This window comes from Peromyscus eremicus, chromosome 17 (assembly GCF_949786415.1).
Source record: "Peromyscus eremicus chromosome 17, PerEre_H2_v1, whole genome shotgun sequence".
NCBI classification, from domain to species: domain Eukaryota; kingdom Metazoa; phylum Chordata; class Mammalia; order Rodentia; family Cricetidae; genus Peromyscus; species Peromyscus eremicus.
The window spans coordinates 1626851-2780283 of NC_081433.1; the positions used below are offsets into that span (position 1 = coordinate 1626851).

Here is a 1153433-nt window from a genome sequence, read left to right on the forward strand (position 1 = left end):
TGGTTTGTCCACACTGGTAGAATATAATAAGCTCCCAGAGAAAAAAAATTAGGTGAAATCTAGTCCAATCACATGGAGGCTCCACAGCTATTGGTCCACCCTTTATGAGTTCCCACTAGTTTGGTTTGGTCATCTCTGTAGGTTTCCCCATCCAGATCTTGATGCCCCTTGCTCATAGAGTCTCTCTTCTCTCTGTTAGACTGGACTCCTGGAGCTTGACCTGGTGCTTGGCTGTGGATCTCTGCATCTGCTTCCATCAGTTACTGGATGAAGGCTATATGATGACAGGGTATTCACCAATCTGATTACTGGAGTAAGCCACTTCAGGCACCCTCTCCACTATTGCTAGTAGTCTAGGCCCTCTTCATAGGTGAGACAGTAGTGTAGCTTGACCTGCTTAAGGGGCCCCTGGCAGTAGGATCAGGATCCACCCCTGGTGCATAAGCAGGTTTTTTTTGGAGCCCAGTGCCTATGGTGGGACACTTACACAACCGTGGTACAGGGGGAGGGCCTTGGACTTGCCTCAACCAAATGTACCAGGCTTTTCTGACTCCCCACCAGAGGCTTTGCTTTGAGGAGATGGGAATGGGTGATTGGTTGAGGGGGAAGGCTGGGGACCAGGAGGAGGGAGGAGAGGGGGATCTGTGGGCTGTGGTGATATTGTGTTCCCCAATATATTGTGCATCCTAATTAACTTATCTGGGTTCAGAGGACAGAACAGCCACTATACAGATGTACAGGCCAGAAAATGGTGGCACACACACCTTTAATCCTAGCACTCCAGAGGCAGAGGTCCATCTGGATCTCTGTGAGTTCAAAGCCACACTGGAAACAGCCAGGCATGGAGACACATGCCTTTAATCCCAGGAAGTGATGGCAGGAAGTAGAAAGATATATAAGGCCTTCAAACCAGGAACTAGAGTCTGTTAAGCATTTAGCAGCAGTTCAGCTGAAATCTATTCTGATGAGGACACAGAGGAATCCAGTTTGAGGAAATGAGATCAGCTGAGAAGTTATCAAGGCGAGGTTAGCTGTGGCTGGTTCTGTTTCTCTGATCTTTCAGCATTCACCCCAATACCTGGCTCCAGGTTTGTTTTTATTAATAAGACCTTTTAAGATTCGTGCTACAGTGAGTAGTATGTAAAATGAATAGAAAATGTCTTAATAATAAAAAATAGGTTAAATCTAATGTTGAAAATAGTCAAAACTATTTATCATCATAAGTTTCCTATAGGAGTTAAAAGAGAAGAATTATGTATCTCCTGGAAACTTTATCATTCATCTACTACAAAAACAGCTTTATCAGAGACTTTTGTGGGGTATAATCAAGTCAAATAAAAGAGCAGAAGCCAGAACACGGCTATCTTTATCAGGGCTTCTATTGCTGTGATACATCACCAAGGACAAAGACAACATGGGGAAGAGTTTATTCCAGTTTTGTTTTCACAGGTCACACTCCGACACAGACCAACCCACAGTGGCTTGGGCCTTTCCACACCTACTAATAATAAAGAAAATGTCCCAGAGGTTTGGCCAAAGACCAAACTGGTACGGACATTTTCCCAGTTGAGGATACTCCTTCTCAAATGACTTTAGTTTGTTTCAAGGTATAAAACTGATCTTTAAAAAATGGTTTAGTCATTAGAGCTTGCTAAGTAAACACAAGGAACTAAGTTTGGATCTCCAACACCCATTAAAAGCAAGACATGGTGGCATTCATTGTAATTTCAGTTAGGGAATGAATGTCCCCAGGTAGAAGAAGATACCTGGGGCTTGTTTGTTGGCCAAGTAGGCCAGCTGAAATGGTGAGTTTTAGATTTAATTACCAACTCTGTGTCAAACAGTAAGGTCGAACATTGATTGAGGAAGATATCACATGTTATTGTCTGGCTTCTAAAGATGCACAAACAGGTGGTGAATGCATCTGCACACACACACACACACACACACACACACACACACATCATTGAAAATAAAAGAAAACAATTGAAAATATTCTTTGAGAATTTTAAAGAATATTAACTTTGCACTATCATTTATATGTATTATGTTTTGCTCATTTATCTTAAGAATATGAGTTATATAATCCATACTAAGACAAAGTTCTTACTTGACCTCCGTGGACCCCTGTAGCTTTTAACATGTACCTTAATGGAGGTAGAGGACCTCACATTTGCTGTTTGCAGTTAAAAAGAATGAAGATAATACACCCTGGTAACTTATGACTACCTGGGTTCCTCTATGTGCCTCTATGCCACAAATAGCTCACTGATTTCAAAATTACTACTCTGGTCATATGCCAGTACCACCTTACCACAATGATATAATGTTTATGTGGTGTTATTCTCCAAACTGCTATTCTAATAGCCCTTAAACCTTGACCAACATAATGAGCTGTAGATAGAGTTTTCCTGCCTGGCCCACAGTCAGGACAAATCTCTCTCACCTGCCAGTCCCACAGCTGCTCAGACCCGACCAAGTAAACACAGAGACATATTGCTTACAAACTGTATGGCCATGGCAGGCTTCTTTCTAACTTTTCTTACAGCTTAAATTAATCCATTTCCATTAATCTATACCTTGCCACATGGCTCGTGGCTTACCAGCATCTTCATATGCTGTTTCTCATCATGGCGGCTGGCAGTGTCTCTCTGACTCAGCCTTCCACTTCCCAGCTTTATTCTCCTCCTTGTCCCGCCTACACTTCCTGCCTAGCCAATGGCCAATCAGTGTTTTATTTATTGACCAATCAGCAACACATTTGCCATACAGAACATCCCACAGCAATGAGCCCTGTTTGCTGGAGGAACATTTACTTTTTGCCACTCCTATCAGCTACAAGTCCAAATCCTAGGAAGCTTGTCTGTTCTTCACAATCCTTACTTTTTGCTTTGAATTCCAGCTGTGAGTGAAGTTAACTTTTCCCATAAAGAAAGCTGCCTTTGCAGCTGGAGAAGAGAATTTGTGGCCCACTTGAATAAGACACTTTTGGTATAAGAAAAATTATGAATACCCTTCTAGTATTTTGAGTCTCTGTGGGAGTATTTCGTAGAGACAATCTGAGTCTTGTTCTGTACTCCTATCTTCTGGTGGGATGGGTGAGTGTCAGTGCATTATAAGAACCTGTTCTTAGGAAAACACTGGGCCTGGTCACCAGTTTTCTGTTTGAGATGGGAGGAATCTTTCATGAAAGAGCAGGGAAATAGTGAGAATACAATTACACATCCAAGCCATCAGCACAGGATCAAAGTTAGAAAAACATAGCAGACCATGGTGGATTTTCTGGTAATCAGTTCAGTAAGCTCCCTTTTTGGGATAAGATTGCTTTTAAAATCATTTTATAGTACTTGGGTTTGGAGTACCACAGTTCATTAATTCAAATGAAAACAAATGTCTGTATTAAGGAATACAGAGATAACAAAATACATCTTAGATTTAAACATTAAACATAGATAGGGTAGCTCACACTGGTAATCCAAGCATGCAGTATACAGAAGTAGGAGGAGCCATAGCATATAGCTAGCCTAGGTAATAGTGAATGAAAGATGCAGGGCAGTCTGGGCTCAAGAGTAAGATCTCTCAAAAGCATACACATAATTGTATTGGATTTTGATGGGGATTATGTTGAATCTGTAGATTCCTTTTGGCCATTTTTACTATGTTAATTCTACTGATCCATGAGTGTGGAATGTAACATGAATTGCTGCTGCGGGCCGAAGGAATATATCATAAGAACTCAGCTGGTTATGGCAAAGTCACTACCTGGAGGAATCAGGGAATTCCTCCAGAGGAAGCCAAATCCCAAGGAGTTTTTGGTGTTACTTGGCTTGTTATATATCAGCTGTCTTCTGTTATGAAAATCATGTGTGCCTTCACAGTTTTCCCAATTGACTTTTCCCTAAGAAGGGCTAACAATGTGGACTGATCACTCTCTAGACATACACATTCCAGGCATTTGGAGAACAGCCTCAGGAAAGGCTTTCTCTGGAATCAGATATCTCCCCTAGCCACTTTCAAGGACTAAAGGAGACACCACCCAGGTGGTCGCCCAATTTCCGAGGACTAACAGTGATAATAACCCACAGGCGAGTCTCCAGACTTAAGGTAAATTCCACAAAGAGACACCGCCTAGGTGAGGTGGACATTAAGTAAATAGCTTTACACAATTTAGCTCGGACCCTCCCTTTATATACCAGGACTTCCAGGGCACAAGGCGGAGAAGAGAAAAGAGAATGGAAGAACTAGATGGGTAAGAACTTGAGCGGAACATACTGAGATCGGGAAGAACTAGATTGAAGGGCTAAAAGAGAGGACTAGAGGAACGAGATGGAAGATGAGGAAGAGACAGATGGGAAAGAACAAGATGAGGAAGAGCCAGATGAGAGAGAAGGAAACGGGAGAGGAGCTGATAGGGGAAAGAACTAGATAGATGAGAACCTAGAAGGGACAGAACTAGGTGAAGGAATTAAGATAGACCCTAGAGGGGACAGTAGATAAATATAGAGAAATCAGGCAAGAAAGGAGCTAGACATGAGAGCAGAATAGAAGCTGTGTAGAGAGAGAACTATGACAGAATAATAAAGTGTATGAACTAAGGAGTTTCCTGTGCATAGATTCATTTCGTTTTATCAAAGATTAATTATCAGCTGGTTGTAGATTCTTCCCAGACCCTGGGAGGGGACTATCGAGGGGCTGGACCCCAATAGTCCCTGATAAATTGCTAATTGGTCTTATTAATAAAAATCCCAGAGCCAGATATTGGAGTGAAAAGTGAAAAATCACAGAAATAGAAGAAGTCAATTCACAAGTTCTTATCACTAGGAAATCCTCAGCCCAAGAGAGAGCTACTTCCTGTATACGCATGCCTATATACCTTTCTGTGCCCTGCCATCTTAATTCCTATCTCCACCCAGCTCTATCACTCCCTCCTTCTGCCCAGCTCTATCACTTCCTGTCTGTCTGTACAGCCCTCTAGACATCTATGATTAATTAGTGCTGGATTAAATGCATGTGTCACCACACCTGGCTCTGTTCCCAGTATGGCCTTGAACTCACAGAGATCCAGATGAATCTCCACCTCCTGAATGCTAGGATTAAAGGCGTGTGCTACCACTGCCTGACATTTATATTTAATATAGTGTCTGGCTTTCTCCTCTGATCCCCAGATAAGCTTTATTGGGGGTACAAAAATAAAATATCACCCCAGTGGAAGATCTTTCCATTTTCAGATATCTTCTCCAATTTCTTTCTCCAAACACTTGAAGTTCTTGTTATATAGGTCTTTCACTTGTTTGATTAGAGTTACCCCAAGATATTTTATATTATTTGTGGCTATCGTGAAGGGTATTATTTCCTTGATTTCTTTGTCAGTCTATTTACTGTTTGTATATAGGACAGCTACTGATTTTGGGGAGTTATATCCAGCCACTTTGCTGAAGGTGTTTATCCAACTGTAGAAGTTCCTTGGTAGAATTTTTGGGGTCACTTATGTATACGATCATATCATCTGTGAATAATGATACTTCAATATCTTCCTTTCCCATTTGTATCCCCTTGATCTTCTTTTGTTATCCTGTCACTCTAGCTAGAACTTCTGGTACTATATTTAAGGAGAGAGTGGCCAGCCTTGCCTTGTTCCTGATTTTAATGGAATTGCTTTGAATTTCTCTACATTTAATTTAACGTTGGCTGTTGGCTTTCTGTATATTGCTTTTATTATGTTTATGTATGTTCCTTGTATCCCTAATCTCTCAAAGACTTTTATCTTGAAGGAGTATTGAATTTTGCCAAAGACCTTTGCTGTGCCTATTGAGTTGATTATGTGTTTTTTTTTTTCCTTTCAAATTGTTTGTATGGTGGATTACATTGATCGATTTTCATATGTCGACCCATCCTGCATCTCTGGGATAAAGCCCACTTGATAATGGTAGATGATCTTTTTGATATGTTCTTGCATTTGGTTTATGAGCATTTAATTGATTATTTTTGCATCAATATTCATGAGGAAAATTGGTCTGTAATTCTCTTTCTTCATTGAGTCTTTGTGGCTTGGGTATCAGGGTGACTGAGGCCTCATAAAAAGAATTTGGCAACATTTATTTCTTTTTTCTATTGTGTGGAATAAAAAGCAGCTGTGGTATTGGCATTAAAAACAGACAGATGGATCGATGGAATTGTATTGAAGACCCCAACATAAATCCATCCACCTATATACACCAGATTTTTGGCAAAGAAGCCAAAATAATACAATGAAAAAGGAAAGCATCTTCAATAAATGGTGCTGGCATAACTGGCTGTCAGCATGTAGAAGAATGCAAATGAATCCATATCTATTGCCATGCACCAAACTCAACTTCAAATGGATCAAAGACCTCAACATAAATCCAGTTACACTGAAGCTGATAAAAGAGAAAGTGAAAAAAGAGCCTTCAACACATTGGTACAGGATACAAATTCCTGAATAGAACACTCCCTGAATTCAGCACAAACACTGAGATCAACAATTAATAAATCGGACCTCATGAAACTGAAAAGTTTCTGTAAGACAAAGGATGCTTTCAGTAAGACAAAATGACAGCCTAAAGAATGAGAAAATATATTCACCAGCCCCACATCTGATAGAAAACTGATCTCCAAAATATATAAAGAACCCAAGAAACTAAACATCAAAAGACCAAGTAATGCAATTTTTAAAATGGGGTACAGGACTAAGCAAGGAATTCTCAACAGAAGATCTTAAATGGCTGAGAGACCCTGAAAGAACTGTTCAACATCCTTGGTCATCAGGAAAATGCAAATCAAAACTACTCAGACTCTATCTTACACCAGTCAGAATGGCTAAGGTCAAAAACACTAATGATAGCTTATGCTGTAGAGGATGTGAAGCAAGGGCAACATTCCTCCATTGTTCATGGGAGTTAAAACTTGTACAAACACTTTGGAAATCAATATGGAGGTATCTCAGAAAATTGGAAATCAATCTACTTCAAGACCCAGCTATACTACTCTTGGGCATATATCCAAAGGATGCTCAATCATTCCACAAGGACATTTGCTTAGCTATATTCATAGCAGTGTTATTTTTAGTAGCCAGAACCTGGAAACAACCTAGATGTCCCTCAACTGAAGAACAGATAAAGAAAGTGTGGTATATTTACACAATGTAGTGTTATTCAGCTGTTAAAAACAATGACATCAGGAAATTTGAAGGCAAATGGATGGAACTAGAAAAAATAATCCTCAGAAATATAACAAAGACTCAGAAAGACAAATATGGTATGTTATGTCCTCATTCATAAGCAGATGATAGCTGTAAAGTAAATTATAACCATGCTGCAGGTCACAGTCCCATGGAGGCTAGGAAACAAGGAGGGCCAAAAGGGGGATGGGACCGTGGATTTCCCTGGAGAGGGGAAATAGAGATCTCCTGGGTAGACTGTGGGCCAGTGGTGATGGGCCCATGAGGGATTGGGTTGGCAGGTGGATGCAGCAGTAAAGCAATGAAAGAGATGTCTTCATGGGGGCATTTTGGGGTCACATAGAAACCCAGTACAAAGTAATCTCCCACAAATCTACAAGGATAACCCCAGCTAAGGCTCCTAACAAGAGTGGATAGGTAGCCTGAACTGGTCATCTGCTGTAATCAGATTGGTAACTACCCCAATTATCATCAGAGAGCCTTCATCTAGTAACTGATGGAAACAGATACAGAGATTCACAACCAAGCACTGGGATGAGCTTGGATGATCCTGATGAAGAGAAGGAGGAAGGATTGTGTAAGCCACTGCCACACCTTACCTCTAGGACTCCTCATCCTGAAAAGCCTTGCAGTTCCTATCTCCTCATGCCTTATATACCTTTCTCTGCCCAGCCATCATTTCCTGTGATTAAAGGCATGTGTGCTTCCCAAGCAAAGGACTAGATCTAAAGTGCTGGGGTTAAAGGTGTGTGCCACCACTGCCTGGCTTTGTTTCTCTTCTAGACTGAGTCAATCTCATTTCAGGGTGGCTGTGAACTCACAGAGATCCAGATGTATCTCTGCCTCCCAAGTGCTAGGATTAAAGGTGTGTGCCACCACTGCCTGGCATCCATGTTTAATCTAGTGACTTGTTCTGTTCTCTGATCTTCTGGCAAATTTTATTAGGGTACATAATATTATCACCACATTTCCCAGTTTTGTCTAAAATAACAAAAGAGGGTTATAACTAATATAAGAAAAACTATGTATAATAAGTGTAATAAGTATATACAATATATACTGGACATTAGCAAGGTCCAGTCCATTAACATTTGACACATTCAGAGAAAATACTCCATTATCTATCTTATTTTGGTGAATCCAAAGTGTTGTACCTAATTCATTTTCTATCCTAACTTGTATTACCAACTAAAACTCTCTTTTGAAGTCCTTCAAAATTATACATTTTATACCTTTTTCTTTTTGGTTTTTTCGAGACAGGGTTTCTCTGTAGTTTTGCACCTTTCCAGGAACTCACTTTGTAGACCACGCTGGCCTCGAACTCACAGAGATCCGCCTGCCTCTGCCTCCCGAGTGCTGGGATTAAAGATGTGCGCCACCACCGCCCAGCCATTTTATACCTTTTTAATAAGATTCTTTTCTGATTTTGTTAACAAGAAAAACTATAACTATAACTATCTAGTCTTCAACTCCATCAAGAACTGAAAAGGAAATAATATTATCTAAGTAAACAGGAAGTACAGACAAGTGACTTCCAAAAAATGTGAGAAATGACAGAAAAAGCTGGCTGCCTGGACAGTCACCCAAGGTTCCACTGCAATGTTGGGGCATCCATCTTGGGCCTAAAGGCTTAGCATAGCTGACAGACTTTTCTGTGAAGCAGTATTTACTGAAGGGCCATCCTACTTTGTCTAGGCAAAGTTCGGCAGTCCTTTCTTTTGTGTCCTGCTTGTCCATTTGTACAACATACTATTAAAAGTCAAGGCAAGGGCACTTTCTTGCCCAGTATCTAACTTGCCACAAAGAAATAAACTCCATATGGAGTTTCTTCAATGTCCATCATCTTCTTTGAAGTAGAGTGGTACTGCCAGGAACAGACATGTCTCATAGTCTTAAAAAAATAACCTATGTTATTAAAACATCTTAAATGCCATATTCTATAGATCTCTGAACTGTTTCAAGATGATGTGTCTATACAAAATATATCTCTGTTTGACCTTGAAAACATACCTAACTAAACTACAAGTTTGATTGTAATGACTAACTGCTAACTTGCATTTCTTTATATCCTAATTAGTTGGTAATAGCTTTCAAATACTAGTAATTTGCATTACATTGTTAAATGAACTGTATAGGTACAATACCTTGAACAAGATTAGAAAAACATGTACAGTATATCCCAACAAAAATAATCTCAACATTGTATTAATATACAAAAATTGTATACAATGTACAAAAATCTTATCCAATGTAAAATATTTAAAACTAATGGTTGCTTTTTAGAAGTAGATTCAATAATCTACCTTTTTTTTTATCATATCTATATCTTCCTTTTTTAAAGCAAGAACCCCAAATCTAATCCCCTTAGTTTAGCTTTTTTCCTAACTATTACCAATAAAAACTTTTAATCAACCTCCAAAACAAGGACAATTATCCATAACTCATTGAATGACAAAAGACTACCCACCCCACCTCTTGGGAATGTGGGCATCATGTTCTTAAAATCACTTCCTGCTGTTTGGGAGTGAAGGCATCTTTAGGAGATTCTGAAAAGTAAAGTTTTAGGTTAATTAATTGTCAAGTCCTAGAAGAGGTAGCTGTATCATTGGTTGTCCAGTCTCTATATAATGGGAAAGTGCAGAGCTTGTCTTAATTCCTGGCTATAGTAGTCTGTGAGGCTGAATCATCTCAGATAGCCAGCTTCAAATTGTCCTGAGCAGTTTGAAGTCCAAAGCCGATCTTTGGGTAGTGTTTTTCAGCCTAATGGCATTATCATAGTTCTAATGGAATCATCATTGTTTGGCCTATCATCCTTTGGAGACTTCAAAGATTGCTGTTACACATGGTCATAGTACACTGCAGAAAATCTCTTCTGTGGGACATTTTTTTTTGGATTATTTGTCCTTTTTCTTTAGGTGTTTCATTTGTCCAGTGTTTTTCTGATTCCTTAGCTGGATGCCTTTATTCTCCTGAAAGACAAAAACAAAACCCTTCCCCAACCCAAACTTTGGGGAGGTTCCCTTTTGACAAGTTATATCTGATCAAATGAAAAGCATTTGTTAGTGGTATAAGTTAGTTTAAATTGAATGGTCATGGTGGATGATGAACTATCACCTCTTCTAATTAAGAAGTCTCTCTGTTCAAATTGAAATTTTATCAACAAAAGCAAAACCTTGTCCCCAATGTAACACATATCCTGGTTTCCATTCTGAGGTCAGCACATCTTTAAAGCATACAGGCTGATTTAATTTTATATTTTTTTTTCTGTTATCCAGTGTCTCTCTGCAGCTGCTGTTCATTTCTCATTAGCACTGGAAAAATTCAAAGTTAATCAGGTATTATATAATCTATTTCTGGGGGGTCTTTGTTACCCCTTTCTGTTTATTTAGCATATTCTCTAGAGTTAAATTTGATATTTCTATGACTGGTTAGCTTATAGGATTGTGTGGTATACCTGCAGTATGCTTTATATTATAATAAGCAGAAAACTGTTTCATTTTGCCAGAGACATATGCTGAAGCATTATCAGTCTTAATTTGTACAGGTATACCCATAATGGCCGTAACTTCTAGCAAATGTGTGATTATAGAATTATACCCATAATGGCTATAACTTCTAGCAAATGTGTGATTACAGAATCAGCCTTCTCAGAACTCAGAACAGTTGCCCTTTGAAATCCTGAATAGGTATCCATGGTGGGTGTACATATTTTAATTTCCCAAATTCTACAAAATGAAACAAAATCCATCTGCCAGATTTCATTTCTTTGATTCTAAAGTATCTGCATTTGAATCAGCTAGTAAAATGTCATCCATGTAATGGTAAACTATAGATTGAGGAAATATATATTACTTCAAATGGCTGTTGTATAAAATTTTGGTACTGGGTTGGGCTTCTTAACATTCTTTGTGGGAGAACCTTCCACTGATACTCCTTAACAGGCTGAGAATTATAAGTAAGCACTATGAAGGCAATTTTTTTCTGTCTTCTTGTAAGGGTGTTGAGAAGAAACAGTCTATTAAATTGATAACTATAAGAGGCCACCTTTTAAGTAACAGTGAAGGCAATGGAATTCCAGATTGTAAAGAGCCCATTGGCTACATTTCCTTGTTAATATCTCTTAGATTTGTTACCATTCTCTACTTTCCAGATTTCTTTTTAATAACAAATATAGGAAAATTCCATGGACTGGTTAATTTTTTAATATGCTGAGCATTTAACTGTTCTTGTACCAGCTCTTCTAAGGCCTGTAGTCTCTCTGTTTCAGCCATTGCTGAACCCATACAGGCTTGTCTATTAACTATTTTAAAGGTAGAACTGCTGGTGTCTTTGAAAGATCAGCAGCTGTTGTGCCCTGTTTTTATACATGGTTGGTGATTGTTTTTTTATGACACCTTCTAATACTTTTTCCAGAAACATACATTAGTTTACAGTTTGTTTTTGAGATTGGAGGAACCTTAATATGGCTTTTCCATTGTTGTTACAAATCATGCCCCCAAATTCATGGCTTTATTAGCCACATTTGGCTTTAATTTTCTTCTCTGTCCTTCTGGCCCTGTATATTCAACCAATCTCATGTTCTGTTTTACTTGAGATAATGTTCTAATCCCTAAAAGCTGAATATTTACCTCCTGAAGAGGCCAATTTGGATGCCAAGTTTCTGGTGCAATTATTATTACATCCATATGTATGTCTAGAAGACCTTAAATGACAACATCATTTGTTCATATTTTCAATTTTTGTTTTTGTTAATTTATAGAAATTTGCCAAAAAAAATGCTTTATGGTTTCTCCTGAATTTTTTCTTCTCTCTTCTATAGCTATTATATCATCCAGAGCAATATAGTTTTTTACAATAGGCATTAGTTTCTTTAATTGTTCTGGGTAGGAATTTCTTCCATGATAACAGGAAAGGACCAAACTGAGTTTGACATGGAGGTCTGCAAGAGGCCCCTCAGGGAGGTTCCAGGCAAAAATCTGTCCCTTGCTGATCTACATTCATTAGTCCAATGTCTGCCTTTGCCACAACTTCTGCATAATCCAGACGGGAGAGGCATTCTGTTGGAATTATTTCTTGAAAAAACATTGTTTCTAGGAATGCCCTGTTTACAGTCCTGTAGCTAGAGTTTTCTTTCTTGGTCCACAGTCAGGACAAATCTCTCTCACCTGCCAGTCCCACGGCCGCTCAGACCCAACCAAGTAAACACAGAGACTTATATTGGTTACAAACTGTATGGCTGTGGCAGGCTTCTTGCTAACTGTTCTTATATCTTAAATTAACCCATTTCTATAAATCTATACCTTGCCACGTGGCTCGTGGCTTACCGGCATCTTCACATGCTGTTTGTCATCGTGGCGGCTGGCAGTGTCTCTCTGACTCAGCCTTCCACATCCCAGCTTTATTCTCCTCCTTGTCCCACCTATACTTCCTGCCTAGCCACTGGCCAATCAGTGTTTTATTTATTGACCAATCAGCAACACATTTGCCATACAGAACTTCTCATTGCACAGTCCCTTTTAGGTGACTTTGTCTTTTAAACTACAATTAAAACATTTGACATTACTATTTTTCTTTTAAACCCTGGAAATCACCTCTCCTATCCAAGTATCTTCATGGTCATAAGATTCAATATTGATTGTATCTAGGATCCTTTCCTCCAAGGGTGAATTTCTCTATGATCTGTTTTAACAAGATTTTCTAAAACTTTTATGTTGGTACTCATATTAACCAAATTTTTAATGATAAAACAAAAATGATCAAACAAATAATATTTCTAATTGGCATTATGTACATCCCATTAACATTAATTATCCTCTCATTTAATTATTCCATTTCAGACTGCCTAATATGTTATCAAACAGAGAACAGATTCCTTCCATTGTCAATATGTTTCCCTCTTTCTAATGTTGGAAAAATTCTCTTTTAACTTATTCTTCCCTTTAAGATATCTTAATTGACTCACCGAATTTGCTGACAATAACTATTCAGATGTGAGGCTGTGGTGGTATTGTGTTCCCCAAAATATTGTGCACCTTAATAAACTTATCTGGGGTCAGAGACAGAACAGCTACTAGATACAAAGGCTATAAAATAGTGGCACACACACCTTTAATCCTAGCATTCCAGAGGTAGAAATCTCTCTGGATCTCTGTGAGTTCAAGGCCACATTGGAAACAGCTAGGCATGGTGACACACACCTTTAATCCCAGAAAGGAGCCTTTAATCCCAGGGAGTGGTGGTAGAAAGCAGAAAGGTATATAAGGCGTGAGGACCAGAAACTAGAAGCATTGGCCTGGTTAAGCATTTGGCTGGTTAAGCTTTCAGGCTTTCGAGCAGCACAGTTCAGCTGAGATCCATTGGGATGAGGACACAGAAGCTTCCATTCTGAGGAAACAAGACCAGCTGAGAAGTTGGCCAGGTGAAGTTAGCTGTGGCTTGTTCTGGTTCTCTGATCTTCCAGTGTTCACCCCAATACCTGGCTCAGGTTTGATCTTATTAAGAAGACTCATTAAGATTCCTGCTACATGAGGCTGACTGGTTCTGCATAGAGCAGTAAAAGCCTGAGTGAGTTTCAAGGCGGCTACCTAGTGTGGTAGCAGTCTGAGATAGGGATCCCACCAGGAGAGAAGAAGCCAAAGAGAGTCCAGGGCTTGTAGGGTTGAGACTTCAACCCATGTGAGGTGGAGACTCTGGCTGCTTGTAGCTCAGGCCTGAGCCAGGGGCCTGCAAGGCCATGGGCAAGTGGGTTTTCATGAACAAATGCCACAAACATTGGGTTGCCAGATGTAACATGAATTGCTAAATGGTCTTATTAATAAAAAACCTAGAGCCAGATATTGAGGTAAAAGCTGAAAGATCAGAGAGGCAGAGCAGCCAGCCACTAGTTCTTACCACTAAGAAATCCTCTGCCAAAAGATAATGAGTGAGCTCCTCTCTCCACCCAACATTATCACTATCTCCACCCAGCTCTATCACTTCCTATCTGTCGGTACAGACCTCCAGACCTCTATGGTTAACTAGTAGCTAGCATCCCTTTATGATTTTCAGGCAAGCTTTATTTATTAAAGCACAAATAAAATATCACCATGTGTGTGGTGCAGTTGGTATTGGGAGAAAGGGAGAGAGTACAAAACAAGTTTGTAGGGAGAAATATGTTGGGGGTAATCTAGAGGGACCGGGGATGGAAAAGATTAAGATATATTGCATATATCTATGAAATTTTCAAATAATAAAAAATATTACATAGGCCCATTTCTTTTTGTAGAGAATTCATGCTGCTATCTTTATGAATATTCATTAATCAAATTATGCAATATATACTGTAGATTACATATTCTTTTGAGAACTGGCCATTCAGAAGGAACAAGACATACAGTGCCCTGTTCCAACAGATATTTAATTTGCATAGGACGTTATAGGCAAAAAATAGAAAACTAACATCAAGGGTACTGTAGATGTATTTATAAACATTATAAAGACCAAAAGCGGTGATAGCATTAAGCAGTGGTGATAGTGATTGGTCATAACTTAAGAGGTTTCTCCATAAAGACATACCTTATTCTGCCACAGAAGTATGAACAAATGGCTTTCCAGGCTGACAGAGCAGCTAGTATCATGCCTGAAGTTGTATGTGTTTCGATGTGCTGCTAGATATAAATCAATTGTAAGAAAGGAAGGTAGAAAATATTCATCGACCCAGACCAATAGACACTTAGAAAGTGGGTGTGAGATTTGTGAGGACTTACTCATAGTAGATACTACACAAGGGCCATCTGTTTCATGCTGCATGTTCTTAACCATGTGTTGAGCTCATTATGATATCTTAACACTGTGTTCACTTATTTTCATTATTATTGAGAATATTACCCAATGATTCTTCCTACATTCATGTAGTTTTTAACTTTATTCTGTCATATTTATATCAGTAAATTAAAGGAGTAATCAATTTATTTTCCTTATGCAGGCAAAGAAGAACTTAAGGTTAACAGATAATGAAACATATTTCAAATTTCATTTATTTATTCCTTTAATTATTTGCTTATGAACATGTCATGAATATATTGTTAACTATATGGCAGAGAAACAGAAATATGTTTATGTACATCCATTTTTATCTGAGGTCTTTCCATTATATACACTACTTTCTACATATACAGATAACAGATTTCTGGACCTTACTTTGTTAACTAGGGCTTGAATTCATCCATGCCATCTGCATGATACATGATGCATCAGTGTCCTAAATATTATTTGTGGTCTTTTAATGAAATCATGGATGCAATCTCATCACTGCAGGTAAAAACACTTTTCTGTTTGTTATAGAATCTTGCTGTGACTTCTAAGATATTGTCATAGTCACACACTGTCTACTTTCACTTAGAGAGCAGAACATTGGATTACTATAAAATACTTCCTAAAAAGGTAGAGAGCTATTAATCAGCCACTTGCAGTTGCTAATGGATGAATAAATCCATGATTAAGAGCTAGGGACTATGAAAGCAGTCATAAAATCTGCTATTTTCATAGAACTTGATAAATTTAGCCCAATTTGTATTAATGTGACTCTTACAAAGAAGCAAGTATTGCTAAAATATTTAGACTAAACAATAATGCACTGCCTTTCCTTCCTCTTTAAAAAATGGACAAGGATTAAATATCTTAATCTTATTTTAGAGATAAGAATTGCAAGTACTGCTTATAGAATTAGTTGTGATAAAATCTCAGAAAAACCATTAAGTAAAAAGCATTCAAGGGGCAGATAAATTAAGTCTAATGAGATGAATACACATTGGTATTAAGTCAGTATCACCTGTCCAATAAAGGTTCTAACTATTGAATTTTCACATTCAACAGTTGCAATATTGTATAGTTACATTTGTTGATAACTGGCATTGACATACCAGAGCAGGAGAAAAACAGGTAAGTAAACATATATATTTACACAAATTGAAGCACACACACACACACACACACACACACACACACACACACACACGCAGGAGAAAAACAGGTAAGTAAACATATACATTTACACAAATTGAAGCACACACACACACACACACACACACACACACACACGAGGTGGATTATGTGGCTTAACGTCACTTCTTGAATGAGCATTTCTTTATAAATTTTGGCAGGGGGAGACACTGAGATAGAGTCTTATGTAGCTTAGACTGTTCTTCATTTTGCAAAGGTGTAGATAATGACTTTGACTCTTGATCTTCCTGTCTCCACCGTGCAAATGCTGAGATGAAAAGCTTGTGTGAATATGCTGAATCTTTATACATTTTTTCACATATTTGCTGATGTCTACAATAACGTGGAAAGTTGTTTATTCCATGGAAATTATTCCTTCCCAAATATTTTCCATGTAACTTTTCTGGCAAAATATTAAGCTTCCAATGTTCCTATCCCATTTTCAGAATAATTACATCATAGCTATATCATTTAAGCTCTGGGTCATTATAACCTCCCATTACTGCTTTATAATTCATTATTTTTGGAAAGATATAAATAAAAATCATAACTTTACATGTAAAGCAATATGAATGACACTTAATTGGTTATTTAATTAGAACTTTGTTGTTTTATTTTGTTCTTAAATACAACAAAAATACAAGAAAGCCAATTTAAAAAGATGTAAACTTACAGTACCAGAAAACTAGAGAAATAGAAGTGATGGGAAAAGAATGTCAAAAATAACTGCAGAGAACACTTTCCAATCAGAAAAATAAAATCATTAGTATACTCTCCATAACTCAGTCTTGTTGACTTCCCAAGTCACAGAAATGCTTTCCAAGTCTACACTTGAGATATTCCTCTTCTTGATGAGAATCCATTGAGCTTCCAAGGAAACTCAGTTAGTTGGTTCTGACTGGTTTGTAAAATCCAGTGGTATTTATAACTTCTTGTTATTTCCTTTCTAATACAGCTGGTTATTTGAACTTGGTAATGCCAAGAGAAGTCAAATGCTGTCATATATTGCTTCATGAATGGCTATAATTAAGTGAATATTCAGGGAAGAGTCTCCTGTGTGCATGGAAATTCCTCCACAAAGCTGCTAACAAAGGTGTGAAGAGTTGTGATATAAGGATTTAACCTATTGTGTAAAGTTGTATAGTTCATCAATATGACCAAGACAGAAGCTTTACAGAGAGACTTTTAACTTGGTGAAAGGAAAGGATTTCTATTATGGACAGTTCTTCAAAAATGGATTAGTTGTATGGCCAAAGTGAAGTTGGTGGAATTTAACTATAGGCAGAATGCCTGTCTATATCACCAAGTTCATTTCATTATATACACATTATACATATATGTGTACGTACATAATATATACATGTATATTTATTACATATGCAATAAGAATTAAAGAAGAGGTATACTGGTTGATTGTTTGAGCCATGCCCTGAAACACCACCTCTAGTAAGGTAGCAGGTAGCTGTTACACCTGCCTATGACTTGAGGTACATGCCCCTGGGGCATGGCCACCAGGGTCCCTTAAGACCTAGACTGCATGTATGTGGCTTTCTCTTCACTTCACTACCTTGTGCTGCTGGTGCCAACCAGGGCAGAACTCACTATTACCAATTTACTTCAAAGAGGAAGATGGGCATTGAAGACACTCTATACCGAATTTATCTTCTTCTTGGCACAAAATGGCCTTCTGGGCAAAGAACTTCTCTTGCCTGCACTGCTTGAAGGTATGTTATATAAAATGGACATGCAGGACCCATAGAAAAATGATCACTAAATTTTGCCCAAACAAGGCAAGATGGTCCTTCACATTATTGCTTCACAAAGAAGACTGCCAGATATTCTACAGGACACAGGGAGAAGTGAACTAAAATCTCTTAGCCTATAAGCTAAAGATGGATGTCCCAACATTGCAGAGGAACTTTGGACGACTGTCCAGGCAGCCAGCTGTCTCAGTCATTCTAGATTTTTGGAAGTTGCTTGCAATGCACTTCCTGTTTACTTAGGTAATATTATATCCTTCTGGGGTCTTTGATGTAGTTGAAGACTAAATAGTTATAATTATAATTTTCCTTGGTTATGATAAAAGATAAATTAGCTATGAAACCTTAGACTTGCAAATATAGGATAGAAAAAATATTTTGTTTAATTGTGCCAAATACAAACAGACTAGGTATTATAACTGTAATTCCTGCTTGATAACTGTTCTACTATATGTAATTTTACTATGTTAAAGTTAAAACCTTCCTTTTTGATTAGACAGAAAAGAGGAAGTGCTGTAGGATGTCTTTCTGCATGCTGTGAATATGTGTTGCTGATAAATTGGTTGATAAACAAAGCTACATTAGCCCATTGCAAGGTAGCTTAGAGGCAGATGAGAAATCCAAGCAGATATACTGAGAGAAGAAAGGAGAAAAGAGGGAGAGAGTGACACCAAAGGAACAGCAAGATTCCAGCAGACTGGTAATGCCACTGCCACATGGCAACTTATACATTAATAGAAATGGATTAATTTATAAAGTTAGCTAGCAAGAAGCCTTCCATAGGCCTTACAATTGGTAATAAATATAAGCTTCTGAATTATTATTTTATAAAGGGCTGCAGGACCATGGGGATGGGTAGAACCAGATAAACACGGACTGCAGGGCAGGGTGGGACTTGAGAAAATTCCAGCTACCAAGAGGTCATGACTTTGAGAGTAACTGGGACACAGGAGTTATTTGTAGGAAGTGTGGGTGGAAATGATGTAAATACAGTGTTCATATATGACCCTCCTCTTTCTCTCTCTATGTACATGTATATATATTTTTTCTTAATAATATATTTAAAATAATAAATATATATTAAAATTATATATATATATATATATACACATCAAAGAAAGAAACATCTTTACATAGGCGAAAACTTAATCACAACAAATACGCTGAAGACTTACAGAAATTATTTGAACAAAATATAGACTCCTAAATTAAGTAAAAATTTCTAAGAAAGCTCTTGACATGGGTCTTGTTAGATTTAATTAAAAGCAAAATCAATAACATCTAAAATAAACAAATGAGACAACAAAGAAGTGAACATGTCTGTATGACAGAGGCAAACATCAACAGAATGAAAGGCAAATGATAGGATTGGCGAAAACAAAACCACATCATCTACTGACTAAAGGGTTAACATCAAATGGGCAGAAGCATTTCCCACAACTCAATGGCAAAAAAAAAAAATGTGATTTAAAAATAGAAAAAAAATTGATTAGGTGTTTCTACAAAGAAGATGCACAGCTATACCCAATATGTTTATGACAGAGTATGAGCATCTCCAGCCTCAGAGAGATGCAGAGCAAAATCAATTTGATGCATGTTATAAAAAAGACAGTGCTTGTACTGCTTACAAGGACATGAAGAAAGGGACACTGATATGAATGTGGAGCAAGGAAAAAGTACAATGATGCTTTAAAGATTTAGAGAACGACATACCAAATAATGCATTTCCTCCACTGCTGAACATCTATGCAAAATATCTGAAACAAGGATCATGAATAGATACCTGCCTTTTCATGTTTATTATGTATAGACAGGGTATGGGAGGATCTGAAATATTCAATGCTGATGCCTACATAAATGGAATGTGGAGTCTACAGAGGGACATATAATCTTACTTAACCTTAACACAGAAGAAAAAACACATTATCACATGGATGGATTTAGAGGACATCACTATGAATAAGTTAGGCCAACCAAAGTGGAACAAAACAACGCACGATTCCTACTGGAGACTCTCTCTACAATAGTGAGGAATATAGGGACAGAATAGGATAGTAACTACTCCAGGCTGGAAGCAGGAGCAAATGAGAACCAATTGTTCAAGGAGGTGAAATTTTCCATTATACAAACTGAATGTATTCCAGAGATCTCCTGTAGAACTTAGTTTGTGTAGTTAAGGCTGTGGTATTGTGTACTATAAAATACATCAGGGAAGTAAAGTTCATCTGAAGTGTTCCTACAACAAAACAGAGGGGGAAAAAACCACAGAGAAGTTTTAGAGACAATGGATACTTCATTGTTATTGTGGTAATGATTTGATGGCTATACGTACCTGTCCAAACTAAGCACAGCATAGGTACTTCATATAAAGGAGTAGTTATTACCTTGATTGATGCCAATGCTATGTGGAACTCCATAGACACACACATATACAGGCAAAGACAATCCTAAGTTAAACTGCTGCATTGGTCAACATCAGCATTCTGTTTGTGATGTCATATTACACTTTTGTGAATCTGATCATTATGGAAATCTGGGCAGAATGGACATTTGAAACAGAAATTCAAGGAAGATTAACCTCAAAGCAGCCTAGGCGTAATCCTATAAGACAAGGAATAAAGTATTATTACATATGCTTTTCTTCTTATTATTCAATTTCAATACATTTCAACTAGACAATTTTGTAACTATTTTAAGAAATAAATACCTTGTTATCCCCTTGGAAAGTTCGAAGTCCTTTTGATATATTTTACACTGTCTAAAAATTAAGTCAGTTATCATTGTTATGTATAAAGATGCATGAACCATCTTAATTGTAAAAAGGAATTTTATTTCTGGCTATATGTAGAATCATTAACTAATTAATTAATTTCTAAAAATTAATATAATCATTAAAATATTTGGTATCAAGTAGATAAAGAGTAAACCAGCGGACATGTGTGCAAACATCTGCCTTTCACTGTGGTGGTATTGTGTTCCCCAAAACATTGTGTACCCTAATAAACTTATCTGGGGTCAGAGAACAGAAAAGCCACTAGATACTTAAGTTAGGCAGTGGTAGCACATGCCTTTAATCCTAGCATTCCAGAGGCAGAAATCCATCTGTTCAAGGATACAGTCAAGCATGGTGACTCATGCCTTTAATCCCAGAAAGCGAGCCTTTAACCCTAGGGAGTGATGGTAGAAAGCAGAAAGGTATATAAGGCATGAGGACCAGAAACTAGGAGCATTTGGCTGGTAAAGCTTTTAGCTGGTTAAGCTTCAGGCTTTCGAGCAGCAATTCAGCTGAGACCCATTCTGGATGAAGACTCAGAGGCCTCCAGTCTGAGGAAACAAGACCAGCTGAGGATCCGGCAAGGTGAGGTAGCTGTGGCTTGTTCTGGTTCTCTTATCTTCCAGTGTTCACCCCAATACCTGGCTCAGGTTTGAATTTTATTAGTAAGAACTTTTAAGACTCCTGCTACATCTCATGTATTATGTGAACGTTGTGAGCATCTGTCCTTCTATTAACTGACATTCTTGAGTAAAAGCCAAATTATTATAGAAAGATATCTTTAGTTTTGTATCTTCAAGATCATAGTGAATGTGCCAGCAGATATTTGAGCAATGTACATTCTTGCAAAAACAGGCTTAAGGGGCTGGAGAAATGGCTGAGCAGTTGAGAGTACTGACTGATCTTTCAGAGGTTCTGGGTTCAATTCACAGCACCCACATGGAAGCTCACAACTGTCTGCAATTCCATGATCTGACACCCTCAACACAGACATATATGCAGGAAAAAACACCAATGCAATTTAAAAAAACAAAAAACGAAAACAAAAAACAGGCCCTAAAAGCAAAAACTATTTCATTCTACCAATGAAAATCAAGAATGGAAGTATGGAACATTGAGATTGGACTTGCCTATAATCTGACATCACTCAGTATGCTGAGGCAGGATAATATCCATAAGTTCAAATTTATCCTAAGTTGCATAGTAAAACTTTATCTCAAGCAATAAAGAAAGGAATATAAATCATTTGGGGGATGTTGAGGATGTTGGGACAGGACATGCTCCTGGGATCTGAGTGACACAGAATTTTAGACATGTGCTTGGTGAAGAGATTCTCAGTGAACAGTTCTTCTCACAAAGCTTTCTCTATGTGCATGCCAAATCAATTTTACAGCAGGCTTTTCATCTCTCACTCTGCCAAGGGAGAGCATGTAGTTTAAAACTAAACTCTCTGTTCAGAAAATGAAAATTAAAAAAAAAATCACCCAAAGGGGTTTTATGGTCTTAGGAAATTAGTGCCTAAAATTTTGCAGATGTCCCATTTGATTTAAAGAAATCATTTTCCATAAATATAAACTGAGAGATAAACATTACCCAGTAAACATGCCAACTCAGGGTCATTTGGAATTTCAACTTGCAATCAAATGTCATTTTTCAGAATTTAGTACAGGATGTTGAATTTACCTTGTAGAAATAGACTTTATTTCCTCTTCTGATTAAGAGAATAAAAGGAAAATTTTTAATCTTCAAAGAATACACAATTAAGCAATTTTCTTCTCTTCCAGTGAGTGGGCAAACATTTGTTCTTGCAGAGAAAACACACAGAAGTTGGTGATAATTCAGTGACCTCTGGAATTCACTCTTATGACATCATTTATCTTATTATTTCTATTACTTAACCTCAACTTCTGACATATCTCAAAGAGCCAAAGGTTCTGCCCCTTCTGTGTTGATGTTCTTAACTGTTGGCAGAGTTTGACTGATAAACTAGGAACTGGAAACCACATCACTTGCCACAGCAGAGTCCATGGATGTTCACAGTCCAGTCTCTGTTTCTTGTCCATTCTCTCTTTTTTGCTGAGTTTCATGTGAAGATAGGCAGGTGAGTAAGTCTTTGTTTGGCCATCTTTTATACTGGAGAATGTTTTTTAAATGTTGACAATATAATGCATTAATTTGTTAGGGATACTGAAAGAAAGGCTACTGAATCAACCTGTAATTATAGTAACCACATTTTACTTTTATCTCAGTTCAGAATACTAGAACCCTGATTTTTTCCTGAGAACCACAGGAGAGGGAACCGTCCAGATTACTTCTCAACTCATTAGTAGCATCATTTTCCCTTCTCATTTTTTTCCCTCTGAGTGTATCTGTGTCTACATTTCCTGTTCACATAAGCACACCAGAAATATTAAATTATATCCATCCTAACAAACTTATTTTAATTTAATTTTTCTTTGAATACTCCATCATCAAATTCAATCTTTTTTAAAGTACTGTAGCTATCTCAATATTAAAGGTATGAGTCCTCAGGGATGGATCAGAGAGTAAAATTCATTCATAACTCAGGCAGGAAGCTCCTGTTTTGGTCAAGGACTTAAACTCATTGTAACATTTGGTGAGAATTTTTCTATCTGTTGTAGTTAGAAAAATAATTAAAAAAAAAAACCAGGAAACAATAATATGTTAGAATATATGTGAACCAAAACCTCACCTAAATTCATACCTGTTGTGGAAGCTAGCTCATGGGCTTTCTCTTCTATAGTGCTTATTCATTAACATCTGTTAATCTTTGTACTCTTTTCTTTTCTACTATCTGACCTGAATAGCTGTGATGAACAGACTCTACCTTCTCATTGCTATTCATGACTGTGAAGGCTAAATTCAATGTTCACATAAACTTAAGGTAATGAAAAGCACCTCTCTTAAGTACAGTGCCCATTTGTGTTAGTGTATACCAGTACTTCAGTGTAGAAACAAGGCTTTTAGTGTAGGGAGTTACTATATTTCCAGTTAAGTCTATTTTGTTTCATGATGGTCATTAATTTTGTTTATGTATGCCATCTCCAAAATAGGTTAATATGTGCTAAAGGGCAATTCCTGTTCCTTTAATTTATGCTGAGACTACAGCAGCATCTGGGCTGTGCACTGAATGTAAAAGGCCTGTGGTAATTTTTTCTTCACCTCCTTCTCATTGCTACACAATAATTATTCTACTGTGCTCCATGGTTGATGGAACCTGAATTCCTTCCTTTATAGTAATGTGTGTGGAACCTTGTTTTACCATATCTAAATTGATCCAGGAAGCATATTTTCCACCATGCTTGCCTCAAGCTAGCTGCTATTATTGGAAGTAAAATTGTTGGTCAGAGATGTGCTGGGAGGGAGCATATCTTTCAGAAACACTCTCATGTCTTCGATGGATAAGACCACATTTTCTCTTGTGCACCATGGTAACAAATCATGTTTCTGCATACATTTTGCTTGGGTTATCTTTTAAGAAACAACAACAACAACAAAATACATCAACGATTTCAATGTCTTGTATGCATAATCTCTAGGTGTTGACACTAATTTTGTTTACAAAAATAAATGAAACGAATGTATTCCTAAAATCTAAAATGATTAAATTTTAAGGGCCAAACACTCATCATTACTATATAAGTCTAATGCTGGCATAGGGTGGTCACTTTTGAAAGAGTCCTAATGCATGTAGAATATGTAGACTCTCAGAGTCAGAATTTTTGATTTTCAAATTGCTGATATTTTGACAGACTCACTTTTCACAAAGTATTGGAAAAGTAAGCTATGTGCTGACTTGGTCTACCTTGAAATAGACTTAATATTAGAAAAAAAAAATGAACATTGAGTACTGTTGTGTCACTACCTGGGAAGACATAAATAAACTAAACTAAGCCCAGATAGAGAACCAAGGGTGGATACAAAAACAATTCTGCTCAAGTCTAGGAAACACTGCATTTGTTTAGGTAACCTACAAGAGGGTGGATGGCCCAAAGGTAGCTGTATCAATAAAAAAGCTCTCCTCAGCATGTATGATGACTCAGGAAAGCTGCATCCCTAAGAAACACTGAATGATTTGCAGGTAGCTCTACAAGTTACAGCATCTACTCTCCCTAGCAATGTTTTATACTGTTTGTATGTAACCTTGGGGAGGAAGCTTGTGAATCCTGTAAGTTTTAGCATACTGTGAGACTTGTGAGATGTGTTTCCAGCCTGAACTTCTTATGCCTCTCTTCCTACTCCAGGAGGGAAAATTTCAGTTCAGAGGAAATTGTTACATGATAAATATGAATGGATTCCAAGTTATTTTAGGTGTCTAGACAAAATTACATGTTTTAGGACAAATACAAACTTGAAAATAGTTTTTTTACTTTTTGAACTTTCCACATTTCTGAACTATTTTTAAACATACACTAGGCATTTTAAAACATGTTATTATAAAATATATACAAAAAAACAGCAAAGATATAAGAGTTTAAAAGAAGGCTGGGCGGTGGTGGCACACGCCTTTAATCCCAGCACTTGGGAGGCAGAGCCAGGCGGATCTCTGTGAGTTCGAGGCCAGCCTGGGCTACCAAGTGAGTCCCAGGAAAGGCGCAAAGCTACACAGAGAAACCTTGTCTCGAAAAACCAAAAAAAAAAAAAAGAGTTTAAAAGAAGCCTGTTACTAGAATTAAAAATTACAAATACTTTAAATAAATTGTGTATTTAAAACCAATAACATCATTTAGATTGGGAAGTCAATGGACATATACTTTGCCAGTTTGATTACTCAGATATATGAGTTTCTTTAAATATTTATTACATTGATTTTAAAACATTACTAATATTGCCAAATATAATAAAGAAATATGGATATTTTATCTTGTTGTGGTTTTAGAATAAAATAAATGTTTTATAGCATGATTTGTTTATGTCAATATTGAGATGAGAATATAGAGATGTCTTGTGTATTCCCTACCCTCACACATCTGTAACTCTCCCCACTATCCATAAGACATATCAAAGCTTGTTACAGGTAATGAAAAATACATGTCACATAATCTGCCTGTCTGACATTATTCAAGGATTCACATATTTTGCAGTATGATCTATATTTCAGACTAATATACAATGACATTCATCCATCACTGTGATATACCAAACATTATCCCCAAGTAAACCTACTCTATGCCTGTAGCCTATTAAATAGTGTCACCTTTGAGGAAATGGGCCTTCAAACCTTGATTAACCTAATCAAGAAAATTCCCCATGGTCCTGCTTTTACAAAGGGTGAATTATTATTGTCTAAATCCTATTAAGGCCACACACTATAAACCATCAACTCATTCACTGATTTCATAAGGAATGTTCAAACTGTAATTTCTATCAGCTTATAAAATCCAGGAAAAAATTTATTACATTAGATCAATTATAAGGTCATCCAAAATCCTACTAGTGTTCCTTGATCTATAGAATATCTGAGAAGCCGAAGTTTGCTTTAAGTTATTAGAGCACAGTATGAGGCAGTCTTTTCTCTGCATGCCTGTGTAGCCTTACAAGTTATTGTGTTTTTTTCATAAGGTCAGCCACAGATGTTTCTGGGTGTCACACTCTTGTGGAATGACAATGTGACTCAAAAAGCCGTAGCACTGGGAAGCAGACAATAAGAGATCTCAGTACAACAGAGAATGTTATGCGGAAATGCTTGGAGTCTCCCATGCTACTCTGCTATCATGGAAGCCATCTTGCAGCAAGCAGTAAGCACTGAATCAGAGCATGCAACATCTGAAGCAAGAAGGAAAGCCTGGTCATGGAGAAAAAGGACAGTGGATCAGGAACAAGGAAATGGAAAATTTCAGAAGGCGGGTGGAGGTATTCTTAAGTTCTTATTACATAAGCTATTGGAATTGGGCGCCATTTTGTTGATGGTGTGGAAACCCAGTTGTGGTGATATATTGTGTACGCTAATAATCTTGCATGAGGATCACAGGACAGAGCAAACCACAGTCACCACCAACTCCACAAATCCTCTGACTGAAATCTTCCAAATCTTCACCCAAAAGGTTCTAAGCTGAAATACTTTAGCTCCTGTTTCCTTTATATACATTTCTCTACCCTGAGTCACTTCCTGGGATTAAATGCATGTGTGCTTCCCAGTACTGGGATTAAAGGTGTGTGCCACCACTGCCTGGCTCTGTTTCCAGCGTGGCCTTGAACTTACAAAGATCCCGATGGATCTCTGCCTCCTGAGTCACAGGATTAAGGTTGTGTGCCACCAATGTCTGACCTCAATATCTAATCTAGTTGCTGACTCTGTCCTCAGATCTTCATGCAAGTTTATTAGGGTACACAATATATCACCACACCCAGTGCAGCAGAAACTTCCTGAAATCTATGAGGGTGACTCCAGTGAGGACTCCTAGTAATGTAGGATACAGAGACCGAAGTGGTCATCATTTGTAGCCATGCAAAGCTTACAGTGGTAGAACTGGGTTGCATTCAGTTGAGTTGTTGGCTGAGGGAGTCAGTCCCATGGAGATCTCTAAACAACTCAAGTTGGTGCTAGAATAGAGAGACAATCTCCAAAAATTGATAGAGAGACCTAATTTTTTAGAACAACATCCACACGCATCACTGAACATAGAGAGGTTGAGCTGGTGCCTGCATGGAGCCTTTACCCCTACATTTTAGTCTCTTTTTCACTGGAAGGTACTCTGCTGAGAGAGAAACCTAGACATCAAGCCAGCCACAAAACCCTTGACCTTCAATCTATCCTGCCTGAAGATGTGCTGGAGCAATGGGGGCACAGAATTTGTGGGAGTCACTAACCAATGTCTGCTTCAAATTGAAGCCTATACGTGAAAGGAAGCTCATGCCCTATACTGCCAGGACAACCAGGCCTGGAGATTGATTAGTCCAAAGACTTAAGGTATAACCAAACAAGACTGGAAAAAATCAATGAGATGTTTCCCAATGATATTTTGCTATACTTATAGTTCAGTGCCTTGCCCAGTTATCTTTAGAGAGGCTTCCCCTGGCAGCAGATGGGAGCTGGTTCAGAGACCCACAGCCAGACAGTATGCAGAGAGAGTCTCAATTGGAAGTCTCCATTTGGTCCCTCCCTTTGAAGCTTGGGGAGCACCAAGAAAGAGGAGGAGGAAAGATTGTAGGAGTTAGAGCAGACAGTAGACATCAGTAGAAAATGGCCACTGAATCAAGTACACAGGGCTCAATTGGGCTCACAGAGACTGAAGTAGCAAACATGGGGCCTGTAAGAGTCTGCACCAGGCCCTCTGCATGTATGTTATGGCTGTTAGCTTGGTGTTTTTGTGGGACTCCTAACAGTGAGAGCAGGTGTGTCTCTCACTCTTTGCCTGCTTTTGGGACTCCTTTCCTCCTACTAGGTTGTCTTTTCCAGCCTGACAGGAGGGCTTTTGCCCTTGTCTTCTTGTGTTTTGTTTTGTTATGTTTGGTTGTTGTCCTTTGGAGGCCTGTTCTTTTCTGAAGGGAAACAGGAGGTGGGGTAGATCTGAGGGAGAAAGGAGGTAGGGGTGAGCTGGGAGGAGTGGAGGGAGGGAAAACTGTGTTTGGGATGTATTATATGAGAAAAGAATCTCTTTAAAAAATACTAATAAAGATAAGAAAATACGCATTTTTAGTACAATGCTAGGCTACATTAGAATTTTAAAAGTCAGTAGTAAGTCATAAGCTTACTGATATTATTTGTGCTTTCAGGGAGGAAAATGAACTAAGACAGAGCACTTATAGGCATGGAATTCAGTTAGGATACCTTGAATATACATACATACATACATATATATGTATGTATGTTAGGATGGTCAGCCATATCCAAGTTATATCTACTAGAGACAAGAGGACAAGTGTATGCAGACTCCAGATTCCATATCTCTTTTACTTACTTCACAAACTGGATTGAACCCAAGAAAGCTAACTGACTGACCAAAACCAAATTACCAATTTGGAATTTTTTCTTCATCTTATCTTTAGTTTTCACCACTTGGGTCTCTCCACTATGCTCTGCTTCTTTCTAAGAAGCTCTTTGGAGCAACAACAGCAAGCTATACTTCTAGCTTAAGAGACATACTTTTATAGGACATAATTATATCAATGCCTCTCTCAGGTTATGCTCACTGAATATTTCACATATTGCTTCCAATACTCTGACCAAAACCATCTCCCTACTTTCTGCCATCTATTTTAAGAGTCTTTATCACTTATTGGACAGTGAGAAAGCACAGGCATGAGAGGCAGGGTAGGAGTTGGGAAGTGAGGTGTCCGAGTACTTGCTTGTTAATGTGTCCTATATAGCTAACAATTGGCAACTTCAACTGTCCTGACTTACTGGTGATCTCTTTAGTCTCCAAATTATGATTTCCTTAAAATATTTCCCAAACAACTTAATAAACATAAAAACACATTAAGCAGTTCACTGAGCTGTTCTCAGTGGACATTTTGTAGTAAAAGATGTCAGAATAAATGGTAGCATTGAAAAACCATAGCTCATATTTCCCTCTCTAAATTCTTCTCATTAGGTTAATACAGTCACTTTGGTTCACTTAGAGAAGCTATAGAGAAATGGTAGAAAATCTGTGCAGAGGCAGCCCATTCCAATACCTAATTGATCAAGTCAGGAAAAAGATGAACCAAGAAATTGGCTCCATGTGAGCAGATACCATCAAAAGATACCATTGCTTCCTATAAGGTTGATTTTTAGATTTTAAATAAGACCCAGAGCTTAGGGAAGAACATGAAATCCTATGCATTAGTTCTGTTTTATCTTAAGTATTTATTTAAAGGAACAGTTCAGGTTTCTTTTCAAGTTATTTCTCTTTTCATCCCCTCTTTGAAAGAGTTCTTTTCATGTAGAAATATAGGCATATGATTTCCTGAATTTGAATTAAAGGTGGGAGGTCTTCAAAGTATATAATATTTACATTCTCAACCAACTCTAAATATTTCTGGAAGGCACAAATTTGTTGGTTAAATGTGTAAAAGTTTGAGGAATTCTGGTATTTTGAGATATTTTTGAGGTTATGAGAGCTTCCTAAAGGAAATATATAGAAGATATGGAATTATCTGGTGATGCCAAGCTCACAACAGGTTTCTGTTGTTATTAATCTCTGTAAATGAAATGGAAAGAGCTCACTAGGAACCCCAGATTGTTTAGTTCAGATCAGAGCAGTCAGAAATTACCATCTCATAAGCTAAAATCAACCTCTGCCTTGCTGCCAGCATTTCAAGACAACACAGGCCTCCCAGTAACATCAATGGTTGCTTAGAGCTGGCTGCCTGGGAATTTTATGCAACATCCATCCTTTAGTGTGGACTGTGGCATTTCAACAGTCACTTTAAAATAAATGTCTTCTGAAGATGTTTAATGAAGATATACACAGATCAATGATGACCTCAACTGTATTTATGCATAGTTTGAAAATATATGCCCTTCCTCATTAGTAAGTACGCTGGTATATCTATCTTGATCCTATCATGTATGTTTTTAGTCTTACTTCATTTTTTTTCTTCCAAGAGTCCTTTATATTTGTCTACTTCCCACTTCTTGTGAGGTACTCTTCCCCAAGTACAACAACTATTACCATTCCAAATCTGAGCACCTATAGTATCCAGAAGATACCATCACAAATAGGTCAGTTGACTGTCACACAGCTAAAAAGAGTAGAGTAAGTATAGGCAGAGTTGCTCAGTGGGTAAGGACATATACCACTAAAGCGGAAGAACTGAGTATTATCCCCAGGACTCACATCATGAAAGAAGAAGGTAAAATCCAACAAGTAATCCCCTGAATCCTCTTATCTCAACATGTGTGTGCGTGTGCACCTGCATGTGTGCAAACACACACACACATGCACGCACGCGCGCGCACACACACACACACATACACACACACACACACACACACACTGAACAAACGAAATGCATTTTTTTAAAAAAGAAAGGAAAAAGAAGGTCAATAAACTCTGAGGTTCCAGACACAGCCTTCCGTGTGTCTTCCTCCTTCCATGTGTATGCAATTCTGCCCTAGCTCCATGAGGTCTCAAGAGCTCTAGCTCCTAGAATACACAGTGTAGTCAGAAGGTTTTCTCTGGTCCCATGAAGCCCTGCTGTCCAAATCTGCTTGTAAAATAATTACCCAGAAACTTATATTAATTATAATTCCTCAACCATTAGCTCAGGCTTATTACTGACTAGCTCTTACACTTAAATTAACCCGTAATTCTTATCTATGTTTAGCCATGTGGCTTGGTACTTTTTCTCAGTTGTGCCTTGTCATCTTGCTTCCTCTGTGTCTGGCTGGCGACTCCTGACTCTGCTTTTCCTCTTCCCAGAATTCTCCTTGTCTGCTTATCCTGCCTATACTTCCTGTCTGGCTACTGGCCAATCAGCATTTTATTTATCAACCAATCAGAGCAACACATATTCACAGTGTCCAGAAAGATATCTCACAGCAACACAGAATGTGGAAGGTTAGGGTAAGTGAGGAGAGGGCTGTCCAGGGTTCCATCTATTCAGCTATTTAAAAGTTGTCAACTATCCTAAGGTGTCAGTTTTAGTAATACGACTATTGTGGGATCAGCTTTAAATAATCCCCATAAATTCAATGGCTAACCAAACTAGACATAGTGTCAATCATTACACTGATCTACAGTTGATTTCCTATCTGGGGTGTGTAAGTATTTGTTCATGTCAGGAAAAACCTCACACATCAGGAGACACTAAAATCATTAATGATGGGGGGCTCTTTTATTCCTAAAGTTAGTACTATGGCTACCTATAAGAGTTAACAGCAGCAGTAGAGTAATCAATGATTTATGGATTATGAAGTCAATAACTTACATCCCCAAAATTTATGCTAAGGTTACAATTTTGCAGTGCATTGTGACAAAATAGAAATCAAGTTATTATTACAACACCCCAATAATTCTGCTGAGTGCTGAACAGCCCTGGCCTAAATTTGCAGTGGTATCAGCTGAACCTGATACTGTACAAACTTGTAATTTGGCCTCAACACATGCTCATGCTGTTTGGAAAGACATCCGTAAACAGGTCTAGACACTATAAAGGACTGATTCTGTGTACTCTATCCAGATAAGGTACAAGGGAATACAGCTTTTTGTACACTGTTCATGTGGCTCACCTTTTGTTTAGAAAATAGAAAGGATGGAGCCATTCTGCTGAGAAAGATGCCTTCCTTCAGTCCCAGACACCTTGAACAGGTTATATGGTGCCTTCAAATTCCTCTCAATTGTGTTTCTAAAATTATATCTGGGGTGAATACCTTCATGTTCACTCACACTAATTTCCTTTAAGAGCTGCTATAATTCAGCACAAACATGAACATTAAAAATGTTCAGCTATAAACTTTTTATGTAGTATGGTCAGCATATCTCACTTGGAGGATAACCTGTTTCCTGTGCATTTGTAGCATTTGAGGCTTCCTACATTCCTTGGCCCATTGCTCCTTCTGTTCCTTTTGATCTCATCCTTCTGTCTTCACATGAAATTCCTCTTCTGATATTTTGCATGTCTCTTACCAGGACCCCATGAGCTGCATTTGGAGAAGAATCAGGATTCTCTGGTCATTGCAAGATCTTTAAACACATTTTTTATAGTAACTTTGGCTATATAACATAATATTCAAAGGTGCCAGGGATCAGAGGGTAGCTATATTTGAAAGGATATTGTTCAGATTATAATATCATTGCTTCATCGAATACTATCATCAACAAAGAGGGAAACTGTCAGCTTCTCTAGGGTGGTGCTATAAAACTATTTCCCACCTAAGAAATGGAACTGGCCCTTAATTATGTGTACTTACTCATTAAATGAGCATTAAGGGTTAAGAGATAGTTCAGGGTATCATGACAGTATCATGGACACAGTACATAACTGCAGCCAAACATTCAATCTGGAAATTCATGAACAGAGACAATACTACTTCCTGTCTCAGATGATCCATCTTCTGTTGGGGCTTGTTCCATCTCATTGTGGCTCTTTCCTGATCACCTCCCCCCCACACACACATGCTTTCCACATCCACCCACACTCTCAGCAGGCACTGTTTTCTTGTAGCCCCAACACTATGTTTAAGAAAGATTCTTTCTCCTCTAGGCTCAGGAATCTATCATATGCATATGATTATAAACAGTGTTATAGTTTTCTCAATTAAAAAATCCCATGAAGCAATGAATACTAATTACATGCATCTAAGTGTGGAGAACAATGAAATTGACAGAAATCTGTCTAGCACTAGCGGTGCTGTTTTGCTGAGGTCTCTTTATCCCAAGCTACCTGGACTCACTGTCTTGACTTTCTCTCTCCTGATGAAATTCTTTCCTGATGCTCATCCCCCTGCTATTGCAAAATTTTCCCTGACCACCTTGAAGACAAAAGTCTTCATCTCTTACAAATTTGTACTTGGAAATATTTCCTGTTCAGAGCAAAGACTTTCATGTATTCCACATACATGAAAAGCATTTTGCTGACAGCAGATTTATCCAACCAACCATCAATTCATTCAGTAATAACAGATATCGCTCATGGAGGGTTTTCCCTGTGACGTGCAGTGAGCCAGCATCACATTCCCATTATCTGATTTAACAGGTGTCAATCAAGAAAGAATTCTATGGCAGTCTGATGATAGGCCTTGTCATGGATGCAGGGATGATAGCAGCTTGTGTTCTAGTTTAAGAACTGTGTTATTAGACACATTCAAATAAAACTCCAGCAGAGGTTTGTGGATGCACAAAAGGAGATGCCAGATTTTATCTGAGTAGTTGTTTCAAGTGATGTGTATGAAGGTGGTGGTAATTGAGAGGCAAGTTAAAATCACTGGAGACTCTAGGACACTCGATACAGCATGGACATGTATGTGCAGGTATGTGGGAAAGTGAACATTACCTAACGCGTTTGCCTTATGTGCCTGGATTGTGTTGTCACCTTGCTGGAAGCCAGAAAATATAGCAAACATATACAAATGCACAAATGATACACTTAGGAAGAATATTTCTTAAACAACTTCTGTGTATCTTCACATGCTCATTGGGTTAGAAATTCTCTGACACCATATAGCAAGTATTGTATGAGACAACCAAAGTGAGTGACCCAGCTCATTAAACCAACTGGATACTTATGGATTCTTATTTATATTTTAAGACATTTTTCCTTTTAAACCCCTTCTTAATTATGTTTTTCCATTCAAATTTTACTTGCCGGGAATACCAATTACAATTTGTGAGCCCTACACTTTCACCTTTTGTTTAGTTAGAACTTCTGTAAATGAATTATTCTTATCTGACATGCAAAAGTTTTCAGTTTCTGCGGAGTACCACCTGGGTCAGCCTTATCCTTTTCACTTTAAACAGTCTGTACAAGTCCCCTTCTAATATTCAAAAGCAATTACACTAGGAGTATTGTCAGAATCAGAGAATCAAGTAGTAGTCAAAACTAATTTTACGGCAACTTGGCTTTAGAAGAAGAAACAGGTCCATAGCCTGTCCAAACACACTTCAATTTATTACTTCTGTTCGCTTTGAAGGTGCAGCCCACACATTCCATGTATATTTTTATGTAGAGGAAGGTTTTAGAGTCTGTCTCCTTTGTATGTTCAAGAGGTCACAGAATAATGGGCATGGTGTCTATGGAGGGATAACAAAAGCAGGTTCCATCCTAAGGGCTTTCCATAGCTGTACGTAGCTCTCCTTGGATCCTCACTGCTGAAAACTGAGACTTGAGGAACAATGATGCTCTACTCTTCTAAATAAAAGTCTGATAGTGAACGTAATAGACTAGGTCTTCCTACATTATTTACCAATCATGGCAGTCCCCCACCAACGTACCCAGGCCAACCTAGGTAATTACTTATGAACACTCTGTTCTTGGATGATTCTAGATTATATCAAGCTTGCAGCAACTAAAAAGTACAAATCAAATTCATCCAATAAATACACAGACATCCACATACAAAACAATATACACAGGACTACACACACACACAATCATACACACACTACCACGCCTACACACAAACTTTACACACAACTCCCAAAGCCCAGAAATGAAGGCTGTTTCTTCCTCTCTTTAGAGTAAAACTATGAGGTATATAGGAAGTGAATCCCATCATGTACATCTTTGAACAGTATGCTCCAGATCTGCTCTACTTCCAGCAATTCTGTAAGCACATTGAATGTGTCCTATGTGTTCTGATGTAGGTGTAGGTTGTAGAAGAAACCATTTGTGATGCACTCACAGAGTTTGTTATAATGACATTCTCTCCGTCCTCTCATTCTGTCAGTATATTCTTTGTTCCCGACACTGCACTTACCACACAAGGTTTGATGGACTCAACACATCTTGTCCCTTCCAACTACAATTTAAAAATTACTGTCAGATTTGTGCATTACATGCTGAGTGCTATACTGTTAAATAATGTATTTTTTCTACTTCCATGCATTTAATATCTCCCATTTTATAATGAGGATTATTCACTACTTAGTATAATCCATAGTTCCAAATACATAACATAATTCTGATTTGAGAAGCTGGCTCATGATGTTAGAACCCTTGTCAACCTGGGATGGCTGCATGTTCCTGTAGCCCCATCACTGGGGATGTGTTGTGGGAATTCATTCTGTTTAGCCAATGGTATTGGGGTGACTAGCCCTATGGGGCATGTTCTTCTCTGAGTACATGACTGGATAAAAACTGAAGAAGAAGGTCTCACACTGTCTGTGGGATGTGGAGGTTTTCCTGAGACCATGTTTCGGTGAGCTGGGATGGAATTTTCCCCACCCTTCCTGTTGGACAAGGAGGCAACAGTGCCACTTTACTATGTATTTGTGATTGTGAAATTCCCATTTCTTCCCTTAATAAACTATTGACAAGACTTCTGTGGATTATCACTTTAAGGAACATAGCACTCCTATGTATGAATGACATACTCATAACACACACACACACACACACACACACACACACACACACACACAAGTGCACATGCAGGCACACACACAATGATAATAATGATTAATAATAACATTTGGGGGTTTACTCTAAGATGTTTGAAGACTTCTTCCTTCTTAAGTTTTCCACTGAAGAGTGCTTAAGGTCTCCTACACCTGTGTCCTACCACTCAAGTCTCATGCAATCCAAATATCATGAACCTCATGAACCATCTTCCCAGCTTAACATCACCTAATTTTCTTCTTTCATTAAACAAGTTTCATATTCAATGCTTAAAATTATGTTGCCTTGTGAGTCTTTTGTGAGTAATAAAAACATGGATATCATAGAGGAATGGCTGGTCAATTGAAAACCCATCATCAAATATTCATTATTATTCATTTAATTTTTTTAGGAATACAAATTTAAACTCTTCATCAGTATTGGAAATTGTGTGTAGCTCAGAGGTAATTTTTCTCTTTTGAAACTACGTGGTATTTAAATTTCTAAAATGTTCACAAGACATATTATCCCAGATCATACACATTCTTTTTATTCTTTGAGTTAGAGATATCAAGGCTTTTATTAAGTTTTATAAAGAAGTTGGTATAAAACATTCCTCTTTGCAGCTTATGAAATCATACCATTCTTTCTCCATTAAAAAGACACAGTGTTTGATTTAGAATCTACCTAATGACGTCTATCTCCTCTCTTATTAACTAAAGCACCCACTGGGAACCAGGTATGTTGATTCTCAGCTTCACATGAAGGCAATGTGGGAAGGCCCATTAGATCTTACAGTTTCACACCTTGCTAAAAATTCAGCTGGGCCACAGCAGGAACCCAATGTAGAAACTAAAATTAGTGAAAATGCACATATCCCAAACCTTGTTTTTCTCTTTATGGGATATAAAAGCATGGGAAAAAATGGCTAAAATATGCCCTCTTTGAGAATTCAAGTTGTATCTCTTTCCTTAAGGAAATTGTCTGGCTTTAAATGTTTAATCATATGATGTATTCATTTTCCACATGTATGTGTATATGTCCACATACTTGTTCTTGTCCCATAGTGTGAAGATGGATGTCAGAGGACACTTTGTGAAAGTCAGTTCCCTCCTACCTTGTAAGTTCTAGGGATTGATTTCAGGTTGGAAGCCTTGATGGTAAGAACCTTTACCCACAAAGGCCTCTTAACAAACTTAACTCATTTTATATTCAGGTAAAATGAGAGTAATTTACATAATATCATTTCTATAAGTAACACACATGATGATCTTTACACCCAATGAGGTCAGTCATTTGGGGACCCCATGGAAGGCTACTGGAAATTTATGGCAATGGAGGAGCCTCTGAAAATAATAATTGGTTTCTCTCCAATGCTGGGATTCTGGAACAGCAACATTGAAAATTTATGGTTGAAAAAGCCTAAATATCAGGGAATCACATAGCTCATATTAGTCTCTGAACCCATTGCCATGAATGTCAGATCTTCTATTTGACCCAGTTCTCTCTGAGTTACCTAATCTATACATGCAGATACCAATCATAAGCAGCCATGGTGTTATTCCTGCTGAGTGACCACTTGGAGAACTGTGCTAAGTATCAACCCCTGTTCTTTGCTTTGCTCCCCAATCAGCTTTGTCCTCGTGTAACTTCAGGAAGCAGCTAGCCAATCAAGTTCACTTCCACAATGTGGCAGGTATTCAGACTGTGGTGAATGCAGACTTTCATTTTTCAGGCATTGAAAACCTTGAGATGGTTAAATTTTGCTAGTTCTAAAGTTCAAATAGCTTATGCCTGTGCCATGGACACAGCCCAGTAGGAGGTAAGTAGACTGTTTCTGGCAGACAGAATCAGAGACCACTGGGAACTTGACTTCATTATAGCACTGATTTAATCTCATGACACAATCACTTAAAAATCACACATTCAGAGTTGGAAGATTAATCAATGGGTAAAGTGCTTGTTACATGAGAATAAGGACCTGTGTGTGGATCCCCAGAAGCCACTTAAGGTTGAATGCATAGTAATCCTGTTTGGAATAGCAACTATCCTGTGATGGGCTAGGAGAGCAAAAGAGACTCTCTGGAAGATCATAGGCCAGCTAGCATGGCCACAGCAACTATCAATACAACATCCTGTGTCAAACAAGTTGGAAGGCAACGACTGATTTATGATGTTACTTTCTGACTTCTGCAAGTCACCATAACATATGGACACCTTCACACACACACACACACACACACACACACACACACACACACACACACAAGAATCATCAACACATGGTTGCCAAATCCATGATCAGGTTTGACATTAAAAAATGAAAGGGCTCTAATAAAACCTATGCCCTACTTTATAAATGACTGCCTTTAATTCTTTTTCTTATTGCTGACAAGTGTTTGGATTGAATGTCTTCATGCAGGACAGACATCTCATGAATGCCATCAGTTGACATCATATTCTCTAACCACCCTTTCACTACCTTTCCCAGTGTTAGGAAGATTTTGTTCACTTGTTTGTGTGGGCTAACTCTGAAGACACTTGGAGCTATGAGTCTCTTCACATTTAACCTGCTTGTCTTAGGTTGCCAAACTCGATTTCCGAACTCTTGAATTGAGGTCTCTTCTCTTTTTATTTTTTTGTGTTTTAAAAATAATTCCATCAGCTGATGCATACTCCAGGACTTATCTTTACAGAAGATGTTGGAACAAAGCAAAGGGAATAATTTTTCCAATGTTTACTTTTTTCTGAATGTGTGGGGAAAAAAAACCTTGTCTTTATGAAATAGTTCTTTGAAAGATGGGGAAAAAAAACTATATCAGTTGGGAGGAAACATACCAACAATTCTTTCTTGAAAATATTTTAGTATAAAAATAAAAATACAAGTTCTGTCTAATTTTCAGAAAGCAGTGTACACTACCTGAGAGGTAGACACCTTGGGTATTCAGTACTAAATTCCCCTGAAGGCAAAGGAGGCAATTCCATTTCCTCCTTCTTCATTATATCTTCTGAGTTTGCCTCCAAGTATTAAAATTGTAATCACAATCTACACAAAGAATGTCAGTTGTGGGGCATTCAAGGCAGTAGAGAGTGAGTCCTGGAACTCTTACTTGGGAAATATACATTCAGAGAGTGAAAATAAAAGCCGCCCTGGCGAGTGATTGCATTTAGTTGGAGGGAAGAAACAAGGCATGCACAATTTCTCAAGTCTTGTGTCAGGAAAGAACAGAGCCCCGACAGTCGGGGTGGAAGAGACAAGCAGTTAGAGAAAGGACTCTGAGTGCATGAGGTCAGGTCGGAGATGCCTGAGAACTGTCCATCTGTGAAGGGGAAGGACTTGACAAGGGTGTAAGCACCAATCCTACACTGAGCAAAGCTGACTGAGGTGCACACCTGACAAACATACAGGAGAACAGAGACTGAGGACACACAGAACGGCAGCGGCAAACTCAGGCCAGACTGGTAAGACAGGAGAACAGACATTTAAAAACAAAAAAAGAGCCGGGCGGTGGTGGCGCACGCCTTTAATCCCAGCACTGGGGAGGCAGAGGCAGGCGGATCTCTGTGAGTTCTAGGCCAGCCTGGTCTCCAAAGTGAGTTCCAGGAAAGGCGCAAAGCTACACAGAGAAACCCTGTCTCAAAAAACAACAACAACAACAACAACAACAAAAAAGATTAAACCAGTCTCTGAAACTGAAAGGGATTTATGCATCATGATGAGAAGGTGAAAATTTTGGTAACTTAACCAATAATGTAGAAATAATGGGATATGTTTAGTAAAGAATCTTTGTGATCTGTCCCTACTGTGTCCCAAAGGTTGAACTTTTTTACTACAGCGAATAATACAAATCCCTGATGCCTAAACAGCAAATAGCTAAGGATGAAAAAAAAATCAAAGACAGAATGCCTATGAGATATTTACAGCTTGAAACCTAGAGTAGGATATTTATTTAATTTTATTTTTCATTAATTTTTTTCTGTAACATTTTCCTACATATCAAATGCTTTGTGATTGTCCTGTCTCTCACCCCTCTCCACTCCTCTCCACTTGACAAATCCTTTTCCATATTTATGAGCTTCAGTCTTGTTTTGAGACCCAATGTGTGTATGTCCATCAGTTGATAAATAAAAACACAGAACAAATCAACAATCTAAGTTTTAATGAAAAAGGACTTGGCTTGGGCTATACTGGTGAGAAGGCAAGGGGAGTGTTACTGCTTGTCATGTTTTGTCATTTTGTGTTTGGGGATTATTTTATTTTTGGAAAATAAATTGAGATGTATTTGAACATAAGTAGTTGGAATGAAAGAAAGAAATAAAAGTCAATGTTTTGAACACCAATTCTCAAGAAAGTTTTGGCAGCATAAGCAAAGTCAGGTCCAATGAGAATAGGACTTGCTAATACAATGGATAAACAATAACCATGACTCACTTTGTTAACTACAAAAGTTGTAGAATATTCTTTCACAGAGCTTTTATTTATATTTTTCTTTTAGGCCTCTAAATTTGTTTCTATCACAATTCTCTGATGCATGGTATTTTGATAACTTTTGCAATTTTTTTTCAATTACTTCAGTGAGGTCATTGTATGAAGACAGGGAGGCAGACTCTACAGAGGTGTCTGTGTGGGAAGGTGAGCACTTCTGAGACTATATTTCCACATTATTGCAAGAAACAGAACCCACTTTCAAGTTAAACATTGATGTGAAACTCATTGAATTGTATTTGCAATTTAAAATAAGTTGACATTGGATAACTCCATTACACTCCATAAAAAAAAAAAATGAAATGTATCCTGGTTACAAATCACAATCAGTTCCTATCATCCCTGTGTCTCACTATACCAGCCTGTTCATCTCCAATACCTGCACAAACCTGTGTACAGACTTTTCTGAGACTCTTGCTTTTTTATTTTTGCAATGAGGAGGCTCAGCTATGCTACTTCTTAAACATCTGTCTATTTTTTCACAATGGCAGAGATCAGTCCGATTGCCTTGCACATGCTAGGCAAGGACTCTACAATTCAGCTGTGTCCCCAGCTGTAACTTCCTATTTTTATTGATGTTTCGATTGTGGATAAAAAGGATTTGCAAGGGAATAATCGGTTTTCTCTCCTCTATAAAACTGAAGTGTTGCACAGAATGTCTTCCATCTCAGTGACTTCTTTGGAAAAATAAATTACTTTATGGCACAGGAATATCTTGAAGGTCAGCTTCCTCTGCTAGTCTCTCAGAACAGTGTTCCAGGTTCTGCCACATATGGGGCTGTAGTTCCACAAGAGAGTGGAAGGCTCGTATTAAGAGGCTCTGCCCCTAGGGAGGTAAAGGAGAGGGAAAGAAAAATCAATCTCCATCAGTGTAATGCAAAAGTGTGTGCACCTGCTTGGGGGAGATAAGCATGGCCTTGTTTGATTAACAAAAGGATAAATTGACACTTGGGAGACCATGAGAGTGTATATTCTGTAAGTTTGAGGCTGGCTTGGGCTATATTAGCAAAATCTAGGTCACTCTGGACTACCCTGTGAGCCTCTCTCTCTCTCTCTCTCTCTCTCTCTCTCTCTCTCTCTCTCTCTCTCTCTCTCTCTCTCTCTCCCTGTGTGTGTGTGTGTGTGTGTGTCATTAATGAATGGCTACTACTTTAAAATACTGATTAGAAAAGAATCATGATTCATCAAGATATCTACAATGGTTTCTTACTCCTTTGGGTCTGAAATGAATGTAAATCAAACCAATCATTAACCCCAATTCCTAGAAAATCTCTATTCTACAGTTCCCAAAGCATGTGACTCCTTGAAAACTGATGACTTCAGGTTTAAATCTCTTACTCTAATCATCTCTTGCATCTCTTCTAGTTTAGAAATGGAAGCTAGACTGTTTTCCAACATTACTAAGAGACAGAAAAAAAACCAAATCTTTTAATTTAGTTTGAAACTCAATACTCTGTTAATTGCAAACTTGTCTACATGCAATATCTGTATGGGTCATGAGTAGATGTGTTAGAATTGCCTGTCATTAAATGCTCATTGCAACTGCGAGGCCTCCTTGGGTATTTTCATTTTTACACGGTAGGTTACAGTCCCTATCCATTTTCCTAATTCTCTTCTTGACAACACTTTAATTTGTTTAAAATAGTCATTTTATGAAGTCATCCTTAAGTCCTTAATTTCATAATCATGCTTTCCAAATCTAAGTTGGTAGCGATTCCTTTCTCTGAGCAAAGGAAGCCTCTGTCCTGCAACAACTAGAATGGAGAGAGTTAATATACAGGACTGGGTGGGAGCTCAAAGGAGAAGAGCTATTCTGGCATGTGTGAGTCCCTGTTCACACCCAACATCTCTCTCTCTCTCTCTCTCTCTCTCTCTCTCTCTCTCTCTCTCTCTCTCTTTGTGTGTGTGTGTGTGTGTGTGTGTGTGTGTGGGTGTGTGTGTGTGTATGTGTGACCCCAATTCATACTGCATCACATTTCAGTGACATTTAATTGGTCATTCTATAAACAAAACACCCATAACTATTACTAGATGTCATGATTGCTGGCAGTTTTTATTTTAAATTAATGTTCCTGTCAATTTGAGTTGCAAATAGCATACCAAGCTAGCATCCTAGAGAAATCAGTAGCACTGTGACCATGTCCTCAAATTTCAGACCTCAGCCCACAGTGCTTCAGAAGATGTTTTGCAAGAAAAACAATATAAATATTTTCTTTTCCAAACAAATCCTCCTAACAGATCTCTCCCAACCATGACCTTCATTCTCTTTTCTATCTACCTGATTTCTGTTTTTGAATCTAAATCAATTATGGAGCTGTAATAATAGAAGGAGCAGGGTATGGAATGTTAAATGTCTGTGGATCATAAAGGAGGTAGAATGGCTGTTCTTAAACCCACACTTTAAATGACACTATGCAGATACCCATTTTGGTGTTGTATATTATAATTTTCAGATTCTAGAACAGCACTGCAAAGAAATAGCTTGTGTATTTAATAGATCCTATTCCAGGGGACATCCCAACCTGAACTGTAATCAGAAGAGTGGGATTCCCACTGTTCAGTTGTTTTGTAAGTTCCAGAATGTTTGCATTAATGACTGAGTCACTGAAGAACCTTGGTCTAAACCCCAAAGTCCTGCGCTCTGTGTGCAAACATCAGCTGGTATCTATTGAAATTCACCTCAATGTCCTTGCTCTCGACTCTCTCTCCTCAACAGTGTCTGTTTGGACAGCAGTAGAGAGTAACACTCACACTTGAGGCACAAATGTGAGAAGGGCCTGCCTTTCACTCCCCTGTAAAACCAGCCATGCTTCCCTTTTACTTCACTTGGACATTGAGAAAGCAAGTGGACACATTCTTTGCAATTGTGACAGAGACAGTCAGCTACAGCATGGCTGTTGAAGCATTATTTACTTCTTCTGTGGCAAGTGTTTAAGTTTAGGACACATTCTGTTCCTCCAAGTGGTTAAACCCAGATTTTCAATTCAGTGTTTGAGGACTGGGTAGAAGATTCAGTCCATAAAAGTGCTCTGGACCTGAGTTCGATTCCCAAAACGTATGAGAAAACCTGGAGATATGTGGTAGCTGGTATTAACGACACCGGTGCTGGGAGACAGGTGGATTCCTCAGACTCTCTAGGCAGTCTACTCTTTAGTGGGCTCCAGGCCAGTGAATGACCCTGGCTTTCAAAACAAGATAAATGGCCCTTGAGAAACAACACCTCAGGCTAACCTGTGGCCTCCACACGTACATCCACACGAAGGAACATGCACCCCTGACACATTCATACATACAATACAGTATTTGAAAACCACCTTTGGCGCATCATGCAGGAATCCCTGTTCTTTCTCGCAATTGTATTAGAGAAGCTCACACTGGAGAAAGCTACACTTGGCACTGGTTGAATGAAAGACTATCAGAAAGACCAATAACCTTCGTTATAGCTGAATTAGCTATAGGTCTGCAGCCTGTGCTTTGAAGTCTCTAGAAGATCCACATGGAGACGACTTCAGAAAGCATTTCTGAAGGGCATCCAGACCTGGGACTGTTGACACCCTCCTGGCGACACACCACACGTATCCTGCTTGTTTGCTTATTATCCTCTGTGAGTCACTCTGAGAAGAACAATGGCTTTTTTTTGTTTGTTTGTTTCATCACATGGCAAAAGAGCAACATTGGCACCTTTTTTTTTATCTGGGACTCAGTGCCAGAGCCCTGAGGTAAAGCTAGGCTAAGTGAAGGTGAAATTCCCTCTGCCACCAGGGGGCGCTCTCACCCAATTGTTTTTCAGAGCAGCTCATCAATTTGAAGCCATCCTGGGACTCATGCCTTCTGTATGTAGAACTCAAGTTGATTTGCCTGTGTGTGTGTGTGTGTGTGTGTGTGTGTGTGTGTGTGTGTGTGTGTGTGTGTGTGTGTGTGTGTGTGTGTGTGTGTGTGTGTGTGTGTGTGTGTGTGTCTGTGGTCTGTGTCTGTGTGGCTATATCTGTGTGGCTGTATCTGTGTGGCTGTGTTCTGGGTGTGTGTGGCTGGGTGTGTGTGGCTGGGAGTGTCGTGAGCCTATGCTATTTTTAAAGTGCTGAGGGACTAAGGAGAAAATAGCAAAATTTGAGTAGGAATGATATTGTCAACAAAAGAAAGGGTAATATCTTGATAGTCTTCTGGGAGTTATTGGTTTACAAACCTTTCTGAACTGTCAAAATTGAGTACAAGGCAGACAAAGGGACCGAGGTGTATAAGTCCTGGAGCCTTTCCATAGCTGAGACTCTCTAGACAGCTCATGCCTCTCCCACAGCTTTATTTTCAATCCATTTCATCTCTGGTAGCCTAACATTTTTCCAACTCAAGACTTGCACAAATGCCAGAATCCAGTTTTTACAGTTTTGAATTTTGTTTTATTTATGTTTGTTAATATAAACTAAAACAGAAATGAAAAGTGCTTTCAAAACAGCAAATGCATATTTTGATTTTCTTCACTCTTACAGTTCAGATTATAACCTGATCCACAGTGGTCTGAATTGGTCTGGAGTCAATATGTGAAGTCTTCCGTGGGTTTTCCTTTCCTGAAGTCACCCCAGGAGGGGGCATGAAGAGCCTGTGAGAGTGTGTTGGTTTCAGTGGGGGTGTAGGTGAGGCAGTTTATGACCGATCTTATTTGCCTCACCCATGAATACAAAAGTTCCTCCATGAAGAGCCATGATTAATAAACAGCTGATAAAGAGTGGGTGAGGCTGGAGCCAAAAGAAAAAAAAAATCAGACCTACCTTCCAGACAAAATGCACTCTAATATATGGAATAATTTAAGTGTTGTCCTTTGATGGACCTGGATGCTTCCTCATATTCTAACTCAATTTTAGCAAATAGAAATAGCCAGGGGCTGTACAGGAATAGAATGGAGGGGAAGATGACAGGTCAGGCTTAATGTGTCCCATCATCATGCTCGTTCCGAGAGTGGTCATGGTGGCCTCTTCAAATTACCTCTCTCAGGACCCTTGGAGAGCATAAAGGAAATATTAGCAAAGCAGTGGAGGAAGGGGAGAAAATGAGATATTTTGGTGCACCCTTTTGGCTCGTCTGGATTATAGCGAGTAAGTAGCTGATTAAGTAGCAGCCACTGTTGGGGTAATGTCACAAAAAAACGCACAAGTACAAAAGCAGAGGAGGGAGAATGGTATCTAAACCCAAGTTACTTTAGACTACCAGGACTTCAAGAGGCCCTGTGAATGGAGAGAATGGAAATTTGGAGAATAAGCAAAGAGGAATTAAACAGGATCAAGAAAGGCAAGAATCCAAATGTATTTCCATGCAGTATTGTTTGTACACTAAAAGCACCAAGGACAACCTGTTAGAGATTTATTTAGTTATTCACGTGCCAGCACTGTTATTTTACCTTAAAGTAGTAGCAAAACAAGACCAAAATTGTGTGTGTGTGTGTGTGTGTGTGTGTGTGTGTGTGTGTGTGTCCATGCGTCTGTGTGTCTGTGTGTGTGTGTGCATAGAGAAAATGTGGTTTTATTTAAACAGGAGGCCAAAGCAACATTGTAGGCAGAGGAAATCACAAGACAATGTAAGGGGTAAGGTTAGTGTTGCCTGGAAGACGTTCTAATTCTCTGTTGTATATAAAACTCTATCCCTAAGCATCTGGGTAATAAAATCTGATGCTAACTTAGGTGCTGCTCTGAAGGGGCTTTGCAGAGGCACCTCTAAGACAGAGAGTCCTTGAGTAAGCAAAGCCAGATCAGAGGTGCTACTGAAAAGCAGTGTTTTCTCAAGCTGATTGTACAGGCCCCAAAGCAGATTTAGCAAGAAGGACCTGCTTCCTGTCTTAGTCCCTAGATGTATTAACAGGGAAACAGGGTCTCAGCTCTAGACTCCAGAAAAGGAGCTTCCAATAGGAAGACTAAACTTAGAAGGAGACACAGAGCTCTGGTGACCACTCTCTAGCCTCCCGAAACCTGATCTGGGAGCTCAACTAAACAATCACAGACCTCTGATCATGATATTGCAGTCTATGGCATACAGGTCGCTTTAGCACATTGGTGGGAACTTTGTTTTCATAATAGAAAGAAAATCTAGTGTTATTACAGAAGCTAAAGAACAAGGCAGAAGGAAGAGAATGGGTCCAGACAAGTGAGACAGCAGCTGATTCCTCCACAAAGGAGCTCACAGAAAGGAGTTCACAGTTTCTCTTTCAATTTCTTTTATGCCCTCAGTTCAAGTACACAAGTCCTCTGAACATCTGAATTATCACTATGAGCTTTTGACAAAGCATTGTGTTAGCATGAGCTACAGCCCCACAACGGAAGGGGAGTGGTTACCCGTAAGTTTACATTTTGATGAAGTTTTCCTTTATTAAATTCTCTCTTGGTTATAAATTCCAATTTAGAAGGGAAACCTGAGTTCTTGTGAAATTTCACCACTGCAGTTTCCTAAAATTATATACTCTGGCTTCCAAATGTTTGAGCTATGGAGGACAAACTGCTGGCAGATTGGAAATTCCCTTTAGTATGTATGTGTTTGTGTTTCTCAAATGGCTCTCCTTTTAATTTGCTGGCATTTCTGCTTTGCATGAAGTCATAGGAAGAGCTGCAAGCATATCAGATGTCTGTGGATTAACGACTCATTTTCTCCTGCTTCTTGTTTGTCTTTGGGAAACAGTGAAGAGACTTTTAGAGCAATAACCACACCGTACCTTCCAAAGAAAACCCAACCGTCCATACCCTACCTCTATGAAGTAAATAAATATTTCCATTATTAGATAATGGAAACAAAGTAAGGTATTTCTCAGGGAAAAATAAAATCAAACTTATCGCACATCTTCCTACTGCGCTGTATTGTTTTCATAGTCTGCCAAATGTTGCTTGGACACTTCTGACACTCTCCAGACTGACAACTAAACAAACTTAGGAAGCCACACACAGTGGCCCCGCCTCATTCCCTTTGTCCCCTGGACACTGTTTCTTACCCTATTTGATGTTTCCCAATTTCTAACTGGAGCAATTTAAAAAGAGACCTCCCTGTTTTTTCCTGTCAATACTCCATGCATGCTGGCAGCGAAACTGAAGCCCGAGCACTTCTGTGGCCAGCAGGTTCCTAACTTAAAAATTACTCAAAGAAGGGGAAGAAGTACGATGCCCCTGTGAGCTCCCTGCCTGCTGAGTACATTAGATTTCTATTTATTTTATGATCTAGAAATACCCTGAACAGATCAAATAACACTGAAAATAAATACGTAAGAATGGGGAATGCAACCAAGAAAATGTGTATTTCAAAAAGAAGAGGGAAATTAAGGAACACATTAGTCTTAAACCATAGTTGAATGATTTTCTCAGTTAATATTAATGTGATATACACTGATATAAAAAATCCGGATGTACAAATCAGTTGTATTAATAACTCTTGTAGACAAATAAGGCATATCATGATTTTGTCCCATTATTTTATTTTTTTACATATATATGTCTCTATATATGTGTGTATATATATTATATAATTTTAATACTTCCATTCATAATGATTTTCTAAGTTACTCTGAATATATTTAAGTCTGCAATGAGGGGTATACTCACTATTTCTCTATTTTTAGCTTAAACACATTGACCTCCAAGTCTTATGAGTATTTAATTCCCCATACTCAGAAAATTAGTAGGGAGTCACTACAAAAGAGACAGAATACAAAGATAAATAAACACAAAACTCTCAGGGGTTTTATACATGGAACAGTCATGTTTCTAGGGGTGTTACTTGTACAAGAGGTGACTGGGGTCTGTGGAAGTATTATCAGGTTTGGTAAAAATAAGCTTGTTTTGTTGGATTGTTTAGCTGATGTTCTATAAAGAGAGGTAATGACTCACTGAAAGTATGACCTTTCTAATTATTCAGAGCTCCTCCATTCTAAGGATCATATTAACAAGATCCTTGGGATCATATGGAAAATTCCACCAAAATTTTACCTATTGGGTGTATATTTTAAAATGAAATTAGTACATTTTATTATTAAAACTTTAGGTAGGCGGTAGGTATAATTTCCCCAAAAGCCTAACTGACTCCCACTGAGCAGCTTCTGGCATGTAAGGAGAATAAGCGTGACTCAACCTGTGGATGAACTGTTCTTTTCCATTTTATCATCAAGTTTGGATATGGTTGACATCGATTAGGGAGAAGTTCAGTAAACAAGTGGCAGAAGGTTTGTTTTCTTCAGACAAGTCTTTATAACATGTCCTAACCCACGAATTAGATAGAGTTTCCATTTCAGTCTGATTCTGAAAGCATTATGATTATACTTGCTTGGTATTATTGTCAAATAACCTGGTGTGATTAGAGAGTGGGGTAAAGAGAACCCACTCTTTCTGTAGCTCTCTCTAGGTCAACAAGGATGAATGTGTAATAGATTTTTCAATAATGTTTCTCATCTTTGTTCTCACAGGGACAACCTGCTGATACATTTAGAACTTCATAATGAAGAATCAGCATAGAACTGGCAAATAGTCTTTCTAAAAAATGCCAGTTTGTTCCTATTGGAAAAAATATGCAACAATCACCTGCTTTTATGTGTAACAGGGGCCACTACTCTTCTGAGTATTCCCATGCTCTAGGGTTTAGCCCTTTAAAACTAATGTCCAGTCAACAAAACATCATCTCTTTCTTGTCTTTGGTAGCTACCTGTCTTCTGCTGTTTTATTCTCCTCCTTATTTTCAAATTATAAGGATGCATATTCATTTTTTTCCAAAATCTACCATTCTTTAATATTGACAGGTAGCATGGGTTCCTTCAGTTTCTCTGTGTAAAGATTAGATGCATGTCTGAATGTGATCTTATCCCCGGTAATGCATATCTCTGTAATTCTAGATCTCAGTTTTAGAGTTATTGAGCCAGTAAAATGGCCCTAATGTAATTTAGAATTTCACTTAGTTATGGCTTTTGAAAACACTATAATAATTTAATCTTTTTGCTAGAGTGATACAAATTTACTGAAAATGCATATGAGAACTATATAGTTTTATGGGTTTTTAAATGTAAAAAATTAGGATATTATTATTGTAGAGAACATTTGGTTGATAGTTATTTCTTTTACAAAGACTTCTGGCTTACTTTGAAAAGTGTTTCAAATTCTGACTCAGTCTTGCCAAAGTTTGCTAACTATAGATAAAGGTGCCATTGACGGGAAGCCCAACATTATGTCAGCTCTTCCCTCCAGCAATCTACAAAAGCCCACGTTTAGCAAGTTTAGGACTTGGTTCAAGATTTCTGTTCCATAGACATTGGCTTCATTTAATAACCTTGTATTTACATGTCAGTGTGCTCAAGCCTGTGGTTTTACTGTCTTAACAAGTGAAAAAAAAACACTCTACTTAGTATTTATACATTGAAAGAAAGGCATGCAGGTGACCAGGCAAAAGGTATACCAGGAAGTGTTAACTGGGAATTGTGACAGGCTGTGGGAAGAATTTTTATTACTGAGTAAACTATAGACTGTCCACTATTACCTCAAAAGGATATAGAAACAGAAAAGTGTGATAATAAGATTATTGCAATTATTTGGTGTACCAAGAAAAGAAGAAAGAAAAGAACAAACAAATGAATGAATAAAATAAGGAGGAGTAGAGTAAGAGGAGACAGTATGTGCCCACTTGGAAAACTTACTTTAAATAGTCTTATCCAATCAGGAATCTACCATTGCTTTAGGAGGCTATTTTCCCAGTTCATCATATTTGAAATAATACTCTTCCTTCCTCAATACAGACTTCTCAGGAATGCCAGACCTCCCTCCATGTAAGTAATTCGTTTTCAGTACCTGTCCCACAGGTTAATTCTTGGCTAAATGTATTCTTTTCCATTTTGTGTGCAAAAGATATAGGATACCAGGTTGGAGACACTAGACTTAGACTCTGTCCCAAGAAGGGCACTTCTAGCTAAACTCCTCCCTAGCCTTCTACCACTGTCACTATGGGACAGTACAAAACATGAAGCCTTGAAGTCACTTGCTATGTCTCTAGGCTCTGTCATATAGAGTTAATGAATGCCCTCCTAGGTTCCAGATCACCTACTTCTCTATAATTTCATTCTCAAGTCATTCCTAAAGTGGAGTTGAAAGTTGAAACAGTAAGCCATAACTTGAGGTTTTTTTTGTTTGTTTTTTTAAGTAAAATCCAGTGCCTCATATAGATCACATAGTAGAAATCAATGGCAAGCAGCCCTTTCAACCCTAGACTTAAGAAAAATAGAAATGTATTGCTCATTCTTATATTGTATACTATGTAGTAGGTAGTAACCACCACCACCCCCCCCCCCCCCCCCCGCATCAAAAGGGCAGGCAGTGTCTCTGCGGAGGACAACACTGCAGTTTGCAATAGAAAGCTTCCATATTTACCACACAGTTTGAGATCAGCCTGCTCCATAAGACAGAAACAAGAGTAGGGTATAAGGGCAACACTATTGGCCTGGCTTTGATGGGAATAGCCTGGGACACAAGGAAGATTAGAAAATATAACCTATTTCCATACCTAGAAGGGCAGCTACATAAGTTTAATAAAAACTGACCAATCTGCAACACAAATATTAGCTGTCATTTTCAACATTGTTTATTGCTTTTGCAGTGAGATCTGCTGTCTATTTGAGATTCTTGCTCCCATGCACAAATGAAAACTGAACCAATATGAGTAGTCATTCTCAACAATTCTTCCTTCCTTTCCTCCCAAGAACAATATGTAGAAAGCTCCTTTACAGTCTGAAAAGAATAAAGGGGACCAGTAGTGGACACAGGAAGAAACAGAAGATGAAAACTTGCTGCTACAGTAAAATGTCAATGGGGTATTAATGTGTGTACAATATAATGCTTAGCGTTTTGTTGGATTTAACTGAAATTAAATATATTGTAAAATTTCTGTTCATACTGTTTGCTAGAGGCCACAAAAAAGATCTCTATTTGCTACAATGCCTGGAGTCTCCAGGAAATTGGCACAATTTTCACTCCCATTTCTGAGTCCAAAGATCAACTAGTTAGTTGCTGAGAGCCAAGGAAGTGTGGCAGAGCCTCTCATGTGAATGCTTCTTCTCATATAGAATCAGTGAGTTGATACATCTATTGAGCAAAAATATTTTTGCATTCTCTACTAAAGCTAGCATTTGAAAGAGATTGGGAGTGAAAATTTTCCTTTTTTTTTTTTTTGGTCTAAAATGTGGTATTTTTTCTCATAAATTAATCACGTGTTTGTCTTAGAGTGCTTACATTTTACTTAATTGTATAAATTAATGTGTTAAGTGTCATTAAATGTGGCATTTACCCATAGGATTCATTCTACAAGTGTGCTATAGAACAAAATGTATAAAATATATGAAGTAATATTAATAAAAATAGAATACAGCACAAAATTTATCTCTCCAGTTGCACTGCTAATCCCATTCATAGACAAAAATTCTGATGGCAAGAAAACTGTGAATCAGAAGGAGACTGGAGTATGAGCAGAAGGGATAGTAAAATGAGGTCTTTGAAGAACACCATGGGAGGAAGCTCAGAAGTGACAAAATGGGAAACCAGAAGTGGATGACTGTGCATCACACAGAGCACTGGAGGTCACTTTGACCTGAGAGAAAAGGGTTCATCCTGTACTCTCTGGAACCAAGGTCAGAAGGGAAACAGAGAGAGGGGGGAGAGAGAGAGAGAGAGAGAGAGAGAGAGAGAGAGAGAGAGAGAGAGAGAGGGAGAGAAGAATGGGGGTTGTGCAAGAATGGAGGTTGTAACACATTGTATTTCATCACCTAAAGGCGTCACTTTTTTTTCTGCTACAAATCTTCCATTGTTGATCACTGATTTACAGATAAAACAGATAATTTGACCATTGACTTGCAAATCAGATCTATTGTCTCAGAGTATCATTGTGAAAAGGATATGACTGATCCATATGGAAAAGGGTTTCTTCAAGACACTGGTATACTCACCATACCACCTTCCTCTCCTTTGACTTAGAGAAGAACTCAGTCTGTTCACCACTCCAAGCATTCTAAGACAAACACGTGGTTAATTGCATGCATTGGTCTGTGAAGTCTCTACCCAAAGTCTCAACCATTTACAAAGGTAATTAGAAATCTAAGTATGAAATAACTGGTGCTGGAGCAAAGGAGAGCATAGATTTGAGAGATAATCTGACAAGAAGCTCCATTCTTTTACTCTTTGTCAAAGCAGGACTGACCTCTTTCAAAACCCAACTTTCCAGCACCCTCTGAGGTCAGGCTTTGTCTCTGTCTCCTAAATTCCCACAGGCCTTCTCTTCAGGATTGAGACACATACATCTACCCCCTCCTTGTCTGTAGTCTAATACTGAAAGATAGTGGTTGTAATTAAAGTTCCTTCAATTCAGTCCCTAAGATTTAGATCCTATGTCAAGAGTTTCATGTGTTTCTTTGTTTTCTTCCACAGGTACAAAATTTCCAGAAAGTCAGAGATGTGCCACTGGTATCCTCTGTATATATTTCCATGGTGCGTGGGTGAGTCTGGCAGACAGTAATCACAGAAAAACAAGGGGGGCAGGATATAGCAATGGGTAATGATTATTACGTGTATGTCCTGTTCCCATGCCCTGGAACAGCTATACCAAGTACTAAAAAATTATTACCTCTACCTCTAAGTAAGACAAGTATGAACATCTGTCCAAACAGTAGAATGGATTCAAGTCTCTGGTTCATCAAAAGACAGAAAAAATGTTTGTTCACTAGTCAGCCAGTGATAGACATCGAACTTGGAAGTCCAGGGAACTAACGACTTCCATAAGATAGATGCACGTCTCCCATAGGGGGGGAAAAACTTGAGATAATGGGACAACCACTGTTAAGCAACAGAAAGAGAGATGAAGTCCAAGAACAAAGGAAAAATACAGAAAGCTGGTACCTACAGTGATTGGTGTGGTAGCCTCCCACTACTCACATGTTACAATTAGCAGCCCAAGTGTATGTCATGTTCTGTGATCTATAACGCCAATCCCTACTTTTTAAAAAAATTTTACTTACATTACTTTAAATGGATGTCTTCCTCTCACTCCCTCCTTTGTGGAGACACCCTGGGCCAGTCATATGTGGAGCACTATGACATAATCCACAGGTCTATTCACATCTGAAAAAAGAGAAGTCTATTGACATGTCTACCACCCCTGCACTGACACTTAATCCAAAGTGAGGGACACTGAAAGATTCTCAGATAGAGGTCCTTGCCCAATATCCATAACAGTGAGAATCTGGGACTCCTGCTGTTCCCTCTTGCCTGTAGTCTCTTTGTGGTATGTTATGGGGGGAAACACCCAAGGTGAGCTCTGTTTTCTTTTTCCTTCTGTTCTAAGCCATATATTAAAAGAAATGAAAAGATGGATAACTCTGTGAGCTGCTGAGCCTCAGTGCTATCCATATGAAATTAATCAGTATAATTACTGGCCCACTGAATAGTGAGCATGCTGCTCCATATGCCCTGATAGTTCAAACGCCATCAACATGGCTCTGTACTCCTGGAGCTCTGGAGCTGGTGTTACTATGGGGAAAGGAAGAAAGCTTTTTTTTTTAAAAAAAAATCTTGTGACATTTTTACAAGTATTGGTGATATTGAGAGTTGTTATACCTCTTTTATTTTTTTAAACATGTATTTACTTAATGTGTGAATGTGTGTGTGTGTGTGTGTGTGTGTGTGTATGTGTGTATGTGTGTATGTGTGTATGTGGGGACAGGCATGCACCACGGCATACATATGGAAATCACAGAGTGACTTACATGAGTTACTTTTCCCCTTCCACCATATGAGTCCTAGGGATCAAACTCAGCTCATCTGGTATGGCAGCAAGCAACCTTACACACTGACCCACAACACAAGTCCTAGTGATGATATCTTCAGTAAAGGAGGAGAGGCAGATAAAAAGGGTCTAGCTATTCAAAAGATTAAAGTTAAGGAGGAGGCCATCCACTAAGGTAAAACTGTGAAGGTGACCTTTGATCGGACATGATGAAGGCAACACAGAGGCAGATGTCATAGCACAGTAGAACATGGTAATTGCAGCAGTCTTAAGACTGGGGGATATGAATCCCATGTTCAATGAACTGACAGTGGCAGGGGCTATAGGGGTCAGTGTGGCAAGAGCAGTGTAAGAGATATGGGGAGATGAGTAAGGATTCCCAAGGAAAATGTAAGGCCTTTAAGATGATCTGAAGATCTGAACCAGATCCTCCCAGGTGTGGTAAACTGTCAAATGGGTTAGGAGCAGTGGGGCTGTGAGATCTTATCTATGAAGAGTCACATGGACACATCAGTATGTTGTCATTGTTGTATCCAGGTAAAAGATATCCTTCTTACTGAGAGTTCTCATCTTATAGATGAGTGACTTAATCTGGGCTTTGGAAAGATCTCCAATCATTGTGTGAGCATGTGCTCACACAATGAGGAAGCCTTCATTTTAGAAAGATGGCACCAATCCTAAGCTATTGTAATACTTTCACCAGATAAAGGGAATAAATGCATAAAATTAAGGAAGATGAAGGAAAAGTCTTTGAGGGGAAGAAAAAACAAGTCACCTGTGATCAAATAGGGGATGGGTCAGTTGAGGAGATGCTGGGGTCAGCTGAGGGGGATGCTGGGGGCAGTGGGAAGAGGATGACAGAGGGATCTGTGGTGGGTATGTAAAATGAATAAGAAAAATTTCTTAAATAGAAAAAAAAAGAAAAAAAATAGTGACAATAAGGAAGAACACAGCCAGAGGAGTCAAGGAAACATTGAGTTAGAAGAGTCTTCCTGAGGCTTAAAGAAAAAATAAATACAAATAATAAGAGTGAGGTAAAATAAAATGGTCTAGAGCAGTGATTCTCATCCTTCTAATGCTGAGACCCTTTAATACAATCCCAACCACAAATTTATTTTGTTTCTAAGTCATAACTGTAATTTTGCTACTGTTATGAGTTGTAATATAAGTATCTGATATTTGAACCCCAAAGGGGGTAGTGACCCAAAGGTTGAAAACTACTTGTCTGGAGGAAGGTCATGTTATCAAGTATACTAAACCAGCAGCAACAATGTTGCCAGCATTTGGTGAGGACAAGGGAGTAACTGGGAGAAAATGCTATTGATGTGAGCAGGAATCAAATTACTTGGATCATGAAAGGATCTTACATTCTCATCCAAATTTCAATGAAAAGCCGATGGAAGGTGTCCTGGGAAGACTCAAGCAATTTGGTATTTTAAAACCCATGGTGAAGTGGAGAAATTAAAGGGACTGGAAGGTTAGGAATGATGGAAGAAAAGAGATGAGTGAGGAAGAGATCCATCTTTCCAAACAGTGGAAGGAAAGGAGATGAATAGATACAGAATGCTGAAGGAGGAGGACACAGCTGGTGGAGTACCAAAGTGGCATCAGTGCCAAAGCTGCTTGTGGTTTTTGGTTTGAGTAGCATGTGGAAGATGAAGCCCTTTTATGGAGAGCAGTTGGAGACATTCAGCAGCTTGGTGAAATCCTTTGATGGAACAATTAACATGGCAAATAGCAAATCAGGCAAAATTTGAAGCTAGCTTTGGAAGTTTTTTAGGATGCAGGTACTTTATCATCTTACATACTATGGAGTGTATATATAAAGCTTGAAAGGCCATAGTTTTAGAAACAAATAATGAATATGCTAATTTATACTGAGGGTGCTTTTTCAATTATCCCAATGAATAGAAAGCAGATTGCTTAAAACATACACACAATAGTATGTGTACAAGCTTTTCTGTTTGTTTTATCTGGGGATAGCAAGATTTCTACCACTGAAGGATATCATTGGCCTCCCCAGAACTAGCAAACTTGCTAATAATCCAGTTATTATGTTGTTGTGCAGATGTGGGAACCTCTACATGTTCACATGTTTGCATATTAATTCATGGGAACCCATTTCCATGAAAATTTTGTTTGAACTCTGTTTTTACTCTTTACACACCCCTTGCTGAGTTTGGGCTTTTAAAAATATACTAGCTTTGTATGATTCCTCCACCTCTCACAGCAAAGTGAAATTCCAGAAACCAGAACCCAGAAGTTCACTAGAGGAAAATAAATGGTATAAAAATAGATTATAGAAAAATTGATTATTGTACATGAAAGACTGAAGTATCAAAGCAAAATTTTGGCGACATTGTACAACTAGGAAATGTCCCAAAGTTCATGCTTAATGAAAAATTAATCTATGTGTGGTAAAGTAAAATGCTATTGGTCCAATATTACAGTTTAGATGATTTATAGGTCTAGTTCTTATTAAGCATTTCCCATAGGCCACCCAGAGTTATTGGTATGTGTGAGATCATCTATCTAATTAACATGAGCAGTTAGACTAATTGGATAATAGATTTCCCTGGTTAGAAATTCCCTTGGAAGTCAGGTTCTAGGCTCTCAGTGAGCACCCAGTCTTGATATCTTAGGGTTTTAGATTTGGATGTTTATTTAAAGTGCTTTATCTATAAAGAATATAGCAGTAAATATCCAGTGACTATGTAGGAACCAAAATGATCAAGTTAAAGCTCAACTTCAAAAATATACTATTGCATGAAAAACAGAACACAGCCTAATTTTTATCACATGAGATATTTAGAACTTATTGTTAATATATCTGTATACATATGTGCACAAATGTAAACATTCACACATACATACATATGGAAAAACATAAAAATCTTTAAACACTCAGGTCATCCCCAGAGCCAACCCCTTTGAAACAGTGCTCACGTCTATCTAGAGGTAGAACAGGAACAACAGTGGAAAGGAATGTTGAATTTCAGCTGCTTCTTGCAATGTTTCACTTCAAGCAGGAAAAATAAATAAAGGGGAAATTCAGTTAGTGACGTTATAGCATTCTGACAATAATGCAGGATATATGACAATAGAATTAAACCAATATATAAAGCACACACATGTGCTACTTTTACTCACTACCTAGGCGGTAGTCAAGAATTATGCATTCACAGATGAAAATAAACTCACTATTTCCTTTAAACGTCTCACGTCTTGTAACCAAGTGTCTGTCTCTGTGTAATAAGCATATGTGTCACCTTTAGCACATATTTTATAATCTGAGCAATTAAGGAAAATACTGATGAAAATGCATCAAAACAATTTAAAATAGAAAAATATGAGCTTTGAGGGAAGTTGCCTCCTGAAGGGCTCAACTCATCTCAACTCATCCATCCTTGGTGATGAATGAAATTCTGTTATTTTCCAAATCAAAATGTGAATATTGGAAAATGCACTCTTTATTGCTTGATGCTAATTTTGTTGTTAAACCCAAAGAAATGTGGGAGTTCCAAGTGGGAAGACTTAGCACACTGAAGCTAGTCCAGGAAGTGGGAGGGAAAGGAGAGAGAATTCACACACTGCTGTCTCCATTAAGCAGGCCCCATCATGCATGCTTGTGATTTGTCCCCTACTTACTTTCTGGAATACTTGCTATGTGTAGACTGGAGACTTGTATGGTTCTCAAGGAAAGCTTGAGACTGTGGCTTTTGCCCTTGCCTGGCAGTCTGCCACAGCCAAAGTTTGGAGACCTGTGTGAGAGATGTGTCATTCCCTGCCACTTCTTCAACAAAGTCTAAGTCCAGAATGCTTTCTCTGTAATCACCAGAGGCAGTTATCAAGAGGGATAGCTTTGTCTGTTGTCTGAGTGAAAAGTAGCAGATTAATGTGTTGTTTTAAAGTATGTAATGTGCCCATAGGCTGAAGCAATTAGAAAATAAATCATTTTGTGGGGGTAGGACCAGAAAGAGATTCAGGAATGTTCATGTGAGGAAAACAAAGCATTCAGGGGTCTGATTAGTAACTGAAGTGTTATAACCACCCTTATAAATCCCAGGTCTTAGGCAGGAGCTTTCAGTGGGAAGTGGGTTGATTCATGAGTTCCCCCAAGCTCATGCCTATGATCTAAATTGAATTGTTTATGATACACTACAACTTCCTTCAAGTGTGAGTTTAGCCATTGCCTTCAACAGACCTACTAAATGAACCGATGTCTTTGAGTCTGAATTGAGGATACAATGCAAGTCCATGTTTGAAATTGGAATAAATTTTGAAAATAGATTTCTAAAAGAAAGTACAGACATATTTTAATCAAATTAGGTAAGAAAAGCCTAAAATATTTTAAACTATCAGATGATTCTTAAAGTACAGACTTACAAAATTTATATGGTTGTGATAAAAAAATATAAGCTGAAACATCATCGTCAAGGGCAACACAATTATAATGTAAACTACAATGAACTTTGTTTTTTCTTTTCTTTTGCAGTAAAGACACATTATTTTAGCAACATATTCTTGACATAACAGAGGCTTCTGAAAAAAAAAACAAAAACCAAAAACAAACAAACAAAAAAAACAACTGACATTTTCCTGAAGAAGAAAAAAGTCACTGGACTCTTTCAAGCCAAAAAACTTACATGAGTGAAATATAGGCGTGAAACTGGAAACAAACTTGTTTGTAAAACATAAGCAAAGCCATAAAAATCCTTTCCCATGGCACAAGGTTCTATGCTATGCAGTAAAACTGAGTGGAATAGTTCAAGTTATGTGTCCCTTCAGGAGTGTGGAGATCTGAGGATTTCACTAACGTGAGGAGGTGCTTGGGTACCTATCCATTAACTCTGGTTTGGAGTCTCAGTGTAACTATTGGCATCCTGTGGTACTTGCAGCATTTCGCTAATGGTGACATTTAGAGATGGTGCCAATCTTCTCCACAACTGGGTTCAAACACATCATTGTGTAATGATTTTTTGAAGAATTGCTTTATTGAGGTTCCCAGGAAGAGCAATAGGGTGAATATCTTTGGTTATTGCTTCTTTCTTTCTTTCTTTCTTTCTTTCTTTCTTTCTTTCTTTCTTTCTTTCTTTCTTTCTCTCTCTCTCTCTCTCTCTCTCTCTCTCTCTCTCTCTCTCTCTTTCTTTCTTTCTTTCTTTCTTTCTTTCTAACATTAAGAAAACCAGTTCGGACATGATGTAGACATTTCTCCTCATGAGGAAAACCCCAACTAAAATTATGACAGTTGTGAAACTAGTTAAATCCTGTAAGAAAACTGAGATGTTTACAGGAGATTGTGAAGCAAGATGAGATGATAGTGAGAGAATAATTGTCTCTGAAGGGTCAGGTCAGGTCTGCAGCAGTTACAGAATGACCGGCTTCTCCTGGCTGTCAGAGACTTTACCGTCTCTAAGAAGATAGATGTAGAGGAAAGTACCTGCCTCTGTGTGTGTGTGTGTGTGTGTGTGTGTGTGTGTGTGTGTGTGTGAGAGAGAGAGAGAGAGAGAGAGAGAGAGAGAGAGAGAGAGAGAGAGAGAGAGAGAGAGGGAGATGTGTGCTTGTGTGTGTTGTGGTGAATTAGTACAGGTGTGGAAGAACACACCCATAGGGCAAAGGATGTGGTCAGGTGTCTTGCACTACTTATTTCCTTGAAACAATATCTTTCACTCCATTTGGATATGGCTGGTGCCCACCAAGCTCCAGTAGTCCTCCTCTCTCTGCCTGCCACAGCATTGGCATCACCAGAGACCATGACTACACTTCACTTTTTACGTGGGAGCTGGGAATTTGAACTCAGGGCTTCGTGTTTGTTCTCTTACCATTTGAGTCAGCTCACAAGTCCACAGAAGCCTGTTCTCTATACTGTGTGTGCACACTAGGAGTGACTTTACTAACTGGTGTTACTAACACTTTCCACTGTGTGGATGTGTGAGGTCCCTCATGGGTGGAGATTAGTGTGACACTCCGATCCAATTTCTTTCTCTAACTTAAAACTACTCATTGAACAGGATAGCACTTTCCTACTATCCATTCACTGTTCATATGGCTGAATTTTCTTCTTCTTCTTCTTCTTCTTCTTCTTCTTCTTCTTCTTCTTCTTCTTCTTCTTCTTCTTCTTCTTCTTCTTCATTGTTGTCTTTGTTTCCTTCTTCATCATCATCTTCCTCCTCCTTTCTGTTTCTCCTTCTGATTCTGATTCTCCTCCTTCTTTTGTATTATAAAAAGGACAGGACATAGAACACAAAGCATCTAATGGACTCCATATTATTATCCTCATCTGGCTGATTTTTGTCTCCTAAGGTAGAATTTTACTTTTCCTTTTAGACTTCACATTTAAGCTACCCTATACTGAAATATATTTCTTTCTGAGATGTCTGGGGGAACTTGGGCAATGAGAATTGACATGTGAACACACAAAACTAAAGCAGGAGGTATTAACTCCAGTAAGTTTAATGATAGTTCTGGCTTGTAAAATCTCATGAATATTTTAGTAAAATAATGTCTTTGCAGGAAGAACAAGAGTAGGTTAGAACTGCCTTTCAGAGCCTATCTGATGTCCTCAAAGTACAAGCTGTTTTTTATCTTCATATGTTTATGAAAGTGACAATCACCAATTCTAATGGTATTTTTAAAAGCCATCATAATTTGGTGAGTAACACAAGACATTGATAAGGTGTGTACTTAGTAAAAATGTTAATAAATCTTGACTTTAGCATCTGGTATGGTCAGAACATGGACTAAATGACAAGATAGCATATTTTTTTTTATTATATTTTAGTCATTCAGAGAGAATTTAGCAGCACATCTCCCCTCCCTTTGAATTTTGCACTACCTTTCCAAGTATTGATCCCAGATTGAAAATATTACAGTGCAAATGTTGATTTAGAAGGCCACGATCTGAGGATGTCTGAATGTTACAGGACACCTCACAGTGAGGGGTAACACAGTGAATCAGATGATGTGGATACAACAGCTAGTAGAACATCAGTTGTCTTAGACATTGCTGGCACTGAATTGCACAGTCTTGTTCTTACTTTCTCTAGAGATACTTTATGTTTCTGTCAAATATTAGTTTATAAGTCCACTATTATTTTTCAATTATCAGTTGTCTGTAAGTTATTTCATCAATTTACTGATGACCAAATTTTGATGGTTTATTTGTATTGTTTTATTTTATCTTTAATTATGCATATATATGTCTATCAATGGACTAATGGATACAAAATTGTGGCACATTTATACAATGGATTATTACTTGTCTGTTAAAAAATTAAATCGTAAAATTCACAGATAAGTGGATGGAGCTAGAAAAAAAGTCATCTTGAATGAGGTAATCCAGACCCCAAAATACAAATATGATATGTATTCATTTATATGTAGATATTAGCTGTTAATTCTCTGATAAGCAGGCTATAAAACAATAACCAGAGAGGTTAGGTATAGAGTAAGGGACTGGAGGGGAGGATTGGGTCACCCATGGAAGGAAAAGTAGAATAGATAGCTAAATGGAAGGGGGAACTTGAACAGGGGGATCAAACAGCGATGGGGAGGGAAGTTAGGGGTAAGGGAAGGAGTTAGCAAAATTAAGTGCCATTTGAGGGGTTGTATGGAAACCTAATACAAGAGAAGCTTCCTAAAATACATTCATATATGAAGGCGATCTAATGGATTCGCCAAATAACGGAGAGACAGAGCCCCAAGTGGACATCTTTCATTACCAAACACTACTATCCTGCCAAGGAAATATAGCCATAAAATACTGCTAATGACATTTTGCTGTACTCAGATCAGTGTCTTACTCAGCCATCATGATGGAAGCTTCCTCATATAGTAAATGGGAAGAATACAGGGACCCACAGTTGGACAATGTGCAGAGGGTGAGAAACCTTAGAACACTTAGTCGAAATGGAATATCCTCACCTGTTTTCTCCATTCAGGGCTCAAAGAACTCTTCAGCAGGGGAGAATGAAAGATTGTAAGAGTCAGAGGGGATAGAAAACACTAAGATAACCAGGCTTTCTAAACACAGCAAGATGGATGCACATGTAAACTCACAGAGAATGTGGTAGCATGCACATGGGCCTGATGGGGTCCCCGTGCTGAAAGGGGAAGTGGAAATAGCCCACATGCTTAACCCAGAAACTATCTCCAATTGATAATTGATTGTAAATGATAAATTAGATTTTTACAAAACAGTTTCACTGGTATACAAACCACTTTTAAGGCCAGGCTCCATGCCCAGCAGTAGATGGCCAATACAAAACAAATTCAATGGCATTTTTACAGGCTCATTGTCTTATAATGCTTTTTTCAAGAATTTTTGTTTCATTTCTAACTTACAGGACCTTTGCATATGTATTATGGTTTTCCATTTTTTATTTTTATGGGATTTCTTTGTGATCACATATGTCGGTCTCTGCATCTATATATGTTTCTTTAGCTTTTTCTTTGGCTCTTTTTCCTCTGTATGATTGTTTTGTCCTATTCTGATTTGTTGGAATTTTTAAAATTTTATCTAATTTATTTTATTATTATTACCATTTTATTTAGAAGCCTGTTTGTATCCTAATGAGAGAGAGAGAGAATAAAAGCATATGGATTTGGGTGGGTTGGAAGTGGGAAGGAATTTGGGGGGAGTTGGAAAAGGGGAAACCATGATCAGAACATATTCTATGGAAAATCTATTTTCTATAAATAAAAATTAAAAGAAAAACTTGTTTCCATGACTACTTCATGAATACTCTCTTCAAACTCTATCTGCATTTCTATGGTGATATTACTACAGAAAAGATTCTCATATTGCCTTACTTTTCCTCTTTTTCTTACTTGTTTTTTCTTTATTCTTCACTGTTGTTGAAAAAATGTATTTTGTTTGTCAATATACTTAAAATAATTGAATCTTAAATTGAACTGCATTCTGTGTTGATTTGCCATATGAACTGAGGTTTTAATTTGAGTATTTTCCAATTGATTTGAAAAAGAAGTTGACTAATATTTCATTGATTACTTTCTGTTAGACTTCCATGATTATAGCTGCTTTTATACAGGGTCAAGTTTTGACTTGCCTTCTATTATAATGATACCTTTTTCCGGAGTCAGTTTTAAGTTTATACTTTATGTAATGAAGAAATAACTTATGAAGTGTTTTCTAGAAGAATTATCTCTTTTATTGCCTATCTACTTTCAAATTTCTACTTATCACAAAGCCTTTTGGATAATTTTGAGTGTTTATCAATTTCAGCTTCATATCATATTGGACTTTTTCAGTTAAACTTGAGGAATAAATTAAGTGAAAATGAAAAATGTTGTTGGTGTTGAATATTATTTTTGTCCTTGCATAGAAACTGAATTATAAATAGTTAGTCTATTGAAAAGGAAGAAGATGAGCAGTTAAGTAAGGAGTCAGAACAAAAGTACATTAGATATGTGTCACATACCTAATTCACAAGTATATCACAATCAAATATGCAGCATGTTCTCATTTATCCAATTCTAGAGCAGGAATGAATCTGACCCTTGTAGATTTTCTTTTTTTAGGCATCTCTTTGACGTTCTAAGAAAGCAATTGTTTTGTTTTCCTTACAGATCTATGACTTCATGTTCAAAGATTCTCCTGTTTTTCAAGAGAGAGCAAGTGCATTTACCATAAAAGTAACTAAATTCAAAACTCAACGCTCATTTATTTTCCAAAATTCTGTTCTGAGGGTCTAGGATAGCTCTTACCAATCATAGACTTTTAGGATTCTAGAGGAATAGGTTGGCAATTCTTTTGCTAACAAATTCTCCTCATATAGTTTAAGTAAACTTGAATTTTAATTTTTCTGCAGCCACTATTCTATTGAGATCTTACGTTATGAGGTTATGAGCTTTTTGCTTTGCCAATCATTTTAGACTCACAAAAATGTCAACCGTATCATTTCTGAGCAAGACAGGCGTTAGGATTCAGTGTGTGTTTGCTACTTAGATGAGCTCTCAGGTGAATCCCAGGGCACCATCACCACCCCTTCTATATAGATGAGGATCACTTTTGAATGCTGAAATCTCAGCTAACTTGCTCTAATTTTCAAAGCATTTCAGGGTTTGAGTGTTGTCCTTTTTTTTTAAATGGTTGCTGCCTTTTAAGCCACAGCTGTCTGAATCAGCAACTGCAATTCCGCTGCTACCAGCAGCAGTTAGGCCACAAGGGCCATAGCCAGAAGGAAATCTGTACCCTCTAGTTCCAACTCTCTCAAAGCTAGGAAGGAACTTAACTAAACCTCTGTCCCTCTAAAAAAACTCAAGATTCAAAGGTGGAATTCTGCTCTTCAGAGGCTGAAGAGCAAAAAGCTCACCTCCTCTCCTTGCTCAAGTCCTCCAAAAAGCCCTCTTGTTTCCCCTCGCCCCTCTTTCTAAACCCCTTTCCACCTGGCTCCTCCCTACCACTTCCTGTCAGCTAGTTGCTGACTCAGCCTACTGACGGAAGGTGAATTTTATGTCATCCAACACATCTTTGCATCATTAAACAAACGTTCCAGAGCATAAACAAAAGTAACACACCTTGAAATAATATTCTACAACATTTGAATGGTAGAAAAGAACATGGATCTTTCCTCTGAGCTTATAGTCCTGGGAATTAATGTATTCTGCTTTCTGTTCAACAATAAACAAAAGTAAGATTTTTTAAAAGTAGGGATAAAGTATATAAATATGCACATATTAAGATAGAATTAACATAGAGAGAACAACAGATAAATGGTAGAGAGATAGATGATAGATAGATAGATAGACAGATAGATATAGATATTCATATATTCCAGTCACTAAAAACTGCATAGTGCTGGAATGAAGAAAACATGGTTATGAAGATACATTTCCAGACTCAAAGTCTATACATCTCAATGAACTTCTATAAAGTTTTAGTAACTATATCCACATGTGATATTTTATTCATACATTTTCTACAATAAAATTTATTAAAAAAATAAAATTATTGAAAAACACATTTCAAGGAAACATTCAAGGAAAATTTCTGAAGATGATTTTATGTAGACTGAGAAGTGAAAGTGAAGGCCATTTATTTAGATCTGTAGATTTCATGAGTACCACGATAAAGGTTTCCTTGTCCACATTGAAGAAGCTGCACTCCAGAACTTGGCTTGTTCATATGTGAAGCTGTGTTTACAGTGGAAATTCGAAGTCAGAAATTTCTCTGGGTAAGAACTAAGCTGAGGAAGGAGTTGTACTGAGGAAAGCCTTAGAAGCATTAGCTTCAAGGTGAGCAGTCACCATGAAAGCAAGGTCAGTTAAGAGAAGACAGTGGAAAGCAGAGAACTAAACATGGCTAATACACTTGCACTGAGATCAATAAGTGAACTATCCCACATGCCATGATAGTGTTCTCTACATACCCTGAACTTGGTTAGGACGCAGATTCCAGTTGAGAGCTGACCAACCTGCTCTTGTTCCTTGCACACAAGGTTGCTATTTAATCAAACCTTCCTGGAATTCTTGTATTCTAGAAACTCAGTTTCTTATTTTCTTGTAGGTGGGATCTTTGTAGCTCAATTTACAAGCCTGTGCAGTGCCATTTATGTTACTATGCCTGGGCTTAGATACAAGCCTGATTCCCTGTTGAAGGCCTTTCCCTCAATGTGTCTGTATTTTGTTGAGTATATAACTTCTTAGGAATGCTCAAATTTATTTAAAAAGGGAGGATGTCCTGAGGATTTAGTGTTGAAGTACACATCCAAAGTAAGCTATTTATACTTTGGTTATGTCACTGTCAACACTTTAGATATTTTTTGTATGCTAATTTTAAACTTATTTTAATGTTAACAACTATTTTGAGTTCTCTGTTCTCTGGGGAGAAGACGTACAAACATGGAATTTGAAGGACAGTCTTTAGCAAGGTTGCGATTATCCTCCAAGTTCCTGATGAGTTGGGTATTTTTAAGTAAACTATTTTCTTCATCTGTGTAAAGTGGTGAGGGAGAACACAGCACCAGTTCCCACTACCATGTGAACCCCTCCTCACTGCCTTTTCTGGAGGAGATATGCAAAACTTATTTTTAAGCTTGAGCTGCGCCCTGTTCTGAGATTCTCTGAAGCATAGCATAGATCTTCTAGGCTATGTCCTGCCCTCAGTGGTTCTATTCTTACTGCAATGGTGTATTCATTTTGAGTGTGAATGCTGAAGCAGAATGACTCTGAATCCTATTTATACAAGTAAACAGCTACCATATATCCATCTGTTTACCACAAACTGTGAGACAGGCTGATAAATTATACATAAAAAATTACGATCTTTAAACTTAATCAAGTTAGATAAATATCACATGGATGCATGGGTACATCAAATCCATATCATAGAAAAGCCTCTGAACTTAAGCACATTGTATCCACAAACAACACTACCCTCTTACCTGAATCATATAAAAGAGGGCAACTAACATGGGCACAGCCACACCCACTGGCCATTTAGTGACTAGATCATGGTTTTGACAGTCTAACTGCACCTAAATGGATCTCCAGGACTTTAGCTCAGCTCTGTATTCCTACTATACATTGTCTCATAACTCAGATCTGCCAGAACCCTGGGTCTTGTATCAATCAGCTCTGAGAATCAGCAGTTAGATGCTTGGATTAGATTGGCCTCTTAACTGTTCAAGTGAAGTGACTCTTTACATTTGTAAGAACTATTGCTCCAAACTGTTTCTCTTGGTATCCAGGAAGGTTCCTTTAAACCCTCTGACTGCTTCAGTCCTTCCTTAGCTACTCCGTAGCTTTTATTCTATTGTGAGGATTGTAATATCTCATCTGGACATCCTAAATATGAATAATTATGACAGCGTAGAGCAAGACGTAGTGCAGAAGGTCTGTAGTCCCTGCTACTCAGAAGGTGGAATTAGTAGGATTGTATGTTTCTAATGTGTATTTACTAAAGTGAGCTCAAGAATAGTATAGGCTTATCAAGACTTATCTCAAAGGAAATATAAACCAAGGGTCAAGGATATAGCAAAGTTGTAGAACACTTGTCTAGCATGTACAAGACCTTGGACTGAATTTTTGAATTTTCAGGGAGAGAGAGAAGGAGGAGGAGGAGAAGGAGGAGGAGGAGAAGGAGGTGGAGAAGGAGGAAGAGGAGGAAGAGAAGAAGGAGGAGGAGGAGGAGGAGGAGGAGGAGGAGGAGGAGGAGGGGAAGAAGAAGAAGAAGAAGAAGAAGAAGAAGAAGAAGAAGAAGAAGAAGAAGAAGAAGAAGAAGAAGAGGAAAGGAATGAGAGAGACCAATGGAGGGAAAGAGGAAGTCAAAAAAGGAATGGAGGGAGACAAAAAAGCATGTCACCTGGCTAAGGTGACAGTCACCTAGTATAATCAAATGTATCCAATAATTATAGCCAAGACACTGTTGTATCTTTTGAATTTGTTATTTGATGAACTGTGACACTATGTGTAGCTGGAATTTTCTCTAGTCCTGTCTTGTCCAGCAGTCCAGACTAAACTCTCCCACCCATGATCTCACAGCCGCTTATAAAAATAATTACTCAGAGGCTTGTATTAATTACAAACTGTATGGCCTATGGCTTTGGCTTCTTTCTAGCTAACTCTTTTGTCTTAAATTAACCCATTTCTATAAATCTATATGTTGCCACGTGGCTGTAGTATTACCAGTCTGCTGGTGTCTTGTTGCTCCTTGGGCAGCAGCTGGCGGCACTCCCAACTCTGCCCTTGTCTCTGTGTCTCTGCTCTGATTTCCCACCTGGCTGTAAGCTTTCTTGCCATAGACATAAACAGCTTTATTTATTATCCAATGGGAGCTGCACATATTCACAGCATACAAAAAGACATCCCACAGCACGCTATGGAAAGCCAAAGACCCTTCTGCCTATGTAGACTTCAGGGCTCACTCACACTTCTGCTCTCAGGGAACGACTCACCATAGCAAAATACAAAAACACATAAGAGGAAAATAGATGCATTGCAAATTGCACAACTTTGAATCTACCACACTAAAAAAGTATAAAATAAAATGAAAGAATGGAATAAAGAGAATAAAATGTATAAATAAAATGTGTTCCTGTAAGGAAGTACTTTGTTGAAATTAGAGTGTATAGATCAAATTTGTATATAACTATGGAAATTGATCTCAAAATAAATATGTTAGGAAAAGAAACATGTTAGATCTGATTTGATAATTCTGGAAATAGTCAAAAATTGTCATAAAAAAGCATTGGAGAAATACTTCAAAAATTATACAAACTTTTAAACAAACAAATTAAATCTGGACTGGCACTGTACATTTTAAGAAAAATCAAATGAATGAAAGATAATTCACATCTGGACTGATGTTTCTGTAACTCACAACTCAGCATGTAGCCAGCCACAACGCAGACCTGGCAGTACTTAAAGAAAATTACCTTATAACTAGTTACATGAAAACTTCTTCATTTTATATGGCTCTGTAGTTGAAAATCATTTTTATTTTCACAACTTTCATGGTATGTAAATTAGTCTGAGGAAATTCATTAAGATATATAGACTTATTTAAAAATAATAGGAACTAAGGACCAGTGAGATGCCTCAGGGTGTAAAAGAACTTTTAGTCAAATTTTAAATTTGGATCCTGATCACCACATGGTATATGGAAAGAACTAGCTTACAGAATTGTCTTCTGACTTCCACATGAACACTATGGCATATGTTGTACACACATGCACACACTCACATACACAATAATAAACACATGTTAAAAATAACGAGGATTAAATAGTGTGGTTCTCTTTATATGACATCATTAGGCTGGTAAGATGCTTCTTTTTAAATCAGTTTCTAATGATCCGACTTCCCTGTGGTTCAGAGGCTTTAAGGGCCATCAATAGTGGTATGGTGGGGCATGGTGCTTCCTTTGTTACCTGTTGGTCTTCAAATTGTATTCAAATGTGAATACAATTTCTACAGATTCTATTCAAATCTAACAATGCTCATTCTGTTAAAAATAATAAACAAAGAAAATGACAGCATCTTACCTGCTCTGTTTACATGTGAATCTGAAGGATGGCTTCACCACCATGTTTGCCTGCGTGAGTGATCCTCAGAACCCTTCACTTCTTTTTTTGGTATGAGTGAAAGCCTGGTTTTGCTTGAAAACACAAGGAACATAATCAGTAATATATATTTAGAATAAAGGACATTTTCTTATCTGCTTCCTGGTTTATCCCGTTATAAGAACTTCTGGAGTTTCCTTAGAGATACCTAGTTTTGAACCTGTTGCTAGTCCTTCTAAAATGAAACAGTTAATTACTAAGGAAGATGGCCTATTTCTATAACCATGAGTAAAAAACGAATTTCAGAAAGCAGTGGGATGCTTTCCCTTTTCTGTCTCACCTGTAGGTCTGTGCTACAGAAGCAGCAATGTCACCACGTCAGATGCAACACGTGTCCAAAAGAGTTTCAAATGTTGAGGCCCTGCATTGTGGCTTCAGATGTGTAGTTAGGATGTGAAACTCTGTTCCACAGCCTCATTCCTGGCCCTCACTCCCTTACTACCACAGTTGTCCCCTCTTCTCTTTCCTACATTGCTTTCCAAGGGTCTTCCATTTGCTCCATGCTTATGTTGTAGAATGATATCCTACTGAAAAAGTAATTAAGGCCTAGGTACTCTCCAGAATATTTTAAACTTTTCGGTTTCTGTGTGTCCAAGAAATACACAGAAACATTCTATACCAAGGTCAGCACTTGAAAGTCTCCAGAAATACCTAAGTAGACCTGCCATGGTTACTTGACTGCTTTGCACCCGACTCTGATCTGTCTCTGGCATTCGATTTTCCCTTATTTAGACACCTCACACTTCTGTGCATGAACATTTTGCATGTCCCACTGCTCTCTTCATGGCCTGGGAGGACATCACCAATTCTTCCACTATTGGTTGCTGGTAAAAGGATGCTAAACCCAATCTCCTTTCCTCCATCTTCTGTTCCTCTCTTGGTTTCCGTAGAAACTATCATTTTATGATGTGCATTAGAGCACACACATCTGATTTACAGAGACATTTATTTTCAGTTTTTTTTCCTTCATAATTTGTACTACCTGCCAAATTTAGGCCCTCCAAAATGTGTTTGTGATACCAGATAACCAAAGCATGGGACTTGGGCACCCAATGAGTTTCTGTCACTTTTAATCTGTGTCATTTAAAATGAAGCTATATATGTTCACTCAACTAAATTGATTTTCATGCATGCTTACTATGAGGAATTCACCATAATTTTCTTTCTGTATTAAATATAAATATCAAAATTTTTAAACAAAGATCAATGTATGGATCTTTAAAATCCATCTGCCAAGTGATTAATACAAGTGTCTAATTGGCTTTTGGGTAACTGAAAACAGAAGCCAGAAATCTGAGGATGCAGACCTGGAGTTAACATCCTCTGCTTGGCCTGGGGTTTTCTCCACATGAACTGACATCACCAGCTTGCCTACTCCAAGTGCAAATTAATTTAGATTACAATTGACATTTAGGTTTGGAGAGGGAAAGGAGAAATCAATGGTATGTGAACACTGAAACCATAAACAGTAACAAGTGGAAATCCCAAACCTCAAATGCTTTTGAAGCATGTTGTAAAATTCTGCAGAAACATATGCAAGTATAACAGGCAAAATAATCATGTGGAGTTAGTATGTGGGCCTGAAGCCACAGGGACCACTACAATTTTGTTTTGTTATTTTTATTTTAATTTTTGAATGTAATTTCTGGCATGGAAAAGTATGCGTTTGTTAAGACAAGTGAGGAAAACATGCTTCTTTTATTAGGCTTAATAGCGAGGGAAAGAGCAAAGCCCTTGGACCCCTCCCCCAGTTTTTTCAAATGAATTCATCTCATTCACTAAAATCAAGAGCCCAGAAATCACTTCTAGCTCAAAATTGCATTTTTCCCTTAAGATCAGGACACCGATTTGATGAATGTTCTCAAGTTAATCACCCATACAGGACTTCTTGAACACCACTCTGACATTGAATTCTGTCTCTGTAACTTAATGTTATAAAACCTGGAAGGCATGTTTATAGCCCGGTCCAGATGGACCAAAACAAAGTACAATTATTCCTTCAAAAGCCGACCTTTGCATACAGATTAAAATGGACTGCTTCCAAGACTCAAATGGAGAAACGAACTCAGTCCTTCAATTGTGGTGCATTCATTACAGCCCTGTTGGACTCGGTGTGGACAGTGCTAATTAGTGGCATGTCTATGTTAAAAGTTGGACTCAGAGCCTTCTCTGCCAAGTGGCAGCGGGAAGAACTGTTATGAAGCTAATTACAGCTATCAGAGATGGTGCTATTTTAAACAGGCTGTGAATTAAGTGCCTTCATAGACACGAAGGAGAATCATCTCTTGACTGAACATTCCAGTGCAGAGACAGGAATACGAGTATGGCCATTTCTAGACAGACATCATTCTGTTTCATTTCTTTAAAGAAATTAAGAGAGATGTTTCTATTTTGATTTTCAGTTGGCGAGTGTCATAGAGTAAAACTGTTATGATTTATTTCCTTCTTTTCACAATTCCAAAATCAGCAATGGTGTACACACACAATAGGACATATTAACTCTACGAAACACATTTGTCCTTAGTTTTACAAATTTAAAGATTATATATTGTTCTATTCTTTCACTATTTCAATTCTCATATTTACCTATTTAAAAATTGTATTTTTAAATTATATTAAATAAAATTTTTAAATTAAATTAAAATTATAGTGCTTTCTTTTCAATGCCTTGACTGTTTCAATCAGCTATGAACCATTTATAATTGGCAAAGACATTAACTCAGCCCCCTCATCAGAAAGACAATATCCCAATATTTGTGAAGAAGGAACCAAGGCTCATACAGATGAAAATATCATCTCACCTGAGAGATATGAAAAACTGTTTGATTCCCAAAAGTTATGTAAAAATAACTGACTTTATACACAGACATGTGATTGTAATCTCAGCTTTGAGGAAGCAGAGACAAGAGGAACCCTGGAGTTTGATGACTAGGCAGTCCAACCTAATGCAAACTCAAGCTGCTCCTGAGAGATTTCTCCTCAAAACCAAAAATGAACAACTCCTGAGGAATGACACTAGAGTTGACCTTTGACCTCCACATAGACATGTACACATATGCACATGTACACACATGAATATATACCCAAATATACATACAGGCACATGCATATGCAAATGAATATACATAAGTAAATAAATAAATAAAACATTGTCACTATTTTGTATTCCTTCACGGCATCCCAAAGATGTAAATTCATATATTTTTTATTTCAGAATATTTACTGAGTGAAATATTTTCACCTAAAGTATCAAAGGAGTAGACAGCACAGTCACTTTAGGTGCCCACTAAATATCTATCAAGCAAGCCATAAGATCTGGTTTGAAGTTGCTAGACACTGTGAATCTCAGCTTGTGAGGGTGCAGATGTGAAAAATCTGTGTTTTCTTGTGACAATTTTTCTACTCCTCATGCTACAGCGTTAAGTTAGCTGAAAAGACGAAGAATGTATTTGGAGAGAAATTAAAAGAGCTGTTATGTAGCGTGAAGGATTATTTAATAAAGGAGGTAGACAAATTGAACAGTGTCTTCTTGCTGTACTGTCCAAGCCCACTTGATGTCTTTTAATGGATGGCTTTGTTTTCTCTAGTTAAAAATATTTCATTATGGTATAGTGTAGTGGTTTCTCCATAGGGTATGCTACCTCCTGGCAAGTTATTAGCAACAGGTATCAGCAAAAGGCAGGTAAAAGCAGTGGAGGAGGAACTGGAGTGGTGTCTTCTGTGGGTCCTGTCTATGTGCTTGCTAAGCCCAGGGAGGATTCTAACATATTCCACAAATATTTTTTTTTTCTTTTTAGTATCTGCTATGTAGAAGGTTCTCAAGAAATCATTTCTACCCATTTTACTTAATCCTGTTTACTTTTGATTTTATTTACTTATTTATGTACTTAGTGTGTGTGTGTGTGTGTGTGTGTGTGTGTGTGTGTGTGTGTGTGTGTAAGGGAATAACTTGCAGAAGTTGGTTATCACCTTATATTATGTACATTCTGAAAAACTGAGATTCAGACTAGTGTAGCTAGAGTTTTCCTGCCTGGCCCACAGTCAGGACAAATCTCTGTCACCCGCCAGTCCCACAGCCTCAGACCCGACCAAGTAAACACAGAGACTTATGTTGCTTTCAAACTGTATGGCCGTGGCAGGCTTCTTGCTAACTGTTCTTACAGCTTAAATTAATCCATTTCTATTAATCTATACCTTGCCACATGGCTCGTGGCTTACCGGCATCTTCACATGCTGTTTCTCATCATGGTGGCTGGCAGTGTCTCTCTGACTCAGCCTTCTACTTCCCAGCTTTATTCTCCTCCTTGTCCCGCCTATACTTCCTGCCTAGCCAATGGCCAATCAGTGTTTTATTTATTGACCAATCAGAGCAACATATTTGCCATACAGAACATCCCACAGCAGACTAGATAGTAGCAAGAACTCTCATCCACTGTACATCTAGTTGTTCTTTTCAAGAAAATTCTTGCCATCCAAAGAAATGAACAACATGGCCATGTTTGAGCTGAATTCAAAATCAGAAAATTTTATTCATTTAAAATATCTGATAAGGTCTTAACCATGCACACTGAGCACTGCAAACATGGCTCATGTATGTGACACTCACAATGGCAACTCTCAAAGTCAGTACACATTTCAGTTACCAGATGTTATACTAAGATGTAGACTTTGAGTTGATACACCAGCATGAAGGCCTTGGGCTCTGTAATAATCTTTTCCTGGTTCCCTTAAAGAACAGTGAGTAGCAAGGGCTTAGAGAAGCCTCTGCATTACAGTTCTTAAATATAATGAAGGTATCAGAGTTTCAGTCCAGAGTTCATGTAATTTTTATGACATCTATCACCTATCAAAAAGGAAAAAGATTCTAACGCTGTGTTTTTCACAAACCAATCATTGCTTATTAAAACATTGAACCTAAAGCAGAGAAAGTGAAAGTGGCTCACATACTGTCAGTGAGTAAGCAGAGTTTATTCTTAAAACCTGCTTGGAGTGGCCTTGCTACTCAGCCTTCTGTTGTGGCTTTCTCATTTTTAGAGGCTGCTCTCTGAATCACAAGGAGGGGAGCTAACTACCTACGTCCCCATTGCAGTGATGGATGGCCCACAGGGTCAACTGCCCATCCATCTGCTGCTGTTATCTGAGATTATCCCCTTCTCTAAAGTAACTTGCTGTGGATGCTTGTGGATCATTGTCTTAGCTTTTGCCCTCATTTGGTGAGAGGGAAACTTCCAGGAGTTGTCTTACCCTCTTCCATTTTAGCTTTCAATTTTTCTTAATCCTTCTCAGGGCCTCCCTCCTTCTGCGATCTGAAAGAGCTTGGCCACAGTGAGTGTAGCCATTCTGATGAATTCACACTCGCCTTGTTAGCATATGCATGAGGCTCAGGAAGTGTGAAGATTCTGTCCACGCGGCAGGGAGCATTGCATCAGCTGCAGATCCCTTCCCCTGCTGTTCAGAGAGTAGAAAGTCCAAGTTCGTGGGTGTGTTTAGCCATTAGTGGATTTTACAATATGGAACAAAAAGGATGAAAACTCAATTGCCAGAATAATTTAAGAGCTCTTCGCACCACTTGAGCTAAATACCCCCATCTTGCAAGGGTAAGCTCTAAGGCAGTTAATTAAAACCTTCACCTTTCACTCCGAGATGGCATTGAATCCTAGAATATTTCTTTCCCAAAGGAATTAATTCTAAGTGCTAGGGAGTAGGTAGTAGAAATCATATTATTCCCAGGTTTTCCTTTTCTTCTGTTTTTTTTCCCTCTAGTTAAATAGATTTTTATGCTGAAAGAACTTGTCAGAATAGTGATTTAAAAAAAAAAAGTTTAGAGTGTACTTGTTAAGTTAGGAGAAACCTGGGGTAATCTGAATTATGAGGCTTCAGCCCTTCATTCTCAATTTACTTCTAAAGTATGCAGTCACCAACAAACTTACCCAGTAAGAGTTTACTGTTAGAAGACTTTTTTTGTGTGTGTGTTTGTGAGTTTTAAATATATTTTATAAGTTCAGTAATCCTAACTCAGAGTTTTCTGATTTTCACTTTATGCAAACTATGTGGAATTTGAACTAACAATAAACAAAATTCAATCCCATCTTATAGATGAGTAGACCCTTCCATATTTCAACTTCAATCCAATCAGTTTCCTTTCTCAACATTTTGCCTCTGTCAGTGTTGATACACTTAGTCTTCAACTATAACCTGCTGTTCACTTCTAGAAATTACCCTCCATACCTTCTTAGCTGTTTCCCACATCTAAGACTTTTACCAAATGCATACTTTTATTAATAAGAAAAGATAAAACAGACCTCCAAATTGTAGTGTCAGAAAATGTTCTTTTCAAAATGTAGGGAACTTTTACTTAGTTTTATTGATTTACTTATTTTAAAAAGATGCATGTATCACAAAGTTTTTTTTTATTTTTCATGCAACATATTTTGATGTTTACCCTCCCTTAACTAGTCCTAGATCTTTCTCCACCTACATACCCAACCACTATTAAAAAAAGAAAAAGAAAACATGAATGTTGAAGCAAACAAATGACCAACAAGACAAAAAACAAAATGCCAAAATAACCAACCAACCAACCAACCAACCAACCAAACAAACACTCAAAAAGCACACACAAAGAAACATAGAGTTTGCTTTGCGTTGGCCAACTAGTTCTAAGCACATCTGTCCTGCAGTGTGTGATATACTCACTGACACACAACTGGAGAAACATGATTTCCTCTTTTTCTTTGGGTATCTATTGCAGAAAGTTTCTGAGTTAGGAGTGGGTTCCTGGCTGCATTGTATGAGTGTTTGTCTGAATGTATGTGTGTGTACCACTTACACATCTGTTCATGCCATGGGCAGAGCAGCGTCAGATCTCCTGGAGCTGGAGTTCTAGAATATTTTGAGATGTTATGTAGGCTCTCACGACCAAGCCTAAGTCCTCTGTAAGAGTGCTAAGTGCTTCTTACTGCAGAACCATGACTCCAATTCCCTGTCTTACTTCTTTCTTGTGTCACTTTGGCAATCACATCAATATTCACATTAGCAGATTATATTAAAACTTGCACCAAGGTATATTAAGAAGATGTGAAAGTTATGTATGTCTAGATGCAGAGTGGGGTTATACCCATGGAACATGTATACTTAATCTGTCACACAAAATACAGATTTCCCACTAAAACCTCACATTAAAAACCCCACTATCATATGAGAACTGCTAGTTAAAAAGAAGAACAATAGGTTTATTGTTTAAACCATGTTGCTTAGACTCTAGCATGCATCAGCAGGTTGAGGAGGCAGTTTGGAAAGTTTTGGCTAAGCAGTTGAGTAGTTGGAAATGAACTTATCAGTGCTTGCTGTGTGGGGTGTCTCATTTCCAAAAAGCCCCAGAAGGCACCTACCTACGCGATTCCCATTGTCATCTTTAAAACAATGCCACTGAGCCACTTTAGATCAACTCAACACCCATGTGTGGCTTTGGACCTACATTGTGAAACAGAAGGCTTCTCAGCCTTAATTAATAGAATTAATATGATTTTCAAGACTTCAGGGGAAAGTCTTTACTCATCCTATAATAAATAGGAAACGTTTTATACCATTCACCTGTCAGAATACCCTTTGATGATAAAGTGATAAAAGACACAAAAGAATTTCTGTGTTTCTTTTCTTATACTTAATGGAGTAACACTGCTGGTAGATACTTAGCATTATTATTGTTTTTATTATTATTATTATTATTATTATTACTATTACTATTTGTGTTCTGGCTAAATTGTTAAGTACATGAAATCTTCTGGTAGCTTTTTCTCAAAGACTACATTGCAAGATTCTGTTACTTTAATTATTATTATTTTATTTTTTGATAATTTCATTCAATATAACTATATTTACATCATTTCTCTCACTCCTTTTTCTCACTCCCACTCCTCCCATGCTCCCCACTTCCTGTTGATGTCATGATCTTTTCTTCCTCCTTTGGATGAAACTATTGAATTTCATCAGTAAAATATTTCAAAGCCTATTTGTAAGCTCATGAAGATGGGGAACAAAAATAAATTAGGTCATTTTTTCTGATCTCTATGTTGAAGGTGATTTACTAACAAACCCCAGGGCTCATATATCTATAAGATATTTAAAATGAAAAGACTTGAGGGGAAAGTCTTCACTTGCCTTGTAACAAATGAGAAACATATCATTCACCTGTCAGTATTTACTATTATGATAAAAACTTTTGTGTTTCTTTTCTTATACTCTTATAGTTAATGAAGTCACATTGTAACACTGGTGATAGACATAGATTTTTTTTTAAATTCTGACTGAATTGAAACAACTCTCTTTGCTTAATTTTTCATGAATTACATTGATACTTATTCTAATATTTTGATAGTTACTTATCTTCTGAGTTCCAAGTTCCCTCCCTATTGAACAGGCAGAGTGAGACAAATTTGAAAAAAAAAACAACCAAAACTCTTACAACAACAATAAAAAACTTATTTCATGGTCCCATAATAACACGGGGACATTATGAGAATTCAGAACATATCATTTTCAGGTCAATGAGTCTTAGCCGAATGAATTTTAGCTGAATCTTGAGACATGCCTAAGATCATGGCAGGCAGATAGGAGGCAAAAACAGATAAAGCTTTGCTGTTGCTGTGGATTAAAGACATTTGAATATGAGAAAGTGGGTTATGTAAAAGATTGGAGAAAACTGCAGTAGTATTTGGCAAGATACAATGATAAGCAAATTATGATATTTTTACTTTTCCTTTCCTGGTAACTTTCAAAATCTCATATCTCTCCTCATTTCTTCATAAATAGAAATTTCAAAGCAGCAGCTTTTTGAGTAAATGTAAATGGCAAAATGGCTGCTCTGGATGAGTTGAGTGAAGCCTGCTTGTCTGAGCATTAAAGGTCCCCAGTCCTTTGTCTTCAAAGACATCTATTAGTGAGAGGTGTTGAGCACTATCCAGGGAAACAGCTGCAGTCTCTTTTCTATGAGAATTTCCATTGTCTGACGGCTTTATGCATCTTCTCTGTAATAGAGTTCACTAATTATACAGCAACACACTCATTCATTTTATTCTGAGTAAGGCATACAGGCAATTTTTCTGAAAATTCCACCTCATCCAAGCAATATAGTTTACTGATGCATGTATAGTTGTCATGGAAAGTTCATAGGACTTTCATGGGTAAAAACAGAATATTTGGTTTTATATCTGGCACCTTCTTTCCATCTATCCTTCATTTTCACTGACTTTCAATTTGTTAAAACCCTATAGCTATAGAATGTCAATAACAAGGCAATCAATACTGTCCATGAATGAAATTCTATCTGGTGGAAATTTAATTGTTGATTGTCTTTGGATAGTAACTTATAAATTCACTTCATCATTCCTAATTCTCTCTAAATCAACTCTTGTTCATACTCTCCTTCAAGCCTGCTAAACAGTTATTGCTTCTCTCATTTAATAAGTAGTCAAATAAATATTGATATGTCTTCAATTTATACTTGTGAACAACCATGAATTTAGGGTTAAAGTGTTGACTCATGAAGAAAAGAGATACTGCTGTGGCCGTACAGCCTGATGTCATAATTCATCAGCATAGAAACTTTAGGTTTCCATTCATGTGCCCTGCCGCTATGCTATTATGGGATAAAGGTAACATAAAGATTAAGTAGTGATGATATTGGTGTCAAAAATAGCATGTACACATGCACAGATAAAGCTCAGCAGCAAATGCTAGCTTTTTAAAGTTATAGGACACAGAACTCTAGCATTTACTCAGTGATGCTGTCGAAATACTTTTTTTTCTGTGTCAAAACAAGCCAGAATTTCCTTTCTAACAGTCCCCTTTCTTTGAAGAAGACAAAGCTCAATAAGCTGAAATTAAATTTTAAATTAACAATTACTACCTGAAAATTAAAAAATAAATACTCAAATGCAAAAAGGAGAGACAGAGACAGAGAGAACTCCTCGGGGAAGTTGTGGAGAAGACAAGCTGCCACACTAGGATGTATACTGAATGCTTATTAAGAAAACAGACATTTTATTCCTCTAGACTTTGCATAACCAGCACCCTGAGCATGACTGGCCTTATCTATTCTTAAAAAAATAAAGTAATTACCATCACTGTCTTCTTTCCACACCATGCCACCACCACCAGGCTGGACCACACCCAGGTTTCCATCCAAGTCTTTTCTGAGATGAGGGAACAAGACTTAATTACTGAGCCATGGCCACTCCTAATGCATCATTGACTTCAGGTGCTGCCATATTTGTGATGGAGATCAAAGTAATTAAATCCAACTGTCTGGCACTCAATTTTGAATCTGTAAAATATGCCTGTTCTAACCAATAGGAACTTTCATGATCTAGTATGTTAGAAGACATTCCTTGACTCAGATTTATAGATAGATTCCTATTCTTCCTTATGCTACCTAAAACTTATACAAACAATTCCATGTTCAGGGGGCTTACAGCTTATATGTAATTATATATTTTCCCTTGTGAATATATTCTTTAAATTATGGCCCAATTGTTAGCTAATGAAACAGTCCCAGTTATGAACATTCACTTGCAGAAAACGAAGATTAGACCAACAATGCAGAAGACATGGGACTCAGTTTCAGTATCAGATTGAGAAGCTTTATTTTTCATGTTTGAATTTACAGTTTAGAAGAAGTGAAAATCCAATTACAGAATTTTGTTTATATAAGAAGTAACTAAAATTAAAGCTAGGATTTGAAAAATATACTCACCGCACATTAATTATTGTTACTGTTGAGAATTTTTATAAACTAAAGAAAATCTAATAGTAACTCTAAAACATTACCGCACAAAATGATATTTATATACTATTATTTTCACATGTTTTTCTCATTACAAAATATTATTAAGAAAAATTTAAATTTCACTTCTTTTTTTTAACATATTTTTTATTTATTGTTTGGGAATTTCACATCAAACACACCAATCCCGCTTATTTCCCAGGCTCTACATATCCACCTCTCACCACTTCCCTCCAAAAGAAAATTTAAAAACTGTTAGTTAACAACTAACAAACAAACAAATAACAAACTCACTTTGATCCTCCATCTTTACTGCCTCTCCAACACCTCTTCATTTGTCTTTGTGGCAGTGGGATCTGTGGTGTATCACTTAGTAGACCTTTGCGTCCATGTCACTTTACTTTCGATTGTTCATTGTGATGAGTTGCTGGTCTGGTTCAAGACCTCTGACTTCTGGTACACTATCAACACTGGACTCTCATTGAAACTCCTCCAGCATATCTTGCCATTGCCTGAGTCATGGAGATCCTGCAGCCATGACTCCATAACTGGAAATATGTTTTCTTAAATTTTGAGATTATATATAGTTATATCAATTCTCTCTTCCCTTCCATCTTTACAAAGCCCTCCCATATTTCTTCCCATATGCAGTCTTTCATATTCATGATTTCATTGTTTCATTAATTGTTGTTAAATATTTTTATGTGTATAGTAATATGTATGTACATTATTCCCAAATATAACCTGCTTAGTCTGTACAAAGTGAAAAGAAACATAAATCTATACCTGTGGCACAAACCTAGTCCCTTAGCACTTGAGAAGGCAGAAGGGTGGAAATTGCAAGTTCAAATGCAGCTCAGGCTATTGCATAAGTTCTAGGTCATCTTTGTATGTAGACCCTGTCTCAAAATAAAAAGTAAACAAATAAAACAAGTGAAATTTATTGTAATAACTGCCTTAAATATTAAGAGTGACATGAGAAAATACTAAAAAAAAAGCATTTTAGCATACAAAGAATATATTGTAATCACAACAGTTCCGTTCTTAGAGAAGTCATTGCTAACTTTGTGAATTATGTACTACCATGAAGATCTTTGTATGTGTATACAAAGCCGGGCTTTTGTTTTTATTTTGGTAAAATTTTTATTGAAAATAGATTTAGCCGGGCGGTGGTGGCACACACCTTTAATCCCAGCACTCAGGAGGCAGAGCCAGGCGGATCTCTGTGAGTTCGAGGCCAGCCTGGACTACCAAGTGAGTCCCAGGAAAGGCGCAAAGCTACACAGAGAAACCCTGTCTCGAAAAACCAAAAAAGAAAATAGATTTAGTTTTTGTACAATATATTCTAGTTATAGTTTCCCCTCCCTCAACTCTTCCCATATCCTCCCCATTTCTCCACTCATCCAAATACATGCCTTTTCTTCATTTCTCTCATTAGAATACAAACATCTAAAAGAACAATTATAACAAAATAAAATTACATAAAATCAAAATAAACAAGCCAGAGTGGGACAAAATAAGCAAAGAAACAAAAGAAGAAGAGCCAACGAGAACTCTCAAGACACACACCCAGATGCAGAGACATGCACATTCTCACACACATAAGTCTCACAAAGCCAGAAACCATACTGTAGATGCAAAGGGACTATATGGCAGAAAAAAGGAAAGAAAAAGAAAAAACAAGTGAAAAGGCCCCGAGAAAGCATTATAACACAAGGTATCTGATGAAGAATCTTCAGAAATTGTATTGAGTTTGTTCTGTACTGGCCATATAATATTTGGCATAGGGCCTGGCCTTAAGAGTATATGGCATACCCAGTGATATTATACTGAAGAAAATTAATTTTTGATTTGCAAGTGGTTATAAATTGGAGAGAGAGTCTGGGTTAGGGATGGGGACTTGAATCCACTCCCCTTCTCAGTGCCGGGAGTCCATCTGGCCAACACCTGTGAGGCTCCTTTACAACAGGGATCATTTCATCAACACATAGTCTACCTTAAAAACTTTAGTTAATTGTGAAAACTCTCAAGATTTTGAGCCAAAGGCCAATTAACTTCTATCTTAAGAATGTTTAGTTCATGCCTACAAATTTCCCTCTGAGATTTTAACAAAAGTTTATCCCTTCAGAGACAGAATAGCAGAACAAATGGCTGTTAGAATTTCTCTATAATACAAGCACAATCAAATTCTGTAATCCCAGCACTCTGAAAGCTGGAGTGTAGTGATCTTGACTTTGAAGCCAGCCGAGGATACACAGCCAGACCCTGTTTCAGTAAGCCAAAATATCAACCAACTAAACTATAACAAAAATATCCAAACTTGCTTGACTGGTGAATATTTATTTAGAATCTCATAGAGAGTTACTAGTTGCATTTTAAGCAATTAAAAAAATACTTTTGTAAAAAGTATTCACAAATATATAGAAAAATTAGCTACCATTCAAACTGAATAATGCTAAGCATAGCTAAAATATTTGGCCTTTCAGAAATGCTAAATAGATCTACTTTGTTTGCTTTGCTTTTGTTTCTCTCTCTTTTTTAAAAAAAAACTTTGAATTCATTTTCATCCAATGTTGCATTCAAAGTAGAAGCACTGGAAGATTCTCTATTTATCAAGAATTGAAAAATAATGGTGGGTAGAGAAGGAAGGGAAAGAGGAAGGAAAAAAGAGCAAGAATAGGTAGATTAGAAAGGAAGCAGGAGAGCCGGGCGGTGGTGGCACACGCCTTTAATCCCAGCACTCGGGAGGCAGAGCCAGGCGGATCTCTGTGAGTTTGAGGCCAGCCTGGGCTACCAAGTGAGTTCCAGGAAAGGCACAAAGCTACACAGAGAAACCTTGTCTCAAAAAAAAAAAAAAAAAAAAGAAAAGAAAGGAAGCAGGAGGAAGTGAAGCTTGAAGTAGAAACAACGGGCAGGTAAAAGGGAAAAAAGAAAGAAAGAGGAAGGAAGGAAGAAAAAAGGAAAGGAAGGAAGGAGGGAGGGAGGGAGGAAGGAAGGAAGGAAGGAAAGAAGGAAGGGAAGAAGGAAGGAAGGGAGACCAAAAAGAGAAAATAAAACCAACACAAGAAAATCATTTACCATTTTCACTACCCTGCCCCTCTCTTTTCATATGAACTAGAAAATATCTCGTTTCAGGAAAGCCAAAGTTCAGTGTTTGGTGAATGAAGCAGATAAAATGGAAGCTTAAGGACCATCAGATGTCTTCTCCACACCCCTCTTCCTAACAACGCCAAGATATTTTTTGTGCAGCCCTCATGGGGCTGATGCCAACACAGTAAAAACTTAGTTTGTCAGTACTTAGTCTGGGAGCAAGCTTTTCATTGTTGGAGCTGTATGTTCTCCAGAAATGTTTGGCAATACTTCCCTTTAGTCAGTAGTTTCTGAGGTACTTCCTCTGCAGTGAGATATCGTCCTTTAATGATGTAGGCACTATAGTTTGCAAAGTACATCAGAAATTCTGAGGACATCTTCAGTTATGGAATCTATGGAGCATGACATGCATTACTGACTACATTTTATTCTTGTAATATACTTATTGTCAAAGTAGAAAATAGCTGTAGATGAACAGATACAGAGGACAATATATTCACTTGGTTGTCTGTACTTTGCAGTTGTCTGATGTAAATGGCAAGACCTTTCTGCCTGCTTGTGGGATGTGGTTGGAGATGTGACAGGGCTGGGTTCAGTTTTATATTTTGTTTTGTTTTTTTGAGAGTCACTCTATGTTGCCTCGAATTAACAATCATCCTACCTCCACCTTCTGAATGCTTGGATGCAGGTATACAGAAGACCTGGCTATCTTCTACTGATAGCTAAGGGTATCAATACTGATACTTAGACTCCTACACTGTATTTGCCCCTGTGCCGTTTTGGCCTGAAGTATAAAGATTCTTTTCCAGAGATTCTAAATATGGCTCTCCCTAAAAATAAACAGAAGACTAATCACGACGAAAAGTAATTAAAATAGAGACAAAAAAAAAAAACAAAAAAAACAAAAAAAAAACCTCAGTTAGTAGAGCATGAGACTCTTAATCTCAGGGTTGTTAGTTCATGCCCCACATTGGACACCAGATGTAGTGTGATTTCTAATTGGTCTTAATAATAAAAACCCGGAGTCAGATATAGGGGTGAATGCTGAAATATCAGAGAAGTGAAGAAGCTAGCCAAAGTCACCTTTTACTGCTACAACTTCTCAGACAGAAAAGAGGGGCTGAGCTCCTGTCTCCTCCTGCCTTTATTCCTCTCTCCACTCAGCCATATCCCTTCCTGTCCACCTCCCTAGTGCTGGGATTAAAGGCATGAGAGCCCAAGTGCTGGGATTAAAGGTGTGTGTCACCACTGCCTGGTCTGATCTCCAGGCAAGCTGTATTTGTTAGAGCACAAACAATATATCACCATAAAAAATAGCCAGAGTTGAACTTAAAATATGTTTCTGCTAACAAATAACAAGCAAAGACAGAAAATCCAATGACCCTGTACAACTACCAAATGTAAAAAACCAAAAACAAACAAAACCAATTAACCAATCAACCAACCAAAAAACCTCCACTAGTTTCTCTAATTCACAGAATATAGATAGTAAAGAAGATAAATGATGAATGAATAGCATCAGGTATCCTTCAATATTCTCTGGAATACCTTGGGGATTCCATTTGTATTTCAATATACACAGCAGCAGGGATGAGCTTGGCTAAGCACTTACCAAATTTGTAGTTAGTACGTTTCCTGAGTAGTCTCAATCTATATAACCTGCCTTCTGGGGTTATAACTTACTAACTGTATGCATATTCTATAAGGATCTAATACAGGAACTGAAGAGCTTTAAATGAAACAAAAACGATGAGGTAATTTATTTCAATATTTTCTCCATAGCTTTGTTCTGAATAGCTTTAATGTGTGTTGCAAATTTTCAGTGGACTGACAAGAAACACTCTAGGTGCCTCAGCTTTCCAAAATTGCTGTCACAAGATACCAGAATGGTAATGATGAATTGTAAAATAAACACAATAGATAGAGTGAAAAATGACGGGGAGTCAAATCTCCTGTGATAATTCACTCCAGGGACTTGCTGATGTCATAAATAGGAAAGTGAAGCTTGAGTTATTTATATTTAGCAAAATTTTAAGAGTCGACTATCACAATTGATCCAACACGTGAATATCAAATGTCTTTTCTCTGTCCATCATCTTGAAAATTGATAATAGTAACCAAGGAGAGATTGCCAGTCAACAGAATAAAACAGAACAAAAACAAAAACTAGATAATTTTTGGAAGCTTCATTTGCATGAATAATAAGCAATGTTGTTTTATTTTAATTCAAGGGTGTGTGTATGTGTGTGTGTGTGTGTTAAAATATTCGCAGAACATAGTTAAGCAAAGAAATTAATGTATTGTTTTTTATGAACAATTCTTATATCTTCTCTTTTTTATTTGATAATCTTGGTATTGTGTATTATGTTACATTATGTTAGCCCTTAATGGCATTTCTTTATTGTGAAGAAAATTCTGCAAAGTGCTGTTGATTGATGAGTTACTCTGTGCTCATGTTTTACCCTGGGGTATAGATTCTTTCTTGAAAGAGGCCCCTGAATGAAAATAAGATCTACACAACGTCTTTGGACCTTTCTGAAGCCTCCCTCCTCAGCAGTTCCTACCTGCTACCAGACATCATGTTGACTCCAAAATCACTTGTATTGGTTTTCACGGCTAATGTCTTCCCACTCTGTTACTTGAAGTTGTATTTGCTCTCTGTGTCTCTATCAGAGCACTTACCCTCTCTTCCCCTTCCCTATGCCTCAAACAGTGTTAATAGTTGTAAAATAACTTTCTTCTAGGACAAGGAAGGATTCAATGAATTTTCTCTGGTAGGAGCAGGTATTACCTCTGTCCTATTTTTGCTGTTATTGAGAGTAGCATTGTAGTCACAGAAAAACTAGTAGCTACAGAGCATACAATTAGAACTCTCTGTCTTATCTTGTTTCTTATCCCACATGCCATCAAACACACGACCTCCCAAATTAATAAACTCCCTAAAATTTCTAGATGACAAAAAATATAAAACTCTTCCTAGGTCCCTGTGTCTTCTCTTTCTCTATACACATGCTATGTACATGCATGTGTTTATTCATGGATATAAATACTAATTTGCTAGAGTAATCATGCTTCCCCATTGCATTATTTTTCTTTTACTCTATTTCTACTTAATTATGCTAGAAAGAAAGAGTTTCTCCCTGGGGCCTATGCAGGATCACTTGGCTCGGCCTGGGAGGAGGGGACTGGACCTACCTGGATTGAGTCTACCAGGTTGATCTCAGTCCGCGGGGAAGGCTTTGCCCTGGAGGAGGTGGGAATGGGGGGTGGGCTGGGGGGAAGGTGAGGGGGCGGGAGGGGGGAGAACAAGGGAATCCGTGGCTGATATGTAGAACTGAATTGTATTGCAAAATAAAAATAAAAACAATTAAATAAAAAAAAAAAGAAAAAGTTTCTCCTAGCCTAAGGAAGTAAGTCCTGACATTATAGCTATGCTGAGCTTTTAAAATTAAAATGTAAGTTTTATTACATAATTTTAAAAGCATGAAATTTTAATATCATGGAAAAACTTGTTTTCTGTACATATATTAAGTACAAATCAGTTTCATTAGCATTAGTTCTTAAAAGGAACATCATAAATACTCAATTGAAGATGCTAATTTGGAGTGGTGACTTTGAGACTCATAGATATCATCAGGTGTGTTCTCACTTGATTTTTGCATTGTATCATTATTTAAAAATTATCTTGAGCTAATCTTGTATAAATGTACAAAATTCTCAAATACTATACAAAAATTTCTTTAAAAAAGCATACATTTTTGTTTATAAATTACTCCTTGCATGTAGTTTGGTGTTTTTGAATGTAGAAAAGAATCTGTGTAGTATCTTATGAAACATGTAACATGAATTAAAACTTGTACTTTTTTATTAGAAAACGTTGATATGATGTTTTGTATTACCTCTCAAAGTCAATTCTCCAAAGTGAAAAACACATGTGTTACAGCAATTGTATCATGGGTTGACAGCATCACCTCACAGCATGTCACTATAATGATCAATCCACATGAGTCTATTTAATGGGTAATAGGGATTTAAAAGTTATAAACTGAGGAAATACACTCACAAAAACAGAACGGAGTAAACAGCTGAAGTCGTCCTCTGATCTGACGGGGAGCGAATCCACCTCACAGGCAGGAGCAGGGAGAAGGGGCATGTGATCCTTCTCCCTCTCCTTTTAAGAGGTCAGAATAGCAGGAAGCACTGCCTCCTTTGGGAACTGTAGCGCAAGGTCATGGGCAGAGCAAATTTCTCTACATGTCACTGTGAGGTTTCTGTCTATACTTCACTACCTCAGTCATATGTGTAATGCAATGTTCATTCATATTACTGAATAGTAAATAAGGAGGAATAAAATTCAAGTGCTATACTGTACACTAATACATTAATAATAAATAAATTAGCAGTGATATATTATTTTGTAAGTTCTCTAGCATTATGATTGTGTTAAAGTGACCACATCATTTGATAATAAAACACTCATCAAAGTCCTATATTCAAAGCTACTCTTTCAAATATGTTTAATTTGTAGCCTAATTCATTTTATTTTCTGATGAAAATTATGCATACATAAAAGCTATGACTTAATCATCCTGTAATACAAATGTTAAAAAAAATGTATGTTTGTTAAGGTTAAAAATCTTAAAATTTACACTACCTACACAATCAAGTACTAATAATGAGTTAGAATCTGAGAAGCTCCAGCCCTTAGTTAATGAGCTTTGTTTGTATCTGGGATTATTTCTTCACCAACTAAGGCGAGAGTATGCTAACTGAACTACTAGTGGACACATTTTGGGTGGAGAGATGCTAGGCTCTGGATCTCTGATTTTCTTTTTCATGACTATTTATTTTGATAAAATGCTAGATGAAACTTCAGGGCAATTTCCAAAAGCTTGTATATATACAACCAACAGTGAAAATTCAGAGTTCTGTTTACTCACAGTGAACTGAGACAAGTGACACCTGACATCAGTTCAGGATCAGCTACAAGGGAGTGTGACTTGAGAAATCTGAAAGCCTTTCTCCTTTCAATGGGATCCCATGCTTGTTTTAAAGTTTTTGCTTGTATCATCTTAAATCCTTAGTTTTTGAGTAAAACTCTTTGGTTCACTTTGTGTCTATGTCTGCAAATTATGCAGTCATCTCTGGAAAGGTTTGTCATGAAGATTGAGCAAAATAATATAATAGAGGGCCTATCAAAGCTTCAGAATAATATTTCTTATAGTGTCCTCAGAAAACCACTTAATGAAATGCACAAACAGAAGAAACAGGCAAATGATTCATCAGTGAGGCCCCTGGAAGATCCTACTGAAGAAAATAGCTTCCATTTTAAAGTTGTTCTTGTGCCTTCAATTGAAGGATGTTAGCAAGAAGCACTTTCAATAGCTAAATAGCAGACTCACAATAAGAAGCTGACAGAAAAGGTTTTATTCTTCCTCAACTCATTTTTCCATGCGTCATTTCAACCCTAACCCTGTGAGGTGCCTATTGCCAGTGATGAGTGAGCATCTCTCCTACATACATACAATGCCACTCCTAAGTATAATAGAGATCTTCCTTCTGGATAATAGAGAAAATAATCACTCCAATCATTCTCTTATTCTGTTCTAAGTTCAGGAATGCAGGACAAGTGGTGTTGAAAGCCTCTGGAGCCAGGAGAAATACCCCAAGCCTTGGGGGGCATGCTTTACTCTAATCCTTTGGCAGGATGGAGAGCAGTGTTCACTGTATCTACAAGTTGCCAGAATCTCACAGTGTTAGCTACTTCCCAATTCTTCCTCCACAGCTCTTCTTGCTGGTGCTGTCTGTGTCATGTGCACATGGCCATGTTTTAGAGGATTCTAGATAATCAAGAGTATGGCTATTGATTTGGGAGAACAGAGAATACCACTTCAAAGAAGCTGAGCTGCCACAATCAAGAGCAAATACACAATAGACAAGAATTCACCTTTTATTTCTATGCTTCTTTAGTAACAGAGATGAAAATGACAATGTCCTTTAGGCAAACATATTGTCACCTGTATCACCCACAGGCAGGAGTGGAGGGTAAAAGTGGCCTCATGTACTAGAGGGCAACAATGTGACTTTACATCTTAAAGCATATAGGAGTATCTCCAACCCACAACGATGATGGATTTGTTATCAAATGTCAATAATACCATTGTGGAGATTCTGCCTGTCTCTTAAATTGGTACTATGGGTCACATATACAATGATTGAGAGTGAATACCAAGAAACAGGACTATGAAGTGTGCTGTGGGATGTTCTGTATGGCTAAATGTGTTGCTAATTAGTCAATAAATAAAACACTGATTGGCCATTGGCTAGGCAGGAAGTATAGGTGGGACAAGGAGGAGAATAAAGCTGGGAAGTGGAAGGCTGAGTCAGAGAGACACTGCCAGCCGCCATGATGAGAAACAGCATGTGAAGATGCTGGTAAGCCACGAGCCATGTGGCAAGGTATAGATTAATGGAAATGGATTAATTTAAGCTGTAAGAACAGTTAGCAAGAAGCCTGCCATGGCCATACAGTTTGAAAGCAATATAAGTCTCTGTGTTTACTTGGTCGGGTCTGAGTGGCTGTGGGACTAGCAGGTGAGAGAGATTTGCCCTGACTGTGGGCCAGGCAGGAAAACTCAACCTACAGAAGTGCTGTGGCATGAGGATGTTGTGTTATGAGTTTTATATACCCACCTAAACTTAAATGAAATATACTTGTCCTACTTAAGTGTCACATGTATAAATTGGCTCCTTTAAGGATGAAGGCGTTATTTTAAACTAGAGCTTGTAGAATACAAGAACATCTTCTATCTCCTAGCCTTTTGTGTTGATTCTTAAAAAGAAAATCATAAATAGTAAACATGAAGATGAGTCTTGCCTTTAAGTTGTGTAGAATCTTGTTGGGAATATAGAAAAGGAAATGAATCCTTTTCCATATATGGTGGAATGAGGTAACCATGAGGCATAAAGAGTCTTGATAAAACCTGAAGGTAGGGTATTAGGGAAAGATAGGGTCTTAGGGGAAAATTAGTTAGAGATAGAATAGGAATTTACCCCAAGATTTTGGGGGAAGCATAAATGTGGTTACTGAAGGACCCAAAGTGATTATACCTAAGAGAGTGTACTTGTACCTTTAAATAATTCTTATTTTTAATGAGTATGAGAATTACTAGATGCCATAGCATTTTAAGCAAAGCATCCTCTTGTGACTAGCCTGGTCCTGATTCTCCAACCCTTGTTTCCATGTTCCTCTTCCTTTTTTTTAAGTCTCAAGTACCTTTTTGCTAACCCTTATCCTTCCTCATTATCTACTTTTACCTTTTTTTTGATCTGGAGAGTTTATAATATTGAGCAAGGGGAAGAAATCTTTCCTCTGTCAAAAACATGTATGTGGAAAAGGCACCAAGGAGTTTTTTGTTTGTTTGTTTTTGTTTTTTGTTTTACAACTGGCAATGTCTCCAGGGCATTTTATTAAAGAAAATTACCAGGATGAATATTGAACCCTGTGAGGAAAATTACATTTTTCACAGATAAGTACTTGATAATTAGACAAGAATGTCTTATTTGGTTTTTTGTTCGTTTGTTTGTTTTTCTGAGACAGGGTTTATCTGTTTAGCTTTGCGCCTTTCTGTAGCCCAGGCTGGCCTGGAACTCACAGAGATCCGCCTGGCTCTGCCTCCCGAGTGCTAGGATTAAAGGCGTGTGCCACCACTGCCTGGCAACAAGCACATTTCAAACTTTGGCTTATCCATGCCTCTCTGGCCTCTCTAGTTTCTCTTTCTGGAAACCAAAATGGCAAGAGCTTGATTGAAAGCTGATTCTTCTCTCTGGAGCTTGATTGAAGGCCATTCTCACTCTAGAAGACGTCTCTTGCGGGAGTCTCCCGGGGCTCGCAGAGCACACTCGTATTTCTCGTTCTATACCGATGTCACACTTTGGTGTAGAGGCTTCGGTCTCACACTGAATCACCTTACAGTCTCTGCTTCTTTGATAAAATGTTTGGTCTGTCTGTTTATTCCACGTGTCCTGTTTATGAGTTCATCTTGCCCTTACTCTTGACGGCTTGAAAATCATTACCGTTTAGAACTACTCACTTGGGGAGAAGTTCACTATGGCAATCCTCCTGCCTCAGCTTCCTAAATTCTGAGATTACAGCATAAGTCACCATGCCAGTCACTTTCTCATTAGAAACACATAGTGTATTTTTTAAAATGCCAGAAAAACCACCTGTCTGATTGAGACTACTGACAACAGTCATTAAAATTCACTAAGTAGCTGAACTGGGTGACAGAGGACAAGGAAATAGAAATGTCATTCCCTAGGGTGATGTTCAGACTATAAGCTAGCTGATCAGCCAGATGGATGGGGCAAAAATTACTGCCAGCAAAAATTGTCTGAACAGAACTATTGTGTGAACTTGAAGCATGCCACACAAGCTCATGTTCTCAGGGCTCAGCTGTCAGTTGATAGGCTGTCTTAGGGTTTTTCTTGCTGTGAAGAGACACCATAACCACAGCAACTCTTATAAAAGAAAACATTTAATTGGGGTGTCCTGCAGTTTCAGAGGTTTAGTTCATTATGATGATGAATGGCAGCATGCAGGCAGACATAGTGCTGGAGAAGGAGCTGAGAGTTCTACCTCTTGATCCACAGGCAACAGGAGGTGAACTGTATTCCACACTGGACAGAGCTTGAGCATAGGAGACCTCAAAGCCCACCTATACAATGATACACTTCCTCCATCAAGGTGACATCTCCAAAAAAAGCCATACCTCCTAATAGTGCCACTCCCTTTGGGGGCCATTTTTTTCAAACCACAAGAGGAGCTTATGGAAATATCACTAGATCCAACTATTACTATTACTCTGGTGTAGTTGGATGTTTCTTTGGTCTTGCCAAGCCTCCACAGTCCCATGGCCTCCTTATAGAATAATCACTCAGAAGCTTATATTAATTATAACTGCTCGGCCATTAGCTTAGGCTTTTACTGACTAGCTCTTACTTAAATTAACCCATAATTCTTATCTATGTTTAGCCATATGGCTTGGTACCTTTTCTCAGTTCTGCCTTGTCATCTTACTTGCTCTGTGTGGCTGGCAACACCTGACTCAACCCTTCCTCTTCCCAGAATTCTCCTTATCTGTTTGCTCCACCTATACTTTCTGGCTGGCTACTGGACAATCGGCATTTTATTTATTAACCATTCAGAGAAATACGTATCCACAGCATATAACATGACATCCCACAGCACTCTGGCCTAATGATGGATGAATCTCTGTAGGGTTACAGTAAAGTTAGCTCTAGGGAAGTGCGTGAAACTTGGACGTTGAATCTGGCCAGAGGAATCGGGTTATTGGGAAAAGACTCTGGAAAGATCTCTCTTGTCCAGCCCCTTATCTACTTCTACTTCCTGGACAACATTGAGTAAGCAGCCTCCTCATTGTAGATTCCTGCTGCCTCAGGCTCAAAGCAAAGGATCCCAGTGACAGTAAATGGAAATTTCTGAAAGCACAAGTTAAAATAATTCCTCTCTTTAAACTGACATCTCACCACTTGGGGTATCTCCTTAAATTATGTCACTTCTACAGGTAGTATTTCCAATTTTTATTTTAAATATATTTGTGTGTCAGTTGTTTTTTCTTTTGCTTCATCATATTATTGAGGTAGATTCTACCTTTGCAGCCCAACTTGGGATTGGCCTTGTGAACTTCCTGCCCCAGCTTACCAAGGGCTGAGTCTTTTATACTGAGACATATCTTCATTTCACCTTTCCATCTCAAGATAACTTTGGGCAGAGAGAAGGTGATAGAAAATCCCTTTCTCTCTGTATTTGAGACTCTTCATCCCGCTTATATTACTGTGAACAGGGCAGTGCAAATTTTACTCCTTGTACTTCGGCAAGCTGCTTTACTTTCTGACAGATTATTTCCCTGTTTCTGATAATTTAAAATTCACTCAGCTGTGGTGAAATGTGTTTTCATTTTGCCTTCCACACGCAATGCTATGGGATCATTTGCTGTGAGTTTACAACTGTCTACTCGCTTCCTAGAGAACCTTCAGTAATTTGTGTTTCAAAAAGAGTTAGTTCTTCTACACACTGTAGTCTGAGCTCATGGGGCTTCTAAGTTATTAATGCCAAACACCCCTTCTCCATACCCCCTCCTTTGGGTGTAACAACATTACTTATGTGTTTTCTGGGAACCATTCTCCTCTCATGCTTCAGTGCCTTACTTATTTGATAATTTGATCCATTTCCTTATCCAACCTATCCAATGGGCCTTTTACTTCAAATAACACATTTGTCATACATAGACTCTTCCATGGATTCTTCAAGATTGCTTCTTGTTTCATATTTTCAGTACCAATTGTTATTAATTTACAATATTTATAATCATCTTCTCCTTTTAAATTTGCAATCTATCTGGTCTGCTAATTCTATTTTCTCTGCCAAAGCTTGCCCATCTGTGACTTCCTTCCATGTTACATATACCCCAGTGACTTAGCACTAATTTTTATTGTAGGATTACCTTCTTGTTTTATGTTTCAGAGACATGTTGCTCAAGCTGGCTCTATACTGACTTTGTTACTGAGACTGGAATTGAACATGGCCCATCTGCCATCACCTTCCATTGGCTGGGATTGTAAGTGTGTGCCACCATGCCCGGAGGAGCTTATATTCCTTTGAATAGCCTGCTACCATTTATACTCTGAGTATCTGGGGATGTGATAAAAATACATGAAGGCCCTAGCAAGACGGGAAGTTGGGGAATGCTCCTCCTGTGAAACACACACCTACGTGGATATTTCCGGAGGGACATAGAATACTACAGGTCATGTCGTCACGTCTTGTTTTTTTTACTTTATTTATTTTTTAGGAGATTTCTGCTCTTGATTATAAAATGATGACTACTGTAGTTTGGAAAAAAAAAACCCAGCATATATATATTTTTGTTGTTGCTTTTTTTTTTTTTTTTTGTATTTTTTTGTTTGTTTGTTTTTTGTTTTTTTCCTCTCCATTCCCCATTCAATGTGGCTTTCAAACTGATTTATCTACTGGATCCTTCTGATACTGTGTCTTTGCTATTATATCCCTGCTTCACTGAGGAGATTTCCTCTTAGTTAAATGTAAAAGGAACATAGGATAGCCTAGGCTAATAATACTCCATGTGCTCTTTGCCCATACCATGCCTCACTATCTTTTAGCACATCATCATCCATATCTTCACACACATTCAAAAGTATGCTCTAGACCTCTTTCATATACAGTTTCTTATTTTATTTTCAAAGACCACTATGAGATTCTGAGACTTACCTGACACTCTTCTTTTCTTTTTTTTTTCAAATTTTTATTTTGCAATATAATTCAATTCTACATATCAGCCATGGATTCCCTTGTTCTCCCCCCTCCCGCCCCCTCACCTTCCCCCCCCAGCCTGCCCCCCATTCCCATCTCCTCCAGGGCAAAGCCTTCCCTGCAGACTGAGATCAACCTGGTAGACTCAGTCCATTTAGGTCCAGTCCCCTCCTCCCAGGCTGAGCCAAGCGACCCTGCATAGGCCCCAGGTTTCAAACAGCCGACTCATGCAATGAGCACAGGACCCAGTCCCACTGCCTGCTTGCCTCCCAAACAGATCAGGCCAATCAACTGTCTCACCTACTCAGAGGGCCTGATCCAATGACTCTTCTGGAGCCAATTCAATTTCATTGATTCTGTTGTTTTCTTTACTCTTGGTCTATCAGCTTTTTAGAAGTAAATATATTTAAGAAAGCTTTTTAGAAGTAAGTATATTTAAGTGTTTTTCTTTATAAATGCTATCCTACTTGGAAAATGTGATGATTATGAGTGATAATTGCACTTGAATTTCTTTGAAATAATTATATTGAGTCACTCTGTGATTTGAAAAACTGAAAAATATTTCTAAATTGTTTTGAAAATACTATTTATGAATTATGTTGTGATTAAAATGGACATTTTAGAGAATCAGGATTGTTTGTTTTTCAAATATGATGGTTTTATTTTCAAATAATATGTTACACCAAAACACTGGAAAAGAGAGTACCATAGTGCTCAGAACAAGAAAACTGAGTGTAAATCCTAGCTGAAGAGCTAACACAGAACATGGATCTTAACATTCATGTAATTGTTCTAAGGTAAATTGGTAAGCCTGCCTATTTTAAAATATGAGAAACTATAATATATTAATATCTATGGTATAGTTAGAAATTACATGCCATGCTATAATGAAATCTATTTGGCTGACATTTTATGTAATGCTAAGTATAAATTTTTAACACATCCAATTCTTCACAAACTTAATAAAGCTCTGCACTTACTTACATAGATTTAGGGTCTCTTAGGCAATCCTGAATACTGCTGCTAGATTCTCCATTTTTAAAGTTATTTGATTACTTCAGGTTGCATTTGAAGCTTTAAAGGTGTCATTCCTTGTTACACTTAATACATTATCTGCTTGACTTTTATGACTACCCATGACCTGGCTTCTCCTTGCATATTGGTGCCAGTCAGGACTTTTCATTATAAAAAACAAATAAAAGATCACTCAGGAAAACCCAAGTATAGTATAAGCACAACTGTTTTTATACTGCAATGTCACCCGAGATAGGAAAGATCTAAAGCAGCCTACTTAATAGGAATGATGCTCAGCTGCAACTGGAATTCAGGCTGTTTGTGTTTGAGCCTTCTTGTTCTCTCTATTTGGATTCCTCCTGATGCTTGGCAAGGACAGTGTATGAGCTGCACCCTCAATTAATCTTGATTCAGCAATGTCAACAATCTAGAGTAATGAGCCACACTGTTTGTGTCTCTTCACAAAGGTCTAGTGCAATTGAGCTTGACATCAATCTCAGGTAGAATTCCCTGGAGAAGTGCAGAGTTGGAGAGGTAGCAGGTAGGTAATGGTAGCTTTCCATGGAGCCTTTGTTCATAATTTCTATAAAACTTGGTAGGCAATTCAGCAGAAGTTGGTTATCAAACACAATATTCCAGGACACACCCTTCTCTCTTCAGTAGTGTTCGCCTCATAATAAAGGGGAAAAAGGGTGTGAATCTTCATGTCTTGTGTTCGCCACTGATTTTAAAGTCTTAAGAGGCATGCCACCTCTTCTTCTCTATTGTTTCTTTCGTGTGTGTGTGTGTGTGTGTGTGTGTGTGTGTGTGTGTGTGTGTGTGCTCACCTGGAAGGGTCTTCCTAGCCATGGCAGATTTGCTATATATGTATTGTATTAACTGACAAATAAGTGAACAAACAGTACATCTAGGATCATATCACTTTCTGCTTTCTCACAAACATTTCTGCATAGTGTTTAAAACTTGCCAAAGTTCTGATCCTGGAAAATGAGTGTCTTTATTATCTTATACATAGGACAAACAGAGATCTTATAGCTATGACAAAATACTTAACAGAACTGGTTGTAAAAGGATGTATTTTATTAGTGACGTTTACAGAGGTTTCAGTCCACGGTTGGCTGGCTTTGTTTATTTTATGTCTTGGTATAAGGTACAACACAATAGAGGAAAGGGATAGTAGGATAAAGTTGCTTACCACACGGGACCATGGGAGGCGAAAGAAGATTGGAGAGGAAGAAAGGGACAGGGAGAAAAGGGAAGGGGGAGAAAGGGGGGGTTGGGAAGATAGAGTGGGACTGGGGAGAGGGAAACTGGGGGAGGGAGAGACAGAGACAGAGACAGAGACAGAGAGACAGAGAGAGAAAGAGAGAGACACACAGAGACACACAGAGAGACACAGAGAGAGAGACAGACAGACACAGACAGACAGAGAGAGGGAAAGGCTGAGAGAGAGAGAGGGAGAGACAGAGAGACAGAGAGAGGCAGAGACAGAGACAGAGACAGAGAGACAGAGAGGGAAAGAGAGAGAGAGAGACAGAGAGAGAGACAGAGAGAGGGAAAGGTTGAGAGACAGAGAGAGAGAGGGAGAGGCAGAGAGACAGACAGACAGAGACAGATGGAGAGACAGAGTGACAGAGACAAACATAGACAGAGACAGAGAGGACCAGTAGGTACCTAGGACCAGGTATAACTTGAAGAATATGTCCCTCCACTCATTCACTTCTTCCCATTAAGAGCATTTATCAACATTTCTATAACTTTCCCAAAAGCCATTTGGTTATGAATCTATCAGCGTATCAATCCATTAGGTCAGAGCCCTCAGGAGCCCATCACTTCTCAGTGACTAGATCCACAGTAGGAAAAGAAGTCTTCTGCATTCAAATATGTGGGAAGAGCATTGACTATTTTTCTTACATGTGGTAATTTGATCTTTTACATTGCTGCTTATATACTTTCAGGCCAAAGTAATAGCAGCCCATCACTTCTCAGTGACTAGATCCACAGTAGGAAAAGAAGTCTTCTGCATTCAAATATGTGGGAAGAACATTGACTATTTTTCTTACATGTGGTAATTTGATCTTTTACATTGCTGGTTATATACTTTCAGGCCAAAGTAATAGCAGCTTCTATTGTATGTCCTTCAAGGTTATTGTAACACTCAAATCCTGGTTTGTCTACAAAAACTGCTTGAAGTCGACCAAAATTTGCCATATGCAGATCACAATAAGTCAAAAGAAGCTGAGTTGGTGTTTACATTTTATGTATATATATTAATAAAAATCACATCTAAAATTATGTTTTGTTTTCTTAAGTTATTTATGGCAAAGATTATTCACTAGCAACTAACTGTAATTTCTTACTTTTTAAATTATGTTTTTAGTGATTTTACATGTTTTTGATACAATGAACTAGAAGAATAGTATTATTCTTAAGTAAAATAATGACACAGATAAAATTTTCGTTTTTGTCAACAAGAGCTCTTGAAAGTAGGAATAAACTGGCTCAAACTGCTCTTGATGTCAACACCTTTGACTACAGGTCTTGTAGCTTTCAGCTGTATTTTTGTCAGATGTTTGTGAAAATGAAGTTTTCTAGCTACTTTGTGTTAAAAGCATTGGTCAAGTTCAAAGCAACTGAAGACAATGCTGTGTCTATGTGTATATCTGTATCTCTTTGTCTATTTACATGTATAGAGACTAGAGGTCAATATTATGTGCTTTCACACTAATTTTGTTTTACACTAAACAAAAACACTTTCTGTTTCTGCAGCAGAATCTTTCACTGTACCTGAAACTTCCTGATTTGACCAGATTAACTGATCCTCATGTCTACACCATCAACCCCAACACTGGGATTATAGGTGTAGGGATGCTATGCCAGGCCTTTTATGGTGGGTCCTGGAAGATCAAACTCAGGTTCATGCTTATATGGCAAGCACTTTCCACAGTCAGCCATAAACCCTTTCCAAACATCATGTGTTTATTACAAGCATTCATCAATCAGCCCATAGCAATGACAATAGCAGCTCTTTGTGGAATATTTATATTTACTAGAAGTAATATTAATTACTTTCCATAGAAAATCACCAATTTTATATAACACAATTAAGTAATAGTTTACTAGTGTTTTACACTATGATAGTGAGACTGAAATTCCTTAGATAATTTGTTCAAGGAAACAGCTAAGCTGAGTGTGGGTCTTCTATTCCAAGGCATTCTAATCTGTGTTGGTTTCAAAGAAAGCCTTCAACTGAGCACTAACTGATGGTATCAAAGTAGTGTTGGGTAGCATGGAAGCACACTTGATTTTGAACACAGCCACCTTTCTAGAAGATGAAAATAAAATTACCATGTGGAACCTATTTCTTATTTTAAATATAGATTATTGTGAAAATATTATAGCAAAATCATATCTTTGACAAATTCAGATATAGACAGAACTATTTTAAATAATGTCAGCTCTCTCTCTCTTTCTCTCTCTGTCTCTCTCTCTCTCTTATTGTTCAACTGAGCTTAATGGTTTTTAGGACCAAAGATTGAGTCTTTTATGTTCTTATCACATAACATGAGTTTTAATATATTTGAGAAATTTCTTAGCTCAAGAAATGTCATTGAAATCTGAATAATGCAGTGTGGGCCATCACAGAAGAGGTACAGCTGTAGGGATGTCTGTTAAGTGCAGTCTCCTTTGGAACAGTAAGGAACATATGTTATACTACTCTCAATTCTTGCCCCTTTATAATGAGTAATGAAATTTAAAATACTATTTTGACAGACTAAAAATACATCAACATTAATCTCATCTGCTGGCTAATGTGGCATTTCTAGTCCATCTTATTGCTAATAAAATTTTTATCTTATCCCCTTATGATGTTAGAAGCAAGAAGAGATACCATTAGATGAGTGTGCTGATCCAAAGCAGAAGACATAGACAAAAAGAGAAACAAAGGCACAGCCATCTATCTGTCAAGTGCCTTCAGATGGAAATGGTTAAATATTAAAAATGAATTTAAGAAGCTTTGATAGAGATTTCTTTTCCAAATTATCAGCTAAGGGAGAATGTATTCAATGTCACATATGTAGAAGAGAATGTGTAAACACAATGATTTTCCTGGTGGGTTCTCAGATACTGAGAATCATGCAAGGCTTTTCATCTAAAAAAAAAAAAATATAAAACAGTAAGTCAGCACGGAGCACTGACATTCTACACTTGAACACTTCCAGGAGATGCAGAGGATCTGAGGTACATTCTTGGAGCAGAAAGCACTTAGAAGTGGCTGATCTTGCTCACGTTTTGATAGATGTGATCCAGCTTGGAGGGCTGGAAGAGGTCTGCATTTGAACAAAGTGACTGTCTCTTTTCTCTGTTCTGCAACAACTATTTTGCACTGACCTCTAGAACAAAGATGGCAAGAAGAGAGGTCTCTTACTGACATCTGAAAATTATTGATGTTTTCACAAGAGCTGCTAAATATAGAAATTCGGAGACCTGATCATACTTTGTTTAATCACTGTAATGTAGAAACCACAGTTCTAAAAACAGGTGATTCTACGTAACAATCAGGTATTTAAATTAGTTACCATCTAATAAAAATATTAAGCCATAAATTTTTTGTTGTTTTATACTTCACCCAAGATGGAATTTGAGAACATCCAAAGTCTCAGGCACTGTGTAATCTTTTCCTTTGAGAGTCAGTAGTTCTAAATTGCTTTCAGCAACAGCTTATGACAAATATGGGACAGGATGTGGCAATCCTTACTGTATTTTCATATATAGAAAAGATGAAGAAGTCTTGTAACTATATCGAAAATCTCAGAGGAGGTGACTTTTGTCAAGCTAGAGAGAAATTATACTGGATGAGTATGACTTAGCCAGGCAAATTCTTGAAAATGAAATCATGAAGTCAGACCGAAGTAATGAGAGAGGCTTACCTGAGATACGTGAAGAGGTGTACCAGCAATGCAGACAGTACACAGCATCAGGACACTGTGGATAGCTCCAGAAATGTAAGAACTTCAATCCCATAACTTGGAACAAGTACAGGGAGCTACAGATGAGATTATCACTGTAGCTTAGATGACCCTGAGCATAAAACCAGGTTGAACAGCACTCAGACCTTAACCTATAGAAATTTTAAGAAGCTCAGCTTGATTTTATTCCTCATACAACAATGAAAAACTAACACTGATACTATGTGTGCTTTCTTAAGTTTCTAAATATATAAATACAACCTGCTCAGTCTGTATATTTGGCTTTGTATAACCAACTCTGTGCTCTTCTGTTGGTTAGGTCATTTCTCCTGCTCTCAGCTTTCCTTACTTGCATGAAGTTAGTTGCCAAAGGTTGAGGCCTCCTCGTGAACTGTCCTGGTCCACATTAACATTTTTATTGGTGTAGTATTTGTTCAGGTCTTCCTTAGGTGGCCATGTTGATGAGACTCCATCCATACAGATTCTCTAACATTTCAAGGAGACACAATTTCACAGCAAACTCCCTGTTCGTTGACTCTTACAACCTTCCTGTCCCCTCTTCTGCAATGATCCCTGAATCTTACGTGCAGAAGTTGTGTTGTAGAAGTATCAGGTGAGGATGGGATATTCATCTATTTAAAGTGGTTATGGTTTTCAGTAACGGTCTCCATTTGTTGCAAATAGAAGTTTCCTTCCTGAAGGGTTAGGATATTAAGTTCAATTAGAAAGCTGTTGATTACTACCAAGGTATGCTTGCCACTACTATACCCTTAGGATTATCTTGCAATATTGGTCATTGTTGTGGTTCACAGGCATCATAGCTGGATAAGACTATTGGTTGCTTTCCTCCTTTGGAAACTTAAATGAGCATTCCTGGTACTGTGAAAGCTAGTCCTCAGGAAGGTGGTTTTCATGTCAGATTCAACTTGGGAGCTTCTGGTCCTATGACTAAAATGTATAATAAGGACTTGCCTTCAACCTATAAAAAGTATCTAGAGTTTTTCATTCGATGGCCTATAACTCTTTGAGGGAGCATTGGCAGCTAAAATGGGCATATAGTGTGTGTGTGTGTGTGTGTGTGTGTGTGTGTGTGTGTGTGTGTGTACTATAGGCATTTTTAGACAGATCATTAACAATACAATTCCTTATGACATTGTTAGACATCCGTACTGTTGCTTTTCCCTCCTCCTTCCCTAAGTAGAGCCCCCAGTTTTCCCCACTTCCATCTTCAAATTATATGTCTCCTAGTATTTTCTCTGAATTGCCCCCTCCATCCACACAGTGGTCCTTTATTACTTTCCTGGTATCTGTACTTACTTCAGGTTCTATACTTACATGTAAAGATTCAGAGCCGGGATCCACAAATAAGAGAGCACATGCATCATTTTCTCTCTGGGTCTAGGTTATCTCATTTAGTATAGTATTTTATCCTTCCATCCACTTACTTGCATATTTCTTTATTTCATTTGTCTTTACAGCTGAATAATATTCCATTGTGTATGTGTACCACATTTTTAATGCCCATTCATCAGTTAAAAGACATTTAAATGAGGATTATGAGAAGGATCTTAAAGCATTTTTATGACAAGTGCTGAAAGACCTCAAGCTTTACCTGCTGAGGAGGAGACAGTCCTTTGATGTCACTTCTAACACTATCTGTGGCGGAAGAGAAGGCAGGATCCAGGACCCAGAGTGGTTCTAGGTTGGCCTCTAATATTCCTTCCTCTTTTACGGACATTCTCAGTTGCTGCACCAGCCTCTCCTGCAGTCTACCACTAGAGTGGGCCAGCCTACTACCACCCACAGAGTTATACCCCATCCTCTATTTCTCTGCTGTAAATATGTAATTGAACGTGGGATCAGAGAGAAAATATTTTCTAAATGGTTTATTCTCTTATCTTACTTTACCCTTTCTTTTATCTGTTCTCAAGCCAGCATTATTGGTGTATAATCCACTATCAACTATTTTACACTGTCCACCTTTCATCTTCCATTTGCTGGCCATTCATCCTCCATGAAAGAATCTTTCACTCTATCTATCATCTATTTTAAATCATCTATTTATCATCTGTCTATCTTTCTATCAATCGTCAATGTATCATCTGTTTATCTATCAGCTATCTTTCTATCATCTATAAGTTCTAGTAGTATTGTTAACTTTCATCATTTAATCAATAGGTTTTCTTTTCTCATTTCATCATCCATAAACAGTTTTGAGAGTTAAATCAAGCAATCTATATGACAGTAACTCATGTAGATAAAAGTATCAAAAACTTGTTTTCTTCTTAAACATCGAAATGGCATGTGTTTAAAAAATCTTGGTGACATATGCATGTAAATCTAGCTTATAAAATTATGAATTCTAAGCTAGCCTAGGCTACATAGTGAAACTGTGTCATGCATATTTATGGTACCCAGTGGAATCAATTTATGAAAATAGAATTAATGTGGTTTTGGTATAGAGAACTCTTATCATGGGGTGTACCCTTGAGATTAAAACTCATTTATATGACAGAAAATTGATCTCACAGTTATTTACACATATATTTTTCCAAACTATATTCACATAGGTAGAAAACCTAAAAGCTTAATGAAATTTAGTAATGATTTTCTACTACACAAATAGTTTTGTATTATAAGAACTATTCTTTTTAATATTTAATTTGATCCTTATAAACCTTGAATGACAGAGCCTTAAGTCTTACACTGTCAACTCTCTGGAGTTATAAAAATAATTATCCAAATGTTCCAAATACTCTCAAGAACACATCAGGTTTTTTTTGCCCCATATTCTGAATACATTAACTGTTACCATTTCTTCTTTTCTTTTTCACTTTCCTAAACTTTAGATATTCAATTGCCTGGGGAAATGTTGAGTGCTAGCCCGTTCTAGACATACTTCAAGGCATCAGAGATGTAACTTGTCATAAAGATGTGCTGGGTGTGTATCAATCTCTGCTTGTCAGTTACAGAAACTAACTTAGACAACAAGAAAACATATAGAGAAGACTAAGAAGTTTGACAAAAAACCTTGAAGATTTTTGCAAATTAAGAATCCTCACATTGCTTTGTACAAAGCCTGACATGCTAAAGTCAAGCAGACCTGTATTTTATTTGTGCACTATCAAAGCAAAAATTCTGCACTCAAAAATTTGTGGAGCTTACAGACATGAGCAGAGTCCCGAGTCACATCAGCATTAGAAAATGCCTGTTTAAATCCTTAAGCGATTCTAGGTAAGCGTTTCTTATTTTTTTTCCGAATAAATTATTTCAAAATGATAGCTTCTGATTCTCTGTGTGTTTTAATGGATTTATTCCAAAAAAAGCTGTCAGACTAAAGCAATCACCAGAAAGGTCTTTTCGTTCTCAAGGGAGATCAAACGGGACTTCCTTAATGCATAAATCGTGTCTGTTTATAATACATTATAACCATTCAAGTGGATGTGACCAGAGCACATTTGTCTCTGTAATGTTTCCACACGAGACTTTGAGTTAAGTCACTTCGTTTTGTTTTCACTTCTGATGTGAAACTTTCTAAGGTGATATTTATTGACCCAGCATGGTTTTTAATCTAACTGGATCACTTCCTTCATTTTCTCTTAATACTGCCTTTATACCATGTTTTGACCTGAAGGGAAATCTCAGTAGACCAGAAAGCACTGAAAATATTGAGAGATCCTCAATCCGTTAACAGCACAGTCAGCTTCAGGGTGATTTTCAATTCTTATGCTGAATCTCAGAGCAAACTTATATGCACACATTAAAAACTACAATATGCTTATAAAAATAAGATGCATGAATACAGTTAAAGCAAATGACTTTTGCTTTTGGTCTTTTGGTCAAGAAATTAATTTTTGTTTTGTTCCATCAAAATCACACACACAGTCTTGATAGGGATTTCTAGAGAATTACTAATAGGGGCTTAATCTTGATCAGGCTTTATTTGTTCAAGTCAGGCCTGGAACTGATGGCTCAAAAAGCCAATTATCAGAAAACATGCCCTGTGTCCACTGTCAGCAAGAGACAGACACTCCTGGCAGTTTCAATGGGACTCAGAGCCTCTCTCAATCCCAGCTGCTGCTAGCCAGTCCAAGTGCCACTAACAAAGGCAGGGTGGTGTATTGACCTCGTGGTAATTGAGGTTATGAAAAGGCTCCTGTTCTTAGAGGCGGTGAATGTAGGCCTCTCCCTGAGGAACCCTGGAGCAGGGTAGAACCCCTAAACTGCTGAACTGTCCAGCACCTCCACTCAGGGACTGCCCCGGGTCAGGTCAAGAAGAGGACATTGTTAAGGACCCTACAGAGGAATGGCAGGAGGGCCAGGCTGGCCTGAAGGTCAGGAGTTTCCACAGCAGTGGCTGGGTGTGATTTCTCATCTCTGTGCAGAGAAGTCAAGCTGTGGAGTTGAACTAAGTTAGCACTTTCCCCTTGTGCCATGTGGAAACATTTTCTTCCTGAATGTTGGGCATCTTATTCAAAGCCAGTGTGTGGTTACTGTGCATTTTTACTGGCGCAGCTGGCTGAACCATCACCTGAAAACGGCCAGAGTTTTGCTAGTGAATCCTGCTCAGAGTGACCACCGCTAAATTGTCCCTCTGTCACCCCACTGTTACCCATCCTCAGAGTGAGAAGACAAGTCAGACTAAAGTGGTCAGTCAGGGAAAACTGCAAGGTTGAGTCTAGTTCAAAGGATTACACAACAGTATTGTCAGAACAGTGCCCTCCCTCCCGTTACCACTTACGTTACAGCCCAGACACGAGGCGACACATTATTTTTTACAATTACTAAAAATTAACAGAGATGAAAGTTATTAGTAGGTCATTGTGTGTTAAAAGGTCAGATCCAATAAATATGTAGGCTTGGCCTTAAGGATACCATGAAATGCCCATAGAAACAGGACAGGCACCACTATTCTAAATATATATATATATATATATATATATATATATATTATTTTCTAAAGGAATATAAAACATTTTTTTTAGCAATTATCAAGGCAGACAACAGTCTCAAGTAACCCAGGCAGGCTGTGTTCAAACATGACAGATACCTGAGTGTGAGCTTGGACTTCTGATCTTTCTGACTCCACTTTCCAAGTACTAGAAATTGTGCTCCACCATACCCAATGTGTGCAGTCCTGAGGATCAAACTCTGTCTTCTGTACACTAGGAAAGTACTTTATTGACTGAGCTACATCCCCATCCATATTGTGGGTGTTTTTTTAAAAACAAAATGTTTGTTGTTTGTTTATTGTTGTTCATTCACCTAATGGTTGTAGTGCTTTAACACAGTGTAGATGAACAATATTAGGTGGCACCAGAAATAGTCAAAGGCATGCTGGACTATCAGGCTGAGCTTACTTTCTGATAGAAAAAATATAATTAGTTATTAATGAAAAATAGCTTGTAGTGGTTAAGGATCTGAGTAATGAGTGTCTAAAACAAATAAATTTAGGATGAGGGGAGTAGAGAATCCCTTTATGACTTCCTTTGAATATAGGTTTTGTACAATATTATCCCAATATCAGAAATTATATGCCTGCTTGGAATATTTGAGCAAACAGAAGCTATAGTTGAGGCCATCTTTTTCCAGCTTATTTCTCTGGAAGCCATGCTGCCTGTGAGGTCAAGATTCACTAACTGAATCACCATAATGGGGTTTTAATGGGCTTCCAAGAGAAACTTGATCAAATCCAGGAAATACTTTCACAATCCTTGTTAAAAATTTGTCAGATTTCAGCTGGGCGATGGTGGTGCACGCCTTTAATCCCATCACTCAGGAGGCAGAGGCAGGTGGATCTTTATGAATTTGAGGCAAGCCTGGGCTACAGAGTGAGTTCCAGGAAAGGCACCAGAGAAGGTACACAGAGAAACCCTGTCTCAAAAAATAAAAATAAAAATAAAAACTAAAACGAGAAAAAAAAAATTGTCAGATTTCACATGAGTCTAAGTTAAAGCTGAGCTAAAGATAGTACAGAATATTTGAATGTTTTCTGTTAAAATAGTTGGTGCTTTTAACCTTTAAGCAGTGATTAGTTTGAAGCCATGTTAGTCTGGGAACCAGCTTAACCAACAACTGTAAACTCTCTTATGCGGGTCATCTTTTTATGCTGTTCATCATCCTTATTGATAAAAACTTCATTCCAGTGCCAAATTAGCAAAATGAACATTCTCAGAGAGTTCTAATATATTCTGTAGGTGTGTATCATGTTGTGTGTCCATGTATATGTACATATTATACATATATATTACAATGTTCAGGTTCATTAGGTTGGCTGACAGGCACATGGTGATGTGGAATTACTAACACTGTCTAGAACTATGGATGATAATGTGTCTATTTATATTACATCATGATTTAAAAAAATTCATTTACAGGAAACTTCTATAATCCTTTACATAAATTTATTTTTCTCTTATAACTTAATTTGAATTACATACTTTATAATGCACCAATACAGTATTATATAGAAACTTCAATAAGATTACAAATGTTTAAACTATAAAATAACATTATTTCTTTTACATTGTATCTCTAATCTTGTTTTAAAGGACATAGTACAGTTCACAGATGAATAATTTGTTATCTATTTATTTTAAGATAACTTTCCCATATTGTTATTTAATCAGGATTAATAATTGCTTTATTTTGATTTGTTTTGTTCTTAGACAGGTTTTTCGTTACATAGTTCAGGCTAGGCTGGAAGTAAACATTCTCCTGCTTCAGTTTCCCTGGACTAGGATAACAGATACATGATCATGACTGGGAACATAAAACCAATTGTCAGCTTAATATGAAAGACCCTGGAGTTCTAATTAGAAGAAAATTTAGAACCCTATTTGATATTGTTATTTTCTGTTTTTGAATACAAACATCATCTTACCAATACTTAAAATTTGTTCTGTACCAGTGAAATTTAACTGCTTTCTGAGGGCTCACTTTTGTTCAATCCGAGTTATTTTCTTCAAGTATTTTGCAGACCTTCATGATACACTGATAATGACTTTCTTAGACTAGGGTTTTGAATATTGATTATCCTGATTATTTTTGCTCTTGTTTCTCAGGGAAAGAAACCACAGACATGGTCCATCTAGTTTGACTCTCTTCTCATCAAATTTTTCCATAACCTTTTTGAATTGCCTTTCTTTATTAGATTCATATCGTTTAGGTTATTTCTGTTTTTCTTAGTTCTCGCTTTAAAATTGTTTGTATTAGCAGTTAAAACCAATGACTGCTTTAACAGAGCGCCCAGATTGCTATCAGCTGTTTAACAACGCACGGCCTTCTATAACTCTGGTTCTACAATTTCAGATGCCATCTCTTGCTCTTCAAAGTCGCTACACATACATTGTGCACTTACATACATGCAAGCAAAGCACTCACACACATAAAAATAAATGAAAAACTTTATATTAGTGGTGATAGTGCATGCCTTTAATCCCAGGTTGGTCTACAAAGTGAGTCCCAGGACAGCCAGAGCTTTTACACGGATATACCCTATCTCTAAACCCATCAAATAAATAAAAATCAGTAAATCTAAAACAATAATAAAAGTAAGTAAATAAAAACTTATAAAATTACCTTTATTTTGAGTCATGATTACCTAAATTATCTTGATTTGCACTCTCTTTAGAGTTTTTGGTACTTAGTCATTTCCTCATTTTTATTTCATTTATTTCCTACATTCATTAACATCTTTCAATTCCCCACAGTTTTAGACCCATTTTTATTTTGTTTACAATTTACCAGTGTTCACATTTTAGCCTATTATATTGTACTTATATACTAGATTCTCTAAAAACACAATTTGTGAGGTGAAATATTTGGAAAATATTTTGTTCTCTGAATTTTTATAATATCCCAAAGCAACTATATTTAAAAAGTAATGGTTATAGTTAATTTTTTCCTTAATCAAAATTAGAAGTAAAACTAATGAAATAAAAAATATATGACACTATAATCCCTCAATCATTATACCGTATCTCTTTATTTCCTCCATTTAGTCTGTTTAAAATGCTTCGTAATGGTGTTGTCTGAAAGGTGGAAGAAGAACACACAAGTGATAGCTTAATATCATAAATTATGTGAAATCAGATTAAAAATGGAAGTCATAAATCCTCAGTACATGTTCTAAAAGCAACTTCCATTGGGCCACTGGAAACGAACCTGATTATTATTTTTAAATAAAATTTAAACTGCAAATAACCTGTTATAGGCTCAAATGCTTTTCCTGGAAAACATCCTTTTTGCTCTATTACAGAACACATAGACATGTACACACACATGCTGGAGATATAGTGTTTACACTTACATGGATATAGCGAGCATTTGAGCAAGAAGAGATAGTTACTGCTATGACCAATGCTTTAGATCTTCCTCAGACATAGTTTGAGTAGATGATCATCATCACTCTTGAATATAGAATAGAAGACCCCCTGTCTTACTCTGTTTACTCCTTTTTGGTAATAATTTACACATTAAAAGCATTCTAGGAAATTATGAATAAAGGATAAAATAGTGGCTTTCAGGCAGGCATGTGGCCCACATTTTTGTCACCAATAACTCTCCCATAAACATGGGGCTCTCTTCTCATTTCACAGACTGCCATGCTTCATTGAACCACATAATTTACCTAATTAAAATAAGCATTATGCAGTTTCCTCTCCCACTTTTTTTTTCTTTAGCTGGACAAATGCCAGTAATTATATTTAGAGTATCCTAAGTGGACAGTACATTAAATATTCATTTTGGTACTCCTCTGTGCAACCAGATGCAGCTCCTGCTGCTATTTTAAGAATTAATAGTAATTTTATTTATAAGACCCTCCCAAATCAAAGTATACTTCTTAAAAACATAATTAGTCAGGTTCATTAAAATGTTTATTATGCCAGAGATGTAGTTATGTTAGTTAATGCCTATCAAGCTTGTGTGACTCTTCCCAAACCTCTCACAGACAGTTTGTAAACTGCTTCATTGTGTACAGTAATGTAACTTTTAACTCAGTAGCCAGTTTTGTTTGTAAATATTTCTTTCTTATTTTTTTCCACATAAGCAACTGTGAAAGGCGTGAGTCCTCAACCTTCTCAGTTTTTGTGTTGGAATGACATAGTAGGAAACCAATAATTTGCTTTAAAGACATTCTTAGATTATTCATTAGCAGTGCCATCCATATACAACTGGGGCTGGCAGCAATGGCAGCCGATCTCAGCTACAAGTCGACAAATGGAATCATAACATTTTGTGATTTAAATCTTTTTCAATTTCTTGGAGAGAAGAACAACTCAACAGAGTGTTCTGTGAGTTGCAGAATGCAAATATGCACAGCCCAGCATATGATCACAAGCCCATCATTTGATCTTGACCTCAGATGTACTCAGACAGCAAGCCTAGACCTTTCCTGATTCACAGGTAGACTAGCAACAGCAACACTAATTTTAAAAGAATTCTAGCCTTTGGAACTGGAATTATGTCTCAGCAGTCAAGAGTACTTGCTGCTCATGTAGAACACCTGGGTTCTGTTTCCAGCATCCATGTTGTGTGGCTCTCGGCCACCTACATCTCCAGGTCTATGGATTTTCTCTTGGCTTTTGTGGGCACCCACATGCAAGTGGTGCACATAAACCCATGTAGGAACATGCCTACATATAAGTTAATATTAAAATCTAAAGAGTAAGAATTACAGCATGAATAGGTTAATTTCATACAGAAAGAAGCCTTTTAATTGAAGGGGGCTTACTGTTTCACATTTCAACACCCTTTCCTTCCATTTGTTCGCTCCTATTAACAGTTCCTACCTTGTGACTGAATTGCACTTCCAGACAGATTTAAAGTCACGCTGCATACAATTTGCACAGATGGCTAGTCAGACAGCAAACGGGCATGCATGGGGCCAGAAGCCGAACTGAGAGTCAGCCTTTACCAACAACGCAAGAGGGAGGCTGCCATAGTGGTCCACAGACACTCTCCCTCTCATCCCCACATTTGTCTCCCAAGGGGGCATTGTGTTAGGCAATACTACACTCATGTTACCATTTCATAGAAGCTCAACGATGATTGACAGGAAGTATTACCTGGGAGATACCATATTTTGGGGGACCTTTTCATACCACTAAACCATTCAGTAGTAGCATACTATAATTCCCTCTCCCATAGTTACTCTTACATGTCAATTATTTCCAACCTAGTAATGCTTGGAAAACAGACTACCTGTAAAAAGCCAGCATATTCGTACTGAGATTTTACCCTTTATGCTTGCATACATTTGTCTTAGCTGCAACAAAATAGTAGGAATCCACGGCAAACTTAGAAGCAATTTCCAAATGCCATGGTGAATGAACCTACTGCATATAGGTGTCACATTTTAAAAATGGGATAAATGTTTCCTTCCTTTGGCACATGAGAGACCAGGTCCACCTTTTATCACACTCTGATGTAAAGCAGACTTTAACAGAAGTTTTGAATCTTTCCCAGAATATTCACTATTCCATTCTGACAACGCTTTCTGTTGTGTCTACTTTGGGAACTGTGGTATTGTGTTCCCCAAAATATTGTGCATGCTAATAAAGTTATCTGGGGTAAGAGACAGAACAACCACAATATTAAACATAGAAGTTAGGCAGTGGTAGCACACGCCTTTAATCCTAGCATTCAAGAGGCAGAAATCCATCTGTTCAAGGATACAGCCAAGCATGGTGACTCACGCCTTTGATCCCAGAAAGCCAGCCTTTAATCCCAGGGTATGATGGCAAAAACAGAAAGATATATAAGGCATGGAGACTGGAAACTAGAAGCATTTGGCTGATTAAGCATTGGGCCGGTTAAGCATTCAGGCTTTTGAGCAGCAATTCAGCTGAGACCCATTCTAGATGAAGACTCAGAGGCCTCCAGTCTGAGGAGACAAGACCAGCTGAGGATCAGGCGAGGTGAGGTAGCTGTGGCTTGTTCTGTCTCTCTGATCTACCAGCATTCACCCCAATAACTGGCCTTGGGTTTGATTTTATTAATAAGAACTGTTAAGATTCACGCTAAGATTCACGCTATAGAGTACTGCCAATGGTATGAAGCAGGGATTATTTACTTTCTGCTTCATCTGTTGAATAAAACAGCAAAAAATTGTTTTCTAAGGGACAAATATTACTTACATTTATGACAATTTGCTTACAGCATAACTTTCACTTTTTAACAATGATAAAAATTAATTTCTAGTTGCTAAAGAAAGAGAGAAAGAAAGAAAGAAAGAAAGAAAGAAAGAAAGAAAGAAAGAAAAAAGAAACTAGAAAAGTGAGAAAACTAGCTAGCTTCTGGAAGAGTACACTTACATACACAGAGTGTTTAGAATACCACAGGACCTGGAGCTTACACACAAAATAGATTTGATATTTTAAGAATATTCAATTTAAAAGCCGGGCGGTGGTGGCGCACACCTTTAATCCCAGCACTCGGGAGGCAGAGCCAGGCGGATCTCTGTGAGTTTGAGGCCAGCCTGGGCTACCAAGTGAGTTCCAGGAAAGGCGCAAAGCTACACAGAGAAACCCTGTCTCGAAAAAAAAAAAAAAGAATATTTAATTTATTTTATTTATGTGTGTGTATGTATGGAGTATGATCATGTGAGTGGAGTCTCTGAAGAGGGTAGAGGTATACGATATCCCTGATCTAGAGATACAGATGATTGATGGTAAGTGACTAAATGTGGTGTCTGGGAATTGAACCCAGGTGCTCTGCATGAGTGATATATATTCTTAAACACTGATCCATCTCCCCAGCTTCTTAATTAAAATTTTAATAAGGAAAACAAGTTTTTAGTATCAATTCTGATATTAGCTACAATGCACTTCAAAAGCAAAAACTAGGAGGCGCAGGAAAGTACACCTAGAGTTACATAAAGACAAAGTTGTTTGCTGTTGTTTAGTTTTAACTTTTGAAAGAACTATCTTTTGAAGATGGAAGCAGAAGCAGAACTGATGGGGAGCCTTTTATCCACACCAGAAGTGAAGACAGCAATGGTTTTGTGTACAGAGAGTAGAGAAATTAATTTGCAGGCAGAGCATGGTGAGGGGAGGGTCGTTCCGGAACTTCACAGATTGTTCAGCACTGCCTTCTCTCTGCTGTTAAAGCAGAGATGACTTTTTCTAATCATTCTTTATATAAACATAATAGATTTGACTGTCTGATGCTCAGTGCTGTGTTGTAGCACTGAGATCAACTATAGACAACACACTATTTTCATTTCAGGAGAAAGACATGAACTCAGGGTTCGAGGCCTATAAGTAGTGAGGCTGTGGTAAAACGGTAAAGAGACAGAGAAGAGACACATGGGCCAGTTTCCCCTTGCTGCTCTACCGCAGGCATGTCTTTAGCTTTGGCTTGTGGAGACACCAGTTCTGAAAAATAGGAACAATTGGAATTGATAAGGTAGACCCTCTTCTGGAAGGACTACAGTAGGATTATGGATGGGTCTCTTCCAAATTTCAGGAGCCATTGTGGTGTGGTACGTCCTGGCCCCTTGACTCCATCTTTGAAGTCAGAAAGACACAGCCATGATTTCTTCAAACCACCTTCTTTGGTCCTCTCCTCTCCACTTTCCTCTTCCACTTACTACATCCTGGGGCTACATGGGCACATCTGCATAGTCAAAACAATCTTCCCATTATAAAACTGTTAATAATTTGCTAACTCTATCTGTGCCTTTAAATCTCTCTGGACAGCAAATATAACCTATCCATGGATTCAGGGGTTAGGTATTGCTACCATAGTCCAACCTTAGTACTTTAGGGGATTACATGGAGCATTACCCTAACCTCACCTTCTAGGCCACAGTGACTTTCCTAGGACATATTCTGAGATTTTTAGTTTTGAGATGCATTTTTCTGCCTGTTTTGCACATGAGAGGGAGGAAACTCCAGAGAAGGCTGAAAGAAGCACAATTTCTAGATGGTGAGGTTGAATGCCAATGCAGTAGGATCGACTTATTTGAGAGGATAGGAACTTTGGAAGTAGAATACCCTACAGAGCTATTGTAGTGGAGGCAAGCAGGGTCTGTACCAAGCATATCATCCCAGTCCTTGCTGAACTGGCCAGTCGTAAAAGGCAGGGTATTCCAGAGGCAGGCATGCAGAATGACAATATCTACATGCAGAAGGTTTCTCTTAAGAGAATCCCAGTGCTTATCCTGTGAGATATCTACACAGTTTCCTGACTTCTTATGGAGTTTATGGGGCATAGTTTACCCTTAAATCCCAGTGCTTATCCTGTGAGATATCTACACAGTTTCCTAACTTCTTATGAAGTTTATGGGGCATAGTTTACCCTTTCTCTTCTTTTAGGTCTCATGGAATACTATAATTAAACATGCTAATGTTTGATTCACTAATAAAGCCTTGTGAATGAATATTTTCCTCTCTTTTATCTTTACTGAGCTAAGAAATATTAACCTCATCCATATCCATTGTAAAAATATTAAGCTTCAGAAGCTAGGGTGTGGTGATATTGTGTTCCCCAAAATATTGTGAACCCTAATAAACTTATCTGGGGTCAGAGAACAGAACAGCCACTAGATATAGAGGCCAGAAAATGGTAGCACACACGCCTTTAATCCTAGCATTCCAGAGGCAGAGATCCGTCTGGATCTCTGTGAGTTGAAAGCCACACTGGAGAGAGCCAGGCATGGTAACAAGAGCCAACCATAGAGACCTGGACGTCTGTATAGACAGGCAGTGATGAAGAAGTCATGTGGCTGGGCTTAGAGCCAATGGGAAGGCAGGAAGCAGCAAGGTATATAAGGCATGAGGACCAGGAACTAGAGGTAGGTAAGCTTTTAGGCATTTAGCAGCAGTTCAGTTGAGATTCATTCTGGATGAGGACTCAGAAGCTTCCAGTCTGAGGAAACAGGATCAGCCGAGGAATTGGCAAGGTGAGGTAGCTGTGGCATGTTCTGCTTCTCTGATCTTCCAGCATTCACCCCAATAACTGGCTTCAGGTTTGTTTTTATTAATAAGACCTTTTAAGATTCGTATAAAACTAGGGCTGTGAGGTTGAGGCAGATGAAAAAGAAGAAAATGCAATGTTGTGCTGAGGAAAGAATGGATTTCTTCCCACTTCAGTTGTATTACTTAAAGGGAATTAAACGATCTCTGCTGTGTTACTATCTCCTTTATCGGGTGTCAGCTGGACCTCAAGTGATCCATGTATTAGTCTTCAGTAGCTGTGTAGCAAAAGGAAAGCAGCCTTCACATAACCCAATGCCTATACTCAGAGGCATAAATCCAAGAGATAAATATATCACAAAGAAACATGGATAAGGATGCTAATCAGTGCTGTGTACTGAAGCCAATGGACATAAACAACTCAGATATCTTTAACAATGAATGGATAAACAAAGTGATGTATCTGTGAGGGAATATTATTTTAACATAAGAAGGAATGGAGTTCTGCTAGATGCTGTGGTGTGGGCGAACATTGAAGCCTGATGAAGAAAAAGATTCTGTCACCAAACACGTGTTCTGATCCAATTACTATGATGATTGAAGGGGACAAAGTGGTTGTTTAGGTGTGGAGGAGGGAAAGGAAGTAATAAAAAATATTCTAAAACCTACTGTGGTGATGGAGGTTGATATCTGCTACCTTACTAAAACCCGTGGAGTTAATCTACTTAAATGATATGGAGTTGATATCATAATGAAACAATTGCAATTAAAAAAACCCAACACCTATATGCATGCACAGAAAAATACTTGGCAGGCATGAAATGAAAACATTAATGTAGAATTGGCTGAGGAGCACAACAGCTGTTTCTTTCTATCCCATGTGATGCTTTCAGGGTGGGCTTCCAGACTTTACAGTATGCATATGGTACTTCCTTCATCAGAACAAATAAGTCTGTGTGTGTGCATGTGTGGCACATGTGCTTGTGTGTGCAGATAAATGTGTAGATGCAGATACTTGTGAACACAGATGGGGAGGCCAGAAGAGAATATCAGATGTCTTTCTCTAGTATTGTACACTTTGAGAGAGTCTCTCAATGAACCTGAAGATTCCCAGTTCAGCCAGGCTTCCTGGCTGTGAGGTTTGGGATCTGCCTGTCTCTGTGCTCCCCACCCCTGCCCAGCCTGGGTTTGCAGCAGATGTGAATATACCTGAATTTTTACATGGATTCTGGGATTTGAACTCAGGTCTTTTTGTTTTCACAGCAAATGATCTTATCCAGTGAGTCATTTCCTAATCTTTTAATACAAGTCATTGTTTAAAAAATCATATATTTTCGCCGGGCGGTGGTGGCGCACGCCTTTAGTCCCAGCACTTGGGAGGCAGAGGCAGGCGGATCTCTGTGAGTTCGAGGCCAGCCTGGTCTCCAAAGCGAGTTCCAGGAAAAGCGCAAAACTACACAGAGAAACCCTGTCTCGGAAAACCAAAAAAAAAAAAAAAAAAAAAAAATCATATATTTTCATATTCTATTTTATTCCATTCATCTGTCTTATATACACTTTTTTTTCTAAGTGGATATTAGCTGCAAAGTGAAGGATAATTGGGCTTCAATCCACAACCCCAGAGAAGCTAGGTAAAGAGAAAAACCCTAAGAGGGACATGCATGGATTGCCCCAGGAAGGAGAAAGGGTTAAGATCAATGTGGTGATATATTGTGTACCCTAATAAATTTGCTTGAAGATCAGATGACAGAATAAGCCACTAGATTAAACACAGAGGTCAAGCAGTGTAGGCACACACCGTTAATCTTAGCATTTTGGAGGCAGAGATCCCTCTGGATCTTTGTGAGTTCAAGGCCACCCTGGACTACATGAGATTGATTCAGTCTAGGAGAGAAACAGAGCCAAGCAGTGGTGGCATACACCTTTAATCCCAATACTTGGGAGTCACAAGCCTTTAATCACAGTACTAGGAAAGTTGAGACAGGAAATGATATGGATGGGTGGAGAAAGGTATATAAGGTGTGAGGAGACAGGAACTATTGTCTTTCAGCTGAGGAAAGCTTTTCAGGCTGAGGAGTCCTAGAGGTAAGAGGTGGCTTGTTCTTTTATCTCTCTGATCTTTCAGCATTTACCCCAATATCTGTCTACAGGTTTTCTTTTTTTTTTCTTTTTTCTTTTTTATTAATAAGACTGTTTGGCATTCGAACAACAATCTCAAATCCATTCTTTTTTTTGGGGGGGGGATGTTTCGAGACAGGGTTTCTCTGCATAGTTTTGGTGCCTGTTCTGGAGCTTGCTCTGTAGATCAGGCTGGCCTTGAACTCACAGAGATCCACCTGGTTTTGCGTCCCGAGTGCTAGGATTAAAGGCGTGCGCCACCACTGCCTTGCTCATATCCTTTCTTAAAATTTGAAAAGAAATAAAACTATGTTTTTTTGGAACAAAAAAGGGAAACAAGTCTTTTGTGACTCATGGCAGTGAAAAATAAGGTTATGTTACTATAGCTGTATGCTGCAGACACTCCATTTGGGATGAGTATCCGAAGAAACAGCACATTATCTAACTGTACTACCTTTGGCAATTTGTGTTACTTTCCTTATCACTACACAAAGCCTAGATCAAGATCTTTTACTCTAGTGCTTGTCAAATACTACATCCTGAAATTCCTCACTGTGTGAAAGTTCAGAAAATGTGTTACAAATAAGTACCCTGATATGTTTGTTTTTCTTTATCTTTACCTTTCTTCGGCAGGGAATGAGGCTTGGTGAGACTGTATTCCTCTACCTGAGTTCTACCACTGCACCATCTAATGTTGCTAGAAAGAGCTGGAGGATGGAATACACTGAAGGTTATGTTGCACTCATCCTGACTTTTGACAGTAGACCTGAAAAAAAAATAGGCCAAAATATTGGATTGAAGGGCTAGGATATAGCTCAATTGGCTGAGCACCACCTAACATTCAAAAGACCCTGGGTCCCAAACCTAGTGCTGTGTAACACTGAAGTTGGAGTTGCATATATAACCAGAGCACTTGGGAATTAGTGGAGTTCAGAGTCAATCTCATCCCTTTTTGAGCTTGAAACCATCCTAATCGGCATGGGATGCTCTCTCCAAAAACAAAATAGTTGATTTTCTTGATTTTGCATTTTCATGTTATAAACATGGAAGTAACGACAATTTCATATTATTCAACTTATAGTAAACATGATTAATATGTTATTTCTCTAAGCCAAATATTTTTAATTAAATTAATTTATTTATTTTGCATCCCACTAACAGTTTTCCTTTCCTCTACTCCTTCCAGTCCCTCCCTAAACTTATCTCTGCCCCCGCCCCCACATCCACTTCTCCTTTATTTCTCTTCAGAAAGGGGCAGGCCTCCCATGGGTATCAACAAATCATGGCATATCAAGTTGCAATAAGACCAAGCACCTCCCCTTGTATTAAGGCTGAATGAGGAAACCCAGTATGACAGGAAGCATCCCAAAATCCAGTAAAAGAGACAGAGACAACCCTTGTTTCCACTGATAGGTGTCATACAAGTAGACCAAGGTACACAACTGTCACATATATGTATTGGGTCAAAGTTGGTGCCATGCAGGCTCCCTGGGTGTTATTTCATAACCTGTGAGCTCCTATGATCCAGGTTAGTTGTTAAGGTTGGTTTTCTTGTAATGTCCTTGACCCTTCCATCTCATACAATCCTTCCTCTCTCTCTTCAGCAGTTCTCCACATTTGTTTTTGTTTTTAAGTTAATGGATGAAGTTTCTCTGATGACAGTTGGGGTAGTCACTAATCTGTAAGCATAACAGAATACAGGTAAGCATAATTACATTGGCATTGTTTTTAATCCAGTCATGTTTGGTTCTATCCTAGGTCTCTGGACCATCCAGATTCTGGGTCCTACACTCTAGGCAGTGTCAGGCAGGTAGGCTCAATCTTGTGGCATGAGTCTCAGGCAAGAACCAGACATTGTCTGGCCACTCCCACAACCTCTACACCATCCTTACCCCAGCATAACCCATAGGAAGGACAGAATGTAAGCCAAAGTTTGTGTAGCTGGTTGGTGTACCAGTTCCTCCACTGGAAGTCTTACCTGGTCACAGGAGACAGCCAGTTCAGGCTAGGTGTCCACTATAGCTAAAAATCTTAACCAGAGTCATTCTTGTAGATTCCTGGAAGTTTGTCTTCTACCAGATTTTTATCTAACCCCCAAATGTACCCCTTTCCGCTAGTCTTTCAGTACCCCCTCCCTCTATCCATCCCCCAACCTGATGTCTCATGTTCCTATCCCCATCCACCACAGTCCACCCATGATATATCTTCTATTTTCCCTTCCCAGGGAGATTCATGAGTCCTCCCTTGGGTCCTCAAGGGAAATATTTTACATCAGATGCTCACATTGTATTACTATTATTATAAGGAATAGTGGTATTTTAATTATTCATTCATTTTTATAGACACTTTGCTTCATTACCCTTATTTTATAGACATTATATATAAAAATTTTATAATTATCTTGATATAATCTTAGTGTTTTTTCAATTAATTCCTATGAAGGTTAATTAGGTTTTAAATATAGAAACATCTAAAATTAATCTCTGCCACTATGGCTATATTTTTTACCTCAATAACAATGAAGAAAAGTGAAAAAGATGGAATTGTCTTTAATGCTGTGGACTATTTCAAATTTCCCCATTTAAATCAGCGAGTATTTTCTGATGGTCCACAGCATATGGGCACCATGGAGGGTACAGATGGATTTATGGGTGCTCAGACAATTTGTGTTGGGGCAGACCTTCAAAATATACAAAAAGTTCATGTATATAATTCATGCAGGAAGTACAGAAGAAACCCTTAGGTAATAAACATTTTAATTGAAGCACATTAATTTGTTCCTACCTTATGGATGAAGACAATCTAAGTTCAACTTTAGAGACTAGGGCTGCAACACATGTCCAAGAAAATGATGAGGGCATGCCCCTTCAGAAGCAGAGCTTGCACGTTACTCTTTCTAAACTGCCTCCTTAACATCTTCACATTTTGACTGTGCTGACAAGGACATTGCACTACGAAGTTCATACAGTTACTGATCACATGGGCATCTAACAGATAGTACAGAGAGTACATAATACAGAATAACTTGTGATTTTGCAATTATATCTTTTTAAAAAGCACATGCAATTTCTACAACCATTATTCTAAATATCCATTTTCATGCATTTTAAACTCATTTTCTCCATCTTTTTATTGATCTAGGATTCAGACAACTCTAGGAATTTTAATGAACTTATTTTCCTGATGTCGTGAGCCATAAAAGGAGGACCTTGCTTACTGGTAACAGGCAAAATTAAGACCCCTTTCTGCAGAAAAAGGAAGTTGGGAATTGGCATCTGGAAAAAGGATAAATGCATGATTTTAGGTGAGAGAAAGAGTTTGCTTATGGGATGCCACCATGTTTTCTGAAGTAGTAACTAAAGAACAAGGGTCTGCTGTGGAGATGTGATGGGAGTCAGGAGTTGAGCACTAAACAGCATGTAACCTTTAGCCATCATCCCTTTGAGTCAGGGAGATCATTATACAGATAAGCAGCCTAATAGAATCTGTATTTTATTAAGAAAGTTCTGGCAGTTGCATGTAGGGTATAAAAAGCAATAGATTTTATCTGGGGAAAACCCTTGGCAAGTAATTGAAACAGTTCATGTGAGAGATGATAATCACCTGGCCCTGGGTGATGGCTCCAGGGATTAAATTGGGGTAGGAATTGAGATCCAGTGTAAGGCTGCAATCACTGGAATGTGTTAGCGGAACCTGGTGGACCAAGGCAGTGTGAGAGCTAAGAAGACTTATATAAAAACAGTTTGTACAAGTAACATAGAATAAAATTTGAGACATAGAATAACATAACAAATACCATAGATGGGGCAAGGAAAACGTGGATGTGCAAAATATATTGACTTGGGTCTATGAAGGGAATAGATTGGAGACTTAGCTATAATGCAAAGAAGCTATAATGAAAAGAAGAAGGTTTGTGGACACAAACATAAATCCCTCTAGAGCTATGGACTGAAAAGTTCACCAGGAACTTTTAAAATAACAAGAAAGAACTGAAATTTATGTTGAGTTCTTCCATCTAGCTCATTTTTTAAAGTTTTTTTTTTAATATTTATGGAAGAAACATAAAGAAAATAGTATAGCTCTTTAATTTAGTACCATTATCTGTTAATTTATAATATTAACAGAAAAACTTTGTCTTCATATTGGAAACCAACTGGATACAAGATGTATTAAAGTCAACACATATGTTGATTTCCCTATATAGTACAATAACCATCACTAAATATTGCTCAAATATTTCTATTTTGTAATTGAAGGGTCCTGAGATCAAGTTCTTAGTCTCAGGCAACACAAGGTCTACCAAAGAGTATGGATTGAAGCCCAGTGTTTGGGCTTCAGAATCAATTATTTCCATAATGGCAGCCACATGACTCTCAAGATGCAAATTCAGGAATTTATGTGACTGATAAAATGGATCCAAATAATCTATATGTTTTAGAAGACAAAGCCTGGGCTTCAGGGGACCCAACATGTAAAGTAAGCCATTTAGTCCAAATATAGTGATTAAATAAATAAGTGTTAATTCACTACAGACATCTTTGGGGTACTGCCATGAGTTTAGGATTAAATGGAGGATGAGAGGTATGCACAGCTAAGCAATACTGGTCATGGTGTTTTCCAAACCATCATTGAGCCATTATTACCTCTACTTCAACCTCTTCTGTAAGGCAGTCTGATAAAAATACCAAAACTATATGAAATTTCTTCTTATAAGTGAAACTATGGAATTGATGAGGAAAGATTAATTCCTTGGGGTCCATTGTTTTAATAGTCTGATATTTGAAGAGATCGAGGTATATGATTAATTAGAACGTCTCTTTTGCTTGGGCAGTGACACCCACTAAAGGTTAGTACAATAACAAGGAAGTCTGATACTATCCCCATGGAGTTTACACATGGTTTTTGCATGAACTTTCTCTTTTGGGAGGGTATTGACTCATCCTAATTATTCATTAACAACATTTTCCATCCACTTTGCAGCTGGAAGACCAATAGGCAGGATCTGTTCTAGCATGCTTCTTGTTCCTCACTTCTATAACTCTTGCTGTTTTCTACCTCAATCTTCAAATAATTTTGCCTTACCACTTAGCTGCTCCTAGTCAGATCCACCAGGAAGCATGGCTAACGACATCCAGCTTTACATTTACTTAAGTATGGTCCTTTACTCCTCTTCAGAAACTGAGCAAAGCTCATCTGAGAGCCAGTGCTTTCCCCACTACTATTGGCTCTAAAGTACCCAACAGGCTGCGTTCTTGACACAAGGGACCAGCCTTTCAGTGATGCTGTCCTCTTTGCTATAATGCTAGACAAATGGCAGAGATTGAGAAGCAAGAAGTCATATAGTTAAAAAAAAATGACAATAAAGAGCAAAATCCTACTGAAATAGAAATTAACAATGCCACCAATGATAATCAGATCAAGACTACTGAATGAGCAAAGGAGATTCCTTTGGAGACCGTCCTGTGTCTGTATTTGAGCACGTATGTGTTACCTACTGTAGTTTAAGGGTTGTTAAACTTTGTAAGTGCTTACTCAAACTTCATAAAACCCTCAGAGATCAAGTTCTATAGTATTCTCATTTGTGAGAATGAGATCAAGTTCTATAGTATTCTCATGTATGTGAGATCATACAGTCTGTCAGTGTTACTATAGACACTAAGGGCAGGTAGGATTTCCCACCTTACTGGACATTCCTGTGGATATAACAGATATCTTTGACAATTGTTTTCAGCCATAATAAAGTGTTCATAAGTTTACTTAGTGTGTCAATTGCCTCGCGCACCAATACCTTTGAAATGGCTTCTCTACTTTTACCATCTAGTCACACAATGTATCATTAATAAGATCTGCACTCTGTGACTTATCTTTAATAGGTTGACTTTTGAGCCCTTTTCTTTTTTTATTGACAGTCACATCCCAATGATCAGGATATTAACTGATACAATGTGTTTCTTTAGTTTTATAGAAACCAGAATATCTGGTCACCTTTTGATAGTTTTGAAAGTCTGAAACCCCCCTTTTTTTCTCTCATCAATTAACACAAAGCATACTCTAAGTCTTAACAACAGAAAGTGATGTTTAACAAGTCACAGGAGGTCAAGATGGATGGCAATATCTCAGCAGTGGGGTCCAAAGAAGAAAAACTCACCCTGAAGAGACAGAGTAGCACAGAGTATTCTACCTACTCTTTGCTCATTGAACCAATTTCATCATTATTAACGCCCCTTCCTTTGTAACCTCTCTAGGTTCTTAACAAGAAGTAATTTCTCTGATTCATGACCTACAAGACTTGAATAAAGCCTGATTTTTTTTCCCAGAGCTGAGGACCGAACCCAAGGCCTTGCGCTTGCTAGGCAAGCGCTCTACCATTGAGCTAAATTCCCAATCCCAAATAAAGCCTGTTTTTAAGGGGAAGGATTTTTCACCCACTAAACTTGAGAACTTATGAGAAAAATTAAAAAAATTACAGGTAAAAGCCATGGGTGTGTGGTTAATACTGGCTCACTTGTTCCTTCCATAATATTCCTAAGTGCAAATTCTGCAGCATCTTACAACTATCCTGCCAAATACTTTCCTTATAAGAATATATACTTAAGCAATATAATTGAATTCTGAAATATTTTTCTGTACATTTTTTGACTGTTTCACTTCAGATCCAGTAATTCATGTTAGTGAAGATGGGAGGAACCCCCATTGATCACTTAATTAATTGCTCCATAAAGACTAATGCTTTTGTATGGATTTATATTAACCATAATTATTATTTTTTAAAGTTCTAGAGCAGAGACAGCCTAGAAACCAACTTCTGGTTGATATGAGCAAGGAAATGTGAAGACTATGACACCGTCAAAAGGCAAAGTAAATAAAACAATGAACACACTAAAAAATCCCTTGTAAACTCAGAATTCTGACAGATTCTGAAATATAGAATATAATCATTGCTTTAGTTACTTAACTAACAATAAATAAAATACTCTCAATATTCACAGTTGCCTGATTTGGTTATAGAATTGGTTTAGCATTCATTCTGTTATTTCTAGTGGAGATATTCTTCAAACACAGAACTATTTCATTTGGCACATCAGCATCTTCTTTGATTTCCCAATTATAATTCAGGAATTGTAGATGATAGGTTTTTTGAAGATGATTTCAGATTATAAGTGATGTCAGCTCTCAGTTAGACCATGCTACTTGGAAAAGTCCTGCAAAGTTCTCATCACTATAGAATTATACGTACACGTGTGTTCAATCTCCCTTATAGTAACTGTAAAGATTTTAAGACTCTAGGTTTACACTAAGATACTTATCAAATAACTCTGGTTATTATAACTTCTTTTGATAAAATCATACATACTGAATAACATAAATAAACATTAAAGTGGTTCCCTCTACCACAATTATGATTAACATCAGAACATTTACAATGTACAATGTTCTATGCAAATTAATTCATTTTCTTTTCTTGATATTTGGAACTCAACCCAGAGCCTTGTGCTTGTTAGGCAAGTGCCCTATGACTGAGCTAAATTCCCATGTTCCTATGCTAATTAACTCTTGAATTTTTGTTCTTGACTTCTTTTTCTAATTATATACAATCCTATTAACTATACCAGCAGTACAATGTAGTAATTGTTGATAAGTATATTTATCAAAATTATAATTTACCTCATAAATTATGTGAGAAAACCAAGCTTTATGAAATAACCCATATAGCCATGACATTTTAAACATAATATTTCTTCTAAAAATCTTTATGCCTTAATTTAAGACATGACATTTTGACTACTAGATGGAAATAGTTGGTAAACCCTTCATGATAGAAAAATAGACAATGATTTCTTGAATAGGACAGTAGCTCAGTACATAATAAGAACTGATAATGGTATTGCATCAAATTAAAGACTCTGAACAGCAGTTACTAGGAAGGATATAGTTTATAGAATGAAAGGAAACATTTGCTATCTATTTCACAGAGAATAAATATCCAGAATATATGAAGAGTTCAAAAATATTTAATAACAAAATAATCAAGTAAAAAATCATTGTGGGCAAATTGAACAAACACATCTCTGAAGCATAAATGGCCCATGATATTTATTTCAGGAAAATAAAAATCAAAACCACATTTAGACTATATCTAATCCTATTAAGAATGGCTCAGGGCTTATAATCTATACTGAATTTGTAGAGGACCAGAATTCAGTTCCCAAATTTACTTCATCCAAATCACAACTGTCTATACCCCAGCTCTAGATATTCTGATGTCTTTTAAACTCACCATACACATAGGCACGCATGCAATAAAAAAAACTAACAATTCTTAAAGGGGTAATGGTTAGAATCTAGAAAAAAAAGTGTTGACAAGGGTGTATAGAAAAGAAATCCATATACACTGAATGTAAGCCAGTACAGCTACAAGGGAAATCATGTTAGAAGTTTTTTCACAAATTAAAATGAGAACTATGATATGAGTTAGTCATAATCTTCTTCAATATATTACTAAGTGGGTGAAAGTCGGTGAACCATAAAGATGCCTGCATACAAGTGCTTATTGTGCTCAAAACAGATGAGTAATGTGGTCAGCCCAGGTGCCTGCTAGTGGCTGAACAAAGACACTGTTATACTGAGTATTATATAGCTGTAGAGAAAACAGAACCATGACAGCTGCAAGACAATGAGTGGATACACAGCTCATGATGTTAAGTGAAATAAACCAAAGCAAAATGGAGACTATTAGAGAGAAGGAAGGAGACTAGGGTGTGGGTGAAGTGGGGAAAAGGAGAGGTCATGAAGGGTATGATGATGAAGCACATGGCATGGATGAGGGAAACTGTCATATTGAAGTCTGTTACTCTGCATGCTTAAAATGTGCTAATAAAAATCTTTCATCCTGATTATGTATTTTATGAGGGAGAATTCGAAAACGTAGCCATAAATTTTGTCAACAATTGAAATCAGTGAGCTCTATCCAAGGTGTAGTTTCTGTTTGTTGTTGCTGTTTCAATGTTATTTTGTGATATAACCATGCTCCAGCCCTGCTACAGGATTCATTTGTGTTTTTCTTTTTTTTTTTTATTTATTTTTCAGAAAGATATTTTTTTTTGTTGGTCAGGTAGGTCTGGTATTTTCCATATACCCCAGGCTGCTCTTAATCTTGAAGTCTCTTGCTTCAGCCTCCAGAGTGCCAGAATATCAATCACTGGCGTCCATGCATTGCTCAAGAATGAGTTTTCTTCATTCTGATTCTGGCATTGAATTTGGAGATCTATATGGCTCCCAGAATGCCTAAAAAACTATTTTAAGCTTATTAAAATATATTAGTTGCTCTTCTGATTTATGGACGCAAAAATTATGGATTCTAAAATGATTAATTGCACAAAAACACAGAATTAAAAAAAACTACTTGAATCTATTTGTGAACCAATATGCCTCACATCCATTGATGTGCTTCCAAGAAAATGCTCAGTCTGGGTTCTGCAGTTGATGCACTTTTTATCACTAATGATTTATTTGGTAAAAGAAATAAAAATGAAATTATTAAAACAGACAATTTAAATTAAATATTCAATTTTTACCACTTTAGCAATTTTGATTCAGGAAGTCTCTATCTCATTGCTTCATAATATCTATTATACTTGTTAACCATATCTCAGAAAAGGTATAATAATTAATCCATCAATTGGACATAGACTACTGATGTCTCATTCCTTTCAGTAAGCTTTATTATTATAAATATAATGACTGTCCCAACAAATGTATGGCTTACTTTAGTATAGCTGAAATTATACCATAAAACACACTAGATTCAAAAGTATCATTTAAAAAACATATTTTCTTATTGCCCCACCCCAAAATTCATACCAAGCTGGACAAGTTTCTTTTGCTACCTTATTGATAGGTTTAATGGTTAATAGAAAAAGAAACTACTTCAACAATTTACTACATAAGGAAAAATGTCTGTGTACGTGTGTCATCCACAAACGGGAACATAAAATTTCTCTAGAATGGAGCACTTTATTAACAACTAGGTACTTCAACTTCCAGGTTACACAAACTTCAGCTCCAATCATCTTACCCTGCCCTGAAATTCCCACATCTAATCATCTGTGCCAGAAACCTGAGTGCTGGAGATTCAGTGTGACTTAATGAGATAGTTTACATAAAGTGTCCTTTGCACAGGGGAAAGTGTTATGCATGGAAGAACTCCCACTTAATCTGTATGTTTCTTCTTTCTCTTAAACTTTTGTTTCTTTCCATGCTATGCTGTTAAATTGGCAGCATAGGTCCATATTTTAATCCCAAACTCTTTTCGCCACCCAAATTCCCACACTCTATTTTTGTTTTCTTTTAGACAACTACTCACCATTTTCTTGTTCAAATGTGTGTTTACTTACTTCTGATTAAAAAGAAATTTAGCATTGCGTATTATAAAAGTCTCTGGTTCTTCAAATGAGTGACCTTATACATGAACTTCCCTAACCATTAATTTCCTTTTGCAAGAAAATGGAAATAAAAATGCTCATAAGGCAAGGCTATAGAAAAAATTACACACAAACTACATTCTGATGCCCAGGGCACCATGAATTTCAAACCCACTTTTTAGCACAGGTAAATCAAGAACAAGGGGCATTAGATGCTGCCCACTTCTGCACAGTGGCTCCGATTGATGTATGCTAGGACTACTTTTATAAGAAATGATAAATTGAGGCCAAACATCTTGTAGATGTCACAAACCCTGTAACATTATCTAACTGTAGAGATATGGGTTCCATGTCCTCTGGCTTGCCTCAAACTTTTTAGGATGAACTTGCTGTAGTATTTCATTGATTTTTGTTTGTTTGTTTGTTTTGAGGAAAATGTGTATACACATATCCCCATCGTCTCTGAGATAGCAAATGAAAATACCATAAGACATTTTGGGGCATGGAGTTCAATTTAATCATGAATAGAAAATATCTAGATGATGTTCTGGGTCCATATAAGTCATCATGATGGACCCTATTGATCTTTGCCATCCAGCCATTAGAGAACTGGGCACAGTTTTCCAATATCCTCCTTAATATCTCTATCTTGTCCCTGCTCGATAGCAGAACATGTGCACCTCAGGTGATGGAGAATGAGGTAATGGAACACTAAACAGAAAGCATCCAGGGGAAGTTACACTAAGAGCAACAGGTAAAACCTGGAAAGCCTGGAATCCGGGTGGGATTTTGTCCCCTTCCATCACCCACTGCACAGGAAATCAGGAGTAGGTAACAACAAAGAAGATGGAAGATCTATTGACCTGTTAGAGAATAAAGGGTATTATTCCAAATAACTTTTACAGAGCTTAATCTTCCCTGGAGAGTTTCTGCTAAAATGAAAACTGAAATAATACTTGTAATTTGTTAATAGTGTCTACTTGAGACTTTTGTAGTTGAAGTGGAAAAGAGAAGCCTTCATCAATGCTCTTTGGAGATAGATAAAAGCACAGAAATCACAGAAGTAAAGCAGAAGACTGTATTGTCCTTTCAGGAAGTCTACCACCATGTCTGCTTCTACAGCAGCTTCTCTTGCATTTACTAGTTTTTAGTGTTTAAAAATCAGAAGCAGTCTCAGAATAGTGATGTCTAATACTTTTTTGAATGTTATATGAAGAAAAATTTGTTTTATAAACAACTGATTCTACCAAGTACAAACATGCATACACATGCATATAAACACATACATACATACATGCACACCTATGTGCACATATACACTTACATACATATGTATATTAGCATACATATATACACACAGACATGCACACTTTATCCTTCTGGCTCTCTCTCACACACATACATATACACACTTGTATATGTATGTGTGTGTATATATACATATATATATACACACACGTATATATTAAAGATTAATAATGACCACAGTGTGTATAGACACACATGTGTGTGTACGGATACATTTTTATTATAATTATTGTACATGTAAGTTTCTAGATATGTAAATCTTTAAATAGTGAGTGTAAGAAAAACCTTTCTAGAGACACAAGTAAAAAGAGCCATCCTTAAGTGGAATATTCCCTTTGGAGTTACCTAAGCAGGGTGTTGGACATCCAAGTGAGGTGTTGCAGCACACATTAAAGGCATTGCAATGGTGCCAGGCTGGGGACAGGCTGTTCTTCCACCCACAGCTGCTGTCTTGTGGCACAGTCAGGCCTCATTGCTCAGTAAATGTTCCAATAACAATAAATGGATGGAGAGCTTACAGAAGGTGGGTGTATGTTTTGCCTTCCATAATAACTGTGTTCTCAACCTGGAGCTTGCTCAAGGATGAGGCTCTGGTAAGGAAAGAAGCCACTGTGAATTTGCATCCTTTCCCCCACTTAACACAGTTCAAAACAGCTGGGGCATCAGAGTGAAGTTGACATACCATGAAGATTTCATCCCTGTTCCTGGAAGGTCTCCACATTACTCAAGTTATCACTCCAGATTGAGGACTGCTCCGCCTTCCCATGTGAACTACATCCTGGTAGTACAATGTTTGGAATGCTTTGAAGCCCCAGTTGTCTCATGGCACCTTGCCATTTAGCAATTTTTTCATCATAAAACAGTGTAGGAGGTTTCTGGGACCAAGGTGATCGAAAGATCTCTTAGTAAAGGTTTTCCTGCTTTGTGGTGGTTTATGAAAAGCATCTACAGGTTGATCTATATTTAAGATGAGGCACTCTAAAGAACATCTGTGGTGACTTACTTTTACCATAATAAATACACTTAAGAAGAACCATAGGGTGTGCATTCCAGAAGCCCATGTAGACTGATGTGTTTCTGCTCATAAATACATGTGCATTTCTGTGTACATATGTTTCTCTTCTTATTAAATGACAATTAAAACTTCAAACATATATTAAAGAGCAAAATTAAAATAGGAAAGCTGTCTTGCCAACTAATTCAAACACTTCCAGAAGAATTTACCTTTCAGCATGTCATATTTTCACCTAAACAGGAACTTATAAAGTATAGTTTCTATACTACATTCAATGCTATTACCTGAGCTGGCAAACTAAAATTGATTTTCTTGTATTAATTATCTAATCTGTAACAGTTGACTTACTGGAAAATACAAAGCATTCAAATCTAGAAAATAATTCATAACAATAGAAAGGTTCATTAGCAGTTGATTGGGTATCCTGGGTGACTGATGTTCATATAAGATGCATATGTTGTTTTAATTTCTTTAATTATTAGGCAGTAATCCATACTGACCTTCCTAGCTAATTCAAACATCAAGCGATGGTATACATTCCACTAACTCAGGCAGCATTTAGCTTTACAAAGAACTGCGATAGCAAGGCAAGGAAAAAAACAAGCCTATAAAATTTTATAACTGTATGGTTCCCTGTGTACAGTATGTACTAACTTTTAATATGTATAGGAGGCTTCCTACTCTAACACCCCAAAAAGAGTTGAAAGAGGGTGTCACTATGAATGTTTCATTTCCAGTGCATGGCCCTGGATTTTCCCTTTCATTAATAATAATTGATCAGTTACATGTGAAATGATATGAAAGTCACTTTAAGAAATATCTGTTTCTGCAAGTCCCTTCCAAATGCCAATGAAGCCACAGTATTTCATACAGTGTTTTGAAATGTCTTTACTTAGCTCTCTACTTGAAAGGTGGCATATCACCTGTGGCCCCATTACAACATCTGGTGGATGCTAGGCTAGGCCTTTTGTAAAGGCTTGTGGCCACATGGAGAGAGTCTTGATTCCTAATAACAACACAGTGTGATCCCTGCTGGCCCTCCTCACCTGCTCCTCTTATCTTATTTGCCATCAGCAAGAACTTTATGCTGAAGTAACTGCCTGCAGTGAGGTTTGCCCTCCAGTGGGAGGGGCCAGAGAGCTGGTAGGGACTGTCACAATGGGATTGTTCTTTTTGAGTAAACAATAATTCCAATCACCTGAAATAATGGAAAATCACATTGCAAATTTAAAAAGGGACAAAATGTATAAAAGTGCAGAAACTGAGGATGACTGGAAGTTTCCTGTTGCTGGTGCTTGAAAGTGGTGCTTCTGAATGGCCCCATTTACTTTTATTACCAGAAGTGTCATAATTCCAGACAACATTCTTTTCCTACTCTTCCCCACCTCACTCTGTGGAACTAACCAGCTGAATTTACCAGGTAAGTTAAGAAAGGCCTGAGGCTGGGTCTTCATGTAGATTCTACCACCATGTTTCATGTAATGCTCCTACCAAACACAGGGTCATTGTGAACATAAATCAACTTGTCCAAAAACCCATGTTACATATTCACTTGAGTAGCTTCATTGGCACACATTTGCCAAACTATCATACAATATTATTTGTACTGCATTAATCACCTTTGCTACATTCTTGCAGTCATAAAGAGGAAAGGGAGAAAATAAAAACGTTTGTTTCTTTAAATAGTTGAGTTATACTGCTCATACATAGTCGGGAGCATTTGACAATAATATTTAAGATATGATGTCATGAAAATTCAGTAATATTTTAAATATCTAATATGGGTCAGTGTCCACAAGTCTGTGTCCGAGGGCAACACAGAACTGAGACAGGCAAGGAATGTGTTAGAAATCTAGGAGGAGAGAACAATACTGCCAATCTCAATGAGAAACTCTCAGTAGGTCCTCACATTAAAATTTGATACTGACCTCCCTTATTCCCTTTGAATCTTAATGAGTCTATATGTGTATATGTATAATTTTATTTTATGTGTATGGGTGTTTTATCTGCACATGTGTCTATGTACCAAGTGCCTAACAGTGTTAAGAGAGACCAGAAGAGAGTAAAAGACATCCTAGAACTGGATTACAGAGTTGGGAGCCACCAAGTGGGGACTGGGAATTGACAGAGGGTTCTCTGGAAAAGTAGTCAGGATTCTTAACCTTTGAGACCTCTCTTCAGCCTGTAACATTTTTTTTGACGATAATTTGATAGAGCAGAGGGCTCAATTAGCTTCTTAATGTTTCACACTGGAATTTCATCCTCTTACCCTACCTGGTAAATGATGGTGATGCTGTCTTAGCTAGAGGACTTTAATAAATTAAATGCCTAAACATCATCCCTAACAAGAAAGCCCCAAGCCTTTGGTGTAGGAGTTCTGCTAGGCAACTGAGCTTGCAGAAGAAGGGTGGTAATGGTGTTAGAGTCTCTCTGTGCAGCCACCCACTCAGCAATGAAGGAAAGAGGTACAACTGGTTAATGTTGGTTTTCTGACATTGGATCCTGAAGAACAGATTTATAAACATATTTTTCTGTAAGAGGAATTAACTGACCACTCCAAACTTGAGATTTTTCACATTGCTATAAATTTTTCACATGAACCATGTAAGAAATTGGAAATACTGTTAATATTGAACACAGACTTCTTAATTTAATTTCACAATTGAAGATAGTACTTTAAAAACAAAAGACGCCTACACTGAATCAGCTCTTTCATTGTTCCAAAAAAGTCACAGCTCTATTAGGTCGAAAAGAAGTGCACACTATTTCTGAGCAACTGAAAACTCCAAGGAAGAAAAAAGGTCATTATCTCATTGCCTAATTAATTTTCAAAAAAAAAATGTAATTATGCAGAAGGATGCTCCAATGTAATTCTGCAACATGTCTCAATTTGGGACATCATGGCAACTGGAAAATTGGCAATTGTAATGAGTGGAGGAAAATATCAAAGTTAAAATGTACACCTCGATAGAAGCATTTTCAGTGCGATCTGGATCAGTTGACATCTGAAGGCGAAGATGATAATACTCCTTAGCACTTTCAAAACACAGTACTGAGAAAAGAATATTTTTAGTAACTGATTTATCAATCGCAAGCTTATTATCTTTCTTGGAATCCTATCTTCCTTAATTGAGACATTTGCATTTGGAAGTCCCTTTGAATCATCTTATGTTCAGCGATCATTTGTGAATACGATAACAAACAGAGCTATTTGGAACATGTTCACTCATCCTAATTAGCAGAAGCCAAGACCCTCTCACAGACAATTATGAAGACAGGTGTTCTCTGTGAGCTTTTCTTTCTCCAGTTTGTGGGAAACACACTTGGTAATGTGATCAGACTTCTTTTTAAATAGCAATGAAAAGTTAAAATAATTTTTCCCCTGGGTATCACCCTCATGGATTAAAATCTACATTGCCATTCTGATCTGATGGTGAGAGGGACGATGGCTTTGCCTGCCCAGTAGATGGGGAACTGAGTTACATGAAGCAGCCCCAAATGCATAAAGATAAGAAATACAATAAGACGTGGGTCCATCAGGATGTACTCCTTTCATTTTAGAAATTAAAATTTAATCCAATATAAGTACTGAATGTCCCATTAATTTGTTAATATTTTACTCCTATTTTGATGTTATGGATATGAGTTTCAAATCATTACATGATAATCCTTTAGAGATGCGTAAACTTCAGCCCTCATTCATTACCTTAGTCTTCACTTTATTAACTATATGCCTTTAAAACATGTTGTTTATGAGCTCCTATTTAGACATACTTGTAATTAATAATAGATCATAATGTGAGCAGTATTTATCACTTTGGACCTCCCTTTTCCATTTTCTTTCTATCATACATACAATCTATTTTGATCATATTCTTTGCCCTCTCCAAACTCCTCCCAGAGCCCCTTCCAACTCCTCATCAATCCAACTTCATGTTCTCCCTCTCTCTCTCTCAAACAAAACAAAACCCCCCAAAGACAAAATATACCAAATCAAAACAAAAAGTACACACACACACACACACACACACACACACACACACACACCCTAAAATCAAATTGTGTTGGCCAACTATTCCTAAGCATAGGGCCTCCTTGGAGTGTGATTGATAAACCCAGTGACATTCCCTTGGAGAAAACTGATTTTCCTGTTTCCAGCAGATATCAATCTCAAAAGCTTCTTGGTAGGGGTGACGCTTTGTGTCCTCTTCCTTTTCTCATGTCTGGGATTTTTCCTGGTTTGAACCTATGCATGTCTTGACTGTGGTCTATCATTCTCTGTGAGTTCATATTTGCATCAGTCCTGTTGTGACTGGGTGATGGTGTTTCCTTGGAGACTTCTGGATCTTATAGTTTCTCTGCATTGGTTTGATGAAGACACACCATTTTCCTTTTTTGTTGGTTTCAGATTTTCCTCTGTCTCTCCTTTTCTCCTATCCCCATTCTTTCCTCTTTTCTTCCATTGCTCCCACCTCTCCTTCCCTACCCTCCATTATTCCTCTCTCCCTACCTTCATCATTCTCCACTCCTTTCCTCCTTCCTTCTTTTTCTTTTCCTTCCCTTCACCCTCTTTCTTTCTTCTCTCTCTCCTTCTCCAGTTCTTTCTTTACTTTCTCTCTCCTTCTGTTACTTCTGTTCTTCTTTCCTTACTCCTTTCCTTCCTTTCTTCCTTCTTCCCTTCCCCAAACTTCTTTCCTATTTACCTAATTTAATTTTGATAGAATATAGTTAGAATCTCATTCCACTAAAATTTCAACTCCTACTTTCTTGAAGTTCACAGAGTACATCTTCAGAAATCTATGAACAGAACCTATCACAGAATAATGTTTAAATTTTGTTTGAAAAAATATTAAAGTAACAATTTATGAATAATGTGTCTAGGTATAGTAAATTTATAGATTTAAAGATTTGTGCTAGATACAAAAATATACATACACAGCATATAATTTTCACTTTAATTTGTCTTGTAGATAGTTTGTATAAGTAATTAAAATATCATTACAACTTTATACAAATTTATAACATGTACAATACTATTCTCCAAATATTGTTTATAATACTGGCTATATAAATAATTTACAAATACAAAAGAGAAACTGAATACACTGTATCAACACTCAGCAAAGAACATCCCTGAAGTCATTAATGTTATATATTCAGTGTAATTAGAATAACTAGAATGAGACTTAGAGTAACTGTCAGGAAACTGGATCTTATTTCATGAAAGTCAAGCTAAAATTTATAGAGAAGGGCTACAAAATATTAAAGGTAGATGGAGAGGGTTTATATTATTTCTGTGCTTAACAAACTATGGACTTTTTATTGTTTCTATAATTTATACCTGAGCATGTGTTTAAATTCCAAGTCTTGTAATGAAAAGAACAAATCCATTTAAAAATGAAAAGTATAAGTCAGGTATAATGCTAAATGAAAGATGAAGGTGAGTTACTGGTTTGCATGGAAGAGTGGTTAAATCCAAAGAGGGGCTGTGTTTTCCAAATGTTGAGGGAGAAGTAAGTTTAAGTTACTGTATATGTGAAGAAATGGCTTCATTGCTGTTACTGGGTTGAGAAATGAAAGGAAAATCATAACCGTAACACTAAAAATTCTTAGAACTCCCAGCCTAGTTCTAGAAATGCTTACCTACTCAGTACTTAATTTACTAAAATGTGTACATGAGCATTACAGGAGAGATTCAGTCTTTCCAGAAAGTTTAGAGATGGTGTGGAAGCACATTTGAACCATTTCCAAAGGTCACACAGAGAGTAATATAAAGCCAGTAATTAACTTCAGCCACTTACTAAGTAGCCCAAATTCTAAGTGCTTGACTATTTCTCTGAATATCCTACTCTTAAAGTTACTGATAAAACTCAACACTCACACAAAAATAAAGAGAAAAATGAGCCCACTGTGGGATGTCCTGTATGTTAAATATGTTGCTCCGATTGGTTAATAAATAAAACACTGATTGGCCAGTAGCCAGACAGGAAGTATGGGCGGGACAAGGAGAGAGGAGAATTCTGGCAACAGGAAGGCTGAGTCAGGAGACACTGCCAGCCTCCAGCACGAGTAACAACATGTAAGATACTGGTAAGCCACGGGCCATATGACAACTTATAGATTAATAGAAATGAGTTAATTTAAGATATAAGAACAGCTAGCTAGAAGCCTGAGCCATTAGGCCAAACAGTTTAAATAATAGAAGAGTCTGTGCGTTTATTTTATAAGTGGGCTGCAGGACTGCCGGGGCTTGACAGGAGCTGTAGAGAAACTCTCCAGCTACATGAGCCATGTGTGGAGAAGGCAGAGAAGTGATATTTCTCCCCATACAGTGTTCTTGGAACTCTAAGAAAAGTGTCATTCTATAAAACAAGATTGAAGACTAATCTTTCATGGCTTACCCAAAGTTGCATCAAGCTATCTATGCCCTACTGGAAAACACAGTGTCCACTGAACATGCACTTTTGATTATCATCCTGTCAATACATCTGTCTTTTAATATTTTTAGTTTACATCCACAAAAACACGATGGTATGTTCTGGTTTTGGTTGTGATGTTATTGAACTCTAGTTTAGATGGTATGTATGAGCAAATCAGCAAATGACCAGAGAAAATGTTAAGACGTAAACAACACATGCAGTAGTTTGGATGTCATTTCAAAATAGTCAATGTATCCATTAAGAAATTGAGAGAAATGTGTGACTCACAGTCAGTGGGAGATGACAGAGAAACAATGTTCAATTTGTAAGAGAGAGAAGTTTTGTAACAATGAGAAAGAAGAGCAGGAGAGTGTAGTGGGTGGCACCACTAGAATAAATATGAACCCTTAAAGTAGTGTTTATTACCTCTGTGTGAAATAGTTCTTCTTCCAAAGCAATAAATGTGGGCTAGATGTCTTACACATTCAGGAGTTGTTTGCCATGGCCCCCATCCTATGAATTTCATTTGTGCTTTCCTTTCTTTTCACTGTACTGGTGTTTTCTGAATGCATCCATATGCTTCCATTGGAATTGTTCTGTATGTGTGTATACTGTAAAAAAAAGTGATAGGGGAATAGCAATCTAAATGAGAATGATTTGTTTTTTTTTTTTTTTCAGAATGTTTCTCCTTTAAGGAAAGGAAGCAAATGGCTTGTAATATGCAAGATCACTTATAGTAGGAAGCTCAAAATATGTAAGATGCCTATTGTATATTAAGTACTGACAGAGTACCAAATATTAAATGCATGCATACATCAACATTGTGTGCATGTGTGTGTGTGTGTGTGTGTGTGTGTGTGTGTGTGTGTTTAGTTATCTCTGTAGATCTACAAGTTCAGCAAAGACTAAATTATAATAGTATACTTTTCAATTGCATGAAGATTTTTGTTTGCTTGTGAACTTAAAGGATTGTTGCTATCGATTGGAGTCTGAGAACCCACTGCTCTTACATAGAAAATCCGTGCTTTTCACTATTTTATTTCCCCAGTCTTCCAAACCATCCACAACTAGTCACTGTTTTACTTTTATATAAAGTCTACATGCCTAATATTTGAAGGGCTCAGTTGTAACATTCTGCATGACACATTTCTGGAACCACATGTTCTAACACATCTCCCTTAGAATATTTCAAGAGATATTTTGAACAAGGTAAAAAAAACAAAAAAATAAATAAAAATAAAATAAAACAAAGGAAATTGAATCTGTCTTTCATTGTTCTTTTGAAATTCATCATGTGGAAAGTACGTACTATGCCTATGGCTGAGAATTTGTTAAAATGTCTTAATGTACTTTAATCACTTTAACAAAAATTTTAAATTGTTCTTCCATTGTCCATTCTCTTGCAATAGTGGTGATGGTTTTTATCTCCAAAGCTGAGGCTGCTCTATACCTCTACAGGATGTACCATATTCAGAAGGCAGGGAAGATCTTCTTTTCTCACACTCACTATCTTCCTCACTCACTAAGCTTTGTATTTATCTAATTTAATATTTTTTAGACTTATTTATTTTATTTTATATGTATGTAAGAGTATTTTGCCTACATTTATATTTGTTCACCATATGTGTGCCTGGTACCAGTAGAAGTTAGAAGATGGTTTCAGATCCATTGCAACTGGAGTAACAGATGGCTATGAGTTACCACGTGTGTACTGGGAAATGAACCTGAGCCCTCTACAAGATCAACTAGTGCTTTTAACCACTGAGCAATTTCTCAATACCTCTTGGACTTTATTTTTATTACCTACAATTGAAGAAGTATTAAGAAACAACATATATGAGAAGGCAAGTATTACCTTATGAATAAAGCTATTGAATATGGATATTTAATTCTTTGTTAGCAGACAATGGGTATAAATCCCTCTTGTGACACAATACTTGGGAGTTTTCTAGCAACCTCACCTCCGTCTCCAAGACTGCATTGAGGTAGTCTTACATATTAGTTTATGAAGCTTGGGTTCATCATTTTTATCATTTTCAATCTTCAGAGCTACTGTGATTCCATCAGTTACTCTGATGTGAAGCTTGACCTCTGGACTGACAGTCTTCTTCAATAGATTTTAAAGTAAACAAATTCTGGACTCCTGTCCTGTAGATCAGAACAACTCATCTATGTTCTAGTAAATTGTGGTGGGATGGAGTAATGTGAGCTAAATAACACCTGCTCCAACTGTTCTTTGTGATGTTTGGAGTCTCACTACTGAAATTTGTATGACCTACATTTAGGTGGCCACTTTGATGGTGAGTTTTAGGCTCCATATTTCCTAGGCTATAGTGACTGGCTATTCAGTCAAACTAATGTGAGTGATGGTGAAGACATTTTGTACATGTGATTAATATCTGAAAGGAAAAGGCTTAATCATGGAGGAGAAGAGGAGATAGTGAAGGTAAGAGAGGTGGGTGAGAAAGCAAATAGAAACTAAGAGTATGAAAAAGTCACATAGATACTTACTGTCTGTCACCCAATTATAAATAGAATTATAAAGTAGAGTAGGATGTGAGATACTGTGCATGGCCAGAAAATACTTCTTCTAAAAGTCATGTAATACTAAACAATAAACTCATCGCCAGGTGCAGATACCTCCATATGAGTTGTTGGTTGTTGTTTTTTGCCTTTTACTTTTTTAATCATTGGGGTCTCTCTACCTAGCTCACAAATAAATACACAAGGAGACTTATTATTAATTATAAATGCCTGACCTTCACTCAGCTTGTTTCTAGCCATTTTTTCTTAAATTATTCCATCTACCTTTTGCATCTGGGCTTTATCCTTTTCTTACTTCTGTATATCTTATTTTTACTCTCACTCTGTGGCTGGCTGTATGGCTGGCTGACTGGCCCTTAGCATCCTACTCTCCATGTTCCCTGTTCTTCCTTCTTTTTCTGCCAGATTTCTCCTTCTACTTATTCTCTCTGCTGCCAGCCCTGCCTATCCTTTCTGTTGCCTTGCTATTGTCTCTTCAGATCTTTATTACACCATCAGTAACACAGCTTCACAGAGTTAAACAAATGCAACATAAAAGAATGCAACACATCTTTGCATCATTAAAGCAAATGTTCCAGAGCACAAACAAATGCAACACATCTTAAAATAATATTCTACAATATGTAACTTCTGTAGACATAGAGAGATAACATTCTTAAGCTTGTGGTAAATTGAGGAACATGATTATGTATCTAAGTTACAAACAGCAGTAGAGGTAAACATATAGATAAGATAAAAATGAGGATAGTGGCAAAGAGTAAGGAAAACAAAGAGACAGAATTACAGCCTGCATCATGGGTACCACTGGAAGACAATATCACCACAGGTTTCATTGCCCTGTGGTATTGTTGAAATTATGATGTAGCCCACCCAGGGAACATGTCAGAGCTGGAGTAAGAGGGATGTGGATTTTCAGGCCCAGACATTTTTCATGTGTTTAGTGAAATTAGGATGTTTTGAAATATCCTAAGCCCAACTCTACTTCCAACATATAATGTGTTCTCCAAAGTGTCAATAGAAAGTGATGTGATTCTGCATAGGTTTCAAAACTTATAATGCTAATGGCCAATAATATCGTAAGTTATTATAATTAGAAATACATCTTTTACTTATTTATCCTTAATTTCTGGCACCCCCTTAGCACCTTTGTGTTGTTCAAGTGCCTATGAAGAAATTAAAGTTGTGTATTGCCAACATTCAGCAAGAACGTAAACCATACTTCTTGAATATAACTCTGCATGCTAGGCTTACTTTTTTATTTTTATATTTTCTCTGCAGGTTTGTTCCATCTTTACAAAATTTTGGCAGCTGAAACATCAAATTCTGGGAAGGAAGGATGAGTGGGTACTTTGCTTTGAAAAGTGCTTTTGAAATGGTTATTTAAGGTTTTTGGAGAAGTTATTTACAGGAGTAGATTGGATAAAATAGCAACATACACCATGGAAGTGGTGGCTACAGCAGCTTCTTTTCTCACTCACAGTGGTGGGAAGCACTTATGATAATCGCTAGGAAAGTGGTAAACTCACTCAGCTGGAGGCATAAGACTCATTCAACTTTACCTGAAGTAAATGTCTTACTTCTTTACAATTGGATCATGCCTTTAATTTGTCTTTTAGATACTACACAAATTAGAACAAGGGTGATTTTTGTATGTAAATATCATAATGAAAGTCTTATGTTTGTTCAATTAGTATTCTCAAAAAGAGATTCATCAAAATAAAAAAAAATGCAATATATATATTTTTTACTTTACAAAATTATTTATTTACTCTTTGGAAATTTTACATCATATACCCCAATTCCACTCATCTCCAAGTCCTACCATATCCACCCCAAACCCCTGCAGGATGCCCCCCCAAAATAATTAAAAACAAAACAAAGAGAAACGAAAAACCTGCCTTGCTCCTCCATCTTTATAATACCTCTTCATTCATCTTAGTGGCATCAGGAGCTGCAGTGTGTCACTCAGTATACCCTATTATCCATTGTTTATTGCAATGAGTCACTGGTATGGTTCAAGGCCTCTGGCCCACCATCATTACCAGGCCCTCACTGAAACCCCTCTTGGATAGCCTGCTGTTGCCCCATGTCATAGGGATTCTAGTTATTGTTACATAGGACCAGTTCCTCTGTGCACTCCAGCAGGTCATAGATGGGGCAGATGTTAAGAGTGTGCCAACCCAAGGCCCAAGATGTGGGTCTTGATGGTAACTGAGCTGGTCAGTCAAGGCCACTGGGACTGCCCCTTTAGGCAAGGGACAGAGACATCTCTCCTAGACCCATGCCCTCAGGTCCAGCACTCTCACACCTTTGGTTAGAGGTGAGGCCATCTCTTTTGAATGTAGGAGTCAGGTCTTCCACAGGTGGTGGTGCAGCTCACCTATGGAGGTGGGGAAAGCTATCCCAGGAGCCAGTGAAGGGCAGGGCTGCTCAGCACGACCCTCAGGTTTCAATACATAAGGTTCCTTTGTAACCCTGTGGTAACAGGAGCCATATGCATCGGTCCAGACCCTTGATGCTGTTGGGCCATGGACCTAGATATGGCCCACGGAAGTAGCGCAGGCCCAGATGACACCGTGACCCCATGTGCCTGCTCAGACCACCTACATTGTCATGACCTAGGTGGTAGCACAGTCTTCAGACACCAACATGACCACAAGTTGCAGCCCAGACTCCAGGTATCCTTGTGGCCTTTGGTGGTACCACAGAGCACAGACATCACCAAACCCTGGCTATGGTAGGGTCATGGACTCACAGGCTGTCCTAGGTTGCAGCCTGAGCTTGGATGTCATTATGGCCCCAGGTGGCAGTGCAGGCCACTCAGATTGCCATGACCCTATGGCATCAAGGCTCTCAGACACTAACATGGTTCCAGAACCCCAGCATCAGCATTGCCTTCAATGGTATCAGGAACTACAGATGTCAACACAGACCCTTGCTATGGTAGGGCCATGGAACCAGACATGTCCCTCAGCAGTTAGCCCTGGCCCAGGCAATACCATAGGCAATACATATCTTGATAAAATATGAAGTTAGCAAACTTTATCTCTTATCAAGTCTACTTGATGATTTCAAAGGTATTATGTACAAATTTCTGCTTACTATACATTTATCTACTAAATAAATGAAAGTTTAAGTACATGTGCTCAGAATTAGAGACAGACACCCATTGTGATGTAAATAAACACTATGCCTATACTTGGAAGAGAAAATATCACGTTAGTTTTTTTCTTAGTAGAAAATATGTGCATTCTCTTATTCCAACTTCTTTTATTTAAGCTTGATGCCATCTTTCTAGCATTCAATAGCTGTGTAAGAATTGAGGAGACTCTGTATTTGTGAACTGACATTGTAAATGATGAGGCAACAACAGAAGCTTGGGAGTTAAGATGAGATTTTTGTCCATAGTGTTTTAGGTCAATGCTTAGGTCTGGTTTCAAAGCTGTGAGAATTGCAAGTCATGGGACTCTGCCATCAAGAATGAAACACAATTAGAATAGTTTGACAATTGTGCTTGTTTCAAAATGCTTAGAAGAACAAGCAATGCACACAGTTTCAATACTCACCCGGGCCCAGAGACTCAGCATATACAGCTCCTTTGACAGAAATGTTCTCCAGCATACCTATTCCCTTTTCCAAACATCTGTCTCCTGTGATGGGGAATACTTAAGATCTCAGAAGAGCAGAAATTTAGTACAATTTCCAGTCAATTCTCAAGGACTCTCCATAGGAGATGGTTGTTTATCAAATATTTGATAAGGATAACTGTTAAAAGACCAATTTTGTCTTTGAGGGATAATGTAAAATGACTTACAAAAAACTAAATTATACATATATCATTGATCTGATGAGGAATAAAGCCACTGGGGTATAACAAGGTTTTCAGACATGCAGACAACAATTTGCAAGGTTCTACTCCCTGGAATAAGCAGCTAGAGAGCAGGTGGAAGGTTGAAACAAAATTCAGAAATATAAATAGAACTGTTAATATTTGAAGATGGCCTAGAGATGCAAGAGTTTTTTATGAATACATAAAATCATTGAGAAATTCATAGGCTACCATGTCTATGAATAAAGAAATGAACAAGCATGAACACAGGATTCAGTAATTTTCTTCTTAAAGTATTTTAAGCACATCTTAAAGATCTGATAAAGAAGAAATTATGCCATTAAGTACAAATTAAAATGAGTCTACTTCTTCATTAGATAGGTTACTGGTATACATGAATTAACCCAGGGGTTCTATGCCTATTCATGTGCCTAAAAGAAAGGCATGTTTATGGAGAGTACACAAAAATGTATACATTTATATTTATTTATAATGTATTATCATTAATATTTGCTAAAATTTTAGAGCAAAGCAAATATATATAATGAAAAATATTAACAATTTTAGCATGTAATATGAAAATTTGAATATACTCATACAGAGATACAAATAGAATGTATTCACCTCTATAGAAATGAACTCTGGGCCAGAATCTCAAATGACTAAAACATCAAGTGGGAAAAACCAAGAAAAAATGTAATCTGTCTAAATAGAAGCAGAGAGGTGAAATCTCAGAATTTCTGGTGCTTAAGAAGGAGAATTTCTATGAGTTCACTACATGGTGAGTTCTTGTCCAGACTGAGTTGTAGGAAGATATCCCATATTAAAAGTAACAAATTCAATAGGATCACTCACTTGTAATGTTAGATGTATGTTTATTGGCTATTGGGGGAGCTGGGTTGTAATGGGGGTGGTGTGATAACAACACTGGAATGATAATCTTGTCTTCGCTGCTTCAGATGATAATACTGTGAATAGAAACTTCATTGACTTCATTTGACTTTGTTTCTCCATTGTGATTTGTAGACTTGGTCAAGTAATTGGGGGAAAATTTTTAGTTACATTAGGATATTTTTCTTTTGAGCAATAGAAATTAGACAGGACACTGGAATTCTACTACATGTACCTTCCCTAATTCTCAATGCTCAGATTTCAACATAAATAGCTGTTTTAAGGTTAGCGAAGTATATGAGATATTAGATAAACATATTAGTTAGCAACCCAAGTTAGGGAGCACTCAACACAGCTTAACTCTGAGGAAAGAGCTAACATGAAGAATCACATGTCTTAAAGTCTAATGTTGTTAGAATTCCAAAAGAAGCAAGAAATTTGGAGAGTGTAATGTATAGATAAAATATGCTAGGTATACGGCTGGAAAGTTGAGTGGGGAGAGTTACAAATGAAAAAATTTTAAGATCTGGGAATCCAACCTCACAGACCAATATACTTTCCCTCATACCACTCTGAATACATCATAAAGACATTGTAAAACAAGCTATGAGATCAGAAAGCAAAGATACAACTCAAATAGCTTTTGTTTAAAATCTGTTTGAGAAGAACACCTAATTGTGTAGTTATCCACAATGTAAAATGGGAGACATGTAACATAGGCATGGCAAATGAGGAAGGAGTCATGGGGAGTCTGATCAATTAGAAAACTATTCATGGGAAATTAGTTCTATTCATGGGAAATTAGTTTTATATATCCGCTTGAAAGATACTTGTTATTTGAATAAAAAGGATAGGGGTAGTTCTTCAACACATTTTAATGTATGCAGGGAGGCATCCATCAGTTCAAAAAGCAAAGCCTGACACAGAATTCTTAATTGCCAACTGGGAAAAAATGTATCTATAATACACCTGTGGAAAGAAGTCAGGAAAAGTTCAACAAATCTGTGAATGAGCATTTATAAAGGGCTTGCTATTTTACCTTGGAAAAGCACTTTGAAGTTTAGCTTTGAAAATGAGTTCTCCAACTGTACTTATGAAGTAAAAAAGGGTTGTTATAAAATCTTTGCTGTACTCTCACAAAATGTTTCAAATCTCCAAAATGCTTATGGGTACAGTGGAAATGGAGCAATAGATGTGAAAAACATTACGATGGCAGAATCAACTGCAGCATTTCTCCACTACATGTGCTTGGTTAATGTGAGATATTTAGAGATGAAAACATAACTGCTGAACAGAGATGACCAAATTCACCAATGTGCCATCACTTAGAGGCCAAGACTTTTGATAAAAAGAATCTGACTAAGGAATGATTACAATGGATTTTGTTTGAGACATCACTTGCATATATCTATACAGGACCAGATTCTGAACAAATTGTACTACTACTATATCTAGCACACAGAAGAATGGGTAATGAATGGATATGGAAATATACATGGCCTGTAGGAGAAAAGCACCCTAAAAGGTGTTTTTATGCCTAGGATCCAACAGATGTTTAAGAACAAGCTTAGGCTTCTTATGAGGTCAAAGGAAAGCCATAGGAACATCAAGCTCAAGTGGCCCCATAGTTGAAGTTCAGTGCCAAAGATAAGCAAGAGTCAAATAAGAGACAGATTATAATGGCTATGGCTTTATTTATTTCCTTATAAATATATGAAGAGAATGAATGAGAAGTTGTGCAAAGAATGGGTTATTTCCTACATTTATGGCACTTTTTTTTTTCTCTTGCGATTTGACTGTAAAGTGAAAAGGCAGAAAATTGTTGTTTTCCTGAATTAGCAGAAATTTTACTGTGAGGACTCTGAAAAGCTATTTGATATGTAATAGTTGCTTTTCCTAAAGAAAGGAGCTGATTTGCTTTTAAGCAGAGTGCATTGTTTTACACAGTAAGGGACATAAATACAATGAGATTACAATTATAAAGCGCTCGCCTTATATTTAAGGCAACTTTTAAAGCGCGGTTCGCCCATCAGTTTGCGTCGAGAGATTACAATTATTATGCATTTTACAAGTACTTCATGTAGTAGTACAATGTGGGCTGAATTTATTTAAAAGGCAGTGAATCCATTGTGCATTTCTGTACTATAAATTTTACTATGAGTATAGTTAAATTACTCTTTATTTCAGGCATGTCAGTGACTACCACCGCAGGTATGTTTGGGCCACAAAGTTTGGAAGAGCAAAGATTATGAATTACAGGTAATTGGAAAGAATAACCAGGATAGGATAAGTGTGCATGCATGGTCATGGAATGTAAAACTTCAACTAAAGAAATAGTGAATTACATCTCAAAACAATGATGAGCCTCGTGTGCAAACACACGGGATGGTCAAGCTTCTTTGTCAAAGTGAGTAGATTGAGAAACACACAGGAACTCAACACAGCTCACTTTAGATTGTGTTAGGGAGTGTCTTTTCTGAAACATGAGATGAAGTCCTGATGTAAATGTGGGTCACACAGCATATTCCAGTTACTTTGGGCCCTAGATAAAGAAAGAAGGTTAGTCTGGTCCCATGCACATTCCACAGTTGTCAGTCTAAAGTTCGGAAGTTCCAATGAGTTTGGTTTAGTTGTCTTTGTGGATTTCCCTATCATGATCTTGATCCCTCCCCGTTCCTCTCATATAATTCCTCTTCCCTCTCTTTGACTGGACTCCTGGAGCCTGGCCTTGTGATTGATTGTGGATTTCTGTACCTGCTTCCATCAGTTACTAGATGAAGGCTGTATGATGACAGTTAGGGTATTCATCAATCTCATTACTGAATAGGGCAGTTCTGGCATCCTCTCCACTATTGATAGTAGTCAAATCTGGGACTGTCCTTGTGGATTCCTGGGAATTTGCCTAGCACCTCTTACCTCATGATGTCTTCCTCTATCAAGATATCTCTTTCATTGTTCTCCCACTTCATCCCTCCCCCAGCTCAACTATCCTGTTCCCTCATGTTCTCATTCTCCATCCCTTCTCCTCTATTGCCCCCCATCCCCAGTTTACTCATAGAAATCTCATCTGTTTCCCCTTCCAAAGGTGACACAGGTGTCCCTCTTGTGTTGCTTGGTCTGTTTGAGGGGCCCCTGGCAGTGGGATCAGTGTCTATCCCTGGTGCATGAGCCAGCTTTCTGAAGCCCATTACCTAAGGTGGGATGCCTTGCTAAGCCTTGATGCAGATGGGAGAGGTTTGGTCCTACTTAAACTGAATGTATCAGGCATTTCTTACTCCCGAAGGGAGGCCTTACCATTTTAGAGGAGGGAATGAAGGGTGAATAGTGGGAGAGGTTGAGGGGGGAGCAGGAGGAGGGATGAGAGAGAAATCTATCATCGGTATGTAAAATGAATCATTTTTTTTTAAATAAAAAAGGATAGAAGAGGAAGCCATCGTTATGAGCAAGGTCAGTTATTTTGTACTTTTTCTGTTTCAGATATCACTGAGTTACTCAGAACTTCCTTACTGTGACAAGAGATCTGATGTCTTAGTATAATCAACTCAAAAAAATGAAATATTCATTTTAGGTTAGTGTTGGTCTATGGTCATTTAGTTCTGAGTATGTGGTTTGCATAAGACCACACTTGACCAAGCAAAATTGATCAAATTACAGCAGCCAATGTAGGATGAAGCAGGTGGCGAGCATCAAGAGTGAGAGTTTCAGTGGGAGTTAGAGAGGTCACAAGAGCAGCTGGAAACAAAACATATCCTTCAAGGATATGATGCCAATGACACACATTCTCCAATTAGTCACCTACTATTGAAAGTTCTTTCACTTATATCCTATTATGGTGTGAAAACACTCGGGGGGCAGAGCCCTCATAAGCCAATCTCTTCATGAAGACTTCTAGCCCCTCTTAATACCAACTGGACCTAAAGAGTTGGACACAGAAGTTCAAATTATCACATCCCCTCTTTGTGAAGTATTATTAAATGATAAATATTTAACAGCACAAGGATCATATGGGTGAATTTTTGTCAGTGGAATTGAGAATACTGAATAGCCTTATGGAAAAGTAAGAATTACTACTTAGATTTTTTTAAATTAATGTAGATATTACTAGAACAAAATGATGTATACATTCAAAAATATACATAATATTCTTTTTTTACATATCTGTGGTTTCATTTTTAATTTTTGTGATAAAATATGTAACTTTACTACAAATAACATGCTTCAGAAATTAAAGCAAAACAGAAGTTACATAAAATAAAATACACCTATGGCATGGTACAGTGTATAGTGCTGTAGAAACTTACTATTGCAGGCAGAGAATTTACAGGAGAAATAACAAATCGCATGTGTAGTACTGTGGGAGGCCAGCTTCTACTTTTTCCCAGAGTACTCTTGAGGAGAGAGGGATAAGAAATACTAAGATCAAAAGATAGTGTGGAGAAGACAGACAAAAACCTAAGATAGTTTTGGAAGGACCTGGATCAATATCCACCACTCCCTTCTGTCTCTTCAAATGGGGCTTTTTATAGGAATGCCAAGGGGCAAGGCAAAAGACCTCCATAGCACAGCCAAGTGCAGACTCTTCCAAACACCTGGTAACCATGCATGTGTTCAAGCCATCCTCTAATGCAGTCCCACTGTGTAAAGCAATCTCAGATCTCACTAGGAAACATCTGTGGACCCCCACAGCTCCCTCCTCTTTATATAATATAGGACTCCCACCCCAAGCCCTTCAGATAGACTGTTCCTGTCTTAGGTAGTTCTTCTTTACTAATATTCCCCACTGGTCTTGGAGACACACTTTCCTTCAAACATACTATGGCTTAGGTTGGAAGCTAGCAAGAAGAAAGTTGCCTGTCTTTGACTACCATCTTCTGACAAGAGAGGTCATAGAGCTTAACTCAGTTCAGACTCAGGTCCCTACTAAGAGCTTGCAAGTAGTTGGAACACCCATAGCGATCCCTGGGCTGCCACACACCCGACTAAAGAAGTAGAGGATAATAAAAGATGGAGTGTTCCTTTTGAATGGGTCTAAAATTTCTATAACAGCCTTAGCTATGCCAAGCCCTTTTCTAAATCAACTCTTGATGCAAATGCATTATATAAACTGCATAAAACTTAAAAATTCCCTTAGCTTCACCAAACCATGGTTCATTAATAAATTAACATAATTCTAATATGTAGATGAACTTCTAAACAGTCTTATTAAATAAGAAACACAGAGCCAAATACAGGGGTGCAGGGCGTAGAGATCAGAGCAATAGCCATCAACTAACCTTAACTCACCACACCACTGCCATGGCTTCCCAAGAGAACCTCTTCCTGTCTAACCTGCACCTTGATTGCCTTGCTGTTCTGCCTTCTCATTGGCTCTTAACCCAGCCACCTCACTTCCTTGTCACTACCTGTCTATACAGACCTCCAGGTCTATACGGTTGGTACTGGGATTTAAAGGCATGTCACCACGCTTGGCTGTGTCCTTGAACACACAAAGACTCTGCCTGGCATATGATTGGATTAAGGGCATGTGCTACCACTGCCTGACTTCTGTTTATGGCTGACTATGACCTCTGATCTCCAGGCAAACTTTATTTATTAACATACAAATAAAGTATCACATTTCAGCACAAATAACATATCACCACACTAGTATGAACATTTACTATACATATTTACAACTAGCATAAATATCACTATCCATGTTTACACTTTTTACAAACTTCCATTCAAAAGCAAACTCTATAGCACTACTTTACAAACTTTAGCAAACATCTAGAAAAGATCTATTAATGGAACTATTTACATTTTTTTCAAACAAGACAGAGAGTATGCAAATCATGAGTTACCACAGTTAAAATTATAGATGAACTCAAAACTGCTTCACTTCTGCAGTTTGGAGTTCACAGCTTTGATATCATCCTCAATATTTTCCTGACAGTTTGAAGTCAGAGCCTAATTCATGAGTGGCTCTAGAATACTTGTATTCTAGACTCCAGAATTCAGTGAGTGCTGTTGCAAAGGGCCTCTAACACTTGCTGCTAGGGGGCTATAACAAGGAATGACAAAACTCCCCCAAAGCCACTTTTCCTACCAGGCCCTCTCAGCCACACCATAACTGGCAGGAGTGCTTCCATCAGTGGATGATTGCCAGCCAGTGGGCTGTCCTTTTACTTATTGCAGCTCCCCCGAGTGCCACAATTCAAACAAATGTTGCTGAAACTTCACTCAGTTACAGCAGCACTGTGGTTAGCTTTCCCAAGAAGCCTTGCCTCAGGGGGAGAATGGAATTAGCATACTGAGATGCTCTGAAGCTCTTCAAAAAACTTTTTGTGCAGCTATTAGGAACCATTTCTTAAAGAAGCTAAATTTGCTGCTAACAAACAGAAGCAGTGTGACTCTGGGTTCCATTTCATCCTAGCTTTTCTGGAAGAACATCAGCAGCTATGGTATCAGAGCTGACATTCCTCTGCTCTACACATCATACCAAACACTCAGGCAGCCATTAAACTTCATTTGATGACTGAGGGTACAAATTAACCCTTATTAATTTTTTGAAGGTTCATCTTAAGATTGCTGTGAGCTCTTTCAGCAATGTCTTTTCTTTGACAGATTCCTATTAGTCCAATATTTCCTTCTCAAATTTCAAGCACAACCCAGGTTCCTTATTGATCTTTAAGGTTTTTCTGCACCCAAAGCAACTTTCCTGTATTCGAACCATTTTCCCTTGCTTTCTAAAGGGTCAAAAAATGGCTTGACAAATGGCATTAGTATTTTAATAGGCAAGTTTTGTTCACCTGTTTTCCATTCCTGGGAGGTAAGCTAAGCTTTCTAAAAATGATTGGGAAAAAGCAATATTTGGGGGGTTTTGGCTATATTGACAGTAAGTCATTTTTAATTCCTTAAGCTGTTAAAAAGGAAGTGGAACATGCATTTACATGATATTTCCTTAGGCAGATAGATACCCAGAAAGTCCTGCCCCTAAGACCCATCCCTGGGACACAATCAGTCCCTGGGAACCCCCACCAAACTCTGTCCCAGTTGCCAGCCAGCAGGCAAAACTCCTGCAGGAAGGCCCCCCTCACCAAAACCCCTCACTGAACCCTGCAATATACATGTCCTGCCCCCATACTCATCTGCCTGAGACCCCAGCAACTTCCTGAGGCACGTAAACCACACCACCAGCTCTCATTGGACTAAGAGTTGCCAGCCAACAGGGAAAACTCTTGCAGAAGCCCCGTACCACCAAAACCCCCATTGGACCCTACAATCTACATGCCCTGCCCCAATACCCATCTGCCTGAGACCCCAGCAACTTCCTGAGCCAAGGACAAAGAGCTCTCATTGGACCAAGAATAACCTCTTGAGACAGGGAATCTGCCACCTCTCATTGGACCAAGAGAGGTTTCCTGAAACACAAAATCTCTCATCTCTGACTGGACCAAGAACCCTGATAAGACCAAGAATGGCTCTGTGAGTCACAGAATCATCTATCTTAGATTGACCCAAGAGCAGCTCCCTGAGACACAGAATCTTCCTGCTCCAATTAGACCAAGAGCAAAGATTAGACCCTGAGACAAAAATAACAAGGACAGAGTGGACCAATAACAAGTCTCTCAGACACAGGCACCTTTTACACCTATTAGAGGAGGAGATGGGCAGATGTCAAGGCAAAAATACATACAACAACATAAAGAGCAATGTGGCATTACTAGAACCTACCTCTTCTCCAACAGCAAGACCTGAACATCACAAGGTAAAAGAAGCACAAAAAAACGACTTTAAGAATAGCATCATGAAGATGCTAGAGGCCTTTCAAGAAAAAAAAATGAAATTGAGGAAAAGACAAACAAAAACCTGGAAGAAATCAATAAATGACAGGATCCATAAGCCTAAGCGACCCTTGACACACATGCTGCCATATTAGGGCTTTTCTCCTCTTTTCTTAGATCTAGGCCTTGCTTAAGTCTCCATAGCACCAGAAGCTCTTCTTACAGATACCAGAACCTCTTCTCAGATATCAGGTAAATGAGCTGCAGTTAAGCAATTAGGCAGTTAGGCAAGAGTAGATAGATAACCACCAGAGTAACATTCCCCACTGGCTAAACAGCCCATAATTAAGGTCCTTCCTGCTTGCAACCCTTTGCCTACCTACATATGCCTTAAGAGAAAAATAAAATTTTGGAGCTTGAGCAGACATCCTGTCTTGCTCTCATTCTTGATGTCTCATATCCTTCTCATTCACTGGCTCTTCCTTTAGGTCCCCATTGAGGAAATATGGGGCAAATAAAGAAATTAAGAAAAAGACAAACAAAAAATAGGAAGAAATCAGTAAAGAAATAGAGGAAAAGAAAAATAAAAATTGGAATAAATAAATAAATCCCTTTAAAAAAAGCCAAGAAAACCATGAAAAAGCAATTAAACATGTTAGAGAAACAGTTCAAGACCTGAAAAGGGAAATAGAAACAATGAAGAAGACACAAGCAGAGGAAATTCTGGAAATAGAAAATCTGAGTAAATGAACAGGAAATACAGATGCAAGCATAAGCAACAGAATACAAGAGATGGAAGAGAGAATCTCTGGTGTAGATGATACAATAGAGGAAAGAGATTCATTAGTCAAATAAAATATCAAAGCCAAAAAGTCATAATGCAAAACATCCAGGAAATCTGGGACACCATGAAAAGGCCAAACCTGGGAATGATAGGGATAGAAGGAGAAGAATACCAACTCAAAGACACAGAAAATATATTCAACAAGATCATAGAAAACCTTCCCAATTTAAAGAAGGAAATACGTATGAAGATACAAGAAGCCTATAGAACACCAAACAGACTAGACCCCCCCCCAAAGTCTCCTCACCACATAATAATTAAACAACCAAACCTACAGAATAAAGAAAGAATATTAAGAGCAGCAAAGGAAAATGGCCACGTGACTTCTAAAGGCAAACCCATCAGGATGTTTCCTGGGCATCTTGCTGCTTAATCATGGGGAACATTTGAAAGCTTTTGTCCCAGGCTGTATGTGCCTTCCTCTGAGCCCGCCTGCCTATGCCATCCCTCCTTTATGAGCTTCCCAAGAAGCACTTCAGGAGCCAGAAGAAAACCCAGCTGTGGCCAATTGTGGATACTGAACTCTCTGCTCCATTCACAGGGTCTGTATTAGTACTGAAGATCAAGATTAAGCTTTTGCTGTTTTGCCACGGGAGGTTTTTTGTCTTCCCTGGTCTTTCATTAGGACACCTGCATTACTGTTTGACAGGTGTCCCTTCTTAATCAAACTCTCCACCTGGCACTGGCCCCGGAGTGGGTCGTGCCCTTCTACCCATGCGCACGGACTGGTGCTTGGTGCCAGAAACGACAACCTTTCAGGTCTTCGCTCCCTGCCTCATTGGAACAGTGAGAAAACAGTGAGAGTATATGAAACAGGAGCCTCTTCAGAGAGATTTCCTCTCAATATATCCCTTTTGTCTTTGCTTGTCTCCTCTTCCCAGATGCAGAGCTCCTGATACCTCGGCCATGCATCAGCCCTCCGCTAACTGCTTTCTCTTCTGGTGGTAGGGGCTTATGTCCTTGTTTCTGCCTCATATGTTTGGCCAAATGCAGCTTCTGCTTTTCCCATGCTGCCCTTGCAGCTACTGCTAGAAACTTAGATCCTGCTCTTGTCCCCTGCTAGCCTCTTCTCGAACGCTGGCTTGAAGAGGAGATGCAATGCCCTGGGGGATTTTTGTGCTAAGGCAATTAAAGATGACTCTCCCATTCTGATAGATGTTCTCTCCAGTCAAGTCTAATTATGACCTTATAGAAAGAAAAAGAGACCTGAAGAGCTTCCAGTTTTTGAGTGAGAGACCACACTTGAGTGACTCCATTATATTTCTGTTCCCACTGCTTGTGGATCAAGACAGAAGCTCTCAAGGAGAAGTGGGTGTGGCCAGAGGAAAGTAAATGGGGGATATGTTGTAATTATATTAATCTCAAAAAAGGGTTAATTTTTAAAAAGGATGTGAGCTCCCAGGTCTTCTTGACACTATGCCTTTCCTGTTCCATCATGGATGCTAACCCTTGGAAACCTGAAACTCAATTGAACACTTTCTATTATAACTTGCCTTGGTCATGGTGTTTCATCACAGCAATAGACAAGTAACTGAGACACACACTAAAGTTTGCAAAGTAAGAATTAAAGTAAGGGAAGACTTGTAAATGCAAGTCAGAAGATTACTTTCTCCATGAGACAATATGTCAGACACATTTTTACATCACATACACACTAAAACAAAAATTGTTTTACTGAAGTTATAACCTGAAATGAAAGCAACATTTCCAGATTAGCAATAAATTTAAAAAGAAGAAAATAGATATTCTACTTAAAAACTCTGCCCAGAAATAAGCATGTACTCAAAATGAATTGTGGTGATATTGTGTTCCCCCAAATATCGTGCACCCTAATAAACTTATCTGGGCTCAGAGGACAGAATAGCCACTAGATACAGAGGCCAGAAAATGATGGTACACATGCCTTTAATCCTAGCATTAAGGAAAGCATAGATCCATTCGGATCTCTGTGAGTTCAGAGCCACACTGGAAATAGCTAGGCATGGTGACTCATGCCTTTCCTCCCAGGAGGTGATGTCAGAAAGCAGAAAGATATACAAGGCATGAAAACCGGGAACTCCAGTAAGTTAAGCTTTTAGGCTTCTAGCAGCAGTTCAGCTGAGATCCATTTGGATAAGCACACAGAGGCTTCCAGTCTGAGGAAACAGGATCAGCTGAGGAACTGGTGAGGTGAGTTGGCTGTGGCTTGTTCTGTTTCTCTGATCACCCAGCATTCACCCCAATAACTGGCACCGGGTTTGTTTTTATTAATAAGTCTTTTTAAGATTTGTGCTACAATGAATCTAATATTTGCAATGAGTAGCAGACAATTGTACTAGCCTTCTTTTGAAATTACATGAAATAATATTTACACACATAAATGTATATTTTAAAAAAACCACTTAAGTCCAAGGATATGGCTCAGTTTGTAAAATAATTTTGAATATGATTGAAAACTTGAATTAAGATTCCTAGAACCCATGTAAAAGTCAGACACAGGGGTGCGTGTCTTCAAACCCAGCACTTCTACAGTGAGTGGAGCTCTTGGGTCAGCTTGATTGATGTATACAGCATTGAGAATAGCATGAAGAGATCATGCCTCACAGAAGATGGAAGGTGAGAAGCAAGATGTGAGATTGTCCTCTGACCTCCACACATTCACAGTACTCCATCATGCCCTCACATACAAACACAGGCACATGCATACATCCATGAAAATAAATACTACATTTTCTTACAGGTTTTCATTTTCCTGATGGAAAATATGCTTATAAATTCCATAGCTAATGTGGTTTATTGATTCCTCATGAGTATCTAAACCTGATATATCAAATACAGAAAACTGTGAAATATTACAGTTACAAAACATGAACTGTCCAACCACACATCAATGCTGGAAACACTGAAGTTGGGTGTTTGTATTTTAGAAACTGGAAGGTTTTACATTAAACACATACTTATTCTTTCACTAAACACATTTAGCAAACAAATTCTCATGTAAACCTGTTTTCTAGCAGATGAACAACAACCAGTCACCAAATGTCCTCACTGCTCAGGGTTTTTATATAGAAACTGCCTAGAACCGAAACAGAATTCTTAATTGATAAGGCATTGACTAGGCATGAACTCTGTGAGAAATGGGGAGCTTACAGTCAGTGCCTGTGTTTAACGTGTATAAAGTAAAAGCTTCCATCCCCATATATGGGAAGTTTTCTTATAAAACGTAGCATATGACTTTACGTATATTAAAGCCTTTATTTCTACACTCATTTCCCTTTATTTTCATTCTTTATAGCACTACCATGAAATAGAAACTTTCGAGTATTCAATGATAAAATTTGCTTCTTATTGCTATCATTTGCACTGTTGCAGAATATACAACATATTCTGTTAGTTGCCACCCTTTAAATAAACTATTTTATTTCAGTGCATTATTTATTTACAAATAAAAAGCATATACATTGTTGAAATAGAATTATTTTCTTTATTATTTTATCATTTTCAAATATATGTTTCCTTTCAGAAATAGAAGTAACTTTCCAATTCTTAAATAAACATGCCCTCCAAGTTCTCTTTTGACTTACTGATGTAAAAATTCAAGTTTATAGCCAATATTTTTCAAAGTACTTGTTAATTACTTAGAAGAAATATTGTGTGGCAGTAGGTTTACTTTTTTATTAAGTTGTATCCACAATCATTGTGTTAATATAGTGTCTAGGATTTTACATTAATTTTAAGTAGACTAATCTAAAGTTTTCTAATTTATATCTCTTCTTAGATTAATATTTATTCTTAGATTTCCTGTTATTCATCATAGTTGAACTTTTCGTGGATACCACTTTTATCCAGATAACAGAAATGTTCTCCTGCTTTCTTTTGAGATATAGGCAGAAGACTAAAAACAAAATTATCACAACTTTTCCCTCTTTTCTTATTTTTGTTTTTTGCCATCCTTATTTCATAAATATATACTATTAGAGACACATTGGAGAAAGTAGATGATGCAAGGATTAGGGGAAAACACTATGTACCCGAAAGAAAATCAATCAGACAATCAGGTACAAATTATTCTTATGGCCTAGTTGGAGGACAGTGGAGATTCTCTTCTTAGAAGTGACAATTGTTACTTACTTATAATTGAATATCAGCTGTGAAGTAAAGGATAACCAAGCTACAATCCACAGACTCAGAGAAGCTAAGTAACAAGGATAGCTCAAGGCAGTCACATGAATCTCCCTGGGAAGGGGAAATAGAATAGATATCACTAGTGGACAGGTTGGATGGGGTGGGGTGGGGTGGACACAGGAGGGATTAGATCATGAGGAGGATCGAGGGAGAGAGTATTTGGAGAGACAACTGGAATTGGGAGCCATCTTGAGGATGAGCTGGAAAGCTAGTGCAATGGAAACTCCCAGAAATTTGTGCAGGTAACCCTAGCTAAGTCTGCTGGTAATGGGTATACAGAGCTTGAACAGGCCTTTTTTTTTTTTTTTTTGTAACAAGGCAAGACTTCTAATGGAGGGATTGTGACACCAACCTGTCACAAAACCTTTGACCTACAACGTGTCCTGCCTACAAGATGTGCTGGGGTAAAGGTGGCATAAAGATTGTGAGAGAAGCCATGTGATAACTGGTCTAGCTTGAGACCCATAACACACATACATCAATAAAATGATTCCGAATGATATTCTACTATACATATAGACTGGTGCCTAGCCCAAATTTCATAAGAGAGGCTTCATGCAGCAACTGAATGAAACAGAGGCAGAGACCAAAACAAAACATTAGATGCAGTTAGGGGTATCCATGGAAGGGGGAGGATGGAGGCAGAGGGGTTAAGGACACCACAAGGAAATCCACATAATCAACTAACCTGAATGTATATAGGCTCCCAGAGACTGAACTGGGAACTTGCATGGGCCAGACCTAGGCCTTCTACATATATATGACAGTTGTGTAGCTTGGTCTACTTGTGGGACTCCTCTAACAGTGGGAGGAGGAACTGGCTCTGACTCTGTTGCCTGCTTTTGGGACCCTCTCCTCCTACTGGATTGCCTTATCCAGCCTTAATAGGAGAGGAGGTTCCTAGTCTTGCTGCAACTTGGTACGTCTTGACTGGCTGATATCCATGGGAGACCTGCCCTTCTCTGGAGAGAAATCTAGGAGGAACAAATGCTGGGGGGAATGTATGGAGAGGTACAGGGTGGGAGGTGAGGAGGGTATAAAAAATAAAATTCCTCTTTTTAAGCCAAAAAGAAAAAGCAGTAGCAATCTTAAAATTCTAAACAGACTGGAGCGAACCAAATGAAATGAAAGGGAAAGGGCCTAAGTGGAGGCTCAGCTGATAAAGTCTTGCTGCACAAGCATGGAGGTGAGTTTGATTTCAGCTCTCACATAAAAAAGTGGAATGTAGTTTTGTGTACCTGCAATCCCAGCCATGAAGAGACAGAGAAAGAAGGATCCTTGGACCCAATAGCTCACCAAATTTGCCAAATTTATGAGTTCCAGGTCCAAAATGAGACCTTTGCTCAAAAAAGACAGGGATGGGCTAGGTAGATGGTTCAATGGCCAAAGAGCTCTTTAAGTAAAGCAAGAGGTCGTGAATAGGAACCCCAGATCACATGAGGGAATGTAAAAGCTGGAAGCATAGCAGAAGCATCTGTCCTCCCAGTGTTCTGGTGGGAAGACAGGAGGTAGAGGGATAAGAATCTCTGGAAGTCTATGGGTTAGCAAGCCTGGCATACACAGTTATCTAAATACATAGATAAATTATCTAAATATATAGATAAACAAATAAATGAATGAAAGAATAAACCAGTCTCTCTATCAAAAACCAGAGTGAATGTGTGCAATGACACACTAGGTTTTCCTCTAACTTCTACAGACACACTGTGACACACTAGCTGCATTTGCACACATAAATCTACACACATATGCAAACATACAGACAAATGAATAAGGTTGATAATCACTGAAAAAAATACCACACTTGACCTCTGGCCTTCATACAAATGTACATATGTATACACAGGCACACATTCATATCTAAATTTGTACACTAACAAAAATGGAAGTGCACACACGGAAGAAATTAAAATTATGTTCCCTGAATTGAAAAAAACATACTTTAATCCCTGAAAGAAAAAAATTCAAGAACAAAGAATAAATTGAATGAGAGTTGTGTAGCTGGAACAGGCTGAGGGGTTAAACTGCTCTTGGCAGGGTTTAGGCTAAGAGAATGCCATCAGTAATGTTAATAAATGGGCCTCTATTTAAGGGTGATAGGACGCCTCTGTGGGAAAGAAAACATTGGGTGACACTATGCAATTTGCCTTTTAAGAAAACAACTGGCAGCAAAGTGGCAAATGGGCTGGAAAAGGCTTAAGGGTAAGGTTAGCTGCTGGGACAAACTAGAATGGTTCTTCAATAATTCATACAATGATTTGTTACTTTGAAGTCCAGTGTTGGAATGAGAGAAATGGGCAGTTGTAGCTTCACAGAAGAGGAGAAGTAGGCAAGATTAACATTTATCTAGCTTGATTCATTGCAGGCCTACAGAGATGCTTACTGATGAGGGCACCACTGAAAATGGAACTCTTCAAGAGACAACCATCATGAACTGAGTTTTAGATATGATAGTAGAGACTTCTGGTGGATTACTGGGTTTCCGTTATTTTACTGATTTTGTCTTGGTTTTTTTAAGGTTACTACAAATGGGTAATTTTTTATGCACATAGATGTAGATACATTTATATAATTTATTCATAGCCAATGAGAAGGAAATCAAAGCTTGCTTGCTGTAGCTTCATAGAAATCTAATATTATCAATGAGCATACAAACAAAAATGATTAAAAGCAACAGACATAAGGAAGAAATTGAAAGCCTTTTATGTTTCCACATAACCCTCATTGTTTGAATGAGGAAGCCTACTCTAAAGGAGAAGCAGCCCTCTTACAAGCATGGAGAGGGACACTATGCAGGAAAAATATCACAGGATGCCTAGAGAAGGAGACTGGTATTGTATTCACTGTTATCTATAAAAGAATCACTTGTTTTTGTAACCTACACTTTGTTAGCATCTATTACATTAGATTCGTTGTCATTCTAACTTTCAGTGACTGGCCTGTGAACTTTAACAGACCTGGAAGAAGAGAGACGTATAGATTAAGTTTTTTCATTTGTTTTGTTTTGAGAGTCTCAATCTAAAGCCTAGGGTAGCTAGTATATAACCTAATCTACATCAAAATTTGTGGCAGTCCTCCTCTTCTCCTGTGCTGGGATTAAAGTGCTCAACCATCATGTCCAGCTGCAATGATACACAGAGGTCGGTAGAGTTGTCTAATTTAAATGCCACATAAAAATAATGAGAAGTCCATGAATAGGTGGTCAGTAAATCACTGGATACTAATGAAAATGTAGAAGGGAAAGTTGGAGTGAGAAAGAGCAAGGGATGAGTTATTGTTTTATGAAGTTTATTGGATAGCCAGGGGATAGAAAACTTTCAAGAAAGAGAATATTTTCCAACCAATTAGAAAGGAAATCAAGAAATCCCATTCTGCATGCCCTTCCATGATTGCACTGTCAAAGGTTGTTCCCACCAGTAAATTCATCTCCTTATATATCTCTGATCCCCCATGATTTCATACAGTATCACAATTGACTGAAGCCATATGATTAAAAGCCCTTCAAGATCTGATGACAGTGAAGAGTTTTCACTTTTCTTTCTTCCTGATTTTACTCTTTCCCCCTGCCTGAAACACGTATTTTTTTTTTACTTTGTGTGTATTTTGTATTGCCTTCTTTTCACCAAGTACAGTATTCATTTTATGTTCTCAGAAATTACCCAGAACTTGCCTCAAATCCCAACTCCTTCATAAAGCTCTCTTCAACTGTTCTGACTCAGATTTCTCTCTTCCTCTAAGGCCCACAACACTTAAGATTTTTATCATGAAACCAGGAGAGTCAATGGTATGTGTTGTTTCCACACAGTTCATGAATACTTATCAGCTCTCTCAAGCACATTTTAAGCACTCCGTCTCTTATTTTTTCTTTTATATTGCTAAGAGTATTTAACAAAACATTACCCTAAGGAAGCTTGGTCTACTAAGCTATAAAAATATTGACGTAGATATTTCTTTGCATCTAACTTTACAGGATCCTCTCATTCTGTGATATTACACTTCCAAGAATCTTTCTCTGTATCATATGTCAAATGCTCTATTAAGAATTATGGGCTAACTTGTGAGGCAGTGGTGGTACACGCCTTTATTCCCAGCACTTGGGAGGCAGAGGCAGGGGATCTCATTGAGTTCGAGGTCATCCTGGTCTACAAAATGAGTTCCAAGACAGTCAGGACGGTTACACAGAGAAACCCTGTCTTGAGAAACAAAAACAAAAACAAAACAAAACAAAAGAAAGAAAAAAGAATTATGGGCTAACTTACAGGACTTCTAAGAATCATAAGAAGATAAAGAAAATATCATACTTCTAATTCTATTACTTACTTCTTTAATTGAGATAATATCAGAGTGATATAAGGAAGGGGAACTTTATTTGGTTCACAGTATAAGGGTTCTGTATATCATTGTGGGGAAACCATAGAAGCAAGATCTTAAGGTAGCTATTTTATCAGTCATAATCTAGATAATCCCTCACAGGTATGAGCAAGAAATAAATCATCTGGTTAATACACCACTGGTATTCTCAGAGGCCTCTGTCTGATGATTTTAGATCACATCATGTTGACAAGAGCCAAACAATAGCAAGAAAGAGGGGGGAAAGGTTGCATTTTGTATGCTGCTCACTGATTGGACAGTCAAACATTGTATTAGTACATAGCTTTGCATAGGTACAGAACATAGCAGGAGTGCGTGATAGATTTAATGCTAATAATAAAAATGATTTTTAAAGTTTTGTAGAAGCCAAGTGCCAAAACTTCGGTTGGACCATCATCTGGCAGAGCAGGTGAAACTGGATGCGTCCTTGATTTACTACAGCCTTTTATCATCTGTACAATCCATTGAATTTGTAGATAAAAGACAGATGAGGTAAACAAAAGCAGAGTGGGGACCAGAATTTCTGCGGCTGAATTGTTGACTGCTGTGCTCTATGGAGATTAACAACAGATGAAGTCATCTTTCTGCTATGTGATCTTGGCTGTGAGCAGATGACTTTGAGTATTAACATTTACTATGACTTTCACACTGGGTCATTCTACAGTTTACACACCAAATGAGGTATGTTGGCCTTTAAACTGCACTTTTCTAGTCATTTTCAAAGAGTATCTATTCATCACTATTATTATTACATATGCAGAGGTCAAGACCATGATCACAAGGCTCTATGGTCCATTTAATTAGCTTTAAATAAACCTTGATTAGAGATCAGTGTTGTCATGGCATGTTCAGTGTGCTTGATAGGAAATATGGCTTTCTGATAAAGTGATTAAATCATGTGTTCTTCAGGCTTGGAGACATTACAAAAACTATTCTCTTCTGTGAATACTGTGACTTTTGCTCAGTAATCTGCTAAAATTCGATTCTTCTGCAATTCCTACTTTAGTTTAGGCTATCATCATTCTAAAGTTCAAGACAAAAATAATAAGAACAGTCCATTATGATTTGGCCCAGATGGCCTTGCTTGGATATCTAAGCTTCAGTCAATAAAATGCCATCACATGTTTTTCTGTCAACATGGTTGTCCCATGCAAGGTGAATATTCTCTCCTCATGTTCTGATACTCTCAGATTCATTCCAAATGTCCCTCAGTCCCTGATAAACAGATCAGATATGCTGTGGGATGGTCTGTATGTCAAGTGTGTTGCTGATTGGTCAGTGAATAAATCACTGATTGGCCATTGGCTAGGCAGGAAGTATAGGCGGGACAAGGAAAAGAATTCTGGGAAGTGGAAGGCTGAGAGAGAGACACTGCCAGCCGCCACGATGAGAAACAGCATATGAAGATGCCGGTAAGCCACGAGCCATGTGGCAAGGTATAGATGAATGGAAATGGATTAATTTAAGCTGTAAGAACAGTTAGCAAGAAGCCTGCCACGGCCATACAGTTTGTAAGCAATATAAGTCTCTGTGTTTACTTGGTCGGGTCTGAGCAGCTGCGGGACTGGTGGGTGAGAGAGATTTGTCCTGACTGTGGGCCAGGCAGGAAAACTCTAGCTACATATGGCGCCCAACGTGTTGGCAAGAGTTTTCACCTAAAACCTGAGTAAAAAGATTCTAAAACGGAGCTAAAAACAGCTCCTAGTTGTCTCTTTTAAGCTAGCGGCAGCCTGCATGTTTGAGCTACTATGGCGGGTTCCTAGCGTGCGTGACCTGCAGTTTGGCGGGAATGAGGCCTCTGCAAGTGGCACATTAAGCTGTGTGGTGGATTTAGCCTTTGCTAGTACAAAACAAAACAAAACAAAAAAAAAAGGTTTCTGGGCTACACGCTGCTTTGATAGAAGCATAGACCCACTATTTCTGAGAGTTGATGGCTCCCAGAGCTGGCAGAAAACGTACTGCCGCCATGTTGGGAAGCTGAAGTGGGCGGAGCCAACAGCCATAGCGCCAGCGCTGGTTCAGGCTTAGAAGGCTGCAGTTTAAAGCAATAGGCTCAACCAATATAAAAAAATAAGCCACGTAAAGATGGCTACCACACAGAGAATCTGGATTATGTTCTCTTTGATATTCGTAACTGAAGAAAAACATTTGATTACAAAAGCTGTTGAGTTATGCCAAAATGTATATTTTAAAGGTACCTTGACTTCAAAATTTGGATGTAAGGATATGTTGCTTTGGAAAGGAGGCTCTGATTTTGTTTCCACAGAAAGCCAGAGGCTATGGATTTGTTCCAGATTAAGATACATCAGGTTTGACCAGCCAAGACCACCTGAAAGGTCTCCAATGACACCATGGCCCTGATGATCCAACATCCAGAATGGTTTCAAGGCAACTGGCTCAGACGACATACCCTCATGGACTATTCCATAATTCTAAAATTTTCTTTGTATCCCCATAAGATACAGCGCCCCCCTCCAGCAGGAAGTAGTAAGAGAAACTACGCCCAAATTCCCAAATATACCAAGCTGACTTTGGAGATATGTAAAGGTTAAAACCTTCCTTTTTAAGAAAAGAAAAGGGGAAGTGCTGTGGGATGGTCTGTATGTCAAGTGTGTTGCTGATTGGTCAGTGAATAAATCACTGATTGGCCATTGGCTAGGCAGGAAGTATAGGCGGGACAAGGAAAAGAATTCTGGGAAGTGGAAGGCTGAGAGAGAGACACTGCCAGCCGCCACGATGAGAAACAGCATATGAAGATGCCGGTAAGCCACGAGCCATGTGGCAAGGTATAGATGAATGGAAATGGATTAATTTAAGCTGTAAGAACAGTTAGCAAGAAGCCTGCCACGGCCATACAGTTTGTAAGCAATATAAGTCTCTGTGTTTACTTGGTCGGGTCTGAGCAGCTGCGGGACTGGTGGGTGAGAGAGATTTGTCCTGACTGTGGGCCAGGCAGGAAAACTCTAGCTACACAGATATGTATCACAAGTTATGGTTTTTCCTGTAGGAATAGAATTGAATTTCTTTGTATAGGCTAAAATCTAATCCTAGCAATCTGGAAAAGTGTTTTTCCAATTTATAGTGGCAAGAACTTATTAAAAATTCAAGTTAGTGGTACATGGTATAAGTTAATTTTCTCAGAACTGTGAAGACTACTTGACAAAGGAAGGAAGTGAATATGTTGACTGGCACATTGTTGGCACATTCCATTGTAGGAAAGACAGTGTCAAGAGTACCAGTAGCTTTTCACTTTGCATCTACAGTTAGAAAGATAGATGTGAGTATGCAATTTTCTTTTTCTTTTTTTCTTTTGTCTAATACCCAAACCCACAGAATGGTGCTACAGTTTAATAAGAAATAATGCAATTGAAATATAACAGATTTGGGGTATGCTGGTGAGGACCTGTTGTCGCATTTAATGGAAATAGGTAGATGAGGCCATATGATAGAATGCTTAAAGAGAGACTAGAGAGAGAGAGAGAGAGACATAGAGAGAGAGAGAGAGAGAGAGAGAGAGAGAGAGAGAGAGAGAGAGAGAGACAGAGAGAGAGAGAGAGAGAGAGAGAGAGAGAGAGAGAGAGAGAGGCCTTATTTCAAAATTAAAGAAAAATTAAAAGTGCTAAAGATGTAGCTCAATGGTAGAGCAGAATGTTAGAGACCTGATGTCAATCTCCAGCACAATGAAGGAAAAACCAGAAAAGAAATAGTGACAGAGGAGAAAAGGCACAGGGGATGGGTGGAGACAAAGAACACATAAACTTGTAATGTAAATATTACAATGTGTATATGGAAATGTGTAAGAAGATAATACAAGCCAGGTGGTGGTGGCACATGCCTTTAATCCCAGCACTTGGGAGGCAGAGCCAGGTGGATCTCTGTGAGTTCAAGGCCAGCCTGACCTACAAAGTGAGTTCCAGGAAAGGCGCAAAGCTACACAGAGAAACCCTGTCTCGAAAAACCAAAAAAAAAAAAAAAAAAAAAAAAGAAGGTAATACAAGATACAATATCTATTCCTGTCTGATTTTCTTGTGATGCCTTTTCTCTCAAACTGTGTAGCTAAGATAGCTCTCAGCAAGGTCCTCTCTCTCCCTTTCACATCATTAAGGCTAACAGGCACACTTAGAATCTTATATGAATGCAGGAGATTCAAACTGAGGTCACACAGTTGTACAAACAACATTTTTACCCATGGAACCGACTTCCAGACCAGAGGGCCCTTTTGTTTTCTGTTTTGTTTTGTTGTTGTTGTTGTTGTTTGTTTGTTTTTGAAGACAAAACACTTTATTTTTTTAGCTAAGTTATTTTTTATGTCTGAAAATGATGACTTTAAAAATATCTATTTCTTTGTAATGCATAAACTGGTTATTATTCACTCGCCATTGTGTTTGCAAATCAGAGACAGTGGGTTTTACTGTTATCATTCTGATAAGGTGAACTTGTTTCATAATTGCATATGAGAATGACCATGTGAGTTATTAGTGCATGAAAACACACCCTTAGACTGGCAGAGTTTGGTCCTTTTGTAGTTACTTTTAATCCTATGACATCTAATTTATATAATGTCTTTATATTCTAAATTATACATTAACCTATATCCTAAATATTTCAAAAACAGTACAATTGAGAGTAGAATTAAATATATTTCATTTTCAACTATCAACAAGATTCAAAATTAAGTTCCACATTACAAATCAATTGTTAGAAATTTCAAGACTAATATACAAAATATAGATATTTAATTTTAAGTGTACACATGTATTGCAATGCTAAACATACATATATAATATAAACATTTTCTTATTTTAGTCTTTTACAACTTAACTGTGCAGTGTGAATCTGTGTTTATTGGGTTAAAAGATGCTGAAGGGTGTAATGAAAGAAGGCTTATGAAGCCTGAATTATTGAACATGCAGCTGTTGTGTGTGGTTTTGATATGGGTGAAGAATAGAAGGTTGTACTTCATTTCTAAAAAGACTGTATCCAGAAGGTGGGGAAGCAATCTTCACCATGTGGGCATTTCTAGGACATCTGGTTTGGCATAAGAGTCTAGATAGAAGCCAGAAGATGTGAGAGGATTCAGTCCACAGACTTCTGATCAAGTAGAATCTTCTCATCAGTTAGTGGGCAGGAACTGAGTGTATGAGCTTCTCATGAGCACCAAGGTCATTACTGATACATGGAAATTCATGAGCTTATTATGGATCTATGATAATGAACAAAACAGTACCTTGTTCATATAAAATACTCTATAACTTCATGTAAATGGTTAAATATGAAAATATGTAAACCACTATCTATCAAAATTTAATTCCAATCTGTTTTCAGATGTTGTGATGATAAAAACACTGCTCCAACGTTGTCTATCTGCTAGGAAAAATGGAGGCAGAAACTGGAAGATATTTGAGTGCCTGAGGAGAAGGGAATCATTATAGGGCATAAAACAAAAAAACTACAGAAATAATGATGTAAAATAATTTCTTTGCCATTTATATTACCCAAGATAGTAATTTATATTATCCTGATAAAGAATATGTTGTTCCCCAAAGTAACTTTTAAGATAAAAGAGGCCATACTGATTCCTAATTTCAGTGTTGCTCCTTTACTTGTCCAGGGTCAAGAGCAATTCTCATAGGTGTGAGTCAGTAGCAAACACTAGTCTAAGGACAAAGAGAAGGGAGCCCAGCCAGGCGGTTGTGGTGTACGCCTTTAATCCTAGCACTGGGGAGGCAGAGCCAGGCAGATCTCTGTGAGTTCAAGGTCAGCCTAGTCTACAGAACAAGATCCAGGACAGAAACCAATATACACAGAGAAACCCTGTCTCAAAAAACAAACAAAAAAAAAAAAACAAGAGAGAAAGAGGAGAGAGAAAGAGGAGAGAGAGAAAGAGAGAGAAAGAGTGAGAGAGAGAGAGAGAGAGAGAGAGAGAGAGAGAGAGAGAGAGAGAGCCCATATCCTCTAAACTATATGACTATATGACGTTAGGCTTCCAGAATATTACCTACATTCAATTAACCCTTCAACCTGGGGATTTTTTTTCATCTTGACTTCCAATTTCTTGGATTTGTTTATTTACTGTTCTTATAAGATGTATCTCATAGGGAAACATGAGACCATATTTAAAAAAATTAGAGTGCAAAACACTAAACAAACTTAACACAGAATCTCTTTGGTATCATGACTTGCAGATGAGTAGCATAAGTTTTGGAGAAGCTTAAGGTCTAGTCACTGGACTTTCCAATGCTGGAAAAAACAAACAAACAAACAAACATTTATGCTGCTACTCTGTCAAAAAACACATGCTCATTCTTTAAGAATATAATTCATATATACAGAAAATATTAACCTGAATGTCAAAATATATGCCAAGTCAACTCCTTCCCAATCACTTCCACAACTGCCAGTGCTGTTCTCACCATCTTATTCTCTTACCTCCCAGGGCATGCATCTGCTGCTGATGCTTCAAGACAACAGGGATCTTCAAAAATAATCCTGGTCATGATATTTTCCCAGTTTTAAACCCAATTGTCTCAAATGACCCAACATAAATTGAGTCATCTTCTCTCCTACAAGAACACAAAGGAATGGCTCCTGACGAGCATTCCTATCCCTCTCCCCAGTACCCTCCCTTTTGCTGTGGTGTATTTCTCATACTCTGTGAGTGTCAAGACCATTGAAATTGAATCAAGCTGTTGGACATTTCTGCTGTTTTGAGTCATTTTTTTCAAATGAATCCTTGGCTTCATTTAAGGTTGTTAAAAAAGAGGTGAACCCCAGGATTTTCTCATCTCTACTCTTACTCTTTTCTCTTACACACACACACACACACACACACACACACACACACACACACACACACTCACATGAAGAATAGATGTTACAACCTACAATATTTTAATTCATCCTTTTCACATTACTTTCAACAGTATAAAGAGAGGGATCGGTTTGTTTTAGTCATGATTTGCATTCTAGCACCTTGGAGAGTACCAGTCTTTGTTGATTCTCAGTAACATTTATTGAATGAAAAAAGTCAGGTGAGTTGGCTGGCTGTGCACAACCATGGCCTTCTCCTTACAGTGCTATTGTTCATATCATTTTCATACTCAGCTTTTAAGAGGAATGTAAAACTAAATAAAATAAATTAACAAAATGCATCCTTAGAGCATGTGCCATCTGCTGTGATAGGGCTGTCTCCATACTGCATTTTCCATTTATATACTCATCCAATTAATTGCATGACAAGGTGGGTAAATGGAAATAGCCAGCTGTCTCATAACTTTGCAGTCTCTTGGCATTGACATTCAAAAATAAGACACAGTCATTCTGCTTTTATCCACGAACAGCTTTTTTAAAAGTAATTTTTAATCAGTTTGTTAATTGTAGATCTTTAATTTTATTCAGTTTTCTAAAGCAAATATGGAATTTTTTCCCATACCATGAACATCAACTACTATTAGTTAATTAGGAGTTAAGCTCATTATACATCATTGATACAGTCAAATTATTAGGAGTGCTTACAACTTTGCCAAAAACATTTATGCAGGATTGGGCTTAGTGTACCCAAAATGCCTTAATGTATTTTCTCTTGTAGGAATTATTTTGTATTTTCTTTAGGAATCAGAATGCTTCCTTTTTGCTGATATATATGCATATATGTGTTTGGGTAAAATATTAATAATAGGTTCAACAGGTGAAACAACATTGTTTATCAAAAACACACATATAGAGTTAGTTATTTAAAAAGATATTCAATAACATATCAAATCAATATAGTTTGTGAGATCTTATTTATAAAAATTTCTGGTTCTAATTAAAATATATACTTTGCCATTATTAATATGAAGGCTCATCATTTAATTCAGCACCTAGATTTATAACTGGTCAAACAGTACGTGTGTAATATCCATTCCTTTTCATGATACAGGTTGTCTGGCAAGACATGGTTATTACCCCCAAAGGATAAATTCAGAAAACTGAACATGAGAGTGAGTATACAGATGACAGACAGCTCATTACATGGCTTTCTCTTCCATTTAGAAGCCACTTGGATTTCCAAGGTCATATATATATATATATATATATATATATATATATATATGTTTAAGTGCACCCTAAATCCCCTACAGCTACAGGCAGTTTAGGAAGAAGATATTACACAAACACAGCTAGACTTAGTAGTATACAATTTTGACTCCAGCATACAATATGCAGACATAGGATTGAGAAGTAAGGGCTCTATTTGGCTATGTACTGAATTCAAAGTCAGATGGGTTTGTGTGAAATCTTATAAAAAATAATTCAATGTTAACTAACAGAAAGAAACCAAAAGAAACAAGCATGTCATCCAACCCTTAAAACATGTAAAATAAGCCAGGCGGTGGTGGCGCATTCCTTTAATCCTAGCACTTGGGAGGCAAAGGCAGGTGGATCTCTGTGAGTTTGAGGCCAGCCTGGTCTACAGAGCGAGATCCAGGACAGGCACCAAAACTACACAGAGAAACCCTGTCTCAAACAAACAAACAAACAAAAACAACAACAACAGCAACAACAACAACAACAACAACACCAAAACAAAACAAAACAAAACAAAAAAAACCCATGTAAAATATACATACTTCCTTATTTCCATTAGGCATCTTACTACATACATAATTCTGACTAGTTTGAGTGATCATTATGATCTACTGCGGGAGTTTTAACACATGGACATGTAAGTTTTCACCCTACTCTCAACCAGTCTCTAGATTAACAAGGGGAACAAGAATCCAGTGCTGGTACTATCTTTTAGGATAAACTCAGAAGTGCTTCCAATATTCCCTTTCCTTTTGGAGACTGTTAATAAACACAACCTGGTTATAATTGACACCATCTTACCCTTTGCTTTCCAGGTTTCTATATTTGTAGTTATTTATTCTATGGACACAGCAATTGTTAATGTCCATTTGTTTACTGTTATTAACACACCTTCTGTTCATTTTTAGAATGTTTCACTCAGTTTATGGACTGATGTCTATAAAACTCAGCATGGCCGGGCGGTGGTGGCACAAGCCTTTAATCCCAGCACTCAGGAGGCAGAGGCAGGCGGATCTCTGTGAGTTTGAGGCCAGCCTGGTCTCCAAAGTGAGTTCCAGGAAAGGCGCAAAGCTACACAGAGAAACCCTGTCTCAAAAACCAAAAAACAAAAACAAAAAAAAAAAAACAAAAAAAACAAAAACTCAGCATGTATACACATTCAGGTGTCGAGCAAATGTGATGTCTTTAAATATAAACATTAATCTTCAAATTATAATTTTCATGGAAAGATTTTTAAAAACATATGTGTGCAGGGTTATATGAGAAATGTAGATGTTTGCTTTCACAGTATCCCTAAACTAACTTATATATGTTCATCTGATATTTTGCTCATCAACCAGCTATCTCCTGGGTCTATCTCAGCTAGTTTTTAAACATTATCTAATGTATTTTGTTACATAATTTCCAGGATACATAGAAGGAAAAAAATGAAAATTTGCACAAAGCATTTTCCCTTCCTTGTTCTTCTAATAAATTTAGGTTAAAGTGAAAGAAAATTTTAAAAAGAAAGGAAAACTTCAAATATTTGGGGAAATGAAACTCCTCAAATTAGAAGAAAGGCTATTTTACTCATAGATTTCTGTATATTAAGCCTTGTTTTAGTATTCCTAGACTCATTTAGATGCAAATTTTACTGATGTCTTTGAAATTATGTTAAAACTACTAATGGAATAATGCATTTTCCCTGTGTGAGTAATAATGCTGTGTAGAAAATTTGATACATTCCCCACAAGAGTACCATTTGTTCAGTGTTAGCTGTTTAAGCCTCATACCATTTAGGAAAATAAATCACTGCCTTTTAGAATAAAATTATCTCTTGAATACGTTTGCTGATACAGTACTTGCAACAGAATTTTACTGTATAAGAATAGATTATGAATGAATTGTGCATCAGCTTTGATGCTGGGGGAACAATTATAAATGGATCTCATCATAATATGAATATAGCCTGGTCTTGATTTTGTCACTCCCAGAATATAAGAAAGCAGAACACCAACACAGCATGTATTCCAGATAGAAAATGCAGTAGCTGAGTGCTGATTCAACTGCCCCCTGGAGACTTCCCATGATTACCCTGTTTCTAATGCTTTAATGTAGAAAACAAAGAATTCATCTATCTTTTGTTTCTGTAACTTATGTTTTGCATGTTGCCATTGCATCTCCCAGTGGCTGTTTTGACTGGAAAGGCTGTCTATTGCAATGTTCATAAGGATGTGTACATGAAACTCCCACTCTCAAAACCTCTTGCTAAAAGGAATGATTTTCTTTCACAATATGTTCAGCCTTTTGCCTTTTACAATATGTTCAGTCTCCCTCACAGATCACTGTTTCTTTCACAATTGCCTTTTATGTTCATTCAAACACAGCTTGTATGTAGTATTGATGTATCAAATCAACGTCTCTGATAGCAGCTATGAAAGATACAGGCCATGTCAGGCATAGCACTGCCTGTGAGCATTGCTGTTCAGGACACCTGAAGTGTTTGTGAGTTGCAGTCAGTGTTTGATTGAATGCTATTTTTACATGCACATTTTAGTTTATGTACTAGGGACAAATAACTGGCTCCCAATGTCAGGCTTCTCTTTCTTTCCCCTGATGGGTCTGTATATGACCCAAACATAAGCTATGGTGATATTTTATTTGTGCTGAAATGTGATTTTACTTGTATGTTAATAAATAAAAGTGCCTGGGGGTCAGAGCTAATAACAAGTCATTTAGCAGAAGTCTGGCAGTGGTAGCACATGCCCTTAATCCCGATCACATGACAGGCAGATCTTTGTGTGTTCAAAGATACAGCCAGCATGGAGACACATGCCTTTAATCTCAATACCAACCATAGAGACCTGGAGGTCTGTATAGACAGACAGTCATGAGGAGTTCATGTGGTTGAGTTTACAGCCAATGAGAAGGCAGAACAGAAAGTCAATAAAAAGACAGACACACAGGAAGTAGGTAGGTCTCTTTCTCAGGGGAAGGACGGCAGCGGCAGCGGGTGATAAGAAGGTGGTCTTGGTCTCAGCTCTCTGGAGTTACATTTATGTTTCTTATAATTTGACAGATCTTATGAGGGTTCTGCCTGAAGACATGAAAGTTAAAGCTGTGTAGACAATTTCTAAGGTACATGTCAAGGAGTTGTGGGGCAGGCAGCATGCTGCACCACTTTATTTCAAATTTTTACCTGCCTTCTGAAGATAGCTTCAAAATTAATAGAATTTATTTTGTATTTTGTTACCAAATATAACATTAGATTTACTGGATTAATCATTTCATTTTTAAATTGGATTTTTATGGACAATTTCTAGTGAAGTTTTAACAACCACAGGGTTATTTTCTACAGTAATATCTTCACATCACTCAAATGAAACCCACCTGTCTGTTTACAAAGAAACCAAGGATCTTCATATTACAGCATTTCCTCTCTTTCATTTGGCTTTCTAATAGTCATGGGTGAATACAAAAACATAAAGTAAATGAATAGAAAAGGTGACATGAAAGGTTCTTCACCCACAAAGTCCTTAGCCATTCTGAGTCCACATGCTGTGCTCTGATTCCTCACCAGTCTTGGTTTGCTCTGGTTTCTTGAGTTCAAGTCTTTTGGAAAAGCCTCCCCTGAAGATTTAGTTCCCTATTTTTGATCTACTATTGCCTTGGGCCCACTTCCTTCTCTCTGTCCAAGGTAAGATCTTTGAGTTTGATGGAATTCCAACTCATTCCAAGATTTCTTTCTTAACAACTTTGAAGAACATTCCTTGCCTCTCCTTACCTACCTATGGCAGCTACCTAAACAAAGTCCGAGACCTGAGTATCCATTGACACTAGAATCATAGCAGCTGGGAGTCACTATTCTGAGGAAATGCTCCTGTAGTGACTTCATTAGGTGCCATCAAGGTGATCAAATATGTGGGTGTGGGAGGAGGCAGGAACTTTTGATTGCCTCTCAGGGTTTCTGTGTTGACTATAAGAATCAAAGTTTATCCTGGAAAAAAAAAAAAGATGCAATAGGGTGATCATACAGATAGCAAAAGAACAGTTCCAAATGACACATGTCCACTTTCCAAGACATCAGCTTTACCTGCTACAAGGAAGAGTTATTTTCTTAAGTTCATATTTCTCTATGTAGGATAACCCAGCCATGATACCACATTTTTTTCCTTACTGTAACTTTCTTTCCAAAAATGTCAGTTCATAGTCCTCTTATTTATCTTTGAAAGAGACCTTTTATAGAATATAGCACTTTAAATATACATAAATTTCTAGATCTAGGAGTTTTATACAAGGGAAAAAACAAAATAGCACCTTTAAAAATTCTGCCTTATACTTTGTATATCAGCTTGGAAGTTTCTCAAAAACTAGAAATAGAAATGCCATGTGACCATTCCATGGCATATACCCAATAAGTTTATACCCTACTAGAGAGACATCTGCACATCCATGGACATTGTTATTCTATTCCAAACATCTAGAATATTGAATCAACCTCGATATTCATCAACAGATAAATTAAAACAAAGTTGCAATAATATATACAATGGAATATTATTAAGCTGTAAAGAATGAAAATTTCAGGCAACTGGGTGGATCTGGAAAGAATATATTTAGTGTGTAACCGATGAAGAAACACAAAGGTTAATTGTTCTTTACTATATACAGTTTCTAGATTATTTTTATTCTTTTTCTTTCTTTTAATTTTGGGTTTGTTTTGTCTTTTTAACTCAAAACAAAAGTAGAACCCACAAAACTAGGAAGGGACCTTGTTTGGGGCACATAATAATAAAGGAGGGAAAACTAGAAAGGGCTCCTTCTTGGGGGGCATAATAATGAAGGAGGGGTATGATATATGTAAAATGAAAATAGAGATGTAACATCTGGGATATGAAAAGTTGAAGCTCTCCTGGGCCAAGGAGTATGGGAAAAATCTATAGATAATGGGAAGAGCTAACCCAAAGGAAGTGGATATGAAAACCCATTTGGAAGCCTATTAGCTCATATCTCAACTTTTAAAAGTTGTGGAAGGACAGTAGAACACACGGAGAATGAAAGAACAGATTAATACTAAAGGTTGAAGAATTTATCAGGGATGAAATTTGGTGGCTGGAGTAATGGAAGAGATAGTGAGAGGGTCAACCAAAATGGACAATAAATGAGAAAGTGTCATCAAAACCCACTTGTTGGTAAATTTCTTTCAAATAAAATTTGAAAGGAGTTCCACCAGGATTTGCTGGTATGGTAGAGTATTGCCCCTGACTATGGAAGTCAATAAATGAAAACTAAAGTGTAAGGTATGGGGCATCAGGAATAGCTCAGATGCCTCCAAAGTCATGCAGGTTCTTGCCATTGCCATTGGTGTCCACTATAATTAAATGATAAGACTCTTATTCCTAAAGGCACCACACCCTTTGACTGCTTGACATAGAGAACATAGTTTCAATCAGACACAATAGGACAAGAAAACCTCTTTCCTGAAGACTAGCTTCCTTAGTGCTGGAAGGTGTTCTGCCAGACTGCTAGGGGAAACAACACATTGATGGTGACATCCATAGCATGCTACAATATCTACCTGCTAGGTAAGTTGTTCTTGCTGGTACAATAGTGCCAGGGCTGTTACATGCTCCACAGGAGGGAACTTCATCTCTGGGATGATAGTCATGGTCAAAAACCCAGGGTTGAGCAAGTCATAGGTTGTAGGTCATAGGTCATATGGTAGAGCCTGCTGTCGTGGCTCTGCTAAACAGTGCCTTCTAAATATTTATGCTTATGCCTAGATATCTGAGCTGATCTCCATCTTGGTCAGAGTAACTGCTTTATTCCATGGGAAAAAAGTCAACAAAGAGATGTATATTTTACCAAAATACTGAGAATGATGATACAAGTGCTTATTACTAAACAGATCATCTATATGAACCTCCCCTCCCCAAGCTCAGGAAGCAGCCCTTAAGAAGAGACAGAAAAAATATGTAATAGCAGAATTGGTGCTATCAAATACTCTCTTTTGGACATGACATGGCTATCATCCTCATAAATTTACAGCAGCCATGATTACCTGCATAAGACTACACAGTATCAGGGCACATAAAATTCTGGTATAAGTGATCTCCACACCCTTTCCTGAGGATTTATTGCCAGATTCACAGATAGATGCTGGGGAAAGGAGACTAAGTCTTTTTTGAGGATGTAGCAAAGGTTAAGGTCCAGTGCTCCAGTAATCGGCCCCATTACCATGCATACACAGGCATCACTCACTGTACTTCCTGGTTTATAAAGAAAAGTCTTGAATTTGGGAGAGGGACATGTTGAAGGGATGTGGAGGGGATTAGAATCATATTTAATAATATATGTATATGAAATTCTCAGCAATTTTGAAAAATTGACTTATTGGCTTTTCTTCATTCATTTTCAGGTATAGGAAATAGGACATCGTACTCATTACAGCCAACTTGATGTAGCGTTTCACCCTGATAGCTGCATCTGCATATTTCAGAATAGTGATAAATGATTAAATTTATTTGAATTTTATAATGTATATTTCTCTCTGTGTGTGCAAGTATGTATGTTTGCACATGAACATATCTGAGTGGTTATACATGCACATGTGGAGACCAGGAGTCAGTATCAGGTGTCTTTTTCTATTATTTTCCAATGTATTTTTTGAAAAAGGCCCTAATCTCCATGGGTATTTGTGTGTACATATTCTGTGTGAAACCAAGGTTACAGGTGTTTGTGGGTCACCTGATATGTATTCTGGACACTGAACTCTGATCCTCTGTAAGAGCATCGTGTGCTCTTAACCACTGATCTATCTCTCCAGTCCCAGGTGCTCATTTTTAATCAATAGAAATTTCATAACTATAACTCATATTTTGCAAAGACTAACAGTTTTCAAGTTGATGTAGGCTGATGGTAACTACAATCTTAAAATTCTTTTGATGTTAATATTCAAATATTAATATATTTAATAATTAATGCTATATTTTGGGTGGACAAGAAATAAAATAATTTATTTCCATATATTTTCAGTCATTTTCAGATAATGTGGCACCATGTAATTATTATATTACCCAAGTTTATTATAAATACAATATTTTGAAGCCTTTCCAACTCAGAAGATAAAGATTCTTTGATAACTTAGAGTTGTGACTTCATTATATCTCTGCATTATTGTGTATTGTTATTAAATATTAAATTATCAATTAAAGAAAAGTGCTAAATACAAGATAAATCAAGATATAAACCAGGAAAATTTTCAGAAGAATTCATTTGCCAATTAATAATGTACACATGCATCTAAAATGAATAGAAATTAGCTCATTAGCTGTTCCCCAAACACTTGCAGTAGCATAAGCTAAGCAATTCCCCAGCTTCTCAGTTTCAGGTCTTTGATTTTCCAGAGACATTTATTAAATCTGAAACTAAATGAGGCTTCTAAAGTAACACCAGAGAGGCAAATGGTTTAAGTGGCCTACCATGTTAAAATATTTGATAGGATGAGCTTGGTTGCCCCATGCACTTCCATTACAAAGCTGCATATAGTTATCAAGAAGGATGAGCTTGTCAAGTCAGGTGTCATGCTTCTGCCCTGTGTGCTGCTCAGATGTTATTTAGGAAAAGCACTTCCATTATTTTTCTTTTCCTCTTTTTGTAATGTGGATGGATGGGAATGTATCACAAACATAAACAATGTTTAAAAGTATGTAAAGACAGGAAATGTAGTCTTCAAGTATTTCTTTTTCTGACTGACCATATTTCATGTTTTTTTTTTTTTTCATGAAAACCAATGATAGGAATCACTTGTTCCTTTTAAGTTGAACTATGTAGATTTAAACATGGCCTCCAACACAAACTGGTGACTTTTTGCCGTGGACTTTTGTAGCCACGCTTATCCTGCTGCCTCATATGCTAATGTTATAAATGAAAATCAGATGATTTGTTCTAGACGGTTTATTTATAAATGTTCATTCAAAATAATAAACAGAAATACATACAAGTGGTACCCGTGGGGTACTTGCCATCAGTGGCACAATAATATAAACATTCAGCTGATTTCTTTTTTTTTTATTTTCTGCATCTTACTCTTGTGTCCTGGAATGACAGAGCAATACAGGAGCTAGGATATGAAGAACCTAACTTTATGTTTTTCTTTGCTGAGAATTGACATTTTATTTATTCACTGGAAGGGACTTTTATGTTAAATTGCTAAAATGAGGTTCCTATATTAAGCTAAAGGCCTTACATATAGTTATATAGGTCTAGATATTGCATTAAGTGAATTTATTGGGATGCAGGCTGGTCTGATTAGGTGTCTAACTTTGGAATGGCATGATAAGGGATGGACTTAATTCAAATAAGCAGTTCATCAGAGTATCTCTAATAAGATGATTGAGGAGAGGATTCCAAAGTTATACTGGTGCATTCTTGTGTTCATAGATCAGAGCCACTAGACCCAGGATGCCTTATGTTTGTTTGTTACATTTGTTTCGTTTGGTCTAATTCTACATGCTATTTTTTAAACTTTCTTTACTTCTACTTTCTAAATGTTTTCCTCCTCTTTTATTCCCATATTGTGTGTAATCATATAAATTATCACGTGTCCTAGATTTATTCCTCCTTTCTGTGTCTTGCTATGATATAATTCAGACACAATGCCTATTCCAGTTCTTACCTTCTGACCCTGTTCTGTTTGATCTACTGTAATAGATTCCAAATGTGTCAACCTGTTCCAAGTACTTCCAACTCCAATTGTTGCCAGGATGCACATTTGCCTTTATTTTGCTCACATATTATTATCTCATTTCCTAGAATGAAACGCTGCTATCCTATCTCAAAAGCCCATTCTCCATCTGTCAACAATGTATTGTCAATGGATGTAGATATTATGCATCCTGTCTCAGTTTATCAGACTTCAGGCATTTCTACAACCTGCCACAATACCTGCTATGTCCCATGCTTCCATCATATGGCTTCTCCTATTGGCTGATGGTATTTTTCATCTCCAATCTTGCAAAATCCTTCTGCAAAGGGAAACTCAGAAGCCCTTTCTCAATAAGAAATCTCCTAATCCTTTCTCATTATGTGCCACATAGTATAATAGCTCTATAATGCTGCCCAAATGCTTATCTCTAAACATTAGAATGTATCAGCTTACACAAAAAAGAAGAATATGGATTAGATGGAATTGTAGAGGCTGGTTAGATGGATTTGATATGTCAAAGCTCTGATTCATTACCCAGTGAGGAAATTTCAATGACATAGTCTTAAAGATCAGAACAGAAAACAGGACACTCATAGAGATGACAGTGTGAGGAGACTGGGGCAGTTATTAAAGGCTTGGAAACTATGGGGAATGAAGACTTAGGTAAGCAGCAGTAAACACTTGACATCTGAAAGGACAAATAGGTCATCTCCCCAGAGCCCACACCAGCTCAGGCCTTGAATCACTGTGGTGGGACTCACTTCAGACTTCTGCTTCAGAGAATTATAAGGCAATAAAGTGTGTGCGTGCGTGTGTGTGTGTGTGTGTGTGTGTGTGTGTGTGTGTGTGTGTGTGTGTGAACATCTATGTGTGGTGGTATTGTGTTCTCCAAAATATTGTGCACCCTAATAAACTTATCTGGGGTCAGAGAACAGAACAGCCACAATATTAAACATAGATGTTAGGCAGTGGTAGCACACGCCTTTAATCCTAGCATTCCAGAGGCAGAGATCCACTTGAATCTCTACGAGTTTGAAGCCATACTGGAAACAGCCAGGCATAGTGACTCACACCTTTAATCCCAAGAAGTGAGCCTTTAATTCCAGGAAGTGAGGGCAGAAAGAAGAAAGGTATTTAAGGCATGAAGACCAGAAACTACAAACTTTTAGCTGGTTAAGCTTTTAGGCTTTTGAGCAACAGTTCAGCTGAGATTCATTCTGGATGAGGACTCAGAAGCTTCCAGTCTGAGGAAACAGGTTCACCCGAGGAATTGGTAAGGTGTGGTAGCTGTGGCTTTTTCTGTTTCTCTGATCTTTCAGCGTTCACCCCAATACCTGGCTCCAGAGTTTTTTTTTTGTTTTTTTGTTTTTTTTTATTAATAAGACCTGTTAAGATTCATGCTACATCTACATTTTTGGTAATTGCTCATAGAAGAAAAGGGAGACAGTTTCATGAAAAAATAGCATATTTCTTTTTAAAGTGATGAAAGCATATGCATAAATGACACATTGTGCCACTCACCTTTATATGTGCTTTTAATTGTCTCCTGTTTTCTTTGCCAGTCCAATTAAGAAGACATCGTTGTGTTCACTTTACAGATAAAACACATGTGGCTTAGAAAACTTTCATTGTTTTTCAACTACAGAATCATGTGGTAAAGCTAATAATGGGGCTGTGTAGGAGACACAAAACAGAAGTTTCCTTAAGCTGTTCTGATTCCAAATGTAAGACTCTTCCATGCAAACCATGCTGCTTCCTAGAATTATTCCAGATTTTCTGCCTAGGGTTCTTGCTTAGTCTTCAGAAACACTGAGCTGAGCTGAATCCAATGATCTGCTCATGATCACGCAGCTGGTTGATCTGAATCCAAAGGCCAAGCTCTTTCCACTGTTCTCAGCTTCCAACGTGCAGGACCAATATCTAAAATCCTGACTTGATATCTACAGCACAGCTGCCCGATTTTGGCAGAACTACACAGAGAATTAGAAAGTGGTGGGTCTGCTTCATGTCATCTTGATTGAAAAGGGTTGAAAGAAATATTGTTGGCCCAAATTCCTCATTTCTCCATTATGAAGCAAAAGCTGGTCTTTAAATTATTGTGAAGGCAGGCAAACTAATTTAATGGTTGCTGGATTTTCCTTTTTATACTAGCTGTGAAACATTCAGTTCAACTGCTAAAATATTTAAGGAGTGTGCAATCCCCTGCCCTTTCTTTGGATATGTTTCAGATTCATCAGAGGGTCTTGTCTGTCTTTTCTTTGGCCATTGTTTTCTCCTCAATACTACCTGGTTTCTGAAGGAAAGGAAGTACCCAACAATTAATTTTGAAATTTAATAATATAATAAAGATTTTAAAGGCAGAATAATTATCTACTATCCCATTTCTGCTTGTCAGTCTCTAACTTAATTCCATTTACCTTTTTCAAAATACAAGTCAGTTCATCATACACATTAAAATCTATTTAAACTGAAAACATTTCATAAGCTCCAACTAGCAAAGAAAGTCAACAGTAATAATAAGACAAGGTCTAACACTGGGAACATCTTAACTTTGAAAATCCCTATATTACCCATAATGAGCATGAAAGGATTATAAAGATGAAATCTCACAGCTGTAAATAAGATAGAAGTATTTTTTAATGTGTCACCACTAAATATTGGAATTGTAAATGTCAACAGCTATTTGCTTGCTCTATTCCCTCCTACCATGACTTTAAATTAACTTGAATTATTTTTACCTTGACATAGTCCCTAGATTTCTAAAGAATATACAGAAATATGTAATCAAATTGGATAAACAATGGCTTCATGAGACATCCCAACAAATGAGTCAATGAACAACATTCAATTTTTAATTTTTCTATTATTAATTTGTGTGTGTGTGTGTTTGTGTGTGTGAGAGAGAGAGAGAGAGAGAGAGAGAGAGAAAGAGAGAGAGAGAGAGACAGAGGGGCAGAGGGAGGGAGAGAGAGAGTGGGTTAGAGGGACTCAGTTCTCATATGGTGTCATATGGTATTGAACTCAAATTGGCGTAATTGGTGGCTGTCACCTTTAACTGTTGAAGTATCATACCAGCACAGCCTTAAAATTCCTTGAGAAATTCTGAGACACGTAATGCTTTTGTGACATATCGGGTTGTGTAGGAAGTCACAGTGCCTTGGCTAAGATCATTCTCCCCACTTTCACACAAAGCAAAGCACTGGCTTGTGCTTAGATGGTTCTAAATGTTCTGTAAAACATTAGTTTTAGGTAGTGCCCTCTGTTGACTCTTACATGCTGGTAGGAGACTACAGGAGCATGCTCCTGGACAGACTGCTTTGTAATGAGTAGCAGGACAGAAAGAGCCAGATCAGAAGAGTTGAGACATAAACATTTAGGATCAAACACAAAAAGTCCTTGCATTTATCTGGAACATATTTTCTACTATAGAATTAAAAAAATGTAGAATTCAGCTCCTGATCCACCTACTTTTTGGATTGCTACCCAAACACTGCAAAATAAAATACATTAGTCATTCACAATTTCTGATCTTTCCTAAAAACAAAGTTTCAGAAGTTTCAGTATCAAATACCAAGGAGTAAGTGAAGGAAAAAGAGAACCTCATATTAGTATTGTTTGTAACATATTTGTAATCTTATTCATAAAACACAAGGGCAAATCCCTAAGTACTGATATTCTGTGGGAAGTTTACAACTTGTGGAATCTATGCTGCCTTGTAGTGAGGCTGAGCTGTGTGAAGTTCTGTAGGGGCAGAATGTGTTGGCCTTTTCCAGTCTCCTTAGGGAAGCAGGGATCACTTACCTTACTTTCTTTTTCTTTTTTTCTTCTCTTAAATGAAGAAAACAAGATAATAAATAAAACGCTCATACATATCTCAACATTTAGTGAGCTATTAAACTGAAATTTTAACCAGACTAGCCAGACTGGATCTTCAAGTTATTATTTTACCTTATTCTATTGTTTCTGAAGGGTTATAGCTGACATTAAAAAATAATAAAATGAAATAAAATCCACAAGGTAGAGATTAGTTGTCATGCTCTGGTGTTTATGAATCTTCACATAAACACCATGATAGAAATTTGCATTAATGTCTAATATCTTTAAACTTACATCTGTGTATATTATAGATGGTGAGGGAGACAATAGAGCTTCAAATTCTGTGTAATATTCAGCCAGTTTCAATAATTTTTGGCTCATGGTTGCTTTTGTTTCAGCTATAACCACTTCCCACCTCTGTGTTTGCTGAAGCAATTCCCAGACATCTAATTACGCTTGGGGATATAGCTCTCTGGCAGTTTCTTCTGAGATCTATGTGTGAGGTTTCTGGAAATGAGAATAAAGTTTGGTTGAATCTGGAGGCAAGACAAGACATCTGAAGGACTGGGAAGGTTTGGTGATCAGAAGGTGCTTGGCAAAGTTGAAAATAGCTGTGGGTGAATGAATTTGATGGAGACTCTGTGGGAAGGGGCTATTTGAACTTTTGCATAAAGTCAGATGTTGTGATAAACACATTGTTACTGTGCTAATTAGAGGGTACCTCATTTGTAAGGCACTTAGCTTCAGAAGAGTGTTAAATTCAACCTCTCAGAAACCCTTGCTGTCTGATGATGACGTTCCCACAGCAGATCATTTTTAGTGTGTGTTGGGGAGTTTGGTTGTATATGAATGTATGTGTGTATATGTGCGACATCACCAAGCAATAGCTTATAGTGTCCATCAGAAACAGACTGGGGAAGCCATGCTGAAGCAGTCATCAAGAATTCCTGGTGGAGTTTCCTTCCACTGTTAAATCCCCAACTTCTTATTCCCACAGCAGGCATTTTTATACCATAAGATAAACAATAATAATATCTCCTGGAAATGGTTTCCAGGTATTATCAGAGACAATGATTGTAACACCCATTGCTGATTGATGCTTTTAGTACGCGAATTATAGGGCATTTACCAGGACAGAGGGTCATGGAGGACACTTGGGGACAAACATACTTGGGTCTGAAATGAAGTGGGGATCCCCAAGCCTCCTTACCAGAGAGCATCACGAGAAGATTAGGCAGAACTGAAGTTTTCAAGTCTCAAATGCTAAGTGTCAGAACACACTGAGTTGAGTATTGTGTTTTTGGTTAGTGCTGTTTGCCCTGGCAGAAACAAAGATGGGAATCCCAGTCCTTAAAACTCTGTTTGACACTCAGAACAAATGAACTTTAACATAAGGACAGTTTCACCTTTTACTATTTCTGATTCAGGTGCGAATGTCACGTAGCAGAAAAAAAATTGACCAAGGAAAGTGAACTGTTACTGAATATGTGTATATGCCTGGATATGGTAGTCTCCTTGGATCTAGGCATCCCAAAATATTTGCTCAAGCCTCTTTATGAAAATGGAGAACTGAATATTAAGATGGGCACAAACATTTTCACAGCAGGTTATATACACAAAATTCTGGGAATAAATATTATTTTAAACTAAGACTCAGACATTTAGACATTCATGTATCGATCCCCTTAACAACAACAAAAAAAAATGGACAAAAAAAGAAATCTGATTTCCATTTAGTTTCATGTGAGAAGTGCTGCTGGCCATCTTTCATGTGAAAGAGTCAGACAATGAAAACAACACAGGAGCTAATTAGGAAACACAATTTAAATCACAGACCTCGAAGAGAAGTATGATGGAAGGACTGAGGCCATCCAACCCTGCCAATAAAGCTCAGTTCCTTTAAGAGTGACGTAATTCATATCTCTAGAGCACTTTCACAGATTTATGTCAAATCTACTCCAAGCTATACTCACTATGTTAAAGTTAATGCTGATTTTCAAAGGCCCAATCATAAAACTAAGGGAAAATAGTGAACAAAAAGAATGGCATTTCAGCTGAAGAAATTATTATTGGGAAAAAGTTTATCAAAGCACTGTGAATTAAATCTAAACTAAAAACTCCATTTTTATAAATATATGTATATATATGTGTGTGTAGATACATTTATATATACATAATTGTATATATAAAACAATTAATGAACAAAGAGGCCTTGAATTTGAAAAAGGTCAAGGAGGATTTTATGGGAGCATTTCAAGGGCAGAAAAGGAAGTAGAAAATTATGTAATTATATTATAATTTCAAAAAATAAAAGAAATATTTTTAAAAAACTGTTAAGATCAATCCACGTGAGTCTATTTAATGAGGTTTTGGGATTTATTAAGATATAAATTGGGGAAATACACTCATGAATATAGAATTGAGTAAACAGCTGAAGGCATTCTCTGTTCTGTCTGGGAGTGATCACACCAAGAAGAACCCCTTTCCCTTCCCTTTCGTATTAAAAGGTCACATATGAAGGAAAGAAGCACAGCCTCTTATAGGCCATATAGCCCAAAGTCATGGGCAGAGCGAATACCACTACATTCTCCCTTTTTGTCTAAATAAGAAGGTTCTAAATCTAATACAAACTAAGAATAATCATCAAGTATTGTCCATGGGAAATAAAGGGTGATAACATAAATAAAAATGGAAATATAACCAACAAGAACAATGTGAAGTAAGAAACATGCCAAATGCTCAGGCCACAGGTAAATGACAAATTACAGAGATTACGCCAAAAGCTGTCCTATCCCCAAGAATCTGAATTTAGTACCTAATTTACTCTTAGCTAAGATATGAGAGAGATAGTAACTGCTACAATTGGCACCCAGATGTGGTGGCAAGAGTTCCCACCTGAAACCTGACAGAACTTAAGAAGAAATTCTAGAACAGAGCCAAGAGAAGCCTCCTTATTCACGTCACTCACTGCCGACATGGTACCGAGATGTGTGCCCCGCAACCTCCACCCCGTGGGCTTTAGTGGTAACATGGCAGACTCCCTTAGTCTCTCACAGGCTATGATACAGAGAGGATTCTCCCAGCTGCTGCCAGCAGGCTTGGGAGCACAGCTGTGGGCTTGAAAACACAAATCCACGCTACTTAATACTGCCTCCCCGAATTGGGGAAGTAAGCATGACTCATTGGTACCTGTGCCATGTTGGAAAGCCAAACGGGGCAGAGCCAGTAGCCAAGGCTGCACTTTCATTCTCGCCATGCACTTTAACAGTTTAAAAACTCTCCTGGTCAGAAAATGATTACAGACACACAATAAGACAGATTCAGATGAGAAAAACAAAACAAAACAAAAAACCTCTAATCGAGTTTCAGTGTGTTTAAAAAGAAGATATTTAGGCTTGAGAGAGAAGAAAGAGGATATATATAGTAATAAAAATAAAATTAAGTCTTAAAATAATATATAAAAGGAATAAGCCATGTAAAGATGGAAAATAAACAGAGAGTCTGGATTATGTATATTAGTGTGTTTTCAAAGAAGTTTTAGACTGTTAATTTGCTAACTACAGAGAGATTGTGGGAATTACTAAGTTAAACATATACATGTAAATTTGGGTCTAAGAACATGTTGCTTTGGAAAAGAGGTTCTGCTTTTGTTTCCACAGAAGATGAAAAGCTATGGGTTCCTTCCAGGTTAATATGGTTCCATCAAGGAAGATCTCCTGAGAGGTCTCCAAAGGGAACCATAGCCCAGATAATCCAACATCTAAAACATCTTCAAGGCAATTTGCTGAGAAGATACAGCTTCACAGACTACTACAGCCAAGATTTAACAATAATTCTAAAATTTCTCAGGATACCCATAAGATTGCCAGCACCCCCAATCAGCAGGAAGCAGAATGAAAAGGTATACCCAAATTCCCAAAATATTATTTATAAATGCTTGTTTTTATTTAAAGAGGGTTGATTATAAATGGTTAATGGTCATAGTCAATCTCTTTCTAAAGAAAAAATGGGGATATGATATAGAAGTGATGAAAAAAAGGTAGATTATTGAATCTACTTTAATCGAAAAAATAACTGTTAATCTCAAAATCCTTTACATTGGTACAGATTTGGTTTATTCATTCAAATTTAAAGTAAATTTTGTTATACTGTATGTATATTTCTACTCTTGTTTAAGGAATTATGTTTATACAACTCATTTAAAATTGTAATGTATAATTAAGAAATACACATTAATAATTAGTTATCTATGATAGTCAAACTTATAGTCATATTAGTTACATTTCCTAGGTATACATAGACATATTTCAATTAGGTAGATAATCTTCAAACACTTCAAAGACCTATAGAATATGAAATTTAAAATGTTTTAAAAAACTGGACAATGAGACATGTCTGCTCCTAGCAGCACCAATTTACTTCAAAGGGAAAATGGGCATCAAAGACAGTCCATATGGAATCTATCTTCTTGACAAATCTAGCCATTTTGGTAAGAAACTGCTCTTGCTTGGACTGCTTGAAAATATGTTGTACAAACTAGACATGCAGGTCCCATAGGAATGTGGTCTGACCACTGAAATTTGCTGAAAACAAGGTGGGATGGTCCTTCAGATTCCTGCTTTGCAAAAGAAGCTGCCAGACACTCTGCAGGACATAGAGAAAAGTGACTGATGAACTTTGCCAATAGGCAAATCAGTCATTCAAACTTCTTCACTGAAAACTATGCCAGAGACTCTAGACCTTTAGGCTGAAGATGGATGCCCCAACATTGCAGAGGAACTTTAGGTGACTGTCCAGGCAGCTAGATGTCTCTGTCATTTCTAGAATTTTGAAAGTTGCTTACAATGTACTTCCTGTTTACTTAGGTAATAGTATATCCTTCTGGGGTCTTTGATGAAGTTGAAGACTAGATAGTTATAATTATAATTTTCCTTAGTCATGATAAAAGATAAATTAGATATAAAATTTAGACTCATAAAAATAGAATAGATGATAGAATATTTCTTTTAATTTTGCCAAATACAAACAGACTGAATATTGTAACTGTAATTCTTGCTCGATACCTGTTTTGTTGTATGTAATTTTACTATGTTAAAATTAAAACCTTCCTATTTTATTAGACAGAAAAGGGGAAGTACTGTGAGATATCTTTCTGTATGCTGTGGGTTGTGTTTCTGTATGCTGTGAATATGAGTTGCTTTCATTGGTTAATAAATGAAGTTGAATTGACCTATGGCAGGGCAGAATGGAGCCCAGTGGGAAATCCAAGAGAGACAGAGAAAAAGGGAGAGTCAGAGGAGACAATCCAAGGTATCGCTGAGAGAAGCAAAATGTGAGAGAACAGGTAATACCACAAAACCACGTGACAAAACATAGATTAACAGGAATGGATTGAGTTAAGTTGTAAGAGCTAGCTAGCAAGAAGCCTGAGCCATAGACCAAATAGTCTATAATTAATATTAAGCCTCTGAGTGATTATTGTATAAGCTGCTGTGGGCAAGGCAGGATACAGGAAAACTTCCATTTACAAAAAAACTAACAAGATACATAACTTAAAACTTTCCATCCTAGGGGAGTTAGGTCGAGAGTAATGTCATTCTTTATGACTCATGGCTGAAGATACAAACAGATTTCTAATACCAGTGCTGATGATAGCAGTGGTTCAAGAAGGTACAAAATTGAGAGGGTGTGTACAACTTAGCATTACTGAAGATACATAGGCTTTTTACCCTTCCTGGAGAAACACAGGCTTGATCTAATTTTAAAGTTATGACTCATTTATTTATTAATCATTATATTTAATTTGCTTAAATGATTCATCAATATTAATAATTGTATTTATTTTTTATTATAAATTAGGATAATACCATAGCCAGTGTTTAGCTCCTATCATATACTGGGGAAACCTCTCATTTCTTAACTGAGCTCTATGAAAGCATGGCATAGTGAGGACTGATCTTATACTCTTAGATGAAGAATGTTCAATTTCGAGAATGTACCCATGGAATGCTTTGCAAACCAAACCCCATGTCGGTTTGGTTTTAACTATTATCTCAAGGGGTTTATTGCATGACCTTGGGGCATTTCCCTGAGACAAATGCTGTGTTTGTTGGGCTCCAGAGAACAGATTTTCACAGAAATGCCTGGAGAGATTCAAAGCTTAACTGAGCCAGTAGCACATGTCATCAGTTATAGCATCTTCAGTCAACTTACAGCAGTAACTGATGGAAGACCCAATAGTGCGTTTTACTTAATGAGTATAGGTCCAAATATGTGTGTGTGTGTGTGTGTGTGTGTGTGTGTGTGTGTGTGTGTGTGTTATGTATGTATGTATGTATGTATGTATATTATTTTATTTTCTGAAATTGGGTAATTAAGTGTTTCTGTATCATGATCCAAATTCATCTTATTTTTGTCAAATATATACACTGTTCAAAGTACAGCCAAACATACAAAGAAAGGGCATTTTTTGCTCACTAGTAACATCATCACTCTATTTTGCATGCATTGCAAGAGTCTATGTGGAAATGATTTGATATTTGCTCCATACTGTAGCACGAATCTTAAAAGTTCTTAACAAAATCAAACCTGGAACCAGGTACTGGAGTGAATACTGGAAGATCAGAGAAGCAGAACAAGCCACAGCCACCTCACCTTGCCAGTTCCTCAGCTGATCCTGTTTCCTCAGACTGGAAGCCTTTGAGTCCTTTTCCAGACTGGGTCTCAGCTAAACTGCTGCTCAAAAGCCTAAAAGCTTAACCAGCTCTAATTCCTGGTCCTCATAACTTATATACCTTTCTGCTTTCTGGGATTAAAGGCGTGAGTCACCATGCCTGGCTGTTTCCAGTGTGGCTTTAAACTCACAGAGATCTGGATGGATCTCTGCCTCCCAAGTGATAGGATTAAAAGCGTGTGTGCCACCATTTCCTGCCCTCTATATCTAGTGGCTGTTCTGTCCTCTGACCCCAGATAAGTTTATTAGGATGCACAATATATTGGAGGAAACAATATATCACCACACTATACAGGTTGGAAACACAAGGTAGCATGGTTTCTTGCTCTGTATTTTTTTTTCATCAAATCTTCTGTTTCTTCCTCATATTACAAATCAGTATCAAGTAGCCCAAGATGAAGCTCCCAGAAGTACATGGGAAGGGGTTTGCAAGGTAGTCACCTCTAAATTTGTTCTTAATTTTGATTTTAAATGGCATGTGTCTATGAACTTATCAAGAGTAAGAATCAGGAACAAATTTAATTCAATCTAAAATCCCACTTTCTATTCACATAGAAGTATTAATTGGGAAAATATAAAGGCATTGAATAGTGGAATCTGTCTTCCTACTGGGAAGCTGTTTTGCTTTAAAAAAATGGCCTTGTTTTGAGACTTTCTCACTTATTCCTAATTCTAAAATTGTCTTCCTTCATTTTTTCTTATTTCTGTTAAACACATACATCTAAAAAAGGAGGAAGAGTAGGTAATAATCCTAAAACAGATGAATAAAGGCATAAAAGCAAGATGAAACAGAAGAAGCAATAAAATGTCCTGTCTTTGAACAGAGGAAAACTTCCCAGATGCTAAATTGGGTATAATAAACCCTAATTTTAAGGGACAACTTCTCCCTTAAAGTCAATTTGGTGAATTGCATTAATGAAATGACCAGGCAGCCATGGTTACAGTACTGCCCTATGGCCTGCACCCCAAGACTAATCCCCCAGTGAAAACACCATTGGAGTCAGATATAAAATACAGTTGCTCAAGAACAATTTCATTAATATGGCACAGAAAAGTTCTAAAGCTGTTTTAAAGCTTTATGTCAGCTATAAAAATGATCTTTTTTGCAAGAATAAGAATTTCTAAAGTGAATTCTGAATTAAACCAAATTATAAATAAATCTGTACATGTCATATTTATTTCATATATCAAATATAAATGATGATGTGACTCAAGTATAATGTTTTATTATTTAAACAAGTACGTTTCTTCCTCTTTGATCCCAACATGCCAAGGTTAATTTGTTGCATAAAAGGCTGATGAATAACACTATGGGAAAGGTTGTCCCTGGCTTCCTGAGCAGGCACACAAACTCAGCTGTATAAAGTAGAGACACAGAGTTCTTGAACAGCTGGAGCCCAGAGATAAAATCATGTTTTAAATATTTTGTAACCTCAGACAGCAATTAGTATTATCTAGGACAAAAAAAAAATAACAAAGTAAAAGATGTTTTCTCAAAACTGGAGATTATAGTAGTGTTACAAGCAATGTTCATACCTATGTACATGTGACATACAGTGTGTGTGTGTGTGTGTGTGTGTGTGTGTGTGTGTGTGTGGTGTTCATACACAACATTTTCTTATTATCTTATATGCAGTTTGCCAGAATATGACATCTAAAACAATGAATTTGGATTATCCCAGACTCCTTTACTTAACAGTTTGGTTTTGTGTGTGTGTGTGTGTGTGTGTGTGTGTGTGTATGTGCCATTCCCTGCCCCGTGTGGATTGCATACAATTTCAAATCTGTAAACCAGATCGAGTGGTTAAGCATATTCATAAACTCAGACACAGTGACCATTTTACACATCACAGTCCAGATTAGAGATTCGAAATCTGTACTTCACTAATGCATCCCTCTTGTTGTGCTGACTGTCTCAGATTAGAATTACCATGGCATGTCGTGTGTGGAATCTGCTCCAAAGCTATTGAAGGGTCAGTGACTCATCCTTCTGCCCTTGACTCCATCTGTCTTCAGAGTCCTGAAACACCTGGGATAGAGAGCACAGGGCACTATGAGTGAAAAGGAGCCCAGGGCATTACATCATCTTCTTTCCTTGCTGTTAGATGAAGCAAGACTCAACAACAATCTTCAACTCCATGTCTAAAGACCCAGTGCTTTCAGAGAGGTCTCAGGGAATTCATTAACAAAGGAGTGTTTCTTCTTATTTACTTTCGGCAAGAACAGGATAAAGTTACTCTCTAGATATTGGATTCATGTTGCTTTTGCATAATTTCATATATGGATACCCAAACTATATACTGGATTCACAGAGACACTAAAACTTGAAAATAATGAACACAGGGCTCTCATGGAAAACATATTCATATTATTTTTTAATATTTCTTGCACAATGAATTCAACACTGAGGCCCCTTCCCTTGTAGGATTCTTTGAGGCACTTTTCCTGTAGAAGAATTACATAAACACATACTGACTAAGTGTTTATGATTTACCCAAGAAATGTGCCCAAAATTAATTATGATAATCTCCCAGAAAGAAGTAAATATCTCCTATAGACATCTTCACTCTATGACCTTTCCAAATAATTTTGTCCATTTTATCTTCTTCTTTCGAGTTTGGCAGGCCATTATTATTATTGTTGTTGTTGTTATCATTATTATTATTCAAATCACCTGTTTCATTGGTGTCCATTTATGGCATGAACATGAACTCTTAATAGCTGTCTTTAAATATAACATTTCATTTGGTCCTGTCAGCTGTTAGCCTATGGCAGTCAGGATGTATCTGGGTTTGACTAGCACTCCACCGTCCTGCCTCCCACCTTAGGGAGATCCAGAGCAGCATGTGAACCTGGGGGAATGTTTTACCAAATCATCCAAATGTCTAAATCTTACATTTCCATATTTTTCCATGTTCTCATCTTTGCACTTAAATTTACAGTATAGCATGCTCAGTTTCTCTAAGACAAGGAGTCAATTTTATTGTTTGTATAGCATAATGCAATTTGTATATTCAAACACGAATCATGATAGAGGCTTACTGATTATTCTGTAAGTACTGGGTGAATAATCTTGGATTATTTCTAAGTTGCTAGGGTTAGTTCAGTATCTGTGATAGTTTTCATACATCATCAATTTATAATAAAATCCCATAAATCAGACACAAACTGTCTGCCGGGTAGGAAGCAGAGGCAGCATCAGTTTCCATGTCTGTAACTAGTGAAGTTAATTTGGAGATGTGGCTTGACTGAGACAAATACCTTTTGTTAAATTTTGCTTTGCACAAATATCAACATTCTAATTATAAAATTAAAGTCTGTGCTTTTAGAAGGTTTGGCTAATTAATAACCAATGATAACAATACTATACTTTAAAAAACAATTTGTGACTGGTGCTAGAAATGTTGTAGATGAGAAATGCACAGTTGTAAAAGAAATATATTTCTGTCTTCAAACAATTTAAATTATGTGTGATACAAATAAAAAAACAGGCATGCAAAATTATGAGGGCTGAAGATGTGGCTTTGTGGTGGTAGTACATTTGTCTAACCTGTATGATGTTTAGGATTTGATCCATACCACTGTACTTGTGTGTGTGTGTGTGTGTGTGTGTGTGTGTGTGTGTGTGTGTGTGTGTATGTGTGTATGTGTATCTGCCTGTGTGTGTGTGTGCATTTGTGTGCTTGTGTGTGTATGAATGTGTGTGATTGTATAAGTATGATAGAAAAAAATAAAGTTGGTAAATGGGTCCTAGGGAATGGAGTATATGATAAAATTTATCAGACAAACTATTCAGATAATTAGGGCATCACTGAGTAAAGAATGATGACCAGTGAGGTAATGGGTTATCTTTGGGAAGACATTTTTGAAAACAAGTATGTCACTTTAAGGCATTGAGTGAGTGCTAGCTGTGGGTCTGTAGAATATCACAAACAGGAAGTAGATCAGGAGGACAGTGAGAAGAGATTGACTTCAAGGATGTAGAAAGTCATTGAATTGGCTTTTTTTTTGTATGCCAAGAAAGCCATTAAGCCACTCAAAGACTCATCAGAGGGAAACATATTTTGTCAATTTTAAAAGAAATTGCTAAGAATTCACTACAGGAAACTTAATTAAATAAGGGAAGAGAATCAGGATAGTATGTGGAAGACATTCAAAAGGAAAAGGCATGGATGCATGAGTGAGGGAATGAATGACCCAAACAGCGAAGACATTAAACAACCAAGGTGATGGACACCAGAAAGGTAGTAATTGCTGGCACAGCCAAGAGAAGCTTAGACAGTAGCTTCAGAGTGCGCACTTCTGAGAGACGCTCCTCAGAAGCTCCTGCAGCTAGTTGTCCTCTTCTTGTCTCATTTTCTCCATGCTCACACATGCTCCACATTCTGAAGTTCTTGCATTTCTGGTACCCTTTGACCAGAATCTTTCTGTCCAGATCATCAATTTATAATGGATTTCTCTTTCCCCCTAGTGTACCTTGTATTCACCTTTGCAGGGAGAGGGGCCAGATTAGTAGTAGTGAGCCAGTTATGAAGCATCAGACTACAACATTGAAATACCAGTGAAATAGTAAAGGCTCTTTGCTTTTCTTACAATTTGCTTTAGATACCTGGTTTTGAGGCAAGGTGATACAATGGTCTAAAACAGTGTGTTACATAAAACAGTGTCTTTTCACACTATGCCTTGCCCTGGCAGAGCCATTTTACGAACACAATCCCCCTCTTTTTAAATGTGAATGCAAGGGAAGAATTGATCTGAACCTTGGTGTGCATGTGAAGACTGCAAAAAAATTGACTCCCAGATGTTAAAGGTAACACTTTATATGTGGCATATAGGTTGTGAACACATTGAGTACACATGCGCATTAAAACTGTTAGAAAAAAAAAAAAACAGGACTAAGAACTTACTTAGTACAACAGACTGAGGAAGGATGAAGCATCCTCACCTGAACCCCTCGCTGGAATGTCCTTATCTGCACCTTTTATCTGCACTCCCTTATCGGAATCCCTTCATCTGAACTGGCAGACAGAAAGCTCCTGACTGTCCCAGTGGTTTCAGCTCAGCCTGGTCTCCACTCATGATGTGGCTTCATCCACTTGTAATTCATCATCTGCTTGTTTGTTTTTCCAAGACTCACTCTTGCACCTTGCCTTTGCAGCTCAACTAAAATGTAAGGCTCAGTTTAATCCTGCAACCCAGCAGTCAGCTCCTGCAGCTCAGCTCTGTGCCTCCAGCAGTTCTTCAACTGGGTTATCTAAGAGCTAAAGTGGCTTTTTAATGCATCTCTATCATCTCTTTGCCTCTGTCTTCCAAAAAGCCTCTTAGCACTCGTGAAACTCCACAGTGAACTTTAAAGCCAGTTTGTCATTCAGTAAATGGCTTTGAGACTGATAGATACACTAGATAAAATGAATCACTATGTGATATGTAATGCGTGAGTTAAGAATTAATATTACTAATTAATATAAAAATAAAAGAGCCTTCATTTGCCAATGGTCAGTTACTAAGGTTAATCAGGATAAATTGGAAAACTGCACCCAACAAAATCGATATAGCTTGTGATTTATTATTAACAAATTATTATTTTGTAGAGCACACAGCCATGATCTTCTCTGTTCCTAATAGCATATTTGTGACTCTTGAGATCCCAAGTTACTGCAACATATATAACCTCTTCCTGGCTTTCTTTAAAAGACTCAATATCAGTGTAAGTTTCTGACTTCTAGATGAATACAGTTTGAAAGTTGCTTCAAAATATTTACTGCTCTTGACTGATCCATCACTGGGGAGGACGACTGAATAGTAAAACCCAGTGAAACCTCACCAGTCATCACAGAAGCATACCCATCGTAAGAATGAAGCACTTGGAGAAGTTATGTCAGAACAGACAAAAACTGCAGTCTGCTTAAGAAGACCACATGTCTTCAGTGCAATTGCTCATTTGTAAAAAGCTATGTAGTAAGTTGAGTTTGGAGGTGAAATACATGAACTGAACCTTCTCAAAGTAGTCAGTGAATTTTAAAGTGTATAAACAGTGCAAAATAGCACAAAGATTTGGAGAATCACAAAGCTGGGGTTAGTAAATATAATTTTGGAAACACACTTGAACCTGAACAATTAACTTTGTGCCTTTTGGAATCGAGATGTATCGGTGGCCGGTATTTTCCCTGCTATCCTATGCTTCATGCACTTAAGTGCACTGACTTTTACATAGGAAGATTGAAGTTTCAAAACAGCTTTACTGCTTTGAAATGTAAAAATGCAAAACCTTATACACAATAAAGTATACATTTATGTTTTATCTTGTTTAAGTTTCTTTTCCTTTGCTGTGGTAAAATATAATGATAAAGTAACTTAGGAAATAGAATATTCTAACTCACAGTTCAAGAATATAGTCTATCACTTCAGGGAAACCAAGGCAGCAGGAGCTGAAGGCAGCTCGATACATCACATCCATAGTTGGAAAGCAGAGAGTAATAAATTCATGCCAGTGCTGAGCTCTCTCTCTTCACTTTATAAAGTTCAGGGTCCTCTGCCCAGGGAATGGCCCTTCACACAGTTAAGACAGGTTTTCCTACATTAGTTGATGTAATCAAGATAGTCCCACAACAGGCATGCGCAGAGGTCCATTTCCCTGGTGATTTTTGATTCTGCTAAAGGGACAATTATGATACAGTAACCAGTAATTCACTTATTTGATCTTATAATGATGAAAATTCAGAATAAAAATTTTAGCACAGGTGAGCATACATACACACTTACGTTCACACACATGCCTGCACAAGTTAATCCTTGGTTCTTATTTCAGATTAATACGGAAAAAAGTTTTGTCCAACTCATCATATCTTATTATGTATTTATTGATGATTTAGAAGTTGGGATATTTATTTTTAATGAAAATTTGCTTCTCTGCATTCACTCCACAATTATTTCTAGTAGAAGCAGTTTTAAGGTTTTATGGCTCAACTGAATGGTGCCTTTAATGAGCATAGCGAAACACTGACCCCTTTGATTAGGCTAAGGCCACCACAACTGTAAAATTAAACACCGACACCCATGAGCTTCCTTTATGTGAAACAAACTGGGAGCTACTTTAGTACAGTCACATTAAAGTAACCTGAACCCCAAATATCAATCGAGAAGTGAAGATGTAAAGGAGAATCCGCTTCACCAGATGTAGACTATAAAACTTGTTTATTTCTATGGTACATCCTATAAGTCCTGTTTAGTGATTCCTGAAATGTTATAGTACTTGAGTTGAGAAACTTCAGCCATCTTTCTACACCTACCATCAACATGTTGAATGGTGGTACATCGATTAATCCTCTTAGGTCTTCCCTTATTTTCTTCATACAATGAGGTCTTTAGGTAATTTCTGAGCATTCACTGTTCATATAGTTCATGTATGTCCTCTGATCCGAGGGGTGAGTAGCTTCACTTAGAAATCTGTGGCAGTTTTCCTTCACTATCCCTGTTCTTGCTCCCAAATAGTCTCAATAAATGCCCTCTTAGCAGTCCTACCATGAAATAGTCCCAGAAAACATTGTGACAAACACAGTCCAGAAAGATGATCTCTTTGTTAGCATGCTTAATAATGAGGCCTCAATGCAAACTGAGACATTATGCCTTATACAAATTGATGCATTACAGCTCAACACCAAAGATAAAGAATTGAAACAACAGTCTGAAAACACTGTGATTACCATCTATTATTTTTTCTGCTTTTTATATCACTTCCACAATGGGCTAACTTCATTTGAATTACATTTGAACTCCCACTTATAATTATAATCTCAGTCCATGTGAAAATTACTGCAATATGTAGAATATATATGGATGATAAGACTATAAACCTCATAAAACAAGTAAGATGCATATTTATTTTACAAGTGAAGAAAATTTTCCAGAGTTTTTCACTTTAATTGGATATTCAATAATTACTTATTATAATAAATTATCTTCAGAACTCTCGAAGGGTTTAAAACAAGTCTCTGTGGATGCATTTCAATATACAAACCGATAGAGAACTACGTGTCTGTATTTTATGGTAGACTGTGGTTCCCTAGAGTTTCTAAGGATCATGTTGCTTTTTTATTTATTCCAGAGAGACTTTTTCTGCATTGAATGAACAAGTTACTATTATTGTGTATCCAAACTAAATAGGCAATATTCTGCTCTTATGATCCTAATATAGAAAGATGTTCATCACTTGGAGTGAATTAAAGATTAATTAACTTTGCATCCCCTGAAGGCCACCGATTTGGAAATTCTCTGTAATTGGAAGCTATAAGTTCTGTTTCTGTAAGCCGGAAATCATACTCATAGATAATAAGTGAATATGTCAGACACCCACTCATCTACAACACTGATGCATATTTATGTTTATAAAAGAGCAAATTTTATGCTCAGAAATAAATTGAATCAAACAAATTGCGTTTAAAATACTGTACAAGTAATATTATTTGGTCATAATGGGAAATTAGATCCTCAAAACTGTGTTTCATCCTATCATAAATTTGCTTAGTGCCATGGCCCTGTCACCTCTCACCTTGCTGTGTGCCCTCTCATTATCACAATAGAACGTAAAGTCACTGTGCTGCCCCAAGCCCTTGGTAGAACATCCTGACATGAGTGTGCTTTTTAGGTCTGTCTTTTATGACATTCACAGTGCAAAGGTGTCACAAGATCGCTGAAATAGTTCATCCTTGTATCTCTGCATTTGATTTTAGATTATGCTTTCGATAATTTGATTTGATATCATTAATTTATGGGTTTCAAAGCTATGTTACCTGGCCTTTAGCCAATGTTCTCTGTAAATTCAGATAATAATATGCACCTCCAGAAAGGACCAGTTCAGCTTTAGAAATACTGATCTTAATTACAGTGTGTGTGCTACATGAAGCAAAAAGCTTGATTGTCCATGACCACTAGATTTAGGAGCGTCACACTCCCAGTTACAAAGGTAAAAATTATAAGAAGTATCTAGATAGATATATGTTCTCTGGGGACACTGGAAAACTTGTAACAAGAATGCTAGTGATCCACAGGCTAGAGAATGACTAAACTCTTTCTCTGTCATGGACAAAGGAATTGAATGTCTAGGAAGAACAGAATACCAAGCCACTGAGAAAGAAGTAACAGTTTTATCCTTTTGGCCATGGAGTGGCCCTAAAGTTGGGATTCTGCTAAATGGACTCAGGGTTGAATGTCTTTTTTTTTTTTTTTTTTTTGGTTTTTCGAGACAGGGTTTCTCTGTGTAGCTTTGTGCCTTTCCTGGGACTCACTTGGTAGCCCAGGCTGGCCTCGAACTCACAGAGATCCGCCTGGCTCTGCCTCCCGAGTGCTGAGATTAAAGGCGTGCGCGACCACTGCCCGGCAAAGGGTTGAATGTCTTATAGGGCCTTTACCACCCCCTACCTCATATAGACCTTGTTTATACACTATGCTTTCTTATTTTTAATGATACTATAAATAAGATTCTTCCAAATAGTTCTACAAAGGCAAATCACTTTTACTGAAAGAATAAATAAATGCATAACAATCTCAAGAGATGTATAAAAAGAACATGACAGAAAATTCAGTAATCATTCATGATAAAAATAACCCAGTATTTACACATTCAAGAAAAGAGTACCAATACAGTAAAAGAAACATGTGGTGGGACCATAGCTAAGACAATATTCAACAGTGGAAATCTGAAAATCTTTCTTTAAGGTCAGGCATAGAAACAGGCTGCCAGCTCACATTTTTATTTTACATAGTTTTGGAAGTCAGGATCTAATCAGTTAGACAAAAATAAACCAAACAAACAAATCAAAGCCATCCAAATAAGGAAAGAGTATGCAAAATAAGTTATAATTAAATCAGATCCAGTGAAGCTGGTGTTATAGAACTCAGCCAGGACCACTGGAAGTGTAGGAAATTCTGTGAAGAGCTAGGCAATCTCTCCAGGCCCTGTGTTTTCATATATGAGCAATGATCAGTTAAGTATTTGGGGGTTAATATGCCTATCTTTTTATGTTTGAGATTATAAAATAATTATATTCTTTCTTCCTTCCCCTTTCTCCCTCAAAAGCCTTCCATAAACCCTTCTTTGTTCTTTATTGACTCATTGTCCTTTTTTTCATTAATTGTTGTTACCTGAATGTATGTTTATATATACATATATTGATAAATACAATCTTCTAAGTTTGAATAATGTTATTTTTATATATGTTCTCAGTGTTGACCTTTTGGTACTGAATAACACTTTAAGAGACAACTAAAATTACTACAAAGCAGAGGAATGTATTGCAAAGTGTTGTCTTGTATGGCTCTGCCACGTTTCAGAATTAGGAAAAGTTAAGAGCTGTGAGATTGAAATAACACAGAATGTTAAGTCAAAAATGGTTTCCAGCCTAGTAGCCAAAGAAGGTTTTGTTATTAGTTGGTTGGAGCAAAAAGCATGCTTTCATGGACAAAAAAAAAAAACAAAACGACTTTCTTCACGTAGAGAAATTTCTAGAGAAGAGAAATATAAAACAAATAGACACTTTGAAGGTCAGAGGACCAGACCAAAAAACGATATTCTCAGTATATTTTCTGTGATTATATTGAGAAAAGCAGTTAGTTTTTTGTTTCTTTGTTTCTTTGTTTCTTTGTTTGCTTGTTTTATTTTGTTTTAAATTGTAAGGAAGGGTTTGTAGAGATGAGTCAGCAGTTAAGAGTACCTGTGATTCCAGAGGATCAGAGTTCAGTTCCCCACACCCACAGACACCTGATCATAAACACATACCTCTTGTTGCAGGGGATCCTACAACCTTTTTTGGCCTCATCAGGTATCAATAACCATGTGCCCATACAAATACACACGGCATGCCCATAAATATTAAAAAGAAAATTCTGATTAAAGGGAAAAGAATATCAAAAAAAGGGCATAGGGGAAGAAGAAAGGGGCCTCACTATGAGGAGTCAAAACCACCGTGTCATGAAATTTGAAGTCATGTTTCAGACCCAGGTTCTTTGTTTACTTTATTTAAATCAGTTATGATGGAAACACTGTTAATGGGAGAAATCACTGAAAACCTCCCATCAAATTCATTTGGAAGATTAGAATGAAGGACATATGTTGATCTCCTCTAATAAAGTGTCATGATTTGATTTTTGCACATTGCTATGATTGAAATTCAGCCAGTTTGCTGCTATGACCACTCAGGACAAATCATTTGAGTAGGAATGGGACACACAGCTGATATCCTTTACCATCAGTCTCTTCCTAGCTCTAACCAAAGCTCACCAATAACTGTTAACAAAATAGAATGGACTTTCCTACTTAGTGTGTTTTTAGTGACATAAAGAAAAATCTGCCCAAACATTCTTCAGATGTGATGCACATAAGCCAAGTGGATGTGTGGCACGTTGTTTTCTATCACTTTCTGACAGAAGCACTTGTCCCCACATGTCTAGTAACTGCTATGTGCTGGCAATACAGACTTGATATGCCATGTATACTAATTTCAGTTAAAAGAAGCATCTATGTGTATTTCTGATATATTTCAGAAGACAAGGTTTGTGTTAAAGAAGTAACTGAGGTGACCTTACAAGCTTCTAGAAACTTTGGTGACTTATAATGTTCATTTGAGTGATGATTAAATTATTCTGGTGTCTCTTCCATACACTTAGTGTATATGTATGGAGGTGTGTGTGTGTGTGTGTGTACCCAAAAAGTCTTATTTGGTAAGTTATGTACTGAACTTAATATGGAATCATATTAACAAACAAGTCTAATAGAAATAATACCATTTGATCAACTGATCAACATGTCTATGACAGGAGCCTACAATTTAGAGAGGTGTAATGAAAGACAGTATATTGAGAACTGTGTGTAAATGTATCAGAAATTCAACAATGTTTTTCTATTCTTCATTCTTTTGTCTATAATCCTTTGTTTTGCTTCTAATGAAGGATCAGGTGACATAGATACTCCCATTTCACCATGTCCTGACACACAATCTTTTACCTTTGAGTTTACGATATTGAGATGTTTATATTACACCTTTTATTTTTCCTGTTACATAGGCATTATCATTTCTGATCCACTCACCTAATGATTATATTGCAGAAATATAATAAAAAATAGTGCTATGAAAATAGCTATATACAATATTACAGTTAAGGGCATGGCTTAATGGGAGAGAGCTTCCTTGGTGTATGTGAGGCCCAAGGACCAAATAAATAAAAAAACCAAATACAATAAATCAGACAAATCACATGAAAGTGTATCTCCTAAGAATAATCACATTATCATTCCTGCAAGACACAGCATAAAACACAGGAATGCTGAAATACTCATAGGATCTTCCTTAAGACAATGATCACTATGAGTATGTGTATAGCCTTGTTTTAGGTTCTAAGTTTCATTTCTGATGCTGTGATGAAAAAAAATAAACTTTAAAAGGGGACTTAAGGAGGAAGGATTTACTTTATCTTGTATTTCCAAGTTATAGTCCATCATTGTGGGGGAGTCAAAATGCTATGACATTAAGCAACCAGTTAGATCCTCAGTCAAAAGTCAAGAGCAAATCAATGCATACATGGTGGCATTTATCTCACATTCTCTACTCAAAACCATTTAGAAGTTTAAGATTTCTTGGCTAGGGAATAATGCTATCTACAGTGGTTGGAACTTCTCACCTTAATTCACATAATCAAGATACCTCTCCACAGACAGGTCTACTTCCAACCTGATCTAGAAAAGTTTTCACTGAGACTCCTTTCTCAAGAGATTCTAGATTACGGTAAATCAACTCTTAAAATTAACTATGACATGAACTTTTGGTGTCAAAACAACAGCATTGCTCTCATGTAGTGGGAAGCATTTTCACAGGAGTAAAGGGAATTGAGGAGTGGAAAAAATCACCCCTGCAGTCTGCTTTGTGAAGCTTCTGAACAATGAGAAGTGGCTTTTGTCTGAATGTGCGTTTGTTTTTGTCAGGAAGGATTAAAATCATAGGAGTTGGACATGATGGCAAGTTGTTTGGAAGACTCTGTACTCCTGCCTCTTCATCAGCTGCCTTTGCTGCTTTGTAACTACAAATGAAGCCTTTCCTGCAGATCAGTTCAGGAATGTGCCAACTCTCAGTGTAGTGGCTTGAACTTCTGAACTTCCTGCCTTCACTTCCAAGTGCTGGGAATCCAAACTTGCATCACTATGTCCAGTTTAAATGGTCTGGAGATTGAAAGTGCTTTGGGCATCTTAGATAAGCATTCTACCAAGAGAGAAACGTTATTAGTCCTAGTACTTTACGTGTGCAATTCTGTGACTTTGTGAGTTTACTTTCTTTGGCTATTAAAACATGAAGCAGGTAATGCTGTGTGAATTTTGATGCTGGACTTCAGGATGAATTGTCTCTATATTTGGTTTGTGAGAACAGTACAGTCAAGTGAGGAAAAACATGTAACAGGTGAAGGAAGAACACATTTGGATGGTACAGATGCTGCTGATGAAGTTTCCAAAGGTATCCTGCCTCTCACTGAACCACAAGATTCCTTCCACCACCATGAGTAACATCAAGAAAGACACAAAGAACTATGTTCAGCCTATGCTGGACATAGTTCTTGGGGTCTTCGTTGGTCTAAAATACCCCACATTGTGTAAAACTGTGGGTTTTCTTCAGATTGTGTACTTGCCCTGAGACATTCTATTTACAGGGCCCATTTTGGGATGGAATGATGACTGTGCACCTAGGAGGAAATGGAACAGTGTCTTTCTAGCAGCACCTATGTAGCACAGAGAAGTAAATTCCTGGGGAGTAGGAAGGATACCACTCTATAAATTTACTCTGATGAATTGAAAATATTGACACACTGACAGAACCTATCAAATGCAATAGACTAAGGAAAGAATGTACACAACTTACTTGGATCCTGAAAAGAGGTGGAGGACATCCAGCATTTAGGAGGTGGCAATGATACCTATTAACTGTTATCTGGAAAATGGTGTGTGTGTGTGTGTGTGTGTGTGTGTGTGTGTGTGTGTGTGTGTGTGTGAAGGACCAACAGTCAAAGACTCTTGAATGCACTTGGGCAAGTTGGTTCAGTCTTCAGTGTTTAAGTGACATACTCAACTGCTATGTATCCATTTTTCTGTTCGTTCTCTGAGGAACATACACACATCCACCCAGTTCCTTCTTTTGGACTCAATCTTGTGTTTTGAGCTCAGCAGCCAGGCTCTGTTTCACGGTTCCTCTCTCAAACTCCTGATGCTCAGTGGCCTAAGTCACAGTAGCAGCTTCGTCCCTGTAGCTGTTTGGGTTCCATAACTTACCAATAGAAACTCTATTTACAACTTCATCTGTCTACTTCTGAAAGCCATTTTCACTCTCTTGCAGCCTCTTTAACTTCATACCTATCCAGTAATCCATATATATAAATGACCATGTTGTGCACATTGTGTGCTATGAGTGAATTTTAATAATTAAGACAGGAATAAAATAATGTGTATGTACCTTTGCTGAGTTACTAAGGATAGCACAATTTTCTGGCAAGATCTTACGAAGTGAAATGGCTGTACTTTACGAATTTATTGTTATTCAATTCTGACATTGTGGAAAGACACAAACATGTTTGTCTATTTTTGTGACATAAAATTCTCATGACAGGAAAATAATATTATAAGCCTTAGTGTCTAGAGCCCTTTAAGCTTCATATAATATATGCAAGAGTTTGAGACTATTTGAGACCGGAATAAACTACGTGGATGAATTACCTAAAATGACCAATATCAACCCAGCCTCAGACCACCTAGGCACATGAATGAAATTAACACAAGTCCTACCTGAGCTCCATCCAGACTTATTATGCCTTAGATTAGAGAACCATATGCAGTTCTCACAGCTTTGTACCAAATCTCATGTAAGCAAATGCAATGGTTCTATATATAAAATATTGATTGACATCATTGGACAAATTTTAAGGGGTAATTTTATGGTAGCTGTCCTGGGAGTCATCTGCAGGCAACAGAGGGTGGTAAGGCTATCCCCCACTCTTCTTCCATGCCTAAGTCTCTTTTTCCTTCTGTTCAGTCAAGCCCTTCATTATAAATTATGTGTTGACATAGGCATCTGAATGTCTTAAGGCCTCTGGTTAATATTCTGGAAATACTTTGTTATTTGTTAGTTGCTGTGTGATGTTCTGTATGTCAAATGTGTTGCTCTGATTGGTCAATAAATAAAACACTGATTGGCCATTGGCTAGGCAGGAAGTGTAGGTGGGACAAGGAGGAGAATAAAGCTGAGAAGTGGAAGGCTGAGTCAGAGAGACACTGCCAGCCGCCAAGATGACAAACAGCATGTGAAGATGCCAGTAAGCCATGAGCCACATGGCAAGGTATAGATTAATGGAAATGGATTAATTTAAGCTGTAAGAACAGTTAGCAAGAAGCCTGCCATGGCCATACAGTTTGTAACCAATATAAGTCTCTGTGTTTACTTGGTCGGGTCTGAGTGGCTGTGGGACTGGCAGGTGAGAGAGATTTGTCCTGACTGTGGGCCAGGCAGGAAAACTCTAGCTACAGTTAGTTGCCATTTATTAAGAGAATTAAAAGTCAGGCAAAATTAATAAAGTTACATGGATTGTTTATCATATTGGTACATGTCTGCAATTTCAATACTAGGTAAATAGAGAAAGGATACTCACATTCTAGGCTATCTTTGACTTAGTAAAGACCAGGAACTCTGGGCTACATACTGATACATCACAGAGAAAAAAAGAAATCTAGTTAAACGATTTATCAATCATATTCTGAGCAATATTGAAGGGAGGAGTCTGATGAAATGAGTGGGTAAAGCCGGTAAGTTGTGTGTTTTATAATACAATGATGATACAATGAGCATGTTGTATTAGAAACAGACCAGCATGTTTGTGTAGCAGTAAATGTATGAGATGTAGACTTTCAATGGTAGTAATTTATCATTTATCCTCAATTCCCTTTATAACTAGATGAAGAAAACAGAATATATTATTCCATTAATTATCATTGTTATTAATTCCTATATTACACATTATATGTTACCCAGTAAATTTATCTATCTATCTATCTATCTATCTATCTATCTATCTATCTATCTATCATCTATTTATCTATGTGTCCTACAGAATGGCTGCAAAGTATTATTAGAGGCTGCATCAGAAGACAGTGATTTCTAAGGAGGCCTGCCTGAGAGACAAAAATGGGAAGCCAATGGGATGAAAACAAGTATCATTATTTTATTTCCACAACCCTGATGATGATCTACTGGAGGTACATGTTCCTGAGTCAACCTGCAGGGTCATATATTTGAAGTCAGTATCAGGGTTGAGTTGAACAGAGAGGGAAAAATACAAGACTTTAAAGTCAATAGAGGAGAAGTCTAGCACATGATCCAGATGGATAAATAGTCAGATGAATGAATGATAGAACTCGATAAATTAACTGATAATGATCTGACTGCAATTTATGTCGGGCATGCCAACAGTAGGGAGCCAAACTTAGCAAAAGTCCCTGGGACAACTATGAAATCTCTACCTGTCAGTCTCTATGATACATACACCAGGTGATCAGATGATAGGTTCCTTGTCATCACAGTTTTTAAGACAGCTGCCTTCCAGGTAAATATGTTACAGACTTTCCTCAGTCTGGTAAGTTTGATGAATATTTGGGCCTAACTTTCCTGGTATGATTTTAATATTTCTATATATTTACCTGGTTCTGACCAAACTATAATAAATTTATAGGGTAGCACTCTTTTTACTTTTGTGAATAAGTAATGTTTACGTTTGTGACTCATGGTATTGTTGAATAGATGGTGGTGTTCAGTGATCACCACAGTACAGAGTCATCTTTTCTCTATGATTGCCCTAAAAAAGGAGCAAAATCATGCTTTCTAAATCGACAGTCTACAGGGCAAATAGACTATAAAAAGCATCTTATAAAAGCACTGCTTCATAAGATAGATTAATTTAAATTAAGGAACAGTATGATCTCAACAAAATAGAATAAAAATGATGCTGGAAAACAATGATGCTTATTTAAAAGAATACTGAAGGAGTAGCACAAAAATGCCCATAATTTATGATTTCAAGGATATACGTTCAAATATTTGTGTTATCCAGTAGATTTCTTAGTTATTGCCAAGCGTTATCCATAGTCTATCCTGTACAGGGAAGCAGGCACATTACCTTGTTTAATGCCTAACATTTTTGTGCAGTATGCTGAGCATATGCCTCTGGTGACTTTAAAGCAAGTCTTAGATGAGATGACATATGAGAAGAGCCACAGATTTCCTTCTTCATATTTCTTCCTTCCAGGACATGAGAGCATCTAATTTCCCTTCCCTCTGAAAGTCTTGATAGTAAACCACAATTCCCTTCAGCATCCTCTAGAGTTGCTTATTATTTACAGCAGGTAACGAAATAGGTAGGAACACTATTGATGACAAATGATAACAATTATGTCCACTCTTCAGCATGGAGATTTACAATATGTATTCAGAGTTGACTGTCTGCTCTTGTTGAGTGTGTGTAAAACTGCTTACGTCTACATTTCCCTACAATTGTGATTGTCATTGTGTGGTCACTCTTAAGTTGACTGTGTGAATGCTGAATACTCTTTTATCTACAGGAAAATGATTTCCTGTGCATCATGTTGATTACCATGGAACCAAGAGGTGATCTTGTTGATCTCATTGCAAACTCAAAAAATCTTTATCCTGTGGTACTTTTCAGAGCATATATCTGGAAAGTGAAGTGTTTCATGACTTCCAGAAATAGAAAGAAAATAACACCACTTGATCCTGAGGCTAATCATAGTTAAAATGGCAGAAGCAAAGTAGCACTGATGGATGTGTAAAAATACTCAACATGGGCCCCTGCATTCTATTTTATCAAGATTCATTTTAGTCATGCAATAGCAGGATTGTCATGTATAAGGAAATGTGACTAATAAAATATATTATATATTAGAAGCCCCTTATTGGAAAACAGTATAATTAGTATAATACTTATTCTACTCCTTATATAAATATACAAGATAGTTATTACAGTGTACTGACAAGAAAGCTAAATCTTCTAGACTTTTCCAACCTCCTTACACTAGACTCAAACTGCTTTCTTCGCCTCTTAGAACCCAGTCATACTCTTTATAGTGAGAAATTCATGGAGTCTGCTTAAAGGGTAAAAGAATTTATTAGGGGAGAAAAACTTACTGTACAGAACAGAATTGTTGCAGGGTCTGGAATGCTGGGGCAAATTTGCATGCTGCTCTGGCTGTCTGAGTCAGTTCCCCATCCAAGTCCCACAAAGGAGCAAAGAGAGACTGCCTATGTGCATCTCAGGTCTTAATGGTAGCTCCAGCAGCTTGTTCTTCAAGGTCACAGGCAGGTAGAGCACTTACCTGCTGCATCTCTAGGGGCAGTGCTTCAAGGTCATAGACAAAACAGCTATCCACTACAACTCTTTCCTCTGTTCCTCAGCTTGGGTGATGACTAGTGTGTTCAATTATTGAGACATAAGTTACTCTCATTTTCATATGTCTGCAGAATTTTCCCTTCCAACAAGAATTACTCAGGGTGGAGGAAGTGTTCCTCCATGTTCCACTCCCACTGTGCCTGTGTCTGGCCATTAGAGTGAGTCATCCTGAGACAATAAGAAATGATTACCTTTAGTTATATATCAATAATGCTCCATTGTAGCCCACTGCAGAACAGCTGCTTGGCCAGCACTATTCAAGTGCATTGTCTTATGTAAAAAGATCACATGACCAGGCCTCAGGCCCTGAGTCCGGGGCCTTCATCAGCCCTCAGTGACAAAAAAACTCAGAAGACAGGAAGGTTCTACACTTTTCACTAATAACTTATCTTCCAGCAGCAGCTGGTCCAGGCCTTGGGCCTACATCAGATATTACTGTGACTCTGAACCTCTCCATTGAGTTCGGTTTGTTAAACAGTGAGCAGGGAATATGGCTTCATCCCCACCCATACTCCCTGTTTATCAAGTATGAGACAATACATTCATTTTGAGCTAATTTGTGATATTGTTTAGTAATAAACACTATATCAATTTGTTATCTCCCCCTTCACTTTCAGTATTTTTTTCCCTCTTTCTCCCCACCTCTTGCAAATACATATATGGTGGATGGACAGCAACTTCTCAGACATTCAACCACTTTGTAGGAAGCAAGTACACTTGTCTCACTTAAAAGTCACCCCTCTGTGCAAATCAAAGAACGTTTTGACTGTCCTATGGAGATACTAACACGTTATTAGACAGCGTATTACCATCTTTCAGAAATCACGTTTGCCTTGTGCTATTTATTACTCAGCATTCAAATAGACAAGAAGACACTCCAGATACATGAGCACTGTGCTGACAGTCATCTACCTTGTAAAGGCCTTACCACTGCTGTGTGGTGGCTACACAAAGAGCAAGAGGTGTCTGAAAGTGCTGGGATAAAGAAAAACAAGGGAGAAAAGACTGGTGGGCCCACAAACAGAAACAGTTGTGACTTAAAAGTTTTCTGTTCCCAGGTTGAGTTGTTTTTCTTTCTACTACCTGGAAGAAGAGGAAGATGTTTTTGAGTATGTCATTCCTTCATCAGAAACCTCAGAGCAACATCTGTATCACAGTGATAAAATTATGCAGAAGAAATATGCATCTTGGGAATGCTGAAGTATTTCATTTAGGGCTGGCTGAGCTTGAAATGGATTTCAGAAAATGTGGCACCATTCCTTCCTCTGTAATTAGAAATAATTTATACATAGCTATTAAAAATACACAACAAAATCACATCTTTTAATTGCTAACTATTTTATCCAATATACATAAAACATTCAAACCAAGTTCAATTCTGCCTTACCCTTAGCCATCCTTCCAATATGTTCCATGAGTAAAATGAGATAATTACTAAAATGTACCCTCGAGAATATTTTCTGCAACAATTTCATGTCTTGGGCTCTTTGTGTTTTGCTATTGAGGCTCACACCTGCAGACGAAAACATAAGGAAATTACTGTCTTGATATTGCCTCTGAATGTTGTGAGCAGTTTAGATCAAAGTTTGACATTCTGAGCTGTTTAATTTTCTCGAGGGAAAGAATTTCCCAAGTGGTAGAGCTTCAAAGTTATATCTCCAGATCTCAAGTCTTTCTGAAACAAATCTAGACTTGATAAGATTATTTTCAGATACCTCACCACTTGTAGGCAGATAATGAATAAATTGTTTCAATAAGGGCCTTAGGCAAGGATCACAGCCCTAACTCTCTTATGTTCTCTGTGTAGAAATGTTGAAAAAGCAATACTTGTGTGTACTTTATTCACACACACACACACACACACACACACACACACACACATGCACGCACGCACACACACGTTTCTGTTACATGTAAAAGATTTTTTGTACAAATTATACAGTTTCTGATTTGTATTCTAGAGTTTGTTTTTAATTAATATTTTTATATCTATATTGAATTATTTGGCAATATTTTTCAAAATGATCATTGTTTCTCAGAATTATTGCTATAAAAACAATATTCTAATAATAGAATATTGTTAGCCATTGGTCACCTATGTTTCTATTTTAACTCAGATTTAAATATCACCAAGTTGTTTAAAATGAAATGGTTTTAGAACTAAGTAGAAAGTGGTCTTCAGCAAACTTAACAGTAAAGTGAAAATTCATGTAATTTACATAATGTATTAAATTATCAACTAATGAAATAATGTAGTAGAAAATTGTTTTTTCAATTTATTTTGTTTCTAGCTAATAATTTCATAAGCTAACTTCCTAGTTAAGACATACCAGCATTAAATAACTAATATTTTGAAAGGAATGTTCAGAAATATGTATAGCTTATTTAATATTTGATTAGATGAAGTAAATGCTAAAATGGATTACTTAAATAATAAATATGATACAGATCTTTCATTTTAACATCATGGGACATTGGGACCACAGATTAGGGATGAAGAGGATTAATGAACCTGCCATGTGTGAACTGAAGCATGGAAGTTAAGCAAACCTCACTAGTATGTGGTCCAAAGGTCATTGTAAAATTTTAGTATGTACATTTAGAAGGACTAACTGTTATTTTAATGATAGAATCCAAGGACATAATTTTTGCTGTAGTTCGAAGATTTCCTGTGTCCCAGCCTGCTGGCGGTCAGGGCAAATCTCTTCCACTTGCATCCCCCAAGTAAACACCCAGAGACATATTAATTATAACTGCATGGCCATGGCTCAAGATTTTTGCTAGCTAGCTCTTATATCTTAAATTAGCTCATAACTATTAATCTGTGTACCACATGTTCCGTGGCTTTATCTGCATCCCATTACATGTTGCTCCTTGAGCAGCTGGCTGGCATCTCTTCTCTCCTTCTTCCTGTTTCTCTCTTTGAATTTCCCACCTTCCTCTAAGCTACCTTGCCATAGGCCAAATGGCTTTATTTATCAACCAATCAGAGCAACACATATTTGCAGCATACAGAAAGACATTCCCTTATCACTTCCCCTTTTCTGTTTAAACAAAAGGAAGGTTTTAACTTTAACCTATTAAAATAACATATACCAAAACAGTTATCAAGCAAGAATTACAGTTACAATATCTAGTCTATTTGTATCTTGTAAAATTAAAGAAAATATTCTATCTTTCCTACATTTATGAGTGTAAGGTTTCATATCTAATTTATCTTTTATCATAATCAAGGAAAACTATAATTATAACTATCTTCTCTTCAGCTACCTCAAAGACCCCAGAAGGATATATTACGTAAGTAAACAGGAAATGCATTGTAAGCAACTTCCAAAAATCTAGAATGACAGAGACAACTGGCTACCTGGACAGTCAGCTAAAGTTCTCTGCAATGTTGGGGTATCCATCTTCAGCCTATAGGCCTAGAGTTTTTCAGTCACTTCTCCTGTGTCCTGAAGAATGTCTGGCAGTCTCCTCTGTGAAACAGTAACCTGAAGGACCATCTCGTGTTGTTTTGGCGAATTCAGTGATCATTTTCCTCTGGGTCCTGTATGTCCAGTTTATACAGCATATTATCAGCAGTCAGTGCAAGGGCACTTTATTGCCCAGTGGCTAACTTTTGCCACAATGAAAGTTAACTCCATATACATTTTCTTCAATGCCCATATCTTCTCTGAAGTAGATTGGTGCTGCCAGGAGAAGACATGTCTCATAGTCATAAAAAAAGAAAAAAAATCTATGTTACTAAAACATTTTAAATGACATATTTTGTAGTTCTTATAAGTAGGGAAGATGAGGCTAGAACACTATTTAAAACATTTTTATCAACAGAATAAAATACTTGAAAACATACTTGTTTGACTGATGTCTTTATAAGTGGGTTTTATTTATACTCACCAAAAAGAGCTAATTCACAATGTTCTAGAGAATTTTTGTGACGGTAACCTTTTTTTAATTTAAAGAAGTTAAATATGCTTAAATGTTATCCGGTTAGAATTGTGCTTTTGCTTCCCGAAGAGTTCACTTGTTTCATTATTCAGCATTTATTTACTGACAAAATAAAGGCCCACAAAAAAACTAACATTATAAAGACTTTTTAATTTTTTAAAAAAAAAAATTGTTTGTATTTATGTATGTGTGATTTTTTTTTTTTTTTTGTGTGTGTGTGTAGTGGTAGGTGGATGTCCATGAAGCCAGAATAGGATGTCTGATCCTCTGGAGCTGGAATTGCAAATAGTTGTGAGCCACTTGACATGGGTGCTTGGAGCCAAGTACAAGTCTGCTACAAGAGCAGCAGTCCTTCAACACTATACCATCTTCCTCCCGCGTATAAAGAATTTTATTGAAACTTACCCCCTTTTTACTATACAAAGAAATTTACAATCTGAATAAATTTTTCCCAAATATTTAACAATTGAAAATTATGATGTAATTTTAAGATGATTTAGGATGTAAATTTATATTAAATCATTTAAGAGTGTTTTTATAGGGATACACAGACCTTTTGATACTTTTCCCTAAAAAATGCAATGTATCCATTTAAAAACCAGAAATTCAAACTCATTCAAAACATTAGAAAATGTTAAAATGAGCCGGGCAGTGCTGGTGCACACCTTTAGTCCCAGCATTCAAGAGGCAGAGCCAGGTGGATCTTTGTGAGTTCCAGGCCAGCCTGGTCTACAGAGTGAGTTCCAGGACAGGCACCAAAATTACACAGAGAAACTCTGTCTCAAAAAACTGAAAAAAAAAAGAAAAAGAAAATGTTAAAATGTTAGATTTGACCTTAATGGAGAGACAATTTTGTATATAAATGAAATGGTGATATAAGAAAGTACAGAATTATCATATACTTAAAAATAGCATGTTTAGTAAAATTCCAAAGTTCTATCAAAATTTCTGTCATTATGAGATCAATGTAACCACAAAAGACAATTTTAAGCCAAAATTTTTATGGTTCTGTCCATATATTTAAATAGACATACTGATACATGTGTAGATGTCATATTACTTAAATAGTAAATGTAACACATTACTCAAATACAATATTGTCTTTTGTTGAGTTACATCTGATAAAATGAAACTTAAAAATATTTACCTGAACTAAAGGGATATTTGGAGCCCATAAACTGATTATGGGATTGTATTTAACAACTTTCTGTAAAACCAACTTTCCTTTTAGTTCATTAACCTTGATCACCATTCCAAACAGACATGATTTGTAGGAATCCACCTCTTTAAAAACTGGATCCCCCATCTTGTAGTTTACAGCAATCTCTAGAAAATTCATGCTGCTTATCAGGCCCCTCAACTGCCTCAAGAGTTCCTCTCCAACTTATCTCCATTGCAACATGATAAAATATATACAACATCTAAATACAAATATAGAAACCTCAAGCCTTTCCTTTGTTGTCTAATATATAAGTACAAACTAGTTTTTTTTTAAGTAGAATTTTGTCACAAAGTCAAAAGTTATCTGTAAAAACAGAAAGTTTTATTTATAGTACAGAAGAGGTGTGATGACTATTCTTGGCTGTCAACTTGGCTACATCAAAAATTAACTAAAATCCAAGTGCCTGGTACACCTATGATGAATTTTTGGATTTTTTTTATTAATTAAATCATTTGAGATGAGAAAATCCACTTTAATCTGCATCTTTTGAGGTGGGAAGATACACATTTAATCAGGGCCACACCTTCTGTGGGAAGTCTAAATGAACCATGCAGAAGAAGGAAACAGTTGCTCCTTGCCTGCTTGCCCTCACTCTCTCTAGCAAGTCCATTCCTTAATGGGCATTAGAACCTAGTTCTTCAAGATTCTTGCACACACTGAAAACCAGCCCAGACATCCAATCTGCAGATGGAACAACTACTAGATTCTGGAACTTCTATTGGCAGACAACCATTGTGGTACTAACTAGACCTCAGCCTGTAAGCCATTATAGCAATAATAATAATTAATAACGATAAATATAGATAATATAACACATCCTATACATATATAATATATGATAGATAGATATAGATAGATAGATAGATAGATAGATAGATAGATAGATAGATAGATAGATAGATAGATAGATTTAGAATGGCTTATGGAGTGAGGTCCATCAAGTGTGTGTGTGTGTGTGTGTGTGTGTATACACATATACACACATATTCTGTAAGTTCTGTTCCTCTAGATAATCCGGACTATTACAGGAAGGATCCCCTTGATCAGAGTCGTCCCTGGAGCACTTAGCACCTTCCACCTGACCAATCTGGACACAGCTGACCTGACATCCATATCTTGACCTGCTAGTTTCCTTTTCTTTCTAGTCATAGGTCCTTATGTGTTGTCTGTTCTTTACTTTTCGCTCTAAAGCATTTTAAAGCGTTCTGATTCTGCAAGTTCAGCCTCTCCACTGCTACTAATTTAAAGTTGACTTCCTAGTACATAGATTACAGAAAGCCACAGCAAAAGCTAAACACGAAAACAGTAAAAGAGAATATTTCATGGATTAATATATCACATAAGAAATAGTTAGAATTATAATACAAAAATACTCAGGACTTGCACTTTTGAAAAAGTATTTTAAAAGTTTTTGTGATTATAATGTAATTTATCATTTCCCCCTAAATTAAATTTGTCAATTTTATATATGTATCTAAGGCATTCGGATTTTTCTCACTACTACACTACTACTCCTTTATTTTCTTTACACCTGTGCCAGCCCCTTTCCTCCATGCTAGTCCTCTTTCCCACATTCATGTATTTATATTATGATTTGTCTTTCCTTTAATGAAGGAACTTCCTCTGTGCCAACTTCTTCCTTCCCAAATCCACATGGTGTGTTAGCCCTGCTGTAACTCCCTTCCCACACAGCAGGAGGTTGATTTGACACTGAGGCCCTTATTGCCATTACTCTGCTAAGAAGGAAGCTGCTCAAAGCTGTGACATTCACAGATCCACTGATGGACATCCAAGCTGCAGCCTGATGACTCAAACTGTAAATATCATTCTTACAAGGATGTAACCCAGGTTTCTTCCATGTGTATGTGGGGGTGTCAAAGCTCTTCAACCAGTTCTTGGAAATATATGTTTAATAGCAAAAGAAAAGCCACCATGCTGACCTCGGGCTCCCATTTAACTTCCTAGCTGCCATTTCACTGGTCTCAATGGGACCTGTCAGACAGCTCAAAGGAAAGCCATTCTGCCTGTCAGTTTATAACAGTTTGAAGAAAATCAACTTCTCAGAAACTGAGCCCGACTAGTGATCACTTCTGATTTACTCTTTGCTGTGGCAGGCCTTGGCCATGGACTCTTACTTTCTTCAATTGTACCATTCCATCAAGATGCTTAGTCAAAAGAAAGAAGTGGTGAAATCGTTCATCAGAACTCTGACCAGTCAAATGTCTTCACACTGTCTTACAAATACACATTCTTCTCTTGAAATGTTGACCTGGATGTTGCAGAGCTGACTCAATAATCATCCAAATTAGCCACATCATTGATCTACTGGAAAACCCTGACCAGGACAAAGTTGTTCAGAAACTATATCTCATTCATTAATACATGGAATGGAATGAAATTTAGGCTGAAAACAAAAACAATCAAGTTCACATGACTGGAAATTGGCATAATAATTTTGTGATTATCCTTTTGTTTTTGTGGGGCTCCTTTCTTTGATATTGGCACTAAATTGACTACATTCATCTCATTTGCTTATTTATAATAATAGTTGAGCAACATTAGTAAACATTTCAAGGAAAATTTCTGTTATGAAGAACATAGAAAAAGAATTTTAGTATATGTGCTGCCGAAGTGAGCACTAGAAAAAGAATTTTAATTAACATAAATAATATACTTTTATTTATCTAGATATGTCCAGAGATATAAGATGAGAAATCCAACTCTCCACATGATGCGTCATGGAATTTTAGCTATGTGTTATGTAATAGAATTTATTTGGCTACACATACCACAAAAATATGTTGACAGCATCATCACGTACACAAGTATATAAGAAGTCAAGTGTAAGTTTTTACAGATGTCATGTAGTTTTGTGGATACATGTGAGGCTTGTGATGTCAGAGATTTCAGATGAGGGCAAGGTGTTGTCACCATAGACTTGATCCAATAACAGCGTATTTACATCCACAGTGGCATGTAATTCAAGCAAAGTTTACAGATGTGCACAAAAGGTGATGTTCACCATTGTCTAAGGTTTTGAAACTTCAATGCTTCCATGCATCTTTTGCCCAACTTTTCTTCTGCTTGTTAACATTAATTCTCATGTTTCAGATTGGTTCTGATAGATATTTCAGCTTGAAAGAGTGTACAAGCATGGTATAGGTAGCACATGTCTTTAATTTCATTACTGGGGAAACAGAGGCAGTCAGATCATTGTGAGTTCAAGTCCAGCCTGGTCTACAAAGTAGGTTCCAGGACATCCAAAGCTGTTATATACAGAATCCCTGCCTCAAAATACTAAAGGAGAAAAAAACTAAAGGAAAAAAAAAGCTATCAGGTGGGTTTGTCAGAACATAGTAACAATGACTCCTTAGAGCCTTCATCCTTCAGGATGCTGTGTCTATGAAAGACATCATTGGAGTATTTTCACTTATCATTAGAGATGCCTTGTTATAGACTTTGTTGGGTGGTACAACATGCTTAATAATAAAACATAATGTACTACAACTATACTAATTATATTAGCAGCCTGAACATTATGACAACACCTTGTTTGAAGACAATGCTAGAAGCAAGGAAACGTGAGTGTTCTTGAGGATGCTCATCCAAGGGATCATCTACATGGCAGCTTGGGGACACAGCTTTCAGAATAATCACTACAGAAGGCACTTTGTCTTTTGCACAGACGTCCCTTGTCAGACCCCCTTACCCAGTAGTAGAGAGTGAGTCTGACTGAAGGAGTTTACTGATCTTCCTTACAAGCCCTTCTAAGGTATGCTGAGCTTGCTGGAACTCTGCCTTGGATAAAAACGTCACTGAACCGAACAGGGAAGGCTAATGAGGTGAAAAAGACAGAGGATATGCTCAGAGGGTATGCTCAAGTGTCTAGAGAAAACTTTCAGTGATACATGCAGTTTTAACAAATACATTTTGTTGAAACATGAGTGAACCTCAAGAAACATATCAGTAGTAGTCATGGAAATAATATATAATACTTATAATGCAAATTGTAGTGTATGTGTATCCATAGAGCATAGCTGGCCTGTGTAGCATTGTTTCCTCCATGTCTTAACACGTTTTGTAAGAAATATGATGTTACACTTACTTACAAATAAATCATTTGCTACTATTTTCTTTTCCAACATGTATTATTGATCACCTTGTTATTGCTACAAATAAACCTCATTACAGATAGAACAGAAAGGAGTCTCCTTGTACAGAAACCTGAACCAGTGAAGAAGAAGGAGGCAAACTTTAACAAAAGCCATTGTAGACAATATTGAACACAAAAACAAATCAGTGGGGCAGATATTCCACATGGTTTCACAATAACACCAGAATTATTGCATCCAGGAAGCATACTAACATGGTTTAAATGAACTCTCTACTATAAACATAGACTTAAAGAAGTTATAGGAGTTGTTGAAAAAAAGGTGAGAATATTTTGAAAATGAAAATATACATAGATTTAGTGTTATTAAAAGTATTTCTATGGTTTCTCTTTTTATTCTTATATTGCATGGAGATATATAATTCATTTTGGAATAAAGAAGGTTACTGTTGCCGGGCGGTGGTGGCGCACGCCTTTAATCCCAGCACTCGGGAGGCAGAGCCAGGCGGATCTCTGTGAGTTCAAGGCCAGCCTGGTCTCCAAAGGGAGTTCCAGGAAAGGCGCAAAGCTACACAGAGAAACCCTGTCTCGAAAAACCACAAAAAAAAAAAAAAAAGAAGGTTACTGTTATCATATATAGCCTTTTTCTGGGCACTTCATAGTTGTCACAGATGTTAATGTTGAAGAAAATGAAAGGCATGATTTCATTGGCTACAAACAAGTGACAGCCCATGGATTGGAAAGGAAGTCGTGAATATTTGGCTACACACAGAAAGTAACTGAGAGGCCCCAGTAACAAACACAGCTTCAGCCACTCATCACCTACAGGATTTGGGCTCCTTTTACTCCCTCTCTTTTTTTTTTTTTCATTTTTCTTTATTAAGAAATTTTCTACTCACTCCACATGCTATCCACAGACCCCTCCACCTCCCTCCTCCCACCCACCAGCCCTCCTTCCCAAGCCACCCGCATCCTCACATCCCTCAAATCGAGGTCTCCCATGGGAAGTCAGCAGAGCCTAGCACACTGAGCCTAGGCAGGTCCAAGCCCCTTCCCACTGCACCAAGGCTGTGCAAGGTGTCACACCACAGGCACCGGATTCCAGAAGCCTACCCATAGACCAGGGACAGATCCCGATCCCCTTGCCTGGGTGCCGCCCAAACAGTTCGAGCCAAACAACCATCTTCCGTATCCAGAGGGCCCAATCCAGTCCCATGGGAGCTCCACAGCCACCAGTCCATAGTTCATGGGCTTCCACGAGTGTGGCTGGTCATCTCTGCACGTCCTCCCATCATGATCTCAATGTCCCTCACCTGTAGTATATCTCCTCTCTCTCATCAATTGGATTCCCGGAGCTCAGCCTGGTGCCTGGCCATGGATCTCTGCATCTGCCTCCATCTGTCACTGGACAAAGGCTCTATGATGACAGGTTATTTGCTAGGCTGGTCACCAGAGTAGACCAGTCCAGGCACCTTCTTGACCACTACCAGCAGACCAAGGTGGGGTCAACCGAAATTTGCAGGCAAATGGATGGATCTAGAAAATGTCATCTTGAGTGAGGTAACCCAGACTCAGATGGACAAACATAGTGTGTCCTCACTCATAAGTGGATACTAAATGGGAGGGAAGGAATGGCCAGACTGCAACCCACAACTCTAGAGAGGCTAGCTAACAGGAAAAGACCCTAGGAAGGACACATGGATGATCCTGTGAAGGAGAAGTGGATGAGATCTACATGAGTGGACTGGGGGGGAGGGGATGGCAGAGGGCGAGGAGTGGGGGATGAGAACATAGGGAAATGGGAGGGTCACGCTGGAACAGGGACAGAGTGGGAGGTCAGGGAGGAAGATACCATGATAGATGAGGACATTATGGGTATAGGAAAAGGCAGGGTGCTTTTTCTCTTTTTTCAAGAGTTTCAACCTGGACTTTCTTTCAGGTCAGAATTTTCCAATGAATACTTCACTTTTAAATACAAAGTTAACTTCCCACATTAGCAGAAGGTTTTATTGATATGCCAATAGAAAAAATTATCAAAGACAAAACTCTACAGTATATGATAGTCAACAAACCTACCACTATAAACCTTGAAGCTGAGAGCTGGTAGGTAACAACAGCCAAAGATCTGCTTCTGTTTCTGTGATGTCCCGATGGATCCAGCATCATGGCACCGTGTAGACAGATGGTTCCTTCCCTGACTGCCTGGTCCCAAATAAACACATAGAAACTTATATGAATTATAAATGTTTGGCCAATAGTTCAGGCTTATTATTAAGTAGCTCTTACATTTTAAGTTAACCCATATCCTTATTTATGCTCTGCCACATGGCCGCCGTACCTTTACTAGCATGGCATGTTCATCTCCCGCTCCCTCTGTCTGCTGGCAACTCCTGACTCCCCCATCATTAGTCTGGTCGCCTTGCCTATACTTCCTGACTATCTACTGGCCAATCAGTGTTTATTAAACCAATTCGAGTGACAAATTTTTACAGTGTCCAAGAGGATTATTCCCCAGAAGCACAGTCTAGTAACACAGTCACATGTGAAACCTTGAATAAAGAGAGTATAACTTACTTCACCATTTGAAAACACACTATAATATTTGACATTAGTATTTACAAAGCTATTATAGCTAATATTTTAAAATACCAATATTTTTCAGAGTGAAAAATCTATTTGTGTTTGTATTTTGTTATCTTTTATAAAAAAGAAATAGAAAAAAACACATGCATCATTTTATGGTACAGTCTTCTGGGTTCTTATTATAAACTTTAAATATTTCACACAAATGATAACATATACACATTTGTATTTATACCCTAATTTTTCAAGTTCTTTGGGGTTAATTTTTAAGTTAAATGATTAATATATTTATCTAGTTGTTCTTTGCATGAGTGTGTATACTTGTTGGCACATGCGTGAGTGTAGCAGCCAGAGGACATCCTTCAGTAGTGGGTTTTCTCCTTCTACCATGTGTCAAACTCTAGTTCTCAGGATTGGTAACAAGTATTCTTACCTGTTGAGATACCTCATCGGTATCTATTTATTATTTATTTATTTATTTATTTATTTATTTATTTACTTACTTACTTACTTACTTAGTTGCTTATTGCTATTGAAAAAGGTCTGTGGTTGCGATCCTTCTGCCTAAGATCTGGGTTTAATTTAAAGTCTTCTTTGTGCTCTTAATAATGATGGTAATAATTCATTTAAATGTCCTTACTCCAACTTTTCTGGATAACCTTAATGATTATGTTAAATGCAGGAAAACATTTCATAAAAACAGTGTCATACATAAAATGTATTTTCTCCAATTAGAAAAAAATTCATCATGGTATTACTGATATAAATATAATTATCTTACATAAAACATATTTAGTTGTTATAAGCTCAGTCATAGCCATTCATCATACTGCCAAACTTATATGTTGCAAAAATCTAGATAACGTTTCTATTCATTGTGGAAAATAAAAAATTAATAAGTCAATAAATATAAACAAAATAAAAGGAAAACTACAAGTGTGGTACATCCTTCATATCTGATTAAACAGAGAAAATAATAATTAAAAATCTATGTGTCTTTAGCACATATCAGATAATATGCAGGTTCATTATACTCACTATACCATCACTCCATGACCACATACAGTGGAGTCAATATCAAGGGAGCTGTCTCCTCTTTCATATCATGATAGTCACTAGAGTATTCTAAAGTGACATTAGCTTGTGGTAAATTCAGGTTAAGATGCATACAAATTATAATTCAATGTTGTAAGGAGATGTCAGTAAAATGATATATTATTTGTCATTATAACACAGCATATTATTTAAATTGTATGGAGCTTACTGAAGCTCCACACTGGATCTTTTAATCAGCTACGGACTTCTTATCCTAAAATACACTTTAACATGTGCTGCAGAAATTCCAAGTGTTGTTAAACATACCAGAATAAGTGTGCAACATCAGGCACATAATTTGAAGACTTAATCACATGGTTCACCTTTATATTTTCCTTATGTAATAGTTTTCCTTAATCATCAATATATATATTTAGCTATCCCATTGTTACTTTTGTTAAGAAAACTCTTTGCTTTCAGATAAAATATCAGTCACTTACCAAATGCCAGATCACATTTGCACAGGTGAAGTTTTAACATCTATGTTTGAATATCTATGTAATATACCAGAAGGTGTTTGGAAACTACTCACATTTAAAGGTTGTATAAGTATCTTATTTAATTAAATCATCATTTCTACATTTGCTCTTTGAGTTACTTAAACAAACAGCTGAGATAGTCAGTTTTAAAAGATGAGGAACTGGACTACTGAGATGGCGATTCACTAAGTTAAATCTGTTTCTATGTAAGCACATGGACCTGAGTTTGAATCCACAGCATCAATAAAAATTTTAAAAGCAGTCAAGGTCCCTGTTATCTCAGAGCTCTCTAGGGTAGAGACAGAAGGTTCACAAGGGCTTGCTGGCTTTCAGTTTAGCTTCAGGTTCTGGGAGAGACTCTGTCTCAAGGGAATAAGACAGTGAATGATAGATAAATCAGGACATCAGGTTTCCTTGTCTGCTTTCACAATGTGGGAGTATGCCCCCCCACACAAACATATGCATATAAAACACACACACACACACACACACACACACACACACACACACACACACACACACGAAGACATACTTGAGAAGTTTATTTTTCTTCAGTTTTGGAGTTTTCAATTCAGTGCATAATCAGGTGGCACTCTTGCTCTGGGAAAGCCATTCATCATGGTCAGCATATGCAGCTGAAGAAAGTGCCCCACTCATGGAAGCAGAAAGTCAAAAAGAGAGAAAAAGGAAAGGAAGGCACCAATATCCCTTCCAGGACAGACAATTAAGAATCATCTATAAAGGGTTTCAGTTTATTTGTTTGATCTGTGGGCAGGCCTGTGAGAGATTGACTTTATTGATTGTTGTTAAAAAGGGTCCAGCTCACTGTGGGCAACACCATCCCCTGGTAAAGCAGCCTTGGGCTATATAAGAAAGTCAGCTAAGCATGATAATGAGAGTGAGCCAACAACCAAGCTCCCTCTAAGGTTTCTACTTCAAGTTCCTGATCTGACTTCCTTCAATGATGGTCTGCGATACTGAAGTGTAGACAAATTTTTAAATGGTCTTATTAAATAAAAGACAAGGAACCAAATACAGGGGTGAAAGCCTTAGAGAGATCAGGGAAATAGGGAAAGCCACCAGCCAACCTTACCTCACCAACTCTGCAGCTTCCAAATGCCACTACTTCCTGTCTACCCATGACTATATGCCTTGCTGTTCTGCCATCTGATCTGCTCTCTCTGTTCAGCTACATCACTTCCTCTTCCTACTCAGCTCTGTCACTTCTTGTCTGTCTGTACAGACCTCCAGGCCTCCATGGTTAACTAGTTTTGGATTTTAAGGCATGTGCCACAACACCTGGCTCTGCTTCCAGTGTGGCCTTGAACATACAGAGATCCTGCCTGCCAAGTGATAGGATTAAAGGCGTATGCTACCCTTGCCCAACTTCTTTGTTTACTTAAAATAACTTGCTATTTCCTCTGATCTCCAAGTAAGCTTTATTGATTAAAGCACAAATAAAACATCACCACATTTCAGCACAAATAAAATATCACCACACTGAAGGATACACCAAAGAATTCCTCTCTTCTCCTAAGTTTGGGTCAATGCTGAAACACAGCAACAGAATGACTCAAGGTCACTATGCCTCTCATCTTAGTTTTCACTGGCTCCCAATTACACCATGACAACCCAGAGCAAGCAAGTGGACATTCACATTACCCCATTTTCTTTCTCCCACGTACGTGTCACCAGGAGTTGCTGCTTTAGAGAGGAGTCACACAGTGGCTGAGTCATCGTTTATTCAGTTAGCTGACACACTGAGTTGCTGTCTCTGGCAGAGGTACTTCTTCTCGGATGGGTGTTTTCCAAGTGTCTTTTGGCTTCATTGCGTGAACACATCTGATGTTTGCATCTTTCTACCAAGATTCTCTTGGAAGCTGTCTGCCTGAATTATCAATTCAGATGTGAGTGTCTGCTTATACAGTCCTTCTAAAATTGAAACTGTGACCATCGGGACATTTGAATCATCGTCACATTATGGAAAAAATAAAACTAAAAGCAGTTTTTAAAATATTAGAAAATCGAAGTCTCTTCAACACTTTTATTTTAAACAGGATGTTGACATTCCACATTCCACTGTTTGCCAGTCACGTGTGCTCTTGTTATTCACCAGTCAAACTCCGCAGAGTGTCCGTGTTCACTGCAAACTGAGTCATGATTCAAGTTTGCCAAAACGTTCTAATTTGTTTCTCCCAACCTATGTTGAATGTTAAGGAACCATGAAAAGATTTAAGATCTAAATTGAAGTTGTGTCTAAATTTGTTGTTTAAGATAAAAGCCTCCATTAAGCCTACTGCATGTAAATTGTTCACAACCAGAGCGACCAAATGGTGACATTTCCCTGAAAACAGGAGAAAAACTTTTTCCAACTTTTGCTCAGCATACATACAGAAAAAATTAAAACTGAAAGAAAATTATGCAGGAAAATGTTAGAATAGAAAATAAGAATTCCACAGAGCAAGGCAAATAGCTGCTCATAAACTGCATGCTAATATTTTTAACTACTCACAGATTCTCAGAAGGACTAATTTTCATTACTTTCAGGTTGTACTTTCTTTTAGAAAAAACAATTGCAAAAGGCTCTCTAAGAAAGTTGTTGTGATGTAAGGAATGTATCTTGTTGCTTACATGTACATGACTTTAATATTTACGTAGTTGGGTTTTTTCACTACATCTTCCATAAAAATATTGAAGAAAAATCATACACACAATAATTGTCACAAAAAATGTTAAAAAGAATAAATCAAGCTAGCATAGGAAAAATTACTTATTACTCTTCTAAAAGTAAATAAGTACAAAAAGTTATCATGATTAGCTAGTAACAATGATAACAATAAAATAACTATACATTATAAGTGTATTTCAGTTATGTAACTTGGAAATAAAAATTACGAGTTAATCATATTTAGTTTAAAATACCTAAATAAGACTTTGGTACATATAAAAGACAATGTAAAAGTCCACAGTTAGTACTCAGAAGAGTCTTTTCTTTTTTTATTCATTTTTAATGTTCTGAAAATAGATTTTTTTCTCAATGTCTTGACTCTAATTTCTCCTCCCTCTACTCATCCCAGTCCCCCCCATCTTCCCTCCTCTCCATACCCTCTCCTTCTCTGTCTCTCATTAGAAAAGAAGAGATTTTAGTACATAATGACCACAACAAAATATAATACAAGAAAAGAAAAACCATCACCTTGGGGCTAGACAAGGCCACCTAACTGAAGGGAAAGAGCTTTGGAAGCAGGCCCAAGAATCAGGGAGCCACTTGTTTACATACTTAGGAGCTCCATGAAAATACAAGCTGAAAGCTATAATATATACACAGAGGACCTCATGCAATCCCAGGCAGGCTCCATTTGCTGTTTCAGTCTCTATATGAGTTCATATGAGCCATGTTTAGTTGATTCACATGGCCTTGTTGTCCTCCATCCCCTCTGGCTATTACACTCTATCTGCTTCCTATTCCCATCTGGAGCTGTGTGCTCCAATGCTTCTCTCTCTGCATAATGTCTGACTGTGGGTAGAAATATTCTATTAACTGAACAATTGATAGTATCAGAAAGATTAATTCAAATGCAATTGTGATGGCCATTGGTGATTCAAATGTAACCTTTGATTGACTTTAATAGAACATTCCAAGCCAGGGATAGTTGTCAGAGTAATGTTCATTAGATGGTTTTCAATGTCTGTTAATTTTGTAAATGTATGGGTGTATATGTGTATGTTAACCATACAGGTTACTAGTAAATATGATCAGAAATCATAGATTATGAGATTCTAAGCCCACTCAAAAGCACTTGAACTGGTGGAGTGGCATACATGTACTAACATCCACAATTTGCTCACATCTTTCATTTCTTCATTTTATCTTCATATCACCATATCAAATAATGAAGTGTCTAATTACTTGTGTGGAGCCTAATGAGTAGATACCATTTTCTTGTAATTCCTTTCATTATAAAAAAGAATCAGTCTTACTAAATTTGAGACTCCTACCCTAAACAAGTCAGTAAATTGAAGCCTGTGAAGAGAGCCAAGGTTAACATTTTAGTGTGGTTGTACATCAGAATGAACAGAGAATGAGAAGTGTTTTTTTTCCTCTTTTATGTTTCCTTTACAGTATAGAGCATCCACCTGAGAATAGTTCTATAAAACAAACGGTATTACACATAAAAGTATTTGTTTTACCTACTCCTTTAAAAATGATTGTTTGAATAATGTAGTTGTATGTGTACAGGTGTCTGAATAAGTGTCTCATCCATGCATGTGGGCAGAGAGGCTAAAGTCAATGTTGGATATCTATTCTAGTCTTCACCAAGTTATTCTTATATTTTTGGTTGTAAACCTAGCTTTTAACAGTCAAGCATCTTTTCAGCCCTCACCAACTTATTCTTTACAGAGACTGTCACTGAATCTATAGTTTGTAGTATCTGCTTTGCTTATTGGCTATCAAGGCCCTGAGATCTGTCTGTCTTTGTTTCACAGTACTGGGGGTACTGATGCCTCTGTGATGTCTGCTGTTAAGTGAGTTTGGGGATTAAAACTCAAGTCTTCATGCTTGCATTGTATCACTTTGTCAAATAAGCCAGTTCACTATACCCTCATGTTGCACCATTCTTAGAAAAAAGTTAAAATTTTATGTCATTAATTACTGATAAGTTAATATTTTAGATCATTAAGGTCAACATTCAGATTCTATATTACAAAGCCTTTATTTCTCAAAACTCAAAGGAAAAGATAACTAAATGCATAGCTAGTAACCATTGGTTCCATTAAAATCTTTTCTTATATATTTTAATAAATAGTCAGAGTTGTATTAATTCCAAGTTCAATATATTCATATAATGATAGGTTGTTTCTTTTTACAGAAGTATAGAATTTCATATTATCAAAAGAAACCATGTATGTTATCAAAATAAAGTCTGAAATAACCTATAACTGTTGCGTTAATGGCTCATGGGCTCAGACATCTTTAAAACAGAAGATTGTGACAATAACCCTTGCCACAAATGCTTCTGTATTAGATCTGATTATTGTTTCAAGATCTCCATTAAGAATGGGAAAGCACATGATCTGAATCATAGATGAGTGCTGGCCTCAAGCTTCAAGAGACACTGTAGATGGCTGAGGTGAGAATTAATGCTGATGTGTTCTAAACTTAGATGTCTTTAATTCCTCTTTCAAAGATTCCAAAAATGACAAATTCTTTCTAATCATTAGCTATAATTAATTGCTCTAACAATAGTGATTTCAAAAGCCAATAGACCCTTCACTCTATGATACTGAAATCTAACTTGCTTGCATAATGTATTAAAATATATCTATAAAGATATAGACATACATTAGCTTTTATTCTACAGCAAATGTAAAGTAAAATGACATAATTAACACTTTCCTTGCAGGTGATGAAAGTATTCTTAATAACAGTCCAATTTTAATTGAAGCATTTGTAGTAATTTCTACTTTGACAAAAGTACACTAGGAAAAATTGGATATTGTCCTGAACTAAGGGCTCTGCTCAGTGTTGATTGTTCTCAGTGAAATCACCATGTTAATTGCTTGAATATCTTTGTCACAGCCTCCTGATTCCTAGATTGTCTCCCCAAGATATTACTACTTAGCCAGTGACATCAAACATAAAATAGAAATCATCTAAGTAGATGAATACTATTTTCCCTAGAAGTATATGTCCCAATAAACTTGGAAATAATGATCTAAATAATGTGAATGTTGGCTTGGGTTCTATCAAAGTGTATGAATGGCTTTGTTTAGTATTTAAAGGTATCTCACTTTACCTAATATGCTTTTTTTCACCAATAATTGTTTTTATCTGTTTCAAGAGAAAAATTTGCTTTAATCTTAAAGTCTTATTTTCTCACAGAGAAAATTATTTGAAGGTTATTGTTTTTCTCTTCAAGCAGACATACTTTGAAGGGTAAAATTATGAAAATGGAGAGGTTGGGTGAAGCAATGTAACAATATCATCTATATATTCCACTGAACTTCTGGAAAACTGTCGTTTTTCGATTGTTATTACTAACATTCTTAAACATTTATTTCAGGTCATCTACGTGTTTCATTTAGAGTGACTCAGTTTTCTTAGTTTTTATACCACAACATCCATTCTAAAGTTTTCCTATTTTAATCTGTTCTTGTTCAGTAATTTTAAGTTTACTTCTTGTCTTGAATTAAAAGACGGAGGAGATGGATGGTGGCAATATTTAGTCTCATTCCCTTCTTTTATCTCTCCCTTTTAAAGAAGTATCCCCTTAATTACCATCAATCTCTACCACCTTATTCACTTTGAACATGGAGGAGGAAAGAATGTTATTCATTATGGTAGAAAATTCAATTGTGAAGCATTGAGAGTTTCTAAAGTAAATAAGCCTTTTGCACTACACAAATGTGAAATATTAAAGTATATCAGTAAATATATGATATGGTATGCTGAGAGAATGTCTTTCCTTATTAATGCTATCAATCACAAGGGTTCATTGACTTGATTTCTCGTCACTTAATATCAAACTTTCAATTTCCACCTCACTGAGTGAAATGACTCAAAGCCAGAATGACAAATGTTGCATGCTCTTTCACATACAGATCCTAGTTTCCAATATTTAGATTTGCATGCTTAACTTGGACTACCTATAGAAGAAAGGAAACCAGCGAGAGACATTAGGTGGATAGGGAAATTTTTAAAGAACTGGTATTTTAGAACACACATAGTAGGAAAGGGGAATGGAGAATAATTGAATTAAGGAGATTAAATTGAGCTTTTACAACATTGACTATCTTTCCTTCCTTCTCTCATTGTTTTCTTACTGCTTTTGAGATAAGTTCTATGTGGCTCAGCATGACCTAGAACTCAGCATTAGGCCAGGAGGAAAAGCAGAAGAAGAGAAGGAGGAAGAAAAGTAGGAAGAGGATAAGAGGAGAACAAAGAAGAAAAATCCTTAAGTCAGGTGGGTAGTGAAGTGAGCATAGGTCTGGGAGGAATCAATGAGGTGGCATGGATATGACCAAAATTCATTACATGGAATTCTCAAATTTAAATAGTAAAATAAAGCCTCACTTAGGATGTGAAACTACTCTATACTGAGATAAAGAGGTAAACAGAAAAGAAGAAGGTGAGAGTGTGAAAACACAGGGAAACAGGGTGCCTCATGTGCAGAGAGCCTGGGTGTACAGGAGGGAGGGGGAACACACTAGTGTGAGATGGAGAATCGTAAACACACTTAAAAGGGAGATGTTTCACAAAGTTACAGAAAGAAAACAGAAACTTTTTAAGTACTACAGTCTATTCAGGAAATAAATACATCACTACTAAATGTATAAAATTATTTTCTTTGCTGTTACATTTCATTTCTCTGTCATCAGTTTCATAGATTAAAACATCAGTGCTTCAAAATTTCCATGTAAATAAGCATGATTTTGCCTCCAGTGTCCTGTGCACTGCATATTGAATCATGATGCCATTTACTCTTTGAGCTGCAAGGACTGTAGAATAAAGTAACCCAGTTAGCTCATGTTAGGGAGTTACAGATTGAGCTCACATGAAAAGGGCAGGAGCTGAGCTAGAAGGGTAATCTGATTGGATTCAATCAAAAGCCATTTCAAAACTGATTCCAGATATTTTGTCTTTTATATAATCCTGCATAGGTCTTCTGGGAATGATCTCTCTCTTTTTTTTTACACATTTATTTTCTGGTTAACAACTGAGGATTGCTGCTCATGCACTGTACCCATCTTATTCTATTTTCTACAAAAAGGATACAGATAATTTCATACAATGAGGCTTTTCAAAAAGAGGTTATTATGTACACAGAGAAGATAATAGAATCTTCTAGGTCAGAGAAGGGAATTGTCTGTTAGGTTACTTGTTCTTTCTTTCCCACGATTTCTATTTTCTCTTACTTGGATTATCTTGCTGATTATTTGGCTGCTGTGATTAGGCAGCAATTTCAGTAGTGACAATGTTCATATTCCCACACAGTGTTTTCTGGAATGCTAACCTGTCAACTACTAAATACTTTCCGAGAGGACATTACACTTTAATTTTATTTTGGACTACACTTGACTACTTACTCCATTATTAGCTCAATTCAATTGTTTTAATGATGGAACTTTCTGCTCATGTTTACTTCTTACTGTAATCTTTGACTCCTTAAGCACCTTGCATCTTTGGTTGCTGTCAGATGCAAATGAAACTCCATTTCCCCAAATTCTGTCAGTTAGACAAAAGCCAGGATTCCTCAGAATTTCCCTATTCCAAAAGAAGCCATTTCCTTTATCACTCATGAAAAGGACTTGTGGTGCCTGTTAGCACAACCACATGCATGCTGGCCCCCAGGCTCATTCAGTATCACTTGCACCAGTTCCACATGTCAGAGTCCTTGGTGGCATCCTGACTTTTCTCAGCTCTTCCCCCGACCCCCACCCTAAACTTCCTCTAGCTCAGGAGCTTCCCTCTCCCCAGCTGATTATCCTTATAGCCCTGCTATTACAACTGTACTTTCTCCCTTGGTCATTCTCTTTGTCTCCATCTCTGGCTCTCCCCGCTCCTCCATTTCTCTGCTCTGCTCATGCTTCTGTCACAGTCACGTCCAGTCCGCTGGCCACATTCAGTCTCTTTCTGTTTTAAACTCTTCCAAATGCTTCTGGCTGTTATCCCTCTCATATCTACAATAAAAACCTTCGGTTAAACCATACCATGAAACTGTCATGTCATTAGTTTATACAGTTGCTACTTATACTTCTAAGGCAATTAAGCCTTCAAGCTACCTGAAAAAAAGAAAATAAGGTCCTTTGAGCTTATTTGATGAGAAAAGAAATATTGGAATCTGGTTGCTAATTACTTATGTGAGGACTAGGAGAAAAATGGAGAGGGAGACTCTTTATTTTTCCCTCTGTGAATATTTCTTAGGGGAACAGAGTTATACTTACAAGAATTTACCAAAATAGAAACATTATTTTTGCCTATCCTCCAAGAGGGATACAAAAGAGTAAGTAGCTTTTGTGCCTTTATGTCACAGCCATAGGATCTCATCCAAAAGACTGTGTGTTTGTGGCATCAGAGCTATTTACCAAAGCTGATGCAATCTCAGCAATTCCTGCTTGTTTGTAAATCTACTTAATGCCTGTTACTCCAGCTCCAGGGTATCCAGTTCACTTCTTTATTCTCTATGGGAACCTGGACTCATGTGAACATATCGATTCCCCCAGACACATAATCATTTAATTTAAAGTGAAATAATATAAAAACTTTAAAAGTAACCATGGCAAAGGCATACATTGTGTATAACATACATATCTGAAACAGAAAGGTACATAAATATTAGCAATTAAATGATGGAAAAGAGGTATTATAAGATCATTAGTAAGGAAAGTCTGACTAGGGAGATTGGTACAGTCTGGTAATCCTAGCGACTGAGAAGCTCAGGCAGGTGGATTGCATCTCAAGGCCTGCCTGGGCTGCAAAGTTCAAGGTCGGTCTTAGGAACATAATTAAATCTAAAAAGAGGACTGGGAGTATAGCTTGGTAATAGAATATTTTTCTAGCATGTGTGAGACCCTAGGTTCAACCTCCAGAATTGCAAAGAAAAAAAAAAAACAAGAAAAATTTTGGAATTAATACAGAAATAAAATGTATAAATAAATATTGTAATACAGAACATTTGGTAATTAACAAAATAGCATACTAATAAATATTGTTCTTATCAATTCAAAAGGACCTACCATGGTACTATATCTTGTTTGTGTCTTGACTTTATCTTAACTATTAGGTTTTGATAAAGAGCATGGTTTAAAACTGCTTTGCATTCTGTGAGGAACAGTGCCTCAAGCTTGTATTATATTCTCTTCTGAGTCTTAACTACAGGTCCTCTTTCCTTAGTGCCATCCAGAACTGCAAATAAATAGAGGGCAGGGCACTGTCCCTATCCAGACGTGTGACCACTCAGCAGACATTTTGGAGCTTGGCTGGGTCTGGGATCACCTAATTATATTCAGTAGTTCCCAGCAACAGTCAAGAAACACTTCCTGAAAATTCACATAGATATTCTTCTTGATAGCACAACTGAGCACTTTCAAAAATGAAATGCCTTTGAACAATTTCTTCCCTTCCTGTTCATATCAGCTCCATTGAAAACATAAAACAGCAAACTTACACACCAAGCAAACTTGATTCTCAGTTTATCCAAGACAGTAATTTCTTCAGTAAGAGAAGTTTAAAATACTATATACACAGCCCTTAACAGCTGGATGAGAGGCGAAAAGTTGGTCCTCTTTTCCTCCTCCTAGTTTTTCTGTAAGATTTCAACACGCTTATAAATACTCCTTTATCAGAGCAGATTTTTTTTCCAACAAACTCTATCTCTATCACTGCTTCTTCTTGAAATGGTAAAAAGCAAGACACACATCTATGGCTTTCCAAACTTCAAAATGTCCTAATAAAAGTCAGACATGGAGCCATTGAAATACCCCCTGCTCATATGTGCAGCCTGCCTGTTTCTAGCTATGTGCACATTCATGTGGTTTTGTAGGACTTGTGATTAAGAAGAAACAGAGCAAATTCGAACAAGAGAGAAATAACATTAAGAAACTATGTTAGAGCCAGGTGATGACTGCACATGTGGTGCTAGGTGTGGGCTTGTCTAGTGTGGGCTGAAAGCTTGGATCTGTGTTTTTAGGACATCAAAGCCAAGGAAACAAAAATATATGATTCATACTGTCCAATACAGGAGAGACAAACAGGGAACTCTGTTGAAGTAAAGCTATTGTTGATAATAATTTTCTTTTCTATAAAAGAAAAATTACCCCTGGTTTTTCTTATGGAGCAAAATATGAATATAAATGCAGATGTGAATATGTATGTGTGTGGTAACAAATGTTCAAAAATGTTTGTCATAAAAATGAATTAGAATATAAAATGGAGGAGCTACTGTGGATGACAGTTCTTTTTAAAAAAAAATCAGCATATGATTACCATATAAGCCAGATACTCTACTTCTGGAATAGTATTATTCCCAAAAAAGTAAAAGCATACTCACAGAGATTTACATAGTGTTCCCTATGAAAAAAGGATGAAGGGCATAAGTTACACCATGCACATCTATGGGTGAAAAGCACAATTTGTCACTTAATAAGAAATATCACTTAGGCATCAAAAGTGAAGACAATTCTGACACATGCTAATTGTCAGTTATATTGGTTGGACTATGCCAGTCACAAACAATCAGTTATTGTGTAGATAGCTAGAGCACCCTGATTCAGAGAAAGACTGGAATGATTGTTTAAAGGGCTGAAATGAGAGGTAGAGAAAGTTTCTTCCTAAGTATCCCATTTTTTTGGAAGAATGAAAATCTCTTGCAGGTAGATGGTGGTGGTGGTGGTGGTTACACAATGGTGTGAAGATTCATTGCCACAGAGCTGTATGCTCTGAGTGATTCACATGATAGATTTTATGTTATCTATACTGAGACACTTTGAAAGTGGGTGTTGTAACACTCCTCATTATAACATCTCTGGGTTTAAGCTCACAAGCAGTGTTCTGAGTGTTGTTCCCTGGGAGCATTTTATACAGGCCATGACAACATAAGCTGATTATACAGCTGTCAGATGACTGACTTAGAAAATGAGGCAATATAGAGTTGTGGCAGTCATGGTTTTCAAGACTGTGCATGAAGGTGTGTGTGTGTGTGTGTGTGTGTGTGTGTGTGTGTGTGTGTATGTGTGTTGTCACTGTGTGTTGAAACAACACCAGAGAGCTTGAATTTGAACTCTTTACCAGGGATCTTTAACTTATGAAAGTCCTCGAGGTCCTGTAATCATAGATAAAAAAATTTTTTCCTTTATAAGACTGAATGTTAATTTTGTCCTCTAGTTATCATATTACGGTGTCTTAAGATCTTTGGCATCCAAATGATCAATATAAGACATGAGTGAAGTCTACGTAGTCCTTTTTTTTTTTGAGACAGTGTTTCTCTGTGTAGCTTTGTGCCTTTCCTGGGACTCACTTGGTAGCCCAGGCTGGCCTCGAACTCACAGAGATCCGCCTGTCTCTGCCTCCCAAGTGCTGGGATTGAAGGCGTGCGCCACCACCGCCCGGCACGTAGTCCTTAGTGAGTTAGAATAAAGACCACATGGAGACCCTCACTCATGTAACACCATTTTTGAGTAATTATGTCTTTCCTTCCTAACTGAATTGCTGAATCCTAATCCCCTTACCTTACATGAGGGCATCGCACAGAGCATAGTTTGTCTAGAAGGAACTGCTTACCAGAATTCTTCATGTTTGCCTTAGCCAAGTGCATATTATTCCTTAGCTTTGATAAGACCTACCACTACGCAACAATGTGCTTAAAATGGTGAAAACACTTTTTAAGTAAGACTCCTTATACAAAGCCATTTTGTCCCAAACAAGTTGTTGTTCTTCTATGTAAGCTCTCATATTCCACAAATATAGATAAATTATGGACACAGTCAAAGAACTAACATTACAATAACCTTTCTATATGTATGTGTTTGACAATCTCTGTGTGTTCCAAGGTTTTCTAACATAGAATTTAAAGCACCACATGATAATACATGTCTGTTACCCTTAAAAACCTGAGATTCTTACGTACAGGTGTGTTCCTTGTGTCCCTGGATAACCATACTACAATACACAGCCCCAGAGAGGCTGTGTAACAAGGATGGACCAAAGAGGGATGCATGTATTTTCCTGGGAATAGGAAATAGAAGAGATCTCCTGGGTAAACTGGGGGTAGGTGCGGATGGGAACATAAGGGATTGTGTTGGGGTTGGGATAGAAGGGGAGAGTAATAAAAGAGATGTCTTGTTGGGGGGATATTTTTGGGGTCAAGTAGAAACCTAGTGTAAGGGAAACTCCCTTGAATCTACAAGGATGACCCCAGCTAATACTAGCAGTAGTGGATAGGTAGCCATTTCCTATAATCAGATTGGTGACTACCCTAATTGTCATCAGGGAGCCTTCATTCAGTAACTGACGGAAGCAAATATAGAAATCCACAGCTAAGTACTGGGCCAAGCTTGGGGAATCCTATTGAAGAAAGGGAAGAAGGGTTGTGCAAGTCAGGAAGTCAAGGTCATCACAAGGAAACCCACAGAAACAACTAAGCTGGCCTCATAGGAGATCACAGACTCTGGACCAAGAGCAAAGGAGCCCGCATGGGACTGACCTAGGCCCTCTGCATAAGTTTGATAATTGTATAGCTTGGTCTACTTGTGTAACTCTTAGAAGTAAGGTCAGGGGGCTGTCCATAATGCTTTGACATTAAATGTCTTCTTGTTACAAGCTACTCCTAGGAATAGCTTGTGAGTTTCCCTTCAGGTCTTTGAATATGACCTGTATAATGATCACTTGGAAGTTCAAATGGATTCTAATTTCCTTTCCACACTGGAGCACAATTTAAGTTTCAGCTACAGGAGGTAAATAGTCTAACAAGGAGACACTGGTGGCTATTATTTTGGTTCCAAACCTAGGGAAGTAGATAAGATGTAATGAGGGGGTTCTGGGTGAGTAAGAACCAACATCCAGACTCTATCAACAGGAGAGTAGATGCTTTCTGAGAAATTGTGGTCAGATGGTGAGCTATACAGACCACTATAGTACTTTGTTATCCACAAATATGCACCATTCATGAGTTCTCTGCTTTAGTGTGAAGCCTTTCCATTAACAAATGCCTTGTCTTTGAGATTTAGAAGAGGACGATGTACTCCTTTATTTGTTTAATACTGAGTAATGGAATGAGAAGCATTCCCCAATGTAATGCAACAATATCATTTCACACAAACAAGAATGATTAGTCATAGTGGACAATTAAGCAATGTCAATATTTGTATTGGTGTCAATGACTTCCCTCTGTGGGTACATCAAATTACTGGGAGTGCCACATCCTAACACTTGATCTTTGCTTGTAATTATTGATTTGTTTGTAACAAGTATGGCTAGACACTTTATTAAAACTGAGTAATATAATAGCCTTCTGTTCTTCCCAGTTGTTGCTACACTCCCCTGCTTTCCATTGGTAAAGTGCCCATGTTCCTGAAGATAATAGTACAGTAAAAATTGTCCTAAGTTTCTGTACATAAGTTGTCAGGTAAATTTGTTCTTCATCTTTTTTGCCCACTTGAAATGCTTGAAAATGGCTAGTGAGGTCTCATAACCTGAGATTTCCCACCGACAGAGTTCTTCCTTCTCACTAGTGTGAATATGAACATTGCTAAGGGACAGCTCCATCCAGTGTTAGACCTTTCATGGACCAGTCATTATCCAGTCAATTCTACCATTGTTCTTGAATGTGTAATGTCCTCCTCTCTCTATGCCTTTTTATTTCATAAGAGTAAATTCCATAGAGATAGAAAAAAATGTTTGTGATGTTTTTCCACTGGCACAAGAATCAATGAATTGAGAGGGAAGCTCAGTAGGCAGTTTGCCTGACCAAGTACGATTTCATCTTGTTCTTTCAGATTTAGCAAGAGCTGAACCATAGGTCAGACTGAGTTGTGTGTCCTACTACTTATGTATCTTAATGTGCAAAGGTGATTGCATGCTTCTCTTGACCTATTGTCATACCTATTCTGTCTGCCACCTATAATATGTGCTTAGTTGGAAGATTAGATTTCTCTTCACACTTTTTGCTGCACCATGTATATTGGGGCCATGAATCAAGCTAGGTTTTTCATCTGTGGACATGGCAGTAAATGTGCTTTTGTTAAATGACTTGTGAACTTCAGCTAAATTTCTAATATCCCCCCTTATGGGGTGTAATTACCATGCTCCAGTATTTCCACTATTTTGAATTTACACACTATCCTCAAGATGTTCAGATGTTTTAGCAGAAAATATATTTATTTATAATTCTCTGGGTCTTCTGGGGTAAGCTTGAAATGTAGTAGTAACTGTCAGAATGGGAAACCAGTTTCATACTTTCTGGAAGAAATTAAAAATGGAGATCTACCCAATATTTCATTGTATCAGCAGCTTAAGGACAATTAAGGACTGCTCCTATATCAGAATGTCTTTTCTGCTGGTCCCAGCTTTTGAACCCTGTCCTAGATTTGAAAGTGGATTACCTGTTCACAACCCCCAGAAGGACCCATCCTTTAAAAGGAACCCATGCCATTTGAGTATCCTTGTTCCTGTTTTTTGAGAGTGAGGCAGGTGGAAATGTTCCTTAATAAGACCATATTTTGCCCAATTTTTAAACGTTGTGAATAAAGAAATTCAAAATCAGATCTTGTGGGACAGCTCAGAAGATAAAGAAATTAGCTTCATAAACCTAGAGAGTGGGTTCTATCCCTGGAACCCATGGAAAGTTGAAAGGAGGGAACTTCCCCCCATGAGGTTGTTTTCTGACCACATTTGACTACAAATGCACCATGACACACAAGCCCACCCACACCATATTTAGCCTAATAATAATAACCATATAAAACAAAATTGAAATTCATTATCAATTACCCTCTTCATTTATGCTGAAGAATCTACTTATAAAGTTGCCAATGAATCACGGATTTTATGACAGCTATACTCTTGCTGCCCTTGAAGTAGCTCCTTGAAGGCATCATTTTGATTAGTTCAGAGAACCCCAGCTTTTGAGGTATACTCTTGATGACACATTTTGTTCCATTTGAGGTGTGTCCAGGCACAGACCTGAAAATTGCTCTGTGGCCTCAGGCAAGTTCTCTGAGAAATTGCACTCATTCTTTTGCATCTCCATAGGTAGAGTACATCCAGCTTCATCATGCATGTAAAAGCACATCGTTAATGTCCTAGCCCAAGTCTTCTAAATGTCAAGAATGTTAGTCATTGCTCCCACTATCACCAAGGTATTGACATAAGAAAGATTTGTTTACCTCATGCTGCAGATGTCACCCAACAACAGAGCTATTGGTCCTACCCACTGAACTATCTCTGCCAGTAGAACATGGCTGCTGCCTGTCTTAACAGGTCATGCAGATCATAGACCACATTTTTGGTGGATACCGCTTCTGATTTCCTTCTTAATGTTGGGCTTGATGTTGAGTTCCAGGAGGTAGGGCAGACACCTAAATAATTTTGTTTGTAGTTTTCGAACCCAAGTGCACCAGGGCTGGCTGTGGCTCAGGAAGCTGTCTTTCTTTAAGATGGAGATATCATGAGGATGAAGGCAGAAATTAGAGTACTGCTTCTGTAAGGGGAGGCACATCTTTGCTAATTAATATCCAGAAATAGAGACATTAACAAGGTTTCTGCAGTGGACCTTGGAAGGAGTCAACTCTACTGAAGACTTGACCTTCACTTCTAGTCTCCAGTACTCTTGACAATAAATTAGTTGTTTAATCACCCACAGTGAGCTACTTTGTTTGGACAGTCTGGCCAACTAGTGTCATCCCCATATGGTATGAGCTTGGCCATACAGTTTTTACACAGGAAGGTTATCTGAGAGCTATCACGCTCTCACAAACAGATCACAGGTTGAACTGAACTCTAATTCATGTATATACAGTCTGCCTTTTATTAGTATTTCCCAATAAATATATCCTATGATTCTTGTAGAAAAATGCATGTTTCCTAGTAAATTAAGGAAACAATATTTAGGCTTCACTGATAACTGTTTACCCAGTAAAACCAAACAATAAAAGCATAGTTATTACATCTTCTCAGAGAAGATTTATGGAATCCTACAAAATTTGTTTATTGCTGAAGCAATATGAAACTCGTATATGTTCAGCAATTAGATTTCTCCATGCTTCTTACCATGATGGATTTACATTTTTATGCTGTTGACATGATATAAATTTCTTTATGAAGAATAATATATAAACTTTAGGTTGTTTAAAATAAGTATGCTCCTTAAATCTCTGAGTCTCCATGCCCCTAGTTGGCAATCTTCTACATTTTGCAAAATATTTAGTATTGTGAGGTCTTGTAATTTTCCTGTATTCAAAACGTACTCAATCACTGCAGAACCACAATATGTCTATTAATTCATATCCATGAGTGACATATGTATCTAAGTATGAGGATGTATTTGAAGGAATTAACAATTGCAGTATGAAATCAGTAATTACTGGGAAAAGTATAAATAATTATTACTTTGAATAACCAATTAAAATGTATATTTATTTAGATATATATGTGTACATACTATAAATACAATGGTTTATAGTAAATTATTTCAAATGACCCTATAGCTACATCCTTTATTTATGCTTTTAGGTTCTATCTGTTTTGTTTATTGTGTATGTTAATGTAATGAAGGAACATCCACAGAAGTTTTTAAAGAGAGTCCTCTCTTAAGGTGCAGTCAGTGAGGTCTAGACAAACATTCTGCCCTCCTATAAACAACCAAGACTACTTAATCTCTTCTCGAGATCGTGTGCTCTTTCTGTGTACAGACATGTCCCTGCTGTCACAGGGAACATGGTGGGACACAGAAGGATCCTATGGGCATATCTAAGGTCAAAGGGCACATTTAGAACATGAAAAACTTGACTATGTTGGAAAAGAATGTTACAGATGGCTGTAAACCACTATATGGGTGCAGAGAATTAAATTTGTGTCCTGTGGAAGAACAAATGTTGCTCTTAAACTTTTAGCTATCTCCAGCCATGACTAAGACTTTTATCTTTTGATGAATGGCTTCTCTCTTACATGTGATTGAAATGCAGCTATGCTATATTCTATAGATATTTTAATGATTTGTATAATCCAATATTCAACAATACATTTATTTCTAGAAATACAGTGTGTTTAATTCATTTATTTAAAAAGTTTAACTAGGTCTGGCCCATAAGGAACTTCTTTTGAGTTTTGTTTGCATATCCTAATAAAATAATGTTCTTTTCTAAATCTCTACATAAACACAGAAATTAAGTCATGGGAATATTACGAAAAAGTAAAAGAAGAAACAGATCTCATAATGTCAAGTGTATATCATCCTGGAAGTATTCATATAAACATATACCAATGAATGTACACAGACAGTAGTACAAATGATGGATGAAAGTATATCATAATAAATATCATTCAATTTATGTTATGGACAAATGTTTTAAATTACAAAGCATTATGTTAATTTGTCCTAAAAACTGAAAGAATCAAGGAAGAATTATCAAGTTATATTTCTTAAACATGGTGGTATTTTCTATGTTAAAGAAATGATTTCTTGTAGACTTTAAACATGTCACTATATGCTCTTTTTATTTAAAAATGTTTTGTGAGGCAGGGACATGAGATAAAAATGGGTTCCTCTGTAGTCCAAGCTGGACTCAAACTCATGGTAATCCTTCTGTTTTAGCCTCCAGAATGCTTGGATATTAAGTATAGTCCATCAAACCAGCTATTATGTTCTTACTTTTGATTATTTTTAACATTAGATACTTTCCTATAGAAATGGATAGTAATTTATACCTTCACAACTCTGAACATCCTATTTTTGTTCAATTACATGAGATTTTGTCTTTTCAAGTTCTGCGACAATGTTATGCATTTAGACACAGTAGTCCTGAAGTTTATTTTGTACTGCTTTTGTTTATAAATAGATTCAGTATTTAAGAGGATTAATGTTAGCAGGATTCCTCAGCTACTGAAATTTTACTTATTAGTTTTTGACCGCTTTTAATCGACAAGCAAATCTTTTAGTTGTTGCCAACTTTATTCATACTGACAAGATGTAGCTGTGCCTCTGTGAAAAACAATCTTGGGAGAACAAAAACTTCTTGCTGAAAGTCTGGATAAACAAAACCCCATTGAACTAACATCCATGGCTGTCTGATTCTGAGTTTTCTCTTCTCTATGACTTAGCATCACTGACTCCTGTGCCTGAGTAGTGAGGAGAAAACACATAAAGAGATCCCACTCTAGTTTTAAAAACAAGTCTAAGTGGTATAAGTAATTATATGTGTGGTGTGGTTTGAATGCCCAGTCTAAACAGGGTTTACAAACATCAGACAGGAAAGCTGGCATTAAGTTAGGCAGAGGGGGAAGAGACGACACATGAATGATGAGACTGTAATCGTAAGCAAATGTTTCTAGAAGCAAAAGGAGGCAGACTTAGACTTGTGCAGTTAAGATATGACTAGCTTATGGCAGACCATAAAAGCCATACAGAAGCTCCGAAACCATGGCCAAATGGCTCAAGCAACTGTCATAGACATACTGAAAAAGTCCAGAAAATGGATTTGTGACATCTATGTAGACCTGTGAGATGAGAATGACTACCTAAGGTCAAAATATACCTGGGCAGGGTGAGATGATCTTTTTCACAGGGCTTTTCTAAAGGGTAGAAACTGAAACACGACATTTTTGATGTCATTTTATTAGGGTTAATGAATTTTAATTAAGGTTAAAGTTAAACCTTGGAGGTTATATACAAATGTGATAATCAAATAAAACAAAGGAGGACACAAAAAGCATATAAAACTTGTTAAATTTCAGAGTAGACTAATATTTTCTATTAGAATATTATTTTTCCTTTCATGAGGTCTTTATATAGCCTCCCAGGCTGATTTTATGGTTATTCTTATCTGTGGCTGAGTTGTTTACATTGCTTTTCCTTTTTTCAGCAGCACTTCCTGTCAAATTCCCGGTCCCTATATAAATAGATTCAAAATGAGCTCCTGACACCAGCGTCATTAAATCACTTGGGAACTTGTTCAAACTACAGATAATTTGTCAGTTTGCCTAAGACCTCGCAAGTTTGATGTTCTGGTAACAGGAGCAATCTGGTGGTGTTTTAAAACTTTTTTTTTTTTTTTACTGAATTTCATTTTGCTCTTTTAATGTCTACTGGTAATAGTAAAATCATTTTACCCAACTATTAACCAATAGCTTATTTTTGCTCTACTAGTTGACATTTTTTTTTAAGTTTTCAGGTTGGCTTAATAAGATAATAGATTGCATTATGTCATTAAGAACAGAACTGAAGGTCCATACTCTAAGAACAGACTTCAGAACTAGGAAGACAACTATAGCATTCTCTTTGATATTCTACCCGATGGTTATGAAAAATGCAGTGGTCTGCCCAATTCAGAAGCAAGGTGTCTCTATAGGCTAGAGGTGTACTTCAGCGTCAGTTACCTTCACAGTGCATGATTCCACATGCTTCTTAAATCGCTGAATTTAATTTTTCTCCAATTCTAATGTATTTCACTTGAAGTGGTTGTTTCGTTATATTGTACTATGTATAGTTGTTTTGACTAGTTTCAATTTATCCATATTCAAATGTCAGTAAATACAACTTGCTACTTGCTTTAAGATTAAACAGGATTCACCTTTATATGTCTTTTAACATATCTCAGAAAGGGGTTACTTTCTCTAATCAGCATTATGAAAACAACGCCTTTTATATCCCTGCAGTTTGTCTTTGTGGGACTGCCAGCTCCCCAGTAATGACACTGAGACTTATTAATTACGAAAGTTGGCCTTTAGCTTAGCCTTATTTCCAACTACCTCTTATGCATTAAATTAACTAGTTTCTATTAATCTACATTCTACCATGCAGATTTTTACCTCATTTCCATTCTGTACATCCTACTTCCTCAGTGTCTTGCTGATATCTCCTGTGTGTCTAGATTCTAATCCTCTGAGTTTCTCTTTCCGACATGAAGTCCTGCCTAGATTGTCCTGCCTAGCTATTGGCCATTCAGTTTTTTATTAAACCAATTACAATGGTACATCTTCACACTGTGCAAACAAATATCCCACAACATGTCTCATTTTCACAAACTGAGAAGCAGGGGACCTGAGAAGCAGGTTTCTCTCTCATGATGTTTTGTTAAGCCTCTTGTACTAGCATTGTAGCTAGAGTTTTCCTGCCTGGCCTACAGTCAAGACAAATCTCTCTCACCTGCCAGTACCACAGCCTCTCAGAACCCGACCAAGTAAACACAGAGACTTATGTTGCTTTCAAACTGTATGGCCATGGTGGGCTTCTTGCTAACTGTTCTTACAGCTTAAATTAATCCATTTCCATTAATCTATGCCTTGCCACATGGCTCGTGGCTTACCGGCATCTTCACATGCTGTTTCTCATCGTGGTGGCTGGCAGTGTCTCTCTGACTCAGCCTTCTACTTCCCAGCTTTATTCTCCTCCTTGCCCCGCCTATACTTCCTGCCTAGCCAACGGCCAATCAGTGTTTTATTTATTGGCTAATTAGCAACACACTTGACAAACAGACCATCCCACAGCACTTCCCCCCCCCTTTTTTTTTTTTTAAAAAAAAAGGAAGGTTTTAACCTTAACAAAGTAAAATTACATATCATTTGGGAATTTGGGCGTAGCTTCTCTTACTACTTCCTGCTGGAAGGGGGCGCTGTATCTTATGGGGAAACAAAGAAAATTTTAGAATTATGGAATAGTCCATGAGGCTGTATCATCTGAGCCAGATGCCTTCAAACCATTCTGGATATTGGATCATCTGGGCCATGGTGTCATTGGAGACCTTCAGGGGGTCTTGGCTGGTCAAACCTGATGTATCTTAATCTGGAACAATTCCATAGCCTTTGGCTTTCTGTGGGAACAAAAGCAGAGACTTCTTTCCAAAGTAACATATCCTTATATCCAAATTTTAAAGTCAAGGTACCTTTAAAATATACATTTTGGCATAACTCAACAGCTTTTACAATCAAATGTTTTTCTGCAGTTAAAAATCCCAAAGACAACACAATCCAGATTCTCTGTGTAATATCCATTTTTACGTGGCTTATTTTTTATACTACCTTTACTGTCTCTTTAATGACTTTATTTTTTAAAACTATGTATTTGTTTCTATAACTCTATATATCACCTTTTTTTGTCTCTTTCAAGCCTACGTATCTTTTACACACATTGTAAACTATTACATCTGAATCTGTCTTATTGTGAATCTATCACTTTAAACTGCAGCAGCTGTGGCTGCTGGCTCCGCCCACCTCAGCTTCCCTTTATGGCTATGTTTACCACCAGCTCTGGGAGCTATCGGGGGTCTATGCTTTTAGCCAAGCAGCGTGTAGTCCAGAAACCTCTTTTTTTGTTTTGTACTAGTAAAGGCTAAATCCACCATGCAGCTTAATGTGCCACTTGCAGAGGCTTCATTCCCGCCATACGGGGCAGCAGGTGGAGCACACATGCTAGGAACCCACCAGTAGCTCAAACTGGCAGCTGCTGCTCATTTGAGAGAGACAATTAGGAACTGTTTTTAGCTCCATTTTAGAATCTTTTTTTTTCAGTTTTTAGGTGGAAACTCTTGCCCCACGTTGGACGCCATTTGTAGCTTGAGTTTTCCTGCCTGGCCCACAGTCAGGACAAATCTCTCTCACCTGCCAGTCCCACAGCCTCTCAGACCCGACCAAGTAAACACAGAGACTTATGTTGCTTTCAGACTGTATGGCCGTGGCAGGCTTCTTGCTAACTGTTCTTACAGCTCAAATTAATCCATTTCCATTAATCTATACCTTGCCACATGGCTCGTGGCTTACCGGCATCTTCACATGCTGTTTGTCATCATGGTGGCTGGCAGTGTCTCTCTGACTCAGCCTTCCACTTCCCAGCTTTATTCTCCTCCTTGTCCCGCCTATACTTCCTGCCTAGCCAACGGCCAATCAGTGTTTTATTTATTGGCTAATTAGCAACACACTTGACAAACAGACCATCCCACAGCACTAGCATCTATAAAAATTATATATTTCCAGAACACTGGGAAGGATAACACTTTTTTATGAGCACAAGATTCACGTTTTACCCAGAAGTTCCCATTTTTGAAGCTTCTGTAAACTCATTATTTTAGGGTTTGCTATTTCATCTCTTCACCAGGAGCTACATCTTCTATTCTCAAAATAGAAGTAGAAACCAATGGACATTTCAGTTTCAGGCTCAAATATACTTAATGTACTTTAATATTATGTATTGTAGTGTAAGTTAAAATGATGTCTTGAAACATCGTGCCTCTCATGTGTGCACTTTTTCTTGCTGTCAACTCATCAATGAAAAGCTTCCCAAACAACTGGAAGTGTCTCTGGTACTTCTGTACACATCCCCATGTGTGGGAACGCAATCTGAACTCTAGAGAACACAATTGTGCTTCTTCATGGGGTTCCCTTTGGTCTAGAAGCAGCATTTTGAGCAAGTAACCTTTAGCGAGGTTGAGTGTTGTGCTGCTGTGTTTGAGCAGGCACTTTTTAGGAGGAACAAGGCCGCATGGGGGTTTGATAGCTGCTGAAGTTCTTGATGTTCTGGTTGGTGATGTTCTCTCTGTGAATCACTGTATCTACACTGGAAGGTATAAAGTGAAGAATCTCAAATTCACTCTGACCCTCAATAATTTCTCACAGACAATCACTATGTTTATATCATGAGAATGCTAACATGACTTTTACCAAGTTGCTCTGATCAGTTTTCAAGGAAGCCAAAAGTTCCCAGATGTAACACAGTTCTTAAAAGGTCTTATTAATAAAAAAACAAAAAACAAAAAAACTGGAACTAGGTATTGGGGTGAAAGATGAAAGATCAGAGAAACAGAACAAGCCACAGCCAACTTCACCTCACCAACTCCTCAGCTGATCCTGTTTCCTCAGACTGAAAGTCTCTAAGTCCTCACCTGAACAGATCTCAGCTGAATTGCAGCTAAAAGCCTCCAGTTCCTGGTCCTCATGCCTTATATACCTTTCTGTGCCCTGCCATATTACTTTCTCTCTCTGCCCAGTTACATCACTTTCCTTTTTTTCTGCCCAGCTCCATCACTTCCTGTCTGTCTGTACAGATCTCCAGACCTCTGTTAACTACTGCTAGGAATAAAGGCATATTTCACCATGCCTGGCTCTGTTCCTAGTGTGGCCTTGAACTCACAGAAATCCAGATGAATCTCTGCCTACCAAATGCTAGGATTAAGGCATGTACTATCACTGCGTGACCCCTGTGTTTAATATAGTGGCTGACTTTTCCCTCTGATCCTCAGACAAACTTTATTGGGGTGCACAATAAAATATCACCACTCTCAGATACTCCAATAATCCATAGTAAAGTCACTTTTGCATTGACACAGTGTCTTCTGCTGTGGGATGGTCTGTATGTCAAATGTGTTGCTCTGATTCATCAATAAATAAAACACTGTTTGCTCAGTAGCCAGGCAGGAAGTATAGGCAGGACTAACAGAGATGAGAATTGAGAGAACAGGAAGGCAGAGAGAGGGTGTATGTTTACATATGCTTGTTTACATTTGTATGGAGACCAGATAATTAAGTTGGATGCCTTCTGTCGCTTCCTTTTGATCTGTTTTTGGGACAGAATCTCTCAGGGAAGCTGTAGCTCACCATCTCATCTAGACTGACTATCTAGCAAGCCCAAGGAGCCTCCTGTCTCTGCTTCCTAGGGCTGTATTATAGGCACTCACTTTCACACAAATTTTTTTTTCATAGCTGCCAGAGATCTGAACTCAAGTCCTTGTACTTTTCCAGACACTACTACCTTGATAAAGCTCATTTTCCACCCTCTCCATGTCTTATTTTAATTATCAGAAAGCATCTCCTACTTGTCATATACACATCGGCACTGATTTTTTTTGTGTGTAGATATACAAGTTGCATTTCCATAACATATGCACAACTTTGTCTTTGAGGGTGTTGATAAGCATAAAGTGAACTAAAACAGTTTGCCTAAGTAATGTGAGTGCTAAGTAATATGAGAGCTCTCATGTGTCTAGTTATATTTTATTCTGAATATATAAGCCTATTACAATTAAGATATGAACCTGTCTCTAACCGGTTAGATGATGTTTTGTATATATACACTATATATAACCCCAAGAGCACCATATAAGCTATTCTTTTTTGTATCTCCAGTGGTTTCTTTGTGACATGTGATTTACATTGTTTCCTCATATCTGAAACAGCACATATTTACATGTGTACTGACAGACAGTAAACCAAATGTATTCATTGATCTTACAGTAAGAACAACAGCAGGCTTTGTTTTCACACAGGTGAATTCAGAAGATAAATACTATTCAGGGTGAAGGCACTGTTCTTTTACTCATAATGACACGAAACCAATAAAAACTATAACTCAATGCACTTTTCATTTCAGAACATAAATGACCAGTACAAGGTCTTCATTAATTAGTTGCCAGGTTTTTTTTATATTTTACTGCATGAAAACTTGGTTATATTCTACAATCAAAACAAAATATAAAAATGGGGGGATGGTTAGGTTAATAAGGATTAACTCCTTTGACATATTTTAGGAGAAACACTTGAATTCACAAACCTCAGTGGATACACTCATTACCCTCCTCCCTAGGACCATGCTATATTCCTAAATAAGTCATTTACAAATTAGTGATATAGATATAGATATCACTATATGTCACAAGTTAATGATATATATGTAATACATATATACATATTTGTACTTTAAATAAAAAAACTTACACAAAATGTTTTAAGTAGAAACTATATTTCTATGTTCTCTCATTGTCATTAAAACATGGTCTGAAACTCTGTTCATCCAATCAAAATAATTAAAATATACTCACTGTACTTAAACATTAAATATTTCCTACAACTATTCCTCACAAAAATGGAATCTTGATATTTGATTAACATTCTTCATTTGTGGAGAACTTCCTGCATTTTAATTAAAGACTCAAACAAGCAGTGTTTAAATATGGTGCCCTTATTGTAATGTGCTCTATCATTGTTCAATACACTTGATCTTTAACAGGTCAGCCAGTATCTGTTAGTATCACAGGAAAGGACCTCTGCTCTTCAAGAGTAGGTGTGTTTCCTATGACGAGAAAACCCATAGGGCCTTTAGAGTACCAGACAAGGGATGGAAAACATCCACATGCAAATCTAAGCAAATCCACTCATTAACCAGAATTTCAAAATGTAAATGTAAATCTTAAATGGCATGATTTTAAAATATAAAAGAAATTAATCAAGTCGTGTTTATACCAACTTATAAATTACATGCTTTAATGATAATATTTTTTATTTAAATTTGGATTGGTCCATATAATCCAAGAAGCATTTGGGGATATCCATTTTTCTTAATTAATTAATTAATTTATTTATTTTACATTCAGGCCCAAGTTTCCCATTCCTCCTCTTCCTACAGTCGCTCCCTCCATTCCCCCTCTGTTCCCACCCCCAAGCCACTTCTCCTCTGTTTCTGTTTAGTCAAGGACAAGTCTCCCATGAGTGTCAACAAAACATGGCATATCAAGTTGCAGTAAGACTAAGCACCTCCTCATGTATTAAAGCTGGGCAAGGTGACCCAGTGTGAGGAGTAGGGTTCCAAAAGCCAGTAAAGAATCAGAGACAGCTCCTGTTCTCATGTTAGGAGGCCCACAAGAAGACCAAGCTATACTACTGTCACATACATACGGACTGCCCAGTCAGTTCCATGCAGGGTTTCTGATTGTTGGTTCAGTCTGAGTCCCTATTAGCTCAGGTTAGTTGATTCCGTGGGTTTTCTTGTATGACCCCTCTGGCTCCTACCATCCTTTCTCCACTTGTGGATAATTAGGGAATAATTTGAAGGCACAGACTCCAGATACATACTGTTTCTGATCATTCTGTACTTTTGGAATACAACATTGAGAGAAGGGGTCTAACATTCTTTGCATGCAGTAACAATTACATGTCATTTTTCTTCTTGAAAGCTTTATACAATTCAACTTCCTTCTGTATATTTACTTATTAGTCATGTGTGAGTTAAGAAAGATATTAAAATAATCCCTTAGTCCATGTCCTAACTATGAGCAATGTCTTGTCTCTGAGCTTCTCATAAACTCTTTCTACTTAAGATGCACCTGAGTGTTTAACTTTACATCTCTCATTCACATGTTGCCTTAAATTTAGCTTGATAATTTAAAGACTCACAAGGCCCATCCTCAAAGTTATACACAATGAAACAATTGTTGAGGGAAGGAGATTTACAGCAGGCAGCTTTTGCAAGGAGCTTGAAGAAAGTAGCTTTTGTGAGTCCTCATGAGGTGTGGTGGGCTTTTTTTTCTTTTTTATGATGATACAGCTGCTATTGAGTCATCCATTCTCCTATGATTAATTCCAGTAAAGTCTTTTGTTCATTAGACTAGATAGGAGTGAAGTTATTTAGTTCATCTTTTGTTGAGAGTCTACCTAGAGTAAACAGATATTTGCTTACATCTCAGGAAATGCCATGTAGCATGTGCGCTCTCTCATGAAGAATTGATACTGGTCATCTGCTCTACTTCATGCAGCAGCATGTCACTTACTATCCTTATGATGCAGAATATTCTGTCACCCTTCACATTTCAAATACCTGCTTCTCTAACTTCTGATGTGTGGGTTGCAGGGTCATGCACATTTTTCTGTTGCCAACTTATCTGATGTTAGAGTTTTTGAAGGAAGACACTGGACAGGGTCCCCAGTGCCTTATAAAGAGAAACCAGCTCCCTGGGTGGATTTTACGATACTAGCTGCCATGCAGAAGACCTGAGGTAAATGATAAGAATCCCATAAATTCTCATCATATCCACACTCCTGTCCCACGCAGGCCAGCATTCTGAACTATTGTTTCCACACCAGCTGGTTGTGTGTTGCTGTGAGAACCAGTCTCCTGTTACACGTTTTGAATCTCCACCTTGAGACGTTCAGCCTAATTGGGTTTTTCAATGTTCTAAGTTTCTTTTTTACCACAGGGTAGGTTTTTGTACCCTCTAGAGCTCTATACTATTCCTCCCGTATGCTATAACATTATTATTTAACTGTTTTCTATTAAAATTTTCTTATTCAAAGGTACATGAGTGGTATTACTATTTCCTGCCTAGATGTGATAGAGGATGAAAAAAATCAGACACAAAAATATGAGTCACTGTTTGCAATATGCTCAATCTGAGGGAATGAAGGATTGAATTCCAAGACATAGGAAATGTAATCAGATGTTCTTAATTTACCTACCTGCTTTCTCAACAAGATTGTCTGCTGGTTGACAAGAAGAGGAAATATGAATGTTATCTAGAGGAAAATTTTGAAATTAAGAGTTTGGAACTCAGAGTTTATGCAGCCCCACTGGGCAGCTTATAGGACTATGCTAGATAGTGAAGGAGAAACTTAGAGATCTGAATAAAGTCTATCTGGAATGTCCATCAAAATGCTCATCACCATACCCATACATGGAAAGTGCCATATACTGAACAAGCATCCATTAAGAAGAATGGAACAAAATTCTGTGCAAGTTCACACTAAAGCAGACAAAATGACGCATAAAGAACCATACTATATTCCAGGAAAGGCGCAAAGCTACACAGAGAAACCCTGTCTCGAAAAACCAAAAAAAAAAAAAAAAGAAAAAGAAAAAGAACCACACTATAAAATCTCCTTCTAATTCTCAGTAATGTATTCCCATTTTATTGCACTAAACCATTGCTTACAGAATGACTCAAGAAATCATAAACCAAGGCTCTAAAGGGTCAGCTTGTTTCCATGTAACTTAACTGCATTCTAGGCACAAGTATAAAGACTACTAGGTGCTGTGGGATGTTCTCTATGTTAAATGTGTTGCTCTGATTGCTTAATAAATAAAACACTGATTGGCCAGTAGCCAGGCAGGAAGTATAGGTGGGACAAGGAGAGAGGAGAATTCTGGGAAGTAGAAGGCTGAGGCAGAGAGATGCTGCCAGTCACCATGATGAGAAGCAGACGTTAAGATACAGGTAAGCCACGAGCCACGTGACAACTTATAGATTAAGGTTGATTTAAGATATAAGAACAGTTAGCAAGAAGCCTGCCATGGCCATACAGTTTATAAATAATGTAAGTATCTGTGTTTTTACTTGGTTGGGTCTGAGCAGCTGCGGGACTGGCGGGTGAGAGAGATTTGTCCTGACCGTGGGCCAGGCAGGACCAGGAAAACTCTAGTTACAACTAGGGCCTGTTTGGATTCTAGAAAACAAAGATATTTAATATGTAGCATAAACAAAGCTCAAGATGTCAGGCTTCCAGTCAAATAAGATAAGATACACAAAGAAACAAAAAGACGGTAGATGAATTTCTATACAGTCTTATTAAATAAGAAACACAGAGGCCGGGCAGTGGTGGCGCACGCCTTTAATCCCAGCACTCGGGAGGCAGAGCCAGGCGGATCTCTGTGAGTTCGAGGCCAGCCTGGGCTACCAAGTGAGTTCCAGGAAAGGCACAAAGCTACACAGAGAAACCCTGTCTCGAAAAACCAAAAAAAAAAAAAAAAAAAAAAAAACCACAGAGCCAAATACAGTGGTGAAAGCCAGAAAGCCATAGAGATCAGAGAAATAGGAATAGCCACCAGCTAACCTTATCTCACCAGGCCACCTTAGCTTCCCCAGGGAACCATCTTCTTCCTGTCTAACCTGTGCCTTTATTGCCTTGCTGTTCTGCATCCTCATTGGCTCTTAGCCCAGACACCTCACTTCCTTGTCACTGCCTGTTTGTACAGACCTCCAGGTCTCTATGATTGGTACTGGGATTAAAGGTGTGTGTCACCACACTTGGCTGTGTCCTGAAATGCCCAGAGACTCTGCTTGCCATGTGATAGGATTAAGGGTGTGTGCTACCACCACCTGAATTTTGTTTATGGCGGGCTATCTATGTCCTCTGATCTCTAGGCAAACTCTATTTATTAACATACAAATAAAATATCACCACAAGAGACAAAATAGAATAAGAAACCACTAACTGACAATATTGAAAATTGAATATAGTGATTGATTTAGCAGACTCGAGGCTAATTGCTAATTGATTATTCCATAAAGAAAGATCTGTGAATTTGAATAGATTAATGATGAAAACTGTATAAAAATAACATCCTAGGAACACAATTTCAAAATTTACTTGAAGGGCTGAAGAGAAGCCTCAGTGTTTAAGACCTGGCACTGCCCTTGCAGAGGACCCTGGTTCAGTTCCTAGCACCCACATCAGGTGGATCACAGTATCATGTACCTCTAGCTCCAGGTCAATCTGTTACTTTCTTCTGGCCTCTGTGGACACCTGCAAACATGTAGTGCCCATAATTCATTGAGGCACACAAACACACACCCTGACACACACAAATAAAAGCAAATAAATGTTTAAACATTGTTTTATTCTGTGGAGTGAAATTAATGTCACAAAGATGCAGTATTTATCATGAGATTGTAGTTGCTATATGGAGAATGAAATAAATTCTACTACAAACTCATAGCATTTTTCTGCATTGGAAAATAAGCTTACACATTTAATTGAGACCATTTTCCAGGAGTTTATGTATGTGTGAGCAGCATGACTGGTCTAATGATGGATGTAAAACAAGACTTGTGTTTTTACAGGAGCAGCTGTGTACTTCTCACTGACTTCTGTTGGCTGTCAGATAGGCCAGACTCAGGCTCCATGTAACAACTTGATGTAATGTTTGAAGGACCTTGTGCATCACACTTAAATGATTAGAGATGCCACAGTTACTACTATCGCACAGTGCTTCAGCTCTTCTGGTTTGGAGCATCAGCAATCCATTATATTATAGAGAGGGAAACATCTATCATATTTACACATATGGTCTTTCATGTTGCTTACAACCATGTTTAATCCTAAAACATTTATTATTTAATATAGATAATATATGATGACTTATTTTAATTATAATATAATTTAGATGTTATATTTATGAGCACTAACCATTACACAAAAGAGAAAATAGTCACAATTTGTAATCATGGTTTTATTGATACTATATTTTAATTACTAGATGTTTATAACTATATTTCCAGGATCTATAGGTAATGAAGATTGTAAAAATGTTACCATTGCTATAGTTATTAATCTATTCTTTTTGCTTACTCTCCTTGGTGCTGATATTTTAAAAGAAGGGAGAGACAATGCTGTTTTTACTGATACATTCGGAAGTACGTCTGACAGCTCATTCTTGAAAACATGAGGAGAGAATCTGCAATGATTCCTAGCTAGAGTGATGGTGTAGGCACTCTCCTAACGACATTGAACATAATGCCACTGATACCTAGCTCAATAGAAGCAACCATCCAAACAATTTTCTTATTGTAATCTATTGTTTCATTATGCTCCTGGAATTAAGAATCAAGTCCAGAGCCTCACTAATGTAAGATTACCTCTGTGTGAACCACTATCTTAAAAAAATTATAATGTTTGTAATTAATTTTTATAAAATTATAAATTATAATTTTAAACAATTTATCCCAGGCTGCCTTTAAACTTCTGATTATTTGTCTTTATCAGCCTCCTGAATACTCAAATTACAGACTTAAATGAAGTTAGCTGTTTTTTTTCCTTCTATTTAAACCAATCAAGTTCTCACTAAGCATTACCTATTATGTAAAATCCTTATTATCTACAATCACATATGTGAATGAGAAATAAATACATATATAGTGTTTGGTTTAAAGAAATTATATAAATCCAGGTAAAAACCTTGAGTAATGTTGAGATCCATACTTCTTAGATGACTCATATTTCAGTACAACAAGCATCTGCTTAAATTATCAGGAGAAAATTTATAAAAGTGAGTATGTGTGCATCTATAGGACACTAGACAGGCCAGCTGTTTTATATTCTCAGAGTCATTTTGGTAATATCTGGCTCCCCAACAACTTTGAGGTTAAGAGGTTTGTGGAGTGGATAGGGAATGACAGACTGGGTAACAGGCTAGGAGGTCTATCTGGAAGAATTGCTCAGCACTCTTTTATTTCCTGAGACAAACTGGCTGCTGCCCCAGCAGGTGGGCATGCCTTGAACCCACATCCATATCTAGGAAGACAAAACATTATACAGATTCTGTTCCAACAACCGTTGAGAATGGCAGTTCATTGAAATATGGTTCTTAGCAGAAAAACATTCCTCCTGTACACACCACTATGCAATATATTACCTGGAATATGCACGGAGTCCTGTAGACCTGCATGAGAAAACTTTCACTTTTCTTTCATACCTGCTAAGAATAATTAGATGAACTATTAAAATCATATCCCTATCAGCCATACTTGCTAAAGCATCTTCCAAAATAGTCCCACGCTCCAAACATACAAGACTCAAACTGAACTGCTCCTATTTTAGACAAGAATTGATATCATATCCTTAATCATGATTTAAATCCAACAGGGAGTTCTTGTATTGAAGTGAGTCCTCTGTAACTGACTTGGTTCAGGTGAGTTGAAGTATGCCAATATCCCTGTCTCTGCTCTGTGTGCTAATGAATGCCCTGAGCATCATCCATACACATACACTTCCAGTTATGACCATCAGGTTTTCATTCTCTGATATAAAAATTTAAAGTGGAAAGACACAGCCTGGTACCACTTACTACAGGGTTTAATGAAATACAGAATTTTCAAAGCAAAATGCACGGATTACTATCGCGACAGTTCTTCCATTGCTTTTTCCCTTTACTATGTTTTTATTACAATTCCGTGAGTGAATACAGTTCCTCTCTTATAAAAATATTAGGTGTTGCATATAATCCATAAAATATTACTAAAATATAAATCGATATAGAGGTCGCTGCCATTATTCTGAGCCACTTGGATTTAAGTTGTTTCAAATATTAATGTTTTTAGAAATTTTATTATATGTCAAATCTATACTACTCCAAGATATTTTCTAGATAAACTTTTTGTCTGAATTCTACTTCTTTTTAGACTCTAAATAATCCCTTTATAAATATAATGTATGGAAAAGAATTAAGAATCTCCAAGATATAGGTCATAAGAAATTGGTGACTGAAGAGGGAGATGACTTGGCTTTGGAGGAGTCATTTAATCCCAGAAACCCCAGAAAGGTTTTAAAATATTCAGAGTTGATGTTTGACACGGTCAGATTTTTATTTCCCAGTGAGAAGTATTTGGGAGGACCTGGGAAAGATGCAGGATAGAAATTCGTGCTATATTCCAAATGAGGTTAAATGGTCACCGTGGTGGTATGGATGAAATGCCTTCCATAAGTCTCTGTATTTAAATACTTGGTCCCCAGTTGATGGCCATTTGGGGAAGATTAGGTGTATGCCCTTGCTGAAAGCAGTGTATCACTCGAAGCAGACTTAGAGGTTCAAAAGACTTTTGCCTTTTCTTGTGTGCTCCATCGGATTCCTGCTTGTGGTTCAAAATGTGAGTCCTTTGCTGCTGCTCTAGCTGTGTGCCATCTGCTACCTCTGCTCTGCCATCACGGTCTCTAACCTTCTGGAATCTAAGCCCAAAATTAACTCTTTCTTCTACAAGTTGCCATGGCCATGGTGTTTTATCCCACTAAAAGTAAAATAAAGAAGACAGTTGCTTAACTTGTGCAAGAGGCATAACAGGGGTCTGGGGACGTTATGGGTTTGAGAACAGTGTTCAGGTTCAATTTAGAGGTGATAGTTATGTAGAAGTGACAGAGTTATGGTAAGTTCATGAACATAGAGTAGCTGCACTAGCTTCTGGATTACTGATGTGTAAATGATCTACATTAGGAATGAGGCAGAGCAAAGGATGAATGCTTAGATGGCAGATTTCATTTGAGACACGTTCAGCTGCTTGTTCCTTAAAGATTAATAGTTGAAGTTGTTATTAGCAGTGCTGTTAAATTAATTAGAGAGACAGAGGTGAGACTTTCTGGATGTTTGGCAGTTCTGTGACCCCATACATTTCCTGTTCTTCATCACAGTTTCCAACCTAGTACCATTTCAAGGAACATTGCCATAGCACCCAGGTTCACACCTGGAGTATCTAGCTCTGGGGCTGGGACTGAACTTTGTACAGGTGTCTCTTCACTGCCTAAGCCTGGAATTCTCTGAAGTAATAGCCTTTTTCCCAGGTCACTATGGCCTTTGATCCTTTCATGATCCAAGGAAATCTAATGCTAGACTAATACCAAGGCAGCCAGGGTTATGTAGCAAGGCGCTGTTTCCAAAATAAATGGAGGTGGGGAGGGCATCACACTTATTTAAAAAAAAAAAAAGATTTTTTTTTAATGAACTTGTCCAGAGCACAAAGGAAGAGAGAAAGATAAAAGATACTCTGGTGAAGTGGCCAGAAGAGGTGATGTCATAAACAGTTACAAATACCAGACTTTTGGTAGAGGAGCCTGGAGAGACGGAGGTGCTAGCACAAACTACTAAAAATAATAGCTGGTTTCACAACGGTTTCCTAATACACAGTCAAAACCCTGCATTACCTCCTCTGATACAATATTCATAACACAGGGGATTAATAGGGAATGCGATAGAGGACGGAGTAAAGGAAATTTTCATTATGTTTTACATTATTATTTCAACTTAGAACCCAAATAACCAGTGCTAAATTCATATATCTCATGTGAGGAGCAGTCAGAACTAGCAACCTGGAGGAAGACATGAGCTGAGGGAAAACATTTTGTTTCTACACCGCCTTGCCTCCTTTGCATTATGGGATTAGATCAATCAGGCAGACATCCAGACTCCAGGTCTGGTGGGAATTGTGGTCCACACTCACAATGAGCTCTGCTGTTAGATATTAAGACTACAGGCAAGTCCATGCTCTTTCCTATTCCACTATTACCAAATTGCTGAGTGAACTGTAACAGGAGGATGTGGAATTCCAATTCCCACACTAACCACCCCCCAAAATAAAATCTGTTTTTTATTAGTAATTTACAGCTAATGTACTTTGCAGAAAGTCCCCCTGTTCTGAGGTTATTCACACCTGGAATGAAATTCTGAACTCTCCAAAGGGAGGAATAACTTTACCTAGTCATAAAACTCTCAGACTTCAAGACCTCCAAATTTAACTCCTAATAATGTTTTAAAAGTCTCTCTCTTTTCTTCCATTTCTACATCTTGCTCTTTCTTCATCCATCATTCCCTCTCTCCTACTTTCTCCCTTTCCTTTTCTCTTCCTTCCAGTCTTCTTTTCTCCTCCCCTCCCTTTTTCCCTCCCTTTCATCCTTCTTTCCTTCCTAATGCCCTTCCTTTCCCCCTTATTGTAACAGCAAAGGCTTTGAATGGGGTTTATAGTTCACTAATCGTGTGGTACATATTCTGAATATGACTTCTCCATGAATAAATGACTAAATGGACTCAGCTAGTTAGTCCATATACACAAGCTTATGTGATGAATTTAAACTTAGAAATTCCTTCATAAAAAATAAACTGCAAAACAAAATTTCCTGGAGGTGTTTTAGTTCTAGTGGAGATTTTAGTAGGATACAATGTGCTTTAACATTGAAACTGAAATACATTTCTTATTTATATTTAAGATATGTTTAAGATAAAGAAAATTGGTATAGTCTTACTTTTATATTTGATGGTCACAGTTAAGTACTAATACTTTGGAAAAAGCAATTTTCAAGTTTTGGGAGTATATTAAATAATACAGTGGTATTTTTCTCTGTCTGTCTGTCTGTCTGTCTCTCTCTCTCTCTGTGTAAATTCATGTTCAAAAATTGTTCTCAAATTGGTGTAAAATATGAACATAAGCCTGCTTAATGAAAAATTGCCAAATATTGGAAATTTGTGAATTGTGTAATCTATTTATATTATTAACCTGACACATATTTGAGGTAAACTTTTTCCTCCACTTGGGTGGAAGTATTATTTAAAATAGCATCCATTTGTGAAATTAGATGTAACAAAAGTTAGGCCTGGAGATAACTGTCTGCATCTATGTCCAGCTTTGCCAAATTAACAGCAGTGTGATCTCAGACAAATAAACAACAATTCTTCATTTTGGGTTGGAATCTTGTGTCAGAATAGGCTTATTGAATGCAGTATCATTTTATTTTATGCATTGAGATTTTCTTGTGTCCCTAGAAATAACACATACACAAACAATCAAGAAAAAGTTCTGACAGATTTCTTAAAAAAAAAAAAGAAAGAAAGAAAGAAAGAAAGAAAGAAAGAAAGAAAGAAAGAAAGAAAGGAATATTTTAACTTGAATGGTAATGAATTATGTAGATTTCGGTACACATAATGTGTCCATATATCTTTTTTTGGGAGTAGGAGTGTTATCTAAACAGATTTTAGAATGTTTAAATCGAACTGATTTACAGTTTTGTGTATCTACACTTTAGGGAGTAGAGTTATCAGGTATACTTTTTACACAGAGATAACTGTGCTAAGTGAGGTACAACCTCCTTCGTTTGGTAATATATCTGACAGTGAAGCAGTGACCACTATTTGTCTAGTTGTAGGGAAAGTAAGTCTTTACTGGACGCTTCACACCGATGTTGCACATATCTCCCTTCCTTGGCCTCCAAACAACCAAATGACATCATCGGATTGTGTGCTTTTCTTTGAAGGGACAGTTGATTACTGAATTCATCTCATGACTCATAGTTGATCTTTTCAGAGTGTCTACTTCTCCATGCTCATTGTGGTAGGTTGAATGCTTTCTTATACCTCTAGTTTGTTAATGATTAGCTTTTCACTGTATTATTCTGAATACAGGGTAATTCTGAGATATCAGTTGTTATGTTTCCTCTTGCTAGGCTATTAAAACTTTCAGCAGTTTTTCCTCTATAAAGATCAATCCATTTTTTGTTGATGACTAATTTTTTCTAGCCACCGATTTTGAATCTGTATTCTTATCTTTGGAATTTTCTTGCTTCTATTGGGTTTGAGCTTACATTATTCTTATTTATAGTACCTTAAATCCAATGTTAAGATAAAGAACTGCTACCAACACTTGTAAAACTTGAAAGAAGTTAAGAAGGGACATTTCCAGACCCATCCTATGAGACCAGCTTCATGTTGATGTGATCTATTGGTGATATTACTTTTCACTAACCTAGACAAAATCATGTTTACTGAGAAGAATTAGCTTTTGAAAAAGTGATGTCCTGTATTAGAGTAAATAAAAAACATTTACATGCTGGTGAAAAAACAAACACATCTTAGTATCCTCTGCTGAAGTAAAAAGATAATGTTAGACATTATCTAACAATGATGAAAAATAAGTGACTTTTTAAAGTAATAAAAGGTTTGGGCCGTAGGTAAATCAAAATTATAAAAATAATAACTTCTTATAATGATCAGGTGTTAATCAATAGATATTTTCTACAAGGCTGTCATTTCTATGAGCTATATACTCCCACTTGGTATTAAAAATAATAATAATTGGAAATTACCTCTCCTGCAATATTTGTCCAATGGAAACAAGCCTAGTGTGAAAATCATTTCAAGTTACCATACTGTTCTGAAACGTTATTTCTCATTTCTTCTTACTTTTTCACAATGGATGCTCTTATAAAATCCTAGTTTTAGAACAGTTTTTCAGTTTAGTACAAAGGTTATTTGTTCACTTTGCCACACATTTTGCTCTGGATGCACAGGCTTGATCTTGCCTTTTATTTTTAGCCCATACCTCACCCACTGTGCCATCTGGAAATATTATTAGAAGAGTAACAATTATGTTTCTGAAAGACTAAGGATTATCTGGAATATAATCAGATGATAGATCATCCTACAGGATGTAATACTAAAACTGTCGCATGCAGTATCACACTAGCATTGACTATCCCATAACACCTGCAGAGGCCCCTCCATCAAGTTCTGATTACTGTCAACAAGAGGTTAGCAATTGAGAAGGAGAGGACAATTTGCAGAATAATGGCCTCTGACGTGTCTCTGCAGCTGGCAAAGAAATGCAATAGATGAAAAGCTAGCACATAATATAACTTTCATTTCTCAGCAAAGACACTCTCTACTGTGGAACATTTCAACAACTGCTTATGAATTCTGGTCGACTTTACTTTTTCTCTAAAAATGCAATTAAACACAGGAAGGCTGTACTGTGTTTCATAGAAATATTTGTGACATTTCAATCAAAAATTCCTACCTATTCACATTGGACTGAATATCACGTTCCTTGTTCTTTCTGGGGCAAATGCCCTTAGTCGTACGTACCTGGCCTGGTGCTCCATATTTGTGGATGAAACTGCTCTGAAACATTTCAGTTCATTTGTGTCCTATGCTCTATGTATTCTTTTCATCCATTTACACAGAGAAATTGACTTAAGTGGGAGCAGGGAGGTGGGTGGAGGGAGAGGGAGAGAGAAATACAACAAACTTATTTTTCAGAAAAACCATCAGAAACTTTCTGCTAGCTGCATGCCTAGCATGCATACTGGTTTACAACTACGCTCTCGTGGAGCTTCAGCTTGCGTTTCATTTTGGATTTAATTCTTTCTTGGAGAGGCAACTGTGAGGTACAATGGAAGAGTATATCCCTCCTTATTATTATAATTTCCTTTGCCGTTTGTTTCATATTACATAGAGGAGATGACTCAAAAAAATTAATCTAAAATACAAGACTCACTTATAACCACACTTCTTAACAATGCATACCAGCTATGTACAGTTATCATCATGTGTATAGAGGCTGTGAACTTCTATTGTGAGTTTATCATTTGGCTGCCATTGTTTGGAGAAATATTATCAATAAACTTACTAGCATTGCAACTACCTCAAATGCACGGGGTTTCTGTAAACAGATTCTCCATGTTAAGAAGAATACATTAGAGAAAAAAGTTAAAAGAAGCCACTGAAATATCAAAACTTGAACATAGCAGAGTTGTAAATGGAATTTTTACTCTTACATTGAACATGTGGTCATGGGGCTTTCAGCCAAGTGTGACCTAGAACTTTATTCCTGCCAGCATGCAGCTGTCAAACAGAATGAGTAGATGTTCAGAATAAGCTCTCAGCTCTGTTAAATATAATGCATTTTGAAAGGCTGATAAAGATACTTATTAATCACATCATACAACATGAGAGAAAAATGAATATTTTGCCACAGCATTGTGCGGAGTTGCAAAGTTAATGTTTTGCAGGCTCGGTACCTGTTACAGTGCTGTTCACTGAGTAAGTGTGCAATAAGTGTTGGCAAGCTGTGCTCATAAACTAAGACAACTACTTCAACATTTTAGACATGGTATATATCAAAGCCCTGAATGTAACATTTATTCTTAAGAAGCACTGGTTAAAATTTTAAATATGCTACTAATATAGGTCATTGTTTTGCATGTGATTTTTATGCTTTTACTAAAAAGAAAAGCCAGACCTCTACCTCAAATAAGATCTTCAAACAATATCAGGAGGGTTTATGACAAAGTCTTTGATCTCCCTATACATACAGTAAATACAAAACATTACTGTCTTTTAAGGATGTGTGGACCTGCTCATACTATGCCTTTAACAAATGTTTAAAGCTGTGTTCTGGAGGTTATTGGCTTGGTAAAGCTCCAAACACATCCCCCCTTTAGTTTCTAGTGCTAATCTTTTGTGCTTCAGCGTTGATGCTTTTGCACAGAGTGAGCAACTATGCATTTAACATTCAACACTGTTGCACAAATGCACTGTGTTGGGTTTCAACAGACAAAAGTAAAATGCAAATAAACATAAAAATGAATGAATGTTTCCAGCAGATATGGTGAAAAAACCGTAGCAGACTTAGGTCTACATGTGAGGCCCAGTAATAGAACACAATGCAGAATGCACTATAAAATGTGCAATATTTTAGTTATTAATGGGGGGATGTCTTTCTGTATGCTGTCAAAATATGTTGCTCTGATTGTTTGATAAATAAAGCCATTTTACCTATGGTAAGGCTGCTCAGAGGCAGGTGGAAAATCCACACAGATAGACAGGAAGAGAAAGGAGAGGCAAGGCAGACGCCAACCGCCACTGAAGGAACAACATGCCAACAGACCGGTAAGCCATGGCCACGTGGGGTATAAAAATATATCATGGCATATAAAATTATTGAGATTTAACCTATTTAATGCATTTATTATTGAGACAATAAAACAATTACCTAGATTTTTGATATGCTATTTTATATAATGATTAAATAAGTAATTAGGCAGGCCTTTTCTTTTGTAAATGCTTAGAGAATAACTGTAAATTGGAAAACTCAGTTAAATAATTTGCTACTATAAAGGGTTCTAAGAACCACGAGGCAAGATCTACATAAATCTACTGAGGATTAAAAACAATATAAGAGGCTATAATATGAGCATGTGATAATCAATTCAAGTTGTTAACTACAATGATGGATTCCTAGAGAATTGGAAAAGTAGACTTCTAGGTCTTTCTAGGAGAGTGTTTCCAGAGAGAATGTGGTGAAGAGTCAGTGCATACAGAGTAGGGCACCTGCCCCATATGTGGGTGGTACTGTTTGGTGTACTGGGGGCCCAGAGGGAATAAAAAAAAAAAATCAGCAAGTTCTGGACTGCATGCACCCTTCCAGAGCAAGAATGCCTGTGTAGTGCCGATATCCTGGGGTCTGGGGTCTGGCTCTTTCAGGATTTCATCTTGGATTTGCACCAGTGGCTCTGCAGAGAGCCTCCAAGCCTTCATCGCAGGCCTACGGCTGCCACTGGTCTCTGTTCTCAGGATTCTAGCCTCCTCGAGCTACCATTTTCTATGTCTCTCCAGCCTGAAGGTAGCCTCTGTGGGAATATTTGGTGAACCAGGTTAATAAATCTCTTCTAATAAATAGTATTGGTTCTGTTTCTCTAGGGAACCCAAATACAGCTGCAGACTCTGAGCTTCGGCTTTCTAAGTTTCTAAGTTGTAAAATAGAGAAATGAAAATCTACTTGAGTTTATTCAAGCCTGATGTCTCAAATGTAATCGAGAGATTTAAGTATAGTCTATGAGATCCAGGTGGGCTGAGCACACCAAAGAAGAGAAAAAAAAATGAACTTTGGAAGAGTCAAAGCACAGAAAACCCTGATACGTGTTGGCATATCTACCAAACCGTGTTTGTCCCATGAAAGCCGCCCCTTTTCAAAGACTTACACAACCATACTGAATTCTTTGTGGAATTGTACGTAAAATCCGTTCATTAATCTTTCTTCTCTCCTTTTTGGTGGTACTTTCCAAAACTCAGATTTAAAAAGTGATTGTTCCTTAAAGTTTGGATGCTTCAGGCTGAGGGTAAAGCTCAGTGGTAGAGCATTTGTCTAGCACACATAAGAATTTGGGTTTCAAAGGTGGCACTAGAAAATCAAACCCAAATGTTTCACTAGAGATTTGTATTGACAAGTGAGAATAGTAAATGCAACTAAATTTTTATGCTCGCCACTTCAAAAATTTATAATAAATATTACAAAAATAGAATGAACAAGAAAAGGAAAAAATTGTAATCAAAGATATTTATAAATCCTCACCATGTTAACTAAATTTAAAGGCATATGGATTATTTCTGCATATCTATCCATATTGCTGTTTGTGTGGATGGCATGAATAGACTTGATAGTCTACTGACAATAAATTAAAAGCCTTAATGCTAGAAAAACTATATGGAACATTTTCTAAAGATACATAAAGAGGATAGAAAACAGACTTAAATACTTTTGGTAAGTTCATATATTGTTTCACATAATTTCAGATTTTTTTTTATTTATTTCACTGGGAATTTACATGACAAATAATGTTGAGAAATATTTTAGTCAAGTATTGAATTTATTGAATTTATATGACAAATAATATTGAGAAATGTTTTAATCAAGTATTGGATTTATTGAAGCACTATGTTTACAAAGGCAGCATTTTTTTTTTTTTTTTTTGGTTTTTCAAGACAGGGTTTCTCTGTGTAGCTTTGCGCCTTTCCTTGAACTCACTTGGTAGTACAGGCTGGCCTCGAACTCACAGAGATCCGCCTGGCTCTGCCTCCCGAGTGCTGGGATTAAAGGCGTGCGCCACCACCGCCCAGCCCAAAGGCAGCATTTTTTTAATTTCTTTTGTCAAAAGTTACTATTAAGAAGTTATTTTAGGGCAGCCATGCAATAGAGAAAATGCCACAATTGCTTTCTGTTGAATGTGGTGAGAGAGTGCTTAACATCAACAGACTTAGACTGGCCTTCCATGAGGACAATTCCTCATGAGTGAAGGAGATCACTGAAGCCAATGTTTTGGGGAAAGTTTTACTCAACATAAAAACTTTTCTCATTGAGCAGTAGATGTGTGTACACAAAGATCAGCACTGGCACCGTGATTATCAATAGCTCTCATCTGAAACCAAAGGAGAAATAGGTTGCTGCATGTTTAGTTCCATCATGAGTATGTCGTGGAACCACTGTGTTTAGGTTGGATGTAAGACCTTGCTTGTTTGACATGGCTTTCCTCTGTACATGAATTCAAGCTATTTTGAGAAAGGAATTTAATATTTGAGATAATGTTCTTGGCACTAATGGATACTTAGTAAAACAACTTCGTTATGAGATAGTCCATAATTTAGGTGTGAACTATTTTAGGTTTGGGCACTGAGAAGTGAGTTACTACAGTGACAAGTAAAAGTGAGCAGGAGGCTTTGGAGCCGGTTAATGGATAGATACTGAACAATTTTGAGGTGCATGTTAGAAGAAAGCAGTGATTAGTGTAAAGTGACAGACATTTTGGTATAATTAAGGATGTGGGAGCCTGTTTTGATGACGTTTCAGAAATAGGAGTGGGTTATCTGAAACTGGAGGAAAGATTGTCCTTAATATAGAGTGGAAGATTCTGGGGGAGCTGTGTTCTAGTGTTTTGTGGGAGTGAGAATTAGCATGTGAGGAAATCAAATATTATCAGAGGAGATTTCTGAAGAATGTCAGAGGCTTGGTTTGGCCCTCCTTCTTGCCTCAAGCTAAAAGCAAAGGAGAGTAGTGATTTAAAGAACTTGCTAAGCAAAGAGGAATGCCACTTGCAAATCTAGAAAACACTCAAGAAACCATATTGTGCAAAATGAGAATGTGTGGTCTGAGGAAGGCAATGGAAGTGTGGCTGAAGAGTTATTTGGGAGAGGTCTCAGATGAGACTCTCTGGCATTTAATATAACATACTATGTTACATGACGTGCCTACAAATCTAGGCTCTTGTTTCACAAGCACACAGTGATTGCTTATTTTCCATAATCCTCCCCATTTACCTTCCTATAGTAATTAACATTTTATTTACATAATAAAGCTTCTATATATACATATATATGCTAATTAAACAAAAATAAACTATCATTGAACATGTATGTTGTCAGCCACTGAGAAGTACTTTATTTTCAGTCATCACTAAAACAAATGGAGATATTTTATAATGGTGAGAAAATACCCCTCATTTTTGCTCATTACAGAGTATTATAATCTTAAAAGGTGAAGCTGTGTTCATGGTAATGACAAAATATATTATTTATGTTTTAGTTTTTATTCTTTTTTATTTTTATTTTTGTTTTATTATTTCCCCCTTTTCCTCTTTGTATGCTGATAAAGGAGGAAGAACGCTAAGGCTGATTTTTCTGTTTTAACCAGTACTTCTGACAGCCCTGTCTGAAAGCTAAGGATTTTATTAAAACAAAGCCAGCCCCAAGTGGAATGTCAAAGTTTCTGCATAATGACATGCACTTCCTTGAGAGGACGTATAGAGAAATGACTTAGAGAAATGAAAAACTGGGAGATTTCTATTTTTGATGTGGAGTAGACCTGGGCAGTGAGGAGTTAAATACTAATATCCAAATAAGTAAGATATGGGACCTGAAAAGAAATACAGTCAATCAAGAGTCCCTATGGGCAGTAAATGCAGAACTCTGAGATCAAGGAAGAGAAATGCTTTAACCTTGGAGTCATTGATGTTGCTGTCATGTTTAACCCCTGAATCACCTTAAACACTGCAGGAGAGTAAGGATTGTTTATCTTTATGGGTCGCCTCAAGAGAGGAAGTAGGATAAAGGTCATCTGTCTTGTAGTTCTTCTGGGATATTTACATGGGGATTTAGGTTATAGATTATGGTGGACTCAGTAATGGGAGCCAAAAGTGACCATTATGTCTGGAATGTCAAATCTCTCTGGTCTATTTTGCATGAGAAATAAATAAATGAAGACTAAATTATTCTTTTTTTCAGAAATTCATAAATGAACAAATTAACACTTAAATAGTCTCAATCGTATCAATGTAACTTAACTTATTTATGAATGTACGCAGTTGAGTAATTTATCTGGTGAGTGTCACTCTATAATACAGAACTTTCCAAAATATTATTTCAGAAACTGTGGCACATCACAAGGTGGTTTGGGAGTTATTTAATTATCACAAACACTTATTAAGAGTTTAATGTATTCAAAATATTAAGCTTAGTGTTGGAAGATTTAACTTTCCAAGGAGAAAATGTTGTAGGTCTGTTTAGGGCTTTGCTTTCTCAGGGATCCATGTCTTCTCTTTTGTAATGTCATCAAGCAACAATGATGCATAGCTAAATATTGATTGAAAATCAAAATTACCAGTGACCACATTTAAGAGTCATTACAGAGAATATTTACTTTCTATACACTTTTAGTATCATTCTATCTCCATTCACTACATATGTTTTAATGCAACTAGACTAATAGAAACCAAGTGAAATGTTTGCTGCTTACCAGCTTAAAATTTAATATATAGCAGCATTATTTGTAATAGCCACAACCTGGAAACAGCCTAGATGCCCTTCAACTGAAGAATGGATAAAGAGAATGTGGTACATTTACACAATGGAGTACTACTCAGCAGAGAAAAACAATGACATCATGAGGTTTACAGGCAAATGGACAGAACTAGAAAAAATCATCCTGAGTAAGGTAACCCAGACTCAGAAAGACAAACATGGTATGTATTCACTCATAAATGGATACTAGATGTAAAGCAAAGGATAACCAGACTGCAACTCGCAACTCCAGGGAGGCTACCTAGTAAAGAGGACCCTAAGAAAGACACAGTGATCGCCCAATGACAGAGAAACAGATGAGATCTACATGAGCAAACTGTGGGTGAGGGGGGTAATGGAGGGCAAGAGTTGGGGGAAAGAGAGCTTAGGGGAGTGGGAGGTCCCAGCTGGATCAGGAACAGAGTGAGAGAACAAGGAAAGACATACCATGATAAATGAAGACCCTATGGGAATAGGAAGAAACAGTGTGCTAGAGAGGTCCTCAAAATCCACAAAGATACCTCCACTATAGACTACTGGCAATGGTCGAAAGAGTACCTGAGCTGACCTGCTCTGGTGATCGGATGGCCTAACACCCTAACTGTCATGATAGAACTCTCATCCAGTGACTGATGGAAGCAGATGCAGAAATCCAGGCCAAGCCCCAGGTGGAGCTCCAGGAGTCCAATTGGCAAGAGAGAGGCGGGATTATATGAGCAAGAGATATTGAGACCATGATTGGAAAAAGCTCAGGGACAAATAGCCAAACTAGCAGAAACACATGAACTGTGAACCAATAGCTGAGGAGCCCCCCATGGAACTGGACCAGGCCTTCTGGATAAGTGAGACAGTTGATTAGCTTGAACTGTTTAGGAGACCCCCAGGCAGTGGGACCAGGACCTGTCCTTTGTGCATGAGCTGGCTTTTTGGAACCTAGGGCCTATGCTGAGACACTTTGCTCAGCCTTGGTATAGGGAGGAGGGGACTGGACCTGCCTCAACTGAATCTGCCAGGCTGGGCTGACTCCCCAGGGGAGACCTTGCCTTGGAGGAGGTGGGAATGGCAGAGTGGATTGGGGGGAAACCTGGGGGGTGGGAGGAGGGAGGACAGGAGAATCCGTGGCCGATATGTAAAATTAAATTAATTATAAAATAAAAAATTGTATTTAGTATATGAAACATTAACATAAATGGAGGGACTTATTTTTGCTAATTATTACTGTATTGTTATTTCAAATATTTAAAAGCAAAGAACACAAATATTCCAAGTACTTTAATGAAAACTTCTTCTATAACTTTTATTTTAGAGTCATAAAGTGTTAATAGAAATTTGATACAGCAAACTGTTTACTGTTTAGGTTTCTCCTATAAGTAAGCTAAGCTCAGCATTTCACTAGTGAATGTATAATTCTGTAAATCAGGAGGCTGTTAATTTTTTTAATCACCATTCTCATCAGGGTATCTATGTTTGTGTTTAGAATAGAAGCTGAGATACTAAAATACAAAGCAGGAGGAGTGAGAGGAATCATACAGCCAAGTAGGGAAAGACACAGAGATCATTGAACAACACAAATGAGGAGACTTCATCAAGAAAAGATTAGAATTCTTCATGATCTAAAAGACTTGGCCGTGTCATGCCATGGTGGTAAAATCCAGGGCTTTCATTTATTCCTAGCTTGGTGTAGCTCAAACTGTCACATTTTGAACTTGCTAACATTGTCTAATGCTTCTAAACATATTTTTCAGATGAAGACACAAGTGTTTTCTGTGTAGTACCAGTTCATGAGAGTCTTTCTTATAAAAAGAAAATATATTGATAGAAACTTTGGAGTAGTCCAATTTTGTAAAAGTTAAGTTGGGGAACGGATAGATGACTCTGGTTTAAGAGCACTGGATTCTCTTCCGGATTAAATTTCCAATGCTTGTGCATGCACGTGTGCGCGTACACACACACACACAAAGACTCACACAGACATGTATGCTGTGGGATGGTCTGTATGTCAAATTGCTCTGATTGGTTAATAAATAAAACACTGATTGGCCAGTGGCCAGGCAGGAAGTATAGGCAGGACTAACAGAGAGGAGAATTCAGGGAACAGGAAGGCAGAAGGAGACACTGCCAGCTGACACAATGACAAACAGCATGTGAAGATGCTGGTAAGCCACAAGCCATGTGGCAAGGTATAGATTAATGGAAATGGATTAATTTAGGCTGTAAGAACAGTTAACAAGAAGCCTGCCATGGCTTGTAACCAATATAAGTCTCTGTGTTTACTTGGTTGGGTCTGAGCGGCTGTGGGACTGGCGGGTGAGAGAGATTTGTCCTGACTGTGGGCCAGGCAGGAAAACTCCAGTTACACATGTACACACACATGTACACACACACACTCACAGACACACACACAACACTTGACACACTAACTTGACATACTTATGGCCAACAAGGGCAACACTGGCTTTTATGCCAGCAATCTAAACATATATCATGTACACAAACATGTAAAATACATATGCTAAACAGTATAGTTTGGTTGGTATTGAACTGATGAAGGTCTATCCAGGATTTTCATCAACTTGATCCGTTAGTTCAGTGCTTGTTTTTGGAAAGCAGTTTATATACCGAGTCAATTAGATCTCTTCCCCAAAGTGCCTTTATTGAAGAATCGCCTCTTCTCTTCAGTTCTTGTCTCAGGCCTGTAAGAAGCTAGCTGTGAACTGTCAAACGTATTAGGGAATGAATATACTATCATTCAGTTGTCTACAGGCCTCATGGGAAAAAGTGATTGAGAAAAGAGTAATGCATCTAATAATTAGCACAGGATGTACAAAATGCTCCACAGCAAAAAGCTTTTAAAACATCTAATGAGGCGTCTGGAGCTAAGCCCGTTCTTCACATCAGCACTCTATCTGATATGCCATTCAGCCCTAACCATACTTTCAAAACCTTGCTTTCCTGAATGAACAGGAATTCATGGTTGACATAGGTAGATCTGTTTAGAATTTCATACACCTCAGAAGGCTTCACAAAATTGTCTGTTCAGATGTATAGAGATAAATGAAAAAGAGACAGAAAAGCATGCATAAGCTTGTGCAATGCCTGCTCTGCTTGAGTGTGAGACCCCAATCTCCTACTTTATTGCAAATAAAAACTTGTAGACAAATTTAAAGGTCACTCCAGAATTCACAAGCATGTGCATGTACCCACTCATGCATACACTGTTGTCTGAAACGGTTTCCAACAGTTCTATCAAGGAAAGATGTTTTGGCATCAGGCCCTTTAACACACATCCGAACAAAGCGCATAAGCAATAGGATGTGGGTCATATTCCTGGGGGAGACGTAAAGAGAACAGTGAAATGACAGCACTCTTGCACTTAGCAGATTGGGTAAAACATTCATGAATTTATAGCAAAACTATTTTCAGTTTGCACTGTAATATTTTCTCAGATTATTTACTTTTATTGCACTGTTTATTAGCCTTACAATAGGGTTCTGTGACCAAGACAAGGTAATGGACAATGTCTGAGGAAGCGAATAATGAGGATGAAGGTAGCACACAGGTGCAGTCATGCAACTGAACCATTTATTACATTTATTAGCTATTTTTATTGCACATGCCCATACAAAAGCTTCATTGAAATGAGGGGAAAGTTCTAGTGCAGGCCAAAAGCAAGCGAATTTAATGTTAAGGATGCACTTTTACTTTTGAATTGCCCCGCTGGAGAGTATAAAGACATAAAATACAGAGTTTTATTCCTCCAAAATGAAAGACAGTACCTAGAAATTGGATGGAATTACGGTTATAAAAGATATAGTATAGCATGAAATGATATTCAGTGAAGGTAGGGCAAATTTTATTTTGATGTAAATAATGCTACATATTTACATTTGATATTTGGGATAACTGACAAGAAGATATATTTTATTTATTTTATCAATTTGAAATGAACTGTCAAGAATCATATTCTAAATTGCCTGCCAGTCTAAATCAGGGTTCTATAGTGTACTACAATTCCACAATGACAGAAAAGGTGATTGCATGTGACAGGGCTAGGGTGGCCTTCAGCTAAATATTTAACAATAGTTGCTGACTCTGTGCCCACTGTACAGCAATTTTTACAGCCTTTCTCCCTTCAACCAACCATCCACTCCACTCCTTCTCTCCCCCCCTCTGCTTTCTCCTCCTTCTGATCCCACAATCCTTCTTTCCCCCTTCTCCCTCCCCGTTCTTCCTCCCATTCTGAATAGAACACAGAGTCAGGTCCAGGGTAAGTGGGTGTTCTAATACTGAGCTGCATGCTGAATTCAGAGTTATTTGTTGCACGAATCCTAATTGGTCTTTTAATAAAAACCTGCAGCCAGATATCGGGGTAAATGCTGAAAGATCAGAGAGACAAAGAACAAGCCACAGCCACTTCTCACTTCGCCAACTCCACAAATACTCTGACTGGATGCCTCTGAGTCCTCAGCCAAAAGGTCCTCATTTCTGTCTCCTCATGCCTTATATGCTCAGCCAATTCACTTCCCATCTTAACTTTCCTAGTCTTGGGATTAATGGCATGTGCTTCCCAATTACTGGGATTAAAGGTGTGTGCCAGCACTGCCTGGCTCTGTAGCTAGAGTTTTCCTGCCTGGCCCACAGTCAGGGCAAATCTCTCTCACCTGCCAGTTCCACAGCCACTCAGACCCGACCAAGTAAACACAGAGACTTATATTGGTTACAAACTGTATGGCCGTGGCAGGCTTCTTGCTAACTGTTCTTACAGCTTAAATTAATCCATTTTTATAAATCTATACCTTGCCACATGGCTCGTGGCTTACCGGCATCTTCACAAGCTGTTTGTCATCGTGGCGGCTGGCAGTGTCTCTCTGCCTCAGCCTTCCACTTCCCAGCTTTATTCTCCTCCTTGCCCCGCCTATACTTCCTGCCTAGCCACTGGCCAATCAGTGATTTATTTATTGACCAATCAGCAACACACTTGACATACAGAACATCCCACAGCATGGCTCTGTTTCTCTCCTGGACTGAATCAATTTCATCTAGCCTGGTGTGGCCTTGAACTCACAGAGGTCCAGATGGGTCTCTGCCTCCTGAGTGCTAGAATTAAAGATGTGTGTGTGTGTGTCACAACTATCTGACCTCTATGTTTAACTCTGTGGCTGGCTCTGTGCCCTGATCTTCAGGCAAGCTTTATTTCTTAGATTACAAATGTCACCACAGTTATGCACTTTTCTTACCAGTACATTATAAATACCTCAGCTCCGTATGGCACTCTAGACACCATCCCAATGAAGATCAGCCTAACTTCAGAGTGACTCAGGCCCCAGAGGAGCTTTTCTATGCAGTTTCCCTTTTTCCTTTTCTGAGGCTTTCTGTAAGAGAGTTTTCATTGAGCTCATCAAACAAACTACCTCAATAGTGTCAGGGAGTCATACATTATAACACTTTATCCCCATCTACTTTGGGTCCCAGGTACATCTTATTCAAGTGCTATTTCTCAGTCTGTTCCCTGTCTCCTATATCTCAACAATGCTGTGCTATATATCAACATTGTTCATTCATATATAAGATGTACATTTTCATGTTGATATGGCAAATTGTGTTTATGTCAAGGACTGTGGTGTTATTATGTTCCCCAAAATATTGTGCACCCTAATAAACTTATCTGGGTTTAGAGACAGAACAGCCACAATATTAAACATGAGGATAGGCAGTGGTAGCGCATGCCTTTAATCCTAGAATTTCAGAGGCAGAAATCCATGTGCTCAAGGACACAGCCAGGCATGGTGACTCACGCCTTTAATCCCAAGAAGTGTGCCTTTAATCCTAAGGAGTGATGGCAGATAGCAGAAAGGTGTATAAGGTATGAAGACCAGGAACTAGAAGCATTTGGCTGGTTAAGCTTTCAGGCTTTGGAGCAACACAGTTCAGCTGAGATTCATTCTGGATGAAGACTCAGAGGCTTCCAGTCTGAGGAAACAGGACCAGCTGAGGAATTGGCAAGGTGAGATAGCTGTGGCTTGTTCTGCATCTGATCTACCAGCATTAACCTCAATAACTGGCCTCAGGTTTGATTTTATTAATAAGAACTGTTAAGATTCCTGTTACAAAGGACATTTTGATATTGTCAATTATTGTCATCGATTCCTAATATCCAGAATGGCCCTCTCATACATCTATATCTCTGTCACTAAGCATCTTCCCACTCCTCCCACATGGATAGTGAATACATTTTCTTCAGTGGTGTTATTTTTGATCTTTTACCTTTTATTTTTCTCTCTCCAGAATATATGTCATATATTCTTTGATTTCTATATTCTGAATAGACAGAAAGTGAAAAAAATTATCAAATATGTCATTATAGACCTCTGAGAATAGCTGCATGAGCTAGGGGTCCTGGTTTTAGGTATGAGGAGTAGTGTCCACAGGCCCACTTCTGGTTATGCTGTCATATACTTGGCAATGTATCAGTCAACAGAAAGTCAAACATTGACAGAGAGACTGAGACAATAGCATTTGTATGAGAAGTTGACAGTTTCCTAGGTGAAATTTAAAACCAGCTCCTTTGAAGGTAGGGATACTTATGCAGTTCTGTATAGGTCTATTAAAACAGATGTCATGATTCTCTAATCAGGACAGAGTTACAAGATAGATTCAGTAAGGATCTGGACTCATGGGTCACTCGAGGTCTTTATCAATTTAGTTAGTTGGGTCATGGTTTTGAAATAAGATACTGATCTCTACTCAACAATATTGCCTTATGCCAAGAGTAAGGTGTTTGATGTTAAATTTTATAAGTGAATGGAACTAAACAAAACCAAATACCAATTTCTGAAATCTAGCATACATTATACTATTTAAATAATTGTCCTCTTCTTATATGTGTAAAGACCCCATGAAGCATCAGTTTAGTTTGTTGTTCTACCTGCAGAGGTAGTTGCTGTCAGGACAACATGCATCTTCTAGTTTATATACATGGAGGCATGCCAGGCTATTTTTAATTTATATGAGAAACGTTTAATTATATATATTCACTTGTTTATATACTTTAGGCATTTCAACATATGACCAAGTATTCATAAGGTATTAGGTAGCTATATGTATACTTTACTTTGCTGTTGCTATGACAAAATACCACAGCAAAAAGCAACGTTAAAAAATGGGTTTACTTGCCGGGCGGTGGTGGCGCACGCCTTTAATCCCAGCACTCGGGAGGCAGAGCCAGGCAGATCTCTGTGAATTCGAGGCCAGCCTGGGCTACCAAGTGAGTTCCAAGAAAGGCGCAAAGCTACACAGAGAAACCCTGTCTCGAAAAGAAAAAAAAATGGGTTTACTTTAGCTTATGGCTCCAGAGAGACAGAGTCCAGAATGGCACAGAAAACATGGCAGCAGTAGTGTAAAGCAGAAATCATAGTTCATCTACACACAGAAAGCAGCGTGGGAGAACAAGAAACAGAGTGAAGGTATGAAGCCCTCAGAGCCCACCATTCCCGATGTACTTCCTCAAGCAAGTCACCACTTTCTAAAGGTTATGTATCTTTCTGAAACAATGCCATCAAGGAGACCAAGTGCTCAAGTGTATGAGTCTATGGGAAACATTTCCGGTCCAAACCACCCCACTGTGCAATATTTCAAGTCCTGATTCAGAAACTGTATCTAGTGAGCCAAAGAGTACGTTATCTGTTTTCAATGACTGGGAGACAGAGAATGAGATTTGCAGTACGTCTGAGATGAGTAAACTCTAAATAGGAACTGAAACTAAATAAAATGTTATTTACCAAAAATTCTTTATTCTATCCATTCATAGATCATGGTAGTCAGAATTCCAACCTACTCTTAGTACCACACATATTAAATTCACATTTCCTGGTACTCAATCAAACACTCACCTAGGCACTGTTCAGTGTGTGTGTCTTTGCAGATGGACATAAAGATGTCAATCATTTGAGATTAAGGCAGGGAAAATCTTCTGGTCTGTCTACATTTAAGCTAGTATCATCACAAGAAACCTTAAAAGCAGAAGTAGTTAGACTAGACAGATGAGAAAGGAGGCAAGAAAGATGAGACTGAGGAAATGGCAGATGGAATTTTGAGAATGATAGCACCACAAATCATCATTCTTTGATTTAAGGACTAAGGAGGACACCCCAAGTCAAAGAATGCTTCTTGTCTGGAAGTTACAAATTACTGCTAACTTGACTATGAATGATCAGAAAATGGAAACTAAATCTGTCAGGAGCTAGAATGACCTGGAACCAAATGGTCTACTGGAGGATACAGAAACATCAGAACCTTATTGTAGACACTTTTATGCTTGCCTTGCAAAACTAAGAACAGATTAATAGCTGAGGGCACCATGTCCAAATGTCTGATCTACTTGAAGCTAGGCTACTTTGTGATGTTCATATAAGGTAACTTATCATAGAAGCAAACTAATATGAAAACTTTATTTAGAAATAACACAAAATCATTAAGCTGTTTTGTCAAGTAAAAGTATTATGACATTAATTTGAAAATTTCTCAATAAGCTCCTGTTTGGAATGCTTAGTCCCCACCTTGTGCTGCTCAGTGGGAGGCTGTGGAAACTTTCAGAAGTGAGGTTTCACGGGAGTAAGAATGACAGTTGAAACTGAATCTTGGAGCTATCTTACCCAGCTGCTTCCTGGCTGCCTCTTCCTTAGCTTTGGTATGAGCTGAGATGCTTCTCCATACCTTTCTCAAATGGCAGGTTAAACACCTATGGAACCACACCCAAACCAACTTACTATCCCTTCCACCAGAGGTCATCCCACCAGGTCATATGGTCATAACAACATTAAAACAACTCATGCACTATTTTTGGAAAACTGCTTTTTTTTCGGGGGTGGGGAGGCATTTTTTAAGTTTCTGTAGAAGAAGTTGTGCTTTACTTTTGACTTGCAAAGCCCATGTATTCATTGGTCACTTCATTATACGAAGAGTTTGCCAGTTCTTGCTACAGATATATTTTTCAGCAATAAGTTTCATGTAAACACTTTTTAATATTCATGTCCAAGTCAGGTTTTCTAGCCTTGGGTCATTTCTACAGCATGGATTTGGAAAATATCATGTAGATAACCTCTGGTGATGTGGAAGAAACAAGGAAATTCATGAGCATCATCTACTGACTGGTGACTTTGCTGTGTGTGTGTGTGTGTGTGTGTGTGTGTGTGTGTGTGTGTATGTGTGTGAAGGATTCAGACTTAATATGATGACTATGTGAAGATGTTTTAGGATGACTAGTGCTAACTTCTTAGTCAGGCTAACTAGTTGTGTGAGTATCAATGACAGCTTTCAGGGTTAATAATTTCCCTAAATTAACTACTCACCATAAGATACTTTGGACAATTTATGGTGACTATGTGTTATCACACTACTTTTAGAAAATTGTGTATATGTATATAAAGGTTTATATGCATATGAATGTATTGGTGAAATATATATATTTAATGCATGTGTATTATATGTATTACCTTATGAAGATGATAGATGCTCTTAAAGAGGAAATGAAAAGTTCCCTTAAAGTAGTTGAAGAAAAGACAAACAAAAAAATGAAAAAAAATCAATAAATTCCTTAAAGAAAATAAAGAAAGCCAAGAAAAAAAAAACAATCAAACACATGAAGAAAATGGTCCAAAACTTGAAAACAGAAATAGAAACAATAAAGAAAACACAGAGGGAATTCTGAAAATGGAAAATCTGGGGAAGCAAATAGGAACTACAGATGCAAGCATCACCAACAAATACAAGAGATGGAAGAGACAATCTCAAGCATTAAAGATACAATAGAGGAAATAGATTCATCAGTCCAAGAAAATGTTAGATCGAATAAATTCCTAACACAACACATCCAGGAAATCTGGGACACCATGAAAAGGCCAAACTAAGAATAATAAAGATAGAAGGAAAAGAATCCCAGCTGAAAGCACAGAAAATATATTCAACAAAATCATAGAAGAAAACATTCCCAACATAAAGAAGGACATTCCCATAAAGACGGTACAAGAAGCTTACAGAACACCAAACAGGTTGTGCCAAAATTCTCTTCACTACATAATAATCAAAACACTAAACATACAGAATAAAGAAATAATTTTAAGTCCTGCAAAGGAATAAGGCCAAGAAATGTATTAAGGCAGAACCATGAGAATAACACCTGATTTTTCAATAGAGACTCCAAAAGCCAGAAGGTCCTGAACAGATGTAATGCTAACACTAAGAGACCATGGATGCCAGCCTAGACTAATATACCCAATAAAATTTTCAATCATCATAGACGGAGTGAACAAGGAAAAACCAGGTTTAAACCATATCTATCCACAAATTCAGACATACAGAAAGTACTAGAAAGAAAACTCCAACTCAAGAAAATCAGTTACACCCATGAAAATATAGGCAATCGATAATCTCACAATGGCAAACAAAACCCAAAGAAAGAAAATACACACACTACCATCACTAGAACCAAACCCAAAAATCAACAGGAATTAACAATCTCTGGTCAATAACATCTCTTAATATCAATGAACTCAATTCACCAATAAAATACACAGGCTAACAGAGTGGATATGAAAACAGGATCCACCCTTCTGCTGCACATAAGAAACACACCTCAACTTCAAAGACAGGCATTACCTCAGAGTAAAGCGTTGGGAAAAGATTTTCCAATCAAATGGACCTAAGAAGCAAGCCAGTGCAGCTATCCTTATATTTAACAAAATAGGCTTCAAACTAAAATCAATCAAGAGAAAGAAATGAATATTTCATATTCATCAAAGGAAAAATCCGTCAAGATTAAGTCTCAATTCTTAACATCTATGCCCCAAATACAAGTGCACCCATATTTGTAAAAGAAACGTTACTAAATCTTAAATCACACATCAAACCCCACATATTAATAGTGGGAGACTTCAACACCCCACTCTCACCAATGGACAGGTCTGCCAGACAGAAACTTATCAGAGAAACAAGGATACGAACAGATGTTATGACTCAAATGGATTTAATTGGCATCCACAGAACGTTTCACCCAAACACAAAAGAATATACCTTCTTCTCAGTACTTCATGGAACCTTCTCTAAAATTGACCACATACTCAGTCATAAAGCAAATGTCAATAAATACAAAAAATGGAATAACTCCTTGTATCTTACTGGATCACCATGGGCTAAAGTTAGAATGCAACAACAGCACAAATTACAGAAAGCCTATAAGCTCATGGAAACTGAACAGCTCTCATATGAACCACCTCTGTGTCAAGGAAGAAATAAAGAAATTAAAGACTTCCTATAATTCGATGAAAATGAATCCACAACATACCAAAACTTATGGGACACAATGAAAGCAGTGTTAAAAGGAATGTTCACAGTACTAAGTGCTTACAAAATAATTTGGAGAAATCTCACACAAGTGATTTAACAGCACACCTGAAAGCTCTAGGACAAAAAAAAAAAAGCAAACTCACCCAGGAGGAGCAGAGGGCAGGAAATAATCAAACTCAGGGCTGAAATCAATGAAATTGAAACAAAGAGAACAATACAAAGAATCAATGAAACAAAGAGTTGGTTCTTTGAGAAAATCAACAAGATAGACAAACCCTTATCCAAACTAACCAAAAGGAAGAGAGAGAATATCAAAATTAAAAAAAAAAAAACTAGAAATGAAAAGGGGCACATAACAACAGACTTTGAGGAAATATAGAGAATCATTAGGTCATACTTCAAAAATCTGTATTCAACAAAATTGGAAAATCTAAAGGAAATGGACAACTTTCTTGACAGGAACCGTATACCAAAATTAAATCAAGAGGTATCCCTATCCTTGATTTCAAGCTCTACTAATAAAAAAGTTTGGTATTGGCATAAAAACAGACATGTGAATCAATGGAATTGAATCAAAGACCCTAATATTAACCCACACATCTATGCACACCTGATTTTTGACAAAGAAATGAAAATATACAATGGAAAAAAGAAAACATCTTCAACAAATGGTGTTGGCATAACTGGATGGAGGCATATAGAAGAATGTTAATAGATCCATATCTCTCACCCTGTACAAAACTAAAGTCCAAGTGGATCAAGGACCTCAACATAAATCCTGTTACACTGAAGCTGACAGAAGTGAAAGTGGAAAGTAGCCTTGAACACATAGGCATAGGTGACTACTTCCTGAATATAACACCAGTAGCACAGACACTGAGATTGACAATTAATATATGGGGCCTCCTGAAACTGAAAAACTTCTGTAAGGCAAAGGGCATTGCCAGTAAGACAAAATGGCAGTCCACAGAAAGAGAAAAGCCCCCACATCTGACAGAGGACTGATATCCAAAATGTATAAAGAATTCAAGAAGCTAGACATCAAAATACCAAATAGTCCAATTAAAAAATTGGGTACAGATTGAAACAGATAATTCTCAACACAAGAATCTCAAATAGCCAAGATACACTTCAAGAAGTGTTCAACATCCTTAGCTATCAGGGACATGCAAATAAAAATGACTCTGAGATCTTTTATCTGACAGAATGGTTAAGATTAAAAATGCTAATGACAGCCGATGTTGGAAAGAATGCAAAGTAAAGGGAACAGTCCTTCCCTGATGGTGGGAGTGCAAACTTGTACATCCACTTGGGAAATCAATATGGTGATTTCTCAGAAAATTAGAGATCTACCTTAAGACCCAATGATACCACTCTGGGGCATATACCCAAAGGTATGCTCAATCATACCACAAGGACACATGCTCGCCTATGTTCATAACAGCATTATTTGTGATAGCCCGAACTTGGAAACGACCTAGATGCCCCTCAACCAAAGCATGGATAAAGAAAATGTGTAAATCTACACAATGGAGTATTACTCAGCAAGAAAAAAAATGACATCATGAAATTTGCAGGCAAATGGATAGAACTAGAAAAAATCATCCTGAGTGAGGTAACCCTGACCCAGAAAGACAAACCCAGTATATACTCACTCATAAGTGGATCTTAGATGTAAAGCAAAGGATAACCAAACTATAATCCTCAGCCCCACAGAAGCTAGGTAACAACGAGGATCCTAAGAAGGATGCATGGATCTCCCTGGGAAGAGGAAATAGAAAAGATGTCCTGGGTAAACTGGGGGAATGGTGGAATAGAGCAGAGGGGATAAGGGGATGGGAACATGAGGGATCAGGATTGTCAATCTGTGAACAGGAAAGAAAGGGAGAGTAATAAAAGAGACATCTTGATAGAGGTGGCCATTAAGGGGCTAGGGAGAAAACTGGTGCTAGTGAAACACCCAGGAAACCACAAGAATGACCCCACTAAAACTCTTAGAAATAATATGCACACTGGCCTTTGCCTGTAATCAGATTGGAGACTACCTTAATCGTCATCATAAATCATCATAAATAATTGCCATCCAGTACCTGATGGAAGCAGATGCAGAGATCCACAGCCAAGCACTGGGCCGAGCTCTGGGAATCCAGTTGAAAAGAGGGTGGAGGGATGATATGAGCAAGGGGCATCAATATCACAATAGGAAAACCCAGAAACACAGCTGACCTGAGCTAGTGGGAGCTCAGGGAGGGTCAGCTAGGGAGCCAGCATGGAACCGACCTAGGCTCTCTGCATCTGGGTGATAGTTGTGTAGCTTGATCTTTTGTAGGGCCCCTAGCAGTGGGACCAGGACCTGTCCATGATGCATGAACTGGCTCTTTGGAACCTGTTCCCTATAGTGGGGCACCTTATTCAGCCTTGATGCAGTGGGGAGGAGCTTGGTCCTGTAGCAACTTGATACGCCATTCTTTGTTGATTCCCAAGGGAGACCTTGCCCAATTTGAATGGAGAAAGAATAGATGGGGGGGGCAGAAAGGAAGGAAGAGGAGGAAACAGGAGGAGAGGAGGGAGGGGAAACTATGGTTGAAATGCAAAATAAAATAAAGAAAAAAATTTCACTCATTAAATTTCTTGAAATTTCTGAAAAGTCAGAATTTTTTTTTAAAATTAGAATGTTCTTTATAATAATGTAATTATGCTAGCTTTTGGTTGTGGTCTATCCTAGAGAAAAGATAAGGTTGAAGAATCTTCACTGTTGCATTCATTAGTACATACACAGCCAACACATAGGTACGAATCCCACTGAATATCCCGGTTCAATATGATTTATTATGGATTTCTTCATTCAATTTAATAATTTTTCCACTACAGAATATATATATATATATATATATATATATATATATATATATATATATATATAAAATGTGAAGCATGATCCTAATAAGTCTTAAGAATAAAAACCCAGAGTTAGATATCAAGGGGGAAATCTGAAAAATGAAAGAGAGCAGCAGCCACTAGAAACTTCTTACCTTTCCAAACACTCAGACTGCATGAGGGCTGAGATCCTGTCTCCACCTGCCTTATATTCCTGTCTCCATCTCCCTTGTGCTGGGATTAAAGGTAAGGTCCACCACTGCCCAGCTCTGTTTCTCTTTTAGATTGGTTCAATCTCGTATAGCCCAGGGTGGCCTTGACTTATGATCTTTCTGCTTCCTTCTCCCAAGCACTGGGATTAAAGGTGTGTGCCAGCACAGCCTGGTCTCTATGGTTAACTAGTGGCTAGCTCTGCCCTCTGATCTCCAGGCAAGCTTTATTAATCAGAACTCAAACAAAATAACATACAACACGATGTATTTTGTTTACTAACACATGATGTGGAAAACTACTCAAAGGATAAAGTTTGAGAAAAGTCAATGAAGATTTTAGGGTGCTTCTAGGTTAATATTAAAACCATAACTCAATAAGCAATTTCACAATGTCAACCATCAGAGTATAGGCTAATCTTTATTCTACTACTCTGCATCATAACTTAAATTTTATAGACATCTCTTGCTTCAAAAATTCCTGAACTTTAGCTAACACAATTTTACAACTTTTATATTATCTACTAATCCTTTCTCCCACTCATTTAATCAGATGAAAACCTTAAAAGTTGTTTTCATGTATAAAATTAACAGCTTTCACAATGAGCACTAATTGCTGCAACATTACAAAATTTGAAAACTAATTATACATTTAAACTGCCACTGATGGAAAGGCTTCAATGTAGAAAGCCCATTAGCAGGTGTTCTCTGCAAGTTTCTGGGAACTTTGTATTGTGAGAATATTCAGCCCTTAATGCTAAATGCAAATGGCTGTGCTGAGTCTCACCATAGACATTGACTAAAGACACTTGGCTTTTATTTCCTCAGGCAGTAGGTGGAGATGAGGCCGTGAGATGGGAGCTTGGATTTCCTAATGCTTCCAGGGAACCAAAAGTCACACCTCCATATTTCATCTAATATGAAGGTAAGCACAGGACCCTTGAGAAGAGACCTGGCTTATCTCAGAAAATGTTGAGGATACAAGTTCACTCCAATGGCTAGACAGTAATTAGCAGAACACCTGGCTGTAGCAGGCACTGTGCTCCTCTAAGCAGTATTAGAGATGCCCTGAGTAACAAATATCTCATAGTTTATAACTGACATGGCATAACTAATTTAAGATCCAATGTCTATGTGGATTAGATATTTGGAATCATGAATCTGGCCCTTTAACCTTTTAATGTATTTGTTGATTTGAGAGAGCAGGTTAGGATCTCACTCTGAAATCCAGATTGGCTTTAACTCATAGCAATCTTCTTGCCTCAGCTTCAGGAGAGCTAGAATTACAGACATGATGCAAAAGCTGTGAAGGATTCTTGGGGAGAAAAGATAGCGTTGGTCTTACCCAGAACTGAACTCTGCATGCTACAATACCAGTCTTCCAGGCTAGATGTACCTACTAGTACAATAGGGTCATGACTATATAATGGTTGGACATAACCAACCATTCTGTTGATTGGGTTTGACGCCTACTCCAAAAGAGGGAGTTCATTCTTGGCACTGTAAACATGATCAATATCAAGGGATAGATAAGTCATAGACCCAAGTCATGCTGTCACACTGCCTCCTAAAAATGTATGTTTCTAACCATAGATTGATGCTGTTCTCAGTCTTGGTCAGAGAAGCTTCTTATTAAAGTGAGTAGTGGTTGATGCAAGAACACATTATTGTTCAAATGTTAATTTAAAAATTATCCTATTCTAATCTGCATAGATATCCCAGTTGAACATAGAAATAGGGACAGGTATAAAACCCATGATAACACTTTAATGGATGGCGATAGTTAACCATAATAATTAAGAGCAAGTCTTAGGTTCATGTTCCATTTTCATTCAGAGCTGAGCAGAAGAAAAGTCTGGTGTTAGATTACTTACTCTGAGTGGTGTCTTAGCAGTTTGAGGCACTAGCTTTGGACTATTGACAAGATGGAGACGTACTTTTTAGCTCGAAGGCTTCTCCAGTCCCACCTGTCCCTAAGGTCCCACAGCCATTTATAAAATAATTATTCAGAGGCTTAATATTATTTACAAACTGTATGGATTCTGGCAGACCTCTTGCTGGCTAGCTCTTATAGTTTGACTCAACCCATAACTATTAATCTATGTATCACCACGTGTTCTGTGGCTTTACTTGCATCCCATAACATGTCACTCCTAGGATGGCAGTCTGGCATCTTTCCTCTCTCTGCCTTTCTCTTTCCTGTCCCTCTCCTTGAATTTCCCACCTGCCTCTAAGCTGCCTTGCCACAGGCCAAAGCAGCTTATTTATTAATCAATGGGAACAACATATATTCACAGCGTACAGAAAGACATACCCCAGCACTTCCCCTGTTTTACCTAATCAAAAAGGAAGGTTTTAGCTTCAATACAGTAAAATTATATATAACAAACAGTTATCAAACAAGAATTACAGTTATAATGTCTAGTCTATTCATATTTGGAAAAATTAAAGAAAGTATTTTATCATCTATCTTCTATTTGTGAGCCTAAAGTTTCATATCTAATTTATCTTTTATCATATCTAAGGAAATTATAATTATTTAGTCTTCAACTACATCAAAGACCATAGAAGGATATAATATTACCTAAGTAAAAAGGAAGTGTACTGTAAGTAACTTCCAAAAATCTAGAATGACAGAGACAGCTAGCTGGCTGCCTGGACAGTCACCCAAATTTCCTCTCTAATATGGGGACATCCATTTTCAGCCTATAGGTCTAGAGTTTTTAGTGGCTTCTCCCTGTGTCCTGTAGAATATCTGGCAGTCTCCTCTGCAAAACAGGAACCTGAAGGACCATCTTGTCTTGTTTTGGCAAAATTTAGTGGTCATTTTTCCATGGGTCCTGCATGTCCAGTTGATACAGCATTTTGTCAAGCAGTCCATGAAAAAACAATTTCTTGCCCAAATGACTAACTTTTGCCATAAGGAAAACAAACTCCATACAGAGTTTCTTTGATGCCCATCATCTTCTTTGAAGAAAATTGGTGCTGCCAGGAACAGATGTGTCTCACTGTCCAAAAAGTCTAAGTTTTAAAACATTTTAAATGCCATATTTCGTAAGTCTTTGAAGTGTTTGAACCTCCCCAACTGGAATATATATTTATATATCTAAAAAACTTAACTAACACAAATATAAGTTTGATTATCCTAGATGACTAATTACTAATCTGTATACACATTCTACAGGATACAGGGAGAAGCATCTAAAAACCTCTAGATCTCTAGGCTGAAGATGGATGTCCCAACATTGGAGAGGAACTTTGGGTGACTCTGTCATTCTAGATTTTTGGAAGTTGCTTACAATGCACTTCCTGTTTACTTAGGTCATATATCTTTCTGGAGTCTTTGATGTAGTTGAAGACCAAATAATTATACTTTTCCTTGGTTATGATAAAAATAAATGAGATATGAAACTTAAGACTCACAAATAAAGGATAGAATATTTTCTTTAATTTTGCCAAATACAAATAGACTAGATATTATAATTGTAATTCCTTCTTGATAACTGTTCTATTATATATACTTTTACTATCTTAAAGTTAAAAACCTTCCTTTTTGATTATATAGAAAAGAGGAAGTGCTGTGGGATATATCTTTGTATACTGTGAACATGTGTTGCTCTAATTGGTTGATAAATAAAGCTGCATGGGCCTATGGCAAGGAAGCTTAGAGGCAGGCAGGAAATCCAAGCAGGCATATGGAAAGAAGAGAAAGGCAGAGAGAGGAGAGATGCCAGCTGCCACCTAAGGAGGAACAAGATGCCAGCAGACTGGTAATGCTATTGCTATATGGCAACTCATAGATTAATAGAAATGGGTTAAGTTATAAAAGCTATCTAGCAAGAAGCCTGCCATAGGCCATACAATTGGTAATTAACATTGTCTCTAAATGATTATTTTATAAGTGGCTGGGGGACCACAGGGCAGGACAGGACCTGAGAAAATTTATGTCTACAGTACTGTCTTAATTTTCTATTTAAGGATTCTGAAGGTGTTATCCCCAGTACATTATGGAAGACCAATACTGAGACAGCAGAGTTCACTTGTTCAGTCTCTTATGTTCAGAGACAACTGTGTTTGTTTAATGCCTCTGTCACAATCAGTTCTCCAAGTTGTTTATGATGGATTTTTCTAGTTCAAATCTAAGTCTCAGGTAGGTTTTCAAATCCACCTCTGCCACTAAACAACTGTTGAAGTATTTTATTTTCTTCATTTAACCTATAAGATTGTGAGTCTTGTATTTTAAGCCATTTGTAAGACCAAAAGGAGTGATATAAAATACTCCAAACAGCAAATAAATACAATGTAAGATCATAGTATGGGTATGGATCCATTGCTGAGCACCTTCTTAGGGTGCAGTGAACTCTAGATTCAACCCCCAAAATAAGAAAAAAAATAGTAAATACAAGTTTCTGTTCTCTTCAGGACATTCTTTGTAAATAACTAGTTTCAGATTGACATTGCTGTGTGTTCTTGTCTCCATAGACCATATCAACACTTTGTTCTCATGTTCTTTCCCTTGGAATAGCTGTTAATCTACAAGTTTCTAAATAACATGATACAATGAAAAATATTCCTCTCTCCCTCTGCCTAATACAAAGAAAAATAACAGTGCCTGGAGGTACTCTTAAGATCTTAAAAACAAGCAACAAACTGTGAGCATAAAGTTCTTGAGAAAGTTTCAGATTGTCAAAGTGATAGGGACATTTTCACACCTCTATGAGATTTTGTAAGTTATACATGAGGAAGAGAATTGACTTCTAACTTTTAGAGACTTTTGACAGCTAAGCAACAAATATTTTATAATCCATTTTCTTTCTGTTGTCTGGATCAATTTCTGTCCTATCATCCATAATAATTTCTTATCCAGCCTGGGTTTTCCAGGTATAAACCCCTCCTCCAAGAAGACTGTATACAACCCCTGGGAGTGGTGTAGACCCCTGAGCTTACTGACAACAAGTAGGGCGGCCTGTCTGTAGCCTGAATGATGACCATCAGACTTCTGGATTAACCAACCCAGGGCAGAGCCAATGTTGCAAATCTATGAAGATGGAGATTTTTCACACTTTCTGTTTACCCTGACACCTTCATCCAACTAAATAAATCATTTAAATGTCTCCATAATATTGCTAAGGTTTTCTGCATGTCCTTTTATTAGCTGTTATAATTATGAATTAAGCAAAATAGAGAGAGAGCTCTGGTTCACTTTTATGTTTATAAAGCTTCACGAGCCCTTGGAATTAATTTCTAAATGCAGAACTAAGACAGAGATATTAAAAGATTGTATTACTTACTTTTTGTTACTGTGATAAAATGCAACCATAACCAACCTATAGAAGAACGAGATTATTTCAACCATGGTTTCCAGGGGGGAGTCCAAGATGATGGAGGAAGAAGCCAAAAAAGAAAGCTGAGAAATCTCATTTCCAACTGCGAACATGAAGCAGAGAAATGCAGTGAAGCTACAAAGTCTCAAAGCCACCCCTATTGACCTTCCAGCCTGGCTATCACTACTGAAGATTTCATGGCTTCTCAAACTGTTCCACCAACTGGGCACGAAGTGTTCAAATGCCTGGGCCTATTCAGGTTATTTCTCATTCAAACAACCACAGAAATTCTATAGGTATAGCTAAATGTTAGAGTGCTTGGCTAACATGAGTAAGGCCTTGGGTTCAAATCTCCAGCACCTAAAAGGGGGGAAAAAGCGTATAGTTAGAGAAAACATAAGAAGATTAAAAGCAAGCATGGCTTGCCATATGCATTTAAAGTTCAATTTATCTAAGTCAGCAGCTGTGATTTGCTGAAAAAAAAATTATTATTACCTTTCATATCCTTTAGTATTGACTGTAAAAATTAGAAATAGCTAGTATTGAAACATTTGACCATGCATGAATATAAGACAATTAAAATATTGTGGGGACAGGTAATCAAATTAATTCACTGAGGCCTTAAGAGAAAAATATTTCTGACCCAACTTTCAAGCCTTCAGAGTTCCTCTCCCAACATTGAAATACTATCTCAGATTTCATAACTTTTTGGTTATTATCTAGTCTATTAAATGTTGGCAGATATTTGATCACACTATGTCTATGTATCTGCCTAATGCACCTTCTGATTGGTTTAGTGAAGAGCTGAACAGCCAACAGCTTGGCAGGAAAGGAAAGGCAGAGATAGGAACTCCGGAGAAGTCTGAGGGGGATGGATTCACCACTGAGACATGGGGGAAGTCGGGCATACAATATGGAAAAGAGGTAATGAGCCATGTGGCAGAATGTAGATTAAGCTATAATAGATAGTTGGGAACAAGTCTAAATCAAGGACAAGATTTCATACTTAATAATAAGTCTCTGTATCATTATTCAGGAGCAGGCAGTCCAAAGAAAGACAGGCTACATTTGGCATCCAATGTGGAAACACATATCCAAGAACAGAACCTATGAGCAGCTGGCACCTACTCAACAGGAGACTAGGTAGAAGCATCTGCTGCAGCTCAGTCAGGTAATTTCCCAGAGCTGGGGTGGGCTAACACAGCTCCTAGCTGGTACCCATGGATGCCTCACATGGACCCAAGGAGGGCAGAGCCAGCAGCCAGCACCATGTGCAAACCAGAGCAGTAGAAGGAGCCTATGCATGCATAGAAGAGATTTGCAACATTTTTGCAAATTTTTTCCAGATACCTGAAGAACAGAAAGCCTGCTCCAGATTGAGAAAATGTCTGAACAGGAAGAGTATGCTTGAAAATGTATTTACATGCTGAAAGAAAATTGGAAAATTAAAAAAAAATAGTTTGAAAATAATAAAGTGAAGTCTTTAAAAAGAGAATAAAGTAATATAAAAAGAATAAGCCATGTAAGGATGGGAAATATTATAACATAGGATATTTGGACCCTATTATGTTGCACAAATCTTAAAGAGTCTTATTAATAAGATGGAACATGAGGCCAGTTATTGGGGTGAATGCTGGAAGATCAGAGAAGCAGAACAAGCCACAGCTACCTCACCTCGCCAGTTCCTCAGCTGATGCTGTTTCCTCAGACTGGAAGCTTTTCAGTCCTCATCCAGAATGAATCTCAGCTGAACTGCTGCTAAATGCCTAAAAGCTTAACCAGTCAAATGCTTAACCCGCCAAATGCTCCTAGTTTCTGGTTCTCATGCCTTATATGCCTTTCTGCTTTCTACCATCACTCCCTGGGATTAAAAGTGTGAGTCACTATGCCTGGCTATTTCCAATGTGGCCTTGAATTTACTGAGATCCAGAGGGATTTCTGCCTCTGGAATGCTAGGATTAAAGGCGTGTGCTATAATTGCCTGTATAGTGCTTTATTTACCTTAATTTTTTTTAAATGCTAATGAACAAAAAAATGACAGCCACTGAGAGACATTGGATTGTGGAAAAAACTGCTGAATTAAACCAGCCTATATGTTTTAAGAATGTCTTAACTTCAGAATGGAAGTCACGAAATGTGTTACATTGGAGGAGAGGTCATGTCTTTTTTTTCTACAGGAAATTAAAAGCTATAGATTTCTTCAAAACAAATCAAGATTAAATTTGAGCAGGGGAGACTTCCTGAAAGTCTTGACTGCAGAAGAAAGAAACCAAGAAATGTCACAATATAGGTATCATGTATGCTGATCCCTCTTCATGGGAAAAGCTCTGGGACTGGATGAAATATGATAAATCTTGTTGGCTACAGAGTCTTCATGACTTATGAATACATGTCATCCTTTCATATGACATGAATAGAAATTTACATTACAGTTTGGTTTACAGTCCAAATGAACTTATAAAATTAACAGCTGACTTTCACCTGCTCAAACATAGAGCAGAGAATCATCTTTAGCTGATTTGTACACACCACATATCCCATGCTTGTGTTAGTGCAGATATGTATGTTATGTTTAAAAGTTTGTGTGTTTTCAGAAAAAAAAAGGACCAGACATAAATGAAGACAAACCAAATAGCCCTGGTGTTACAGCCTCACAGAATGCCAGGTCAGATAGATACAAGTGCCTGTAATTCCACTCCCAGGGAATCTGATGCCCTCTTCTGTCCTCTGTACACACCTACACACATGTATGCATATATACACAGATACACACACACACACACACACACACACACTAATAACAAATAACAGAATAAACCTTTTCAAAAAGAGATAAAGAAAGAGGAATAAATAATTTCAAATGCATCGGGAGTCTGAGACAGATTTAGAGAGGCTTTAGGGAAAGGTGGACCAAGAAGAAGGGATGATAAGGTCAAAAGTCTGTGTATGAATGTAGGGAATAATAAAATCAGTATTTTTAAGTATAGAAAGTATTACATTCAGCTTGTATATTTATATAAAATCCCAAAACAATGCTTAAAAGTAAAAATACAGAATATGTAACTGAGTTGAAAAAAGTGAGATGCATTGTGTTATGTGGAACATATATAGTACAATAAATAATTACACAAATAAATTAAAACAAGTATAAGATATATAGGCTAAGTAAAAACTACTAGAATTCTACATATAAAATCAACAAAAATTTGGCTGGATGCTTAAAATAATTCCTCAATGTAATTTAAGGTATTTTATCCAGATTATGAACTCTCAGGAAAATATTGTTCATCTAATAATTAATATACCGGGTAGTAAACCTTAAAGATGTAAAAAGAAAAATTATATAAAAATATAAAACTCTAAAAATAATTTTACAAATGTTTAATATGAAAATAGAATGACACTCTTTGCACATACCAAACATATCAAATGCATGAAGATATGAACATAATTAATGATATAGATCAGTGCTGCATATAAATATACACATACAGCTGCAATGTTAAGCACACATGTGCATAACTGTTTCACATACAAAACTGAAATATGCTGTTTTATTTACAAGGGAGGCATGAAACGCTCAAAGGGGTCAGCTTTTTTTTTATTTCGCCATGTTAGGGACTGAACCTAGGATCTCTGAATTCTACCCTGAAATTGTGTCCCCAGACCATGACCTGATCATTTTTAAGAAATTGGTGGTTTTCAGAGTATAGGAATTGAGTTAAATTCAACAGAAGCAACTTACAAAAATACTTTCAGTAATTAAAAATAAAGACACCTTCAAGGAAGATGACACGTTGAATAACCCACAATTACATTCAGAAAGTTGTTATGTGTAACTGAGACTTAAAAACACACCACATAATGATTATCTATTATATGCTTCTATTTGAATAAATTTCCAAAAATAGTTTAATTAAAACTACTGTATGAATGTAAAAATTGAGCTTTATTTTCAACTCTATTAGGCGTGGCTAGTCACTGAATACAATATATTTCTCACATTGTGCAGCTTAGAATAAAGAAAAGATTTTTTTTAAATTGATTTGAGAGGAGAGATTTCATAACTAAAAAGTTTTCTTCTTATTTTTCCTTCTATTTAAAAGTGAACCAAATCATTGTATTATAAAGTTATTTAACATGTAAACAATATTGATATACATGAAAAAAGTACATTTTTAAATATTTTCATTTATTCTTGAGAGCTTCGTGGAATATATTTTTGTTATATTTTTTCATCTCCCCCATCTTCCTCCAGGTTCATTGTCATCTCTCTACTTACCCCATAACATGCTCTCTCTCTCTCTCTCTCTCTCTCTCTCTCTCTCTCTCTCTCTCTCTCTCTCTCTCAAAATGTAATTAATTATTTAATTAATTAAATTCAATTGGAGTCCGGTGTGCATAGGTCAACTATTCTTGACCATGGGCCAATACTGCCATGTGGTTAATCCAGCCCATGCGATTCCATTGAACAAGACCGATTAACCTTCTCCCAGCAGCTAATAGTTTTTTAGATAGGGGTGAAACATTGTGTGCCCACTTCAACTATTCCATGCTGGAATTTTGTCTGCTTAAGCTGATGTAAATTCTGTTCATGCTGTCAGAATCTCTGTGAGTTTATATGTGCATCAACCCTCTTGTTTCTAGAAAATTCTGTCTCCTTGGAATCATCCACTGCCTCTGTGTCTTACAATCTTCCCGTACTCAATTTCAGAATCATCCCTGAGTCTTGAAAAGAAGGCAAGAAAAACATTCCATTTAGGCATGAGTACTCCAAGGACTCCCAATCTTTGCACCTTGTCCAATGTAGGTCTTTTTGTTAATTACCACCTACAATAAGAACAAAGTTTAATCCCAGCATTCAGGAGGCAGAGACAGATGGATCTCTGTGTTCTACTAGTAAGTTCTAACCCACCAATAAAGTCTCTATCTTAAAATAAACAAACAAAATTAAAAAAATAAATACAACATTACAATAGTAGTTATACTACATATAAGCAAGGAAATGTGATACAAAACTTAGAAGCAGAAAATGATGACTAGAAAGTTGGATACAGGTGCCTCAAAACAATTATGAAAATTGTGTAGTGTTCCATTCTTTAGATAAAGGATTGCTACCAAGTTTTTCTTTAATTAATTTAAAATCCTTTAATTTTATAGGTCAAATACAATGGGCTCTTAACAGTTACACATAATATAGCTTAAGCTGTTGCATGAAAATCAATAATTATTTCATGAGAATAAAACATTTTGTATTGGCAAAATATGATGGTTATAATTTCTGCAACAACATGATGATCTCAAGTACAATGAGCTGGATACAACAGCAAATCGATTTTAGCTTCTATTACATTTTAAATGCATTTGATTGGCTCTGTGGATTTCTTTTTGCTTGAAATATATACTCAGGAAACAGATTTTATACAAGTGGAAAATATCAGCGGTATAAGTGTGCATATTTCTCTGCCTAGGTCACTTTCTGTCACCTGACAATCATAACTTTTTGCCATTATTTTATGATTGCAACACCAGTCCTTTTTGATTGAATCTCAGACAGGTCCAGACACATTCAAATTTTATGTCTGTCTTGCCAGGGCTTTGGTTCACATTCTATGTTTAAATTTAAATAATAAGATCAAATTTATCTTCTAAAGTGTAAAACTACAGTGGGGTCTTAAAGTTTCTAAATTGTATCAAAATCAATTTAAAGCATTGCTGGGCATATAAACCTTCTAATTTAGAAAAACCATGATTATGCAACTAAGCCAGAGTCATTTATTTAAATTAATTGAATATGTCCCTAACTTCAAATATTTGCAACGTGATATTGTCTGTGTACGAATGTAGAGATATTTAGAGGGAATTCATGTGTTTTAGTCTCATAAATTTGCTCATTTTGTCTTTTCTTTCCTTTTGTTACCAACAGGGCTCTTCAGTTTCACATAAACAGACAATGCAATTTTTTTTTTATTGTTCCCATATATTGTTTGACTCTTACTTAAGCAAGAGTCTTATTTCTACTTCTAGTGAATCGCATGACTAACAGACATGGTTTTGGTTCTGTGCCATTATTTAACCTTTCTCTTTGAACTGACACCTGTTCCGGCCTTCTCCACATCTCCCTTCTTTGTCATCCTTTCTTTTCAGCCGATCCCTCCACTGATTTGGTAACTCAGGGAGGGCAAATGAAATTGCCATCCTCCTTAAGAATCCTCAACACCCTTCATTGATGGATTTTTACCTCTCTTTCCTAGTGTTGTAAGACCGGGTCAAACCCACACAACTCAAAAGAACTGACAAAGTATAAGTGTATCGTAATGTTTATAGTTTGTGCCACAGCCTTGGATGAACAGGCTGTGAAATAACTGAGGGAACATGTATGAGCAAAATAGAGAGGGAGAAGGAGAGGGAGAGGGAGAGGGAGAGGGAGAGGAGGGAGAGGGAGGGAGGGAGGGAGAGAGAGAGAGAGAGAGAGAGAGAGAGAGAGAGAGAGAGAGAGAGAGAGAGACAGAGAGACAGAGACAGAGAGACAGAGAGACCCCCTGAAACCAGGACACTAGTTCAGAATGTTTCCTTGTTGCTGATGAGCTGAACTGTGATGGTTACTATGGTTACTGTTACTCTGTTTATTCCTGCTATCAGTCACATGCATGGTCATAAAGCTGTCTTTGGGAAGATAGCTCATAATTTAACTTCATGGATTTCCCAAATACAACCGTGAACAATGTAATACTGGGTTTCAGGATATACCCATACAATGCTGGCACCAAAGCAGTTCCGTCACATACCCATTACAAGCCACCCTGATGTCACTGAACAATACATTGCCTACCTGTTCCTGAAGATGCTGATACAAAGGAACCTGCTGAACTCCATGTTTTGTAATTAGATGATGTGAAAACTGTGTGTTGCTAGGTAGCTTCATTCAACCACAGTTGTGGCTCATAGAGTTAACATACTTTAGGTTTTAGTGTTATTTTATGGACATTTCCTCATACTTAGAAATTTACTGTAAACATGTTCATGTGCTAAGCCAGCAGCCTCATCCATCTTAAATTTGCCACTTCTCTTCTGTGCATCACTTGCTCCTTTGATTCATTTCATCGTAATGTTCACTCTGGCCCTAGGAGCTACAGGATCCTATTTTACTCTAACTTTATAATGATGTAAGAATTATTCATATATGCATATATTATCTATCTATCTATATATCTATATATATATATCTATATATATATATATCACATAAGTGTATCATTATACACACACAGACAGACATATACGCACAGACTAGCCCTAGAGGACATATGCAAAAAGGCTCAAGAGTCCAGGATTCCTATGCACCATAGGCCACAGGTTGTTCACACAGGGTGTTCCCTAATGATGAACTTCACTATCATATTCTGACAGTTAATCAATGTACAACTATAATCATGTTCCTCATTACATACAACATAGCTAACCAACACTGAGAAGACTCCCACATGCACACACCCTAAAGTCTTTTCAGCCTAGGAACACACGCTTATTATTGCAAGTTCTGTTTGAAATTAACACGTCTGTCAAAGGGAAATCAAACTGAATTTATATTGCCAATGAAACAACAAAAAAGAAACAGTGACTTCTAAATAAGTTTCAGTGAAGTCTACATATGTCCCTTTGCACAATATGACATAAGTCTCCAAAAATCTAGACACTGCATTACAGTTAGTCTTGGCATCAACATATACATTTGGTAACCCTCCCTTAAGCCTTGGGCACTTTGTATCCCTAATTGAGGAAAATAACTCAGGCATATTTTTAAACTTAGTTCCATTGACTATGTTTGCTTCTACTCAGACATCAGACTACTAAGTATTCAGTTTCAGACGAGAGTTTTATTAATGTGTGCTTATTAACACCTTTGACAACTTCATAAATAACAATTATAAGGTGAAAAACTGCAGTCTTCATCCATGAGAAATGACTAGCTGTTTGGGATGGAAAACAAATTTCATGACTGTAAAGAAGAGGGTTTTTTTTGGAGTGGTGTATAGAAGCAGTAAGCCTCAAATCCTAGAAAAATTTTCAAATGAACACTTATTTATTTTTAACTGAGCAGTATTTTCTTTACATGTCACTCTTCATTAGCTCAGACAGAAATAACTCATTCTCTGAAATGTTTATTTGCAGCCCAGTGTTCTCATGTTTGTGTCTGCAGAATTAACTCCATTTTGATTTGAAACAAAGCTTAGTGGCTTGAATGTAAGCTCTGCAACTACCAAGCATCTTTGCCAAAGAAGTTGGATGTGTTAAAGTAAGTTTCTGACATGCAGCAAAAATACCATTGTAATGTTTATTAATGATTTATATCCTTTTCTAATCCTTTTCTATTCTACACGTTGTAATAACTGCTTTTTAATATATTTAATGTTTATTATTGATTTATAACCTTTTCTAAGACTTTGAATTCTAATAATTACATTTTAATCATGCCCCTGCCCCTGAAACTTTAAAAAGGAATATGATAAGGAACATGCCCCATAATAGCCAAGTGCCTCTGTTTTCTCACAGTGAAGGTCTGGGTAGAAAACAGAAGCTACAAGACTGGGGACCAATGAACAATGCCAGAAAAACTCATAGCCCAGTATTTCCTGATTTCTGTGACCACAAATATTTAGGAAGAATGGTAGGCTCTCACTTCTCAGAAGGTGCCGGATAGTCATCCCTTCATTTGTGTATGTTTTCATTCATTCTACCTCATCACAAAATTGACAGAAGGCCCACATTCCTTGAAGCTCTTTCCATGGACTATTCCTCTCTCTTCACAGGTCCTGTTTGCCAAGAGAACAGGAATTTCTACACATAAAAAATGATTTATGCAACTTATATAGCTTTAATGTGGGAGGATTACCTTATCACATATATTCCTAAATAAATGATTTATCTTATAAATACAGGGAGGGAAAATAACCTTTGCCACTTTGTAGATAAAGCAATAAATGTAATGACATGCTGATCTAGACAATGATGGAAGTGACAGTTGCCTTCCTCAAGAATACAAAAGAGATGACCTAGAGAGATGGCTCAGTGGTTAATGGTACTTGCTGCTCTTACTGAAGACCAGAGTCAGTTCCCAGCCACTTATATATAGCAGCTTAGAACCATCTGTAACTCCAGTTCCAGTGAATCTGACACCTTCTTCAGACCTCAGTGGGCATCAGAAGCACACACAGTGTACATAAAAACATGCATACAAAACAGCAATGGACAGAAAATAAAAATAAATGAATTTTACAAAGAAAAGATGGGTGATAACACTATGGCTAGGTGGTGAAACTCATGGTCCAACATCACTAGGTCCCCACTTGCTTATAATGTCTATCTAAGGTTTCATGTTGTTGGATTTATCAATGCACTACCTTCTTTCAAGTAATTCCTGTTTGCTATTGATGAGACTCTCCACAGTGGCTCTAGTAATACACTAGAACCCGAGTGAGAAATTCTGTGTCTGCCTAGCAAGTCTTGATATCAAGAACAGATTGAGAGCTTGAAAGGTATGCTTCATCCACTATTCATAATTTGAAGGTAGTGGCCTAGGTTTTTCACTAGTTTAATGCATTTATATTTTTATGTATTCTATGCATGGATTTTTAAAGAATTGTAGGAGATAAATAATGTCAAAAAGACAGCATGCAGTGATATGCAATGTAATTGATGGAAGGAATGAGATATGGCATATTCTTTCTTTTTCCTTTTTTTAAGGAAATGTATTGTTTGAAAATATTATGTAATATGTTTTGATCAGATCCATTCTCTCTCTCTCTCTCTCTCTCTCTCTCTCTCTCTCTCTCTCTCTCTCTCTCTCTCTCTCTTGGTTTTTCGAGACAGAGTTTCTCCATGTAGTTTTGGTGCCTGTCCTGGATCTCACTCTGTAGACCAGGCTAGCCTCGAACTCACAGAAATCCACCAGCTCTGCCTCCCAAGTGCTGGGATTAAAGGGATGTGCCACTGTCATCCAACCAGATCTATTTTCTTTAATAATCAATCAAACTCTTTCTGTACTCTACCAACATCTTCCCCCAACTTCTTGTCCCCTAGTTTGTTCCACTGAGTCAACTTAGTGCTTTTAGAATGTGTGTGGATGTAGGGCCATTCACTGGAGTACTGGCATTCTATCAGAGGACACAACCTTGGAGATAACTATCTTTCCCCAGCAGTCATCAAATACAAATATCTCCTAACCTAGGGATGGGAGTCTGTGAGCTCTGTCAGTTAAAGTGAACAATTGTTTTTACATTGACATAGTAAGGTTTAAGACACAAAATGGGAGACAAGAATTCTCCATAAGAAGATTTATGTCAGAAATGGGGGAATAGAATGACTATACTTCTTTTTTTTTTTTCGGTTTTTCGAGACAGGGTTTCTCTGTGTAGCCTTGCGCCTTTCCTGGAACTCACTTGGTAGCCCAGGCTGGCCTCAAACTCACAGAGATCCACCTGGCTCTGCCTCCCGAGTGCTGGGATTAAAGGTGTGCGCCACCACCGCCCAGCGACTATACTTCTTAAGTATGCACTTTCTCTAAGAAGGATGTTAAGCACAAATGCTGCCTCGAGGATTGGAAAGAGAAACCCCACACCACCCCATCTTCTCTCCCAACATTTTTACTTCCTCTAGGTTTCATGAGCTTCCTTTTCTTTCCAGGGAGTCCTTTTCAGTCATTTGGTGTAGTCTCCCTTGGTGACTGCCATAATATGGAGTATCTTCTCTAGAGACTGGCTCTGCTGCCTTAATGGAAGGCACGGGATGTTGTGGATTTGTTAACGTCAAATATTACTGAGCTCAGGTGGTTAATAACTCACACAAGTGTACAAATATGAAATATCCTCTGCCACAGGCTGCTGCTTCTGCTCACTTAAATTTTCATAGGATTCACTATGCACAGCATTCAAATGGCTTTACAGTGACCTCAACAATTGAACTGGTGTAATTGGCACCCACAAAAATAGCATAAATTCCTTATCTTGGCATTCAGACCCCACCAAAGAATGCTTCCTTTACTTCAGTCTGTCAGCTGCAGCTCCTCCATCAAACTAATGGAGGAATCTATTAAGAAAATAGAAAAGTGTGTTTGTTACTTTCTCACTGTTGTAACAAAACATGGCCCCAAAAATCAACTTAAAGGAGGATTTATTCTTTACTCACACTTCAAGGGTACTGTTCTTCAAGATGGAGAGGTCATAGCGGGAGAAGCTTGAAGCTACTGGTCCCCCTGGGTCCAGGAAACAAAGATAAATGCTCAGCTTGCCTTCACCCTTTCATTCTGTTGAGGACTCCAGCCCATAGGCTGGTGCCATTCATACTAAGGATGAGTCTTAGCACCTCAGTTAAGTCAATGTATAAACTCCTTTACAGAGATTCCCAGAGGTTTGTTTCTTACATGATTCTATATTCTATCAAATTGGCAATATTACTCATCATGAGAAGACTTAATAGGACAAAGAAGGTAAGCATCTGGAAGGTCCAGGGACAATGAAGAGGTGCATAAAATAATAGAACAAAATGTAATGACACATACATGTGTGCACAGTGATAAAAACCCACTGCAACATCTACTATATTCAAAAATAATTTTTTGAAAGGAAAAGTATTGTTCTGATAGTTTCTGCAAATATTTGACTCTTAGAAGTTATAGTCTGTGCCATATCACCCCATCTAACGTGGGTAATAGAGACCATCTTGCCTTAAACATTATGTCATTGTAAGAAGGGACATGCATGTGTTAAGCCTGTGGAAGCTAAGGCAACGTTCTCTTTCTGTAAAATATCTTTGAGCCTGGGCTAACATGAATCACTTTTTGGGGCCTCAATTTCTTCCTCTATAAAGTGGACATGATAATACAGGCAATAATGTCCCTACTAAATAAGATGTGCTGACATACGGTGGATATTCTGAAAAGGAATAGGATCTTTGTGCTGACACAATTAGATCATCTATCACAGGGTTAAGAAGGTGAAACTATCAATCAAGGAAGGAAATCTGCAGCAAGCTTACTTTTAATAGTATATAAATTGATTCTAAAGACAGAAGTAAAAGAAAATCAGGACCTTTTGGGGGGGTAGATATAAGATGTAATGTAAAGAGAAGAAAAATAATAATTAGTGTGATGCAGTAAGTTCCAGAACGTAAATGAACCTTTCAGCATCCTCAGGACTGATTTTCATGCCATTCCAGTTTCTGTGAAGTTCATTTGAATAATTTACTTGCAGAGTCCTGTAATCTTATGAAATATTTCTTATTTTTGGAGAAAACATTTATATTATATTTGTATTTTATTTTTCAATGTGTTCCTTGCTAACAAAAAGTGCTTGGATAAAAATGCTAGTCTTTTAGGCCAACTTAACACTGTGAAGAGCTAAGTGATGGGAGCCTCTACAGATGAGGTGGCTTTATATCTATGTCAGCATTGGAATATGTATCTGCTATTTGGGATAAATGATAGACCCAAATATAGAGATTCACATGTCAAATAAAGAAAAACAATATATTATAGTTGTTCCTGCAGTTATAAGATAGTTTTCCCACAGTGCTCTATCTTGTAAAATATAACAACTGATAGCTTAGTAACTGTTTATATGAACAAAAACATTAGTGGATATTTCTCTTTTTAATATTAGTACTAGCAAACTGCTTGACAAGTCTAAGTGAGGGAAGATAAAAGGGTGCTCCGTTTTTATGTAAAAAGAATTATGCTTTTACTTGTTCATGTAATGCAGATGAAAAATGAAGCTATAGTGAAAGTTTTAAATTAACACACTTTTTTTTTTGGCTTCGGATATATCACACTGGCAGATTCTCACCTAGCAGGTGCTGAGTTAGATTCCCAGAATCACTAAAGAAAACAAAAACAAATCTGTGTCAAAATGTATGTTGTACTTTGTTCTCTGAGGACTTAGCCTCAAGGAAATAACAAGCATTTCCATTTCCAATATAAAGAATGAAGTCCTCTCTTGCATGAAAATGGATGCAACTGGAGCTAATCACATTAAATGAAATAAACCAGTAAACCAGCTTTAGAAAAACACAAACTATGTTGTCTATCACTTGTGAGTTCTAAATGACTTAGATACATGCTATCACATACATACCGACCATGCGGAAATAGAAATGAAGAAAAAGAACAAAGGAGAAAAATGCTACCAGGGTAAAAGCAGAGAAGAGTGTAGTATATGGGTGAATCCACTTAATCTGCATTATAAACTTACATGACAGTGGCTTTGTGTGTGTATGTACAAAAGAAACGATTTTCCAGACAAGCAGTGGACAGCTCACTGCAACAGAACGTTACCTACTTGGCAAATTTTACTCTAGTGCATTAAAGACATACCCCATTCCCTCTAGATCTTAATTTTTGTTGAAGAGATGAATAGTTTCAGAGCTGGAGAGATGGTTCAGTGGGTAGAGTACTTTCCATACATACATGCTAACCTGAGTTTAGATTATTAGCACCCACTTATGAAGCCAGGTGAGGCTACAAAATGCTATACTTTGGACTCAATACTTCACTGCACTGGATGTGTACAAAACTGGTTCTATGAGAGGTTAGTCAAGGTAGAGGGACTCAAATGTTCATTCCTTTATCTATAAACTATTGGCTATTAATATATATTTTTGGAGATGGAGAAACACTCTCTTTAGAAGTGTATCTATTGTTGAGCTCTCCAGGCTCCAAATGATAGGTTCAAACCAGTGTACACAGATAGCCCTATATAATCTTGGTGGTTCACAAAACAAGTAGATACGAACATGAGAGAGTTGTGAAGAGGAAAGAAAATAAACAGGGTGGTACAGTATGGGGGTGAGATTGATCAGTATTCTTGGTGTACAAGAGCCAAACTGTATGCGTGTGTAAAGAAACATATGAATAAATAAATAAGAATGTTGATGTGTCTAAGACATTCTTGTCTATGCATTGTTCCTTGTAAACATGAATTAAAATGAAATGTGAGCCAGTTTCAGTCAGTGATCTAAAGGCATAATGGGGCCTCCTGATAAAGAATACATCGTCCTTATTGGCAGGGGATAGGAGAATGCACCCATCTCCTCCTGAAACCTGGACCGTAGAATGACTTCTACACTCAGGAAGTGAGCAAGCACAGTTAATATTTCTGTTGTAGTAAGGCTCCTGCAGAGTACAGAGCTGCGTTGCTGGAGATACTCTAGAAATAGGATCAGCAAGCCCACAGTCACCTCTGTCTAGACAATTTTGCTGTAGAAGATAAAGAAACTCACACAAAAAATATATAATCTCTTCACTCAGGTTTTCTTTCCATTATCTGAAGGCCTGTTCAAGGCTACAGGCTGACTTAGGTTGTTACTAGGGAGCCAAAAGCCTTCACTCTGAGGCTCAGAAGTACTGGCAAAACATGTAAGAAAAGAAAACTAATTGTGTGGAGCTGAGAAGAAGAGGCACAAGTAACAAAGAATTAGCAAGGAAGTAAATAACCTTGATTTCTTGCATTGCTATATCAGCATTTGGGCACTTAGGAGATAGTTTATGGAAATGCTTATTGAGCACAGATGTTATCTTTCTGCTTTCTTCACAACCTGAGTGCACACTATGTAAAATCTTCAAATTGTGATTGCAGAAGCAGTTTTAACAGATGTATGTATATCCATGTGGATAAATCATTGCAAAAATATTAGATCCTTTATGATAATTCTTCTTTATTTATGTACCTTTTTGGTTTATTGATTGATTCTGAAAAAAAAATAATTTCCAAGAAAATTATTCTGAAATAATTCAAGCTAGTATCATCTCTAGTTTTGAATTGTAGTGTACACAATTGAAAGTAGAAAAGTTTATGATTAAATCAAATACCTTTTATTTTTGCTAAAACAAAAACTTAAACTTATAACAAAGTCAGTAAGAAGGCAGAATTTCTAGATTAGAGATGAGATGAAAAAATAGTTTTACCATGCCGCCACGATACACTACTTGCTTGTTTGCAAATATCCAGCCTAAGCCATAGAGCTTCCCAGGATTCCCGGGTTCACTTCCTTCTCAGGCTTCCTAAGTCCTATGTATCTCATCCCTCTCCACTCTCCAGCTGCCTTCTACATCTGCAAGGTTTCTGACTATGTCTACCCTGAATGTATGCCATATTTTAAATGGTCTTAAGGATCTCTGCTGCTGTGATGGAATGGGGACATAGAAGTGTCTCTAGAGTGAGCATGCTGAAGCACAGACATAGATGGGTGGCCTAGATCAGGGAGGGACAGAGGTGCCCTACCTGTACCTCTAGAGTCCCTTCATCCATCCTTGGATGTCAGAATCCCTACCCCATATTCTCATTGATGACAAAAGGTTTCTAATCAGTCCCACTGACTCAAATACTTGTCTTCTCAAGGCACCCTGTCAGAAATACTCATTAATAATGTTTTTACCACCTATCTGTTTATCCTTTAGCCAAACTGAAAATCTGTGTTTTCAGAGAATTCCTAAAAAAGAAAAAAAAAGGTTGGTCACTTAAATACCACAAAACATCATACCATGAAAAACTAATTTTTATTCTTCTGAAAACATAATATTCATTTTGTATTTCCTACTTAGATTAATTATGTATGACATATGCTGAAAACAAAAAATATGATTTTTTATGTCAATCTCCTTTCAAATCAGTATCCAATATAGCAGTGACTTTCTCCTCTATACCTACCTTCCACTGAACTTCCTTTCCTTTAATAAGTGTAAAATCTGACAACTAGTATCCCACCTCCATTTAATTCACCAAGCTTCTGTCCAACTAGTTTCATATCTATGTGAAATATTCATACAATTTTGATTAAAATATGAATTGCTTCTCGTTACAATCTACCACAGGATCCTACTTCTTCACATAAAGTATTTACTTTGTATGGACCAACTTTCTCATGTAATCTTGTATTTTGCAATTCTACCAAATTTGAAGAAGCACACATAAAGTTAATGGTAACTTTTCTTATAAATAGCAATGCTTGCTTACCCTGAAGTATCTTAAATATATTTCTGTATGGCCACCTATATACACTGACCTATTATCCTTATCTCAGCGAATCTTACAAGCCATATGTCTCAACAAGAATTGAAAGAAGACTCATAATCTCTGAAAAAAAAATCAGTCTCTGATCCTGCTTTCCCCAGCAGTCAAGAGAATGCAACCTGTGCATGTCAGGCTATGATTTTGTTCCTGGACTTTATAAAAACTTATTTGAATTTTTGAAAATTGTTTTTTCTTTGTTCCTTAATAATCAAATGTTTGATTATGCTAGTCAACTCAGTTTTTAATAAATTTGTCTCATGATATGTATATGACTGATAGAAATCATTCACTGAGAATATATTTTGAATACTTAGTACATTTGTACACGTTGGAAGTTAGTCATAAGTCTGTAATTTCTTAACTTCTTTCAACATTTACTACATCAATGCAAGTTAAGTAGAGCAAGTCTTTTTTGTCATTTCCTGCTTAATGAACTAAGAAATGGTGATTTAGAGAAATCAAGCCTTGTGCTAGACACACGCTAATACGTAGGAACTATGGGCATCCACGCCATATGCTGTCAGTTCTGTCACACTTTCATCCAGGATAAACTCCATTCACCATATCTAATCCACTCTGTAGTCTTCACACACCTCCAAAATTGCACTTAAAAGGGTTAAGGTTGACTGAACTGGTAAGATCTGGAATAAGGTAGGGCGTGACTGTGAGGGGATTTCTAGAAAAGGTTAAGTGAGGTAGGGTAGTACCACTGTTAAGTGTTTGCTCCCTAGACAATAACAAAACAGACAGTGAACCGAGCATTGGCATTTCCACCTCTCTCTGCTTCCTGACTGTGGTTACAATGTGATGAGCTACTTCATGTCCCTGCCACCTTGTCTAACTGGCTGTGCCCCCTTAACTTATGAGCCACATTAAATCTTTCCTTCTTTATTGTCCTTTTTAATCTCACACCAATAAGAAAAGCGGCCAGTATAGCACTATCCTTTCTATTCCCAGAAAGGAGAAATCATTAGACCTTTCACAGGTAAGTGTTTGAGAATAAGTACTCCTGTAAATACTCCACGTGGCATCAGGAGAGTAGGTTCTTTGACTTCCTTTCAGGTTTGAGCTTTAGAGTGGGCTCTACGGGGACTGATTCCTTGTGGCGAGGCAGTAAGAAGGGACATTAAACAACCATGTGCAGAACTGTATGTCTATTATTAGTCCTCACAGTCTGGGCTCAGTTTTGCTTAGTTCTTCCTACCCCTAAGTCACCTTTCCACCTTTGCAGTATGATTCCCATGAAACTGTAGTCTTTAATTTGGTGCTTGAAAGTTGATTTTTCCTGCCTACAAGGCTGCTCATCAGCAAGATACTAGCCTTTCTGGCAGAATCATGTTCGCTTAATGTTAATGGATCTCTTTCAGGAACCATCAGGTCAATTAATCTCATGGACAGATCCTCTTTTCTGAACCTAAATATCAGTAAAAGCTCATGGGACAGCAGATGGCTGTCTTAGAGAACTGTTAAATGTAGACACTTGTCACAAGTCAAAACAACAAAACATGGCTCTTGTCTCCTTGCCTACTTACAGGTGTTAATTATGATTCTAAAATCAGAGAAAACAGACTAAAGAAAAACTATAGTCAGCCAACAGGTATTAAAATTTCACATTGTTAATTTCTTTTATTTAATGATGAAGCCCACTAACAGAAGTAATCAGGAAATCACATGTGGCAGCATATAAAACTGAAATATTTGAATGATATTTTTCATTATATTTTATTGAAAATGGGGATATGCACATAATAAGTTGTTATTTATTCAATAGAATTATTTTGTGCTTAAATTTTAGCAATATGACTAATTTTTCATCAAGTTGGTATTTTAATTTGATAAACCTATCAGAAATATTACAAAATAAATGCTATTGTATTTATAGTATACAGAATGTTAATCTATTTTAATGAAAGTCATAAGCAAAAATATATAGTCTACTAAAGAGGCAAATGACATGATTTTCAAATGTTTCTTGATAAAGGAGTCAAAATTATAGGAAGTACAAATAAGTTTAGTCAACAAGCATGTAGTTATACCTAATTAATGTCATTCATTTTGGATAATTGGTTATCTTTTGGTAAATTATTTGAAAATATAATCCTATTTTTCATATTTTAAAAAATACTTTCAAATTTATTTTAGTTTATTTATTTATTTTTTATTTGTGAGTGTTTGTATGTGCACCATGCATATGCCTGGTGCCTGTGGATGTCAGATCCATTGGAACAGAACTTAAGGATGGTTGCTAGTCACTTTGTGGGTGCTGTGAAAGGAACCTAGGTTCTCTGAGGGAATAAAAATTCCCCTTAAGCACTGAGCATCATCTTCAGCTCTAAAACATAAACTTCTTTTTCTTTTTTTATTATTAAGAAATTTTCTATTCATTTTACCAACCCACCACAGATCCCCCTCCCCTCCTCCTGCCACCCCCCAGCTCTCCCCCACAACCCACCCCCCATTCCCACCTCCTCCAAGGCAAGGTCTTCCATGGGAAGTCAACAGAGCCTGATACACTCAGGTAAGGCAGGTACAAGCCCCTCCCCCTGCACCAAGGCTGTGTAAGGTGTCCCACCATAGGCACTCATGCACCAGGGATGGATCCTGATCCCACTGTCAGGGGACCCCTTAAGCAGATCACACTACACAACTCTCTTGCCAATGCACAGGGCCTAGTCCTAACAAAATAAGTTGATTGGTTGTCAGCATTGTCAAGGCAATTAATTGGTAGAACTTTAATATTCATATTAGCAAATATGATTTTTCTAATGCCACAGAAATTTAGTCCAACTGCAGGTCTTATGGACGAAGAGCTGAAGAACTAATCTGTATCTTCCAGTGGATGCATGGGTTGGAAAGCAGGTGCTTGGTGTTGGTAGGAACAGGCTGTACATGTATTAAGTTATGCTACCCAGGAGGAAGGCTTTCACAGGTTCCATTTTCCTTGACCTTACATGATCACAGGCATCAGCCATGTGCAGGTAGTAATTATCAAAGCCTATTATTATTACCGTGAGGCCATGGAGAGGAGCCATGGTTTCAGTCCAGCTTGTTTCTGGGTACCAAATAGGCTTGTAGGCAGTACCTGAGCTATATTCTGGTGAAGGATTTTGATGCAGTGTGTTTCCAGGTCTTGATAATATGCATGACTCTGCTACAATCCTTTTCCTCACTTACAGAGGTAAAACTTTACGGGGATCTGATGAAATGTAGATTTCCACTTCCTTGAATATGAGCACTGGAGGAGATCAGGTATCTTACTACTGCCAATGAAGTCTTCGTTGTTGGTCCCAGCACTTCACAGTGAAGACCAGAGAGAAGAGCAGCAGATTTTCCAATCTAAACTGTGCCTGAGGGGTTTTTAGTTATTTCTACTTCAACAAAGTTAGTATTCAAAAGTTCACCCACATCATATTCTAAGGATAAACAAGTAAACAAACATTTATATACTCTTTCTAAATGGGGATTGGTGTTAAATATTGATCAGATAAAGTAGATACAGTGCTATGCTCTTATGTCCCCAAGTTTTCCTTAGATGTTATGTTGTAGAGTAAGAAGTTTTGCCCAAATCATCAGCCAGGAGAACCCAGAATGCCCAGCTCTAGAGCATTACTTTAACACCAGATGCTTCCCTGTGGAGTTCCCTCTGAATGTAAGCAAAAGTAATCAGGCAGATTTTGACACAGCAAGACATTGTACATTTTAATCATTACATTTTAGTCCAAAATTTTATAATATTATATACATACATATAATGAATATGTATATGTAATACAGCTAGCATATAATATGCACATACAACTAGCAACATTTTAACTACCAATTTTGTAAATCAAGTTCCACTGAAGTCCACAACCCACTCTCCTAACTTGTAAATTAAATTATATTGAAACCCAGCAATTCTCATGTATGTATTTTTATCAATGGCTGTTTTACTATCTCAATGGCAGAAATCAGCTGATCTCAAAGATACTATGAGTACCCCAACCAAAAAATTCTTATCATCTCCTTTCAAAGCACAGGCAACTCTAAATAATTCCTTGCTCTAATACATTGTTGTCTGATCAACTAAATTTCCTTTGAAATTATAGACACACATGTAAATATATATCCCACAGAGGTAAGAAATAATATATTATTTTATGGAATAATAATATACTAGCCAACTTGAACCAAAAAAAGATTACATTCATAGTGCGTAGTGTGAGAATTCTTTGAGAGACATGACTCACACATCTCATAGGAAACTTAGGACAGATCAAAATAATGATTCTACCAAAGCACAATTTGATGAACAAAGTTTTTATTGAGATGAGCTTTTCAGTGATGCAGCTGCTTTTTGAGTCTCGCTGCCCACATACTCCTTTAAGGAATCCCAATAAAAATACATTTTAAGTGATCTTTGGGATTCAAAGCAGGATATCATATTGGGTGGCTATGAAGAGCCTGTGGCAAGAGATCTTCAAGATTTCTTTTACCCATTCTGTTAATATCGAGACAGTCATAAAATCAATCCATCATCTGAGGGTCTGTACAGCAAAAGGACCCTTGGGTGTCGCCCTTCAAAAAATTTGGACAAAGTGTGGGGAGTGCTGGAGCCCATGATGTGGGTTGATGCTCAAGTGTAGCTGGAGTCTGGAGTAGGGTGCTTTCTCTGCTCGAAGGAATGCGAGAGTGATTGCACCTCTTTTCCTGTCATTTGAGTGTCCCTAACTGTGTGAACTAAATTACCTTGACTGTAAAATAAAGTAAAGAAAGTCACATTGTAAAGTTTGTGCAGGATTGTCTTGTCTGCAGTCCTACTTTTCATTTAGTCTCCCATATACCCACTGTCCTGAAAAGTGATAGCAAACAGCCTTGCGGTTGGTGGAGTCTGTTATGTGCATGTGGCATTGGCCTGTCTGCAGCTGAATGCTATTAAACAAAACAAAACATAACAAACCATTTAATGTCAAACTATGCAGTCTGCATTGTGTCTGCTTTGACTGATTTAGCCCAACTTTTATAATAATTCACTTATAATCTGATGTAAAACTATTAAAAATAGGCTATTAAGTAACTACAGAGAGATGTGGTCTCTCATTCAAGTGTGTACTGTATACTCAACAGCTAGTACCACAGATTACATCTCTGTCCTAAACATTTTCAGTTTATTCATAAAATTCTATACATGGGACAAGTGTCATAAATATCAACTGTTATTTGCTTCCTGTTATATATTTTATGTTTATCCCATATATACTAAGTGGACATTCAGTTAAACAAATACACACCTGTGGAATATTCCCTGACACTGTGGGAATATATGTCACAGTGATTGGTTAAATAAAGTAGCTGGCTGGCCTAGAGCTAGACAGGATAAGGTTAGAAGGGAGAACCAGACTAAGAGAGTTCTGGGAAAAAGAAGGAGGACACAGTCTTGAGAGTCACAAGAGATGTAGAGAGAAGCAAGATGAACTGAATGTGCCATGTTGAAAGAAGGTACAGACATGTGGTAGAGAGTAAATAAGAAATATGAGTTAATTTAAAATGTAATAGTTAGTAACCAGCCTGAGCACTCAGGTGAGCATTTATAGTCAATAAGAAGTCTCTGAATGGTTATTTGGGAGTGGCTGCCAAGACAGAGAGAAACTGTTTACACACACCTGATTCAGAATGTGCTATGTTGGAAGATCCTGATGTTTTTAGCTCTTTTTGGTAATGATAGACAAGGAAAATGAATAAACGCATATTAAAATACCCACTGAGCCACCTTTCAGACCTGAGAATATTTTTAAGTTGTATGTATATAGGAAACATTTAATTAAATAATTTAATTTTAATTAATATGTAACAATTGAGTGACAACTGATCTATGCATCTGTGGTTTGCAAAGGCTAATTGACCATTGTTAGAATTGTAAAACAAGAGCCATTCAGATAAAAATGCAATTCAATGGTAAATTATTTTCCCACATAAAAAGTAATGGATACACTCATTGAGAAGGTGATTACATTCATTTCAGCATATCTAGGCATGGCAGAATTCAATGAAAGTCCACTACACTGGATGTCAAAGTATTAAAGATGCTTTTGTAGAAATAATGAAAGAACATGATTAAAACTTCATGATATTTAAAGGTAATCAATGGTTCAAGAAATGTCTTTGTTCTCTCAAAAATTTAATGACAGAAACACATTTCAGAGGCCTAATATTTTATTTACTTTCACATATACAACTACCTTGTATATATCCTCTTTTTTGAAACCAAAATAGCATTTCTAATTTGAAACAGCAACAATAAAATGTAATCATTCAATACTTCCTTCATCTTCTAAACTGTCTCCAATACCCTGTAACTTTTGTTCTAGCTTCAAATGTACCTCTTTTTTACATTGTTCTCCATCTCTCTTAATAATAGAGAGATGAAAGCTATCATCACTTATAATCTACACTATTCAAAATGATAATCTTTCTATTCCTCCATGTTTTCTAATTCAATTGACACTGTCCAACAGCCAGTGAGAATATAAATGAGATTTATTTCTTCATTGCTACAGCCCTTCAGTGGCTTCCAAACAAAATTTAAGTCACCTTCTGACTCTTATACAGTTCTATATGTGATAAAAGCAGGTAGTAATAATATATATGTTGCTTGTAAATAAGAGAAATTCTATTAAATGGGTTCTTCTGAATACAACCTTATGATTCTATTCTTAGGCTGCACAACAGAGAAAGTCTTTGTTTTTCCAGATTATATAAACCTGTAATAAAGGAATATAACTAGGACCAGGGAGCCAGATATGATCATGACTATCTTAGATTTTACTGATAGTAGGCATTTTCACCACTTTTAAAAGGTATATGTTTTGTTTTCTTGTTTTAAAAAATACGTTTGAAGTAATACAGGGAACAGCAGAATACCTGATACCCACAGTTTGGAGTCAAATACTGACAAATTCATTGGCTATTCTCAAATCCATGCCCTTGCGCACAGACAGGGAGACTCTAGCTTTAGTGTTCTTTTTCATTAGGTACCCTTGTTATTTACAAATATAACACTGTTTAATTTTTGAGATTATACTTACTTTCACTTTCCTCCCTCTAAACCTTCCCATATATCCCTCCTTGTTCTTTTCTTCAAAGTCATGGCCCCCTTTTCCTTGTTATTACATTCATATTTGTATGTGTATACATACATATATTCCTAAATATAACCTCCTCAGTTTACATAACATTACTTGTATGTCTATTCTCAGAATAGATCATTTAATACTGGATAACCAATTGGTGTCCTCTTCCCTGAGGAAGACTATTTCACTTGCCCCCAGAATTCTTTAGTCACTTGTAGTTGTTCTATTTGTAGGGAGAGTCCTCATGAATTTTACCCTATCTACTTTGGAATGTCCATTGGTGAACTCCTTGTTCAGCTCATGCTTGGGTAGTAATGTTGGTCAGTAAGACTTTATCCTTTGTCATTATTTGTAATTTTCATCCTAGATAATATTGAACAAATGAAAATTTTGTTAGTCAATAAATAGTAATATGAAGAAACTGTTGTGTTGATGAACTCAATTTTTCCCACTGGTCTATGCTGTGCCTGAGAGTGACTGCAAAAGCATTGTTATGCTCTGGTTGCAAATTTTAACACATGGTGAATCTGCCAATGTGGAACTGTGAAGGGTGAGGTTGAATTGCATCTCTTACCATGTGCTTTCACAACCTGTAGTAGCTTATAGTAGAAGATGTCTACTGAATATCAACTCAACAAGTCTTTACTCTGCATGCTGCCCATTTGACACACTCTTCTCCACATAGTGAACATCAGCAGTAACAAAATGGAAGAGGTTAGGATTAGGACAAGATGGACCATGAATGAAACTGAATTTTCAGGGTATAGACTATATCTTGGGTGGATGTATGGCATGTGAAATGTTGTTATGTTGCTCAGGTTAGATGAGAGTTCAGAAAAAAAAAAGAAAAAGAAAAAGAAAAAGCAGTGCAGTGGTCATCCATCAGCACCACATTTTTTTTCATGAGATCTCACCTGCTTAACATTCAAAATCTCATGTATCACTTTCTCAAGTTATCGTCTTATTCCCTAAAATAGAATAGCCATCAACTTTACCAGCGCTTCTCTCACCCACCCCTGCCGAGAGCCAGGCAACACATTTTATTACGGAAAAACCTTTGGTTGAATTCTTCTTCCCTCAGAGCCATTACATCACCCGTCTTCCCACAGCTACGTTTTGTCTCCAGAACTCCTACTCTGTGAACAGTGACCAGTGTCCAGATTTACTTATTTTAGTTTGTGTCAAGACAAGCTTAGAATGTTCCTTCTTTTTAAGTCAATGTCTCTTACGCACTAAATTCCAGTTAGTAAGTTATTTTAAATTATTATAACCATAATCCTAACCCTGAGTGCCTATAGAGACTATTCTAATTCTTTCTTAGTTTAGTGCTATTGTCCTCAAATAATATTAGCACAGAGACTAGTGTAACTATTTGAAACTCAGCATGACCTCTATTTTTTCATGTAGAGTATCTACCTCTTTGTTCACTCTGCTATGAATAAATGAAGATGTCTTCTGAATATCAACTCAACAATTACAGAGGCTGCAGGCAAAACTCCACATGATATGCTATTACAGTTGTATCTGAGAATAAATAATAAGGCAAGTCAGGTACCACCTGAACTACAGGGTTAGTCTCAGACTTTCATTCAACAGCTACACTGGGTTCAGCTTAAAATAAGATTGATCTGTTATTAAAACATACACAATAAATATTATATTTCAATTGTTATATGTTGTATGTGTAATATATTATCTATGATGTGTAGCTAGAGTTTTCCTGCCTGGCCCACAGTCAGGACAAATCTCTCTCACCTGCCAGTCCCACAGCCACTCAGACCCAACCAAGTAAACACAGAGACTTATATTGGTTACAAACTGTATGGCCATGGCAGGCTTCTTGCTAACTGTTCTTATAGCTTAAATTAATCCATTTCCATAAATCTATACCTTGCCGTGTGGCTCGTGGCTTACTGGCATCTTCACATGCTGCTTGTTATGGTGGCGGCTGGCAGTGATTCTTTCTGCCTTCCTTTTCTTTCTTTTCTCCTCTCTGTTAGTCCCGCCTATACTTCCTGCCTAGCCACTGGCCAATCAGTGTTTTATTTATTGACCAATCAGAGCAATTTGACATACAGACCATCCCACAGCAATGATGCAATTCTTTGTTATTATATTTACCTTTTGAGTTTTAATATAATTTTATTCTATGCCCTAATAATATTTTTATGAAAATTTTAGATATTGACTTAGATTTTATCCTAGCTATATTAAATAAAGTGTCAAATTTTATTGACTGCCAAATTGGCCTGTGTAGGCATGGGAGCTGCATGACAAATCTCCCTGATTTCTGACCAAATTTTCTATGAATATAAAACTTGTATAAAACCTAATGTCTGTCTAAAATGTGTGATGCTGTCCTCTTTAAGAAGTAGAGCTGTTAATATCTGGATATTAAATGACACATTATTGTTACCTAATCCCCAAATCCCACTCACATTCAGTGTGTTAAATAGACCTTGATCTTCATTATTCAGCATCAAATTCTCATTCACAAGCTGTCTTTTTTTTTTAAAAAAATTCTTTCATGCAAGCTTTGTCTTTTCATGCAGTGTATGAAGTTGAAAGCTAGTTAGCTTTTTGATACACTGCCCAATATCTCATTTAGTAGAGACTTTGACCATGAAGAAGGAAAAGATGAGCCATATAGATGGAGAGCAGTGGAGACTAAATATTTATCTCTCTTGTGATGATAGGAAATTAAGTTTTAGAAACATTAACTAGAAGTGGACATCAGCTAGTACATCTTTAACTCAAGTATCTTAGGATATTACAGGACAGTGTTTGATAAAAAGAAAAGCTATTACTTATTTTTTTGTGGGCAGGGGCAATGTAAAAATTGCTTTTCTTTTCTTCTTGTCCTCCTCATCCTCCTCATCCTCCTCGTCCTCGTCCTTGTCCTCCTCCTCCTCTTCCTCCTCCTCCTCCTCCTTCAACAAGGGGTTATACCCAGAGCCTGGCATGTGTTCAGGCATTGCTTTGTCACTGATATACACATGATATTTGGCCAAGGCTGGCATGGGGTTGACTCTGTAACTCAGAAGGTATACCTTGAATTACCATCCTCCTGCCATACCCTGCTAGGTAGGTAGGATTGTGGTCCTATTTCAGCTGGTCTGACTAAAGATTAAGTTTTTACATGATAAAAGCAAATAAATGTTCTGAGAGAAAAATAAAACATGAACCCCAAATGTACTGATGTATATGCCACATGTATTCATTATCAATGCACAATATAGTATATGCATGTTACTAATAAAATATGTTAAAAACTATACACATGCATGTGCTATTAATGTCCATAAGGCAATGCTAAATGCAGAAGATGCAGATGGAGAATGAGAGAAATAATAAATAAATGCTTAATTTTCATTAATCATGAGATTATTCTAATACTTTTATGCTCTTGCTATAATCTTATTATCTATCTTTTCTTTCTTTATTCTTTAAGGAAAATATATTCTTGAAGTATTGTCAAGGACAGAGAATCACACAAGCATAAACAATACATTGATTAATTGTCAGGAATTCTCATTTCCAAAGTGAATATAGGAATGTATAAGTATTGTTAGTCATAATCATTTCTTCCATTGTCTTGGTTGATGAAGTTTGCTACTATAGTCACCTCAGATATGGTTGTAGAAAACACTTTTGTATGATAAATAGTTTTCTCAAATACAATAATAAGAACACAGGACATAGGAGGAAGCAAAATCGTTCCTGTGAAGAAGCCTTGAGGCTTCTTGTAGTTTACAGGAGGTGGAAGACTTGAGAGGACAAGGGCACTACACAGCTCACTTAGGGGGAAAGATATTCAAAGAGTCTCCAGGTCCAACATGCTGAGGTCTTTTGGCTCCCTGTTGCTCAGTCCTTCACGCCATTAGTACAACCAAAACATGGAAAAGCTACATCTCCATTCTTATTTAAATATATGTTGCTTTCCAAAGAAAGATTTGTTTGACCTTCATGAGCATTTCGTATAATTTACTTTGTAATGTATATGAGGAGGTTTATAAAATGTATGGATACTAATGATGTATGGAAATTAAAATGAATTTTATTGAATGTTAGTAATCAAGACATACATAGGCACATTGTAAAGAGAATTTCTATATAATTGCAATATTTTACAAGGTTTATCTTTATGAATCATCTGGAAGCATTTTCAAATGCAGATCTGTCTTTACTTAATTCTGAATAGAGAAAGAGCTTCTCTATTTACAATAAACGTATGCTGTGTGCTGCACTGTGCGCCAGGTGTTTTGGAAGCTCTCAGTCCTTTCACCAAACTTTGAGTAGCAAGCAAGGAGAGAACACACAGGGGTAAAACACTTTTCCTATTTTTGTTCTCTTAACAAACCAACTCTACCATGGCTAATTCCCACTCACATCATAAATACATCTTCAAATTTGAGTACGTGTTATCCTCTAGACTTTAATTTTATTATTGGAATATCTGAAAGTTATTTATTTTTTCAAAAATGTATAGATATGTATAGATTTTTAATTTTTTTTTTAGTTCAAATAGTGCCTTTTAAGTAGGAAATGAGACCATTGCATTTTTGGCTGGAGATGTAGCTCAACATAAAAATTTTTGGCTAGAATGTGAAAAATCAGTAGGTTGAAACCTCTACATCACACCAACAACACTTGCTGTCCCATTTTATTAGAATCTCTCTCAAATGTGTCCTCTAACTTCCAATCTGTTGCATAAGGAGTTTGGGAGAAACAAATGGGTGAACAACAACCAAACAAACCAATGACAACTTTCTTCTAAGATATGTAAGAGAAACGGAGCCATAGAGGGAGTCTCTAACAGGTAAATTCACAACTCACCAAAGCAGATGCTACAGAACACTACCCTCCTGAGGCTCAGTGGTTGGAGAAAAATCTGAATAGTGAATGGTGAGGTATTAGATATACAGTGAGAAAAAATAAGGGGTGAAGACTCCAGGGCAGCCCAGCCTTGAGGGCAAAGGCAGGAGGCACAGAAGGTAGTCTCTCTCAGTAAGGTCTCCTGAGTTATCATACAAGTTTCAGAGGAAAAAAATCCCCTTGTGCTCAGGCAGTGAAATGATTAGAAGAAAAAAAATTGATAACAAACCACATATTCTAGTTTGCTTTCTGTTGCTAGGATGAACACCATGACCTAAAGCAAACTTGGGAAAGAAGAAGTTGATTTGGCATATACTTCCAGGTCACAATCAATTTCTGAGGGAAGTCAGAAGAGGAGCTCAAGCAGTGACTAACATAGAAAACATGGATGGATGCTGCTTGATGACTTATGCACCCTCCCTGATGCTCAGTCACCACTGTTTTGCAAGCCAGGACCACCTGCTCCTGGGTGGCATCAAACCATACTGGACTGGAAGCTCATTAATATTAATATTCAATAAAGTCACCCCGTAAATGACCACAAGCTAGTTTGACCTGGGAAATCTCTTTGAGATTTCTGCTTCCCAGGTGAGTCTCAATTGTGCCAAGTTTATAAAAAAGAATTACCAGTATAGCAGAGCATTCTGATTTTCCTCTCAAGGAGCTTTAATCTCGTTCAGGAGCCTAACTTCATGGATTGCTTGAGAGAAACATAAGGTCAGATGCCAGCCAGTTACAGCATACTGTTCCACCTATGAGCAAATATCCCGAGCATATCAAAATCCCTGTAACCAAGTGTCCTCAAAACACAATGATGTAATCTCAGTATTGTATGTTCATCCACCCTTCTACAATTTACCAATAGCTCAACTGAGGCCTCTGCATAACCATGCTTCTCACTTGTTATATCATTCCTAAGTATCAAGAAAAAGTTGTAAGTTATCTTAAACAAAAAAAAAATAAGAAACACAATTTGAAATGACAGCAAGCAGAAGACACAAACTCATGTGTGATGTTGAAATTATTATATTTAAAGCAACCCTGGTTAAATAACAAACACCAAGAGTGTTAAAGGATAAAGATGACATTGTGATATAAAGTGAGAGATGTCAGTTATATGAACGAACTGAAAGTCAATGCTAGATTGAAAACGTAAGGCCTCAGAGAAGAATGATTGTGCTCAGCTGCTCAATAGAAACTCACCAACTTGCAACAATCACAGATGCTTGAAAGCAATGCCTATTCAGCAGATTGCTTTTTCTGTAGTAAATACAATGTTGCAATGGTTTACACTATTTACTTTAGACTACAAATACTCACAGGACTTACATGATTGTGGCAACTTCAAAAAGAAGGGAGTAAATATGTAAGTACCATATTAGTACAATAATGCTTCTGCTATAGCTATATGCTAGAAGAGTAATAAGAAAATTGTCTTTAATTATTGACTTGGAGTGGTGAATATGCTTTGGAGCATAAGAGAGACTCAAGCACATGCTTGAGAATCACTGGTGTATTCAAATAAACAAAGGGATCTGATATAAATTTGTGATCATTCTGGTGTTAAACATAATATCCATTCCATATTGAATTAAAACTGTATTTTGTTCAATTCTAATTGCTAAGAACAATACTGATATCAACTGTTCTTGAGGTATGTTGTGGAATTATTAGATTATTAGAAGGAAGGACAATTTGGTTTAAGAGACCTGTAAGGGAGACTATATCCGTGAGCTTGTATTTACACTGTGTCATTTCATGAAGAGAAAATACTGCATCTCAATCCCAAGCACAGTTTTTATGTGTTCTCTGTTCTTTGCCTGTGGTTACAGCCAATCAATGTCAGTGTTTGAAAGGTAACTTCTTCATGTGCCTCGGTTCAACCAAATTATAGAGACATTTCCAGGCTTCGAGGGGGAAAGAAGAAGAAACACTTCTTCACAGACTAGAACCGTGAGTTAGTGGGAAAAGATTTTTTCAAGAGAAATTACAAAGAGAGATTAATTAAATGAAATTTCAAGAAAGGTGGGATGACAAGCAATGGAGATGTCTCTGTTTCTAGTCGAGACTTGGAAGTTAAGATTTTAAGAAGGGAAGAAGGAGAAATGGCAGTAGTGGTCACGTGATGCTCATAATCTTCAGACCCATGATCTGTCAAATTATTTAATACAAAGAAATAATTCTGGAAAAGTCTATGTATTCACATTCATTTGTATTTTAAATGAAATTTATCCACATTGGATGACAATATTCCTCCTAGGATTCACAGAATATCTAACAAGAATCCCGATATCAAGCATGAGAACTCACCTTTAGAATTATTGGTCGACATTGTCCAAGAAACTCTCACAACCTCATAGACCATTGCTGTTGCACTTGGCTGTTTCCCAGAGGTGGAAGGTTAGTCCCTATTGCTGAAGACACCCTTGACTTCAGATACAGGACCTGGGAGAACTGAGATGGATCTATCCTGGAAGCCTCCTTTCTGATGACTGCCTTTCATGGGGCCAGAAGCTTACATGCAAGAGCCCCAAGAGATGGAGGAAACCAATTATCTTGTCCTGCTTCAATGCCTCTGAAGTACAGCAATCATCAGCATGACAAAATAACCACAAGAGTACAATAGTGGCATTCATAGCTTGACAGTAACCAACATCTCTCTAATTAAATTTAAGAGTTTGTAATGAATACCTAACAACCCTCCCAAGTTTAGTAAAGTCATGAAAGTTGGGAGAGAACCTGCAACCTCCACTTACTAAAATAGCATAATTCCTAGCTACATTCTAAATATTTATCTTTGTATCTACAAATAAGTGTAGTTCTACCCCAAGGAAAGTAACTGCTCTTCATTTCAGAAAATGGTCACAGAACAAAATGCAGATAACAAAGTGACTATGTGGTGTCCATCTCATTATATACATCAACATCACTACTCATGAATCCCAGGCCCAGGGACATGTGGAAGAGAGGGCAAAGAAGAACAGGAAGTTTGTTGTGAGGTTGCATTTTCTAGAAGTGTCAACACAGCTACACCCATGAAGTCCCATCCACATGGTTGCCTGAAGAAGACCGGAGGAAGGATGACACCAGTGTATAGGCCAACATGAATGGAAGAAAGCTCACAGGGAGACTGAGAGCAGGAAAAATAGTCTTCCCCAGGGGAGAACACACCAGTTGGTTATCCAATACTAAGAGGTCAGCTTTGAAAACACATAAATCAAGTAACATTGTACAGAATGAGCAAGTTGCATTTATATTCTTAAGAATGTGTATCTATCTAGATATTTAACACAATTAAAGAAAAAGAGGCCACAAATATAAAAGGAAACAAGGAAAGAAACAAGGGAAGTATTTGAGGGAGAAAAGGGAAGGGAGGAAATGATGTAATTATAGTTTATTTCTAAAATAATAAAACATAAAAAGAAAAAAGTTAAATACAGCATTTCCTTAGTGTATAAAGATTATATAAAAAGAATTTCTCCTATGAAAAGTTGATTTTCCTCTATTTCCACACCTGTATCAAGAAATTTAAATAAAGCATTGGGTTAAAATTACAACTGTAAAACTATAACTTAAAATTAACAAGCAAATCTTAAGAAAGTTACTCTAATTGAAAATACATGAAAGCCTAACAGGATGTAAAATTGAACTAACAAAGCACAATAGCAAAATTAATCTAAAAATCTTACATGCTGAAGTCATTGGATGTTCTAATCAAAAAAATAATAAAAAACAAACAAACAAAAAATCCAATTCCCATGGTAATCTCCACACCACTGAAGCTGTTGCCAAGGCAATAGGTTTCTCTCCACAAACTTGCAGCAAGGTCCTATTGCTGAAGACAACATCCACACAACTCATTGAACATGGAGAGGTCGAGCTGGTGCCTGCACAGAACCTTCACTCCTGCTGTCCGGCCTACTTGCTACAGGAAGGAACTCTGAAAACTAACAAAAGAGAAAGGAACACACCAAACCAGCCACAAAACCTTTGATCTAAAATGCTGTCCTGCCTGAAAGATACGTTGGTGCATTGGTGGCACATGGCCTGGGGGAGTAGCCAACCAACCCATGTTTAATTTGACTTAAGGCCCATTCCATGAGATGGAACCCATACCTGATACTGTTTGGGTGACCCAGAACCAGAGACTGTATAACCAAGAGACCTAGGGCAAAATCAGATATTACTGGTCTTCAAAAAAAGTAGTTATGAAATGGCTCCTAGATATATTCTGCTATACTAATAGATCAGTGTCTTGTACAACCATCATGAGAAAACATCCCTCATGCAGCAGAAGGGAACAAATACTGAGACCCACAGCCAGACATTATACACAGAGAGAAACCTTGCAGCACACTGTTCTAATTGGGATGTCTCCATCAAATCCCCCCTCCACTGTCAGAGTCTGAGGATCATGAGCAGAAGAGGGGTAGAAGGAGTGTGGTAGCCAGAGGGGATGGGGGACACCAGGAGAACAAGGCTTTCTAAATCAACCGAGTAAAGCTCACTAATTCTCAGAGACTGAAGCAGTGCGAAGGGGCCTGAGCCGCTGTGTGTAGATGTAACTAACCATCTTATTAAATAAGAAACACAGAGCCGATTCAGAGAAGAAAGCCAAGAGGTCAGAGCTAAGAGCCTCACCCTTCCTGCTTCAGCAATCCTCTTCAGCCAAGAGAGCTCTCCACAAAGGAGCTACTTCCTGTGTGTTTGTCTTTATAGCCTTTCTGTTCTGCCTTCTCATTGGTTGTAAACCCAAAAACACATGACTGCCTCTGTAGAGACTTCCAGGTCTTCTATGGTTGGGATTGAGATTAAAGGCGTGTGTCTCCAATGCTGGCTGTATCTTTTTACACACCGAGATCTACCTAGCTTTGTCTACCAAGTGCTGGGATTAAAGGCGTGTGCCACCACCGCCACGCTCTTGCTATGGCTCTAATAGCTCTGACCCCCGGGCAACTTTATTTATTAACATACAATTAAAATCACATTTCAGTACAAGTAAAATACCACCACAGCTGTGCACCTGGTCCTCTGCGTATATATGAAAGCTTTCACTTTAGTATTTTTCTGTGAGACTTCCGAGTGTGTGACTGAGTGCCTCTCTGATTCTGGTGCCTTCTCTTGGGCCTCTTTTCCTTTTGTTGGTTTCACTTGTCCAACTTGGATGGGATGGTTTTTATTTCATCTTATCATATTTTATTGAGTTACATTTTGTTATCTTTTAGAAGCCTGTTCTTGAAAGGGGGTGCATCTGAATGGGAAGAAAGGTGTAGGAAGGAACTGGGAGGAGTAGAGGGAGGAGAATGTGTAATAAGAATATATTGTATGAGAAAATAATCTTTTCAATGAAAGGGGAAAAGGAAAACAAGTCAGGATACTCTAAGTCATTTCTGTAAGTGAATGTTTTGTAGTGTATAGCTAATACAATTTTTTAAAAAAAATGGAATTTAATTGCAGAAATGAATAATCTGTTTAGTTAAAGTTTATAAGATGGATTCTATTGAGAGACAAAATGAATCTTGTATCAAATTTATACCTTTTCCCCAGTAACTTTGCTTTTTTATAAATTCAGCTAAAGAACGAATACTGTTGTGGGAATTCCAGGATACAATCTTAAGTAAGAATAGCAGATTGAGGACTAAATTTTGTAAGACAATCTTGCCTCATTAGCAATAAAAGGAAAATTCACAGCAAGTACAATCCATGCTGCACACATGTTTATAAAAGCACATACTTCCATAAAATAACAAAGCACAAAGGAGAGCCGAACTGAACCAACTTTAGCAGCTTTATAGATAGCACTGTCAGGAAAATGCTCATTGTATAAACATGACGACTAAGACTTAGCCCCAGGAATTCCAGAAAACATGTGAAAATTTCTGGTGTCTTTTTACCACTCCAGCACTAGGAAGTCAGCGACTAAGAGAGCCCTTGCTTGCCAGCCATTGAAGCTGACACCCGACTTACACCTCTGACCTCTACAAATATGTGTATGCATGTGTGTATGTAAACCACACAAAACCATGCGGTCACACACATATAGAATAACATAGGTATGCAAACAAATCACCAAAATGAAATGCTGGACAAGGTGAAGAGAAATCACTGAGTATTTAGTATTATTTAAACTCATTGGTGTTCATATGTATATTAATATGATTCATCATAATGGAGTTAAGTATAAGTATTAATACATTAGCTATAGTTTTTCAAGTTTTTACTACATATATTTATCTACTTATTATCTGTTGAGTGTGTATATGTATGCAGGGCATTCATTAATGCCATGGTGCAGATGTGCAGGTCAGAGGACAAGTTGGGGATTTTCTCACCACCCACGATGAAGAGCCAGAGATCAAACTCAGAACACCAGGCTTGGAAGTATGGTGGTATTATGTTCCCCAAAATATTGTGTACCCTAATAAACTTATCTGGGTTCAGGGAACAGAAAAGCCACTAGATACTTAGGATAGGCAGTGGTAGCACATGCCTTTTATCCTAGCATTCCAGAGGCAGAAATCCATGTGTTCAAGGATACAGCCAAGCATGGTGACTCACGCCTTTAATCCCAGAAAGTGAGCCTTTAATCCCAGGGAGTGGTGGTAGAAAGCAGAAAGGTATATAAGGCGTGAGGACCAGAAACTAGAAGCTTTTAGCTGGTTAAGCTTCAGGCTTTCGAGCAGCTGAGAGCCATTCAGGTATGAGGACACAGAGAAGCATCCAGTCTGAGGAAACAGGATCACCTGAGGAACTGGCCAGGTGAGAAAGCTGTGGCTTGTTCTGTCTGATCTTCCAGCATTTCACCCCAATAACTGGCCTCAGGTTTGATTTTATTAATAAGAACTATTAAGATTCCTGCTACATGGAAGTGTGTACCACTAACCTGTTGGAGCTATCTCACCAGCTTATATGAACACCATTTCTAATACTAAATGTAATTATCAAATATTTTCTTATGATTATGGAGAAAAAGTCTACAAATTTAAACGATGATGCATATTTCTCAAAATAAAGTGAACATTTTGGGGGAGTCAGAATTCATTATATTGTATCAGATATTACATCGTTAAAATTGAATTTATATAATCTCTTTAATGCTATTAGAAATTAATAACAGACTGTAATTTTGACCGTTGGCATTAATGGGAAAATTTAATGGAGTATAGAATCCAGACAGTCATCAAAGTTCTCATTTCATCTTCTGCCTGAAGCTGGCTATAGCAAAGCTTCCCCATTTTTTTTAAACTTATCTTTTTATGTCTAAGTAACTGAATCTAGAAATCAAAGTTTACTTGAAGAAACAGTCCTTCTCTCAAACTCACAGCTACTGTGTTTTACTAAGGTGCAATATACAAGGTATTATGACATTTCCAATGTCTTTTAGACATCAATCCACTCCGAGGATGAAATAAAAATCAAGCAAATATCATGGAAGATTACAGTTTGCACAGGGATGCTGCAAACCTGGGTATAACAGGAAGACAGGTGGACAGCTTGGGAAAAAGATGATGGATTTACAGTTGAATGTATCCTACTCACACTTCTTCTTCTGCGAACTCTAAAGAGATAAATGTTAATATCAAAAATCAATATCTTAAAAACTGAATTCAGTAATTGTTTTTATAAACAACAGAATATAATTGCAAAATAATCCCTGCAATAAAAATGGGCTTGGAAACTCAACCCAATTTCAAGCATTCCTTCTCAATTCATTGCTAAGTCGCACAGAAATTGTATCAAAGGTTTTCTCCATTCTCCATACACTATTTATTTAAAAGCAGGTGAAATGTACTTAAAAGATGAACAGAGACATCAGTGGCTTGTAGGAAAATGACAGTAGAATGCTGTTGAAGTAACTAGATGTTAGGCAATGAAGCAGAATGGAGCAGAAGTAGGTTTTCCCCCCTCATGGAAATAATTGCCTCAGGTTACAAAACTGCAAATTACTTTGAACTTCCTTTTATACTCAGCAGGGATAATCAAAATAATATAGCATGAACTGTGTTATCACCCACAAAAACTCACATTAATAATAATACTTTTGTATTTTGATGGAATTTTAACCACAAAGTATTTATAATCATTAAAAACTCATCTACGAGAGAATCCATAAGACATGCCAGAGGCAGATATGATTTTAGCTTAAAATTACAGGAAGGCAAAAATAAGCCATTTTAGTGTTAATTTGATATCACAAGAAGTCTTTATTCTCTGTTTTAGATTCATTTTAATTATTGATATTATCTTATTATTATTATTACCGTGTGTGTGTGTGTGTGTATGTGTGTGTGTGTGTGTATGTGTACCTTGTGTGGCAAAGCCCGTGGAGGCCAAATGAGGGTGCTGAAACACTTGAGCCAGAGTTACAGAAAGCTGTGAGCTGCCAGATGTGGGTGCTGAGAACCAACTCAAATCTTGTGAAGGAGCTGTTTCTTCAGATCCAGAAATATTTTTCTTATGCGACATGTCTGGTTTCTGTGAGGGCCTGTCTTTCGGCATTTGAAGTGTCAGATCATATTCCATAGGAGAAGTGGGACGGCAGATGATTCCATTACCAGCAGAAGGAGACTGCAGGGCTTGTTAGCATGAGAACAGCTTAAGTGAAGAAACAGAGCACTCACCACTTAGTAGAAGAATCGGATAAGGGACTCAGATGCACAGAAAATGACTTGAGACTAGCCCCTCCATTGTTCAGTCTGAAAGCCTCTTATCGCTCTTTTTTAACTAGACTGGCTCAACAAGGGCAGTGGAGAATCTATCTCAAAGAGTTACTTTCTCTCATCACTCAGATTCTCTGTAATTTGGCAGTTTTGTACCAATTAATGAACAACTACAACAAAAACATGAAAAAAACCCCACAAGACTCAACAAAAGAAAACAGAAACAGATAAGTGATTTCCTCGATTTAAGATGAATTTATCTTAGTCCCACAACCACTCTTGAGAAATAGTGGTCCATTTCCAAGTCTCTCACACATGTAAGTCCCCTAGGAAATAATGTTTATACTTTTTGGTTCCTTATTACCAAAGTGAAGTTTTGACAGCCTTGGATCTGAGTTTTTCCAGGCTGTATTTAGAAGACTTTTTCATAATCATAGAAAAAGACTAAACATGTTTCCAAATTTTCACAAGGTACAGTATTTTCTAATATCAACTTTCTGCATACTTTCATTTTACAATAGTCCCAAATAAGTGGATGTATATATTGTGCCTATTGACTGGAAGACCTAGTACTATAATGATACATTATCTTCACATGGACCTCAAGATTCTATGTAGTCTTTAGGAAAATGTCAACAAATGATAATTTTGATTTCAGTGCAGCTCCAAAATACTTATCAAAAGTTCAGGTAGAATCCCCAGTAGGGGATATGAGAGGTCTTAATAGGTACAAAGACTTGCCTGAATTCCATCCCAGGGACGCTTATAGTGAAAAGAGAGAACAGAATCTGGCAGGTTGTCTTCTCATCATCTAAGTTTACTGTACTCTGTACATGCTCCCTTCCTCCCAAATCTCTAGACAGATAGATGATAGATAACAGGTAGATAGATAGATAGATAGATAGATAGATAGATAGATAAATAGATAGTAGATAGATAGATAGATAGATAGATAGATAGATAGATAGATAGATAACAGATAGGTAGATAGGTAGATGATAGATAGATGATTGATAGATGATGGATGATAGGTAGATAGATAGATAGATAGACAGATAGGCAGATAGACATGCAGGTAGATAGAGGTAAATAGATGATAGGTAGATAGATGTAGACAGATAGATATAGATAGATCATTGATAGGTATATAGAGATAGATAATAGAAGATATAGATGGGTGGATAGATAATGTAGATAGGTAGATAGATAGATAGATAGATAGATAGATAGATAGATAGATAGATATGTAGGTAGGTAGAGGTAGAGAGATGATAGATATAGGGTGAATTTTAATTGGTCTTAATAATAAAAACCCAGAGTCAAATATCTCGGTAAATCCTGAAAGATCAGAGAAGTAGAGCAGCTAGTCAGTGTGAAACTTCTTACCTCTAGAAGTCCTCAGACTGAAAGGACCAAGCTCCTGTCTCTATTCAGACTTGCCACTTCTTCTCTCTGCCCAGCCATATCACTTCCTATTTCTTCCACCCAAGTGCTAGGATTAAAAATATGAAATCCTAAGTGCAGGGATTAAAGGTGTGTGCCACCACTACCTGGCCTCTATGGTTAACTAGTCGCTGGCTCTGCCCTCTGATTTCCAGGTAAGCTTTATTTGTTAGATCATAAACAAAATACCACCACAGATAGGTGGATAGATGTAGATAGATGATAGATAGGTAGATAAGTGGATAGATGGATTATAGATAGGTAAATATACTATAGATGAATAGATTACAGATAGATAGATAGAGAGATAGATATAGATAGATAATAGATAGATAGATAGATAGATAGATAGATAGATAGATAGATAGATAGATGACAGAGATTTTTGAGAAATAGACTTCAGGGTAATATTAAGGGGGAAAAAAGAGAAAACTATATGAGCTTTCTCTCCTAGATGAATTAATCACTGAACAGTGATAGTGATGGGAGAAGTCTGATGCTGGGGATGTCTTTCTGTATGCTGTGAATGTGTTGCTCTGATTGATGGATAAATAAAATGCTGATTGGCCAGAGGCCAGGCAGGAAGTATAGTATAGGCAGGATAAGCAGAGAGGAGAATTCTGGGAAGAGGAAGGTAGAGTCAGGAGACGCCAGCCTGCCATCCAGGGAGCAGCATGTCACAGGCACACAGGAAAAGACACAGAACACATGGCAACATATAGATTAACAGAAATGGGCTGGGGTTAAGTGTAAGAGCTAGTTAGTGGTAGGCCTGAGCTAAAGGCCAAGCAGTTTTAAATAATATTAGCCTGTGTACGTTTATTTGGATCTGAGCAGCTGCAGGACCAGAGGGTGAGAGAGATTTGTCTTGACCATGGGCCAGGAAGGACTGGAGAAAACTCCAGCTACATTCTAATCTTGATGCAAACTTTTGTGGTTAAATAACAGAATTAAACTGAGTGTCCCAAGCATGTATACCCATAAACACTTGGCTCACATTGAAAGCAAGTTTGGAAGGAGAGAATTTTCAATAATGTAATATGGACCCACTTAATATGTTTATGCATTCTTTAAAAATAAAATTTTCTTTGCCTCTCTACATATTAAAAATAAATTATGGAGACATATGTGTAAAAGACAAGTTTTATGTTGATATGTACAACAAACGCATTATGTCCAGAAGTCAGTCTATTACAGCTCTTCTCCTTATTGGTCAGCACCTACATTCTTGTCTCTGTTTTGCAGAGGGAAGTCTCCATGTGAAAGTATAAATAGCTAATATTTAGAGTTAATTATTTTATTTTTCATGAGACTTCAGTATTCTAGGTTAGAATTTTTTTCCTTAAAATATCTTTATGTTGGTTCTTCTTTCTTTTTTTCCATCTTAGACAAAGGTTGGTCAAATGCAGATCCTTCTGGTTTTATCTTCTATAAGATCGTAAGTGAGTTTTCAGGTTCCCACTTCCCATTTTGTTGTCTGTGCTGCATTTGAAAAAGTACTTTCAAGTCAATGTTTTATTTTAGTATATCTATAAATGCAGCTTTACTATTGGAATAAAAGTAGATAGCATAAAATTTGTTGAAACAGACCACATTTTATTTTTCAAATGACTTCTAATTTTTATTAACAGTTTGAATACTAATTTCAAATTTCTACAAGTTAAATAATATTTATTTATAAGTTAACAATTAATCTTGTACTAATGTTAAGAAAATAAGAAATTCATTGCAATGATCAGTTCGATAACCACTTGGAAATCTGAAAATCAAATGGAGAATATACTAGTTTGCAATTTCTAACACTTTATGTCATTTTAAGAGAAATAATAAGAGAGTTTTGAATTTTATATTTAGACCTATGGTTTTTTTATTTCATCCTCTTTCTCCTTTTTATTTTTATTTTTTCCTTTATTTTTGTTTTTTCAAGAGAGGGTTTCTCTGTGTAGTTTTGGCCATTCTAGAAATCACTCTCTACTCTTGTCTGCCTTGAACTCATAGACATCTGCCTGCCTCTGTCTCTGAGTACCAGGATTAAAGGCATACACCACCACCTTCTATGAGATCCTGTATGCTGTGAATATGTGTTGCTCTCATTTATTGATAATAAAGGTTGATTTGGCCTAGAGCCAGGAAGAATCAGACTGGGTGAAAAAGCCAAAGGCAGATACAGGGAGAAGAAGGGTCGAGTCAGAGAGCTGCCACCCAACCACTGAGGAAGCAAGACATGTAAAAAATGAGAAAAAGAGCCAATAATAAGCCATGAACCATTTGGCAAAGCATAGATAAGAAATAGGGGTTAATTTAAATGTAAGAGCTAGTTGATAATAAGCCTGAGCTATTGGTCAAACATTTATAATTTATATAAGCCTTTGAGTGATTATTTGGAAATGGCTGCTGGATGAGATGGGAGAGTAAAAAGCCTCTGTTTATATTTGGTGCTTCAATGTGCTGCCTGTACATCCACATAAAACCTGAGAAAAATTTTAAAAGTTTCTTAACACACAGAAACAGAGCCACACTGGCTTCATAGTCTCTCATGCCAGCTGGTGTGCCCACAAAATGGAGCTGGCTGGCAACTTCCATGATCCAAGTTATGTGACGGGTTTCCTCAGTCTCTCACAGGGGTGATAGTACAGAGGCTTCTCTCATTAACTGCCTGCTGGCTTAAGCTGTCAGTGCAAGTTCCGGCAGTGCTGCAGACGTTAAGGTTTTTGCGGATACAAAGGGTTAAAGACACAGAATAGAAACAGATTCAGCCAGAAAGGCCTTTAAATGAGTCACCTTATGTTTGAACAATGTGCATAAGTTTAAGAAAAGAAAAAGGATATAGTTAGAAAAAAAAAGAATAGTTTAAAAATAACATCTTAAAAGAGAGAAGTAAAGTAATATTAAAAAAGAATAAGTCATATGGAGATGGGAAAAACAAAAGGAGCCTGCATCCTGTATAGTATCATGTTGATTTTGAATATTTTTAATGCTAACCAGCAAGCAACAGCTGCTGAGAGGCATGGGATTGAAAGAGATACTGGTGAAATACACCATCCTAGATATTTTAAGAATGCCATAATGTTAAAAGAGAAGTTAAAAAATATGTGTGTAAAATAGAACTAAAGATTCATTGCTTTGGAGAAGCAGTTTTTCTTTTGTTTCTACAAGGAACAAGAGACTGTGGCTTTGTTTCAGATTAAGATGGATCAAGTTTGATCTAAGGACACCTCCTAAACTTTGACAGGTGATATCTATCAACAAAAGTTACAGCTGGTTTTCCTAGGACTTTGCCATTATCTCAAATTTTCTCAAGGTTCCCATAAGATTCCCTGAGCCCCCAGTCAGCAGAAAGTAGTCTAGAGAAATACACTCAAATTCCCAAAATATTGTTTGTGAATGTTTGTTTTCATTTAAGGGGGATTTATTATAAATTGTTAATGATCATAGTCAATCTATTTCTAAAAAAGAAAAGGGAATATGCTATAGAAATGATGGGGAAAAGGGTAGAATATTATGAAAAAAGGATAGATTATTGAGTCTACTTTAATCCAAAGAAACAACTGTTAATCTCAAAATATTTTACATTGGTATGTATTTTAGTTTATTGATACAAATTTAAAGTCAATTTTGTTATACTGTATATATATATATATATATATATATATATATATATATATATATTTATATGCTTGTTTAAGGTATTATGTTATGCAGCTCATTTAACAGTGTAATGTATGAGTAAAGAATAAAGATGAATAGTTAGTCATCTATAATAGTCAAACTTATAGCCATATTAGTTTTTGTAGGTATTCAAAGATATATTTCAATTAGGTAGGTAATCTTCAAACACGTCAAAGACCTACAGAATATGTCAATTAAAATAATTTAAGAACTTAGACTTTTCTCAAAAGTAAGACACATCTGCTCCTGGCAGGAACAATTACTTTAAAGAGGATGATGCTTATTGAAGAAACTTGGAGTTTACTTTCAATGTGGCAAGGCTAGCCATTTGGGCAATCAACTACTCTTGCCTGGACTGTTTAAGAGTATGTTGTATTAACTGGACACACAGGAATGTGACTGTTAAGCTTTGCCAAACAAGATGGGATGGTCCTTCAGGGTTCCTGCTTCACAGAAGAAACTGTCAGACATTCTGAAGGACATAGAGGAAAGTGACTGATGAACTTTTGCCAATACAGATGGGACAGTCCTTCAAATTCCCTGCTTCACTAAACAGGCTGTCAGATACTCTAGGCCTATAGGCTGAAGATGGATACCTCAATGTTACAGAAGAATTTTGGGTGACAGTTTAGGCAACCAGATTTCTGTGTCATTTCTAGAGTTAGGAAGTTGCTTGCAATGCACTTTCGGTTTACCCAGGTAATATTAGATCTTTCTGAGGTCTTTGATAGAGTTGAAGACTAGATTTTTGTAATTATAGTTTTCCCTAGTTATGATAAAAGATAAATTACTTATGAAACTTTAGACTCACAAAGATAGGATAGATGATAGAGTATTTTCTTTAATTTTGTCAAATACAAATAGACTGGGTATTGTAATTGATTCTTACTTGATAACTGTTTTTTTTTGTATATAATTTTACTATGTTAAAGTTAAAACTTTCCTTTTTGGTTAGACAGAAAAGGGGAAATGCTGTGGTATCCTGTATGCTGTTAATATGTGTTGTTCTTATTGGTTTATAATAAAGGCTGATTTCGCTTACTGTAGTGGATATCTGTTCTATGACCCTGAACAGGTAACTGTTCTACCTGCCTATGACCTTGAAGTACATGCCCCTGGAGCATGGCCTCTCGGCTATCCTTAAGACCTGAGATGCACACATGCAGGCTCTTTTCTCTCCCTCGTGGGTTTGGATGCTGAATCAGACCAGGTGGAAGAACAACGTGAGACCATAACTTGACTTTCCAGCACCCTATGATAAATCTCCCATGCTGTGGTGAGTTTTTCTCCCTAATAAATTCCATCACCCTTTAAACAGACTCCATAGATTTCTCACATTGTCTGGCACCCAAAGTGGGGCATGAACCCAAGACCCTGAGATTAAGTCTCATGTTCTTGATGGGGAGACCTGCAGAGATAACCAGACCAAACCAGTGGGAACTCATGGAATTTACATCGCTATGGAGCCTGCATAGAACTGTACTGGGCCCTCTGCCTAGCAAGACAGTTGTGCAGCTTGATCTGCTTGGGGGAAACCCTGGCAGTGGGATCAGCGTCAATCCCTGGTGCATGAGCAGGCTTTTTGGAGCCCATTACATATGATGGGAAGTCTTGTGCAGCCTTGAGGAAGGGAGAGGGGCTTGGACCTGCCTCTACTAAATGTACCTCCCAATGGGAGGCCATACCTTCTTGTGGGAGGGAATGGAAGGTGGTTTGGGAGGGGGAGACTGGAGGGGTGGGAGAAGGGAGATCTTTTGATTGGCATGCAAAATGAATGGAAATTTTTTATTAATAAAAAATAAATTTAAAAAATTTAAATAAAAAAGAGTCTCATGCTCTACCAACTGAGGTAGCATACAGAGTATAGCTGGGCAGGAAAACCAAATGGAGATACAGGGAGAAGAAGAGTGGAGTCAGGGCAGATGCCAGCCAGCCACTGAGGAAGCAAGACAAGTAATAAATGAAGTAACAGTTCACAAGCTATTTAGCAAAGCATAGATAAGAATTGAGGGTTAATTTAAATGTAAGAGCTAGCTAATAATAAGCCTGATCCATAGGCAAAACGTTTATAATTAATGTAAGCCTCTGAGTGATTATTTGGAAATGGCTGCAGGACTGGGTGGGACAGGGAAAAGACTCCATCTACAATCACCACTTGGCTCTGCCTTTTATTTATTTTTTATTACCAGAGACTTGCTGCATATTGTAGGCTGACTTTGAGCTCATTCTTCTAACACCACACCCAAGATGCTGGGATCAAAGGAGTGGGCAACAAAATTCTAACTTAAACACTTACATTTTAACTTCAAGTCTATATATAGATGGAAGCAAAGAAATTAGAAAAAATGTGTGATGTCACATGTATGTAAAATTTCATTATGAAAATCACAACTTTATTATGTGATCATATATCAGTATGCTTTTAAAAGTAAGCAAAAACTGTCTCTATCAGGATACAAATAAGCAAACTTCTGAGTCTTATACATATGTACAAAGATGGGAAACAGGATGGCAATACAAATCCCTTCAAGAAAACCACATAGGATGAGACTGCCTTTTAAGAAATGTAGAGTTGAAGTTTATACTTTATCTATTCAAGTATATTCTTCATTATTTATAAAATACACAAAAAGTTTAAGTAGCTATATTTTTGGAAAATTCTGTGTATACTATAATCCCAGAAGATTGTTATACAGTACAAATATGCTTTGTTATTGCCTTGAACAAAAAGAACAGAACAGTTGAAAGATACCTTACATTTCTAAATAAAAATTGACAAAGAGATTTGAAGACAGTCATTACTTTGAGGAAAAAAATATATTTGTATTTTTTATATAGAGAGATTCTGTGCTAGGGGCGAATTACTGTATTCATTAAAGATTAGTGGTACTCAACTGGGAGATTTTAACATTTTAGAGGAACAGAGAAGATAAAGTTACAACACAATTAAATAAGATGTTTAACTATTACAACTAACAGGAGAGATTAATAGAGAAAAAGGGTGAGTCATGGCTCAGGGGAGTTGTGAGGATATTCCTTAGGGGTATTGAGTCAAGCCCTAGAGTGATGTGGGATGTCTTGACTAACAAGAATGCAAGATTCTCCATAAAAGTTGTACATTTCATGCAAATATGAAAGAAACAAAGATGATTCAAGACACACAATGCAACCAGTGCTGACTACAGAATGAGTGTGTGGAATGAGGCTAAAGTTGGAGGACGGGCAATCGGGACACATGAGTTCATACCTACCAGCATGAAACTCTAAACTGTCACTCAGAATGTGGAATCTAATATTTAGTATTTTGTTTTGAAGGAAGATTATCCAGTAAAAACTGAATATTCTTTACTAACAACTGAGTTAAAAAGTAATCAGTTTATCTCATGTGTATTCTACCAATAATCAGAGTATAATAAGAAGTATAGGTGATCCATGACTGGTGAAGGAGAAAGAATGCCTGTTCTCCAGGGCTCAGACTCCTGTTTCATTATCCAGTCCTAAGAGTCAGCTCTGAGCACATGTACAAATTCCCAACACCAGATAGATTCAGTAAGTTGTATATGAATATATATTCATATGTATGTTTTATATATATTCATATATATGAATATTTATTCATATATATTCATATATAATATACATATATTCACATATAAGTATATATGTATATATGTATATATACATATATATGTGTGTGTGTGTATAAAGAAGAGAGGAATTGAGTGAGGGAGAGGGGGAGGTAAAAATGATATAGACAAGATGTACTCATATAAAATCTCTTAAGAAATTTTTAGTTATTAAAGAGTGAAATGAAACTTACCATCCTAACTCCACCAAGTATTACCACCCAGATCACAGTCCTCCTGAATTTTTGAGAGATTGTTTCTGTATTCTACAGAAGCAGCTGCTTCAAGATAACATGAAACCTTAGACAAGTCAGTTTCATCTCAAAAAGCCCAGTACCATGCTTCATTAGCAGTCAAATGAACTGTCTGGTGAGAAGGAATGCCATGCTTTCAAACATGGGAATTAACAATGCAGTCATAAACTGCATATGGGGATTTTGAAGAATGCATTACGAAAGAGGAGGGAGAATCTGTATCCAGCATAAGCATCTATTACAGTAAGAAAGTTTGGGAACTTCTATTTTAAAAGCTGTACTTTGTAACTCACTAGATCAGTAAGTCATTCTGTATTCTTTCTCAGGGGATGCTACCATGTCACACAAGTTACTCCAAAATTTTTGTCCTCTATTTTCTAATAGTGTTCCTTCCGTGCAAACTATTAGCTCCTACTTACAGACTGATGTGTCTTTGTAACATTACAGACATTCTGCTTTATGAGCTCCCATGAGTGGAATGAGCATACTATTATTGGCCTCTTTTGGGCAACACCTGTTTACCACAAGACAGGGATTGTTCCTTCACATTCTCTCTTTGAACCTACACAACAAAGAGAATGTCCATCCATTGAGTGTATACACACCTTGTGGGATTTCTCAACTCATATTCCTCACACAGGAATAGGACTTTTTTAAGCTCACATTTAATTTTCTGGATATACTAGGATAATATCATTGTATTTGACTCTTCAGTGATGTCATTAGGAAATTTGGAGGTGATAACATAGTAACAGAGCAACATGCCTTGCATATGTGAGGTCCTGGGTTCAACCTCTAATACTATGAAAAATAAATAAAAATGTTTTCAGACTTATTATCAGGAGCCTCCACAGCAAATATTTCCACCTGCTCCCCTAAGTGTGGATTTTTCTACTACTTCATTAAGTTCAAATCATTTAAGGAATCCATCAAATTTTGAGTTGAAATTTAGGTAACCAAGTGATATATTCACTCATGACCAAGATGTTATAGACTTCACTCTTTGACTTATAATAACTTCTTTTCATGGTCACCATCTAATCCAAGTGGAAGAATGGCTTCAATTTTCTTTGTAATATGTAGGTCAAGTTATTAACCTGTCCATTGTTTCTAGGTGTGGAAGTCAGTCAATATCTGTCTTGTCTATTCACCCAGATATAAAAGCAAGGAGAATATAAAAATATGTTTGTAATGTTTCAGATGACAAACCATAGAAAAATTGCCCTGTTACAGTTTATAATTTTATTTTATCACTTATATTTCTCATTCAATATTATTTTAATGTTATTTACTCAACTTATTACCTGTGATTATTAGTAGAGTATGTGTTATACTAGAGACTGAGGAGAAATATATTAGTATAGATATTGATGGATAGGTAAGACAGAAGGATAGATATGTAGAGATAAGTATTACAGCATTTGGTTATATTAACTTAGTGAAATATCTACTTAGTGTTAACTATACATTTTCCAAAGGCTAGAGAAGATCCATTGCTAGTAATTAATCATTAATGATCATTAAAATTAAAAATTTGAAAAATCTATTGTATAATTTGGTTTCTTTGTCAAAAATCAAGTGGTTGTAGGTGTGTGAGTTAATGTCAGGGTCTTCAATTTGATTCCATTGATCAATGTGTCTATTTTTATGCCAATACCAAGCTATTTTTATTATTATAGCTCTATAATAGAGAATTAAGTCAGGGATGGTGATGCCTCTGGAAGTTCCTTTATTGTATAAGATTGTTTTGGCTATCCTGGGTTTTTTGTTCTTCCAAATCAGTTGAGTATTGTTCTTTCAAGGTCTGTGAAGAATTGCACTGGGATTTTGATGGGGATTGCATTGAATGTGTAGATTGCTTTTGGTAAGATTGCCATTTTTACTATGTTGATACTATCTATGGAAGATCTTTCCATTTTCTGATATCTTCTTCAATTTCTGTCTTTAAATACTTAAAGTTCTTGTAATACAGGTCTTTCACTTGTTTGGTTAGAGTTACCCCAAGATATTTTATGTTATTTGTGGCTATTGTAAAGAGTGATGTTTCTCTAATTTCTTTCTCAGCTCATTTATTATTTATAAATGATAAATGAGGGCTACTGATTTTTTGAGTTAACTTTGTATCCTGCAACATTGCTGAAGGTGTTTATCAGCTGTAGGATTTCCCTGGTAGAACTTTTGGGGTCACTTATGTAGACTATCATATCATCTGCAAATAGCAAAAGTTTGACTTCTTCCTTTCCAATTTGTATCCCCTTGATCTACTTTTTTTGTTTTCTAGATGCCCTTTAATAGAAGAATGGATAAAGAAAATGTGGTACATTTACACAATGGAGTATTATGCAGCAGTAAAAAACAATGTCATCATGAAATTTGTAGGCAAATGGATAGAACTAGAACAAAATCATCCTGAGTAAAGTAACCCATATCCAGAAAGATAAACACCATATGTACTCACTCATAAGTGAATGTTAGAAGCAAAGCAAAGGATAACCAGGCTACAATCCACAACCCCAGAGAAGCTAGGTAAAGAGGAGGACACTAAGAGGGACACACAATCATCACCCCTTGTTAAGATCTTCTGGGCAAACTGAGAGGGGGGAGTAGAGAGGAGGGGATAGGAGGGGATGGGAGTTGAGAACATGGGGAAGAGATAGGGAGGGAGAGCAATGAAAGAGATATCTTGACAGAGTGTACCGTTAAGGGGATGGGGAGAAATCTGCAGCTAGGGAAAACCCCAGGAACTTACAAGATTGTCTCCAGATAAGTCTCATAGCAATGGTGGAGAGGTTTCTTGAACTAGCCTTCCCCTACACTCAGATTGGTATCTACCCTAATTGTCATCATAGAACCTACATCCAGTGACAGATGGAAGCAGATGCAGAGACCCACTGATAAGCACTGGTCAAGGTCTTGGAGTTCAGTTGAAGAGAGGGAAGAAGGATTATAAGAGTGGAGGTGGGGGTGGGATCAGACACAAGATGGGAAAAACCACAGAAATAGCTGACCCAAGGTAATGAGAGCTCATAGACTCTGGACTGACAGCTGAAGACCCTGCACACGACCGAACTAGGCCCTCTGAATGTGAGTGCAAGTTACATGGCTTGATGTGTTAGTGGGTCCCCTGGCAATGGAACCAGGACTTACCCCGATACACAAACTGGTTTTTTAGACCCCATTCCCTATGATTCAATACCTTACTCAGACTTGATGAAGGAGGGAAGGGCTAAGTCTAGCCACAACATGGTATAACAGCCTGTGTTAACTACCCAAGGGAGGCCTTACTCTCTATGAGGAAGAAATAATGGTGGGTTGGGAGGTAGGTGTGGGGAGTGGAAGAAGAGGAAGGAGGGAGAATAGGTTTGTATGTAAAAGGAAAGAAAATCTTTTTTAAACTAAAAAAATTATTAAAAATATTTGAAAAGTCCATTCATGCCTTGCAAATTTGCCTTCATATAGATATACAAACTAATGTCTCTAGCATATTGTACATATTTAAAGTGAATATACAGCCAAAACCATGCAAATGGAACTGTCATGCTTATACAGTTTATATATATATATATGTGCATGTAGTTTAAAGTTAATATTTTTTGTTATGAATTTCTATTTAAGGACAAAATAATTTATGACATATATTTTTACTATATAAAATGGCTTAAATTTATTAATTTATGAAAATTATTGAAAAAACTGCAAATTAATTTTGGTAAACAATTTTTAGTTCCTTTTTTATAAATTGTAGAGAGCCAAATCTCATTTAATCATTTTATTAACATTAAGTAATTGTGTAATACTGAGTCCTGTTTTAATCTCCAATTTATAATCATCTTAAATGAAATTGAAAAACAAGTTTATTATATCCTGCTACATTTGCTTCCTTCGTAGGTGAAGATGTGAATTCTGAAATAGTAAAGGATGGGTTATTGAGAAAAATCTCTTGAAATTGAGAATTTTTATTTAGAGTTCGATTTAAAATGTAGAATTTTCTCAATGCTTCAAATTAGGTCCATGGAAGTGTTTATAAATGTTTTACTAAGACCAGACCTAGGTTCTGAAGAGTTTGTACTAAAGAGAGTTTTGGCATCAAATAAAATTAATTTATTTTCATTATCTTTTGAAGTTTATCTCTTGTTGCATCTGCCAATGGAATTCACCCTGATCTGTATCATTTTTTCCTAAAATCAGTGAAAATATATTTTAGACAAATGTTATATTTATGTGAATACATTCAAGGTACAATTACAAATTCCAAAATCAAATAAATTGGAGAGTTTATGGATTTTTGTGATATTAGCTTGACAACCTGGGCCTTTATCTTCTATCTTATTCTGGTAATTACTCTGTCAACTCACACTATACCTAAAGATGATAAGTAAAATACAGAAAACACCCCAAAATAATACAAACAACAAATGATGCTATACAAAATACTTTGCCTATAAGACACACCCTTCCTGTCCCTTATCTGAACTTAAAGTTTAACTCAATGTTTTTATTTTAATTGACTAGATGTGCCACTTGTGATGAATTATTTCCATTATTTATTTTTACTGATTTGCAAATTTTTGTTGAAAATATATTTATTTTATAGATAAATAATCTTCTCTAAGAGTCCTTACAATGTACACACCCAGATTTCCAAAATAGATTACTAACTCCCCTAGAGAGGGCCGTAGAAAAGGAAATGGAACAAGAGTATTTATCAAATGTTGCATGCAAATTATGTTAGAAGAGTCATCCTTATGCAACAGGGATGCTGTGTAGGTGCACCTTTCCAGATGTTTCATATGGAAGCATTCATACTTCAAATGATTTTCAGTTTAGCCAAATTCTCAAGTATGCAGTACAAGATATTAAAAGAGCAAAGCTAAGTTTTCTACTTCACATTGAATTGGTCTTATTTGTTGTCTGATTTGATTAACTTCACAGAGTAGGTTATTAGCAATTAAAATTTTAGTGACATTGAATACATTCAATAAATTCTCACCAGAAGTGAAGAATTAGGGGTCATTCTTTGAATTAGTAATAATTTTCATTTCTATGTAACATCTGGTTAGTACATTATAGCAGTAAAATAAGTCATTTTTTCTTACTATCCTACCCAAGTAATTTTTAATCATTTAAGGTATTATGTGATTTTCTCCCAGGATCATTGTGTAAAGTAATGACATTTTACTTCCCTGACTTTGATGGGTTTGCTCTGTACTTATTACTTAAAATCCTGCACAAAGATAGGAAAGGTACCTTTGTAGTGTAATTACCTGGGGTGTCTTATTTAAATACTCTTAAAATAGGTACAGAGAATGACAATCTCCCAAGTAGTTCTTTTTCAGCTTTCTATAGAACATGCAATACGGAACTTTCCTTTATGTAGTTAATTATGCTTTCATGACAAAAACCAAACGGGTTCGCTAAAAAGCTAAAAACAAGCAGAATTCCTAATGATTTCACTGAACTGCACAGGATTAGGATTTCCATGTCAAAATGAATCTTGTTTTAGTAACTCCATTTGTAGGAAATGAGGCTTCTTTTAGTATTTCTTTTTTCTGCAAAAGGATTGGTGGATGAGGAATTTTTTTCCTAATAATCAAACCTCATTTACTTTAATAATAAGGAGAGCTTTAGCCAAAGCAACAGTGGATCAGGAGCAGTGTGGGAGAACAAGGAAAGACATACCATGATAAGTGAAGACCCTATGGGAATAGGAAGAAAAAGAGTACTAGAGAGGTCCCCAGAAATCCACAAAGATACCTCCACTATAGACTACCGGCAATGGTCGAGAGAGTGCCTGAGCTGACTTACTCTGTTGATCAGATGGCTGAACATTCTAACTGTCATGATAGAACTCTCATCCAGTGAGTGATGGAAGTAAATGCAGAGATCCATGGCCAAGCTCCAGGTAGAGCTCTAGGAGTCCAATCGGCGAGAGAGAGGCGGGATTACATGAGCAAGAGATATTAAGACCATGATTGGAAAAAGCACAGGGACAAATAGCCAAACTAGCAGAAACACATGAACTGTGAACCAATAGCTGAGGAGCCCCCATGGAACAGAACCAGGCCCTCTGGATAAGTGAGACAGTTGATTAGCTTGAACTGTTTACGAGGCCCCCAGGCAGTGGGACCGTAACCTATCCTTGGTACATGAGCTGGCTTTTTGGAATCTAGGGCCTATGCTGAGACACTTTGCTCAGCCTTGGTGTAGGGAGGAGGGGACTGGACCTATCTCAATGGAATCTACTAGGCTGGACTGAGTCCCCAGGGGAGACCTTGTCCTAAAGGAGGTGGGAATGTAGGGCGGATTGGGGGGGAAAACCGGGGGTGGGAGGAGGGAGGACAGGGGAATCTGTGGCTGATATGTAAAATTAAATTAATGATAAAAATATAAAAGTTATCTTAATCTGTGTCTATTTACATTTCCTGGTGTTTTTAGTTCACTGATTATAAATTTTAATAAATGATTTATATATGCAGAAAGTCAAATATTTGAGCTCACTTACTCAGTTCGTACTGAATCTCTTCTATCCCCATATATGATATGGTTTGTAATTTACTGCATATTTTGATGTTTGGGGCTTTTACATTTAACCTTGACTTTTTAAATATCATATACATTCTGACATTTCTGGGATCACATTGTCCTTCTTAAGATTTATTATTGCTGAAGTTTTGAGGGCTTTTTGTGAGGAAATTCTAAAGATGCTGTAATGCACATCTCGGAAGTCCTTGATCATTAACTTTGTTGTATAGGTACCTATTATAAACGGCAGAGTAGGCCCTAGACTTAAAATATTGTTCAGTCTTCGTGTGTGTGTGTGTGTGTGTGTGTGTGTGTTTGTGTGTGCGCACACACTCACACGTGTGCTTGTTTGTGTGTGTGTGTGTGTGTGTTTTAAACCATGATTTCAACTTCAGTCATGTATTCCACAACTCTGTGTTATACTTCTCTTCCTGTTCAAGAATTGTATGTCCAAGCACTGTAGCTAGTATTCACTCTCTTTTTCCTCAGCAACCTTTTCAAATAATCTTCACAACCATGGCTTACATGAGAGAAAGAGGCAGACTTTCAACTACCAAAAAAAAAAATCAAATATTTTATAGTTAGGACTCATGAATACACATGTGTATAGTTAAAATAGAGCTCAAATGCATCTGAATGGTAGGTGAACCAACTGTGTGTATTTTTCCAGACTCTCAGTATGCAAAAGCAGTCCACCTCTATTTTCCAAACACCAGATCACCTTCAGCAAATGTGTGACTTACTTCTGCACTTCTCCAAGGATAGGCTCTCTCTCGCTCTCTCTCTCTCTCTCTCTCTCTCTCTCTCTCTCTCTCTCTCTCTCTCTAAAAAGGACAGTTTGTATAGAAGTGGAGGCTCAATGCTCTAATTTCAAATAGTCATAGAAACTTATTTTTAATGACCATGTGGTGAAGAAAACATGAATTACAAATATATATGAAAACTTATTCTTCATAGGTATTGGGAGTTTATCCAGGCAAAGATCTGAGGTTATTCAATTTTTAAAAAGTTAAAGAAAAATCACTTAGAACTATATTTTAAAAATTTCTGCAGAGATAAACTGAGTTCAGCATTCAAAAATAAATGTTGGTGTTGCTCTCAAGGTTTATAGCTCCACAATATTTATAATTATGTCTAACACTGTGAAAACTACCTGGTAGAGATGAAGCTTCCACCGTTCATTCTCCATGTTCTTTGACTCAAATATGTGGTATCTTTACCAATACAGTCTTACAATCTAGGGATGAAAGACTTGTAAATGTTACAGATATTCACATTGATCTTGGTTTTCCTCAATCTATTTCTTAACTTTCAAGCACCTAACCTGCCCCATTTTAGAGTACTTGGCAGTAGAACATAATCATGGTATCTGAGAAAACTAACTAAAGAAGTGGGACTAAAAGGGAAAACATGGTGTCAAAATTGTTGTTGAATATTAGCTCAAGAGGTGTCACATTTGTTTATGCTGTGAAACATTTGTTTAATGATGTAAAGATGTGTTGCATTCTTTTCTGTTACATTTGTTTAATTCTGTGAAGCTGTGTTACTTTGCCTGTCTGAAAATTATAGTCACTACCTTAACAAGCACACTCACACAGACATATATAAATATTCTCAATATATAAAAACAAACAAAAAAAATAAATGTGTACCTGTTTCATTCTGCACAATTTCCCATGCTGAAACGGCATTACCAAGTTTGTCCTCCTTTTCTCCACCTAGCACATTCGTTGCATTATTTCAATAGTGCTCAAGAAAACTTGGGTGGCTAGGTGGTGGTGGCACATGCCTTTAATCCCAGCACTCAGGAGGCAGAGGCAGAGGCAGAGGCAGGCTTATCTTTGTGAGTTCCAGGCCAGCCTGATCCACAGAATAAGTTCCAGAACAGGCAGGTTTACTCAGAAAAATCTTGTCTCGAAAAACCAAAAAAAAAAAAAAAAAAAAAAAAAAAAAAAAAAAAAAAAAAAAGAAAGAAAGAAAGAAAGAAAGAAAGAAAAAGAAAACACAAGTTGGGGGCAATACACCAGAAGATTTCAGTGATAAAGAAGAAATTGTATTTATCTAGGATGAAAAAATTCTAGGCCCAGTCTTTATGTGTACTCTTTATGGTCTCGATTATATTATTCATTCATCCTAAACTGTTTCTTCCCTGCCTATTAGATGCCAACAACTGTGTTCACTGAGATGAAAAACATCATGAGGTGTTCCCATGTGGCACAGGTTTCCCTGGCTGTTGGGATTTTGCAAGAATACAAGAAGCATTTTTCAAAAGAGAGAATGAGGCTGGAAATGAAATCACTGGAATGAATCTTAAGCTTCTCTACAAAGATCAGTTGTGGGAGGTTGTAGTTCATGCAAACTAGCTTCAGTTTGCTGCTTGTAACATCAAGAGAAAGACTCAGAAGTCTGTGATGTACTAGTGATTACTGAGTAAATCTACATGCAACATTAAGCAATTGTTGATGCTTCCTTCTTTTAGACTGTCAGATTTCTGGTTAAGGTGAAAGACTGACTTAGAAGATTGTTTTCCTAGTATAACAAACTAAAGCTCAGTTTTACTTATTATTGTAACTATCATGAGCAAAATCAGCCTGGTAGTTATATCCTGGAGGTGGTGAAGTTGTGGTTCTTGAAACGTTCATGGAATTCAGAGTCATTTCCAGATACAAAACTCACTCATGTTTTTATTCTTCTATGTAAGTTTTATATTATGCCCCAGAGACTTCATGTCCATTGTCTTTGACTTACTTCCTTATTGATTAGTGATGCTATTTTTCCTATGAGGCACAAAAGGAATTAATGGACCTTAGTATTAATATTGCATCAATGCTTAATATTGCTGATTTCAATGTGTAATTTAAAAGATAAAATGCTTCATCTTAATGAGAAACTAACAAGACAAATAACAATACAATTTACTGGACTTAATTTAGTAACTAGTTTTCTTTACAAATACTGATTTCTACTGAGTCTGTCTTGTTCTGGAGTTTATAGGATATGGGTTCTGAATTCTTAGTTTTGTAGTTTTTCTGTTTTAGATGATTTTTAACCTTTAGAATTTCAAGGTCCTACTATTTCAAAGTGTATGTATACTTTCATGCTCATAAATGTGTGTAATAGACTTAAATATTTACATGCATACCACTTGTTATTTGTATATGTAAAACATGTATGCAGTGAACAATTGCTCTTAAAATATTTACATTGTTTTCTATCCCATGTAATCTGATTGACAGTCACCTCAACTGAAGACACATGACTGATAATAGGTCAATCAAAATATAGCATGTCTGACTTCTGGTTCAGAGATAACACATACTAAATTATTACAGTTAAAAGAAGTTTTGGGGGGATAAAGAGATGGCCCACATGTTAAGAAAACTTGCTGCTCTTCCAGAAGACCTATGTCTATATCTCAGATCCATCTAAGGTGAATCACAACTGCTTATAAATTTAAAAGGCCATTTGAAATTTTCTTCTGGCCTCTGAGGTACAGGTTTGCACACACAGACACACATACACACACACACACACACACACACAGAGAGAGAGAGAGAGAGAGAGAGAGAGAGAGAGAGAGAGAGAGAGAGAGAGGGAGGGAGAGATGAAAATGAAACTCATGTGGCTCTTTGCTGAATTCTTCCTCATGTAAACAGATATTTATATTTATTCTTTCTTTTCTGGTGTAGAGGATTGACCCCTATGTGTTGTACATGATTAGCAAACACTGTTGTTCTGAGCTACACTCTCAGGAGCAGGCAGCCATATTAATTTTGCTCTTAGGTTTGGATTACAAGTGTATTTGACAAGGAAGAAAGTAATAAACACAACAGGAGCTAGGTTATGATGATCTCCATTGTGCCAGAGACCAGATATTTCTCTGATAACCTGTGTCAATAAAGAGAATGATTTAAATTGTATTTTCTAACATTTTCATCCAAATATGCCTAAATTATGAAAAGGAAGCACATTTTTTGACAGCATCTGAAAGAAGAGGTTAATGATGCATTTGTTAACTTCATCAAATGTACTTCACATAATCCTATGGATTCAATTGCATTTCTCAGGAAAACCCTATCTGCTATCAAAGCCACTAAAATGACTTAGGATTTTATTTTCTTTAGTTTTGCAGAATAGCTTCATTTTAGCAAGTTATTCAAAGAATTGATTACACAATGATTCATACCATTGAAGTTTCAAAAGATTTAAAGTATTATTGATTGTATGAACATGACTATTTTGTATAGCCTGAAAGAGAAAACAAATGCGTGCTATTTACAGGATGAAAACCAATGATTTTCACATGCATTTTACTCTCAAAAAATGTTAAAAGTTACAAGCAGTGAATGATGGCTTCTCCCTGGAAATTCATCAATAACACAGTTTCTTCTTTCTAACAAGGCATATACATACTTATAAGGAGGCTCGGGAACATAAACTGAGGCTGTTCATTAGGAACAACATGGCAGAATTTACAATTATGATAATAATTTTTCAACTACCTCAAAAGGAGATTTTATGATTTCAAGGAGATCAAGAATATATTCAGTCTTAGATAGCCAACAAGTTCTCTTTCTCACAATTCTAAGTAACATGTGAGCAAAGGTAATGGTTAAGAAAGGCTATGTGTTGATTCAGTACCAGGTTACAAGCTTTTTATTCTAATCTAACCCAATAGTGTGAGAGCATAGTTGGGAATAAGCCCCGAGTTTCTCATGTGACATAAAGACACCTATCTGAAATGATCCACATATTAACACATATTTTCACTGCAAACAGAAAATAGAGTAAAAAATATTTCTGGCTTTCGGGTCAGCTTGCACCATATTAGATAACCAGTTCTTTACATATTTCTAAATGGAAAGATGAAAGGAGCAGGCTTTGGGAAAATCAAAAAGATGAATTCTCACTGCTTGATAGGGTGGTCCCAGACACCTTGTTCCACATATCTTAAAGAAAAATAAATATTTCATTGAAATCTCTTCCCACATTAGATCCACAGGCAACTATTCATGGATTGGTTACAACTCTATAGCTGGGCAGAGCCCGATCACAACCACAGCCATCACGTTGAGCACTTTACCTAACCTGTGAGGCCTGGGAGGAAGACAGGCTCTGAGGACACCGAGCATCAGACAAACACTATAGCTCCTGAAGCAGGAGTTTACTTTCATGTGAGTGTATCAGGAATCTTAGAAGGTCTTACTAACAGAAACAAACCTGGAGCCTGGTATTGGGGTGAATGCTAGAAGATCCGAGGTGCAGAACAAGCCACAGCTTCCTTACCTCGATAGTTCCTCAGATGATCCTGTTTCCTCAGACAGGAAGCTTCTGTGTCCTCATCCAAATGGCTCTCAGCTGAACTGCTGCTCAAAAGCCTGAAGCTTAACCAGCTGAAAGCTTCTAGTTCCTGTTTTTCACGCCTTATATATCTTTCTGCTTTCTGCCATCATTCTCTGGGATTAAAAGCATGAGTCACCAGTCACCATGCCTGGCTGTTTCCAACGTGGCCTTGAACTCCAGAGATCCAGAGGGATTTCTGCCTCTGGAATGCTAGGATTAAAGGTGTGAGTGCCACCATTTTCTAGCCTCTGTATCTAGTGTCTGTTCCATTCTCTGACCCCAGATAAGTTTATTAGGGTGCACAATATTTTGGGAAACACAATACCACCACAATGGCAGCCATGCTACACCTCGCATATCTTCATTTGCTTGTGTTGATTACATATGGTAGATCCTAGGCAAGAGGCCTTCTCAGTTTAAGTAGGAGCTATGGCTGCAGATATGTTTGAATCCCTCACTTTCCTCTTCAAAACTATATTGGGGTTCAAAGTAGCTTTCAATAAGAGGGGATTCCTTCTTCATGTACATGGTTTTCTTTCCTCTAAGATAAAAACCTTCCATACTGGAGGAAATGTATTAAGGCACAGGATATTTACAGGGAGAAAAAAAATGATACATATTCTAAGAGGAAGGATAACACTCCAGCTCTCCTAGGCTTCCAACCATGTAGGATATGGCTGATATAACTGGTTTGAAATCATTTTCATTCATGTTAATAACTGTTGTTCGAATTCTTAAATGGTCTTATTAACAGAAAACCCAGAGCCTGATATTGGGGTGAATGCTGAAAGATCAGAGAGACAAAGGAACAAGCCACATCCTACCTCTAGGACTCCTCAGCCTGAAAAGCTTTCCTCAACCAAAAGGCTTTACTTCCTGTCTCCTCGCAATTTATATACCTTTCTCTGCCCACCTATATAATTTCCTGTCTCAACTTTCCTAGTGCTAGGACTAAAGGTATGTGACTCCCAAGTATTGGGATTAAAGGTGTGTACCACCAGTGCCTGGTTCTGCTTCTCTCCTAGACTGAGTCAACTTCATGTAGTCCAGGGTGGCTTTGAACTCACAGAAATCCAGATGGATCTCTGCATCCCAAGTGCTAGGATTAAAGGTGTGTGCCACCACTGCCTGGTTTCTATGTTTAACCTAATGGCTTGTTCTGTTCTCTGATCTTCAGGCAAATTTATTATGGTACACAATATATCACCACAAATAATTCCTCGGCCATATTTCTGTAAGCAACCCAATAAAACTCAGTGGCTCATTAAGTGAACTTTTGTGATATTTGTACTTTGGTTCATCCCTGGGTGAGGAGATGTCTCCCACAGACAGTGTCACAAATCAGCTTTCAAGAGAAATCTCTCATACATAATCCCCATTTTAACGTATCATGTTTGGGTACTTAAAAATTTTCCGAGGCCCTCAAACTTTTGATGAATTTTTTTCAGGTTCTCATGGAGTCTGTTTCTTTTTATGCATTAAATAGAACTTAGAAAATAATTTAAATGATATGAACAATTTCACAGAGATGAAAAAATATTGTATAAGTGACTTGGAGTAACTCCAGGACATAACTTACACTAAACTTGTAAAAATAAATATATTTGAATACCAAATATTAAAATATTCATATACTTATAAACAGATTTAGGAATATATTTGTAATTCTTAATATTACCAAATATTTAAGCCTATTTTTTTAATAAAAGTTATATAAAATATTTCCTTTTATTAGCTTCAAGATTTCATTATGACATGTTTTCAAATTCAAGATTGTTTTCTTCTTATTTTTATGTATGTAGATATCCATATGTCTACATATCTGTGTGTATCTCTGTGTGCATATGTGTTCATATTCATGTGTAGACCAGAGACCAATGTCATGTGTCCTTTCAATGTCTTCCACCTTAGTTTTTAAGACAGGTTCTATATTTACAAGTGGATATCACCAATCTTACTAGGCTATTTAAGTACCAAACCCCAGGATCCTTTTATATCTACTCCATCACACTGGAGTTAGAAGCAATGATGCCTGTCCCAGCATCGATGTTTTTGTGTGAGAATTTCATGCATTCCTATAATGTGTTTTTATTAAGGCCACCTTTAATTTCTTCTCCTCTAATTCCTCTCCATTCCACTTCCAATATCCTCTTCAATGTCACACATTCACATTGTTTGTTTGTTTGTTTTGTTTTGTTTTAACTTCCTCAGACTTAAGTCCTTAGGTTTGTAAGAGGTTAGTTTCAAATTGGACCAAAAAGGAAAAAAAAATTAAGCATCATATTCTATTTTAACAGTAGGCCACTGATTCTGTTTACCTGTTACTTACACAAAACTGACCCATGGTTACTATGGGGGCCCCAAAAGGCTCCCTAGTAAGGTCTTACTTGAGGTCAGAAAGTCTGAGCTTACTTTACCCAGCAGGGCTGCATAATAGAGTGGTTAGGCCAAAGGCATGGTTAGCAGGTGTTTTGAAGGTCTACACTTGGTTGTACTTTGTGTTTTGATCTTGAAAACGGGAAGTCTTCTGTCTCTCCCCTTGCTGTTGTATAAAAAGCCCATTAGAAATAACCTTGAGGCTATGGGGTATTGACCCAGGGCCCTCCCAAAGCTATCCTGTTCCTCCAGTCTTTCTGGTTGTTTCTGTCTATATTTCTATCTAATACTTCCCCATTCCTCACTCCTCTCCACAAAAACTCTTTGACAGGTTGGAGCTAGCCTCCAACAGGTTGCTAGACATACATTTGCAAAAGATTAAACCTCTTTCTCTGGCTCTTTGTCATGAAAAGATTATTTATTTACTTGTCAGTTTAAAATGTTATAAGAGAGATTTACTATCAGTTCCACAAACATCTGAACTTGTGTTAACAATGTTATGCTTGGCTAATGGATCAAAAAGGCTATGTTAAAGTCATTTTTAGCAGTTAGTTGGTAACAGAAGGGAGAATAAGGGTAACAAATGTGTGTCTATTGTGTATGATGTGAGTGTGCTTTATAAAAGTTAGTGCTATTTATTTACAATTGGTTTTACTCCCCCTGCCACCACTGGGTCTTGGAAAGCTTGTATTCTTCAAATACTCTCTTGGAAACATGGAGCTAAATGGCCATGTTTGTAGAAAAGCAGGAAGACAGCCTCTCCATAACTAGGCTATTCCTCTACACTGCACTCACCTATGTGCTTGATGCATCAAGGATTCCAGTCAGGAATTCCTCAGTGTAGATGGCAGAGACACCACAAAATTGAATAAATTTTAATACTCTCTAAATCTCAACCCCATTATCGTACTGGATCTTATCATAAGCAAAAAGCAAGTTCTGAATAAACTATTATTTTAGCCACTGAGACAGCAGGAGTGATATCTTAGTAATTAGCATTTTCTGTCTCATGTGATATAGAAAATTAGAGAAAAAACGTGAATCATTGACACATTTTTTTTTGTCACTTCTGAGATAGCAGATAGATTTAAACAAAAGATGAAGAAATGCTCAAGCATGCCAAGAAAACCAGAATGGGCTCTCTGGATCACAACACAGGATTTGACCCACTGAACTATTTTTGAAAGGAAGACTGAATTCTGAAGTGACTACTGGGCACCTAGGTTGGTAACACTGATGCTCCAAAGTGATATTTCTTATGAATAGACTTCTGAGAATGGCTTTGTACTGACTGGAGCCTGTATGCAATCCCCAGTACACAGAATACCATCTGTCTATTGCTTTCTATCATAGATCAGTGTTACTGAGCTGTCAATGTTTTCTGTCATCATTATAAATCATGTTCCTGAAAATCCCTGAATTCAGTTTTATAAGATTTAAGTAAAAGTTTCCCTATGTTTCACATCCAAGTCACCTATATCATATATGTCACATACTTATATTGACAGATGCCTGTATCAGTGTGTCTATATTTCCATCCACCAATTCACTTATATAGATAGAGACAGATGTGCACTCAGTGTATCTATCTGTATTCCAGCCATTGTCCAACATCTTTGTATTTGTAAAATTGGTAGACTGCTTCCAAAATAAATACCTTGTCACTTGTGACTGATTTCTGTGTTATAGGGTACAAACAAGATCATCAATCTGAATCAGGTTAGCTGGGCCATGAAATGAGGCTGGCATGTCGTTTGCAAGAGGACGTTCACTGCCCATCCAGAGACAGCAGTCCATCCCTGATGATGAAATCAAAACCATACCAGGCTTTCCAAAGGCAATACTTAAAATTCTGTGGCTGACTAGTTCAGTATTAGTTGGTTAATGCTTCTTCCATTCTCTGCACTACCATGTTCTTTTCATAGGATGACACAATTCTTTGTTAGCCCTCGACTCTACAGAATGAGACTACGAAACCAGCACGCTCTTTTCATTGTTCAGCTGGAGTGTATACTTTTCCTTTGTCCGTACCTCTGCAGACTTCTCACATGCTTTCCTGACATTCCAAATCAGATTCATCAATGTAAGATGGCACTTCTGTAAAATTCTAAGGTGTGTCATTACTTGAATTAGCATATTAAAATGCTAATTCAGCACATCCATAGCATTCACCACAAATGCAGCCAATAAATGATTGATTCTTATTACTTAAGAGGGTATTATAATTTATTGCCTTTACATATTTATTTACAGATTTAGTGTAGACATCTTTGGGAAGTTTAAGGTCATGGCAAGTATCATATGATATACCAGCAGTGCTGAAGTGATTTAGATCAGTAGTTGGTGTACCACATCCACATGATTTAAAATGGACTACCATTTGTTCCTGAGAGATATGACTGCTCATGTTTCTTGAATTCTCCAAAATAACAGCACAAATAATGGGGGATTTGTTCAGGTGAAACAAAGTTGTACAAAATCAGCAAAATTTTGAATAAATGTTAAAAAACATTAATGTAAAGGTACCTTGAAGTATTTAAAATGGAAGAGATGATCACATCATTTACCACAAAACACACAGAAACACAGAGATGCTAATTAAAGATGCCTTTCTTAAGACTAGAAAATCATGAAGTTCAGAGGTTTCTGCATCCATATCAGCATGCATAGGGGGAGGGTGTCACCAGCTTCTACCCTCATGCCTTGAGTAGCTTCCTTTTGCATCTGAAGCTGGAAGGAGGTACACAGGACACTGGGAAAGAAGCAAGAAAGGGGGCATGGAAGAAGAAGAAGATGAAGAAGCAAGAGAAGGAGAAGGAGAAGGAGAAGGAGAAGGAGAAGAAGAAGGAGGAGGAGGAGGAGGAGGAGGAGGAGGAAGAAGAAGAAGAAGAAGAAGAAGAAGAAGAAGAAGAAGAAGAAGAAGAAGAAGAAGAAGAAGAAAGAAGAAGCCAGCAGTTGAAATGAGGTGAGTGACTTCCTTTATGTGGCAATCAGATGATAAAATCTGTCACACCAAAGTAGTTTAAGCTGTGGGAAACTAATGACATAGGGTGGCAAGAAATTTCTCAGCTGGTATAATGATATTTTCTCTGAAAAAAATCAATGGAAAGTAGATACAAACAACTGGTTTCATTATTAAAAGCCTGTCTTTGGGCCTGATACAATCATTTTCTCTAAGAGCAGGGAAGATTGTCATTTCCTGTAAAGCAGCCTTGTAGATGGTTCAAAAAAAATCTATCAGCCTGAAAAAAAATTCCCATGTCCTTCCCACATTTATCAATGTCAGTCTGGTAGCTTTCTCAGACTTTTCCCACACGCATCAATGCCGTAATGGCACTGTAATGAGCCAGAGGAGGCTCAAGATACGAGACCAATCCAGATACTCTTAGTCACATTGATTTTTAATGATTTCTATTAGACTCATTTCCAAGTCTTTTATTCTAAATATGTATTAATAGAGTTCATTTATTTGTTTCATTAATTTCTGTAGAATTAATCAAATTATTATCCTCAAGAAAAATTTGTTTATCAGAGAATTTAAGGCATGAAGTAGTTAGATGAGAGAATTCATATTCAGCTATAAAATTTCAGGATATGTGACACAATTAAAAGCAAAATGATTGAGTACATACAATGTTTGACTCTGAGTCTGGGTTAACTCACTTAGGATGATATTTTCTAGTTCCATCCATTCACCTGCAAATTGTATGATGCCATTGTTTTTTACAGTTGAGTAATATTCCGTTGTGTATATGTACCACATTTTTTTATCTATTCTTCACTTGAGGGGCATCTAGATTGTTTCCAGGTTCTGGCTATTATGAATAATGCTGCTATGAACATAGTTGAGTAAGTGTCCTTGTGGTATGCTTGAGCATCCCTTGGGTATATGTCCAAGAGAGGTATCATTGGGTCTTGAGGTAGATTGATTCCCAATTTTCTGAAAAACCACCATACTGATTTCCAAAGTGGCTGTACAAATTTGCACTCCCAATAACAGTGGAAGAGTGTTCCCCTTATTCCACATCCTCTCCAATATAAGCTGTCATCAGTGTTTTTGATCTTAGCCATTCTGACAGGTATAAGGTGATATCTCAGAGTCATTTTGATTTGCATTTCCCTGATGACTAAGAAAGTTATATGTACTCATTCATAAGTGGATACTAGATATAAAGCAAAGGATAATCTGACTACAACCCACAACTCCAGAGAAGCTAGGAAGCAATAGGACACTAAGAAGAATATATGGATCACCTTAGGAAAGGGAAACAGAAGATCCTGATGAGTAAACTGGGGATGAGGTTGGGGCAATAGCAGGGAGGGGATGGGTGATGAGAACATGAGGGAACAGGATGGTCAAACTGGGGGAGGGATGGAGTAGGAGAGCAACTAAGGAGATATCTTGATACAGAGAGACATTATGGGGCAAGGGAGAAACCTGGTGCTAGGGAAATTCTCAGGAATCTGTAAGAAGGACTGACCCAAGATTAAACTACTAGCAACAGTGGTGAGGTACCTGAACTGGCCTACCCTGGTAATCAGATTGGTGAATACCCAAACTGTCATCACATAGCCTTCATCCATTAACTGATGGAAGCAGATGCAGAGATCTACCACTGTGCACCAGACTGAGTTTTGGGAATCCAGTCAAAGAAAGGAATTATATGAGCAAAGAGGGCCAAGATCATGATGGGGAAATCTACAGAGACAACTGAACCAAACTAAAAGGAATTCACCAACTTTCGGTCAACAACTATGGAACCAGACTAGACTCTCTGCATATGGGAGACAGTTGTGTAGCTGGGTCTGTTTGAAGGGGCCCTGGCAGTGTGATCAAGATCTATTCATGGTGCATGAGATGGCTTTCTGGATCCCATTATCTACAGTTGGACACCTTGTTCACCCCTGATAAAGCAGAGAGGGCCTTGGTCCTTCCTCAACTGAAAATACCAGGCTTAGCTGCTCCCCCATGGGAGAACTCATGTTGTGGGAGGAGGGGATGAGGCATAGGGGGATCTAGGTTGAGGGGGGCAGGGGGAGGGGGGAGGAGGATGAGGGATGAGAGGGAAATCTGTGGTTCATATGTAAAGTGAATAAAAAAATTAAAAAAGAGTTCTTTCATAGTGAAAAAACAAGAGAAATGATCTTTTAGCACTAATGTCCAATTTCCTCATTAAATAATCAACCATTCATATCCATATATATTCTGATTGAATTGACATTTGAGTAAAAAAGGAGATTATGTTAAATCAATTAAAATCAAATTGTAATAAGAAATTAAATTTTACACTAGTTTTAAGACTCAGTTACTTTAAGGAAGCTTTAATTTTTTTGTATCTTCATGTGATTTAAGTAGAATATAAAATAATAAAATTCCATTGGATATTTATTTCCTTTAAAATTAATTAATATAATTATAAAAATATATCTTAAGACAACTATTACAGGAGAGGACCTTACATTTGCCTAAGCATTACAAAGATCTCTGATTCTCTAAAAGTACTTATTGTCCTTGGATAGTTTCCTCAGTGATGATAGCTGGATTTTCTGTGATATTTTTCCTAAGTCTTAATAATTCATGCTTTCCAATCTTTTCTTTCCTGTTTGTGAGCCAATTCCATACTACACTGAGATGAAGACGATTTTTTTTTTGGCACTCTATTTCCTGTGGTCATAGAACAATCATTGTTTTGACCTTCACTGCTAGCCTTTTAGCAATCTTGGAAAATTGCTTAAGGCTTTAGGGGTAAAAGAGATTTCCATACAAGTTTGAGGATATGAGTTCTATCCCTGGAACCATGTTAAAATAGTAATCATAGATAAATAAGCTGCATGCAGTAGTATGCACCTGCAATCCAGTCTCTCCAATACTGAAATGGGAGGTGGCTACAAGAGAATTAGAATAGGAGAATGTTGTATGATATTTTGTTTTTGTTCTGACAAATAAAGTTTGGCTGGAGATCAGAGGGTAGAGCTAGCCACTAGTTTACCATAAAGGCTAGGCATTGGTGGCATACATTTTTAATCCTAGGATTTGGGGGGAGGAATCAGGAAGAGCAGGAGTTCAAGGCCACCCTAGGCTACATACAGGAGATTAAACCAGTCTAAAGAGAAATAGAGCCAGGCAGTGAAGTCTCAGGCCTTTAATCCCAGCACTAGGGAGGATCATGCCTTTGATCCTAGCACACAGGAAGCTCACACCTAATTCCAGCACTAATTACATTCCTGGAGACAGAAATGTAAGGAGGATAGAGGCAGAAGTGTGCCCATTAAGTCTGAGGATTCGTAGAGACAGGATTCCCTTTTGGTCTGTGGATTCAGAGAAGTAAGAACTGACTGTGACTGCTCCTTTGTTTATCTGATTTTTTTGCTTTCACCCTAATATCTGACTCTGGGTTTTTATTGTTCAGGCAAATAGAAGAACTCACAGGTCATGTATCTTGGAGTATGCAGCAATGGAGAAAGAACCAGATACTGTATCAACAAGCTGGAAGATGAGAAATTACTTCTAAAGTTGTCACCTGACCTCCACATGCACAGTGGCACATAGATAGAGAATAAGAAAAATGTATTAAAAACTGTTAAAACCTCAAGCTAGTCCTTCTCCAGTCAATACCCTATTATAATGATTACATTACACAAACTTATGCAAAATTTGAGAAAGAGGAAAGTTAAATATTGTTATTAATACATGGATCTGATTTGAAGTTATAAAATTTATTCTGGGGGCACATGACTGTACTTGCAGTAGGTAGGAAGTCAAGGCAGAAGAACATTGAATCACAGCCAGATCGTGCCATATAGAGAATTCCAGGCAGGCCTGGGTTATATAGTAAGGCCTGGTATTAAGAAACACCTTGTAAGATAATAACATGTCTTTGTAAAACGAAAGTACTGTATAAATGAAAGGTGTTATCATGCCAGTTAGTACTCAGGTTAGGATCCATACAGTGTTGCTGTAGAAGACAGTGATAGAAATTGGAGGAAAGAAGCAGTGGAAAATAGTGATCAGGACTGTGGAGTTGGCTTGACACACAGCTAAAAAAATAACACCTTCCTACTGAGCAGAAAAGTAAAACAAAGAGTGGAGAAAGTGTGGTGGGACACACAGCCTCTTACCACATCTTAGCAAAGGTTGATCACAGTACCAGTTACCTCTGTGAGGAGCCTTCTCATCACTGTGTGGGAAGAGACCATGTGTGTATACTCCGACTCTTGTGTCAACTATTTCTTAAGCATCTGTGGCCATCTGTGCCAGTATCATGGGAGAAGAAATGAGCAATCTTGAACTTAGATGTTGACTCAACACTAACACTAATAGAAAAGAGGAAAATCTTCATCCACAGAGGCACAGGGAGATCTCTGGAGAATGTGTGAAGACCAGGAAAGAAAAGCTTGGCTTAGGTCTATTCTGTGATTCCTTTTTAGTCTGAAATATATTGTGGGAGCTGAGCTCCCACATTTATTTACCCAGGGGACTCCTGAGGAGGAAGGGATAAGAGATTTAGATAGAAATATAGAGGAGAGAGACAGATGGAAACACAAGACAGCCTCGGGGGGGGGGGGGAGCTAGGTCAAAATCCAACGGCCCCTTCTGTCTCTATTAAAGGACTTTTAAAGGAATGCCAAGGGGTGGGGCAAAAACCCTCCCCCTAGCACAGCCAAGTGCAGAACATACCAAATGCCTGGTAACCATGTAAGTGGTCAAGTCATCCCTGAATGCAGCCCTGCTGTGTAAAGCAAGCTCAGATCTCACTAGGAAACCTTTGTGGGCTCCCACAATATATAAGGAGAAAAACTTGTCTGATTTTAGATTGAATATCAATAAGATTTCTTGATCACAGATAGCAATCTGTAATGGTGGGGGCAGGGGAGGGTCACATCAGCTCTCCTTTAATAGTTAACCAAAGGAGATATGTACCCTGGGGAGACTGCTGATGCACATTACACAAGTTAAGGTCTTTAAAATGAGCTACCAAGGACCTTACTTCCCTCTCCTGTTTGGTCATGTAAAAGACAGATCAATCTTTCACAATTGGGTTGGATTTTTTTTAAAAACCCAATTAACTGATGAGCATTCTCAGTAGTTACCTTGGTATGGAATCTAGACACTGCTTGCTAAGCCTTAGTATTTATCTCTTGACCTGACAAACTTGTTTTCATCAACATTCACACAGATGCTTAGAAGCAACCAGTCTTCACGTCACAGTGCAACAATACACCTTTGACGTTTATCAGAGTGCAGGTTGAACTCTTGGCTCTTCTCCATAAGACATGGCTTGGAATCTTTGTTTTGCTCCACATTTTAACAAACACTAGACATTCTATGGTGATATTATATGTAGTAGACACAGCGAGTTAGATAAAGACAACATCGATGCTTTGGTATGTTTGGTTGATGGCATATGTGGGTGAGAGTAGTTTGTAACTGGAAAAGTCAGTGTGAGCACACGAGGCACAAGTACACTAAACAGACCCCTGGTGTTCCCAGAAGCAGTGCATTAACTTAATGCTCAGACCTGGGATTCTAAAAACCAACTGCTGCTAAACGAATCATAGACTTTTATGTGACAAAATATTTTATTCTATGCTTGACTTTGTAGTTTGACATATGGAAAAGCAAGGCCCATTTACTTGATCGAGTAAGTAAATCACAAGGTAGTGTATTAACCAGTTTAGCATGAAAAATCCTGTGCAGTAAAGTCAGATAGTTACAAGTATTAGAAAAACATGGTAAAATAATATAAGAGAATGCCCACATAATGGGAAAACAGTACATAACCCTAAGGGTTTTATTCAATTTTATAGGTAACTTTCAAAGTAAAGTAGCTTTATGTAAGACTTCTCACTTGGTGACTACGTGGCTAGGAAAGTGTTACACTACATGAACTCCTTCCATAGATACCTAAGCATCCCTTCCAAAGAGAAGTATGCTACTTTACTGTTGAACTATGTCAGGGTCACCATCTTCACACAAGTTCTCACCACCCAGAATGAAAGTTAAAGTGTGTGCAATGCGGGATTTATAGCATCCCTTCAGCATTATTGAAATGTCCACAGTGTAAACACTTGAGAATACACATACCAAAGTTTGATTGGACAGTATGCTACAAGAACACTAGAAGAGTCTTCAAAACTTCCCAGGGACACAGAACAATTCTGTAGATGACCACTGAGATACAACAACAAAGTAAGGACAAGCAACTCAAAACCACATATGAAAATAAGCCTTCAAGGCTCAGGGGAGGCAGGGTAAATAAGAAAACACAGTCAACAACAACAACTAAATAAACACTGGCCATACAAGCCTTGAAACTATTTCCGTATAATTTACCCATCTGTCTTAGGTTGCTGTGGAAGTCACTGCAGGAAATTAGAACTGAAACTTGGAGGCAGGAACTGAAGCAGAAACCATGAAGGACTGTTGGTTCCTGGCTTAATCCCTATGCTTGCTTAGCCTGCATTCCTATGGCACCCAAGACCACCGGTGCAGAGCTGTCACTGCCCAAGGTGAGCTGGTACTTTCCTCACCAATCATTAATGAAGAAGATGATATCCCATATCTTCCCTACAGTTCAATCTTGTGGAGGCGTTTTCTCAGTTAAGATAACTTTTTTTCAGATATGTCAACGTTAGTGTCAAGTTGACAGAAACCAACCAGTAAAGCTTTTCTCACATTTTTATGTACTTCAGGATATACTGATGTTCAAACATCATGACTTCAACTTAATATCACACCACTGATTACTAAGAACTGTGGAAAGTATCATGAGTCTTAAACCAAAATTAAAAGAACTACACTGTTAGGTCAAAACCAGAAATACTAGTATAAACTCAAGCACATCTGTTATTTGAAGTAAAGGTTTGAAAAATAGCATGTTTACACAGATGGATGAGAGGGATCCTTATCTGGGATATCAGAGATAACATGAGAGTTTCAGATTTTCCTAAAAAGTGGATGTTTGGGATTAAATTCATAAACCAAACTGTCTGTTGCTTTGGTTTTTGAGACTATTTCTCTCTCTTGTTAAGCTCTCATAAAGCTTTTTATCACTGGTTCCTTCTGTGCATTCTATTTTTTTCATTTAAAATGTATCAGTATGGTGGGCATCAGCCCAATTTAACAGATTTTTGCATATTGATCAGAATGCAGACATGTGGATAGGATTTTGTCACACCCTTAAGTACATTCATTCACTAAACAGGCAGTTGACAACTTAAGAATCTGAATTTCTACTTAAAATTGAAGACCTTCATTTTCTTTTGTTCTTCGTATTAATTACAACAGCCTGAGCATGGTGAAGGGAAGATGATGATGATTAAATATGTGTGTGTGCAGGGTAGCATTGTGCAGTGTTCATATAGTGGTAACTATTTATGTATCTAGGCTAGTCCTGTGCTCTCAAGATTCTAAAGGGATCTAAGAACAAATGTAAAGTGTGGGCCTCTGTTTAGGAAGTAGTTTTGGTTGTCATTTGTGACCAGTTTATAACAATGGACCAGTAATAACATCCCTGTAATTGCAGTTTCTACATTGTTGCTTCCTCAGTTTCAATTACAATCTTAAGTGACAATATGGATAATATCTAACTTGTTACAAACCTATATTTGTTGACAAATCCATTAGTTATTATTGTATCTTCAGCTGAAATTCTAAACAAAAATATTACTTTTAGTCAGAAGAGAAGTTTTTAGCTTTCTTTAGTACAGTTTATGTATCACAAGTATCACTAAGGTTCTATAAGTGATAGATTTAGAGATGTAGGGATTTTATTTTTGAAAATTACAGCTATGGGTCTTGTTTTGTGATTACCTAAATATTCATTTATTTATTCATTTGTTTATTTTTCTATTTATATATTTTAAACTATTCATTGATATTCAGAGATTACCTCATGTACTCCAGGCTAACTTTTAACTAATTAGCTGGCTATCTTTTCTCCTCTTTCCCCAAGTGGTGGATTCACAGGTATGTCCCACACCACCTGACCTCACTCAAGCTTGGCAGGTTCTTCCAGCAAACAGACCAGGTGAATCTTAAGTCTTAGACTGATGCCTATGTATATATGTATCTGATTGGTTGATTTGATTACATGTTTTTTATTACTCATTTATTGTTCTAAATAATTAATTTAATAAAAAAACTAATACATTGTACTCCAGTTATATTTAAGTATAACTATTCATTACTTAAAATTAAAAGAGATCAATAATTTTATGTGATACAATGTAAAAAGAGTATGCTACCTTTAATACTTAAATGAATTTTATGTAATATTCATTTTGTTTGTGAAGATAAGTTATGACTAATATTATAAAATCAGGGAAACAGAAAGAAAATAATACATGTGTCTAATATTATTGAAGATAATATTTAGTCTCACAGATATAATTTTGGTCTTTTTGTTTCATCCAGAATGAAACATCAAGTCAGTATTTAATTACGTACCCCCACATCTTTGGTTTCTGTCATTTTCATTCCTTTAAACAAACCCCTTGTTATGTTGATTTCAGTAATTTGTCAAAGAGTATATCATTATTTATATATCAAGTTTTCAAATTAAATTGTACTTCCCACATCTTATTTCAGGATATTTCATTTAGAAATAAAATGTTTGATAATAAACATGACATTTATCCCAAAACTTGTGTTTTCATTTCTTTTTTGATATTATAGTAATGAGAATAAGGTTACCATTTCCAGATGTATATTAAACAAATATCTCATCCACAATAACTTTGTAATAGTTATTACAAATATAGTAAGTTTTCAAAGTGTGTATGGTACTAAACCTTTAACAACTTTGATACAATCAAGCTAGCTTATCCTTTAAGGTTGACTTGTTTCAATTACAAAGTATTTCTCACTTGGTCAATAGGATTATCTTTCTTTTGTGAGTACTGGTTTAAACTCTGCATACTTTTATGAGTATTTTTCATGGGTGGAGACATTCTCTTGCTTATACTTCTATGTGTCCTATATTTTACTGTGTTTAAAAATTATCTTGTCACCATTAGGTGGGCTTCTAACTCCCCAATGTTTGGCTGGCTCATTTCAAGTTGTCCGTTAATAAATACTTCTTCTCCATTTGTGACATCCTTATAATCTACAATTCTTCACAAGTAGGATTTATGGGCCATCCTTAGTCTTTCCCTTTCTTCCTTCTTTCCATTCCTTTCCTTCCTTTATTGCCCCTTTCCTCAATCTCCCTCTTCTGTCCCCCCACTTCTCCCCTCTGTTTCTCGTCCTTCTTCATGTCATTTGCTATTCTCTCTCTTTGCTATTTTAAATAAATTTAATATTTGATTAAGTAGATGAATGATGATCACTATCTAAATTATTTTTCTTATAACAAAACTCTCTGTAAGTTGTACATAATATCCACATTTAAACAAATATTATTGACATAATCACATTGTTATGGAAGAAACTTTAATTTAGGAAACATTTTAACTTTGGTGTTATAACACTCAATTTCATATTATGACATGTTTTATCTTCCTTTCATAAATAATGCATGTATCTCTCAATCATGTATGCAGTTTCGCTGCTGTAGAATTTCACTTCTTAGTCACTACTTCTCATAAAATATATTTTTGGTGAATTGACCAAACTTCAAGCATTTTTAAAAGGGGTGATTACTTTACCATAGTTTGAAACAATTAATCTTACTTTCTATTCCTGAATCTTGATAGTTTATTTTTTTTTTTTTTTTTTTTTTTTGGTTTTTCGAGACAGGGTTTCTCTGTGTAGCTTTGCGCCTTTCCTGGAACTCACTTGGTAGTCCAGGCTGGCCTCGAACTCACAGAGATTCACCTGGCTCTGCCTCCCGAGTGCTGGGATTAAAGGCGTGCGCCACCACCGCCCGGCTTGATAGTTTATTTTATTTTATAATATTATGGTTTAATTTTAAAATCTTAATTTATTGAATGCAAAATTGAATTTACTGCATTACACACCAATCACCGAGTATTTGGAAGACACAGGGGCTTGGCTTTCATTGTTTTAAAGGATAAATTCCCCGTTTGATTTATTATTTAATGCTTTATACTACCGTTTATCACTATTACTTTCACCAAGAATTATATTTAACAATAATGGTAATTAGATGTGTTTGCTGAAAATATTCCTAGTATTTCACTAAGTACATAAAAATGCCTTGCATTAAGTCAAATATCAGACTTGACCTTTATCATATGTCGTGCAATATTAGCTAACAAATTATGTAAATTATCTTATGAAAACTGGTGCACTATTAGATTTTCTAATATTTTATATACTAATAAGATAATTACTTTCTTGTAGTAGTGTCATCTTACTTGAGTACAGATTGTGACAATTTGTTTTATGCTAATTTTAAATTGTTTCCCTAGAGAAGTGATTGGTATAGGTTTGGTATACAAAAGAATTGTGGAAATAGTGCTTTACTGGAAAAATGAATGAAATTCCACTGAAAATGTTATATTCGGATCATCTCATGAGGAGCTCTACCTACAGTTTGAATCAAGCCAGATATTGTTCTGTGCAGTGTTGTGAAACTATGGGATACAAGCATTTCCAGAAAGGACTGTTGCATGAATCCTAAATGGTCTTATAATAAAAACCAGGAGCCAGATATCAGTGTGAAAGCTGAAAGATCAGAAAAGCAGAGCAAATCACAGATACTACCTCTTACCTCACCAACTTCTCAGCCCGAAAACTGGGAATTCTTGTCACCTCTGGCCTTATATTCCTTTCTCTGCCCAGCCATATCACTTCCTGTTTCAATCTTCCTAGTGCTAGAATTAAAAGTGTGTGATCCCAAGTACTGGAATTAAAGGTGTGTGCCACCACTTCCTGGCTCTGTTTCTCTTTTAGACTGGACTAAGCTCATGTAGCGCAGTGTGGCCTTGAACTCACAGAAATCCAGATGGATCTCTGTCTCTGCCTCCCGAGTGCTAAGATTAATGATGTGTGCCACCACTGCTTGGCCTCTGTCTAACTGTGTGGCTAACTCTGTCCTCTAATCTTCAGGCAAGCTTTATTTCTTATATTACAAACAATATATCACCACAAAGGACAGCTTCTATCAGACATGGGCAAAACTCCTTAGGAGTAGACAGTTACAGATTATCATCATGCAGTGTTCTGGTTAGCTGGGGGACAGGGTTGAAATGTCTAGTCAAGGATATCTAGTTTGAGAACCAGCAGGTGAACTGCCCTGACAAAATACAAATCTCTGGGAAAGATTCTGGATTCTGGACCAGTAACATCTATTAGTCTCTCTAACTCAGAGCTGCTTGTTTTTCACATTAAGTTCACTCTGTGTGGTCACAATTTCTTCAACATTCTGGCTAATGGCTGTTTCTGGGAAAACTTTCTGAAGGTCAGTAGCAAAGCACTCACCAGCTCCCGCTGGTGAAGTGCATCTGGGAGCCATAGTCAAAATGGCTTTTCCTCCATGCTCATCCCCTCTCTAGTCTCTGAACACCCACTGACCTAGATTCTCAGCCCAGAAGACTCAGGTATCCTTATTAGGAGATTGTCCACTTGCTGGTACAGTGAAGATAAGCCTGATAATACTGAGAGAAAGTCGTTGGTACCAAGATTCATCTTCACTGTGCAGACACATGCAGAACCCTTGAGATGAGGGTCAGTTAAGTATGTCACAATAGTCTTCCTGGCTTTGTCAACTGTCCTTTTCCCATGTGGATCCCAAGGCATTGTAACAGCAACCATGACTTAATGTGAAGTAGATGGAATACTTCTTAGGACCACTGAACATGAAGATAGAGCTTGAAGATTGTTCATTTTTTTTGTTATAATGATAAAAGGTAACTTAATGAGGAGTTTATTTTGAAAAGTTCCAGGCCTCTATATATCCATAGTTGGACTGAAAACACAGTAGTAGGCAGCTAGAGCAGGAATCCAAGAGATCACACCCCAGATATGAAATGGAAGCAGAGAAAAGTAGAAGTGGAAATAAGTGGAAACAGACTATAAACTCTCAAGAAACAGCCCCAGTGACATACTTTCTCCAGCAAGGCTACTAGTCCCAAAGTTTCCATTAATCCCAAACAGTACCATGAATTTGGGAACAAGTATTCAAACACATGAGCATGTGAATGACAGTTTTTATTCAAAGTACAGTGAAGAGGCTTTGGCAGACATTTTCCTGAGCAGACCCACTACTGCAGGGAAATAAGGGTGGCTACTTTCACTGTGTTAAGACCTTGAATTTACAGCTTACATCAAATTTAGCCATATAATACATTTTCGTTTAAACTATGTCTGGATTTTTATTTTATAAGATATTTTTATTCAATAGTCATAGTTTCATTATTTCAAAGTATCTTTTACAGTTTTCACAAATTTTGTGAAATTTTTTAAAAGCACACAATCACCTAATCAATTTATCTTTTTGTTGTTTGTATTGAGAGTGTGTACTAGACCGTATAGTTTCTTTTGAGCAATTTAGGATGACAAATTATGGCAGAAGAGAAAAGCACTTCAGTGACTATTACAAGGATGATGTGGTCGCTGTATTTTTTTAAGGTCTATTGAGTTTTATTTTGTGTAGGTATGTTTGCTTGCATGTAAGTATAAGCATCATGTATGTGCTGGGTGCTTGCAGAGATGAAAGAAGGGAATTAGGTTTTGAATTGGAGTCACAGATGGTTTTGAGGTGCCATGTGGGTGCTGAGAACCAAATTTGTGTCATCTGGAAGAGCAGCCATGCTGTTAAGGGTTGTGCCGCCTCGCTAGCTCCCCGTCCTGGTCCTGTGTTCGTGATCTTAAGGCTTAAATTCTTATGCTAATGGTTTCTATATCTCAAATTATTTCATTCAAATTATCTCATACCTTCTTTATGTGATTCATCAGAGAAAGAAAAGTATGTGAAAGCCAGTCGTTCCGTGTATTTCTATAAGTCTTTCCTTGTAGAACACATAATTTTAGTATATCTCTTAGTGCTCCGTTCTCCATATTTAATGTTCACATATTGTATGCCTTATCATTTTTTCTGTCTTATTTCCTGCTTTCCATCTTGTGCTCATGTTTTATAATATAGACACAACTAATCTCATTCTTTTATCTGCCATATATCTCTAAATCTAAATCTTGATATAAGAAATATCATTGCTTTTGATATGTCTATAACATATTACCTACAATTGCCCTGAAAATACGCTTCTAAAAAGTAAATATACATAAAAATAGATAAAGGACCCAACCCATAAGTGTGAAACTCAAGAGAAAATTTCCAGTTAAAAATCAGCCATTATAAGAAATAGACCTTTTTTTTTTTTTTTTCATAGAAGCAATTAAGGCACCTCATGAAATTCATTCCTTCTTTCTGGCATTAATTTAACTCATATATGTTTTAATGGTAACACAGGTTCTAAACTGGCTTTTAAAATAATGTTAAATGATTTTTCACTTTTGTCGTTTTTTCATTTACACTATGTATTTTTTTAACCTTTATTTTCATAAGTCAAGAGGACACATCCTATTTTTATTACATTTTTAAAAATCACCTTTATATTTCTCAAAATACTACATAAGTTTCCATTTCCAAGTGGAGTCAAGTTTAGGTTATATATAATAAGTTTTGAGTCTTTTCTAAATAAGGTAAGGATGTGAGCATGCATTCCCATCTCTCATTCTCCTACTTTCTGACATTAAGAATATAAAATCCATTCCCTCGGGAGCCATCATATGAGGACACTCTGCAATATTGTGTAGCATGTCCTCAAGGAGGCATCGCTATGGTAGAAACTGATCTGAGCATAAGGAGGCTGTTTCTTCTATTATCCTTGAAAATCAGTCAAGCTTAAAGGGAAATTCAAAACACCATAACTCAAACAGATATGAAGGCTCTAGGTAGTCATTACAACTGATCCACAGCTGTGAATATTTGGGTGCAATCTTCCTGGATCTCATCATAATGGGGAGCTTGAAGATTCTTTAAAAAATACCCTTTTATGCTTCATCAAGTAAAATCAATAAATATATAAATATACATAGACAAAAATGGTAATGTAATATTCATGAAATGGTGTATGTAACATTTAGCATAGTAGCAATGCAGAGACCAAGAAAAGAGCATGAGAAGAAAATAGTATGAAGGTTAACACCCCAACTCACTTAATAGAGTAGGACTTCTAGCCATGGAGGGAAACCTGTAAAAGACTTATTTCACTGATGATGCTAATTTCTTTGAATCTCAATGTACTGCAAATTTTCAGTGCATGGATTTTCATGAATTGTTAAGTTTTGAATAAAATCATTCTTTATTTAAAGATGCACTGTGAAGAGCAATGGGAACCCAGAATTTCATGGACACATTTGTAAATGCAAAGCTATTTCCCCTGTAGACTAAGTTTCCTTACGGACTAAGGAAATTACTGCAATTTGTTTTGATTAATCTCTACATTTTCCTACTTATATTTTGCTATGGATACATTCAGTTTTTTCTTCTGTTAATTGAGTGTCAAATAATTGCTTAAGAAAACATTTGATGTTTAGAGAGACAGTGGAGATGATAAAGGAGTGTCCATGTACCTTGCATTCCATTTTATTTATTTTTAACCTTTAATAGTTGAACACTTTATCTGTTTTAATTAAATAAGAACTATTTGTTACTATAAACTAATGGCCACATATTATCATATTGTCTCAGCTTTTTTTTTTCAAACTATAGAAGACCATTCAGGATTCAATTATTTTAAATATTTTCTCGGTCATCGCTCCCTTTTGCCAGGTTTTTAAGCTTTCTTTGCTATAAATAAATAAATAAATAAATAAATAAATAAATAAATAAATAAATAAATAGAAATATGTATTTATTTATGTGTTTGTGTCTGTAATTTTATATTCATATGTCCACTTTTATGCGGGTGCAGCAGAGGTCAAATGTGGACACTGAATTGAGGGCATCGGATTCCCTGGAGCTAGAATGCAGGTAACTGAGAGTTTCCCAACACCATGTGGATCCTGGAAAAAAACTCAGTGGGTTTCCTGTCTGTTTGTTTTGTTGCTGTGGGATGTCCTTCTGGTATACTGTGAATATGTGTTTCTCTCCTTGATTGACAATAAAGTTGTTTTGGCCTATAACCAGGCAGAATAAGGCTGGGCTGGAAAGCCAGAGATACAGGGAGATGAAAGATTAAAAAAAGGGCAGAGTCGAAGAGACCCCAGCCAGCTGCCCAGGAAGCAAAACATGTAAAAAAATGAGGTAACAAGACACAAACCATGTGGCAAAGCATAGATAAGAAATATGGGTGAATTTAAATGTAAGAGCTAGCTCGTAATAAGCCTGAGCCACAGGCCAAGCATTTATAATTAATATAAGCCTTTGAGTGATTATTTGGAAGCAGCAGCTGCAGAACAGGGCAGGACAGAGAAACTCTTTACATTTTGTTTTGTTGTTACTTGTTTATTTGTTTAAAGTTCAGCAAGAGCTCTTACTGCTGAACCATCTCTCCTGTCCTGACTTAACTTGCTGTGTTTTGAGGGATCTTCAACACTGAAGAATGCTTGGTCTTTTTGGTCTCTTTACAGAATGAATCCATTTTGGAATCTGTCTGGTATTTTCTAATTGACTAGATCCTGCTTATTTATTTGGAGGAAGAAGAACACATACACTGTATCAAAGATATTTATTGCCTCAGCTATTTGCTTCAGGCATTGATCATTTGTGTGGGGGTGCTGGCCAGAAATTTCCACTTAAAAGCTCCTGGACATCCTACCCTGTACTCTCTGAAAGGAAGTTGCTATGCACAGGCCTCATTTAAGAAATATATATTACCTATTAATGAGTAGAACACATCTATGAAATATTTAAAAGTCTTCCACATGGAATATATCTTTTTGTACATTTATTCAGCTATTTATGATTTATTCCAGAGAGGTTGTTTTCACCTGTATTTACTTCATAATGTTTCCAATAACCCAGTCCTTTTTCATTTGTTTTGATGAACATATTCTTACAGCGTGTGTCCCTGTGTGCTTCTCCATTAGGGTTCTGTGTTTGATTGTTCAATTCCCATCATGATAGTGAGCTTTTGTTGTTATTTATACTTCTTTAGTTAATGATATTCGATAATTCTCAAGGTTCATATTTTTTGTATTTTTTTCACTTTTTCAAGAACACTTAAATTTTCTAGTGGTCCCTGCTTGCTCTCATCTGAGAACAAAATTAGAAAATAAGAATTTTAAGCTAAGTGTCCATATTTCTGTAGTAGTGAAATTGCACCTAGATCCTCCTTTAGCACATAAAGAAAAGCATGTGTGTACAGTAACTATGCATATACACATATATGTCAATATTTCTATAAGTAACCATCTGCATCTATACTAAACTAAGTAGGAGTTCATGGTGATGTTTCTTTCGCCCATGCCTACCACATGGATCATTCTATCCTTGTTATGCTGTCTGTAAATAACCTCTCCAACAGTGAGCAACTAGACTGCTACCATCTGCCATTCACTCACTTGTTAAATTCTGTTGTTCACTTAGTGTGTATACTTTTTATGAATGTATAAATTTCCTGAAATAAGTTGTTTAATTTTTGTTTAATTAAAGTTTCTGGCTTTAATCTTGACACATTAAGAATTTAGAAGAAAAGTAAAATCCACCACCTACTATGGGCCATATCAAAGAAGTGCTTCTCAAATAAATGAGAGAAGGTCAGACCAATCTCCATTTAAGGTTCCAGAGAACATTTATAAATCATCTGTGAATGCAGAGAGTAGACCACATAGAAGTATTCTAAGGAAGAAGAAGATCGATTATGTGGCTACAGACAGTAAAAGGAGGTAATCAGAATCATGATATATTTAAAAGTAGATACATTTTTTGCTTGTTAGTACATAGAAGAGGAGAAATGTGCAAAGGAAGCCAGGACAATTTGATCTCCCTAAGCAACATTCTAGAAAATTTCCAATTGTATCATTTTACATTTAACTTTTTTTATATATTTCTGTAAGAAGATCCATAATCATATGTTTTTCTCAAAATAATATTTAAAGCTTCATTTCTTCCAGTAAAATAAATTAGAAATTGTACTGGTTTTTAGAAATAGAGTGATGGTACACCAGAAAAACTCAGTGACTTTTCTTGAACTCATCAGAATATTGTTATCTACTACAAAGTGCCACGATATCTGGGAAGGAAATCAAGGAGGCATAGATGAGATCTGCCTATTGGAGACAGATCTAAAGCTGGTTCTGAAGCTTCTCCATTTGATGGTAATCTTGAAGAACTATTGTATAAATATAAATTAAGAGAAGACTGGAAAGCTTCAGCACTTGAAATATTATAGACAGATATGGAATACATTCGTGAAGAACTTTGTCATCCAGAACTTTACCAGGTTCTCAGGATTAAAGATTCTAGGATGTTTCCTTTAGAACTCTGAGAAGGGAAAGAAACAGGAAGCCAAAGATGTCTTCAGGACCTTGTCTCCAGTGGCAAGATTTTGTCTGAGCTTGCTCTTGACTTTGGAAATTGAATTTAGCAAGAGAAGATAGGTTTGTATTTGAAACAATATCAACATCTTGGATCAGAAAACCTTTCCCATAAAATTACTAGAAATCAATATATGTTGTCTGTCTCCAGAATGGACACAATGATTGATGGAACAATAAAGAGAATCTCAAACTGGATCCTGAGTTATATAAGAGTATAATATATGATGATGTTGATATTTCAATCTAGAACAGGAAAATATCAAAAATTAATGAATGGAGATAGTGTAATTTTATGTTTTTGTTTAGGAGAAGTAATAATAACAAAAACATATCAGCAACAACCAAAGATAAGATTTCAAATACATTCAGTATTGTCAAAGCTACAAATTAATGTCATGATTATCCTGCACAGGATTCTTAAAAACCTGAACTATAGGAACACAAGAAATTGTCTTAACTGTGTCTCAAAGTTAGTACTATAAAAAAAGACATGGTGTGCTTCCTCAAATAAAAATAAAAGTTTTCATGGGGAAATATCCTAGTGACAAACTCAAAAGGTACTCAATATGTTTGGGAAAAAAAGATAAAATTAATATTATAAATTAACTAGAAGGTAAAATTTCATAGTAAATAGAGGTTTTCAGAACAGTGACCAAAACATGAGAACATGTTATTCAATGATGAAATTGATGATGACCGTGAAAATAAAGCACTTCAGTGTTGCACCAAGCATACCATAGCATGCTGTAACTCTCTATGTCAATATAAATGTATAATAGTGATAACATTACAGCCATAATCTCTCTCAAAGGGATGTTACAGAAAAGGAAATAGATAAATGTCAAAGTTGGATAGGAAAGGATCGTGTGAAGTGCATGTTAACTAAAAAATTCTACAGCTATGATGGATATAGAGAAGTATTTCATCATAAACCAGGAAGGAGGTTGTACAATTTATAAGTCAGCCAGAAAAAAATGATGTTGAGCACTTTCAAGATTATGTAAATCTTTCTTTTGGTTTCATTAACTAAAAGCAGGACAGGGGCAAGAAAATAAGCTACACCTATTTTGAATGTGATGGTATAATCAGCAGCTGTTGTATCATCTGTGTCAAGAAGGCCTCTCTGCAAACACATCTATTCCTAGAGAACATAAGATTGGAAATACATCCGAGTCTTCCATATGCAATGGTAGCTTCCTAAATGGGAAACAGAGGATCACTGATGGAAACAGTGAAAAGAGGACATGGTAAACATTTTTTCCTACAACTTTGAGTGACATAATACATGAGTCTCATTTACCAACACTCTTCAAATAATGTGTTTCTGTGGCTGGTTGTGGTGGATTTTCTTCTGCACTAGTGTTTGGGAAATCTTAGAAAGGCAAACAGCAGTGATGTTGTTCTCCCCCACCCACACCAAGACATGTCTGGCCAGCATCTACTAAGCAAAATGGATGAAAAAGTAAATGTATTAGGACATAATTCATTATGTATGAGTGCCCATTCAAATCAGCGTATTTGCTTGGCTACTAAAGCTGGTGTGTGTGTGTGTGTGTGTGTGTGTGTGTGTGTGTGTGTGTGTGTATGTGTATACTCATTTTTGGTTTTCTGTTTGTCTGTTTTGGCTTAATTATAACTAATTTGTGATATGAATATGAATTTTTTGGCTGATTATTCCTAAAAGCAACATGCTATTTTATGGGGCTTTATTTGTGTGTAGAATCAAATGTGGGGATACCACTTTTTATCCCTATGCTAGAATAGCTAGGAAATAATTTTATTTCAACAGTTGCTGAGCATCATGTGATTGAAGATAGTCTGTACTCATAGGAAAATAAATGACTGTCCAGCACAAAAACCTATCCTGAAAGCATGCCATTTTAAGACAAGAAAATAACAAAGCAAGTATTACTAATGGATGAACTTGGAATTATGGTGGAAGAAATTGTCACCCTTAGGTGTCTCTGGTAGTAGGAAAGGACTCATGAAGAAAAAGAGGTTCACACTGGATATTAAGGACAGGAGGTTACGAGCTAAGTCTGTGCTGAGTTTGCTGGATCTGCCAAGATGAGACTATTCTCTCCCTACTGACTCTGAGTTGCCTGATGGAGGAGTTACATAGACAAATAAGTAGAATTTTACTTTCAGCCAAAGGCAGTATTTCAAATAGCAGTGAAAATAAGTAAATGACTTAAGAGAAAAAAACAAATAAAAAAAACAAAACAAAACAGCAACAAAAACAATAACTCTTTTTTTTTTTTAACCTGTCTTCAAATTTTACTTCCTTTTCTGACTTGCAGTTGTTAACTGGTGCTTACTGAGGATTTTCACTTGGTAAAATTACAGATGTATCCTGGGACTATTTTACAGTATCAAGTTTTTCTCTGTCACTTGTATTTGGTAAGTAGTTTTGATCATACTGCTGTTTTTAATGTGCCATATTATAGGTCTCAGAGTAGAGATCTAATCAATTAGTTGATTCCTGAAAGATTAAAATCCAATGTAGGATGTAAGACACTAACAAAGAGACAGATAATTGGGGAGGCACAAATGTTTACATGTCACTTGAGTGGAACAGTGAATAAAATACTATCCACTTTCAGAAAGAAAAAGCTACTGAGAAGTTCACAAAAGAGAGTGAAAGCTTTTAAGCAGATTGGGAAGGGAACTTAGAGGCAAAAAGGAACATTTTCTTATCATCAGGTAAAGTTAATAACCACTGCTTTTCTTTTTTTTTTTTTTTTTTTTTTGGTTTTTCGAGACAGGGTTTCTCTGTGTAGCTTTGCGCCTTTCCTGGGACTCACTTGGTAGCCCAGGCTGGCCTCGAACTCACAGAGATCCGCCTGGCTCTGCCTCCCGAGTGCTGGGATTAAAGGCGTGCGCCACCACCGCCCGGCACCACTGCTTTTCAATGAGACAATGGATCTAATTATTTGACTAGTTATTTGTGACACCCATTTCATGCATGAGGATTCAGGGAATCCACAAAGTCTGTTCCAGAATATTATTCAAAAACACCAAATTACCAGAAATGTAGTTTCACAAGTGGCGTGTGTGTGTGTGTGTGTGTGTGTGTGTGTGTGTGTGTTTGTGGGGGTGTTGCACATGATGTTGAGGGGAGAAATATGAATGCAGTAGTAGTGTACATGTGAATGTAGGTGTTAAACTTTGTGGAGTTCATTAATTCTTTCCCTCTTTATCCAGGTGTTAAGGAGCTAACAGATAACTAGGCCTGCGTGTCCATCACCTGCACCTTCTGAGACATACCATGGAATTTAAAGGTGATTAAAATTAATTACATATAAAATCTGCAGTGTGGTTATTTACTGACATTATTATTTTCTTTTAAAATATCAGTTTGATATTTGAAAACACTAAACAGATGGACTCATAAGTTGCACATATAGAAATAGTAAATTCAAGTTCTTTCTGTGGGTCTTTGCTATACTGAGTTTCTCTTTATACTATATGAGCACAAGACCTCATATGATAATAAATGATTAGTGAACAACACAATACATATCTTACTGGACAAAAATCACCAGGATCTGCATCTCACTTTATAAACTAGCACACCATGGAGAGGTCCAGAAGTGTTCTAATCCACCAGGATTCTTCTATGCAATGTGGTTGTATAATTAGATAAATCATGCAAGATTTCAAAAATAAGGAACATGATCTCAAATATAAGTGTAATTATCTGACATTGACTTCATAATGGTACCTCTATCGTGCTTTTCATTGTGATTTCATTTGAAATAGCATTTATATGTAAGGAAAAGGACCAAAGTTATTATCAGGTGCCTGGGGTGAACTGCATTACCATTTAAAACTACGCCCATTTATCCCAGATTATTTTTAAGACATATCTTTTAAAATAAAATTTTAATGGAATCATGGTATTTTTGTCTGCTTGTCATCTATTCAGATTATAAGAATGAAATATTATTAGCATAAATCTAAAGCTGAATAGCCATAATATTTTTCACAAATCCTTCACTGTCTTTGTTTGTTTCTGTGTATTTCTGGCATGTTCAGTACACAAGTATTTGGAGATTTTCATTGATTCTCTTGGGGTGCTCACTTAAATTTATATTTGAATATAACCACATGTAGCATGGATTCATTTACTTCTAAATAAGAATTCTGGAGTTTTTTTTTTTTAAAAACAAAAATATTCGTGTAAGGGGAAATGTCTTGATGTCCTATCCCAACTCTGGGGTCATTACCCGACCTTTTGTGCCTGCACTGTGCTGTCTTTCAAGCAGGGACATTGAGTCTGAAAACAAGAGTGTTTTCATTCATGTTGGTGTTCACACATGCATTCAGGATTCTATTTTTAACTGTGTAAGCCATTTTGTAGTTCAAAAATAACACGGCTCTGAGCAATTTTTCTTGTTTGTCTTTAGTGTTCCTGAGACTGAGGGCCATGATCCCTGGCCACGAGGTCACTGAGAATCACTAAATTGTTCAAAGAGACTGTTGATGGAGAAATAAGCAGAGATAATTATCACTGCCCGATCCTACCAAAGAACCATATGTCCAAACACATTGTCCTTCTTCAGCTCCACTCCCCTCTTACCCCAGAATGACTTCTGATAATGAACAACATCCTGATGTTGTCTTGGGAAAGACGCTAATAGAAACCCAGGTTTTCTATGGAAGACAAATTCACTTTTATGGGAAATGTTTCATAACTACTTAAATATTCACATTCTTTTAGTCTGCACTTGGGGAGTCATGGAAATAGAGTTTGTGGATCAACATTTTAAATAGTTTCCTTCGATACGATGCTCAAAATTCCTGAATGTCATAGTAAGGTTACTTATTGGATTTCAAAGAGACAAGGTCCTTGCTTACTGATTATGCTCTAATAACCTCTAATTTTTTAGATGAAATGAGCATACCTCAACAAAGAAGTGGTTATGGAAATCAGTTTCTTACTACTTAAATTTTTTAATACTGTGAAAATAAATCTTCTTAAAACAAATTACAATCTTCAAAACCTAGAAAATTCTACTTCTATTTACAAAATTAACTAAGACAATTGAGGAGAGTATTTTAAAATAAAAATCGAAGCAAATTTCCATGACAGAAAGTGTCATGGGTAATGGAATCAGCAAGATGACAAGATACAGATATTTTTAACAATAAAGGTATAGAATAAAAATTATCTGAGGTATCATCAAAGGCAGTCATTGTAGCTCAAAAATGAAGATCACAAAATCAAGGTAACTATAATATGACAGAAATTTACAGCACATGTTTCTTTGACAGAAAATTTAACATTTGATTTATAGATTATTTGAAAAATTAACTTTAAATACAGTTGAAATTTCATATAAAAAATTAATAAAAATAACACAAATAAATAAAATTTATGTCCAGATAAGTAAGGGTATACTCAAGAATAATTGGTAATATTGCTCTCAACCTCCAATTAATCATATTTGATGATCTTAGTATCCAAATTATTTTCCATGGGAGAAAAAAAGTCTAAAACCAGTACTACAAAGCAATTTACATTTACAGGCATTTTATTAACTCTCTAATTATTATACATTCTAAGCAATACATTAACTTTGTGTCTGCTATGTTAAGTATTGATTTTTAAAAACAATGAGTCTTGAGCTTGTGGGATGTGTCAGTGGTCAGGGTCAAGCATGAGAAGGAATCACTGGGACTAACAATAGAAGACAACTGAATCCAGCAGGTTGTCCTCTGACTGCTACATGTTCATCATTGTGTTTATGTGTGTGTGTGTGTGTGTGTGTGTGTGTGTGTGTGCACAAGATGAATAAAATGTATAATAAAGTATGACTCTTAAATTTATAACAGTTGATCTTTTCAGTGAATGCTATTAACAAATAATAACAAAATTTATATGTTAAAAAAGGCAAGCACAGAAATATGATTTGCATTGAAAATTGTTGCTATATATTTGGAAAAAGAAGAAAAGGATAAATAAATAGAATGCTTTGGCAACAGTAGATGAATGCAGCTAATTTACAGAATTAATGGGAAGAACATCTATTACATATGGACATTTACAGACCACAGAGGTAGATGAAAGGCCTTGGGACTGGAACAGTTGCAGATGAAAGGACAGCTGACCACATGCCTGGAAAGGACAATGGCATCCCTTTCAACAGAGAATGAAAAAAAAATAGTTTGGAAATTACCTTTTAAAATACTTTGGAGTTTTTGTGTCAAATTTCTATAGCTTTGATGAGGTCATGTGAAAATGTCTTTGGAAAATTATGGGGGAAGGAGAGTTGAGAAGTCAATTACCATTCTCTTCCAGGCCCACAATAAAACAATGCTGGGAAGATTACTGTGCTTCTGATTTAGAGTCCAACATTCATTTATTCTCACATACCAACTAAAGTCCCTTCTGCACCTCAACACTTCTTTGTAATCAACTAATCTTAATTCCTATAATTCCCCATTCATTTCAAATAAACTTTCATATCCTCTTCTTTCTATAAGCTTTCTAATGTTTTCTCTCACGTGTACAAATGCATATGCAAAATAAAGTCAATTTTTATCAAAATAGATTTGATTGTAGTGCTACTTTGCTTAGGCTTGCTTAGAAAAGTCCATTAACTGATGTTTTTACTGATACTCTCTATTAAGTTCAAGTTCTTTGTCATAAATACTATAATGTTTATCTTTTGTAATAGAAGATCCATGTAGTGCTGGTTGTTTTATTATTAAAGACAATAATAAATACAGTGTAATTAAGGTAGTGACATTTATTTCAGGTGTAGAACATTTAAATCTTACTAATTATTTTCAGTTTCAATTTTAATTTAATTGGGGCATGAGTTTTTGTCTACATCTTATTTTTCTATTATCTGTTTAACACTGTCTGTTTGCCTCTTATTCCTTTATCTCATCTAAATTTATTTTTGGAAACTTGGGAAGGAAATACTTTATTCACCTTACAGTTTGTTATATCTTTTTCTGATTTTATTAAGCTGTATTGGTTGGAGACAAACTTTAGGAGGTTTGATATTCTTAGGAAACTACTTTACTTCTGAATAGTAAATGCTTTACTTCATGACTATTATTTTCTCTCTAAAAGAGCTGCTATATAGCTTACAATGTTTACCCATTCACAAGGTCACCTGGTAGAGAGGAAACAGGTACTCTGTTCTTCGCTGTACTTCTCACAACTCATGTACACACACACACACACACACACACACACACACACACACACAGATACACACACAGATATACACACACACATACACCCACACACACACATACACCACACACACACACATACACAGATACACACACACACACACATACACCCCCTCCACACACACACATACACCACACACAGACACACACACACACACACTCAAACACACATTTGCATTATTTTCCTCCTTCATTTTCTCCCTCAAACATCTCACATTTAACTCCCTGTTCACTCTAAGTTCATAGAATCCTTTTTCTTAATTATTGATCTAGATGAAGATAGATAGAAAGCTAAATAGATACCTTTAACTGCATAAATTGAATTGAATCTTTTATATAGATCTCCAAAATTTCTGAATAATGAAATCGTACTTCTGGTGTACATCTCTTAATTCTGAGAACAAGTTATATCCTAAAATGTTGACTTAGGTTTTTACTATGCCTACACTCAATCCCACAGTTGCATGTGAACACACCTGTAACTTAGATCAGTTAATTATACAGTATACAACTGAATGATTTCTGGTTATCAGAATCATACTATACAACAAACTTTGATGTATTGTTTCTACTTATTTATTTCCAATGAATAACTGTTTTTCAGCTAGTTCCTCTTTAATGTTACTAATTCAATCCAGGTCTTTATTCTCATTCACATTTGGTCACCTTATTCATGGAGGAATGTTTCCTGAAGTCCTATAACCTCTTCGCCCACTGGCTGACTATTGTCTTGTATGGGAACAGGCCTTCTCCAGACACAAGCAAATGCACTGTCTGCCTCCTGATGTTGCCATCTTCTGCCATCTCATAGTACTTCTTCACAGGGAAGCTCATCTATAGTGCATCTGTAGAAAATGAGAGTACAAGTAAAATGCTGTGGTGTTTGTTTGCTTGTTTTCCATATCTGGAAACATCTTTATTCTATGAACATATAAAATTGAGTGTTTGGCTAGAAATTATTTCCCTTCATCAGTTTCAGACCTGGTTTTATTGTCTTCTGTCTTCTACAGTTGCTGTTGAAAACCTGGGACCAGTTTGTTGTGTGAATCTCTTGTATAAACTATCTTTTATCTATGGAAGTTGTCTCTGAGGAGGTACATCTGCAGCAGGGCTGAGCAATGTATAACTGGTTCTGAGTGTGTGTGAGAAGCAGGTCTGTAGGTGTCACAGACTTGGTAGCTTAAAATAATGTGTATTAGTTTTCCATTCATATCTGGAAAACAGAAGTCTGAAATGTACCCCACATTGCTGAAAGCCAGGATTCGACAGGGCTGGATCTTTTTGGAATGTCCAGAGTGGAATCCCTTCCCCAATGTCTGTGTCTATGAACATTGCTTGACTTTTGATTTATAAAAAAAAAAAAAAATTCAGTCCAGTTTCTGCACTTATTATGCACTTAACCCCTTCCAGAATCTCTCTGTCTTCATCTGTTTCTGTCAGTCAGTCAGTCAATTTGTCTGTCTGTCTGTCTGTCTCTGTGTGTGTGTGTCTGTCTGTCTCTCTGTCTCTGTCTCTCTGTCTCTGTCTCTCTGTCTCTCTGTCTCTCTCTCTCTCTCTCTCTCTCTCACTCTTGATGGAGTACTCTTGGTCTACCTGTATAATCCAGGATAGCCATGATAGTTTGAAGCTCATAATTGCATTATACTTTCTGAGTATCTTTTACTGTGTAGGATATTATATTCATATTACTCATGTTTGCATTCATCTTCAGATTCAAATGTTGACATAATCTTTTGAGAGGGTGGGGAGTTTTCAACCCTACAGCAGTGACCTAATAGTAAGACTTTTCTTGAAGTTTGTAATCATTTAATAGCTAAATCCAGGAAAGACATGAATTTAGATTACAAGTTACAAGTTGATTCCTGGCCTCGTGTTCAAATTCTCTCTATTTGTTAAATTTGGTTACAGTTTTCCATTCAACCAATGAAAATTCTCTGAGAATGCATAGACTGGTTATCTTAGTTTCCATGTATTGCTCTTAACAGTGGTTATAAGAACTGAAGATTTAAAAAAAAAATAAATTCCGGTGTTATCGATTACGGGAGTCATGAATGCTAGCATGTACTGCTTACTGATTCCAAGTTAGTATTTCACATGGAACTGTTCATTAGATTCTAACAGCAATCTCATTAGAATTGTTCCCATTTTCCAGATGATGGATAACTTGAATACCTCACAGTCCATCATAGTCTGATGTTAGGGATAGGATTCAAACTCAAGGTCTTTGGAAAAGTCCACACATAGCAGAGGGGAACATGAGGGCATATTTCCCCTTGGAGCAATTTTCACTGCCATAGCAGTGTCCAAGTAGGAAGATGAATAGGTCTGAATAAGAGTTCAATGTAGTAAGAGTAAGAAATATTTTTTGTGAAAGACTGAGACAACTTAAAAATGAGTAACTAGTATTTAAAAATACAGTAGTCTAACATTTTTAAATAGATAGGAACCAATTGTTATCACTGAGAGTGACTCAATTCTGAAATATTGAGAATTATTTTTGATTGGCTCTGATCATATTTTCTGAAACATTGAAATGGTGTATTTAAACTCCAGAGTCTAGAATAACTTCTGTGCTTTACAGTCCTGAAAATCTCTGCCAGGATATGCACTGGCTGTGGAGTGTAGTTTTGTTTTATTTCCCTGGGTGCAAGTAAGGAAAATAGTAAGCAATCCCCTTTGCTCCATTATTATATTTCCCAAAAGGAAAGACATTAGGGTTTAATTATTGCTCTTCAGCTACTCAAAGCAAATTAATTAATTTATGGGATTTGGCATGGTATAAAGTTGGGCACAGTAGAAGGACCTGTAGCTTTGGTCAAGCTAAGAACATGGATGTGGTCCTTATTCACTCCATTTATTTCAGTTTTAAAATAACTGATCCTAATTTAGGGAACAGGGGAGTCTTTGCAGGGCTGCTTCAATGAATTCATCTGCTTTTGGTTTGTGGCCCCTTTCCTCTTGGCATTTCCAATTTTCCTTGCTATGCAATTCTTTAGCCAGTGGCTAGATCCAATCACTCCATGTTAATAGCACAGCATTTCACTGTTTTCTTTCCATGCTCCCAAGCAGTAGCACTTTTCCCTCCCTTGACTCTTCCGTAGTTTGATATTTCTCACACTTGTGATTTCATTTGTTCAAATTTCTATACCATTCTAAATTCTATACCATTCTTGGAGTCTTTATGTTTGGACATTAACTATCATGTGTGTGTTGACCTATTTTGAATGCATGCCTTCTGAAACTCACAACAACAGACCTAATTTCATTTAAAGTACTGTCATTAAGTGATATCTCAAAGATTTTAAGCTCAATGTGTTCACAGCACAGATAAAAAGTCTGCTCTGCCCCATCACTCAAATTAATTAACTCTAACACACAGCCTTTTGTAGAAATAACATCTGAAATGACCAGGAGCTTTCAAGATTTGCCAAGCTATTCATTCACAAGTTGCACTGCAATTTAGAATCACTTGCAGCAGGGAGAATGGTGTGTGTTAAAAAGATATGATGCCTGATTTCCATACCACAGTTTATTTGGTGTAGCAAAGTGTAAGTAGGCATCCGTGTTTCTTAAACATTAAGCCATGAGATAGGATAGCATGTAAATGTAATCCCAGAATTCCTGGGGGCTAGGCTATGCTGGGCAAAATGATACCAAGTCTGATTCCACCAGGGGCCATGTAACATGACATTGCCTTAAAAGAAGGAAGGAATAAACAAGGAAGGAAGGAAAAGAATGGTTGGGTGGGGAAAGAAAGGAAGAAGAAAATACAGAAAGAAGAATGAACAGAAGGAGAGATCTAAGTGAACAAGTAACTAATTGCAGTCAGAGAAAAGAACAGTGCTCCCCACCAATCAACAGTCTAGAGGTTACTGACTCCACAAATCACTGTTGCACATTGTAATTTTGATGAACACTGTAATTTTCTTGGTAACCAGGATGTACATTTATGTTTGAACCTTACCGGTTTAGCTAAAGGCTGTGTTGCTAGCACACTGTGCTATAGATACTAACCCATCTATATCACCCTGAAATCCTCTACTAGCCAGCAGTTTTGATGATACTTGTAAAACCTTACATTTCTCATTTGCTGGGAATTGACATCCCTGTGACTGAACTTTATTACTCATACCAAATTTATTTTCTGAAAACAAAATTCCCAATCTGATACAACTGTCCCTAGAAGCTTCCAGAGAATCTCTTAACTGGTATACTACATCATCTTGATAATATATTTCTGGTCAAACATTTTTAGAAGTTTGAAAAAAAATAAACAAAGGTGGTGAAGATGGCATTGAGGAGCATAAATGACTCTGAATTCCTGTTTTTTTGTTTGTTTGTTTGTTTTGTTTCTCTCTCCCATATTTGTTACTGTTAATAAAAGGGACTACAAAACGACAGGTCTCTTATGTCAAGAGCATTTTCAATTAAGTTATGATAAAAATAAAACAAATGAATCATGATTACAACAAATCACTCTTAGTTTGGGGTGTTCAGTTGTTATTGTTTAAGCAAGAGTTGATTATATATTTCTGTATAACAAAGGAAATACTACAAATGGCTATTAAGGATGAACAATTAACAAATGGCTTATAACACCTGAGCAACCAAGAATAATCATCAGTCTCAGTGTTTCATCTAGACTGGTTTCTCAAAATTACCCCTAGTTATGTTGAGTGGAAACTGTTCAGAATACATCTAGTCAATAAGATTAAGTGGTTCACACTCTAACTGAACAAAAAATAAACAAACAAGTTGAACATCTGTGTTTCCAGATGATGGGAATTTAGAACTCCTCTGTTCACTGGGTTATGCAGTATTTTGAATCTGAACCGATTTCAGTTTTATTCCAAAGATGGATGGCATTGTGTAGCATCCCAAACCAATAGGGACACTTCTGAATGCAGAACACTCTCTCAAGAAGCAAAAGGGCTTAAAACCTTGTGGTGTTTTCGATAATTAGAAAAAGTATAATCTCCATTTTCTCATTATCTCTCCTTTGAGAAATCACTCAATCTGTATCCTTCTGTCTAGCATAAACATTAAAATTTAAAGGTCTTACTTTTGAATATGTTCATCCATTTTATACAGAGAAATTAGAAGAAATATAGCTGTGGTTGCATGTAACGCAGATAATGAGTACGGTCACTACTTGGTGTCCTTTCTTTGTGTGATCCTTTTAACTCTGTGCATTCAAAATCCAAAAGATGAACTCTTCTGGCCCTTAGGAGGTGGACCCAGGGCCTCACATATTCTAGGCAAGTACTCTACAACTGAGTTATTTCCCCAAACCCTTAACTTTGAAGTCACAACAATCCTATCTTTACTTCTTATTCAGGCCCAACTTCTCTTCTTGTGCCAATAATTATCTTTGTTACCTTAACTTGACCTCAGGCCTACAGTAGTGTGAATTTTGGGAAAGATTGTTCTCTGAGATTTTTAGGTGGATTTAAGAAAAGGAAAAGTTGTTTCTCAAAGGACAAATCTTAAGAGTCTTGGGAGCTATCCGCAGCAAGGTTTTGACATCAACTGCGGGAAACTTCTCTACAATGAGAAAGGATAATCCGGACCATATGAGAGAAAACCATTGGTTTTCTGATTTCTAACTTTGTTTGGCCTGACAAATTAATGGATGCCTTTTCGTCTTAGAATTAAATTGTGCTACATTGATTGAGCCAGCTTTTCCTAAAGCTATGTTAGTTGGACTTATACCTATGAGAGACATTTATTCAGGCACCCTGCTTTTTTACCTAAAATGTTCTATATGGTTAATCTCTATGGCCTAAATTCATATGCATGCATACATGTGTGTACATGCATATGTGTGTGAATAAAATCAAGTGTTTTCTTATACAAACACTGCTTTAATAGTGATATTTAAAAGCCAGCCAAAGCCTGTACAAATGCAATGCCGAGTGTAACCAATGGCCTCACTAGCATGGGATAATAGAATACTAGTTTTAATTTGATCATTTGTCCCATGCTTAGTAAAATCATAAGACCTCAAGGGCCATTCAGGAAAAAGGGTGGGCTTGTTGGCATGGTAAAATATTTGTAGAGATTAACTCAGAGAAACTGACAGAATCAGATTCAACAGTTAATATGACAGGAGTGGTGAGAAAAAATTTAAAATATTATTACCTTCCATCATGCTTCTCTTCTCCTTCCTGTCTTATCAACGCAGCTAAGCAGACACCGTCTCCTCTGATGTTTCTCGGTGTCCTTTGAGTCTCCTTACACTCCTATTTGTCATCCTGTCCATGATGCTTTCTTGCTCACACACTTTTTCCACAGAGCCCCCGCAAACATGTATCTTCCCCACAAAGGATCAGTTCTCTGATGAGTCTCTCTGTTTCTACTAGGATCTCCCCCAAAAAAGCTAATTACACACTTTGTTAAATAGTGTCGCCAACACCACATACACACTGACAAATAATGCAAGCAATGCTATCCTATGCCATTCATATGAAAGGAGCATCAATAGTGTCAGAAAGACCTGCTCTCATAGGCAGCCTGCCTTCGGTTCTCTTCTTACAAAACTGAAATAATGTGAGATCTGAACAGTCTGGGGAGACAGAGATGCATCTGCAGTTTCTGCTCACACAGCAACTCATCCAACCTGACAAGTACTAGCATGTGAAACTGAGTGATGGGGAGAGGAGGACACAAAGAGAGCTGGCAAAGATGTCTTTTCAGCCATTCACAGTTGCACAGGACCAGGAGGAAACAAATCTGCCACACAGGCCTTCTGAGCAGAGAGTATGCACATCTCCATGAAATCCTAAATGTAGTCATTTATCATCTGTGATGAACATTAAACTCTTAATGTTCTTGCATCTCTTAGGAAAAACAGCTTTATTTTGGGAAACACTTAAGTGATTTTCATAGACAATATTTCAGAACAGCCTTAGGTTGACAGCAACACTCTACAGAAGTTAAATAGCAAATGCGTGATCCTTCCACCTCCACATATGAATGGCTTTCCCCACTATGAGTAGAAGTACAAGCGTATGCAGATAATTGTGAATGAACATGATCCCTCATGTAAGGGTGGCTTCTTCCTACAGGAAAGCATATTGAATAGTCTTCCAACATGGCTGTACTTCTCTGCCTGAGAGCATCATGGAGAATCCCACAGCTTCTCAAACTCAAAAGCATATTTTACTATCAATGATTTAGATTTTTATCAGTTAGTAGCTTTGAAGAGGTCTCCAGTGATATCTTGAAGTATAATGATACCCATTGAATTGAACAATTATTTTCCAAATGCCTCCTGCAAGTGAGTTGCTGGGACTGTGTGAGATTTACAGACAATTTCTTTCTATGACTAAAATAGGGACTATGTGAATATAAAACACCCTTTTGCTAATTTGCGACATTTTGTAAAATCAAATGCCTTTTCAAAATTCAGCTGCCAACCTAAACCACATATAGTTAACAATTAAGATTAATTTTGTTTTGAAACATGTAGAAGATAAATGTAACCAAATATCATTAAAAGTGAAGAAAGTCCTTTCCTGGCATGGAGTCCTGGCTTTGCAAGTGGCCCTTCTCCATGTGGTTGCTTCACCATGAGGAGTACAAGGCTTACAGACACATACCAGGTATGGAGGTGCAGTCAAAAGAGGAGTGAGAGGGTGTCAAAGCAAAGAGTAGACCATGAGGAAGAACAAAGGGGCATCTTTGGGCAGTCTGTGTCTTTCCCCCCTCATATGTAAAGTTAGTTCCTAGAAGAGTTTAAGAATTAGAGTTTGAAGTTGTCAGCCACTTCTATGGCTTCTTTGATGCTAGATCTTACATCTTACTGTGTAACACTCACGTTTGGAAGAAGCAAGAACAGCTAGAAACTCTAGAGTTTCCCTTCCTGCAGGAGGCCCCAGATCTCTGAGGAATCACAAGGCAGGTAACACTCATAGACTGCCTTACCAGTCAGACAAAGGGCATTGCACTGCTCTGAAATGCATGCTGTATGCTTGACTAAGAATTTAATCAGAAAGTTGAATATTATTTTGTTAATTAAATTAAACTAAAATTATAAATTATCATACAAAAACACAGCTTTCCTTCTGAGCATTCTGCCCATGCTTTGGGTTGATACACTCCTCCCCCGATACTTCCCACCATCTCCTTGCCCTCCTCCGTCCACTCTTCCTTGTGCCCTTTTACCCCAGAATTCCTTGTTTCACAAAAAATGATATACTTTAAACCTTCAGTCACTTTATGCTCTTTAATTATGATTAGAAAACTACCAATAAAATGCATAATATTTCAATATGAGAACCAGAAAATTGATATTTGCTACCATACAGGTAGTGTGAGATGACTTATGTGGCTATAACAATAGACAACTCAGGAATGTATATTTTCCTGATGCAGCTGTTATCAATGGGCAGGGTCCAACATTCGAGGCTGTCAGTACCTGGACACACACTACTTTTTTTTTTAAATAAATATAGGCTGTATCAGGCACCTTCTAGGAAGGAGTGCATTAAGGAACTTAGAATTCTGGGGATTTCCTTGACTGTAAGACATTAGTCACCCCAAAGTGCAGGCAGCACCTCAGTGATGCTGAGCCACCCTGATGTCAGGAAAACAAGTCAAATTCTCTTGTAGTGGTTTAATTTCCTTCAATTGAGTTCCCAATCTGTATATTCTCAGAGGCTGAAGAAAGCAGTACATCACTTCCATGAAAACTCACCTGCTAACCCACCCCAGCTCCCTTCCTTTTCTATTTCTTCTTCCCATCATCCTTTCCTTTTGTTCTGATTGGAAAATTAGGGGTAGCATGCAGGATTCTACTACAGCATGTGAGTTATACATTGAATTGAAGCAAATAAATCAATAAAATAAGCAATTATTTTGATTCAATTTATTAGGTCCAATTCAGTCTTATAATATTTTAAACTCATTCAGATGAGAACATATCAATGCCTTAGAGAACAATTCCCTGTGATCATTATTGAAAGGCACATAAAAGTCTGCATTTGTACTTTGAATATATTTGCTCATATTTCCAAATAATTTAATGTTGTGCTTGCTAACTTTAGTCTATAAGAACTTTTTAGCTGAGTAACATATAGGGAAAAACATGCCAAAGAAATGTGTTATATATTACAGAAAAGTTATAACTCTCCAAGCACACAGCAAAAAAAAAAAAAAAAGTAGTTCATGAACCAGAGTTCCAAGTAATTATAGTGAGTTCATTAATTTCAAAGAGAGTAATTGTCATCTATAGAACAGAAAAATGGCAAATGTCAGTTACTCTTGTACCCAGTGTTAACAAGGTAACAGGTTGTTTTGCCATCATGATGCTCTGATAAAATGTGGTGAGGACAGTTTACTTCTGTGTTATTCTTTTCAACAAAAGATAATAAGAGTCTACCATAATAATTAAAATCTCCTGCCATTTCAGAGAAAAGCATAAAGGAGAAGGAATTGAAAACCCATTCTACAAACCTGTGCTGTTCTTCAAAGCCTTGAAGCTTATGAAAAGCAAGGGAGACAAAGACAACACTTGGCCAACCACTCTACGACTTCAGTGTGAACTCAGAGTGGCACCTTCACAGAACACTGTGAGCAAACTGCTGGAATCTATGCCAGATTAAATTGTTTGTCTGTAATTGAATCAATGACAATTCCTTATGTGTTGTCCAATGTACACTGAAAATAGGCCAAGGAGGTGTATCTTGGAATTCTTTGAGTCTTCTTTTACTTTAAATCTAATATCAGTCCATAAGAACTTAGATAAAATGCAACACCAGATATTCCATAAAATGACATTACTATTTGTGCCAGTTGTTCTTAAAAAGGAATATCTGGAGAGGGACACATGTGATTGATGGGGGATAATGATGGAAGAGGGCTATTACTCAGTTTAAAATAAATTGTGAATAAATTAAGCAGCAGCTGTATCCTCCCTAAGTGCTGGGAGATCCAGCCACACTTTCCTCATTTGAAAGGAATTGAAAGAGAAATCCACAGACTCTGAAGATTCAGTTGTATTCACTTCTGGAAGATATTACATCCGCCTTTACACCATAAGAAAGGTTGGAAATTAAATCTAGAGATAGAATTTGCATTGACTTTAAGGTACATAAATATTTTAGTATAAATGTGTTCCAAATATTGCATTTGTTGTTTATCTGAGATTTAAATGTAACTGTATATCCTTTATTTTATCTGGCAAACCTACATAGAGGGGGCCCTCGGGGCCTGTGGCAGACTAGCACTCCAAAACAGCCATAACTAAAAATAGTTTACATTCTGCTGGGGACATAGCAATGTACTTAGTAACTTAAAAGCATGGTACAACGTGGAAGATTCTAAAATGGAAATAAAAAGTACCCTGAATCCTTTCAGAGAGAACATTTAATTTTAACTAAGTGAATTAGAGGGCCTAATGGAAGGGATGTTCTTTGCCATTATTATTATTATTATTGTTGTTGTTGTTGTTGTTGTTATTATTATAAAATACAGAAGGTCTAAAAAATGGAAGACATGTTTTTCACAATAATTAACCATGTAATAAAATGATACAAATTCACTCAGGAAGTATTTATGGATTATGTGATAGGAACAATTCCATATTCTTGGAACTGGGGAATACATTTTAGAAAAACAAAAATTATCCCGGTTTCCAAGAACTCAAATTTAAGGGGTGGGGGGAAGGGAACAAAAATATTAGGAGGTCTATTAAGTGCAAAGTGATGTACAACCTCTGAAGAACATTGATGAAGACTGAAAGCCCAGGAAAATGTCATTGTACATAAACTTGTTAAAGAAATAATGGAAAGAATCCATGCAAGTCTTTAGGAAAATAAATTCCCGGACAGAGGAATAAGCCAGTGCAAGTGCTTGAGAGTTAGAATTGACTGTGGAGGAGAAAGGAACTACAGCATGGGCAATGCAGGGGAGGAGGTGGCTGAACATAGATGAATAAAGGAGTCAAATTGTGGGGAGTGTCCAGACCACCACTAGGTTTACAGTATTAGATCCTCTGGAATTGAATCTTCTTATGGTTGTAAGCTGCCATGAGCAATAAGTTCCAGGAAGCAAACCCAGGTGTTCCGCAAGTTCACTCAAGTGCTCTGAACAGCTGAGCCATTTCTCCAACCTTTGTTGGAGAACCCCACACATCATTTATAGATATGCATAACTCTGTGCCTAAATGCCAAGCAATCATATAATTATAACCTAAAACAACAGCTGTCAACAGAAGGTCCTCATTAGGACCTAAAACAACAGCCTTTCTTAGAATGATATCTGGAAAGAGTGATAACAGAACAAACCTGGCACTCAGTCACCTGGAAGACTTATAAAGATGTCAACTATGTATCACAGAAGACATTGCTTTTTATTATCTGTAGCAATAAAAGTATGTCCTCTCCTTGTTAGCTGGTTTTTTTTTTTTTTCTGACACTTCAGGTCATTGCTATGAAAAAACCCTGGAAAAGATTATCTGAACGCAAACAGTCATTGCCTGTACTCATAAGATATGGAGAAATGTGTGATGCCAAAGGCAGTCACCTTTAAGTGAAACCTCTATGTGCAGTTCTTATATTTTTACTTATCAGTCAACATACTTAGTTTCCAAACAAATTTTGAATCATTGCTATTGGCAATGAGTTTATACATTAATTTGGAAGCAGTAGAATTTCAAACATATACCCTTCCATCAATGATAATAAAACCCTCTGATCTGTGCTAAGAGTTCTTTGTACATCTATTAAATGATAGTTTTTAAAACACACTGTGATAAATAGTAGCATATATTGACTTTCTGTATTATTCATATGATAACACTGTAAATGGTAGATTTTTTGGTCACTTGACTGACAGAGTTTCCATTTACTTGTCTTGGGCATTCTGGCTGGTTCTTATCTCCGAAAATGAAAGGAAAGAAATGCCTGAAATGTAAATGAAGAAATGTAAAATTCCTGAAACCTAAGAGAACCCTAGAATTGAATATCAATGTTAAAAAGATTTGAATAGATGAGATAGATGTTTATGGAAAGAGAGAAATACATTGCTGGAAAAGATCACATTTTCTCAAAAGTAAAAATAGTATATAAATATATACCTTTTCATGGACATTTCTTCTTTATAATATTTTAATTATTTGATGAAAGTTATCTCAGTTGGAAATAATTACATAATATAATTGGTTTGTTAATTTAATACTAAAACAACAGTAAAAGTAAATGACCTGATAATGTGAAATTTAAGAAATATCTAAGGGATGTTATGTACAGCCATAGGAAAATCAACAAATTTCCATGCTTAAAGCATTGGATATGATTTTTTAAGTAAAAATTATTTTATTCCATTTATCAGAAGAAAGAAAACACATGGCTGATACATTTTTAAGAAATCTCTATGATCTGAATGGTTGATTTTAAGCATTCTGAAGGACAATGGTTCTTAGAACCAGAAATAGCACAGGCCCAGCAAATGGATCACCACAGTTGAAGCAAAACAAGGCTTTTGCCAAAGGCAAAATGAAGCATTTTTCTAACAACAGTTACAGATCCACCAGGGCCCATTCTGCAGAAACTCCCTCTTAGTGCATGTGTTGTTTTAATATAACAACAAATATTACAAATGTTTACCATTAATAAAAAATGAATTTAGCCTGAAGACAGAATATAAAGTATTTGATACTTTTTACTTGTCATGATTAAATAAATACATAGACCAAACATGAGGTGGTTCGCAGTTACTTCCTGTTTGTGCTTTTTCAGGTACACGATAAATACTGTGGGGTTTTCATAAGCTATAATAGTCATTCAATTTCCAAAATTATTTTTTAAAAGAAGTTTATAATTACATAATAATAAAGGTGATTAACAATGTCTCTTAATTATATTTTAATAAAATATTTTCTAATTTTCTACTCCTGAACATTCAATTTAACTTTATGAGAAATGAAAGGGGATGAAAGTGGAGAAAAGTTTGGCTTTTAATATGCTCAGATATTGATGGTTAATTTGCTTGTCTTGGTTTTCTTTCTTTTTCATTTTTTACCGTCATTTTGGAATGTCATATTAGAGAAGTATGAAACCCGTCATTCTAATATTCAAAATATATAGATTGAAATTTTGTTCCTTTAAATACACCAAAGCAATTTGAACAATGAATCAAGAGGAAGCATGTCTAGTTTTATAAATGACTTAATGCAAAACATATACAGTCTTTAGAGAGGAGAAACAATATGGGAAATTCTATCAGCCTTTTTTTCTAAATGCACATAACTGCTAAGATATTACTCTGGCATTTCAGTAGTGAGTGGGCCAAGGTGACCTTTGTTCTGAGATAGGCTTAATTTTTTCTCATTTTTATTAGTTTATTCAAAATTTCATGGAATGCATTTTGATCATAATTACCCATTACCAACCCTCCCAGAGTCATACAAACTTGTGTTGTCTTTTGTCTTAAACTCATAAAGTACAATTTGTGCCTCTAATATATTATTGTGCCTACTACAGGAGAGTAGTCAGACCACCAGCTCTCACACCCATAATGAAACTGACTCTTTCTCCTAGTACGTATCAACGGTCAATTGCTCCTGTGCTAGTGGTCTGTCCTCATGCTGACCTCCCTGCTCCATGCTGGGGTTTTGTTTGGTCTTAGCCTCTGGATTTCTGTGTACCATCTCACCTGCTGTGAGTTATCATAGGCGACTGCTCTGCTGTGTACAGGAAACACTGTCTCTACAACTGTATATTTTGATGTTGTGGTTTTCTCTAGTGGCCCCTGTGGGTTATGAGGAAAGATTTGGAAGGGAAAAGAGGAAGAAAGAAAGGTAATTATATTATAATCTCAAAAATTGAAAAAAATGTAGCAGATAAACTGCTCTGGACTGATGGCATATGATGAAATACTGTTATGAAACTTATAAATCATGTTGGTATGCTGAAGAAATCATTGCTTATGCATCTAATGTTTTCTGGACCCAACACCAACAGAAAATCTTATATAAAGGAAAGTGTGTGGGGACATAGCATTCTTTATACAAATGCAGGAATGTTGAAGCAAGGATGTGGGGAATGAACCTTGACATTAGAATGCAGGTGAGTGTTGTATGAAATGGCATGGTAAGAATACCTGGAGACCTCTAGATTCATGCCAGACTGTTTTCTACATTGTTAAAGGAAGTATAGCAGCTTGATAGTGAGCATAATTTGATTTAAAGGTTCATATATATATATATATATATATATATATATATATATATATATGTAATCAATATTGTCAAAATTCATTGTATTTTATTGCTATGACAAGTACATTTATGACTTTATACTATGTGAGAATGTATCAAATAACAATAAGTTCACATGTTGTGGCAATTTTACTGGCAACAGTTTTACCAGCTTCTACCTTTCTTTGGTAACCCAGTTTTTTTTATTCTAATGCTAAATATTAATAGTGACTATCTATGAGGAGAACCTAGTAGAGCTGAAGACCCTGAGACAGTGGAGAATTCTCTCCCTGTGTGTTCCTTGATGCACACACTGAGTGGTCAATGACAGGTCATTTGGGCCAACACCATTACAGTCCACTTTTTGAAGTTCAGATGAAGGAATTACACCCTTTCCTTGGTCTCTCTAACATTGAAGTTCTCTGGCCTGGTTTTCCTGATATGATTTTAATCCTTCATGTGTCCTATAGCATGAGTTCACACTGATAAATGTATAGGCAACTTACTGTCAGGCCAGGAATACTTCCATTATTACTCTGTGGTTTACAACAGACTGTGCTGGCCACATGGACAGGTGCAGTCACTCTCCATCCTTAAGAGTAAGTTAAATCAGCTTCTAAACTGGAGTATCATAGCACAAGGTATCATCTGATAATAAATGCAAAATACAGAATAGCTTATGGGAGAGCACAGCCCTATCTCAACATTTATGGACTACTTGGACAACTGGATAAAATAAATGAGGTGTTATGCAATTTAAATTTTAGCCATGTTTTATTATGGAATCAAACTTTGGCTTAAATACTTGAAATTCTCATTAAACTTTTAGAAAGATCTAGATAAATGAAAATTTCTTTGTATAAACTCAGGTACCCCACACCATCAGGAGTCTTTCACTGAGAATAACATCATTATTATATTACAACCTCAAACTATCTAGCACTAAACAATACAAACCTTAACAGAATTTCATATTGTGTATTACATTTTTAAGGAGATAGTATAATAATCACTCATTAAGTAATTTATTGTTTAGTATAATTTTTCTGCATTCTCAAGTGTCTACTACTATATTTATGGAGATTATGAGAGATTCTGTTAATCACAGAGCAGCAAATGGTAAACAGAAAACAGATTAGAATTACAATTTGGTGTTTTTATAACTATACAGCACTCATTGTGACACTTCAGTCTGTCCTGTGTTTTGTTGCTAATCACTCAATTCACCATTTCTAAGACTGTACCAGCTTTCCAGAATTATATGTAAAATGTTGTTCCTTCATGTTTTTATTTTATGAATGAAGAAGATAAGCCACAACATGTATAATTGGCCAGGTAGCAAAGTTCCTGGGTGACCAGAAGTGTGACTATAGGGAAGCCCCTTCCAGTAGTGAGATAATGTGTTTTGTTCAGGTAATGTATGAATTGCATACTCCTCTGCATTTCAATGCTTTATGAGAGCTGTCCATGTTCACTTCAGTGCAGAGCAAGCACATTCATATTAATCTCCCATTTATTAAGGTGGTTGTTGACATACTCAGACTCTTCCTGACAACCTTCTCCAAGGGAACTGTAAAAAGTTCCTGTTTAGTTTCAAGTGTTATTTTGAATATCTAAAAATCTACTCTGCTCTGACAGGCAGAGAGAGAGCGACAGGAACCACAGACCTTCAATAAATCATCTTAATACACTAATTTTTAATTTCTATAGATACAAAACCCAATTCACTGAAAGAAGAGATAGAAAAAAATTAACTGGTATGTCAAAATCTGTTTTGGGTGTAGATGACTTGTGTCAAGAACTCAGTATTTTCAGCAGGGGCCTATAGCTAGTCATTCTAATAATTGAGACCCTAATTTGTCTATACGAGACATTCTCCAAGTTGTGTTGGTTACCATCAGGCACATAGGTTTAATGTATGAATGAAAACCAGTGTCTGTTAAATATCTTTAGTAAAGAATATTTAATATTCCACAAATTATATATGCAATATTCAAAATATTTATTATATGTGTATTTGATACCACATATTACACAAGATGGTAGGTATGTTTATGGCTTTTAATAAGGTAGTGATAATAAGGTACTGCAGAAGAAGTAAGCTCAAGAATGTCCAGGCTTTGTCATGCAGAATATCTAATGAAATCCAAAACAAATCAGAGTCCCAAGACAAATGCTAATACTTTTGTCATTTTTTTTGTTTTTATCTACTTCTGCAATCTTCACACCCAAGCTCCAAATTCTGATCCAATTTTCCTTCCTGGTTCTGTAGCCTCTTGGTCAGAAGTCATACACTGGGGGGGATATTTATTTTTCAGATGTGGCTTCATCATATTGAAATGACAGAGACTATCTCATCATATCAGAACAAATCAGCAATGCAGAAAGCTTTAGGAGTGGATGTAAAATATGGAAAAGACCTGACCATGTTCCTTCCCGATTGTATACCTCACTTCATCGTTCTCTGTGCACGGCGAGGTGTTCTGCTTAATGTTAGGGTAAAATAGATATATTTTAGGTAGATGGCATAGATATTCAATGGTATAGAATGAAAGAGTAGGTGACTATATGAATAAATCCATCATTATGTGTGAATCCAACCTTAGAAATAAATGTTTCACTGCATATGTAATTACTAAGGATGTGGCAACCAAAAACACCCTGTATTGGATGCCTTCATAGGCAAGAACAGTGGATTAGAACAGCTTCCCTGTCTGCCATTCAGCTTTTGCCTTTCAACTCCATGGAGGTCTTATATACATAGTATCAAATTATAAATTTTACTGCTCTTGTATCCACACAAGATAATTAATGCATAGATTTTGGATTACAATCCAGCAAATATTCCTATTAATGGCATCTTAGAAACTGTTGATAGTTTATCAGATAAGCAATATTTCTATATATGAAAAAGTTAAACATACAGGAGTGATGTCTGAAATGACCTTTAGAAATTGAAAACAGGTTCCAGAAGATCTAAAAAAAAACATTAAAACTATTAAAATATGCTATATTTTAAATTGACCAAAGATCCCCAGTAATAGCCTAAAAGTGGAAATGATTGGATAGAAATATAATTTCCTATGCAATTAATATTATATGAGCAATCGAATATTACAGCAATGAAAAAAAGATCCAGCAATTTATGGGGATGTATTTTTGGGTTATCTTTGTGGCAGAGAGAGGTGTGTTATTAAAATGCAAAGAAGGGGAGATAGATTATATGACAATATGGGACAGCATTTTTCTCTGAGCATACAATGCTCTGTCCTTGCTACACTGTCGTCACTGTTTATAGAGGATGGGAGGACTTTGCAGCCAGACCAGTGACATGAATCCCAAAGCCTGTCATAATGCTCACAGACTTACCTAAATGGCCTAATACTGGCCTTGTCTATGTAGTACAGCATATTTTAGTGCCTATTATTTATATTGATAATGAAATTAAAATGCCAAATAAGGTAAGTAAACATATATTAAATATCTATATTTCTGTTGCTTTAAAATCATAGGGAGACTCTGTTCTTTTCTAGTGTACTATCACATGTAAATAAACTTGCAGTATTTCTTCTGTCTGAAAATCAAAGCAAAACAAAAAACCAAAAAACAACAACAAAGAATCATAGGAAGAATTGGAAAGTGAGTATGATTGGGGAGTATTATGTCAAATATTCAATAAGAATTAGGTTAAAAAAAAGAAAAAGAAGAAAACTATTGGTTATGGAAATAAAATGTTTTGTGTAAAATTAAAGGGCAAATTCTACTTAAATTTTATTTATAAGATTTATAAATATTTCATTTTGAAATCAATAAAATAAGGCAAGTACTCTTTCAAAAGTATTACATGAAAGTTTTCTTAATGTTTTTAAATTTATGTGTGTGTATGTGTGTGTTTGTGTGTTTATCTGTTTAAGTGCATGCCACATGTGCAAACCTGTGAATGCCAGATGAGGTATCAGATTTCCTGGAGCTGGACTTAAATGAGACTGTGAGCCTCTGGACATGAAGCCTGAGAAATGAACTCAGGCAGTCTAGAAAAGCACTACGTGCTTTTAACCTATGAAACTTCTCTCTAGCCCACAATTTTTTTAATGCATGTAGGAGAATAAATTTTTTTAAAAAAAGGTGCCTAAATAGTAATCAAGGCAGATTTATGTGGAACATACAAGGATATTATGATTGAAAGGCTGGAAAACACAATATTAAATTCATACTGTCTTAGAACATCAATAATTATAGAAATTATAATTTCATAATTCTAAAGCCAACATAGCAGTAATTGTAATAATAATAATAATTATATAGTATAATTATTATTAAACAATTTCTGTATTATAGGGACTCCTCAATACCTTTATAATACTTTTTTAAAAGACCAATTTTAGTTCACATAGACTTTCTCTTGAGTTCATAATGCAGTTCACACATTATAATTCCGAGTGTTCCAAAGGCTTCACACAGTTCCAAGTGAAAAGGAACATGATTAAATATGGCTAATGGAAAATACACAACTGTTATTTCAGATACATGTACATATAAAGAGAAAACAGAAAAATGTAGGACTCAGTGAAATTCGAGTGTGGAGTTGGCAACTATGCTGAGGAATAAAAAACCTTGGGGGCTTCAAATGATTCCTGCATGGCTGGTTCTCAGGCATGCTATACAGCTTCTTTCAAAGAAGAAGCCACTCTACATGAATCAGGAGAGTTCAGAGCTAAAGTAGCAGTTACCGCATTGCTAAATTCCAGAGTGGATACCCTTAACTTTCATATCCCATTACACAAGATTGCCAGAACATTTAAACAAACATACTTTTGCAATGTCTTTTGTAAACAGTTGGTTTTGAGACTGTGTGTGGCAATGAGAGGAGGGGAGAGAGGAAGAGACAGCAACTAAGAATACACAAAAAGTAGGATTGTCCCTGAACCACCATTTATCTCACAACTCTCGTGCTTGTCACTTTGAGTTCAAGTTTTATCTCTCAAAATGAAATTTAATGTTATAAGATTCCTGAAACTAAGAAAGTCATCATGACTGAAAATGCAATGTTTATTTAATCCTCATTGGCATACGAGGGTTTTGTTGTTGTTGTATTTTACAATTATTAATGAAAATGACAAATAGAAAATGAGTTGTATTGTTTCCTTAAAGACAATAGGGCTTTTATCCTATGGTGACATGTGGAGTCAAAATAAAGTAAAAACAAACTTGGGAAGGTAAACAGACAAGCTAGGAGCAGTTACGGATAACTTGGAGTGATATCTTTTATTTCTTTAGACAACATACCATCCAAATGCTTTCTAAAGATTTGTGCTTCAAGCCTTTTATATATACTGGATTATTACCAAATGAAAAAAGCTAGAGAACATGAAGCAAGAAAGAAGAGAAAGAGAGAGAGTAACAGAAACAAGAGAGCAGTAACCTGTTGAATCAAGACTTTGTCTGGCAATTTTCATGGGCAAATCATAGAATTGTTTTTCAGTCATATGAAATAATTTTGGAAACACCCTGTGAACTGATTTCAGTGTCTTGTCTCCTACCCACAGGGTGATGCACAGGCTCAGATGGTGGTCTAGGGAAAGTTCTTATCACTCACATTGCATTATGATTATCAGTGGGATATTAAGATGTGATTAGGATTACTATGAGGGCTCTGTTTCTTTGATTCATCGCATTCTTACTGCTAGTTTCAATTCCTCATTGAAGGAATACATGAATATATTTTGTTATTGATAGTTTCGCCTCACAGGCCTATTTGTGACCTGCTGGACTCTAGGATTTTGCTCTGCTTTCAGCTTTGGAAAAGAAGGCTCCTGAAATAGTGGCATTAATTAATTAATTTTCCTGTTACCATTGACTTCTTACTGGAAAAGTTAGCACCTTAGAAAAGTACTTACTTCATGGTGGTGGTATTGTGTTCCCCAAAATATTGTACACCCTAATAAACTTATCTGGGGTCAGAGACAGAACAGCTACTAGATACAAAGGCTAGAAAATGGTGGCACTCATACCTTTAATCCTAGCACTCCAGAGGTAGAAATCCCTCTGGATCTCTGTGAGTTCAAGGCCTCATGGGAAACGCCAGGCATGGTGACACACCTTTAATCCCAGAAAGTGAGCCTTTAATCCCAGGGAGTGGTGGTAGAAAGCAGAAAGGTATATAAGGCGTGAGGACCAGAAACTAGAAGCATTTGGCTGGTTAAGCTTTCAGGCTTCTAGCAGCACAGTTCAGCTGAGAGCCATTCAGATATGAGGACACAGAAGCATCCAGTCTGAGGAAACAAGACCAGCTGAGAAGTTGGCCAGGTGAGATTAGCTGTGGCTTGTTCTGTCTCTCTGACCATCCAGGATTTCACCCCAATAACTGGCCCTGGGTTTGATTTTTATTAATAAGAACTTTTAAGACTCCTGCTACATCCAACAGTTCCCTTTTCTACTCTTCAATGATTTCACTATTTACCAAGAACTGAACTCTAGCCTCCATTTCCCATTATTATTACAAGTTCAGCGGTACAATGACAATGATCTCGATCATCGACTGCCAAATCAATGACAGTGAAATCAAAGTATTCCACACACAAATCAATGCATGAAGGTCTTGTACAATCACCATCTCTACCCAAATTTTAACCGTGGTAAACAGCCTCTTGGAACTTTCAAATAAAATTGTATCTGCTTTTTTCTACCATGTCCTAATCTTGGTTCATTAGTTGTTTACATAGGACGCTAGATTAAGTTTCCTTTGAATAGATATTCTATTCACGATGGCATGACTTCTCCACCTCCCCAAACAACACCATCAGCTATAGACCACATGTTCAATCATCCCAGCCTATGGAGTAAGTTCTCACTCAAACAAATAGACCAATGTTAGAAAGAATTATTCTCAGTAGAGTTAAGAGCCTGAATACAAGATTGTTTCTCTTGATGTGGCACTCATCTTTCTGTAAGAAGAAGAAAAGGGGACCTAGAGTGAAAAATTATGATATACTCACACCTGCTGCAATGAGAAAATAAGCTGTGGTTAAAGAAAGATTAAGAGCTCAAACAGCAGAGTCTAAATTACTGAGGGAGATGAAGAGAAGGCTTGCATTTAGATTTGAAATAATCAAGCTAACTAGATAAGGGGAAGGACAAGTCACTTAGTTAATGATGACAGGCCAGTTAGCCTTCCTTTTAAATATTTATGTTTATATTCATAGATTTGCATTATTCTAACTATTGACCTAAGATGCATCTTTATGCAAATGATGGTGGCTGATAGAGTTATAACCATTGAAATGTTGTATATTCTTGCTTCTAATGCAATGTGCTATTACAGACTCAGTTATAAGTAAAAATGGTTTTAACCAGAGGCTTCCATCTAGTAAATATCCCAGACGAGCTCATTTAAAAGAGGTCCACATGGGGTAACCAAAAAAGACTACAGTTATACCTTGTAGTGACAGAGATAGCTCTCTGCTGAAGTAAAGCTACAAGTTCATAGAAAATAATGTAAGAACAGAGAAAGATTAATATAATTAATAGCACTCAAGATACCAGCAAGATCAGAGGTAACAACAAAAGCAAATAGCAAATAGCTAGGAGGCAGTCAAGATTAATTTCCAGAGTCTGAGATGGACATGACACAGAGGTGGGCTATAAATGGACGTTTCCTATCCCAACTACCCAGTCCCAAATAACCAACTCAGAGGCTGAATATAAATTATAAATGTTTGGCCAATAGCTCAGGCTTGTTACTAGCTAATTTTTACACTTAAATGAACCTGTATTTCTATTTATGCTTTGCCATGTGGCTCATGGCTTGTTTCCTCAATTTTTGCATGCCCTGCTGGCTCAGTGGCTGACTGGCATCTCTAGACTCCCCCTCCTTCTTCCCATCATTATCAGTTTGGCTTTCCCACCTAACTTCCTGCCCAGCTACTGGCCTGTTAGCTTTTTATTAACCAATGAGAGTAATACATATTCAGAGTGTAGAAAAGGAGTGTTTCACAGCAGTAGGTACAGTGGCTTTGGACATTTATCTGTGCCAGTAGCTCAGGAGCAACATGTGATCTTTTGTGTGAGTTAAAGTAAAGATATTGAATGTGTTGGTCCTCCATTGTCTCGGTCAATGATAGCCCAGATAATTAAATAATCTCAATAGAGAATATCTTATTCTTTGCTCAGTTTCTGCCAGTCTTCTACAACAATCGCTAAATAAAGAAGCTTGTGGATTTTTTTCTCTTAGAAACTCCTCCCACTACAGGAAATTTCTCTTACATTTGCTTAATTTGTCACTATTTCTCATTTTTTCAATTTTCTCTAATATTTTAATAGAGTCTTCTTCAGCATTGCATGTGCACACAATAGTACACATCATTAACCTCCATTCATCTAAAATGCTAAACCGAGTCTCTATCACAGATTGTCCAGTTGGATCTGTCATTTTATGTCCTTGGTTCATGCACAGACCGGATGTGAAAGTCCCCATTACCCTTAAACCCTTCAACACTATCTTTCCCAATCGTGTCCTTAAAATTCCCCCAAATTTACTCAGACAAACCATTTCTTAGTATGCTCAGCACAAGCCTGCCTGGAAATACATGTGATTGATTCACCATATCCTGGCCTTTGCTTCATATTGCCATCTAGCATTCTCTGGAGGTCACTCTTGAACAGGCTTATGTTCATCTTCCCAAGACTCCCTGGGTCTTCATGCTCTACCAGCTTCCATTCCCCAGTACCCGTCTCTAGAACAGAACAACAAATGCAGAGCAAAGGGAGTGAAGAGGGTCTCAGCTTTGGGTAGGCCGAATCACACATTCTCTGCCTCTGCCTGACCTTTACATATCACTTGAATTGCTCAGGATCTTCTCTGAGTGATGTTTCCAGTCCATGGTTTTCAATAAAATAAAGGCAGGATACGAGGTGCTCATTGGCTTAGAATTTGCTTCTTTCTGTGTTGCTAAGAACCAGGTTAGTCTGGTTCTCTATAACAAGAAACTCCATTCAGCAAAGTCTTCATTCAGAATGGGAAAGTTTTCCTCATTTTAAAGAAGGGCAAAGAAAAAGGCAAACATACCCTTGTTACCATTTCTGAAGCATAAGTGAGCTTTGAGTCAAACAGATTGTAAATTTGCATACATTACTGTAATCTGCAGATTCTTGTGAGACCTGGGAGACAACTGACAATATGACATCATCAATCTATAGATTTTATGTTCTCTTTCTGCACATAAGGAATAAGTGGAAGAATTATTTTTCCTGTATATTTTTCCAGTAAGTTATCAGGCATCATAATTTGTTTATCAACTCTCATTATAAACTGATGGCAGACCTCTAACTATATGAATCTTTCTTTAATTTTAACAAAGTGAAAATATTAAACAGAAAAGTTCAGGACCAAGGCAAGAAAAAGACAAGATAGAGACTATTACATTTGGAAAAGGAAGTCTCAGTTTCACAGGTATCATGAGAGAGGTTTATACAAAGTAAAAATTATTTCTACAATGGATAATAAATCCACGTTGAAACCCCATGGAGATGTTGGACTAGATTAAAGCTATTCCTGCCACACCAATGACCTCAGTTCAACCCAAATAACCACATAGTGGAAGGAGAGAACTGAATTCTGTAAGTTATTCTATGTAATCTGTACATACAATGTGGCATGCACAGAGCTCCTCAAACACACAATAAAAAATATATATAGTAAAAAAAATACTATCTTTACAGCATTCAAAGCACTATTTAAAAGTTAAGAGAACAAACGTTTGTTAACCATAATGTAAAAACTTTGTCAGACATGCATATTTCCTAGGATTCTTTCAAAAGCAAAGCATATGTGAAAAATGCAGGCCGGCTTTATTTTATATCCATTGATCATTAAATTACTCATGCCATAAAAAGGAACCTGCCAAGCATTTTAGTTGAGCTGAATGGATACCAGAACTTTGCTTTGTTGTTATTTTTTCCTAATATTTCTGGTCTTAAAAAGTGGCAAGTAAAATCATTTTGAAAGAGTCTAGTGAACAGATGCTCACCATGAAAATAGGTAGAGTGCACATATGCCTGTGTACACATGTATGTGTGCATGAGCACACATGTGTGCATGCACACACACATAGGATGAATATTTTTCAAGGCTTATAAAGCATTATTTGGAGTGGATCCTTTTACCCTACTTTCTGAATCAGAAAAATTCTAACAATTTTTAAAATAAGTCTAGAGAATTTTGAGCACCCTGGAATGTATAACTATTGCAAGAACATATCAAGTTAGTGATGTAAACAGAGGTTTAAGGCAGGGAATGTTCGAATTTCCATTAGACAGAGTAGGGGTTAATCCTGGGAAGAAAATCAGCGTGAGCTCCATCCACATCTCTAACAGATGAAGCATCTGCTTCTGATGAAAGGCTTACAGCTGCGACCAATTTCAGCAGTTGCTGCAATGCGCAGACTTAGGCACATAGTAAAGATGGGATAAAAGGATTCCGAAATGCGCTGTTCTCTCTGATCATTAATCGCTTGTTTAGTCATGAAGATCTTGATATCTTACTACTGGTTTTTCACATACCTTCCTTTAACTTCTCACAAACACCGGAGGAAGTGTTAAGGGATCACAAAAGGAGCCGCATTTTAGATTTTTTTTTCTCTATTGTCTGAGAGTGCGGTGTCACCAAGTTCAAGTACTCAATTTTCTAACCTTTTACTTCAAATAACAATTTATATCTAAACGTGATTTTACCATGTAATGGAATCTATGAAAATTTTCCAGAAATACTTACTATACTTCCTTGAATTTGATGAATTTATTATGACTAATGAATACTTATCTGTGTAATCTTATCATCATCACCCCTGCAATCACTGCCCCCTCTCTTCTTAAAGAAATTTTATTTCTCTTATTCTTCCTCCTCATTTTTACTCCACTCTTCTTTCATCTTCAAGAGTATCCTTAACCTACAAAGTAGTTCATGAATTTCTCTTCCACATTATGAACATGTAGAAAGACTTGTGTGTGACAAAATAATTTTCATGTTTTGCTTTTTAAGTATGCATATTTGGGCACATGTAATAATGTTTGGCATACATTAAAAAGTATGATAGTAAAATTGAGAATTGATAGCTAGAGAAACTGTAAATTACAGGAAGAAGAGAAACTGATGTTATAAACATATCTATGCTTTCTAAATTTTGATTAAGTAAAACAGAAAATGGAAAACCCTTATTGATTTCCAATGGGTAAAGGTTGACACTGTGGGTTAGATAAATATCAAAGGGAATTATTTTAGGTTTGTTTCTATGGCGAAATAAGGCCACCACATGTCAACATATGTTTTACTCCATTAAATATTTGCATTACTCTCTATTTTACTATGCCTTCCAAAATTGTTGTTTCCAGCACAAATTTTGGAAGAGAAAACTAAATAAAACTGTTATAGAGCAAATGCTGAAAGTATAAAACTTTGGTAGAATCATATGACAGTGATCATAGTTATAAATAGTGATAGATCAGATCACAGTAGTTAAAACTTTGTTTAAGCCAGGCAGTGGTGGCACACGCCTTTAATCCCAGCACTGGGAGGCAGAGGCAGGAAGATCTCTGTGAGTTCGAGGCCAGCCTGGTTTACAAAGTGAGTTTCAAGAAAGGCACAATGCTACACAGAGAAACCCTGTCTTGGAAAACCATTAAAAAAAAAACTTTGTTTAAAAGAACTTTTACAAGGATTCTAAAAATAAAAGAGTTCCACATTTTCTAGTGATCTCATGGAATTTATAAAATCATTGCTATCAATGGAAAGAATAGCCAATTTGGAAGTTCACCACCCCCTATGGAAAATTATATGTATCCAATATTTCCATGGAGGTGTGGTTTTCCAAGATCTCCCAGGCTCAGGGATTAAATTGCATTATGGGATTTATACTATAGGAAAGTATAAGAAAAGACCTGACCAGATGCAGAGAGCAGAGAAATGTAAAAAGTTGGATATTAAGCAGAGGAAGAACTGATTTTGGCAATAAAACTGAAGAAGAGTGAAAATACTAAAAGAGTATAATTATGTTTAAAATAGTATTTGAAGCAGAAATTTGAATGACTCATAAAAATCAAGGAATTTATACCAGAAACAATATTTTACTACAAATGACTTCTCAAAATCAATGTATAAATTGTCTACCATTTTTGAAGAGCAGTAATACATTTTGCAATATCTAGTTTTTATTATATGTGTATAAATGTCTGTGTACATTTGTATATGTGCATCATGTGCTAGCCACAGTGGCCAGAAGAGGGTGTTGAGTTCTCTGGGGTGAGAATTGTAGAGTTTGCTAAACACTATGTCTGTCATGGGAACTGAACATGAAAACTCTGGAAGAGCAGCAGGATCTTCAGCACCATGGAGAAAATAAACTTCAATACAGTCATCTTTCCTAATAAAACACTGAATGATGGACTGTTTTAGTAGTAAAGAGAGGAATCAGTTATAATGGGTGTCACTAAAAAAGCACACAGAATTTCACATGTAAAAATTTTCAGAATATCAAATTTAAAATAAAGACACACTAATATTTATTATTTCTACCAAGTGTCCTTGATACTCTCTTTGTCTCTGTCTCTGTCTTTGTCATACACACAAACACACAGAGAACATATTTTCATATATGTATATATATATATATATATATACATATATATACACAGTATGCATGTAGTATGTACATGTATTTCTTACTATCATCAGCATTTGCTTTTGTTTGATAGTCAAAGAGCAAACACATTGGATACTACAAAACATTTGACAGGAAAGACAAGAAAAATCTTATACTTTGTTTTTTAGTGCAAGGAAATGTCAAGTTGTGACCATAAAGACCTACTGTAATACTGTTTCTTTATATACACACACAACTTTTTCATTTATATATATTCATTTTTAATAAATGAGATCTGTAGAAAGTAAAGTGTGCTATTTTTATCATCTTTATATTTTATACAAAATCATTTTGGACATATGTAAATATGCATATAGGTAGGCAATGTCACTTGTAATTTAAGAATAACTGGGTCACTGATTATATAACTTGAAATATAATCAAATATAAGGCCAATACAAATTAAAATTAAAGATATAAACTAATCATTCTAGGATGTTTTCTTGTCTCATAAAAGGGTCAAATGCTATGTGGAACACACAGCAGGCACTTTCTCTTCATTATCATTAATACCAAATTTCTCTGACTTAATCAGATCTGCAAACAGTACCAGCTTAGACTCATAAAACCTCATTAACAAATCCACCAGCCCCAAAGGAATGGAAACACTTTTATGAGGGATCAGATGGATATCAGTAAAGCATTTGTAATTGTATACCTTTTCTATAAAGACATATGTTCTGTTAGTTATTTATAACTAAATTATTAAAATATAACTTTGGATTGACCAAAATTGCTATCAAAATTTTTCTTCTCAAAATATAATTCCTGTCCAGCCATATAAGCATTGCCTTGAAGCCTGATAGAAATGCTGACTCAGGCCTCACCCAAAGATCATGACTTTAACATCATACTCTTGCTGTGGGATGGTCTGTATGTCAAACGTGTTGCTCTGACTGGTCAATAAATAAAACTCTGGTTGGTCAGTAGCCAGGCAGGAAGTATAGGTGGGACTAACAGAGAAGAGAATTGAGAGAACAGGAAGGCAGAGGGAGACACTACCAGCCGCCGCCAAGATAAGCAGCATGTGAAGATGCCGGTAAGCCACAAGCCACGTGGCAAGGTACAGATTTATAGAAATGGATTAATTTAAGCTGTAAGAACAGTTAGCAAGAAGCCTGCCACGGCCATACAGTTTGTAAGCAATATAAGTCTCTGTGTTTACTTGGTCGGGTCTGAGCGGCTGTGGGACTGGCGGGTGACAGATTTGTCCTGACTGTGGGCCAGGCAGGAAAACTCCAGCTACACACTCTTTGTAAATATCCCTCAGAAAAGAACATTTCTTTTGCTGTCATCCGTTTGATACAAACTGCAACCAGGAATTGCACTAGAGAGGGAGCCCTTGTGTTTGTGCATAGAGTGTGCACGTGCAAGTGAATAGGGCTTGTCAGAGAATTGTCACAGTCATGTGTGTAAGTATCTTTCTTTCACAATTGCAACTGAACTTGACCCTTATTGTTACTCTAATAATAACATACAAAAAATTTAATTTTCTTCAGGAAAGGATCAACTACCACATTTTGTTCTTCATCTTATAGAAAGGGAACACAAACATGATCAGTCCTTATTTTATAGGATTTTGAGGTCATTTAATATGGGAACAATGTTTTATGTGCAAGAATCAAGCCTCAGAGCAAATACAAAGGAATGACATAGAGTTTATTCAATTGTACTTCTCATAGACTTGATTAAAATCAGAAAAATTAAATGTTGGTAATGGGAGATTTAATCAATGTTGCTGTGAGTGTTATTAATCCAGTTTATGACAATGTAAATATTTGCCCATCCGAATGAGCACATTTTAATTGAAAAAGACCATAATGAGACAGAAGTTGTTCTATTCGACTGAAAGAGAAACAAAAACCCAAATTAGTAGAGAATTGTGATGTAAATAGTACTGAAAATATCACTCATTGGAAGCTGCATTTTCTTTCAATTGTTTCTAGGGTAACTGGTATAATAGTAAAATTTATCACCAAAAATAAACCATTTATGTTTCTTGCAATCACTGAAATCTAGACATATTTGCATTATATTGTAATATGATTGTTTTTCACAACTTACTATAATTGATTATTGAAAATACATACAGTACCACTTGCCATTTCTATGTGGAGTACTTGAGAGTCAAATACAATGCAATTAAGTTATTGATTGGGCAATTAGAGTGAACCTAACCATCAAGTGGTTTTAGTTGACAAGATGAATCTGCAGCTAAAAAAGCAATTCTACCACAAGGTGAAAAGGCTTAATTCAACAACTCCAAAGGAATCATTGATTTCCGTTTGATGCCAAGCCCTGCAATAAGCACTAACATAGGAAGATTAGCCGGGGTGTGTTGAAAATCACGATCTCTCACTAGTTCTATCATCAGAATCTCTGTCTCTGGAGCAGTTTGCATCCTAACATTACTGCTTTTAAGAAAATCATAATTTAGTTTACTAGCTGAAGACATGAGTTCAGACAACTATATGTCAAGTTAAAAGAACATGGAGGTATTTTAATCAATTAGAAGGGATACAATATCAATTGTAGATAGTGGTAGGTGACCTGAGGACAGACGTTAAGAACTCTGCCATGTCCTTTTCTTTCATGGGTCTTACAACATTTTCCAAAAGGGTTCATACTGTTGTATTGATTGGATTCTTTTCCTAGTCCAATATTTTGCTATAACATAGTAAGAATATTGTCTAGTAACACATAAAAATTTTGATTTGCATATAAAAAATCCTTATTCATCTTCTTTACCTTAAAGTTCTTTACAGCATCAAATCTTTTATGTATATATACATAATCTATTGTATAATATAATATATTGTATAATACATGACATAATTCCATAACGGTCAGTATCCATATGACTTCTCTAATTTATTTATGTTTAATTCATCCTTATCTCTATCACTATATCTCTCATTTCTATCTTTATATCTAACTTCATCTTCATCCCTTGTCTCTCTTTATATCATCTTTTTACACTAAATCATCTTCAATCATCATAGAAAATGGCATCTTGTCCCAAACAAAAACTCTTGGTGATAAGATTAAAACTTGACATATAATTGTTTTCAATCCTGACTCTTAGATACATTATCTGTCTCTTCTGTTTCCACACACTGCTGCTTAGACATTGGAATTCTGTATTTACCCAGGAAATCTCATATGCGTTCAATCCAGGTAAAGCATAAGTAAGGAATCTTTTTCGTCATTGTTGTTTCTGTTGTGCCTATTACAATATAGAAATTCATTTGGCTGCTGCTTTTCTGGAAATATATTTGAAAAGTAATTGTTCAGGAATCCACAAAGCCCAAACTAGCAAGCATAGCTTTCTTTTTTAATACTTTGTGTATAGTGTGTGAGTAGTTTGTCTACATGTATTTGTGTAAAGTGTGCATGTACCTGGTGCCTATGGAAGTCAGAAGAAGTAAAATAATGGAACAGACAGATGTTTGTGAGCCACGTGATATATGTGTGTGGAATGAGTCTTCTCCACAAGCAAGGGGCACTTTTCACTACTGAACTGTCTCTCTAACCATAAGCTTGATTGTTTTTATTTTATTCTTTTTGTTGTGGGGGGGGATTGACACTTGTGTAAAATAGTAAAAAAAAAGATTAAATTAAGAATTGCGGGGTGGCTTGGGAAAGAGGGCTAAGGGTGGGAGAAGGGGAGAGGGGATCGGTGGATAGTATGTGCAGTGAGTAGAAAATTTCTTAATAAAGAAAAAAATAATGAAAAAAAAGAATTGTCTATGTGAAATTAAAGTATCAGGGTAATATGAGAGACATACACTAAATAGTTTGATATCTTCTATCCTAAGCTGAATTATTCACAGCATACGCAAAACAAAGTCTGTACTCACACTATTTGTCATTGTCTGTATAAATCTCAGTCTCCAAATTTCTTCTCCATACAGTTAGTGAATGTGTGTGTGTGTGTGTGTGTGTTTGTGTGCATGCACAAACGTGTATTACTTTATATTTTTTTTCCCAGAATGTTGCCTTAGGATAATATGGCTTATTCTATTACATCTACTTTCTTTAGGGTATTGACACTATTTAAATGTTAACTGTATAGACTTCTACTTGAATTGCACCTTATGATTGGAAATTCTTTAAAAAGTTGTGCTTCATTGTTGTATGTAGTCAAGATGTGGGTGGGGTCTTGGAAAGCAAACCTCAATTACTGCTGGTTAGAACTCCGTATTTGACAATATATGCCTACTGTCAAGGATATGTTGGTCTCAACTGGACCCAGGAATCAGTCTTTTGCTGAGCAGAACTAAAAGAACGTGAATAAGAACGAGGCTGACAAGCTAATCTGTAGGAAGTGCGACATGAAATTGTGAGCATAAAACTTTTGACAATGCTATACTGTTTTAGGAAAGAATTTTATACAGCCCAACTGCCTGCTCATTTGTAATGTTTCACGTCGCTCAGTCCGGGCAGGCTACCAGGTCACAATTCTGTGACATCTGAATAAATTTTGTAACCAACTGGGGAATAGTTCACTTTTGGTTGATCCTAGAGTTGATGGTCTCCATTTATGGTTAAAAATGGAGGATAATAAATTATTTTGATTTAATGGTTATGGGTTTAGAGTGCACAATTTATTTTATTTTTTCAGACCCATAGAATAACTTCACTGGATTCTACTTAAATCTCTTCCCAGAGGAAAAGAAATTTAGTAAGAGTTGGAAGTGGACACTGGCCCTGGGTGGAGACTTCTGTTTTCTAGGCTGCTAGCATTATAGCAGTGTCTGCTAACCTGGGTGGCCATTTTTAGTGTGGACATTTTTCGAAGGAAGTAGACCGAAACCACTAAACATATTTGCTCCATGAGCTAAACCACAATAAAACAGAGGTCTCCTGTGGATAGCTTTCCTCGCCCTTTGAATTCAGTTCATTTTTATTTTATTTCCATAAGAAACAAATACCCTTTAGAAAGTTTCTCTTTGAAGTTTAAATGTAGTTGTGTAAGTGCGTGAATGTCTGTGTATCCAGAATGCAATTATATACAAGTATCTGCTGAGATGATGAAATGGCCAAGTGTTTCCTGAGAGCAGCCTGGCCTCCTCTGAGAGATGGAACATGTCAGACTTTATATCCAAGCTGGATGGTCAATCATCACTTGCCTATTCTAAATTTGAATGCATGGGAGGGGAGGAGGTTTAAAGTGTTATACATGAGTAATGTTCAGACTCCAAGAAAAATGCAATATTGTTCTAGGTGTCCATTTAACAACAAATGATTTTTTTTCCTGGATTTCTTCCAATCTAACTGTAACTTTTGAACAGTCTTCAAAAACTCTGCCTGATCATGTCATCCTCTTTCCTCACTTTTCTACTGTAATCACATTTAGGCTCTGTTTCCCAAAATACTATGAAGCATCCCAAGTTGTTAGGACAGAGACGCTGTAGTTAACCCACAGGTTGAGCAAATCAAGGAAGCTCACCTGAGACCACAATCAGAAAGCAACTGAATACATTGGCCCCGGTATGATACTCACCCTTGACAGCTGCGCTATGCCTGGCTATATTGAAGGCCAAGTTTTGCCTCCTTCCTTATTTCAGTGTTAATGTGTGGCTAGAGTTTTCCTGCCTGGCCCACAGTCAGGACAATTCTCTGTCACCTGCCAGTCCCACAGCCGCTCAGACCAACCAAGTACACACAGAGACTTATATTGCTTACAAACTGTATGGCTGTGGCAGGCTTCTTGCTAACTGTTCTATCTTAAATTAATCCATTTCTATAAATCTATACCCACATAGCTTACCGGCATCTTCACATGCTGCTTGTCATGGCAGCAGCTGACAGTGTCTCTCTGACTCAGCCTTCCACTTCCCAGAATTCTCCTCTCTCCTTGTCCTGCCTATACTTCCTGCCTGACCACTGGCCAATCAGTGTTTTGTTTATACAGAATGGTATCCACAGCATTAATGTCTCTCTCTTTCTCTTTCTCTCTCTCTGTATATGTGTGTGCATGTCTGTTTGTGTTTGTGTGTCTTATGTGTGTCTAAATGTCTGTATGCCAATGCATACCTAACTATATGTCTTTACATCTGTCAAAGTATAGGTGTTGTATGATAGTATGATTAATTCACCTAATGTGTATATTTCATATATGAAAATCATTTAAGTATGAACTCAAGACAAATGTACCAAAACCCTCCTTTGTAAAACTTAAGAATGATTCTCACATGCTATATTGTCCCTATGAGAAAGAGATATGACTTGTCCCCTGAGAGATGCCAAGGTAAGATTTTTTGGAATGCCACGTTATGGGGAAGACTACCAAGATGCTTACATAGTTAGACATGTCAATTAGCAGAACCCTTAGCTTAGTAATAATGCTTCACTTGTAAATACACACACACACACACACACACACACACACACACACACACACACACATATATATATAGGGATATTGGGATATTTAAGAAGGAAATAGTTATACTTTTTATCAGGTACGAATTTTCTTTAACTAATATAGTCAAAATATATGCCAATTGTTTTTTTTCAAAATGTCATCTTATTCAATAGTGCATAAGAGAAGTTTTCATATTTTGAAAACACTATGAGACTATGTAAATAATGTTCAAATAACACATATATTTATATCATTTTACTTTAAAACAAATGTCAATGGGAATGCCAATAAATTGGAGAGATCAATTTTTAGGTAAGATTTGTTCCGTATGTCAATGAATTAGAAAATACCTGAATTGGTTCATTTTTTTTCTAAAAAAAAAATAATATGTTATTGACTTCTTTGGTTTTCAGTCTATTATGAGAGAAGTTGATTAACATCCAACCATGGTGTCAGTAACAAAGCTGTAATAGTGGATTCTGCACAGAGAATAATGCAAAGATCAATTTCCAGTCAATATTCAGTGCCTCTGCTGGTGGTGGACAAATTTCTCTTTAGAGAGCTGTTGCTGCTCAGGGCAAAGACTATTTAATTATTAGTGATGATGGTGAATTGACCTGAGCTCCACCATGTCACATAGGTCAGATATAGCTGTCCACAGTAGTGCCATGTTGCTTTTTGACCTTTTCTAGAGGCAGCAGCATAGGATGATTTCGAATGACTTTAGCATAAGCACTTGCAATTGTCTTGAAGCATCTACTCTCCTGAAAACACAAAGAGTAGTTGTGATACAGTCAGGCAGCCTTCTGCCACAGAGCCTATTTTGTTCTATACGATTAGTCTGTAGATTCCCACATGTCCATAATCATAAACCACACACTTCTCACCCATGCACATTACCACCTATGTCCCAGTGGTATGTGAGGACTTTGAACTAGTGAGGACTAAAGCTTGGCCACCTTGGGGGGGGGGAATTCTTAATCATCCCACTTCTTGATGATGGTACTACTCACCTCCAAATTAAGTGTGTACTGCCAATCCATATGTATCCTCTCAGAGGGAATAATTTTATTGATCGAATTAAGAGGATGCTCTGCCATGATTTGCCCATCACCCTGTTAAAATGCCAGCTGCATATCACTCTATGACTTAAACAAAGTAACACATGGATGAGAACAAAGCTGAATTTTCTAGATAGATTCTGTGTCAGTGAAAGAAAAGTTTCTGAGACCAAAGGCCAGGCTGGATGGGAAGAAGTGCCTGAGAGTTCGATTTTACTTTATGCTGCTTTTCACTGAAAATAGCACAGTATCATAATGAATGTTATATATAGTAGAAGATGGACTATTTAAAATATATTTTTCTCTTTGTAGCTGATTCTCATATCTCTCTGCTTTTAACTTTGTTTCTAATCAATGTACCAGGAAGAATGCTTAATAAATATGCTACTTCACATTTAGTAGGCAAGTTCCCAACATCCAGCACTAATTAGACTCTCCAAGCAAATAATGAGAAATGTGCAAAGATATCTTTTCTCTAAAAAATTATCTGCATAGAGGCAAGGGGATGAAATACATTGACTTACATATTAGTCTTTGTTTGGGGATGTAGGTGGCTGTGTTCAATGACTTAGCCCCATTAAGATCATCTTGCTGATTCATCCCTGAGCAATGATGAACATCAGTGGACACAGAGTCAATATTGTGAAGAAGATTAGAGGATAGAGAACTGGCCTTTCATTTTAAAGATTACACCAATTTTGAGTCATGATTCAATGACCTTAGCCCCAAATGAAAATTCAAAGTACATGGTGGTACTGCAAAGATGATTAAATTTATTGGTGGAGGTTAATGAGACTCCTTAAAAGGGATTAAAAAAAACCCAATCTTATAAAATCTTCAATAAGGTCTTTTTGGCATTTGAAACTGTAGAATTATCAACATACATCTGCTTTTATTACTTTTCAAAACATACTTCACCATCCTACTTTCTAAGAGAAATGAAATATATTAGATAGTTTCATTAAACAGAAAGACTGAAATATAATAACACTGTTCTGTTAATTTTACTCATAATGAAATAGCTCCTTTTTCATTCACATATAAATAATGGATTTTCCTTGATTTCTAATGAATATTTTTCTATTTAATGATGTAGACAAAACAAAGTCAACACTATACTTTGACAATATTTTTCCATTCTAATCCAAATTATACACCCCTCTTTTATAAATATACTCATATGGGTATATATCCATACGCAAATAGACATAGCTACCTTTTTTTGAGTTCTCAAATTTCATCTGATGACATTGAGTATATATAACTGAATGTTTAAGTTTCTTATTTTTGCTTTTGACTTTTTAAATAAATTATCTCCTATCATGTGATCTGTTCACTTATTACACAGAGATTAAACTCTAAATTATTAATTGTGTATTATGTGATAGGTAAAAATAATATTAATGGATTGATCCTGTCTTTGTGATTTAGTCTCTTCTGGAACTTCTGCAGGAAAAAAAATGTAAATAGTATTAGCTAAAAAATAGGATGGATCACTCTGTGGAAAAGGGCAGGAATAATATTATGGCTGGGAAGCATGATAACTCTCAAGAGAGATATTGGGCCAGACCATAAAAGTCTTTAACAGGATTATAATACGATTGAATTATGTTCTGAAAACAAACCATGGGAGAATTTTTTGTGTTTATTTATTTGTTTTGTTTGTTTGTTTGTTTTATGGCAAGAGACATATTCTGATTTATTTCTCAGGACAACAAATTTCCCAGCAGTATGCAAAGTAGACAAGCACCCTAAGAATTTGGCAATTGAGAAGACCGTGTATGAGGTCATAAAAATAGTTCGGAAAGTATACAAGGAGATCATGGTCTTTCATTGGCTTTAAGAAAATGTTCTGACAAACTGAAAAGAAATCAAATCAAATCAAGGATATATATGTTGGAATAAACACATTTGAGATAAATCCAAGCTGAGCAGGGAGGATGATTGGGCAGATGAAGAGAGTTCAAGCTGACACAGGAAGTAGATGACAAATAATCAAGTATTCGAGGGAAGTCAAGGATCTATGTGTTCATATGAAACACTGTGGATGAGCAGCCAAAGGTTGATATCCAAGAGGCCTGATACGAAGGAAGTTGGCAGAAACTGGGGCAAAAAGATGCTGATTATAAAATTGGGGATGAAGAATGGAAGCCACAGAATAATCAGCTGGAGTCAGTGGGACAAGTAGGCAAGAACTGATCATCAGCAGAGCTCACTTGTCAAGGCCAGGAAGAGAATAAGAAAGCCTGTTTTTGTTTTGTTTTCCCTAAAGAGAGACAGTAAAGGTGTGAATTCTAATGGGAAGAGATATATGGAGGAACTAATAGGAGCAAGGGGAAAGGAAACCATAATGCTGTGGGTTATGCTCATTGTTAATAATAAAGCTGATTTACTGATTGCTGGGCAGGAAGAGAATGAGCTTGAGAGCCAGACTAAGAGAATTCTGGGAAGAGGAAGAGCAGAGTTGGAGTAGACTTCAGCCAGTCACTGAGAAAGCAAGACATACAGAAAATGAGGTATCAAGCCACAAGGCATGTGGCTAAACATAGATAAGAATTATGAGTTAATTTAAATGTTAGAGCTAGTTAGTAATAAGCCTGAGCCATTGGCCAATCATTTATAATTAATACAAGCCTCCGAGTGATTATTTGGAAATGGCTGTGGGATGGGGAGGGACAGAGAAAAGCCTCTGGTTACATCATAATCTGAATATATTGTGTGAAACAATGTATTTTCAATAAAAGAAAAAAATAAACATAATATTTTTCACTTAGGAAAAATCAGCTGAATATATTTAGCCTGTCCATGAATAGTATAATATTTTTTCCTTATGTGGAATTGAAAATCTGTTTGGATACCAAGCATAAACTATCCTTTACTTCAGGCTAATCCACTTACTTTCATCTCATTCAAAGCTCAGATTTATTTTCTCCATCCTCACCTGATAATAAATGTGAAGAGATTCTTATTTTTTTATTTTTTTTATTTTTTTTGGTTTTTCGAGACAGTGTTTCTCTGTGTAGCTTTGTGCCTTTCCTGGGACTCACTTGGTAGCCCAGGCTGGCCTCGAACTCACAGAGATCCGCCTGCCTCTGCCTCCCGAGTGCTGGGATTAAAGACGTGCGCCACCACCGCCCGGCGAGATTCTTATTTTAACTAACACCTTGGAAGATAATATTCTGAGGAATTGTCTGGAAGTCTAGTTTTTACTGGGCAGTGGTGGTGCATGCCTCTAATCCCAGCACTTGGGAGGCAGAGCCATGCAGATCTCTGAGTTCGAAGCTAGCTTGGTCTACAGAGCAAGATCTAGGACAGGCACCAAAACAACAAAAAGAAACCCTGTCTTGAAAAAACAACAAAAGAAATGTAGAATTTTGACTCTGTAGGTGAGGAAGAGTCATATGATTCTATCTAAGAACTACAGGAGTGGCTGATCTTTCTGGATCAGCCTGGAACCATTCTTAGAGTAGTGAAATTTAAACTAAATTTAAACTAAAGAGTCTTCCAATTCGGTTACATGAATGAATGTGGAACTGGAAAAACATACCAAGACAAATGATTAAGCTTTTTGTGCTCTGCCCCTCTCTTTCTCCTCCCCTAATCTTTATTATACCCTCATCTCTCTTTTCATGTTTATTATGATAAAGGTGGTGAGGAAATAGAATTTTTGTAAAACTGTATCCTTTCAATTTTCATGCAAACTGGGATAGAGATGACAGGACAAGAGGTATTGCTGGATCCACAGTGTTGGTGATTTCCTACCCAGTGAAGGACACAGCCATATTTGAATAGGTGGAAGATGCTCACTGCCTTCTACTTTAACTTGACTGGGTTAATCATCTTAGCATCCTGACAGAGCTGTCATTATCCAATGATTTAACCAACCTGAATGTTTAGAAAATAAAATGAAAGATGGTATGACTTCTTTGTTACTTTTCTGAAACAAAAATTGCACCCAAAGCAAAATGCACTGTTTTGTCCATAATACTTAAGGGTATTGCATAGAGAAGACTAGTTCCAATGTCATTTGAGAGACATTTTTGTCAGTGTATCTGACTGTCTTAAAGGGCTAAGGTGAGCCCAACTTAAATACACACAGCTTCCATGATTCCAATACTTTCCTTTACTGGGAATAATTTTTCAGAACTTGTGCCAGATTTTGTGGCCAAATTGAAAACCACACTTAAGTTCAGCAAGTATTACACTTCCCAAATTGGCCCTTCAGGGACCGAAGCATGGAGGAGCAAGCAAAAGAATTGTGTTTGTGAACAGGCACCCACCTAAGTAAAGCTGACCACAAAGAAGTCATTAAAATAACACAACAGTCATCATTTATGGGAAGAATTTAGAATGTTAAAAGGATTGCTGAACACTGGGAGAAGGAAATAGCATTGGTTTCATGTGGATTGAGGATGACATATTTTATATCAGGTTCTATCTGCAACAAGCCTTTCCTCTTGCTTTATCCCTTAAGAAAACATTCTCATTGTCTTATCAGGATTCAATTTGATTTCAGGTTTGTTGTATTTCTTCTATAGTAACTTTGTTCTTATAAAGACCAACATACAGATCCAAGCAGTCTTCTTGCTTTAGTTCTTTCAACATTTAATCATTATCAATTGATTCTCAAATATTCTTTAATAGTGAAATTTTAAGACAACTTCATTTGTGTATTCTAAATAAAATTTTATTGTTTTCTGCTTCATGCTACATGGTTGGTAGTTGGGTAGTAAACCACTTAAAATGTTCTTGTGTTGTGTGACTTTTCCTGGGAAGACAAGAAGAAAGATCTCAACCCCTGAAATTGATCAGCAATGACAGACAAAAGAAGTGATTTTTCTCAATTACAGAATCATGAGCCAGTGAGTTTACTGAGGTTGCTTACAAGAGAGAGCATGGACAAAGGGTATTTGTGGGAATATGGCTGACACAAAGGAGTCAGGGCTGTTGAAAAGCCCACTCTAGCATGCACCATAACTCACTGTATATCTTTGGAACTCCTTGCATATTCTTCAGGCATATCAATCAACCTATGTAACTATGGATGGCTCATGTATATGTTTTTCATTTTCAAGAGCACTGAGCTTTATAAATTTTATTTACTTCCTAAGTCTTGCAAGTTTCATGTACTTCCTGAGTCTTCCTTCAGGAGAAAATGTTTCAGTTCAGAGGAATTAACTAAACACCTTCTTCAGGAACTTTCACAGTAGCTTATTAAAACTGATATACAATCTCTCAAAATTGTATCATTATGAAAAACTAAAAGTTTAAAAAGGTAGACTTGAAGGTCAGACTGAAATGTGCTAGGATGAGAGAGAAAGCCATACCACCAGAAATTATAAAGTTATCCTGAGCAGAGTAAAGAGAAAATTCAAAGAGCTGAACAACCTGTGCTTCTAAAATGATAACAGGGTGCAGGGAGGTGAAACAAAGAGTTCTGGGAAACATGTCTACACTGTTATATAGGGAGAAAACACAGGAAGGAAAGAGAAGAAACCTAGTAGGCTTCCGATGCAAACAAAATCACACATAAAATTCAGTCTCTTAAAGGTCAGTCTCTTAAAGCAGTGGTTCTCAAACTTCTTATTGCTCTGATCCTTTAATACAGTTCTTCATGCTGTGGTAATCCCCAATTATAAAATTATTTTGTTGATACTTCATAATTGTAATTTTGCTACTGTTATAAATTGTAATATAAATACCCCATATGTGATCCCAAAAGGGTCACAATTCACCTGTCAAGAACCACTGTCTTAAAAGATACTTGATTAAAGCATCTGTTTATATTTGTGGGTCTCAGCACACATAACTGTTTCTATATTTCTTTGTAACAGTTTACTTTTCTTCTCACCTTATAGCTGGGAAATTTCAGAGTTAACCCATAGAAAGAAGTTATGAATGAATAATCACAGTGCTGTCCTTCCTAAGCCCAGCTTCATTAACCTGAAGGATTGGTCAAGCAGATGAGAATGTGAGAAGAACTGATAGTTTCTTTTCTTCACAAAATTCTGAGTATAAAAGGAGAACTTTCAGGAAGATATATTATTCCCATTCTTACCTTTTCCTCTAACATTTCATAGGTTTGGGTTTATGTAGGAAATGAGTCAGGCCAACACAAGAGAGAGCCAAGTCTGTGCAAAGCCCATATGCTACTGGGGCCTGGAGCCAATACATCAAGTAAGTACCTATAAGTACCCGAGAATATCCACATCAAATTCGAATGAGAGCAAATGGCTCAGCTGGGCCAAACAGCTCTCCTCCGCATATCCACTTTGGTAATTACACTCTGGAGATAGGCAAGTTACAGTAGCTAGTGTGCCAGAGAAGCTGTGTGCCACTGTCCTGCACTCCTTTGTCATAGGACTTCTATGCCAGTCAGCAAGGTACCAAGAGCAGGTGACTCTCTATACAAATCAGCATCAGGAATGAGTCTACAAGACAAAGACATCACCTGGATATCATGAAGCTTGATAATGGAGGGAAAAGGAAATTCCCAGATGGACCAAATTGAATCACTGTGGATCTTACTCTAAGTCCAGCTCTGACCATGTGGGAGAATAGTGAAGGACAGCCTTGTGCCTTTCTCACACATACTACTCTCCTTGGACTTTTTTTTTTTTTTTTTTTTTTTGGTTTTTCGAGACAGGGTTTCTCTGTGTAGTTTTGCGCCTTTCCTGGAACTCACTTGGTAGTCCAGGCTGGCCTCGAACTCACAGAGATCCGCCTGGCTCTGCCTCCCGAGTGCTGGGATTAAAGGCGTGCGCCACCACCGCCCGGCTCTCCTTGGACTTTTACTGTAAAGTTTTTGTTTGTTTTGTTTTGCTTAAGATTTTATACAGGGTTTACAAAGCTGATCTTTCCATCTTGCCACCAACTTGAAGGGTGAATTTATCCTTTTGAAAGTCATAAAATTAGATAATATTTTATAAAACATATACGATATTTTGTATCTTAAATAATTATTTTAAATTTGATTTATATTTAATTCATAAGTCTATTTTAATTGTATAAAGGGACTCCATTGTAATATACCCTTCCTTTAATCAATTTAATTAATCAAATATTTCTATTTCTCTGACGGATCTATAGTCTAGTGAAAGAATAAACAGTATCTAGTAGACATCTGGCATGCATCATTGCCCAACAATGAATTTCTCATATTGTCGTACATTACACAATCTCTTTTCATTGCTTTATGTTTCCTGAAGGAAAACCTATTTTTCTTCAGACAGCAAGGAAGTCACACTTTTGAACTCATAGCTGTTAAGAAAGCATGCATAAGGCCGGTACACATTCAACTCAGACAAAACACGAGCACAGAGAGGAGAGAGGTAGGAAGTACCATCACTAGCAAAGCAGCTACTAGCCATTGGTAGCTACGGGAGAGGGAGCGTCAGTGCCTTAAAGGGGTGGCCATGGGAGGAAGGATAACACTCCAGATGAAGACGAACACATGGGCAGCACAAGCTATACTTCACTACTTTTGTTGTGATTTTGGATTTCTTAAAATAAAGTGAAAGGCCACGAAGTTGGATGAATCAGGAAGGAGGGGGGATCTCAGGGGCCTTTGGGGAGGGAGATGAATAAGATCAAAATAAGATCACAAAAGAACTAACAGAAAGTACAAGGGAGGGAGGCAGTGTCAAGTTTAGCTGGGAATCTTGTTCATGCCTGTGTTCTGAGTTCTCAGGAGGCTGAGGTAGGAGATTTGTGAGTTATGGCACAGCCTTGGGAGTATATAGTGAGACTTTGTCTCAGAAAAGAAAAAGAAAGAAAGGAAGAAAGAATGGACAAGAAAGCATACAAGCAGACAGAGCAACTCTAATACAGACCCAGAAGTGAAAGCTCATTTCTACCTTAGGCCTTTTATCAGTCCAGATTCCCTTAGTGAAAAGATATTTTCATTTCTCTAATGAATTCCTTACAAAATGTTTCTTCCTATTTTAACTCATACGCTACCTAGTCAGATCATATCTACATTCTTAGTTAGGGTTACTACTGCTGCAATGAAATTCCATAACCAAAAGCAAATTGAGGAGGAAGGGGTTTATTTGGCTTACATTTCCTCTGCTCATCCTCAAAGGAAGTCAGGACAGAAACTCAAACAGGGAAGGAACCTGGAGGCAGGAGCTGATGCAGAGGCCATGGAGAAGTACTGCTTACTGGCTTGCTCCTCATGGCTTGCGTATCTGCTTCCTTATAGACCACCCAGGACCACAAACCCGGAGATGGCAACACCTACAATGGACTGGGCCTTCCCCTTTCGATCACTTTAGCTTAGGCTATTCCCTAACTGTAGCATGAATATTAAAAGGTCTTATTAATAAAAACAAACTTGGAGCCAGGTATTGGAGTGAATGCTGCAAGATCAGAGAGACAGAACAGGCCACAGCTAACCTCACTCACCTCACCAGTTCCTCAGCTGATCCTGTTTCCTCAGACTGGAAACCTCTGTGTCCTCATCCAAGTGGGTCTCAGCTGAACGGCTGCTAGAAGCCTAAAAGCTTAACCAGCTCTAGTTCCTTGTTTTCATGCCTTATATACCTATCTGCTTTCTGCCATCACTTCTGGGATTAAAGGCATGAGTCACCATGCCTGGCTGTTTCCAGTGTGGCTTTAAACTCACAGAGATCTGGATGGTTCTCTGCCTCCAGAAGGCTAGGATTAAATGTGTGATTGCCACCATTTTCTGGCCTCTATGTCTGTCTAGTGGCTGTTCTGTTCTCTGATCCCAGATAAGCTTATTAGGATGCACAATATATTGGGGGACATAATATACCACCACACCTAACTAGCTCTTATAAATCAAATTAACCTGTTTCTATTACTCTACGTTCTATCCCATGGCTTGGTCACCTCTGCTCTGTTCTGTATGTCCAATATCTTTAGAGTCTCACTGGATTCTCTCTGGCATAATCCCTGTGCCTAGATTCCTCCTTCTCTTCCTCTGTCTCCCTGGTAATCCCACCTATCTCTCCTGCCTAGCTATTGGCCATTTAGCGCTTTATTAAATCAATCAAAAGGTACCTCAGGCAGAGACATATCTTTAAAGTGTAAACAAATAGTCCCCAACACATCACTAAATAAGAACAGGTCCTACAGGCTTTCCTACAGTCAGAATTTATGTAGACATTTTCGCAATTGAATTTCCCTCCTCTCAGATGACTTTATCTTGTGTCGAGTTGACATAAAACTACCCAGCATACCTACCGATGCCTGAATACCATCCTCACTGTGCAGTATCTCTCAGTACTGCGGGTGGCACAGTTCAGTCCCACTCCACCTTTGTACATCTGTGTAAGTGGAGGTGGGTTGTCCTAAACAGGATGGCCAGACCTACTCTAACTACAGAAAAAGAGACAGATTAACTTATTAGTTAACTATTAACTTATTAGTAAGTATTGATGGAGATGCAGAGCATCTCAGTCCTCCCACACTGCTGGTGGAGGAAATATGATTTTGTGGCTAAGGAAATAGCACATGTTGCTTCCTCCAGAGCTCAAACACAAAGTGACTCCCAGGACTTTCAGAGTTGTGCACCAACCTGGGAGAACTGAAATCAAGTACACAACACAACTCATGTGTGAATACTTATAGCAGCCAGGAGGAAGAAGTGGCCCTAGCATCCACCAGTCCATGAGTGAAAGACTAGACATGACATCTATTAACATGGTGTTTTACCACTTTACAATAAAGAAATGAACCCAAGGTATTATGGCCACTGAAATAATGTAGACCACAGCTCATCAGATATTAGATGATTCCAATTTGAAATGTCGGGAGGCGGTATCTCTGTGGAGACACAAAAACTTTTAGCAACAAGGAAGTGGGAATGTGTGGATTGACTGTAAGCCATGGCCAGTGACTGCTGAAGGTGAATGTTTTCAAAGTTCTGCATAGCTACAGAAATATGCTAATAATCAGCCAATTGTTAATGAAACTGTGACTGATAAGGCTTTATTTTAATAAAGGTAGAATAAAAGAGTTTCACTAGGTAAGTAGGCTTCATTTCTCATTCTTTGCCTCATGGTAAGGCAATTTTCCATTTCTCTTTTATATTTTATGTGCTACAATTTGTGAACCTTTTTAAGGTGAGCTATCAGTAAAAAAACCTCAAATGCAATTCATTGGAAAGATTCCAGTTAAAGCATAATTATCCACTTCCTTACTTAATTTCAAAATAGTCAACTAAAGATTCCTTTATGTGAAGTAAGATATGGGACATTATTTTACATGATACCTCTAATGATTTTAATGTTCTCTTTAACTTACTTTAAGTTAACAAGATCAAGGTATGGAGGAAATCCCTACAACTGTGGGCAATATTTCAGTGCAAACTTGCCTGAATGAGAAATCATCTTTTCTTATAGAGAAATCGAGTGGAAGTGAATCGCCCTGTCTGCAGGTGTTTTTAGCAGACACCTTGAGCTGCTTGCAAACACAAGGTAAAGCAACAAATGTACTTTTTGGAATACATTGCCCTTGACCTTGACGACCTTGTGTATTTTAATGGAAACGTAATTCACGTATTTCTAATTTCTGACACACAACTCACCAAAACATCAGCTATCAGAGGAAGTTGCATTAGAAGATTTTGATAAGTTTTACTGCCCCTGAAAGAATCCACAAACAAACAAACAAACAAATAAATGAACGAACGAATAAATAAATAAATAAATAAACAAATAATAAATAAATAAATAAATAATAAACAAACCAATAAATAAATGGTGATTTTGGCGAGTTCAGAGTTCAGGGAAGATGGGCTCTAAACTGGTTCTCTTGCCTGCATTAGGCAAAGGAACAACCACACTGCTGACAATTAAATAAATCTGCTGAGGCTCCTGAAGCCATGGTGAGCTTGTGTGATTCAGACCACACACAGAGCTCAGGGACATTCAGACCTTTCCATTGTGTAGCAAGTTCTGAGAGTTCTCATTTGCATCAGTGTAGATGCCTTTCAGTGTCTGGCTTTATGTTCCTGCACTTCAAAGGATTACTGCTTACTCAATATTATGAAGCATTTTATTACACTTTATTTGATAAGTGCTCAGTAAATCCTTTCCAATTTATTTTTCGCACGAAGTGTAATTTATTTTCTCATAAGGTGTAAAAAAAAATTACTACACATTTTATATATCACTGATTCCATAAAAACGCTTTTGTGGCTGTGTTGTATTCATAGTAGGTAGAATTACCTCTAATGTTCTATAAGAAGAAGTAGTTTGGGAAAAAAAGTGTGTTTTAAAGTAGGCAATTTTGTTCAGCCTTTGTATTTTTGTAGTTAAATGTTTTTCTCCTGATCCAACATACACATTAAAAATGTTTAAGTGACTCTTTACACATTCAGCTCTTCTTTATCTCATTCTCCCAAATGAAATATTTAGTACTGCATTTATTACTCTGCCCATATGGAGCAGTTACTATCATGTCATCTCCAGTGTCCATTTGCAGATCAATTTCCCTCTCTAAGGTTACTTGATCTGACAATTAACAGCATGCTATTATACAATATTTTATCTAAGTGGATCACATATGCACAGATTATGCTTTATAATGATATTTTCTGAGGTGTGTTCTGAAGTCTTTTCCCCTTTGAATAACATCCAGAATTTATAGGGCTTACAAATGGTATGTTTACTTTTACATAATTTAAATTCCTTGTTAGAAAAGCAAATGGACTTTGTTTTCCTTTAGATAAAGTCTACATTGTAGGTTTTAATGGATTAAATAGTCATTCGGGAACCAAACTGTTAGCTTTCACTACGTGCTGTCAGTGATATGCTCATTGACGGAAAGGGCATTTACTATATGAAATTATCAATAAATGCAGGATGTACCCCAGTTAACCTTTGCCCTCGTCTATGTATGACCAGAAAACATCACAATTGTCTCTTAAAAGATACAAGAAAATATTACAGCATGGGTAACAACTGTGACTCTGTGGTAGTCTCAAATCAGTGATCGCACCAAGCTTAAAGTTGGGTATTTTTCACTGTGGCATGGACTATGGTCATAGAAATGGTCTTAGAAACGCATAGAGTTTTTTCTAATGTTATATTCACTCACCATTGATTATCCAACATTCCCTTATCTGCTTAAATGAAGAAGCAGCTGCACTACATTTATATTTTTATTATTTTTTATTAGTTCTTTTGAGAATTTTGTACAATGCATTTTTTATCATATCTACCCCTCCACTAACTACTCTGATATTCACTCCTACTTTTAGGTCCATGCACCTTATTGTCCACCTTTAAAAAAATTGTGTTTTGTGCTGTACATATACATTTGGGTGTGTGGTCTTCCACTAGAGTATGGGACCCTGAGCAGGGGCAAAAACTGATTTTCCCTCTTCCTTCAATTGCGAATAGCTTTTCAGCTAGAAGCAAAATTTCATTAACATCTTCTCTCACCATACTGCTATTTTTTTTAATTCAGTTTGAGCTTGCACTTGTCTTGTCTACACAATCCCATTTGCTATGAGGAGGAACATTATCACCCCATTGCAAAATAACTCCATATATAAAATATAATGATACATAGTATAATATGTTTATTATGTATAATTTATGAAATAGATTTGCATGTCATTTTTCAAAACTATTTTAGCATTATCTACCCATCTCCATATTGTGTCCTCTACCCTGTCCTCCTACCTCATACTCGAATTTAACCCTACTTGTTCACAAATTCTCCTTTAAACTTTTATTGCAGTGCATTCTATCTACAACAATTAATCAGCTCAGTGTCTGAGGTTTGTGAGGAAGGCTGTAATGGAAAGATTTGTGCCAGAATTCTGGCTACTTAAATGCAGCTTTGCTCATTATTCAGTAACACACCAGTGTAATAATTTTTATTTGTGTGAGTTGAGTATATATATATATATATATATATATATATATATATATATATATATATATTACATTTTTAATGTTAAGACCCTGGAGTTTTAGTCACAGTAGTCTGGTGAGTGAGCTATTTCACTGGTCTCCCCTCTTATTTTCCCTCCTCTGCTCCCTTTCCACCTCTACAACTGAATAACATTCAAAGACTCATGTTATGTTTCTAACTAGTTTAGAGTGTGAATTCTCAAATTTCATAATTTTGCAAATATAGTTGAGGAGGAACAAGGGTTTTTGTAAATATTTTTCAATGTGTTATTTATATAAGTTTAGTGGTTAATGATCCTCCTCTATTTCTTCTTTATGAAAGACATGAGATGATATTTGTCTGCAATCGTATTTAATTTATTTGAAAGGGTAATTTCTAGTAGACTTCTTTGCCTATATTTAGTCAAAGATATACCAATATTATCTGTAAAAGCTACATTTATAAAACGTTGCTTGGATTCTACTTTGTAATAATTTTATGCTTCAAAATAATGACAAATGTTTTAAATTCAATAAATGTTTATTTCTTCTCAAATACTGGTTAAAGTTCTTTATGAACCAATTTCTTATTTAAAAACATTGTTTGGTAGATAGAAAGAAAGATGAAGGAGGGAAAAAAAAACTAAAATTATGTGTCCTTCAAAATGGTTTTAGAAGACACTTTATCACATTAATTATGCTATAAAAATGGATCTATATATCTGTCTATCTCTATTTTTATCTATTTATAATCTAAATGTCAACTATGTACATATCAGTCTTCTATATATCTGTATATATTTATGACACTTACCTATACAGAACGTATATGCGACCTTCCTATCGTAGTGCACATGCACCATGAAGCACTGGTAGGTGATGAAATATAATTTCCCATACTTAGTTATGAGGCCAATGTACATCACTCAGCAATCATTAATCTTAAAAATGGCCTTTCATTAATTTACCTGTAATTTCAGTAAGTATAGTAAATAAACATTTCCATATGTTATATAATTAATAGTTCATAGATAAATATGTATAGTTAATGTTATGTCAATTATTAACCCATAAAAATACTTCAAGAATATGTTATATAAGTGTACAATATCTGTAGGCTTTAAAATTTAATTATATATATTCAGGTCAAATACTGAGTCAAAAGTATTTTAGCCATAATTTTTTTATATGATATTGAGAGAATTTTAAATTATGAAACTGATTTCTTTATTTTGCCCAACTACTTGTGTATATATACTTAAAAGCTTGTCTAATAATTCATTCTTAAATATTTTTGAGAATAAGCTCTCCTACTCGAATAACATTTCCTCTTGCTCTCCTACCTCCACGAACAGAACCATATTTTACGTGAGCTATTTTCAGATGCATCACCATCTGCAACTGGGTGATTAGTGGAGTTCAGGAATGTGTTTCCTATGCTTTGTCTCCATTGGCCAATTATATTGCTTTATTATTTTAATTGGAAAGACTGATTTTCATTGTGACTGTTATATGCTATTTGTATGTTAAAATGTAACCTCAAATATTCATGCACTTTGAAATTGCACTATAATTTTGATATATAGTATTCTGAGATCAATTTGGGCTATCACGAAGTGTTTCTGGAATTGGTTTGTGCTCCATGGTGGTAAAGAAATGGGACGTTACATCTCAATGTTAACTGACTATAACATGACAAGTAAACAAGTTTAATTGTGTTATTCACCTCATTGACTTTAATGAGTCAATAATAGATGTAATAGGCACCTCAGGACCAGATGGCACAGGGTAAAAAGTCCCTATGAAATACCATTTTTTCATCTCAAGTATCTGATAAATATGTTAATGTCCTGCACGATGCCAATTGCTAAAATTTCTTAGCAGCTGGTCAGTCACTCTACATTGCAGGGACTGCCGGGTTCTGTTTATAGCACACATTCACCCTTTAAATTTGTAGATAAAGTATGTGTGTGTTTTCTTAATACCAGAGTTAAATAATTATATAAATGTACATATGTATTAAAAATTCAGCAGAAATTGGCTAAAACAAATCATATCAAATAATTGTTAAAATATATGCAAGTCTTTGAAAACTCAGCAGGGATTGGCTAAAATGAATCATATGTTGCACTTTGTACACCAGCTGTGATCTGATATGAACTGGTAAACACTAGCATGTACTGGGAGAGATGACCATTTCATTCCATATAACTTCAGATTATGTTTTAAGCAGAAATTCTGGTTGTTTCTTCAGACACTACATAAGAATTATTTAATAAATAAAAAAAAAAATTCAAATAACTTCCTGTGGGTAATATCTAAAAGTCAATGGAGTAGTACGTGTTTGCTAAGGCAATATTTTCTTTTCATTTTAACATATTATTATGTTTCTGGAGAGGTAAATAAATATACGTCTTGTAATTCAATATTATATCAAAAAAAAAAAAAAAAAAAAACTTTGGAGCCCAAAGTGCTACCAATCTATATCCAAAGCTGTAAACCACATCACATGCTCCTGCTCAAAGATGAACAGCCTTCTCCTGCCTACATTCTTCCATCCATCTTTCTGTGGCTTGGGGTTACCTGCATGTATTTACCATAGTCCTAGTTGTACTTATGTGGTAGTCTAACTAGCAAATTTCACAATTAAAATGCTGCACTCGGGAGGCAGAGCCAGGTGGATATCTGTGAGTTCCAAGCCCACCTGGTCTACAGACTGAGATCCAGGACAGGCACCAAAACTATACAGAGAAACCCTGTCTCAAAAAAAAAAAAAAAAAAAAAAAACCTGATAAATAAATAAATAAATAAATAAATAAATAAATAAATAAATGCTGAGTTTTATGACAAAATATAAGTTTATGTTACTATCTATCTAAGAAAGGATGTATTTGAGAATTTTATGTGTGAGAATATAAACTTTTATCACTTTGTATCTTCTTGATAAATAGGAACTCTATACTTCTGGTTTTGATAATTCAGGGAATTTGTGACCAAAAATTTTAAAAAAAAAATCTGATTTGTTTCATAACTTACATTTTAATATTTATATTTTTTGGTTAAAATTAATTCTAACTTCTGGAAATAATGAACATTCATAAAAATATTGAAAACCCCAGGTAATCTTAAGACTTTATAGTGTGATGGAAGAGCTTGTAGGAACTTTAAAGTCTCAGCAAAACCAAGGCCTGTATAAAGCAAAGCAAAGACATTGTGGGCGAAGCAGTTTCTGTCCTGTCTTAGAATTACGAGACGAAACATTTCTTTAAAATGCACAAATGTCTGGAACAGTATGAGTGAATGAACCTACGTTTGGCCTAGGACTGTAAAAACATCTCTACAATAAAAGCAAGAGAAATTAGAAATCAATCATCTCAAGATGACGAGTCCTGTCTTTGTAATAGAACTTTCAAGGTCCCTGGGGTCCTAATAAGAATAGTACCTTTTGAAGGACAATCACGCATTACTGAAATATCTACCAATTTTTGCTGATTAGTGAAACATGTTTCCAAGAAGACAACTAGGCAGTGATACAGTTCTTCAGAGGTGTAAAGGTGGGGAAGAGCCAAGGAAGAACAGGGAGAGGTAAGAAGAGGACAGAGAGGAGTAGCACACCTCATGCTTATTTTGTTACAACTCTACAGTTTTCAATGAAATAAAATGCAGATTAAGAATTTTCCCACTGAACTGAACATAGAATGAAAGAATTAAGATATGTGAATAACATCTGGCTCCCCTAAAAAAAAGCAGAGTAAAAACAGCAAATGTATTAAAAATTGTGCAGACTTGGAGATAATAATAAAAATGTCAATACACAAGAATCCAAAAAATTGTTATTGGTTCAAAAGTTGCATATTGCATTTCTTGACACCCATATAGAGAAAATAGGAAGAAGCCTATTTAGATTTTAAATACTTTTTAAAATTTAAATTAACTATTTTGGTACATACACATAAAGCTATGTAAAAAGAAAATAGAGTATTTAATACTTATAATTGAGAAATGTACAGTAAACAAATAATACTAATAAGTTAAAGACCACAGGTGAAAATGGAGGAGTATGGGTTCAAAGAGATGATCTAACAGTTAAGAACACTTGAAGATCTTGCAGAGGACTAAGGTATAGTTCCCAGCACTCACATGGTGACTCACTATCGTGTGGGATTCCAGTTCCAGGTGATAATGGCACTCCCTTCTGACCTTTGTGGGCACTAGAAATGCATTTGGTACACATATATGTATGCAGGCCAAGCATCTGTACACATAAAGTCAGATAAATAAATCTTGTAAAAGTGATTGAACCAAAATAATAAAAGTAACTGAATAAAGCAAAAGATTTACAAAAATATATATTCATTTATAAACCATGAAATCTATATAAAACAAAAGTAGTTTCTTTTATTTGCTGGAGAATCTACAACTGGAAATCAAAACATGTGGGGAACACTTCACAATCAGAGAAAAAAGGATTGGACTCATGACAAAATAAGGTTGTGGGAGTCAGAAGGATACCTTTGAACTCAAAACACTTAGGCAATACAGAACTCTCTAGCAAAACCCTGCCTCAAAAGCTGTAGTAAAATGGCATATAATAGAAGTAAATTAGAATAGATTAAAGTAGAATAGAATAATAAAATAAACTGAAGAAGCAAAAAATTAACATTGGAAAGTAAGGCACCGTCATGAGCTCTATAACAAGTAAAAGTCAATGATGGAATATTGATGAAAACATTGAAGCAGCCTGAAAAAGAATAAAGACCTAGAAGACAACGCCAAAGTATAATACAACATAATGTTTGATCTTTAATAAAAACAATCAGAAGTTGAAATCATCTCATGTAGAAAAGAACAGAAAAAAATTACTAGCCAATGTTTGTAACCACTAACACACAAGTATTCTTTCTTCACTGGAATCCAAGAACATGCCCATCATTCTGAAATGTTTCTCCTTTTTCTCAGGGACTCTTCTCAGGTCCATATAAGCTTTGATGATTTCAATTCATGATGTCTTACCTCTTCTAGACTTTCATTCTTTAGCACATGTAGGTACTGAAAATTGCTTGGGGACGACTTCACCTTCAGTGATTGCCCTGGAAATCATGGTGCATCCTCCTCCAACACCAGTCATTTTCTGCTTTTCCTACCGATGCTTTATAAACATGGCAACATTTGTTTATCAATTCTATGAGGTGAGGTGTTCTGGTTTTGGTTTATATTGTGTAGAATGTTTCTATGAACATTGGTGACCCATGTTCATTTGTCTCTTTTGTGGACATACCATATCAGTTTATTTATTTATTTATTTATTCATTCATTCATTCATTCATTTATTTATTTTGCTGATTAAATATCCTGGATTTTGGATTATATGTTTATATGCTGAATAAGTTTATGTTAATAAGAAAGTAAATTGTCCTTTTTGTTGTGTGCCTAAGTCTTTAATGGCAGAGCCATCTCTCCATTCTTGTTACTATTACTCTACTAAGTGGCCCAGAATTAAATCAGCCCTTATGATTTATTATTACAACCCTATGTGGTGGTATTGTGTTCCCCAAAATATTGTGTACCTTAATAAACTTACCTGGGGTCAGAGAACAGAAAAGCCACAAGATACTTAGGCTAGAAAATGTTAGCACGTGCCTTTAATCCTAGCATTCCAGAGACAGAAATCCCTCTGGATCTCTGTGAGTTCAAGGCTGCATTGGAAACAGCCAGGCATGGTGACTCACACCTTTAATCCCAGAAAGAGAGCCTTTAATCCCAGGGAGTGGTGGTAGAAAGCAGAAAGGTTTATAAGGCGTGAGGACCAGAAACTAGAAGCATTTGGCTGGTTAGGCATTTTGGCTGGTTAAGCATTTGGCTGGTTAAGCATTCAGGCTTCTAGCAGCAGTTCAGCTGAGAGCCATTGGGATGAGGACACAGAAGCTTCCAGTCTGAGGAAACAGGACCAGCGGAGGAATTGGCAAGGTGAGGTTAGCTGTGGCTTGTTCTGTCTCTGATCTACCAGCATTGACCCCAATAACTGGCCTCGGGTTTGATTTTATTAATAAGACCTTCTAAGATTCCTGCTACAACCCTAGATTTGTGCATTTCTCTACCCTTCATCAGAGAAGCTTCTACTTGCAATAAATGGTAATTATCACATAGACCCACCACTCAACAAACTACAAAGTTTAAGTGATGTGGAGTGTTCAGCCCTAAATGGTATATTTATATCATACTTCTCTCTGCCAATGCTCAGAAAACAATACAGAAGAGCCTGAAAGACAGTAAGAGCTAGAGGTGGTGAATAACCACAGGGAAATGGTATTTCCCAGACACAGTAAGGCAATATGAACCCACAATACCATGCGCAAGACCTGTGCAAACTCAAGCCAGACAAAATCACAGCATGGAGAAGGCAGATGGTCAAGAAATTTCACCCCTAGCTAAAGAGGTATTGTGTGGTGATATTTTGTTGCACCCTAATAAAATTTGCCTGAAGATCAGAGAACAGAACAAGCCAGTAGATTAGACATAGAGGCCAGGCAGTTGTGGCACACATCTTTAATCCTAGCACTGTGGAGGCAGAGATCCATCTGGGTTTCTATAAGTTCAAAGCCACCCTGGACTTCATGAGATTGATTCAGTCCAAGAGAGAAACAGATTCAGGCATTGGTGGCATACACCTTTAATCCTAGTACTTGGGAGTCACACACCTTTAATCCCAGCACTTGAGATCTCACACCTTTAAACCCAGTATTTGGGAAGCACACATGCCATTAATTCCAGCACTAGGAAGGAACTGATGCGTGGGCAGAGAAAGGTATACAAGGTGTGAAAAGACAGGACCTAGCACTTTTTAGGCTGGAGGCCCTTTTCAACTGAGGACTTAGAGGCATTCAGTCAGAGGATTCGTGGAGTTCCAGGGGTGAGAAGTGGCTTTGGCTTACTCCTTTGTCTCTCTGATCATTCAGTATTTACCCCAATATCTGGCTCCGGGTTTTTATTAAGATCAATCAGGATCCCTGCAATATCTGGTGTCTAACTTTTGGGGCATGAGTTCACGGAAAAGCCACTCGCCTGTGTCTTTGCAGGCACCGCTTCAGGCCAAGGCTGCACGATTCTCCACGCCACCTCTTAGAGTTTTGTTTTGGACACCAAGCAGGAGTTGGCGGTGCCAGCTGCGGTGGCACAGACAAAAGGCAGGAAAGTGAAGGCGTGACCAGCAGGAGGATCTGCCATCTAGATACTCAACCCACAATGAGACAACCAGTGAGTTTCGCATCATCATACAGTTTAAGCATCTAACCCAACCGCCCACCTAGATAACCCGAGTAGAGTGTGTGTGTGTGTGTGTGTGTGTGTGTGTGTGTGTGTGTGGTGTGTGTGTGTGTGTCCCTCCCTTGTCAGCTCAGGTTCGACTGTCCTCCGCCTTGGAGGAGCGCTGGCATCCGTCTCCTTCGCTTCTCAGGATTTGAAGATGGCTGCACAGTGTCGAAAGTTGTGCTGAAATGCACCAAGATGTCTCCAAATGAGCACTTTACTAATATGCTGAAGAACAAACAGCCGATGCCAGTGAATATTCATTCGGGCTTCGACGCAGCAGCAGCAGCAGCAGCAGCAGCAGCAGCAGCAGCAGCAGCAGCAGCCGCTATCCACTGCCAGAAACAGAACACTGGCCCAGCCTATGGAGAACAGATCCTCTGTCCAGGCAACATTGAAACTTAAGCAAAGTTTAAAGCAGCACCTGGGTAAGAGTAACATCTGGCACGTTTAGGCCGACACATAGGTGCCCTGGCCAGGAGAGCAACTGGAGGAAGAAGTCTACCCATAATCCAGAGAGACTGCCCCAAGGAGGCTTACATGGGGGATGTGCCACCAGAAAGAACCCTGCTTAGGGGCAAGATGTTGCACCGAGGTCGGAGTATGACAGGTCAGGGAAGAGGGGGCTTTGAAGGCCGAGGCCGAGGTCCTGGCCAAGGGAGAGATGCCCCCACTCATCGTGTATTGACCAAGGAGCAACTGGACAACCAATTGGATGCATACGTGTAGAAAACTAAAGGACACCTGGATGCTGAGTTGGATGCCCACATGACACAGGCAGATCCTGCAACCAGTGGCCTGCCTGCCTAGACTCTTGTTTAAGTCCACATCTATTAAAAAAAAAAAAAAAAAAAAAAAAAAAAAAACCTTGAGAAAACATGAGAAGAAATCTGACTGATTCTAGAAAGACCTATCACAATAGGCTGTGGACTGCCACCAGCTGGCTCATTTAGTCTGTTCCGTCTACTTTTGGATACTGTGTTATATGAAATCCTATTTTCTTTTGATTTGGTTGAGTTTGTTTTGTTGTTTATCCAGTCACCTAGACTTCTGTTTGAACAGGAATGCCTTGGCCTTCTGAGGAGAACATTTTTCCAGCCTCTGACTCACCTGTCATTTATTCTGACATTTTCATATTTGCTCTGTTCATCTTTATGATCCCAGAAAAGGTTCCCAGGAGGGAGCTAGTGTTCTCACTAATGTGTCATCTCTGGGATACAGTTCTACATCTTCCTTAAAAGCTTCCTGTTAATAGCTAATACTAAAAGTATATTTGCTATGTTGATGGTGAAGGTAGAAAATTGGAAATGTTGGTATTGCTTGATAACAAATTCAGAAGATAGACAAATAATAATTGAATCTCTGGCTTTTGAAAATGCTAATTCACGATGCAAAAGGATAATTCGGCCTTTAAAGGCAAGAGCAGAACCCTTGCAGGAATGGGTCCAAGATACAATCAGTATTGAATCTCTTGACCACAGTAATGCTTGGATAGGAGAGGTGATTTCCAGAGATTTGAAGAAAAATTGAAATGTTAAATGTTTCAATTTCAGTAAACCAGATCACCTAAAAAGGGACTGTAAACAGGGCATTCCTAGACACAATGTTTTTGCTAAGAAAAATCCCAATAGAACACCCCTCCCTTCTGGATTATGCAGAAGATGTGGCAAAGGCAGACATTGATCTAATGAATGTAAATAAATAAGGGACAGTCAAGGTAATCCTTTGCCGTTTGGAAACACCCTGGAGAGCCTCTTGTAGTGCCCCATGTCAAACTCAGCTCTTTCCTTTCCTGCTGTTGTAAAGGGAACTCCTTCCCAGAGCAATTAAAGAACCTAATGCCTATTGTAAAAAACCATAAGGCTCTGGATGATTGAACAGCTATAGAAGAAAGAACAAAAAAATTCAGGAGAAAACATAAATCAAAAGTGATAAGGATTACATTTGGAACCTACCCAAATTTAGGGTTGGGTCAGGGTTTTGTTTTTACCTTTGCAGGAAAATAAAAACAACTATCTTGAAGAATTTAAAGACCTTTGGACAAATAAGCATCCAAAGAAGAATGGAGAACTACTCTGAAAAAATTATCAAGAAAAGGAATAATCTTAATTCAATCTAAAGTCTCCAAAAAGATGATGGGATCCCATAATGACAATTCCACACAGACTATGATAACAACATTAAGCTGACAAACACCACCCAAAATTGGCTTTGGAGTACAAAATGCTCAGGACAACACCAAGACGACTAGCTGAGATGATCCAGCCTCATAGACTACTCTAGCCAGGACTTGAGACAAGCTCTGCACTTTCTCATTACCTGGAGATTGATTATGCAGAAACTGGACAGCAAATGATACAGCTACCTCTCACAGGACTTAATAATTAATCCAAAGTTTTTCTTTTCAGGATCCCCTAAATATAACTTTGCCCCCTGACAGCAGGAAATAATTTTAAGTACACAATACCCGCATTCCCAAGAGGTGAGGTGGGTGGGTTTTGATTGTTCAATCGATGATTTATGGATATTTGTCACTGTTTTGGGGGTTGATGACAAGTTGTTATTGGTAATGGTCAGGAAAAAAACTAAACAAAGATTAGATTAAGGGTTCTTGTTTGAAAAAAAAGAAAATAGAAGATACAGATATGATAAGATAAAAGGTAGATTATTCAAAGAAAAAAGAGAGAATATAGATATAATAAGGTTAAAAGGGTAGATTATTGAATCTACTTCTAAGAAGCAACTACTAGTTTTAAATATTTTACATTGGATTTTTGTATATTGTATACAAATTGTGTATATTGATACAAAGTTGAGATTTTTTGTTGGAATATACTGTACATATATTTCTACTATTGTTCAAGGTCTTCTACCTATACAGATCTTTTAACAAAGTAATGCAATTTTCTAGTCCTTGAAAGTTACTACCAACTATTTAGGATATAAAGAAATGCAGCTTAGTTCTTAGTCACCTATTACAATGGAACTTGTCAGGTTAGGTATGTTTTCAATGTCAAACAGATATATTTTAGATAACAAGTCATCTTCAAACACTTCAGAGATCTACAGAATATGGTATTTAAGATGTTTTAATAGCAGATTCTTTTTTTTTTTTTTAATGACAATGAGACATGTCTGCTCCTGGCAGCACCAATATACTTCAGAGAAGATGATGGGTATCAAAGAAACTCCTTATGGAGTTTACTTTCTTTGTGGTAAGAGTTAGTCACTGGGCAAGAAAATACCCTTGTCTCTACTGCTGACAGTATGCTGTCTAAATGGACAAGCAGGACATAAAAGAAAAGACTGCTTAACCTTGCCCAGACAAAGTAGGACAGCCATTCAGAAAATCCTGCTTCATAAATGAGTCTGTCAGATAAGCTAGGCTTTTAAGCTGAATATGGATGCCCCAATGTCGCAGAGGAACTTTGGGTGATTGTATAGGCAAACAGCTGTTTCTGTCATTTCTCACATTTTTTGGAAGTTGCTGTTTGAACTTTCTGTTTATTTATGTAATATTATTTCCCTCTCTAGTTTCTGAGGGAGTTGAAGATAAGATGGTTATAGTTTTCCTTCTTAACAAATTCAGAAAAGATCACTAAAGATATGTAAAGTGCATAAGTTTGTAAGACATCAAAAGATAGTTTTGGGTTGGTAATACAAGTTAGGATATAAAGTGAATTAGGCACAACATTTTGGACTCACCAAAATAGGATAGATAATAGACTATTTTCTTTAAATCTAACAAATGTTAATGGACTGGACATTGTTAATGTAATTCTTGACTGTATATATTGTATATAGTTTTTCTTATATTAGTTATAACCTTCTTTTATTATTTTAGAAAAACAGGGAAACTCTCATGATATCATGTTGTACCCTAATAAAATTTGCCTAAAGTTCAGAGAACAGAGCAAGCCAGTAGATTAAACATAGAGGCCAGGCAGTTGTGGCACACACCTTTAATCTTAGCACTGCAGAGGCAGAGATTTGTCTGGATCTCTGTGAGTTCAAAGCCACCCTGGACTACATGAGATTGATTCATTCTAGGAGAAAAACAGAGCCAGGCAATGGTGGCACAGGCATATTTAATCCCAGCACTTGAGATCTCACACTTTTAATCCCAGTATTTAGGAAGCACACATGCCATTAATCCCAACACTAGGAAGGAAGTGATGGTTGGGAGGAGAAAGGTATATAAGGTGTGAGGAGACAGGAACTAGTACTGTTCAGCTGGAGTGTAGCTAGAGTTTTCCTGCCTGGCCCACAGTCAGGGCAAATCTCTCTCACCCGCCAGTCCCAAAGCCACTCAGACCCAACCAAGTAAACACAGAGACTTACATTGCTTACAAACTGTATGGCCGTGGCAGGCTTCTTGCTAACTGTTCTTATATCTTAAATTAATCCATTTTTATAAATCTATACCTTGCCATGTGGCTCATGGCTTACCGGTGTCTTCACATGCTGCTTGTCATGGCAGTGGCTGGCAGTGTCTCCTCCCACCTTCCTGTTCTCTCAGTTCTCCTCTCTGCTAGTCCTGCCTATACTTCCTGCCTAGCCACTGGCCAATCAGTGTTTTATTTATTGACCAATCAGAGCAACAGATTTGACATACAGACCATCCCATAGCACTGGAGGTCCTTTTTGGCTGGACCCCTTTCAGCTGAGGACTCAGAGACATTCACTTAGAGGATTCTTGGAATTGCTGAGATATGTAGAAGTAACTGTCCTAATAAATAAGAAACACAGAGCCAATGCAAAGATGAAAGCCCAAGAGGTCAGAGCTAAAAACCTTACCCTTCACTGCCGCAGCTATCCTCTTCAGCCAAGAGAGCTACGTCCTGTGTGTTTGTCTTTATATAGACTTTCTATTCTGCCTTCTCATTGGTTGTAAACTCAACCACATGACCGCCTCTGTCACTGCCTGTCTGTACAGACCTCCAGGTCTTCTATGGTTGGTATTGAGATTAAAGGCATGCTGGCTGTATCCTTGAACACACAAAGATCCACCTAGTTCTGCCTCCCAAGAACTGATATTAAAGGCTTGTGCCACCAATGCCCAGCTCTGCTATGGCTTGTTATTAGCTCCGACCCCCAGGCAACTTTATTTATTAACATACAAATAAAATCACACTTCAGTACAAATAAAATATCACCATAGAGTTAAGCTGGAGCTTGTTCCTTTTCTTCCCAATCTTTTAGTATTTACCCCAATATTTGGCTTTGTTTTTTTTTTTTGTTTTTTTGTTTGTTTTGTTTTGTTTTGTTTTTTTAATTACAAACCTTTAGAAATTTGTGCAACAGTACTGGAACATAATAGATACTGGGAGAGTTAAGGGTATCTGAGTACATCATCAAAAACAAATTCCCCCAAATACAAGTAATGTAGCCCAATTTGTATTTGTAATTGATTCTGGAGGATTTTATATGTTTTTGCAATAAAAAATTCCATTGAAATATCTTTTCTAGAAATCATAGTTCCCTATGTTTATCAGAAATTTCTAGGCTTATCTGCAGAAAAATTTTGGGGCATTGAAGAGATAATATTAAGTATTTAGCAAACAGGTTGTACTTTTGTAGACAGAGAAACATAAAATAGGAAATTTGAACTTTGTTTCTTTTTTTTTTCAGACTATGAAAATTTATTATTCCATTTCTGTTGTCAAAATGTATGATCTTGTTCTTTCCTTCTTGCCTTTGTACAGGGCCAAAAGGGACACATTGGCTACTTTAACAACCTTAAAGTAGACTCCAGGAATATCACCTACAGCATGACCTTTTCGACCAAATCCAGCAACCAGAACTTGATCGTTTTCCTCAGTGAAGTTCAAGCAGCCATCGTTGGGCACAAAAGCTGTGATCTTCTTGCTGTTCTTGATGAGCTACACCCTGACACACTTTCTGATGGCAGAATTTGGCTGTTTGGCTTCGACCCCTACTTTTTCCAGCACAATTCCCTTTGCATGAGAGGCACCTCCAAACAGATTTGGCCTTCAGGGCTGTGCCCAAGTGGGCTTTCTTGTATTGTTTATCATGCCACTTCTGGTCCCGTTGGTGACTGTGGAGCTTCCTGGCAGTATGGAGACCACGACACTTGCCCATCTTGATGGCGCCACGGGCTGGAGAGAAAGAGCTGAACTTTGTTTCTTGACTCAACTTTGTGCTATGACTACTTATTTTATATATGCTATGTTAGGAATTTAATTTGATTTATTATCACTGAATTTGGAGACATAGACTACAGTCTAAGATACATGAAAACATAAATAGTTACAATATGCTATGGGAACGTAGTTGTATCCAAAAGTTTGCATTTGTGAGAGGCTAAGTTCACTTTTATGCAGATGATAACAAGATAATATTCTTGTTTTCATGGGAAGATTATTGTATAAATAAAAAAAGATCTTGATATCTATAATAAGTCAAAACATATATAGGCAAGAGTTTAAAATACATAAGACACTAAACATCCAGGAAAGTATAAAACAGTGTTTAACTTCTCTAAACATCAGGCAAGACAAATGAAGATCACAATTTGTGTGAATAAGCTCTCAACAATATGTCTAAAGAAAAAAATAAACCTGCCAAGATACAATGTCTGTCTATGATTCCTGTTTTGCTTCTCTTAGGGTATCACTGATATATTTGGAAATATGGTTGTGTTAATGTCACTTTTCCACTTTTGAAAACTGCATTGTGGTTTCATAAATAATCTCTTCATTTTCTGTTGAAAGCTGAAAAATTTAATGATAAAACATTATCAGATCTGATACATTTAAAGTGTTTTGGAAAAAGCATGTTCATATGTGTGTATTCATTGCACTATATAACGAAATTCAAATTTTAGAAACAGACTATCAAAGAACGTGTGTCATGAGTAGGAGTTTAGTGGTAATATACACGGATGGGACAATTCAAAAGACATGTGTCAATGGGTATTAAGACTGAGAAGGTACAAACACATCACTAATTAGCTTCATTACAAATTCAACAAATATACCAAAATAAAACATTCTTGTTCTTTTTTTTTTCCCCTGGGAAACTAATTTGTAATGGCTAAAACCTAACTAGGAACAAATCTGAGATCTATAAAATATAGAATGGAGAAATAACTAGTGATGTAGTCGGTATTAGTTAGGGTTCTCAACGCTGAGACAAAATATCTGATACAAACAATTTAAAGGGACAAGAGTTTATTTTGCTTTACCATTCCAGATTGTTGCATCTCTGTAGCAGGAATCTTAAAAGTTCTCATTAATAAAATCAAACCCGGAGTCAGGTATTGGGGTGGATGATCAGAGAGACAGAACCAGCCACAGCCACCTCACCTTGCCAATTCCTCAGCTGATCCTGTTTCCTAAGACTGGTCCCTCTGAAGTGAGGAACAACTTGAATGTTTTCTTCTTTTAAATTGATTCTTTCAGGTAATTGTCAAAGCAATGAAAAAGGGAACAAACCTAGATAGACTGTATGTAGCAATTCTAGTGAGCAAACTACTTACTCCATCAAATGATATGAATTAATCTCTCAAAATAACATCATCAAAAGACTAAGTAATAAATAAACACCTGATTTATCATTTTTGTATTATTTGAAATAATGAAGGCATCTGTATATGAACACATAATTTGGGGTTCTGCCAACATGACAGTAGAGGATTGAAACACAATTGGGGGCTCAGAAGAGTGTCTTCCAAGGGTTGTAAATATTCCATTTCTTGACCTGAAATTGTAGATTGTCAAATGTGTTCAGATTGAAATAAATCATTGAATTATATAAATGTTTATGTTTTCTGTTCTGTGTAATTTTTAAATAAAATTATCTAAATAAGTTCTCTGTAGCAGGAATCTTAAAAGTTCTTATTAATAAAATCAAACCCGGAGTCAGGTATTGGGGTGGATGATCAGAGAGACAGAACCAGCCACAGCCACCTCACCTTGCCATTTCCTCAGCTGATCCTGTTTCCTCAGACTGGAAGCCTCTGAGTCCTCATTCGAATAGATCTCAGATGAACTGCTGCTAGAAGCCTAAAAGCTTAACCATCCAAATGCTTCTAGTTTCTGGTCTTCACTCCTTATATACCTTTCTGCTTTCTACCATCACTCCCTGGGATTAAAGGCTCACTTTCTCGGATTAAAAGCATGAGTCAACATGCTTGGCTGTATCTTTGAACACACAGAGATCCAGGTAGATCTCTGCCTCTGGAAAGCTAGGATTAAAGGTGTGTGCTACCACTGCCTATCCTCTATGTTTAATATTGTGGCTGCTCTGTTCTGTGACCCCAGATAAGTTTATTAGCGTGCACAATATTTTGGGGAACACATTACCACCACAGTTCTCTCTCTATATATATATATATAATCCAGTTTCATTCATTCATTGAATGATGACTTTTAAGGTGAAGAGACACCATGATCACAACAATCTTATAAAGGAAAAACATTTAATAGGGGTAACTTACAGTTTCAAAGGTTTAGTTGAGTCCATTTTCATCATGGCTAGACATGATGGAATGCAGGCAGACATGGTGCTGCTGGCTACATCTTGATCAGAAGGCAACAGGAAATAGTCTGGGGCATTGGGCAGGGTTTGAGCATATATGAGACCTCAAATCCCACCACAACAGTGACATATTTCCTGCAAGAAGGCCATACCTACTTTAACAAAGTCACACCTCCTAATAGTGCCATTCACTTTGGGGGCCAGTTTCTTTCAAACTACCTCATATAATATTCTAGAATGATAGGCATGTCATTGGGAGGAAAATATAAAGATACGTAGGATAAATTCTTATAAGTCTGTAATTTGTAGGGAATGTTCATTTTAATGAATCTGATGTTATGGACTTCATTATGACAGTATATGAGAAATAGTTAAATATAGAAAATGATATTGGGAAGAAAATATGAAGATATGTAGGATAAATTTTAATAAGACTGTAATTTGTAGGGAATGCTCATTTTAATGAATCTGATGTTATGGACTTCATTATGACAGTGGGAAATAATTAAATATAGAAAATGATATTTTTACCTTTCTCATAGTGGAATGTTAAGAAAAATGAAATGATCACAGTGTGAAATGAACATAATTTACAAGCTCCTATAAAAAAAATCAAAGAAAACATTGTAGATTCTTGGGAGGTTCCCTGGCACCAGCTTTCTCTTTAATCCCAAAATAATCCCCTCTATCAAGATATCTCTTTCACTGTTCTCCATGCCTTCGAGCCCCCAACCCACCAAACCTAATCCCTCATCAGAAAGCATTCATCCAGTAACTGATGGAAGCAGATGCAGAGATCCACATCCAAGTATGGGGCCAAGCTCCAGGAGTCCTATTGAAGAGAGAGAGGTAGGATTCCACAAGCCAGGAGGGTCAAGGTCATGATCAACATACCACAGAGACAGCTGACCTGAGCTTTTAGGAGCTCAAGGACTCTGAACCAACAGCTAAGGGGCCTGAATGGGACTGACCTAGTCCTTTGCATATGTGTGACAGTTACATAGCTTGGTCTGTTTGTGCAGCTCCTAGCAATGGAACCAGGACTTTTCTTTGGCTTTTGAGCTGGCTTTTGGCAACCTAATCCGCATGGTGGGTTGCCTTGCCCGACCTTGATGCAGTTGAAGGAGCTTGGTCCTGCCTCAACTTGATTTGCCATGCTGTGTTGAATGGGAAGCCTGCCCCTTTCTGAATGGAGACTGAGGAGAAGTGGATGGGGGCCTGTGGAAGGGAGTGGGGGGGAGGAAACAGGAAGAGAGGAGGGAGGAGAAACTGTGGTTGGTACATAAAATAAACGAAATAAAGAAATTTTTAAAAATCCAAGATAAAGAAAATGTTAATTGCCTGCACATATCAAAACTTATCCATGTACATCTAAGCATAGTTCATAGATGGGAACTCAGTGAGAAAAAAATGTAATAAGGTGTGTAGCATTTACTAATTTTAAAAAGTAAAGAATGCAACAATCACTATAGATTACTATAAAGAGAAGATGCTATAATAGTATATTACTGTTAGTATTACAGAACAATCTATAGAATTCATTAATATTTATGTAAGAATACTAATCCATTATTAACTTCCTTATTATTCCATTATGAATTCCATTGAAACATGTCATAAGTATAGGTATACATATGATCTTCAAAAAAATAACTATTATAGCTATTTACAAAAGTAAATATATGTTAAAGCAAATTTAAGAGCAATTACAATTAACTGTAAAAATATTCATATTTTCACAGAAAGAGTGCTAGAAAATGTACATAAAATGTAGAGGTGCACAATGTGGGAGAAATGTAAATGAAAAATGTGGTGTATGTATAATGAAATGCTCAGAGGGGAGAGTGAGCTATGAAGATGGAAGGCTACAGTATTTTTAGACAAAGTACTTTTCTCTCAGCAAGTTAGTTACTTTTCCCTTCACTGTAACAGAATAATTGACAAAATTACCTGAAGTAAGGGAGAGTCTATTTTCGTTCACAGATTAAAGGAGTATACTCCATCAGCTGAGGAAGAAATGGCAGTATGGGCAAGAGGCAGCTGCTCACATTGTGTCTACATTCAGGAAGCCAATGTGATGAATGCTGACACCCAGCTCACTTATTCCTTTGTATTCGGCCTCAGACTCTAGCCCATGGAATGCTACCACCACTAGGGGTGCATCTTTCACTTCAGTTGACCTAATGTAGATAAACCATCACAGACATACCCAGAGGCTTGTCTCTTCAATGACTCTGGAATGTATTGAGTTGACCACCAATATTAAAACACTGGTGCTTGGGAAAATTGATTTATTGCTAAAAATTTCTAAATACTTGACATTTTCTTAATGTTGCCTGCATGAGTTCTGGACTATTCGTGTGTACAATGATGAATTAAGTTTTCAGGATATCTAAGCTAGGAGAATCATGATACACCTAGGAAATCTAGATTTTTTGAAATATTCAGTGCATATTCCTCATCAATAGTCACTTTGCTGAGCAATAGCATACCATGGCATCTTACTCCCACCTAACCATACCTGAGCAACAATTGACACCCAATCCCTATCTTCTCTACACCCTGAAAATCCTCTACTAAATACCACTTCACTCTTAACCTTCTTTCATGATCTTAGATTCGACGTATGTGTTGGCTAGTTTTCTATCAATGTGACATGTACTAGAGTCTTCTGGGAAAAGAGAATCTCCATTGAGAAAATGCTTCCATAAGATCAGGCTGCAGGCAAGCCTGTATGGTATTTTTTCATTATTGATTGATGTGGAAGGCCGTGGTCCTTTTTGGGTGGTGCCACTTGTAGGCTGCTGGCCTAATGTAAAATAAGAAAGCAGGCTGGACAAGCTTTGGCGAGTAAGCCAGTAAGCAGCACGCCTCCATGATCTCTGCTCCAGTTCCTGCCTCTAGGTCCTTGGGTTCCTTCCCTCCCTTCCCTCAGTGATGGAGTGAGACTTGAAAATTATAACCTAAAATTATACCTTTCCTCCGCAAGTTCCTTTTGGTCATGGTGTTTTATCAGAGCAATAAAATCCCTAACTAAGACATGTACGAGACATTTGTCTTTTGTGCCTGGCTTATCTCCCTTAATGTAATGATCTATGTTCTCACTGTGTTGTAAATGGAGGATCCCATCCTTTTATGATTGAGTAGTGTTCCACTGTGTGTATGTACCACAGTGCTTTATCTATTTGTTTATGAATATCCTATTGCATAAGAAGACTTGCCATACATACACTCAATACTGAGTTCCTTTTTCAGTGAGTAAAATAACAGCTTCATAATCACTTAACATCAATGTGTTTTTAGTAAGATGGTATTGATTTAGAACTTTGAAATGACTTTGAAACTTTTCAAGGGCGTATGTCTTTGGCAGATTAAAAACAATCTTATACAAAATATTTTACTTGATTTTGAAAGTTAAATAAAAATATACAGCTGACCAAAGAAATCTGATAAGGAGGTATAACTCAGGGGTCTTTGGCTGGATTTTGGAACATTATAGAAGAGGCATACTTTTAAAACTGTAAATACCAATCACTAACAGGGGTTCTGGCTCCTGGGGGCTGCTGTTGAACATACTCTGAGCCCCAGCTTCCCACACCCACGTGATGCGGACACCAACAAGACTTCAAAGCCGCCTGGAGAGCAATTCTGTTTTGGAATCACTCTATTCTTTCCACATGAATCCCCACTTTAAAACCAAAACTTTCACACAGGAAACCAAACATTTATATTCTGCATTTCTGTTCCTTTTATTGCAATTTTGGGGAGCATTACCTCAGTTTATGTCGATTTATATAGTACATTAAATGCTGTAAATTACCATAAAGTGAAATAACACATCACACAGTGATGTTGGAACCATAAATCATTACTGTTTCCTGCTGCAAACAGATGTTCTTATTTTTAGGCTCATGTCAAAATTCATTTTGTTCTTCCAGACTGTGGAGCCAAACTTTAGATTTTCTTGTTATCAAAATGAACTATTATACTCATGCTGTCATTTATAAGCAGAGTAAAATGGGTTCCTCAGACAGTCAAGGTGGATCAAATTGCACGCATCCTTCTTGCCCAACTGGCTGCACATATGTCAGAAGTTAAGCAGAGCTGATGGACTTGGAATGATTATCTTATTTGACATCATTAAATAAAGATGACATTTAACTTCTCTCAAAGGTGATCACACCTGATTTAAGCAGAGAGGGTTTTAGTAGAAGCCGTCTAGTTTCTGTACATAAAATCTGGCTGGGTGACTCCTTCCTTGCCTCTGAGAATCAAGCAACGTCTTGGTCAGAAAAGGAGAATCAGGTGTTTGTAGATTCATTCTCTTTGCTCAAGGATCATCATATTCTCCTCACCAGTCTTCCGTCTGCCCCTTCTCTCCCTGTTTAATTGATAATTACACACACATAGAAATATTATCAAGTTTATGCCTTCATTCTGTCCCTCCAATCCCAGCATTATCCTACCACATCACAGCTTCTTGTCTCCACTTGGTCTCTCTCCTTCCTTGCCCTCTCTTTTCCCCTCTTCATGAACTCCCTCGAAATCCCAGTGAATCCATTTAATAATGCCAGTATGTGGTAGGGTATGGGCCCATCCAGTGCACATAGGTATCTTTGGGGGCTCCATCTTCAAAGGAACTTTACCATCTATTCTCTAGCACTCATCAATTGTCCAAAGTGTCTCAGCAGCTATGGCTGAGAATTCAGGGATTCCTCCCTGTCCTTGATGATGTTTTCTCTGTCTTGATCCTACAGACTCTGAGCTTGCACTTTAAATTGTCTTCTATCCTTTCTGTCTGTTCACCTTTGCATTTCTTACCTTCAACATTTCTACTCCTTTATTCTTTTCCACTGTCTGTTTCTTTACATTTTCCTACAAAATAGCATTATTATTCAGAGTCATCTGATTTCAAGTCTAATATAACATGTTATCTTCACATCATTGTAAGGGAATAAACTTTTCTAGAATTATTGCTGAAATTTATGAACTGGGCAACCAGTGCTAGATACGAACAAGTAGGACATTGCATAATGGAAGTACTTCTTTGAAATGATGAAATAATTGAGCATCATATATATATGTATTATATATATATACATATATATATAATAAATTACAAGGAATATAAAATACAATTATTACTGGATTAATTAAATGTATTTTCCCCTAAAACACTTAAAACTTTTGATATGGTCCTTTATAAAAATAATAAGTATGAACACATGTATTGGTGAAATTATTAAGGCAACTCCATGTAGTTAAAAGGGGGGTTTATTTTATGGGGTAACTTACAAGTGAATGGATAATTTACAGAGTCTGGAAAAGGCATGGCGCAGTCCAGCGGTGTTCTCTGGAGAACTCTGCTAGGTCAACCTCCAGCATCCATGGTCCAGGAACCAAGAGAGTCAGCGCATCCAGATCTCGGGTCTTTAGGGTCCTCTCTTGGCCCCGCCTTGTAGGTGTGATCGTTACCTAAGCCTCAGTGGGGGTTGGAACTTCCAGATCAAAGCTGGAATGTCTACCCACTACACACATGTATCATGATTTGCTGTGATTTAATATCTAAATCTTGCTCAAAGAGAGTATAAATAAGGTTGACCCTGCTCCCAGATCAATTGATGTTGTATCAAATGGTCTACGGCAAGACTACTTCTGCAATCTTATTTTTCTTTGTATTTATGTATTTATGTAGCTATTTTATTAAACAGATTACATCTGATTTGAGACACCACAAAGACAATAATTCTCTATGTACATAGCTACCATGTCTTCGTATGTCTTCAATTAGTATCATCAACTGCCTTATTTCATATTTCTTCAAGAAAGTGGAAAGTTTCCCATAAAATATAGAAATTTAAATTAGGGAAGAAGTATATGTTACCATGTTCAAAAGTTCAAACACTAATTCAAACTTTATCTTAGATCAAATATTAAGATGATCACAATGCTTTACAGATGAGTGGCTTTCTTATTTTATTGATTTTTTTTACATCTCACATTTAAAACTATTTACATTGTTTACACACACATTCACCACATGCTCACAAGTGTGCACACACACATACACAAAACCAAACATACACAAACATCACACACACACACACACACACACACACACACATACACACACACAAACACACACATATAGTTGACCACATATTAGAACTTACTAGACACAAGCAGAACTGTAATCAGATTTAGCTTTCCCTCCACTGCTAAAACCATCTTGTTTCTACTGATTTGACCTGTAAGTATTGTTGAACCTTCTGCCCAGATTGTCTGACTCCCCAAGGATCATGTCAATCTGTTTTCCTCTCTCTCTCCTGGCAGCCAACCAGTTCTGGACCAGCACCTAGGCTATTTATAACAGGGACCATCCAAGGACTAATTACTGTTTGCTTGTGGGAATCGAAATCACATATATTTATTTTGTATTTTGTTAGAATGGCTAGTATAACTCTTATTTTTATTATTTGATATATGTTTAGTCCATCATGGCTCCACGCCCATAGCCTACATGTCCTTGCAATGACACCTTGAATGTTAAAGTTCAGACTTGATAATCAACCTGACCTGTCTTCCATACATTGTAGTATTTTCTCCTGGATTGCATTTTATTTATTCATAATTTATCAAGTGACCACATGCTATAACTTGAGCACTGCTTTATTGCTTTCCAATCCATATGCAGACCATGTAATTTTGCTATCATTTCTAATTAAACCAAAGGTAAATAGAACCATGCCATTGTGGGGGAATTGATTATATTTCAACTTGTTTTGTTGAATATTCACTCTTGAACAATCATATTCAGACATGGTTATAGATGTGTCATATCTTGAACATAGAAGGGAAAAAACATGAAAAAGGATTCTGGGAGACAGGGAGGAAACATATGCTTGCCTAACGGGGTTGAGTGCAGTCCTGACTAACTACTCATACTTCAATGAGAGACTGTATCAACGTATCAGGTGCAACCAGCAGACTCATTTTAGAGATGAGAGCAATCCAAGATTCTGTGTACTCCAACAGTTTTTTCAAAGCCTGTAGATCTGTCTTGAACAACAGGCTAGTTTCTTTGTCTCACTGATTTTTCAGGGTCTGATTATACACTGACACTCAGTTCAGTGAAGTGAAGCATACTGATATAGCCCAGAAGCCTTTGAGATGGTAGTCTCAGTGGCAAGACCAAAGAGTACTAAATACTTGAAACCCTGCCCTCTCTTATTATAAATAGCCTAGACACTGGTCCAGAACTGGATGGCAGCCAAGAGAGAGAGGGAAACAGATTGACATGAACCTTGGGGAGACAGACAAGCTGGATGAGAGGCTCAACAATACCTACAGGTCAGATAAGCGGAAATAAGGTGGTTTTAGCAGTGGAGAGAAATCTCAGCACGATTACAATTCTGTTTATGTATACATTTGTCCAATTATGTATCCTCCTTTGAGAAGAATGAACAGGGGAGATGATCTCAAGTGAGCTTGGAATTGCATAGTTTTGTTCAGCATGTGTGGTCAATGAGACCCAAATTCTGTTCTTGGGATCACAGCCAGATTATGTAAAAAAGGGAAAACAAATAGTTGGACATACTTCATCTGGGCACAGAAAATGCTGGGCCCCGTAACATATGCTGCTGAATTTATGTTGCTTCCCTTAAAAGTAGCAGTCTTCCTCACATAGAGCAGTGACAGTGGTAATAGGGATTTCAGCATATAAGAGAGATTGCATAATTGTGCTATTTGAAGGCTTCTGAATGAACTCACTATCCTCTCAAATCAAAGTAAAAGGAACTACATTGCCCGTGAAGACACAGATCTATGCAAATATGCATTTGCTGACCTTTTAGAGTGTAACCAAGACAACATATAATAATTTATAAGAAATAAAAAAAATTATCTTTTGTTTACCAACAAATGGAGTTCAATTGTTTGATGATTTGTCTTAGTTGATATTTCCCTCTAAACTGAACATTTTAAGGTCAGTCAGTTATCAGCTTTCCCTAGACACAATGTTACTACTGTATGAAGAAACGGAATGTTAAAATTCAGAATGTTATAATACAGAGGCATAATAAATCTAAGAACTGAAACAATTGCGGGAGATCCAGTGTGTTGTTTTTAACTAAGTTTTTCTACTTTCCAATGACGACTCTGGAGTCAGATGTTGGGGTGAAAACCTGCTAGATCAGCGAGGCTGAGAAGCAACCAGCTGACCTTCCTTTTTGGTCAAGGACCCAGAAAGGGCACCTCTCTCCACTCATCCAAAACCAAAAAATACCGAGGATCTTTAAGTACTTCCCTACTCCTTCCTAGGAGTCTGTCTTCCTGGTTCCTCAGTACTCTCTGTGGCTAATTCCCATCATCCAGTCCCTGATTCCACCCCCTAATCCAAGGTTGATTTTATTAACAAGTCTTGGGGCTTCACAGTGCAATCAAATATCCTGTAACACCAACAAATCGCATGGTTCAACCTCTGAGCCATTTTGATGCCAGGTTCTCTGCCTGAGAGTGTTGAGAATTAACCCAGGCAATTAAAAAGGCATATATATATATATATATATATATATATATATATATATATATATACTATTTCCAATTCATAGACATTTCAAATTTTATAAAGTTTGCATTTTACCAGTTGAGGTGGTTTATTTTATTACTCAAAACAAATGACAGTTCAGAGGCTAATAGTCCCTGGATACTTGTGGATTTACCAAGTGAATTCCATACCATAAATAACTTAGGTTATTTTTCATAGAAAACTGAACCATTAGTTTCTGTGATTTAGAAGAAGGCCTGATTTTGAATATATAAAATCAAATTTACTTCCTAATTATATTTTTTAAAGATTTATTTATTTATTATATATACAGAACAGGGCGCCAGATCTCATTACAGATGGTTGTGAGCCACCATGTGGTTGCTGGGAATTGAACTCAGGACCTCTGGAAGAGCAGTCGGTGCTCTTAACCTCTGAGCCATCTCTCCAGCCCCTATTTTTAAGTCATTCTATAATAGTTTATTAGTACAAAATCATCACTTTAGAGTTTGCAAGTAAAATGCCAATATTAATTGACAGAGTAAACCATGTTTAAGACATGCTGCATTTCTAAATTTTTCAATTTCCATTGCAAAACTATTTCACAAATTATAAAAGGAGAATTTTTAGGTGGTAAAGGGCGTTGTATTATGCTGATGTGTTCTATACTTTTCAGAAGTATCTTATTGAAAGGACACTGCTAATTTTCAAGTATAGACATGTCATAAACTGAATCGCAAATCTGTCTTCGTGGAAGGATAGAATTCATCCAGGACATCAGGTGATAAGAAGGACCAGAAAAAAAACGACATGACAACACTCCCTACTGTTAACCATAGAGCCTTCATGAAGTACCATTGTCCAATTTGTGCATATTCATTTAATTTCATTTAGTTACAACCAACCAGTCTGGTCGTCTTGGGGGAACTGAGAGGACTTAACTTCACTGAACCATCTCTTATTCACTAGTATCTTCTTTTGTTTTTTCACATAAACTAAGACTCTGGAATGAAAACAAGTTGCAGGTTGTTAAGTACATTAAAGCAAATTATAGAAGAAGAGGCTATGAATTTGAAAGTTCCTGGGGGAACACAGAAGTTGGGGAGCAGATGTTGAAATTACATTACTCATGTATAAAAGTTTATGTCTTAAAAGTAACATATATGCATATATATAACATAACAGAAATATCTAAGTTTGTGCAATATATATGTATATATACACATATAGAGAGAGGGAGAATGGATATTATGGGTACATGACAAGGCACATCCTTATTAGATTCTTGTTTTTAATTATTATATATTTTGATCTATCTATTGAGTCTCAAATAGTTTATCAGCATATCATTTACTTGGAAATACCATTTGGATTTCATTACAAGATAGTTAATTGTATGGGTGGAGTGGATTCAGGGATATCACAGCTAGCCCTTGTGAAGAAAGTGCCGCTTTTCTTTAGGAGTGTAGCTGTGGTATAATCTCTAGGGAACATGGCTGACCCTACCCTCATGTACATATGAGCAGCATTAATTGGACTCAATGGGTTAAAAATAAATAAAAATTATGAAAGGAGAATATGAAGTTGGGATGGAAATATGAACAGGGTTGCTGAGGGGAGATGGTATGGTGTGGAGTAGATATGATCATGAAACATTGTATAGCTATATGAAATTGCCAATGAACATATAATAATAAATGTTAATATTTTACAGAAACATTCTATTTCATGTCCACCTTTTGCTTTAAAATATACAATTGGAAAGTTACTGTATTCATATCCTACTGCATATTAAATACAAATGTGAATGACAGTCAGCCATAATACTCAGAATAGTCTTATGATCATGTGAGATAGTCATTATCTGTTCATTTGTGATGTAAACAATAATGGCGGCATGGTAGTGATATTTGACTAGTATATTTTGTTTGCTTTTCCTTTTTCAGTCCAGGGAAGCAAGCAGTAGTGTCTCATAATTTAGGTAAGTACTCTATCAGGAAGCCACACTTCGATTCCAGAGCGAGTTCTCCTATGGGAGTGTCTGCATCTACTGTGGGTGCGATGTTAATTAGTGTAAAGGCCACACTTTCACTGCGTCTTCAGTTTATCAAGATTAGAATGCAGGCATTGCTCGGGTAGAAGAGGGAGCTGTTAGAAGGTATCACTAGTTTGTGTATGTCTTGATAAAATTATGAACTAGTACTTTTATTCAGAGTTATCCCTAACTAGTTTTAAACTCTTGCACAGATTAGCCAAGACTTAGGCTTCCTTTACTCACATATAGTGTGAATATGATTTGGTGCACAACCTTTTGTAAATAGACACAGCTTCTGATAAATAGATGTGACACTTGAAGGTGAGTCAGAAATAATTAAAATACAACCTAATATAGAGAGTGGTGCATTAAGTTCAGTGTCGGACAAGTACACTCAGTATTTCAACTGACCACACTGCAAAAATTTAGTGTAAGACAAAACTTTAGTATCAATATGAAAAGAGATAAGATATGCTAAGTGAATTTATGTGAATAAATAATAGGTGTTATTTACTATGTAGCCTTGGATTCCATGCTAATAGGACAACAATTAGGTATGGGTGATAACACAGAAGTCAAAGTATGTATGTATTTTATATCTCTATATCTCTATTATATGTAACATTATAGTTTATTGTTAGTATCATATGCTATTTGTATTGCCATGTATTTAGTTGTTAACATGAAAATTATTGCTTTACTTAATTAAAATCAGGTGAAACTCAACATAACAGAAGTATCTAAGGATGTGGACAAACTAAGGTATTTCTTTCAGTTTGTAGGCTTGAGTGGTGACAAAATATAAACTCAGGTGACACTGAACATTTCACCAGTTTTAGGAAATGCTGCAAGTTGGTTTGGAATTGACTATAAAACACAGTGCAAAAATAGGAATGTGGCAATGTGAAGGTGGGATTAGCCATTCACCAGGTGTTTCCCAATGGGAACAAAGAACCATTGTCATTATATAAAGAATATGATCAAAACAAAATTCAAAGTAAAAGTAGATAAGGTAATGTTCCTGTAAAGTAACGTAAGCCAGCTCTTAAGGTAGAAAGGAGAGGGAAACATGAGGAAGACAACAGAAAGTAATGGAAGAAATAACAAAGTGACTTCAGGCAAAAGTAAGAGAAGTTGCTCTAAAGAACGTGTAGCTTACTTACAAGGAGACAGGAGGAAAGACTCAGGAGCTATGTGAAGATGCTAGAGGAGACACCTTTGTCTGTAGTCCTTGGATGAAATGTTGGAATTAAAGTGAATGAACTGAAGGGGAACCAAATAAAATGAGGACAGAAAGAATAAGGAAAAAAAGAACATGCTTGACCTGCAAGAAGAATAGAGAAGGTAAATCAAATATGAAAATTAAGCTTTAAAAACCTGCAACTTACGAGGAAACAAAAGCAACAAGGTCATGGACAATTCAAAGGACAGGACTAGCCATGCAAATCCTAAAGAAGTGCCATGTCATGAGTGGGAGTGATTCTCAGAGCACAGACAGGACAGCCACTTCCATTCTAATGAGTCCCCCGAGGAAAGTGAATGTGTTCCAGCCTCAGAAGAGATGTACAGCTTAACACTAACTACAGATAGCAAGGGAAACCTGGGGAGGGAGAGGAGTGAAGAAAGAGAAGAAAAAGAGACATAAACAGGTGTGCTGCTTTGCTGTAGGTGTGCTGGGCCACACTCTCCTGCCCTGGGAAGTGAGCAGATGGGACTCCACGATGGCTGCAGTCTCTGTCCTCTAGCCTTCTGGGGCTTTGCCCTTCCTCCCTCACAGAGCAGAATGCTGAATACAGACAAGGTCAAAGACACACTTTAGAGTCTGCAGAATGACAGAGTCAAGCACTTCAGAAGGCCATTTCAATTTGAAAATCACAAGGATCTGAGCGTAAATGAAATTCTTTTACCTCCAGAGTTTGAGATTCCTCTGAATGAAACACATGTAATAGTATCTCACAGGAGTTAGACGTACTTATAGCACAGACATTTAAAAGATTAGACATCTGCAGAGGGAATTTTGTGATAAGAAGAGAAAGTAGCATGTGGCTTTGGAAAAATTCACATAAAACTAATCTATACACAGAGTAAAGGTGACGTCAAGTGATTCAACACCAATCTATTAGAAGTTAAATTCAGAGATGATATACTGAGATATGCATGGTTATTTATTTTGAATAAAGCTGCAGAGTATGTTAGAGAAAACAAATTAATTAATACGTTATATAGAAAGATAATAAATTATACACAGAAAGCATATGACCTTTGCTTCTGATAGTGCTGCAGTAGTGAAAACAATTTTCACTTGGTCCTAGAGATTTGTAGAACATATAGAGGCTATGGAAACTTCTGTTTAAACGATGAGAAATTGAAATATTACAAAATAATCAGTTAAATCAAGGATGTGCTGTGATTCTGTGACATGAGTGGTTTCATGATCTGATAAAGCAGAAAGCCACCTTAGTACCTGATTTTGTACTTAGTGGCATGTAGGCAGTTTTCAATCAAAGAAAAAGAGACTGTAATAGAACACAAGTAAAATAGGACAGAGAAAGGGAAGACAGATAACACATAACTTGAGTAGAGTATCAATAGATGGTAGGCAGAGAGATAGATAATTTAAAAGAGGTTAATTGAAAGATGACTACAGTGACAGGGCTAGTGCATTAATCCAGGGCAAGATCTGTAAACATAGATTTCCTGTCCAGATAAACACCCCTAGGCTTGGCATGGGAGGATGTTGGTGAAAGCTTTGAGATTTTAGGTGCTCCTGACTTGAAGGTGAAGAAATGCAGCAAGAACAGAAATGATAGCAGCTGACATTGCATCCTTACTCAAAACATTTAAGGGTGGGAAGACAGAAGCAGGTCATTCTACTTGATTATAGTGCTTTTGTTGAGAAGCATTTGAGGACATCATAATCTAACCCAGACTGTCTGTAATGACCTGAGGATGAAATGACCATGATGGAGTTTAATGAGGAAACACTAGAGGTGGCTAAGTTAAAATTAAGAAGAAAATATGTTGCATATGGGAGGACAGAAGAGGCTTGAATTCCTTGGAGGAGGAAGAGTACTTCCCTGGGCAATGCTGTTTGTCTTTGCAACACAAAAATGATAGTAAATTAAAAGTAAGAGAGGCTATCATGGAATTCTGACAGCATGGTTCTCTGTGGAGAGCTACCCAAGGTGTCCTCTCCCTGCAATCTTTGAACAGGGCCTCCAGATTCCCCTGCTGTTCTTCTGCCTATAATAGATTGCTCTTTATCCAGATCCGCAACAATCATTCCAAACTCAACGGAGCCAGAAACAAATTATCTTTCTCCTCTAATGGTCTACACACTGATTTGGCTCCTTCATTTAAAACCATTATTGTCTTTCTAGTCCTACAAACAAAATCTTTGAAATTCATTTTCTAAGTCAACCATTTGACCTTCTAATCCATATGGATAGAGTTTCTTTTCTCCTTTGAAAACATGCCTGGCCCTGTACCTTCACTGTCCTTTGCCTTTACCACCACAGATTAAATTCCTAAAACACTAGACCCTGCTTATGAGATCCTGTCATTATATCAGTTTATCATATTGAACTTGAATATGCATAGTACATATTTAAGTGTTAAACCTCTGCCTTTTACTCCTTCTTAGTATTATTCTAAAATATAAGCAAACTGAAGGAAAGGGCTAAACACATATATTTAATCTATTTCCTTATTATGGTGAAATTAAAATCCCTAGTTGTCATTAAAGGCCAAGGGGACTCAATTCAACTTTCTAAATATACTCTTGACAACTCCATCATTTGTCCATAAGTGACTTTACATATGGGTATAATCTGCTTTGTGATGTGACCTCCTGAAGTTCTAAGTTCTATTGCTGAAGTTTTATGTTACATTCTGTCAGTAGTTTCATGATGATTTTATCTTTAAGTATTTTATTAGTATACACTAATTATATTTAATAGTATGTTTCATTATGACATATTAGACATGCAAAGAATACATTTGATTACATTTACCCCCATCTTCCTCTCACCTTCTCTTCTTAACACTTTCTGATTCTTTCCCTACTTTAGAAACTTTATAGTTCTAAATGTTTTTAAGGAATATAAAGGTTATTTTAATAGTGTTTTTGATATTGATATACTTTAAAAATTATTTTTTTGTCATTTAGAATAAAGATCCACATAATGACATGTGAGGAGAGCTCGAGATATCATTTCTCGGACCTCTCAAATAGTAAATTCCAAATATACTTGTTGAGGATTTCATGCGTATAAAAACTATAGTTATAAGTATATAGTTATAATTTTGATGATATTTGCATGCTACGAGATTGTATGCAAAATTTATGAGTACCATAGAGAAGCTAGGAATCCTAGACTGGATCCTGGCATCAAAAGGGTTATTTTCTGAGCATGTGTTACTGCAGTGCTAAATCTTGTCAACTTGGCTACATCTGGCAACCAACACAGGGAATTTAATTTTATTGGGCCAAGGTAGTAGTATTTCTATATGTGTATTGATTTTTTGTTTGTTTGTTTGTTTGTTTTGTTTTTGTGGGGTATATTTTTAGAATAAAAAATGAAAAGAAAATACATGAAGTGTTTTAAAACGTAAGCATGGGAATGTAGCTTTAGGAAGTCCATCGGTAGGGAGGAAGGAAGGCAGAAGGAGCTCCCATCTATTTGCAGTTGTAGCTCCACCAGATTCCAAAGATTGAGGGGGAATTAAACGCCCAGTAACAGTAATCAGAAATCCAGGCAGTTGCAGTGGATTTTAAAGTCCCCTACCAGCCAATTACCGACTCAGAGCCAGCCCTCTGGAGAAGGTCCATCAGCAGTGCTAAGCAGCCAAGGGCAATTACCAGTGGAGAAGTCAGCTGCAAGCCCTCAGAATTCCACACTCAGGCAGCTATGGATTGAGTTCATCTACCCTGAAGTGGGTGTCTGGGCCAAGCAACCTTGCATCCACAGCACATACCAGTTTTGTATAATTATGCTGAAGAAGCACCAAATTTCACAGAAAAAATTACAACCTTTAAAGGGAAATTTTCCAACTCATATTTGTGGTTAACACATTTTAGAATCATAGATATGTGCATGTGAGTGACCATTTTGTTCCAAATTGCAAATGATGGTTTAAATTAGAAAAAAAAGTGAAATACAATGTTTAAACACGGGGAAAACTATTTTTATTAGTGATGGATTTTATTGCTTACTTTTTGGAAACAAATATTGTAACTATAAATAATTTAGGGGAAAATAATTATGCTTCACTGAGAATTCAAAGAAAGGAGAAAAAGAAAAAAGAAAAAAATCCAGCCACCCTGCCTCCCACAAATCTAAATGTTAAAATAAATTAATTTACTAAAGCAATTTTATGGTGTAAACCATCAATGTTAGAAAAAGATAATTATTTAAAATACTTTAAGAAAACTCAGTTGGGATGAAGCTTATGTATAAACTAGCAAAATTTAGTTTTCTTTTTTTCTTTTTAAACAAAATGTATTCCTGTACTTGTGACCTAATATATAATTGACTTTTGATTGTTTATTATTATTCCTTCTAGTGAACATAATTTTGTGCACAGACATGGGAGGCAACTGAAAGCTCACAGGATTTGTGAGAATGGAAACAAGAAAGGACTACCTAGACATAGTGTGAATCTTCCTTCCCTAGAGTTTTAAAAATAGACACCCATCTGTTTAGAATAATTTAATAAAATTCTGCCAAGGTACAAAATATATTCCTCAAGTTTTTAATTCTCTGAACTTCTTATCATAAAGGAAAGAAAGAGATGCCTTTGATAAATAAACACTTGAATTAGAACAGAGAGCATAAAAAGAAAAAATATATTTAATTTATTACTTAAAAAGGAACATTTGTCATAAAATGTTTTCAAGTACATGTTTACAGACTAAATATACTTTCTTGTAGATTAATTCAGTCTAAGATTGACTGGTTATTCTTTGGCTTGAATAAAGAAGAAGGCATCCTTAGATTTCCTCCAGTCCTTAAACTTGGAATTAGAGACTTTACCTGAAATATGGTTTGAGAGATCAGGGGCATCAGACGTGTTCTGTGGAAGGGCACAAAGCAGCAGCTGTAAAAGTGGCTTCAGTGTGGATCTTTCCCCTTATAACTTTGTTACCCACAAGCCTGTGCTGTGCCCTCTCAAATCTTCACTTACTTTCCTCATTTTCCCTCAATGGACACAAGATTGGTTTGGAATATGTTGATGTCTGACTGTAGTCAGTGGAAGCACTATGGCTGAATGTTGTATGACAATTACTCACCAGTAGAAACATCAGAGCAGATTCACATCATCCTTCATGGGTGTTTATGCACAAATCCATGTTTACATAGGTATGTGTGTGTTTCAATGGGCCATTGGGTAAAAAAACGTGAATCTTTTTCACAGAAAGGAGATGTAAAATAAATACACAAAAACTTACAAATTATAAGCAAGGGTTAAAAAAGAAACTCCATCAAACTAGACAAATGACAAACTTCAGATGTGGAGGAAGGCAGAGATACTCAGTCTCTCAAGGGGGTGATGTAACCTATTTCAGTCCAGGTTTTCCTCATAGGATATCCAACCTGGTTTAGCTTTGAGAGAATAAATAAAATAAACAACATATTTTGTATCACTTTTCACAGATGCACAACTCTGCTAACTCTTGTTACTGAGTTTTATCAGCAACCCCATCTATTTAATCACCATTTTTGTTGTTGAATACCTATTAATCGTCATGTGACACAGATTACAACATAATCACATAACAACAGAGTGGCATCTAACTGATTGTGAGTAAAAGAGGATGAGATGAGTATATGGATTTCAGGACACTAACCTTATGAACACTTGCACATGTTCAGGAAAGCCCAGTGGATAAAATTTATGTTTTGCTAATGATTTTTATTAGCCCCCTGGCCCAAAGTAGTGGCATGCTGCCCAGGAATTTGAAGGAATCCTGTTTTTGGTTACTAGTCAGAATGTGAAGAGTAATAAAATTCCAAAAAGCACACTGAAAGTTAAAGTACATTTGTCCAGGTGATTTCTTTTATTTTTTTCTCTCTTCATTTTAAGGTTATGCATTGCTTCATCAGGGTAAACTAGACAGGGATCATTTCCACAAATCTGTGAAAGTGATTCACAAATTGTGCAGGAGAGAACTGCACAAAACCATTCATGTGTGTATTTGTTTATGTTAATTGTCTGCACAAATTCATAAAATGGCTAATATGAACCACAGCTTTCCTTTTCCTGCTTCATAAATGGTCTCCTATATTCCTGACAGAGTTTTAGGGAAGTAACCTCGCCTATATTCAAAGCAGATACTTGGATAATCTACAAGTTCTATATAATGCCATGTATGAACTCCATCTATGCAAAATAATGATGAATTTCTTCTGAAATTGCATGTGCTCAATCAAAAGAAAGATGACTTGGTTGTAATCAGCATGGGAGCTTTTTGTTTTCAGTCTGTTTATCTGTATCTCATATTACTAATTTGAAATATAAGTTTGGAACTATATCAGTTTTGCAAAAGTATTTTTAGAAGATACATTGAGGACAGGAAATATCAGATAGTGGGTAAAGTGATTGCTGGACAAACACAAAGACTGTTTCCCATATCCAGCACTGTGTGAAAGGTGGGTACATTTGCCTGTATCTATTATTCTAGTGCTGGAGTGTGGAGACAAGTATATCACTGTGGCTGGTGGCCATCCAACCTAGACAGAATGGTAAGCTACAAGTTTAGTGAGGGGCCCTTTTGCAAAACCTATATGACTTTATAATTGCATCATTTTCCCCTTCCCATTCCCTCCTCCAAACTCCTCAAATATACTGGCTTTCAAATTCATGGCTTTGTTTTTTATTAATTATTATTCCATAAATATATGTGTATGTGTTTATACATACATATGATAATAAGTACATAAACATAACCTCTTCAGTCATTATAATATTATACATAGTTTCAGAGCTGATTATTTGGTATTGGATAACCAGTTGGTCTGCTCACGTTTTGGAAGACTGTTTCTTACTCTCTGTATTCCTTAGTTGTCTGTAGTTCTTTGTGTAGGGTTAGACTTAAAATCTGCTCAACAAATATGAAATCATGCCTGTTACTGGAAATCTAGCCAACTACCCCGGCTAATGAAGTTGTGGAACTTGGAGGAGAACCCACAACCACCACTTTACAAAACAAGTATAATACCTAAATATATTTTAAATATCTGTCCTTATACCCACAGATAAGTTTAGTTCTCACCCATCAAAGAAACTTCTCCTTGCAATAAACTGAGACCATCACAGAAAACCACAACCAATCAAAATGCAGAGTTATGAGCCCAATCTCAACTGATAGATATACAGTACAACTCCTGTACCTTAGTCTCAAGGATCTTTGTAGAAGATGGAGCAGAAAGATTATGAGACCCAGAAAAAAATAAAGTTTTGTGAGGTTGTGTCTCCTAGGAATGTCAGAAACTACACTCTTAAAGTTTCACTAGCATGACACCATAAACATGTGCTATACAAGAAAAACACCTCTAGACATGCTATTGTGGAAGGGGTAAGCACATAAAACGTCATTCTTTTTAAAGTTTAAGTGAACAGTGACTAAATAAGACACCCCATATTGACATCTGACCTCCACAGTCACACAAACAGATACCCTCATATTCATATGCACAAACTCCCAAATACATTATAGAGAATTATGATCCTAGTTTGCTATTATTGGCCAGGAAGTAATAGCAACCTGAAGTAAATGGAAAAGATTATTGTGGAATTACTGCCATATTGTAAAGCCCAGGAGCAAGAACAGGCATCACAATCATGCTCTAGTAAGATGAAACACTGTAATATCAAGGTATTCATCAGTCATGATAAAAAAAAAAAAAGAGTCCGACATGCCTCAGCATTAAATGGGTCACTACAGATCCCCACAGACCGATATCACTGTTAATCCAACAACAGCCCCTCTGTGCAAGAAACCTTCCTTTAATAGAGTCACTTCTGAACTAGTCCTCATTATGTCTGCTATTTCATATACTTCCCAGTCAATGGCATACCAGAGGTCAGATCCAAACTCTACAAACCTGTGAAAAGAGTTCTTTACTTGCAGTCAATGTTATTAAATTCTTTTACAGACTGTTGGATGAAACCAGTAATCAGGACAGTAATAAACTCAGGCACTGGAAATAAACAAAAGAGAACCCTAAATACTCATTTGGCAAAAATACTCATAACTCTTATAAAATTGGACTGTAACATGCCAAGTGGCAGCGAAAATGGAAGAGCGCAAGAGCCCAGGAGAGAGATGTTGGACACATGGTAATGAATCCTCCGGCTTAAGCAGGTAGAAATGAAGTTCATGGAAATAAAAGCTAGTTTTCCAAAGATAAAGCATGCAAAATAAGGATGATAAAGCGGCAAACATGATAGTCGTAAATTTCCAGGATTCAGTTGAATCTGCAGAAAATTTAATAAGCACAGCTATTATCAAAAATGCTGAGAGTCAGCAGAGAGGCAGGGAGCAGGTTCTGTGTAGGATTTGTGGGGGTGGAGAACTGATCTGGTGATGACAGAGGCAGACAAGGTTGCACTCGTAAGCTGAGAGCACTGACCCTGAAAGAGATATTCATAAATGACCTCTTAAAAAGGCAGTGCAAAACCCCCAAGCTTAAAGAACTCTGAGAAAAAGTCACATAGCAACATTGAAAAGCCTGAAATTATAGAGAAAAGACAATAGAGCAAGATGGAAAGGCATAGGAAGTGTAGACAAGCGTTGCTGTGTGAAACAGCAGGAAAAGGGAAGCAGGGAAGGAAAAAGAAGGAAGTACATGGGAAGCACACAGTCTGGAAAAGCGATGTTCCAATGAAATCTCAATAAGACAACTATTTCCATAAGTGGAGACATTGCAAGTAAAACTTGAAGATGAGCTCCCATTACACAGAATCATAAACTGACAAGTTTATGAAATACACACAGGGTAGGATGCATCATAGCCCAGCCACTCAACAGCTGCTAATTCCATATCCACTGAGAAGGATTGTTTCATCTTTAACTAGACAGAACCATACCTGTCCTCTATAGAAGAATAAAAAAGTCAATCATATTAACATCAATCCCATGAAAATGTTTGCTAATTATCCTTTCAAATATATTTTCTTTCACTATAATTGTATTAATTTATCTCCCTAAGGAGAAGTCAATAATATGTTTCTTAGGGCTACTGTATTCAAGTACCAGATACCAGGTTACTTTAAGCAGGTGAAATAAACTTGATTCATTGTTCTAGAGTAGATGTCCAAAGTCAAGTGGTGGACAAAGTTGATTTCTTCTGAGGACTGTGGATGAACCTGGATCACGACCACCCTCAGCTTCTGGAACTTGCTGACAATCTTCCATATCACATTGTTTATGAACATCTGCTTTCCTTATCAGAGGAAGATTTATGCTTACATGCAAATCTTCCTCTTTAAGAAAACCAGCTGTTTTGGTTAATTCTAGCTGTTAAATCAACATAACCTTGAACCACCTTGGAAGATAGTTTTAATGAGGAATTATTTTGAACAAGTTAGCTTTTAAATTTGCATTTGGGGAATTGTCTTGATTGCTTATTGACATAGGAAGACTCAGCAGTTTGTAGGGAGCACCATTCCCAAGAGAAGGTAGCTGTAAGAGGAGAAAAAGCTAATAGAGGGCAAGCAAACAGACAAACAAGGACTGTGCATTTTCTACTTTCTACTCTTGATGGTTGATATGATGTGACCTGCCTCAAGTGCCTATCTTTACTTCCCTTAAGTCACTGACTATAACTTAGAACTGCAATCTAAATAAACCCTACTCTCCACTGTTGCTTGTTGCCAAGTTACTTTATCACAGCATCAGGAAAGTAACTAGAACACCACTTATTCTAGAATAGAAGTCTACTTATGAATCCTTGTTGACTGAGAAGACTCTGTCCCACATACTAGTTCCTGTGATACTGTGAGTAGAATATTAGCATGTATAATTTGCCTGAAATGCAATAATGTTACAGAATAGACAAAATATCTCCCACAAATATCTATGTCAATGTAAGTTTTTACTTGCTGAACAGAAACACTAGTATGTATGCAACACTGCATCACTATATGTGACCCATTGTGTAGATGCCATGTAACACCTCCTGAACTATGTGTTCTGGTATGAAGTCACTGCTCATTCTTGCTAGATGATGTGTTCACAAAACAGAGAAAAATACTAAGTCTACTCTAAGTATTTAATTTCAATAACTTAGCTTATTAAATAAATTACAACTTAGTGTTTATTAGTATTTATTCATACCACTGAGTGCTTTTTAAAATATTAACAATGGTACGTTCCATCTTTTTGCTTCAAAATACCATTACATTGTTAGATTTTTATGAGCACAATTAATATTTCAGCTATGTGTCTAAATTTATATATAGTCTACAGATAATATTTACAAATTTATGAATATGAATACTTACACAGAATTTATGGAAGTCCAATGCTTGAAAAGCTACTAATGAGACAACTGAAAGTTTGGGGATGCATTTGAGTAGTTTCAAAGAATCATTATAAAATCTTAGGGACATGTGCAGACATATTTGCCTTTGACTGTTTGCCAGATGACTCAATAGAGTAATATACATATGGATCAGCCAAAATGTGCCAAACTACTGCTAACATTTATGCAGTTTCTAAGAGGAAAATTCTTTCTCTTCTGTCTGCGAAAAATCATTCCTGTAGAACGAAAGAGATGCAGAATAAAATACCCTACAAAAATATTAACCAGTTATGGTATGCTCTCTTTACCTGAAATGGTTGACACCAGTGTTCTTAAAAAACACAGCACTTGAAAGCAATATTAGAAACTGAAAGATGATGCCACATTAGTACACTGAAAACTTCAAATATTTGATCTTGTATGAACAACATCCTTCACATCTGGGACACACCTTGCTAGTCTCATTTGCAACTGTATTTTCCTTAATTTATGTATATTTTTTAAATCTCAAACCAGATTATATTCTTACTTTCATTTATTTGAGGCAAAGTCTTGCCATGTAGACCTTAATGGTCTGATACTTGCTGTGTAGCCTAAACTGACCTCAAGATAATAGAAACCTTCCTGTTCCACCCCACTGACTACTGGAATCATCACTGTGAAGTGGAACAGCTGGTTTTGCATGTAGTTTACTGAGTGATGATAAGGAAGTTGTTATTGTTTTCTCCTTTCATTCAGTATTACAAACAAATCTTAGGTGCTGAATGACAACATAATAAATTTGATGTAAGTAAATCCATTAAATGATATATATGTTACATACATACATACATACATACAGTCTATACTTATAGAGTCTTGGAGAAAATATTTATCAGATAACTCAATTACCTAAAGAATACAGTAGTCTTGTCTCACAAAATAGCAAGTTCCCAATATTCAAAGTCTTAATAATCTTCTAAGAGACACTAGGCTCTTGGTGCACTGTTTTTCTTTATGACTGGGTGGCAGATCACTGTTTTTACTACCAGGAATGCTTGATAGAAACTAGTTTGGCTGCAGGCACACTTCAGATACCAGTGTTGAACACACTTGCATATGGGTCTCAGTGCAAACTAGGCTGAAATGAAATGAGAAGAACTGGAGGTAAATGAGAGTGGTTTTTTTTGTTTGTTTGTTTGTTTTTTCCCAAGTGTGGGCAGAGCAAGAAAATAGAGACGGGGCACTAGGCAAGTCCCCATAAATTATAGTGTGTTCTCTCTCTGTTGATTTGACACAGTGTTCTCGCTGTTGATTTGAATTGGGCTGCTCTCTCTCTTTTTAAGGATTTTTCTATTATTATTATTATTATTATCATCATCATCATCATCATCATCATCATCATTATATATGTGTGTGTGTGTGTGTGTGTGTGTGTGTGTGTGTGTGTGTGTGTGTAAAAGCAGGTGTCCATGGAGGACAGAACAGAGCTACAGATCCCTTGGAACTGGAGTCATAGGTGTTTGTGATCCACTCAGTGTTGGTCCTGCAATCTCAACTCTGTATCTCTGATAGAACAGTAGCACTGAGCTCTGATTCATACTTCCACTCACATCATATTCTTTGCATTAATGTACACTAGATTCACTCACAGGAGGAAAACTAAAGTAATTTCTTCCTTAGAACTCAAAGAAAGAATTCAGGGACATACAAGAATAAGGGATGTATTACTGGTTTTGCTTTATCTAGATAAAACAAGATCTTTTGTATGATAAAAGTAAATGAAAAATACTATCAGACAATGTAATATATAATATAAAAATGTACATAAACACCTGTAAGTTAATGCAAATATATGCACTTATACATACACATAATTCCATATTATGTGCTTGTATATTACAAACCAAGAATCACTTTTCTGTTTTTTTTCCCCCAGGGAAATGTTTGAAAACATGCAGAATTTGCTGTTGCCTGGATGTTGTCAATCATCATCATCTTCATCTGCAATTTTCAATGATTATTATCTCCTGGACTCACTGCAAATATTCTACAACAGTGTCCTGAGCTGTGGGACTGAATAACATTCCAGAGCTTATCTGATAGATAAATTCCTACAAAACAATAATAATAAAAATAAAATAACAAGAGTATCAATACTCTTTTGTGTTGTAAAAAGTTACTCACTTTCTTTGTGGCTGCAGTTTTAAAGCCAGGGTAACCACTGAACAACATCACATGAAATGGTGTGCAGGAAATTGCATCGAGGTTGTAGCAGCAGTTGGTAAAATAACAAAAGCAGTATAAAACCTCTGTTACAATGTTTTGAAAAAGCTATTTAATTTGTTTTATGTCTATGTGTGTTTTCCTTGCATTTTTGTGCAAGGTTTTAGTGCCTCATCCACTAGATGTCAGAAAACTGCATCAGATCTCTTGAAACTGGAACTAAAGGTACTGTAAACCACCATGTGGGTGCTAGGAACTGAACTTGGTTTCTTTCAAAAGCCAACAAGAACTTGTAACTACTGAGCTATCTGTCCAGTCTAGGAACTATGTTTTAGGCAGAGAGATTCCACTTAAGAGTTGTAACATGATCACAGCCTTATGTGTTGACAAACACCAAAGAGGAACCTAGAGATAAGGTAGTCAGTCATTTCAAGCTCGGTCTTACACATTGTTCTGTTTGTGTTCAGCATGGTAAAGAGCTGCATACATCATAATTCTGGAATGATTTAATGACATAGTGAAGCAGGTATCACTCTGCAAATATGTTCCTGTTTATTCTTATATCTGAAGCACCATGCTATGAAAATCACTGTACTGTTTCTCCATACCAAGCTTTTGTGACTAATTTTAAAGTCATATAACATTTGACTTTCCATTTTACTGTAAAGTATATTAATACATTTCATATGTAAGAACAATGTGGTAAGGGGTTACAGCTAGTTAGGATTAATTCAGCAGAAACAGAAAGAGCGTAATAGACTTCTCTATTTCTAAGCCCAGACTCTAAGAGAGTTATTGAATTTGTAACTGGTTCATGCAATGACCATATTTTACAGCAGAATTATTTTTGTTTAATGAACTGGTCACTTCTATAGTCCAATGGGTTATATGTGTCTGGAAATGACCTCCTAACTGCATGCAGCTATGGTATTCTTAGAACATTTTTTATCATTATAATCTCAAGCTGCATACTTTCTGTCAGACACCTGCCAAGTGAATTAACCTGAGTATTGTATAGAAACTGTTAAAATGGCACCCATGCTAAAATGAGTGGGTGGGACTAGATTCACATTTTCTGTAACAATTAATGAAGAAAATTCCATAAGAAATTTAGATTGCACCAGCATAAGTATATATTAAAACTATAATTATGCTTCTCACAAGAAGTAGGATTTACTCTGAAAGACTGTGCCAAAATTTCTATAGTCTGGATATAAACCAAGAATCTGGTCTATCCCTACAGGGTAATACTCACCTTATAAAATAAAATTTATATATTTACTTAATTATGCCATAGGATGCCCTTCAAATTCATGGCCAAAGTTCAATTCAACTAAATTTCTTTGTGATGAGTGTACCTCTCAAACCAAACGAAATAATTAACTGATTTTCCAATTATAAATGAATCAGAAATCAATTAAATGAACATTGACCTCATGCCATAGAACATTAAGAAGGCAGTTGCAATAAAGCATCTCTGGACTTAATCAATATGTGTCCTCACATATTACAAGGAGAAGAAAGTATTAAGGCACAGCTTAATCAATACTGTGAAATGTACTTTTATTTGAGGAAAGTGACTGGCTATTTGAAATGTTACTCATTTAGAACTATAGCCTGTGGTTAAAGATAAAAAACAGTCAAAAATCTGACAATATTTCCTTGCTTTGACAAACTCAGTAATAAAGTGTGATTGTGACATGCTGGATTGGTGATTAAAGAGCCATTAAAGGACCAGCATAAATATTCTATTGTAAGAACAGGCAAAATAGCATGTTTATATTATTTATATGTACTTACATATTCATATATCCAAATCTATTCCTTGGTTAAAAGAAATTACAAAACAAGTCATTGTTGTCTTTGTGATTATTTTGTTCATCTACATCTTCCACTTTTAAGTGCTATATGTTTGCTAGATCATGCTCCCATTGTCATAGCTCTGTAGATCCTACTGCTTACAAACTATGACACCTTTCTACAATGTGGTCACCCTTTCTAGAAATCCCTACTATGAACAAAATTTTCTCAAAACTTTCTCTCAAGCTTTCATGGAGATAAACTTGCTACTTCAGGGACTTAATATTTTCATTTGTAATAACGAGAGGGAAAATTAATGTGCCACCAGAATATCAGATTCATTAATTTTCACTCAATTAAATTTCCTAGGGAGTGTTCTCTTCAACTGAACTCAAATACCAGTGGGCGGTAGATGCACCTGCCTTCTGGAGGAGTATCCCTAACTTCCACCAGAAAAGAAGCAAGCACCACAGGGCCCCTGCAGATACAAGCAAGTAGGATGGATTCAGTGGTTACTTATTGTCTTGGGTTATTTAGTGGAACACATCAATGGGAAGTGAAATTTTACTGTTGTTACAGGCATAAATCTAGGGAAGGTGAATCCAGAGTTAGTTCATTGTGCAAGGAAAAAAAAACAGAAATAAGTAAACTGTAGAAAGAATCCAGACACTTACTTATAAAGAATGTACTAAAAGCCTAAAGCTTTAAAAAAACATATCTTGAAAGCAAGTCAGTGACTCTGAAATGTCATCGCACAATGAAAATAGAAAGAATAACCCCTGAATTATTACCAAACACCCTTTACACCTTAGAATCTTCCTAGATAGTATGAATATCACCCAATGCATTGGGTATGCTGTGGACTGGCCATTGCAGTTTGAAGATATGCAAAGAAAATACATCCAATCTTTGAAGAGGAGTTTGTATTAGAATTACCTGCATAAAAGAGTCCGAGTAGGTACTAGGTGCATCAGAAAACTAAAGTGCAAAGTTTACTGTACTGAATTAGTTAGAAACCTTTAAGCAAAACTCTGACTTTTTAGGTGGAGCATCAACCATGTGAATGTCTCACGCAAAAAGATCATAGATTTCTATAAGCTTGTAAAACTCATTGAAATTATGGCTTTACTTAATTTTAAAGAATTGTTTCTAAAGGTAATTGACACAACACTACAATAGCTTACCAGGATATATTGTAAATTGATATAAATTTATTATATGGACTATTATATATATACATTATTAAGAACGTATAAAATTTGTATATAGACATAGACATGGACTATTTTCTCCGAAAACTTTTATGTTGATGATATATCTAAGGAGCTGAGGTAGTCTTGTTTTAATATGTTCATGTCAACAATTTTTCATTCAAGTTGTTTTGAGTAGTTATTTGTGAATCATTACTAAAATAAAACATACCATTTTAAAATTCCCACTAAGATTCTCTCTGTCTGTCTGTCTCTTTCTCTCTCGCTCTTTGTGTGTGTATGTGTGTGTGAGAGAGACACAGAGAGACAGAGAGAGCTATTTCTACCCTAAGCTCTAAAATAAACACACTCTTCACAATATGTGTATTAATTCCCTAGGCACTGTTTTTTTAAAAAGAACATGTTGAAATGTCCTTGTAATCTAGAATAGATGATTGTACCTGGAGCCATGATAATGGGTAGATAAAAGTATTTTATCCATATATTTAATAAAATCACACTCAAAGACAATGATCCAATTTTTTTTTACTTTATATATATGTGTGTGTGTGTGTGTGTGTGTGTGTGTGTGTGTGTGTGTGTGTGTGTTAGAATTTGTTCTTTTTTTTTTGTGGTTTTTCGAGACAGGGTTTCTCTGTGTAGCTTTGCGCCTTTCCTGGAACTCACTTTGGAGACCAGGCTGGCCTTGAACTCACAGAGATCCGCCTGGCTCTGCCTCCCGAGTGCTGGGACTAAAGGCGTGCGCCACCACCGCCCGGCGTGTGTTAGAATTTGTATTCCACTACTTAACTCAGATTTTCTAGAAGAACGTGTTATCACCCTAATCCATTTAACTATCAATTTAAACCCTGTGTTCCAGAGAGTTTGAATAATTACCAAAGTCTACACAGCTGTTTAAAAATATGTGAATGTGTGAAAAATGACCATGGAACAGATTATATTCAGATGGATGAACCATTTCTTCAATTTGAAAAATTACCCAGTATTAAGAGCTCATCATTGATATACGTGTCTGTGTACATATGTGTTCAGGATAAAAGCTCCCAGCCTCTCTAATCCATCTCCATCCCCACACGTGAAGAATATAAAGTTGAGCAAGAACGTTGCATGCCTTTTGTTACACACAAAATCTTGCATAGCCGGGCAGTGGTGGTGCACGCCTTTAATCCCAGCACTTGGGAGGCAGAGCCAGGCTGATCTCTGTGAGTTCGAGGCCAGCCTGGGCTACAGAGTGAGTTCCAGGAAAGGCGCAAAACTCCACAGAGAAACCCTGTCTCGAAAAACAAAAAAACAAAAACAAAAAAAAAATCTTGCATAAATAACTTTATAATTATATATAAAATACACAAGTTATATCTATGTCATCTATACCTATATCTATCTGTTTTATATATATATATATACATATATATGCTTATATCAAGTCATTTGACTGTACAAATATGATATAATATGTTGCACATACAATTTATATAACTAACCTACTTTATGTTTCACAGATACAGCTTCTTCCTATTTGCCTTCAGAGATACACAAGAGTGTCAAAGCTAAGCAAGCTTATGTTTAAGACATCCCACAACGCTAGTGGAAGTAAGTCTAACAATGAATAACATTTGACATTTTAAAGACAATTTTAATAGGACTGACTTTTTTTTAAAGAATATGCCACAGGAGAAGGTTGAAACTGTTTTGACATTTTCTCCATTCTAGTGGCTGAGCCCAAGGGTCCTCAGCAAGTAAGTGGGCGGACAATGGAGTGGGTACATCTCTGGTTTCGGTCAAGCCAGTATGCTGAGGCCTTCAGGCCAAGCCTGGAGTCTACCCACGTCTACACTGCAAGTTTCACTGGAGCACAGCCGAAGCATTTGGTTTACACATTGTCTATGCCTGCTATTAGAAAGCCAACAACAGAGTCCATGGCCTACCAAGTCATAAATATTTACTCTTTGGACCTTTCCCGAAAACTCTTGCCAAGCTCTGGTTAGGTTGCTCCAAATGAAGCAATAGTCTGTTAAAGCCTTTCTAAAGCCAAAGACTGGCCCGGCAATAGGAATAGGGTAACACAGAGTGCTATTCAATGGACAGATTACATTACTCAGCTGTCTGTGCCAAAACCAACTTGTTAAATTTTATTTTGTATCGTGTACAGCATGTTACTAACAGAACACTTTAGAAAGTGCATTTAAAATATTGTCCAAAGTTATATTTTCTTTCTTTAAGCTCTCCAGTTTTTAAGATGACTTTAGACTTAGATGTGCCTCATTCTCAGCTTATTTTCTACCAGTGATTTTTGCCTAGCAGCTCATCTATGTTGCTATATACACATTGAGAGGTTTGAGAGTTTCCGTTCTGTGAATAAAATCCAGCTCTTTCTGCCCCTGTGATGGGAATATTACATACCTGAAGAGATAAATATCTGCATTCTAAAACCCAGCTACCAGCAGGTTGTGAATAATATGGCTCAGAAACCAGGAAAGGTACTAGAAGCCAGCTGAAATAGACAGTCAGGCCAGCCAGCCCACATTATAACAGGCACACATCCAGCATTGCCATTTGAGGAAAGATGATCAACATTTATTTCTTAACACAAAATGTAGGGACGATATCAACCATGTATTGCTAAAGGAACATGGAGACTAATAAGCTGCAGCTTCCTCTGTTCTCTGCTCAACAGGAGTCATGTGCTGTAGTCAATCACTGTCAGTTTTTAAATATGGTATAGTATGGGGCATAAAAAAATGCTGCTCATATTCTTAAAATTGGAAGCCAGCCAAATGGGACTTTAAGTTCCAAATTCTATCTTGATTAATAATGGTAACAGGCTTGAAAATGTGTCTATTAACAACTAGAACTGAACTACATGAAATAATGAATCTTATTTAATTTTTACCAGAAAGCACATACCTTAGGCATATGAGATACATTCAAATATATCTATGTTTTCTTCCTCTCACATAAGGAAAATTGCCTTGTGTTTCTTTCTATCATGCTTCTTTTTGTTGTTGTTGTTTTCCTTGTGTTTCTAGATAAGGCTGTAAATGTTGCAATGATGAGCCGAGGTTTGTAAGCAGGTGTCTTGCTGCAGCACAGCTCAGAATATCACCTGATGGGAAGATCATTTCCATCTCAAAGGGGTCACACTTGGATTTAATGACACCATCCATCAGGATGGGGATAAGAAGAGGTGCCTGACATAAACTTTTGGTGTGAGGATCCTGGTGGGAAACTAAAGATAAAGGAAACTTCCTGATTGTATCCTGCATTAATGTTTGACGGGATATTTTGCTCTGGTCATTCTCTCCCTGGGCCAGAAGCTTCTGCACACAAAGATAGGTGTGTAGAGAAGACAAGCCCATCTGTGTTCTTTACATGAACGAGGCCTTTGGCTCCAAATTCCTTCTCCAAGTACACTCCAGACATATCTGTTGGTGATACATAGCCCTCTTCCTTTGAAAAATGGAACTTGGAGAGAATGCACACCAAGAAGCCATGGTTCACTGTTGATGAGATTAGATGTCACACGTAAAGTTCAAAGTGTTCAACAGAGGGTCAGCTTTTATTTCCTAACATGCTCCTCTGAAAGCTTTCTACCTCAATAACTTAGTTTTGATTTTCCTGACAGAGAGTTGGAGTCAGCCTTGACTTCTCTTCCCCATAAAATCTATATGCAAACTGTCAGTTAATACTATTTATTTTGTTTAGAATATATATATGTACATATATATGTGTATATGTATGTATATATATATATACATATATATGATGACCAAATCTTCAAACTCAAATGACAATCATATCCATATTCTCTGAGGCATGCCTCTAACAGGGGTCTTGCTAATTCCCCTTCTGCTCCATCCCACACCAAGATGTTGGACTCTATGCTTATAGCCTTCTTTGAATCCATGTGGAACTATCCCTGTACCATTCTGCTTTCAACATAAAAGAATAATGGAAACAAAACAAAACAAACAAATAAAAAACAATTACACACACACACACACACACACACACACACACACACACACACACCGCGCCGGGAGGATGACAGCTAAGCTGATATGGACAAACAACTCCTCAATGTCTTCCCCACATAAAACCCAACTAATCCCCTCCCAACCACAACATTGTCTCCCTTGTCTCCTGCTGGGTTTTATGGTCTTTGAAGCTTCTTTACATCTACCAATTTGGACTCCATATCAGCTTGCATTATTTCTGCAGGATACATGATGGCATCCAAAAGTTTGTAAGACAAAATGTCTTTGAGTGGAAAGCAGCCCAGAATGTATAAAGCAGAGGAGGAAGGAAAGGGAGGGAAAACTCTTTTTGTATCATTATTTTAAGGTTTCTTAGAACCATTAGTAAAGATTTTCCTGAAGATCTCATAAATAATCTCAAAACTACAAATAATATAAAAAATAGCAAAATAAAGCTTATCCATTATCTATATAATATTTAAAATAATAACTACCAATATTATGGATAGGTCTATCTTTCTGTTCATCTCTATTTTCTCAACTCTTATATTTAAAATTTCTAATAAAAATCTTTATTAATTTTCCCCAAAGACTTAAGTTGTTGCTACTGAAAGATGAAGTTGACATATAAATTTAAGTATTTTCTTACTTTTATAGTTTCTTTTCAAAATACCCCCTTCTCTCTCTGTGGGAGAGGTGTGCCAGTGTGTGTGTGTGTGTGTGTGTGTGTGTGTGTGTGTGTGTGTGTTTATGTATGGTGTATGCATGTATGTATATGTACATGTGAGTTTGCATACCCATTCACATACATACAACATCCATAGAATTATTGTTGGAAGTATTAAGGCAACTCTATGTAGTTAAAAGAGAAGTCTACTTTGTGGGGATAGGTTACAGGGTCCAGGAAAGGTGTAGTGCAGTCCAGCAGTGTTGTCTGGAGAACTCTGCTCAGTCTACCTCCAGCATCCAGGATCCACGAACCAAGAGGGTGGATACATCTGGATCTCGGGTCTTAAGGGCTCCTGTCTCAGTCCCGCCTCGTACGTGTGACAGTTACTGGAAGCCTCAATGCGGGGAGTACTTCCAGGTCAAAGCTGGAACAGCTACCCACTACATAGAATGACTTTTATAAAATCATTTTATTATGTTACACATTTAAGTGCTTTGCCTGCTTGTATGTCTGTACACTATATGCTTGCCTGGTGCCCAGAAAGGCAAGAATATGGTGTTAGATTCCCTGGAATTGGAATTAGAGACTCTTTTGAGACACCATGTGGGTGCTGGGAATCGAAACCAGATCCTTTAGAAAAAGGGTACTCTTAACTGCTGAGCTATCTCTCCAGTTCCCAGAGGAAGGTTTTAAAGATTTAAAGGTTTTGCTCTAGTACACTTTCTGGTCTCTTCCCTTGAGACAGGCTCTCACCAGATCTGAAGCCCACTGGGGTTTTGGTTAGGCTACTCACAGTAAGATGCTGAAATGTCCCTGTCTGTACACCAATCCCTTTCTGAACTGGGTTCAAGCATGCATGACCACACATGAGGCATTTTACATGGATGCTGGAGATCTGGGCTCAGGTTCTTGTATTTGCCACAAGTTTTTTACTCACTGAGTCCTTATGCTTACATGTACGTTCACAGGTACACAGCCAGTACAGATGTGAGACAAAAGTTATCCAGCTTTAGATTGAAACAGCTAATATTCAGATATGCATCATGTCATTATTCAAATCCTGCTTCTTCTATGAATATTATTCCTAGAGGAATTTGAACAAAACCAAGGAGGAAAAAAAAAAACAAAGGAATGCTTTTCTATATTAAAATCTAAGCAATTCATAACACTAACTGATTTGGTCTCATAAATAAAGGAAGCATATGTTGGTATATTATTTATTTCAAGCTGATGTAATTCTTTTGAAATTTCAGCTTTGTTTGTGGTTCATTGTATACATAATATAGTAATATATTGCTGTATATAAATCGCTAAGGACATATGTTAACAGAATCGATGGCCTCACCATCCATCCTGCATTTTCTGAACTCATATAACCATGAAAGCTAATCTGGGTCTGATTTGGTTAGTTCTTGGAATGGAGACCTCCTGAGTATCAGATATTATAGGCATTATATGATCAAATTACTTTATATACATTCATGAAGTCATCATAAAGAAACCCATTATTATGTATAATTAATAAATGTAATTAAAACTTTAAAGGGGGCTGGAGAAATGACTCAGAATTTAAAAACACTCATTGCTTTTGCAAAAGTCTAGAATTTGATTCCCAGCACCCACATGGCAGTTCACAATCATCTGTAACTCCAGTTCCTAGGTATCGAAAGTCCTTGTGCGACCTCAGTGGGCATCAGACATTTATGTAGTGCACATACATACATGCAGACAAAACACAAAAATACAAAAACAAACCTAAAAACAAGCTTAAAAAAAGAAATATGCTTCAGTGGGTGACATGATGCAGATCAGCAGTCATTTGATCTGTCTTTTGTACAAACTCATAATTTTAGGGCACACTGGTTCTGAAATAAATTCCTTTCTAATTTCTAGATTGCCTTTGTCTTTAGTTTCTTAAAACCTTCAACAACAAACAGCTTCAAAAGCTATTATAGGGGAAAGAATGAAAAATATGACCTACCAATTGTAAGACACAGGGCTGCAACTAACCAAAATGGAAACATAAAGAAAATCGGGGCAATAGATGTTAAAAGTTTTAACAGTGGAAACTTAGAAAAACATTAGGGCTATAATTTATCCAGGTTTGTTTTCTTGGGAATAAATATGACTTTAATGTGGTAGGGAAAATGATATTATTCACAAGAAAAATAGTAAAATCGAACTGAGGAGGAAATGAGGCTCTGTGGAGTTGCTGAAATTTTCCCCCAACTCTTTACAGAGGTGAGGTTTTCCTTGAATCAATTGCACTGGAGCTTCAGCATATTAATTAATTGGCATATCCCAAAGCAAGTTCATATGTGCAAAAAGTCACAGAGTAAATGACCTTAAGTAATGACTTATATTCCAATATAACACCACATTTGAAAGGTGTAGCCATTTCTGGTCTCTGTGCTCACCGGGACACGTGGTTCAGCCTCGATCAATAGTGTATTGGGAGCAAACAAAAGAGTTGAAACTCGGCCTCAAGAGCAGAGACTTTTCCTCGGGTGGAAGGCAGGCTGCAGAGTTGGCTCACACACTCCCTTAGCCTGTGTTTAGCACCTAGCCTCACACTGATTGAACTTCTACCACTTCAGTTCTCTCGAAACCCTCCACAGTAATCAGATACTGGGAGATCACACTACAGGAGGAAGGCGGAAAAATAAGATGAGAACTTGAGATAGACTGTAATAATCCATCTTAATCATCCCCTCTAACACTTGGCGAAAAATGCTTGAGAATGTGAACTGAAAGCTATTGGCAAATGAAAAGACATTTTTTCACCTTTTTAATTTTGATCTGAGACCTGAAATCTCTTGAGACTGAGTACCTGCTGGTGTGTACAGCGGTCCGTTTATACTCATCCCACTTGTTACTGATAAGTTCTCTTTAATATGAACTTTGAAATGTATGGTTCAATTAAGACTTCTACACATTAAGAACAGTGTGGGGTTAGTAGAGTGCTCCCAATTTTGTTGCCTGTGCCCAAATTAAGGGATGTCTGTGATAATGTATTAACTGTGGATTCCCAGTTCCAAAAGCATTAGTCAGTTTCACAACAGTTGAGATCCAGACACTTGAATTCAGATTTTCAATTCATTCTACTGGGATAATTTTGAAACAGCATAAGACTACGAAAGTTGTTTCATCTGGTGTTTATAGCTTAATTCATATAAATTCATTGATACATTTAAGGAGTATGAAAGGAATGATAAACCTCAAAATGATCTGCAATCTCAAACACTTTGTCACTTTTAACTAAAGTCTCTTCTTCCTTTCAAGACAGCTGGCTGACTACGTCACCCCAATTTAGAAACGCTTACTCAACTGAACCTCAGAGTGTGTGTCAGCGGCTGCAAGGTAGATGAACTTTGCCTTCCTCTCATTTGGACAAAGCAGATGGTGCCTTCCTTGTTTTGAAATAAAATAGCACTGGGCATTCCTTCTCTGCTCATTAGAATCTTGGAAATTCGTATACAATTATGGTTTAGTTTAGGAATTTAGTGAGCAGTGCTGAAATCAGTTTTAATTGTGACAGAGTATGTGAGGATTGCCATATTTAAGATGTGAAACTCGTATTTAGAGATGATTATGAACAGTGGCAATGTATTAATAGACTTTATTAGCTCATGGGTCGCTATGTACAATAAGTTGTATAAAAAGTTGATTTTGCTCCTGTGGACATTGTTTCCACCTTGCAGTAATACGAGCTGTAGCAAATCACATTTAACAGTCTGTGGGGCTCAGGAGCTCAGGCATTTCATTCCCTTGGAAACACATTTTTAAAACTGGTGCAATTTACAAGGATCAGATGTCAGCATTCTAAGCAAGCTAAAAAAGTTCACCACTAATACATATAAATCTTGGGTAGATTTGATTAAACGACTTTGCTTAAAGGGTGGACATTTAGTTACCAAATGATTCCATCCGTAGTAATTTGATATTGAAGGAAAGCAAAAAAAAGTGTGTGTGTGAGGGAGGGACAAGATAGTTTTATCAATTAAAATCATCATAGATATATTGATGGTAATATTGATGATATTTAATTGTCTGAATCATAGGACTGTTTGTCCTATGTAAAAAGCTATGCCTGGGTCATTTACACTGACCCAATGTCATCTTAAGAAGAGGTGTATGTTCTCAGGCTTGCCATTCTTATTGGTGTCAGCTTTGATGGAATGAAAGTTAGCAGTGTCCAGCTACAGTGACATGATGGAAAGGCTCTTTAAACACACCAAAGTCACATATTGAGGCAATAGAGCCTGAAACAAAGATGGTTTTAATAAAGAATGCTTTTTATATTCTACGTATTTGTTTAGATTTATGCTCCGTAGCGTCTGATGACAACTCAGTAATGATTGCTCCAGACCTCTGTATTAATAAGATTTAATAGAGTAAAGTTTCCAGAAATGTGTTTTTTGAAATATTATGAGTCAGGAAATACTCCTTTGTAGCTGAATCTCATCAACAGATTTTTATGAGTATGAATTCCAAGAATTATATATAGCTTCTAAGGAAAAAATGACCAGAAGCCAGCAAATTAGTTAACTGGTTCTTACGCATGACAGATATGTTAGCTAGAATGCAATGCATCTTCCATGGACCTTTTGAAGTTCACATTTTTGGAGGTAAGAGAATTCATTCTGTTTACAGATGTATTGCATAAAAATTGCCAAAGGTCTTGAGCTAAAATATTAGTTCTTTAAAATGCACTGGATTTTCTTACATTTCAAGGAAAGTGCTCAGATCAATCCAAAGAAGACGAAAAGCTGTATGTTTGGAATACAAAGAATCCTGTATATATTCAGTAGCTTATTTTAATAAGGGAAATAAATTTCCTATGTATTAACATCATCCAAGGATATTTTCATCACATTGGCTCAATGTCAATATAATTATTTTGTGGCCAAAAAGGGCATTACGAATGTACTTATTTTAAAAATACATATTTTGTGTAATTACTTCTTAACCTCTCAGAATATATCTAAGACCTTATTTTTTAAAGATTAATAAAAACGGAAGTGACCTGTGTTTAAATGCTGGTTATAAAATAAGAATATTATGTAAATTCCTTAACTGTACAAAGTTGAAATACTATGTGAAAATATGTTGATAATTCCCATGTCTCTGTGATTGTCAATTTCTGCAAAGCTACACTGTTGATTCACACTGGAACTTTGACTCAATTTCCTTTTAGATGAAATTTTCACATGCATAGTAACTAAGATCTTAAATCCAACTCAAAACTGTGGCCAACCAAACACAGCCCCAACTTTCTTCTTCTGAAGGCCAACACCTCAAAAATAATTACATTGCATCAGGCAACTCTTTGAAGTTCAGTTGCTGGGAAATCATATTATATTGTTTCTTTATAATCTAAATACTTTATCATTTTATTATCTTTATTGTGTAGCATTGTGTGTGTGCGTGTGTGTGTGTTTGTGTGTGTGTGTGTGTGTGTGTGTTCAAATGCTGTTCTGATACTATATTCAACAAAATTGAACTTAATTAAGGCATCCATATAATCAGTTCTTCAATATTATACAGTTATTAGTAAATTGTTTAAACTCCTTTTCTAAATTTTTACAAATTTGATGGAGTTATCAATATTGACAGAGCTCAAAACAAAATCATTTATCAGCAACTCAGTAAAATACATAATGAGATCATTGAAATGAGTGGAAACATATGCTATCAAGCATTTATAATAGATCATGAAATTAAGTATTTTAATAAGCCTATTCCATTGACAGCAAAATCTCAGGACTTCTAGGCAATGTTATTCTGTAGAAACAATGATAAAAAATAAACATTTTTCCAAAGATTCTGTAAATGTCAGCATATAACATTGAAAATGGTTGATGACATATTAATTTTTTAACTTTTTGAGTTTCTTTGATATATACAAGAATCTGGGATTTTCTCTGGATTCATGAAAGTCAGTATAATAGGAATGAGGACATAGAGAAGTGTTATGCTTTGCCAGGGGAAGTGCTGCATACAGCATCGAGTGTTGATATAATTTCCAAAACAGAGTCCCCAAGAAAGGTTCTGGAAAACTATATTCTAATTGATATCTTGCAATGTTATGAGCAGAATTTTCCAACAGGAAAACGTCATTTATGGCTCATAGTCTGCCAAGTGGTCTGGCTGTTGTTGACCACCCACTTAAGAAGTAGAGGTCTGAGAATTATTAGCTATCGATCGATCCTTTGCCCAGGGAGTACTGAACTTAACATTGTGGTCTTACATCCTTCAATCATCTGGCAGTGTGTGCAAATGGGGATGGGGTTTAATAATGCACAATATTTTTCTAGTGATTTTCCCCTGAAGTATCCTCTTCATCACCTCACGGGTCATAAAAATCTTCTGGTAGATGGTCTACTAAATTCCTGTATGATCTTATTCCTTTACAATTCAGCATATTGCATTTTCACACAATTCTTAAAATAAACACTTATTTAATAGTTATATCCTGTCATGCACTTTCCAGGAAAATGTAGTCAGTATATCTTTACTATACAGAAACAAAACACAAATACATGAGCACACATTAACATGTAGAGAGGTTCATGTAAGAGGGGAGGCAGAGACAGAAAGAAACAGAGAAGTTGAACATCCTAGTCCTGAGAAAAAACAAAATGATGAATGTTATAGAAAACTTTTTGCTGTGGTGATATTTTATTTGTGCTGAAATGTGATATTTTATTTGTATGTTAATAAGGAAAGTTTGCCTGGAGATCAGAGGTCATAGCCAACCATAAAGGGAAGTCAGGTGGTGGTAGCACATGCCCTTAATCCGAGCACATGGCAGTCAGAGTCTCTGTGTGTTCAAGGACACAGCCAAGCATGGTGACACATGCCTTTAATCCCAGTACCAACCATAGGGACCTGGAGGTCTGTAAAGACAGACAGTGATGAGGAAGTGATGTGGCTGGGCTTAGAGCCAAAGAGAAGGCAGAACAGGAAGGCAATAACAGCGCAGGTTAGTCAGGAAGAGGCTCTTATGAAGCTATGACAAGGTGGTGAGCTAAGGTTAGTTGGCGGCTGTTGCTCTGATCTCTATGGCCTTCACGCCTGTATTTGACTCTGTGTTTCTTATTTAGTAAGACTTTTAGAAATTTGTCTACATTTTACTTCTTATCATTCACTCAGAGTTAAGAAAGCAGACACCTCAAAAGCCAATGACTCTACTAAGAAGGGATTAGGGGCTCAGGGTTTGTTGGGTTTGGGAGGAATATGAAAGACTTGAGGAGGAATGGCTGGGATCAGAATGCATGTGTCTGTGGTGTGTGTGTGTGTGTGTGTGTGTGTGTGTGTGTGTGTGTGTGTGTATTTATGTTTGTAGGTATGTTTGCATGTTGGTGGGAATTTGTTAGTATTGTTGATCTGAGACCACTAATGGAGTTAAATTTTGATTCAGAAGGCAGAGTTCGCTTTCAGCTGGTCAGGAATAAACCACTGAGTTTTCTGGCAGACTCAGAGAAAGATGGAGACACCCTGAGAGGAATAAGGAGGGGCTCAGAAGGACTTGAGGGAATTTTTGATCTAGGAAGGGGGATAGAATGGCAGCTGAACATTTTCTCCATTGCTCTGTGCATCTATATTAGGTTTATACCCTAATATCTGACTGACTCCTGAGCTTTATTTATTAAAAGAACAATTAAAGAAGCTGCTACATTTGTACACACACACACACACACACACACACACACACACACACACACAGAGGAAACTGTCAAAAATATGACTCTGGTGTAAAACACTCAGTATATAATAAAAAAAATATGCAGTGGATAGGGAGAAAAAAATCAGGGAAGCAGAATGTAAAGTAAGGTGTAACACAGATGAAAAAGAAGACAATAGACAGAAACAATAATGAGCAGAATCTGGGGACTCTGAGAATAATATAGAAGAATTTAACATCCATGTCAATGGGGACCTTTCACAGAATATAAAGGAGAGGTTGATGAATATCTCTTGAAATAATTAATAAAAGGGATCCTGTATTATTTTATTGGCTGACCTTTTTAAGGACTTAAATGTGTTCTTAACAAAATAAACTCATCTGAGAGAGACAAGTGGGAGGAAGAAGGAGGGATAGAGATCATGTCAATTCTGGAAAAGCACAAGAGTCTTGTAAGCAGTGAGAGCAGGACCACACATACATGAGAGAAGCAATTTACATTTGCTTTTTGTGAGTTTCTCACAAAAGAAGAAAAAATTCTCCAGTGAAGAAGGCTAATGAAAAGAAATTATATATATATATATATATATATATATATATATATATATATATATATATATATATTTAATTACTGCAAGGAAAAGAATTGTGAGCTCAATCTCCTTAACTGAGAAAATTAATATTTATGAATGAAAGAAAATTCAAAGTATTCTCAAATGGAAGAAAGGTAGAAAAATAGTTGAAAAAAGATTTTGAACAGAAAAGTAGAATCTGAAAAAACAAGAAGGAAGAGAAAAATAAAAATAAAAAGGATTCTCTTAAGTCACTGAGTTCTCTAAATCAAATGTTATTGCTAAATCAAAAATTATAGTAGTGTATGTTGTCATTCTACATTTAGATAGAAATGATACATAAAGGTACTATTTTATGGACAGACTGAGTAATGCTACTTGAAGGTTGGTGTCTAGCATTTGGTGTTATTTGTAACATGTTGATACCAGGAGACTACAAAAAGATATTTGATGAGATCTATTTAAGCAAAGGTGTCAATAAATCCAACACATTCTAAGCAATACTCAAATATCCTGCAGGAGAGAGAAAGAAAATGTAATTGTAGAATGTAAAGAATCAATGAGATTTAAAATAAACTTCAAATTATTATCAAACATGATTACATTAAATGTAAGTGGTATCCATTCAGAAAGGGGCAGGCTTCCCATGGGCAAAGCATGGCACATCGAGTTGAGGCAGGACTGAGCTCCTCCCCTTGCATCAAGGCTGGGGAACAGGTTCCCAAAAGTCAGCTAAGCATCAGGGTCCTGATCTCACTGCTAGGAGTCTTACATAGAGACCAAGCTACACAACAGTCACACACATACAGAGGGCCTAGATCGGTCCCATGGAGGCTCCCTAACTAGGTAGGGGGGTAGATGAGAAATGGGGGGGCGTCTTGAAAGAGAGAAGGGAGGGGAAATTGCAGTTGATATTTAAAATAAATGAAAAAAAATATTTAAATAAAGCAAAGAATGGAGATGGAGGAGGAGTGGATGAGGGAGGGGGTAAATGGGAGATCGAGGGGAGAGAACAGGAAGAGAGGAGGGAGGGAAAACTGTAGTTGATATGTAAAATAAATAAAAAGTTAATTAAATAGAATAAATAAAAATTATAAATGGTATAAATAATCCAAATGGTATAAATGTACCAAGCATATTCATTACATATATACTCTAAGCAATATATGTATATCTAACAAATATATACATATAATCAAACTTTATGCATCTAAAATTTAATTATATGTACAAGCTGACCTTACAATGAAAAGATATATTACTCAAAGTTTTCTCAAGGTAAATCCAGATTGTTTACATCAATACTAGACAGTGTAGACATGAGAGTTAGAAAAATGCAAGACATAGTGACTAACAATGAATAAGATAAAATGATCAGTTCTAAAATAGTTCTTGTAACCCTAAACCTGCTAGAAAGATAGCACAGGAATGCTGGACCAGTAGAGATTGGATATAGATATAAATTGTGCATATATGCCAATAGATATAGATAGTTGTAGGTCAAAATACAAATATTGCAGGAAAATAAGTTCATGCTGATAAGTTATCAGAAATCTTGTATTCACTATTAAGGTAGATTTATAGCCTTAAGTATTGACGAAATGCAATCCATTATGATTAAGGAGTCAAAGAGTTGAATTAATGGAAAGTCATGCCACTTGATTTTAGACAGCACAGAATAATATTTCTGATACTATTTAACAGTCTTGTTTCTGTTATTCAGGAATTCTGCCTGATAATCTAGTAAAAAACATGCACAACTCAGACTGCTTTAGTTTGTAATTAAAATTGTTTTTCACAACTTTACAGGTATGATGTAGCAACACGTGTTGTTTTACCATGCAATGAAATTTGACATTTTGAGAGTATAAAGGTTATATTGATTTTCCTTCTAAATGAAACATCAGTGGGTTTCCATTTAATCCATCAGGTATGGCTCACCTCACAGCCTTCCTTATGGAGTGTCACTGAGGAGTGTAATTACAGCACCCTAGTTTTCTAGGTGGCCAGTGTGGGACATATTTATCTCCACACAATCTGACACAACTGCAAAACATACCAAGATGGTGGACCCAGATCCTTCAATGGTTGGGAGCATAAAGATTGTAGTCACTGGACTGGAAGATGACTCAGAAGTTAAGAGCACTTGTTGTTCATTCAGAAGAATAGAGATGAGGTCTCAGAATCAGTATAAGATACAACCAAACTGCCTGCAATTCTAGCTTAACAGGATCCCTCAGTTAATTACCTCCTTAGACTTCTGCACTCCGATGCACACATTCTTCCAGCACACACACATAAATGGCAACTTAAAATGAAAAACTTCCAAATCTTAAGAAAATAGTCTTAGGCAGTATTGTAGGAGTTAAAGATAGATGCACCGTGCTAGGGTATTGACAGTAAAAGACATTCTAGATATGTCCAGTAATAATTGCATGGATGTTATATAACTTAAATCAGGAATGTGCATGTTTGGTATCAAATTTATGGATAACACTGATACAGCTCTGACTTGTGAAACACATTTACAATATATCAAAAATTCTAAAAATTCCCATTAGATACTATGTAGCTAGAGATGCAAATTTATCTCATACTGCCTGATTTCCACAAGGACTCATGACAAGGACTCTTACTTAATCTGGAGAAACAATTAACAGTAAGTTGTTAGTCAACTTCAGTATAAAAATAAGAAGTGAGAAATACCCACTGTCTACCCGTGTGGGGCGCAATAGTGAAGTGAGTAGAACTACTCCTGCTCTTACTAAAGGAAGTGTGAGAAAGTGGTGAAAGCATGACACCTTGAAACTGCGGTTGCATCAAAGCACCGATACAAAGAAAAAATGTGATGAATAGTGTTATATTTTTGCACATGAATATTTAATATTTGAGATAGATGACTAGATAATTCAAAGAAAAATCCATGGGTAACTTTTGAAACTTACTAATTTAGTTAAAAGCTAGAACGTCTGACAGTAGTATGATGTAGCTAATTGTTTCACAGTGGCATTACCAACCATCAGGAAGTGCTGGTTTCCTGTTAAGGCACCTTCTTTGCAGTCTCACAGTCACTCATCCAGGGACAATTGAGAAGGGGCTTGCATATTAAATAAGTTTGTTAGTGATACAATCTCTACTTCAGGGAATCATTGTGGATGATCTCCATGGACCTCAGTTTATTTGCAAAGTGTTTTTCTACCCAAAGGGAACGAAATATGGATGGATAGGAAAGTGTAGCAGAGATGGGGCACACTGTGAGCTCAATGAGTTATGGGGTGGGAGGAGAATGCAGTGTGTCACTGTTGCTTTAAGACTGAGAAAGAAGTAGCTGAGAATTCCTCCTACCCAACAGTCAGCAAGCTCATTCCTGCAACCATAGAATGAATTGTGCTTTACAGCTTCTAGAAAGCAGCGTTTTCTTGTGGGCATCTTGGATTTGCCTTGTGAAGCCCAAGCCACAAAGTGTCTGGAGTTCTTACTTGAAAAACTATGAGATAAGTGAAAAAAATGTTGTTCATCTACAACAAAACTCATATTAGATATATGTGTGTACCACTTCAAATTTCCAACAACGAGTATTTCTAGAAACATGAACACAGTGTAGTAGGCACTTTATAGTAGACTTTTTTTAATCAGTGCACTTAAACCTACACAATTACTAGTAGTAACTAAGGACATGACTGAAACCAACTGGAGTAGCTATAGCTTAGTTCTTAAATGGCCCACAAAGGACCAGTTTTGAATGTGTTGTCTTGGAGCTACTGAGAGTGGTAGAAACTTTAATAGGTGACACTTATTGGAAGTTCTTCCTATCCTTGGGATAATGACCTCAAAGGGAATTGTGAGGACCTGTTCTTTTCTCTCTTTCCTTTTCCCACCCAGCAATGAGGTCAAGGGTTGAGTTCTACTATGGACTGCCTGCTGGCAGTATACACTGCTTCACCACAGTGCCAAAGAAATGAGACCAATATAACAGGCCACACAATTTCTGAAACTTTAAGTTATGAAAACTTTATTTTTTATAATTTTAATTATCTGTGTATTTGTTACCATCATTGAAAGCTGACTTACAAAGGGACCATAAGGATTAACATGTATCTTTTCCCACCAACTCACTAATACTTATTTCATTGCTAGCTTGTACAAAACCTCTCAATTTGTATGTATATCTCTATTTATATATAACAATGACTACTCTAAAATACACCAGAACTGTACCAGTAGTTAAGTCTTTCCCTGTAGGTCTTCTGAATAAGTTATATTTTGGTTTCAAATGGCCTTAAAAAATTCGTATTTGTACTTGTCTTATGTATCAGAAATAGATTTTTATCAAAATGCAGAAAAAAATTAGATATTTCCTATGTTGTAGCTGGATCCTCACAGCTCCCTTGGGGGAGGGGGTGAGAAGACGTGGCAGCAATGAAGCAGACACCAGGAGTCAGTTGAAGACAAAAAGAGTACTCCTTTATTTAATAATGGGGAAGGCCTTATATACCCTCCTCCCAGCTCCCAGTCTGTGTTGCAACCTGGCGGCATTGTGTGGTTGTTTTTCATTGGCTGGGCATGATCAGTAACTCTGACAGTGTCCAGGAATTCAGACAGCACCTATTGCTAGGCCTTCAGGCAGACTCTAGACTGACTCTTAAGGAAGTATGTTATGTGCATGCCTTGGCAACTTGAGTCAATTTTCTTGACCCTATGGACCTGTCCTACTACACATTGTAAGCCTTGCTGTGTCTGATTGTTACTAATAAAGGTCATGTGTAGAAATCCAGTAGCAAGCCCAACATCATTTTAATATGGATAGCAAGTCATATGAATTTGAAGTAATATGGTGTACAGGTTCTATTTCTTCTAAGGTACTAACCCCATGTAATTTTCTGACTGTGGGAAAAAACAAAATTGCTATTTTAGATTTTTAAACTAACTGAAAATTTAAAGTCCAGGTTATTACATTTCCATTTTGCAGTGTAGGTCAGAGTTTATCAGGGCAATAGAAACAAACTTGGCTATAAAGGCATTGTTTAATATCTACCCTTATTTTTGTTACAAATATTTGACAAAGATCATGAAAATAATTTGATAAATACAGGCTAGTTCTTTAAGACCAAGAAGTTTAACACATGGAGACACCAGAGGCATGTTTAACATCGGAGAGTGCACCACAAGGCCAGGCAATGCTGGAAGTTAATAGGGAAAGATGAGCACTATAACACAAAATGGTTAGGCATAATTAGATGTTCTTTCACAGGAATCATTTAATGTCTGTTTTCCTTTTAACCAGCTGATTTCTCTTGAATACAAGAGAACCATCCATAAGGACACAGAGAATATATGAAATATTTCCAAATGTGGCATCCAAAGTAAAATGATGTCTGTGCTGCAAACCTTGAACCAAATTCAAAGATGTTCATATAGGGATGAAGACATTTGCTCAGACATGAAGATGGTGTAAGTGACAGCATAAGGGACTGAACAAATATTGACATTGAAAGAATGTTGACTATAATAACCAGCTTAGGTAGAAAAGGAAACATTACTCCATTGTTCGTCTTTCCCATAAGAGTCATAATGAAAATAAACACAAAACAAAACAGATGAGTAGAAGTTAAACCCTAACTTTACAATGTCTTGTGCCTCGTGTGGAACAAATATGAAGCCAAGCAAACCATCTTTCATGGGAAACAAGTTCTCTCCCCTCTCCCTCTCCCTCTCCCTCTCCCTCTCCCTCTCCCTCTCCCTCTCCCTCTCCCTCTCCCTCTCCCTCTCCCTCTCCCTCTCCCTCTCCCAGTCTCTCTCTCTCTCTCTCTCTCTCTCTCTCTCTCTCTCTCTCTCTCTCTCACTAACTCACTCTCTCCTCTCTAGAGCTGTGCTTTCCAGTGTTCTCACCCCTGAGCTTGATTGCCAGAGAGGGACATCAGGGACATCAGGTTTATTTCTCCATCACTCTTCGACATCTTATTATTTTGAGACAGGCCAGGGAGCTCAAAGGATCCATCTGTCTCTGACCCTCTAGTGCTGTGGTTACAGACACATTTGCTCACTGATTGGCTCTGATCAGAGTACTAGGGATCTAAAACTTATGTCCCCATGCTTGCAGGGCAAGCACTTTCCCTGACAATGTTGTCCTACATTGGTCTTGGGAGCTGAACTCCAGTCCTTTGTAAGAACACCCAGCACTGTTACCTGGTGGGCCATCTTTCCAGTCACTAGAGTTCAGTCATTTTGTTATCATCAAGACTTGTTTTGTAGCCCAATATTTGATGTGTTCTTCCCTGAAGAATATCCCATGTACCCTTGGAACAAACATCTGTGCATTGGACTACAGGTTGTATCTAACCGTTATGCACTCACATATTTGCCTATAAGTGCATTTTGCAAAGTCGTTTGCATGCATATATAATTACTGACTTGGTTCAGGATGGCCAGATTAGGAGAATATTCAAATATTTTACAGTCTTGTTGATTATCTTTGTTTATATGTCTGTCAATTGTTGAAAATGAGATGGTGATATGATGTCTCCAATTTACAACAAATCTACCATCAGCTTCTATAAAAGCATGACTTTAAGGACTTTGAGACATGGTTGCTTATCCTACACAATATATCAAATGTTATGTCATTTTAAAAATTGACTCTTACCCTGAAATTGTTAAAGCTGTGAGTTCAAGGCCAATCTGGTCTACAGAGGGAATTCCAGAACAGCCAAGGCCACACAGAGAAACCCTATTTCAAGAAAAAAAAATTGTAAATTAAATGTAAGGAGCCATGCTTATAATAACTATTTTGGAAGATTCTGTCAGAAAAAATATTTGTGTCAAAACCTGAAGAGCAAGATTATAGAATGTATTTCTGAAGGAATAAATTCTATATTTCTGAAGGTGTAAATTCTACATGCCTAGGTAACAATTAGGTGGGTTTGCATTGGTTCTCTCCTTCTCCAGAAACTAGGCTTCACTTGGTAACTGCCAATTAGCAAATAAAAGCCATCTCTGGAGATAAGAATACAGACCCCAGAGTCTCCCAAGGCTCTCCATCTGCTCACTTATGTCTCTTTCCAATTCAGCAGAAGGAGGGATTTTGTAATTAATTGGGAAGCCAGAAGAGCAAAGGCGGGTGGTATTATTCAGCATGCTTTCCCCGTGGTCCTCTCACCTGACTCTTGGAAGCAGTGTCATCTGTGTAGAGGGGTGGAAGCCAGTCTGGCAATTCTAGGGAGTGTATACTTCTTACATGGAGCTCCAGGTGTTTTGTTACAGATCCTTGCTCCCATTTCCAGTCCAGCTCAGGCACCATTCAGTTTCAGAACCATTTTATTTATGTTTTAGAATGAAGAAGAGTACTCATTTCATGTGGAATCTGCTACCAGCAATGAGTCTCAGTCTTATTCCTTGAGGAGTGTGCTAGATTTGCACTGTGGTAGGTAGCCTGTGTAGAGTACCAAGTCCCTTCTCTTCTCCTCTGTGATGATTTAATGGGGTCAGGCAGCCAGATCTAAAACTCGTTCTCATCATTCTACACTTAGTTGGTCATGTGTAATGGATATCCCAGACAAGCCTGGTTGTTAACATACCAGGTTAATCTGATTCTGTTTTCATACTTCCAGTCCTCCTCATGTGTTCCTTAAAACCATTTGAAGTTTCACTTTTCAGTTTATCAATTTGGACATTAGAGAACTTATTAACCAATTAAACGAACTTAGTAATGTCAAGTACTTTGCTATATACTCAATCTCCAGTATGAAAACATGTATTAAGAATTAACACAACCAACAAGGAACATGTCAACAATAAATTAAACAAACTCACACTCATACATACATTAACATACTCACACACATAGACACACACTCACACATACACTCACACATGCACTCACATACGTATACACACTCACACACACATAACATTTTCATATAAACTCTCACACACATATGCAGACACTCCCACATACTCTCTCTCCCACACACACTCAGGCACATAAACATTCACACACATACTCACACATATACACATGTATTAACACTCACACACACATACTCACATATATATTCATACACACACATTCTTACACATACACACATACACAGATGCTCTTATACACACACTCACAGAATACACATTCAAGCACACACACATACACACACACACACACACACACACACACACACACACACACACACCAGCAGCAGCAGAAGCAGCAACAAAAATAGTGACAGCAGCAGCAGCAATGAATGGAATGACCAGAACATATCTCAAGGCAAAACAAACAATAAAATGGTAGGATTAAGGGCTCCATATTATCTATTTATCAAAAATGGATGAATTTCCCCAGTGAAAAGGCAGAGGCTGACAGAATGCATTATAGTATTGATCATAGTGGCTAATCTCATTGCCAAGTTCATGAAATCTTAGAATTACCCAAGAGATTACTGCCTTGTCATCCCTGTGGGGACTAACTTTGGTTAGGTCAACTGAGGATAGAAGACCTGCTCACTGTAGGTCAGACTGTTTCTTAAACTGGGAAACTGGACTTTATACAAAGGAGAAATTGATCTGAACAAAGGCATTCTTTGGTGTCTGTTTTTATGGATGATTTGACAGACTGTCTCAAGTTCCTGCTTCCTTGACTTACCCACAATAATGGACTAGTGAAATCGTTGAAGAGTAGAAAAGGGAACTGTTGGATGTAGCAGGAGTCTTAAAAGTTCTTATTAATAAAAATCAAACCCAGGGCCAGTTATTGGGGTGAAATGCTGGATGGTCAGAGAGACAGAACAAGCCACAGCTAATCTCACCTGGCCAACTTCTCAGCTGGTCTTGTTTCCTCAGACTGGATGCTTCTGTGTCCTCATATCCAAATGGTTCTCAGCTGAACTGTGCTGCTAGAAGCCTGAAAGCTTAACCAGCCAAATGCTTCTAGTTCCTGGTCTTCATGCCTTATATATCTTGCCTTTCTGCCATCACTCCCTGGGATTAAAGGCTCACTTCTTGGGATTAAAGGCATGTGTCATCATGCCTGGCTGTTTCCAATGTGGCCTTGAACTCACAGATATCCCGAGGGATTTCTGTCTCTGGAATGCTAGGATTAAAGGTGTGAGTGCCACCATTTTCTAGCCTCTGTATCTAGTGGCTGTCTGTTCTCTGACCCCAGAAAAATTTATTATTAGGGTGCACAATATTTTGGGGAACACAATATCACCACAATTGAATATATGGAAGTACCTCTTATTGGAGGAGACCATGGATTGTGTGATAGTCTGGAATTCAGAAAGGGATTGGTGAAGGATACTGAAGTAGCTCAGGGACTTTGTTACTATTATTGCTATTATTATTTCTTGCTACTTTCTTGAAGTCAGCAATTACCAGTATGAAATAGTGAGGATTATTTCGTAAAAATAAAGGAATAAAACAAAATCCTTAGAGGTAGTTAATGGTTTCTGAGAGAATTTACAGTAATTGAGAATACACAATCACATTATGTGGCTTCATCACAGGAAACAGGTGGTAAATAAATGGAGACCGGGAAAAGAGTTTATTTGACACTTACAGAAAGTTGAAGTCTGAGCAGTTCATTGAGTTGGAGTTGATGTCAGTATTCTCCAAGGTTGCATCTGACCTTGCTTGTATGAAGGGACAGAGGTCTGAGCTGGTAGCATATGGAAGATGGGAAGCAGAGTTTATGACAAAGAAGCCAGCTATGAAGCTAAAAGTTAAGTCCTTCTTCAGACAAATGCAGATTACATTAAAATTCTTATATTTTCAGGTTGGATTGTAGTTTGTTTTTGGACAAGGTTAACTATTTAAAATCTCTAAAAGCAAACACGAGAAGAGAGCGAGCAAGCAAGATATGGTGCATTTGCGTCCCTGAGAAAGCAGACATCATGATGAAATGAAATGTCCAAGAAATTTATTTTGAAAAGAGAATATTTCTGAGAAATCAAGATAAAGATAGAGGTGATAGATAGATATACCTATAGATTCTGTGTATTAAGACCACACAACCTCTGTGCTTTAGCCCTCCAAATTCTGGATCTCTCTCTCTCTCTCTCTCTCTCTCTCTCTCTCTCTCTCTCTCTCTCTCTCTCTCTCTCTCTGTCTCTCTCTCTGTCTCTCTCCCCCCCTCTCTCTTACACACACGCGCACACACACACACACACACGATGGGGGCAGGCAGACAGACAGACAGACAGACAGATGGTTAAAAGCACAGAGAGAGGCAGAGAAAGACAAAGACAGGCAGAGAGAGACAGAAACAATGAGATGTTCAATGGAAGGGTCCAGAGTACATACAGTTTGGACATCTTGAAGGAGAAGGGTAGGAGGTAGGACTGACTAGAGCCTCAGCCTGCAGCACAGCTTGGGAAGTGGAGAGTCTAGGCCACTTAAGTCTGGGAACAGAACCTATAACTAGGACCACCACACTTACCTTTTGTGAAAAATGGCAGGCAAGGCTGGTTTCTGTGGTGCTTCCTGCTTTGCCAGACCTGCAAAAAATATCACATAAACTTGGTTTGTTTCTCAGTTCTGGATGCTGGGAAATCTGAGGTCAAAGTGTTGGCATATTTAGTATCTGGGTGGGCCTGGTGTCTGGCTCAAAGATGACCATTTCTCTCTGTATTTATTTTCTGAAAAAGGCAGATTGGTCCCCTGAGAGCTCTTTTAAAAGAACATTGACCCCACTCTAAACTCTTAGATCGCTGTTACTTCCTAAAACTCTCTACTTCTGAATTCTGTGAAGATCCTGATTGCAACATATACTTTCAGGGGGCATAACTCTTCACCCCTACCCCACAGGAGTCCTCTAAGGCACAACCATTGGAAACTCCTAGTAGGACAAGCCTCTTGCCTGTGGTTCTCCTGTGGTTACCGCAATAGTTCAATGACAAGTCTCCTCTTAACTTTCATGATATAACTCGTGGTCATCTGCAGGAATTTAATAAAATATCAATGTGTGTGTGTGTTTTCATGTTTGTGTAGGTATACCTGTGTGTGCATTCATAATTCATGTGAACATCAAAGTTCAACTTTGTTGCCATTATTGAGGAGCAATTTACCTTGTTTTAAGCACAGTTTTCTGTTATTAGCTAAGACGACAGTAAAGATGCTAGACTCAGGAATCAGAGAGCTTACGGCGTGCACCTAAACTCACTTCCCTAGTCCCGTGACTGTAAGTTTGCCTAGTTCTTCTCAGTATGGTTTCTGGGGATCAAGCTCAGGTCCCTCTGCAAGCATTTCAGCCTCCAAAAAAAAATACCAAATTCTTTAAAACTAAATAGTCTGCACCCACAAACTGCAGGGCATTGTGCATATGAGGAGGACATCAGTATTTCTCTATATACATTTGGATTATATTTATGACATGCATTGGAAGGTATTGTAAATGGTTGTGACATGGCACTGGGGTTCCCTTCTGAGCACCACGTTAGAAAATGCTATATCATACTTTTTTAATCCACTTTTCTGTTGATTGACACCTAAGCTGATTCCACAGCTTGGACATTGTGAACCATACTGCAGTAAACGTGGCATACAAGAACTCTCATGCTATGTTTGACCTGGAGAATGAATGCAAAAGATAAAGATCAGAAAGACAGATACTTCATGCTTTCTTTCATTTGTAGATTGAGAATTCTTAGACACATAAAATTGTTCATAAATACATGAAATCGCGGGAAAGGGAAAGATACTAATAAGAAGGCCAAAGAACAGGGAAGGGTAAGGGTGAGTCAAAGTGTAGAGTCACTGAGAAAAACTGTCCTTATGAGGCCCAAGATTGTGCACAATGAGTATGAACCAGAAAAAAAAATAAATTGATTTTCAGAGCTTATTCTTTGACTTATAATTTCTGTGCCATTTAAAACAATTGTTCCACTGACTGGACTTGAAATTTCAAGAATACCGAGCACCTGGGTGACATAAAGAGTCTGTGTTTGAAAGGGGCAATAAGGACTTCAGTGGAAAAGCTTTGAAGGTATTTAAATCCATGTTACTGATTTTCATGGAGGCTGAAAAGGAAAAAGGAAAGAACAAATGTGGAGTTTAATTGTTTTGCAAATGCATGGGCTGTGTCTAGGACTGGCACCAGTGACAAGGATGGAGGGTTAGAAGCTTCCTGGGCCTGATATTTCATTTGAGCGACAATTGCAGGCATTTGGAATCACTCCTTCTTTTTGCCCCTTATACTATGCTTTGTGAAAACTTGATTTATTTTTTTCCTCCATGTTATGTTTTCTTTTGTAAGTAAATGCCTTCATTTTCACAGCCAACCAATTTCTTTTCTCTCGAGAAAATAAAAGCACTTGTGGGCAATTCATTTTGTGTCCTCTCTCCCAGGTGCTGGTTCGCCAGCTTGGCACACACTTCCAAGAACCCGGTTTTGGTTAGCACCCAGTTGTAGCTGGGATAATTGGCACACTGCTGCACACACACCTCTACTAAATACGCTCAACATAATCCTGCTCACCACGGCTGGGTTCCTGCACGTTTTTGGATTTCTCTGACCCTGATGAAAGCAAAAGTTGCTAACAGATATGAGTGAACAGGTTTATATAAAAGAATGCCTGTGAGCCAGCTGGCCCTGTGTTTGTTCACCAAAGCAGGGTCACAGACCTTGTATGGTCTTAATAAACAGAATCAACGGACTTCGTAAGTACTTTGGCTCTAATCTGTGGCCTATGGTATCATTTCCTGGGATTTAGTGCAATATTAATAAAAAGAACTATTTCAGATTAGACACACACCAGTGCTGTATTATAAATCAGTTTTCATTTCTTTCTTTCTTTCTTTTTTTACTAAAAAAAATACCTTATTGATGACTGATGCTTATAGGGTTGACCTAGATAGCTGTAAAACCAGCTTGAGTTAAATTTTGCTTTTCTTTTGAATTCTTTATTGGTTAGTGTTTTCTACCTTAAAAAAACACATAGGAGGACACACACACACACACACACACACACACACACACACACTCACACACACATACATATATGCAGATACATATATTTCAATTCCAGAAATATGATTTAGGTAGTACAACCTCATGTGCACAGGGTTAGCCTTTGGCTTAGAAGTGCACATCACATTTGTTTTTGCAGCCCTTCTTAATCTACTGCAACAACAAATTAGACTCTGATTTAAATTAAAGCAAATTGCAGGATAATTAGAAGTGGTTTTCTTTATTTTTCCCTTACCTCGTCCTTACATTAGAATTTGATGATTTGCTGTCTGTTGCCTTGAGGATTACGTGTAGGAACATTGAATTAAGGAATTTTTCACAAATACCTTAAAGTTGATTTTTCATGATAAAACATGAAGTTAAACAAACCCAATTTTGTCACTGTCCATAGGTACGTCCTATACCTCCCATGCAGTCTTTACTGTTTGTCTTCTGAGGTGGAAGTAGATTAGGTAACATGTGCTGTGTGAAGTAAGTCTGCATGGACAATAGAATGCAAACTCTGAAAACTTAGACTCGGCTACTTCTTTTGTTAAATGTCAATATATGCTTTTTCTATGACTCCACAGTTCAAACTATAAGAGTACTGAAAGTGCTTAAAATTGATCATTCTATCTAACTTAGGGTTAAAAATGAAAATAGTGGCCTAGTAAGATGGCTCCTCAGGTAAAGGTTTGCTTTCTGCCAAGCATTAAAACCCGAGTTTGAACTCTGGAGCTTACATAGTGGAAGGAGAGGAGTGAATCTTTCAAGTTCTCCACTTGACTGCACAGGTAAGTGTTAGTGGGTGTACATCCTTCCCTTTTGTGCAAATGTGACTACAGACACACACAACACACACACACACACACACACACACACACACACACACACACACACACACACAGCATGAATCTTAAAAGGTCTTATTAATAAAAAACAAACCTGGAGCTGGGTATTGGGGTGAATGCTGGAAGATCAGAGAAGCAGAACAAGCCACAGCCACCTCACCTTGCCAATTCCTCAGCTGATCCTATTTTCTCAAACTGGAAGCCTCTGTATCCTCATCTGAATGGATCCCAGCTGAACTGCTGCTCCAAAGCCTAAAAGCTTAACCAGCTCTATTTCCTGGTCCTCATGCCTTAATATACCTTTCTGCTTCCTTTCATCACTTCCCGGGATTAAAGGCATGTGTCACCATGCCTGGCTGTTTCCAGTGTGGCTTTGAACTCACAGAGATCCAGACAGATCTCTGCCTCTGGAATGCTAGGATTAAAGGTGTGTGCTACCACTGCCTAACCTCTATGTTTAATGTTATGGTTGTTCTGTTCTCTGGCCACAGATAAGTTTATTAAGGTGCACAATATTTTGGAGAACACAACATCATCACACACACACACACACACACACACACACACACACACACACCAAATAAATAAATGTAACATAGTGAAATTTGAATCAGAGCATGCTGGAGGAACAAGGGCCCTAGAGCTTGATTACCTAAAGAATCTCATGCTTCCTACCCCCACCCTCCCATCCCTGAGTCCTGCTGTCCTGTCCTGCCTACTTCTGCACAGGCAAGCAACTTTTGGTGACACTATAGAGAAATTATAATGAAGTAGGAGTGAGAACACGGAGACCATCTTCTAGAAAACCATATGTTCATCATACAGAGTCCTCAATCCCTCCACAATTGCTTGATTATAGTGTATTGTTCTTGGGTTTCATATGCCAGATGAAACTCTCCTTTCTGCAGTGTTAAATGTCTCAGAGGATGCTCATCTTTGTGGAATGAAAGAAAGGAGAGCTGATAGTGACAAAAACAAGATTGAACTCAAGATCAATCACTAAGTAGTGTCTATAAGGGTCCTTTACATGCCCAAGAACTCTTGGGTTAATTTGCATTAGTGTTAAGGACTGAGATTAGATGTCAAGTCCCAAGCTTCTTTAATTTGATTTGGAGATTAAGTGACATGAAGACTTTTGCCACAGGCCAGGTAACAAATATTGACAGTTATTACTCCAAGTCATCTGGGACTATAAGAAACAACACTCACTTCTTCACACACATGCAGGAGCACATGAACACAATCTCTTCTTCAAGTTTAAGGTATACAGAGTATAAGGTGCAATTTCCCAATAATGCTAATATCAGAATTTTCACATTGAGCAAAAATAATTCTTTTAGAATAAAATGTAACTGTGTTTGGAGACATGGAAATGATGAATGATGGCTTCTGCTGATAACCAGTAAGTGGTGAATGACTACATTTTTCAGTAGGCAGAGATGATCATCTGTCATAGACAGAAAAACAAAGAAAGCTGTTAAACAGGTTCCTCTATAATCAACACTAGATTGAACACTCACTACAATACAATTGGTTCAAAATCATTATGCAACAGAAGATAACCAAAGACATAATGTAATGTTGCATTATTTGCAGTCTCCTCTTGATAATCATTCAATGTTATTCTGTGAATATCTGTTTAATTTTTATGAGCATACTTCTTTATGATATTAAATAAAATATAGTAAAATGGACCATAATTTCCTTCAGGTTGGTGGCTCTATCTCCTGGCAATAACCAATTTCCCTTAAAAGTTATAGCAATATGAATACTTAGGTACAAGAAAAAGGCATGATAATAATGATAAAATGGTGGTGGCCAAAACTGAGAATCATCATAACAAAAATAAAAGGTACAGTGAAATATATTTTAGAGATTCCCTAATAAGACTTAAGGTATTACAACATACATTCTTGGACTCCTCATGTTTAATTAACTTGTGCTTGGACAGGATAAATGTGTATACTGTAAGGTGAGAAGCATTCCCAGTATATAAACATATTGAGAGTTCTTTGAATTTTCTTCTCAGCTCTGTGAACCAAAAGATAAATGTAATTTTGCCTGTGATAATAGGCTTGCTGGAAAAATGTCATTAAATCTTTATTCAGAGGCTGCTCCTTTCCCCACCATCTTCAAGCTTACATATTTCAGAACTGAAGAAAGAGAAGGATGTGAATATTTACATGAAAATGGACTCATTTTGAAAAGAAATAGAGGAACATATTTCTACTTCCGTTTTCACAATTCTCATTTTTTACTTGTACTTTTGTAAGAGGTTTTATTTCCATTTTTAAAATAACTTATTCCAGGAATGTTGTCATTCCATATTTGAGTATTAGGCAGTACATTACCACTATGTTTTCTGTGACAGTGTTTAGGACAAAACCTGCATTTTATGTTTTAACATGAAGTAGAATGAATGGGCTGTGTTTTCTTCTTAAAAGGAAAGTACTCCAACCAAGAAAGCCTTGGACACAAATTAATATTTTGTCCCAGATAAACAAATATTGTAATGTAGAAGAAAATGATTTTATGAAATAATTTTTCTTGTTCTTTAGAGCAGGTTTCTTTCTTCCTCCTTTCACAGGCAAACATTGGTCTGAATGATCAACACAATCCATTGTGGCACTGTTATGAAAGTCACTATATAGCACTGTGGCTTAGTCTGTAGAGGTTCCTTAGACCTCCATTGGAACTATTGCTCAGAAAAAAAAATGAAACTTAAAAGGAACAAACAAGTTCCTAGAATTATGGGTTTGAAAAGTTAATGTGTAGAGCCTGGTCAAACCTCTTACTTTTCATGAGCTCATACAAGCTTAACTTGTTGGTCTTTGTCACTATGAAGATAGGGCAGGCTGAGAAAAATGAGATTCTCCCTTCTGAAGAGAGCTTGTACATAGCCCAACAAGAAGATGCTCTTCAAGGCAAAACTTTTCTAACAGCATCTTCTACCTTCAAGTCCTGAGTGACAATTCCATGATAATTTTTTTCTTAATTTTTTCATACCTTAGCACTTTTAAGCTTTCAAGGAAGATGCCATTCACATGGTAGATGCCAATTGAGAGATGAGTAGATTGTTTAGGCATAGCCCTCTCTACTTGGGGCATATTTCAGGCCATCCAGAAATTCTGTGCAAGCACAGTACAAATAAACCACAGACCAATCCATGCAAACGAAATTGATTCAGTTCTTTATGCACCAATGGTGATTAGAATAATACTATAGTCAGATCAATGTCAGGAGATTTCTGTCATTAGACAGTCAGGACATCAAAGACATTAGGTACAACAGGGGCCAAGAATCACACCCTGTATTCAACCTTTGACAGTTCCTTGTCATCCTATAATCCCCTACAGTGTTTGTGTGTGCCAAACAGCAGAACGAGGTATGTGAAACTCCAACCAAACGTGCGTTCTTTATTTGTGAGTCATTTCCTCTGCCTGTATATGCGTTACTGCCATGTCTTCTATAAATTAGTGTGGGTTGATGTGAAAATGGCTGAAATATGTCCTTCTGTTTCATAATGCCATGTTATTTTCCCCAATTTGAGTATTTTGAATATGTTTTTATTTTATTTTTCTTTGTAATTTGTTATACAGTCTAAGGTTCTGAGAAAAGGTGATTTTTAAGGTTCTTGGTAGTCTACTTTATTGCTTTTATGCAGCAATAGGCCTTAGATTTGCTCAGATTCAACTTTGCTCCCTTTTAGAAGTGTGTCTACATACTTCTTTATCAACCTGAGTGCTCAACTTGGTTAGATCCAAATAAGTCAACCAGAATTATCCATAAACAGGAAAAATGAAATTCATGTGCATACATGTTAAAATTTATGAATCTTCTCTCATCAATTTCCTTTAACAAATATACTAAAAACACGTAGTGGATGGAGGTAATATAAGGTTTCGTGAGCCATTTTCATACTTTTTTTTTTAAATTCTTGATTTATACACTGGAATATTCTTTAGATCATAACACATGAAAATAACATAAATATTAGGGTTATAGAATATTGAAAAATCCCTTGTTTTCTTTTACAATAATTCACAAAAATTAAAGAATGTCAATGTGGGGGTTTAGGCTTCATGCATCAAAGTGACAGAGTGGAAAGTCAGGGAATAACACGCTGCTCCCTAGAGTGTGCTGCAGGTTGGGACCAGATGGTCCTTTCTTTCCCTCCTCTGTGAACAATTGGAGCACTTCTGACCACAGCTGCATGGTGGAGGAAAGTGCTCCGAGAGTGAATGTGTGAAATGAAAACCCATGGAAAGCTTCCTTCGGCAAGTTTAGACAAGCTGGGAGTAGACGGAGAAACACTGGATATGCCCTGAAACCCTCCAGCATGGTCTTGCAATCCGCCCCGTTTGTTCTCTTAATAATACAATTGTGTGTTATAACCACAGCCAAACCCTTAATATGAAGTGTCTTTAAATGACTTTTCTGACAAACAGAAGAAAAAAAAACTCATTGAAACCTAATATATTAAATACTTTTATGACATTGTGAAGACACGGAGGGAAATCTCATCTATTGCTAGCACATATCTTTGCATATATATTGATCAGTTAGGTTTATTGCAGGCAAGTTTGAAGAGGGTAGTGATTGAGGATCTCAATATATACGATTATTGATTCAATTGAAATTATTAGTAACTGTATAGTGTATATACTAAATATGAAAGGGGGATTTATATACTTAAGCAATTGTTGGTAAACACCCTTTTTTTCTAAGTCAGTCTTCCTTATTTCAGATGAAACCATGTACAAAATATGAATATTTGTGCCATGTTTTATTGATACTGATAGGAGACCTGCCCTTTCCTGGATGGAGACAGAAGTGGAGGGGATGGAGGGGGGGATGGAGGAGAGGGACTAGGAGCACAGAATGGAGGGGAGGCTGCAGCTGGGATGTAAAATAAATAGATGGATAAAAAATGAATATATGTCATGTTATGGTAGTTATGGGTAGTGAGCGAGGTTACTGAATGTAGTCACAATATAGAAAACTCATAGCAATGAGTTGCTTAAAAGGATATGAAATCTACTAAAGAGATCAGATTACCCTAGGGGAGCTAGTGATATGAGGGCTAGATTAAACAATTAAATTATTGATTTTACTAATTGAGGCAGGGACAGAACGTTTCAGACAGAAGTGGTGCCTGTTGTTCTCTCAGAAGTAAAAGAGGTCTGTGGAATTCTTTTATTGAATAATGATATTTAAATCATATTTTCAGATAAGAAGTAGCAAGTTTATATTTCATACAATTTAAAATCCTGTATATTACTGTAGAAAACATAGCATGTAGATGAATGTCATTTCCAGCAAGTTAAATGTGAAGCAGCTACATGTCCACCATTCACTACATCATTTCAACCATAGTTCTTTTACATTTTTAGAGAAAATTTAATATTTGTTTTTAAAATGATGTGATTATATTTCATTTATTATAGTGATGATCGTTACTGTTTATCTAATCCGTCTTGACTTGAATGCTGTCGGTAACAAATGCCAACTCTCCCAACATGATGTATCAGTTAAGGTTAGGGCTTCCCAGCAAAGACATTATCTTAAAAAATATACAGTGTTCATTCACAACATTGTTTAGATGTGATTAGTACTAGTAGAATAGTATTTGCATGTGAAATTTAAATTCCTATTCTAAGCTTTCAAACAAGTGTTCCTTTTCTTTCTCAAACTCAATTTCATCATGTCCCCCTGCCTACTGTGATAGTTACCAAGCTCATGCCAGCAAGGAATCACATAGTTGGGGATATTTCTACTAGTTCTGGTTGCCTAAGCAGCAAGTTATAAGAACCCACACTTCTACCTTGGTGTAGTTGTTGAGAGCAGTAGTAAAATGAGGGTCATAAAATCATTGAGCATTGTGTCTAGGACACCAGAGAAACCATATGCCTCATTTTTAATGGAAGGAACTGTGGCTGTGAACAGTTTATTGATTTCTCCAAACCCACATAGCTTGTTACTCTCACATTGGAATTAGCACCTAAATTGCCTATCTGCTGCTGCAATGCTTTGAGCTTTATGTGTCTTCAGCAAGACCCACATCTCATGATCAGCAGGGCTGAAATGGCCGATTATAAGAATTGTTGAAAGGCAAGAACAACAGAGGAAAGGTGGAGAGGCAGTTTCAGAGAGGGGTGCGCACATAAGGTTTGCTTTGGAATATCGGGTCATCTGTCTGACATACATCATGAATACGTTGATGGTAGCTTGGAAATATACCATACATATGTGTATGTATATATATATATATATATATATATATATATATATATATATATATATATATATATATATATATATATCCTCAAATACACATGCACGCGTGCGCGTGCGCATGCGCACACACACAAGTTTATATACCTTTTGCTTTTCTATAATTATGTTTGTGACCAATAGTGTCACATAGAATCAATAATGGTGATGGAAATTCAGAAAACTGTGAGGCTAAGACAGAAGAAGGGAAGAAACTGGGATGCCCCACACTCACACAGCAACAGTTAAGTGCATTGGGAACATTCACAAAGTGATTTACCTACCTTTTAGCATTCAAATGCAGAATATTAGCAGATAAAAGTTGGATTACTACTTTCCTGTTGATTTGTTAATCCTAACAAATATAAATCAACAGGAAGTGAAGCTTTTGGATATGGTTCCATCACCTGAGACAAATTGTCACCCAGTGTGGATTGTTCACTGAGTATCTCCTGTTCTTACAAAAATCTGATGTATGTTTATATGTTTTGACAAAATTTTATTTAAAAGAATTGGGTTTCTCTTTTCATTTATCTACATAGCAATACTGAAAAGCAAATAAAACAAACCAACCAAACAAACAAACAAAACTGTACCATTTAAAATAATCCCAGCCTGTGAATCCTCCAGCAACTTCTCATACTGTCCACTCTATACTTTCTCACTGGGCCTGAGATCTTTCCTCATTAAATTCAGAATCACTCCATCTTCTATAATAGGAGTTACTTTACTGAAAAGTCTATGTTTTCTCTTATATAAGAATTGGGTTTTCTAACTTAAATGAACATTGAGAGTTTACTCAAAAAAAAAAAAAAAACCGACTTCTTAAAACAAGCGAGCTTAACGGATTAAATTAAAATTCCGTTAATCGCAAACAGAGGGCTACAGCAATGATGAGCACATTTTTCCGGCAATAATCAGATCTTGCTGTCAAAACTCTATGTCCTTATTTCCCTGAAGGACTAGCCATGCCATAGCTAGCACCAATTACGAGGAGCTTGCAAATGAAGTATGCTCTGTCATAAGGCTGGTAAGTAGAGCACAAAATGGAGTTATTCGACACCAGAGTATTTACCAAAAACGTCAAATTAAGCCTCAGATTCTTGTTATAGGTTTATCTTTCCTACAAATCCAAATGAATAACAGTAAACTTTAGTAAAAGATTCAGTAGATATATGGCATTTCCAACAGCTATGTCTCAACACCAGTGTCAGCGGCCATTTATTGTCTGTGACTTTATTTTGTTCCGAGGACCCATGTTTCCTTGAGGCTAGTTAGCTCAAGGTTTTGTCGTGTCCATTGTGTATCAGGTATTCGTTCTTCTTACATGTTGCCTGAAACAAAAAAGCTCACTGTAAAATTGGTGCCATACCAGTTTCGTTAACAAAACGGCTCAATGATAGATGTGGTATCAAGTATAAAATGTGACTTATATCTCCTTAGGATGACACCAGACTCCAACAGCAAATTGAGGACTATCTTTTTAAGTTACAGAGGGGCCTAAGAAAATCTGTAAGATTTTGATAAGTTTTAAAGGGCAATATTCAATTAAAGGTATAAAATTAAAGGTATAAAAAAGTAAAGCATTTTTGTAACAGTTGATTGTATTAGGTGTGAGGGATTGCCTGTGAGGAGCAGGACAAATAGGTTGATGGTTCTGGTAAGTATAAAGGAATTCTGTACTTAATCTCAACTTCAGTAGATAATCTCAGTGTTGGAGACTGAATGCTGTTTTGCATGCATAGAGTGTCAGCACCAGAGGCAGTTTCAGAGTAGCAAAAAAAAAAAAAAAAAAAAAAAAAAAAAAAGAAAGAAAGAAAGAAAGAAAGAAAGAAAGAAAGAAAGAAAGAAAGAAAATACAACCCCTTGCCTACAAGAGCCTAAAGGAGGCTTGCTGTGGGATGGTCTGTATGTCAAGTGTGTTGCTGATTGCTCAATAAATAAATCACTGTTTGACCAGTGGCCAGGCAGGAAGTATAGGCGGGACAAGGAGGAGAATAAAGCTGGGAAGTGGAAGGCTGAGTCAGAGACACTGCCAGCTGTCACAATGAGAAACAGCATGTGAAGATGCTGGTAAGCCACGAGCCACGTGGCAAGGTATAGATTAATAGAAATGGATTAATTTAAGCTGTAAGAACAGTTAGCAAGAAGCCTGCCACGGTCATACAGTTTGTAACCAATATAAGTGTCTGTGTTTACTTGGTCGGGTCTGAGCGGCTGTGGGACTGGCAGGTGAGAGAGATTTGTCCTGACTGTGGGCCAGGCAGGAAAACTCTAGCTACAGAGGCTTCATTCGTAGTACCTTCTGAGAGGTGAGTACGGTTCTCTACCCATCATATTTCTTCATAGTACAACAGAGTCTTGCAAGGCAGTTGTGATCTGAGAACCTTTGTTTTCAGTGTGGAAACTGAGATTATAGTTCCCCTGATGGGAAAAGCTAAATGGCTTGGGGTCTATGTGATGTTGATGGAATACGAGAGAAATTGCTAAAGAAGAGATTCAAACAGGCAGAATGAAATGCAAGTACTCAAAAAATATAAACTGTGCATTTTTAGGACTTCTCTGTGACCACTTCACCCCCTGTTTTTTGCAGAAATACCTTTTTCATCTTTCCCCTTACAAGAGTGTAAGAAGGTCAGATGTCCTCAGACCTTAAACCACCCATATCTCCCACTTCAGACTCAGATCCTAAGGTTATCAGCTCATCACAACACTTCCCTTCCTTGTATTTATCTGACAATATTCAATTCTCTATTCCTTTTACCTCCACTTGGCAGACATTAGTCCAGAATCACAGGATAGTGGAACTCTTGGATTATATATACTTCCAAATCCCCTATGTTTGACTTGAGCACTGATTTTACAGGTCCATCAGCCATTTGCTGTTACTATAAAAATTAAAACCAAATGAAGAATAGTATCAGTGTACACTTGTGATAGCAACTGAATTAAATATATAGATATACCCATATGACCATATAATATATCTGTATGGGTACTGGTCACTTTTCTATTGCTGCGATAAAATACAATGACCAAGGAAACTTACAGTTTATTTGGTCTTCTGATCCGAGATGGTTAGGATCCGTAAGGACAGGAACAGTATGGTGTCAGACCTGGAAGCTGAGAGTTCACCTCTCAAAGCAGGAACCAGAGAGAGAACTGTAAATGACCTGTGGCTTTTTAAACTTCAGAGACTTTGTTTGGTGTCATTCTTTCTTCTAGCAAGTTTACACCCCCTAAACCTACCCAAATACCACTATCAGTTGAGTAACAAGTAGTCAAATGTCAGAGGCACTGGTGGACAATTTCCTTCAAGCTACCACAGAGTGTGTGTGTGTGTGTGTGTGTGTGTGTGTGTGTGTGTGTGTGTGTGTGTTTGTGTGTGTATTTACCATGACAAGTTATGTCAAATGGAAATATGAAATCACAGTACAAGACACAGGGGGCCTGGGATTAGAGAGGGGATTTACCATTGAAGAATTAAAGAACAATTTGGACATTAATTAGACCTTCAGAAGTAGTGACCTACATGTCTGAGACTGATTAGGAGCCGATTCAGAAAAAAAAGAAATGGAATGTAAAGTTCACAGGAATGAGTGTCTGTGTAAAAACGTTGGAGGAAGGAAAAGAAAGAGGAAGAGAGGAAAGGATAGGAGGAATGAAAGAAAGAAGGCAGAAAAGAAGGGAGGGAGGGAGGGAGAGAGAGGGCAGGAAGGAAAGAGAGGGGAGTGGAAAAATTCATTCAAGTTGGAGAGGGCCCAATAGTGATCAAAGTTGGTACATTCTGCCGGCATTGTAAAGAACGTCACAGATCACTATAAGAGGCTGCAGCAAACCAGGTATTGGAGACTTGGGAAGATGACTGAGAAATCCATTTACATTTTAAACTGGATCTGTCTGGCAGCTTGGTGAGTAATTAATTACCTGTTAATAGAGGAAAAAACTGGCAACAGGGATCAATTAGCAATCTATTTCAACTATCAAGTACAGAGATTGCTACGCACTAGGCAAATGGAAGCTGGGGCGGGTCTCAGAACTATTCATATTCTGGACCGTATCCTGAAGGTGGAAACTAGCTCTTGCTGGAACAGAGGTAATGCGTAGAGTATCTGTGCCAAGTGGCTGACAATGACTGTAGCACTTTCTTTTTAGGGTCTCTAGTAAAAGTAGTGTTTACCAGAGATTCAAAGAACACACTTACCATCCATATCAAAGCCAAACACACCATTAATTTACAAGCAGAAAAATGTCACCAGAATGAAAGAAGATTACAGACACTTTGGTAAGTGCTAATAAGATTATCAAAGTGCTTGGCTTACCATAGAAATAACAGAATGGTCCTGTTCCTTGGAGTCTGTCTTGTCTCAAAGAGAATATTCCTAATGACATGCACAAATCACTTTTCAACAAAAATTACATGGTGATTTCGTTGACTTTTAAAAACACCCTAATAAGTAAGCAACACTTTGCTCCTTTCTGAGAAGATATTTATCTACCAAAAAAATCAATTCAGTGTAATGAGATTGAACATTTATGTGGTTATTTAAGTGCATCATGTGCACCAAGATCTACTTCTAATATGATCTAACAATTGTGGAATAGTTCCTTCCATAATTGTACAAATGTTGAAATATTTAGACAGGTATTTTAAGGCTGATATCTAACTCTAGTGTACTTTATAAAGTTTTGTTTTATTTTTTATTTGTGTATATGTGTATATATGCCTGCATAAATTTATATGCAATGCATGTGTGTAGAAGCTAATATCGGCCAGAAGAGGGCAGAAGATCTCTTTAAATAGGAGTAGCAGGTAGCTGTGGGCTAGCATGAGAGTCCTGGGAAACAAAACACCTTGCCCTCTGTAAGAACAATAAATTCTCTTGAACATGGTGCCGTTTCTACAGCCCCGTTTTTTTAAGTATGGTACTTTTTAAAGGTACAAAACACAATCATTTGTCACACATAGGTGCTATGTAATTATCGTCAAAATCAGATAGCCAAGTCCTTCTCCTAACTGTTAGGTATGTGTGCTTGTGCATGTGCATCTGTGTAGAGACTGTTTATATTCAACCCACTCAACAAACTCTAAGTACAGTTCAGAATTGTGAACTGCTGTTTCCTACGCCATAGGTGGATCTAGAATACGCAGCGCTACTAAGTGGAGATCTTTTGACTGACCCCCATCTTTACCTCTACCCTTCCCTGATGCTCTGGTAATCAACCATCCTGTTTTCTATTTTTCCATTTTTGAGTCTTCTAGGCCCTGTAGATGATATTAAAAGGCGTTTTTCTAGTAATTTTGTAACTTCTATTGAAGATGATTTAATTTTTTTATGTGAGTTACCTCAATTGTTATTACAAATACTTTGTGTAGAATTGTAGATCATTGTAATAATGATATACTAAGGAAATTTAAATCTGTAGATTCTTCAGTTGTATAGTTAGTGAGGTTTTGTCCTACAAGAGATCTGGATATTATGATTTCATATTCTCTAAAATCACCCTGTGGAAGGTTTTGTTTGTTTGTTTCTTTGTTTTTTCTGTTCCTATTATATGAAGCATGGGCTTGGGCAAAATTTTTTATTCAATATATCACAGAGTGATGGGTATCAAGTCTAATGGACTGTGGAAGTCAAGTACACCTTTGTATGTGATCATGGCAAGTGACATCTTTCAGGTAAAAATAAACAGTCTTGGACCTTGTGAATATTTTGTCAGATGATGAAGTTGACACTAGAGGGATACAATAAATTAAATTGGAAATAAATAATGATGCTGGAGTCCATGTGAGTTTATTTTTTAATTTCAAAGTCTAGAGCAATTCCATCAGATTCTCCTATAAAGTTTTAATTAATTATACAAAGACAGATATCATGTGAGTCATTCACTCCCTATAAGTTACAATGAAAGAGAGACAGAGAGAGAAAGAGACAGACACACACACACACACACACACACACACACACACACACACACACACACAGAGAGAGAGAGAGAGAGAGAGAGAGAGAGAGAGAGAGAGAGAGAGAGAGAGAGAGAAGGGAGATTTTTTTCCCCTGAATATGATAGGAAGGACCTGAAGACATCCATGCTCACTGTCTGCTCATAGAATCATGCTATTAGATGCACATTGAAACAATGGTAAGCAATTGATTTTATTTCTCTGTCATGGCTGCATTGTAGAATGCTGTCTTCTATGTTGGTCTCCAGATTTAAAGATTGAGACAATATTTATTTAAGCATAAAACACATTAGTGGAACTCTAGGAAAAGGGAAGAGCAGCCCAAGATTCAGGTAATGAAGAATCCATGGCTGTAGGAAGATGGAAGGAGAAAGTTGAAAATTACTCATGTCTTCTATAGAAGAGCACGCGTACAGTAAAAATGGGAAGGGGTTAAAACTCATCCATTAGCAGTCCGCAAACTTACTATTAAGCAAACATTGACACTGACAAACGTCTGCAGTGCTTTTGTGTGTGGTGTCATTTTGTTGCATATGCAACCAATTAGAATTGGGGAAAGATATTGGCTGTTACTTCTCTTATGTTATACTAAGATGCTGTGGAGAAATAAAGAACATGTTTGAGCTCTGTCTCACACAGAAGAGACTCTTACCTGGATTACCCAAGGTGGTGTCCTGCCAAAGGACAGCAACTATGAAAAGAGTTTAGAGAGATTTGCTCCTTTTATTATTTCTGTCTCCGCTAGTCTGCACTATGCTTGAAAGACATCTTAGGGTCACAGAAAAGGAAATGGAAGCTGCGGAATTGTGGTACAATGCTGGCCCGATATAAACACAGCTTCCCGAAATCTAGATGTCACAGAGAAGAGTCTCATGCTTGTAAAAGCTGATCAACCACATACGATATCATGATCATTGAAGGTCCATAAATTAAAACGGGGTCCATTCTTCATATTGCATCTGTTGTTAGATTTAGACTGTGTAAGCCTTTTAAAATAAAATTCCCATGTGGGCAACAGGTAGAAGAAATACACACACCGAATAGTGCAAGAAGTGGAGGCTGCAGTCTTACTGATTGCCTTGGGGACCCTTGGCTCCTCGGGAAGTCTGCAAACTATAGCACCAGTTTCTGAAACACTATTCTAGAAGGGTGGATTGGAAGTCAGGATGCATACTGAATAAAATAAGAGGAGCTCTGTGACTTTGAGCAACTTGATTCTCTCCCTTTTTTTCCCTCACACCCAACTCTACAGGCCTCTAGGGAGGATTTAAAGGAAGTCACAGATATATGGCAGACTACCATGACTCCTGGTAGGGAATAATTCAGCAGATGTCAGATCCCTGTAAACTTTCTAAGCTTTTCTTTCCCTGTATATTGAAGTGGTTTGCTCCCTGTCTACTGGCTTAGGGTACCATTGGTGAAACGAAGTCATGAAGCAGATATGGTAAACTTTACTAAAGTGCAGAACTAGTAATATGTAGTGCTGTTGACAGAGGTCATGCAATACCCAGAGCTCCAAAATGGGAATGAGACAAACTTTTGCTTGAGGTATATCACCTGATTAATTGTGAATTATTTTGAAAAAAAATCAGAACACTTAAAACTGAATGTTTGTTACCTGCAGAAGATCGCATACCTCAGCTGATTCTCAAAGTTTTTAACATTGCTCTGACTTAGGTGGTTTTGACACAAGTGATCCACAATAGAGAAGACACCTTGATTTCTGTCTCAAACATGCAAGCACCCAAAGGATTAAGGGTGTGAGAACACTGTTGTAAAGAATTTTGCCTATAAATTTGAAACCTGAGTGCTTATGCCTGGATTTGGATGGGTATTCTGTCATTTTGAATTATATTCTCTTTTTTGATTGAGTTTATTTTTTTCATTTATGAAAATAATCTGTCTGCTACTTCTGTACTACTGCCTGCATATAAAATGAAAAGGATTTATTGATTATTAACAACATTCATATTCATGATTGCATTACAATACATAACTCCTCATTATTCCTTGTGTAGACTTTTAAGATTATGATATAAATTATATTAGTTAACTTGGTTGGTCTTCAGTTAATTCTATTAAAAAGCTATGTTTATAATTTAAAGTGCAGTGAATTAATGTTGGATTATTTTTTGTCATTTTTAGCATTCCATAAATAATCATCTATATTATTTAATGTTGACTTCTCATAAAAGATTTATATAGAATTAGAGGCAAAGTGAGATTCTCATCCAATACTAAACCTCATAAAAATTAATGCTTCTCAGAATGTAATTTGAAAATCTAAAAGGCACTTCTGATTTAAATCTGTTAACTCTCATTATAAAACTCTAATTTCTCCCTCAAACATACACATGAGGTGCATAGACACATTTGTGTGAGAAACAAGAAGTGTGAGGAAATGCATTAATCAAGTGTAATAAAATGTTATGATAATGTATTCATACTTCGTTTCAGTTAAAATGGATAATGAGAATACTGAGGTCATATAATCGAGGTACATTACCATGAGAAGGCTATCTTATGATTTATTAGGTCTTCTGAAAGATACCCAGTACGTAATTTCACGTGAAGGATGTTAATTTGATAAATAAAATTGCAAATTATATTAAAAGTTAACATACAACGTTTTCAGATATCTTACCTTGCAAATGACCTAAACAGGAGTTATACATTTTGCATTTTTCCATAGAAGTTAAAAATCATACAAAACAGAGAATAACATTAAAACATTAGCATTATTTTCTGTGTACTTTTCACTTGTTAAATAAAAGGCTGAAGGCTGCCTCTCCAAAAGATCTGCAGTGATTAGCATATCCTGTCAGTACCAAGTTATTGTAAAATATTTAATGCTATTGTCTCTGATTTTCATTTGATCTACAGGGTGAGGAAAGGACTTATTTCCTTATTCCCACACTTTGCATGTTTTTAGCATCAACCAGCACCTTCTCTTTGTTCTCTATATGATAGCAAAATTTTGTGCCAAAAATATGCTAGTCTTCAACAGTGTACGCTATAAATATCTCAAAGTGAAAGAGAAATTTGTTTTACATTTTCCCATTAGTTTTATACATCCTGAACTCCATAAAGTAGAGTCCTAAAATATGTCCTATCTACAAAACTCTGTAGGAAATTATTTACTGTACATTGGTCTGGCTCCTAGATAAAAGAAAAGCATTCTTTCTGTGGTTGCCATGCTTTGCCTTTTGAATCTTGGAGAATGCCCTAGGGCATGCACTACCACCTTATGCTGTGGTGCTTGAACACACAGCACCATATGTGCTGCTATACCAGCAAACAGCAGTGTTGGGTTACAGTATTCCACATGCTTTCCCTACTATGCTAACAGTCCCTTCACAAATAAGTTGTTTCCATTAGTGTTATTTATTTGATATAATTAGGATATGTTCTGTTTGTATTTCTTAAGACTGCTTCATTCAGAGTTGCTGCCAGGAACCTCAATATTCACAACACTACAATGTGAAATACACCCACTTACATTATACAACAATGATACCCACCAACATGTTTGTATGTCAATCCAACCTCCTTTAGGAAAGGTGGAAATAATCTTAATACAGAGATCATCCTTCCCATAAAGAGTATCTGTTTTGTCTTTAAAGCTGACAAATAACTGTTTCTCCAGCAGTGGTCTATGATTCCCATCTCTGCTGAGAACATTCTCACAATATCTGGCCCTGTGCCTTACATTTGAGGACACACTGAAAATACCCAGCACATTTGTGATATGTGAGTTTAAATTTATTTGAACTTGTCACCACTCTTCTGGGCTTTTAACATCTGATACTGAGGCTAATACAAAACCTAGTGGAAAATGAATAGAAGGGAATTTGAGCTTTCAGCTTCTACTGATCTTGAAAGACCATGAACTATGTTCTTGGTCATATTGGATTTGAATTCAGAAATGTCAATGTGAAATGGGGATTAAGGTTAGAGTTGAAGAACTGCTCTGTACAGAGTCATTTCATAATTATTGGGACCTAATAGAAACAGCAACTGTATGTTATTATGCGGCAAGGAAGTGATTGTTTTAAACATTTTGTAATGAGATCTTTTCTTCAATTGTGACAGGTGCCATCCAAGCAGGAAGCATTGTGGGAGAGCATGAGTTGGGAGTGAGAATTAGAAGTTAAGAGAGAAAGAGGCTCAGTTGGAGGGTTTTGGATGCTTCAGAAACAATAAGAAGCAACCAACATACCCTCGCCTTTCAGTTCTGGAGAGAACATATCCCTGTTTGCACCCTGGAGTTTGGGATATTTATTTTTATTTTCGAGTTTATAATATAATTACATTTATCTCTTTCCTTTCCTCCTTCCAAGTCTACCCACATACCCCTCTTCGCTCTCTTTAAAATTCATGCACTCCTTTTTCATAATTATTGCATGCATGTATATGTATATTGTGTGTACATGTATGTGTACATGATGTATATTTGTATGTGCATGCATACACATATAGATTCTTAAATGTAACCTTCCCAGACTGTATAATTTAACTGGTGTGTATGTTTTCATGGTTGATCATTTGACACTGGACAACCAATCGGTGTGCTCTTACCTGGGAAAGACCACTTCAACTCTCAACTTTCCTCACTTGCCTATTGTTCTTTGTAGGATTTTCTATGTCCAGTTTGGCATGTTTGCTAATGCCATCCTTGTTCAGATCATATTTGGATTGTCATGCTGTTGAAACTTTGTGGGTTTAGCTTCTGACATTACAAGAAGATATAATCTTATAGCCAACTCCCTGATCTTCTGACTTTTACAATCTTATTGCCCTCTCTTCTGCAATATTCCTTTATTCTTAAATATGGAAGAATACTGAGAGAGGACTATTGCAGTATTTTAAGATACTCAGTTTCTGGTAAATTATAATAACTGCAGGGAAGTAGTACAATGATGCACACTAAATATATGTAATTCCTAGCAGAGATCTGTGAAGGAAATGGAGCTTAAATAAATGATATTATTATTGAAGCAAGCCGTTGATTAAGCACATACACCAAGCCTAATTAGTAACACTGTAGCTATTGCAAATTATCTGATCATTTAAATATGTATCCACTTGAATGGCACAAAATGTAACTCTCCACAGATAAAACAAATAGTACCAATAGCAAAGATGAAGTAGCTTCCCTGTTAAGCTACAGAGCAATGTTGGCATCAGCATTAAGAACAGTAATGTTTAAGTGCATACTTATGTAGGCAAAGGTGGAGAAAGAGTTCTCTTTTTAGTAGAATGCAGATAGCCAGTTGGATAAAGAATAACACAGTTGGCAGATCCTCATTTTCACTAAAAATAGAAAAGTTTCATTTAGAAATATTGATCGGTCAGTGCTAGATATAGGAGAAAGTACTGATGACATTTGTATAATTGTGTTGTGTTTCTCCATTGACTTTTTTTTATTAATCTAAAAACAAATAATCAGTTCACTGGAAATCAATTGGCTCTTTGACTTTTGTTCAAGGTGAACAATACCAAGGAGGGCAGATATAAGGAGGTTACAGATAGGCAGGATAATGTGAGAAAATCATTGTGGCTACATAGAATTCAGGCCATGAAGCAGCAGCAGACTCATGTATGAGACAGCATCTGGCAGCCGTAAATTGGGGAGGATGCTGTAGAATGACTGGCCTCAATCTTCAAAATGCCAGTTATGTTAAGACAGTAACATTGAAGAATGAAATATAGAGGAAATCAGAGTCTGTTCTTGAGTCATTCAGATTTGTCAGAGTCAAATACTTCCTCTAAATCTAGAGAGAAGACAAAATCTAGAGAGTAACAGTCAGGGACTCATTTCTGGAGTCACAGGCTGTTAGGAAAATTGAAATGACTGTGATATATTACTTGAGGCTCAATGAGGCACAACATGAGAGTGAACCACTCTTGAGGGCTAAACCCTAATGGAGATCATGGACTGACATGGCATTTACCTCTAGAGAACAGAACACGTTGTACAATGAAGAGCCAAGAATTATCCCAGGTATACACTCAAGCAAGGAGGAGGAAAAGTTCTAATTGAAGATTTCCTATCACATTCTCTGCTGTGAAGCTACACTTTCTGGTTTTCTCCACCTACTATAAGCAATACACAGATGTACTTTATATGCACACATAATGTTGGAGAAGAAAGAGTCATGAAGGCCACAGCCCAAGTTCCCACAGAAACTCCTAGACCAGTATTCACTTATAAAATTATGAAAAGCCTCTCCCCTAACATTTCACTATGATAAAAGGTACAGTGCCTTGTGCATCATAGCTAAAATAACTGTAAGACATTGTTCAAAGAAGGGCTTTTAAGAAGGTATGAAGGAGTTATTTGATAAAGACTCAGAGAGAAATTTGAAATTTGTTGAAGAGATATCCAAAAAAATGTAAGCCAATCTAAGTATGCAGATTAGCATAAATCTTCCACTGAGGCCTTGATTATTTCATTTTGTTTTAATGGTTATATTCTAGTAACTTCTCATATAAAATGACAAGCAGTCTGAATCATAAAGAAAAACATCTTGTCTACAGGGATAGAACAAGCATCAGATTCAGCCTCAGACATCATGCAGATGTTAGAATCATCAGACCACAAAATGAAAATTACTATTGACATATCCTGAGCCTCTTTGATGATCTCTCTGATGATGAGCCCATCAGAGAATTCTCCATTTATATCAGTGTTTTCAATATCTTGCATCTCTTTTTTTGTTAACACTTTAAGCTCTCTGCCTTTGTTACTCACTTTTCTGCTGTTTCTGTCAGTTTTATCCCCCCATGAACATAGACTGGCACATACTCAGCAAGAATTATTAAAGAATTATTTAACAATGTTCAAATGTATTAAGCAATAACATCCTAGAAGACATATGTACACTTTCAGGATTGGCCTACCATTTCAAAAATCAATAAATGCATCTTTTCATATCTATAAGCCAAAGAGAAATCATCAATTTATGAATGGAATAATTTTTTTTTTTTTTTTGGTTTTTCAAGACAGGGTTTCTCTGTGTAGCTTTGCGCCTTTCCTGGAACTCACTTGGTAGCCCAGGCTGGCCTCGAACTCACAGAGATCCGCCTAGCTCTGCCTCCCGAGTGCTGGGATTAAAGGCGTGCGCCACCACCGCCCGGCTGAATGGAATAAATTTTACAAACCCCAACATCCATTCATGGTATATATATATATATATATATATATATATATATATATATATATATATATATATATACTTAGTAGTGTTTGGGACTGGAAGTTTATTGGGACTTTCTCAGACTGGTTGAAAACTTATGAAAAAGTACAAATTATGTCTTACTCATACTGAGAATGAATGTTTTCTCACTGAGAATGAGGCTAGGGAAGGATGTCTTTTCATGACTATACTTGAACAACTTCAGGCTATTAACTATATGCAGGAAAGCATTCCCACAGAGGCAACTTTCATGCCATCCTTGAATGACAAAATGTGTTGAGAGCCCAGCATCCTGAGATAGGAGAATCTTTTTGAAAATTCCAGGCTTTGTCTGTAACCCACGTAGAATGGAGAATATAATGTTCTTCCTTGATTTAGCTTCATAATGTAGTTGCAGCCAGAGTTTCAAGAATTTAGTGGATTATTTTTCAAGGTTCCTCAGAAATTTGGAAGTTTCAAGACATGGACAGAAAAGAAAGCATTTGCATGAAACATTGTCCTGAGTTTTGGGGAAAATGGCTATACCTGGAACTTAGTCTTACTGGACTATGCAGTGAGTTAGAGAATAGCCTGGGATGTATGAGATCCTGTTAAAACATCTCAAACAATAGTAACAAAAAAATTGACTAAATTGGAACCCTTGAATTAAGGTATTTTAAAAGACATTGTATGATATTCTCATCCTTTTAGTTTTTATTTTCCCATCTTTGACTGATAAACACCATTGCATCTGGCAATTTTTAAAATTTAAAAAAAGAAAAAAGAGAAATCATAAAATTGATATTTAACAATAGAATCATGGTATTCTGAAATATTTTTTCAGTCATAGTACTAGTTTAATAACTCTCTGCTCACATAAAAATATTTTGCAATGATTTCTTGTAGAAATTTTATAGCTTTTGACTCTATTACCTACCTCAGGTAACATCTGCATATAATTTATCAAATTGAAAATCTTTTTTAAATTTGGATTTTTAGTACTTTAAATGACAAATATTGGAAATTGTGAATGGGTTTTCATGTCTATATAAATAGATGGAATTTTCTCAGTGTATTAGTTGAAATGTTAAGTAACTTCCATTCTTGTTAGATACCTATTTTATCCATTATGCACTAACTTTCATACAATAGAGTTATGAATCCATTTCCCAACTTATTTATTCCTTGTGAATTAGTCATGATCATTGAAAAACACTTGTTATTTTTCACTTCAATACTTCGTCATCTCTGTGAATGAGAAATTAACAAACATGATGTATCATGTCCCAAATCTCACTAGTATGCTTCTATGTCCAATATTTGATTCTATATCCTGTTTATTATTATAATTATTTACTAAAATGTGCAATCCTGCAGTACAGGTCATCCAACTCTTCTTTTCCAAGTTCATTTTAGTCATTCTAATTATTGAATATTTACATAAATACTGTGTAATCATCAAAGTAACATCTAGATATGATAGTGCTGCTTTTGATTATCCTCAGGAAAATCCAATATGAAATTTAGATTAATGGATGTAGAAGCATTTCAAAGCATTGATTTCTCTTAGGTGTTCCTTGGTCTTAGTTTAAGTGTATTTCATTGCAACTAAGCATGTGGGTATATGTTTTATTCATGTTTTAAAAGTTCATGTTTCTGATATTATTTTAGAATATTTAAAAATTAATTTAAATTTTCACTACTAAAGTATGTAAATATGTAATTGATTGTATATACAACTTTGATTCTCTATTATTTAAATGATCTACTTATGATTTCTAGTTGATTTTTGTGAAAGTATATACATTTTCATAAACATTTACAAGGTATCATTTTTCTATTTCTTTTTAGGGTTTCTCTGTTTTATTCCTCCCCATTTATTGCACTGGGCACAATCTCACAAAAGGTCACATGGGAGCAGTGAGCTAAAGGATTGGTTCTTCTTCTGTGTCTTTATAAACACATCGATTATTATTTTTTTTAACTTGATGGCCTACAGTGGGTGTAATGGTATGAAAAGTTTCTGAGTAATTAATTGGTAATCCTGACTTTAACTTGGAAAATGCTTGAAAATAGCTGTAAGGACACAAGATTAAAATTATTTTAAATAGATGTAAGAATGCAAGATTGGGACAATTTAAGAAGAGAATCATGATGTTATAAGAATGCTCTATGGCTACAAAAATATTAGTATAACTTTCTGTTTTCTCACAAATTTCCATGCACTCTATGCTAGTTGTGTTTCATTTCAAAATCATTGTTTCTCACACCTTTTCCCCAGCATAACTCTTCTATAACTGCTACTTTATAAAATTGCTAAAGATATTAACAAGAGATGGCACAATGGTTAAGCGACCTGATTGCTCTTCCAGAGGACCCAGGTTCAGTTCTTAGCACCACATGATGGTTCAAAAACATCAATAATTCCTGTCACAGGGGATCCAACACCTTCTTCTAGACTGCTAATACACCAAGAACGTATTTGTTGAACATAATACACATAAGGAAAACACCTTTTAACATAAAATACATACATTTTAAATGAGTATGTTTTATTATAAAATTGCTAGAGCAGCTACTGAACAAAACTGAATTGACTCTATCAACATTAAAATTGTCTTAAGTTGTTTGTACAAATGACTATAAATTGTATATAGCATAGTCCAAGTTTACACAACAAAGATTGAGAAATGCTAGAAAATAAAAACTTACCTCTACCTGAGGATATATGAATTAATTTATAGGAAATATAACAGATTTATTGATTGCAGTGTTAGATATACATCAACACACTGATTACATATATGTTTGAATTTTTCTGTTCTTATGTTATGGATACAGTGTGGCATTTTCTTCCTTACAGAAGACAATTTATCAGATTGAAAGCATGTATTTGGGTATCTTTATAAATTTACCTATAAAGTGGATGCTATTTTAGATAAATTAGATAAGAAATTTCATGGTTAGTGAAGAATCAAGCTGTAAAATAATAACTAACAGGTGTTTCCCATTGAAGGAAGTAATTAAACTTTAACTCTGAAACCATATAATTTGTGCGAGTCCATAGATCTTTAGTTGCTGATTAAAACTATAATCACTTTACTATGGGTGTAACTTTGAAATAGTTTAAAGAATTAAATGGGAGAGAATGTTCTAGATATTTTTGAGACCTCAAAGTCGCTTTTATAGATTATAGGCTTCAGTGAGCAAGAACATTATGAATAAATGAGTGCAAGACATATTTTAAAAATGACTATTTTCTAGGCAGTTCATTCAAAAATGAAGGAGCTATTTTTTCCTTTAAAAATTGTAATGGTTACTACATTGAAATGAATTTCCACCTTAATATCCCTTGAAATTCTGAAATGTACTTCCCAAAGCTCATAGGGAGACAAGAAAACAACATATAATACATTCAAATGTGTTATGTTTCCAGGCTTAAGTAAAGCTTTATTTTTTTTAAAAAATTATAATTACATTTCAGTTTACCTATTTTGAGAGTCATTATGACGAAGTCAGAAATTTTGAGATATTTGCTTGCTGTGTATATTTAACATTTTCTACATAGCATATATAAAATATTAATCCGAAGAACATTGTTTGTTTGTTCTTTCATCCTTCCCTGGGAATACACATTCATACATTAATATAGTTTCAGTACGTTGGGGTTGATCAGGTGTGGGTATGATGTGAAAGAGGTTGAGACCCTCATTTTGTTGTTAATAATAATAATAATAATAATAATAAAGAAATATCATGCTTACATAAATGATATTTAAAATATAATTTTCTGCCACAGCAGAAAATTTCAAAATGATTATTATTAGTGTTAACAAGGCCATTTACACCATCATCTGTGACTTGTGATAGTGGATTTTAGAGGAAATTACATATATTATTCTTTTGACCTGAATGAGACAATAAATTGTGATGCAATGTGTATACTCTTTCTAGCATCATGTTGCTAGATGCTCTATTGTGTTCTCTTGATTATAAAGTAAACAGGAGTTCCCCTCATTTTTTTCTTTCCAGGTTATATATTTGAATAATCAACTTTAACTTTTAGTTCATGACAGAGGTAGAATTCATTTAAAGTCTACTGAGAAATCTCATCAGGATTAAATGTATCAGTAATGCAAGCTTGATGGACATGGGACTTTTTCATTCAAAGCCATTATTTTTTATGATTATTCATATTTAATTAAAATATTCCCACTACTATTACTGCTAATAAACATAGGAGTTGTGATTTGATTTATAGAATATTAAAACTGGCAATATGGGATATCTGTGAGCATTGTTCTGCTTTCCATTCTCAACTACAAATCTTTATATAGAAATTGTGTTTACATGTAATATTTAAGGGATATGTATGTAAAAAGGTCTAACTGTGGTATAAAAGTAAATATTCACATAAAGTGTAATTAATAAATCCCTTGCTTACCTATGATTTGATCAGTAACTATACATGCTGAATATTTGATTTTGAATACAGAAGACTGAGCCTCCTATAACTCTGGTTACAGAATGTGGGCAAAATGGCACTAGAAAACAGATGGGAAGCACAAATTAGAAAATTTGAAGCTCATGTTGTTGACTTAGGAGGTGATGGAGACTGTTATGATGCAGATTTGAAAGTATGCATCACAGGCCAGAGTAACTGGGGGAGGGAGAGGGGTGTACCATCCCACTCATCAAGCAGTCACCATTCAATTCTGACTATTGAATTCATTCATCATTATAATCTCTTGAACATGAGAAATAGTTTCTAAAGTGGATTAAAACCACAAACAAAAACCTATTTAGAGGTGTCTCAGGAACCATGGGGACTAAGGGAAGGATGGGAAAGAAGTCAGGATAAAAAAAAAAAAAATCTATGTCTTTGCAATCAGCAAGTTTTTGTTGCCAACTTTCCAAGTTCCCGACTTGCAGAGGAGGGATTCACACATGGTTACCAGGATACCATCTAAGTCAGGAAGGACTTAAGTTACCAGGATACATTAAGTACAGTAAGCACTGTAAGCTTTCTGTTTTCTCCACATTGTCACCAACACTTGCTGTTTGTGTTTTTGATGATAGTCTGACTGGGGTGAAATGGAATCTCAAACCAGTATAACTTAGAAGTCCATTAGTTAAGGAAATTAACTACCCTTTCAAAGATTGATTGCTAATTGTGTTTCTTATCATGAGGACTGTCTATTCAGTTCATTAAAACATTTGTTGGATGAGGGGATTTTTAAAATTAACTTTTGTAGGTTCCTATAGATTTTAGATATTAATCCTCCATCTGCTGTGGTTCAACCAGTAAATTGGTTCATCCACTATAGAAACTAGTTTGTAGGTTCCTCAAAATCTAAACCTAGACTCTCCATTGGAATCAGCAGAGACATCCTTCAGTGATGAACAAGTAGGGAAAATTCAGTCTGCATACATATCTGCATGGGATTTTACTCATAGGTAAACTGAAACGAAATAATGACGTTTTCAGAAATGGATAGCACTGTGGGACTTTCTGTGTAATAAGTCAGGCTCAGAAAAAAACAAATGTTACTTTTTTTATTCTAATCATCCCTAGGAAAGAATGACACACTTTAAGGGAGAAGGTGTGGACTCTGGTAATAGATACTTGGTCACAGATAGTGAATTGAGGCAAACAAATGCTCAGGGGAGGAGAGGTTGGAGGTAACATAGGATCCTCCATGTAGTCATGGAGCACTTGAGTGTAGAACTGCCGCTTGAGCTAGAGTTAAAGTATAAGAGCTGTCTTCCCAACTCGCAGGAATAAGGAACCAAGTTAAGTCAATTATCTTATAGCCTCCATTGAACCTCCAGTGTGATGTATTGTATCTGATTTTCCATGCTAAGAGAAGTATCTTCTCTGAGAATTCATATCACAGACTACCTTGGAGTTTATAGTGCCAACATGATTGCAGAAGTTTTTTTTTTTTTTTTTTAAGATTGAAAATTTAAAATGGATATAACATGGTGTTGCATCTATGAAAATAATTACCATAGAGATTGATCAAAACTGCATGTTAGCTGATAAGGTTATTTTAACTAAAATGCAGATGACATTCACACTTCAAATGAAATACATTTCATATCATCCATAACACATAAAGAGACAAGTTATTATTATTAATACAGTCTATGGACATTAATGCCTGGATGGTGTGAATAATCAAATTTTGCTACTATTTCTGTACTTCGGGTTCAAATATTTCCAGTGATTTGGATTTTAATTTTTAAATTAATGTAAAATTCCATTGAATTGCAAAGCTCCAGAGGGTTAATTAGACATGGTAAATCCATGCATTGAAATTCATGGTGCCTAAACAAATGCAGTAGGTGGTTGAAACCTGTCTTAGTTAGGGTTTCTGTTGCTGTAAACTGTAGCCAGAGTTTTCCTGCCTGGCCCACAGCTGCTCAGACCCGACCAAGTAAACACAGAGACTTATATTGGTTACAAACTGTATGGCCGTGGCAGGCTTCTTGCTAACTTTTCTTACAGCTTAAATTAATCCATTTCTATTAATCTATACCTTGCCACATGGCTCGTGGCTTACCAGCATATTCACATGCTGTTTGTCATCTTGGTGGCTGGCAGTGTCTCTCTGACTCAGCCTTCCACTTCCCAGCTTTATTCTCCTCCTTGTCCCGCCTACACTTCCTGCCTAGCCAATGGCCAATCAGTGTTTTATTTATTGACTAATTAGCAACACATTTGCCATACAGAATATCCCACAGCAGTAAACACCATAACCACATGGCAAGTTGGGGAGGAAAGGGTTTTTTTGGCTTACATTTCAGCATTGCTGATCATCACTGAAGGAAGTCAGGACAGGAACTCAAACAGGACAGGATCCCAGAGGCAGGAGTTGATGCAGAGGCCTTGAAAGGGAGTTGCTTACTGGATTGCTTCCCCTGGCTTGCTCAGCCCACCTTCTTATAGAACCTAGTACCAGTAGCCTGGGGATGGCACCAGCCACCATGAGATGGGTACTTCTTCACTGATCACTAAATGAGAAGATGCCTGATAGCTGGATCCCAAGGAAGCATTTCATAAGCTGAGCTGCCTTTTGATGACACAAGCTGTGCCAAGTTGATACACAAAACCACCCAGGACAAAACCCAAGACTAAAATAATGAATTTGTATTGTACTTTCAACTGGCTGGGATGGTAGGGTCCATTGTGACCCTTGACCTCAAACTCCCTTTGCTTTCAGAGAAGGTCAGAAATCGGGAGGTTTCTAAATCATTCTAAACTTGTCGCAGATGTCACATATCTCATGATTTGTCCAGCAGAGCTTCAGAGAACCTTTAAAGGCTATATTTAAAATTAATGAGATTGGGCTAGTGGTTTGACTCAGAGGGCTAAGATTCTTGTCTCTGAATCTAAATTCCTTTCCAGGGTTCACTACAGTGGAAAGAGAGAACCAACTCCATCAAGTTGTTCTCTGACATGCTCATAGTGTTACATGCCTCCACAATCCACAAACACAAATAAACAAATAATAAATAATAACTATTTCTAAAATGGAGAAAATTAATAAGGCACAATATATGCCAGGTTTCAAAGGGAACAGCTCAGAGACCCACTGATTTGTTGTCTCTTTGTAGTGGAATTTTCTGATATAAGTGTCTTATCTAAATTCAAAAAGTACAAGAAAAGCCAGGGAGCATAAAAATGAAATAATAATCTTTTTGAGAGTATTTATTTTTGTTGTCATTATTATTATTAAACTCACTTTTCATTTGATCCAGCCAAAAAGTAGATATGAACATCAAGAAATCATTAGAAATTCTTTGTTTTTTAAGCTTGCATATGATAATGAAATAATATAAAATGAATGCAAAATTCACTTTAGGGTATAGGATTTGTGAATAGATACATGTATGAAGATAACTAATTAAATACTAGCATGCCAGACATATTTCAGTTTACAAGAACTCACACGTGCTCAGCTGTGCACCGCTCCACAGGACAAAAAGGAAGAATATGACATCATTTGCTGCCTCTAAGGTGAAATGAAAGACATTGTGATACTGGTACAACCTCTTTTGAGTACAGGAGCCTCAGACTCTGACTTTCCTTGTCTCATTCTCTTTTCAATTCTTTCTTTGACTGATTCTCTTCTTAATTGACCTTGGTCAGACACACAGTAGCATGAGGCTGTAATCTAGCTGGCACATAATCTCCCAAGTAGTTCATGAATAACAAAGTCAAGAAATATGTACAAAATTAATCCATTTGTCATAAAATGCTGCCGCACTGAAGGGATGTCTGTTTTGAAGCCCATTGTGCTCTCTGACTTCCAGTGAAGGAGAACAGAAACACCCTGGAACAAAGGAGGAAATCAGTTCTGAAGCAGACGCTGAGCCATTGGGTGGAGCCGGCTTTTCTTCCCAAGGGTGGAGCTCCTCTGCTGTTCTCACAACATCTGGCAGCACAGATGGCAGGAAAATTAATAGGAGGGGAGCAGCTTTGACCTCGTGTGGATATAAGCAAGTTCTGAGACTCCATGTGCAGGCGAATCTGATAATATCTTTAGAAGAGACCTTGATAGTTCACTGGGTTCAGCTCCCTGCTGCTGACAGAGCTGTTCATGACAAAGCTCGATGTCCTGGGCTACTGTCCTTTAGGTAAGAGGCATTGAGGAACTGGACAAGGCCACTGGGTAAGGCTTTATGGCTTATATAGCTCCCTAAGGGTGTGTGTGTGTGTGTAAAGAGTTCTGTTTTATTCATCCAGCTGGAGATAGGAACTGGAGAAAAAAATGACTCTTCAATTCTTCCTATTCTTCACATTAAAGACATCATCAAAGTCAGCAGAGGGAAACAACCTGCAAAAAGATGTTCATCTTCAAGGAGTTAGTAGGGTTGATCCAACTGTCGTGTTTCAGGGAGATAATGGTGGACATTAAGTTCAAAATAAATATTGTGCATTGATTACAGAATTATCAATTGAAAATTGATTTCAGGTTTCTAAATATGATTCGTGACATCTTTGAGGGGCAACTCAGACACCTCTGAGGCATGAATGTGTTTGTTTCCCCAATCTCTATCACCACTTACCATTAAAGGTGGTTGCACGTGAGAGTAGACATCGCCCAAGGATCTTGTGGAATTCAAACTTAAATCTGCTTTCTCATTACAAAGGCAAGTGCTTCCAATGCTGTCTTCTCACTTGCGAGTTTCCTTAAACATGAACTCGATGACATATTGTAGCTGGGGACACAAAGGAAGTTAAGATGACTGGCAAGTTTCTAACTCCATCTAGAAGTTTCCCTGATAATATATCTCACTATTTAAAAGTAGTAAATCTCATTTTGAAGGTAGGTTTAGTTCAGTGACTTTTTAAAATAATAGACCTAAATAGCATAGTTTCTACTATCTAAATGTTCTTTGATCTGCCCAAAGGGCAGTCAGGTCATGCCCCAATAACCAGGGTAATAGCAATCTAAGTCTTCCTCTAAATATTTCTTCTATACTTAGGCCTCACATTGTGAGCAGAACATTGAAACACTGGAAAAAACAGGAGTTTTTCTTCAACCTCAAAACTGTCTCTATCCCAATATTCTTCATTCTATCAGATATAAATTAACTATCCTGATTACATATTATTTCATATTTTCCATTTAAAATCATACCTGGGAGATCACTAATTAGACACAGTTATATATCTGAACAGTAATATGAAATGAAACAAAATACTGATTTTGTTGTGAAGAAGATGTGATGACTATGATTTTATGTTGCATATGTATATGTGTGTATATTTGCATGTGTATGTGGGTGTGCATATATGTGTATCTGTGTGTACGCATGTGTGTATGTGTCTGTATGTGTGTGTGTATGTCTGTTTCTATGCAAATATATGTGTGTATATTTGGGCATATCTGTGAGTGTTTGTGTTATCCCAGTAATAAATAGATATGTTCAAGCCTGAATACTATCAATGTTATATAATTACATTCAGATATTGGAATCCAAATCTGCCTAACTTGTAGGAGGTCATCTACTTGCCCTATCTGCAAACACTTACTCACTAGGCCTTCTAGCTTAGAACTCAGAATTTTTTTCTTCTTGCTGTACCCCAGGCTGACCTGTTTCTGCTGTGTTGATGGAACATTTTCAGAAGCACACATGCCCTACTGTATTCACTAGCTGCTATGCTAATAAGTCCTCCAGCTGGGGAAACTCTTTCCTTTGGGATGGTATTCTGCAATGCACTCTAAACTCTGATTGGTTTATTATCACCAGATCCATTCATTAGCAAATTCCATTTCTAATGTAATCCAGTATCTTGATGGTCCTGTTACATGACTCTTGAACTTATAAGGCAAACTTCTTCACATAAGTTCCCCTTTACTCTAATTCTGGTAACTCTTATTTTGTCATCATTCCACCTCTGGAACCAGGATATATACAAAAGACCATACTTGGTAATGTGCATGAACAATCTCCAAAATATTGTTGATATTATAATAAAAGAGCATGCTATATACAAACTCTCTCTCTCTCTCTCTCTCTCTCTCTCTCTCTCTCTCTCTCTCTCTCTCTCTCTCTCTCCATCTACCACCCTCAATGACAAATTGCATTTGATGCTTTTTATGTCTGGAGAAAAGGACCACTGGCTCTGATGCATCTTAGGCATCAGGTGTCTGAAGCACCATTATTCAATCTCTTCTTTGCTAAAGAGCAAGTAAATGGTTGCTATTGGTGTTTCTTCAATAAAAGCTCCAGATGTTTTCAATGATTCTCACATCCATTGATATTAACTATTCTTATACAGCTGCTGAATAATGATCCAACTCAATTACTTCATGATTGTTCCTGGGAGTAATTCTCCATTCTTTAGGTCTTTATCCAGTGTCCTTATGGCATGACTCACTTAATTTTCAAGTATAAAATTGAGCCAAATGGAGATGATATGTGATGTCTTCACACTTATTACCCATCCTTCTACAAAGAGTTCTGACACACATTCATGAGTATGTCTGAATGTGACAATATAATTTTAGTTTTGAATCTACAGTTTATCTGGGAATAAACCTCCTAGGATAACAGTGTATTACCAAATTCTCTTGTATAAATGAATATCCTTAGATGATCAACAGGAGCAAATAAGAGAAAGTACAGAGATTTTAATGGTTGGTTTGAGTAATTTAATTTTGACCTCTTTATTACTCACATTTTATCCCTAGGGTTTTAAAAAGTCTTTCTTCATTTTTATTTTTTGTAATTTGCTTAATGTCAGAATGGAGAATATCTCAAACTTTTACACACACACAAAGATATTTTCAGAGATATTTCTGAGTTGTTTTGCGATTGATAGAGGGGCTTCTGCCACAGAGCAAAGCTACTCTTCTCTGGGTTGTCTAAGGGTCCTCGGAGAAAGTCAGGGCTATGACAGGAGTGAAAACTCGGACACGGACATCAAAGCGCTACATGTTTGCTTAGCTATTTCAAGATTTGAGGCATCTTTGTGAGGATGCAGGGAGTCTGCAGGAGCTTTTTCAGGTAATAAAGCAATAGCTCAATATGCTGTGACTGAAGCTGTTAAGAAAAATGCTTCCACACCTGAATGCTGTCTTCCACATTATGAAGAAAGTGGAATATTTAAAATGCCTGTCACCGTGGAAGCAGAGTTCTAGATGTCTCTGCTTCACTAATGTCCCCAGAATACTTCATTCAATTCATGTACGTAACATGGCTTCCTGGTTCTTCCTTCTTTTTCTTGAATGACTGAGAATGTCTGAAATAGCCCACATCAAGGTTGGAAACACTGATGCTTGTTGGAAACCCCACTGTAAACACCAAGTAGACTCTTGTACAGGTTTCTACTATAGTGCAGTCAACTTATAAAATAAACACAACACAATCATTGTACCTTGCTGTCCTTAAATGTGGGCTGAATTAAGGGATTGCAAGAGTGGGGATCTTTCCCTTAGTAGTCCCTAGACTATATCCTTTTCATTTCCTTGCCTTTCCTAACAGCAAAAGAGACATTCCTTAGTTTCAGTCCACCATTCTCAGTCTTCACAGTCTGCAGAGTCTTATGAAATGTAAAATCCTAACCTCTGCCTGAGTCCTCTTCTCTCTGACCCATGTTGTGGTTGATCCATCAGGATTCTTCACTGTTTTTCTAAAGATATTCAAACTCAACACATCCATAAAACTTGTTTTGCTATATAGCATCCCACATTCTCCTCTCCAGAGACTGTCAACTGAGGGACTGTTTTTATTAAGTGCTAAGTGCACAAAAGCTAAAAATGTCCTCAGGAAACTCCCAATGATGTAATTCAACTTAGACTCATTTAAATGAGTTAACTGTAGAAACCATACATTCAAAAGTGATCACCCAATGATTTGTATGAGGTTTCAAAATATTCTTTCCAAAGAAAATCTTTAAATGGTTAAATGTTGTAGAGGCCTGAGTAAGTTCATTAAAAGCATGTAAGATTTAAGGTATCTATTTTAGGGTAGTTAAAGTATACTAATTGCTTCTAATTACCTGATTATAATATGAAGATAGGAATATTAATGCATATAATTTAACATAAACTGATTTGTAAATAAATAATATGTGATAGAACAGGCATGATTGACACTTTTTCCTTAGGGTTCTTTTTACTCCCTGGACTTGATTAATAACAGTTTGACTTGGCACAGGATGAGAGAACTAGGAGAGGCCAGCAGGGGATAACAGACTACTGAATAAAGTGGAGGGGAAGCTTTCTTCGTGATACTATGAGAGGTGAGAGCAGGGCAGAGAGCCAAAAAGAAGGTAAGTCCATAAGCAAGGGATTCCTTTTCTGTGTTCTCTTGTGCCAATGTATGCTTATAGCAAACATGATGCAAGGATCCAGTGAAGTCGTAACATATACTAAGGGGGACATATCTAGGTCACAAGCAGTGCAACATGTTAGTGGGGAGTAACTCCAGAATGAAGTCTCTTTCTGGCTATTGTAGAGAGGTACTGGTGGTGGTCATGTGATTGATAAATTGCTGAGTCCACACAAGTACTCACGACAGTATGGGATGTGGGTACCCATTTACCCATCCTTCTCATCCATGTAAAGTCTATTAAAGTTAATACAACTGAGATGGAAGGACAAGAAGAGAGTTGTCAGATATCTGATGAGAAAATTACACAAAAACCATTGGAACATTAGAACATACTTGAAAAGGATAAAATAAGACTTCAAGACATAACTTAGACATAAACATTAAATTCTCAATGAAAAATTTAAAGAGAAGATTAGATAATGTTTGGGATGAAATTGATCAGTTCAGTAATGTGCTCGTGTGTGTGTGTGTGTGTGTGTGTGTGTGTGTGTGTGTGTAATGACTGTAATAACAAAATATAACTTTAAGCATTATATAATATTGAAGGTATATGATAAATATCAATTATGTAATTATGATCTGAGTACATTGTTGTCACACAAAACAGACTTTGAGTAAATAAATAGAATCGTGGGCAAAGTGGACATGGGATAATAAAATTCTTCAGCTTGGGAAATGGTGAGGAAATTGAAAAACTGCTGAAAGGTACATACCAAGCACTTTGATTAAAGAAGACAAGATAGGAAAAATGAAAATCAATAAGCATGATAAGTCAATAAATGTATATTAAAACCAATTTAGTATAATTAATCAGTAATCAGTAAATTATTAAATGAAGGTGCAGAAAAGGTTTCTAAATCAATTTTTTTATTTTTATTTTTTTATTAAGACTTTTTTCATTCATTTTACACACTAATCAAAGATCCCCTCTTTCCTCCTCCCACACCCTCAGCCTTCCCTCCCAACCCATCCCCCACTCCCTCCCACAAGAAGGCAAGGCCTCCCATGTGGAGGCACATTCAATAGAGGCAAGTCCAAGACCTTCCCCTGCCTCAAGGCTTCATGGGGTGTCCCATCATAGGTAGTGGGCTCCACAAAGCCCACTCATGCACCAGAGATGGATTCTGCACTTACTGCCAGGGGGACTCCCAAGCAGATCAAGCTATACAACTGTCTCACCATGCAAAGGGCCTAGTTCAGTCCCATGTAGCCTCCACAGCCATTGATCCAGCTTTCATGAGTTCCCTCTAGTTTGGTTTGGTCATCCTTGCATGTTTCCCCATCACGATCCTGATGCACTTGCTCATAGAATCCCTCTTCTTTCTCTTTGACTGGACTCCTGGAGCTCCGTCTAGTGATTGGCTGTGGGTCTCTGCCTCTGTTTCCATCAGTCATTGGAGAAAAGTTCTGTGATTACAGTTAGGGTATCCATTGATCTGATTACTGGGGTAGGCTAATTCAGTTCAGGCACCCTCTCCACTATTGCTAGTAGCCCAGGCTGGGGTCATCCTTGGATTCCTGGCAACTTTCCTAACACCAGGTTTTTCTCTATCACCATGATGTCTCTCTCTATCATGGTATTTCTTTCATTGCATTTCCCCTCCCTCCCTGTTCCAATTCAACTACCCCATTCTCTTATGCTCTCATCGCCTATCTTCTAGCCTCAATTGCCCATCCCTCATCCCAAGTTTACTCATAGAGATCTCATCTATGACTTAATCAAATTTTTAAACATGAAATAAATGTTTGTTACAATTTAAGAAAACATTAAAGAAAGTAAGCAAGGAAATATAAAGAATTAAAAGGATACAGTGAGATGTGCTACATCTACTACAACAAAATAATTATATAAATGCCATAATAGTCTACATATACAGGTCTTTTAAAAGTAGTAACTTAAATTTGACTCCAGATACAACGCAAACTTTATTGACTATATGTGAAACTAAAGCATCTGAAGGTGCAATTTTTAATCTGTAATGAACCCTCCATTTTCCTCTCATCCCACCCATACCAGGTCCAGATAAAGTTTATAAATAAATTCTGTAAGACTGTAGAATAACATGTAATCTCTAAAATATGTAAACTATTCCTAAATACTAAAAAATGAGTAAGTTCAAGCTAATTCATGAAGTAGTTATAACTGTGATAGCTAAACCAGGCAAAAAGATCTTATGAAGAAAAATTACAGATAAAAGTTTACAAATGAAATTTTGAAAGAAGAATACTAGCATTTTAGCATCTGAAAAAATATGAAAATGGATAATGCATTATAATCACACTAGGTTTAATCTTCAATGGTCAAGATGCGATTGTGAATACATATTAAAATATGCACATGATATTCTTTATCCTAAGCAACTATATTATGAAAGCAACAAGATTATTTTTGCCAAAAATTCACATATTTATAATATCAAAATATAACAGGAAGATGCACCTAGAAATTAAGGACTAAGTAAAACTCCTTCCATCTATTAAGAATAAATATTAAAGAAAACCTTTCTGACGTTGAAGCAGGAAAAAGCACCTGGCACCAATCCTGCGCACTTGACTTTGATCTTGGAACCTACATGAAGGAAGGAGAGAACTGTCATCTATAAGTTATCTTGTGATTTTAGATACACATACCTTGTCATGTGTGTCCCACCCACAGATGCATACAACACACACACACACACACACACACACACACACACACACGTAAACTATTTCTGAAATATTATCAAATGGAAAAATTCAGAAATATTCCAATTAAATTATGTAATAGAACACAGTTTAGATTGATTAAAATATTGTAAAATTGATATGCACTCTATTGTACTGGAGTCCCTAATCCAGAGAACATTATGTAAGTGATAAAAATAAAGATAGGGAAACTAATAACGATTTTTTTATTGAAAAAACATGGAATCCTCAAATAGATTAGGCAAAAGATTGTAGTAAAACATAAATATAGCAGCATTGTTAGAACTAGTATGACAAAGTCATTAAAATGAAGACACTATCAAATTCTCTATTTCTTGTGTTGTAGAATATGAGAATACCAAATATATGTTACCCAAAGTAACATAAAAACATTTAAAAGAATCTGTCAAAGTGTTTAAAAGTAAGACACAAAACTGCATGTTTTAGAACATGCCTGAAATCCCAGCACTCCACTGGAAGTTGAGAAAGGAGGACAGATATTTTGAGTTCAGGTTCGGTTGCACATAAGACTCCATCCAAAAAGCCAAGGACATCAGGATGGAGGTCCCTGCTTGGTCGTTTCTTGAAAATGCCTGAGGATCCTGTTTCAATTCTGAGATGCCACAGTGTAAAGTTCTGTTCTCATGGTCAGAAATGTAAGACCCCAAATTCTTTCCTCAAATATTGCTATTGTTAAGGGAATTTGCATAACATAAATCATATAAAATTTCAGAAGAATTGTGCCATGAGGTATATGTGCAAATTCTAACATAAATATATGGGGGATTTTTATAATGGTTAAACCACAAAGTGTCATATTTCACAAGTGCTCAACACAATGTATGTCCATATGAAAGAAAATATGTCCTGAAGGTGTAGCCCAAAATTGCTTAGGAGACCTAATGACACAAACATAAAATGATATACATTTATAGAACTTCATGAGAAAAACATCCCAAACTAGACATTTTTACAAGGTCCTATATCAGGGAAAAAAAGAAAAAAAATAGTAGCTTTCTATGCTGTGTGAAGCACCATGCCTTTAGTTGAAAAAAATTGATGACATTTTTAAAAAATGCACAAATAATGACTACTGCACACAACATTTGCACAAAGAAATAGCCATTGCACAAATGCATAATAAAATTGCAAGAGGTCAAAGTCAATGAAGAAGCAGTCAGAAGATTGAAGAGAAGTCAAAGGTTATGGAAGATAGTATTTGCAAAGTAGACAGAAACACAGGCTAAAGTAAGTCAGAATCGTTCAGTTGGTTAAATGAGCAGAACAGTTCCAAAAACAAACATATAGATACCCTTAATCAGACATCTCTGACACATGTAAGGACATGAGCCACATATTGCTCAGCAAAACCATTTTTTGTCATTGAAATACACTGGAAATCATGTACCATCTGGAGAAAAATAGTATCTTTCACTGGACAATGGAAGGTAATCAATGTGTCAAGAGCATTTAAGAGATATGCAATTCATAGTCTTGGCTTTAAAGGAACTGAACAGTCTGAAATAACACATAATAATTATATAGGATATTAAAGAAACATAAAATCAACAGGCTGTATTATTTTATATGTCTGTCATTTACCTGTAGGTATAACTATATCTAGATATAGACTCCCTCATGGTTTAAAATGTCTATAACAAACCAAGGTTGTGCTACGACACAATGAATGTCATTAAGCCTAGAAGAAAGAAAAGAATTTTCTTTAAAGAAGACATGAATGTAAAGAAAGAGGAATAAAAAAATGATAACAAACAAACTTAATATTTTTATACTTTATAAACACAGAATTACATGATTGTTTTAAGTACAACAAAATACTATCATGTTCTTATAATTAAAAAAAGCACTATTGCATAAGCAGTAGTTTACACAATCTTTCACCAAGTACAGATGATAAAAGAAGGTTAGATGCAATCATGATAATACCCAGAGGAAAAGAACAAAAAGTTCTATTTAATGGGTAGATGTGCTACTAACTCAAATGCTGAGCCTCACTTTGTGTGTTGATTTGGGGCTCAATTCTTAGGTCAGTTTAGCAAAGAGATCTTTGATATCCCATGATCAAAAAAGTATCAGCAATTTCTTATAACATTCTAGAAAGCCAAAAAATTTTCCCAGACCTACAGAATCTCTCTTTTTTTGTATAACATGGAAAAGGAAAACATAACATGAAAACCTGCATTCTCTAGACAAATGGTACTTTGCAAGAGGTATTTTTTTCTTAGTAACTGTTAATGTCCTTTCCAACAACATTTTTCAGGTCCCACTCTCATTGAGCAGGTAATTGTCCTGCCAAAAAATGATCAACTGTCACATTTTTAAACTAGAGCTCTGAAGATGATCAGGATGTTGCAGTTTATTTTATACTAGGCTTTTTAAGTTTTATGAATCTTCATTTCAATGGTATCTTTCTACTATTCTCGATAGCAAGTATCTTTCTATCTGTAATAAAACTTAAGATATGTATGAACTGAAGATCTTCAGAAGCCATGTCTATGAAAATGCATGTGATTGAGAGATTATAGGGTTTTTCATCTTCAATTTTTAAAAAGCTTAGAAAACTGAAATTGATTCACATAAATCTCTACTTCCAGGTGTCTTTCCCTGTTTTAAGAGTTTCAAAGTAAAAGAGTACACAAAGACATTCAATAATTTCCATGTGTGAGAATTAAATGTTTTAAATAAATCAATGCTGCAATTACTCAATTTCATAAAAAGAAAATGGGATGATATATTTTATATTTTTAGTAATAGAAATATTTGTAAAGGTAAAAAGTACTTTACAATTAGAATTTTGCAAAATTTGTAGCTCAAATTTACATGAATTCTGGAATCTCAATGTAGATTATTATTTAAAACAATAATATATCATATAATCTGTTAATTTGGAGAGTTTGAGCCTAAGAGATACATTTTATTCATCATTATTTAGCATTCCACAAGTGATATGATGGTGGAAAACCTGCTAGATAATTTTTGTTAAATTCTCCTCCTAGATCTTTGTGAGGCACTGTGGTGCCCTTCATAAAAGACATGGAAGTGTTTTTAAAACCTTGCCTCCCTTAGAAAGACAGCAAGGAAATCAGCCTCGCCTTTATAAGGAAAACAAAAGTTCTCAGGGAAACAAAGATGTTTTCATTAAGATTCTCTTACAAATTTTACAATTGTTGATGATTTTCTTATTATCAGCTTTAAAGAATAATTCCTAGATTCAGATTAGTCCTTCATGAGAACTGTCTTTCAAAAATATTTTTCACTCTTTGTATGGCTTGTCTTTTCCTTGACAATGTCTTTAACAAAGCACTGCATTTTAATTTTAATGATGCTCAGCTATCAAATGTTTCTTTCATGGCTTTTTTTATTGGTGCTCTACCTATAAGTCATTGACAAATCTAAGATCAGCTAAAGATTTGCCTATGTCATCTTCAGAAAATTTTACACATCTACATTTGGGTACTTGCATGTGAGTACTTGATTGTCAATGAGTTGTAGATGAATTTCTAAATGTTTTTATTAAATAAAAAAAACATGGAGCCAGATATAGGCATGAAAGCCTTAGTTAGAGAGATCAGGGAAACAGGGAAAGCCACAGCTAATCTTACCTTACCAACTCGGCAGCTTCCAAATGTGAGTAATTTCCTGTTTACTCATGCCAATGTGCCTTGCTGTTCTGCCATCTGATTTGCTCGCTCTGTTCAGATACATCAGTTCCTCCTCTTGCCCAGCTCTGTCACTTCCTGTCTGTCTATACAGCCTTCCAGCCCTCCATTCCAACTAGTGTTGGAATTTAAGGTATGTGCCACCACATGCTGTGGATATCACTCTGTATAAATAAAATGCTGATTGGCCAGTAGCCAGGCAGGAAGTATAGGCGGGACAAAGAGAGGAGAATTCTGGGAAGTGGAAGGCTGATTAAGAGAGACGCTGCCAGCTGCTGCCATGATTAGAAGCAGATGTTAAGATGCTGGTAAGCCATGAGCCATGTGGCAAATTCTAGATTAATAGAAATGGATAGATTTAAGATATAAGAACAGTTAGCAGGAAGCCTGCCATGGCCATACAGTTTGTAAGCAATATAAGTCTCTGTGTGTTTACTTGATTGGGTCTGTGTGACTGGGGGACTGGTGGGTGAGAGAGATTTATCCTGACTGTGAGCCAGGCAGGACCAGAAAAACTCTAGCTACAAATAAAAATATACGTAGGCTTGAAAGAGAGAGAAAAACGAATATATACAGTTATATAAAGAAATAGATAGTTTTTAAAAATAAAGTCTTTAAAGACACAGTAAAGGTAGTGTAAAAAATAAGCCATGTAAAGATGGATATTACACAGAGAATCTGGATTGTGTTGTCTTTGGGATTTTTAACTGCAGAAAAACATTTGATGGTAAAAGCTGTTGAGTTAAACAAAAATGTATATTTTAAAGGTACCTTGACTTCAAAATTTGGATGTAAGGATATGTGGCTTTGGAAAGGAGGCTCTGCTTTTTGTTTCCACAGAAGCAAGACGCTATGGATTTGTCCCAGATTAAGATACATCAGGTCTGACCAGCCAAGACCCCCTGAAAGGTCTCTGATGACACCATGGCCCAGATGTTCCAACATCCAGAATGGTTTCAAGGCAACTGGCTCAGAAGATACACCCTCACAGACTACTCCATAATCCTAAAATTTTCTTTGTGTCCCCATAAGATACAGTGCCCCTCTCCAGCAGGAAGTAGTAAGAGATGCTATGCCCAAATTCCCAAATACACCAAGCTGGCTTTGGAGATGGAATTGGCTCACTCCTTCTCTAAACCCAAGCATATTGCTAAAAAAAAAAAAGGTTCAGAGATTCTTATGTCCCATAGCAGAAGAGCCCTCTCGTGTGGGACAGAGAAAAAACAATATTTTTATTTAAAACAGGTTTATTATAAATGCAATCTTTTTCTAAAGAAGAAAAGGAGATATACATATGATAGGATGAAAGGGTAGATTAATGAACCTGCATTTGGAGAAAAACAACTTGTTTAGAATGTTTTACATTGCTATGGATTTTAGTTTATTGATACAAGTTTAAACTTAATTTTGTTATACTGTATATATATTTCTACTCTTGTTTGAGGTATTATGTTTATGTAACCCATTTAAATTGTAATGAATAATTAAGAAATATATTAATAATTAGTCATCTATGATAATCATATTTGTAGCCATGTTAGTTAAGTCTTCTAGGTATACATACATATATTTCAGATACATAGGTAATCTTCAAACACTTCCAAGACCTACAGAATATGGCATTTAAAATGTTTTAAAAATTTAGACTTTCTGGACAGTGAGACATGTCTGCTCCTGGCAGCACCAATTTACTTCAGAGAAGAGGATGGGCATTGAAGACACTTCATATGGAGTTTATCTTCACCTTGACAAAAATAGCCATTTGGGCAAGAAACTGTTCTTGCCTAGACTGCTTGATCAACTGGACATACAGGACCCATAGGAAGGTGACCACTGAACTTTGTTGGCAAAATAATCCTTCAGGTTCCTGCTTTGCAGAGGAAACTGCCAGACATTCTACAGGACACAGTGAGAAGTGACTGAGAGACTCTAGGCCTGTGGGCTGAAGACAGATGCCCCAGCATTACAAAGGAACTTTGAATAACTGTCCAGGCTGCCAGCTGTCTCTGACTACTGTTGCAAGACTCTTGAAAGTTGCTTGCATACTTCTCCCATTTCTCAGGTAATATTATATCCTTCTGAGGTCTTCGATGTAGTTGAAGACTAGAGTTACAGTTTCCTCAGTTATGATAAAAGATAGGTTAGATATGAAACCTTAGACTCACAAATATAGGATAGATAGGATATCTTCTTTAATTTTGCCAAATACAAATAGACTAGATTTTATAAATAGACTAGACATTGTAACTGTAATTCATGCTTGATAATTGTTTTGTTATCTGTAATTTTCCATGTGAAAGTTAAAACCTTGCTTTAAAAAAAAAAAGAAAAGGGGAAGTGCTATGGATATCACTCTGTATAAATAAAATGCTGATTGGCCAGTAGCCCGGCAGGAAATATAGGCAGGACAAAGAGAGGAGAATTCTGGGAAGTGGAAGGCTGAGGCAGAGAGATGTTGCCAGTCGCCGCCATGAGAAGCAACATGTAAAAGATACTGGTAAGCCACAAGCCATGTGGCAACTTATAGATTAATAGAAATGGGTAAATTTAAGATACAAGAACAGTTAGCAGGAAGCCTGCCACAGCCATACAGTTTGTAAGTAATATAAGTCTCTGTGTGTTTACTCGATTGGGTCAGAGTGACTGGGGGACTGGCAGGTGAGAGAGATTTGTCCTGACTGTGGGCCAGGCAGGACCAGAAAAACTCTAGCTACAACCAGACCTGACTGTTTCCAGTGTGGCCTTGAACTCACAGAGATTCAGACAGATCCCTGTCTGACAAATGATAGGATTAAGGCCATGTGCTACTGTTGCCTGACTTTTTTGTTTACTTAAAATGGCTTGCTTTTTCCTCTGATCTCCAGGCAAGCTTTATTTATTAAAACACAAATAAAATGTCACCACAATGAGTAAATTTGTATGAAGATTTGAAAAGTGTATCTAGATTATTTCCTTTCCCTTCCTTTTTTTTAAATTTCCCTTTCCTCCCTCCCTCCCTCCCTTCCTTTCTTCCTTCCTTCCTTCCTTCCTTCCTTCCATACATCTTCATTTTTTTCTCTTTCCTTCCTACTTATTCGTTTGTTTATATTTTGAGACATGGTCTGCCTTGAGTCCAGGCTTGATTCCTATGTGATACCCTCTGCCTCCTGTGTGAGGTAATTATAATATTGCTACTATATTGGTTTCTGTCTTTCTTTTCTTCACCAACCCTGTTTTTCTCTGTTTTTGTTTGCAATATCAATTTTCCAAGCACCACTAACCAAATATTTTTATCCTCTATTATGTTGTCTTTGTTGTATGCTCAAATATTAGTTCAGACAATTTATTTGGTTTTAGGGCTAGGCTTCCTGTTTCCTACACATATATGTTTGGTTGTGTTTTTGTTGTTGTTGTTAGTGTGTTTCAAATGTCACACTGATTTGATTAATGTACTTTGTTAGTGTTTAAGTAATAATGTCAGATATAAGTATGAAGAACCAAACTACTTGTCTATCAGTATTTGCCTACCTGTTCTAGATTTTAACTTCTCTAGATCAACAGTAAAAATAAATGTGCCTATTTTTCACTTTGGTGGCAAGAATTTAGATACACTACTGATGTAGGGGAAAGTAGCTGATATAGATTTAGAGAATAGGAGAGTATTGTTTTGAACTTGCTAACTATGCCACTATGAATACAATATCTATTTGTAAAGTATTTTCAGCAATTGACAACGTAATCTGTGACATTTGACTCTAAAGGGAAGCATGTGTTCATATTTTCAAATATAAGTACATATCTCTCTGAAAAAAGGATATCTTAAAGTTAATAGCAATTAAAAAACTTCATTTCTGAAAGATAATTTAAATATTAAACAGAATACAGCATCATAAATAAATGGCATGAATTTAAGGTTATAGATATTTATTTGGCCAATACACAATGTGTATATATGTTAAAATATTAAGTGTATGTCCCCAAAATAGAAGACGAGTTACTAAACCAAATTTCCAGTAACAGGAGTGGGGTATCTCTTTATGACATGTTAGATGGTGTTCACAGCGGCATCCAGTACAGATTCATCTTAATTTCTTTTTGTTGCCTAGCAAAATTACGGGGTTTTAACCCTATTGATGAAGGCATCCACCAAAGTGGTTGTTTGCAAGATAAAGGAAAAACAAGGGAAAACTAAGCTAGAAAAATCCTCCTGTTGGCTAGGTTTCATAGTGCAAGATGGTGCAATGCAGGCTGCTGGGAGAAAATATACCAAGTCTTACCCAACTATGAACCCCATAAACTTCAGTAAGAATCTACCAGGCAAGGCATATTGTGGGCTAATGAACTGTTCTCTGAATCTGAGTCCTACCCTAAAGAAAGAAATGATGCATGGTACTAGAGATTCATTTATTAACATGTGTATGGGGAAGTCATATGTCCTAGCATTGAACTTTCTATTATTGTTTAGTTAGATTAATATAACATCAAACTTCACTCTAAATAACTATGCATATACCAATAAGCAAATACTACTCTTGGTGTTAACAAGAGAAGCTTCTCTTCACAGGGAACTGCAGTGAATGCAGAGACTTACAATTGCTCAGGGTCCTGAGCATAAATAAAGCTTGAGGGCATTTAATGAGTATAACAAATGTTCAGAAGATACTGCTTAAGAGGGGTCAGAAATAATATGAGAACCAAAAACTGAGGATAAAGGCTGTCAAATGCCATCTTCTGGGCAAGACATAAACATTGCAATCTTCAGCACACACTAACTATGATTAATTGCACTTGGCCTGCAAAAGACTGACTCTATCACCAATCAGCTCTGTAGAGGGGAGGAGCTAATGGATCCCCACCATTCTCTGAGGACCTATAGCCTACTAAAAGACTCTAGGGTTAGAGCCATTGTTTTCAATTGTGTACCAGCTCTTCAGTCTACCAAGTTCCACTATATGGTTCTAAAACCATGACCACACAGTCTTGTTAAATTCAGTTGGCCACAATCCAAAACTCAAAGATGTGAATATGGGAGCAGGATTCATATGTAGGAATGGTTAGGAAGAGCAGGAGGTGAGAATACTTGAATGCATTTTACAAAAGGATGAAAAATGTCAAAGAACAAATTAAGCTAATTTTGTTAAATTCCCTAAAAAAATGAAAATAAATCCATAAATTTAAATATATTGACAAGTGATGCTAAAGGATGAAAAAAATTGCAAGTCATGTACTTGAACAAAGATTTATGTATGAAATGAGGCAGAGATATGAGAGGCAGCTCTTTAAAGAAGACAAAGAAGATGCAAATGTACTCTACAGAGTTTGTCTTCAGGAAACTGCCAAGTACAACCATAGCAGTTCTTACAGTTTTTTAAATAACAATAATCTCAAGGCTTCAGCAATAGCTTATGTTTATGAAGAAGAGTCAACTGTCTTAGACAAATTTGAGCATAGTTTTCCATGAAGCCTCACAATCGGGTACTAAAGTAGTTCTCAATTTTTTGAAAAAAAAATATTCCACATAAAATTTGTAGGCAAATGTTTGTAATTGCTTTATTTCAAATTTTCCCAGGTCCAGAATGGCCAAGAATCTTTTTAATCGATAAATACATTGAAAATAATTGGAAAACTGGCACAATGTTGCTGTGGGAAAAATGAGCTACCCATTATGGAATTCATACAGAAAACATGTGCCTTTGCTGAGTCAAAGAAGCCAAGGATAAAATACCTGCATTCCAAGGACACAATATTCAAAGAATGACAAAATTATAGAAATAACACAATAATTTATTTAATTTGAAGGACATCTCATATTAGGTAAAGCACAGAGCATTATCAGGGCAATAAAGCTATTCTATATATAACTATGATGGTCAATATACAATAAAATGAATTTATAAAAAACAAAAACTTAGGGCATAAATGATGAAACAGTATATGCAAATTTGTACAAGGTGAATCACTTAAGAGGTCAAAGGCTCATGTGAGGAAGCAGAGTTGATGAAAAAGTTATTATGGATACAAAGAAGGTCTGTCTAACCCACTTTTTGTTCCTAATGAAATATGAAGACCATGGCATCAGAGAAAACCCCTTGAGATGATTAAGATATGTTTGCAATTGTATCAAAATCAAACAAATTTTTATACTTCTAAGAAGTATAATAAAATAAGTTATTAAAATTAATTTATGAACATTAAGTTCTAACATTACATCTCAGATAGATTACCTATTTGTAGTGGTTTTGGACAGACTGAGCTTTAAAAGAAATTTATCATACAATAATCTGTCATGCACTTATATGGCAAATTGTAACTGGTACATTCTATGCAGAAGTACCTGAGGCACTGGCATAGGATGAAATGTAACATTTACTATTCAATGACAATGCCATTTTATCACAGTGTCCTGAACATACTTTGTCTCACCAGCATAGTTTCATTGGAAGGTTATCATATACACTTTTATGTTGAGTTATATATTAAAGAGAATATTGAATATTTAATGTTCAAGAATATGCCATATATTTATTTTTTTCTTATCTTCCATCCTATATTATATGAAGAGAGTCCTCTTGTACAGTGTGATGCTTTCAATACAAGCATTTTCTTTGCAAGGGTTTTGAGATGGAATCTCACATGTGTCTTAACTGTTATTAGGAAATATTTTCAACCCCAGATTCCGATGCTTGAGTTATTTACAGAAGTCCTTACTGATTTTGTCAGCTCCAATTTACAGTGTAGATTGTTTAAGCATCACACTATCACTGACACATGAAATAACTCTAAGTCATTTAGAGTTCCTTATCTTTTGCTTAGGATTATTTTAAATCTCTAATATATCACTAAAAACACAGTTTCCTATGTTTATGCAAAAATAGCTGAGGACCTACAAAACGTCTCAGATTTCAGGGTAAGATTTTCTTTTCAAGACATTTTATCTTTTTATAAAGTGTGCTTTGTGCTTTGTCAAATGCTTGAATTTTGATGAGTGTAAGGAAGTCTATGTTTACAGATAAAAATGAATGGTAGAAGAACTTCAGTTTCTCTCATATTGACCCAAGAAAACAAGATCTAAAAATAAGAGCTGCAAAATGAAGTTGAACCCTTATAAACCTTATCTTCTATTTATTAAAAAAAACAAACAAATGAAAATTTTAAAAGCTTTTAATTCCAGGGAAAAATGCTTAATATCTAAGCTTTCTTTTCTTCTTTTCCTATATTAAGCTCATTAATCCACTTGTACAAACACTTGAATGGCTATCCTTTGCTATAATTTTTCCATTCAATATCGAGGTCAAATTACAAAAAGTAAAATACTGGGGGAGAAACAGTCTGTGTATAGGATTTGTAAGTAACCTGAACTTATTCAAACAATGTTCTTTTACAAGTTTCTTTCACCCATAGCCTATTTCCAGACCCTCATCTGTTTGTTCACTTGCCCACTTTAATAATCTACTGTTGGAACTGTTAAAAGAAGTTAGCATGCATTATTCACACAATATATCCCCATGTGATCCCACACAGTTTCTTAACCTCAAGGAAAACCTAATCATTCAATGTTTTAAAAATAAAAATATGCACTTTGTTAATTTAAGTTCATTTTGTCTTTATCATTTAATCAAAAGATGAAGAGACACTAAAAGGAAGAACTGTTCAGTTTTTCATATAATATTTGACAATCACCTGGATAAATTTTTAGTAATTTTGGCCGGGCGGTGGTGGCGCACGCCTTTAATCCCAGCACTCGGGAGGCAGAGCCAGGCGGATCTCTGTGAGTTCGAGGCCAGCCTGGACTACTAAGTGAGTTCCAGGAAAGGCGCAAAGCTACACAGAGAAAAAAAATTTTTTTAGTAATTTCAAGCGAAAAAAAATTTAGTAAGCATCAAAACACAAGACACAGCATTGAGTGTTAAAACACAGTGCATCTTAAATCAATTGCATCTTGAAAGTCTACAACTAATTACGTTGCAGAAGAGACACTTCCTGCTACCAGCAATCTTCCTTTCAGTTTGATGTAGCTTTAAAGAGAAGAGCAAATTAATACATTTAAGAAATATTTGTGGGGGCTAGGTCATCAAGAGAGTAAAGCGACAAGTATCAAATTTCTCAAAAAATAAAAAGCAACCTCTTATAAATCAAAAATATAATTATAGAAAAAAAACTACAAAATGTAGAGTAGGTATAACAGCGATTCATTTGGTATTTTTACTTCAAGTCCCATAAAGTTTCTTTTGTAGTTTAGATTGAGCCACACAAGATTAATGACTCACTTAGGCAAGCACTTGAAACTTCTTTTAAACTGATTCTGTCTTTTAAGCTGGAGATCTGGCTTTAGACTTTACTCATAAATTGCCTACAACGAATGATAGCTATATAAACATTTCATAAAGTCAGATTGAAAGAATTGTCTCTTTTCTCTGAGTTTCTTTTCGCACTCTGTCTGCAAATTATCTTGATCTCTCCCTATACATTTGGTTATTGCTGCTCTCTGGCTGTTACAACACTACTCACAAGTTTACTTCCTCCCTCCCTGCCTCCCTCCTTTCCTCCCTCCATCCCTCCTTCCTTTCCTCCCTTCTTTCTTTCTTCCTCATCTAACTTCTAAATTAACATAGGTAGTGTAACTGATTATATTAAAATCATGCTCTGGTATTTTTTTTTTATTTTTTATTTATTTATTTATTTTTGTCAATCAATGCCTGTTTTGAGATCCTAGGCAAGGATTCTTTTGGAGATAAAGTTTATCGTTGAATCTCACTGGAAAATTTCTTTGGAATGAGAAAAGATACAAAACATGACAACCATTTTCACAATTAAGTTTTAGTAATAGTGCCATCCTTTCAACAATTCAAGAGAAGGCATTATTTGCTTGAATAACAAATGTTGTGGAGTTGTATACATGAAACCTTTTCCATGTTATTTAATTGGAGAATTCATCAAGGGGAATTTCCGATGACTGATTACCAATGCATGAAATTTCTTCAAAAGGGGATACAAACTTCTCAAGTTATGGCCCCATAAGTAAGATTCTTGTCCTCTGGGTCAGGAGCAAGGAGGACTACATGGCTTTTCAATGGTTGCTCCACTCTGCCTCTACAAGTCTGTGGAATGAAATAGGAATAGTCATCCAAAATATATATTTTCAAAATATTTCTTTGGGTCCTCTTTACTAGGTAGCCTCCCTGGTGCTGTGAATAGCAGTCTAGTCATCCTTTGCTTTACATCTAGTATCCACCTATGAGTGAGGACATACCATGTTTGTCTTTCTGAGTCTAGGTTACCTCACTCAGGATGATTTTTTCTAGATCGATCTATTTGCCTGCAAACCTCATGATGTCCTTGTTTTTCTCTGCTAAGTAGTACTCCATTGTGTATATGTACCACATTTTATTTATCCATTCTTCATTTGAAGGCATCTAGGTTGTTTCCAGGTTCTGGCAATTACAAACAATGCTGCTATGAACATAGGTGAGCAAGTGCCCTTGTGGAATGATTGAGCAATCCTTGGGTATATGCCCAAGAGTGGTATAGCTGGATCTTGGGGGAGATTGATTCCCAATTTTCTAAGAAAGCGCCATATTGATTTCCAAAGTGCCTGTACAAGCTTGCATTCCCACCAGCAGTGGAAGAGAGTTACCCTAGCTCCACATCCTCTCCAGAATAAGCTGTCTTCAGTGTTTTTGAACTTAGCCATTCTGACAGGTGTAAGGTGGTATCTCAGAGTCCTTTTTATTTGCATTTCCCTGATGATTAGGGATGTTGAGCAATTCCTTAAATGTCTTTCAGCCATTTGAGCTTCCCCTGTTGAGAATTCTGTTTAGCTCTAAAGGAAGACACTGGGATCACTAAATGACAGAGAAATGGATGAGATCTACATGAGCAAACTGGACCTGAGTTGGGGTAATGAAGGGCAAGGGTCAGGGGAAAGAGAGCTTAGGGTAGCAGGAGATCCCTGCTGGATCAAGAACAGAAAGGGAGAACAATAAAAGAGTTACCATGATAAATGAAGACCCCGTGGGAATAGGAAGAAGCAAAGTGCTAGAGAGATCCCCAGAAATCCACAAAGATACCTCCACAATAGACTACTGGCAGTGGTCAAGAGAAAGCCCGAACTGACCTACTCTGGTGATAGGATGGCCAAACACCCTAATTGTCATGATAGAAATCTCATCCAGTGACTGATGGAAGCAGATGCAGAGATCCACAGCCAAGCCCCAGGTGGAGCTCCAGGAGTCCAATCGGTGAGAGAGAGGAGGGATTATATGAGCAAGAGATATTGAGACTATGATTGGAAAAAGCACAGGGACAAATAGCCAAACTAGTGGAAATACATGGACTATGAACCAATAGCTGAGGACCCCCCATGGAACTGGACCAGGTCCTCTGGATAAGTGAGACAGTTGATTAGATTGAACTTACTTAGGAGTCCCCCAGGCAGTGGGACCAGGACCTGTCCTTAGTGCATGAGCTGGCTTTTTGGAACCCAGGGCCTACGCTGGGACACTTTGCTCAGCCTAGGTGAAGGGGACTGGACCTCCCTCAACTGAATCTACCAGGCTGAGCTGAATGCTCAGGGGAGTCTTGCCTTGGAGGAGGTGGGAATGGGGGGTGGATTGAGGGGAGAGTGGAGGGTGGGGGTGGGATGGGAAGAGGGAGGACAGGGGAATCTGTGGCTGATATGTAAAATTAAATTAATTATAAAATTAAAGAAAAAAAGGAAAAAAAACAAAAAAATTTTGTTGACAGTTTGAAATATTAAATTTTATTACAGAACAGAAAACTTTTTTTATTTTTTAATTTATAAAAAAATTTTACTACAACAATTATAAATGAAAACTAAAAACCATAAAAATTAACCAGACCCATACTCCAATTTTTTTTCAGAGCTGAGGACTGAACCCAGGGCCTTACACTTGCTAGGCAAGTGCTCTACCACTGAGCTAAATCCCCAACCCTTTTTAAAAAAATAATTTAATTTAACTTTATTTTATGTGCATTGGTGTGAGAGTGTCAGATGCCCTGGAGCTGGAGTTACAGACAGTTGTGAGCTGCCATGTGGGTGCTGGGAATTGAACCCAGTTCCTCTGGAAGAGCAGCCGGTGCTCTTAACCTCTGAGCAATTTCTCCAGTGCCCCATATTCCATATATTTTAATGAACTTATATACAGTTAGAATAACCACATGGAATGAAGGCTGAGTGTGGTAGTATTTTGTTCCCCAAAATATTGTGTACCCTAATAAACTTATCTGGGGTCGGAGACAGAACAGCCACTAGATACAGAGGCTAGAAAGTGGTGGCACTCACACCTTTAATCCTAGCCTTCCAGAGGCAGAAACCCCTCTGGATCTCTGTGAGTTCAAGGCCACACTGGAAACAGCCAGGTGTGGTGACACACACCTTTAATCCCAGGGAGTGATGGCAGAAAACAGAAAGATATATAAGGCATGAAGACCAGAAACTAGAAGCATTTGGCTGGTTAAGCTTTTATGCTTTGTAGCAGCACAGTTCAGCTGAGATTCATTTGGATGAGGACTCAGTGTCTGAGGAAACAGGATCAGCTGAGGAACTGGCGAGGTGAGGTGGCTGTGGCTTGTTCTGCTTCTCTGATCTTCCAGCATTCACCCCAACAACTGGCCTCAGGTTTGATTTTATTAACAAGATTCTTTAAGATTCATGCAACAGCTGAGTAGGTTCACATTGAATTTTACAATTTCACTATGGAATATATTTTTATGTGCTTACCCACCACCAAAACTGAAAAATTCCATGGCAGAGTTAGATTATTATAATATTAAAAGAATCAAAAAACCTCAGAAAGAAAACAAAAGAAAAACATGATCTTCCTCATGTGAGGAATATAGATAGCAATATATGTATGCATGTAACCCATTGTCCTTGTGAGTACAGTATAACATGTAGATAGGGAACAAGAAAGATAAAAATTCGGGGACAAAAAGGAACTGACGCAGGTAATAGGCAGCAGTTGGGAAAGTTGGGAAAAAATAATTGTTTTTCTACTTCTAATTCTGTAAATTGTACTTTTTAGTAATCACCGATTTCACGATTTCCTGTTTCTAAAGATTTAAGAATGAACTCAATGGAAAAGGTTCTCTTCAAAATGTATTTTTAAATAGGTGCTATCTACAGTAATTAAAATAAAATATAATTCATCTGAATATACTATTTTTTCTTGTGGTCCTAAAGAAACTTATAGCAAGTGTTTTCAATATTTCATATAGATGTGTTACTTATGTTGGCTTGGTAAATTTTAATGTAAATTGAAGATTATACCACATTATAGATAAGGTGATTTTTTTGTTAATTTTGTTTTGTTTTTGTATAAATTATAAAATAAATTATGAGTAAACTTCATGGATTATTTTTCTTCCCTATCATTTTGATTTTGATAATTTCAGCATATAGTTCTGAGAATGTTTGAAACTATTAATCCCATGTATACTTATATGTGTTATCAAATGACAAGCCCAGAGCAGAAAAACTGTCCACATGCATATGAGAAAACAGTTATATCCATTGTGTCTAGAAGTTTAAGGGAGCTCATGGTTTGCAGGAGGGTTATTTCTGTCTTAAGATAGTGAAGTGAAAATGAAATAGCAGTTAATTTTCCATGAAACATAAAGAATCATATGGTCAAATTCATAGCATTTGTCTGAATTAAAATATCAAAATATATCTTGAATGATGTAGAAAAATAAGAAAAATGCACAAATCAAGTTTTATGCAAGGAACTACCATGAAAAATTACATAGAAGTAGCACACTATGAATTTTGAATATTGTGTGGTTATTAGTAGAGAACCTAAGGGGAGTAACAATTCATAGAGTTTTAACACCCAGTGATTTCTTTAAGCCAGTCTTTTAGCAGAATAACATGTTGTTTTCTTTTGCTATGTATGTCACAAAACTACCATTTACCAAGCATTTGCTTTTCATATTGCAAGATATTTTATTATCCCTTCTCATAATCATTGTAATATTGTCATAAATACATTTATGATTGATATGCTAAAATTGCCTCTGTTCTGTTTGAAATAGAAAAATAAGATATTTATCCCTTTGCAGAAGGTCCATTTATGCCATGGTCCTTTGTACTCATAAACTAAAATAGTCAAGTTAGTCCTTTAGAAGGTGAATTCTGAAAGAAGCAGTCTTTGAATTTATTTGCTTGCTTACTGAAATAGATATAGACCTTAGTATGTTGTCTGATATATAATTGAAGTTGATAAATAATAAATAATAAAAAATTATTTATTTTAAAAGTAGTTTATCAGCAACGATCCTGTTAATCCAACATTGCTTGCCTACCAGTAGGAAGTCCAAGAATCCAGTTGTTGTTCAGTCTTCAAGGCTGGATATCTTAGTTTGTTTTCAGTATGTGCTGGAATTTCAAAGAAGTAGGCTCTTATGCCAGTAAAAGAATGAACTTGCTAGTAAGAGTGAGGGCAAGCAGGCAAAGAGATAAAGCTTCCATCTTCCATGTCCTTTACATAGTCTGCCACCAGGAAGTGTGAGCCACATTAATGGTGGATCTTACCACCTCAAAAGATCCAGATTATCCTCAGCTCTGGAAAAAAAAAATCCAGATTAAAGGTGATTCTTCAGCCGGGCGGTGGTGGTGCATGCCTTTAATCCCAGCACTCAGGAGGCAGAGCCAGGCGGATCTCTGTGAGTTTGAGGCCAGCCTGGGCTACCAAGTGAGTCCCAGAAAAGGCGCAAAGCTACACAGAGAAACCCTTTCTCGAAAAACCAAAAAAAAAAAAAAAAAAAAAAAAAGTGATTCTTCCAACTTCAAATGACTTAATTATGAAAAAATTCCTCATAGGTTTATCTATCCACTTTGATTGAGTTAATTCCAGATATAATCAAGTTGACAACTAAGAATAGCCATCACAACTGTTAAACTCAAGGAGTTAGTAAGCATCCAGGAGGTCATACTGTAGTAAGGAGTTTCCAAACATTGCTTCAGCATCAAACAAAAACATTTATTATTTCTAAGGCTTTTTATCTATGCAAATTGTCTAGAAATTTTCATATAGAACAAGGTTCCACCATTTAATTTTGCACCTCAGTGCACAATAGCAAGTTTTGCTGGGACAGAGGTAATGAATAAAAAATAACACTTTAGTTCTGAAATGTTTCCATTGAGAAGAGATGTGTTCTCAATTCATTCAGTTACAACTAACACTAAGAGAGTGGGGATGTAGGATTTTTCTATAGCCCTTGAATAAAAGAACAAGGGATAATGGTGAGATTCAGTAATGCCTGCCTCACCAACAAACTATACTTACCATTATAATTTGACAAAAATTGATTCAGGCTCCTCTAAAACATACTGGTTTTATATGGTGAATTTTAAAAGCAGTGCTAAGTGATGTTTCTAATGTAAGGTGCATAAAAGAACAGATAATATATACAGAAATACATAAATAAATAGATGATAGATTAGATGAAAGCTAGCTATATAGAGAGATGATAAGTAGATAGATGATTGATGATAGAGATAGATGATGGGTAGATATAGATAGACAGATGATAGATAAATGATAGACAGATGGTAGATACAGAGATGAAATGATGCATAGATAATAAATAGGTGAATAGATGTCCAATGACAGATAAGATGATAGAGACATATCAAGCAGATAAATATACCACATTGTAAAGAGTCAAAAGAAATAGATACAGTTCCAATTCTAACTCTATGCTGTAATCTAATCTTTTGAAAACTTGATCCTCTTTAGAGTAAAGGGTGGATCATGGGCAGAAACATGCTCTTTTGAGTCTAGAATATGAGTCTAGTATGTTATTCTGAATTCTTATAACTGAATAGTTGTCAGTGGCATTCATGAACATTTCAAGCTTTCAACATAATTTATCTATCTTTATTAGTATCAAATAAAATGTGTCATAATTTAACTGTCTTTATTAGTATCAAATAAAATGTGTATCTATTGGGGTGCAATGATTTGATCTTGATACAGACTAAGGTTTATGCTTGAATCACAAGGTGTCTGAGTCTGAACATGTGTTGACAGGTGTATAATTCTGGGGTAGTGCACAATATGTAACAGGTGCCCAGTCTTCAGTGATCTAATATGCCAGATTCACATTGAAAAGGCTCTGTGCAAGCAGGTAATTAATATCATATTGATTTAGCAATGAAGAGCATGGGGAATGAGGACTGTCACTCTATATCAGAGGACAAACAAAATAGATCTCAAAACTACAGAAGCAACCCACTCTTTTCTAAATTAGTGATAAAGAAGGAAAACATCAATGGTGTGGCATCTTTATTGGAGTCTTCAGGAATTTAATGTATTGACACAATTCATACTTAGTAAAAGATGAGAAACAAAGTGTAAGAAAAATGATATAAAAGTTACATTGAATCATTCAATGTTGTGATAATCAGTGGTATACACCTTATTGTAAGATACTAGCTGTAGAGCTTGGGGGAGCGGGAGATCCCAGCTGGATCAACAACAGAGAGGGAGAACAAGGAATAAGAGACCATGGTAAATGAAGACCACATGAGAATAGGAAGAAGCAAAGTGCTAGAGAGGCTCACAGAAATCCACCAAGATACTCCCACAACAAACTGCTGGCAATGGTCGAGATACAGCCCGAACTGACCTACTCTGGTGATGGGATGGCCAAACACCCTAATTGTCGTGCTAGAAACCCCATTCAACTACTGAGGGATCTGGATGCAGAGATCCATGGCTAGGCCCAGGGTGGGAGTCCAATTAGCGAGAATGAGGAGTGTTTATATGAGCGAGAATTGTTGAGACCAAGGTTGGATAAAGCACAGACAAATAGCCAAACAAATGGAAACACATGAACTATGAACCAATGGCTGAGGGGTCACCAACTGGATCAGGCCCTCTGAATGGGTGAGACAGTTGATTGGTTTGATCTGTTTGGGAGGCATCCAGGCAGTGGGACCGGGTCCTGTGCTCATTGCATGAGTTGGCTGTTTGAAACCTGGGGCCTATGCAGGATCGCTTGGCTCGGCCTGGGAGGAGGGGACTGGACCTGCCTGGACTGAGTCTACCAGGTTGAACTCAGTCCACAGGGGAGGCTTTGCCCTGGAGGAGGTGCGAATGGGAAGTGGGCTGGGGGGAAGGTGAGGTGGGCGGGACGGGGGAGAACAAGGGAATCCATGGCTGATATGTAGAACTGAATTGTATTGCAAAATAAAAATAAAAATTAAAAAAAAAGATACTAGCTGTAGTTACTCTTCTGTACATAGTATATTTAAAATAGGGACAATATCATATAAGAGGATATAAAATGTTTTAAATATAAAATTACATCAAATATTTATTAGTCAATGAACACTTTTCCTCTATTTATGCCATTTTCTCAAGCTGCTTCTAAATTCTTTCGAAATTCTGAGATTGAGGCAAATATTAATGCCTATCTTGTGATAGTTTATCCTGGTTTATTTCTTCTTCCTGTCTCTCAAATACTTGTTATCCTTCAATTTCCCATTTAAAGTCTAACAGGGAATTCAAACAACCAATGGTTTTGCTGAATTAATTTTTATAGCACATAGTTCTGGGAGAGCAGTAAATTTCAATAATACTTAAAGTTTGTGACTATGCAGCACATCTTATGAGGTTCCTAGCAAGATTCCCTCTTCTACACACAAAGACAAAAACCAGACTCTAAACAGGCCCAAGATGGTTTCAAGGAAGGTTCAATCACTGCAAATCGAGATTTTTTTTTTTAATCTGTATCAATTGAGCTAACTCTCCAAAAGGAAAATTATCTGTTAGAGGTCAAAAGTAAGAAAAAAATTAGTACTAATTACACTTATCTTTACTCTCCAATTTACTGTATGAAGCATCATTTTAAGGGGATTATTTATGTGGTTTTTCTCTACGCAAATATTCTATGTTCCCACCCAAATCCTCATACTGCTGGTAAATCACAGAATACCTTAACGGAAATGTGTTAGCCACAGGACATGGGTGCTTCTGATGCACTAATCTTTCTACCCCTGGTCAAAGCAACCTTGGCAACTCAAGTGCCTTCAAAGAAGTTTTGTTGTTGCTGTTTACAATCTCTCCTTCTCATATTTCCTCTTCTCAGTGGGAGATTAAGTTGTCAAGGTGCTGTTCTATCTTAAAAGAATGAAGAATATTTGCCTGTATGTTTGGTGGTATCAATCTTCACACTGTCAATCACATGTTATTTAAAACACAACTCATTATTTCTCTTTTCAAAAGATTTATGTGTCCAATTTCATGTGATTAAATGAATAAGCTGACTCTAGTATTTTCTAGGTTAAGTCCAATGCCTCTATACATTTAAAATTTGCCCAGGTACTATGCTAGATGCTGTATCAATATCAAGACGCCATCAGCATCTCCTCTATTGTGTGCAATGTACCTTTGAATTAAAATTGCACTGCAACTTCATCCATACTGTCAAAACTCTTAACAATAAAATAATGACAATTTATCAATAATTTATTGGTTATAAATTATGTTAATATGTCCAAGTAATATTTTATAAAGAAGCAAATTGAATTCATAGGAAAATATTTGAAAACAGAAAAAACACAAGACAAAAAATATGACAATAAAAATAATACAGATAATACTATTTAATGCCAAGTACTTGTATCTATGACAAAAGCAAAATGAAATTTACCTGGACCTCATCCAAACAAACCAGACATTATCAGTATAACAGCAGAAAAGTAACTATAAATGATTAAAGATATATTAAAATAAAACACTTACCAATTATTGTCCATGAATGACCAGCCACTCAAGGATATGATTTTTCAAGGCAACTCTACTTGCCTGTCTGATTTTCTCAGGAGTAAAGACAATGAAGAAAAAGTATGAAAAGTTTTTAGTATTGCATACATGTATAATTTCATGCTTACCTGCTTGAAATTTTGATTTCTTGTAAATGCCTTCTGTTTTTTCTAGTCAGGCCTCCACAGGAAAACGTGATAGGAGTTATCCTTATCATTTCTTTATAAATCTCTGATAGTGACATGGTAGAGAGGACTAGGTAATAGAGAAAAAAAAACAGAGCTCATTCCCCCAGTAACCTAAAAGTTTGCACTGATTTAACCAAACATCATGTAGTCTCCCATGAGCACACTTGCCCACAGAAGAAAATAGAAGTTGGGATATAGAAAAAACTTGCCCAATTTTATGAAAGATCCAGACTTATAATTCAAAGAAATATTATAAACAAAAATAACACAAAAATTTGGGAAATCCAAATGACAGGAGATTATATAAGATTAAAAGTTATAAAATCTATAGACGTGTAAAAAGATTTTTTTAGAAAAGCAGGGAATCTACAATTTGGGTTCACAATATTCTTTCTGATTATAATATGGAGGGAATAGCTTTTCATTTTCAGAGCAAAATTAGTAAAATGAAGTCAAAATGACCAGGGATGATTTGTGGAGTAATCTTTACATGAACAGGATGAATCTAAATATCTCAGCCCTCTACATATTATACTAAATTGCAAAAAGATATTCAGAGGTAAATGTAATTCAATGTAATGATTACTGGAGTGGTGAAGCCAAAGGATTATCTGTCATAAATATCCCTAGTTAGTTGTGATAATAATAAATATCTTAAAAATGCCAGAGACAAATTGATGACCTCATTTTTCAGGGTGATGTCTAAAATCTACTTCAGATGTCTGAATTTAGGCTTAGAGGAACCATGAAGCTGCCATGGTATCTGAAAGTTGTAGAAGTCAACCAGAAACATGTCTATATTGATTAAAAACTAATGGAAAATGTCATTGCAAAGAGAAATATTTTTAACATACATGAACTTGGCAACCTCTCTAAAAAAGACACTTGATTTTTCACTTAACCTTTCATATCAACTTTCAGTGTTGTATTAGTTTCAAGGTGTCTGGGACACCTGTTGATACTCCGCAGATGTAAGGGTTGCACAGAATAGTGTAAAATGAGTCTTTACAACCTCATATTCATTTTCACTGGTATGTAGACAGATGGAGGAATCCCATAAGATTTCTCTAAGCCCTCCATCCCTTCTTAGTCCTGGGAAGACTGACTAGCATTCTTGCCTCTTCTTTGGAAGTGCACTAGTGTTTTAAAAAATTTTCGAAACATCTCACTGAAGGAAACATGTCAGGCTCCATTGGGACCACATAACTGTGTGTGTGTGAGATTTAGTACTGAATCATACTTTACAATGGCATATGGAGAATGAAGGTCAGGGTTGCTTTTGGTACAAAAATATTAATCTATGGTAGTTTTTTAAAAATCTCTAGGACCTTGAGAAGTATCGGTAACAGTTTCCCACTCATGGACTGGGTGTTAAATCCAATCAGATGTTGGTTATTCTCACAAAATCTGTGAAACTGTTGCACAAGCACATCTTCCAGGCAGGTAATAATTTCTAAATGTAGGAGGGTTGGTGCTTAACTTTCTCCTTTGGTAGCATGCAGATTTCCTTCCAGTACCAGGAACACTAGTCCATAGGGTAAAGACTCTAAATAGACACCAGCTTGACTTTTCTGTGTTCAAGGAATAGTGTTAGTGTTGTCAGCAACCAGTAGCCTTGACCATATCCTGGGTTCTTTGGGGGTTCCACTGGGATCCCTTTTGCCAACAACTAGATTAAATGTAACCTGTTCCTGGACCTGAAAGTTTCATTTGATGATAACAAATGTCCAGTTGAGAATCTGTCTCCCCTGCTACTTGCCATTTTATTTAGATTGCCTTCATGTTTGTATATATTTTAGGAACCATCAACTAACTATATTAGGTTTTCATATGACCCCTCAAATGACACTTAGTTTTAACTGTGCCTCTGTATCACCTTTATATGCCCCTTCTTTTCTTTCCTTCTCTACGTTTGATCCTACCTTTCCATTCTTTCCTCTTGTCCATCCATAATTATCTATTCTAATCCCACTTCCTATGGAGAACCATCATTCCTCCATTGATCCTTTCTCTATACCTGATCTCTGGTTATAAGGATCACAGTTTGCTTGTCAAAGATTTAACAGATAACATCCACGTATTAATGAACAAATACTAATATAGCTAATATACCATTATGTATATGTACCACATTTTTAAATTCATTCATCCAACACTGCTCAACTGGTAAAAAACCTGAGACTAGATATTTCAGAGATCAAGGAAACAAAATATTACTGTTTGTTATACTTAAGGAATGTATTAATAAAATGACACCTAAGGACATTCTGTTATACTCATAGATCAGCATCTTGCTCAATCATCATTACAGAAGCTTTCTCCTACAGCAGATGGGAACAAATACAGAGACCTACATAGAGCCATACAATGTAAAGAAAGACTTTGGAACACTAAATTCTAAATAGAATGCCTTGATCAAATCCCTCCCATCAGGATTCAGAAAATACTGCAGAAGAGGAGGCAAAGAGATTGTGAGAGTCAGCGTGGATGGAGGAAACCAAGGAAATAAGGCCTTCTAAATACCACAAGACTTGGCAATATGAACTCAGAGAAACAGTATGCATAGGGCCTGCATGGCTCTGAGTCAGATTGAGTCCTAGTGCTGAAAGAGGAAGTAGACACAGCCCTAACCCAGAGCTATTTCCAAATGATTAACCACTCACAAATGAAAAATTAGTTTTCTCTAGTTGAGTTTCACTGAGATTGCAAACGACTCATAAGGGCAGATTCCATACCTAGCACTGGAAAGACTCCATACCTAACACAAGAAAATTGAATGGCACCTTGGAAATTATTTGATTCATAATTTTTCATCAGGACATTTATATAGTATTTACTTATTTGTATTTTATTACTCATTTTTTGCTTCCTTAAATGCCCTTTGATTTCAATTTTGTGATTTGATGGGATTTTTGTGGGTGTGTCTATATGTGTATGTGTTTCTTGTGCTTTTTCTTTGACTGTTTTGGTATTGTTCTATGTAGATTCATTGGGTTTTGTTTTAGCTTCTTTTATTTTCTTTTTTCATTATTTTTAGATGCTGGTTTGTTTTCTAAAGAGAAACAGAAATGGATTATCATAGAAGCAGAGGTGAGGAGGATCTAGGAGTTGGAGGAGGGAATATGCCATATGAGAAAAATCTATTTTCAATAAAATAACGACAGGTTTTTTAAAAAAATAAAAAGGAATATTTAACATCCTGATAGTCTAGGCATTAGGACCAAAACCTAGTAAGTGTGACCACAATACTTCTGTACAGCTAAAGGCAGTATCATTCAATCTAAGAAGCAATATTCAGAAAGAGAAAATTCTTTATTAATTATACATCTGATTCTGGGTTAATATCATGAATATATAAATAACTCAAAAGAATTGAACATCAAGAAAACAATTTTCCAGGTTAAAAATGTTATATAGGAGCATAGATTTTTCAAATGATGAAACAAATATGATTGTGAGACAGTTGACAGTGTCTAACATCCATAGCCATCAGGGAAATGAAAATTAAAGCTGCTTTGAAATTGCATCTTAGAGTAGTCAGAATGGTCTAGATTAATAAAATGAAGATGAGGATCACAGAAAATGACAACATTTGTTCACTGTTGGTGGCAATACAAATAGGTACAGGCACCATTGCAATCAATATTATATTTTTGGTTGTGAGCCTAGCCTTTAATGGGTGAGCCATCTCTCCAGCCCCTGGGGAATTCTCAAAAAGTTGAAACTTGATTATCCCTAAATCTATCTGTACCACTCTTGGGTGTATACCCAAAGGACTCTACATATTTCTACAGGGATACTTTCTTGTCCCTGTACACTGATGATCTATTCAAAATACTTAGAAATTAGAAATAGCAGAGTTGCCCATCAGTTGATTAATGGATAATGAAAATGTGGAACACAATGGAATATTATTCAGGTGTTTAAAAACATGAATTCATGAAATTTGCATGGTCATGAATGGAGTTAGAAACAATCATCCTGAGTGAGGTAGTCTAGACACAGAAAGACAAACCCTGTATATTTTCTTTTATATGATTATGTTATTTTCTAAGTTTTATATATCTGTGCTTTATTCCTGATATCTACAAAGGTTGATTGGCTAGTAAGGGACCAGAAGTAAGGAGAGGATCTTTCAAGGAAGGGGAAATATAATATATTGTCATAAAGGGATAAAGAGGAAATTAAAATATGATGATTAGATGGGAAAGAGAATGTAATGGTAGAGGAGGGAAAATAAGTGAGGACATGTAACAATAAAAGCCTTTCATAAAGCCATATGGAAAACTTCTACTCTAGAAGCTTCTCCAAATAAACACATATAAAAGGAATCTAAATAGAGTTACCATATAACTGAGGAACCAATGTCCCAACTAAACATGATATGCTACCAAATGCTCCAAGTATCAGAAATGTGTTACAGATTTTGAATTGTTGGCTAAAGAGTTCCCATAGATCCCCCCAAACCTCAAAAGCTGGTAGCTGTGGAGTTGCAATAGCCAGTTAGGACAGCAGTGGTTTAAGGGGCAGCTACTGAATTTAATGATAAACAATTGGACATGAAGAAATTGAGCTGGTGCTAATGAGACAAATGTTTTACCCCTACTGACTAACTTTCATAATATTCACAGGTCCTATACGTGCTACAGGGGAAGAAAAGTTAAAATCAATCATCCCCAGTTATGAACCCTGTGAATGACAATAGCAACGTGCCTACAACATATAACCACTAGTGTGATAGCGGCACAAGTGATATGGGAGGAGCCAACAACCACTGCTTGGTTGGATTTAAGGCCCACTCCACGACATGGAACCCATACTTGACACTGCTAATTAGGCATAAAATCTGAGACTATATAGATCATGAGCCCTAGGGGAAAACCTCCTGCTGTAATTATTCTATTACATGAATGTAGGAGTAAAATGTCTCCTAAGAACATATTGCTATACCCACACATCAGCACGTTACTCAGTCCTCCTGAGAGAAACTTCTTGCAGTAAGTACTAATTGATACAATTCCATATGCAGAAAAGGAGAAACTTTGGAGTACTCAGCCCTAAATGGGATCCCATTCCTTCCTTCCAGGCTTAGGAATCTGTGAGGAAGATAAGGCAAAAAGATTTTAGTAGACACAACGGAAGAATGACTCCAAGGAAGCACAGTTGTGCAGATAAAACAAAGCTGGTAAACATTTGTACTCACAGGCATTGTGACAACATGCATAAGTTCAAGCTAGATAAATTCTCAGCATGGAAAAAGAGAGGTGGACACAAAGCCACTTTAACCAACAAGCTATTTGAAACTGATTGCTACTGGGAGATGGAATATCAGTTTTTTGTTTGTTTGTTTATCCAATAGACGATACTTGGATATATCCACCACACTCCAGAACAGGCCTCATGCTCAGGAATAGCTGCTCAACACAAAAATATTCTATGTTTCCTTGTATATCCTTTTTGCTAGATTTTTTGTTTTTTTATTTTGTCTTTAGGGAACTAGAACATCAAATTGGGTGGTTAGGTATAGGGAAGGATCTGGGAGGAGCTGAGGGAGTGAAAATAAGATGCTCAAAATATATGAGAAAAAAAGGTAAAAATAAAATTATGCAAAATCATCTGATTCCATAAGAAATTTTGTAATTATAGTCAGTGATAATTTTGAAGGAAATATTTTTAGAAATATCACAAATAATTTGGGTTACTCAGGGTGCTCTGTCAGGTCAGTTTATGTGTACACGAACCCAAAGTACCAGGAAAAGCTATTGTAGATGGGCAAGCCTGCCTGCTCTCCCACAACAAATGATATACTTAAGTAATTCAAGCAATAGTATATTTTAAACAAACCTATAGGTTATTACATGGCTTATTACTTAATGTCAAAAACAAAACAACTAAATAACCAATTATCTACCAGATGATGCCACGCAAAGTAAAAAAATAAAAGAACGTAAATAACATTACCAAATAAAAATTAAACGTCAATTATTGGAATGACAAAATTGGGTCAAAGAGGAATGTCATATGCATTATTAAGATTAACAAGAAGAATGTGTTTCTCAGTGACGTGCAGCCATTCTTTCAGGATAATATTGTTCTTCTTAATGTTACTGAAAATATTAATCATATAATGACTGTGGAACTATTTTACCCTTAGGTTCTTGTCAAATCTGCCACACATGACTACACTTGATATGCATTTGTGCTACTGCATAGAGGTGATGTGAAAATGGCGAGCTTCTGTAATGGACATATTATCACCAACTCTGGTCTACTTGGGCTCCACCTAACTTGCACAAGCCCAGCTGTGTAAATGTCTTTTCCATTCATCCGTACAACACTCCTCATGCAAATCCAACATTGTAGCTCGAGGATCACAGCACAGCAGTTCATGGTGAACAGTGAAGATGAATAGTTTCTTGGTTGCACATGTCACAGGATAGGGTGCTCAGTTTGGGGGCTGTTTTTGACATGAATTGTGGCTGTAACGGTGCTGTAACTCTTTCAGGATTTTTCAAAGGCTCCATAGAACTGCTTTATCTCACAATGACATTTTAGTTCTAAAATGCCTAGAATTATTGTAGTCTTAGGTGGTGCAATCACTACTTACAATAATCACCACAGCAATATTTAGTCAATTTCTCAATATAACCTATTAACTATGCCTTTCTTTATATTAGGTAGTGGAAGATACACAGACACAGCTCAGTATATCCTTGAATTCCATTTATTTCATTGTATTGTGAGGACTTTTCCTAAGTTTCCAGGCCCTTGGATTTTAATGTGATTTACATTTTCTCCTTTTATATATTCATACTAAAGTTTTGCATCCTAATGATATCTTACAATTTCCATGATGTCATCAATGAACAAGAGCATGATGTTTTCTTTTGAGGTGATTGAGATCACTGAAAGCTAAGTATTACAAAAAATAGGATAATTGATATTCTTTACAAATAAGGAATGTTAGTTTCACTACTGTCCAATCTCATTTCATGAATGATCTGATTATCTTTATTGAAGAAGACCAAGGAAAATCTCTTGGCAGAAATGAATGCTTTAAAAGGTTATATCTGTTTTGTTTACATATGAGGTAAAGATGAACAACACATCTTCAATCAGAATCTGAAAAACATAGGCATGTCTTTCTTGGATGATGCTGTAATCCTGTCACATAGAACATAGTCATCTACAAATGTTATGTGTGAGAATCACTCAATAAAGTACAAAAGAAAATTTAAAAGAAATCATAAAAATAGTCCAAAGTAAGGTTTGATGATGAAATTACTACAAATGAACATTTAACATATGTCACACCTGTCCATAAGTCATATAAAATGGTATTATTTGTGCTGAAGGATGAACATAGAATTAATGTCAGTAAGTGACAATTTCTCTTTATAACTCTTGGTTTTATACACAAAGAGTTCTTGTCTGCCACCTAGAAGTAATACTCTCTGATAACAATAACAATAGCTGACACTGACATCTTCAGGATGTTTCAATGTGTTCAGTATACTTTTGAGCATGGACAAATTTCTGAGGGAAGTGCAAAATCCTTCATTAGAAAAGAAAATTTCCATACCAAACTCTTAAATCTGCCCCTTCAAATGTTCATACACAATATATTGTCATTGGAAAATTATCATTATTTGCAAACTGTAGAATTAAAAATGTTAAGCAACTTTTTTAAAAAGAACGAACTAATTATTTGATTGAAGAGGCATTCTGAAACTCATATGTATTTTTGTAGCATATTTTGTAGTGTCCAGACATAAGGTTAAAAAAATACTTAAATGATAGAACACAGGAGGTTATTCTAATTGTTTTGTATCTGTTTAGATTTGCTTTGTGACCAAGTATGTGGTCGATTTTAGAGAAGGTTCCATGGGGTGCTGAGAAGAAGGTATATTCTTTTTTGTTAGGATGGAATGTTCTGTAGATGTCGATTAAGTCCATTTGAGTCATGACATCAATTAAGTCCTTTATTTCTCTGTTAAGTTTCGATTTGGGGGATCTGTCCAGTGGTGAAAGTGGGGTGTTGAGGTCTCCCACTATTAATGTGTGGGGTTTTATATGTGATTTAAGCTTTAATAATGTTTCTTTTACATATGTGGGTGCCCTTGTGTTTGGGGCATAAATGTTCAGAATTGAGACTTCATCTTGGTGGATCTTTCCTGTGATGAGTATGTAATGCCCTTCTTGATCTCTTTTGATTGATTTTACATGATAGTATACTTGAGCAACCCCAAAGATTCCACCAAGGAACTGATACAGCTTATAAACACCTTCAGCAACATAGCAGGATACAAGATCAACTCCAAAAAATCAGTAGCCCTCCTATATACAATGGACAAAAAAGCGGAGAAGGAAATCAGAGATACATCACCCTTTACTATAGCCACAAATGACATAAAATACCTTGGGGTAATACTAACCAAGCAAGTGAAGGACCTATATGACAAGAACTTTAAGTCCCTGAAAAAAGAAATTGAAGAAGATGTCAGAAAATGGAAAGATCTCCCATGCTCATGGATAGGCAGAACTAACATAGTAAAAATGGCAATCTTACCAAAAGCAATCTACAGATTCAATGCAATCCCCATCAAAATACCAACACAATTCTTCACAGACCTGGAAAGAATAATACTCAACTTCATATGGAAAAACAAAAAACCCAGGATAGCCAAAAGAATCCTGTACAATAAAACAACCTCTGGAGGCATCACGATCCCTGACTTCAAGCTGTACTATAGAGCTACAGTAATAAAAACAGCTTGGTACTGGCATAAAAACCGACATGTGGACCAATGGAATCGAATTGAAGACCCTGATATTAATCCGCACACCTATGAACAAATAATTTTTGACAAAGAAGCCAAAAGTGCACAATGGAAAAAAGAAAGCATCTTCAACAAATGGTGCTGGCAAAACTGGATATCAACATGTAGAAGGCTGCAAATAGATCCATATCTATCACCGTGCACAAAACTTAAGTCCAAGTGGATCAAGGACCTCAACATAAATCCAGCTACTCTGAACCTGCTAGAAGAGAAAGTAGGAAGTAGTCTTGAACACATTGGCATAGGAGACCACTTTCTAAATAGAACACCAGTAGCACAGACACTGAGAGAAACAATCAATCAATGGGACCTCTTGAAACTGAGAAGCTTTTGTAGGGCAAAGGATACGGTCAACAAAGCAAAGCGACAGCCTACAGAATGGGAAAAGATCTTCACCAATCCCACATCTGACAGAGGACTGATATCCAGAATATATAAGGAACTCAAGAAATTAGACATCAAAATGCCCAACAGTCCAATTAAGAAATGGGCTATAGAACTAAACAGAGAATTCTCAACAGAGGAAACTCAAATGGCTGAAAGACATTTAAGGAATTGCTCAACTTCCCTAATCATCAGGGAAATGCAAATCAAAACAACTCTGAGATACCACCTTACGCCTGTCAGAATGGCTAAGATCAAAAACACTGAAGACACCTTATGCTGGAGAGGATGTGGAGCTAGGGGAACTCTCCTCCACTGCTGGTGGGAATGCAAGCTTGTACAACCACTTTGGAAATCAATATGGCGATTTCTTAGAAAATTGGGAATCCATCTCCCCCAAGATCCAGCTATACCACTCTTGGGCATATACCCAAGGAATGCTCAACCACACCACAAGAGCACTTGTTCAGCTATGTTCATATCAGCGTTGTTTGTAATAGCCAGAACATGGAAACAACCTAGATGCCCTTCAACTGAAGAATGGATAAACAAAATGTGGTACATATACACAATGGAATACTACTCAGCAGAGAAAAACAATGACATCATGAGGTTTGCAGACAAATGGATGGATCTAGAAAAAATCATCCTGAGTGAGGTATCCCAGACTCAGAAAGACAAACATGGTATGTACTCACTCATAACAGGATACTAGATGTGGAACAAGGATGACTGGACTGCTACTCACATCACCAGGCAGGCTACCTGGAAAACAGGACCCCAAGAAAGACACAGGGATCGCCCAACGACAGAGAAATGGAATGAGATCTACATGAACAGCCTGGACAGGAGTGGGGGTAGTGAAGGGCGAGGGTCGAGGGAAAGAGAGCTTGGGTGAGTGGGAGATCCCAGCTGGATCAAAAACAGAGAGGGAGAACAAGGAATAGGAGACCATGGTAAATGAAGACCACATGAGAATAGGAAGAAACAAAGTGCTAGAGAGGCCCACAGAAATCCACAAAGATACCCCCACAACAGACTGCTGGCAATGGTCGAGAGACAATCCGAACTGACCTACTCTGGTGATGGGATGGCCAAACACCCTAATTGTCGTGCTAGAAACCTCATCCAACTACTGATGGATCTGGAGGCAGAGATCCATGACTAGGCCCCAGGTGGATCTCTGGGAGTCCAATTAGCGAGAATGAGGAGGGTTTATATGAGAGAGAATTGTTGAGACCAAGGTCGGATAAAGCACAGAGACAAATAGCCAAACAAACGGAAACACATGAAATATGAACCAATGGCTGAGGGGTCACCAACTGGATCAGGCCCTCTGAGTGGGTGAGACAGTTGATTGGCCTGATCTGTTTGGGAGGCATCCAGGCAGTGGGACCGGGTCCTGTGCTCATTGCATGAGTTGGCTGTTTGAAACCTGGGGCCTATGCAGGGTCCCTTGGCTCAGCATGGGAGGAGGGGACTGGACCTACCTGGACTGAGTCCACCAGGTTGATCTCAGTCTGTGGGGAAGGCTTTGCCCTGGAGGAGATTGGAATGGGGGGCGGGCTGGGGGGAAGGTGAGGGGGGCGGGAGGGGGGAGAACAAGGGAATCTGTGGCTGATATGTAGAACTGAATTGTATTGCAAAATAAAAATTAAAAAAAAAATACTTAAATGATCATTTACCTTTGATTTGTGTTGTGTGGCGATATGAAAGCAGTTCCACAATGATGACCTATGCCAAGTGCAGACTTAAAAATAAGAATGCCAAGGCTCATATTTGCAAGCCAACGATCAGCTTTCCAAATGTAACTGCATTAGGGGGGACACTTTGGGAGTGCAAAGTCAGCTTCCAGTTTCTGTTTTTATCCAGAAGTAACAGGACCTGTGGACTAGCAGACCTGTTTATACCCTCAGATAGAAAACATCCAGACACCTATTGTAACAGACTTCTTCAGGATGTTTCTATGTGTTCAGAATATTTTAGGCATGGGCATTTCTAGAGGAAAGGCAAAATCCTATATCTATAAAGGAAACTTCCATACCAAACTATTAACTCTACCCTATCAAAGAGCTTCACAAAATTTATTTCTGCTTATCAAAAGGTTGCTTAGAACTCCAGAAAATTAACCTAGCAGCAACAGAATTTCCTTAATTTCATTTCTCTCATGAAACCAACAAGGACAAGTACGAGCTGCACTGTACCTCTTCCATAAAGTGGAAGAACTGAGATCAGTATGCAGCTGTCTTCCCGCCATGGTTTTACAACAAAGAGGTGACCTACAATACAGCTGAACTCCCAAGGTTAGACTGAGGTGCTCCCGTTACTCCACATAGATGGCTAAACTTGCTGTGCCCTGTCACTAGCTATTTTGGGTTCTATAAAGTTGCAGGAGGTCTCAGCTCTACTACTCTCTTCTCTGAGGTTAGGGCATTCAATAATTTATTGTTTGACAACTGTGTGCAGATTCTGGCCTCTCTCCCCTGAGGGATTTTCCCCTGCCCTCTCATCCTTATGACCAAAAGGAGATAGCCACTTTCATCTCACTTTACACTGTGCAAGGGACAGTGTTGAACGATGTGTGATCTGCTCAGCTTCATTAGAAATGAACAACAAGGGAAGGTGTTTGTGTGGAAGAATGAGAAAGGCACTTGGTTGAACATACCATGCACCAAATTCAAGTATTCTGTGTGGGAATACCTGATTAAAAGTGAAAAATATGAGAGAGAAGTTAAGTCCAACAACTGCTGTTGTTCACATGTTGTGTTGAAGGAAAAGAAGCTTACAGACATGCTACTTGACAGATCATTTAGGAAAATCCTTTCCCATAATTTAACATAATGTTCTTTGTAAATATGATTTCAAAACTAAACCATTTGTTTAGGTTGATTTCTCCAGTCATGTTCACTGGGCAATTGTATGTAGCTCATTTTAGGTGAAGGAAAGCAAGAAAAAAATCTTACAGAAATAACATCTCGAGTTGGCAATTAGCTAATAAAACAGCAGGGATAATATGGGAAGTAGTAGCAAGGAGCAGCTGTGTTGAGTATGCCTGTGTTTCAAAATTACATAACTAAGAGGCCACATATAGTCTGTTTACATTTCCAAGGGCTAAAAAATAATTCACAAGGCTTCTACTCTGCTATTTCACTCAGCAACAAATTACACTCAGGGTTGTTTCCCACATCATAATCATTTTGATAACTTATTTTTGGCCTTTCTTTCTCTTACTGTTAAATCTCTTGTGCATGTAGACATCATATAAATGAAAAACGATAGAAGGTAAAATATAGGAAACATAAAAATTGTTAGCTTTCAAGGCTTTGAAGAAGAAAAAGATTAATTGAATGTTGATCTTATCACAAAGTAAATGTTAACTATCTTGGCTTTAAAAAATGTATACACTGGGAAATGAAATAAATTACAAGGACAAATGCACTTTATTAAAATGTTTTTTTAAACAAATGACCTCTACAAATCCCTACTTTCCCCATTTATCTCAAACACCATCTAGAGGAGAATCCATTTCTCTACTACAATTGTGCAGTTTTTCTAAAAATACCATGCTAGGGAAACCTCCCTTCTGAAAATTATAATCAAGAATATATAAGAAGACTTTCATCATAGAATAGGAAAATATAACATTAATGTCAACAGAAATAAAGTCACAGGGCTGATTCAAGTCATACATATTAAGTATTAAACCACAGTCAATTACTTAAATGGTGTCAGCAGGTATTTGGAAAATGTCTTATTTGAAAATACGTATTGTAGTAAATTATTTTATTGAAAGTAATGCTGTATTATTCACTCACTCTACAAAATTAGAACAAAAATAGATCAAATTTTAATGACTGATTTGTCACTTTTTAGTGTGAGTTTATTAGAAGCAGTTGCTTTAATTCTGTTTCCTTTCACTGTCTCAAAGTGAGCTCTTCACCAGCCACTGATGGTCTCTTCAGAAGTGACCAACAACCTTTATCCAACAAACAAACGCAGCTTACACTGAGGGGAAAAAAAAATCTTCAAGATAACATCTGGCTTATCTGAAATGCCATCTATATGCAAAAGGTCAAATAAATCCTTCACAGAAAGCCAGTTTTTCTGTCCTGGGATTCATCAGACATTACAATGACATTATATGAAAATAATAATGATCAAGAGAGAGATGTAAGTGTGGCACAAACACTACCACCAAGCAGGAAAAATGTACACAAACACCAGATAGACATGAGAATATGTTTCCTAAAATCCATGACCTCCATATAACAGTAGCATTTGAACTTTATGTTCAGTACAAACCATCACAATGTTTTGAAAAGGAGAAGCTGTCTGGACTTGGGGGCTTGGGGGCATACCTGCTGTCTCCCACTGCATATCACCTGAAATTAAGGGCATATGTAAATACACAGCATGCCAATTTGATTGTTTGCTTGATGACTTCAAATTCAGTTATTCAGGGGTAAAATATTAAGAAATACATATGCTATTATTAAAAATATATACTGTGCATTAGCCCTTAGTCATCTTGTGCTGTGAAGAGTGTTTCCTTATATAATCAATTTGAAACATAAAATTCATTAACTATAATTACTAAAATGCTAATAATTGAATCCATTCTTTTACCACACAAATTTGATTAAAAAAATAAATTTTATTTGATCTTGTAACAGGAAAATTCTGTAGGATTATTCTTATTAACCCAACAAAAGATATTTTTCCTAATTTGTGGGCATGACATTCAGTAATACAAAGATGGCATTTCCATATATTTTTATTCACCTTTTATAGGCTACTAAACATTGTAACCTTTTATTTAGGCTAGCTTCATCAAATATGCATGCTTTTAGCAATCTGATTCCAAATGTGGACCACAGACACTGTGCACTAACAGCAGTTCTGTTCCCTCTAATGGGTCTGTAACAATGATGCTTCCAAGGAGAGGGCAGAGAAGAGGCAAAGGCTGCTTAAAATAGCAGCACACCAGACTCTGTGAAGCAATAGCCCAATAATTTATATGTGGAAAAGCTACTAGCAGTCTGGAATGTGACACTAAGATTATGCAAGCGAGGGAAATATTGAAATTTATCTTCATTTCGAGCAACACAAAGGCAGCAAGGCAAAGTGCAATCGAGCCAGCTACTTGGTCACTGCGGTGTCCTTGTCAGTGCAGCCGACCTTGATAATAGATTTTTCATCTATCTATTTGTTAAAAAAAAAATACACGAGCTCTGAACATGTTTGTCTTGTATTTGATGCACTATGTTGACAAGAATAATTGTGTGTCACTGACTGTTTTGGGAAAAGAAGTGGGTCAGGATAGCAAGTGCAGTTTCAAGGGGGGTGGTACGCCAACTTTTTCCTTGTCTTTGTGCAAGACTCATTGAACTATTCAGGTGTGCTCTGAGGAGTCAGCCACTGTCATCATATCAAGAATGACCTTGACTTATTTCCCACATCATCCCTGGTGGCACTCTGCAATGTTCATATCAGGATTTTTACAGCCAGAAAACAAAATTATGATAAACTAAGATGCATTTGCCTTCAATCACAGGGGTTACATTAAAGCACTGCATAAAGTCATGTACAGGGTAATAGAGATCAGACAGACCCATATACTGTGATAATTATGTTTAAGTACCAACTTGATACAACTTAAAACCACCTGGAAAGTGATCCTAAAGGAAGGACTCTTCGATTAGGTTGCCCTGTCTATGAGGGCTTGTTGCTTATGTTTTGTCTTATTTTGTTGTTTGTTTGCTTGTTTTTTTTTCCTCAAGTACTTTTCACTTTTATATAATACATATATTGTATTGATTGCATTAATTGAGGCAAGGGGGCTGTCCAGTGCAATTACTGAGCTTTGGCCCTGGACTATGTAAGTTTAGAGGGAAGTCTTAGCAAAAGTAGGCATGTGATGTGTGCATTTGTTCATTCTCTGCTTGTGGCTATGGATGTGATGTGGCTAGCTGTTTGAATTTCCACCTTGACTTCCCCTCAGTGATGGACTGTAACCTGGAATTGTGAGCCAAACACACCCTTTCTCCACTAAATTGTTAATTCGCCGGGATGCTTTAGCACAGCAACAGAAGTGAAACTCAGGCACACATGAAGTAAATGTTTGTTTGATACACCAAAGGATTCTCACCCTTGGTAGACTGGAGATTGGGTACATTTGGAAACAGCATTGTTTTCAAATTCTTTCTTAAATCTATTCTTTGCATTGAAGATTTACATTGTAGATTTTACAATTGCTTCAGACATTTTCTTGTGAGCCTGGGTGCTTTCTAAGTCATAAAATATAAAAGTGAGAACAAGATTCTAAACCTGGTTCTTTTGCCTTCAAGACATAACAATTAAAAGAACATAAATTTTTTTAGGAATGTAGATACTCATGTAACAGATAAAAATTGCAAAATTGATTTTCAATTTATTCTTGTTAAATTGCATGATAATATTGGTGAGATGGCTTCTATGAATATTCTGATCAATTAGAATTATACAAAGAAAGGCTGGAGGTACTCATTATCCTCCTGCCTTTCTAGACCCTGCCTGTGTGTTATGTTTAGTTCAGATGGAGGGAAGGGGAACTAAATAAGACAGAGTCTTTTCAAACGTATACTTCTGATTCTCAATATTTACAAATACGTTTAAGTATCTGTTACAATACCAGGATGAATAAAGCTTTTCAATGGCATTACATATATGTGTATATACATATATATATATGTGTGTGTGTGTGTGTGTGTGTGTGTATCTATCTGCTCACGAATATATATATATATATAGATAGATAGATAGATAGATAGATAGATAGATAGATAGATAGATAGTCATAGCTAAAAAATGTGAATTTGTGACAAAACATACATCAAATTACGTAAAATTATCTGCTTCTTTAATAAGAAGACCATGTTAATCAAAATTGTTAATAACATAAAATGTTAAGATATTTCATGTAACTGTGTGAGCCACTTATTAAAGTGTCTTAGACAAATGGAGAGTTTTACTGTTTTTGATTACTTTAAAGAGTTTTTTATCATAAATGCTTATGCATTTAAACTTGCTGGTAGGTCAAAAAGAGAGAATCTTAATTAATATAAGATAAACTGCAGATAGTTCATTAATCGAAGTACAATGATGTAGGAAAACTAACCACTTGTACAGAGTGAGTTTAAGTTATCAGTAACAAAGATCGCTTTTTGAAATATGATTAAATATCTTTGCAGTATTACAGTAGGTATAACTTGAAAAGCATTTTGAATTCTAATTATTACATGTGCTATTTTTGATGGTTATGTATTTTTATTGAAAGAAAAAATTTAAAATGGATTAAGTGATTTGCATAAATTATGAACTCAGTTAATTTCAGCATCAAGAGATAAGGTCATTTTTTTTTTCTCATCAAGCCAAGTAAGCTGTCCACTGCTCATTATTCATTTCTTTTTCAATATCTTTGTTAAAGTGATGTGATAATAGTCTTATTTATAAAATCCTATTAGGGAAGGTTGCTATAAAATCCAACATTCAGTGATCTCTTCTTATTTTCCTGTAGTGAAATCAATCTGAAAATCCCAAGGGAGTTCAACATCATACTGCTTTAGAATATGACGTGACAATTACTGTATTTTAACAATTGATGTTTAGATCTTCAAATAATGACAGCCTGCATTCACAAATTCAGACAATGAGATACAATATTATATTGTAGGAAAAGTAGGTCAGAAGGCATAGGAAAGAAACATCTGGATTCAATAAGACAGTTCTTGGATTTCTACTGCCTTAGCATTTCTTCACTAAAAACTGAATGTCATTTTCAAACATGGAGATTCTGCTGTGTGTTCCACCGGGATCATTTATGAACCCTGAATAACACCATTTTGGCAACAGTCCCCACACTGCCATACTGTTTGTGTTTTACAACAGATGAAATTCCATTTGTTCCTGCTTGTAATTTAAATTCATAAGCCTACCCTATGGTAAAACTGACAACTCATTTAAAAAAAAAAAGACAAAAATGTCCTTTGTTAATCAGGGGATTGGGCTAATGGCTGAAAAGGTTTATGCTTTAACTGAGAATCTTCTTGCTCTTTTTATTCTTCTCAAGAACATGCAACTTGCTAAGAGAATTAAACAATAAAGTGAAGAACAACGAACATAGAAACAATTAAGCTTCCTCAATAGGATTAAAATGATAAGCACTCCATTCAAAAAGATAGACTATTCCAAACGAGGCTGGGCTATGAACAAAACTAACAAAGCTGACTTTGATTCAGGGATTTAATTTAGATAGCTCCCATCACATTTTCACTTCTTGCCATTCAACTAAAAAGAAAGGCATGGGCATGCCTATATTCCTACCATTAGCTGCTACACTTCCTCGTTTTAGCCTCAGGCTATTCAGGATCTCACTGGTAGAAATTGTTAGCCTTATAAAACCTCTGGTTCTTTTGTTAAGCTTCAGTATCTTCTTGAATTTTCATGGACTGGAATGAATGAATTGAAAGGAACTAATTCAAAATACCTCCTAGGCCTGGTGACATTTCTGAATCTGTTCCCATCAAGAAAGAGTTTTCCTCCACAGCTTTCTGAGAACTCTATTCCTACACCCAAAAGACTCTCAAGTTTCCTGGGATGTTCTGGCCTCTAAACTGTTTTGCCTTTCTTTTGCAGCCCCCACACATCCCTCCCTGATCTGTGCCTATTTTCTCTGACATCCCATCTATGTTCATCCCTAGCTGCTTGGTTTTTGATCTACTACCTGTCTTGCCAGTGACAACGGGTAAATGAAATCATTGTGAACCTCCCCTGCTCTTCCTTGAGTCTTTTCTCTGACCTTGGGTAAATGGATGCAGGTCTACAATGAAGCACCCTTCCTTTCAATTTCAGCCTTTCTTAGACCTAAAAATCTCTCAGGAAAGGGCAAGTTCTATGAACACCATTCATGCAAAGCCTCTGTCCCTTTAGGTGTGCTCAGATTTGAAGCTCTTTGCTCAGAAGAGAATACAGAATTAAGCCTGTCACCTAAATACTGATTTTTAAAATGTGATTAATTAAATACTAATGCATTTAGAGACATCAGACAGTATATGTTAATTCAAGAATCAAGCACATGAGGAGAGCTGTCTGCAGAGGTCTGTGTTATTGTATGTACTCCAAATAGTCACATTTTATGCAAGAGAAAACTATTCTACCTTTCTTTTTGTCATTTTATGGTTTCATGTGGTTGTCAAATAAATTTTCAGACCTTATACTATCAATACAACGTAGAAAAGTAAGGTTTTATATAGTCTAGTAAGCTTCATGAGCATGAATTCAAAGAGTGAATGGATATTACATATTTTGTTTTTACTCGGCAGTCTCATTGGTAGAAAAGAAATGACAGAGGGAAAGTCTACCACTGTGTTTTAAAACAACTAAGTGGAGAGACATGGTTGCAGATATATCTCCTTCAATGGTATAATTAATAAAAAGATACAGAAAATGAGGGCACCATGGAAGTAAGTAGCACCAGGCTAGTACTGTATTTTTGAGCATAGATTGGCATCTTTTCCTTAAAAGTCATTCTGTGGCACACACAGGGATTTTATTCAAGTTTTTATTTGTTTGTAAACTAAGAAATTAAACAGTTAATTACCCCTAATAAGAAGCACCAGCGAGAAGCAAGTTCAGTGTCTCTAGCATCAGGACAGAAAAACACCATAAATAATAACAATGCTGGACAATAAAAAGCAGATGCAGTTGTGGAGAGAAGGTATCCAGTCTACATGGAGGGTTTGGACAATCCTGAGTGTTATTTAGTAAAAATGGAAGTCTTTGAGCATTTTGAATAGGTAAAGTTTTTTTTATGATAATATCATTAAATATAACCTCTGTGGGAGGTTAATATTATACTGTTCTGATAGATAACATTAGTCTTAAGAATGTACTACATAACTAATAACAGAGATGCAAGCCATAGAACCACAATTCAAACCTGAGGTGGCCAGAAATGACAGTTCTTCCTTGTCCCATTCAGGAAGAGAAGGGCATACACGAGAGAGAAGAGAGATGGAAGGAAGCACCAGCTAAGAGATGAGTCCATTGAGTGCACTTGGACATCAGGATTCACATAGCAGCAAGGTAGAAGATAAAAGGACTAGTAGATTATTTTGAGACCAGGAAAGTATATCATTAATATAAGTGGGAGGCACACTGCTAAAGCACAACCAGATATTTAAATTATTACAAAGGAATAATTCAAAGCAGCATGCCCATGGAATATATTTATTGTATTTAAAGTGAGTATAGTTCATATGTGATTCCTCTCTTGTAAATTTATCAACTTCTTCCTGTGATTTACTGTATTTTATTCTCATAACTTCTTGACATGGACTCTACTAGTAGAGAAGAAAAATGAAAGCTTATAAAGAATAGGTAACTTCCTCATTATCATACAATGAATACATGATGATGTTGGGACAAGGATTTTTCTTTTCTCATTCCAAATCCTATACATCAGGGCATTCTGAGGGCCTGATAAACAGTCAAAAGCACTTTTAACTTCTTGGAATCAAATATGATACTCATAATTCCAAACTAAATAGAACTATTGAAGTGCAGCGAGAAGCTTAGATAAGCTTAAGACATAAATTCTAGCAAAGCAAAGATATAAATTCTTTATCAAAGAAAAGTTGATTTATCCCATTTTCTTGAATATAAATGAAGAAATAAGATGAACTGCTAAGAAACATGACTGTAGAGGTGTTCTAGACCTTGGGGATCCCATTTAATATCACAAGTACAACATTACAGGGCATGTTTAATTGTAGTCTTTAAATCTATCCCCAATAAAAATAAAATTTTCTGATTCCTAATACAGTATACAACTGAACTCCAAAATATGGAAAGGACTCTTGGCTGAGAATTCTTGTGTAAGATTGATAGGATATTTCTCTAAGGCTGCAAGATTTTATTACTACCTTGTGCCTTGTTTTTAAAACTTGACATCCCATAAAACCATTAGTGACATTCCTGTGATGATGATTCTCTGTTGTACACAGAAACACAAGGATGTATTAGCTCAACACTTCCACTGAAACTGTGTTTAGGACCATGACTTCCGATTTCTCAAGAAGAAGGTGGTTTCTGGGAATCTCCTCAAAGCCATAATTATGGTAGCTGGAAGTTCATTTAAAAGGACAACAACATCATGTCAAGCTTTCACTTAGTAATTATTATTATTGATTCAGGTACTTTATGATTAAGTGACATAATCAGTGTCAACAAGAGAAAAGTTTTGCCTTTCACTCTGTCCTTCAATAGCTTTAGAATACTGAAAGATGAGAAAGTCCTTTCCCACTTCTTTACCAATCATTTCAGTAGATGATTGTTGGAACAGGTGAAGACAGCAAATGGATAAGGCTTTGTGCACAGTGGTAACTGTTATGTCTGCAGCTGTAGCAAAGGCACTGAAGAAACAGAATAGTCTTAAAGTGAACTTGAGGATGTTAGCTCATTCGGTATTTTACTTGCTTAGCATGCAGTAATCATTGAACTCAATTCCTGTCACAGGAATGTATGGTGCTGCATCATTACAATCCCAGGGTGCCTGGGAGGTGGAGGCCAAGGACCAGGAATTCTGGGACAACCCGGGATTCATAGTGAATTTAAGGCTAGCCCCAAAAATATAAAAAGAGGAAAGGAGTGGGTCAAATAATCCCTAGAACTTCACTGTCACTCCAGCTTTCATGAAGTCTCTTGCTACATCACAGGAGGTAGGAATTAATTTTCCATCAGAGGAAAATGAGGTTCATGTACCAGATAAGGAACTGTGAACCAGCAAACCACTCATAGAATCCAAAAGACTAGAAGTCTACAGAAAATGAGAAAATTGCAAGTCATCTCTGGCTTTGCAGAAACTAGCAGACCTTGGAGGCATGTGAAACACAGGAAGCTGTCCTCAGTTCACCCATGGACTAGATGTAAGTTCCAAAGGCCAGCCAGACATTGGATACCCAAGTACCCATATTGCACCTCTTAAGAGGTGCTATGATTTGAAATAACATTCTCATTTAGTTATCAGCATATTATGAGTGACATACACATGGAATTTTCATAATTTCAAATAAGAGAATGAGAACAAGTTAACTTTTGCACAAGGCACTAACAGGCTTCAGAGTCTGCAGAAAGAACAGAGGGAAGATGCTATGTAAGAAATGAATGTCTGAAAATTCTGTGTATCTCCCTGTGCTTGCTACTCATTTACTGACTTCCAAGAAATACACAAAGCAGCTTTATGTAAGAGGCAATCACCTTCACCTGCACTTGTCTTTTGTTTTTGTTTTTTGTTTTCATTTTTTAAAGATCACTGCCATACAACTTATTTTCAGATTATGAGCAGACGTGATACTTTGAAATATTCTAGTTTGACAAGAGAAGTAGTGCATGCAAAAAGAGGAAAATAACAACGAAATCCCTCCTTGTTAGCCTCTCTGAGGAATTAAGCGAGGGGAGGGGGCACAAGAATCTCCCTGGGAAGGGGTAATATAGTAAGAGTTCAAGGGTCGGCTAGGGGCAGGTAGGCTGGGTTGGGAACAGGAGGAATCAAGTTCTAGGGGAGTGAAAGAGAAAATACTTGGAGAAATGACTGCATTTGGGGCGCCTTAGGGGGTCGAAGGGAAAACCTATTGCAATGGAAACTCCACAGAATCTATGCCAGTAACCCTAGCAAAAGTTCCTAGTAATGGGGGGCATGGAGCTTGAACTGGACATCTTCTGTAACCAGGCACGGCTTCAAGTGGAGGACCTAGGACACCAACTCATTCAAAGAACCTGCGACCTACAATTTGACCTGCCCTCAGAATGTTCTGGGACCAGAGTCTAGCAGAATCCTCATCAAAGAAAGAGACCAGAAAGACTTCATCCACTAACTGAGAGAGCAGATGCAGAGTTCCACAGCCAAACCATTAGGTGGAGCTCTGGAAGTCCTGCATGGGAGAGGGACGAAGGATCTGAGGAACCAGAGGAGTCGGCTACACCATGAGAACAGGGTCCACAGAATCGACTGCTCAGAACTCATGGGGGCTCGCAGAGATCAGGGAACCCTTAGGGGTCTGATCTAGATCCTCTACATACATCTTACGACTTGGTGTTCCTGTGAGACTCCTAACTGAGAGCAGAAGCTGTCTCTGACTCTTTTGCCTGCCTGTGGGACACTTTTCCTTCTACTGGGTCGTCTCATTCAGCCTTGATAAGTGGGTATGTGCCAGGTATTATTGTAGTATGTTATGCCATGTTTGGTTGATGGTCCTGGAAGGCCTGCTCTTTTCTGAAGGGAGATGGAGGCGGGGGTGGATCTAGGGGAGAGGGGCGTGGAGGGGGCTGGTGGAAGGGGAGGGAAGCAAAACTTCAGTCATCCGGTAATAAATGTGAGGAGAATAAATTAAAACAAACAAACAAACAACTAAATCCTACTGTATCATAAAAAGCTATACATATGCACACAATTTTATTGACTTCTTATTTTTAAATTTTTTTTCTACAATATATTTTGATTATATTCTTTCCTCTCTTCAACTACTTTGAGATCCTACCACTGTCTACACATCCAAATTTATTTTCTTTCTCTCTCATAAAGGTAAAATGAAGCAAAAACAAACCTAAACAAATAAACCATAGCCTGGTCAAATACAAAAAATATGGAGTCTGTTTTTGTTTTTGTTTTTTTTTTTTTGTTTTGTTTTTTGTTTTTACTACTTCTAAGTGTGAAGCCTGGCCTGGAGTGTGGTTGCCATAATCAATGTCATTTCATTGAAGAAAATTGTTATTCCTTCTTCCAGTATGTCTCAATTATCAATAGCTTTTTGGTTAAGTATAGGGGTTTGTTTCCACTCCACCTTCTCAGTGCTGGAATTTTGTATGGCTTGAACTTATGCAGGTCATGTGAATGCTATCACAGCCTCAGTGAGCTCATGTGCGCATCAGAACTGCTTTGTTAGGAAATGCTATTCTCTTGGAGTTATCTACCACCTCTGGCTCTTATGATACTTCTACCTCCTTTGATACATAGATCCCTGAGCCTAGAGAAGAAGGCTGTGATAAAGGCATCCCACTGAAGGCTGATTCCAAAAGTCTCCCATTCTCTGTGTATTATCCAGTTGTGGGCATCTATTGCAAGAAGTTTCTCTGATGAGGATGAGCAATACACTAATCTATGGATATAAATAATAAAATAGGGTCAGAATTTTTTTATCTTATTTAACTGACTTTTTTTCATTTATTTTACGTACTGACCACAGTTTCCCCTCCCTCCTCTCCTACAAGCCAACCCCGGGTTCCCATCTATACTTCTCCCCTTCCATTCCTCCTCCACCTCCATTCAGAAAGGGGCAGGCTTCCCGTGGGCTTGAGCAAAGCATGACCCATCTATTTGAGGCAGGACCGAGCTCCTTCCCTTTATTATTTTGATTTGCCTACCTGTTATTGATTGATTTCTGTTGCTTTAACAAATACCCTGACAAAAGGAACTTTGCAAAAGATAATTTTATTTGGCTTAAAATTCCAGCCCATAATTCACCATTGAAACTGAATGCAGTAACCTGACAAGGCAGTCCGTCTAGCTATTCCTTGGACCAAAAAGCTCTCTTCACAGACTGATAAGGTTGCCATGAGCAACAGAAGATGCTGCTTTCTGGTTCACAGGCAGGTCTTAGCTTTCCTATATAGTCCATGACTGCCTGGCTAGGGAATGATGCCTCCCACAGTGGGCTAGGTTCTCCTACATCAATTAGCAAACAAAAGAGTTTCCCAGAGATATGCCCACAGCCTAGGTGATCCTAATTTGAAGATCTTTCCTGGCAATTTTAGTCAAAAAAGCTCAACAGGACATTAGGTAACTAAACTATGCTGGGTCCTGGTGATCTCTATTTAACAGTCTTTCCAAATGAACTTTCTGCACTGAGGGAATTTTCCATTTTCTCAACTATATATATATATATCCCGCTAGCAATATATTTCTACCATGTATTGAAATACAACTAAGAACATCCCCAGTAGTGAGTTCTACTTTAAAAATAAAATAAATTTCCATAAGGTAATTTTATAATATTCTTTTTAAAATAATCTCAACTAATCACTATAAATAGAAAGGTCAAAATCCCATTTGGTGCGTTGTTTTTGACAATTCTTGATGGATGAATGTATATATTGTTTTTAACATTTAACTATTTAAGCAATATGATGCTTGTGAATTTTACCAGCAGCAAACAGTTTAAAACAATTTACCTATAAATATATATCTTTCTCATTATTTTAATTATTATATTGAAGTCCCCATCACTAACAACCAATGTAACTCCAGTGTTGTACATGGGGACTATATTTACTAAAACTTCTGCAAATAATACAAAATCCAAACCAACTCCTACATTGATAGGTAAACTATAATTTGACTCATTATTTAGCTTTTTTTCTTTTTTGGTTATTTGTCTGTTATTCCTCCCCTGAATTTTTCTCACTTACTTCCAGTGGTTAATAACAAGTATGCATACTAAATACTTTTCTAATGTTGTATTTGTTTTTCATATTAAGAGCTATTTATGAATGAATGTCAGCATTGTATGTTATGGGCTTCAAAGCATTTGCCAATAGTTCTACTTTATGAGTATCAGAAAATCCACATGATGCAGTCAGTTTATCACACGTCCCTGCAGTCTTTGCCTTCCCTCTCAGGCCAGCAGCGTGTATCCACCCACAGTTCACTTCACTGATTCTTGGTTCCCATTCTTGACATCTGAATGTTTAATTCATCTGGATTTTATTAGTCTACATGCTGTGAGGTAGGGATTTAGTTTGTCTTCCTTTTCCACATGGATAGCCAATTGGCGCAGCTCAGTACGTTAAATAATTCATCCTTTTTCCTCATGATAAAAAATGTCATCTTTATCCAGCTGACTTCAAACATATGCACAATATATATTTGGCCTGTCCATGGACTTCCTTCCCGGTGCCATTTTTTGGTCTGTGTCATCCTACAAACACGTCTGACATCTTAACCACGGGGTAACTTGGAAGATGGATGGAGTGGGGGAGTGGGCAAAGCAGAAGGCTGGAAACGGATGGCATGACAGGATCCCACACAAAGAAGGACAGAAATCACAAGCTCCTGACATAAATGTCCCCTTTTCCCCAGAGGACCCGAAACAAGAAATCGACACAGGAATGGTAACGAGCATAAGAGACCAAGTTTTCAAGATTTGCTCTTCCTTCATTTCCCAATACTTCTCTAGCTGGTGACAGCGTGTGATGTCTTTCCATTCTCAGTCCGTAGTTTGACCAGCACACAGTAAGGAGATAATCAAGATGGCCAAGCTCTGTGGAGAAACAAGACTGTGGAAGGCCTGATCCAGAGTGAAGAAAGGGTGATTGTCAGTTTCAAGAGCAGACTCTTTGCCGTAAGACAACTCTCTGTTTCTTTAGTTGTCCAGACAAGGTCAAAGGCTTTCTTAATTACAAATCTAAGTGGCAAATATGTGACACGATTTTTCCATGGAAAAGTCACAAACACACATGCACTTCTAATTTTATGTTTAATATAAATTTCTGCTACGAATATTTGATGATATATGAAATGTTGGTGAGTTAAAGAATTATGAGAATACTTTATTTCTGTGCAATAAATATTCTCACTTGAACCTTAAATTATTTTACCATGCACATAAAATGATTACCTTCATTCTTTATGGCTGTGCTAGCCAGCACAAATGTTTCACAGGGGTTTCAATATGACATGTCCCCAGGTATACCATCTATTCTACATATCAAGAGACTAACAAGACATGGTTGCCCACAAAGTTAAGGTCTGTGTAGCTTCTGATATGCATTCCTTAAATATTTGTTCTATGAAAATATCATCTTACTGGGCTTAGCTGGAAAGAATGGAGTCACACAAGAACAGAACTTTTGTAAGGAAAACAAAAGAAACACAAGTGATATACATTTTTACGGTATCATAATGAGTGTTGGTGTGTCTCAGCACCATCTGTTTAGGTAATTAAGCACAAATATTGAAACACCAGGATACCTCTCAGCAAGAAACAAAGTTGAATCTGTAGAGGATTCATGAAAATATGTTGAGACCTCACTCAAACTCCCCAAAGTATATTCACAGATAAAGACTGTTTGCTTCCTTTTTTTTTCTTTAATTGTTTGCTTTTCAAAGGATTATAAAAAAAAATCTTGGCTTTTTGCCAAAGTCTATATAAACTTACCCAGAGAGGAAGGAGAGACTGAACAACAGGGAATAGGTAGTGTTGTTGGTAAGGTGCGAAAATCATCACAGGTATCTGCAGAACAGACAGAGAACAGGTAAGGTTCAGGAAAACCTTAAAAGACTGCATGTGAGGGTGAGCTCATTCCGCTGGAGTAACTTCCTTGTGTGGACCTACAGGCCTCTTACAGCGGACTGCAGTACTTAGCAATCAGAGAGTTAATATCAAGTAACCTAAGTGCTCTCTTCTCCCTTGCTTTTGGTTGCTTAGATATATTTGCTTTCTCCTTTAAAAACCTTTTCTTTCTCTACTCAAAACCATTGCTTTCCTTTTTCTAATAGTCTTTAAACAAGAATGCAACAAGTTTCCCATTCTAACTGAAATTATTAAAAATATCATACTTATGTCATTTCACTTGATACTCAATACCTGTTTGACTTTCAGCATATTTGATATGTATCACACAAAAGGTAAGATGTTTTAAATCACAATGTTTAGGTGAGAGAAAATGACTAGCAAGTCTCTGAACTCTCCCCACATAGGATGAATGAGTTTCTCAAATTTTATTATATTTCATCCTGTGATTGGAACAAACACATGAGAATAAAAGTCTTTTCTTGGTGTTTAGATCTGACAGCTGAAATGCTATAGAATTACAGACACACTTTGCTTGTCTGCTGTTTTATGCCCCGTGACTTAAGGAAGTAACCATATCTGCAATGAGCACACAGCACAATGAGCTTGCTCAGAACAAAAGAACTGTGCTTCCGAAACACATAAGCCAAAGCACTTTATGTTTCCTTGGTGGCTGTCTGCTAAGAAGGGAGATGCACATGCTCCAGAATCTCATTGTTTCAAGTGTGGACAGGGAAGCATCCACGCCAGCACTCAGGGAAAGTTCTTCAGGAGAGGTTGGTGAGCTATACCTTTGACCAGCTCATCCCAAACCACTTTCCATAACATTTCCAAGTGAAGACAGAGGCTTCTGGGTCAATCTGTGAAAATGTGTGAAGAAGAACCAGATGGGGAGAAGAATATAAGAGGGACCTTGGAGAGGTGAGGTCTGGGCACCAGTCAGACCCATCAGGAATATATCTGTGGTGTATTTCAGCCTTGTTTAAAACTCCTTTGATGGAGTGCTAGATATGACCCTTGACCAATTAAACCCACATTCCTGGGAAGAAATGTTTTCCATGAAGCTTCAATGTTCAATGCTGTTTCAATTTTTCTAGGAAAAAAAAAGAAGAGGTTTCAAAAGACAGGGGACTGAGAGAAGAGGGAAGGAGGGAAGAAGGGAAGAAGGGAGGGAGGGAGCATGAGGGCAAGATCAAGAATATCAGAGTGCCATGAATAAGACGAATCAACCATTAAAAGATTACAAAAAATATCATGACAGACATGATATGAACATTAAGATAAGAACATAGTGGCCCCAGGAAGGTCTGTGGAAAGAAGTTTTTGCTGCTCAATATTGGTTGCATCCTAGTGAATGGAAAATATGTTTAATGAATTTATAATTAAAATGTGTGAATTTACTCTCTATTGCTAAGTAATATCTGAATACAGATGTTTGGATCATAAAAGTGCAAATCAAATCAGTTTCAGAGTGTTTCAGTGATTTTGAGACTAGCCTTTGTCACATTGTATCTGTAATAGGAAGACAGTAATAGAAAAGATTTCTGCTCTTGGCCAAGATGTATTTTCCCACTTACGAATACATACATAGCAATATAATATATATATATGTGTGTGTGTGTGTGTGTGTGTGTGTGTGTGTGTGTGTGTGTGTATGTGTATGTGTGTATGTGTGTGTGTGTGTGTGTGTGTGTATGTAAATCTATTATTATCAAGAAGCTAGGAGACTGACAGTGTGGCTGAATGGCAGAACAATTTGCCTCTGTAAATTATATTCTTGACTTAAATCTCAATGCCAAAACTAATAGGAAAGAAAAAGTTAAAGTAATGAAAAACAATATAGACATCTGACATAGACATCGGTCCTTAATACATAAGAAATAATAAACCCTCAGATGGACACAATTTTATCCCTAGAAAACTTCCTCGTGAAGCAGATAAAGGGGAGAATGAAGGGTGGACCACTGGATTTCCATTGTTGGAGACTGAGGTGGGACTGTAGAGATCCCTGGTGGACAGGCTAACAGGAAAGCACCCCCAAGAAGAGGAGGCCACAAATATAAATCCCAGAAGGTCAGAAAGTCTGAAAGAAGAGATCTAAAAGCTGTGTGTCACAAGATAGGAGAGCCACAAGTTGGAATTGCAGTGAGCTGTTCCTAACACTTCATCAACTGAAAGTGACTAACATATCCAAAGGAAAACTAGTATTTTGCAAAATGAATTTAAAAATTGCTCATAGGATTACCAGAATCAAAAATTTTCAACCAAACAAATGAAATGTGTATGCAAATAAGAAGGCAAGCTTAACCAATGTCAAGGAGCACCGTTACTTACTACAGAAGCAAGAAGAAACAACGCAAAAGGCGGAACTAATAAGAAAGGAGGAAAGCGTGTTTTGCCGTCACATTATTGTGTTTAAAGGCACTAAAGGAGCGAAGCACCACGTTAACAGAGGACAAAGGTGAAACACAAACTAACCGTCAGGAAAGACCACCGAGCACTAATTAACCTAAACAAGAAAACTACAATATGGACAGAAAAAAAATATTCTTAATCACACTGAAAATACTAATTTTTTAATAAAAATACAAATAATTGAAGGATTAAAGGAAATGATTAAAAATTTACATCCAAAGAATTGATAAACTACCATAGAAATATTTACACCCCCCATGTTTATCACTGATTTATTCATGATAGGAAAGAATTGAAATTAACCTAGTTATCTGCCAACATATGAATGGATAATGAAAATCTGAATACTATTTGGAGTGAAAGAAAAATGTAATCACAAGCTTTGGAAGAAAATGGATACATTTAGAATATATAAATTAAGAGAGATCATACAATCTTAGACAGAGGTAAACTGCATGTTCTCCCTTCTATGTGGTAATATATGTTTATATACAAATAAACATTCATGCTGCTATATTCTAACACAAAGAATGATGAACAAGTAGGGACACAACTTTATCCCTAGAAAGCTTCCTAGTGAAGCAGATAAAGGGGAGAATGAAGGGTGGAGTATACATTTTAGGGGATGAGCAGGACAGAACAAATGTATAAATACAAGTTATGAAAGACAATACAAATCTAGTTTTAACTCTGTCATAGAATATTTGTTTTTAGTGATCTAAAAGTACATAAAATATATTCCATAATCAAATGTAAAATCCAATGCAAGACTACAAAGATTCCATTCTAACTTTATAGAAGTCCACTGAAATGTATAGACTTAGGATCTGGATAATTTTGACATGTGATTTTTTTTTTTCTTGAAATGCATAGATGTTTTATAATAAAGTTTGTAAAATTAAAAATAAGCAGAAAAAGACAAATCTAAACAAATGCGAAAGATTAGATAGAAGAAAGATGAATAGAGATAGTATATGGTATATAGAAGATACATGGCAGTTAAGAGATTGGTAGATTGATGATTAGATAGGTAGAAACTACAGATTTAAGCACCTCACTAGACTCCAAGAATAAACACTTTCACAAAGTGAACCATAGCACAACATATCAAATTACCTGAAGTCTTATGAAGGAGAAAATATTAATAGCAGCCTGGTTTGCCTGGCAAAGGATAGGAAAAGGAGTGTCTTAACTATTGGCATCATTGTTGTAACAAAATACACAATAAAAGCAACATCTGGAAGGCATAATTTTGCCTCATCATACCATGGTGCTTTCCATCATGACAGGTACATCATAGCAACATAAGCTTGGGGAGGCAGCTGGCCACACTGCATCAGCAGTCAAGATACACAGGGAGATGAACCCTTGTGCTCAGTTCACATGTTTTTTTTTTTTTTTAAATTCAGTCTTGTATCCCAGCCCACAAAATGATACTGCCACCTCATGCAAAGCAAGTCTCCCCACTTAAACAAATCTAATCTAGATTATTCCTCACAAGCATGCCTACAGGTGATTCCCCTACTTGTCCTACATCCCAAGATGACAATCAATTATAATAACTACAAAAAATTTTTAGAGAAATTACTAAGTCTCGCAACAAACACAGGGAATAGTGTGCGCACAACTGCGCACCACACCTTCCTTCTGCCCATCCTTGGCTCTGAAAGGCAACATTCACTGCAGTGTTGATGCTGGGTCTTCTGTCCCATTGTCCATGTAACCTGACAAAAAGAAAATCATCAAAATCCCTAATACCTGCATTGTTAGAAGCAGCTTTTTTAATATAATTAACACAGTCTAAGTATTTTATAACATTATTTACACAAAATCCTTTGCTTTAGACTGCATTGATGTCTTGTGTTACAGCTGAAAAAATAAAATTCTGATTATAATTATATGCACACTAGCAAACAGTTTCAAGTAATAAGGCCAGGAGATTTAACTCTGAATATAATATTATTGCTGTTAATAAATTATTGCCATTAAAATAAGAACTCAACAAATTATCAGAATAACAAGTAATCATTTACTGTCTTTGATTCTGCCTATAGATACAAATTTTCATCTATATTTTTTTTCTCTTACATTTTGCCCCTTCAGCTGTCAGAATCAAAGTTACCAGGTGATTCAAGGCTTAATTTTCCTCGATGACCTCATTTTTCAAAGACTTCATCAAAGTACAATATTCTTAGCAAAGGTACATTTTCTGCTTCTAGCAGAGTTTGAGAGAAAGAAAAAGCAGATAAAATATGAGAATCAAATTGATATAGAAATTCAATGTATATTAAATGAAACTCCTGGCAGTTCCTTCATAAAAACTTGTTGAGCTCATTCTAAAATGTGTAGAAATAAAAAGTTTGTAGAGTAGGTCAGATAACTGAAATTGTATCGGAGAACAAAAGCAAACTAATTTGTAAACCTTTTATGAAATGATAATGATCTAGACAGTGTAGTTATGGGTTAATGGCATAATTACCTAGATCAGTAGAAAGAAATAGGCTGTTTAAATATAGACCTACATGTACATGAACTGATTGTCCAACAAAGATGCAAAGTGGGGAAATGATACACTTAAATTCAATCATAAGTGTGTGGGCTGGGGCTACAGGTCAGTAGGTAGAATGTGTACACAGCATGTGTGAAGCCCTGGGTTCAGTACCAGACCACATAAAGAACTCATTGGAGTGCATGCCTGTAATCTCAGCAGGTGACAACAAGAAGATGAGAAATCTAACCCATGCTTGGATACATAGGGTGTGCCATAGCAGCCTAGGATACATGGGACACTGCCAAAAAGTGAATGAATGAATGAATGATGCTTGAATGATTAACTATATGTTATATTACTATATATGTTTGTATGACAAAATAAAGTTACAGGGCAAAAAGCAACTTTCGCAACTCAAAGTGGATGACGGCTTCAATTATAACAATAAATCATCTGGAATAAAAGCACTCGTGACCTTGGATTGTGCAAATTTTTGGTATATAATTTTTTTTTCAAAAAATGATGCATTTAAACGCTTCAAAAATTTAAACTTAAAAGCCGGGCGGTGGTGGTGCACGCCTTTAATCCCAGCACTCGGGAGGCAGAGCCAGGCGGATCTCTGTGAGTTCGAGGCCAGCCTGGGCTACCAAGTGAGTTCCAGGAAAGGCGCAAAGCTACACAGAGAAACCCTGTCTCGAAAAACCAAAAAAAAAAAAAAAAAAAAAAAAAAAAAAAAAAAAAAAAAAAAAAAAAAAAAAATTTAAACTTTTAATTTCTAGTAGACATCTAGTAAATAGGATGTAGAATAAAGCCATAGGTTTGTCATTCAAAGATGGTATAATTGATATCTACATAGATATCAATGTCCAATTGCTTGTATTCATATAATGTTGACTTAAACTGTGCATGTCATTGCATATATTGGAATAGCTCTCTGGAATATATCCATATGGTGTTAGAATGTTGTGACTGCAAAGAAAAAGAAGGAACCAACACATCTAACAGAATTGATGGATCTCAAAGGATTTTATCTCCATGAAATACAATGGGCTTCTCATCTCGCCTCATAAAAAAGCCCACGTGGTCTAATTTCAGTATTGAATTTTCTAGAAGTTTCAAAATAATCTCTAGCAGTTGACCAGACCAGAATTTCATGGAAGAAGAAGGAGTTATCTTTGGGAAAGACAGTAAGACTGAAATTTTAACAAACAATCTAAGAAATTTCTTTAAGATTATGGATCACAATCTTAAATGGGGCAATGGTTCCAATAGTTTATACATCTAAACACATTTCGCATTTTCATATGTTCAGTTTATTGTTTGCTAGGGATGTCTCATTTTTCTAAATCAGAGAGAAAGACTAAGAGTTTCAGAATTTCTGGCATCATCAGTATTCTTTCTCCATCTCTCCTCCATCTAGGGTGGTATCCTTAGCTTCTGGTCAGGCTGTTGCTGCATTCAGTAATACACCTTACATGTGGGGGGCAGGAGCACAGCATGTGGAATCACCTGTGTTTACTGACATCTGCTTCTGAACATTGAGTTAAACTCCTAAAATTCACAGAGGAAATATGGTACCTATTGGACATGAGTGCCTGTCAATGACTGATGACTGAGGGAATAAACAGTGATACTTGCTGAAGTACAGATGTTGTCAGAAGTCTAACCACTCTTCCCTCCATGCTGGTGGCAGTCTGAGACTGACTGATGTTTGCCTTTGCTAACTGAGGAGGAAAGAGCAGGGGCAAGTACTCTCACAAATATTTAGATTCTGTGTGCAAATACCAAGGGCCAGAAGGACTCTTTAGACCTGCAAAAGGGAACTTCACTAAAACACCAGGAGGTGATTAGGAAGGTAAACATTTCGACAAGATGCGAAGACATATTCCAGAAGGATGAGCTCCTAAGGTCAAGAGAAGAAAACTTTGGTTTGTTTATTTTAGCTAACATGGATGCCAGTTTTTGTAAGTGCTTTCTAAAGCAAGTCATTATGCCTAGCAACCAGCTTGAATAATCAATAAACTTTACATGAGAATTTTTTTATTTAAAACAATATGATTTTCAATGTCTATGTGAATGAATTTAGATTAGGGCTCAGCTTATGTTAAAAAAAAAAGAACATACACAATTTCAGTTCTTATAATTTCTCAACTAACAACTCGAGATTTTATAAGTTCTTGATTACTAAATGCTTATTTTTAAACATATTACCATACAGAATTAGTCTGATCCCCACTTCAACACAAATGCATGGTTACAACATGTTCAAATAACCAACTGATATTATACTCTGAACTGTAAGTTAACACCTAGAATTACATGTATACAATATCAAAAAGGCTACACAATGACATTATTTTAAATTATAAGTTAATATAGCATTTCCAGGGTAATTTGTTGATAACATACCATTGAGTTTATTTATTTTTGAATAAAGAAATTCCAAAAATAAAAATAAACTCTTTGAGGCACTGATTTGGGGCTTCCTTGTACTTGGAGAGATATCACTAACATTCTTAATTGTCCATGCCTAGCAGTTTTCACTTGTATTCTGTATAAAGTCACCTCAGTTTCTGAGATGGTGGACTTAAATGCATTATAATGCATGTTTCCTTGACTAAGGAAAAATTGTGGTTTCATCTTACTACTCCTGAATCTGAACTGCCCAGAGGTATTCTATTGTTACCCCTGGTCTCCTGTCCCAGAACTTCTCTGAACTTAATCACCTGTCAATGTTATTATCTCTGCATTAGTGGATTGAACTAGCATAATCTAGAAGTTAATGGGAGTAGACTTCAACTAGAAAAGTTTATGGTATGGTGGATAAATTCTGTAGCCTGCATGCCAGAGCTGAATGTGTTGGGAAGATTTCTAAGGTAGCTCTCCCTCTGTCAACCCTCCTCCACGTCTCTACAACTCTGTAGAGTGTATTTCTGTCTCTAAATTTACTCTTCTGAAAATCTCACCTTAATTACCTCTTAAATATTCTTTTTTTAAACAAAATAACATTCTTAGGTTCTGGGTATTTGAAATTTATCATTGAAATATGGGGGTTCACAATTCAGTCTTAATGTTGCTAAGGATCAAGATTCAGAACTGCTGTATCAATTTTCAGTGACCTATTGTTTTTTCTTTCTGAAATTTCGTGTGAGAATGTGTTTTTCTTTACTCCACTAAAGCGTTCATTCAGAAATCTTGACCTTGTGTCTCCACAGAGAAGATCAATGTTATATTTCATTCAGAGTCCATGACTTCAAGACACAGAATTCACTGCAGATAGTTTATCAAAATGGGACATTTTAAGGGACACTAAAAAACTCACAGAACCAATAAAATTATTAGTTATGCTCATAGAAATGTAAGAATAGAGAAAGATCAGCAGGTGTCATCACTGAGCAAAACTATATGCAGAGCAATGTAGCTATGGACCCCACCCTAGATCTTTACCACCTAATTACATATAAAACACCCCAAACAACACTCTAAGAACTTAAGTTGATTATTGGAAAATTAATCTCATGTATGTTTGCCTGGAAGTGTCTTCTGAGATATTATTAATGGACATTTCTCAGCCTAGATCCATATCCAAGTGTGATCATTTATCAACTTCATTTTGTTTGTGTGTGTGTGTGTGTGTGTGTGTGTGTGTGTGTTGTAGAAAACAACTGTGTAAGATGTCTTCTTCTTTAAGGCATTATATAAACATTATAAAAACCCACCCCTTTCCAAGTTCACTTGATCTATATAATGGACATCCAAATACAGCTTTGATCTGTGTCTATATGCCTATAATATTACTGTGTGGAAGAATTGTTGCTGGAGTTTTCTCCAGTTCTGCCTGGCCCACAATCAGGACAAATCTCTCTCACCTGCCAGTCCCGCAGCCACTTAGACGCAACCAAGTAAACACACAGAGACTTATATTGCTTACAAACTGTATGGCCACAGCAGGCTTCTTGTTATCTAGTTCTTGTATCTTAAATTAACCCATTTCTATTAATCTATAAGTTGCCACATGGCTCATGGCTTGTCGGTATCTTAACATCTGCTTCCCATCATGGCAGCTGGCAGCGTCTCTCTGTCTCAGCCTTCCACTTCCCAGAATTCTCTCTGTTTGTTCCGCCTATCCCATACTTCCTGCCTGGCTACTGGCCAGAGTTTTGTTTATTCACAACATACAGGACATCCCACAGCACTTCCTTCTCCCATTTCTCAGGTAATATTATATCCTTCTGAGGTCTTTGAAGTAGTTAAAGACTAGATAGTTATAATTTTCCTTAGTTATGATAAAAGATAAGTTAGATATGAAACCTTAGACTCACAAATAAAGGAAGATAGGATATCTTCTTTAATTTTACCAAATACAAATAGACTAGATATTATAAATAGACTAGATATTGTAACTGTAATTCTTGCTTGATAATTGTTTTGTTATATGTAATTTTACTATGTGAAAGTTAAAACTTCCTGTTTGTAAAAAAAAGAAAAGGGGACGTTCTGTGGATATCTTTCTGTATAAATAAACTGCTGATTGGCCAGTAGCCAGGCAGGAATTATAGGCAGGACAAGCAGAGAAGAGAATTCTGGGAACAGGAAGGCTGAGTCAGGAGATGCTGCCAGCCACCACCATGACAAGCAACATGTCAGATACTGGTAGGCCACGAGCCATGTGGCAAGGTATAGATTTATAGAAATAGGTTAATATAAGATAGAAGAACTAGATAACAAGAAGTCTGACACGGCCATACAGTTTATAAGTAATATAAGTCTCTGTGTGTTTACTTGGTTTGGTTTGAGTGGCTGCGGGACTGGCGGGTGAGAGAGATTTGTCCTGACTGTGGGCAAGGCAGGACCAGAAAAACTCTAGCTACAATTATAGCTATACTATGAATGCATAGCCAAAGGCTGTCCATGGGGATTGTCAGAAAATGGGGAAAATAACCACTGACATTGTATCTAAGGGATTGTAACCTAAGGAAATAAAAGAAAGTTGTCATTTACTGAGATGAAAAAGATTGTAGGATAAATGTTCATGAGAGAAAAATGCATGCATGGAAACTATCTAAAGCTGTACAACATCCTTACAAATCAGATAAAACTACTTCCTGTAGCAGGTGAATATATATATATATCCTTAGGTGCCCTCAACACTGACTTACCAGGGATGCCTTAAATGTCTTAGTGATGTTGTTGAGACTGATTGAGCTTGTTTATAAGGATCTGGGATATAAAAGTAAAACTATAAGTTGCATTTCTACCACAGAGTGAGTCTTTTATCAAAAAGTGTTATTGAAACATGAATCTTAAGAGGTCTTAATAATAATAAAACAAAAACAAAACAAAAAACCCACAGAGCTAGATATTAAGGTAAAAGCTGAAAGATCAGAGAAGCAAAACAAGCCACAGCCAACCTCACCTCACCAACTCCTCAGCTGATCCTGTTTCCATGAATTCTCAGACTGAAAACCTCTGAGTCCTCACCCCTGAGGGTCTCAGTTGAACTCTTTCCTCACTCTATGTATACCGTTCTCAACCCAGTCATGTTGCTTCGGGGATTAAAGGTGTGTGCCACCACATGCCTTTCCCAAGCTAAGGCATGAGATCTCAAGTGCTGGTATTAAAGGCATGTGCCACCACTGCCCACCTCTGCTCCCAGTGTGGCCTTGAACTCGCAGAGATCCAGACTGATCTCTTTCTCCCAAGTGATAAGATTAAGTGCATGTGCCATAACTGACTGGCCTCTATGTCTAATTTAGTGACTGACTTTGTTCTCTGATCCCCAGATAAGTTTTATTGGGGTACACAATATATCAACACATGTTATATGTAAAATTTGTATAGTATCTTACATATCAATATGAACCTATAACTATACTTCCCTATTAATCACACTGTTTAATAGCAGTTATGTTGTGGAATAATCCTCTCATATACTGTAAAGATTTGTCACTCAATTTGGTTTTATACAACTCTGATTGGCCAGTAGCCAGGCAGGAAGTATAGGTGGGGTGACCAAACTAAGAATGCTGGGAAGAAGAAGGGCAGAGTCAAGAATCACCAGCCAGACGCAGAGGAAGCAAGATGAGAATGCCATACTGAGAAAAGGTACCAAGCCATGTGGCTAAACATAGATAAGAATTATTGAATCATTAAGTGTAAGAGCTAGGTAGTAATAAGCCTGAGCTACAAGCCAAACATTTATAATTAATATATGCCTCTATGTGGTAATTTGGGAAGCAGCTGGTCAGTATTTGGGACTGGTCAGGCATGGGAAAAGCCTCCGTTTACAAGTTAAACTTTGTGAAACAAAAAAGCTTGCAGCAAAATGATTGAGGTTGCCATTTTTGAAAAAAAAAATTATAGATAAGTTAAAATGAATATGATCTTATATGAAATGCAAACAAAATATTAGATAAAAGTATACTTTGTAATAAAATTAAATTAGTTTTATGAAAATCATTAAGGTAAAATATGAATCGGTCAAATTAAAATAAAGAAGCCATAACTAAAGGACTTTTGGTTACCTTCCAAAAAGTGGAATTACTGATTGCTGTCAGTTGAGGCTTTGGTGTCTTAATAGTGGAAACATATTTGCCTCTAAATTATTCCATGCCAGTAGTCAATGTTCGGGTATTCAGAACCTCTGTACTCTTTGTATTCATCTGGAATTTAAGCACTACCTCTGAGTTCAATAACTCAGACCTCTCCTAGCTAAGAGAAGGAGAAAATTATGTCACAGCATCAGACAAAGAACTAATGTATCAACATCTAGGAGGGGAAGAAGTCGGACATTATGAATACCATGGATTTTTAAGAACTACTTTGCAAATTATGGATAATAAGGCTAGTTATAGTTTAAAGTTATAATTTGAAATGCTGTCTCTTAATATCCAATGCATATGCTGAAGATGGAATGGAAAGTGTGCTGTCTCTCACTACTTCATTACAATGATTGTGCTGAAATCCTTTCCTGGACCTATTAGCTTCCGTTTCTTACAGGTCACCATTACTGGATAGCTGCTGCATTACTTTGATAGTAACACATCTATTTGCTTTTCTTGCATCTCCAGTGGTGTCTGTGCATCTCAGGCAACAACTGTCTCTTTCATCGTTTTTCAAGGGGTGCCAATGAACAAGACATGTATCTGCCAATGGCGGCAAAAGGTGAGCTGCTTTGGTGTGGTAATCTGTTTCTGTTTCCACGGAGAATTCAGTGACTTGGACTCACTATAGCTATGCCTATATGGACTCACTGACAGCAATGTGACTATTGCTATCTGGGCCGTTGGTGTTATGGCTGAAAGAAGGTGTGCCCCTGCAGCCTGTTTCAACTAAGAGTATTGTGTGTGTGTGTGTGTGTGTGTGTGTGTGTGTGTGTGTGTGTGTGTGAACATCAAGTTGGAACATGGGCACATTGGATCCAGGGCCCACTGGTCCCCAGAACGAGGACAAGGATGCTTACGGTGACAATAATACCAGTATACACTGACATAAGAGAAATGGTAAGAATACTTACACCAATAAACTGGGAGCCAAATTTCTCATCAAAGGGCTGGAGAGACAGCTTAGTGAATTAACCCTCAGAACTCACACAATAGCTGGGTGGTTTTGCTCATGTCTGTAATCCCAGTACCCTGACAGAAGGATGGGAGATGAGGATAAGAAAATTTCAAGAAATTTGCAGGCCAGCTACCCTTGTGTCTACAACAGCAAACAACAACAAAAAAGACCCTGTCTCTAACAAAACGGAAGGTAAGGACCAGGGACCTGGATTGCCGTTTGACGTTCATACACAAATAATGGTACATGGGCACCTGTACTCACACACATAAGTCATACACACAGACTCACATGATTTGCAAGTGCATAAATGCATACAAAATGGTAACAGATATAAATGAAGGTCCCACTAGAAGAGTCACACACTATGATCAAGTGTGATTTTTTTTTCCCATGTGGTGCCTGGATAGCTTAACATTGGCAGAACAACAAACACAATTCATTTCACCATTAAAATGAAAGACAATGTGATCATCTTATAAACTTTTTTATCTTCATGTGTATATAAATATATATGCATATATATGCATATATATGCATATATATGCATATATATATATATATATATATATATATATATATATATATATACCCACAAAGGCCAGAGGAAGCCATCAGAGCTCCTGAAATTAGAGTAACAGAGTAACAGGCAGTTGTGAGCAGCCTGACACGGGTTCTGAAATAGAAAGAATTCCAGTCCTCTTGAAGAGCCAGAAGCACTGTTAACTACTGAGTTGTTTCTCAAGCCTCTTATTACCTTAATATATCCGGATAAACACATATAATGAGGTTCAATAACTTTTTATGATAGAAGCAACCAAGCAACAAACTAGGTATGCGAGGGTTATATCTCACAAATAACATCATATTTAATTATAAAATGTGTAAAGCATTTTCTATATCAAAAATGCAATGGTGTCCACTCTTTCATATTTCATTAAATTATATGTATTTATTATGAATATATGTGTGGATGAACATGCCAATGTAAACATGCAGAAGTCAGAGCACAACCTGGAAGAGTCATTTTTTTTTTTTGTTTATTAAGCAGATCAAACTCAGGTCTTCAGGTATGCTGGCGACTCCGTTAATCACTGAGCTATCTTTTCAGCCCATGAGACCTACTCTTTCTTCCTTCCTGAATGAAGCCATTATGATGACCAGACATTAGAAAAGAAGAATAAAACACGTGCATTTAGGTTGAAAGAGAAAGCATAATTTGCCTCTGTTTTTAGATGACAGAAATATATGAATAGAAATTCCTAAAGTTTACAACAGGAAACTGTGGAAAGATTTCAGTAAAATCACAAAATAGATAATAAAGATAGAAATTTCACTAGCTTTTTTATACACAAACTATCTGAAAAACATAATGAAATACATTTAAGTTGTGATAGCATAAAAAGGAACATAATCAGTGAAAGGTTTTGTCACAGAAGAGAAAGTTGTACATAGACAAAATAATATAAAGTATTTCTGAATTTACTAAATAGCATTGATGAATCTTATGTATTTACAGAAAGGAATAGTAACTATTATTAAACATTCATTCTACCCAAAGCAATCTAAAGATTCTGTGTAGTCATTATCAATCTAGCAAGGATTTTTTCAAAGAAATAGAGGGTAAAAGAAAAACAAAGCAACAAATGTTGTTTTGACACAAGTAAATTATGGAAAAAAATAACTGAAAGCCTTGCACATTCCCACTTCAAACCTTAGTGCAGTGTTACAGAAAACAAGAAATAGATTTCTGTGGCAAGAGAAAAGATCGTCTCCAGGTATTTACTGTGTAAGGGAGTGAGGGAGGCAAAGACTCTGGGTGAGGGAGAGAGAGAGAGAGAGAGAGAGAGAGAGAGAGAGAGAGAGAGAGAGAGAGAGAGAGAGAGAGAGAGAAAAGCAATAGGATGGATATAAAACAGAGAAAGAGAAAACTGGCACATAGAAGAGGAGAAGACACTCCAGTACTCCACCCATGGCTCTCAGGGAGGGGGAACCCTAAAAATGGCAGGCAGAGAAGTTCAGGCAAATGGTCCTGATTTATTGATTTTTCTAAACAAAAGAGTAGAATGACTGAACAATAAAATCAAGGGACAATAAGGTGGCATGGTAGGTAAAGGCTTTTTTTTTTCTTTACAAGCTTATGTACTGAGGTGGATACCGAGAGCTTACCATGGAAGAGAGCCAACTCCAACAAGTTGTCCTCTGACTTCCATACCTACACTGTAGCATGTGAGCCCCATTCCTTCAAAAACAGTGCTTTAAATAAATAAAATTATAAGTAAGTTAAGTTAAAAGTTATAAAACAGAATGTGAACGTTTGTCTGCAAGGAACTTAGCACAATGGTGTTTGAAGTTAAAATCAAATAATTGGAAGGGATATTTCCATAAATTAAAAAAAAGAAGCAGAATTCGCTAGCTTCATATCTGACAAAATGATTTAAAAACAAAACTATGACTACTAAGATGTAAAATGCTACCACATACAGTAAAGGGAATCAATTTAATAATATATATGGCTGCAAGTGCATATACATTTAACACTGTTCTACCCAGTCACTGAAAATAAACACTACAGAAAATAGATCATCAAGACCAAAAACTAAGATCAACAAGAAATGTCATACAATAAACAAATGAAACTCGATTCAACAAATCATAACAGCAAAATTGGATATCCATCTGCTGAAGTATAAAATCCAGCTTTATCCTCCTCACTCTGTGCAAAAATTTCCTCAAGGGTAGATCAAAGACCTTAAGTTAGAACTTCAAATGCTGAAACTCCTTAAAGAAAAAGTATTAGTATAGGCAAAAACGTTTTGACCTCCAAAACATGAAAACTAGTTCTCAGAATCAATTGACAGAACTACATGAAATTAAAGATTCTGCAGAGCCAAAGAAGCCATCAACAAGAAATCAGACATTCCACAAGCTAAGAGAAAAACTTGATTAACTGTACTTCAGATCAAGGGCCAATATGGAAAGTTTACATGGAACTGCAAAAATTAAACACCAAATGTCATCCAATCAACAAATAGACTAATGAAATGAACAGACAGACTCAAAAGAAATTCAACTGCTTAAAAAGTGTTTAGAGTGCTCAACTTTCCTACTCATCAGAGAAAACCTAAGTGAATATTGTGAGATACCACATCAACCCAGCAAGGAAGTCGATCCTTAAGCAAGCTAACAACAAATGATGGAAAGGAAGTAGACAACACATAACCTTTATTTTCTGGTTGTTGAAATGTAAATTAGTACAGCTATTATGCACATCAGTATGAGGGTTCCTCAAAATACTGAAAATACAACTGTCACACAACCCAGCTATAAAACTTCTGGCCAGTAGACTCTACATCCTGCCACAGAGACACGTGCACATCGATGTCAATACTACTATATTCATAACAGTAAGGATATGGAACCAGCCCATATATCCATCAGCAGATGACTAGTGAAAGTTGGCTGTATTTATACAGTGGAATATTGATTTGTTTTAAAGAGAAATTAAATCAAGTAAATTTCAGGAAAAGAGTTCTATCTGCAAATTATAATATTAAGTGAGGTGAGTTAACCTAGAAAGACAAAAATCACATGTTCTCTCATATACTGTATTTCTAACCTAAATGCATATGGAAATATATGTAAACAGAAAAAGTTAGAAGCTCTAGAGTGGAGACCAAGAGGGTGTAATACTAGGTGATGAGGAAGCACCATTGGATAGGCAAGGGACACATGGGGTATAAAAACAGGAAACAATCATTAGGGAAACTACAAGGAGGTAATAAAGGTAAGGATTGGAGTGAGGGATATAAAAGGAGAGCCACAGAATATATTTTGTTCAAAATTTTCATAACTGTATCTAATTATTTGATTCTAAAAAGAGAAGACATTAAAAGTTTGCCAAAGTTAAACTTCACCATAGAAAACATGGATATAACAAATGCAAATGGATATAACAAACACCTGTAGGATGTGTCATTCAGGAGGGAAAATAAAAAAGTAGGTGGCTGAAAAGCTACAAGAATTCATACTATTAACTATTTACCAAAAAAAAACCCAAAAACTGTTGAGTATGTAATCCAGTATATAAACACACACACTCACACACACACACAACACACACACACACACACACACACACACACACACACACACACACACACACACATTAAACCTTTCTCATCTGGCTTGATCGTGCTACCTCCAAGAGCCAACAACCACTTTACAAAACCCTATTACCAGACATGAGAAGCGCTTTTTTGAGTTGTTACCCAGGGCTGTCTAAGAGTCTTCCAAAACACACACCTTCTTACTTTTGCCTTTGATTACCTCACCAAGATAGAAGTTAAGTCCCCCTGGCTGAAGACACGAAGATTTTCAGAAACAGATCCCAGAGGCCTCTGAGCTGAAACTTACCTGTAAATGGACGAATCTCTCCTGCTTGCCTATTCTTGAATAACCAGTCAGAGGCTTAATATTAATCAAAAACTATTTGGTCTATGGCTCAAGATTATTGCTAGCTAGCTCTAACATCTTAAATTAATGCATTTCTATTAATCCATATTTTGCCATATGGCTGTGGTATTACTGGTCTGCTGGCATCTTGCTCCTTGGGTGGCTGACTCTGCCCTCTTCTCCTTGTCTCTCTCTTTGATTTCCCACCTGCCTCTTATCCTGCCTTACCAAAGGTCAAAACAGCTTCTTGATTAACCAACAGTAGCAATACATATTCACAGTGTACAGAAAGACCACCCCACAGTACTTATTTCAATGTTCTGTCCCTGTGGATTAGTGTCATGGCACCATAAGACAGTATGCAACATTCCAAATGACAGATGCAACCAGCAATCCCACCCAGATATGATACCTATGAATCGCATCAATGATTAACATGGAATAACAACCCTACAGGTCCAGAAGTGGACCACATATATTGGTTAAATCAAACAGCTCTCTAGTTGACATTAAAACTTTCTCAACAAGGATGCCATGCCTGGTCCTGGAAACCTAGCTAATTAATCAATGCTAGAGACATCATGGGTATTAGAGAAAAATCTACAACCACTGATTTACTAAATAAACATAATTTCTAACAACAACATATAAACATTTGTTCTTATGCCCACAGAGAGTTGAAGACTCTACTTCTCATTAAGGAAACTTCTCTTTGTAGCAGATAGAGACCACAGCAGAAAACCACAACCAGTTAAGTGTAGTTGTAGAGTCCAGTCCCAGTGGATACATCTGTAAAACACCCCACACCTCAGGCTCTGGTAACATTGCAGAAGAGGGAATAAGGGATTTTCCTGTGAGATTGTATCTCCTAGTAATGTCAAGTTACGCCCAAAAAATTCTCACCAATATGACCGTACAAACATGAGCTGAACAAGGGTCATACCATTAAAACTGCCAAAATGGACATGGAAAAGCACACAGGGCCTCAACCCTATACAAGGTACAATCGGCAACTGAGGAAAGCTGGGAGCAAGAGATTTGACTTTCCCCAGGGAAGAGCATACCAACTTGTTATCCAGTGCCAAACAGTCAGCTCTGAAAACATACAGCATTATATTAATTCATCAGGTTACATTTGGGAATATATATGCATATACAAATACATATATTCATGCTATAACAAGTGATGAAAAAAGAGGCCATGAATTTGAAAGGGGTGGTAAGTAGACAGAAGGATTTGGAATGAGGGAAGGGAAGGAAAAATGTTGTAATTAAAATACAATATCAAAAATAAGCAACAATAACAAAAAGGAGGACACATTCTCCAAAGTGTCAGATTCAACCATATTTTTAAAAGACCATTTTGAAGGAATTGTGGTAGCAAGAAGTGTTTGAATGAGGTTTCAGAGAAGATAATTGTTCTAGGGTCCATTTTTGTTATAGCCTAACAAATAATTTGGCTGTATTCTACCTGTGTCCTAAAATTTTCAGTGAGTTTGAAACAAGAGAAATAAGCAAATTACATCGGTGTTAAGTTCTAGACAGCATAATGTTTAGACTGTTGCTGGATCATCCCTGGCTACTACTCCTCTGGTTTATAGTAAGAATTCAAAGCAAGAGGAAGAGTAGCAGGTAAGATAATATACAGTTTAATGAAGAAAATAGCATGAAGATATTTTTAGAGTAGAAGACAAAACAGGAGTTGAGAATATTTCCCCAACATGATCTTGATGTTCCTAGCTCACAGAATCCCTCTTCATAACTGGGGTGATCAAAAAGGCCAGTACCATTAAAGGGAAGCCCTATCCTTTGCACCACAATGGTAGAAATGATGTCTTCCAGGCAAATCTAAATAAACACACTGAGGGCTCCAGGGTGTGAAGATGAAAAGCTTTCCTTGAATATGAGATGTCTGAGAAGATAGACTCTCCCAGGTTATCTGCTCAAACAAGGGCTAAGGAAGCATTTTTCTGGTGTGAGTATTTACATACTATGACATTGTCAACTCCCTAAGCCACAAGGTACAAAAAATACACTCCCATCTAAGGTTCTGGAGAAAAGTATATCAGGCCAGGCAATGTGTAGCAGGACTACATTCCCTTCAGGAAGGCCCATGAAGGACTTGTGTATTGATCTCTGAAGGTGATGGCTAAATTCTAGTAAGAAGCTAAAGATGTTGGAGAAGCAGGAAAAGTTGGGCATCTACTGAAGAAACAGTCACTGAATGGGCTGGTACTACAGAGATGTCATGTGTATTTCAGGGGTCTGGGATGTAAGGATGTTGTGGTGGTTTGGAAGAAAATGGCCCCCAGAGGGTAAGGCACTATTAGGAGATGAGGCCTTGTTGGGGAAAGTGTGTTACTTGTGGGGCGTGGGGGGCAAGCTTTGAGGGTTCATATGCTCAGGATACTGCCCAGTCTGTCAGTTGACCTCCTGTTGCCTACAAGAGGAAGCGCTCTCAGCTCTAGAACCATGTCTGCCTACATGCCTACATGTTCCCTGACATAATGATAATGGAATGAACCTCTGAAACTGTAAGAGAGCCACCCCAAATAAACGTTTAACTTTATGAGAGTTTCTGTGGTCATGGTGTCTTTTTATAGCAATAAAAACCCCAACTAAGACAGATGTGTTGCCCAAATCTGTTAGAGCACAGATGATGGACTCATAAGACCTAGATACTGGGCATGGACATACAGATTTTTGACACTTGTCCTTAGGGGTTTCAGGCTTGATTTTGTGAGTTTCTCTTTGCTATTGTCCCTTCTTTGGTTTGAGTAGGAATATTTTATTCTGTATCTGCATAATGGAAGTTTACACCTTATTTTTCAAACTGAAACTGGCTCATAATTAATGTTTGCCTTGAGTCTCAGAAAACACTTTTTGAACAATGTTGTGGCTCTGAAGACAGTGGAGACTTTTGAAACTGAACCAGGTGAATTTTGCATTGTGAGATGCTAACAAGTCTACGTGGGCTAGAAGAAGAATTATTTTATAGTTTGAAAGTGAAATTTCTTCCAAAGGTGCACATGTTTCAACTTTTGTTTCCCAGATGGAGCTATTGTTCCGGGATGTTGTGGAACCTTTGAACATGGGGCTTACCACACCGATACAGGCCAATAAGGATGGGTCTTGAAGGTGATAGCCAAGTCCCACCTCTCTTTCTACCTTTTTGCTTACTGATCATTCTAGACCAGTGGTTCACAACCTGTGGTTTGCAACCCTTTGGCAAGTCAAATGATCCATTCACAGGAGTCGCCTAAGACCTTTGGAAGATACACGTATTTACATTACAATCATATCAATAGAAAAATTAGTTATGAAGTAGCAATGGAAATAATTTTATGCTTGGGGTTACCACAGCATTAGGAGGTTGAGAACCTCTGTCCTACACATTGACAAGCACCACATTATAAGCTCCAGCCTTCAAATGGGCCAGATTCAGTGTCTTTCCTGGGTGACAGACTGCACTCTGGAGCTATCAGTCTACATACGACCTCCTCTCTTAAGCAGCTTGTGGTAGGTATATAGTGATAGCATGAAATATGGGTTGACTATAAAGTGTTTTGCATAATTTTAGAGAATTATTTCTGTAAAAATTTGCTATCCTTGTATCGTTCTAAAGGGGACATAGTATTAGATTTCATTAGAATTTAAGGGGAGAGAAAATTCTTAGAAGAAGGCCCTGGCACAGTTGATTCTATGAACCCATTTTATTCTATTTTAAACACATAAATTTAGTAGAAAATACATTTTGTAAGTTTGCATTTTACTCATCAATGACAAAATAATAAAAGTAAACATAAATGGATTATACTTTCCTGTGATGCTATTCTTGATCATTTATGCTAGACTTTGACTGAATAGTAATTAAAATGATACTTTATTTCTTCATCTTAGAATACCATGATCTTTTGAGGGCGCTACGATGTGGTCTGTATCCTCCCACACATGTATGCTTAGTGGCATCAGTTTGAAGGGGTTGTTCTGTGCTACTATCAGTGTAAGAGACATAGCATTAGATGGTGAAAAAACATGTGTCAGTGTCGGGGAGTGCATCTAAGTGTGGAGAGACTGGAGAATGATGAATGATACACAGCAAATTCAGTAAATAGGCTGTTTATTCCAAATACTCCACTTATTACCATAAAGTAAATTAAGCAATGTGGAAATTACCTAACCTGTTCTAACACCCTGCTTATCTTAATGTATTGTCTCAATATCACTTTCAAATAAAGATGTTTGAAATAGTATCTGCAATCTACATTTTTGATCTGCCTAAATAGCTGCTGGCTTCAGCAGAACATTAATGCAAATCTAATGTACCTGCTGGTATGATTAGCTGAGTCAAATGATGGCATTTAAGTAACACCTAAATAATCTTAATTAGGATCTTCAACTCATTTTAGCACTTAGAACTCTACAGATGGATAGTCTTAATTATCAGCCTTTTGATTAGGATAACAGCTCTAATCAAGATGATGTGGGCTGATAGACAGGGTATCAGTAAATTAATGACTGCCGTTAAGAGGAAGCATGAGCAAAAAAATAGAATCGCTTTCTATGAGACATGATGATGTGTGTGCAAGGGATTTGTGGTAGAAGGAAGGAGATCTGAGCAAGTAATCATGGATTGGGATTAGTATCATACTCAAGTATATCAGAGCTGTCACTGACATTGGTCACGTTGTATTATTATACAAGTCTTATATTCAAATCAAAACAATAACATGTAGGTTATGTTAATAGTGTGCCTTAATTCCATATTGGTATCTTAGTAAAATAGGGTGGATTTGCTATGTGCCAATCAAAGCTATGGAAAATACCCTATTAACCTGTTAAGGAAGCAAAGATCTGACAAGTAAAACTGGAAAATCTCATAAGCTTAGCTAACTTTTCAGTAAATATAAATTTCTGAGTTTTAACTTCCTACACAAGGAAATATGTGGTTAATTAGGCATACATAAATATTGGAAAGTTCTTTCTTGAAGTTGGACATGGATTTCTTTACTTCAAAGCTCTGCTAGCATTTAATAAAGGTAAAACAAAGCAAGCATTATATTCACATTCTTTTACTTGGGACTGTGCACTGATGCAGAGAAAAGGAGACATTCTCCAATTTTCATTTTTGTTTTTGATCATCTCAGATCTCCAACATGAAGGACACTATACCATTTTAGTTTCTACATGACTTGTGTCATAACTTGGCCTCTCTGAAAAAGGGCCTTTGGGTCTACCAAAGAAGAGTGAGAGGAGGAGGAAGGGGAAAGGAAGAGAGGGAGTAAGAGGAGAAGGGTGAGGAGGAGGAGAAATAGAGGGACCTGCTTTGAAGATATTCCTTTAGATATTTTCTTTTGAGTATTCCTGTTAAAGCTCCCATACCCTGTGTGAGTCCTATCAAGACTGGACATTGGAGAACTTTCCCAAACTTCCTCACTTACTACTGGATCTATGTGGTATCAGTTTCATATCCACAAATTCCACACATTCACTAGACATTTTGAAGATGATAACATTGGAGGTTAGCTGTGTCATCCATATCTACATGCAAAGCACAAGAGGATGATTGGGGTCTAAGTGAGAAGAAAACAGACCAGTCCTTAGCTGTTAAAAAAGCATGAAGAAGACAGTTCTAAGTGTTTGCCATTATGTTCACATTTCCTACATGGATTGGACAATTAGGAATTCAACAATAGTTTGTATACTCTTATAAACCATGAATGTTCTTATAAAATACCTACTTAATATGTACCTAATCATTTTTTGTTAATAAGCAGCAACAATGGTATATATAGTGAATATATGTGACCGCAAAGCCATCACACACAAATCAAGATGTTTCTCTATGTAGGACCATAAACACAGCATAAAATAATAGCACCTGCCACCAAGTCTGATAACCTGAATTTGATTCCTTGGACCCACAGGGTGGAAAGTTAGAAAAGACTCCCACAAATTGTTCTTTGACTTCCACACATGAATATATCCTTACTCATATTTTTCCCACTTCTCTTGGGAAAAGCAGTAATAGAAACCACTTTTTTCTACTCCTGATATTCTCAGCTTCATCACTGAAGTCTCTAACAATATTATCTTTCAGTTTAGCTAACTTCTCTTCATATAGCTCACCCTTAAATGGTCTTGACTATCCTATCTTGTATCATTTGTCAATGATTATATTGCCTTCAGAGTCTCACCCTCTTATCATCAACAGCTCATGTTTGTAAATTGGTATCTAATTCTAATGCCTCTAGATTCTCCCAACTTTTGTCTTAATATGTTGGAGGTACTCCTTCAAGGTGCAGCACATAACATTAAATAATGCATGTGCTTGGGATTGGGAACATGTCTTGGTAGGCAAAGTGCCTACTGTGAAAATGAGGAAAGATGAGTTAGGTCCCCCAAAACCACATAAAACATCCATGCTAGCCTGAATCATTAACTTTGACTATGGGATTGGAAAGACATGACTCCGGGAGCTCAAGGCCAGCCATCATACCTGAATCAGTGAACTACAAGTTCAATGAAGAGACTGCTTGAAAAGAAATAGGGTGGAACGTGATAGAGGGGACATCCGATGTCAACCTCTGTGCTTGCAAGTACACACATGAACATACAGCACACACACACACACACATCAATTTACAACCATTATCTTCTTTCCCATAATTATGTACCTGTCAGTAAGGCTCAGCAATTTGGGATTGTGCCGGTTTGCATCTCCCCATCTTCCATCTGCAGTATGTTACCATTGTCTAGCTCTGCCTTACAAACCATCTAAGGCCAGTTTTTCTGAGTTATCCTATTTCCAACCCTTCATCCCCAGCCTTTCCTTCTCAATGTTATCTTCCCTTGTTGAACTTCAATCAGCATGCAGGGTCACTCTTGGCCACCAATCACCTCATAGTCCTGAAGACTGGAGTCCTGGACAACTGCAATCAAAAAAGGAAATGAAGACTCTCATGGGATCTCACCCCACCCCTGGTGTTGTCTGATAGCATACATCCAGTTAAATGTCTGGCTGATGGGAGATCTTTGCCTCTGTGTTCCCATTTAAATATCACCCATCTTCTTTGCCTTATTTTTTTCCTGAAAACTACAGTCAGACACAGCAATGCCTTCATGCTTTACTATACGATGTGTGTTTACTTTAAAATGTCCTTGCACTTCACTCTACTTATTCCAAGTTTTAATGTGTGTTTCCATTCCTGCTGTGTGATCAGATTTTACAAAATTGTCTGACTATCATATTGAACTTTTGCATTTCACTTTGCATAGGAAAGTTTGTTCTCAGGAATTTCTCACTTATGCCTGTTGCTTCTATTTCAACATAAGGTATAACAAAAAAAATCTACTGAAAAAATTCTGATAGTAGCTAAATCATACCATCAGAGTATAAATAATTAATCATGCCTTTCAAGCTGAGCAGAGAAGTCCAGACTTCAGGACATGAATCTCTCTGCTGTGGGATGTTCTGTATGGCAAAAGTGTTGCTCTGATTGGTTGGTAAATAAAACACTGATTGGCCAGTAGTCAGGCAGGAGGAAGTATAGGTGGGACAAGGAGGAGAATAAAGCTGGGAAGTGGAAGGCTGAGTCAGAGACACTGCCAGCCGCCACAATGACAAACAGCATGTGAAGATGCCGGTAAGCCACGAGCCACATGGCAAGGTAAAGATTTATAGAAATGGATTAATTTAAGCTGTAAGAACAGTTAACAAGAAGCCTGCCACGGCCAAACAGTTTGTAACCAATATAAGTCTCTGTGTTTACTTGGTCGGGTGTGAGTGGCTGTGGGACTGGCAGGTGAGAGAGATTTGTCCTGACTGTGAGCCAGGCAGAAAGACTCTAGCTACATCTCTCTGAATCCTGTAGGGAATGTTCTCTGGAAAATAAAATTCACAGATACTTGAGTCCTTTATTGATACAATGATGTGCTGTTTATCAGTAACCTGTGCATACACTCCTTGAATCATAAGTCATTAGTAGATTGTTTCTGATACCTAATGACATAAATACTAGTAACACATCATTCTATTGCATCACTGTGAGGTACAACACAAAATTAAGTTAATAATAAGTATAATTGCATGCTATAATACACTTTCTTGTCACCATATATTTTATTTCAGATGCAAATGTTTTATTTAAAGGTATTGTATAGAAGATATATTATGAATACATAGATCAGAATAAAGTCCTGATATATGCATTGTGGTGAAATTTGGAAAGGTACTTTGGACAAAAATTGCCTTGATATAAAAATTTGTTTGCTTTATCAGTCATTATATGAGCTATGGTTAATTGACTGGCACCCTTAATGCTTGTCATTATTATCATATGCCTCTGATATGTTGACATGATATGTACACTTTAAATTTTAAAATGTTAATATTATCTCATCATTTTGAAAGTATATTTTTTCAAAATTGACAACTGACATATATAAACTAATAAAGGTATGCCCAAACATCTGGAAGAATTGGCAAACAAATTTTAATATATTCTCCATTGATAAGTTGTGATTTTTCACATACATTTGAGTTAGAATCAGTGACATAATTTCTGTGTGTGTGAGGGCAGATAGTAGACAATATCAAGATTTGAAAATGTTATGACTAAGATGTATGCCCCCTTATGATTTCCTGGGTGTCTACATAAGCCTTGAAACTTGCTGCATAATTGTCATTGGTCTTAATTAATAATCTGATGATATCAACATTCTTGTCCAAAGCCTTTCATGATTTCCCATTGGCTAAATAATTAAATTTGAACTGAATCTGGCATTCATCTCAAGATCCAAGGCATATTGTGTGACACATTTTCTGTTCCCTCTGAAGATGGATTCAATATAGATTTGTGTTTTACAGCATTTTTTTTGAGTACTATCCATACACCTGGCATTTTTCTACCTCTTTGTTCCTTTACAATACAGACTTCACTTAGATTTCCTCTCTTATCATGAATTGCTCTTTTTCCAATATATTTCAGGATCTACATTAAATGCTTTCTTTGCATAAATATTTCCTGATATTATAAACATTTTTATCTTTAATTTGTGTGTCATTTAACTTGTTTATGATTCTGTACTAGGTAATTATCAAATGAGCAATTAGGATCATATGGTATTTATCTCTATAATTTTCCTACCATAGCATTTTTATTATGACAAGTGCCCCCTGTGTCTATAAAATAGAGCTAGAGATAGAGATGTTTCAATGTAGATCAGTTAGTATTTACAAACAATGACTTGGATTTGATCATCAACATTGAAATGCATTAATAATTTGTTTGATGAACAATATAAGACAATAAATTCTTTAAGGAAAAATTCCAAAGTTTAAGTGGAATTTAAGATCTTTAAACTTATCATTTTTATTTGGAGGAAACAAATATAAATGGTTCAAATGGTGTTAGAAATACATAATGCCTGGAAATATAAAAGCTTTCTAATGTTGAATCATGTTCCAAAATAAATAAATTAATCGACAAATTCATTTGAAAAATATGGGGGGTGTCTTTGCTTACTTTCTATTGATTTGATAATACAGAATTAAAGGGTTTATTCAGCTTACAACTCTCAGGCCACACTCTGTCACTTGGGGAAGTGAGGGCAGGAACAGAAGCAGGGACCTAGAAGCAGAAACTGCAGCAGACAGCATGGAGGAATGCTGCTGACTGACTTGATCCTCATAGCTTGCTCAGTTTGTCATATACAACCCCATTGTAACTGCCCTGTGGTGGCCCAACTGGTGGTATGCTGGGCCTTCCCACATTAATCATTAATCAAGAGAATACCCCATAGATTTGTTTACACACAATCTTATGAAAACATTCTTTTTTTCAATTAAGATTCCAACTTAACAGATACATGTGAGTGTGTGTAAAGTTTATAAAATTCATCCAACACAGGGGAACTCAGTTTAACATAATTCACGATTTTACAAATACAAAGGAAAAATATCATTCCTATCAAATGAGCCAAAATCAAATTGAAAATTAAACAATTTAATATTTGATATTTGAAATAAATGACATAGTATTATATGTCTAAATATAAAGAAATACTGAAAAAAAAAAACACCTCAGGGAAAACAAGCACAGGACATATGAAACTTGGAGGGACAAATTTACCCAAAGATAGGTAAAATCATTGTCATATAAAAACAGTGAACTCTACAAATGATAGTGACTATTCTAAAAAGCCAAATGATGTCCTGCCATTTTAATCTTGATTTTACGTTGTTTCTGATGAAAGAAATTTAATATTACCCAAAATACTTCTATTTGAATATTTTAGCTATACCTGCATTGCTTCTTTCTTCTGTAAACAGCAGTCCAAGACACACTCTCACCAGTTCCACTCATTTTCACGCTTCTTTTCTTTTGAAAGGCTTGATACTTTGATAATCATAAGTGGCCTGGAGAAAGCAGGAGGGTTTAAGAATTAACAATACATCAAAGAGCTAATTTTGTTTGTCACTGCATCATTGGTGTTCATGAATTCAAAGAATGTATACAGTCATGCACAGAGCAAACATTTAAATACCTTACTTTATAAATGAAAGCCATATATACATATTAATTTTGGGCTCCTGTAGTATTGAAAATGTCACAGTGACTTTCATATGAAATATTTCAAAGATGAAGTTCTATTTGCTAAACATTGATAATAAATTGTTTGGCATGTGGCATCCTGTTCACTGATTATTGTTTTCAGATTTCTTTCTGAAAAAAAAAATCTATTTAGGGTTCTTTGTTCTCCATGGGTCTAGTAATGCCTAAGAATAGTTGACAGCAAAAATAAAGCACTGGTCATGAACTCTATCATATAATGGGCCATTATTTCAGCAGCTAAAAGAAGGGGAAAGAGACACATTGCCAAAGCCTAAGAATTTTCCACCCTTAAGCAACAAAGAGGGAGGAAGACCAGGACATGGGAAATTTGGAGCCCAAATGCGCTCATCAAACATCTGTTGTTGCTGGTTTAACCCATAGCTCTAGTCATAACTGCAATACTGGCATCTGAAAATTGCTGTGAGAGTCAGTCCTAATTTTGCATACACACAAACTATCACATGTACAAGTAGCAATGAATCATTGAAATAAATATAATATCCAATTTGACCATAGTAATATTTTCACAATTAATGTACAAAATATCATGATGTATACCTTGGATATTTGCAACTTTACTTGTTTATATTACCAATTCTGGCAGGTGGGGTCTATCTTTTCAATTAGCATTCATTACATCTCTCTTTCCTGCTACATGTCAGTCAATGTGTTGAGTGGAGCAAAAGAAAGCATCAGAGGCAAGAACATGATAGATACAACACCCTCATCATTGTTTCTGACCTTTGTGTTACCATTTTATTAGGATGTCAAACCTTTATTTTTCTTTATTCTTTTCTTCTATTTTTAATATTATAATATAATTATATCATTCCTGCTTCCGTTTCTTCCCTCCGTACCCTCCAATATACCTCTCCTTGCTCTCCTTCAAATTCAGGCTCTTTTTTCATTAGTTGTTGTTACATGCATGCACACAAACAACACACACACACACAAAAGAAAAAAAAACCCACAAGCACACATTCCTAAATATAACCTGTTCAGTCACTCTGTATAGTGCTACTTTTATGAACAACTTAGGTTTCTTTAAAGATTTATCTTTACATTTTATGTTATTATGTATGTGTATGAGTGTTTGGTTGAATTTATGTATGTGTAGCACATTTATGTCCAGTGCTTATAGTGAGAAGAGGGCTCCAGATGCCCTGGAAGTGGAATTACTAACATTTGTGAGCACATCTGTGAGTACTGGGAACCAAACCCAGGTCCTCTGCAAGAGCAAGCATTCTTCACCACTGAGCGATCTTTCCACTGGCAGAATGCCACAAATCTTTTTAGTAGGTGATATAGCCACATTACACATATAATCATTACATTTATGATTCCAAACAATTTAATACGTTATCCTGTTTCAGTCATTTTATACAAACCTCAAGATCAGAGCTGTCACAGTGATGCAGGCCACGACTCTGGCACTGACGATGCTCAGACAGGAGGACCCTGAGTTTGAAGCACGCTTGGGCTACATAGTGAAACTCTGTTTACAAAAATGTAAAATAAATAAATAAGTAAGTAAATAAGCAAACACATGCAAAAGTCACAAAAGCAAACAAAGTAACATGCAAGCAAACGAACAAGGAAACATGATAATGGACAGTACCGACTAACAGGGTTGATCCCAGGACACAAAACAAGTTGTTCTTAGGAATGTTAGTGCTGTCTTCATTGAAAAATGCTGATGTTTTCCTTTGTACTCTCACAGAGATGCATAATTAACCAAAAAGTAGTTACAAATTTAGTGAAAGCAGTACTGTCTGAAGAACTCCCAAAACACACACGGCAGTTCTAGTCTCTATTTGTCTTTCTACCACCACCTTGGCTCTCAATGGGATACTAGTTATGCTGGGGGGATTACTAAATAACTTTCAGGCATTTTAAAATACTAAATAGCATTCATAATAGATATTTTCTCATTATTACCACTTGCCACTGTGTGGACATTTACATGTGTCCCTGCACCAGGAAGCCAAGGAATGAATTGCACTGCCACCACCTGTCACAGTCAATTCCCACACCAGGGACAAAGAGAAGAGCCACCCCTCATGACCATGAACTCACAAAGCCCTTCAAGTTTCTTTCTCTAATTAAATCTTGAGCTGAAGTATGTGTGTTTATGGTACCAATGGGTGTGTCTAATCCCAGTCAACAGCATCCCAGAAAGTTAATTTATCTGGAGGATGTTCACATTCCCAAACTGTGAGTCAGATTAACTCTCTTGACGCATCCTAAGGTGAATCTGAAAGAACAAGTGACAGACCCTAGGTTAAACACATCCTTGAGTTATCTTGTGGTGCATTTTGTATTGCTCATATACTAAGTAATAATTTTAATGTTTATCTTATTTCAATTCTAATAGTGTATATATTATAAGACATAATTTGTAAGAACAAAGGTTTTTGAAGTCCTTGAGGCATCCTTTAGAATATGAAGACCTTGAAAATTAGCCATAAGACAACAGATAATGTCTTTTTAAAAGAGGCCTTGGGGGATATGAATAAACATAAGGTTAAATTTACTCCCTTCCTTTCATTGTAGAGTTGAGTTCCAGGAAACTTGATAGAAGCCAAACTTCCTCCAAGCACCTTCTGAGTTAGGAAGAGGAGGCCTCTGTGTCTCCTAAAATGTGCAATTGGCTGTGTGAGCTTTCATGAGTCTCACTGTGACTTCTCTATGCAGACTTTCTAAATACTAATTTCTCTTTTTGTGAATTTTCTCTGCTTATTTTCTATCAGGCAACTTACCACTTAATTAAATGTGGATTTCCATTGCTCACTATGGAACTTTAATTTTCCTTGCATCTTGGTACTTTCTGGTTCTTGTTTCCAAAGTTGTGTTATAATGAACTCAGTGGGGAGAGATCGTGGTCTGGTCTTCCTTTGAAGACACTATACCTTCAAAACGTTTTATTTAGATGGAGTACTGAAACATCATTTGATCTTAATTGTGAGCAAGAAAATACCAGTGGCAGAGAACATTACAAATGTATAAATAAATAACATCTGGTTCTTTAAACTGCTTGCTATCACTACAAATACGCATAGTGCAGTTGATTCTACTCCATATATTTGTAAACTGCATGCAGAAATTAAAACTCACTTCTTTTACATAACAGTCATAATTCTTATAGTATTACATATCTGCAATATTTTCATTTATTTGGTTCCAGAGCTCCAGGATGTATACTTTGGCATATTCACATGCAGTAGTCTGTGTTAACAAGGACTTGGTGGATGTATATTAATATCTAAACTGTACATATTTATAAACTGTAGTCAGGAGGCTACGAACCAAGAACTGTCACTGAAGGCATTGGAACTAATTTTGTTTTGATAACATTGAAATGACTTAATAGTAAACTGTCTAGTAAAGTCAGACTTGGTATTTAATGTCTCTGCATTGGTTAGAAGTAGCATCTGGGCAAACAGAATATCTTATGCAGTGTGCATATATCATGACCATATACTCTTTGGATTGGAGACATGCAACAATCTGATATGGAGAATCCAAACAGAAAATATGGCTTGAGTTAGAAGTTGAGATCTATCTTGTTGCTAAAACACCTTTTTTCTCCTTTTGGTCTACGATGCTTATTGCCTCTTTTCCCTGTGAAAGTACACCTGCCAGCACCATTCCATCTCAAGTTGGAGGCAGAGGAGAAGACTCTTTCTGTTGTACTATTAAACATGGGATATGCAAAAGAGTTTCTTTTCTAGAGTTAGCCTGTAATCACATATGATCAGTCATGGATTTTACATGATTCTTTACCTACAAGTTTCCTTTGTTAACACTAATGAGTAATTTTCACTTGCTACACCCACCTAAATTTTCATGCAGTAATAAGCTGTTTCTTCCAATGTAAAATTTTCTAGAACTTCAATCAAAACATTTAAAAGGGAAATAAAAATATTGGAGCAAGACCCATACCTACAGGATGACTGAACACAGAAAACAAACTCCAAAAGGAGAAATGAATATTTACAAAGTCTTTAGAGAAGTTATGATGGAAATCATGAAATCTCACATAGCCAATGCAAATTTTAGGAGACACATAGGCTTCCTTCTCCTTATTCAGGTAGTGCTTGAAGGAAGTCTGGCTTCTCTCAAGTTTCCTGGAAGTTAACTCTACCAGGAAAGTGATGATGTTAATTGTTATGTTAATTAACATGGCCACATATGTACAGAGTTGTGTATCTTACCAAGCACATTCCAGAAGCTATTTAACTACATTTCGTAATTAAAAAAAAAATTTATTGCCAGACACTATTTCTATTTTAACCCAAACTTTAAAATATTTCCCATGCACTTATTGTTTTACTGAGTGGTAAAACTGCAGTCATGTAAGTGTGCATTCATAGTGCCTGTTATTCACCTTATGTTCCCACATACATTTCGGATGAGATGACAAATCAGATGGGCTAAATCAGGTAAAACATTCTAAATATTACTGTCAAATGACACCCAATTAATTTTACATCATACTTAACAAACAGACAAAAAAAATTCTGCCACCCATAGAAAGGTAATGAATTGTTAGGTAAACATACATTTATAATCTATGAAATCAGTAATTAAATGGGAACTGAAATGTTCTTACATGTTTGCACACCATAAAATTGCAGTATTTTAGCACACAGTAATTAATTCATATTTAACACACACTCCTGTATGCTTGATTAAATGTCAATTAGGTGCCTGTGTGTGAAAAATCAGTCATCACAAATTTGTGGCAATATTAAGATAAATATAACAATTTTGTTCCTGTTAAAACTTTTTATATTGGTCGAAATGTCTACTACAGTTCAGTTTTTAAAATTTTTTGGCATTATCATATAAAATCTAAAACTTAACTCATGAAATAATTCCAGACAAATGTTAATATCAAGTGCTATAACAAAAGGAAAAACAAGTTTTCTGACTAATAGGACATACTTTTAGATGAATTTATACACTAATTATTTGGTTTCCTCATACTTGTAACTACATTTTTACCATAATTATTTTATCCATGTCTTCCTTTTACTGATCAGCAATTTGCCTCTGTAGAAATTTTTCTTGATTATATCTTATACACAATTTGTACCAATACTGATCAATTAACATTATATTTATTATATACCTATAAAACACAAATCTTAAATGGTCTTATTATTAAAAAACTTGGTGACAGCCATTGGGGAAAATTCTGAAAGATCAAAGAGTCAGAACAAGCTAACTTCACCTTGCCAACTTCTCAGCTGATCCTGTATTGTAGCTGAAGTTTTCTCCGTTCTACCCAGTTCCACGGACCTTGCAGCTGCTTATAAAATAATCACTCAGAAGTTTATATTAATTAAAACTGCTCGGCCATTAGCTCAGGCTTACCACTGACTAGCTCTTACACTTAAACTCAGCCCATTTCTGTTAATCTATATGTTGCTACGTGTTCTGTGGTTTTACCTGTGTGCCTGTTACATGCTGCTCCCTGGATGGAGGGCTGGCATCTGCTGACTCAGCCTTCTACTTCCCAGAATTCTCCTTGTCTGTTTGTCCCACCTATACTTCCTGCCTGGCTACTGGCCAATCAGCGTTTCATTTATCAACCAATCAGAGCAACACATTCACAGCATACAGAGTATCCCACTGCACTGTTTTGTCAAACTGGAAGCCTCTGTGTCCTCACCCAAATGGATCGCAGCTGAACTGCTGCTAAGAGCCTAAAAGCTTAAAAGCCTCTAGTTCCTGGTCCTCTTATCTTATATACCTTTCTGCTCTGCCATCTAATTTGTTTTCTCTGTCCAGGTACATCACTTCCTCTTCCTGCCCAGCTCTGTCACTTCCTGTCTGTACAGACTTCCAGACATCCATGGTTAAGGAGTGTTGGAATTTAAGGCATGTGCCACTATGCCTGGTTCTGTTCCCAGTGTGGCCTTGAATTTACATAGATCCAAACAGGTCCCTGCCTGCCAAGTGATAGGATTAAAGGACTGTGCTTCTATAGTCTGACTTCTATACAGTGGCTGGCTGTTTCCTCTGGCCTCCAGGCAAATTTTATTGGGAGACACAGTACATCACCACATACCTATTTTCAATCATACATGCATTCTGAAAGAATAATATTTCTTCCAGATAATTAAATATAAATAAGTCTGGGTCATATAATTTCCTTGACTTATCTATCATTATTTATATCTCTTTGGAAAAGGATATGCATGAGTGTGTGTGTGTGTGTGTGTGTGTGTGTGTGTGTGTGTGTGTGATTAATAAATGTAAAGAAAGGACATAGTGGGTCAGGCTCGGTAGAGAGTGTTTATTCTTGTTGTAGAGGACTCAGATTAAGTTCAGAGAATTGCTACTAGTCATCTATAACTCCATTTCTGGGGCATCAAATACTACCTTTTGTCCTCCACAGAATCTTGCATGCATGTGGTACACATACATTAACAGGCTCACACACATACACATACTTTTAAAAATAATTGCAATAATTAATTAATTAAAATTAGAAATATTAAAAGGGACAGGGACATAAGCAAACCCTTATTGACATTTTGATTGTGAAACTGTTGCTCATGTGCCTCATTGTTAAATTGTTCTGTAGTTAAAATAGCTCCATTAAAAAAATCATATGATGATCTATGGCAGGAAAAAGCTGTCAATGACCTGTGACAATGACATCTTCATGGGAAAAGCCCATAAGTCCAGACACTTAGAAATGTTGTTATACCTTTTAAAATGAAGACCAGAATCCAGAGAGTTGTAATAAATACACACACACACACACACACACACACACACACACACACACACACACACACATCTTTGGATCATTGAACATTCTTTTAATCATACTATCAAGTGTAGGTAATGCAGCAAGAGCATTTTTGCCATTTCCCCCCCTTTGACCTCTGTATGAGCATCAACCATCTCATCTTTCTATAATTTATAAATCATATAATCACCAGTGGAGATGAGAAAAATATATCATTTTATATTATTTTTCTTAGAAGACTTCCCTATATAGATAGACTCAGAAATGTCCTTGAGTGCCTTGTGATAAGTGGGTATTTTACTAGAAGACACTTGCAGATTAAGAAGATTGTATTATAGTAGATTGTAATATTCTATATTTAGCACATTCAAACCACATCAGTAAGCTACTAGTCTTCACAAACCAGCAAACCATGTTGAAATAACATTGATGTTTCTGAGATGAATAACTATAAGGTACTTTTTGGTTTAATTTTCAACTGATTATGTCATATTGTATCAATTGCTAGAACCATGTGTGTATTTTTGGCCAGAAATCAGATATGAATAAAACGTATTTTGATTTAATCTTCTTAAGACTTTATGAGATTAAAATAAAGTTACATAGTTTACTCCATCCCCTTTCCACTTTCCAGTGGAAAACCTCCCTAGCACCCCCTTGTCTTTAGTTGTTACTCAAATGACGAGACCCGTATAGTAGAGGAATCAAAGCATTCATCATGGTTTTTCTTCAGAGCAGCAAACTACAGGAGAGGCAGAAACAATATGACAAGCGATGACTGATGACTATTGCTGACCTCAAGGACATCAGGCAAGAAGGCCGTGCCCAATCCAAGTTGTACCAATCCACATTAGCACAATTACCTCTCAAAGAGCCATTCATGTTTTCCATAATTTAATGTAAAAGCAGTCTGTCCTATGGTAACAACAAAAACAGGAATTTATCACTGTTCTCTGCTCCACTCTCTGATCCTTTCTAGAACATGGCAGTAGAGGCTCATTAATCTTTGTTTATAAAATTATTTGGGTAGCAAAATGGGAAGCTTTGCAAGAACCAAACATTCAAGTAATTGTGTTTTGTATTTAGAAACCAGTTTCTAGAAGCGATACATAATACATTATCAAAATTCTCTTCCTATATTTTATCCATTCCTAATATTTGCCAAACAATACCCCTCATTCAATGTCAGTGCATACATTAGAAATAAGTCTTCTCAATATTAAAGTTTACAGTTTTATGGAAACAGGCTGATTGCATTATAAAATTTTTAATGAAGATGTGTTATTAACACTCTAAGATGAAATATCCTAGTCACAAAATAAAACAACGTATTCCACTATCAGAAATTAAAACTCACTTAATATGAAATATTCAGGATATGAACTCAATGTCATATAATAGAATATTTACTTCCTATTAAAAGTTATAAGAAGAAAATTATGTTTATAAAGACATGAACTTAGTACACTTTCTAAGCAACCACAATGAATTTTTTATTACTTTTATAAAATTTATTTTTAAATTTTGCACTTCCATTAATTATATATTGAGCATTATCATTATCACATGGAGTATACTAAGTTTATGTCTATATAAACATACATATTTTAGTTGTATCAAAAACTTTGCATATAATAATGTAAATGCCCATTTATTCCTTGTAGGTATTGTCGCAAAATACAAACATCTTGCTCATTTGAATGATTAATGAGTTAAAATAAAAGTACTGGGAGAGCTTGAGATATGCTTTAAATGGATAAGAGAGATGGTAGCTCTGCAGAGGACCCAAGTTAGATTCTCAACACTCATACTGAGCAGCACACAACCATCTGTAACTCTCGTGTAGCCAGAATGTTTTCCTGTGTCCCACCCTGCCCGCAGTGGTGACAAATCTCTCCCACTAGCGTCCTGAAGCTGCTTAGTCCCAAATAAACATACAGTGGTTTACATTATTTACAAACTGGATGCCCTATGGCTCAAGATTTTTGCTAGCTAGCTCTTATAACTTAACCCATTTCTGTTAATCTATGAATTGCCACGTGGCCATGGCTTACCACTATTTTCATATCCAGAAAAACCAATCAAATCACACTCCTGCTTCAGCAGGATCTGAAACCTCTGCCCTCTGCACATGTGCAGACATGCAGTATAGCTCCCACTCATACACCCACACACGAACAGTCAAAAATAAAATGACGTTTAGAAAAGAAAAAAGATAAGTGAGGACAAGCATAACAAATTATATTATAGAAAAGTGCAATGATACTATAATGAAGCCCATTACTTTGCAAGTTAATATAGGAAATAAAAATACAGGGTAATAAATTATTCACTTGAAAAAAGGATCCATAATTTTAAGTGTTCTGTTTTGAGCCATCATCTTATTGATTTATGCATTTCTTATGTATTATAAATTTTTGAGGCTGCTTCTTCCTTCTATGAAGTAACATAAGTTTGATACTGTAACCTGTTCAGCTTCTCTTCAATTTATTTCCTTATAAAATCCCTTCACCTTCAAACACACAAATTTAATAAGAGTGTGATACTAAAGAAAATTAAATAAAATAATAAATCATGGAGAACACAAAGAATCATCCTGTAACAGAAATATATTTATTGGAAAGTGATCATCAACTGATCGGAAGATACACCAGAGTGGAAAGAAGCTAAAAAAAAATGAGTCCCCCGATTACAATAAAAATTCACTCTTGCTTTATTTTATTTTATTTCAAACAGGGTCTCAGCACACACCTCAGGATGGCCTAGCATTCACTATGTAGTTCACTCACACTTGCTTCCAATTAGTGACCCTCCTGCCTCAGCTTCTCCAGTCCTGGAAGTAAAGCACTTACTGCCAGGAACAGCTGCAAATGATCCCTGACATATTCAGTATTGTTACCATAACCAGGAACAACATGGAAGATACTTAAAAGGGAATTCATATCTATTTTAGCTGTATTTAAAGCATAAAACATTAACATAAATAATAAAAACAATAAACTCAAATATTCTTTGAAAATAATCAATTTAGAGAGTCTGGAAAGAAGGTCCAGGGAGGTAAAGAACTTAATACTCACGTGTGAAAATGGAGTTTAGATCCTCAAAACCAATGTAAGCTCCTGGCTGCCCATTTCTAACCCCAGTTGCTAGGGACAGAGACATGGGGTTTTTAGAATAGAATAGATAGCTAGACTAAGCAGATTGGGGAGCTCTGGGATAGAGAGAAGCTGCCTCAACATGTTGGGTACAGGTCCTCAAGGAAGACAGCTGCACATAGATACAAATAACAACAAAGATAGGCAACCTGAGTCCAAGTAAAGGCAAGGACCAAAGATGATGTAATAGAGTATGTGACACTGTATCAGAATGGGGACCACTTCAGTAAATGAGCCCTGAAAAACAGTTGTCCACCCATCTATGGCCATGTACTGGATACTCTTTCTGCATGAAATAATTGCTAGTTCTAGAGGACTATGTCAGATTTCCTGCATACTGTACAGCTGTCAGGATGAGAGAAAACTTGTATCTATGTATGTTGAAATGACCATTTTATCACTAACCATGAAGGTTGTGTTTCTCTTTAGGTAAACTATTCAGTATAAAACACAATAGGGCAGCATGAGGTGGCAATACAGGAGCGATAAAACACTAAAGTGACATGTTAAAGTATCCTCATGTATTCTCAGTAGATTAGATGTTGTTTTACAAACGACTAATGAATAGGTTTCAATGTTTCCCTCTGTAAATGTAACTTGTCAAAACTGTCTACCTATCAAACAGCAGTATCATAGATATATAACAATAAAGTTGAAATAAATATTTTTCAAGGAGAAATGTTTTGGTTTATATTTTTGGAAAACGCATATGAAATTATTCAAGTTAAAAATATAAGCTAATGTGAAATATGCATTTGGAAAAATGTGAATTATCTCATGATTTTACACAGATTTGACAGTTACATGGGCAAAGTAATAATATGGTTCTCTTAAAAGTCAGAACTCTGTCAAAATCTGTTTTTAGAGGAAGATAACCAATTTAATATGTAAGTCATCTGCTCTTTTCCACCTTGCCTAGTGATTTCTAAAGGCATCATATCTGAGGCTTCCTTAATATTTTAATAGATATAAATTATCTTATTGAATTTCAAAAATTGCGTCAGGAAGACTCACATTTCCTTTGATGTTCAGACAGAAGTATTAGAAAATCTGTATTTCACCAACCATTTCTCTAAAAAGTGTGTTTTTTCAAAATCATTTTGTTATTGTTGTTTAGCTACCCATGAAAACCGCTGCAGATGAAGCAGATTTTCGAACTCTAAGAAAACGTCCACTTTTCAATTCCTCATACTCCTTTCTATAGGGATAAAGGAAGCTGTCCTGAATACAGTTCATATGCAAATTGTGGATTAGTCGCATCAAGCCAGCACTCTAATGCCTTAATATTCAGCTGAGTGAATTATTAAGTCAAAGGCCCTTAATGTTGCATCCTATCAAGTTTTGAAAGTCTACCAGGATACTTACTTAATTATTTTTTAACTTGAGGCTTCACATATTTATAGCAATTATCAACATTTTTTCCCCCAGAATTTGCCACAGGCTTATTTGTAAGTTTTTAAATGAAAAACAGCAAAATAAGTTTTCAAAGTCATTTTAGCTAGATTTCTAATGAAAATATATACATCATTTAATTAATATCAAATTACTATGGTTCCCTCAACATTATTTCATTATTTGTGGGCACAGCAATTTCTAGTGACACTGGGAATTAATTTTAGACCTAAGAGGGACATCAGGAGATACCTGTGCAAATGTCATTAATGAGGAGAACACAACTTTGTCCATCTGATTCACTTGGTCCCATGCAAGGGCATCTCAGTAAAAACATGTTAAAAAGTAAACATATTTTTTAAACATTGATTCCAAAACTGTTTTTATATAATTCCATGAAAGAAAATGTTAGATACATTAGTGACTCTTGTGAGAATAGAAAATATGGTTATAAGTAGATTCTTTGCCATTGTCTATATGTACAGCTTTTAATTCCAAATGAAGTACTGAAATATATAATATAACACACACCAAAGCTGTATGCATGGTATTTTAACTTATGAAAGAAAAGAGGCTTATTAACCTGTCACTATACTAAGGAGACTAATTGCAAAGTGCAGACACATTACAGTTCTCTCTGATCATGTGTCCAATCTCCCAGGCACAAATACCCACTGTCCTGAGCTCTCTTTCTAGTTTACCTGAGGGTTGGTAAATAAACCCATCATTTATATAAGCATGGTAAAGAGAGTTTGGTTAGTTTTACTTACATTTGTGTTTTTCCTCCTCACTTTCATTCATGTTTTCAATGAATCCTATAGTATTTTTAGTCTTTGTATTTTCACATATTACAATTATTTTTTCATTTTCTACATTAGTTCTGACTAGTGTGTATGACAGAATGATTCATCCCATCCCAAAGTATTATCAATATTTTTTCATTTTTTTTGTTTTATTATATTTTCTACTCTTCTGTTTCTTTTCAACTCTAATTGTTGAATTTTCTTTTGACTTTCAAATTTGAGTATTTGAAAGTTGCATAAGCAATACATTCAATATATTTTAAATGTGAAATACATATAACACCTAACATATAGAAACCTCTGTTTGTCAGACAAATAGAGAGGTGGGGGAGGGAGAGAAAGGGAGATAGAGACAGAGAAAGAGAGGGGGAGGGAGAGAGGCAGGAAGAATATCTGGCTATAGTTCTTCATTGTAATCTTTCACTAAATATATATGTATATATACATATACATGTATACATATATACATATATGTGTGTATGTACACATACATACATAGACACATACATACATATATTATTATAGAGCATTTACCTCAAGAATTATTTAGAATTCATCAAGAAATGCTACCCTCGCCAACTCCAGATCCACCCATTTCACTACTCACTAACTTCATGTCCTATCCCTTTATAAAAGACAACCCACTAAATCTAATATCTACTCCTTGTATTCACTTGGATATGGCTATCCAGCGCAGTATTGTTGATTTATCAGCGGTCATAACATTCAAAAAAATTGATTTTTCCTCTCCCAGCAGCTATCAATTGTCAAGAACGCCTCAGCTCAAGGTAGGACTTCATGCTCTCCTCCATTCTCAATGCTGTATTTTTTGTTTTGTTTGAGCTCTTATTGGTCTTGTGTCAACAGCTGCTATGATTTTGTATGTGCAACTCCCTTGTCGTATCTGGAAAACATTGCTTCCTTGTAGTCATCCACTACCTCTGTAGCCGGGATGTTTCTCCGGTCCCACCCGACCCACAGTCCCACAGCTGCTTATAAAATAAACACTGAGAGGCTTAAAAACTGTATGGCCTATGGCAGGCTTCTTGCTAGCTAGCTCTTTCACCTTAAATTAACCCATTTCTATCAATCTATGTTTTGCCATGTGGCCGAGGTGTTAACCGTCTGCTGGCATCTTGCTTCTCCTGAGGCAGTGGCTAGGCATCTCTCTCTCCTCTCCTTACTTCTCTCTGTATATCTGCTTGGATTTTCCACCTGCCTCTAAGCTGCTTTCTCAAAAGCCAATGCAGCTTTATTTATCAACCATTCAGTGCTACACATATTCACAGCATACAGAAAGACCATCCCCACAGCACACTTCTGGCTCTGACAACCTTTCTGCTCCCTCCCTTTTCCTTAATGATGCTTGAGACTTGGAGGAGAGGGTATGACACAGAAGTCCTATTTACAGCTGAGTGAAGTCTCTTATTCTCAGTATCTTGTTCAGTTGAGGGTTTCTGTATTAATCAAAAGAAGCATGGAACAATTGTTGTGCAGAAAGCACCCTAGGCCTTGGTAGGCACATGTTAAGTATTTTCTCTTTTGTGAATATTTGCTTTGAATCTGTTGATACATATGCTTCAATTGGAATAAAATTAGACATCAGGGAATTAGTAAGGGACCCTAGGTTGGGAAGGTTTCAAGAAAGGAACTACAGAATAAAGTGATATAACGGCAAAAGGGGACTGATGGGAGGGGGAAAGGTGTTAAATGGGGTATGAAAAGAGAGGGCAGGATAGAGGAAAGCATACAGATAGGAACAATTAACACTAAAGACCTTTTGAAAAAGTCACATGGAAGCCTACTGTAGAAGGTTCCTACAATATACACTTACTGTGATGATTAGAATGAGGTGAACTCTATTTGCTCATATATGTGAATGCTTGGGCCCCAGGTGGTGGAAATATTTGAAAAGACTTAGGAGGTATGGCCTTCTTGAATGAGGTATATCACTGGGAATGGGCTTTGAGATTTCAAAATCCCATGAATTTCCAGTCTCTCCACCTCCCCTGATTGCAGCTAAGGATATAAGGTCTCAGTTACTGCCCAGCATCATGCTTCCTTGCCTGCTACCAAACTTGCCATACTTACTTTCTGTCATGATGCTAATGAACTCATTCCCCAAACTGTAAGCCATTCTTTCTTCTTTAAGTTTTCTTGGTCATAGTGTCTTTTCACAGCAGTAGAAAAGTAACTACAGTACATAAACACATATAAAAAGACTTTAAATAGAGTTACCTTGTAAGTGGCTATTGATGCCCCTACTAGACATCACAGGATAAAAAGGCAGAAAAAGATCAATGCTAAGGGTGGATTACCCATTTGGATTTTTTTTGGCCAGTGATGTCCATGAGCCCCCTAAATATTAAAGGCTATTGTAATACTCTTGATTACTATCCCCTAGAACTAGACAGCAAGACCCTATTGCTATAGAAACCACCTAGTTGAGACATAGAATAGGAAGAAAACAAGCTGTCACTTACTCAGAGACTTTACTCCTATAGGCCAAATTTAGACATGCTGCCAAAGTTAAAAATCTGTCATTAAGCTGTGAACCCTGAAAATAAAATTTCAATACAATTTATATATTGTTATTAGTATGAAAAGCAAATGTGAAATTGCCTATATATTGCTTTTATTTTATTAAACATCTAGTATTTCCTATTCTGCTCCTAAAGTATAAGAAATGGTTGTGTGGCTTTGAGGAAATTAATATCTTTTTTGTGGCTCTGTAATTTGCTTGTATTTGTTGGTCTGATGTCTGACATGCATGCATCCAATCTGAGTACTTGGCCTTTGAAGGAATGACGTTGTTCGAATGGATGCTTAACCTGGTTTTCACTGCTGATATCTAATGGGTGACATGTTAATTGATTGAAAATAAAAGTTACTACACATAGTTAATTTATCTTATTTATGCAACAGATAGTTTGATGGTTAGTGTTAATTGTCAATTTAACAAAATCCAGAGTCGCCTGGGAAATGGGTTGCTGGAAGACAGCTTTGATTATGTCAGTTGGTGTGGGAAGACTCAACTGTGAGAAGGACTATATCTAGGCAGAGGATCCTGCATTGCATTAAGTGTAAAGAAGAATCTGAGAATTAGCATGCAGTCTTTGCTCACTGTCTCTGGTTACATTGGAAATGCTCCTGCATACTTGACTTCCATGGTGTGAAACTTGACTTTTCCTGAAAGGTGAAACTATGATGCAAAACAGACCCTTTCCCCTTAAGTTGCTTCTGTGAGGACATTTCATCTTAGCAACCAGAAAGAAATCTAAGAAAGGAAGATACATCTTTTTTCTAACGGATGCATAAACCCTTCTGGAGTGAATCCTTATTAAATAATTCAGTGAAAGCATATTTATTTTAGAGAAAATGTTTTATTTTGTGGAATTAATTTGTCCTATAATTAGATTAAAATATGACTAACATACTTCTATATGCTTAGTAAAATATACTTTCTAACAGTACATTTTAAAAATGGAGACCGCTGTGTTCTAAAGAACACAAGTTCCTGTAATTTATAAAAGATGTTGTTTCATCTTTTATGTGCTGTAAGGAATTGAACCAAAAATCTGCATGAACTTTGCATTCTCCCCCATACTAATTTTAAGCTAATATTGCAGAACTAATGACAGGCTTGAGCAGCCCTATTATCAATTCCAGCTGTCTCCTGCCTCAAGATCGCCTGAATTATGGCAACGTTTTAAGACATGAAGCTCTGAATAGAATCCATTACAGATGAGTTCTTGTTTTAATATTTTTGCCAACTGCTTCATAATCATGGCTATCTTCTTTCTTCACAGGAAAAAGTTTAGGACAACTTGAGTAATTTTATTTAATTTCTTTAAAAAATTATATCCTAGACTTAATTTATACCAAATCACTAGCCTCACTGAACAGTTTATCCTCAGTCTCATAATTTGAACTCTCTCCAAATTGATATATGTATATTTGTTAATGTCTTGGAATCAACCATTACAGGGAAGCCTGTCAGTGGTCTCTTATCCCTTTTTGAATACTACTTTCCTCACTGTAAAATATTTTTGTCCACATTTGTCTAATCTATTTAGAATTATAATAAAATCTCACATCACCAAAGATACAACCACTCCATAACTTCCTCAGTATGAAATACAAATCTATCATCATGCATGTGAGGTACCACTCACTCCCTACTAATGTGTGTTCACTCTCACATTTGTATGACATTATTAAATTCATGAAGGCCCACAGTCTACTTTAAGTAGACATCAAGCATATGTTTCTACATTTATTTACTGGAGTGACAGTATTTTCACAATCTTCATTAATGAGATATTCTGTTCCAAATTCTCCCTGGAAATATAATGGGATTATACATTATGCTTGTATTTTTAGCATCCACAGGGTTGTGAAGATTGTAGGCAATGAATTAATGAAAAAGGGGGGAGGACCAATATGTGTTGGTGCACATTGTACCTAAAAGATACTATAGAGATGAATGTGTTTAATTCTGACAGTGAAAGAAGCTGTGCTAAGGAAATGAGAATTTTAAATTGGATTTAACATAATTAAGTAGCTAAGATTATAAGCACAGGGATCTACATATACTGAGGGTGGAGCATAGACAGAACCCGTGTTGCCTGAATATATGCAAGTAATTCCCAGAACTGATGGTTCAAGAGATGAAAACCAGAGCAGGTGATGAAAAAGTAGCTGAAAAGGAAGAGGATCTGTGACAGCATGCCACAAAGACGGAAAGCCAATGAAGAACTGTTTTGTAAGAAAGTGGCAGAATACAAAATCTAATATTGGGATGGTCACTCAATATGCAACACTTTGAATTAATTAGGTGTGAGTGAGGGTAAGGCTAGAACATCTCAGGCAGAAAACTGGAGAAGGCTAATACTAATAATACCCATTGAGCTGAACAGTTATCTTACAAGAAAAATTATTCTACCAGCTGGGGAGATGGCTCAGAGGTTAAACACTAGACATGCAAACTTGAGCAATGGCACCTATGTAGCTTTTGGGCAGGTGTGGGAGTTTTTGACATCTCAGTACTGGGGAGGCAAAGACAGGAGATTCCAGGATCAAGCTGGAAAACTGTACTAGCCAAATCTAGTGTGCTCTGGGTTCAAATAAGAGCTTTAACCTTAAAATATAATGTGGAGAGTGATGAAAGAACACACTTGGCATTAACCCCTTGGCTTCCAATTCCATGTACAGACACTTGAATCACACACACACACACACACACACACACACACACACACACACACATGAAACACACACATATGGTCAAGCATAGATTCATACAACTCATAAAGACCATGCAAACACACAAACAAAATTAATAAACTATTCTAAACCCTTTAATAATATTATTCATCTCGATGACACAGAACTTGCTGGCAAATATGAGAACTTAATTTTGGTCCCTGGCTTCCACATGGTAGAAGGAGAGAACAGATTCCTTCAGGTTGTCCTCTGATCTTCCCAGATTTTCAGTGGCATGTGCATATCTGAAGAACACTTACACACACACACACACACACACACACACACACACACACACATCTGTTCTATTTTCTGCTTCTGTAACTTCATGAGAACAGTGAACACTAGACAGAACCCAGCTCAAATCCTCAGTTAAATTATACCCAACAATTTCCACTAGAACAGATATACTACTTCCATCTAATTGAGTTTTTCCTACTTAGCAAAGTTTAATTGAATCTCTCTTAATCCTTCTTTCTTTTAAGATTTCAGTGAGTTCTGCATTTCCCCGTAGACCACAATTCTTCTTGGACTAGAGTGCAGCTGTGTTTAATAAATCTTGTTTACTGACCTATTAGCAGCTTATGAATTCAAAAAGTACTCCTTAGGTGGTTCTTTTCCTCAGACGTCCACATTTGCTGGAAACAGTGAGACTGTTCCAGAAAGACTCGCAGAGCCACACTGCACTTGTCCCTCTTCCTCACATAGCACACTGAAGAAGTTAAGAACTCTTGGGAGTCTGAGGTTGTGGTGAGGTGTTGAAAGACTGACAGGAAGTGAAAACCCTCCAGGGGCTTCATGAGACATCAGCCATTGTCTCTATTGAGTAAAAGCAGGAGAAGGAATCTGGAACTGGACAAAGTGAATGAGTAGTAACTCAGCAGATGAATTATTATGCACACTTCACATGCCAAGAATGCTGAGAAGGAAGCAGATGTTCTCCATCTTCTAAGACAATGTCAGTAGCTCATCTGCTTTTCTTCTTCTTCTTCCATTCTCAACAGCATACTGTCCCCCACATTCCTTCTGGCTTACTTAGACCTGAGTTTTATGTTTCACTGTCTCTTAACAGTTAACTCCTTTTAATATGAAGAGGAGAAGGAGAAGGGAGAGAAGGGAGTGTAAAAGGAGAAAAAGAAGGAGGAGGAAGAGGAGAGAATGAAATAAAAACAAGAACAATGAAAGTGTAGTAAAGATCAGGGCTTATTATATATTATTATTCTTTCTTCAGTGGCACCACTAACAATTCTTTTTGCTTCGTTCCTAGACTTCAGAACACTGTCTGTTTTAAAGATCCTCACATCTCAATAATTTCCTAATATAAAGTCTTCAGATCATCAATTGTGACAAGATTTATATTCTATTTCTTTTTTCCTCTCTCCTTACAGGAGCACATTTAGTTACCATTAAATACTATTCCTCAACACTGAACAGTAGCAGAATTATGTGAAGAACAAAGTTGCTAATGCTGAGGCTTCCTGTGAACATTATGGTACTGTAGGGAGAATATGCAAATCAGTGAAGAGGAAGACAGAGAATGCAAATACACACTATGGCAAAGGAGCAGAAGCAAGACAGTAGAAGTAAGGTGGGTTTTCAACCAATGGTGCTGAAACAACCAGATAATCCCAAGCAAAACACAGCACACATTCATATACACGTATTTTACTCCCTTTCTATAATAAAAATTTTAACCTGCCAAATGAAGAATATAGAGTAATAATTCCCCCAGATAACATTACACAGACATCTACCATTACATTTATGAGTTCTCAGTTATAATGTCAAGTCCCAGAAATGAAATAATTAATAAGCAAGACATTATTAAAATACATATTTTGTTCTATGATAACAATGTCAGGAGATAACAGAGAAAGATAAAGATAAGGACAAATTATTTTCAAAAACCACTATCACATATGAATGTGTTGGCCAAGATATCCAAAGAATCATTAAAAACAAGAAAACAACCAAGATGACTATCTCATACCAATAAAGATATATACCTGTACCACTGTATCATATGTCCTTAAGAATATGAGTTAATGTAATGCCTTAGATTATGTCCTCATTAGAATGCCCCATATTCACAAGCTAACATTACCAATAACTGATGAGGCTGTTCAGGGACAGTAGCTCAAGATCATTTGTGGTAGGAAAGATGAACGGCATTGCTATTCTGAGAAAGATTTTTTCCAAACTAAAATTATCTTACTACATTGTTCAGCCACTAAGCCTCAAGGCATCTGAGCATTTATCCTCACAATAACCTAGACATAAATTTTTATAATAGTTTAAATTATTGTTGTTAAAACTTAGAAATAGTCATGGTGTTTATGGGTCATTGATCCTCATTGTTGACTTGATTGGTTTTAAAATCAATTAGACTGGGTAACATCTTGGAGTGTCGCTGTGAAGATGTCTCTGGAGAGGATTAAAGAAGGAACACACACCCTGGGTAGCAGTACCCTGTGGGATGGAAAGGAGAAATAACAAAGCCTCCTTCTGTTCTATACTAATGTAAACTGAGCTTGGTTGCCAGGCCTATCTTACTATGAGAGATTGAACCTTTTAATACCATGAACCAAAATAATTGTTTTCTTCTATAAACTATCTATGTTAGGTAATTTGATCACAGCAATAGAAATGTAACTCATATAATGCCTTCCAATAGATTTAAACTGATAAATGTAGATAGTAGGAAATTATAAAATTGTAAGTAAAGTAAATTGTTAAACCAGGAAAAATACCATGGATCCTTGAATCCTTATTAACAATAAAATTAATCAATTTTAAAAGATTATACACTATGAACACTATGAACACTGTGACCTTGAGTTTATGTCAGTACATGCTTGAATGCTCACTATTGTTTATGGTAATAATGAAGGGTGTTTGTCTGTGTTTGAGAGGCTATGAAAGGGAAGGACTTTGTATCTTCTACTTAGTGTAGCTGTGCATATGAAGTTGATTTCAAACCAATCAAAGCTTTAAAAAGAGAGAAATAAATACATAAAAGTATTTAATACACACCAGGTCCTCCTTCAGAGCCTATGTCTCTGTCTGTCTGTCTGTCTGTCTCTGCTGTCCCTCATATGTGTGTATAACACTATGTATATGAACAATTCATATTGAAATTAATGTGCCGTAGGTGAGTTACTCCAGTAAAATAGATGGTATGCTTGTATCTTTCTATAATGCCAGAAATTATTGAGTAACAGTGAATTCACATGACATTCAATTTTATTCACCTCAAGTCATGGATCAATTTTATTTTACTTGCTGTTCAGGCAAAGTTTCTTTTATTATTTTATAATCATTTTTAAATTTATTTATTTATTTTTGTGTGTGGTTGTTTTATTTACATGTAAGTTTGTATACCACAGACAGGTCTGGTGACCATGGAGGCCAAAATAAGGGTTTAGTTCTCATAGAACTGCAATTATAGCCAGTAGTAAACTGTCATTTGGGTGCTGAGAATCTGAACCAGATTCTCTGGAAGTGTGCCTGGTGCTCTGAATAGATGTGTCACCACTGTAGCCCCTTAATAGACAGTATTTATGACTAATAGCTGTCATACTTACACAGTACATTTTGCAGAGTAAGTACAGACCAGACTATCTAGGAAAGGTTTGAAGAACTTGAAATGTTGACTCACAACCTAGTTACCCTGCTGCCAAAGGAGAACAGAGCTTTATAACATATGGGTCTAGATGGACCTGGTTCACTGAGAGCTTTGGTAATCAGAGTCTCATGACAGCTGGGAAGTATGTGCTGGTTATTTCATAGTGAGTGTACCAAGTAGTCTGAAGACATATCAGCAGGTTCTGCTCTACCCAGTGCCTGGAAACTCTTCTTATGAAGGGACTGCATCATTCTTTAGTAGTGTGCTTATTCATCTCTAGGGTCTTGTTTTTCTGACATTGTTTCTTAATCCATGTTTCCACAACTTCATTTTCTAATTTGTTAAGTTTGTGGGTGGTGAGTTTTATCTGCATTGGTAAGTTATTTCTCAACCTAAGCCTTGTGGTATGTACTGTGCAGATGGTGGCTGGTGACCTGTACAAACTTAGAGACTCATCTCCCTTAGAACTTATACTCGAGATGGAACAAACCTTTGCTTACAAAACTGGAGTCACTAAGAACAAGCTACTTGAATATTGGGGTTCTGTGTATCATGAAACCATCTGAACAGAAATGCCTGATTTTCACAATGTACATTTAAGTTTATTTATGTAAATATGTGCTTACATAATCATCTCCCATACACATACTCATCATTTTTACAATTATTGTTTTTAAGGTAGAGGACACTAAGGATGGGAATGTTATGTAACATATACATCATCACCCCTGTGCCAAGGGATCCAGCATACAGTAGCATCATCAGCCATGATTCATGAACCCAGTCCTCTGTCCTGACCCTTAGGTCTCAGTTAGAAGTCTGTGAATTTATGCTGCAGTTTTCTGTAAATGTGCACTGACTCAAACAGTCATGTGGATACATGCTGTGTGGTAATGCTCTTTCTAGTCTACAGGGTAAGGGAGGCCTTAGGTCAGTGTATACTATGTCCTTCCTCCAGCCCCCTAACTTCATTTTGTAACAGAGATGAGGCAGGGGCGGTGAACACTCTATATAGACTGGAAAGAGCAATGGGAAAACAAACAAATAAACAAACAGAAAACAAACAAAAAAAATTTCACAGCAAGAACAGTTGCTTCTCCAGGTATCCACTGAAGATCTTTTGTTTTCTACATTACTAAATATAGACTGGCATTTTCTCCTAATTACATCTTGGAATGAAAGTCACCTTGTGTTTAATATCACACAAAGTACCTCTTATTTTAGGGCATTTTTATGTTTTTACTTTGAACCACTAAGTGCTATTGGAAAAGATGTGTGGCCTGGACCAACCCCAATCAATTCAAGCTCAGAAAACTTAAAAGAACCACCTCACCTCAACCCAAGCCAGTGGAAGAGAAATGAAGAAATTGACTCTAGGACCATGATCCCACCCTTCTCTCCCCTGGAAATAACCTCACAGCTGCCAGTATTATGTGTCAGAAAAAAGGTATGCTATTCTAATGTATGATAAAATACAATGGTAAATATTTTACCTATATTATGGGTAAGATGGACATGTATTCATAGGACAAAAGAAGACAACAATTATCTTACTTATGTTCTTAATTTGTGGCCCAAGACTAAATTTCTAGTAATAGCTTCATCTGTGATTGCAGCATGTACTGCATTCCATATAACTTGGATGGAGTCTCTACAGTGTGGAAGAGCATGGTTAAAAGAGTCATACTGAGTAAGTGTACAGACTGACTGATTTCCAGGATTCTAGTGCAGTGTGTGAATTTAATTTTCACATTTAATCTGGTGTCACAACACTCTAGCTCTGAAATTTGGCTTTTATATTGTGGCAAAATTTGATTTGGGACAAATACATGCTAACTGATACATTATCTATTACATAATAATAGGTTATATTTTATAATTTACACACACATATTATTTAGAGTATCATATGTAAATTATGTACATATGTAGTGTATATGTAATTAACAATGATTGTATGCATTGTATAATGAGTATTGTATGAGATGGAAGACAGTTATGTCTGTGTTAGTATAGAATTAAATATGTGTAATTCTAGTTTATCTACCCTGGCCAAACATTCTATTATTTATTTCAATGGAGAAACTATATTTTTTTTATAAATTCTATTTAATGTTAATGATGTGCTCATATAATACATTTAAGGATGTTCTCAGCAAACAACGGCTTATGTAAGATCTGTTGTGTGGGAGCATGCTACAGGTTCTCCCACTAATTGGCACAAATAGAATTTGTTAAATTCCTGTAAAGATATTTTATATAGACCAATTTCTTTGTGTTTAGCTTTGAACAGCAAAAAGATCTCATGAAATGCTTGTTAAGAGTATACATATTTTGTTGTGCATGAAAAAACACAAATTGAGTGTGATTTTATTTCAGAAAGTCTTCTAATTTTAAGAATGTACTTGGGACAGAACTAGCTGAGATTAGAACTCAAGTACAATAGGGCTAGAACTAAGGAAGTGAGAGCCATGTGTGGTGATATATTGTGTACCCAAATAAAACTTGCCCAAAGATTTGAGAACAGAACAAGCCACTAGATTAAACATAGATGCCAGGCAGTGGTGACATTCATCTTTAATCCTAGCACTCAGGAGTTCAAAGCCACCCTGGACTATATGAGATTGACTCAGTCTAGGAGAGAAAACAGAGCCAGGCAGTGGTGGCACACACCTTTAATCCCAGTACTTGGGAATCACATACCTTTAATCCCAGTAAGAAATGTATATAAGGCATGAGGAGACAGGAACTAGAGGCTTTTTCAGGCTGAGGAGTCCTAGAGGTAAGAGGTGGCTTGTTCCTTTTTCTCTCTGACCTTTCAGCATTTACAACAATGTCTGGTACCATTTTGGGGTTTTTTTTTTTTTGTTTGTTTGTTTTTAATTAATAGACCTTTAGAAATTTGAACAACACCCATGCACTGAACATTCCTTCCCAGCGGGGTATCATACAAAATTCATCCCTGGAAACTATTTGTTCCCTTTAATGTGTTATAAATGGGTCTGTCTGGGAGTCTTTATGAAATTAGCATGTACTATGTGGTTGTATGTTTCATAACTTTATGATATATCCGAACCTGTTTTCTTGGAAATATTGAATATCAAAAAGTATGTATGAATATAACCTGTTATAGCTTTGAAGACTTTTAATTCTTGCTTGCAGGGGATTCTTCTTGCTCAGTGTGATGGTGGAGAGACAGAAGCCCACTCTGCTTGAATGGCTGCCAAACATTCTCTAAGATATTGTCTATCATATTCTGTTTAGTTTTCTGTTCAATTAATTTCTGAGTTTTTTTCTGTATTTTTAGACTTTGTTATCTAAAAAAAGTGGCTCAGACCCCTTCCTCCCACCTTGGATGAGAGATAGGCATGGAGCTGAGCTTCCTGGTCTTGTCTCTTATCTTTTCCACTTGTCAGCTATGTTATTGGGCAAGCTGTATACAGTTCTGTCTCAGATTATGTAGATATACAATGGAGGTTCCATCACTTTGTATTTTAGAGTTACATAGAAAATGGGTATGTTAATATATCGTGTTACATAGCAATGTCTGACTCATAAGAAGTGTTATATGAGTTTGTTTAAATGTATTTCAGCTATTTAAAATAAAAACACATAGTTTCTTCTATTTTGGGGAAACTCACTCTGTATAGTGAACATAATCCATTTGCTTTGGGCTTTAGTGAAGCATATGCTACACAACCATATTTAGCTCTGTCCTTTATCAAATACTTCCTGAGCACACTATGAACTGAGTTCAGAGTAAAGTGATTATGTCAAGTTGAATAAGTAAGGATTCTTGACTGCAGAGCTCATGCCTCAGAGAGAGAGAGACAGAACTCACACACAATGATTAAGGCTGGTGAGCATAGGAAAGAAACACCTGAAATAATGAGAAGAACTGGGAAGCTAGGAATTAAGTCCACTTAAGGTAGCCACAGCCAGCACTAGGAGTCAGCAACATTGGGAGTGCTGAAAGTATTAATTCCCATACTCATGGAACTCATGAATAAAAGATAAATGATTTCATGATTTAGGGCCATTTCCCTTCTTAAAAATGTGGAAGTAGAGTGTTGACTTGACTATCTCATTGAAAATTACGTTTTCATGTTAATAGTCAACATTGATACATTATTGTGATTAAGAGAAACTTTTGATTTCATATACATCCCAAAGATTATACACAAAGGGTTTAAAATGATATCTGGTAGACTTAAATATAAAACACAGCTCTTACCTTAATAAAATAGGATATCTGTTATTCTCTTAAAATTTTATCACTTTATTTAATATTTTTGTCACTTTGAATTAGTGTATGGTTCCATGCCAGAGTACACATGTAGAGGTGAGAAGATACCCTGAACAAATAGGTTGTCCCGTTCCACATGGAGCTGCTAGGGATGGAACCTCAGGATGGTCCTCATGCTTGGTGCAAACATTTTTACCTGCCGAGTCATTTCACTTCTCCTCCTTCTTTTAATTTTTTATTACATTCATTTATTTATTTATGTGATGTAATAATTTATTCTGAACCTATTATGAATGACCAGATGAGAATCACAGATTCATAATATTCATTTTACTCTAGATACCTAGAATAAAAGGTTCCACACTGGATATAGTTAGATGAGCTCTCATTGGTCACCAAACGGTTTGCAAACAGAGAGTGTCAAGATGTAATATCTGCAATTCCCATAGTTCAACTTCCAGCTAGAGGGAGAACACAAAAGTGGTCAGAGCTATAGTTGAAATTTTGATATGAGAGTCATTTAATAAGCCAGGCAAACGTATGTGTGATCTTGTACACTTATATTCCCAACTCAGGGACACAAGAGAATATCCAAGCAAGTTATGGAAGAGCCTTAGATGAGGTAGTAATTTATGAAATTGATGTGATGTCAGTGGGGTATGTTTTTCAAAAGACATCTAATAATTCTGTTTCCTTACATCTGAGTACTTCTAATCTGGGAATGGTAAGGGTTAGGGAGCAAATGAGAGAACAAACGCCGAGAATGAGTCCTCTGTGATTGTTGCTTCTACTAACAAAACTAGAAATTACAGAGGTAACCTATTTTGGAAGTATGATGGTTGCTGCTAAAATATCTTTGAAAAAAAAGCTGATAATCTGATGAATATAGATACCTTTAGGAAGGCTGATAGAAACATTTTTATAGAATTGATAAGGCCAAGTATGCTTGTGCTGTGATAGGAACTGACAATTCTCATGGATAGCAACTTCCCAATGCTGTGGTGTGGGAATGGATAAGAATTTGATGGATAAGGAGGGATATTTCACTTTTAAGTATTTACAGTATTGCTTTGCTTGTTTGCACTGACATGAGCATTCTGATAGGGGAAAATTGGTATGCCAAATAGAAACTGCATTAATTATAAAAGGAAATACCATCAGAATTTAGCAATATGTAATGGGATTCACTGAAGAAAATTAAATGCCTAAAGAAATGAAACAGGAAATGAACTGAACAGTAGGGGAAATGGTATAGACAAATGAATCTCCCACGCCTACATGTTCCCAAATAGAATAACCAGTCAGAGGGTTAATATTAATTACAAACTGTTTGGTCTATGGCTCAGGTTTATTGCTAGCTAGCTCTGACATCTTAAATTAACCCATTTCTATTAATCTTTATTTTGCCAGATGGCTGTGGCATTACTGGTCTGCTGGCATCTTGCTCCTTGGGCAGCTGAATGGCATCTACCTGACTCTTTCTTGGATTCTTCTTCTCCCTGTCTCTTCCTTAGATTTTCCACCTGGCTATGACCTGTCTTGCCATAGTATTAACCAATAGTAGCAACACATATTCATAGCATACAGGAAGACCACCCCACAGTACTTCCCCTTTTCTGTCCAACCAAAAAGAAAGGTTTTCATTTTAACATAGTAAAATTACATATAACAAGACAGTTATCAAGCAAGAATTAGTTACAATATCTAGTCTATTTGTATTTGGCAAAATTAAAGAAAATACTCTATCATGTACCCTATTTTTGTGAGTCTAAAGTTTTATCATAACTAAAGAAAACTATAATTATAACTATCTAGTCTTCAACTCAATCATAGACCTCGGAAGGATATAATACTATCAGAATAAACAGGAAGTACACTGCAAGCAACTTCCAAAATATAGAAATGACAGAGACATCTGGCTACCTGTACATTCACCCAAAGTTCTTCTGAAACATTGAGGCATCTATCTTCAGCCTACAGGTTAGAGTCTCTGGCATATTATTCAGTGAAGCAGGAAACTTGACAGACTGTTCTATCTAAAGGCAAAGGTAATCAGTAGCTTTCTTCTGCGTCCTGCAGAATGTCTGGGAGTTTCTTCTGCAAAGCAGGAACCCGAAGGACCATCCCACCTTGTTTTGGCAAATGTCAGTGGTCATTTTCCTATAGATTCTGCCTGTCCAGTTCATACAACATACTATCAAGCAGTCCAGGCAAGAGCAGTTTCTTGCCCAAATGACAAGACTTTTCCACATTGTAAGCAAACTCCATAATGAGTTTCTTTAGTGCTCATCATCCTCTTTGAAGTAATTGGTGCTGTCAGGAGCAGACATGTCTTACTGTCCAGAAAGTCTAAGTTCTTAAAGTAGTTTAAATGCCATATTCTGTAGATCTTTGAAGTGTTTAAAGATTATCTACCTAATTAAATAGAGCCTTCATCCAGTAACTGATGGAAGCAGATACAGAGATCCACAAACATGCACCTGGTCAAGTTCTAGGAGTCCAGTAGAAGAGAGGGAAGAGGAATTGCATGAGCAAGGGGGGGGGGTCAAGATCATGATAGGGAAATCTATAAAGAGAGCTAAACCAAGCTCAAAGGAATTCATGAACTTTAGACCGAGAGCTGTGGAACCTGCATGGGACCAGACTAGACCCTCTGCATATGTGAGACAGCTGTATAGCTGTGTCTCTTTGCGGTACCCTGGGCAGTGTGATCAGGATCTATCCCTGGTAAATGAGCTGGCTTTCTGGATCCCATTACCTTTGGTGGGACAGCTTGCTCACCCTTGATTAAACAGGAGAGGGGCTTGGTCCTGCCTCAACTGAGTGTACCAGGCTTAGTTGTGCCCCCATGAGAGAACTTACCTTTTGGAGGAGGAGATGGAGGGCTGGGGCAAGGGAAAGGTGGGAGCTTGAGGAGGGATGAGAGAGGGAGCTGTAGTTGGTATGTAAAATGCATAAAAAAATTTTTAATCAAAAAAAAATCCTCAGGAGAGACACAGAAAAAAATCTTTGTATATTGAGAAAACTTAGCTAAAACTAAAAGTTTGATTATCATAGATGACCAATTATTAATCTGTATTTCTTAATTATACATTAAAATTTTAAATGAGCTGCAAAAATATACCTTAAACAAGAGTAGAAATATACATACAGTGTAACAAAGTTGACCTTAAATTTGTTTCAATAAACCAAATCCGTATCAATGTAAATTATTTTGAGATTAACAGTTGCTTTTTGGATCAATGTAGATTCAATAATCTATCATTTTTATCATTTCTATACCATATTCCCCCCTTTTTTTTAGAAAGAGATTGCATTTGTAATCAACCCCCTTTAAATTAAAGCAAACACTTACAAACAATGCTATGGAATAATGCTCTTGTACCCTGTAAAGATTTGTTACTCCTATTGGTTTAATGAAACACTGACTGGCCAGTAGCCAGGCAGGAAGTATAGATGGGGCAACCAGACCAGTAGTACTCTGGGAAGAGGAAAGAAGAGACAGGTCGCCAGCCAGATGCAGAGGAAGTAAGATGAGAATGTTGAGCTGAGAAAAGGTACCAAGCCATGTGGCTAAACATAGACAAGAATTATGGCTTAATTTAAGTGTAAGGCCTAGTTAGTTATAAGCCTGAGCAATAGGCCAAACAGTTTATAGTTAACATAAGTCTCTTTGTGTTTATTTGGGTCTAAACGGCTGTGGGACCAGGTGGGACAGAAACTTCCATCGACAATATGGGGCCATTCATTGGAGTGATAGGAGAACCAGTGAAATTTTTGCATGAGTAAATTGGTAGGCAGTTTGGGTGGTAGTGAGATGTAGATGTAACCAACCGTCTTATTAAATAAGAAACACAGAGCTGATTCAGAGAAGAAAGCCAAGAGGTCAGAACTAAGAGCCTTACCCTTCCTGCTTCAGCGATCCTGCTTCAGCCAAGAGAGCTCTTCGAAAAAGGGCCTCTTTCTGTGTGTATGTCTTTATATAGTCTAGATGTTCTGCCTTCTCATTGGTTGTAAACTAAACACGTGACTGCCTTGTCACTGCCTGTATGTACCGCCCTCCAGGTCCTTAAAGGCGTGCACCACCACCGCCACACACTTGCTATGGCTCTAAAACTCTGACCCCCAGGCAACTTTATTTATTAACATACAATTAAAATCACATTTCAGTACAAGTAAAATACCACCACAGTGAGATACACTTTTATCACATACTTTAACACACCCCATCATAATATATGATACAGAGAAAAGTTAGGTGTCCATGTCCATAGCCTGAGAAGAATCTCTAGATTGCTCCTCAGATGCAGTCAAGGGCTTCCTTTCTGCAGCAGGGTTGGTGCTCTTTCCAGACTAAATTCTCCACCAACTAGACATTGGGAAATCTGGTTTCAGATACTCTCCTAAAGAAAGGTCTTAGTTAGTGTAGTCTTCACTTCTACTTAGAACTGTGAGTCCATGTTAATCTTATAAAGATGGAGAATAGGACTGCCTGCTGGGGAATACTCTGGGTTTTTATGAAATCCATTCTAGTCTCTTGAAGCTGTGCCTCTATATTCTTGAGCCATCTGATATTTGAATGAAAACTAGCAAGGACAGTGTTGTCCTGGTACACTACAGAGATGTATAATTGCCCATTAAACATGCTGTAGACATCCCCTAAGGGCAAGGGCAAATTGCAAGATTGGATCATCATGGAGTAACCATGTTACATATTTGTAGGCCACTGGGGAAAACAGTAAACACAAAGGAAAACTTGACTTCATTGAAAATAATAATAATTTGACTAAAATTTTTTTGGGGTTATCTAAAGCTCATTTGATTCTGGAACATGAAATAATTGTATCTGATTTTTACCATCTTTCCTCCTGTATAGTACATTATAATTACGTATACAAGTGTCCAACCTTCTCTCTCTCTCTCTCTCTCTCTCTCTCTCTCTCTCTCTCTCTCTCCAAACACATTCACTCATCTTCATACTTACATTTACACTCGCATTCACAGATGGTAAGTTTTTAAAGGCCAGCATTCATATTGTACATACATGGAATTGTGAAAGGACAAATTTACTACCTAAAAAATTACATTTTAATATTTACTATGGATTCAATATCAATGATATAAACAGATAGATGTTTTTGCTGTTCTGTTTTGTTTAGTTTGGTTTGGATTAGGTCAATTTGTTTTTTGTTAAGGAATCTTACTGTGTTTCACAGGCTGGGCTGGAAACTAGGATCTTAAGTGATCATTCTGAGGCAGATATATGGTTCAGTGGGTAAAAGCAATTGCTTACCTGGGTTAGATCCTCAGCTCCCTTGTGGTAGCTCACAACTATTTATAAAACAAGTTCCAGGGAATATGACACCCACTTCTTGCCTCCATGGACCCTGTACATATGAGAAACACTTACATAAAAGTACATAAAATATTAATAAATATAGTATAAAACTTGCTCAAGCTACCAAGTTTCTGAGTCTCCATACATGCACCACTACATAGGTTCTTGTACATGGCTAACTTAAATTAATTGTAAAAACTCCATAAACAGACTCCTATCACACCCCTATAAAGAAGGTAAATGATTCTTTTAAATAAAGGATAATAAAACTAATCTACATGCCATATTCTAAAGGTTTATGGACTCAAAGCTATAAGATACCCAGTTGAGACATAATAAACCATTCGCCTTAAAAGGAGTGTCTAATGATTTTTTTCATTTAACAGTATCTTTATGGTTTAAAATAATACTCCATATGTTCAACTGATTGATATTTATGTGTGCAATATGTTTGTATAGGATGCCATGGATATATATTTTATGCTCAAATGGAAGTCAAAATAATACGGTTTGCTTCAGAGAGTAATTCTATATAAAGGATTCCACTAAACATTGAAAAACTATTCATCCTTTCAATGTGTTACACACTAAATATACTGATATTTAGTATATTATGAACAATATTTTACATTCTTCTATTATCATGGATACTGAAATTATATATGTCCACTAATATAACACATATATCACCATTGAGCATCACTGTATGGTTACATTAATTTATGTTATTTTTATACTAATTCACAAGATGTGCACTGAAGCCAGGAGCTTGTAGTTTTGATATGGATATGTGGATATTTTGTAACATAGGATCAGGGCATTCCTAATTGGGCACTTACAGAATAACCAGAAAATACTTCCATGTGAATACCATGTATTGAGTAGATCAGATAAGTAACTTATGAATCCTTTTCTATTTGATCACTGTTTAAAGAATAAAGATGGACAGAGATGCCCCAAAAGTCATTTACTTTTTCCCCTCCTCTCTTCCCTCCCCTCCCCTCCCATCTGCCCTCCTCTCCTCTCCTCCTCTTCCCTAACAAACCTCTCCTCTCCCTTCCTCTCCTCTCCTCTGCTGTCTTTTCCTCTCCCACACTCCATCCCCACTTTCCTCTCCTCTGCTCTTACCTGTTCTCCTCTCCTCTCCCTCTCTCTCTCCTCTACTCCTCTCTTTACCTCCTTCCCTTCCTCTCCTCTCCTCTCCTCTCCCCTCATCTCCCTCCCTTCCTTTCCTTTCCTCTGCCCTCCTCTCCCTCCCTCTCTTCTCCTCCCCTCCCCTCTTCTCTCCTCTCCTCTCCCCTCTCTCCCTTCTTTTCCTCTCCTCTGCCCTTCTCTCCTCTCCTCCCCTCCCCTTTTCTTCTCTCCCCTCTGCCTTCCCTTCCCCTCCTTTCCTCTCCTCTACTTCTCCTCCCTCCTCTCCTCACACTCATCTGTCTCTGTCTTACTTCTTCCTCACCTATGTCCTTCATTTTCTTCCTCTTTTCCTTCCTCCATTCCTATTTCCCCTCCCCTACTTTATTTTTCTTCTATGATGGGTTTTGAGCACGTAGCACTATGGTTCATACTTCCTCACCTAGCTAGTCTAGACTGATTCATTTTAGTTTACATATCCTCAATGGCTTTGTAACTATTCATTGTTGTCAGAAAGAGATGTGTTACGTGCACAGGCTTCGTGAAGGGAAAGAGTGATGAGTCTGCCACTTTTACTTCCAGATTAACTGATCTTTCAATCATAAATTTAAATAAATTATATTAAATTCTCAAAAATATCCCCAAATGAATTTTATCATCTTAAACTTGGAAACTGGTAAACTACTTCAAAATTTATAAAAAATATTTTAAAGAGACTTATGAATGATCTTAGATATAATACAAATTTAAATCATTATATTATTTTAAGAAAATATCTTATATGAAGATAGCAGTCTAGAATAAATAAGTAAAAATCACTCATTTTCCCAGTTAAGATCAATTTACACATTGTCAATATAATTATTCTAATAAGGGACAGGTATTATTTTTTCATGGATATATTTGTTATATTACTGAGAAAATTAGAGTTATCATAATGTCTCTTCATAAATAAAATATATCTCTAGTAGCTATTTTAGGAGTCATAGTCTGAGATTAAATTCTTAAACATCACTGTTAATCTTCTCTCCATCCTTTGACTCTGCTGAATAATAACACAGTGACCCCCCATGTCCTTGTAATAACTGAAGTCTGTTTCTTAAAGTTTAGACATGAAAACTTTAGTAAATATCAAACTTTCATGGCTTAATATTCTTAGTGAAAATATTTAAACACATTGAAGCATTAATTTTTCAAAAGAATGAGGAAATTCTGGCTTTTGTCTATTCGATGTGATATATTTTTTATTCAGTACTGTTTTATATGAAAAAGAAATATTTAAGGCAAAGAAGTTCATGCTGAAGAAGCAGCTGAGTTCGTGGAAATTGGCAAGTTAACTCTAAGAATGTCAATTAGGAGTTTTCATTTGATTCATGTCATGTATACTTTCATGCCCATGTAAATTTATGAATATTCAAACATGCAAAGGCCATCTATTTTGTATTTGACTGTGGATTGGAATGAATTATATTTTAAATATAGAAGGGCTTCTGGGAGTTCAAGTGACTTTAAATGGGCCTCAAACTGCTTAAGACATCAAAGGTAGATGTTATCAAATATATTATCCTAAGAAATATAAGTGAAAATTAGAGAAATCTGATGATAAACTGAACTGGCATGGTTAAAAATGAAAGGATGTACCAGACAAGCTGCTGGAGGAGAAAAGTCATCAACAATGTTATCTATCTGTGAATCCTTCAAGCTGCAATTGTAATCAGTCTGGCAAGATACGCTCACTAGGGCAATAATGGTACAGATGCTATTAAGATAACCAACTGTTTTCTGATTGGCTTTAAGACTGACTCTACAGGACAGATCTTAGGCCTGGTGCTCTGACCAGGAATGAGAATGCAGGACCAGGGAGCCCATAAGCTCTAGGTGTGTACCATGCTCCTACTATTTCACTGATATTATAGTATTAAACTGCCTTATAGATTCTTATTGTTAAACCCATATATTAGTGCACCTCTCATCCTTTATCAGTAAAACTTCATTTTGCTATGGGTAGTAATAAAAATAGAGACTCATAACTAGTCAAGGTACAAAGAATATGTGATTTGATAAGTTTTGAGCATTAGATATTTATAACACACACAACACACACACACACACACACACACACACACACACACACACACACACTCAGAGATCTTCACAGAGAAGGTGGAAGAAAGACTTTAAAAGCCAGACAATGGGGATGACTATATTTACACTGTATTCTGTAGACAGGACAGGGCCACTATACTCATGAAATCATAGCAGCTGTGACTCTACAATAGCAGTGAAATTATTTATAAGAGAGTACATTAATTTTCTAAAGGGATATGGATTCTGGTGGATTGCGCATGCACCATGGCTAATCTATGCACATACTGGCAGCACGGATTAGAACTCCAATAAACTGATATTGGAGGTGGAACAATGTGGGGGATCTAGGAGGAGTTAGAGTTGGTGAGAGGGAATTAGATATGATCAAAAATTTATTTTAAACTTGTATGGAATTCTCAAGTAATAGATACATTTTTACTTTAACAATACAGTGGGCATCTACTATTTTCTTTTCAGTTTTTTGAGATTGTAATTTAAATACAGCACTTCTCCCTTCCCTTTCTGCCCTCCAAATCCTCCCATATAGCCCTTCTTTCCCTCATTCAAATTCATGGCTTTCTTTTTGTACCAATTATAATTGCATGCATGCATATCTCTAAATATTACCTGTTTATTCTGTATAATGTTACTCGTATACAGGTTTTCAGGGCTGACCATTTGCCGCTGGACAACAATTGGTATGCTGTTCCCTGGGAAGGACCATCTCACTCCCAGCTTTCCTCAGTCACCAGTAGTTCCTTGTGTAAAGCTGTGGTCTCATGGGGCTGTTCCTGTCCTATTTGGCATGTTCCTTGGTGTCATCCTAGGTCAGGTCGCATTGAGCAGTCATGCTGGTGAGACTTTATGGGTATGACATCTGACACTACTAGGAGATGCAGTCTCAAAGCAAAATCCCTGATTCTCTGCCTCTTACAGTCTTCCTACCCCCCTCTTCAACAATGTACCCTGAGCCTCAGGACTATGAGTATTTTGTAGATGTATCTACTATGACTGGGCTCCACAACTTTGCATTTCAACTGGTTATAGTTTTCTCTAATGTTCTCCATCTGTTGCAAAGGGAATAAATGCATTTTTTTTAAAAATGAGGGGATATTTTGAGCACTCGAGGCTCAGCTGGATGAAACTAAAGGTGAAAGTGATTCCCAATAAAGATCATAAATTAAAGCTGGGAGACTACCTGGCATCTTAACCAGAAGAGCTGGGATACATGAATAGCTTCCCATGAAAATTCAAGAGTTCAAGAAGAAACAGCAAGTTAATTACAGGTACAGAGTTCAGTCAGAAATTCATACATCTGGAAGCTCTTGACACATGGTATTAGCCACTGTTTCAAAGATTAGAGAATAACTTGCCTTAGTATGTTTGGGGAATATCCAAATAAACAAAGTTAAATCAATCATCTGGTATCTCTTGTGGATACTCTTTCCAGTTTCTGGCAGTTTCAACTCTCAGTGTCTTTTACCACCTCTCTTTTCATATAATTGTCTTGAATTTGAATTCACTTGGGCAGCTCTTCCATTTCCTTTCAATCCCTTTCTGAGTTGTCTTGAACACGGAATAATCCATTATCCTTCGAAAAATAAAATAAAATAAAAAACACCCTTAAATGTCAATTTGCTAAAGCAGTTTGTCAAATTAAAAGTTTTCTTTCAAAGTGAATGAGCCAACATTACAATGAGAACTTCCAGGAAACAGAATATAAAACACTATCATGAAAGGTGGTTCAGGTAAAGCTAACCTACTCCTGTGATTAAAATAGGTGAAAATGTGTCCATAAGTTCACTGAAATGAGGACAATAAATGATAACAAATGATCTTTCTTCATAAATAAAAAACAAAAGATTATAATTTAACATTTTGGGTAACATTTATAAATATACTGAGTATTATACTCTATGAAGCAGTAGAACGATTGTTTTGTATGTATTTTAATGAGCTCTGACAATAGTTATATAAAGTAATTGCCACTCTCTCTACCCCATTAAACAAAGAAGAAAACCAGGCCCTTAGAATCTGAGTTTCACACAAGAACAATAAGCCAGCAAATTCAGATGAGGATTGTGCAGACAAGACATCTGACTATACATTCTATATCCATCTATCCAGGCCTGTTCAACTCTCTTTGTAATCAGTTCGTCCTCCTTCCACAACTTTCTTCACTCCCTAAACACATAGTCATTTCTTATCTGCCTCCAAATGGGTTCCCAAGTACAAAACAGGGTTTGTGTTGACCCCATTACCAAGAACAATATTCAAGATATGATGTACTGACCAGGGCTTAAAGCAGAATCCATGTCTCAGAATTCTCTGAATATAAAAGAAAGAACTTTATTGCCACAACATCCAGTTTTCCCAGCACCCTTTATTGGAAATGATGTCTTTTCTAGAGTTTATGTTTTTTGTTTCTTTGTCAAGTATCAGATGGCTGTAGTTACGAGAACAAATGTTTGGGATTTTTGTTTTGTTCCACTGCTCAATGTAGTAATTTGAATGTAATTGGGCCCTTAAGCTCATAGGGAGTGACACTATTAGGAGATACGGCTTTGTTGGAGTAGGTGTGGCCTTGTTGGATGAAGTGTGTCACTGTGGGGGTGGATTTTGAGGTTCTCCATGCTGAAGATACTGCCCAGTGTCACAGGCCACTTCCTGCTGCTTTGTAATCAAGATGTAGCCAGAACCATATCTGTCTGGACACTGTCAGAATCCTCATCATAATGATAATGGACTGAACCTCTGAAACTGTAAGCCACCACCGCAATTAAATGTCATGGTGTCTCTTCACAGCAGTACAAGCCATAACTAGGACAGTCTACATGTTTATTTTAGTGCCAATACAATATATGTTTTACTACTATGTCTTTGTAATGTATCTTGATGTCTGGAACAGCAAACTCTTCAGTAATCTTTTTTTGCTCAGGAATTCTTTGGCTCTTTTGGAGTCTTCCTTGGCTCTGTACATATTTCAAAATTATTTTTCTATTCTGTGAACAATGTTTTGGGTATTTTGATTAGGATTACACTATTTCTCTAATACTTTTGGGAAGGTGAACATTTCCACAATATGAACATTACAAATCTACAAACACAGGATGCCTTTCCATTTTCTAGTTTCTTCCTTAGTCTCTTTTGTCAGAGATTTGAAGTTTCTGTTGTAGAAGACTTGGTTAGGTTTATTCCAATATATATTATTATGCTTAATGCTACTATAAATTAAAGTGTATCCATGATCTTTCTCAGAGTTTGTTTTTGGTGCTTAGAACAGCTTCTAATTTTTATAAATTATTTTGTACCTGCCAAAATTTTCTAGTGGGAGTTTTGGGATATCATCTGTATATAACATCATCTATAAATAGGAATACTTTCACTTCTTTTCTTATTTGTATACCTTCAATTTCCTTCTCTTGCCTTATCACTCTATCTAGGACTTTTGGAATTACATGGAAAAGGAGTATTGATAATAGATAGCCTTAGCCCTGAGCAAAATGGGATTGGTTCAAGTTCTTCTACATTTATGATAAAGTTGTCTATGTAGGTTTGTCATATCCACTCTTCATCAAGGCATGTTCTCTCCACACATAAGAAACCAAAGATAAAAGTCTCTCAGGCTTTTATAATGCAAGCATGTCGAAATTTGTCAAAGGCTTTTTTTTTTTTTGCATCTATTGTGAGGATCATGTGATTTTTATCTTTAATTCTATTCATATGATTTGTTGTACGTATTGACTTATGTATGTTAAGACAACCCTGCATTTCCAGGATAAAGCCAACCTAATTGTCATGGAGGTACATGCCTCTATTTTGTTTGTTGCTAATTTATTAAGTATTTCTGCATCTTTATTTTTCAGTGATATTGGTCGTAGTTTTGTGGGGAATTGTGCATGTGAGTGTGTGTGTGTGTGTGTGTGTGTGTGTGTGTTTATATGGTTTAAGTATTAGATTAATACTGGCTTCATAGGTTGCATTTGGGAGTGATATTTCTATTTTTTTAATTTGAAAACTTTAAAGACTTTTGGTTATCATTCTTTGAAAGTCTAGTTTAATTCTGATGAGAATCTATCTGGATCTGGTCTTTCTTAAGTTGTAGACTTTTTTTGTTTGTTTGTTTGTTTTTCGAAACAGGGTTTCTCTGTGTAGCTTCGCACCTTTTCCTGGAACTCACTTGGTAGCCCAGGCTGGCCTCGAACTCACAGAGATCCGCCTGGCTCTGCCTCCCGAGTGCTGGGATTAAAGGCATGCGTCACCGCCGCCCGGCGAGTTGTAGACTTTTTATTATTATTTCATTCTCCTCATTTAATGTAAGTCTGTTGAGGTTGTTGGTTTCTTATTGATTTAACTTGATAATTCGGAATAATCAAGAATTTTACCCTTTTATGTTCTAATTTAATGGAATTCAGGTTTTCAAAATGTTCCCTTATAGTATTCTGTATTTCCTTAGTGTCTTCTGTAATTTTTCCCTCCTAATTTCAATTATATTAGTTTTCATCATCATTTTCTTTCAGTTTTTTTGTACAAAGCATATATAGATTATAGTATAATTACATCACTACTCCCTTTTCTCCCTCCAAACTCTCCTTATCCTTTCCCCTATGTACCTTCCTTCAACATGTTCCACATCCAACTCCCTCTCAAATTAATGGGCAATTTGGTTTGGTTATTAGTATTACACAAACACATATAAATAAAATCTACTAAGTTCATTTTTGTTTGTGTGTACATGACTCATTTGTATTTGACCACAAATTCATAGATGTACCTCCTGGTAGAGCTGATGGTGACTGGGTACATAGGTAGGGAGTGTTTTTGAGAGACTGAGACAGTCAGGAAAGATTCTCTGAGCTGTTTACCAACACATTAGAAAAGAGAGAACCACAGTTGGGAAGTGCTGGTGAATGAAATGTAGGCCACAGTCAGGGAAGAAGATCTGTAGAAGCTCTACCCAAGAGGGTGCCATAGAAAGCAATATTGTAAGAACCATCTCAAACAGCTGAAAGAGAGGAGTTTGAGTTAGTAAATGCATATAAATAAACAATGCATATTTGAAGAGACAGAACTGGTTAATCTGTTTTAAATATTGTCCACTCCCTATGCATTGTATCATAGGGGTTTCACTACTATCTGATATTTAATGTTTGTATAAAGTGAACATAAATTTAATTTAAACTGTAAGAAATGTTTAACAAATAATGCTCATCTGATGACCATCACATTCATTTTTTTCCCCTGTTTTTGACTTTAGACATTTTTCTACTTACAGCACTTTCAACTGTTATCCCTTTATTCTCTTAATGACAGCAGTCCATTTATCTATCAAACATTGAGCTCACTGGCCCTTTCACTAGCTTTTACTGACAATATATATGAGTGGTGTTTCTTTCCTTACTTAGCATATATTTTTTCATAAAATTTTAAAGTGGAAATATTTAACAGATTTAGGTGATTTCAAATGATCTCTTAGCTCTTAAAGAATTTAATTAATCTTTTACCTCTTTTTTATTGTGCTTGGATATTGTGGTAGTTTGAATGAAAATGGCCCATGTAGGCTCATAAGGAGTGGCACTATCAGGAGGTGTGGTCTTGCTGGAGGAAGTGTGTCACTGGGGGTGAGCTTTGATGTTTTAAATGCTCAAGCCAGGGCCAGAGTCACTCTCTGTCCTCCTGCTGCCTACTGATCCTGCTGCAGAACTCTCAGCTCCTTTTCTGTCTGCCTGCTGTTATTTTTCCTGCCAAGATGATCATGAACTAAACCTCTGAATTGTAAGCCAGCTCAAAGTAAATGTTTTCCTTTATAAGGGTTGCTGTGGTCATGGTGTCTCTTCATAGCAATAGAAACCACCCTAAGTTCAAAATACAATATTGGTAAATTAAAAATCATAGTCTTTTTTTTTTTAAATCCATCTTATGAAATGCAGAACCACTTTTTTGAACTGTATTATTTAAGCACTTCCGTTTTTTTTCTTTTAGATGTGTATCTTGATCGAGGATAAGCTATGTATGGACACTCCACTTTCCAACCCAACATCTGTCACTATAACCAGGATAGACAAAGCCCTGTTTTTTTTCAGCAAAAAAATGATATTCATTTTACTATGGCCAGCATAGTAAGGTGCCCTAAGCTGTGTGACTCACCTAACCAAACATGTGCTGACATTGGGCTCCATACATGTAATCCTAGCACTAAGAATGGTCTACAGAAACATAATTTTAGGAGGAACTGTGCCACATAACTAGTCCTAGACTACTACAGAATTGGTACCCAAGCCTTACTTTTTTTTTAAAGATATTGTTTTGCAGTATTTCAGGATAGAAGTCTGAGGCCAAGAATTTGACATGTGTTTTCTAGTAGAGATACACCAGAGAGACCCTGCCCAGTGCCTGCCACTCTGATGCTTCTCATGGTATTTCTATTACCATTAGGGCCTGATGAAGAATAGCTTCAGAGCCCTGGCTCTGCCTTTACCTCCAAGAGTCATTCACCCTGCCTGTGACTCTGTACAATTTCCCCCTTTTTGTAAGGAGACCAGTCATATACAATTAAGGATCTACCTTAGTTCAATATCACCTCATTAACTAATTACATCTGCAATTAACCTATTTCCAAACATGATCACATTCTGAAAGGCTGCGGGTTAGGACTTCAATATATGAACTGTGAGAGAGGCCACAGTTCAACCTTTAGCAATAGTATTAAAAATAATCTTTCAGACTTCCGTAAAGGATAAATGAATTAAATTACACAATCTGGTATCACAGCCTCTGAAACAAAGTCAAGGTCATTGTACAAAGCTACACATCTATCCCTATGTGCAAGAGGAAGCCAAAGACACAGACTGTTCTGTATTTTCATTAAGATAAATGTACCAATGTGTGAGAACACACTTAGTAGTGTCTACTTTATATTAATTTCCTAGCATTAGTGTTGCCTGATGAGAAACCAAAAGCAGAGTGCCCTTTCTTCAGTTTCAGTGCATAAGCTCGATGAGTAAGCAGGAGCAACAGGGTTTTTTAAGTAAGAAAGGATTAAAAAGGAAAGAAAATTGTTCCATGCAGCAGCATTGTTTCACAACTAAGAGAAGCACAGTGAAAGGAATGGAGAATCCACATGCTCTGCCCTAAATCAAATTCTTAGAAGAAAGCATCTCTCAAAGCATTAAGTGGGGAGGGTAAATCATCATAGGAACTGGCTCACATCACACATCTGCATATTTAGGCAATGGTCAGCTAATCCATCAGCTTCATTAATAAGACACCAAGGTCTATAGGAATAGCAGGAGTTATAGAAAGTATCCTTCATTTCCCTTGCAGTATTGCATAGGTGTTTTTCATTAATGAGCCAAAGACGAGAATACCTAAGTCAATTGTGCACTAAGCCAAACCTTAAGACACAGATAATGGCTTCAGAAGGCATATTTAATTAAAAGTATCAATTCATAGTTTAGATGGATAGACTGAAAGCAGCATGTGGCTCAAAGAGGCTGTCCAGTTTTATCATAATTCCTCACATTGACTGGTCTGTGTTCCTTTAATCCTTTCCCTCATGTACAAACATCTGTTTCTTAAGCTCATTTATTTATTTGCTTTGATGGTCATTTTGCTCAATGCATTCCATATGCTTAGTACTCAATGTTTGAAAATGGTATGTCTAAATTCTTTACATACCTCGGATCATTAATGTTTTTAACCATAGATTATCAGCTTAGCACTCCTCTGAAGAGAGATCAAATCATTTTCTCTTTGAAATTCTTTTTCCCTTAGTACAATCTGATATTCTCCAATGCAATTTATACAGGGGAAAGTCCCTTTCTCTCTGTAAAATCTTTCAGCTATTCTTTTTATTTTCTCTTTCTTTTTTTGATATTCCTAAGAGGATGTTGGGGATTGTCTGGGTCAAAAGGCAATGGTAGGACCAAGGAAGAACAAAACTCTTCCAATTAAATTTAGTCTGTATTTTAGGGGTAGGGCAGATTTGGGCCAAAGCATAATGTATTGTTACTCACAGGAGGAGAGCATCCAGCTCTATTCTGAGTCTCATTCCCTGATCTACGTTCTTAATACCAAAATGTATAAACCTTAGCCACTAGTCTACCAATGAAAAATGGAAGGACATTTTCATGAATAAATTCCTTATTTGCATTAAAAAAAAATCTAAGAAAGTTTTATGTTTACCATACAGAGACAAAATCATTTTGATTTTTGGCATTCTTTAGTCTTAAAAATGCTGATAGGAAAAAGGGGGATCTTTGGAATGTAAAATGAATAAAAATTGTTTTCTTAATTAAAAAATGCTTAAAGAAAGACTTTTTAAAATTTGAATACTTCTCTACGGTTATAGGTAAGACCTACACAAACTAGAACCTTCAACACTCACACATGGATGAAGGAAGGATATAAGAGGTTCCACACCTAAGAAGCCACTAGTAGAGGCTGCTAGGAGAGGAACAGTTATCTTTCTGAAGGAACAGAGCCCCTAGCAAGCTGCTCATGATTCAATAAACAGTCGCACATCTATATGCACATGAAGGCATCCCTAAGTACACTCAGAGAATTATTTAAAAAAAATAACAACATGAATATATGATGGGTGCTTACTGAGAAGAGGGTTTAAGTTGTAGTGGCAAGCAGATAAAGGAATGGGGGTGACTTGATAAACATACATTATGTACATGAAATTGTCAAAATGAATAAAATATATTTGAAAACAATAGCAAAAACTAAGCACTTGGTAATATTCCTACATCATCCTTCTGCATTTCTTAAAATATTTTAAATGAAATTCATATTTAACATAAATAAATCTTAACAAGTTAGAAAATTTCAGTACTTAAAATTAGTTGAAATTATTGATAAAATTCTGGGTAAATTATTTCACGCTCTTAAAGACACCAGGTGTGTCATTGAGGTTGGTCTTTTAGGGTAATTGCTGTTTGGATAATTGAGGAAAGTTATGATATCCTATTTAGTACACATATTTCTCATCTTTTAAAAATAATATCAAAATGACTAACTATGATTGCATAGTTAGTCAAAATTAGTATCTGCTGACTTCACTTTGTATCCCTAATCCAAAAGCTGCACATTTAAACAGATGTTGAAATAAACAAAGATCACAGATACTAATTGGTATTGTTACTAAATTACAGAAGTATTCACCTGTCTTTTCAATGTTCAGTATCTATTTTTACATCATGAGCTCTTTCTATTTCCTTTTATTCAATAGCCTAGAAATGGCCCCAGAACCCTCTAAATAATTAACACTTTATTTGTCTCTAGTACTGTTTAAACATGGTGTTAGCATTCAGATATCTGTACTGGCCTGCCCTTAGAGTCCTGACAGGATATATCCTCAGCTACAGCCACTAAGAGTACCCCCTGTTCACATTTGCTACCTTTCCTCATAAAAGGTAGGCATTGCTTACCTCCAGTCTCTTTCTCTTCCTTCACTCTTGTTCCCAGGGACCAGTCTCTGCCCTCTTCTCTGCCCTCCCCTCAATAAATGTCCCATGTGGGCCTGTTGTATGGTGTGACTCCTTCCCACTGTTTTTAAAATACAACGCATAGACCCTAACGACTTGGTGAGTCTTCTCTCAAAGACACATTGTTCTCTAAGCTAGAGAGGATCCAGGGGTACCTCGGGTGTACCATTTCCACTGTCTGGAGACGTTTACTACATGTCTTCACCAGGCAGCAGCCAGGGCTTCAGCTAACTAACTTATTATACACAAGACAACTCATTCAACAAGAATAATCTGACATAAAATACCCAAAATACCATCACTGGGGCAGCACACTGCATATAGCTCTAAAGTGACAACTGAGAATCATTGCCCTCAACTGACTTAGTCCCCTTCTTCCCTTCCCCTCACATGTTAATCAAAATTACTACTTTTCACAGAGAGGGATTTTTTTAAAGATTCTTTTTGTTTTTAATTATGTTTGTACTGTGTGAGATGACGTGAACATGGAAGTGCACATGTCCATGAAGTCTGAAAAAAACAAACAAACAAACAAACAATAAAACACTAAATCCCGTAGAGCTGGATTTACAGGTACTGTAAGCTACAGTATTTGGGTGCTGAAAACTCAATTTGTGTTGGAAGAGCAGCTCATATTCTTAACTCCTAAGTCACCTTTCTAGCCCCTAGATTCTTAAAAACTCCCAAAGAAGAAGAAGAAAAAGGAGGCCAAACAGGGGGATAAGAAATAAAAATAAGAAAGGAATGTAGGAGATTAACTGAGAAAAAGAAAGTTTCATCAGATATGAAGGAGGTAAGAGAGGGTGATGTGTGGTGATTATGACTACAACATAGTGTATGTATGAATTATCAAAACTGGTGTTAAATTTAAAATAAACTAAGAACAAAAATGTCTTAAAAGAGTGCAAAAGTACTAACATTATACATTAAATGCTAAGACTTTATATTAACATAAATTTTTATTCTAAGTCTCTTTGGATGATATACATTTTCTTGATAATTAACCTAATAATTTTTCTTCTTGTTTATTATTAACAGTATCCTTCTTTCTAAGCTACAAAACAAGAAATTATGGCAAAATATCTTACTCATATCTAGGTTGTTTTGACCAGAAAGTTTTATTTCAAAATATAAGAGGGCTCAAGTATAGCTATATACTATAAGAATAAGACAGAATAAGTAGTATGCCATGCTAATAATTATGATAATGAGGACAATAAAATTTACATTTGGGATTGTAACTAACATTAATGTTGTAGGTTATATCGGGTATAACAGTGAAAATGTAATGATATTATTAATGAGTTCAAATCTCAAGAGGCTGAAGAACATCAGGATAATTCTCTGTAAAGGTGGTTAAAGCCTTTCCCATCTTAGCCCTTTCATTGACAGTCTGTGAGATATAATTATCTAAACAATACTAGGATTAAATGTTAACAAAAAACCAGGGTTGGTACTTATGCCTGTCATATCTACCTATAGAAGGTGGAAGTGTAAGTATTGCCATACATTTATGGCCAGAATATTCTGCAGTGAGTTCCAGCCCAGGTTTGCTTGCTGAGTGAGACTCTTCTACAACAAACAAAGAAAAATGCTTGATGAGTTAAGTATCATTTCAGATCCATAGACTAGAAAAACTGTCTTGTATGTTCGAGGCTACTCATAGTGTGTGATGTAGACATTAGATTTTTATTCACAACTTACTGTCTTCACAGCACCTGGAAATGTCAGCCTCATTAAAAATACTTCTATACAAATACATGAATGAATATTTAAAGTTATTTTATGTGCGTAGTATTTTAACAGTAATGATGTGCATAAGGATAAATGAAAACAATAAACATACTACACTTTGATTCATTGGAGAGAGCATTAAAAAATTAGTGAAAAGGGATATCTTTCATCCATAAGAAACTTCATTAAAATTCTGGCTTCCCTCTTTTAGACATTTTTAAATAATGCCTACCAACTCATCTCTCCATTTATCTACCTGCCTAATGTCCCTGCCTACGCTGATAGAATAAAGACTGTGAATTGCTTCATTCCCATTCCGTAACATTTATTATCTTTTTTCAGATCCCTTGTTCTGATAGAGGAGTCATCCGATTTAAGAAGCAGTAGGTATTACCATTTATGAAGAGGAGAGTCAAATGCCATTTCTCTTGGCTTGTTAAAGTAACAGATTCCCATCAGCAATTTCTTACTACCGCCCACCATCTGTGGGATGGCTTCACATAATTGCTTCCACACCCGGTCTCCGGTAGGCCTTATTTTTGATAAACAGAAAATAAAATTAAGCTCTCATATGAGACCTATTACAGAGGAGACTTGGAATAAATATAGTAGATTTAATTTTTCCCTTTCACAAACCTGACAAGGCAGCTGCTGGGAGACTTGCTGTGAATCTTTGTTTAGATTGAAATTCCAATGATGAGGCTTCAGCCCTCACTGACAAGACATGCGATATGGTCAATGGGAAAGAACATGTTTCCCAGGCTTCTGTCTTAGATGTGTCAAGGACTGAAAGAATAAGAGATCATTTAGAATGATAATCATTGGTGTCATTGAATTTTAAATCAACACCTGGGTTATGCATGGGTAGGAGAATATAAAGCCAGATACATTAAAGAAGGCAGGGACATTCACTTTAATATTCATAAAGTTTTGAAAAGGGATCTGTACAGTATGTTGTAAACAGGTGGTGCTGTACGGAGTTATGTCGTAAATTGACAAATCAGCAAGTGAATTTTTGTTAGCCTGCCAATGAGCTTGGACAGAGGTGTGAGAGGTAAGATGGTAATTACAAAAGGAAAAAAAAGGAAAACATGTTCAAACGATAATATAAAAACCTTTAACAGAGCAAGTAACAAGTAAGGCACACTATCATCCATGACAATTTATGTCAGAAAAAAAATGTTACATATGCTTAAAGTATGTAAAAATATCACACTAATAAAATGAGAAGTTCCAATATATATTAACACAAAAAGAGACTGATTCTGTTTTTTGGGGGTTACTTACTTATTTATTAATTTGTTTGTTTAGGTTTCCTGAAACAAGTTTCATTCTCTGGCCTAGGCTGGGCTGAAACTCACTACCTACCCTGGGCTGGCTTCAAACTCAGAATTCATACTGTCCCTATCTCTTAAGTGCTAGGATTGTGGGTGTTAGACACCACAACTGAAATTTGTAGTAGCACGGTTTGAACAAAGTTCATATGACCATCAAATTATGACTCTAAGAAAGGCAGTGAACATCCTGACTCTTTGTGGTCATAACATGAATGGGTTCGGTCTATAAGATGGTGTCATGCTTAGTATCTGTAACCTTATGTGTGCTTCTGGATTCATCCATATTGTTCTGTTGTTTAGGTGTTTCTTTTTTATTGATACTCCACAACTTTTGGTGTGTGGGGGTCAACCACTCTGTTTCATCCATTCTTCTATAGAGACAAGAGGATCTCTGGGCACTGCTGGCTGCCACTGTGGATGTAGGATTTTTTTTTTGGAAACACTCTCTCAGGAGAATACTTCAAAGAATGATAGATAAGGAGACTCCATATCCTTCTCTGTCTTCTATGTGTATATATGGGCATACAAACTTGCAGATAACACACACAAAAAAAACCACAAACACACACACACACACACACACACACACACACACACACACATACATCAACAACAAAATTGATTTTATATGGAAGAACAATGAATAATAAATCCTTTAATGGTTCCAGCTACACTACTCTTGAATATATATCCAAAGGACACTCCATTTAAAAATGTATTGTGTTGGTAAGAATAATAGAGCCATTTGGGTGGTGCTAGGTGAGGTTGGTGCATTATTCCTGTCTTAGAAGAGTCATACAAATGCGGAAGATGTAAATCCACACACCAATGGACCCTTGATATTTTCTAAAGAAGCCAGAAGTATACACTCGAAAAAGGAGCATCCTCAACAAAGGGTGTGGGTCAAAATGGATTTCTGCATGTAGAAGAATTGAAATAGATCCATATTTATCACTCTAAACAAAACTCAAGTCCATGTATATCAAAGGCCTCAACATTAAACCACACAAACTAAAAATTATAAAAGAGAAAGTAGAGAATAACCTCAAATGCATCAGCACAGGAGATGACTTGACTTTGTAATCAGAACACCATTAACACAGACACTGAGATTAACTACTAATAAATTAATGGGACCTCATGAAACTGAAAAGCTTCCATAAGGAAAAGGATGCTGTCAACAGAGCAAAGCCGCACCCTACACAATGGGGAAAATTTTTACCAACTCCATATCCAATATAGGACTACTATCCAAAATATATAATGAACTCAAGAAATTAGATAACAACAACAAAACCCCCAAATGATCAATTTAAAAATGGGGTACAGATATAAACAGAGAATTATCAATAGAAGAATCTCAAATGGCTGAGAAACATTTGAACTACTCCACATCTTTAGCCATCACAGAAATGCAAATCAAAACAGCTTTGGGATTCCATCTTACATCTGTCAGAATGGCAAAAATCAAAAACACAAGTGACAGCTCATGCTGGGGAGAATGTGGAGCCAGAGGAAGACTCCTCCATTTCAATCATCTACAGCCTCTATAGCAATCAACATGTCATTTCCTTAGATAATTGAGAAACGATCTACCTCATGATCCAGCTACATCGCTCTTGGACATAAACCCAAAGGACACTCCATCTTACCTCTATGACACTTGCTCAACTATGTTCATTGCGGCTTTATTCATAATAGCCAGAAACTAAAAACAACTTAGATACCCCTCAAAAAAGGAGAAGAAGAAGAAGAAGAAGGAGAAGGAGAAGGAGAAGGAGAAGGAGAAGGAGAAGGAGAAGGAGAAGGAGAAGGAGAAGGAGAAAGTATAGTAAGTACATTTACATAATGGAGTATTACTCAGCTCTTTAAAAAATGTCATCATGACATTTTCAGGTAAATGGATACAACTAGAAAAAAAAATCATCCAGAGTGTGGTAACGCAGACCCAGAAAGACAAATATAATACATATTCACTTATAAGTGGTTATTAGCCATTAAATAAATAACAACCAAGCTACAAGCAGTAGATGGAGAGTGGTTAAGTAAAGAGGAGGGGTCTAGGGGTATTTCCAAGGGAAATCTACCCGAAAAGGGAAATTAGAATAGATTTTGTGGGCAGGCTAGAGGCCTTGGGGATAGGAGGGCAATCAGATTGGGGGTATCAGGTCAGAGGGAGAAGGGGTGGAAGGAGAGAGTATGGGGACAGACAGCTGCAATTGGTGGCCATTCTTAAAAATCTATGAAGTGGATCCTAGTGAAGACTTCTAGTATTAGGGGATACAGAATCTCAACAGGTCATCTCTTGTAGTCAGACGAGGCTTCCTCTGGTGGGACTGGGTTGCATTTAATTGAGTTATTGGTCAAGTGGAGGGGGCTTGGAAGTTCTCAAACAACTCAGGTTGATGCTAAAACAGAAGGTTGCTCTCCACAAACTGACAGTATGTCAAGTCGACATCTGCACAACTCTTTGAACATGGAGAAGTTGAGCTGGTGCCTCCATGGAGGCTTTACCCCTATACTCTAGTTTGGTGTAGGAAGGCACTCTGTGGGCTACTGAAAGAAAAATATGGACACCAACTCTGCCAAAAAACATAAAACATTTGACCTACAATCTGTCCTGCCTGAAACATATTCCAGGACAATGGTGGCACAGATCTTGTAGGAGTAGCCAACCAATATCTAATTTGATTTAAGGTTCACTCCATGAGAAGGAGTCCATACCCAACACTGCTTAGGTAACCAAGGTGCAGAGTCTAAATAACCCCAAGATCTAGGGTAAAATCAAACACTATTGGTCAAAAATATTAACAAAATGATTCCTAATGATATGCTGCTATACTAAATATCAGTGTCTTATCCAGTCATCATCAGAGAGGCTTCTTCCAGAAGCAGATGGGGACAGATTCAGAGACCCACAGCAAGACATTAGGTGGAGAGGGAGAGAGATGAAATGGGAGATCTCCATCAAATTCTTCCCCTCAGAGTTCAAGGAACCATGCAGAAAGATTGCAAGAGCCAGAGAGGATGAAGGGACACTAGGAGAACAAGGCCTTCTGAGTCAACTAAGCAAGACACATATGAGCTCATGGAGACTGACATAGCAAGCACAGGGCCTACATGGGTTTACACCAGGTCCTCTGAGTATATATTATAGCTAGTAGCTTAGTATTTTTATGGGACTCTTGACTATGAGAACAAGTGAGGCTCTGACTGTTTGCCTACTCTTGGGACTCTTTTCCTCCTGTTGAGTTGGTGTGTCCTTCAGTATGGAAGGTTTCGCTTCATGTTATTAAATTTTATTCTGTCATGTTTGATTCTTATCTCTTAGAAGCCTGTTCTTTTATAATAAGAGACAGAAAGGGAGTAGATCTGGAGGGCAGAGAAGATTGTATGGAGGGAGAATAGGAGCAGTAGAAGGGGGTATATATAATCAGGATATATTGTTTAAGAAAAGAATCTATCTTCAATTAAAAACAAAGAAAAGAAACTCAGAAGGAGCATGGTTGGCTCTTTGCTCTTTGAGTTAGTAATGCTGTCTTCATAGCAGTTCTGAAGTGTTTGGTTTGGAGGAACTGCTTTTATAAGCCCTGCTGTAGGCATTGTTCAATAAGCTCTCCTCAACTTTGTGAGCTCTGCAATAAAATCAACTCCATCCTTTATATAACTTGGATCACCCAGTGTTCTTTTCCTAGATATCATTGAGTAATCCATTGCCTGTGCAATTTATACTTTTTATGGCCAACTTGAAAGGTAAAATCAATTATCTCTAATTTGATTACTATCTGTTACTTGATTATTGTGACAGCCTGTCTTTTCACATTTCCCTAGTCTATTTTACATATGCTCTGAGAATTATATTTTTCTTTCACATTTAAATGAGATTATTAATTTTTGAAAAGAGATTTATAACCATATTGTGGACTTCTTTCTAGTGGTTTTTCTGTTCATTCTTAGGACCTATGTTGATTCAGCCAAGAGCCATGGAGGGATCAGAAACAGAGAAAAGCTGGTTCTGGAACTGAATGTACCTCTATTCTCATGAGTCAAGGTAAACATGACAGCACCAACTTCTCAGAGCTGTGTTTTCATATCGAAGTATCAAAATGTGGAATTCCCTGCTTATAACTAGTTTAGAATTTAAAGGCTCCTGGATACAAATGAAAATAGAATAGAAACCACTTACTTGGAAATCATTGAGAAATTAAAAAAAGAAAAAGAACTAGAAGAACCAGTAGAGAAGCCAACTGCTCAAACCATACAAAGAATTTGGTTTTGTCTCCTTTACTTGGGAACTATGAAATCTGTACTTATTATGATCATTAAAAAATTATGATTTTATATGCAACACTTACTTGTTTTTTTTTAGAAGTCTCCAAATTTCATGAAGTTAATAACCCTGGCCTCCAATCCACATCCACTACAGTACCTAACACAGGCTGCAAAATCAACTGTAGTTAGTAGAATTGATGTTAGAATAAGTAAAAGACTGATACTGTTTTAATTATTATAATATTTTATTTGTAATTAAATACACAGAATAAAACTGAAAGAGATCTACATTGCTAGGAGAAGAGCTTACCAAAACACTACTGACAGTTAATAAAAGCCTCCTCTCCAGTGATAGATGCATCAGGACAAAATCCAAGCAAAACCTACTGAGCATGATGCTCTGCATGTCCCTTGCACCTCATTGTTTAGACAGCTGAGCTGGGTGGCTGTATTATACCCCTCCAAAAGAGCTGGGAAGGAGTTGGTGTCTGTCTCCTGTAGATTCAGCTGAGTTTTCCAAAGTATCAGGACCTTCTACAGTTCCCCACGTAAACTATTACCAACAGTATGCAGTTATGCATAATGCCTTTACTACAGGTAATGTTATATTACTTGTTTAGTGTTTTATGTTTTTGTGACTGAATATCTGACAAACTATTAGGGAAGGGTGGGTACTTAGATTAATGCTCTTAGAGATATCAAGCCATGGTTGGTTGGCCCAATGTGCTTGTATGCAGCAATAGATCATTGCTGTGATAATTAGGAAACAGAGAAGGGCAAACAGGAAGAGGCCTGAGAAAGGTACAGCCATCATCCACCTCACTCAGTGGCTTAATTCCTCCAATTAGGTCTCACTTCTTACATTTCATCATCTCTAAATAGTGCCATTTTACTCATATATATCAAGGAATTAATCAAGTCTTAGTTCAGAGCCCTCATGGTCTACTTTTGGCCATGCTTTATACAGAAATGTAGCAGTGTGTTAGCACACCTTATAAGATCTACTGTAATCCGTTCAACTTAATAGTAATTAAGATTAACCATCATACGAATTACAGGCACTAAAATCAGTTTTAATTACTCAAACTCAGAGACTTACAATAAAGTAAAAATTATTAATATTCACTTTACAACAGTGTCATTACTTTCCTTGAGATAACACCAAACAGTATCCTGAGTAACAAATTCTCAGCTACATTTGTTTTGGGTTGCAAAAGCTTCTAATCGTTGAAAATACATCATTGGTATTCTAACTCTTACAGTCTTGCCTCATCCCATGTAATGTAATTATAAATACAATATCCTTTTAATTTTATTTTAATGTTTATTTTGTAAGTCTTTGTATTTTTCCATAAGGATTTTGTCTAGGACTTCATCACCACTCTCCCTCTGGCTTTGGCACCTATGACCTTATTGATAAGATCCAAAATCTGTACATAGCAAGTTCTTTCTCTATTAGACTGTCTCAAACCCTCTTATTCCATAATTCTAAACTGAGGTACTTAGAAATATGGAGTCTCAGTCATTCAAAGACAAATATATTTTTAAAATAAGAAAAAGTATGAGAAGGTCAGAGTGCATATATCCAATCTTTTTATCATAGACATTTTCTGTCCTGTTATATTTTGTTTTGTTTTACTGTTTATGATATGACTCTAAAGCCACTTTTTTTTAAAATACAGATTTTTTTTTGGTTTTTTGAGATAGGGTTTCTCTGTGTAGCTTTGGGCCTTTCCTTGATCTCGCTCTGTAGCCCAGGCTGGCCTCGAACTCACAAAGATCCACCTGCCTCTGCCTCCCGAGTGCTGAGATTAAAGGCATGCACCACCACCACCCAGGTAAAGCCACTTTTTGTAAGCACATGATATAGTTTAAGGATAAGAGAAAATGGTGTTAAAATACTCTAATGTAAACCTTGATTCAGCAGGCCCTGGCAGCTGCAAAAATTGAAGGAATTGAATGTCCTGATCAAGGCAAGAACATGGAATGCAGAACTTTAAACTGATTCTGTTCTTGCAAAGCCAAGAGGTAGTGTCTTCAGAGGTACATCTGTCGAGGTGGGAAGTTCAGCAGAGAGGAAGGACATGAGGCAAGATGAGGGGATGTTTTCCCATCAATTTCCCTGTACTTGGAAACATAAAATGAAAACTGAATAAAAATAAAATAAAATAAAAAACAATAGAAAACGTGAATGAAAGATAGAAGGAAAGAAGACAGTAGAAATGGGAGAGAATGAATTTAAACACTTGGTTGTTTGTAAAATATTTTTATTGAGTATTTGATAGCAACATACAGAATGTGTTTTGATCAAGTCCGTCTGCCAACATTTTACCCTCATACACCCCATCACTTTTCCCTCTTAACTTCAAGGGTTTTTCCCCCACTGAGACCACTTAGTGGTTAAAGTATGTGCATGACGGTGTGGCCATTCACTGGAGCATAGGCAGTGGACACATCCCTGAAAAAAAATTTCTGAGTCTCCCTTCACCAGCAGAAGATTGCTAATAGTTCCTCAGTTAGCATGGGACTTTGTAAATCCCTTAATGAATCTACTAACATTTTTAGCATCTTCCCATGACTTGGAATACCTAAGTAAAAGACCATTGGTTTGTTGGGAAATTAGCTTCATCTATTGGAAAATAAAACAAGCAAGGCTTCCTATCTAATGTAAATTAACCACCTGGTGCTTGTTTGACCTAAGAGATACAAAGTTCCTAGCATAAAACCTGAACCTGTATTTAACTGGATAGATAGCATGTGCTCACTCTCTCGGTTTGCCAGTTTTAACTAATAGAGGAAGGCAGGGATGCGGAGGGTGTGTGGCAAGGAAAAAAAATATTGGGCATTTCCTTCTGGGGAATTGAATTATAAACAGTCTGAGACATCTTGAAGTTCAGATTTCCAAGCTCAGAAACTTCATTTCATCTGCAATGCAAGGTTGAGTTAGACCTAGGTAGGCAGGTGAGGGAGTTCAATTTCAGGGCTGTTCCTTTTAGGCCCCAAGAAGTCAGGGAAAACCAGTGCATTTCTCCACTCATGGCCAATTAAAAAGAAAGTAAATGCTTCCTTTCTCCATTTCAAATGACACCATCTTCAGGGGCTGAATAGACCCTTCATTGTACATTCTCAATGGAGAAGGAATCCAATTCCACACTATGAAGAAAGAGTTTAGGAGAGGCAACTGATACTCAGAATAACCAGGTAACCTATTTCACAAAAAAGGTCACTAGAAAGAAAATAGACCTGGAAAACCAGTCTCAGATACCAGAAACAAAGGCCACACAACCTTACAACATCATGGATTCTTATTTGCTATCTCATTTTTCCAGGAAAAGGAAGTATTTGCCACTTAAAATTTAAGGAAGAAGTAAATAGTATCTTAGGTTCAGAAATGCATTATTATATTTTTCTGAATAAAATAAATAGAGAAATAAATAGGTTCATTTGCAGTAACTTAGAAAATAAGTAAGTTAAAAGTGCTGGAGTGATGTCTCAGAGGTTAAGGGCACTTGTAGCTCTTACACCAGATTCAGGTTCTTGATTCCCAGGTCCCACCTGGCAGCTTACAACCATCTATATCTCCAGTTCCAGGGAAAACCAACCTCATAGCCACGAAACAATCTCATACAGATACACATATGCAGGCAAAAGATTTAGACATAAGATTAATAAATGAAATAAAATAATTTAGAAAGAACATAAGTTACTACATGGATGTATGATATAAAATAATTGAGAGGCTGGAGAGTTAACTCAGTGGTTAAGAGCACTTATCCAGAGGACCTGAGTTTGGTTCTCAGCCCCATATCCAGCACTGCCTGTAACTCCAATTTCAGAGGCTATCATGCCCTCATCTGTCCTCTGCAGCACAAGCAAGAAAATGTACCTGCCCAACACAGACATACATACATACACATAAATAAAAATAAAATCAAAATAATTTTTAGAGTCAATATTTATATATATTTATAAATATTTATAAACAATATATATATGCAAATAAGTAGTGAAGTCATGGTATTAAAATGCAACAACTGTGGTTGGTCCAAATTGGAAAACAGTTGTGTAGACAAGAACAGAGTGCATGTAATATAAAGCTGGAAATTAAATTCAACAAAATTACCTCCTTGACTTAATTTCCATCTTTCTGTGTATACAGAAACAATGGTAGAAAATGCATTGAGAGTTAAATGAAAGTAATTCAAAGTAAATCTGTGTGATTCTCTAAGTAGCTATCCTTAACTTAAGATTTGGAAGAACACAAGGGTTTGGTCTATGCTGCTTGGTTTAGAGCTCAATGCTTCTTTCTTTTTTTCTTTTATTTTATAATTAATTTAATTTTACATACCAGCCACAGATTCCCCTGTCCTCCCTCCTCACACCCCCTAGCCTCCCCCACAATCCACCCCCCATTCCCACCTCCTCCAAGGCAAGGTCTCCCCTGGGGATTCAGTTCAGCCTGGTAGATTCAGTTGAGGCAGGTCCAGTCCCCTCCTCTCTATACCAAGCCTGAGCAAAATGCCTCAGCATTGGTCCTAGGTTCCAAAAAGCCAGCTCATGCACTAAAAACAGGTACCAGTCCTACTGCCTGGGGGTCTCCTAAGTAGTTCAAGCTAATCAACTGTCTCACTTATCCAGAGGGCCTGGTCCAGTTTCATGGGAGCTCCTCAGCTATTGGTTCTCAGTTCATTTGTTTCCACTAGTTTGGCTATTTGTCCCTGTGCTTTTTCCAATCATCGTCTCAATATCTCTTGCTCATATAATCCCTCCTCTCTCTCACCAATTTGACTCCTGGAGCTCCACCTGGGGTTTGGCCGTGGAACTCTGCATCTGCTTCCATCAGTCACTGGATGAGAGTTCTATCATGACAGTTGGGGTGTTTGGCCATCTGATCACCAGAGTAGGTCAGCTCGGGCTTTCTCTCGACTGTTGTCAGTAGTCTATTGTAGAGGTATCTTTGTGAATTTCGGGGGACCTCACTAGCACTCTGCTTCTTCCTATGGACCTCTTGAAACTGAGAAGCTTTTGTAGGGCAAAGGACACGGTCAACAAGACAAAAATGACAGCCTATAGAATGGGAAAAGATCTTCACCAACCCCACATCTGACAGAGGGCTGATATCCAGAATATATAAAGAACTCAAGGAATTAGACATCAAAATAACCAACACTCCAATTTAAAAATGGGCTATAGAGCTAAATAGAGAATTTTCAACAGAAAAAGCTCAAATGGCTGAAAGACATTTAAGGAATTGCTCAACATCCTTAGTCATCAGGGAAATGCAAATCAAAATGACTCTGAGATACCATCTTACACCCGTCAGAATAGCTAAGATCAAAAACAGTGAAGACAACTTATGCTGGAAAGGATGTGGAGCAAGGGGAACACGCCTATACTGTTGATGGGAATGCAAACTTGCACAACCACTTTGGAAATCAATATGGCACTTTCTTAGAAAATTGGGAATCAATCTCCCCCAAGACCCAGCTATACCACTCTTGGGCATATACCCAAGGAATGCCCAATGCTTCTTTCATGGAGACTTTAGTGATTCTCTGTAGCTAGAGTTTTCCTGCCTGGCCTACAGTCAGGGCAAATCTCTTTCACCTGCCAGTCCCACAGCCTCTCAGACCCGACCAAGTAAACACAGAGACTTATGTTGTTTTCAAACTGTATGGCTGTGGCAGGCTTCTTGCTAACTGTTCTTATAGCTTAAATTAATCCATTTCCTTTAATCTATACCTTGCCACATGGCTCGTGGCTTACCGGCATCTTCACAAGCTGTTTCTCATCATGGCGGCTGGCAGTGTCTCTCTGACTCAGCCTTCCACTTCCCAGCTTTATTCTCCTCCTTGCCCCGCCTATACTTCCTGCCTAGCCAACGGCCAATCAGTGTTTTATTGATTAATTAGCAACACATTTGCCATACATCCCACAGCAATTCTCTGAACAGAAAAGAAGCATTCATCCTCTACATTCCTGTAGATTATTTTCCTAGGCATCTTGTGCTGATGATCATATTGTTGTAAAGTTGTTCAAAGTCTTTACATTGCAAGATGTTAAACTTCATTGCCTCTATTTAGTTACATCCTCATATCATAATTTGGAAGAAGTCATATCTCTTTAGAGTCATGAGAACAAAATGTACAGTATTTGTGAAATTCTTCTAAGTATCAATATTTAGCACAGATAGAATATTTTAAATACAAATTTCTGAGAATAAAGGAGAACTTCTTGAATGTGTATTAAAGCTGTAAGCCTTAAAATAAAAAAAATGATTGTTTCATAGTTAAATAATCTCTATTCTGAAAGAGACATCAGCACACTATAATCTGTGACCCCCAATGACTCATGAACTTCCCCTTTACCTCCATGATATATTAATGACTTTCTTATAGATGAAAATAAATTTACGATGACAACAATTTAAGAGAGTAAGGACTTATTTTGTTCATAATTGAAAGAGATGCTAAGTCCCATGGTTAAGTCTTCATCCATGACAAGAGAAACTTGCAAAGTGGCTGATCACATCCCAGGTCAAGCTGGAAGCAGAACTGAACTATAATCCTTAAACCCTATCCATTCAGCCCTATGTGTACTAAGAAAGCTCTGTAATCAGAGGATTTCACAGCTCATTACAAGACAATACCAGATAAGGCCCAAGTCAATCTCTAGAGACATTTCACATTCAAACCCTATCCCTGACATATCTTCTGTGTTCTTTGCTTATGGTCCGTTTCTGTCTCCCAACGTTGGAGTTCTAAGGCCTTACTTTAATTCCTTCTGAAATCCCAAATGACTTCTTGTTAATCTCATAACATCAGATCACAATTCTTGTCAGATAATGCACAAGTTTTGTCTCTAGCATTGACTATTTTCTAAGCCCCAGCAGCTTGCTATGCATATCTTAAGAAGTCCCCTGTCTCAGCAGTCCTAGTAGATTCATCATTGACCTTGCTGACTGCTCTTTCTTCCTTCCACCCAGAGTAATGGCATCAATTTCTATGTCAACTATGCTTAAGCATTCAGTATTAACTTTGATCCTATTTTCTTTATCTATTTGTTAGTGAAAAATAAAGGCAAATTCTATAATTTCTTTCACATCCATGTTTTTTGGATTTCACAGACAGTATCACGTAGTCTTTCATAATTTCCTTTTAAATATACCCCTCCAAGATAATGATATCCAAAAAGTTTCTAAATCTAATTTATTTGGGAATATACCATTTTTGCACTAAACCCAAGATGAGTTATGCTTTGCAGCTATTTCCTCCAGATTTCAAAATTCCTTCATGGAGAAAGGAGAGTCTCAAAACACACAAGAAAGTTATGAGAACACACAGTGAAGCTAAAAGAATCACGAGGACACTCCGTGGGCTATATAAACTATTAACAACAGCAGGGGAAGAAACTCTTCAGTGGAACTGTCTACATAGCACATACTGTTGAGGGTACTCCAGCAGTGTGGTATTTGAGTCATCTCTTAGTGTAGGATGGATGTTGCCGTGATGTAGCTGTGAGAGTCACACATATTCTTGTAAGTAATCCTTGACCTACACTCCTGTAAGCCATCGCAATTAATTCACTGGTTTACCAAGTTAGACTTGAGAGGAATTTCTTCTTTGTTTTGTCCCTGATATCCTCTCTGAGGTTGTTCTACCATAAAAAGAGTCAGGTGATCAGAGACCCTTCACCATCATTTCTTACAACACTGTTCCTTTGCTGAGACTCAAAATACACACTCGCACAAGGAGAATCACAAAGTAATTACTCCACATGCCTGAGGTGGCTCCTCAGGGTCTTTCTTATCTGTTAGATACTGTTCCTTTGAGGTGGTAGAATAGCTGGAAAGAACAGTGTGTTTCTTCTTCTATTTTGAGGTTACAGTCTATAAAAGTGACAAGTAGCCGGGCAGTGGTAGCACACGCCTTTAATCCCAGCACTCAGGAGGCAAATGCAGGCAGTTCTCTGTGAATTCGAGGCCAGCCTGGTCTACAGTTCCAGCTAGTTTCAGGACAGCTAGGGCTGCTGTATAGAGAAACTCTGTCTCAAAAAACAAAACAAAATGTGGCAAATAACAGTCCTGGGAGATGACGCACAGAGGGATCCCAGTCAGGAAGCAGAGAATGGCAGAACACTTGCATTTATCTCTCTCTTTGTCCATTTTATACAGTATAGGACCCAAACCAGGGAATGAACAATGTGGGAGTCTTTCCATCTCAATGAAGCTAATAAACATAATGTCCCAAAATCTTGCCCCAATGGCGTTGACAGTTGAGATCATCATCCTAAGTCATCTCCCTATTTCACACTTGCTTTGCATAATTAGGTGGCCTTACCTGATGTGCTCACTACTGATTTAAGAAATTAGTGTCTTTACCTTCTCTATTAGATAGATTTTCATATTGCATTCTGATTTTCATATAATTCCATGAATAACAGTGCATTTCACATGAATCAATTACTTCCAGGTCATATTGATTGTTTCTGTCTCAGCAACAAGCAAAGGGTTGTATCTTAACAAATCAAAGAATATGTATTGAAATAGTTGATTCATCCAAATAATTTCTTCTACAGAAGGTAATTTAAGGACCAAGATAGGTGGCTCAGATGGAAAATTGCTTTCTTCAAAAAGATAAGGGCTTGAGTTCAAATGCCTACCACTTGTCTTAGTTACATTTCTATTACTGTGATAAGATACTATGACCCAGGCAACTTACAAAATAAAACATTTATTTGGGGTTAAGATTTAAGATGGCCAGACAGGCAGCAGTGGCACATGCCTTTAATCCCAGCATTCAAGAGGTAGAGCCAGGCAGGTCTCTGTGAGTTCAAGGTCTGGTCTACAGAACGAGATCTAGGACAGGCACCAAAACTACAAAGAAACCCTGTCTTGAAAAACAAAAACCAATAAACAAACAAACAAACAAACAAAACAAAACAAAAAGATGGTTATGACCAACTTTGCATGTAGTTTTGCAGCAAGCATGCATGTATGGCACAGGAGCAGTAGCTGAGAGCTTACATCTGATCAATATGCATGAGGCAAGAAAGAGAGCATACTGGAAATAGAGTGAGCTTTTGAAATCTCAAAGCCCAATTCCAGTGACATGCCTCCTGCAAAAAGACCACACTTCCTAATCTTCCCCAATCCTTTCAACCGACTAGAGAGAAAGCATTCAAATACAGGAACCTATGGAGCCATTCTCATTCAAATCACCACACCACCATGCAAAAAGCAAGATGCAATAATATGAATCTGTAATCCCAATGCTGGGGAGGTGAACAGGGGTTGATTACTGGAGCTCACTAGCTACCTAACCTAACTCAACTAGTAAATTCCAGATTCAATGAGAGACCCTATCTAAAAATGAAAAAAATAATAATAATTAAAAAGATGAAGACCAGCTAAGGAAGACACTTATTAACAACCTTTGATCTATGTAAGCACAAGTATACATATACAGGGGCACCCACATAAGCATGCGCACTCCCTCATAAACACAAACACAACCAGAGAGAGAAGTCACTTTAAAATGTGAGCTTATTGTTCTGTTGAATATTTTTATTCAGTTTAAATTTAATTCTACACTCATTTGATGATTATGGTTTTATAAACACAGCCTCTAACATAGAACCCACCATAAGTGAAATTCCACTGTGAATTGCCTTGAAGAAGAATTTTGTACCCATGCTTTTATTTATTTTTTCTAACTATTTCAATTGAAATTAGATATTCTTTCTTTGTAATTTTACTGCATGATAACTCTAGGAAAACAAAGTAAAAACGTACCAGCTGAATTATATGCCCTTTCCCCTCCTCTGAGTCCTAGGTTCTCAAAGAAATCTCCAAGAGACAATTGCATAGTCATTGCTTTTATTGACCTCATAAATGTACACATGAATCTGTATGTTATGGGTGCATCCAACAAACAAGTGCATTAACAGAGCTCTTTCAAGCAATGCAACAAAGAGCAGGCAGTTGGGCAGTTGAATGCCAGCTGATTTTCAGTGGCTGGTAAACTCAAGAAGGCATTTCCCTGTAGTCAGTCACTGTTGTTCATCTAGTTGTGATTGAAAATGCAAGTGGTACTTCTTCTTTTAGGGCTCACACTGCTTTTAAAACCTGATTACAGCTTATACAAACTTTTCAAACACCCTACCAAATAGAAAAATATACCAAGTTTCCCCATTTTATTTCAGAGCACCAGACAGGCATATCTATAAGAAATGACTAAAGAACATGGACATTGTGTTCATAATCTCTGTCCTCTTAAAATGTCATTTATTGAATATTTTAAAGGTATGTATCACACTGCTTTGGAAATGCTCAAACACATGACTGACACATTTGTTTCCCCCGAATATTGAGAAACACTAGAAGGATTGTAAGAACAGATAACTTCAAGGAAATAGTGTTTTCTGGAGACAACAGGACAATTGCAGATTTTACTTACTGTGATTGCGACATCAGGCATGTACAAGACCTGTCTCAGCTCAAGTCAGACAAAATCCCAGTCTAAAGGGAGGAAGGAGCACCCCACTCTCAACTGAGGTGCTATGGGCATTTGACAGCTTCTGGAAAAGATAGATTTCTTCATGAGTGTGACTTCTGGTAAGTTAACCACACTCCAGGGTAGAACCAACCCCCAAGAATATTTAAGCAAGACAAACTATAACAGATGGGGGGAGATAGGTAGAGAGAGAGAGAAAGATGGAGGAGGAGGAAGCAATGGGGAGGAAGAGGACAGAAGGAAAGAGAATGAATGCATGTAATTGTGTAGGTAGGGAGGTGGGAGTGGATCTGAGAAGATCTGGGTGGAGGAGAAAGAACAAAATCACAACATGTTGTATGGATTCCAAAATTGTATTGCTGTGGATATCGATCTGTACAAATAAAATGCTGATTGGCCAGTAGCCAGGCAGGAAGTATAGGCGGGACAAGCAAAAAAGAGAATTCTGGGAACAGGAAGGCTGAGGCAGAGAGTCGCTACCAGCCACCACTATGAGAAGATGTTAAGATACCGGTAAGCCACAAGCAATGTGGCAACTTATAGATTAATAGAAATGAGTTGATTTAAGATATAAGAACAGTTAGCAAGAAGCCTGCCATGGCCATACAGTTTATAAGTAATATAAGTCTCTGTGTGTTTGCTTGGTTGGGTCTGAACAGCTGCAAGACTGGCGGGTGAGAGAGATTTGTCCTGACCAAGAGCCAGGAAAGACTGGAGAAAACTCCAGCTACAGTGTATCCTTATTGTTTTTTAATTAAACAGAACTTCACAGGATGCTGTATGAAATCAATGTGATCAATGTGTATTTTGAGTTGTCCTTATTTATTTATTTATTTATTCATTTATTTTGGTTTTTCGAGACAGGGTTTCTCTGTGTAGCTTTTGCTCCTGTCCTGGATCTCACTCTGTAGACCAGGCTGGCCTGGAACTCACAGAGATCCACATGCCTCTGCCTCCCAAGTGCTGGGATTAAAGGCATGCACCACCACCGCTCAGCTTGAGTTGTCATTCTTAAGTGAATACCAGTTGTTCTAAGTGGCTCAGAGATTAATAAACATCTGATACATGGCAAATCCAGAGCCATGTAGTTATGCAGCCTACAGAATACCTGAAAACCCCACCGTGTAAAGAACCTCACCCTTACCAAGAGGCAGTTTAGAGGACTTACTGGCAAGTCATGGCCATGGCAAACTGAAGGGGAGTCACTTAGTTATTTCTGTGGCTAAGAAGCATAAGCCAAGAAGCTAAAGCGAAAGAGTATATAGAGAAAGAACATAAAGGTGTTATGTATATAATTTCAAGGATCTATGAATATTAATTCCACTGGGAAACCATAATACAGTCATACAATGAACTGCATGGATTTAAGCCACAGGAGCCTATCTTCTCAAGTTTTAGAAACTAGAAAACATCAAGGTTTCAGAAACTCAGTTTACCTCAACAGACTCTTATTTGACAAACAGCAGCAAAAAATACTGTCTCTTTGTAAGAAACCCTTGAAATAATTCTGTATATAAGTTGACCTACCTCAGTTGGGAATACCACTTTCATTTCTGGTACTTTGAATGAGTAAATAATTTGTTGTCTGTTCCAGAAGTGTTTCCCACCAGCCTTCAACTGTTCTGTTATTCACATGAAATAAATGAGACCCAAACTTGTCTGTACCTTCATCACACAAACATGTTTAAAAATACAAAGCCCTGTGCAAGCAAATTTGAAAAAAACATTCTTCATTAGACTGTCTATGGAGCTTCCAGTACTGTAGTGGGTAGCTGTTCCAGCTTTGACCTGGAAGTACTACCCCTATTGAGGCTTCCACTAACTCCGAGGCAGGGCCCTAGACAGGAACCCTTAAATAAAACAGGAGTTATCCAAGGCTCTTACAATCCACTAATTAACTAATTGACAACAGTTCATTCAATCATAAATGATTTACTGAGTCCAAATTTTGCATCAGTTGCTACAAGCATGTTATAGGAAAGTGGACATTTCAAAACATCCTCAGTGTGTCCACAAACAAGTAGTAACCAACAGAAATAAAGGGAGTAGAGATAGTGCCAGAAAATATGGATTTACTTGAAGCAGAGGATTGTCAGTTGAAATTTATTTTTGAAAATATTTCATTGATATATTTCCAGTTTAATTTGTGATAGATGAGTTTAGAATCTTACCTGGAGATATTCTCGCATATAATTAAGGGGGTAAACGAAGATGAAGTTACAAGAGGACAGATGGGCCATCAATGTTATGATACTGGTTTCTTCGATGAGATATGCAAAAGACACAGAAACACAGAGAGAACACCATGGGAGGAGGCATGCAAAAGTGTGAGGTTGACAGGGAGAGCACTGAAGCAATTATAAAAGAAAGAGCAGCACAAGCCTCAGCAGAAGCAGAAGGAACGCATGGGACACATTCCCCTACCCATACTCCGGGGAGAGAAGGGGATCCAACAACTTGGTTTTTGTTTTCTGTTCTAAACAAGATGACAGGATAGGCTTCTGTGGCTTTCAGCCATCCAGTTCATCGTATGATTTTGTTATGTATGACTTTGTTATGCCTGTCCAAGGAAATCAATAGTCAGAGAGTCCTGAAGTTGTATATTAGAACCCTTTCTGTTCTTAACAGTTATCAAAGCCCTGTAAAGATTGTTTTTGTGGGGGCTAGATTTACCAATATATGTTATTTAGGGGATTAAATCTAATAAGATTTTTAAAACACTAATTCCTTTAAAGTGATAGTCTACACACTGCATGTTAATATGAATGACATTTTAACATAAGTGTATTTTTCCAAACAACAAGAATTCAGTTAGAAAAGTGGCATTGTCTTACCTTTTCTTTTTCTTTTTCTCCTTAATGTCTCCCTTAATAGAAGCCAGCTGGGGTCTCTATCGACTCCTGCTTTCAATCTGTTTCAATATGTTGTTCTGGGTGAAGTATATTAAGGAAATATGGCCTCACACAGATACAAAGTGGGAAGAGAGGAATATTTATTTAATAGCCATTTCAGATAATTGTGAACATTCTTCTTTGATGCTATACCCAAGCTCAGTAAGTGGGACTGTCTTAAGGTTAATTGCAACGTAAAATCTGAACCTTTACAGTAAACTTTGTTCTGCTTTATTAAACAATTGTTCTGTTTAATCCATTGGCCTATTAAGCCCAGTTTGCATTTCAAAAGGACCCTTTATACAGCATCATACATTAATTGTTTAGAAAGCAATGTTTTACTTAGTTGTAGTGACATTCCAAATATTGACTCATTTCTATAATTATTTAATTCTATGTATTAATATCAATAATCTCAGGGATAAATCCTTTAAAGTTTGGAAAGTATTAGGCATTTGGCATCTGACCTAATAATTTTGAAAATTTAAATTTTTAACTTTTCAATTTCAATTTTATTTCATTTTACTTTTCATTCCCATAGTTTTATAATTGACAGTTATTATCTTCAGTGGATATGCTGGAAGAGACAGTCACATCTCACGTAACTGGAAATTTTCTGACACACACTGGAGGTAAATGACCAGAGCATGTGTCAGGGGCTTTGTCCAAACATGTAGCTCTAGGATGAAAACTACATTTCCCAGCAGCAACTCAAGCATAGGGTGTCATCCAAGGCAGCCACTGTCACTTGAGATGAAGCCTAAGTTCTTTCAGTGTATCTTCTGCTCTGTTACAGAGAATAATTTTGAACACATAGTCGTGTCATGTGTAATAATGTTAATTTTTTTATTGCTTCCGAGATGACAGGAAAAGAAAGCGGAGTAAACAATGTATGGAGAGGCAACTATGACATGCAACACTGTTTTTTGTTTTGGGAGATACCCAACACTGGGGAGAAAATCCTTCCAAGATATTGGATTGTTATGTGCCCTTTGATATTTCACAAAGCACATGTTTTGTACAATTACTGAAAAGAAAAGTCAGTCTCAAATTACTTAACTCCTCAGACATGAATTTGCTGCCTCCAGGCTTAAAGGTACTGACTTCATGAGGGCTTTCGGCCAAGGGTTAGAGAAAGTTGACATTTATCTTCACCTGACATATGTGTACCATACAACTGCCTTAGTCTTTGGTCCACAGTGGGTTACTGGTGGAGAAATGGAGGCCACTGAGGTGTATTTACTAAGGGATGTAAATGAGCGGGAGAGAGATTGTAGGGTCTTTAATGTTCAACTGTGAAAGTTGTTTGGGTAGGGTCTTTAATTTTCAACTGTGAGAGCTGTTTGGAACAAAATGACAAAGTTCTTAGGAAAACATCTCCCATAAGTCATAGATGGGAAGAGTAGGGTGTACACAAAAGCAACTGCTCTCAAACTAGCAGAAGTACAGAAGTCAGCACAGAGGCAGTTCCAGGTAAGTGCTCGTGGACATGGGATAGAACACAAAAGACTGCAGTATTCCTTTCCATCCAGACTAGGACTGAGGGCTCTGAGCTTCTTGTAAGCTAGCATCTCTCTGATGAAACCAAAGGTCCCAAGACCAACATTCAGAGCATGAAATATGTTTGCTCACAGAAGCAAGAGGCCACAGTGAATAGTCCATGTTCCAGAGTGTTGTGGGGAAAGCAGCTGATGTGGCAGGAGTTATCTCACTGCAGAAGACACTGACACTCAGAATCATGACTATGTCACCTTGTGAAAAGTTCTGAAGTTAAAGAAACATATTTGCCACACAGCTAACAAAACCAGTTCCATAAGATTTCCTCTGGTGGAAAAAAAAGCTGAAGGATAATTGCGAACATAGCTTTGGTTCATCTTTTTTGCCATGTTAAAATATTTGCATTCCCTTGCAGTGATGTGGTGAAGGGAGCAAGATGGTGAACTGGCCTGTATATTCACTCACTAAGGAAATGTATAGACATGATGCCACATTCAGAGTCTGGGGCTTCAAGTGCTATCAAACTCTGTGACTTGCTATGCATAGTGGCAATAACACCTGCTTTCCTACCAGGATCCGACAGTGTCTAATGTCCTCAAAACATTCCCTTCTCCTAGTGAGTAAAAGAGAAAGCATGACTCTTAAGATGCTGTTATCTGTGAATGTAAGTACAAATGTTTAAAATGTAGTTAGAGAATATAGTGGTTGTAGATTCTCCTCTAAGATCCATGAATTCACTAGCCCTGGGTAGTTAGCTAAAATCTTGAAAGAGACAAGAAGTATATAGGAGAGTTAGAAGGGAGAGAAGGGAAAGGGGAAATGGCATAGTTATATCATAGTCTCAAAAAAAAAAAAAGAAAGAATGAAACATGATGCTGTTACCTGTAAGTGTATGGTGGTAGAATTGTAAAGCCTTGATCTTTATCTGTTGAATAAATTAACTTCCTATAACTTTATTTACTGTGTTTTTATATATTTACAAAAAATTGATACTTTTTATCACAGAAATCTTTCTTTTAATAATGAGTCCTGAAAGATAGCTTTATCAAAATTTTATGACAAATTACTTAAATTTAAAGTAGTTTTCTTTTTCCCTGTGAGTTTGTTTCATGAGATGCTGAATGTCATTAATAGTACAGGATCAAAAGCACAAGTATTTGTGGGCTCTCATCTGGGTTCTTCATTCACATATAAACCTACTGAGAAAGCGTTATTGACAGAGTCCACAGCAGGTCCCACAACATGAGTGAAAAGGTAAGTTATATTTCTGTCAGACGAATTGCCTCAGAGATCAAGATAGTTTAATCAATCAGATTTGTGGGTTTAGATTCAACTTTTTAATTGCAAAACAGGGTCAGAAATTACTTGATTGTCTGTGAGCAGAACTTCTACACTTCACACACATCTCCCCATCAAGTTCTCTGTGGGCCTTTGGGAAAATGTTATCCTTCATCTTCTCCCTGCAGCGCTAATCCCAGTCACCCTGTGAAACCTGCTCTCCACAGCCTCTTCCTAGAACTCTCACCTTCTACTTTCATGAGCATCACACTTATCTGTCCTCTCTTCTCACTTGCTTCAGAATTTCCAGTTCAACCTCTGAACTAATATCTTTATCAACAGGTCATAAGGGGTTCATATTGAAGACTCCATTTATTTTTTTAAAATAATGTAAACAAGCAAAGTTTAATTGAAGGGATGCTTGAAAATTTTATAAATATTTAATACTTAAGATTAATTTAATGATTCAATGGCATTTAGTTCACTTTTCAGGCTATGACAGTAATTAAAAGGAACATTTTTCATCCCATTTGTTCTATGTTACTTACGTGAGTACTATCGGGTTGTCTAAGAAGTCACTGCAGACATAAAAACTTGAGCACTTGCTTGGAGTTCCCAGAAACTCCAAGAAAATGTCCTGTCATTTCATAAACTCCTCTTACATGGGATCAGTCCAAATGAGAAAAGAGATACACTTCTTCTGAAGCAAAGTGATGTTAGAAAGACACTGGACATCAAAAAATCTATTTGGGTTGCACTAAAAAGGAAAGTGGCTACTCTAGAGGAACACAGGGAGTCAAGCTGTCCTCCTCCTCTTGAGATTGTTGTGTATGTGAGCCAGCAGAAACCAAATAATAGATGATTATAGTTTCAAAAATCAGAGAAATAGGTCTCATTCTTCACAATATAAGAAATAATACAATTAAAGTCCATGGAAAGGATTTGCAAAGAAAAGAGAAAAAAAAACAGTTCATTCTCCCCATGTATATATTTATCAGTTTAAAAAATAAGTGAAGAAAATGTCTTTGGCATATTACAGGATTGTTCAAATCCATTTTTTCCACTTCAGCTTAGCATTGCTTTATTGCCTGCATTTGCCATCAAGGTGTAACTGATCTACGTCCATTTCTATCTGTCAGCATGGACATGTCTCCCAAGCCTGACGATTTCTCTTGCCACTTCTACAATGCAGGAAAGATCATCAAAGCAATCTTTTTTGAGAAAGACCCATTATTGACGCTCACTGAAATATATCAGACTTAATTTTCTAAGTATAGAGATGATTATTTAACTTCAACAATAGTTTTTATCTTGTAGTATTATTCCTGTGAATGGTGCCACAAAAATAACAATGCTGAGATTAATAGATGCATCTCTCTAGATTAAACAAGACTGCAATTGAATGTTTAATTAAAAACAAAGTGATAATAAGGATGTATTTCCAGAGATTCAATCAAATTGTAATACATACACAATCTACCAAATAAGCCATCATACAATAATTAAAAATTTTAAATAATTAGCTATTGTAATAAGTGCATAGTTAAGCTGATTTAATATTATTGGGTTCCCAGGGGCATGTATTTCCATAAAATATGGGTTGGAATACACTTAGCATTTCTGATGGCATCCATTCTTTCATTTCCAAATATTGAGGGTGTGAAGGTACACTCTACGTATCTAAAGATAACAAATAACTATTTTTTTCTTAGTCTTCACTAAAATGCCATTGTAGAATTTGAAGTGGCACTAAGTTTTGGGTTTAGGGGTAACGAGTTTAAAAAACATCTGGAGATGCTGAAATAACCTGCATCCATTTATGTTATTTAGGTTGTAAAATCATATTCAATCTTGACCCACTCAGGAAACGTAACATAAACGTCCTGCTGATTTTGACAGTCATACAGCAAAAACACCCTCTAATGAGCATTTAATAGTCACCAAAAGTTTTGCATTAAGTACAAAGCCCTTTTGATTACTTATCCCACTAATTTAAAGTAAATGCTTTTACAGATGGCATCTGTTAGGCCGCAGAACGTGCGCCGCATTCATATGTCGTCATTGAAAATAGATTCCAGCTTTTCTGAGGAGATTGTAGAAAAAAGATCAAACATGAAACAGGGAGTAAACACTTGCCAGGGATGTATTTTCTTTAAGTCTTTTCATAAATACTTATCCAATAAGAGAGTACAATGCTTAGGCTCTGAGAAGTAATTGAGAAATATCTTGACAAATTAACACCTACAACAAAACGATCTAGACAAAAAGACGCAACTCTGAATACCACCTCTCGTTTTCCTGAGTGTGGAAGCATATAATATTTCAGTCTCCTTCAAACTGTATTATATTACACACATGAAAAATGCCATGAAATGCTTTCAGATGGTAACGCTGGTCAGGAAAATAACAATGGCACATTACAAAGACAAACAAGGGAAGGCCAAAGACTGCCTTACAGACCGATGGAGGAATACTTCCCTGGTCTTTCTTTTTATTAATAGACTTTTGGTGAGTTCCTTTAAACATCAGAAGAAATTACAGCAAAGGACTAATATCAACTATATCAACTCCATTATGACATGTAACCAAACTTCATTTATACATAAAAAAATACCATATCCAATGTGAAAACACAAAATTATCCAATATGTGGGTTCCTCAGTGACTGCTCAGTGAAGACTGAGTGAAGACCCCTCAATGATGTGGTGAGACTCTCTTGAATGCTTTGTGTCCTTGTGAACATAATGGAATAGAATAAAATTCCAACTAACTTCCCCATAGTTTCTGCTTGGATATTAAACAAACAAATAAACAAAACCTAGCTATTCAGGCATGCAAGGATTTAATTATTTTTACGTTTGAAAGTAGTCAATACAACTGCCCATACTGACATTAATTTATCAGATAAGCCTCTGCACATGGTTTTATGTTTAGCAAGACAATGAAGATTGACTGATGTAAGAACTTCATTTGAAAATACTTTTTAAATGTGTTATTTGCTGATGATAAAAAAAAATCTTGACTGATTCACTGCAATGCAAATGCAGTAAGGTTTGTCAAACTGTTAGCATTGCAGTTTAGAGTGAGTATTGCTTTGCTGTTGCAGGTTGGATATATTCTAAATAAGTATATTTAGAATATTTAGTAGCATTGTAACTTATGATTTCTAAATGACAGTCCACTCTCCAACCACGGTTGAGACAAGAAAATAATTGTCTCCAAACATGCCCAGATTTCTCTTGGAAAACAATAAGGTCTTGGTTGACAAGCAGTGATGCAGAAAATATGGCTGAAATATTAGGACAATAAATTGGCAAGCTATATTATGTTTAAGGATCTGAGTGATGTTAGAAATTGATTACCCGGCCTGCTGTTTATATGAAGTGGTGATTTAAGGACTACACTAAAAACGGAAGACTTTGTAGTTCTAGCTTTATGTAGGTAGTAGACACAAGTACTTCTAAGTAGACACAAGTACAAGGAAGTGGTTCCCTATTTATCTCAGCATCCTCCAATAATCAAGGAATGTGCATGAACTATGCACGAGACAGAAAGGATGTGGATTCTTGAAAGTCTTATATTAGTCTAAATATTAGAATAAAAAAGAAAGAGGATGGACACAATGACTATTAATATAATAAACAGGAGTCAAGACTTTTTTTATGGAAGGAGGAATTTAAGAGGATTTTGGACACACTGAAGGATGCAAACAGTCAGAGAAGTAACATAGGCACAAGGTTAATATGGTGTCCCAGACCCCTTTGTGGAAGACTGATAAGCTCCTACAATATGCCAAGAAATGTTACCATGTTCTGTAGTTAAATGAATGAATGTTTTTTAACATGCATCATTAAAAAAAGAGAAATATTCATGACCTTCACTCAGTTTTTTTGTTTGTTTGTTTATTAAAACACAGCTAAGCATATACCTACCTACCTGTTGAAGCAATGTATCCAAGCAAAAATAATGGACTTGAAATAATGTACTGTTAAATATAATAATTATGTTTAAATGCAATGTAAGGTGAGATTTTTATGATATATGAAACAAATAATTTAAAAGCCAGGAACCTTGTACTATTAACTTAAATGTCTCAAAGTTTTTATTCTGTGGTTATATTGTAGGTGCCAAAATTTATGTAGCCTTGCCTTAAAAAAATAAATTTAAGAAACTGGAGAGATAGTTCAGTGGTTAAGAGCTTGGAGAGGACCATGGACCAGTTCCCAGCACTAATATGGTGGTTCATAACTGTAGGTAATACCAGTTCCACAGAAACCAATTCCTTTTTATGGCTTCCAAGAGTAGATTCATGCATATAGTACACACATATATACACCCACATGGACATAGGCAAACACACACATAAAATAAAATAAAATTTCTACAAAAAAGAAGGAAGCTGGATTCAGCAATAGTCTAGTCTGTATGTTAATTACTTTTTTAACATTATGCACTTAAAAACAAAACACATGGCTATGTAGTCCCTTTAAAGGACCACAGTTGAATGTAGTCATTTGACTTTTTTGTGCATATTTGTATTTTTGAATGAATAGGAATAATGAGTAAAGAAAGGAGCCTGAGAACATAGCAAGGAAAACTCATTCCTCACCCAAACTGACAAGTTTTGAGTGTTATCTTCATGCAATAATTATACCTTGCTAATTTGTCATCATCCACTGATATTCTCCAATATAAATTATCTGAAGACAGTGTTCTGGTCTCTACAATGCCTCATACACGACATATTAAAATGAGAAAATAAAGAAAAAAGAGTGAAATAATAAATTCTTTCTAATTCTAGCTTCCTCTGGTTTTACTTATAGAAAGGGTCAATATGTTAAATTAGGGGGTCAGGACAGATGACTTCAGCCATAGCTGCTGGTTAAATTAATCAGACACAGTTTATTATTTTACCTCTAGGGTTTAATTAGAACTGCAGAGAGGGCAGAAGGAAAACATAAATTTGTTTTACTGAACAACTTCTCTGAAGCTACTCTGTATGTGGAATATTGAAAGCAATACGTCAGAAACTTTTTAAATACTAGACATTGTAAATGTACAGAAAATTTCCTAAACTTTTAAAGAATTATTTTTATTTATTTAGTACATATAAAAACCTCCATACTTGAAAATATTATAATCATGATATGTGCTATATAATTCTTTTTAACATAATTCATAGCTAAAAGAATTTCAATGTATTGTTGTTATTACATGTGTATGATGTGTGAGTATTGGGGTACACATATGGACATCATAGGACAGCTTAATGGAGTCGACTACACTTTAAACTACATTATGTACACATAACTTAAGCTGTAACAAACGCTTTACACAGCTTTCTCACTATGGCTATATCCAATTCCAAAAGAGTTTTCTGAATAAGACTGAGATTTATACCTCTTATCATATATATAGAAATCATCTATATAAAATCATCTAGAATAATACTATGGTTCATTTTTTCTTATCTTTCATCTGTACAAATAAACATATTTTCAGTGATAGCAAAACAATAGAAGTAGCCATGGCTCAGAATAAAACATATATATATATACATTAATAATAACAAATTAAGATTATAGACTATCATTAAAGCTAACCATAAAACATTGATATTTTTACTGCAAAGGAAAAAGCAAATATATATGTGTGTGTGTGTGTATATATATATATATATATATATATATATACATATATATGAATATAGGAACAACTTTTGTAATAGCACTAATGCTCATTAGTAATTCAGGCTGTTTTACACAGCTCTTGTTTTTGCTTCATATTGATGCCATAAAAATCATCAAAATTTCTTGGTAGTTAATCATCAAGAATACATTAACATATAACTCATGACTTCTGATGTTTAGTATGTTTCCACTGGGTTTAACTGGAGGTGTCAGTAGACCATATTCTTTGCTACAGGCTCTGTGGAAAATGATATTTATTAGTTTTACTCTTTTCCAGTTTCTAGAATATTCTTTGTGCCATGACTGTTTTTTTTTTTTTTGCAAGGCTATCAACATTATCAGTAATTCTTTTTATTTCACATCACTGAGGAGATTTTCTCTAACCTTGCTCTGTTATGAATACCTGTATGAGTACAATAACCACACTTCCTTTTCTAGATTAATCTCCCCAGTTCACAGTCACTTGGATGAATCTATGTCTATTTGAAACAATACTTTTTTTGTCATGTAGCTCCATTTATGCACAGATTCTCAAGACAAATGTGAGTGATTTTGCAGTCAAGGTCAACTTTTGGACTATAATAAAATGCTTAAGGCAATTAAATCCAGAAGTACCTCTATCCAGGGAATATCTCAGAAACACTGGAGGAGCCAGTCCACTCAAGAATCCTATGATTACATGTTTCTCATGATTGAACAGTCAAGTAGGCAAAGCTGTTATGCAAGGTCCATGAACATGAATGAACAGCAACCACAGGTACACTAAATCACAGCCTTAAATTCCAAAGACACTCAAGCCTTCTTCCAGGTCAATTCAAGCTGTGTCTCTTCCTGAATTACTTCTACTGTAATTATGGAATGGGGTCATCTAGTAGGCTCTAGATCTGTCTTTTTCACTGCTACCTATTAGTCCATAGTACAGGCATTTCCCACCTATTGCAGTGGCCACCCAGTCTAACCATTCTTCCAAGCTAATCCTTATCTTCAATATTTCTGATAACCTCTTGCTGAGACAGGTATCACTGATAAGATAACTTTCCATTTCTGAGAGGCTTTTAGTGCCCAACACCGTCTGCCCTAACACTAGTTTAAAATGATAGATATATATTTTTTGGACTTAAAGATACTGGACTAAATCTTTCATTTCACAGAAAAAGAAAACAGAGCTCAGAAGGATTACCTGATTGACCTAAGTAATGCTGCTAGTGAAATTTGAAGAACAAGAACAAAAGGTACTTGACCCCTAGTCTGCTCCCCATAATTCCCAGTGCTACTCTACGCTGTCCACATTATTGCATTAGTATTGGCTTTCACATGTGTCAAGAACACAATTAAAAAAAGATAGAAACCTGACTATTGTTAACAAAAATGTGAAGATAAAGTCTGCTTTGTGACTTACTCCACCAGGAAGAGTTCTCACACTTTTAAACTTTTCCTTTTTCCTGTGCACTAGAATATGTTTACAATATTTTGCTAATAATGTCCATCTATATTGAAATCTTTTTCAAAATACAAATGATTCGTACTTATATTTAAAACATTATTTATTATCAATCTATTAAAATAAATATACAAAGTAAAATTTTATGCTTTTGAGCTAGATCATGGATAGCAATGCAACATCATAAAAGAATATAAGATGAAAAATAAGGAAAAAAGTGATAAATAAATTTGTGGAGACAAATACAGAAGATAACATAAAGAATGGAAAGTATGAAAGCTACACAGAAGCAAGCAATAAGACAGATTATGACTTAGTTAGGTAACAAGTGGCATGTAGAGAGATGACATGTTGCTCAATCACGGTCATACAGTCAGACTTCCTACTTGTTCTGTGAAAGTAAAAATATTCTGACAAAAAAACGATGATTATTCCCAAAGATGACATTATAATAGATAGGAAACTGAAATGTGTATATATATATATATATATATATATATATATATATATATATAAATTTTATATGTGTGTGTAAATATATATATATATATGATAGATGGTGAAGGAGAGATAATTCTACCTATTTATTGAATGTTGATCATCAATTTCAACTGGTGGACTTAAAGAGAAGTGTGTGTGTGTGTGTGTGTGTGTGTGTGTGTGTGTGTGTGTGTGAGAGAGAGAGAGAGAGAGAGAGAGAGAGAGAGAGAGAGAGAGAGAGAGAGAAAGGGGGAGAGAGACACAGAGAGAGAGAGAGAGAGAGGGAGAGAGAGAGAGGGAAAGAGAGATATATTACGAATAAGAATGATACATGGTGTTTTAGGAACTTTGAGTTTGATTCTGAGATTCAGAGTGTAAGAATCAACACCCCCTAATTTTTAGGTTCATATATCTATTATGCTGATCTAGCATATTGTGTTTAGTATATTATATTAGCAAGATCACTTGGGTAGGACATGTCTTTGGATTCAGTCCTATGGTATAAGCCACAAATGGAAGCATCTTCAGAACCTCAGAAAGAACTGTCAGAACTCACCTTCCATCACTGTATTGAGAAATGCTGGGGAAAGTAACATTGGATTATAGCAGGCATGGATACAGAGACTATCTCCAGGAGCAAAGCAAAGACAGATTTGGGTCAACTATAGGTCAAAGTCACCAAAAGGTCCATTTGTTGAGGGTTTGGTCCCTGGGAAGTCACTATTGGAAAGTTCTGGAACTTTTAAGACATGGGGCTGAATGATGTCTTAAGGTCATAGAGGTAGTGTTTTTAGAGGAGATAAGAGCATCTCTCTTCTCTCTCTCTCTCTCTCTCTCTCTCTCTCTCTCTCTCTCTCTCTCTCTCTGTCTCTCTCTCCCCCCATCTGTATGTACGTGTTTCCCCAGCCACAGCTTCACATTTTGAACAGCTTTGCTCTACTCTTAAGTCCCACCATGACAATCTCAATGAAGCCCAAAAAGCAAAGCAAATCCCACAATCCATGACATAGAACTCTCAAAATTAAGAGCCATTGTAAAACACTTCTGTTGGTACACTGATTATCTCAGGAGTTTGCCATGGTTGCTAACACTGACTAACACACACACACACACACACACACACACACACACACACACACACACGACCTCAAAGTATTGCCATACTTCTGAGGGTGTTGGCTGAAACTGACACCAATGATGGGAAGAATTTTAGCACTCAGTAACAGAAAACAATGAATGACAGAGACTATCCTGCTAAATAACTACCACAATAAAGCAAAATGAGACAGAAATCTTAAGTGAATCACGATAATTAAGAAAAATATTCAAGTAACCAGATTAAAAAAGAAAGAAAAAAATATACATTACCTAGAAGTACTAAGGACAAGAAGATAACAGTCTTCTGTCAGCAGCATACAAGTTAAGAGTTCAATGGAGAGAAGTATTTAAAAAGATAAAAGAAAAACAAAAATATCACCAAAAAGTGTATGTAATTAAAAAAAAAATAATTTGAGGAGAAGTGTAGCTAGAGTATTCCTGCCTGGCCCACAGTCAGGACAAATCTCTCTCACCTGCCAGTCCCACAGCCACTCAGACCCAACCATGTAAACACAGAGACTTACATTGTTTACAAACTGTATGGCCGTGGCAGGCTTCTTGCTAACTGTTCTTACAGCTTAAATTAATCCATTTCCATAAATCTATACCTTGCCACGTGGCTCGTGGCTTACCGGCATCTTCATATGCTGCTTGTCCTGGTGGTGGCTGGCAGTGACTCCTTCTGCCCTCCTGTTCTTTCTTTTCTTCTCTCTGTTAGTCCCGCCTTTACTTCCTGCCTAGCCACTGGCCAATCAGTTTTTTATTTATTGACCAATCAGAGCAACACATTTGCCATACAGAACATCCCACAGCAGAGAAGTTTCAAAGTAGAAAAACAAAAAAAGAGGAAAGAAAAATTGAAAATTTCCATGGGTAATAATAAACTGGGAGAACTCAAGAGATCCCATGGAACTCTCCAAGCAGCTGACACAAAGAAATAAATAAATAAGTCATGGTACAGATTTTATTTTATCTTACTATGTTTTAAAAGTAACTTTTCTTTAAAACAATTTTTTTTAATTTGTGACATTTTGTTTCTATAGGATATGTATAATGGCAGGGCTGCAGAATGGGTGTGGGAAGGGGTGTTATAAATGGCTGATTCTATGAGCAAAACTGTGTGACTTGGTGTGCATTTTATCAGAGCATTTGAAATGAAAACTGTAATTTTAAGGCAAATAAAAATAAGCTACCAGAGAGGATATGTATGTGTTCATTTCAAAAACTCATGTTTAAAAGCGTGAATGTCAGGATAAAGGGTGTGAGATGATGGACGAACAAAAAGCAGATGCCAAGAAAGGGAGATGGGGGTTTGAATCAACAATCCTATTAAATATAAGTGGTCAACAACAGCAGCCACAGCACGGAGATGTGACAGGTACAGCAAGAGTCAAATGAAGTTAGCAGTATTTGACTCAGTGTTTCCATACACATCTCTGATTTCCTCTTTGTATTTTGACCTTTAAACTTTGTGCATTCATGCATTGTAAAACACAACATTGTGTATTTGGTCACTGACAAGTTATGCAAAAAAAAAAGTCAGTGAAAATGTGAGTCACAGATTTATACTTTAATGTTGATTTTTTGTGGCTTGTGTGACAAAGAAGATAAGTCTAAAATGATAAGATTTAGTGTCATCCAAGGGACTGGTCATAGGGACTATCTCCTTGAATCATGAGAAAATATTAATATAAATGCAATAACCACCCTATAAAGAATCATCAGGACTGATCATTTTATCCAAAATTAATAGCTAAAGTTAGAGAATATTTTAGTGTACAGAGAAATGTGATGAAATTGACCCAAACTTCACATGCTATAAGAATTGAAGAGAATATATCAATATTCATCTTAAATACAATCTCTTATTAGAGTAGCTGTTTTCTAGAAATTTATATTCATCTTGTTTCTTTTTTTAAAAAAAAAATTATTTTGGTAAACTTTTTTTCAACTGTTAGTCCTGAACTTCCCTCTTGGCATTGCTAAGTAGATTTATCTTGGATTAACACATTGTTGAAAGTATTAAATAGGGCTGAAAAGAAGACTAATATGGTATGAGCTTGCCTAGTAAGTGTGGGGCCCTCAGCTGAATTTCCCAACACAGAAAAAATAAATAATGAAATAAAATAATTAGATTATTTTCTACACAAAGGAAATCATTTCACACAAACGACACAAGAATATCAGAAATGTTAAACCTTTCTTTGGAGTCCTGAATGGAGCTATTGTAAACCCAAGGAGAACAACATATGGAAGTAAAGTCTGAAGACATGTTTAACATAACTGGATAGCTATTACAACTGTTTATACCATTTTCATGGGATTAGGAAAATATTTTTTGAAGTTTTGGCAATTGATTATTTTATTTTCATGGATAATACAAAACAAGTAGGAGTAGGCCAAGGATGCTTGCATTTATACTTATTAAGTTTCCTTACTCCATCCAAAGGATAAGTACAAATGAAGCATACCTGTGTTATATTTTATGTAGATTGTACATTATCGCATGAATAAATTAGGATTCAGATACAAATACAAAGAATTACATAATAAATGCCTCAAGTGCTTTAATGAACAAAGAAAATATATTTGCCAAGATAATTTTACTCTTGAGGGTTTTTAATCTCTGAGTTTCGTGTAGATATCACAGAAAGAAAATCATATCTAGGAGCAAGTTATTAAGTGTCATTGTCATGATATACTTTTCTGGGTCCTATAATTACCTTTCTTTCTCTACCCTGGGCAATCAAGTCAAATCAGAATTGAAAGAACCAATTCAATTCTGTCATCCTGCTCCATTGTCACGGGCTGCTCCTATTGTGAATCAGGAGTCTGAGCAGCCTGTAAATGACTGAAACTTAAATTATTACAGTTGCTGAAAGTCCCAATTGACACAGAAATAACCCTACACAGATCAGCAGACTGAAGTAGGGTGAGTAGAACAAATTGAAACATCCCCATCAAAGCAGCATAGAACTAAATATAGGTTAATATGCAGAATAAAGAACAGATAAAGCCTAGTGCTGGTTATATTCCTACACATATTTTTACTGTTGTTTTGTTCACTTTCTATTTAACTTTAAGATGGAAACATTCCACTTTCCTGTTGAGCTACAGAATTTGAATTAAGTCAACTAAATGATGACTTGGTGAGCTACTCCTAAATGAGTCAGCAGTCTCTGCTAAGAACATGGAAATTAACAAAATGATCTTCCTACCCCCAGAAATTCAAAGAGTAAACACAATTACAAAAGAACGTGGAAAAGAATAGTTGCTAGGAAAAAAGGAATGGATACACTGATCTAAGAATGGATACACTAGGCACTCTGATATGTGACAAACAAATAGGATTTATTTTGGCCGCTGAAGATACGTTTAACACTACTGGATAGCTATTACAGGTGTTAACAGAAGGACTTTCCACAGGTCACAAAGAACAAACCCAGATTCCACAAACAATCCAGTGGGATCAGCAAAGTCTGATATAGAAGAATGCATTAAAGGGAGGCCAAACATACGAAGATGTTTCTATGCCACGAAAGCGGCTACTTTTGATCTCCGCAAAAGTAGGTCTACAGTAGCATCTACATTCCCTTAGTGTTTTCTGTATGTGCATACGTCTGGTTCCATGGAAGAGAACATGGGAAGCTTCTAGGAGTCAACATTGCCATTAGCTTCTCAAATGGACACTGTGGGACTTCATGAACCCCACCCCCAGTCCGTGCTGGGATTATGTCTGTTGGCTAATTGTGCTTCTTAGCAATATTTAAACTCTTTCTGGGCCACCATCTATAAGGAGGAAAGAACACCTGCTTTGTAAACTGTGTGCAAATTATTCCCTTTGAAATGAACATAGAGATTAACTTCATCTTATGAGCTTTGTGAATATTTTCCTTTATTGTAAAATTCAAACAGCCGAGGCTCAGAAGAGTTTGCTCGAGTTACTTGTGATTTGGTGGCTACATGGCCATAGTTCAGACTTTTTAATTTCTTTCCAACAACAATATTTTAGGAACTTAAAATACTAATGAATTGAGAAGCACTTCAAATGATCTTAAATTATTTGAGCAAAGGACACCCATCGATCTTCATAACTATACATTACTTGAGATAAATGATATCAGGTTAGAGTCAGATGAATTTCTTAGCTGTAATACTAACGGCTACGCTCATGACAGGTGTAATGTGAGCTATTAATGCAACTATATAGAATTTCTCTCCAATTACCAATCAGGATTAATCTCCACAGGTGGCAAGGGCATTACAACCTTCCATGAAAAGACTTCTGATGTGTTGTGTAATTGGAAAAATCCATCTTTAAAATGTCCCAGGTAGCTTCTAGGATGATAGGATTCTACATCAACATTTAGAACAATGTGTGAGTATATTGCTGAGTGGTTCTTTTGATGAACACTAAGACTTGTAATATAATTACAAAAAAGAAATATATATGTATGATATATTTTAATGTATATTTCATGAACAATTAGATTTCCTAATCACATTTTAAACAGACTAATTACATTCAAGACTTCAAGACAATTATTTTTTTTACTCTGTACTGTGTCCCAGAAAGTAAACACCAAAGCCATTGCAAGAGAAAATGCTAAAAATATTACATACAAGGGAGCAAGCAAAGCACTGCATGGGTGATGATGCTGTAGAAATCACAGGTCATGAAATAAGAACCATACAATAAGCCTAACTATTAGATTTTAAGTGCTAAGGGGACAGAATCACAGAAAAGTTTGGAATCCCATTGCTCCAGGCAGACATCAACCTAGTTACTTAAAGAGGTCCTACTGAAGTATAAATAGCTCTCAATTCTATACTTTAGCAAGTTTTAAATAATATTCCAGAAGCTGCACACATAAATACATAAAATAAAAAATACTGCTAATCCTCGCAGTAGAACAAAGCAGGTTGGTAAAATGAGGAGGACATTATACAACACAAGACAAGCACCCGAAGTGCTCAGAACCAAGTCCCAGACTATCTGGAAGTCATTGCTTGCTGCTCATTATACCAAGCATGCATTCTCTAAATTGCATTTTACATTGAGATTAGACTCAGAAGTCAGATTTTAAAATCAGAGTTGCTAGGATTCAAATCAGCAGTGAAAACTCCTTAAGTCATTTGTAATCACTAAGAATCAAGAAATCGGCATCTGTCTTTGAAAAAATAATCTTTTTTTCTTCTAACATTTGCCCTTTAAGATGGATTCCAAAGTTACAAGAATATGAACTGTGTAGATGTAACCGTCTTGTTAAATAAGAAACACAGAGCCAATGCAGAGATGAAATTCCAAGAGGTCAGAGTAATAGCTAAGCACTAAAAACCTTACCCTTCACTGCTGCTCCTGTCCTTCCCTCTGCCAAGAGACCTCCTTCCTGTGTCTCTGTCTTCTTATAGACTTTCTGTTCTGCCTTCTCATTGGTTGTAAACCCAACCACATGATCTCCTCGTCACTGCCTATCTATACAGACCTCCAGATCTTCTATGGTTGGTATTGAGATTAAAGGCGTGTGTCTCCCTGATGGTGGTATCCTTGAACACACAGAGATCTGCCTGTCATGTGATCAGGATTAAGGGCATGTGCTACCACTACCAGACTTCTGCTACGGCTTGCTATTAGCTATGATCCCCAGGCAACTTCATTTATTAACATACAAATAAAATCACATTTCAGTACAAATAAAATATCACCATAGGACTGGGAAAACGTAAAGAAATAACAACAACCAGGCGGTGGTGGCACATGCCTTAGATCCCAGCAGTCGGGAGGCAGAGACAGGCAGATCTCTGAGTTTGAGGCTAACCTGGTCTACAGAGCAAGTTCCAGGTCAGGCTCCAAAGATACACAGAGAAACCATGTATCAAAAAACCAAAACAGAAAGAAGGAAGGAAAGAAAGGAAGGAAGGAAGGAAGGAAGGAAGGAAGGAAGGAAGGAAGGAAGGAAGGAAGAGAAAGAAGGAAGGAAGGAAGGAAGGAAGAAAGGAAGGAAGGAAGGGAAAGAAAGAAAGAAAGAAAGAAAGAAAGAAAGAAAGAAAGAAAGAAAGAAAGAAAGAAAGAAAGAAAAGGAAGGAAAGAAAGAAAGCCAATGTATGATCTCCCTTGTCTCCCAGTCTTCCCCCTCCCTGTCCTAACACTATCCCTTATTTCTAGTATAAGTTACAGTGATCAATTCGTTTGGACTCCTGATGCTGCCATTCACTGAGTTAGGACTAAAAGGTGTGAAAAAAAGTCTGCTGCATTATTCTTGTTAGAATTAAATTGTGGATGTATAGTACAAGTGAAGGGTATGAAAGTTATTTTAGGCTTACATTTTTAAATTGTTCCTGATGTGTACTAGATTTTTCAGCATTGTTAATGACAATATAAGAATTTTTTTTTAAATTTGTCTCTATTGTAAAAATATTTGTTAATCAAATGCATGCATTATTAAAGCAATGGAGAAAATAGAAACCTAGAATCAAATCACTGCCAATCTAGCTTGCTCTCAAATTTAATTAAACAACAGGAGTTATCAAACTAACACTCTTTTTTATTCTCCATGTGTACACACATCTAGTATGTAACATTAAATGTTTGGAAAGAGCAAAATCTATTTGTTAGACTGTTTCCTGTATTTTGTTTTCCACAAACAAATTTATATCAAACCTTAGGTTTGGTTATAATGACAATATTCTTATATTTTTGGTTGTGAGCCTAGCCTCTAACTGCTGAGCCAGGCAGTGGTGGCGCACATCTTTAATCCCAGCACTTAGGAAGCAGAGCCAAGCAGATCTCTGTGAGTTTGAGGCCAGCCTAGTCTACAGAGTAAGATCCAGGATGGGCACCAAAACTACACAGAGAAACCCTGTCTCAAAAACAACAATAACAACAAAGTTACAATATTCTTTAATTTTACCAACTTAAAATGCTTGAATGCGCATGTGTGTGTGCTCACACACATGTCTCTCTTTTTTTGTAAAAAAAAAAAAATGAGGAATGTTTGTAAAAATATGCTGTCACAATTCTTAGGTTGTTTCTTTAAGTAAGTTTTATTTTTTTACCTAGGTTTCTGTCCTATCTAGTATCAGTTTTTGGTCACCCAAGCAATGTCAGTGATGGGTTCTATCTCATGGAGTGGGCTTTAACTCAAATCAGATATTGGTTGATGACTTCCATAAGCTTTGTGCGAGTACTGCACTAGCACATCTTGCAGGAAGATTATCATTCTGGATCAAAGAGTTTATAGCTGTGTTGGTGTTTATGTTTCCCCTTCCATAGAGAATACCTTCCAGTAGCATGAACACTTGTCTGTAGGGGTGAATGCACTAGGTAAAAGCCAGCTCAGTGTCTCTATTTTAATGAGTGGTGTAGGTGCTGTCTTCAGCAACAGGGCCTAATCATCAGTTTCTGGAGAGCAACCAACAGCCTTGGCAACAACCTGGGTTATTTGGGGTGTCCATGTGGCCCCTTTGACCAAGAATTTGATTAGTTGTAACCTATTCCTCGACCTAAAAGCTTCGTTTGGTGACAAGAGATTTCCAGTTGGGGTTTCATCCCCCCTGTTATTGGCCATTCAGTTTTGATCATCTTTTTATGTGTTCTAAGAAGCTTCTACAGTGTTGTTTTTCATACAACCTCTCAAATGGCCCTTAGTTAGATCTGTCCCTCCCCACATTCCCTCCCTCACAGTCTCCATCCCTACCAGTTCCCATTAGTACCTCTCATCCTTGTATTAGGTTTGCAAGAATTTTATTGAGAAATGTTGCATGTATGTTCATCAGAAAAATTTGTTTGTATCTCTCTTCATTCATTGGTCTTTATGTGGTTTACATATCAGGGTAACTATGGCTTCATAAAAAGAATTGGGCAATATTCACTCTGTTTCTAATTTGTGGGATAACTTGGGAAGTATTGATGTTAACTCTTCTTTAAAATGCTGGTAGAATTCTGCACTAATTGCAGAAAAACCTGGTTCTGGGCTATTTTTCATTTGTTTGTTTGTAGATTTTTATTACTGCTTCAGTTTTATTAAATGTTACTGCTGTGTTTAAAATGTTTATCTGATCTTGGTTTTACTTTGGTAGGTGTTATATATATATCAAGAAAACTATCCATTTCTTTTAGATTTTCCACTTGGGTAGTGTATAGGTTTATAAAGTATGTCTGTCCTATGGTTTGACAGATTTCCTGGGTGTTTGTTGTTATGTCTCCCTTTTCTTATTTAAGTTTATTGATTTGGATCGTCTCCCTCTGCTGTTTAGTTAGTTTGGCTAAGGGTTTGTCAGTCTCACTTATTTTCTCAAAGAACCAACTCTTTTTTTTTTATTGCTTGTATTTTTTATTTCTATTTTATTAATTTAAGGCCTGAATTTGATTATGTCTTGCCATCTACTTCTTTGGGGCTTTATTTATTCTTTCTGTTATAAAAGTTCCCATTGTGCTGTTAAGATACTAAAAGAAGATCCCTCCAGATTTTTTTTTAATGTGAGCACTTAGTTCTCTGAACTTGCCTCTGAACTTTAATTGTGTACTCTAAGTTTTGGGAACGACAGTTTTGTTTTCTAAAGTGTTTAAACTTCTTAACTTACGACTTGACACAGTTTTTATTCAGTAGTGAGTTGTTTAGTTTCCATGGGTCTGTAAGCTTCCTATTGTTTCTGTTGATGATATCCAGGTTTAATTCATGGTGGTCAGGTAAGATGCAGGATGTTATTTCAATTTCCTTGTATCCAATGAGACTTGTCTTGTATCCAAGTATGTAGTCAATTTTGGAGAAAGTTCGTGGGTGCTGAGAAGAAAGTACATCCTTTTCTGTATTGGTGAAGTGTTCTGTAAATACCTGTTAATTCCAGTTGGTTTATAGTGTCAGTTAACTCCAGCATTTCTGATTTTTTTTCTCTTGGAGAGTTGGGGTGTTGAAGTCTCCCACTATCATTGTTGTGAGGGTCAAAGTGTGAAGATAGCTGTAGTAGTGTTCTTTTTAAGAAATTGGGTGGCCTTTTGTTATATAAATGTTAGGAACTGCAAAGTTCCCTTAGTGGATTTTTCTTTGATGATTATGTGGTATCCTTCCCTATCTCCTTTGATTAGTTTTGTTTTGAAATCTATTTTGACAGATATTAAAATGGATATGCATGCTGGCTTCTTGGGTCCACTGCTTGGAATATGTTTTTCCATCCTCATTTTTGGAGGAGATATCCTTGATGTCAGGGTGTGTTTCTTCATTGCAGCAGAAGGATGGATCATTTTTGCAAATCCAATCTGTTAGTATGTGTCTTTGTTGGGGACTTGAACAGTGTTTGTTGATTCTTGTTATTTTCTTGCGGTGGTGTGGGTTTATTCACTTTTTTTACTTGCCCATATAGATTATTAATTTTTTGTGTTTTCCTGGCTTTGGCAATCTTCTTCTAGATGAAGTTTTCTCTCTAGCTTCTTTTTATAGAGCTAGATTTGTGGGTAGACCCTTTTTTTTCAATATAACATTTACTGATAATTTGGGAATTTCACATCATGTACTCCAATCACATACACTTCCAAAACTTGAGCAACCCACCAAAAAGACAAAGTAGAAAGAAAAACAAAACAAACAAAATAAAAAACAAGTCCAATTTGTGTTGCTTATATATTCACTGTAGCAAGGTCAAACTCGCAGTGGCCAGCCCCTTAAAGAAAACTGAATCCTTTTCCTACCTGCACCCCTGCCCTAAGCCATCAATCACAGAGAGCTACACTTCAGCATCCTTATCACAATTTTTAAGAATTCTCTTTAGTGGTTTTTTGTCTAGACTGTTAATTTTTGGAGGGAGCTGGGTGGGAGAAATGGTTGTCACAGAAACCTTGAATGTCCCTCTTTGTCAATTGTGTGCTGATGTCCATGGGCAGTGCTGCCACCAAGAGCCATGTCTGGGTCCACGGTCCCACAGTGACTGGGGTCCCTGTTGATGTCTGTGGCCTATATTATAGCTGAAGGCCATACAGATGTCCACGTTCTGTTCCGCCACCTGAAGCCATGTTGATGTCCATGAGCCTATGGACATCACCAACTATGGTGTAACTGAGGACCATAGTTGTGTGGACTCAGAGGCCATGTTGATGTCCTAGGCCTGTGCTGCTGCTGAGGACCCTGATGGTGTCCATGACTTTTGTTGTAGAAGTGGGCTGTGTTGATGTCCATGGTCTGTTCTACCACTGGAGACCATGCTGAGGTGTGTGTCACTTGCTGATGACAGAGACCATGTTGATGTCAGTGGTCTATGCTGTCATCAGAAACCATGTGGAATTCTATGATCCATGCTCCCTCTGACTGTAAAGAGAAAAAAAAGCTAGATTTGCAGTGATATCAATATCTGCAGACTAAGAGTTGATAGATACTTCTTAAATTTGGTGTTGTCGTGGAATATCTTTCTCTGTCTATTTTGATTGAAATATTTGCTGGAAATAGTAGTCTGGGCTGGCATCTGTGGTCTCTGAGAGTTTTTAGAATATCTGTTTAGTCCTTTCTGGAATTTAGAAGTCAGGTGTTATTCTATTAGTTCCATATATATATATATATATATATATATATATATATATATATATATATCTTTTTCCATTGCAACTTTTAATATTATTTCTTTTTTATGTTTAGTGTTTTGATTTTTATGTGTCATTGTTAATTTCTTTTCTGGTACAATCTATGTGCTGTTCTGTGTGTTTCTTATGCCTTGATAGGCACCTCCTTCTTTAGGTTAGAGAAATTTTCTTCTATGGTTTTATTAAAAATATTTTCAGTGCCTTTGACATGGGTTTCTTCATCTTTCTATATTTATCTTATCCATATATTTGATCTTTACATAGTGGCCCAGATTTCCTGGATTTTTTTTTTTTTGGCTGGATGTTTCAGACTTAAAATTTTCTTTTATTCATAATGTTTCCATTTCTTCTATTTTGCCTTCAATCCCCAAGATTCTCTTTTCCATCTCTTATATTCTGCTGGTGAGGCTTACCTTTGAGGTTTGTGTTTGAATTTCTAAATTTTTCATTTCCAGTGTCTCCTCAGTTTTGGTTTTCTGTATAGATTCTATATTTCCTTTCATATCTTGAATAGATTTTTTTCCATTTCATTTCTCTGTTTGTGTTTTCATAGACTTCATCGTGGATTTATTCAGTCTTTGAACCTATTTGTAATAGCTATTCTGTAGTTTTTGCCTTGTGCTTCAACTATATGGCAATTTTCAGTGCCTACTGTAATAAGGTTGCTAGACTCTAATAGAGACATGTTGTCCTGGCTGTTATTGTGCTTTTATGCTGGTATCTATGTGTCTAGATTTTGGGGTGATTGTAATTCTGGGTATTGTTATCTGGTTTTATCTTTGTTGGATATGTTTTCCATTCCTTGGTTTCTGTTACCCCTTCTGGATCTTAGGAGAGTGAGGTGGTTGTGTGTTGGCTGGTAGGGAGTGCTTTTGAGTCCCTTCCAAGTGTGGTCACTGAGTAGAACATGTTGCTAAGTTTTGGGAATGACATGAAGGAATAGGCATGGGTTACAAGTGTAGGATTGCTGAGTGGCTGAGAGTGTCTCTAGGAAGAAGGAAAACTGGGTCTGCCACAAGGGTCTTTGGAATCCTGGGGAATGGACTAAGAGAAGGAAGACAGGCCACTAATACTCTGCCTTGAGCTATTGAGCTGTGGATGGAACTTGGAAATTGGAACTGGAGGATGGGAAGGGAAGTGAAGAAATCCTGAATGGTTCACTAGCAAGAATGGACAGTAGCTATCCAGACTGATGTTCCTGTATAACTTCTTAAAGAGCAGTCACACACACACACACACACACACACACACACACACACACAAAAAAAAAAAAAAAAAAAAACACACACACATTATATAAATTATAATATGAAATCTTGGGCCTAAAATTTTCTAGACAGATGAATAATATATGAGGCAGTCTGGTATCTGAAACTCTTTCTTTTAAAAATTTTAGCAAAAGAACAACAAGCAGTTTTAGAAATGATTTTACTCTAATCAGATGTACAGTTTGAAATGATCACCACAGTCTTTTAAGTAGAACAAATGTGGGTGGAATGAATCAGTGAGGGAGTGAAACTCGATATGAAGAGACCTATTGGCATGCAGAGGTCATGTGACAATCTGGTGGCTTAGAGTGTTATTGTTTCCAAGGAGATGACAGCAAATGAATGCATCTCAAACAGTATAACTCCATAGCATACCACTTTGCTTATTTTAGAGGCCCTAAAGTTGGGTTTTTTCATCATTCATGGGGTACTGCTTTTGCAGCTGTGGTTTTCTCAGTGATAAATAATAAAGGCCATGTTGCCTTTAGGTTCAAGTAAGATGGGACTTTAGGGACACAGACCACATGTGGTAGACAGTAGATGCTTATTGATTGAATGAGAGACAACTTGGATTTATTTACTTTCCCCAATATTATTCTATTTCACTCACTTCATACAAAGGCAACTCAAATGTGTCATGTGATCAATGAGTTGGTATTTTTAAAATAATTATTTTTGAGATTATAATTACTTATAATTACAAAATTTCCACTTCTCATTTCCTCCCTGAAAATTCTCCCATATATGCCCTTGAGCTCTTTCAATCCCATGGCTTCTTTTTCTTTAATTGTTGTTGTTATTGTTGTTGTTGTTGTGTTTGTGTGTGTTTTTGTGTGTGTGAGAGAGAGAGACAGAGAGACAGAGAGAGACAGAGACAGAGAGAGACAAGGAGAGAGAGGGAGGGAGAGAGAATATATAAGTATATACATTTATAAATAAATAGAGTTTGTTTTTTAATTGATCTAGACTCATCTTAAGATGTAGTAATACATACCTCTAGAGACTGAAGCAGGAGGATTTCCATGTGTTCAAGGCCAGCCTGGGATATTTAGTGAGTACCCGGCCCACCAGGCTTACCTAACAGGAGTCTGTTACAAAAAGGAAGAAGTAGATAGATCAATTTGACTGTATATGACTAGATGTGGTTATAGTGAGTAGACATAATGGATTAGTATTATTTATTTTTCAATTTGTGTTTATTGGTCTAAAGTATGAAGAAAGATTTTGCTTTCCTTTACTATAACCCTTTGTCATATCAGGTTTCTTGAGCTTCAGTGTTCTCTAGACACAGTCTGAGTGTGAGTTACCAAACAAGGGCCACCTCTACAACTGAAAATGAGATAGCAGAGGTCACCACACTTCAACACCCAGAGTTTAGACTTTGTCTGTTTTCACCCCCAGCTTGGTTGATCTCCTTCTTCCCCACTTGTCATAAGCCTTGCAGTCCTCAAGCCCCGTTTTAAATAATGTGATCTGTGAAAATGGTTTAACACAGAAAGATTAGAGGGTCAGATAGATGGCTCAGTTGTTAATAGCACATTCTGAACAACCACATCAAGTGGCTCAGAAGCTCCTATAACTCCAGCTCCAGGGGTATCCTTTCCCCTGGCTTCATCAGGTACCTACCTACATATGACCACACACAGATATACATAATTAAAAATACAATAAACTTAAAAAAACTATTAGGAACAAAAGAACTGTCTTAGAAGACTAAAAAACACTGTAATTTCTAACAAATATTCTGAGGCTGTACTGATGTATAAGCCAAGCATATCTGTTATTTGTATTTAGGTAAGTTAAAATTAACTAGTTATCTAAGGGTCTGACCAACAAGGAAATAATCTAATACCATATATTATATTTGATAATAATATTTAAGTTTCAAAGAAAATTGATCATAATATCATCATCCAGCATCATAGATTTCATACGTTATTATTAATAACTACATTTTACATAAGCGTCTGTCTTCATGGAATGCATCGCCCACACAGATTCATTAGTTTTGCTGTGATAGTGGATCACCGAAGTTATGTATTACCAGTCTATGATTTATGAGGAATTACTCATGGAAACTGCTTTAGCTACCTGGTATTTAGGATTCATCCTGTTAATTAAAGCCATATGCTATTTTGCTGTGGTGAGCAGAGAATGCCTGGTACTAGAGCTGCTGTGGCTGACTTAACTGAATAGCATGCCATGCATGAGTAGAATAGACCTCATTTGGTTTGTTTCCAAGCGGTGATGTTCTTCATGTGCAGATAAAGTCACTGAGCCTTGTCAGAGAGACATATGCTGAGTTCTTTCTCCCAGGGGAGGGGAAAGAGTATCACTCCTCAACCCACACTCTCTCATCCTGGCATCCTTATGTTTAATGACACTTGGCACTGTAGCTAGTGGGGTTAGGGAGCAGCTGAAATTCATCAAACAGCATAAAGCTAAGCAGTCCATAGTTGAATCTACGAACTTGGCCTTGTCAGCACCATGGCCTAATGGTGTTGTGTCCACAGGTCACTGCTGTTTCCTCACCCAGCTGTAGAGTTCTGGTAATATGGGGCAAAGGCCTTGAGGTTTGGAACTGTGGCTTTTATCTCATATACTCCAATCTCAGAGTACAAGGAACAAGCTGTGTGACCTAACCTAAACCCATCAGGGTGATAAGTAAAATGCTGTGCCTTGTGGATTTCGTTATAGAGTAGGTTAGTTCTGCCAGCACATAGACAGAATAAGATACCTCTCTTACCTATAGTTTCCACAGATAGAAGATATTTACTTATATGTTGATTTAGTGGTTGTGAATAAATGCTTTACTGTATCAGAAGCCAGTTTAATAAAATAATATTAATAAGTTTTTCAAAATATGTTTTATTATAAATTTCTAATCTAGAAATCAAAATAACTTCCCATGTAGTTTTATAGGAAATTTAGCTAAGATACAAATGTCTCCTGTTAATGCCAAGTACCATTCATATTGAGAAATAAGTTTTGACTTGATCTAGGATTATATACTTTGGTTAAGGAATCATATTCTGGACAATTTCACTAATATAATTATGTGAAACATAATGTTTGACAATTGATTTTTAAGTGTAAGATGTGACAATGTGGAAGCTATTAACTTGGATTCCTCAAAGGCATCCTTTGGAATATAATTTAATGAAGAAAACTAGGATCCAATGAAGACTAAAGAGCTAGTAATACATCTTCAAGTGTGATAATTTGACCCCTACTTGCTAGGTATAATTGTTATTACTCCATGGACCAAATATAATTTAGAATTAGAAGTCAAGATGTGAAAACACTGCCCTGTATATCATGATTATTTATTCTTCATCAACATTATGATTCTTTAGTTTACATGTACTAGTAATTTTCAAATCAAATCTTCATCTACTAATACAAGGCTGCTCACATGCTTATGGTATGCAATAGTTAAATAAACAAGATCTAGCCGTCCAAAGAGAGAGTCTGACAATGGAAGAGAGGAATGCAATAACATGAAGGCTGCCCAAATGTGGCAGATACTGTTCAAGTACCACTGAACAGGAAATTAAAATAAATTCAAACTCCTTAGCTGTAAAGGGAGAAAACACATTTCTGGCGTTCCCAAGAAAGTGAAGGAAGGATTGATAGGGGACCACTCTTGGCTCCAACTTTTTATCTGTGGGATTGTGGCTAATGAGCATTCAAATAACCATCTAATAGATATTTTTCACTGTAAGTTGCAGTTTCAGGTAATTTCTTTAAAACTCTAATTAATATGTCAAAGTTGCCACATACTATGGTGAGATGTTGACAGGGGACCTTTCTGTAGAATATTCTCCAGTTTTCTGTTGACACAAAAGGTGGTTGGTGAGATTTAGAAAAGTATACTTTGAAATGTAATCTTCAATTGCATTTAACTGGCCCTGAACCTTCCACAGAGATGCTTGCCCCATTCCTTTAGCATCTTCTTTCAGTATCAAAATCCCAAGGGCCATAAAGCTACATTTGAGAGGAGCTTCAGTCTGTCATGTACCTAGAGCTATGAATAGCTGCCTGCATCCGAATGTGCCAGTTCCTGGTGAAAAATTGCAACTTTTGAATGCTGGATAAGGATGATGATTACCAAATATATTTCACACAGGAAAGGAAAATTACTTCCAGTAAGTCTGTTAGCAGAGATAAACCTCTGAGATATACGCATCTTAAGGCTGGGACATCATTTGTTAAAACAAATAAGTAAGCATAGAATCTAAGGCATTTCATCTCAAGTAGGCAAAGGAAGTGATGGCCAGACAAACTTCCTGACTGATCCTGTGTCATACTCAGGAAAGCTAAAGGATTGAGGGCACCAAGATCACCCCATGCACCAGGCAGTGACGGCACAAGTCCCTGCACTTGGGAGGTTGAGGCAGGTGGCTCTCTGTGAGTTCCAGGTCAGTATGGTCTACAAAGTGAGTTCCAGGATGGCCAGGGATACACAGAAAAACCCTGACTTGAAAAAAAAATGCCCATGCAAATCCACACATGGTGTTACTGAGCACAGAATCCACAGAGAAGGGCTTTTCTACAGAATGGTAATTTTTTAAAACATCTATTTTTAAGCTTAGCAAATAATCTGGGGACTACTGGCAGACAACATTAACACTAACTAAGGAAGCGGTATCTGAAAATAAGAATGAATTCCAGTATTCAGAGATATCAGAGATATTCAGAGATCCAGAGAATCAGAATAGAAATATATCATGAGAAATTAAGAAACAGTCATTAGAAAAATCTCAAAATAACACAAAAGAGAAATCGGGACAGCTAGAAATTTTGAGCTGTACACTCTTTGAGGAAATCAAATGTGCTAACAGATATGTCTCAGTGATTGTGTGCTAGCTGGACAGCTATGTTTGTTCTCAAAGCAGTAATTCTCCTGAGAACTGCAACTCTTCAATAAAACAAAAGTGATGGCACTCACGTGAAACAGTGTTTATGAGACAATGGGCAGAGGTGAGGCGTGAAGAATGTCCTCTGTTTTCTGCCTGAGTGGAATGAAGAGGTCATTGCAGGTAAGGAAACCTGTATCCACAGTCCCTCTATGTTCAAGGGAGAGAGTGGTCACAGAGGCAAATCAGATAGAAGGTGCAGACAGTGAACCAAAGCGAAGGCAGCTCACAAAAGAGAATCTCTACTGATCTGTATAGTGTTGTTCAGGTCATTTATGTGTTTATAAAATAGAACAAACAGGGTGGAAGAGTGTATAGCCAAATGTGAATTGTATGTATTTTCACAATTAACTTTTAATTATTTTTAGAGTGTCACACAACAGTATGGTATTTATGTAATTTTCATTCTTTCCTTTCCCACTGCCAGCTCATCCAGTGTACACGCCCATCCTCTCAAATTCATGGCTTCTTGTTATTCTCTCTCTCTTTCATACACACACACACACACACACACACACACACACACACACACACACACGGGGTGGGGGTATTTCTTTATTTTCAGTATTTCTTCTGCTATTCTTGCTACTTTATTTTTATATAATTGGAAAAAAAACGAACCTGTATCATAAAAACAACCATCTTCTCTAACTTCTGTCAGGTGTTCAGGGTTCCAGGCAGATGCAAAAGTAAACCTGTCCTGACTTCTAAAGTCACCTTTCCTAGACCATTCTCTCGCCACAACAGGATTCTGTGTTATCCTGTGATAATCATGCACTTTCTCCCTGATTTTTCATTGTTTATTCTATGTATACAAAGTACTTCCATTGTCTATGTGTTCACTAAATAGCCATCTGGTACTGTTCCTTTAATATTTTAAAGATGGCTGTACAAAAGAAATATCTTCTATTCCTTAGCTGAAGTCCTTAATTTTTGTTTTATTTTTTGCTAATTTGGAAAACTAATATGAACATGGGTAATTTTATTCCTCTCTTAAACTGAGTATCAAGTTATAATGGGAAGCTTACATGCTGGTGTGACCTAAAATATAAACTAGATATGTCTGAAATAGTTGTCCATATTAATACTGGGTCTCCTTATATAGGAATTGGATTTCATTGTTGTGATGCAGTGAACATCTGCCAACAATGAGAATCTAATCAATATATTGATGCTAAAAATCAAGATTTAGCGACATATCCAACAGAGTACAAAGCTGGGTTTAGAACACGGCAGTGTTACAACTTCATTCTCCATATTTCTAGAAAGATGCAAAAGCTTGGCCAACATCTGCTGTCCTGAGCTCCATCAGTGAAGCAGAGAACAGAGCTGCAGTGACCCAGCTCTGGAAAGCCACACTGCTCCACCAAGACTTGCTCTCCACTGTGGCTGGCAGTACAGGAAAACAGGAGAAACTGCTGGGCACCAAGCTTATTATTCTGTTATGTTCGCAGCTGTATACATACATACATATACATATACATACATGCATTATATATATATATATATATATATATATATATATATATATATATCATGATTCTGATCTTGTTTTTTTAAGTGCTATGAAACATTCTCTGAGTTTCCTAAAACCTAGTCTCTGAAAATAATAGTGATCATCTTAAAATATAACTTGAACAAACATATTTGGGACAAGGAATATCACAGAGATTGTAAAAGAAAATCCTAAAGTGTGCTCCATGAAAAAGAGAATTTTGAATTTGGGATGCATAAGCATACATACAGAAACAATTACATCTCTATACCAAGAAAGACACTCAACCATTTGAATAAATGCCTATCAAATACACACACATATATATATATATGTGTATATATAATTTAATTTTTTTGTTTTTCAGTTTTAGTTGTGAATATATCATTTTTAAAAAAAATGAGGCTTAAATATATTACTATAGCCATATTTTGTATGTTAACAGGATTTCATTTAGTCTAATTTTTGAAATTAAGAATAATTCAATTTACTTTTTACTTTTGTCTAAATAAATAACTTTGCCCATGTTTATGAGCAAATAATATATGGAGTCATATACAAATATATTGCATTGTGTATATTGATACATAATCATACATCTAGAGACGTATGTGGTACACATCCATGTGTAAGCATTACTAGATTCAATACTTGATTTAAGATATATACCAGACTTTCAGCTTTTCAAAGTTAAGCTGCAACTACCACAATCTTTAGACACACAGGTACATACACACAAAAATCACACAAGACTAGTTCTATGAGTAATGATCATGTGGTAGCATTCCCCAATGCAGAAACATCACTGGGTATCACTGCTTACTGATTGAAAGCTTGGTTTAGAATTCCATGTACTAAGTACCTATTTGGCTCCTTATACATAATGAGTCACTTGTGGACAAGTGATCATTATAAATTTGGTAAGCATGATCTTAATAATAAGCACAGATATCATACAAAGTATTTTGACCAGAAATCAACTTCATTTTAAGTGGAATCTGAAAAAAGAAAAATAAAACAAAATACAATAGGTCATTGTCTCATGTATTTAAATATTTGTTACTGTGAAATACAATTTAAATATAACATTTTATATTAAACAAATATAATTATATAAGGCATTATTCTAGTTTTAAGATGTTGGTATATGGTTCTTTTAAACCAATAAATAAAAACAGGTAACTGTTGCATATCCTATATATATATATATATATATATATATATATATATATATATATATATATATGTATTTGAAGATATAATATCATTAATGTCAATATTACTCAAAGAAATCTTCATATTTAACCTACTCGAGTGAAAAATGATAAGGTGGTTTGTAGAAATTAAAGGTCTCATTCTAAGATACATATGGAATTTCCTGAAACTTCAAAAGTCTAAATCAACCTTGAAGAAGAGAAAGAGCTGCCATACTCATTTTCTGACCTCATGACTTTCTGGAATGCTTCACAGCTAAGCAGTGTGATGTCTGCATGAAGGCATGTATGCAGACCAGTGAAATGGAGTACAGTTTGTCCAAATAAACCCTCATATACTTGGTTAAAACCACATGCACAGAAGCATCCAAGTCTGAATCACAGAATGGCAGAAAATAATTCTACAGGAAAAGTTTCAGGAAAAACTGTCTGCTATATCCAAAAGAATAGATTTAGACTTTAACACTGTATGCAACTATTAAATAATATTGAATTCATTAAACATAACACTGAGCTGATGCATTCTTTGAATAACATACAAAGTAAAAGCTCCCTGATATAGGAATGATTACTTGATTAGGGCACCAGGAGGATATATATTAATAATAAAATTGACAATGGACATTGCATGAAAAGAGCAACAACAAAGTGCATTAAAAGTTACTAAGTAGGACCAAAAGACTGCTCAGTATTTACATGCATTTGTACCAAGTCTGGTGACCTGAGTGTGATATACAGGATAGCATGGTGGAAGGAGAGAGCTGACTCTTGCCAATTGTCCTCTGGCTTTCACATGTCTACTATGCCATGCATGCACCTAGTGCTGTCCATGTCTCAAAAAAATGCATCTAAGGAAATAAAACTTTTAATGACACGAAAAGAACCATTTCAAATCATTCCATATGTGTCAACTTTGCAACTGTGACATGAAAAATTACCATAAACTTAGGAACCAAAAGAAATAGATCTTGATCAGTTCCCCATGTCTGTAGAGAGAGCATGTTGGGCCAGTGTATTTCATCTTTCTTCAGTCAAATGCTGCCTAGGACTACGGTCTTGTCTGTTGCTTGACCAAAGAAGAAGGGTCCTCTCAGCCCACTGAGATGGTGGATTGTAGCTAGAGTTTTCCTGCCTGGCCCACAGTCAGGACAAATCTCTGTCACCCGCCAGTCCCAGCCACTCAGACCCAACCAAGTAAACACAGAGACTTATATTGCTTACAAATTGTATGGCCGTGGCAGGCTTCTTGCTAACTGTTCTTACATCTTAAATTAATCCATTTCTATTAATTTATACCATGCCACATGGCTCGTGGCTTACCGGCATCTTCACATGCGGCTTGTCATGGTGGCGGCTGGCAGCGTCTCTCCCACCCAGCTTCCTGTTCTCTTAATTCTCCTGTCTGTTAGTCCCACCTATACTTCCTCCCTGGCCACTGGCCAATCAGTGATTTATTTATTGACCAATCAGCAACACATTTGACATACAGACCATCCCACAGCAGTGGATATATTCACAGTCTTACCTTTCTAAGCCTGCAGCATTTTTTTTTTTTTTTGCTGGCTTTTAACTGAAGGCCTCCTTCAGCTCCTATCATGCCATTATCGAAATTTATCAAATTGAGTCTAGAACATGTCTACTTGCTTTCTCCAAGCCAGCAAGTAAGAGAGATTTTAGAAACACTGTCTGCAAAAATTCTGAGCACCACAGTCAAATCATTACACAAGTCTCAACTTTTCTACCCTCTGGCATTTTTCTATGTTTTATTACTTAGCAGAAAACCAACACAGAAGAAGATTTGACTCCAGCAGATGTGGGTGTGAAGACCAGCCAGAGACTGTTGACCACATGTGGCACTTATGAGGTTCTAATTCAGATGCTTTAATCTAATGAAAAATCCAGCTCTGTGGGGCATTGATTTGGGCTTCTTTGCCTCTTTCTGCTTTGGAAAAAAAGAAAACAATTATCTATTTATAAACTAACTACATGTAACAACACATTTTCCAGCACTATTAGTCACTTCAAGATAAGCAAAAATTTCCCTCCCTCAATTATCTGATTTATAATTTACATGTATATACTGTATAACTGTCACTCAACATATAATGCATTTCCTTCCACAGTCATAGAATGTCTGCCATAGAGTTTTGATTCTGTATTTGAATTTTCTTTTTTTATAAATTTATTTATTTTATTAAGAAATTTTTTATTCATTCCACATACCAACCACCGATTCCCCCCTCAAAGATGTTTAAAATGATGAAATGAGAACATATTTATGCTTATTTCTAGAAGTTTATCATTTCTGTGACATTTTATCCCACTTCATAGGTAACATTTTTCATCTTGCTGCTTTAAGTACATTTAGCTGATGATACCATAACTCCATTTTGAGGCAAATACTTTATCAAACAATGTACAAAGTGTTGCAACTTTCCTAGTCATTAGGTATGTTTGCATACACAGGGCTAAAAACAAATGTGGGCCTCTGTGAGTATAAAAGGAGCACAGGGCATAGCATATGTTCTTTGTAAAATATCCCGGCTTTCATTATTTTGTCATGAACTCTGCTAAGAACCACTTACCCCAGTCAAGGCCTTAGATTCCTCCTGATTTTGGCAGCAAGTCCAATTTATGGTGTAAGTTGAAGAGCTCTTCCAATGCACCCTTTCTTTGTTCAGCATTCTAAAAAGAGTTGAACTCTAGCACAGAAACCTCATTACATCCACTGTAAACAAGCAGCCTTGTTCTGAGATCCCCATGCTGGGTAATCATCATTGTGAACACATGTACATCTAAGCCCTTGGTAAGCTCTTTTTTCTCCCCCAAGGGATGCCATTTGGTTTATATTAAGATTCTGTCTTTTTGGATATTATTGGCATTCATTTGTAATGATTTCACCAGAGGTGATACAGGCCTTATTCAAAAATGGAAATCTTGAATTCCAATGAACTCAGTGAGCTTGGCATTGTCAGAAATTCTCAATGAATTAAAAACTTCAGAGGGGATATGAAGTGGGCAGAGGAAACTCAAGACTCACAACATATGATGAAAACCACAGCAAAGGATTAGGAATTATGGCAAAGACATTAGTTCCTACTAACTGAAATAGTGAGGATGACCATCAAAGTGTATTTTTGTACAGACATTTAATGTGGCACATAAGTAAAAATAAGTTTATATATATATATATATGTGTGTGTGTGTGTGTGTGTGTGTGTGTGTGTGTGTGTGTGTGTATGGATGTATGTCTAGGAACTATATAAGCATCAAGCTTTCCAAATCAATCATTCATTTTCAGATAATTTTCATAGGCTTAGTGTTCGGTAATCTATTAGAATCAGACTGGAGAGAAAGAGTTCAACAAATACATCAGCTCAGCAAAATTACCTGCTTGCCTGGGGTGATTGGTAAGATTTGTATGTAGTGAGTTCGACAAGGTGGATTTTTCAGCAATGGTAGATGCCTTTTGCACAGATTCTCCTCATTTTTGACCTCACAATCCAGGGCTTCTGATGCGTGCTGTATCTTGTTTAGTTTGGAATTCCCTTCTGTGAGGACCCAAGGATTTTCTTTTGATTGCTGACAAAACAGCTCACTTTATGCTGGATTAAATTCTTGATTGACAAGACTTAACTCTCTTTACAGAGTGGTCAAGTAATAGGTTACAGATTGTGTTGTGTGTATGCCTTCCTGATGATTTATCTATTAAGAAACAAATACAAAATACAAATACCCAAACATGATAGTCAGCTTTTCAAACACCTCTTTTCTCACTTGTTTGTAAGTAAAGCAGGGTTGGCAGAACAAGAGAAATATTCAAAATACATTGTATTAGAATGTTTAATTTTGCAAAGGATACTAAAACTAAATCTGGAAATATAAATATTTGGAACAAAACAAAATTAGGATTATTCTTAATAAAATCGGCTTTGACTTCTGCCTAGGCATTTTTTATTAGTAAAGGGTTAATTTAATATAGTTTAATTTTCTAAACCTGTTGAAATTTCTTCTCTGGGTTAAGTAAATTTTTTTAATATAATCGATATATAACTAAAAATATTTAATTTTTGAAACTTACCCAGCATGTTCAAATAGCAAATTTTTATGATATATTGAGATAACAAAGAAATCTTCATTTTTATCCAGGTAAAATGAACAATAAACAATTATCATCTATGGATATAAATTTTAAGACAAATCATCATACCCACTTTCCCATATTAACCTCCAGTTTTGACAACTTCTCACAAGTGAAAATGAAGGTTTTAGTCTAGATTTCCAGCATGGAGAGTATTGCATGTTAACAGGGCAAGAAGGGAGGAAAGAAAACACATTTTGTTTTGTTTTTCTCCAAGTCTGTGCTGACATAATGATGTGTGCTCTATGTGAATACATATCACCACATTAGCACAAAGTACTTGAGAATGAATGATGCAATTCAGCTGTCTAAAGCTGAGTCCCCAAAGGCATTCATCTTAGAAGTCACTCTTGCTTGGACACTGCCTGTTATTGTTTATGGGTGAAACACCCCCTACTTTGTCCCCAGATAATGGTGCTCTCTGGGGAGGTTATCTTTAGAAAGTGAGTCAGTTGGAGGACAAAAGTCTCTGAGGCAGGAATTAAGGATCATGACTTGATGTGGTTTGTACTAGATACGCCAGATAATTTTACGTCATCTTTACATATGCTAGGGTCATTTGAGAGGAGAACTTCAACTGAGAAAATTCTCCCACCAGATTGGCCTGTAGGTAAGCCTGTGAGGCATTTTACTTAACTATGGACTAATATGAGAGGACCTGTTCCATTGTGGGTGGTACCAGGCAAGGACAGGTAGTCCTGGAGTGCATAAGAAATTAGGATGAACATGCTGTGAAGAGCAGGTAAGTGACATTATTCTTCCATGGCATGTTTTTCAGTTCCTGCCTCCAAATTCCTGCCTTGAGCTCCTACTCTGACTTCCATTCAATATGGACTGTGATCAGCCAAGATATACCCTTTCCTCCCCACGTTCTTTTTGGTCATGTTGTTTTATCACAGCAATGGAATAAAACCTAATTAAGACACCTGAGTTGCTGCTTCCTATTCAATGATGAGAGGAAGCCCAGCCTCAAGCCTCTTCTTCCACAAACTCTGCCGTGCTTTCTCTGCTCTGAGGTGCTGTACTTTCTGAAAGCATGAGCAAAAAATGGGTCTTCTCCCTTGATTTGCTTTTACCAGCTTGTCACAGTGATGACAAAAGTAAGTGGCCCTGATCCGGTGCTAGTGACAATCCTAGATCTGCCTCGATGAACTAAGATCTCAAGTTGTCATCTCACTTCTGTCCATTGCTCAGCAGAAGAGACTGTCAGGGATGTTGTCAGAGCAAACTGAACCATCAGTGATGGTACAGCATGCATATCAGGTGCAAGACTTAACCTGAGCTTTACTAGTTGGTGAAGGGTTGGAGTTAGCAGCCTTATCAACCTAGAGGTAACAATGTGCATCTTAAAATAATCTACTGCTGTACCCTTTACCACAGTACACTTGCCCTTGCTCACTCCAGGGATTGGCACCTTCTAAGTATGCCACTTTCAGGCCCAGTGCCCTTTAGCAGCTAGGTACCATCTGTATCTTTAATGTCAACTCAATGATCAGAAAATTGGCACTCCATTGTTTAGATATTTCCCTGAAAAAGCTTTTACTCTAAAACGTATACAGAAAAGAAAAACTAACGTGGGGCCATAGTGGCGGAGGACAGCAAGCTCAGTTTCCACTAAGTGCTGTTACTTGAAGCACCCATTATTTAGATAACAGTTCATGCAAGTTTCATTAAATATCCTTATAAATGGAAACTTTACTTCTGTAGCATTGCATGTGTGAAACTTACATATCTGTTTTCTTTCTCCTGTATTTAAAAACAGAGTTGGTCTAGAAGCCAGGGGATCGCACTTCTGTCCATTAGAAAAGCATCTAAAGTGGATTTCTAAACATCGTTGATAGCAAAGCCCCATTATGCAGTTGATGATTAAAAATGGTTTGAGTAATGCATCATGAACATTATGATGTGATTTCTGTCTCCAGTTATTAATACTAATCACCCTTTTCTATAATAAGGCAAAATCAAATATTTGGTAAGAAATTTCTGTGCAGCATGCTTCATTGTTAGATGTCCTTTTCATAATAGGGATGTCACGAGCTCACAGATGGGTCTAGTCTCTCTAGGGGTTACCCACTGGTCTTTGAGATCCTTATAAAGTAGATCTGGTCTCATTTTATTTTGTTCCTTTGGCTTCTACATATTCACTGGCTACAGTCTGTAGCCAATAAACATTTTTTTACAGTTGTTAAAAATATACCATAAACCAAAACTATAATTTCTGAGTTCTTTCATGCAAATATCCATGACAACAGAGAAAAATGCAAAAGACAAAAGAGAGTTAAGCTGTCAAGATTATTTTTGAAGTGGGATTCAGTCAACAAGGTCTATAAAGATTAGAAGTTCATCTTTATTGTGAAATCTTTGGCATATACCCAGGGCTGATCACTCAGTAATCACTACATTTGTTTGTTTGAAACTTTTAGTAATAATCAAAATGTTTAATAATAAGTTTTAGGAACAATTTTGCTCATTTATTTTGGTCTATATACATCATATTTCCCTTTCCACAGTTAAATTAGTGTATCTTAATTGGAAAGAAAGTTAAGAACTGAAAAACATTCTTGAATTTTTCAAGATCTCATAAATTCTTGAATTTCCAATTCTGGTTCATGTGGAATTAGTAGAAATTATGGCTTTAAATTGCTAGGTCTATTCTAACTATGAAAAATTAGTTCTTTCATTTCTGACCTAAATAATTTGGTCTCTAGGGAGATGTTAATAAAAATAGACTCAAATAATTACCACAAATATGAGTTAAAAATACATATAAAACTGCACAGAATCATATATATGCATAAATATGTATATATTTATGGGTCTAAATGTATACATGCATACATATGTATAAAAAAAGAAAAAGGCCCATGGCTAAGAAAGACTCCCAGTCACCTTCAGCATCAGTGTTTGATGCAGCTGATAAGTTTCTATGTCATAACCGTGCTAAACATGTCCTTCTAGTTGGGCCACTGTCCCATCTGCATCATCTACTAAGTCCTGCACATAACCCCTAAACTTACTTACTCAGAAACCCGGCCAGGCCATCTATCCTATCTATGAAGGAGTGTTGTGCCCTAATTAAAAAAAAAAAAAAAAAAAAAAAAAAGGAAAGTGAAGAATTTTTGTTTCTTTTATTTTGTAACAACATCCCCTGCTCCAAACATGAACTGGTGAACAATCCAAGTGACTTTGTGGTATAAAAGTATTTTAAAAAGTATATTCAGAGAATTATTAGCAAAACCCTGAAGGCTTAGATTTAAATTTAATATTCTTCAAGTTTATAGTTTTCTGTCCTCCCGTCCTATGCAGGTTAGCCTTTTTACCTACTGGTGATATTAAGGCATATTCTCTCTTTACTTGGTAATCTTGGTGGATTATTCTTTCAATTTTAAATGATTATTATTCTCCCCCCCCCTTGGCATGAAACCTTATCACACTCACTGTAGGAACCTCACAGAATCTAATACCCATACACTCTGTACATCCCTAGATTGACCTCTAAACAAGAGTGTGGTCTTTGAGGTCTTAGGGCAAAGTGAGTGCTATTCACTTGTCTAGAGACAAAGATGACAGTTTACATTGTGCCTGCTAGCTCTTCAAGGATGATAATCTTAAATAAGCAGCATGGTATTGCATATGCAATGACAGATGCATTTGCGGAGTCTACAAAGATCTATGGCCATCTGAACTAAAATGAATTTTGTTTTTGGTGGAGGGCAGCATTAGAATTTCATCCTGAGAAGTAATAAAGACTTTGTGGCCTTGCCTGCCTCTTTCTAATCCTCCCTCACCCCTAGCTAAGAACCCCACAACCTCTTCCCACCCACCACAAAGAAAGAAATCCTCCTGTAACACCATGACAAATTTCTCTGGGAAGGCAAACTAAACAGTGGCAAAAACACTTTTATGTTGTAGGACTGTTAAAAGGACTTCAGAGAAGAAACTGGATCCAGAAGAGACTGGGTTATTAATGTAATGTTTTGAATTTAAATCAACCCTGCCATGTCTTGATCTGCAAACACCAAGTTCACTGTTGAGGCTGAGAAGTGGTGGGCTGTGTACATTTGTTTTGTAGGGTGAGGCACCTCTTTAGTCTCCTTCATACAAGAACATATGCAAAAAAAATATTCAGTACATACAAATGTACCCCACAGGAAAATCACTCCTTTTTTGGATCATGCCAACCTAGTTATTCTTCTTTAATGATTTGGGGCTAACTATACACAGAGGGACAATGTTCACTAGAAATAGATTAACTCGGCCTTTCAGTCCAGGGGAGCTGGCTTCCAAAGTTGGTTGAGAAGACAAAAGCCTGTGTGACAAAAGCTTCTGTCTCCCCTCTCCCTGAGCCTTTGATGCTGCCTTTTAGTGGCTCTCTGTAGTGACAACCTCCTCATTCGTGATTGATCTGAGAACCTGTGCCTCTGGATTCCATGAAACTTTTCGTCTTGGTTTCCCTGGCATCTATTTTGCATTCAGGGCTGCTATCAGTGACTTCATCATATCCGTGTCCTGCCACTAGATACAGAAGCGCTTTGTTTGGCCTCTCTTCAGGCTGGAGGGGATTTTCCTAGGGGTTCCTTCTTGTTCTCAAACATGAAAATGTGCGAAGCATAAAACTCCAGCTGTGAATACTTACCTCCCTGCAGTGTTAAAAAGTTCAATATACAAAACACCTGGTTTCAAGTAAAATGTACATCAAGATATACGGCAAAGAGACAGATTTAATATACCCCATAGGGCCCTTAGGCGGTTTTTAAATTAAAGACACAATGCACTTTTTTTTTAAAAGCTGAGGTTTTACTATTTTACAAATAATGAACCAATAAACATCACGCAGTTGAAGGGAAAGTTATAAGAAAGAGTGGAAGGGGTCACTAGCATGCAAATGAAAATTGGCCTCAGACATTATTTAGACACATTGTAAATGTGTTTATTCCTCTTCAGTAAAATTCTTGTTCCTGGTGATAAATGTTGCCCCAAACTCCAATGGTTTAAATCCTATGGGAAAGAGTAACTCTTAACTTCAGTGACCTTCTAAATGTTCCTGCTGAATATAATTTATTTAATAAAAGATAAAAGTATTAAATGCCCATTTGAATGTCTCTCTTTCCTTGCATAAACACTAAAATTGAGCAATTATTTTTTAAAGTTAGCAGATAATGATATTTAGGCAGCATCTTTAAATCCTACAAACATTGAAATTAGCATTTTTAAATATTTTTAAAGAAACATGGAATGATATTGGGAGGGGTAGCATGAAGAAAAAGATTTTTATAAGGCCATCTATGGGTAATAACAGAAGAAGGTGCCTTCAATATTTTCTTCTTGTTGTCAGTTTCACATTGCAAGAAATACAAAAGAAGGGTCTAAACCCAGCAGTAAGGATGGCAGGTGGGTGGGACAGAAAAAGCCATCTTAAAGATGTGTACAGTCTCTTTCTAAGGATTTACCAGAAGTTCCAGAAAAAGTCTTCAGCTTGGTGTGCCTCTCTCTGTCTGTCTTTCTGTGTCTCTCTGCTTCTCTTCATCTGTCTCTCTGTCTCTCTCTCTCTCTCTCTCTCTTTCTCACACGCCAGACTCCTGGCATTTCTCTTCTGAGTGTTCATTTTGGAATTTACAAACATAGCCTCCTTCTACCTTTGTTCTCAGTTCTCAAGGCAGTTGCAATCATCCTCATGATTTTTAAGTCTCTTGTGCTAAAATCCCTGCAACTCTCCATGTCACTAATAAACAACCCTCAAGTCCTCCTCAGAACCTACCAAGTCCCATAGTGGGGTCTCACAGGGGCCTTCTGGTCCCTCATTATTGGAGCCCTGAGAAATGCCTAGTTATTCCCATTATTGATTCATCCCAGACTTAGAGTGTCAGGATTATAAGCGAATTTCAAGCAAGGCCCTGTCTGACACCCACGTCCTCCTCATTATATTTCCTGTTCTAAGTCATGGTGTCTGCTGTGTTTTTCAGCCCACTACTCATTCTCCCACCCCAGGATGCTGTTTCTTCTGACTTGAACCATTCACAGAAACCCAGAAGTTGAATTCTTTCTTTGTAATGTTATTTCACTAATGTGACTAACCAGTAAGAGGCTTCTTCAAGCATATTATTATTTTTAAATTCTTCTTAATATTTTACGTCTGTTCTACCTCACATTGATTTTGCAATTTTACCTTGATTGTGTTTTTCCTAATGAAATACAAAACATTTTCTTATTCTGGATTCTTTGCATGACAACATGGACTCCTCTTCAGCTGCCACTATGTCCATGCTGTTTTATTACATCTACCCAAGGCCCAAGAAACACCTGCAGGATACTCTTTATGACAAGTCACGTGTTTTATGTAGGTCCACTCAGTTTTGTTTTTGTTTTTGTTTTTAGCTTTTAATGTAGCAACAGATACTATTCAAATATGAAGGTCTTGTGTTCATGTTCAATGTCACATGAAGTCCTATGGATGGTGAACTCCCATGTCCTATATTCTGGAGCCTGGCCAACCTTACAGTGTAAGAAGGTACCCTTTTCCTTCCACAGGGTAGAGAGGCAAGACATAGGTTACTGGGATGAACAATATATTCTACCATGAGGTATTTTTCCTTAGTGGATTGCTGTTTAATTCCTAGATTTCTGAGGAGAAAAGTCCAGCTCCCTGCCCAAGGTGAGCACATAACTGGAGAAAGGAACCTGTCATGGTTCAGAAGAACAGTTTCAAGACAGAGGAAAGGTAAATGAAGCATTCTGAAAACAAGATTCCAGGAGAGAGGTGGTGTTCTCAACTTCATATGTGATATTTAGGAGTTACCTAAAAGTTGCCAGAGAAATGTGCATTTGTTTTTATTATGATAAAATAAATAAAACACTTTTTCTATTTCAGCAACTTTACAGTGTACAGTTAACTCAGTGGTAAATAACTGTTTACATAATGCTGTTAATTCATCTGTCCTCTAGTTCAAAAACACATTCATACTTTGTAAGGCTCAGTCCTCGTCCCCGCTCCTCCCCCTTCCTGACAACTGACATTTGCCTTGTCTCTTCTGGATTGTTCTGTGCATGACATAATTTAATATTTGGCCACATCCCTTAGCATTTTAACTTAAAATCAAGATTCAACCATAATGTAGCATATATCAATATTTTATATTCATAGATGAATAATAAATAGTTCTTTATATATGTGTCTGTGAACACACATACATATGTATATATGTATATATGTATATATGTATTCATATGTCTCTATTAATAATCTGTTAAATCATGTGATAGTTTCAGCAAGTTCATAAATGTGAAGAGTGCTTCTATGAACATCCACATAGAATATTTGCTTGAGAGTCTATTTTCATATTCTTTGTATGTGTACCTAGGATTGTATGAACTAATTTTAACTTGTATGACATAATAAGAAATAAATGTCATGGGGTTTTATTTGGGTAAGAGTGCAAAATTTGGTTTATTGTTTTGGTTGTTTTTTAAACCTTCTCATCATTCATATTCTCTATGTGCTCTTTGCTTTCGGGTAAATACATAACTAGGATAGAAGAAAAAAACTAAATGACTGGAATTTCTTTCACTATAAGCCAAACTTTTATCTGCTATCGATAACAGTTAGTGGTGAAAATACTTATCAGTTCAAACATATATGTTTCCAGTATCAGCAAGAACTTCAGGATGAATGATTAAGAGCTCAGAGCAGCTGTACAAACCATTGGAGAGCTGTACAAAATATTGGGAAGAGTGTACGTGAGAAATGATTCTGCTCTCCCCAGGACCCTGTACCCTCCTCTGATCACCCGTCAGAATCTCCTTGGAAATAAGATCAGTGAGAAAAGGAGCCAGAAATACCAGTAAATAGCAATGCAGTTCATGGTGGATGCAAACCAAAATTGAGGGGCTGTACCTTGCCTTCTGGTAGTGTCAAATACTATATTGGAAACATTATACAGCAGAATACAAAGATGTAATCTTTAGGCATGTCTTAGCAAAATCTCAAAAGACAAAGAACTTCTTTCTGAATTCTCTAATATCTGTGGTCAGGGAAGGACAGCCAACATGGAAGCACAGGGAATACTTGCATAGAAATGGCTCTAGGCCTTAATTAGGTTGTGAGCACAAGGGCATCCTCAGAGGAAGACTCACATACAAAGAGGATGATATTGGGTTTTTAGATCTCTGCAAACTGAGAGACTAGAGACTATAAGGAATCTCATGCATCATACATCTACTCCAAAAATATGTTGACAAGGATATTAGGGTAATTACATTGCACTGGAAAAATGGACGAGAGTTGTCAAGGTCGTGCATATCACTTACCAAGTGCTAATCATTTTTAGGTATGCAAATTAATTGAGTAAGTAATTTAACTGAGTGATCAATGCTAAAAAACAGATATGTCCATATTTTTTGACTGACACAGAAATTAAGCCTCAACCAGAACACTAGCCTCTAAACAGCGATCCAAATGCGAACAGACCCTGAATAGTTTACAACCACCTCTAACTTCTATCCTCAAAGACAGAAATGGGAAGAAGGGGTAATCAGATGTCACAGACCATCTATTTCTGGATTTGACCTAGAATTAGATTTTCTGCTATTAGTGGATTCAAGAAACACTTTAAATGCTGGAAAAGAAAGGTAATTACAGTTAGTTTTTTTAAATCTATTTTAGTTATATAATATGTGAGTTTTCTGATTATCATCTCCCATTTATACCTCTGTCTGTAATTTACTTGTTTCAATTGTTTCACTATAAATTGCCCTGTGAAATGTTTGCCTAGATCAGAACTGACCTCAGATTTGGCATTTTAATATATGCTTACAAGAGACTGTCCAAATACTTATGTGAATATGGTTAAGACTAATTGGACTTCAACAGGTTAATAATTATAAGAGAGGACATTAAGTTGGAAGGGAGATGTGGTTGGGGTACTAGAGGAGTTAGAAGGAGGTACATGCATATCTATCTATCATCTATCTATCTATCATCTATCTATTTATCTATCTATCTATCTATCTATCTATCTATTGTTTTTTCAAGAAAGGGTTTTGAGACAGCCTGTCCTGAAACTCACTCTGTAGATCAGGCTGGCCTGGAACTCACAGATATCCATCTCCCTCTGTTTCCCGAGAGCTGGGAAAAAAGGCATGCGCCAACACTACCTGACTGAAAAAGTGTTTTTAAATCATCAGATAATTCAAAAAATGCATCTTTTATTTAATGTACCAAGAACTTCTTGTTTAGTGTCATGTACAAGCAAGTTACATCAGCAGTATTTTATGATTATTAACATACTCAGAACTCTACCCTATCTATGAAATTTTCATTGACTCAAAGCCAGGTAATTTAGTTAAGTAATAATGAGTCTGAGAGATTCAGAGATTTTATTGGTTTCTAACTTTCAATGTAGGCAAAAATATAACCATGGGCTGTTACATCTAGCATTATAGGATGCTAGTATTTAACACATTAAAAAGTCATTGATTTGTAAGTTTAATAAAAAACCTGTTGTTAAGTAGTAATGGCAATTTAGGATGGGATGCCCCCACTAAAACCCTAAGCTCCATCTTCCATTTTTGGAGGGCTTGCTTATCCTTATATTTAGCCTTTATGTTTCCTTATTTATTTTTTCTATTCTTCCAAACATGTTGAATGACTCTAGAAGGAAAAAAGTACACAATTTGAACTTTCCCAAAGCTTTATTTTAGTTTAATAATAATAATAATAATAATAATAATATCCCTTTCTGCAAGCTAAATACAGTTTGTCAATCATAGACTATTATTAATACATCTTAATACAAATGAGAATACTTATTTATAAGATATGCCCATAATATGAAAATATCATGCTATTTAAACAATAAGACCTTTGGTTATCCATCTTCTAATCTTAAGTTGTTTTTTGTTTTTTGATTTTACAGAAAATTGCATCTGTTCCCATGACCTTGATATTAGGTCATATAGATATGATATTTAAATTCAATATTACTATCCTAATTTTTAAATCTGAACAGATTAATTCCTTGATAAAGTAGGAAAACTTTCTAACTCACTCCAGCAATCTAGAAGACTCTCCAAACAGCTCTAATGCGAAGTTAATGTTGGAATTTTTAACATAGAAGCTGAGTAAGGAGCTTTAATTCAATCTTATTGTAACATAAGGGATTGAGAAACAGTCATAGTTTTAATGCAGACACTCTATATAACATCAATGCCCATTTTCAGTGCAGTATTTAAAACTGCATTTAAGCATATTTAGGGTGTTTTGTTAACAATGTGAAATTAAATTTAAGAAACCACATTGTCATTTAATTAATGCAGAAAAAGCCTTTGACAAAATTCAACACCCCTTCATGATAAAAATCCAGGAGTCTTAGGGATACAAGGGACATATGTAAACATAATAAAGGGAATTTACAGCAAGCCTATAGCAACATCAAATTAAATGGAGAGAAACTCAAAGCAATTTCACTAAAATCAGGAAAATAAGACAGGTTATCTACTCTCTCCTTATCTTTTAAATATTGCACTTGAAGTTTTAGCTAGAGCAATAAGACAACAGAAAGATATTAAAGGGATACAAATTGGAAAGGAAAAAGTCAAAGTATCATTAATTGCAGATGATATGATAGTATACATTAGTAACCCTAAAAATTCTACCAGAGAACTTCTACAGATGATAAACACTTTCAGCAAAGTGACTGGATACATGATTAACTCAAAAAAAAGTCAGTAGACCTCTTTATACAAATGATAAATTGACTGACTAAGAAATCATAGAAACCACACCTTTCACAATAGTCTGAAATTATATCAAATATCTTGGGGTAACTCTAACAAAGAAAGTGAAACACTTGTATGATACCAATTTCAAATCTTTGAAGAAATAAACTGAAGAAGATTTCAGAAGTTGGTAAGATCTCCCATGCTCACAGATTGGGTAGATTGGTAGGATTGAGATAGTAACAGTGGCCATCCTACCAAAGCAATCCACAGATTCAATTCAGTCTCCATCAGAAATCCCAACAATTGTTTACAAACCTTGAAAGAACAATTATCAACTTCAATAGAATAACAGAACAGAACAAACAAACAAAAAATAGAATAGCTTAAACAATACTGAATAATAAAAGAATTGCTGAAGGTATCACCATGCCTGCTTTCAAGTTATACTACAGAGCCACAGTAATAAAAATTATACTTTATTGCCATAAAAACAAACATATTGATCAATAAAATCTAATCGAAGACTCAGACACAAATCTGAGCACATATGTACAACCAAGTTTTCATAAAGAAGCCAGAAATACATACTGGAAAAAAGACAGCATCTTCATTAAACTATGTTGGTCAAACGTGTTGTCTGTATGTAGAAGAATGCAAATAGATCCATATTCATCACCTTGCACAAAAATCAACTCCAAGTTGACCAAAGACCTCAACATAAACCAGATATACTGAATCTGATAGAAGAGAAAGTAGAGAATAGCCTTGAATACATCAGGACAGAAAACAATTTCCTAAACAGAACAGTGACAGCATAGGCACTATGATCAACAATTAATAAATGGGATCTCATGAAACTGAAAAGCAACCTATATAATGGGAAAAGATTTTCAACTACTCAATATACAAAGAACTCAAGAAACTAGACATCAACAAACCAGACAATCCAATTAAAAATGGAGTACAGATCTAAACAGAGAATGATTAATAGATAAGTGGCTGAGAAACAAAGAAATGTTCAGCATCCTTAGCCATCAGCTTAATGCAAATCAAAGCTACTTTGATATTCCATCTTACCCCTGTCAGAATAACTAAAAACAATCACACAAGTGACAGCTCATGCTGGGGAGGATGTGGAGCAAGGGGAACACTCCTCCATTGCTAATGGGAGTTAAACTTGCACAGCACTGTGTAAATCAATATGGTGGTTCCTCAGAAAAGTGGAAAATTATCTATTTCAAGATCCACTGTACTACTCTTAGACATATACCCAAAAGATGCTCAGTCGTATTACAAGGGCACTTGCTAAACTATGTTCATTGTGTTTTTATTCATAATAGCCAGAAACTAGAAACAACCTAGGTGTCCCTCAACAGAAAAATCAATAAAGAAAATGTGGTTTATTTACACAATGGGGTATTACTTGGACATTTTTTTTTCTGAAATACCTTGAAATTTGCAGGCAAATAGAAAGAACTAGGACAAAATCATCCCAAATGAGGTAACCCAGACCTACATATACAAATATGTTGTATATTCACTTATAACTGTATATTAGCTGTTAAGTAAATGATAACCATGTTACAATCTGTAGACAGAGAGAGGTTAGGAAATTGGAGGGGTCTGGGGCGAACATATGGATCTCCCTTGGAGGGGGAATTAGAATAGACTGGGGGCCACTGGGGACAGGAGGGGAAGATGAGGTGAGGGGGATCAAGTGGGAGGGAGATGGAGTAGGAGGGAGATAGAGTGGTGGGAGAGAGTGTTAGGGAACCAAGAACCAGAAAATAGATAGACAGCCCAGAGACCTATGGTAAACCCAAACACTACGGCTACAAAAATAAATCAATAAAATGATTCCTAATAATATTCTTCTATACTCATAGATCAGTGCCTTATTCAGTCATCTTCAGAGAGGCTTCCTCCAGCAACTGATGGGAACAGATGCAGAGACCCACAGCCAGACATTATGTAGAAGGAGAGTCTAAATTAGATGTATCTATCAGATCCTTTCCCCAGGAGTCAGAGAATCCTGTGGAAGTGGAGGTGGAAAGACTGTAAGAGTCTGAGGGGATGGAGGACACAAGGAGAACGAGGCTCTGTGAATCAACTAAGCAAAGGGCATATGAGCTCACAGAGATTGAAGCAACAAGCACAGGTTCTACATGGGTCTGCACCAGGTCATATATATATATATATATATATATATATATATATATATATATATATATATATATGTATGTATATTAGCTTGTTATTTCTATGAGACTTCTGAGTGGGTCTCTAATTCTACTGCCTGCCTGCTTTTGGGGCACTTTTCTACCTCTTGAGTGTCTACGTATAACTTTGATACGAAAATTTTTGCTTCATCTTATTGTATTTTATTTTCTCATGTTTGGTTGTTATCTCTTAGAAGCCTAATCTTTTCTGATGGGAGACAGAATGTTGGTGGATCCAGAGGCGGGGGTCAGTGGGGAGGGACTGGGAGCAGCAGAGGGAGGGAAACGAACCAGGCGGTGGTGGCACACACCTTTAATCCCAGCACTCAGGAGGCAGAGCCAGGTGGATCTCTCTGAGTTCGAGGCCAGCCTGGACTACCAAGTGAGTTCCAGGAAAGGCGCAAAACTACATACACAGAGAAACCCTGTCTCGAAAAACCAAAAATAAATAAATAAATAAATAAATAAATAAATAAATAAATAAATAAATAAATAAAAAGTATGTGAAATTTCAGAAGCATAGGGATCAAGTAGAGGAAACTCTTTAAAGACTGGGCAGTATCATGAGTATGGCGGCACCAGTTGTTTTCTGTGATTTCACCCTTACCTCCCCAGCCTCTTGGTTCCTATAACAGGATGTTGTGAAGAGATTTATAAAACACTCCATGTGCACATTCCCTAGTAGAGCAGGATGCTTTTAAACAATGCTCTGCTGGTCATCTTTCTCTAGTGGTGCGGAAGCTGTGCTTTGCCTAATGCTTTTTGCAGCTAATTCTACAGAAGCTTCATTCCTTAATAACTTGATTTGATCTGGGAAAGTGTACAAAATTGATATCTGAGCAGAATGCCTTTTAGAATCAGTACCTCACACAGGCAGCCCATTCACAAGCATGGCAGGCACCTTGATGCATCCACAAGCTGCTGGAAACACAAATTGGATTACTCTGCAGTTGTCATTTAAATTCATAGTGAAAATAGTCTGATAAATATCAGCCTACTATTGGTTGCTTAATTGTTCTATTTTTTCCCATGAACTAACATATAATGTACAATTTATTCAACATAATGTTAAGGACAAACAAATATTTGACAAGTCCTGATTAAAATCCATTGTCAAATAGCATACCATTTCAAAATCAGTGACAGTTTACACTGTCATGTAAATTGAGCATGAAAGACTCAATTTGATTTTAAAAAAATGGTTTAAATTAGGACATGGCAGGGGTTTTAAAAATATTTAATGACATTAAAGTTATTACTCAGGATATTCAGTTACAAATTGTAAAAAGTGTGGAAAACCAGTGGATGGAATGATTGCAAGGTGAGGAAACTTTGCAGTTTACTAATAATCTTTGTAAACATTCAGTGAGAGGCAACTTCAGGAAGGCCTGCTCGGCTACAGCAAACCCAGGATTCACCTTCAGAACAGCAACACAGAGTGGGTAAAGAATGATTGACAGACACCGTGGTTGCAGCTGCAGTCACAGGAAAAACCCTCAAGAGTTGAGATGTCTGTGAAGAACAATGCCCGACCTTTGCAAATAAGTAGGACCGGTCACTAGGCATGGGACACTGCTTTGCAAGTGTATTATCTTACAAGTAGTTCCTTTAAACTCAGGACAGCTCCCAGAGACTGGGACATCTCCTCCCCTTCAGACAGCAATCACCAGCGTCCACTTCATTCATATATATATATGGTATATATGCTGTATACCTTAATTCATTAAGTCTCAGAGAATAAAATATTTCTAGAGCAAGTGTGAAGTTCAGCACTCACAGCGTGGAGAACGAACCAGGGTTCATTTATGAACATTTTAATGGCCATTACAATGCTGGTGCTTTCTCTCACTCTTTGTTTAAATAAGCCAGACTTCTTTATGGCTCATATGAATCCTCCTTTTTGACTTACAATTCTAGGTTCTGGCTCATTAGTAAATCACAGGCCTTGTGTCCTTATATACATTTATATCTGATGTGATACCAGTAGGACAAATCAAGAGGTCATGGTCCATGGATCTGGAGTCTGGAGTTCAGACCACATTACCCCATAAACCTTTCAAACATGTCCCTTGTGGGGAACCCTGGTGTGGACAGCACATTTCATCTGTGCTTGGTCAACCATGTGACATATACAATATGTGAAGACCTGCTTTCCAGGCAACCTTCTTGATTTTCCATCATTTCTGTTGGTGAAGACGAAGGGCATATATCTGGTGGTCTTTGAAAGAGGAACTCTAGAGCACAGAGTGTTTAACAGTAGCCTGTTTATAGCTTAGCCACAGAAATTTCAGTTCTAAGACTTGCTGGCACATGGAGTTCCAAGCCGAGATGAGATATATTTCGGCAATCAGTCTGAAATTTACGTGGTACTACTGTCTGGATTCCTCATAAAGTTTGAACCAATTGCCTTTGACACTTTGTTTTTAATTTTGCTTTCCAACAAGGGCATATGTATTTACTTTGTAATAATGATAATAATATATGTATATACTCTAATACCAAGCTGCACTGGGCATCACAATGTGCCACGTGTGTTTGTTTACATGTCGGGATCACAGACTGATTAACTCTGCAGCAGCACTTTGACAAACTTCATGTTTTTAACAAACCTAATCAAAGTTGGTCAGATCTGTTGTTCCGGGTCTAATGCAAGTAAATACACACCAAAGGTGAAGAAGGCAATCACATGTGAAAACTGCTTGGATTCAATGTCTATTCATACTATTCTCCAGTACAAATGGTATGTACTCCAGGGTTGAATTTAGTATTGAATACTCAAGTATTTTTCTTAACCCTTCTTAGCTCTTCTTATATAAATCAAGCCTGTGAGAAAGCATGGCATTGTCAATATTGAGAAACGTATAGTGGAGATAGATACTATATAAGGTGGTGCTCCTATTCCTGGTTGATGGGTTACCTAGGATATGCAGTAGTTGAGAGTTTCCTCCTGCAAATCAAACCATGGATTACATATTCTTGTCAGGTCTCTCAGCTTAATAATTCTTCTTTTGTTCCTTCCATTCACAGATGAAAGATGATACCAAAGTCCACAAAGTTGCCTGTTTCTACATGTGAACCTAAATAAATGATTCATTGCACATTGAGCTTTCAAGGTCAGGGAAACATGTTGATGGCTCTATCATTAGAAACTGGCAGGGATGTCACTTTGACACCCAAGGTCAGATGTTTCACCCCATGTGCTTAATAGCATCTTTGAACACAATGTGCATTCTTCTATAAATGGCCACAGGCCTGTCTATGGTAGCTACCTCTAAGAATTCAGTATTTGTGGAGATGATTTCCTGGACATTATTTGCCTACATTAACCTTATTGAGTGGCAATAAGGATCACTCATAAGGTGAAAAGTCCTTGGTAATTGGTAATTAATAGATAAAGAGACAAGTGTTCTTTCTTGTTCTTTATTTTATTTTATGGATGTGGTAACTGTGCAGCCCCTGTAGTGGGAGACTTGTAAATTATGACAAATTTTTTTAAGCAGATAAAGAACAAATGAGATATGCCTCTATCATTTTAAGGTCACCTTCTTTGTTCACAGAGCATTTTTCTAAGTATTTATGTATCTTAATACTGCAAATAGGTGAAAATGTGAGCATGTGTAATTAACTTTATAAATAGTGTTATAAGCATTCAATATTGAACTTTTAATTCATTATACGTAAACACTATGCACATACACTCACACAAATACATGCACATAAAAGTTGCTTAGGCAAATAACTGAAGGTGTTATGATGGCTTTAATTATATTCTTGTCCTTCGAAACATCTTTTGCAGCACATTTTTGCCTCCATGTTTACTTAAACAATTGCATCCTTCATGTCTGTATCTTTTTTTTTTAAGATATTGGAAATTTTGACATACATTATTTAATCATTTCAAGCTTAATTTTATTAATTAGGATGGTTATTATTTTTATTTTTCCCTTTCTAATTGCTGTTGCTTCTGAACTTCCACTCAGTAAATTATTTCTTAGAGGAATTTTGGTATTTGTCTTTTATGCTTCACATTTTTGAACCAGATATTTTACTTAATTATAAGTCTTTTTAAGTCACTAGAATATTTTTTTCTAAATTATTCTTCCAAAGAATAGAGTCCTTGGGAAATTACTTAAAAGTGCAAGTATATATCATTTAGTACAGAGGATATTTTCTTTTTTTCTTTTTTTTAAATTTTATTTTACAATACAATTCAGTTCTACATATCAGCCACAGATTCCCTTGTCCTCCCCCCTCCCACCCCCTCCCCTTCCCCCCAGTCCACCCCCCATTCCCACCTCCTCCAGGGCAAAGCCTTCCCCCACAGACTGAGATCAACCTGGTGGACTCAGTCCAGGCAGGTCTAGTCCCCTCCTCCCAAGCCTAGCCAAGCGACCCTGCATAAGCCCCAGGTTTCAAACAGCCAACTCATGCAATGAGCACAGGACCTGGTCCCACTGCCTGGATGCCCCCCAAACAGATCAAGCCAATCAACTGTCTCACCCATTCAGAGGGCCTGATCCATTTGGGGGCCCCTCAGCCATTGGTTCATAGTTCATGTGTTTCCATTTGTTTGGCTATTTGTCCTTGTGCTTTACCCAACCTTGGTCTCAACAATTCTCGCTCACATAAACCCTCCTCTTTCTCCCTAATTGGACTCCTGGAGCTCCACCCGGGGCCTAGCCGTGGATCTCTGTGTCCAGATCCCTCAGTCATGAGATGGAGTTTTTAACACACATGTCTGTATCTTATATATTATACCAATAGGACTCCTACATCCTCTACTGAAATCCTCTAAAGCCTCCACACTCAAGATCATAACATTTTTCTTCTTGACCTCTTGTACTCTATTTTTCAGTGGATGATTCCTTTTATTTGCTTGTGGTTTTTTTGTTTTTGTTTTTCAATGCAGGATTTCTCTGTGTAGTCCTAGCTGTCATGAAACTCATGCTATAGACCAGGCTGGCCTCAAACTCACTGAGATCCACCTGCTTCTGCCTCCCAAGTCCTGGGATTAAAGGTATGTGGCACCACTGCCAGGTTCAATTGATGAATTCTTATTTTGGCTGACAGTGTCACTGTTCCAAAGTTCTTTCCATCTGACCTTTCTCTTCACTAGAACTATTCACCTTGGGGGTTTACACCCCATTTCTTTTATTCATCTTCTACCATAATGATTTCAAATTTTGCTACAATTCCTTCTCATGAATTCACTCATCCTAGGACATCTTCCATTCTTTGTTATCCTCCCCAAGCCTCTGAGACTCTTGAAGCTCCTGCCTAGAGTAAGGACATCCTGGAAAGGCACTGATGATCAAACATGTTCTTCTTCTCAATAATCTCCCAGCTCTTCTCCATACCTTCTTTTTCTTCAGCCTAAGTTTCAGTACATGATCTTTGTATTCCAAGATCATAGTGCTGTTGTCGTTAATATTTATTTCAGTATTTCTACTACAGTAACCATTGCTAAAAGTAATTGACAAAATTTATTTTTAAACAAATAGAGTAATAGCAAAGTGATTGTGGCATCTAAATATTCAATTAATAAATCATTATTGTTCACAAATAACAGAAAACCCTCTGTTAAAATAAGCTGAAATATCTCTCAATGGTGGTGACTGATTCACTGATTTACTAGATCTTAGAATTAGGTGATTTAGTAAACATCTCTTTCTTTGATGCTTAATGTAATATTGCTGTAGGTGGAAATGTGCTATTAAATTCTCTTTAATCAAGTTAACTTTATTACAGGAAATATCATTTTAAAAAAGCACTTGGGCCAAGTGGTTAAGATTTTATACTATCCATATGGAAATCTTGGGTCTGCTAAGTAGCTCCTGTTTATATGACTGTACACAACTTCCTTTTCCTCTTTGTTCCTGAGTGTTCTATTTTGTAAGATGCTGATGAAGAAGATAAAATATCCATCTGTTTGATGTGGTCTCCATTTGAGTTAGACAAGTAAACACATTAGTACAAGAGGACACTGTTTTAAAGCCAGCAAGCACACAGTAGGGGCTAAAGCATTTGACTGTCTTATGTTCTCAGACAGCACTTAGCTGATAATCTGTAGTTTTCACAAGTATGTATACACAAGCGTTGAAATTTAAGAGATCCTACAATCATGAAATATAACATCTTTTAAATACACAGTTCTAATGATATTTAGGATTCTACTTTTGTACATTTAAATGTTTAAGGAGTTGATGATTGAGACAAGCTATCCTACATGAAACTGTGTCCATAGCAATAAAATAACTGAGATTTGCTGCTATGGTTACAAGGTTTAAACTGTGCCTTCATTTTTCACTATGTTGGGCAGGTGACTTAGACCTGAGTCTCTGTGTACGTATTTATACAAACTCTGTTGATTGATGCTTAAACTTGAAAGTGAAATTGATAGTTCAGAATAGGCAATTAATAAATATCAGTCATTATTATTGTTTTAAATGCAATAACTTACTTTATTCGTCTGACATAATTTTTAAAAGTTGGCATCTTTGAAAACAAAATCTTAGCTATGTTCAAAAATCATTGTGCATTGATAATCAATAAATTACTGTTATTTAAATAGGGAAAGAACAAGAAAGAAAAGGGCTGCACCTTAGGCATCAAAATCATTGTCCCATTTACCTATAATCAACACATCAGCTTTCAAGGCAGTGTGCAGATTGTGCTGGCCACTGCTTACTTTAAATTGCGTAATCCCTAAGCTTAAAATATATGTAGGTAGGAGGATTTCCCAACACTGACCTCACACTGAGAGGAAATGAGAAACCAAGAATTTATTTAATTTCAGTCTAAACTTGTCTTTGAACAGGGAAATGGGGAAGACGTATTTTTTTTTATTTTGGTATTTGTAGTTGCAAATTGCCTACATATTTAATATGTCTTTTTCTCTTTAAAAGAATTATTAACTTTACATTATTATAAGAAAACACTGGATTTAATTAACTTATGATGAGAAGAGTTAGTTATCTCACAGTTCTATCATTTCAAGTGCATGGGCTTCTGAAGAAAACAGAACATCATGAGGAGAGCTTGTAGCAGAGCAAACCACTTATAAAACAATCAAGGAAACAGGAAAAGACTGAATACCTATGCTCTTCATATCCCATTCTAGCACACAGTCTAATGATGTAAAGATCTTCCATTTGGTACCATTCTATCCCTTTGTGATGGTAACATATTAAGACTAAGCTTTTAGGGTACAGGCATTTGGAGAGTGCTTATGCAAACAAAGAACAAAGGAAAATATTTTGGGTCACTTGTGCTATATTATATTAACAGAATAGAAGTCTTTTCAAGAGAGTGAACTCCATGGGCTAGAGAGATAGCTCATACGTCAAGAGCACAGCATTACCTCCATGGTAGCTAACAATTACGTGTGTCTCCAGTTTCAGGCTTCTGATACACTCTTCTGGCCTCTTTTGGCACACACTCACACATACTCACACTCACACTCACACACACACACACACACACACACACACAGTGTACAAACCACATGGAGGCAAAAACTCAAATACATAAAATAAGAACTAAATAAATCTTTTCAAAAGAGTTAGCAACAAAAAAACAGTGTATAACTTCTTGCAAAATGAAAATGAACCACTGCAGGCTAACACTGAAAATCTAATCCATAATGTAAAATCCAATCCTCTGGTGGAATTCTACAAATCTATTCATTTGCATGAAATTAATTGTAAAATAACTTTTGATCTGAGATAATTCTGGTATTAAATAAAGATAATCCAAAAAATACATTGGGGTGTTTTGTAGTTGAATTTTTCTAATGTCATAGGATCACTTGTAATTTGATTTTTATGTTATTTTAATATTTTAAAAATGACATCTTCAGTGAACTTTTTCTGGATAAAAATGCAGACATTGATATTTATATTTGAGCAATGAGTTAATCATAATTTAATTTGAAACTTCCCTGAGACAGCCGCCCATGTCATCTACTAAAAAGTATCCCTCAACATGGCCATCTCCGTAGTTCCTTTTCAGTCACCTACCTTTCACTTTCTTATGATTCCTTAAAATATTGGAGAACAAAATATTTGAACTTCTCAAGTACACTTATCCTATCAATATTCCCAGATCCTATAATGCCTTTTGTCAATTTCTCTCTCTTTTTCTCTTTATTAGTCAAGCTTCAATCTAGCTCTAATAGTCTATAACAGCTCCATCATTTCTAAACACTCATGTGTGTCTTAGTTACTTCATCCCTGCAGTGATAAAATACTCTAGTGTGTGTGTAGTGCAGAAGTGTGTGTGTGTGTGTGTGTGTGTGTGTGTGTGTGTATGCTAAAACAGAAACTATTCCTCTAGGCTTACAGTTCAGAGGGACACAGTCCATCACAGAGAAGAAGACCTGAAAAGCAGTTGGATAGGTATGCTGCAGCAGGAATAAGCTCTCCTTCTCCACTACATCACACTCTGGAAGCAGAGTGTGAGTGGAAAGTAGATCAAGGCTAGAGAAATTGAGGCACACCCATAGTGACCCACTTCTGTTAGTTAGACTTCATCTCCTAATGTTCCACACCTTCCCAAAGAGAACAGTCGCTGAACACACAGTTTTAAAAGTCTATGGGCCAATAAATACTCAAACACAGCACCAAATTAGAAATTGCAAGAATTCACAAGTCCCTGGTGGTTTTCTAGAGATATTCACAGATAATTTACTACAAGGCATTGTTTCCCTTAAGTGTAGATGTTGAGTACATGGTTTGTGCAACACCATTACAAACTTTTACACAGATATTCTCTAGAAGAATAAAGGAGTTCACCAAGTATCAACACCCTTCTGAGTGTGCACTGATAATTCTGCCCAGCCGTTGTCTTTATGTCATCTATCTGCCTCTTATGAAACTTGTAACTGTGTTTCAGTGCCCTGAATATGCGTCCTCCAATTTTCATGTGCATACTGAAGGCCAAGGCCATTTTCATTGACTGTACCATATACACTAGCATAAGAAAAGCCCTGAGTGTATACCCAGAATTCTCTCTTACCCAAATCAAGAACATAACAGTGGCTAGCAATGGACAGTCATTATTCTGTGCAAAAGTAGCCCAAAGTCTATTTCCCCATGGCTTTTATAGCCATTAGAGTCAAAGCAAACGAAAGCCATTGCCATCTTATTTCCAGTACAATTACTGCACTTTGATAAAATACACTCAGGGCTCTTTCCCAGTAATGGAGCCTCACACTAATCAAAAGCAATTCTGGACAGAAAACATTCTTCTTATGAATATAGAAATATGCTTTATTATGTTTGAGTCAGAATATGATGGAGGCACTCTGCAGACTTACAGGCCAAACTTGAAAGCAATTTGCTGACCATGAAAGAAATCTTTAATTAGAAAATAAGGTTCATTTAGATAACTTTAAATGTGAAATAAATGAAAATGGCTGCACACAAGTACATCATGGTCTTACCTTTACAAACAAAGTAATTTGTCTTTTCCTGGAATCCTGATCAATGGAAATGAAAATGACTTCATTCTTACGTATCTTCCAATTACTAAAGAGTTATTACTTTTATAATATTTGTGATGGCTAATCTCAGCTCTCAACGTGACACACCCGGGAAGAGGAAAACTCGGATGAAGAATTAACTGCATCAGATAGTCTGCAAGTATTTCTGTGGGGGCATTTTCTTGACTGCTCATTGTTGTAGGAGGGGCCAATCACTGTGGTCTTGGCTCTAAGCCAATCTATAGGAAAGGTAGTTGTGATGAGCCTTGGTACAAGTGAGTAAACAACAATCCTCCATGGTCTCTGCTTTATTTCCAACATCCAGTTAATGCCTTCAGCTCATGTTCTTTGCTGTCAATGGATGTAACCTCGAAGACAAAAGAAATCTTTTTATATCACCCTTCCGTCAACGTTGGCTCATAGAGAGTGAAGCAGTAAACAGGGTGCCTGCAAGGGTCTGCCCAGGCCTTTTCATATATGCCGTGGCTGTTAGCCTGGTGTTTGCAGGGGGTCGGGGGAAATATGGACTCCTAATAGTGGGAACAAGTGTATCTCTGACCCTTTGGCCTGCTTTTGAGACTCATTTCCTCCTATTAGGCTGCCTTGTTCAGCATCAATATGAGGGATTTTGCCTTGTCTTATTGTACCTTGCTTTGTCCTTTCTGGATTCTTCTCTAGCAGACCTTATCTCTGAGGAGGAAATAGAAGGGGATGAACCAGGGGGAGAGGGGAGGTGGAGGAGAGCTTGGAGGAGTGGAGGGCAGAGAACTGTGGTTGGGGTGTATTTTATGAGAGGAAAATCTATTTTCAATGGAAAATAAAAAAGAATATTCAAAAATAATAAAAACATAAATCTAATAAAGGAAATAAACCTTTTATCCCCAGATTGCTTTTTGTCAGAATGTTTTTTTTTATTATTAAGAAATTTTCTATTCATTTTACATACCAACCACAGATTCTCCTTTCCTACCTCCTCCCCGACCACCCAACCCCAACCCTGCCTTCCAGAATGTTTTATTATAGCAGCAGGAAAGATAATGAGAATATAATTTACAACTATTTCCAAATTATAATATTGTATACATAGATATATATGAAATTTTAATCAACACAAAAGTGGAAGAAATGCCAAAACCCTTTTGAAAGGAGATGTTAAAGGAATGTAGTACCTAATCAACAGGAAGTAATTTTGGGCATTTTGTTATTTTGTTTTGCTCATCTGAACACAGGTGTCATAACTGTTTCATTAAATGGAAGGTTTTCTTTTTTCTTTATTTTTGTAATGGGTAATTTCTATCTTGAACATAATTTTATGTTTAATTTTCAAAATACAAAAATATTATTGTGCTTGTATATCATATACAAACTCTTAATGATTTATACTTCATTAAATATATTAATCAATATAATTTTCAATTATTAACTCAAGTTTTCCCTAGTGCAATAATAAGATGATTGTTATGCTAAGAGTACCTGACTACTAATATCACTCCTTTTATGTCAAAATAAAAGCACTAACAATATGACTGATTTTTCTAAGGTCACCTGGCCAATGCATAGTATGGTTGGTATTGAAATTTAAGCAACATGGCATCCAAGCATCAAAAATAATTCTTACTCAGCAGTGGATTTTCCTGAGGCCTACTGTGTTATTTTCATCTTCACAACAACAGATGATGAGGAGAAGAAATGTGTAGTCACTTTGGTTAAAGTGTTTCAATAACTTTATGTACAAATAAATACAAAACAAGGTGCAGACCATAGTGAGAAAACCTGCCATGAAATGAAACCCTATTATGTGTTTGTGTATGTATGTGTATAATACATGAAAAGTTTTACTACACTGTGGATGTTCTCACAAAAGTACTATATACTGGAGGTTCAAATATCACACATTTATTCTTTAAATTTATTAATTTTAAAAGTTCAAGATAAAGGAACCTTCAGATTAGGTGTCTGGCAAAGTCCCCTCTTACTTATGGGAGATGGAAACTGGGTAACAGAGTTCTGGGTTCTCTGTAAAAGTATACTAACCACGCCCACTGGGATTTATCTTACCCTAATTGCCTACCTTGAGAGTGGTTATAATTTTAACGTAGGAAACATAAGGACTTGAGTAGTGGTCCATCATAGTGCATAACATTATATCTTAAAGACTAAATGTTGAAAGGCTGTTCCTACTGGTTAAATTTATTGATATATTTTGGTAATTATAATATTTGACCAAATGCTCCCTACAAAATAAATATTATTTTTAACCAATAAAACCTATAGTGAACTCTTATCTCTTGCTAATCAAAAGTATAACGAATAGCTACACACATATCTTGTGTCAATAAGAACTACAAAGAACTGCCGCTCTTTTGGTGCAGGAATTTGTACCTGAAAGAATGAAAGGAAAGCCTTCATTGATCTTTCATTTCAAAGTCACTGGAAATTCAAGACATATTTTGAATCTTTCTAGGCCTTCAAAATCTATTTCTCTAATTTACTCCATGAGTTAATATTTACAGAATTTTATTTTCATTAGTTTTTGTCTAGTATTTGGTAAAAATATTCAAGTGCACAAGAAAGTAAGATAGGCATGGGGGAAAATAGTCCATAATTCGAACAAAAAATGAATACTGTTGATTGGAAAGGAAGTAAAATGACAACTATAAAAATCACTTAAAGTGATTTTACTTTATTTACATACAAAATAAACTCATAGTCTTTATCATATTCTACTATAAAAGGTAGACTATGACTTATAACTGAAGGATATTTATAAACCACAAAAATGTAAAAAACGAGATAAATTAATGAGAAATAAAATATTGGAAATACATTGCATTTTATAAAACTTAATTGAAGGTGTGCATTTTTTTTGTTTTAGTTCACAACACAGCCCTCTTCATATATTAAACTTACAAGTCACATAGAAGAATTGGTGTTCCTTCCTGTGGCTCGAGGGAAGAGAAGAATCCAACAGTATGAAAATGGGTTCATTATGTGTATGTCAGTAGTTACTAAAGGTCAGATATCTGAGAAGTGTTATAGGGAACTACAGAAGGGGTTAGATTCACAGAAATTGAAATAGTTAAATGTGAATCTTGGAAAGTCTAGGAAATAGCATAAATAGACCAGGTAAGGGATCTCTCAGACTCTGTCAGACAAATCATCCACACATCAAACTGGATTTGAGACAGAACCAAGAAAACAAGGACTTTCTGTGACGCAGACTCTGTAGATCGTGGAGTTCTTCATAGTGTTGATATCATATCTGCTCAATTAGGTCAGAGACCAGAAAAAGGAGCTGGGTAGTGATGAGTAGAAAGCCAGGACCACCTGGAGCTAAGAGATATTTTTGTGCCAACCTATCACTATGCTTACTTTAACAAAAGTAACAGTGGTTACTACACTGACAACTTCCAATTTTAAGCACATTCTCTTTTCCTGTACTGCAGTCTGTAGCAGTACAAGGAAGTAGAGTCTCTGAGAAGCATAGTTCCCCTATGAACCAATTTCACATCATGTGAATCACTACAGTCTGGATGTAGATGACCATTGCTGTTTATTACTTAATCACATTTCAATGTATTTAGACCTTGAGCATGGTAACTCTGTCTTCTCCACATAGCATCTACCAAAGGATATTGGTAAGTGTAATCCAGGCAGAAGCTTCATAATCATTCACTCCAGGGAAAATATTATCTGGGAATCAGCCCCCAAAGAAGTAAGCCAGGACATCCTCAATGAGCAAAAATCATATAGAAAGAGAGAGTCTTTGAATAATTAAGGACAGACAAGTCCATCCACTGAACAGCCCCAGCCAAATCAGCTTCAAGAAAACCCCAGATAAAGATGTGAATCCAGGCAAGTGAAGCAGAATAAGGACCTGGCAGCCTGCAGAATTCAGACAGAACACACTTCCCTGAGCAACTAGCACATACTGTTTATAATAAAGTTATACACAACCAAACCAGGCATCAAATCTGTGAAAACTCTTTAATTGCTAATAAAAATGAAATAAATATTAATTTTATTACTTCTGTACAAATAAAATGTGTTTAAAAGGCACAGAACTGAATTTACTAATGAAGAGTCTTCAGTAGAGCCTGTTTTGCTTTGTTGTTCAAATTATTGAAGTGGTGCTACTTCAAAGACTTTTCAATACTTAACATGGGCCAAACAGTCTATTAAGATTCAGTGTTTCCATAACATTAATGATTAACACTTATTAGACATTTGCTGTGTGCCAGCCTCTGCATTAACTTTTCTACTCAGTGAACTCTTACAACATCATATTATAGAACTACAAATGCCTGTTAGTTAAAAACAGAAGCAGAGAAATCCAAGAAACCCTTGCTAAAACATACACCTATGGTGATAAATGGGATGGACATTATGACAGGGAACCACTTTAGCTATCATATGGCATCATCTCTCAATACTCCCATGTGATACACAGAAGAGGGTATAAAGTCAAGGAACATGATAATGTCAAAACACATTGATCTGGATGAACCTGAAATATTATTTGATTATTTTTCTTATATCCCTGAGGATTGATTGACAAAATTAAGAGGCATGAGCATGGGAAAAATACAAAAGAATTAATGTTATGGTTGAATCTGATATTTACCCCATAGGCTCCTGAGTTGAAACTTTGTTGACCAGATGCTGGTACTATTCAGGAACAGGAAAACTTTGGGAAATGGAACCTAGACGGTAGTAGATGGCTAGACTTTGGACTTTTAGGTTATACACAGCTTCTCCTACTATGGTCACTCTCTGCTTCCTCATCTGCCACAACATGCACAGTCTCTGGCATGAAGTGAAGTGCTCCATCATGACCTAACTGTGTGTCAGTCTAAAACAACACTCTGAAATGGTGAGACAGAGTAAATCTTTCCTTAAGTAGTCTCTGCCAGGTATTGTGGTCATACTGATACAAAAGTATTAATGTAGACAGCTGGACAGCTGTAACAAGGCTGGCTCATTGCACAGACTAAATATAACCCTGGGGATGTTCAGCCTTTAAAACCAGTCTGTGAGAGAAATTTTTAACTGTTTAGAGAAGCACCCTATGGAAACTGAAGGACTGTGATGCTTGTGTGGTTCCAAATCAGAATATGGAATTACACACGAGTCCATTCAATTTATATTGACAAAAAAGATGATGATAAAAGACGAGAAGGAAAAGAACTATATATATATATATATATATGGTGTTTATGTATGTAGAAGGTTGAATTTAAAAGTGAATACTGATAAATTGGTAAACTGTGAGAGGGACTTCCTGGATAACATACCACTTAGTCTCTGGTGTGGGCATTGCTGATTAGCATCAGGCTGTGGTGTGGATGTTGTTGTTTACATAGCATTCAGGCTATGACATGTATATTACTGGTTACATAGCTATCATTCAAGCTATGGCATGGATATTGTTTGCTACTTTTAGCAAGATTTATGGTATCCATGAGCATGAAATGAAAATATTTAGATAGTATACACTCTGGCCAGAGAGAGTTAAGTTGAAAGCTATGGACTAGAATGACATGTGTGTTAAATAGACTGGTGACATCAAAGAGAATCCAAATACTTTGCACTAAGACCAACAGGATTTTGGCCCAAACCCACTAATTGCAGGTTCAGGAGTGTAATTCTGTGAAGCTATTTGAAACTATCTTTCTTGAAAAGATAAAAATACCAGGATGTCCTCTTTAATCAGTAATGTCTAAATGGGAGAATGTTTCTGGATTCATCAGCCAGGCAGTGCTACTTCCAACATGTTTAAGGAAGGTCAACTCCATGAGCAAATGTTATTGTCATTCATGTGGTTCTACTTTTACAAATATGTACAATAAAGGGGTTATATGGTCATGAAGGATTCCACCTACAGTAGTAGGGTAAGTCTTCCAGAACTGGAAAGGTAAAACTGGGTCAGATTCCCTTTTAGGGGTCCTCAACAAGATAATGTGCAGGATTGTAAGGGTAAAACATCAGGTGCAATGGGAAATCCAGGAGATGCAGCTATAACATAAGTATCAGGAATGTGGTCTATCCAGTGTGGAAAGCTGCAGGCATTCAGTGCAGCAGTGTGAGAGAGATCACCTATCTGCTTCAAATGGCAGGGCTGGAGAGAGAGAGCTTTCCAACCAGTTGTAGTTCTAATGATATCAACACATGCTATAACACTGATCATTGAGCTACATGATTTAATATTTGCTCTTCTGAGCTCCAGTCTTACTCTGACCCCATTCTTTCCTTCTATCCTCTAGACACCATACTCTTTGAATTGAGAATGCTTTGTGTCACATTATATGTTGAAAGCCTGTAAGTTCTTGCCTAATTTTACAGATACTTGTGATTAAGCATTTATACTGATTGTCAAAAATTATTGTTGAGTTTGAGAGTTGTTAAGAGTACAAATTTAGATTCAATAATTTTGCATTAAAAGATGACCAGGAGTCTTTACTGTCCAAAGTGTAATGCTGTGATTTAAATCTGAAATGTTCTCAACAGTCTCATAATCTTAATGATTGTTCACATTTGGCACTGCCATTTTGGAAGGATATGGAATCTCAAGGATATAAATCTCAGTGGATGGAAGGCAGTCATCAGTCCATGGGGATGTCACTTAAAGGTGACATTCACTCCTTGGTTCTGACCTTACTCTCTGTTTCCTGCCCAGGAGTGATGTGAACAACTTCTGCCATATATTCTCACACCATGAGCTGAGCTTTCCTGATATGTCTTCTACATGATGAGATGAATGCTTTGACACTATGGAGGAAAATTAGTCTTTCTATCCTTCCGTTTTTCTGCTAGGTATTAGAGTAGCAGTGACACAAAAGTATTATCCTACTTACATTTAACTATGAAACTGACACGGCTCAGATCATTGGAGAAAGGAATCTCAATTAAGACAGTTCAGAGAAGATATTGTCCTTTGCATAGGTCAAGGGTGGGGTGGGCCTTTGTTTGATGATGATTTGAAGTAAAAGGATCCACCCTCCACAGAGGGCACCATTCACCAAACTGGTTAAGCATGAGCCTGTAAGTGAGCCAGGAAGCATTATTCTTCCATTATATCTGCTTCAAGTCACTGCTTGAGTTCCTGCCGCAACTTCTTTCAAGGACATATTGTAACCTATAGGCTGAAATAAACCCAATCCTCCCTGATGCTACCTTAGTTCTGGTGATTGTCACAGAAACAGTATATGAGAACAAGGACCTGATACAGTCTATTTCATAGAAGAAAGTGACAGCCTTCCAGGAAAAACTTGGTTCTTCTCTATTGAAATCAAAACCAAGATCATGTGAGGGTAGATAATGACAAAGAATTTCACCTGATTTTCATACCTGTGGCTCCACCTTCTTTCTGATAAGCTCTGCTATATCCCTTCTATCTGTATCTTGTGGCAAAACTAGGCCAATTTTGGTTCAAATGTGACAAAAAGTAAAATAAGAATTTAAGTGTGTTCTTCTTTTGTCTTGAAAAACAAAATGCTTAGTTTGGGGTTGGGTTTCAATTCATGGCATAAATATCACAGGAAAAGCAGCTGGGACTTGGACCTCCCATTTAGGCTGGAGAGGAGGCTTTCTGACTTATACATGCAAACTTGAGTAGAACTTGGAATCCCATTAAGTCAAATAGGTGGCACATTTCAACATGTGAGGCAGAGTTTGTATTGTGGGGTTAACAGACTAAGTAGGGCATAGCAATTCTGAAAACTAAATGAGTTCCTAAAAACATAAACCTATAAAAAATATTTTTGAGATTATTGTATCCTACTGTAGTCATGACATAAATCAGTAGACAGCTGCTTTTCCCAAGGATGCCAAAGTGTCTACTTTTCACAACCAATGCCAACAAGGTTTCATCCCTGTTCCACATGGCTTCACATGATGGCCTGATAGCATAAGGGATTATCCACTACCTTTAGCCAGAAACTATTGTTGCTACACATCAGAATTCAAACTAACAAAAATTGATTGGATTGGTTGTCAAAATGTGAATAAAATCCAGGTTAGTGGAAATGAAAAGGTGTCATATCTCTTAAGTACTGAAATTACATACATATTTTCTTACCACAACATTCCATGTACAATTAAAAAATCCACAACTCATATTTTGTGGCCTACCTAGGCCCTCTCCATATATATGGCAGCTATGTAGCTTGGTCTCCTTGTAAGCCTCCTAACAATGGGAGCAGGGACTGTCCCTAATGCTTTGGCTGGCTCTTGGGAACCTATTATTCATACTGTATAGCCTTGCCCAGCCTTAACACAAGTGTAGGTGCTTAGTTGTACTGCAACTTGATATGCCATGCTTTGTTGATAGCCATGGGAGGCCTGCTCCTTTCCAAACAGAAACAGAGGAGGAGTGAATTTGGGAGGGGGCACAGGGGTGTGAGGGAAAATGGGAGAAGAGGAGGGAGGGGAAATTACATTTGGGATGTGAAAGATGAAAGAAAGAAAGAAAGAAAGAAAGAAAGAAAGAAAGAAAGAAAGAAAGAAAGAAAGAAGAAAGAAAGAGAAAGAGGGAGAGAAAGAAAGAAAAAAGAAAGAGAGAAAAGAAAGAGAGAGAGAAAGAAAAAAGAAAGAAAATTGCAACTATCTTATTAAGCAGTGAGTACTTATGCCGATGAATAAGTTCAGTTTATAAGAGAAGGGACACAGAATATTTTCTTCTCAAAGATACAGGTATGTAGCTTGAGTTTTCCTGCCTGGCCCACAGTCAGGACAAATCTCTGTCACCTGCCAGTCCCACAGCCTCTCAGACCCGACCAAGTAAACACAGAGACTTATATTGCTTTCAAACTGTATGGCCGTGGCAGGCTTCTTGCTAACTGTTCTTATAGCTTAAATTAATCCATTTCCATTAATCTATACCTTGCCACATGGCTCGTGGCTTACCGGCATCTTCACAAGCTGTTTCTCATCGTGGTGGCTGGCAGTGTCTCTCTCTCTCAGCCTTCCACTTCCCAGCTTTATTCTCCTCCTTGTCCAGCCTACACTTCCTGCCTAGCCAATGGCCAATCAGTGTTTTATTTATTGACTAATTAGCAACACATTTGCCATACAGAACATTCCACAGCACTTCCCCCCCTTTTTTTTTTTTTTTCAAAAGGGAAGGTTTTAACCTTAACAAAGTAAAATTACATATAATTTGGGAATTTGGGCGTAGCTTCTCTTACTACTTCCTGCTGGAGGGGGGCACTGTATCTTATGGGGAAACAAAGAAAATTTTAGAATTATGGAATAGTCCATGAGGCTGTATCATCTGAGCCAGATGCCTTCAAACCATTCTGGATGTTGGATCATCTGGGTCATGGTGTCATCAGAGACCTTTCAGGGGGTCTTGGCTGGTCAAACCTGATGTATCTTAATCTTGAAGAAATCCATAGCCTCTGGCTTTCTGTGGGAACAAAAGCAGAGTCTCCTTTCCAAAGCAACACATCCTTACATTCAAATTTTGAAGTCAAGGTATCTTTAAAATATACATTTTGGCATAACTCAACAGCTTTTACAATCAAATATTTTTCTGCAGTTAAAAATCCCAAAGACAACACAATCCAGATTCTCTGTGTAATATTCATCTTTACGTGGCTTATTTTTCATACAACCTTTACTGTCTCTTTAAAGACTTTATTTTTTAAAACTATGCATTTGTTTCTATAACTGTATATATCACCTTTTTTTGTCTCTTTCAAGCCTACGTATATTTTACACACATTGTAAACTATTACATCTGAATCTTATTATGAATCTATTGCTTTAACTTGCAGCAGCTGTGGCTGCTGGCTCTGCCCACCTCAGCTTCCCAACATGGCTACATTTACAGCCAGCTCTGGGAGCTATCCTGGGTCTATGCTTTTATCCAAGAAGCGTGTAGCCCAGAAACCTCTTTTTTTGTTGTTGTTGTTTTGTACTAGCAAAGTCTAAATCCACCATGCAGCTTAATGTGCCATTTGCAGAGGCCTCATTCCCGCCATACTGCAGATCGAGCACACACGCTAGGAACCCACAAGTAGCTCAAACCAGCAGCTGCTGCTTATTTGAGAGAGACAATTAGGAAGCTGTTTTTAGCTCCGTTTTAGAATCTTTTTTTTTCTCAGTTTTTAGGTGGAAAATCTTGCCACCACGTTGGACGCCATTTGTAGATTGAGTTTTCCTGCCTGGCCCACAGTCAGGACAAATCTCTGTCACCTGCCAGTCCCACAGCCTCTCAGACCTGACCAAGTAAACACAGAGACTTATATTGCTTTCAAACTGTATGGCCGTGGCAGGCTTCTTGCTAACTGTTCTTATAGCTTAAATTAATCCATTTCCATTAATCTATACCTTGCCACTTGGCTCGTGGCTTACCGGCATCTTCACAAGCTGTTTCTCATCGTGGTGGCTGGCAGTGTCTCTTTCTCTCAGCCTTCCACTTCCCAGCTTTATTCTCCTCCTTGTCCCGCCTACACTTCCTGCCTAGCCAATGGCCAATCAGTGTTTTATTTATTGACTAATTAGCAACACATTTGCCATACAGAACATTCCACAGCACAGGTATAAGCAGAGAATGGAAGTACAAATGTTATGGAGAAGTAGCAGCTAGAGGGAAAAGAGAAAAACACGAAGTCATAAAAATATGTTGTCAAAAAGAACCAGGAAGCTTCAGGAGACAAGAACTCAAAGATTTGAACAACAGTACCAGTGGGAAGATCTTTAAATGATTTACATGATACTAAAAACACTTAGCTTTTTAAAGATATGGAGATAAGTGAGTCATGTGTTAAGTTTCTTGAGAAACTGATATGATAGAATCAAAGGACTTTGTAAAGTTGTAGGGGGAAATTTGTCATAAATGAATGTTCCATAATGGATTTCAGAACATTTGTCAAGGGATTTGACTACTGACAGCATGGGGTAATAGGACAACACATGAAAGAGGGCAGGTGATGTTTAAATGGAAAAGTTAGAAAGGAAAAAGCTATAGAAGTGTTGACATGTGAGGTTTCAGATAATGTGTCAGTGCAGAAACCACCCATTTCAGGATACAGGCAGGACAGGACGGGATTAGTTTAAACACAAGAAAATATATTCTGAACACAGAAGTATGCACATGTGGATGGAGATAGATGCCATGAAAAGAATAAGTGATTCTTAAAGTGTTAAGTGCTGTAAACTTAACAGCAGCTGTTTCTGGATCCACAATAGAAAAGTTGCTATTGATCCAGCTGGGTGACAAGCGCCTGGAAAAGGGTTAAAAAGGTTGAACCAAGAGTAACTTGCGTGAGAACCAAGCAGGATTTAGTGCTTTGCAAATAGTGAAAACTAAATTAATATTTACTGAATTAAAAGATCACAAATCAGAGTAACTGCCAATCAGGCTTCTTTTAATTTTGTTCGGTCCAAACTTGTGACTCTGTCTCCCTGTTTATGGGAAAGCATTCCATATCTCACCCTGAATAGCTTGATTACATGTTGCAATCATTTTATCTATGAAGTAGACGTGATAGGACCAAAGTTCCCAGGTTGTTATGTCAGTTAATTGATGTTTATGGAACACTGTTGTATAGAATGCAAACTGTCCTGTGCTCAGATAAATTCAGAACATCCTGAAAGACCCATTTAAATCCCTTTGCCTTAGTAACACTTGGGAGTCAGTCTAACAGTTTGAGAAATTTAACTTTTATTTTATGTGGTTTCCAATGCTAAACTGTGAAATTTAAAGAATAAAGGAAAGAATAAGTTAACACTAAGAAGAGAAGTTTCCTGAATACAGGTGGGCTGTATACAGTTCACTGAATACAGGGAAGTCAGGGATTATGTTAGACTGTGCCATTATGCCTCAAATAAAACCAAATACACCTACATTCTTGTTTTGGAAAAAAATGATTTTATCCTGTAGGGAAAATAGTTATCATTATTATAAAATATAGTAGGAGAAGACCTGTTGGGATTAATAACTAAGAATTCAAAAATTATAAGCTATTTACTAATATCACTACTCCTGCTGCCCAGGATGTAATATGTGTTATCAAATTCTCCAAGATAAAAGTTGTCCTTCAATCTTGTGCCTAGAGATTTGTGCAGTTTTGAAAGTCAGATTCTTAAGAAAAGAGAAACAACGTAATTTGCATTAATTGAATGATTTTTTTTTGTCAGTCTAATGAAGTCATCTACTCTCACTTGACTCTGCCTTTGTAACGGAGGAAAATGTTTAATATGTCTACCAAATGTCCACACTGTCAGGAATGTCCTACTGTCTACCTTTGAGAAGCTGAAAATGGATGTAAAGAATATTTTAGCAAGAGTGACTCAACAAGCAAGAAGTAGACATGATTCCCACCTCCATCACTTAGAGAATACAGAAAAAGGGAAATTGTGCAAACACAATTAACACAGAAGGTTTCATTTAAATACATGCTATTTTCATTTTTGTGTAAGCTTTTCAAATACCTAAATTTTCCTTAGGTTTTAATATCATACAGAATTGAATCTGAAATCAAAGTAGAAACACACCTTCAGCCTCTTCCAGCTTGTGAACCCGGGCCATCTCTTGCACTCAGATACATTTTTCTCTGTGTGAAATGAAATTTGAATCTACAACTCAAAAACCTGGTATGTGTTGGGGCTACTGGGACTCTGTGAAGTATTTGTAGTGCAGGCATGAGGCTCTGAATTTGTATCCTGACAATAATGTTAAAAGCCAGCATCAGCCACCTGATACTGTAATTCCAATGCTGTGGAGCAGTAGACAGGTGGATTCCCTAGGAAAGGGTGATCAGGCAGTACAGTGAAATGTAGGGACTCTGAGGAAGATACTGGAAGTCAACCTCTGGCTTCTTCATTCACATACATATATGTGCTTACACACCTACACACACATGTAGGCACACACACAGACAAGCACACACTAACATAGACAATACTAATGGGGGGGCATACAAAAGTGATAACAGCAACAGAACTCATGTCAAGAACAAATACCAGCTGGGCGGTCGTGGCACACGCCTTTAATCCCAGCACTTGGGAGGCAGAGGCAGGCGGATCTCTGTGAGTTCGAGGCCAGCCTGGTCTCCAAAGCGAGTTCCAGGAAAGGCGCAAAGCTACACAGAGAAACCCTGTCTTGAAAAACCAAAAAAAAAAAAAAAAAAAAAAAAAGAGCAAACACCAGATTTCCATTAGCTGAGGGGATGAGAGGGATGTAGTACTCAGTGACAATTCAAACAAATCCAAAAAACCAAATTATTTATTAATTTAATGTAGAAGTACATATGCAGTATTGTCCAAGGCATTATAACTGATTATAATAATTAGCATTGAATGGTCTGTCAGGCTAAGTAAGAATTTGGAAATCATCACTATAACATACAATAAGATAAAGCTTTACAATGAAACACAAATATCTTTTCTTGGGCCTATTAGAGAGCCAGATTTCGAGAGCAAATCATTTCACACTGGTCTGGAAAGAAAAGCAAAGTTGACGGCGGGGAGAGGCTTATTTGGACAGTAGGTGCTATAGACATAACATGGCAGAAAAAAAATATAATTTATAAGGCTATTTTGATGAACAAAGGTATGAGTGGGAAACTCCCATAAATCATAACGTTAGGGTATGGAGATTTCTTATGCTTTGGTAAGAGAAAAGGATGGTAAGCATAGTCTGGAACATTCTCAAAAGTAAATCCTAACATCAGGAGAAAAGATATTTCCTTAGCCAAGTCCAATGGTTGGGGGGCATAATGCCTGAAATGTAGCATTCCTCTGCCTTTCTTAAGAGAGAACTTGAGAAGCCTCAAGATATAATGGGTCACAAACCCATGAACAGTGTGCACAATAAGTGTGCAAAGCACTATCTCTACAGGTTGCCAGCACACTAAGAGAATTTAGCTATGACATATAAAAACGCAGACCTTTCAAAGCAATACTGTGAAAGTAAGACCACCAAAGACCCAGGAGAAATTGGAAGACTTGACCATCTTAGTTTGTATCAACCATGAAATACAACCCAGTCTCCAGCTAGAATAAGGTAAGTCTTCAAGGCAAAGATCCAAAGCTCATTTCCTGAGGACACTACAAGTCCAGCTTTCAACTTCCTAAACAGACAATGTAACTGTTAGAGTTACAGCCAGATAAGACATATTCAGGAATTACTGGTCAGGAAATTTAAAATAACTGTGGTTAAGACATGAAGCTTTAAGGTGGAAGCAGTTGGCAAGATGTAAACATAAGTTGGTAAACATGCAAACAGATGGAAATTCTAAAAATAAAGTATTGGAAAGGAAGAAAAACACTGTGTAAGACAAAGGAAGATTGTCTTTGAGCCTAGAGAAAATTAATAGTCCTTTGCAGATATACTATGGCTTCTGGTTTAGTGTTTTTATGGGACTCCTGAGAGTGTGAATGACTGGGCTTCTGATTCTTGTGCCCTTTCTTGGACTCTTACTTTTCTGTTGGTTTTTCTTGTCCAACTTCAATGTGATATTTTTGTTTTATTTTATTTTGTCCATTTTATTGTGTTTATATATAATACTATTTAACAAGAAGAATAAAATCATGTCTCAAAATGGAATGAAAAATAAAAAAACTAGAGATACTAAGAACTGGGGAGGGGACAGTGCTCAAAGATCATGCATATTTGTAATTGAAGCACAGGAAGGGGAGCAAACAATACAGCAGTTCTAATGCCAAAATAAAAAGCCATGTGAATCTCAGGATCATGGAGGCTCATAAAGAAACTCAAGGATACACAAAACATGAAGCATGGTTTAAAAAAAAAATATATCAAAGAAACAACACCAAGGTGTTACCACACTTAGGCTTCAAAACGCAGAAGAAAAATAGCAAATCCTAAAAGGGGCAGAGAACCAAATTACCTTACTTGTCGAGGAAGAAGACAACCACAGTGTGCTTACTAACAGAAGTCACACCAGAAGACAGAAAGATAATGCATTTAACAGAGAAAACAATTGTAAACAAAAGTGTACAGTCCTGTGTCAGACAAAACTATACATGCAAAAGGATAGAAAGGATAACTTTTAAAAATCATAATAAACAATATGCTAATGTGCTGCAATTTTGTTTAAAGGCAGCTTTAGATGTGTTTAAAATGTGTATTTCAAATCTCAAAACTTTAACTAATAAAAATAATTGATATAACAGCAATAAAAATAAAATACATAAAATATTCAACTGAAAACAGGCATAGCAGAAAAAGCTTACAAAATGAAGCAAAGAGAAAATATTTTATAAATGTAGGTGATATTCAAATTACACAAATAATCACTTAAATGCCTATTTAAATAGATACAGGTTGGAAGTTACATACCTGTATTGTATGTTACCTGTAGAGAACACAATTGAGAGATGTATGCTTGATAAAAATTTAAAGTATATGTTTTAAAGAATGAAAATTTAGGGAAATTTTCTACTTTGACAGGGCACAGGGGCATTGAGGCAAAAGTCTCTATCAAGGAAATTATTTATTCAAAAGTAATTAATTCCTTGTTCAGCAACATTGAAATCTACACTGTAGTTAGATGGGAATACCTGTCACTTGTATGAGGAGTGACAACAGCCAAATTAATAATTACAAGTTAAACATGACAAACACTTTTAATAAGCATATGTCCCAGAATAATTAGAGTGGAACGCTGAAAATAATAACTCCAGTAGGGGAAAAGGAAGAAAGAAAATCATCTCTCACCTTGTAGGAGTGAAACCCCAAATCTGTGGGTGGGACAGAAGGCGGCCTGGCAGCAGGAAGACACAGTAGGCATTCTGATAAGTTGAGGTCAGTGTCAGGAGTGGAGATGTCTGGACATGGGGCCCAAATCTGCTACAGAAACACAGACAACAATTTAGAAATCAGGGGAGCTGGTTAGATATTTCCAAGTAGAGTTTTGACAAGATCATCCTTTTTTTTTATTAATTCTTTTTTAAATCACACACACACACACACACACACACACACACACACACACTCACAATGCTTTCCCTCAAATTCAACATCATACCTCTCCCTAACTCCATGACTTCATGTTAACATTTTGTGTTTATTTTATTTATTTATTTTTCTTTTCATAATCCACCAATTCCAATTTGTGCTGCTCATATACCCGTGGATGCAGAGTCACCCACTTGAGTTCAGTCAGCTTACAGGGACCACATTATTAAAGGAGACAGCCTCTCTCTTCCCCAGCATCCAGCAACTGCCAATATCTCCTCAGTTAGAGGTATGGTTTTGTAACCACTTCCCCTTCTGTGCTGAAATTGTACTCTGCCATAATCATGTGCACCTCTCCTGCAGGCAACCAGAGCACAGCTGCCTGAGTCTATGAATGTAACAGCCCTGCCATATCCAGAAGGTAGTGTTTTACTGTGATGGCAATGTTTGCTGTGGTTCCCAACCTGTGACTTACAATCTCTCCACATCCTCTTCCATGATATTCCCTGAGCCATTGGGGAAAGGGATGTGATACAGATTCCTATTTATGCCTGAAAACTCCTCAGATAATTCTTTGCACTTTGACCATTTCTGAGTGTCTGTGTTAACTGCCCTGAATTACACAAAGAAGCTTCTCTGATGACGACTGAGAAATGCACTCATTTATGAGTACAAAGATATTATTTATAGGAAATTTGATACTGTGTTCATTTAATAAAATAATTATAGTAGGTTCAACCCTTGGAGCCTATGAGCTCCCCAGATATGGATTGTAGGGCAGATTGAAAGTACTGGGTATGCCTTTCCTGCTTTAAATCCAGTTAGAAAGTAGTTGGTAACCCCATAGCATTCATTTCATTATTGGACCCATGGACATGTATTGCCAGGCTCATCATTTTGTAGCTTGTTGGGTTCATAGCTGGATGAGATTATTGATGACTTTTGTCCCCCAGAAGGTACCTGCATAGCACCTTCCAGTACTAAGGATAGTAGCAATAAGGTATTCATATTAGTTCTTTTGAAAATGACCTGGAAGCTAATACAGTGATGAACTGTGAGCCCAGGGACTCAAGAGTCAGCAGGAAGAAGGGCAGCAGTGACCAAAGAAGCATGGTTATCTCAAGCATAGGACAATGTGAAATATGACTGGAAACATCTATAGATGTCTAGGAATAAAATCAGGTCAGTATTTAGATGTTGTAGCCCACTAGGTTTCCTAGTGGCTGTACCCAGGAGGACTGCATAAGAGGTGGATTGGACCACGGGCCCGGGTACCAGGTGTTTGTAAGGGCCTACACTTGACTGTAACTAGCAAAGGGGAGTTCTTTTGCTTCACTCCATGGCATTGTTATAAACAGACCTTTGGAATAAAGTTCTGGGCCTGTGGATAAGGATCCAGGCCCACCAGAGTCTATCCTGTGTTTTCTCTCTGTTTCCCTCCCCTCTATTTCTAACAAAGTCACTTATTGCTCATTCCTCAAGAGTCCCTGGGGTCAATAATGGTGGAGGCTGGTCCCCACAGTTAGAACACTTGACTCTGCCATTAAAATATAGAGTCCACGTGGAGGAGGGTACAGACTAGAGAAAAGAAAACCTAAAAGAAGAATTGATATTAAAGAAAAGACAATCCTTTTAATGCTGAATGTTTTTAGTAATGATGTTAAGGGACTGTAGCTGAAAGTTTTCCTGTGCCCACCCAGCTCTCTTGGCCTCATGGTCCTGCAGCCACTCAGAACCAAATGAACATAGAGAGGCTTATATTAATTACAAACTGTATGGCCTATTGGCTCAGTCTTCTCACTAGCTAGATCTTACTTCTTAAATGAACCCATTTCTATAAATCTATACTTTGCCATGTGGCTCACGGCTTACCGGTATCTTTACATCTTGCTTCTCCCGACAGCGGCCTCCTGTTCTGCCTTTCAGCTTCCTCCTCTCTAGTTAGAACGTCCTACCTAACCCTATTCTGCCTCACTATTGGCCAAACAGCTTTATTTATCAACCAATCAGAGGCAACATATTTACACAGCATACAAAAAGACATTCCTCCATCTCTTCTCTTTTTCTTTCTAAACAAAAGGAAGGTTTTAACTTTAACCTAGTAAAATTACATATACCAAGCAAGATATGGCTGGGCAGAGAAAGGAATATAAGGCAGGAGGAGACAGGAGCTTAGTCCCCTTTCAGGCTGAGGATTTCACAGAGGTAAGAACTCGTGGCTGGCTGTTCTACTTCTCTGGTCTTTCAGCTTTCACACTGATATCTGACTCTGGATTTTTTATTAATAAGACCCAATAGAAGTCACATTATAAGAGACTGCACAATGAGTGGTGTTTTCGGGGGTGGAGGGGCTTTGCTAATAACCCTTCAGAATTCTTGAGTTAGCAGTGCCTTCACAGAATTCATAGGTGGCAATGAAACCACTACACAAACAGGAACCTTGTTCGAGTAACATTGGTTCAGATGGATCTTCTATTTAATTCCTGAACACAGGAAGTTAAGCAGTTGTAGGAGAAAAACTGCAGCATAACAAAGGCAAATGATCAGATGGAACAGCGAAGGTGCTTGAAAACAAAGGAAATTTAGGTATAAAATGGACATCAATGTCTAAGGTAGACAGTCACCTGGCATAAAGGGGAAGACAGGTTATCTGAGTAAAGTTATGCAGTGTTTCACTATTTACTTCCTATTTTTGCTTAAATTTTCTGATTCTCTGATCACTTCTTGATGACCCTGTCCTCTCAGAAGACCTCAGTTTTATAACTTAGTGAAGGTCAAGAAAAGATCTGATACACTGTTCATGGCTGCTTTTTCACTCCCTCTGTGACAGTGCAAATTCCCCCATCAAAAGTATTTGCTTAAACTCTCAGATGACGGAGAGCGTCATTGCAATTGGGAAACTGGGACAAAGCCAGTCAAAATGAAAACAAATGGGCCTTGAGGGAGCCAATTAGATTTTAAGTTGGTGGTGTGATTAATGACAGAGAACGCGTTTCCAAAGACAGTGGCAGCATTTGGTTTTTGGCATGTGTCCTCATACAAGTGTCCTTGACACTCCTCCAGGTATTCTCTCCTTGGAGAGCTTTTAATTTGATTTAAATCAATAGATTAAAAAAGAGAGTGTCTTCCATTGGTAGGTTAGAAATAAAAGATGCACCCTTCATTCCACTCATGACACTACCCTGCCCCGAGTAAGATGTCTTAGTTTTTTGAGGCCCTTGTCCTGAGGGGAAGTGCCTCAGAGCTTATTTTTTCAACTATGTTTCTCTATAATGTCTTCCAACACAGGATACAGGCATGCTAGTGAACAAACCGTCAGTTTCTCTCTTTTGCTAGTTATTAAACCGTAACAATCACACTGGAGGAGCCCTCTTGTTTGTCCCCAGAGGGCTCAGCTGAGGTGGTGAATGCTGACCTTCACTTCATCCTGCACATCAATCAAAATAGGGGAGCTCATTCTGAGCTGATGATTGAAGGTGGCTGTTGGCTGAGACTGCCACTGTGGCCAGCAGTTAGAGCATTTACATAGGATTTCCCAAAGTTTGTTTGTGCTTCTCATAGATCATTGACAAGGTTCCAAAAAATGAATGTCCTGAAAGAACATCAGAATCACATAAAATTGTGTTAACTAGCTCTGAAATTCACTTTGGATCATTTTGACCTTTTTCCTCATTTGGAGCTAACCATAATTTCCACGAAAGTTTGAATTTTTGGAATACACACAGACACAGACACAGACACAGACATACAGGCACATATGTGCACACACAAAAACAAACTAAGTTTTCTTATGCATCTATCTCATCTATCTATCTATCATCTATCTATCTATCTATCTATCTATCTATCTATCTATCTATCTATCTATCATCTGTCTGTCTGTCTATCTATCATCTATCATCTATTTATCATCTTTCAGTAAAAGTAAAACACAATCACATTATAACAGATGTATGTGCATAGGGCATGTTGTAATGTCCTTTTATATTTGTGTCCAAGAAAGACCCTCTATATAAGCCAAATTTTAAGGGATATAAATCCCTCCTATAAACACACAAACATGCTCTTCTTCTAGAGAGCTTTAATTTATCTTGTAATAGAAAGGTTCCCATAGGATAGCAGAGTAGTTATGAATAAGTGGGCTCTTATTCCTCCTTTGCTCTGGATCTTGGAACAGGAATGTCAAAATCCTGTTTAATGACTGTATCATCATTGCATATTAAGTAGGAATGAGCAGGTGTCATTTCTCTTTAATTGCAAGATATTTATGTGAAAAATACATGCTGAAGGGGCAGCACTGGGGACCTGTATCCATGTGGAATCTTGTGTACCTGGGTGGCAGGCTCACAGACTGGAAGCTGTTATCACAATACAGGCTGGACTGAGTTTCCCCAGAATGCACACACTGTGATTCTCACAGCCAGTACCTCACAATATGGTTATATTTAGAAATTAAGACGTCACACACACAAATATGTGTCTGTATTGTTTACAATATGATCATGTGGTATTCCTTATATCAGCCTTTGAAAATTAATACACTGAACTGTGTGAACCTTAGGGGAGAATTACAAGGTGGATTGCATGAGAGGCAGAATTGGAGGCTTTGGCCAAGGATTTAGACTGTGGCATTGTACATGTTTCACCTAATTTGAAAGCTACCTCAAATTATTTCTCCTCCCATGATCTTTTTGCAAAGTTACATTTATGTTCTCATAAAATGTCATTTCAAAGGCCCTTTTCCTTGAATCTTACTTTGACTATGCCAGTAGACTTGGATGTAGACACAGTGATGTTCATGGCTCTACTCCAGGAAATCAATGCTTATCTGTCTTTTAGAGACATTCCCTTGGTAACAAAGAAGACACATGAGCTGCTCAAGGAGGCTTGATTTGGGAATGTGTACAGGTATCTCAACAGAGAGCTAAGCTAGAAAACCTCATCCACTACCAGGTCTAGCAAGATCTGTGGTTATAATGTCTAGATGTGAAGTAGTCCACCTACAGGCTGGCCCAGCCAAGGTAATGTGTAGGAGAACTGAATGTCTCTCTAGTGCATCATTTGACACACTGAAGAATTATGGGACATGTGATCATTGCTGCATTCAGACTCAGAGATTTGTGATGAACTCTTATACTTCTGGAAGAAAGTAAATATTTACACATACACATATGTGTATGTGTAAATATGCTTATATGTATGTATATATGTATATGCATTTAATACATATGCCATATATCACATATCATATGTATTATTTATATATCACAAATATTACATATACTAATCACACATAGATATCATACACACTGTATGTATTACATATATGTCACATATATTACACACATAGTTATAATGTTTTAATGAATAAATATTTTGTTTAAAAGGAGAATTTTCATGAGTTCTCATTGTCTTAGAAATATTCATTTCTATTTATCTTTTTGGATATATTTTGAAAAATAAGTAATTGTTTATGAGGCCAAATCACAAGATTACAAACTTCAAACACACACACATTTAAAAGTAAGTTGGGGCAGAAACATTGATGGATGAATGAATCTTTGCAATTCATTTCATTCCAATAACAAAAGAATAATTTTATGTAAACAATACAAATAATAGATCCAGGTTGTATGTGAGAGAGAAATATAGCATTATAAGACATGGGTGCGTAATTAGTAACTCTCTAAGTGAGCAGGATCACAGCATCTCTGTAATATCCACTTCTGTGTTTCGGTTTATGTTTAACCAGATATGCTGTGTTCATATGTGTTGTGCTGACTAGTTTTATGTCAAACTGGCACAAGCTATAGTCATCTGAAAGAACGGAACCTCAATTGAGAAAATGCTTCCATAAAATCCACCTGTAAGATATTTTCTTAACTAGTGATTGATAGGTGAGGGCCCAGCTTATTGTTAATGGTTCCATCCCTGAGCTTGTGTTCCTGGGTCCCATAAGGAAACAGGGTGAGCAAACCAAGATGAGCAAGCCAGTAAGTAGCTCCCCTCCGTGGCCTTTGCATCCTCCTGCCACGTTTGGATTCCTGCTCTGACTTCCTTTGATATGAATAGTTTTGTGGAAGTGTAAGACAAGTAAACTCTTTCCTCTCTAAGTTGCTTTGGATATAGTGTTTCATCACAGCAATAGTAATCCAAAGTTAGACATGCATATTTTTGTTTGTGAGTACACAGGCAGGCACATGAAGAAGGTCTGCCTCAGGTGTCATCCCTCAAAAGACCTCTAACTTATTTTTTTTTTTTTGAGGCAAGATCTCTGGTTGACAAACCAATTACACAAGGCTGGATGGCCAGGGAGGTTCCAGAGTCCAGTTGTCTTTGACTCCCCAGTGCTGATTTTTTATACTTGGCATTGTTATGTGAGAGCGAAAGATCAAACGGGGGCCTTATTATTGCAAAATTAGCACTTTACTGACTGAACTGTTTCCCCAGACTTTCTTTACCAGTTTTTAGAAGTTGTTCAGGACACTTTAAAGTAATTTAAAAAAAAAAAAAAAAGAAATACTGATATTCACCACCGATTGCCTAATATGGACCTTTTATACTTACTTTAACAAAGTAAAACCTGGGAAAAGAATTCATCACAACATTGCAAATGGATGTGACCTTTTTTTGTAAAATCAGTAGACTGAACCTCCAAGTGCATTTCAAGAGTGTGCACCAAAGCCCTTTATGTCCATTTGTGTATGGTGGTCTATCAGTTGCCTCATGGCCAGCTTTTTTCTCACAAAGGTACAAGAGGGAATAATGAGGGGTTGTTGATGGATGTCAGAATCTCTAGTGTAAATGACTTTCGAGTCTGGGAACACTTTATTCTTATTTTCAACCACTGTGATTTTGTGAGTAAACAGAGGACTAGTTCTTAGTCATTGCTACTTGATGTAGGGCAGACTAAGGGGTACTTTGACCTGAAGTTATATTCTTTTTATAGGCTACTGTTCTATTATACATTACTCTGGCTTATTCCTTATAAGTTACCAGAGACTCACTGAATTCTAGTTCTGGGAGAAGTGAACACAGTATTTTACACTTTGCTTTGTGAACTGGAGGAGTGAGTTGGTTTTCTTCAGTGGCAGGCATTCTTTCACAGCTGTTCACAGTATGCTATTATTTCTTTCCAACTGCATGAGCTCAATGAGAGTGGGGAGCTTTGTATCCAACACACCAGTCATAGAGCAATGCTCAAGCAAGAGAAAGTATTCAGCACATTCTTGTTGAATTACTACATAATCTGAACTACTGAATAGTAGAGCTAACAATATTCATCTAAATAACACAGGTCAGAAGAATAAACACAAGTTGATTCCTTAAGACGTCCAGCCTTACAAGTTTTTGCAAAGTTATCTAAGATTACTGAAATGAAGAGAAGGATTTATGTATTGTACTGTATCATTTTAGGGAGAAAGAAGTAATAAAAATATTAAATGATGCGGATATTATATAAGCCCATATAATTGAAAAATGTGTGTGATTGGATGAATGTGAAGTAAAAAAAAATGATAATATATTTAAATATTTGGTCTATAAGAATCAAAGTTTCCAGGAAGATTTGCAGTTTCTTTCTTATGATGGTATGTTCTTGATCAAGGTAGAGAATAGGAATTATAATAAAGTTGTTATGGTACAGCATTAAGTTGTGGGTAATCTAGTATTAAGAATACTTAGCAGATATTTTTTCATAGGGAAATAAACTGGTATTAATAGATATTTAGCAATATAAAAATAGGCATTATGTCTGAGTAAAACTCAGATGATTCATGTATTTCCAATCCATTCTTCAGAAGTATACAACCTCAGTCATCTTAGCCCAAAGGATCATTTTTCTGGGACCTCTCAAATGATCGGGTGATTTTTCCCCTCTGGGTTGTTACTAGTTCTATATTTTCAAAATGTCATCTCAATATATGAAATAATCATTTTTTTATATTTGTTCCCTTAATATGTTATTTAGCAGGAAACTTCTCAGAAAAAGAAAAGACACACACACACACACACACACACACACACACACACACACACACAGAGGAACATACATATATATATATATATATATATATATATATATAATAAATGAACTTGAAGGAACATGTACACATACACACATATATAATAAATGAACATATAGCTTTTCCTGCAACCTAAATGGTGCTTCATATCTGGGAATGTTACCATGAAGCGCAACCAAGAAACTGACTGAAAAAGAAAGACAAGATACCTAGTTAGCCATGAAGAAGGCCCATGTGAAGGTGAGAAAATAAACTTTCCTTTCCATAATATGAATTTGTATACTTCGGGTCATCTGAATAACATCTCTTGTTACCACTGATTGAGTATAGAAATGCAGTCATATGCTTGCTGCCCTTGGAGAACTGAGCTATGGATTAATCTATCTGAGAATTAGGCAGCTGTTCCCTTAAAGCTTCACTCTAGCTTAACATCAACAAGACTATTTTTTCCCCTGCTGGTGCTAGGAAAACACTGCTACTGCTGAGGGCTTATCTGTGTTTTTGTTAGAGACTCAATTTCCTGAGGTTGATATTCCTTAGCAGTCTTTTTTAGTTACTAATAAATCTACACTCACCATACCAAACATAAGTTGTCAGTTCAACCAAAAAGATGTCTTTAAAAAAAAGTACATCATTTCAAAGAGTGTGGCCTGGTCTTCAAAATGAAGTGGTGTGCTATTTTTATGCATGTCAAAACTGCTCCCGAGGAGCTCAGTGAACCATCCTGGGCTGCAAGCAAGTTCTACTCTCCTGAAAGTATGAAACTCTGTCCATCATGTAAGAAATATCCTGGTGGGGGCTACTATAAGAAAGGAGCTAGTGTGTGAACATAAAGAGTTATTTTCATGTCATTCTGCTAGATTTAGAGCACAAAGACTCAGATTTCAAAATCAATTTGATTTATTTGGGATGAGCATTGGAGAAACCGCAGTGGTTAGTTTAAATGATTTTCAGGTATTCTTATAATTCTTATATAGATGATGCTTGGTTGTAAAGGTTTAAACCACCTTAGTTTGTTCAAATAGAGCAACAACATTAATGAATACTGCTTTTTAATAAACTTGAAGTAATAAAGATTTTTCTATAAATGCCCTTAAGGGAGAAAAAATAAATTGTCATAGTAGAAACATAATTAGGAAATTAATTCTCACCAAGTAGCTAAATGAAATTTTGAAATGGGGAATATAATGCATTTCTTGACATGGTTCTTTAAAAGACACAGGCTGTTTTGAGGAAATTGGTAAAATCAGAGTGATGATCACACACATAGCCCTCTGGCAATATTTATTGGTTTAATGAAATTAGACAGTTCAGTGTTAGTTGGGAATACCCAACATGAATTATGACTGATTGTAATGTAAATAACTTATTAATTAGATCTGCCTCTTTATAATGAGGTCATGGTAATAACATGTCAGAAATAGAAGACAATGATAATTACCCATCTCCATCAAAGATACATTGACTTACATTAAAGCGTATTTCTTCACAGTATAGCCTGAACTGGGAAAAAGAAGAATGTGCCCATTTTTTCAGTCCTCCTTTCTATCATTATACTACTCTTTCCTATGTATTTTTTATCTTTTAAAAAATCTTAACAGCATTTAGCTGGAAAAAATGTTCAAAATTGGAAAAATAGCTCTTCTCATTGCTCATATAAAACACGAATGCTCTTCCAAACCAGATGTATCCCAAGAAGTAAGATTTACTGAGGTTAACATTACAAATAAGGTTAACTTTACAAAGTGACAAGAAAGAGGAAAATTCCTAAAATCAAATCCTAAATATATGTGAGGCAAGAGATCTAATCCCATATCCTTTCTTCTTCTGCTATTCATATGAAATACCGCACAAGCCATGGCAAGGAAATCAAACATTTAATTTTAGTGCGATATTAATAGAGTTTCTAAAACTGTATTTCCAGCTATCACAATGGCTCTTTTCTTCATCCATAGCATGTTCCTTGTGTTGCATCTTTCTTTTTTCTGTAAGTACACCAGCCTTACATATTTACTGGAATCTTACAGTTTAAAGAAAAAGGTAACTGAGTACATCTAACCCTATGTTATTTAAAGACTTCACATCAACAGATTCAACCAACTTCTGATCAGAATGAGTCTTTCAAAGTAGGTACAATAGCTTGGGATATAGCTAGGAAGACTGTTCAGTGATTAAAGTACTGGCTGTGAAAACAAATTGCCTGAGTTATAACCCCCAGCACATATGTAAAGGTTGTGCATTGTTGTGTGTAATTCTAGGGGTGTTTCAGAGACTGGGAGAACCCACATAAGCCCACCAACCTAGATAAAATGGTGAGCTTCATGTTCAGTTAGAGATCACCTCAAAAATGAAGGTGGAGAGTGAAAGAGAAGACACCTGTTCTATTTATCTGGTCTCCACATGAGTATAGGATGTGTGCCATCCCACCACCCTGCACATATACATTAAATTTTTATACATTAAAAATGGATAAGTATAAAAAGTTGGGTCTCTTTTTGAACAATTGAATCTTTTGACTTTTCATTACATAAGAAATGATTAATTTTTCAGTATACAACTAAGTATCAGGACAATAACATAAAGCCAGTTTAAGACATAAGAATGGGTATGCATAGGCTATATTCAAATTCTATACATTTTATGTAAGGGAGGACTCTGTGTAGGTTGATATACATGCAGAGATCTGGAATAATTCTCTATGAACTTTGATGGACTTTGCTTCGTACAGAGTGGATTTTTTCTATTGCATATTTGTTTGTTTGCTTTTTTGTTTCATGATAAAGCTCAGACTAGCCTAGAATTCATGAAATAGTTAATACATTTTTGTTGGTGGTAGGTTTCACAAATAGCTGTAATTTTGCTGGGAGAATTTGAAAGATAAAACATCAACTTTTATGCAAAAAGTGAAATTCTAAAGCAAATAAGTGATAACTAGGTACCTGCTAAACACAAGTTACCTATACGTGTTTGCATTTCAAGAAACTGGTGCACTGTCCCTTCACATTATATGACATAAACCTCCTATTTTCTACAAAATCTGAAGTTATCGCATGACTTTACTGTGCATGAGGGTGAGACATTGAATGCTATTCATACTCAAATAAATATCTTTTAACATAAAGATTATCTCACTACATTGGGAATTCTTGTGTCTATTTGAGTCAATCGGCTGTTTGTATGTCATTATATTTCCCATGGATAACATGGACTTCATTGTGTTGTCTGTGAGGAAAACTTACTTAAAATTTAAATATGATACTTGTTAACATTTATACTCCATGCACTACAGCTTTCTTAAATGTAATTTGAACTTGTTTCTCAGTCATGTTCTCTTCCATATCTCTTCATGAACACTTCAACTTAATCATACTAACCATCAAAAGCCAAGCTGTAGCTCCCTTCCATATACACACTCTGCTTTGACATTTCCACATTCTTTCTTAGACATCTGCAGCTCACTCCCTCAAGTCACTCCCTGGAGTCCTTTCCTTCATAATCAAATTAGCTTCAGGATTGCATCCAAGTGATGTACTTTGTTATTCAAACACCTTTAAAGACCCAATTACATGAGGAGAACAAGATATAAATGTGTGATAATTAAGGGAGTTTACCAGTTTTTCCATCAACTTAATGAGAGTTTTTAGATAAATATTTAAAATGTAGGAAACATCAATTGAAATAGAAGAAAGAATGTTCACTGTGCTTTGATGAAGCATTAGCAATGAGTTTATAAATGTAGTTATAATTATGTAATTATGTAGCCATACTCTGCACTAAATGCCACTCTCTTCATCCTTTTTATGCAATTATTATTATGCTTTTTACATTATAACGCTCAATAACAAAGATGAAATAGCTAATGGATATGCAGTGTTTCTTATCTTGCAACAAAAGAGACTGTTTCTACTTATCAGCAACTAGAAGTTCATGGCCTAAAGAAAATATGTATGTGCTAAGCACACAGAGAGACAGATATCCAAATTTAATTTAAATACTTGGCTAGTACAGGAATTGCTGTCTGGCAGACACTTCATATGTTTCACAGTCTGCTCAATCTTCATTTTCAGATCACACCAGCAGAAATGGTGAGCAGTGGGCATACACACTGGGCCCACTAAGTTCTCTCTTTATTAAAGGTTGCAGTGAATGCCAGGAAGCTTCTCATGCTCACAGATTCCTATCCACAGTGAGGGAAAAATGCGTTTTGGTTCTTAAGGAATGCAAACAGATAAAAAGAGTCAGTATAGGACACGGCATGAACATTGTAACTATTCTCTTAATGCTTTTAATCCTGTGATTTTTTTTAGGCAGTTTCCCCTAGCCCATAAGTAAGTTTATACCCTGAAAACATTCACAAATTGCTGGGATGAAAATAGCTCATCATGTATTTGTAGGGCTGTTTAGAGTTTCATAAACATTGGATTGAAAAAAAAGTAAGATTTCCATGAGGATTTTATCCATTTGAAAATTACAAACTAACACCCCCATTTAGATGTTGAAGACTACCAACAAGGTCTCACTTTAAGTTGCCAGATGATTTTTCCCATTTTTATTTATTTATATATTTTTCTATTATCAGCTTGATACAGTGTAAATTCTTATTCTAATAGTAAAATGTTTCATTGAGGCTTGCCCAGTAATTGAGTAAACCCAAAACTTATTATAAGCCACAGTCATCCTAGGGTCCCCCCTGCTATATAGCCTCCTTGGTTCTGTGGGTTGCAGTCTGATTGTTCTTTGCTTTATATCTAGAATCCACTTATGAGTGAGTACATACCATTTTTTTCCTTCTGGGTTTGGGTTACCTCACTCAAGATGATGTTTTCTAGTTCCATCCATTTGCCTGCAAATTTCATGCTGTCATTGTTTTTTTCTGCTGAGTAGTACTCCATTGTGTATATGTACCACATTTTCTTAATCCATTCTTCAGTTACTGGCATCTAGGTTGTTTCCAGGTTTTAGCTATTACAAATAGTGCTGCTAAGAACATAGTTGAGCATGTATCTTTGTGGTATGATTGAGCATTCCTTGGGTATATGCCCAAGAGTGGTATGGCTGGGTCTTGAGGTTGATCGATTCCCAATTCTGAGAAACCGCCATACTGATTTCCACAGTGGTTGTACAAGTTTGCATTCCCACCAACAGTGAAGGAGTGTTCCCCTTGCTCTGCATCCTCTCCAACATTGACTGTAATTAGTGTTTTTTGATCTTAGCCATTCTGACAGGTGTAAGGTGGTATCTCAGAGTCATTTTGATTTGCATTTCTCTGATGATTAAGGATGTTGAGCATTTCTTTAAATGTCTTTCAGCGATTTGTGATTTTTCTTTTCAGAATTCTCTGTTTAGCTCTTTAGCCCATTTTTTAATTGGATTGTTCAGTATTTTGATGTCCAGTTTCTTGAGTTCTTTATATACTTTGGAGATCAGTCCTCTGTCAGATGTGGGGTTTGTGAAGGTGTTTTCCCGTTTTGTAGGCTGTCTTTTTGTCTTATTGACCATGTCTTTTGCCCTACAAAATTTCTCAAGAGGCTGAGAAAGAAGTCAGAGAAACATGACCCTTTACAATAGCCACAAATAATATAAAATACCTTGGGATAACACTAACTAAACAAGTGAAGGACCTGTTTGATAAGAACTTTAAATCTCTAAAGAAGGAAATTGAAGAAGATATCAGAAAATGGAAGGATCTTCCATGCTGGATTAACATAGTAAAAATGGCAATCTTACTAAAAGCAATCTACAGATTCAATGCAATCCCCATCAAAAATCCCAACACAATTCTTCACAGACTTGGAAAGAAAAATACTCAACTTCATATGGAAAAACAAAAGAGCCAGGGTAGCTAAAAGAATCCTGTATAATAAAGCAACCTCTGGAGGCATCACCATCCCTGACCTCAAGCTCTACTATAGAGCTATAGTAATAAAAACAGCTTGGTACTCATATAAAAACCAACATGTGGACCAATGGAATTGAATTGAAGACCCTGACATTAATCCATGCACATATGAACACCTCACTTTTGACAAAGAAGCCAAAACTATACAGTGGAAAAAAGGAAGCATCTTCAAATTATGCTGGCATGACTGGATGTCAATATGTAAAAGATTACAAATAGATCCATATCTGTCACCATGCACAAAACTCAAGTCCAAGTGGATCAAAAACCTCAACATAAATCCGGTTACACTAAACTAAAGTCCTAAACATAAATCCAGTTACACTAAATAGAAGAGAAAGCAGGAAGTACTCTTGAAGGCATTGGCACAGGAGATCACTTCCTAAATATGACACCAGCAGTACAGACACTGAGTACAACAATTAATAGATGAATTATTTTTTAGGTGAACTTCAAAATGTAGTTCTTTGTGTGACACTGATGTAAATGTTCTAAAACCATAAGGACATTGGGAGTCTGCAGTGGTCTGTTTTTTGTTCTTTCTTTTTTTTTTTTTTTTTTTTTTTTTTTGGTTTTTCAAGACAGTGTTTCTCTGTGTAGCTTTCGCACCTTTCCTGGAACTCATTCTGTAGCCCAGGCTGGCCTATAACTCATAGAGACTTACCTTCTTCTGCCTCCTAAGTGCTGGGATTAAAGGTGTGTGCCACCACCACCCATCTCTGCGGTGGTCTATTTTTACAATTTAGTAATACCCATGTCATCTGAAAGGGGCAGGTGAACACACTAATACAGCATGTGTGCCTTAGGCTAATTAATTTCAAACACAGTTGGCATCCTTCTATGTGATGCATGGCCTTAGCTGTGCACACCTGTGAGGGAAGGAGCATTCCATTAAGTCTCATAATGATGGATCAAGTTGAGGGACTGTGATGGGGTGAAACTAGAATGAATCATACGTCCATGTTGAATATAGGTTGTCTGTTTTGAGCAGTTATTGGATGTCTTGGCCTACATTTAGAAAAGTTTTTAAACTTCTTAGCTAATTTGCATTCAAGAAATATGAAAATAAGTCAATAAAAATAATTAACAATGATGTTTATGCAAATCAAGAAATATATCTCCCATTTTGGACAAACACAATAAAGAGGGAAATAGGTTCTGTTTTTGTTTGTTTGTTTGGTATTGCTTTTGAGATGTGCTATCAATAGCTTAGGTTGCTCTTGAACTAATAATGGTCTTCAATTCAGCCTTCTGCGTGTTGGGATTATAAGCAAAACCCACCACGCCCTGGCCAAATATGAGAAGATTTAAATTTTTTTTTAATGAAGCATAAAGTTGAAGACTAACCAGGGTTACCATATTGGGAAACATGGGGTGGAGTCTGGGGAAAAATTGAAGAGAAAACTTGTACATTATACTGCTAATGTCAATAATTATTTCCAAATATTGGTGTAAGTAGTGGTACTTATTAAACTCTCATTCTTGAGACCATTTCTCACGTCATTGAAATGCAGTAAAATGAAGGGCTATCTTAGATTTTAACCCTGAAAAACGAGCATTACATTTACATTTTCATGTGTTTCTTTAGATAAAACTTGGTCAACTATTGAAATTTTACATTTTAAAATTCTGGAAAATATCTTAGAGAAAAATCTGAATTATGTTTCTAATTTCAATTTCAAATTCACTTCCTACTTGTCAGAAGGGAAGAGGAGGTAGGAGTAGCAGAGAACAAAAAAGCTAGGAGCAAAATACCACCAAGAATTCTGAAGTTCATTTAACTAAGTAAGTGAAGTTCCCACCAGCAAAAAAGCTTACTTAAGTGGGCAATAAGAACAACTCACCAGGTGGGAACCATCCAGAGCTGCATCTATCTATAAACAGTTTATAGCTACCACAGCAATGTTTTAACTTCAGTTAAAATTGTTGAATTCTACTATTAGATTTTGCCAAATTGTTAGAAGCAGTAGTTTAAAAACTTACCTCTCAGGGACTTTGAAATTGAAAACACTATGTTCTGTTGGTCTAGTAGTGAACTAAGTTTATACAAGGGCTTCTGTGTCATCCATACCACCTTACAACATGCATCCTAGTTATGCTCTTTCATTGTCCTAAGATCACTTTTACTTGATGCCAGCAATGTGTAAGCCTTATAATGTTAAAGGACTATGCAATCTCATGCAGCTGTACATTATAAATATTGAATATTTAAGGAGCAGAACATACAAAATGAATATTTAAGAAGGGTTGCTTGGAGTTTGCTATCAACTGAAGCAAAGGTTATTTGGCTTTTTATGAGCTTATACATTAGCAATATCAGCAACAATACACTCTCATTACAAGGTAAATTTCTGTATGCAAAATATATTTAAAACAGTATGCAATAAAATTTCTAAGGAATTATATAATAACTTGACTACGTATTTATATTGGTGAGACACAATCTCATTCCCTCACTTTTCCCACTACTTAAGAACAAGAGACTTAACCGAGGCCAAAACTAAATGGCCTTAAATCAATCATGATTCCATACTGTAAAAAAATCTTATTTAAAAAAAAGTGCCACAGATAAATATGTGAATTAACAACCACCTTATAAACAAACCAAAATGCAACTCCTTTTACAAGCAAACAAAGTATGGAAATATAGAGGACAAAAATATAAGGCAGAATGGGGTTATTCTGACCCACTCCAATGATGACCAATAACAGCATGGAATCACAAAGGCATTGAATCCAAAGGGAAGGGTATATTTTTCTTTTCAGCAATTAGCAATTAAACCTCATAGTAAAATGCCATCACTTTGGCATCTTTCATTGTATGAAAGCACTCATATCAAACATCAAGGAGTCACATAAACTATTAATAATGCACTTAAGTGAACTCAAGTGGAGAGTGTAAACACAGTGAGCCACAGTAGCTACTTCCTAGAGAGCTAGCTGATGGCTCTCACAGGACACGTGCAAATCAATTTGAGAAAAATATTCTTAGCTCTCTAGCTCTTAACTGTGTGATACCTTTTAAACAAACAGGGTGCTTTTGTGCCACTATTCCCAGTGTGTAGCAGTAATGCACAGTCAAAAGCAAAAGAAACAATCTTAGAAATGAGGAGGATGTTGGGATGAAATCATCTCATCTTCTCAAACATGTAGGAGCCTGATACTAAAGACAGACAGTGAAGCGCAAAGACAAAGCTTAGATTAGGAAGGTAAGAAAGGAAAACCGTAGTCCTCCCTCCTGAATTTAGTTTCTTGCCAAGCGAGCCAGCTTGCCTTTCACTAAATTCCTAACTCATGTATTACAAGAATGGATGATGGCCATCGAATCAGTATGATGCCATAGAGTAAGCCCAGAAGATATTCATCTGAAAGGAAGTTGGATATCTACCTGATGTTTTGAAGCTGCAGATGAATGAAGATGAGAGGGAGATAGGTTTTTGGTGTCTATTGTTAATTCTCTTCATTGAATCAATGTCACCTAACAGTCGTACTTCGTCATTAGAAATGTATTTAAAGTCCTGCCAGATTACATCCCTTGCTGAAAAAGTAAAATTACAATGTTAATCCCGGTGAGAAATAGAGCATCTAGAAGTATATACCAATGAGCTTTGGACAAAAAAATTTTTAAAAAAAGCAACGAACAGGCATATTGTACCTTTCCATATCATGCTTTTTAAATAAATATAACTGGATACATACTATCATGCTCATGTGAAATTAATGTATACATAAACAGACATTTTCCTTTGCTAGATTGTGTTTGATCCTTACTGTTGCAATGATCGTTGTTAAGAGGCCACATTATTAGCACTTAACACATACATACAACCTCTATTTTATATGGAAACAACTCATTCCCATCCTGGGATTTATTTTGAATTACGTTTTCATTATATTTTCTCATTAAAAATGTGGTAAGAGAGATAACTTCTAATTCTTTACTTTCTAGTGACATAAAATGTAATATAGTAACGTTGAAGTGTTTAGTTTACAGAGATTTTTCAAAAATATAGTGAGGTTCAATTTATGAATAGAACTTTCAATTGCATAATTTAAACTTTATGTGATAATCACAACATGTAAGTAAGAATTCAAATGTTCATTTGTTGCTTTTATAATAATTTCTATACTTAGCACTACTCCATCTATAGAGATTAAGGAAGCAGACAGCATTTTTTTTTAAAGTGCATGGGAAATATTAGACATCCCTTTAATGAGTTAAATCACTCACTAAACCTTAATCCATCTACTTAGGATCAAAGTGTTCTGATTTTCAACTGTGATACCTGCTATCCCTAATCCGTGCTCTTCCTATCTGGTTGCCAGGACTTAAGATGAAGGGATTCAGGACCCGTTAATGCTGTTTTGGAAAGAGATGAAATCAGGCCTTTATCAGCATCTAAGAGGTGGCCTACAACTAATTGGAAATTCTTGCATAGAGGAAATTTCTTTAAATAGCAATGAGTTGAGAGTTGAGGATCTTTCTTCCTTGAGCAGCTGTGGAATTTTAGCAGAAGGAAGGTCACTCCCTTGCTACAAACGTGCTAAGTGCTAATAACATCAGAAGCTTAACTGATAAAGTCAAACTGAAGGGAAACTAAAATAAAAATGTACAGGCACTGTGTGTTTGTGTGCATGCGCGCACATGCCAGAGCTCTAAAACCAGTGAAAAAGTAGTCCTAGCCTAGATGTGATTGTTTTTCTAATATTTTTATATATATAAAATGCTCACTTTTTCCATGAGTCATAATTTTCAGGACCTTCCTGTCTAATATTAAACAACAGGGTCTAATTGATTTCAGGGTTCTTACAGGTGAAATCTATCAGACTGTAGGTAACTCATTAGTTTTATTTGATGTTTACAGGCAACATAAAAAATTCAAAGGCAGAAGAGAAGTTTCTGTTATATGGTACTTGAATTTGGGAAAGGTGACAGGATGGTTGGTCTATCTTAGCATCTTGCTAAATTCTCAGGTAGGTACAGAAAATATTATTTAATCCTTGGGATATTGCCATTTCCTGCAAATGGAGCCACCTAACCTTATGAAGTCTGCTTGTTTCTTTTGTATCTTGACAGCTTACATTACACTAGTCTTACTAAAGCCAGAAGAAAATCACGAAACATTGGAAGCTGCCTGTGTTCTCAAGAAAGCCCTGTGAGTCAGCCATGGCTTCATCCTCTTCAGGAAGAATTCTACATGAAGAATTTTGCCTAGGGTACTGTCTTAGTTTCATTTCTTTTATTGTGATTAAAATAACCTGACCCACCTTCCCCCTCAAAAAAAAGCAATGCAAGAGAGAAAGAGTTTATTCTAGCTCACAATTCCAGGTTACTGTTCATTATGTGGCGAAGTCAAGGCAACAGGTACATAAGTAGATAGTAACTTCATATCCACAGTCAAGAACAGAGAGAAATGAATGTGTGCATACTTATTGACATGCTTACTCATGTTCCTCTCTATTATGTCTCCACTCTTACACAGTTCAAGGCCCCTTTCCTGTGGAAAGTCTCTGCCTTCATTGAACAGGGTCTTTTCATATCAACTAAAACTAAGACAATCTATCTCAAGTGGTGCAATGGGCCAACTCAATGTAGACAGAAAGTCCCTCTTGTCATCACTCTCCCTCCAGGTTACTTTAGACCGTGCTAAATTGACAATCAAAGCTAACCATTGTAAATATTCCTAGAGAAAGGTAACAGCGTATCCCCAGGCATTCTCATTTCTCCATCCCATGATTTCCACTGATAGTAATTTTCTTCTTCCCCCAGAAGGTTTGATGGAGATGAGGTATGGCTATTTGGTACTGTTGGTGCCTCTGTATCTCTCGTTAGCAGATAAAGATTCCTTTACCTCTGCTGACAATGAGCATGTGTTGGTGGCCAGCTGAAAACAGAGGTACTTCGGGAGTCCACTTGTGACCACTTCCTCCTTGTGGGAGACTAAATACTCTTTGTTCCCAGGGCTCATTGTGTTACTCTGTCCCTTTTATTTCCTTACCTTGAAAATTCTTATTCATTTTAGGTTCACTTCTGAGAATCAGGCTATCCACTACTCTAACTTTTCTAGATACAGTTCTAATTTGGTTTTAAATGTAATAATTATTTTTATTATGAATTTTTTTTGAGTTTTGAATTTCTTATTATTAATTAATTCTTTATTTATTTTACATCCTGACCAGTTTTCCCTCCCTCCTCTCCTCCTGTTCCCCAACCCCCTCTCCCCTCTGCCCTTCCCCTGTCCACTCCTCCTCTGTTTCTGTTCAGAAAGGGCAGGCCTCCCATGGTTGACAACAAGGCATGGCAGGCATATCAAGTTGAGGTTGGACTAAACTCCTTCCTTTGTATTAAGGCTGGGTGTGGCAAAACATGCCTTTTAAATATTGAATGTGCCACCTAAAATGAGTTTAGGCAATATTTTCAAGAGACACTAAGTTTGGGTTACCAAAGCCTCTGGTGGGATTCTGGCATGGCTTCTTCCTCCCCAGACAGCATATTTGTCCTTGCCTTCTACTTTTACTCATTCAGATTTGGAATTTTTAACATTGAACATATGACCATGCAATCAGCTGTAGCTTCATTTTCCTTCAATTAGGGATGAGTGGTTCTATGATTTCTCTCTCTCTCACTCGCTTTTTTTTTTTATACAATTTCAGAGTTATACAAAGATGACAGAGAAAAAACATTATTCCACCAGCTTCTTTTCCAGATTGAAGTGGTCATTATTTTTGATTTAGAGGTTAAATTCTGGGAGAAACGGAAATTATTTTCTTGGTGGGACTCAACTCAAAACAAATAGTCTACAATTAACTGACTTTAATGGAAATGAAAGCAATTAATTCCCAAACATGAACACTTCTATTTGAATACATCATGGAATTGTACTGTAGTACTCTTAACAGCTAAATTACATTTTTTAAATACAAAATGCCTACCACCTTTTAAAGAGATCAGGATTCAATGGTAGGCTATGCAACTACTCTAAAATTAAAGCCTTGCTCCAGATACTCAAAATGCTGATAGATGATAGCTAAACTGCTCTCATTCTCCACCTCTAAAGACCTGGTGCATTAAAATGCAATGAGAATGATGTGAATTTCAGTCCTGAATTGCAGATAGATGATAATATTCCATTTCTGTGGGTTCTATGGTATCAATTTAATTTTGAGGTTAATAATATTCTTGATTAGAGAGTCCTCTGAAATCTCTCAATCTCTGTTTCTCTCTTTCTATTCCTACTGCATATTCTCTCTCTCTCTCTCTCTCTCTCTCTCTCTCTCTCTCTCTCTCTCTCTCTCTCTCTCTGTGTGTGTGTGTGTGTGTGTGTGTGTGTGTGTGTGTGTGTCTCCAGGTCACGGCTAGGGAATAATAATGTTGTCTTAATCACTTCAGGCTACTTTAAAAGGTCACAATTCATTTTGTGTCTTAATTGACTGACATTTAATTCTCCCAGTTTTGAATGAGGCTGGGAAGTGGAAGCAAGCAAAGGTGTCCTATATCTTGCAGACATTTTCCTCCTGGTTTGCACAAAGCTGTTTCCTTATTGTGTCCTCACCCAGTAAGAGCAGAGACACACAACAAGTTTCCAAGTCTTTTAAGTTGGGGTACCAACCCTCGCTTTACTTCCTGAAAGCCTCACCTTGTAGTATCACTACATTGTGAGGTTCCAAATTCAAAATATTAGTAGGTAATGAACACAAATGTCCAATTTAAAACAATGTTCTTTAGTTATCTTTGGTTTATAGAGACATAACAAGAATGGCCACTGTCCCAAAAGCTACAGTTACTTTCCATCTTATGGATTTGTCTATTTCTTCTTCATATTTGGGACATTACTTTTTTCATGAACTTCTTTCTAGCTTCATTGCTCACACATTATCTTTCCCATAAATCCCTACCTGTGTTCACATTGCTCAATTCTCTAGTCTCTTTCCCTGTGTGTGGTGATTCTGTCTCTCCAGTCACCTTGCCTCCAGCTCAACTTGCTTTATTATACAAAACTGCCTTTCTGTTCTATCTTTTCAAATTTAGAGATCATCTGTAAGCTTAGGACTCTGAAAATTTGTGAGGAGTATTTGCTGACATATGTGGCCTGCCTGATAAAAGATATATGGAAAATGCTCAATGAGTAAATCAATTAATGTTTGTGAACACTATCACCCACTATGAAAATGGAAACCAATTATCTTTCTACTCTACAAACTCTTTCTTATGAGATTGGTGACTGCTTATCATTGTCCATATGTCCTGCAACTCAATGCAATGAGGCTGTCAGAACTGACAGTGTGGAACACACCAGCACTGTGTATAAAGTGGGAAAATTTAAATAAAAATATTATATCAATTTGCTTTTCTTTAGATGCTGGGATATCTATTATCAATGTATCAGTCAGCCCAGAATCCTGGATAATGAATCCCAGTGCAAATATTACCTCTTCATGTGCAATTTCTATTAGCACACACAAAAAGTTATTTCCTCAAAGCCTGTTTCAACTATTTATACTTTGATAGCCTGCACTCTTCATCTTAGCTAGTAAAGATCTCACCAGTATCTATAAACACTTCAGAATCAGAGTCGAGGAGAAGAACATTAACTCTGTCCTGTAAATATGAATGCTGTAAAATATACAATTCATTTAATTTGATTATTTGAATTTTCTCTTTATTTAATTTAAAATTATCTACTAAATTCTGTCAAAGACAGTTTATGCCAAAATGTTGATGATAGATGTGCTCTTGATTTGAACATAAGGAGTACCTGAAGTAATGCAAATGGGTCAGTAAGCAAAAAGAATCATCCTAGTCATAATGTTACCAATTTCTTTATAAAAAACAGTTTGCAATAAGCCAAGAGCATCTTCCTAGTTAGAAAACAACAATTTTTTAATAAGAGCGCACATGTGAATTAAAATATTTTAAAGTTATTTGTGTGTGTGTGTGTGTGTGTGTGTGTGTGTGTGTGTGTGTGTGTTTATGTGTGTGCTACATGTGTGGTGCTGCCATGCAAAAAAAAAAAAAAAACAGAATATGCCACCAAATAGTTGGAACCTGTACAGGTATTGATCTCAGGTCCAATGTAAGAGCAAGAAACAATCTTAACTGTTGAGCTATTTCTACAGGTTGACTTCAGAAATTTTAGTAAAATAAACAAAATTCTGTAGAGGAGACACTGCCAGGCTATATCAAACTCCAAGTCTGCATAGCTTGTTCACCATAAGCTCATTTAAATCTCTTTACTGGTCTTGGTATTCATATGTTTAATGCAATGATCCATCTTAATGTTTATCTGGAAAGGCTTCTGCTAAGATCAGCTGCTGGTGGTGCTAGCTGTAAGAAGTAAGAAGTTAACCAATTCATCAGTCACAAATAATGAGAGGTATCTGAAGTTCTAGACACCGTGCAAGCCATTGCAACTCAGTGAAGCTGATGGGAAGCATATAGTTACATCTTATTATACAAAGGACTATTCCTAGCTTTTTTTTCAAGGAAAAAAAATTTAAATTTTAAGACTTTCTTATACTTTTACTTCTGAATAAAATCTAACAGTTTTGTCACAAGCACCATGACTTTTTGGATCTTCATCTGTTGCTATAATAAATAGTATTTTAATTGAATTCAGATGCATACAGATTGATCAAACTTGCCATTTATATCATGGTAAAAGGTATATTTCTCATTTTTCTTTGTTGAATGGAAATGACAATATGCCAAATGCAGTAATGAATGTTGTTATGGGTTAACTTTATATTTTTAAAATTTGTTTTCACTGTGTATATGTGTGTGGAGGATATGTGCATGTGAGTGAAGCTGACTGTGTGTATGTGTGTGAAGGATATGTGCATGTGAGTGAAGCTGACTGTGTGAGCCACTTGTGGGCAAAAGATCTCTCAGAGCCATACTTAAAGGCAGCTGTTTACCTACCAAATTTCAATGTTGGGAACCACACTCTGGCCCTCTAGAAGATCATTAGGTACCCTTAACCTCTGTACCATTTCTTCAACCCTGAATTTCCATTTTGCTCACAACATAAGAGAGTTGCCACCCTGTGTTATAGCAGTAACTAGATGGGTGATAGCCAATGGCTCTTGTCTTCTTTCATGGGAGGATGAAAAAAAAAAAAAACACAGATGGGGGAAATGTCAAGTGTTGGTATCATGTCCAAGTGAATTTCTATAATAATTCTGGTATAAACTAAACAACAAGAACAAATTATGTTGTTTTTGTTGCTTCAGAAAGCAAGATTTTTCTGTATTTGTTCCCATCGACTATAGGAGAAAGCTTCTTTGCTGATGGCTGAGCATTACACTAACCTTTGAGTTTAGCAAAATGTCGTTAGGAGTCATTTTATTTCTGTGTACCTTTAGCAGAGCAGAATTATTTGTTTTTTTCCCTAGTTCCCTGGCCTATTGGCCTCAGATTCTTGATCACCAATGTAGGCATTAATTTTGTCTCATGACCTTAATTCCAGTCCAACAGTGGCTGGTTACTCCAACAAACCGGGTGCCACGAGCACTGTATATCATGGTTTCCAGTTTGGTGTTTTTGTAGAATTTCTATGTGTGAAAACGTGAGTTTCTCTGGGTGTAAATATCTTTCTTGTGCTTTTTCATTGAATGTTTTTCTTCCATTTTTTGTCTTATTCTGTTTTTTTAATTTTCTCTATTTATTTCATTATTATTTCTTATTAATAATAACTCCTATTACTTTTATATGTCTGTTCATATTCTAATGAGAAAGAAATAAGGGGAGTGAATGGAGTAGTGGGGAGAATCTGGAGGAACTGCATCAGGGAAACTGTAATCAGAATATGTTGTATGATGAAAAAAACAATTTTTAATAAAATAAAACAAAAAACAACACGTCCTTATGAGTAATCAGGAATTCTCACATGACTCATTCCATTGTTTTTATCTGAGTATTTATTGATACCCACGTATTACTTGATTCACTTTAAAGTTTTTTGAACCAATTTTGCTTGTTACTGAACTATCTTAACTGAGTATGATTTTCAACACACACATGTATAAATTATATATACAAATAAATAACCGATGACCAAAAAATGTTGGTTTAATGCGTCTTAAACAATCACTACTATTGAAGCAGAGGCATAGAAGAGGAAAATGAAGGTGGGTTTCAGAAGGAAAATGAAGATTAAACTGAAGATGAGTGTACTAGAATGAAAACGAGAGCTGTCTGTGAGCTGACACAGATGCACACACGACATCGGGTGTGTTATGTGTATCAAATCTTGCAATCTCCATAAGAGGAAAGTACCATTGTATCATCGACCTGGTGGAACACAGACTGGGCATCCAAGTGTTTGAAGAGCAGTCAAGTAATTCAACCCTTGCTGTGTAGTTCTGACTTTCAGCTTCTCATGCCATACTCAACAGATTCTTCATACACACCCTTCCTTCACAGCAGAGTATGCATTTGGTGCCACACGCCACAAGGCTCTTCATCTGGCTCTGCCTGGAATTGTCAGTGTTCTGCTTTCATCCTGCACGCATGCAATCAACATGCCCACTACGGGCTATAACTCATCTTCCTCCGGTGTCCTCAGACCTGAGAGGCCTGCTATCCTCATCTTCTCAGCTTTCCTGTGAGCAATGCTCGAGATTCACCTGGAATGTTTCCTCCCTGAGGAAACATTTTTTCCCTGTCCAATCGAGCGTAGCTATATTCTTTCTCAATAGTTTCCACCTTGGTCACCATTACCCACGGCATGGAACCGTAACTCTTCCATGTCATTAAGGTGTCTCCTGTGAATGGAAAAGAAGACAAGTCCTTCGTCTTCTACATTTTAATATCCCTGTGGCAAACATCTGTTTAGCATCTGATATATAGGGGATGTTCAGAAAATATTTAGTATCATAGTGATTGATCAGAGTAAAATCTCAGACACTCCCCAAAGTGCTTAATTGAGACTCAATTAAAAGAGTAAATATTTTTTATCACATACCTTGTTTGATCTCTGAAATATCATTTGTTCATACTCTGTAAAAAAACAGTGTCCAGTTCTTGTCTTTGAGTTAATTTTTCTTACTAAAATATATTTCCAAACTGCTCAAATCAGAAGTTTTTTTTTCTTAAATGGTATCTTTAGGATCCTGAAACTTGTAATTATGCTCATATACTTCATGATCAGTGAACACTCTTCACATGGTATCATGTAGAGGTAGACAGTCCTGTGGGAGACTGGTGTCTCTCTTATGGAAGATATGTGAAACATTTCCTTCATTTTCATGGATGCAACCATGGCAGAGAATGACTGGCCGCCTCATCATGCTGTGAATGCTCGGACAGCAGGAGCCTGGCTCACACTTTAAGGGTTTGCACAGTTTTCACTGATTTAATGAAAAAATTTAAAGAGAATCTGTTCTCCCTTTTCATCACAAAATGTTAGATTTTGAAGCATGCACCCATATGAAGACTTGTCTTTCATGTACATAATAGGAAATTAAACTGGACATTCACCACTTCTGATTTTTATCAGAGTTTCAGTTGTCAGCCTACACTGTTCATGTATATAAGCGAATCGTGTGTCCAACTGTTAAAAAATGAAGGGCTCCCTGTGGAAAGGGAGGAAATTGCGAGTTTCTTCATGAGTATCCCAGAATGGGTTCCCTTTACTATAGTCAGCATAGAACTGAATAATTATACAAAAGAAGCTGTTGGACATTTCATTTGAAGATTTTGATGTATTATTCTAGGTGAGCCAGGGTCCAAACATACTGGGTCCTACTTCAAAGGGAAGCCACCACTCACCCAAGTCCAAGTTTGTAGATGAATTTCTAAATGTTCTTATTAAATAAAAATCTAGAGCCAAATATAGGGGTGAAAGCCTTATATCAGGGAAATATGTAAAGCCACCAGCCAACCTTACCTCACCAACTCTGCAGCTTCCAAATGTGAGTTACTTCCTGTTTATCTATGCCTTTATTGCCTTGCTGTTCTGCCCTCTCATTGGCTCAATTAGCCCAGCTATCTCACTTCCTCTTCCTACACAGCTCTGTCACTGTCTGTCTGTCTGTACAGACCTCCAGGTCTCTATGGTTGGTACTGGGATTAAAGGTGTGTGTCACCAGGCTTGGCTCTGTTCCCTAGTGTGGCCTTGAACACACTTAGACCCTGCCTGCTAAGTGATAGGATTAAGGGCGTGTGCTGCCTGATTTCTTGTTTACTTAAAATGGTTGACTCCTTGATCTTCAGGCAAGCTTTATTTATTGAAGCACAAATAAAATATCACCACATTTCAGCCCAAATAAAATATCACCACACAAGTTCAACACAAAGATGTTCAGGGGCATTTTCATAGGGAAACTCTTAAGCTTCTTGTTTACAAGCATGTACCAAGAAACTCCCTGTAATAAAGTAAAACAGGTCTTTGGAAATGACTGTGGATGTCTTAGACATATCATCCAGAATATAAATGTGAGTCATGCTAATGCTAGAAATCTCAATGTTCAAAAATCCCAGTCTTTCCAGGTGGCCAGAAAGCACACAATTAATGATGTTTCCTAACAATGGTACCACTTTACTGAATGGTACTATCATACATTCAGTACATCTACATCTACAGCACAACTTTGCTTGTGTTTTATGTTCAACATAACATACATACTTTCAGTAATTTCTTGCAATGATTTTCATAAATTCCCTCCATTTTTCCACTGTTCACCACACTCCTAAGTCCACATGCTCTCAGGAAGCAAAGGAATCTCAAAGATGCATTTTTGTCATGAACTGACCAATGGACTTCTAAACAGATGCAACAACTGAACCAAAATCCTGTAAAGCTGAGGCTTCCATCTAATTACACCACTTCCCCTGCACATAGACTAAGGTAACCAAGTGTCTTAGATCTGCTGCTATGTTACATAATGTGGACAAGTAAGCTAGGACACCAAACATTTATTTCTTAAAGTTCTGTAGGCTGGAGGTCCAAAATCACTATATCATCAAATCCCATACATGTGTGATATATTAAGCCTTCTTTGATCTCTGGGGGTCATTTTCATGTTTCTAGATTCTTAATCAGATCTATAAAATTCTTTTCTCCAAAGTAGTAACATTCATAATCTCCAGGGATTGGGACTCTTTTTAAGAAGCAGAATGAGTAAAAGGAAGGAGGAGTAGAGAAAAGAAAAAATAAATAAAGAAAGAATAGAAAAGAAAAACTAACAACCACACTTTGGAGAAGTCAACTATTGTCTCTACTGTCTGCATTTGTGCTGCAAGTGTCTGAGACAGCAGGACGCTGGGCCTGTGGCTTTGACAGCACTGTCTTGATGCGGGCAGGGAAGTCTCATTGTGGAAAACAGAGAAGAGAATCCACTCAGTTAGCACTGGACACTGCTGTAAATTCAGCATCAGTCACAGGTGGATGTTAGTAACAGTGCCACTTTGTTGGACTGTATCCAAAATGTACTTGATGTGAGGGACAGAGTTACTGATTTCAACATTGAAGTCATATGTTTAACAGTGATTTGGAGGCAACAGGAAAATAATCCCACATTGGGGACAGAAAACAGGAGGCACAATCACTCATGGAGATCCAAAGTTGAAGATGTTTTCAGAGAAACCTAGAATGATAGCAAAACAGAGAAGGCAAGAGCCAGTAACACAGGCTGGTTCAGATGGAGATGTCCAACACCCCTAATGATCTTCCTAATTTTAAGTTTCACACAGGTCTCTGATGTCCCTGTACAATCTCATTCTGAGGACTTCCTTGTGGACCACTCACAGTCGTGAGTCATCAGACAAAATACAAATGAACTCACAATAATACCATTACACTTAAATCAAGGTAGTTTCCCCATGGACAGTCAGTTGGCTTGGTGTCTTCAACTCCACATGTAAGAATATTTTCGATGTTTTTAACTTTGCCAAGAGGAGATGTAAGACATTATGCCGTGGACTGTCATTTTTCTGTACTCAGATGGCGATCTTACTGGAGATCGCTGGGGGCTGCGATCTGCTCTCAGGAGTGGCATAGGCACTGTAGTTCTCCTTTATCCTTGACACTTGCTGACTGTTATTTGAGTATAGTTTTTGATTTAAGAGTTAATCCTCTAATCTTGAAAGTCTCACAGATGTTTCATAATCAAAATAATTGATTCCCCAAATCATAAGATCCTTTATGTGGTACAGTACAATGTGAAATCTCAGTGATATCATTACATTTGAATTCCTGTCTCTAGGGTCTTAAATAGAACAAATGCTCAAAAATAGTTAAGTAAAACTATCATGTATATATGGTTATATGGACTACAAGTTAGTAGACAAGGCTCTGGAATCAAGATATCCTGGGTTCACTTTTAGTTTTGTTCAAAGGCAAGTATTTAACACCTTGAGCAAAAGTTTTTGAAATGTTTCAATTCAATCTTCACTAATATTAAATCTTAAAACACAATGCTTTTTTCTTCATTATTGTACTATTAGTTATAAATACCCTTTCCTTTTTGGAGAAAGCCTTTTATGTTATTAATTTCTTAATGGGACAAATACCAAGAGAAATGGACCAAGTGGAACCTGGTATCCCAGTATAGAAGACTAAAACCCAGCTGATGACTAATGTGGAAAGTTATGGCAAGCAGCCAGATGCTCAAGCAGAAGGGAAAGGGATGGTGAGCCAACATGAGAGGCAAGGCTAAGGTAAGAGGAAGGCAAAGGGACTCCCAGTGACATCACTGTGGTGTATTGGGAGTACAGGACTTCCACGGCCAAGCCTCACTGGCGTTGGAGTGTCTCATCTATCCCAGATAATAGGCTTGTTTCATCAGATATAACATTCTTGGCAATTGTAGATAATTACAGTGATTGAGTACATTTTATGTACCTTCTGCTTATTTATAGACACGAGTTTTGCCATCACAACCAGATGCTTTGCTATTGTCATCGAGTAAAGGGAAGGAGTCCAAGAGACACATTCTATCTGGAGGACTTTGGATTCATAGGAAAACACATGGGGCATTATACTTCCATCCCAAAGATAATTTTTTTTAATTATTCAAAACTTTTATGCATGCATCTAATATACTGTTCACTCTGTTCTCTTCACACTCTCATGTTTTAATCCTACCTCTGCAGAATCCTTTTCTCTCACTAAGTCCACATCTCACTTCCATGTTTATTTTCCTTTGTGACACATTGGATTTAACCTGTGACACTCCTGTGGACATAGGTGAAGCATGAGTAATTCACCAATAACTACATCAGTAAAGATACTGACTTCCTCTCCTTCAGAAGTCCTCTCCATCTATGACTGAATGTTTATTGGGTCAGTCTGCTGTGGTGCTTACTCAGGCAACTACAGTTGTTGTGAGGTCATGAATGCCAAGGCCATGCCATGTTCATAACAAAGGGTTTCACCATCCTTCTGCCTACTGCTCTGCTCTAACATTCTTTCTGTCTCTCTTTTCCAGTACTTCCTAACACTTAGAGGACTGATATAGGTGCCTTTTTATGTTTAATACTAAATAATCACATTTTCTCAACATTTTGACTAACCACTATCTCTTTATTAGCCAATTTGTCTCAAAGAGAAGAATCTTTGATTAAGATGAGAACTGCACTAGTCTAATATTACAAACACTATTACTTAAGTGGCAGTTGATAACACATCCTTTTAACAAAACAGAAGCAACCTAATCATTCTACCTGAAGTGTCTATGACCTTCAACAGGTCTATCAGACTGGGCAGGAACTCCCTCCTATGACAGGCTTCAATCCAATCAGAAATCAATTCATTATCCCAGTAACAGTTTTTAAAATTACTGAATAAGTGGCTAGAAAAATGTCTTAAGGGTTACAAGCAGTTGCTGCTCTTACAAAGGATCCAAGTTTGGCTGCCGGCACCCATATGGCATTTCACAAGCATCTATAACTCCAGTACCAGGGGACCTGATGCCCTCTCCTGAACACCATTGGCACCAGGCATACATGAAAATAAAATACTCATACACACAAAGAACTAACTTTTACAAAAAAATTACAAATAAAATAAAGTGCCACCCCTCTAAGGATAAGAGTATCCATTCATTTCTAGAGAATTAATGGTAAGAGACATGGTATTGTGTCAGCTCTGCACCTGTGTCTTGTGGCTTCTCTAAAAACTGAATGATAGCCCATCACAGAAAGGTTCCCAGAAGGTGCCTATCCACACATATAATATATTCATGACAACTCCCCTTAAGTGTCCAGTGGGAAGACTTATTCAGCTTCACTAACCTGATTGGACAATTAGGTTGAATGTTGTTTGGGAAATGATATTGTCCTGAAGAGAGGGAGAAGAGGATTCTGGAATTGTACTAATGATCAACTGGACTCCAAAGTAGTGGCAATGAGAGCTCTGAGTGAAGATTTGCTATCCCATTCTCCTTATGATTATTTGACTTGGGAAACTGATAGGGCTTGTTGAGATTCAGTTACATAAGCTACAACATACAAGTGTCTCCTTTGGCTTATGTTAAAATAGCATTATGTTGATACATAAAGAGCAGATGTCTTCATTTCTTTGGAAGAAAGGTATGCCTAACTATATCAAGTTAATCTTCAGACCTATTCATCCTGGTTACAACTGAGAGCCCCTGGTGTCCTTGGTCCAGAAGGTGAAAATATCAGTGCTGTATAATGTGCAAGTGGCTCATTTATAAAAAGCTTTCTAGTGACAATACCTTAATATATGAGTTTTCTATTAGCACAAATTCATTCCATCCTAGAAACCACTTACCATTTTGGAAATCTAAATGTCAAGAGCTTACATTTAGATGGAGAAAACATGTTTGTGTACTGAAAAATATGAAATTTTTAGGTAAACATATAAAACTTCTATGTTTATTTTGAGTCATAAGTCAATCAATCACATTGATACTGTAAGCCAATATACTTTATTCTTGCAATAAACTTTTGATCAATATAAGGAAAGACTTCTAATGAATATTTTAATTTTACTGGAGATGAACTCATTTGTTATCAGTTTGCAACAAAATTGTTATATAAACATTGAAGGTATTCACAATTTTAAATATTGGCTCATAATTTTCATGAATGTTGTATCAGAATCTCAGTTGTTTGTTAATAAAAACAATAATCAGGTTTGGATCTGCAGCTGCCCAATACCAATGTTAATACCATAGCTCTGCACAGTTCTGGTACCAATGATTGCTATGGAGCCATCCACATGAAACATTTGCAGATGAAGGCAGACAATCTACCTGTGGAGGGTTGTGGCAGGGGCTACGTAGAATCCCCAGCAATGCAAGAAGATCAGGGAGTGATCCAGGGATTTCCTTGTTGTCTACCCACAGGGCATTCATCACCCTAATGGACTGAAAATGAGTGTGTTGCTAATCCTAGCATTCAAAAACCTCTGCATTTATTGCTGTGCTCATCTGGGAAATGGCAGTCTTGGGATGGAAATAAAAATTCTAACAAATCGGCAGATGATTGTGGTCTTGTTGAGTTGTAATTGTTGCTTTGATATTAAATAATGCATGATTTGAGATTAGATATATTTTTCTCATATATCCAATAATAGAGTCAATGGATTTGTTTTATGAGCCTTGTTTCTGTAAGGCTTTGGGTGTCAAATGTTTCAGCTTCTCCTCCTCAGCTAAGGTATTCCCCTCTTAGCTTGCATTTGAAACTTCTATCTAACCACTCTGTACTCTTGTCTCTTCCACTAAAACAGGAAATGATCTTGAATGCCTAGGGTCCAGGTGAAGCACAGATTTGTCTTTGTGCAATGAAGTCAGATGTATTCCTCACACTATGATGCCTTTTTGTATTTTGCTAACAAAATTGGATTCAATTAGATGCACATGTATTGATCCCCAGGCTGATTATGGAGTGTGATTCTGAGGTAGACACATTTAGCTTTGTAAATAAATGATGAAGTAGCTGTGTACAGATGTCCTTTAAGTAGTGTGGCCACACAAAGATGTGAAAGATATGATCTTTAACCTTGAGGAAATCACAGTCTAGACACGGAAGCAATAGTACTGAATACCAATTTTTATTTTTTTTTATTTTTTTTTCTATATTTTTATTTTAGTCTGAGATCACAGAGTGCCAGGGTTATTTCTGTGGCTCTTTCCGTGCGTGAGCACACGTGTGTGTGTGTGTGTGTGTGTGTGTGTGTGTGTGTGAAAGAGAGAGAGAGAGAGAGAGAGGGAGAGAAAGAAAGACAGAGAGACAGAGAGAGAGATACAGAGAGAGACAGAAACACAGACAGGAAGTGAGAGGTCCAATTTTTATTTTATATATATATATATATATATATATATATATATATATATATATATATATATATATATATACACATATATATTGCCAGTGCTATGGACAAAACCTTGCACAGGGCTCTACCACTGAGATAAATCCCTGCTGGCCTCTAACTTAAAAACACATGGAATAATTTCATGATAAAAGTGACATACAAGCCTCCTCTACAAATTCTGTGCTTTCCTGAGAAGGTTTTTGCAGAAGGTGCTATTTAATTTGGGCTTCATTAAGCCATCTACCTTACCAGATTAGAGAATATTTAATACATGCTTAAGAAATAGCAATAGAAAGTGTGAGTATGGTGTCCCAAGCTTGAAATGGCAGCATTTTGGAGGCTGAGGTAGGAAGACTGTGATTTTGAAGCCAGGGTCAGAATTGTAATGACTTCAAGGTTAGTAAGACTATGTAGCTGACTCTGTCTCAGAAAAAAAAAAAAACCACAGAATTATGAAAACTGTGGAGTGAAAGTGCTCATGCGCCCTTTTCATTGATTTCAAGCCCTTCTTTGAAATCTATGGTAAATACATTTCTTTAGGAAGTTTAAAGTCTACAACTGTCACTCTGGTTTCCTGGGCTCCCCATATGTCTTATTTACTTAGAGATGGATGCATGGATCAGGGTTGAGAAACTGAACCTAAGTGACACATCCATCCTGAAGTCTCAGTGGCTCTTCTCAAGGCAAAGTCATCTCCTACTTAAGTTACAGCGTTGTCTTCAGCAGACAGGGACAAGCTGAAGAAACTTTATTTTCACTGACTCTTGGAGCCTATATGAAATCTTATCATTTATTCTTCACTTTCATTTGTACAAGAAAGGAAGGTGAATATTGCATTCTGTAAAGTGATACCACTACTTCAACTACAAAGTGATAGCTCTCAGTAGGTATACTAGGGCTTAGGAGAAGTAAGTGCTTCTGAAAGTCAGTACAAATCTAGACAAAGACCATGCTAACATACTCAACCCACTTATAATGCCTCCAAAATTAATGGTATAAGCAGCCTGGTTGACCCTCAACATTGTTAATGCATTAAAATATCCCACTCCAGAACTTACAACTTCAGTAGCTATTAGGAACTGATCTACACAGTCACATAATGAGAAGAAAAGAAATGAAGAGAGAGCTGTTATTCTTTTGTAGTGCTTTATACAGATGACATTATTACAATAGTAAAAATAATACATGTATTGTTTATTTATTCATATTAGTTTATTTTCTGATAGTTTCATATATCCTTATAATACGTTCTCATTACACTCATCCATCTTTCCTCTCTTAAGCAAAGGAACCCCGGCTTCCTAACACCTACCTCAACAACCCTCCTCCTGCCCATTGAATCTCCATCTGACTTTCAAGATGTTTTGCTTTTTGACCCACTGGGTTTAACCTGAGCCACTCACGTGAGCTTGGGGAGCTGAGTGTGAAGCTGTCTACTGGAAGGGGTATATCACTGAGGATAATCACTTCCTCTCCTCCAGTAGTCCTCACTTGCACTAATGTCCTCTGGGTGGGCGTGGTCTAGTCTCATGAGCCACATCTCTGACTAAATTAACATATCCATTTTATTAAAATCCATCTATAAGCTACTGGCTAATTATTTGCCCAATACACTATGATTATTTTATTTGAAAGATTAAATTCTAGGCATCTCTGAAGTACAAAACTATTTTAAAATATATAAATTAATATTTATGATTCTTTCCTTCCTTCATTCACACAGCCTGCACAAGGATGAATCAACGTTATTATTAACAAATTTTAGAATTTAGACAATTATTAAACCACACCACAGATGAAATATATCATTGTATCAATTGTACCTTTGCTTCAAAATAAAATAACAAATTAAAAGGAAAGCAACATGTTAATTTTTGGGCTTTTCTTTGTGTGTGTGTGTGTGTTGTGATTTCTTCCCCCCTGCATACACACATGCATTTTGTGGGTGCTGAATGCATATGTGCATGGGGTGGGCTACACATATCCATGAATGCACAGGTCCCAGAGGAGGACATCAGATGTCTTCGTTTATTCCTTTCCACTTTATTCTACGCAGAGTCTTTGGTGAGTTGGGTGGTACACAGGTGTCAGGAAGCTCCAGTGACACTTCTGTCTCTGCTTTGCACTGTACTTGGGTTACAGATTTACCTAATCCCACTGCTTGCTTTTTATGTGTGTCCTAAGAATCTGAACTTAAGATGCTCATGACTGTATAGCAATCTCTGTGATGATCTGAGCTGTCTCCAAACCCACACATGTTCACTTTATTATAACCAGCTTAATAAAAGTATTTCATGTATGAAATGGAATTTCATTTTGAAAAAAAAATGTGGCCCCTTGTGGTATTAAGTCTGCCTCACCACATTTAGTTTTAAACATAATTAAATCTCAGTTGGTCACATACAAAAATTGGATCTTGTCAAGCCCATTTTCTTAGGCTACATAACCACCTTACCAATACTGCTCATTCCATATATATTATTTATATACAAGCCTATTCAATATGATTCAGACATATAAACCATGCTGACCTTCAAAACACTGAACACTTATCAGAGAATTCACAAGCCCATAGCTGTGGCAGGAGCCAATTATGTAATAGTGAATTACAATTGCCAACCAGTGTTATTCGGTTGAGGAAACAGCTCAATGGGCAAGGGCACTTACTGTGCAAACACGGGGACCTGCTTTCAGTTTCTTGGTATCGATGAGAAAGCCACAGACGGCTACACACTCCTGCAACTCCAGCACTGAGGCTGAGGTTTGTAGATGAGGCTGAGATGGAGAGATCTTTTGGGCTTGCTAGCCTCCTGACTAGTTCCAGGTTCAGTGAGACATCCTATCTCAAGCTCATAAGCTGAAGAGTGATAGAACAGGACAGCTGACTTCCTCCTTTGGTCTCCACACCCACATAAAACCACAGTGTGCATCCACCCCACCCCCATAACACACACACACACACACACACACACACACACACACACACACACATACACACACACGATGATGAGGAGGAAAAATATGATGAAGAAAAATGACACGTTAATGCTGTTGTTTTGGCAAATTAAAATACATACATAATAATAAATAAATACATACATTAGAATAATTCAACCCCAGTCCCTGTGCTATTAAGATCCTGGACCAACATTACTCCCAAAACCTCAGTGAATATTTTACCACTGTTTAGAATTGCTTATCCAAGTCATGCTAAGCAATGGACCAGTTTTTAGACAGCTTTATCATTTTCTAAAAGTACTCCACAGATGAGCAGAGCTCCTAGATTATCTCCAGTTCCTAGAGGACAGAGCTCTCTCTTCCTTGTTTCCCACTTGTCAATGTTATGAACTTTGACAGCTTTGTATGTACAGCTCTGCTGGAAATCAGTGAGGATGTCAAGGGATTATTCTTTTTACATGATACTCTAGAAGAGTTAAAATAGAAAGCATACAGTTACATATCCGGAAGGAGAGAGAGTATGTGCATGGTAATCTATTCTGTAGCACACAAAAAGGTAACATTTGATAATCCAGGAAAAACATTACTCCGAGTACATGTGTAGGCACAACTACTAAAGAAAAGTAGTTTCATATCATCCCTCTTCAAGAGTTTATATTACCAAAATGTCTAATGCTATTCTGTCATGGGGGAACATCAGCCAGGCAAGAGTTTAGGGCCATTGTCCTTATTAGTAGACATAGGTAAGCAGAGCAGTGTATAGTAGATAATATACAGTGATATACTGCAAGAATTTAGTGATGAAAGAGTAGGAAACAGTCTGCTTTAACTTGAATGTTAAAGGAAGCCTTTCAAGAAGTTAAATACAATGTTATTTTCAACAATAAAGACTACAATTATGAAAGGGCTTGATCCCTAGAGGGACTAGTAAAAAGTCTAATATGGGTTACAGCGTGGCAGATGAATGGGAAATATGAGTGTGGGCAACATGGCCACGCTGTGAGCTGAAAAAGCAGTCTCTGTTGTATTCAGAACAGAAAAGCCTATCAAGTTTGTCTAATTCTTGCATGTAATGAGAGTCACTGAAAATGTTTAACAAACAAGTGTTATGATCAATGTCCATGTTTGTGGACGGTTCCCAGTTGGTCTATGAAGCCTGGGTTTTTAAAGAGAAATCAAGGAGCTGGAGAAGGAGAGTTGGTGCTGCAAAGGGAGAGAGAAAGGAGGACGTCAACAATGAGTCCCAAATTTCTGCCAAATTAAGTGAATAAAAACAATAACAAAACCTATAAATGCCATCTATAGAAACATGACATGTTGAGAAAGACAAGTAGGGAGGAAATTTAAGGACTTTGATTTTAAGTGTGGAGATTCCTCCAATGCATCCCACAGGCAGTTAGGAAAATATAAACAAACTTTCAGAACAGAGTTTAGAATTGGAGATAAGTATTCAGGAAGCATTCATATATGGACTGTTTGTACTAGTAAAGACAGCAATTAGATTTCATATGAGACAGCAATGTATTATGGAATTCTATTTGTATTTTTGTATTCATGATACACTATGTAGCAATTAATTTTTGCAATAAGAATTATTTCCACGAGAGTAAACACTTGAAGGCAAATAAAAGATTTTGATATTGGAGTACTTCAAGTGAATTTTGAAATGAACAAATATATAGTTTTCTACAAAATAGTATTCTGTATATCATTAAGAAGGTATGAATGTAACTATGAACACATAAAACTTGAGAAGTGATATCAGAAATATAAATATACTATGAGAGTTTTCAAACATATAAAAAAGAATATCTGGAAGGTGGGATGATAACTCAGTCAGGAAAGTTCTTGTAGAAAAATTGCAAGGGCCTGAGCTAAAACCCCAAATTCAACCCTCATAATCTGGACATGATGGGCTTAATGTGAGCTCAGTACTGGGGAAGTAAAGACAGGTGGACCAATCCAACATTCTGGCCAATACACCTAGCCTAATATATGAGATCCCAGCCAAGTGAAATACCCTATTCCAAAGCACAAGGTAGACTGAACTTGAGGAATAACACCCAAATTTGACTGATGGCCTCCAAGAACATACACACACACACACACACACACACACACACACACACACACACACACACGAATAACTACAATTGTAATGAAATCAGTTATTAATCAAATATCATTTTTTATCAAACAGCTAAAACATTTTATAATACTGATTTAAGTAATAGCTTTCTTTTCCATAAATTTTATGAAAATAGAAATTTTTAAAACATAAGGAAAATGAATTACAGCAAAATATTCATTGTTTTCCTAAAGAAATACTTTTATTACTTAAAATATTAGGGTAAAAATAAAAGTATGTATAAGATATAGAATAGAGTTATATACTCCTACTAAAATTATACTTTTCATAATAAAATGATTAGGTCAGAATATGAATTATTCTTCAGAAATGAATGTCAACATTATGAGCTATAATTTAATATTATGAGACAATGCTAATTAATGTTTATCTTTAATGAATTAATCATGTATATGCATTAAATATTTTATAATTTTCTGAAATATTAAAATGCATTACGTTCTCAAAGACATAGTTTAAGATTTTGTAAGGTGTTCCTAAAAAAGCAAAGCTAAATTAACTTAATAAATTCTTAAGTATTTTATTACATTATCTGGTTCCTTAAATATATAACCTCTTGAGAGTATTTGGCATTCTAGGAGACAAAGGTCTGGGTGTGTCTCAGAAGATATTTGTACTTGGTTTAACTGAAGAAGGAAAATAACCCCTGAGTATGGGTGATTTACATGAGCATGTCCCTTTAGATAAGTGTTCTCAACCTGTGGGTCACAAACCATTTGGGAGGGTCTAATGACCCTTTCACAGGGGTCACCTAAGACCATTGGAAACCACAGATATTTACATTTTGATTCATAACAGTAGCACAATTACAGTTATGAAGTAGCAGTGAAAATAATTTTATGGTAGGGTGTCACCACATCATGAGGATACAAAATAGCATTCTGCATATCATACTAACATGAGGAACTGTATTAAAAGGCCACAGCATTAGGGAGGTTGAGAACCACTGCCCTGGACTCATATGTTTAAATGCTTAGTCATATATTTAAATGCTTATTTGGTGGAACAGTTTGGTAAAGATTGGAAGTTGTGGCCTTGTTGAAGGAGGTGTGTCACCACTGGCAGACTTTGAGTTTCCTAAAAGTCCATGCCATTCCCAGTTAGCTCTCCCTCCCTCCTACTTTAAGGTTAAGATATAAGCTCTCAGACACTACTCCAGTGCTTTGCCTGCCTGCTTGCTCCCATGCTTAGAGTCCTGATGGTCACAGACTCACCCTTTGAAGCTGTAAGCCTAAAATAACCTTTCTTATGTAAGTTGCTTTGGTTATGGTGTCTTATCACAGCAATAGAAAAGGAATAAGACATACAGCATGATCACATGGGCTAGGATACCCAGGGGAATAAAAGTGGGAACAGAAGCTTCCTCATATTTTGTTTTATACTTCCCTCTCTCCCCAGATGGGAGGAGTTCCATTGTGGGGCATACATGGGCTGAAAAGAGGGTACCTAGAGAAATTCAGGTAAGTAGAGCTTAAGCTTTAAGCTGTTTGTGCAGAGAGTGGATACAAATGGTACCAGAGGAAGTTAGTTTAAGCTCTTTGTGCAGAGAATAGATATAAAGGATGGCTAAGAGGAAGTTAGGTTGGGTTGTTTGTATGGAGATTAAAGACAAATAGTAAAAAAAAAAAAAGTTAGTTCAAGTTATTTATGCTAAAATAAGATACTAAAAACAAAAGATAATGTCAGGGCATAAACAACTTGTAAATAGGGTGACCTTTAAAATGATTGGTTGGTTCCTTCACCCCCTCCTAGGGTTCTGAGGTTTTCTGATATAAAAGAGGCTTACTGCCTATCAATAAACCAGTTCTTGCTTGACTTGACTCCCCGCTGGGTCTGATTGTCTCTGGGTAAGAGGGAGGCTGGGAAACGGGTGGGTGAGTGGTGTGCACACTTACCTTTCCTCAGTTCCAGTCCACCTCTTCACAGGTGACCTAAGTTCAGAGTGGGGCATATCCCCAAATTCCATTGCATGCTTCTGCCATTATGAGTGGTATCATCCCTTCCCTGACATGATAAGAGTGCTCTCTCCTGAACAGCAAGCCAAAATAAACCCTTCTTATAAGTTGTAGGGCATTTGGTCAAATAATCAGAAAAGGAAAATTGCATAGTATGGTTTTCTTCCTGCAAAATTTTATTTTATTAAGGATCATATATTTAATTACATGCGTGTCTATGTTTATCTGTGTATGGACATACGTAGATGAGTTCAGATGACTGTGGCAGCCAGAAGAGGGCGTCAGATCCCCTGGAACTGGAGTTACAGGTGGTTATGAACTTCCTGATGGGTTGATAGAAGCCAAGCTTGGACCCTCTGAAAGAAGAGTACTGGCTAGTACCCTTGGGGCCATCTCTCCAGTCAGTCACTCTGCATACTTTTAATAGACATAGCTCACTAATCCAGTATTACTAAAAATACTTGAAAATCAATATCATGTGTTACTTCAGATATTCTCCTGTTCTGATTAACAGTGAATAAACATGTCTCCTTTTCATATATTGTACATGAGAGATTTGATTCTACAAAGTCAACACGGAAATAAAAATAAAAATATAAATACTTATCTAAAGACTGTGTGGCTATGCTAGTCAGCATTGTCTGTGTCAAAATACCTGAGAAAAACAAGCTCATAGGAAAAAGTGTTTATCAGGTGGTTTTTTTTTTTTTTTTTTTTTTTTTTTTTTTTTTTTTTTTTTGAGAGGCTTTACTTTAAGGTCTCTTGGTCTGGTTGCTTTGGGAGTTGTAGTGACCCAGAATCTCATAATAGAAGTGCTTGGTGCAGAAAAGCTGCTTACCTCATGTCAGTCAGAAAACAAAGACAGCAAAGAAGGAGCAAGTATTAATACCCTACTCAAGGAAGGGGCAATATTAATACCCTACTCAAGGACACATCCTTTATTACTACTTCCTCCAACTGGGTTCTCACTCTTAAATATTTTAACATGTCCTCAAGTCAACATCAGGTAGACATTAAGTGTTCAAAATATCAGATTCAGGGTATATTTAACAATCAAGCCCTCATACTAGCCATGCTGTATAGATTTTATCAATAGCACAAAGTAATTGTATAATACCCTATAAATTATTTATATAAATTTCCTACTGTTTGGCTGCTTAGATATACTATAAAAAGTGTTTGGTACATAGGACTTTAAGGATATAAGTCTGTTAAGGCTCATAAATATATCTCATATTCATGAATCCTACATTTGATCATAAACCTGGATCAAATGCACCATTGTGGACTTTTTTGTCATATTCTTCTTTATAATTATCCTTTCTATTAACAGATAAATGGCATACATGTTACATGCACATGATGTTCTGAGCCTGTGTCCATCATCATGAAAGTGCATATCCAGTATATCCTAATGTCCCAAGTAAATGGACAGAGGCAAGTGAGTACTTGTCCCAGTTGTTTATCCAAAAGTAAACCAGATCATAAGCAATGCAGGGCTGTATGTAAATGCATACCAAGCTAAAAGTGTCCCTTGTGTAACTGAGTCAGGCCTCACCACTGTTTTCTATCAATGTCATGTTTTGTCCTAGACAGGTAGGACTAAGTAATCTCTTTCCTATTAAAAAGTAAGTTAAACACAAATTATTGGAAAAGAAGAGGTGATCCAAACATGTTTTAACCACCAGGTCAAATACAGTCAATGAAGTGAGAACACGCTGTAAAAAGATAAAAACCGCGTGTCTCTGATATCCTCGCTAGCTTTTTTTTTTTTAAACTAAATTTCTCAATCCAATCACAGTTTCCCCTCCCTCCCCCCTCTTCTCCTATCCTCTCCCTCCAACCTCCCCTCTCATCTGCTTTCACTCTTCCTTTATCTTCAAAAAAGTGCAGGCCTCCCATATACATCAGCCAGCCATGACATATTAAGTTGCAGTAAGACTAGGCATTTCCTCTCCCACTAAGGCTGGATTAGGAGACACAGTAGGAGTAAAGGGTTCCAAAAGCAGGTAACAGAGTAAGAGACAGACTCTGCTCCCTCTGTTAGGAGTATCACAAGACTGGAAATAATCTAGAGGCCCAAATAATGGATGAAGAAAATGTGGTACATTTACCCAGTGGAGTATTACTCATCTGTTAAAAACAATGACATCATGAAACTTTCTGGCAAATGGATGGAACTAGAAAAGGTCATCATAAGTGAGGTAATGCAGACCCAGAAAGACAAAAATGGTATGTACTCACTTATAAGTGGATATAGCTCTAAAGTAAAAGATAACCATGCCACAATCCAAAGGCCCAAAGAAGCTAAGTAACAAAGAGGGCTCAGTGTGGGATATATGAATCTCACCATGAAGGGGTAATAGAATAGTCAGCACAGACGGATGAGGGGAGGGATCTAGAAGGAGAGGTGAGCATGGGAAGAAAAGGAATCAAGCGGGGAGATGATAGAGGGAGGGAGTACTGGGAAAGGCAACTGGGATCAGGTGCATATCTGGGAAGAGCTAGAAACCTAGTGTAATGGAAACCCACAGAAATCTATGAGAGTGACCCTAGTTAAGACTTCTAGCAGTGGGGGATATGGAGCCTGAACTGGTCATCTCTCGTAACCTTGCAAGACTTCTAGTGGAGGGGATTGGGACTCCAACCCAGCCACTAAACCTCAGATCTACAATTTGCCATGCCTACAAGATATGCTGGGACTAAGGTGGCACAGAAATTATGAGAGTGGCCAACCAACGACAAGTGTAGCTTGAGACTCATACTGTGAGAGGGAACCTGCTCCTGAAACTGCCTGGAGGTCCAGGACCCAGAGGCTCAACAGCAAAGATACCTAGGATAGAATAAAAAAATGACTGGCAAAAAAGAAAAAAAGTCAATGAAATGATTCCTAAGGATATTTTGCTGTACTTGTAGATCATTGTCTAGCTCAAATATAATCAGAGAGGCTTCACCAGCAACTGACTGAAACAGATATAGAGACATAGAGACCCAAAGCCAAACATTAGGTGGACCTCTGGGAATCCTGTGGAAGAGGGGGAGAAAGGATTATGGGAGCCAGAGGGGCCAAGGGTATCCCAGCTAGCTTTAAGGGTCAACTCGACACAGCCTGGAGCTACAGAGAGAAATTTCAATTGAGGAAAGATCATATGACTCTGTGTGCATGTCAGTGGAGGATTGTGTTGATTATTAACTTAGGTAAGAGGGCACAGCCCACTTTAGGAAGTGTTATCTCTGGAAATGTGGTCCTGGGCTTTATAAGAAAGCTAGTTAAACATGGGTTGTAAACAAGTCAGAAAGCAGCATTTCTCCATGGTTTCTGCTTCAGGTTCCTGCCTGAGTTACTGTTATGACTTCCCTCAGTAAGGGACTCTGACATAGAAGTGTAAGACAAATAAAACTTTTCTTCATCTACACTGATATCAGAGGATTTTATCACAGCAACAGAGAGGAAAAGTAGAACATGACAGAATAATATTACCTAGACAAAGACCCCTGTAATGTGGTGGCTTAAGATTAATAGTTCATGATGCCTAATTCTTTAAGCTCAATAAAGCTAAGAGAAATTCCAATGTTACAATGGTGATGTAACATGTACTATGAGGTAAGAAATGATTAAGAACCACTTAAAAATCAACAGCCATGCAAGTATCATGACTGAACTTTAAATATACTATTCATAGTCACTGGCAGGAGGTGAAAGCCACCATAAAATCACAAAAAGAGGCTGTTGCCATGCTTACATTCTACAAAAGTTCCACAAAAGAGAAAGCATGCTTCTGCAGTGTGTTTGCAGTATGTTGAGCCAGAGTTCCATAAACCAGAACCTATGATTAACCCCTGGCTACCACCTACTCAAAAATAAAATTTAATTGGAAACAGCTATACACCATTAACATTATCATGGCATATCTTGAACTGTAACAACAAAGGTAAAATATTCTTACCAAAAAGCGTGTATAGGTAAGTTTTCTCATAGAAGGAATTTGAAATAGATAAAGGAAGGAAGGAAGGAAGGAAGGAAGGAAGGAAGGAAGGAAGGAAGGAAGGATGCTTTATTTTGTCTTACAGATAAAGAGGGGATATATTGTATCATGGTGGTTGACATGGCAGCAGAAATGTAAAGCAGCTGGTCACCATGTATCTAACTAGTTATATCACATCCATAAGAATCAGAGAAAAATGAATGCTGTCACTCAGCTCAATTTCTCCTTCCCCTTCTATTTACTTTGGGAATCCAGTCCATGCGATGGTGCTGCCTACATGCAGAAGGTATTGACTTTTTAATCAAACCTGTCCTGACACTCTCTAGAGGTGTGTCTCCTAGAGATAATTCTCCAGACAGTCACAGCAGGAATAACCTGCTCAGATGGTAATGCCATGAATCCTAAATCATTTTTCTTTTACTCTTTGCATAAAACATTTGCCAAACTTTAGATAAAACAATAACTAAATATATAATGTTTAAATGTTTAAATATTTGCTGAGTAAATACTTTGGCCAACATCTTTCTATATATAATTATGACCATTTATAGAAATAATGACTCTCTCTTTTGAAAATTGATGGTCTTAAAGTACGTTATGAAGGAAAACTTTAACCCTCTTCAGAATCACATGCTCACAAATCAAGTGGATAACATATAAATAGCACAACATTTTCAGGCAGGGAAGAGAAATTCATAAAGATGACATCAGTCACTCATAAATTTTGTCAACAAATGCATAGTAAATCACAAAGACTCCTCAGTTCATAAAATCTATTTTGAGTTAAGAACATTTTTCTGTGCTCATGAAGATTAAACTCCAGTGCAGAGACTGATATTGCCTTACCTGCTAGACATATCTGAAATGGTATCTGTGCTAAATGATACAAGAGAGAAGTTTGGTACTTAAAGAAGTATTTTAAGAGGTGCCTTCCATGTATCTGTGTGAATCCGATATGAAAGAAGGATGTAGGGAAAAGCAGAACCAGAGTCCTACCCTAAGGTTGTAAATAGCAGAGACATGTATACTCTACAACAGAGAGGTGATGTCAGGACTGCGAATATACAAGAAGCATTTAGGGTAAACAGTCAAAGGCCTCAATCTGATGCTGTGTGTTTCTGGATCAAATTCTTCTGTTAGGGATTTTCATTTTTTTTTATTTTTTCAAAACGGATGGAAAAAATACCTCATACCCATTGCCAATAGACACCACATAGCACTAAATATAGGTGATTTTATTTGCATCATTACTATTTTACTTATAAAATAGGTAAAAGATAACTTCAAAATGATTAAAAAATACAAATCTTCATTTTTATTTCTATAAATAAGATAATGAATACATGATTGCAATACCCATCTTTCTTACATTCTACATTAGCAGTGTATAGGTGTGACCATGGTCAAAGTGACAGATAAGCATTTAGAGTAGTGGGTTTTGATTTAGAAATCTGTCTATATATATATATATATATATATATATATATATGTGTGTGTGTGTGTGTGTGTGTGTGTGTGTGTGTGTGTGTGTGCGTGTGTGTGTGTTTGTGAAGTGCCAAAATCCATCTGTATGTTCCTGTAGCACATGGGTCAGCAAACAGCCAAATAATGATGCAAGAGTGTGCTAAGAACCCTTCAAGTTATCCAAGGTAATCTTTCTTGTACTCAGTATTCATTATAATAATATTTTTAGAGTAAATATTCAAAGCCAAGTCAGGATTCATTCAATTCCAAACTTTAAACAACCTCCCAACCAATTCATTTTGATGGGAAGATAGAATCATACATAATGCCTGGTTGGTATAATTTGTGGCACAGTTATAAAAATTAAAAAGTATTTTTATAAGTGTATGGGTTTTAAAAATTCTAAAGTGATGGACAGGTTTAAACAATCAGGACAGGCAGACTCAATAAATTTCTAACATTCATTTCAAACTTGAAAAATGAATATTCCGAAGCAATAAAAAAACTAGGTATCTACTCAAGGCAATTCCTCTACCTACCCCGTGCTTGCTTGCTTGATATTTTGTTATTATTAAATATTCACTACAGTGCACATAACTTCTATCCATCTTTTAAAATTTTAACATAAACAGAGTAAAACGTTATATTTAATTCATACAAATTCAAACAAACTCTTTTCATGTATATTACCCTCCTTCCAACACACACACACACACACACACACACACACACACACACACACACATCTCCAAATGGAATATGAGAGGAACATCTGTAGGATTTGCCTTGTTTTGTTCTATTTTGTTTTTCTTTGCCACAAGATAAAAATATCCACCAATTTCCTGGGGTCATTCTCGATCGATAGACACCTGACCTCGGAAAGCCCTATAAGTGGTAAGTGATATTTTTAGGTCATTCTTCCTATTTTCACAAGTTAGCCTGAGGACATGATCAGCAGAAAGGGAATAATTGATGATACTTTGAAAGAATTGGTTGATTTAACGTGAAGGAAAATATCAGCCTCCTGTGTAAGGCTGTTATATTTTATGATATGCAGATATACGTTTTGTTTTTACATTGTTTTGTTTTTTTATTGTTTGAGAGTTTCATATACATATACACTGTGTTTGACCAAATCCACTCATATCCACAACTTTTAATTCCCTCAATGAACCTCCTAACACTTCTACTTTCCAACTTCACGTGCTCTATTCTTAAAGTACTGAGTTCACTTAGTGAGGACAGTATATATATGTAAGTAGAGCCACCCGCTGGAGCACTGGAAGCCTACCAGGGACATATTCCTGAAGATAACTCTCCCTCTCCTAACAGACATCAAGTGCCAAAATAAACATACAAAAACAAAACAAATGAACTCACTGGGGATGAGACTATTGAGCCCCACCCTCTCCCTGATAAATACTGGAATTTTGACTGACTTCATCTTGATTTAGTCTTGGGTATACAGTCATAGCCACTGTAAAGAAAAGGAAATTTTCAAATACAGATGGAACTGATCATTTTGAATAAGGTAACTCATACCCAAAAAGCAAGCGATGTATATTTTACTTCATATCCTTATTCTATCTTAGTATCTTTAGAAATCTCTCTTTAAATTGGAGAAATGTGGAAGGCAGAGAACTGAAAGGTGGACATTGTGGGAGCCTGGGGGTGGGGAGCAGTAATGGGAGGAAGACAACAGATGTACAATTTTTTTCCAATATATGACACAGAAAGTAGATACTAAGAAATCTGAAACATACCTAGATCACTAAGAAAATTCAACTGTTATCTCTGATTTCAATATTGCACTTCAGATTTATTTATTTATTGAGATTATAATATAAATATATCATTCTCCCTTCCCTTTCATCCTTCCTTACTGGCTTTCAAATTCAAGGCCACGTGTTTCATAAATGATTTACAATGAGTCTACAACACAGTTTCTTTGTTTGTTTGTTGTTGTTCTTATTTCCTCACATGCTGACATGGGACTTGAATTTTAGTCATATCACATTGTCAGAAGATGTAGAACACACCCTCCTTTGTGGAATATGATCACTCACCATGTCCAACTTGAGGGTAGGTAAGGATGGGGTGGACATGTTGATTAAGTCACACATGAATTTCACAAGCTTGGTATAGGGCTCTACTTTCTGTGACTGTAACAGTCTTCAAGAAGGATGCTGCTGCTGAGAGTCTGTGGGCCATCCTCCTTGAAGTAAAGAGAGTCACCAGGTCTCAGCACAGTTCCCATGCTTTACCCGAATGCTACCTTCCTTCCTTTCTTTCATTATCCTTTGACACTGCTGTATTAAATCATAACACTATTCAGTCCGAAGGGTTTTATTTATAAATCACTGTCTTCATTATGAACCATTTTACTATGTTTTTCTAGCCTTCAACATAAATATTTTCAAAATTCACTTATAAAACAATTAGCCAATACAAAATAAGACTATAAAGAAAGCCCATTTTGTCATGGCATGTCTAATAAACTATATAAAGCATAGATGATACATTTTGAGAAAAAAAAAGAAAAAGCTTAATCTACTTATTTCTGAACATGACTGTAATCTTTGGATGAATGTCATACAAACAAAGAATTCTGAGAAACATTGGATCATGTGGCTATAAATTTGATTAGGATGAGTTAGCAGGAAGCCCACAAGTGGTAACTACTACCACCACAGTATCTCTAAAATGCTCTGTGACGTTTCGTGCTCACTTTCACAGCTCGGTGGATTAAAGTTTTAGAAATGGATACTTGAGTTTAGGTCTCCATCCTCAGATCAGATCACATGCAAATATGGCCCTATTTTGACTACCACACTGGCCCCCATTTAGACTCCACGCCTTTGGACTTTCCTCATAGTAATATGTTACTGACAAAAGTATGTTTGTTTGTGTCCCCATCAACCAGAATGTCTGCTAAACACAGGTGATCAAATAGTCTGTTAAGACACACAGTTAGAATGTGATTGTCATTAAATAAATACTACAGGAGACACACTGTTTAAGCAAAAGAGTCTCAATTACAGACACCTGCCTAAATGCTACAAGATGTAGTTTTGTGTTTAAACAGAACTGTCATATGTAAGACATTGAATGAGATTCATTGTGTTTGGTAACAATTACAGAATAAACAAGTGCTTTATTTTCTTTTGAGACTTTTCCCCCATCACAAACAATTATCCTGTTGGGTAAGGGTTGGACCCTGGGGTAGAGTGTGGCCTGTATGTTTTTATAGTGTTTTACTTATTCCAGATCAGTAGAAGAAATATTGACTCAGTGGCTGTTAAATAAGTATCATTTGTACATAAAGGAAATAGTAGCATCATTTCAAGTAATAGAAATAAAAATTGAGTATATCTCTGCTTGTATATATGTTGTTGGTAGTTTTGTGCTTAAACAGAAACACTTACTTGTCTTTACCATGTATCCTTACTTAAATTATTTCTTAATGCTACAAAGGCCTTAGCATTAATCAGCTCCATCTGCAGACACAAAAGACATGACACAGGGAACAAAAAAGTCTGAGGACAAAACTCTGCTTCCATTCACAGCAATAGGGGAAATTAGTGTCATCACTAGGTTGAAGACATAAAGAGACTCAAAATTAAAAATCCTTTGAATGCTTCCAACAAGATTCCTATAATCAACTGGAAGATAAGTAATGATCAGAGCCCTTTAAAACAGTATTGTTCACTCCATTAGAACTGTTAAAATGTACCCTACTATTCACCAGAAATTATACAAAATTACTGCAGAAACCACACTATTGTTTCAGTCAGGCACCCAGATGTTTTAAGGATGGCTCTCCCCACCAATATAAGGTGAAAAGCCAAGGTACAAAACCAGCTGCAGTTATAAACCTTAATTACAAGGCATGTTCTACCACATAGGTGCTCAATTGTCCTGACAAACAGATTTATTCTGAAAAGTTGAGTAGAGGTGGATTTGAGATATGGTGTCTGGCAAATGCTAGAATGAGAAATTCCTAGCTAAATTGAATCAAATTTTGGACAATTCTTCGAATGAACTCTTCCAAAACCCTTACTAAGTTGGTACTGCATTTCTTAAACTTGTAAATACTTCTGTTTTACATACTTCATGCTATTCCAGATCTGGTAGGATGGGTGTAAAGACACAAGCACTTTGGAGTACACTTCATGACCATTTTCAGATTTGCCCAATATTAATTTTGTTTAGTAAGTCAGGGTTGGAAGAAGATAACTTGACATAGCCTACTCTCACTATCTGAAGAGAGAAGAAGAATTAGTGGAATTTTAGAAAATGATTTCTACTACTCATTTTGGAAATTTTTAAATTTCTAGATACAGACAAATCTGCATCAAGGCAACACTAAGTCCTGTGGAAAAGATGCACAGAAATGGGAGCCCTTCAGCTATATCTGATGTCTGAAGGCGTGTGGTTCAAATGAATCAAACCAGCATGTGTTAAAATACAAGACTTCTAGTGTCCAAACTAACAGCACAGACAGAGTGTGTTTACTTTTTGGTATTTTGGAAAGTGCATTATGAATGTAGACTTAGAATCAAGATTTTTCAGTATTCAATAACATCTCTAATAGTCTTCAAAACTTTATAAATTCCACGGAATTTTTTTTACAATTAGCTAGATTTTATAAATAAGTGAAGATTTTGATGTCATTTGAAGAATTACAATACAGACTACCAAGGAGTTGCTATAATAATCAACAGCAGTGTTGCTGTGTTGTTTCCTTTTATTTTTTGGAAGCACACTTCCAGGTTTTAATATTAGTCTTTGAGACGGATGTGACTATTTTAGGAAATAAATACCTTGTACTGAACAAAAATGCTCTACAGATTCTCAGGGGAAAGAAAAAAACATGACAATGTATGCCCCTGAAATTTGCAGTATTTGGATATTTATAATTTTTCTTCTGGTACTGACTTTAGAATGTCTTTTATTCCTGCTGTCACCTTCTAAGAGATATGAATAAACTGAGATACAGTGGTATTCTTCTGCAGGTTAACACTGGCTACTTAGCCAATCTGACAACTAGCAACTTAATGTTTGTGATATTATTGTCATTAGATTCTATACAAGACAACACAGGTTGTGTTTCTTCCTGTGTCTGGACTGTTTCACACAAAATTTTCTCCAAGTTCAACCTTCAGATATTATAAAGTTCTACTTTTTCTCTGTGGCCAAAGAGTGCTTTATTTTGCACATGTATGGTAGCCTGTGAATTAAAGGGTAGTAATAATTTTATTCAATTCTTTGTAAAGACTGATTTATTTTCATTTAATACACTAGTATGTTTCTTCTGTGTCTATGTGCTCTGCATGCATTCCTGGTGCCAAAATAGGGCAGAGAGGGTGTTGGATCACCTGTGTTTCACAAATTATTTTTCTAAGCAGGAGATAGAGTTTTTAATATTGTTATTCATTAAATTGAAAATTTGAGAGTGAACATGGTATTCAGATTATGTCAAAGGGTGATCCTTGCTTTTATGGAAACATTTTATTTAGAAATTCATATTTCTTCAAAATCATTTTTTGTAGAGACCACAATAGTCATGTCTTCATTTCACTGAAATACTTCAAAAACTTTACACAAGAGTTAAAGGATTGTCTTTGATGTATAACCACAGCAAGGTGGAGACTGTTCATGGAAAGCTTCCCTTATCACTTCTGAAAAAAAAAAAAAAAGCAAAATGCACTATGATAAGAGAAACTTTCAAGCAGAGAGTTCTCTTATAAACATGACATGGAAATTTCTGAGGCACCTGTTTGGAAGATGGTATTGACAGAATCAAAAGAACTACCATTCTTTGGTGTAACAAGTAATGCATTTTGTTAGAAACAGTTAAACTGTTTGTTGCACTTGTCTGTGCAACAAGCTGTGTGAACAAGGGTGAAGAACAGGTTGACACCAAGTCTTCGCATCGGACCTGAAAATGCAGATTTTAGTGTTTACATATAGGTTCAGATATTTTCTTTCTTCTTGACAAACAAGAGAGATATGCCCTCATCTGGTGAAAACATGCCCTATCAAGAATGATTGTTACGATTGCTACTGTCTGGACATTTTCACTATTATGCATATATATTCAGAAATATATAACTATTATTGATATATATATGTGTGTGTGTGTATACATATGTGTGTGATAAATTGGAGTAAGAGTGAGGTATAGATAGATGGATGATAGATAGATAGATGGACAGATATTTGCATATATATATATATATATATATATATATATATATATATATATATCCCAGCCATGGAGGCAGAATTAGCTTAGTAAAATAAAACAGAAAGTTAAAATGAAAAAAAAGAAAAGAAAATTGTATAATTGGTTAGACTGCTTTGTTATTCCTAAAACTGAAATTACTTTTTCCAAGAGAGATATGTTTTAATGAATCACATGTTGAACTACCTCTCTTCACCTTTATGTGAAACTGGAATCTGAATATATCAAATGTCTAAGTTGGTAGCACAGTTTGCATGCCTTGCTTTGACAGCCAATCACTTGTGCCCAGAGTGACACCATGAACATCATCACACAAGTCTTGCTTTTGTATTTATAGATGAAATAATTTGACTTTGTCTTCCACAATGAAGTTTGGAAGAAAAAAATTATAAGCAGTGAGATAATGAGAAATGTATTCCAGTATTAAGTTGCCAGTTAATTACTAGAGTCAAATATCAACCTCACCTCCAGAGAGCAAGAGCCATCCCAATGTCTGCATGCCTTTTTTTTTTTTACTTAATTTTCTAAGGAATACGAAACATCTGTCTTTTTCAGTCTCTTCACAGCATTCAATCCTATAGACAGATGTTTTCAAAACCACGTTGTCTGTGAACATTTAAAGGAATAGTGTATTTGCATAAACTCTGGGAATCCCAAGCTTCGTGCTTTTCATACTGTTTGAGTTTCTTTTCTTTCTTTTTTTTTTTCAAATCAACATTTTTTTGTTCTGTACCCATCATTTTGTTTTACTCCTCATAAAGCAGACATTGTGTGCACACATCTGTTAAATCTGGGCTGCATTTATTACAGTTCTGTTCTTCCAGAAACAGGAAGGATTAATTACCACAGACCGGCTCTAGAAGCACCCCCGTGTTTCTTAACACACAAAATTAATTCAGAGTTGACAAAACTCTTTCAGACACGGCCTGCTTCCTGCTGAGGGCGCTTTATTAGCATATTTTTTCCCAGAAAAAAAAAAGTGCCTGATAGACCCTTTTTACCTCTCCTCCGAGTTCAATTTGTACAGCACTGAGTGACAGGCAGTAAAATGGCTTGAACATATCTGAGGCAAGTTGCCAAAATCCTCCCGATAGCAGCACTTTGGAGCCTTTGTTCAGAGTACATTAAAGTCACAGAAGGTCCATGTACTGTAGACAGCACAGGGCAGGCAGGATGTTCTCAGTAAGACAAAACAGCAGGTGATAAATGACATTAAATAACAGTGAGAATTTACCACAGACTAAATTAACTACTGGAGTGAAATGTTCTCAGCTCGAAGGCTATATTAACAGTGAATTTATAATTAGGCGATTATCATTCTTTTTAGTGTTTGAGGAAGTCTATAAGTAAAAATGATGAAGACAGCTCTATTTGACTCTGGAGATACACTGCTGGGAGTGGTTCTAAAAACTCTGGTGAATAATTCTTCTTTCAGGATTTACAAAGTCATTTATAAAATAAGTGCATGGAAGATGGCTGGGCTTTTGAAGATCTTGCATACATACATAAAGATGTGTATATGCACATATAAAGATCATTGATAAACTACTGTCTCATTGAGTTTCTAGGAAGTCAGGCTATATCAAATTATGATCTTACAGGTGTTCCCTAAGTTAGACAGACATTAATCTCCAGTATGAACAATAAATTTTGTTTGTATTCCTGTTAGAAATTGGGTCCTTAAAATACGTTTCTTCTCTAACTCTTAAGGAATCCCTTTACGACCAAACCATGTCTGATTTCCATTTAGATGCCCCCCGAAGCCTCTTAGAATCTAAAGAATTTCAATTCAGTCTTCTGGTGAATATGTTAGGAGGGTACTCACCCTTTAATTTTATCACAGTCAGGGTTCTTCAAAAATCATCATAGAGAAATAGCTTAGTCAAATGAGCCTAAACAAAACAACAGTGATTTTTTAAAAAAAGAAAACAAAACAAAATAATTAAAATAAGATATTTTAAATATTATATTTTAAACTCATAACATCATTGCTCCTTCCCAGCACTTTTTTCTCCCAGCCTTATGCTATGTCTACTGAACAGTGTTCCCAATTCTCTTGCTTTTCCAATTGTACCCTTTCTGGAATGAGGAATGAGAGTGCCTTCTCAACAGTGGCCGCAGCACACATGGGCCGCTGGTAGGTTCTCACCATCCAACATCTTGCATACTTTCCAGACAGAGTTCTTGTGAAACTTGAGCACTGTATCATTGGCAACCAAGTCTTGTCAGTCTAGACACACTGTAGTACTTGGTTACAATTGAATTTCCATAATAAACTAGAACCCATTCATTCATAACTTTCTCCAAGATTCCCTTCTGGGTTTTAAACTTTCCAGGCTTGGCTTTAGCCAAAAGGTGAATATTTGGAAAGTTTCTGCTAAACTCATTTCATCAGATATTGACTTATATGACTCAAAAACCATTTTCCATCTGTCCACAAGAATTATTGCCCAGAAAGAGAAGACCATAAGGAGCTGACTCTTATAATTTAAAGTTTGAATCTGAGTATTCCTTTGAGATACAAACTCCATCACTGGAATGAAAGATTCAAATTCAAAACCAAAATGTGCTCATATCCATGCATATTCAACTAAAGCATAAACATGTGTGCCCACCACACAGGATTTTTCACTGTTTTGGATATCTCCAGATACAAACTTACCATAGTATTTATTTTATTTTGAGAAAATTATAGAACTACAAACTAACCTATTATGGGGCTTCTAGTTTTAAAATCTCAATGCCTGTGGTCATTTTAAGCTTTGTTTTCTTACCATGATGGCATTTTCCAACAGCACTCAAGTCCCAACACAAACCTGCCACTGAACCTCTGGAGAAGTGACTGAAAAACTCTAGGCCTAGAGGCTGAAGATAGATGCTTAAACATTACAGAGGAATTTCGGATGACTGTCCAGGCAGCCAACTGTCTCTGTCATTCTCGATTTTCGAAAGTTGCTTACAATGTTTTTCCTGTTTACTGACATAATATTATATCCTTCTGGGGTCTTTGATGGAGTTAAAGACTAGATAGTTAAATGATCATTTTCCTTGGTTATGATAAAAGATAAATTAGATATGAAAATTTAGACTCACAGAAATAAGATAGATGATAGATTTTTTTTTCATTTTGCCAAGTACAAATAGACTAGATATTGTAACTGTAATTTTTGCTTGATAACTCTTCATTATATGTAATTTTACTATGTTAAAGTTAAAACCTTCCTTTTTGAGTAGACAGAAAAGGAGAAGTGTTGTGGGATGTCTTTCTGTATGCTATGAATATGTGTTGCTCTGATTGGTTGATTAATAAAGCTGTTTGGCCAATGGTGAAGCAGAATAAGGTTAGGCGGTACATTCCAACTGGAGAGAGAAGAGAAAAGAAGAGGCAGAAGAGACACTGGGAGCTGCAAGAGGCCTGCCATAGACCATACAGTTCATAATTAATATAAGCCTCTGAGTGATTATTTTATAAGCAGCTGTGGGACTGTGAATGAGAGAGATTTGTCCGTACCACAGGCTGGGTAGGACACAGAGAAGCATCTGACTACAGTGTCTTCTGTCTTATGCTAGTACACACAATCACTCATCCTTTATGTGCATAAATCTGTATGCTTATGTATGAACAATATGGGTGAAATAATAAAATTTGAGTCAGATGTTTTCATTCTGCCCACTTCCCTTCTCACACTCTTGATGCCAATCTTTGGCATCCAACAGTTGAGGACCTCTAGGGACTTTATTTCATTGCAAATAGTAAGTGGACATTAAGTGACAACTCTTCTAAAAGTATCTTTGCTTAAAAATCCATTCACAAGTAAGGTAGTAATTCAATATAAAAACCTGCGACATTTAGTGTAAATGATGGTTATTTATTCAATGTGAATTTAGGGCACAGCCTTCATCAATTTCTTATTTAATGTCCTTGTTCTTAAATTTCTTCATCCTAACAGTGGGAAACAAAGCAGTTTCCATATTTGATTATTTGAAAATTGTAAAGATATGTACTTCATGCATCATTTCCATCAGCTCTGATTAAATATGCATTTGGTAAATACTATTTACTAATAGATGTCATATAGATATTATTTTTGTCTATAAATGAGAACAGTGACTATCAAAAATGGTTATTTACTAAAGAGAATGTACATTTTCCACATGACTAAAAATAGCAATAAAATTTTAAATTCAGTGCTAAACATAGTTTTCTATTTTTTAGTTTGATTATATTTCTCATATATAATTATATGAGTGTATATATATATACGTATATATTTATACTTATGTGCATGTGTGTATTCAATCTCATAATCTGTGGAAAAGGAACAGAAGAGAAACATCTCTTATGTTTCTTATACATGAATTCAGAAACAATAAGCCATTTTATAATGACTCAGGATCACAAATATATAAATTAAGCAAATGGACTTTCATTAAAATACCAGGATTTGACACTATATTTACACAATTTAGTTACTGGTTCAAAACAACAAAACAAATAAATAGGCAAAATACAAGTGAAACAAAAAATAAAGCATTAAAAGACCTAGAATACTATTTCCCCAAGAAGTCAATGAATCCTTCTCAAATATCTACTTTCCTATTCTTACTTTAATTACTAGTGTCAATTTTTACCCTTGAACACCAAAACACAAACTTTATTTTAAAATATTACACTTAAAAAGCATTTATTCATTCTTTATAATGTTGCTGATTACCCCATCTTTCAATATGTAACATTTATGTACGAAAGTTTATGAAACATTTTTCTATAATAACTCATTCTCTTGTTACACAAATTCTGTGTTGTACTTCACGAACGTTTCATTTGGCAAGTAAATTAGGTTATCTATCCAAAGCTTGCTTCTCTACATCATTAGAACGAAAGGAACCAGGCACAGATTTTTAAAACCATAAGTCCCACTTTCATACAGTGGTACTGCATATTTTAAGCAACAAATGATAACCTTTAAAAAATAAGTTTCATATAGAATTAAAAACTCACAGTGTACCAAACAATACCAAGCAGTTGAATAGTGATTGTTTTAATATATATTTAAGAGAAATGATGAGATGAACTTTATTTAGAAACACCTTGTGTGTAAGGAATTAGGGTTTAAGCTTATAAATTAATTTCTCATGCTAAGAAAGATAATAAATGATGCAACTGGGAATGTTAAGGTTTATTCTCTCACCTTGTGATCTGTGTATAGCCAGGATTCCTGAAGAGCTACTCCTTCCAAAGAAGAAAATGATGGCCACATGGCTTTTGCACATTGTAAAAGGCAGCTTTGCAGACAGTAAAAGCTATGCAGACAGGATCTGTGAGAAGAAGACAGAAGATCGATATTTGTTGTAAAGGAAGTCACTTTAGATCTTTAAAGACTGCTAAATGAAAGAACTTGCTGTAGAAGTGCTTTGGAGTCTATGTATGTTACAGGAGAGGGGTAGGCCTCTGCAATAGGCTCTAAGCAGGATTCTCTGTATGAGGATCATAAAACAGGATCATGAGTTAAGGATGAGTAATGAGTGAACTGGCTCCTTTAAAGTGGGTTATTTGAGTCAGAAATAAGGCAGGGATGTGGATGTCTTAAGAGTCAAGTAATGTGAAGTACCAAGGAATAAAATAGAGCCTTTTGTGACCACTTAGCCCTCCTGGATTGGATCACACGTAAGAGTAGGATTAGCTAAAAGTCAGAAAGGCTGGAAGCCAGAAGTTGGAGCACTATAAGAAAGACATTCCATTAATCTAAATGTATTAGCTAGCCAGGGTCTAGACCAGGGATAAGAAAAGAAAGCATTGGGTAAATGTAACAAATAGAAGTTGGAGCAGACAAGACAGAGTTAAGATTAGAAAGGGTCCAATTTCAGCCCCATTCACCTTTGGGAAAGCAATGTGAGGAATTCTCATGATAAGCTAGCATCACAGGAACTCATTAAAATTGGTTTCCCTTGTGACAGTCACACACAAAGAGGAGTGAAATCTGTCATTATGTCTATTCCTATGACAGAAAGTTATTGTATTTGCTGTGTAGGTAATAAACTCGGTTTCCTAAAAAAAAGAAAGGAAATAAAAAGGATTTGTGTCAAATCTGTTTATAATGCTGAAAAATTAAGATACTGGCCTTTAATTTCCATGTTAACATTGCATCATACAAGTTATGTCTACAGCAAACTGTGCATGGACAAGTAAGGACACTCATGTTATTTCTACAAACTCAATTTTTATGTGTAGCCTGATCACCTCAAGGTGATTCAGATTGGACCGAAGCAATGAACTTTGCATCCAACATATTTATTTCATTTTTCACCACATAGATTAGCATTTTCTGGTTTTAAGAGCTTTTAATATGCAGAGCCAGTCAACTCTATTCTCTGGCTCTCAGTCAAAAGGTTAGGTTACATAGAAGGCAGTCTGTCATCGGCTGTTTTCAGTATGTAATCCCCCTTCCATTTTTTCTTCCTGAATCTTGGTTTTCTGAAGTTAAATCTTTCAACTTACTACATGACTGCATGAGAATGTGTTAAATATGTGCGTGCCAGAGTCTCCAGAAGAACACAACTCTACTTCATGCTTTTCAGTGCAGTTGAGGCATGTAAATCTGCACCAGGAGATTCAGTGGGTCTCGTTGACAAACACACAGCTTGGGGTCGACACATCAGGTCACTTACCCTTAACACTAAGAACTTTCTCAAAATTGTAGAAGACAACATTTCATATAGAAGACATGCAAACTAAGGTCCTAAAGCCAAACATCAACATAAAGAACCAACATTCTCTGGAATTCTGTTTGTCACAGAATTGGAAGCTCTCATCATGAAAAATAGGCAAGAGAAGGAAACAGTGGTAGACAGACTGAAGCCACAGGTGTGACATCAGTGCTTCGTTTTTTAAGCATTCTAAATATAAATCTTTAAAATTTTCTAATTTTCTATTAGCATAGAAAGAGGTATTATTGTGGCATTTTCAAACAACATTTTCTTCAGTTGTTGGTGACCAATGTCTCTCCTTTCCTTGTGTTTTCACACATCCAGTTGTTTGTATCTTTGAGACAAGATCTTACTGTATCTTCCAGGTTGATGTGGAACTAAATATGTAGCACAACATGGCCTTGAATTTGAAGCAATACTTTTGCCTCTGCATCACAACTTCTGAGGTTACAAGTGTGAGCCAAAAGGCCTGAATATAGATGACATCAATTTATATGTTGAAACTCTAAAAGAAACTTTGAAAAGTCTGTTAAATAATCTCCATAAAATGTCAAACTACAAAATCAGCGTACAAAATACATTAACATTTCTATACACTAAAAATGTATTATCAAAGAAATAAAATCATAATTTACATTATGAAACTTAATACTTATGAGCATAATCAATAAAACAAAATGAGCTATCTTTCCTTGTGAACTGTAACACACTGATGAAAGAAGTTGAAAAAGATAGAATAAACGGAAGGACACACATTCATAGACTAGAAAAATTGACATTTAAAAATGTATATATTACCCTAAATACGCTTCAGATTAAATGTAATACCTATTACTACAGTAACACTTTTATGAAATTATATTTTAAGCCTAAAAGAGAAGTCAATACACAAAACTCACTAAACTAACAAAAATAATCTTCAGAAAGAAAAGCAAAGATGGAGTTACCAACTTTTCTAACTTCTAACTATATTACAAAATGCTATCAATCAGCATGAACCTGTACTGCATCAAACCAGCTGAATAAATCATTAGAAAGAAATAAAGAACCCAGAAATAATTCCACATATTTATACCAAGCTGAGTTTTCAGTTCCAAGAACATGTTGAGAAAAAGAAGAATCTCATCAAAAAATAAATATAGGTGAACTGCATATTTAGATACAGAAGAGTAAAACTGACTACTGTCACAAACTGTATTCAAAATATCAGTTCAAGACTGAGTAAAGATATATAAAATATCTAATAATATAAACTTGCATAAAACCTCATGATATTGGGTTCCAGAATATTTTTGGGATTATATGAAATGAAAATCAAGGTAACAAAAATAAATGGCTCAGATTTCATCAAGACTAACAGCTTATTGCACATCAAAGGAGACAAACAAAGAGCCCATAGAACAGAAAACCATATCTACAAATCACATATCACATAAGGCTCCAAGCTTCAACAGTATATAAACATCACAATTCAATAGAAAGAAAAGGCAAAGTCTCACTTATGATTATTAAAGGATTGAGAATATGTATTTTCAAAAGAAGGTCTATAAATGCCTGAGAACTGTATGAATGAATGACTAATTATCAAGAAAATGCTGATTAATCCACTTTGAGATGTCACTTCCTATCTATTATTATGGTTATTATGAAAAGGAGTAAAAAATTCATATACATGAGGAAGAATTCCTTCACACTGTGAATGGGAACAGAAATTATTGTAGTTATTATGGAAAACAGTGTAGAGTTTCCTCATGAAACTAGAATAGAATTACCTTATGACACAATAATACTGCTATTGAGTATATAGTATACTCACATCAGTATGTGGGAGATATATCTGTCCTTTCATGTTTCTTTCAATATTAGTCAAAACAGCCAAGATACAGAATCAGCTTTAGTGCCTATCAAAGAATGAATAGAAGAAAAGGAGGTGTATACAAGATATAGAGTGCAACTCAGGATACAGAACCCATTTATCACTTATATTGGTACTGATCCTTTATCTCTATTTCAAATAAAAAAAACTAACTGATGGACTGAATTAAGTGCTTTGTTCTGGAAACACATACTAGTTTCAATTAAAGACCCATTTTGAGAATTTAATTATTAAACCTATATAATAATGTATAGTAAATATTATTTTTAGTTTAATCTGTGAACACTAAATCTGGGGGAAAGGAAATGTTCTACCAGGTGTCCTCCTGGAAAAGACATCATTCTTCCTCTTGCACAGACAAGCTGCCATTTTCTATATGGTCCAGAGCTTGGTATATGGAACATCCATATGTTCTTCGCTAGCCTTAGCAGGAGGTCTCCAGCCAGGGATAAATAAGCCTGCTTTTTTGCATGTGGTAAATTTTGTGGGATGGCTGTGGTCCAGAATAGCCTGGAATAAATGGGGATGTCTGGATAGCTGAAGAGACATGAATGAGCAGGCCAGTGTCATCAGAGAACCACAATCTTTTTTTTTTTTTTTCTAGTGATATTTTGTTGGTTGGGACTAAGCTACACCAGCCCCTTATCTGTGGCCTCCTATGTCAGTTTCTCTGTTGGCTGTGTATTATGCATTGGGATTTCCCTGATCCTGCCACAAGCCACATGAACAGAAAGGAGACCAAACCCAGGTTGTGGGTTGTGTGATTCTAAGCACAGGGACCTTTGAATTGAAAAGTGTGATCCTAGAATTAAATATTGTATAAAGGCCTGGAAAGGGCACCAGTGACATCCAACTTGATTCTATATCTGTTGAGTCATATGGGACCCCGATTTTCATTCCATCATTAGAATGGATGTCAGAATCAAGGTGATTTCAGGTGGATATAGTGATTGGCCTTTAAATCACCTTCCTTCATATCTTCCCCAGCCTTTCACAGAAACACAGTCCACCCCATGAGTTGGTATATGGAGGATACTTCAAGCACATATTGACAATTATATATATATATATATATATATATATATATATATATATATAGAGAGAGAGAGAGAGAGAGAGAGAGAGAGGGTTTGAAGGCTTAGAATTTGGCCTGTGAAGTCTATAAGAAGATAGACTGCAAAATTGAGTAAAGTAATAAGTAAAAATCAAAATTATTATGGGAGAACAAATAATCAGTTTTCTTAGACATTTTGTAACAATTTCATATACCTAATTATCAAAATATTAATCAGTTATTACCTTTGCCTATCAAACGGCAAGAATTTTAAAGAAAATTAGAATGAGAATGAAGAAGTAGTATACGTTTGTGCAATATTTTGCTATGCTATCTTAACTATGTGTTGAAAGAATGTGGATGTGTGTGGTTTTAAATGTATTTTCTTTTAAAAAGTACATCTGACTAAAATATTGAGAGATATGCAGAGACTCGCATGCTTCTCTACAGTTCACACAAGAAACACTGATGGTCTCTGTTGTGCAGCTATTTAAGCTCCTACAACATGTCATACAATGGGATAGGCATTTAAAATCCCCTGTAAAGTAGTTACTTTTACTATCAGGAAATATTTATAGGAACCTGGTAGGCTAAAAATAAGTGGATCCACAACACAAAGCACTGTTTACTGATAAAATCTAAGCAAAGCAAAGCAACATACAGTCAGAAAAAGGAAGAAGTAGACACAATTATTATTAGCAATGCTTTTTCAGGGGTTAGAGTTTGAGCTAGCCTCTTAATTTTTTTTTTAACTTTCACATTTCTGAGTTACAATTCTTATAACAAGTAATATACTTTCTTCTTGAAGGTTTATGAGCATCGATTCCAGTTTCTGGTCAATGACAACTCAAACATAATTCTTTCTTCCTGATAGACACTTAGTTTTGATGAAGTCACTTTCCCAGAATCCCATGCGGGTAACCAGTCTGTACTGTTGTATATCCATATATGTATCTTTTGCTACCTACGTCCTCAGATTTCTAAGTCTTTGATGCTGCTCTTTCCTACAACACAGTCATCATGTCTGGAAGTGAAGAACTCAGGCTGCTGATGTGAGAATCAGGAATTAACAGCCACCAGCACGCTGCTGATATCATGAAGCTGTCATGTAGCTCTGCTTGTTCTACATCTGTATTTCATTTCATATGAGGAAAAGAAAAGATCTTCATGCAAATCATTCTGGACTAGTGTCTTCTATAGGTATTCAGTGAAATCTTAAGTGATACAGAGAAAGAGAAAGGAAGCATTAGTTAACATTTTGTAAATGATTATGAGTAGTTTGTCTCTAAAGCCAGCAGCCCCTTGAATCCTGAGCAAAATGATACAAGGATGCTGAAAGAATTCCAGAAAAGTGATGCTGCTTAACCCCCTCATCACATTTCAGTACTCTTTGTAGCAAGAGTTACTTGATGGACACACATTAATGCTATTTTTCAATCTCAGCTTCAGTGTCTGAGATACTGTACCAGTTTCCCTTAATGGCTGACTGTCAAATGTTGTACAGTTGGATATATTTATCTTTCAGCAGGAAAGATTGAAAATAAGAATTTTCATGTAGGAGGACATTATATGTCAAGTGATTTTAACAGCAGCATTATATATGACCAAGCAGAATTGTCAGATTAAAAATAGGGTGATACATATATACTGACAGGAAGAAAAGGGAAAAATTGGCCCCTGAGCAAGAATTTGCTGTGGGAAAATCAAGGATCAGAAGCATAGAAGGATCACATTTGAATCTTTCTCCAAGTCACTGATCCTCTGTTTGAGACTCCTGCACAAGTAACTTCAATAGTGATTCCTATTCCACATTGTCCATTTATTCTCTTTGACCTTATTCACTATTAAAACTAGCTTTCAGCATTGCTTATGTTCAGAGGAAGATGTGAGGGAAATACTCACTCTAGACATTATACCACTGAAATGCATGCTCTTTTTGAAATGACTGCCCATGGACCATAACCAAATAAAACCTCTCCACTCTGGAAGTGATCAGATAGGTTCAAAAAGGGTATTTGAAACTGTGCCAAGCAAGCACATCATTGCAATTATAAAATGGCAATGCCCACACCCCAAACAGCCAGACTTCCCCTTGTATTATAGCCCAGCTGCCTCCCACGGGGAGCCTGATTCAGCACAAGATACAAACTGAGTGAACTCTCCATCAGTTTAGTGACATTTCCCAGTGGCAAAGTCCCAGGTAAATCATTAAAAATAACTTGGGACTGTCTCTGAAAATGTTGAACCCCTAGGCGATGATTACCACTTTCCTGAAACTGGACTGTCCATTGGGAACTTCAATGGTGTGTCAGGAAACAACAGAATGGTCCATACTTCAGTCAAACACTCATTCACGGGGCAAATGCCTACTGATAAAATACTGCATATGATGGACAGGATTAAAGTGCTATGTTAAGACTCTGCTCTAACTCTGTTTTCTCACTTTGCATTTCTCCTTAAACAACTATGATCATTCAAGCACCTTCATTACTGTGTCTATTGTGTGAAATGTTCTGAGTATATTCCCATTCCAGTTCCTCATGGTTCAGAACATCAATGCCACAAAGCACCCAAAGTGTATATTATTTTATCTGTTTTAAGCAAAGCTTTGACTTCTTATCTATGCATTAATCAACCCATAGCACTATGTCTATTGTGCAGAGACAAAATAGAAAGTTATTAAATAACAGATTCTCAGTCAGGATGGATTGTCATGGCAGTTTAGAAAGCATCATGTTGCAGCTTGTCAAAAAAAAAGGCTTTTTTTTTTTTTTTTACTTCTTGGTAGATAACCGGATTCTAAAATGGCATTCCTTGTAGGGTCTTGACATTTAGAGCTCTTTGCATTTTGCCTTCAAGAGTTGCAGAAAGGCTAAAGCCTGGGACGGAACCGAACTCCTGCCATCCTAGTCCTTAGATGAGTGAAGTGAGAGGAGAATTGACGAGAGTTTGAGGTCATTCTGAACTATTGGATGAGATGGTCTCTCTAAAGAAAATTAAAACCATTTAAAAGTTACATAATCATCTAAATGTTTTGGGTAACAGACTTGGGAGGTGCTGGAAATAATTCTCCACAAGCTATCTTTATATTTCAAGGGCTACCAGGTCTACAACCTTAAGACAAGGCCCCTCAAGTCTTCCTTGGGATCATCCTAGGCCATTAACTCTAAACCTTTCTTTCCCCTGCTTCCCTGGATCCATTCCTCTGTAAATCTCTCTCTTAGGGAGAGATGGCAAAGGGCACCTATGGATTATGAGGAATGCAGACCCCCTTTATCATGACAGTTTCATATTTTCTTCAAAGTAAGCTTCCTTTCCATATGGCACACTCATGCTGACTCACTTTGTCAATGAAGATGGCCTAGAGGTCTTGTCTGCAGCCTTCTATAAATTCGTACCCAATGCCATATGTAGGCATGCTATTTATCTTATGAACTTACTGTGACGCTTTGTAATTAAATATATTGTGTTTCACATCTCAGACTGATTATTTTCTCTGTCTTTAAAGGGCTTCTTGGATGGGGAAATTTTTAATGTGAGTCTAACGCTTTACAACTATTCAAGAAACCCTGAAAAATGCACACACATTTATCAGATTAGACAAAATACTCACTGAAAGTTGAATTTCCTCCTCTTCCCACACCAGATATTCTAGGATAAACTCCACCTCAGAAGTTGCTGGTATGAGCTATATCCAGAAGCCTGGAGCAGCCCCTCAACAATCTATAACATCTTTTCTTTCTTTCCTTATAGTGTGCCTAGAGCTGCTTCATCTACTAGGCAGGTTCAAAGTTGGCATGATTGTCGTACTCATAGAGGTCTTTGAAAACACTGAGCTTTGAATAATTGAAGCTAAACTGTGTTTTTTTTTTCAAGAAAGGAAAATGATCTTTAATTTTGAAAAGATATTTCCAAGCTTTCGTGCTTTAGAATAATATTATTTATAAATAACAATACATAGTAGTAATTATCTCTATAGCTTAAAGTATTTATCCTTTCTCAATTTACATATATCTTAAAAGGTCCACGATTAATTGACATCTATCTAATGCATACTCCTCCCTCGTTAAGGTTTTAAAACATGACCATTTAGCAGAATAACTATAGTGGTTTCCCCACTAGGGCCTATGAGCTCTCTAGCCATGGGCTTTGACCAGGTTTATAATACCAGGCATGAATTCCCTTCTGTGGAACAGTGACGAAGCAGCCAGTACCCTGAAGGCAGCCATGCCACATTTATACCTGCGGGCAAATCTTACATGGCAGGTTGGTATCATAGCCTGCAGTGTCCAAGAGTGGGTATGTACGACCACTGATTTCCTTACTTTCCTGACAGCTACACAGCACCTTCCATTACTGTGAAAGCTAAGTAGCAGGACGAAAGTTTCCCATTCAATTTGAGCTTGAGGATTAAAGTAATCAACTATATGATAATATAAGAAAGAGTAAAATTCACATTAGAAAATGAGAAAAAAAGCTCATGTTACATATTAAAAACATCATAGATTGCTTTGAGCAAGCTCAGTTGATTTGCAATCTAAGAATATGTATTTAAGTTATTTATATGTTAAATTATTCATGCTCATAATTTTTCAACTTTCAGAAATTAGTATAACAGCTCAAAGGTATATGATTGAAACAAGTTGTGAAAGTGACTTCCTTAAACATGACTTTGAAAAAATTAATATAAATGTATCTATTCTCACAACATACGTATTTACATTGACATACCTGATTTCTGACAGGAAAATTACTTGAATTACTCAAGACTAAGCCCATATCCATAAAAGTAAGATAAAATATTTCAGAAAAAATAAACCATTCTTTTCTATATTTCCAAGTTAATACCTACAATGGTAGGTCAAAAACAAACCTGGACTTATTCATAAAGGCAAAGTAAGCATTTTAATCCAACATTGATCATAGAAACATATACAAATAAGTGCATGAGAATTTTTCTGAATGTCAAAAATGTGCCATTATATATTTTTGATACAAGATCTTTGTATGTAACCTAGGCTAGTCTCAAACTCCAACTCACAGCCCCTAGCATGTAAGTAAGCAAGTCTTGTGTTAATATACTTCAATACATTTAAAATGTTGGTTATTCATCAGGAGGTGACAAATAAATCAAGCAAGATCATTTAAATATTCATCTTCAATGACCACTTTAGAAATTCAAGCAGAAAGTTAGAAGTCAAAGCTTTTTAAAGTGATTATATCATAATAAAGGTAGAGTATGATGTTATAAATCATAGTCATCTTATTTATTTCATGGAAATGATCTCAATGAAGGATAGCATTAGACATGCTCATGACCCCAGAATTTTTCAGGGACAGGGAAACTTTTATGTGAAATGATCAAATGAAACTGTTTTCTAAATCAAGTGATTAAATACGTTTTGTATACATTAATCATAAGAAACTCACACTTGCACATCATATCATTTCTCCTGCTTGGGAGTATTTCTACCTGGAGCAAAAATCAAGCAAGGATGAAGGCCTACTCACTTTTTGATGTTGATTAATATGTCTGGATTGACACCCCGTGATGTACCAGGTCAGGCATCTGAGGCTAAACTACGTAGATTTTTTTAAAGCATTTGTATATTTCACACTAGAAATTAATTATATTACAATGAATGTACCTCTGGGCTTACCTCTTTGTTTGAACTCTGAATAACAGAATTATCATTGAAGACATGGTTATATCACAGAGGACAGACATCCACATCTCAGTCTCTTTTAAGTCAATAATGTCTTTGGTGAATATCAGCTATATCTATATATGAAAATACTTTGGGGATACTTTCAATTTAAATAGCAATGGTTTGCTCATGCTTTTGAAAAATATTTTTTCATTAGATTTGGGAAAGATATCAAGCCATCAGTACATTTTCAAAAGTTTTCAAGCTGGGAAAGTTGTAGCCAAAGTAGAATATTCTTGAAACATATAATTTTCTGTGCAAATAGATGACATAGAAAAATGACTACATTTACAATAAAATAGTCATAATAAAATCACCTGAAATCAGAGATAATTGCTTTCATAGAGAAGAAAATTTGAAAATTACTTTTAAAGATATTTATGAGCAAGTTTCAAGAACTTATTTAGACTATGAAACAATAATTACCCTTCCAGTAAGATCTATGAAATTATAAGATATCAGAATGATGTAATTACTAATGATGTTTTATAAATATCTATGATAAGACATCTGTTGTGTTTAGGTATATAAACTCTAAAATGCTTAATATTAAGGGAGCAATTTTTTTCATTTCATATTGAAAAAAATAGCATAAATGCAGGAATTTTTTATAAAGGTTAAAGCAGTGAAAAAGTAACAGATAAAACTATCTAAAATGTAAGTAATATTTAAAAAATTAATCTATAATTTTAAAGAAATATTGCTTGGGGGGGGCATGAACACACATGTACACCTACCTGACCCCCACCTTAACATATGCATACATAGATACACACACACACACACACACACACACGCTCACGCATGACTTAAGATAGAAGTGCACAGGTAAATGAAGATGTCCCAGTTCTAGTTCACACACTACCCATGCATGCTTTTGAGACATGATCAGACAGTTCTCTCCCCAAATACCATACCAGCTGAGTTGCCAACAACTTAGTTCTCTTGAAGCTGATAATAGTATATAAAGTTTAATGAGTTTGTTTTGATTACTTTTCATTTGGTAATACTTATATTCTTTGTGGATATTAAATTGGAGATCACTCAGTTTTGTAAGGAGTCCTGGCATGATGCAGCTGACCTCATTCGTTTCAGAACACTTTTCAGAGAACTTTTTCTCAACTACACTTGCTTCCGCTGCAAGCCCTGCATGCAGACCTCTGGACGGAGTTTGTCTCTGATATCGAGGAGCCAATGTGAAGTAAATAGTTACAAGGCCATCGCTGCAAAGGTGCAGAATCAAAACCTGAATAATTCTAATTCTGTCATTGTATGAAATCTTTTCAAATGCTCATTCCTTTTGAACATTTTCCTCTGTAGCAGTATTTGAATACCAAAAGAATCAATCTCAAAGAAAGAGAACTATGGATAGGATTATAATTTCTGGAATTTATTGTGCAATGTGATTTTTATGATTCTCTGCCAAACTTAGCCATATGTTTAACATCTTCCTTGATCTAGAAGCATTAGTCTGTACAGTTCATATATGTTGTTTTGTAATAAATAACATTTTGAAACTAAAATTAAAAACAAATATTTGATTAATTGAACAAAAATGGACTATCAAATTTAGCTGTTGTCTACTGACAATATGTATGTAAGGAAGATTTGCTTGAATAAAATAATTGGCACTGCATATTGAGCACTGATTTAGAGGATATACCATCTGGATAATGTTGTAATATCCTTGCAAAGTAAGGCCACCAGTTTAACCCAGGAACTGAGTGCAGAAAATCCCTTCCTATGGTCTTATCAACTGAGCATTATTAGGAAAATCAAGGGACAAGATGATACCTGTGGAGACCTTGAATCACTGCTGTGCTTCGGTTGCTATGCAGATTAGAAGTTAGGCTGTCTGGGAGGGGGATGAAGCCAGTTTGGGTCAGTGCAGCACAGCCTTGTCCAGAGTTATGGTTCAGAGAGAACACAATGTATTCTCTGTATGAAAGGAGATGTCTGATGGAATCACTGTGCAGGCAGATAAGTACTTGATCATCTGGAGAATAGTGCACCATCTGAGAACCAGGCTTTTGCCTCTAGAACTGGAGAACGGGACACTCAATGGGAGAAATATTCAGGGAGACTATGTGGGCAATATCTATGCACAACCTCTGTTCCCAACAGTATGTCCATTCCATCTAAGGTCCCAATATGCAATGATAGCCGTGGCAGGGGAATAGGCATTGTGTTACATATACAATATGTTATGCTACCTTATTGATTATTAAACTCTTCTGCAAGGTTTAAGTTAGGTGATCATCCATACATAACAAAAATAATTTCATTTAACTTCCAGTTGAGAGAGATTTGTTCAGACATCTATTACACGGATTTTCTTGTTAGAAATTTTACTTCTGGTACATTTTTTCATGTACCTGTCTATCCAGACAAACCACTGACTGAAACCTACAATTTGATATATAATTACAAGCATGGATCTTACTTCTCTCTACAGAAGATTCTATGGTAAAATGTCTTTTCCTCCATTTTTCTGTTATGTTTACTCATTAAGTAAAGTGACGAATCACATGTGCTAAGTAACATGCTCTTGATGTGATAAGGAAAGACTTTCACTAAGGATGGCCTACCTGTCACTCCAACTTACTGTACAATTTTTCAACTTACAAAAGGGCCTTTTGCACTGATAAAGCATCATGGCTTGGAGACCAACTTGATAGTGGATTTCTTGACTCACAGGCAGTTCTGGTTCTCTCTCCAGTATCATGAACATTGGACATTTAATGGATCTAATTTCCGTTCACTTTTGCGTCTGCTTGTTTTATCTAGATATATAGTCAACTCTACAATCACAGCATTCTCTCTATCACAGCTACTAAACAAAGAGTATATCCCAAAGGTGTTAAAACATTGAGCTCATTTCCATGGCTCCATGATATTTTCATCTATCCGTGCTAAATATCAAATGATCTGTTGAAAAAAAAATCACAAATCAGGTAATTAAAGAACAGTGCTCTGTGTATTGCATGGCATATGATATGACCAAGACTATTGACTCAAATATAATAGAAGATATTTTATATTCTATATGGAAATATTTATAAAAGATTCCTCAGAATCTCCAGACATAAAAATCCCAGAATTTTATTGAAATGTGTCCTGAAGGCACAGGGAATGTACACAATATGATGAAGGATGTGAAACATGAAATATAATTTGTACTTTCAATCAAGAAATAAGGAACCTGTATTTTACATGAATTATATTTTTCCACATATGAAGATCTGTGAACACACACATAGATGTATATGCATTTAGAAGCATGTATATGAATAGGTATAAATATAGTATAGTGGTGTTTATATAATAATGCTAAAGTAATAAATTAATGGAAAGATGATGGAGACAGGATTGGATAGAAAACAGGGGGAAAAGAATACCTAAAACTCATGGACTTGGAAATAAATAGAGAAATTATAATACATTGGTGGTGGTGGTGCTGTGTGTGTGTGTGTGTGTGTGTGTGTGTTTATGTGCTGTTCTGTTTGCTGAAGACAGCAGATAACTTTTTTATTTTGTGAGTGAAATCCTCACACAATCATTGAAGTATTTAATTTATCTAATGAGTATGAGAAGACATATCTAAGAATGTATAAATGCTGTCTGAAGTTAATAGGAGCAAATAGTGGGTGGGGTGGCCACATAAGTAATCCGAATTGTAACATTGCTGCCAAGAACATGTGTTTAACCATATGGTGTATCTGCTGTATGGTGGGAATGGCACAATGTTATCGGGGACATATGGTCATCCTAAATGTAATGGGTATGTTCAATACATGTACATTTACATGCAAATGCCCTTCTTTGTTTCAGAGAAATATACCTCCAATTCAGTGATATGTGGGGAAAGTTCAATGTCATTGAATGAACTTTGAAGAGAGAAGCAAATTCAAAAGGGTGGTGAGTTTTGTTGTGCCATGTCCGTGTCTAGCAGAATGTTCTACAGAGGTGATGTTCATGATTGTGGACAGCTGTAGTTGTTTTAGGATTGAAAAATTATTATGCATTTTACACTGTTAAGTTTATTGTGAGAACCATTTAGTTTGAAGATTTGAACACTGGGTTCACAAAGGTGAATCACTCACTGCCTGTTCTAATTTCATTTCTACCACTGTGATAAATATTCAGACCCAAAGATAGTTAAGGGAGGAAAAGGTTTATTTCTGCTTATAGGGTACAGCTAATTATTGAGGAAAGTCAGGGCAAAAACTCAAGCAGGCACTTGATTTTAAGCCTAGTTGCTATTGCATAGCATCACCTCTGACCAAGGAACTTACAGCCAAAGAAAGACAGCAGGAATGATAGAGGATGCTGCTCGATGGATCCTTCAGGCTCCTGATCAGTTAATCCAGAGAATGGGTACGATCTACAGTGGGCTGGACTCTCTTGCTTCAATTAACAATCAAGATAACCTCCAACTGCATGCCCACAGACCAATCTGGTTAGGGAATTCCTCAACTCAATCTTCCCTCCCAGGTGATTTCTAGGTTGTGTCAAGTTAGGGTTAAAACTAAGTAGGGCACCACACAAGGGCAGAGGGTTAGGAAGCAACAAAACGTAATGAGAATCAGGGGATCCAACCCTAGTCACTGGAAAGGATAAGCATATGCTATGAATGGCAAGGATGCATGCATAGTGTGCTCTTACCCCTATTTTCAGTGTGATTAAAGTGAACGGTCATCAAACTTCCTCCCACAGATGAAAGTAAATGGCAGATTCTCTACTCTCCAACATGCCTCATGATAGTTACATATTTCAGATATTTTGTCACCACAATTCTGAGTGGAAGGTGTAGATGTAACCAACCGTCTTATTAAATAAGAAACACAGAACCAATGCAAAGAAGAAAGCCAAGAGATCAGAGCTAAGAGCCTTACCCGCCTGCCGTAGCTAGCCTCTTCAGCCAAGAGACCTCTCCAAAAGAGACCTACTTCCTGTCTGTTTGTCTTTATACAGACTTTCTGTTCTGCCTTCTCATTGGTTGTAAACCCAACCACGTGACTGCCTCGTCATTGCCTGTCTGTACCGACCTCCAGACACACATTGGAGCGAGTGTCTCCAATGCTGGCTGTATCCTTGAACACACAGAGATCTGCCTAGCTCTGCCTAACAAGTGCTGGGATTAAAGGCATGCATGCCACGAACGCCCAGCTCTGCTATGGCTTACTATTAGCTCTGACCCCCAGGCAACTTTATTTATTAACATACAAATAAAATCACATTTCAGTACAAATAAAATATCACCATAGGAAGGATTTGTTTTTCTATTCTCCAATGAAGGGGTTAAGTTTGAATAATTATGATTTTATGCTCTATCTGGAATAATTAATAACTATCTATATATTCTCAAATTTAAGCCATGGTCTGTGGATTTAGATCTTAACACTTTCCATTACAGTGTATGGCCCACCAGACTATTCAGTGTTCTGCTATACAAATGCCAAATATTTCCTTTAATAAAGGAAATGAGACTTTTTTGCCTTAAATTACCAGACACAATGGTTATTTAAAGACACATTAAATAGAGTAATCCTGTACATTCCCTGAAGCAATCATGTGGACAATGCTACGCCCGTAGACACACAATCTTAACTGAAACACCCATCACTTTTAGCAAAATCGCACAATGATATAAAACTCTGTCTACTCCCAATGCCTTCCCTTAATCCATATGTTAGTATAAAATCATCTATAGAACGATTATTTCTGATCAGTGATTCACGGAGAACAAAGTTACACTCAGCTGTCAGACCAACATTTTGAAACAAGCTTTATGATAATACAGTTAAGACATCCTATCAGTACAGATCATTACTTCTGCTAAATATCTTCCAGACCTTAATTTTGTTCAGAATTCTAATAAAATAATTCTTATCAGATGAATTTTGTGCATTTTGAAAATTGGCCTGTTATTGGTATATAATATATAAATTTATTTCTGAATACTATAATATAGAATGTCTCAACATCAGTATTTCTAAAAGCAAATGTAATTATATTTATAAACATGATCAAGACAATTTTCCTCTGAATTTGAATCTTGACATTTAGGAAAAAATGTTACTTATTCTTTCAGAATTTCATGCTATATATTTTGATTATAGTTATTTCTCTCCTGCCAGATAATCTCCTACATCCCTACCCACCCAACTTCATCTTCTCCCTTAAAAAAAAAACAAAAAACAAAGTCATGAATGTTAGATAATGCCTTTTGAGTATGGGGCCATCTCTGTAGTATAGTAGATATATCCAGTGTGACTCACATAAAACTGATTTTCTTCTCCCAGCAGCTATCAATTGCAAATAACTTTAAAGCTTTTATACCCTTAAAACACGCCATTTCCTTGTGTCTTTCTATGTTGGGTTCTTTTCTGTGTTTGAAGTTACATGGCAAGAAGTGTTGGGAAGAGGGCTGCAATGCATTTCTTCAGTATTTACTGATTGACAGGAAGTATGTACAGCTGAGGGTGATAATGATAAGCAGAAAACAGACAAGGCTGACATCCTCCGGGAGTGAATAATGTGCTGTTAGGAGTGAGGATGAGTGGGGACATGGTACTATTGCTTCATCCTTTTGAATTTCATCTTAGAAAGTACTGATGGGATTGATTACCAAGGCATTCTCTGAGGCTATTTGTATAGAAAATTTGCTAGACCTTAGCATGGAGTCCCCAAAGATGAATATTTTCCAAAACCGTTGTTAAGATATGGTGGACAGTGGTTTGCATTATGCAAATCCTGTAGTGTGGGCTGGCCTGAAGCACGAGTTCCATTCCATATGGCTCTGTGTTCTCCAAGAACCACCTCTCCAAAATGGCTTGGCAAGAATTACATTGAGGTTTGGAAGAGAGTCAAGAGAACTTGATTCTGGAAAGAATGATTGCTCCCGGGAGCCAATGGAATAACTGACACAGAAATCAGTTCATTTGCTCCTCAACAATGATGCAGGACTGGGGAATTCTCAGCCTCTTTTGTATCTGGCAGCAAGATAAATTCCATCCTTCACAGACTCTCAAGCTGAGAAAATGTATCTTCCTTGGGCACTTTTGGATAAATCATGGCCAGTACTTTGGGGAACCCTAGAAAGGAGAGCTAGGACAAAGCAGATCCCAGATAGGTCCTTCAGCAAAGTGCAGGAACTATACTCTAACTATTTTAAGGGCAAGCATAAGCTCATTATGACTGGATTCAGACTTTACTGTTCCATTTGCTCAGAGCTACCTTACAGATCAGTACGTGTGAGAACGTGGTTTCAATGTTATATAAACAAGAATGCCCCTTCTTATGGGCTGATGTGCAGCACTAGGTCATACTCACAGGTGAAGACATTCTCCTGCACAGATATCTGAGGTTGATTTTCCTGCAACTTTTTCTATAAATTTGATTATTACTCTACCTGAAGAACATGTACACATAGATATGGACATGCCATTACATGTGTATGGAGGATAGAGAACAACTTTATGGAATTTATTCTCTCCTGCCAATGCATGACTTCCAGAGGTGGAACCCAGGACATGAGGCTTGCATGAAAAGTGTTTTAGGCTGTGAGCCACTGAGCCAGCATTTAAGTTGATTTCTTGATTGTATCATTTATATATCAGTAGTCTTTCTTTTTCTATGCCAGAATATATTAAATTATCACTTTAGTAATGGAAATTCACGAGAGGCTAGGTATTTCATAAAATATGAGAACAGAAAACATAAAATTTGGATTAAATAAAATAGATAATTTGCACTTGCAAAAATAAAAATCAAGAAGACTCTCAGGGATTGTTGTAGATCATTGATTACTCTTTACTGTGGTCTATGACATAAAATAACTTTAGCATTATTAACAGAGATGATGATTGACACACTATACAAGATCCATAAATGCCTATTGTTCCTACAGTTGATGTATAAATATGAAAAGAGTTACTTTATTTATAATTGTGTTTATTTGAAATCCTATTTTTTCACTTAGCAAGAAATATAATTAAATAAAGTAATACATGCAATAGAAAAACAAGAAATTAACAAGATAATGAAATTTTCTGGGTCTCCCTGTGAATTTAAGTATTCATTTGATATCCAAAACTGATCTTAAATTTGTTAATCGGAAAACATGCAAAAAAGTCATTCAGTAAGCCCAGAAGAAGGGGATGTAGGAAATTTGTCAATATAAGTCAAATATCAAATTGTATTTATGATTGCTTATTCATTTCATTTTTCCTTCTGTTAATATTGACATTGTTTGATTTACCTTACAATTATTTGTGTGTGTATTGCTGTGCATGTGTGTATACGTGTGTGTGTGTGTGTGTGTGTGTGTGTGTGTGTGTGTACATCTCTGTGTACATATGGATGTGAGTGCATGTGGAGGTCAGAAGTCAACATCATATATATTGTTCTGTCACATTCCTCATTAGTTAATTAATTAATTTACTATTTATTTGGGGTACCATATCTCTCACAGGCCTGTAACTTATAAGTTAGTGTAGGCTGGTCAGCCAGTATGCTCCACAGATCTTCCTGTGTCTGCCTCCCTAACTGGGACTACAGATGCATCTGACGTGTCAGGCTTTATAAAAAGTTAATATTTTTTTTATTTTCCCAAGAGGTACATTACTACTAAATTTACAACATTTCCATCCTTCTCTCTTCCACAAGACTACACACACACACACACACACATACACACACACACACACACACACACACACACACACACACACACACACACCCTACTGAGTCTATCTAGAAGTAGATGCATTTAGGGATGACCACTTTGAATTAGATAGCCTCTCAGGAAGCCTATCCATAGAGAAAACTGATTCTCTCAGCAGTCAGTGATTGCCCACATCTTTGGCTGGAGAGATGGCTCAGTGGTTAAGAGCACTGGTTGCTCTTCCAGAGGTCCTGAGTTCAATTCCCAGCAACCACATGGTGGCTCACAACCATCCATAATGAGATCTGTTGCCCTCTTCTGGCCTGCAGGGATACATGCAGGCAGAACACTGTGTACATAATAAATAAATAAATCTTAAAAAAAAAAAAAAACCAACATCTTTTCATTTAGAGTGGGACCATGTAAAAATTCCCATCTATAATGTCTGCCAATTGCTACTGTCATTATGCAGGGTTTTCAGAGATCCATAACCTATCAAAATACAGAAGATAAGTGTCTGTGAACATGGGATGTGATGTCCAGATTGCTATGTCTTCAATGAAACCTCTATATCTAAGACTCAGGGAATATCACTGAAAAGGGGGCAGAAAGATTGTAAGATACAGAGGACTTTCCCATCTGTTGCAAAACGGTATCTTCTAGTCACAATGGGGAAACTGCACCCTTGACAACTCAACAAAGTGCTTGCAAGCCCACACTTTTTCAAATGGGTGCTGGAGATCTGAATCCAGGTTCTCCCAACTGTGCTGTAAGCACTTGTTCCACTGAGCACCTTCAGATGCTTTGCACAGTCCTCACCGAAGCTCCCTTTTCAGCTCCAGTTACGTAGCACATTCTTTCTCCCATCTGTAACCAAACCTTGCCCTCTCACCACACTGGCTACTGAGACAGACACTCTTTTCTGGCACAATCAAGTAATTTCAAAGATTACATTAGTCACAGTTTATCACCTAGCAGATTCAGAAATCCAGGAGTAAGCGGGCCATTAGGTGGACATTTACCATCAATTTCTTGCCATTTGGTTCATTTGGCTACAGTAATTTGAAATCCCATACTGCTTTTCAGAGAGCGTGACCCCTCCACAGTCAGTCTGCTTACTGTGTGTTGACTATTAACAGCAAGAACGAGTGATTTGTCACAAGAGAACAACCCCCTTAAGACAAATGAGACACATGACTCCTTCCAGGGACTCTTTCTGTCTGGTCAGGAAAGAGTCTGGCGATAAGGCGCTGTGAGATAATCATTCCTGTGATAAGGGCGAGGATGACAGCTTAACAGAAGTTTGAGAAAGAGCAGATAGGTATCGCCTTCAGCAGATATACAACTCTGATATTTTTATCAGCCATTTCCTTTAGTATTTTACTCAAAATGCACTCAGCTGTTAATTTTCTAGGCAGAAAACATTCAAGCGGATAAAGATAATCCTTGGGCACTCGAAAACCACTTTAGGCAGTGAACTATTACAGGCTAAGGGCTGACCCTGGGTTCTCATGTCTAATCTGGGGGATTTTGACCACTACTACATTTTTACTAAGGGAAAAATTAATTAAGTAGAGTGATTTGGACTATGATGTGTAATGAATGAATTCTACTGTTAAAGTAAAAGCTTCAACCATTCCTCACAGTGCTGTGACAAGCTGGCACTAACTACTGCTTATTGAATGTATCTTGCAGACCAATAGGCAGAACTCAAGACTACAGCAAGAAAGACCAAGTACAGGCCAGGTGGAGTCACATGATGGATCACATTGTTGTGTAGAAGAAGGGAGAGACTCAGATAGGGTTGAATCCTGTTATAACTGTGACTGGGAATTATTTATGAGGCTTTTCTATGTGTTTTTAACAATCTAGTATCCATATGTTTTAAACAGTAGACCATTTATGCATCACAGACTAGTGATACAAAAACAAGGGATTTGGTAGTAGAATGTGATAAGAGAAATTTTCTGCCATGCCAAACGTAACATGTTTGGGTAATTTCAGCCAAGACTGCCAGTCTTCCATTTGGTATATATGATTAGTGTCCTCCTTGATCCCACTCTCTGGTTGTTAGCTGTAAAGCTCCCACTGGGCAGATAATGAGATATCAAGAGACAGATGTATGACTACCCTGAAGACGGTGAAGTCATGAGGGTGCCATTATCATCACAGCCCATAGACCCTAATACAAGAGATCAGCCATTCTCTCATGGGATTGATCCCCAAAGACATAAGCACACATTCTCTCCTTAACCGTGACAGAAGTGAAGCTTGTTAAGAACTGAGAAATGATGGTAGGTATATGTAAATCTCTCACATGTGATTAGGCACAGTCTAAGGCCAGTATGTCAAATTAGGCAAAGTTGCAATACTTTTAATACTTTTTAGGTTTGAATAAGGAGATAGAGTAGGAAGAAAAGTAAGAGAGAATGAGAGCGAGAGAGTGAGAGAGAGAGAGAGAGAGAGAGAGGGAGGAGGGAGGGAGGGAGGGGGAGAGGGAGGGAGGGGCAGAGGGAGGAAGGGAGAGGGAGAGAGGGAGGGTTGGAAGGAGAGAGAGAGAGAGAGAGAGTTCTCTTCCTTTGGCATATTTGCCCGAAGTTTGCAAATCACTTCTGGTGTGACATCATCTCTTCCCAAAAATGTTTCCAATCATAAAATCAGTCATTATAAAATATTTCCAGAAATTCCTCATGAAATTTAAACTTACCTCAGTGATTCATATCCCTCTAGAAATATATGGATATCTTCATATTTCTCATTCTTGTATTATTATAGATAAAATGGGATATGTGGAGAATTAGGTTGGCACCTACATTTGAGTTGTCAAATAAGACAATTTTTCACAAAATAGTTATAGTTGTCAATGGTATAAACATTTAACTACCATTAAGAATAAATCTCCCTGTTTGAATCTTCCCCATTGAATCATTCACAAGCATCTGGCCTGTCCCCTCATCTGTCTCCTTTGCTATTGTAGACACATTTTACAGGAATGCATGGCCCTACTGTCATCCTATCCCTTGAACATCAGAAATGGCAAAACAACTTGAAGTAAACATACATGAAATTAACTCCTGTTTAAGTCAGCAGTTTTAGTAATAAAAAATGTGAAATGGTAATAATAACAAAAAGAAGATATAAATTAATAAGGAAATCATGAGACCATCTGAGTGTGTATTTATTATATTATAAAATATATGTAATATCTATATTAGAATTTGACCTAATGATTAATAAAATATAGGTGACCTGGGATCACAGTTATTTTAATCACAAATCACTGTATGCAGTACACATCATTTCATGGAGGCATGATTACCTATCCAGTGTGTAGTGATAGATATAGATAGATATTGTGAATAGACAAGTTATTGTGATTTTAAAGAAAAGTAAGAAAGCATAGGTATTGGTATCTTGGAAGAAGATCCCAAGAGTCAGGAAATAAAGTTCTGGTCCCATGCTTTGAATAGCTCTGTGAGGTTTTCATCCATGCACATATGTATTTCCTTCAGGTTGTAAAAATGAAAATCATTGTGTATCAATATTATGGTGACAGAATTCAAAATTTTCTAGTAATTGTTTTATGGCCTTGTTTACTTTTCTGTATAGGCACCAGTTTTCTCTATCTAAATGAGTTCCTCATTAGTTCTAAGTTTCATTAGTTGCTTTCATAACTCAGTTTCCAATGGCTGCCCAAATGGGTGATTCAACAATTTAGTCATGTTAGTAATTTTAAAATATCTTCATCATTTTTGAAAATGCATTTTGTAAAATTTACCTGTATAAATTTTTGAACTTGATATTTAAATAGTATAGAACATTTTTTTATAAATGGTGTTTATTCTAGTGAGGTTTCTAAGTTTTTAGTTCTATTTCTCACTTTTATGTACATGCTGAGTTGCACAGTGAACTAGTCAATGCATGTTTGGATTTTACATAACAAAGTTTTCAGTTTTTATGTTAGTTTTTCATATCAAGTCTAATTTTGAGAGTTTTCAAATGCTAAATCACATTTTTCATTAAAAAAATCGCATTGTGTATACTAGTCATTTGTATTTCATCTTACATGAACACTTTTCATTTTGTTTTCCAGCTCACCTATTGGCTTGTTAGATATCATGCTATTTAGTTTTTTGAGCTTTTCTTATACTTTCAATATTAATCCTCTGTCAGATACATAGCTAGTATGTATTTGCACAATGGAAATTTTCAGTCATAAGGAATGAAATTAAAGCAGTCACAGGAAAATGGAAATAACCAAAGTCAAATTAGGCAAACGATGAAACACTTGTAAAGACAAACATGACATGTGTTCTCCATCATCACAGCATCTAAGAATTTACATAGGGCCATAAAATCATATGCCTGTATAAAGCATGAACAATGGACAGAAGCTATCTAGACAAAGGTGACTAAGTGGAAGGATTATGGATGAGAGTAGACTGATCATAGACTGGTTTACGGGGTGAAACTCTGAGAGTACATTATGAACTTGCATGAAAATATCCATATAACCCAATACCATGCACAGTGAGTATATACTAAGAAATTATTATTAAAATAAAAGAAATGCTATCAGTCAGACTTCACATAAGCTGTGCTCCATAAACAAGTTACCCACTCATTCCATACATTTCTGAGTTTCTCCTACTACATTCCAAATTGAAAACTAAATCTTGACTCTATAGCAATATATTAACAAGACAAATGAAGTAAAATGAAGACCTCTAGACTCTTCCATCAAGATGAGGTAATGAATCAGCCTAAGCATGGACATGTACCTGGGCTGTACAGAATGGCATTAGCACTCAGGGTCCTTTGTATCTCAGTGGGAAGTGAATGCCTAATAAAATGTAATAACAAGGAATCATGACTTACATATCAAACATAACAGTTGCCTGTGCAATAACATAGTCAACTGAACTAGATCACCATCCTCCTAGCAAGCTGTAACCCTTTATAAGAAAGTTGAGAAACGATACTTACAAAAACGTTGATATACACCTAAGCCAAGAGAAGCAGCTACAGGCAGTAATGTAAAGGGTGATAAAATCCCCCAAAATAAATATAAGAAATTATAATTATAGTGCTATCAATTTCATTAGCAATGTGCTATTACAGTAAATTATAACCTTCACTTTACATTTCAAGAAATATCAAATGTTTCATTTCTATCATCATCCTGCATTACTTATACCTGGGTGCAGTCCTCGCTGCTTCTTTTCTGTGACTGCTCAGAACTCCTGTACTCTTAGAAGGAAACTGACGGCTTAAGAGTCACCTGAAACATACCGGTGGAGAATGACATTTGTCTTATGAAAAAATCTCATTTATTGAAAACTGCATTTCTGTTTATACAAAGTTTGAATGCCTTCTTGCAATAAAGATAAATGTAGTCTAATGACTCAAGGCTAGAGTAAATAGAAGATAGGGAGAGAGCAAGCAGGGCAGGGAACTGTGAGGAACAGGACACATAAAAATTGCTGATACAATTATTTATAACAGTTATGAACTACAGGGAACATAAAGAGATAATACAATAAATCACTATGCTTTGTTAATGTTCATTTTCCTTGGCCTTCACTTAATTATTCCCTTCCATATCTTCCCAACAATATTGAAGCAAACATAAAAAAGTTACTATTACATCTATCAGAATAAAAATGTAGGATCTTATGAAATATCCACAGAAAATAGGGAGTTAATATAATACAAGTACACAATCATAGCCCTATGTTACAATTTACACAACACTGGGGGCTGAACTCTAACACACACTAACAATTACACACACAATGGTAAAACCTTAAGTCATTCAGTGGGCCCACTCCACAGTCTTAAAAAAGGTTCAGCAAAATCTTCCTGTTGCATTCATTTGTAAAAGGTTATAATTAGTTGTCCATCCAGTTTTGTAGATAGAGATGGTGCATGTGGAAAATAATAGGCTGTCGTTCTGTAAGGGTTAGTAACTAGAACTCCACAAAGAGATACATGTTAAAACAACAACAGTTTATTCTTCTTCCTCTAATAATTGTGATATTTTAGAACCTCCAATGTCATGAGAGCAAATGGTTAAAATGCAAAGTGCGTGTATTTATACATTGTTTTATTTTTAATCTTTGATTCTTCTAATACTTCTAATAAAAACTTAAAATTAATAAAAATCATTGCCAAAAATCATTTTTCTAGGGGCCACCACTCATCAGAGGCTGTACACACTAGAGTAAGTGGCTGGTGTTCAGAAAGAATGAGACCTGATTACTTCCCTTTCCAGGTATTGTGTTCTGCACGGCAACACTATGTGGGCCTATGGAGTATTCTGCTTTTTTCCCCCCTTTGTGCATGGAATATTAAGAGATTCCATCAGGAAGCTCTTGTCTGAGAGGCGAAGCAGCTACAGTTTCTTTGGAAACACACTGTTAAACCGAGTCTTATTTTTGCAAGATTGCAGATTTCTTTTGAATCAAAAATTACAGTTTCTAAAAATGGCTGCAAGTCTAAATTGTGCATATGATTATGTATAATGTAAATTTTGAAAAATTAAAGAGAATGGGAAAAAATTTCCTGTATTCCAAACTCCTTGACTTCTTTAAAGCAGTTTGGTCACAGTTTTTCATTTAACAACTATGGGGCCCTTCGAATTGAGTGTTTTTTTATTTTAAGTATCTTAAACAGAATGAAGAAAACATTTGTTTTGCAAGCAGAAATCAATGGCTAACTTTATAGTATACTGGATATAATATTTATGAAATATAAACATATTTTCAGATCATTCCCTGATCTCTAATTAATACAGGAGCAAATTAATAATAGGATAATATTTGATAAATAGGGTATAATATGTGGAATGTTTAGGGCTGGACATAAAATGATAATTAAATGATTAGCATCCCACCTACTTGGAATCTGTGTATTTAAATACAGAGAAAATATGAATTCACCCTAAACTGACATCTCACCCTTCAGATTTGATCTTTTGAAGAAAACAATGGGACAGAATAGTAGCCGGTTATCCCATAAGCCACCAATCCTGACAGATTTTCTGAGACATACACAAAGTAAGACTTGTGGCTTTTCACATCAAATGCTCTACTATAAGTGGGCAATGCATATATAGGCTTCATGGTGAACACACAGCCGCAAAACTATAGAGAAGATGGAATCCACACAAGTATGAAAATATGATTGGTTATAGTGGGAATTCTTCCAAGTAGATAAACTACCTATGTTGATTGGCCAGTTTGTATCTAAATAGTCACTTGAGCCTTGGATCTGTACTAAAGTGAAATCTGCACTTTAGTTAATTTCTGTTAAATTTCAAAATATTTGCCTTGCCTAACTTGCAATACACCTGCTGAGGTAGAATATATGTAATCTACCAAAAAAAAACAAGATGTACATAAAACAAAAAAAATTAGTGAAAAAGCCTGTATTGTAAATTAAAAGTTAATAAGTTTTGTAAAAATAGATTTACCTGTCCCTTGACAGAAGTTATAAAACCACATTAAAATTTTCAGATTCATAAATACTCTTAGCTTTCATTAAACCTGTTTGTAATGTCCATAGACACCCTTAATAGATGTACAGGACAGTAGTTTATGGTATTACTAATATTTGATTTCTTAATCAATATTGACATAGAGATATATTAAGGCTAAGTAAGAACTGTGAAGAATGAAGGAGGTAACTAGGAGGAATATCCATACCCAAAATTCTTGACTAAAACTTACTCCAAGTGAAAATAACAGGTTGATGAACTTGTCTGGTCCTGATGCATCCCTTCCCAATGGGTGCCAAAGTAGAAAATAAAATGAAATTTGGCTAGAAACTTGGCTAGAGAGAGATGGCAAAGAGGTATAGTAGTCATAGGAGGAGGCCAATTAGGAAATGACTATGAAATAACATCAGTACTACTCAAACTGGTTAAATTTTTTTTGCTGGAGAGAGGGAGAAAAGATTGTAGGAGCCAGAGGGGTCAAAGATATCACAAGAAAACCCACAGAAACAACTAACCTGGATCATAGGCACTCACAGAGTCTGAACCAACAACCAAGGAATCTACATGGGACTGACCTAGGTCCCCTACATATGTGTGACAGTTTTGTAGCTTGGTCTAGTATGGGACTCCTAACAATGGAAGCAGAGGCTGTCCCTCGTGCTTTGGCTGGCTCGTGGGAATCTATTTCTCATACTGGATTGTCTTGCTCAGCCTGAGTACAAGGAGAGTTGCTTAGTCTTAAGGCCACTTGATATGTCATGCTTTGTGGACACCCATAGGAGGCCTGCCCCTTTCTGAACAGAAACAGTGGAGGACTAGATTGAGGTGAGGAGGGGAGATAAAGAAGGGAATGGTAAAAGAGGAGGAAGGGAAACAAGTCAGGATGTAAAAAGGTAGATAGATAGATGATAGATAGGTAGATAGATAGATAGATAGATAGATAGATAGATAGATAGATAGATAGATGGATGGATGGATGGATAATTTTACTGTGAGCCTTGTGGATCCATCAAACACAAGATAAGTCTAAGAGAAGGATATTGGTCCTTAACACTGATACTGAAGTGCTTAGAGTGCGCTCTGAGTGCCACATTGTGATAAAAAGTAGGGAACAAAGAATCATCTCTCCATTAAGTTGCTTCTTCTGAGATATTGGGCACATCAGTGAGAAAAGTAACTAATACAGCCTCCCTCTCCTAGAGAAGCATCATTTTCTTTTTGTAACTACAGATTTTTTGTTAACTCTTTGGAAATTTCATTTATGTATATAATTAAATATTATCATAACCAACTCCCATATATCTCTCTGACTTCACTCACATCTCTCCCAACAACTCCCCATCCCAATCTCACGTCTTCATTTTCTTTTCATTCCACTAAGTCTTGGTTCTGTTTTATGTTCACTGGTATGGGGCCATCCTCAGAAAAGAATGAATCCCCTCCTCAAGAAGCTATTAATTATCAGCAAGAGGTGGAGCCTAAACAGCCCCTTCCCACTCTGAGCTGGTATATTGCCTGTCTTAAGTTTTGCATGTTTTGTGCAGGCAACCCCAGCTGCTGTGAGATCATGAGAACAACGGCATGGCATGTCCAGAAGACAGTGTTTCACAGCACTCCACCCCATTCTCCAGTTCTTATATCCTTTCTGCCTCTTACTCTACCGTGTTCCCCAAGTTTTGTTGAGGGCATGGTGTGAAAAATGTGTCTCAAGTAAGAGGGCTGACCACCCAGTCTCTTATTCTCTGCTCTTTGACCAGTTATAGGTTTCTGCATTGACTAGTATGCACTAGAAAAAGAAACTTCTCTGCCCAAGGTTGCAAACAGCACAAACCTATAAGTATTAATGTGGATATTTAGAAGGCAATTTGAAAACATGATCACAGAAGAAAAAAAAAAACTAGCAGATTCTACCCTGGGTATTAGCACCTGTGACTGTACTACTCACTGGCCATGTTCTTTTGACCATGCTTCTATTACCAGGCATAAAATTTCCTCTGTGAAGCAGACCATAAATCTATTCAGAAAGTGCCCCATAACAGTCATGCCAATGTTACATCAGTAGGCATGTTTTGCCTGGTGAGTATTGTGGCAAGAAGAGTTCAACACTGGTTAAGTCCTTTGCCGTCTTTTCTCCCCTGCATCCTTCATGGAAGCTTCTGACAGGATGGCTGTTAGCCTGATGGGAGGTTGTCTCCCTGGAGGTTTTAGAGTGATTTCCCTGTGTAACAACTTAACTCCTATTACTACCATGCAATGAAATGCTTCAAAGTGCTGTGGTGTAAATTGTATCAAAATGTACTGAGGGTTATGGAAAGTTATTAATATACCATTGAATTTTGCTATGAAAATTCTGTGGCTTGTTGTTTGAATCTTAAATAGTCTTATAATAAAAAATCCAGTACCAAATATTGGGGTGAAAGCTGAAAGATCAGAGAAGCAGAACAGCCAGACACTAGTTCTTACCTCTATGAAATCCTAAGCCTCAAGAGAGTGAGTTTCTGTTTCCTCATATCTTATAAACTTTTCTCTGCCCTGCTGTATTACTTCCAGGGATTAAAAGCATGTATGCTTCCCCAAAAAAGGCATGAGATCTCAAGTGCTAGGATAAAAGGTGTGTGCTACCACTGCCTATCTCTGTTTCTCTCCTATACTGGATCAATCTCATGTAGCCCAGTGTGGCCTTGAACTCACAGGGATCCAGACAGATCTCTGTCTCCTGAGTGATAGGATTAAGGTGTGCGCCACCACTGCCTGACCTCTATGTCTAATCTAGTGGCTGGCTCTGTCCTCTCATCTTCAGGCAAGTTTATTAGGGTACACAGTATACCACCACAGTGGCTACTGAAAAGATAAACTTTTAAAAATCCCTATTTAATGGACTTTACAAAAAAGCCAATGAGAAAATATGATAATGTTCCCTCTCTCTGGAGAATAATCAGAGCTAACTGACCTAGAACCAGGTATTCATTTTATTTTTAACCTTGAATGCTTATTAATTGATACCCTGGATTCTCAGTTATCATTTCCTAACTCTCTCTCTCTCCCCTCCTCCTCTCTCTCTTTTATTTTTCACTCTCTTTCTACATTTTCACACTCCCTCACTCCATATTTAAAAGCCCTATAGCATCTTCATTCCCTCTGTTAAGGTTGAAGACGTCTGTCTTTAGTTATCTAAAATACTTATTGAGGACTAATATTTTAAAATCAGCAGCACTGTGCTGTAGTTTAAACTTTACAGACACACCTTGCAACAAATTGGTCATAGGTGCATAATGCCTGAAATAGAGTTCTGCAGTAGAATATGGTAAGTCTAAGAGCAGGGTCATGCAAGGTATCAATCTTTTGTCTCAGAGTATTTTTATCCTTGTCATGCTGATTCAGACTTTTGTGCCCTTTTATATAATATTCATGTCTTCCTTATGGAGATGTCAGAATAACTTGACTGAGTAAGATATTTCTAATGCTTATATCTATCTTTATATGGTATATGTGAAACACAAATCATCCATAATATAATTTAGATGGCCTACAGTGTAAGCAACCTGTGTTCTTTAATATATGTGTAATGAGTCTACTTTGATAATTTACATAACACATTGTTTCTATGAGTAACATAGAATATATATTTCTATCATCTTATATATGCATAATTACATATTTATTAATATCTGTAAACATGTACATGAATTTCTTTTTTAAGAAAATTTAAAAACTACCAAAAGAGGTAATTATAAATTATATACATTTTCAATTACTATTTCTCCCTATTATTAAATATATAAGATGCAGGATATAATCTTGATGTTTATAGAACTAACCATGGTAAGAACTGAGAAAAGTGAATGTTTATTCTGAACTGATGAGATAAATATCAAGATATAAGTATTTGTTCTCTTCAAATTAATGAACACTCCTTTTTGAAGTCAGAACAAATTAGTATTGATTCTGACATATAAAAGAAGAGTAATACTTTCTCAGAGTATCTAGATTCTGTAATAGCTAGACATGCTTCAAGTCTACCAGTGTCTTGTGTTAAAGTGAAACACTAAACATGACTGAGATTTTTTTGTGCCCAATGAATTTGTCTCTAGTTTCAGTACTTGTCCTGAACAAAACTTGCAAGATGAGTCATTTTTGTTCTCTATCAAGCTCTAACTCCACTACCAAAGAGGACAATTTTCACCCAAGAGCATATCTGTTTTGTACTGTACAGCTGAAGTAGATATTAAGTATGTATGAAGCTTGTTGGCCTTTTAATTCCTTTTCTTCACAACAAGGAAACTTGACAACTGCAGAACTGGGATTAAAATACCTTACAGCTCAGAAAAGGCTGTAGGGTTCAAAACACATAGACAATGTTACCTTAGGGGAATGATTACTTCTCTTCTCATGCCCCTATCAACATTGATTGATGGTTCTGAATGCTAAGGCTATTTTCCCAGGAAGGATCACATCTCAGGGACTAGAATGGAGCAGGTGCATAGTGAAATGTTGGGTACAGGTAGATGGAGATGCTGATGCTACTGTACCACAGCTTCATGAATTATTATAGCAGGAAAGAATCTCTGCCTCATCCCTATGCCCACTGTGGAGAACTCCAAAAAAGTAACCGGGTGCACTTCTCAGAATGCTGGTCACTTTGAGTGGCAATTTTACTTCCATTCTACTGATATTGAGCTCCATAAAAAAAAAATGACAGGAAGAAATTTCAGTGTTTTTGAGTATTAGTGATGACTCTGCATTTTCAAATTGAAATAAAAGGTATATACTGACCCAGACATTTCAGCAGCTACCCTGGAATTCTGATTATCATGGAGAAAGTTGTGTGTAAGTTGCTAGTGATGCTTCAGAATCATCTCATTTCAAGTCTACTTATGGGTTAATTCTTGAGTTTCAACTTAACATATTTAATCTCAGTGGTCAGATATTACTGAAACTGCAGGAAGTGAGGTTGTTCTGAAGTAAAAGAAAATAGAAATTATTGGTTATTTTCAGAAAAGAAGAAATTTAATTAAAAAAAATGCCAAAACGATATATATTAGCCAGGTGGTGGTGGTGCATGCCTTTAATCCCAGCACTTGGGAGGCAGAGGCAGGCAGACCTCAGTGAGTTCAAGGCCAGTCTGGTCTACAAAGTGAGTTCCAAGGCAGCCAGGACTGTTGCACAGAGAAACCTTGTCTTGAAAAAGAAAAAAAATGGAAAAAATGATGTATATTAAGAAATATGTAGTAAAGACTTTATTTTAAAAATTATTTTAGCTAATGGTCTTGATTTTAGTATTTATAACTTGATACACCTTTTGATGAAATTACATATGACTGCACATTTGTCTTTTAAATCAGTATAAGTTGGTTCCTTAAATATAATTACAGTCAGTGGCTACATGGAAAGTTTGTGTTATTGATATTGCAATGTCTAAATTTGAGGTTCATTCTCCAGCAATGCACAGAGCCCTTTAAGAAGTGCACTGAGTTTTTAACATAAAATTTGGAGCAATGTTATCTCCAGTGTTAGTAAAATAAAAGAGAAATCTTACATCCTGACAACTTATGTTCAGTAAGTCATGCTGAAGTGTCAAATTCACAGAAATTCAAGATGTCTCAAATCATACAAGAACTAGAACACAAGGCATATAAAATGTTTAAGAGATTTCATTGCTAAAATAGCATAATTGATGAAAATACAATAAAAATGTCATATTGTGTTACTATTCAGTAATGACTGATTATTAAAATATAGTTTATGATACTCCATGGGAGAACTAACAAAGTGCTAGCCACTTTATCAATGAAATATATTGGTAAAAAGGGAATTCAAATGACATAAGTGTTAAATATCAACAAATATTATTTTCATATATAAATACTAAAAAACAATTAATTTCTAAGCAATCGATATTTAAAAGGAATTCTCTATGGCTGATGCTCAGAGTCCTATTAATGCTGCCAGTACTCGAAGAGTTTGTAAACAACATGCTTTTAGATTGCTGAGAACATTGTAGAAATGGTCTTATTCAAGATCACTGGAATTTCCCTTTGGTTTACATATAAAATAGTAAAAATTATTATGTTTTTGAAAGTATATATAACATTGAGGTAAATCTTTTTTGTATAATTATAATTCATAAAAATATAAGGGCAATCAGATTACTTCAAGTAGTCAGAAACTATAACAATACATATTTTAATTTGTTCATAAAAATGCTGATTCAAATAAATCAAGGACATGTAATTACTATCTAATAGCAAAAGCAGAAAGTCAGAATACTTCATCCATTCTTTGCTTTATGAGTTCACTGTATCTAGGTATATTATTTCAGTATAATAAATGAATTATGATCATATATGTATACATATGTGCATATAAAATGTGTGTGTGTGTGTGTGTGTGTGTGTGTGTGTGTGTGTGTGTGTGCGTGTGTGTTTTACAGGAGCCAAAGTTCAGGATCTGTTCAGGCCAGAGAAACTCTGTATAATTGTGCTATACAAAGCCCCAATGTAAACTATAAGTAATTTGCCATATGCTTATGTAAAAGAAAAGACATTTGAACAAATAAATTGTGTGAATAAAAGCATTAGTATGTGTTTTTATTTTTAAAGAATAGATACAAATGTCTTAATAAACAGAATTTTACTTCATCCTGTCATATATATGAGAAACAAAATGCTTTAAAGTAGTTTTATTGGAAATTTTACTCATTATTTCTTTTTCCAAAAACTATTTTAGATTGTTCAAATCTAAAATTTTCATGAAGAAATTAAGCTTTAAGCTATGTGTATTCATGCAGATCAGTAATTCCAACACTTGAGAAACTGAGGCCGGATACTGGCACAAGTAGAAGCTTGCCTGTTCTACACAGCAAGATCCAGGCCACCTGGGGCTACATAGTCAGACCTAGTCTCAGGAAATATGAAGAAGTTAAACTTTGATTTAACTTGCTGCTCTGAGTAGGAAATTGTGTATGTGTGATTGATTGATTGATTGAAAGATAGATAGATACAAAGGAAAAGAATAAAAAGATCCAATAAGCTACAAATTTAATATAAGTTCAATTTTTCATGAGCCAAGATTTATCAAATGCTTTAATGAGATCAAGCTTGTGATATGAAAGAACTTGCAAATATCAGGGATGTCCCTCAGCTACACATTCTTTTGTTTTATTCTTTTAAATATATCTTTTTAAATTCTAATATATTTTAAGTAAAATATAATTACATAATTTCCTCACTTCCATTTCATCTTTCCAAAGTCTCCCATGTTGTCTCCTTCCAATCAATCTCTTCCATGTTCTACCCCTGTATCCTTCTCAAAATGATGACATCTTTTTCATTGCTTTCTATATCGTGACCGATAGATGATGATGATGATGATGATAGATAAATGATAGATAGATAGATAGATAGATAGATAGATAGATAGATAGATACATGATAGATAGATAGATAGATAGATAGATAGATAGATAGATAGATAGATGGATGGATAGATAGGTAGACAGACAGATAGATGATGGAGTGTAAACTAAGTTATGCCACTTGAGCTAATAATGCTTCTCACAAGTTCCATAGTCGACCTAACAAAATTCATGTCCTTACTCTTACCCCTTGTATTAGAGAACGCTATGCTCAATCCCACAGTTCAGTGATTTATATATTGTCACAAAGAGGCTTGGTTTGAATCCAGTTGGTAAAACTATATCCTGGGACTTTCTACAGAAAAATGTCATCTTAGAAGGTTGTGAATTTAATTTGGAATCACCTGCTGAGCTCTCAATGGAATATTGGATAATTCAGAAACCATTTCCCCTGTTTTTAAGACCAAAAAACAGAGAGGGAACTTGAATGCCTCTTCTGAAACTTCTCCCATAATAAATAGGTCAAAATTCAGTCTTGCAGATAAATAGCTGAATGAAATGTTAGCATTTAAGACAGTATATTAAAAACATAAGTCTAGCAGAGTTCCTTTTCCAAGTCAGCCTATCTGAAAGGTTCTGGAGTGGAAAAAAAAAACTCAAACAAACAAAAGTCCCAACATATGTTGGGAAGGAAAGCGATATTCCCTGTGAATATTTCTTGACAAATTAGCCTAACGTAGTGTGTGTACACAGAATCTGGGACACCTTGCATCTTCTAACCCAAGCTCATTATACTAATTTTAGCTGTGTTTTATTGTGTGCAACTCTCTAGTTCTACAGAACTCAGCTACTTTAAAAGATGAGGGCAGAGTGGAAGTCAATGTCTTTGCAAGGCAGAAAGATGGCTCCATCGGCTGTGAGGAGGTAACATGTGCTTTTTCTATTATTATCCTGTTCATTCCTCATGTGTCACTCCAAAAACTTTATGAGAATATCACTTATACTATCAAAACATATCCTTAGTCAAGATATAAATTTTCCCTGGATAGCTATATATTTAAAAGTTTTCCCTATCGATCCAGGAACTTGATTTCATGTGCTTAGCAGATTTCCCCTTTGGTAGGGGGAAGAAGTATCAAAGGCTAGAGTCTCCCGGCTCCCTAGTCAGTGTGTATTTGGCTAGCCTCTCTCTCCCACTGCGTGGACAGATGATTTCAGGACTAATACTTGACATATTGTCAGAAGAGTTGAAAGAAGACATGATACATGAGTCAGAAAAGACATAACCGGAAGGTGAGCACCCATGACAACTCAAAAAATAAACCATGGCCCGATGCTGCTGAAGGGCTTGGGGTCGCATGCTGTGCTGGCTTTGCCTGTAAGAGCTTGCTCAAAAAATGCAAGATTTACTGCAGAGTAAGATCCTATGTGATTTTTCATCCCGGCTTTCCTTATTTCAATCTCTTTTATTCTACTTCAACCATTTTAAGAGTCAGTAAAAAAAAAAAAATTTAGTCAGTTTCAGAAATCTGTTCTAGTTTTCAAATTACCCTCATATTTCAAATCACGTTTGGAGTTACAGTTAAAACCAAACAAGAAAAAAATATAAATGTTAAAAATCTAGAAATGGTGCATTCCTTGGGTTAATACAAAAAAATGACAACAACAACAACAAAAAGTTACCCTGTACTCTGTTTTGGATTAAGAATACCATTTCACACAGTAGTGAACACCTTCCTGATGTCAGGGCCTTCCCGATTCATTTGAGTTACACAACACATGCTTTTCCTCATTTGCCATCTACTCATTCTCCGGCTTCCTAGCTAGCCTTTGATTTGAAGAAGGCTGGGTCACACAGGGATGAGTGGAATCACCAGAAATTATAGAAGTTACTTCTCTTGTTGTGGGGAACAAAAGGAAAGGATAAGAAGTAACTTCAGGGAGACTGGATTTATGAGGGCTCAAGATTTTAGAGAGGCCAATCCATCAGGGAAGGGAAGGCATGGTGGTATTTTGGGAGACTGAGTGTGGGTGTGCGGGGTATAACACAACCAGCAGTTTGGACTTAGGTTACTCAACCTAGCTAGAGATAAACCTAAACCCTATGCCAAAAGACCTTCTTTGTCCCACTAGGGCACAGTTCTTGAAGCTTCTACAACATCCTAAAATGATTAGCCAGCTCAGGACTAACGTAAATCATGAGCTTGAGAGTGGCATTTCATACTCAAATCACAGTAGGACCATTGCTTTTCCAGACTAAACTTAGCAGCTCTGGCCCCACCAGCTAAGGTATTTGCTTCCAAACATGTGATCTGACAATGTAAGTTCCGTGCATAGAACCTACATGGTGAAGAGAGAGAATCAATACTCTGATTATTGTACAAATTGTAGTCTGAACTCCAAAAACATGGTATGCTAGCAAAAATTCATTTGCACACACTTGCACACTAAACACAAATATATTGTTCTTTTAAATTAAACTGACAAAGAATAAGATGATATTACTAGATTGTCATATTCAAAATTGATGACCCTCATGTAGCACTAGTCCTTAGCTTTAGCTGTCAAGGTGACATAGCCCAGAGTTGTTCCAAGTAGTTTCAGTTAGTAAATATCCTCCAGAAGAATGGCCTTTGGACATATCTATGGGACATTTTCTTTATCAGTTTAATTGATGTAGCAATGACTAGTCCACTATGTGCCATGCCATCCCTGGGCAGGTAGTCCTGGGTTGTGTAAAAAAAACATGCTTATTGAAGTATGAAGAGGGAACAAGCCAATAAGCAGTGATGCCCCATGGTCTCTGCTTAAGTTCCTGCCTCCAGGTTCCTGCCTTGAGCCTAGCTCAGGCAATCCATGATGTAAGTCAAACAAACCCTTTTCTCTCCAAGTTTCTTTATAGTCATGGTGTTTATCATAGCAAAATACCAAACTAGAACATGAGTCTTGAGACATGTTATTTGACTTATAAAATTGAACTCAGACTGTTTTCAACTAGGCATATTTATTTTGAATTTAGCAAAGCTACCATGAAAATTGCAATCTACTTTATGTAAAGGGTGTACTTGAACAGCCCACATTGCATAGATTATAATAATTTGTCTGTCACTTGAAATTGCTCAATACGGCTTATTAAAAACATATATCATATTTTGAAATTCTTTGTAATGTGCTAGACAAGAAATCTGTGTGCTAAAAAACAATTTAAGTATGACATAGGTCAATATTCTTTATTTTACCATTATTTTTATTCTAGGTAAATCTGTCTCAAACTTTGAGTAAGCTACAAAAAGTATATGAATAAGCTCAACAATTTTAATATATCATATTTCTTATAACAGAATTATGTAGTTAAGAGTCTGTTTTATAGGACTTTTCAAAAGTATTATTGTCATTGAAGACACTAAATACTTTTATACTTCCTTATGTGTCAGTTAATTCTTCCCCTTCACACCCTGTGTTAATTCACTCTGTCACCATTATATCAGTTGGGCTTTCAAAACAAAATTCAAATATAATCTTTGTCTTCCTGTGTAAAATGAAGACCTACTCTACTTAGGAATTGTTCTCATACTAAGGCCTCAGTCTCGAGCACTCCTCTGACAGGGGATGTCTAGCAGGACCAATTCAATCATGACACCCTTGGGATATAGGCCTCAAGAGAGCTGAGCAGAAGAGCCCAGTGAAAATGTAGCCTCAATTCTATCCACTATGACAACTCCAGAGACTGTAATACTTTTAAAGATTTATTTTATTTTTTCTTATGTGTACTAGTGTGTGAATATATGAGTACATGCAGGCAGGTGCCTGAAGAGAAAACAGGCATCTCCCTGAAGAGGAAACCTCCTGAGGGGCTGTGAACAAAACTAGCATCCTATGCAAATACAACTGTCCTTAACAACTGATATATCTCTTTAGTCCTGCAATCCTATTTTCATAAGCATTAGTAATCTAAGTTTTAGACTTAGCTTTTCATTATTTTTTGATCAAATGTTCTGTGGATTATATTATATTATGAAATGCTGGCTGCCCCACTAAATGCCAGCTTGTTATAGGATGTTAAGTGAACATTTCACTCCTGCTTTCTTTTCTATGTATGTGCTAGGATAGAATTTGTGATTAAAGTTTTCACTTTATACCCAACCATGCTACCCTCTGTGTCTGTGGCATTCTGTATTCTGGCAAGATTCTCTCTATAGAAACCATCTTCCCTGTACAAATTTGAGACATTCTCAGCACTATCAGATGACTGCCTTGTACTTATTTTTTTTCTTTTTTCCTCTCCATGTTTCCTCATATCATCCTCACCCCTTCCTGACCGTCTGTTGAGTTAACCATTGTGCATATATTTATGGTCAAACGCTTGCTAACCAGATACTTCCCTTTCTATACTGCTTCATAAAAACACATTGAACTTCTTGAAAACAGAAACCATGCCTTATGCTTCTCGAATATCCCATTTATAAGAATATTTCATAGAAAGCTGAATGTAATTTCTTACAAGTAAAAGAGTGCACTATTCTTACAGCTTCGTTCGTGTCTCAAGCACCCTCTTCAATCACAAAGAATGAAGCTGTGTTCTGTGAAGTGGAGCTGGCTCCCTGGGATTTGCAGTCACCTTCCTGACTTGGTGCCCTTCACCTCCTCAGTGTCCCCTATTCTGTCACCTGGCTGAATCTCTCCTGATGAGAACCATCAATATTGAACAAGCAGTTGTTGAAATGAGTGACACAGAGAGCAATGTCATCCATGGCTGTCTCGCTTCCTGACTAGAGAAGCTAGGATTAGATTGGTTCATTTGCTATCTCTTTGCTTTGCCTCGGTGACTATTTCCTTTGGAAAAATATTCAAGGGCATGGTTAAAGGAGGGTTTGTCTGTGCAAATCGTGACTATGTGATGTTTCAGTATAAAATTTATAATAAAAGCAACACCCACAAAACCAAGAGAACACAATGATATCATTTATTAAACTTGTTCATTAGTGTCATTCTCCAAATTTCTGAGCTTTTCAGTTATTGTTTCTTTGTTAAAAATGATGGATGAATTCATCAAGATAGCTTTAAATGGACTCTGCCTGGTCTTTATATAAATACAGTGTTACTGCCCGTGGGCCCTATGATTTTCTTAACACACACATATAGAGAAGGGGGCATGAACACACACACACACACACACACACACACACACACACACACACACACAGAGAGAGAGAGAGAGAGAGAGAGAGAGAGAGAGAGAGAGAGAGAGAGCAAGACACAGAGAGAGAATACAATTCAATTAAAAAATTAAAAAGATACTATCCTATGTCTATGCCTCTTGTGTTTCCTCTTTCAAATACAGAACTCCATGTTTCCTTTATCAAAAAGAAAACAAGGGGGAATTATGGCAAGAGAGACTGAGATTAGATAACAAAGAGGACTTCCTGTGTGCATATGCTATTCCTCTGAAAGATCAGTCAAGTAGTAGCTCCCATGCCCTTGAAGAGAATTAGTCAGAAAGGTACAATTAACTTAAGAGGTTTCATTCTCTGTGTTTATTTTTACAAAACTGTGCCTCACTCTTTCCACAGAGGGACCAGATATACCTTAAAGAATCCCTGCCATCTCATAATACTAGATAGAAACACAATTCTTCCTTTTAATATTTTAGATAAAATGGAAAACAAAACTAAACACCAAGTGATATTTATGGTCCACAAGGGACCTTTTCATGTGCCTTTAAATCATTTATCTGTAAAACGTGGAAGGAATTAGCTTCTGTTTCTATGACCCGCAAATCTTTGACTTCTTTTCCTTTTCTACATCAGTATTTAAAACACGAACATTATGCTCTTCTTAACCAGAATCTGCATCAGGAAAAATGGAGACTTGGATGAAGCCTCCCTCCCACTCCTTTTGTTAATCTGACAAGTGTCACATGCTACAGCTAATATGCTATTCTGTTCTTATCTTCCAAAATTCACATGTCTCAGAAAGCCAGAGCACAGTAGAAAAACAGCCTGGATCCTGGCCCCATCTCCAGAGTTAAGATAGACCTTGGTTCCCGCCTTAGAATTTCCTGGCCTGGGAGTCAAAATTCCACACTTAAGCCATGCTGTCATTTAGAGGAGTCCCATTGTACTGGTATATCTGAAGACCAACATTTTCTGAATAGGTCCTTGTTCCATTTTCTCCTTTCCTGGGGAAGTGTTATCAGGGCTGTGATGTACAGTAAGCTGATAAGCCTTTATTTAGCACCCATATATCATTGCTAAACCTTTAAGGGAGGCTGCAGGAGGCCTAGCCTTTACCCATTGATAACTATAAACAGTTATTCCTGGTTGATGCAGATGAAGGAGAATTTTTTTTTTCTGAAGTATAGATTGCAAGCTTTATTCAGGCCTTTAACATTGATGTCTGGCTAGGACTTATATACGAGAAGATTTAAAATCTTGTCAACTTAGATAGATACAACAAATTATAACTTACTTGTGGACACATATAATCAACCCAACTAGCATCACAAAAATCTATTAATAGCCTAAGTCTGCATGCTTCACAATAAGAGTCCATTCATATGAGAAATAAAAGCTGCGAGAAAGTCAGAGGCTCAAAATCAGATCTATATCTTTTATAACAAGATTTCTCTCATATCTAAGCTACTTTTGTTTTATTTGCATACAAATAGTTGATGCTCAGGTATGTTATGGTCAATTTCTTTTGCATGTGGCATAGTTTAGGCACCCTCATCACTGTTGCTAGTGATGAGGGCTAGACCCTCTGCATATGGGAGACAGTTGTGTAGTTGTGTCTGTTTGAGGGAACCCTGGCAGTGTGACCAGGATCTATCCCTGGTGCATGAGCCGGCTTTCTGGATCCAATTACCTATGGTCAGACACTTTGCTCACCCTCGATAAAGTGGGGAGGGGCTTTTTCCTGCCTCAACTGAATGTATCAGGCTTAGCTGTCCCCCTACTGGAGAACTTACCCTGTTGGAGGAGGGGATGAGGGGTTGGGGGGAAGGTGGAGGGGGAGCAGGAGAAAGGATGAGAGGGAGATTTGTTTTTGGTATGTAAAATGAATAAAAAAAATTAATAAAAAATAAAATAAAAAAGAATTATATTCACAATATTTTGTCCATTTTTAGTTAGCATATTCAGAGAAAATAATGCATTATCTATCCTATCTTAGTGAATCCAAAATTTTACACCTAATTTACTTTCTATCATAACTAAGGAAAACTGTAATTATAACTATTTATTCTTCAACTCCATCAAAGTCCCAGAAGGATGTAATACTATCTACCAAAAGAGACATTTGCCTGGACAGTCACCCAAAGTTCCTCTGCAACTTCGAGGCATCCATCTTCAGCCTATAGGCCTAGAGTATCTCACACACATTTCAGTGAAGCAGAAAATTTGAAAGACTGTCCCACCCTGTATTGAAAAAGTTTGTCAGTCACTTTCCTCTGTGGCCAGTAGAATATCTGGCAGATTCTTCTGTGAAGCAGGAATTTTGAAGGACTGTCCTGCTTTATTTTTGCAAAGTTCAACAGTCCTTTTCGTGTGTGTCCTGCATGTCCAATCTGCACAGCATATTGTCAGCAGTCAAAGATCAGAACAGTTTCTTTGCCCAGTGGCTAACTTTGCCAAAATGAAAGCAAACTCCATAAGGAGTTTCTTCAATGCCCATCATCTTCTCTGAAGTAAATTGGTTCTACCAAGAGCAGATGTGTCTCATTGTCGTGAAAAGCCGTAAGTTAACAAGCCATTTAAAATGCCATATTCTATATGACTTTGGAAGGTTTGAAAACCATCTATCTATGTAAAATATATCTATATAGAATCTGGAAAGCATACCTAACATATCTTCAAATTTGATTGTTATAAATGACTAACCACTAACCTATGATTCCTGATTATTCTATATAGTTTATAATAACAGCTTTCAAAAACTAAAACTTCACCCTACATTTCCAAATAAACTGTGTAGTCACAATAACTCAGACAAAAATAGAAACATACATACAGTATGTTGTAACAAATATAACCTTAAATTTTTATCAATATACAAAAATTCTTTAAACAAGTGTGTGTGTATATATATATATATATATATATATATATATATATATACAGTGCAACAACATTAACTTTAAATCTGTATCAATATTATACTCTCCCTAATGATAACAAAATAGAAACTTATATACAGTATAACAAAAATAACTTTAAATTTGTTTAAATTTAGAATCAATATTCTATATTCCACTAAACGATAACAAACATCCATAACCCACCAAATAACCGAAAAACACCCACACCCCCAACTCTTGGAAATGTGGGTATAGTTTTCTCCATACTTCTCCTCTCTGTGGACAAAATATCTGTAGGGTCCCAGAGAGAAAATTTGAGATAATGGCCAAGTTGTGGGAAAACCAGCAGTAATCTTTGCTGATATATATCACCTGTCAAGTTTCAGGAGGCCTTGCCTGATCAAACCTGATCCATATTAACCCTGAAGGAATCCACAGACTCTCATCTCCTATGGGAATAAAACTCTAAAGCATTTTTGATTTCCATTTGACAAATATATTTTTTGACTTTTTAAAAGTTAAGACATTCCTAAAGTATATAGGCTGATTTATTTCAACAGTCCTTCTTTCAATTCCAGGTCTCTTTGTAGCTTTTCTTTACTTTTCAACGATCAAAAGATTCAGAATCAACACAATAACATATAGGATCCAGATTCCCTGTGTTATTTCCCATCTTACACTGCTTTTTTCTTTTCTTTTTTTTGTTTTTTGTTTTTGTTTTTGTTTTTCAAGACAGGGTGTCTCTGTGTAGCTTTGTGCCTTTCCTGGAACTCGTTTAGGAGACCAGGCTGGCCTCAAACTCACAGAGATCAGCCTGCCTCTGCCTCACAAGTGCTGGGATTAAAGGAGTGCACCGCCACCACCACATGCCCAGCCGGCTTTTTTCTTTTATATTACTTAACTTCTCTCTTTAAAGACTTTATTTTATAAACTATTCATATTTTCCTCCTATGACTATACCATTTTCCTTTCCTTAAGCCTACACACATTGTTAAACACACTTTAACCTGTAGAGGTTTTTCCATCTGGACCTCTTTTATTGAGTATCTTCAGCCCCTTTGGACTGCACAAGCAAACTTTAGACCGATAAGGTACACCTGGATCCTCCATTCACGTATGTCTCAGCTGGCTCTGCCTGCTTTTCCTTGGTCATGAAAGCCAAGCATGAAACTCACAGCTGGTAGGAGGTTTGTCTGACCAGGAATTGCAGTCAACCTTCCTAGAGCTCTAGAATGCCAATGATGGCCCTATGCCAGGCATTTTCACTTAGTTTTTTTGATTCTACTTAATGTACTAGCTGCTCAAGGGCTTGCTGACCAGCAGAAACCGTCAGGCATATAAACTCTTAAAGGATCCATTTTTTTTTTTAAACACTCTTAACCTCTGTGTGGAAATAAGAGCCTATGTTGGAATGCCAATGAAGCTTTTTGGTTACATAAAGATTTCTGACAAAAATATACCAAAGATATGGTTCTTTAAAAAAGAAAAACCTAACATGAAAGTCCATTTTCATTCAAACTAAGCACAAGTTAAAATAACTCTCTCTCTCTCTCTCTCTCTCTCTCTCTCTCTCTCTCTCTCTCACACACACACACACACACACACACACACACACACACACACACACACAAACGCGTCACTTAAATTAAAATGTCAACATTATGAAGATAAAACAATAATAGATAAGCATAAATAATCACCTTCATGATGTCTCCTCATGGGGTAGAGAGAGTGAAATAATTCTCATTGACCTTTCTTTCTCAAGAAGTGTCATATCACTCCCATTAAAGAGAGCTTCCACCAGGCGGTAGTGGAGCATGCCTTTCATTCCAGCACTCGGGAGGCAGAGGCAGGAGGATTTCTGTGAGATCGAGGCAAGCCTGGGCTACAGAGTGAGTTCCAGGAAAGGCTCAAAGCTACAAAGAGAAACTCTGACTTGAAATTTAAAAAAAGGGGGAGAGAGAGAAAGAGCTTCATAATGAAAATGTAATCACCAGAAGGTCCACCACTGTACATCACCACATTGGGGATGGAGATTCTACTTATGAATTTGAGTTGCTGCAAAAATAGTTTCTAGCACAGAGAAATACCCATACAGGTCCATGGACATATGTTTCCCAGCCTGGATCTTAAAATCTAGTGTACTAGAACTGTTCAAGGTGTCTGTTACTGAAAAAAGGAAAGTGAACGACGTGGAAGGTGCTCGTGAAATATCTTACAACTGCTAGGTGTGTTCGATGGTGGGACTGATGTGGCCTGTTTCCATCCCGATCTCTGATGGGCTGACACCAGAAAGAAGGCTTCCTGCTTGTCATTTACTTACCACATCTCAAGATCTGCCTGGCTTCTCTTGGACTGCATTTGGTTTGCTTGAAGTACACGCACCATCTAGATATGAAGACTATTTCCACACTCCTGGGAAGTGATTTCTATCAGTTAACACCTAAGTTTGGCTACTTGTCAGAGCCTCTCTGAAAAAAATACCACGATTCATTGTGGTATGTTCATATGCTGTCAATCACTTTGAAGTACAGAGCATCTGCATTTGCACTTTTTTTCACCCCATGTCCAGGGAATAGTTTTCTTTCTCATTCCATTTTGATATCAGAGCAGACAGATTCTGATAAAACTCTGATTTAGGTGATCTCTTCTTTACTCCATTCTAGACACCAAGGGGAAGGAAAGGACAAGGCTTTCCAAATATCAGGCACTTCTATTATTTACACATATTAGCACCTAATTGGAAATTAAAACAGAAATGCTCAACAAGCTAAGATTCCTCTATTAACTTAAATACCCTCAGTAAACTTGTGACTAAGTAATTTCATCTTACTTTTCTCTGAGTGTTTCTCGTGAACCAACTCTAGACCATGAACTGATATAGAATAGCAATTAAGTGCATCTAGAGTTTAAAACTCAGTGTTTAGAATATTCGAAGACATTAGCATTGCTAAGAGATCAGCATTTAGTGTGCTTATTCATGGGATGAAATTAGTCAGAATTTGGTGTAAGTTGCAAGTGTATTGTGTACACAGGACTAAATAATATTTATTTGTGCTACAACAGACTTGAGATAAAATAAATTAATCACAATCTGCCTTTTATCTGTAGGTAATGTAGGGACATACCTCCTTTTCACAGTTCATAGGAGGTAAGAAGTTTGACTTCATTGCGGAATTAGCTAATCTGCTTTTCTGTGTGTTTTCAAGTATCTGAGGTTTTGCAGCTCTATACTCCTTAAGCAGATGGGTTAGAAGTCAAGCTGTGAGGTTAAAGGCCCACAGAATTTAAAACACACCTGACAGTGAACTGCAAGTTCTATTGATTTTTATAGTTTTTTTTTTTCAGAAAGAAGACTCAGAAATAGAAAAATATGGTTCAAAAGCTTGTTACTAAAATACGATGATAAGAACTTGTGATTTTTTTTTAAGTAAAGAATGAACCTGTATAAAACTTTATAAGAGAAAATAACTACACCAAAAGATATTGGAAAGTAAAAAGCCCAAGCATCTTTCTGGTGTGACAGAAGATAGTTTGGGAAAAGCAAAAAAACTAAAAAGTGAGCATCTTCATTCCAACTCACTCTCTGCAAGCTGCATCAGGTCACGCACTCAATATCTGTGATATGTGACTAGTCTTAAAAACCCAAATAGATCCTGTGTAAAAACCGGCTATCAATATGTATATGCAACAGCTTTGAAATTTATGAGTATGTTTCTATTTTTATGTAGTTAATATTTGTTTTCTGTCCATATTTCACTAGTGAATACTTCAAATACAGGAAATCAAAATTTGAAATATTATTAAGAAGTTTATTTTTGTAACCCATAATATCCTTCCTGTTTAGCACAGCTTTATCTTTTAAAAATACAAATAAACCAGACCTGGAAGTTTTAGATCTCAGTCATAAGCATAACAGAAAAGAAACAAAGAAGTAAATTGTATCATGACAAGGGTTGTGCATGTACATGTCACACACTTGTATATGTATGCTATGGGGTATATAAGTCACATTGTGTGTGTGTGTGTGTGAGAGAGAGAGACAGAGAGAGAGAAAGAGAGAGAGAGAGAGAGAGAGAGAGAGAGAGAGAGAGAGAGAGAGAGAGAGAGTCTAGAGATATCACATTGTGATGTACGCTATATTGTGAGGTTAATGAAGAAACTGAAAGAAAGATCCTTCTTAAAATGTGTATTTGATGACAACCCAACACCTTGGCCATGATTAGGCGTATCAGAGGATAAAGCAATGTCATGTTTGGAGTTAGAGGTTTAGAACCAAGACTTCATGCACATAAATTGAGCAATGAACATCCATAATGGACATATTTCTGAATTTTGGTTTATATTAGTTCTGATGGCCTCATAGGACTATGGGAAAGAAATAATAAAAATATCGAGGAATGTTTAAGTTGTAAGTGTCATAACTCTTAGATATTTATTTCATCCAAATTTTCCATCAAGACTTTTGACTAAACTATTCCAGTAGAAATACTGCTGAAGTGGAATTCAGTTTTAGAAACATTTTAAAACATCACCTCCTTTGCTTAAAATCAAGTTAGGGCAAATACCTGGGTGAGATCAACAGATAATGACTCCAATTAGCATAGTGAACATGAGAAGGGATCTAGCAATTATGAGAAGTGGAATTAGCCAGGCCAGTTCTTGACTAGAAGACTTCTGGTTTCCTGAATAGAACTAGGCAAAGAAAGGGTGTTTGAAGTGCAGTGTGCTCTGGGTGTAAGCTCTCTTTCAGTCTCACCACATGGACAAATGCCACATGTTTGTGGAGTTTTAAGAATGTAGATAGGTTTCTTTCACTCATTTCTTTGCAGAGAGAAAGCTTTCTTTCCTCTTGCTTCATGTAACCCAAGACTTGATTGTTTGCTCCTCCTCTCTTAAAATTGTTAACCTAGACCTTGAGTGATATCTTCACAAGATACTCTCTAAGGGAAAAGATTCACCATCTAAGACTCCTGGAGTCACTACAGAAAATACCTCAACATTTCCCATGCAAACTGAGTGCTATGAAAAGAAAACCCATCATGGTACACCTGCCCTTCCACATAACTATAGAAGGTTCTTATTAAGATCACCGTTGTGTGATATCTTTATGTACATATGTGTGCTGAGAACAACCAGTCACAGCATGTTGACATTTTTTTTACACAGGTTTAATAAAAATACTGGTCCTGTCATTAAGCAACTTACTATTTATTATTAAGAAATCTACTATGCTAGTGCACAGATTGCATGATCTTAGTGGGTTCCACACCACTCATTTCTTTTCCTTTACATTTGCATTCAAAGTCTAGTCTTACTAGGTACCCAAGCCTGATATTAAAGTCATTAACCTGTTGCCTTGGCCTTCCTGACTGATGAGATCACAGCCACACCACCCTGCCTGACTCTATAATATTTTTTATCTCCTACAACCTGATGTCCCAAAGATGAATAGGAAGTATGTTTATCCTCTCCTACTGCTGAAAAGTAGTTTGGGTAAGATCACAGAGTTAACCTAGAAAGTGGTAGACCCCATAGTCTACTCTCATTCTCCCGAGTCACTGTCTGTGTGGAGGAATAAATTGCCACAGTCTAAAGTCTGCTGCATATCAACCCTTGGTGGAGACACCAGATATTCAGTAGGACTAATGTCTTAATCATGATACCTCCCTCAAATAGAAAACGAGAAAATTAAAGGACGTCATGAAGGTTTTCTAAAATTTATAAATCAAACCACATTTATTTTTAAACCACCCTGTCCCATTTATAGCTTATGTTAGTAAATTATGTGGATCACAGAAAGAGAGGAAAACAGAGTTAAGTGAAATGTGGACAAGCTCATATTTTCTGTATTTCTGTATTTCTGTATATCTTCTACTCCCCACATAAGGATAACGACACTTTCTTTTATTGTTAAAGAATCTGATCGTTAAAATCTCCCAATAAACAAATGTTGAAATTTTTTATCAGAAAATAAAAGATGCCTCTCATTTACTTTAGATACCAGACAAGTATGATATATTTTAATCAATAGTAGATAGACTCATCAAACTTCTCTTTACATTGAATGAGTTAAATTTTATGTGGATGCCCCCTAGGCCTTTTCTTATCTTTCTTTCATTCAATTAACTATGGTTTTGAAAACTGACAAAAATTCAACTATAACTCTGTCTGATAAGTCATGCAATTACCCTTATGCTAAAATTTTTCACAATGCCCTATTATTTGGAATATCTACCAAGCAAAGTTCTTTGCAATTTTGTATCCATAAAAAAGCTACAATCATTTGAATAATAATTATCTTTACAAAATGAGATACACCCAATTTTCAAGACCCTGATGATAGCAACTAGATTTTATTGTATTATCACAAAATTTAAAAGGACAATATCTCAGCCTTCAGTCCAAATAAGACATAATCTAGTGGCTAAACATCAGCACCAGGACTTTTCCCAATTTTTGAATAATAACAGTAATTTTGGTATTAGTGCAATGCTTCACAATGTGTCTGTTTTGAAAATTAATACGTCCAAAGAGAGACTACACTTTTGCTGGCATGCCATCTACTACAATTTTGTTTTAAAAAAATCTAGGTATTTCTTTCCTTGTTCTCCTACCCTGTTCCTGATCCAGCGGGGACCTCCCGCTCCCCTAAGCTCTCTTTCCCCTGACCCTTGCCCTCCATCATCCTCTCCCCTCACCCCCAGTTTGCTCATGTAGATCTCATCCATTTCTCTGTCATTGGGCGATCCCTGTGTCTTTCTTAGGGTCCTCTTTTCTAGGTAGCCTCCTTAGAATTGTGAGTTGCAGTCTGGTTATCCTTTGCTTTACATCTAGTATCCACTTATGAGTGAGTACATACCATGTTTGTCTTTCTGAGTCTGGGTTACTTCACTCAGGATGATATTTTCTAGTTCCATCCATTTGCCTGAAAACCTCATAATGTCATTGTTTTTCTCCGCTGAGTAGTACTCCATTGTGTATATGTACCTCATTTTATTTATCCAGTCTTCAGTTGAAGGGCATCTAGGTTGTTTCCAGGTTCTTGCTATTACAAATAATGATGCTATGAACATAGCTGAACATGTGTCCTTGTGGTATGATTGAGCATTCCTTAGGTATATGTCCAAGAGTGGTATAGCTGGGCACTGAGGGAGGTTGATTCCCAATTTTCTAAGAAAGCGTCATATTGATTTCCAAAGTGGCTATACAAGTTTGCATTCCCACCAAGAGTGGAGGAGTGTTCCCCTTGCTCCACATCCTCTCCAACATAAGGTGTCTTCAGTGTTTTTGATCTTAGCCATTCTGATGGGTGTAAGATGGTATCTCAGGAAGAAGCAGAATGCTAGAGAGGTCCCCAGAAATCCACAAAGATACCTCCACTATAGACTACTGCCAATGTTCGAGAGAGTGCCTGAGCTTACCTACTGTGGTGATCAGATGGCCAAACACCTTAACTGTAGTTGGTAGCCATTCCAGCTTTGATCTGGAAGTTCCAACCCCCATTGAGGTTTTGGTAACTGTCATGCCTTCAAGGCAGGGCTGAGAGAGGACCCTGAATACCTGAGATCTGGATGTGCCAGCTTGCTTGGTTCCTGGACCCTGGACACTGGAAGTAGACCGAGAAGAGTTCTCCAGAGAACAATGCCGGACTGCGTTACAACCTTTCCCAGACCCTGTTACCTATCCCTTCACTTGTAAGTTACCCCACAAAATAAACCTCCCTTTTAACTACATGGAGTGGCCTTAATAATTTCACCAATACCCTGACTATCATGATAGAACTCTCATCCAGTGACTGATGGAAGCAGATGCAGAGATCCATGGCCAAACCCCAGGTGGAACTCCAGGAGCCCAATTGGCGAGAGAGAGGAGGGATTATCTGAACAAGATATATTGAGGCCATGATTGGAAAAAGCACAGGGACAAATAGACAAACTAGTGGAAACACATAAACTGTGAACCAATAGCTGATGAGCCCCCATGGAACTGGACCAGTACCTCTGGATAAGTGAGACAGTTGATTAGCTTGAACTGTTTAGGAGGTCCCCAGGCAGTGGAACTGGGACCTGTCCTTGGTGCATGAGCTGGCTTTTTGGAACCTAGGACCTATGCTGAGGCACTTTGCTCAGCCTTGGTGTATTGAGGAGGGGACTGAACCTGCCTTAACTGAATCTACCAAGCTAGATTGACTCCTCAGGGGAGACCTTCCCCTGGAGGAAGTGAGAATGGGGGGTGGATTGGGGGGGGAAGGCAGTGGGGTGGGAAGAGGGAGGTTAGGGGAATCTGTGGCTGATATGTAAAGTTAAATTATTTATAAAATAAAAACATTTTAAAAAGTCAAAAAATTATTTATTTTAAAAAATCTTTAAATTTTATTTTCTGTTTCTTCCAAGTACCTTTTTAGGTAAATTCATTTTATTAAATGCATTAATAAAGAAAAATCAAATTTTAATATCTATTTTATACCATAATTCAGAGAAAGACAAGATTTTCTTAAAGGAACTCTCACACTGAAGCACTGCTTTTCAATTCATCCATAACAACATAAAAGCAAGTATATTTTAAAAATATCTCTTAAACTATATTGATGGACAAGTATGATCTTGTAGAATGCTCAAGGATACATAAACTGTGTCAACACCACCCTTCTACAAACCGAACTACTTCTAAAGTGGCTTTATATAATGAGTATTGTTCCTGACCCTGTAGCAGAAGCAGTAAATTAGGTGGCCATGGTATGATAGGGTTATGGTTGTGCAAACCACTCCCAAATAATTTGAAAAGAAGAAATGCATGGGGCCACAAGCTATGAAGCACAGATGCATGTTTATTAGAAACTTTATTTTCACTGTTCCCTAACTGATGACAGGATGACACAAAAACATGAAGAAAACCAAGTATTTTTCCAGTCCTCTCCTATGTGAACTCAACCCTACACATTCCTGTCAGCACACATATCTCAAAGGAAGCTTAGGGCTAGAAATGAAAGCTATGTTGTTCTTGTCCAAATACTACATTTTAGGGGAAAAGAAGCATAATGGAATACACTAAGTTTACATTTTGTATATTATACCTAAATGTGGTTCCATTTTTAAAAAGAATCCTGGTGGGGGCCTTAACCCATTTGGTGGAATGGCTGTCCAGCATGCAAGAGGCCCAGGGTAGACTCTCAGCATCACACGAACTGGATGTGGTAGTGTTATGCCTGTGATTTCAGTGTCCCAGAGACACAGGCAGGATGATCAGAAGTTCAAGATGTTTCTCAGTTAAATAATGAGAATAAGGCTATCCTGAGATGATGGAGACCTTGTAAAAATGAATAAATAGTAGTCACATAAAGATTTGTTTTCTCTGTGGGCTGTGTATGTGTAGTTTTTTTTTTTTTTATTTTGGAAAGACAGTGAAGAAAGAAATTCCTTTTTATTTTTTTTCTCAAAATCTTAGCAATCAAGGAAGGAAATAAATGAACAGATCACAAATGCAAAGGGTACCAAATATTATTGTACTTTGTCTTCCTTTTATATCCTACTAGGATCTGAGGATGGCTTAAAGGTACGGTAAGCCTTGTTGCCTATAAGATGTGATTTCTCTAATACCACCTTACATTCAATGTTCTGGACCTCAGTATGCTTTAAATAGCATGTTTATAATGAACTTAAATAGGAGTACTTGATGCAATAGACCTCGACCTAATATAACCATGTGACTGAGAAAAATATCAAGCAAGGAAATATTGGAATGAACTTTGTTTTTTCTATATATACATACATATGTATATATGGAGTGAGAAAGAGAGAGAATCTCATTATTTAGTTCCCCAGAACTCAATCCTACTCAGTCCTCTTACTCCTAACCTCTGGATGTTTCTTCTGCAGACAGATAGCACTTGCATCCATCCCTGTATGGAGATCAAAATGTTTTAAATTGATTCATTTTCTTAAAACACCGAAAACAGAGCCAACAGCTGGTGAGATTGAAAGTGACTGTGGCCTGCTCCTTACACAGTGCCCCTTATAATGGCATCTTTCTTTAAGTTCTCCACATCCTCTTCTACCTCCCCTTCTGCTACCGCTCTTTGGTTATCCTTGGCTTTCTGCTCCTGTATCTTACAAAGCAGTTTTCTATGCCAAATACATTCCTCTCACCAGCCACTCTCAAAATTTCTATTTCCTTAATGGAAACTAGTATCTGATGTTTGGAGGAAAATAATATGGTCTTAAAGCATTTCATGCTAAATAGAGGTGACTTTTTAGTGAGGTTTAAAATATACTATGGGGGTGGCACTTTATGGAGGGTGCTTGTAGACCCAATAACTTATTAACTGCTGAATTTTTCAAGAATGTCACAGAATGACTCCAACACAGTGGATATCCCAGGCTTCCTTGGGCTACCCTTATGTAGGTGGTCCCATCATGCTTAAGCATTCCTTATGCAAGAACTTCTATCATGCTTTATTGCTCCACCTGCCCATTATCTACTGAGCACACGCCAAGGTAGGTGCAGATATCTGTGCTAAGTTTGTTATAGTATTCAAACTAGGTTCCATTCCCTTAAGAAAGGTAAAACTTTTACTATCTTAAGGAAGTCTATACTACTGTATGTATTAGTTCATACCTCATTCAATTCAGCACCCTTCAAAGCCCCTACAACTGTTCATATCTTAGCTATTTATAAGACATTCAGTTGCAAGATCTTTTCACCTTACATTAACTAAAAAAGAGTTGATCATTCTGACTTTGAAATATGAAACAACGGCTTCCATATGACCTTGCATACTATCTGGTATCTTAGTTACTTCTATACTTATTCTTATCCTATTGTTGGCACAAAGTCTCTATCTGCCTGAAATCCAGAAGGTCCAACTTTGTTTCCCATCTGTTTTTGTTCATGGCAGGTGAATCATAAATATGTGTAAAGAGATATGAGTGTAGGATTCTTCCAATTACTTTAACTGCCACACCAATCTGTGACTAGCATCTCATATATACATTATGAGCTACATTACAAGCTTTTGAAATCTCTGGCCAAATTAAATGGATGAGAAAAGTGAATGGAGGCACATTTTTTTAATTGAGATTAAAAAGCTGATAGTCAGGAAGTTGCTGCAGGAGCCTTATTTATGCGTTTCCCACTTGTATCTATTTCACACGAAGAAAAAAAAATCTTTTACAGTAGGTGAGTCCATAAAACAAGACAAGGACTTTCCGTTTATTAAATAACTGGAAAGAAAGAAAACGGTAGTTGAATTCCATGCAGAATTTTTAAAGGTTCTTTATCTTACAAGATAAAGTAAGCAGCCAGAAGCTGGCACTTAAGGCACACTTGCTTGAGGGACACATGCCTCTCAAGCAGGCCTGCCCACATGATGACAGCAAGTGGACACAAGGTGATTTTCCTGGGAGAAAATATTTAACTCGCACCCCTCAGGAGCAAGAAAGTGGTTTCACCATTTGCACCAGTCTAGCAAAATATCAACACAACTCTACGTGTTTATGTCTCTTTTTAACAGAAACTTTCATGCATAATAATATTGATAGGAACCTTGAATTATAGCAAAGGCAGAAATATAAGTAATGAGATGAATGTTGAATTGCATTACTTGCTTTATTAACCACAGTATGTGTTTAATAGTACATATTACAATAGCTTTTGTATTCTACCAAAGTTGAGAGCCAAAATATGTCCCAGAAGAAGCAAGATGAGTCACACTTGATGCTGTTCTTCAGAAAATCCCATTTTTTTAGTCTGATATACAACAATTTGTACACTGAGTTCTACTTCGAATTTATCTCAATATATGGATTTAAAGTCCTTCCAACTAAGAATTAATGGAAGAATTTAAAATAACCAAGGATCTGGATATGATTTAATGGTCGTGTGCTTGTCTATTACAAGACACATCCAAGTATCAATCTTTAGAAAGAAAAATCCTAAAAAAAAAAAAAACATCACATTAATTGTTTTCATCATATTAATTACTTAATATTTTTAAACATCTTTAAAAAATTGTTTATTGATTACTAAACATCTGCCTTTTATAATTTAATGAGTTATCCTTGATACTGATCCCAAGCTATTGAATTTGTATAATTTGAAAAATGCATTCAAATCTATTTGATTATTTGTTGTTTTTTCTTGTTCATTTTGCTCTTTTTAATATGATTCTTATGTATCTGAGATCTGAGCTCCTCTTTGAACTGGTCTTTCTGCCAACCACCTCCTATATGCTGGTATTACAGGCATGTGCTACGATTCCCAGCTCTATTTTATCTCAAATTTCCATCAAGTTTCTAGATATGAAGGACCTGGGAAGCTGTTTCAGTGCATTCAGTGCATTATTCTACAATGAGAGGTTTTGATTCTGGATCCCCAGGAACTGGCTGAGAGCTGACTGGGTGTAATAGCCCGGTTATACTACCAGTGTGCAGAAAGTGGTGACAGATGTTTCCTAGAGTAAGATGTTGAACAACACTAGTTGAACAAAAATTTTTGGGTCCAGTGAGAAATCTGTCTCAATTCATAATGTGGACAGTGATCAAAGTAGACACTTGATGTCAAATACGTGCACACATGCACATGCACCTGCACCCCACACATAGGTACCTACATATACTCGAATATGCATGTGTGCATGTATGCTTCACATATATGCCTTAGAGAGAGAGAAAAGAAAACATTTTTATATGTGAGGAATTGAGGGCTTCCTAGATGCCATGTCATTTTACTGGTCTTGAATTTAATAACCATAATTAGTTTCTGGCCTTGAGTTTTTTGTTTGTCTGTTGATGTCACAGCTTAAACACTATAAAATAAATAATTTCTCTGTTTCATACACTTTCTGGAACTATATCCAATAGTTTTTATTTAGATAATAAACATTGAAGTTAGCATATTCTGTTATGTTTATAAGGGGATTCCATAATCTTAAGGATTAGCTGAGTGTTTCAAATATATTAATTTATCCTTCTAAATTATCTCTGAAGTTAATCATGTTATTTCTGCTTGACAGCTGGAGACCTCAGGGTTTGAACTTAGAAGCTACTCCCTCAGGCTCATTAACCTCACTAGTACTACAGCCTCTCCAACCAAAAATGTATTGGCTCCTTTTCGGATCATGTTGTGCTCCTACTCCTACATGCCATGAAAACATTGTGTTAGTAAGTGAGTCAATTATGGTTGAAAAATACTTACTGCCTCACACATTTCCTTTTCATCCAAAAATAAAGGTGAAATATTTAGCATTTAAGTCATATTTAGTGAATTTCTTAAAGTATAATACATATTAGCCATATCAGCTAAAATGAAGGAAGGCACACCTTATGACAGTGGGTGTCCTAAAGTCTCCAGGTAAAAAGAAACACAAAAGAGACATATGCCCCCTTCCTTGTAAAATTTAATTTGCATTTTATAAGGATGTTTACTTTTTAATTCACAATGTAGAGTTTACTTTAATGATTTTTTTTATCTAAGCCCTCAGCAAGGTATGCCATGTTTCCTATCAACGTATCTCTTGGCAATATAACGTGCTTAAGTAAGTGGCCATATGTCTATTTCATACTGTTTTAGTTGGTTTTTCTTAAGGCAGAAAGAAGCAGGTATTTTCTCAAAGCATGTTGCTTCTCAACTTTTGCTGTTGAGGACACCTGTTTTCCTCACAAAGCCTAACACAATTAGTAAGAGTCTGCATTGAATAACCAACTTTCTAAACACTAATGACGAGTGTCTTGATTTGATCGTCAGGTTGGCTTGATTGCCATTCTGTATTTATAAACTGCCGCCTGCTTTCTATATCTCATTTTAGGGGAAGAAAACCTCTATATATAATCCACAATGAAAGAACAGGGATTTTGTACTCCTCTTCTATGACAGTGGAACACCATCATGAAATCCTTGGCACAGGAGATCTTATTCTCTTCAAATATTTATGTATTCTATCCCTTGTTCATGTCATTATGGGACTAAATATCTATTTTGTATTTGGTTTATAATCCAACATTCCTGCATTGCTTTTCTCATCAAATTATTTCAGCTTTGGTCATTAGGCACCCAGTGGGCCACTATGCCCTTTCACATACCCTGCCAAATTAATACATTCTGTGAATAAGTGTCCTTCTTTACTTGGAATGTCTAATAAAGGGACTACAATACATTTTAGAACACGGATATTTATGAAATACATTAATTTGGGTATGGATTCACCACATATCTGAGCAGAGGAGTGATCTAGTATACTCTTTGCATAGAATGATTTTCTGTTGAGGGACATGCGACTCACCTCTAATTATGCATTGTGACATAAAAGGTGAGTGACCTAAAAAAATCTAAGATATTTTGTAGTCAGGCCTCTTTCCCCAATATTTTACTGAAGGAACAACAGAATAAAAGAAATGAAGGCCTGTGGCTGCTTTGGTGGGTTTTATAATTGATCACTGTTACTATGTCTTTAAAGTAACTTTTTTTAAAATAATAAACACAAGTGTAATCTATTTCCTGCTCTCAAAACTATCAGAGCAAATACTAGTCCTAATATCCCTCAGGGCATACAGGAGTGGTCAAAGACTCAAAAGCTGTGAGGTATTTCTGGTTGCATCGAAACTTCAAATCAATAATAGAATAGCATTTGTCCTATACCACATTATAGACAAAATGCAGAGACCACTGACCATTGAGCCATTGGGGCTTGGCTATTAGGGAAAACATTCCTCCTACAGAAACCATCTTCTGCATCCAAAATGAGGCCATTTTACCCATTAGAGCAAAAAGAATCCATTTTACTTTTTTTTTTTTTGGTTCATTTTCATCTGAGAGAAATAATACGAATCTTGGCCCTCAGTATTTCCTGTGGCTTCATAGCCAGCTGGACCTCAAGCCATCACATCCTCTCAGACAACCATTAGTTCTCAGGAAACACTGCCTAGATCAGTATTGCATAATTAAGACCATTTTGTGTTTTTTTAATGTAACATATCAATTATTGAAGAGAAATACAATACTGAGAAAAAAGTGAAGACTGCTTCAATAGGTAAAAGAAGGAAACATGACCAGTCACAAGGATTTATTTTAATAACAACCTTTAAATAACCATTATGTAAATTTCTAAAGACCTTATTAGATACTTCTACTTGAAGATAATTTTGTAACATGGATAAGCAATGAACAAGACAGAGAAGGAGTTGCCTGTCTTCAAGGGAGTTTTACAATATATACAGAAACCTTTGAACAAGCAAACATCAGTGCTTGGATAGAATCTCCAAATACAAATGGGTAAACTGAGCACCTGAGATCACACTTAGGTGAAATGCTGAGACAGTCCAGGGAAAAAACATAAAAAGATGAAAAAGAAAAGAAAGGAACATGAAAATAGACTTTCAACTGCTCTGTGATGATGGATGTATTTTGCTAAGGAATGATGAGAAAGCAGAAAAATAAAAGAAATATAATAAATGATGCATGGTGTCATGGTCTCTGCTGATTCACCCAGCTCAAACAGCAAGAAACTAAAAAATATAGGCAATTAGAACATTTTAGTAATATTTGTATCTAACTGGAAATTGAATCTAGGACCTTGTGGCTGTCAAACCCTCTTCTATGGAGCTGAATCTCCATCCTTATTATTTTTTTTTGACAAAGTCTCTCACTTAGTTTCTGGCCTTGGCTATTTGATACTCCTGACTCAGCCTTCTTAGTACCTGGGATTATGAACCTGTTCAACCAGGTAAGCTGGCTAACTAGTTCCTCTCTCTCTCTCTCTCTCTCTCTCTCTCTATATATATATATATATATATATATATATATATATATATATATATATATATTAGACATCTCCTCTCCCTTTTTCCTTCCTTCGTTTCATCCCTCCTTCCTTCAATTTTTGGGATTGGATCAAGGACCTTACACATATTAGGCAAGTGCTCTACCATCAAACTACTACATCCTTAGCCCCCATAGCACCTATAAAAAGGGTCTCATTAGTTTTGTTTCTTTTGTCTTATTGTACAGCCCATGATGACCTTAGCCTCCTGATAATCATCCTTAACTCAGCCTTACAAGTACTTCAAGGACAGTTGTGTCCTATTGTGCTCAGCTGCAATGCTTTTGAAGCAAACAAGACCCCGATTTCAAATATAAGAAATGGTCACAGAGTAATGTCACTGTGCCAATTATTTATTTGTTTTTAGTGATATCAAAGATTGAAGCCAGGGTTATGTGCATGTCAGGTAAGCCTTCTCACCCTGAGCTTCAGTCATGTGCTTGATGTATACTCTTTACACAGTACAGCCATTGTATCTCTTTATAGGGAATTGGGATGATCTAGGTCCTAGATTCTAGGAAGTCTTCCCTCCTCTTCTCTACCTAAGCAGAAAACACATTAACAAGTGGCTAGCATTTAAGATACCACAAGCATGGCAGGAGAAATGCACTGAAATATGAAAGACACACAAAAAAGCAACCAACATGATTCTATTTATGAATTGTAGGGTGAATTAGGCATTCTTTCCAGCAATGGGGTATGTACTCCTAAAAATTAAATGTCTGGAATTGTCAGCTTGGGTGAATTTGGAATAATAGCCAAGTGTGCTTCCCAGAAAACTGAGCCATTGAGTCAGAAATTTTGCACTGGAATTTTTTTTCCCTACATGGTAACATGAGTAACAAACATGTGGAGCTGAGTGGCCAGTCATCTCCATGTTCATGATTACTGTGTATCCTTTTAGTATTATAGAACTACTAGGATTTGTGACTGAACTCACCACATCATACATTGTGTTCAAATACTACAAAAATACTTAAGAGAACAGCACTCTAACTAGCCACCTCTGAGGTGAAACCAAGTGGACCACTGCCACATACTGAGTGACAAGGGACCTCTATCTTCACCAAAGACCTCTCTATATCCTGTTGCTTTTTAGGGTCTTGTAGAAGTTCCTTTTACATGTCCACATTATAGACCTTTGCGTTTGATCTTGGCTGCTGTGCAAGTGCCCTTAAAATGCTCCTGGGATCTGAGAGCTCTTTTGTAAAAATCAGCACAGCTTGGTATGAAAGGCTGGATCCCCAGGTTGCCATTTAATGCATAGGACTGCCTCATAGCACAACACTGTGAATTGTTAACCGTGTGTGTGAAGAAAATAGACAGCCATTTATTTAAAAATACTTTTGTCAATAGATCATCTAAAATAGTTTTGTATTAATATGCCATGAAAAGTATCAGATAGTTATAAATATTCATCTTTCCTTTCTAAATTCACAACATGTGTTCCTTAAAAACTGCATGCCCGGTGATTCAGTGGAACTAGCTCCAGGGCTAGGTATTCTGTCTATCCAACCTCCTTCAATTCAATTGAGGCAGTCCCAGGTGGTATTGAAACTTTTCCATTGACTACACCCTCCTCTTCCAAACAGAACAGAGAGTTCAGCTTGCAATATACTTTTCCCTCTTAATGCCCAAGTTTCAACATGAATATCCACAGCCTAGGTCTTCAGACAGCAGAATAACCCACAGTAAGATATTCCCCTCCTAATACCTGATTGTCAATGCCTTGACAGTATGTTGTAATTAACTGAAATATCAATGACTGACTAGTAACCACCACCTCTTCATACTCTTACAGATGTATCAGACATTACTAAGGGTTCCAGCATTTTGAAGTTCAATTTCTTTTTTCCATGAATAGCAAACCATCTAAGTAAATACTTTGTTGCTATGAAACAATACTATGAACTGGGTGTGTTATATACAAATAAGAAAAAGACTAATTTTATTTTAGAGTTCTAGTATAAGATTGAGGAGACCCATCTGGTGATAGCTATGTTGGCATAGTTCCAAGGTGGCACAGGGTATCACATGACAAGAAATGGTGACATAGGAGAGGTCTATCCACACTAGCTTTTTATTCCATGCCCACTCTTGAGATAACCCATTAATCCATTAGTTGCATGATGGAATTAATTCATTCATTAGGGGAGAGCCCTAATACCTCTTAAAAGTCCCTTGGTCTTCCTTCTTAATAGCTCATAATGGGGGATTAAATTTCAACAAGGTCACAGAGAGGTAAAACATCTTCCAAACAGTACCATTGCAGTGTCAGTCCCAACTCTGACACACATCTCTCTCTGAGTTTGTGCATATTAGTCTCTGTTGAAGGAAGAGGAAGGCAGTTTTATTAGTAATCATTGCATTCTATATAGTCAGGCTACTTGCTTATTTCTTGACCTCACCTCACCCACACACGTTAATCATCTTAACAGGTGGGCCTGGCCAGAAATATTTTAAAAACTATTAAGAAAATGACCTGGTTGTCACTGAAAAGGTAGTTAGATCTGGCTCTCACATTTAAATCAGATCTGCTTTCCCTGGGATAATAAATAAATAAATAAATAAATAAACAAACCACAAACAAACTATGGTATTTATTTCACTCAAATACGACTAATTTTACTTCATTCATTATCAGTGTCTTTAAGAGTGATGGTCTTCTAGGTTACAGCCATATCTGAGTTGTGATAACTCATGAATCATCTACAATTACAAGACAATGGTTTTCTGGGTTTTAACTCAGCTATATGTACTGTGTTTTCTGACTTTGGTTGTAAGACTCTCTTTAGGACTTAATTAGATTCTTGCCAGGTTTTGCCTACTAAGGAAGGAAAAATACCACTTGAGTTCTTTACATGGAGAGAAAATGAAGCAAAATGAAGAGCACTGTCATTAAAAGTAGGGAGCCGTAAGTCTCTAAAATCTCACCATATAACACCCTAAGAAGAAAATTATCTCTGAAACATTTTCTCTGTTTGTGTAGACTAGGAACGATGCTCTTTAATCATCTCACCATGCGGAGATAAAATGCCGCTAGACCAGGAGTGTGCTCCCATCATCACTGGAGGTGGTTGTCCCTGCTTCAGAGCAGGGTGGTTGCTTTTCAATCCATGGCAACATGCAAGAAGCAAAACATCGAAAAGGGTGCTTTCACTCTTCACCCCTGGTCCTGCCTAATAATCTCTCTCATGGACTCTGAAGTGGGCCTCTGACTTTGCTTGCCTGCATCCCCTCAGAGCGCACCCAGCTGTCTGTCCAAGCTGTATCCTGACTGTTTCAAGCGACAAATGTTAATCTTCTCACCAGTACTCCATAGAGAGTTCCTTTAGTAGCTTCTTCATTCTGTCTGGGATGAATTCCAGGCTGCTTGCATGGTCAGGACCCTGGCCGATCGCTCCCCTCACGTGGTTTCTTTCTGCTCCCAGGCTCCCCCAGCCTTTTGTTGGTCACAGAGTAAATGGGGCACCGAGGGCTCAGGCTCAGAATGCCATGTCTCTTTTTGAATTTCTTGTAGCTGCTTCACAATTCTTTAGAAAGACTTCCCTGAACACAGTTCAAGCCAGTGACATTGATTGAGAATGCTTTCATTCATAGCAATTTTATATATGAGTGGAGTCAAGGTCTTTCAAGTTGATGCTTTCACTACCACTATTCTAGTTCCATTTCTGTTGCTATGACAAAATACAAACAGCTTGGGAGAGAAAGTGTTTATTTTATCTCACAATTCTAGATTACAGCCCACCAGTCTGGAGAAGCCAAGGCAGGAGCCGGAAGCACCTTTTCATATCCACTGCCAATAGCAGAGTGAAAGGAATGCATGCAGATTTACTTGCTCACTTTCTTTCCCCATTTATATAGCCCATGATCCCAAGACTAGGGAATGATGCCCACGCACACTGGACTAGGTCTTGACCCTATCAATTACCTTAAATAAGATAATCTGTCACAGACATGTCCATGGGTTCAATCAGATCTCATGGAGATTATCTCCTTAGCTGATTTCAGGTTGTATCACAATCACGTTTAAAATTATCACATCTATTTTTCAATGTACAATTAGATGTTATAAACAGAGTCATATCCTACAGGAATAATCAAGAGTCTCTGTTTTAGTAAAAAAAAAAAAAAAAACCAACAGAGACTTTTGATTATTTAGGTTTTGTGGAAGTTCTTTTCCACTTTTGTTGCAGGGATCATACAATTTCTGTCTTTGAACCTATAACTTCTCTGTGTTTGTTGAGCCATCTTTATATTACTGGAATCAAGGCAAGGTGGCCATGATTAATGTTCTTTCAGATATAATATTTAATTTGTTTTGCAAACATAATTGAGAATTTTGCATCTATATTCATGAAAGAAATCAGTCATTAGTTTTCTATTAATGTTGTCTATAACTTGTTTTGGAATCAGGGCAATTGTGGCTTTATAAAATTATTTTTTATGTCTTCCTTCCATATCTACTTTATGGAATATGTGCAAAATATTGTTAATTCTTCTTCGAAATCTTGGTAGAATTCTGCATTGAATCTATCTGGTCTTGATTTTTTTCCTTAGGTGGGAGAATTTTTTACTTCTTTAATCTAATTGTTGGTTGTAAATATTTTTAAGCTATGTATTTCATATTATGCACCTAGAAATTTATCCATTTCTTTTTTATTTTTCCAATTGATTATAATATAGATTTTTACATCCTTTTTAGACAATATGTTTTCAATTGAAATTGAATTTCATATCTCTTCCCTTCTTTTCTCCATCACACTCATATCCCTCACTACAAATTTGATAACCTCTGCCTTTATTAATATTAACACATATATATATATATATATATATATATATATATATATATATATATATATACATGTTATACATGATATAAACATATGTCAGCATAACTTGTTACATTCCCTTTAGCTATTGGTGTGGATATTGTTCCAGGGCAGAGCACTCAGAATTGGAGGAATAATGATGGGACTCATCATTGAGAAAGGCCAGTTCTTCCTCTCCCAGCAGTCGTTGTTGCCTATATAATTCATTGTCTACGTGTGGAACTCAGCGAAAGTTTCCCTCTTCCATGTTACAGTGTTCGTTGCTGCTGCCTTCGTTCCTGTTTTGTTGATGAAGCCATTTCTAGGAGAGACTGTTTTACAGTGGACTTTATATTATGGCTCTTACAATCTTTCAGCTCTCCTCTTCGGTGATGTTCTCATAATCATTGGTGCAGGAGCTGTGATGCAGATGTATCCTTTGCAACTGGGATCCTCTTTTCCTTGGTTCATTCCTCCAAATCCTCAAATGTGCATGTAAGCATGAAGCAACCACAGAAATCGTGAATGCATAAACAGGCCATAGCGGGTGTTACTGAGGGAAGAAACGGCAGACATCAAATGATGTGGAATGGTGAATAGAAAAACAGAGCAGGGCTCCAACTGAAGAGGAAGGAGGACAATACAGAAAAAAGAGAAACAAAGAGCAAATAACACCAAGGTTGCTTCATAAAGCCTCAGGGAGTCGTATTATTTTATATTTACCTAAATTAAACATAATAAATACAGTTGAATATGTATTTATATATTATATTTTATTTTATATTATGTATTAAAAGAGGTTAAGCCACTTGGACTGTCAATATCCTCCACAAGAACCATAGACTAACAAAACCTCCAGTAGCAGGGACAAGAAACCTCCTTTTGAATGTTTGTTTGAATAAGACAGACTGTTAACCTAGCCCTTGGCTACCTCTCAAGGGTTGAGAATAGGCCCTGATTGCTGAAGATACCATACACTTAGGACACAGGTCTAGCTTTCATGATACCAGAACATATCACAAAAGCTTCCAAGGAAGAGAAGCAACTAAATGATCCTACCCAGCATTATGGACTACAAGAATCACCAGCCAAGCACGGTATGTATAGATGCGCAGTAAGTGGCACTCAGAAGTTGGTGGCAATGAACAGCTGTCTAATTGGACCCCATCCCTCAACCAAGAAATCCCTCTTCACAGCAACTGGAGACAATCACAGAAAACCACAAATAGACATAGTATATTTTTTATTTTCTGAATCTCATTATTATCTGTTATAATGTCACCTAATTTTATTAATTTATATCATCTCTTTTTTTCTTTTCAGAAATTGATCTGGGGTTTGAAATTTTGTTTTCTTTTTCTTTTTTCTTTTCTTTTCTTTCTTTTTTTGAGACAGAGTTTCTCTGTGTAGCTTTGTGCCTTTCCTGGAACTCACTTGGTAGCCCAGGTTGGCCTTGAACTCACAGAGATCCATCTGCCTCTGCCTCCCAAGTGCTGGGATTAAAGGCATGCGCCACCACCCAGCGAAAATTTGTTTTCAACTTGTTCAATTTCAATTCAAGTTTCAATTTTCAAAGAATCAATTATTCCTTTAATTGATAATTATTTTTGTTTCTACTTAATTTGTATCTGTCCCAATTTTTATTATATTTTTTCACTACAGTTTTGATCTTTTATTTGTTTTTGTTTTCCAAGTCCTTAAGGTGCATAATTATGTATTTGAGTTGTCTCTGTTTTTTTTCTTTCCTCTTTCTTCATTTAGTGCGAGCATTAACTTTATAAGCTTTCCTCTTGAACCTCCTTTGTTGTGTCCCATAGATGTTAGTATGTTGTGTTCTTATTTTCATTCAATTTTATACATTATTTCTTTCTTTCTCGATTTGTTCCCTTGCCCATTCCTCATTCAATATCATGTTTTTAAATAACTACGAGTCAACATTATTTCTGTAATTTCTACTAGTGTTGATATTTAGCTTTATTCTGTTTTGGTAAGGTAGAATACAGGAGTTTTCTTATTGGCTGAATTTTCCTTTCCTTTCTGTCCTAATTTGTAATCTGTTTTGGAGAAAATTGCATGTGCTTAAAAAAATACACATTCTTTAGTTATGGATGGAATTTTCTGTAGAACTCTATACGTTCCTTGCATTTATGATGACATTTTACACTGATGTTCTTTTATTTTGTTGACTACCTATACATTGATGAAAGTAGGGTATTAAAGTGACCCACTATCACTTTATTGGGATTAATCTATGGTGTAACATCTAGATCTATTTATTTAATTATGAAACTGGATGTACCCAAGCTTGTTGCATATCCTCTTAATGGATTAGTTTATGATTGTGATGTGATATTTTATATTGCTTTGTTGCAAATGCATACACACATATATGTTTATATATACATCTTCTTGGTGGATTATTCTGTTTACCTGTGGGATATCATATTCTCTATTACTCATTAGTTTATCATTGAAATTTGTTTTGTCAGATATTTAAATATTTATGCCTAATTGTTTCCTTGTTCCATTTGTACAGAGTAAATTTTTTTTATATTCTTTTGTCCTAAGAAGGATCTTATCACTCATGATAACATATTTCCTAAAGTCATCAAAATTTTGGACTCCCTCCAATCCAATGTGAAGGACTGTATTCTTTTATTTGAAGACTCAAAGCCATTAATATTTAAAGGTATTATGAAAAATGTATATAAATTTCTGCCATTCTGTAGATTTTGTGGCATTTTTAAAGACTTTGTCTAGTCAACTGTCTTGATATTGTTTATTTAGCTCTTTATCTCAAAGGTGTATCTGTACTTTTCTTGAATCTAAACTCTACCCTATCTAATGCTGTCTTCAGGACAATAAATTTCTTTAGCACACATTATGGAAAATTTTATTTCTCTTTCAATTATATAGTTTTTCTGGGTATAATAGTATGGACTAACATTTGTGATATTTCATGACTTAGACTACATCTTTTCAGGCACTCTTAACATTTAAGGTTTCTATATAAAAATCAGCTATTATTCCATTGGTCTCAACATTTTATGTGACTTGACCTTTTTCTTTTACAGCTTACAATACATTTTCTTTATTCTGGGTTTTAAATACTTAAACTATAATATGTTATGGAGAGTTTTTTTTCTAGTCCTGTTGATTTAGTGTTCTGTAGGCCTCTTGTAACTACCTGTATTGGTTTCTTTATCTCGAGATTTTTGGAGAATTTCATATATGATTTTATTGAAAATATTTTCTATGTCTTGTGCTTGATACTCTTTTTCTTCTGCCCATAATTTAAAGATTTGGTCTTTTCATGGTATCCCAAAGCTGTCTTGTTATACTTAAATGCATAAATTATTAAAATATATCATTGATTCCTATTGAGAAATTCAGTTGCTCCGCCTTGTCTTCAAATCTGAAACTCTGTATTTCATGTGTTCAGTTTTATTGATGAGCTTTTTTTCTCTTAACTTTTTTATTTGACTCTTTAGTTTTTCATTTCCATCATCATTTCATTTTGGCTTTTCTTAAGAAATTCTATCTCTTTATTGAAATCTATCCTCACATTCCGAGGTAGATTTCACATTTTATTCAGATCATTTGTTCTCATGAACTATAACCATGTCTTCAGGCCAGTGTGTTGCTTGAGATCCTTATAATCATTCTCTTTTTTTGGTTTTTCGAGACAAGGTTTCTCTGTGTAGCTTTGTGCCTTTTCCTGGAACTCACTTGGTAGCCCAGGCTGGCCTCGAACTCACAGAGATCCGCCTGTCTCTGCCTCCCAGTGCTGGGATTAAAGGCATGTGCCACCACCGCCCAGCTATAATCATTCTTTTGAATAATCTCTCTCAAAGTTCTTCTAAGTCATCCACATTGGGGGCCATTACCACGAGATTAGTAATTTTCAGGGGAAAATATTTTGACTTTAATAAAACAGGTTGTGTTTCTTTTTGGGGGAACTGTATCTGGAATGAGTTCGTAAATTTAGTCCTTCTTGTTTTCTGTTAATCAAGTCAACCTCCTCCCCTCATTGAAAGCTCTATAATGTTTAGACAAAAACAGGTATCATAAGTTCAAAGTGTTTTCCTCTACTAGACTGGTATTCAGGATAACAAATAGTATCCTTAGTCTTCCTCTGAGAGTCAGGCAGTATCTGCCATAAAAGTCACTATCCAAATATCACCAAATGCCTGGCTGGCACCTGCTTCACTCTCAGCACGGGTGGCTCTCCACATGGGCAAACTTCCCTGGGTCAGTTCTGACCAGAACTGTACTTCCATGCTTGTTGAATGTTTTGTGGCCTACCCCAGATCATCTCTGGTCAGCTGGGTCTGCAGCTTCTATATCAAGTTATAAGACTTCCTGTGCCTGAACCCTTATCCAGGGTCAGCTGGCTCTGGTCGTCTCTTTTATAAATTCATGTACTTTTATCCTTTAAAATGTTTAATAAACTCCTGATCATGTTGCTTAAATAAAGTGCAAAAATTAATTAAGAGTATAAATGTATAGTTTACATAAATATTAATTGTAATTGTTTTCAGAAAACTCTACTATTTTAGAATTAATAGTTTTATTGCTGTTGTAATTTAAACTTTATCAACAAATTTTCAATTTTCTTATGATTTTAAGTTTTAGGGGAATTAAGTAAAAAATAAAGAAATATCAGTTAGGGTTTCTGCAGAGCCTTTGTAGGTTACATTTAGCTTGCTGGTTTCCTTTCAAAAATTCAAGTTTGAAATTCCCAGCAGAATTGAAGACATGTTTAAAAGGACTAAAAAAAAATGCTGACATTTGTTTAATCCTCAATGAAGTTTCAAAGTATTTCTTTGGGGTTTGCTTTTAAGAATGAGGGATCCTATACAAACTTTGAAATGCCTTTTTACTTCATATTTGAAAAAGTGTATTCCTGTGCATTCATAATGGGGAGAGATGATAAAGGTTCTCACCTGCATTAAAACTAAGCACAGTATAGGCTGCTGCTGTGAACTAGAATATTACACTTTTATCCTGATACAAGAAATGGAAAATTTTGAGACTATTACCAAGTCCTGATAGTTTTCCAAAGACAGACTACTCTCAATCAAAAGGAAAAAAAAAGTCATGGAGATCAGAGAAAAATGACTCTGGCACAACCATTCTCACTTGTGTTGGTTACTTCCTTTTACCAGGGTAGAATATGTGAGGGGCATTCTTGGTTTTCTTAGGCACTTTAACACAGTATATTTTACTCATGGGGAATTTTAACTACTAAATCTTTCAGCAACGAAGAAATTCTGTTATCAGTATAGGGGACTGGTGTGCAATATTATTTTAAGATGTGTTGCATTAATTTATGCTGTGGAATATTTGTCTAATGACGCAAAGATATGTTTGTGTTATTTTATGTTCCATTTGCTTAACTCTGTAAAGCTGTGTCACCTTGCCTGCCTAAGACACCTGATGGTCTAATAAAGATCTGAATGACCAATAGCTAGGCAGGAGAAAGGATAGGTGGGCCTGGCAGGAAGAGAGGATAAATAGGAGGAAGAATCTGGGCTCAGTAGAAAAGGAGGGGTGGAGGACACCAGGGGCCAGCCAAGCCAAGCTAAGGCTGGCATTTATAAGCAACAATAAGTCTCTGTGTATTTATTTGCTAACTGGGTGGTGAGCCCCCAAAGAGTAAAAAAAAAAAAAGGAAATAAAAAAAAAATAAACTACAGGGGACAGAGATATTCACACACGAACTGCTAGGACATTATAGTCCATTAGATGTTGGCAAGGCAGAAAAGCTTCACTTTGCCTACACTTATCACTCTGTGAATCATTAGTTTACTAACAACATTCTATAACTTGTATCAGATTATTTAAAAATCAGAGTTCTTTGGTTAAATGCTTTAAAAAAATTTTCTTGCCACATTCTTCTAATTTTCCCACTGTCCATCTAAGTAAGAGACCATGATTGAGACTTGAGTCTTACTACAATTTGATGACCTATTTGGAAGTCTGTTATCACTAAAGGTCTGAGAAACATGAGCCATGCTGTCCACTCTCTACCTTTCCTTGGTCTAGGCTCTTCACAGAAGGACCTCATAGGTCCATGCTATGTAAGTCACACTGGAGTGAGGCTGACCCCGACAGGCTGTCCTAGAATACACTCTAGGTTCACTTTAGCAGTTCTGCTAGCTGTGATAGCAAAGAGACTGCACAAAAGCCAGGTCTGGATGGAGCTCAGATCTGTCCTTGTTTGACCTTCTACAGTCAGAAAACAATGTTCAACCAAATGGTCAATCATTTGAGATTGTGATGCAATCAGGATGGTATATTTCTCTAATCACCTTTTTTCTGAATAGAGAAAAACAGGAATACTTACCTCATACACAGACCAACACCAGTGGGGCAGTCCAAGGGGACTTTGTTGGGGGACATTGTTTGGGGAACACTCATTTCGCCACCAGCTTGGACAGAAAGTGTGTCTGCCCAAAGTGTATTTCAGACATTCCTAAATTCTTGCAGCACTATAATCTCTTTTCCACAGCTCCCAAATCCATGAGGTCTTTAAGTCTAGATTTATATTACATTCCCTTAGGCAAGATTTGGAGAAATGGCACATGAAATTTTTTCCATAAATCCTTTGCTAGCTTTAAGTTTCATTTGAATTTGCTTTTCATTTTAGATATTCAACGCACAGATACAATTTCTTTCCAAACATTTAGCTACCATATATCTATGTAATAGTGTTATAGGTATAGTTTAACAACAATAAGACATTAAAGCAAAGTCAAAGTATAATGTTTGAATCTTAGATGGTCTTTTAATGAAAAAACCCAGAGCCAGATATTGGGATAAAAGCTGAAAGATCAGAGAAGCAGAGCAAGCCACAGCCAACCTCACCTCTCCATCTCCTCAGCCGATCCTGCTTCCTCAAACTGAAAGTTTCTGAGTCCTCACCTAAAAGGGTCTCAGCTAAACTAACTTAGTTCCTGTCTCCTCAGGCCTTATATACCTTTCTCTACCCAGCCATGTCACTTCCTGGGATTAAAGTCATGAGTGTTTCCCAGTACTAGGATTAAAGGCATATACCACCACTGCCTGTCTCTGTTTACAGTATGGTCTTTAGCTCACAGAGATCGAGATGGATCTCTGCCTCCTGAGTCATAGAATTAAGGGTGTGTGTCACCACAGTCTGGCCTCTATGTCTAATCTAGTGGCTGTCTCTGTCCTCTGATCCTCCGGCAAGCTTTATTAGGGTATGCAATAAATCACCACAGAATAAAGTTTTCAGGAAGATAGATTATGAATTACACCTGGACCTGGACCAAACTTGGGGGTAAATGGACTCAATAATGAATTGCTTACATTAGGGTAAAATGTAAATACATGATGTGACTCAAGCTCAGGATAGAGGGCTTTCCTCTTTTGCACAAGGCTTTGGTTTCTGATCCTAGCACCACATGAAGTGAGCATAGAGCTGCAAAGCTGGAATCTAGGAGTGTGAGTTAAAGGTGGGAAATCCAGATTTCAAGTTCACACTGAGCTTCCTGGCAAATGTACAGAGAACTAAGGGTAATGGAAGAAAGCTGGGAGTGGGCAGGGTAGTCTTCCCCAGGGAAAAGAACACCATTGTTGTACAGTGACAAATGGTCAGCTCTGAAACATGCATGCAAGTAACATTATATGGACCAAGCAGGTTGTATTTAAAAATATACATGTATATACATCAATGCATGCAATAACAATTAATTAAAAAGTAGCCATGGATTTGAAGGGAAACAAGAAGGAGTATATGGGAAGGTTTGGAGGGAGAAAGGAGAAGGGAGATGTACTGTAGTTTAATAATAATCTCAAAAATTAAAAAAGGAGAAATAAACTATGCTATGAAATGGTAGGTGGGAGGAGGCAGATCTAGAAGAAGTCGGGGAAGCAGTGAAGAATAAATATGATTACAATTTTTTGTATGTAGAGTGTTCTCAAAGAATAAAAAAAATTCCTTTTTACTGATTTTTAAAAAGGAATAAAATAAACTATATTTTAAGCTAATTAAATAAAACTTGAGAGTGATTAATGTATATGTGGAAACAATGCACAGGCATGAAAATGAATAAATAAATATGTATAAATACATTATAGATAAATACAGAAATATATTCATTTGGTTGATAAGATGCCACAAACACTTGATCCAATGAATAACACTATGTTCAGAATATAAGGCTACATTTTAATTTATTAGCTTATTTCATCTTAATTAAAAAAATCCATCTCATGCCAGGGGTCGGGGAGTGGTGGCATACGCCTTTAGTCCTAGCACTCTGGAGGCAGAGCCAGGAGGATCTCTGTGAGTTCGAGGCCAGCCTGGTCTACAGAGTGAGTTCCAGGAAAGGCACAGAGAAACCCTGTCTCAAAAAAACAAAAGAAACAAACAAAAAATCCATCTCAACCATTAATAAGAGTTTAGGAAAAATGAAGGCAGCAAGAAGAAACACTTACTAGAGAAGACCCGGCAGGCAGAAAGCCAAGCTCCAAGACGTGTGGTTTGAGGAGGAAGGACACTATTTGATGTTGACAGCTTTATACTGTAATTAGACATAAAAAAGAAAACCCTTAAGATGAGAGAACACAAACTTAAACAAATAAAATGTCAGTTCTATTCTTGTGTGTTTGTAAGACTCGGAGGAAACATCTCCAAACTAAAAATAAAAATATTGAAAATTGATAGTAATAATGAGAAGGGTCTGGTATTTCTAAGAGTTCTTAACAGAACATTTAACTTTTTCATTGGTTTCTTTTGAATTTTTCTATAATACTTAATATTTCTTGTTCTTTCCTCATGGACTTCAAAAGTCAAACATTACAGATAAGTACTTTTAAATTTTTTTTTAAGTTTTAACCTTGTTTTTTTATAGGTTTTTTTGACTGCTGATATTTATGCTCACTTTCTGCTGGAATAATTACCCTTGTTTAAAACAGTCTTCAGCTTTAAGTTGAAATACTGGGTTACTTCACACAGTGACAGTGTGGGAATTTCTTTAAGAAACATGTTTTTCTTCCCTGGACCCTTACAGAAAACAAGTTTTGGCATGCAGTGTGCATTTATTTCTACTGCAACCAGGTTGGTTCTGTGATTGCACACTCTTCAGGTTATCTTTCAGGAATAAATATCACTTGAGGAGGAGGTGGGGGTGGCAAGCCTCACCAGCCCTAGCTTTCTTCTCCCCCAGGGCAATATTTCCCAATTATGCCTCTCTGTCATCAACACCTCTTCATGTCTGGGCTCATCAACCTTCCAGACCAGTTCCTGCATGGCTAAATCACCAGAGAAAGCAGGACCCCACACCAAGATGATCTTCTTAGCTGTGTTCAACACCGTAGCATTGGGAAACATCAAATATTTTAAAAGCAAAGTGTGGTGTTTGTCTAGATAGGTGGCCTAAATGTCTCCTTCGATTACAAAAACAATTTTAAACAGAAAAAATAATTTGCCTTAATAATGAATCCAAACAAAATTCCAGAGTATTTTCCCTTCACCACACACTGCAGCAAAGAACATATGACTTAAAATTAGGTCAGGCTTGAACAGAAAATATTGACTTTCTGACCATGGGTGGATTTTTTTCTATAAACATAAAAAGAAGTTTGTATTTCACAGACTGGTAAGGGAGTATTTATACCACATTTGTTTTTGAAACACCTACATTTCATGATTTGCCATCAACCTAGAAACAGCATTGAGAAAAATTGTGCATGCAGAATATATACTCTAGTTTTGTTTTAGCCCACTCACAGTGGCTTTGCATGTATTTGTATAACACAATAAACAGGCAGCCTCCAGCCAAGGGGTCTATAAAAATTTCCCCCTGGCATATCTACTCTTTCTAATACAGCTCAAGAGGATATTATGTTTGCACATTTTGTGTATGCACATGTATTCAACATATGTTAATATATAACATTTCTCTTATTTCTGTCATACATGTTTATATGTACTTTATTTAATAATTTTAGTTAACATTTTCTATTTCTTTGTAAACAAAGATAGTATGATTTTTAAAAGTATGGCTCAACTCCCAGACTTAGGCCTAACTAATATATGAATACATTTAGTCATGCTTACTGTGGTAGTGGACTTTGATATAGAATGACTTTTATGCAAATGAGTGGTTTTCATATGGTAAATACTAAAAATGATTCAAATAATAGAAAATCTTATTTGTTGGCTATTTTCTTAATCTTTAACTGTAATAAGAAAGTGTATCCAATTTAGAAAATACAGTGTGTGTGCGTGCGTGTGTGTGTGTGTGTGTGTGTGTGTGTGTGTGTGTGTGATAATATGGGAGGTTTACAATTACAGTGGGCAGGAGGAACTGTTTGCATCTCATTTCCTGGCATGAGCTCATGTTTTTCTTATTGTTTTTACTTGTCTCAGTACTTTTGAAAACCTAAAATTTTGTATCCATGAGTGGGGAGCTAGACCATCTAAAATGAGCCTTATTTACTTTTCCTAATATTTATGTTTGTTTATAGCTGTAAGTTATAGCATACCAACAGACTCTCGGATTTGAGACTGACAGTTTCAAGGTTACTGTCATCCCTACTGTGCCTGATCTTTCACTGATTGTTTTTAACTCTCTCAGTTCTCACAGGGATTTATGTAGCTTTGTTCCTCTAAAACCATTACAAAATTAATTGATTAATCTCCCAATTGTTTCTTCACTGTTTCTTTCCTCTTCAAATGATCATTCATTAGAAATCCAATATAACACTAATGATTATATTTATTTATTCATGGTTGTTTCTCATACCCTAATGAATTGAGGTCAAGGGACCTCTCCTGTGGCATTATTACCTGCTCTAGCTCTACCTAAATATCGTCTTTAGTGATTTTTAAATATACTACTCTTGGCAATACGTACATAAGTTTGAATTCATTTTGCTGGAAATGGACACATTTCTCTGAACTTTGATCAAATTCTATGACATCTCAATGTAGTTAAAAATGCCATCCTGGTTACCTAGTACATTAGCTGGCTACCACTAAGTACTAAATAAATATCTGTGGAAGAAATGAACTATTCTCAATGATGCTTTTCATAGCCATCTAAATATCACTCTTACCCTAACTTGTTGACTTAAAAACCATTCTGCTACTGTGTGAAATTATCCTCTGTGTGGAACTGTCACCCCCCCATACAGGCACCTAGAATGCACAACTCAGGAGTAAAAACTACGAGCCTGTTATGGGCACCATAGGGTTTTGTCTTCTTCAACAATTCCTGATAAAGATAATGAGATGGATCATGGTATGAAGAAGAGCTCAGAGTAGAAAGCTCATGAAGAGCATCCTCTATAGGCTCAAAGAATGACCATCTTTAGAATCCAGTTCCCTCTAACTTTCCATGATGATGCACACTAAGTAGTCTATCTCAGCAGGAAACAGGATTACAAGGGCATAGTCTTCCAGTCTTCTGTGTCCCAGAAGAGCCTAAATATTTCTAAGGAAGACCTGTTAGATACAACTCTCCACAGCCACTGGGACGTCCTGTCTGTGTTCTGTAATGTGCTGACTAGGCACCTGTTAGTAATGAATATTGGAAATAGGGCCAATGCTGCTAAGAGCTGACTTTTCTTTAATAATTAATTTAAACAGTCACATGGTGGTGGATGTTACAATATGACAGCCTACAATTCTTGCATTACATTTCTCTCTCCATAGTTGAAATTATATAAAGATATTCTCATGAGCAAGAAACTGACAAAACCCCCTAAAACTCACAAGGAAATTACATTCTATAAAACAATCTGTCAACCAGCTCCAGCAATTCGTGGCTTTGAGCAAAACACTGCTCCCTCCCAATAAGTTCCTGCTACGTGGCTGCCAGTGCTTCCTCAGGTGTACTTAGTCTGTTTGGTGCACCAGCCTTCTTCAGGGCTCTGTGTCTGGCTGTCCTGTGTATCTACATAGAGTTTGGTGCCTGACTGCCATAGTAGGACATCACTTTAAGTGAGATGTATCTCCTTCAACATCCAGAAAAGGAAAAAAATCACATGCCAGTGAATCCTAAACTCTCTTCATAGTCCTAGGAAGTGTGGATGAGAGGAGAGTCACCAGGGATCTCTGTGCTTTTCAAAGGCCACTACTCAGTGTGATTCTTCCTGCCCAATGGAACGCTGATCAAGAAGCTGGCCAATCTGTTGAGGCAGAAACTCATCCAGGTGTGTCTATTACCACTCACTTTAAAGAACAACAATTTCTCAAGTTGTAAAAACTGCGAGCATCTCCATGCCCCAAACAACTTCTAGAAAAACCTGCACTACGGTTGATTTACAAAAAGGGATTAAATGATTTTTTTTTAAAGTCTAGTGAAGATCGCCATATTGGCTAGGGTTTTCTAATAAATTAATGTTTTTTAAAAAATAGCAACATGTGTAACACTCTACTGTTCAAAAATTGTGGGAATCACTATAAGACAGACAAAGTCTGCAATCCAACAATTCCTGGGGACTGGTGAGATAGTTCAGCAGTTAAGAGCACTTACTACTCTTTCTCATTACCTATACATGTTTCTCAGCACCCACATGAGGTGGCTAACAACCACCTGTAACTTCAGCTCAATATCATCATCTGACGCTCTTTTGGGGGCCTTCACAGTTACCCATATTCATACGCACCTATACACACACATACACAGAGAGCAAAAAATAAACACTTATTCCATTTCTCAAAATTTCCTGAATAAAGTAAGTAAGGTGTGTGTGTGTGTGTGTGTGTGTGTGTGTGTGTGTGTGTGTGTGTGTGTTATTATACAAGTATATAGCAGAAAACTGTTCATGGAACATATTGGTTACATTGGTCCTTAATGTGGTATGACACACAACAAAAGCAAGAAATGAAGTATTTTAGTTTATTTTCCTATTGCTGCAATAAAATATTCCCACCGAAAGTATTTGGGAGGAAACAGACTGTTTTTGTGGTTGTTAGGTTTTTTGTTTGTTTGTTTTTTGTTTTGTTTTGTTTGTTTTTGTCAATCTGGCATACGTTTGGGTCATCTGGGAAGAGTGAAACTCACTTAAGAAAATGTCTCCATCACATTGGCCTGTAGGCAAGTCTGTGAGGCATTTTTTTTGATTAATGATTGATATGGGCGGGTCCAGCCAGTGCTGGTGTTACTGGATCGTATAAGAAAGCAGGCTGAGCAAGCCACAGGCAGCAAGCCAGTATCATTTTCCCATGTCCTCTGCTTCAGTTCCTCCTTCAGTGGTCCTGCCCACCTTAAATATTTACCTTGGCTTCCCTAGATGGCTGGCATTTATAAGAACAGATAAGACAACTCAACCCTTTCCTCTTCAGTTTATTTTTAGTTGTGATACTTTATCACAGCAAAAGAAAATGAACTAAGAAAATGGTACTGTCCATCATCACCACATGCAACATTGTTCGACCCTTGTGAATATCCCATTTGTCCACGAGGTCGTATTTAGTGTTGTACAGACACAATGATATTAGTGCTTATTTTTCAGTTAATAGGAAAGGCGTTATACTGGCAATGTTAAAAGGCCACGCTTCTGGAGCCAGTTACTCCAGAAAAGCAATCTCTTGCTGGCTGTTTCCCAAGTGTGCAGCTCTGATGGTTACAGACAGAAATGTGTGAACCTCAATTTGTTCAACTGTAAAAGTGGAACCTTTGGTGTATCTGTGGCTGGATTGTTGATAAGGTAAATATCTAGCATGGGACAACTGAATGAATATTACCTATTTTGCTGTCAACGCATATATCGAAGGCTTTGTGCAGGGCAGAGAGGAGACTGGACACTAAACATGTTACCTTTACTTTTAATTTCTGATGTAATTTTGGTAGGAATTCTTCATAGATTTACAAATCTACTGTCTGAGAAAAAATATGAATAATCTGACAATTCTATTGCTGTAATACCTTTTTAATCTTGGGCATGGCTTAAATTCTTCTAAGAAGTCAGAATGAATGGAAATAAAGTATATGTGTGTTGTATTTTCAAAATGGGAAGAACATCAATTATTTAAAGATATGGAATTCAAATAAAAAATAGCTGTTAGTTTCTGAGTTGTTAATCATTATTTGCATGCATAGTCACAAGACATAAACCTGTAAGGAAGAAGTAAGACGTTTTCAACAATTATGAAGAAAATAGATACCTCTCTGTGAAGAAGTGAAGAAGACCATCAGATCACCATCTCTAGACACATTCTTTCCAGAGGCTGATCTCAGCCTTAGTCAGCAAAACCTCTTTGCAGTGCACAAAGGACAATGAGAGGTCAGCCCTAAAGAATACATTTATATTATCTTTGAAGGGCTCTAGGGATATTGCAGAAGAGTGAAAAGAGGGAATAGAAGAGCCAGAGACAGGAAGAAGAGCTATGAAATGCAACCTGGTAATTGTGAACTCCTAACAGCTTCACCTACTGGCATTGAACCTCCACAAGTTGGTCCTACTCAACTGCAGCCTATGAACAGAGAAGATGCTCTTGGAGTCTCATTACTTACTATTGAACTATTTGGGAACTAACTCATTCTAAAATGTAATCTATCAGATTTTCAGAGATAGTGTCAAACCCAGGGTTACACAACACTAGTCAATACTGTGTGGAACACAATACAGAGCAAAAAGTTATGAATGTGGGAAAGAGATTTGTTGAGAAGAGGCAGGGCTATCAAGAAAAGAAGGGAGAAACAAAGAGTTGAGAGAGAATAACAGAAATGCATTGTATACATGAAGAAAAGGTAATGAATAAAATTTATTCATAAAAAGTAAAAATTTTACTTAACCCTACAGTTTATGTGTATATAGGAGGTATTTATATCTGTGATATTTGCTTTCTAATTAAAATAAAACTAAATGTTGCAATGCAAATCGTTTTATTGACATCTAGTGATGGCCATTCCTTGGCATGCTGATCCCTTCAGACATTTGTCTCTAGTTTGTGGCATCACAATAAATAATGTGAATATAATTATGAATAAATGGAAAGAAACCAAACATCCAAAGGAGAGAGATCTTATACCAGATTTTATTTCTTGTGTTCATTTTGATGGCTGTGCAGATGCATGATTATAAAGTAAAAAGAGTAGAATAGTTTCCAGTATATTTTCATCAAAGTCTGACATTAAAAACATCTATACATGTAAGGAAACATGCAATGTCAATATCATTCAGCACACATACATGCATAGAAATAGGTAAACTGCCTACAAGTTCTATACATAGGAGAGATCTTTTATCTGAGCACTGTGCTATGTGACACAGTAGTAAGACTGCTAAAGAGAGTACTAGGGGCATAATAGCTAAAGGACAGAGATTTCTATTCCCATATCTCCCAGTCTTATCCTCCAAGACACACACTGTTGTTCACGTCTGCATTCTCTCCCCTTCAGAGAGCTGCTTTTCCCAGCTTTGATTTTGTGCTGTCATGTTTTATTAAGGCCTTATTTTTCAATATGGAAAATAAATAAAAAGAAAATCACATTACCCAGTCCTTAGTAGCTTATAATTTCTTGCATGCATTCATTCACCAAATTGATAAGCAATAAATGAATAAATAAATAAATGTCCCAGTATCCCCATGGTGAAAATTTTAAGCATTTCTTATGAATAAATTAGGGGATAGATATTTTCTGCAACAAAGAGTTTAGAAGAGGCAGCAAAGTGATGTTTTCTCTGCCTCCACCATTCTTATAAGAGTACATACTTAAGGTTGGAAATTACTTTCCAATTATGGTTCCTTACTCGAAGTAATTACAGTAGATTGAATTGGACCTTTTTGGTAACACTCATTCTTTCCTTGCCCCAGCTCCTTAAAAGAAAGCTCTGAATTTGGAAAGAAAATAAGCAGGATTAAGTGGATTTGTGCTATAGGCAGAATCAATTATTTAATTTTTTAGAATTAACTTATTTTCATCTTACCTCTAAATATTGAGAAGCAATATTTAATCTTCTGATAAAAATGCATTCTCAGTCTATACTGAAGAAAAATAGAATCTTTCTACATCTCCTTTATCCAATTTTGAAGTCCATTTTTATTTTTCTGTTACTTGAATAATTTCTTACAATTTGGTTGCTCTGTAAATAAATTTAAACTCAGATTTTTTAGTGGTTATTCTGCCTAACCATAACATGATTATCTTCTTGTCTTCAGACTTGACATTTTTCTCTACTGAATTCATCTTTTGTTCATTTTTTTGGCAGAATGATGGTGAACTTATATTCTCATGTCTATAACCAGAGCAATCATCAAGATGAAAAGTAACCCCTTAAGAATTACCAAATACAACTTCAAGAACCAAGTCGATGCCTTTGTTCCAGATTACTCACTATCTTCCTGAGGGAACTTATATTTCAGTGGAAAGGTCCAGATAATCATGTGGATCATTTTCTTAGTTTATCTTTTTCTTTTCCACAGTGGTTTTAGTTCAAATACTTTTGATGCCATGTCTCTTCATTTTTCTTATTTAAAATTCGGTGAACAAAATATCAAATAAAACATGTACCAATATATTCCTCCACTTATTAGATATCTGTGATTTGTAGCAGTTACATTGGAAAAAGTAAAATAGGTAAAGGAAGCCTATCAGTACATACAGATAATGTATATATAAAGTGAGCCCAACTTGCTTCTATTAGAAACCTATAGGCAGGATAAGCAGACAAGGAGAATTCTGGGAAGAGGAAGACTGAATCAGGAGTCGCCAGACAGACACAGAGGAAGCAAGATGACAAGGAAGAACTAAGAAAAGGTGCCAAGCCACATGGCTAAACATAGATAAGAATAATGGGTTAAATTAAGTGTAAGAGCTAGTCAGTAATAAGCCTGAGCTAATGGCCAAGCAATTACAAATAATATAAGCTTCTGGAGTGATTTTTTTATGAGTGGCCGTGGGACCATGGGGTCTGGTGGGACACAGTGAAAACTTTCAGCTACATAAACCTCATTTGGTAAATGACTTAGCAAAGCTCCACAGAATATACTAGTCAAGCCAAATATATGTGAGATGAATTTTGAGTTTACCAAGAACAAGGATGAAAATATTGGAAAAAATGATACAGTCATTGGAACAACTGGCACTTCTAGGACAAAGCAATAGCAGCAGAGATCAAACATGATGAAGTGCATTGAGGGTATGATATCCTCAATGTAGATTTAAGAATATGATTATGCTTTAATAAACTAAAAACGGCAATGGGCTCCACATGTGAAAGATGTTTCTGTGAATTGGTTGACTGGATATAAAGTTATACTAATATTAACAACCTTTAATTGAAAGCTCATGTACATACAAAATGTTCATATATAGAGAATTACCCTTGGTGCATTAAGTAATCAGGAAATAATGTGTTAAAATTGTATTAGAAGATAATTTAAAACATGCAGAAGCCTATTCAGAAAAAGACAACTGTGTTTCCTGGTTTTAGAGCCACATTGTATTTTGATGGGCGATACCATGTTAACATTGTGTAGTGATAATTCACAAAATTTAAAATAGTCCAGCTATGGTTGACCATAGAGAGCTATTCCCAGGTTGAACTGGATAGAGGTGTCTGGCATCTTCAGAACTCAAGTTAAAGCTTTTTACACATTCCCTGCATTCAGAGACACCCTCAAGTTCCTTTGCTCTTGAGAATGAAAATGATTTTAACCTAAATTAAGTTCTCTAAGGTCCATAGAGCCCTGGTGCTTCTGAGGGGACTTCAGGCTGATAATCATAAGGTCATGTTTTATAAAGGTGCACGTCTAAACGCAAGGATGAAGCACCACAATTTAATTTTGGCCTTGGGAATTGAGATATGTATGTCCTATTGTAAATAAGGAACTCAAAGTGTGATGTGTTGCAGGGGAACATTGATTTATTCAATTTAATGTTACTCAAAAAAAAACCTCTAAAATTAAGGGAAAGGGATGGTTATATAATCATTACATGATACCTACATTAATATGCATATTTAAAGGCATAATGTAGTGAGTAGTTCAGATTTATATTGCACACAGAGATGGAGAGGAAGGAAAGAAAAAAGAAGGATGTAAGAAAGGAAGGAGGTAGAGAAGGAGAGAAGAGAAGGAGGGATCGGAGGGAGGGTGGGTGGGGAGGTATAGGGAAAAGCCAGGCGAGGCTCAAGAGCTCAGAGATGTTTTCTGAGATGACAGTCGTCTCATTTGTCATTCTAGCCCAGATCATTTCACTTTAAGTCATATTCCTGAACACCATGACAATTTTTAGGTGCTTTTAAAATACTGATTCATTTTATGCACAAGTGTTTGTATGCTTGAGTGTTTCATTGTATGGCCCCTGTATGAAGGAGCCTGTGAATGTCAGAAGAGAGCATTCAATGCCCTGATAATGGAGGCACAAGCAGTGTGACCTGCTCTGTGGGTGCTGGAGATTGAAGCAGGCTCTTCTGCAAAAGCAATAGATGCTCTGAACCTTCGAGCCACCTCTAAAGCCTCCTTATATGCACCTTTTAGGTACTAAGTTCTAATTTTTATTTTCCTTGAGGTCAGAATTCTTTATATCTCTAGAACATAAGACAATTTAAAATTTTTTTAAAAAAAAGAGTTTCATGGTTCATGTCTATTTCATCATATTCCAGTAGTTGTTCTTGAACTAATCTTCCATAGTTATTTTTTGAAACTTTTGCTAGTCTAGAACCCAATTATAAATGTAAATTACATTTACTCCACCCACCTCTATTAAGGACCTTGGAGTACTGAAATGCAGAGTCACACTCTGAACACAACTATCTGAAAAAAGAAAAGGCAAATGAAAGGGGAAGTATTCCAAATCACACTGCCCACCCCATGGTGAATATGTGTCTATGTCCATTATAAGTCACTTAAACATGCATTCCAGATTATTTTTAATCCAGTTCCCCATCTAATTTTCAAACTGTGCCCATAGGCCATATTTAACTATAACCTGTCTTCTTTCATCCCCACAGCTGTTTAATTATTCATTTTTTACTTAAGTAATCTAAATGATGCCTTTTAATTCCTATAGGCTAAGCAAAGATCACAAATGAGATTTAAATGACCTTTTTAGATTTGTGCACCAAACACATTCAGTAAAAATTCACTGAAAATTGTTGTTTAAAATTCTTTATGAATTCAATATTCTGCTGTTTTTTAACCAGAATAACTTAATGTGGCCTGTTCATGTTTTTTTATGAATTTGTTCCAAAGTGTCTTTTATAGTATCCCTGATGGGGGCCCTTTGGTTTGTCACAGGAAAGTGGAACTTAGCTGTCAGAAAAATGCAAAGTCATTCAGTGGAATTATATTTAGAGGCATAGCAACATGACTCTTATGGAGCAATTGCACCATGATTTTTAGTCATACTGATGAGCTATAATCTGTCTACAGAACAGTAAAGGCTACAGTTTATTGGTTCGAAATGAAGGTAAATTTAGACAAGTTCTCTAAGAGGTGATTTCTACTCATTTTCAATCTAGTTCTAATCAGAACTGTCTAATCTTTGGACGATGGGAACACTGCTTAAGTAAATTTTCTTATCACTAAAATGAAGCTAAGCTCTTCAAGATTTCTTAACAAAATTTCCTTTGGAACAAGCTGTTTGGCAAGAACCTACTGATGTAAAAAATTGGGGAGTTCTCTGCTAAAGACATGTCAGGCCAGAGAATATAATCCAAATGCCACAATTCTACTCACACTCTCATATAAAAATACCCTATTTTGTTGTTCGGCATAGAATATGTCCCTGATAACCAACAGATTACATTTGAGAAGTTTACATGATAATCTTAATTACTACATTTATTTCCTGGAACTGTGGTTGTTTGAGAAAATAACAATGAGGCTATAATACATGTTACACACGAGTCCTTCAAAAACCACCTGAACCATGCAACTAGAGGAAGAAAGAAATTGTCTTAGTTTGCTGGGCATCTTTCAGCTATTTACACTCACAGCAGTGCTTATTACTAGAAACAATAGAATGCATGTGGATTTAAGAATGCACACATACTCATCTGTTAATGTGGCATGCTCTCTTAGAAATTGATCACTGTTTGTCACTTCAAGGCCATCTAAAGACATGACAGTAAGTGATAATGTTCTACCAGCTTCAGGTTAAAAATGAAGTTACATAATATTCTATATTATTATAAACAATTCCATGATTAGATGGATCATAGACATTAATGTCTAAAAGGGGATGATCATATATACCAATATGAAAGGGCATTGAAGGGGCATAATCTTAAAGGTATGCATAAACGTAAACTATATAAATTGGCTGTAAGAGAATATCACAGATTCAAGCAAGTTGAGATCACAATTTATGCCTTTCAATGAGGAAGCAGGAGCTGAGGGGCAAAGAAGTTGGAGAAAAGCCACGGGCAAAACTTCGATGAGTAAATCAGGAAGAGTGGAGTAAAGGAAACATTGCTAGTGTTCTTAAGAATTGGAAAATGCTGGTCTCAGCCAGAAATCTCTGTACTTTTAAACTCTTAAGGAAAATCTTTATGATACATCTAACACTAGCCAGAAGATCATACTTCCCTTTGCTAACGTTCACCTCATTTGCTCAGTGTTATTCGGAGGTCTAAGCTGTGGTTTACACTGTCATTTTAAAAGCAATTCTGAGAACATTTGCTAGGTAGTTTATGGAAGGAGACACTGGGGGAAAGGCCTTATGCAGCTGCCCCTGGTTAGATAAGAAACCAGAAGCTAAGTCAGCCTCAGAAACCAGATATTCAGAGTCCTCCCCTTAGTTCTTAAACCAGGCTCCCATTTAATATATCCAGGGTGGCTTTTACCAGGACGAAACCTGTAATTGGATCCATGAATGAAAGCTTTGGAGGGCGCTATCAGCATTACACGTTTATCTTTCATCTCGAAATCTCACAAAGCTTTATTAAACCATTCAAAAAGGAAGTGTTATTGTTCCCATGTACCTCTCTCTCCCCAAAAGATAGCTCAAGTGGATTTATCAGGTGGCTAAATGGGAGTAGAGAGGGGTTGAATTTAATTCAAGGGAAGAAATTTCCCTCATGAACACAGACCCTTTTGTAATGCCGGTGCTAAAGTGGTCTCCTTGTCAAAGGGCTTGTTTCTTATGATGTCTTTCAAACAAATTTAGAAAATAAAAAGGAAATTCACACAGAAACTGTACTTTCTAGGCTCAAGAACCAGAGAGGGAATTTTTGTTCTTGGGAGGCTGGGCTATGGAAGAGTTAAGATGTCTCAGACTGCATAATAACGATGCTCACTGAGGGCTGTATTTCTGTGATGTGAAAATAAGGGATGAATTGAATGGGAAGTTTAGGGGCAGTGATTTAGGCTGAAAATATGGAATTTTACAATACATTGAAATGCAATCATTTTGTACTCAGGAAGTTCGGTGTGGACACAAAAATCTATGATGGTTCTGTCAGGTGGTAGATTGTTGGCTTTTTAAATTCACTTTCAGAGAAAGTGAAAAATGTACATAATGGTGGCTTCGAGTATGTACATTTATTTTCTGTGCACAATCTTAAAGGAACTTGTACACAGACACTTTTAATTGGTCATTTAATGAAGCATATCATTAAGTCACCATTGGCAGGATTCTTCCCTATGACTGCAATCCTGTAAATGATTCTATTGATACAACCTGTCATTTCCAGGCTCTTCTAATGATATTTTAGCTTACCATTTAGAGATAGCAGCAAAGAACAGAGAAATCTTCTCATTTGAAACTTGAACTTATCAAAGCTCATCTGTCTAGAAATTAGCACGGGAACACAGGAGCAATCAAATTTCCACCCCCACCCCCATTCTTGCTGACATGCCCCTTCCCTTTTTTAACTATGAGAGTTCTAAGACCTTTCTGTCAATTTTGAATTTTCAAATAAGCTCAACTCAGAGTTTTATAAGGATACAGCAATTAGCTCACTGAATGATCCCAACAATATTCATCACTTCACCTAGAGGTATTTTTAGAGAAAATAAAACTAATGGTTTTCCTTCATGGAAAAAAATTACTACCCCCACCCCCACCCTGAAACACCAGTCGTTGTTTTAAATATTTATTTTAAGTTACATATGAGGTATGAAAAACAGGGGTCAACAGGCCTAATTCACTTTCTCGATGATTGATGATGTGGATGGAAAGGAAGTGGCCACAGAAAACAGACTGAAGCCTTCCTTTTACCTCATTCGAGTCTGCCCATAGTCACAAATACAATGCAAAGCCTTTGGTCAACCGCAATTATTCAGTTTCCTGACATGCAAGTCATTTTATTGAGTTATAGTACCTGGCTGCCCTAAAAAAAAACTGAGCTTGAACACAATTTCAGCCACATTTGTCTCAGTTTTGCAGGCATCAGTTTCTCTTGTTCAGAGTCCCCACCCCGCTGCCCTCAGACTCTACAAGTGCCAGAGACTTCTGCCAGCATGTCACAACAGAATCACATTCCACTTCTACTTAGCTATAGCTCTACGCAATTAGTGACATCACCAACAAGATATCAACAAACTTTGTGGTTCCCTGCAAATCAAAAGGGTCCCTGCATACACCGCCTCCCATGTTCTCCCTTCCTTCAGTTCTCTCTGTATCCTGCAGCTGCAACTCCGGTGTTCTTCCTCATGTAAACAGTCTTTTACCCTACAAGCTCAGACCTCCAACACTGTAACATACATACATCTCCAGACCTGGGCATGAAGGTATAATAACTCTGGGTGCTTATTATAGCATGCCCATCAAGCCTTTGCTTAGAGACACTCCACAGAAGAGAATTTCCACTTTCTCACTAAATTGAACTTTCCCAAGCTCAGATTAATTAGTAATTTCCTTCTAGGTTACATTTCTAAAGTATGTGGGCTATAAAATCCTATGGAAAAGCCAATCATACACATAAAAGTGAACTAAAAAATAAAACCATAAGTTGATATGATATTTAATAAATTTGTTGATGAGAAAGCTGGAAATATAATACATTGGGCTGAAAAGTTTGATAAGTAAATATTCTAATGATAAATATAACATAAAGGTGTAATTTAGTTGTGGGGGGGGATGGGTCTTCTTTGATGCTTTCTAACTTATTATTTGATATGGTGCTGCTCACTGAAACTGGAGCTCACAGGCTGCCTAGTTAGCAAGCTAACAAGTCCTAAAGATCCTCCTGTCTCCATCTCATCCCCAGCATTGGGATTACAGGTGTGTAATCCCAAAGCATGTCACTAAATCAGGCCTTCCACGTAAGTGCTGAAATTTCAAACTGTGACCTTTGTGGTCGCACAGTAAGCGCTCTATCCATCATGCAATCTTTCCAGCCGAGAAACACATAATTTCTGAGACAGGTACATAGACATGCAAGAGCTGTGCCGACTTCTAAAAGTAACTACACTGATTTAGAAACAGCAGATGATTAGGCCCGTATTTAAGTTGCAACTCTTGAGATAGACTGGGTAAACTGTATATAAATGCTTCTCATGTGAAGGCATTATTCTTTTCATGCGTCTGTGTGTGTGTATCTATGTATGTGTATGAGTATGTGCTGTATGGGAACACTAAAGGGAAAGGTAGGCTGCCAGTCTCAGGAACACTGTCTACCTCATTTGAGACAAGTTCTCCCATTGGTGTGAAACAGGCTAGGCTGGACAGGGAAACCCAAGGGTAACCCCGAGGCTGCCTCCCCTGGGAAAATGGATTCACCATTATATTATGCTTTTTGCTTGCATTCTGGAATGAGATATTGGTCTCTCCAAAACCATAAGTCTCAGTAGGCATTCATCTGTTTTTATTCAGTGAAAGAGAAACACAGAAGATAAATTCCCTTCACCAAATCAATGGGTCTATTCTGTGAGATTAGAAAAACTGAACATTAAAATTTCTCTCTTCTTTGGACCTTTCTCCTCAATATTTAAATATGGTCATCTCTAACATTTTATAACTTAATCTCTCTCCCTCCCTCTGTTGTATGTGTATATTGTCTTTAAAAGAAAAGCTATCAAATTTCTGTACTTGCTAACTGTATATGATTATTCAAGTAATCATATGTAGATGATTCAACTGAGTTAGCAGTATTCCATGTGAATGTTCTTGGTTTCTGAGCAGCATCATAAAGGATCGTTTAAGCCTCAATGCTGGCTGACAGCATCTCTCAGACTCCTGGGCTGCCTGACAGACGGCATCACCTAGGCTCCTGGGATTCATGCCTGTGCTTTTTTTCTCAGCTTCTCTTTTTCTCCTCCAATTTGAGTGATATAATTTAAAAGTTCAATTTGCAATTGTGAACTTCAAGTTAAGAGAATTTTCCCAACTTTATTGATATATACTTTACATAGCAAAGTGATCATATGAATATAGAGAAATTTATAAATACTGATGTGTGATTAAATATTAAAACCAATACCACAGTCAAAGTAGTTGAGCCCACTACCATTCTTAGAAATTTCTCCACACTTCTTTACATCACTCCGTTTAACCATTCTGTCTTTTCCCCTCAAGAAAAGCTCATGCAGGTTCTCAGATCAACTATTTCCTTTCCTTATGCCTCAGTCCTCATTCATTAGAGCTCATCTAGCAAGAAGATTTTCCTCTAAAGGCTCCTGTGGGTAGCATTTTAGTCACCCATCTTGCCTGTTATCCCATTTCATCACAATGTCTTTTTAATCCACCTGCTCACGAGCCATGATTATCTTCCCTAGCTTTCAGCTACTATTGAGTAAGCTTTGAGAAAGTTTGTGTGCATACCTTTACTTGCTTGCTTATTTTTATTTATTTATTGTTTTGAAACAAGCCTGTAGCTCAGGCAACTCAAACTTGTGATCTTCCTGTCTCACAAGGACAGAGATTCTGGGCCCCACACCTGGGTCTGAATACAAGTCTTTTAACAGACATAGGCCTTCACTCCCATAGGTGGGCGAATGCCTAGATCATGTGTCTAGATCAAACTGGTAGATACATGCTTATCTTTGGAAGCATGTATTGCATTACAAAGTGACTGGATCATTTTCCACTCTGATCAGATATGAATGCCTCCTCCATCCCACCAGAGCTAAGGTGAACGTTTATATTGTTAGCTATACAATAGATATGCAGTGATGTGTTATTATATAGATTTCTTTAATGACTGATGTTATGGGGCAACTTTTTTATGAATATTTTCTATCCAACTATCCTTTTGCCACATATCTGCTATAGCTTTAGTCTATAATTTACAAAATTGATGATTGTTTTCTTACTTTTGAGAGTTTTTAATAAGTTCTGGATAAGGACCCAGCATTAGTCCTTTTGTTAATATACTCTTCAACTTATATTTTGACTTCAGATTTACATTTTAATTGTCTTAATGGTGACTTTTAAGGACAAAAAGTTCTTTATTTGGTTGTCAACCTTGTAATTATTGCTATTTAATTTCACAGATGCACAACTTATCAATTCATTATTGTTAATTAAGATCATAACCATTTCTCACTACGCAGCTCTGGTTGGCCTACAACTCCCTATATAGATTATGCTGACCTCAAACTCACAGAGATCCACCTGCCTCTGCCTGTTGAGTGCCAAAATAAAAGCTTTGCTGCCAGTATGCCCAGCTAAGGATCATGGGTTTTTGAAGCATGTGAAAAATATACACAATACAATACACTCACTGTTTAGTTTGCCTGAGAGCTAGATAAAACACAAAGCAAGTGTTGGATGCAGCATCCACATACACGGTGATTCTTTAGGTTCATCAATCTCAGTATCAACTCCACATAAACCTGCTGCTTATGAAATTCCCTCCCTACTGCATTTCAAATCTGCCTTTCAATCTGCTTCAAGGTTTCAAGGGTGGACTAAATTACTCAAGCCCCCAAACTAACATGAACACAGATTACCGGGTGTGGGTAACAGGAATTGGGGTCAGAAGACGACAGACACAGATAAATGGAGTAGGGAAAACCCAATAACCCTATAGAAGGCAGATAATGATGCAATTATGCTACCTGGTTTTGAAAACACTGGGTCTCACACTTATTCAAGTATTCACCATTTTCCACGTTAAAGAACTAATCAGAAGGCTGGCATCTACTTTTTAGATGTATATTCACTTTTAACTCCCTTCTCTTATTTTTGCTACTTTTTGCAAAGGCCTTTCAAATGATATAATTTATGTACTAATAACATCCTGATAATTGAGATAAGGGATAAAGTAATTTATTTATTCCTTCACTAACCATGTGTGAATATGCATGGGTGTGTACACAAGCGCAGACCATGTGTTTGTACATGTGTGTGTGGAGGCCAAATGTCACCTTGGAGTGTTACTGCTCATAAGATATCCAATTTATTTTTTAGAGACAGGTCTCTCGTTGGGACCTGGGGCTAGAAAAATTTACTCCTCTGGCTGGCCACAAAGCCCCAGGAACTTGCTTGTGCCATTCCTCATCAGTGGGATTATAAGCATGTGCCACCATGCCCTGCATTTATACGTGGGTTTTGAGATGGCGCTCAGGTCCTCATGCCTGCAATGGTGAACGTTTTATTAAGTGAAATGCCTTCTTAGCCCCATCTCATGTATCTTTAAAAATAGCCTTTGAATAAAGTACCTATAAGACACAGTGCTGACAATCGTATTTATTATTCAGTGTTTGGGATTTTACACTTTAGAAATTATTTCTTCTTCTTGACATTTCTCCCCTTCTTTCCTACAAAACATACCCAAAAGTGATGAATCAAAAGCTCAGAATACTTTGCAAGAGAAGGAGAAAAGTGTGACAGTTGGCAAGATAAAAATTAGCAAATAGAGGGCAAGGAGTGCATAAGCACCAGTAGACTTGAGGTGGGAGCTAGGAAATAGTCCAATTTTAATAAGTCACATAAAATGATGAATTTCAAACAGCTCCTTTAATTAGGTCTCAACAATGAAGTATTTATAGGAAATCGGCCACTAAAGGCCTGTTAACCACGTTAAACATAGTTTCTATAATTGCTTGATATCTATTTTAACATTCCCAGTGGAGTAAATGCAATGGCTAGTGTCCCCTGACATCACTGAAGAACCATGCGTGCCCAGAGACTCAGAATGCTGTAGCCATCCCTAGGGACGTGCTTTGAGTCTGGCAGGAACATTAGCTGATCATGCTACTTCAGCCTGACAGCTTTAGATTTTTAACAGAGGGAAAGGGGAAGAACTAATGGACATGAATAAGCTTAAAAGCTAGGGCTTATCAACTGCTGTAAACAGCTGAATCCTGAGAGCTAATAGAGGCACTTCTGAAAATGTAAAACGCCAATAGCTACATTTTCAGGCAACTAATAATTTCAATCTGCTCTTCCTCATCTGTCTCTTCTCCAGCCTCCAATATGTCTACCTGCTTCTTTTCCTTTTCTTTTCCTGTGGTGAAATATGCTCATCAGCATTGATTAACATGAAAGAATCTCCTTCCATAAAGCATTCTTCTTTGTAGAAAAAAGTAACACAGTATCTAATTTTATGAAAAGATAACTCAAAAAGATGAATGAAGCAAATAAAATTATCACCATGACTGTGTTTCTCATTGTTCTCTTTTTATTTTCTAAGAGGAATACACACGATATTGTTTGTACTTGTCACATTACTGAGTGATGACTAGAACTATTTACCATAGTATTGAACCTGAGGCATATAACCGTTTACATGTACATTTCAAATTGGAAATACGATTATCTGTTTTGCCTCACAATTATTTCAAAGTATTCTACTATTACATTTCTGCATAGAGGGTTCTGACCCAGAATCTTGTAGAATAAATTTGCTTTTGAAGAGACAATGGTTCAAGTAGCACAGCAAAGTCCTGATTATTTTCACCAGAGGGTGGAAATAATTTAATTAATTAATTTAATTATACTTATCTACATCTACATATATATATATATATATATATATATATATGTTTAATTACGTTATCTGCCTTATTGAAAGAAGAGGATATGGAGGAAATACAAATACTGTTAGGTAAGCATCTTCAATACAGAGCCTGATGATGCAGGGGTGTTTGAAATGCATGATGGGCATCTCTCACACTGAGAAGTGACAGTCTCTCAACATGGTTTATCTGATCTTTGTGGGAGTTAAGAAGGCACCAGTATTAATTTTCTCCTTTGCAAGATGCACAACATCATTTACTAGGGTAATGAGACACTTAACATACTGTCATGCTCCAGTGACCTAGCTGTCCACCAAGGGAGTCCGTGTGACAGTTCACACTACTGCATAGATTGACTGAGCCCAGGATAGTGGGCAGGACCTACAAGCTGGTGTGACTGTTTGGGGAGTTAGGGAATATGTTGTTGAGTGGTAATCTCAGAGCATGTTTATACATGTATATGCATGTGTAGATAGATAGATAGATAGATAGATAGATAGATAGATAGATAGATACATACATACATACATAGATAGATAGATAGATACATACATACATACATACACAGATACATAGATAGATACATAGATACATAGATAGATACATAGATAGATAGACAGATAGATAGATACATACATACATACATACATATAGATACATAGTAAGTAATAGAGTATATATGTGTATATATATACATATATATATAATATAGTAATTAAATATAGAATCTCTTTCAGAATCTGTTCATTATGTTTGAATCCCTGGCTTTAATTCCTAATACATAGAAACAAACAAACAAAAAAGAATATTTTTCATGTAAACATAGTAGTGTACATATAAACACATTTTAAGCTGAACATCATGGAGTCTGAAGCCAGGCTTATGATTCTAAACCCTGTTCCAATATTTCTATGACACTGAAAAATTCCCTTACCTTGAAAGTTTCCATTTCGTCAACTGAGAGGTGAACTTTTACAATTACGTTTTCTTCTTTCAAAATAACCTGCAATCAGTGTGGGTTTGAAGTTGGCCTATGGAGCATTTTAGAGGTTAATCTTAAATAACTATTTTTAAAAGCAGCTTTTCTCCAAGACAACTAAGATAGGTTTTGTAGTATGAATGCCACAGACACATGCCAGTTTGTAAGCTTTCGAGTAAGCTAGACTTGTCTAATGCAAGTCTTGTAGACATTGTAGCTAAGTACCATCAATTCAGAGATAATCTCTAACATTCTTACATTCCTTTGTTCTGATTATTAAATTTAGTTTAAACTTATAGCAAGTTTAGCTAGAATTTCCTGGTTGTGGGTGAAACGTAAAATTTGTTTCAATTTCAAAAATTTGTGGCAAGTAATGTTGAGCACAATATGTTAAGCACCCAACATGTAGGTAGTTATTATTTCTGAAGATTAAATTGCAAAAATCCCAAGCCTTTGTCCATATGTTCTGAAGTATACTAGTGTATTACACATTAAGAACTGATTCACAGAAACAAGTAGACCTTCCAGCAAATATCACCTGTCAATATGTCAAAGTGAGACATTGTTTTACCTTCTTCAGAAATGAACTTCAAAATGCACTTACACAATCATGGCATTTTAGACTTTCTGTATGGTTACATCTTTAAGTGGAAGTGTGTGTCCCACCAGCAAATCCCAAATACCTGGCAGTTGCTTCCCAAATTACCACACAGAGGCTTTTATTAATTATAAATGCTCTGCTAGTAACTCAGGATTATTATTAACTCTCTCTTACAATTATTAACTCATAATTCTTATCTTTGTTTAGCTACACGGCTTGATACCTTTTCTCAGTACTGCATTCTCATCTTGCTTCCTCTGCATCTGGCTGGCGACTTTTGACTCTGCCCTTCTCCTTCCCCAAATTCTCAGTTTGGCCACCCCCCTATAATTCCCGCCTGGCTACTGGCCAGTCAGCATTTTATTAAACCAATTCGAGTGACAAATCTTTATAGTGTAAAGAGGATTATTCCACAGCATACATCCACGTATACAATTGTAGCAGACTCAAACACAAGCCAACAAATCTCCAACTTGTGAAGATCACATCTTTGTATAATGCCTTTCCCCTACCCACAAGTGATCTGGCTTGCTTTATGGGTTACATTTGGCATGATTTGTCCAACTGGGACAAGATTTCATAGAAAGCTTGATGTCACCCTCAATAATATTGTAAGAGCCACCATGGTAAAGCCTGGTGTTGAGTTGAGCTGCTGGAGGACACTTCTGGAACTAATGAGGATGTGTAACAGCAGACAGAAGAAAGGCCATTTTGCAGCATAAGGAATTGAACTCTGCCAAAACAGAACAGTCCCCAGAGGCTGGTTATTCCCAGACACATCATAAGATAATGTGGTGCAGTCACAGGCTTGAAGATGTTGAAAGACCCTGTGCCAAAGATACTGAGAGTATGGTATGTGCAGGCACAGGATTAAGAAAAACCTGATACTGAACTCTAAATAAATATATCATCAAATTTTCCCTTTGGCATGGTTATACTTCATGGCTATATTTTGATTGAATGTTGAAAGAGACTGATGCAGTGTTTTGCCCCAGACTGAATCATTTTCCATCTACGAACTACAGAACCGATAACCTGGCTGGACATCCACTGAGCAGTGAAGTACACGTCCAACTTGACTGAGAACAGAAGTGGGAGATAAGCTCTCAAATCAAATTCCCAACCCTTGAGGTCAGGAGGTTATAAATACAGAATTGAAGAAATAAAAATCAGAGTCTAGGCTAAAAAGAAAGGTGATGAATATTCAAGTCTTTTCTGAGAAGGAGCAGAGATTTTCTGGGAATGCGGGCACCTACTCTTTCTATCCTCTTTTTTTTTTTTTTTTTTTGTCTAGTTGTCACTGTTCCAAATGTCAACTGTCACAGCAGTGGGGACGATAGCATTTGGCATACAGGTGGGATTACAATGAGGTCAGAGTTTGCCTGGCGTCATTTTGGCAGCAGTCATTGGCCTGACCAGATCCAACCAGACAACATGAAGATGTACTGTGGCTTCATTGGCACCCTGACCTCCGAGTTAAACACAGACAAGGAGATGACAATGGCTGTGAACCAGAGAGCTTTCAGATAACAGAATGATGCAAATGTAACTCTGTGCCAGAATTTTAAATTAAAATGAAGTGCTATGGAGAAAGATGCAATGTACTAATTTATCTTAAACAGGACTGAATTTCTACCGTGCCCTTGTCTTAGATCTATAAACTGGATACCTCTAAGAATTTACTCCCATTAAGATTACTGATTGAAACTTTCCTCTTTTACAAATTTTCGTTTCTATGGGAAAATTTTTATTTTTTAATTTTTTTGTTTACTTGTTTTTTGTTTTTGTTTTTGTTTTGCTTTTGTTGTTTTCTATTTTGTTTTGTTTTTAGTTCCTGCATGGGATAGACATAAACCCTCTACATATATGTGACAATTGGAGAGCTTGGTCTATCTGAGAGACTCCTAACAATGGGAGCAGGATCTGTCCCTAATGCTTGGGCTGGATCTTGGGAACGTATTCTGAATACTGGATTGCCTTGTCCAGCTGAAATACAAGGGGAGGTGCTTAGTGTTAGGGCAACTTGATATGCCATGCTTTGCTGATACCCATGAGAGGCCTGCCCCTTTCTGAACAGAAACAGAAGAGGACTGGATTCAGCAGCAGGTGGGGGAGGGAATGAGAGGAGAGGAGGAAAGGGAAAATACAGTTGGGATATAAATAAGAAACAAATTAAGTAAAAAACATTTATTTGCTATTAAATTAGGGAATTTATGTGCCAGGTATATATTCACAGGGTGATGAAATATTATTTTTTAATATTTATCTATGTATTTAGTGTATGTGTATATGAGGGGATGAGTTGGTCACCGTGCACAGAACACAGGATACAGGTGGAGTTTAAACAACAACGAGGCGGCATCATGTCATCATCTCCTTCCTTCCACCATGTGGGGTACGGAGAGATCAAATCCAGGTATCAGGCTCATTGGCAGACATCTTTCCCCAACATAGCAGCCTCGCTGAGGCATAAAATGTGGTTTCTATGTGCCCATCTGTCTTGTGTTACTGGGAAATGTGTGTGTATGTGCCTGTGTGGGTATGCTTGTGTGGTCAGTTTGCCACAAGTTCTGAATAATTGATTTTCCAATCAAGCAATAGAGGTGACTTCCCTGTTTCTCTTTGGTCACGTTCCTTCAACTTAGAATGATTTTTAGTAAATTTTTCTGCTAGAAAAACAATAGAAAAGACAGATTTATGTTATTGTCATAAAATAATGTCTTCTATCCCAATGTGATCAGTTTAGTGTAGAGAACTCTTGATTGTTCGGAGAACCATGCTACAAACAAGAACACATATTTTTATGTGGATATATCTGAGACTCAAGTTACACAGGCTACTTGAGTATTATTTAAAATGGTAGGAATATATTCACATGCTGATTACTTCAAACTCAGCAAGCTAGAGGCAAGTGTTGAGTATTTAAAAATAACTTCCTAGGAACAAGTTCTAAATCTTTTACTTTCTTATTGTGTGATCTTAGCTAACTTATGGTCTGCCTAGAGTTCAGAGAAACCACCATGAAGTTTAAATGCAATACATGCTCAGAGCAAGGTTCTCTGCCTATCATCTCTCAACAGCTGTGTGTCACCATCAGTCTAGACAGAATCTTTTCCTCTTCACACTAAAGCAGATCATTAAATGACCATACAAATAAAATACAGAGTAGTGCATTTTAAAGGGTTTGGCTCTTTGGTTTTATTTTAAGTTATTTGCTTGTTTTTGGCTTTGAAACAAGATAGCCCAAAGCAAACATTCAAATAAAATAGGTATATTTCAAACATTTTTACATGAGATAGGACTCAATAAAACTTCTTTTTCTTTGCACTTTTCTCACTTGGAAGCAAATGGTGGTATACATGGATTATTGTGATGATTAACTAAATTTCTGAAATGTGAAGGGGTAGCTGAGTAAATATTCTCCATGGACCTCAGCTGGATGAGAGTACAGTTTTAGATGGTACCTTTGATTCCTTAAGATGATTTTACTTCATCCCCTCCTGAGAATATTTCCCTAAAGTTGGAATAATAATAATAATGACCATTATTAAGTTCTGAGTAAAAACTCTTATCAGGCAAAAAATAAACAAACAAAATAATTAATATATGAGAAAAATAGGAAATCTCTATGCCCATATGTTGTAGCGAAATCTTAATAAAGAAAAGATACATATCTTAGTGTAGGTAAGTCAATGTGTTTCTTAAATAGGAATTGTTTTTTACTGTCAGAATGTATATACTTATAGGTAGCATGAATGTGAGTGTATATAGAATTTCCAGCTTTTAAAGTGTTTTAAAACATATCAGTGTATATTGCTATTTGTGTATATGTATTTATATAATCCAGAAATATAGACACACATAGAGCATTGTCACTGCTGATAATTTGTTAAAATCCAGAATAATTCATATATTAAAATATTATAACTTTTATATACACTCTGAAGTTTCCATTTACATAAAATATAATTTATTTTAGTTAAATGATTATGAATAGAAGTAATCCCTAAAATAAGCAATACAATGTATGTTTGTCACATTAAGATGATATATTTGAATTAATACTAATGTAATAACTTTTGAGATTTGAGAACATTGCAGTTATTAACAATATATATTTTCATTAAAGAAAATACAATATCATCTGTGCTTTTTTAAACTTAAACCCTAGGATATCACTTTTTGATTGTTTTTGATAAATGAATTATAATTATCTCTATTTTAATTATTTCAGAAATTATATCTTAACTAATCTTTCCACTTTTATAACCAATTAAAAATATTCAAATTAGTTTCCTACAAAAGTTTTATGTTTAGTTTGAACATATTTAAACTTAAGAGAGGCAAACCACCGTCTACTTCTGTGTGACTAGTTGGAAGACACCTAAGGAGTAGTGACAATCCACTAGTTAGGCATTGTCCAGGAGGCAGAAGAGGAAACTGTCTTACGTGACCCCTCCATTCAGAATCACTGGCTGTTGATCAACACTCTCAGGAACAGAGGAGAGACACCAAAGCATTGCTATACTATTTGCTGGAGTTGAACTTCAATTATAGAGAATTTTATATTTGAGAAATGTTTTTATCATAACATTCTCCATTTAAGACTTCCCCAAAGAAAACTCATCACTCTTAACTATGTAACAATATCTATTTTAATTAATATTTCAAATTTTCAGAAAGAGCAGGATGTTTTACCTCTGACTCACATAGCTAGATGTTTTCAAAATGGACTAAATTTTCAAAAGTATTATCAATAAACTAGTAAATCTATGAATTATATTCCCCACTTTAAGAATGTGGTGACCCATTCCTTGTTATTTCTAGCATAGACCAAATTTTACTGGAAAGAAAGTCTATTTAATATCTGCCTATATATTATTTCATTTCCACAGACAAATACACATCTTGTTTCTAAAGAACACAGCATGTTTCACAGATGTAGAAAACAAGGAAATAGAAAAGTATCAAAGGCACATTAGGTACAAAATAAACCACACAGTCATTTTTGCTGTTATATTTTGGTCTAGCTATCAAACTTTTCTGAGCTGCAATTTACTTTGTTATTAAATAGTGATAGTAAAATGACTTATCTGATAAGGTTTTAGATCAGCTGAAACCTCAAAAAAAATGGTTTTTGGGGGGCCGGCCCATAGAAAGATCTGAACAAATACTAGCAGCTGTGACGAGACTGCTGTACGCTATGTATTATGAGTTAAGAGGCACTATGCTTAATAGATTTGTTATGCTACTTTCCATTGTGCTTAGAAGGTTGGGCTGTCCTGTGTAAGGATTTACAGAAATGTAAACCAGGTGTCTCACACTTATTCAGCCTTCGGGGGTGAGTCATGCTTCCCTTTAATGCCTAAATACCAATAACTTGTGTCTCTTTGTATGTTATGGCAGAAAATCTAGTCTTTTATGGGGTTTCTCTTCTCAAGTATTTCTGAGAAGCCCTGAAAAATGTTTTTTATATACCACAACTTCGTGTGTCGCAGCCTTTGTCTGCCATTCAGAGAAGCAACTGGACGCACAAGCCTGTAGCTCTTTTCCACATTTAGCCTTTGTTTCCCTTGCCCTGGTTTTTGGAGAGGTGCTATGCTCTTCCTAATGTAGAGTCCCTGTTAGGCTGGATCCTTACAACACAGTTGGAATCAGGCTCTTGCTACGCATACCCGTTAGATGTTTGTAGAACACGGATTAGAAATCCTTGCTAAAAGCATTGTGTTTGTAAAGTTTTTTTTTTTTTTTTAATACAATGTGTGGGTTTTATGAACAGCCAAAAACTCAGGCTTGTAGGAGTAAACAATCCACAAATTCCCTTCTTGGTCAGCTGGGACCAAGCCAGGAGTCTGTTGGGATAGGCTGTGACTCCAGGTTATGGGTTAGGTATAGGCAAGCTGATTCTCCTCTTCATGCTGGGAACTATAATGGCCTGCAGTGTTTATTTCTTGATACGTAGCAGAAGCACAGGAGCTCAAGCTGCATCTATTCACACCTTGTCAGTGAGCCAGGGACCAGGGGATGCTGTATGGGCTGGAATCCCAAGAGGGAAGACGGCATCATCCTGCCCAGGTGTATATGTAGAGCTGACTCTCTAAAGGGTGTTCAAAAATGGCCACCTCTCCTGACACTCGGGGCTTCTGCATTTTATGAGGACAAGATTTCTGCGGAAGCACCATTGATCTACTTCTCAACAGAAATAATAATGGCAGAGGACAGTAAACAACTTTCTGAAAGCAATGATTTTAATATAGGGACAGCTAACAGTGAAGAAAATATTTTATAATATCAATAAATCAGAATATATGTTCATTCCTGAAATTCTAAAAGTGCTATGTTCCTAAGCATAGAAATCTCTCTCTCTCTTCCTCTCTCTCTCTCTCTCTCTCTCTCTCTCTCTCTCTCTCTCTCTCTCTCTCTCTCTCTCTCACACACACACACACACACACACACATAGATATTAAATATGCTAAAAATAAATATTAGTAATAATAAATTATTTGCTAGATTTTACACAAACACACATCTCCAAACTATCCACTCCCCTCCCCAAAAACAAAGGAACTGTAGTTTTCTACTGGTGAATTCAAGTGGCCTCTAAGGAAAGAGATATCACTGATGGTCAATCTCAGTCCTTCTGTGTCTACAGACATCAATAGGGGCTAGCCTCCATTAGGCTCTACTGTTGCAAAATGTTTCAAGAAAGAAATATGCAAAAGTATCTAAAAAATTTCAAAAGATTCATAAGCAGATAAATTATTGAAGGTCAGCCAAGGTAGGTGAGAACCTAGCTCCGTACCATGGCTGCTGTCTGTGCTTGGATCTAGGCCCTGCACCACAGCTACAGTCTGCACTTGGGTCTAGGCCTTGTACCATAGCTACAGTCTGTGCTTGGGTCTAGGCCCTGTACCACAGCTACAGTCTGTGCTTGGGTCTAGGCCCTGTACCACAGCTACAGTCTGTGCTTGGGTCTAGGGCCTGTACCACAGCTACAGTCTGTGCTTGGGTCTAGGCCCTGTACCACAGCTACAGTCTGTGCTTGGGTCTAGGGCCTGTACCACAGCTACAGTCTGTGCTTGGGTCTAGGGCCTGTACCACAGCTACAGTCTGTGCTTGGGTCTAGGGCCTGTACCACAGCTACAGTCTGTGCTTGGGTCTAGGCCCTGTACCACAGCTACAGTCTGTGCTTAGGTCTAGGGCCCTGTGCTACAACTGCAGTCTGCACTTGGGTCTAGGACCCTGAACCATGACTGCAGTCTGTGGTTGGGTCTAGAGCCCTGTTCTAGAGTTGCAGTCTGCACTTGGGTCTAGGTGGGTGGAGCTGCTGTTCTGGATCCCTTGAGAAAGAGCCCATCCTTAGCAGAGAGAGGCTTATAGAAGGGTTGCCTGCATAGAAGCGCTCAATAGAAGTGGAGGTACAGGGGAGGAGAATCTCAGGAGGGAGGTTAATTCCCTGAGGATCAGAGGAGCCTGATGAGGGCTTGCTTTAAACAAAACATGAAGAGTTTGAAATGAGTTTATTTCCTAAGAGCAGGCTCAGAAGTACTAAGTAATGACCAAAACAGCTCTGGATTCAAAAGTAAGCTGCCTCTACTGAGGACTGACCTTCCATGTAAGTGGCATGACATTGCTCATGTGGTCATTGCAGGGAGGAGTTAGTAATTTCTGTGAGCCCTGAGTCACATAGTCAGGGTAAGGTGAAGCAATATATACAAAATGATAAACTATACATAAGAAATAGGAAATTTAAAAATGTTAAAAATTCAAAGTTATGCTAAATTGAAGGAATTTTAGTTACATTTTGCTAAGTAAAGAGTAGACAGTTTTGTGATGGTTGATATATAAACATGTGTATGTGTTCATATACACATGTACACACACACACACACATATATGAATACATATTCTGGAAGAAAATCAGGGGTGAATAACAATAAATCATGATTTTTATTTAAAATAATTGAACTAGAAAAAATGCAATATTAAATTTTAGTACTTTATAATATATTCTTTTGATAAAGAAAATCTTAAATAACTTAACAAATAAATTTTGTTACCCACACATATATGTTTTCTCACTAGACAAAAAGAAGGGCCATAAATAAATAAATCATGCAGTCATTCACTGTAACTAAAATCTGAATCACTTTCTCTTGAATCTGACTTATCTCTTGGAAAATAAAGAAAATCAATACTTCTGGCTCCCAAACAGAGAACTTGTAGGGATCTTGGTCAGAAGGTCTCCTCCTTTTGTGGTGTGGTTCAGGTCTGCTGGAATTTAAGTTTCTAAAAGCCTGAGGTAGCTGAGAACTGCCCAGGAGGGGCAAAACTGGTCAGAAGATCTCTGTGTGTAGTAGTAAGAGGAGGAAATAAGGAAATAAATAACATGTGTTTTTAATTTGCAAAGATAGCCCAGACTGTGGCAAGAGAAAAATAAAGTAAAAGAAAAATTATGTCTTAAAATAAGGTTAAAAAGAGAGAATCTGAGATAGGCTGAGAGTCATAAAGTCGGGGAAAATCCTTTTTTTTTTTTTTTTGTTCTATTTTCTCCATAGACATATGTTCTTCAAAACTAGAATCCAGTTACATAATATAGCAGATTTCCTCTTTGGCTATCACAGTGAGATCTTGTTATGTTGGCTAAGAGAGAATACATGAGAACACAGGCAATGCTCTTAGAAGTACCAGGTTGGGGGAGTAAGGTTTTGGTGGGATGGTGGCCCAAATAGCTGCCCAGCTGATGACAGTGGCATTTGTTGGAATCAATAGGTAATTAATGGTTCCTTGTCAAGTGAAAAAATCAAATTGCATAGATAAACAAAAAGATTGGCCAGAAAGATGGCTCAGGGTTTAAGAGGACTTACTGCTCTTGCAGAGGACTGGAGTTTGGGTCTCAGCACCCACATGGCAGCTCATAAACTCCTGCAATCCCAGCGCCATAGCATCTGATGCCCTTTTCTAGTTTTGGAAGACTTCTGTACACACAGTTATATAAACTCACCACACACATCTATATACTCATAAAATAAATCTTTAAAAAAAAGAAAACAACACACAAAACATGAATTATAAATTATAGAAGTTATAAGGCTGTTTTTTTTTTTTCATTAATTTCCTAGGGAGACACTTGAAGAGTATTCACAAAAGACAGTATCCTCAACCCAGAGTCTAGGAGACAGAGCAGACTTTTCTAGTGACTGTGGAAGTCTTCCTCTTCCAGGGGTAGCCCCAGCTACTTCAGATGCCTGCTTTCACATGCTTTCACTGTATCACTGTACCACTGTCATTGCTGAGAATAACTTCAACTCTCATCTCATACAATCTCCGGGAATTTCTAAATTCTAGTTTATATTTTGAATGGTCTTTTGCCCTTGTTTTTCAGACTGCCATGTATTCATCGGTCATCTTTACTTCTTTTTCTGTACAACTGCCAGTAACTGTTTAATTTCTTCTTCTTCCTCCCACCTCTCTCTGCACTGTCTTTCTCCCCTCCTCCCTCTATTCTCTCTCCCTCAAGTATGAATTATGTTCTCTTGCACAGCCTTATCACAAGTTATTTTCCATCCCTATATACATAATTTCACATTGAGTTGCCTTTTAGGGTATCTCCTCTTTATATAACCATGATTCTGTTGCCTTGGCTCTAGTCATCGTTTCTCACAGAGACTGTAGCTTTTCCTGGGTGATCACCTGTCTCAGTCACCTTTCCTCATATGGTAAGTAGAAAAGGTTTCTCTGACTCATAGTTACAGACATCTCAGACCATTTATCCCCATTGCCTTTGTGGCTGTGGTATGGCTGAATGTCACTGAAGGAATGTGGCAGAGGAAGCTGCTCTCTGAATTAGACCTGGGAAGAAAAGAGAGAGAACGGAAGGAGTCAAGGTCTAAATATCACTTTCAAAACAGCCCCTGGTTAGCCTAGCTTCTAAATAGAACCTGCTTCAGAAGGTTCCATCCCATCAAAGAATAGAGCTACAAGATGTACCCTTGCCTTTAACATACAGGATCCCTGGCTGTGAACCAAAGATTCCTTCAGTGCCACAGTGATATTGCAAGACATAAGTTTGACTGGAACTTTTATTAAAAATCAATGGGATACTTTTTGTACTACATGAATACCATCAATGTAGGTCCTTATTTATGATTCATTATTCATGTGTGTGTGTGTGTGTAATGTTATAATACAACTTTCTGCCTACTGGTTCTTTCATCTCTTCAATGAAACTTCCACATTACAGAAAATATTCTCTGCACAGGTCAGCAGGTCTAAGGACATGCTGGAGCATGCCATCAGCCACCCACAGTGTGTAGGCACACTTCCACAGTTCTCTACAAAAAATTCATACAGTTTCTTTTTATCATTATGTTTCAAATCTTTTCTCATATAAATGTCAGAATTAGAATACATATATAACCAAACATAATTATGAAGAGGAGTGTATGCTGAATAACTACAAAATTTGAAATTGAAATTTGTGCTCATTGTGTGTGTGTATGTATGTGATTGTGTGACTTTATGTGTGGGGGGGGTCTGTGTGTTTGTTTGTGTGTGTGTGTGTGTGTGTGTGTGTGTGTGTGTGTGTGACAGACAGAGAGAGATAGAGAGACAGACAGAGACAGAGAGAAGTTGTCTATGCCCTCTTCTCTGGTCACTGAATCCCAAATATTCTACTAGGAAAAAAATAGCAGAAAAGTAAATCTATAGATCATACTGAGATTTATTTGTAAATATACATGTTTATATATGAGTAACACTAATAGCATAGTACTAAACATTTAATGTAGTTATTCAAAAGGAGGACTTACCTCACCTACAAAATATTAAAGACACAAAAAAATTGCTTTTGAGCTGTGAAAAGTAGCAAATCATATTGATAATATCTTGACTATTGCAAGATAAAAGTTGTTATCTAAGGATCTCACCTGGGTTTTAAAAGGGCGTATAATAGAGTTTCCTATCTCTTGTGTAATCTTGTATGCAGTGCATTTTGTTACACTTATTATACAAATTGAGGCGAATAATAATTTGCAGTTTTACATCCCATGAATATTTTTTTAGCCTTCTCCAGTAGTAGTTAATATGCTAACCAACTTTACTGAAAGGCATTACAGATGTGGAAGAGATCTATCTGGGGACTTTAATTATCACCTTGTCAGATTCAAATTATTATCTTGTGAGTTCATTTCCATAAAGTATCCTCTTTGTGGTTCTATGATTTAGCATGTGTCTATTTTTTTTTTATCTTATGTGTATCTACCTGGAGTCTTCAACCCTTTCGAAGGTGGCAGATTACTGTCAAATCTCATATTTACCATCAAGTATGTGGTCAAATTCATGTTTAGATATACTTTGGACAGAGCCAACCTGTGTACAGTACATTAGATTGTCTTAATCTCCAGAGTGACTCAAAATTCATATTGAAATCTAATTCAATATGAACCCCAAGGTCAGAGTAAGAAAGAGGAAGTGACTATAACTCACAAGCTCTAATCTGAAAGATCATGGATGCTGAATGGTGGTGCCAATGTCTTAATATTGCTTTGGGTTTCTCTTGACTTTACATGTTGAGACTTAATCCTCTTAGTGATAACATGGAAGGCTCTATGGGGCTTTTATAAGATGGAGTCTAGTAAGAGGAGAGTCATTGAGCCAATATCTTGTGATGGGATAGGTGTTAATTTTTGTGGCACTGCTGAGCCTGGTGACTCTCTACACACCAGCATCCACTGCTGCCTGGTGATTATTCTCTCACACAGAATATGCTATCACCGTGAGGTCTCTATCAGTTCCATATACCTAAACCTCCAGAGCTGTGAACATAATAAATCCATTTAATAAATAAAGTACCAGCTCCTGATTTGTAATTATATTAACAGAAGATAAATTAATACTGTAGCATATCTCATGAGCAGGAAAACTGGACGGCTTCTAACATCAAGGTGTTTGCTAATTTGCTGTAACAATCTCATGGAACATGGAGCCAGTGGGAGGATGTATAACCAGTGAGTCCTTTCTCAGGACATTTCAACCTGAGGTTGGTACTGTAAGAGGAGGAAAGGTACATGCTAATAGCACCAAAGAAAGTTCATTTCTGTAACTGTTAATAAAAATATCAAATTCAATATAGAGACACAGAGTTCATTACCTCTTAAAATATTTATTTTGAATTGAAATAAAAAGTGTGTCTTTGAAATCACAATGCAGCTTTTGAAAAAAAAAAACCATACTTTGTTTTGACTTCCATGTGATTTCAAAGGCTTCCATTTAAAAGATTTGCTGTTATTTGAGGGTATCCTCAGCAATTGTTAAAATGTGTTAACATATATATTCAAGTGTTTCCACAAGCATTACAGCTAATAACCCCTATTATCACCTGTCACATGCTGTACCCCCAAAATGCACACACTAAAGAATTAAAACACTGAATGTTTAGCTAATGAGGTGGTGGCAGTGATTTGGTGGCTGAGCTAATGACGCAGTTCTCTCCATGTCCCCATCTAGAAATGTAACCCCTTCAAGAGCCCATCACAGTCAGGAATTTCCTTAGTTACAGAAATAATGTGGACACAGTTAAGTATTATTTTTGAGAGTCGGAGTATGTCAGGTAAAAAAAAAATCACCTTATTTAGGAAAATAAAATATACTTTCTCAGAAATGCTTCCATTAAGGGGAAATAAAGAAAAAGATATAGCAGCTACCAAAATGGCTAGAGCAAACCTGCTGCTGCCACCTGAAGCTCCTTCCAGAAATGGTCTTAGTTCTTAGTACCTCCATTCCCGTGAAGCATGCCAGTGGTCAGAAACCAAAAGTCAGAAATAGAGCTTGATAAATAACAGTAGCAGAAATGTCTTTATACCCAAAATAAAAATTATCTGATTCGTTTCTGTTAAAACTCAAATACTTGTCATTCATGGTTTCTGATGACAAACATGACCATTTCTATATTTATGTTTTATGCTTGCTGAATTGCATTGTGTCTCTTACATTCCTGAGCAGCTAGCTGACTTCCTCACACATTGTTGAACAAGGTGCTATGAATTTTTCCTTACAAAATGCTTGTAATTTGTGAAGCTACAAATAGCACAAGATAAGCCAATGTTTACAAAGGATGCTCTTGTGACTGATAACTAGCCTGCTGCGCTCCTGTAAAATACACTGAATATTTTTTCAAACCTTAAATAAAATCACTTGATTTTCCTTCTAATGCAAATAAACTCTGCCATATTTCTTCAATCAGAATTTTTTTCTACAAAGAAACTTCAGCTTGAATCTTGGAGGTACATACCATGATACTACAAATCGCAAACATCTACCTATCTAAAAAACAAGAGTCAGAAACAAAGAAGGAAGGAAGGAAAAGAGGGTGGGAGGGAGGGAGGTAGGGAGGGAAGGAAGGAAGTAAAAAAGGAAGGAAGGAAGAAAAAAGAAAGAAGAGAAAGTCCTGTTACTGCACACGTGGATCTACTCCCTCATGTATTGTGTATTTCTTAAACGTCCAGATTTACTAGGCTTTTCCTCACCCTGCCCCCATGATCAGTGTAAAGCCATTGTTCCTTTGTTTTCAGCCTGTCAAATACAGTTAAAATGTCAACAGCTAAACAACAAAAAACTAAAAACATCAGATCAAAATCAGTCACTCAGAAACAAGAAGACTTCAGATGTCCCACGCCACAAGTCATTGCCGTATGTTTCAAAAATTCTCCCTGTAATCAAAAGTGATTTTAAATTTTTTGTGCATATATGAAAAGCTTCAAATTCACCCTTGTTAAGTAGAGTAGACACTATCTATTGGTAGCCTATTGGAAAGCAATAATAATAGGAGCTATGACCTCTTTGCAGTGCGCTTCTGATGTTATGAAAGGAGGCTCAAACTTGTAAGTTGTGGCAATTTCCTGCAGGAAACAGGGCCGAAGGGGGTGAGGCTGAAAGTGTGATTTTCTTAATTTAATTTAGCCTCTGTAGGCATTGGAAATATTTATCTTTAATGGCATCAGAAACTAATAATTACAACAAATGTGTGCACATGCAGCTGAGATAAATAAAAACAGCTGTGGATGCAACTGAACGTGCAAAAATAATAGAGCTGTCACCTGTGTCTATTTTAAATTAAAGCTTTGCTAAATGCAGTCCTTTGTAAAGCTGAGCCAAGTGTTACTTGGAGGGCACACGCTGGAGAGACAACACTGGAGTGTTTAGCCCACACTCTGTGCAGTGACAGCTCCAGTTCGCCTGTCTCCTCTGCTCTTCTGTGGACCTATTGATTTCTGCCAAGTGACAACCAGCCAAGCATAGAAAACCGGTAGCAGACGCACCGTGGAGTCACTCCTGCTAATTCTTGCCCCAGGGTTTTTGTCGGTAAGGAAACCACTGGATTTGACTTGCTGAGGTGGATTTTCAACAGTGGTGGCTTTAAAGGAGAGTTTACATCCTAGGCTCGAGGAGAAGAAACCAAAATTCAATTGAATGAAAGTAAGTGGAACAAATCAAACTTCTCAAGTTTTCCAGGCCCCCCCCCAAAAAAAATGTCACCCTGGGTTTTGTTTAGTTTAAAGTGGTTTAGGGCAAATGGAGGACAGAAAAAAGTACAAAAATAGTGTCCATATATCTGATGCACGAACTAAGAATGATTAAAAATTAAGTGAATGATGAAAAACATAGAGAGTAAATATATTCTGTTTACATATAGTATTGGTTTTCAATTCAGTGTTTCACGATTATTCTAGATAATTTATGCAACTGGCTGTATTCTTAGGTTTACTTATAAAGAATAAAATCAAGAGAAATTATTTTTGATGACTTAAATATCTGTGAGTTTCTGGAAACACTAAGACTGCTTAAAATCTAAAAACAAATCTCTTATACAAATGTGAAGACTGAAATAAATATTGGCTGGGAAATACTTATGTCTATGTATGGCTCTGAAATAGAAATACATTTTCCAGTTAGAAAACATTCAAGGAGAGTTTAATTTATTAGTTGTCTCAGTTCACAGTTACCGTTACCCACACCTAAGAAGCCCCAAGCGTGCTCTAGGAGATAAATGTGGCTCCTTTGTCTCAGAAAAGGGAAAGGAGACATCCATGTGTAGGGAAAAACTACTGCTAAAATATGAAAGAAATTGAAATATTACCTTCTTAAGTATGAAATAATTTTGATGTTTCCTTCAAGAAGAGACATATTTACTGAATGGACATTGCATGGTGGGTATTGTCTTTCTTCTACTGTACATAGCAATTGGAGCATAGAGAAGTCATCTACCTTCCTCAACATAATCCAGCTATGAAGTAGCAAAACTTATCTTTAAAAGCCTTGGTGCAGTGACATCTGTTACTGCATGTGAGCAGGAGAAATGCAATCTCAGCTTGCAGCCCTGAGAGAGAGAGCTTCTCATAGGAACCTGAAGAAGGGGACATTCTGAGACAACCCAGAGTTAGATCTCTGTGGATGGGGCTCAGAGTGTTCTTAATGATTCCTATGGACCCTGAAATTGAAGCCACCCTAGAAGTCATAGCTGGGTACCAATCACCGTGGATGGTCCTTGTTTATTTCAAATGTGTTCTCTGGATGAATTGTAATGTTTCCCCTCCAAACGAAGTACAGAGGAGATTGAATCTAGCTGCCAGTGAATGCAATTCTCACTCCACTGAACTGATCAGCATTGTGGCTTTGCAAGGATACAATGCATTGGAAGGAAATGTTTAATAACCATACAGAGAATTCTCATAAGTAATAAACTTTAAAGTTACAAATACTTGTAAGTACAATGTTATTGAGTTTCCATTTTATTTGTTTCATGAGCTGAATGTCTGTCCTCTATATTCATTGTTCCCTCATCCCTGAGTTCTCCCCTCCTCATGCTCTCTGCCCCTTCCTCCTCAGGCTCTCTGCCCCTCCCTCCTCAGGCTCTTTCCTCACCTCAATCATCCTGATTCTTCTGCTTCTTCTTTTTTTTTTAATACCTGGGCTTAAGATTGTCTTCCAGCAAGTAATGGTACCAGGCGTAGTCATGAAGAAAGCAAAGAGGAAGAATTTTGCAGTCCTTCACAGTTCTTATGAATGGCATAATTGCAGACTATGAGAATGAGAGTCTGTGATGTACATCCTTATATGTGCTATGAAACCTCTTTGAACCAGAGGATTTGTGCAGTTGGGATAAATTCCCACACGAAGCTCCTGAGTTCCACCTGCAAAAGCAGCTCTGAGGCCTGAGTGGAAATATTGAAACAATCCGGATCTTAGACTCAGAGGCGTCTGATATTTTTTTCCCCACTATCAGCAATATATCCTCAGATAAATTACATAATTTGTTGAGTTCTCAGTTACCTCACTTAAATAATGAAAGTAAAACTATCTCCCCTGAGTAATTCATTGGAATAGTGTAAAGGGAAAAAATGACTATATAAAGCTTGAAAATTAGTGAGCACAAAATAAATAATTGCCATTGTTATCATTTACAGTATTTATATTCCAACAGAATGTAATCAGTGTGCTACATAAATCGGTTTCTTCTTGTTACTAAATATATTGCTAGGATTATTTTGTATCTAAACTACCATTCCAAAATGCAAATCAAGATTGTAATTACTAACTGTGAAACCATAGCTTTGGATCTCAGGCTTTTATGTGCTTAATGTCTGATCATGTTAAAAATTCCCCTTTGACAGTTCAGCCAGAGGTGGTATTACTTGACTCCTGACCCAGGTGCCTTGTATCAATATATCCCTTGAAGCTGTGATATCATGGACAAGAGTGATTCCACTGTTTTTCTCAAACCACCTTTCCTTCAGAACATCTTATAGAAATGTTTGCATAGCTACAGTCCATAACTAAAACATGTATACACACCATACCTTCAATACATCGTGTTAAAGAGGTTTTAGGTGTATGTTTTTTATCAATTAAAGCAAGGATCCCCTCAAATTCTAAGAGAATTTTCCCCCAAATAATCCTCTCTTTTATAAGCTTGGTTGCTTTCAGAATCCCACATATATGGGCCCCTATATATTGTCCTTTTTTAAGCTTACTTCAAATAATGTCCTTGGGTTTCTTTGTTACTATTGTTGGGCTGGGAGATATAAAAAAAAAATGTGGGCTTTCTGTTCCACAGGTACAAAGGGACAAAATGTTCTAGAGATCTGTTGGATCCCATGGCACATAGATATCACAATCTCCTTCTAAAAGTGCAGGAGGCTTTCTCATGCTATGTGTTCCTCTCCTGTTGATAATAAGAAATACAATCTATCCCTTGAACTAGTTTACTTCACTAAAGCTATATTCAAAGACCATGAAAAAATAAACTTAAGTGATGATTCTCAGAAGACATGTGCTTCTGGAGATGCCATGAACACCACAAAAAGATGTGTGAACAATGCCTCCTGAGCACTCCATGAGATACAGTAGAGGAGACTGCCTCTTGGAAACAAGACACCATGTCAATAAGCTGAGACTTGAATTCCCAGGCACAGGGAAGATTGTTAGCCACTTCCTTTCCTGAGAAGTCATCTCCTTTGCATGGGGATTAAAGGGCTTTCCCTACATTCAGCTGTGACATTTCTGGCTTTCATTTGAAGCCCTGTGCACATTTGTTGTGTCAATTAAATAAATCCAAGATCTTTTCCTCACCATTCCACTGACAGAAAGAATATAAATATAGTAATCCCCATCATCACAGAACACAGCCTGCCCCCACGGATGTCCACTCACCCCCAAGACCGGGGATGTGTCTCAGGCTCTCATTAAATTGCCCTATCCACGGCAGTGCAAGAAGGGAAACATGGTGGGCACATCAGTGTGGCTCATAGTACTAGAAGCAGTGTCTTTGCCTTTCTTTCCTTTGGCTGTTACCTGTTCCTTATTTCTTTCCTCCTTTTTTCTGCTCCTGCTCTCTTCCTCCTCCTTCATTCTTCTCTTCCTCTTCTTTCTTCTCTTATCTACTTGTCCCCTTCTCTTCACCCTCCTCCTTATTCTTGAGTTTCACACAATGAGTTTTAACCATATTCATTCACCTCCACTAACTCCTCCCAAATCTACAATCTTTCTAACCCACCCAACTTTGTATCTTTTTAGAAATATTTTTGGACTGCCTTGATTTTTTTTTTTTTTTTTTTTTTTTTTTTACTGTTGTAAGCAATTTGGTGGCCTGTAGCTGAGGGAGGATGGGGCAGAGCTGGGGGCGGGGGGGGGGGCGGGCAAATGGGAAGAGGACATGTTATTTGGCTTTCCCATCCTGAATCAGAGTCCACTGAAGGATGCCAAGGCAGGAACTCAAACTGGGAAGGAACTTGGAGGCAGCAGCCTATGCACAGAGGAACACTGTTTATTGACTTGCTCCTTATGGCTTGCTCAATGGGCTTTCTTATAGCACCAAGGACCATAAGCCCAGCAGTTGCACCACCCACTATGGAATGGGCTTTTATTAATCACTAATTAAGAAAATGTCTTACAGTCTTGCCTATAAACAAATCTGTTAAAGGCAATCTCAATTGAGGATCCATCCCTTCAGATGTATCTACCTTGTATCAACTTCACATAAAACTGTATAAAACAAGAACCCATTTGTGCTGCCCAAATATTCTCACCTATGTGGTCTTCCACAGGAGAATGGTCCACTTGACAGCTGCTGCACTCAAAGAAAAATTTGCCTCCATTTCCAAGCAGCTAACATTTGCAAATCACTCCTTGCATGGGGATTGGACTGTGTGCCTTACTCCCTTTCTCTGTGCTGATATTTGTTCTAATTCTATAACCTGTCTTTGTGGGCTTCCTCAAAATTACTGAGCTTCCTTATATTCTTTCAATAAAATTTTATATTAAATTGGCCCATAATCATTTTACTGTTTGAAATTTAGAATGTGTTTAAACAGAAGTATACTTTTTCTTCACCAACTTGTATTGGAGGTGATTTCTCTTGCATCCTGCAGTATAGGATAGATGTACAATTCTAATAAAAGCATTTCCTAACACACTGTGGGAGGAAGGAAGTTTCTACATGTTCTCCAGATTGGTTCCTGCTCATATGCTGTGCTTTATAGAATACTTGGCATGTATTAATTGGTTAATAAATGTTAGCTGGGATTATTTGCAAATTGTGTGCAATTTTGCAGAGTTATACCTGCAATAATATTTTCTAGTAAATGGCATAAACCCGGAAACTAATTATGCCCCAGATTTTTGTTTGCTTCCCAAGCTAATCCCCCACGATTACAAATCTTTCCTGTTTGGGAAAGACATGAATTTATTTTGCTAATGTCAATTTATTTGTTATTCTTTCAACTGTGACCCAATGACTAAAGATCTAAAGAGACTCCATTGCATTCTACATTTAAGTGGTGAATGGAATCTGACAGTAATAACCAAGCATTTACTTTTCTTCCCCACAAAAATAAATATTTATAATTATAAGGAAGGCTGTTTACCACAGAGCTTGAGATAAAATGCCATAACCAAGGCAACTTATGGAAGGAAGAGTTGATTGGGCCTTATGGGTCTACAGGCATAAGAGGCAATCATGGTGGTGACATAGCAGGCATTGAGGCTGCAGCACGATGCAGAGGGCTGGCATCTTGAGACAAAATCATGAAGCACAAAGGACAAACTAGAAAGGGTGTGAATTTTTCAACTCTCAGAGCAGGCCCCAGTGAGAGGCTTATTCCCTCAAGGCCCTACTTCCTGAACCTATCCAAACAAGTGCTATCAACTGAAAATCAAGCATTCAAATGCCCAAGACTATGGGGAACATTTATCATTTACACCACTACAGAGAGCTGTGATAATAACCCAAAACAACAAAGAATGTTGATTTAAGAGGTAGGCTTGGGGTGAGCAACATAATAAGCTATTGAAAAGAACTTTTCAAATATAACGTGTAAGAAACATTGTAAATAACCACACTAATTTCACTTACACTTTTTTTAAATTCCAGAAGAAATGTTTCATTTTTGCTTCAATATTTGAAGCAGTTTCCCTTAAATAAACCATGTTAACATGTAGATGCAGGGAGGGTTCATTCCTAACAACACAAGGCCAATTTCTTTCTAGAATTTCAGATTTTCATTCCCCAGGACTACAAGCAAGCGAAATTTCAACGTGCAAACTTTTCTTTATTTCCATGTTCCTAATATCTTGGACTTCTCTTAAAAGCTAACCTGGAAGGTGGTAACCTTCAAAGAGACTGACAAAAAAAAAAAGGCCTTGTCCCTTTGAAGTTCCTCAGTTAGAAGTTTCCCTGGTGGTCAAAGAGATGAGTGCTCTCTCAGAAGCTAAGTTGTAGGAGTAGAGGGCCGGGGCAAAGGCCACCCAGATATTTTCTGTCTTGATCCCAGCACTGCTGCAGCACATGAAAGAGAATGCTGGCCCAGTAAGCTGGAGTGTTTCACTGCTTGTGTTAGACACTGTCTGCTCAATCCTATACAGGAGACAGAAAACAAAAAGTATGATTTGTTAATGATTCACACTAGAGTTACTCACTGGTGCTACAGTCTGAAGCGCTTTCTCCTTCCTCACTTTATAAGCTCATTTATTTAGCTTAATGTGCTTATTCAATGATAAACATGGAGATGTGTGTTTATTCACCGAGGAGACTGAAGTCAAAGCTGAAATTGAAAATGCAATTGTTGTTAAAAAGCACCCTCAGTGTTCCTTTATGTGTACTTATAATTAGATGAGGCACTACCCTCTGTGTAGACATCCTGTAGTATCAATTAAATATTAGAACAACTTGAATGGCAACAGGGATTTTTAAGTTGGTAATTACAGCCATAATCTAGAATTGAAGCTCTCAATTCACTCTTACACTGCTTAATAAGTTAGAAACTTGAATAGTTGTGTCCACTTTGCCTCTGAAACAACTTTTCATGACAGAAAAACCATTGAGGAATTTTTTAAAAATCACTAGACTTGTCCTGGTGGGAACATGTGTGATTTATTCCTTTTTGCCTTTCCTTGTTGCCATAGAGTATCAAGATTTTAAAATTGTTACCTCTTCTTTTTTGTTATAATTCTGTGAAATATTAAAAGCACTCCTCCTCAATGATCCATGCTTTTAAGATTTTAGAATCAATGGAACAAATATTACTGGAGTACATTCTTCATAGAAATATTTAAATGGAATAAACTAAGCTTGAATTCAGGGTTAAAGCTCTCTGAAATTAAAAGGAAATCAGTTATCAATGAGATTTTTATCTTTCTCTTTTCTAGTGATGAAAGTACAGTGGTTTAAGTATAACATACTGTTATTTTGCAGAAGAAAAGAAGGAAACTTTAAAATAGGTCTTCAACAGCAACCTCATCAGAATAAAGTTACTTAGAAAATCTCATACCATGCCAAGGTTGGGAGCAAACTAAAAATGTGCATTATCCATCCCAGATCCTATACCTAACGCTCTTGGAAGTTAAACATGGACTATTGATTCATAAAAATCTCTGTACATCTAAAAGTAATCCAAAGTTAATAGTAGTCTTTAGGAAAAATTCCTCTAATACTGAATCACCTGTGTCATTAACATGGCCTTTGAACTGTGCAAAGATCTGCATCACAGCCAGACTTTTCATTGGAATAAAATCTTTGAATGCCTGTGAATCTTCTGCTATTTTGAAAATGGAGTTAAATGTAATGTTTTCTCAGATATTCAGTCTAATGTCTCTGTGCCAAAAGAACAGAATCATCACACTTCGAATTTCCCATGATACTGATTTCATGTCTGTTGCATGACAAGCTTATGGATGTGTTAAATTTCTTTTTCTTTACCCCTCTCCCATTAAGACAGAGAACCCTAGCCTAGGCTCACCTGGCATTTCCCATATGCCTGAAAATGACCTTCACTGGACTTGAAATCATGATCTTTATATTGAACCCCACAAGATTTCTCATTTTATGGGCTATATTTCCCAATTGTTTAGACAGAATCTCATTGAATATCTTTTATATTTCTGGTAGAATCAGAATATACTTCTGTTCATTCTTTTGACTGCCTTTGATCTTTTATTCTGTGTCCTTTACTTTTCTCAGTTACTAAGCTGTTGGATTTTATCATGATTTTCCCACCAACCAAGTTACCATTCATTTTCTGGAGGCACTTAAAATTATAACAGTAGTTTTAATGGTTATGATATCATTCAAGTAGTTTTTAAAGGAAAAGACAAAGCAAAAGAAATAAAAAAATGGGACACTAGATGAGATTGGGGGGAGTCCCTGAGCAAGATGTAGGGATCATAGCCTTTCTTAGACATCAAGAAGTTCCTAGAAACATGAGGAGTATAAACAAGCTAACCTTGTTTACCAACCTGGAGAAATACGGTCAGAGGACTGTATCTACAAAGATGCTAAGTGCCTCCCTTGCTCAGTGATCAATTTCAATGTTCTCATTTTAGAGCTGGCATCAAGAAAGGTGAAGTGACTGAAGCAAATCCTACAGCCAGCATAGACTTCTCTTTCTAAATCTGATGCAACAGTTCTTACATTCCTCAATTAAGCCAGCATCCTGGGACTACCTTTGTTAGGTATGAGTCAACAGGGAGGAAATTTTCTCATGAACTGTAGACATGCAACATGGCATATAATAAATAATGAATGTTTAAAAACGGAACTATAACTTTAACCTGTCCATATTTTAATAGAAATCTGGGCTATTTGAACCTAAGCCAAAGATGGCTTCTTTCCTTCACGCTTCAGGTGGATGTGTATGCATTCCAGATTAAATGGTTTATTACACAAGGAGAATAAACTTCATGTTAAAGTTTTTTTTTTTTTTTTTTGGCCATCAAATTTCAAAAGAATAATTCGTCTGGAGTGGGAGGAACCCATTTAAAAATTTAGTAAGATCCTTAGAGCAGTAACTATAACTACCCATAAGAAAAGCCAAAACAACACTTTCAGTCCACAAAGGGAAAACATGACAATAATTTTAAAAAATATTTAGTATGTTCCTTATAAAAACTTTAAAGTCAATGAGAATCGTCAAATGTTGGAAGGGGATAGAATGTCCTGAGAATGAAGCAAACATGGAAGATGAATGAAAGATTCCTGCAAAGAGCGACAAGACAATAGGAGTCCTGTCCTGTTTCCAGCCAAGGAAATTACCTGGTCTAATAGGATTGACATACCTCAGTGAGGCTCCCTGGCCTTCCATTTCCTCACCTCCTGTCTCTCCCCACCTCCACCACGCAGACTGTGCTCAGTCAGTTAAAGCAGATGGAACACAACTCTTTTCACTTAGATCTCACTCTTTTTCGATGAATTACTACATTGGAAAGTTAGAAGGCTTTTAATTTAATAATTTGATATTTGAAACTGAAACCTGCCATCCAGTTTTCTCTGAGCATCAGAACCTTTGTATACTCCTTTGACTCCTACACTAATTCAAGAGTCTTTTATTTATGGGACCCACAAAGTGAGCTTAGATGTGTTCAGAAACGAACCCACTCCATGACTTATGAAGACCAGCCTCTGAGGGAGGACAACCATATTGTCAGTTTCACACCTGTTGTGCCACTTTACTTTCATGTAACAAAAGGTGCTGTGGAGACATGCGATCACATATTAAATTTATTTATCACTATTATGCACACATTATGGTCCCCCACATACCATAAAAATGCAAATGCCAACATCTGTTTTAAAGTTTCCTCACAAGTTTGTCCCCAAAGTAAGCAAGCAGCCTGTGGTAAGCTGGCTTCCTATGGCTTCTACCTCTCTATGTTCCTCCTCTGTAGGAAGAACTGAGGAGATATCACTAGGATTAGTATTTATATGATCTTTCTTTTATATTTTGAATTGTGCACCTGACTTATTATCCTATGTGTTAATTTTCTAAATTTCTGTACATGTGACCTTGTTTGAAATTAGGATCTTTTGCCAAGTACAGTGATTCACACTTTTAATTCCAGTACTCAGGAGCTAGGGGAGGTAGAGGCAGGTAGATCTGTGAATTCTAGTCTAGCCTGGTCAACAAAGGGAGTTCCAGGAAAGCCAGGGCTGTTACACAGAGAAACCCTGTCTCAAAAAACTAGAAAGAGAGAGAGAAAGAAAAAGGGAAAATAGAGGCTTTCTGTATATGGTAAAATCAAGATGATGACTTGTTCACTATGGCTGGGTTCATTTGACTTGTATCCTTGTGCCAGTAGATAGACCGTGAACACAGGAGAGAGTCCACAGGAGGAAAGAAGCCAGATCTGATTGAGGAATCACAAGGTAATTTGACAAGGATCCAGAAATGAGGAAGCAGTGCTTTACAGACTTTTTAGAAGGAACCTCTCACTTTAAACCTTGATGTCTCACTTCAACCTCTGCTATTGAGAGGGAGTGGTTTCCTACTGTGTGGGCCACACCATTGGTACCAACCTATGACATCTGCGGCAGTTTGAATGAGAATGGCCTCCATAGCCTCACATGTTAGAATGCTTCCCCACCAGTTAGTGGAACTATTCGGGAAGGATTGAGAAGTTTGACCTTGTTGGAATAGATGTGGCTTTATTGCAGGAGTTGTGTCACTGGGGGGTAGTTTTAAAGTTTTGAAAGCCTATGCGCTCTCTCTCTCTCTCTCTCTCTCTCTCTCTCTCTCTCTCTCTCTCTCTCTCTGTCTGTCTGTCTCCCTCCCTCCCTCCCTCCCTCTCTCTCTCTCTCTCTCTCTCTCTCTCTCTCTCTCTCTCTCTGTCTCTCTCTCTCTCTCTCTCTCTCTCTCTCTCTCTCTCTCTCTCTCTCTCTCTTTCTCTCTCTCTCTCTCCTGCCTGTGGATCAGGATGTAAAGCTCTGAACTCCTTCTACAGCATTATGCCAATCTACTTCCCACCATGATGATCATAGACTAACAGCCCCAAATTGTAAGCAAGTACACAATTAAATGCTTTCTTCTATAAGTGTTGCCATGGTTAGGGTGTCTATAAACAGCAATAGAACAGCAGCAAAGACAGATTCCTAAAAAACTCATACATGAACAGGGTGGTAGTGTAGTGGTATTGGTAATGAACAAAGATTGTTGCAGAATTAAAATACTACCAGCAGTTAAAAATAATTCATACAAATATCATTCTTTATCAAAACAAAGCCAACTGTATTCACCTACTCATACAATACAAACCCCTCCTCATTCCAGTATCCTATTGGAAATCAGGAAGGCCTCAGACAGCCTATATATTTAAAGATCTCTTAGAAGGCATCTAAACATTCTACATGCATATTCATTCCTTGGTTCAGAGATTATAATCATCAGCTTCCCAAAGTCACAAGACAAAGTTTAAACACCATCAATCTATTTGGAACTTCTTACCAGTATTCCTCCATGCCTGCCAACATCAATGCTGTTCTTTCTATGAACTGTAGGTGATGGAATTCACTGAAAACACAAGGAAAAGAACTAAAAGGAGATGGATTTGTACACCACAGGCTGAAGGTATCAATGTAAAAATGTAGATTCTTCAGACCAAGCCAAGAAAAAAGGGATCTAGGCTTCCTGACAATTATAGACATCAATCAATCCCATTGGCTCAAAGTATTTTAAGGATAAGAAGAGTGGGTGTAAATAAATGTAAATTTGCAGAGCAATAGTGAGAATGCACCAACTTACTTTTAGAACAATTCAAGCAAGCTAGACAGAAAGAATGCTGGACCCAGAGCCTTCAAGCAGCCTGACTGACCCCTGTCAGTAACCCTCCAAAAAAAAAAAAATGAAAACCATGTGAATGTAGATGTGCAATATCATGTGAAAATCCAGCTAAAATGACAGACCACAGAATGTCAATTACTTTAGGGTATGGTTAAAGAACTTAAAATTTATATAGAAAGAAAAGATTTCTCTGAGTCCATAAGAAGAGATTGAAGCCAGGAAAATAGCAGCAAAGGATGGAACTGAAAATACCTATACTCCCAGGAACTTCACCCTTAGCTAGACACCTACAGCATTATATTCAAGAGAAAAATGACTGTATTTATTATTTTTCTATTCCTGTGATAAAATTTAATAGCTAAGAGACTTATAAAGGAAAACATGTACTTAGACTTAGGGTTCCAGAAAGCTAGTCTCCATGATAATGGAAGTAAGGCACAGAGGCAGGAACATCTGAGAGCTTACATAGCCTGAGGGAGCATTCAAGACCCAAGAATCTTTAGAAGTCTCACCGCCCACATCCAGTGACGCACCTTCTCCAATACGGCCATACTTCCTAGTCCTTCCCAACTAATCCCACCAACGAGGCACCGAGTATTCAAATACATGACTCTATGAGATCCATTCTAATTCTTTTTTCTTTTTTTTTTTGCCCTGGGAATTCAAAGACATTATTTATTGAATCAGTTATGTTCACAATGTAATGGCTGATTTTTCTTTCCCTCTTTCCCAGTCTCATACCACTTTATTCTCTTTTTTAACTTTCTTTTTATTCATTCTTTGTGTCTTTCTTATCATGTATCTCCATCCCATTCATTTCCCTGTCCCTTTGTATCCACCTTCTGCCATTGCAACCTGCCCCTCCACACAAATAAAATAAAAAAAAATTTTAAGAAGAATAAAACGAAAAAGAAAACACAGTTTCATCATGGGAGCTGCAGTGTGACACAGGGAGTCACTAAGTAAACCCTTTTATCCATGTATTTCTACTTGTAAGTATTTGTTGCAAAGAGTCATTGGTCTGATTCGAGGCCTCTGATTTCTGCTACACTATCAATGTTGGGCCCTCACTGGAATTCCTCCTGGTTATCCTGCTGTTTCCTAGTGTTGTGGAAATCCTGCAGTTTTGAGTATACAGGACCAGACCCTTCATATGCTTCAGCAGATGGGGTGGATGTTGGGGTAGGTGAACTCATAACCCTGGTTCTGGGCCTGGGTAGTTGCAGGGTTGGTCAGCCTGCCAGCTCTTTCTTGTCCTTGCTACAAGGGTGAGCTCTCCTGCCTTGCCCTGGCTAATTTACCCGTCGTAGCAATGAGCAAGGGATGAGGTCAGTTCTCCTGCTTTCACATTCTCAGGGTTGGTTCTCCCACATCTACTCCTTCAGGGTCAGCTCTACTGTGTTGTCCAGGAGAGGTGTACGGGCCACTCTCCCTAGTGCTACAGCCGATGAGAGGCAGGGGCAGCTCTCCTGCTCTTAGGACCTCAGGGCCAGCTCTGCCACCTGCCTCAGATGTTGATGGATGGGAGTAGGGATAGAGGAGGATCTCTTCCCTGCCCATGAAGCCACAGAGATCCATTCTAATTCTAATCAACACCATGACCTTAAGAAAAAATAAGTGATGAAAAATAATTTAGAAATTTCAGGAAAATGCAAAATAAGGAAAATGTGTTAATGCTATTTCCATTTACCTAGTAAAAATTGAAATGTAAAATATTTCCAAGTAATTTATTTAGTAAACATAAAAAGAGTGGAAATACAGTATTTAGTGTAGCAGTTCCCTAGATTTTTATCTGCCTGTTTCTGCATTAAGGAGCTATGTTTTATGTTGTTCGTATCTGCTGTGGGATATCTTTCTGTACTCTGTGAATATGCGTTGCTCTGATTGGTTGATAAATAAAGCTGCATTGGCCTATGGCAGGGCAGGATAAGGTTAGGTGGTACATTCAAACTGAAGACATTTGGTGCCCAGATGTGGTAGCAAAAATTTCCACCCAAAATGTGAGAAAGCTTTTAAAAATGACTCTAAAACAGAGCTAAAAACAACTTCCTAGTGGTGTCTCTCAGGCAAGCTGTGATACAGAGATGCCTTCGCATGCAGATTTGAGTATGGTGGGTTTGCTGCATGTGGGCTTGACCTACAACATGGAGGATTCCCGCCGTAATACACAGAGGTGTCTCCAATCCATGCAATGCACTGCATGGTGGATTTAGCTTTTGCTAGTACGTGTGATAATCAAGCTTATCGTCATGTTAGTTAAGTTTTCTAGGTATACATAGATATATTTCAATTAGGTAGATAATCTTTGAACACTTCAAAAACCTATAGAATATGGCATTTAAAATGTTTTAAAAACTTAGACTTTTCTGGACAATGAGACACATCTACTTGTGGAAGCACCAATTACTCAAAGAGGATGATGAGCATTGAAGAAACTCCATATGGAGTTTGCTTTCTTTATGGCAAAAATAGTCATTTGGGCAAGAAACTGCTCTTGCTTGGACTGCTTGATAATATGTTGTATAAACAGGACATATAGGACCCATAGAAAAATGACCACTGGATTTTACCAAAACAAGGCAAAATGGTCCTTCAGATTCCTGCTTCACAGAGAAGACTGCCAGACATTCAACAGGACACAGGGAAAGTGACTAAGAGACTCTAGACCTATAGACTGAAGATGGATGTCCCAATGTTGCAGAGGAACTTTGGGTGACTCTCCAGGTAACCTGCTGTCTCTGTCATTTCTAGAATTATGGAAGTTACTTGTAATGAACTTCCTGTTTACTCAGATAATATTATATCCTTCTGAGGTCTTTGATGTACTTGAAGACTAGATGGTTGTACTTTTCATTAGTTATGATCAAACATAAATTATATATGAAACTTTAGATTCACAAATATAGGATAGATTTTCTTTAAATTTGTCAACTACAAATAAACTAAATAATGTAACTGTAATTCTTGCTTGACAACTGTTCTATTATGTGTAATTAAACTATGTTAAAGTTAAAACCTTCCTTTTTTGATTAGACAGAAAAGGGGAAATGCTGTGGGAGGTCTTTTTGTAAGCTGTGAATATGTTGTGTTGCTCTGATTGGTTGGCAAATAAAGCTGCATTGGCCTATGGCAGGACAGGATAAGGGTAGGTGGTACATTCAAACTGAAGATGAGAGGAAGAAGGGTGGAGTCAAGGAGACACCAGCCTGCCACTGAAGGAGCAACAAGAGGCTATCAGTCCTGTAAACATGCCATGGCCACGTGGCAATATATAGATTAATAGAAATGGGTTGAGTTAAGTTATATGAGCTAGCTTGCAAAAAGCCTCATCCATAGACCATATAATTTGCAATTAATATTAAGCCTCTGAGTGATTGTTTTATAAGTGGCTGTGGGACCACAGGGCAGGGTGAGACTGGAGAAACTTACAGCTATACATATCTATACTTTTATCATGGACATAGACATGGATATCGTTATACCAAAGGTTCTGCATTGATGAATGAGATGTCCATTAACCATTGTTTATCTTTATATGAATGATCTCCTATTGTTTCTCTTTCTGACCCTCAAACCTTTGAGTACACTTATCTTATTGATCTACTGTCAACATTCCTTTACATATCTAGCCCACAAATTTGCCTTTGTCCAGGCTCAGTTTACATGAAAATGACATAGTTATCACCTTTAAATCCTCAATAAGTTTTGAAGGAGACTGTTAAAATTCCTTCCCATCCATTTTTTTTTTTTGTAATTTGGATGACTGTGGTGTTTTAAAGATAATGACCCCCTAAGGGAGTGGCACTATTAAGAGGTGTGGTCTTGTTGGAGCAAGTGTATCACTGTGGAGAAGGTCTCATATATGCTTGAGCCACATCCAGTAGGACAGTTCACTTTCTGTTGCCTGTGAGATAAGATATAAGGACCCTCAGCTCCTTCTCTAGCACCATGTCTGCCTGCAGACCACCATGCTCCATGCCATGATTATAATGTATGAAACTTCTGAAACTGTAAGCTGGCTACAAGTAAAATAAATGTTTTTTTCCTTTATAAGAGTTGCCGTGGTCATGTGGTCATGGTGTCTCTTCAGAGCAATAGAAACCCCAACTAACTCAATGAATTTGTCTATCTTTCCCCCTGTTTCCTTTACATGTGCAGATTCTCCATAAGATTTTTCATTTCCTTGTTCATACACTATTCCAGATAATTTGCTCAGTACTGTTTCCTAAGGCTCTCAGGTTCAGCCGCATCTTACCTGCAGTTGCATCAAATTTCATTCTTTTACACCCAGAATTTTTCTTGAGTTATTTGTACTGTCAACATATTAATTATTCATTTTTTGCATGATCACATTATGAAAGTTTTTACATATATGTAACATAACATCAATATAACATTATACATATATTATATATAATTTTTCTCTGAGTTAATTTATATCTGATTCCCTAAGTTATTTATTTTTGATACTTTTATTTTGAAGCACCTTCCTATTGTTTTCTTTTAATGTTTCACAGTGTCAGTTTTCCTTGCAAGATTCTCTAGAGGGGTTCTTTTTATTTGTTTAATACTTGTAAAAATGCCCCTAAGAGGATACAGAGTATTTTTCCACAATAAATTATCTTTAAGCTCTGCTTTGGTCTTTGGTCTGTTATACATTTATGCATTTTCTCAGGCATTATTATTTGAATGTGTTAGACCCCATGCAGGCTCATATTTCTGAACGCTTGGTCATCTGCTGGTGGCAATGTTTTCAGAGGTTGGGGAAGCATAGAGGAGCAGTGATTGCAACCTTTGACACTCTCAACTACAACGTCCATACTTTAGGGTGATGCAATGAAGTGATAAAAAAAGAAAACTTAAAAGTAAACTCATGATTTTAAGGGAAGTTTGTGATTTTGTCTTTTACTACATTTACAGCTGCTCCCTGCTGCATTCATCCTATGGGCTACAGGATAGATGTGTCTGCAAGTGAAGAGTCATTGTCTAAACAGAAGGGGTTCGTTGTGTGATGATCTTTAAAATTATGTCCAGTCCTGCTTCAAGGTCATCACTGTCCTTATGGATGCATATAAATAGATGTCAGGAAGAAGACTCATACTGCTGCCATATCTAGAAGCCATCATCTGCTCTGCATACCATGCCTACCTGACACTGATGGACCATGCTTCCTGAACTGTGAACTAGAGTAAGTCCTCCTACCTGACTCCAATGGGCTGTGACTCCTGAACTGTGAACTAGAATTAATCCTATCTCTCATAAATTTATTTTGGCATTTATTCTGTCATAATGCGCAGGAAGAAACTACTGTCTCATACAAAGACAGTGGACATGAGCTTGACCTTTTTTATAAATATTTTCTTCTTTCTTAGAAGGCTAAAGGGAGAGTTACATGCCTGCATGGGTACTTGTGTTTACTTTCCATAAGTGTTATGTTTATCAATAATTTGCCTCTGTTACCTGAAAGGACAGTCCAATGTTAGTTTCGGCTCTTAAATTATATTAAGATTTGGCCTTTGAATAGTTCCTTTACTCTGGAAATACTTCTGAAAGATGCCTGTTTTGTTGGACCTGAGATGATGTGCTGATTTTCTGCACTCATAGAATCTGCAACCCAATTTGAAACTCAACATTCTTAAATAATATCCTCTCAGTAAAGCAAGTTTGGAATTCTACTTCACTCTCTAGGTCTCCTTCTGTACTTAGCTTTCAATTGAAAATACTACTTTGTTTTAAGATTTATTTTTATTTTAATTCATTTATATTATTGGTGTTTGCCTGTATGTCTGCCATATGTTCCAGGTGACACAAGATAACAGGAGAGAGCATCAGATCCCCTGAGGCTGGAGTTACAGGTTGTTGTTTATCTCCTTGATGCAGGTGCTGGAAACCAAATTTGGGTCCTCTGAAAGAGCAGTAAATGCTCTTAATAAAAGAGCTATCTCCCCAGTTCAAATTTTCCTTTCTTGTCAATGCATTAATAATATACAAAGCATATTTTCCAAGACATTGAGCTTTCTCATGCCCCCCTTCCTCATTTTCATTTCACACTGTGGAAAGGTAGAGTATAATGCCTGCTCTATGAGTATTGCCAAAGAAGGAAATTATGTGGAGTTTTGAGAATCCAAATTCACACACATTTACTGAAATCTTTCCTATTGAAAAATTAGTAAAAAAATGTAGACTTTGTCTATTCAATGCTTCTGACCTGTTTTAATTTTGTTATTAAAATAAATCACTTGTTTCAACTCTATAATCTATTTTTCCAAATTGTGATTTTACAATTTAACACATATTTAGGAAACATTTATGTATTTGTATACCACTTTTAAATACTCTGTTGGTATACTGAAAAACTAGTATGCGCATGTTCTAACAGAAATGGTTTTGTAGTGAATATATCTGCCATGCATTAATGAAGCAAGCATACTGTACAAGCCTTGACAATCACCTGGTTCCATTTTATGAACTTAACAGTTCCTTATGTGATATATTGTAAATTAGAATGTCATCTTTGCATTTGATACAGATATTTTTTGATCCAATATGTTTTCAGTTCAGTAGAACTTGTTCTTTGGAGGTCCTGGTGCTTAACTTTGCAAAACACAGCAGATCTATTTTCCCTGTGTTGTAGCATTCTGCTCTTATGTTTAAAAATTCCCTGAGCTTAGTCTTTCAAGCTATCCTGTTTGTTAAGTGTTTATGCAAGCTGAAAAATATTTGCAGTTAATCTTGGTTTGTGCTTGATGAGTGCAACTGGAGAATCCTTATCTGGACCAGTTAATTTATTATTTGCTAATAATGTCTATCCCACAAAGCTTGTTTTTGTAGATGTCATGTATCTCCAAAATATATATTGATGTAACTTTAACTACTCAGGTAACTAGCAAGTAAAATCTTGGAATAAAGTTTCTGGGGTAGAAAATTTAAGAAAGCAAAACAATAACTGCAACAAAAATCAAATTAAAGCAATACAAAGACAAAACTTACAGACTTAGCTACAAAGCTTTTTGTGTGTGTGGTTTTTTGAGACAGGGATTCTCTGTGTAGTTTTGGTGACTGTCCTGGATCTCGCTCTGTAGACCAGGCTGCCCTTCAACTCATAGAGATCTGCCTGGCTCTGCCTCCCGAGAGCTGTTATTAAAGGTGTGCGTCACCACTGCCTGGTGCTGCAAAGCTATTTACTAGTATGTTAACAAAGGTCTTTAGAAAAATGTGTTTCATTTAAAACATGCATTCATCATTGAAATATTACCAAGACATGGTATCACTGCAAATGCCTAGTGTCTGGATTCTGTTCAGCATTGGTTTGGAAATCTAAGCTCTCTTCTGTAGCTCTATGCCCAGCACATTTCCTCTTCTGTTCTTTTAGTCTGTTTGTCACCAACCCCTTCTGCTTTCTGGGCATCCTACAGTCTATCTACTTCCAGGAAGTTATCAGATACTGTTTCTATCTTCCTAAGGAAGTTGGAATCCATTTCGCCTCCCTAGTGAGATGATTTTATCATTCTGTTTTGCAAAGCTTCCATCACTTGGTTTCCTAGAGTCTGTTCCCTACATCCTTCCCACATATGAAAGATTAAGTAGCCAAAAGTACTCAAATAAACAGTCCAAAACTCCCCTCTGAGTTCATCTCCTTTGAATCATCATCATCATCATCATCATCATCACCATCATCATCCTCAAGTACTTTCCTCCAAATCTATAAGTCTGCAGTTATTGGCCAATGGTCATTATCTGGTTTGGAAGAGCTCCTGCTTTCTCTGCCATGTGTTTCTCTTGCTGTAATGTGCTGTGCTATGACCCTCTCATGCTTGAAACAGGACTGTCTTCTTACCCCTTCTCTCTAACTTTTATGTAAGAAGACCTGATTACACTGATTACATGGGATAGATTTTATAGGCTTATATCCACCCCTTAAAGTCAGATGACTAGTAATACTAATGACTTTTGCAAGTCTCTTCTGTCATTCATTTAGAAAAATCAGGACTATGACATCAGAAGTGGAAAGTCGTAGGTAACAAACACACTGTATAAAGTATAGTCAGCATGGCCCAGGAGATCAGCCACTGTCATCAAAATCCTACCTCATTCCTCTAAGTTGACTCATTCACTTAGTGTCTAGTGAGAACTACTTCCTGTTTTCTGGGATGGTTATGATTTGTTCATGTTACTCTGGGGGCCAAATGAATAGCGTTGTCTTTAATGCATTAGTATGTTCCAATTTGTGCAAAAACTAAGACACCACTTACTGATGTGCTATGTCCCACTGCACTGTTTTCTACTTGCTGCTTTCTAAAAATCCACAGCATATTCTCCAGTTTACTTCTACTGTGCTCAGTGTTTTTCCTCCACTCTCTCTCAGAATATATCACTTTTATCACCTGCATGAACTTATTATTAATTCAGTTCACTTCATGTATCGAGATATCTTTATCCCCATTCTAAGTGATTTTCCAATTTTTAAAATACATTTTGGCCCATGAATTTTCTTTTATATTCTTCTCTTGGAGCATTTAAAGCCTTCTTTTCTTTCTTCCTTCTCCTTTCTCTTTCCTCTTCCTTTCCTGTATTCTTATATGCTCAAGCCTTGTGATTTTTTTTTTTTTTTTTGGTTTTTTGAGACAGGGTTTCTCTGTGTAGCTTTGCTCTTTTCCTGGAACTCACTTGGTAGCCCAGGCTGGCCTCGAACTCACAGAGATCCGCCTGGCTCTGCCTCCTGAGTTCTGGGATTAAAGGCGTGCGCCACCACCGCCCGGCTAGGCCTCGTGATTTTTATCTCATTCTCATTGATACCCAATTCCAACACATTCTGAAAGCATCAGAATGTGCTTAGTTTTTTCCACAGTTCCTGGAGTTGGGCTAAGGTTTTGAGAATTCCTTTCTGAAAGAAAACCCAAACTCACAACTAAAGAGTCCAACCAAACTAGAACCCCACAGGCACTCAATATCAGTAACTGAGATGAACTCCGTGCAGGAGAGACACAGCGACATGGACAGAAATTGTAGCTTGCCAACTTGTTCTGAACAAGATGGATTTTATGTACAATATTTTTCTGAAGCTCTATAGGTTTCAGCTCTTACACTGGGTTGAAACTAATTCTATCATGCTCTGAAGTAGGCTGAAGGTGTATTAACATTATGATTGACTGACTATCTTTTCTCTCTTTAGAGGAGTGTGGGTGTTTTGTATAGGTGATAATCAACAGGAGATACAGAGAGACTGGAAAGGAACAAAAAATAGTAAGTGAAGTTGCAGAACTTTTGTGCTCTGCCCTCTCTCCAAGCATTGCCAACAGGCTCTAGAATAGGTCCTTTCTCTAAGCTCGGGAAGCCAATGGGGAAATATGCAGACTGTGTGATGTCTGTTGTAAACTGCCAGCCTGCTGTAAGTGTGGTGCATTGATGATACGGGTATAAATGTGTGGATAAAGTAAATGGGAATTGTAGGTGGCAGTATCAAAATTGCTATACCTGCAAATTTGCTGCTAAATTTGTGCATGCTAGAGGTTGGTGTTTCTATGCAAGGTAGCCACATTTCCTAAAACTCAGCAAAATGAATCAAAAGCTTTCCTGCAGAGAAAAGCATTTCCACACTCTGTATTATTCTAAGGGAGAAAAATGTGATTTGCAAATGCAGTCCACTAGATGTGCATTTCTAAATGAGACTGATTAGATAAGGCTCTGAGCAGCAAATGTGCATTTGATTTGTGTCCAATTGTCCTCCTCCTCTTCGTTATTTCTCCCCTAAGAACCTTTGATTCAATTGTGCTTTTAGTAAATCCCTGTAGACTAATGGGATATATGACTCTTTATGGTGCAGGAGCACTTTTGAACTATAAGGGCAATGGCTTGTTTTGTAGTCAAATTAATGTTTCTTGGGAAGTTGGTAAAAACAAAGTGTTCTAGTTTCATTCTGTTGCTGTGATAAAATACTCGTACTAAATCAACTTAAGAAGGAATGGTTTGCTCCAGCTTACCAGTTGCAATCCATCCTTGAGGGAAGTCAGGGCAAGAAGGAGCTCCAGCAGGAATGTAAAGAAGGAACTATAAAGGGATACTGCCAGCTAGCTTTCTTATATGCCAGGAAGACAACCTACCTAGTGATGGCAGTGTCCATGGTGGACTGCTGCCTCCCAAAGTGATCAATCAGTAATAATGACAATCCTGCTACATGCCAATAGGCCAATCTGATCTGGTAATTCCTCGACTGAGCATTTTCTCTCAGATGGCTCTAGTCAGTATCACGTTGACACTTAGAGTAAGAACATCATAAAACTAACTTAGACACAAGGCATTTGATAATTTGAGTGGCTTATGACTCTTTTCATGGTAGAATTAAAAACCACTAAAAGTCACTCTGTTTAATAAATAACTAGTTAGTGCCTAAATGATTTCTTTTGTAAAGCTACAAATGGGTTTTTGATTTTTTACATAACTAGTAGGCACAAGTTCCCAAAGCTCTATAAAATGTAGTTTTCCATATATTCAAAGTGCTCTAAATATGAGAAAAAGGAAAGAACATTACTTGACACTTTTATGTGGAACATACATTTCTCTTTTCTCTTCCAGTATCAGTATTAATTTATTTATATATATATATATATATATATATATATATATATATATATTAGTTGTTATATAGATACATACATACATACAGGCAGACAGACAGACAGATATCACACTACAAGGAAGCTCATTCTGTGTAATGTCAATTCAGGTTTTAGGCAGCAATAACAAGAAGACTTTTAGTAAACTTTCCTGTGAGTTTAGAGGTGACAATGTTAATTTACAGTAACAATAGTACAGAGTATTTTATAGATGCTAAATGGAAATTCCTGAATTTGAATACTGGTAGCTGTGATATTGGAATCTTCTGGAACACACTGATAGCCCCCATGTGATCAGGGAGGCATTGTATTAAGCACTAGTGAGAAGAGGCACTGACCTCTGACTCTAGAAGATGCCATGGTGGGAAACACCTCTACTTAACAGTTTCTAATAATAATTCTTCTGCTCATTAGCAAAGTTGTTTCACATGACATCCACAAAGTCATCTTCCTTCCTTAGATGAGCAGCAGATGAGCTTCTCCTGAAGTTCATGTGGCTAGCATCTTATAAGACAGCTAGAATTCTGGGTCAGATTGCTAATCAGGGCATCTCCCTGTGTCCTTTAACCTGTTTTAATGTTAGGGTTCTGGATTTCATTAACAGAATCTGAGAGATCACTAAAAAGAACATCCCCAGAAACCCCAAACACCATTTACTCAATATGCTATGAGACAAGATCTCACTTAAACAATCCCAATGGGGGATTTTAGATTGAAGGCTTCATTGGAAAGTGTAACAAGGTATTTTATGTCAATGTTCAATTGAGTAAAAATGAATTATTTTATCAAATTGTGATTAAATAGATAACATTGTTGGCTACCACAAAGAAAGTTGCTCTAAAACTAACATTCCTGCTATAAGCGATTATTATAAAATAACATATAACAATAGTAATCCATAACAATAATAAATAACAGTATAATAACTGTATTATTATAATTATAGCAATAAATGCAGTCAGTCCATCAAATGCTACCTAATTAGAATATTCATGCACTTTTTAGAGGCAGCGGAATAGATGGCTATTTGGTTATTGATAAAAAAATAATTCATAGGGCAAAAAGACAACTCTAATGTAAGAAGGGAGAGACAGGAAGAGGAAAAGGATTTCAGTAAAAAGTAGGAGAATAAGTGGATATGCACGTAGAAGAAATGAGCTACTATGGACTCTTGTTGGGTTCTGGAGACAAGGAGTCACGGCCTTCAATTGTCTACAACCAGTGAGTCCACTAGACCCCAGAGACTAACTCCAAGCCAACCACAACACAGACGGCTCCAGCTAACCACAGTGGGCCACAAAATAAGACACAGAGACACAGATCTTAAATTAAGGCTTATAGGGGAGCACATTGATAGTAGTGAAAGGGAGATAAGAAATAGTAAGGGGAGAATGTAATCATAATGAGTTACTTATTAAGCAGTCAAAGAATATGCTTAATTAATACATTAAAAATATTTCAATAGGCAGATTTCTTAGAGTACAAAAACACCAAGCCTAAAAAGAAAAAAAAAATCATTAAGATCCTGTTTTTTTTAAAAGATGCCAAGGAAAAACAAACCACAAACTGGAAAATATTATAATATATGTGACTGACTAATTATATCTATAATATGTAAACAACACTGCAATCTAGAATGTAACAAGACAAGTATGGATATTCAATGTGTCCTAAAAATGCACATACAATAATATTATACGGACTGAACATATTATATTTAGGCATATATCCATGGAATAACAATTAGTGACAAAAAGAGGCCATGAATTTGAAGAAAAGCAGGGAGGGATACATAGGAAGCCTTGGTGGGAGAAAAGGAAAGGGAGAAATGTAATTATATTATAATCTCAAAATAAACATGAAATAATTCATGAGTATACACATTGCAAAACAAAACAAAAGAAATAGAGATTGGCAAAGAAGAGAAAAGGACTTTTGTTATTATTAATCAAGAATCTTAAAAGTAAGGCACACGTGTGAGAATGGTTGGCACTAAAGATTTTCCCACACTAGTAATGGGAGTGCAAAATTATGAGCTGTGGGAATTTGTCTTCCCTGGGTCCTTCCTGCCTCTACACACTTTCTGGTTTCTCCATGTGTGCAGGTCTCATGACCTTCGCCTGGACTGTTTCCCAAGGTGATATTTCTGATTAGCTTCCCTGAGGTGGGAGAAAACACTTTCATTCAAAACTCACTTCAAGCTTGCTTACCACTTACCCTAAATTAGGATCCCCAGGCCCAGGAACTATTTGTAATGTTCAGCATCCCCTAGGCCTCTGCTTTCTTTTTGGACTCTAGCGACACCATAAAACAACATAAGCACTGTGGTCATGCTGCTTCCTCTACAGAAACGATAAAACTGTTTTTTTCCTGAACCGGCAATCACATGCTTTCTTCCTGCAGCCATAAAACATTAATAGGCAAATTTATTAGCTTCTAAGTAGGATAAAATCCCAGACACTGACAACTACTTGGAGAGGATTTTACCTTTTCCAATGTAATTGAATTTATACATATCTCATGAAGAAATCCAATGGATACACATTTATACAGAAGTAATGAAAATATAAATCCACAAAATTGTATGAGAATTTGATATGACTTTGCATGTTATAGCCAACATTTGGCTTATCTAAATAAGGAATTACTGCTCATTAATTTAAGAAGTCAAATCATTGACATAATGTAGGTTAACTTCAGGAATATAATGCTGGATGAGAGAGGCCAGGTGCAAACACACAGCTTCCTCTTCCATTTTTTGAAGTTCTATAGTTAAGAACTGGTAGCCAGAACGTGGAAACAACCTAGATGCCCCTCAACTGAAGAATGGATTAAGAAAATGTGGTACATATACACAATGGAATACTACTCAGCAGAGAAAAACAATGACATCATGAAATTTGCAGAAAAATGGATGGAACTAGAAAATATCCCCCTGAGTGAGGTAACCCAGACTCAGAATGACAAACATGGTATGTACCCACTCATAAGTGGATACTAGATATAAAGCAAAACATAATCAGGCAACAACCCACAACTCCTGAGAGGCTAACTAACAGGGAAGACCCAAAGAGGGATGCATGGACCACCCTGGGAAGGGGAAATAGATGAGATCTCCATGAGTAAACTGAGGATGAGGGGTGGGCAATGGAGAATAGGGGGTAGGGGATGAGAACATAAGGGAATGGGATGATTGAGCTGGAATAGGGAAGGAGGGGGAAAGCAATGAGAGAGATACCATGATAGAGAGAGATATCATGGGGATAGAGAAAAACCTGGTGATAGGGAAGTTGCCAGGAATCCCCAAGGCTGGCCCCAGCCTGGGCTACTAGCAATATGGAGAGGATGCCTGAACTGAACTGGCTTGCCACAGAGATAAGACCAGTGACTACCCTAACTATCATTACAGAGCCTTTCTCCATTGAGGGATGGAAGCAGATGCAGAGATCCACAGCCAATCACTAGACAAAGCTCCAGGAGTCCAGTCAAAGAGAAAGAAGAGGGATTCTATGAGCAAGTGCATCAGGATCATGATGGGGAAACATGCAGGAATGACCAAACCAAACTGGAGGGAACTCATGAAATTTGGATCAATGGCTGTGGAGCCTGCATGGGACTGGACTAGGCTCTCTGTATGGCGAGACAGTTGTGTAGCTTGATCTGCTTGGGAGGCCCCTGGCAGTAGAATCAGAATCCATCTCTGGTGCACAAGCAGGCATTTTGGAGCCCCCTACCTGTGATGGGACACCTCATGCAGCCTTGAGGCAGGGGGAAGGGCTTGGAATTGCCTCTACTGGATGTGCCTCCCCAGTGGAGGCCTTGCCTTCTTGTGGGTGGGAGAGGGAAGTGTGTTGGGGGGGAGGCTGGGGGGTAGGAGGAGGGAAGAGGAGGATCTTTGGTGTGTAAAATGAATGAAAAAAAATCTTAATAAAAAAGGGGGGAAAAATAACTGGTGCACACACTGGCCCTTTTTTTTCCCCATTTGTGGGGAGAAAATTCATGATATTTGCCTTAGGGATGTTATACTTGAGATGTATCTTGAGATTTGCAACTGAATGTGTTAAATATTCAATTATTTAAATATTAATTTGTGAAGGAGCAATATCTAATTGTAGTCATCTGGAATGAGCAAAAGAAGATGTATGAATGGTCATTGATGCCAAAACATGGCTATAAATTTTAAATGTGGAGGCTACCTGTAGCAGAAATCTTAAAAGTTCTTATTAATAAAATCAAACCCAGGGTCAGTTATTGGGGTGAAATGCTGGATGGTCAGAGATACAGAAAAAGCCACAGCTAACCTCACCTGGCCAACTTCTCAGCTGATCTTGTTTCCTCAGACTGGAAGCTTCTGTGTCCCAATCCCAATGGCTCTCAGCTGAACTGCTGCTCCAAAGCCTGAAACCTTAACCAGCTAAAAGCTTCTAGTTTCTGGTCCTCACGCCTTATATATCTTTCTGCTTTCTACCACCACTCCCTGGGATTAAAGGCTCGCTTTCTGGGATTAAAGGCATGAGTCACCATGGTTGGCTGTATCCTTGAACACATGGATTTCTGCCTCTGGAATGCTAGGATTAAAGGCGTGTGCTACCACTGCCTAACTTCTATGTTTAACATTGTGTCTGTTCTGTCTCTGACCCCAGATAAGTTTATTAGGATGCACAATATTTTGGGGAACACAATACCACCACAGCTACCAACACACCCTGCAGTAAAGTGGGAACAGAAACAATGGAGGCTACCTACACAAGCATGTACATCAATAATCCCATGAAAAGGTTGTTTGGGTGCATCGCTTTGGTTCTTTGCATAACACAAAGAAGGATTGAGTCTTGAAAGCATTCACAAACAAACCAGCCACAGTAAGTAGATTCTGCAGGGTTTTTTTTTTTTGATTCTGCAGGTTTTTAATGTATTTATGCATATATATTAAAAATAATAATCAAAGAAAAAGAGGCCATCAATTTGAGAGGGGGTAGATGTGGCATGGGAGAGGTTGGAGGGCAAGAACATGGAAGGGACCGGACAAAGGAAATGGAAGTGGGAGAAATTATGTAATTATATTTTAATTAAAAGTTTTCATAAAAAGGAAAGAAATGCAAAATCAAAAAGGTTTAAGGGTCAGCAAGGCTAAAGAAGTGAAAATGGGAAGGAGAATACTTTGTGAAATTCATTATAAACAGTCGGTAGACAACAGAGATATAGATCACATGGTGAGTAGGATTTAGAGTGGTCTTTTAACTTTTATTATTTTCTTAACCGTGTTTTTATTGAAACTGATAGGAATCATGCAGTAAAGAAATGTGGGCTTATAATTTATTCTACACATAAACAGAGGTAAGGACATTTTCTCCTCCCTTTTTCCTCCTCCCTCTCTCCTTCCCTCCTTCTGTCCTCTCTCCTTCCCTTCCTCCTTCCTTCTTTCTGTCCCTTCCTCCCTCCTGTCCTTTGTATTTTTTGTGGAAAGAAACTAACACTATCTATTGGTAAGCATTGGAAGGGAGCTGAAAGAGCAGTTGGAAGCTGCCTTTGAGTCTGCAAATATAATTACCTGTGTGTGTCAACTCTTCCTGGGTTTTCTGTGCTGTTGAATAGCCCCCAACTCTCGGCGGATCGTGACAATAATGCATTTCTCACTCCTGCGTCTTTGCAGCTGTGGGTTGGCTGGGGTCTCACTTCTTGTGCCTTTTCTCCCTGGCATCCAGATCGAACGTGCATTTTCTATTTGAAACATGTGGTTCTCTGGCAAAATGGAAAATTGTGGTAGCCAAACCCTGCAGGGGCTCTTCAAGTTCTTATTCAGACATGCAGAAGTCTTCTGTACTGAAAGGTGAAAATGCTCTAGGAAATCCACTAATATGAGAGTTTTACACCCAGAGAAAACATAATGTTCAAAGCACACATTGAGTATCTTGTTTAGGAATGAGAAAATCCTGGCAATGCATACAGATGTGGGAGTGAATGAGACCAGAGCACAGGTCGCACTGTAAGAGCCATCATCCATGGCAATGACATTAAGTGGCAGCAGATGTTAATTTCACAGGCATGGCTGTGGGAGACACTGCCCATTAGGATGTAGAGAATGAGAGACCACAAGTTGATAAAGAGGTGGGTGTTCAGAAGAGGAGTCTTCCAACTGTCATTCAGATAGAAAGTCATGTGGATAGACCACAGGAGGAAGCTATAGCAGTGAATGTGGGTGGATCCCCATGCAGTGAGTGCCAAGAACAGGGGGATAGAGGTTCTCTATGGGACTGCACAGGGTACCCGCTGTGTAGGCTATGCAGAGCCTCATCTGGAAACATCCTGTAAATGATGGTGAAAAGCTTAGACTTTGTCAGTGGAGCTGCGGGAAGGTGATAAATAATTTAAAAAGTGGCTATCATGATCTTAGTGTCATTGAAGATAAAGTAAGTCTCCAGAATGGATAAAAACAGATGGAAAATATTAAAACAAGATGATTCTATTGTTTCAGTACAATGACTACAGTGCCCTGAAATAATGTGGTAGTCACACTGAAGTAAAATAACCACATTTCAGAGTTATCAAGGGGATTGCATCACCAGGATAGAACCAGCAGGTATTGATGGCTTAAAATTAGGTGTGGCTGTGAAGCAGATTATTCCAATGCAATTCCTGTGAAAAAAAATAAAAATTAAAGAAAGAATAAATGATCAATAACCTGGAGAACAGAAGAAGACTCTTAAAACTAGAAAAAGAAGGATAAAGAGTTACTTCGAGGCTTTGTGAAGGGGACCCTTCTGATTCTGAAGTGTGAACCACTTGCTGGACATCAAGCAAGTATGGAACAGTCAGTAGTAACAGATTTGAAGTCTTAAGGAATACAGATAGCATGGAAAGGCCTGAGCTACCTGCCACTATATCACCAGCCTGGGGGGGGGGGTATCTTTAGGATGTGGCTTTTCCTTTAGAAAGATTATTTCAGATAATGGTATTAATATGAGGTGGGACAACTGAGTAGAAATAGATTCCTCGGTAGACAAGGTGAGAAATGACCTAATTACAACCTATAATGTGGTCCTGAGAAGGTCAGTGGTGGAAACATGAGTTAACAGATTCAAGGAAAATCTGGCGATTTTACAAATGAGACTTGATGGTTTAAGGGACAGGAGCTAAAGGAGAGGCGGGAAGCTCACCTTCCTGGTGCAATAGCTCTATGGAGTCACAGTCAGAACAGACATCCATGAGGTATTACAGGTTTGTGAAAAGGCATGAGGGCTAAAATCTTTCATTGTTTGTTTGTTCATTTTAAAATCACAAAGGCCAAAAGCTTGTGACTAGACTGGTCATAGGCCATGGGGCGGGGGGGGGGGGGGGGGGGTACTGCTACCACTTTAATAAATGGACATCGAATTAAACTGACTCCTAATGACTTATCATTATACAGACCTATTGTAGATGGCACAATCAATCCTCGGCTGTGCAAAGACTTTTGACCTCCTGACAAGAGCAAGAAATAATTAATTATATTTATGCACTAAGAATATGATTTAGAATCTGCCAATGAAGTTAAGATCACCTTAATATTTTCAAGGTGGAAATTGAATGTATTTACTCTGCTAGACTCTCTACATGATGAGGATACTACAATTGTTCTGCTTGGGTCCTTAATTGTAACCATATGTGCCTGTGTTGTTTTAGTCTTTTCTCTAGTCATGTGAATATGTTCAATTTTTAGTGATAAACACACATGAAGCAACCTAGGGACATAAAGTTAGTAAAAATCATTTATTTTTGACAAATATTAGAACTTTTACAAATTATGCAATCTCCAAAAATTGTTAGCTCTAGAATAACTTATAAGCACAGGAATCATTTCAACAGGGTGTCACTTGGTGATCCAAAGAGCAGGTAAAGAAGTACATCACAGAACCATTTAAAGTATTCTAGTTGAGTAACCAAGGGTAGGAACAAGATTCTTATACCATCAAAAAGGTAAATACAATTTACTTTCAAAGAGATGTAAAAATTTATCATACTTCATAAAGAGATCTATCCTTATCAGCAACTATTTTTTAGTATATTTCAAAATTCTAGATGAAGTTTCAAACTGCTATGAAGTAGAAGGGGGAATCTGTCACATTTGTCATTGATAATTACAAGATTTTTAAAACTGTTTTTTTTCTTTATGAGCATATAAATTCTGATATTCAAAACTGAGTTTGAGTAATATGAAGTAGCCAAATTATAGATGTGATGTAATAAATGTTTTAAAAATGCCATAAGATATTTACAAGAGCTGATGAGCTATGTATGCATAACCCTTCAAATACTAAAAATGAGATGGTAAGTCTTCTGAATTTGAGAATAATTAATAAAAAATCTTATCAGCCATTTAAAGAGTAGGTCACAGATTAAACAAACCCAATGGATTCTTATTTTAACTCATGCAATCTTTTAATTACTAACTTAAAGAAAAGATGTGGCCGGGTGGTGGTACCACACACACTTTTAATCCCAGCACTTGGGAGGCAGAGGAAGGCAGATCTCTGTGCATTCAAGGCCAGTCTGGGCTACAGAGTGAGTTCCAGGAAAGGTGCAAAGCTACACAGAGAAACCCTGTCTCAAACCCCTCCCCCCAAAAAAGAAGAGATGTGGCCTGAGACTTCAGAGAATCAGAAATAACTTGACATGCCAATTACTTGTAAAAATAACCCCAGCTATTTTTGCTTTTATAAAATTCTTTTACATAGTGTTATCTTTCCTCTAAGGTATAAATAAAGGCATGGGTCTTTGGCACTCATTCAGATTAAAACTAAAATGTCCAGTGAGTTTTGATTTTCTTGTCTGTTTTCCTCCCTCATGCATTTCCTAGAAAGGACAACACATGTACTTACTACACACCATTCAGACACATTTCATGACTTGCTAACTTGTGCCTCCTCTCCTCAACCTCTTTTGCATTCCAGGCGGCTGGTACTAGAACATCATTTGGTTCCTTTGAATCAATTCTCAGAGTATGTCTGATCCATCACTGGCTGCAAAGGTCAAGTTTCCTTGTTCTTAGTTAAGAGATTCTACAATCATTATTTCCATGGAGGAGAGATTTTAAATATTTTTAAATTCTCTACACAAAGTAGTTTTTGTATTAGAATATAAATAACCATTGATCTCATGAACTAGAAACACAAGAGTGAAATTATATCATGTCTACTTACTTACCCACCCTCCAGAAGGTCTTCTCTTGGGTGGCCCTGCTTTTCACGAAAAAGTGCCGGTTGTGGTGGCACACACCGGTAGGATTTGCTGAAGCAGGGAGAGGCAGGAGGATCCCAAGTCTGAGGCTGTCCTAGGCTTGCTAAGGAAAAGCTTCGACCCAGGCCCAGCCACAAACAGTGGTGGGACCATGGAGGCAGTGACTGCTGCTCTGAGTTGCCAGCTCCTTCTCATCGTGTTGGTGACTGCGGTGATGCTGCTACCTGGGAAAAAGGGTTTACTGCTGCTAGTTCAGAGAAGAATTGCCAGGACCATCATGTTACAAGAAAGCATCAGCAAAGGTCAGGCTGGAAAAGTTGGGCAAGACAAATGGTGGGGAGAAATTGCTGTGAAGATTTTCTGTTCTAGCGAAGAATGTTCATGGTTCTGAGAGACAGACATTTATCAGACTGTGATTACTCCAAACCACAGAGGAGGCAAAAAAAAATCTGCAGGGAACCATGCCCATGCCTAACAGTGACTTTGAAATCTTCAAAAAGACGATAGGACTCCACAAAGATGATTCCACATGGACTATGATAAAGCCATTAAGCTGGTTAACACCAAGGAAAGATCTATGTTGGACTACAAACTGGTCAGGATAATTTCGAGATGACAAGCTGAGATGATCCAGCCTGACAGACTACTCAAGCAAGGACTTATGACAAGCCCTGAACTTTTCCTATTATGCAGAGACTGTACAAATGATACAGGACTTGACAATTAACCCAAAAATTTTCTTTTCAAGATTCCCTAAAGATATCTTCACCCCTAGAAAGCAAAAAGAAAAAGAGAATAAGATATGAGATAGATTATTGAATCTACTCTGAGAAATAAGATAAAGAAATAATAGGATAAATAGGTAGATCACTGAATCTACACTGAAGAAAAAGGGGAAGATATAAAAATGACAAAAGGTAGACTATTGAATCTATTATGAAAAGAAAAAAGAGAGAATATGGTTATAATAAGATAAAAAGGGAGATTATGGAATCTACTTTTAAAAAGGAGCTACTTGTTTTAAATAAGATAAGTAATGAAAAAATTTTGGTCTGAGTTTATCAGCTGTTACTGGACTGGACATTGTTAATGTATATAATGGAGTTTTTATCTGAATCTGTCAAATGTTAATGGACTAGACATCATTAATGTAATTTTTGACTGTATATATTGTATATACTTATTGGATAGTTTTTCTTGTATTAGTTATAAGCCTTTTTTAATTTTAGACAAAAAGAGAGGAAATGTGGTGGTATTGTGTTCCCCAAAATATTGTGTACCTTAATAAACTTATCTGGGGTCAGAGAACAGAAGAGCCACAAGATACTTAGGCTAGAAAATGTTAGCACACGCATTTAATCCTAGCATTCGAGAGACAGAAATCCCTCTGGATCTCTGTGAGTTCAAGGCCGCATTAGAAACAGCCAGGCATGGTGACTCATGCCTTTAATCCCAGAAAGCAGCCTTTAATCCCAGGGAGTGGTGGTAGAAAGCAGAAAGGTTTATAAGGCGTGAGGACCAGAAACTAGAAGCATTTGGCCTGGTTAAGCATTTGGCCTGGTTAAGCATTTGGCCTGGTTAAGCATTTGGCTGGTTAAGCATTTGGCTGGTTAAGCATTTGGCTGGTTAAGCTTTCAGGCTTTGGAGCAACACAGTTCAGCTGAGATTCATTCTGGATGAGGACTCAGAGGCTTCCAGTCTGAGGAAACAAGACCAGCTGAGGATCCGGCGAGGTGAGATAGCTGTGGCTTGTTCTGACTCTCTGATCATCCAGAATTCACCCGAATACCTGGTCTGGGTTTGATCTTACTAATAAGAACTTTTAAGATTCCTGCTACATCCCAAGATATCCATTGAGATGTAATTGCTTCACATCTTGAAACTTTATAAAAGATTTTTTTGCCATTCTACCTTGGCTGAATATGGCTTGTTTTCTAAATGCCTTCCTTTGCCCATTTTTCCTAAGGATTATCTTCATTTTCAAGCTGAAAAAAAAAGTATTTTTCTATTCTCTGCTTCCAGAATCTATTAGTAATACACATTCATGTAAAAACTCTACACCCTCTCTACTTGTTGGTGCCATCTCTGTCTATGTATCCTCATATCACCATTTGCAAAGGAATGGTTGTATTTTTCTCCCCACTCTACACAGTGTCAATATTCAGGTCAGATTTACTGTATATTATAGTTATCTGAGATGCCCCAAACATTAATTCTTGGATTTTAGTAAAAATTATAATCATTTAATTGGTCTTATTGGCTTTGATCATAAATTTACTACCTAGATAATCTCAAGTTACTCAGATTAGAATCTCCAATTAGACTCTGATTAGATTATCTGGCCTCACTTACATCAATGCAATATCTGAGAACCACTAACAGAAATGACTATCAATTTTGTAATTCTGTACCTATGTTGACCTTGACTCAGTAATGCAAGTGACAATCATTTATCAATTAGTGGAAGGAATGATTTGGAAGAAAAACAATTGATATAATGTAAAGAGATTTATTAAAGGCATTGTTTTCAGGGAAAAAAAGAAAAGAAAAAAGAACAGCCTGGTAGAGTGTAAGGTATTTATATACACAACAGAAAATGTAATGACTGCTAAGCAAGGTGAATGAAGCAGTGGGAGAGAGTAAGATGGATTGACAACAGAACAAAGAAGGGGACAAAACTTAAGGAAGAAGATGTAAGCTGCTGTAATTATAGACTTGCTGGTAGGAAATAAGAATAGACATTTTACTCCTGCCTGAGTGTCACTATCTCTGTGAAGTAGCAGGTCAGATATACTACTCCAAGTTAGGGAAAGCTTTACAAGTATTAGCCAAAAACAGGAAAATATGTTATTCCCAGAACTAGGTCTCAAGAATGGGTCAGATGGTAAAATTCAGAATTACACTCATTATGAAATATATCGAGAATGAAATAAGACATCCTGGGATTGACGCTGACATAATAGGTTCAAGGTTGCATCGCATAAAAGTAAAAGACCAAAGGTGATGGTGATTGTTGCATGATAAGAAAGAAATGACTGGTATTTACAGTCTAGGCTGGGGAGAAAAGTGAGGGTAGTCTAAAGAAATGATAGCTCATGTGAGTAGAGGAGTCACAGAAACAGAGGACTTGATTGAAAGAGTTTGTATGTGGTGCAAAAGGAAACGAAGAATATAGCTTCTGTTTAGATGGTAATCATTAAAGGTTATAGAGACAGAGTATGTCAAATGCAATGGAATATTAGGCTTGATACTCTTGCCAGTCAACCGTACAACCTTGGGAATAAATCTTGAAATCTTTTGCACCTCGAGTTGTCATCTCAGAAGAAGAGGATAAAACTTGAGTATCATCAAGAAATCCCTCTTGCAATAGTGTATGATTTAAGTGTTCATAACTCATTCTTGAAAAGAAGAAAGCCATTATTTAAGAGTGTCTCTTTTTAAGTGTTTTCAAACATGAATGTTCTTCTCTACAATGGCAGCCTGGCCAGTGATGCTTCTGGCATGTCTAATACTACGTATAGCAGTGCCTGGTTACTATATTCCATAATAACTGTTCCCTTTAAAGACCATCCAATCTACTTTACTGTCTATTCTCTTGTTCTTATAATGTCTCCATACCGTTAATTCCATCCATAAACACTAGTTATTACCCATATATCTCCTCTCTAAGCAGATACTTTCTCACACATACTACCTTCCCTGGATATCTTTCATATTGATTTTGCTATAACATTTTCTGGTGACCCTAGAGCAGACACTTCACCATAGATTTCCACAGACTCTCACATAAAAGGATTACCTAGCCTGTTAGAGCACAGCATTCAAATGTTCAAATGACTCACACTTCAAACATCAGATATTCATTCTTGTACAATGTAGTGGGTAACCATTCCAGCTTTGATCTGGAAGTTCCAACCCCCGTTGAGGCTTCGGTAACTGTCACACCTACAAGGCAGGGCCAAGAGAGGACCCTGAAGACCCAAGACCTGGATGCGCTGGCTCTCTAGGTTCCTGGACCCTGGATGCTGAAGGTAGACAGAGCAGAGTTCTCCAGAGAACACTGCCAGACTCTGCTATACCTTTCCCAGACCCTGTAAACTATCCCTTCACTTGTAAGTTACCCCACAAAATTAATAAACCTCCCTTTGAACTACATGGAGTGGCCTTAATAATTTCACCAATAGTACAAGCTAAAATTCTAGTTCACATCAAGAAAAAATTTTGAAAACCATGTCAAATTCTTCTTCTTTACATCATTGCCCCCCTCCACTCAAAATCTGAAGTTAATTGTTTCCGTAGTTCTCAGACTCATTAAAGACCACATGCACAGTCTTGCACTTCTCCAAAACCACTTATCCCTCTTCACTTTGAACTTCATTACTAGCCTGAACCACGGAAACACCATCCTCAGGACGTCATGCTGTTCCCAGGTAACACTGCATCCCATACCTACTTAAGAATATACCCTTGTGAAGATACTACTACTCACTTATAAAACCTATAAAGTGATTTCATGACTATTCTATTCATGATGAAATATAATCATTTTTTTAGTCTGGTAAAACAATATTCTTCAGTATTTAATTTTTCTAGACCATTGCCTCTGCTTTATGTAGTCAGACATTTCTTTCTGATCAGCCAGTTCCCAAATAGTCACTCAGAGGCTTTATGTATAAATGCTCTGCCAATAGCTCAGCCTTGTTACTAGCTAGCTCTTACAATTAAATTAACCCATATTTCTTATCTATGTTTTGCCACATGGCTCATGGATTGTTACTTCAGTGGCTGGCTGGTGTCTTCCTTGACTCCACCCTTCTTCATCCCAATATCCTCTGTGTCTGGCTGCCCCACCTATACTTTCTGCCTGGCAACTGGCCTGTCAGCTTTTTATTACCCAATGAGAGTAATACATATTCACAGTGTACAGAAGGATTATTCCAGAGTACATTGCCTCTGTTTTTCCTTCATGTTCAGATTAAGCAGTTCTCACTGTTGTATTTATCATTGTGTTAAAAACTGATATTATTTCTTCTTTGAAGACTATATCCCACTATCTGCATGGATGATCCTCATTAATCCTTCAAATGTTACTACAGATACTAAGTGCTTTGTAGGAACCATATCCGACAAATTTTTAAAACCTATTACTTCTTAGCTCACACTAGAGTCTCAAAAAGTAATCAACCATGACTGAAGGTTGGGAAGCAAAAATAAGCCCTTTCATTTGGGCAATTAATTTTTTTGGGAAAAATTAAGACATAGCTAGCCTCTTTGCTAATTTTGCCAATGGATTTTATGCAAGATAAATGTGTTTATTGAATCGTTTCTGATACATCAGATTCTCTGACACAGACAAAACAAACAAACAAACATCAGAAAGAATAAAAATATCTAGTGCTAAATAGCTTGAATTTATAACTTTTCTGGTTCATTTGTTTTTCAGATTGTGTTTTACAGATTTTCCTTTCTTTGGTATTTCATTTTGTGTTTTGTTTTTATAAACAATACTAGATTAATTTTGCTCAAGATAGTTGAATCAGTTCTTTCTCATTTGCAATCCTTATGCTTTATGAGAAACTATCTCCAATTACAGAGTCTGAAATGATCCAATGAACCAACTAATACATTGTTTTACTAGCCACAATAATTTACTTTGAAAATATGTATTTAACCTAAATTATTCAATCAGAAATTTCCTGCCAAAAAGATAATCTACCTGTCACTGGGCATCAAAGTAAAATGCCCTCTGTTTTCAAGGTGGAGGCAGCAATCTTAGATACTCTAGGATAATCAACTCTACAACAAAACCTCATCAAAAGAAGAAAGTGTGTAGCTGGATACAAGCTATGTGCATTGACATGGGTCCATCTGATTTGCTATTTGATGAAAGATATCAGCATAAATGTCTGCTTCATCTATTTGTATTGCATGAAGACCCAAGGACGCTAACAGAGACTTATTTTATCATCACAAACCTAACAGGTATTCAATATGAAAATCTTTCACAAGAATATCACCAGTGTTGGGTGGAGGTTAATAGTTGTCAAATTATTACTTTCCACTAAGCATGGATTCAGAGAGATGATATTCAAACAAGAAAACTGTAAAAAGTTATGTTTCCACTAAATTCTAGGTTTTCCATTATTTAAAAGCTCTGTCTTTGCCTATTAGACTACACTGTGCAAATGTTTCACACACTTCAAATGTCAGATATTCAAAATTCATTCATTCATATGCCAAGGCTTTTCCTTCATATACAAGTTTGGATTCTAGCTCAAACCTGGACATCAAGAAAAAATGTTGGAACCCATGCCATGTTCTCCTGCCTTGCCACTCATGGGAAGCAGAACCTAGTTTGTAACAGTAGCTTCTTCATTCTCTTTTATTCTGGAATGAAGGAAAAGTCTTACATCTTAAAGGATGATGCTAGCCAACAAACATACCTTATACTTCGTTAGGGTCACAATGTTGTTTATCCAGCACTGTGGCTATATAACTTAGGACATTCTGATTTCTCTCATTTCAATAAGAACATATACTCATATTGAAATATGAGGGAAAAATCACTGAATAATAACTGTTCCCATTTTAAGATAAGGGGAAAAGAAAACTGAAGTGGTAAAGCTAGGCATCCAAATGTATCTGCATCTTCTTGAATTTTTGAAGAAACACTTTCTAGAAAATTTTCTTAATTACTCATACTAAAGTTGTGCTGATATAGAAACTTGGTGTGTAGTTTTACATAATCATTGTATTTCTGCATGAGTTACTGATTGTTGAAGTTTAATTATTTAGTAATGCTATGAGGGTAATAAATGTCACATTTTTGTTTCTTAATTAAATATGTTCTTTGGCACTTTCATTCATATATATTTTCTCAGTAGTTAGTAGGCATTGCCTGGGCAAAGTTCTGTTGCTATTTTGATTTCATTCATTTGTTGTCTGTGATAGTGTAGTATTGTGTGATTTTAGTGCATGATGTACAAGCACATATATTTTCTGTTTTATTTCATTGAGCCACATCCTTTTCTCATAGTTACCAATGTTTCTTAGAAATATTAGCCTAACACTTCTCCCAGAGATTCCTCCTTAATAAGACTGCCACTGGGAATTTTTATTCCAGGCCATTCAAGGATACTAGTGAAGAGAATCCTGATTTTAATGAGAGGTTGCACTCAATTTCCTTAAAAAAAAAGTCATTTTCTCCCTAAAATGCTTCAACACAATGTTATAAACTATGATGGGTAAATGAAGTGACCTAAATTTTATGTAATGTGATCTTCAAATTTAATCCTATAGCTGATGAGATTGTATGGCTGTCTCATTTGTGTCAACCAGTTGTTGGAGTATCTACAAAATATAAATACAGGTTCAGTTTCCCTGAAGTGTAATTGGATGCCATAATCTAACATTAAAAGGTATCCCATAAGTTGGAAATAAAATAGTAAAATTCAAGTCACTAAAGAGTTTAAAAAAATATCCCAGTGGGTATGAAAATGACAACATTGAGAAAAATTACACTTATATATAGTTCCATGTAATTTAAATTGACCAATTTTCATTGTGGGAACCTTAAGACTCATGTCAGGGTGGTGGTTTAGTTCAGTGGTGGAATAAATATTCAGTAAGTACAAAGTCCTGGATTCCATTCTCGGCAACACACACTCACAATTTTACAAAATGTTATCTAAATATCTTATAATTTTGTGGAGCAATAAACACTTGTCTGAACATTTTATAATTCTTATTACCCATGGAATTAATGACAGGTTCTGGCTTTTCTGAGGGACATCAAGCCTTCTCCAGTGCCATTGGTGATCTATTTAGAAGCCAAATAGAGAACAAGAATAATGCATGGAAAAGTCTTCTGTAAGTTTAGTGTCTGTGGAAATATGAAGTAAATGAAGTAGATGGAAATAACTGAATCATATTTTAACTCGAACTATATATAGTCTCCTAAGTAAACTAACCAAAATTTCATCATTAAATATTGATGACTTGCTATATCTAAGAAAAAGGGTTTCCTCTAAAGTATTGATTAAATACTGTCAATATAGTCTTGTAATGAATGCAGCAGGTAAGTGCCACAATCACAAACCAGCAAGCATACAGAAAAACCAGTTAAAGGCCATTTACATGTCAATCACAATTAATTCTGAGCATTTGGCTTTGTGTTAACTAGTTCTTTGTTGCAAGGGGCCAGTAAGAGCAGCGGGTACCAAGAATTCTCCCTCCATTCAAAATGTCTGTCATTTTCTGTTAAAGTATTCCCTGCCCTGTCCATCTGGCTTGTAACAGTGACTTCTTCATTCCCTTTTATCCTGAAAAACATTTGCCCAGTCACAGGAGCAATTTTCTTTTCAATAATAGCATACTATTCCATAAAAAAATTCATATGCGTTAGGAAGGAAAGAGCTTTTTGGATAGACAGCTATTACACCCTCATCTTTTAAGTAGCCCCTGATATTTAATCATTTCATATAAATAACTTGTAGCTTCCCATGCTTTGTGGGAGACTGAGCTATGACTTCTAATACTACTCTGCCCTATGTGATATTGTATGCCAGGTTTTTCAGCAAGCTTCCAGGGTGTTTGGTATGCTAGTTCCTGTCTTCTTTCTATGAAACCAAGTATAATCACACAGTAGGACTTGACATAAGTACCCTAGCTAAATCCAGAGAGTGTGCCATAGGTTAGCTTGTGCCTAGCACTTCAGGCTGTGTCTGGAGTGAACCAGATCTTTAATGTTGCTGCAAGAAGCAAATTCACTCTGCAATTGACCCCAACAGGAGGAACCCAAAATCAGCAACCCTAGAATGGACTGAGAATAAATTATCATTGTTCTAAACTATGAGAGTTTTGGTGGATGGTGGGGCTGCGTTACTGTGGTGATATTTGAAAGGAGGTCAATTTAGAGCTGTGCACTCTGGTTTATATTTTCGAATTGGCTCTACACTTTTTTATCACTAGATTCCATAAAACAGTAAGATTTAGTTCCTTAAAGTTGACTCTGACTTAAAGTAAGTTCGTTCACTCTGCCAGAATTTCATTTTGATTATACAACCCTGTTATTTTTAAATGTTTATTTTTATTTTTTAAACATCAGTGATTGTTTTTGATGCATGCATTGTGTGTATGTTTGGTGTCACATGGGTCAGAAGTGGATGTGAACTCCCATGAAACTGGAGATGTAGGTGACTGTGAGTCACAATATTAGTGCTGAGACCTGAACCCAGGTCCTCTTCAAGAGAACCCAGTGCTATTGACTACTGAGCCATCTTTCTAGCACCAACACTATCCCATTTACAGATTATTTTCAATATGTCTCCCATTTCACATACTTGTTTTGTTTATGAACAATATCATCATTTCTCATATATACATGAACCCAACACATACATGTCATCCTACACATACAACTTTGTGATATTGTCACTGCTCCTAAAAGACAAGGACTTCAGAACTTAAAAACAGGAACATGAGTAGGTGGAATATCACGAATATGAAGAGATACTGAAAGAACCAGGCCTGACTGTCTAAGGATGAATTCATTCTTCCAAGAAGAAAATAAACACCTGGTTTCTTTGGATTACAGTTGATTAGAACTTCTGATATTTGTAACCAAGAACATTACAACTGTCTCTTAGTAAGGTGTCTACTGCTGTAATAATAATAAAAATATACCAAAACAATTTAGAGAGGAAAGGGTTTATTTCAGTTTACAAGTTCTGATCACAATCCATCATGAAGAAAACTTAGGTCAAGAACTCAAGGCAGGACCCTGAAAGCAGGAAAGAAAACAGAAACCTCAGAAGAGTGCTTCATACCAGCTTGCTTTGTGTGAATTGCTCAAGCCTTTTCTTATCGCACTCAAAACCATCTGTCTAAGAGTGGCACTGTTGATAATGAAGTGGACCCTCTCACATCAATCATCAATCAAGAAAACATCCCAAAGGTCTTCCCACAGGCCATTCTGTTAGGGGCATTTTCTGGATTGAGGTTGCCTTTTTCGAAACCACTCTCGCTTGTGTAAAGCTGACATAAAACTAGCCAACCAGATTTATCCCTTGACAACTTGACACACAAACTCCATCACTATTTAAATAGAACCTTTCCTTTCTCATTTGTCCCCAAGATGGCATATTAATATTAATATCACAATGCAAAGCATTCCAACTTTTAAAAGCCCCATAGTAATTAAAAATTCAAAGACTTTGCTATGAAACTATTACACATATATAGAGGGCCTAGGTTGGTCCCATGCAGGCTTCTTGGCTGTTGGTCCAGACTCTGTGAGCATCTATGAGCCCAGGTTAGTTGTTTCTGTGGGTTCCCTTGTGATGTCCTCGACCCCCCTTGCTCATAGAGTCCTTCCTTCCTCCCTTCAGTGGGATGAAATTCTGTCTTACATTGATCAAAATGGCTAATATCAAAAACATAAGTGACAGCTCATGATGGAGAGGATATGGAGCAAAGGGAACACTACTCCATTGCTGGTAGAAGTACAAACTTGTATAGCCAATATGGAAATAAATATGACAGTTTCCTGTGGTGGTATTGTGTTCCCCAAAATATTGCACACCCTAATAAACTTATCTGGGGTCAGAGACAGAACAGCCACAATATTAAACATAAAGGTTAGGCAGTGGTAGCACACACCTTTAATCCTAGCATTCCAGAGGCAGAAATCCATGTGTTCAAGGATACAGCCAAGCATGGTGACTCACACCTTTAATTCCAGAAAGTGAGCCTTTAATCCCAGGGAGTGATGGTAGAAAGCAGAAAGCTATAAGGCGTGAGAACCAGAAACTAGAAGCATTTGGCTGGTTAAGCATTTGGCTGGTTAAGTTTTCAGGCTTTGCAGCAGCACAGTTCAGCTGAGAGCCATTTGGATATGAGGACACAAAGGTTTCCAGTCTGAGGAAACAAGATCAGCTGAGAAGTTAGCCAGGTGAGGTTAGCTGTGGCTTGTTCTGATTCTCTAATCCAGCATTCACCCCAATAACTGGCCTCAGGTTTGATTTTATTAATAAGACTCTTTAAGATTCCTGCTACAGTTTCCTCAGGAAATTAGAAACTGATAAACTTCAAGACCCAGTTATACCACTCCTGAGTATATACTGATAGATATTCTACTATACTACAAGGACATTTGCTCAATTATGTTCATAACAGCTTTATTTGTAATAGCCAGAAACTGGAAACTGCCTAGATGTCCATCAACCAAAGAATGAAAATAATGCAGTACATTTACACAATGGTGTATTATTACACTGTTAAAAACAATGACATCAGGAAACATGCAGGCAAAGAGATGGATCTGTGCTAGGTTTATTGCTATGAAAAAAACTACATGGCTGACATAAACTTGGGGAGAAAAGGGTATATTGCAGTTTACAACTTTGAGGTCCTACTCCATCACTTAGGGAAGTCAGGACAGAAACTCAAACTGGAAACCTAGAAGCAGGAGTGCTGTGGGGTAATGCACTTGTACACTGTAAAGATTTGTCACTCAAACTGGTTGAATAAAATGCTGATTGTCCAGTAGCCAGGCAGGAAGTATAGCCAGGCTGAACAGACTAAGAGAATTCTGGGAAAAGGAAGGGCAGAATCAGAAGTCACCAGCCAGACTCAGAGAAAGTAAGATGAGAATGCCGCACTGAGAAAAGGTACCAAGCCACATGGCTAAACATAGATAAGAATTGTGGGTTCATTCAAGTGTAAGAGTCAGTTAGTAATAAGCCTGAGCTACCATCTGAGCATTTATAAGTAATATTAAGACCCTGAGTCAATTATTTGGGAAGCAGCTGCTGGGTATGGGAACAGGCAGGCAAGAGAGAAACTCTCACCTACGCAAGAGCAGAAGCAGAAGCCTTAGAGGAATCCTACTTACTGGTTTGCTCCTTAGAGCCTCCTCAGGCTGCTTTCTTATATACCTCAAGACCACTAGCTAAGGGGTAGCACCACTCACACTGAAATGGGCCTCCTCACATCAGTTATCAATCAAGAAAATGTCCCCAACACTTGCAGGCTGGCCAGTGGGGCCATGTTCTCAATTGAGGTTTTGTCTTCCAAAATGACTTTACGTTTTATCATTAGACATAAAATCAGTAGTACAAGCCACTATAGATATCAAGCCCATCAAGGACCTCATTGCCCTTGAATGATAGCCTCACTGAGCTGCAACCATACTGTAAACTCTGGAATCTCAGATTTTCAAAAGTCTAACACAGCATTATGTTTCCTCTGGAAAAGCTTAGTGCCAATACCCAAGGGATTGCTTCCTATGGAACTCTTGGCATACTCATATTGCATGCAGCCTGTAAATTTGGTCAAGCCTAGGTTTTCTTTTAACAGAGTCTATGCTTCTTTCTCTCATGAACACATTGAAGAACATTTTATTAATTCACTAATATATTCCAAAAACATTCCAGACAACTTTTTCTCTACTATTCCCCAGTCTAGTCTAATAACCTAAAACCTAATTATTTATCTTATCAAAGAAATATATATATATATATGGCACAAGAGGTATACTTCTTGTGACAAGTGTAAGATAATACATTGAAAAATATATGTCACAAGAGGTATATATATATATATACACATATATATATGGCACAAGAGGTATATCACAAGAGGTATATATATGTGTGTATATATATACACATATATATATGGCACAAGAGGTATATCACAAGAGGTATATATATATGACATATATATATGACAAGGGTAAGATAATACATTGAAAAATCCTGGTTAGACATATACATACTTGACACCAAATGCCATCATCACTAGTAACATTATTATGGAAAATGAAAATACAATAAATAATGTAAATTTTTCTAAGATACTCTGTGTGGGGGGATGGGGAGAGAGAGGGAGGGAGAGAGAGAGAGAGAGAGAGAGAGAGAGAGAGAGATTTGCCAGCATCCACATACATGGTACATAGAAGACAGTTTGGGGAATTACTTGGGCATTGCCTTCCACCTAGTATTGAGACAGAGTCACTCTTGTTTATTACTCTGAGTTCCTGACTAGCTAGCCTGCAAGCTCCTGTCAATTTCCTGTCTCTGCTCCGTATCTTCTGGTAAAAACATTCTAAGATGGCAAGCTACTGTGTCTGGACTTTATGTAGGTTCTTAGCATCCAAACTAAGGTGACTGTCTGGTTTAAGTAGCAGGCACATTTCCCACTGAGCCATTTCCCCAGCTCCCTTCTAAGATTTCTAAACAGTCTGTAACTAAAGAAAACAAATTATGTGACTAGTAATTTGCAGGAAAATAGCAAGTCTTCACTCCTAGCAACTCTCCTGAGCACATCTCATAAACCACTGTGTTGGGACTACCAAAAGCACATCCTTTCTACCCTGAGTCCATTTGATTTTGGACAAATGATTTCATCTGAATATGGTTGGCTTTTTCAAATTAAAACATCATATTAACTTGGTGAATATTCAATAAAATTGTTTTAGAAATTACTGAGCTTGTGACTGGAGAGATGGATCAGCTATTAATATATATTTGTGATGTGTGTGTGTGTTTGTAACAATAATAAGGAAAGGGGGCTATCACCTTGAGAAGGGGGCTACAGAGGGGCTTAAGAAAGGAAAACCGAAATGGGCTGAAGGGAGGAATGGGGGGGCAATATAGTTCTATTTCATTCAAAACATGTTTTTTAAAGAGGTTGTTTTTTCCACTCTCCCAATAGACCTGAGTTCTAATCTCAGCATCCACATTGGAGCAGCTCAAAATTGTCTATAACTTGAATTCTCTGTGTTCCAAAGCCCTATTCTGGCCACCATGGGAAAACACACACACACACACACACACACACACACACAAATAATAATAATAATAATAATAATAATAATAATAATAATAATAGTAATAATAATAATAATACATAAGATAATTTATGGGTTTTGACCTATCTATAACGTCAAAGCAGAGTTAAGGAAAATGTACTTTAGCATAACTTTCCATGTGATTCTGGGATACTCATGTTGACAAACTGGTAGAAACCAACAATTGCTGATATTTTGATCAGGTGTTTTATTTTTTAATTACAAGTCTATTCTTTAATAAAGTATTTAGACAAATAATTTAATTTCCTTCCTTTTCTCCTCCTCTCTCCTCCCTTATCCCTCTCCCTCCCCCTCCTCCTTCAATCAGATTGGGTTACAATCAGGGCCTTGTATCCCAAATCAATATAACATTCTATGCTCAATCTTATGCTAAGATACTCATTTTTTAATCCTTAAATATAAATTATTTATAAAATTTTAATTTGCTTTCTATACAAACCGAAGAGAGTAGGTTACATAATCCGACTCATTGCATAATTTAACTATTGTATAACTTTTAGTCCCAGCATTCAAGAGGCAGAGGCAAGTGGATCTCTGTGAATTTGAGGACAGCTCTTACTACAAAGCAAGTTCCAGGACAGCCCAGGCTACACAGAGAGAAACCTGGTCTCAAACCACCAAAAAGGGAAAATTTCTCTAACCCTAGTAGCAAAAATTTACTTGAGTATTATGGTTTTCCAAAATGATACAGAATGGAAAAAAACATAGTAAGCAGATTCTCTACCCAACTTGAGGAAACATTTCCAAAGTCCTTCAACCTAAAATTATTCTGTATGCAGTGGATCATAATATCTGCTGTAGCAAGAATCTTAAAGAGTTCTTATTAATAAAACAAACCCAGAGCCAAGTATTGGGGTTAATGCTGGAAGGTCGGAGAACCAGAACAAGCCACAGCTACCTCACCTTGCTGATCCTCAGCTGGTCTTGTTTCCTCAGACTAGATGCTTCTGTGTCCTCATCCCAATGGCTCTCAGCTGAACTGCTGCTTGAAAGCCTGAAGCTTAACCAGCTAAAAGCTTAACCAGCCAAATGCTTCTTGTTTCTGGTCTTCATGCCTTATATATCTTTCCTTTCTACCATCACTCCCTGGGATTAAAGGCTGCTTTCTGGGATTAAAGGCATGTGTCACCATGCCTGGCTATTTCCAATGTGGCCTTGAACTCACAGAGATCCAAAGGGATTTCTACCCCTGAAATGCTAGGATTAAAGGTATGAGTGCCACCATTTTCTAGCCTTTGTATCTAGTGGCTGTTCTGTCTCTGACCCCAGATAAGTTTATTAGGGTGCACAATATTTTGGAGAACATAATACCACCACAATCTGTAGAATTTGGCCCCAGTAAAAGAAGACAGTTTGTAACTAAAGATAAAATTTGGGTAGCTAGTTTTCTCTTATATGATTGAATATTTGACACAGAGACCATTTTTCCATGCAGATAGTCTATGCCTAGAATCCAGAAAATGTTGGATGTAGGCATTCTATTCAGCATCACACCTTATATTTGTTTGCTCTTTGAGTATTTTCTTCTGTTAAAAGAACAATAACAAGAGCTGCAGGGAGAGTATAAATTCAGTAACTTGTTAACGTTACTGTGCAATGTAAAACAAAGGAGTCTCGGTCTAATTCTTCTGTGCAGGCTACAGATGTCAGGATCATGTTGAGCTGGGCTCTAAGGACAGATTCTCCACAACCATGGTTATAAAAATTCTTACATATGGAAGAAAACTTAGCAAATTTCTTAAGATGAGTCTGGCAGTGTCACCATTTGCTAACTGCTAAAGGTAGCTTTTCATTTTACATTCAGTGTGGGAAAGGAGAAAATGATAAAGGGTCAGCAGGGACCCAACACCTAGCAAGAGTTCCAGGACCCCCCTCACCAGAAGCACATATGAAGTTAATACATTACATTAAGGGCTCGCAAAGCAATATTTTCTACCACCACTCCAATGGCCCTGTTCTCCATATGTAGACAAATTAATGAAGGTAGATTCTGGAACTGTACATAAATATTCAACCAGTGTCTGTATTTATGCCTCAGATTACCAATAACTAATGGTCAGCTGAACCAAAGAAACCATATAACTTAGACATGTAAAAGGATAGCTGATCCCATTTATTATACCACCTGTGAGCCTCCTAGGAGAATAGCAGTCTAGTGAAATATTTTGGTGTGCTGACACAATTTTATACTTGTTTATGAGGCTCTGCCAGCCTCATCACTAATTTCCTGTTATAATTCTTTGCTTCAAAGGCCAAGTCCACACATGGGAAAACTATTTTCTGCAAACAATCTTCTCAAAGCTCTACTGTCTCTGTCTCTTCAATGGCCTCTCTGGATATTGTCTTCACTTTTACACTTGCTTTTAACCATCATAAGGGATTAAAATTAGCATTCAGGGGAAAGCAAATCCATGAGCTGTGCAAGATTTAAATTGCTATGTCGATTACCTGCTTCAGCCTCTTCTCAGAGGCATGGGAGAAAACTCTCTTTTCTGATTCATGAGCTACAAAGGACAATGGAAAAAGCTTTTGCTCCAATACATCTCACAAAAAGATCAAGTGGAGATAAACTGATATAACTTCTGTGCTCACAACTGCAGCACGTTTCTATGCTTAAGTATTGATATACCGTGGACAGCCTGGAGATAGCCATACCCTTTCTGTAAGCAGCATTGATAGCACTATCTCCTGAGACAGTGGTTATTGCACTTTCTAAAGTATCTTATTAAAATGTGTAAATCCCAGTTGAGAAGCTCAACATCACAAAAACTACAGTAGAAAATGCAGTCATTTCTGCCACCGTATTTATCAAAGCATAGTAGCAATTTGCACTGTTAGGACTTTCAGTTTTAACTTTTTTTCCTGTTATGTGCAGCATATAGTGTTAACACTGATGGGAAATGTCTCTGCTTATTTAGCAAAAATACTTATGGCTTGGGATTTTGAATTGTGGAAATGTTTACTTCAGGTTAAGAATTGGTACTTATTTCAAAGGATGTGCAGTTTTGACTATGGTGCTTATATTTTGAAAACCTGGCTAGAATATTCTGGATTAATGGAACTCATTGCTGAAACAGAGTCAAATGTGTAACAATAAGAGCGTTGCTGGCTCCCCTAAAAATATCAGACAACAACATAGAAAACTGATAACGGGCACTAGCTTGAACTGGAAAAGTATAGTGTATTCAATAATATCTGGAAGTCTTTATTCAAAATACTTTACAGAATTTCTTACCTGCTGAGGAATGATGGGTATTATTCTATTAAACAATTGCAAATTTTTCTGGACACTGATGATTTTTCCATTCCTTTTATCAAATAAATTCTTGGATCTTAGAGAATTATATAGAGCTTAGAGCCTGGTCAATGGCTTCAAAAGAACTCAAGGAAGAAAATGAACATGCAAATAAAAATGATAATTAGAGTCTGAAGGGCACATTGCTGAACTCACAATTTGTTTGTTGTGTTTAAATATTGCAGAGGTTCCCAATATACACATCTTGTTGGGCCATATGGGATCCTGATTTGCTTATTCCCAATAAGTGTTACTGCCTGAGGTTTTCAACCAACCTTGCCTTTTTTTAGTGGATATATCAATGATCACACTATGTAAGCTCTTAGTATAGACTAACATGAGTGATATTTCATTCTGGGATGACCTTTTCTTGTATAACATGTAAGTTTACATGTGTGTTTGCATATCTAAAGTACATGTTCCAAACCACACCTAAAGTAACTGAACTTTTTGTTTTATCTTATTATCTAATAAATTAATACAACAAGGAGCTCATTAAATGCAAACGAGAAAGAGGAAAAAGGTGTTGCTAGAATGTAATTAGCAAGATACAAAGATACCAATCAACACCTATAGCAAAGAAAAAACAACTTTTTCCCCCATGGGGCAGCATCAAAAATAAAGCCACAGCTGGTTACACACACTGTGTGGAGTGAAGATGGATTTTAGTTTTTCTATTAATCCTGAAGCCTGGAGAGTAAGGAGGAAAGGAGAAGAGGAGAGTCTGTATGCTGGCCAGTAAAGGGGTTGTCACTCTAAATGCCTTTGGTTCTGGTTAGAACAGTGTACAGCTGAGGGGAAATTCTGTACAAGTCTCATGCCACTGGTCTTCTGTTGATTTCATTCCTCCTTGTGTTCATTTCCTCCAAACAGCACTACATCATTCACATGTGACTGTTCGACAATTTCATCAAACATTTTCTTAAATCAAGTAATTAGTGTGACAAAATGGACTTCATATATGTCACAAATCTTTGTAACATCTTTTGTATAAGGGGCCATGAACTTAAAGAGTGTTTTGTTTAAGTTTTGAGAAGAAATAGTCAAACTGTCCCATGTGAATGTGACTTGATCATATGCACTTCATTTTTAGGGAAACAACAGAGTACCTGTGACTGTGTTCATCAAGAGCTCTACAGCTTGAGGTATGGAGGTGGTCCGTGGGTAAGAGCAAGATGCTCTACAAGCTCTACAAGCATGAGGCCTGAGTTCAGACCACACTGCCCATATATAATCATTCTGTGACTGTCTGCAACTCCAGCTCAAGGAGATGGAGACAGGCAGATGACAGGCCAGCCATGTCAAAAGTGTGAGAAATGATCTCCTGAGAACAAGGTTGACAGTAATGGAGCCCAACACCTGGCCTCTTCCTCTGCCTTCCATATACATGCACAAAGACCCACTCATTAACCCCACTCACACATTTATGCATGCACAGGTTTGCATGTGCATTCACACACACACACACACACACACACACACACACACACACACACTCACTCACACTAATTTTTAAAAAAATCATTAAGACCCAGTCCTCTAACATTTATACCTCCCAAGTCTATAATGTAGGCAGAGATAATGAGCCTCACATAAAAAATCATGGCACTCTCATAGCTCTCCAAACAAAGCCATCGAAGTGTTAACCTATACTATTATTACATCATTCTTTTTAAATGTAATTATAAACTTACAGAAAAAAATCACAAGAATGGTACATGCATCCCCTGCAAGCCTTTTTTCCCAGCTGTGTTGACAGATGCAACATTGCCACATTTCTTTGTGTGAATGTGCACCACACGCATACCCTCTGAAAGCAAGCAGCTACTCTCTGACTCTTCTCTCCCTCAGCACTTCAGTGTACATATCTTAAACACCAAGACATTCCCTTTCTTCTTACAGGACAATCACCATTTGGGGAAATACACCCTTAATAGACAACTACATATCAAATATATTACAAATACCAGTGTTGTAATCCAGTAATCCAGTAATCTCTTCTATACCATGTATTCTCTCATATTGTATTTTGTTGGGATATCCCATAAGTTACTTTTAAACTGAAATGGGTCATTATACTTTGTCTTTTATAACAGTTGCTTAGTTGAGGAAAATTTACAAGAAAACATTCCTTACTTGGCTTATATGATGCTTCCTAAATGATATGGTTCAAGCTGTGAACCCTGAGATGTATTTCCTTTTTAGAGTACCAGAACAGACCTTCAGGAATATTCACCTGTTTATCAGTGAAAACGTTAATTATCTTCATTGTATGTTTGTCTAATTTTGTCACTGTTCTGTTTCTGGATCCTTGAAGGGTGGTTGTAACATGGCTAACCATTGGCTTAACTTTTAAAATACTACATATGGTATGGGTCAAGCCGAGTTTTCTGCATGTTTACCAGGTGGAAGAGCTTTCTATTTTAGGTGTTCCTTTGCTGTGCAGCAATTTTCTCTGAGATGAAATGTTCCATCTGGGAGGGAATCTCATCAAGAACAGGATGTTATAAAGGCAGGTGAAATAGTCCAACTTGCAGGGAAACTCTTTAAAAATTGGGAAGTAACTCTTTAAACTCAAGAACTCAAAAGCATCATGATGTCCCTGAAACTGAACAGATTCACTAAACCCCTCTGTCACCAGGTTTATACAAGAACTTCTGAGAAAAATACTCTGACCTAAGAAGTCAAGCTTTCTTGAAGAGGCTCAGACCAAATAAGCCACATGGAAGAAACAGAGACTGCTGTGGATATCGCTCTGTGTGCTGTGAATGTGTGTTGCTCTGATTGGTTAATAAATAAAGTGCTGATTGTCCAGTAGCTAGGCAGGAAGTATAGGTGGGACAAGCAGAGAAGAGAATTCTAGGAAGAGGAAGGCTGAGTCAGGAGTCACCAACCAGACACAGAGGAAGTAAGATGTGAAGGCAGAACTGAGAAAAGGTACCAAGCTGCATGGCTAAACATAAATAAGAATTATGGGTAATTTAAGAGTAAGAGCTAGTCAATAGTTAGCCTGAGCTAATGGCCAAGCAGTTTTAATTAATATAAGCCTCTGTGTGTTTACTTGGGTCCAAGTGGCCACAGGGCCATGGGAACCAGACAGGACCAGAAAAACTTCAGCTACAAGAGACTATCCCAGTTGCTTGGAGGAGACAAATACCTACAGAACTGCCTAGAGGAAGTAGAAGCCAACTAAACTACCTAGAAAGGACACTATCTTGGGGGTACAACCAGTTGCAGGCTAGCAGGCAGGACTCTTCCAGGGAGGCCTGATTACCACCATCCCCTACTGGACCCTGTAATCTACAAGCCCCAATCCACCCCCAAACCTATCCACCCTCCAAGACCACAGCTGCTCCCTGAAACAGACTCTGCCAGCTCCACTTAGACCAAGAGGTGTGTTTTTGTTCTCATAGCCAATCACCACAGCTTCTAGGCCTTAGGCTTAGCGGCAAAACCAGTGCCCCAATACCTCAGAAATTGCAGCCCCAGTTGCAGGCCAGCAGGCAGGACTCTTGCAGACAGTCCTGACCACCACCTCTTCTAGCAGATCCTGTAACCTACAAGCCCCAATCCACCCCCCACCCATCGTCTGAGACCACAGCTGCTCCCTGAGACACAGACTCTACCAGCTCTAATCAAACCAAGAGTGGCTCCCTGAGACACAGACACTGTCTGAACCAATTTGAGGAAGAGATAGGTAGACACCAGTGCAAGAATACATTCAACAACAGAAAGTGCAATATGGCACCATCAGAACCTCATGGTTCTATATAAGCAAGACATTAACATCCCAATGTAGAAGAAGCATAAGAAAATGACCTTAAAATGACATTAAGAAGATGATAGAGGCCTTTAAAGAGGAAATGAAAAATTCCCTTAAAGAAATTGAGGAAAAGACAAACAAAAAATTGGAAGAAATCAATACATCACTTAAAGAAAGCCAAGAAAACCAAGAAAAAGCAATTAAACAGGTGAAGGAAATAGTTCAAGACCTGAAAATTGAAATAGAAACAATGAAGAAGACACAAACTGAGGGAGTGCTGGAAATAGAAAATATGAGTAAATAAACAGGAACTATAGATGCAAGAATAACCAGCAGAATACAAGAGATGGAAGAGAGAATCTCTGGTGTGAAGGACACAACAGAGTAAATAGATTTATCAGCTAAAGAAAATACTGAAGCCAAAAATGGCATAACACAAAACATCCAGGAAATCTGGGACACCATGAAAAAGCCAAATTAAGAATAATAGGGATAGAAGAAATAGAAGAATACCAACTCAAAGGCATGGAAAATGTATTCGATAAAAGCATAGAAGAAAATTTCCCAACCTAAAGAAGGAAATGCCTATGAAGTTACAAGAAGGTTACAGAACACCAAACAGACTGGACCCAAAAAAGAAGTCTCCTTGCCACGTAATAATTAAACCACTAAACATAGAGCATAAATAAAAAATATTAAGAGCTACAAAGGAAAAAGGCCAAGTAACATATAAAAGCAGATCCATCAGAATAACACCTGACTTCTCAATGGAGTATCTGAAATCCAGAAGGTCCTGGATAGATGTTATGCAGACACTAAGAGACCATGAATGCCAGCCCAGACTATTACACCCAGCAAAACTCTCAATTGCCATAGACAAATTAAACAAAATATTCCATGATAAAAACAGATTTAAACAATACCTATCCAAAAGTCCACCCCTACAGAAAGCACTAGAAGGAAAAATCCAATCCATAAAAGCTAGATGCACCCATGAAAACACAGGCAATAGATAAGCCCACAGCAGCAAATACCAAAGAAGGGAAACACATGCACACTACCATCAAAAGATAACAGGAATTAACAATCACTGGTCATTAATATCCCTTTAATATCAATGAACTCAATTCACCTATAAAAGACAGAGGCTAACAGAGTGGAGACAAAAACAGAACCAGTTTTCTGCTGCAAACAAAAAACATACCTCAACTTCAAAGACAGACAGTACCTTAGAGTAAAGGGCTGGGAAAATTCTTTCCAGTCAAATGGACTTAAGAAGCAAGCTGGTACAGCTATCCTAACATCTAACAAAATAGACTTCAACCTAAAATTAATCAAAAGAAATTAAGAAAGATATTACATATTCATCACAGGAAAAAATCCATCAAGATGAAGTCTCAATTCTGAACATTATGCCCCAAATATAAGGGCACCAATATGTAAAAGAAATACTACTAAAGCTTAAATCAGTCATCCAACCACACACACTAATAGTGGGAGACTTCAACTCCCTACTTTTACCAATGGACAGGTCTGCCAGACAGAAATTCAACAGAGAAATAAAGGAAATAACAGACGTTATGACTCAAATGGACTTAATAGACATCTACAGAACATTCCACAAGAGAATATACACAAGAGAATATACCTTCTTCTCAGCATCCTGTGGAACCTTCTCTAAAACTGAAAACATACTCAGTCATAAAGCAAATCTCAACAAATATAAAAACATTGGAATAACCTCCTGTATTTTATCAGACCACCATGCCGTAAAGTTAGAATTCAACAACAACAAAAATTACAGAAAGCCTACAAACTCATGGAAACTTAATAATGCTCAACTGAATCACCAATAGGTCAAGGAAGAAATAAAGAAAGAAATTAAAGACTTCCTAGAATTCAATAAAAATGAATGTACAACATACCCAAACTTATGGGACACTATGAAAGCAGTACTAAGAGAAAAATTCATAGCATTAAATGCTTACATAAAGAAGTTGGAGAACTCTCACACTAATGACTTAACCGCACACCTGAAAGCTCTAGAAGAAAAAGAAGCAAACTCCTCCAGGAGGAGAGACACCAGGAAATAATCAAACTGAGGGCTGAAATCCATAAAATAGAAAGAAGGAGAACAATGAATCAATGAAACAAAGAGTTGGTTCTTGGAGAAAATCAACAAGATAGACATACACTTATCCAAAACAACTAAAAGACAGAGAGAGAATATCGAAATTAACAAAATCAGAAATTAAAAGGGAGACATAACAACAGACAATGAGGAAATCCAGAGAATCATCAGGTCATACTTCAAAGACCTGTACTTCACAAAATTGGAAAATCTAAAAGAAATGGACAATTTTCTGGATAGGTACCATATATCCAAATAAATAAAAACCAAATAAATAATTTAAATAGACCCATAACTCTATGGAAATAGAAGCAATCATTAAAAGTCTCCCAACCAAAAAAGCCCGTGACCAGATGGTTTCAGTGCAGAATTCTACCAGAATTTCAAACAAGAGCTAGTACCAATACTCCTGAAATTGATCCACACAATAGAAACAGAATAACATTGGCAAACTCTTTCTATTAGGCTACATTTATCCTGATACCCAAACATTACAAAAATGCAACAAAGAAAGGGAATTACAGACCAATCTTCCTCATGAACATTGATGCAAAAATTCTCAATAAAATACTGGCAAACCGAATCTAAGAACACATCAAAAAAACCATCCAGCATGATCAAGTAGGCTTCATCCTAGAGATGCAGGGATGGTTCAACAAATGAAAATCTGTCAATGTAATCCACCATATAAACAAACTGAAAGAAAAAAACACATGATTGTAGCTAGAGTTATCTCCAGTCCTGCCCGGGGCCAGCAGTCACTCAGACTCAAATGAACACACAGACGCTTATATGATTTAAACAGTTTGGCCTACTGGCTCGGGCTTCTTGCTATCTCATTCTTATATCTTAAATTAACCCATATCTATTAATCTATAAGTTGCAATGTGGCTTATGGCTTACTGGTACTTAACATCTCACTTTTCTGCGGCTGGAAGCATCTCCTGACTCAGCTTTCTACTTCCTAGACTTCTACTCTCTCTTTGTTCCACCTATACTTTCTGCTGGGCTACTGGCCAATCAGCACTTTATTTATTAACCAATCAGAGCAACACATTCAGAGCACATAGAACATACCACAGCATATGATCATCTCATTAGATGCTGAAAATCTTTGACAAAATTCCACACCCCTTCATGATAAATGTCCTGAAGAGATCAGGAATACAAAGTACCTACCTAAACATAATAAAGGCAATTTACAGCAAGCCAACAGCCAACATCAAATTAAATGGAGAGAAATTCAAAGCAACTTCACTAAAACCAGGAACAAGACAAGGCTGTCCACTCTCCCCATATCTATTTAATATAGTACTCAAAGTTCTAGCTAGAGCAATAAGACAACAAAAGGAGATCAATGGGATAGAAATTGGAAAGGAAGAAGTCAAACTTTCACTATTTGCAGATGATATGATAGTATACATAAATGACCCCCAAAATTCTATCAGAAAACTCCCACAGCTGATAAACACCTTCAGTAATGTGGCAGGATACAAGATTAACTAAAAAAAAAAAAATCAGTAGCTCTCCTACATGCAAATGATAAACAGGCCGAGAAAGAAATCAGAAAAACACCACCCTTTCAATAGCCACAAATAATATAACTTGAGGTAACTCTAACCAAATAAGTGAAAGACCTGTATGATAAAAAATTTAAGTCCTTGAAGAAAGAAATTGAAGAAGATAATAGAAAATGGAAAGATCTCCCATGCTCATGGATAGGTAGAAACAACATAATAAAAATAGCAATCTTACCAAAAGCAATCTAGAGACTCAATGCAATCCCCATCAAAATCCCAACACAATTCTTCACAGACCTCTAAAGTGCAATACTCATCTTCATATGGAAAAAACAGAAAACCTAGGATATATAAAACAATCCTTTACAATAAAACAACCTCTGGAGGTATCACCATCCTTGACTTCAAGCTCTGCTACAGAGCTATAGTAATAAAAAACAGCTTGGTATTGGCATAAAAACCAACACATGGACCAACAGAATCAAGTCGAAGATCCTGACATTAATCCACACACCTATGAACACCTGATTTTTGACAAAGAAGTCAAAACTGTACAATAGAAAAAAGAAAAGATCTTCAACAAATGCTGCTGACATAACTGGATGTCAACACGTAGAAGATTGCAAATAGATCCATATCTATCACCATGCACAAAACTCAAATCCAAGTGAATCAAAGACCTCAACATAAATACAGCTACCCTGAACCTGATAGAGGAGAAAGCAGGAAGTAACCTAGAATGCACTGGCACAGGAGATCACTTCCTAAATTTAATACCTGTAGCACAGACACTGAGAGCAAAAATTAATAAATGAGACCTCCTGAAACTGAGAAGCTTCTGTAGGCAAAGGACACAGTAAATAAGACAAAATGTACGTAATGGGTAAAGCTCTTCACAAACCCCACATCTGACAGAAGGCTAACCCCCAAAATTTATAAAGAATCAAGAAACTAGACAGAAAAATACCAACCAATCCAATTAAAAAATGAACTACAGATCTAAACAGAAAATTCTTAACAGAAGAATACCAAATGGCTGAAAGACATTTAAGGAATTACTAAACATTCTTAGTCATCAGGGAAATGCAAATCAAAATGACTCTGAGATGTCATCTGTTAAAATGTCTAATATCAAAAACACTGATGACAGCTTATGTTGAAGAGGATGTGGAATAAGGGAAACACTCCTCCACTGTTGGTGGGAGCGAAAACTTGTACAGCCACTGGAAATCAGTATGACAGTTTCTCAGAAAACTGGGAATCAATCAACCTCAAGACTCAATGATACCAATCTTGGGCATATACCCAAAAGATGCTCAAGTATACCACAAGGACACTTGGTCAACTATGTTCATAGCAGCATTATTTGTAATATCCAGAATTTGGAAACTACCTAGATGCCCCTCAATTGATGAATGAATAAAACAAATGTGGTACACATACACAATGAAGTATTACTCAGCTGTTAACAACAGCAACAATGGCATCATGAAATTTGCAGGCAAATGGATGGAACTAGAAAAATATCATCCTGAGTGAGGTAACCCATACTCAGAAAGACAAACATGGTGTGTACTCACTTATAAGTGGACACTAGATGTAAAGCAAAGGATAATCAGACTACCGTCTACAGCTCTAGAGAAGCTAGGAAACAAAGAGGACCCTAAGAGGAATAGATAGATTACCTTGGGAAGGGAAAACAGAGGAGATCTTCATGGGTAAACTGGGAATGGAGGGTACAATAGAGGGTAGGAGATGAGGGATGAGAACATGAGGGAATGAGATTGTTGAGCTGGGGGAAGGACAGACTAGGAGAGCATTGAAAGAGATGTCTTGATAGAGAGAGACATTATGGGATAAGGGAGAAACCTGGTGCTAGTGAAATTTCCAGGAATCCGCAAGGATGACCCCAGATTATACTACTAGCAACAGTGGTGAGGGTACCTGAACTGGCCTACCCTGGTAATCAGATGGGTGAATACCCTAACTGTCATCATAGAGCCTTCATCCAGTAACTGATGGAAGCAGATGCAGAGATCCACAGCCACACACGAAGCTGAGGGCTGAGTTCTGGGAGTCCAGTTGAAGAGAGGGAAGAGGGATTATATGAGCAAGGAGGGGGCAAGATTATGATGGAGAAATCTACAGAGACAACTGAACCAAGCTCAAAGGAACTCACAAACTTTAGACTGACAGCTGTGGAACCTGCATGGGACAGAACTAGACCCTCTGCCTATGGGACACAATTGTGGAGCTGGGTCTGTTTGAGGGGCCCCTGGCAATGTGATCAGGATCTATCCCTGGTGCATGAGCCGGCTTTTTTGGACTAGACTCTCTACATACAGGAGCCAGTTGTATAGCTGGGTCTATTTGAGGGGGCCCCTGGCAGTGTGATCAGGATCTATCTCTGGTGCATGAGCTGGCTTTCTGGATTCCATTACCTATGGTTGGACACCTTGCTCACCCCTAATAAATTGGGGAAGGGCTTGGTCCTGCCTCAGCTGAATGTACCAGGCTTAGCTGTCCCCTCACGATGGGAAAATTTATCCTCTTGGAGAAGGTGATGAAGGGTTGGGAAAAGGAGAAGGTGGGGGTGGAAGGAGGCAGGAGGAGGGATGAGAGGAGGATCTGTGGTTGGTATGTAAAATGAATTTAAAAAAATAAAACATTTTGAGTGGCAAAAAAAAAGAAAAAAGGACACTCTCCAATTTATGGAGCTGCCTGCATGTTTTACAGTGCACTCTAGGTTTCCAGCTCTCATGAGATGTCACCCATGCTCAGGTGAGCTTCTTGTGATGCAACTGGCTTTGAGTCATTTCTGCCCCTGTGAGTAACCTATCACCAATATAATATGCCCAATGAAACTCAATGGTTCACCAAGCTGGAAGCCAGTGGTAACGCGACTTTGATTGGTCCTTAGTTCTTTTTTTTTTTTTATGTTGAGTACATATTTGCTCATGTCAGTGGGCCCCACTGGAGCTTGATATGTGTAAATACGAAGGAATGTTAGTAACGCTGTAATAGGAGTAAACCCTCTCTGCTCTTTTTAAAGGTTTTTTGTGTGTGTGTGTGTGTGTGTATGTGTGCATGTGTGCGCGTGTGTGTGTGTGTGTGCGCGTATGTGTGCATGTGTGTGTGTGTGTGTCTGTGTGTATGTCTGTGTGTGTGTGCAGAATCTCTGAAAGACTCCAGAAGCAGGCATCAAAATCCACAGAGCTAAAGTGATAGGAAGTTATGAGCAACCACATATGGGTGCTAGGAATCATGGTCTGATCCTCTAGAAAAATAGCATGTAGCACGTCCTATTAACTGCAGAACCATCTCTCCAGTTACTCATATCTTTTCTTAAAACCATCAAAGAACCTAAATTGAAATAAAACAAAATATCCCGAGTTTGTGAGATAAAAAAATGCTTCATCTCTACCAAATTATTGAAGTAGCAGCTCCCATTTCATTTCCCACCAAACACAAGTCAGCAAACACCGTGACAGTGATGGACAGGCAGAGGATGTTGTTCTGCTACTTTGGGTTCCTATAGCTCAACAAAATGGTCACTTCAGGCTGGTGAGAGTGCCCAGTGGGATAAAATGCCTGCTGCCATGCCTAGATGACCTGAATCTGGTCTCTGAGACTTACGTATCTCAAGGAGAGAACAGACTTGCAATTGTCCTCTGATCTCAAACACACAGCAAAGTTTTTTTTTTTTAAGGAATTTTTAAAAATGGTTGCTTATACGTGGAGTTTGGATCTGAAACACCACTTAAAGTATGGCCAGACTTAACAGCATTTCTGTAGTACTGGAGTGGAGAAATGCAACCAATAAGGGGAAGGACTGAACTGGAGGATACAGATCCTTGTGAGTGTCTCCTTTATAGGGACGTTGGAATTTTAGTCTAACACGGGTCTTGGGAAGTTCTCTAGTGTAACAGTTGCTCTAACTGGGAACATATACAATTGGGAGGTTAACAGGGATTTTGTAATTCCTGTTCACAAACGCACTGACAAAAAGAATCACCTATATTTGTCTCTGAGGAAACCAGATATGAGCTTAAGCAACATAGCCATTAAAATTTAAATTATTTTTAAAAATAAAACATTAATGCTTAAGGCCTCAGAATTGTCAAAACTAGTGCTTATGAGCCTCTACCATTTAGAGCATTCAATATAATGGATAGAATGCTTACAAGCCTGGATTCTTTGTGATGAGGCCCAATGCTCAGTTCTGAAATAGCTTTGGATCCAAACGCTGACTCGATAATTTCAGTACAATTATCTGGCCATACATTTAGCTGACTTCTGTCCTTAGACTATTTTGTCCTCTGGCTCGAGTAAATATGTTATGCCATGTGCAATTAGAGGATATAAAAGGCAGAGAGCCAGGACGTCATTAAGCTCAGTACAATTGATTCTGTCCCTGCTTCATAGTACATGACTGCATGTCCAGCAGAATTATGTCTGGGGCTTCGGGGAAAGAGACCTTTAATTCTCCTGTGTCCCTACAAACAGAAGGCTAACAACATTAGTACAATTTACTTACTCATTGTGAATAAGGAAAATGAGGTTAGGCCAGTCTACATCTGGAGCAGGCTGACAAACTGCACCTGTCCTGTGTCAACCAATAATTCTTGTTCCTTTTCTACACCCCTGTAAGTTCTCTCCAGGCCTTTCTCAGATTGGTACCCTCTTCCTTTGGTTCTGAGGCTTGAGAGTTCGTGGTAATTTGTATTTTTATTCATGTATGTGTTTGCTCAGCAGCCATCTTGAATTCGTACTTACACTGGGCACATGCATCGACATTCTATGAGCTTAGTCATCTAATGTGCAGGAAACGCTCAATCTCTGATGATTATTCTGTCTATACATCACTCAACAGTTGCTACATGTTTGCTCTGCTCCAAATTTCAAAGCTAACTATACTTAACCTTGGAAATTCTTGCATCACCAACACATGCTTTTAATCTTGAATATGGATTTAAAAGTCACTAGTTTCTAGAGGAAGCTGCTCAGCATCAATCTGTGAAGAAGATGTTAAACTGAGCATTTGAAGAAGAGAAAGCATTACTTGACTGTTAAAACTGTGAAGAGGGGGATTGTGTGCAAAACTTCTAAAGAAAAATACGGTGTTTCTAGGAAATAAAATCCCAGTGAATGGGGCTAGAAGTTAGATGCTTGAAAGAAGATGATAGCAGAAAAGTCTAGAGGATGAGCATTGAAGTACTGCTGGGAATCTTGGGTGTTATTCATATTTAAAGATGACACAAAAGGAGGCCAGCCTATCTGCGTATCTAGCGACTATTGAAGGACTCTGCATACCCTGCAGTTACTTACACTCTGTTACTCATTCTTCTCTTACAACTTGGATCTAGAGGCACTGCAAATGTGTGGTATTATGGTCCTATATTTACACACAAGAGATGAGCAACAAAACAAAACCATGATGGAAGATATTCTAAATGTTTGAGGAATGTTTTCAACTTGTGTAACTATGTGAACAGAATGCAGAAAAAAATAAATTTGATATTGAATAAAAAACACTGGGGCACTTAAAAAAAACTTGACAGAGAAATGACACTAGGCCAAGAATTTCAGGTTTCAAGCCGCCAGGTGGTGGTGGCATACGCCTTTAATCCCAGCATGTGGGAGGCAGAGGCAGGAGGATCTCTATGAGTTTGAGGTCAGCCTGGGCTATAGAGTGAGTTCCAGGAAAGGCTCCAAAGCTACACAGAGAGACCCTGTCTCGAAAAAAAAAATTCAGGCTTCAAAATGTGGAAAGCCCAGATGTTAACAAGGTTTCAAGTCATATCACAAAAGTTGAAGAAAGAGAGCATGAAACGGAATATTCTGAAGAAAGAAGAGTGAAGATGGAGAGCAACAGCTGTACCAAACATCAGAATTGAACTAGAGTGGTGGTATTGTGTTCCCTGAAATATTGTGCATGCTAATAAACTTATCTGGGGTCAGAGAACAGAATAGCCACAATATTAAACATAGAGGATAGGCAGTGGTAGCACACGTCTTTAATCCTAGCATTCAGGAGGCAGAGATCTACCTGAATCTCTGTGTGTTCAAAGATACAGCCAAGCATGGTGACTCATGCCTTTAATCCCAGAAAGTGAGGCTTTAATCTCAGGGAGTGATGGCAGAAATCAGAAAGGTATATCAGGTGTGAAGACCAGAAACTAGAAGCTTTTAGCTGGTTAAGCTTTCAGGCTTTTGAATAGCCGTTCAGCTGAGACCCATTCGGATGAGGACACAGAGGTTTCCAGTCTGAGGAAACAGGATCAGCTGAGGAATTGGAGAGGTGAGATAGCTGTGGCATGTTCTGCTTCTCTGATCTTCCAGCATTCACCCCAATAACTGGCCTCAGGTTTGTTTTTATTAATAAGACCTTCTAACAATTCCTGCTACAGATCTCTTTGGGTCTGTGCCCTGACATACTGTCAACACTAAACAAAGGCTGTGGTAAGACAGCAAGGGAAGTAGAATATGGCCTACACACTGAAGAACCAGAGGAGCAAAGAGAGTGAAACATTCTGGGTTGTAGAGACGTGAGATACTTTACCAATACAACATGTGTTATATTATCAAAGACAAGTATCTCACAACAAAATGAGAAATGACAGAAGAAAAGCAGTAAAATATTGCAGTTTTTAGGACAACCTATGGGAACTCTGACACCAGTGAAAGAATTGGGACTACGGAGAAGGTGATCTGCAATAGAATGAGTATACTTCGGTCAGTGTGGACAAGGTATGCCTATGGTTACACAGGAAGGGAAACATCAGGATGACTTATGTTGCTCAAAATGAGCTAGTCATGTGTTCATGCTTTCCATCTTTGCTTGGTTTTGTTTTCAGGGAAACAGATCTTACATACAGCCTCTATCTTTCCCCATAACTATAAACGTAAGAAAATCATGGAAACTGTGGTATCTGCCAGTCACTGTCCAAGGCATTGGGTGAAGGCTCTGTGTTCTTCCATTTACCTACCCTGCCTGACATGAGCTGCTCTCCAGGTCCACAATCACAAAGAGCATGAACAGAAACTTAACAACATTCCTGTCACACACTAAAAAGCAAGCTGTTCCAGAAACTCTGTAGACAAACTTCGGAATCATTCAGCTGTCATGTGTTTGTAAGGTTCTCAGCCTTCAAGGTTAATGAGCATAGAAGGGCAGAAGGTAAGAACAGGGGTCATAGGATTACAATGCCTTTGGACTTAGATGCTGACATCACCAAACTTAATCGAGACTCATTTTCCTCATTTTCAAATTAAGTACAATAAAAGTATTGACCTTTCAAGAGACTGTGACAACTGAGAAAAGACCTCTTCACATCATTAAACCAGTGTTGTCTGTTTATAGCTACTAACACACTAAGCAAATTGTCTTAAGCCCTGCTATCTCACTGTACTAATATTTAAATGTTTTATTTATTTACTATTTATTTATTCAATGTATTGTGTGGGAGTGTGCAAGCCATGGAATGTGCAAAAGTCAAAACAAAAGCTTGCTAGAATAAATTTTTGTTCCATCATGTGAGTCCTAGGGATCAAACTCTACTTGGGAGTTTGCAATCACCGTTGTCCACTGATCCATCATGCCAGCCCTGTCCTTATAGTCAAAGAAAGCATTTCTACTAAGTATTTCAACAGCTCCCCTAATACTATTTAGACTTCTCTGCTTATAGCCTCTGTATAAACTCTACAACAACCATTTCAACTCCATGTGATACTTTGAAAACACTGTATAAGTTATTCAGTTAAAACCAATTAAAGTTTCTTTAAATTTCCAATAGATTCCTCACAATCAATAGAATTAATTGGCTACTAATCAGACAAAAACTCAGGGTTTTCTTGGCATCAGAATAAAGAATAACTAAATTTTGTGATCAAACAGCACTCATGTACTCTTTGGCAAAATTCATTTTAATAATTTAAAGCTGTTGATATAAAAATTGAAACCATATGAAAATAAAGTTAATGACAAAAATTTGTTCATGTCTGAATACGTAAGTATGAGTTGAAATCCTTGGGTTGAAATATCTAACTTCTAACTATGGAGCAGATAAGATTATTGCCATAAGTTTTGACATCAATATAAGGTGTGGTGAAGTTGTGAGATCTGGAGAGGTCGCTCAGTGGTTAAAAGAACTTACTGCTCCTCCAAAGGACCCAGGTTTAGTTCCCAGCACCCATACAGTGTCTGCAACTGCAGTTTCAGGGTACCTATGGTCTTCTCCAGCACAGCATATTCATGGTACACCTAAGTGCATGAAACCAGACCCCTAAATCTTATAAAGCAAAATGGACAGTGATGATGGTTGTGACCCTGCTCCCTGAGGTCAGGGAGAGCTCCCCAACTCCTCTCTGCCTGGAAGGGTGTCTTACAGGAGAATCACAGACACACTGCACTCTGCAGGGGTATCTCTCTAGACAAGATCAATAATTCCACAGGAGAAGAGTTGAACAGAGTACATTTATATAAATAGATCAAATCATCATCTTTCAACTTGAAGATCTAATTTATCCTACACGTTGTCTCTACCCCCTTTTTTTCTCATTATCTTTAACAACCTCTCTCCAGGTATTCAACTACACACGCAAACTTTTCTAATGATGCCAGAGAAGCCACATTGATAGTGAACTCACTAACAAAAGAACATCCGGTTGTTATATTTTGACTGAATGTCTCAATCTGTTCATGCTGCTACAGTAAAAATAGCACAGACTCGGGGCCTTAGACAACAGAAATTTATTTCCTACAGATCCTGAGGCCAAGAAGTCCAAAATCAAAGTGTCTCCAGATAGGGAGGTTGGTGAGGACTCACTTCCTGGCTCACTGGTGACCCCTTTCTTGCTATATCCGTATACTAATGAGAGACAGTCTTTTTCCCTGTCGCTTTCACCCTCATGACCTCATCTAAATTTAAGTATTTCTCAGTGGTCCCTCCTCCCAATAGTATGATAATTTAAAGACTATGCAAATTGCCAGTAAACTAAGAAGAAAAATCATGCAGAACTCAGGATACTAGGACAAATGAGATAATGCATACCCATTCCTCACCATAGAGCTAAACTGCTATTAACTGATAATAAGTCTCCATCAACCTGAGCGTTGTGGAACACATCTCTAATCCCAGTGCCTAGGAAGCAGAAGCAAAAAGATCTTTACCACTTTGAAGCCAACTTGGTCTGTATAAGGAGTTTCAGTTAGGCAGAGGATTCCTTGTAAGAGCTTGTTTCAAAATAAATCAAAATAAATAGGTAAACTCACCTGTACAAATCACTCCAAGGGAGAAAAATGGCTAACAACATAATTGTTTCATAATCTCATTGATATCATCTGACCAGCATGTGGGGACTTAAAACCACAGGCATAGGGAAATAAGATTGTAGTCTTGAAGGCCACACACAGAGCCAGATACCAAGATATTCATAGTTTTACTTCAGTTTAGTAAGACTTCTATAATGCAAGCTTTCACTCATCTCACGGCTTGAGATTTCTATAGCTGAATGGCCCCTCACTCTTCAGGTTTGGGTGACAGGCTACCTCAGATATGCCTCATCCCCTTGTGGTCACATTTGTAATCATCCTTAATTTTGATAAGGAGTTTTAAACCTCTAATGAACAGAAAAAAAGGAATAGGTGTTTTCAGATTTTGAGACTACACAGATATGTTTGTAAGGTTTGGGGCAGGAAAAATAGTTTTAATTTTGCTTCTTTGAATGATATTGATTTAAAGACTTGCAACTTAATAATGTGATTATGAGTTTTTTGTGTATTTCTTACCCTGATTCCTGGGGTCTTTTAGGTTTCATAGATTAGGACACACATTCCAATAGAAACATAAGAACACGGTAAACAAGGATAGGGATTTAGGACAAAACCTGAGGAGGATGACAGTTTCTATCAATTTCACTTCATGTGTGCCTGATTCATATCCCATTATTCAAATTATCAGATTGTGTCCTTAACCAGGAAATGTGACAATATGGACATTGGTGATATGTCTCGGCTATCATAAAATATGATATGCAAGCCCAGCAGCCTTAGATTGACCATTGGAATTCATATGAACATGAGGAGAGAACTGACCCAATGCAAATGTCCTCATAACTACACATACACACACACACACACACACACAGAGAGAGAGAGAGAGAGAGAGAGAGAGAGAGAGAGAGAGAGAGAGAGAGAGAGAAAGAGAGAGAGAGGCATACACACCATGTACACACACTCACAATTACATTAAATAAGTTTTTTTTAAATGGAATGAGAAAATAGCAAAATCCAACTGACTACTATTATGAGAATAGTCTGAGAAAGCGTATGGAAAGTCACTTCTGTTTTCCAGTACGCTGGTAAAAATTGAATTGCCATTTTATTGTTTTAGTATTTCCTCCTAAACTGATAAAATGAAATAAAAGTGTGTCTCTGTTAAATCTCCCTCTCCATCCCTCTATATAGCATGCTTCAACAAACACAGTTACTGTTTAATGAGATGTGTTTAACTGGTGTGTATGGGCTAAGAAAACCAAAAGTATTCTTCAGCTGATGCCTTAACTCCATTCTATAAATATGAAAACACTAAAACATGCCTCAAAGTGTGTGGCTATGGCTTTGGTATGCACACCCCATCTGGGGTCTTTTAAGTCTCATTTTATCATCCCCTGTCACCAGTTCACCACCACAAACGGGTGATGGCTCACTCACAGGTGCAACATTGCAGGAAGGACCTCATTAAAATCAATACTGAATGTAATAGCACACAGCACTGCATGCTATAGCCACACACTTACATTCCGGGAGTGGATTCTACTAATTGTCCCCATTGATAATTTTAATTTAAGAGTAAATATTCTCAGTCTCTCTCTCTTCCTGTGGCTAAAAATGAACAAGAGCATCTCATGTTTTCTTCTGGAATTGCTCATCACAAGATTGAATCTGTATTTAAGGATTCAAATTCATGGAGATATTTTTTCTCTCTGATTTGTTTCTTAAATCATGTGTTTGCTAAATCCTCATTTGTGATTTCTAACTTGTAGCACTAATGGCACCAACTTGGAATTCTGCACGAAATCATCTCCACACAGCATGTAATTTACTATGCAGTGTTTATGTGAGCGCTTCATCACCTTTCATTTTCTGTTCTATGTATCTCTAAATGCTAAAGTAAGTTAAGAAAGAACGTTTATTTATTTTCAATTAAAAGTTCATTATTAAAAGACTGGTGAATATAGTGAATGCTTTTTATAGTGAATTTAAGATGTATCAAAAATATTCTTTAGAGGTAGCCTCACCCCACAGTTCCCTACAAGGTTAGCATTACATAGTCCTCAAAGCAAATCTGTGGTACAAGTTTTATGAATTCTAACATTTTTATGAAGAAACTGAGCTCCAGAGAAATGGATTAACACACTCAATATTTTGTAATTAGCTTTCAGATCATAGTACATATTGTACACCTTATACACATTTTATTACAAACTTTTAATGTGTGTGTGTGTGTGTGTGTGTGTGTGTGTGTGTGTGTGTGTATTAGTGGTTTTTAAACTATGTCATACATAAAAATTACTCCGGCAGCTTTCTCAAACACAGCTTTCTTGGCACTATGCTCAGACATGCAGATTCAGGGTGGAACTTTGTCTTTCCTTTCCCAACAATTCTACAGATGATGTGAATCCAAGCACCCCAAATTCCACAGACAGAGATCTACTGAATGTCCCACACTGAATCCCTCGTAAGGATAAGCAAAGGCACCAGGGCATGCACATGCATGGTATTTGCCACTCACACTTTGGTAACATTAAACACCATTCTGTTGTGGAATTGATACCAGTCTGTCAGCCCGCATATTGTGTCTAATACTAATTCCCAGCCTTCAGTTCTTTACAAAAACATGTTTGTTTCTGAAAAGCCTTAGTGTCATATGTCTCTGTTTTTAATTCTTGTTCTGGAAGTTATGCCAGTTTGGGGTGGAGCAAAGTATTCTGTTTTCCACAATTATAAAATCAGTATGAGAGTTGCCTTCCTGAATCTGTAGGTGGTTTCAATAGAATAATATTAATAATATTAATGCTAGTACTAGCATGGTCCTAGGAGATTACTTCACCTGGGCATTATAACTACCTTACTTTGTATAACTATAATCTAGGGTATTCACACACCAACTCCAAACACCCAATACCACACTTTTGAGAACCTGGCTTCCACAAAGCAAAGCACAGTGTTGCATAAGGTATAGAGACGCAGCAGCTGTCCCCTTAGCAGCTACTTCCCTTCCTTTCACAGACTGTTTCCACTAGGAAAAGAACGAGAAATTGTCTAAATGAATTGATGGCCCATGTGTGTAGATTAGGGCCAAAGCAGGAAAAAGAAGACAAAGTGAGACTTCATGGCTTATATATTGACAAATGTCTTGTTTCATTCAATGAGAAGTTCAATTAATTTTATAATAAAAGTGAAAACATTTCCTGACAACTTCTCTCACTAATAGCTCCAGTGAAGTGATTAGAGGCCATTATATTCTCCTGAAATAGTCACTTCCTAGCAAGAACTCATTAAACATTTTAAACTGTGGGACACAATTATAGAGAATAAAAAACCTTAATTGTTAAAAATAATTATTATTCCTGAGCTGATGGAATTAATTTTTCAATATGTTGATATATAAAACTCTCTAAGAGCTTATAATTTTTAACCAAGGTTCCCTCTTCCTTGATCTTTAAAATTACCTATCTCTCTACATTTTACTGTTTCATTAATTTTTAGTAGAACTTGGTGGGATGTAGGCTTGTCTCCTGTAAATAAAACTATGAACCAAATTAGTTTAGAAGAAAGATCATGGAACTATTTGTATGGGTGCTATTAAAATAGGATCTATTCTTTAGACTTGGGTCATATTAATAGCACCAAAGATCCTGTCAACAATCATGAAAAAATGTGTTCATGTTAAAATAGCCTCAAGTGCTTAATATTCCTTTGATTCTATGGTGATACCTCCTGGTTAATGATTGATAAGTGGGTGCACATTAAAAGCTATCTTCAGGGGGCTGGAGAGATGGCTCATAGTTAAGAATAATCTCTGTTCTTCAGACTGATGTGGAATGTATGTGCCTAGGGAGTCTGCTGGACTTGCAGGGCAGGGCTGGCCACAATGAGGGTGATGAGCTAGATGGGGTTGGGTGGTGGAGTGGGTCATGGGGGAGCAGAATACAGTTGGAGGTAGCACTCTAGGCTGCAGGCAGGTCACTCACTTGCTTGGTGAGGACTGCACCAGAGCAGTGGAGGGAACATGAGGGGTTGGTTTGAGGAGGGGCTTTGAATGGAGGGGGAGAATAATGAAAGAGACATCTTGTTGGGGAGGGCATACTGGGGTCAGGTAGAAATCTGGTGCAAGGGAATCTCCCACGAATCTACAAGAAAGACCCCAGCTAAGACTCCTAGCAATAATGGATAGGTAGCCTGAATTGGCCTTTTCCTGTAATCATTTTGGTAACTAACCCACTTTACATCAGAGAGTCTTTATCCAGGGACTGATGGAAATAGATGCAGTCATAGCCAAGCCCTGGCCTCAGGGAATCCTGTTGAAGAGAGGACGGAAGGATTGTAGGAGCCAGAGATGATCAAGGTCATCACAAGGGAACCCACAAAAACAACTAACCTGGGCTCATAGGAGCTCACAGACTCTGGACTGACAGGTAGGGATCCTGTATGGGACTTACCTAGGCCCTCTACATATGTGTGACAACTGTGTACATTGATCTGCTTGTGTGGTTCCTAGTGGTGGGAACAGTGCCTGTCCCTAAGGCTTTACCTGGCTTCCAGGAACCTAGTCCTCCCACGGCCTTGCTTTGCCCAGCTTTACTACAAGGGAAGGAGCTTAGTCCTACCTCAACTTGATTTGTCATGCTTTCTTGACACCCATGGGAGGCCTGCCCCTTTCTGAACAGAAATAGAGGAAGAGTGGGGGTGAATAAGGGGAGGTGTGTGTAGGGGATAGGTGGAGGGGAGGGAGGGGAAACTACAGTCGGGATTTAAAATAAATGAACAAATTTAATTATTAATAATAATAAAAGAATAATTTCTGCTCTTGAAGAAGACTGGAGTTTACTTTCTACAACCCACTTCAGATAGCTCACAACCACACAAGTGCCTAAAACCCCAGCTCCCTCAACCACCCTCTGAATTACATGGGCACCCACATACACATGTAAATGCACATGATACACACACACACACACACCACATAAAATAATAGAGTTATAAATAAATATTTGATAACAGTTATTTTTAAGAGAATAGACACAATCATAACAGACAGACTTGCAACAGCTTTGCAGTGGGACACATGAGTGTGTTTTGAGATACTACTGTCTCATTTTTACTGGCAGGCTAATAACAAGGTTTACTATTTATTAAAATTAATTTAACTGTTGAATTATGATTTTCTATGCATACAGCTTAACTTTCTTTCTTTCTTTTTTTGTTTTGATTTTTGAGACAGGGTTTCTCTGTGTAGCTTTGTGTCTTTCCTGGAACTCACTCTGTAGCCCAGGCTGGCCTTGAACTCACAGAGATCCTCCTGGCTCTGCCTGCCAAGTGCTAGGATTAAAGGCATGTGCCACCACCTCCCGGCCACCTTAGCTTTCAATAAAATTTTACTATTGTTGATCATGGTCCTAACTCAGTTTTCTTCCACACTCCAACATTCCCTATTTGTGGAGTAGTAAGCAGCAGAAGTAAATAAGATTATTTACTTCCTTCTGAAAAACTTTTACTTTGGGTCTGGTGTTCAGAACAGCATTTGAAAGACAACATTTGTTCTTGAACAAAATATTTGTATTTCATGGTCTGTATAAATACACATTTCAAGAGATTGTAAACTTACCCACATTTTATGCTGGTTCTTGGTTTCCATTTCTTTACACAAGCCTCAAATCATTTCTGGATAAAAATCAGTAAACTAAATTCAGAGGCATGATCCAGGATGAGATAAAAGCCGCCATCTTCTAGATTTATTTATGTTGTTACTATGCTCAAACTACATCTTTCAGCTTCTAAAGACTGTAGAATAATTTGTTTTCTCTAAACCAATTTGTATCATGTCAAAGTGAAATTGCAATTTTACAGCCACCTGGGGAAAGAAGTGATCCCCTTCCATAAATATAAAAGTAATCTGCATAAAATATGTACAGAGATAACCATGAAGACTTTGAAAGTGTTCTGTATGATGAGGAGGTGTGCAAAAACAAACAGTGATCGATTACAGGAAACCTCTGTAAAGTAACTGCATTGGGTATGTTCTAATTTGTTAGTAAATTAATACTACCACTAAGAACGGGTTTGTACAAATATTCTTTTGGGGTTGGGTCCAGAATCTGAGACAACTACATTTTACCACTGAGCCCCATGGCCCAAAATGAAATCTTAAGAGACATAGTGCATATGAATAATGTGGTATTTGGAGGGCCCAGTGTATGGAACTCACAAATCCTGAGCTATCTTGCATTATGATAGTTATCAAAGACTGTGTATATATTAATGAAGACATAAACACTAGATGTATGTCTTTCTTATTTACTTCACATGAGGGCAACAGAAGAGGAATAGACAAAGGAAGAATAAACACCTTCATATTGACAAATTGGCAATAGAGCACGGGAAACATCTCGGATAACACCAAACAAGAATGAAGAAAACACATTACTGTTCCCAAATAAGTTTCACAAATACTTTACAATAATTGGGGTTTGGATTGCCAGTGAAAACCTAAATCAGTAAAATTTTATGCTAGCAAACACCAGAGTCTTTAAAATACTCTGGATGTTTCCTTCATCCTATTCCATCTTCCCATGTCATGGAGGAGGGAAAGATGATGGCTCTGAATCCAAGGTTGACTTGAGTGTGATTTCACAAACACCTTGAGTGATTCTAGCTCTGAATCCAAGGTTGACTTGAGTGTGATTTCACAAACACCTTGAGTGATTCTAGCTCTGAATCCAAGGTTGACTTGAGTGTGATTTCACAAACACCTTCAGTGATTCTAGCTCTGAATCCAAGGTTGATTTGAGTGTGATTTCACAAACACCTTGAGTGATTCTAGCCTCATTTAGCACCCGTAGCTTCCTATAAGATCTTCCAAAGTGAGTTTTAAATACTTCTACTGGCCTCTCAGGCACTGCTGTGACTTCCTGGATCTGTCATATATATTCATAGTTTACACCCACTCAAATGTATTTTAACATATTATGATCTTGCCTTTAGACACCACATTTTTACTAAATCATCATTGCTCTTCTTCCATTTTTTTTTTCCATCTGGGGAGGCGTCTCAGTCTAGCTTCATCCTGGTAAGGAGGGGAACCCTTGAGGGGGGATTCAAGCATACTGGGATGTGTTCCGTCGTTGCCCACTCAGCCCAGAGGGTAGCACATCAGCCCCCGAAACTTCTCACTTCCTATAAAATTTAAAATATAATATATAATTCAATCACAATTCCCCATGAGTAGCTTTGTTAATATGGATGATTTTATTTCATCAATACAAATCAGCCATTTGGTTTATCAATTTGTGAGTATGTGGCAAGTTCAATGTGTGTATGTGTGTGGGTGTGGGTGTGGGTATGGGTGGATGGTTATGAGTGTGGGTATGTGAGTGTGTGTTTCTTGCCCTTTAGTTCCAAAATGATTTAAAACAAACAAACAAAAAAAAAAACTATGTGAACCTCCCTGTAACACAAATTCTAAAAGGTCTTATTAATAAAAACCTCAGAGTCTGATATTGAAGTGAATGCTGAAAGATCAGAGAGACAAAGGAACAAGCCATCTCTTACCTCTAGGACTCAGACTGAAAAGCTTTCCTCACCTGAAAGACAATAGTTCCTGTCTCATCATGCCTTACATACCTTTCTCCTCCCACTCATATCATTTCTTGTCTCAACTTCCCTATTGCTTGGATTAAAGGCATGTGTGACTCCCAAGTATTGGGATTAAAGGTATGTGCCACCACTGTGTGGCTCTGTTTCTCTCCTAGACTGAGTCAATCTCATGTAGTCCAGGGTGGCTTTGAATTTAACAGAGATCCAAATGGATCTCTGCCTCCCCAGTGCTAGGATTAAAGGTGTGTGCTACCACTGCCTTGCTTCTATGTTTAATCTAGTGGCTTGTTCTGTTCTCTGATCTTCAGGCCAAGTTTATTAGGGTACACAATATATCACCACACCTCCCTTTGTAATAAAATGTGTTTTTTTGCTATAAAAAGCAATACAGAATCCCTGAATTTACAATTAAATCTTTAGTAGGATGAGAATACCAATGGTTTCCAAAGTGAGACATAGATCAGAAAAAGATCAGAGAAGGTGCACAAAGCATGTGGTTGTGCAGTGGGGGAATGGAATGTTTTGTTCACAGAATTGTGGCAGTTTGGAACCACATGAGACTTGTGCATAGAGGGCATTGAGAAGAAGCTGTAGAAACTAGAGTGTAATGGCCTCATGCATCAATGCACGTGGAGCACACTCCAGGGAGCAGTGATCTAGCACAGAAGAGTATAAATCAAGGACAGCAGGAAAAATTCTAGAAAAGAAAGAATGGAGAGTTCATTGCCCTCATGTTTTCACCCTCCAGACAAGGGGTGTTAGACTGTTGGATCTTGCATTCTGACATTGCCATGTGCAATATGTCATAACATCATGAGACACAGGTAGCCCATGAGCTATAGACTGGACCCAACAGATCTAGACTTGCCTAAATTTGAGGAGTGATTCTGTGTGCAGGTTCTCTGAGTCCAAGCTAATCAGTCTGAATTAGAGAACATTTGAGTCATATCAAAGAGCTTAGATTATATTTACTCTTTCACTATGTACCTAAATTTCTGCTTTCTTCATAACAGAACACTTATCAAGGACTGAACTATTACAAATAGCTCCTCATTTTTATGTGGGGAAATTGTGTTCCCCAATATATTGTGTACCCTAATAAACTTATCTGGGGTCAGAGAACAGAACAGCCACTAGATATAGAGGCCAGAAAATGGTGGCACACACATACCTTTAATCCTAGCATTCCAAAGGCAGAGATTCATCTGGATCTCTGAGTTAAAGGCAAACTGGAAACAGCCAGGCATGTTACTCACAACTTTAATCCCAGGAAGTGATGGCAGAAAGCAGAAAGGTATATAAGGCATGAGGACCAGGAACTAGAGCCTGTTAAGCTTTCAGGCTTTTAAGCAGCAGTTCAGATGTGATCCATTCAGATCAGAAGCTTCCAGCTTGAGGAAATGAGATCAGCTGAGGAATTGGCAAGGTGAGGTTAGTTGTGGCTTGTTCTGTTTCTCTGATCTTTCAGTGTTCATCCCAATACCTGGCTTCAGGTTTGTTTTCATTAATAAGACCTTTTAGGATTCGTGCTACATTTTTATATGTAGTGACAGTTCATGCTTGAAATTATCAATTCTTTCTTAAGTTTTCCTTTTTCTTAATCTTTCCAGAGAATGCAGTTTAGTAAAAACACTTCCATATTCACTTCCAAAATTCCTGTGTCTAGTCAATATTTATTGAGCATATGTAGCATGCTAAAGACTCTTTTGAGCTCTGGGAATAAATAAGTGAACACAGCAAAGCTGGCTTCATGCATTCCTGTGCTTCTGCCTCTGGAGTAGGGGGATTACAGGTCTCTGGCTCTCACATGCCATTTTTTTTTCTGCTTCATCTTGTTTCAAGTAAGCATAGTGCTGTCTACATTCTCTTGGGACACAGCAGGCAAGGTCACACTTGGAAGAAATAGCAGCTGACATTCCATCTGCCTAGACAAGCTCAGGGAATCAACTATCTTAAAAGCATTTAAATATTGAACTACCGCTAATCCTTAACTGTGTATCCTTAACTAAATAGAGGGACATAGGAAATTATTGCAATACATAAACAAGTTTAAGGATACTTCTTTGGAATCCATTTAATTAATAACACCAGATACTCCTATTCCTACTGCATATATTCTCTCTCTATCTCTCTCTCTCTCTCTCTCTCTCTCTCTCTCTCTCTCTCTCTCTCTCTCTGTCTTTCTGTGTGTGTGTTTGGTGCATGCATGTGTACAACTATGGTGTTTATACATGTCAGTGAATATGTGTGCATCATGGGCATTTGGGAACATTTGGGTATGTGTACAAGGCAAAGGTTCATTTTGGGTGTCTCACCTCTATTGCTCTCCACCTTTTTTTTAAGCATAATATCTCCCTAAACTTGATGCTCATTAATTTGTCTGTATTGGCTAGCCAGTGAGCTTCGGGACTTGCCTGTCTCCAACCCACAGCGCTAGAGTCACAAGAGGGTATCTCCACACCTGGATTTTTGTGTGACTCTGAAGCCAGCTCCTCATACTTACACAGCACGCCCATCACTGACAGAGTAATTGCCCCGGCCCTACTTACTTTTAATGCCTATAAGTATACTTAAACAACAAATATCAATTTTAATTGATTAATGATTTATGATGTAGTAAAATGAAGGGACCGTGGTGGTAGAAGAATGGAAAAATGACAAACAAGTTTTATTCTATTTTTAGTTCTTTTCTAATGTTACTCAGCCTTCTGACCAGACTTCTCCAAATTAGAATTATGAATAGGTTCTTACTCATGAATAGGCTTACTGTGCTCCTTGGTCTTATCATATATCTCAAAAGTTCTTTTAACAATAAGCTTGGCTTTCTCCAGGATTGCTATAGCATTGTGTTTGAATACTTCATTTAAAGGTGTAGGCTTTAAAAAAATATTTTCTTAAATGATTTGGCACTTGAAATGGCTTCTAAGTACTAAAAACCTCATTCATTTTAGGATACAGCGAGTTAAAGACTTTCTGACTTTGACTTGAGTAATTTTAACGAAATGAATTTCGTAAGGTTGACTATATTGCTTTTCAATTCTCCAGTTATAGAAATAAATACACCACAGTGTAGCAACAAGAGACATGTTTAATTTTTCCAGCCTTTCTCTTTGGGGTTCTATTTATAAGTTAAAAGATGAAATTGGGAAGCATTGGCATGACTATCATGGCTTAGTGAAGGAAGTGAAGCTGTGCGTACTCTTCTTGCAAAGGCTGTAATAGATATGAATTTTTTCATGCATCTTATGCTTTCAGGAAAGACTTAGAAAATATCTAGGAACCTGGTATTAGACTTCTATGATAACAGGGTTAATTGTCACTTTCTTAATTGTATCTAAATTTTTGCCAAGGATCTCCGAGTATTGTGTAGCAAAGTGAAAAAATTCAGCTTCAGAAAGAAGTTCAATTAATAAATCACGTTGCTTATTTTCAGACTCCCATGTACTCATAGAAAGGTACAAGATTTTGTCATATTTCTAATTCAAGCCTAATTCTGCTGTGGACATAAGTCCTGGTACAGAAGCACCCTTATTTGTGAGTTTTTGTAAGACAATTTTATAGATATGATTGAAAACTTGAATACATTCTTTTCCAAGCAATTAATTCTTTTTTTTCCAGTTAGTGTAGGCATAGTCTATTAGGCAATTAACTGTGGTGAGCTCAATTATAGAAAACATAATTCATCTGATTTAGAAACATAACTGACAAGGCACGTGAACTTTTGCTAACCTCATGGAGCAGAATTAGGAAGTAATAGGGAAAACAAGGACTTGATCTTTCTAGATGATTGTGAATAGTAACAGTTCTAAGATATAAAGATGGGTAGTTGCTTTGCTACTATAAAACAAAAAACAACATGTGGCTCCTGAAATGTTCAATAACATTTCACTCAGTACTTGTCATTAGAAAATATACTTTATCTCCACATAGAAGAAAGAGCTAAATGCTATACACTAAAACTGTTATTAAATTTATGACTTGTTGGCCAAAAGGGTCCTACAGAACGCCCTAACATTGCACAATATTGCCAAAGCTATCGATAATTTCCCATAACCACCGATGAAGACCCTGTTGCTAAGGACACAACTTACTTAATGTCATTGAACACAGAGAAATCAATCTAGTGCTCAAATAGAAGCTTCACACCTACTGTCTAACATTCATGGTTCTGGATGGTACTTTGCATGCTACCTGGGGCAAGAAATAATCATCAATATTACCTAGCTATAAACTCTGTTACATACAACAAAAACCTGCTTTCAAGACACACTGGTGCAATGGTGGCACTAACGTTATGGGAGTAGCCAACCACTTTTCAATTAGGTTTAAGGATACTACATGTGAACGAACACACACCTGACACTCCTAAAGTGGCCAAAGCCATAGACTAGATAGGTCATGGGCTTAGGTGAAAACCTACCAGTATTATTCTAATAAAGGAACATAGGAATAAAATGACTTCTAATGGCATACTGCTATAGCCATAGATCTGAGCATCATTTAACCCTCACCAGAGATTCTCCTTCTTGCTGCAAATGACAATCAACATAGATACCCACAATCAGACAATTGTGCAGAGTGAAAGACTTTGGAGTACTCTGTCCTAAGTTAGATGTCTATAGCAAACTCCCTAACCCAAGGCTCAGGAATCTCTGCAGAAGAGGAGGAAGAAAATTTTAAGAGCTGTAAGTAGTGCATGACTCTAAGAAAATAGTGTCTCCCAGACATAAAACTGATGCACATATGAACTAATAGAAATTGTGGCAGCACATAGAAGACCTGCACAGGTTCAAGCCAGAAAAATCCCAGCATTGAGAAGGGGAAGTGGACATAAAGTTCCATTCCTAACCAAGAAGCTATTTGCAAATGATACCTGCTGATAAAGGGGACATCAGTTTTCTCCAATGGATTGTCACTGGCATGTCATCCATATGCTAGGGTAGACCCCATGCCCAGGCATAATTTACTAACACAAAACAGACTCCATAGTTTTTTAATGTGCTTTTGCTTTGTTTCTTTTTTAAGTTTGTTTTGGTTTTCCAATTTGTTGTTGTTCTTGTTTGGATGTTTTTGTTAGAGAGAGAAAAATTACAAAGATTAGATAGATAGACAGCCAGACAGTTAGATAGATAATAGATTATGTAGTTGGGTAGGTAGGGAACTGGAGAGGTATGAAGAGGTAGAGAGGACTTAGAAGTTGTGAAAGGGAAATAACAGGAGGAAATACATTTAATGAAAAATAAATAAATAAATAAATAATGTGACTTAATACTAAATTGCCAAAAGTATTGCATAAGTATCTTTAAATCTACATTATATGTTCCATGTCACTAAGTGGCTATGAATTTTTGTTTTTCTAGTGGAGTGATTTTTCTTTTTTTAAAAAACTCATTTCTTTTATTATTTGAGATTATAGTATAATTGCATCATTTCCTACTTTCTTTCCCTCCAAACCTTGTAGTATACTGATTCTTGCTCTCTTTCAAATTCATGGCTTCTTTTTCATTAATTATTGTTATATACACATATATGATGTATAAACACATAGATGATAGGTAGGCAGATAGAAATTCTTGATTCCTAACTACATAGATACAACCTATTTAGTCTGTATAACATTACCTGCCAATATGTATTCATGGCTAGCCATTTGGTCTTGGATAACTAACTGGTCTGCTTAAGGAAGAATATTTCTCCCACTCTCAGCATTTCTTAATTGCCTATAGTTGTTTGTGTAGGGTTGAGACATCCTAGGCCTTCCATTGTCTATGTTAACGTGTCTGTTGTTATTGTCTTTGGTCAACTCATATTTAGATGTTCACCTTAGTGAGAATTTATGTGGTTCTGTGATTCCTAGATAAGTCAATCTCACAGCAAACTTCTTGTTCCTCTGGCTCATACAATTTTTCCAACCTTTCCTCTTCAGTGATCCTAAGCCTTATGAGTGGGAGTTGTACTGTAGATGTAAATGCTAGAACTGTGTTTTACATCTTTATATTTATTTTTGTTTTTGTTTTTTGAGACAGGTTTTCTCTGTGTAGTTTTGGTACCTTTCCTGTGCTGTGGGATGGTCTGTATGTCAAATTGCTCTGATTGGTCAATAAATAAAACACTGACTGGCCAGTGGCCAAGCAGGAAGTATAGGCAGGACTAACAGGGAGGAAAACTGAGATAACAGGAAGGCAGAAGAAGACACTACCAGCCGCAGCCATAACAAGCAGCATGTGAAGATGCCGGTAAGCCATGAGCCACATGGCAAGGTATAGATTTATGGAAATGGATTAATTTAAGCTATAAGAACAGTTAGAAAGAAGCCTGCCATGGCCATACAGTTTGTAAGCAATATAAGTCTCTGTGTTTACTTGGTTGGGTCTGAGTGGCTGTGGGACCAGCAGGTGACAAAGATTTGTCCTGACTGTGGGCAAGGCAGGAAAACGCTAGCTACCATCCTGGATCTCACTCTGTAGACCAGGCTGGCATTGAACTCACAGAGATTCACCTGGCTCTGCCCCCTGAGTGCTGGGATTAAAGGCGTGTGCCACCACTGCCTGGCATAACTCTGTATTTCTTTTGTTTGTGGTCTCTGTCTGTTTTAAAGAGAAATGTCCTTGATGAGGCATAGTGAGAACTACTTTTATCTCTGGACATAAGCACAATTTTTACAATATAGTTAGTAATTATGCTGGCTTAGGAACATGGAGGTTGTAGGTTCTGCTTCAGGCCCCAAGACTTCACTCATGCTAGGTAGTTGTCTAGGTTTCCATTATTTTTCTTGCTGTGTTAATTTTATTTTTTTAATCCTCTAAAATTCTTATATGAGAATCACAGAAAATTATAGGTTCCAAAACAAGAGTGACAGAATAAAATATAACAAGTATCCAGATAGAATTGAATAGTTATGAAGTAATTTTCTCCATTAGTGGCGCATAAATTTTACAATAGCACTCAATGTCTCAAATAAGTTATAACTAATATCAAGTGTGCAAATATAAGGAAGAGAATTGCATCTCCATATCAATTAACTGTCTCAGGTTAATTTTCAGACCATGTTTATGGCCTAAAATATTTGCAACCGCGATTAGAATTTTAAATGATATGTCAAAATAGGATGTAAATGGAGGTAGGAGCTGGTGGGAAAGACAGCAGAGGTGACCAAAAGATGATTTGTTGTAATGATTTCCCCCATGCCTTGTGGCTAAGGCATCACTTGCCATTGTAAAGGGAGCACTGTATTTTTTTTTTTTTTTTTTGCTTCTACATGCATGATACTGGGGTTAACAACTTGAAATATAATATTGAATGTGAGACAAACAGGAACAGATTTTTGGATTTGAAAATAAATACATTGTTTTAAATAACAAAGTTTTTGATTCATTTTTGTAACATTTCAATTCAATATTTTTTTTTCAAAACTTGGGCTTCATATTACTCCTTTAAACTGTTACTGTGTGCCCTCATATTCAAGCTTCCTTCCTCTCTTTCCATGGTACTGTCTCTAATTTCATAAGCAAGATTTTTAGGTGTGTCTTCACTATAAAATTATCCAACACGCCGTGTAATTTAATCTGATTCAAGATGGGATTTTTCCTGCTTCTTGTCACAATTTTGCCTTGAGAACCTTGACAGACATTCAAAATGACTGCATATTGGCCTTAAAAGTTACCCTTAGGAAAATCAAATTGGAATAGCCAGCCATTCAGCTCACAGATACATGACTTACATATCCATATTCTGAATTGACAATTCAATAAAAAATCAAGGGCTTATTAATAGAAGAGTTCAACAAAACATTACCAAAAGGAGAGGCAGTGGCTTAAATGTCTAAACAGAAAGTTGAGGTGATATTCAGAGACTATCACACCTATGCAGTGTGGTGTGTCTACATATTTTCCTGTGTTCCTCTTTCTAGCTCTTAAACATCTTAAAATCTATATCAAAAACAACTCTCAGTAAACCGAAACTCTGCCCCCAAAATATGTTAAATTTGTTAGATAAAGATAATGTGGACAGAAAACATGCGATGGAAATTGAGTTTAACCAAATTGTCCACAAATATGTTCTTCAACAATTGTTTTAGATTTCAATATATTATTGGGGTACAGAGTAACTAATTGAAATCACACAAAATAGACATTCTTTTTCAGTACAAAATTTCACAATAAATTGAAACTTTGCTTAAAATCAATAATTTTACTTTAAAAGATAAGATGATATAAAAAAATAAATGTGACAAGCATTCTTGTATATTATAAGTTGAATAACAGATAATATGTGAAGATTATAGCTTTCAAAGACAGTAATGTTAAATATGTGTAATTCTATATTAATTGTAAATCAAGTAACATAAAAATAATGTCTAGAAAGTACATCTTTCAGAAACAGTAAATTATTCCCTTTTCCTAGAAACTGATTTTGTTAAAAAGTCCTCTTTTTTCCAATGCCTTACTCTTTAGGATGTAAAATATATTTGGTATCAAGGGAAGGACATTTAACACCCTCAATAGTTACTTGGTCTTCATACCGTAGGACATTTATGTCTTTAAATATACCCTGTTGTATAATTACTTTTTTATTAAACTTAGAATTATTAATATCAATAATTCTAAATATTAATAAAAATTGAGATAAATATTAATAAAGACAAGAATAAATAAAATAGCTGCTGACTTAGGATAACACAAATGTGAGAAACAACATCCTTATGTCTTTCCTATCCTCTTTACCTAGATTTGCAATAATGCAAATAAATGCTATGTCATCTGGGCATTGCAGAAAGCAAGTTATAGCTTAGGTTTTAAATGTCTTCCAGAAGCACTAATGTTAGGATTGGTCTTTAGCTTTTGACACCACTGGCATATGGTAGAACTTTTTGAAGGAAGGGTCTACTGGAAAACAGTTAGGCAAATATAGAAATGTCTATGGAGGGAATATTGGGAATGCAGGTACTATGAAATAAGTAGATTTTCTGTAACATACAGTACCATCTCAATGACTGTGCCACCCTAACTCCAAGCAACGGAAGAAGCGACCGTGAAGCGAAACTCATGAAACTGAGTCAAAATAAATCTTTCCTCCAAAAAGTTGATTTATCTCAGGCATTTTTTGCCGTAGTAACTGAGTAGTATAGGATGAACAGTAACAACTTACTGTTTACAGGGTCCCACTCAGTAGCCTAGGCTGGCCTTGACTTCATCTGACCTTCTCAGACTCTGAAATCCTGAGAAAACAAATGTGTCCCAGCATGCTTAGATTAAACAATAACAGCATAAAATTAATATTGTAACTGTGACATACATATCATGGTTGGTTGATCAAAGTAGTATTTTTTTTCTTTTTTTGGTTAAACTTTCTTCATGATTTCCAGACTGAGAAGAAATACTCCTTTTTAAATTTCATGTTCTGACATAGTCTTCTCCCATGGCGTGTTTGTGAGGAAGAGTCTCAGTTGTGTCAACTGAAGTGAGACCATCTACCCTAAATGGTAGCATTCCATGTACTCTGGGCACAGATTAAATAAAACAATGAGAGCAAGCTGAACGCCAGCATTAGTCACTCTCTGTTTCCTACTGGCAGGTACAATCAGCTATCTCAAATTCCTGCTGACATGGCCTCCCCATCCTCATGGATGATACACTGCAACTGTGAGCCAAAAATGAGCCTTCCCTTACTTAAGTCGTTTTTGTTAGGCATTTTGTTACAACAGGGAGAACCCAGCCAAGAACAGCAGCCTGCTTTGAACAAGGGTCTCAGCTGCTTCCAGAGTTGCACACCTATGATCTCTGACTGCTTTCTTCTCCTATCCAATTAGCCAATAGCACCCAGAAAATTCTCTTGTTGCTTCAGTGTATAGTTAACTGATTAGCAATATTAATGACTTCCTAAATCTGTCATCTTTATCACATTCCAGAGCAGAGCCCATGAATAGTAGAATCCCCACCTGCATTTACCAAAAGGCTATTGTGGATAACACTCTTAAAATCCCACTAAATTCATATCCGGAGTCTTCTAACTGCAAATAGCAACACTTAAGTCTGAAATTCAAAGTGTCTCCCTACTGCAAACTAAGTTCAACAACAGAAGGCGTGAACTATTTTCTGCCTCATCCACGAATCATCTCCTCCATCTCTCCACAGGTTTCTACCCCTCACCTTTAAGAAGGAATTGTTGGTGCCTCCTTGATGTTTTCTGGTATAGATCCTGAACACTGACATAAGGAGCTATGCTGTGTTCTGAATACATTAGCAAACAATTTTAGGAATCTAAACACAGTCTGTGCAATCGATTTCTCCCTTTTTTTTTCCAGGCTATGAAGACAAATTTGAAAGACACAAAACACCCATGAAATAATGAAGATCTCTGTGAAAGCAAAAGGTTATAAATAAAAATTCACCACTATGCCAATCATTATGTCAGAAAAAAACATCTTCCCAGGGAAAAGTCAGACTGATTTCCACATTACTACTCTGATGGTGCATACTCATGCTCAGCCATAAATAATTTATGCTTCTCCTGTTGTCTGCATTTACAAACTAAGAAAACATGAATTAGTAAGAGGAAGTAGCTAAAATGTGGGATTAAATATTTCTTTTTTTTCTTTTTAATTTTATTTATTTTTTATTAAGAAATGTTTTTTATTCATTTTACATACCAATCACAGATGCCCTCTTCTCTCCTCCCGCCCCTCCAGCCTTCCTCCCCCAACCCCATTCCCTCCTACAAGAAGGTAAGGCTTCCCATTGGGAGTCAGCAGAGCCTGGTACATTCAGTAGAGGCAGGTCCAAGCCCCTCCCCCTGCCTCAAGGCTGTGAGAGGTGTCCCACCATAGTTAGTGGACTCTGAAAAGCCAGCTCATGCACCAGGGATGGATCCTGATCCTACTGCTAGGGCATCCCTTAAGCAGATCAAGCTACACAACTGTCTTGCTTATGTAGAGGGCCTAGTCCAGTCCCATGGAGGCTCCACAGGTGTTGGTCTAAATTTCATGAGTTCCCACTAGTTTGGTTCAGCTGTCTCTGTAGGTTTCCCCATCATGATCTTGATGCCCCTTGCTCATAGAATCCCTCTTCTCTCTCTTCAACTGGACTCCTGGAGCTCGGCCTGGTGTTTGGCTGTGAATCTATTAAATATTTCTAATTTTGCAAAACCTGAGATCACACCTGTAGCCAACTGACAATCTCAGTGACAAAGGAACAAATTTGGAGCTACCCTTGTGGTAATGTATGTCAATGTCAGTACTCACTTGTGAGAAGTAGCTTGGAGAAGTGTTCCAATCAGAGAGGGTATTTGTGTGAATGATTCTTGACTGCCGAAAACAGCAACAATAAATACAAAATATTTCCATTTAATAAGATACTGTCTTGATGTACAAAATAATTTCTCAATAAAATTTGCTGTTACTTTTTGCTTATTTTCTCATACAATATATCCTAATTATAGTTTCTCCTCCCACTACTCCTCCCAGTTCCTCCTCGATTCATCTCCCTTTAGATCCACTGCCTTTCTGTCTCTCATTAGAAAATAACAGGCTTCTATGAGATAACAACCAAACATGACAGAATGAAATATAATAAGATGAAGCAAAAACTTTCATATGGAAGTTGGACACAGTGGCCCAACAGGAGGAAAAGAGTCTCGAGAGCAGGCACAAGAGTCAGAGGACCACTTATTCTCATAGCCAGGAGTCCCACAAAAATACTAATAGCTATAATATACATGAAGAAGACCTGGTGTAGACCCACGTAGGCCCTGTACTTGCTGTTTCACTCTGTATGAGCTCATATATGCCTTGCTTAGTTAATTCAGAAGACTTTTCCTCCTGGTGTCCTCCCTCACCTCAGACTCTTACAAGTGTTCTGCTTCGTCTTCTGCAGGATTCGCTGAGCTTTAAGGGGAAGGAATTAATGGAAACCTCTAATGTAGGCTCTCTGGCTGTATGTCTCTGTAGACTCAATATTTGGCTGTGGCTCTCTTCATCTGCTGCAGGGGGAAGCCTGTCTGATGATGACTGGATAAGACATTAATCTATGATGTTAGCAGATTATCATTAGGAATTGTTTTATTAATTTTGATACCTTTCATGCTTGATTTTATCCTATGTCTGAGGTCTATCTAGTCTCTTGTTCTTGGTTACCCAAGCAGTGTAGGGTATGGGTTCCTTCTCATGGAGTGGGCCTTAAGTCAAATTAGACATTGGTTGACTACTCCACAAGTTCTATCCTACAATTGCCCTAGCATATTTTGAAAGCAGGACAGATTATACATCAAAAGTTTTATGGTGGGATTGGTGTTCACATTTCTCTTTCAATAGTCTGCAGAGTGCCTTCCAACACCAAAGACTAAAATCTAGGCACCGGTTCAACTTCTCCATGTTTTCAATAAGTTGTGTGGAAGCTGTCCTTTGCAATTTAGCTCTGCTGTCAGTTTGTGGAGAGCAACCTTTTGTTTTAGCAAAAGCCTGGGTTGTTTGGAGATTTCCATGGGAACACCTTGCCCAACAATTCAATTGAATGCAACCCACTCCTTCCACTGGAAGCCTTGCCTGGCTACTAGAGATGGCCTATTGAGACTCTGTATCTCCCATTACTAGGAATACTCATTAGGTTACTTTCATAGATTTCCACACAATCTGCCAAATGACACACAATTCCAGCTGTCTCCTCCATGCACTCTCTCCATCCATTTCATCCCCTATCCTTTCCATTCTCATCTCCATCCAGCTCTCCCCCTCCAGCATTCACCCATAAAATTTATTCTATTTCCCTTCCCATGGAGATTCTTGCATTCCTCCTAGACCCCTCCTCTTTATCTAACTTCTCTGTGTCTAAAAATTGTAGCTTGATTATCATTTATTTAATGGCTAATGTCCATGTATATGAATTCATACCAAATTCGTCTTTCTGAGTCTGGGTTACCTCACTCAGCATGATGTTTTTCTGGTTCCATCCATTTGACTGAAAATTCCATGATGATGTATTTTTTTAGATAGCTGAGTAATATTCCATTGTGTAAATATACCACATTGTCTTTATCTATTCTTCTGTTGAGGGACATCTAGGTTGTTTCCAGCTTCTGACTATTATGAATAGAGCAGCAATGAATGTGGTTAAGCAAGTGTCTTTGTCATAGGATGGAGCATCTTTTGGGTATATGCCCAAGAGTGGTATAGCTGGTTCTTGAGGTATATCAATTCCTAATTTTCTGAGGAAACTGCCACACTTATTTCCATAATGGCTGTACAAGTTTGTACTTCCACCAGCAATGAAGAAGTGTTCCCCCTTGCCCTGCATCCTTGCCAGCACACACTGTTACTTGTCTTAAAGATCTTAGCCATTCTAAGGTGGAATCTCAAAGTAGTTTTCATTTGAACTTCCCAGACAGCTAAAGATGTTGAACATTTCTTTAAGTGTTTCTGAGACATTTGTGGTTTCTCTATTTAGAATTCTCTGTTTCTGTACCCCATTTTCAAATCACATTTTTTTTTGGTGGTGGTGGTGGTTATTTGGTATTTTCTTGAGTTCTTTATATATTTTAGATACCAGTCCTCTAAAAGATGTAGAGTTGGTAAAAAAAAAAAAATCTTTTCCCATTCCGCAGGCTGCTGTGTGTCCAATAGATAATATCCTTTGCATTACAGAAGCTTTTAAGTTTCATGAGGTCCCATTTATTGATTGTTGATCTTAGTGTCTGTGCTAATAGTATTCTGTTCAGAAAATCATCTCCTTTGCCGAAGTGCTCAAGTATATGCTCCACTTTCTCGTAAACAAGGTTCAGGGTTTCTGGTTTTTCATTGATGTTTTTGGACTTGAGTTTTGTGCAGGTGATAAACAGGTATCTATTTGCATTCTTCTATGTGCAGATATCAGTTTGACCAGCACCATTTGTTGAAGATCTTGTCTTTTTTCCAGTGTGCATTTCTTTACAAAAAAATAATTCTCTCTCTCTCTCTCTCTCTCTCTCTCTCTCTCTATATATATATATATATATATATATATATATATATATATATATATATATTATTTCCAATCTCTCTCATACCCCTTCTTGCTCTCTTTCAAATCCTACTTTTTATTAATTGTTGCATTGATACTCCTAAATTTTTATACAAAATATAAGTATGTAACTTAAATATACATAATGATATTTGTAAGAGTCATATAATTTACTTAAATAAGATTCATATAAAGAATAATGCAATTATTAATATTATTAACCTGACAGGATCTAGAATTAACTACGTAGGATCTGAGCCTCTGGCATGCTGCTCAGTGATTTTCCAGTTTTCATGAATCTCCAGACATGACTGTGTGAGAGTCTCTACATTAGGTTAAATAAACTAGAACACACCACTTAACTAGGGGAAATACCATGCCACAGGATGGGATCTTGGGCTGAACCAAAGATGAAAACAAGCGGAGTATGGGCATTCATCACTGTCCATTTCCTGACTGAGGATACAGTTTGATCAGTTCTTTCAACATGTTGCCTTGACTTACCTAGAGGAATAGATGGTAACCTCCAAATGTGAGCCACAATGGGCCTCCTTCCTTCCTTAAATTCTGTTTGTCAGGCATTTTGACACAACAAACAGAAAATAAACTAATATAAACAGCAAAAGATGTTTCTCAAAAATAATTATTTACAATTATCTGACAAACTGATGTAATTGGGGAGCAAAATAATACATATATGTCCTACCCATTAAGTTACTCATCTAATACCATTTTCTGCCTGACATTTTCTGCTAAGTATAGTAGAATATGGACAAGTAAACATATCTGAAATTTACATTTATTTCAATCATAATTTTAAAACATATTTTATCTTTGTTATTAAAGTAGCTTAATTGTATGTCTTGATAAAGGATGAATATATTTTTAGAAAATCCAAGCTAATGTGAAATAATTATGCTCTGTGTGGCAGGGTTCATTAACTTCTTTGATAAGGGTAGAGCAAATGTCTAGGGACTTTCAAATATTTATTCAAAATTCAAGAAATCACAGGACCAAATAAAATGTCATAAGCTGAGTATTATACAGAAATATAAATATTTTAATATTATGCATTCAATGCATTGTAAACTTCATATATGTGTGCATGTATATATGTGTGTGTATATATATTTGAATATGTGTATGTATGTGCTTGTGTATATGTACATGTGTATGTGTGTGTTTGTTTGTGTGTGTGTGTGTGTGTATGTGTGTGTGTATGTGTGTGTTCTAGTTCTTTGTGCTGAACTAGGCTACTTCTCATTTTATACCATAAAAAATTTCAAGGTGTGATAGAAGGAAATATTGCAGCTCTAATAATGACTTTTATCAATTAGATGCTATAAGGCATTATTTCTTCATTTGGGAAATGATGCAAAAATTATATTTGTGGAAAAATAACTGCTTTCATGCACTCTACAAAACAACATCTTCTAACGCAGAACTCAAATTTGTCTTTTAGCGTTTTTCCCTTCTCATGCAAATGAAATCATCGGTATCCCAAGACCTTGTTCATCTCACAGTGCACGGACTTAATTTTGCATTTCCTTTATTTGGCACGTATTTATTTACTTATAGGATATGAGGTTTTTTACATAATTCACCAACCTTGAATCCACACAAAAGTCTAAGATGGCCTTCACACCAGTGTCTGAACTGGAGGAAGGGCTTTATTATTATCAATTCTCTGCTAAACTCCCTTAAACAAAGATCTTCGTTATTTAAACCATAATTGTCTTATGAATGTATTGAGAGTATAAACTCATATGTACTGTATTTGTTCTATGTGAAAATAAATAGATGCTTTACTTTTTTGAGATTATAATTACAATATTCTCTGTCCTCCTTTCCTCCATCCATGCTTATGTGTATATATACATACATGCTTAAATATAACTGCTCCATTTGTGTAATGTTTCTTACATGTATGATTTCGGGGGTGATTATTTGGTATTGGATAACTAGTTGGTGTGTTCTTCTCTGAGGAAGACAATTTTCCCACTCTATGGACTCCACACTTGCCTGTAGTTCTTTGTGTATGATTGAGATATGGTGAGCTTTCCCCACCCAGTTTACCGCATTTGTTAGTGTCATCCTTTTTAGCTCACATTTAGGCAGTCTTAATGATGGGAATTTATGAAGGTAGCTTCTGATATTACAAGGAGACACATTCCACAGCATACTCTCTTACAATCTGCCCTTCTCCTGTAGTATTCCCTGAGCCCTAGGTGTGGGAATGTCTTGTTGATGGGTCCACTGGAGCTGGGTTCCATGAACCTACATTTTGATTGGTTGTGGTTTTCTGTAGTGGTCTCCATGTGCTGCAAATAGACATTTCCTTGATGAGGGGTGAAGACTATACCTATCTGTGAGTAGAAGGACACATGTTTGGATTGTTGTTAGGGATTATGCTGGTTTAGTAAAGTAGTGGTTGTAGGTTCACTTCCAACATCCGTGAATTTACTTGCCGCTTGACTATAATGAGATACAATTTCTCTGGTCTTCACTTGGAAGAAATAAGACTTTTCATCTTGGTCCACTTTATAAATACCATTATCTAAATCACAAATATTCATTCCCAACCAACTCTGAAAAGTCATACCTAGGGATGAGGAGTTCTAGATGAGTTTCTCAGGGATACACAAGGATGGAGACAACAACATTCTGCCGATAGTACCAAAAATTCATACCCCTCTCACATGCAAATTGTATCCACCATATCTCAATATTTTCAAAAGCCTTTATTTATTTATTAAGACAGAAAGAAAGAAAGAAAGAAAGAAAGAAAGAAAGAAAGAAAGAAAAAGATACTTTGACTTCTTCCCTTCCTGTTTCTAGCCCCTTGATCTCCTTTAGTTGTCTTATTTCTCCAGCTAAGAATTCAAGTACTATATTGAATAGGTATGGAGAAAGTGGACAACCTTGTCTTGTTCCTAATTTTAGCAGAAATGCTTTGTTTCTCTTCATCTAGGTTGATGTTGGCTATGAGCTTCCTGTAAACTGCCTATATTATTTGAAGTTATGTTCCTTGTATCCCTAGTTTGTCCAGTACTTTTATTATGAAGGGGTGTTTGATTTTTTTCAAAGTCCTTATATGCATCTAATGAGAATATCATGTGGATTTGGCCCTAAGTCTCTTTATAACCTGAATTATAGCTAGAGATTTACACACATTGACCCATCCCTGCATCCCTGGGATAAAGTCTATTTGATCATAGTGGATCATCTTTTTGATGTGTTCTTGAATTTGGTTTGCAAGTATTTTATTGAGGATTTTTTCATCTATGTTCACATAGGAAAGGTCTGTAATTCCCTTTCTTCCTTTGGTCTTTATGTGGTTTAGGTATCAGTGTAATTGTGGCCTCCTAAAAAGAATCACACAATACTCCCCCTGTTTCTATTTTGCAGAATAATTTGAGGAATATTGATGTTAATTTGAAAATTTGGTAGAATTCTGCACTCAATCAATCTGGCCCTGAAATTATTTTTTCAGTAATGGAGGAGCTTTTAATTACTGCTTCTGCTTCCCTGGAGGTTATACGTTTGTTTGAATTACTTATTTGATCTTCATTTACTTTTGGTATATAAAAAACTTATTCCTTTCTTTCAGGTTTTCCAATTTGGTGGACTACAGTTGTTTTTGTTGTTTGTTTGTTTGCTTTGCTTTGTTTTGTTTTTAAAGTATGTCTTTATGATTCCCAGGGTTTCCTCAGAGCCCACTTTTTGGTCTCTCTTTTCTCCTCTAATTTTATTAATGTGGATCTTTGGATCCTCACTTTTCACCTTTTAGTTAATTTGGCTAAGGGTTGATTGATCTTATTGATTTTCACACAGTAAAAGCCAACAAAGGGCAAATCTGGAAGCTCCACGATAAATGAATGTGAGCTTCATACAGGAGCTCAAGTGCGTTCAATAAATAGTTCACCCTACCGATGAGTGTTCATGGTACTAGAAAGTACTCTGTACATCACTAGAGGAGAAGGGTAAACACTAACCCAGCTACAAGGCCTTCAATCTACAGTGGTGACCTGCCTATATGATAGCCTGGTGTGATAGTGGCACAGAACTTGTGAAAGTCACCAACCACTCACTATATGACTGGATTTAAGGCCCACTCCATGAGGGGAAACCCATGCCTGACACTGCTCAGGTATCCAAGGACCTGAGACTAGATAAGACATCTATCTGGAGAAAACCAAATACTACTGTTCCACTTAAGAAATAAAACAATAAAATTACTTCTAAGGACATTTGCCTGCACTCATAGATTAGTGCCTCTCTCCACCATCATCAGAGAAGCTTCCTCTGTAAGATATGGGAACAAATAGAGAGACACACATCTGGGGAAAGTGTAGATAATGAGAGACCCTGGAACATTCAGTCCTAAATACGTTGTCTACATTAAATCCCTCCCCTTGGGCTCGGGGAACTGCATGGAAGAAGTACAGAAAGATTGTAAGATTCAATGGGGATAAAAGACACTAACAAGAAAAATGAACACAAAACAAGCTTTCTAGATACAACATGATTGATGTACATAGGAACATACAGAGACTGTGTCAGCATACACAGGACTGAACAGGACAAAGCCAGATGGAATCTCAGTGCTATGTGGGGAAGTAGACATATATCCTTATTCCTAACCCAAAAGCTATCTCCAATTGATAACCACTTGCAAAAGAAAAATTAGTTTTCTCTAATGGAGTCTTACTGGGTAAAAATAGCAGGCTCCATGCCCAGCAATAGATGACCAACATAAAATGAACTCAGAATTATTTTTGGAATGTTTTTGTCTCAAATGTTTGTCCATGCATTTTTTTCCTACAAGGTTTCTGCTTATATGTTATGGTTTCTGATTTTCTATCTTTATGGGATTTCTGCGTACATGAATGTGTGTGTCCCTGAGTCTATATTTTTCTTGTTATTTTTTTTGGGGGGGGGGTTCTTTTCTTTCTGTTAATCTGGTTTTTGTCCTATTCACTTATATTTGTTTTATTTTATCTTACTTTCTTTTCTTTTTTATTTTTCTTTTCTTCTTTCTTTTCTTAGATGCCTGTTTGTTTTTAAATGAGGGAGAGAGAGAGAGAGAGAGAGAGAGAGAGAGAGAGAGAGAGAGAGAGAGAGAGGAGTGTGGATATGAGTAAGTTGGGAGGTGGAAGGATCTGGAAGGAGTTGGGAGAGGGGAAACTGAAATTAGAATATATTATATAAAAAAATCTACTTTCAATTCTAAAAAAGAAAAAAAAATGTTCTTTTTTTTGTCTATGCCTCAAAAACATAGCTCAGTTGACAGCCATGCATGTGTAAGAGTGAGACCCAGTGACATGTTCTCTACAGCTCTCTTATTTCTAAGTCCCCATCAAATCTTCCTAGTGGACATTCTTAAGGCTTCCCTTAGGACAATGTGATGATTCATACCTTGTGCCTCAAGATTCTTCCAGTTTCTAATAATGCAAGTATAAAGTTACTTCTAAACATTTATACTTGTACAGCAGTATTCCCACATCCCTTTATCATATTTAGATCTGAATACATATGTATTCTCATAACAAAATACTTTAAAGTGAAAGACAAATATAAAATCAATTTATTTATAACAGTTGTGAAAGATGGGAAAGCAAAGAATAAGGTGTTGACATTAATGCTGTGGATATCACTCTGTATAAATAGAATGCTGATTGGCCAGTAGCCAGGAAGGAAGTATGGGGGGACAAGCAGAGAACAGAATTCTGGGAACAGGAAAGCTGAGTCAGGAGACACTGCCAGCTGCTGCCATGAGTACCAACATGTAAGATACTGGTAAGCCATGAGCCATGTGGCAAGGTATAGATTTATAGAAATGGGTTAATTTAAGATAGAAGAACTAGATAACAAGAAGCCTGCCATGGCCATACAGTTTGTAAGAAATATAAGTCTCTATGTGTTTACTCAGTTGGGTCTGAGCGGCTGCGAACTGGCAGGTGAGAGAGATTTGTCCTGACTATGGGCCAGGCATGACTGGAGAAAACTTCAGTTACACATTAAGATTTTGATGATGTGTCCTGATTGGTCAACAGTACTTTCTCATTCTGTCCTAACATTGTAAAACAAGTGACATAACTTTTTGGACTCCCTAGGAATCACATAATCCAATTACATCAACCCAGTCACATAAGAGTCACCTCACTCCTCAAAGCCTCCACATGCTGATACCATTACTTTGGAGGTTGTGATTTCAAGACATGGACTTATGGATTATATAACTATTCGTACAACAGCAGGGCATTGTTAAAAGTACATAATAATTAAAATTTCTTTAAAACAAAGTTTTGCAATTACAACATACTCAATGCAACGTATTGAGGAAAGTTAGTAAATATAAAATTCACTGTTTTGAGAGAGCAAGGCTGCCATTTGAAAGGTATTAGTGGGGTAGAACCGTGGTTCATAAATGATCTATGTAACCTTTTGATGCCCAAATGCTCCACAGCATTTTAGCTTCACCAGAATGTGGGCAAGGGTGCATGAGAGCTATAGTTCAGAACAATGAACAAGCAATCATCAGGTAGAGGCATAGGTGTTTGTGGGTAAAGATCATTCTAAGAATGGGGAATGGCATTATTGATCAATGTCCATAATTGAGGTAGAGAATGCAGAAGAATAAGCAGTACTACTTTTTATTATGTATATATGTATGTGTACACATGAGTGTAGGTGTCCATGAATGCCAAAAGAAGGTTTTGGTTTCCCTAGAGCTGAAGTTTCAGGAAATTGTTAGCTGTGTCATGTGGGCACTAGAAATCTGCTGGGAAACAAACTCAGGTCTTTTGCAAGGGCAGTGTATCGTGTTAACTGCTGAGTCATACCTCCAGCCCCCAAGAACAAAGAGATCTCAATGGAAAGTATCTGTCTAATTTGTGGCCAGCTGAAGTTGAAACACCAGTATGACCAGATAGAGATCACAGCAAATGATTTTACAGAAGCTTCCGAATGGAAGAAAAATATGTTCACAGGACATGGATGTTTGGTAGTTTTCATTATTCAAATTGTGGTTCATTATCAGAGCAAATGAGGTTTTTGAAGGACAGAAAATAATAAAGGATAATGATAAATCTCAGGAAAAACTAACGTTTATGTGATGTTCTGAGAATGAATAAGATGTGTTTTAAGCTTGGAAGAAACCCAAGAACAATAGATAGTTCAAGAGAGCAGAAAAGAAGACACAATTTAAGATCGATGGCCAAATCCAGAAGAGTATGCCAGGAAAATAAACACCAAAAACCATCAATCCATGTAATAATGGATGAACACCAATAACATTTTAAGTGCCTTATTAATGGAGATATTGTGACACACATGGCTTGTGGGGGGCTAGAACAAAATGAATAATAAAGAAATAAAATGGCATGGCCAGAGCACTGGAGGGAGATGACATACCCAGGGGATCTGGGGGAGTTTAATTAAAGCTGATGCCACCACAGCAAACACATCTGAAGGAGGGAAGCCAGAGGGTGGGAGGAAGCTGAATTTGTAGCCACCTTTCATCTGTCAAAGCTGCTACACTTCCTCCTTCGTGGCTGTTCCGAATGTTTCTTTAAATAGCAGCAATTTCCTATATACCAGCCTGAAGTTGGAGTCAATGTCGAAAGTGAATATAAATATAATATATGATCTTACATATCCTGCTTGGGTGTCATAACAATGAGCTTTGAAGGGAGCCTAATCTGAAGCTATCAGTTATATCATCGAAGCAATTGGTTTCTGAGCTTTGGCTACTTGGAACTAAACACATGTTGGAATGTCACAAGCAAGATGTTTATTTCTACTGAGGAACAGTATTAAAGTTAAAGTTGCATCCCCCAACTATTCCAAAAAAATCTAACTAGTGGGATTTCGATGAGAAAACAAATCCACAACTTTCAGCTGTGATCCAAAAAGCAGGTGCCTAGCAGTGAATGAGTAACATCTGTATTCATGACTGCCATGAATAATGACTTACACAAACACTTTGAAGAACACCTTGGTTATATGCTTTTTTTTGGGGGGGGGGTGTCAGGGGGCTTTTATGAGACAGGGTCTCACTATGTAGCCTTGGTTGTCCACTAGGCTGTCCTTGAACTCACAGATATCATCCACCTACTTCTGCCTCCCAAGTGATGAGAATAGAGGCTTGGATCACCATGCCTGGAATGATATGCTTCTAAAGTTATGACAATATTAATAAAGATAATAAATGTAGTCAAGTACCTTGATGTAATTTATATCCTGGCATATATTAATGATATATTGTTGCATTCATGTTTTAGACAAATGCTGATTTTTTTTATATTTATGGTAAAATGCAAGTTAATAAGTAAAATATCTTGCCAACAAACACATAGGTAAGGGCACCACAGTATTGTGTTAAATTTCTTTAATTGTTTTAAATGCTTTTCACTCAGGAATACCACAATTGCTAATTGATCTTATAGGTTGTGTTAGCCATGTTCACCATTTGTGTTGCAAGGAAATTTTATCAAATATATTCTTGAAATCAATACATGCATAATATAAAATAGCTAAACCAATTACAGTAAAATTTCAGTTGGACTGTAATTCATTGACAGTGATGATTACAAACCTCTGTAACATAAATATATCAGGATAATAGCTCATAGCTATGACAGCTGTTTGAGACACATATACCGTTTGTATTGAGCAGACAGGGCACAGAAACATACACATGCACTTATTAGTAAAATCCTACCCTAACTTTTATTCTTCATAAAATTTCATCTTTTTGTGACTATGATCTAGCATTTTTACAGACTCTTTTTCTTTCCTTTTTTCCCTTGGATTCCCCTATCTATTCCACATGCTATAATATTAGCCACTGCTGTTTAGTGATAATGATGTGTGGTACGTTTAGCATCTTTCCAGTCTATCTGGATTTTTAAACTTAGTTTATTGTTTCCTCTGTAATTCAAAATAAGTTGGCTGATAGTTGTCACTGATAAAGAAGCTCCATTTCACTGTCTGATAACTTATAGAAGACTTTCATCATATTTAAAGATTGTGGGAAAGGCAGGGGTGGTTGTTTTATAAAGACTAATGAGAGAGGTGACTCAGTGGCAGTCTGTACCTGCCCTGTGTAAGTCTGTGAATATGCAGTCTTCAGCATCACAAGAGATAAAGAATAAAAATATTTAAACAAATATCAGCAATAGATATAAAATTATACCAAAACTTCACATGAACTCCAGGTATGGCCCTTAATCAAGCAGAATAAGAATGGCTATTTGCAGTTTAAATATATTAATTCACATTTTTGTTCTATTCCACACATGGCAACTGACATAATCCACTAATTCCAAAATATATAAATGGACTATTTTATAGCATATTGTCAAATTCTGTACATTCTCCTCAATTACACAGACTGAGCAGTTTATATTTAGAAATATGCATGTACATACATATATGCACTCAGCAGCAATTAATGAAAAATGAGGCCACAGATTTGAAGGAGAGTGGCAAGGGGGATATGGGGGGGTTTCAAGGGAGGAAAGAGAATGGAGAAATGTTGTGATTATGTTAGAATCTCAAAAATAAAAATTAACAAACCTTAAAATTTTTATAAATTCACAAAATATGTACATTCCAACCCATTGGAAAGGCCACCTTGATGTCTTCCATAATAAACCTTAATTAAGAATGAACTGCATCCCCACAATCAGAAGTGTGGAGGTAGGAGCCAACCACACTTCAGCCTTGGTTACCAAGTCTTCGATAGCCTTCGTCCCCCACACTGAGCAGAGTCGCTCTCCCTGTGGATTCATCATCACTTTCTCCCCAGCTACAATGAACATGGACACTATGTTCCACATCTGGCCAAGGGCCCCTGAAGGCATGGCTGTTATTAACCTCCTGTTATTCTTTGTTAATCTTACCTGTCCTGTCCCCATAACACCACTGAATGCTATTTCAGCTACTTACTAGAGATGTGGTATCTAAAGATCATTAAAACTAAATGATTTCTCTTTTTTTTGTAAAGAATGTTTAAATATTTTCCATACTAATTATCATCCATGTAAGATCTACTCATGTATGTAAGTGAGAAGTTGAAACAAATTAACAAGAATTTATACAAAAACAAGTATCCAGGAAAGCATCATGACCCCTTGGGTCATGTGCAAACTTGGTTCAGATTCTCAGTTTTGAATTCTTTAGAAGTCCAGAGAGTGCTGTGTAGCTAGAATTTTCCTGCCTGGCCCACAGTCAGGACAAATCTCTGTCACCCGCCAGTCCCACAGCCGCTCAGACCCAACCAAGTAAACACAGAGACTTATATTGCTTACAAACTGTATGGCCGTGGCAGGCTTCTTGCTAACTGTTCTTATATCTTAAATTAATCCATTTCTATAAATCTATACCTTGCCACGTGGCTCGTGGCTTACTGGCATCTTCACATGCTGCTTGTCATGGCAGTGGCTGGCAGTGGCTCTCTGACTCAGCCTTCCACTTCCCAGAATTCTCCTCTCTCCTTGTCCCGCCTATACTTCCTGCCTGGCCACTGGCCAATCAGTGTTTTATTTATACAAAACAATATCCACAGCAGTGCTGTAGTTTCTCATGATTAGCAGCACTCCTTTCGTGAGCTGTTCTGAAATGGGCCCATTTCTAAATATGTTTATCCTACAACACCCTGTGTTAGTCATATCCAGAGTCTCTTTAGATAGTTAACACTGTGCTGCTACGCATTAAGCAAATGAATCTCTGAGGAAATGAGCCCTCTCTTTCTTTAGTTTCTTTGAATTTCTATGGTGTGAATACCCCGCTATGGTCACCTTCAACATATCAATGTGATACCACTGCATTCATAGTAGGGACTGAGACATTATTGGTAACTGGCCCATGCTTGCTTTTCTGGACTGACCCCAGAGCACAAACGCCCACTATCAAAGGGATTTCTCACTGCCTTTCACCAAGGCACATCCAAGCCTACCTTCCTTAGCCTCCTTGTGTTGCCCTAAATCAACCTGGAGAATTTTAAGCATTTTTCTATTCATGATGAGTATAGAACCTCTCAGCTTTTGCCCATTCTCTGGTGATTTTCAAAAGTTTGCAAAGGTTGAGCTTCCCTCCCTCCCTCCCTCGCTCCTTTCTTCCCTCCCTCCCTCCTTTCTTCCCTTCCTCCCTCCCTCCCTCCCTCCTTCCCAGGAATAGGAGAAATAGATATTCTATGCACTAGAAGCACAGGAAGCCTTCCCTATCACTCTGTTGATCAGAAAAGAGCCGATGAACGACATTCTATAACTCCCCAAACTATTTACACTGGGAGACACACTTTTGCCTTATAATCTTTTAGGACACTCTTCAAGGGTCATCCACCAGCTGAGGTTCTACTTCCATGAGACTATCACACTATACAGCCAGATAGGGGTGTCATGTGATTCCCAGCTGAAGTCTCAGACCATAGACAATGTGAATATTCTAGCCAGTTAGTTATCAGAATAAATACAGAGGGAAATGCCAAGCTCTGCCCTTTCCAACTTTCTGACCCCATAAATCATTAGAAAAAGGAAGTGTTTCATAAGCTAACAAGTTTAGTATAGTATTCTCATTTGATCAAAGTCATTATCATTACAGTGATTGGAAGTAAACATTTCTCTTCATGAATAATTGTATTTTATCAATGATGATAATTTAGATAAATATGTGTGAATAATATGACTTTACTCTTTGAGAAAACACATACAAAGCAAAGTATACAATCTAGTGGAGGAAGATCCACTGCCTGTAAGATGAGGATTCTGACTTAGACACCAGTGCATTTTCTGGAGGGATCCTTACATATTGCTTCATTTAGCAAGTCTAGATATCTTTAGGGTTTCTTATTCCAGATTTGCAGTCAGTTAAACCTTCTACTTAACCTCATGCTTCCCCAGTGTAAGGAAGATGATGAAGATGATGAAGGACCTGTCTATTTGGTTGTGGAGGAGGAGGTATGGTTTTTAATAAAGAGGATAAAAAATATATCTTGCTTGTAACTAGAGAATGAAAACCAGATAAAGTAAGAAGTGTTTCAGTTTGAAAATTTGTGGGCACAATTTTTTTGTTATAAGGTTGTTCTGGTTCAAAGTTTCTTGAACTTCAATTTTTCTAGATTCTATCTAGTCTTCAAAGTAGTTTTTGTCAGCTTTTATTTGTTTCAGCTTAATTCAATACAATTCCTTTTTTATGGTACAATTGATACTGAGTGTTAAGACCCAGAGGAATGGAGACAGAATTGTTAACCATGCTGCTTAAGAGAAGGGCAAGACCACCAGCTTGACTGTTCATTATCATCATCCAACAGAAGTGATACAAATTTAACCTGGAATCAGGCCAGGTCCCACTGTCATAACTTTAACCAAAGCCCATAGCCAGTGTGGAAGTGTGAGGAGTAGCATCTCCTCTAGCACTGTGCCTGCAGGATGCCCCTGATAAGTGACAGAAGCTTCATTACCATAAGATGACAATGCCAAATTAATTCTAATTATCCTGATCATTGAACATTTAAATGAAAATGAAGATATTAAAGGTAACTAATTACTAAGAAGGCCATTTCTGAGGATGAATTATGAAAGATTTTAAACAAAGACATTGCAAGGCAATGAGCGTCAACTGCCCAGATCTTGCCAGCTTGTATGTTTGTACTGATCACACTGAATTTATATACCAGGAAATTGAGAAGGATTTGATTGATAAGAGAATTTAGGAAGGACCCTCTTTCCTAAAACCTAAAGCCTCACTTAATTATTTCTAAATAACAACTTTATTATTTTTCTGACCCAAATGTAGATCAGCAGCAAAGAGTATGAAAAACTGGAGGGATAAAGGAGAAAATGTATTTTTAATTAATTGTGAGCTACATGAATGAACTTTAACAGAACAACAAAATAACTACCATAATTTGGTAGCTCTAGTGATTTACAATGATGGAGAGGAAAGATTAGTATTAATCTTATCAGGTGACTATATAATTAGGAAGAAGATAGGAAAACATTTATTTGGCTTAATTTTTTTTAAAATTGTATCTTTTCATCCCTTTAAATCAACAAGACTGATGTTTAAATATTTTAACTAATTGTCACTCCATAGCACTAAGAAACATAGTATTAACAAACAATAAAATATTGATTAATACTATTTAAAACCTCAAGGCACCTTGCCTGAATGTGGAACCCTGTTTAGGACTTGGCCTTCAGTTATGTCTTTGAAGTAATGCAAGAGTATTCTCACATTCTGGGTAAAATGACTGAAGACTGACTAATAAATTCTTCATTCAACAGGTTAGGTAAGAGAAAAATGTGAACTTTCAAACATTTGGTTTTCTTCAGTTCCAATATATAATGAACAAAAAGTCAAAACATGAGACTATTAAGAGGCATAATGTGTATCTCAAACTAATACTGCTTAGGAACTAATTGTCTTAAGTCAATAAGTTATGCAAACTAACAAGAAAGAATGCACTCTTCATCAAGGACAGTTGCAAATCCTGACTTTCACAAAAAACTTGGAATTCATTTTTAAACAGACCTTGTACCACTCCCTATTGCAATTATTGTAGTAAATAGATGTAGTAAGTCATAGCATTGAGCCCCATCTTAATTACACTATGAAAAGTTGAGGGACTTTGAGACATTGTTCATGGATCACTAAGTATGCTTTGCTATTTTTAAAAATCTCTGTAACAACAGCAATAATTGTGGTTCAATCAATAAGATGAAGGAAAGGTTCTTCCTATCCTGTCTGTCACTATGTTTCAATAGTCTGTTAGTCATCTAGTATATACAACATGCTCAGCAATTTGGTGCTCATTAAATCAGTCACAACTGACAGACCCAGTACTGTTTACCTGTGTCTACCACCCTTGTACATACTCATCTAACATTTAGTCACAACAGACAGATTTCTGTTGACTGTCCTTTATCCATCTGTAAGAGAGGAAATGTATTATATTGAAAAAAATACACATCTTCAAGGATGATTACCACAAATAAGAATACCTTAGACTATGCAAGGATCCCTACAAAATCAAATTACAGTGTAATGCTTTCAGGAAGAAAATCCATCTGACGCCAGCTGGGGATTTTTTCACCATCCTAATGACATCATAACTATGTGTAAATTGGGTAATTAGCAATCTGAACTGGATGAAATATTTTAGTTGGCTCCGCCTTCAAGAAGAAATCAAGTCTGGGAGCACTTGTTCCTGCACACAAAGGACAGAGTGTGAGCCTATGTCTACCTGAGGCTAAGCCTCTCTCTTCAGGCTGTGGCATATGTTCTCGGGCTCCCTCCCACTCCTCTCACCGGCATTAACTGACAAACAAGGAAAGGGCAGACATTCACTCCCACGGTGTCTTTAAGAGAGTTCTGAGTCTATAGAAATTGGTTTTGTGGGGATTCCTCTATTTGACCATGCTGCTAGAACTGCGGAGCTCAGCCTGACCCAGGGATGAATTTAGTAGGAAATCAGCTCAAAACGTAAGAGCAGAAAACAGTGTGTGAAACACTCTGAAGACACAGCATCAAATGCCTACTCATTAGGGGCTGATGGACCGTGGACCAAACTGAACCGACAAAGGAGAGTTAAAAATCACCTGGAGAAGACAGGTGACTCAATTACACTACTTAGAGCAGGGTCAGGCATAGTACTGCACAGCTTTAATCTCAGCACTCGGTAGAGAGAAGCAGGTGATATCTGAATTTCAGTAAGCCAGGATTACATAGTTAGACTTTGCCTCAAAAATAGATGAAAAAAAATCACTTAAACCTCTTAAAGTAATTAGTATAGATCAGCTAGCAACTGAAGAAAGAGGAATGAAGTTTTAAAGGGACTTGCCCCTTTAAGAACTGTAATTTTAAATGTTTAACTGTTAGCTAAATGAGAAGATATCTCAGACTTTAGGAGATATCACAGATGAAGTACAGTCACTAAGCAGCAAGACAGGACTGAACCTGTCTTACAACAAGAAAGATCCACTCTGTTTTTATAAATATGGTTACAGGCTCTGGAGTCAGACAGGGTTAGGTCTAACTTCCTCTTTTTCCTTCTACCAGCTGTAGGATCATACCAGATTAATTAAGTTTGTCTTTAAGAGAGATGTGTGAATGCATGTGTGTGCATGTTCCTGTGTGGAGGTGTGGATATGCTATATGTGTGTGGGTGTTCACAACACTCAAGTGGAGTTCAGATGACAACCCTGGTGTCTGTCTCTGCCTTGCACTTTGAGGAAGTTTCTTGTTTTTCATCACTAAGTATGCCAGAGTAGATGGCCCACGAGCTCTGCTTCTGTCTGTGCTTCCTGCCTTCTATAGCAACTCTGGCTCAGAGGTGCATTTATTACCATGTCCACATTTACAGGGGTCCTGAAGACTCTAGCTCAGGTCCTCCTGTCTGCACTACAAGTATGTTATTTAGAGACATTTACACAGCCAGTTAAAGTGTGTGTGTGTGTGTGTGTGTGTGTGTGTGTGTGTGTGTGTGTGTGTGTGTTTCAATGTCTTTTCAGTTATAAAAAATTTCTAGGATGGTTATGAGAAATAACATTTTAAAAAATTCTCTTAATGTTTCGACATGAGATTCAGCTTGTGGCCAGTGTTCAAAACACTGCTATTGTATTAACATTTATGAACTGGCACCTGGTTGGGGGTCAACAGAGCCAGAAATATGAGTATATTTATCTAATTGTACTTTGCTAGCTCCAGCAGGGGCCCTCCTATAGCAAGAGAAGTACTGTAAGGTGCCTATAGGAACCGCCTTCTCCCTGTTCCATCTGCCTCTTCCTCATTCCCAGGCCAGGGCATCAGTCTGTAAAGGGAAGGACTCAATTGTCACAAACTCTGGGGAGACAATAAGAATCAACACTCTTCTTGTTTCTTACCATCAGGGGCAGTTCTAAGGTGGACAGTCTCACGATTAAAGTACGTGAGGCAGTTGAGACTTTGTTCTTGCCTATCAGCTAACTCTACCCGGAAAGGATGCCTTTCCATAATTAGGGCCTGGAACATAAACACACTGCTCAGGAGAATCTTTATTAGCGGGTGGCAAAGGAGGAAAACCACATGCTATCTATGAACAATTTCTGTTCTTTTGTGTTTGTTTTTGTTTTCTTAAATCCGTTTTAAAGATCTACATTTCAGGGAGCTGGAAAGATGGCTCATCAGTTAAAAAAAACCACTTATTTTTGCAAAGGACTAGAGTTCTTTCCCAATTCCCACATCAGAGAGCCCACAATGGCCTGTGACTCTAACTCCAGGGAATTTAACATCCTTTTCTGAGCCCCCATAGACACCTATAAATACACACACACACACACACACACACACACACACACACACACACACACACAGAGAGAGAGAGAGAGAGAGAGAGAGAGAGAGAGAGAGAGAGAGAGAGAGTAAAAATAAGGTAAAACTCTGAAATTTAAAAAAAGTTATTACAATGAATTGTTATAACAATAAAATAACAATAAAGTATTTGTATTTCTTTACTTTCAGTTTGCTTAAAGACACTCCAGTTGGGGTTTCTCTCGTTGTAAATGAAAGCATCCTAACAGATTCCTCATCAGACAAACTCTGTAATTGCTATTGATCAGTGCTTCCCGTGAAAATGTCAGAAAGTCAGCTCTCCTGGCTCGTCTAATTCATCCTGTGATTGTGAGTGCTAAGCAGGTCAGAAACCTTAAAATACATTCATTATTGTGCATCTGTTGATTTCTCCTGATTATTTGATTACTTTTCTTTTAAGTAGAGTAATAGTAGATTGAAATAGCAGTTAACTAATTTTAGGAACATTACAGTAGATTGTGAGATGAAACTGTTACTGCATCCTCTATTTTAAAGACTTCCATGCCTTGGGCTATTATTCCTTTTCTACTTTGGAAACTAAGGTAGCCATTTATACAAAAGTATTTTCCCGCCGGGCGGTGGTGGCGCACGCCTTTAATCCCAGCACTTGGGAGGCAGAGGCAGGCGGATCTCTGTGAGTTCAAGGCCAGCCTGGGCTACCAAGTGAGTTCCAGGAAAAGGCGCAAAGCTACACAGAGAAACCCTGTCTCGAAAAACCAAAAAAAAAAAAAAAAAAAAAGTATTTTCCCTTGTTAACTTTAAAACAATAAGAACAAAAAAAAGAAAGGAAAGAAAAACTGAAGGAACAGTATTTCAGTAGTGGGTGGAGAGAGTGTATATTAATTTACTAAGTAAATATCTACTTCCTTTCAATTAAGGACTTGGGGTGTCATAATGTGTACCATTCAAATGTAGCCTGAAATTAAATATATTCTCAAATATCAATTAACCATGAGGTTTTGGTTGAATTTTCACTCAGAGGATTTTACCATATAGATTTTAATCCACAGCATTGCATCTTTAGGGAGCATGACTCAGACAGACATAGTAGAACTTCTCAAGGTGTGTTCCCATGCTCCTGTGCCTCCTTATTAGTTGGCATTTAGTATGTCTCATTATATCAAGAAAGATGTGCATCATACAGTTATCAATATACTACAGTGTAGAAATCAAGGATTTACCCAATCAGCTTATTCTGTTGGTTCCTATAAACTCAAGAGATAAAACATTGATGCCTACTCACCATCTCAGTTGGGGAATTGGATTCTATTTCATGGTTTTGGGGTTGACTCTATGTTCTCAAAAGTTTATACTACAAGCTAAAGGTGTCAGAAATACATTTAATCTAATAACACACATACTAAATAATGTTAATTGAGCAAATCTCTGGCTTACAAGAATAATCAACTTTGTTTCCTTTTCTTCATATAAAAATGATAGTGAGATATTAATGGAAAAGACTCTCTGATGAAGGTTGTAGAATGAGCCAAAATAAAGAAGAGTAAGAATACTAGCACCAATACTGAGACCAAGAAGTACCCTAAGATAAGCTCAAGAAGAAAAAAGGAAAGAAAATAGACTGTACTACTCAGAGTGACAATAAATTATACTATGAGCAAAGTTTCTGGATTCTAGTCAGGGCCTTAAGCAAAACTGTGATGGTAGGGTAAGGCAACCTCAGATCAAAGTTGTCATTTAAGGATTAAGTGACTTGACCATGAGGTCTAAAAAGCTGGAATAAACTTGAACAACTTTAATAGGTCTTCCAAGAAATTTAGAGATGCTGGGAGGGGGAGAAACAAAATATGCATCACAAATTTTAGCAAAAAAATAGTCTACAATGTCATTACAACATGCTAAAGATACCAGATACATCCCCCACACTGGGATCCCAGGCATTATGAGGAACATCTTCATTCTGAGGGTCAATACAGATTCTCTTGTTTATTCAGTAGTTCCAGATCTTTGATAGTTTCAGAGGTAATATGGAACAATATTTCCTGTGCATGGAGGAAATACTGATAAGCCTGAAGACTGTATATTTTCCTGTGTACATGATAGCAAAACCATGGTTGGTTTTAAACTACTACTTAGCAAGGCATACTTGTCTATTTTGAGTCCATAGTTATAAAGAAAAACTCCTATTATATCTTCCAAGATGCAGAAATTTGTTGCTTAAACATAACCATGATGACAGTTAAACACTAAAAGGAAAAGAGAGAAAAGTTATGTTGTCAATTGTCTTTGCAAATTTGATGAAAAAGAAAAGGACATTCAACAATATCAGTAATAGTTACAAAAGTGAAAATTCAACATTTTCCTGATTTTGGAAAGAAAATAACTCAGATTTCTGCAGTAGGTGAAAAAGATAGTCTTCTGAGTCTTCTTTAGAAGTAAAATAAATGTTCTTAAATGACTCTAAACATGGCAGCTTTTTACTCCAAGATTATTAAACTTAGAATGTTGGCCTTGGAGAAGATATAACACACACAGATACACACATACAAATAAATATATAAACAAACAAATAAATGCACCTAATTTTGGACCTATATCGGAAATGCAATATCTACCTACATGTTTATATAAATACACATTATAATTATGGATTTATAATCCATAATTAGTCAATCAGATTTACTATACTCCATTATCACCAACCATAGCTCCTTTCTTGGTGCAAACATGTGTCTTCGTCCCCATACAAAGCCTTGAAGAAGAAGGTAGGCCACATAGTAAAACCTCACCAACCTTGGTGGAGATGCTTGGTGGAAACGTTCATGTCCTGTTTTAGATTCGTATCTTTGTGACAAAATAGCTAAAGTTAGCCAACTTAAAGAGAAAAAGCTTATTTGGTCTCACAATTTCATAGGCGCCAGTTCGTTGTCACTTAGTGTTGTTGTTGTTTGGGGGCATGTGGAAGAGATAAGCATCATAGCAGAGGGTGTGTGCTGCAACTAAGACAGTTACATCATGGTGGCTGGGAAGGAAATGGAGAGAGAAAGAGAGAGGAAGAGTTAGCCTGGGACAAGATACCTTTGAAAGACAAACAAAAAGTGGCATTCTTCTTCTAATCAAACCCATTATTCTATGAACTTATCGATCATAAAACACATCCACAAGGTTAATATTATCACAATCAGGTCACCTCTCCATGGTACCACCAGCTGATACCAAGTCCCTAATGCCTTGGGAGGCATTTTTTTTGCACCTTAACACACCTCATCACCAGTCTATCATTTGTAATACCATCTAATTATCGAGCATGATAGAGGAAACAAAACTTCCCCATTTTGTTTCATAATTTATTGAAATATTGGCCAACTCCCATAACTACTGCTTCTCTTTCTCTAGAATGATTCATTTAATAGACTATTACATTCCTCCAAATAAAGCATGCTAGACTTTGTTTATGGTTCTTGCACATAGATTGTGACTTTCTAGGTACTGGGCACTCTTTTTATCAACTTTTATTTCGAATACATTTATTTGTATTATCCAAATTCAAAAGATTCTGGTTTTAGATGAATAAGTAGGTCTGTAGTCTTTCAGGGAGAGCATAAAGGTTCACTTTACACAGTCCCAAAGAGACCATAGGATGGCCAAAGTGCAATTCATTTTCCTTCCTGAACCTGAGTCATGATTTAAGCTTACTAAGAGGGTATCTCTTTCTCCTTAAAGAACAAGTGAAAGCCTTGTGCGCACTCTTCCTTCACATTTGAATAAGATTCTTAAACCATTACTTTAAGTGAAATTTGTCATGCATCCTTAAACAGATGGATTTTGAGTTTCTGTTTTGGAAAGTGATTCATCTGGTGTTAGCATAGACCAGGCTGGTATTTGGAAGGAGTCAAAGGTTCCAGCTCTTGGGAGGCATAAGACGTGACTTGTCTAGGTCTGTGTCACAGTGGCAGAGAAAGAAGTTGCTATAACTCACATATGCCATGAAACCCTCCATAGAAGTGCCCTTTTCTCCCTGTGCCCCTGAGAACAGCACCCATGGAAACCTTATTTAGCTGTGATTGTAGTCTTGGAATCTTTTTGTCCCACAAAGGGAAAATTGCAGTCTTCCAGAGAGGGACTTCGGGTCTCTTGTTCATACATGGATCTTGTGGTACAAACCAAAAAAACTCTGTGTCAACTTAACACATGGGACAGCTAAGGAGAGAGCCAAGGCACACAGGCAAAGTGAGTGGCTCCTCATGATGGCATGTGTTACTGGGAAGTTCAGCATGTGATTGGTGTACTTGCCATTGACACCTCCAACTTCTTGCTTTCCCAAAGAAGCAGGTTTTAGTGGGGAAAAGATCAAAGGAACACATAATAACAACCATAAAATATTTGCTTCCCATGGTGGTTCTTAATAAATTTCATTTGATATATTTAAAAATCAACTTTAAGAAATAATGTAAAAAAAAACAACTAACCAGAGCCAAAAGTATTTAATTATCAAAATATAGAGCTATGAAATATGGCAATCTTAATTTAGGAAAAAACACTAAAGGCTATCCAAAAGTTTGAGGGTCTTTACTTCAAGATCAGGGGAAATGTGGCAAAGGATATAGACAGCAAATTAACATCACAAATTTCCATGTTAGAGCCTTGTACATACCTGGAGATTGTGCCGTAGTGGAGTTAAAAATTGTGTCACTCATTGGAGAAAAATGCACATAGCCTTAAAGATGTTGCCTAATATTTTTATCATTTTGGCTAAAAATTGTTCTCACTGAGAGTCAGATATCCGTTCTGTCATTCCTATTCTGGTCTCATTCTTAACCTTATGTTTTCTTTGCAAGAATGATGTCTCATTCTGACCTTTCTCGGCATTATACTCTTGATATTAGCTCATCACCCTTCTCTGTACTAGTATGTTTAAAATTCTTTTGCATGCATAATTAGTCATGCAAATTTTGAGCTTCCAACCTGAGAGCTATGCTGCCTTTTTCCCGTATTTATTCTTTGAAATGTTCAAAATAACATATTGACAAAGGTGTATGCTTTGGAGAGTCTTTAACAAAACATCTGTGATATGATTGTTGCCATGGCAACTGGTTTATTAAACATTAAAATTAATAACTCTGACAACCATTTAAGCTGGCATGAAAGGAAAAACTTTATAAATGTAATTGAGGTATAATAGGAAAATAGCACTCTCAGAGCAGAGAGTCCTCCCTCCTGTCACCTTCCTGTATCCCAGTCATCTGCTGAAAAAAGTAAAGTACTTGGGAAATTAAATTCTGTTTGACTTTCGGGTCCTTTCTCAATACTTGAGTAGGTATTTCTTTCTTTCTAGAACTTTTCAAAGCTATTCATGCTATATCAAACCATGGTTGCATGTAACTTTTGTGGCTGTTAAGAACGTCTACCTTCATTGTGACCTGGTATTCTAAAAATATTAATATATTAATATTTCAATTCTTTTTAAACATTTAAAACATTTACTTTTTGCTGCTTTAGTATAATTTTAGTAGACACTTGTTACTATTAAACTTTTTACTTTATTCAATTAAGAAATCAATTAAAAATTTTCAGCTTAGAAATATCATTATTCTCTTTTAACTGTAAAATAAATTAAAATATAATTGTAGGCAATTAAAGGGATTGAGACCCTTACAAATGGCTTTAAGGGCCCCATGATGGGTGGACTTTTCCTCATCTCCTAAGTACAGTCTATGAGCAATCCCATCCACATTTTTGTCCCCAGTACTGTCTTTCCAGAAAGGATCTCTGTCTGTCTGAAGCTCACATTTCTCTGTCGAGATTCAGTCTTCTCACTGGAAAGTCTAATACCCTCTGGAAATCCTCTAAAGTCTTATGATATTTCTGACTCAACATACACCAAAACGGAAACATGCATTGACCTAACAGTGTAAAAGTTTTCTGAGTTAATAGGTCAAAAACTTCTCATTTACATTTTGGATGACATTAAGGAAATCTCTAGTGCTGCTACTGGAAAAGAAGGTCTTATTTATTGTCTATGCATCTTCTTTTTTAGATATAAACTGTATGTTACCAGATAAACATGAAGTTTAATGGAAATTGACATGACTGAGAAAAAAGAAACAAAACTACACATGAATTTCTAGAAAAATCATTAAAGAATATCAGACTTCAGTCTCATGCTAACACACCATCAATTCAAATAAAAAATGTTGAAGGATTTATCCCAGCCTCCACTCATTCCACCATAATTCCAAAGTAAATTAAAATGAAGACATCACCCACCTTTCCATATGCAATGAAAACTGTTGAAGGCCAGAGATAGGCGCTACATTTTGTATGGATTAAATTATTACAAGTGTAGATATAACTGTGCCCCCCCCCCAGGATTCATACACAGAAGCTCTACATTCAGTAGAACTTTCTTGGAATCACAGCCCTTGAAGCATTATTTAAGGTTAATTGGAGTCATATGTGTGGAGCCAAGTGTGTGAAAATTGCTGACCTCCAGATATGAGGAAGAAGAGAGACCACAGCAAGAAAGTCAGAGAGAGACCTAAGTAAGAAGCTCACTGTCTCCTCCAGGAATAGTTCTCATGAACAACCTTGAGGCCACTTTGATCTTAGAATTCTTGATTCCACAACTGTGAGAAAAGTTAGTTTCTATCATAGAAACTTGTGTGGCATTCTGGTGCAACATCTGGGCAGAATGGAACAGTAGATAGTGAAAAAGTTTTGTTTAATTTTATTTTTTTATCTTTTCCCGACACTGACATCATTATCACCAAGGGTAGGTGTGCCCACTTTCTAATTTTTCAAGAAAGTAAAAGTAATACATGTTTGTTGATTCTCTCTTATGCTAACCATTTTATTTCAGTTATCATATTCCAAAGAGGTAAGTGGTATTTTTGTCTCCATTTTAAAGATGACAACAACAACAACAACAACAACACACACACACACACACACACACACACACACACACAATTGCTACAGAATCCCATGAGGCTGCATGGGTACAGAAATTAAATGATTATAATTAAATCTGAGAGAGAAGGTGATGAAATTAAAGATGAAGATATCCTTTCTGTTCATTCTGAAGAATATTTTCATTTTACTCCTAGAATATGTTTTCCTGGTGTTGGGTACAATGGCAGTTGTGGACAAATCCTCTGACCAGGCTTGACTTCTGGATCCTCCATGCTCTTCACATGTCCTTCTGAATTCATTTGCATGCCTCGCTGTGGCATTACTCTATCTGGCCTTCCTGGAGGAATACTGGCCTGTTCTGGAGTGCAGTAACATCCATGGTCTTTGGCTGAGAAGACAGGGCACTGCTGGTGTTGTAGTCTCCAGCCCCTCCTTGCAGGGCTGTTGTTCTGGGCTTCCTCTTTGTAATTCTGGGTACTTGGTGTCTAAACAAGAACTACTCGATCCAGATTACATGAAACAAATACAGATGAGTAGATCTTTGACCACATCTGGACACACTGCATAGGCCTATAGTTAATTTATCTCAGGGAGCTATGAGTTATTAGGATCCTGTCTCTGTCTATTGTGGAGATCTGCTAAGATAGTTTCTTCAAATCACATTACTGTTGAATGGTTTTTAATAAAAAGAACATCTCCACCAAGTGTCAAAACAAAATAGCATCTCCAATATGTGTCAAAATAAAGGAAATAAGAGGAGGGTGATAAATTCACTTTATCACATTAGATATTTTCAAACACAATCCCCTGTATGAGGCCATAAGGAAAGCTCTATCAGACCTTAGTTTCCATGATGATGTTTCACTCCTAACCCCTGGGAGTTCTCTTGCCTGTTTTAATGATGTATTTGAAACAGTTGTGGATATCTCAGCAGAAATCCCACATTCTGCTGCCCCACCATGCACTGTTTTTTCATTTTTTTCATAATTTTTTATTGGTTCTTTGTGGATTTTACATCATGCATCCTGATCACATTCATCCTTCTGTCCCTTCATATCCAACCTCTGTCCTGGCAATCCCCCTCCAAAAAAATAAAATAAAATAAAATTTAAGAGAAAAGAACAAAAATCTCATAGTTTGACACAGTGGGTCACACAGTGTACCCCCTCCCCCACCTCACCCCTTGCCACCTACTGCAGGTGGGAGAGCTGGCCTGGGGTGCAGGAGAGTGGAAGAACTGGCCCTGACACTTACCAGCTACAGTACTCTGGAGAGTGTCTCCTGCATCTCCCACGGTCAACACAGTAGAGCTGGCCCTCCTGATGTGAGTGCAGGTGAGCTAGAACCTAGGCCTTGAGAGCAGGAGAACTGGTCCTGCCCCCTTGCTGCTAGCTGCATAGGGTAAGCTAGCCAGGGCTGTGCTGGCAATCTCGCTCTGGTGATGACAATGAGGGAGAACTGGTGGGCTGACCAATCCAGCTACCATGTATGCCCATAACCAGGGCTATAAGATGGCCCACACCAACATCCACCCCATCTGACTTAGGGTTTCTACTGCTGTGAAGAGACACCATGAAAATGGCAACTCTTATAAAAGAAAACATTTAACTGTGTGGCTTACGGTTTCAGAGGTTTAGTCCACTACTGGACATGGTGGCATGAAGGCACACATGGTGCTAAAGAAGGAGCTGAGAGTTCTACATTTTGAAGGCAACAGGGAGTGCTCTGAGATGCTGAGTGTGGTTTGAGCATATGTGGGACCTCAGAGCCACTTCCACAGTGACACACTTCCTCCACTCTAACAAAGCCATACCTCCTAACAGTGCTGCTCCCTTTGGGAGCCATTTTCTTTCAAACCTCACCATCTACAGTCTGCTAGAGCACATGAAGGGGCCTGTCCTGTAGATCCAAAGCTACAGGATCCCCATGACAACAACAGAATATCCAAGAGGAATCCCAGTGAGGGCCCAGTAGAAGTCAGGGGACTAAACCAGACCAATGACTCATTGCAATGAATACTTGGACTTTTTATTTTTAATAAAACTCTTCAATGCATAACAATGGGCAAGCTTCACTGGGCTTCATTCTATTTACAGGACAACTGAATCCAAGGTGACTGTCTCCTTTCATCCTCTGCATAAAGCAACAACTCAGTCAAGAGCTCCCACACCCAGCTTTGGTAGGTGCCGCAGATCAAAAGCACTAAGAAAACAAGTATCAGTTATTTGCTGTTTTACCAAGATTCACAATCACACGCTTTTTCATGCTTCTGCTTTAAAATTCTGCTGCTCACTTTTCCAAATAAATAAAAAAATAAATAAAAGCTCTAAAATCTTTGGTTTCTTTGCCTGCACACAGCTAGAATGCCAGATTGCTGCATGGAGAACTTCTCAAAGCCCTTAACATTGGGAAGAATGTGTGACAAAGTATCATTCATTTCCTTTATGGCTAAGGATCTCTTTCCAAAAACAAAAAAGAAAACAAATAAAGCTTAATGAAAACAGGTGAATATTTAAAACAGTTGTGATTAAAGGAAACTAACCATACGCATATCTCTACTAAAGTCACTGGATTTGCTTTTCCCATTCTTTGATTTTGCACGGCAGTAGAAGATTCAAACCTACTTTAAGGGGGTGAAGGTCATCAAAGTTTCCCCACTCAGTGCACTGGATTTTGCACTAGAGCAGAATGACAGCTGTCATACTACTTGACAAACCCAATGAGGGACACTCCAGAGCTGGACCATGACAAACCACCTGAAGTTGGAGTTACACTTGAGGAACCATCATTCATACATGCAAGATTTCTATTGACACTATGTCCTACATCAACCAAACAACTACAAAATTTGCCAATCCTAGGGAACAGTTTATGACACACTTCATTCTATGCATTGGACCAGTGGGGTGGGACAGGAATTTAGAACCAAAATTAGAAAAGAAATAAGAGGTAAAACCATCTGTATTACATCCTGCACTTGTAGACAAAAAGTTATGTTAGAAATTCATTAAATTCAGTGACATTAAGTTTTCTAAGCAGCCCTAGAACACTAATTGGACTAAACAAATAATTTTGCAGCAAATTAATTGAATTCTTATGCTTTTGAAATTTCAGTAGTCTGTTTATTTCACACATTAAACACTTACTCAGTACCCAGATCTACTTCATTACCATTGCCATGAAGAAGTTTCTGTTCATTTAGGGAAGGTACACCTTAAACAAACATAACCATGTTACCATGTTATTCCAGGTGTTAATCCATTTTTGAAGAAAAGAAAAAAAGATCAGAGGACAGAGCATGTAACTCCACACTGCGTGGTAATCAATGCTTGTTGAGATGGAGGACTGGAGAAAGATCTCTTTGATTAGATGGCATTTTTTAAAATAAGATTATTTTTAATTTTTTGAAAATCCCATCTATTAATACACTATATTTATATCACTTTGTACCTTCTTTCTCCAGTTCCTCTCATGCCCCCAAAACAGCTCCTCTCTTTTTCTATAGAACTCATAACTTCTATAATTATTACTATTACATATAGATGCATGTGTATGTATACATATATATATATATATACATATTTATATGTGTGTGTATATGCATGAACACACACACACACACACACACACACACAGATACACACACCCTGTTGAGTCCAATCACTGTTGCTCATACATACCTTTATTTAGACCTGATAATTTAGGATTGAGAAACCTCCCAATGGGCTCATCACTGGAGAAAGTTGAATCTCCTTTCCTCAAGATCCTTTGATTGCCCATATGTCTTCCTCTAATAGTGGGGTCTTATGAAATTTTCCCTCACCCAGGTTGATATGTACGTTTGTGTATCACTGTGCAGATTCCATGCAGGCAGTCATACTATTGAGATTTTGTGGATGCAGCTTTTGCATCACGCTTAGATGAATCTATACCACAGTGGTGTCTTGGTCTTCCAGCTCTTACAGAATTTCTGCACCCTTTCCACAATGTTCCTTTTTTCCCTTATGTATAGGGATTGTATTGCAGATGCCCCATTTGGAACTGGGCACCTCACGGTCACTTATTCTCTGCATTTTTACCAGTTTAGACCTCTGCAGTAGCCTCCCTCTACTAAAAATAAGAAGGCAATCTATTTTTAATCTTTAGAAAGAAATAAAATAAATAAAAATATTTATAACTAGAGAAAAACCCAAATTCCCCATCATGGTTTAATATAGATCATTATAGAGTTAAAAACATAATCAAAAAGGTTTTTATTAAAATTGGGATGTAGTATCTGTAAAACATTTTTTCCTTATACTCATCTACCATACCTGGGTTTTACAATCTTTCTATCCCTCTTTATTGATGATCCCTAGGTCCTGAGAGGAAGGAATATGATATAGATATCCCATTAAGGATTGAGAACTCCACATTGTCTTATTTCTTCATCCTAACTACTTCTTCGTGGTCCATTGGCCACCGGGCACGAGGTCAGAGAGCGTAGAAGCCACAAGCAAGGCTGTGTCCAGCCTCGGATAAGACAGAAACAGCCTTCCAGGAGACTGCTTCAGTGTTACAGCTCAACTTTTTCAAGAATAAGGGTAGATATATAGGGTGAGGGCAGTGGCTGGGACTCAACCTAATCTGTGTTAAACAGCAAGCTCCTATCTTAAAGCTCCTAGCACAAGTCTTTGTTATCATATGTGGAAGCAGGTTCCTAACATAAGGCTCCTAGCGCAATGTCTAATTACCATATGGGCAGCAGGGGAAAGCTTTTGCAAGGAACTGTGTCAAGGGCACACTGGAGACAAGTCAGGCATCTGGGCCTAGATATAGCCTCCAAATAAAGTCAGGTAGAGAGCAGGAAGCCTCCAATGGGGTAAGGGATGTTCTCCATGTTGTGCCAAGCTCAGAGAGAAATGCCAGGCCATGGTAGACTGCAACCTCTGACCAGCAGAGCCTCACAACACTTTTCTGTATCTCTGATAATTGTCATCTACTACAAGAATAAGCTTCTCTGATGAGTGCTAAGAGAAGTATTAATCTGTGGGTTTAGTGATGTGTCATTAGAAATTGGTTTAATATTAAGTTCATATAGAACAATAATAGTTTCAAGTTGCCCCTTAGGACCTATGAGATGTCTAGCCACAAGTTCTTGGCCTAATAATGGCCTATAATATGAGGTTCATCCTGTGGAAATGGCATTAAATCAACTCAGAAGGTAGTTGGTTCCTTCCATAACACTCATATTACTCTTGCAACAGTGGGCATATCTTCACAAGCAGGTCATTATAGCTTGCAGTGGTCACAGACTGGTAAGATTGATGTGACGATTACTTTTTATCCTATAGCAGTATGCATAGCAGTTTCCAGTACCATGAAAACTAGCCAGTTGGAATGAAGCTTTTCAGATCACTACCATGTTAACTTTTCTATGTTCTATGATTCAAGTATAAGACTTCTTCACTAATAGGATCTAACCATGAATTTCTGGTAAACAAACAAACAAACAAAAAACCATGAGCAAAGGCAATAGCTTTTCATGTGTGAGTGTCTATTGAACCCCACTGACAAACATCTTAAAAATAGATAACCCATTCTGGGGTGTTACAATATGAACTCATAGCTACTGTGATGGCATGCATAGGACCTGTGTAAGCTCAAGCCAGACAAATCCCATCATGAAGACTAGAGGCGGGCACAAAATATCACTCCATAACTGGGGAGTTATTGGCAATTGGTAGCTGCTAGGAGAAAGCATCATTTTTTAAAAAATGTATTATCCTTGGTAAATCAATGAAGCTCCTGAGGATCGTCCCATACCCAAGCATATTTGTAAAACATAAATTTGACTAGATGGACTTTAACAAAAACTAAAAAACCCACAAAAGAATAAAACATGAAGTTGATTGGGTACAGAGATGAGGTGGATCTAAGAGTTGAGAGGGGGTATTTGAATATAATCAAAGTATGTTGTATAAAATTATCATATAATTAATAAGATATCACTTTAAAAATAAAACTGAGGTATAGAAAAAGTATTTTTAAAGACTGAGGTGATGACAATTTGAGAATAGGATCCAAATTCAGAATAATGAATAATTTAAAATGGGGCCAAAAATGAATTAATTTCAATGTGAACAAATTAGTAAGGCATATAAACAACAATTAAACAAGTCACTTCATGAAGTTTATTTAATCTCCATAACAACTTTGTGAGGTTGACATTTACTATTTTAATCTCAGTTTAAAAAGCATCAAAATGAGCTTAGGGGAAATAATACAAAAAAATTACCCATGTGTTTAAGATTATGGAAAGCACAGATTCTTGACTTATTTAAATTTGTTTATTTAATGATATGCACTGGAAGACACTTTCTGACTTTCAACCATAAGGAATTCTGCCTGGGCTGTCTTGGTTTACCCTTATTGAGGGTCCTTAGTATAGGCATAAAAAGACACTAACTCACATCTGCCATGCTTGAGAGACAATGTTTGAATAGACATGTCCCCGATCTTCTATCCAAGCCTACTAGCATCCTCGCCTGCGGCTGAATTGTCATTGCAATCATCAAGGATCATCTAGGTTAGCCTTCTTTCATTGGTATATTTTGGAGAGATCTCTACAAATGTTCATGTACCTGAACAGTCACACAAGTCAGTTTTGCCTTACCTGTGAACAAAGAAAAGTTGCAAGGTTGATGTTTCAAGCCAATGATTATAAATGGAAGATAATAGAATAGTTATAGACAATTCCTTCACCAATAGAGAAGTAGACTCAAATCCTACTACTTCACAGAAGGATACCTTTTCTTCTCTGATACCAACACACTAAATTCAAGAAAATGTACAACAATGTCATGAGTTGGTAACACGTATCATCATGTGTACCTGAAGTTTTCTCTGGTCCTGCCTAGCCCCACAGCCCCTGCAGCCACTTATAAAATAATCACTTAGAAGCTTATATTAATTAAAACTGCATGGCCTATTGGCTCAGGCTTCTCAATAGCTGTATCTTACATCTTAAATTAACCCATTTCTATGAATCTATACTTTGCCACATGGCTCGTGGCTTACTGGTATCTTTACATCTTGCTTCTCATGGCAGCAGCTGGCAGCGTCCTCTCTGTTCTACCTTTCAACTTTCTCCTTTTTAGTTGGAATGTCCTGCCTAATCCTATCTTACCTCACCATTGGTCAAACAGCTTTATTTATCAACCAATCAGAGCAACACATTCACAGCATACAGAGCAATACCCATAGCATTCATGAGCAAACTCCAGATGAGTTAATATATCAAGACAATATCCTGAAAGAAATATAAGATATTGTGATATGTAAATACCAGTGGAGTATGTTAATGCTAGAATCAGAAGAAGAATTACTAAGAAATGTATTTGAGAATTTCAGAGGAAAGAAATTGACAGTGTTTATAAAGCAGAAACCTTGGGAGACTGATATTTGAAATCATGGAGTGACCCTAAAGACCAGTTCAACATTAGAATGGAACAGAGATAGAGCTCCCTCTCTCTGGGTACTCTTTAAAGGGGATTCATCTCGCAGGCAGCCCTGCAGTAGGTAGGCTGGTTCTAAATAAAGTCACACCAGGCAGTTAGCAGAGGCCTTAAGCTCCTATTGAACTAATTTTCACCAGAAAGTCAAAGAAGAGGACTTGATTCTTGGAGCTTAAGGAAATCGGACCTCGTTAGACATATTCTCTTCTGTTTTTCTGTGGATTGTGATTACAGCTAAGGCATTTTCCAGGGACTAGCCCTCAAATCCAGAGGCACAGGAAAATTGCAGGGAGAGTTCAGAGGAGAAATATAAGAGGGATAAAATCATATAAGAATTGAAATATTTCAATATGTCTTGCTACAAAACACAAACAAAAGGAAAAGAAAAGAAAACACAAGCACAATAAAAACAAAGTCTCAGAAGCATTGCCAAGCATAAAGAAAAGGTTGTCCATGACTCTGCAATAGTCACTTTCTCGGGGGAAGCCCAGAAGACAGTTCCCTGGTGAGGGTGAGCCTGTGGCCTCCAGTTCTGGGGCAAAGCATCAAGCTCCTTCACATGATTGTGGTCCAAATATCAAGAGTGATTTTTCAGGAGGTTAACTATATAGGTAATACAAAGCACCACCCATCTCTTATCATCTTTCCCCAGTTTTGATCACACCCTTGGCAAGGCACAACAAAGCAAGGTTGACTCTTCAGGCCATGGGAAGGCTCAAGTAAGATAATTAGGTACAGCTCTTGCCACAGGAAGACACCAGCTCCCACCCATCTCCACATCAATGTTAGTTTTATGATTAGATGCAAGGCCAGGACAATTTGTTTATATACTTTACTGTGTTTCTATGATCTGCCTTTGGGATTGGTTTCCAGCCCCCGGTTGTCTTGCTGGTATGACTGTTAGCACCTCTGTAGGCACACTGAAATAAAGCTTTGAGGGACTCACTGTTCTTATGGTTCTTATGGCCAGTGGTAGCCTGAAAACCAACTTGGCCACCTCCCGTCTCATCCAGTAGTTTCTGATGATATATCTTTATTTTTGTCTCTGTTCAGGACATTATCCACTCAGTCAACAAAAACCCTTACTCTATCATCCAAATAAAAATTAACACATTGTTGAATAAATAAGACAGAAAATTACCAAAGATTTAGGACTATCTGTAAGGTAAATTATTCACATTAAATCATAATCTAATTTGAAAACAATAAAAAAAAAATGCATACCCTTTTTTTTGCTTGATTAACCAAGTTTCTTCAAGTAAAATCAGAGGTATGATAAACTCCTAGATTTGTATCCATATTTAAAAGCTCTTCAAGCTTTTTACTGAAAACATCATTGTCTAAATGAATTTTCAGAGGGACTGTTCCATTGGAATTTCACTTAGTAAGTCCAATCAGAATAATATATCACATTTTGGCTAATGATACTACTTCCCAGATATTCACTTTGTCTTTTCATTGGAGAATCTTTTACTCCTCAATGATATCCAACAAATCTGGCCTCAGTGACATGAGCCATACCAGGAAGGGGTTAAGGATGACAATACATGTAGATCTTGACATGCTGTTTCAGTAAAGTACTAACTCAAGTCAAAGCACAGAAGCTGATTTGAGGTTGGCAGAGCATAATATCTGGAAAATGGTGACTGGACTCAAGTTTTAGGAGAGAGAAAGATGAGTACAGAGTGGGGTCAGAGTCTCATGACTTTGCACTTGCATTACACACACACACACACACACACACACACACACACACACACACACACACAAGAAATAGACATGACTTTTGAGCAAGAAGGAGGGTTGGGAGAGCCAAAGCTAGTAGAGAAGGCACAGATTTCCTTTTGGTTTAAGAGAGTTCTGCTACCATGACAGATTTCAGCAAGAGCAGGGAGGCTGTTTGACGGTAGGAAGGGAATCAAGAAGAGAGACGGGGCTGCAGAGAAAGCAGGAACCGGGGAGATGAAACAGAGTAAAGTCTGTGGGCAGCTATGTATGAAAGTGTCACAATGAAGCCCATAGCTGTATATATACTGAAGAAAGAAACTGAATTTAAAATTATTATGAAAAGTTGATTTTCCAATTAAATATGTGTTTCTAGAAAACTCTGATGATGTGTTTCATCCTAAAAACGTTGGGTAAACAAATAAATAATTTTAGAAACAAAGGTTAACACAGACATTGCAATTTTCTCTATTCACAGCTTAAGTTAATGAAGATTATTCAAAGTCATTTGTATTAGAATGACCTCTTACTTTTTGAAACTTAATCTAATTACACTAAACAATGATTGTAACTTTATTTAATAGGCAACCATGAATGTAGAATATGTTATATGATTATTCTTAAAATATACCTTTGTTCTCTTTGGATACAGGGTCTCATCATATATCCCTGGCTCATCTGGAACTTGCTATGTAGACTAGACTGGCCTCAAACTCATAGAAATTCCACTACTTCTGCCTCCGAAGTCTTGGGATTAAAGGTATGTGCTACAATAAATGTACTTTTTAAAGTAACAGAAGTAAAATATTCTAAGCTTTTATACGTCTCTAAACTACAAAATAATCAGGAAGAATAAAGTCTAAAATTACCAACAGTGTTAACAATACATTTCACCAGACAATTTTAATTTTGGCAATGTCACATACAGATAATTTTAAAATTTCAATTTAGTATGTAGTAATACTTTGATTGTGTGTTTGACAAAATACGTTACTCAAACTGAAGGGAGAAAAGGTTTGATTTCTGCTCACAGTTTCAAGAGGTCTCTGTCTATCATGATGAGGAAGGCATGACCACAGGAGCAGCAGTGATGGGATGCTGAAGGGGTTGTTCACAGCACTGCAGGAGGAAGCAGACAAGCAGGTTGGTACTCAAAGCTCCCTGTCTCTCCCCAGGTGCCTATGTCTATCAGCCTTGTTTCACCTCTTCAAAGTTCCACAACCTCCTCAAACAGCCTCTAAGCTGCAAAGTACCTGAGTCTATTGTGGGAGCAGGGGTGGGGGTATCCACACGCAATCCATAACTGAGGGAAGACTTAGGGTTACACAGATCAGTGATTTTCACTAAAGATTCGTTGAGTACACATTTGAGGGCAGCATTAAGAGTTAACCAATTTGAAACCTAGGTACATGGTACCTTGTTTATATCAAATTAGAAATATTTCTCAGAAGGGAAACATTTTTAAAAATTGTCTTCAATTGCTCTGGTTTTTCGCAGAGCCCACATACAGAATCTTCTGCAAAGTCATCTTGGCTCAGAAACCACATCAAGAAGCAAAAAAAAAAAAAAAAAAACCATATTTTCCCTGACATTAATGGGTTTATTTTTTTAAAGGAGAAATTAGAACACTTTCCAAACATGTAGAAATCCATTCAAAGAAATGGCATGGCAGCCGCGAGACTCACTTTCATAGTGTGGCTTCATTCTTCTTGGCTGTTCTCACCATAGAAAATTAATTTCTAATTAGACTGAACACAACACAAGATCTTCAGCACATAATGACTACACCACTTCAAGTCTGCCACCGGCATCTTGCAGCATATCTATCCAGTGGGATAATGAAGCAGGCAGGGCCAAGGCAACCCCAGTCAGTGGAGCTTCATTCTAACACCAAGTGTTTTCAAAATACCCTGCACCTCTAATGCCGTAGATAAACATTTTATCTCTCCACTTTTGATGGCATATAATTTTCAGCCTTTGATCTCACGTAATTTAAGGTGTGGTAAGATGGATTTTGGCAGAGCAGGCGAGGGAAAAGCAAGGTTTAGCACTTTGGTTCCTGGAGATTCACATCCCAGACATGGGCTTGGCAAGCCCCAGGCCTGTGTAGCCAGTTCGGCTACAGGAAATAAAAGAGGTGCTATTTAAAGGAAAGAACTTGGGTTAGAAAGGAATCACTGTTGTAAAAGATGTTCAACTCACATTGCCATATGGGGCTCTTGGAACATTTCCCATGTATATTAGCTGTATTCTTGGCACTTGGGGTTGCTTTTGGCTCCATGACATGCAGTTGCTGCTTTGAAGCTTGAAGGTATTGTCATATAGCCACACCTTTGCAGGAAAAAAATCATTGAAAACTTTAATAATAAGATTTGTTCAAAAAGCTCAACTGTTTCATCTGTCTTGGAGTTTCAGTCTATAAATACACATCCCAAGACAGTTGAGCATGACTAGAACTTGAGACAGAGGCTTCCATTAGACTGCATAAGCATTGAAAAGAAGAATACACTTTGGAAATTTTCATAAAACAAACAGTATCTATCAAATTCCAATGAACTGGAAGAAGCTGCACTATCAGATACAATTCTGTACAGCCACATAGAAATAACTTCTCGGTGTGTTCATTATCCTATGGCAGAACAAAACCTCCAAGGACAATGTGCATAGTAATTCCTTTGTGCATTCATCCACTCATTCAGAAAATTACCAACCTAAGCCTGCAATGTTGTGACCACTTACTGCTCCCGCAGAAGATGCAACATTGGTTCTCAGCACCTACACTGCAATTCTCAGCCTCCTATAACTCTAGTGACAGGGGATCTGATACCCCCCTCTTGCCTCCAAGGACATAGCATGTATGTGATACAGATGCATCCATGCAGGCAAAACACTCACAGGCAAAATAAAACAAATTAAAATCTAGAAAAAATGTTTAGAATGAAATAAAATACCAACCAGCATCCATAGACTAGGCACCATTTTCAGTTTGGGGGATTATTTTTCTACTTTCAAGTTATGGGCAATAGATATACAAACTAGATATTTTATAAATTATGGAATTTTCATTCTTGTCTCAGAAGCAGCAGAGTCCAAAATCAAGGGGTTGGCAGATTTCAAGACTAAAGATCCATCTTGTAAACTGCAAACTCACAGGGTCAAAGAGAACTCTGCTGTCTTTAACTCTTGTAAGGGCTCCAGTCATGTGAAAAGTAGTACCTCTTTATCATCCAGTCACCTTCCCCAAATCCCAATCTCCTAATTACCATGGTCATTGTATTTCACTATCTGAATTTTAGTTGTATTTTTGGCACTTGGAGCTGCTTTTGAATCAAGGTTGTGCAGCTCCTGCTTTGAATCTTATTTTTTTATTAAGAAAAATGCTTTATTCATTTTACATATCAATCAAAAATCCCCCTCTTCTCTCCTCCCACCCCTCCAGCCTTGCTCTCCCAACCCATTCCCCATTCCCTCTTATATGAAGTTATGGCCTCCCACGGGGAGGTACATTTAGTAGAGGCAGGTTCAAGCCCCTCCCCCTGCCTCAAGGCTGTGCCAAGTGTCCCATCATAGGTAGTGGACTCCAAAAACCCTGCTCATGCACCAGGGATGGATTCTGATCCTATTGCCAGAGTGTGTGTGTGTGTGGGGGGGGTGCTTACCCTAACTGTCATCACAGAGCCTTTCTCCAGTAACTGATGGAAGCAGATGCAGAGATCCACAGCCAAACACTAGGCCAAACTCCAGGAATCCAGTCGAAGAGAGGGAAGAGGGATTCTATGAGCAAGGGCATCAAGATCATGATGGGGAAACCTACAGAGACAACCAAACCAAACTAGTAGGAACTCATGAAATTTAGATCAACAGCTGTGGAGCCTGAATGGGCCTGGATGTCCCTCTGCATAAAGAGAAAGTTCTGCTTTGCATCTTATATTTAATTTTTAATTTTTTTCCTCACTGGAACATGATCAGTGCTTTAGATAGTAAAATAACATTATTCTTTTCATATTTTATTTTTGTATTATATAATTTATTCGAAATTACTATCTGTCCTCTTATCATATAAATAAGACAAACAAAATCAAAGAGTGCATTTTCCTCTTGTGTATTTATTACTATTGATATTTGATAATTAGGGATTATATTAGCTATAAAGCATGAGGTAGGATATAAAATACATTTATCTTCCATTGCTTATATGATACTTATAATATGATTTCTTGAACAACAATTTTTTAATTTTTCAAATGCTACAATTAGCTATTAATAAATTACTCTGTATTCAAGCACAAATTTGGATTTTATGTGTGTGTAGATCTACTTCCTGTATATTAATACACTTGAACATGATTGAGGTAATTTCTTTAATAGGATGCTCCATTTTCTAGAATGTAGCTGGGGATATTTTCCTTATTTAGTTTCTCAGGTTTTTTTTGCAAAATTCATTGTTTAAAATATATTTTTATATAACATCATTTATACAACAATAATTATAATATTATTTATATAACATCATTTGAGAATTGCATACTTGTATTCAATATATTTTGATCATCTCTGCTCATCACCCATCCAACACTTCCTTGCTACGCCAGTTCGCTCCTGTTATATTTGTTATTTTGGGGGGTCTGCCACCCAGTTCCCCAATAAATCTCACACGGAGGCTTATTCTTATTTATAAACGCCCAGCCTTAGCTTGGCTTAGTTTCTAGGCAGATTTCCTTCACTTAAATTATCCCATCTACCTTTTGCCTCTGGGCTTTTCCTGTTCTCTTACTTCCGTAAATCTTTTTTTTTTTTTTTTTCAATGTTCAGTTTCCTTTAATGACCACCATCTCCCTTGAAGGGTAGGTGCAGGCAGCTAGGTGACGGCAAGACATGTTCACTTGAAGATCTTGCCTTGATTGACGGCTTTGCCCACATGCTGGAAGGTCCCCTCCCAGGCAAAGTACTCTCCAACCAGGGTCTTGGTCTCCTCACTACCAGGATCCAGTTTCCGCCATGTATATGACTCGTAGTCCCCCTGCCAATCTGGACTCAGCTGAAAAGCAAGCTCTTGGCCTCGGAAGACCCAAACGCCAGAAACGGAGCTGCTGTTGTGGGTTCCAAAGAGGATGACACTAGCAAAGGCATTCTTCCTCAGTTTGTCCAATCGCTGGAACATTCCAGTGATGAGGTTGCAACTCATAAAGGTCTGGGTGAGCTCTTCAGGGAAGCGGTACTCGGCATACCAGAGGAACCAGCCATCCTTATCAAAGTGCTCCCAAAAATATGGCAGCGCCACAGAGAGGGTGTCCTCATTGGAGTACTTAAGCTTAAACTCATCCAACACAAAAGTACTCTTGGGCAGGTGAGCGAAGGGGTCCTTGGCCTTGGGCTCAGCAGCCAGTGCCTGCTCACATTCATCCATCTCCTCCTCAGGAGCTGGGGCAGCAGCCTTTTTTTCCTCTTTCTGCTCAGCCTGGGGGGCGGGGGCTGGGGGGGCGGGGCTTCTGTTTCTCTTCTCCTGAGCCCTTTTCTTTCCTTGGAGTATCTTTTTTAGGCTGGCTCTCTGCTAACTTCTCAGCATCAGACTGGGCCATCTTCTCACACAGCTTCACTTCCCCCAAGACTGCCCTGAACTGGGGGCTGGTTAATGCAAGTGAGGAACCATCGGTTGGTATTGGGGAAGGCCTGGCTAAAAGAAGGCTCTAAGACCCGTTTGTAGAGCCACAGAGGGGTGCAGACAACTGTGATATCAGCCAGTGTCACTCGTTCACCCACCAAAAAAGTCCTTGTCTTCAAATGCGTGTCCAGCACCCCAGGATTCGCCTCGCCTCTCCTTTTGCATTTTCAGTGGCCCGTTTGTTGTGGTGCATGATGCCCAAGGTGGGGAACACGCAGGTGCTGGCTGGAGGAACAATGTCACTGTCAGCAAAGCTCACCCACTGCACCACCTGAGCTGCTGCCTCTGGAGTACTTCCCTGCAGGTCCTCCTTGCTTATGTAATAGGCGACGGCATTGCTCTGAAACACACAGAATCCCTCAACACCCTCAAATGCTGGAACCTTGCCAGCTGGGAATTTTCTGAGAAATTCAGGGGTGCGGTTGGTTTGGCCAAAGTGGAAGTGGGGTGGTGCGGAGAGCACGCGGACCTGAGCCCCACTGTACTGAGCAGCAATGAGAGCCTTGAAGGCTCTCCATTTTTCAGGATATGTGTACAGGGTCCCAGCTGCCATGGTGATTCCGTAGAGGAAGGGGGTGGGGCTGTCGGTGCCCTTACTTCCCTAAATCTTACTCTTACTCAGCTGGGTGGCTGGCCCCTGGAGTCCTCCTCCTCTGACTGCTAGATTTTTTTTCTTCTGCCAGATTTTTCCTTTTAAATATTCTCTCTGCCTGCCAGCCCTGCCTATCCTTTCTCCTGCCTTGCTATTGGCCAGTTCTTTATTAAACCATAAGGTGTTTTAGACAGGCATAGTAACACAGCTTCACAGAGTTAAACAAATGCAACATAAACAAAAGTAACAAACCCTAAAATAATATTCTACTACAAACTCCCTACTTTTTGTTCTCTTTATTTTGCCAATAGCTCCTCAGGTTTAGGTGGGACCCCATGATCACTCCCCCCATCCAAGGTGAAATTTGACTGGCTTGACCTTGGGCAAGTCTTGTTCATGCAAACATTACTGTTTTCTGACCACAAATGCAAAATCCCTATCCAGGAAACAACGTTTCTCTCCAGCAGTACTCCCCAACTTCTGGCATTTACAATCTTTCTGTGTCTTTTCTCTCATAATGTAATATAGGTTTGCTTGCATTTTCTACCAAAATAATTTTGTACTTTGTAAACAAGGAAAATGACATTTCTTCTTAAATTTCATACATTTTCTTTTTTCTCATCTTATAGTTGTATTTACTGTCTTAAATATTGAACATAAGTGAATTTGCCAACTTTCTTGTCCTGTTAATGATGCACAAATGATTTAATTTACTAGGTCTAAATTTACTCACTTTGTATACATATTAAGACTAATACTGACAATAAATTTCCTTTCTTCTACTATCTTTATAAACACTTGACATAACGAGGCTGAAGCAGTAGCTCAGAAGTTAAGAGTATTTGCTGTTCTTGAAAAGACCTGGGTTCAATTTCCAATACATGCAAGGTGACTCACAATGATCTGTATGTCCAGTTCAAAGTGATCTGATATCCTCTTTTGACCTCTTTATGGTATACATACATACAAGCAAGACAAACACACTTACAAATTAAATAAATCTTAAAAAATAATATGCATAAGATTGTGCCAGACATCAAAACTCTGCAAAGTTCTCTATTCATTAGTATGTATATAATACAAATTATGTGCATAGCATATACATAGATACTTAGTATATCTGCATATATACATATGCAAGATATGATGTCTGCAAGAAGCCTTTACAGAAGGCACGCAGGGATGATTTTACCCGGAGAAGATTTTGACTACTTATGTAAGCTTTTGAATTGGCATGAGACTCTAGTTTTCCAATATGTCTTGAGTAACATATATTTAGGAATTCATCACTTTAATCTAAAGTTTCAAGTTTATTGGCATAAGGTTTATAAAAATCTTTATTTTCTTTCTTGAGTGCACAACATTTAAGTACTGAGTTTTCTACTTCCAAATATTTGTGCATTTCTTTCTCTTTGTTCTAACTCACCCTTCTTGTGCCAATTCTGAGTCTTTTCAAGGAGCCAACTCTTGGTTTAATTGGTCCTTTCTAGTACAAGTTCTAGTTTGTTATTTCATGAAACTTTGTTCTTATATTACTATTTGTTCTATAGTCTTCTGATTTATTAGGTTTACATTTTATTGTTATTTGATTAAATTCATTTATTTATATTCCTATACCTGTATAGGTATAGGAGAATGTGCTTGAACATATGTGATAGGTATGGAGATTGAAGGAGAGAGTGCAGGAGTTGGTTCTCTCCTTTTAGCATGTAGGTTCCACAGATTGAACTCTGGTCATCGGACTTAGCAGCAAGCAGCTTATATACTCAAATCCCTTACTTAACTCTTCCCAGATCCACCCCCACATCTCTAACATCAGTTAGGAGATGGGGGAAAGCTCATGAACCCCTGTAGCTAGAGTTTTCCTGCCTGGCCCACAGTCAGGACAAATCTCTATCACCCGCCAGTCCCACAGCGACTCAGACCCGACCAAGTAAACACAGAGACTTATATTGGTTACACTGTATGGCCGTGGCAGGCTTCTTGCTAACTGTTCTTACAGCTTAAATTAATCCATTTCTATAAATCTATACCTTGCCACGTGGCTCGTGGCTTACTGGCATCTTCACATGCTGCTTGTCCTGGTGGTGGTTGGCAGTGTCTCTGACTCAGCCTTCCTCTTCCCAGCTTTATTCTCCTTATCCCACCTATACTTCCTGCCTGGCCACTGGCCAATCAGTGATTTATTTATTGACCAATCAGCAACACACTTGACATACAGACCATCCCACAGCACTTCCCCTTTTCTTTTTCTTTTTTCAAAAAGGAAGGTTTTAACCTTAACAAGGTAAAATTACATATAATTTGGGAATTTGGGCATAGCTTCTCTTACTACTTCCTGTTGGAGGGGGGCGCTGTATCTTATGGGGACACAAAGAAAATTTTAGGATTATGGAATAGTCCATGAGGGTGTATCGTCTGAGCCAGTTGCCTTCAAACCATTCTGGATGTTGGATTATCTGGGCCATGGTGTCATTGGAGACCTTTCAGGGGGTCTTGGCTGGTCAAACCTGATGTATCTTAATCTGGAACAAATCCATAGCCTCTGGCTTTCTGTGGGAACAAAAGCAGAGACTCTTTTCCAAAGCAACATATCCTTACATCCAAATTTTGAAGTCAAGGTACCTTTAAAATATACATTTTGGCATAACTCAACAGCTTTTACAATCAAATGTTTTTCTGCAGTTAAAAATCCCAAAGACAACACAATCCAGATTCTCTGTGTAATATTCATCTTCATGTGGCTTATTTTTATATTAATTTTACTGTCTCTTTAAAGACTTTATTTTTTAAAACTATGTATTTGTTTATATAACTGTATATATCACCTTTTTTGTCTCTTTCAAGCCTACGTATAATTTGCACACATTGTAAACTATTACATCTGAATCTGTCTTATTGTCAATCTATTGCTTTAAACTGCAGCATTTGTAAGACTGAAACAGCACTATGGCTGCTGGCTCCGCCCACCTCAGCTTCCCAACATGGCCGTGTTATGTTTTCCACCAGCTCTGGGAGCTATTGTGGGTCTATGCTTTTAGCCAAGCAGCGTGTAGCCCAGAAACCTCTTTTTTTTTTTTTTGTTTTGTACTAGCAAAGGCTAAATCCACCATGCAGCTTAATGTGCCACTTGCAGAGGCCTCATTCTTGCCATACAGCAGGTCGAGCGCACGATAGGAACCCGCCAGTAGCTCAAACCAGCTGCTGCCGCTCATTTGAGAGAGACAATTAGGAACTGTTTTTAGCTCCATTTTAGAATCTTTTTTCTTAGTTTTTAGGTGGAAACTCTTGCCACCACGTTGGACACCAAACCCCTCCTCCATCCATGCCAAGATGTTGATTGGATTGATATTGTACAGGTTTTGTGCAGGTAACCACAGCTGCTATGAGTTTCTAAGTGCTGTTAGATCCAGAAGATATTTTATATTCAGATCTTCCCAAACATGTGGATATTAGGCTCATTCTCCTCTCTCTTCCTCAATGGTCCTTGAGTCCTGTAAAGTGGGTGTGGTATAAATGCTCCATTTGGAACACTCCCCAGCCATTGACTCTGTGCACTTTGACAAGTTGTGAGTTTCTGAATTAACTGTCACCCACTGCACAAAGAAACTTCTCTGATAGGTTTGAGAGTTGCAATAATTTACTGGTGGAGAGATAAGAATTTTGAGGACACTTTGACACTATGTCCATTTAGCACAATAATAGTAATGGGTTTAGACCTGAGAACCTTGAGCTAATGAACATTTTTAGAACCAGCCATGTGTTTCTTCCCATGGAGAAGTCCTTACATCAATCAGAAAGTCTCTGATGACAACCATAATATTTATGCCATGATTGCATTCGTTGTATATATGGCTGTCTCAATCATCGTTGCTGGTCATAGAGTTCACAGTTGGATAAGACTGTTGAAGACTCCCCCTAATCCTAGCAGCCTGCTTAGCACCTTCCAGTACAAGGAGAACTAGGCAGCAGAAAGAAACTTGCTCATCAGTATTAAGTTGATTTCTTTGTGTTCCATGACTAATATATGTGGTACCTTCAGCAACTGGGTCATACCATCAAGTTCTTTGGGGCAACCAAGAGAGATGGTAACAGCCTGTACTATTGGGGGGGGGGGGTTGTTCCTAGATATCTTTGACCAACAACTGGAAAGGAGGTAACCCACAGTTTTTATTTGGTAATGTATGGCTTCTGAGATGAGCATTATTTCTTTTGTAAGGTAACTGCAATAATTCAAATAAACTTTTTTACTTGAGAGATAGACGATAGACAGACAGTCAGATAGAGAGATAGTTTAGGTACTTTACAAAATAGTATGTATTCATAATGAATATTTATGTATTGACTTTGCTAAAACTCACTGAAAGATAATCCCCAGAATTTCCCAGAATTCTCTTTACCATAAATTTCTAGTAATGGTAGACTCTGCAAGCAGGTTCTAGTGTCAATTTTGCAACATACACACCCCTTGTAGCTATTTTATAAAACTCTAATATAGGTTTGTTTTCTATAAATAACATGCAGGATGAATTGCCTCAAATAAGTTGATTTTTAGATTGATCAGATGGATCCTGGTTAATAGTGAAGACCCTCTTTCAAATCAGGACTAAGTGCCCCTGAACATCAAATGATGAGTGGCTGGTGGGTCTGCAAAACTCCTTGTTTCTTTCCTGACTTTCATCCTGAATTGGAAACCTCAGTCCATGCTGTCTGAAATTCCTGCCTGCTCACTGCACTGCCTTCTTTTGCTGGTCTCCTGGTCTACCTTCTCTAGTGAAAAAATAACATGTCAATATATTTTAAGTGATCATTTCAGAATTATGTTAATATTCTCTATTCAAAGATCCATGACTTATACTTAATTTATCCATCTAAAATAAACTAGCGTCTGCTAGGTGGTGGTGTCCCATGCCTTTAATCTCAGCACTAGGGAGGCAGAGGCAGGTGGATCTCTGTGAGTTAGAAGCCTACTCTAACTATAGAGTGAGTTCCAGGACAGCCAGGGATACACAGTGAAATCCTGTCTCAAATAAATAAATAAATAAATAAATAAATAAATAAATAAATAAATAAATAAATAAAATAAACTAGTGTTTTTCTGAAAATATAATGCCATAATAACTATACTTTCTCTTTTTATAGCATTCACTTCAATTAGATATTTAAGTGGAAGATATTTTAACTGTATGTTTTGTTTGTTTATATTTCTCCCATGAAAATTACTATTAATACCTGAGTGTAGCAAATTCATTGTTTTTCTACTGAACAGTTTACAGTTTTATTCTAATAACTGGAAACAAATCACCATTTTCGGTAGAGCCATAGGCTCATAATTACAGCAATTTGGTGATTGAAGATACTAGTACATTCTATTTAGGCTTATATGACTTCTCATTAGAAATTAGTGATTAGGATACTTACCATTTTCAGTTAAAATTTTTCTAATACCTTTTCAGTTCTCTGATTTTTCCCACATTGAAACAATAACAAACTGTTTCAGTATACATCACAATTCACTCTTTCCTTTGTCTCAGTTACTTCCTGTTCTGCATTATGTGTAATTTCTTTTGACTTTTAACTCACTACTTCTATCTTCATTCATTGTCTGGTACTACTGCTTTTATGTGTTTATCTTTAGAATTAGTTATTGAAATCTTATTAATAAAATTCCTTTCTATCAATTCCAAATATCTCAGATCATCCTGTGTGTAGTTTCTTTTTCTTTCTTTCTTTTTTGCATATGACTCCTCTTCCCTAAAACCCAGTAGATTGTTCCTAGACTGTGTTGATTCTACTGTTTAAGTTATTGAATTGTTTTCTAGATTTCTGCTCACAGAGGAATCATACAAGAATTGTATACCTGTATCTGGTTAAGTTGCAACACAAGCTGCATCTCATGTTTGAAAACTAAGACTAGGATGAAATTGCCCATTTTGGCAAGTGACTGATGCTGCCTCTGTTACATATGGGTGAGGCATATTATCAAACTGAAATCATCTTCAACAGAAGGTCAAGGATTGAAGGAAGACTTGAATTTCACAAGGCAATGTGCATTTGGGCTAAAAATCTCTGCTTTTCTTCTGGTTCAACTTACCTGAATGGGAGATTCCTACATTCTCAGCTTAACTTAGATAAAGTATTCTATTATGTTACTCAATTCAGAGGGCTTTAGGCAATAACTTCTATCCTTCAGTCTGATAAATCACTCAGTATAAAAATTCATTTTTTCTGAGCCAGAAACTAACCTCCAGACAATTTCTGTCTTCAATTTTCCTTCAATTCTAGTCTCATAATTCCTTAATACCATTCTACCTTAAACTATTTAAAGTGGAATATCATTCATATTTCATAGCATGAATACTTATGAATATATAAATAAATAAAAGCAGGATTACAGGGTGAGAAAAGACAGAAGCAGTCTCTACAGGTAACACAGAGCTCCATGTAAGATAGTCCAACACAACCAGTTACATAATGAAAAGATATGAGAAAGCAGAACATGAAGAATAGCTAATTTCCTAAGCCAATGTGTATAAATATACATTCTAGTCTTTTGAAATCTCTTAATGATATAAAATTGTATGTATTGCTTATAAAATTTGGAAAATTTCTTATTTTTATTATATCTACTACATTATCTATTCCAACACTCTCACATCCTTGATTTATATCAAAACTTATCCATGGAGGAAGCATTTGAAGAAACACACTAGATATGAAAAGAGGAGTGTTAACCACTTTATGACACTTTCAGATGTACACCTCTAAAGATTAATTTCTAAGTTGCAGGCAGAAGACCATTCAGAAATCAGACAATTAAATGGAGCAATTAGAGTACTATGTTTTAATAAGCTTGCCAATATCACAGCTCTAATAATTGTAGTTATTTTTGAATCAATAGGAAATACTGGATCTCCATCTCTGTGCTAGCAACAGCCAACACAATATGTAAGACAGCTCCTAAGTGAGCAATGGTAGAGTAACCTATACACACTGGTATGATGGAGGAAAGGACAACTCACATCCTGAGTCAAATGTAACATCATAGTGTAGGACTCTATCATATGTAAATTAAAACTGAGGGATTCTTTGTTTCTGAAATTCTCCATTGATATTTTTTTTTCAGACCATGACCTACAATGAGTAACTAGAACTCAGGAAAGCAAAAACTTGGCTGAGGCTGAACTACCATTATGTGACTAACAAAAATGGGAAGAAAATGTTATTTTGCAAATATCTCCTGTATCATCTTGCAGATACAAATTTACAATATGTAAATATTGTAAATAAAGACAAATGATTGGAGAGTTGACTTCCTTTTCAAACACCCCTAAAAACGTGATCACATTTATTTTCTCTACTTTTCTTCCCTTCCTGTCATCCATGCAGAAGCTGATCTCAATAGATATGTTTTAGGATCCCTTCCCCTCCCCGACAAAAGAGGCCTGATTAAAGTTTATGTATCAAAAGGAAGCAGCTATGTGTGAGCAGAAGTTGATGGAAGTCTCTCTGGACTCACTACAAAATCTTGTTATAAGGTCTTGACTTTATCCTCCATCTAGATGTTTGTCACTAAGAGGCTGCAAGACAGAATTTTTATAGTTGGAAAGGCCGTAGACTTTAGGGGAATCTGACTACTGCCATTTTTCCTATACCAGTGTAATTCCTAATTGTAGTCTAAATACTTATCCTTATACTCACAAGTAAGTGCAGCTGTCAATCCTCATAAAAGAAGTTGCCTCAATCTTACCAAAAGCAATCTATAGATTTAATGCAATCCCCATCAAAATTCCAACACAATTTTTTTTACAGAACTTAAAAAAAGCAATACTCAATTTCGTATGCAAAAAAAAAACCAGAATAGTTAAAATAATCCTGTACAATAAAGGAACTTCCAGAAGTACCATCATCCTTCAAATTCTATTATAGAGCTATATTAATAAAAAAAAAAACCAGCATGGGATTGGTTTTAAAACAAACAGGTGGATCAATGGCATTAAAACAAAGACCCTGATGTAAATCCACAAATATATGAACATCTGATTTTTGACAAAGAGGGCAAAATTATAAAATGGAAAAAGAAGAAAACACCTTCAACAAATGGTGCTGATGTAACTGGATGTCAGCATATAGAAGAATGCAATTAGATCCATATTTATCACCCTACACAAAACTCAAGTCCAAGTAGATCAAAGACCTCATTGTGAATCCATTTACACCAAACCTGACTGAAAAGAAAGTGAGAAGTTGTCTTGATTGCATTGGCACAGGAGACAACTTCCTGAATATAACACCAGTGGCACAGACACTAAGAGCAACAATTAATAAATGAGACCTCCTGAAACTGAAAAGATACTGTAAGGCAAGGGGCACTGTCAATAAGACAAAACAGCAGCCTACAGAATAGGAAGAGATCTACACCACCCCCACATCTGACAGAGGGCTGATCTCCAAAATATATAAAGAACTCAGGAAACTAGACATCAAAATACCAAATAATCCAATTAAAAAAATGGGGTAAAGATTTAAACAGAGAATTCTCTATAGAAGAATCTCAATGGCCAAGATACACTTAAAGAATTGTTCAATGTTGAGGATGATTGATTATAAATAAAACACTGATTGCCCAGTAGTCAGGCAGGAAGTATAGGTGGGACTAACAGAGAGGAGAATTGAGAGAACAGGAAGGCAAGGAGTGACACTGCCAGCCGCAGCCTTAAGAAGATGTTAAGATACCGGTAAGCCACGAGCCATGTGGCAACTTATAGACTAATAGATATGGGTTAATTTAAGATATAAGAACTAGATAACAAGAAGCCTGCTGCAGCCATACAGTTTGTAAATAATATAAGTGTCTGTGTGTTTATTTTATAAGTGGGCTGTTGGACTGCCGGGGATGGTGGGACCTGGAGAGGAAACTCCAGCTACAATTTAATATCCTAAACCACTAGGGAAATGCAAATCAGAAGGACTCTGAGGTATACCATCTTACACCTGTGAGAATGACTAAGATCAAAAACACTAATGACAGCCTACGTTGGAGAAGATATGGAGTAAGGGGAACACTCTTCCACTGCTGGAAGTACAAACTTGTACATCCACTTTGGAAATCAGTAAGGTGATTTCTCAGAAAGCTGAGAAACAATCTACCTCAAGATCCAGCTATACTAATTTTGGGCTTATACCCAAAGGATGCTCAATCATACTACAAAGACACTTGCTCAACTATGTTCATAGTAGTCTTATTCATAATAGCCAGAACCTAGAAACTACCTAGATGCCGCTCAAACAAAGAATGGATAAAGAAAATGTGGTACATTTACACAATGGAGTATTACTCAGCAGTAAAAAACAATGACATCATTAAATTAGTAGGCAAATGGATGAAACTAGAAAATATCAACCTGAGTGAGATAATCCAGACCCAGGAAGACAAACATAGTCATTCATAAGTGAATATTAGCTGTAAAGTAAAGGATAACCAGGCTGCAATCCAGAGCCCCAGAGAAGCCAGGTAAATGAAGGGCCCAAAGAGGGATGCATGGATTTCTATGGAAGGTAAAATAGATGAGATCTCCTGTGTAAATTGGGGGCAAAGAGGGACAGGGGTGGGGGAATGGGAGCATGAAGGATTGGGTTATTGAGATATCTTGATGGGGGGGCGGATTGGGGAGTTAGGGAGAAACCTAGTGCCAAAGAAACTCCCAGGAATATACAAGGATGACCCCAGCTAAGACTCCTAGCAATAGTGGAGAAGGTACCTGAACTGGCCATGTCCTATAATCAGATTGGTGACTACCCTAATTGTTATCAGAGAACCTTCATCCAGTAACTGATGGAAGCAGATGCAGAGATCCACAGCCAAGCACTGGGTCAAGTTATGGGAGTCCTGTCGAAGAGAGGGAGGATGGATTGTATGAGTGGGAGCAGAGAGGGTCAAGGTCACAATGAGGGGAACCCACAGAGACAGCTGACCTTAGCTCCTGGTAGCTCACAGACTCTGGAACAACAGCAAGGGAGCCTGCATGGGACCGACTTAGGCCTTCTGCATGTGGGGGACAGTTGTGTCGCTTGATCTGTTTATGCGGCTCCTAGCAGTGGGAGAAGGACCTGTCCCTGGTGCTTGAGCTGGCTTTTGGGAACCTATTCCCCATGCTAGGATGCCTTTCCCAGCCTTGAAGCATGGGGAGGAGCTTGTTCCTGCCTCAACTTGATGTGTCATGCTTTTTTTACTCCCATTGGAGGCCTGCCCCTTCCTGAATGGGTAGGGAACAGGAGGAGAGGAGGGAGGAGAAGTTGTGGTAGGTATATAAAATAAATGAAAATTATATATATATGAAGACATTGCCTCCTTCAGCAAATAGAGGCTCCTACAGAGACCTACAACTGGTAAAAATGAAGAGAATAATGGACCATGAGGTAGCCAACCCTAACTGAAATATCTACATCTCAAGGAGCTTTGTGAAATTGGGGAGGTGGTTTCATAAGAGCCAGAAGACAAGGATACCAGTTTTGAGCTAACATCTTCTAGATATGACAGGAAGGCTCTACTCATGATAGCTCAGCAATATGACTGTGTGCCCACAAATGACCTACAGAATGACCACACCAGTCAACATGTTAATGTACATGGGGAAATTTTACAAGGTCCCACCCCTAGATGAAGAACTACAAACAATCAAGGGTTGCTAGGAGAGGAAGAATCAATTGTCACCATGGATGAGCCACCAGATAGGTCATTCAATCTCAAATGGTCAACCTCAAATAGATGTTTATATAAGCAACAGTGAATGGATTCAATAGGGGGTGTGTGAATGTATGTGTGACAGTAATTCTTCTAGAACAGGCCTTAAATTTGTGAGGGGGTGGAGGAAGCCCACGGAAGTTACAGGGGAGAGGAAGGAGTGAAAATGATGTAAATACAGTACTCGTACATTAAATTCTCAAAAAAATTAAAATTCCAATTAAAAAATTCTCTGGAAAATTATTAGGTAATAAAATGATATTTACAATGCCTCTCTTTTAGAATTATTCTATCTAGCCTCACGTAAAACACCTTGTGTTCACCTATTACCTTCACTCCAACCTCTTGAAGAAAGACTTGGCACCTGAGAATCTTGCACAACGGTATCCAGCTGTGAGGATTTCAGTTCAGAATGCACATCTAAAGAACAACTCAGAATCTGAAGGTGACAGGAAATCAGATGTTACAGTAAGATAACCAGTCATACAAATTCTGTTCCACATCCTTCTAGGCTTCAATATACAGCATGCACAAGGAGTCAAAAGAAGAAAAAGTGTGCAGCGGAGTTAGCATTTTATCCATTTTTTTGTGTGTGAGTTAAATTCTTTTCATTATCAGCTTACATATTTGTAATAAAGAAAATAAATTTAAAATTTCTGTAGACCTGGAAGTGGCAACTATCAGTTTTCAGTCCTGAATAATATGAGTGCCTTAAACAAACCTTGGATCAACTCCATGATACTCACATCTTTGAGGATTTTCTGAGCACATTGATCTTCCTCATAATTTTGGCAAACCTTTCTCCATTATGAAGGCTGAGAACTGTATCTTAGAATCACATTATTTCACCACAAGGATAATATACGCCACGTTTCAGACTCCATTCCTGGCTCATCACTGGGAGTGGATGGGCATTTGCCAGTGTGCCTAGCAGACTAATATTGGCCATGTGTGCTACTTAAGATGGCTTTTCAGAACACTAACTCTCCCACTAGTTTTCTTTCCTGTGTTTACACTGGCAACTTTAATGTTTCTTTATGCTGTTTTTGCATCTAATTGCCTAGAATTTTATATCAAGCACAAAATAATTTCCCTGGAAATATGCATTCAAAATATATGTAGAGTGAGATCATGCAGTAAGAATTTGCAAAGGGTAAGAACAACTTCAGCATTTAATGCTTAGCTTTGTTGGATTATATTTTCCACTAAAATGATGGTCCCCTTATGACTAATTGCAATTCCAGTTAAAATATGCTTTACTAAATGGACTTTTACATATGTTAGCACAGTCTTTTTGAAGAATCAAATGTCTGTTCCTGATTAAATTTATTTTGGAAATAATATTGAAAATTTCATGTAAAAATTAATCAGAAAACTGAAAATATTTGAGGCTTTAAAAATCTCTCTGCTAATTTGTTTGTTTAAAAACATCAACAATTTTATGTTAAGTGACATCTTTGGTTCTCAATTATAAATAAATTTCATGGAAAACCACTTGATTTTGGGGTGAGCTTAGGTATCAGTAACTAAATGGTCTCCAAGTAGCATAAAAAGCCAAAGCTTACCCAAAACTAGAGAGATTTCAAGACAGGGGTGCATTAGTCTTGATAGGGAGTAGGTATGCCTACCAAATTTATATCAAAAATAATCCAATGACTGTTAAATCAACATCATGCTTACACACTGAACATGAAGTGCACGCAAAACTCGGTGAAGTTCAATTAGCTTACATTTTTACAAAATGAGACTTATTTTCCCTAAAAGTTATTGAAGGGCGTTCTGGGATTTTTTTTTTATTGTTTGTTTTATTCTAGGTGTGTGACAAAACTCAGAAATTAGCATGATGATTATTCTGAATCACTGCAGTTGTATGTGGAGTCGTTGAAGTTGACATTCTGCTTTTTACAGCTGTTTAATACAGATGGAAGTTCCACAGTGTTTATTTCATGGCAGGCCATGAAATGAATGAGTTTAATTTGCCAACTGCATTGACCAGGGTTCATATATTAAATTGACAATAAAAAGAGGAATGCCACCTTGGACACTCTGCCCATACTCCAGTAAATGGCCCTACACCCATGCATTCAATGGAAGCACTAAGTGGACTCAGTGAGTATGTGAGCACATGAAGTAGGGTGTGGGGTAGTGGAGGATGTATTTCATAAAAAAAAAAAAAAACATTGTATGCATGTATGAAGTTCTCAAAAATATTCTTAAAAATCAGTCAAATATTCTGAGTACAGGCTCAAATATCTACTGCCTTGCATTCTTTTAAATAAGGAAATAGCACACACGTGCATACACATACACAGGTGAATACACACACACACATACACACACTCCACATATTGTATCACTGATCCATGTCTATTGGCTCATTACACACACAGGCACACAAATTATGTCAGTGGTCCAAGTCTACTGGCTCTTTACATTCAGTGATGAGAAACTCAACTTGTCTTCTCTCATGTGGTTCACTATTAAGGAGCTTTATGTTTTATGATCTCCTTTGTGTTATTCCACAAAAATAAAAATTATGTCACTCATTTGAGAATATATTATGCCTGTAAATTTTCAACAAGCAATCTGTGGCTCTGTTATTTCTGATCATATGAGGGAAATTTTAAATGGTCCTTATTCAAGCACATAAAGAATGAGAAAATAGAATAAACTACATTATTCCCACTGGACCAATAAAGTCTACATTTAGAATTTAAGTACATATTCTCACTTCAACTAACCTTACCAAGAAAAAAGTCAACAATTTTGAAGGAAGACTGGCTAGTGTTTTTCTTAAGTTTCGATTATCCATAAAGTATGGAAAACTAAGTGGGGTGAAAAAGAATCTAGACTTGTTCACTGACACCTTTTTTAAATATAATGGAAAAAGGGAGACAACCTTTGCATCCAACCTGAAATAGGATCCAAGAGCTCCAGAAAAACTCAGTTGGAGTCTGTACTTGATTCTTGTCATCTCTTACCCAGCTGTGTGGGCACTAAAGGTCCAAGAAACAGTTCTAAAGACTGGAGGAACAGACTTTTGGCAAGGAATAGAGACAAAAATGGAAAAGTGATTTTCCTGCCTGTGTCTCTATTCATGTCTTCTACACCCCGTCTTCTGGTAGGAAAAGTTTGAGGCTGAACTTCTGGAAGGTAGTATTAGGGGCTCAACTGTGGGAGCTCACATCTAAAGGGAGCTCTGTGTTGGACAACCTGCCACCAAAATCTCTTCTTCTCACACTTTAAATAGAAAAGCTACCTTTTTGTGCGGGTTGTTTATATGTTAGGGTTCTAGAGAACCTATGGCTGGAAGAAATTATACAGGTCCCCTAAGACTGAGAACACTCAGTTTCCCATGAAGACACCCTTTGCTCGCTCAAAAGTAGGTCTTCTGTCATCTCTTGCATACGTTTTCTGTTTGCTATGGCCTTCATTTCTCGTGTGTCAAATGAGTGAATATCAGTGGTCAATCTGCTTCAAATGTATCAACAGTAAGTTCTTATTTTATTATAGTTCATAGAGTGCTACACAAAGATCTGCTTTTCCTGCAAACTTGTTTAAAAAACCATCTGTTCTCCATGTAAAACCACAAATGGTTAAGAAAGCATATAAAAAATGGAAAGTAAAAAACCCTTTTTATAAACAAAATACCCAGAGGCTTAAGAATTTAAATAAAGGAAGTAGGAAAAGCAAACAAACAAAGACCAAAGTACCAGGTTTTTAGACTTCCCCATTGCAGAACCTGAGTAAAGGCTTTCAATAAATTTCTTTTAAAATGTTTGGCTTCAGATTAAATGTGCAGTGAATATTTGGAATGGTGGAAAGTTGTGCTTTATCTGAACTCATTCTTTTATCTCTAGCTATGACTCTGTATTGTTCAAAGATGATGGTATGTAGGATAGATTGGCTGTGGAAACACAGAACAGGCCTGGCCTGAGAATTTATTTGCTGCAAACCTGCATTCTTGTAATGTTTCTGCGGGTGCTTTTCAGAATCAAGTGGAAACAAAAACAGCAAAGTGAGTCACTCTATGATAGATGAATGTGCTCAAAAACATGAGCCTGTAATGCCAGCCAGGATTACTGGTGTAGTCTCCTCAAAAAAAAAAAAAAAAAAAAAAAAAAAAAAAAAAAAAAAAGAAAAGAAATAGAAAAGAGTCTCTTTCAATTGCCAATTTAATCATAGCTGCAAACATGATAACAAGAACATTTGATGGAAAAAAAATGAAGATAGTCTGTTGTTTTCTTGATAGGAATGAGGCAATGTTTGGAAGAAAAGTAGACTCTAACTCTTAAAAGCTATGAATCTGTGGCCACATTGATGACTTAAGATCAGATCTTCCAAATGTTCCAAGTAAACCAAAGTTCTGTCACTGGAAAGTGGTTTAAAGGTATGGTGGTTTGAAAGGGAAATGTCTCTATGTATATAATCTTATATTTGAACAGTTGGTCCCCAATTGGAGATATTTTTGGAGAAGTTATTGAATCTTTATGATATGGAGACTTACTGAATGAAGTATACCACTAGGTGATGGTTGTCAGGGGTTTTATGTAGCCTTTCTTCACTTCCTGTTTTCTCTCTACTACTTCCTGTGTGCAGATGAAATGCTACCAGCCATCTTCTGTTTCTGCTAAACATGTTGTACCCTCCAATATGGACTTTAAGCTGAAATACACCATTGTCTTTACTAACTTACATTTTTTTTTTTTTTTTTTTTTTTTTTTGGTTTTTCGAGACAGGGTTTCTCTGTGTAGCTTTGCGCCTCTCCTGGAACTCACTTGGTAGCCCAGGCTGGCCTCGAACTCACAGAGATCCGCCTGGCTCTGCCACCCGAGTGCTGGGATTAAAGGTGTGTGCCACCACCGCCCGGCACTAACTCACATTTTTGTAATGGTACTTTAACACAGGAAACAGATGCAATTTGGCTTTTGTGAAATGAAAAAAGTCATTGGTACACTGCATCAATGGAGATCAACAGGACTTTAGGGATCATCCTGGGGGAGGTGAGAAGATTCATCTCTAATAATTATTCAGTTAGACACGAGAGAAAAACTCCATGTATTTTAGTTTTGATTGAAAGAGAGGTCTCAATTGCAGACAAAGAAAAGTTCTGTTCAACTCAGAAGAGAGCTATCACGGTGGTGGAATTGGTTGGTGACCTTCCTTGCAAACTTTCAACCACCAGTTGAGAGAAGAGCTGACTTGAAAGTTTTCAGTCATAATTTTCACAGTAGATATTTAAGAGTTTCTGGTAATAGTGCTAATATAGAGTGTGGGAGTTTTCCTCTTCTGTATAGTCAAGGTCACATGTTATTTAACTAGTTGGCTATAGGTTTTCAGGAGCCAACAGCATCTCTTGTCTAAATAAATCTGTTTAGATAGAAATATCAAAGAAACAAGGTTTTGTGGAACCTGGGGGAGCTGGGAGAAAGAAAACTGTTATCAGAATACACTGTATAAAGAATATGTATTTTTAATAAAGGAAAAAAAATGATTGAAAGCATGATGAGCAATGGAAGTCTTTGTCCAATTGACTGCTTGTTAAAGAATCTGAAACTCTTGGGTAAACGGATTGAGCCAGAAACAATCCTTCAGTGTAAGGCAACTCAAATGCAGAAAGGCAAATGCCACTAGTTCTCTTTCACGTGTGTACACTGGACTGGAATCCTTATACATGTGTTTATGTACCAACTTAACTCACCGAGGTCCCCATGGGTGCTTCTAATGTTACAACTTCATTTAAGTTCCATAAACAAGATTTCATTTTTATTTTATTTTATTTAAATAACATTTTTTTTATTTATTTTACAAACCTACCACAGTTTCCCCTCCCTCCTCTACTCCTAGTCACTCCTCCTGGACCCCCTCTCCTACATCTACCCTCCTCGCCTTCCACTCCTCCTCAGTCTCCATAAGTGCCAGGGACAGGTCCTGATCTCACTGCTGAGAGCCTTATGAAGAAACCAAGCTACACACCTGTCAAGAATGTATACTAATGAGTGAAAGTAACAAGATCACCTGCAGCCAGGAGAAATTCATGTTTGTCCTTCAGCCCATGCCACTGTTTGGAAAAAGTAGGTGTGTCTGTGTATGTGTGTGAGAAAAGAATTTATTTGTTTTGAGAGAGAGAGAGAGAGAGAGAGAGAGAGAGAGAGATTTTCTGTTCCATAAAGGGTTGCTGAAATGTTTCAGAGCTCACACAGTGCCTTGGTAAAAGTAGGTCCTCACAACAATTAGACCAAGGGAATGAGTGACTCACTTTTGCAGGTACACATCTCACATTAAATAACAAATTGGAAATCAAGGCACAGTCAAATTTATTTGTATCTAGTTTTTACAAATGTTGCTTTGAAATGAAACAAAGAAAAGTTGTATTTGTATAAGTTGAAATGAGTGTAATGTTTCCACATAATATATCTTTGATTTGTACCAACACATCATTAGGTGTTTCTAACAATTTATATACCTAAAACTTTTATATGTCTAAAAGTTTAAGTTCTTAGACTACTTATAACACCATAATATATGGCTTACACATTAGGGAGGTGGAGAAGGATAGGATTCAGGTCCCGGGAAAGGGGAGTGGGGGCATAATTAAGGTCAAATACACTGTATGAAATTCTCAAGATGTAAATAAGTTAATAAAAATAGATGAAAAGCATATATTTCAGAAGAAAGAAAGCTAATAAATAAGAAGTAGAGGACATACTGCCATTTGGCAACTCCTAATGACAGCTGATTTTCACAGAGACTAATTAGAAAATGTGCTTGTTAAAAGTTTTCAAAAATAGTGGGCTTGCGCTCCTGCAAGTCAATAACTCTCCAAATATGTACAAACACACACAGATGTACACACAAATGCACATGCATGCATCTATATTATATCACATTAAACTGCATATCTTTATTGTGGGCATATGTGGCAGTCAACTATAACCAAGCCATCAAAGGTAACATTGCCATTGCCATTTATGGAACAACATGGGGCCCTGGGCCCCTACTGCACTGACCTAATAAACACACAGTACCACATATGTGCCATGGTTACCAGAAACATTTTTATTTTCCTCTAAATGCAAAGTCACAGTGAAGGAATGCAGAATGGAAGGTATTCTGAGTTGTTCAAAGCTTCATTATTAAGTTAAAAATAAACCAAATTATGCCACCATATAAACAAATAAAACCATTCCCCATTGACAAGTGCTAACATGCACACACACACACACACACACACACACACACTCAAAGAAAAGAAATGTTGGGAAATACATTTGAATAATTGTATATATTAGGCAATACAAATAAATTAGTGCAAATTTTCTTAGATGTAAATTTTTTTAACGTCATGTTTTTTTTTTTATTTAATTGAAAATAGTCTTCTCTCAGATAATGCATTCCAACCACAATTTCCTCTCGCTCCATTCCTCCCAGGCTTCCCGCAACCAACCTCCACTCTCCCCCAGATCAAGTTTCAAAAAGGAGCAGGCTTCCAAGAGACAACATCCAAACATGACAAAGCAAGGAACAATGATACAATGAGAGAAGACAAAAGCCTCATGTCGAGGCTGGATAAGGTTACCCAATGGGAGGAAAAGAGTCTCAAGATCAGGCAAAAGACTAAGATACACACAAGATAAAACTGTAATACAAATTCTAATAGGTCTTTTAATAAAAAACGTGGAACCAGATATTGGGGTAAAAGCTGGAAGATCAGAGAAGCAGAGTAAGCCACAGCCACTACCTCTTACCTCACCAACTCTGACTCTTGATCTCAGGGTCATGTGTTTGAGCCCCACATTGGGCACCATAAAACAACTCTGTATGTGTAGTGCCTGTATATACAATACAGATAGAGACACACTGATAGATGGGTGCATGCATACATTCATACATACATATATACTAGATAGAGGATGGATTGATAACAGAAATAAAACTGTAGCCGGGTAGTGATGGTGCATGCCTTTAATCCCAGCACTCAGGAGGCAGAACCAGGTGGATCACTGTGAGTTCGAGGCCAGCCTGGTCTACAGAGTGAGATCCAGGACAGGTACCAAAACTACATAGAGAAACCCTGTCTTGAAAAAAAACAAAAAAGAAAAAGAAAAAAGAAAAAAAGAAAGAAAGAAAAGAAATAAAACTATAAAGATGCTGCAAGAAAGAAAAGTAAATATGCTAAAATCACAACTGATGAATTTATATGATGGGTTCAGTGTATGTTTGTTTCAATGAGCCAATAGATTTGAAATTTTTCAAAACAAAAGTGTTGTACAAGTTATACCACTATCTTTTTCCTTTATAATAAATGAGGGAAAACAAAAATGATATAACCAAATGGAAAGATAAATGGACTCAAACCTGATATTTTTCTGAGTGTCCTCAAGGCACATCATCTTTACATTTTCTTGAAGAAGAGACACAATGAACAAGGTGACAAGTACTTCACCAGAGGCTGTCTGCATCTGTGGATGATAAAGTGAGCACATGCTATGGGAAGAATTTAACTTGGGGTTAGAGTGGAGCCTTCAGAAAGCAAAGTGACTTTTCATAGTGCACTTTCATCACCTCCATGTTGACAAGGAAACTGCCCATTGGTATATAGACGATATTAGCAGTATGGACATGAGCAGCTCTTATGGAGAAACAGGTTAGCTCACTAGAGTCAGCTGATACCAAGCCAAATGTTCACCCCAATCATCCTCATTAGTGTGTTGAAAGGTCATTATCCCAGAATGGTCAAAAAGTGCAACAGAGGAAGTCATGTATCCATTACTGTGCCAACACAACAAAGGATGATTTTAAACTATGCAGCTACTGTATTTATTATTTTACAGGAGCAAAATATGCTGAAGAAAGGAAGTGTTTCAGCCATTGTAGGTGTGGAAGCACCTCTGAGACTTGGATTATCCATCAATTCAGCACCATCTTTCAACTCATTGTGCCAAATTAAAAATATACTCAAGCCCATAAAAGCTGAAATCAAGATAGCAAAGGCCATTTTCAAAGGATGTTATTCCTTAGAATAATGTTGACATTTCCATCGATATACAAAATGGCTTATATTGTTATCAAGTTAATGGGAAAATTTACAATTTTAATGGTCATTTTGGGTCAGATCCAAACACTTAGGCCTTCTTCAATTTCATTTATCTTTCTTGTTGTTTTGTTTGTTAGAATTATACAAGTTGATTAGCAAAGGTTGTTTATTCTTAGTATAAGTTGCCCATTGTTGCTGAAAATTCCTTACCAATAGTAGTTATGAGTTGAGGCCTCATAAAATAAATATAAATGACAAATTATCAATGAAAATCAAAGAACAAGCAAAAGTTTCTCAAAACAAAGTTGCATCTGTTGAAATGGACCTTTCCTGTGTATTCTCCAGACAGTGTCAGAATGCCATGGATACGCTGTTTATCAGCATCAGCATCAGAATTCCCAAAGCAGAATGCTCTTTGCTCTTTCTCTCAAACAGCAAGCCAAGACACTGCTTTCTGATTTAATGTCATATACAAAGAGAGCATTAAAAATACTATATATTTCCGGCTTACAGAAATGAAAAAGACGTAGATGAGACCATCTAGCAATTGGCACTGGTCCTTCAGTGACATCAGACATATACCTGGATTTCCCAGAAGTACCAATTAAGCGGGGTCATTTTTAATTCTTTATTTTATCTAGGTATTTTACTTTACTGAGATTCATTAATCACTGGCAATATTGACTAGTTTTCTTCAATGTATTTAGAACTATTGCCCAACTCTGAAGTCATAGTCCGAGAGTATGCTTCTAAGAGAGAAATCTGTTCTGAAAACAGAGTAAACATTGTTATCCCCATTTTCTTTGTTGAGATACACCTCAGTGTAAAAACAATGAATTCATAAATTTCATTATTCCCAGTTAATATGGAGACACTATACATTCCTACAGTGGCTAGAGTCACACACACACACACACACACACACACACACACACACACACACACTCTGTATAATGCTATTAGTAAGTATGCTTTTTCGCTGTTGATCATTTGGCAACTAACTGGCATGCTGTTCCCTACTCCCCACTTCTCCTACTCCCCAATTTCCTTAGCTGTCTATGAGTCTTTGTGGGGAGTTGAGGTCTCGTGGGCTTTTTACGGTCCAGTTTAGAGTGGCCATTGGTGTCATCTTTGTTTAAATCGTGTTTGGACGTCACATTAATAAGACTATCGTTATAGCTTCTGATATTGCTAGCACATACGATTTCATAGTAAACTCCCTGATCCTCTGGCTTTTCCAATCTTTCCACCTCGTCTTCTACAATGTTCCCTCAGTCTTATGTGTGGGGACTTAGCAAGTTATATTTAGAAATCTATATACATATATACGCATGCATGCAATAACAATTTACTTAAGAGGGGTACATGAATTTGAAAGTGAGTCGGGAGGAATGTAAGAGGGGGCTTGGAGGGAAGAAGGTGAAAGGAGAAATATAATTATAATCTAAAAAATATGGTATCAATAAATGTAATTATGTTCACAAAAAAAAGAAATACAAAATGCATACAATTTCAAATATGTAAAATAAAGTAGCATAACAAATCAGATGTATATTATAACATAAACATCAACTGTAGAATCTTGAGTATTTTAGAGAACTCACAGACAAAAATGTAGAAAAGGGGCTAAGGTGGAGCTTAATTGTAGAATTCCTGCTGAGTATGTGTAAGATTTTGGGTTAAGGCTTCAGCACTGGGAATGAATGTATGAACAAACAAACGAACGAACAAACAAACAAACAAACAAACAAACAAACAAACAAATAAATAAATAAATAAATAAATAAATAAATAAATAAGCAAGCAAGCAGAACAGATAGGTGAGAGGATAGGACAGAAACACAAAAGTCGCTGAGCCTTGTGGGAATTTTTTACTATCAGTCAGCCTAACCCCTTAGCTCATGTGATTACTATTTGCTTTCATTTGACTCAATCAACTCAGCAAACCAAACTTGCAATACCCAAGAACCCGAGTCTCCTTTAAGAGAGTAGAATGTGGCCTTTACCTGCTGTAGCAGGGCCTTCTTATACTGCACATGAGTCTTTTGTAGCTAGAGTTTTCCTGCCTGGCCCACAATCAGGACAAATCCTATCACCTGCCAGTCCCACAGCCTCAGACCCGACCAAGTAAACACAGAGACTTATATTGGTTACAAACTGTATGGCCATGGCAGGCTTCTTGCTAACTGTTCTTACAGCTTAAATTAATCCATTTCTATTAATCTATAACTTGCCACATGGCTCGTGGCTTACCGGCATCTTCACAAGCTGTTTCTCATCATGGCAGCTGGCAGTGTCTCTCTGACTCAGCCTTCCACTTCCCAGCTTTATTCTCCTCCTTGCCCCGCCTACACTTCCTGCCTAGCCAATGGCCAATCAGTGTTTTATTTATCGACTAATTAGCAACACATTTGCCATACATCCCACAGCACTTCCCCCCCTTTTTTTTTTCAAAAAGGAATGTTTTAACCTTAACAAAGTAAAATTACATATAATTTGGGAATTTGGGCGTAGCTTCTCTTACTACTTCCTGCTGGAAGGGGGCACTGTATCTTATGGGGAAACAAAGAAAATTTTAGAATTATGGAATAGTCCATGAAGCTGTATCGTCTGAGCCAGATGCCTTTAAACCATTCTGGATGTTGGATCATCTGGGCCATGGTGTCATCGGAGATCTTTCAGGGGGTCTTGGCTGGTCAAACCTGATGTATCTTAATCTTGAACAAATCCATAGCCTCTGGCTTTCTGTGGGAACAAAAGCAGAGTCTCCTTTCCAAAGTAACATATCCTTATATCCAAATTTTGAAGTCAAGGTACCTTTAAAATATACATTTTGGCATAACTCAACAGCTTTTACAATCAAATGTTTTTCTGCAGTTAAAAATCCCAAAGACAACACAATCCAGATTCTCTGTGTAATATCCATTTTTTACGTGGCTTTTTTTTATACTATCTTTACTGTCTCTTTAAAGACTTTATTTTTAAAAACTGTTTATTTCTTTATATAACTGTATATATTCCTTTTTCTCTCTTTCAAGCCTACATACATTTTTACATACATTGTAAACTATTACATCTGAATCTGTCTTATTGTGAATTTATTGCTTTAAACTGCAGCAGCTGTGGCTGCTGGCTCCACCCACTTCAGCTTCCCCACATGGCCGTGGTACTTTACCATCAGCTCTGGGAGCAATCGTGGGTCTATGTTTTTATCCAAGCAGCGTGTAGCCCAAAAACCTCTTTTTTGATTTTGTACTAGCAAAGGCTAAATCCACCACACAGCTTAATGTGCCATTTGCAGAGGCCTCATTCCCGCCCTACTGCAGGTCGAACACACACACTAGGAACCCACAAGTAGCTCAAACCGGCAGCTGCCGCTCATTTGAGAGAGACAATTAGGAAGCTGTTTTTAGCTCCGTTTTTAGAATCTTTTTTCTCAGTTTTTTAGGTGGAAACTCTTGCCCCACGTTGGGTGCCATTTGTAGCTAGAGATTTGTCCTGACTGTGGGCCAGGCAGGAAAACTCTAGCTACAGTCTTTCATACATATAGTTTTCTAAGTAGACAACCCTTGACTCCTCTTCCTCCGTGGCATAGAACAAAAAATTGTACTTTACCTCAATTCAATGATTAAAAATCTTTAAATTTACATCCAAAGACCTAAGTATCTCCTCACAATGAAAGCTAACTTGTCAAGTGGGAGGTGCTTGGACCTCTCCAAAGGAAGAGACTGCTACCATTAAGTTACGTCTTTCCCTGGGATCCTGAGAAATTGTGGTGAGAACTAGAATTAGGTTCTACCCTTGCAATGTACTCAGGGAGAACTTGTACTCCTGGGGCCAGACCTACTCTCAATATACTTTGCTGGATGTGTTTCCAGTACTTTCCATACTTTATCTTGGGATCTCAATCATTTTCTTCCCCAAAGCTCTCTGGTGTCTGAGATCCTAACATCAACACACACACACACACACACACACACACACACACACATACATGCACGCACATGTACACACACACACGCACACGTACACACACACACACCACATACATGTGCACACACACACTACACATACACCACACACACAAACACAGCATACATACATATGCATGCACACACACAGTACACATACTACACACACCACACACACCTGCACACACACACCATACACACACCACACACTACATACATACCACATACACATACATCACACAACACACACACAGAGACCACACACATACAAAATGCATGCACAGACAAACACCACACAGCTACACAAAGACACCACATACACACAACACACACACAACACACATACACAATACATGCACAAACAGGAGGATTAGATCTTTGGATCTTTGCTCTTCCAGGCTCCTTTTAGAGGACATTGCTCCCATGATTCTCTTGGCACAATAATAATAAAAATGTGTTCAAAGGTGACTTGTTATGTGAACCTTTTAAGAAGTTGCAGTATTTTTCATAAATTCTGTTTCTCAAGATGTCCAATTATTTAAAAGTAGAAAAACAGTAAATCAGTGGTAGAGTTAACACCAAACATTATTACTGAATGATGCTGTACAGCTGCTGGAACTGCCCTAAGAAAAGGAAGCCCTCATTTCCTAGAAACGAAACAAGGCTACTCATGCAGTAAATCACAAGTTTTGTGGTGCGGTGAAAGAGAGCTATTTTTGATTTTAAGAATAGCTTTTTCTTTATAATGCTGATATGTTTATACACACGGGAAATGTGTGAGATACAGTAGATAACATCTTCAAGAATTCTTTCCCAACAACAACAAAATGAAATGAGTATAAGTTAACACATTGAAGAATAAACAGTCTTACTATTGTATCCATATCAGAGGCTGGGATTTCAAAAAATTTGAAGACTTGGAAAATTCAGTCTCTTAAAAATTAAAAATTTGTCCTGACACAGATTTACCTATTCTGGTAAGAAAGAGCTAGCCTTCTGGATCAGAGATCATGTTCTTAAACTCTGATTCCTACATGGCAAACAGCATCAGATGAAACCAGCATTCAAGAGGTCTGAATTCCAAGAAAGAAGCCAGAGACAAGATAATCTTACCATCCCACGAAGGCAAAAGGCCATTTCTGTGTGTTGTTCCACCAGAGGTGTGATCTCTGATCTATAGTGCTGTTTGCTGCATAAATGTCCTACCAAAGACAGACTCCAATAGCAAGCCATCTGATGTAAGTTGTACAAAAATGTAAGGGACCTATTTTTCTCCCTAAAGGGAAATGCTTATACTAAATTAAAAAAAAAAGCCAGAGAAAAACTTCATACAAGGAAAGAACAGATAAAGGAACAGCAAAGGGGTGATGAGAATAGTAACTATTTTAATTGACTGAATATATGCAAATATGTTTGAAAATTATGCAGCAAATTAATGACCCACAACAGTCTTATTCATAACAAATACTTCTGTTAACTTATAGTATTTTAGACTGATCAATGTAGAGAGAGATACCACCTCTCTTAGAAAGTAAATTAAATGACTCTCAGCCAAATGTATTGTGGCACTGTCTGAAGATATTAAAGGTTCTTGCAACAAGGTGCTACTGATCCATAGTATGTGAAGAAATGAACCCCTAATATCCTACAGTGCAGATCACATCCTCCAAAGTCAATGGTACAAAGATTAAGAAATCCTAAAATACTTATCTGATGTCCACTAATCTGGAACAGTTTTGTTACATGACCACGGCAAAACCGTTGACACAGAGGACTCACACTGGTTTCCAGAGAGGAAACGTAACTCTACATTATTCCTCCATTTAATCAAAATATTATTTTATATGACCTCAGAAATATTTTATATGTTCAAATATGTACTAATTTAAATGCAGGGTATCCCTCAATTCATATTTGGAGATCCTGTCAATAAAACGCACATTTCAGAAAGACTAAAATAGATTTTTTTCTCTCCATCTTTGGGAGAAAGAATCTACAGCTGCCTTTTGGTAGCATCACAGCAGACATTAAAAACGACTAAATGTTCTGACCCTGACTCTCTAGGCTTTTGAGTGGTATGATTATAACGTGTGATGTTAACATTGGTTCCTTAATGATATTATGACAGTTAATTGACATAATGGGATGATAAAAAAATACTTTTTTAGGATCCAAAGCAAGTAATTCAGCTTGGCTGTGAAGGGCAATGTTTTCTGCATTCTTTCTTTTTTTCCCCTTGATATCAAAGAGACAGCAATGACAAATGGCCTATTCTCCTCTGTCAGGTCATTGATTTCTGAAGCTCTCAAGGGTTTTAGTTGGTACTCGTTTTTAATTCTTCTCCAGTGAGCTTTAGTTCACCATATTTTGAAGGCCAGGTATGGGGAAGCACAAACGTCAAAACCTGAACAGTGTTTGATGTATCTTTACTGCATCATGTTCATGACACGTCTGAGTGCTGACTTGCAAGCTTTTCAAAACTGGAAATTTTAAGATTAAACATGCACTGAAGCCTGCTTGGAGAAACAGAGGTGTATACGTCATTTTCATCTGCTTATGAAATCATTCTTTCCTTTGCATTCTGACAGAAGCAGCATCCTGAGCATTCCTGGATTTGATTAATGAAATGGATCTTGCTCCAATCAGATGTTTACGAGAAGTAATGGTAAATCCTTTCAAAGGTGACTTTAAGGTCATGGCTGAAACATTAAATAAGGGGGCGAAGCACAGGACTGAATGCTATGAAACCTACCTGAGCTCCCTTAGGTGAGATTCCAGATGCTTGGTGGACTTTCTCTGGTCTAAATACATGATTCCTGTTCAAGCTTACAAGAGAAGAGTCTATTGGCTTGCCACATATGTCTGTTGTGACTTATGCCAGATTATCACACAGATTTTAGAAGTGTCTAAAAGGATTAGAGGGTTCAGTTTTTAGAATTACTTACCAAAGAATTCACTCATCCAATTTATTTCAAGAATAGCTCCTATCCCATTGTTTACTCAATGGAGGGCCCTTGCAAAAGTAACAAAATGTAAATATAAAACACCACAGCAAGAGATTATAATTTTCCAGTATAGGAATTGAATTTCCACAAATCTCAGACTACAATAAGACATTTTGAGTCAAGAGCTGTATTTCCATAAAATATAGAACACATTTATTTAGACTTCTAGGTACTTAGCAATTAATTGAGAATATTTCTAGAATTATAGGACAAAAAGAAACAGTTCTAGAAGGTGTAGATGCCTTTCTCATATCATCTAGTCATGAGTTTATAGTACTTGTATTGAGTTAAGTTAAAAACAGTTGACTCTGAATTGGCCAATATTCTTTGGATTATGGAATCAAAATGAACCCAAATATTAACTGATAATATTCTAAAAAATGATAAAAATATTGAAGACAAAGTTCAACGCTACTCTTGTAGAATTCTATTACTTCACCTTGGAAAAGTTCCACTGGGTTTGAATTGTCCTTCCCACAATGTCATATTTTTTCTTCCAGAGGTAGGTTCTACTGTTTAAGGTCAAATGTTCCCATTAACACATGAAAAATGTACTAGCCACACAAAGAAGAGTGACTTTTATTTTCAAATGTCTTATATTGACACTGTTTTTAGTAACTATTATTCATAGGTTCATATACACTTAATGTGCTGTGACTTGTGTGTGTGTGTGTGTGTGTGTGTGTGTGTGTGTGTGTGTATGCACTTGTGCATGTGTGTGTATGTATGCACAAATGCTCAAGTGTACACGTGAAAGTCAGAGAGTTTGGGGTTGAGGAGGAAGTAGTGTTCTCTTCTTACCATGTAGGCTTAGAGATTAAGCTCAGTCATCGGCTTGGTTGAAAGCACCTTCACCTACTCAGCCACCTCTCCAGTCCCTTTTGTACCTTAAATAGGTAAAAATAGATTGTTTTATTTTATTTTTGTAGGTTTGCAATTTCTGCAAAAAAAAATCAGGATCAAAAAGAAAATAAAAGCTTGTCTACTGTCTAGATGGACATGTGGTAAATTCAGGAGCATTAATCCCCAAAGAGGGCCCAGCTTCTTCATCTTCATTGCGCTGTTTCTCACATGGAAATTGTGAGAACCCTGCAAAACCTCTAGAAATATGACCTCAGAGCGCTCTCTCTCTCTCTCTCTCTCTCTCTCTCTCTCTCTCTCTCTCTCTCTCTCTCCTTTCCCTCTCTCTCCTTCTCTGTCTCTGTCTGTCTGTCTGTCTCTCCCTTTCCCTCTCCCTCCCTCTCTGTCTCTGTCTGTCTGTCTGTCTGTCTCTCCCTTTCCCTCTCCCTCCCTCTCTGTCTCTGTCTGTCTGTCTGTCTGTCTCTCCCTTTCCCTCTCCCTCCCTCTCTGTCTTTGTCTGTCTATCTGTCTGTCTCTCCCTTTCCCTCTCCCTCCCTCTCTGTCTCTGTCTGTCTGTCTGTCTTGTCTCTCCCTTTCCCTCTCCCTCCCTCTCTGTCTCTGTCTGTCTATCTGTCTCTCTCTCTCCCTCTCTGTCTCTGTCTGTCTGTCTGTCTGTCTGTTTCTCTCTCTCTCTCTCTCTCTCTCTCTCTCTCTCTCTCTCTCTCTCTCTCTCATTTCTCTTGTTGATATGTATGATCCATGTGTCTCCATTATGAGGCATTGTGATGTCACAGACCCAATGCAACAGAAAATATCTCTGAAAATATGAGCCAAGCACACCTTTTAGATATTTTGCCACAGTTCTTTAAACCTGGCTAGCACAACCAAGGGTACCACTCTGAGGCCTGGGCCTGCTAAGATCCATGATCATGACTCTATTCAAACACTGGAAGAGGCATTTATGATGTTCTTGAGAGACCGCAAGCAAAGGAGAGCACTCAGAGCTCAGTTTTGGCACAGAGGGAAGAAGAAAGTAGCACTTCTCATGCAGCTATTCCATCACTATAGCATTGAGCATAAAAGATTAATAAAGTAGAGACATACATAGAAGATATAAATAGTGGGAATCATTTAAAGTCCACAGGTTATAAATTAAGTGCTTCCAGTGACAGGTGGGTTTTTGTCAAAGAACATGATAAAATGTGGGGGAACATATCAACTTTATTCTTTACCTTGTGTTGAAGCTACTGTATGTAGCTTTTTTCTGAAAATAATGTTTTATTCTTTGGAAGTCTCATGTTTACACAATGTATATTTGTCATATTTACCTTGAACTGTCAACTTGGCAAAACCCAGAGTCCCTTGGGAAGAAGGAGCCTCTGAAGAATTCCCTCCATCAGTTCATCCTATGGGCATATCTATAAGGTTTTATTAATTGTTAATCGCTGTAGGGAGAACCAGCCCACTATGGGTGGTGCCATTCCTGAGCAGGTGGACCTCTGCTGTAAAAGAAAAATAATTGAGTAGGCCAGGAGGAATCAAGACAGCTAGCGGCTTTCCTCCATGCTGTCTACTTCAGTTCCTGTTTCCACATCCCATTTCCCTCTCAGTTTCATGTCCTTTTTAGTTTTTTTAAATATTCCCAATTTATAAGTTAGCACTACTCGCGCGCACGCGTGTGCGTGTGCGTGTGCGTGTGTGTGTGTGTGTGTGTGTGTGTGTGTGTCTATTTATTGGGTCATGAACAACCTACCAGTGGCTAAGTCCCCAAAGAAGAGTGATTCTCCTTTCCTCGGCAGCCATCAACTGACAATATATTTTTCTATAGTGGTGGGGCCTCTGTGGTCAGTCCCCTCCTTTCCATCTGCCAATTCTTACCAGTTTTCTGTTTCCTCTTCTATGAAGTTTCCTGACCCTTACATTGATAACTCTAAGTTGAACACTCTGTCACCTTTATTTTGCAGAGTCTCCACGTTACCCACTACCCACCACAAACAGAAGATTTTCATCTATCTCTTGTCTTAGTATAGGTAAACCAAATAAGCAATAAATAGTGGTCATTAGGATTGCCTAGTAACTTCTAGAAATGTATCACTTGTTTTGTATTGCTGTTTATTATATCAAATGCATTATCTAATTATACATATATGCATGTTGAGATCAGATAATCTTGCATTTGAATTTAGTTTATTGAAAAGTATTCTTCTCTGAGGTTCAGCTTTGTTATCAGGAAAAAAATGAGAATAAGTATCTTTGCCTTGAAATACAGCCAAGAAGCTTAGAAAATGGAACACACACACACACTGGGGGGAGAGGGGTCGGAACAAGATCAATCAACTATGCCAATACTGTGCTTTCATATACACTACATTTATGATAAAGTCTTGGTGACTAGTACCTTCTAACCATGGTAAAGAGAATAGCACAGAGTATGGTAACACTGTAGGGCATTGGCTGTTGGGTTTTTGAAGTCCAAATTAAATTTGAATGACAAGTGTAGTTTTGAACCCAGATTTGTTTCATGATTAATACTTTGCAGTTTCCTTTCCTTCAGTCTTTGGGCATTAAATGAGCTTGATTTAATCTTAATGTCTAAATGGAAGAAAGTGAAATGATGATAACCATTAATTACAATGCCATTTTTCTAAATTAAGAGAAAAAAAATAAAATAAATCCCCTAGACCTTCTGGAAGGTCTTTGAAAATAATTTGCTTTCAATTAGCTCACTACAGCTCTAAGCGTGGTGTAGGCTAAGCTCTCTGTGTCCTGCCCAGAAACAAGCAGGGCTAATGCTCCTTTGCAGTTGTCTTCCCCCTAGGGCCCACTCTAAATTCTGAAAACACAAACACATTCTGCACGTGTGGGTGTTTAGTAAATGCTATTGATGATAATGGTGATGATTTCCTGAGAGCAAGGGTCTCTCATCAGAGGAATGTGTGGTTGTTGGAGGCTTTTGATTACTTCTTCTCTTGATCACTTAAAAATAGGCTGGATTTGCTCATCTGTTCAGGATGGTTAAAGGGTCACCTTCTCTAAAGGCAGAGGAAGCCCAGGATGACATCAAGGTCCCTTCTAATTTCAAGATTCTATGAAGTAGAATTATTTATTCTGAAGCAGCAGCTCTAAAGGTTAGTGCCTAGAAGATGGTGACCAGCTGCTTCCCTCGCTGATTACAGAAAAGGAAGCATGTTTAAATTTGATCATGGGAGATTGAGGCAGTGAAAGAAGAATTTCCTAAAACCAAGGCTACGTCAAAACCAAGGGCAAAAGCAAGCCGGAAATGAAGTCAGTTCGCTTTCCCAAGTATCTCTCTACCAAAAATGGAAGAGAACCCTGCCACAAGGAAGAGGACCACACCTGCATTCCATTTCTCTTCCTGTCTTCCCCTCGATATCAGTCTAGCCTCTCTTTAAGACAAGTTGTAGCTATGTGGTTTAAACATAGGGATTTCTAGAGAGCCTAGTACTGTCTCCTGACCTCTAGAAGTCTAGAACCACAATTCCTATTTTTCATTTGTTAGAAGTTACCCAAAACTTGGTATTATCGGCAAAGATTCACTAGAAGCTGATCTCATGCTCTCATGTTTCTTTGACTTCAGCTCAACACTGACCATATGTTATGAATTGTACCATTTATTGAATTCATATGTACATAGTAGACATTGACGCTTCATACTGAAGCGTCATACTGCTCTCCCCAACCAAACTTCCATACGGAGTTAAATTATACTGATTAGTAATTTAAATAGTGGTTTTGCTTGCAATTTTTTATAATTTTACTCTGGAAATATTTAAGAGAAAAAAATCAATTATTGTGAAAATATACAAGTATATTTTTAGAGAATACTTTCAGGTTATGTCAGCAAATGACTCCATATTAAGATAGTGAATACTTAATAATCACTAAAAATTGGTGATTACAAGATATGAAACAAAATAGCAAGTAATAATATATAAAATCCCTTTCAAGAGTTGGTTGTTTGATTATTTTCTCCATGCTTAAAAACCAAAAATTCTACATAAGACATTATCAAAACTATGTAAAATGTCATTTATACTCATATTCTAGAAACTACGTACATTTACTATCACAACAAATGTATTCATGCATTTATTGTGATATGAAATTCTTTCTAAAAATGAGGATGACATATTATCATTAAGGTACCATACAACATTCTCCTATGTAAAGTCAATATTAGAAAACTCATGCACAGGATAATCTTTGAGATGCTGCAGCTGTTATGCCTGACCAAGTCTGGGCCGTCACACATGTGACCATCAGATCTTCCACTGAGATACACCCAGCATAGGCTCCTACATTTAAACCACAAGCAACCCCTGCATGTGATTTGAATGGACACAGGCTTCAGTGGTACTTAAATGTGGCTGTTTTTTGTTGGTTGACACTCAGTCACAGGTAAACTGAAGTGAATATGCCTTACCTCATCACCAAGAAGGACCAGGTGTGTGGATTCCAGGGCGTGCTCTCACTCTCAAATGTAAGCTGTCTTCGGGTTCCCAAAGGATTCTGCTTCATCCAGGCAATGTGTCCCTGTCTTTATATTTTAAAAAGGAAGCTTTCCTGGGCATGCTATCTGGCACAGTCCTTGCAGAAGCTGCTACGATGATCATAGCTGGCTTTGGGATTTGTGGATTTACCTGACGGATAGTAGGACATTATACATTCTGTGGAGGCTGTCAAGAAGACAGAGGAAGTTGAGAGGAGACAACCAACAGAGTCTAAAACATGAATAAACCCCCAATACACTTCTTATTTTACTCCTAAGCCACACCATAACAGAAATGTCACCCTGAGTGCATGGCTTGTACTGAAATACCAAAATACTTAAAACAGTAATGTAGGCATCCCAAAGACACTCCTCTACTAATAATTCACACAAAAAAAGAACAGATCAGCTTCTCTAAGTGCTTTCACTTAGCAGCACCCAGACGGAAGTTGTTTTTAAATTATGCCAGAATTTTCAAACCAGTGTGTCCACATGCACTTATACATTTTGGATATGTTTGCACAGAAGAGTATATACATTTTGGATATGTTTGCACAGAAGAGTAAAAACCTTGAGTTTAATCTTAATAAAAGTCAAATTTGTATTATTTACATGTATACAGTTAAGTGGAAAATAACCCCTTAATAACGAAAGCATTCTTGCCTTTGGATGTTTGTCTAAAGAATGGGCTCATAAAATTTAATACTTCCATTATTTAATCATGTGTTGCCACCGTAAGATTGTTACTTTAAAAAACCTCATTAAAGATAATTTTCCTCTTTTTTATAATAAAAAAATGGTATTGTTTTATATCTATGAGTATTTTGCTTGCATGTATATAGGGACACCATATGTGTGTCTGGTGTCTGCAAAGGTTGGAAGTCTTCAGATCTCCTGGAACTAGAGCTAGGGATATTTGTAGGCTACCATGTAGATTTTAGGAGTCTATCTTGGGTTCTCTCCAGGAACAAAAAGTGTCATATTTCCAGCCTAATAATTTGGTACTTAATGCACTATATTCCAGTATTTTTTTTTTCTCTAAAGCCAAGGAGAACAGGTTGTTTGCAGGACATTCAAACTGAATAGACTCACAGTGTAGATGTGAGGTGACTGGCTTTAGTGTTTCCTTTGAGGTTTTAACAGTATTAGTTTCTCTCATCTGTGTATTAAAATACATGGGAAGAAAAGTGAGTACTGAATCAAGAAAAGAACACTGGTGGTTTTGCTACATTCAAAAACTTGTATTTGTCACTAGGAAATGCATAAAGCTTATTTTTTTTACCTGAATGGGGAATAATGAAAACAAAAATGATAGGAGATTTAAGAGTACAATAACAGAGTATTTTAAAGATTATTTTTAATTAATTATGGGTATGTGTGTTTATCTGTGGGTATGTGCACACATAGGTGCAGTACCCCAGAGGCCAGAGGAGGGCATCAGATCCCCTGACACTAGAGGTACGGACAACTGTAAGCCACCTGTTATGGAAATGACACTTGGGGCCTCTGCAAGAGCATTATGGGTTCCTAATCAATGAGCTATATCTCCAGCTCCCTAATAGAAGCATTACAGAAAGAAAAGTTTGTGTGGCTCACAGTTTTAGAGACATTTCAGCCCATCATGGCAGGGAAGGTGGACAGAGTAGCTCTGTAGTGGTGACATCATGTTTGTTAATCCTTCCTTATATGAGATAGATCACAGGAAGCAGAGAGAACTGAGCTCAAACCAGAGGCAAGCACAGCTTTCTTCTGTCCCTGGTTACCAACTTCTCTCAGTCAGTGCCCTTGTCCCAAAAAGTTATACATATCCCCACACAGTACCACCATCTGAAGGTCAGGTGTCCAAACACCTGAGGCTATGGGGAATGTTTTGCCCTCAGGCCTTAACACTGGGTATTCTTAAAAGAACTAAGAATTTTAGTTAAATATGTGCATAAATATAACAAAACTTACAAATACACATATCAAGAATTCAAAAAGATGTAAGAGAGAAATTACAGAGTAAATTGTGATTATAGTCAGATGTTACACATGCTCTTTATTGGGAATTTATACAACAATTAGATACTAAAACTTGATGAGGATTTAGAAAGTTTGAATAGTATTGTAAATATTAATATAACTCTCATATGCCCTATAGAATATCCAGAAATGGTAGAACATACACTATTACATAAATATATATAGCAATATGCAGAACACTAATCCATGTAGATCACTCTCACTCATAAAATAAGTCTTGATAAATGACAAAGCATTAAAGGAATTTGGAATGTTTGCTGAGTACAATGATATAATAGACTTGATAACATTATCTAAAATACTTCCAATATTATAAAGCAAATAATTAATTTTAAATAAACTATATGTGAAAGTTGATATCACAAGGAGAAGATGAAGATAAACAAAAGTGAATGATATTGACAATAAACCAACTAAAAAACACAAGAATGGAAGTGGAAGGTTGCACCTGAATCACTTAAGAGAGGCAGAACTTTTAATGGGGCCTCTGAAAATAAGCAGTGAGAACCTGAGCCTCCATATCAGAGGGTATTTAAATTCAAAACAAAGAAAACAATACTGATTGACTTCTCAATGTCAAAAATACACTAATCACTAAAGAATGTTAGGAGTGTCTGTAAATGAGCCAATCGATAACCAATGACAGGAGCCTGCCATAGTGCCATATCAAATTTAACATTTAATTTTTTTTCATGCAATATCATGTTTTCCCTTCCCTCAACTATTCCCAGATCCTCCCCATACAACTATCCACCTAACTTTGTGCTCTCTCTTTTAAAAAGAAACAAAAACTAAAAAACAAATATCAAGACAAACAGACAAAGAAAATCAATAAGACAAAGAAGAATATCAAAACAAAACAAAAACTACTCACAATACAAAACATAGAGATCATTTTGTGTTGGCCATGGGCCTTTCCTAGAGTGTGATTATATATCCAGTGTTAGCCCAATGAAGAAAACTAATTTTCATTTTTCCTCCAGGTATCGTTTGCAAATAGCTTCTTGGTTGAGGGCATAACGTGTCCACTTCCTGTTCTCAGTGCTGGGGTTCTGCCTGATTTGGACTTGTATAGGTTTTGTGTGTGCTGACAGTCTCTGTGAGTTGTTATGGGTATCAGTCATATTGTGTCTGGAAAATGATGTTTCCTTTCAGTCGTCTAATACCTGGCTCAAAAGTAACTATCAATATTACTAAGGTACAAACCCTGCTCCTACAACAGCAGCCTGCCTGAAAAATATACCGATACAATAATGGCACAAGTGTTATTGGAGTAATCAACCAATTTTAAAATTGGATTTAAGGTCAGTCCACTCCATGACATAGAACCCATATACAATAGTGATAAAATATCTGAAACTAGATAGGTCATGGACCCTAAGGGAAAATCTATTACTATTATTCTGCTAAAGCAACAAAGCAATAAAGTGATTCCTAATGACATATTGCTATACCCATAGATCAGGGCATTGCTCAAACCTCATCAGAAAAGGTGTTTCTTGCAGTAGATTTTGGAACACTCAATCCTAAATGGAAATGTCTATAAAACTCCTTCCTTCAAGGCTTGAGGATCCAATCAGAATCTTTAAAGTGGCCGAGAGTCTTCTGCTCAGAAAAAAAGCAGCTTCTGGAACTCCACTCACAACCCCCTACCCTGCTGGTCATCTCCCTCTATTTAAAAATTAAAGCAAGCTCAACTTGGTTTGGTTAAATCTTGAGCCTTCTCATGGACAGAAGCTCACAGTCTCTCCTATTCTATAATAAGCATCCAAAAGCCAGTGCTTCACAGTTCTGAAGAAATGGAACAGGCTGCAAATGTACCAGCATGTTTAATTCAAGAGGAGAAGGGGAACAGGTGTCTACTCGTACACCACAGAGGTCATCTGGCTCTCCACTATCAGCAACAAAGCTGATGTATTAATGTCCATCTATGTTTTCTGATTCAAAGAGAGGGAAGAGTTCTAATGTTAAGCCCAGCAGGAGATAATCCATGCAGAGCTTGACCCCTCTGCTCCAGAATTCTCTCGGCCTCTTTCATCTTGGCCCTCTGTCCCTCCATTCCAACTTCACTGATACTGCCCAACTCACACAAAGTCCCCTAAGTCTTTTTCTGCTGTTTCTATTTGAACTGTCTAGAAAGGCTACTCATTATATGGGTGCAGAGGAGGATCAGAGGAGACCAAAGATACAGAAACTTGCACTTCATTGATACTGTTGGCTTTACAGGCACCCTCCCAAGCTGTAGTCAGGACACAAATATCAACTGTAGAGCTGGAGAAGGGAGGCTGTTCATGCTGTGGCTTCCTCTGTGGCTTCAAATTACCACCCTGCCACGGAGGCTGGTTTTCTTTTAAAATCCGCTTATGTTGTACCTTCAAGTGCTGCAATTGTAAATGACCTGGACTCAGAGAGCCTGTGATGTGGGGACACGCTGTGCAAATGGTCTTTGGAAGCCATGAGCCATCCCCAGAGGGGCAGCTACAGCAATCTTAGTGATATCCGAGAAGCCAGTCAGTATCCTGGAGCTGCAAAGAGTTAATGCCAACCAAGTACAATGGCATTCAAACCCCAATATTGAGAAAAACTTTCCTAATTCTGGAACATGCATTCATGATCTCAGGACAAGCTTCAGTATGTCCAGAAACAATGATTCTTAAAGCATCCCACAAGCTACCTTCTTGGTGTCCCCAGCACACGAGTGATATAGGCTCAATAACAGAAATGAATATGCTCTTCCTTCAAGAGAACAGGTCAGGGGACTGAGGTCTTGTTAATATTGATTTATTTGTTTATTAGTGTCATCTTAGTGGAAAGGATAAAGCGGAAAAAAAAGATGTGTATATTGACAATGCAAAAGATAATATTTAGCTAATATAGATATGCAAAAGATAATATTTAGCTAATATAGATTATCACATGCAAAGAATAGGGTCACATGTGAGTGTTTAACCACCCGTTTCTTGTTTGAGAGTTAAAAGCATGGCAATGTTCAAAACAGCATAGGAAAGATTTCGGTGAAACTGACAAAACAAGGAAATTCAGAGTTAAGGTTGTCACAACATATTTAGATTCCCTCTGATATAGAAATGGAATAAATCCTCTAATGTTTGATGTCATATACTTGTAAATTATATCAAAATGCAGAACCACTCTAATGTGGGGGCTTCCATTCTTGCCTGAAATGTATTTTCCCCTTCTTATTTAAGATATAGAACACTCTTACCAAAAAAGAGAGAGAGAGAGAAAATCTTGTAAGCATAGGAAGCTTGTCAATAGCAGAGCTGAAAGATTTGAAGTTCCTATATTGTCTAAGCAGAATAGGCATGGACCAACAGACACATGGAAGTTATTTCCATCAAGTGGACAAGAAAGGTGTCCTTGGCTGAGTTCGGCACACAGAATTTAGATGAAATACCAGGAAGTTAATCTCTGGTGCAGGTGTCTTTCATTTCATTTTTCCCAAGGTTAGGTCAGTTAGGAGTTATTGTATAATTCTGTTAAGGAATTAGGTTATTATGGAAAAAGAACACATCAGAATACACTACTTGTATGTATAAATAGAACAAAGGTCATTTTATAATTATAATATAAGCAGGATAGAATGAAATGTACCTAATTATTCCCTTAAATATGTGTGAATATTGTTAACACTTGAGGGCACAATTGTCAACAGTAAAATCTTTCTATGCTTTATTTGCAACAAAGAAAAGTTGGGAAGTTTAGTACCATTATAAAAGATACAATAGTAACAGTTTCTTTAAAATGACTTCAGTCTGAAATAGAAAATTAATAATAAATAAGCACTGTAATAAATAAGCACTGGCATGAAGATTATCAACCAGTACTAACTTTATTGTACATAATTGCCCTGTTCACATACATGCACATATGCATGTGAGCATGAATACTTGTAAATGTGCATTATGTATGTGGATGCATGTGATGCAGTATTTCTTTGGCTATTTTTCAAGATAGAAATCTAAACCTTGGATAAAAAGCAACGTAAGCTGTTGATGCTAGCTTTAGGAGAAGCAAGGTTTATCCTGAAGTTCCTGTGGGTTGAATATCAATATCATTCTCAAATATCATTGTGAAATACAAGCCTGGAATTTGATGGTATCAGGAGGAGGAGATTTCAGGAAGTGATATGGGCCTGAGGACAGAGGCTTCACAAATGAGATTCCTGCCCTCAGAAGCCTAGAGAGCTTTATCCACCATGAGATACAGTAAAGAGAGGTTGGCTGTTGGCTACCCAGGAAAAAAAGAGACACCTAGAGGCCAGAGGCATCTGCACCCAGACCCCACTTAAGCCTGATAAACAATGACGTAAATGCTTCTTTGAGCCACAGTCTACAATATTCCATATTGCCAGTCAGAAAGGACTAGTAAGAAAAGGCTTATTTCATTCTCATGGGATCTGAAGGATTTCTTAAGAGTTCTTCCTGTATATTAAATATTTTATCCTGATAAATCTCTGTATCTTAAATTTCAGAATATACGGCACAAGCATATTACTACTATTCACTAATATTTTGGCCTCTTTTATTGCCTGGATAAATGGGCGAATGTCTAACACCTTTCTTGTGTTTAAAATGAGGCATGATCTTATGATAGGCAAAAGAAAACAATAAAACTGAAACATCTTGATTGCTGTGCGCCATCTCGTTTAGGAGGTCTATTTGGGTTTTTTGTTGTTGTATTTTTTTTGTTGTTGTTGTTGTTGTTTGTTTTCTGAGACAGGGTTTCTCTGTGTAGCTTTGTGCCTTTCCTGGATCTCACTCTGTAGCCCAGGCTGGCCCCAGACTCACAGAGATTCACCTGCTTCTGCCTCCCGAGTGCTGGGATTAAAGTCGTGTGCCACCACCGCCCGGCTGGGAGGTCTATTTGAAGACAACTCGATTGTCCAACACCTCTCTCTATCTACTTTAAAACACAGCTTTTCAACTTTTTTCTATCCAAGACTCCTTTTTACCAAAGAAAATTTTATGTGACCCTGCCTGGGCTTATAGGTAAATAAAATAGGTATAAGAAGCACAGATTTACTGATAGTAAACCATAAAGAAAATTTAAACAATTATTTAATGTACATATGCAATTTCTCTATTAAAATGAAAGCCATTTTGCATGCTAAAGTGATGATGTGCTTGTAAATTGTTTTATAGAGAATTAAATCTGGGCTGTAAATTTGAACTGATGAACAGAGAGAACCTTCACAGATTTTTTAGAATGGCCAATATTTGGAATTTACAATAGTGCCATTTCACATACATATATAATACAAGCTGGCATAAGTAAAGTTATGGCCATTTCAAAAATCATTAGAAATTCTGTTCTAATCCCAAGTCATATATGTTTAATGTTTTTTAAATAAAACTCAAGTCAGTAATTAAAACAGCAATTTTTAAAATCCAGTAGTCTAAAATGGTATAGTCCAAAAATACACTAATTTGAAATCTACATTTTGAGTAACAGTTGTAGGAAATATTAAAAAAATGTTTATTTTGTGGAGATAAACTACTGTGTTCTTATTAAAAGAACAGAAAACAATATATATGCGGGGGAGAAGTACAGTTCATAAAATAGAGTTGTGTCAAGTATGCGTGGACATGTGTCAGGTGGTCTGCATTGGTATTGCTTGGAATGGGAATATGTCCCATACGCAGTGTACATGCCCTGAATTCTGAACAAAAACTGCAGTAAAGTTGTCACGCAACACAGGCAAGAACTGCCAGAAACAGCTCATAGCCGTTATACACGACCCATTATATATTTGATTTTAGATCAATTTTTGGTCATTGTGCATTCAGAAAGCTTTCACTGTTGCCATTTCCTTTCCACAGCTTTTACTCACTAACCACCCTGATATGGAGTCACAGTCTAGTTTAAGCCGGACTCTAAGGCATGGGTGAAAAATGTTGCCTCAGCTGGCAGCCCTAGAGTCACATAGGACACCTTGTGGAAGACAGCCATAGCCTCTGAAATAGCTCTAAATGCCAGCCCGGACAGTGTGTGGACAATACTCATTTGTGTGTATGTCATGAGAAAACACAAAAATAGTATTTTTGTTATTGAAATACGAGTTGGTCTTTTGTTGTATTTTCCTTTTAAAAAATATTTTTAAAATTTTGTTTTTATAAATTTTTATTAAAATATAATCAAATCCTTTTCCCCTTCCCCTTCCTCCCTCTGAGACCTTCCATGCCCCCCTCTCAAGTCTACAGCATCTTCTTCACAATTATTATTGTCGCATATGTGTAAGTATACATACAAACAAACAGATAAATGCCGCCTGCTGAGGCAGGTTGTGTAGTTTGTGTTTATGTAGTTTCAGAACTGACCACTTTGTAGTGGACAACTAATTAGAAGTCTTACCTCTAGGAGAGGCTAACTCTCCTCTCAGCAGTCATCAGCTACCTACAGTTCCTGGTCCAGGCACAGGATACTATAATGCTTTCCCCCTTTCAATGTTAGCATGTCTATTGATACTGCCATTGTTCAGATCTTGTTTATGCAGCCATTTGTATGAGTTTTTTACAGCAGACTTCCTGGAATTATTTCATTAACATTTCTAAACATTTGTTTTTTTCTCTATTTGTGTGTATGAGTGACATAAACATGACCTTGAAATGTACCTTTTTAAAAGCCAGCTTGAGACATTTTATAATAAAAGGCATTTCAAGTATACATTTGGTGACATTTGGCAATTGAGATGATATGATATTCAAAAACACTGTCACCCAAGAGTTCCTAACCCATTTCTTTCTCTCATGGCTGGTTCCTCAGTATGCCCAGAAAAGTGCATTGGTCTGTTTTCATTTGCCATGGGCTAGATTTGGTCTTTCTTTAGACATTTTGTTATTTGAATTAGTATGAGGCTTAAAAATGTATGGTTTTGCCGGGCGGTGGTGGTGCACGCCTTTAATCCCAGCACTCAGGAGGCAGAGCCAGGTGGATCTCTTTGAGTTTGAGGCCAGCCTGGTCTACCAAGTGAGTTCCAGGACAGGCACCAAAGCTACACAGAGAAACCCTGTCTCGAAAAAAACCAAAAACAAACAAACAAATAAAAATGTATGGTTTGGATAGACTTGGAGAGGGAAATGTTGTGACAACTTTTAAAGTAAAACTGTCTATATTTTAGCTTCATAATAACTCTGTCTAAACCTAGACAAATGCATCCTTCTCCTTAGGAAATATTTAATCAATGAATACAGAATATAGTATGAAGTAAGCACTGGGTACACAGCTAGGTAGGTGTATCCTTTCCTGTTTCATTGTGTGTAGTTAGTACATAAAGTGGAAATAGTATTCCTCACCTTAAAATGGATCTCTTTCCTTTTCCTCATCACCAGTAACATGATTTTCACCATATACTTAATATTTATGTTTTAAGTCAAATACATGGTTTGGTTACCAAGTTTTTAATGTTTATTTGTTTTTAATCAAAGACAATGTCTTGAATCAACATTGGTGGTTGAATGTGTCCCTTTTCCATCTACAATAACATTTTTGAAAGCAAGAAGTACTTGCCTCATCATCATGTTATAGCTCCTGTCATGAATGCACAGTGTGTCAAAGAGTGAAGACCAGAGCCTAAGAACTGGGTTCAGATTGCTACTACAAGTTAAATTCTTGACTTTAAATAAATAGTTTAAATTGGGATCTGACAAGGGCACATATTTGTTTAAATTCTTGTCTGAATACTGGTGTGTGTGTGTGTGTGTGTGTGTGTGTGTGTGTGTGTGTGTGTGTTGCACCCAAAACATATGAAGACATTATTGACTATTTCTTTTCTTTCTCATTGAATCTTCACACACCTACTTCATAAAAATGACTTTACTGAATCAACAAATGGAGTAACAAATAAATGAAATTAATTCATCATCATTTTTGAATCTTTATATTATGTTATACTTATATTTATTATTATTTCAAGATTAGATAAACATAATTTTATAGAAGATAAAGGTCATCTTCAATAAAATCTAATGTCTTTTTCCACAAAATAAAATATATTTTATAAAAAGTATTCAGAATGATTAACACCAAGTATTACAGAAGATTTTCAATTCCAGTCACATTTATCATCTCTTAGCAAAAAAAGAATTCTTACCATCTATTAGCTATGAGCTCTTCTTATTTGTCCAGAGATTTTCTCACCCCCAAGACCTTCCTTATCCTTATTGCCTTAACCTCCTTTACAGAAAAGGCTAGCCAGACTTGAGATGTTAAGCCTGGTTGAGCTGACGACCAACCTAAAGCAGCCTTATTTGTTTTAAAAAAAAAAAAAAAAAAAACGTGGGATTTATTTTTCCAAAATCACTTTTGAAGCAATGTAGAAGCACTGGGTGGTTTACTGTTAGTAGAATATAGACTAGAGAATGAGCTGGAAGATGGACTTCTGGACATGCCTGCATGGCTGGGGTGTCTTGATAGGTTAACTGCTGTGAAAAGACACTCACCAAGGCGTCCACCATTCTCTGACATGGACTGTGTCACAGGTAGCTGGGCAACAGCAGGCATTCACAACACTGCTTCCTGACTGCAGATGACATATGACCAGCGGCTTCAATCCCTTCTTTCCTGATTCACCTATCAGGATGGACTGTGCTCTCAAACAATGAACCAACTTAGACCCCCTCTCCCATAAGTCAGGAACTCTTGTCAGAGTATTTTATCACAGCAATAAGAAAACAAACTAACACAGCTATAAAAGGAGGATGTTTAAGAGTATGTTTATCTTGATTTGACTTTGCAGGATGCTTACTAGCTAAAAATCATTCCTTCTAAATGAACAAAACCCAAAACTCTCTGTACACAAAGGTTGTGAACTCAACCTTTAGCCTCTCTAGGGTTTAATTCAGCTATTTCTACACATGCTCATATAGTCTGGGTATCCAAAGCATAAACTGTTCCATTGCTTCTTTTATAAATACATTCTTCTAAATACTTTACGTTCTAAGCTAAATTTTTTATCTACCCATACTTTAGGAAATTTTGGGTGACCAAATATTTACTGAAGAAACTAAATCTTAGGAGTCAGTCACCAGTCTACAACAGACTATTAGGGCCAATTCACACTAACTGGAGACAAACAACCATTAGGACCAGTTCACACTAACTAGAGACAAACAGCTGTGCTCAGAATTTAACCAGTGCATCAGCCATGCATGGACTGATTTTTAAGAGAATCTAGAAAATGCTACATTGCATAGGCTTTCCCCTGTTTCGAGCTATATGTCTGAAGACCACTGCCTGAGCCACAGATTCATCAGATGCCTGTGGCTATCACTCTCATTCCTGTTATATGAGGTAGGTAATTAATAAATAACTGTAGCATATGTGAGACTCTGATATGAGTTTCCATATGAAAATCTTTCCAATTAAAGTTCAAAGTTCTCACCTATAGGTGATTACAGTTGGATTCTGCAGGAAAACCTACTTGATATATGTGTCATCAATATTATTTGCAACACTGATAATATATTTAAATATTCAGATTGTCAGTGGGATAATGTTAGGGTCCATACACCTGATCTAAAACAAACTTTACTGTCATTTTCTTTAGAACAAATACAGAAATATGATTAAATGAAGAACACAACAATATTTCTATCCTAAAAGAATCAGCTTGCATAAACATTACCATTTAATCCCATTTAGATGTCTAGTAGCTACAGTTCTATGATAAACTCCTTTCATTAAAGTAGAAATTGTCTAGACTATAGCTGTTTGATCCTACATAGTTCCCTAAGTTCATGGACTTCAAAGTAGAGTTTTCTTGGTAGCACATATCCTCATACAAATCCAAGAACTCAGCGGAAAGGGAGGGATCTCTTCTCATGGCCTGATCATCTGTCCTCAAATACATTAGCAACATTTCCCTAGCTGTTTGACCTCAATGCAGTTGTTACAGAAGTGAAATATTATTATCAGACATACCATGGTAGGAGATTACTGGAAAAAGTACTTAATAATGTAACATTAAACAAAAAAGTACACATAGGAAGGTTGGGAAAAGAGACAGTGATCTTTATATTCTCCATCTTGATTGATACTTCATCAGAACACTAACTTGTAAGTTCACAGTCATTTTATAAATTATTACTTTGTTTTTATTTTGTCAAAGCTTCTGCTGTATTTTCCCTATTATCTTTTTTAAAAGAATTATGTAGGCAATGAGAAGTGTAATCTTTGTTTTTGAAGAGAAAAATTTTTTTTCTGTTAGCTTTTCCCAATTAAAAATAGACATTTATTTTTAAGGATCAAAAATATTTATTAATCTGACAAAGTTGTATGTATTGCCATGTGCCTGGTTTGAAATACCTGTATGTAGTGAAATGGTTGATAGAGTAGAAAAGTGCATGTATTATATTACAGTCTGAACGTGATTCTCATGAGAGCAGTTAGGACCTGCTCTTAGCAGTTCCCAGCAGAGAACACACAGCTCTTGCCTATTGTCACTGTACTGTGAAGTCGATCTCCTGAGCTTTGCATCCTGCCTAAGTGCAAAAGAATGTGGATTTTTGAAGTTTCTGTAATTGTATTATGTTGTGGCTTTGTCTGAGTTAATTCTCATTCATGTTTCTTAGAACTAGGAATCTCATTCAATCTGGACCTCATTCTTTCCTTCAACTACAGAACATTTCCCTCCTTTCAATTAACAGTTCTCCTTTATTCTCTTTATCCTCTTTCTTGTGAGCTTCACTGGGAGATATTGGAGTCGCTAAATCTACCCTTTTATCTGTGAACCATTCTTTTATACATTGTGTGTGTGTGTGTGTGTGTGTGTGTGTGTGTGTGTGTGTGCATGTGTGTCTGTGTGTGTGTGTGTTGTATCTATATGAGTCTGTGTGTCTATGTAGTAGTATGTGTGTGTCCTCCTATGTGTGTGTGCACATGTGTGCAGTTTACTACTACCTGCAGGTAAATCTTTTATGATTGTTTCTAGTCCAGAAATAATTTATGAAGCATTTTATGATCTCTCAATTTTGATATTGTTACTTTATTTTTCTTATAGCCATCTATTTATTTATGCAAGTGTCTATTGTATAAGCCTTCATGTTCCTTTTATGGTTATTGTAGACAGTTCATTGTCCTCAGTTACTGCCTGGACTCCTAGAACATGTAAAAACTCCAATTCCAAAACAAGTAATTACTCTGTATGATATTTAAGGCTGAGAATGTAATCAGGTATCCTTACTTGAGGGAGACAGGAATGTGGAAGACAGAGCAATGTTTATAAAGGCTTTAAATATAACAGGAAACTTGTCATTTCCACTTCTAAAATATGAATGTGAGGCCCAAGGAGAGCAACATTTGCTCTGTCTTCTCTCACACAGATTAGTTTTGCTCATCCAGGTACAAACACTGAAAAGCCCTAATCACAATGTGAGGTTTGGTGTGCTCTCTTCACAGATTGCTAAGGGTAAAAAGGTAAGACTGTGGATTTAAGGGGGTGTCAACTTATATCCTCACAGAGACTTTCTCGGAGTTTGGCTAAGATCTCTTCAGTCTCACACCACTTAGAAGGAAAGTTAGAGTGACATTCTACTGAACATGGACATCATCTGCTGTGGGATGTATGGCAAATGTGTTGCTAATTAATCAATAAAACACTGATTGGCCGTTGGCTAGGCAGGAAGTATAGGCGGGGCAAGGAGGAGAATAAAGCTGGGAAGTGGAAGGCTGAGTCAGAGAGACACTGCCAGCCGCCACGATGACAAACAGCATGTGAAGATGCCGGTAAGCCACAAGCCATGTGGCAAGGTATAGATTAATGGAAATGGATTAATTTAAGCTGTAAGAACAGTTAGCAAGAAGCCTGCCACGGCCATACAGTTTGTAAGCAATATAAGTCTCTGTGTTTACTTGGTCGGGTCTGAGGCTGTGGGACTGGCAGGTGAGAGAGATTTGTCCTGACTGTGGGCCAGGCAGGAAAACTCTAGCAACAATCATCCAAGATGACTGTCATGTCCACCAAGCATATACATAATGCTGCATTAGGAAGTCACTTTCTCACCTGTTGATTTCACAGCACATGGCACTTGCCCGTTTGTTTGCAAGGTCTTCTAGAAGAATCAGGGTTACAACTCTAGAGGCTAACAGCAGGAGAAAAAAATGACATATTCTCAAACACTAATGATGTCAAGAGTTGCAGATTTAGGTCAAAATCAATCTAACAATAACTTCTTCAAGATGTTGAGCCATCAAAGACTATCTTTTTGAAGAAAGATTTGCCTCTGCTCACCACACTTTCTTCATTTCTGTTCTTAGTGAGAAAGCATGCGTGTCAAAAGAAAATGGATTTGGGCCCTGTAGAGTAACCACTTCACACAGCTTCTGTGTTAAAATGAATCAAGCCACTGCAGAACTGGCTTGATCTTGATGTCTGTTCTTTTATATCTTTTGTGCTAATAAACGTTCAGCTTCATTTACTCATAAAAGGTACAATTCTGATACAGAAAACAATACCTGGATATCATTAGTTTACAGCATCTACATTTCCCTGATTTTTAGGGTTAGTGATGTTCAAAATTAATACCATTCACCTCTCTTCTGCTTTAAAACACTATTTCCACCTCAACAAGGAAATATGATCCAACTTGGAAAAACAATCATGAAACACTAAAGAATAAACTTACCATTTCTACATGTAGAGTTGTAAGTTAACCATCATATAAAGGGAATAGAAAGGTCTATTTGAGTGCATCCAGCACACATGAGAATGATCTAGTATTGCTCCTGCATATTTAAGAGTTTGCATAGCCCTGTCTGGTTTGAAAGAATCCAGCTTAGTTCAGCATCTATGCAGGGCCACTTGTATGTGCCTCATCATCTATTCTCATTAGAAATAAATAGAGCTATTCATATGCTTGAACCTTTACTAATTTTGAATTACTTGATGACATTTTGTGTGTTTTTGAGTACAGAGATGTTACTTAAATTGCATTTTGTTTTACATATTCTTGAAACAAATGCCTAATCTTCTTTAATGAATGGTTGGGGTAAGGGAAGTTGTGTAGATGAAATTCTGAATGGTCTTATTAAATAAGAAACACAGAGCCAAATATAGGGGTGAAAGCCTTAGAGATCAGGGAAATAGTGAGAGCCACCAGCTAGCCTTAACTCACCATGCCACTGTAGCTTCTCCTGAGAAAGCTACTTCCTGTCTACCCAAGCTTTTATTGCCTTGCTCTTCTGCCCTCTCATTGGCTCTTAGCCCAGCTACATTGATTCCCTGTTACTGCCTGTTTGTACAGACCTTCAGGTCTCTATAGTTGGTACTGGGATTAAAGGCTTGTGTCACCACACTTGGCTATTCCCTAGTGTGTCCTTGAACACACAGAGACCCTGCCTGCCAAGTGATGGGATTAAGGGCATGTGCTACCACTGCCTGATTTTGGTGTTAATGGTTTGCTATTACCCCTGATCTCCAGGCAAACTTTATTTATTAACATACAATAAAATATCACCAAATTTCAGCACAAATAAAATATCACCACAAAGTTGGTCAGTGGGTAAAGTTGCCTTGCCACTAAGTCTGACTACCTGAATTCTGTTTCTGGAGCTAACATAGTGGAAAGAGAAAAACAATTCTTACAAATTGTCCCCTGATCTTTACAGCAATCACCAATTTGGGGTAAGACAAATTGTGCCATTTATTCAGGACCAATATATGCAGAACACTGAACTGCTATTAGAGCCATGGGCAGCTCTACAGGTGCAATTTTAGTACTTCAGAAAATCAGTAAAAGAGATACATCAATCACAGATTTAAAATAAAAATTATATACATATGAGAGAATTGGATTAAGAATTCACCAGTGGCTGTTTCCATTAACTGCAGCAAAAATGGTATGCCAAACATTAGTTAAGGTCAAGGTTCATAGCCACAGCATTTATTTGATATCAGGCATATTTGTGTTTTATAAACTGAATTCATCATGCTTATCTTGCTTATTATCTATCACTCTAAATCATTTGGATTGTTCCAGTCACAACAAGAGTCCAATGACCCAATGACATAACTGTATCTCCCTGCTGAGACACAGTTGGATATTTATTGCTTCACTTTCCAAGTTCTTGTCAGTACCTACGTTTTCTAAGAGTGAATATTTCCCCCATAAACAATTACAGCTATCATAACATCCCCCGAGGTGCATAATTTAGGATGAGATGTTTAATATTCTTATACAAGAACTACTCTAGCATGTAAATTTTTTTTCCAAACAGAAAGCCAACTTAGTATTCAATGCAATCCAGAATGGTTACTCTTCCCCACAAAGCATTTAAAATGTCATTTTTCACATACACATGGACATGCATCCCGCTGTACAATTGCCCTATAGCAATTACACTGTATGGAAAGAAGCTAAATTGGCAACAGCATTATAAAGAATTTGTTGTAAAGTTTTATTTGAGCACTTGCCAATGGAAAAATCACAAGTTTCTGAAAATAATAATATTGATGCTAACACAAGGAAGAGATCAGCCCATGTAAGATGGTCTGAAACAAGAAGATCAGGGAGTCAGAGAAGAGGGCTGATAAATCTCTGAGGGAAAAAAAATCTCATCCTTGCTAAAAGATTCTACAAATCCATTGGGGATGATGACTTGAAAGTTAGTAAAAATTAATTACTCTGTGTGTGTGTGTGTGTGTGTGTGTGTGTGTACAATACTCATAATTCATGTAATGTAAATTCAGTACATCTGAGGATGTATGATCTACACCATATTTTTCCCAAATAAATGCCTTTAGGTTGTTACAACAACTCAGCCTTTGTAAATGTCACTATGACACAAAAATTTGGCACAATCATATTGGTAGTAACCCTTATCAAAATGTTACACACTATGCTTTTTCTAATTGCTCCTTCGAAAGCAGTCTCAAGTACCCTCATTCACATCTCATCACAGCGGAAGTACAACAATCTCTCAACAATCTCTTTATTCTCACTTGTGTTCTCTTGGAAGATGAATGACATGAGAGCTACTCTTTGAAGCCTATGAATTCTCATTGCAAGGACAGAGGCAGCTAACTATAGCTTGAAATCTTAGGGTAGACAAAAATGTTACACAGAGATATAAGTAAGATACGGATCACTATGCTATGGTCCCATATAAAGACATAAAAATTTGAAATAATGTTCTGGTTAAAAAAAGAGTACAATTGGTAATAATAGAAACCCATTTTCACACCCAGATAACCACAGATAGAACCTCCCAGATGTAACTCTAGCAACTCTGGAGTCTACTGATAAAAAGTTTATTTGAAAGACTTCCAAGCACAAATTTCAGCAGACTTGGATCATAGACTTGATTTGATTTTGGTCAACACAAGATTTAACCAAAGTGGAAGCTACCCATACGTCTTCTCTCATAACTGTTGGGCATAGAACTGAGCACTTGTCCCTGAAGGAAATACTACACAGAACACAGGAGCAAGGATAGAGGAAGACACCTTGGTCCCTAAGTATCTAAAGTATCCGAGACTTGTGTTCAGTTACTAACTGATACATTAGACCACAGACAGAGGAAGCATATGCCATTATATCTTCCTCACTGGCACAGACCCCTAACTGCTGGGTGAGAGGACTTCTAGGACATTTAAAATGTGCTCACATACTTTTTTCTCCCCTTTTCATTTTTTTTCAGTTTATCTCCTTGAACACAGATGTTGAAAACAAAACCTTTGAAGGGCAACTGTTTACAAAGGAATAGTTAGAAAGTTACCTGTACATATAAAAGGAAGATGTAAAGTCAAAAAAATAGGGTAAAGGAGTGTCACCCACCAGGCTAAACCTAATATTAGGCACCAATATGTCTACACCCATCCAAAACAAAAGGCAAAAATTGAAGACAAAGCCACTAACTGCAGAGAAATGGATTAGTCTGACTTCTACAGCCACATTATTAGACTCAGAAGTCCAGTATTCACATCAGAATCATAAGGCACACACAGTGCTGACAAATGTTGTCAAACAAAATACTATATCTTCTATAATTGTTCTTCAATATCAGGAAAAGGAAGACATTGGCAAATAAACAAATTGGAGGATTTTGTTACCCCCTGAGTTCCCCATAAGAAATGCTATAATGAGTCATTGTTGAAATGTGTGTTAGATTGTAACTCAAAGTCATATGAAGAAAATGAGATTAAGATAAAGGGAAAGCAATGAATAATCTAAAAGCTAATATTACTGTAGCTTTATGCAACTCTGTCTTCTGTATTCTACATAATATAAGACTAAAATATTAAAATGGATTTGTTCATATAAATATAGATTGTAATATCACATTTTGTTTTCTACATAATTTAAAAATTAGATGTAGAAAAAGTGTCAGTTGTTATTTTGGGACATAAAATATACAAAGACACAATTTTGTAGCATGGACAACTGAAAAGGATAGGAATGAAGCTTTTAAAGGAAAAAACAAGTTTTCTTTATAGTAGTAGTATAGTGTAGCTAGAGTTTTCCTGCCTGGCCCACAGTCAGGACAAATCTCTATCACCCGCCAGTCCCACAGCCGCTCAGACCCAACCAAGTAAACACAGAGACTTATATTGGTTACTAACTGTATGACTGTGCCAGGCTTCTGGCTAACTGTTCTTATATCTTAAATCAACCCATTTCTATAAATCTATACCTTGCCACGTGGCTCGTGGCTTACTGGCATCTTCACATGCTGCCTGTCATGGTGGTGGCTGGCAGTGTCTCTGATTCAGCCTTCCACTTCCCAGAATTCTTCTCCTCCTTGTCCCGCCCATACTTCCTTCTGCCTGACTACTGGCCAATCAGTGTTTTATTTACTAACCAATCAGAGCAACACATTTGCCATACAGAATATCCCACAGCACTTCCCCTTTTCCTTTTTTTTCAAAAAGGAAGGTTTTAACATTAACAAAGTAAAATTACATATAATTTGGGAATTTGGGCGTAGCTTCTCTTACTACTTCCTGCTGGAGGGAGGTGCTGTATCTTATAGGGACACAAGTCTTGCTGGTATTCATTCCAATTAAACTGCAACTTGCAACTATATCATATTAAAATGTAATTACCATGGAAACCACAAAAATAGAAAACAAAAAGAGTATACAGGAAAGGAAATGAGAAAAGAGTTTAAAGACTTCATTTTAAAAATCAACTATGCAACTGAAGGGATGGCTTAGCAATTAAGGGCACTGGTGCTCTTTCAGAAGAATCAGATTCAATTTCTAACATCTACATGGTGGCTCACAACCATCTGTAACTCCAGTACCAGGGGATCTAATTGCCTCTTCTGAGTTCTATGGACACCAGGCATGGGTGTGGTATACAGACTTACATGAAAGCAAAACATCCATACACATCACATAAAAATAATTTTTAATAAACCAACTAAACATGAAAGAAGGAGGAAATGCAGGGAAAGAAGCAGAGAAGGTGATAAGGCACACAACGTCAAAAAGCACTGCAACTGACTGATAGATAATTATGAATACATAGATTAATGTTGCTAATCAAAAATTGGAGTTCAGCAGACAGGATTTTAAGTCATTTTAAATAACTCTATTTACCAAAATGTAGGCCCATCTCAGAATGAAAGACACACACAAAAAAAGAATTTGAAAAAGAAATTTGAAGGTAAAGGAAAGGATAAGCATCTCACACCCAACAAAAGCAGAAGTTACCATAATATCAAACAAAATTGACTGTAAGTAATGAAGCACCAGATGATAACAACAATTACATATTAATAAAATATCTGGTGCAGATATCATGAAGGTACAGAACTATAAACACACACATATGCACACACACACACACACACACACACACACACACACACTCAAAAATCAACAATCACCATCCACCATGGCAGGTGAGAACATCATTAATTCTATCATCTACAATGAATATCAACTAGGAAGAGAGAAAATAAGGAAATTAACAGAACCAACCAAGAAGATATAAGGGATATACAAACAACTCTTTACCCAATGGCAGATGTATACTTTACTGTAGCTGAAGTTTTCCTGTGTCCATCTTGCTCCTGCAGCTGCTCAGACCCAAGTAAACACACAGAGACTTACATTACTTATAAACTGTATGGCTGTGACAGGCTTCTTGCTATCTAGTTCTTATATCCTAAATTAACCCATTTCTATTAGTCTACAAGTTGCCAAGTGTTTTGTGGCTTACTGGTACTTTTACATCTTGCTTCCTCTGTATCTGGCTGGCAACTCCTGACTCAGCCTTCCTAATCCCACAATTCTCCTCTCTCTTTGTCCTGCCTATACTTCCTGCCTGGCTACTGGCCAATCAGCACTTTATTTATTAACCAATCAGAGAAACAAATTTACAGCACACAGAGCGATATCCACAGCACTTCCCCTTTTCTTTTTTTTTTCAAAAAGGAAGGTTTTAACTTTAACATGGTAAAATTACATATAACAAAACAATTATCAAGTAAGAATTATAGTTAAAATACGTAGTCTATTTGTATTTGGCAAAATTAAAGAAGATATCTTATCTATCCTGTATTTGTGAGTCTAAGGTTTCATATCTAACTTATCTTTTATCATAACTAAGGAAAATTATAACTATCCAGTCTTTAACTACATCAAAGACCTCAGAAGGACATAATATTACTTGAGAAATGGGAAAAGAGCACAAGCAACTTTCCAGAATCCTACAAGAGTAGACAGAGACAGCTGGCAGCCTGGACACTCATCCAAAGTTCCTCTGTAAAGTTGGGGCATCTGTCTCTAGCCCACAGGCCTAGAGTCTCTCAGTAACTTCTCTCTGTGTCCTGTAGAATGTTTGGCAGTATCCTCTGCAAAGCAGGAACCTGAAGGACCATTTTACCTTGCAAAGTTCAGTGGACACTTTACTATGGGTCCTGCATGTGCAGTCGATACATCATTTTGTCAAGCAGTCCAGGCAAGAACAGTTTCTTGCCCAAATGGCTATTTTTGCCAAGAAGAAAATAAACTCCATATAGAGTGTCTTCAATGCCCATCCTCCTCTCTGAAGTAAATCAGTGCTGCCAGGAGCAGACATGTGTCACTATCCAGAAAGTCTAAATTTTTAAAATATTTTAAATGTCATATTCTGTAGGTCTTTGAAGTGTTTGAAGATTACCTACCTAATTGAATTATACCTATGTATACCTAGAAAACTTAACGTGACTATAAGTTTGACTATCATAGAAGACTAATTATTAATCTTTATTTTTTAATTATGCATTACAATTGAAATGAGTTACATAAACATAATGCCTCAAACGAGACTAGAAATATATATACAATATAACAAAATTAAATTTAAACTTGTATCAATAAACTAAAATCCATAGCAATGTAAAATATTTCTAAACAAATTGTTGCTCTTTAAAAGTAGGTTCATTAATTTACCCTTAGGCAGCATAGTGCACAGCTTGGAGACACCTCTGTGCAATGTGGCATAGGTCAAGCCTGAATGCCATGAATCTGCCATAGAGTAGCTCAAGACCGCATATTGTGGTGTCTTGCTGCATACATGAGACATGAAGCAGGAACTTGGGTGGAAACTCAAACTGTTGGGCACCATTTGTAATTGAAGTTTTCCTGTGTCCACCTGGTTCTTGCAGCCTGCTCAGACACAAGTAAACACACAGAGACTTATATTACTTATAAACTGTATGGCTGTGACAGGCTTCTTGTAATCTAATTCTTATAACTTAAATTAACCCATTTCTATTAATCTATAAGTTGCCATGTGGCTTGTGGCTTACTGGTACTTTTACATCTTGCTTTCGCAGGGTCTGGCTGGTAACTCCTGATTCAGCCTTCCTGTTCCCAGCATTCACCACTGTCTTTGTCCCGCCTATACTTCCTGCCTGGCTACTGGCCAATCAATACTTTATTTATTAACCAATCAGAAAAACACATTCACATCCCACAGAGCAATATCCGTAGCACTTTATAAGTGACCATAAGACACTTTTCATGATACAGCACAGGCAGACCACAAAAAATCCTTAATGGCCTTAAAAAGATAGATGTCATACAATATATCTTCCCCAGCAATATGAAGTCAAAATAATAAAGAAAAAGAGAAAGTAGAAACCTTACAAATTTGTAGAAATTAAATCATGTTCTTTCAGTAAACGGTATATTAAATACTAAATCATAAAATAAGAAAAAAAGTGGATAAACCAATAAAAAAGTCTATCGTGTCAAAACTTACTGGGAAGATACAAGAGGAGATGAAGTGCATCTGGGAGGAAATAGGGGGAAAAGTGGGGGTGGAAATGATCAAAATATAATATATGAAAATATTAGTGTCAAATTATATAATAAAAATCTTTCAGATACAACAAAAGCATTTCTAACGGGAAAATGTCATACATTGTAGAACAAGAAAGATGGGCTGGGGACTTGTCTCAGTGCAGAAGAGAGGGTATGAGCTGAATCATCGGAACCCACCAAAAGGCCCAGTATGGCTTGAGTCTCTGTGACCCTGGCATTGGAGGGCTAGAGACAACCAGAGCCAGGGATCTTGGTGAGAGCAGCCTAGCTGAAAAAGCATTGTCTTTCTCTGCCCTTGGCATGTTCCCAGGGTTATGCAGGCATATATACATGAATACACACACACACACACACACACACACACACACAGCTGAAGTTTTCTTGTATCCTGCCTGGCCCATAGTCAGGACAAATGCAGCACACAGGAAAACATTCAGCTACACACACACATACACACACACACACACACACACACACACACACACACATACAGTGTGTCTATACATATCGTATATATAGTACATATTTTTATCACAAACAAAAATCAAAACAAAAAAAACTTGATGTCAGCAATCTAACTTGGTAGCTTTGTGAGCTGAACAAAGAACAAGAAATGAAACACACACTTAACAGAAGCAATGAACCATAAAGAACCAAGCAGAGATTTCTGGAATTGAAACAGGAAAATCATAAAGAAAACCGATTTTATAAAAAGTTAATTAATAGCATTTATTTTTAAGATCCTCAACAAAATACTAGCAAACTCAAATCACTAACATATTAAAAGGATTATCCACCATGACCAAGTACAATTTATTCCTGGAAAGTAATATGTTTCAATACAAAAACTGAAATTTATATAATATACCACATTAACAGAATGAAGGGGAAACAATACACAATCATTTTTATTGATGCAGAAAAATCATTTGACAAAATTTAATATGCTTTCCTGATAGAAACACTCAATGGAAGTGCTAATAGAAGGAAATTACATCACCATAACAAAACCCAGATGGTGACACACAACAGGAATCACACACAATGGAGGGAGAAGGGGAGGTTTCCTATAAGAATAAGATCTGGTGAGAGATGTTCATTTTGGTGACTTCTTGGCATAAATCTGGAGTGCCTACCCAGACAGTGGGCAAGAAAAAGAGTCTTTCTCAGAATCAGAAAAAAAAACATTTCAATTTTCAAAGAAGATAAGATCACATATGTAGAAAAAAATTAGATTTCATAAGAAAAAACAAACAAATTCAGCAAAGTGATAACAATATGAAATCAATACAAAAAAATTCAGTTGAATTTTTGTATATGATGTACTAACAATAAGTGTTTCGAAGGGGGTGAATTTAAGGACAGTTTTACTTATAATAGCATCATAAATCATAAAACAAAGTAGTAAGTGTGTGAAAGATTTGTGTGACAGAAATTCAAATATTTCCTACAAATCAAAGAAGACATTGATTGTGAGTCAGTGTGTGGAAAGACAGCACACACTTGCCAGGGGGAAGACTTGTTAATATTCTTATGCACAAATTACCTGCAGTGATTTGAATGTGGATTAATCTTCCAAATCTTATGGACTCAGTGGAAAGTGGGCCAATCATGGGACACAACTGAGAAGGAGATTAATACTCATCTTGTAAGGGTGTGTTGGGTTTCTGCATGTGGATTACTCCACTCGAGAGTAGGCTGGTGGGAAACACAACCACAGAAATGGTACCTTCTGCAGGTGGCTGGTTCTTTTTCTACTTCAGCCTCTGTTCTAATACAGGCAAAGATCCTACCCCACCAAATGCAGGCATCATACTTATTGTTCCTTCCTACACCAAAATCACCCAAGTAAATCTCAATTACCTGGGCCCACACATTGTGTTCTATCAACGTAAAACAGGGTAAGGTATTATTCAAACTCATCACCAAATTTAATGAAATTCCTGTGAAAATCTCAATGACTTTAAGAGAGAGAAATTCTCATCCTAAATTTCTTAAAATCTCGGGAAATCCTTCACAGTCAAAACAACACTTAAAAAGACTAATTTGGAGCAATCATACTTACTAATTTCAGAATTCACTGCAAATCTATGATAATCCAACAGTGTGGTACCAACATTAAAGCAAACAGCCCAGTGGATTGTAATGTGAAACCAGAGTAATCCCCTCATGTATATGCAAGTGGTTTTGACATGTATGTTAGAAATATTTAATACTGAGAAGAAAGCGATTGCAACAAATATTGCTGAGGAAACATGATGCTATTGGACTCTCACCTAATAAGACACACAGAGATGAACTTAAAATGGATTAAACAACTAAATGTGAAGTCTAACAATATGAAAGTGTTGTGGGAATTCATTCCACCAATTGCTTTGGGGTACAAGCCTTAGGGCATGACTTCTTGTCTGCTTAAGTGACCACTTAAAAGAGGAGAGAGAGGGGGCCATTCTCTCTTGGGTGGTGGAGACTGAATCAAGCAGCATGGAGCAGTGTGTGTCAATCCCCATCATTCCTGGGCAAAACAGGAGGACTCTGCGACTGGATCTACCTTATCCTGTATCTGTGAGTCTATTTTCCCATAGCACCCATTAATAAATTGATCTATATTCATATATACACCCTTTTGGTTCATATTTTAATGGATGTTTAATCGATATCTGATTTGACCTAAGGTCCACTCCACAAGATGGAATTCATAACCAATACTGCTTGGGTGACCAATACCTGAGACTAGATAGCGCACAGACTTAGGGTAAAACCAAATACTACTGTTCTATAAATAAATAAAGAAAGAAATGTAGCAATAAAGTCATCTCTAATGATATTCCATCCTACTCGTAGATCAGTGTCTTAGTCATCACCAGAGAAGTTTTCTCCTGCAGAAAATGGGAACAAATAGACAAACATTATGCACAGAATGAGAGACCTTGGAACACTTATACCTAAAAGGAATGTTTATGTTTCCATCAAATCCCTTCCCTTGTGTCTCAGGGTTCCTGAAGAAGAGGAGACAGCAACAGTGTAAGATCCAGAAGGGATTGAAGACACTAAAAAAAAAACCATGATCAAAGCTCATATGAACACACAGAGACTAAGGCAGCGTACAAGGACCTGTGCATATATATTATGCCTTTCCAGTTCACTGTATTTGTGAGATCTCTAAATGTATGAACAGGTGGGTCTCTGATTCTTTTGCCTTCCCTTTGACTCAAATACTTTTGTTTGTTTGTTTTTTTTAATTTAGATGTTAATTTTGTTTTTTATATTATATTATTTGATATTAATTATGTTACATTATTATCCCTTAAAAGCCTGGTTTTTTTGGGTTTTTTTTTTTTTGGTTTTTTTTGTTTGTTTTTTCCGAGAGACAGAAGGGGAGTGGATCCAGATGGGAGGGGATGTGGAGAGGACATGGGAGGAATAGAAAGACAGGAAGCTCTAAATCAGAATATATTATGTGAGAAAACTATTTTCAATAAAAGGGAAAAATAAACTATATATATATTATGTTTTTTAAAAAGTACCACTGGGCAAATTCTTTACGATATTGCAGGTATAAGGAATCAGAGTAAAAGTGAGACAAAATGAATATTTTGAATTTGTCTTATTAAAGTTGAACACCAAGAGACATACTCAAAAAACAGCAACTCATGAAGCAGAAGAGATATAAAGAGCTGAACTCCTGGGCATGGAAACATGTTAGTCTCTAAAGGTACAAGCCTGGCAACTTGAATTAAAGTACTGGAACCCACATGGTGGAAGGAGAAAACTCTCCCTTAAGTTCCTCTCTGGTATATATGGAGATGGTGTTACATGTGCAGGCACACACGTATGCATGCACGCGCATGCACATACACACACACATACATACAGATTAAATAAATAATAAATAAATAAAGTAATAAACTTGTAACCTTGTCCCCTGAAAAGAGAAAAGTACATTAGTACAGTCACATTAGAGAGTAGTATGGCAGTTCCTGACCAATTCATGAAAGAAAAAAAAATCAAATAAATCAATTCCATTTCTAGAGATATACTTGAATGAATTGAAAGCAATGACCCAATGATATAGACAATATATGCAGATAGAAAGACAGACGATTGAGTGACAGACTGATAGATCAATAGATGGATAGATAAATGATAGAGGATATCAGAAAGATCAGAAGACAGACAGATACATCCCTGAATGTAGTAAAATAGTTCTCTGTCATTATCTAATGGTACATGAATGAAAAGTAAAATGTGAATATGAGTATATGTGATATTTTAGAGATTCAGTAAAATATCATTTATCCCTAAAATTAGACCACTTTTGAAATATGTTACAACAGGTATACAATTTAGGAACTTAGGCTAAAAGCAACGCATCAGTCACGAAAAGAAAATCCTGTCTGGTTCTTCCTGTACAAGACACTGGTGGTAGGACAGTCAGAGAAAGAAGTGTTTACCACGGGGTGAGGAGCAGAACACAGTGTTCGGTTTAATGAGTCTATGCTTTAATTTTTTTAGATGAAGTAGCTATGAATCTAGATAATCAGTATAAAATATCAATGTGTTCATTATCATTCAAAAACACATAAATAGCTCTGGTAACAAGGTTTGCCATGTATGTTACCACAACAAAAAGAAAAGCAGAACTAAAAGATGCTCGTTTGCTTTAATTTTGTGTTTTTAGCCAACATTTCAGCTGACTCTCATAAGGTCAGTTCTTGAACCACACTGAGAAGTCTTTGGAAATGCAAGTGGTCACTTCAGTTACCAGGGATTCTGCATCTTATTTATTAGCACCTTGTGCTAAAGCCTTGAAAAGGTTTAAATGCAAATTAAAAGATTACTATCATCATCCATTTATAAGCATTAACACTTTTTATACTTAAGTGAAAATATCTTGGCAAATATGTCTCATTTCTCCCTTGCTATATTACTACTCATATATTTATTTTATTTCTTTAGGTCTTCTCTGAAACATCTACATTTTATAGATGCCAGAGACAACATTCTCTCTCTCTCTCTCTCTCTCTCTCTCTCTCTCTCTCTCTCTCTCTCTCTCTCTCTCTCTCTCTCTCTCCTAGCTCTCTGTGTGTGTCTCTGTAACACACATACTATTTGCCTTTAACCTATCTCCGAGCAAAGTATTTATGGCTTTGCTTGTATCTGACCTAGCTGTTCACATCACACACCTTGAAGAAACAACATGAAAAGACAAGCCCACCCTTCCATCACATGCTTCATTGTTTCCTGCGCCCTTGATGCTTGATGGGTCCTGGAAGTGGAGTGCTCTAGGAAAGAAGCAGCCGGCCATTCCGCATTTATCATGGAGCTATCACACAAAAACTAGAAAGGAGTTGGGGGAGCGAAAGGAAAGCGTTGAAGGGGATAATCAAGTGTAGTGAATAGTTGCAATTACAAATTAGGTAATTGGGCATGGAAACATTTGCTTTAATTTGAACATTCTGCTGTGAATTCTGAATTCACTGCTCTCTATTTGTGTCAGTGCTTCCCTATTTCTTGTTTCTTAGTTACTTTAAGAAATAATTATCTTCAGCTGGAAATAAAATATTCTGTGTGGCGCAGTACATAGATGAAGCCCCATGCTACACCCCTGTTCAATGACAACCCTTTGTGTGTGGATCATCAAATATCTTACAAAGTCTAAAAATGGAAGAGGAACATACAAATCCTGACAAAGGAGCTGATGACTCTGGAAATGAAGGATACACCTGAAACCTGGAAGCAGGAAATGTGCTCAGAGTTCCATAGGTCCACGGCAGCTGTACTCTAAAGTGACTCCTTCAAAACCGGATGGGAGAAATTAGTTTTCTCAAATGAAACTGAGAAAGGAAGGGGCGCCAGAAGGGTTAAAGTTACTCAAACAATAACTCCACATTAATACTTGTAGCACAATGTTCCCCGTGGCTTTGAGAGTAAAACATGTTTCACCCACAATCCCATGCTCAAGCAAAGTGTTTCCAACCAATCTCCGTCAAAAAGTGTCAGAAAGCATGACTACCAGTGCCAGCAATTCTCCTCTTGTTAAGCCTGAGCCAACTAAACTGTAAGGATATTTTGGGCAACTGTAATCAGTATGATAAATGTGGTGATTTCTCTATGGCAAGTCACTGTTTAGTAGATATCACATATTCTGTAAGGGCTGTTCACAGTACATCATGAGACTTCAATGACTTAACAGAAAGATTGTAGTACTTCAGTGGTTTTCCCAATATACCCATTAAAACATAACAAGCTAAAAAAATCACAGAAACAAAAATAAATATTAGATCACTGTAATTTATCTGATTTTGTTTTTTAACAGATTACTTTTTCTTTATAAATAATGCAATAATACGAGTAATAACAGCAAAGATACTAGCCCATGGACAACCATTTTAATACTACTTTGGTTAAAGTGAGGGCATGTTGGAAATTTCAAACATGTGTAAAAAACTTACCTACTTTCTATTTTCTCAGTCTAGACTAAACTCTGAAAAAGAATACATAGAAAAGAGTGGGGGAGTTGTGGGTGGGTAATTCTTATGACTCCGGCATCCCTCTGTTGCATTTAGTGCCTCTCTTCAATATGCAGTTCCTATCAGTGTCAATATCATCCATCTTGATCCACCAAGCAAAAGCAGGCAGGCCAGTGAGTGCTGTCTACTTGCTCATCCTCATTTGAAGTAGTATATTCAAAAAAGCAGAGTGCATTGACAGGAGAAATTGCAAAATTTCTTTCTAAAATCACCCATGCCGACTTTTGTTGTGTGGTTACTATACATATTTAAAAATATAATTGCCCCAAATTTCCTGCAATAAGAAAGTAAACTAGGATAGTTAAAATTTTATGATTATTACAGCAGTTAATAAGCAAGGATAAATAGACATAAGGTAAGACAATGATAAATGCCTTATTAGAGGGAACACTTTCTGTAACAGATGGTCCTTGAGCATGCAAATTATCTGAAAAACAACCAGTGCCAACTATATTTATAATAAAAATTTAAATAAAGAAAAAATATCCTATATTACAATTAGAGAATTTAATTGTCCCAAATTTTTGTTCACCAATCACCAAATAAAATAAAGCTTTGTAAAAGATCTGTGCCTCCTTCACTGGCCCTGGGAAAGCTGGCCTTTCCTCTTGCTGGACACTACAGCAAGAGAGCTCACCTGTGCACTCAGAAAAGAGGGCCCCCATCCCTCACAATAAGCCCATGTGAACCAACCCTGAAGGCACCTGAGGGAGACGACTGCACCATCTTGCCCCAGGTAGGTGGCCCCAGGGGCCCAGACTGACCAGCTTGGTTACCATCCAGGCCCATAGCCAAGCCTTGGTTTGACCCACTCTAGCATCTACCTCACCTAGGACCTGCTGGAGCTGAAGAAGGGACTGATTCTGTGGAATGATAGCTGCAAGATCTCCAAGACTCGTGGCAGCCATAGGATATCCCAGAGGAGTTCTGGTGAGGATCCAGTGGTGATGATGTACCAAAAACCAGAGGCCTTGAACCAGACCAGTGACTCACCTAAATAAACATTTGCTAATAAAACTGATAGGACAAAGAGGTGTACTATAGGGCACACTGCAGCCTCCATTGCCACCGGGATGGATGAAGAGGTGTTGCAGAAGCAGGAAAAGAAGGAGAAGCAAAATGATTTTTCCTGTTTTTTGTGTTGTTTTGTTAGTTTGTTTTTGTTTTGTCTTTCCTTTTGTTTTTGTTTGTTTGCTTACTTTGATTTGTTTCCTTATGTTGGGGGATGTGGCAGGGATGAAGGGGAATATGGGGGGATCAGAAGGTGAACAGAACCTGGGGTGTATAATGTGAAACTCCCAAAGAGTCAATAAGGAAGTTAAAAACAAAAAAAGATCTGTGCCTAAATACATGTTTCTTGGCAAAAAAAAAAAAAAAGGAATGGTTTCTTCTTTCCCTAGACCCTTCTACTAACCAAAATATCCTATGTGTGCTTCATAAGCATCTTAAGGTCAGGATGCTGGTCAGCTAGTAACACCCTTGCCTTCCAGCATGAGCTGCTGAGTTCAATCTTTAGCACTCTGCAGGTGTGGTCACACATGCCTGTAATTCCAGAGTTGGAGAGTGGAGACAAGTGATTCCTTGGGGCTCATTGGCCAGTCAGGCCTACTTAGTAAGTTCCAGGCTAATGAGAAAATCTGTTTCAAAAAACAAGGTGGGCAGCCTCCCAGGAAGGACAACCAAAGCTGTCCTATGAGTCCTATGACCTCTACATGCACACACTTGGACACACACACACACACACACACACACACACACACACACACACACAAGGGAGAGAGAAAGAGAAAAAGAGAGAGAGATCTTAGCACAGTCAGCTTCATTTTACATGTATTTTCAACTCATGCTATAATAATGAAAATCACTAAATACTAGTGTTGGCTTTTATATAGCTTTATCAGTATGTGGAACTTCTTTTTAGACAATGTGTATATATAATTATATATGTGAGTATAACTCTTCATATCTGGATATCAGAAAGTTGTGATGTAAAGCTCAACTCAGTGTGTGTGGCCTGATTTGGGGTATTGTCCAATAAAATTTACTTTAAGAACTACTCAAAAAATCATGACCAACATTCTAAAATGGTAAAGTGTCCAAATTATGAGGTTTTATATTTAGATTTACATAATACAAATTCTGAGGGCTGGTTTTCTGTTTGCTAGAAAAATCTCATCTTGTTCAAGAATGTTTGCAGGAAATTCACCTGAAATCCTCCACTGTGAAGACACATTACCCTCTCCAGGAGAAAGGCATTTGGAGAGAGGAACACATATCTCAGGCTCTATGCAGCTTACACCATTGATAGGCATGGAACTTAACATAATTATGGTTCTTAGCTGTGACTTTCCTCTGATGAGCTTTTGACCCCAATAGCAAGTGTCAGCAAAATTGACTATGACCTTGTTATTGGTCTTTCAGCCATCTTCTCTATCATTAGTTGACTAATCAGTGGGGTCAGTATAATGTTGATAGATAATTAGATAGTTGATAGATAGATAGAGAATAAATAACTATATAGTTGACAGATAATAAGAAGTTTATTGATTATAGATAGAGATTGATTAATGATAAGTGGGTAAATGATGGTTGGTAAACTTACAATTAGATAAATCATTAGGTAGATAACAGGTGAGTAGATAAACAAATGATAGACATAATATAAATAAATGATAGATATAGACAAGATGTCATAGGTAGACAGATGTAGATTTATAGATGATAATAAAATAGACAAATGACAATAATAGATATGTAGATATTTAACAGATTGATATATAATAGACACACAATAGAATGATAATAGATAGATTGTGGATCATAGATCATAGACAGATATAATTAGCAGATATATGACAGATAAATATGTGATAGATAGGTCCACAGTTAGAATGTCTGAGAAAGAGCTATCAAAGAAACTTCTCAATAAGCATGAGCACAGTGGCAAGATTATTGCTTATAAAATCCTGTTATCTTGCTGCTGCATTCTTTTTTTTTCTGAACAGCTAGTGCAGCATTGAGAATGGTGTGAACGGCTCCTCATCCTCTCCTCACTGTCAACACTGACTATGAATCATCTCAGGAGAGAAAAGAGAAAGCAGTCAATGTGCTGACTTCTCATCCACTAGAATATCTATGTTTGTTAAAAATTAAGAGAAAAAGACTTAAGGAGAAAGTGGATGCATGCAAAAATTTTTACTTCAAAACCTACCAAAGACTATGTCCAAAGCAGGAAGGGAGATTCACACAAAGTAGAAGAAGGAACCTCTGTGGCAGGAATGAGGATATTATTCTGGGGGACACAGAAGGACAGGTGGACACAGTGAAGGTGAGTGAAGCCATTGCACTGTGGAAGGATTGAAGCGTCAACGTGGTATAAAGTATGTGACTTACTCACTCACTTTTCTGTGGGAAGCAGACTTGCAATTCCCAATGCATCTGTTGTATGAAACATGGGACCCTATAACGGCAAAATAAAAAATATTTGCAAATTAAGTAAGGGCTATGGCTTCTTCCACTAGATTGGAGCCTCAATTTCCAGGTCATCGCTGAAATGATCTTTTAATTAGTTTAGTTCTCAGCCGGGTTGTCACTTAGAGATGTCAGAAACTTAGTTCTTTTTCAGACATCTCAGACTTGGTTATGTGTGTATAAATAGAATGAATTATATATATTATTTGTTATTATATATTATAAGTTATATTATATAACTTACGCATGTTGTATTGAAGCAGCTTATATGAAAGATATACAGGAAATAAAGGGAGAGACTAAGGTGAAGAATAAAATAGCTTCTTTAAAATGTATTCTAAGTGAGAAAATTATAAATATCTCCCATGATGGTAAGTTGGTAGAGATTGCTAGTTTATTATTCATATATCTGAATATGAATAACTGATCTCTGTGTGTGACATTTAGGATGTACTATCTGCCTCCATGCCAGTATATCTCTGAAACCTTATTTCCTAGTTCTGCCAATTCCTTAATCATGATACTTCTAACAAAGACAACTTTCAGTATCTTGGTGCAATTATTAATGTTTGGTTTTCTCTCAATGAATGTTCCACAAATACATCCACTGGAAAGTCAAGTGGTAAGTCCAATACAAACTGTCAGGTTATCAGGTAATAGCTAGCTAAAACTTGAATCTCCTTTTCTGTGAAATCAGTGGTTATACCGCCTATCTTCTTCTTAAGGGACACCCATGTGTCATTGAAGGACAAACTACTTACACATCATTCACTGTGTTTTTATTGGTGTCCCTAGAGTCCCTAGAGCAATAAAAACACAGTGAATGATGTGTAAATAGTTTGACCTTCAATGACACATGGGTGGGAAATTGCTCCTCAGTGCTGAGATGGGGAAAATTTTAAGCTCTAGGAGAGTTTGTAAGACTGGCCCGCTTCCCCCATCCTAGCTTCAGGTCTTAGAGGTGATTGCCCTCTATTGAATACATTCCTGCCATTAAAATTCCATCCCTCACAAAATTATTAAGTTAGCCCACAAAGCCATTACCAAAGTTAAACTTTTTGGACTTTAAATCTACAGTCTGTGAGTTAAAATAGCCTCTTTTCATTATAAACTCCTATCTTCAGATCTTTTCTAATACTAATGAAATATGGACTATTACTAATGCCAACATATAGATTGATAACAGAATCAAAGTCAGTTTAATAATTTATATTGATTATTCCTTTACCGTCAAGATCCTTAAAGCAGAGAATGAACAAAGTACTGAAGCAGCGTCTGCACACCCACGTCAAACTGCCACTGGATGTTTGTGAAGGCTGGTGATGAACTAGCAGTGGTACTGAGATGAGTTTCTTCTGAGTGTAACACTGACCTCAGACCACTCTTCAAAATGTGTAAGGCACCACAGTTCCTTACCAAGGGTACAGCAGGAAACATCCTGCAATCCATTAAACATCGGGGAAATGTTATGTAGTATTTTCAGACACATGAGACTCTTACTCCTTTACCTGTGACTTCTGAGTATTTTGTAGACCCACACTGAGAACGGTGAACAATGCCAACAAGACACTGACAACCTTAAAAACACAACAAGCTGGCACTTCCTCTGTTCTCAAAGCTTCCTTAATGGGAGCCTCATAGGTTTTAACTTCATTAAGACTATTATGTAATAAAACATACTTACTTGTTGAATTTAGACCTTTCAGAAGTTCCCCAAACTTAATATGAACTCTGTCGGACACTCAGAAATCCAAGCTCCATGAATCTTCCATATGTGGTGTCCATACAAGAAGATTCTAATGTTTCTTAAGAAAGCCCATAAGAACCTATGAACTGAAATGACCCTCTTCAACATTTCTGATGTGATTAGGAGAAAGACACTTAGTATCTTCTAGTCTTCGATCCTTTATCTACAGAGTTGACATAAGAGATCCAGTATATTGATAGGGTGGATCTACGATCTCTTTGAAGACTGTAAACACAAGATTTTAAACTAGGGAAATAAGGTTGTTTTAATTTTAAATTGTGGAGACAGAGTTTCATAGTGCAAAAAGATTAACACAGGGAGTGCAAAATGCAAGGCATTCAAAATCAAAAAATGGTAACTAGCTGGAGAAATTCTTATTTTAATATAAAAATACAACTTTAATTAATTACATTTTCACAGCAGTGATGGGAAGTGCTTCCATTGGGTTTGAAGGACCAAAAATTTAACAAAAGCTGAAACTACTTTTGAGCCTTCATGCCTTTCTGCTGTCACCAGCACACCCAGGTACTTCGACAAGGGCAGAATCTTGACATAAACCACACTAAGCAATACTGAAGCTCTCCATCCTTATAGCCACAGGCTCTTTTAAGATCTGTGTGAAAAAAAAACAATTGAATATTGGGAAAGGTCAGAAGCCAGGATGAAGAGACATTCTGATTAAAGTTTTCCCTCCAGGCTGTTAGAGCTTTCTCTGTTCTCAAACTCAAACACAACAGCACTTCACCCATGCTAGATTCCTGCTTAAAGTTTCAAGCATATAGGTTGTTAGAGATCAGAATATTGTCTGTGCTTCAAAGGATTTGAAAGTTCAGGCTGTACCTAAACAGTGGGAACTGGGTCTTGTTGCTTGTGAGGCTCTTCTCTCCTTTAATTTCTGCTTTTCTTCTTCGGATTCATAGTTTTAAAAGTTTCATTTAAGATATATTATTTAGGACAAATAATTCTATAAAGTCTTGGAGAGGAACTGAGTTCTTTGATGTCCAAAGAGTATGTTAAAAAGCAATAAAATTGATATATTAACTTTGAAAGTTTTAAAGACTTAATTTTTATATAAGCAACTTTAATGCAATGCAGACAACTACCAGCTACCTAATCTCAACCAGGCTTTTTTTTAAACCATAAAACACCTTGACCTTAAGTCTCTCTCTCTTTCTCTCTCTCTCTCTCTCTCTCTCTCTCTCTCTCTCTCTCTCTCTCTCTCTCTCTCTCTAAGTTTGGACAGCACAAAAGTTTCCAAAATTGTACACATATTTCTCATTGATAAAATATGGGAAGCTATGAAAAAGAAAGTGATAACATTTGTAAGGAAGACATCCATTCTATATATAAAGACCTTTAAAGTTGCTGTCCAGCCCAACCCTTAATATGGCCAAGCCCCATGGCTACAAAGGAAGCCTACAAATCACACATGCAAATATTAGCTCAAACCAAGGAACAACAGCTTGACAGATCCTCGAAAAGTAAAACATACAGTTTCCACATGAGCCATCAATTCAAATCTTAAGTGTATGCCCTATTGAAACAAAGTCAAGTAGTGAGTGCCAGTATTCCTGGCAACATCATTCACAATAGCTAAAATGTGGAGGCAGTCCAAGTGTCCAACAGTCAATGAACAGAGGAGCAGAACGCATGTCAGAAGGAGTGTTTCCAAGTGTGAAAATAAATGAAGTTATAATATATGCTACAACACTGATGAACTTTAAAAATGAACATATTCCATGAAATAAACCAGATACCAAAGGAAAAATGCTGCTTAATGCCATTTATATGAGGTATCTGTTATAGAAGAGACACATTCACAAGGACATAAAATAGAACGATTCCTGCCAAGAGCTGTGGTATGGAAGAATGTGAAAGCACTGTTTTATAGGAGTAGAGATTTTATTTGGAATGATTAAACAGTTATAGAAATAGATTGAGATGATGTGTGTACAATATTATAAGAATAATTAATATGACTGAGTTGTGTATTTCCTTCTTAGTAAAATGTAGTTTAAGCTTGATGACTTTCTCAGTATTCCATCTCAAATTCAGTGGAGTAGGTAAGTCAAGCATACAGCTGTATCCAATTCTCTATTTTTCCTGCCTGGACCTTGCCAGACCTTGTGGAGAGCTCTATATATGGGTATGTATAACAGGTGACATCCTTGGTCCCTAGATACAGATCATCACGGGGTTGTGTGTTCTGACCACAACAAGCCAGGAAAGATAACATCTCTTGTTAGCAAGACCCTGATTCCATGAGGGAAACACAAGGAACCTCGTGTAGAAGAGGACAAAGGTTGGTTGTGGCCACAGTCCTTAGGCTTCGGAAAGTACTCTGACCTATTGGTGGGTGTCAGGAACACTGTTCATAGCAGGCTTAGGGTGAATGCTGTACCCTTACCTGCAGTATAGGTGCAGGTCCATAGGCCATGCTTCTGAGGTCTAAGGGCAGAACATGGTTCTGTGAGTGACTCACCCTCTATTGATTCAGCCTCACTAGTACCATGAATGGAGAGCACTTTACTTTAGTTCAAAAAGAAAAGCTAAATGTCTGATCTGGAGTTAGACAATAAAGGTCTCTAGGCTCAACCCTGGTTGCAAGTCTTGTCTATTTTAGGAATGACTGGTGTTAATCCATGTAGAATTAACGCCACCAGCCCTCCGCTGTGCATAACCTTTGACATCCAGATTGGTTTGTTTAAATACTCTTTGTTGATGCCACTTAGTTATTTCCTTCAAATGCTGGCAAACTATGCAGCTATCCAGTGCACAAGTCATCTTGGGGTCCCTAAAGTGGTGACTGACTTTGTTGGACAGCGGCCACGTGGTGTCAATTTGCACACCACTTCCTCTATCTAAATACATCTTCCAGTGAGCAACGGAAACATTCTTAACCTGAGTTTTTAAGGAATGCGAGAGTATCAAGAAAAATCCAGTCACAGTTTTTCTTCATAAGAACAAGTTTTCAGCGTGTTCAGGTGGTAAAGCAGTAGTAAATGTTCACTTATCTCTTTGTGGTTTTAAAACTGTCTATGGCAATTCTCTCATTTCAAAGCATGATGCTCTGTACCTGCAAAGAGAAATCCATGCAGTGCTTTGCTCTACTTTTTGAATTCTGCCCATATATCTAGATTTTTTTCCTGTTGTAAATACCTTCAGCTGACTTTGCAATCAAAGAATGCCAAAATCAAGAATTCCAACTTTATGACCAGGCATCTAAATGGCTCATACGTTCCTTGTTCTCATAGATCAAACCGAATTACTCTATCCACCTTAAAAAATATTTTGACCACACAGTCACCTTTCAATAATTAGCCATGAATGTATCTTGGTGATTATTTCACTGATTCCTATAAACCCATCAACTTAAATGAACACTGTAGAAGCAGTCACGGTAAATAAGGGCAGCTATTGGTACAAAAATTGGTGGACAAATGTACAATGTAAATCAGAGTAACCAATAGCCAAAAGATATTTGGTAACTGCACAATGAAAAAGTTCTCATTTTAAAAGGGAAGACACATGGCCCAAATTGTCAAAACCAAATAATCTTTTTTTTTCCTCCTGGATCCATGATATTATGTAATGAGAAGTTCATGGTGTCACCTTAGTAGCATTTGGGCAATATTGCATGACGTAAATCTAACCATAGGTAAACCCACGTGGAGGCATGTTCCACAAATAAACACACTAGAAGTTTTCAAATATTTCAGAGTCACAAGAGATAAGGAAAGAGTAAGTGACTGGTAGACAATTGATCCTGCAGCCAGGAAAAAAAAGAAGGGGAAATATATGGGAAAATGAAAAGTTTAAGTACACATGAGTTAGTATGACTAACAAAAACAAACAGACAGACAGCAGTAGTAATAGTATCGATATCTTACATGACAGCACATCGTAACTATGGTATAGCATTAGGGTTTTTTTAGTTGTACTATATTATTAAATAAAGGTATTATTAAAATAATTATTAATATTAGCTCTAACATTTAGTTATAGTGATGGAGCAGACAGTTAATGAATTAATCTAAGTGCTTATTTTTCTGATTTCAATGAATATACTGGAGTTACAGAAGACGTTAACATTAAATGACTCTAAATGAAGAGTGGAGCTTATGGGAAGTCATTATTACTTTTATAACTTCTCCATAAGTCTAAAATTATATTAAAATAAAAAGATTTTGTACAAAACAGAGCAGTCAGCAGACACTTTGTGTCCTTTGCCTCCTGTCTGCCTGGGGTGTGGCTCCATGCTGCAAGTGGAGACAGCAGGGCAGGAAAGAAAATAAGGAGGAGGGCTCTGCAGAGCCAAGAGCCTCAGCCCCTGTCAGCTCACAGATCTGCAGGGGATGCCTGGTCCTAGAACTAGCTTCCTGTCCCTAGCTTCCTGACATATGGGGACAATGTAAGAAAGACAAAGAATAAAACACAAATAAATTCTCTATGCATTGGATCAGGTCACTGGAAACAGTAATTCACTACCATTCTTTGGGAATTAAACCTTTTCATTGGAAATTATTGTTCTCTGTGTTTACAGCTAAATCTTTGAATGTCACACACTTGGCAGTTGAAGAGTTTTGTGTTGCTTTCTCTAAAGGAATGTACTTGGACAAACATCCAGCTTCCATTGAATAAACCTCAAGAATTCTTCAAGGTAGAATTTGTTGCCTTAACTTGTGGAAGGAACTGATTATCAGATTAAACACCTCAAAGTCACACAGCTACTGCCATGATATAGCGGTGTGGAATTAGCTCTAGACATTATTATTTTCCATTTAGATGTTGAAGTCACTCTCCTGCCCTAGAGTGTAATCAAACACTAATGACTTATTCTAGTTAATATGGTGTGTAGTAATACAGACCTGTGACTTCAGCACCAGATCATGAAAGCACCATAGATTTTTGTGTGCCCTCTATGTCTTGGGCCACTCATTATAGAGAAAGCCAGTCACCTAGATGTGAGTAATGAGCATGCTGCTAACATCACACAAAAATATCTTGGATGAAGATGTTCCAACCCCACCTGCCTCTTCAGGTGACATCCTGACTGTAACCTAAAACCAGATATACTTAGCAAACACAATTCCAAATCTGACTCATAATTTTAAATAGATGAAAATATTTTTGTTGTTTTTAACTTCTGAGTTTAGGGGTAATTTGTTATATAGCAAGAGATAAAACATACAACTACTAACAGAAAAAACTAGCAGATTCCTTAATGGAAAGGAATCTTTTCCCTGTATCATTAATGCATTCTTCTTGGCAAACTGTAAGCCTGACTATTATTTTGCTGAAAATGTGAGTAATTACTGTGTAAGTTAATTTTGTAAACTTCCTTCTTGATAATATGGTGTGTTCTACTTTGCAAACGTTCTCCTATCACAATTTCAGAGCATGGGTCCCAAGGAAAGCAGAACATTTAAGGGCTAATAGAGGAAGGAAAGAAAAATTATCATGTACAAAAGTATTCATGAAATATTCATGGAATAGATCAATGCAGTATCTTAGGATATAGTTTATTTATATAGTATATAAAAAAGAAAGGCTGTGTATAACAGGATTACTAATTAGAATAGTGTAATCAATCTAAAATAGGTAACTAGAGCCACACTATTGCAATGCAATGTTTACGTTTTATAATGTTTGTTTTCTCTATATGTTTTCTTATCAGGTCTACAAATGAAGTGGCTCGTATTGGTCAAAGTGACCACCAGCTAATAGATGGCTATCAGATACACATCAACATTGTGGTGGGCATAAAACTCTTTTCACTGTGGCTGTTGAATTACTAACTTAGATGGTGCTGGCATAAAAAAAAATCAAGACTCCTATGTTTCATCTGTCTAAAGTCCATCATGATGACTGGAAAGTCCACTTTAGTGAGACCTCCTGGCAAGGGTAGTGCATGGCTTACAGGTTGTACAGCTATACCCCTGGGCCCCTTTTGTAAGATATTGCACTGTGTAAAGATATGTCACTGTGATTGGTTTAATAAAAAGCCAAATGACCAGTAACTAGGCAGAAGTATAGGTAGGACTTCTGGAGAAGGAGAGCTCTGGGAAGAAAAAAGGGTGAGTCACCAGCCAGACACAGAGGAATCAGGACATGCAGTAGGAGAGATAAAAGCCATAAGCCACATGACAGCAGTAGATTAACAGAAATGGGTTAATTTAAGTTATAAGAGCTAGTTAGAAACAAGCCTAAGCTAAGGCCGAGCTTTCATAATTAATTAGTCTTTCATTTTGGGGGAACTGGGATGGAACAGAAAAAGACTCATTATACATGATGTTCTATGTGGGTGCTTGAACCCACAACCCTGAAATTAAGAATCTCATGCTCTAGTGACTGAACTAGGTAGGCTGTTTTCATAATTAATAAAAAAAAGTCTCCATATTGTTATTTGGAAGCCGGATGACAGGACAGAGAGTCATTACAGGCCTCATCTTAGAAATATTCTTAGCATCTCATAGTACATGTGACAAAGAACAAATTTCCTTTGAAATAACATGTGTCAGTCGTGAACTGTGGGAACCTGCACCATTTCCTTACAACCTTGGACATTTCAGGATGGATGGAAGAAGTCCATCAATGCAATGGTAATGGCGCCCATCGAATATTCTTTTCTGTGCTGTGCTTTTTCCTTTTTATTTGAGCTCCTCAAAAGTGCTAATTGCTTTAGTGTGTGTATGTGCGTGCATGAGGTTCCTCAGCTCAATGTGGACAGCAACTGACTTCTTTTTTTCTCAAATGAATCTTCTGTCCACCCCCTGATGTGCTGTGTTTTCAATCAAAGAGCAGGAATAATTCATAGAGTGCCAGGAAGTACTTTTCTGGTGTCAAAAATTCTCTTAGTTAAGTTCTTGTAAAATGAAAAAAAATAAATAAAAGCTAAATGAGAAAATGCATAAAATCATTTAAAGGAAAATTGAATTGTTGACATCAGTCTTGTTGAATCTGTATGCATGTGTATATAATTTCTTTGTAACTGCAATAATTATATAATAGTGACATATGTTTGTTAATTATACTTCTCTGTGGATGGAACATTACATAGAGGTAACTCAAGGATAACACTGCTAAGACACTCATGGCTAGGAAAACACAAGAATAAGACATTGCAAGTGACAATGTGAGGGCCTCCAGCTGCATTCTCTGGTATATAAAAGCTAAGACTTCTTACCACTTTCCACACAACAAGAAAAAGCCGGACAGAATGAAAACCAATGGATACCTCAGAAAACAGAGTTTGCAGGTTGAGCCTGCAACATTTCATTCTGCAGACACAGCTGTGAACTGCTTGGCTGAGTCATAAGTTCATGTAGCAAGGCTACAGGATACAAAGTCAGTAAAAGTCCATAGCATCCTGTATGCGGGAGACAGATATTTGGAGCCTAAGTTAAATAAAACTAACTATTTATGATTAAATGAAATACTTTGATATAAATCTAACAGAATAGAGATGCAATGCTTATATACAAAAAACTGTGAGGCAATGATGAAAGATATCAAAGTTATAAATAAGTGGAAAGATAACATTCTTGTGCATAGAAGACTTGATAGTGTTAAGATATCCATTTTTCCAAACTGATACATATGTTCAATGTGATGCCATTAAAATATGGCAAGTTGTTTTGTAGCTGTAGGCAACATGGTCATGGATTTCATACATACAGCAAGGATCTGAGAAAGTGATATATTACTACCAAAGGCTGAGGACTGACAACACTAATGATTTCAAAGTTTACTATAGAGTTGATAGAATCTAAACAGCATGGTGTTCTTTAACAAATATGTATGAAATAAGTGGGACAAAATAGAAAACTGAGATATTTGATACATAAGAGCATTTAACTAATGTTCAGCATTAGGCAAAAGCAATTCAGAACAGACAAGACAGTGTTTTCAATGAGTGATAGATACAGCATTGATTAGACGTCTATGTTCAAAACAAGCAAAGACTCACTTCTTATATGAAAATTAACTACAAATTGACCAACAATATACAAAAAAGCTACAAGACATGTGAACAGACACACAGGATAAAATCATGTTAATCTGGTTTGGGGTGAAAATTTAAATATAACACCAATATTAACAACTATTAAAAATGTGTTAGACTTCACTAAAATGAAAATTCAAAGATTCAAAAGATGTCTCTATTGGTGAAGATGCTTGTTGCCAAGTCTAACTACCTGAGTTCAATCCTATGAACCCACACAGTAGAATAATGGAGCCTAAACCTGAAATTTGTTCCCTGTCCACCACGTGTGCATTGAAGAGTACTGGAGTCAGGTATTTAGAGGTCAGGCATTTGATGCTCTTTTCTGGGGATGCTGTCTAATCTTTTCTCCCAGGATTAGACTGGTTTAGGGATGTAGGGATCTGGGAGAATACTGTGAGTACCACTCTGCTCACATCCTACCCAGAGTTCATGTTATTCATTGACTTAGAAATGTCAATATCAGAATGGACTGCCTACTCCAGGGCATGTGTATCACATTTCTGTGCTAGTAATTTTAACCACACACCCTTTCTGCATCCACACTGCTCTACTTGAAGTCATACTTCTGAGCATTCGACACCTCATGACTGCAGAGACATACTACAGCCCTTGGAAGCAATGCAGTAATGTGAACTATGTAGAACTCATTTGCTTGAGAGTTTTGTCTTTACTCCCCAGTATGACCATTAACCAAAACCTTACTTAGATCAACATGAGCTTAAGCACTGATGCCTTTCTTGATTATAATCTGTTTATTGTTACACACACACACACACACACACACAGAGAGAGAGAGAGAGAGAGAGAGAGAGAGAGAGAGAGAGAGAGAGAGAGAGAGAAATATAATAAACTAAAACTAAAAGTCAATCCTCTGTGAATTGCATTTTCAGGAAAAAAAATTAAAGCCACAGTCTGGAAGAAAATATTTGCAAAACAAATCTAATAAATGACTACCATATAAAATACACAAAGATTTTTTTTCAAACTTACTAAAATAAAATAACACAATTATACCTGAGTAGAAGATTGGAATAGATGACTTCCCAAAGAAAATGAATTGTAATTCTGTATATAATAGAAGCTAATCTCCTTTACTTGGAGGAACAAAAATCACAATAACTATGTCATATAGTAATTGGTTATCCAATCTCCCTGAGCCCTCTGTCCCAAGAAACTCCTGATAACACTAATTCCTGGCAAGTTTGAAGGGCAAACACAACTCATTTTTTGCAGATAAGAATTCATACTGGCAGAGCTACATTTTAAGAAAATTTGGAATTTTCTTATGAAGAGAGGCACAGTTCTACCCTAAACAACATCTATATAAGCACTTTACCCAATCATTGTATGCCATGGAAACCAGCATGTACATGTCCACTGTGGCTTCACTGAAAAATAGCCAAGATCACCCTCAACAGTCAAATGAATAAAGTTCACATGTGTAATAAAAATGGATAAAGTGAACCAATAATAAAAATGAATGAGTGGACAATACATGCACTTTAATAAAGGGAACAAGCCAGTCTGTAAGTGTCTTCTGAGTACATCTATGTGATATTCTAGAAAGAGAAATACGGAGGAGGAGGCAACAAGCATGTCAGTGGTTGGCACAGCTTTGGTGGGGATGAGAAGACTGAACATATGAGGCATAGTCATTGGGGGGCCATTGAGCTCATTTTTATGACAGTGGTAGTGCGTGTTTGAAGATACACATATGTCAACAATTTGGAGAAATTACTAACACTAGGGATGAATTAGGTGACAAACAAAATGAGCCTGAAGAATCTAAGGGTATCAGAAAGCAGGAAAAAGATAAGAAGAGGATGAGATGTAGCCCAGTGACACAGAACTTGCCTAGAATACCCAAGGCCCTCAATAGCATCTTTCATTAGCCTCTTGCCCCAAAGAAATAAAAAACTGAGAAAAAATGAAAAATAATATAAAAAGACATAATAAAAAAGGACCACATGTCCAAATTTGGAACAATTTGAGCAATATAATAAATACAACCAAGACAGAAAATTTCTTAAGCCCATGTTGATTGAAATAAGCTCATGTTTAATGATTATACTGGGGAGGAGATACAAATTCCTCATGGAGAAGAATTCCAAGTAGTTCACATTGCTGCATTCCTTCCCAGGATTGGAGTGTGTCTTTCCAAATGTGAAGTGTAGGATGTTCAGAAGTACATATTCATTTCAACAGGAGCAATGTGCAAGCAGAAGGGTGGAGGGGGAGGTTAAAAGTTAACAGCAGAGAAATGTGACACACATGGCCTGGGGAAGGCAGTCCATGCTGACATCGACAGTTCCAAGTCAATACATAGCATGAATACCAGGTAGGGTATGAGTGAGTGGTACTATGGCTCAACATTATTCTCCCAGAACCTTAAACCAGTCTAATCCTGAGAGGAAAGATCAGACAATATCAGTAGAAAAGAAGACCAAACACCTGAACTCAAAATACCTGACTCCAGAACTCTTCAAAACCATCAAAATCCTGAAAATGAGAATAGACTGTACAACTCTCATAGCCATAAAAAGTCAAGAACTAAGATGAATGAAAGTCATTTTTGAGCCTCCTACACAAACTCATGCACTAGAAAATGGAAAATGGTAGGTAAAAACCTACTAAAGTAGGTTCAACTATTAATAGTCATTTAGTAACATTGCTTCTTAATTATAGTAACCACAAAAGACAAATGCCAGACTGGATGAGTTCCAGGGATATGGGCAGTTGCTCACATTCTCTGTGTTATTTTTCTGTTAATGTAAATTTATTCTGAAATTAAGTGTTTGTTTTTAAATTGGAACAAAAATTCAAAATGGTAAATAAAAAGAGAAGCTTTAAGAAAAATAAAAGAATAACATTAATTTTAGAATTTTTCTCATTTTATTCACATGTAGTCATAAATATTTAATCATCATCCATAAGAACTCTGTATCTATAAGAGGAAATAAGTGAAATATATACTGGCCAAATGATTCTGGCTGATTTGTAGCAATAGATTTTGCCAGACACAATAATTCAGTTCCATAATAAATATTTTAGACTTCAGAGTCACAGTAATTCTGCAATCTAGAGAGTTACTCTTCAGCCTTTGTTAGTAACTTAAAGAAAATAATATATTGAAAACTTTCTATAGAGTATTACTGATAGTTAGAGTGAATACATAACAGAGTAGGTAGGGATGGGTTGGAAAGGTCTAGCCCAAGTAACATTTTGTACACAAAATAGAACATGATGATACTTCATTGATAGAATGAAAGGATCAGCTCCTTTGAGTGGTTTTAAGCAAAGAAGCAATACCTTTAACAATGAAGAAAGATGCAGAGTCATCTTGTATTCAGCAGTGGGTTTCCATTATTGTTTTATATTTACCTAAAATTATATATAATACATATCAGTGTATTGTGTGAGTGTGCGAGCCTGTGTGTGTACCTTAAAAGAAGTTATGCCAGTGTAGTAGAATATTTCAAGGCATGCTACCTTTGTTCATGTTGCATTTGTTTAACTCTGTGAAGCTGTGTTACTGTGCCTGTGGAAGACACCTGATGGTCTAATAAAGAACTGGCCAACAGCAAGGCAGGAGAAAGGATAGATGGGGCTGGCAGACAGAGAGAATATATAGGGGAGATATCTGGGAGGAAAGAAGGGTTTTATAAGAAGAAGAGATGGAGGAGTAAGGAGATCTATAAGCCTGAGAAAAAGCCAGCTACACAAGCCATGGAGTAAGAGTAAGATTTACAAAAGTAAGAGAATGGGAAAAGCCCAGAGGCTAAAGGTAGATGAGATAAGTTAAGGACAGCAGGCAAGAAATTAAGCCAAGCTAAGGCTGGGCATTCATAAGTAATAATAAGCCTCTGTGTGTGAATTTATATGGTAGCTGGTGGACCCCCCAAAAAGAGAAAAAACAACTAAAATCATGCCACTAAGGTTGAGAACCCTCTCCACAAGAACTATAGACTAATAAGAAATCATACCAGTACCAGGCATAATAAATCTCCTTTAGAATGGCTAGTGAGGTTAGTTCAAATGACTCCCCAAACAACATAGACTATGGCTATTGCCACTGGTTCTCTCTCAGGGGTTGAAGCTAAGTAATGACTGTTGAATATATTAAACACGTAAAATACAAGACTCAGATGATTCAAGCTAGAGATAACCTGAAAGCCTCCTGCCAAGAGAAGGAAGCAATTAATATTCCTACCCAGCTGTAATACCTATAAATCACAACTATAACCAGCATGATAAGGTATCAGTAAATGGTATTAACATGTTGATGCTAACCAGTAGTGTTCTAATTGGACTTAAGGACCAATCACCAAGATAGAAACCATGCCTGCTACTTAAAACCTTGGACTAGTTACCTCACTATCTTAGAAGTGAATCTTGTCTGACCACTCTGCTAAATCAGCATAATTCTCCTAACTACATTCTACATCCCATCTTTCTACCCACAGATGAATGTAGCTACCACCTCCTTCAGAGAAGGATCTCTTTATAGCAACCAGAGACCATTACACAAAAACACAATTAGATACAGTACACAGATCAAAGGGTCATAGAAAGGGAGCCCAGTCACAATGGATACAGCTCTATCACAACTCTCTCTCTGTATAGTTCAGGGAACATCAGAAAAGAGTGACTGAAATGAATGTAAGTGTAAGAATGCCATGCAGTCTGCTGTGAAAGAGTCTCTTATGGATAGGGCTGCATGAATGAAATCTGAACAATGGCAATATCCGTAGGCATGCTAACACCGAAGAGGAAATCTCAAGCTGTCACACCCTGAACAGGGAACTATGGGCAATGGATGACTACTGAAGAAGAGAGAGTTAGCCTGTCTCAGAGATGAATCCCCTCACTCGTTATCCAATATGAAGTGGTCAGCCCTAGACCATAGACACACAAATAATAAAAAGACTCATCAGGTTGTACTTATATTATTGTATACATTGTGTGTGTGTGTGTGTGTGTGTGTGTGTGTGTGTGTGTGTGTGTAAAACAGAAATCATCAGGAAAGAAGACGTTATCATCATCAGAGAAAAAGAGGGACATGGAAAAAGTTGAGGAAGGGAACTTGTGAGAGCTGGAAAAAGGAAAGGGAAGGGGTAAAGTTGTACTATTATATTTTAATTTAAAATCTATTAAAATAAAAATAAATCACACATAACTTTTAAAGTGAAGTAGGAAAATCTGTAAAATGAATATGTATGCTTGCTTAAGAAAGGTAATAAAAAGCTTGAATTTTATAGTTTTTACTTTATACCAGCATATGTAATTTTCTTTGTTATATTTTTCTCAAATCATAGTGTCTATCACTTATGCTACAAAAATAAAATGATATTTTTTTAATTTCTTATTGTGTACCAACTCTTATGCTAGCGTTACACTCTCATATTCTCTTGCTCCCAAGTAAATTTCTTCAAATATTAAAAAAAGAAAGAAAAGAAAAGAAAAGAAAAGAAAAGAAGAAGTGTGTCTCTTGGGGGGCAGGGAGTTGGAAAATAGAGTTTTAAAAAAAATAAAGTAACTGTTTCCTGCTTTTTCAACAGGAAGCTCAGGCCAATAAAAGGGTCAATGCATTCTTATTGCAGCTTATTATCTCTTTTTTATTTTCACAAATGAGAAAAGGATTTCTCCTTGGCAGCCTTATGAAAGGAAAATAATTATTCCCTTTCTTTTCAAATTCTTATTTCAAGGTTCAAAAAATTAATGCAGAGTTGCATATGTCATTCAAATATGAAAAGCATGTCTTTTCTCTAAGCATACCTTCTTCACGTCAGGTCTGCTCTGATTGGTGCTTATGCTCAGGTTCTTCCACCGTTCTGAAGTTCATACTCTCTCTAAAAGAAAATAATGTTCTTTTCACAGAATTTTGCAGATGACTCTGGAATGGTATGTTAGTCACAGGAAAGGAAAAAGTAAGAACTAGGTGGTCAAGGAGGTGGGGTTATTGACACACTTCTCCAAGACCCACCAGTTGTCTATGATAAGAAGCCATGGCACTTCTTCTCCTGCTACCCTTTATGTGAGGAATGGCTGCTTCTGAACCACAGTACTTCAAGCCAAGGTGTGTCTCCCACTTTTCCTTGTGTCCCCTTCCTGCTGAAGGCCCTTGAGCTGTAGTAGACAGTTACAGAGAATCTTCCTGGTTATTGTTCCCCAACTGTCCACCCATCAGCCTCTCATAGCAGAAGATAATCTTACTTTACCCTACTAGGCAGCATTTTCTGCTACAAGCAGATCTGAAGTTGTTGAATGTCAACCTTTTGAGTAGTAAGGTTGATGACTGTAAATGTCATTGATGCCTTTTTCATCTGATCATAATTATCTGTGGACCAAAATGAGTAACATACTAGTGTTTGGGTTTGAATTTGTGGTGGCTGCTGAAACTCAAGTGTTGGAGGCTTAATTGCCAGACAATAATAACTTATTAGATCCTGAGAACATTCACCCAGTCATTGGCTTGATATCTTGGTGGATTAATAATAGGATGGCATTTGAGGGACATGAAGCATGGTGGGAGAAAGCAGGTTATTAGGCCTACTTTGAAATTTGTATATTGAAACTACTTTGAAAGTGGTGTATTGTATCAGGTCTCTTCCTGTCTTAGTCTCCTTCATGATTGGCATTAAGTAAGCAAACAGCCATGCCCTTCTAATGCCATTCTGCTGTACTGTTGCCCACTCCTCAGCTGAAAACTGAAATGGTAATACTCAATAAATCCTTCCATTTTAGGTTATTTTCTCTGGTATTTTTTGTCATAACCATGAAGGACAGAACTACACCCCAAGTTACAGATAGAAACTGTAATAACATGAGTCCTGAAGTACTTTATCAGGTTAACAAAATCATCTCAATGCATCAACATGGCAACTCTCAGAGGACCTTAGGATTAATGGGATAGGTTTTTTTCTTTCATTTTTTTTTTTTTTGGTTCTCTATTGTATGTATGTGTGGAACCATATGCTTATCATGGTGCCCATGTGGTGGTCAAAGCACAGATTGTAGCAATCAATTATCTTTCCATGTGTATGTTGTAGGGGTGGACTCGGGTTGTCAGGCTTATCAACAAGTATCTTTATGCACTGAGCTATCTCAGAGGTCCTGTGAATGGCAACATTTTAATCCCTATTGTATTATGGAGACAACAGTTAAAGGTGATTCAGGAATCTGGTAACAGGAAGCTGGTTCTCATAGTGGAGACTTCATCTAGAGATTCCTTCTTATTCTAAGGCTGAACTCCTGATCCTTGTCTACCTGTGGTTTAATGTGATATGAGACAAGTTCCTATTTTTTAGTCAATTTGTTTTGTAGTTAAATAAGATTGTAACACATTCATATCAAATTTAAAATTAATATCTAGTACATTCACATCAAATTTAGAATTAATATCTAGTACACTGGAAGATAAAATTAGACTTGAGAAATGCCACACAGCAGTGGCTCATTCATTCCTGTCCATAATCATCATTCAACTGTGCCAACTAGACAGTCTGCCATGAGAACTATCATGGGAGCTAGAAAAGGTTTTAATCACCTGAAGTTTACTGTACAAAGGTAAAATTAAAACTCTCATAAAACAATAGAGTTCAGTAGTTGAGAGAATCCAGGGATGGGGATGGTAGCAGGAAATGGGATGGAAGTAGAAAGTTGCATTGGTGAACTGAGCATCAAAATGAGTGTGAAAAAATGCAAATTAAGAAAATAACTGTAGTGGGTAGCCATTCCAGCTTTGATCTGGAAGTTCCAACCCCCATTGAGGCTTCGGTAACTGTCACGCCTACAAGGCGGGGCCAAGAGAGGGCCCTGAAGACCCGAGATCCAGATGCGGCGCCCTCTCTTGGTTCCTGGACCCTGGACACTAGAGGTAGACTGAGCAGAGTTCTCCAGAGAACACCGCAGGACTGTGCTATGTCTTCCCCAGACCCTATAACCTACCTATCCCTTCATTTGTAAGTTACGCCACTAATAGACCTCCCTTTTAACTATGTGGAGTGGCCTTAATAATTTCACCAATATTTGGCGCCCAACATGGGGCAAATTCCAAAGGCCTGGGTGGCTCCCACCCTCAGCCTTTTCCCAGTCTGGTGGGTACCTAAACCCACCTGCAAAGTTCCATATAACCAGGGAACGCCTACACGGTTCCATTCCCAAAAACGGGAGCAGCTAGTCCAGTCTCAGTTCCCTAGCTTAGCCCTGAGACCAGCGAAAAACCACTCTGAGTGAGGCATTCCCCTCCTCCCTGAGTGCTGGCTCCGGCTCCCCGCCATCTCAACTCCTGCCTTCAGCTGCAGCCAGCCAAGGTCGCCAGCAGGCCCTCCCTTGTAGGCATGACAGTTACCAAATCCTCAATGGGGGTTGGAACTTCCAGATCAAATAACCCTTCAAAAACAATCAGAAAGAGCATGAGGAATCATTATTCCCTGAACCAGACAACGAGGGACACCTTCTCTCAGGAAGATACTAAAGAAAGGAGAAGGGAAAGGCAGTGGCAGAAAGGGCTGGGCGTGTAGGCCAGAGACAGGACTTAGTCTATGTCCTGAGCGGCAATGACTCAGAGGGTTTGGGTTTTTAACTCAAAATCAGTGCCCAGGATGCTAACACATAAGTATTAAGGAACACAATATAGTGCTCAAAACTTTTAGTATAAATATTTCTGAAATTATGCAATATATGGAGCAGCTTCTGAGATTCAACATGAACCTGACTGTCCATAAAATATTGTAGCATTGAGGGAAGACTTTCAAACTCATGGAAAATAATTGCACAGGACAGCGGCCAAAGGACTGCTGTGCATATGGGGATTGTTCCTTCAGGAAACAAATGGAATGGGTCATGATGGTGGGACTGGAGTCCAACATGATTAGCTTGTTTTGTAACAAGGCACAAGTAGGAGTGTGCACAGAGAAATGTCCCATATAGTGAGAAGGGCCTGTGTGCTCTCTGGAGGGGGGCTGTAGCAGAAAGCAGCTCTGCTGCCCCTGAATCTCAGCCTCCAGCACTGGGGAACATGCCTCACTGCCCGGTCCTCCCAGCCCATGGTGTTCTGTATGGCAGCCAGGAAGACTAATAATAATTTTCCTATTGAAACCTCAGCACTGGCTGAACATCTCTTCTGATTTAACAAACCTTACCATAGTGCTCTTTTCTGGGTGTTGAAGTAAGTTAAGAAATGTTAGATCAAACAGCCTCATTACTTCTAGCATCTCTCCTTTTCTTCTGATGAATGAAAAAATCTTTGTGAATGCTCCAAAATGTAGTTTTAGGTGTAAAAGACATGCAAACATGTCATTCATTTTTTTTTTCTTAATGTAGCATACAATACTAGATAGTAAGAGTCGAAGGAGTTCTCAGAGGAGGTTTGTGTATTTGTTTAAGGCTGGAGCACAAGTACCTGAAAAACAGTGACCTTAACTAATTAATCAAAATGTCATTAGAATATGCCAGAGTAAACTTAGAAGGTCAATACCCTTAGCTCTTTCAACAGCTAGGAAATTTTATTTTGATAATCAAAGCTACACAAAATTAACAAAGAACAGCCTCGTAGATGGCCCTTTCTTCTGCCCCGATGTCACTGGTTCATCACTACACTGCATTTTCCACAGGCACTCAGCTTGTGTCATGCACAGGTAGTAGCTTCTCATACTGAGCTTACCTAAAGACACGGCTATGAGCTCCCCTCCAAAGTGGATGTGTCAACAAAGAAGGCAGGCTCGGAGCAGCATGAAAATGTCTGCACCAGCAATTCCAGCTGCAGGTATCTCCAGAATGTACTGGGTGTGCAAGCATGTGCCTGATGCTTAAGCAGTTAGCTGTTCATCACAACAGAGGACCACAAAGTGGACCTCTGTTATGATAGCAAGATTGTAGAAAATAAGAGTGAGTCACACAGGTCAGAACTGATGAATCAATGAAAGCTTTTTTAATATTGTTTGTTTCACGACCTAGAAGAGATGTAATAAAACTATTCCTCTTTCTCGTGAAGTCAAGCTCATGCTAGATTTTGTAAACCATACTTCCAAAGAAGAAGCAAAACATTTTTTAAAGCATATATAAAGTCAGACATGGGGAAACCAATATGTCATCCCCGTTCCTCAGAGGCTGAGGCAGCAAGACTGCTTAAGCAGGAGTCCCGAGCCAGAAAGGTCAAAACAGAAAAACACTGAACTAGAAATAAATGTCTGATTCTTACTGACTCCTAAGAAGCCAAAAGCCTTACCAAGTCCCCTGATTATTTTTGAAACTGTCATGTAGCTGTGCATATACACTTATAAGAATGTTTTCATTTAAAGCAGGACACACAGGGGCACTTGATTATGCACACAGGACCTAGCCTGCAGTAATATTTGAAAATTATTCTCACATATACACTATTAGAGAACAAGCTTAGTTTTGTGTGGAGCCAAAGCCTTCCTAGGAAAAGTACTCAGGCCTTTGGCTTATAAGCTCTCAGACTCCCGAGCGGTAACAAAGACTGTTTCTTATATATCATGCACCTTAGCTGATTTGGGGTAATTCACCCTGATACAGGAAGTAGAGATGAAATCTGGAGGAGTGCATTGATCTCAATTTTCTAGTTTTACAAAAGCAAGAGAGACATGTGTATTTTTCCTTTTAAATTCAGACCCTTAATAGCTTAAGAAAACTTACTTTCTCGTTTCTGTAAGTCTTAACGATGCATAGATGAGACGTGAAGAGTGGACTCCAGGATCCCCACATGGACAGCTCTGAGCCAGCTGCACCCCAGTAGATTGTCAGCTCACACTTCAAGAGACTGGTCATTGTGTAGAGAAGAATTATCTTCAGAGATCAATCTCATAGTGAGCAGGGAAACTGTCAAGAAATGGGAAAATGAAATTACTGGGTATCCTTGCTGTGAAACACTGAGCTTAACACCAGAAAAGCTCTATGTGCTCATCTGATTATTTAGGTGTGTAAATTTGTGTTACATTTTGAGTAGTTTATTTTAATATTCTACAACTGATGTAACTTAAATTCCAAAAATAAAAGAAAAAAATATTTTATTACAGTAAAAAATACATCTGCCCACTGGAGAACAACATTCTCTATAGGTCCCATTCTCGTTAAGATTGTGCAATGCTTTGCTTCTCTCTCACTGATGTGTTTCCAATAGGACAAGGAAGGAGTGTCAGAGCTGTGGAAGGAAGAACAGCATTGTATTTGCAACTCCCAGGAATGGATGTTCCTGGTGACAGGTGGGCACTGGCTTGCCCCTGGGGGTCCTGAAAGGCTGATTGAAGTGAGATAAGGAAAATAACAATAAGACTCTTCAAGGGGGTGTAGAGACTGGGGGTCCTTGCAAATTGAGTGGAAGACAATGTTAGCAGCCAGTGCTGAGTGTTGGCTATAGCAACAGCTAGGGTCCATCTTTGTTCACAGTTTCTGGCACAGAGGTCCTAAACCCTGAGATCTCCTGCGTGGTGAAATTCTATTAATTGATAGCAAGCTCTTCTCCTGTATTCACATTCATAGTAGTAAGATGACTTGGACAGTAAGATTCCTGGACAGCCTTTGGTCCAGGTCAAAAGATCAAATTACTGATTAATGTATGAAGATTTTAAGTTACATACTCCTCCCTGACCTCCAAGAAAAGAAAATAATGCTAGAGACCAGGGTGTACAAATTCCAGGACAAAGGAATTTATGTGTGTTAATGAACTTGTTACATGTAAGTTATGCAGGGAAGGTGATACATGGGGAAGCATTCTAGAAAGGTTTCCCAGGAGGTGTGTGTAGAACTTGTGTGCAGGGAAGCTGATGTTCCCCAAATGCAGGGTGTTTCTAATCTCTTCTATTTGTATACTTTATAATTTCATAATCACTAAGTATGTGTATTTCTGAATTTTTCTAAAAATTATCAAACTTGAAGTGTGGAGTGTGTTGGGAAAACCTGCATTTGAAGTGTAAGTAGCCTGTGTGCCTCTTTTGTGTTTGGCTCCTGAAGTGGGAGACACTTTGTAGATTGAGCTTTTGCATTGTGAGTGTCTCTGACTCTGGACTGTTAGTCAGAATGAAGTGAACTGTCAGAGTACTACCTGATGTTGGAAGCAAAAGCATGCACACTTTTATGGAGATTGGTTTTCTGAAGCAACAGTGATATAGGAGGAGTGGAACAGAGGAGCTTGCAGAAGCCTGTGACATCTCATGTTTGTATCATTCTCAAAAGCTTTGTTTGTATTATTTCTCAGTGCCCACAAGAGTCCTGTGAAGTAGGAAGAAACATTACTTCTCCCAGATTACAGAACTGCCCTGGGAGTTTAGCCATTTGTTTGAAGACACATCATACCTTCAGCAGTGAAGTTGGACCTTAATCCTAATTTCCATTTGATTTCAAGGCTCCCTTTTGGCTGTAAAAGTATTTGATTTCAAAGCTTTCCATTTGAATTCAAAAATCAATTTAAAATACTGAATTAGAGAAGCTTGCCTTCAGCAGCTAGGAATATGTTTTGAAAGAGCAATGAAGGAATCTCATTTTGCACAACTGAGATCATTGCAAAGTCTATATCAGAAGGGATGTTAGCTTTCAAATGTGCTGGGCTGAGCATGCTTCAAATGGAAGAGTCTGTGCATAGAAACTATGGGAGGAGATATGGACAAACATCAAAAGAAGCAGACAATGGGGCTGGTTAGGGACACAGTCTGGACAACATCCCGTGAGAAGGAATATGGAGGTGAAAACCTGGGAGTGTACAGCAATTCTTTAAGGAATGAAAAGAGGGTAACAGGAGAGGAATGCACTGAGTTTCTGCTGTTCTGTGGAGTAGTGTATGGATCAAGTGAGTGAAAGTCAGAATGAAGATGACTTTCTAATGACCACAACTGTGCATGGTTGTATGGTGATATTTTATTTGTACTGAAATGTGATTTTATTTGTATGTTAATAAATAAAGTTGCCCGGGGGTCAGAGCTATTAGAGCCACAGCAAAAGCTGGACAGTGGTGGTGCAGGCCTTTAATCCCAGCTCTTGGGAGGCAGAGCTAGGTAGATCTCTGTATGTTCAAGGATACAGCCAGCATGGAGACACATGCCTTTAATCTCAATACCAACCATAGAAGACCTGGAGGTCTGTACAGACAAGCAGTGACGAGGCGGTCATGTGGTTGGGTTTACAACCAATGAGAAGGCAGAACAGAAAGTCTATATAAAGACAAACACACAAGAAGTAGCTCTCTTGCGGAGAGGTAGGACAGCAGCGGCAGGAAGGGTAAGGTTTTTAATCTCAGCTCTTAGCTATCGCTCTGACCTCTTGGCTTTCATCTCTGAATCGGCTCTGTGTTTCTTATTTAATAAGATGGTTGGTTACATCTACATGGTTGAAACAAATTGTCCAGACTAAGCCTCTGACAGGGATGTCCTCAGGGAAACCCCACTTCATAAGATGTGGGAAATAGAATCATAGCTACTGAAACACTCTGCAGTTTATATTCAGACCAGTCTCAACATTTGCACTCTGATTCTATAAGATGATATCTGAGAGAGTAAAGAGAAAAAAGGAAGGAAGGAAGGGAGGGAGGGAGGGAGGGAGGGAGGGAGGGAGGGAGAAAAAGAAAGCACTTCATCATTAAATTTTTACTCAATAAATCAAATCAAGAAAAACATTTCTGGGAAGGTAAGATTCAGCTTGAGCCACTTTTAGAAATGACAAAGCTTCATGCTGAAATGAGTGTCCTGATTTTAGGCAATGGAGACCAAGCAAAATGGATTCTGCTGATTACGTTTAACTGTGTTTCACATAAACAATATTGTGCTCAGTCTGTGTTTACTCCCTCAGTATTGTTTGTACAAATGAGCTAGAGCCTCCATGAGAAATCAGGAAACACAGAAACACTGCTCCCATATATGATCAGGTGAACACATCTACACAAAGTACATGCACCACACGGACACAACACAACACACACAACATTAAAAAAAAAAGAACGAATAAGTAACTATATAAATCAGTCAGTATAGAACAACTGAGAAACATACTCATGTTGGTTTCTGGCCACCACATATAAGTGTGTGCACTTGCACATTTTACATGTGACCTTAAATACACACCACAAGCAACCAAGCAGAAGACTTAGCATTAGCAGTCTCCCCTTTTCTTTAAAACGTGAGTGCTATGCTTCTCACTCAATTAGTATAATGAAGAAAACACTAATCCAAATGCTCTTATAAGATGAGCGTTGCTTGTTTTACACAAAGGAAAGCTCCCCAGACCTAGTTGTATTTACAGACCAGAGGCTACATGTGGCATACGTGGGTTTTCAGTGGAAGAAAACCAGAGAGGGGAGCTCTTCGCACTGAGGTCTTCACCAGATGTAGAAGTTGGAAGGCAGAACACAGAGCAATGCCACTCCAGGGCTGACAGGGAAAAGTTCTGTTTTTGCACTAAACTGTGATCCTGCTCAGCTGCTCTCTTAGCTTACTGGTGCCATGCGGACAGCACTATCTGCCCTCTGGAAGCAAGGCTTGCTGACTGAGCTTGGCTTGGTTTCCACCACTCCCCTTCCCCCACTCAGCTCTCCTGAAGAAGAGCTTTCTGTGTGGGCTTCTCTCAAAGCGTATCAATGTAATTCTAAATAAATGATCCTCTCCCTGCTCGTATAAGCTCACAGTAAAGAAAAACCCTGACACCACAAGATTCAGAGGAGCAAACTTATCCAGAGGAACACAGCAAAACCTGATCCTTCACTGATCCAATTAATATCATCCAACTATACAATATAGCATATAAATCCCAAGTCTCTAGCCATTGATGAAGGAAATTTCCTTTGAATAAGACTTTCTCATAACAGAATGTATTTCACAGTGTCATATTTTGAAATTCAGTTATTTAGGGAATTTTCTATAATCTTTTTAAATAATGGTTAAGGAAGAGATGCATTTAGTTTGTAATGACAGTGTTTGATTAGTGATGAAATGTCTTGCAGAATGCTGTCATTTATAACACTGTGAGATTTGGAAGCTTATTTAATTCTTTGAAGGTTTCTTTTTTATACTCAATTAAAATCTAGAATATGATTGGATGGACAACATCATAAGTGCCTATTGATGCTACGAGAACAAGTAAAAGCTACATAGACAAAGAACAGAATGGCTGTGAAGTCTTTGTCTGACTTATAGACGCACTGTGGAACCGAGTATCAAGTGAAAGAATAAATAATGCCTGTGCTTGTATCTTTTATTAGTTTGAATATGGATTCTGGTGATGATTTTAGATGATTTCTTATATCATTGTGTTCTTATGATCTCAGGCCTAAATATAAGTATATCTGAGGTTAAAACGTGGACCTTACCACTTGAACTTGAAAAGTAGAACCATAATTGCTTCGCGGAAGCTATCCTTTCAGATAGCTGTGTCCTCCCAACCAGACTATCTCTTGCTGTAGGATACTCTCAACACTCATGAGCTACTAATCATTAAGAGTTCACTTTGTTTTCCATGACTATGTGTGTGTTGGGGGGTGTTTATGTGTCGTGGGGGAATAAGCTACTGAGGCAACCTGAACGATGTGCATGCCTCACAGTTTTCTACTCCTAACCCTATCTCTAGTGTAGCTGGAGTTTTCTCCAGTCCTGCCTGGCCCACGGTCAGGACAAATCTCTGTCACCCGCCAGTCCCACAGCTGCTCAGACCCAACCAAGTAAACACAGAGACTTCTATTGCTTACAAACTGTATGGCCGTGGCAAGCTTCTTGCTAACTGTTCTTATATCTTAAATTAACCCATTTCTGTTAATCTATACCTTGCCACGTGGCTCGTGGCTTACCGGCGTCTTTACATGCTGTCTGTCATGGCGGCCGCTGGCAGTGTCATGCCCCCCACCCCCACCATCCCCCACCCCACCCCCATCCCCCCACCCCACCCCCACCCCTGCCGCCTTCCTCTTCTCTCAATTCTCCTCTCTGTTATATATGCCTATACTTCCTGCCTGGCCACTGGCCAATCAGTGTTTTATTTATTGACCAATCAGAGCACATACAGATCATCCCACAGCACTCTAGTCGCTTTTTAGTTTTAAAAAAAAATGTTTTTTGAGACAGATTCTCACTAAATTTCTGAAGCTGGTATTCAAATCACTCTGTAGCTTAGGCAGCTCCGAACATGTAGCCATCATGCCTTGGCTTCCAAAACACCTAGACTTATAGACCTTCCCTATAAAGCATGGATTCTGGGATTTTTATTGAAGTTTCTTTAGTAACATTGAAGCAAAATAGAATTTCTAAAATAAATTTTCTATATTGTCACCAAATCATTGAATATTAATGTCAAGGCATAATTGTATAACACACACATAAATCACATCCCATCACAATCACAGAATTGCATTCATTGGTTCTTCACAATGGGATACCCAACTTCAAGCAGATATTCCTAGAAAAGTATGAATGGAATACACCTCTATTTCAATGTTACTAAATGACCCTGAATATAATATTTAAGATAATCATGCAAAGTTGAACATCAAGATGTATATTTCATTTAGGACTCAGAGAATAAGTATCTTTAAAAAGATAATACAATGAGGATATCCAATGCCCATATCCCAAATATTGTATTTACTTCTCTAAGTGGAGATGTATTTAGTGCTATAATCAGCCCTAATTCCATTTTAAAATGCCAAGCAACACATACACAGATTTGCAGGGGTTCCAGACTGCATTTGCAAACAGCAGCATTGACTATTTCCTTGTAGATAACAAGCACTCCAGAAATCTGGAGCCTTTTTCATAAGGTGAAATTTCTTTGCATTATCATAAATACGTGTCCACTTAATTGCTATCAATTTTTGCAATTTAAGAAGTACCAATTCAAAAATGACAAAGACAAGAGTTCTGAAAACCTCAGTTTTTAAAACAGAGATTTCAATGTCCTTTTCCCAAGATTCCAGAATCTTTCATGAACAGTGATTTCTTTGAAAGTGATAACTCTACCTGTGTCTATAGCTTTCACACCACTTGGATAGCATGCCAGCTTTCTGAGTCCACTGTAGACAACCTATCATGCCTAATTAACATTGACTCCACTGCCCCTCAAGCTTGCTAACAGCATCCCTGTCACATAACTTTAGATGTGTTTCCTAGTTAAGATCAGATAGATAAAATCAATGGTTCCTGTAACCAACACCACCACTCAACCCTGCACCCCACCCCGTAAACCAGAGACTGGAAGTGGGATCTCTACTCTCCACTTTCTGTAATACATTATGCTGGCACTTCAGTCAAGTGTCTTACATTCCATAATCAATAGTGAAAACCAACAGGAAAAAAAAAAACAATGAAATCCTGTTTATCAAGATGTTTAATAGTATCTGAAACTAAATAGGAATGCAGGTCTTTTCCTTCTCTTTCCATTTCCTTCCTTTTCATTCTCTTTTTTTAAATTTTCTAGAGCTGGAGAAGAAAGTAGTGGGGAGGGACTTGGCTGTGTGTCATTTCAGCAATGTAGATGAGGGCAAATAAGCAGACTGAATTATCCAGATTAACTCTTTTGACGGATGAAATTAAATTAGGTAAAGTGTCAGCACTTTACTTCACAAACACAGCCTTAGGTGCGGCTGAAGTTCAGACTGACGGGGAAGTAATCACAGAGTGAAAACTCAGTCAGTTCTGGAGACAAAGCAAAGACACCCTGGTATGCTGGCATCAATACACTTTTGTGCTTACTTCGATTTCTCTATGACTTTAAATTATGTGTTAAAAAAATTATGAAGTTTGCTTTACAGAAAAGGAAGCAAGATAAAAATTTCCCCCAAAATTAAAAAGATGAGACAAGTGAAAATTATTTTTAAGCAGAAGCCAGAAGCACAGTTAATCCATAAAATTTGTGCATGAAGTCATTTCCTTCTCTAATAAGGAACTTCAAGTCCAACAAGTAAACATCTGAGCACTGGAGAAGACCCAGGAAGCTCAGTAAACAAGGCTCAGAGTCCATAAAAAGCTGACCAGCTGATGGATGAAAGAGGCTTGCTGTAAATACTAAAGAAAATAATTTTCAGAGCTACAGTAGATAATGTGGCATAATGACCATCATCTTTGAGAACGCCTTCTTCTGATGATTTCTTAAAACATGCTTCAGGATATAGTAATGACATCATTCTAAAGTGGAAAAAAGGGGGTTATGTCTGTTGTTTTTTGTTCCTGTTCTTTTTTCTTTCTTTCTTTCCTTCTTTTTTTGGAAAAGTCAGGAGAAAGCACACTGAGTGGTGTCTAAATGTACGGTCTCTGGTTGTCTTAATTCCCCCAAGAATCATTTACAGAAAGGCAGGAAGGATAGATCACTTATCTTCCAAACAAGTTTTCATAACTATCATTTCACTAGGCAGACCTTGAAGGGTGGTTGGAACATAGTAGGTGTGAATATTTCCTTCCCCACAGAGCCTGTAATGGGGAGTTTCTGGCACTATTAATGACTAAGCAACAGGGAAGTAGTAATTCTCTTAGATCATGTTATTTTTGAAATTCTCTTGGATAACTTTTTAGGAAGAAAAAAACTAAATAGGAAAGGTTTTTATATGATCTCAAACATTTTAATATGAATGAAGAGCAACTCATCAAAATAGCAGACATTTATTTCTCTGCATATAGTATTGCTCTAAGACTCCTAAATAAGAGATATTAATTTATCCTTTCTAATATAGAGCATTTGACTAAGTAGTTCCCTTTACATGTACATTTGCCAGTCTTAATTTATTATTCCAATACAGTTCGCTGTAGTGACCACTAGAAAATACATATAGATTGTCACTGTAGAATGACGAATGAAGGCATTAAACTCTTTAAATGCAATGATGGCATTATTGCTCATCTTCTGTCATTATCATGTTGTAAGTTAAACAAAGAGGACTATTTGCACTTTCTTTATTCTGATAGCTTGGGATGGCCACCATCCTATATTTGTTCTCACTTTGATTTATGCATGCTTTCTTCATTATCTGCATTTTTATCTTTTTATCTTTGCTTATATTCAAAGTCAAGACTAGACATTTGATGCTGTTCTCTACAGGACTAATAAAAATCCACAGCCTAAGGTGCTGATTATATTTCTCACATTCACACATATAAAGTCTTTTGATGGTATGTTTTCTATTCTGTCATGACCACTGAAGACACAGCATGGCTAACTTTTGTTTAAAGAAGTTAACAGTATCAATTGATTAACTCCACATTGTCTTTTAAATAAATACTGGACTTACTCTTCCTCTTGTCATCAGACTTATCACTGACTCCTTCTCACTTCACCACCTACAGCCCTGGTCTAACTTACGCTGTCAGTGCATCACCAAAATATCTCTGGGGAAGAAACCTCCCATGACCCTTCAAATGCCAAGGACTCTTTGTTGCCTGCCCTTCAATTTAAATGTTCTTCTCCCATTTTATCACTGTAACCTCCCTGATATCCATTTCTCTTAACTAGTACTTACAGATAACTGTTTCCCAGAGTTCCATCTGCATCCCACAGCTTTGCTAGGGTTACTACAAGGGGCAGGTGGAGACATGATGAATGGCAGATGACTCATTGCCACTGTTCTTAATGCTTATCAAGAGCTTGGTGCAAGCACCACCTACAAACAATCGGGACCGGGAACTAGCACAGTGCCATAGTTGGAAAGAGCAGAGCAGGCAACAGTGAAGAGAAATAACCACCTCCTCAGAGAAGATCCCTGGAAGCAAAAACCATCTACTGAAGCTAAAGAACCATCTAACTGACCTGTGGTCATTCTCAGAGGCTGACACTCAACCCAGAGTGATCTGATGATGCAATTAAAAGAGAGCTCCTCGGGGAAACCCTGACATCACTATCCTCCATGTCTTCATTTTCTCGCAGTGTCTGCAGGGGATTGTGCCCACCCAAGCCCCAAAAAGTGTGAGTGTGCTCATGCATATTCCTCATATTATACACATTAAACACATTTAACTTTATGTGGAAATTTAAAAGTTAAGACTAATTCCAAAATGAGGAAGCACAGAAGGGAAGGGGAGAGTGTAGCAGGAATCTTAGATGGTCTTATTAATAAAATCAAACCTGAGGCCAGTTATTGGGGTGAACTGGAAGATCAGAGAGACAGAACAAGCCACAGCTAACCTCACCTGGCCAACTTCTCAGCTGATCTTGTTTCCTCAGACTGGAAGCTTCTGTGTCCTTATATCCGAATGGCTCTCAGCTGAACTGTGCTGCTCAAAACCTAAAAGCTTAACCAGCCAAATGCTTAACCAGCCAAATGCTTCTAGTTTCTGGTCCTCACCTTATATACCTTTCTGCTTTCTGCCACCACTCCCTGGGATTAAAGGCTGCTTTCTGGGATTAAAGGTGTGAGTCACCATGCTTGGCTGTATCCTTGAACACATGGATTTCTGCCTCTGGAATGCTAGGATTAAAAGTGTGTGTTACCACTGCCTATCCTAAGTATCTAGTGGCTTTTCTATTCTCTGACCCCAGACAAGTTTATTAGGGTGCACAATATTTTGGGAAATACAATATCACCACAGGAGAGGAGGAGGAAAGAAGAAAGGAGGGAGGGAGGAGGAAGGAAGGGTTCACTCCCTAACTGCTAGCTAATCAGATATTGTTTCATTGTTCTTTTAGGCTACACAGAGATGAACTGGTGTAAATTATATTATAATCTCAAAGAAATTTAAGTGATAGAATAAACACTATCAACCATCTGTAAGTCTCTCCTGCATCACCCCAGTTGCACAGATCTATGTACCTGTTATCTGAGTTCTACCTTCATCAAAGAGTTGGCTTGTGTCCTCAGTAATCCTTCCTCTTATGTGCTCTGGATTCACATACTCAAGATGATTTGAGTGGTATCCACATTAATAGGTATAGTCAGATTTTATTCCTCATAGTTACTGCCTAGAATTCTTCCTATAGGTGTACCCCATGCCACCCTTTTTACTGAGCCATTTCACATTTGCAGTTGTTCCAAACCATGCTGTCATGAACATGGTGTATTCGCCTTGTGTACATGTTCATACACATCTACCCTCTTGGAGTTTGAGAGGAAAATTACTGGGTTGGAGATCTTGATACGTACTTCATATATTTTTACTTAATTCCAGAGCTTTAGATAAGTCCTACCCATCTGTAGGACTTAACCAGTCCTCAAGCATAATTCTGTGTGCCATCCACTCAGATACTTACACATTTATTCAGTCACAAGTTTATAATTTGTGCATGAATGTGGGCATGCTTACACAGGTAGGTGTGCATATATATATATATATATATATATATATATATATATATATGAATGTAAGTATATAATATGGAATAGGTATTATACATACTATATTTATTTTGTATATTTCCCATGTATATAATACATGCAAAGAGAGAGGCAGAGTAACTTTTTTGAGTCACAGCAATAGGATATCAAAATCTCCTAAACCTCTTTTTACTGTCATAAGCCTGCAATCAGATACTGTAATTCACTGTAGTCAACAGTGAAAAAACAACAAACACCTAAAATTCTAAATTTCCTCTCACTCTAAGTAGTTTTAACTAACTGAAGTGCCCCAAATAAATAATACTGACACATTTATCTCATCCCTGAAACCAAGCCTCATCTTTCAGGATATATATTCTATCTGGGGTAAAGGCCTCTGATGATCAAGAATCTAGATATTACAGGTTAACAAATCATTCAAAGTATTCACTAGAATATTTTAAGAGTGTCATCACCCTTGCTTGCAGAAAGACCGTGGATGGTGGTCAGAGGAATGGCAGTGAGGAGCCTGAATTCTTGTTCATCTTGTCCCAACATGCTCGAGAATCTTCCTTTTTTTTTTTTTTTTTGTACCCTGACAATTTCACACATATATATGCTGACTTTGGATCATTTTAAATCCTCCTATCTACTCTTATCCTGCCCCTCTCCACCACTGAAACTCCTCTACTCCCCTCAAATTCCCCACCTACATTGATTTTTTTTTTTGTTGCTGTTCTTGGTTTACTAATAGTAACCAACCTTTTACTCCCCATGGGGACTTTGAGGGCCTCAGGGGCTCAGATTCTATCTACAAATGAAGACAAAGGAGTGTTCTAACTTGAATGTTTCCAACCTCAGCATATCACTTACAGTTCTTGTATTGTTTGAATTATGCTGCAAAAAAACCCAAATGTCTGTGTAGACAAAACATATAATAGTGTCCTTTAAAAGAACAGCTGATTGGCTGATTTTTAGAATACATTTTAAAAGTCATTGTAAAAGCACTATGTGTATTGAGTCTTTTCCCTTATTTGGCAAAATGTCCATCTTTGGATTTTGTTCACTCCATTTAATATAGGCACTGAAGGTATAGTGAGCAGTTTAGGGGTTTTCTTACTCGTAATTTTCATTGTGTTATCATCTTTGAATACAGACACCTCAACCAACAATAAAGAGATTAACTACAGAACAAAGATCCTCCTATAAGTGTAGTCAGATACAAATCAAACATATGTGTCCACGTACACACACATACATGCACACTCATGTGTATACATGCATTCATACACATACACGTATACACATACTGCAGCTAAGTGCATATCTTCAACTCTCATAAAATATGACTGTTTCCTACATATTTTCTTCTGAATGCCATCTTCACTCAATAAAAGCCACATTTCTGAGGCATTTAGTGTGAGTTGCTATTTATGCCAGTCAATAATTCACATCATCTGCAAAAAACATGTTTATATCCTTTCTACACCCTTCAGAGATGAAAGGAAGAAGTCTGTGTGCTAAAATGGCCTCATGTGCCCAAATCATGCAAATTTCCTCAACCATTTCCTAGATTTGCAGATGTGGAAATTGCTTCTGGAATTTTTTTTTTCTCATGAGTAGGTATACAACGGTATGAATCTCAAATCAGCTTTTGTCCTATCCCATAGTTCTGAAATATCACTCTGCCAATGATGAGAAAGATTTATTACTGAGGCATTGTGCAATCTTGAATGGGGTATAATCTTCTATTTTAGTCTTTTCTGAGGCAACCGGATAAAAAATTAAAAATGCAAAAGATGTAGGTCCCTATACGTGTGTGCACAGACTTATATAAAATAGGCATGTATGGTATGACAGCCTAACAGGAATGAGCACTCCTGCAACACTTGATGGACATGGGAAAACCTCAGTATTGAACACTTGGTAGAAAAATAACCAATATGTGCTACAGTGACACATAGAAGACCCTCAATGATGTGTTTTAGTCTCTAAAGATCCTGTAATCTCTTTCATTCTCAGCTTACTGACTGCCAAGTAAAGAGAGGCCTGTAAGTTGTTCAACTTTCTGAGCCTGTGTATTTGCACTTATTTTTATACAGTATTCATATAACCATGTAACTCATTTGGGAAAAAAAAGCATGTTTCCAAGATACTATAATATTATATAAGCCTATGGAATAAATATCTTCACAAATGACATTCACAGAGCTTGAAAATAGGCAGTTTCTTTTCCACCAGGAAATTTATGGTGACCTTTCAAATCATATAAGAGTTTCTTTAATAGATATATGTAATTATAAGGTGCTTGGGATTTAAAACCCAATCCAATGGAAAATAATATCAGCATTGTATTTGAATAAACATTGATCCATTTTGAAAGGATGATTTCAGTTGAGCCTGATAGAAAAGGGCTTGCAGATAGCCTTTTCTGAATGGCTTACCTCTCTGCTCTGAGGTATTCATATTTACTTATGAAGTAATCCCTTTCTTGTGTCTTAGTTACTGTTCTGTTGTTGTGAAGAGACCCCATCACAAAGGCATCTTATAAAAGAGAGCATTTAATTGGGGACTTGCTCACAGTTTCTGTGGGTTATTCTATGATCATTATAGTGGAAGCATGACAGCAGGCAGGCAGGCATGTCACTGGAGCAGGAGCTGAGCACCTACATCCTAATCCATAGGCAGGAGGAACAGGTAGACTGGACCCGGTGTGGGCTTTTGAAATTTCAAATCATATCCCAGTGACACACCTTCTCCAATGAACAGCAACCCCTAGTCCTTCCTAAATGCTTCCAGCAAGTGGAAATTAGACATTTAAATATATTATCCTATGGGGGCCACTCTCTTTTAAACCACCATATCTTATAATCTGTAAGCTGGAATAACGAGTGAGTGAAGGGCACAGATGATGTACATCACTTTTGTCCAAATATCTCCACTATCCTAGGCAATAACTTGAGTCTAGGAAATCTTACAGGCCTCTCCAAGAGGAGTGGGGGATTTGGAAGGACAGCAAAGGTAAGGTACAAGGAAACTGAAGGGGTGGATCCTTTACATACCCCAGAGGCCAACCCCTCATCCAGTGCCATTCTAAAGCTGCTCTGGGCAGCACTCTGCCTTAGCACAGAAGTAAACTAGAGCAACTGTAATATGAAGTAATGTAATGTAATTTTCTATCTCTGTTATATTTGTTAAAGTATCATAAAATATTAGTGATGAGTTAAATAACTTAAAAACCACCGGGGTTTTTTTTTTCTACTTTTAAATATGATATGTACCAACCTCATTTCTCTCTACCCACTGTTCCTCCAATGAACTAAACAAAATTTGAATAGTGTTTTAATTTGAACACTATCATTTTTCCTGGTGATACCACCCATGATGTTCAGCATTATCAATATTATCCTGCTAACACCGTTTTAGCTCTAAGGTTGAGGACAGTAGTTACTAAAGAAAAGCAAAGTGTTGTGGGATAATATTTTTTTTGCTCACTGTGAAGATATGTCTCTGTCAAAGCACTTCTAATTGGTTTAATAATGAGCTGAATGACCGATAGCTAGACAGGAGAGGATAGGTGGGAATTCTGGGCAGAGATAACAAGTCTGGAAGAATCTGAGACATGGAATCATCAGCCAGATATGGAGGAAGTAGTACACACAGTCCTGAGCAGAGTTAGGGAGCCATGTGGAAGAATGTAGATTACGAAGGGGTTAATTTAAGTTTTAAAAGCTGGTTGGGAACAAGCCAAAGCTAAGGCTAAGCTTTCATACTTCATAAGAAGTCTCAGTGTCATTATTTGGGAGCTGGCGGTCCAAAGAAAGTCTGACTATTGCAAAGAATGAAAGAAAAATATTTGAATATGGAGTAACCTTTTAAACATACAGGAACTTGACAAACATCTCACACCACACTATTCTTGTCCTAAATATTGCTCTTGAATTTGTCTTTTTAAACTAAATGTTCTTTGGCAAAGATATCAATTACATCATTCACTAATCCATCTTTTTCTCTCTGTGTCCTCAAGGATTTTGAGACTAAAATGGAGAGGTTGAAGAGCCTCCTGCATTCCTCTTCAAAAGCCAGTCCCTACCTGCTGCCCCATCCTCAAGAGTGGCCTTGCAGGCTTCTGTACCTCAATTCTCCATGTCTTCAGAGGGTTACAGATCATCTGGGCTCCTTTCTTGCTTGCCCTCACCCTCAGCTTCTGGGAAGCTGCTACGGCTGCATGAGAATCATGTTCTCTGCATGCCACATTCTTCCGCCTCAGTAGACCAGTTCAGCTTACTCTTTTAATTTTTTTTTCTTATTGCACTTATTTATTGTTTCTAGTCCCCAGTTTTGAGAATCCACACATTTCACTTTATGTGTGTCAGTTGACTCACTGAATGAACCCGTGACTTTATTTTAAATGTCGATTGTTCCTATACTATTAAGCTAATTGTCCAAGCAATCATCCTTCTGGGTAATCAGTTGTCACATGTACTCAGTGTGTTTAAATATGAACCCATCTTTCTCCAGACTGTGGATTCCCTTGAAAACCATCCCTTTCTGCCCTGTATCTCCTGTCACTGCTTTTGCTATACACTTTGGTGTCATCACCTTTAGCTGCTTGGCTGCATCCCCTCAATCTCAAACTTTCTATGCTTGCTCTTTAAAAAAATATTCAAATTAAGCCATTTTTCTCTATTCTTGTGCAACTAGCAGTCCTTATGTGATTTTACACCCATAATGCTCACACAGCTTTTACAGTCCCCTCTTTCTCCACCCCTCATGAGTACCTCCTGCAGCCCAATGTCTCCCATGCTGATCCTTGCTTGCCTGATTCAAGCCTGCCTTCACTGGTGTAGATTCAGTTAAATATGTTTAAAGTTGTCACATCTGAAACAAACTGAATGGTATCTTTATTAGTGGTATATCTTTATGTGTATGCTGCTTGTAGAAAAAAAATGAACCCAACTTTCTTAGTCCAAGGAATAATTTTCTATTCTTCTATATAATTGTGATTTATTACCAGAGCCTTAATTTAAGTCCTAACAGCTCAAAGCTTGTGTTTTTAGAAGTCTCTTTGTTCCTTCCTGTGAGGAAGAGAATCAGCCCTTCGTCTGTGTTTAATCATTTTGTATTCAGAATCTCTGCAACGCTTTCATGGAACAGATAGAAAATACAGAGCATTTCTGAAGTCTTACTGGGTGTGTATGCAATCCAAGTGATGCCAGTGTGCTGTAATGTTTTTAACTTGTTCTTTTCCCACAGGACACTTGGAACTTCACCCTTTTTATGATTCAGCAACTCTTCATCTTCCCAGGGTCACCCCTGCAACTTCTGACTTCAGCACATTAGTTTATACTTGTTTCTCTGCCCCCATTCTCTTCCTGAAAGAATCTTCTTTCTCTCCTATAACCTCTATTAAAGGCTTCCCTGTAGTTCATCAACACAAAAGGTAAAGGCAGGACCTCCCTGTGGCTCATCAGCTAACTAACTTAGTCTGTAAGATCAAGGCATAGAGTTATTCAAGAAATACCATATGATACTGGCATAACCTCAGGATAATAACATTAAAGAAGATTAGATATGATATAGTCAAAAAAAATCCCTGGGTCTAAAAAATAAAATATTAAAGTTATGGAGTACTGCCTGAAGTGTATGTCATCCAAAGAGAGATATGCAAATGTGCTACAGAGTCTACTGTCTCCCCAAACTCCTTCTCCTGGCTCCCTGGTTCCTATCATTTCTCAGCAGAACCCTACTCAGGCAAAAACAAGAAGAACATGAGCTAATAAGCCAGCTCTCCTGAGATGTATGGCATTTTCTGCTTAAATCCTAAGTATATTTGTAACCAAAATGTATGCTGATTAGTTAAACGCAGGCTGACTATAAGTGTGATGAGGAGATAACTTATAGGCCAAAACATAAAAATTGGGAGTGAAACCTAGTTTAGACTTCTCCATGCTGCATTAGTATAAATGACAACTCATTGGAATATTTCTATCTAGATTTACGTTACTATTTCTCCATGGCCCCAAAAGAACAGTGAATCTCTACATGGCAAGGGAAAAACTGCTATGGTCTGAGTTTTATTTAAATGGGACCATCTGTATGATCAACTATTTACTTGTGTTTCTCTGGTCACTCTCAGCAGACATCTACTGAGTGATCACTTCCCATGATGCAAACATGTCTGGGTCTTCGTCTGCTTTGGGTGATAAAAACTTCTGTCTAGGACGTGACTCAAGTCACAAACTAGACATGTGTTTTCATTGTTCCTTTGCTTTTCCAAGTTCAACTAATCATAAAATCACACCTGTGTTTGTCCCCAGGGACCCTTGGTGTCCACGAATTGTCCTACTGGCCTTCCTTTAATCTGGGTCAATCTATTTCTTAATGTAGGAACTAAATGCATCTGTGTCTCCTTTTTACTTATTTCTAGCCATTTGCCACATTCCATTCAAAATCATATTTTAGGAATTATTATTTTATAGCACAAAACACTTTGATATATGTCTTAGAAATATATTTGACATTTAAAAATATACATTGTCAATTTGAAAAAAAAAATGTCCCTTACCTCTAAAATTGTGTCTTCCTAACACAATCCTTTCCATCTCCTCTATCCCATGCACCTTGGCTTTATGAATTCTTCATGTTTCATTTTATTCTTGGGCCTTCTCAGATGTTGTTTCTCATTGAACCCTGTGTGCTGGAGCAACTACTACTTTCCCAGTGGTGACATAGGGAAGGATCTTGTTGATTCTTAACGTTAAGGTTTATGTGTTGTCTTGTTGTGGCACTGGCCCCTGGGCAATTCTTACTTCAATTCTGTGCCTGTAGTTTCTGTATGTGACTAAGAAAATGTTTGGAAAGAGAAGAAAAGGAATCAGTGCTATACGGTATTTTAACTGGTACCTTCCCTTGCTCTTGGTTTTCCTGCTTCCTTCCTCCACCCTCTTCCTTTCTCCTTTCTGTTTCCCTCTCTCCTACACAATATGGCTTCTCATTGCATCAGTTTTTCACATAATAATTCAATTAGGTACTTAAAATTTTTCCATATACTTAGATTTAGTACAAGGGCATCTGACAATGTTCATCTTTTATTCCAGCAAAACTGATTAGTTTAAAATTGTTTTAATTTTTATCCAAATGCTTATTGTATTTTATTATTACTATTATTATTATTTTTATTATTATCGTACTCACTAGTTTCTTAAATTGTTTCCACTTACTTTTCTATGTCCCTATTTTTCTTGGTTTGGTCTTCCATTGTCTAGAATACATCATGAAACAAGTGTCTAAGAAAATGTTGTAGGGCATTTTCAGGTTTTATTCAATATTATAAAACAATCATCATTTGATCCCTATATTTGACAGATCCAGGGAGAATAAACTGAATATCACTTTCTCTAAATAATTATGAAGGCATGCCTCCATTATCTTCCAGAAGCCAATAGTTCTCACTGACTTTTTTCAAGCTTTACACTGAAATATTAGACTATCAAAAGCATCCCCTTCCCTTGATAGAAGCAAATGTCTCACACACCTTTCCATTGGCTTTTTCTGCTGCTCTCAGCTCACACAATGATGCTTCTTTCATCACAGCCAAGGAATAAACACAGCATATAACAAAACAGACTTTCTTCCTCTGGTGTTAGCTTTTCCTGTTCTGGGATGCTGTGTCATATGTGCGGCTAATCTCCGTGTCTCCTTGACTTCCTCCAGTGATCTGTGACAGTTCCTTGTCCAGCATTTTACACTATGCTGACACTTTCAAAAGCACTTGTCAAGTATTTTGCAAATTGCATGTCAAATTTGCCTCAACCAGTGTTTACTCATGATTGCATCGGGCTCTACATCTAGAGAAAAATGTTAGAGAAAGATGCGACCCTCCAGTCTCAGAACTTAGGTGGATTATGAGTCAGGGTTTTTGTAGGTGACAAGACTTTCCTTCATTGATTTTTAATCCTCAGTGATGTTTCCAAGTATGAAATTTTCTTTCGTTGTGTTAAGTTCTCACTGAACCCCCCTGTCTGATATGCCTCTCTGTACACACTGAAGCTCTGAAAAACTCTCATTTACTTCTTCTTTGATATTCTACTTTCCTTTGTCTTTGTCCTCATGCAATGCTATTTACACCACCATTTATTAGCAGTTTGTTTATATGGTATCTTGAGTTGCTTACTTTTTTGAGTAAATTAGTGCTGATAACTTAAAAGGGACGAGTTCTTATGTCTCTTTCTCCAACCTTTACAAGGTAAAACAAGCCTTTGCTTTCAGATCTCCACACACTCAAAACTGAAATACAAGGAGGGGTAATTGCAGCGTCTTCTTCTTTTAATAATTAAAAAAATCCTTCTTCCTATTTTGGCCTCTGAATACTTCAAAGCAATGACTCACAATTTGCAGCATTCTTTGCCTCCTTCTGGCCTGCAGCTGGCAGGGTGGGCATGCTGGTTGTATGCCTTGGCTCTCTTGCCACAGTCCTAAAGAAAGGGGAGCCAAAAGTTTGGTCATTCTGACACCAGACACTGTAAGCAAAGTGTGGCTATGTTTTCTCTGGCAAATGGGGGAGATGGCCCGTGGTTGACATTGACAGGGTGGTTTTCGGTTACCAGCTGCCCAGCTTTGGGAGCTTCCCATTCCCTTAAGACTCTGGGCCACCAGCATGAGGTAATGTTTCCTTTGTCTTCAGCAACACTTGTCACAACCAACTTTTAGACTATTAGATAAAAGCTAATTTTATGATTTTCTTTCCTCATTAAAGTAGGTCAGATGAAGAAAACATAAACTGGAGCTGTCTTCCAGATTTGCATGTTGTGGTTTACCCTGGCTTCCTGTTTATTATTCAGTTACTTCAAAAGACTGAAATTCTAGAGTCCACAAATTACATGCGACGTTCTAAGCAAAAAGGGATTTTTTTTGTACAAATCTTATAACTAAAGCAGACAAGGGACTCTAACAGAAGAGTGTAGACAATCAAGATTTGGCTTATCCAGCCACACACCCCATCTGCACGGCATCGACCCTCCCTTGTGTTTTGTTCCAGTGCTAGCGATGTCAGGGTTAACGCCTGCAGAATGGTGACAGACAGGTAGTAATTAGGTTCCCTAATTCTAGGAAGACCTGTTTTAAGAAAGTCACAAATGAGAGAAAAATCGAACAAATGGCAAAGATGGTGCTGTAGATTATTCATGCATTACGGTATCTGCCTATCAAACTTTAATGACTACATATAAAGTTGTTCTATATTTAATTTGTGCAGTAAATTCCCTTTAGGATAAATACATGGAAGGAGAATGACCTTGTTAGTTGAAATGATGCTTGACATAATTTTAGAAATTACAGCAATCTTCTAATGCTAGCAAAGCTCGCAGTTGATGTAGTGTTTCCTTAAGTATACTTTATTCCCCAACTATGAAGAACCAAAGCCTCCAACTGCACACAACCATAAAGGTCCAGAAACACTGTGAAATGGTCATCTTCTCCCCTCATACTTTCTAAGCCAAGCACTGATTCTCAATCTTCTTTCCCTCTCGTCCTGCTCAGTGTATGTTGCCACCATTCACTCTATTTCCACCTGTCCCCATTGTATACTGTAGCTCTTGTGTGGTTTGAAGATTCCTCCAAGATTAACACAGACATAAACATATGCTCTGTTTGTCCTCTAGTCTGTGTTGAGTCTCTAGGCTGAAAGTTCTTTAGAGGTAAATTTTGGATGTGTTGCTTATTTGAGAAATGTAGGGAAACTCCATGCCTTCCTGGTATGTGCAATGGCATGTGAGATGGGAAAACATTGATTTTGGAGGAAGACAGATCTTCTATTTACCTCTCCTTCCTTCATCAGAATCCTATGAACACCGGAGATTTAACTTACTTTCAAATCTTCCTCCCTATGAAGAAATGGGAATATATGTGCACATATATATGTGTATACAAACATACACACATATGTATGCATATATATATATATATATATATATATATATATATATCTTTAAATATTTCTCATGGGGATATTTATTAATGACAAAAGAATTGAGAGCCTTGTATAGTGCCCAGCTTTTAGGGGTACTCTATTGGTTATATAAATAGATAGCTGAGAGGAATTTAAATCTCCCTTCTAGATGCTGAACGATAAAGTAGAGAACAGAGAACAGTTACACATTACAGAATGTTAAGAACTAATATTAGAGTTAAGATAAATTATCTGAAAAGAACCACTAATGTGAAGTCAGCTCACATGTGGTGCTCACCTTGGAGTGAGCACTTAGGAGAAGCTGCAGAGAATTCCCCTGCCTCTGTGAGCTTTATGCTCTGCAGGCACTGAAGAGCACAGCACTTCCTCTTGTCTTCTTTGTGCAGATAGGCTCCGTAAACATCCCCATTTCCCCCTCATGCCTCCCTTTCTTCGCTTCATTCTAATAATGACCTGTAAGTACAAGAAAAATTACTGTCAGGTAAAAGCTTTCTTAATAGATCCTGCAATGAAAATTATAATTACTTTAAAGGAGTAAAATTGTAACACAGAGAGGTAAGAATCAAATGTCTTCTTCCCAACCACTCCATTGCCTCTTCAGTGATACATTCTGAAGCCCTGGAGGAGTTTCCCCCACTCCAAGAACTGACACGCACAATGTAGCCACTCTTCCCCTGCTGATGAGAGCCACTTCAATTTAATATTTTGTTATCATGAAGCTAGATAAGTGGAAAGATAGGCCACATCAAGCACTCACATGGTCAGAACTTAAGGGGTTTAATATGTGAACACATAATTTTTTACCTGTCTGCAATGTGTGTCCTATTATCATTCTTTGGGATAAAATGAAAGGGAGATATAACTCTTAACATTGAGGGTAAATATGTATATTTCAATAGAGGCTGCATATGCCTATGCCTCCCAGTCGACTCGTTATATGTCCTGTTGACACTGGATTTGTTCACATTATAAATAATATCCAGGTTGTGGTTGCTGTGAAAATGGGTATTATAAAATTGTATAGATCACCTACTTTCATAAAATGAAGGGTTTTTAATTATATGAGTGGTATGCTAATCACTATTCATACGTCATTTCATTTCATCCATTCAACTGCTCTTATCTAATGTACTAATATTCTTCTCCCTGGGGAGTGGTGGAGTCTGAGGTTTAAATATGCTAGGTAGGTGCACGAGAAGTGTTCAGTTAGATACAAGCACACTAACACCAGTACACACCTCCTCACCATGGTTACTCCATTTGTCTATAGACAATACAGTACCCTGTATTTAAGAAAGTATTTTCCTCATGCTTGGGAGTAAATTATTGTCCATTTGTATCTTCAAAAGAAATCTGGTCTCTCTGATAAACCAGAAGAAGTTTTGGAAAGTACTTAGAAAATTACATTTTTAAAATTGTTTGACAGTGGCTACTTGACATTATATCTAAGGTGAGTTGTTAATCATCAGTCACTTTCACTCAGCATGAATTTTTCTCACACTCTAGGATGCAGATAAACATACTGAGTTATTTAAGTTTCAGTAAAGTCAGTTTTGTGCTTGATTATCTAAGACAGTGTTTATTTTTACTTCAATAAATACTTGTTGAGTGTCTGATGTGGGACAAGTACAAATGCCAATATAAGGAGTACTACTTTGAGTGGGATGGGGTAACACATACCACTTTGAGGGGTAGGCACACTGGGAAAAGAGAACACACAGGCCAATCAAATTTCATTAAGGGAGAGAAGTCCCCCAGGTCTGTTGGTTCTAATTATATGTGATTCAAATGTGAGTAGATGTGAGTCAAATAGAAGAAAGAGGTGACAGCTTACGGCATGAGGCATCAGAGTGAACAGAGGCTCTGGAGATTCTGAATTATTTGCTTAGAATGTGGCAAGCTTCACTGCCATGAATACAGAGGCAGAGGTCATAGAAAGGACACTAGCAAGCTGGAAAGAACAGAGAGGTGCCATGTGGAGAAGGTGGTCTATGTGGTAGAGTGACTGGGTGCTTGTAAATAGAAGTCACATTATAATACTCAAATATACCAGATACACTCTGGTGATTGTGACAGAGAATGTGAAAGGAATGTAACACAGATCTCTTTTGCTTTATTCAATACCCTTGGGCTGTGCACATGTGTCTAAAGAAAACATTTCCAAATTGATGACTAGTAAAATGATTTCAAGAACACATGGGAATTAAACTCAATAGAACATGATGGAAGGAGCCAACCAGAGAGGGAATAGGCTTCAAGTAACCTTTTTTTTCCAATTCAGATAGAATAAGAAAAGAAGTGATGAGGGAAGTTCAGCTGGTTCTCCTGTCAGTCATTCTCTCCACAACATTATCTCAGCCCATGCCCATAAGTGGATATTGATTCAACTATATGGTTGACTCCATAGGGGAGTTCCTTTTTGAACTATACATAGAAGATTCATTGAGCGTGTGCATTCCTTAGTTATTATCAGCTAACTTCTGCACACATCAAGTCACTCTGGAAGGGTTCCGAAAAATCAGATGCACCAAACACCTCTAAAGTACTTCTTTGCGTGGTAGTAGATGCATGGAGAATCTAGAAATGGCTTCTGGGGAACTGCTGAGACACTTGCAATAGCAACACACAGCAAAACTGTATGATGAACCCCTCATTTGCTCAGTACTTTTGTCCATTTCCTCTGTGCTTTATGCTTCTGAGAGTTGTAGACCTGTGGTGCCCATCCTCCCATTTGTACCTCCCTCCCTCCTGGGATGGAGAGCATAGTTTCCAATATTTCAACATTTCCCTTCAAGGGCCCAGGACAGCATTCTGCACTAACCACCAGCTCTACAAATATTAATGATTGCTAGTAAAAAAATATAAGCTTCCACACAAATGAAGTTTCTGAGCCAAGCTCCCAGAACAATGTAAACCTCTCCTGACATGGAGAGTTATAGTCAGAGCCTGAGCTGATGGGACAACAGTGTGAGCAATGTCAGCAAGGTGGAGACTGGGGGCTCCACTCAATGAAGAAAGTGTGCGGTCCACAAGGAAACAGCATGAGCATGACCTTTACGCTATGTTTATATATATTTAACATTTATTTCTTTAAAAAAATAAGGGTCTAATTCTTCAGATATAATTAACTTCACCTTTTTGATGTATGTCAGCATTTCATTTCTTTACTGTAAAGAGCTTTATCCTACTAACAAAGGTTACTTGATGAAATCAATAATATTTAGACAGAAAAACATTGGGATTACATTTAAAACTCTCATCCTTTTTTTCTCCAGCTATGCAGTCAGCTTCATTTAAGTATAATTTAAATAGTTCTTACCTGTAGTGTAACCTTCTATCAGCCTGCAAAGCCATCGACCTCAGGAAGATTTCAATGTACTGACATTTCTCCCAAATGTACCTGGCCCCCCACACACAAGTATACTGCCATAGACAACTAAAACACGGTGAGAAAGTGGGAGACAGAGATAGAAACAGAGACTGAGAAAGACAGAGAGAGAGAAGGATAGAAATAGAAAGATTGACATGGAGACAGAGACTGAAAGAGAGACTGAGAGGAGAGAGAAAGAAAGAGGAAGAAACAGAGAGAAATTAAAAGAAATGGGGAGAGATGGAGATTGTGAGGTTTTTTTAAAGTTTTATGAAACTTGACCATCATTTTCCTAAAATGTATCACTCTCTTGTTTATTCATACCTTTTTGGTTATTGAATACACACAGTATATCTGTATCATGATTAAATATTTTTGCAAACACCACTTGATGTAGGCATTTGAAACAATTAAGTTACCTTGTGACATGTATTTCATTGTTACGGTAGTGTGAAGGTACAAATTGTGTAACTTATTTTTGGAAATATAATGTATTCACATACATCCTTTCAGAACACATATACACAATTAGGTACTTAATACAAATGAATGAGTGCACATGGAGCTCTTTAAAAGACTGAATTTATTCTTAAGTGGCAGTTACATGGCTTTAATTACAAATTCTCCATTGGCACCTAAGTTAAAATGCTTACCATCATCTTTTATCCAACTGCATTGTAAAATGAGATTTTGAGTCATAATTGTTTATGAAGCTAGATTCTAAACTGTTGTGAATTATTGAAGAATATTAAAATCTCAAAAACATATTTTAAATCTCTTGTTATCTCTAGTCCTATTAATTATTAATAGATTATGCTTTTATTGTGATAAAATCAATATATCATTAAAATGTTCTCTTTTAATCGGTTTTCAGGGGTACATCAGTGACAGTATATCCATATAGATATGTGGGACATTTTATCTTGAAAATTTGAAGCTCTTGAAACTAATATATTAGTTAGCTTTCTATCACTGTGACAAATATACCTGAGAATAAGAACTAAAAAATAGGAAATATTTATTTTGGTTCAGAATGTGAGAACTTTGGGTCCATGGTCACCTATCTCCACTGTTCCTAGGCCATCTTAAGAGTGTGAAGAGCAGCATGTGACAGAGCTACTGTTTGACCCTCATTAAGGAGGAAGCAGAGAGCAAGAATGCTCTATTGGTTTAATCCAGGATCTCAGCCTGATCAGTGGTGCAACCCACATTTTGGGCGGGTCTCCACTATTAATCAAGCATCTCCAGAAATGCCCTCAGGGAAACACTTCCTTAGCTACTGCTTGTTTCTCAGTCCTAAATTGTTAAGATTAACCATCATACTTTCAGCCCCTCTTCAGACTTTTAGCCCACCTATCAAAGCAGAAGCACCATTCAACTTTGTTTCCATGAATTTGATTTATTTATGTTATTTATGTTTAATATTTTATCCACACATGATAATGTCCTCAGAGTTCATTTCCATCCCTCATATTTACCCATTCATGCTCAGTAGAATTCAACATTTCTGAACCTCTTAGTAAATTTACATAGTAGATGCTTTGAGCCTGACTGTGCACAAGTAAGGTTGAGTTTTGACTTTCAGTTACTTTGGATATATAGACTCAAAAGCAGTGCCCATTAAGTCATATGGTAAAGGAAATTCCTCTTTTTATAAATGTTGTATCATTTGACAGTCCAAAGGACACACAAAAGAGCCAGTTATTATATGACCTCAGTGAGACTGTTTGAGATTTTGTTGTATGCTGATTTCAATACTATCCTTTCCAGTAAGGACAGGCAGTGTTGTTGCCTTGTGCATTGGTTGCTGGAAGTTATTGATGCTGAGCATCATCAAATAGCTGGTCATTTGCATATTATCTTTGAAGGAATGTCTGTTCTAATCATTCGCTAATTTTTTAAATCAGTTTGATTTTTTTTCCTGAATTTTAGATCTTTATACGTCCTAGAAATTAACTGACCATTAATTGCATGATTTACAAATACTCATTCTATTATTTGCCTTTTTACATTGTATATTGATTTACTTTATAAACTATATTATGTACATATATTTAATTGTATAATCCCCTGTTTGTTAAATTTTCTCTAGCATTCTTTTGGTGTCAATTCTAATAAATCATTTCCAATCCAGTAACAAATCATGTGATAGGAAGAAATATGTATCCAAGAGATTTCTGCCTTGAGATCTTTTTGTTTGTTTGCTTGTTTGTTTGTTTGTCTTTGTTTTTCAGGACAGGGTTTCTCTGTGTAGCCCTGGCTGTCCTGGAAGTAGCTCTGTAGACCAGGCTGGCCTCAATCTCACAAAGATCTGCTTGCCTCTGCCTACCAAGTGCTGGGCTTAAAGGCATGCACCACCACCACCCTGTGTCTTTAGGTCTTATATTTGGATCTTTTTGTCATTCCAAGTGTACTTTTACATACAGCACCCGGAAAACATATGCCATCATTCTTTTTATGTTAATATCCAACTTCTAAATATTTGTTGAAAACATTGACCATTCTCAATCAATGACATTGATATCGTTACCAGGTATTACTTGACATGTAAGAATTTATAGACTCCTAGTCTGTCTCAAGCATCTTTTTTCTCTTATAGTAGTATACAGTGCTTTCAGTATTATATTTTATAATTTGTAATGAAATCAGAAGTATGATTTCTTCCACCTTTTTCTTCCTTTATCAAAAGTGTTTTGTATAGATAAGATCCTCGAAGTTCCATGTAAATTTTAGGGTACATTTTTCTATCTTTCTGGCATAATAACAATGATTGTATTGAACTGGTAATTTTGGAGGTATACTGACATCTGAAGAATGCTTAACCTTCAAACTCATGCATACAAGATGCCTTCATTTATTGGCATACTTTATTCTCTCAAAACTACATTGCACTTTAGGGCTTAAGCATTTTGCTTCCATATTTAGGTATTTTAATATTTTGATGCTATTGTAAACAATATTACCTTGCTAATTTTTTAAATGTGCATTGGGTACAGAAATTCAATTGAGTTTTATGACTGTTTATATAGTTCTAGTAATTGTGTGTGTATGTGTCTGTACACATACATATGTCTGTGTGTCTTTGCAAATGTGTGAAGTCCTTAGAACTTTTCTTCTTATAAAGTCATGACAACAACCTTCAAATAAACCCAATCATTGTGAAATGTTTGGTTTTTATAAGGGCTGTTCGTTGTGGGAATTTGTATTTGAGGAAGTGATTTTCTATTTTTTAATAATGGTTTTTAATTTAAGTTCATGAAAACAATGAGTACTTAGAACTGTGCAATAAATGAAAGCAAATATTTTTTTAAGAAATTACATTTCTTTTCAGAGCTATGACATACCATATTTTGGGAAAAGTAATGTCATTTCTCAGATAATACCTTTAGAGTTACATCTTCTAGAGTCAAAAAATGCAGAACCATTCTATCCCACACCCTTGTTAGTGTGAAGTAGTTTCCCACATATCATACTACACAACAGTGCTGACCCTTTGTCTGTGCTGTCCTAATGATTTGTTTCTAGAGAGGTCTTCCCATGATGATGATTAAGAAGTCAATTAAAAAATAATCTAGATACTACAACATAATTGAATTTTGCTGTTTTATGGAAACTTTTCACCTCCTTTAATGCAGTATGTGCTGGATGTCTCCACAATTTGTTCACACTGCAGAACTTGGAAAAGCTGTTCTGCTGCTGATATTTATGATACCGTTAGTACTGGTCTTGTTTCACAGAAATAAAATTGCAAATACACACGTAAATTTGGATTGTTAGGAAACTTTATCTGTGCTGTTAACATTTGAAAAGAACATCCTACTCTTGAACATAGAGTTGGCATTGCAGAGAAACCAACAGCCACTATCGGTCGAGAGCCATTAAACTTAGCTTTTCTGTCATTACAGGTGAAATGCACAATATTAAATATGAGTGTCTTATCTATCTGGATTTGACTATAGAAACTGATGAACTATTCTCAAAATAATAGAAATCAAGATACCTGTATCTGCAAATAGAATTTCTTCCTCTATTGTAATCGAAATGCTTTATATTTCTTTTCTTTGTCTTATTGCTTTGGCTAGTATTTCCAATATTATGTTGAACAGAAGTTCTGAGAGCTATGTCATTTTTTGTTCTTTATATTAAAAAAATCTCATAATTGAGAATGGGCTTTAATATTGATCTCTGGAATATTTTATTATATTTTATTGGATTGTTGTTTTCCTATATCTTCTTAAGTCATGAGTTTTTGTAGGGAATTGATCATTTCAAGAAAAAAATAAACCCTCTTCCACTCTTTGTCTATTGAATTTGTCCAAAGATAGGCCTTCACAGAGATACTTAATGGCTCTACAGCTTCTGAAAGGTTGTCTGATCTTCTGTTACTCCTGGCATCTGGCACCAAACTATGGCTCCAATATTCTATTTGCCTGTCCTCAACATCTTGAAAGTCTGTTGAAAAGATCTGAACATAAGTAAGTCATCAATCACTAGGAAAGTATACAACCATTGAGCTTTATGTCCAGTCCCTGGAAACTTAATAATGCAAACTGGGAGTTGGTGGTGTGGAGGAACAGCAGCTCTTGCATTGCTTATTTATAACCTTCCAACATTGTTTATTTATAAATCTGGCACCAGCACCGTGTTCCTAATCAAACCAGTCAGGGAAAAATTTCTTGAGCCACTGCAGACACATGAGAATGTTGGATACACAGCACACTGATTATTTGTGTACTCTAAGAAGAACTCCCAGATTTAGTGATTTCCTCTCATTGACTCTATGCTTTGTTGCCTGTGGGGATAATGCAACAAATGAAGCAAGCACAACAACAGCCCACCCATCTCACTGGAATACTGTCTCTGATTTACAAGGGCCTGAATTTTATAACTTGTCACCTCGTCATAAACGTTCTCAGTGGCATACTAGCACACACTTTGCTGTCAACTCAGAGTCAGTTGGAGGCCAAGGGAGTCTGTGGAGTCCTTGTCTATCACAGTGATGATGCTTCCCTCAGATCTAATGTATGTTAAAACTCTGCCATGAGCTGCATATGCATTTAAAAACACATCTATTTGATGAACTCAAAACTTTCATCATTATAAAACAAGCTTCTCTATTTACAAGTACGTTCTTTCCTCAAAGCATATTTCATTCTGATATAAATATTGAAGAATACTACGTATTTCATTAATGTAGAGGTGGTATGTGCTCCACAATGTCATTTCACTCTCTTTGGTCTATACATAAAGGTGTATTTTCTGTTATGAAGACATCTGAGTTTTGCTTTTCAGCTCATTGCGATAATCCTTTTGGAGAGGATGGACTGTGCAATCCAGCTAGTTAATGGGATTAATATTACACAGCTTTGTTCAACTCTATTCTACATGTTTTCTATTTCTCCTACTTTTGCCCATTACTCTTGTGCCTTCTTTTCAATTAAATGTATATATTTTATGACTACATTTTATCTTCTATATTGACTTAAATAAAACAGCTATATGATTTCAATTGGTCCTTTGGCCTTTATAAAATACATTATCACAGATTTTTGCCAGATTATATCATATTACTTTAAGTACAGGGTGAGAACTTGTGATAACTGACATTTTGTGCTCCCTCTCAAACTTTGGGTGAGAGGGGTCATGCATTTATCTTTTATAAATTCCTTAATTCTATGTATATCCCAATTTTGAATGATTTCCATTCTATTCTACCTGGGGGTCCTTGATAAAATATTTCTCCGTGAATATGTCTACTTTTGGTTAATTGTTTCAATTTCTCTGTGTATTAAGATCTTTGATTTATCTTATCTACATTTTTAAAGGTAAATTTTGTCTAACACAGGAACCTACTCTCGCCAGTGTTTTCCTGGATACATTTAAGAGGCTGCATGGCTCTCCATTCTCTTGATTAATTCTCAGTGATCAATCTACAGTCATTTTTAGCTCTGCTTCTCTATGTAACTTGTATTCGAAGCCTTATCCTTGGCTTTATATCTGAGAATTTTTTCTTTTATCACTATAGCACATACATTAAATATATTTCTGTGTTTTCTTTATTTGCTTTTTTGATTGAGGTTATTGAAACTGTTGACTGTCAGGTTCATTGAGTTAGGAAACACTTTGACTATTACTTTTTCAGATACTTTGCATGTGTTCTCTACTTCATTTTCCTCACTGTGAAGAAAGCCAATGAGAGTGTCCCTTTACCCATCGCTATTCTGTTTTCTTTTTAAGTAGATTCATTCTGGATGGTTTTTATTGCTGTCTTTAATTTCAGTTTTCCTTTCTTCCAATTGACTATTTTCTTTTGTTATTCCTCCAAAATAAATTTCCAATCTGGATTACTTTAGTTCTCATTTCCACCAGCTAAGGGTTGTTTTGAGCTTTCCTTCACTTCTGTATCTCTACTTTAATAACTCATGCTAGTCTTTAGAACAGTTGACATAGTTTATCTTAAATATTAGTTCTAAAATCAGTCAATGTTCGCTTTGTTTCAGCAGATATATTTTATTATGGGTTATATTTATTTGTTTTTCTTCATTACTTTCATGTATTTCTCAAAGCCATGCATTATAAAAAAAAAAAAAAAACAGGAGTGAATCTTGGCCATTTTATAATCTCATAAGTCTGCCAGGTCCTTATGTTGAATTAAGTTAATTTCATTGGGGACACATTAAACATTCTGGGCCATGCCTCTTAGTTTGTTAGGTGGAATCTGGAACAAGACTTAATCCAGAGGTAATTAATTACAGCAAAGACGTAAATTGTTCCTAAGTAATCTATCCAGTATACCGTGAGCTGCGAGGTCTCCCAGCCTAGCAGGGAGTTGTAGGCTGCTGTTTTTCTCTGTCTATATGACTCCAGGGCATTTCATCTTTTCTTTTTTCCAGATTATTCTTTTCTTTGCCTTTGGGATTGCTATTATGCAATTCCTGATTAATACTCAAACTCCAAACAGAGTAGATTTAAGTATCTACATTTTTCTCTCTGTCTGTCCCTGTCTCCTCTCTGTTCAACATATCCTGAATTAGGATTGAAGGGCCCCAATGATTTTGACCTGTGTTTCTTTTCTCTAGCATAGGAACATTTTTTCTTATTTTATCTTGGTGCGTGGAATTGAACACAAGACCTCATCCCACTAGCAAGTGCTCTGGTTCTGAGCTACATCTGGTGAAACTCATAATAATATAAAATATTAGTAATTGTAGCATCAACATTGTTTATTTATAACCTCTCAGTGAATGCTAATCTTTATTACCAGATCTGAAATATCTTACAAACAATGTTTGCTGTACTGTCTCTGTTTTCTCCTGATACATTTGGGAAAACTTTTTCTTATATGCATGTTACTGCTTCATTTCTGACTAGGTATTATGTGATACCATGCTTTCTCTGTGTCATTTTCCTTTGCAATTTTTAATGGCTCACTATACTCTAATTGGGTTATGAATCAGCCTAGCTTTTTGGATAAGAATATTTGCAACTTTGAAGGTTATTTCACTTGAATGACAACAGCAAAAAAAAAATGACAGGTGACTTTGAAAATCACTTCAGTGCCTTGCAAAAGACCCAAGGGATGTCATTTGCAAGTGAGAAAACTGAAGAATAGCTTTATCTTCTAGTTCTTCCTGGGGGGGAAATTGGCAACAATGAATTCAGCATCTTTTGCCAAATAAATGAACATTTAAAAGAAATCATATGATGTTGGCAGTGTCAGGAGAAGAATATTATCAAAAAATATTTCATCTGCATGACTTTCTTTTTGTCCTCTAAAATATTCATTTAAGCAAAGGTATTTGGGTAGCTGAAAAGTGGTAGAGGAATTTTGTCCTTTTATTTAAATATGATGAAAACATATCATGACCTAGGAATTTGAAATTGTTGACAAATTTCCATCTATTTATTAGCAGACCTGGAATCAATTTCTATCTAAGCTGAGTAGTAGACTTGAGCACAGATGCTTAGGTCTACACATTTCCAGGAGTCATTTAGGAACTCACCCAACAGAGTCCCACAGTGGGTTATCTTCAGTATTTCAAGTACCTTTTTGGCTTTTTGTAATGAATTGGCAGACAAAGAGGATATATGGAATTTTCTTTTTTTGCCATCATTTTTTAAATCAGTCGATAAGATATCAAGATATAATTTATTATTCTTTACTTCTACTATGATTAAGCATCATGACTTTCTCTCTACGAATGGAAGTACAAATTTTAGAGGAAAGTGTTATTGTCATTTTAATTACCTATACATTGGTTCTGAATCTTCATTTGTTTAGATAAACAAAAAGCATGGAACCATATAAATAAAGCTACAAAATAACTAGGTATTATCAACCAGTAGACAAAACTATGTAGGTGACTTGTGTAGACAAATTTCTAAAGAGTCTTATTAAATAAGAAACACAGAGCCAAATACAGAGGTATAAGCCATAGAGATCAGAGCAATAGCCGCCAACTAACCTTAGCTTACCACCTCGCTGTAGCTTCCCAAGAGAGCCTCTTCCTGTCTTACTTGTGCCTTTATTGCCTTCCTGTTCTGCTTTCTCATCGGCTCTAAGCCCAGCCACCTCACTTCCTTGATACTGCCTGTCTATACAGATCTCCAGGTCTCTATGGTTGATACTGGGATTAAAGGCATGTGTCACCATGCTTGGCTGTGTCCTTGAACACACAAAGACTCTGCTTGCCATGTGATCAGATTAAGGGCACATGCTACCACTGCCTGACTTCTGTTTATGGCTGACTATGACCTCTGATCTCCAGGCAAACTTTATTTATTAACATACAAATAAAATATCACATTTCAACACAAATAAAATATAGCTGAAGTTTTCTCCAATCCTGCCTGGCCCATGGTCAGAACAAATCTCTCTCACCAGCCAGTCCTGCAGCCGCTCAGACCCAACCAAGCAAACACACAGAAACTTATATTGCTGACAAACTGTGTGGCCACGGCAGGCTTCTTGTTATCTAGTTCTTCTATTTTAAATTAACCCATTTCTATAAATCTGTACCTTGCCACACGGCTTGTGGCTTACCAGTATCTTACATGTTGGTACTCATGGTGGGGGCTGGTAGCATTTCCTGACTCAGCCTTCCTATTCCCAAAATTCTCTTCTCTGCTTGTCCCGCCTATACTTCCTGCCTGGCTACTGGCCAATCAGCATTTTATTTATACAGAGTGATATCCACAGCAATAAATTGTCACCACAGACTTGTTTCTTATATTTCTGGAAACAATGGTGTAGCCATGCTGTTTTTCATCAAGAAATGTTTGTGGGTTTTGTTTTATTATCTAGAACTGTTTCCATTCTCCTAGGATCAATTGCTACAGTTAATGGAAAAGTAGAAAGCCTCAATATTATTCACATGGTCTCACATTTCAGTGAAAAGTATGCATTCTGGGCACAAAGTATGTGTTCACAAACCAGATATGCCATTGTTAACCATATTGATAAAAGTAGAGTGGCCAATGAAAATGGTGGAAGTGTTAATGCAAATGCCTTGATAAAAAGTAAGAGATCCAATTATTTCACCAATCTTATCAGGGACTATGTCAAAGGTTCAGTCACTATTATCCATGAAAGAGAAAGCCTTGACATCAATCCTCTGCTATCACCACTAGGGAGGATGTAGTTATTTGAGCCAGGAAGGGAATTACTCCTCTACACTTACTAAGCCCACACTGTACTTCCCTTCAACAATTGAATCAACCATCATAGGTTGCCCGTAAAATGTTCCAAATCTGCTGGTACAGCAGGAGATATGGACTGTGTGTGTATGTAAATTATTTTCACAAGTGAGCTTTGCAAAACAACATCGGGCTTATCTGGATTTAGGGGTTGCTGAACTTGGCAGGTGGGTCTCCATTAAGGGTGTGTTCACTTTGGGATACTGTTGCACTACAGTTAAGAAGATCAAGGGATGGGGTGTGTACAAGTGAGCAGATTCAGTGTCCTGATTAATTTCTTCCTAGAAATCTGCTGGAACTCAGCAGTCAATACAGCCTGCACTACAAGAAGAGTATACCAGGCTAGGGTCAGAGCATCAAACCAATTCACTTCTATACCATCATCTCTAGTTTTGAATCACCACCATGGACACAAACTCTTGGACTCCTAGTTATCATTCTTGTCAGTGGAGACATACTAAGTCAACCTTCATCTTTCTCCAAAGTCTAAGCCAGGTAATGTAGATGTAACCAACTGTCTTATTAAATAAGAAACACAGAGCCGATTCAGAGAAGAAAGCCAGGAGGTCAGAGCTAAGAGCCTCACCCTTCCTGCTTCAGCGATCCTCTTCAGTCAAGAGAGCTCTCCGAAAGGGGCCTACTTCCTGTGTGTATGTCTTTATATAGTCTAGCTGTTCTGCCTTCTCATTGGTTGTAAACCCAAACATGTGACTGCCTCGTCACTGCCTGTATGTACCACCCTCCAGGTCCTTAAAGGCGTGCACCACCGCCGCCATGCACTTGCTATGGCTCTAATAGCTCTGACCCCCAGGCAACTTTATTTATTAACATACAATTAAAATCATATTTCAGTACAAGTAAAATACCACCACAAGGTAATGTACTTGGTTGTCCCAAGTAATTTCTTGCTTTTCTACAAGTAATGTACTTGCTTTTCTACAAGTAATTTCAAACCATTGATAAGAGAAGGACCTAGCAGTAAGACTCACCACAGCTGAACTTTGAGCTAAAGAAATGGAATGCTTGGGCAACCAAAGCTTTTCATCTCCATCTTTACTTGCTTAACTTGATTAGTTCACTGTGTGACTTAAACAACTAAAATTGTCATTATTTTTTTGTTTTTTGTTTTGTTTTTATTTTTTTATTCATTTTACATACCAACCACATATCCCCTTCTCATCCCTTCTCCTGCTCCACCCACTCCCGCCTCCTCCCACCTCCCAACCTATCCCTCATCCCCTCCTCCAACAGGGTAGGTTCTCTGATGGGGAGACAGCTAAGCCTGGTACATTCAGTTGAGACAGAACCAAGTCTCTTCCAGCTGCATCAAGGGTGAGCAAAGCATCCCACCATAGGTAATGGGATCCAGAAAGTCGGCTTATTTCCCAGGAATAGACCCTGATCACACTGCTATGGACCTCTCAAACAGAACCAGCTACACAACTATCTCCCATATGCAGAGGGTCTAGGTTGGTATATTGTGCACCCCCAAAAAAACTTACCTGGGGGTCAGAGAACAGAACAGCCACTATATTAAACATAGAGGTTAGGCAGTGGTAGCACACACCCTTAATCCTAGCATTCCAGAGGCAGAGATCCATCTGGATCTCTGTGAGTTCAAGGCCACACTGGGAACAGCCAGGCATGGTGGTATACACCTTTAATCACAGGACTTGAGATCTTATGTCTTTGCTTGAGAAAGACACATAACTTTAATCCCAGGAAGTGATGATAGAAAGTAGAGAGGTATATAAGGTTTGAAAACCATGAACTAGAGGCTTTTTAAGCTTTTAGGCTTTTAGCAACTGTTCAACTGAGATCCATTCGGATGAGGACTCAGAGCCTTCCAATTTGAGGATACAAGATCGACTGAGAAGTTGTTGATGTGAGGTTGGCTGTGGCTTGTTCTGTCTCTCTGATCTTTCAGAATTTACCCCATTAGCTGGCACTGAGATATTTTTATTAATAAGACCTTTTAAGATTCATGTTACAGGTCTAGTCTGGTCCCATGCAGGCTCCCCAGCTGTTGTTCACTGAACTGGCCTACCCTGGTAATCATATTGGTGACTACCCTAACTGTTATCATAGAGCCTTCAATCCAGTAACAGATGGAAGCAGATGTAGAGATCTACAACCAAGTACCAGGCCGAACTCCAGGAGTCCAGTCAAAGAGAGGGAAGAGGGATCATACGAGCAAGTGGTGTCAAGATCATGATGGGGAAATCTACAGAGACAACTGAATCAAGCTCAAAGGGTCTCAAGAACTTTGGACCTAAAATCATCACGATTATGCTTAATATTTTTTGAGGATTCAGAATCTGAAATTTGAAGACTGCAATTCAAGACTGACTATATCACATAATAGACATAAAGTTATGTAACTTTTTTAAAGCTATAACATCAAATGACCCCATTTTAATTTGTTTGTGTTTTATTAATAAATATTATGCATGAGACTGTGTGTGTCTACACATGCTTATGTGTGTGTGCACATGCTTATGTGTGCACACACATGCACATGCATGAAATGGGTAAAGAAACAACTCAGTCAACCATACACTGTGTCAAAAATATTCCACGTACATTTGATACTGATTATTTGAGTTCTGGCTAAGCATGAATAACTATTAAAATATGTATAGACCAAATTAAACATGAATTTCTCAGGCTCCAAGCAGATTCAATATTACAGAAGCAGTGGAGACACAGGCTTAACCAATTCCAACTCCTATGCACAGGTCACCTAGTAGAAACACTACTGGTTTGCTTTATTAGACAGAATTTCTCTGTGTCCTGATAGTTGTCCTGGAACTTGCTTTATAGACCAGGCTGACTTGGAAATCAGAAATCTGCCTGCCTCTGCCTCTGAAATGCTGGAACTGAAAGTGTGTACCACCATGCCTGGCTTGGTGTAACCATTTTATACTCAGAAATTCTAACCATTCTTGAGAGAGAAAGGAAAGGAACAAAGAGAAAAGAACTATGGTTCCACATAGTCTGTTTCACACATAGTACAGTTCACATAGTATGTTTTGGAGCCAGTTACCTGGAGCAGACACTAATTGAATAGAAGAATAGAACTATAATATAATAGATTTTCTCCTACAAAACACATAGGATACCTTTTGTAGGGCACACTCCTATAGCTTCCCAACTGCAAGTTTAGCTTAGTTGTTCTTCCTGAGAAGAATCTTGCATTAGCTAATGAAGCAGCAGTCTACAGTTTGGATGGCCTAGTACTGTTGTACCATAATCCTCCATCACTTCAACTCTTACCCATAATTACCAAGTACAGGCCCCAAGATCACATGTCACAGGAGTAGATGATGACTTCCTTGCTTTCTGAGACTCAAAATGATAATAGTTCATCAAAATATAAGTTCTCAGGAATGTAACTGGGGTTACAGAAGGATCATCTCTTGACAGTGTGATTGCAGAACCTGTCTGTCTTCCCTGAAGCCTCTCTGTGGGGTTGGTAATCTCCTGCCTTCATCCATTCTCCACAGACATGCTATTGAACCTGAAGATGAGGTCTGTGCTTTCCCCAGTACTCATTCCCATTTCAAGCCTGTCTTTAGTCCCTGAAAACCCCGCTTTGAATCACACACTAGACCCTTCTACCCTCTTTTGGTGAGCATCTACCCTCTCTCAGGACCCTTTCACACATGCTGTCATTCTAAGTACAAGTAGATGATCCCTTCAGTCGGGAGCCTGTCCTCTCAGTTTCTAGGGATCCCCTTCTTCAGTGAGAACATGGTGCTTCCACCCAGCCACGTTGCCCTTGCTCACTTTCCAGAACTACTCATGACCAAGGATGGAGCATCCTCCTCTGCATTCACCATCTTCCTTAGCCCACACCTAACTTATAGTTCTGAGATTTCCTCCCAGCTTGTGAATTTGGATTTGCAGCCACCAGCCATCCATAATTCCATTATGCCATCCTTCTTGCATTTCCTTGGCAATAAACACAACTACTACTTGTATACATGCTCAGTCTTAACTTACCCTTCATAGATAATTAGAAATACTGCATTCTATTATGGATAAGATTAGCTTATGTGCCTCGTCACCATTGCTTGTGCACCCACGGATGGAATTAGCCTGACTAAGGAAAAGGCACACCCCCACACCAGCAGTTCCCAATTTAAGTTCAGAATTAATTAAATTGCAGCCATGTCACGTCAACAAGATAGTTCTTCGTAGCACTCCTCGCAAATCTCTGGCTCTCGAACTCTTTCTAATCCCCTTCTGTGATGTTCCCTGGGCCTTGGAAGGGGTGATGTATGATGACATGCATATTGATGTTCTAAAATTTATGCCTTTACTTCAATTCATTCCTATTCTAGATTCACTATAGCAAGATATTTGATTATACTGTATAAAGATATGTCATTGTGATTGGTTTAATAAAAAACTAAATGGCCAACAGCTAGGCAGGAAGTATAGGCCAGACTTCCAGGCAGAGAGAGCTCTGGGAAGAAGAAAGTGGGAGTCATCAGCCGGACACAGAGGAAACACACTATACAGGAGGAGCCATGAGCCATGTGACAGAGCACAAATTAATGGAAGTGAGTTAATTTAAAGTAACAGAGGTAGTTAGAAACAAGCCCAAGCTAAGACCGAGGTTTCATAATTAATAAGAAGTCTCTGTGTCATTATTTGGGAGTTGGCAGTACAGAGAAAGCCTTGCTACAATTCACATATCAGACACCACCATTCCATTTACACAAGGATTTATTCTCATTGTAAATTCATCTATCAGTTGGGTACTCTGACTCTGAGACTCCATCTCTGCCCTCGTCCCAGCATCTTGGATTCTTTTGTGTGTGTTGTGCATCACAGATGAGGCAGTTTTGTCTAAAGCCAAGCTATGACCTCAGGGGTCTACATATGTTTCTCCTAAGTAGGAATTCTTCTAGTATGCCCTGGGTAGAACACCCTGTGTGTGAGAAATGATGAGCAGAGTGATGGGTTGGGTAAGGCCTTGATATAAGCAAAAGAAAATCTGCTTAGGCTTCTACTATTCTTAAGACAATTTGTGTTGGTTCTGTTAGTTTTTAAAATTCATTTAAATCAAAGTACCCTTTCATTGTTTACTATCACTGTCATCCAAATAAGTATTTAAAATGTTTTCTACACTATAGACAATCTTCTATGTTCTGCATATCCCCACTCAGTATTAACACTGGGAAGAAGGGGAGCAGAAAATGTAAGGACTGGCATGACCTTTCTGTAGCTGATTCTCCCTAGGGCACTGCTTCCAAAACCTTCCATGTGTCCAATATCCAAGTCGTCTGGCTTGTCTCATTTCCATTGTTCCCACATATGGTAAGTGGTCATCCATCACACTGATCTCTCCCATGCTTGTTCTAGTGGAAGAGCTGGCCAAAAGCTCACCCTCAATAACAGACTAGAACAAGTAAACAGGCTACAAAGAACCACTCTGATGATTTTTGTAGAGAAATATGCATACCTTTGGCTATGTCACATGGACCCACCCTTAACTGCATCTTTCACTCACTAAAGAACATTTTCTCCCCTTTTCTCTCTTTGCTCTTCCAACTTTCTTCTTCTTAGTCTCAGGCTCTTATTTCTCTTAGTAAACAAAGCATTCAGTATGGCTTGAGGTCATGCCCTTTAACAGAACCACCAACATGTGTGCCTGTGGATCACATCACACACACACACACACACACACACACACACACACACACACACGTTATTCTCTATCGACCTGAAGACTGAGAGTGTTGCTGTCATATCCATGGCCTCTGTTGAGCATCTCATAGTCCATACCCTCACACGATGATGTACAGAGCAAAGTGATCTCATTTCCAGACAGAGAGCAAGAACAGAGCAGACACAGATCTGCAAGACCTTGTGAGGACCACCAAGGTGTCACGCAAAAATCTCTTCAAGATCTCACCACTTCCAAATGCCACCAGTCTTGGGGCCAAAGATAGCACATGAAACTATGTGGGTATACAGTGCTCACACTGTAGCTGAAGCAAATCTTTCCATAGGCAAGAGCAGGGCTCAGTTGAGAAGGGGAAGATAAGTCTGACCTATACTCCTGACTCACAGAAACTGAAGGGTTAAGTGAATATGTTTCAAATAACTAAGACATAGCAATTTATTATCCAGAGAGTAGAAAACTGGCATGGCATTTAATGAGGAAATGATTGCAAAATTGCTTTTGAAAGCTAAAAGTGACAGTGTACCTAGGGTTATTCAAAATTCATAGTATAAGGAACAAAGACAAACTCAGGTCCCCAGACACCCATTGTACTCTGCAGAAGGTCAAAAAGGGCTCCACTTCTTCTCATTGGGGCCACATAAGAAGAAAAACTAAGGGACCCAGGGTAGAAAATAAGTTTCACTGCTTTTAGAAAACCAGCATGAAAAAATGACAAGGGATAATTACAATCTTGCTAGATTTTTAACTAATATTTATATATTTATATTTTATGAGATTAAGAAAGAAATTTTTAAAAATATGTCTTTGCCTGGATATATAAGCTAATTCTACTCTTCACTCTAAATAAAATCTTTATTATTTTAAAAGTATGTGTGTGTACATGCACACACATGTGTGTGCGTGCATTTGTGTATATGTGTATGCACGTATATGCTGGTGCCTACCGAGACCAAAGGTGTTGGATCCCTGAAAGCTGGAATTGCATGTGCTCATGAAACACATGACATGGGTGATGGGAATCAAACTATGGTCCTTATAAGAGAAATATGAGCTCTTAACTACTGAGCCATCTTTCCAGCCCCAACACTCACTCTAGTAGCAAACTATTTTGTCCACCTGTAACTATGATGAATTACTTGTCTGTTTATATATTAGAATACCATCTTTACATCAAGTTGGAGTCAGGAATATTACTTGTTTTCTAGCAATCTATTTATGCCTGTATAGATTGTTTGCTTCTGAATGTCTATAGACAGAGGAAGGCAAGATTAAACCTTCTTGAACACCAAGGTGGGAACTCAACACCTAAATGCTCAGTTTTCTTCAGATCCTACAGATCTTCAGATCCAGTCTCCTACAGATCTTATGGAGAAGGGTTTCTGACCATCACTTCTAGTTCTTTTCTCTAAAAACATATGCTGATTCAATGGGTCACACAGACACACAGAAGATTCAACATGTATCACACAAAAATTAGGACTCCAGAGCATGGCTGTGCTCATATCCCATACCCATGCTTGTTGCAAGTAAAAGGATTATTCATAGCATATTACTTTGTAAGATCCATCTGAAATTGAATGGAAAAGATGAAGGAAAAAGGAGGGGGGATGTATTTCCTTCATAAAGCTACTGTATCTTTCAACACCAGCTGCTGTGGGACGGTCTGTATGTCAAATGTGTTGCTGATTGGTCAATAAATAAATCACTGATTGGCCAGTGGCCAGGCAGGAAGTATAGGTGGGACTAACAGAGAGGAGAATAGAGAGAACAGGAAGCTGGGTGAGGGAGACACTGCCAGCCACCATGATGACAAACAGCATGTGAAGATGCCGGTAAGCCACGAGCCATGTGGCAAGGTATAGATTTATGGAAATGGATTAATTTAAGCTGTAAGAACAGTTAGCAAGAAGCCTGCCACAGCCATACAGTTTGTAACCAATATAAGTCTCTGTGTTTACTTGGTTGGGTCTGAGCGGCTGTGGGACTGGCAGGTGAGAGAGATTTGTCCTGACTGTGGACCAGGCAGGAAAACTCTAGCTACAACCAGCAGTCTTTGAGGTCTTTGTTTACATACATGTATTGCTGGAGGAAATCTATACCTAGCTGTACAAAGTAGGGGATGATAATGAGGCTTTATTTTCTTACCCTAAAGCAATGTGTGCAAAATGATGTTAAAACAGGGCAATTTGTATGATAATCATTGGTCAAAAAATTTTAAAAAAATGCTTGCAAAATTTCAAAGTATCTTCTATTTTTTCTTTGTTTTGATTTGGTTTCTCTACTCCCTACTTAAATGGAGTAAATGAATCAGTTTTTGTTTCTCTCTACTTCCTGGTATGTATCCCTAATATAAAGACACAATGGAGCTGTAACTTTATTTTCTTTATTTGTCAAAGTTGTAAGGAAAAATCATTCAGAAAATTTAATAAAGAAACCAATTAATATCCATCACTTGGAAAGATTTTTACAACATACCATCCAAGAAAGTTGGATGTGTTTGTTTCCTAATTTGTTAGAAACAGGCAGAACTATCCAAGGGGGCTTGGTCAGAAAAACTACTAACAATGCCTGTTTACATGGACATTGGCCGGTATCGGTGCACTATACCTGAGTCTTTCCATTTTCCAGTTTATTAATAGTATCCATTTAACCTTTCTTACAAAAGTGGGGCTAACTCAGTTGTGCTCTCCTCAAGAGTACCAATGATTACCTCCAAGTCAGGACTCCTGAACTCTGGTTACCATGGTAACAGCTGGATCTCTGGGCTGCTTCTTTCCCCTAGTCATTCCAGCAAGTGTTTCTTTTTTAAAATGTTATCACAGCAGATCTGCTTGGACTTTAAAACGTGTATAGTAGGGATTCAGAGAAGCAGAGCCTCACTTATCAGCCTCCAGTATAGCAATCCTAGAAGTACATTTATATTTATGGATCTAATAAGTATATATGCAATGATTTTCCGAGCTCATTTATTCTGAAGGCAAAAATGGGTCAATATACATTTGAAGCATGGTGAAGATATATGACATTTTCCATTTATTACTTCCTATGTCTGGTCTTTTTTGCATTTTATGATACCTAATTAGAAACACAAAAGAAAATTAAGGGAAATGACTCCACTCTCATTTTCTACTATGTATATATCTCCTCAACAAATTTAAACTCTCACAGGAATGAAAACCATCTCATCACCCTAAGGAAGTAATAGCTATTTTCTCCGGAGATGTTGAGAATCATTTTATAGAACATCTTAATGTAGAAAATATTTTTAATGTATTGAAAATAGAGCAGAGGGAGGATTTCTGCCACGAGAACATTCCATGTAAATAAATCATATAATTTCAGGCTGTTACTTAAGTCTGTTTAAAAGCTTTTCTCTCTCACTTCATGCATCTTTATGAATGAAGAGAAAAATAAACTCACTGACCAAAATGTGCTAATATGCAGTTAATGTAGGAGTTGATTTTTTTGGACAGCTATATATCTAAAATTAATTACTGATGGGGACAGGATCTTTTTACAGTCTGACAGAAATAGCTAATTATAATTTTGTACTTTGAAATAATTCTTTAAAATATAGAGACTTCAAATTTATGCAAAGCAACCTGATTATTTCTCAAAAGCAAATTTACTTTGGAACATGTCTCCCCTTTAGAAGCATACTAGTGGATTAGACCCCTCATAAAGTAGTCTTGGTAGGTGAAATAGAGTGAAATGAATGATTAAATACAATTTATTTTTTAAAAACTTCTTTGAGAACTCAATGGATCTATGTTCTTTAGAAAAACTAAGAATTTAACTCAATGTGTTTTTTGTTAATCTCCTGTTTCCTTTCCAAGAAAATAAGGTATTTTGAGCTGTAATGCATAAAATAGAAATTTACTACATAAAACACATGAAAATAGATGCAGACAGACCATTTTTGTTAGTACTAAGGGGAAGACATCTGCTTCATTTAATGGTAGCTCATGAAAATTTCAGAGAAAAACATTGGCTTCTCCCATCTAAGGGGTGCCCGTTAATGTCCTGATTGGAAATACCAAGCACAATGTGGATGTAACCCAGAGACTCCCTGCTAAGCACATCAAGTCAGTAGAGGTGAGAGAAATGCCCATTGTTGGCAAATATGACCATCTACATTAGCATACACAATGTTGTTACTATAAGAGCTCATGTGAGCAACATGGTTGTGACAGTAATGTTGATTGTCTACTGACAAGATCTACAATCACCTAAAAGACCAACACTCAGGCATGTGTGGAAGTGAGTTCCTAAACTAGATTAATTGTAATGGGAAGGCCTGCCTTAAATATGGTTAGTATCATCTCGTGGGCTGAGGTCCTGGAGTGAACAGAAAGGAGAAAGACAGGTGTACCTCAGTCTTTCTTACTCTCTAGTTGCTGACTGCCAATGCAGTGCTACCATCTGACTTCAGCTCCTTCTCCATGCATTCCCCAGCATGATGGACTGTGCCCCTATTGAACTGTGATCCATAATAAAACCCCCATGCACTCCCCAGCATGATGAACTGTGCCCCCATTGAACTGTGATCCATAACAAAGCCTTCCTCTCTTCAGTTGCCTTTGTCTGCCATCTTGTCATAGCAATAGGAAAAAAAATGACTAATACACTTGTTGCAGGTCCTCAGCATCAGAAATGCAAGCCTCATCAGCAAGCTACCTACAGGGGTTTCTCTGTGTGTGTCTCTATCAGCCCCTCTCTCCCGC

The 1153433-nt window shown here is 37.0% G+C and overlaps 1 long non-coding RNA gene and 2 pseudogenes across 2 annotated transcripts; 1 reads left to right on the forward strand and 2 right to left on the reverse strand.

Moving 5' to 3' along the window:
* The first annotated feature begins 361022 nt into the window (after window positions 1–361022).
* On the forward strand, window positions 361023–380381 carry LOC131894724 (uncharacterized). Of its 2 annotated transcripts, none has more exons than XR_009374989.1 (4): window positions 361023–361096; window positions 365907–366006; window positions 366811–366887; window positions 380231–380381. It is a non-coding gene; the product is annotated as an uncharacterized LOC131894724 (long non-coding RNA). The 2 variants fall into 2 exon arrangements; XR_009374988.1 differs by lacking the exon at window positions 380231–380381 and adding an exon at window positions 368016–368237.
* Window positions 380382–430963: 50582 nt separating this feature from the next.
* Window positions 430964–431420, reverse strand: LOC131894676 (small ribosomal subunit protein uS12-like; annotated as a pseudogene).
* Window positions 431421–1023126: 591706 nt separating this feature from the next.
* On the reverse strand, window positions 1023127–1024579 carry LOC131894340 (elongation factor 1-gamma-like; annotated as a pseudogene).
* Between the last annotated feature and the right edge of the window lie 128854 nt (window positions 1024580–1153433).